Source organism: Lissotriton vulgaris, chromosome 10 (assembly GCF_964263255.1).
Source record: "Lissotriton vulgaris chromosome 10, aLisVul1.2, whole genome shotgun sequence".
Classification (NCBI taxonomy): Eukaryota; Metazoa; Chordata; class Amphibia; order Caudata; family Salamandridae; genus Lissotriton; species Lissotriton vulgaris.
This window is the reverse complement of record NC_141698.1, coordinates 1,003,992,814-1,005,146,246: the sequence shown is the minus strand read 5'-3', so window position 1 is coordinate 1,005,146,246 and position 1,153,433 is coordinate 1,003,992,814. Positions and strand designations below refer to the sequence as shown.

The 1,153,433-nt window shown below is 45.5% G+C and overlaps 1 protein-coding gene across 11 annotated transcripts; it reads left to right on the top strand.

Moving 5' to 3' along the window:
- The first annotated feature begins 402,433 nt into the window (after positions 1–402,433).
- LOC147689140 (diacylglycerol kinase delta-like) lies at positions 402,434–1,079,090 on the top strand. Of its 11 annotated transcripts, none has more exons than XM_086942025.1 (30): positions 402,434–402,562; positions 568,781–569,064; positions 873,686–873,796; positions 904,011–904,091; positions 947,848–947,952; positions 949,668–949,800; positions 957,988–958,094; positions 958,185–958,310; positions 959,145–959,247; positions 995,080–995,242; positions 1,017,604–1,017,712; positions 1,020,602–1,020,741; positions 1,022,092–1,022,173; positions 1,025,704–1,025,795; positions 1,026,101–1,026,200; positions 1,027,583–1,027,850; positions 1,032,542–1,032,646; positions 1,037,018–1,037,117; positions 1,037,437–1,037,544; positions 1,038,247–1,038,340; positions 1,042,148–1,042,255; positions 1,042,372–1,042,485; positions 1,043,535–1,043,669; positions 1,045,080–1,045,246; positions 1,045,393–1,045,510; positions 1,048,359–1,048,445; positions 1,051,821–1,051,940; positions 1,054,095–1,054,203; positions 1,068,787–1,068,917; positions 1,074,892–1,075,108. In XM_086942025.1, exons 2-30 carry the CDS (start codon positions 568,873–568,875, stop codon positions 1,074,964–1,074,966), a joined length of 3,483 nt encoding a protein of 1,160 aa, XP_086798151.1. In that variant the 5' UTR covers positions 402,434–402,562; positions 568,781–568,872; the 3' UTR covers positions 1,074,967–1,075,108. The 11 variants fall into 11 exon arrangements, with proteins under 11 accessions (XP_086798151.1, XP_086798150.1, XP_086798155.1 ...); XM_086942024.1 differs by having other exon boundaries at positions 1,038,244–1,038,340; XM_086942029.1 differs by lacking the exon at positions 1,068,787–1,068,917 and having other exon boundaries at positions 1,074,892–1,079,090.
- The last annotated feature ends 74,343 nt before the right edge of the window (positions 1,079,091–1,153,433 follow it).

Here is a 1,153,433-nt window from a genome sequence, read left to right as displayed (position 1 = left end):
CTATTAAGATCCAGAACTCTACGCTGGCCTTTTTTCCGGACTACACAGCCGAGGTCGCAAGGAGAAGGAGAACTTTTTTCGAAGTGAAGAAAGAACTGAGAGCTAGGGAGATCCCGTATTCAATGCTTTTTCCGGCCAAGCTTCGGATTGTGGCAGATAATAAAACGTGTTTTTTTGACTCCCCGGAGATGGCGCAGGAATGGTTGGAGGGGTGGAGGTCGGCGGGCCTCCCTCGTCGCTCTAACAGGCAGAACAAACACCGTAATGCTGGGTCCCGTCCGGGCTCACAATCCACCGGGGAGGATGCCGAGGTACTCTCCCCGCTGAATGAACTTCAGGAGGAGGGTGACGAAGGGGAACAGTGACTCACTGCTGTGGTCTGGCTGAACTGAATGCATCGACGACCGGCAGTGCCGCCTTGGACACTGGGCTGAGGGCCTCCGCAGCCGAGGAAGGGGGCCGCTGACTCCGGAGAGTCCTTCACCCCAGCGAGCAAGTACTATGTTTTGGGATGGGGTCAGGCACTCTGCTAAGTTGGGGGGGGCGGGCAGTTTTGAGTCCGTTGAGCAGGGGGCAGGGAGGGGGGGAGTTGGGGGTAGGATGTGTTTTTGGTTTTCAGTTAGTACACAGGGTCAGGAACGATACCATGGGGCACATGCGCGTAGAATAGTGGTTTCGAGGCGCAGCACACAGACTCACTCCACAAGCTGCTTGATTCACCGCGAACATAGACAAACTTCCCGCTCATTTACACATGGTGGGGAGGGACGCTAGTATGGGGCGGGCATCCCCGTTGAGCCTCATGTCCTGGAATGTGAGGGGGCTGGGAGACAAAATCAAGCGTGGGTTGGTCTTACAGAACATAAAGAGATTGAATCCCGCCTTGGTCCTACTACAGGAAACGCATCTAACTGGCACAGCGACACGGGCCCTAGATAGAAAAGGCTACAGCATGATTGTCCACTCTGAGTTTACTAAGGGGTCCCGGGGTACAGGGATATTAATGCACCACTCGTCCAGGTTCATAACCCAATCCGTTAGCATCGACACACAGGGGCGCTTCGCGGCGATACATGGGCAGTGGGAGGGGAGGCCGCTCAACGTGGTCTCGGTGTATATCCCGCCGGCACTGCACAACGTAGCTCTCCCAGAACTGGGAAAATTTCTGTTGGACCTTCCAGAAGGAGATCTCATCATGGGGGGTGATTTTAATGCGGTGGCACACAACTCCCTAGATCGCTACCCTGTGCGCACACAAACACCAGGGCCTTCCAGATTACAAGACTTCATGGAGGCACAAGGTTTAATAGACATATGGCGGCAGTTTCACTCAGAGGACCGGCAATATACCTACTACTCGGCAGTCCATGACAGCCTATCACGGATTGACTACTTCCTTACTCTAGGGGGGGCCTCCTCAATTTCACGGACACTCAAATCAGACCGCGAGGGGTCTCAGATCATTCCCCGCTGACACTGACTCTCTCCAGCCAGGAACGAACCCATAGACGCATCTACCCTATCTACCCGGGATACCTCAAGGAGCCTATTATAGCCAAGACATTAAAAAGAAGCACGAGATCCTACCTCGCTGAAAATGAAGGGTCGGTGGCATCCCCTGTAGCCTTTTGGGAAGCATACAAGCCGGTTCTTCGCGGGCAGGCAATCTCTGCTATCACACAGCATAAGCGCACGCGGCGTCAGGAACTGTTAGATCTAGAGGAACAACTTGCCAGGGCAACGCAGGACCACAAGAGTAACCCGACTGGGGATTCACAACACGCGCTCAAACTGTGTCAGCAGCGTCATGCTGACCATGTGCGCCGCAAGGTAGTGGACAGTATGGCGGTGACAACGAGTAGGATATATGACGTTGGCGATAAGGCAGGTAAACTCCTAGCCTGGCTAGAAAAAAAACGGGGAGGACAGAGGGCCATCCTGCAACTGAAAGACTCTGAAGGGGAGTTACAGACCAGTCCGGCACGAATAGTGGAACTACTGGCAGATCATTTTCACTCAGTATATTCGCCTGAATTCGAGGTCACGCGGGAGATGGCAGAAGGATCTCTCTTAGGGGTGCCTACACGTACTCTCTCCCAAGACAAACGGGACGAGCTTGACTCGGACCTGACGGCCGAAGAAATACAAGCAGCTATAGCAGCGTTACACCCAGGGAAAGCGCTGGGCCCCAACGGAGTGCCGATTGAATGGTACAAGATCATGTCCGAAACGCTGTCCGCACCCTTGCTTAATATGTACAGGGAATGCCGAGAGCGGGGGCATTTGCCTCCTGACCAGCGCACGGCCACTATAATAGCAATACCGAAGCCCGGCAAACCCCCTGAAGAATGCGGATCATACCGCCCAATCTCCCTCCTTAACGCCGAAAATAAAATTTTGGCAAAACTATTGGCCACTAGACTGCTACCCCATCTGACGCACCTGATTCATCCGGACCAGTCGGGCTTTATGCCACACCGGAGTACGGCGCTGAATCTGCGACGGCTGCACGGAGTACTAGCACGCGCCCCACAGTTGGCGGAGCCGGCAGCGGTGCTGTCATTGGATGCCAAAATGGCGTTCGACATGGTAGAATGGTGCTATCTCTTTGCGGTCCTGGAACACATGGGGATTGGCGCGAAATTCATATCATGGGTCAGGCTATTATACAACGACCCCGTGGCAAGGGTGACGGCCAATAGATGTATCTCGAGAGAGCTCCCGCTGGCGAGGGGCACAAGACAGGGGTGCCCGCTATCGCCGCTGTTGTTCGCCTTAGTACTGGAACCACTGGCCACGGTGATCAGAACCACCCAGCTGCTGAAGGGCATACGGTGGGGAGGCGACTGGGAGGATAGGGTTTCCCTGTATGCTGATGACATGCTCATTTACCTCACGGACCTCACGAATGGTATTCCGGTACTACTGGCACTGTGTGAGAGACATGGTGCAGCATCAGGGTACAAACTTAACTGGTCCAAGTCCATACTCTTTATGGTACAGGGCGATCCCCCGGTCCTACCTCCTGATTGCCAGCTGCTCACGGAACCCCTCTCCTTCAAATACCTGGGGATTCAAATCACAAGGGAACATGCAACCTTTCTGGAGTTGAACCTTGGGCCCCTGCTGGACAGGCTAAAGGCCGATGTGCGCCACTGGAAGACCCTCCCCTTGACTCTGCTAGGTAGAGCGGCGCTCTTCAAAATGATGGCGCTGCCTCGTTTCCTATATGTCCTGGAAAACACGCCGGCGATAGTCCCAATGTCGTTCTTCCGCCAAGTGTCGGCGCAACTGTCAGGCCTACTGTGGGGAGGCAAGCCGGCCAGGGTAGCACAATTGAAGTTGAATAGAGACTGGTACAGCGGGGGGATAGCGCTCCCGAACCTTGAATTGTACTATTGGGCAGCCCATCTTAAGGTGATCAACCAGTGGATTCATGGAGCACAAGATGACCCGGCCTACCTGGCGGATAGACACCAATTGGGCACGAACACCCTTCTGGCCCCACTCTATAACAAGGGTATGGTGAGGAAGCTGGTGGGACCCACTAAACACACAGTGTCAATATGGCATAAAGCTCAGAGGCGGCTAGCTTGGGAGGGAGTGGTTACCAAACTTACACCACTATGGGATGCCAAGGCCCTCGGTAATCTGCGCAGCTGTAAAGGGTTTGACAAATGGGATAACATCGGGATCTCCATGGTAGGCGACCTCTGGACGAAAGATGGCGTGCTCTCCTTTGCGACCCTGAGGGAGCAGTACGAGCTGGGGGTGACTGAAACATACAGATATGTACAAGTTAGGCATGCACTCTTGTCTGTTTTAGAGCCAGGGGTGTCAGTCCCGGAGTCTGCCCCGTTAGAGGATCGACTGCTGACAGACTATATGGAGGCAAGTGCTACCTCCCTTACCTACCGTAAACTGCTGAACAACCTACCGGACCCACTGGTGAAGCTGAAGGAAATTGGGAGGATGAGATCGGGGACCTGGATGAGGCCGACTGGAATGCAGCATTAGTGTCACCGAGGGAGGCGGGTATATCCACCAGATTTAGACTGGTCCAATTTAAAATACTACATAGGGTTTACTACACCCGCACAACACTACACAAAATCCACAGGGCAGAACACCCATACTGCCTAAGAAATTGTGGGGAGGAGGGTACGCTGTTCCATACTTTGTGGGTCTGCCCTGCTATACAAGAGTACTGGAGGCGTGTAACACGCACGGTCAGTCAGACCCTACGGACCTCGTTCACACCTGACGCCTACTGAATGTGTGGGGCCCAACCGACCTGCCACTGCATGGGAAACGATGGGTGATCATTGGTATGATGCTGGCAAAACGTGATATCGCAAAGAATTGGGGGGCACTGGAGTCCCCGACCCTGGCTCAGTGGTGCAGGAACATGGACATGCTTATGGTGACTGAGAGGGCGATTTACCAACAAAGGCTTAATCCACGCAAATGGAACAAAATATGGGCACCTTGGAACACATACAGGGGGGATATCTGTGAGCCTCTGCCTGAAGATGAAGATGAAGATAGCTCAGGGGAAGATGAGGATATGGAGTAGTAGGGGGGAACAAGGGACAGGGCATTAGAAGCAACGGAATGCACAGGGCCCTATGAACTGAAAATGCAGGCAGGCTTGTTTTTGCAGTGAATATGTACAATGCCTTGAGATGCTTCTGTTCACGCCAATGCGGTATTTGAATTATGACGTGGATCGTATATCTTGACCCTTTTATTAGTAAGTTAAGAGTTTGGGAGGAAGAACAAAAAATTGAAAAGTTGCTCTACTGATTGAAAGCAGCTGAATGTTGAAGCTGCAATGAACAATGAATAACCGTTGATGTTTAACATGTGATGGCAACAATAAAAACAAATTTAAAAAAAAAAAAATGTGCTATAAGGTGTCCGAAAGATGGCATGTTGATTCTATACAAAGCCATAAAAATATGTATCCTGTGACACAAGATGCATTCCATCCATGCACTCCTTTTCAAACTTTCATAAATTTGTGTGCAAATCTTTCTCTGATATTCAATAATTAATTTATTTGTAGTAGTATTTTGTTCGAAACATATCATTGTATTCATGACTGTTCAACATATTCCATGTCTCAAAAACATTTTTTTACGTTGCTAGTATTGCCCAATGCATTTCAAGCGTATCGCCCTTCCTCAGGGGACTTCCATTAACTCTGCTCCTTGCTTGAGAGGTTCTACGAGGGCAAAGGTCAGCGTGGGAGAGGGACACGCCTAACGCCAGCTACCCAGGATTGGTGTAAACTGGAGAGAATTGGGGTGTTCCCAGTTTACACCAATCCTGGGTAGCTGGCGTTAGGCGTGTCCCTCTCCCACGCTGACCTTTGCCCCCGTAGAACCTCTCAAGCAAGGAGCAGAGTTAATGGAAGTCCCCTGAGGAAGGGCGATACGCTTGAAATGCATTGGGCAATACTAGCAACGTAAAAAAATGTTTTTGAGACATGGAATATGTTGAACAGTCATGAATACAATGATATGTTTCGAACAAAATACTACTACAAATAAATGAATTATTGAATATCAGAGAAAGATTTGCACACAAATCTATGAAAGTTTGAAAAGGAGTGCATGGATGGAATGCATCTTGTGTCACAGGATACATATTTTTATGGTGATATATCTTGATCTTGGAAGCCCAGCAAGATTACCATTCATTGCACCAACGACAGTGTTACATTTATTTAACAACTAAATTTAAAATAACCACCAGGAGTGCGGGACCCACAACAAATCATTTGCGATTCTATACAAAGGACAGGACCTATACTAATATCCAGAGAATAAAACATTTTTAAAAAGTCTCTTTAGCTTACAGGCTAGCTCAAGCCCGGCTCATTCCTCCTTTGGGGAGTCAAAAAGCTCTAAAATGTATAGACGCAATATGTAGGCACTACGCAAAATACCAATAAATAAACAAATAAATATATAAATGAAGAAATGTGTCTAGCTTGTAAACAATGCCGCGTGGCATATCTAGCTTTTCTACAATCACTGCAGGCTATACAAGTGATCGGACGTGACTGGAGGGCTACATGTTGGTGCTATACAAAGCACCGATACCTACAATAGTAATATAATATAGTATACCAAAAAGTGAGTACTTGCTACTCTGGAACCTCTAAGTGCTCTGAAGTTTTCGAACGGCAAATTGTTAGCCCTATACCAAATAGGAGCACACATTTGAAGAAAATACATTTTGATGACATTAGGGTATGTGATAGAGGAAATATGTCGTTTTAATTTGTAACACATTTAGATATAAGCCTGTATTTATTTCTACGAAGCCCTGCTTCTGGCAATCGAACAGTGTACATTTCAAGCCAACAATCGAAGCCATTGTAGAAAAAACCAAGCAAAGTCTGCTCTGCACATTATCAGTCTGTCATATTTTGCTAAATCACTGAAATTTATAAGCAGCAATGTGCAGGAGATGATGTGGGGGTGGGGGGCCTTGGGATTTTTAGATTAGGCAAACTGCAAGCCGCGAAGGGTGGCGAAGCCCTGGATTGCTTTGCAAACAAAGGGAGGGAGCGGAGACGACCACCTCTGTTTCTGAGCATCTGAATAATAAAGCACCGAGTCAGGGAAAACCTGGCACAGACTGTAAAACTGAAGCAGTGGAAGAGGACAAGTCCTGGTGGCGAAAGATGGGAGTCAGCAATTGAGAAAACAAGTTAAACAAGTTTTAAAAGGAGACGAAACTGAAAGTACGGCCGGCCGGCCGGCCGTGAATAATTAGGGGGTGAGAAATGCGCTGGGAGGGCTGCCTTTGATGTGGTAATGCGAGGCAGGCAGGCAGGTGGCCGGTGGCATTGTGCATGCGCTTTTTAGGGCTTGCGCTTGGCAATGACCTAAAAAGCACATGCACTGCAAGGAATCGCCAGTGGAATCGCCAGTGGTAGTTACACTCTGGATAAGCCACAATAGAGCTTCGCCAGCTATGCGCAGAAGCGCATCAGCAGGCGAGCCCTAAAAAAAGCATCTGATCGTCAAATAAATGCTTTTTTTTTTGTAAAAGCACCCATGCCGCAGTCTCACTTTAATAGCGGCCGCGGACCTTTACTTTGACACAGCTCTTCTAAAGAAATGGCCGTAGCCTTCATGCACATGAAAGTGCGGCATGGGGGCTGTGAAACTAAAAACAAGCATTTGCAATGCAATAGGTTTCGCATTTACGCGAGTTTAAGCTATTGCCATTGTAAATGACAATGCCTCAAACTCGCATAAATGCGAGACCTATTGCATTGCACATGCTTGTTTTCTTTGCAAGTTAGGAAACGCCTCACAGCAGGAAGAAAATAAAACCCATGTCTACTTAAACATGTGCTCTAATCTCATCTAATTGTGTTTGTCATTTCAAGGTCGGAATTCAGATGGGAGCTTGCACTGTGTTTTGTAGAGGTACTGTCACGCCCTGCTGTTCATTTGTGAAAGGGGAGGGGTATGCATAGCTTGCCAGCTAAACTTTTTTGCAACTTTTTTTATGTAAAGTGGCATTCTTCTATTTGCAAATTAGTCCATGCCCTTTAAAGTGAGTGATGTGATTAGACTGCAACATCACTTTCTGATACGTCACTCCACAGGAGGGCATTGCACATTGCCTTTGTTCATTAGTACTTTCACTATGTAGTTTAGGACTTGTGCAGTGAGGACATGAGGTTATTCCAAAGTCGGTGGATCATAGAATTTCTTTGTCCTGCTGCCAATAGCCAGATTCCATCTGCAGCTTCAGGTACTGTGCGCTCCCTGCAGCCAGACCAAAAGGAATAAAATTGAGTGATTAACTGACAAGAGGGAGGAATGAAACCAGAACTTCTTCTACTAGTCTTGCAACTTGAAGAAGTGTGGCTCAATGGTTAGAGTGGCAGACCCTGATGCAGAGGTCTGGCCTGGGACCAGGGTTCAATTCCCGCCTCGGCGGCTCCTGGACTCAATTTCCCTGGACCTGATAATTCTCGCCTCGGTGCCTTGTCTAATCATGGGTCCCACTCTGTGACTCTGACCAATAGCTTGCTTAATCTCCACAACGGCCCCAGCAGCGCTGTGGATGCCTGGCTTCACCTTGGGGGTGCCCAGGAGTGGACATTTCACAGGAAAGCCTGGATGGGTTCCACAGCGGTATGAATACAGCGCTACGAGGCCTCTGGGTAGAAGTGCGCTATATAAATACTCTACATTTACATTTACATTTACTTAACGGTGGTTGTTGATCAGTATTAACACACAGTACCCAGTATGAAGCCTGTTTTGTGTGCAATGCTAGTGCTGTAAAGAAAAAAAATACCTCTGCACTTCAGGAAACATGAAGCGTGGTGCAATGAAGCGGAGAGGTTGTGAGAGAGAGGGAGAGCAGGAGGTGAGCCCAAGACTGGTGTGCGCACTCTTGGGAGAGCAGTCTTCACTTTTCAAGCACTACACTCGTGCTTGTGGCGTGCCGCTGCTCGCTCCCGCTAGGTGGATGCCGCCACAAGCACGAGTGCAGTGCTTGAAAAGTGAAGACCGATGGCTAAAGGTCCGCCTAGGCAAAACCTAAAAATATTTGCAATGCCGTAGGTCTCGCTTTTGCGATATTTTAAGCTCAAACTCTTGCAAATGCGATACCTATGGCATTGCAAAGTAGATGCCGCCATTGTCCCGGCTGCTTGGAAAGTGAAAGCACACATGGCGTGCTGAATTTAAGGAAAGCAGGTCATGCCTGCAGTAGGGCAAAACGGATTGAAGATAATAGTGCTTACAGATTAATTAAAACATACGGTGTTGCAGCAGAAGTAAAAGGGCCAGTCGCGTTGGGAGGTTTCAAATGAAGACACGGCGGTACTAAGGAGTGACTAACAAGGCGATTAAGGAACCAGAAGCCAGCATTTATAAAGGACAACAACACAAGCCATTGAAAAATGTGGGCGGAGAATGGGCAGGGCTTTAAATCCCTAACTCAATGCAGCATGGCTCGCAGATCAGCACATGCGCTGCCCAGGCTCGACCTACAAGGTCAACACACGCAGCATGTTTTCAATATGTTCTAGTTAACAGTGCACACCCATAAATGCAGCATAGCGTGTTCTAGACATGTCTTAACCTCTTGCTTTAGATGTATATATTATCATTTGTGCATTCAGTCAGTGCCCTATAGCCACATATTGGGAGAAAATCTGCTGAGAAACAGGGGCAGGATACGTGGCCCTCCTTACCCAAAAAGGAACCACAGAGGCTTGGACAGTTTGTATCATTCATAACAATCCCAACTCAACAACAACAGGCAGGGCTGTAGCCAAGAGAGCACACACTGAAGACATGCAACCTAGGACACAGCAACAAGAAGTCTGTGTGCCCATTGGTTGCTCCTGTGAAATGTCTCATCAAGCAACGGGTGATGTTTGACCGGGGAGTATTGAAACAGCTAAGGTATGGGTGGTACCCTTGAGAAACTCTACTATCTCAGAACAGGTAAAAACATACACTAAACCCAACTGACAACACAGCTTGATAATGAGTAGCACCTATCAGAAGGGTCCTTCTTGTTATTAATCCTTAGCAAAGAGGGTGCCTTCAATAGTGTTTTCGTACGTCTTAGCTATCACAGCTCAATCGAAATCGCAAGTATTTCACTTGTGGTGGTGAACTTGAATAATATCTAGATTAAGCTGCTCTTCTATAGTTGCATAGTTATAAGAAGACTCTGCCGATCATATGGTCATAGATCAGTGAACATAGGGGTTTAATATATGTACTATATCATTTTATGGTTTGATGTGTTTACATACACACACACACACACACCCACGCACACACCCGCGCACACGTTACTAATTTCCATGAATCTCTTCAGGGACCATTACCCACCCACAAAATAGGACCACACCGATTACCTCTGTAATCAACATTGAGTCGAGCCCCGGGATACACAGTGGCTTAACACAAAATGGGGCCTTGCTGTAGAATGTGAAGAGGAGCCCAGAGTCTCTCATATATCACAGATATTCATTGGCCTTGGGTAGAATGGAACTCCTCTGAAGGGTTAGGTTGCCCCCTGCAGTACAGAGGCTGTAGGGGCCTGTGTTATGCCCCTGGGGCCACAGCTGTTCTCTTCTCCTTCGTTTCTTTGGTAGGTCTGTGTTTGCTTAGAACTTGTACCGTTGTATGTTGTACTTCCTGGACCACCGTACCTGGTTTGTTGGGCATTTCATTCTGATTTTAGAAGATGAACTTAGAATGTTTATCTGACAGTCTGTTTTTATATAAATGTTGAAAAAACAATCTATATATATATATATGAAAAACTTTACGTAGTAATACTTATCCATGCATGCAGACACAACCGATTTATATGGGAGAGTCGCAGGGCACGAGTCGGGGGTGCAAGCGGGTGGACGGCGTCCAGCCACTTTTTCCAGAGGGTGAAAGCCGTCCACCCTGCCAAGAATTTGGGCCACCCTGAATATTGTGCTGAACTCGTCCAGGTGTAATTTCCAAATACCGGGACACTTTCAGCAGCGTCTGCATGTTGTCTGCTTTTCATCTGCAACAAGCAACAACCAGCAGGCATGGACGGGACCCCTGCTGAGCCCATAACAAAGGCCGAATTTGAGGGGGCTCCAGGCCTCCTTTTGTTCGGTTCTCTTGGCTGGGAGCAGTCAGGAGCCTCACACCTGATGCAAATGAAGCGGAGGGGAAACAAAGACTCACACCTTGTTAGCCCTTCACACATACTTAAGAGAGGCAGCTTTTCACTTTGTTCAGTCCCTGTTTAGGAGATATGCATGCACTGTAAGAATGTCAGATGTGTTGGTCTTTCCCAGTATTTAAACAAAGTAAATTGCATTTATTTAGAGTTTACTTCCCCTGACGAGTCGTTGAACTAATTTAAGCACCACTATTTTTTCTTGTATAGCCATACTCATTCCAATGCAGGGTGCCAAAGTGCTTTACATCAACATGTGCATATTACATGTACAATAAATTAAATACGTTTGTAAATGAATGTACAGGATGTGTAACATAAAACTGGGGGATTGCAAGGTGTAGAAGTCACATATCTTCGAAGGCTCACTGTGCTATTATCCTCTCAATGTGCTCAAACGTGCACATGATTGGCCTGCTAAACATATATGCGAGGGCTTTAGATCTGATGTCTCTTCTTGTGATGCCACTTCCTGTAAAGTCGTGGTTTGTGATACCACTTTTTATGATGTAAATTCCTGTGATGCCATGTGTGATGTTATGTGCCGTGTTGTCGTGCGCCGTGATGTCATGCACCGTGATGTTGCGCGCCATGATGTCACTTGCATACTGCCTAACTAGGTTAGTCCACCCACTTCTTTTTTTTAGGACTTTTGCCCTGGAGAGTCGTGATTTTATAAGCCAAAAAAGGCTTTCTTTTTTTTCTGTCTACATTTTCCTCTATTCCAATGTGAAGTAATAAAGAAATAAATGTATCTATATTTTTTCCAAAATTCCCCTTTCCTGTTTCCAAACGAAGGCACGCGTAACACATATTTCCAAAGCTCTACTTCAAGTGTAATTGCAAAATGGTCCAAATTAAATAGTGTTTCTAAAAAAAAAAATTGGAAGTAGACACAATTCGAAATACTACACAGGTGTTTCAGCGTTAGCAGTGATGGTCTCGTCTATATAGTCCCAGTCACAGCTCACAGACAAGGATGGCGTTCGTCTAGCTCCGTGGGGTCAGGTGATGGTGTGGACTACACACGACTTTCCGTTTAGCCCTTTTCACAACAGAGGAGCTCGCTTCACCGGGCACCTGGCTTTTCACTTCCCAGAAGTCGGATCCTATGGAGAACAGACGCCACAGCAACTGACTGTGCTTTGCTTGGAACAGGGACTCGAAAGAACAGCTTTTTAGGATGTTAGTGGGCCCCAAACTTCCTAGAAAACTATGCGCAAGGAAGTGACCTGGACCGGAAGCTGTCAGCGCGTCGCCTCACGCCTCCCGCCCTCCCTGCTGCGGGGCCTCTCGTGCCTCCATTAACCGGGAGTGGACTGTGATGTATTTCTGTCAGTGGTGGACCGCTTCAGAGTCAAGCGGCATCTGGGGGATACAAGTGCCCATCACCTTTTATAAGAGGTCACATTTTGACCACTCGTTCGTAGTTTGAGTTTTTGTATATTTAAATTGATGCACCAGGCCTTACTTAGGCACAATGAGCGGGTACAGAGCAGTGCTTAATTTGTAAAAAAAAAATAAGCGCCAGGGCACCCGTCAGGAGGCCACTACCTTGTACCACACTTGCCCCTACCAGCCCCGCCAATGATAGTAACAACACAAGTACTAACAAGTGTGACAGTTCGGACTATTTCAGTCCCCCAAAGTTATAAGAATGGCTTGGGCGGCAGGTAATATTCATTTTTAATGTATATGGAGTAAATAAGTAACTGTTGTTGTGGTCATATGTAAATTAGCCAGACAGCGCCACCTTTTGGCAGACTGTCACAAGCGCCAGTGTTGTAAATGAAGTGCCAATGCAAAGCCCCGAAAACCACCAGCTCAAATTAAGCACTGGTACATAATGACATTCAGCACAGAAAGCTGCCTTCATACATAAAATAGGTTCAGCAAGGGCAGCAATAGTGTAAGCTTCCTCTGCCCGCCGGTACTACACATACACGGAAGAGGTGCCGTACAGGTGTTTGAGTAGCACCAGGTCCCTCGTAACTCACACAGAGAACACGCACAGGTCAGGTAGTACTCATACAACTTTCCGACACAACAAGCGATCAAAGTGCATTCAAAAAGCGTGGGAACTCTGATGCTGTGCGCAATGGGGGCGGGGTGAGTGAGCATAGAAGCGGGGTCAAAGGCGTGGCTAAAAACTGTTCTGTACATTTTTTGCGGCCTTTAGTGCATGGTTGTTGTTCTCGCACCAGGGCCTAGGCGTACATGACTGGGGTGACACAGACAATGGGGTTGATGGCGTGTGTGTGCCTCGTATCACTATTGTAATGGTGCCATACACGAGCGCACCGTACCCCTACATTCCAGCCGTGTGTGCGCATCGTATCACTATTGTAATGGTGCCATACGCAAGCGCACCATACCCCTACATTCCGGGCATGTGTGCGCATTGTATCACTATTGTAATGGTGCCATACGCGAGCGCACCGTACCCCTACATTCCTGGCGTGTGTGCGCATTGTATCACTATTGTAATGGTGCCATATGCGAGCGCACCGTACCCCTACAGTCCGGCCATGTGTGCGCATCATATCACTATTGTAATGGTGCCATACGCGAGTGCACCGTACCCCTACATTCCAGCCGTGTGTGCGCATCGTATCACTATTGTAATGGTGCCATACGCAAGCGCACCATACCCCTACATTCCGGGCATGTGTGCGCATTGTATCACTATTGTAATGGTGCCATACGCGAGCGCACCGTACCCCTACATTCCCGGCGTGTGTGCGCATTGTATCACTATTGTAATGGTGCCATATGCGAGCGCACCGTACCCCTACAGTCCGGCCATGTGTGCGCATCATATCACTATTGTAATGGTGCCATACGCGAGTGCACCGTACCCCTACATTCCGGCCGTGTGTGCGCATCGTAACACTATTGTAATGCACTGCAGAGGTATGTGTGTATAACCAGAGAGCCAAGAATTGAATCCTGGTTGGTGCAATGATGAATAGGGACTTGTGTATGTGTAGTGTTATGAGGTCCCAGTTTGTGACAAAGCACTGTGAATATGTAAGTCATTATTTTAGCTTTGCATTACACATGGTATAAGATAGGCTGCTACAACACGCAAAGTTTTAAGATAAAAAAGGGCTTTCAAAATATAGATTTTAGTAATACCAAGACAGTAGATAGCGCATTTTTTAGAACTGTCCTTTAAAAGCACACACTTCACAGCTCAGCTGGTAACTCCCTTGCAATAACACTCAAAAAGAATAAATCAGTGTCATCAGGAAAATTCAAGTGCTTCCATCAACTAAAGCCAAAACTGGCTTCCCAACACCCTTTACATTAGCAAATTAACCAGTTGCGCTCATTTACATTTCTTTCAGGCAAGCAGGCACCCTGGCAAGAAGGCTTGTTTAGCTCTCTCCACCTCCCTTTGCTTCACAGCGCAGGAGACTCCCTGTCGTATACTTCATCAGAAGCGTTTCAGCTGCTGGAATTGACTGTCCTGGGTCGCTTTTCTTTTCACAAAAACCAGGGGAACTGTTTTTCTTAAAGTAATAAAATATGGGCCCCGTTGTGCACCTCAGATCCCGCCAACTTTGATCACTGCTCACAACTAAGATTCATTGCGTTGCCCCCTCCAGGAGAGTGGATCCCTCAGAGACTCTGATTTTCATCCAGCCATGTTTGAAAGGCTGGCTCAGTGGCCTAGCAAGGTCAGGTGTTACCCGGTGCGGAAAATTTCTTGTCACCCCCGGCTTGACAAAATGGCAAAATATGTGTTTAAAACACATTTTTGCCATATTGTCACCCCCCAACCCCCCCCACCAGTGATGACACTTGTCACCCCCGGCTTGACAAAATGGCAAAAATATGTGTTTAAAACACATTTTTCAAAAAGCTATGTGGGTGGATGCACAGCTATTTTATTCAATGTTCGTTGTTTTTTGGGTTCTCCTCAGGTGGCGTTGTAGCCCCTAGTAACGCCCTACGAAAACAAGTGAAAGTGGTACCAGTGGATCACTAGGACCATCCCTGGGGGAACTCCGTTTTTTCTCTTAATGCAATAAGAGAATTCCACACTAATTTTCTCCGTAGTGTAAATGCAAATGGTTTATTCTTGTTGTTATCTTTCAACAAAATTCATGTTGGAGTAATCAATACTGCTCAATTAATAAGGCATCATTGTTTTGTCATAATATCCAATGCATTTCGGGCCGTAGTACAGCCCTTCATCAGGGAAAAAACACTGTAAAGGAACGGAATAATAAATCATAATGTCACATGTTATCAAGTCATAATATCATTTACATTTGCCTTAGTAATGTTATGGCGTATACTGGCTCACTACATTGGTATTATTATTAGGCTAAGATATGGTCAGCATTCAATGCAACATTGGTAATAAATAACGAAAAAAACGCTCATAGCGTACAACTTACATATCTGCCTTTGATCGTGGTTGTCTGTGTGCTGTTGGTAAAGATAGGGAAAGTGTCAGAGGTGACCGTTCAGGTTTTAGGTTTTGTGTCGGTCAGGATTCGGTATTTAACTAACCTGTTTGCGGGTGTCAGTATTTCTCGCTCGCAGCATCAAAAAAACGTTCCTCATCGTGTGTGGACGCCGCTTGTAAAAGCGTTCGCCATTATTTGTGTTCGATCTGTGTTGTTCGCGATCACGTGGTATGTAACCACTGTAGAAAGACTAAGTTGTCGGTACTCGCGCAAAGTAAGGGTTAGTATTCATTATTCGGGTCGTTGCGACTGGTTTATAGTTCTATTTGTGCAATCTAAATAGTGAAAAGCAATAAGTAAAACAATAAGGGAATATATATGATGTTATGAAAAAAACATTTCTGGTTAAAAGGGTCAACTTGAACCCCGAGATGAGGGTAATACAATAAACATGGTGTGTGTGTCTTAGTGTGGTGAGCCGTTGGATCAGTGAGTGTTGAACTGACAATATTATATAAATACATTACATAGGTTGCAATCATGCTGAAATCATCATGACTTTTAAATAATCACAGTCATACCAGGTAGCATCAAGAGAGCAATCTCATAGGTAACAAGAAAACTCAATTCTCTCATTGAGACCGTTCGGTCTCTGGGTACAAAGTTTATGAATCCAAAAGTTCTCTCTTTGTAGGAGATGTTTGGTGTTGTCTCTTCCCTCCATTTTTTTCACATTTTCCAAAACCAGATATTTTAGTTGTGCGATGTTATGCTTTTCTTCAACAAAGTGCAATGCTAGCATTGATTTAGTGTTTTTCAATCGAATGCTGGACTTGTGTTCCGTTATTCTTACCTTAATGCGACGTTCCGTTTTTCCTATATACAGTTTGCCACATGGGCATTTCACCCCATATATTACATTGGAAGTATCGCAGGTAGCATTTACTTTTAGTTTTATTTGGTTTCCTTGCATTGGGTGATTGATGGTGTTGCCTTTGAGGACATTGTTGCAGTGCCCACAGTTCAAGCACGGTCTGGTGCCTTTGTATGTTTCTATGATCTCTGGTCTCTGTTGGATCATTTCTCCTAAGTTCCTGGTTCTTGTGTAGGCGAATAAGGGTGGATCCTTAAAACAATCATTAAAATCTGGTTCCAATATAAGCATATTCCAGTGTTTAAGTATGGTTCTCTTAAATTGTGTACTTGCTGTTGAGAATTTGGAGATAGCCACGATTCTGGTTTGCTCTTTTTTGGTCTTAGATTGTAGTAATGTTCTCCTGGTCATCTGTCCAAGTTTAATTCTGGATTCCTCAATGATATGTGTGGGGTATCCTCTCTGTTTAAATTTATTCACTATTTCCAATGTTCTCTGTTCCAATACGGATTGTTCTGAAGTGATCCTTTTGATTCTCGCCATTTGAGAAAAGGGTAAGTATTTTTTAAGATTGTGTTCATGAAAGCTAGTGTAGTGTAGCATATTGTTTCAGTCCGTGCTTTTGGCATGTAGGTCAGTCATTAGACCATCCTGCGTGCGAGTGATTTTGACGTCCAAAAAGGTGATGGTTGTGTCTGAAATTTGCCAGGTTAGTTGTATCCTCTCATCAATGTTATTGAATTCTGGCTTTGGAAAGTATGTGTTCTTCTTCATAATGCTTTCCAAAGCCAGATGGAGTGACAATTTGAGAGTATTCATCAGATACATCGATGATATATTCATCATCTGGAAAAGCTCAAAAGAAGATCTACACCTTGCATTGACAGAATTCAATAACATTGATGAGAGGATACAACTAACCTGGCAAATTTCAGACACAACCATCACCTTTTTGGACGTCAAAATCACACGCACGCAGGATGGTCTAATGACTGACCTACATGTCAAAAGCACGGACAGAAACAATATGCTACACTACACTAGCTACAATATGCTACACTACACTACCGCCCTGCCCTGGACACGAGTGGTCGCTCCCCCTGCCTCCTCCTCTGCTGAGATCTGTATTGCAGCGCCTGTCTCCACTTGTGGCATTAGCAACGTAGCGCTTGACTGCAGACCGGTATTGTAGCGCCTGACTCTGTTTTATGATTTCTATTGTAGCGCCTACTGCAGATTACTCACCCCTAACGCAGCGCTTGCCTGCACAGCCCTTAGCCATATCGTAGAGCTTGAATTATTATTGTTTTTTAGCAGCGCTAGCGCGCACCTCTTTGCTGTGTATGGTAACGTGATTTGCACATTATCAAGCGCCCACGCTACCACTGCTCCTGAGTTTATTTTTGTTGCTGCCATTTTGTCCGGAACCCCTGGCCCTTCCTCCACCTCGCTCCCGCCTCCCAGCTGACCCGCCCACGCTCCGCCCCTCCACTCTCCATTTAAGGCTGATGTCCCAACGCGCAGCGTCCACGCGCAGCGGCCGCGCCGAAGGTGCGCCAAAGGTAAGCCCGTCTACGCCCGTCCGCGCCTGTACCACGCCCAGCGCCAGACCCCCTGGCCCTCGTACCACCCACCCCCCGCATTACATACGACGCCTCCACCCTCCTAGCCCTTAACCCCGGCCGACACTCCAACTGCGTCCAAGCCTCTCCTGGACACACCCATGGACCCTTCTCTTGCAACTCCTGCAAGTTCGACGGCACCAAGAAAAACTCCTCATCCACGAACACGCAACAGATATCTGACTCCCACCACCTAAAATGCATCCTGCTCAACACCCGCTCAGTCCACAGACACGCCATCGACCTCTGGAACCTACTAGACACCATTTCTCCCGACGTCGCCTTCCTAACAGAAACATGGATGAACGCCTCATCAGCCCCAGACATCACCATTGCCATCCCGGAAGGATACAAGATCATCCGTAAGGACCGCACCGACCAAACAGGAGGAGGCATCGCTATCGTCCATAACAACTCCATCCGCATCTCAACCAGCTCAGACGTCAACCTTGCCAGCGCCGGACACCTTCACTTCCAGATCCACACCGACCCCAAGACCACACTCAGAGGCACCCTCCTCTACCGACCTCCAGGACCCCGTGCACAATTCAGCGACGATATCACTGACTTCATCACCCCACACGCCCTCCCCTCCGAGGAATACATCCTACTGGGAGACCTCAACTTTCACCTCGAAAAGAGCAATGACAGCAACGCCACCTCCCTTCTGGACAATCTCGCCAACCTCGGACTCAAACAACTTGTCACTACGCCCACCCACATTGCAGGTCACACACTCGACCCTATCTTCACCTCCAGCAAACATGTCTCCTTCAGTCACACCACAACTCTCCATTGGACGGACCACAGCTGCGTACACTTTATCTACAATAAGACCACAACTCACAACCATCCTCAACCTACTCTGCGAAGAAACTGGAACAAAATCACCATCGACCAGATCTCCTCATCGCTTCTCCAAAACCCCCCTGCCCACTCCTCAAACCCCGACCAAGCAGCCATTTACCTCACCCAATGGCTATCCAACAGTGCCGACATCCTAGCACCGCTGAAAAAACGTCAAATCAAACTAGGCAGCAAAAACGCCTCCTGGTTCAACGATGATCTTAAGAAATCGAAGAAACTCTGTCGCTCCCTCGAGAAGGCCTGGAAAAAAGACCCAAACACCAGCACCAGGGACGCCTTCAAAAACGCCACCCGGATACACCACCAACTAATCCGATCTGCCAAGAAAGCCGCATTCAAAGACCGACTAGATAACAACGCCCACAACAGCAAGGAATTATTCAACATCGTCAAAGAATTTACCAACCCCTCAACCAACTCCAACGACATCACCCCCTCTCAAGCCCTCTGCGACTCCCTAGCTTCGTTCTTCCACAACAAAATCGCAGACATCCACAACAGCTTCGACAACCGACCCGGAGACCAACCCTCCCAACCTTCTGCAGGACCTTCACCCCCCTTGAACATCCTTAATGACTGGAACCCAATCTCCACTGAGGACACCATCCACCTGATGAACTCCATCCACTCAGGATCCCCCACAGACCCTTGCCCTCACCACATCTTCAACAAAGCAGACTCCATCATAGCACCACACCTCCGAGACGTCATCAACTGCTCCCTCAACTCCGCCACCTTCCCGGAAAGCTGGAAACACGCAGAACTTAGCGCCCTTCTGAAAAAACCCACAGCGGACCCCACCGAACTCAAAAACTACCGCCCCATCTCGCTCCTTCCATTCCCGGCCAAAGTCATCGAGAAAGCCGTCAACAACCAGCTCGCCGCCTTCCTCGAAACCAACAAATCCCTCGACTCCTCACAGTCCGGCTTCCGAGCCAAACACAGCACGGAGACCGCCCTCATCGCAGCAACAGACGACATTCGAACTCTACTGGACAATGGAGACACAGTCGCCCTCATCCTCCTCGACCTCTCCGCAGCCTTCGACACAGTCTGCCATAGCACCCTTCTACAGCGCCTCAGAAACATCAGAATCCAAGGAAAAGCACTGGAATGGATCACCTCGTTCCTCACCGGAAGAACCCAGAGAGTCCGCCTCCCACCATTCAAGTCAGAGGCCACCGAAGTCATCTGCGGCGTACCACAAGGATCCTCACTCAGCCCCACCCTCTTCAACGTATACATGAGCCCCCTCGCGGCCATCGCACGCCAACACAACCTCAACATCATCTCCTACGCCGACGACACTCAACTGATCCTCTCACTCACCAAAGACCCTAACACCGCCAAAACCAACCTACATGAAGGAATGAAAGAAGTAGCCAAGTGGATGAAGCACAGCCGTCTGAAACTGAACTCAGACAAAACAGAAGTCCTTATCTTAGGTACCTCCCCCTCCGCCTGGGATGACTCTTGGTGGCCAGAGGCCCTTGGAAAAGCACCCATCCCGACGGACCACGCACGGAACCTGGGCGTCATCCTGGACTCCTCACTCTCTATGAACAGACAAGTCAACGCCGTTTCATCATCTTGCTTCAACATTCTTCGCATGCTCAAAAAAACATTTCGCTGGATCCCCACCGAAACCAGAAAAACGGTCACCCATGCACTGGTTACAAGCCGCCTGGACTACGGAAACACCCTATACGCCGGTATCACCGCAAAACTCCAGAAAAAACTCCAACGCATCCAGAACGCATCAGCCAGACTCATACTAGACATCCCGCGTAGAGACCACATCTCTAATCACCTGAAAAACCTCCACTGGCTCCCCGTCAATAAGAGGATTACTTTCCGCCTCCTAACCCACGCACACAAAGCACTTTACGAACTTGGACCCGAATGCCTCAACACACGACTTTCCTTCTACACCCCCTCCCGCCAGCTACGATCCTCCAACCAAGCCCTTGCTACCGTACCTCGCATCAACAAAACCACCATGGGAGGTAGATCCTTCTCCTACCTCGCAGCTAAAACCTGGAACTCACTCCCCACTCACCTTCGTCTCACTCAGAACCACCTAGCATTCAGAAAGCAACTTAAAACTTGGATATTCGACAAGTAATTCCCCCCCCTTCTTCAAGCGCCTTGAGACCCTCCGGGTATGTAGCGCGCTATATAAATCTTTTGACTTGACTTGACTTGACTAGCTTTCAAGAACACAATCTTAAAAAATACTTACCCTTTTCTCAAATGGCGAGAATCAAAAGGATCACTTCAGAACAATCCGTATTGGAACAGAGAACATTGGAAATAGTGAATACATTTAAACAGAGAGGATACCCCACACATATCATTGAGGAACCCAGAATTAAACTTGGACAGATGACCAGGAGAACATTACTACAATCTAAGACCAAAAAAGAGCAAACCAGAATCGTGGCTATCTCCAAATTCTCAACAGCAAGTACACAATTTAAGAGAACCATACTTAAACACTGGAATATTCTTATCTTGGAACCAGATTTTAATGATTGTTTTAAGGATCCACCCTTATTCGCCTACACAAGAACCAGGAACTTAGGAGAAATGATCCAACAGAGAACAGAGATCATAGAAACATACAAAGGCACCAGACCGTGCTTGAACTGTGGGCACTGAAACAATGTCCTCAAAGGCAACACCATCAATCACCCAATGCAAGGAAACCAAATAAAACTAAAAGTAAATGCTACCTGCGATACTTCCAATGTAATATATGGGGTGAAATGCCAATGTGGCAAACTGTATATAGGAAAAACGGAACGTCGCATTAAGGTAAGAATAACGGAACACAAGTCCAGCATTCGATTGAAAAACACTAAATCAATGCTAGCATTGCACTTTGTTGAAGAAAAGCATAACATCGCACAACTAAAATATCTGGTTTTGGAAAATGTGAAAAAAATGGAGGGAAGAGACAACACCAAACATCTCCTACAAAGAGAGAACTTTTGGATTCATAAACTTTGTACCCAGAGACCGAACGGTCTCAATGAGAGAATTGAGTTTTCTTGTTACCTATGAGCTTGCTCTCTTGATGCTACCTGGTATGACTGTGATTATTTAAAAGTCATGATGATTTCAGCATGATTGCAACCTATGTAATGTATTTATATAATATTGTCAGTTCAACACTCACTGATCCAACGGCTCACCACACTAAGACACACACACCATGTTTATTGTATTACCCCCATCTCGGGGTTCAAGTTGACCCTTTTAACCAGAAATGTTTTTTCATAACATCATATATATTCCCTTATTGTTTTACTTATTGCTTTTCACTATTTAGATTGCACAAATAGAACTATAAACCAGTCGCAACGACCCGAATAATGAATACTAACCCTTACTTTGCGCGAGTACCGACAACTTAGTCTTTCTACAGTGGTTACATACCACGTGATCGCGAACAACACCGATCGAACACAAATAATGGCGAACGCTTTTACAAGCGGCGTCCACACACGATGAGGAACGTTTTTTTGATGCTGCGAGCGAGAAATACTGACACCCGCAAACAGGTTAGTTAAATACCGAATCCTGACCGACACAAAACCTAAAACCTGAACGGTCACCTCTGACACTTTCCCTATCTTTACCAACAGCACACAGACAACCACGATCAAAGGCAGATATGTAAGTTGTAGGCTATGAGCGTTTTTTTCGTGATTTATTACCAATGTTGCATTGAATGCTGACCATATCTTAGCCTAATAATAATACCAATGTAGTGAGCCAGTATACGCCATAACATTACTAAGGCAAATGTAAATGATATTATGACTTGATAACATGTGACATTATGATTTATTATTCCGTTCCTTTACAGTGTTTTTCCCTGATGAAGGGCTGTACTACGGCCCGAAATGCATTGGATATTATGACAAAACAATGATGCCTTATTAATTGAGCAGTATTGATTACTCCAACATGAATTTTGTTGAAAGATAACAACAAGAATAAACCATTTGTATTTACACTACGGAGAAAATTTGTGTGGAATTCTCTTATTGCATTAAGAGAAAAAACGGAGTTCCCCCAGGGATGGTCCTAGTGATCCACTGGTACCACTTTCACTTGTAAAACACATTTTTGCCATTTTGCCACCCCCCTCAGTGATGACACCCAGGGCGGCCCCCTCCCACCGCACCCCCCCCCTTCCTGCGCCACTGGGCTGACTAATGATTGAATACTCTGTTTCTTGGAGGGCGTCCAGTGATGAATCTATTTTGAATATTATTGTCACATATTAACCTGGTATTTCTTTCAGAACAAGCAGCGAATGCCCACCTTTTCCCCTACAGACAGTCAGTTGCCCAATGAATAATAGAAATGAGCCAAATTATGACCCAGAGGAAACTAAATTATGCAGTAAGAAAAGTCGAATTATGCAGAACAATGGGGCACATTTTGGGATAGTATTACCTCATTATTTTGACATTATTACACAAGTTAACACTATCTGGGCAAAGGTTTCATCTCATTAGTATCAGCCGGATACCCAAATACAGCAATAAGCAACAGAAAGGTAACTAATAACCTTTGTGAAGGCTCTCCTACTGCGCAGCAACAAGTGTTGGCACATTTTTAGTAACTTAAATCTTTGAGCTAGAAACAAAAGAATTTTTTTATAAAATCAGCCTATTATGCAGCAGATGATGGATTATCTGGCAAATGCAGCAAATCCACAATTATACAGAAAAAAGCAGCAGCCGCAACATTGCATTATTCCTGTGGCCCTGATTATACATGCGGTGAGATACTTTCACCAGTGGAATCGGGGTAAGGGAGGAGAGAGAAGAAGAGAGAGAAGGAGAGAACACAGCTCTTCTTCCCAGAAGATTTTCTCCTGGAGTGCACTGCATCTGAAAATTTGCTCTGGCGTTCTGATGACAGTGCTGTTCTCTTTCAGAGAATCAGTTCTTAGTTCACAATGCACTTTACATGAATATTCTATAACTTAGTCACCTTTACCTAATCAAAGGTATTCTCCAATTACCTGTATTTTCTTAGTTCTAGTTCTCAGAGACTCTGTACTTGGTTAAAATATTTTGTCTTTCTATAATCAAGATTACTTGTGCCAGCCTTCCTCATTATATGAAATATGCAATGCATTTATCATGGTGCTGTTCCCATTTAGTTTTTGCAAGTGAACAATAACCCTTCTCTGTCATGTTGAGCTCTGCAGCTTTTCTTGATGATGGTCTGGTGAAACAACTGTCTACCTGGAATCAACAGAAAGATGGGCAGTTACCAGCTAGAAGCCCATTAATGTTTAATGTTGGACCTCGCCCTCTCTCCAGGGTCATCTCCAAACCTTTTGCCTTCCTAGTTTTAGCCTTTCCTAGTTTTTGCTGAATTCATTTTTAGGGCTCGCCTGCTGATGCGCTTCTGCGCATCGCTGGCGAAGCTCTATTACGGCTTATCCAGTGTTGAACCACCACTGGCGATTCCACTGGCGATTTCTTCAAGTGCATGTGCTTTTTAGGTCATTGCGCAAGCGCAAGCCCTAAAAAGCGCGTGCACAATGCCACCAGCCGCCTGCCTGCCTGCCTCGCATTACAGATCAAAGGCAGCCCAGCCCCCCTCCCACAAGCTTCTCAGCGTGTGCTCTGCCTCAGGCCTGCATTTCTCCTCCCCTCGGGCAAACAGATAGCCGCAATAACAACCTCCCTGCTCAGCTTTTTTCTCAATTTCTCCCCGTCTACACTTCCCATTAGGAGCCCTTCCTCCCCCCAGATAATCTATCTCCATAAGAGATAAGCAGCTCTTCCACCATCTCAAACCCGTATTAGTGCTCCTCACTATGCATGTTTTTACTTAGAAAATCAGCACAATGCAGCAGTGTGACATCAAGCCAGGTTCATCGACATCACTGCAAAAGTAAAGTTTTTATTCCCCATTTCCTCTTCAAGAAAGTGACTGCGCATCAGCCTCTACGGATCAGAAAGCGGAGCCCCTCCACTGACCGGGCTGCGAGTCAAATGGCCATGTTTCACAAATTATGGTTTTCGTGGTCTTATTCTGGAGTAGCCCTGTTGGCAAGAGAGGAAAGAGCAAGGCTCTGACAGTCAGTCCTCCTCTGCTTCATAGTATGCCGCGCCACTATAGTAAGTTGAACAAGGGATATTATTTGACAGAAAGAGGCAACCTGCATCTATTCACGGAAATACATTGAGCAGTCTACATTTTTATTTTTTAAAGCTACATACAATGCACCATAACTATTCTAGGTCTACAAATGGAAATACATAACAAGCAATATTTTTATTTATTTTTTAAGAGGTGCATACTTAAAAAAATGATTACAAAAATTAAACATCAACTAGTAATTAAAAAACCTAGCAATTAAGATATGCCACGTCAAATAATAACTTTTGTTGCCAATTAATTATCAGTGTCTGGAATGGATATGGTCACACCCTCACTCACCCTCAACCCCTCACCCTCACTCACCCTCAACTCCTCACCCTCACTCACCCTCAACCCCTCACCCACACCCTCACTCACCCTCAACACCTCACCCTCAACCCCTCCCTCACGGTCACCCACCCTCACCTTCACTCACCCTCAACACCTCACCCTCACTCACCCTCAACCACTCACCCTCACTCACCCTCAACCCCTCACCCTCACTCACCCTCAACCCCTCACCCTCACTCACCCTCAACCCCTCACCCTCAACACCTCACTCACCCTCACGCTCACCCTCACGCACCCTCACCCTCACTCACCCTCAACACCTCACCCTCACTCACCCTCAACCCCTCACCCCCTCACCCTCACTCACCCTCAACCCCTCACCCTCAACCCCTCACTCACCCTCACTCTCACTCATCCTCTATCACCCTCAACCCCTCACCCTCACTCACCCTCAACCCCTCACCCTCAACCCCTCACTCACCCTCACTCTCACTCATCCTCTATCACCCTCAACCCCTCACCCTCACTCACCCTCAACCTCTCACCCTCACTCACCCTCAACCCCTCACTCTCACTCACCCTCAACCCCTCACCCTCACTCACCCTCAGCCCCTCACCCTCAACCCCTCACCCTCACCCTCACTCACCCTCACCCTCACCCTCACTCACCCTCAACCCCTCACCCTCACTCACCCTCACTCACCCTCACCCACCCTCACTCACCCTCAACACCTCACCCTCACCCTCACTCACCCTCACTCACCCTCACCCTCACTCACCCTCACTCACCCTCACTCACCCTCACTCACCCTCAACCCCTCACCCTCAACCCCTCACCCTCAACCCCTCACCCTCACTCACCCTCAACACCTCACCCTCACTCACCCTCAAACTCAACATACATACATACATACATACCCTCACTCACCCTCACTCACCCTCAACCACTCACCCTCACTCACCCTCAACCCCTCACCCTCACTCACCCTCAACCCCTCACCCTCACTCACCCTCAACCCCTCACCCTCACTCACCCTCACTCACCCTCAACCCCTCACCCTCACTCACCCTCAACCCCTCACCCTCAACCCCTCACCCTCACTCACCCTCACCCTCACTCACCCTCACTCACCCTCACTCACCCTCAACCCCTCACCCTCACTCACCCTCAACCCCTCACCCTCACTCACCCTCAACACCTCACCCTCACTCACCCTCAAACTCAACATACATACATACATACATACCCTCACTCACCCTCACTCACCCTCAACCACTCACCCTCACTCACCCTCAACCCCTCACCCTCACTCACCCTCACTCACCCTCAACCCCTCACCCTCACTCACCCTCACTCACCCTCACTCACCCTCAACACCTCACCCTCACTCTCACTCACCCTCACCCTCAACCCCTCAGCCTCACCCTCAACCCCTCAGCCTCACCCTCACTCACCCTCACCCTCACTCACCCTCAACCCCTCACCCTCACTCACCCTCACCCTCAACCCCTCACCCTCACTCACCCTCACCCTCAACCCCTCACCCTCAACCCCTCACCCTCAACCCCTCACCCTCGACCCCTCACCCTCGACCCCTCCCCCTCAACCCCTCACCCTCACTCACCCTCAACCCCTCACCCTCACTCACCCTCAACCCCTCACCCTCACTCACCCTCAGCCCCTCACCCTCAACCCCTCACCCTCACTCACCCTCACCCTCACTCACCCGCACTCACCCTCACTCACCCTCACCCTCACTCACCCTCACTCACCCTCACTCACCCTCACCCTCACTCACCCTCACTCACCCTCAACCCCTCACCCTCACTCACCCTCAACCCCTCACCCTCACTCACCCTCAACCCCTCAACCTCCCTCACCCTCAACGCTCACCCTCGACCCCTCCCACTCAACCCCTCACCCTCACTCAGCCTCACTCAGCCTCACTCACCCTCAACACCTCACCCTCAACCCCTCACCCTCACTCACCCTCAACCCCTCACCCTCACCCTCACTCACCCTCAACCCCTCACTCACCCTCACTCTCACTCATCCTCACTCACCCTCAACCCCTCACCCTCACTCACCCACCCTCAACCCCTCACCCTAACTCACCCTCACCCTCACTCACCCTCAACCCCTCACCCTCACTCACCCTCACTCACCCTCAACCACTCACCCTCACTCACCCTCAACCCCTCACCCTCACTCACCCTCAACACCTCACCCTCACTCACCCTCACCCTCACTCACCCGCACTCACCCTCACCCTCACTCACCCTCACCCTCACTCACCCTCAACCACTCACCCTCACCCTCACTCACTCACCCTCACTCACCCTCAACCCCTCACCCTCACTCACCCTCAACCCCTCACCCTCACCCTCACCCTCACTCACCCTCAACCCCTCACTCACCCTCACTCACCCTCAACCCCTCACTCACCCTCACTCTCACTCATCCTCACTCACCCTCAACCCCTCACCCTCACTCACCCACCCTCAACCCCTCACCCTAACTCACCCTCACCCTCACTCACCCTCAACCCCTCACCCTCACTCACCCTCACTCACCCTCACTCACCCTCAACCCTTCACCCTCACTCACCCTCAACCCCTCACCCTCACTCACCCTCACTCACACTCACCCTCACCCTCACTCACCCTCACCCTCACTCACCCTCACTCACCCTCACTCACCCTCACTCACCCTCAACCTCACTCACCCTCACCCACCCTCAACCCCTCATCCTCACTCACCCTCACTCACCCTCAACCCCTCACCCTCACTCACCCTCAACCCCTCACCCTCACTCACCCTCACCCTCACTCAACCTCAACCCCTCACCCTCAATACCTCACCCTCACTCACCCTCACCCAACCTCAACCCCTCACCCTCAATACCTCACCCTCACTCACCCTCACCCTCACTCACCCTCAACCCCTCACCCTCACTCACCCTCAACCCCTCACCCACACCCTCACTCACCCTCACTCACCCTCACTCGCCCTCACTCACCCTCACCCTCACTCACCCTCACCCTCACTCACCCTCAACCTCACTCACCCACCCTCAACCCCTCATCCTCACTCACCCTCACCCTCACTCACCCTCAACCCCTCACCCTCACTCACCCTCAACCCCTCACCCTCACTCACCCTCAACCCCTCACCCTCAATCCCTCACCCTCAATCCCTCACCCTCAGTCACCCTCACCCTCACCCTCACTCACCCTCAACCCCTCACCCTCACTCACCCTCAACCCCCTCACCCTCACTCACCCTCAACCCCTCACCCACACCATCACTCACCCTCACTCACCCTCACTCACCCTCACTCGCCCTCACTCACCCTCACCCTCACTCACCCTCAACACCTCACCCTCACTCACCCTCAATGCCTCACCCTCACTCAACCTCAACACCTCACCCTCAACCCCTCACTCACCCTCACTCTAACTCACCCTCACTCACCCTCAACACCTCACCCTCACCCTCACTCACCTCACCCACCCTCAACCCCTCACCCTCACCCTCACTCACCCTCAACCCCTCACCCACCCTCAACCCCTCACCCTCACTCACCCTCAACCCCTCACCCTCAACCCCTCATCCTCACCCTCACTCACCCTCACTCACCCTCACCCTCACTCACCCTCACTCACCCTCACCCTCACCCTCAACCCCTCACCCTCACTCACCCTCAACCCCACTCAGCCTCACTCACATTCACCCTCACCCTCACTCACCCTCACTCACATTCACCCTCACCCTCACTCACCCTCACTCACATTCACCCTCACTCACCCTCACTCACCCTCACCCTCACTCACATTCACCCTCACCCTCACTCACCCTCACTCACCCTCACCCTCACCCTCACTCACCCTCAGTCACCCTCACTCACCCTCACCCACCCTCAACCCCTCATCCTCACTCACCCTCATCCTCACTCACCCTCAACCCCTCACCCTCACTCACCCTCAACACCTCACCCTCACTCACCCTCACCCACCCTCACCCTCAATCCCTCACTCACCCTCACTCACCCTCAACCCCTCACCCTCACTCACCCTCAACCCCTCACCCTCACCATCACTCACCCTCACTCACCCTCACTCACCCTCACTCACCCTCACTCACCCTCACCCTCTCTCACCCTCACTCACCCTCAACCCCTCACCCTCACTCACCCTCAACCCCTCACCCTCACTCACCCTCAACCCCTCACCCTCAACCCCTCACTCACCCTCCCTCACTTTCACTCACCCTCAACCCCTCAGCCTCACCCTCACTCACCCTCAACACCTCACCCTCACTCACCCTCACTCACTCTCAACCCCTCACCCTCACTCACCCTCACCCTCACTCACCCTCAACACCTCACCCTCCCTCCCCCTCAACCCCTCACCCTCCCTCACCCTCAACCCCTCACCCTCCCTCACCCTCCCCCTCAACCCCTCACCCTCACTCAGCCTCACTCACCCTCAACACCTCACCCTCACTCACCCTCAACACCTCACCCTCACTCACCCTCAACACCTCACCCTCAACCCCTCACCCTCACCCTCACTCCACATATTGTGTTACAATAGGTGTCACATTTGCAAAAGATAAAACTATTGGCATTGTAAATAACAAAGCTATTAATTCGCTATTTTCAAAACAAGCACATAAATAAAAAATGTGTCCTTTACAATACCAATAGCTCAAACTTTCCTAATGCAAGACCTATTGCATTGCTGTGCTTCTCTCCCCTGCTGCACTCTCCTGCTCTCTAGAGATGTGGCCTAACGACAAGAGCTGCCATCTAAGTCACGTAAATACAAAATATGTTGCATTCCAAATGCTATAGGTGTCACATTCGCAAAAGTTATAACTATTGGCATTGTAAATGACAAAGCCATCAATTTAGCAATTTTAAAAACCAACAAATAAATAACATATGTCATTTACAATACCAATAACTCCAACTTTTCTAATGCGAGACCTATTGCATTTCCAATGCTTGTTGTTGGCCTTAGGACTCTGTGCACTTTACCACTGCTAACCAGTGCTAAAGTACTTGTTCTCTGTCCCTAAAACATGGTGCACTTGGCTTATAACCAATTGGTATATTTAATTTACCTGTAAGTCCCCTGTAGAGTGGCAAACCATATACCCAGGGCCTGTAAATTAAATGCTACCAGTGGGCCTTCAGCATTTATTGTACCACTCATTTAAGTAGCTCCCCCATAACATGTCCCAGGCGTTTCACATGTGTCCCAAATCATTCCATGTTGGCTGTCATTTGTGGCCTGCATGATAACAGGGCTTCTTTTGGGGTCAGATATGTGCCGCCATCATGTAGGGATGCACCCTGTGACTCAAGTCCCACGACATAGGCAACATGTACATACTGGGGAGTCACTGCCCCTACATTTGTCCATGCTTTCATGATTGTTTGATCATGGACATGTCACGTCTGTGTGCAGGAGGTGTTGATTGTCCCTCTGCAATTTGGAGGGGAGATGCGGTTTCACAGTGTGTTCTATGTGTGTTTCCGTATTGGCGCTGTTTACATACAGAATGCATGTCAATGTACATTGTGACTGTGAGGAGATGCCTATCTGATGCAGGACAATGATCATTTGTTCTACGTCACAGCTGTGGGGTTGTGCTCGTACGTTATCATCTCACCGTTTCTTTACTCTGCTCCTATGGAGCATTTTCCAGCAAGACCCGTGGGAATTGCAGGCCTGTCGCTGGTTGTCGCTGATGTTTGTATCACGATTGGCCTCATCGCTACTATTTTCGTGTTAGTATTTTGAGTTTTATCGGCATCGCATTGATTTTAATGTGGACATTTGATGCGTTATCGTGAGTCTATGGCATGGTACCCCTGTGTTGAGAATGCTACATTGTCAATGCGTTATTTTCCCGCGATAGACTGCGATATGCAAAGTTGCTGTAAGCTAATTTTGAGATGTTTATCACACGTTCCTGTGAATATCCCCCTTATTTCTAATTGTAACATAGCACAGTGGAACTTAAAGATGTCTAAACCTGCTTGAGATTGGGTACATCGGCAGGAATTATTGGCAAAGTGAAAATCAAACTTAAGTCGACAATTGTTTCTGGAATGAAGGTGGTCATTTAGAATATGGTTGCACCGCTTGACGGCACAGAGGTAATTCAAACCTCTGCCAATTGGCTTAAGATTGTGCAGATTTCTGCCTCTGGCTTGCTGGTATGAAATGCAAGCACCTGAATATATTGCTCTTCAAGCAGGCAGCAGAGAAAGGTGAAGTAATAAAAAGAGTGACACAGTTTAAATGTTGGAGTGTATCTCATTTTCTCTGGTTAAACTGAGAGATACACTAAGCTGAGCAGAACTGGCGCAGAAGCATCGAAGAATCCCTAATCAGTCTCACTAGCCCATCCGAGCAGCTGAGCAACCTAAGGGAGATAAGGGTAGAGGGTTGATAGAAGTCAGTCAAAGGATCATTTAGAATTTGGGGGATGCTCTTCCTGTGGGACCCACAATCAGGACCATTGTTATTTAGTTTGTTATATAAAACCAAGATGTTTTGCCAAGTGGGTGCTTGAAACATGGCACGGTCGCAGCTTCAGTGGCTTCTGTGGGCTGCCATGATGGCGGCTCCTTTGAAGTTACAGAGATCCCTGTGTGGCTGGTGGGGATATCCTAATATGGTGAGCAATCTTCCACCAGGAGAGCGAAAGGCATAGCCGCCACTGACCTCGCAGTCTAGCGGACTGTCCACCAAACTGTAAATCAGGCCCACAGTGTTTAGAAGTTGAGTGAGCATGATGGGTGCTTCAGCTGATAAAACAAACAGAGCATTTTCACACTGCAACAAGCAGAATCATTAGAATGTTGGGGTATGGATTTGCGTAGACTCCATGAATGGGAAGGCTGGCCAATGGAAATGGACCATTTATGAGCTCAGCATTCATGTTTCGATGACTTACAGTGTCGTTTTTGTTGTTTTCTGAGCATAGTTTGAGGCAATGCCATTTCAATAACCTAAAACAGGGTGGAAACGCATTGCATTGTATGTATAAATGCATGGAATGCACTTTCTGCTAATTGCGAGCTAGCAAGAAAGAGGGTTCCAGTGAGGTCAAGATGGAAGCCAGGTGGGAAGGGCCTAAAAACTGGCAGAACTGAAGAAGGAACGTTCTAGATGTCAGCTGGAGACAGAGATAGTTTTAGTGATGTCTCCTGGTGCATGCTAGTGTCTGTGTCATAAATGTGCTACAGCTTTGTTGTTGTGGCTGCAGTGCCAGAGGGTAGAGGGCTGCAAAGGCAGGGGTCGAGTCTTGAAAAATCATAGCTTCCTCACAGGAGCTGAAAGAGTTCGCCATTGAAGAGTCACAGAGGGAGGCACCTGTGGACTTGTTTTTAGGGAAATGGGACATTTAGGAGGCATGCACTTCTAGAGACAGGAACTCTGACTTGATTGACGAACCGCAGTCATGAAAGGAGCCAGTGGCTGAATCACTGCAGACCCAAGAAACACCTTTCTGTGGATGCAATGAAGACCAAACAGGCTGAGTTGAGAAGTGATCTTTTGGAAGTCAGTGTGAGGCCCGGCAAGTGCTGCTTCGTAATGCAGGACCAGGCAATGACATACATGGGGGTCACAGTAAAACAAGAGATCTGGCTGAACCAGTGAGTCATGGCCTCCCAACAAAAAATGAGCATCATCATTTATTTATTTATTACAAATTAAGTATTGCTTGGGCAACACAACTTGCGGCATAGAATCGGAGCCAGAAAATATAAAAACATTGCCTTGTCATGTATCTCAAGTTAGGAATCTTCAACTGGCTACTGAGACATTTCCAGACTTGTGAACAAACTTCATATTCCACACACTCTAATCCCATTGCCACCATGTACGTGCAGACTTTCTCCCTCCCTCCACCCTTCGTGTTCATGCATCTTCAGTGGCCCAGTTCTGTCTCTGCCTCTTTGTCAGGAGCAGTGATGCACAAAGAGGATTGTGGCGCTGGTCAGAACCGACTGGCTGGAGGTGCCCATGCCCTGCATAGCTCTGATGGGCACTGAAGACTGCTTCCGACCTCTGTTCGACAGCTCTGGTCACGCGGCTCTGTGGCAAAAGTAGTAATCTGGATACCCTACGAGGCGAGAATACAACTGAAGATTGCCTGCTTGATACATAAAGCCCTACATAGCAACACCCCCAGTTACTTAGCACAAAAGCTGGAGTGGTCGGAAATATGCAGACATTCACAAAGCTCGAGCTCACTACTACTAAAACCTCAAACCTTCCACAAAAAGAGAACTGGGTGCAGAGCTTTCTCTGGTATCACACCGAAGATTTCGAACACCCTTCCCCCAGAAGCGAAAATGTTTCTAAAGAACAAATTAACATCCTAAAACTTTAACTCTCTGATGACTTTTTGCCACCAATTGTATCCAAACACCGATGCCTACCTCTTTTGTATTGTATGCAATATACGATTGTATGTAAAATTGTGTGATGACAGTGTACTGTAAAGCGCTCTGATACATATTTGCGCTATATATAGCTTTATAAATAAATAAATAAAATAAAATGAATCAGAGCAACCCACACAACAGGCATTGTAGACTGCGAGGTAAGTCGTGGGCAGTGGAGTCAAATGATGAACGGTACACAAATAACCTCACCCTGGATCTCCCCAGGGACCGAAACATAGTAGACTTATGCTAGTTCAGCAGGTGAGTAGATACAAAATGTTCTAAATTCCCCCAAAAAATTGAAATAGTAATCTGGTAGTTGAGGTTAAACAGAATAGTCATTCTAGTATTTGTCTCACTAATAACCTAATATGAAATTCAACAGATATTTGCCAATGAATCCAAAATCGTACGTAATATGAGCATTACGTTTAAAGAATCATCCTGCCTTTAAAATTGTCTAAACAAAACCCTAGGCAACTAATTGTCACAATGTTCTTATTGATGTAAAAGAAACAGAGGTCAATCTATTTTCTCCAAGATTAATTGTCTAGTAGATAGAAAACAAATAATAATTGGGTCAGTGGATTTTTCATTCTTAAATTAAATAATGGACATTAAGTTCATATGCCTCGGGGCCAGCCATCCCAAAGTAGTTAAAAAAATAACAAAAGCTTGTATATGGCTTTACATAGTCTTTAAAGTCTGACTGCATTAAAAACTGCTCATATTTAATGAAGGTTCTTTTGCATGGTTGACGTGATAGGAGAGATGCATTTTGTATACACATTGTTTTAATGTTGGAGGGCATAGTCCTACTTTCTTTTCGGTAGACGTTCAACCCTTTTTGATAAAAGACTCAATCATCTTAGTGAGTTCTGGAACAGAGGGTCCATCTTCACTTACCCTTTTTCCGTTTTCAAAAATGTGTCTCTGGTCTTTAACTTGTGCCTTTTTTTCTAGGCATGATATTTCATAAAACATATTGCATCTACAGCTCAAATTTTTATATTATTTTTCTGTGCCAGGTTTAAATTCTTACATAGTTTTTCAATTTTATTGGAGCTTACCTTATAGACACTGTATTGTTTTAGTAATTACTCTGCATCCACGCTTATTCTCCAGGAAAAAGACTAGTGTCTCAGTTATATGCTACTTATCATGCATTGGGTAATTGTGAGGTTAATAGTATTTTTTAAATAATTCTTTATTAACTGTGGCTACACCACAAATCTCCCTTTTCCATTTTAACACTACAAATTAATACAATAACACTGGAAGTGCTTACGTTCAGAGTTGCATAAGCCTATTAATGGTATTGCTCAATCTCTGCTACCTCATCTCTCGAGTTGCTGTTCGGTCCACCTATTCCCAGATTTAAAGTGGATCTCGCGTCCCCTGTCAAATGTGAAAAGGCCAATAGTACTCCAGTTTATCTAAAGCGAGAATGGCTCACCATTTCAGGTTTCAGCACATTCGAGGGAAGTCCATATGGTCTTCAAACCAGTGTTCCTCCACAACTTGTGTGGTGATCATCACCCCCTGACTCTGTTGGTAAACCAAGCATTTGTAGCCTTGTATCTTTCATTCCGGTCTCATTTTCCACAAGACCTGCTGGTATCTGTTTTTTTGCTTTTATCATGGTTTATTTCATTCACCCTCTTTATCCCCATATCCATGGCACAATAGCATTCACACCTCACTTTGGCGTCCTTATTTGAAACAATAGTTCCAGAGTAGCAATAATAAGATGGAACTCAAATACAGATTCAAATGGAGACTATGTAACAGTTTTTGTATTCATCTCCTCTGACCCCTTTGTCATGCAATTGTTCTATTTTGTTATTCTTATCTAATGCCGATATTACATTTATTACCTGCCTCTATCCTTATGTAAAGCGCTCTGATATCCTTCGGGATCTTGGTCGCGCTTTATAAAACTTTATAAATAAAAATAAATAAAAAAATGGAATCGAGTCATGAAGATTCATCAATAATTCAAGCCACCATATCCCTCAAGAAGATAGAGGTTTCACTATTTGTGAAATTTGAATTAAATCCATGCTGTGATTTTATTTAATATTCCTGCCTTTATGTTATCAAATGTTTTTTCAGACTACTGACTAAATGTATTGATGAGAGATTTGTTTGCTGTGATTTATTGTGTTTTTAATCAGTCATGTATTATTACAGACATTGAATATCATTGTTTTTCTACTTATTTTGCTAAAATAAAGTTAGTATTTTTTTCTTTTGTGTACACTTGGCCTTCACAATAATATATCAAATATTGTGATATAAACAGTAGTTTCCTAGGGATTTGTTTAGACAATTGTGTTTTCCCTGCTCAGGGAACTGTTATTAGTAGCAGGATAGTTACATCATGGTTTTCAACAATCACACAAAAATCAAGAGATTAAGGCAATATAAAAAAGGGGCATAGGGAAGGGATTGGGGGAGTTGTGTTATAATAGTCAAACTACCAGTATATTTAGAACATTTATATGATGATTTCATTTAAAAAAATGAACTTATAGCTAAAATCTCCAAGAATTGATTTTAAACATGATTCCTCCAGTTAATCTCTCTGGCCAAATAAGTATTTATTTAGTTATTTGTAACCAGACAACTTCTAAGAGAATTGAGTTCGCTCTAAATGCTTGCTTTTTCAACAACTTCCATTTTCTTAACACCACTCCTTTGGTTATAGTATAACTCACATTAAAAACTCTTTGTTTTTTCTAATGCATTGATTTTATAGAGTTGCGAAATTGTAACAGCATAAGCATGTGCTGAATCATAGTCCTTAGATCAGTTATTACCTTAAGTCTCTGGAAAACATCAGTGTCAGTATTTTGACATCCTGCCACTACATGTCATTCAAGAGGGCACTTTACAAACCTGCCTTTATATCACCATAAGTCAATAAACACATTATCATACTTAGTTTCTCTTCACCTTTTAGTCCAGGTTTCTGTTCCACTTCCCAGATGCATTCTTGTCCTTGTAGTTCTCTTTGTCTTTGAACTCTTCCTAGCTCATGTCCTGGTTGCGGTTTCATGTTCACTAGCTTGGTTCTTGGATCCTACTGTTATTCTGACCCCTTTATTTTTTGTATTATGGACCCTTCTCTATGTTGGCGCCAATCCATATTCAGTTCCAGGCTTTCCTATTCCTTTTCTTGTGTCACTTAGTTCACCTGGTCTTCCCATCTCCAGGTCCCAGTCAACCTTCCCTTCATTGGTGGTTCCCTGATTCCTTGCAATTGGTTACGTCCTTGCACCTGATTTTTTCCCTGTAGCTGTGCTCCACCCCTGAGCCTCCAGCCATTTCAGTCCTGTGAGCGCAGACTGCAACAGCTTGCATAATCATCATCACACTTGATCATCATCATCACACTTTATTATCATGTTTATGCTATTGGATACTAAAAATACAATGAAACTAATAATACCCTTCCAGTTATACAAAATACATCAAGTAAAATACAATTAAAGCAGTCCCAATTCAGGAAAGCTACTGTTAGTTACTAGACGCAGCGAGGGTCTCTGCTCCTTGCTTTTGATGAGCCATGCTCCCATAATGCAACTGGACACAGGCTTGTAAATGGTTGGTAGATCTGCTCTGGTGCAAAGTGCTTGTGCTTCTGCACAAGATGAGGTTGAGAAGTGTTTGAATAGTGGGATAATCCACTCAGGGGCTTATTTATGAGAGGCCTGAGTCACTATTGCACCACGTCAAGTGGTACATGCGTGACGCATGGCTCCCATTTCGATTTAAGGAACACAAGGTTTTGAGTGGCCTCATAAATCATGAGTATGCGTCGCATAACTCTGCAACCAGGAGGCGTTCCATGGGCTTTGCGGTTAGTTTTTCCATGCAACACCCGTGGAATTTGACGCGGCCCCAGATTTACAAAGAGATGTAAACCTTGGAAACCACCAAATCTTTACTCATACTAAGGTGAGGCTCAATGAAGAGAAATATGTTTATTACGCCTCGGTTTTTCCTCTTTCCATGTGTGCTGCATTCTGCAGCACGCATGGAAAGAGCAAAATGCCTCTTAGGATTGCTTTTGTGCAGGAAGGTAGTTCTTCCTGCACAAAATCAATCCTGCATGCAACGGAGGCACTCTTGCACCATAGGGCAAGGTTGCCTATGTTGGCCGTAGGCTGCAGAAACAGCACCAGTGCAGTGAAGTGACATTGCAATATATCTGCTCCTGCACAGTCTGAAAGACCCAACACCAGTGGGATGCAGAGAGAAACACATACAGAGAAATGGACCTACAGATCTAGTCTGTCCCAGTCACCAGAAAAGAAGGGAATCAAAGACATGCTGGCAAGAACCAACCATTACAGAAGATATGTGCAGGCATTCATGTACAATGACCTGAAGGCATCAACCGTGGCCAAAGTCCTCTGCTTTGTCACTACAGGTGGGCCGTCAGATTCGTACAGGATAAACCAGGGTGTGCAAAAGGGATTCACGCACTTATTGTAGAGACCCAATATGTTGCTGGTACGTGCCTCACAAATGGCTACACCCAAAAGCCATTGGAAGAGAGATAATGTAGGTAGTTGTTGGACGTTCGTACCCTTTTTAAGCAAGCAAGGATTTATTGCAAATAATGTTCAAATGATGTATTCCATTGGCCCATAAATAATCTCTTTATTGTCTTGTATAGGCAAGTTAATATTGCAAAAGAACAAAGAAAAACAAACAGCCGACACATGTTTTGTCCAGTGGCCAATCGCCCAGGGGCTTTTTCAAGGCTGCTTACATAGATTACAAGTGTCCGATAAGGCAGAAGCATGCATCAAGGTGCATCATACAGTGTATTGAGTAAGGACACTCAGGTGTGTGCCAAGAAAAAGGTAAAGGTGTGAACAAAATTAGAGTGAGTGCAAATAGTAAGTGAGTATGGAAATCGGGGGGGGGGGGTGGAGGTGTAAAAGCCATACAAAGATATAGTCAGAGCAAGGAGAGGTGTGAAAGATTTGCAGGAACAGAAAGAGAGGCAAAAGAGGAAATATCAGAATGGGGGAGATGAGAAAACGGTTAACTTTGATTTTGCAGAGCAATTCGTTAAGGGTGGCTTGTGTACCCTGCCAGATGCAGAGAATATCATCTATGTAGCACCCCCAGTATAGTATGTGGGGAATGTAGGTGGGAAAGCTGTCATCCCAAAGATTATTTATTGTCCAACGGAACACATCATTTGAACATTATTTACAATAAATCCTTGCGAGATTAAAAAGGGTACGAACCTCCACCAACTACCTACAGGTGGCGCTGCAGACTTCACTCTGACCAACGTTGAGACTGCTCACTTGATATATCATGGACCTAGCAAGGGTGTAGAATAACAGGACAACCTCTATAATACAAAAGATGATGCTCAAATGGGGCGCTTTAAATGGACGCTGCAGCTAGTTGGCTAAGTCAAGAATACATATGCCAGTGATCAATATGATTATCCACAAGGCATGAGTTTGAATACTGGCACAGCTATTTCAGGTTTCCGCTCTTCCTTGTTTGGTAAATTGAGCTCCACTCTCTGTCTAATTAGTATGACAAAAGGGGTGGTGATGGACGGAGCATCTGAACCAATCAAACACTCACACCCAGTCAACAGATCTGGGGTTAATCCATCACCGTTCTTTAGCCCACTCTGCCACTCCAGTTCAGACAAGGCCATATGCAAATCAGTCTGACCCTGTGCCTCATAAGAACAGCCCAGCCTAAACTGCCAAGCCATGCCTTCCCTGGACCGGAAACAAGCTTCCGAGGACCGGTTTCTGGCATTTCAGCCGTCTTCAGCCCGGCTTGCTTGAATCCAGTGGCAAAGTGAGCAAGGGACTCACGTCTGAGCATACCCTGCCAACTTATGGCGAACAAAGCGGTACAAAAGGGGGCGGTGATGGAAGGAGCTTCTGAACCAATCCAACACTCACACCCAGTCAACAGATCTGCGTTTAATCCATCACCGTTCTTTAGCCCACTCTGCCACCCCAGTTCAGACATGGCCATATGCAAATCAGTCTGACCCTGTGCCTCATGGGAACAGTCCAGCCCGAACTGCCAAGCCATGCCTTCCCTGGACCGGAAACAAGCTTCGAAGGACCGGTTTCTGGCATTTCAGCCGTCTTCAGCCCGGCTTGGTTGAATGCAGTGGCAAAGTGAGCAAGGGACTCACGTCTGAGCATACCCTGCCAACTTATGGCGAACAAAGCGGTACAAAAGGGGGTGGTGATGGACGGAGCATCTGAACCAATCAAACACTCACACCCAGTCAACAGATCTGGGTTTAATCCATCACCGTTCTTTAACCCACTCTGCCACCCCAGTTCAGACATGGCCATATGCAAATCAGTCTGACCCTGTGCCTCATGGGAACAGTCCAGCCCGAACTGCCAAGCCATGCCTTCCCTGGACCGAAAACAAGCTTCCGAGGACCGGTTTCTGGCATTTCATCCGTCTTCAGCCCGGCTTGCTTGAATCCAGCAAGAATATACTTGAATATACTTGTGTACTTGAATTATCGAGTCCGCGGACATTGAGCCCAAGACCCTGCCGCGTCGGGACTTGATCCCTGGATTAAGCACTGGATTTGCATCAAACCTATGGGTGGTTGTATGGGAACAGCCCTGCACCACACAGGGAATGTCTCCTGGATGCAAAGTAATGCAAGGCAGCACACTGTACAGCTTTACATTACTTTTGGTTACAATCCAATGAAAATCATGATTTTAGTGACTTCACAGAATTCTTCTAGCACAGAGGGAGATCACCAAACCCTGGAGTAAAGTGTGTCTGTAGCCCCAAAGTTTTTTTTACTTGACAGTAGTCAGAAGGCCTGTGTAGTGCTCACCCACACATGATTGTAAAATTTGCTTTTCTCGGGAAATGCTGCTTTCTGCCCATAGGCCTTCTTGTCAAGGGCATAGGAAGGGTTTTTTCACTTCTCTTGCTGGTGCAGCCAAACTAAAAACTGAAAGAGAGCTGTATGTAGCACCTGTGTGCACAGAACCTGGCTAGGCCTCACCACATGTAGCCACCTAGATAAACAGAGGGGTGTTCCAGGGTGGACAGACCTCTCAGGGTAGCACCTTTCCCCATTCACCCATTGCCCCTCAGAGCCGGGAACTAAATTTCCACCACATAGTGTGCCTTCAAAAGTCTCCGCAGAGTCCTGCTGCTGAACACTCCTGGACAAGTAAGACTGTGGCACTTTTCTCTCTGCCATAGGGTGGGCACAGAGTGATTCTGTACCCACATATAGCCCACAATCATGGGGACTTGCCAACCACCTGAGAAAGGATTTCAAATCATGGTGAGAGTGCCTTAGCTTCTTTCCATGTTAGTCCCCTGTCCCTAAGACTCTGACTACAGCAACTAGAGACCATTCATGCATGATCACACCTCCAGACCACTGTGCTCTATTACATCCTGACTCCTTACTGCATGACGCAACGGGCCAGCCCACTTCAGCCATTGGATAACTCCACTGTCAATCATCCATACACATAGTAGTTTCTTTCACTGCAGCAGTGTGAGCTTTTTAAGACTAAAATTATCTTTTCTTTTAGCCAGTGTTTTTCTTTTGTATTGACAAACGCCCGACAGCTCCCCCTTCAATAACGGATTAAAAAAAATTACAAACAAAACAAGCATTGACAATGCCAAATGGCTGGCAGCCAACGCTAGCCCTATTGACTTTGTCAGTGCTTGTTTATTTTAAAATGTTTATGCTTCATATAGATCTTTCTGAGCACTGAACACTAACCTTTTTGTCAATTAATTATAGAGGGATTTATTTTTAGGACATGCAGCCGATATAAAAATAATTCTTGGCTTTGTTGCATGTTCAGCTCAGTGACTGACAGAATTGTGCTGAAACAGCCCATTTCCACTGTACTGTATTTAGAAGCAATTCACATTCAATAAACACAACCTCTCCGCCTTGGCTGCTCTGGAGTCTGGTCTATTTCCCTTTTTGAGTATGCTTTGTGTATTGTGCGAGGATTCACCTCCGCCTACCCTCTTGAAATGTCTGGTGATGAGGTCAGAGATAGGAGAAATAGCTATTTCTTGATTTTATGCCCAGTATTTAAAGGTTGCCAAAGTAAATAATGATTTAAGAGATGAACATTGTGCACAAAACATGTCAGATTTGGAGTGGTTTGTGCAATTGGATACCACCAACATGCAAACCTTGGCTTTTCAAATTAGGGCTTGTGTTTCTTAATACTGAAATTAAGGTTCAACTTAATGACTCTTGCTTAATGCTCGGTTTAATGTTACAGGCCTTCAGCTATACTTTTCAACAGGATAAATGACTGGCACATCTCCTAAATCCGTATGTGCTTTTCCGCGATGAAGCAATACACGTTTTTGGGGTCTTGTCAAAAGCAGGTCCTAAATAACAGTTCAGCTGACATGATTTTTATTTTTCCAGATGCATTGGACAGATCTCTTCAGGGGATGTATTTGTTAGTCATAGAACCTGCAAGCTGTCATGCATATTTGCTATTCTCACAAGAAACCCTTATGTGAAAAATTAATTTAGATTACTCATATGTATATACATATTTTCCTTGTCTCGCATACGAACGCGTATGCTTTGTCTTTTGCAGACATTTTGCTGGTTAACAGTGGGCTTAGAGCCCACCCACTACTTACTATTGGTTGGCTTCATTGTTGCTGTCATTTGATTGCTTCTGATTTGCTAGCTTGTATGGACTTCACTTCTTCTTCTTCGGTTTGCCCCTCCCCTTGAGCATGGGCACATTACCTGTGTCCTTCCACTGGTTCGGTCTCATGTGCTTCGTTTTTCATTTTGCTTAAGCACTCTAACAAGAGTGCATGTGTTTTCCTGCTGCCTCCCTCATGTATGTGTCCCACTGTGCAGTGTTTGTTGTTGGTGTGCTTCCCCCATGCCCCTGTGTGCTTATCACACCCCTGAGTAGCGTTTTCACTCTTGTGCTTCCCTCCACAATCGTATGGGGCATCTCTCTCATTTGTTTGCTCTCCCACATTATTCTTTCTCGCCTGCTAGCCTGTATTCCTTCCATGCACAGTACACAAGATAAGGGGGAGAAGGAATACACCTTACTTTACCCTCCTCCAAGTCAATACATGCACACAAAAGAAAGTAAGGTAATTACAAGTCACAATTTTTTATATAAAGTTGTAATACATGCAACCATGTATCAGGAGCACATTCACTTTGTAAAAAACTGCCCTCACCCACAACTTATTGTGGCATGCGTCTTCATAGGGATGCTGCAAAGCGCCTTAGAGCAGACCAACGCTAGATAGAGGTGGAGCAATAAGGAGGGGTAGACAATACAAACAAATAAAGAAGGAAAAGAAAAGGATCCTAAATAGGTGCAGACAATGAATATTAAAACTAACTAAGGGATATTGTCATAACAATTGTATTCCTTGATTCCCTTGTCAGGATTAAAAAACGGTAAAAAGTACCCCTGGATGGTGGTGGCGTGAGTGTATTATGTATTCTCCACCCCTCCATTCTGCATAAAGGTCAACATATCCCGTCTTTACCGGCATTCATCAGGACAAAAGGATCCCTATGCTAAATGTCCTTACTGTCTCATATACCCTTAGTATTTTCACTATACTAAGTGTTAATCCACATATTTAGTATGGCGCAGTCCAGTACACTTACTCATGTTAGAGATCAAATTTATTGAGTTGAGCGGTAGAAATGGCAGGTGCGTAGAGGCGACCCCCTGTAGTCACACATTCGTCAAGCAGTGCTTAATTTGAGCCAGCACTTAATTGGTTTCCAGTGCTCGGCACCAGCACCTAATTGTCAACACCATACTTAGAACAGTCCACCACATGGTGGCACTGCTCATCTAATTTAGAGATGAGCAGAACAATCTTATCTTATCTTATCTTATCTTAACAAGAATTTATACAGCGCGCGTTCACCCGAGGGTTTCTTGGCGCTAACCAACATATCCAGAAAACTACCTAACGGAGGACAGGAGAGGGACTAGGATAAGGTCTGGGCAAATAGCCAGGTTTTAAGTTGCCGCCTGAACTGAAGGAGGGTGGTACAAGAACGGGTCTCTTGAGTGAGAGAGTTCCACAGTTTAGTGGCAAGCGTGGCACACCTACAACCTCCTTTACGTTGGAATTTATAACGGGGGACAGCCAGGAGGATTTGTGAAGCAGAGCGCAGGCTGCGTGTGGGAGTATATCTAGGCCGGAGTGCCTGGATGAACTTGGGACAGCGTGCATGAAGGGCCTTGAAGGTTATACAGGCGGTTTTAAAAAGTACACGCTGTGTGTTCGGAAGCCAATGCAGTTGCTTCAGCAGGGGTCTTGCTGATTGCCACCGCGGAATACGGTATATGAGCCTGGCTGCCTGGTTTTGGGCCATCTGCAGGCGTTTACGAAGGGTAATGGGAAGGCCCAGGTAGATAGCGTTGGCGTAGTCTAAGTGTGACAACACCAAGGCCATCACAACCTGGGTCAAGGCAGACTGGGTGAGCATCCGACTGATTTATTTTATTTTTCTGAGCTGAAAGAAGCAGGATGACACCACTGAGTTGACTTGAGGCCTAATGAAAGCTCTTCATCAATGAGTACCCTTAAGCTTTTCACTGAACTTGAGGGAGTATGGGGTAGGCCCAGTTCGGGAGGCAAGTAGTGTGGGCACCAGAAAGAATTGCTTTTACCGAAGAGGATCAGTTCTGTCTTCTCTGGGTTCAATTTTAGTTGGTTGCTGTCCATCCAGTGGCGTATGAAGAGCATGGTGGACTGAAATTGATGGATAGATTCTGGGGAGTCATCGATGGTGAAAGTGAGTTGCAGATCGTCTGCGTAATTGAATGTGGTGACTTTGAAAGATTTTAGTGAGTGAAGTAGGGGGAGCATATAAATATTAAACAAGACAGGTGAAAGCAATGAGCCCTGGGGAACCCCACAAGTAGTGTGAAGTTTAGGAGATGAGAAAGGGGGCAGGCCAACTGCTTAGAAACGGTCATTAAGAAATGACCTGACCCAATCATGAGCAGAGCCACAGATGCCGGCTAGTCTGACATGGTCAAGAAGGATGTCATGGTCGACCGTGTCTAACGTGGCCGACAGATCAAGCAGGACCAGAGCCTGAGGAATACCTAAATCAGCGTTATGGCGTAGAGAATCCAGAACTGTTGTTATAAACGTTTCAGTTGAATGAGCCGGACGAAAACCGGCTTGGGCAGGATCCAGGAAGTCGGATTGTTCAATGAAGCTTGAAAGATGAGATGTTACACGGGCTTCCAACAGTTTGACCAGATACGGTAGTAAAGAGATAGGTCTGTAGTTAGATAAGGTAGTGGCTTCTACACCTGTTTTTTTTTGAAGGGGCACCACCACTGCCTCCTTAAATGAGTTAGGCACTATGCCTTGGGTCAAGGAGGTATTAAGAAGTCTTAATATAGGAGAGGGAAAGGTGGTAATCACCTCTTTTAGCAAATTGGGGGGGGGGCAGCAATCATGTGGAGAACCCAACTTGACCCTAGTCGTAAGGGCAGACAGCGACGGAACATCCTGGAGAGGGAAGTGATTCAGGGATAGTGTACTGGAAGTGTAAGTGGGATCTAAGGAGGCAGGGGGACAAATAGGGATACTGAATTTAATAAGGGTGATTTTGTCCAGAGAGTAATGGTTAAGGGTATTGCAAAAGTCCTGTGTGGCTTCAGGTTTGAGCTGAGTTCTGGCAGGATTCGAGAGTTTATCAACGATGGAAAAAATGTCCTTCGATTTGTTGTTAGACATTTCAATGATACTAGAAAAAAATTCCGCTTTGGCAAGAAAGATGGCCTTCATGTAGTCAGAGCGGGCGGCCAAATATTGGGTTTTTCTGAGAGTTGTAATTTCTTCTCCAGTCACGCTCCTTCTGGCGAACAGTTCATTTTTTCGCCCTCAGGTCAGGGGAGAACCATTTATGGGCATCAGATTGATGCAAGGTTTTCAATTTTTTCAACAGGGCGTGTATATCACTTGCATTTACAAGCCAGTCGGAGATATTAGCTACAGATTGGTCAAGGTCTGTATTGTGAGCAGGAATTGAGTTTCTCAGACTGCCCAGAAAAGCTGGAGTATCAAGAGAGCCCCACTTTCTAATTAGGCCTGCTCTGGTGTCTGTGTTTATAGTATGTTTAGAGATAGAAATGCTGAATTAGATCAAAAAGTGATCAGACCAGATACATGGGGAAATAATAAGAGATGAAATACTAAGGTTGGAACTCCAAATCTGGTCTAGTGTGTGTCCTTTTATGTGGGTGGCGGTGTTGATATGGTGGCTAAAGTTGAGCCCTGTAAGGAGATCCAGGAGCTCGCTCGCTAAAGGGCCGCCAGATGAACTATTGAGCCAGCAATCGAAATCGCAGATCAACAAGATCCCCGTATAGTCAGTGACCAGTGTTGCCAGTTGGTCGCACAAAGAAAAAGGAAACGTAGGCATACTCTGGAGGGGTCTATAGATCAGCACACAAAGAAGTGGGCCCAACTTAGAGTCCAGTCTGATAACCAAGTTGTCCGCTACAAGGAGGTCAAGAGACGTCAATTTAGAAAATGCTAGGCGTTTATTAATAATAGCAGCTACCCCACCACCAATTTTGCCTGAGGCACGATCTACCTGCAAAATGTAGTAGTTATTAGGGAGCGCTGCTAGTATGTCCGGGGAAGAATCAATGTTAAGCCATGTCTCTGTGAGGAAAAGAATATTCAGTTTTTTTCAAGCAAGAAGCAGGAAAATGTCCATTAGGTGTTTCACAATAGATCTAGTATTAAGATAAAATATATTTATTTGTTGACTTTCTACTGGGGCAGGCCTCATTTGCGGAAGCCAGTGATACCTAATTGAGTAAGACGGCTTACCGTGAGTGGAGAGAGAGGGCCGGCCAAGCCTCGGTGGTTCACCAGGCTCTCAGATGAATAAGTCAATGGAGATGCAGGGGATATAGCCCCTAGCCCGGCCTGGCGCGGACGGCCGCAGACGGGCCAGCCTTTGGCGCGCCTTAGGCGCGCAATCGGCGTGCCCGCTGCGCGCGTCCGCTGCGCGCCAGGAGGGGATGCACATTATATGTAGATAAGGAGCTGGTGTGTGGAAGACTGCAGCGTCAACCCTGGGCTACCCCCAATATGGCGGATCCCTGCCAGTCCCGGTGACAGCACCTAATAGGCTGCACGGGAAGAGCAGGCAGTGTGAGGAGTGGAGGGAGGGTAAGTGCGCCGAAATAAAACAGTCAAATATTTTTTAAAGGAAAGCAAAGCAGTTTACAATCAGAACATCCGATGCTCCCGGCTTCCGCCTCAGGAGTTTACCGCAAATAGTTGCAATGGTAATTTAGGACTACAATATACATTAAAATTGCTAATACCTACCTCCCCAGCCATTCCGTTAGCTTTGGGGACCTGACATTATCTGAACTGTCGCATTTACATGCGAGGAGATGGTTAGTAGTTGTTTTGGCAGCGATGACAAGGGCGATGGGTGGTGCAAGCTGCAGTGGCCTCATGGCCAGGGCCCTGGCACTTAAAATGTTTACAAACTAAGAACTGTCATCAAGGGGGGTACGTCGCCACCAAATTGGTCCCTCCAAGTGCTGTGTACAGGGCATATAAAATTGTTATGACGATATCCCTAGGCTAGTTTTAATATTCATTGTCTGCACCTATTTAGGATCCTTTCCTTCCATGCACCCCTGGTTTCTTCATCAGGGGTGCTGTAATGCTGGTTAGAATCAATCAATCAATCACAGCATTTGAATAGCACGCTACTCACCCGGAGGGTCTCAAGGCGCTTGGGGGAGGGGGGTCCGCTATTGCTCGAACAGCCAGGTCTTGAGTTGCTTCCTGAAGGAGAGGTGGTCTTGGGTCAGGCGGAGGTGGATGGGGAGGGAGTTCCACGTCTTGGCAGCCAGGTAGGAGAACGATCTTCCTCCCGTTGTGGCTCTTCGGATGCGGGGAACGGCGGCGAGGGCGTGGCTGGTCGATCGTAGCTGGCGGGTGGGAGTGTAGAAGGTCAGGCGGTCGTTGAGGTATCTGGGGCCTTGGTTGTGGAGAGGTTTGTGTGCGTGGGTGAGGAGTTGGAACGTGATTCTCTTGTATTTCTTCCTTAAATCTTTTATCTCTTGTGGGATCCTAACTGGTTTCCTCAAGGCAGCTTTTAAATTAGAATAGGCAGCTGTACAAGCGTGGTTAAACCAGCCCTTTTTCTGTGTGGATTTATGTTTTACTTCAACCCACAAAGCCTCATTAATCACTTTTATAATTGCCTCAAAGTTGGTAATGATTTCTTGATCTGTTACATCCAAGGTAAGGCATTTTATGAGGTAAGGGAAGGCCCTTGCTACCACTTGCTTTGTTATTTCTGTAGGGTCTATTTTTCCCCATTTCAATGCGTAACCATTTAGTCTGATTAAGGCCAGATTATTTTGTGCTAAAATTGAACTATAACCGCTCCTCGGATTCAGGGACAATGGCAATGAGATGCTAATTGGGGTGTGGTCACTTAATGCAGTTTTGTGTGAGGTGAACACTGATTCTACCGACATTTCTCCATTTGAGTCAAAGAGAAAATAGATCTGCCCCGTATTTTATCAGGTATAGGCTCAGTTAGAGTCCAAAATCTTCAAAAGTCACCCATTTTAGCGCTCACCAATTGGTCAAGACCATATATACTTAAGACAGAGGCATTTTATAGAAAAAATATCATTTTTATTCTTAATTAATTCATATAGTTTTATATCTAACACAGTTGTACAAAATCGTTTTTTTGAAAATTTTCATGATAATAAGGTAAAAACATGTATAAGTATACACAACCCATCAAACCTTCCAGCATTCAAACTTCAACAAAATTCATACATCGCAACCAGTCATACTCATACAAAAACTCATTCAAACATTCAACTCAGATGGAATTCGAGGTACATTGCTCTGAGAACATCCTGAATATTCCTCTCAGCCATAGGCCGGGGATAGAAGGTGATAAGTTCAGGGAAGATGGTTTCAACGCCGTTGAATTCCATCTGAGTTGAATGTTTGAATGAGTTTTTGTATGAGTATGACTGGTTGCGATGTATGAATTTTGTTGAAGTTTGAATGCTGGAAGGTTTGATGGGTTGTGTATACTTATACATGTTTTTACCTTATTATCATGAACATTTTCAAAAAAACGATTTTGTACAACTGTGTTAGATATAAAACTATATGAATTAATTAAGAATAAAAATGATATTTTTTCTATAAAATGCCTCTGTCTTAAGTATATATGGTCTTGACCAATTGGTGAGCGCTAAAATGGGTGACTTTTGAAGATTTTGGACTCTAACTGAGCCTATACCTGATAAAATATGGGGCAGATCTATTTTCTCTTTGATTCTATTGATTTTTCCCCCGCTGATCTGCCTCACATCCTATTCCGGGGGGCCCCTCACTTTGTGATGTATTAGATATATTTCTCCATTTGAGATCAGGATATAATCTATGACTGTTTGGTCTCCCCTCCCATGAAATGTTGGAGTAAGTAACGAATCTGCCTTGTTAAGATTATTTGCTACAACTATGTCTAATTCAAACGCATTACATTGTTTTCAGGGCTCGGGGGTTGAGGGCGTTGTTTTAGGGCTCGGGGGTCACAGTTGTTTTTAAGGCTGGGGGTCGGGGTTGATTTTAGGGCTCAGTTGGGGGGTCAGGGTTGATTTTAGAGCTGGGGTGGTCAGGGTTGGTTTTAGGACTCTGGGAGGGTTCGGTTTGGTGTCAGAGCTCATGGGACAATTGTTTTTAGGGCTCCGGGGGTCTTGGTGTTGTTTTTAGAGCTCAGGGTTGGACGGTCGAGGTTGGTTTTAGGCCTGAGGGTCGGGATTATTTTTAGGGCCCAGGGCGGGGTTGTTTTTAGGGATCGGGGTGGGGGTTTGGGGTGTGATATTTACCACACATATCCCTTTACTAGTCATGCCTTAACCACGCAATTGCATAATAAAGGCATGCATGGTAAAGAAATGCGCTGTTCAGATGCATGCGTTGTTTGGGCAGCGTTGTAAAGGCATACATGGTTTAGCCAAACTTACCTCTGTCATACAACCGACCAGGAGTAGACCCACCTGCTAATCGTCCTATACCCACCAACCTGTGATGGTCTCTGCTTGCATGGTAAGAGCCTGCAAGGACATGGCCGTCTGTCTCCATTCATAACTCACATATGTTTATCACATATGATGCGCACATTTTTATAGGTACTCTTATTTCCAGACTGTTATCGTGGCATTCTGCGAACAACTACTGCTATTGTAAGGTCGCCAAAGCACCAACCCATCATGGCCTCAACACGTTTGGAGAGAGTCTTCAGGCACATTGCCTTCTGACTCCCTTTGATTCATGAGACCAAGTGTGTGATGGCCACCGGTGTGGGATGGACACAGCTGGGGATGGTCACAGCTGGGGGATGGTCACCGGTGTGGGTTGGTTACAGCTGGGGATGGTCACTGGTGTGGGTTGGTAACAGCTGGGGGATGGTCACAGCTGGGGGCTGGTGACTGGTGTGGGATGGTCACAGCTGGGGGAAGGTCACAGGTGTGGGATGGTCACTGGAGTTGGGGTGGTGACCTCTCCTGTGTCTGGTACCTCATGTTCCAGCTCCATTGCTCCTGCCTGCTCCTCCTGTAATGATGGGACTTCTTTTGGGAAAGCTAAGCTTAACATCACTACTTGTCTCTCTGTGATTAATGCAGTATTTGGAGTCAGATGGATTTACATTTGTCATATGTGTGAAACTACATGTTCTAACTACATTAGGCCATCAATTTACCCTAGTCATTTTCACCGATCATGACAACTAAGAAGCAAAAATCACAGAGAGGACAAAACTGTGTAAATATCAAAAACCCATGGATCACCTAATTCCTTTATTAAAACACACACTGGTAGATAATAGCTGTCCCTCTCTTTCCTCTTGTACACACTCACTCAATAATTGACATGCATTACTTTCATTCGAATCTAATTGCACATAACTGGTGACTTATAAATTACAAAGGGCTCGGTCATCCTTGTTGGAACTGAGTCGGGTGACCTACAGATTACACAAGGATCTCTACAACAAGATTTGAACACATTGAACTGTCTTACAGGATGCCTATTCCACAGGCTAAAGTACAGTAGAGTATTGTGGTCATTTCCACTGACATATTTGTCATAATGCGTGAATGTCCTAAGAACAAAGAGAAGTGTTTCTTGGTTAGATCCTGTACTCCCCTTTTATCCTATATGCTATTAGAGATGCTGATGATGTATACTGCAAACAGGGGAAACCTGAGTCCTTGCAAGCTGCCTGTGGCAAGAGTCTGTGTAACTGAGCACCAGTCTAACCTTTACAGGTGCACTCATCCAAGTGCTGGTGTTGACCTGCGGCTTCTGCTTGTATGTACCTTCAGTTGGTGCCTGCTTTGAGGCAGTGGTTAATTTGTAAAGCAATAAGTGCCGGGGCTCTCGTCAGGAGGCAGCTTAAATTAGCCCATTCTCCTGTTAGCGCCACCTAAAACAAAATCAACTACTAACCTTGAGAGTAGGGAGAGGATGTGGTGTAATATCCAGAGCTGCCGTCTTTAGTAGTGTGGGATGATGACTGCAGTCTATTAATAAAGTATTCTTGGCATCTGGTTTCCTGTAAATAGATGTGTGTGGCAATAGCATATTCACTTTGATGTAAGAATATGTAAGAAAGGTTGATTCAGTCCTACTGTGTGTCAAAGTGGACTTTAAAGGGCTGTGGTGAGAGTGGCGTTCATAGCCTGACTTAGATGAATCAGAGTCTGGTCAGCAATGGGCATCTGACTCTTCTTGTGAAATGCTTACTCCTTTGATAATGCTGATTTCGCACTGAGTGCTGGACCCACTACTCCTCATTGGGCACCAGCACTCCTGGGTATTATTTGAGAGACAGGGTGAGTGACTGCAGGTGCGACTGAGCACCTGACGTCCCCAGTCACTGCAATGTTATTGAGATAAGGAGCAAAAAAGTCACCGCTGTGTGGCTCTCTCGCCACTCTTTGTTCTGTCACTCCTACTCCCAGTTCTCATTTCCCTGTTCTACCCTCGGTGCCTTCCTCTCAACTTGCCTCACAGAACTCATTCTACATTCTCCTTGATGCCCCATTTGCACTCCAAATTGTAAAGCCACATTCTCCACACTTAAAGGGCGATCTTACTACACTCTTTATTGTGTCACCCAGCAATAGCCCCTGATTCCCGGCATCAAGACGGTTGTGGGGACCTCACTTTATCAGAAAGCTGTTTTCTAGCCTGTCATTCTGTCTGTCGCTGCTTTTCCTATCGCTTCTTAATAATCCTGGACCCAATAAAAAGGCCCACTTCGGTTCTTAATTTGTAAAAAAAGCCATCAGTGCCAGGGTCCAAGGTGCTTCACGGGAGAGCACCTCAGCTTGTGGAGAAGTGTGGCTCAATGGTTGGAGCGGCAGACCCTGATGCAGAGGTCTAGCCCGGGACCAGGGTTCAATTCCCGCCTCGGCGGGTCTTGGGCTCAATCTCCCCGGGACTGATAATTCTCGCCTCGGTGCCTATTCCAATCATGGAGTCCAACTCTGCAACTCTGTGCAATAGCTTGCTTAATCTTCACAACGGCCCCAACAACGCTAGGATGCCTGGCTTCACCTTGGGGGTGCCCAGGAGTGGGCACTTCACAGGGAAAAGGCCAGGAAGGGTTCCTCAGCGGTATTCGTACAAGCGCCGAGATGCCTCTGGGTAGTCGTGTGCTATACAAGTACATTTACATTTAATTGTACCCCAAAGATTGCTGCCAAATACTAATGCCAAAGATAATTACCAGTGACCACACTCCAATGAATGTCACAATTTGGACAATTCCATGTCTTCCAAAGTGGTGAATAGAGTGGGCGAGCTGGTCTATTTTTAGCAATGCGTATTGAATCATTACACAGTGTTGCTAATGTGCCCTGCTGAAAAATAGATAGCCTGTGCCACCGTGTGGTGGATTATCAGAAATATATGACGGTGCTGAGCACCGGTAAACCGCGGCCCAAATTAAGTACTGGTTCCCACACCACTGCAAAGTGTGTTCATTCAATTCAATCAGTTACAGAGTTATAGAGGGAAAGCCCTACGGTGAAGCCACAGCCTTGACATTGACAGAGATCAGGAGAGGCTAAAGTCTTCGGAGAGAAATGCACTGTCCTGTGTCTTTTCCTTGATGAATAGACTGGGCCACAGCAGAAGAGGACAAGGAACTGGAGAAAAGCAGTGTATCCCATAGCATCCAAAAGGACTTCCTTACCACCATTGGCCAAAAGGTCTCTAATGCTAATCTACTATGCCCTCCAGGAACACCAATCCGAGTATTTCGAGTTGTAAGGCGGACAGAGCTGGTAATGCCCAGTTAAGGTTATTCCCTCTATAACAAACACATTCAGATCCTTTCTGTGCGGATCAACTCAGCATGAGAGATGCTCAGAAGGAAACAATGACCAGGAATGCAAAACTGAAAAAGTGCCCAAACACATGGGAACCTTTCCAATCCGATGCACACGGCCAACAGCACACCAGCACAAAGAGGCTGCACTGACTCAATTTTCATCTCACAGAAAAGGAATCAATGCGATCAGTTGGACACATTCACACATCCGAAGGAAGATGGAGGCCTATAACATCCTGCATGCACATTAAAGAGATGTATGTCCCATACTTAGCACAGAATCAGCCCTGATTGAAGTTTTGTCTGAGCTGCCCTGGTCCTCCTTGTTATATCTGCCGCCTTCGACATAGTGGCTGCCATCTTTGCTTCTCGGGCATCAGCATCGCGCCCTGCCCTGGATTGCCTCATGCCTGGTTGACTGCACGCACGCTGTCCACATCCCATGAGGTACCACAAGGACCCTTTCTTAGCCTAACTGTTTCATGTTTAGATTACTCTTCTGGCTAATCTTATCCACTCTTTCAGATTTTCCCTCATGACTTATGCCAATGGCATCGAGATTCTTCTTCAATCATCCCCTCTCCCTCTCCTCCCAGTTCCTCCACTTGCCCAGAAGCCCAGGTTAGAGGTCCTGCACATCTAACCTGGGCTTCTATTGGAATTCTATAACGCATATTAGCAAGCCCAGTTTCCTACCGCTAAAACGGCGATCATTTTAATGAGCTTCTTGCTAATATGCCCCCCAGTTTATGCAACGAAGGTTTGTTCAATTCAATTTAATAATCACTTTATTCAACTTAGCGTAGTAATTCATAAAAGATCATGAATAAAAACAGTTCAATAAAATGACTTCCAAATACATTACATCACATTCAATAAAGAGGAAAGAAGCACCCCCGCTAAAAACCACAATACATAAAAACAGACACTGTGACTGGATAAAAGTTGAAGATATAATAGAGCAGGCTTTACTTCAGTAAAATTCAATGGCAAAAAGAGTGGACGTATAAACTTATGTCGTAAACTAATAAATATGGGACAAACAAAAACAATATGTCAAATGTCCAGTGCAGTAGCGATTTCACGAGCAAATTGGAGCTTCCAGGGAGTTGTGGCACCAGCAAGAAGCTGGGGAAACAGATTCAAATGGAAATAGGACAATAGTCGTCTCTGCAAAACGGGCATATCAAGTTTTAAATACAGCTCTATTTTACAAAAGGGTTATACACCATAGCATAGCGGCCACATGCAATTTTAGACATTATACATTCAGCCCTTTTCCTTGCATGTTAATGCGAAAGACCTCATTAACCCATGAGACATCTGCTTAGGAGTTTTGTTCTGGGTCAGATGGAAGCTCTGGTTTACTAAGCTCACCCAGAGTACTTGTAAAATGATACAGCCAGGGTATGAAATGACAATACTCCTGTTTGCAAGGCTGACCGCCCGAACTTTCCAGGGCAATCCTGTCGACATCGAGCCTCTATTTTCAGGGGATATTGCGTAGGAAGCGCAGTATTAGCATCATCTAGGACTGTTAGTCCCCCTCGCCACCGCTCTCTGAATCCGAGTGGCCGCCGTGTGGGGGGACTATAGTTCCCACAATTCCTGCGCTGTCCTGCCCCGCCCACCAACCAGCACTTCCGTGCCCGGAGGCACAAAACACAGCTGCTCCCTCGGTGGAGCGGGAGCCTGTTTGCAAAGCTGACTGCCCGAACTTTCCAGGGCAATCCTACCGACACAGAGCCTCTATTTTCAGGGGATATTGCCAGGAAGCGCAGTATTATCATCATCTAGGACTGTTAGTCCCCCTCGCCGCCGCTCTCTGAATCCGAGTGGCCGCCGAGTGGGGGGACTACAGTTCCCACAATTCCTGCTCTGTCCTGCCCCGCCCACCAACCAGCACTTCCGTGCCCGGAAGCACAAAACACAGCTACTTCCTCCGCATCGAGGGACGCGCGCGGGACGATCCGGGCGAAGCCCGGGCCAAGGGCGGGCCCGTCTGAGCCCGTCTGAGACAGTAAGAGACTGGGTTGGGCCTACCCTCTTGACTTTTTGTTGGCATATTGCTCAATTTTAAATGACAATTTGTTCTGTTTTTATTTTTATTTTTTCTCTTAATTAACTTCGTTGGTGCCATTATTTTTAGACATCATAACCTAGGTACAACTATAGACATCTAAGGAAGAGAATGTCACTTACAAACGCTATAGGTGAAAAAATGGGAAAAAGGGGTGGCGGAGGTTTAACTGGCACATTGGATGCCTTTATCACCAGGGCTGCTTCGAATCTGGAGAAGGAGATCGAATTAACTGTACGTCGTATATCTCTTGACCCTGTGTTCCAGAGAAGGTCATCATTAGGGAACATAGCATTGGCTAGGTCTCCTGAACAAATTCCCACTCAGAGTGTCCCAATATCCCAGGTCAATCGGGACTTGTCTACCATTTTAGACTTAAGTGGGCTTGATGCTAGTATAGATTCTTTTATGACCTACCCCAGGGCAGGGCCGGATCTCAGTGTAAGTGCTAACCAAATACTTGATCTGGAAGTAGAAATGATTTCTTCCAAACGTACGCCAGCATCTACCCACAAGCGTAAACGCGGTGGAAACCAACAGAAGGGTGGGCACACTAAGAAGATCAAAGTTGCATCCCCTAAATGTAGGGATAAGGTTAACGTTGCAATGAACAAAACATCTACACGGGAGAAGTCATCTTGTCAAAATCTAAACAGTCCAGCGGTAATAGTAACTGACACCATACCCAAAGAAGCTAAGGACACAGCTTGTTCGATAGAAAAAATACAACAGCTGGTTAAATCACTAATCCTCCCCTTATTGAAACGGACTAGAAGGATATGTAGCCAGCTAGAAACTCTTCAGAAGGCTATTGAGACAAATACAGAAATGATAACGCTGATGGAGGAAGTAAAATTGGCACAAAATATTGCACTTACCCCACATATTTTATCCAAAATCACACAGAAGTCTGCTCCTAAAGGGAAATTGTGTAAAAGGGATGGTGAATTGCCAAAACATGGTGAGGTAAGAACCACTGGTAAGACCCCTGGCCTGGTCAGACAGGCGCCAAGTGGTAGCCAAGTAGATAATAACAAAAATAGAACTACCAAGGGGATAGACAAAACAGTGACTGCGGCTAAATATGTTAGAACAGAGGCAACAATAAATATTGGAAATAATAAGAGAGTTGACCTCCCCCCTGATTCCTATCCCTATGTTATCGTGTTGGCTGGCGTTCCAGAATGGAAGCAAGAGAGGGTTGAAACCTACTCAGAACTAAAAAAATAAAGTGATGTTTTGGTTAGGGAAAAATAGGCCCCTTAGGCGAGATCTAAATGGGGAAATCTTAAACGTTCGGAAAGTAAGCTGGGTGGGTCACAAAGCAAAGGATGTTCAGGGAGACTGCATCATAGTGAACTTTAGAGATGTACAAATTGCACAGTTCATTAGTGGTTTCCCGAACCATGACATCACCGGGGGAATTCTTTCTTTTGACTTAAGCTATTTTTATTCCCTGGCTCCCACAGTGGATAGTATTGGGAGAACATCTAACCGACTATACGGAAGTAACTATTTTCAAACAGGGAGTCGCTTTAGTGTCCCATTGGCTCCTAATATGTATAGAGGTTTACTCCCTAACAACCCGCACTGTGATCGCCTAGCAGGGAACCTATTTAACGTCCCAATCATTAATCAATATGAACTGCTGTCTGATCTGGAGTGGGTGGATTGACAAACAAGAGACAAAGCTACAGTGAACAGTAATCAAAACCCTCTGTCTACCTATGTAACGCCTCCACAAGCGAACTTGGGGCCATTGAAGACCAAAAAGGATCACTTACCTGTAATCCCACATATAGCCCTTGTTTGCGATATGCCAGCAACCATAACCTGTCTCTCAGGTGGGTTGGCTCAATCACCTGGGAGTACATGTTTAAAGTTTGTAAGTTGGAATATTGCTGGCTTAAGAAATAAAATCGATGATCCGATCTGGAGAGAATTCATATGCGCAGCCGACATTATTGGGCTGCAAGAAACATGGGACACAGGAAATATCCTTAGTGTAGATGGTTATTCTACCCATTTTATCCCTGCAGTAGCATCTAATGTGGGGAGGGCGAAGGGTGGGTTGGTTATACTAATTTCTGCCTCCATCCCTGGCACCCACACCCAACTGGCTACTGGGTCTCCATATTGTATGGCAGTACAAATTGTTCGCAAAGAGGTGGGAAATATTTTAATTGTTAGTTTTTATAACTCGTATGATAGAGCCACTACGATTTATCATCTGGTCCTGCTAAATCTATTCCTGGCAGATTATGGGGAGACTAATAATAATTTTTGTTCCATCATAGTTCTGGGCGACTTTAATATCCATGGTTGCCCGGATAAATGTCAGTCATTAGACCAACTAGGTCCCTTAGAGCAAGGTGATACTCATTTTGAGTACTCCGCACAAGGAGATATTCTTGAAAAAATCCTGGCAGAAAATGGTCTGATGCTCCCATCAAGGGAGGATGAGGAGATACCCACCTTTAAAGGGAAGGGAAGCCAGTCGGTTATTGATTATATTTTTATTAGTTTAATGCTGGCGGATAAGATCCGTGATTACTCAGTGGTTTGGTCCTATTATAGTGACCATAATCCTGTGGTTCTTAGTATCACTGATTTAATCAAAAAGCCTGAGATAAACCATAACAGGACTAATAAGGATGACATACGACCAACAGATCAAGCCCGTAGAATTAGATGGAATAGAGTTGAACCGGAAGACTTTTTAAATAATCTTTTTTTGAAAGTAGGAACTGAGCTCCATACTTGTATGAATTTCCAAGCAGGGAATGAGGAGGCTCTAGAGGCTTACTCAAAAATTTGTACCCAGATCGGTGATGATCTTAGACGGCCAGGCAAAATAAAAGACCCCGATGGAAAGGGCTGGTTTGATCAAAGTTGTTTATTAGCTAATCAGAAGCTAAGGGCCGCTCTGAAATGTAAACCAGTTGATAAGCCCACCGTGATTTTATTAAGGAAAGCTTACAAAAATGCCTTGGAGTCTAGGAGGCGAGAAATTAGGGAAGCAGCCCGGGAAGAATTAACCTCCATAGATGTGCTTAAGAATAGTTCTAAATTCTGGGCCGTCGTAAACAAACCCTTTTTTTCATGATCCCTGCAATAACCAATTGGACTGTGGTATACAGGAACAAGTGTGGTACTCTTATTTCAAATCAGTTTATGAAGGGGAAAACTCTGGGGAGGTGGCTACACATACCCCTAGTAAGGATTCTTACACGCTGGTGGTCTCTGAGACAGAGGTGGCGGACGCCATCAGGAAGATGACAAGCAATAAGGCCCCAGGCCCTGATGGCGTTCCAGCCGACCTCTTCAAATCAGATGTTAAGACCTGGTCTAGAGTTTTAACTAATGTTTTTAACAGGGTATGTAAATCAGGGATCCCTGTTACCTGGTCTAAATCAGTTATCGTACCAATTTTTAAAAAAGGTAATAGAGGGGAACCAAGTAACTATCGCCCGATCTCTCCCCCGATCTCACTTATTGATTCTGCTGTTAAAGTTTTAGGACGAGTGGTCTTATGCAAACTTACAGATTGGTTGGCCGAAACGAACACTATGTCTGGGCTTCAATTTGGGTTTAGGAAGGGACGAGGCACGATAGATCAAAGCCTCAACCTTCAATTATTGATTGGAAAGTACAATAATTGCCAAAAAGGGCACGTTATACCTAGCCTTCATGGACCTTTCGTCGGCCTTCGACCGAGTGAATAGGTCCAAATTATGGGGGTTGCTCTTGAAGTTTGGCATTGACGAAAATATTGTGCACTTTCTTGCAGATTTGCATAGGGACCTCTCGGCCACAGTCAGATATGACCGTCTGGGTAACTCCACGGGCAAGATCGGGATCTCAAATGGTGTCAGGCTGGGCTGTATTTTAGCCCCCCTATTATTTACCCTTTATATTAATGATCTAGGTGCTGTTTTAAGTGAGGCATGCAAAGACATACCGAGGGCAGGCAAGCTTCTCATACTGGCATTACTTTATGCGGACGACGCCGCTCTTTTAGCACACACAGCAGTAGGGTTGCAACGCCTTTTAAACTCTTTTGCCGATCTTATGAAAACGATGGATCTGAGTGTTCATTTTTCTAAATCGCATGTAATGATTGTGGGGAATAGAGGCAAAAAAAATACGACCTTGCATTGTGAAGGAAATGTTCTGTCTAGGGTTTCCAGATTTCCGTATTTAGGGGTCATTTTTGATGATAACTGCACATGGTTACCCCAGCTGGTTGCAAAACGAAATGCCTTTGCTAGGTCTACCCTGGCAGTTTTGGGATTCTCTTGCAAATTGGGTGTGAAGCCGTTGCAGGCTGTGTTGAAAATATATGATGACAAATGTGTTTCTTTAGCTATGTACGGAGCTCATTTGTGGGGGATCAAAAATGTAAAGTTGTTACAGGTGGCTGAGGACAAATTTTTGTAGTCTATCCTGTCTGTTCCCCAGTCAACTTCTGGGTACATCGTTCACCAAGAGTGCGAGGTAAAATACTTGGAAGATCGGATAGCTATAGCTCCATTATTAAAATGGATTGCTGTCTGGTTGAACCCCGAATTGGAGTTGAACCACGAGGTCCTTAGGGATTGCTTGGCGTTAGAGCATGGTCATTACATCCCTTGGCTGAATTATAGTTAAAAAACTAGCAGCCAAATTAGGTCGACCAGAACTATTTGACCTACCACTTAAATTAGTGAGGGGGGATGTGAAATGGGCGAAGGATACATATAACCTGATCACATTATCGGTTAGAGAAGATAAGGAATTGAAAAAACCTTCAGTAAGGGCTCAAAAGCTATTAATAACCACAGCTGAAATAGAACCCTATTTAAGAATCGTTAATAACACTAACCATCGATTCTTATTAACAAAATTTAGATTAAATAAATTCCATCTTCTCTTAACAGAACGCCCAGGTTGGACCAAGGAGAGGGATCTGGAGATCTGTTCTTGCGATGGATTTTTCTATTATGGATACTGCGCATTTTATTTTTTTCTGTGAACATTTCCGTCCCATTCGCAAAATCTTTATTAGCCCTCTTATCAAAGACAAGGGGTTCAAACAAGTAAAACCGGCCCTACTGTATTTACAGATGCTGTCTAATATTTGGGAAATCTTTAATATAGCAACTTTTTTGACCATAGCTATGAGATTAAAGAGAAAGAATAAATGGACCCACTGTACATAGCGGTGATTAGATGAATTATACTGGATGATTGTGTTTTTACATTTTCTTGTTTATGATATCTCTAGACCAATAATTTTGAATGAATATCTTTAATGAATGCTTTTAATCATGTTAATGCACTGTATGAATTGCTAAATTGCACAAGTCTTCTGTACCTAGCTATGACGCTGACTTTTGATGTTTAATATACTTTTATGGTTTCTCTTTTATGAACCGAATAAAGTACTTTTGATTGATTGATTGACAATACTCCAGATGTTTGTTCATTACACACACTTGCACCCACATCTAATAATTGTTTTATGTTCCCCTGTATTTGGCCCAGCTGCGCCCTTCGTTCATTCTCATATTGGCTGAAATAATCCTGGCATTCTATCTCACTTTCCAAATTCTAAGTATTGATAAGCATCTTGCTTTTTTTTAAAATCTCGAAAAAAACTCACCTTTTTTTCAACAGCCTCCTCTTGGAGCAGTTTATTATTATTATTATTATGTTTCTTATATAGCGCCAGAATCGACCCCCCGAAGGGGTATCTCCGCGCTTGCCTTGGGAACCCGTCCTGGCTTTTCCCTGTGTTATTATTATTATTATGTTTCTTATATAGCGCCAGAATCGACCCCCCGAAGGGGTATCTCCGCGCTTGCCTTGGGAACCCGTCCTGGCTTTTCCCTGTGAGATAGCCCCTACAGGGCATCCCCAAGGAGAAAGCCAGGCATCCCGCCGCGGGGGGCCGTTGTGGAGATTAAGCAAGCTTAATGCCCAGAGTTGCAGAGTGTGAACCCATGAATAGGTCAGGCACCGAAGCGAGAATTATCGAGTCCGTGGACATTTGAGCTCAACACCCTGCCGCGTCGGGAATTGAACCCTGGTCCCAGGTCTGACCTCTGCTTCAGGCTCTGCCTGCTCTAACCAGTGAGCCACACTTCTCCACTTTCCTTCTTAGTGCCAGGATATCCTCATAGGTGACAACAAGCTTTACCAATACAGTAGCACAGGACATCAGTGTCGAATGCGCGAACCCTCAGACTAGTCTAAAGATGGCACCATGCCCATGCAGGTAAAGAGCATCACAAATGATACAAGGGCGAACACAAAGTCAAAAGTTGTACCAACTCCTTGGACCATTTTTCCTGACCCACTTTAGGATTTCCTGCTGCACTGCTGAAAGGAGTTAGATCCAAATTGTACCCTCAGCCATACGGAGGGTGGATACTGCTCTAGCGCCTGGATTCCCTCGTGGGTGATTTTAGCCGCACTATACAAATTCACATAACATTTTTATAAGGCTGTATTGCGACTGGCATGGTGGAGTGCTTCCGCCTAGTGTACATTGCAGGTGTAAATCTGTTTCCATTGAAAATAGAATATCCATGGACTATTCATCCTGGAAGAATACAAAAGTTGGTTAGAGAAATTTTACTAGTGTATATTTGTTCATGCTAAAATTAAATTCACAAAAGGATTTCATGATTACTCCTGTGAAAACTGTGTTGGTCAGGCATGTCAGAATGGTTTGCGAAGCCTGGGTCAACAACTTCAGGAGGCCTCCAAAGGAGGAGCACCTGTTTCTAAGTTTAAAGAAAATTGTCCTGCAAAGGAGCAGAAGACACGGCAGATACAACTTCTGGCGCCACCTGGTGGTATGAACAGTGTTAACTGTCTCTTTAAAAATAACACCTTCAACATTAAATGAGTTTTTGACCTTGCTATTTTACTTCGAAATTAATTAAAAGGAAACATACAAATATAATTATTTGGCTGTAGGTGCATCACAGTACATACGATGGTATTCTTAAAAAGTCAGAGGGGGGCTAGTAGGACGTGTAAGAATGAATCAGCAAAGGGGTGGCAAGTGGGAGAGAGAAAATATGAAAGAAAGCAAGAAAAAGACATGGTATGTCGAGGAGTGTCAAAAAGGTACTGAAAACAATTGTTTTACCTTGCACTGCTACGGTAATAGGAGAGGTAAAAATTCGCCATGGAAAATAAAAAGACATTAAGGGAGGTTTAAAATATATAATCAGCTGCTCAATTATACATTAACAATAGACAAGATAAATAGTTCCTATTTGCAATTTACTGAGTATAAATATTACACGGAAGTGTATTTTAGTAAAGTAAGAGCGTCCTTTCCTACTGGAAAACATCAGACTATTTTAGTAAAACATATCGCACACTAGCACTAGCGACACATTTTTGCACCATTCTATACGTTTGTGGCTCTCGCTGTTGGTTATCTGCATTTGTCACAACCTTGCAAAGTATTGTGTTACCTAAAAAGTGTCCAGGTAGTAAAAACATATTTAAAATAATAGAAGTCAATAGTGTAGATTCAGTCTCAATGTGTTTCCCCAAGTGACAGCTATGTTATCTGAATTAGCTTTTAGGTAAGAGATGTTACAGTGTGTAGTATGTAAGTGAACAGGTCTTGTAAGTAAGTTTGGGAGCAGATTGTGGTGCTGCAGTGAGTGAGTTGTCAGGCTGTCACTCTAATAGATGGACATTTTTGATTAAAACTCCATATATATTTTACAAATCAGCCTCAATGACTCTTGGCACCACCACCTAAGCTTTATTGAACACTGAAATGACAAGTAAAGGCACTGACATAAAAGTATGTGCTCAAAATTAGAGTGTATTGTTATCCTTCGGTACAGTTAGGAGTTTTTCAGAAGCACAGCCACATATTTTAATTAGGGCGCCCAGTTTTTATTGATTGTTACAACTAAATACAGACAGAGAACTGGGGGTTTTCAGTTTGTATTTATTTTGAATTATGCAAAAAATTGGAAAATTCTTCTTCTTTGGATTATTCTCGCTATGGACAATTTCGAGTGCCGGGTTTGTAGTTGTGCAGATTGACAGGTAGGGGGGGTTAAAGAAAAAAAAGACTCCATAATGAGCTTAAACAAGTGCAGATATAAGGCTGTTGACCCTGTTCTACAATGCAAATGTTTTGAGGTGACTGTAATGTATTGTATACCACTACATCTTGTTGGGCATTCAAAAGAGAGTATAATATAACAATTAACAAAAACGTGAAAATATACCCACTGCATTTTCATTTCTACCATAATCACAAACTAAAATTGATAATTGCATAAGATATTATCAAAACATTATTATAGATAAATACAGAAGGAAGTGTAAAAAAAATAGCTTTAATTATAATAATGCATTGATGACTGTGAGCTAAAAGCACCAGTGACATGCAGCGCTATACATTATAGAAGACAGGACCTACCCTTATACCAAATCTACAGAAACTGGGAGAAGCTTATTAGAATACATACAGTGGTTACATGGGTTGCCTTTCTCAACAAAAGTGGTTGAATGTGTCCACCTTGTCATTTGTACATTTCATGAGCCATGTACTCCGCACCATAAATGCAGGACAGGGCACTGATTTGTACCAAAATAAATATATGTTATAATACAATGAATCATGCACATTAGTAAGCAATAGAGTGACATGTGAGTGAAAACATATACATACACACACACTAAAGAACTCTCTGGATGTTGCTTCGATCTTATATCAACACATTTCAATCCAGAAGTTCTGAATCTTATGTGAGCGCAGAACTCTATATTGATACCACTAGGATGGGGATGTAGTTTAAATAGAATTCAATTTGAGAAATCATCAGGTTGTCCCTGCAGAAAATACATTTTATTTTTTTCGATACCCTTATCTTGGTGACGAATATTCTGTAGAATGTAACACAAGAAGATATCCAGTTCTTGATATTAACAACATATCGTACAGCTATAGATGACTGTGACAAGATGACAAGAATAATAATTGTGTTGTTTCCACCTCTTAGAGAAATAGTGATGGAGGAAGAAGGCAGCATGTTACTGCCTGTATGGTGAAGAGTGAACTGGGGAGGGGGTCAGAGGAGGCAGCAAGGATTACATAGCAGGTCAGGAGGTTTGGGGGAGTCCTGAGTGCAAGGGGGGCAGGGTGGGGGCAGATGGAGAGCTAAAGCAACCTCCTTGGAGGTCCTGATGCTGAGTCACAGCTTAGCCCTCATGTAGTAATGGAAAAAAATAACAGTTTCCCCTAAATGGACATTAAGTTGGCTGTGTACCAGTTTCAACGTTTGGAGGCAGCTACACGTGCAACTGAGTCACAGTAAAGGCAGCAAGAAAGTGCAATGTTGCTATGGGCGTTGTTTGCTGTTTTTACTGTATTTTAAGTTTAAAAGGGGAAACGTATTAGTGAAATCACCCCTGCATGGATAGCTGTAGAGGCAGGATTTTTAGTGCAGTGTGTCTAGCTAATGTAGTTTTGATCAAACTGTGGGACTTTTGTCTGTCATGGAAGGAAGCAATGGATGATGTGGGAGGAGGGAACAGCACAGAGAGGATGGAGGGGGGTAGTTGGGAGAGAGAACAAGAAACACATGCACTCTCACTGAGTACTGAAAGTAAAGGGGGAAAAAAGTAGTTCCTAAAGGGACCAGTGGAAGGACACAAGTATTGAGGCTTTGCTCCAGGGATGGGCAGACTCAAGATTGACAAGGCAAGTCATCAAATATGAAGCACGCAAATAGAGCAACAGTAAAGCCACCCAATGATAAGCAATGGGTCCACTTTAAGATCTTAGTGCGCTGGCAATAGGTCTTTTGCACTGTCTAGCAGGTTTGACCTGAATAGGGCAGGCTTTCTTTAAATTCCATAAAGAAATATTGTATCATAGGCCCTGAAACACCATGTGGCCAGGGGAGTAATGCCCCTCTGTCCCTCCCTCCTCAAGGCCCTGGTAATAATCATGTGTGGCGGGGAGTGGAATTGTGTGGTGTTGAGGGGTATTGTGTGGCATAAAATTGTGTGGCGTGGAATTGAGTGGAGTGAAATTGTGTGCCATGCATAGCAGTCGCAGTGTTAAGAAAGACAGGAACAGTATATCCAAAGATGAACTGTCCTGTATACGTTTATTCAAATATTGTAATCGTTCGCCGACTGCATCAATTCTATGTAAAGAATTGGTGTGAACTGAAAACAAAAGTATGACGACTGATGTGTGGGAACACTGTATATGCTGCTCAGGGCCGGACTGGGAACTGAAAGCAGCCCTGGCAAATTTTGCCAGACCAGCCCCCATCCGGCGCAGAGCGAGCGAGTGCAGCAGGCGAGCCCCACCGCGACCAAGGAGGTTAGGGGGCTTCTCCCCTCCAAGAAAATTTTGGAGAACGAAAGACCAAAATGGTGAATTTTACAGCGCATTTTTCATTACATATTACATTTTAGCAACTTTCAAAGTAAATAGTTGATGATGACCTTAAAGACACTGGAGATTCATGCGATTTTGAGGCTGCTGCGTTTTGCGCGTTAATTATGGATTTGCTGCGTTTCACAAATGACCCATCAACTGCCGATTTTAACAACAACAAAAAAATTAAGTTCGCACGGAACTAAAGTTACTAAAGATGCAGAAGCGCTTTGCAGCACAGTGGAGGATCCTTCCTAAAGTTTGACTGGCCCCCTTTATGTTCCTTATTTCTCTATTTGGATTATTAAACTGGGAATAATGAGGTACAAAAAAGTGTTTACATGTGTTAAAAAGCAAAAATAATAAGCTTATGCTAACACAACATGTGCAGCATTATTTGCATTTTACTGCCACATAATTTAGTCAACCTACTGCAGCCTGCATTCTATTTGCCTTGGCTATAATATAAAAGTTTTGGAGATTGGGTACAAGTAAGGGAATACCACGAGTTCCAGTTTCTTATAAAAATAATGACATTTTCGACTCAAGCTGAGGGGTAGTGTCCGCTCTCTAAAATTAGTGAGGGTACTCACTCCGTCCCCCCAGGTCCTCCCCGCACTTGTACTTTGATTCAGGCAATGCCAGCATGTAAGTCAACGAAGACTAACTAAGCGTCCCATGAATCCAAGATTTATAAACTTAATAACAGTGAACGGGCTAAAAGCAATAACTGCTACTGAAAACAATAAGAAAGAGAAAAATGTGGTAGGAAGCACTATATAAAACAAGCATCGGCATAGCCTTTGGGACCTTATAAGTGTTTAGCTAGCAATAGTTAATGTTGTTCCATGAAGGATATTGTGCTGCATACCTAAATACTTATAAGGTCCCAAAAGCGAGACCTATTGGCTATGCCAAAGATTGTTGTTAAGTTGTATTTTGGGGGAAGTGAAGGATGTTGGATGGGCTGCTCTCTGGTGCCCACGTTAGCCAAATACAGGAAACGTCAACCAGCCGCAAAACCAGCCATGTCCCTACATCTTGTTGTCAACAAGCCATGAAGCCATACCGCCTCCCAGTTTGTGTGTGTCTGTTTACGCACACCAAGGACAGTGTTGTTTGGCACATGGCTGCCAAGTGCCAACTCGCTAGCTAAGCAGAACTGATTGGAGCCGTTTGTTTTCTCACAGCAAAAAAGTAGGCCCTAGCAGGAGGCAGTGCACCACCCCGCACTGAACACACAAGTGCGCATTTCAACAGAGCAAACTTCTTTCTTAGAAAGGAGCTTTCTTGTGAAATAAATCCTGACTGAAATAAGGACAATTAAAAAATATATAACTTGTCTGCTTAAAATATATTTTTCAGCACCAGCCCCAAGTTGGGGCTGGTGCTGAAAAATATATTTTAAGCAGATTGGCTGTCCCCAACTTTCGCTCCGGTTACAACAGCATCACACTCACAACCTTACCCCTGGTTAATGAACACGGAAGTGTGGTCTTATTTTGTTTCTATCACTACTGATAAAATGTGCACATAGCACTTTTGTATAACTCCACTCTTAATTTATCATTTGCAAATTTCTATTTGGTGAAATACCTGAGGGGTGTCCCTATTTTCAATTACAAGGTTGTCGCTAATGGGTGATGGTGAAGGTGGTTATGCAGAAAGAATGGTTTATGCCTACAAATGTCTTGTGATTGCTCCTTCACAGCCTGGCTAAAGCTCTGTGATAAATGCCAATGTGAAACACGTTTTGCCTTTTTTTTTTCTCTAAGGATGAGTTGCAAACTCAATGTTGTCAATACTTCAATTACCAACGTTTTAGGCAATACTGAGTGGAGGGCTACAACTCTTCATAACTAAAATGTCACACATTCTGGGTTTGAGGGGCAATGATCAAAGACATCACATGAAGTGCTCGAGCACCAAGCACATTGATTAAGGATTTCAGTGAACAGTCTGCTTAAACTTAAAAATATACATTCATATACAATGCACGTATAGATGCATGGATGGTTGGATGGGCAAATAGATAGATGGATTGGGGTGTGGTGGGATACACAATAGGCGCAGAGAAGGTGGCTTAATTTTTAGACGCCTGTAGAGGAAGTAGTATTTTAGGTAGATAAAGGAATGGTGTGTCTAGTCCCACTATCTTTTCCACGTCTTGAAGAAATAGCTTCTATTGAGTGCTAAAAGACATAGCCGCACCAGCACTCACAACTTAGCAAGCATACCTTGATTAATCGGCACAAAGCCATTTGTGCATGCAGATCCGCAAGTAGACAGACCCAGTGCACACACCTACAGACAAAGACGTACTCTGTTACTGACAGAAAAACACACATACAGAGACACATTGCAACATATAATGTGCATCTAATCACAAACACTATATTAAAGCATATATGGATTGACAGTTGAACAAACGGACAGGGGGTTGATTGTGATAAAACTTCTACAGACACCTTGTGCACACATGTAGATGAACATGCCTAGAGATACCTCTGCACACAGACCAACAAACACAGTGAGACAAGCACCTGGACACACAAGCATACATGTACATACGTATTCCAGGGAATAAAAGACCAATCAACAGAAAAGTACCTATGTGCAGAGGCAAACATACAGGAGCTCAACCACACACATAAGCCAACAGATAATCAAGAAGACCTCCATTAATGACGTATGGGTACTTATTCCCACAAACAGTACATGTACCTACATGCATAATCAAAAACACGTCATGCACCCATGCACGGACTGAAGGCCAAGCCAGCAAGTATAGAGGATTTTTTGAACACCTGCTAACATGCATAACTGTACCTATGGACACTGAGAGACCAAATATAGTGGCAACACAACATCCTTAGATAGAACACACGAAGGTACACTTTCGCTCACAAAAAGCACTAAGGGCCCACATACAGGCACCCATGGATGGTGTGATGGAACACAAAGCGCGATACCACGGGTGAAAACATAAATTGACAGCTCAATAGATGTATGCAACATTGGTGCAGGGCTAATGAAAAATGGAATTCAAGATGGAGAAAAGAGTGGATTTTCAACACCCATTCACTCTTTGTATAGTCACTGGTGAACGTACTTCTACAGGGAAATGGAATGCTTCGGTCTCCATGCCCTTCCATGCCTCACACACCCTGAAATTATCACCTGCTGTAAGCAACAAACCTCGCTGTGGCGCGCCCATTCGATCCCTGGTGTAAGCGTGTTCAAGTAGCACTGCTATACAGTGTCTGTTCCTCTTTAATAGGAATTCCAGATCACTCCATGATGTACCCAGAGAGGACTCACCAGTGTGTGTCTTGGCTCGGGGAGTCAGGGCCGGCCAGGCCCGCAGGCACCGCGGCCCGCCACCGAGCCGAGACCAGGAGCACAACTCAACCACGCCTGAACAACTCAACTCAACTACACTACTCAAGCCAGGCAGGCCGCAGGCAGCCACCACCACCTCGCTCCGGCAGCCGGCTCTGGCCTCCTCCAGGTCGTGACTCGTCCACCTGGCCCCTGCTCACAGTCACCAACAAAAATGCAAACGACTGGACGCCGGAATCTGGACACGGACAGACCGGCACTAGAGTGACTGTGAGTGTGACCCTCTCTGACTCAGTGAGTCACTCACCAGGGAGTGGGACAGGCAGCCAGCAGGGGCTAGAAAACATTTAATTATGGGGTGCCTGGGGGGGATAGAAATAATTAAAATAAGGGGCACCTCTTTCACCAGGTGTCGTCGTTTCAGTCTTTGCTCTGGCGTACTTCTGGAATGCTCCTCGACCTGGCTTCAGTCACCGGTCACGTGCGAGCCCCAATGCGCATGATCACCACCAGCCGCCTGAAGAGACCACGCAGACGGGCGGCGTCGGAGACATCTGCGCGCTGTGCGCGACCCACCCACCCTATTAAATGGTGCTCAGTGCTCGCATGCCATTATTTATGCAGATGTAGATTGCAGAGAGAATCCAGATTTGTGCTTTTTATCCCACTGCACAGATCGAGGAGAGATGCATGCAGAGAGTGAGTTTGTACTCGGAAACTTATTTCTCTGATTTTTTTTTATGACTAACACTGCCCCATGGCCCCAGAAACAAAACCGGCCCCCTGCTGAAAAACCGGCCCCCACCCCATCCAGCCTACCAGGGGATTGCCCAGTGCCCGGCATTGCCAGTCCGGCCCTGATGCTGCTAGACTGTGTTATTGTGCTGTTTGGTACATAGCACCCGCAAATCCAAAATACCTTAAAGAAAGAACAAACAGTTTGAAACAAAAACAACATGGGCGCAGGGACAGGGCCCTGAGCCAAACGTATTTTGGGGGTGCTTGTATGAAACATAAACACATTTCTCTCCAAAATGTCTGTAATAGGCTCTCACATATCGCCCACAAAGAAAATAGATTAAAGGAAAAACGGTATTGAAAACAATCTGTTAGAGAATTATTAGAGCATTGGAATGTTGGGGGCTCCATTGAATATCATGGAGTGCTCCATGCTTTTACGGGCTGGTAAAGGCCCGCAAAGCAACATTCCAATGGTGTTTTCAAAGGACTCTTGAAGCCTGAGGGAATTTAAACGCCTCAAACTCCAAGATGCTTTGTTTTATTTGTTGGAACATTCTGCCCTCTAGTGGCAGAATGTTCTAATAGCCTTATAGCCCTTTTTAGCTGGGCTATACTGGCTATTAAAGTCCTGCTCCCTTGTTAAAGTCCCTCGCCTTTGGCTCGGGCCTTTAACACTGGAGCGGGATTATAATAGCCGGTATAGCCTTCTATGCCGGATTATAAGGCTATATTAAAGGTCATCAGGGCAAGCTCTCTGCAGAACAGATCTGGCTCTATCAGGGGCCCCCTGCAAGGCTGGGTCCCTGGCCCAGAGCCCACTTTACCCATGCCTTAAAACATCTCTGGGCAGACTAGGCAACAAAACCAACATTTAAAGCACAAGATCTATAAGCGTTTGTTTTTAAAACATAACATAGTACAAACCTTCACACTGTTTCTATAATTGGTGTGTACGCTGTTTCTCTTGGTAGTACGCACTGTCTTCATCCCGCGGAAACGTTTCAATGATAGGATGATGTGTACAATGTTTCTCGGTTACAAATGTACATTTTTTGTTTGCATTCCTTGTACACGGTTCATTGAATGGTGTGCTTAGGGCTTCTTTGAAATAATGGTGTACATTTTATTTCCATCTGCTGTGCGTAATCTGTCTCTAGATTGGTTTGTTGAGTGTTATACATGGGCCTAATATACTACCCCTCATAATATTTAAATATATCACTGATTGGGTGCGGATGGGGGAAGGCGAACATTTATACCGGGAAGAGAGCAGGAGAGGACAGCAACATGAGGAACAGCAGGATACTAAGCAAGACCACGGACTATAAGAGGATCTAAAACATAAGAGACAGCAGGAGAGGGACAGAAGGGGGCATCAAGATGAACCACTTTAATATTGTTTTGTCTTAACCCCTTCCATGCTCATGACGGAACGGTTCCGTCATGAGCGTCGGTTGACCTGTGCTTATGGCGGAACCATTCCGTCATGGTTCCATAGACCCAATGGAACGTTCAGCACAGCGCAAGAATTTACGCCGCGCTGAAGGGGTTAAAATATGAAGTTCTGTTTACAATCAAATAGTACTACAATTCAGGCTATTATTTCGTATTTATGTCCTGGGTCCTTATTCTGCTGTTTGTCAAAGCAGTCTCAATGCTAAGAATGATGGGTAGAGTATGTACAAACATGCACGGTCCTGTATGTGTTTTATACACATAGTATACTTGCTCGCCGGCTGTATCAATTCCTGTCTAGGAGGAGATACGCTGCATCAGAATTGAGAAACGCACATGGTGAAAAGCGCTCACAAGGAAAGATGTGCACCCATGGAGGGACGACATATACAAACATGGCGAGACAAGCTCACTTGTGAAATAATTTACAAAACATTAGCATCCAGAAATGCGCGTGAGCGGACACATGTGAAGTGAAAGAGATGCACATGCAGGAACGGGTCATAATATGAGCGCTTTACACAGTGAGGGTTATAAACATGTGTGAACTAGAAGAGGAACAGAACAGGCACACGTGCAAGGATGAGCTATGATTTTCATGCAGGTTGAGATTGGAGGGTATACCTGCCTGCTCTTTGGAATATTTGCGCTGGTGGGTATGTGATAAAACAGACGGGTTTACCCAACAGATATCATCACTGATAAAAGTGCAAAAATGTTGAGCAATGGGTGGGCTCCAAGCCCTTTTAGGACGAAATCTACCAGCGCAGCAGTCTGGTTTGCTAACAACATCTTGATGGCATTCGGAAAGCTTCTCTGGGAATGCATTCTGCCTGTTTGGCTTTGTGGTTTGTAACACACATTTGCTTGCTTTCTATTTGCTAGCTCTGGTTGTGTTAGGCTGTCCAACTTGAGTTCATCCCTTCTGTTGCCCAAACCCTATTTACCGTATTCTTGCATGAGTGCTAGATTTCTGTAAACAGGCCTTTAAATCTTGTTCTTATCTTATCACATTTGCTGAGCATTCAAAGGGAGAGGACAAATGTCAGGATCTGTCTTCCAGGGAGCTTGGCGTTTACTTTTCTTTCTCTGATTTCAAAGAGAGGATTTATGTGACAATAATGCTGGCTGCTGGGGATGTGCTTGAGGAAGGGTGCACAATGTTATTTTTTTTACTAGCACACAACATTTAAATGTCTGTAAGTGAACCGTGCAGATATTTCAGATTATGTTGGATTTCAAAAAGCACAAATAATGCACAATTTTTGGTAATTCGGAAGTGTGTTGTACACATTTATCAGTAAAACTGTGTGTCTGTGCAAATGCAATGGTCATTTGAATTGAAGATGTGTTGTCAGTAACTGAAGTGCACTACTACACTATGCATACTTCACTTTCCCCATTACACTCTACACTGCACCACTCCACACCCTTGCAGTCTCCTGCGCACCACTCTCCACACTACTCCGCACTGCACCACTGCACTATACTCTGCTCGACTCCACTCTATGCCAATCCAATCTATGCCACTCTAATCTACTCTGCACTCTACACCACTGTATACTACCATGCAACACTCCACTCTACTCTGAAACACTGTACTCAGAGTCACTGCACTTGGCATCACTGTGCATGGTGCCATTGCACTCTATCCTGTGCCACTGCACTCTACTCTGCATCTCTGCACTCTACGCCAATGCGCTCTACACCACTTTACTCAAAACCCATGCATTACATTTTAAATTCTGAGTTTGTGTTTCTCCAGACCAATCACTATCAAACTATATGGCCTACTAGTATGGTTGTCATGTGACTCCTACACCTTGTGGTCCCTAATCTTATGTAACATTTTCCATACAGTGATTTACACGCATATTGATTGTCTCTGAGTAATCTGTGTGATGTAAAATGCTCTGACACCCTCAACTGGTATGAGAGGTGCTGTAAATCAAATTAAATGCATATGAGAGGGATGTATGACATTACAACGCATGCTTTTACCACGCATGCCTTTACAACGCAGATTTTACAACGAAAACCTTTACAACGCATAGCGCTTTGGGGTGCTGGATAATGAATAGTTTAATTTACTATTCCAACTCCAGTCCCCGTGGACACTAGGGAAGGTGTTGGATAGTAAATTAAACTTATTCCCTATCCTAGAGTGCCCCCAGCACAATGCGTTCTAATGGTTTGCGTTGTAAAAGTTGCGTCTTAAAGGCACTGCGTGGTAAAAGTTGCGTTGTAAAGGATGTTTCCCATATGAGAGTGTGGTTAAGAAGACTTGAGGGGCACTGTTGAAGGGTGGTAGTGAGGAAATCCATGGCAGAGGTGGTCATTGGGGGGCAATAACAAACATTAATGCACAGAGCACCACCAGTGCTAAGGCCGGCCCTGCCCTTGAGGCCAGTATGCCTCACCCATAGGTACCTCCATTGGCCTTGTTTCAGAAGTGGTAGCTACAACTCACCAGGGATTGGCAATGCAGGATTTGCACGCACACCAAACTAAGTTTGCAAACTTCACAGTCTCTCTGCTTCATTCACAAGCACTTTTAACATGTGCTTCTTGCTGTGGGGCCACTGGAATTATTTATGCAGCAAAGGAGGACAAAATGATGCTGCAGTGTTGACTACATTATGCATTAAAAAAAGGCTGCAGCGTAATGCAGTATATTTTCTGATATTTTATTATTTTGACATGTGTATACATGGTAACAGTCTCTGGAAAGATTAATGAACATCTAGGTAGATGCTTCACTTTGTAAACCCATGCGCCACATCATCATTATACCTGCGCCAGGTGTAATGTATGCAGGGGGGGGGGGCGTTCGGATGCAAGTAAGGGTCATAGAAGTGACCCAGTGAAATCTATAAGATTTCACTGCACCACTTCTAGGACGCAAATGCGTCAATATCTTACGCGTGCCTCATGACAGGCGTAAGACTGACACAAGGACATTTCACATTTGACTTGCCCATATTTGATATTTGATATTTATTGATTTGTGGAGCCTGAATCACCCATGAGGGTATCTCGGTGCTTCGGACGGACGAACATCAGAACTAGAGGGAGGAATTAGAAGAGGTGGGTTTTTAGCATTTTTCTAAATTGAGTCATATTTTGTCCTGAGCGTAACAAAGAAGGCAGACTATTCCAGAATCGGGGGGCAAGATAAGAAAACGATTTGCCACCACTACGAGATTTTTTGATTCTGGGGATGGTTAGCAAACGCTCGTTACTGGACCTGAGATTACGTGTTGGTGTATAGGAGGAGAGCTTGTTAGTGAGATACTTGGGGCCCTTGCCATTACGGGCCTTGTAAATAATACAGCCTATTTTGAACTTTACCCTTTTCTTTATGGGGAGCCAGTGGAGTTGATTGAGGAGTGATCCGGAGGGTGTTCTGGATTGGGCGCTGTTGGTGAGTCGGCCAGCAGTATTCTGTACCATCTGGAGTTTATTAATGGCGCTTTCATTGGCCGAAAACAGCATGGCATTGTATGTGCATGTGTAATGATCTAAATGCTAGGGTTGCGTCACTTTTGTGACACACTCCAGCAATGCGTAATTTTTGCGCCTACAGATATGTCTGAAATACTGACATAACTGTAACTCCTTGCGACATGATGCGTCATACTATAAATATATGGGTGTCTGTGGGTGTTAAAAGTGTCTCAAGCCGGATTCCAGACACACATGGAATGGCAGAGCGTGGTAGCAACTGGTCGTTGTGATGCACTGAACAAGATCTAGAGTTCGCAATGTTTTTTCAATGTACAATGTCGCCATCGTGTGGCCAGAAAAGTGCATCACTGGTGTGGATTATTAGTACAACCTTCAGTTTTTTGTGTTAAAGAAATTCATTTTCTTACTTCTGGCTATTTCTTAATATCCTGGGTAACAAATACTGACCGCCGTACAGCACACATAGAAGCAGCAAAACGCCATGAATGATTGTTTATGTGCAGGAAGGTGTCATGTTCCTTCCTGCACTTAAACAATCATTCAAAATATACTATTTGCAACTTCTATGTGTGCTGCACAAAGCAGGGCACATAGAATATATAAATCGCCATTCTGGATTGTTTATGTGTATAAAGGAGTACCTTCCTGCACATAAACCGTCATTCCCTCAATGCAAGTTATGTGGGTGCGTGAGGAGCACTCCTAATATGTTTGTTCAACACTTTTAATACAATGGTGCTGCGCCTAATAAGGGTAGTCACTCCTTGTTTAAATGATACGTTTATGGCAGGTTGACAAGCCTACCTAGACGCGCACTGTGCACTTGGTGTTACTTCACCTTTACCAATTCAAAAATAAATTTCATTCATTTTCATAATCAAACATCTGTTGATAATTTTAATTCAGAATTTCTGCATCTCATATCCATATGTTTAACACTGTTTCGATTATTGCTTCATATCGACATTTACAACAACATTATAGATTCATGTTAAATCATACATCTTTAACATCCTTATTAATGCGCCTTCAATTATTTCACGATCATTGCAGTTTGCTTATTCAGCCCTATGCATTTCGGCACGCATAGGTGCCTTCATCAGGGGCCACTTTCTGTGTAATCTGATTGGTGTACTCAAAATCGTTTTTTGTCACAGATTAGCCTTCAAGAAACTTAATGTGATTCTATTGGTCTGTGATCCTCTCTTTGCTAAACAAACGATCTTCTGATGTATTCAATTCCACCCGTAAATGTCCCGAGAGAACGCTACCATACTCTTGGGACATTTACGGGTGGAATTGAATACATCAGAAGATCGTTTGTTTAGCAAAGAGAGGATCACAGACCAATAGAATCACATTAAGTTTCTTGAAGGCTAATCTGTGACGAAAAACAATTTTGAGTACACCAATCAGATTACACAGAAATTGGCCCCTGATGAAGGCACCTATGCGTGCCGAAATGCATAGGGCTGAATAAGCAAACTGCAATGATCGTGGTGCATCCTAATCTATCGCCCCCCTGACAAGCCTACACAGTGGCTAACTTCATTCGCTGAGCGCGTAGCTCCCCACGCTATGAAGGCAGCGAATTTCACCATCCTGGGAGACCTAAATCTCCATCTAGAGGATTCGCAGAACGGACTAAGCAGAATGTTTTTATCCGACTGCGAGGCTATCAACCTAACACTGCGCAACTGAGGCCCTACCCACCAGGCAGGCCACTTACTTGATCCTATAATCTCCAATATTCTGTTTGACTGTACCTCCCCTGCCCTCCCCCTTGATTGGTCCAATCATTACGCCATTCACTTCACTCTGCCTGCTGATACTACAAAGTGCATGCCCCTTCCTGGCACTAGGAACAACCATAGAGCCTGGTCTAAGCTGAACATCTCGGCATTCAACGCCTCTCTTATGGCCACCTTTTTGGCTCAAGAAGTTTCCCTCTGGTTAACTTCTAACATTAATCACCATCTGCCGCCGCGTCCTAGACTACCGATCCCGCATCTTGCCCCAGCACTGCCCTAAATTGGCTGGCCTCTTTCTTAAATCACCGCACCATTCAGGTTGTCTCTTCCGGTTCTTCTCTTCTGTTCGCTCATCTGCGTATGGTGTCCCGCAGGGGTCCTCACTGAGCCCTATGCTCTTTAATATCTACGTGAGACTCCTAGCAACCATCGTAGAAGACTCTGGTCTCTCCCTTTACTCATACGCAGATGACACTCAGATCCTTTTTTCCCTATCCTCGGCTGCAGCAAACGCTCCATCTGCTCTTAAATTAGGACTTTGCCGAGTGGCAGAGTGGATGCAGGCGAACCTCCTGAAACTGAACGGAGATAAGTCGGAGGTGCTCATTCTGGGCAAGCAAAAACACCTCTGGAGCCCTGCACACTGGCCGTCAGAAATGGGCCCACCACCCCTTCCAGTGACCTAGGTTCGCAACCTTGGCTTTGTCCTGGACGATTCGCTCTCCATGCGGCATCAAGTGGTTAAGGTGGCAGCCACTTGCTTCTCCATCCTGGGGTGGCTTCGTAAAATCTTATGGATGCTCGCAATATGGACAAGACACTCGGTGGTCCAGGCTCTAATCACCTCTCGCCTGGACTACAGCAATGTGCTTTACTTAGGAGTTACCTTGGAGCTTCAGAGGAGACTTCAGCTTGTTCAGAATTCATCTGCCCGACTCCTTTGCAAGGTCCCGTGGAGATCTCCAATTTCCCCCTTTCTTCGAGACCTTCACTGGCTCCGTATCGCTTACAGTGTCAAATTCAAGGCCCTTTGCTTTATGCACGAAATCAAGCAAGGTTCGGCCCCAGGCTACCTCCAGGCCCGTGTCCAACAATACTCTCCATCCCGTCTCCTCAGATCATCAGCTCATAGCAACTTTCTGATTCCGCACTTTAAACTGACAAGAATGGGCGGACGCTCTTTCTCCTGCGTTGCTCCCAGGTTGTGGAATTCTCTTCCGGCCACACTGAAACTCGAACCATCTCTGTTAAAATTCTGCAAAAACCTTAAAACTTGGCTCTTCTCTCAATAACAACTGCGATGCGTAATCATTTCTCTACTGGCGCCGGGAGACCACTTGTGGGTAGCTGCGCGCCCTATAAATTCAATTACAAATACAAATGGACAGGCATATGAAACAGTGAGGTGGTGGGTGCCTGTCTTTTGACTAATGACAGTACAGTTTCAGTTCTCGCCCATGCTCCACTCACCTTCCACTGTGACTGCTGTTGCAGGATAAGCCTACTTATCCAGGGCACGCCTAACTCATTTCTTGAGCAACCTTCCCCTAGACATTAGTGCCAGGAAATGCCTGGGCGGCAGGAAATTGCTACCATACTGCCGCAGCCTGATCCGACCGACACTCTCTCTTAGTCTCTGGCGTCATGAGAGTAAAACTCCTGTTCACGTGGGACTTACTGGAGCGAGGTGCCAGTAGCCAAAGGTAAGGAGTGCTGCATTTGCAGATAAAAGCCACAAAGGCTAAAGGCTTGGATCTTGGCCAGGAGGAAGCAGATATTGGACAGCTGGACAGCGGCAGGTAGTGAGGGGTGCACGCACAGCCAATAAACAGGCATTGTTTGTTTTGCAGACACTTTTTTGTAAAAATCGCGGCAATATTTGTAAATATCGTGGCGATCGCGCTATTCAGCAGATTTCGCGATTTTTCTGTGAATCGCAAATTCGCAAAGTGCTGGAGGGTCTGATTAGAGACCAGGGAAATTGTTCTTAAGCATTAGGGACCATGAAATGTTTCCATACCATCGGCCTGCTTAGACGTGTCTTCCCGTACCTCCCTGCCATCTATAGGAAGACACTTGTACAGGCCCTGGTGACCAGTCGTCTGGACTACTGTAACGGCCTGCTGACATTAGCAAATGCAGATGCAGTAGGTCGTTTGCAGGTAGTCCAGAACACAGCAGCAAGACTGATCATGAGTGCACCAGCCAGGACTCCCTCTAAGCCCTTGCTGAAGGAACTACACTGGCTTCCCATACGGCAGCGTATCAACTTTAAGATATGCTGCACGGTTCACAAATGTCTCTACGGAGCAAGCCCTAAATATCTGTCTCAATCCCTTGAGCTGTATCAGCCCAGCAGGTCTCTCCGCTCTAGCAACCAAGCCCTTCTAAAGCCCCCTGCAAGAAATAAAGACAAGGAGATCGTGCTTTCTCAGCGGTTGGACCTGCTTTATGGAACAAACTTCCCACTGATGTAAGAATGACTACCAACCACTTGTCTTTCAGAAAGACACTAAAGACCCTTCTTTATCAAGAAGCATTCCTGTCTAGTTAACTTCTATGATGCACTACCTGTCGTTCTATAGCTGGCAAAGCGCGGAGATACCCTTACGGGATTGATTCCTGCGCTATAGAAGAAATTAAAATAAATAAAAATAAAATAAATAAACAACTAAAGCATTAGAGACCAGGGAAATTGTAAAGCATTAGAGACCAGGAAAATTCTAAAGCATTAGAGACCAGGAAAATTCTAAAGCATTAGAGACCAGGAAAATTCTAAAGCATTAGCGACCAGGAAAATTCTTCAGCATTAGAGACCATGAACTTCTAAAGCGTTAGAGACAAGAAAAATAGTAAAGCATTAGAGACCATGAAAATTCTAAAGCATTAGAGACCAGGAAAATTCTAAAGCATTAGAGGCCAGGAAAATTCTAAAGCATTAGGGACAAGGAAAATTCTAAAGCATTAGAAGCCAGGAAAATTATAAAGCATTAGAGACCAGGAAAATTCTAAAGCATTAGAGGCCAGGAAAATTCTAAAGCATTAGGGACAAGGAAAATTCTAAAGCATTAGAGACCAAGAAAATTCTAAAGCATTAGATACCAGGAAACATCTGAAGCATTAGAGACCAGGGAAATTGTAAAGCGGTAGAGACCAGGAAAATTCTTAAGCATTAGAGACCATGAAACAACTAAAGCATTAGATACCAGGAAATATCTAAAGCATTAGAGACCAGGGAAATTGTAAAGCAGTAGAGACCAGAAAAATTCTAAAGCATTAAAGACCAGGAAAATTCTAAAGCAATAGATACCAGGAAACATCTAAAGCATTAGTGACCAAAAAAAATGTAAAGCATTAGAGACCAGGAGTTGTGCCTAAATGTGTGGCCCACATAGGTATATAGACATAGTCCATAGATCCACTCATGATCTCTATTAAGTGACCCATACTTAACTCCCCGCCAATATATTTATACCTGCTAAATTTATCACTGTAAGTCCCCGAATTTTGCTGAGACTACTGTATACATGAGCCTTTGTATTCATTTAGTACTAATAGTATCTATGTATGTTTTTATGTAGGAACCCTAATACATGTTACTTGCAACATGGAATCAATTGGCCCAATGCTTTAATTGATGTCGACATCTATTTCTTAGTTTTAAGGCAACATAGCATCTTACTTTATTAAGGGGACGTTTACAATATCTGTAGTCTATCTCACCCGGTGTTCTCTTATTTCTACAAACTACAGTCCTGTAATTTATTTTATTTAGAGAAAATCATCCTTATATAAAGGAGGCAGGGAGATGTAGAGAAGAAAGAAGGAGCTTTTTCTTCTCAATACGATCAATCTCTATTTAATCACCTGATCAGTGGCGTCACTAGGGTTGGTGTCACCCGGTGCGGGTAACTCATGGTGTCACCCCCTCACGACTTACAGCATGGACCATCTCACCCTCTGACTGCACCATCTCCCCTCTGCCTGCACCATCTCTCCCTCTGTCCACACCATCTCCCCTCTGCCTGCACCTTTTCTCCCTCTGCCTGCACCATCTCCCCCTCTGCCTGCACCATCTCCCCCTCTGCCTGCACCCTCTCCCCCTCTGCCTGCACCATCTCCCTCTCTGCCTGCACCATCTCCCTCTCTGCCTGCACCATCTCCCCCTCCGCCTGCACCATCTCTTCCTCCACCTGTACCATCTCTCCCTCTGCCGACACCATTTCCCCTCCGCCTGCATCATCTCTCCCTGTCCGCACCATCTCCCCTCCGCCTGCACCATCTCACCCTCTGCCTGCACCATCTCACCCTCCGCCTGCACCATCTCTCCCTCTGCCTGCACCATTTCCCCTCCGCCTGCATCATCTCTCCCTGTCCGCACCATCTCCCTTCCGCTTGCACCATCTCACCCTCTGCCTGCACCATCTCACCCTCTGCCTGCACCATCTCACCCTCCGCCTGCACCATCTCTCCCTCTGCCTGCACCATCTCTCGCACCATCTCTCCCTCTGCCTGCACCATCTCTCCCTCTGCCTGCACCATCTCTCCCTCTGCCTGCACCATCTCTCCCTCTGCCTGCACCATCTCTCCCTCTGCCTGCACCATTTCCCCTCCGCCTGCACCATCTCTCCCTCCACCTGCACCATCTCCCCTCCGCCTGCACCATCTCACCCTCTGCCTGCAAGATCTCACCCTCTGCCTGTAAGATCTCCCCCTCTGCCTGCACCATCTCCCCCTCCGCCTGCACCATCTCCCCCTCCGCCTGCACCATCTCTCGCACCATCTCTCCCTCTGCCTGCACCATTTCCCCTCTGCCTGCACCATCTCTCCCTCTGTCTGCACCATCTCCCCTCCGTCTGCACCATCTCCCCTCCGTCTGCACCATCTCCCCTCTGCCTGCACCGTCTCACCCTCTGCCTGCACCATCTCCCTCTCTGCCTGCACCATCTCCCTCTCTGCCTGCACCATCTCCCTCTCTGCCTGCACCATCTCTCCGTGCACCATCTCCCTCTCTGCCTGCACCATCCATCCCCTCCGCCTGCACCCTCCTCCCCCGCCTGCTGCTCTTTTAACCCTTTCCTCGTCGCCTTTTAGCCCCCAACCCCACCGCCCCCCCCCCGATGATTTCTCTATCGCAGTTTTTAGGTTTCGCTGGGGGGCGGAGCCGTTAGGCTCCTCCTCCAGAGAAATCTATTGAGTATAGTAAGCACTATGGAACACGCCCCCCGTCCCATTGGCTAGCTCCATAAATGGAGCCTAGCCATTGGACGAGGGGCCTGTCCATCAATGCCGGACCAGACACGGGGGCGTTCCCGAGATTCTTTGGCTTTTGCCGACGTCACGCGACGCCGGGAACGCCCCCGAATCTGGTCCGGCCGTGCTGTCTGTTTCTTACAGCCGGCCAATCCCTGTGCAGCCGGCCGGAAGTCCCGCCCCCACAGCCCGGGAGACAGGAGAACAACTATGGCGGGCGCTCTGCCGGGCTCCCGTGAGCTGAGGGAGCCCGGCGGCATCAGAAGCGGGAGAGTCCTGCAGCGTGCAGCCAGCCGGAAGTCCCGCCCCCACAGCCCGGGAGACAGGAGAACAACTATGGCGGGCGCTCTGCCGGGCTCCCGTGAGCTGAGGGAGCCCGGCGGCATCAGAAGCGGGAGAGCCCTGCAGCGTGCAGCCAGCCGGAAGTCCCGCCCCCACAGCCCGGGAGACAGGAGAACAACTATGGCGGGCGCTCTGCCGGGCTCCCGTGAGCTGAGGGAGCCCGGCGGCATCAGAAGCGGGAGAGCCCTGCAGCGTTATCCGCTTCCCTGGTTCACGCGCTGATGGCGGGGTGGGCTGGTCCGGCCGTGCTGTCTGTTTCTTACGGCCGGCCAATCCCTGCGCGGCCGGCCGGAAGTCCCGCCCCCGCAGTCCGGGAGACAGGAGAACAACTATGGCGGGCGCTCTGCCGGGCTCCCGTGAGCTGAGGGTGCCCGGCGGCATCAGAAGCGGGAGAGCCCTGCAGCGTTATCCGCTTCCCTGGTTCACGCGCTGATGGCGGATATTTTACGCATGCACGCGCCAGTCTGCTTCTCCACATAAGGGCAGTATGGCACAGACACGCGTTTATTATGTTATGGCAATTTCGCAGCCCTATCGTAAAGCTCCGCGAAAGGCTGGCTGAAGAATTCCCTGTGGCAGGTGAAACCCAACCCAAGCAAGGGGGCCACGGAGGCGGCCACAGCATTCCTTTCATTTTACTCTGACTCGTCGATTCTTTTCCTCTTATTGGAGTAACTGAGTAAGCATTTTGGCCAGGCCACTTACGTAGTAATGTTATTTTGCTGTCAACAGTTTGTATCATCCATTTTTAGCTGCTCAATATTAAAGCGTTTTGATACAATGACAAATCCTTGCTCTAGGATCTAACCTAGTGTCGACGTTGAGCGAAGCGTGCGGCCGACATCTAGCGCTTGTACCTGTCTTTTAGTATAAGAGGCGTAGCAATGGTACCCTGGGCTCTGGTTAGTGACTTAACAATAGCGCCTGTAGGCTGCAGCCCCCGCGGTGCGGGGGAAGGTTGGACGAGCTCCAGGGGGGCCCCTCCGGCACTGTGCAGGTGCAGCGGCCCCCTGGGTCTGACAACTCCTGGCTGGGTCCGAAGCTTGGGACCCTCTCCATCCATGTACTCTGCAGGGCCAGGGGGCGCTCCCTCGAGTTTCGTTACACTCTGGTGTGTGCAGCGGAAACGGTTTTTGGCTTTACATTTCTGGTCACCCTATCCCCCCACCCCCGTCCACTGACTAGACACTTAAAACAGAGCCATTCTTTTGGTGCATGAACCCTTCACTCCTCTGGGCCTTGGGGCCACTGCTCCTGCTGCACTATTGCGAGCCACCAGTAACCCGGCTGAGCAGCATGCAGCCAAAATGAAACGCACTGTGCTTTTGTTGCTGCTGACTGCCGCGCTCGTTATCGGTGCAAGTATCCACCCCATGTGGAGCTGCTCGCAGCTGGACACACCCCCGCTCGCTCTCCCTGCCCACCCCTATTTTGCACGTGATGTTATCAGATTTGGAGTGTGTAGCGGGTCACTGGAAAAAGTTTCTGGAGGTAGAGAAGCTGTAATTTATTTTCGGAACTGAATGCACCGACGGATTAATTGAGTGAATTATTCCTCGTCGGGATGACCTCGTACACGGTGACCGTGGCCACGGGGAGCCAGCGGCTTGCAGGCACGGACAACAGCGTTTATTTAACTCTGGTTGGATCCCAGGGAAGCAGTGAGAAGCGTCTGCTCGACAAGCCCCTGCACATTGATTTTGAAAAGGGAGCGGTAAGTTTGCAAGTTCTTTAAAGTCTGTCGCATTCCCTCAGCAGGATCACACTTTCGAGCACAGTTTATTGTAACCCTTATCCACTGACATGAAAGATGTTTTTGCTAATGCGGCTAGGTTGCAGAAAAGTTCCCTTGTTATTTAATTAGATAACCGTAGTTGCAAAGAGCATACAGGAGCTATACAAACACCGTTGGTACTGTACACAGTCCGGACCGCATTTGTGTTAAAAGGCTGCTTTTGGTCTGGGGAAAGACCTCTCTCGCTGTTGTCAGAGCTCGCGTCATCAGATCCCAAAACATACACTGAAGGCTCTTTTGGGTCATCCACCTTCAGCTATTGGTGCCATGTTGTCAGATCCCTTCAGCCACTGTGTGTGCAAAGTGTGATTCACATTTGGGATCTGGCCAGAGGAATATTTTGGTCGCTCCTTCAGCTGTTGACAATCGAGTGTGTCACTCAGTTCCTTACAGAGCACATCTGCATTAACAGTTAAGAGTCGAGTCTGCGCGCTGCAGCGCAGGTGCATTCGTTTTCCTGCCATAGTTTCCTACTTCTAGTGATGCCCCCCCCCCCCTCCCCCCCCACCGCCCGTGGGGATTTTGCACCTTAATGTGATTATCACCTAAATCTGTATTCCCCCAAATTGTTATTTAAGCTCCTGAGAGTGTTTACAATGCCTAGTCACTCTACACAAAGCGTGCTAATTCACCTTACTGTGATTTTTGCACCTAAACATGATTTGACTCTTAAATGTGATACCACATTGCTACTTACTTTTTACCAAGGGTGAATTTGCACCTTATAATTGTTGGCCACCTACATGTGATTTGTGCGTCTATATGTTGTTCACACACATGCAGGTCTGACACTAAAATCATTTGGGGTTTAACACGCCCTTTTACCTCCAACTCTTAGTAGTAGAAAATGTATTCAAACGCTTCTGTCTGAGGCAGGGGTGGAAGGTAGGGAGAGAAGAGGAGTGAAGGAGAGGATAAGCCCAAGCAGGGAGGGACATTGAAAGCTCTCTGATGCCAGAGAAAAATGCCGGGGGGGAGAGGTGGATAAGGCTTACCCTATGTAGAAGCCAAATCCTTGTCGAATTTTACCAGCTGCAATTATCGTCCCAGGTGCGGCAACAGTGGGCCAGTTGTGCTCAGGGGAAGCAGTATCCCACCTGGTGATGTCACTCTGCCTTACTCTTATTCAGGTTCAGGCGTGCAAAGCCCATTGGGCACCAAGGGCTTCCACCCCCATTCCCGCGCACCCCTCCCCCATCCGTTGTGTGTGGCTGCCCGGGCTGAGACAGCTTCCCGGGCACACACAGAGCCGCACCGAGTACTTCTCAGGTCTTTAAAATACCATTATGTGTTAATGAGACTTTGTTACTTTTCACCCCTTCTTAAGAGCCCCTGCACTCTGCATATAACTGTAAGAGTTAGCCCCCCCCCCCCGAAATTTTTCGTAGCCCCTCCCGCTGATCAGGTTCATAGATGTGATTACTGTTTCCAAACGCTTTTCCAGTCATGCTGATGTTGCACCAAGTGTTATCATGCATGTAATTGACCTGGCAACCAAATGTGGACACATACTGAGGCATACTTTGTGTACACCTAAAACATAGATGGGGTGCTACAATCCTGCTGGCTTTGTAACACGGATGATTTTGAAGTTTAATGTGTCTGTGCATCGAATGCCATTTTTAGGTTTCGCTGGGGGGCGGAGCCGTTAGGCTCCTCCTCCAGAGAAATCTATTGAGTATAGTAAGCACTATGGAACACGCCCCCCCGTCCCATTGGCTAGCTCCATAAATGGAGCCTAGCCATTGGACGAGGGGCCTGTCCATCAATGCCGGACCAGACACGGGGGCGTTCCCGAGATTCTTTGGCTTTTGCCGACGTCACGCGACGCCGGGAACGCCCCCGAATCTGGTCCGGCCGTGCTGTCTGTTTCTTACAGCCGGCCAATCCCTGTGCAGCTGGCCGGAAGTCCCGCCCCCACAGCCCGGGAGACAGGAGAACAACTATGGCGGGCGCTCTGCCGGGCTCCCGTGAGCTGAGGGAGCCCGGCGGCATCAGAAGCGGGAGAGCCCTGCAGCGTGCAGCCAGCCGGAAGTCCCGCCCCCACAGCCCGGGAGACAGGAGAACAACTATGGCGGGCGCTCTGCCGGGCTCCCGTGAGCTGAGGGAGCCCGGCGGCATCAGAAGCGGGAGAGCCCTGCAGCGTTATCCGCTTCCCTGGTTCATGCGCTGATGGCGGGGTGGGCTGGTCCGGCCGTGCTGTCTGTTTCTTACGGCCGGCCAATCCCTGCGCGGCCGGCCGGAAGTCCCGCCCCCGCAGTCCGGGAGACAGGAGAACAACTATGGCGGGCGCTCTGCCGGGCTCCCGTGAGCTGAGGGTGCCCGGCGGCATCAGAAGCGGGAGAGCCCTGCAGCGTTATCCGCTTCCCTGGTTCACGCGCTGATGGCGGATATTTTACGCATGCACGCGCCAGTCTGCTTCTCCACAAAAGGGCAGTATGGCACAGACACGCGTTTATTATGTTATGGCAATTTCGCAGCCCTATCGTAAAGCTCCGCGAAAGGCTGGCTGAAGAATTCCCTGTGGCAGGTGAAACCCAACCCAAGCAAGGGGGCCACGGAGGCGGGGCTCCTTGCGAGGACGAGGAGCACAACACCGGAGCACCTAGCCCTGCCCGCCTCCTCCTCCTCCCTGTGCCGAGCTGATGTCACTGTGTTTGCGGCCGGGCCCGCCCCCTCTGCTGCCTGCGCTCCCGGCCGCTTCCTTGGTGCACACAGCGTCCCTGCTCCGCCAGCGAGATCCGTGCTGTGGTGTTTGGGGTCACCCGGAGGATGCGCGGCGCCCACGGTGCTGATTCTGTCTGTTCCAGGTTGAACGAGGTTGGCTAGGTGGCTTCGCCTCGCGGTACTGATGCGGGTGTCCCTCTGACACCAGCAGCGGCTCCCTTTGTTGGTCGTTACTGCACCCCGGAAAAATGTGGGTGAATCCCGAGGAGGTGCTGCTGGCGAACGCCCTGTGGTTCACGGAGAGGGCCAACCCGTACTTCATCCTGCAGCGGAGGAAGGGCCACGGCGAGGGCGGCGGCGGCGGGCTGGCCGGTAAGAAGCAGAGATGCCGAACCGTGAATAAATAATACAAAGATTGTTGTAAAAGATTCATACAACCGTGCATGAGCAGCAAATGCGGCTCAGTGAATGCATGGTTGTCAGCTGGAATGAGAGCACCCCCCTGCAGTGTGTGTCTGTCTGTGTGTGTAGCCATGGCATTGTTATTATGTGTCCTGCACACATGTCAGTGTTGTGCGTTCCTTCTGTTGTCTTTTTGGGCAGGTGATGAAAGAACCTGCAGGGGGCGTGTGCTCCAACGTGCTGCATCACGCTGGCTCGTTATTGTCTTTAGTGGCCTCCTAGCTGTTGATACCACAGCAGAATAGAGACAATGTAGTCGCCTACAAAATGAAAATTCTCCGGGTTTTATTACAGTGGGTCGCTGCCTTTGCTGTGTGTTATTCCCCCATGTGTGCACATCGCTGGATTTCGACTCGTCCTTCGCATGTTACCTAAGCGTCATTTACTGATGCCGTCTCTCAAAGCCTTCCCTGTGGGGCTAATGGTTTACACGTTTCGGTGACTAGGAGGGTTTGCGGTCTGCTCCCGCACAATGTGACGGTTTCATCTCTTCGGCAGCGGTAGCCGTGCTGGGCTGACTTCTGAAGGGGGAGCAATGGTTTGCAATCCTGATCCTGGAAGCCTTCATTGGCCCGTGCACACATTAGCCCTGTCCCGATTAACGTGCATGCCATATATTATGTGGTTGTTCGACTGAAGAGGCTTGTTTGTGTTTCATTCATTCCTGCACATGGGGCACTCTTCACTGTCTAGCGCCGCATTGTAATAGACTTAACTTGATCTGCAATCGGCATGGGTGAAGGACTGCTGCACACCAGTTTCAAATAGGAAGTTATATACTGAGGGGCTGTTTATTCATGTCATTCGGAGACAACTGCGATTTTCCTGATTATTGGGAGCCCTTTTAACCCAAAATAATAATTTATCTGGTTTACATCTTTAGATTATGGGCTCCGTGACCGTGTTTTCCCCTGGTCTACTTGATTGGATCAGTGTCTTTTTCTGCTAAAAGTTTATTGTCCGCATAAGAGGCAAGAAACGCTCAATGAGTTTGCAACATTTTGAGATATCCTACTAGTCATGAACGGGGCTTATTAATAAAACTTGAATCTGTCGCATTTTGACTTGTTGATATTCTCAGTGTTATGGCTCCCCCTCCCATCGCAATATTCTCCCAATAAATCATTACCCCATTACAGCTACCAATTTTTTTTTTTTATTATTTGACCTACTAACGTGAGTGTACAAGCGAGAAGATAGCTGTGTGCACATTTTGCCTGTCACACCAGGCATGTTTGCCGGCTGGGAGTCGCTTGGTCTGTAATTAGTTGTCACTCGTCCCTCTAAATATAGCCAGCACACACCCCGCCTGATTGAGGATGCATTAACACGCTTCTGTTCTAGAGTGCCACAGCACGAGTCAGTGTTTCCAACGTTCTGTGCGCTGCAGCTGCTGCAGGCGCCTGTCCCCACTGCGCTCCAGGCCCCTTCCTGAGGATGCTGTATGCACCGTTCGACCTGGTAGCCCTGTGTCCCACCCCGTCCACTGTCTCAACCTCCTCCCCGATGCCATCTAGGGACGCCAGGCTGATAGCTCAAACCTGCCAGGAGCGGCTGTGTTCACAATACCGGATCAGAGAGACCCCACCAAGGAGACAGGGACAGATATACAGCCGTGTGTCGGTGACAGCACATGCATTTATTCACCACCAAGTGCATTCTACAGCATTTTGATTTCATGTGGGGCTCTCTGTGTGTGTTTGTGTGTGCATTTGCGAGAGATTAAGCTATTGGCACTGTAAATGACAATGCCAATTATTTATCTGTTTTCAAAACTAACACATAAATAAAAATGTTGTCATTTACAATGCCAATAGCTCAAACTTTTCAAAAGGCGAAACCATTGCATTGTAAATGCTTGTTGGCTCTTCTCAACGTGACTGAAATGAACTCATGAAATGCGCTTTTGAATTCATGCACGCAATACTGAGTGGAAAAGTTTAAATAGACACAGAAGACACACACGCCCTCACCTTCGAGCAGAGCAGGGAGGGGGGTGGGGGGGGGGGTCTGGCCAGGATGGGGGCAGAACGTTTAAAATGGGGGTTTTACGGAGAAAACGTGACCAAAAAACACAGTGCACCTTGCAGTGGATAATAGGGTGACCAACCGTCCGTAAATTTCACGGACAGTCCGTAATTTTGGCTGTCTGTCCGTTGTCCGTGAAGGATTCTTTAACGGACGCCATTTGTCCGTAATTTTAACCGGGCACAGCTTGCCCCACCTCCCTTCTTGACTGTGATGCTGTATGAAAGCTCAGACCCCCAGAAGCACTGTAGAGGCACAGCGGAATGGCAACCCTCACACCTCCAGCCCTTGATGAGCTGTTAAGAGGTGCTTGAAGGTGACTGAGAGGGAGGGGCTGCAGGTTCAGGAGCAGGGGCATCTATTCAGATGCAAACAGCCCTGAATGAGTCTTGTATCTGCTATTTAGAGGGGGGCTCACACATTCCATTTCTACCCAGGACCCCAAACATCCTAGACTCGGCCAGATTACACCCCTGATTACACCGAGGCAGCACCTGCTTCTCTTCACCGAGCTTAATTACTGTCACTAATTTGTAAGCAAACCTCGGTTCTTCAAACATGCGTAATGTAATACAATAAAGAAATGGCACAATCGCACCCACACTGATTAACAAAGTATGGAGGACAATCAGTTCTCAGAGTATCTCCTGTAAGTACTGTATATCACAGTGGGGGATGGCATTTTGGACAGAGAGGCTGTCTTCTCGTTGTCTTGTGCAGGAGGGGGCGAGAAGCCCAAGATGATACTAGAATACTGCATGCCCACCCCTGTGCCCACCCTGGTGGATCACGTTCCCTCTCCTGTGATGACTCCTGCTCCTGTTCCCCCATGTGGTGGCTCCAGTCCACCCCCCCCCCCGCCTGTGATGGCTCCTGTCCCCCATGTTGTGGCTCCAGTCCACCCCCGCCTGTGTTGGCTCTTGTCCCCCCCTGTGGTGGATCCTGCCTCCGCCCTGGGTGGCTTCTGTCCCAGTCCTGCAGCCAGGGTTAAGTTCTTGATGGGCCTCTTCTCAAAAGGGCTCAGCTCAAAATGAATATGGAAAGGTGGGCGAGTAAGTAAGTGAAGGGATGTGTGAATGGCTGGATGAATTAGTGAAAGGGTGAATGGATGAATGAAAGATTGAATAAATGGATAATGAGAGAGGATAGATGGATTGATGAGTGAGGGGAAGGATGGAGAGAAAATGTAAATAGCTGGATGTATGGGTGGAAGGGTAGCTGGATGATTGATGAGGGGAAAGATGGATGAGGGGAAGGATGATGGATGGAGGGGAAGGATGGATGGATGAGGGGAAGGATAAATGGATGAGGGGAAGGATGGATGGATGGATGAGGGGCAGGATAAATGGATGGGATGGATGGATGGGTGAGGGGAAGGATGGATGAAAGGAAGGATAGATGAGGGGAAGGATGGATGGATGACGGGAAAGGATGGATGGATGAGGGGAAGGATGGATGACGGGAAGGATGGATGATGAGGGGAAGGATGGATGGATGGATGATGAGGGGAAGGATGGATGGATGGATGATGAGGGAAAAAGGATGGATGGATGAGGGAAAAGGATGGATGGATGATGAGGGGAAGGATGGATGGATGATGAGGGGAAGGACATATGGATGGATGGATGGATGATGAGGGAAAAGGATGGATGGATGATGAGGGGAAGGATGGATGATGAGGGAAAAGGATGAATGGATGATGAGGGAAAAGGATGGATGGATGATGAGGGGATGGATGGATGGATGATGAGGGGAAGGACGGATGGATGGATGGATGGATGATGGGTGGGTGAAAGGATGGATGAAAGGATGGATGGATGGATGGAGAGTGGGTGAAAGGATGGATGGATAAGTGGGTGGGCGAAAGGATGGATGGATGGATAAGTGGGTGGGTGAAAGGATGGATGGATGGATGATGAGTGGGTGGGAGAAAGGATGGATGGATGATGGGTGGGTGAAAGGATGGATGGATGAGTGGGTGGGTGGATGGTGGGTGGGTGAAAGGATGGATCAGTGGATTGGATGGTGGGTGGGTGAAAGGATGGATGAGAGGGTGGGTGGATGGTGGGTGGGTGGATGATGGGGGGTAGGTGGATGAGTGAAAGGATGGATGGATTGATGGATTGATAAGTGCAAGGGTGAATGAATGGACATATGAGTGAAAGGGTGGGTGTAAGGATGGATGAGTGAGTGAAAGGGAGGGTAGATGGACAAAAGGATGAATAGATGTGTGAAGGAGTGAAATGATAGATGGATGAGTGATAGGGGCAATGGATGGATTCATGAGTAGATGAGTAGATGGATGGATGGATGGGTGGGTGGATGGATGGAAGGAAGGCTAAGTGAAAGGGTCGATAGAGAGAAAGGGAGGATGGATGCATGATTAAAAGAGTGGATGGGTGGAAGGATTAGTAAGTGAAAGGATGGCTGGATTGGTGAAAGGGTAAATGGCTGAATGGATGAGTGAATGGATGGATGAGATGAGGAGTGGATGGATAAGTGTACAGATGGATAGGGTGAAAGGGTGGATGGATGGGTGGATAATGGAGGATGAGTGAAAGGATGGATGAGGGGATGGATGAAGGGATGGATGAGTGAAATGATAGATGGAAGGATACATGATGGATCGGTTTGCAAATGGTTGAATATGTTTGGAAATGGCTGGGCTTACTTATATACTATTGTGCGACCTCTGATGTGTCTGTAAAATGTACCTATTGTCCTGAAGTTTTGTCCTGAATTTTGACCTCCTGTCCTGAATTTGTGTCCTGAATTTTGACCCTTTGTCCTGAATTTTTACACTCACCGTCCTGAATTTGCACCAATGCCAGTTGGTCACCCTAGTGGATAATTGGATATAAACACAGGAGAAGCTTATTAAGTAAAAGTCAAACTTAGTTTGTATTATAATTCCGAGTAAGGTATTTGCCTTGCTGCTCACTTGGCTCTCAGAGTCTCAACTCAGGAATGACCAGCTTGTTCTGGGCATTAGTCGTCTGTCAAGCATGCTAGAGGGGCTACGAGTCTAGGGTGGGCAGGCGTCACGGGGCTGACATGAAGAAATCCACTCGTGAAATGTAACATTGGCAAAGCGCCCTTCTGAGGCCTAGTTAGGGCAACTTCCTGGGACCCTGTGGCTGTAACGTGCTCTCCATAGGAGGTAAGAAGAAAATTTGGCAGTGAAGCATAGTACCCGAGCACTGTACACGGACACAAATGTGGAGAGTCGAAAATGCAGATCAAAACAATAAACACCATAAGGATGTCTGTTGGAAATAATGAAAGCAAAAACAGGGCTCAGCTGGATAAGAGCAGATAAATAAAGTAAATGATTCTCCAGGCCTGAGAACAGACGCTAACTTACCAAGGCAAAAAGATATGAAGACAGCCAGAAACTCAATGGGGTCTGGTAAATGACGAAAAAAATTTATTTTAAATAATCAGCACGTACAGACAATATTGGTTGGCGAAAGTTTTGCTGCATGCAAAAGAATGGCTGCAACAGAACAAGAAAGAAAAAGTACTTTAACCAGATAATATAACATCCAAGGGCAAGGAACTATTTAAGGTCGGAAAAGAAATGACAGCTAGGTGGGCGGACATGAAAATAATTACCGAAGGCTACAGAGTTTTCGGATGTTGCGTTCACTTTAGGATTGAAGTGGAGGTGAATACGCAGGGGAACGCGTCATGGTTCAGGGCTAGCGGGTGCTGAAGGGGTGTCCTCCGTGCATGGATAAATACGAGGCATCCAGTCTAAAGAAGGAAATGCGGAAATAAACTATCTGGGGAGGAATGCGCAAAAGGCTCAACAGCAAGGCAGCATGCGTTGGAAAAGACCAGCAGCACTTAGCCGTATTCGTGAAGAAAAAGTGTGGCAGAAGAAACTTGAAAACAGCGTAACGGTGTCACCCCATGCAATGGTGTCACCCGGTGCGGTCCGCACCCCCCGCACCTTCCTAGTGACGCCACTGCACCTGATCCCAGGGTATTTCAAGAATAAGACCTCTAGTTGATGTTCCTAATACAAAAATCCAATAGACCTCTCTAAGTTTTCTGATTTTGTCTATGTGTAGCCCTTCTCTCTGATTGATCCTTTCCAAGATATACCATTGCATATCTTCCGGCGCGTGGTTCTTCTCCATGTAATGATTAACCATAAGTGCCATTGTTTTCTAAGTTCTGATCGCTGACCTATGTTCTGTCAATCGTACATTTAGCGCTCTACCTGTCTCCCCTACTTAACCTAGTCTGCAGGGACATATTATTAAGTAAATTACATTTGATGTCCGACAGTTGTTCAAATTATCGAGTGCAATTTCTTCATCATCAAAATGTAGTGTTGGCGCTTCTATGGCTGTTGCAGAGAATTTACAGTTTGTGCATTTGTATGTGCCCACCACTGGTTTATTTCCACTGATACTCATTTGCTGAGAGGCATTTGTTATCCTCATGCGTGAGTGTACCACATGATCTTTTATGGATTCATTTCGTCTATATGCAAACATTGGTTTGGGGTTCTGCTCTGCTTTAGACGTATTCACATTCTGTCCATGCCAACTTGCACATACTGCCTGCCTAATTCTCTCGTGTAACATAGGGTGTCTGGTAATAAATACTAATGCTGGATCCTTTTTGTCTTTGGTGTTTGTCAATAAATGCTGCCAATCATAAAAACGAGGTATTTTATAAGAGTCTCTTATGATCCTCTTGGGATAGCCCTAGCCAGGAACTTCCTTTTAATTGTTTCTGCCCTGATGTTAAAATCTCGACTATTAGTACAATTCCGTTGGAGACGTACGAACTCCCAGAACGGAATACTGTTCTTCTGTGTTGCTGGATGGTAACTATCGTAATGGAGTAAAGTATTCCTGGTGGAAGGTTTAACAAATAAATCCACCACCAGGATACCTCTCTCATGTTTTATCAGCACATCTAGGTACTCAACCTGTTCTGTACTTATGTGATTGGTAAAGTGTATGTTGACATCATTTAAATTGATCCACTCTAAAAATTGTTGTAAATTTTCATAGGTGTCATTCCAAATGAAGAAAACGTCGTCTATGAATCACAACCATTTGGTCACTGATTCATAGAACAGAGCGATTTTGTTAAAAACATATCTCTTCTCAAATTGTGACATGTAGATTTTGGCTACTGTAGGTGCACATAATTGCCCATACTTACCCCCTGGTTTTGTTTAAATAACTTTTTGTTAAATTCAAAGATAGTACTATCTTGAGATACTCAGCCAGCGCTATATAAAACTCTGCAAATAAATAAATAAAATGAATACAGATGGACATTTGATATTGTACGTTTGGATGAACCAATGTATTGCTTCTAAGGCTCCATCAATAGGGATATTATTATAAAGAGACTCGATATCCATTGACACCAAATATTGGGTGTCTGGACAAAACGTTATGTTTTCCACAAGATTGATGATATGTCTTGTGTCTTGCACAAAGGCTGGTGTCCAAGATACATGAGCGCATAAAATTGCATCAATGTATTTGGCTAGAGGCTCTGTAGCAGAACATATGGTAGTTACTATTGGTCTTAGAGGTGGATCTATTGACTCTTGTGCACCTTGGATATACCATATATGCTAGCCATTCGAGGTTTCTCTACATTAAGAAAGGCCCATTCTTTTTGACAGATCTCTCCCTCTTTCAATGCTCGGCTCGTCAGCTTACGTATCTTATTAACTGTATGTACTGTGGGCTCTCTGGTAATCGGTGTATAAAAATGTGTGTCACTCAGCATATTCTCCATTTTTGCTACATAGGGAGGGGTATCATATACAACGATTCCTCCCACTTTGTTGCAAGCTTTAATAGTTTTGTCTGTATTGCCCTTTAGATGTTCCAAGGCTTTGTACTCTTCCCTATTCAAATCGAATAGAGTTTTCTGGACATGTTTGGTGATATTGATACATTTGTTATACAACACTTGTTCAAAAATAGCCACCTGCGGAGGAAGCTGGTGTAAAAATTGATTTTGGTGTAAAACCAGATAAATTCAGCCCATCACTTTGACTATCATCATTTGAGAAAAAAACTTTCAATCTGATCTTTCTCAGAAATGCTTGAAGGTCTCTTAATAATTCAAATTTATTTTGACCTGTTGGAGGTGCAAATGTCGGGCCTTTGGATAGGACTGACATAATTGTTGGTGACAACTGGGATCCCCTTAGGTTGAAAATAGGAATAGTTCCTATTCCCTCCAATATCTTTTGTTCTGTGTTTCTAGATATTGGTTGAAACTCATCGGTGGATTGGCTTGGAAGTGATTGAAGTCCATTTGTGGGCTGCTTTGGAACCTCGGTTGATATTGAGGTCTCCAATTGCCCCTTCAGGGAAAGCGCCTCCCTAAAAAAGGTTGCATACTCCGTTGCCTAGTGTTGGATCTGAAACCTTGATATCCATTGCCTGCATATTGCCCCTCATTCTCGGAGTCTGAGGAATCCGAAAAGGTTGTAATTTTCTTACCATAATTATACTGTTTATTTGTGTATTGATCATATTGATCTCCTTCTGATTGATTGTAATATTGCTCTACCAGATAGGGGTAGGTAGTTTCTTTCCTATAAAACCTTACATCTTTTTTTAACTTTTCTATTTTACGCTTGGTAAGGTATTCTGTATATGAGTGAGGATCCTTTTCTATATCCTCTAACTTTTTTTGGTGTCTTCCACTATACCTGAGCTTTTAATTTTTTCTTCTAGATCCTGAATTTCTGCTGCCAGCTGTTCTAAACCCTCTTTGTCTGTTTCCCCTATTAGCATTATATAGTTACGTGAGCAGCGGTTTGATATCAAGGCCCATCGTTCTAAAAATTCTTTTATTTGAATGAACAGACCTGGGATATTCCTAACACGCAACCCCTGAGGTATGACGCCGGCTTTTAGGTATTCGAGCATTTAATGCCCGTGTAGCTCTATACGTTTCATTTTCTTTTTTAATGCCAATAATGTTATAGCATCTTCATTTTTATCTGAGACAGTAGATGTTTGGTTACCAAAGGTGGCTGTACTGCCCACCATACTGGCAAATTGCTCGTCCCTAAAGCCAAAGGTGGGTAATTTAGACATGATTGAAATTCAGTTTCAGAGAAGGGAATAAACTTACAACACTTAATCTCACCAATATGCAAACACCTTATTGCCGTCACCAAGTAATCACATATATACTCACATGCAGAGAATCAAAACAACACAGTAAATATCCAAATTCAGAATTTCAGACCAGCCAGAAATCGATACCATAAATTACAATACTGGACTACACACAATATCTGTTAAACCCCTCACAGACAGGCTGCGATTATACTAACTATGGAAAACACACGGGCCCCTGAACCAAGGATGAAACCCTAACAGGGAAAGTAAACCATTTTGAAAAGAGCAGTAGCACCGGGCTCAGTGCTGATTGATAATAAAATTGTGCGCCAACTCTAGACACTTTATAACATAATATACACTATACCAACCAATTTAGAAAAATATTTTTGATTTTATTAGTCTTTATGTTTTTAGTTGGTATAAAAAATATATATATAGATTCAATTTATAAATCAGTCTTGACCCTGCGCCCAACTGGAACAGTCCAGCCTGAACTGCCAGGCCAGGTCCTCCCTGGACTGGAAATAAGCATCCTAGGACTGGTTTCGGGGTTTCACCCCTCTTCAGCCAGGATAGCTTGATTCCAGTGGCATGGAGAGCACGGGACTCACGTCTGAGCATACCCTTCCCACTTGGGTGACAAATGCAAAAAGAACTATTGATGGACAGCATGCAGAACAATGCCATACATTCACCACAGTACAGAGATCTGGGCCTTAATCCATCGTTTTTTTGCTCACCATGCAATTCCAGTTTGGACCCAGCCATATGCAAATCAGTCTTGACCCTGCGTCCAATGAGAACATTCCAGCCCAAACTGCCAGGCCAGGTCCTCCCTGGACTGGAAACAAGCATCCTCGGACCAGTTTCAGGGTTTCACCCCTCTTCAGCCAGGATAGCTTGATTCCAGTGGCATGGAGAGCACGGGACTCACGTCTGAGCATACCCGTCCCACTTGGGGTGACAAATGCAAAAAGAACTATTGATGGACAAAATGCAGAACAATGTCATACATTCACCTCAGTACAGAGATCTGGGCCTAAATCCATCGTTTTTTTGCTCACCATGCAATACAAGTTTAGACCCAGCCATATGCAAATTATTCTTGACCATGCGCCCAATGGGAACGGTCCAGCCAGAACTGCCAGGGCAGGTCCTCCCTGGAATGGAAACAATCTGGTTTATCATATTGAACAGGCGCAAACGCAAGGGATTTCTTCCATTCATGAGGTCATGCCCCACATGCCTATTGTACCTCTTGGAGAGATTGGCCCCAAATGTCAGGATCTCACAACTTCTACTAGGATTTTGACCAGCTGTAAGTTGTCATGGGATGTCTATCTTAACCCAGAGCATATACCATACTCCAAGGGTGCTCACCAGATGCCAAGAGTGCCCATAATATACAATGTGCCATGGATGCTCCACTCCCATACTGACAGTGACATACATGCAGACAGCCACCAGGCAGATACATACAAATTTGAGCTCACATACATTCCCATTGGCATAAAGTACAAATGCACAGATCATATCCCTGAGCACCCTTGCGAACATGCACAAATACACACATATGCACACGCATACACACACACAGACACACACACACAAGCACAAACGCATGCAAGCACATACACACACACACATACAGACACACACACATACACACACACATATAGAAAACACACAATAGGGACCGGTTCTCATAATACACTGTTCTTCACACAGATAGTGTTTGTCTGGTTTAGTCGGGTATACCCATGCTATGAGAACGAATCCGGGCTCACAGCTTGGGTTTTAAATGCCCACAAACCAATCAATCAGGGGCATTTTAAGCGCACTACTCCCTCGTGAGAGTCTCAAGGCCCTGGGGGGGGGGGGTCATCAGTTCCGTTTTCGCCAAAGAGCCAGGTCTACAGCGCCTTCCTGAAGGTGTTCAGGGAGGGAGCACGTCTGATGTTGGTGAGGAACTTGTTCCAGGCGAGGAGGAGGTTGGTGGAGCGGACGTTTCGCTTGGGTACGTGGAGGGTGATTCTGTGGTTGAGGTATTGGGGTCCGGTATTGTGTAGGCATTTGTAGGCATAGGTGAGTATCTTGAAGGTGACTCTCTTTTCAATGGGGAGCCAGTGGAGCTTGCATAGGTGTAGGCTGATGTGTTCATGTCGGGGGACCCAGAGGACGAGTCTGGTGGAGGTGTTCTGTATTGTCTGGAGCTGGCGTAGTAGCGACTTGTTGATGCCGACGTAAAGAGCGTTTCCGTAGACCAGGCTGTTGGTGATGAGTGCATGGGTGACTGACTTCCTTGCCTTGGGGCGGGATCCGTTTGAAGGTCTTATGGAGGATGCGAAGGGTGTTGAAGCAACTGGCGGTGATGGTGTTGACCTGTCGGTTCTTGGAGAGGGCGGAGTCGATTATGATGCGTGGTCCATGGGGGTCGGGGCATGGTCCGTGGGGGTCGGGGGCTGCCGAGGGTGGTGTGCCACCAGGTGATGTTCCATGCCGAAGGGGTGGTTACGAGGACGAGGACTTCCGTCTTCTCTGAGTTGAGATTTAGACAGCTGTTGCTCATCCAGGCTGCGATGTCCTGCTTTCCTTCCTGGAATTTGAGTCTGTTGGTGGTGGGGTCCTTGGTGAGGGAGAGGATGAGCTGGGTGTCATCGGTGTAGGAGACTATGCTGAGGCTGTGCTGTCGGACGATGGTGGCGAGGGGGGCCATGTAGATATTGAAGAGGGTTGGGCTGCTTGATGATCCCTGTGGGACTCCACAGTTAACTTCCGTGGGTTCAGAGACACACACATACTCACACACATCTGCAATCTACCACCCACACCTCCCTGTACAGTGGAAGATCTGGATCTTAGTTCAATAAGAAAGTTTGGGTGACTAATGCATTCATTGCATAGAACAGTGCGTAGTCTGTAAACAATGGTTTAAATTCTTTTGGACTCGTTCAGCCTTTCATCCTACCAAGGTCAATAAAATGAGTACCATCCAGTTGGCTGATAATTATCACTTGATATCAGGGCCTGGATAACAGGTGGTTTGTAGACTGAGCTATGTCAATGGAATGATTATTATTATCATCATGCTGGCAGAACTATGCGGGTGGGTAGAGTCAAGGAGTCAAGTGCCAATATCCAGAGACATCACTCCAAGGCAGACAGCACCGTTTTCACCATCCAGTGTGTGGAAGCATGTCCTGGTCCAACATGACAGTCAGTACTGGCTCTACATCAGGTAGCTGGTAAGTGGGCAGGGCACAGGCAAATCCAGTGCAAGTGAACACAGCGGCATGCCAACTGTGTTAAGGAACTACATGCATGCCATGAGCACAAGATTCCATGATGATATACTGCTGTTCACTCCTGATACGGTCTCATGTAATAACCCATCATTCTGAAGGAAGACATCAAGGCAGGCAGTCTAGCAGCCAGGCGACTACTCAAGAGTGTCTACGAAAGAGCCTGTGGCGAAGAAGAAGAGAGATGGAAAGGCCACCCTGACTAGAATAACGGGCTTCCCTGGATCGCGGAGAAGCTGGATACCATTCCACTGATGTCGTCTATGTCCAACTGATGCCCTTCTGACACTACAAGAATACCCGGGCTCGGGCATAGATAGCCTCGTCACAATCCATGCCCCACCCAAGCTAACGCCGCAAAAATCAAACGCCAATTCCCTAGTATCCATGATGACTCTCAAAAGGTTTGTGAAGAATTGCACACTGCTTTGGAATGTTACAAAGCTAATTGGGCTGATACCAAGTTTCTGTGTCGAATGAAGTAAAGGATCGCTTGTTAGAGAAAGCTAATTGGCCACGGCAACTACCCCGCAAGAGAGCTGCTCTTATGCAGCTAGGGATCCACTGCTGAATGCAGTTATTAAGGTTTGTCTTGTGAAAACTGACTGGACCAATTGCAAATAAACCACAGGTGAAACTCCTGCTAGATTGCTTACGCTGGTGTTGTCATTGCTACGGAAAGTGCTCAAGACGCTGCTTGAGCATCAAATCTTCAATGACTATTACAGATAATGCAGGATCAATTGCACTCCTTTTGCATAGGATGGCAAACTAAAGGACTTTCTCAATTTTTTTTATTGCAAATCATTGTGTTGCTGTGCAAGAAAGAATCAATGGTATCTGATCCCAAGAATTTATAAATGCAATCATTATAACAAATAATATGTCATGCTATTTGTACTGTGTGCTATCAACAAGGGCTTCTAGGTGCATGAACACATTGTCAAAGGGAGGGGCCAGGGAGAAACATATAATGCAGAATGACAATGGGGAATAATGAGGAGAAACGCCCGGATGGAGCCGGGGCGGGAAAGGGAAATTCTGCGTCATCAGGTGGTTCCTCATGTTTCAATTCTGGCCAGCTGGGACACTGGAAATATAATTGCCCTAATCTGCCCCATAGCTCACAGGATCAACTTGAACAACCTTATTTGGTCCATATTTCACAAAATCTTACCTTGTAGGACAGTCTGAGGGGAACTGACTTCTTTGTGAAAGATTTAATCCTTGGAAATTAAAATGAGCTTTACAATGTGCAGTTGACAGTAGGCCCACCTCATGCTCACTGGAGATGTTGCAAGCAGGTCTGCATTGATAACTTCTGAATTTTCCTCTCTTCTACTCTTGGGCAAAACGATTGATTCTGTTGACTTTTCTAACACACGTTTCTCAATATATTACTGATCCTTTGTATTTTTCTGTATGTCCTCTCGCTGACCGACATTCCTTTTTTTTATTTAATGCTCTACCTCACCTGCCAACCTCCCAGTGAGGAACCTCTTGTGTAAATTAAAATGTACTATGTACTGTAACAGCGAGCTCATCTATTTGGATGAACCGGCTGAGAACGAGAATGTTGTTTTGCATCCTTTTGTGTAAATAATGATCCATGTAATACAGAGGATGCACAACCTTCACCTCAAACAATTTCTGATACATAGGTGCTGGAAGTAGGGGTGCAGAGGGTACAGCAGCAGCCCCAAAATAATCATGCTGGAGCTCAAGAGGTGAATGAGCAATAAAGAGGCCTTTACATTTTGTTTTTATCTTGGCACATTTTTTATTTGTTCAAAGACAGTGGTCAAATGCCAGGCTGTCTTCTGACAAACTGCTTCATATTGTTTTACCATGGAGATTGGTGTTTTCACTGGCTGAAAAGTTAGAGGATTTTGTAAAGTGAACCAGCTGGTGATCTTGCAATGGTACAGGGAATGTGAAAGGAAAGGCTGTATGTAGGTTTTTTTATTCAAACACACAATAACATTCAAAAACCTGTAAATGAATTGGACAAATATTTGAAAATATATCAAACTATATCAGCCACTGGGGAAGCACATATGAGGCACGTCTATTTTGTAATTTTGAATTGTGATGGAAACAACTATTTTAATAGGAGGAAAAAAATCAAAATACTTTTCATGGTGATGCACAAATGATAAATATTTGAGGAAAATCTGTTTCTACACATTATTGTTTGTGCACTATATCGTTTTATCCGTAAAACTGCATGTCTGGATTAGTTTAGTGGCCCTTTCAATGGAAAATATTCTGTGTGTAAACAACAGTGTGCTACCAAACCATGCTTTAGTAATATACACTTTCCTGCTGAATGGGAGTGGGTCATTTGTGACACTTTTTCTTTGACACTTGGATTTTTCACAATCCCACTGACTTCAGTGATGTAACATTGGTGGCATCACCCCCACTCTGAGCATTATTCCAGCATCACTGGTCTGAAATGCGTGACCAAGCTGTGCTCTGCTTTCTTCTACATTCCAGAATACTCAGATAATCTGAATATTTCTGCTTTTGCATTCTCTGGGAATCAACTTACATGGTCTTGTCTCCCCCTGGGGTATATGGAGGCACCTTGTAGCTATTCACAGGCTCTCAAGAAAGAGAACGCCACATTCAACTTCCCAGAAGGATCACTGGAAGTTGAACATGTTGATGATTTGTTGATTGTTTCTAGCTCATTGGACCAAAGCAAGATTGAGTGAGTCCCTGTTCACTCAATTGACTTAAAGGGGGCACAATGCGTCTAAATTAAATTCACAATTCTGCTTACCCCATGTTCAATATTTTGGTCACGACAGCTCGATTTGGGAGTGATGCCTATCAGGAGACTACACTGAAACATCCAGAAGCCAACTAGGCCTGCTACTGTCTCCCAGCTGCACACTCATGGCAGGATAGTGTCCCCAGTAGGTCTTGGATTATGCTAACATTGTTAAACCATCACAAGAGTTTGTTAAGTAAGACACCCCTAAGACTTTGCCAAGGGCCACCGATACAGAACAAGCATTTGTTTCTCTGAAACAAGCATTGTCTTTGACGACGCCAGACTTGGGATTGCCTGATTATGCTAAACATTTCATGTAATAGTGTTATGAGAGATAGGGCTCTGCTCAAATATGATCCAGTTAAGGATTGTGGAATTAAAAATAATCCCATAACCCTCAGTTTTGCTACTCTAAATGTTGTTATGGCAGGCCTGCCTCCGCGCCTGCAAGGGGTGGATGTGTTGCCCACCTAGTTGAACCCTCTGTGAATATTGCGCACGGATCACCTCTCACTGTTGCTGAACCTCATGCTATAGCAACATTTTATCAATTTGCACTAATCTGGCAATCCAGGTTCAACAGGAGTGATGCTAGTATCCATATTACCCTGAAGCAACTGTCAAGCATGCAAAGGATAGTAGGCAGGTCAGCTGCACACCAGGTGAAAGGGGAATGGGGAATGGGACACGAGAGAGAAAAAAAGGGACACTTAATATCTTCTCTCTGCCTGTTCCTGTAGCTGGGATGAAACTGCACTGCAGAAACATTGAGGGGCATATCATCAAGGGGCCGCTATACAATTATCGCCGCTTTAGCGTCCGTTTTTGGGCGAAAAGCGGTGATAATTGTATTGCACTATCAGCATGGCCATGCTAGCGCGTTTCCATGCCTCGTCGCCCTTTCCCTTAACGCCCAGATTTTCATCTCTAATGATATGCAAAGTGGGCGTTCCTCACCAAAATAAAGTGAGAAATGTCACTAACAGACATTTCTCCTATCAGCAAGCTGCTCGCTAACCTGCATAGCGATAAAAAAAGTAGCGCTAACCGCGCTTATCGCTCCTTTCCTTACGCCTGCTTTCTTTTTGACTTCGTCATGATAGCCTATGTGAGGTGGATTGTGTGGATGAACCCACCCTGCCCTATCATCAATGGATTGCCTATCGGTGTGCGATTATCGCTGGATTTCCAGTGATAATCGAACTTTTTGCAACTATCCTGGATTATATATCGCATTGGAGATAAGCGCTGCTGATAGCAGGCTATCTCTGCGATATAATCCAGCGATAGCCGGCGATAATTATCTTCGCGCTAAGCGTGATTAGCGATAATTATCGTTGACGGTTGCTGATATGCCCCCTGATATCTAAGATACGAAAGTACCCTTTTAGTATTTTATCATTTGATTTCCAATTCACAATTCCTAATATAATATGATATACCTTGTGGAAATGTTTGCATTTTCGACTCTACAGTAGTTTGAAACTCTGTGAGTTGGTTGAAACTGTGACATTGAGCATACTATGTCAGTCAGCAGTAGATTCAGGAAAGGAGGACTGGAAAAAGAGAGACAGGCGGAGACATGTGATATCATCACTCTGCCTGTTCTTACAGCTGGGATCCACCTGGACTGCAGACGCATTGATTTCGAAATAAGAAATAATATGTTTAGTATTTGATTATTTGAATGTCCAATCCCCTACTTCTAATATGACATATGCAACACATTGTGATAATCTCTGTATTTCCAACTTTCTCTATTTGGTTGAAATTCTGTAGCTTCCTAGAGCTGAAATATAATGAAACCTCTATGATAGATGCAAGAAATAGCCCGGACTATACTATGCATTACTGTTTAGATAACTAACTTCAGTTATTCATAACTTAAGTCTGTGTTTTGAATGATTCTCAATGTAACAAGTTAACCAACTGTACAATAATAAAGACATTGGACCCGATTCACAAAAGTATTCTGAGACAAAATCCTAACTTTACGACTTTGGTATTCACAAACATTTTGTGAATACCGAAAATTGTAGTTAGAATTTTATCTCAGATTACTTTTGTGTATCGAGTCCACGTTATTATTACACCTTTTCTCTTGGCAAAAATCAGTCACTTGCCCACGACTAGCAATCAGTTAATAAAATTTGTAACATTAAAAAATTGCAAAACACTCGCAAATTACTACCCTCTTAATGAGGGTGGTAATGGAGACGCTTATGGAAAAGGGTCCCTACGGGACCCCTTCCCCTTAGTGACAGAATCTGAAAATATTTTTTAAGGGCAGGCAGTGGTCCTGAGGCAACTACCTGTCCTTAAAAAATTAAACGAAAATGTTTCATTTAAAGAACTGCTTTATTTAAAAGCAGTCCCAGACAGGGTGGTCTGCTTAGCCCAGCAGGCCACCATACCTGGGAGGGCCTGCCAATCCCCATGGGCTCGCAAACTGCGAGAGGCTCATTAATATTCTTGAGCCTCGCAATTTACGACCCCATTTAGAATTGCAAACAGTGTGAAACACACTGTTATACATCCAGTTTTGCGACTCAAATTGCGAGTCGCAAAATTGCTGGTCGTACATCTGGCCCTAAGTCTTTACCCTGAGAACTTTGTTGTAGTTTGTTTTCTTTCTATCTTGGTTTCTTTTAATCTGTTTTCATTCTGACTTCATATCATCTTATTTTACATATGTTATGCAAAGCTATATAGTTTAGTAGTATTATCTCTCCAAGGACCCTTATATGGGTTCCCTCAACTTGTATCTGTCCCCATATATACAGTATTTTACACAATTTATATTGATTTTGCTGTCTTACTGTTTTGCACTTTATATGAATGCCTACCATGCAACCAATTGATGGTATTTTATTATCCAATCTTGGCCCGGTCTTAACCCCTTCCATGCGTTTGTCAGCCAGCGGCCGTCGCGAGCACTACCTCCGTAGTGCTGCACACGTCCGTTGGCTGACGCGGCCCGCCCACTCCGCTACACCGCTGCGGCGGCAATGCCATTGTTTTATGCGTTTTTTTTTTAAAATTTTTGAAAACCTTTATTGTGCATGAAAAAGGAGTACAAATACGGGCCTACAACCGTCGGGCCGGCCACGAAACAGTTGAGCACGAGAGCGAACAATCTAGTCCACCCAGCGGTATCAGGCAAGAGAGCAACAAGTAATAGCAGTTACACAAAATTGAGTCTTACCGCCAAGGAGAAGGAGCAGTGAAGGTTAATTTTAAGATTTTTTTCCTAAACATAAATCGGTAAAAATTAAATCAAGGAGTACTGAGTCCATACAGTCCGCTATAGCATATGCAGGCAGCAATAAACATGGCAGTAGTGATAACACCCAACAGTATGGTGGCACAGTTCTAAACAACAGGAGCATCAGTCCGCATTTGCATACCACCCACAGCGCCACCCACGCCTTACAAACCCCCATTACAGACCCAGAACAAAGAAAAGAGAAATTATAAAGAGATCATAAATAGGCACCATAGAAAATAACGAAACTAAAACATAACCCCCCACCCTACACACATGCAGAGGCTATGGCCTGCCCCCCCCCCAGCAGAGTGTCTGTCGCCCCATAAACCCGAAATGTAGCAAGAAAAGAGAAAAGGGAGAGAAAAGGAGGAGAAAGTAAAGTCCAAGATCGGAAGAAAGCATAAAAGAAAAAGCGTCACATTTGACATATAGGGAGGAAGACAAGTGAACAAACTAGTCTATAACCCCCCAAAAATGAAGAAGGTGGGGAGGAGCCAACAATTATCAAATTCTCTAGGCTCGCGAGCAAGGCAATGGTTAATATCCCAAACGGAGCTTCAAAATTAAAAGACCTAACAGCAGGTATAAGCAAGTAGCCCACCTCCAGACCCCCGTGTCGCCCAGGACCAAGACCTTAACCACGAAGACTAGCAAGAGGATTTTAGAACTGCAGTCGTGAAAGAAGGAAAACATCCCCTCCCCGGCGTGCAATGCACAACAACTGCCATGAAAGGCCAGGTCGACACCAGTCAGTCAGCAAGCCAGCGTGGTAGCATCCTCAGCCCTGGCCAGAGCGCAGAAGTATCCCCAAACATGCCCACCGCCGTACACCCCTCACCGGCCAGACAAAGGAACAAAATGGCCTCCCCCGAGATCCACAGCATAAACATCGGCCATTACTGAAGCGTTAATACAGCATCAAGTAATCTTGCAATACAGTTGTGGAAAAACATTGTATGAAATGCGCCCATTAAACACGGTATCCAGGTCTAACCCCATCCCTTACAGCCAGCAAAATCAGTCAGCAGCGCGAGAGCAGCTTAGCCCTGACCCGATCGTGGATGGAACCTCAGGCAGACGTCCCCAGGGGAGCCCCTCCCCCCGTCCACATCAGGATAACATGGCTGCCTGAAAGAAGAAGACGAAGCAGGAGCCCAAAATGGCCACCGGCCATCAGTATAAGGTCCTTTGTCCTCCGTACTACGATCTGTAAGAGCATCCAAAAAGTAGTCCCACGGGGAGCAGAGTGAAGGCCACCACTCAAAAGCCGACCCGTAGGAGAAAAGCTGCTCAACTGAATCCCCCATTGAACTCGGCGGTGCCGGCAACAAGAAGGTGTTAGAACTGGCTATTTCTGGTAGGCTAAGGCTGACGCCAAAGCCAGGCAGAAACCACCATTCTAGTCAGGGCAAGGAAGTCACACGCCAAGATAACCTCTGCTCACCCCCTTGGTAGCTTGGCACAAGCAGTAAGGCTAAACTCGGAGGCAATGTGTAAAGCATTTGCGCCAGCGCACAACAGCAACAACATACTAGGCACACCACAGAAGAGACTCCACACAAGGTTATTATAAAAATAACTTTTGTATTGTAAAAACACATCAGATAAAATCACACATATACATGGTGCCAACTGGCACGGGCAATATTCACAGGGATTATGTACACAAGACAGGGCCACAAGGGCCACTGTCATAGTCAGATATAGCACTTCTAGAATAAGAAATAATAAAACATAAAATGGTAATCACAAAGATAACAACCAGTAACCACTGGTAACAGGAACCAGGACCTTACTAGGACCACCTGTACTAAGAAAGAAGAACCACCTAAGTATCACACAGCATTAGGGGTCTAAGAAAGAATACATTACTCATGATGCAATAAACCTACATTCAGAGGAGTAGAAAAGACAACCACCTAAGTATCACTCAGCATTTAGGGGTCTAGGAAAAGGACACATTACCCATGATGCAATAACCTACATTCAGAGGAGTAAGAATAGAGCACATGATGCAATAAACTACATTCAGGGGTGCAGCGCAAGAAGACACATGATGACTAACCATTCAGAGGTGCAGCGCATGGAAAGGAAGACACATGATGCAGTAACACATTCAGAGGTGTTAAGAATAGGGCACATGATGCAATAAAATACATTCAGGGGTGCAGCGCAAGAAGACACATGATGACTAAACATTCAGAGGTGCAGCGCATGGAAAGGAAGACACATAATGCATAAACATTCAGAGGTGCCTAATAAATCAATAGCGCAAAAACACACAGTAGGCAATTACTATTTAAAAACATAGAAATCACATTGCGCCAACACTACATAAGCCACTACCTGTGGCAGTCCCTAGGCCAACTGGCCTTGTTGGGGCAAGGATGCCCTGGGTCCAAAGTCAGGGCGCGCTGCCATGCAGCGCCAGTCCAAAGTACAAAAGCCTAAACGTGGCAGTTGCCCACAAAGTGCTGGGCAACTGTGTACATCACAGAAAGGCCTAAACGTGGCAGGTGCCCACAAAGTGCTGGGCACCTGAAGAATCAACAAAACGGCGCCAGCTAAGCCACACAGGCTCTGAAGCCAACACTGCGCACGTTGGAGCCACACAGGCTCTGGCCAACACTGGTCAAACGTTGGAGCCACACAGGCTCTTAAAAACATATATGGCCCCTCTGAGCCACACAGGCTCTCTCAGCGTTGGGGCGACCCACTGCCAAACGGGGCCGCCCTGACTCTCCATTTACTTCTTCAAATGTCCCCCAGAGCCTCTCTCAGGGCTCAACATCAACAATGCCCCCTTCGTTGGAGCCTCAAGGCTCTGGCGTAACGTTGGGGCGACCCACTGCCAACCGGGGCCGCCCGAGCACCAACACTGCCTCACCGGCACACAAAACTCCATCTGCTCCCTCCCGGAGCAGCAACAGCACTGCCCCCGTCTCACCCGGCCCCAGCCCAGACTCACCGGGCCGCTTCTGATGCAGGACGGGCGCCGGGATCCTCTCCAGTCCACCGGGGATCCTGGCCGTGCAGCGGAAGAGCGCCCAAACCTCGGAGCGCTCTAGGACATCACCGCTGGCGCCTGCAGGGCTCTCCCTTCGCATGGGAGCCCAGCACAGGCAGGCGCCCGCCTCGCTGCTTCACCCGGTCCCCCATCTCGGGACCGGGGCTTCGCAATCGCCGCCTCTCTCCTCTCGCTGCCGGCAGCCAATCCCAGCGCGGCAATGGGGCGGGACTTCCTCTGCAACCCGGAAGTCCCGCCTATGGTCAGGCGAAACGCTGCCTGACTTCCTGTGCGCAGCTCGGGCCGCGGCGGTGATTACGGGGGCAAATCGAGGGCTGGGCACCCTCAAAAGTAATATAAATTAGTTAAGCGAGGTAGGCACTCGCAAAGGGCCCCTGAACCGGAGAATGCCCGTGATTATAAAATAAAGTGCCCACGAAGCACTCGAGGCCACACAAAGGGCAGGAGCGCTTCCCACACGGGATAATCACAGCGCTCTGCCAGAAAGTCAAAAATAAAGCGCTCCCACGCGCTATAACAGCAGAAAGCACTCCCAGGTGCTTAGGACAGGAAAAGCAGCGCTCCCAAGCGCTAGAAGGTAAATCAAGCGCTTTCTGCAGGAAAATGCAGCTTCTCCATGCTGCTAAAGATCCAGAGATTCCAAGGGGGCAAAGTAAAGTCCCCCCCTCAGCCCAGGCAAGGCAGAGGGGTCCCCCAGAAGTCCAGGAAAGTCCATCAGGTGCCCAGGGGCTGGGCAGAGCCAGGGATTCCCCTTAGCTCAAGCAGCAGCAGCCCCTGGCAGATTCAAGTTGAAAACAAGAACAATTTGGAAGGGGATACAACCCCTTTTTATACAGTGCAAAACCTTTGAAGTTCTTTGAAGTCCTTTGAAGCAGGCAGTGTGAGAACCAGCTGGACTGGTTTAGAGGGAAGTCCCCTTCAGTATCAGGGACAGAGGTGTCAGTCGCCCAGCGGGAGGTGGAGCCAGCTTTGTAGTTACACAGGAACAGCCCTTCACTATCAGGTGCCATCTCCTCCCACTTCCCTGGCAGCAGATGCTGCCTTTCATCCATGGGCTGACTCAGACAACCTCCTGGGCTCTCCAGCCCCTGTCATCCTCAAACCAGACAGTCAATCCACAAGCAGGCCCATGCACTCTGGGCCAGGCTCACCAGCCAATCACACGCTAGCACCAACTTGCACAAATATGCCAACTTCCAAAAGTAGGACTTCTAGACTAGACACAGCCATGTCGCATACATCATTTTGCGGCATTCATTCTCACGAGTTCTCTCATACCAAACTCGCCTCTGCACTCCCCACGCATCAGGAACTACCATGGGCATACATATTCCCCATTCATTCCTATGGGAGGGCAGGTCACTCACCATTCATCCACAGAGAGCTCAAGCACTTTACACTGTACCACAGTGAAAAAGTGCGCAGAGGCCTAAAATCACCAACACCAGGTTCCATAAATAGGCTAGGAAAACGCAAAAAGTCTAGGGGTGAACCTGCCTAATAGGCCGGGTCCAACACAACCCCCTTCCAGCCAAAACGCAGGGTAGACCAATCACACCACTGATGGGCTTCACTGCTTTGGGCGACAAAACCACGGACACGGCCTTGCACAGCAGGGACACCGTCCAGTTTTTCGCCACTCTGAACCTACATGGTTTCCTCCAAATAATAACTCTCTGACTCAACTAGGGTACCCCACTGGTACACACTAGTCATCCACAGCCAAGACCAGGCCATAGGCCATCCAAATCACAGGTCCTAACTAATCCACAGAGTGGGGGGTAGTAACCCCTGGCATACAATAGCCATTCTCCACTCTCTCTCTCAGTGTAGCTACAACTACCACTGATCCAACAACCTAGGGACCATACCCTCAGGCTGACCAGAGGTCACGGGAGAGAATGCCCCACCCTACCTCTACTTCTGGGTTTCCGCACCCTCACAGAAAAGCACTTCACCAGAACACAATTCTCCTACCAGATCAGGACCTCACTCCATCACTGGTCTACCACCTGGAAACTATTTCACTTTTGAGGTACAAAGCACACAGCACAGTTCCTCTTCAAGCAGGTGGGGGGGACACAGCACACAGCAAAGCCCCCTTTCCTCTACCTTGGTGGAAACAACAAACTGCAGGTGAGCCCCAGAACACACAGCAAGGGCAGCCCCCTCAGTCTCTTCAGCTGATCCACTTTGGTAGAGATTCCTCTTGACCTAGAAGTTTCCTAATCTCCCAACCTAAGATCTAAACCCTCAGGTTACACCGGGGTCAGAAGTAAGGACACCGTCCCTCTGAACCCCCTTCCAGTTCCAGTATGTCTCAGGCTAGACAGAGCACACGCCAGCGGCGTATCAGCGACACACTCTCCTCCAGTACTCCCTATCAGGTCAGGCCACACCCCAACCCGGCTTTCCCCCCTCCTCGGGGAACGACCTCCAGAGGCCCCACAAATGGTCAAGCACTCTAGACAGTCAAATGCTCAGCGAGCCAGGACTTCTGCACCCTCCACTTAGGAGCGGTACTGCCCAACACTAGGACCGCCGGAGTTCTGGTTACAGACACTCCCCGTCCTCTAGACACAGGAAGATCCTCCTCAAATGACCTATGTACAGCTTAGGCCCCTGACCTGGCGCTCCCTTAAGGAACCCTCCAGGCCCTGAGATAGAGTTTCAGGCCAACGTGGGACACACCGTCCCACACTCACTCTGCCTCCACTGAGACAGGGCGTGAGCCCCTACACCCCTACCATACTACTGGGACCAAGCTGGGTTACACATGAACCTCTTCCCCTTTACAGGATCATCAGATACACAAGCCACTCCTTTTGGAACCACTCCCTAATGCCTCTGCAAGACATCTAGCACACCGCCAGACATCCACCTTCCTGTCCAGTGCCTCTGCAGGACCTCCTGCACACCACCAGAGGTACACCTCTCATGCAAGCTTTTTAACAAAAAGAAAACTCACACCAACTCCTCCAGTTCAGCACATCACTCATTCGCACACTCCCCCCCCTCGGACTGGTAAGGCAGTTTCCACCACCCCTGATCACTCAACCTGACCACACGTGACACAGGTACCAAACTCTGGGAGCGGGGAATGGGAATCAACACACTGGACACATTAAAGCTGCCACCACTGGATCCTACCACACTGGGGAATCCAGACACACACACTACACTCAGGGAACAACCACCCTCCTGAGCTAGTCATTTCTCCTCACGCTCCCTCTCTTCCATCTACCCACACAGGGACAGGATTTGGGATTGGACACGGGACCCAGCAAGGGATTCCTAATCTATGGGAACCTCCCCCCTCTAATGGCGTCCCGCCCTGTCACTTTCTCTCATCTGCCACTAAACATAAAGTGCAGAAACACATTTGAAAATGACACTCTTGAGGAAAAAAATCAAAAACAATAATCCCAAACATGTGACTATCTGAAAAAAACAATTGCAGAGTTTTGTAATGTAGCCAGTTGTCGCTATGGCACTGCGCAAACACAAGTTCCAAATCCGCACCGCTGACCAACAATGTTAGAACTGGCTATTTCTGGTAGGCTAAGGCTGACGCCAAAGCCAGGCAGAAACCACCATTCTAGTCAGGGCAAGGAAGTCACACGCCAAGATAACCTCTGCTCACCCCCTTGGTAGCTTGGCACAAGCAGTAAGGCTAAACTCGGAGGCAATGTGTAAAGCATTTGCGCCAGCGCACAACAGCAACAACATACTAGGCACACCACAGAAGAGACTCCACACAAGGTTATTATAAAAATAACTTTTGTATTGTAAAAACACATCAGATAAAATCACACATATACATGGTGCCAACTGGCACGGGCAATATTCACAGGGATTATGTACACAAGACAGGGCCACAAGGGCCACTGTCATAGTCAGATATAGCACTTCTAGAATAAGAAATAATAAAACATAAAATGGTAATCACAAAGATAACAACCAGTAACCACTGGTAACAGGAACCAGGACCTTACTAGGACCACCTGTACTAAGAAAGAAGAACCACCTAAGTATCACACAGCATTAGGGGTCTAAGAAAGAATACATTACTCATGATGCAATAAACCTACATTCAGAGGAGTAGAAAAGACAACCACCTAAGTATCACTCAGCATTTAGGGGTCTAGGAAAAGGACACATTACCCATGATGCAATAACCTACATTCAGAGGAGTAAGAATAGAGCACATGATGCAATAAACTACATTCAGGGGTGCAGCGCAAGAAGACACATGATGACTAACCATTCAGAGGTGCAGCGCATGGAAAGGAAGACACATGATGCAGTAACACATTCAGAGGTGTTAAGAATAGGGCACATGATGCAATAAAATACATTCAGGGGTGCAGCGCAAGAAGACACATGATGACTAAACATTCAGAGGTGCAGCGCATGGAAAGGAAGACACATAATGCATAAACATTCAGAGGTGCCTAATAAATCAATAGCGCAAAAACACACAGTAGGCAATTACTATTTAAAAACATAGAAATCACATTGCGCCAACACTACATAAGCCACTACCTGTGGCAGTCCCTAGGCCAACTGGCCTTGTTGGGGCAAGGATGCCCTGGGTCCAAAGTCAGGGCGCGCTGCCATGCAGCGCCAGTCCAAAGTACAAAAGCCTAAACGTGGCAGTTGCCCACAAAGTGCTGGGCAACTGTGTACATCACAGAAAGGCCTAAACGTGGCAGGTGCCCACAAAGTGCTGGGCACCTGAAGAATCAACAAAACGGCGCCAGCTAAGCCACACAGGCTCTGAAGCCAACACTGCGCACGTTGGAGCCACACAGGCTCTGGCCAACACTGGTCAAACGTTGGAGCCACACAGGCTCTTAAAAACATATATGGCCCCTCTGAGCCACACAGGCTCTCTCAGCGTTGGGGCGACCCACTGCCAAACGGGGCCGCCCTGACTCTCCATTTACTTCTTCAAATGTCCCCCAGAGCCTCTCTCAGGGCTCAACATCAACAATGCCCCCTTCGTTGGAGCCTCAAGGCTCTGGCGTAACGTTGGGGCGACCCACTGCCAACCGGGGCCGCCCGAGCACCAACACTGCCTCACCGGCACACAAAACTCCATCTGCTCCCTCCCGGAGCAGCAACAGCACTGCCCCCGTCTCACCCGGCCCCAGCCCAGACTCACCGGGCCGCTTCTGATGCAGGACGGGCGCCGGGATCCTCTCCAGTCCACCGGGGATCCTGGCCGTGCAGCGGAAGAGCGCCCAAACCTCGGAGCGCTCTAGGACATCACCGCTGGCGCCTGCAGGGCTCTCCCTTCGCATGGGAGCCCAGCACAGGCAGGCGCCCGCCTCGCTGCTTCACCCGGTCCCCCATCTCGGGACCGGGGCTTCGCAATCGCCGCCTCTCTCCTCTCGCTGCCGGCAGCCAATCCCAGCGCGGCAATGGGGCGGGACTTCCTCTGCAACCCGGAAGTCCCGCCTATGGTCAGGCGAAACGCTGCCTGACTTCCTGTGCGCAGCTCGGGCCGCGGCGGTGATTACGGGGGCAAATCGAGGGCTGGGCACCCTCAAAAGTAATATAAATTAGTTAAGCGAGGTAGGCACTCGCAAAGGGCCCCTGAACCGGAGAATGCCCGTGATTATAAAATAAAGTGCCCACGAAGCACTCGAGGCCACACAAAGGGCAGGAGCGCTTCCCACACGGGATAATCACAGCGCTCTGCCAGAAAGTCAAAAATAAAGCGCTCCCACGCGCTATAACAGCAGAAAGCACTCCCAGGTGCTTAGGACAGGAAAAGCAGCGCTCCCAAGCGCTAGAAGGTAAATCAAGCGCTTTCTGCAGGAAAATGCAGCTTCTCCATGCTGCTAAAGATCCAGAGATTCCAAGGGGGCAAAGTAAAGTCCCCCCCTCAGCCCAGGCAAGGCAGAGGGGTCCCCCAGAAGTCCAGGAAAGTCCATCAGGTGCCCAGGGGCTGGGCAGAGCCAGGGATTCCCCTTAGCTCAAGCAGCAGCAGCCCCTGGCAGATTCAAGTTGAAAACAAGAACAATTTGGAAGGGGATACAACCCCTTTTTATACAGTGCAAAACCTTTGAAGTTCTTTGAAGTCCTTTGAAGCAGGCAGTGTGAGAACCAGCTGGACTGGTTTAGAGGGAAGTCCCCTTCAGTATCAGGGACAGAGGTGTCAGTCGCCCAGCGGGAGGTGGAGCCAGCTTTGTAGTTACACAGGAACAGCCCTTCACTATCAGGTGCCATCTCCTCCCACTTCCCTGGCAGCAGATGCTGCCTTTCATCCATGGGCTGACTCAGACAACCTCCTGGGCTCTCCAGCCCCTGTCATCCTCAAACCAGACAGTCAATCCACAAGCAGGCCCATGCACTCTGGGCCAGGCTCACCAGCCAATCACACGCTAGCACCAACTTGCACAAATATGCCAACTTCCAAAAGTAGGACTTCTAGACTAGACACAGCCATGTCGCATACATCATTTTGCGGCATTCATTCTCACGAGTTCTCTCATACCAAACTCGCCTCTGCACTCCCCACGCATCAGGAACTACCATGGGCATACATATTCCCCATTCATTCCTATGGGAGGGCAGGTCACTCACCATTCATCCACAGAGAGCTCAAGCACTTTACACTGTACCACAGTGAAAAAGTGCGCAGAGGCCTAAAATCACCAACACCAGGTTCCATAAATAGGCTAGGAAAACGCAAAAAGTCTAGGGGTGAACCTGCCTAATAGGCCGGGTCCAACAGAAGGCAAGCCCGGAGGAAAGGGGAAACAATGTAGCAGTCGCGGGACTGAAGGGCTGCCAATCGTCGGCTCCGGCTGAGGCTCTCGCAAGTTTAGTTGCAGACCAGGCACAGGGAAACACTGTAGCATCATGGAGCGGCGAAGGCTGACTCAGCTGGGGGCAGACGCTGCATTCGCGAGTCCCGGTAGTCATCATGGCGTCCAGCTGATCACCCAGTGCTCGGAAGCCATCAATCACCTCCGAACGGAGCTCACGGAGGGCGGCCAGGATAGTTCCGTAAGACAATGCAGGTTGCAACTCGCATGAGGCAGGTTCCAGCGACGGTGCTCGCAAGTCGGTGTACCGCCCCGGCAGGGCACGGCTGGCCACGGGCAGGAGTGTAGAAACTCTCTCCAGCCGCGGAGTAACAAAGGGAGCCATGGCGCCGGTCACACAGTAGTGGAGCTGGGTAGGGTGCAGCGGAGGCGAGAATCTCTGAGAGACCTCGTGACCACCAGGCGTCGAGGGCAGATCAAGTACACCTCTCACAAGACGTCTCGCGCCAGGCTGGGCAGCGAATAATGGGTCAACTATCTGCGCTGAGCTAGGTCGCCAGGCACCATGCGCCGCTCACCTCCCGTTAGGAGCCCAGGAGACACCGTCCACGGGCGTCTCAAACCAGCCGTCTCAATACAGGCGTAGTCCGCAGTGGACGTCTGCTTCAGTGCGGTAGTGGCCGCTGCAGATGAGGAGGCGCCGCCACTGAGATAGTTGCGCGAGCCGGCCGTGCGGACAACATCCGAGTCTCCAGGAGCCGCCGACGAGCGGCCATGTAGGCGAGGGTCCGGGGCGGGAGTCGCACTGCAAGTTTCAACAGCACCCGACCACGCTAGAAGGTCAGAAAAGGAGCTATGCGCTCAGCTCGTCTTCACACGCCTTCCGCCGCCGAATTTAACCAGGAAGATATCAGGATTGTATTGCGGAGCTCGAGGGCCGGCGGAGCCAGACGACTACACGTCCGCTCCGGTCGCCATCTTGGCTCCTCCCTTTATGCGTTTTTAAGGTGTGTACTCTACTTTTATATTATGTTTTGTTTTTCAATATGTCTTTGGCCAAAATAAAGTTTTATACTTCTACCTTATTTCTCTTTTCCCTACACCTCTCAGTAGAGAGCTACAGGACTGCATTCTAACCACTGCCCATTTGGCTAATCCTCAGGCCGAACTCACTGATTCACCTTCACAAAAATGGTGATCTTCTGTATAATGCTGATGAATTTCTCAGAAATACTAAGGTAAATCTAGTTGCTGTGTATGCTGTTGTTTGTACACTGCATGAAAAGGTGATGCCAACCATCTTGTGCTTAGGTAGCTGAGCTGATTTCACTCACTTGCATTTGTATTTTATCTTTAGCTACCCAGAATGCTGTAATAATATTCACTGACTCGAAATATGTGTTTGGGGGTGGCCCCTTGCTTTGGGCTTCTCTCTATGCCGCATAAGGTCCTCACATCCTCTGAAGAACCAATCAAAAATGGGTATTATGCAAGGGGTTTGCTTGATGCTGTTCAATTGCCATCCAAAAGTGCTGTTGGTAAATGTACTGCTCGTTATGCTGCGAAAGATGAAGGGTATGGAGGGACCGCCCTTGATGATCAGGTCACTTAAGGCGCTGCTTTGTCTCCTGATTCTGAAGATACTTTATCCAAGGCCCCTCATTCTTAATTTACAGGATCCTGGGGTTTTACATAAATGTGCCCCCGATATCGAAAACAGTGCTTGGTTAAAATAGGGCTTTAAAGGGACTCAGATGGAATCAGGAGGGATAAGCTAGAATGAGATGTTGCCCTTAAAAGTGTTATTTCTGAACTATGCCCAACAGAACCATGCCCAACAGTATTGCCCACTGCATTGCCCACATTAGCAGAGATGGCACTGTTACATTTACACACAGGAGTGGTGCCATTTTCGGTTTGGAATTTTCAAGACCTAGCTTTCCAGTGTTTGTTTGTGCATTTTTTGGGGGGAATTGTTTATTGGCCTGGTTTTCTACATTTGGACACTATGGGGTAGATTTACAAGCTCCTTGCGCCACTTTTGCATCACTTTTCTCATGTTAAAAGTGGCGCAAAAGTTGTGCAAGGGGCTTGCATATCTGCCCCTATAGGCGTACAGCAAGACATTGGTTTTACAGCATTTTGACAGCATTTGTAATGGGAAATTACAACGGTTACAGAATACCCATTGATTCAGTATGGCTCATCGCTGCGTCTTTTGAATACTGCGCATGGATGCTCTGAGGCTTCGTTTGCGTCACCTGGTTGCAGAGAAACAGACGCTCTTCACGTTGGCGGCATCAGGGGAGGCTCTAGGCTCATGGCGGCCCTGGGCAGGGAGCGTAGGTAGGGGGCCCCGGAAGTGTGGGTCCGGGCGGGGCTGAGCGCGGAGGCCAGTGAAGAGAGGGGGGTCAGGGTGTTTGGAATTGGAACAGAGCCGGAGGCCGCCAAATCCCTGCCAGGGGCCGCCACGCAAATACGTATCCATCCTCAGAGGATTATTATATTAAGGATATATATTGGCGTGGTGGCCCCTGGGGTTTGGTGGCCCTGTGCAGGTGCACAGCTTGCACATGCCTAAGGCCGCCCCTGGCGGCATGTCATCACCGCATCTTCACGTGAGCACACATTTCACACCATTCAGGTAATCTGGGAGCCATCTATGGTCTTTCCCGCAACCGAGCAACGCGTCTTTCCTGTGCATATATGCTCAACGTCAATGAGTACAGCCGAAGTCTTCATTTGCTCTACTTTCTCCTGTACAATTTTGTAATTAAACATGTAGTTTGAACCCCCTGCAAAGTTTGTCCAATGTAAAGGAGATCCTCTTTTATTGTGGGCAAGGTGGAAGGAGGAATTCCTCACGTACATGAAAACCATCGATGGTGAAAGGATGGGTGTGGAGAGGAAGAAGAACATACTCCTTCATTGTTTAGGGCCAAAAGGCCAGTTAGTTTTTAGAACTTTACCACCAGTTCCTCCTCAGGGAGAAGGGAAGTGCAATGTTTTTGAGGAAGGTTTGAGCCTTCCTCTAGTTTTGCATTGAATAGATTTAAGTTTTCCACCAGGGCTCAATGGGATGGAGAGTCATTTGATAATTTTCTGACCATGTATTGTGGTCTCGATTTGCACTGCAGTTTTGCGGCTATTGCTGAGGAAATAATTAGGTATCAAATTATAGCAAATGTTAAAAATAAAACTGTACAAAAATGACTGGGGTTTATGGCGGACCCAGATTTGCAGGACGCTTTTGCCACAGCTAAAGCCGTAGAACTGTCAGAAATTTGGATGAAATCTGTGCAAGATAGTGATGTGAAGAATGTCAAATCTGATGAGGTGTGAGCTCTAATGGACAATGCAGACTGCAAAGTGTGCCACTGAGAAGCATGACAAAAGTTTTACTTGTTACGGGTGTTGTAGCTTCAATTATTTGACGCTGTTGCCTCCCTGCCCAGCTGTGGGCAAGGAGTGTAGCAATTGTGGGCGCAATGGACAATATTCACGTTTGTGGGAGTGACAGGAAGAAAGGAGTGTCTCAGTTAAATAGTAGGTCTGGAGCCACTACGGAAATGGGCTGTGTCAAGTGTGTGTCTGGGTTGGATAGTGACATAGTGAAAAGAATTGCATTGCCTTTGAACAGTCCGGAGAGGGAAAGTGAAGCTGTTAAACCTCCCAGGTGCAAAGTACAAGTTCTTAATAGGGAATTGAAACTGATGATGAACTTGTGGTCTCCTTGGACCATAATTATCGAAGAGTATTTCCTACAAAATTTTGGAGATGTTAGATCTGTGAGCGACATCAAAGAATCTGACATAAGGGTGCTTAGTTTTGATGGATCCACTATTGAAATGAGTGGATTTATGGAGGTGAATGTGGTGTTCAAGGGTAGAACAGCTTACATCAAATTGTATGTTGCAAGAAAAAGTGTGCATATTTTGCTGTGGAAGGATCAGTGGAAGCTGGGTATCATCCCTAATCCTCACTGTAAGGATTCTGTACTCTTGGTTGGTGAATCAGAGGATTGTGCCTGGTTCATTAAAAAATTTCCTGATATTTCTTCAGGATAGTTGGGCAAGTTATAAGGTTATTCCCATTGTATTAAGCTCAAAAGTGGGGCTATACCCGCACAACAAAAACTAAGGGGGTACCCAACAATTTGAGAAAGGGGCTAAGTAAGTAGTACTCTTAAAGAGATGCTGGATGGAGGAATTATTGAAACAGTAAAGTCCTCAGAATGGATATCTCCCATAGTTTTGGCCCACAAGGCTGATGAAAGTTTGAGATTATACATCGACCATAGAGCATTGAATGTAAATATTGTAGTAGACTGTCATCTTCTACCCAAAATCAATGAGTTGGTTAGCATGCTGGAAAAAGCAGCTCTGTTCTGTACTCTGGATTTATGTTCAGCATACCACCAAATTGAGCTGAGTATGGACTCTAGGGGCCCGATGTAGGTCGGTCGGTAACGGCCGAAAATCGGTATTTTCGGCCGTTACCGACCGGTATACATGATTTGAGATGTAGGGGCACAATTTTACAGAATCGGTAACTTTACCGATTCGGTAAAGTTACCGATTCTGTAAAATACCGAATCGGTATTTTTACCGATTCGGTAAATCTCTGATGTAGGTGGGACTCTTCTGAGTCCCAAAGGCCCTACAAAATCGGTATTTTACCACACAATCCTATTGTGTGGTAAAATACCGATTTCAGGTGTGCATGCACATGTGTGCATGCACACCTAGCCATGTGACAGACAGACATGCCCTTAGGGCATGTCTGTGTGCCACATGGCGCACATGCCTATTTGTGGGGTGCCAGAGGGTGTCAAAGTGACACCCCCTGCACCCTTGCAAAAATCGGTATTTACCGATTCTGTAAATACAGAATCGGTAAATCCCATTGATTCCTATGGGCTTCAAAGCCCATAGGAATCAATGGTAAATACCGATTCTGTATTTACAGAATCGGTAAATACCGATTCTTACAGAATCGGTATTTGCACATCTGGAAATACCTACATGTCACCCACATTGATTTACCGATTTTCAATTACCGAATCGGTAAAATTCGGTAATTAAAAATCGGTAAATCAATATTACCTACATCGGGCCCTAGGTCACTTACCACTTTCATTACTCCTTAAGGATTATATCTGTTCAAAAGGATGCCGTTTGGCCTAGCATTGGCGGCATCTGTTTTCAAAAAGCAATGTTCTAAATTTTCAAGGGAATGGAATCTTTTGTCAAATGTTTTCAAGATGACATTTTGATCTTTTCTAAAAACAAACAAGAGCACTTGAGCATTTACAAGTGTGTGCAGAATTGATAAAACAGGGTTTGCCCTTGAAGGTGGGCAAATGCAAGTTATTTAAAGAATCTGTAGAATTTTTAGGACATACTAAGAAAGGGGTGGTACCGAAAAGATTGGTGGGGGTGCCATTGTCAATGCTCCTGCACCTGCTAACAAAGAAAAGTTGCATTTCGTCCGCTGGACTTTACAAATCCTACAGCAAGTTTATTTAGGATTTAGCAATACAAATGGAGCCTCTAAGAGAACTAACATGGAGGAATGTGGAACTTACATGAGCAGATAGACAACTATGTGCATTTGATTTAGCAAAATCTGAGATTCTGGGTGTGCCAACCTTAAAACCATTCTGTATGAACAAAGAATGCATAATTACTGTGGATTCCAGTCTATATGGATTGGGTAGTGTGCTGTCACAAAAGTGTGGTGGTGAAGAATGGAATGTGGCATTTGTTTTCACGCACCCTTACTGAGGCTGAAAAGAGATATGCAGTGATAGAAAAAGATCTTATGGCGTGTGGGTGGGCAGTGGAGTTTTCCGCAGTTATGAATGGGGTTTTCGTTTTACCATTAAGACAGATCACAAACCGGTGGTAGGAGTCTTATCTCCTGGTAGAGGAAGCTGTGTCACTGTGTGGATTGCTAGATTGATGTCTAGGCTTCAAGAGTATAACTATAAAGTGAACATGTCCCGGGTAGGAAAAATGTTACAGCAGACTGTTTGTCTAGGCTGCCATGTGACAGCAGGAAGGAGAGTAAGGAAGAAGGAGACACCTAGGTTATTGCCAGTGTTGCTGATGTTATGTCTAAGGATTTTGGGTGTATTCACGAGGAGATGTAGAAGGTTGCAGTTGAAGAGGATTTGTTGTTGAAGAAAGTGCAGTTGTTTGTCAATGAGAGTTGGCCTAAGAAATAGGAGATTCCGGAAGAATTACATCCCTATTGGAAAATATCTGAGGAGCTGGAAGTGGAAGGAGAAATGTCAGGGGTGGGAGGTGCATTCCACCTGTTGGTTTACGTGATCACATTCTGCTGATAGCTCACAAAGGACATTTAGGTATATCATCTATGAAAAGACTAATCTGGGCTACTTTTTGGTGGACAGGTTTAGATAGTTTGCTGGACACAGTAGTGCGAGAGTGTGGAGTATGTGCCAACAGTGGAAATCTGCTCAAAGTGGTGCCTGCTCCTTTGTGTCCTGAGTTTCCCTGGCAAAAAATAGGTGTTGATATCTTATTACATTTTTTTGCTGCATGAGTGTAGGTTTGCAATGGTGGTGGTGGATTACCACTCTAAATGGCTAGAGGTCAAGTTTGTGTCCCATGTTACCACTACTTCAGTGATTGAATTCTTCAAAGAACTCTTTGCCAGGGAAGGTTATCCTGAGGTTCTTATCACGGACAATGGTGTGCAGTTAAAATCACAAGAAACGTGTAATTTTCTTAAACTTGGCAAAGTTCGTCATGTCACTACTGCACTGTATGAACCTCGTGGTAATGGTCAAGTGGAACTGTTCAACAGTGTGTTGAAGGAGAGTGTTTTGTGGGCACATGATTATTGGGGAGAGTGGAAGGACAAACTAAGGGGAATATTGTGATCACATCATATCACACCCATACCCCCTCAGAGGTCAGCCCTTTTAAACTCCTTAAAGAGAGGGATCCTGTTTTAAAACTGTGTCCCTGCTGTTTCAAAAGGAAGCAGTCAAAGTCAAAGGGGAGAGAATGTGGCCTAATGGCTAGGGCGGTCGACCTCGGAACTGGGGAACCGGGTTTCAGTCTCGGCAGGGACGCTCAACATTCTGTGATTCTGGGCAAATCATGTAATTTCCCTGTGCCTAACAAAAATTAATGCGTCCTTCTAGATCGTAACAAGTGCTCATGTAAAGCGCTCTGATAGCTTTGGGTATAGATCACGCACACAAAAAAATTGAGTTGAAGGAAAGATGAGAGAAGAGGTAGAGTAGAGCGTGGAGGAGAAGCTGTGAAAAATCAAACATGCCTATGATGCTGAGTGGAAGACTAAAGTGCCTGATTTCGGTGTAGAAGAAAGGGTCAGGATATGCAAAGCAGGAGTTTTGTCCAAAAATGATCCTAAATTTGGTAAAACCATTAAAGTGGTTAAGGTCAGTACGAACAGTGTGGTCACTCAAGATGGGAAAGTATGAAATATTAGAAGGGTGGCTAAGTGTAAAGGTGAAGAAAGCATGAATCTGTGGGATGATGATCATGAGAAGGAACCAGTTGAAAGAGTGGCTTCAAGTATCAGAACTAGTAGTCGTGTCAGGAGGCCTCCTGGCAAATTTGTTGATTTTGTGCAGTTCGAGCTCTGTGTTTATTCCTGTCTTTTTGTGTGTTGTCCTTTTTGTTTGTAAGGGGATATGGGTGTTACATTTAGTGTGCATTTATATATTTTTGTAGGTTCTTTTTAAGAGCCTTGTTATTTTTCCAATGTCTTGTTATGCCAGTTCACCAGCCTGGGTTGTGGATCTAGAATGGTGTGGGTCAAGGGAGTTGATTGCCTGCCTGAAGACTGGCACTGTGCTGTCTCTTCAATAAATCTTAGCAAAATCTATTCTGGATTGGAGAATTTACTACATGCATGATTCGTGCAATCGGCACTCACTGGTTTGCTCCCTTTTTTCCTTCCGGCTTCCAACAGTATTGCCGGTCCTGTGTCAATAGGCAAGTTCACTACATTGAGAAGAGCGCCAAAGCCCCTCCCTACTGCCCACCCACCTCCATGGTAAGCTTTGTCAACATCCACACTAACATCAAAAGCCTTGATGCTCTTCTTATGTTGATGTATATAAATGTGTTCTGGATGGATTGGAGCCTGATGATGTCCTTGAGCTGATGCACTCACTGTAGCCAAGAAATTGCTTTTCGGTTTTTATTCCTATTTTTACAATGCCTCCATGGGTTGGGAGTGACAAGGGGGTTCACTATGTGTCGGGGATCACTTTGTGTCATCTGTAGTCCAAGAACTCTGTCAAGCGTTTGGAATCAAATAACCCTTTCCTTGTGCTCAGCACGCTGAGGCTTCGGGGGAGAGTAGAGAGGTTTAATGGCACTCCATAGAACAAGCTAGTTAGGATTTGTAGTGAGATAGAGCTTAATTGCTGTCCCTTTGATGTTCCAGCTTTACTGATGTGCAACTGAATTATGATGTGACTCTGCACTATTACCAACAACTGATTCACTCTCTCAACAGCTTCCATTCTCAGGTTCAAGCTGGCTTGCCAAGCTGCCCAGTGGAAATCTGTCACAAATTAAAGCTTGGTGACTGGTTATATATAAATATTCCCCGGCAGAAATTGCACTTATTGTGGAGGTCCCTATTAGATTCTGCTCACCAAAAACACTTCATACATCAAACTTCAAGTGGACCATTGAACCAAAAGACTCCAGACCTACGCATAGAAACACCCCTGCACCTCTTCATGTCAGCCAAAGTGGTAATGCACCTGCTGCACAAAAAGCCACTGCTCCAGAAAATGACTGTGCCTCTGTTCTGACATCTGGAAGAGCTCCTGCTGCTACCCAGCTGTGCAGATCTCTTCGTAATACAGTCCCTCTTCCTGACCGGGGCTTTGGCCTGTAACCTTGGTAGTGCGAAGCCTCTCAGCTACTTGAGCCCTCAATGGGTCCAGCGATCCCTTTTCGCTGTGAGCATCTCTTGTTTGCTTCTTGTGTGGGTTTGTTTGGAAGAGCCAGGCTATGGGTGTGAAGAAATCATTAGCTCTGAGCATGGTGCCCACTTCCGAAACTGACTCTCACTCTATCGTGACAGTACAGGGCAGATTTACAAGTACTGACACATCTCTGCGTCAGTTCAATTGTGTCACGCAAAAAACCCTTGCGCTACCATGGATGCGTTACATTTGCAATGTGGCGCACTGTGGCGCAAGGATTGACAGCTGTGTCACATATCTGTTGGCATATAGGTAACGCATTGCTGGAGTTGTGTCGCAAGTGCGATGCAACTCCAGCAATGCTTAGGAATGCCTATTCCTATTGCGCTGCGTCACTTCTTACGCCTGCTTCAAGCAGGCGTAAGGTTTTGAAGCAGAAGCGCGTAGAAATCTTGTTGACTTCATTCTGTGACTTTTACGAGGCTTTCTTGTGCCAGAACGCTCACCCTGCATACATTATACCTGACGCAGGTATAATGTGATGCAGGGCTTTACAATGTGATGCATCTCCCTAGATGTGTCACGTGATAAATGTGTTGCAATGAGACGCATTGTTTACGGCGCAACTGCGTCACAAAATTGACGCAACGGCGGCGTAAAAGTGTTGCTAGAGGCTTGTAAATCTGCCTCTACGTTTTCAAATGTCCTGCAGCAGAACAAGCAGAACCTCTACCTTTTTTCCTGATGGAACTGTGCCCATCTAACACCTTATTCCTATTGGGTTTGCCCATGGCTCCTATCTCTTTCGTCAAAGAAGAACAGTGCCTTGAAACATACCTGCATTGGTGATATCCCCCTGAATGTGACAATACCTCGATCCACCTTTCCTTTAAAACTGGAGATTTCTTTTTTTCTGACCAGCACATATCAACCTCTGCTGTTTATCCTGCTGGCATTGTCTAAAAAGTGGGCGGTGAATGGCAGTATTTTTATGGGCCATAGAGATTCTCTGCTCAGTTTGATTCTGATTCTGCCTCACTCTCACTCGCACACACTTCCAGCATCCTCAAAAGCAAAACTGGAGGCTGCTCATTCTCCTACATTGCACCCAAGACATAGAATGAACTTCCTGAACACATCAGAGCCTCCTCCTCATTTCTTGAGCGCCGCAAGAAGCTGAAGACCTGACTCTTCATATAAGAACCTTGTGGACCACACACCTACACACCTGCCCAAGCGCCTGGATAAATAAACAACAAGAATCCACCTAACTGAACGTTGTGTTCCCTACAGTGGTGGGGAGCACAGGATGTGGGGAGCACAAAGTGCTGGTAAAATACCCCTCACACACCAAAAGGACCCTTGGTGTCATGCTTCATCATTGGGGTCTTCGCACCCCTCTACGGGACGCAGCGTGCTGCGACCTACGACTACGTGGGAGCACTATCTCGTGTGGACTGTGTGTGGTGTGTGTGAGGGTTAGGTGTGAGTATGTTCTCTCTCTCCCCCTTTTGTTGATTATAGTGCAAGCGCCTGGATACTCTCTCAGGTGACTAGTGTGCTATACAAATCAACATAACATGAAAATCTCCTTATTACTTTAAACTTCCGTCAGGGGTATCCTGTACCTGTAGTCGCACCTGTGATCTGCCAGGGACATTCTTTGTGTGTGGTCACCAGGCCTATGTCTGGTTATACAAAGGACTAGTCAAGGTTTTAACATCCTGATTATGTTCTACCTACTATAAGACAAATCCAGCCAAATATGATCTTCCCCATATAAGAGTGCCCCTAGAGGTTTCCGACACTGCTCGTTCCTTTGCCATTCTTTCTTCTAGCTATGGAGTGAGACTGCCTGTCAACAAGATCCAGCAGTTGGCCAAGCTGTTAGAAGAGATAGCAACCTCAACTGCAGTCACTCTTGACTCTAATCAATTGAAAGCACAGCAAACTATAATTTTACAGACCAGGATAGCTCTTGATTTTATCGTGGCTGCCAAAGAAGGAGTTTGTGCAATTATAGGTAGAAGGTGTTGTATTTTCATTCCAAATGTTTCTCTAGGCAAATATGTGAAAATGTTATGAACTTACATAATATCAACGGCTGAATGAGCTCTGAAGGGTGAAGAAGTTGGTCTAGGTTGACAACTATTTTGATAACTATTCTCTTAATTTGTATTAATAAATAGAAAAAGAGGGAACGTTATATAACTGCAAATTATTGCCTTATTGTAACAGTAACTGTTGTAGTTTTATTGCTAACCGTTCCCTAAAGGAACTGCACATCCCTGATATTTCAGAGCCTCTTTTTCGCACCCTGGTTTCTGAGGGGAGAAAACATTGATTACCTTGTTAAGTTGAAAAGGTTTGTATCTTTGTTACAACGGAATGTTGCCTTCTTCCGTCCTCATGATCTCAGAATTAGGTACCAGAGCACGCCATTTGTTTTACAAAGTCATGTGTATTAAATTGGGTATCAGCGACAACTGTTATCTGCTGGGCTTTGAAACAGCAAAAAAATTGTATTACTAAATGATAAATAAAATAATGATAATTGCCTGTCATACCAAATTCAGACAGATACACCATGCAAATCCCCCAGGGTATAGGCCTCAATTACTTGACTTGTCACTTAAGGCCTGATTAGGAGTTTGGTGGACTGGGTATTCCGTACCATATCAGCCAAACTCTTGTTCTGCCCACCCTATTTAAAGATGACATAGTAAAGTATACAAAAGTGATGGATGGAATGTTTGAATTAATCTCAGCCACTGGTAATTACTCAGGGTCGCATCCCCATCCGCCTCAGTTTGGACCCAGCTATATGCAAATCAGTCTTGACCGTGCTGGGAACAGTCCAGCCCGAAATGCCAAGCAAGATCCTCCCTGAAATGGAACACAAGCAACCCAGGACCAGTGTTGCTATGTTATTTAAATTTAAGTAGACCATCAACATACCGTCGGCGGTGTCCCTGTTGGGTCCCTCAGCAGAAAACGTACTCTGACGGCCTGGCAGAGTGCTATCCATCATATTAAGGGCATTATACCACCCGCCCTATTTAGGGCTGACGCTCTTATGTCCTTTTTTTCTGTCCATCACTACCAAGGAAAAGCTGATGGCGATAAACAGAAAAATTAAAGTAATTACCCCCCACACCCAAGGAATAAACTCCCTGGGATCGGGAGTCATTAGCGATATGGTTTTCCAAAACAAACTCCCACTTTGGGAGTTGTTTTTGAACAACAAAAAGTTTGGTGGGTGGAAGTCAAAACTGACGGCAAACATCCACTAAACTTCTGATAATATTAGATGAACTGTTGTGACAGTCTTCTCTCTGAGTGTACAGAGATCACTGCTGGGCTGATGGTACTGTGTCCATCAGGGTTGCACACGTAATATCCTTAAATTAACCTGACAGAGTAAAGACCACTATACAATAAATCAGGCCCTGCATAACCTCTAGAAAGGGCCAAGGGGCTGTTTTGCTCAATCAGTCCTTGGATTCAAGTTCCAAACAAGAGATCTATGAACCAGTGATGTCATAGATAATGTCATTTGTAAGTGAGGCGATGTGTGATATATGCTTCCACAACTTGTGAATTGCAAGTGTTTTGAGGTTAGGACACCAAAAATAACTATTTCACAACTACAAAGACAACTGTTTTTAGGTCTCACCTAGGCAGCGCATGTCGATGTCTCTACGAGACATGCTGTATCCAGAATATGGGTTTCAATCACTACCCATCTTTTACATTGGTTACTCTTATTGTCCTTTGTAAATACGGACTTTTGTTTAGTTACATATGCTCTTACTCTTCAGGTTATTTAGGTAACGTTGAGAGCACGGTTGTTGGCCTGCCACTGCTCATGTTAAGTGTTCAGCTTTTGTTTACTTTGTGCGCTGGCTTGTTCCTTTTGTGTTCACACACTCTTTTTGTTTTATTGCAGAGTGCATAGATTTTCCTGGCTCAGGACGGTGCTCGCTTCATGGATGTCGTGCTTTATCTTTTACAGACGCTCGCTCTCCTTCCTGTTATTTATATGACAGCAGCAGTGAAAAGCACTCCCCCGGACCAGCTACGTGACGTGTCTTAAGGAGTGGTGACAAACACACTTGATTTTTTTCCGCCAAGATCCCCTTTGAAAGGGGGCACAAATAAATGGCAGCATTTTGTTGGCTTTCGCCATTGTTTTACTTATATTTTATAGTTCGGCATGTCTCAACATTTTATTTTGGAAGTCAGGGGGAGAGACGGCACTGAGACTCGAACCTTGTCCCTGGGTTCCAAAGTTGGCAGCTCTGAATGTTATGCCACATTCTCTTCCCGACACAATCGCCATTGCTTTGGGGAGTTGCCTCTGTTTCCTCACTGAGTTACCTCCAACTTTGCACCCGCCCTTAACCCATTCCTCTCTTTTGTTTCCCTGAGCGATCCTGATGAGCGCATGAGAAGGGCGTTCCCTTCATTTCTCAGAAGTGTGATGTTCGGAGGTGGGCGCTGGCGATGTGGATAGTGCTTTACTCTTTTTCAAGGCCCCAAAGCATGGAGAGCAAGGAAAACCTGCTATCCTCCATTATGCAACTAGGTCAGACTTGAACCATGTGCAGGAGCCACCATATTAGCTTTCCCCGATGCATGGTGGGACGTGACGTACAGCGGCTAGGTGTTTTGAATGTGTGTACTGAATACTGATACCAAGTTTGTGTTATCAGTTGAGACTGGTTTGTGAGGCAACACAGGGATGAGATGGTACTGTTGTGTTGGCGTAATATTATACATACTGGGTCACTCAGGAGTCTGTGTAGTGTAGGATTGTTTGATTCTTTTTTGTAACACCAAATTTTCTGAATGTGGGCATTTATTCAATATTAATTATTCAGACTTTTAACACTCCTCTCCCATGACTCCGAACCGTAATCAATTCATCCTACTACTTAATCCCTCAGCTGTTAGATTCGATTATGTGTGGCATTTCCCTATGTCTTAGGCGGGTAAGTAGCAGCCACTCTGGATAGCGAACAACTCGTCTCTTTAGCTATGCCTGGTCAAGTCGCCATGAGCAAGGAAGACCGATGCTCGAATTTCTTCAGGGTCATTAGAACATTGGAATGTTGGGAGCTCCATTGTAGACAATGGAGTGCACCCTGCTTCTACAGGCCGATAAAGGCCCGCAGTGCAACATTCCAATGTCTTACAAAAGCCTCTCGGAGTTCGAGGGGATTTAGATCCCCTCAAGCTTCGAGAGGCCTTTGTTTTATTTGTTAGAACATTCTGCCCTCTAGTGGCAGAATGTTCTAATAGCCTTATAGTCCTTCGTAACAGGGCTATACTGGCTATGAAAGTCCTGCTACCTTGTTAAAGTCCCTCAACTTCGGCTCAGGCCCTTAACGCGGTAGCGGGCCTTTAATAGCTGGTAAAGCCAGCTATGGCAGACTATAAGGCTATGTTACTTTCAGAAATCATAGCATATACTTAGTGCGGCCAAATGTTTTGCTTCGTGAGGTCGTAAACATTCTACACTTTCAGTCCATTTTGACAGGTGAGCGGCGCAGAGCCTCAGTGGCTGCCTCACTGAGCATATTGTTCCTTCTTTAGTAAGACTTAAGCGACAGGATGCCCTTTGTTAGCTTTGCACTGTAAAAATGCAAGATGCATTTATTTAGTGGCCACGGCTTTGAGATGCGCACGTGCACAAGAAATCTAAGGGTAATGTTCAGTCAGGCGGTTTAGGGTTAATTATGTTTTTAGTTTGCTGTGGCTCATTAGAATTTACGAACAAAACGTGCTCAGCTCAGAAAAACATTCTTTTTTTTTTTTGCAGTTTTATACAGCCAAATTCGACCTGCATGAGTTGGAGTGCTTTACCTGGGCACCAGTTACATTACAGAAGGTCTCATTTTTTGGCACAGGAAGATTAAGGGATTTGCCCAAAATCACAGGCTCTCCAGTTAGAAAGTTGGCAGCTCCGACCGTAGCAACACATTCCCTTCCAGTTGTAATTCAATTATGGGGTGCCTAGTGATTTATCTTGTGCCGCGAGGATTTATTTATGTTTGAATCCCGATGTCAACAATTGACCATAAATTGTGTAATTATGTCTGTGTTATGAAGAATCGTAAATAAATATGATCTAAAATGTATCAGTGCTGTCTAGCGCTATTCCCTACCCTCTCCTCGTCATGTTCTGGCCTTGGCAATACTTTACGTAAAATTTGAATTGGCAAGGTCTCCGAGGAACAAGACATGGTTATATGCTGCCAGATTCACAAGCGCTATATAAATACAAACATTTGTCCTCCTCTATCCTTCTGATATCATTCCAAATCCAATAATTGACTAACATATCCACCACTTAAAAGGTACTATGTTTCACTATACTAATTCAACACTAATCCTCTATGGGTCCTGGGGTAGCGTGCTACTCGCCGAAAAAGCGCTTTGACGCCTCGTCAGGGGTAGTAAGCAATTACAATACAATACAATACATGCAGCATTGCTTCAGATAAGGGGGGCTCAGGTTGGCATGCCACAGCTTGTGTCTCAAATGACCCTCCCTCCTCAATGGTACAAGAGCAAAACAAAACACTCTGTAGATTTTTATGGAAGTGCTTTGTTTAGGTCACAGAACCCTATTTTTACCTGTTTCCTAAAAGTGCAGACTTGAACATTTGCAACTGGTAATGCTGCTCAGTAGGCCAATGCACATGCTGCAAAGACTTGTGTGTATAACTTTGGGAACATCTCATAATAACAAGCCACAGAGTTCAACTACACACACTTCCACACCACATCATTCCACTCCATGCCACATAATTACAAACCAAAAATATAAACTCCACATAATTCAACTCCGCCCCATGCCATTAAATTCCACTTCACTTAATACCACTATGCTACAGAATTACACTCCACACAACACAACACAATAAAACTCCACATAATTCCACTAAACATAATTCCACTACACATAATTGCACTCCAACCTATATTTCACCCCACATATTTACACTCTACATTTCCACTGAATTTCAAAACACATAATTGAACTTCACAAAATAAATTCAAATTTGCAACATGCCACATAATTCCACACCTTATCTTTCTACTCCACACCATGCTGCATAATACCACTCCGAAACATCCCACATGATTCCACACACCACACAATTCAATGGCACACAATTGAGCACCTCACAACATAATTACACTCCACAAAATATCGCTCAGCGCCACATAATTACACTCCACATATGTAAGTACACTAAACTCAATACAACATAAAAACACCAACAATAAATGCACATAAATGCACTAAATACTACGACACGTTATTCCAATGAGCATATTTTCACTCAACGCCATACAGTTTCACTCCACACATTTCAGCTCCACACATTTCCAAAACACACCGGATAATTCCACACCAAACTACATATTTCAACTACACAACACAATTCCACAACACACCCCATATTTTCAATACACACCACAGATTTCAACATCATGCCACAAAATTTTACAGCACACCACATAATTCAACTGCTCAACATGCCACTCCACAACGCACAATACAATTCCACATAATGACCACCATACCACGCAATCTTACTCTACATAGTTCCACAACAGTTAATACCACTTAATACTATCCACATAATTCCAAAGCACACCATGCCACATATTTCCACGACACAACTCCATACCACACCAAACAATCTCACACCACACAATTCCACAACAAAAAATAGCTATACAACCCATCTCTACATCAGACTTCCACCTACCCAGTCATCTCTCTCCAAGACACCAACTGCCCCTCTAATCTCTCCCTCACACTCCCACTACCCCGCTAACTTTGCAATCCCACTGCCCCCTCTCATCCCTACCTCACACTCCCTAACTCCTTGCGCTGTGCACTGGTCCACCTCTTGCCTCCCCCCTCAAATTCTGAGTGCCTCTCCCACTCGTCCCCCCCACTCTCTCTCTCTCTCTCGTACTCTCTCCCACACCTCTCTCTCGCTCTCTTACACTCTCTACCCCCATCCCTCATATTGCTTCTCTTTAGGTCTTCTAGCACTGTTTCTTTCCCGTGCCTTTTCAAGATTTCCGTCCCTTAAACATACACGCTCCTCCTGTTTTTGTGGTGTTTTCTGCGTACACAGGTGCACCCTCTTTATGCGTCTTCAGCCTGCTCTCCCCCTCTTTCTCTCTTTCTCACATACTCTTCCTGCTCCTCTGTCTGGAGTTCATTCACCACTTCGTACACACACTACCTATCCCTCTCTATCTTCCTTTCTATCTATTCTGTGCAGCTCTCACCTCTATCTATTCACCATGCCACATAACTCTACTACACAATTCCCCCCACACCTAACAACCCCAATTCAACCTGCATAATTCCACTCCAAACCACATACATCCAATCCCCTCTAAACCAAAACACATGGGTAAAGGACATTGGGCCATATGTAGGTAGCCCATTTGCGATCACAAATGCTGAAATTCACAGAATTTCAGCATTTGCGATCGCAATTAGGGCAGTGTGCTATGTAGCACACAAAAACCCACATGCAAAATAAGGAATCGCAAAAATTGCGATTCATTATTTTGCAATTGTATTTAAGGAATCGCAAATTGCGATTCCTTAAATGCAATGTAGAAAGCACCCAAGTTGTGCAAATTGTGGCTTAAGGAATCGCGAAATACCACCAACTTCAAGTTGGTGGTTAATTGCGATTTCTTTGAAAAATGAATTTTTTGGCATTTTTCAAAGTGCCATGTGGGTCACATACATGCCCTTGCATAAATATTGTATGATTGTAACAAGTTCAAATGGTAAGGTCCCTACATCCAATTGTCAATAAAGATCACGTGCCCTTAGGGCATGTATGTAGACCACATGTGCACACATGTTAATTTCAGGGGTGCAAAGGGTGTCCTATTGACACCCTTGCAACCCTGAAATTGCATTCTCAATATTGAGAATCACAAATTGAGAATGTCTTCCAATTCATTCCGATGGGCCTTCTAGCCCATAGGAATGAATAAGAAGGTATTCCTTATTTGCGAATCTCTATTTGTGAATCGCAAATAAGGAATAATTGGGATTCTCAAAAAAAATTGCTAATTCTACTTACCTTTCGTTTTGCAATTCTCTAATTGCGATTCCCAAAAAATTGCAATTTGAGAATCGCAAAACAAAAATTACCTACATATGGCCCATTGTCATTTACAATACCAATCGCTCTAACTCTCACAAATGCGAGACCGATTGCATTGCAAATGCTTGTTGCTTGATTATGTCATAACAATGTAGTCATAACTTAGGCATGTCCGTGAATATACACCTGCGGGCACACACACTCTCAAATAAAACACAAAACCAGACGGAAACCTCCATGCCAGCAGAGGAAAGAAAGTGGCACGTTCCCCATAAAGCATATCCCTATTTGGAAAAGTGCAGAACTGCCAGATATGCTCGCCCGCTCCATCCCCCGCACCCCGCCTCAGCCTCCCCCGCACACGCATAAAAAGAGCAAAACGAGCGCCGCAGCAGGTCCGCGTCCCCCACACACCCACCGCCGCCTCGGCGCTCTCTCAGAGCGTGAGTCTCCCTCGTCCCAGCCTCGCACTCTCACAGCACTTCTCCACAGCACACGCACTTCAGAGAGCGCTGAAAAACGTCGTCAGAGGAGCAGGGGGAATGCCAAGCAGCCCCCTCCCGGCTCTACGGTCGGGACTGCGGTGCCCTTGGGAGAGGTGAGGTGTAATTGCCGTGAAATGCGAACGCCCCCCTGGTACTTTCTCGCAGCGCTGGCTTCGCGGCTCTCCTGCCTCCAAAAGGCAAAAAAACGCATTGGATATGAACATTCCTCGCGCGCAGAAAACAATTCACGACGTGTGACCTTCAAAGCGAGGAACCACCCGCCAATTATTGCAGACGCGATTTTTGGGATAAATGACACACCGGCTGCGAGGCTTCTGAAACCTGGCGTGGTAGCTCAGTGGGCTAGCACGCTTGCTGCGGAGACCTACATTTAAATGCAGGCCTGCGGGCAGGATCTCCGTTTGTTGACCAAGCCCTTCACCCTTTTTGACATCAAAATTACCAGTGAACTGGGTGACAGTAACACCCGTAGTTTCAATGTTTGGATACCTTAGTGTTGGAGTGTAATACAAAAACCATATATTCAATCGTGTTGGATGCTTTTTCGTTCAAGAAAATCTCAGTGATCCTGTACCTGGGTGATATTCATGTACATTTTAAGGTCTTAAGAATGAAGAATATCCTAAAAATATAATTCCCCTTGAGTGTCTAAGGCACTAGACTCTGGGGACTGATTTGCAAAGGACCAGATTAAAAATTTTGTGGACGGAGTACAGTCCACCAAGGTGTCAAATGACATAATGTCCACCACCTTGACGATGGACTATTTAGATATTCCCCGTGGCCCTTTCTGTCAGGGTACAAAAGGTTTGGTGGACATCAGCAGTCAGTTTTTTCAGCTGTTCTCCAAAATTCCCAAAGTGGAATTATTATAGAAAAACAAATAACTAATCTCCGGAAGTTTTTTCCTCCGTTGTGGGGGTCAATATTTGTTTTTTTCTATCCTTCGCCACCAAGTTTTACCTGGCAGTGACGCACACAAAAAAAGGACAAGACACAATCCACCGTAAATAGAGTGGTTGGCCCCCCGATGGCCCCCTACTCCGTGGGCCCTTTGAAGGAAGAATTCCGTCAACATGGCCACGGGGACTGTGCCGACAGAAAGCTAATGTTCCACCCAACTTTAAATCAGGTGGGCAGATTGAAAGTTTAACCTCATGGGTGCTGCTGACGAGCTCAGCTCGTCACGGCCGTTGGAACGTTCGCACGCGGGGATAATTTCCCCGCTGTGCTGAACGTTCCAAAAACGGTTGCGGCCGTGACGAGCTGAGCTCGTCATGAGGACAGCTCCGCTGTACTCCATGACGAGCTGAGCTCGTCACCAGCATGCGGGCGCTGCGAGCGGCCCCCTCCCCCCCTGCAGCGAAGGGGTTAATGGGCAGGGTACTCTGTTGCATTTGTGAAAGAGTATCCCGTCTGCCAAACTCTAAACCTGCCCCAAAGTTCTTAAGGTGCTCCCAAAGACACCCTTGCATGGCTGCAGATTTACATCTCTTTTGAAATTCTCTAAACTTTTCCTGGTTGTGCCTAGAATGTTACAAACCTGCTCCAATTGTAGCTTTCCATGTAGAATCCTGGAAAAGTTTTGAGAATTTCAATGTGAAAGTACACGGGCTCTTGTCAGTGCTTAGTTTGTAAAATAATAAGTGCCAGGCCCTGACCAGGAGGCCACTGCAGCTTGCACCACCCATCGCCCCTGTCATCGCTGCCAATGACGGAACCAACACAACGACTAACCATCTCTCTCGCCTGCAAGTGCAACAGTTCAGATTATTGCAGGTCCCCAAAGCTAAAGGAATGGCTGGGGAGGCAGGTATTAGTAATTTTTAAAGTATATTGTATTGTATTATCTCTAAATTAGATGAGCAGTGCAGTGCCACCATGTGGCAGACTGGCATAAGTGCGGTGTTGAAAATTAAGTGCCGAAAACCAATTAAGAGACGGTGCCGAGCACCGGAAACCATCAGCACAAATTAAGCACTGGCACTTGCTAACTTGTCTAATTTATCATCATCATGGACAAAATATTTTTCCCTGTGCTGAACACAACGCCCCCCCATCCCGCCACGAAGCCAACCAATTTTGAGAGTGATCTCTTTACCTTCCAGGTACAAAGGGATTAGCCCTACCCTTGTTAGGAATTTGTGAAAACCTACAAACGTGTTTAAAGACTAAGACCCTCATTCCAAGTTCTCCTTTATCTCTGCGGAGAGAATTTACGATACCAGCCTGCAAATCCCTTTGAGATGACAGGGATTACAAGCTTTTGCCTAGAAATATTGGGTCCAACTCTGCATGTTTTGCCCCTTCTTGGGGAAGGCAACAAGCCCAGAACCATACACATTTCCCATTTGCTTGGAGCAAGTGGTACAATTTGCAATTTTTTTTCTTGACCCTGCAGGGTTAAAGTTGGTGGGGGTGGGGAGGCTGGTGGGAGGGCAGAGTTTCTTTCACCGCAGCTATGGAGAGCTTTTTCTGCTTTGCCATGCTGAAGTTTGAGGGGGGTTAGGGTGGGTGCAGCAGCTGCCTGCAGCTCCTCACAAGACTTCAGGTCTTGTGCTTCCGGGCCTGGAATGACTAGGTCTTAAAGACTCGATAAATAGGGGCCCGAAAGGAGTTACACCTGCATGTGCAAATCGTTTTTTAATTCCTGTATCAGTGGCAACCTTTGAAAGTGGTGGGGCGACCAAAGTGCCCCACCACTTTCCAAAATAGCCAAATAAAGCACACTCTCCCTCCAAAAAGCCCATAATTAACCACCCCTCCCAACAGTCCAAAGGAATACACTCCCTCACTCCAAAGGCCAATATAAACCAACCCGTTCCTCCATCCAAAATAAAAAAAACATTTTAAATAAATAAAAGTTAAATAAACAGTACTTACTGACTGCCACACGTCATCTAGTCCCTCTCTGCGAAACTGCAGTCTGCTGTGGAGCTCCCCTAACCTATCCTGGTGCTGCTCTCATGCTGCATGAGAGAAGCGCCAGGATTGGATGTAGCGAGTTGGTCAGGTGCTCCTTCAGGCTCTTGAGGCCTATGCTTGCTGTACACCCATCTGTCTAAGACAGCTCGGGGCACCGCGTGCAGTACGCACATTGGAAAAAAATGGCAATGAAATCATTTATTTCATTGCTATTTTATTTTTAGGTCGAGTTTACTCGAACCTATTGTTGTCAATCCAAAAAATCCTTTCCTAACAGGCGGATTCGGCGGATTTTGGACAGTGCACGAGAGAGTCACGTGACTCCTCGTGGACAAGCATGCCCAGCCTTCCCACTGCCAGCAGAATTTCTCCACGGCCGCCAGGCCACATCAAAGGCTTCCCCAGCACTGGCCCGCCCATCAATCACCCTCCCACTGCCAGCAGCATTTCTCCACGGCCACCAAGCCACATCAAAGGCTTCCCCAGCACTGCCCCTCCCCCATGCTCCTTAAAGTACTGTTTGCTTTACCTCTCGCACTTTGCCTTAAAAGTCCTGCCGCCACTTAGCACACACGTAAGCTTCCCCTTAATGAGGCGGCAATGCCTCTGCAGTACTCACTCCTCCTCCGCTGCGTTTGGTGTCTGGCCGACCCCCTCCCTCTGCCCGGGGGTCTGCCTGCCCCGCTAGGGCACAAATCTGCCTGCACTATGTAAGTAGCATCAACGACATTCAAATGTTACATAAGTAAGGCCTTTTGTCCAAAACTGCACCTCGCAGTTCTCACTTTGCATGTTTATTTCCAGCTTTGTATTTTTGTTTATTTTGGGACTGCTACCACGTGACAAGAACATTTCAAAAGTGACGTGCATTTAAAAATGGAATTTTAAATAATTTCCAGAGGTGTGCGTTGACTGGAATTGAAATGTTTCCTTTTTTTTCACCATTCATATATAGATTAAGGGTAAAACATTTCACAGTGGGCGGGTCGTCATTTCGGAAGTCAGCATCTTTGTTCAAAGCCAAATCCTTCCGCCGACTCTTCCTTTCAGGTTTTATAAGGTATGGGACAGGTCCAGACTCTGCATACTTATTAGTCGCCCCATGCTGCAGCATGTTCTGTTGTGTTCCAATCAGCCTTTAGCATATCTTCTTGCACCTCATGTATTTATTTCCCAAGAGCCCTTTTTTCATAGTGTACTGCACAGTCAGTACAAGGGAAATTTTAAATTAAAAAAGGATGTGGCCTAACGGCAACAGTTGCCGACTTTGGAGTTGAGGAGCCAGGTTCGAGGCTCGGCGTCGGCTCAATATCTTGTGAATCAGGGCAAATCACTTAATCTCCCCGTATCTGCAAAAAAAAACATTTGCAATGCAATAGTTCTCGTTTTCTGATACTGTTGCTCCCACCCCATCCTGAATTCTCTCCACAGGCTGTTCTCCGTGAAGCCCCTACCCCCGCCTCCCTCAGGGTTCCGAGCCGTGATGCTCACCCCCAGTTCCTGACGTTGCAGACACCGCTCTTGAATGTCTTGCTTCATGTCATCCGCTTGTTTCTGCCTTATGACAAGCACACGCTGCTCCCCCCTCCCCAGCAGAGGTCCTTCCACTCAGGGAGCACACCACCCCCTGACACCTCTATGCTGGAAATAAACCCTCAGGCGATGGGATCGATTTTATTACCAAGGAACTCTTTTATAAGACTAGGAACTTTTTGTATACCCACCAGAGTTTACCCGAATATAGATTCACTGTTAAGGTAATGTATAATTGTACATATATAGTTTGCAGCCCCATATTGGCGCTACTAAAGTCACTGAGATAGGAGGGAGTTGACAAACTGAGTAGCCCAAGAGAACACATTGCTTGCTTTTTCTGTTTTCATTCAAGCTAATTACAGTGGAGGAATAAAGGTGATTCAGTCTATCAACTTTGTCTGGTTTAGACTTTTTTTTAAAGTGCGTGGAAAGAAAGGTTAAGGTAATCTATGTCATTCGTATTTATATTTCACATACTTTCCTTAATATTGCATTTCCTATCAGTGTTAGCTATTTACAAGCTGTTGTGCCACGATACGTTTTTCAGACAGCATATCATTCTGGTAAGGGCATGTTTCAATGCAACATTTGTGCATGCTCGTGTCTGTAAATTAAAGCTACAAAGGGCACTAGTCAGAAAATAAAAATCCCAGCCCACTTGAAAAACTCGTCTAATATTACCGAGTGCGGAATGCGAGCAAGGCTGTCACTCCTTTCATCCATCAATGCTTTCACCCTTTGATCTATTAATCTATTTGCCATTGTTTCACATTTCTATCAGCCCACTCGCTGCCCCATCCAACCTTTTTCATTTCTCCGTCCATTCATCCTTTCATATATATATCCTCTCATTCACTTTTTCCCATCTGTCTATTCTTCTGTCATTCCATCTATTCACCTGGCAATATTGTCACACTTCCATCCAGCTTGCTTGCAACTACTGCCCCCTCACACACTGTGCACTCACACACGGATCCCCCACACACTGCCCCCTCACTCACAGCCCCCTCACACATTGCCCCCTCACACACTGCCTCCTCACACACTGTGCACTCACACACTGCACACTCACACACTGCTCCCCCATACACTGCCCCTCACTCACAGCCCACTCACACACTGCCCCCTCACACACTGCCCCTCACACACTGCCCCCTCACACACAGCCCCCTCACACACTGTACACTCACACTGCCCCCTCACACACTGCTGCCCATACACTGCCCTCTCACTCACAGCCCACTCACACACTGCCCCCTCACACACTGCCCCCTCGCACACTGCCCCCTCGCACACTGCCCTTTCACACACTGCCCTTTCACACACTGCCCCTTCACACACTGCCCCTTCACACACTGCCCACTCACACACTGCCCACTCACACACTGCCCACTCACACACTGCCCACCCACACACTGCCCACTCACACACTGCCCCCTCACACACAACCCCCCCACACACAAAGACACACCCACACAAAACCACACACACACCCCCACACACACACAAACACACAACCCCCCCACACACAAACACACAACCACACATACGCAAAACCACACACGCAAAACCGCACACACACAAAACGACACACACACACACAACCCCACACACACACACAACCCCACACACACACACACACAACCCCACACACACAACCCCCCCCACACCTCCCACACAACGCCCCCCTACACCCCCCACATAACCACACACACACCAGAATAGCAAAACATAGCATAGCAAAACAAAACATAGTATAAAATAACAAAACACAAAAAACATAGCATAACAAAACACAACAAAACGTAGCATCACAAAACATAGCATAACAAAACAAAGCAAAGCATAACAAAACATAGCATAACAAAGCATAGCATAACAAAACATAGCATAGCAAAACAAAGCATAGCAAAACAAAGCATAGCAAAACATAACATAATAACACACAACAAAACATAGCATAGCATAACAAATCATAGCATAGCAAAACAAAGCATAGCATAATAAAAAACAACAAAACATAGCATAACAAAACATAGCATAGCATAACAAAGCATAGCATAGCAAAACATAGCATAAAAAATAGCATAACAAAACACAGCATAGCATTACAAAACAAAGCATAGAATAGCAAAACATAGCATAGAATAACAAAACAAAGCATAGGATAGCTAAACACAACAAAGCATAGCATAACAAAACACAACAAAACATAGCATGGCATAACAAAACATAGCATAACAAAACAAAACCTAGCAAAACAAAACCTAGCAAAACAAAAATAGCATAGTATAACAAAACATTGCATAGCATAACAAAACACAACACAACATAGCATAATATGACAAAACATAGCATAGCACAACAAAACATAGCATAACAAAACAAAGCATAGCATAACATAAAGCATAGCAAAACAAAACATAGCATAGTATAACAAAACATAGCATAACATAACCAAACACAACAAAACATAGCAGAACAAAACATAGCAGAACATACCAAAACATAGCATAACATAACAAAACAAAGCATAACAAAACATAGCCAAACACAACAAAGCATAGCATAACAAAACACAACTAAACATAGCATGGCATTACAAAACATAGCATAGCAAAGCATAGTATGCATAACAAAACAGCACAGCATAACAAAGCATAGCATAGCAAAACATAGCATAACAAAACAAAACAAAACATAGCATAGCATAACACAACACAGCATAGCATACAAAATCAAAGCATAGGATAGCAAAACATAGCATAGCATAACAAAACAAAACATAGGATAGCAAAACAAAACATAGCATAGCATACAGCATCACTCAGCAGCACCACAACATCACTCAGGGGCACCACAACATTACTATTCGCTACCACAGCATCACTGAACACCACAGCATCACTCATTCGCCACCACAACATCACTCAGCACCACCACAGCATCAATCTGTGCAGCCATTTAACAACAATTGGTTCAAATATATTCTCTCAATGTTTCAAGCTTTATTACAAATGTCACAAAAAGATGGTACTATTTCACTTCTGTTCTTGGATTTTCTTCACAATAAAATACACTGAACATAATCTTAACAAACGTTATTTACAAAAGTTTAAGCTACTGCCATTATAAATTACAATAACTTTTATTTAAGTATTAATTATTTAAAATATTAAAAGCCATTGTTATTTGTAATATCAATGCATGGAAGTCACGTAAATACAACACATATTGCATTACAAATGCTATAGGTGTCACATTTGTAAAAGTTATAACTATTGGCATTGTAAATGACAAAGCTATTAATTTCACTATTTTCAAAACCAACACATAAATAAAAAATGTGTCATTTACAATACCAATAGCTCAAACTTTCCTAATGCGAGACCTATTGCATTGCAAATGCCAAGTCAAGTCAAGTCAAACAAATTTGTATAGCGCACTACATACCCAGAGGGTTTCAAGGCGCTTATGAAGGGGAGGGGGATTATTTGTCAAATATCCACGTTTTAAGCTGCTTTCTGAACTCTAGGTGGTTCTGGGTGAGGCGAAGGTAAGCGGGGAGTGAGTTCCATGTTTTAGCAGCCAGGTATGAAAAGGATCTGCCTCCCATGGTGGTCTTGTTGATGCGAGGTATAGTGGCGAGGGCTTGGCTGGAAGAACGTAGTTGGCGGGAGGGGGTGTAGAAGGACAGTCGAGAGTTGAGGCAATCTGGTCCGATGTCGTAGAGTGATTTGTGTGCGTGGGTAAGCAGTCGGAAGGTGATTCTCTTATTGACGGGTAGCCAGTGGAGGTCTTTAAGGTGACCAGAGATGTGTTCGTTGCGTGGGATGTCTAATATGAGTCTGGCTGAGGCGTTTTGGATTCGTTGGAGTTTCTTCTGGAGTTTAGCGGTGGTACCTGCGTAGAGGGTGTTTCCGTAGTCCAGTCGGCTCGTGACCAGAGCATGGGTGACTGTTTTCCTTGTTTCGGAGGGGATCCAGCGAAATGTTTTTCTGAGCATGCGAAGAATGTTGAAGCAGGAAGAGGATACGGCGCTGACTTGTCTGTTCATTGAGAGTGAAGAATCCAGGATGACACCTAGGTTCCGTGCGTGGTCTGTTGGGATGGGTGCTTTTCCGAGGGCTTCCGGCCACCAGGAGTCGTCCCAAGCAGAGGGGGATGTGCCTAAGATGAGGACTTCTGTTTTGTCTGAGTTCAGTTTCAGACGGCTTTGTTTCATCCATTCGGCGACTTCTTTCATTCCTTCGTGTAGGTTAGTTTTGGCGGTGCTGGGGTCATTGGTGAGAGAAAGGATCAATTGAGTGTCGTCCGCGTAAGAGATGATGTTGAGGTTGTGTTGGCGTGCGATGGCCGCGAGGGGGCTCATGTATACATTGAAGAGGGTGGGACTGAGTGAGGATCCTTGAGGTACGCCGCAGATGACTTCAGAGGCTTCGGACTTGAATGGAGGAAGGCGGACTCTCTGGGTTCTTCCGGTGAGGAACGAGGTGATCCATTCAAGTGCTTTTCCTTGGATTCCAGTGTTATTGAGGCGCTGAAGAAGGGTGTTGTGGCAGACTGTATCGAATGCAGCAGATAGGTCGAGGAGGATGAGGGCGACTGTGTCTCCATTGTCCAGTAGAGTTCGAATGTCGTCGGTTGCTGCGATGAGGGCGGTCTCAGTGCTGTGTTTTGCTCGGAAGCCAGATTGTGAGGGGTCGAGGGATTTGTTGGCTTCGAGGAAGGCGGCGAGCTGGTTGTTGACGGCTTTCTCGATGACTTTGGCCAGGAATGGAAGAAGCGAGATGGGGCGGTAATTTTTAAGTTCGGTGGGGTCCGCTGTTGGTTTCTTCAGAAGGGCGGTGAGTTCGGCGTGTTTCCAGTCTTCTGGGAAGGTAGCGGAGTTGAAGGAGCAGTTGATGACGTCTCGGAGGTGCGGTGCAATGACGGAGTCTGCTTTGTTGAAGATGTGGTGAGGGCATGGGTCTGTGGGGGATCCTGAGTGAATGGAATTCATCAGGCGGATGGTGTCCTCAGTGGAGATTGGGTTCCAGGCGTTAAGGGTGTTCACGGGGGGAAGATGATCAGCAGATGGTGGGGTGGGTTGGTTTCCGGGTTGGTTGTCAAAGCTGTTGTGGATGTCTGCAATCTTGTTGTGGAAAAAAGAGGCTAGGGAGTCGCAGAGGGTTTGAGAGGGGGTGATGTCGTTGGAATTGGCCGAGGGATTGGAAAATTCCTTGACGATGTTAAACAGTTCCTTGCTGTTGTGGGCGTTGTTGTCAAGTCGATCCTTGAATGCTGTTTTCTTGGCTTTACGGATCAGTTGGTGGTGAGTGCGGGTGGCGCTTTTGAAGGCGTCCTTAGTGCAGGTGGTTGGGTCTTTTTTCCAGGCCTTTTCAAGGGAGCGGCAGAGTTTCTTGGACTTCTTGAGATCATCGTCGAACCATGAGGGGTGACACTCTGCCGCCCTCATGAAGAAACCGCCACTGCGTAATTTGAACACTACATGTCCACACATTTTTTGAAGGGGAACACTTTGAAGATAGATTGCCTGCTCCCTCTGGTAAATACTCCAGCTGGAGGCATGTGGTTGCCTCACTGGCCTCTTCACAGCTCTGGGCTTCTCTTTCAGCAGTGGGGTGGAGTGTGGAATGGGTGGGGTTGGGGGGGAGTCGACAGACGACGGAATAGGTATAATTAAATAAATAATACCTATTCTGTCTCTGTGGTCTTCCCCCTGCCACATCCTGCTCCGCCTCACCTCTCTTACCTGTGCCACCATACTCCTCTTCCCCATATACTGTTATTTACAATCAGTGAGTCAATGAACGCAGAGTTTTTTGGTACATGGGGTCCTTAATTTGTATCCATATAGAATGACAGCACAAGAGTAAATCACAGAGTCGGTGAGGTTAAACTGTACCTGATGGCACATCCTGAAACAGAAGTCGGGCGTTGCATGAACCAAGAGTGGGTGACAGCTGCAGCATTTTCTCTGTTGCTGGAGAACGTTGTCCGACAGTTGATGAAATTAATGTGCTCCAAGGCAATGGGGCTGGTAGGGAAGGGTGGCGCGAGGTGGGTGCTGGGCAGTGGGGGAGGGGTTAGGAACAAAAAAAAGCAGACTTACCTGCTGGTCATCTGTTACCAGCTGCTGCCTCTCCTCAGTTCTCACTGTGTTCCTGGCTCCCGGCAGGACCCAGGCTCCCAGACTCTCCTAGCCAATCACAACGCTGCTAACACCGTGACAGCAGCATCGTGATTGGTCTGTGCACCGTTGTTCAGTGCTCAGGCAGGGAGTGGGAGCCTGTGCATGTTCTCCACCCAGGATGTGCAATACAGCTGGAGCGGAGAACAGGCTAAGTGCGCATGACAGTTTGGCCGGCCCAAACCGGCATGCGCACTTGTGGTGCTCCAACCACTCCTCCCACTGACACGAGCCCAGGCCAGCCAGGCCCCACCCCACCCTAACCTGGCTCCACTAAAAAGGACAAGAACGTTTTGTTATTCGCATTTTATTTTTCCTTTCCAGTTCTCATAGAGCAGTTGTGAGACGCTCCTTTGCCTTTGCAGAGGAGGCACAACTCCTCCAAGGTTGAGACAAATGCTTTACATGCACTGATTCCGAATCCAGTGACAGTGTGGGGGTTTTTGGCATCAGGCCTCCCCTGCAACCATCAGTTCCCCAATTAGAAGTTCTGATCGTTTCTCAAACCTGTTCCTCTGGTTGACGGCGAGGGGACAATGCCCTCGTGATGACAATGCAATTTCAAACTTCCATCTTGGGTCCATCGCCATTGCATTCCATTCCACTTGCATTTATAAAACAGGAGAGCAGAGTTCTTCATTCTGTGGGGTGTGACCCCCAGGGGGGCCGTGGAGTCCCGGGAGGGGGTTCCCGCATTCCGTAGCTTCACTTGTGCCTGCAATTCAAAATGTCTGCTTTCCTTTTGAAAAAAAGGCAGCTGTCCTGGGTGGGCTAAGTTAGATCGCTAACCACTGAAGTTTCAACAATTGCCTAGTGTGTGAAAAGCTTTCTGCCCGGAAGCCTGCTTAGCTGAATGAAGATCAAATGTGTTCTATTAGTTAATCTGCAGGTGTAAAGGGTGTTTGGGAGCTGGTTCTGACTTTAATTGATGCAATAACTCTAAACTTTGGGATGACAAAAATTTCGTTTTTTCTGAGTGGTAATGCAAATAGTTAACAACTGGGCTATGATGTGTAAGCTTTTAAGTGTAACTGCATTTACACAGCCCTTAGTGTTGAAGGAACAGTTATGTAAAAACAAAAATTGCTTTACATACACACTGGTATTACTAAAATCTACCTTTTGGAAGCACCATTTTATTGTAAAACATGTTGCGCATTTTGTAGGAGTCTATCTTACATTGTGTGTAATGCAAGTATAAAACAATGCCTTACATATTCATAATGCTTTCTGCACATGCTGTGACCTCGTTGCACTAAAAATACACGTCACTATTCTCTACTTCACAAATCAAGATTTAATTCTGTGGCTCTCTGGTTACACACAGACCTCTGCAGTGCATTAACTAATAGAGGTTTCATAATGTAATACAGTGCAATACCCTTGGAGAAACAACTTTTTAAAATGTATTTTTCATTTACGCTGCTCAATATTTTATATGTAGATATCTGATGGTGAAAGACCAGAAATGTGCAGAATATTTTGGGGCTTATTTATGAGAGACTTGCATCGCCAGAGCATCACTTTTTTTTACGCTCCTGTGGCGCAAACATCTCAACCATACCTATGAGGCAGTGCAAAGCCACCTGAATGGCCTTGCATAGCCTCATAGATATAAGACATAGCAGCACAAGTCACTGCACTGCCTTACACTGCATCAAGGAGGGTTGCATTGGCTTCGCATGGGATTCCTGTAGGAAGATGGAAATCTGACTATATGGTTACCCCCACTTTTCTGCCTGGTGTTTTGCTGGTTTTCAACTTAGTTGGACTGGGATCCTGCTATACAGGGCCCCAGTCTATCTGCTTTCTCTACAAAACTGATACCATGTACTTTAGGTACATACAGATTGGTTACTGGGTAACCCTTGTGAGCCCCTGTATATGGTACCTTAAGTACCCAGGGCAAAGGTGCGCCCTAGGCCTACCAGGGGCTGCAGCATGTATTGTGCCACCCCTGGTTAGCCTTCCAAACTGACACCACAGGTCTGTACTTACAGCCTGGGTAAGGTGATATAGTCACCCCTTACTTAGATATAGTATATCTATATCTACCTTATATATAGACACATAGTAACCTATAAGTCACTCCTGTAGCAGGCCTTGACAATCCTGGAGGCAGAGTGCTTGGTTTTATGTGAGAGGGTGCCCTAGCATGAGTTGAGCCCCTCTGCAGCTTTCGGAACCATCTCCTTATAGTTGTTCTATGATGTAGCCATACCATATACTCTTAAGTGCATTATAATCCTCGCGGTTAATGCTAACTTTGGTTTGGCTTTATCAAAACATGTTGTGTAAGGTGTCAAACACTTTGGAATACTGCCCCCGCCAATTCTGGCGAGGGGGTAGCATTAAGCCCTTCTAGAGGGAGAAGACATGTAGCTACTGTCAATCCCGGTTAAAGTTAAACAGAGCCCCAGCATCACAAAATGGATGCTGCTGCCACAGACACAAGTCTGCCCTCCTGCTGCTAGACGAAACTCTGGCAGGGGAGGCCTGGACTTTCCTGGTTACTCCAGACTTGTTCCAACTCCTCTCCAAAGGAGGAGTTCCACAGACCTTGCTGGTCTGCACAGAAGCCCATCTCAACATCTTGCATGGATTGCGCTTGCCAACGCTTGTTGGGTCCAATCCGGATACCGACACCGCAGTCAACTAGATCCTTTGTGGGACAGCTCGAATCAAGCTCCTGGTTGTCGTCGATGCCACCTGGTCCTCGTGGCTGATAAGCGTGGCTCAAATCCACCCGAGTGACTTACAGCACTCACCTATAATTACCTTATAGGAAGTCAGCCGGACAGTGGAGAAGTATAAACAAAAGTCTTTATTAGGCCAAATAACACTCATATGAGAGGGCCCTGTCCGACCTCACTCCTAGGAGTGCGAACAAGAGGACTGACTCTCTGCATCACAGCAATACATTATAATGCAATACAGTAAATAGGGTACGCCCCTTGTGGAAAACTACTGAGCCCCAGACCAGTGAACAATGCTCTCATACAGCAGGCATCTGCACCTGCGAGGGATACATTATTATCTCTGCTCAAGGCCATGGAGCTAGGCTTCGGCGCCTCTGGGCATGAGAACATTGTAGATAGCGGAACTTGTTAGTTTCGGCCACAGTAAGCCGAGAAACGAAAACTGCTGTCTTAGTATATTTCTGTATTCCTGCAGGAGGGGCATGAGCGAGCAGAACCCGCAGGCACAGAGAGTTACACAAAATGGTGGCACACAGGCTAAGCTAAGAAACTAATATGGTCACGCATACATTTGAATATAAGCAATAAGTAAAAATATGAATTCAGCATAAGTGCGTTTACGTAAATGCGTTAGTTAGTCATATGATGCTAACTCACACGTCATCATAGGGTAATTAGAGCCTCGAAAAGTGAATTCTATCAGACCCTCCTTTTAGCATCATTGGCTAACTATAGCCTCATTTATTTGCCAAAGGTAGTGCCGACATCCATTCTAGGGGCAGAACTGTACTACCTCAGTCGAGAACATCTTCTGCAATAAACATTAAAAAACTTGCATCAGCAGGAATTTCAGTAATCATAGAAGTGGCATATTGACCATGTAACTTCTTTTTCGGACGTATATTTGCAGCACACATTGAACAACATGGAGGAAGGCAATATATGCAAAGGCAACATGACAGAATTACACTCACCACTCCAACCAAACCCATCAGTATTTTCCAGCCCCAGGAAGAAAAGGCACCCCAGAGCCACCCTTGGAGAGACCATGTTCCATTATCTTGGTGTAGTTCAGTCGCTAATCTATGCAATTTTTGTACTGCCAAGTTAACAGTCGGGGCGGAGTCAGGGATATACACACAGCAAGAGGTCCCGATGACGCGGCAGGCCCCGCCCCTATCAGCTAATATGACGTCAAGGACCATCCTATTCTGGATCGTAAATAATCTCATAGCCTGAACCTCAACAGAGATGTTAGTCGTAATGTCAGCCTCAACCAGAACCACCTTTTCCATTACCCTAGAGAGTCGTCTGATAGCTCTACTGTTGAATATAGGACCCCAGAAAGGAAGCAGACCCTTAGAAAAGTCAGTCCACTGCTGATACGAGGTATCTGTCTGATCAACGTCCTCTACCTGAAGGTCCCTCCTTTTACGCTGCCCTTGCGGCTGCTCCTGAGGACTGGGGAATCGTCGATGAGTTCTGTGGTAATCAGAGGGAGCCACATACACGGGAGGAATCAGATAAGCCAGGTAGCACACCCCACCCCAACCCTCGGGCAACCATAAGTACCCATTTTCACCGCAAACAAAATAGACACTGGGTGGAGCAATCAAGGAAGGGCTAACGGGCAGGCGTATTGAAGCAGTCACATTACAAGAGCTATTTCCAACCTTGATGGGACCCCTTCCCTCTATACAGAAAAATGGAGGAGGACCCACCACAGCCAAGGGTATCAAACTTTTGGAGCTGTTGTTACTCCTAGGGGGATGCCTATATGACAAAGTGGCGTTCAATTTTATGAAACTATCCCTTAGTCGATCAGTATCATTAGGTGTCAAGAAGCGACCCAACTTTTTCTCACATGTCTGTATAAAAGTCTGGTCAAAACGTCCGTCAGTGTATATTCGACCAAGGGAAGCTGAAGGCAAGGGCCGCACTCGCATTGTCATTGTCCACCCCCTATTCTGCAGGCGTGGAGTCAAGGAATCTGGCTGCTGGAAATATTTAACAAGACCTATAAGAGTATACCACCCCACACAGCTATTCACTGGCGTTAAAGGGAGAGCGAGGAACCTATCTTTTTTATAGGCAGCAGAAGGCAAAAGCCCACATACCCAGCAATCTGTCATGTTGGTAGTGGCATGTGCATGATGCAGAGTTTTAATAAAAACATTATCCCTATAATTCTTACGTATCATTCTCTCACCGTATTCAACAGTTAACATTTCATGTTCCGGAACAGCAGTAGGTGTGGGTGCAAATGTATGAACGGGATAATGTTTATCTACGAAAAACAGTATTCCAAGAGTCACCAGAAAGGCAATTAAAACAATTATTATCACTACAATCTTTCCATTTCGGGGAAGGGCCAACCAGGGGGAATCGGGCTCACGTCTCGGGGGAGCTGCAAAAGGCTGCTCCTCATCAGGAATTGGCCGCCCAAAGGGATACATTTTCAATAATCGTTCAAAAATATCAAAAATCAAAGGAAAAAATAAAAATCACACTGTTACTAAAAAAAAATAGTCCCAGACAATCCTTCACCGGCCAGAGGGGTTCTTCAACCCTTAAAAAGGGATCTTCTCCCTGTGTCCTTCAAAGCCTCACAGGCAGGCTTTTACCGTTCATACCTACTCCAACGTCGCTTGGTCAATACTTTGAAATAAAGGAAGCACTTAATTTGGGCCCCGCACCACTCTATAGTCTCAAAGAACACAATCTTCGGCTAAACACCAGGGCTCTTACAAGTCCATCCCTACCACTAAATCTTCTTTTTCAGAATGTCCACTAAGCCCTTCTTCCAGTATTTAGTCCATTATATTCCAGCACTGCACTTATTTCTTTCGGGGCCTCAAATTATAACGAGTGCTCCCTGGCACTTCGGGGTCGGAGAACAAAGCAGGTGTCTCCGTGGCAGATGCTGAACTTTCCGGTATCTCTTCGCTAGCAACAAGAGGAGTGGTAGAGCTCACAGTATTTTCAATGCCGCTTCGCTCTTCTCCAATCAGTGAAGCATCCGAGAAAGGAACATACCTCGGGATATGTTCAAACTCCTGGTCAGCGATGCCATCTCGTACCCATTGATCATAGGGCAACGGGAGCGGGACCCTCTTCACATGAGAGGCATGGGTCCACGCCTTTCCGCCGTCAATTCGTAGTGCAGTGCGCGTGGTAAGGAGCACCTGACGAGGCTCTGACCACCTTGGCTCCAAACAAGACTTCCGCTGGTATCGTCGCACCACGACCCAATCCCCTGGGTGGATGGTGTGTCCCGGCCCCTCCGGCAACGGCTTCAGAGTGTCTGCTACCTGCTGATGAATAGAACGAAGATCTTTAGTCAAAGCATACAGATAGTCTGTCAACAGAGGGTAAGGAACTTCGGAAAAACATTTTGGTCGGGGCACTCCCCAGATATTGGCCGGGCGGCCAAATACCACCTCATGCGGGGAGACGCCCATTTTTGCATTTACAGTGACTCTCGTGGATAGCAAAGCTAAGGGAAGTGCGTCTGGCCAACGGAGACCTGTACTCTCACATATTTTGGCCATTTTTAACTTGAGCGTGCCGTTAAATCGTTCCACCAGTCCTGCCGCCTGAGGATGCAAGGCCGAGTGGAACTTCTGGGTGATGTGTAAACCTTTGCATATATTTTTCACTAATTCAGCATTAAAGGACGTGCCATTATCACTCCAAATCACCCTAGGTAATCCGAAGCGGGAGAAATACTCCTTTATCAACATTTTTGCAGTAGACATAGCCGTGCAGTCTTTCGTTGGGAACGCCTCCACCCACCTACTAAAGGCGCATACGACTACAAGGACGTACTTCAAGTTGTTGACTCTTTCCATTTCGATGTAATCCATCTGAATCACCTCAAAAGGGAAAGAGGGGGGTGCAAAATTTCCAGCTGGGACAGGTGTACCCTTTCCAGGATTGTGTCTCAAACACACCATACATTGACGAACCAAATTGGTGGCCATCTTAGAGATGTTTTTATTGCTCCACACCGGGTCTAACAGTTTGCAGATACCCTTTGCACTCACATGGGCAGGCCCGTGTGCCATCGTCACTACTGGAAGGACATACGCATTCGGTAACATCCATCTTCTCTTGTCTGTCACATCTGTCCAACATTCATCCGCATCCAGTCGTCCCTGCCCATCCTTCCATGCTCTCAATTCCTCATCCGTCACCTTACTTTGTATGTTCTTGACACTCTGTACCGTGTCTGCGAACATATGAATATCTGGGACCCATCGTGCTGGCCCTGCCACAAACATTCGTGGTAATTTTTCTCTAGCAGTCTCTTTTGCTGTCTCGTCGGCAAAAGCGTTGCCTCGCCCGACATCGTCCACTATTGTCTTGTGTGCGCTACATTTTATCACAGCCAATCTTTTGGGTAGTGTCAATGCCGTTAACAGTCGTAATATCAGTGGACCATGTTGGATGCGCTGTCCATGGGAGGTCAAGAATCCCCGTTCTGCCCAAAGTCGCCCATAATTATGAACCACGCCAAAGGCGTATTGGCTATCGGTGTAAACGTTCACATCCAACTCCTCACTCAACTCACATGCCCTCAGTAAGGCAATAATCTCAGCAGCCTGAGCAGAATTGTAAGGTATTCTAGAAGTCTCTACCACCGTCTGTAATGTTGTTATTGCATATGCTGCTGTCGATGTCCCGTCTGGTAATTTAAAACAGGATCCATCAACATACAGTTCCCCGTCTGGTTCTTCCATGGGCCTGTCTGTGAGATCCACCCTCCCCTTTGTCTCCTCCTCAGTCCTATACAAACAGTCATGTATGTCACCATTCGTGTCAGTGTCTGTGGGGATAGGTAACAAGGTGGCGGGGTTCAATGTGGCACAACTTTTAATTGTTACATGGGGCGCAAAAAGAGTCATCTCGTAACCCGTCAGACGAGCGCTTGTTAAATGCTGCGTCTGTGTCCTGTTCAGCAAAATATCCACAGCATGCGGTACCATTACTGTGAGATCTGATCCCAGCACGAGCCCTGCCGATTGTCTTATAGAGACCGCAGCAGCCGCCGTGGCTCTCAGACAGCTCGGCAGCGCTCTTGCCACATTATCGAGCATTGCAGAGAAGTACGCACACGGTCTCTGCTTCCCCCCAAAACACTGAGTTAAGACAGACAACGCGCAACCTTCCGCCTTGTGCACATAAAGAACAAAAGGCTTCTGGTAATCAGGTGTTCCAAGCACTGGCGCAGAACACAAAGACGTTTTTAGTGACTCAAACGCTTCCTGACATGCGGGGGTCCAGGGTAGGGGTTCGCGCACTTCTTTGGTAGTCAGATACAATAGGGGTTTTGTTAGTAACGCATAATTAGGTATCCACTGACGACAATACGATGTTATGCCTAGGAACGCGTGCACCTCTCGCTGCGTGTTAGGTACTTGCATGTTAGTGATCGCTTTTATGCGCTCCGGCGTCAATCTCCTCCCCGCTTTCGAAAGGAGGTGACCGAGGTAGGTGACCTCCGTTCGACAGTATTGAAATTTCGGAAGGGACACTTTATGCCCCCTTTTAGCCAAATGGTGTAACAATTTCACAGTAGCATCCCGACAACCCTGTTCGTCATCCGATGCTATTAGGATATCATCCACGTACTGCAACATCACGTTGCCAGGTGGAAGTTCCAAATCATCCAATTGTGCCTTTAGAGCCTGACTGTATATACTAGGACTCTCAGTGTACCCCTGAGGAATTCTCTTGAAGCGGAAACTTCGGCCAGCCAATGAGAATCCGAAGAGATACCTGCTATCTTCATGTACTGGAATACTGAAGAAAGCGTTTTTCAAATCAAGGACAGAGAAATATTTGGCCGAAGGTGGAATCATTTTTAATATCGTAGTGATGTCCGAGACCACCGGATACTGTGGCTCCACTACTCTATTCACCTGCCGCAAATCGATCACAAATCTATAGACATCAGGAGTATTATCAGTTGCATCAGGTGACCGTCTTTTAAGTACAGGCAAAATAGGACTGTTACATATATTCGAATCAGTCTCTTCTACAACTCCAGACTGTATCAATTCTTGAATTATCTGTAACAAGGCCTTCTCACCCTCTCTAGGTATTCTGTATTGTGGAATTCTGGGCAATTTGGCTCCCACCTTCACTCTTATTGACACCGGGGCAATATCCATTCTCCCTACATCATTGTCACTGACAGCCCACAAGCTGTCGGGTATGCCTCGAAACTCAGGTGGCAACGGGTCGTCTTTTGAAAAGCACTGTAGTGGGCGGGCAACATTGGGGCCTAGAGTAAGGTACACGCCATCCGGAGAACAATAAATGGTGGCATGCAATCTCTTCAATAAATCTAAACCCAGCAAATTTTCTCCACAATTCGATGTCAATAAAAACGGTGAATCAACAGTAAAAGGGCCAATCGTTAACGTGAGAGGTTTAGAAATGGGGCTAATCACCGGAGTTCCTGCGAAACCCACGGATATGTTATTCTTGCCAGACAGAGCCGCCCCTGGGACCCGAGAACGAGCCACTGAACTTTTCATTGCACCCGTATCCACTAGAAATTTCTGTTGAGACCCTAGTAAGTCGGCTTCGACATAAGGTCCCCTCTGATCAACTTCCATAAGTACTGGTCCCATGCTCTGTCCTACGCTGTCCTAGTTGTGGGAGAACCCTGTCAAATCGTCCACTGAATAATCATCATTGTAATACTGGCCCCCGCTCCTCTGTGACTGTTGTCTATCTGCCCCGTTGTCAAAATAATTACCTCCCGGTCTCCCGCCTCCTTCTGATCGCCCAGCCTGTCTTCCAAAATCACCACTACCTCGTCCTCGTCCTCGTCCGTGTCCCGTGCCTGACTGGAGCAGCGGGCAGTCTCGCCACCAATGCCCTTCCTGCTTACACTTGGCGCATTGGTTCTGTCCCAGCCTTTCCCTACTCTCCCCTCTGCCAAAACCGCCTCCGCGACTCAGCGCCGCACCTCTTCCTCTGCCTCTTGCCACTTGCTGCAACAAAACCCTCGTCTTCAAATCTTTAGCCTTCTTTTCCTGCTTGTCCTTATTTTCATTTTCCCTGTGCTCGTAATATTGCGCCATACTTAGTATTCCCGAAGGAGAGGACGTCGTCCACGTGCTCTCGGACGCTTGCAGTCTAGCCGATATTTCAGGCAATAAATTAGTGACGAACCTGTTAACGAAGAGCCGTAACCCTCCATCCTGTGACACATCTTGCCCACTAAAATCCATGAACGTTTCCTCAAACCTCGTAAAGAAATCTGAGACCGCCTCATCCTTTTTCTGCTTGCAAGCCGTCAATTTGTCCCAATCTACCTTTTTCGGGGGAATGAGAGAATGCATATACTTAATAATGCGTCCTGGCAAAGCTAATATCTCAGCCCTCGGCTTCTCCCCTGGCTTACGCTCCTTGTCCCAATCCTGCAACTCCTGCCATGTACCTCCCAGCTCCTCCGTATGATCCGTACCTTTCACCTGTCGCCACACATCAACCGGGACCAAAAGCCCGAAAAACAATTCAACATCGGCCAACGTCATCACGGTAGAAGACGCCGCTTCTGTAAGCTCTTTGTAATAGGCAGTCGGATTCTTTCTAGAATCCGGCAGCTGAGCCTTCAATGACAACACCTCACTTCTCTTCCATGGCGTATACACCCATTGCTCCTGAAAATGCGCATCAATTCTGTTCCGTGTGACAGCCTTCGTGACTGGGTCTAACAACTCGGGGACCTCAGGGTGGAAAATAGGGTGCACCTCTCGCATTGGGTGGAGACCTGGGAAATGGGGTGTACCGGCAGAGGGCAATTCGTTCCTGTATTGCAATAGCGCGCGCAAACTACTCATCACTTCCTTCACCCCCGTGTTCGTTCTGTACGCTCCAGCCTGTATATCCCGTAAAACCGCCGGAGCCACACCTCCATATCCCTGTTCCCATAGCGGTATCAATACACCAGCCATGTGCCACAAAGCGTGCTGCTGCATCAAGGGCTCAAAATCTTTCATGGTGGACCAAATGTCTTCGAACGAATAGATATTATTCCTGGCCCATTGGCATGCCTGATTAGCTACCATACTTTTTTCATCTAAACCAACTGTAGAACGTGTAAGCAACTTCCGCACCTGTGAAAGCAATCCGCTACCTGCGCCGCGACTCGGTGTTAGCATCTCCTGACTGGGGGTGGTACTAGCTGAGACAGTAGGGAGTGCTAAGGAAAATGGTGAGGGGGCAGGTGAAGTTGTCTGGAGTAGAGAAACGAGGGGTGTCGAGGGCAAGGATTGTTGGGGGGCACTCGCCGAAAGACCTGGAACGGCACTACTAGGGGCCGAAAGTGGCAAGGAGGGGTACAATGGCTGCGGGGCATAAGGGGGAGAGGGCCGGGCATTCAAAATGTCCTCCATCTCATCTGGGTCGTCCTCTCTCACTACGTAACTTTTATTTTCCTTCAACCTACAAAGTCTATCAGCGCGCTCCATGCGTAATGCATTCTCATTCCCCACCTGTTCCCTCGCTTTCTGCGCCATAGTCTGGGTGGACTTTTTATACTCCTCTTTCTCCTCTCGCATCTTACGTTTCCTGACCTCTTTCTGCCATATTCGCAAAGAGTCAAACATACTCTGACGTCTACGCCTAGCAAACAGTTTGTCCTGCAAATAATCCAACTTAGCTTCATCAAAAGAACCCGTCAAAGGCCATTGCAAATCCACATTATCAGCTGTGTATCGATGCCACAAAGTGCCAAACAAAATCGGGACCAGTCCATGTTTAACATACATATCAAAACTCGGTGTCCCTTCAGGGGGTGCAGGTTGGCTCTCGGCCAGTCTAGTATCTGAGGGTCGACAACAACATCCAAAACATCGCAACTTGCTAAAACACGGCATCTTTACTTTATCTTGAATCTCAACTCGAGTTCATTCACACACAAACATATAGACGTACATCAGAGAACCACGTACACATATACAATATCTCCAAACACGTGTTACCAAATGGGACAAGGCCCGTCGACCAAGTCCTGGGGAACCTGGACTCTACCGCAGACCGAACAGTACACTAACTGTTCTGAGGAAGGGGAACAAATCCGCCACCCGTGCGGCACTGCGGATCGCTGCGCACTTTACCGCGGGAAACCCGGATCACACCTCCACTGAATCACCACACTAGGAGTTCAGGGCAAGCGCACCAGAGTCTACCCACAATGAGCCACGCCGTCACCACAGTACCATCCGGTCGGATCGCTACAAACAATTACCTCGAAATACGTCCCCAACCCCGTCAAGTCTGTCAGAGCACCAACTCGTACTCTGAGTTCCCCGGAGCACACTAGCCCCAGGAGCACACCAGCTCCTCAAACCATCGGAGACACTCTAGTCTCCCGGAACACTCCTGTTCCTGCAGCAATCACAGGTGGACCACTCACCTTCCGTTGGCGGCACCGACCTCTACCGTTCTCCACCTCCGGCTGCCAGGACCAACACGGTCAGCTTCAAGTTCCGCCTTCTGGACCCCGGCGTAAGATCCGAACCGGGACCTCTCCCGATCAGCAGGGTGGGGCAGCGCTGCGAGAACCAAGCTCGGCATCAAATGGGATCCCGGACCCACCGTGCCGACCAGCGGGTCCCCGGTCTTCTGCTACCCACTTACGGGTGAGAAAGATCCTTATCGCGGGGTCCCTATTCGGGCGCCGTCTGATAAGCGTGGCTCAAATCCACCCGAGTGACTTACAGCACTCACCTATAATTACCTTATAGGAAGTCAGCCGGACAGTGGAGAAGTATAAACAAAAGTCTTTATTAGGCCAAATAACACTCATATGAGAGGGCCCTGTCCGACCTCACTCCTAGGAGTGCGAACGAGAGGACTTACTCTCTGCATCACAGCAATACATTATAATGCAATACAGTAAATAGGGGACGCCCCTTGTGGAAAACTACTGAGCCCCAGACCAGTGAACAATGCTCTCATACAGCAGGCATCTGCACCTGCGAGGGATACATTATTATCTCTGCTCAAGGCCATGGAGCTAGGCTTCGGCGCCTCTGGGCATGAGAACATTGTAGATAGCGGAACTTGTTAGTTTCGGCCACAGTAAGCCGAGAAACGAAAACTGCTGTCTTAGTATATTTCTGTATTCCTGCGGGAGGGGCATGAGCGAGCAGAACCCGCAGGCACAGAGAGTTACACAAAATGGTGGCACACAGGCTAAGCTAAGAAACTAATATGGTCACGCATACATTTGAATATAAGCAATAAGTAAAAATATGAATTCAGCATAAGTGCGTTTACGTAAATGCGTTAGTTAGTCATATGATGCTAACTCACACGTCATCATAGGGTAATTAGAGCCTCGAAAAGTGAATTCTATCATGGCTGAAGAGACAAGCTTCACCTTCTCACCTGAAATCACCAGACATCGGCTGACATCTTCCTATCGCCATCCTGGTCACTGGCTAGTGACCCAGACTCTGTCTCCTCTGCTTTCAGGTTCTTCACATCTCTGATCCACCCTTGGATCCACCCGGACACTTTTTCCTCTGGTCGGCTGCAGCACTTCTTCGCAGCTCTCCATTGGAATCGACTATGAAACCCGACACCAAAAGGCACATATGCACCCGGCTTCCCTGGGTGAGGTAACACGAGTACTCCGGTGCTCCCGTGGGTCTTGACTCTCGAAGTGTCCTAGTCTAAAAGTGTTCCATCGTAGTTAATCTAGAAGTACCCTTAAACTGTAACTTTGTAAGCATGGGCGAATTTTGCGAATTCGCAAATTTGCAGATTTGCGAATTCGCGATCTGCAAAATTCGCGAATTTGTGCGAATTTGCGGATTTTACTTTGTTGGCGTGTTTGCGGGGCGATTTGCGTGGTCGCGGGGCGCTTTGAGTGTTCGCTGTTTTTTTTTGCGAGACCGCTCGTTGTTGTGCCCTTCTGCCCTGTGCCCCACTTGTTTTTGTGCCATTCTGCCCTCTTCCCCACGCGTTTTTGTGCCATTCTGCCCTCTGCCCCACTCGTTTTTGTGCCCTTCTGCCCTCTGCCACACTCGTCTTTGTGCCCTTCTGCCCTCTGCCCCTCTCCTGTTTTATTTTAGAATGGCGCCGGCAAGCTGCCAGCGCTATTCTAAAATAGTTACTAAGTTAGCTTCATCAGGAAGCACTAATAGATAAAATAAAGCAGGTGCTCGAATTCAGTTGAACTCGAGCACCTGCTTCTATTAGTGCTTTCTGTTGAAGCTAACTTAGTAACAATTTTAGAATGGCGCTGGCAGCTTGCCGGCGCCATTCTAAAATAGTTACAAGCTTTAAGCTTGAACTTTTGCCCCCCGGATCCGTTCCGCTCGCGATTCGCGGATTTTCGCAAATTCGCGGGAGTTCGCGGATTGCGAATTTGCCGAAAATCCGCGAGCGGAACGGATTTTGCGCCCATGCTTATAACTTTGTTACTTGTTTGTTCTCCATAGAAAGTCAATGGTAACCCGCGGCTGTGTTTAGACACTGCACGCATCTCCCGTGGACCTCCTACATCCTAACCTTTGGTGGTTCTAGGCAGCCCCAGTGATTCCACAGGCCCTAGGCCTGCTTTCTAACTCTCACGTGGTTCTTATACCACTAGTTTAGTATATGGTTTGTGAGTTCCCTAGGGCATAACGTATACTGGGCAACTTATCGTATGGTAATTAAGTTCCTTGTATTTTACTTTTACCTCCGATCTCATAAAGAGTACAGAGAGGTTGTGTTTAGAATAAATACATATATATTTGATATGTACCTTGTGTGGTGTGCTTTCATTTGATCATTCAAGAGACTATAATTGGTAAAACAACTTGCTTAACTCGTCTCCAAGTCTTAGCCTGAAGGCTGCTCTCCACAGCTACCACTAGGATAGCTTTCTATAAGGTTGACTTTATAACCTACCAGCAATAAGGGTCGATTGGACTGGTGCAAGGTGCCCACTAGAATAGTGGACATCATATACCAGGCCAACTTTTCACAGTACCCACACAACACCCATGGATTTTGATGCTGCCCCATATTAACAAAATCACGTAAACGTGCAGCAGCTCCAAACCAGACACCTCACCTGTGGAGGCGCAATGAGGAGAAATGTTTCCAGTTCTCATTTTTTCCTCTTTCCATGTGTGCTACATTCTGCATCTCACATAGAAAGAAGAAAACATTTGTTTGTGTGAAGAAAGGTGCCCCTTCCTGTACACAAACAATCCTGCCTTTGCTGGTGCTAGGCAGCAAGCTGTGCACCAACACAAGGGAAAATAACAGGAATGCATCGTATTTTATAAATACGGTGCACTCCTGCCCTTTCCCATTGGCGTAGGGCAGCGCAGCAAGAAGAAGTGCGGCGCGGCCCTATGCCAATTCCTCATAAATGAGGCCCTTTGTTTTTAGCTACACCTTTGACTACACCCCCACGCTCACTGGCACTTGGTTTGCTACACATCGTTTAATATTAGCACACTATCGTACATGTTATATGCTGTTGGAATTAGGGGCGTTTATCGTTGTCGATGATGAGGAGTACTAGGTTCTAGACATTTTTGTCAGAAAGGGATCCTTACACTTAAACAATTTTGACAAGGGGGTCTCAATGTCAAAAAGTCTGAAGACCTCTGCAGTAGAGTGAACATCGTATCCAAGCTCTAAGCATAAAATGGTCCCAGCTTAGACATATCTAGGGATCTGTTGAAAGCCCACCTCTTGGGAGCCTGTGCTTCCGGTGGGGTTGTAAGAAGAAACAGGCTGAGCAAAATAGAGTAGTTCAGTGCCAGAGAATTTCTCAGATAATGAAGGAAAAAAGTTACGTGAAATCTGAGCCTTGACCGGTTGTATTTGCAGGTGCAGCAACACGGGCGTCGTGCATGCAACATCTTTGGTGTTGCGGTAACAGTAATGACAGCCTGGCTCTGCACAAATGGACCTTGGTTTGAAACAAATTCTTGGATAAGTATAAGCAGTAATCAATATTGTAAATGATAATGGTCTGGGCCATCTTGGCAGATCACCCTAGTCCAATTCACTGAAAATATTTAAATAGTTGAAAAACTAGTTAATTATTAGTTTAACGCGTGCAGTTAGACAGGCTAGACTTTTAAGATGTGTACTATAGAGAATTTGGAGACAACCATCTTGTGAACAAGCAAAGAAGTCTTTTATGATCTCACTTGCTCCTCTCAATTAAGTGCAATATGATACAGCACATCTTTTATCAGGGGATAAGAAGTGTGGCAGCTTTGTAACTATCCTGAAGGTTGTATGTCATAATATCGAACAGTGAAATATAATCGGACATAAACGTCATGTCCTACATATTATTCACAATAGTATTATCCCAAAGGTTGTAGATTTTCTATTACTAACTCGAATAGTGTGATATTTTTGAAGAATATATTTATGACACAAGATTTATGTTAGATGATGTTCTGACAGCAATGTTCTGGGCCCACAGCTCTTCGTCGAGGGAGATCCATCTGGTTAATGGCAGTGCTTAATTTGTAAAAAAAATAAGTGGCAAGGCCCTAGTCAGGAGGCCACTTCTGCTTGCACCGCAGTTACAGTAGAAACATAACTAATTACCATCCACTCCTGCAAGTGTGACAATTCTGTCAATTCCAGGCTTCCTAAGATAAAAGAATGGCTTTGGTAGCAGGTATTTGTCATTCATAATATATATATAAACAATTGTTGATATGCTTCTCTTTAAATGAAAAAACAGTGCCACCATGTGGCAGACTGTCATAAGTGCCGGTGTTGACAATTAAGTGCTGGTGCCGAGCACCGGAAGCCACCAGCTCAAATTAAGCACTGGTTGCTGGAGACTCAGAAACTACTTCATCTGACTTGCTTTTGAGTTTGGTTTGTGGTTCTGCTGGTTGCACTTCGGGTATCCCGGCTCAATTTTGCAACGTATACAAAATCCCCCTTAATACTATAAACATTACTGTCATAGTTTCTAATAATGAGCTAAGTTCTATCCATATATGTACTCACATGGGGCTACCCTTTATTCTGCAAGAGGAACCCTGATCAAAAAACTTGAAAACAGTTCAAAGGTTTATTTGAAGACTTTTTAAAAGGGAATTTTATCAAATGTTGGAGGTTGGTAAAGTAATTAGTCTATACCAGGGCTTCCTAAACCTTTTAGAACCGCAACCCAATTTTTAGTACGACAAACTTTCATGGCCCACCTAGCTTTAAATGAACATCAGGGAGGTGAATTTTTTAATGTAACTAAAGCATTGTGTGGAAGAACATTTTCATTAACAGACAGCACATTTCTCATTGAATTATCACTAAATTTGCACAGCTATACAGTATTACTGATAACATTATATTGCACACAAATGATATTGCATAGGAATCAGGTTTCAGTGATTACTTATTATTTGTGCATCACCAAGTAAAGTTTCTTGATTTGTTCTGATTGTAATAAAATCTTTGTTTGCATTACACTTTAGAATTACCAAAAATGTGCTTCGTTTTTGCTTTTCTACCTACTGAATATGTATAGTTAATTTACAGGTATTTACATTTTGTTGTCTGTTACAAAAAAATAAATTAAGTAAGCGTGACCCTAACTTGGGTGACGTCCCCTAGTCACAGCCAAATCCCAAAGCCTTGGGTTGTAAAGTTCAATTGATCAGTTTCAATGATAGTCTTTCAAAATAAATTCAAAAAGTTTCTATTTTCAGATTTCTTTATTCTTTCTCTTTGCTTTTTAGTTTAGATCTTCAAATTAATTCAAAGAAACGGTCATTGGCATCCAATATTTATCCAGTATCATATTGTCCAATGCATTTCGGCTATAACATAGCCTTCATCGGGGACAGGATTTCTAGAAATTCAAAAAATTACGATCATGTATGAGGATATCTCAGAGTATATGCAATAAGCTAATATCATGGAAGTACGGTGCCCTCTCTTAGTACTATCAGGTGACACATGGAAAGAAAACGGGTGGAGTAACAGTTCGTGAACGTGTCTAGACCAGTGGTAAAAGGTAATCCAGTGCAGCCTGAAGTTAAATGAGAACATCCAAATTGTTTGTATGCAAATTCGTAGTAAAAATCTGTTTTTCCGGGTGTAATAGAAAAGACCGATAAAGTGAAGCCCAACACCCAAAATTCAAAAGAAAGTAAATAAAAAGCGCCGAAACGTGATTACATAAAGCAAAGTGAAAACATAGTCGCCGGTTCTGCCAGTTTAAAGTATTGTGTTAATCATTAATGTGAGCATTATCAAAAAGACGCGTGGCCATTCCCTAAGGTTAACCACAAGTCACATGCACTTACGTTAGGAGCCACTGGTACCGGGCGTTCGTTATCGCCGGTCGGGAAGTTGTAAACTACCGGGTTAGGGTGCTTGCAATCTATGAAATGCCGTGGGATTAGTAGACAAAAAAGATGGACTATAGTCTAGGAGATTTCATGGTCGCCATCTTGAATAAGTATGAAATGAAGGTGTCAAGGTGAAGTAAACATAGAATATAAATGATCAGTCTGATATTAAAGCAAGGCAAAATATTAGAAACATGAGTCTAGGCAATATAAGAGGAAGCATGCACATCATATTTAAATTAAATGTATCATGGCAATAATTAAAGGTAACAATTAAATTCTGTTCGATCATTCATCCCCATGGGTTTCAAAGTTTCCAATTTGAAAATCCAAAAGTTCTCTCGTTTTAACAGGTACTTGTTATTATCAACCCCTTCTCTTTTAACCACAATTTCAAGGATGATGAATCGCAATTGACTGACATTGTGGGAAGCCTCACAGAAGTGAGCTGCTACTGTAGATTTCATTTGTTTGTTGCGAATGTTCGATTTATGTTCGTACAGTCTGTTTTTCATTTTTCTCTCCGTTTTCCCCACGTATCCACGTCTGCAGGGACATTTCAGCAAATAGATAACATTCATTGAATCGCAAGTGGCTGACACACGTAATTTGATATTATGTCCCTTGCTAGGGTGAGTGATGATGTTTCCTTTTATGATATTATTACAGTGGCTGCAATTATGGCATGGTTGTGTACCATGAAAAGTTTCAGTCATTTCCATCTTTCTAGGTTTAATCATATTTCCCAGATTCTGTGCCCTTTGGTAGGCGAATAAAGGTGGCTCACAAAAAATGTTATTGAACTCAGTCTCTTAAGATAGTATTATCCAATTTCTTTTTATGATGCTTTTGAACGCTTTGCTTTTTGTTGAATATTTTGATACTATCACCACTCTGGTGTTTTCTTTCTTGGTAGTTTTTATTAATAAGTCTTTTCTGTCTCTTTGAGCGCATCTCTGTTTTGCATCATCCAATATGTTTTGGGGATATCCTCTATCCCTGAACCTCGATTCCATCTCGTTGATTCTGATTTCTGATATCTCTGGTAATGATACTATTCTTTTGACTCTTAGCATTTGCGAGTATGGTAAATGTTTCTTCAAAGGATTGTTATGAAAGCTGTTGTGGTGTAACAGGTTGTTCCTGTCAGTTTTTTTGCGATAGATATCTGTCTCAAAACGAGAACCTTCCCTGTGAACTTGTACATCTAGAAATGTAATATTAGTGTCATTAATCTCTGATGTGAATTGAATACGTTCATCACGTGTGTTGAGTTCAGTAATCGCCTCCTTGAGTTTAGTTTCTGTGCCAGTCCATATAATGAACATATCATCTATGTATCTTAGTATCAACTTAGTGTTAGACTTCCATGGTTCTTGAGTTAAAATGTGCTCTGTTTCAAAATGTTCCATGTACAAATTCGCATAGACGGGAGCTGCCGAATTTCCCATGGCAGTTCCGGTTTGTTGATGCGCTCAAAGAGACAGAAAAGACTTATTAATAAAAACAACCAAGAAAGAAAACACCAGAGTGGTGATAGTATCAAAATATTCAACAAAAAGCAAAGCGTTCAAAAGCATCATAAAAAGAAATTGGATAATACTATCTCAAGAGACTGAGTTCAATAACATTTTTTGTGAGCCACCTTTATTCGCCTACCAAAGGGCACATAATCTGGGAAATATGATTAAACCTAGAAAGATGGAAATGACTGAAACTTTTCATGGTACACTACCATGCCATAATTGCAGCCACTGCAATAATATCATAAAAGGAAACATCATCACTCACCCTAGCAAGGGACATAATAAATATCAAATTACGTGTGTCAGCCACTTGCGATTCAATGAATGTTATCTATTTGCTGAAATGTCCCTGCGGACGTGGATACGTGGGGAAAACGGAGAGAAAAATGAAAACCAGACTGTACAAACATAAATCGAACATTCGCAACAAACAAATGAAATCTACAGTAGCAGCTCACTTCTGTGAGGCTTCCCACAATGTCAGTCAATTGCGATTCATCATCCTTGAAATTGTGGTTAAAAGAGAAGGGGTTGATAATAACAAGAACCTGTTAAAACGAGAGAACTTTTGGATTTTCAAATTGGAAACTTTGAAACCCATGGGGATGAATGATCGAACAGAATTTAATTGTTACCTTTAATTATTGCCATGATACATTTAATTTAAATATGATGTGCATGCTTCCTCTTATATTGCCTAGACTCATGTTTCTAATATTTTGCCTTGCTTTAATATCAGACTGATCATTTATATTCTATGTTTACTTCACCTTACCACCTTCATTTCATACTTATTCAAGATGGCGACCATGAAATCTCCTAGACTATAGTCCATCTTTTTTGTCTACTAATCCCACGGCATTTCATAGATTGCAAGCACCCTAACCCGGTAGTTTACAACTTCCCGACCGGCGATAACGAACGCCCGGTACCAGTGGCTCCTAACGTAAGTGCATGTGACTTGTGGTTAACCTTAGGGAATGGGCATGCGTCTTTTTGATAATGCTCACATTAATGATTAACACGATACTTTAAACGGGCAGAACCGGCGACTATGTTTTCACTTTGCTTTATGTAATCACGTTTCGGCGCTTTTTATTTACTTTCTTTTGAATTTTGAGTGTTGGGCTTCACTTTATCGGTCTTTTCTATTACACCCGGACGCACAGACTTTTACTACGAATTTGCATACAAACAATTTGGATGTTCTCATTTAACTTCAGGCTGCACTGGATTACCTTTTACCACTGCTCTAGACACGTTCACTAACTGTTACTTCACCCGTTTTCTTTCCATGTGTCACCTGATAGTACTAAGAGAGGGCACCGTACTTCCATTATATTAGCTTATTGCATATACTCTGAGATATCCTCATACATGATCGTAATTTTTTGAATTTCTAGAAATCCTGTCCCCGATGAAGGCTATGTTATAGCCGAAATGCATTGGACAATATGATACTGGATAAATATTGGATGCCAATGACCGTTTCTTTGAATTAATTTGAAGATCTGAACTAAAAAGCAAAGAGAAAGAATAAAGAAATCTGAAAATAGAAACTTTTTGAATTTATTTTGAAAGACTATCATTGAAACTGATTAATTAAACTTTACAACCCAAGGCTTTGGGACTCGGCTGTGACTAGGGGACGTCACCCAAGTTAGGGTCACGCTTACTTATTTTGTTCATCGTACTCCTAGACGGAGAGTACACCCTAGAGCACGCAACAACGGATTAAATTCTAATGAATTTCAGTGTGCAAGTGTGACACAACATTTTTTGACAAAAAAATAAATGACATCTTATGGCCTTTTATTTCATGCTTCATGTATCCCGGCAAGATTGACACAAAATTCACTTTACTTTTCTTTCTCTGACTGGAAAGTGAGAGTAGTTTGTAAACACCAGTCCCCATGTTAGAAAATATAAGCAGCAGAACACAGACTGGCATTTGACCTCTGTCTTTGAAGAGTAGCAAATGTGACAAGATAAACACAGATTTTAAAAGCATCTTTATTTATTGTTTGGACTTTAGTGACCCACTAAAAATCAGGCAGTGATCCATAGTTTAGGAGACACTAATTTAGACACATGTATATAAGAGATCAATCAGATATATTGCAATTAAATACAATGCACCCTCACTGCTGTAAACAAATGTGAGTGGCAATGGAAATCTATGGTCTACATATGCAGTGCATTCGCTGTTCTGCAAGACATGCTGTATCCCGAATATGTGCTCAAAGCACCTCCCATCCTTTGAATTAGCTGCTGTTCGTGCCCTTCATAAATGCCTACTTTTGTTTGGTGGATATGCTTAATTAGTCCCTCCTTTTGGTGTTTCAGACCCTCCCAGTCAAATACTATGGTTATGTGTGGTTGTACACTTTTGTTTATGTATGATCCTTCCTGTGCACTCTTTTATTTTGCTTTCCCTCGGCTCATGTATCAGCATGGCACCCGCTTCACGGATGCTGCACTTCATGTTTTGGATGGTAACGCAATTCCATGCTTAGCAGGGGAGTGACTCCTTCACTCCAAGGGAGAATAATTTGGGTGTCCTTGATGCCCGTAGATCTGTCGAAGATCCTGGAAGAAGAACAGATGATGAAGAAGACTTGCAGAACAGTGAGACCAGAGGGAGTAGGAGTCTTCCTTGATGCAGTCTCAGTTCCAGGCAAAGTCCAGCGAAGTCCAAGTGTCCAGACGGTCGAAGAGTAACGTGGTTTCAGGCTTGGGTCTTGTCTGATGACAAATCTGAGGACCCACCTACAGGTAAGCCATTAAATGCCCTAGGAAGGGGGCTAGGACAACTAAGGGGTCCCTCCTAGAGGAGGAGCTGGACAGAGGGGAGGACACTCCCATGTCCTTTATCCAGTTTTGCACCAGAGAGGGAGCCATGGGCTTGGTGAACTGGTTCAAACTGGGGTGTGCAAGGATGGCATCAAATGAGCCCTTCAAAGCAGTTTGGTGGCGCTGGCAAGGTGGGAAGTGGTCACAGCTCTCTGCGACAGGAAACCTATTTTTCTATCTTCAGCTGCTCGAGCCTGGCTCAGCAGCAGGAGGGTAGAGTCGTGTCTGTGGTCGGCAGTAGGACTAGCTTGCTGTCAGACCCTGAAACTGTAACCGGGAGTACAGGGGGGTACCCCAAGGAAGCCCCTCAGTACATGGGATCATACTTCCAACACTGGACTCCAACATGTTTGATACTAAACATGACTGGGTTCAGTGCAGCCTCTATATAGTTAGACATCTCATAATGACTGATGTCCACTATAGGTGTAAAAAATGCCGGACCACACTTCCAAAGAATTGACTCCAGAGTTTGCAGGGGTGTCCTGCTCATGCAGGAGCGCCCTCCCATTTATAACCAAGAACCCTGCCTTCATGAATGAAAGACCTGCTATAGGGATGACTTATAGGTTTCAAGGGTAGTGACTTCAAATATAAGGACACTTATGTCTGTCCTGTGAGGTGAAAGCACTAATTCACTCACACAGGCTGCAGTGGCAGGCCTGTAGCCACACTTTGAGTGGTCTCTTATGGGAGGCAGAATACATGCTGCAGCCCATGGAAGACCCCGTGTGTGCCTATGCCCTGGGTATCTTAGTACCATATAGCAGGGGCTTACAAGGGTACACCAGCAGCCAACTGTGGATGTATAGAAGTACGTACCATAGTCAATTTAGGTAGGAAGCACGGTGCCTGGGGTCCTGATTAGCAGGATCTTAGTCAGGCTGGTCGAAAATCACATACTGACACCAGTAAAAAGTGGGGGTAACCATGAAAGCAGATCCTACCTTCCTACAATGGGTTATGGGAAGAGTCTTTTTACCATAATTACTAAATGCCATGCTTTCCATGGCGGAAAATGAAAGAGATGTCCCATTCCAAGAGCTCTGGATTGAAGATTTAATAACACCAGGCCTATCCATGGATGATGGACAGGTCTGTGTAAGAAATAGCACAGGTTAACCATTGACAGACTGTGCACTTACTATGTGGAATGCATAAATTAATTCATTCAGATAAAATAAAAGAACGATATAGCATTCATTCATAAGTGTCATGTCTTTTATCCTAGTACTGCCGAATGTGCTGCGAAAAATGGTATTGTGTGTGCAACACTTCGGCTCCATCTGTAACAGAGTGGGAAAATGTGAAAGGATGTACAAAAGCCTTGTCAAAAAGTTGGTGAAGTGAGTTATATGAATACAGATGGTAGATTTAGCTCACCAATATGCCAATCCTAGTTCCCTACAAAACAAAGGATGTCTTCTGTGTTGCAGGCTTCTCCCCCTTACATTGGGGTCTCACTTTGGGTAAGAGGCGTGGCGATTCTTTTATTTGAGATATACTCTTCTCTCCTCTGGCTACACCCACAAGAGAAGGAAGATCACAGCATCTCCCTGTGACCTTTGCAGTATACCAACAGCTCCTTGGTCTCGTGAATCAAAGGGAGTCAGAAGGCAATGTGCCTGAAGACTCTCTCCAAACATGTTGAGGCCATGATAGGTTGGTGCTTCGGAGAACTTACAATAGGAGTAGTTGTTCGCAGACTGTCACGATAACAGTCTGGAAATAAGAGTACCTATAAAAATATGAGCATTATATGTGACTAGCAGCCCGTCCCGACCTTGTCCGGGAGCAATCATGGCTTAGGGCCCCTGCCCGCCCTGACGTAGTGCAGTATTATGGCTGTATGTTTACTTTTGGAGGCTTTTGTAACCTGCACACGTTTGTTAACCTGCACGACCACGTCACTTTTTGTGACCTGCAGACGTTTCTGTGACTTTTTCCTCCTGTAATGGGCTGTTTGCTACCCGCTCCACGTTTCTTTTTCCGTGGCCACTGGCACCCTGCACACATTTCTTAACCTGCACGCTCCTCACTGCCCACGTCCACGCCGCCGCTTTTTCCTCCTGTAATGGTCTGTTTGCTACCCGCTCCACTTACCTTCACACGTTTCTTTTTCCTGTGGCTAGCTCACTGCACCTCTCTGCCTCCGCTTTCACCCTAGCGCTCCTCCCCGCCGCCGCTCCTCACTGCCTGCCCTCCGATCGCCACTCATGTCCGCTGCTCCCCGCGCTGATCGTCACTGCTCCTCCCCGCTCTGTACGCCGCTCCTCCTGATGTCAGGACGCACGTCGCGGCCGGTGCTACTTTGGAGGGACTACTTTTTTTTTAATATAACTTTTTAAATAACGTTTATTTTTAAAATGTATATAGCCTATAACCATCTACACATGGTGACGATTTCAACGGTGTATCGGGTGTGTAGATTGGCGCTGTGGTTCCCGAGTTTACCCACCTCAAAGCCTGAAAGTTCTTGCTTTATTATAGTAGTATAGATAAACATATGTGAGTTATGAATGGAGACAGACGGCCATGTCTCTTACCATGCAAGTAGAGACCATCCCAGGTTCGTGGGTATAGGATGACTAGCAGGAGGGTTTACTCTTGGTCGGTTGTATGACAGAGATACGCTTGCCTAAACCATGTGTGCCTTTACACCGCTGCCCAGACACCGCATGCGTCTGAACAGTTTATTTCTTTACCATGCATGCCTTTATCACGCAATTTTGTGGTCAAGAAATGACTAGTAAAGAAATATGTGTGGTAAATATCACACCCCAAACCCCCCGCCCTGATCCCTAAAAACAACCCCGCCCTGAGCCCTAAAAACAACTCAGACTGCCTCACCCTGAGTCCTAACAACAACCCCAAGCCCCCCTGAGACCTAAAAACAATCGACCCCGAGCTCTAAAACCCTTACCCCCCACTGAGCCCTAAAAACAACCCGACCACCTGCCTTAAAAACAACTTTGACCCGAACCTTAAAACAACGCCTGAACCCTGAAAACAATGTATATGCATGGTTAAGGTATGAGTGGTTATGGTAAGCGTGGTTCTGCTTGCGGGGAAACGGCATGCGAGGCCAGCCCACGTTGTAAAGTCTCTTTCCCCTCCCCACCTTTTTTAAATGGTCCATGTTCCTCCAGGTTGGTTTCTTTGAGTGGCTCTGATGGTGTTGTCTTTGTTCATGGCCACAGGTCCTGCCTTCTTTATTACATACCCTGGGGATTGCTAGTCAATGTATGGCTTAGATTCTGTGTTCAAAAGGGATCCTCATAAGACATCAGCAGGGTTTTAGTCATTTCCTCTCTTCTGTGTGATATGGAATCAGCAGACCTGCTGTCTTGGGTACCCCATCATTATGTAAGATGTGGCATCCTGGATTTAAGGTTTCCATAAATTGTGACTTGTGCCTTGAGAACAATAACAAGCGAAAACTGTTTGCTATAGAAAAACAAATGAAGTGTCCACATGAAAACACCTCTGCCAGCCTTTTCTTTTTAGCTTGAGCCTATGCCTTGTCGCATCATTTTAAGGTCTTACTGGTGCACACAACAACGGCTGGTGAATAAGGACTTGTTCATGTTAGGCACGTAAGGCCCCCTACTCCTATCAGAATTTATTTATTCATTGCATTTGCAGAGTCTGGAAATGCTTGTCCCTGACAAATAACAGGATCATTGGAGAAAGAGAAAGATTACTGTTGCAACAGCTAAGTTTTGAGGAGCTTCCAAAAGGTGTAGTGGTTTTAACTTTAAGTTGCTTGCAATTGCAATGAAAAGGGAGCTCCACATTTTGGCCATTGGGGAATAAAATGATCGAACATATTGATGGGCTCTCCACATCTTGCAGAGAGTTGAGGGGTAGGCCAAAGTAAGCTGCAAGGTTCGAGCAGGACCATAGTGTTGTGAATGTATCTAGGACCCTAATTAAATATTCCTGATTCATGCCCTTATGCGGTTATGATAAATCATGTCCTAATGAAGGCATACGAATCTTACCCATATTCAGTCATAGCCCACGCAGCCCAAATACGGCAAGGCTACTTCCTTAGATTCCTAGAGAGCACAACAAGTTCTTTCGACACACCAAACCTTCTGCAACCTGGGAATTCCCCATGTCTTTGTTTTGATTTGTCATTGAACTCCTGCGAGCACTAAAGGAACAGTCAGTTCTTAGTGACATCTTTTATTGACGTCTTATGTCCAACCTTATGTCAAACACGGCACCTTCCAGGTATGAATATACCAACACTTGCCTTAAGCAAACACACGGTGGTGTGGAGCAGAGCGGCTATCTACTTATCCGAAGCCCAGCTGATGCGAGACCCGAAGGAAGCCGCCCCTCCCCTTTGAAACACTGGAGAAGCTGCCTTTTCTCACGCCGAGAAATCCAACTCCGGTGTTTCCAGTCATCCTTGCGGGTTACTGGGAGATCGAGTCCTGAGAAACGAGATACAAGACCTCCTTCATTCTATAACCAAGGTAAGGAGCTGATTCAAACCTTAGAGAGAATTCTTGATTCAGATTCTTGGCAAAAAACCCAACTTAACTTAAAACTGCAATTTACTTACTCCTTCCCACGTATTAGGCTTAGGTCAGGTACACCGGGGTAGGCGTATCTTAGAAGCACCAGTTGAGTTCGTTAGTCAATGTTTTTATGTATGTAAATATTTTATCCATTTTAAAGTATCATAAGGCTAAGAAACCATATCAATGCTTTTACAGTATTATTTTATAATACTCCTTTTACTGTACGCACTTTACTTCATGATAAGTATTGCAATTGTGGCAATTCATTTCTCTTGCATGAGAAAGAAGACTGCTCAATAAAATAACACTTTTTATTGAAAACGCCCGTCTCTCTATTTCTCTGCACTCTGGTGGAACTAAGCATGCACGACTGACTGACTGAAATAGCTGTCTATTGTTTTCACACAACTCTGGAGATATACTCCTTATTCTGGGGGAGCAAAGGTGTCATGTTATATGGTTGCCAGAAGTTAATCCCTTCTTGTCTGAATCAGGGAAGTTAACCCCTCCCTATTCATTCGAGAAAGTTTCTAGTGACCTCTGAGCTAGCTGGTAAAAAACTAATTAAGTCTAACATAGTCAGTAGAGACCTGGATGACCTCAGTCCAATGCTGTAAATAACAAAGACCCCCTGTTTGGAATATTAATTCTAAATACAGGGAAATAGACAGTGTAAAAAACATGGCATAATATTGACAAATAACTTGGGAGAAAATGCACGAAGCTCAGTCCTACGCTACACTGCTGTTTATGTTCTTCCAATGCGCAGAGCCTATTGGGAATATATCAACTACACTACATGGCGCCCAACGTTTGGTAAGGCGATAATCTAACGCAAGATACTAGAGTAACTCAGTCGTGCTTTTCACACAGACCCCTTTTCTCCCGTAAAAACTCCAATAGACGTCTGGAGTGGGTGAAAGGTTAATATCCACCGGAACTTAGTAGGATGAGAATCCTATGTATTAGTTTACGGTATAGTCAACGTTGAAGGATACAGTGTTCCAAAATATTGTGCACCTAATCTTTGTTTCCTTGAAACTTGATCTGCAACGAAAAACCTTTCTGTCAGTAAAAATGTCAGACAGTGAGGATGAAAGGGAAAGAGTTAGACTAGCAGCTCAACTCCTAGCGGAGGAACACAGTCATCCAAAATACAGAACCGGATGCAATACTCATTCCGGTCAACATAAGAAAAACCATAACTATAAAACGTATAGAAAATGGAGTATCACCGAGAGGTGGTACAGTTGTATTTGTGGTAGGGGCACATGAGTATCTGCAGACAGAGGTATTCTATTCCTGGATAACTTTTCCAGCAGCACATACTGTGACACGTGAGTTCCACTACTTTAAAGTAGCGGAATCTCCAGAGGAATACTCTCCTTTTGAGGAAATTGAAATTCCACTAACATACCAAGAGCACCTGCTCTTATTTAATGGCGCCCTAAAACACCAAAATCACAATACCAGGCTCGGTCCATTAGTTAGACCAGGAGCAACATGGCCGGTTCTAGCCAGCTACACACCACACCCATACATTGAAAGAATGTCAGACGGATAACTTTGGCTTCAACTAAAACAATTAATTAAAATTCATAGACAATTGGTCCAATATGTCATGCGGACTTCAACAGTCCAACCTGCAATTAAAATTCCACAAAACACCCCTCATCAGGGGAATACAAATAAAATTACACCACAGAATATTCAATCATGTCTTGGAAAAACACCCGCAAAACGGGAACAAATTCCCTTTTGGTTAGCTAAAAAAATCACTCAGATAGAGGCAGTATTTCCTGATACTACCCCTCACGAAAAACACAGAATTCTGACTATCTGTCTCCCAATGGGGATCGCACCACATGTGGAGGACTGTGACACTTGGGGCACGGTCTTTGCTTCTATCTACACAAAAACACATGGTGTTCCGTCAATGGTGGTTATACCAGATGTGCTAAGACAGATTCAAAATGAATACGGTCCAGAACCTGCTTTAACTCTGGGTATGAAATTACTGAAAGACTTCAAGCAGGTCTCGGCTATATTATTAGCCAACATAAAAGAAGAAGCAGCATGTGTGGCAATCTGCCAAAAATTGAAGAAAACAGATATAACAGACCAACCTTTTGAGCTTGCTAAAATGATTGAAAAATGCTATGAAGAATTGGGCAGAGATAGTTTGGGTGGTAAACCAGTAAAACCCCAACTAATTGAAAATCCTGAAAAAACCTTTATTAAAAATAATCTCAATACTCAAAAGAAGAAATGGGAGGGTAATAAACAGACTACTCCCAGATAAAACCAAATTCAGTCCAGAGGAAGGTCTCCCCAACGGAGAAATAAGTCTCCAGGCGGAGGGGACAAGTCTCCCCAAAGGGAGCCCTCTGAAAAAAGATATAACCTTAGAGATAGGGATAAATTAAGAAAACCTGACAGATCAAGATATTGATACACGTCCCTCTCGATCTTTTCAGACTTCCTCACAGAAATCGGAAAGAAGAGGACGGTCAGAACACAAGGAAGAGCTCGCCAAGTCCAAAGACAAAGACCCTGCTCATCAAAGTAAAAAATCACAATTTCCAAGAAAGAAGGTAGCAAGTATTAAAATTAAACATGCAGAGAATCCTGAGGACACAACTGAAAAATAGAGAGTGGGCACAGACAATGCTAGACAGCGCAGCAGAAGTGACCGTAGCTCACAAGATCCTGATAAATCTTCTGGAGACAGTGGACACGAATGAATACATTCAGGTGGAAACTGCAGACACGCGAGTTAGCGTGCCCTATAAAGTATATGAAATAACATTACGTATAGAGAGAGATAAAACTAGGAAAATAAAAGGTCTCTTTTGGGAAAATCTTTCTAAAGGCTATGATATCCTGTTAGCTGAAAAAGACTGGCTACCAGAGTTTGTCAGGGTGTGCCCTCATGGCAAAGAAATGATTATGCCTGCCTTCTCAAATCATATCCCAATTCATGTAAAATACACATTTGCAAGAAAATGGGCAGTGGCCCAAGCCCCTGCTTTATATAAAAATCATGTAGGATGGGATGAGGATTCTCCTCACCACAAAATCCAATTAAAAAATCAACCTACTGCACAAAGGCAGTACCCAGTTAAACAAGAAGCTAAAAAGCAAGTCAGGGAGATCTTAGATCAACTTGAATATCAAGGGGTGATTGAAACATGTACCTCCCAAATGAACAATCCTTTGTTTCCTGTCTCCAGGCCAGATGATTCATATCGTCTAGTTTTGGACTACAGACATCTAAAATCATGCTGTAAAACTTTTACAGTCCAAAACTCTCACAGTGCAGCACTAATGAATAACATTGTGCGCAAAAAATATAAAACGACATTAGATATCTCTAATGGATTCTTCTGTCAAAACATTGCACCTGAAAGCAGGTATTTGACCGCTTTCTCAATAATGGGGTCGCAAAAACAATTTTGCCGACTCCCACAGGGATTCAAGAATAGCCCAGGATTATTCTCAGCAAGGGTAACAGAATTACTACAAATGTATGATGATGAGGCATTATCCTATGTCGATGACATCTATCTTACAGACGATGACCTGGAGACTCACTTGAAAAGAGTGAACACCATAATACCTGGGTTCGCATCCGAAAGTTACAGATTCAACTTTAAAAAGTCAAGAATAGCCCATCTAACTGTCCTATTTTTAGGATATGAATTATCAAGTGAAGGCAAAAGCCTAGCAGACAATTTCTTAGAGAAATGTGCAGTACTCCAAGCACCTAAAACGCTGAAGAACTTACAATAAATACTAGGTTTCCTGAATTTCGGAAGAACATACATTCTAAATTATGCAGAGAGGGTTAAACCTCTCTACGAATTAATAAAACCTGATTTCAAACCTAATAATTGGACTCAAAAACACATAGAATTTTTGAGATCATTACAGACAGACATGTTAACTAAAACAAAACTGCAAACACGTGCAAACAAACGCAATCTGGTAATCCGAGTTAACCCAGGAAGATGCGGATTCACATAATTGACCTCTAATGAGGGAGAAACGGTACCTATAGCTTACAAATCACATTTGTACACACAAGCTGAAATGAAATTCAGTTTTACAGAAAAAATTCTGACAGCAGTTCAAACTGCCGTAGCAAAAGAAAGAACCCTCGCACAAGGTAAACGTATAACAATAGTTACATCTGTACCTGCTTTAGAAGCAGTTACAAGAGCAAGCATTCCAAATGCTAAGGCACTACATCCAAGATGGATACAGTGGGTTAATTCTCTTGCTGCACCAGACGTAGTATACAAGTTTGATCCTAATTTAAAAACACAATAATTTCTCCAATATGAATATGAATGCACTCTGCTGACCGAAATCCTGCCTCTGGAACATTACGGCTGTATAATATATACAGACGGATCAGCACAAACCGCAGTTGGGGGTAAACAAGCATATAGTGCTGCGTGCGCGATTGTTAAAGGTCGTTGGCACGAAGGAAAATTTAGACCACTGGTTACTAAAACACAATCTCTAGGAGATTGTACAGCTCAGCGAGCTGAACTATTGGCTTTTAAGATGGCGCTTAAAAATACTGATCGCGATTTCCCCACACTAATAGTGTGCGATTCATATTACTGCGTTCAGTCTTACAATGAATACTTGCAGAACTGGGTTCAAAATGGTTTCAAAGATGCAAAAGGAGGCACAATCAAGCATAAAACGCTTTGGGAACAAGTAGTTCTTTTACAGAAAGAACTACAAAAGACTCACGTGATACATACACTGAGTCATCAAGGTGATGGCGTTCACGTTGTGGGGAATTCATTGGCTGATGAAGCACCGAAGGCAGCTGTACAAACGGATTCCGTAGCAGCAATCTCCCGGTCAAAAACAAAAATAGACAGTGATATAATGCTAGCTGTCAGTGCTTCAGTAAAAGATGATAAAAAGACACTCCGAAAGGCTTTCCAGTAAAATACTCATACATAACTGATGCGAATAATGTTCCTTTTGCTCGAATCCCTGGAGTGGGGGATAGGGCAAATCCAAACATGGAACACAGGTTAGGACTAATTTTAGTGGCACATGAAGGGCTCGCTTCTGCACACCCTGGTGTTTCCGCCACAGTATCATTATTAAAACAAAGATACTGGTGGCCACGCATGAGAAAACAAACTAGGAATTACGTTCTAGACTGTGAAATATGCCAAAGAATGAAAGTATCAACAGTAAAACGACCAGCACAGACGCCCCTTCTAATCTCAGATAAACCATTAGCGTGCGTTTACTTGGACCACTGTGGTCCCTTGCAAAGGGATGGCAACTATAAATATATCATGGTCGCAGTGGATTCCTGCACGAGATTCATTTGGATGTGGCCCCAGCGCTCGGCTGACGCCAGAACTGTTATAAAATATTTGCAAGTCTTTATCGGCACATACGCAATTGGCATGCTACATTCTGATCAGGGTCCTGCGTTTAACTCTCGAGCTTACAAAGAAGCCATGACCAGCATGGGCATTGCATTGCGGTACTCTTCTCCCTTCCATCCTGAGGGAAATGAGGTTGTGGAAAGAAAAAAACGTGACATAAAGCAATCTATAACGGCGAGGGTATTAGGTTCGGATGATGGGTGGGTCAAACATCTAACAAGTGTCCAACGTAGTCTTAACAATCTGCCAAGAAATTCTCTAAAGGGTTTCACTCTATACAAACTATTGTTCGGCGCTAGAATGAAAATCCAGGATTTAGATTGTCAAACTTCAGTGGTAGAAGAAAAAGCCTTTGATATCAAAGATCGTTTGGCTGTTTTACAGGGCTTGAATGAAACAAGAAAAAGTCTAAGTAACATAAAGTCTAAACTGACAACCACTGAAAGAACCTGTCTGGATTCCAAAAATTGGGGATCTGGTCAGAGAAAAGATCGCGGTGAAGAAGGAATTTGGGCCTTCTTACAGAAAAGCAGTACCGGTCTTAGCTGTCAGCGGAACAAGATCAGTAGGACTACCGCCACTTGCTGGTAAAAAGGAAAACAGAGTTGTTTCCATCGACCTGGTGAAAGCACAATCATGTGGCCGATAATAAGTAGTAGGCCCAGTGGACTCCCAAGAAATAGCAGAAGACCAAATTTTGCTACCATCCAAGAAGTTCAAACTGAAAGACTAATCACCTTCGATAAACCATCAGTGAATAAAAAAGGATTATACAACAAAGCCATGGAACTTGTGCCTCTTGAAACCCAAATTACAACAGTTCAAGAAACACCAGTCTACAACGATGTAGCCTCGGACTATACAAATGTAGCAAAAGAAACTGCAAAGATCAATGGAAATCCGGAAACAATCCCACCAATTGACAGAACTGCATCTGGCTACTTTATCAACTTTGATGACTTTTCCGATGATCCGAGTGAACATGGAGACAAGCCAGCAACAAAAACTTTCAAAAAGAAAATTAAAGAACTTTTTCATCAACTCAAAGAAACATATCTGATTTCCCCTTGGATTGAACTATGGATTGTGTTAGGTGTACTTATCCTACTACTTTGGCTCATCTTAGTTTTAATTTTGGGTAGGTTTATTACAGTACAATGGACACAGCAAGTCAGAACATCAACTTGGTCCTGAAACCACACAGATCCTCTCAAATAGAGAAAAGAGAACTATCATCAGTGAACTTCACAGCAAAGCCTATACCTGGTGGTATAGCATGGGACAGAACTGACTATGAAATCTATGGCCCGGTAGAGCTCTTGAAGTATCCACACCAATTCAAGATTTCATTAAGTGACTTTGTGACACCAAGTTCTTTTTCTGATGATTGGGACTTTGAAAATCTAAATAATATGATGTCAGATTTAGAAATGTCAGCAAAATTTACAGAACATGATTATTTACAGGGCTCATCGAATTATGAAGAGATGTACTGTTATAACCACTATGGTCATCATTATCTGCATAAATCTGCGAATCCTAGAAATGTTTTTTCTTATAATCAGTGGGAACAGTGTCCAACTCCGCCAATAGGCAGTCCGAAAACGTTTTTTGAAAAATTCCCATACTTTTCAGGGTTTAATCATACTGATCCAAAAATGTTTTACTTCAAGATGTTAAATAAGACAGGAATGAAAAACATGCTGACAAATACTAAATTGATTTATTCTGAAAAATGTTATGACAAAATGTCAACATATGGTTTTGAGTTTAGGAAAAACAACATTGAAACTAAAACCATCTAGGGAACAAAAGAATGGCAGGTACAAGATCTAGAAGCATTATTCAAAGCCTGCATGATCCCAGAACAAATTATGTTCCTGAATGACACAATTCAGCAAACAACCTGTCTTGGCTCAGCTAAGATAAAAGATTTAAATAACCTGTCTATACCAAAACCTATGCCTGATAGAAACACCACTACAGATGAGGGGTTAGACGTGTCCTATATTTTAAAACAAAACAGAACAAATCCTGATTGGAAAAATTGGTTGATCTGGCCCATAGACACAGATAACTGTCAAGATAGATTCCTGAACAAAATACAGGGGTACAAACAGAACAGGCCAGACCCTAGATACTCCCAGAGACAACATCCTGGGATAGTAACAACATATAGTGTAGAAAAACTATGCCTTGATTGGTACAGAAATCCACACTTCCCGAAATAAAGCAACACTTAACTTTACTTAAAGAGGGTGCTGACTTGCGAGATTTCATAATGGGACCTCGCAAACAGCGTCAAAAACGTTTCATATACGCCGGTATATACACAGCTTACAATGAAGCTTGGAAATTGAAACAAATTGAAACTGTAGAAAAAATACGGGAAATTGACAGTATCAATTTGGAAAAATCACTTTCTGTAGTGGACAATGGGCTAACGACCCTGTCCTCCAGAATCTATTCACTGGACAGCATTGTATCATCTGCTATTGATGTAATACAGCAGGACATGCTAATGTTACAACATGGCCAGTCCCAATTACGTTCTATTGTACAGCTAGGTTGGACGTTACAAAACCTGCGTTCAGGCTATGTGCCATGGCGTTTAATCAACACAACGTCATTGTTTTCTATCTTTAACCTTACTGATAAACAAATCAGTTTGGCACAAAAAGGAGCAGACTATACGATACTGAGCATTGAAAAACTTGAGAGATTACCATTGACAATGTCAGAAAGACCGGTCATTGAATGGATAATACATGGGACCATTACAATCCCAATAACAACTTTTCAGTTTCACTACTGCCAAAAATATATACCAGCAGGCAGGCCTGTATGAAAGGTTGGGTAAAGGATACATCAAATCATCCTGGAATTTACCTTATACACACAACTGTTACAGTGAAGGGAAAAAATAGGTATTTCTTAGTGGTAATGATTGTAAAAAATCACTAAGCAGTACACTCCTGTGTCAAGGTATTAACTTGTATGGGGCCTGTGAAGGTTCTTCAAACAACCTTTCATGTAATCTTCAGGGCACCCCTACTACACAGATAGAGCCATTTTTCAGACAGCTTTCCAACGGTAGCTACGTTCTAATAAGTGATCACAGCTGCTGTGGCATGGTGCCAGGAAAACCCTATCACGTAACTGTGACGGCCAGGGTCATTTGCTGTATGCAAGTATTGTATCCAAACAGCAATCCAGACATGGAGGCGGCTATATGGCCTTATGTGAATATCTCTTCTATTCGAATTGATACTTTAAGCAGAATGAAGTCTATTCTTTTACAGACAACTGTGCCTTAAACCTCGTCCAAAGAGACGTATGACCTGCAAGTTGCAAGGACAGCGGCAGAGATACATACCCTATTATCGACAAATTGCCCGGTGCATTTCGTAGAAATGTTAAGTCAAATCTTAAACATGTCAGATACCAGTGGCATTGCACATGTATTTAAGACAATTTTTTGGGGACTGCTAACACCCTTCGAAGCAGTTCTTGGCATCTTCCCGAATTTTGTGCATTTGTTCTTCGGTGGCCTGCCTCTTATTTTTGGACTCGTAGCAGGAATTTTATTTTTGTTCCTTCTGCTCCGATATGGCAAGCCAAAACACAGACAAACCCCTGGCAACGATGGAAAAAACGATCCTAGCAATACGATATCGAGACCGTATCACTAAGGTCCTCGGATTGGCCCGGCTAAGAGATCTGAATACTACCTGGTTTCTTTCATTCAGACCAATTTGGCAAAATTGCATCTTACCTGTGCTTCGCTGTCTGCTATGCGGAGAAGAATGCATGTTGGACGTTTGTCTTACACTACCATCAGCAGTACCAATGGATATCGACTCTTTGCTTTGTCCGGTAACGACTCATACAACGTGTTGTCCCCAGCAGCTACCTATTCTGATGACGGCATTCGTTGAGACGTCACCATTACGATTAAGTGGTGATGAGGTACGAGATGAAAGCGGCACCACACAGGTACAACTTTCTGTGAACATTGCTGATCCTGACATCGATGATGGCAATGCATCGCACATTTGCACTATTTCCACCTTTTTGGAGTTGGCCTAACTTTCACCTACTGTTGTAGATGAATTTTTTACCGGCCTATCAGAAGTAATGTTCTCCCCTAACAACGAGAATAACGTGAAGTGAAGTAGTGTGGCTCACTGGTTAGAGGCGGCAGACCCGAGAGCAGAGGACGGCCCGGGACCAGGGTTCGATTCCCGGCGCGGCAGGTTTCTGGACGAGGGTCAGCGGACTCGATAATTCTCTCGCCTCGGTGCCCACTCTGATCAGCGTTCACACTCGGCAACTCTGGGCATTAGCTTGCCTCATCTTCACTAACGGCCCCACCAGACCGCCGGGGATGCCTGGTCTCACCCTGGAGATACCCATTAAGGGACCATCTCTCAGGGAAGCCAGGAAGGGTTTCGCAGCGGTCGAAGCGCCTTGGGACCCAACGGGTAAGTAGTGCGCTATATAAATGCCTATACATTTACATTACATTTGAAAGAGCGAGCTCACAGCGTTCCCTGAACTCTGAATTCGGCCTTCAGTTTTTGATAAACCGAACTCCAAAAAGACAGTGACACTATTTTTTCTCCCTTTCCGAGAACAAAATTATTTTCCCCTAAATTTCCAAAATATTTAACGTTTTTTGGCACATGGTACTCTGCTTAAAGTAGAACTATTCTTAGAGAACAGAAGCTCTATTTTTAGAGAATCTAGAGACAATATTTTGAATCAGCCTCTGGAATATGTACAATCTTGTATAACTTTGTGATGAAATGGTCTCGACTTTTTTTCTGTATTCAGCGCCATTTCATAAATGTAATTTTCGCAATTCATTCAGCCAATATTTATATTTTCATTTCCTGAATGATAACTCTGCTTGAAAACGTACAGTATAATACTAATTTTGTGTATCTATACCATTTCATATGCATTTCATTTTATTTTGGGGTGGGTTGGAAAACACCTGCATACCTATATGTTTACATATTGCTTAGTATTTAGTAATGATGGACATTATACGTGGAGTGGGTGTTGTGAATGTATCTAGGACCATAATGAAATATTCCTGATTCATGCCCTTATGTGGTTATGATAAATCATGTCCTAATGAAGCCTAATGAAGGCATACGAATCTTACCCATATTCAGTCATAGCCCACGCAGCCCAAATACGGCAAGGCTACTTCCTTAGATTCCTAGAGAGCACAACGAGTTCTTTCGACACACCAAACCTACTGCAACCTGGGAATTCCACATGTCTTTGTTTTGATTTGTTATTGAACTCCTGCGAGCACTAAAGGAACAGTCAGTTCTTAGTGATATCTTTTATTGATGTCTTATGTCCAACCTTATGTCAAACACGGCACCTTCCAGGTATGAATATACCAACACTTGCCTTAAGCAAACACACGGTGGTGTGGAGCAGAGCGGCTATCTACTTATCCGAAGCCCAGCTGATGCGAGAGCCGAAGGAAGCCGCCCCTCCCCTTTGAAACACTGGAGAAGCTGCCTTTTCTCACGCCGAGAAATCCAACTCCGGTGTTTCCAGTCATCCTTGAAGGGTTACTGGGAGATCGAGTCCTGAGAAACGAGATACAAGACCTCCTTCATTCTATAACCAAGGTACGGAGCTGATTCAAACCTTAGAGAGAATTCTTGATTCAGATTCTTGGCAAAAAACCCAACTTAACTTAAAACTGCAACTTACTTACTCCTTCCCACGTATTAGGCTTAGGTCAGGTACACCGGGGTAGGCGTATCTTAGAAGCACCAGTGAGTTTGTTAGTCAATGTTTTATGTATGTAAATATTTTATCCATTTTAAAGTATTATATGGCTAAGAAACCATATCAATGCTTTTACAGTATTATTTTATAATACTCCTTTTACTGTACGCACTTTACTTCATGATAAGTATTGCAATTGTGGCAATTCATTTCTCTTGCATGAGAAAGAAGACTGCTCTATAAAAACACTTTTTATTGAAAACGCCCGTCTCTCTATTTCTCTGCACTCTGGTGGAACTAAGCATGCACGACTGACTGAATGAAATAGCTGTCTATTGTTTTCACACGACTCTGGAGATATACTCCTTATTCTGCGGGAGCAAAGTTGTCATGTTATATGGTTGTCAGAAGCTAATCCCTTCTTGTCTGAATCAGGGAAGTTAACCCCTCCCTATTCATTCGAGAAAGTTTCTAGTGACCTCTGAGCCAGCTGGCAAAAAACTAATTAAGTCTAACATAGTCAGTAGAGACCTAGATGACCTCAGTCCTACGTCTATGCTGCTGTTTATGTTATTCCAATGCGCAGAGCCTAATGGGAATATAGGAACTACACTACAATAGGAGAAATTGTTTTTGTGAAAGTCCAGACCCTGAACGTGCACAGTTTTGTGACAGACACATACGCTCTTGATTGTCCAGTTTACACTATATAATGTCAACGACCTCTAAAGTATATTCTGTTTGCTTAGTCCACAATTTCGTATGGTGGTGATGTGCTGGAGTAGTCTTTATCCTAATATTTTCTTGGTGTGGTCTTTTGAGTTTGTGTTTCCATGCTTTCATGTCACATCTCTTGGGCTGAGTGTGTGATGAATGAGATGTGACCTCTGTGTATTTTCACATTATCTGGAAATTATCTTCCTGCCCATACATGTGTCTCTTTCAGCCTAGTTTTGGTACTCAGCATCACGCAGAAACTCAAAAGCGGCCCCTCAACACTCCTCAGGGAGCAACTGCGGCTCTTTGATGGTTCAGATGGTAGCACTTGCATTGACTGCCTATCTCTTTCCAGTACTTCTACTGGCAGACCTGCTGTGTACACCGTGCATGAGATATCTAAGATGTACTCCACCTACCCTGGATTCTGCAGGGGATTCTCTTGTGAAGACAGTGACTCACACCCACTGATACCCAAGGACCTCAGAGCTCCTACACAGGTCAATCAATCAAATTAGGGATTTGTAAAGTGCAACTACTCACCTGCGAGGGTGTCAATGCGCTGGGGGAGGGGGGGAAGCTCTGTTGAGTGCTGGGGTCCTCCAAAGAACCAGGTCTTGAGGTCCTTCCTGGACTGGGGCAGTGTGGGAGCTTGCCAGAGATGGATGGGGAGGTCGTTTATGGCCTTGGCTGTGCGGAAGAAGGACTTTCCTCACGTTCTGTCTTGTAGATGATTAGAACAGTCGCCAGAGAGAGGGCGGCTAATCGGAGGTGTCTTTTGGCCACGTGGAAGGAGACACGGTTGTTCAGGTATGTTGGTCTGGTGTTGTGGAGGGCCTTGAATGCGTGAGTGAGGAGTTCGAAGATTATTCTTCTTTCGACTGGGAGCCAGTGGAGATCGTGGAGGTGTTGGGTGATGTTGCTGCGACGGGGGATATCTAGGATCAGTCGGCTGCAGCGTTCTGGACGGTCTGGAGTTTGCAAAGTAGTTTCTTGTTGATTCTGGCATAGAGAGTGCTGCAGTAGTCCAGACTGCTACTTATGAGAACGTGCATGACAGTTTTTCTAGATACGAATGAGATCCATCTGAACGTCTTTTGGAGTATGCGGAGGGAGTTGAAGCAGGTCGGGGATAGGGCATTGATCTGGCGGTTGCTTTTGAGCGATGACTCTAGTATGATGCAAGGATTTTGTGAGTGGTCCGTCAGGGTGGGGGGGGATTCCAAGGACGGGGCCACGAGGAGTGTCCCATGCGGAGGAGGTGGAGCAATGGATGTTGATTTCTGTTTTCTCTGAGTTGAGTTTCAAGCAGCTGTTCTTCATCCAGGTGGCAACAGCTTTCTTCCCTTCTTGGAATTTGTGTTTTGTGATGTTGGGTTCGTTGATGAGGGAGAGGATAAGCTGGGTGTCAGCGTATGAGACGATGTTGAGCCCTTGGTTTCTAACGTTGGTTGCGAGGGGGACCATGTAAATGTTGGAGAGGATGGGGCTGAGGGAGGATCCCTGGGGCACTCCACAATTGGTATCTGCTGGTTTCCGAGAGGTATTGCGGGAGTCTGACTCTCTGAGTTCTGCAGGTAAGAAATGAGCGTATCCAGTCAAAGGTCTTCCCTGGCGTCGTGAAGTCTGGTGGCTAGTGTGCGGTGGAAGATTGTGTCATAGGCCGCCGAGAGGTCAAAGAGCATGAGGGCTGCCGTTTGGCATACTTGTCAACCTGGCAGTCTGTCCTTCTTTCATAAGGCATGTGACAAAAGAGTTAACAGCCAATAGTGTGTTCAATCAATCAATACATTTATAAAGCGCACTACATTTATTTAATTATTTATTTATGCAATTTGTAAAGCGCGCAAAAACCCGAAGATGTCTCGGCACTGAGGACAACGAACAGAACCAGACGACAGAGTAACTTATTGAGTAAACAGCCATGTTTTTGTCATTTTTCCGAAAGCAGGCAAGGACTGGCTGGCTTTAATATGAATTGAGAGGGAGTTCCAAAGTTTCATTGTAGCAACAGTACAACGTTTGTCACCCCATGAAGCTGTCTTAGTACGTGGACCTTTAGCAGAATTGCTGTGGAAGAGCGTAAGGACCGATTTGGATTGGAAGCATCAAGAGCCTCATTCAAGAACAGAGGTCCAGAGTTGCGTGAAGCTTTGTATGCAATACAAAGAGCTTTAAACTTCATGTGATTTTTCACAGGGAGCCAGTGATACTGTTGAAGTATATGTGAGATGGATTTGTATTTGGGGGTGCCTGATAGCATTCTAGCTGCTGAGATTTGAACCACTTGGAATTTGTGGAGGACTTTGCTCTGAGCATTAATATGAAGCCCGTTGCAATAGTCAATGGTAGACGTGACCAAGGCGCTTACTAGTGTCTTTCCAGCCCCAGGAGGAAGAAAAGGTAAGAGCTTTTTAATCATTCGCAATTTGTGGAATGAAGAAGAAACCACAGCGTTGGCATGAGGGACAAAGGACAGCCTATCGTCAAATTTGACGCCCACATTTCTGACTTTGGTGACTGGCAGTGGAGGGGGCCCCAAAGAAGATGGCCACCAGGAAGAAGACCAATTTGGCAATCATGTACCGAATATCATAACCTCTGATTTTTAGAGTTAAGTTTTAAGCAGTTGTTGGCCATCCAGCAACTGATGGCCAACATGCCTTTCTGGAGATTTGCTGCTACTTCATCACCATCATTGCGTACGGCAAGCATCAGTTGAGTATCATCGGCATATGATGTGAGGCCCATCCCGTGTGCTTTGATGACTTTGGCAAGGTCTGACACATAGATGTTAAATAGTGTCGGACTCAATGATGATCCTTGCGGAACACCACACGGGAGGGCTAATTAACAAGAATTGAAGGTGCCAAGATTCACTGATTGCGTACGATTTGTAAGAAAAAAAGTCAGCAGTGCTCTTGCTGTGTGTGTGATACCTATTTTTGGGACACCGTCGATCAAGATGGTATGATCGACCGTGTCAAATGCCGCTGATAGATCCAACAATATGAGGACCGTGGTCCCTCCCTGATCTAAAGTCATCCTAATATCTTCTGATGCTTTAATGAGTGCTGTCTCACGTGGCCCTTACGAAAACCAAATTGTTTGTCATCCAGGAGATGGTGATCTTCAATGTACTTAGATAGTTGAATATTCATAATTTTTTCAAAGATTTTTGCTGGTAAGGGCAAACTGGCTATAGGTCTATAGTTCTTTGGGTCTTTGTGATCTAGATTATGTTTTTTTAACACCTTAGCTACGTGTAAACATTTCTCCCCAGTGCTGCGCTGTCCATTAGAACTAGTGCTGAATGGACGTTCAATGGTCGTGCACAGCACTGGGGAGGTAGCGCTGCTGACGACCATTGGCCGTCAGCAGCACTTAAGGGGTTAAAAAGGGGTTTAATTATTGTTTTTTTCCAGATCCGGTGATATACACCTGACGTGAACATCGCATTGCAAATGTTGGATAGACTAGTCGCAACAAGGTCAGTGAAGGATTTGAGGATGGCTGGTGGACAGGGGTTAGTAGCAGAGCCTGACTTAATAGTGGAAATTAAATTTAAGATCCGGTCGGATGAAATACTGTCAAATTGCAAGTGGGAAGGAGTGGATTCAGTAATACCAAGGATAGGAGCATGATCCTTTGTCTTGGGTTGAGATGAGAAGTTAGTGTAAATGTCATTAACCTTTTCGAAGAAATAGCTAGCATTAAAAAAGCACAAGGCCTGTGTGGGGGCTGGGGTAGGATTAGATGTAAATCCAGAGAGTTTGGCTACTACCTGATAGAGATGTTTGTTAGAATCTTGCACGGATTCTATCTGTAAAATATAGTATTTGCTTTTCTCCTGCACTATCAGCAATTTGTATTCGGTAAGTGCGTCTTTATAATGAGTTTTGTCATTGATGTTATAGTACCCGCGAGGGTCTCAAGGCACTAGGCGGGAGGGGGTGTTGGTGCTGCTACTGCTCGAATAGCCAGGTCTTGAGAAGTTTTCTGAAGGCCAGTAGTCTGTCGCAGGTGGATGGAGAGGGTGTTCCAGGTCTTGGCGGCGAGGTGGGAGAACGATCTGCCACCAGTGGTTGTTCTTCGGATGCGGGGGATGGTGGCGAGGGAGAGGCTGGCAGAGCAGAGCTGGCGGTTTGGGGTGTAGAAGGTGAGACATCTGTGGAGGTATGTTGGTCCAGTGTTGTGGAGTGCCTTGTGATCGTGGGTGAGGAGCTTGAAGGTGATCCTCTTGTTGACGGAGAGCAAGTGCAGGTTTTTCAGGTGGGGTGTGATGTGGCTGTGGCGGGGGATGTCGAGGATGAGGTGTGCAGAGGCATTCTGTATTTGTTGTAGTCGTTTCAGGAGTTTGGTCAATACTCCTGCGTAGACGGTGTTGCCGTTGTCTAATCTGCTGCTGTCGATGGCTGGGGTGACCGTCCTTCTGGTTTCGTTGGGGATCCATCAGTATATCTTGTGGAGCATGAGGAGGATGTTGAAGCAGAAGGATGAGGTGGCGTTGACTTGCTTGGTCATGGAGAGTGATGCGTCGAGGTTGAACCCCAGGTTGCGTACGTGGTCGGTGGGTGTTGGTGCAGTTCAAAGTGTGGCCGGCCACCAGGAGTAATCCCAGATGGATGGAGTGCAGCCAAGGATGAGGACTTCCGTCTTATCCGAGTTCAGTTTCAGTCGGCTGGTCCTCATCCAGTCAGCGACTGCTTTCATTCCTTCATGGAGGTTGGTTCTGGCGGTGGAGGGGTCCTTGGTGAGGGAGAGGATCACCTGGGTGTCGTCGGCGTAGGAGATGATGTTGAGGTTGTGTGATCGGGCGATGTTGGCGAGCTGTGCCATGTCGACTTTGAAAAGGGTCGGGTTGAGGGATGAACCTTGGGGTACGCCGCAGATGATCTCGGAGGCTTGGGATCGGAATGGCGGGAGGCGGACACTCTGGATTCTGCCGGAGAGGAAGGAGGTGGTCCATTCCTGGGCCTTGTCGTGGATCCCTGCGTCGTGGGAGCATGTGCGTAGGGTGTTGAATGCTTGTAGTTGATGTGTTTCTGGGGTTTGGAGTACTTCCTTCGAAAGTTCACAAATAATCTCTTCGACAAGAGTCCATGCATTGCATCTGCAGTTCTTTCTTGCGTTCTTCTTCTCTGATGTCGATGGCAACAATGAAAAAAATGTAATTATTTCGGCCCATCGGCTCCATCTTAGTCTAAGGACCAGAAGTCAGGTCATAACAAGGAGAATGCACAGCGCATTGTCTGTTGACTTCTCCCCCACTCCCACCCTGCCCCACCCCTGCCCAGCTCCACCGCACTTACCTGTTCCGGCTGCCGCTGGAGTAGGGTAAGGCAGCGCAAATCACTGTGTTGCCTTACTCTGTGCTCGGGAGGCGTTCCATGGGTGTTGCGGATGGTGTTTCCATGCAACACCCATGGATTTTGACGCTTCCCCAGATTTACAAAACTGGGTAAACCTGTGGATGCGCCAAGACGTTACACCTCCTGAGGTGAGGCATAACGAGGAGATTTAACTTTATTTCCCCTCGTTTATTACTCTTTCCATGTGTGCTGCATTCTGCAGCACACATGGAAAGAGGAAAACGCCTTTTAGGATTGTTTTTGTGCGGGAAGGTCTCCCTTCCTGCACAAAAACCAGAGCTTAATTTCAGCCTGTGGTTTCTGGTACTCAGCACTGGCACTTAAATCATCAACACTGGTCCGTTTTACGGGAAAGTAAGTGATTTGCCCAGAATCACAGGATGTTGAGTCGATGCTGAGACTCAAACCTATAGAAGGCATACAAAGTGCACTCACCCCAATCACCATTTTCTCCCCTCCTTTTAATAGAGACACCTGAGTCTTGCTTGGTTTTTGCAGTGTGTACATTTTTATTAAATTACAGTTCCAGGCCAATTACTCCATTGGCCTCTTTTATTTATTGTAAACTCTTTAAAACTTATTTATCAACATCACAGTATTCAAATACTCACACGTATATACATAGTCATTCTATTTACAGCCCGTTCTCCAAAGGGCCTTTGCTTGACCTTCGGACTGTGCCAGCAGGCCACAACCAAGTTAGCCTGCTCTCCTTAAGTTAACCGCCCTCCGGTCAACAGAGCCGCAGGTAAATAATCTGCCACCACTTGTGGCAACCAACGGCTTCCAGGGTAGGGCTAGAGAACCAGGGCCACCAGCAGGTCAGCCCCAAATCTCCCACCAGCCCAGAGCCCATGATGATTTTAAGACCTGTTCTGGGGTAAGAAAATGGCACTGACCAAAGGAGTCCCTGTGATACCTCTTGTCCACGACCCCGCCACAGGGCGAGGCGCTTACTGGCAGACTCGACCTCTCCCACTGCACTCAAGAGCTTCCGAGATGGCCCCTTGTACGGTTTGTATGAAAAGTTCATTGCCCGCTTCCAACAGGTGCACTCCGTCCATAGCGTATAGCTCCGGCCTTGACGTTTGTATTAATTTGTGCCTACTGGTACGAATGCTCGATTTTTGAAGTATCTCCGCAACTGACTGATTCAACCGTTTCATAGACTTATTCACCGCCTTTGGAGGCGCGCCCCGTGCCCATGCCTGTCTCGGAATGACTTCGGACCATAGCAAGATCGTATTCGGCAACATATTCCTGATTGCTGCTAAAGCAGTGAACAGTGACTCTTTTACGCCCCTCCTTCCCGCCGTGATCATGTCGTCGCCTCCACAGTGTAACACTAATAAGTCGGGGTGGGCATACCTCTGTTCATGGCCGCCCGCAAATCGTTAGGGGCGTCGGCTAAATGTTGTCCACCTATCCCCACCCAATGGTGGTGGAAGGGTTGAGATTTTGATCAATACCTTATCACTATCGATCTAAAACCCCAGTCTGGCCGACTGAATCTTTATTGCCTGTCATTGAGGAAAGAAAGTGCATCTGTTACCAAGTTAGTTCCCCCATTAAAGGACTCTGCTTCAAAGGATCACAAACAACTTCTAGCTTTCAAAGATTTATTATAAGTTGCAAGTACAAGCATCTCAAGATGAGATTCACCAAATACACGGGCCCAACTACGTACACGTGTTCTCTGAAAGCCCTCAGACGGACAACGGAAACTATCAATACTAGTTCTAAAAACAATAGTGCCGTTAGCATAGACACATATTGAAATCTATCACTCATTACAGGCGGAAGGAAAATACAGGTTAGGCTTTCCCTACCCTGCTCTAGATGGTATCCCTACTTAACCAGGTCCCAATCTATCAAAGGTGTCAGCAGTGAATGACTCCCAAGGGAAGCCACTCACTCTCGAACTCTTGGTGAAAACCTATAGTTCTCCAATCATGGCCCCTCTCTGCCTACCCATCCGCTCTCTAAAGGATCCTCAGGCGTCTGCTCTAACTCCACCCAGGGGTGCTATCCCTAATACAAAAATCCAACAACATTTAGGACGCCCCTCGTGAGACGCCCCTCACGTGATGTAGCTTCTGGCTGTTTCCATGATGAGGCCTTGTGGTTAGAGTCGACCTTGCTTCTCAGACTCGTCTCCGGCCCGCTGATACCCCTTAAACATTCCGGAACCCTCCTCCATGTCTGGTCCATTTCTTGAACAAGCTTCTATTCATTATATTAATAATTGAATACCCCCTTTTCTCTTCCAGACAGACATCTGCAGCCTAATCCCAATTCTCATGGTTTTCCAACCGCATTGCAACATTCTTCGACCCAAACTAATACGTATAAATCAACATTTAAAGCTTTCCAGCTCTACTACATTTTATAGCATTCAACTTCTTCTTTAATTATTAGCATGTTAGTACTCATATTCTACTGATTTCGGTAAACACGTCTATAAATCAAAAAGCCTACTCATTAATACTAAACATTAGTGCAATCCATATTGTGCATTTTAATCACCTTCCCCCTCCCGCCTTGCTCTGGCCCTGAGGCCTACCACATTTCAACGTTTCCGTATGCCATCTTACATTTTAGCAGCTACACAACATGGATTCGGGAATAATCACGCTTAATAAAATCGCATTACTTCACACAACTCTGTATTAGTTCCACTTCTATTTAAACTTCTATATTAACTACACATTTCAGAATATAACTTTGGATACTATCAGCACTCATGGCATTTCTCTTCATGATTTGTGCTTACTATGTGTAAGTGTGATGTATTTCTACATTTTGGTCAGTTTGCGCTCTCTCAGTTCCCCCCTTTGATGACCTCTCGGGGTCATCATTAACATTTAAACTGCAGTGATTGCTAGCATAACTCGTTTCTGCGTTTCTAGAGCCCTCAGACTCCGGTACTGATTATCTTGTATGGCAGCCAATCTCTGCAGCTGCTTTCTCTGAGCCCTCTCTGACCTTCTTGATCTGTACCATTTGAATACCCTCACCAATCCCCACAACACGATCCCACAGATCAATATTATGATGATAGGTTTTAGTATTTTCCACACAAAACTTTTGCCTAAGGTGGTGAGCCAACCTCCAGCGTCACTTATCCCTTGGCCCACCCTTTCCCAGACATTTTCTCTGCTCAGGTCTTCGATCTCCTTGTGAATATCAGTTATGTTCCTAATAACCTTTTCAAGGGGCTTCGAATTGTCTGGAATGTAAGTACAACATTCTTGGACCTTCAAAGCCTTACAGACTCCGCCCTCCTTTGCTAATAGGACATCTAAGGCAAGACGGTTCTGAAGAACCATAGCCCTTATCGATTGCATCTCTCTTTCTACCAGCATTAAGGACTGAGCAGTACTGGCAGACAACCTGTCTACGACTGTTGCTAGTCGTCTAATTTTAACATCATTAAGAATTAATCCTAGAAAAGGGAACACAGCTCCAAAGACATCTCCAACCATTCCTACACCTCCTACATCTCTCCTTCCCCTCGATGATGTCTTGCCCTCGATGATCTCTAAGTCTTGGGCATGGTATATTTTAGGGAAGATAATTGCCAAGTAACATGAGCCATACCAATTATCAGGTAGCTTCACGTAGGCATTTCTTCCACATACGAAATATACATTTGGAATCACTTGCATTCCCTTCAGGAAGTCCTTGGTGTAGTACTCTAAATTGAAAGCATGTTCACAGCTAACTTCTCCCACGTATACATTTTCATAATACGTTTTGGCTCTGTGAAGACATAACTTTCCTCTCTGCGTTCTATCTAAAGCTATTGGACCACTACTACCCTTTCTTTTGTGTACCTTTTCTTCATCGGTCCAATCTGTTTTTCCTTGTCCTGATTTTTTCAAAATCTTTTGTCTCCTATTCCGATCATCCACCTGCCCTATGAACTTTTTCTCGACCTCTGACACCTTACATGTCAGATTATTTCTGCGGGCATGTGAAGTATCTAATGTAATCCAAGGAATGAAGAACTTGGCCAATCTGTCTTCACTTTTCCAGTAGTCCCATTTGTTCATCTGCTTATAATTTGGGACTTCTGGTAGCACTGAGTCATAATTGGAGAAATAGTATTCAAAACTATCTCTCCCATAAAATATACTAAGCAATAAGCTACATGTAATGCCATATGTCAGCGGGAGGTGATGATAACGAATGCCTTCATCCACAGATGCCGGCAACTGCATGCAGACATAGCAGTCCTTGACCTCCATGGCATCCACATATTCATACAATAATTTTGCATAAGCATTTGACCTAAAGTCACCTTGGGACTCATCTACGTGTAACCTGCGAGCTTCTGCAGCTAATAACGCTTTCTCTTGTGTGTTCTCCCCTTTCCCACCAGCAACGGCGGGTGTAAGCGCCTCTACAGATTTCACATCAGTTACCTTTGCCTCTTCCTCACGTCCCTTTACATAGGAGACAGTCACTACTAAAGCTATTAATATTATCACTCCTACTATTAGTGTACCTATTATACATTTTGCTCTGCGGTTCTGGGTACCAGCCTCCATTTCGTCAGATAGTGTGGCTCTCTTGTAACTCTGCACAAAGTTCCTTTCTTTCTTTCTTTCCTTTACAGTCTCTTTATTCCTTTTGTCTTGAGAGCCACGCAACTGGAAGCTGACAACCTTTCCCGCCAAAGTTCCTTTTAGTCCAATATAGACAACCCTAGCCCTTCTCCATCCACTCAGGGAAAGTCCCTAAGATTCTCTGCTTCCTAGGCGCTAGGTAATCTTCTTTTCTTCACGCTTATTTACAAAGTCTTTTAAGCATCCACTATCAGGCGCTCGCCTGCAGCTTCGACAGCAAAATTCAATATTTCCAGACGAAGATTGTGCTCTTCTGCGGCTGATATCTTTGAACCAAAATCAGGGAATTGCAATTCTGTGAGAAACATGTCCTTTATCTTGCTGAGGCGGGGAGGACGGGGGAGCATGAATGTCAGTGACCCTTCTTGTTCGACACCGGGCACTAACAATCTTATCTCCACTGTCACGATGGGCTCAGAACTGGACACCACCACCGCTCTGATCCTCCCTGTCACTGGTTTCGAAGCCATCTGTCACCAGATATGTCCACTCAGGGGTGGAGTATCTTCTGTTAGGCACCCGCACTCTTCTTGACCTCCTCAACTCCGGTGCTTCAGCGCCCTGAGCACCGTCCTCTGGGTCTGAGTCTTCTGATATCGGAGGAAGGGTTCTCTCCAGAGTTGACCTTAAGCTAGAGCTCCTTCTCTGCGGCCAATCAGCTTCTCCGCGTACCCTTCTACTCCGTCTTCTTCTCGTTGGTTCACGCTCTCTGTCAGACCTGTCAGTGTCTGACTCGTACTCCCAGCTACTTTCCCCTTCAGTAGCGTCGTCTGTCTCGCTGTTGTACTGACCGTCCTCAGCTTGGTCAGACTCGTTCCCTGCTTCCGCTGGCACCTCTACAGCTTGGCTAGCCCCCTCTATGGCTTCTCGGTCCGCTGTTGGACGTCTATCCGAGAGAGGAGCTGTTTCTATCAGAGGTGCTGGAACCCTCCGCGTGTGCGACGCGTGGATCCAATTGGGCAGGCCTCCCACTTTCACGGCTGTGTTTGTGGTCAGGATGATCTGGAAGGGCCCACGCCAACGAACATCCAAGCAGCTGCTTCTCACGTGCTTCTTCACCAGGACCCAGTCCCCAGGAAGCAAGTCATGACAAGGGTCCTGGCACGATGGTACCTCGGCAGCCTGCACCGAGCGTTTCACTCTCTCCTGCCGTCTGTTCATGTTCTTTTCATGCGCTGCCCTAATCCATGCATTGAGGGCTTCAAACTGTGTTGGTCTAGGCAAGGGTCTCGTAGAGGTCATAATTGCTTTTAATCTGTGTAGCACCTCTAATCTATACGTCCCGTACTTCGGGAACGTGAGTTCCTCATTTCCATCTGTCATCTTACTCCACTCTGAGATCCACAGAATCGTGTGCAGCCCAACATTTACCCCCATGTAATGAGCTGGCGTACCCTCCGGCGGGGCTTCTTCCCCTTCATACGATCCCCTACGTTCTCTTTTAAACAGCGCTTTTAACCATTTAAAACACTTCATAATTATGCGCAAGATTTCCAGCTTGAATACTTTGTTTACTTCCTGATGACAATCCACCAATCCTAGCGCGGCTTAGCTAGCTGGCCTATCGCAGCGCGGTCTTTCACCGGCCGGCCAATCCCAGCGCGGCACCTTCTGACGTCACTAGTCTCCGCTTCGCAGCAGCACCCCTCCTTTCTCAGCTCTCCTCGCGGTCATGCATGCGTCCCATTCATACTCCGAAAAATGACTACTTCCGACCAAGCGGTCACTTCCCTCGACTGTACGTCCACAGTCTATCTGTAATTATCAACACAACTGACGAGATGTCTGTCGTCACCCTGATAGGTTCTTTACGCACACAGTAACTTCCGACCAGCGTCTGTTACTCGCGCACTCACTCCCCCTATCTGGTCCTTCGGGTGGTCACTGGTACCTCATGACCCCCTTCACCCTGGTTAACAATTACTTCTGGGTGTCCGATACACCCGAACCACTTAAGCTCTCCTTGAGCCTAAGATTTCCACCGGTTGCGCGCGCTCACAACCTGTTCCACAGTCTCTCTACAGTCATTCAACTCCGCCAAACATTACAACATAGATACAATACAAAACACCGCAATCTTAACACGCATGACCCTTTATACTCACTCTCGACCGATACTGCTGCTTTTCTGTCTCACGTCATCCGGTCCTTCTTCCGCAGGCTGTTCTTCCGATCCTCGGTCTCTAGGGGGCTTGGGGTAATCTAACCTGGCCTAGATCACCTTCCTCAAGAAGGCAACCATTCTCTATAGCTACCAACTGGAAGGGTTGAGATTTTGATCAATACCTTATCACTATCGATCTAAAACCCCAGTCTGGCCGACTGAATCTTTATTGCCTGTCATTGAGGAAAGAAAGTGCATCTGTTACCAAGTTAGTTCCCCCATTAAAGGACTCTGCTTCAAAGGATCACAAACAACTTCTAGCTTTCAAAGATTTATTATAAGTTGCAAGTACAAGCATCTCAAGATGAGATTCACCAAATACACGGGCCCAACTACGTACACGTGTTCTCTGAAAGCCCTCAGACGGACAACGGAAACTATCAATACTAGTTCTAAAAACAATAGTGCCGTTAGCATAGACACATATTGAAATCTATCACTCATTACAGGCGGAAGGAAAATACAGGTTAGGCTTTCCCTACCCTGCTCTAGATGGTATCCCTACTTAACCAGGTCCCAATCTATCAAAGGTGTCAGCAGTGAATGACTCCCAAGGGAAGCCACTCACTCTCGAACTCTTGGTGAAAACCTATAGTTCTCCAATCATGGCCCCTCTCTGCCTACCCATCCGCTCTCTAAAGGATCCTCAGGCGTCTGCTCTAACTCCACCCAGGGGTGCTATCCCTAATACAAAAATCCAACAACATTTAGGACGCCCCTCGTGAGACGCCCCTCACGTGATGTAGCTTCTGGCTGTTTCCATGATGAGGCCTTGTGGTTAGAGTCGACCTTGCTTCTCAGACTCGTCTCCGGCCCGCTGATACCCCTTAAACATTCCGGAACCCTCCTCCATGTCTGGTCCATTTCTTGAACAAGCTTCTATTCATTATATTAATAATTGAATACCCCCTTTTCTCTTCCAGACAGACATCTGCAGCCTAATCCCAATTCTCATGGTTTTCCAACCGCATTGCAACATTCTTCGACCCAAACTAATACGTATAAATCAACATTTAAAGCTTTCCAGCTCTACTACATTTTATAGCATTCAACTTCTTCTTTAATTATTAGCATGTTAGTACTCATATTCTACTGATTTCGGTAAACACGTCTATAAATCAAAAAGCCTACTCATTAATACTAAACATTAGTGCAATCCATATTGTGCATTTTAATCACCTTCCCCCTCCCGCCTTGCTCTGGCCCTGAGGCCTACCACATTTCAACGTTTCCGTATGCCATCTTACATTTTAGCAGCTACACAACATGGATTCGGGAATAATCACGCTTAATAAAATCGCATTACTTCACACAACTCTGTATTAGTTCCACTTCTATTTAAACTTCTATATTAACTACACATTTCAGAATATAACTTTGGATACTATCAGCACTCATGGCATTTCTCTTCATGATTTGTGCTTACTACGTGTAAGTGTGATGTATTTCTACATTTTGGTCAGTTTGCGCTCTCTCAGTTGTCAAATCCTTGTTCCTCCCCCGCTTTTCCCTTGTGCGATTTCGTGAAGGCCAACCCCGCGCTGTGAATAAAAGAATGGCCGCACCAGCATATTTGGGGTCTTTGGGATGTGGTACCTAGGGCAAATTTGAAAATAAAAAACAGTCCACACGACCTGTGTACGATAGGGGAGGCACGCTGCGACACTCAAACCAATTGCGGGCGAACGTAACGCTCATAACACGCTGACTTCCAACGGCCTAATCTCTTAATGGTTTCTTCTGGTAGCCCTAGGCCTGCCGCTGTAGTTGCTGCCCCAATACGGAATGAATGGGATGTGAAGTCAATTGAGTCCACTCCCAGCCTTGTCAATGCCAGCTTAACCACCCTTGTGAACTGAAATCTGGTGAGGGGTAAACCGTCCCTATGCAACAGGACTCTGTCGTCGCCCCCTTGAGGCCTCATTTGGCTGCCACTAACGGCGCCACGCCCCTTATGTGGGGTGGCACCCTGCAGTTCGCCAGCTCCGAAATCGGCAGCACTGGCCATTACGCCACATCCTCCCCCCCACTTTCATGGTTTGTAGTTGGTTCTGTATCAGTCGGCGCTAACAGGAGAAATGGATAAATACGGTTTATTCCTGCCCTCTCATTTTGACAAAGTCCTGCGCAGACCTGCACCAAGTCTCCATAAATAAGGCCCTGAACATGTGTCCTGGGTGTGGTCTCTGTGAAGACAGGGCAGTGCCAACCACCCAGCCTTTGCAGAAAGAAGACACGCCATTGTGTTTTAAATATAGCATGCACATTCATTTTCTGCTGCCACCGGCCCCGGTGGGCAGAGAGTACAGCGAGGCCTGGAGGTGCCCTGCTGGTGTAATGGGGTGACTCACCAGAACGAGTCCTCAGAGGCAGGCGCATTATCCATTGGCTGAGGCACAACACTCAGGCTAATGTACCCATTAGGAGCGCCGCTGTGCACAGATCTTTGTGAGCACGGCTGGGCTAAAAGCAGGCACCGGAGGAGGGGGGCGATGAACAAAGCAGGCACAGAAGGAGAAATGAGGGGAAGGGGGTGGGTGAAAAAAGCATTAGCCGAGCCCAACACTGCTGAAAAGAGCTAAGAATGAGGTAGTTTAAATAACTGCGCGCATTAACATAGTGATGGAAAGCGAGGCGACTTGCACTTTTCTTCTCATTTTAAATGATGTCTCTAATTTATTGGTTTAATTGTTGAAAGTATTGTTTGTGAATAGCCCTTACGTTGCCAGTCTTGGCTTTAGACGCACCCTAGCAGCACAGGGGTGGAAGACTTGGCAATGCCAGTCAGGATCTTAAGTAGTTGCTGCTGCGAGGCATGCACTTCAAGGCGCTACAAAACATTGGAATTGAGGAGAACGGTAATTCTTTCCCTGCTCCGAAAGCTGTTCTATCTCTTAACAGGTTCAATTTACTGCCCGCCCAAAAAGGTCAGGGTAACCTATATGGAAACTTTAGGCTTCAGTGTTGTCGACGAGGCAGCAGTAGACCTCTCGATTCATTAAATGTCTTTTGAGTGGGACGTAATTAGCACATTTGATGACATCACAATAAAACCATATTTTATGACATCGCAGGAATTGATGACACACAACCTTTGCCATCAATGACAACATTAGAAGTGGAATTAGTGAAATTATACAAGACATCTGTATTTATGTAAAGTAAAAAACTTAACACCAAAACCTTGCTGAATTAGTTTAATGGCTTCCAAAATTAGCAGAACAGTACTGCCAGGGTTTTACATTAGCTCCTCCCATCAACTAAAGGGTCCTGTAGGAGGGGTCTTCTTTTGGTGGGTTGGCTTCTTGGAGCCTCTAAAGCACCTACAAGCTGCTCAACATACAGAAGATGTCTGAACCAGGCGCGCAACACCCATAGAACTCACCGGGCTTCAGCCCCCTCCCCCTCGTGTGTGGCAGCCCGGGATGAGACAGATCCCGGGCACACAGAGAGCCGCACCCAAACGTTTAACAGGTCTTTAAAAGACCATTTGAATGTTAATTAGGCCTTGCTGTTGTTTCACCCCTTGTTGGAGGCCCTGCAGCTCCACTTTGCCTACTGATCAAAAGTTCAGCCCACCCCCCCCGAAATTTTTTCTTAGCCCCCCCCCCCCCCCCCCCACCGAAATTTGGCTCTAGTTGCGCCTCTGGTCTGAACCAAGCTGCATCTGGAGTTCAGGTTCTAGTTCTGACCAGGTGTGGCCAGTGATCAGTGATAAATTTGTAAAAAATGATTCGTTCCAGGACCCTCGTCAGGAGGCCACCCATTGTCTCTGCCAATGCCTGCACTGTCAATGACAGTACCCACACAACTACTAACCATCACACTCTCACACGTGTGACAATTCTGACTATTCCAAGTGCCCAAAGCCATAAGAGTGGCTTGGAAGACAGGCATTAGTAATTTTTTATGTATATTGAATTAATAAACAACTGTTGATGTGCTCATATTTAAATTAGGTAGACAGCGCCACCATGCAGCAGACTGTTATAAGTGCTGCTGTTGAGAATTAAGTGCTGGTGCCCAGCACTGGAAACCACCGGCTCAAATCAAACACTGGGTGTGACATTTAGCCTGCTGCGAGCGAGAGCACAACTCAACCTCCAAAAGCTTGATTGAGACTTGAGGCCTCTGCAGTAGCTCACTACCCACTTCCGTAGGGTTGGCAAGCAGGGAGAAACCTGTGTGGCATGGGAACCTAGGCAGACAAGCAGGGAGAGGGAAGCAGAACAATACTGTAGGAGGCTGTTGGTTGCCCTGCCATCCAAGTTTGTATCTCTTAAGAAACACCTCAAAATCTTCATACACATGGATAATAACACTTCACAGATTAGCCCCAGACAGGGAGAAACAATGGGGTCCACCAAAGGGTGGATGGTTGACTGGGCCTTACTTTCTAATGCATTAAAAATTGGAAAGATATCCAATATGTAGGTTAATGCACGTGAAAATTGTTTGCTGCCGTTTGAATTGAGTAGGTGCCTACAGGCGATGAGTTGGTGATAAATTCTTGTGTAACCAGTCGGGTCATTGGGTGACCAGATGAATTACTTGACGATTCCAATTTTGCAGTAGCTACAAATTTCTTTGCAAACTTACCTGCTTCTTTGCGTTATTGAACAGTGGTTCTGGAGGACCTAAATTCATAATTGGTTTACCTCCTCACTTTTTAAAGTTGAAGATATCTTGCTCAAGAACAAATTTTGAGTCCTGAAGATGACCGTTAAATAATGCATCGGTCGAAACGCCGTCGACGCTTCTCTGTGGCTTAAAAATTTCCTATAAGGACACAGTATTCATGTTTATGGTGTTCCTTTTTTGTGATTTGTACTGTTGTTGCCACCTGTCTGGTTTATATGTATTGTCTTTGTACACCAGCGTTTTTTCTTGCTTGAGATTATTTATATGTTGAAACGAAACCTTTGAAATGTCAAAATAAATAAGTGTATAATTTTGATACTACTAGGCTGTTGTAAAGGGCTTCTTTAACCTACATATTGGATATCTTTCCAATTTTTAATACTTCTTTTTCCCCTGAACCTTTTTGTTTGATATAATAAGCATTTGTCCCGGGTTCGGGGTTTGTGGACAGCCCCTGTGGTTGTTATTCATTACTTTCTAATGCACACTCCTCCCTGCAAAGTCAAGGAATCTGACGTCTGCAATTAAAGTGCCAGGGTCAGGGCACTGGGCTGTGCTGTGAGCATGCTCAGTGTGACAGGGAAGCGTGTACTGCTTCTACCCATGATGCAACTGTTTTCTGTGTTAATATAAGGCTTTCAATGCTGACACCTGTAATGTAGATATCATCAGTGAGGGGGAAGCTTGAACTGCACCTGACAGGGCTGTCCTGTTATCTGCTAGAGAGGCCTGCACTCCTGCATCTGTTGTGTGCGATGGGAAGTTGGTCTGATGTTGTTTGGTCTGTACATGGAGACTAAAGCAGGGTGTTTTGGTTCTGTGTGTGTATGTGTGCATATTGGCGTGGGAGTGTCCCTTCCCCTTCTTCTGTTTATAGAGCGCCTGCACTTTCATGTTGACACTCCTGCTTCCTTCCTCTCTTTGCTAGCTGCCACTGATATCCCAGTGCGGTGGGGGTATGTACTTATAAGTGAGTCTACCTACTATCAAATCCTATTAATGAACAAGAGAGGTGGTTATAGTACAGTGTTAATTAATTTTTATAATAACATTCAGAAATCTCAGACTATGAGTGTGCTTAAAAATCTATGTAATATCATAGGCAATTTGGAAGACAAAATGTCTGGTGACATGTGTATCATCTGGGGTGGTGATTTGAACAGTTTTTTGTGCCAGTATAGTCAATGGGGGTATATGTGGCCTAGGGAAAGAGAAAGATGACTTGACTGCCCATTTTTCCCATTCTGTATTGGGGGACCTGCTAAATGAAGTCTTGTTTCAGTTTGACCTGGGATATGCTAATGAACTTTGTACTCCTACAGTACAATTCAAGCCTACTTTTGATGGTAGGGGTTGCAACTCTATAATTGCCTACTTCCTAGTCTCAAATACAAATCAACGTAAAGTTCATTCTTTCATAACACATGATTTTGCAATGAGTGATCACTACCCAATAAGCATGGTTCTTGGACTGGAGAGGACAATTAAAAACTAAAAGCCAATAGCAGTTAAACTATGAATTTAAGATCAATCTCGCTAGTATTAATGGGTACTCCCTAAAGTGGGTGAAAGTGGATCCCGTGGCTTTTTTACATAATTTGATAAACAGTACTCTGAATGACTTTGAAATCTGTTTGACTGAAGGCAAAGAGGATGAAGAGGTCTAAGATGCGTTTCGCAATATCTCAGGTGAGGCTCGAAAGTTATTGATGAGGGAGCAGAAACAGGGTTTGCACAAGCCACAGGGATGGTTTGACAAAGATTGTAGTAAGGCATAGCATAGCCTAAATAGATCTAGGGAGGAAATAAGACAGGCGAGATACCTCTATCGACAAGCCTTAAAAGCCTTAATTGAAGTTAGAAGCGTGGGAGACGTTACACGAGGCATGTGTAAGAAAAGATAACTACGCCTTCTGGAAAGCAGTGAATGCCCCATTCTTCACACAGAGGGAAACAGATAAAATAGACATTGCTATTACTGAGGATAAGTGGGTTGAATTTTTTGCGGGCCTTTATAATGATGAACCTACTGGACAAAACGAAATATCCTCGTTTGTATCGATAACCAATGATAGAGTGCAGACGGAATTTTTCCCCATAGATCTTAGTATCTCCTTAGAGGAGGTCACTAGGGCATTAAAAGAGAGTGCCTCTGGTAAAGCGCCAGGGCCGGATAGCATCCCCGTGAACATGTACAAAACTAATATTGAACTATGGGCCCCACTCCTAATAAATGTTTTAAATAGCTGTAGCCGACATGGTTTTATTCCAACATGGTCGGACGCTATAGTGATCCCCATTTTTAAAAAGGGAGATAGAAACGAACCTAGCTGCTATTGCCCAATATCCCTGTTAGACTCCCTTCTGAAAGGGGTTGGGAGGGTATTCTGAACAGACTACAATCCTGGGCCAAAGAGTCAGGTCTTTTATCAAATTTACAATACGGCTTCTGAGCGGGGCTAGGTACGGTTGAGCAAAGCCTTAACTTAATGTTGATTATAAATAAATATACAGTTGCTAAGGAGGGAAAGCTTTTCTTGTCATTTGTTGACCTAAGCTCAGCGTTTGACTGTGTTAATCATGAAATATTGTGGAGAGTTCTTAAAGACATGGAAGTAGAGCCATCCTTGCTTTTATTTATCAAAGAACTGAACAGGGAGGCAGGTGCCAGGATCCGTTACGGAAGACAGGGGGAATGCTCAGCCAAATTTTGTATAAAAAAGGGAGTGAGGCAAGGTTGTATACTTGCCCCTTTCCTTTTTTCTCAAGCTTGGGCCAATATTTGACCGAGCATCGACAGGACTACCCGATTATTAAGAATACTCCAGTTCCCATTGTACTCTATGCGGACGACGCAGTTACCCACTTTGTTAATTTCATGCATGACAGGGGATTAAAAGTTAACATTAGTAAAACTTTTATTATGAGTTGTGGGAAAAAAACAAGGAAAAATGTGATATCTTTATTAACAACACTAGTGTAGAAAGTACAGATAAGTTTTCCTATATGGGTATTACCTTTGATCTGTCTGGGTCCTGGACCGCGGCAATGCAGGCAAGAAAACTCATCTTCACTAGATCTCTTAGTGCAGTCACTAATTTCTCAAGGAAATTAGGCTGCAGACCTGTCCCAGAGCTATTAGCTATTTATAAAGCAAAATGTATGTCTACAGCAACATATGGGGTGGGTATCTGGGGGTTGGTAGAGACTGAACAGATTCAACGCTCTGAAAATGTGTTTATACGTTATCTCCTGGCGGTTCCTAGTTCTGCTGCTACTTTTAACTGCTATATAGAACTTGGTCTCCCTTTCATTTCTGATATTATTAATTTAAATCCTTTTTAGGGCTCGGCCTTCGTCAACCCTGCGTCAGCAGGGGAGGCGGAGCTTCGAGCTCCTAATGTTAAAGAAAAAAAAAGGTATCTCTAGCGCTCTGGCCAGACACATTCCTTAGTGTTTTATGGCATCTGCCTAGTGATTCGTCTTCGCTGTGCTGTCTATTTAGTAACCTTGACGTGATAGGCTATATTGACTTTTCGTCCGTCATTGATGTTAGTTTCATGGCATATTCTGTGCGCGAACGAGCACGCAGAGTGATTAATCTTAATTAGGAGCTGTCAGAGTGCCCGTGTAATGCAATCCAGATGATGCGAGCGCGTTCACAGCGGTGAGCGCGTTCAATGTAAAATGACGAGAGGCAGCAGGCGAGGCTCACAGAAGATGACTCAAACATGCTCGTCCACACTGTAGTTCTTGTGTTTCCTGAATACTCTCATTTCCAAAGGGTGCCATTTCCTTCTTTTTCTCGCACGCTGCGCTGCACTACTTTTGTCTGTGGTTTAAAAAACGGGGTTTAAAGGCGTTTTATTATAAAACATTTGGATTCTGGTTCTGTAAGCTTTGTTTTCCGAATTTTAATAAGTGCTGACATGCAGACTACTGGTTGAATAAATGATGAGGGTTAAAAGTGACCTTCGTGACACGTGCTGTCGAGCCTAACTCGCAGAGTGAACATGCAGTCATCATTATTGTAAAGTTTGTGGAAAAAACGTGAATACGCAATAATCATGGAAAACAGCCTTCCCGCTGTTACAATGGGAATTCACAAATGTGTTGTGTGTCTCACGTAATGCCAATGGCTATTTCATTAGGAAAATTAGACTCATTGATACATGCACCACCACCAGCAGTACTACCAGTACTACAGCCACCAGTACTACCACTACCACCACCAGTACTAACAGTACCACGACCACCAGTACTACCACTAACACCACCACCAGTACTACCAGTACCACCACCACCAGTACTACCACTACCAGTACTACCATTACCATTACCACTACCACCACCACCAGTACCACCAACACCAGTACTACCACCACCCGAGTACTACCAGTACTACAGCCACCAGTACTACCACTACCACCACCACCAGTACTAACAGTACCACGACCACCAGTACTACCACTAACACCACCACCAGTACTACCAGTACCACCACCACCAGTACTACCACTACCAGTACTACCATTACCATTACCACTACCACCACCACCAGTACCACCACCACCAGTACTACCACCACCCCCAGTACTACCAGTACTACAACTACCACCACCACCACCAGTACTAACAGTACCACGACCACCAGTACTACCACTACCAGTACTACCAATACCAGTACCACTACCACCACCAGCAGTACTACCAGTACCACCACCACCAGTACCACCACCACCAGTACCACCACTACCAGTACTACCAATACCAGTACCACTACCACCACTAGTACTACCATCACCAGTACCACCACCACCAGTACTACCACTACCAGTACTTCGGGCAGCAGTACCACCACCACTAGCCGTACCACTACCGGTACCACCACCAGTACTACCACTACCAGTACCACCACCACTAGTACCACCACTACCAGTACTACCACCAGCAGTACTACCACCAACAGTACTACCACTACCAGTACCACCACCACCAGTACTACCACTACTACAGCCACCAGTACTACCACCACCACCAGTACTACCAGTACCACCACCACCAGTACTACCACTACCAGTACTACCACTACTAGCAGTACCACAACCACCACCACTACTACCAGGCTAGCGATGACAGCGCATATCTACAGGATAGCAATGACAGCGCATATCTACAGGCTAGTGAAGCCAATGCATATCTACAGGCTAGCGATGACCGTGCATATCCACAGGCTAGTGAAGCCAATGCATATCTACAGGCTTGCGATGACAGTGCATATCTACAGGCTAGCGATGACGGTGCATATCTACAGGCTAGTGAAGCCAATGCATATCTACAGGCTAGTGAAGCCAATGCATATCTACAGGCTAGCGATGACAGTGCATATCTACAGGCTAGCGATGACAGTGCATATCTACAGGCTAGCGATGATAATGCATATCTACAGGCTAGCGACAACAGTGCATATCTACAGGATAGCAATGACAGCGCATATCTACAGGCTAGCGATGACAGATCATATCTACAGGCTAGCGATGACAGTGCATATCTACAGGCTAGTGAAGCCAATGCATATCTACAGGCTAGCGATGACAGTGCATATCTACAGGCTAGTGATGACAGAGCATATATACAGGCTAGCGATGACAGTGCATAACTACAGGCTAGCGATGACAGTGCATATCTACAGGCTTGCGATGACAATGCATATCTACCGGCTAGCAATGACAGTGCATATCTACAGGCTAGTGAAGCCAATGCATATCTACAGGCTAGCGATGACAGTGCATATCTACAGGCTAGCGATGACAGAGCATATCTACAGGCTAGCGATGACAGTGCATATCTACAGGCTAGCGATGACAGTGCATATCTACAGGCTAGCGATGATAATGCATATCTACAGGCTAGCGACGACAGCGCATATCTACAGGATAGCAATGACAGCGCATATCTACAGGCTAGTGATGACAGAGCATATCTACAGGCTAGCAATGACAGTGCATATCTACAGGCTAGTGAAGCCAATGCATATCTACAGGCTAGCGATGACAGTGCATATCTACAGGCTAGCGATGACAGAGCATATCTACAGGCTAGCGATGACCGTGCATATCTACAGGATAGCAATGACAATGCATATCTACAGGCTAGTGACGACAGCGCATATCTACAGGATAGCTATGACAGCGCATATCTACAGGCTAGCGATGACAGAGCATATCTACAGGCTAGCGATGACAGTGCATATCTACAGGCTAGCGATGACAGTGCATATCTACAGGCTAGCCATGACAGAGCATATCTACAGGCTAGCGATGACAGTGCATATCTACAGGCTAGCGATGACAGTGCATATCTACAGGCTAGCGATGATAATGCATATCTACAGGCTAGCGATGACAGCGCATATCTTCAGGATAGCAATGACAGCGCATATCTACAGGCTAGCGATGACAGAGCATATCTACAGGCTAGCGATGACAGTGCATATCTACAGGCTAGCGATGACAGAGCATATCTACAGGCTAGTGATGACAGTGCATATCTACAGGCTAGCAATGATAATGCATATCTACAGGCTAGCGACGACAGCGCATATCTACAGGATAGCAATGACAGCGCATATCTACAGGCTAGCGATGACAGAGCATATCTACAGGCTAGCGATGACAGTGCAAATCTACAGGCTAGTGAAGCCAATGCATATCTACAGGCTAGCGATGACAGTGCATATCTACAGGCTAGCGATGACAGAGCATATCTACAGGCTAGCGGTGACAGTGCATATCTACAGGCTAGTGAAGCCAATGCATATCTACAGGCTAGCGATGACAGTGCATATCTACAGGCTAGCAATGACAGTGCATATCTACAGGCTAGCGATGACAGAGCATATCTACAGGCTAGCGATGACAGTGCATATCTACAGGCTAGCGATGACAGTGCATATCTACAGGCTAGCGATGATAATGCATATCTACAGGCTAGCGATGACAGCGCATATCTACAGGATAGCAATGACAGCGCATATCTACAGGCTAGCGATGACAGAGCATATCTACAGGCTAGCGATGACAGTGCATATCTACAGGCTAGTGAAGCCAATGCATATCTACAGGCTAGCGATGACAGTGCATATCTACAGGCTAGCGATGACAGAGCATATCTACAGGCTAGCGATGACAGTGCATATCTACAGGCTAGCGATGACAGTGCATATCTACAGGCTAGCGATGATAATGCATATCTACAGGCTAGAGACGACAGCGCATATCTACAGGATAGCAATGACAGCGCATATCTACAGGCTAGCGATGACAGAGCATATGTACAGGCTAGCGATGACAGTGCATATCTACAGGCTAGTGAAGCCAATGCATATCTACAGGCTAGCAATGACAGTGAATATCTACAGGCTAGCGATGACAGAGCATATCTACAGGCTAGCGATGACAGTGCATATCTACAGGATAGCAATGACAGCGCATATCTACAGGCTAGTGAAGCCAATGCATATCTACAGGCTAGCGATAACAGTGCATATCTACAGGCTAGTGAAGGCAATGCATATCTACAGGCTAGCGATGACAGTGCATATCTACAGGCTAGCGATGACAGTGCATATCTACAGGCTAGCGATGTCAGAGCATATCTACAGGCTAGCGATGACAGAGCATATCTACAGGCTAGCGATGACAGTGCATATCTACAGGCTAGCGATGATAATGCATATCTACAGGCTAGCGACGACAGCGCATATCTACAGGATAGCAATGACAGCGCATATCTACAGGCTAGCGATGACAGAGCATATCTACAGGTTAGCGATGACAGTGCATATCTACAGGCTAGTGAAGCCAATGCATATCTACAGGCTAGCGATGACAGTGCATATCTACAGGCTAGCGATGACAGAGCATATCTACAGGCTAGCGATGACAGTGCATATCTACAGGCTAGCGATGACAGTGCATATCTACAGGCTAGCGATGACAGAGCATATCTACAGGCTAGCGGTGACAGTGCATATCTACAGGCTAGTGAAGCCAATGCATATCTACAGGCTAGCGATGACAGTGCATATCTTCAGGCTAGCGATGACAGAGCATATCTACAGGCTAGCTATGACTGTGCATATCTACAGGCTAGCGATGACAGAGCATATCTACAGGCTAGCGATGACAGTGCATATCTACAGGCTAGCAATGATAATGCATATCTACAGGCTAGCGATGACAGTGCATATCTACAGGATAGCAATGACAGCGCATATCTACAGGCTAGTGAAGCCAATGCATATCTACAGGCTTGCGATGACAGTGCATATCTACAGGCTAGCGATGACAGAGCATATCTACAGGCTAGCGATGACAGTGCATATCTACAGGCTTGTGAAGCCAATGCATATCTACAGGCTAGCGATGACAGAGCATATCTACAGGCTAGCGATGATAATGCATATCTACAGGCTAGCGATGACAGTGCATATCTACAGGCTAGCGATGACAGCGCATATCTACAGGCTAGCGATGACAGTGCATATCTACAGGCTAGCGATGACAGTGCATATCTACAGGCTAGCGATGATAATGCATATCTACAGGCTAGCGATGACAGCGCATATCTACAGGATAGCAATGACAGCGCATATCTACAGGCTAGTGAAGCCAATGCATATCTACAGGCTAGCGATGACAGTGCATATCTACAGGCTAGTGAAGCCAATGCATATCTACAGGCTTGCGATGACAGTGCATATCTACAGGCTAGCGATGACAGTGCATATCTACAGGCTAGCGATGACAGAGCATATCTACAGGCTAGCGATGACAGTGCATATCTACAGGCTAGCGATGACAGAGCATATCTACAGGCTAGCGATGACAGTGCATATCTACAGGCTAGCGATGACAGAGCATATCTACAGGCTAGCGGTGACAGTGCATATCTACATGCTAGTGAAGCCAATGCATATCTACAGGCTAGCGATGACAGTGCATATCTACAGGCTAGCGATGATAATGCATATCTACAGGCTAGCGATGACAGCGCATATCTACAGGATAGCAATGACAGCGCATATCTACAGGCTAGTGAAGCCAATGCATATCTACAGGCTAGCGATGACAGTGCATATCTACAGGCTAGTGAAGCCAATGCATATCTACAGGCTTGCGATGACAGTGCATATCTACAGGCTAGCGATGACAGTGCATATCTACAGGCTAGCGATGACCGAGCATATCTACAGGCTAGCGATGACAGTGCATATCTACAGGCTAGCGACGACAGCGCATATCTACAGGATAGCAATGACAGTGCATATCTACAGGCTAGCGATGACAGTGCATATCTACAGGCTAGCGATGACGGTGCATATCTACAGGCTAGTGAAGCCAATGCATATCTACAGGCTAGCGATGACAGTGCATATCTAAAGGCTAGCGATGACAGTGCATACACTCACAAGGAGACCAAAGCCAGCTGAGGTGCAATCTTCTCCCACTCACAAGAACGACATCACAGGCAGCAGCAGTGCAAGCTTTTTACACTCACAATGAGACCACAGGCAGCAGAGGTGCAAGCTTCTCACACTCACAAGAAGGACATCACAGGCAAGTGGTGCAATATTCGCACACTCACAAGGAGATCACTGGCAGTACACACCACATGAACACACTCCATAACACATAGCAACAATACATTGGCATTTACAATGCCATTAGCTCAAACTCAAATAAATCCGAGCCCGATTGCATTTCTAATGCTTGTTTACTTTGGCATAAGGTATGGGCAACTGAGACTGGTTTTAATCATGATGTAATTGTAGATTGTCTTAAATTAGAGAAGGTGGCCAAAGTCCCTAGGGTCAGTTACATTAAAAAAATAGCGATCGACATTGGCCACCCTGAATATTATGATTCGCCAGAGATTATGGAAACAATCTCTAGAAAAACTCTGAAAACTGTTTGCCTAACTTATCTGCAGAATAAACGCTGGCTTAAAGAGAGATATGAAAAAAACTGTTATGGAGAACCAACTAATGATAACATGTTGGGGTGTACAACCTTATCTGATCCAGATTCACGAAGCTTTAGTCGGATGCTCCGAACTCGTTTTCGTTTTGGGGTCTTTCACAGAATAATCACATTCCCAAATGTTAATGACTGGTCAAGAAACCTACAATTATGCCCGTTCGATGATATCTCTAGTCAAACAACGTTACATAGTGTCCTATTTTGTAAATTGTATACACGACCCAGAAACCTTTTTTTAAAACCGATTCTGAGGGAAATGGGCTGAAGACAATGTAAAACAGCGTTATTGAAGTTACAGCTTTTAAAAAATCAACTGATTACAATGGCAGTTTCCTCTTTATTAAAGTCTGTTATTAAATTTAGAAACACAATGTGGTTAGTTATCGCCATGTGACCCATGTTTTTATAGAACTATGATGTAGTTTTTTAAATGTGTAATTATAGGAAAATGTAATGCCCTTTTTTAACTTGTGCTTTTATGATTTTCATGTTTTGTAAAATCGAATACAGCTGAATTTGAATTTTTGAATTTGATATCCCAGTGCTGAGACATACACTTTCAGAAGGGCGGGGGGCTCCTAAAATGCACCCCTGTGCTGCCCTGAACCATGCACTGTGATATCCCAGAAAAGGGGCATTCAGAGTGCCTGGAACAAAGTAGGGGTGAAAAATTAAACTCAGAATTGAGTTTATCATTACATTTTCACAGCAGGATCTGTGAACCGTCAGATCTGAAAAGTACGTGAATGAATCTGAGAGGCTAATTACCTAGTCGAGAAAATATTCCAGGTATGAAGCTCATTAACACAGAGCTGTACATGGGTTCTCAGAAGAGAGGAGTCTTGCTATTTTGGTCACAAAATGTTTGCATCACTACATTTGGTCGACAATATTCTGATAGTGTACCCTATGAGACTACACGTCAATTGACCGAGAACGCTGCTAATGCTTAATGTAGGGATCACAGGGCAGGCTGATATCAACCTAACACCTTGACAAGAGACCATCTCAAATAACTGCAAAATAGGCTTATGGGGACTGATATTCCTGGTTCTCAGATTCTGTTGTAGTCAGAGGTTCACATCCTGGCTCTCCCAGTAATACACTCCCAGGGTGTGGACAATATGGTGATAGCACCACTCCAGAGATAGAGTCGCCACTGTATTTTTAAGACCCCATCATCTCTACCACCTACATGGAAAACCCAACCAGCTACATGGAAAACCTCACGTTCAAGATACGCATCACAGCCAGCAGTTCCCTGTGCAGAACCCCATGTACAGCCCACCAGGATACTGCACCAATTTTGTCAGCAACATCACAGACTTCTTTGCATTCCTCTTCATCAAAGACAGCACCTTCATCATCCCGGAGACCTTAACTTTCACCTAGAAGACTGCTCCAACCCAAACTCTACGGCCTTCTAGAAAACCTCGCAAAACGAAGCCTCACCCAACACGTTACTGAACTCTCCCCTTCACCAGACACCTAATGGATCCAATTTTTTCCTCAATCAGCAATATCACAGTTAACATTCCAACAACTATGACCTGGACAGACCATGCCCACATCCGTTTCTGCATACCCGTCCTGCACCACCAAGCATCACAGAAGAGGTGTGGGCTACCACCCTCTATGGACATGGCCCAAGCACAACAGCAATTTTCCGAAAGCCACCAAGAACCTTAACAACTGGATCATCATATTCACTGACATCCTAGCTCCCTCAAGCACAGCCCAACAGCAAGGTTGTGTCAACAATCCAGTTGGTACAGAGTGGAACTCAGGATGATGAAACGTCACTAACTCAAATGGAGAACAAGCCAAGATACCACAGATAACGGCATCTTCCAATAAGTTCTAAGACACTACCAGCAGCAGATATGGAACACCGAGGGTACATCTCTTGCAGACTACATTAACATCAGCACTAACAGCAGCAAGAACATTTTTGCCATCATCAAAAATTTCAAAGTGCCTCCTGTTGCCTCCAGCAACATCACACTCTCACAAGGCCTTTGCAACAATCTCTCGGAATTCTTCTGCAACAAAATCACCTCCATTTACACCTTCTTCAACCCTCAACCATATCCCGTCACAACTGAACTTGTCATCATGGCTGAAGAACAAACTCTGACCAAGTGGCCTGCTGTCACCACCATCAAAATTGCTGATACCAACATTCACTTGGGGGCAGCATCTGATCCTTGCCAACCGTGCCTTCACCAAAGGACTTCTACTGATAAGCAAAGCACTAACACTCATCCTCTTCACCTCCATTGACTGAGTCCCATTCTCAGACTCCTGCTAACATGTCACCATCATACCCCAGCTCTAGAAACCATCTGCTGCCCCAGCTACACTTTCCTACTACATACCCATCCCAATCCTACCATACCCAGCAAAGTTCTTTGATAAACTAATCAAGCAATACCTTACCAACCCCCTGAGCAACCACCAGCTCCTCAACGCCACACAGTCCAGATTCAGGACAATCTACAGTACAGAAACAGCAGTCATCGCTGCCACAGACGGCATTTGTATGATCCTTGACAGAGGAAACACTCCATCCCTCATTCTCCTGGACCTCTCTGCAGTATTTGACACTGTCTCACACCACTTCCTTGTCAGGCACCTGCACAAGATTGGCATCCAATGGCCTGCTCTCTACTAGAGCTGCTTCTTTGTAACGGATAGAACCAAAGCTCTCAGTCTGGTACCTTACTCCTTGAAAGTCTGCACACTCATTTGTGGAGTACTTCGAGGTTCATCGCTCAGCCCGCCCTCAATTAACACACCCATGATTCCCATGACTAACGTCATCTGTGCACACAACATCAGAATTCTCTCCAACACTGACAACAAACAACTCATTCTCCCCCACTCGGATAAGACCCCCAACACAAAAAGCAAATTAACTGACTGCATGGCTGATGTTGCTATCTGGATAAAAACCTACTGTTTCAAGTTCAACAAGACAAGACTGAAGCAGTGATCTTCAGCAAAAATACCTCACATGGGGCTCCAACTGGTGGCTAGCCGAATTCAGACCCACACCCTGCACCCACGTCAGGAACTTTGGTATAATCAACAGCCAACTTGACATGACCGGACAGTTCAACATCCTGACTGCATCATGCTATCACATTCTGAAGATGCTTAGAAAGGTCTTCAATTGTCTCCCAAGCAAAACTAGAAAAACTGTCACTCACACCCTAGTCAGCCACCAGAAAGTTCGACTACAGGAACACCCTCTAGGTGAGGATCACTAAGCAGCTCACTAGAAGACTACAAATTACCCAGAACTCGGCAGCCAGACTCATCCTCAACCTCCCACACAGAACTCACAACACACCACACCTCATGGAGCTCAAGTAGCTACCGATACACAAATGTGCTCATTTCAAACTCCTTACACACATTCAATGCATTACACAACTTAGGCCCCACCTACCTGAACATCTCCTTCCATCAGTCACCCAGACATCTCCACTCTGCAGGACTTCTACTTACACAGACCCTATGCATACGCAGAACCAGATCAGGAGAATGGGCTTCCCCCTAGTTTGGATCTAAAGTATGGAACGGCCCCCTAATCCACATCAGAGCGTCCTCCTCCCCTTTTTAAATTCTACAAGAAGCTGATGCCCTGGATTTTCAATTAACCAACGTTACATAGGCAGGGCTGGGTGCACACATCTGCTGAGCGCCAGGATACCCTCATGGATGATAGTCAGCATAACATAAACCACATAAGTAGAATTATCCCTGCCTCCCAATATCCCAAACGATTTCAGATCAAACTCCATTACATTTTGAGAGCACAGAGGGCAGTGTTTTTGCCACCCCCACCACCACCTGGTCCCATTTTCAAATGGAGAGTGATTAGTAGGTGAACTTTCTCTTTGGCCTTCACGCCTATTGTAAGAATTACCTTAGTCCATGAATGCAATGATTTCCCTGGTTAATGAGCAAAACTTTATAAATAAATAAATAGCAGTTTTACCTGGTTAGGCTCAGGAAACATCGACCAGGGGCTACATTTTGGGTTGTTCCTTTACCCAGTATTCGCCGGGCAGCCACATTTGTTCACATTCTCGCTTTTGTTGCTGGAGGCCAGGTCTCAGATACTAGTATTTCTGATTTCTGCTGAAGTGTATTTATCTTTCAGAATGGTGTCTTTTTGTGCTGTCCGACGGTATAAGAAGAAACCATGCCATTGTAGTACATCCGCACAGATGTAAGGATGAGGGAGAGGACAAGAGGGAAATGCTGGGGTTATTTACGGTTCTTAGTAAGATTGTGCCTATGTCAGATGGTGGTCACACTTCTTCAGATATGCCTCAGTGAGATGATCGCTCAATCAGACAAACTGTGGTTTTGAATTCTGGCCAGGCAAACTCATTCCACTAAGGTCGAAAAATACAGTAAAATAAAGTGGATAATAGAAACATCTGTCGTTTACAGTGCTTAGAAATACCAAATATGGTATGGAGTGCTATGTAAACAAGCATTGGCATAGCCAATAGGTCTCGCCTTTGGGACCTTATAAATGTTCAGCCATGCAGCACATTATCCATCACATTACAGGGGGGGAGAGTGTGGCGCCGCGGCCAGGGCGACTGACGCTGGAATATGGGGATCACGGTTCGATCCCTGGCGCCGGTGGCAGATTAGCCCAGCACCATCTGACTCTGGGCAATAGCTTGCTTAATCTTCCCGACGGCCCCCAGCGCCTGGAGACCCTTACGAGTGATTGTTCGCGCTTTACAAATGATATTATTATTATTATTATTACTCGTTAAATACATCAAAGTTTGCCCTGAGTATCCGTAGAATGTTGAGCCAGGTTTCAGAACCGGCAGTGTTTTTTAATAGGCCCTCGAAACGGGTCTCTATCGGGCTCTGTTTTTTTGCCCTGGTACAGGCGGTCCAATTTTTTTTTTCCGGACTGCAGTGACAGCAGCACATCAATGTGCACGTGGTGAGCGTTGTAGAGGAAGGGAAATCCTTTAAAGAGTCATTTTCTCTCTAGATTTCCCTTCTCTTTTTCAAATTCAGGAGCAGCAACATTGTCGTGGTGTAACCAGGCCTTTAAGTGGAAGTTTTTTCAATACTATATACAAGCAATAGTTGCTACTTATTTATCTTATGCAACTAACAACCACTGACAAAGCCAATAGACCTGACTTGTAGGAATGATGTGACTTGTTGTATCATATATCTGGATGCAATGACATAAACAGCAAAATATAAGTCGGGCGGCATACTGTGCTAAACACAGATTTTTAGCTTATGTGTTTTTAAGCCACACACCTAATTATATTGACCACGACCCTTTGAGAGACCCCCAGTTTCTCCATCCCACTTAAATCCCTGATTGTAATCAGAGCGGGAACACAGCCATAGACTACCGAACAAACTGCAGTCTCAACGGCACTGCCTATGCGCCTGCTAGGGAGAGTGTGTTGGTGTTGGAGTCAGTTCCTGCACTTTTATAGATCCTTTTCAAGCACTGCCACTGGCACAAATTAAGCACTGACTCAATGGCCCCTGTCTGTGATACCTATTTGGATCAGTTAGCCATGAATAATGGACGTTGAAGTTAGCCTTGAATTCAAACATCTGCGCTGGATGTTACAGGGTAATCTATATACAGAGATTGTTCACTCACTTTGCCCGAATCTGGTGACCATTGAGGGACCCCTCAGTGAGCACAAAAGGACGTCTTGTGTAAAGGCAAGAGTCAATCCATACTTCTTTTTTTTTACCGTAACCCTCCACCAGCACGTGCTCTACCCCACTGAGCTAACTTACCCAGCTTGAAACTAATGAACTGCAGGTTACTCATGGATCACCTTTAGAAACACGTGAGAGCGTGGAGCTTTCTTGCTGGCATTCACACGTGACCGAGCGACAAGCAGCAGTGCTGCGCAGCAGGCACTTTGACCGTTAATGCTATCATATGAGAATTCCAGCTTGAACCTGCAGATTACAACACGGGGCTCCGCGGCATTAGAGGGCCTCTCCTACACCTCACACGGCCTGGGGGCAGACACGGAAGTGTGCAGACAAACACAAGGAAATGAGCACTCCACACCGCCCCAGTGTGAGTCTCACACTCCCGCAGCGAGGCAAGCACAGCAGGAAATCCTGAATCATGAAATGTGTGGCAGAGCACCCACACCCATTGACGTGTATATTAATACACAACAATCTGCCGTAGGTTTACAAAGTGGGAGGGTTGAGGGGAGTGCGACCGAGAATCAACAAAGCCTTTCCCTTGCGGGAGCGAGCCAGGGGCACCTTGTGTTAGCAAGTTAATTACAAGCATATGGTGTTGATCCAGCGGGTCTAAAGAAATTCAGTGTCATATGTAAATTCTACACCAGGATACTTACCTATATTTATAAATCTATCACTAGGCCCATATTTAACAAATAGCTGTATTTTTGACCTACTGTATCATATGACCTAATTATTTTAATCTAACACATTCATTAATTAAGTTACATATAAAGGCAATGGATTAACTAATGGTAACACAAAGAAACGATCAAGACCAGCTTGTCATTTCAATAATCCATTTTATTAAATTTTATTTCTTAAAGAAGTCTTAAACTTTATTAGCAATATTTCTTAAACATTAATCATTATTAGCACAAAAGGTCTTGTAAATTCAATGAACCATCATCAGCATGAGGAAAGCTCAAACAGTTAATTATTTATTTCTTCATAGCCTATTTCCCTCCCTTAACTAAGAGTTGAAACCTAAAAGAAAAGCAAAAATAATAAAGTCTTACGTGAGAGGGAAAACTGGCAGCGTCTCTGGAGCACAGGATCGATCGAACAGTGCTCTTAGCAAGGGGGCAATTCTTATAGTATTTTCCTATCTAAAACTAACTAAAAGAATACAAATATTCGAGCAGAACTGAATCTCATTGGCTGTCAGGTGTCATACGATGCGGTCATCTTCCATTTCTCACATAGCCAAAGTCACTTTCAAAAGTACTATTGTTCATGAGTATGACACCAGCAGCTTCCGAAGAAACTCGCGTGTATTTAACAAGGACCCCCTGAAGGTTCGGATACAAAAGTTCCTAGGCCAGGGAAAATGAGATATGTGACAAAAAACAACCTAGGCAACCTACACTGAACAATGCAATATATTTAAGAACAAATGGCTACAATAAGTTAGGAAAATATATGTTTTTTATTTAGAGGCTTATAAAAAATACAACATATAGCACAATTAGAGAGAGACACATTCAACATCAATAAAATCATATATCACACAATGGAAAATTAAAAAATTCATATAATGGTGACAGTATATATGAAATGAATTAAAAAACAGAAAGTGGCAAATTGCTTCCGAAGAAACTAACATTTAACGAAAGCAAAGGCTTTCTGTGTCCGCTCATGTTTTTTCCTCTTTCCGCTGCCGAACGACAAGTACGGCCTTGACCAAGGAACAAATTGAACCAAATGTCCTAAACTTCCACAAAGCCTTTGTTTGCAAGTCTCTCTCCAAGAATTAATGTAGAAAAAATATAATTTTCCATTCCTGTGTAGCTGTGCAAGACTCTTTCTCTGGTCAAGCCTTTCTGTCCACTTTAGAAGTAGGCCTCAAGCCTTTTGCATGCAATGCAATGAGGGTGTCTAGTATGCAAAGAAACACAAGACAATAATTAATTCAAGAAATAATAATTATTCTGTTACCCACCCTTACCCACTAAGTTTAACCCATTAGCTATGCTACCTAGTTTTGCATTACAAACAAATAAAACAAACACATACACATGAGACGTCAATACATAAACAAAAGCACATTTAAAGAATGCACATGCTATTATTTCAAAAACGGCTGCAGTTAGTAAATGACAAACAAAAGACAAAGTGAATGAATTATTTAAAGCAAAACGACAAACATATCAAGAGCACAAATGATTAAACCCATATGTTCATGATAGTGTATTTTAATCTAAGTTGAATCAGTATACATATAAATCATGCAACACACATTAGTAAAAATAAAAATCACGAGAGTTTCATTTGTCACAAACTTTTTAGAAATAAATCTGAAAGTCCGCTCCATCAGTGTCAAAGCTCGCTCCAGCAAGGGAATCACAAAATGTGCACGTCTTGCCATTGAAAGCAATGCAACGCGTGCACGTTTTTAGGGCGAAAAATGAATAGATTCCAAAAGGTCTTTTTCCTACGCAGCTCATGTGCGTTGCGTAGGCGAGACCTAAAAAGCTAGCTGTTATGTACTGGCAAGTGGAAGAAAGAATCGGGGTAAAGAAGATTCTGCAAGGTTTCCACATTAACATTAGTTTTCTGCAGATGCTGTCGTGCCCATCCTGTCACTGCCTTTGTATGAGCCTTTTTATCAATAATTTTACAACACAGTGTTTTCAAAGGGTTTTTTTCTGTAGTTGAACAACTTCTCTGTTCTTTTATATCTGCTTGTCTGTGGGACTAATGCATGTAAGAGTATAGTGTATTGATCAATAAATTGATGGGAGTGAGTTCTGTCTGGTGCTCTGTTATTTTCAAGGGCCTTTGCCAAAATGTTTCAGGCTGTGAAACCTGAAATCGTGAGGGTCGATGGAGCGGGACTGTTGTTTGCTGGTGTTGGTGGTGATTGGTTGCTGAAGATAACAGAGATGTGGATCTTCATGATCCTTTAGATGGATATAGTTACTTTAGGTGGAGACTTTAGATGGAGATAGCTGCACAGTAAGAGTCTTAAAAGTAGATAATTGGGACCCGCTCTCACCTTTCCTTATCCACACAGCAGCTCTTGTGGTCTACTTAGATCCATATGCAAAAAGAACAAATGATGGACAGAATGCTGAACAATGTCAAACATTTCCACCAGTACAGCTATCTGGGCCTAAGTCCATCATTGTATTGCTCCCCATGCCATTCCAGTTAAAACCCAGCCATGTGCAAATCATTCTTGACCCAGCTCCCCACTGGAACAGTCCAGCCCACATTGTCAACCGGAAACAAGCATCCTGGGACTAGTTTCAGGGTATCACTCCTCATCAGCCAGGCTAGCTTCACTCCAGTGGCATGGAGAGTATGGGACCCACGTCTGGGCATACCTGTCCCACTCAGGTGACAAATGCAAACAAGCATTGGAAATGCAATAGGTCTCGCATTAGAAAAGTTGGAGTTATTGGTATTGTAAATGACATATGTTATTTATTTGTTGGTTTTTAAAATTGCTAAATTGATGGCTTTGTCATTTACAATGCCAATAGTTATAACTTTTGCGAATGTGACACCTATAGCATTTGGAATGCAACATATTTTGTATTTACGTGACTTAGATGGCAGCTCTTGTCGTTAGGCCACACCTCTAGAGAGCAGGAGAGTGCAGCAGGGGAGAGAAGCACAGCAATGCAATAGGTCTTGCATTAGGAAAGTTTGAGCTATTGGTATTGTAAAGGACACATTTTTTATTTATGTGCTTGTTTTGAAAATAGTGAATTAATAGCTTTGTTATTTACAATGCCAATAGTTTTATCTTTTGCAAATGTGACACCTATTGTAACACAATATGTGTTGTGAGGGTGAGTGAGGGTGAGGGTGAGGGGTTGAGGGTGAGGTGTTGAGGGTGAGTGAGGGTGAGGTGTTGAGGGTGAGTGAGGGTGAGGTGTTGAGGGTGAGTGAGGCTGAGTGAGGGTGAGGGGTTGAGGGGGAGGGGTCGAGGGGGAGGGGTTGAGGGTGAGGGAGGGTGAGGGGTTGAGGGTGAGGGAGGGTGAGGGGTTGAGGGTGAGTGAGGGTGAGGTGTTGAGGGTGAGTGAGGGTGAGGGTGGGTGAGGGGTTGAGAGTGAGTGAGGGTGAGTGAGGGTGAGGTGTTGAGGGTGAGTGAGGGTGAGGGTGAGGGTGAGGCTGAGGGGTTGAGGGTGAGTGAGGGTGAGTGAGAGTGAGGGTGAGTGAGGGGTTGAGGGTGAGGGAGGGTGAGGGGTTGAGGGTGAGGGAGGGTGAGGGGTTGAGGGTGAGTGAGGGTGAGGTGTTGAGGGTGAGTGAGGGTGAGGGTGGGTGAGGGGTTGAGAGTGAGTGAGGGTGAGTGAGGGTGAGGTGTTGAGGGTGAGAGAGGGTGAGGGTGAGTGAGGGTGAGGGGTTGAGGGTGAGTGAGGGTGAGGTGTTGAGGGTGAGAGAGGGTGAGTGAGGGTGAGTGAGGGTGAGTGAGGGTGAGTGAGGGTGAGTGAGGGTGAGTGAGGGTGAGTGATGGTGAGTGATGGTGAGGGTGAGGGGTTGAGGGTGAGTGAGGGTGAGGGGTTGTGAGTGAGGATGAGTGAGGGTGAGGGATTGAGGGTGAGGGGTTGAGGGTGAGTGAGGGTGAGGGTGAGTGAGGGTGAGGTGTTGAGGGTGAGTGAGGGTGAGGGGGTGAGGGTGAGTGAGGATGAGGGTGAGTGAGGATGAGGGGTTGAGGGTGGGTGAGGGTGAGTGAGGGTGGGTGAGGGTGAGGGAGGGTGAGGGTGGGTGAGGGAGGGTGAGGGTGAGGGAGGGTGAGGGTGAGTGAGGGTGAGTGAGGGTGAGGGTGAATGTGAGTGAGGGTGAGTGAGGGTGAGGGTGAATGTGAGTGAGGGTGAGTGAGGGTGAGGATGAGGGGTTGAGGGTGAGTGAGGGTGAGGGGTTGAGGGTGAGTGAGGGTGAGGGGGTGAGGGTGAGTGAGGGTGAGTGAGAGTGAGTGAGGATGAGGGGTTGAGGGTGGGTGAGGGTGAGTGAGGTTGAGGGTGAGTGAGGTTGAGGGTGAGTGAGGTTGAGGGTGAGTGAGGGTGAGGGTGAGTGAGGGTGAGTGAGGGTGAGTGAGGGTGAGGGTGAGTGAGGGTGAGGGTGAGTGAGGGTGAGTGAGGGTGAGTGAGAGTGAGGGTGAGTGAGGGTGAGGATGAGAGGTTGAGGGTGAGTGAGGGTGAGGATGAGGGGTTGAGGGTGAGTGAGGGTGAGGGGTTGAGGGTGAGTGAGGGTGAGGGGTTGAGGGTGAGTGAGGGTGAGGGTGAGTTAGGGTGAGGGGTTGAGGGTGGGTGAGGGTGAGGGAGGTGAGTGAGGGTGAGTTAGAGTGAGGGTGAGTTAGGGGTTGAGGGTGAGGTGTTGAGGGTGAGTGAGGGTGAGGCATTGAGGGTGAGTGAGGGTGAGGGTGAGTGAGGGTGAGGGTGAGGGTGAGGGTGAGTGAGGGTGAGTGAGGGTGAGTGAGGGCGAGTGAGGGCGAGTGAGGGCGAGTGAGGGCGAGTGAGGGTGGGTGAGGGGTTGAGGGTGAGTGAGGGTGAGGGGGTTGAGGGTGGGTGAGGGTGAGGGGTTGAGGGGGAGGGGTCGAGGGGGAGGGGTTGAGGGTGAGGGAGGGTGAGGGGTTGAGGGTGAGGGAGGGTGAGGGGTTGAGGGTGAGTGAGGGTGAGGTGTTGAGGGTGAGTGAGGGTGAGGGTGGGTGAGGGGTTGAGAGTGAGTGAGGGTGAGTGAGGGTGAGGTGTTGAGGGTGAGTGAGGGTGAGGGTGAGGGTGAGGCTGAGGGGTTGAGGGTGAGTGAGGGTGAGTGAGAGTGAGGGTGAGTGAGGGGTTGAGGGTGAGGGAGGGTGAGGGGTTGAGGGTGAGGGAGGGTGAGGGGTTGAGGGTGAGTGAGGGTGAGGTGTTGAGGGTGAGTGAGGGTGAGGGTGGGTGAGGGGTTGAGAGTGAGTGAGGGTGAGTGAGGGTGAGGTGTTGAGGGTGAGAGAGGGTGAGGGTGAGTGAGGGTGAGGGGTTGAGGGTGAGTGAGGGTGAGGTGTTGAGGGTGAGAGAGGGTGAGTGAGGGTGAGTGAGGGTGAGTGAGGGTGAGTGAGGGTGAGTGAGGGTGAGTGAGGGTGAGTGATGGTGAGTGATGGTGAGGGTGAGGGGTTGAGGGTGAGTGAGGGTGAGGGGTTGTGAGTGAGGATGAGTGAGGGTGAGGGATTGAGGGTGAGGGGTTGAGGGTGAGTGAGGGTGAGGGTGAGTGAGGGTGAGGTGTTGAGGGTGAGTGAGGGTGAGGGGGTGAGGGTGAGTGAGGATGAGGGTGAGTGAGGATGAGGGGTTGAGGGTGGGTGAGGGTGAGTGAGGGTGGGTGAGGGTGAGGGAGGGTGAGGGTGGGTGAGGGAGGGTGAGGGTGAGGGAGGGTGAGGGTGAGTGAGGGTGAGGGTGAATGTGAGTGAGGGTGAGTGAGGGTGAGGGTGAATGTGAGTGAGGGTGAGTGAGGGTGAGGATGAGGGGTTGAGGGTGAGTGAGGGTGAGGGGTTGAGGGTGAGTGAGGGTGAGGGGGTGAGGGTGAGTGAGGGTGAGTGAGAGTGAGTGAGGATGAGGGGTTGAGGGTGGGTGAGGGTGAGTGAGGTTGAGGGTGAGTGAGGTTGAGGGTGAGTGAGGGTGAGGGTGAGTGAGGGTGAGTGAGGGTGAGTGAGGGTGAGGGTGAGTGAGGGTGAGGGTGAGTGAGGGTGAGTGAGGGTGAGTGAGAGTGAGGGTGAGTGAGGGTGAGGATGAGAGGTTGAGGGTGAGTGAGGGTGAGGATGAGGGGTTGAGGGTGAGTGAGGGTGAGGGGTTGAGGGTGAGTGAGGGTGAGGGGTTGAGGGTGAGTGAGGGTGAGGGTGAGTTAGGGTGAGGGGTTGAGGGTGGGTGAGGGTGAGGGAGGTGAGTGAGGGTGAGTTAGAGTGAGGGTGAGTTAGGGGTTGAGGGTGAGGTGTTGAGGGTGAGTGAGGGTGAGGCATTGAGGGTGAGTGAGGGTGAGGGTGAGTGAGGGTGAGGGTGAGGGTGAGGGTGAGTGAGGGTGAGTGAGGGTGAGTGAGGGCGAGTGAGGGCGAGTGAGGGCGAGTGAGGGCGAGTGAGGGTGGGTGAGGGGTTGAGGGTGAGTGAGGGTGAGGGGGTTGAGGGTGGGTGAGGGTGAGGGGTTGAGGGTGAGTGAGGGTGAGGGGTTGAGGGTGAGTGAGGGTGAGGGATTGAGGGTGAGGGGTTGAGGGTGAGTGAGGGTGAGGGTGAGTGAGGGTGAGGGTGAGGGTGAGTGAGGGTGAGGGTGAGGGTGAGGGGTTGAGGGTGAGGGTGAGGGGTTGAGGGTGAGTGAGGGTGAGGGGTTGAGGGTGAGTGAGGGTGAGTGAGGATGAGGGGTTGAGGCTGGGTGAGGGTGAGTGAGGTTGAGGGTGAGTGAGGGTGAGTGAGGGTGAGTGAGGGTGAGTGAGGGTGAGTGAGGGTGAGTGAGGGTGAGTGAGGGCGTGTGAGGGCGAGTGAGGGTGAGTGATGGTGTGGGTGAGGGGTTGAGGGTGAGTGAGGGTGAGGGGTTGAGGGTGAGTGAGGGTGAGTGAGGGTGAGGTATTGAGGGTGAGGGGTTGGGTGAGGGTGAGGGTGAGTGAGGGTGAGGTATTGAGGGTGAGGGGTTGAGGTTGAGTGAGGGTGAGTGAGGGTGAGGGTGAGGGGTTGAGGGTGAGTGAGGGTGAGGGTGAGTGAGGATGAGGGGTTGAGGGTGGGTGAGGGTGAGTGAGGTTGAGGGTGAGTGAGGGTGAGTGAGGGTGAGGGTGAATGAGGGTGAGTGAGGGTGAGGGTGAGTGAGGGTGGGTGAGGGTGAGTGAGGGTGAGGGGTTGAGGGTGAGTGAGGGTGAGGGGTTGAGGGTGAGTGAGGGTGAGTGAGGGTGAGGGGTTGAGGGTGAGTGAGGGTGAGGGTGAGTTAGGGTGAGGGGTTGAGGGTGGGTGAGGGTGAGTGAGGGTGAGGGGTTGAGAGTGAGTGAGGATGAGTGAGAGTGAGGGTGAGTGAGGGGTTGAGGGTGAGTGAGGGTGAGGGTGAGGGGTTGAGGGTGAGTGAGGGTGAGGGGTTGAGGGTGAGTGAGGGTGAGGGTGAGTGAGGGTGAGGGTGAGTGAGGGTGAGGGTGAGTGAGGGTGAGTGGTTGAGGGTGAGTGAGGGTGAGTGAGGGTGAGTGAGGGTGAGGGTGAGTGCGGGTGAGTGAGGGTGAGTGAGGGTGAGGTGTTGAGGGTGAGTGAGGGTGAGTGAGGGTGAGTGAGGGTGAGGGGTTGAGGGTGAGTGAGGGTGAGTGGTTGAGGGTGAGTGAGGGTATGTATGTATGTATGTTGAGTTTGAGGGTGAGTGAGGGTGAGGTGTTGAGGGTGAGGGGTTGAGTGAGTGAGGGTGAGGGGTTGAGGGTGAGTGAGGGTGAGGTGTTGAGGGTGAGGGTGGGTGAGCGTGAGGGTGAGCGTGAGGGTGAGTGAGGTGTTGAGGGTGAGGGGTTGAGGGTGTGTGCATCAGTGGAGCTGTGTCGGTGGAGCTGTGCGGTGGCTGCATCGGTGGAGCTGTGTGGTGGGTGCATCTGTTGAGCTGTGTGGTGGGTGCATTGGTGGAGCTGTGTCGGTGGAGCTGTGTAGTGGGTGCATCGGGGGAGCTGGGTGGAGGGTGCATCGGTGGAGCTGTGTCGGTGGAGCTGTGTCGGTGGAGCTGTGTCGGTGGAGCTGTGTCGGTGGAGCTGTGTGGTGGCTGCATCGGTGGAGCTGTGTGGTGGGTGCATCGGTGGAGCTGTGTGGTGGGTGCATCGGTGGAGCTGTGTGGTGGGTGCCTCGGTAGGGCTGTGTGGTGGGTGCCTCGGTGGAGCTGTGTGGTGGGTGCCTCGGTGGAGCTGTGTGGTGGGTGCCTCAGTGGAGCTGTGTGGTGGGTGCATCGGTGGAGCTGTGTCGGTGGAGCTGTGTGGTGGGTGCATCGGTGGAGCTGTGTGGTGGGTGCATCGGTGGAGCTGTGTGGTGGGTGCATCGGTGGAGCTGTGTCGGTGGAGCTGTGTGGTGGGTGCATCGGTGGTGGTGGGTGCATCGGTGGAGCCGTGTCGGTGGAGCTGTGTGGTGGGTGCATCGGTGGCGCTGGGTGGTGGGTGCATCGGTGGAGCTGTGTCGGTGGAGCTGTGTGGTGGGTGCATCGGTGGAGCTGTGTGGTGGCTGCATAGGTGGAGCTGTGTGGTGGCTGCATCGGTGGAGCTGTGTGGTGGCTGCATCGGTGGAGCTGTGTGGTGGCTGCATCGGTAGAGCTGTGTGGTGAGTGCATCGGTGGAGCTGGGTGCATCGGTGGAGCTGTGTCGGTGGAGCTGTGTGGTGGGTGCATTGGTGGAGCTGTGTGGTGGGGGCATGGTAGAGCTGTGTGGTGGGGGCATGGTAGAGCTGTTTGGTGGGTGCCTCGGTGGAGCTGTGTGGTGGGTGCCTCGGTGGAGCTGTGTGGTGGGTGCCTCGGTGGAGCTGTGTGGTGGGTGCCTCGGTGGAGCTGTGTGGTGGGTGCCTCGGTGGAGCTGTGTGGTGGGTGCATCGGTGGAGCTGTGTCGGTGGAGCTGTGTGGTGGGTGCATCAGTGGAGCTGTGTGGTGGGTGCCTCGGAGGAGCTGTGTGGTGGGTGCATCTGTGGAGCTGTGTGGTGGGTGCCTTGGTGGAGCTGTATGGTGGGTGCCTCGGTGGAGCTGTATGGTGGGTGCCTCGGTGGAGCTGTATGGTGGGTGCCTCGGTGAAGCTGTGTGGTGGGTGCATCGGTGGAGCTGTGTCGGTGAAGCTGTGTGGTGTGTGCATCAGTGGAGCTGTGTCGGTGGAGCTGTGTGGTGGCTGCATCGGTGGAGCTGTGTGGTGGGTGCATCTGTTGAGCTGTGTGGTGGGTGCATTGGTGGTGCTGTGTCGGTGGAGCTGTGTAGTGGGTGCATCGGTGGAGCTGGGTGGTGGGTGCATCGGTGGAGCTGTGTCGGTGGAGCTGTGTCGGTGGAGCTGTGTCGGTGGAGCTGTGTGGTGGCTGCATCGGTGGAGCTGTGTGGTGGCTGCATCGGTGGAGCTGTGTGGTGGGTGCATCGGTGGAGCTGTGTGGTGGGTGCCTCGGTAGGGCTGTGTGGTGGGTGCCTCGGTGGAGCTGTGTGGTGGGTGCCTCGGTGGAGCTGTGTGATGGGTGCCTCAGTGGAGCTGTGTGGTGGGTGCATCGGTGGAGCTGTGTCGGTGGAGCTGTGTGGTGGGTGCATCGGTGGAGCTGTGTGGTGGGTACATCGGTGGAGCTGTGTGGTGGGTGCATCGGTGGAGCTGTGTCGGTGGAGCTGTGTGGTGGGTGCATCGGTGGTGGTGGGTGCCTCGGTGGAGCTGTGTGGTGGGTGCCTCAGTGGAGCTGTGTGGTGGGTGCCTCAGTGGAGCTGTGTGGTGGGTGCATCGGTGGAGCTGTGTCGGTGGAGCTGTGTGGTGGGTGCATCAGTGGAGCTGTGTGGTGGGTGCCTCGGAGGAGCTGTGTGGTGGGTGCATCTGTGGAGCTGTGTGGTGGGTGCCTTGGTGGAGCTGTATGGTGGGTGCCTCGGTGGAGCTGTATGGTGGGTGCCTCGGTGAAGCTGTGTGGTGGGTGCATCGGTGGAGCTGTGTGGTCGGTGCATCGGTGGAGCTGTGTGGTGGGAGCATCGGTGGAGCTGTGTGGTGGGTGCCTTGGAGGAGCTGTGTGGTGGGTGCCTTGGTGGAGCTGTATGGTGGGTGCCTTGGTGGAGCTGTATGGTGGGTACCTCGGTGAAGCTGTGTGGTGGGCGCATCGGTGGAGCTGTGTGGTGGGTGCATCAGTGGAGCTGTGTCAGTGGAGCTGGGTGGTGTGTGTATCGGTGGAGCTGGGTGGTGGGTGCATTGGTGGAGCTGTGTCGGTGGAGCTGTGTGGTAGCTGCATCGGTGGAGCTGTGTGGTGGGTGCATCGGTGGAGCTGTGTGGTGGGTGCATCGGTGAAGCTGTGTCGGTGGAGCTGTGTGGTGGGTGCATCGGTGGAGCTGTGTGGTGGGTGCATCGGTGGAGCTGTGTCGGTGGAGCTGTGTGGTGGCTGCATCGGTGGAGCTGTGTGGTGGCTGCATCGGTGGAGCTGGGTGGTGGGTGCATCGGTGGAGCTGGGTGGTGGGTGCATCGGTGGAGCTGTGTCGGTGGAGCTGTGTGGTGGGTGCATCGGTGGAGCTGGGTGGTGGGTGCATCGGTGGAGCTGTGTCGGTGGAGCTGTGTGGTGGGTGCATCGGTGGAGCTGTGTCGGTGGAGCTGTGTGGTGGGTGCATCGGTGGAGCTGTGTGGTGGCTGCATCGGTGGAGCTGTGTGGTGGCTGCATCGGTGGAGCTGTGTGGTGGCTGCATCGGTGGAGCTGGGTGGTGGGTGCATCGGTGGAGCTGTGTGGTGGGGGCATGGTAGAGCTGTGTGGTGGGTGCCTCGGTGGAGCTGTGTGGTGGGTGCCTCGGTGGAGCTGTGTGGTGGGTGCCTCGGTGGAGCTGTGTGGTGGAGCTGTGTGGTGGCTGCATCGGTGGAGCTGTGTGGTGGCTGCATCGGTGGAGCTGGGTGGTGGGTGCATCGGTGGAGCTGTGTGGTGGGGGCATGGTAGAGCTGTGTGGTGGGTGCCTCTGTGGAGCTGTGTGGTGGGTGCCTCGGTGGAGCTGTGTGGTGGGTGCATCGGTGGAGCTGTGTGGTGGGGGCATGGTGGAGCTGTGTGGTGGGTGCCTCGGTGGAGCTGTGTGGTGGGTGCCTCGGTGGAGCTGTGTGGTGGGTGCCTCGGTGGAGCGGTGTGGTGGGTGCCGCAGTAACTAAGCAGGCAGAGCGTCTCCAGGTGTGGGGGAGTCGAGGCGCTAGAGCGGCGGTGTGACCCTGATAACGCTTTTTCTGCTCATGTCAAATTTAAAGCGCTTTTGATGGACCGGATGTGGTGTTAATGCACTAAGGCTTGTGTTGCACCTCAGCTGGAACTTGTCAAACACATTTCAATGCAAACCACAATGTAAATGGTAAAAGCACATTATGCTTTACAATGAAAACGAGACAAGAATTTAAAACGGAACCGTGAAGGTTTAATAAAGGTTGCAGATCGTTATCGAAGTGAAACAAATGGTTAGAAGTCAGTCAGTGAGTCATTTCAATTAAATAATAGCAGAGTAAAGAGGAGGATTCAAGGAGAGGTACAGAGGGAGTTAGCATAAAAGGAGACACGGCCGGTCAGAGACGACTCCTTCCGTACGGCACCAGTGGCTCAGATTTAAATCTGTTCTCACTGAACTTTGCTAATTACCAGGTAGTTGGTAATTTTCCGCTTCCCCAGGGGCCACCGGGCTCCAGATAGCTCCACCTAGCTGAACCTCAAGGCTGGGAGGGTGGCGGCGCGCGCCGTGCGCAGTAACTAAGCAGGCAGCGTCTCTAGGTGTGGGGGAGTCGAGGCGCTAGAGCGGCGGTGTGACCCTGATAACGCTTTTTCTGCTCATGTCAAATTTAAAGCGCTTTTGATGGACCGGATGTGGTGTTAATGCACTAAGGCTTGTGTTGCACCTCAGCCTGAACTTGTCAAACACATTTCAATGCAAACCACAATGTAAATGGTAAAAGCACATTATGCTTTACAATGAAAACGAGACAAGATTTTAAAACGGAAAAGTGAAGGTTTAATAAAGGTTGCAGATCGTTATCGAAGTGAAACAAATGGTTAGAAGTCAGTAAGCAGGCAGAGCGTCTCCAGGTGTGGGGGAGTCGAGGCGCTAGAGCGGCGGTGAGACCCTGATAACGCTTTTTCTGCTCATGTCAAATTTAAAGCGCTTTTGATGGACCGGATGTGGTGTTAATGCACTAAGGCTTGTGTTGCACCTCAGCTGGAACTTGTCAAACACATTTCAATGCAAACCACAATGTAAATGGTAAAAGCACATTATGCTTTACAATGAAAACGAGACAAGAATTTAAAACGGAACCGTGAAGGTTTAATAAAGGTTGCAGATCGTTATCGAAGTGAAACAAATGGTTAGAAGTCAGTCAGTGAGTCATTTCAATTAAATAATAGCAGAGTAAAGAGGAGGATTCAAGGAGAGGTACAGAGGGAGTTAGCATAAAAGGAGACACGGCCGGTGGCCGTGAAACTGAAAGTACGGCCGGCCGGCCGTGAATAATTAGGGGATGAGCGCACGCTGAGAAGCTGCCTTTGATGTGGTAATGCGAGGCAGGCAGGCAGGCGGCTGGTGGCATTGTGCACGCGCTTTTTAGGGCTTGCGCTTGCGCAATGACCTAAAAAGCACATGCACTTGAAGAAATCGCCACTGGAATCGCCAGTGGTGGATCAACATTGGATAAGCCGTAATAGAGCTTCGCCAGCGATGCGCAGAAGCGCATCAGCAGGCGAGCCCTAAAAATAAAATGATGGACAGAATGCTGAACAATGTCAAACATTCACCCCAGTACATAGATCTGGGCCTAAATCCACCAGTTTATTGCTTCCCATGTTATCATAGGTTAAACCCAGCCATATGCAAATCGGGCTTGACCCTGCTCCTCCCTGGACTGGAACTAAGCCACCTGAGATCCATATTCTTGAGGGACTAGGCATGTCACAAAATATTTGAAAGTTCTACTGCACAAAGCAAACACAAGGAGATTATGGACGGAGCGCTGAAACTTTCCAGACACTCCCCCCCAGTCACAGATCTGGGTTGAATCGATCATCATTCTTTAGCCCACTTCGCCACCTCAGTTCAGACCCAGCTATATGCAAATCAGTCTTGACCCTGTGCCTCATGGGGACAGTCCAGCCCGAACTGCCAAGCTAGGTCTTCCCTGAACTGGAAACAAGCATCTTGTGACCAGTTTCTGGGTAACACCCTTCATCAGCCAGGCTAGCTTGAATCCAGTGGCACCCCGTTTAGTCAAGGAAACAGTGTGTAAAGGGGAAGAATAAGGTTGGTAAATAAGACATTCCTAATAGCTGATCATTGAGGCATAAGAAAATCCAGACATATATCTGACATAGGGATTTTAGTTTGGGGTATTTCTTCGGATAGGCCTGGATGTCAATTACTTGTAGCCAAGGATAACAGTTACTCACCCTAGCTTGTCACTTGCTGCCTTGGAGTTGATTGCCCTTGCTAACCCGGGTTTCAGGGGTGTTGAAGGCAACTTGACCTATTGCCCTTCTACTGCAAATAGGAAAATGAAGGATTTCTTTGCGCACGAGCTTCAGACATCCACATCTGAACTGGCTGGGCCATGGCCTGGGTTCAAGGCCTGGCCCACGATTAGGCCATGTGATTTGAACCTACTAGTTTGGATAGAACGTTAGCTGTCACAGGACCTGTGCACCGGGGTTGCCACACAATTATGGCGGCAGCACAAGGCTGCTTCCGATTGGATAAGGTTAGTTGCATTCATTAAAAATAATTACAAAACTTTTTTTAAGGAAAGTTATAGTTACATTTCCTAATATCAAACTGTTGTTTGTTTATAAGAACCTGTTGTTTATAAGAACTTAAGAAAATCCATAAAAGCTGCATTTAAAGATATATTAGAGTAACAATGCAAACTTTAATAACCACAGAAATGTACTATTTACGTAAGTTAACAATACTATAGTGCACGTTCCCACTTCATGACCTCTCACATGAGATCACATCTCAACTGATATCAGATGAAACTCTCTACTTATTAATGAATGTGGCATTTCGTCTTATTATATAATCCTGCAAAATGTACAGGAACACTTAGTTTGCAGCGTTCTGTAGAATGTATTAATTTAAATGGACATTTCATGTTGGATGAGTTGAAGTGTGAACTGGGACCTGTGCTGGTGGTTGCTGGGGTGTATCCCTGTACTTGAGACCGTCATATACATTTTCACCACACTCCTTAATAGGGAAAGTATAATTCAAATTATTCAGGGGAAGAAAAGGCAATAGTGAATCGTCCCATCAATCAAAAGTTGAGCCCACCTGGACACAACCGTTGCCCTGGTGAGAACTCTGTGATGAAGCATGCCAATAGGATAGTGGGTGAGAGTCCTTTTATAGCCTCAAGGGATTCCCCTTGTGGTGTTGTTAGATAGAGGCACTTAAATAATAAGTGGATTGTTTCAGCCTAGATTGGTATTTAGTTTTGGAAGAGGAGTGAATCCATTTGCAACACTTCCACCTTCAGTTTATTATATAGCCTTATAGCCCGCCGTAGCGGGCTATACTGGCTATTAAAGGCCTGCTTCAGCGTTAAAGGCCCCAGCCGAAGGCGAGGGACTTTAACAAGGGAGCGGGACTTTAATAGCCGGTATAGCCCAGATATGAAGGGCTGTAAGGCTATTAGAACATTCTGCTATTTTAGTGCTAGTAGTAGGGGTATAGTGATTAAACAGGCATCTTCTTGTTTTTATTATGTATTTCATGTATTTTTTATTAAAATGTCTATTGTGATATGTTTTTAACATTGTTTTGATATGAATTATGAACTGTAAACTGATTAAGTGAATAAATCTAAAACATAGTTTTACCAAACATACATCGTGACAAGTCACAATAATTAAATTCCTAGCCTTTTGACAGTATTACAAATAGTTATATAGAATCTGCTATAACCTATGATTGTCCCTAATGCTATAGTGCGAAACTGATGTGTATCGATAATTAAAATACATCTCATTGTACCTTTGCCTTTCCCGCCGATTTCATGGCATGCCTGTTTAATCACTATACCCCTACTACTAGCACTAAAATAGGACAATCCTCTATTGTCCACCTAGTTGGGACATAGTTGTTTTTCGACTACTGTCTTCCCCCCAGTCCCTTATAACTCTGTGTGGGGTCCTCCTTTTTCTTCTATTAGAACATTCTGCCACTAGAGGGCAGAATGTTCTAACAAAACAAACAAAGCCTTTTGGAAGCGTGAGGGGATTGGAATCCCCTCAGGCTCCCTGACGCCTTTGTTCACAGCCAGAGCTGTGAACAAAGAAACATTGGAATGTTGGAGCTCCGGGCTTATACCAGCCATTATAAGCCCGGAGCTACTCCATTGTTTTCAATGGAACTTCCAACATTCCAATGTTCTTAATATTATAGGTTTAATGGCTAACCGTCTCCTGGTTGAGTGATATAGGGTAAAGGAAGCAATATGAAGTGGAAGTTCAACAACGGTTTGTATCAAGAAGAGGAAAGTAGGTATGATCGCAAGAGGAACTTTGATTGTTGCAAAGTGGATTAAAAACTGAAAATAAGAGACGGGATGTGGTTAGGATTAAGTCTCCTTTTTAATTGGGCTGAAAATTCTCTGCACCTACTAAAGTTCCAAAGTGTTTTCGCAATGCTGTAAAAGTTGATGATGGGAGAATTTGGAATATCAAAATAGCAGGTACTGTTTAAAGGGAGAATGAGCTAATAGTGCTTTTCCTTCGGGAGCACATGGAACAGTGATTGTTTGTTTAACGTTTATGTAATTTGATAGATACGTGTTTTGTGTAGTTTCTGGTTATGTTCCGTCTAGTTCTCATTATGTTTTTGGGGGTTTGTTATATTTGTGGGGTGGAAGATGTGTGACATTTCATCTATTACAAAATACTGTAAAATATACACGAACGCTTAGTATGCAGTGTTCTGTAGAAGGCATACTTCTAAATGGACATTCCATGGTAGGTGAATTGAAGTTGCACCCAGTTGCCATTTTTGTGGCTGGTATGTCTAAATAAAGACTGGATTGCTTACCCCTGTACTCGAGTGCTTCACCTTCACAATAACAGTGATAACAACAAGTAAAATTATGATGGTATTACCGGCGACTGTTATAGAACAGGGGTTGACCCAATGAAGTCCAAGGACCTGGGTATTCAGCAGTACAGACAACAACTGGTCCTCGACATAAATTTGCCAATAAGAATAATCATAGTCTTCAATCAAGTTAATTGACTCCAAATCCAGACTAAATCTGTAGACTTGATGGTATAGAGGATAATAGCCCACCGCCTCAAAGAAATATCATTACGATACGTGTCAAATAACCAATGAAACCAAAGAAAGTCCAATTGGGACGATTAATTTTAATATACCATACAGTAATGTTTGAAAGTCAATATATCTATGTACATGTATTTACACAAATCATAAAGCGAAAGTACATTTTTTAAAAAAGAGAACGTGCACAGAGAAAGATAAAGGAAGTGCTCAAGTGGATGATCAAGAAGATCAGAAGAAAGTGCGGTTGATTTATGTACAAAAGAATAATGAGCCTGTCCTAGGTACTGCTTGTAAAAAATACTTCTTTTTTACTCGCTGATTCCTATGTACAATTCCTTAGTCCTTCAATTGCACCATTGGCAATGAAGAGAGGGGGTGGGGGGTGGACAAGGGACAGGGATTAGTAGGTACAGGCTCCCAAGGGGGAATGTCGTCGACGTTTCGACCCAACCATGTAGTGGGTAGTTCAAGTCCTCAATAACGGGTCTTCATCAGGACGGAGTAATGGGGAAAATCTCTTTCAGAGTGCACGTCAATTAAAAACATTCATTGGGCACCTGTAATGATAAATGAATAGTGGGGCTAAGTATCACTCTATCATGTCAAACAAAGTCCACTAATGGCCTTTCAGAAAAAGCACTCACCCTTCCGTAGTGCCTTGTCAAGATCAAGTGCGTCGGTTAATCCGCACCCACAATGTGAGAGTATCCAAAGTTATACTGTAAGGACAAGAAAGAAGAAAAAAGGGGGGGTAGCCGTTAGTGCTACACAGCTATTCTACCTTTTTAACTTTTTTAACTCCACAATCATGAGAGTTGTTTACATTTGCGGAGGTTAGCAAGATACATCTAGTGCTTGCCAGATTTTCTGATAATTCAATATTACTGTTGATTTAAAGGATGTAAAATTCCTTATGTATATCACCTGGGCAGTGGGCTCACAGTGATCACTTACCTACAGTGTTGATTCAAAAGTGTCTATCAAGCCAAACTCGCTCCGAATGTTAACGCATTGGTTGACCGGTATCGTTGTGTTTAAACAAATATAGATGCCCGGTGCTGTAAAAGATAAGACAGAATATGTCTTCGTTAGGACGGTGTCCGAGTTACTTGAAGTAAAACAGCTTAGGGTCCTCAGTTAAAATGCACGGTTGCTGCGTGTTACCTACCACGAGTCTTTTGTACGGACGAGGGGTATTATTTCTCTCCTCTCTCAGTCGCTCCGATCAGTGGCGCTCGGCTTCCCACACGGGTTCGCGTTATGGAATGCGGAAGCGGGATCAAGATCGACGTGCTTGTATACGTAACCAAGCAACCAGCGCGCCGACGTCATGGCGTCCTAATGGTTGCTAGGGGAACGGCCATTCTCGGGAAATGAATGTAGCGAGGAAATATTCCGCTCCATTCTCAAATGAATCGACATCCCCAGTGGGGGATTCTTTTGATTACGAAAATGCCTCCAAAATTGCACAAATACCAATCACAAAACATTCCAGTAGTGCACTATCTTTTTAGTTCGATTTTATGCAAGAAAAGCTGTTTCATTGGGACGTATGGCCGGTGAAAGGCCGATGTTGGAGCTTGCTCACATATGTGAAATCAAAATGATTGCCTATGGTAGAACCCTTTGGTGTTTTGGTTAGATGGAATAAAAGACAGAGTAATGTGACTCATATACATCCAACAAAACCAGTCCAATACCATAAATAAACATTGTAAATATTCAAACTTTAGACATCTATACACATTTGTAAAAATTGCATAGTGCAAGTGAAACCTTTTCAGTGCATACATTACACAATAGGAGGATTTGGATTACAGCAAGCAAGTCTCATGATTACTACAGGGACTTCAACCATTATAGAGTGTCGCCATCTGTCTTGTTGTTTCCTCATATTCATTGAGACCCTTGCTCACAGTATCAAAAGTGTGCATCCATTTACACTCCCGAACACTGAGACAGTTTGAAAAATTACCTCCTCTCACGTTAGCAGTGACCTTCTCTAGTACCCACCATTTTAAACTTTTGGGTGAGTGATCAAATTTCGTAAAATGCTCAACCAATGGGGCTCCTTGGACTTTACAGCGGATCCTGCTGCAGTGCTGTAGGATTCGGGTTTTAACTTTTTGAATAGTTTGACCTATATACCAAAAGTCACAGGGGCACGCAATCACATATATGACTCCAGTTGAATTACAGTTGGTATGTTGTTTCATTACATGTGTGTAATTATTGTAAGTGCACGATTGTAGTTCCTCAGTTAATTGACATGCTTTGCACGATCCACATTTGTGGTGGCCTAATACAGGTGGCATATTCCATAGCGTGGACTGGGCATCTCTGGGTATATTGGGTAATAATGATTGGACTACATAGTCCCTCACACTCCTTCCCTTCTTGAAAGCAAACATCGGTGGGGTCGTGATCCCCACTTCGTCAGCCACCAGGTGCCAATGTGTATTTATAATCTTCTTGATTTCAGTGCTTTTTGTATTAAATGTAGTTACACATGTTATCCTTTCTTCACTGTTATTGGGTTTGTTTTTTGGTTCCAACAGGAATTCTCTGTGACAGAACCAGGCCTTTTTTCTTGCCCTTTTTAACAGTCGATGTGGATATCCCCTCTCCTTCAGACGTTCCATGAGTTTCATGGATTCAGTGAAAAAATCCTCCTTATGGGTGCAGTTCCGGCGCAATATCAGGAATTGACCATATGGTAGATTGTCCCTGAGATTGCGCGGATGATGGCTATTGTACCGGAGCAGGGTGTTCCTCTCACTAGATTTTTTATAGAGAGTAGTATGTAGCAATCCCTCATCCTCCACTATACTGATATCGAGAAAATTGATTTTCTTTTTGCTAAATTCCAAGGTAAACTGTATGTCCTTGGAGCGTAGGTTTAGCCATTCGTGGAATTCCATCAAGGTTTTTTCATCGCCTTCCCAAACCATCAGGAAATCATCGATATATCGACGCCATGTCCTGATGTTTGTGAAATATGGATTAGTGTCACTGTACACAAATTCCCTTTCATATGCATCCATGAAGAGTATAGCCAAGTCCGGCGCAAAACTTGCCCCCATGGCTACTCCCCGTGTCTGCACATAGTAATCTCCCTCGAAATAAAAGAAATTCTTTCTCATGGCAATTTCAAGTATATCTAAAATGAATTGAGTAGGTACCTGACATGGTCTGGGGCGTTCTTCCAAAACCTCTCTAATCACCTCAATAGCTGCTGACTGTGGTATGTTTGTGTAAAGTGATGTAACATCCATCGTGGCCAGGTAGTTTTTATCTTGATTAAAAATATAGCCATCCACTAGTTGTATCGCTTGCATGGTGTCTCTCACATAGGACATTGTACCCTCAGCCGCTGGTTTTAAGAAAATATCAATAAATTTGCACAGGGGTTCTAGAATAGACCCACAGCCAGACACTATGGGTCTGCCTGGGGGGTTGTTTAGCCTCTTGTGCACCTTCGGGAGCATATAAATCGTAGGGAGTCTAGGGTGTGTGCTGTTCAAAAAATCGTATTCTTGTTTGGATAGATAGCCTTCTTTCAGTCCTTTATCTGTAATTGATTTAATGTTAGATGCTATCTCTTTTGTTGGATCCGATTTTAATTTTTTGTAGTTCCCGACCACTCCTAGCTGTGAAATGATCTCTGTTTTATACTCCTCTCTCCCTTGGACAACGATGGCACCACCCTTGTCCGCAGGTTTTATGACAATGTCTGTATTCTGCTTGAGGGAATCAAGGGCCTGACGTTCTTGTTTACTGATATTGTATTTGATGTACTTTTTTTCTTTTAATGCTAGGTTTACGTCACGCATCACCACCTGTTCAAAAGCTAGGATTTTATGTGATACCATTTGGGATGTTGGGGTGAAAGTTGATGGTGGTCGTAAGCCTGTGCTAGTAAAAGTAGGTTGAAAAGGGACTTTATTAAAATAGTGCTTCAGTCTAACTTTTCGGAAAAATTGGTGCAACTCCGTTTTCAGACCAAATGTGTTAGGTAGATTGGTGGGGACAAATGAGAGACCCTTTTCCAGTATATTCAGCTCAGCTGGTTTCAGAATATATGATGACAGATTTATTATTGGGCTCTCACCGGCAACATTCACCACTGGTAATGCTGTCGTCTCGTCTTGATCTCCCCGTGAGCTTCCTGGTTGAAACGGACCTGTTTCTTCACAGCAGCTCCCCTGCCTGTGTTCCAATTGGACTGGCCTCGTCCCCTGGGTCTCCCCCAGGGGCGGCCCCTGTTCTGAAAACCTGCCCATTGTTCCTCCTCTAAAAAAGTATTTTGATGTTCAGGGTACTGATGGCTGGTGCTTGGTCTCTCCTGTTCGTTGTCAGAGTTACTGGTGGTAGAGGAGTCTGAAAAAGTATTGTACTTCCTAAAACCACCTCGTCCTCTGGTAACAAATCTCCCTTGGTTGTCTTGTTTATAGTACCCTTCAGCTAGATAAGGATAAACTGTTTTTTTGTCATAGAACTTCAAGTCCTTCGCCAACTTATCCAATTTGGTCGATTGTGTAAACATATCAAATTCTTTTATAGTTTTTTCTAGACGTTCAAGAGCCTCCTTGGCATTGCTTAAAGCCTTATCATCTACTATCTCTTTTTTTAGTTCTAATATTTCTTTCATCAGACGTTCAACCTCCTCTAACGCTGTCTCCACCCCAAGCACCATCCAGTGCCTGGAACAGTTATTGCTGATGAAGCTAAACTTGCCTTTAAAGTTTGGGTTATCAATAAAGATGGCCGGTTCGTTTCGTACCTGTAACCCAATGGGAATTACATTTGCTTGAAGATATTGTGTTAGTGTATGTCCATGTAATCTAGTGCGGATTAATTTCTTTTCCAGTCTCTCTAGTTTATTAATTTTGTCATTGAGAGTTAGATCAATTGGATTGGTGTTCCTACCCAAGAAGCTGCCACCTCCCTGGGTCTCTATCAATTTGTTGATGTACTCCTCGCTGTATGATAGAGTATCTTTTTCTGCCATGTAACCAGTAGTTAGTTATTTCCCAACAGTATTTTATTTCACACACACACACAAACAGAAAAAAATTGTTTTCTACAAAACACAACAATTTTTCACACATAAAAGACGATACCCTCGCAGGAATTCCTGCACAAGGAAACTGTTATAGAACAGGGGTTGACCCAATGAAGTCCAAGGACCTGGGTATTCAGCAGTACAGACAACAACTGGTCCTCGACATAAATTTGCCAATAAGAATAATCATAGTCTTCAATCAAGTTAATTGACTCCAAATCCAGACTAAATCTGTAGACTTGATGGTATAGAGGATAATAGCCCACCGCCTCAAAGAAATATCATTACGATACGTGTCAAATAACCAATGAAACCAAAGAAAGTCCAATTGGGACGATTAGTTTTAATATACCATACAGTAATGTTTGAAAGTCAATATATCTATGTACATGTATTTACACAAATCATAAAGCGAAAGTACATTTTTTTAAAAAGAGAACGTGCACAGAGAAAGATAAAGTAAGTGCTCAAGTGGATGATCAAGAAGATCAGAAGAAAGTGCGGTTGATTTATGTACAAAAGAATAATGAGCCTGTCCTAGGTACTGCTTGTAAAAAATACTTCTTTTTTACTCGCTGATTCCTATGTACAATTCCTTAGTCCTTCAATTGCACCATTGGCAATGAAGAGAGGGGGTGGGGGGTGGACAAGGGACAGGGATTAGTAGGTACAGGCTCCCAAGGGGGAATGTCGTCGACGTTTCGACCCAACCATGTAGTGGGTAGTTCAAGTCCTCAATAACGGGTCTTCATCAGGACGGAGTAATGGGGAAAATCTCTTTCAGAGTGCACGTCAATTAAAAACATTCATTGGGCACCTGTAATGATAAATGAATAGTGGGGCTAAGTATCACTCTATCATGTCAAACAAAGTCCACTAATGGCCTTTCAGAAAAAGCACTCACCCTTCCGTAGTGCCTTGTCAAGATCAAGTGCGTCGGTTAATCCGCACCCACAATGTGAGAGTATCCAAAGTTATACTGTAAGGACAAGAAAGAATAAAAAAGGGGGGGTAGCCGTTAGTGCTACACAGCTATTCTACCTTTTTAACTTTTTTAACTCCACAATCATGAGAGTTGTTTACATTTGCGGAGGTTAGCAAGATACATCTAGTGCTTGCCAGATTTTCTGATAATTCAATATTACTGTTGATTTAAAGGATGTAAAATTCCTTATGTATATCACCTGGGCAGTGGGCTCACAGTGATCACTTACCTACAGTGTTGATTCAAAAGTGTCTATCAAGCCAAACTCGCTCCGAATGTTAACGCATTGGTTGACCGGTATCGTTGTGTTTAAACAAATATAGATGCCCGGTGCTGTAAAAGATAAGACAGAATATGTCTTCGTTAGGACGGTGTCCGAGTTACTTAAAGTAAAACAGCTTAGGGTCCTCAGTTAAAATGCACGGTTGCTGCGTGTTACCTACCACGAGTCTTTTGTACGGACGAGGGGTATTATTTCTCTCCTCTCTCAGTCGCTCCGATCAGTGGCGCTCGGCTTCCCACACGGGTTCGCGTTATGGAATGCGGAAGCCGGATCAAGATCGACGTGCTTGTATACGTAACCAAGCAACCAGCGCGCCGACGTCATGGCGTCCTAATGGTTGCTAGGGGAACGGCCATTCTCGGGAAATGAATGTAGCGAGGAAATATTCCGCTCCATTCTCAAATGAATCGACATCCCCAGTGGGGGATTCTTTTGATTACGAAAATGCCTCCAAAATTGCACAAATACCAATCACAAAACATTCCAGAAGTGCACAATCTTTTTAGTTCGATTTTATGCAAGAAAAGCTGTTTCATTGGGACGTATGGCCGGTGAAAGGCCGATGTTGGAGCTTGCTCACATATGTGAAATCAAAATGATTGCCTATGGTAGAACCCTTTGGTGTTTTGGTTAGATGGAATAAAAGACAGAGTAATGTGACTCATATACATCCAACAAAACCAGTCCAATACCATAAATAAACATTGTAAATATTCAAACTTTAGACATCTATACACATTTGTAAAAATTGCATAGTGCAAGTGAAACCTTTTCAGTGGATACATTACACAATAGGAGGATTTGGATTACAGCAAGCAAGTCTCATGATTACTACAGGGACTTCAACCATTATAGAGTGTCGCCATCTGTCTTGTTGTTTCCTCATATTCATTGAGACCCTTGCTCACAGTATCAAAAGTGTGCATCCATTTACACTCCCGAACACTGAGACAGTTTGAAAAATTACCTCCTCTCACGTTAGCAGTGACCTTCTCTAGTACCCACCATTTTAAACTTTTGGGTGAGTGATCAAATTTCGTAAAATGCTCAACCAATGGGGCTCCTTGGACTTTACAGCGGATCCTGCTGCAGTGCTGTAGGATTCGGGTTTTAACTTTTTGAATAGTTTGACCTATATACCAAAAGTCACAGGGGCACGCAATCACATATATGACTCCAGTTGAATTACAGTTGGTATGTTGTTTCATTACATGTGTGTAATTATTGTAAGTGCACGATTGTAGTTCCTCAGTTAATTGACATGCTTTGCACGATCCACATTTGTGGTGGCCTAATACAGGTGGCATATTCCATAGCGTGGACTGGGCATCTCTGGGTATATTGGGTAATAATGATTGGACTACATAGTCCCTCACACTCCTTCCCTTCTTGAAAGCAAACATCGGTGGGGTCGTGATCCCCACTTCGTCAGCCACCAGGTGCCAATGTGTATTTATAATCTTCTTGATTTCAGTGCTTTTTGTATTAAATGTAGTTACACATGTTATCCTTTCTTCACTGTTATTGGGTTTGTTTTTTGGTTCCAACAGGAATTCTCTGTGACAGAACCAGGCCTTTTTTCTTGCCCTTTTTAACAGTCGATGTGGATATCCCCTCTCCTTCAGACATTCCATGAGTTTCATGGATTCAGTGAAAAAATCCTCCTTATGGGTGCAGTTCCGGCGCAATATCAGGAATTGACCATATGGTAGATTGTCCCTGAGATTGCGCGGATGATGGCTATTGTACCGGAGCAGGGTGTTCCTCTCACTAGATTTTTTATAGAGAGTAGTATGTAGCAATCCCTCATCCTCCACTATACTGATATCGAGAAAATTGATTTTCTTTTTGCTAAATTCCAAGGTAAACTGTATGTCCTTGGAGCGTAGGTTTCGCCATTCGTGGAATTCCATCAAGGTTTTTTCATCGCCTTCCCAAACCATCAGGACATCATCGATATATCGACGCCATGTCCTGATGTTTGTGAAATATGGATTAGTGTCACTGTACACAAATTCCCTTTCATATGCATCCATGAAGAGTATAGCCAAGTCCGGCGCAAAACTTGCCCCCATGGCTACTCCCCGTGTCTGCACATAGTAATCTCCCTCGAAATAAAAGAAATTCTTTCTCATGGCAATTTCAAGTATATCTAAAATGAATTGAGTAGGTACCTGACATGGTCTGGGGCGTTCTTCCAAAACCTCTCTAATCACCTCAATAGCTGCTGACTGTGGTATGTTTGTGTAAAGTGATGTAACATCCATCGTGGCCAGGTAGTTTTTATCTTGATTAAAAATATAGCCATCCACTAGTTGTATCGCTTGCATGGTGTCTCTCACATAGGACATTGTACCCTCAGCCGCTGGTTTTAAGAAAATATCAATAAATTTGCACAGGGGTTCTAGAATAGACCCACAGCCAGACACTATGGGTCTGCCTGGGGGGTTGTTTAGCCTCTTGTGCACCTTCGGGAGCATATAAATCGTAGGGAGTCTAGGGTGTGTGCTGTTCAAAAAATCGTATTCTTGTTTGGATAGATAGCCTTCTTTCAGTCCTTTATCTGTAATTGATTTAATGTTAGATGCTATCTCTTTTGTTGGATCCGATTTTAATTTTTTGTAGTTCCCGACCACTCCTAGCTGTGAAATGATCTCTGTTTTATACTCCTCTCTCCCTTGGACAACGATGGCACCACCCTTGTCCGCAGGTTTTATGACAATGTCTGTATTCTGCTTGAGGGAATCAAGGGCCTGACGTTCTTGTTTACTGATATTGTATTTGATGTACTTTTTTTCTTTTAATGCTAGGTTTACGTCACGCATCACAAAAAATCAAAAGAGGGAAGCGTAGAGGTTGAGATAGAATCACCCTCCTGAACAGTTCATCTAAACATAAGGATTCTATCAATGTGTGGAGGTGCAAGATATTTTTAAGGATTTTTACAAAAATTTAATTAGAGTGAAGTGATAGACTCTCTCTTAGAGATGGAAAGATGAGAGCACATGTGCTTGTTTAAAATACCCCTCACACACTAAAAAAATCCGTTAGTGTCATGCTTCATCATGGGGGTCTTCCCGTCCCTATAACGGGGCGGGGCGTGCTGCGACCAGACGGACTACGCGGGAGCACTATAAATCGTGACAGAGCTATGTGTAGGTGTAGTGATGAAAAGTGGAGTGTAGGGATCTAACTAGTGAGTGCAAAAAATATAAAAAATTAAAAATTCCCTGGCTAGTAGAACAAATACACTTTATTGGAGTCTCTGGCTGGGAATGTTAAAAAGGGGATGTAGGTAGAGCAATTACTGACTACCAAGTCGACATGTTTCATAGGCAGTCCCCTGCTGCCTACTCATCAGGACCAAATCGTGATCCCTACTGTGAATAGCTCAGTTCTAAAGAAGTAGGCCTACTGTCCTACAAATATACCGGCAAAAATAAGCTGGATATTTGTGCCTCAGGGCATGAGCTGGCCGGGGTGAAGCAAGGCATCAAAAAATAAGTGCCAAAAAACGGTGACCCTTGGTCTCTGTAAAGGAAAAGGAAGAAAACGAGGGAGAAAGCACAGACATATTCATGTCATTACTGCTGGTCATGAAATGTGCATCGTTGATACGCTTTGATATTCACAACCATAGCCAGTTTGGTAGAATTCGTAATGCTAGGTACAATTACCTTCACCGCAGGTTTGAATATATTAATCAAAATGCACCTCTTGTTGTTGGACAGAGTGTACGTCATATTGACCAGAACCATCCAAATGGACGTGGTTCATTCATAACCCATCATACATACATTAGTGGCTCAACACATTCATACAAACGATCCCAAAAGCATCAAAAAGGACATCAATATTTCGTATTTTTTCAAGATCGATATTGTAGACACAGTATATCGTATTTTCTCAGCATAATTATTCTAGAAATAATGCCAGTGTAGATGGTCACAAAATACACTCGTTATATACATACTTTTTGGTAGTTCTCTCAGTGCCCCATGAGCTGGCAGGAGGAGGGAGATTAGCGCGGTCTACTGAAAAATAGAAGTGGCCGCCCCCACTGTTAGATGTGGTTCGTTCGTTTCCTGACAGTGAAATGGCCCAGTAACCCGTTTATTAAAGACTCGGGGTCTGAGTCTATCACTTACGTTACCGGCTCGAGCGATTCGCCTGGCATTCCTCCCGACCGAGCTCCGAGGATAGGTAGTCGCTCGTCTGCCGGTGGAGTTATATTGTGCCTTCCGTCATGCTCATTGTTACACGGAGAAACGCCCAAAATGAACACTGGAATGGGCAAATCCAAGATGGCCGCCGCAAAACGGCTCAATGTGAGGATTATGACCGATAGTCTTTTCTCGCTTTCTGTCGCCAGCGTGAGGGACCCGGATTAACTTAATGCAACTAAATACAAATTGTATACTCGTGCTATGCCTCATTATTAAATACTATGCCTCATTGTTAAATGTTTTACTCTTTGGTGTTCACAGGTCAGACAGAAAAATAAAAAACTAAATGTAATGTATTATCACATTCACAGGACACCTCATTGTTGATGCTTGTTAATTGGTGTTCCTAGGTCAAAAAAATAATAAAATATAAAATAAAATGTAGTGAATAATCACAGTTTCAGGAAACAAAAATGTTGTCACTCTGATTATCATGGGTCAAATTTGTCATTCAGCTGGTGGGTTTTTTTTGCGCAGGGTCCAGTGTTATTGCATTCCTGCTAGATTGGTGTAGCCCAAGGGTCACAGGATTCAGCTCGCAGATTACCCAAAAAGACAGATAGATTCATTATGTATCTATTGCATGAGGATAAACGGATGAGGTTCACACCTATCCCCAAGGAAAGGCATTGTTCCAGAGTTCATGTATGTTGATTACATCAGGTTGGGATACTGGCTTCAGAAAAACCAGGGGTCACAGCTGTCCCCAGGGTATGTCATCGTTCAGTCCCTTTTTATGGGACTGAATGCGAAACACCCATCTCTGTTCTTTTTCCAGGAGGTACCTCTCGTTGTTCACTAGCTCAACTACAGTCCAAGATATTTCGCCAGGTTTGTGGTTCATCTCTAGGTAGTGATTCGTGAGTTTCGTGCTGGTCTTCTTGCATTTGATGGTGCTCTTGTGTTCACCTATCCTGACTTTCACTGCCCTGCTCGTCATACCTATATACTCCAATCCGCAGGGGCATATGATTAGATAGACCACATTGGTACTATTGCAGTTGCTGAAGCCCCTTTGCTCCCAGGTTGTTCCATCACTAAAGGTCAGATTATTGCTTTTCTTCGTGAGACAACATACTTTACAGTTTCCGCATGGATGATGGCCATGTACAAAGTCGGGATTCTTCTGTACAGAATTGCTGTTTGCTTTTGGTCTGGTGTGGACTAAGGCATCCCTTATGCTCTGTGCTTTTCTGTGAGAGAACAACGGTTTTGGTATTTGCAACCCACCGCTATTCAGAATTTTCCAATTCCTGTTGATAATCTTGGTCACCTGATTCGAACAGGTATTATAGGTGGTGACACAGATCGGTCTCTTCTCCTCCTCTTTCTGTATTTTTTCTTCCAGAAGGCTCTCCCGGCAATTGTTTTTTGCCCGTTTGTATGCCTGGTCGATGATCTTATCAGGATACCTTCTGGCTTCCAGCTTCTTCTTCAGATCCTTAGACTGCAGTTTGAAGTCTCCAATTTCTGTGCAGTTCCTGCGAAGGCGCAGGAACTGACCATACGGGAGATTATCCCGCAGATGTCTCGGGTGAAAGCTGTTGTACAAAAGTAAACAGTTCTTCGAGGTGTCCTTGAAATCAGTTGTCGTCCTCAGTCTGCCTTCTTTGGGGAAGATATTCAAATCTAAAAATACCAAGTTACTGTTGGAGGTGGTACTGGTGAACTTTAAGTAGTTGTCTTGCAAGTTCAACCAGCTCAAGAATTGTTTAGAGGTCCTCTCATCTCCATCCCAGATGATCAGGATGTCGTCGATGTATCGTTTCCATACTTTGATATTGTCTCTGAAAGGGTTGTTTGGATGAAGTATTTTAGTCACTTCTAAGTGGTGCACATATAAACCAGCTATGCTGGGAGCAAATGTGCTTCCCATACTACAACCGTGTTTTTGTAGATAGAGGGTACCTTTGTGCTCAAAGAAGTTCTCTCTAAGGGCTAGGGAACAGCATTCCATCACCACGTTACGTGGTGTTTGGTATTACCGGGGTCCCAGAGGGTGGAATAATTTTCAACCCCATATGGTATATCCGCAACAACCACAATTCGGTCCACAAGCCCCTTTTCAACACCCACAAGGCCCTTTTCCCGTATGGGGGTATCAACAACAGGATTATGGCTACTTCGACCAATCGGCGCCTTTTTTAGGGGGGCGCCAGGGACAGACGAGAGGAAGAAACCGGAGGGGTACCTCCGTACACTGGAACACAGGAGAGGAAGAAACCCCACGGGTAGCCACGAGAAGCATGACAGGCGCCAAAAAGAGCCAGAAGTAAGTCTGGTGGTAAACCTCTCTGACTGTGAACTCACGGAAGCACAGAAAGCAGTACTGGAGAAAGGCTTGGGGTATGTACCCACTGCTAACATGGACAAGTTTCATCTATGCAAGGAAGTCCAGGAGTTCATGCGACGTCTTAAGTTGCAAGTCTTCTTCAAAGACAAAAAAGATGAGATTGAACCTGGTGATACTAAACTTAGACCAAAATCTACGTTCACACCGATGAATAACACTCTACCAATCGAATGATTAACTTTCGAAAAGTCGGTGATGAGAGAACTTGAAGACATCAACCCACGAGAAAGGAGTACCTTCCAAAACACGACCAATGCAGAAAGACAGGCACTACGGGAGTTGAGCAACAACAAACGTATAGTGATCAAACCGGCTGACAAGGGCGGCGCAACTGTCATACAAAATGCAAGCCAGTACGATGCAGAATGCATGAGACTGTTGGAAGATGAAAGAAACTACGAAATTCTCCACACGGATCCAACACAGAGGATAGCAACAAAAATTAGCACAATGGTAGAGGAAGCTGTGACACACAGCTGGATCACCAAGAAGGAGGGAGAATTCTTGTGTCAAAAGAACCCCAGGACCCCGTATCTGTACACACTCCCTAAGATACACAAGAACTTACAGAACCCCCCAGGACGACCTATCGTATCTGGTATTGGGTCAGTGTTGGAACCTCTGTCGAGGTTTGCAGATGCTTTCCTCAGACCGATTGTTCAAAAAACGTCAACATATCTCAGGGACACGAAGGATGTCCTGAACTTATTAGAAAACATCACCTTTGATCCCGACAACCAATTACTGATCAGCTGTGACGTAGAGAGTCTCTACACCAGCCTGCCACATCATGCTACCCTAGAGATTGTGGAAGACGTCCTTTTTGAGGACTTCTGGGAATACCAAACACCACGTAACGTGGTGATGGAATGCTGTTCCCTAGCCCTTAGAGAGAACTTCTTTGAGCACAAAGGTACCCTCTATCTACAAAAACACGGTTGTAGTATGGGAAGCACATTTGCTCCCAGCATAGCTGGTTTATATGTGCACCACTTAGAAGTGACTAAAATACTTCATCCAAACAACCCTTTCAGAGACAATATCAAAGTATGGAAACGATACATCGACGACATCCTGATCATCTGGGATGGAGATGAGAGGACCTCTAAACAATTCTTGAGCTGGTTGAACTTGCAAGACAACTACTTAAAGTTCACCAGTACCACCTCCAACAGTAACTTGGTATTTTTAGATTTGAATATCTTCCCCAAAGAAGGCAGACTGAGGACGACAACTCATTTCAAGGACACCTCGAAGAACTGTTTACTTTTGTACAACAGCTTTCACCCGAGACATCTGCGGGATAATCTCCCGTATGGTCAGTTCCTGCGCCTTCGCAGGAACTGCACAGAAATTGGAGACTTCAAACTGCAGTCTAAGGATCTGAAGAAGAAGCTGGAAGCCAGAAGGTATCCTGATAAGATCATCGACCAGGCATACAAACGGGCAAAAAACAATTGCCGGGAGAGCCTTCTGGAAGAAAAAATACAGAAAGAGGAGGAGAAGAGACCGATCTGTGTCACCACCTATAATACCTGTTCGAATCAGGTGACCAAGATTATCAACAGGAATTGGAAAATTCTGAATAGCGGTGGGTTGCAAATACCAAAACCGTTGTTCTCTCACAGAAAAGCACAGAGCATAAGGGATGCCTTAGTCCACACCAGACCAAAAGCAAACAGCAATTCTGTACAGAAGAATCCCGACTTTGTACATGGCCATCATCCATGCGGAAACTGTAAAGTATGTTGTCTCACGAAGAAAAGCAATAATCTGACCTTTAGTGATGGAACAACCTGGGAGCAAAGGGGCTTCAGCAACTGCAATAGTACCAATGTGGTCTATCTAATCATATGCCCCTGCGGATTGGAGTATATAGGTATGACGAGCAGGGCAGTGAAAGTCAGGATAGGTGAACACAAGAGCACCATCAAATGCAAGAAGACCAGCACGAAACTCACGAATCACTACCTAGAGATGAACCACAAACCTGGCGAAATATCTTGGACTGTAGTTGAGCTAGTGAACAACGAGAGGTACCTCCTGGAAAAAGAACAGAGATGGGTGTTTCGCATTCAGTCCCATAAAAAGGGACTGAACGATGACATACCCTGGGGACAGCTGTGACCCCTGGTTTTTCTGAAGCCAGTATCCCAACCTGATGTAATCAACATACATGAACTCTGGAACAATGCCTTTCCTTGGGGATAGGTGTGAACCTCATCCGTTTATCCTCATGCAATAGATACATAATGAATCTATCTGTCTTTTTGGGTAATCTGCGAGCTGAATCCTGTGACCCTTGGGCTACACCAATCTAGCAGGAATGCAATAACACTGGACCCTGCGCAAAAAAAACCCACCAGCTGAATGACAAATTTGACCCATGATAATCAGAGTGACAACATTTTTGTTTCCTGAAACTGTGATTATTCACTACATTTTATTTTATATTTTATTATTTTTTTGACCTAGGAACACCAATTAACAAGCATCAACAATGAGGTGTCCTGTGAATGTGATAATACATTACATTTAGTTTTTTATTTTTCTGTCTGACCTGTGAACACCAAAGAGTAAAACATTTAACAATGAGGCATAGTATTTAATAATGAGGCATAGCACGAGTATACAATTTGTATTTAGTTGCATTAAGTTAATCCGGGTCCCTCACGCTGGCGACAGAAAGCGAGAAAAGACTATCGGTCATAATCCTCACATTGAGCCGTTTTGCGGCGGCCATCTTGGATTTGCCCATTCCAGTGTTCATTTTGGGCGTTTCTCAGTGTAACAATGAGCATGACGGAAGGCACAATATAACTCCACCGGCAAACGAGCGACTACCTATCCTCGGAGCTCGGTCGGGAGGAATGCCAGGCGAATCGCTCGAGCCGGTAACGTAAGTGATAGACTCAGACCCCGAGTCTTTAATAAACGGGTTACTGGGCCATTTCACTGTCAGGAAACGAACGAACCACATCTAACAGTGGGGGCGGCCACTTCTATTTTTCAGTAGACCGCGCTAATCTCCCTCCTCCTGCCAGCTCATGGGGCACTGAGAGAACTACCAAAAAGTATGTATATAACGAGTGTATTTTGTGACCATCTACACTGGCATTATTTCTAGAATAATTATGCTGAGAAAATACGATATACTGTGTCTAGAATATCGATCTTGAAAAAATACGAAATATTGATGTCCTTTTTGATGCTTTTGGGATCGTTTGTATGAATGTGTTGAGCCACTAATGTATGTATGATGGGTTATGAATGAACCACGTCCATTTGGATGGTTCTGGTCAATATGACGTACACTCTGTCCAACAACAAGAGGTGCATTTTGATTAATATATTCAAACCTGCGGTGAAGGTAATTGTACCTAGCATTACGAATTCTACCAAACTGGCTATGGTTGTGAATATCAAAGCGTATCAACGATGCACATTTCATGACCAGCAGTAATGACATGAATATGTCTGTGCTTTCTCCCTCGTTTTCTTCCTTTTCCTTTACAGAGACCAAGGGTCACCGTTTTTTGGCACTTATTTTTTGATGCCTTGCTTCACCCGGGCCAGCTCATGCCCTGAGGCACAAATATCCAGCTTATTTTTGCCGGTATATTTTTAGGACAGTAGGCCTACTTCTTTAGAACTGAGCTATTCACAGTAGGGATCACGATTTGGTCCTGATGAGTAGGCAGCAGGGGACTGCCTATGAAACATGTCGACTTGGTAGTCAGTAATTGCTCTACCTACATCCCCTTTTTAACATTCCCAGCCAGAGACTCCAATAAAGTGTATTTGTTCTACTAGCCAGGGAATTTTTAATTTTTTATATTTTTTGCACTCACTAGTTAGATCCCTACACTCCACTTTTCATCACTACACCTACACATAGCTCTGTCACGATTTATAGTGCTCCCGCGTAGTCCGTCTGGTCGCAGCACGCCCCGCCCCGTTATAGGGACGGGAAGACCCCCATGATGAAGCATGACACTAACGGATTTTTTTAGTGTGTGAGGGGTATTTTAAACAAGCACATGTGCTCTCATCTTTCCATCTCTAAGAGAGAGTCTATCACTTCACTCTAATTAAATTTTTGTAAAAATCGTTACGTCACGCATCACCACCTGTTCAAAAGCTAGGATTTTATGTGATACCATTTGGGATGTTGGGGTGAAAGTTGATGGTGGTCGTAAGCCTGTGCAAGTAAAAGTAGGTTGAAAAGGGACTTTATTAAAATAGTGCTTCAGTCTAACTTTTCGGAAAAATTGGTGCAACTCCGTTTTCAGACCAAATGTGTTAGGTAGATTGGTGGGGACAAATGAGAGACCCTTTTCCAGTATATTCAGCTCAGCTGGTTTCAGAATATATGATGACAGATTTATTATTGGGCTCTCACCGGCAACATTCACCACTGGTAATGCTGTCGTCTCGTCTTGATCTCCCCGTGAGCTTCCTGGTTGAAACGGACCTGTTTCTTCACAGCAGCTCCCCTGCCTGTGTTCCAATTGGACTGGCCTCGTCCCCTGGGTCTCCCCCAGGGGCGGCCCCTGTTCTGAAAACCTGCCCATTGTTCCTCCTCTAAAAAAGTATTTTGATGTTCAGGGTACTGATGGCTGGTGCTTGGTCTCTCCTGTTCGTTGTCAGAGTTACTGGTGGCAGAGGAGTCTGAAAAAGTATTGTACTTCCTAAAACCACCTCGTCCTCTGGTAACAAATCTCCCTTGGTTGTCTTGTTTATAGTACCCTTCAGCTAGATAAGGATAAACTGTTTTTTTGTCATAGAACTTCAAGTCCTTCGCCAACTTATCCAATTTGGTCGATTGTGTAAACATATCAAATTCTTTTATAGTTTTTTCTAGACGTTCAAGAGCCTCCTTGGCATTGCTTAAAGCCTTATCATCTACTATCTCTTTTTTTAGTTCTAATATTTCTTTCATCAGACGTTCAACCTCCTCTAACGCTGTCTCCACCCCAAGCACCATCCAGTGCCTGGAACAGTTATTGCTGATGAAGCTAAACTTGCCTTTAAAGTTTGGGTTATCAATAAAGATGGCCGGTTCGTTTCGTACCTGTAACCCAATGGGAATTACATTTGCTTGAAGATATTGTGTTAGTGTATGTCCATGTAATCTAGTGCGGATTAATTTCTTTTCCAGTCTCTCTAGTTTATTAATTTTGTCATTGAGAGTTAGATCAATTGGATTGGTGTTCCTACCCAAGAAGCTGCCACCTCCCTGGGTCTCTATCAATTTGTTGATGTACTCCTCGCTGTATGATAGAGTATCTTTTTCTGCCATGTAACCAGTAGTTAGTTATTTCCCAACAGTATTTTATTTCACACACACACACAAACAGAAAAAAATTGTTTTCTACAAAACACAACAATTTTTCACACATAAAAGACGATACCCTCGCAGGAATTCCTGCACAAGGAACCTGTTATAGAACAGGGGTTGACCCAATGAAGTCCAAGGACCTGGGTATTCAGCAGTACAGACAACAACTGGTCCTCGACATAAATTTGCCAATAAGAATAATCATAGTCTTCAATCAAGTTAATTGACTCCAAATCCAGACTAAATCTGTAGACTTGATGGTATAGAGGATAATAGCCCACCGCCTCAAAGAAATATCATTACGATACGTGTCAAATAACCAATGAAACCAAAGAAAGTCCAATTGGGACGATTAGTTTTAATATACCATACAGTAATGTTTGAAAGTCAATATATCTATGTACATGTATTTACACAAATCATAAAGCGAAAGTACATTTTTTAAAAAAGAGAACGTGCACAGAGAAAGATAAAGTAAGTGCTCAAGTGGATGATCAAGAAGATCAGAAGAAAGTGCGGTTGATTTATGTACAAAAGAATAATGAGCCTGTCCTAGGTACTGCTTGTAAAAAATACTTCTTTTTTACTCGCTGATTCCTATGTACAATTCCTTAGTCCTTCAATTGCACTATTGGCAATGAAGAGAGGGGGTGGGGGCAGACCCATAGTGTCTGGCTGTGGGTCTATTCTAGAACCCCTGTGCAAATTTATTGATATTTTCTTAAAACCAGCGGCTGAGGGTACAATGTCCTATGTGAGAGACACCATGCAAGCGATACAACTAGTGGATGGCTATATTTTTAATCAAGATAAAAACTACCTGGCCACGATGGATGTTACATCACTTTACACAAACATACCACAGTCAGCAGCTATTGAGGTGATTAGAGAGGTTTTGGAAGAACGCCCCAGACCATGTCAGGTACCTACTCAATTCATTTTAGATATACTTGAAATTGCCATGAGAAAGAATTTCTTTTATTTCGAGGGAGATTACTATGTGCAGACACGGGGAGTAGCCATGGGGGCAAGTTTTGCGCCAGACTTGGCTATACTCTTCATGGATGCATATGAAAGGGAATTTGTGTACAGTGACACTAATCCATATTTCACAAACATCAGGACATGGCGTCGATATATCGATGATGTCCTGATGGTTTGGGAAGGCGATGAAAAAACCTTGATGGAATTCCACGAATGGCTAAACCTACGCTCCAAGGACATACAGTTTACCTTGGAATTTAGCAAAAAGAAAATCAATTTTCTCGATATCAGTACAGTGGAGGATGAGGGATTGCTACATACTACTCTCTATAGAAAATCTAGTGAGAGGAACACCCTGCTCCGGTACAATAGCCATCATCCGCGCAATCTCAGGGACAATCTACCATATGGTCAATTCCTGATATTGCGCCGGAACTGCACCCATAAGGAGGATTTTTTCACTGAATCCATGAAACTCATGGAACGTCTGAAGGAGAGGGGATATCCACATCGACTGTTAAAAAGGGCAAGAAAAAAGGCCTGGTTCTGTCACAGAGAATTCCTGTTGGAACCAAAAAACAAACCCAATAACAGTGAAGAAAGGATAACATGTGTAACTACATTTAATACAAAAAGCACTGAAATCAAGAAGATTATAAATACACATTGGCACCTGGTGGCTGACGAAGTGGGGATCACGACCCCACCGATGTTTGCTTTCAAGAAGGGAAGGAGTGTGAGGGACTATGTAGTCCAATCATTATTACCCAATATACCCAGAGATGCCCAGTCCACGCAATGGAATATGCCACCTGTATTAGGCCACCACAAATGTGGATCGTGCAAAGCATGCCAATTAACTGAGGAACTACAATCGTGCACTTACAATAATTACACACATGTAATGAAACAACATACCAACTGTAATTCAACTGGAGTCATATATGTGATTGCGTGCCCCTGTGACTTTTGGTATATAGGTCAAACTATTCAAAAAGTTAAAACCCGAATCCTACAGCACTGCAGCAGGATCCGCTGTAAAGTCCAAGGAGCCCCATTGGTTGAGCATTTTACGAAATTTGATCACTCACCCGAAAGTTTAAAATGGTGGGTACTAGAGAAGGTCACTGCTAACGTGAGAGGAGGTAATTTTTCAAACTGTCTCAGTGTTCGGGAGTGTAAATGGATGCACACTTTTGATACTGTGAGCAAGGGTCTCAATGAATATGAGGAAACAACAAGACAGATGGCGACACTCTATAAAGGTTGAAGTCCCTGTAGTAATCATGAGACTTGCTTGCTGTAATCCAAATCCTCCTATTGTGTAATGTATCCACTGAAAAGGTTTCACTTGCACTATGCAATTTTTACAAATGTGTATAGATGTCTAAAGTTTGAATATTTACAATGTTTATTTATGGTATTGGACTGGTTTTGTTGGATGTATATGAGTCACATTACTCTGTCTTTTATTCCATCTAACCAAAACACCAAAGGGTTCTACCATAGGCAATAATTTTGATTTCACATATGTGAGCAAGCTCCAACATCGGCCTTTCACCGGCCATACGTCCCAATGAAACAGCTTTTCTTGCATAAAATCGAACTAAAAAGATTGTGCACTTCTGGAATGTTTTGTGATTGGTATTTGTGCAATTTTGGAGGCATTTTCGTAATCAAAAGAATCCCCCACTGGGGATGTCGATTCATTTGAGAATGGAGCAGAATATTTCCTCGCTACATTCATTTCCCGAGAATGGCCGTTCCCCTAGCAACCATTGGGACGCCATGATGTTGGCGCGCTGGTTGCTTGGTTACGTATACAAGCACGTCGATCTTGATCCGACTTCCGCATTCCATAACGCGAACCCGTGTGGGAAGCCGAGCGCCACTGATCGGAGCGACTGAGAGAGGAGAGAAATAATACCCCTCGTCCGTACAAAAGACTCGTGGTAGGTAACACGCAGCAACCGTGCATTTTAACTGAGGACCCTAAGCTGTTTTACTTTAAGTAACTCGGACACCGTCCTAACGAAGACATATTCTGTCTTCTCTTTTACAGCACCGGGCATCTATATTTGTTTAAACACAACGATACCGGTCAACCAATGCGTTAACATTCGGAGCGAGTTTGGCTTGATAGACACTTTTGAATCAACACTGTAGGTAAGTGATCACTGTGAGCCCACTGCCCAGGTGATATACATAAGGAATTTTACATCCTTTAAATCAACAGTAATATTGAATTATCAGAAAATCTGGCAAGCACTAGATGTATCTTGCTAACCTCCGCAAATGTAAACAACTCTCATGATTGTGGAGTTAAAAAAGTTAAAAAGGTAGAATAGCTGTGTAGCACTAACGGCTACCCCCCCCTTTTTTCTTCTTTCTTGTCCTTACAGTATAACTTTGGATACTCTCACATTGTGGGTGCGGATTAACCGACGCACTTGATCTTGACAAGGCACTACGGAAGGGTGAGTGCTTTTTCTGAAAGGCCATTAGTGGACTTTGTTTGACATGATAGAGTGATACTTAGCCCCACTATTCATTTATCATTACAGGTGCCCAATGAATGTTTTTAATTGACGTGCACTCTGAAAGAGATTTTCCCCATTACTCCGTCCTGATGAAGACCCGTTATTGAGGACTTGAACTACCCACTACATGGTTGGGTCGAAACGTCGACGACATTCCCCCTTGGGAGCCTGTACCTACTAATCCCTGTCCCTTGTCCACCCCCCACCCCCTCTCTTCATTGCCAATGGTGCAATTGAAGGACTAAGGAATTGTACATAGGAATCAGCGAGTAAAAAAGAAGTATTTTTTACAAGCAGTACCTAGGACAGGCTCATTATTCTTTTGTACATAAATCAACCGCACTTTCTTCTGATCTTCTTGATCATCCACTTGAGCACTTACTTTATCTTTCTCTGTGCACGTTCTCTTTTTAAAAAAATGTACTTTCGCTTTATGATTTGTGTAAATACATGTACATAGATATATTGACTTTCAAACATTACTGTATGGTATATTAAAATTAATCGTCCCAATTGGACTTTCTTTGGTTTCATTGGTTATTTGACACGTATCGTAATGATATTTCTTTGAGGCGGTGGGCTATTATCCTCTATACCATCAAGTCTACAGATTTAGTCTGGATTTGGAGTCAATTAACTTGATTGAAGACTATGATTATTCTTATTGGCAAATTTATGTCGAGGACCAGGTATTACCGGCGAGACAACATATGACATCAACATTGGCATCATCAATGACGTCACTATATGACCAATTATAGTGTGTGATGCAGAATGTTTATGGACGTCCAGCAAGCGCACACATTGATTAAAAACCACATTGTGTACTTGTAGGGAAGGAAAAACAACTCACTACTTTGTATTCATCGGTGACACTGCTAATAACACCTCTAATTACATAATTGATGACTTTGTCGGTGGGGTAACAACAATGACATCATCAATGACATCATTGCATGACTAGAAGTATAATTTGCGATGCGGAATGTGTATTGATGGCAAGCAAGCACATTTATTGATTAAAAACTACATTCCCATACCTCTAGAGAAGGCAAAATAACCTGGCACTCTGTACAGCCAACACTGGGAACACAGGCTGTGTCCTTAGAGTGTTCTTGAAGAGTGGAGTGGCTGTTTAGCATGCTCAAAGCACAAATGGAAATGGTGTGCCCAACAAGATAAGATGGTAAGCCAAATGCTGTGGACATTTAATATGGGGGGGGGGGGGGGGGGATGAAAACTCAGTGTGCGATTTAAAGTTGTACTCCTGTGCACACAAAAGGTGGAGAGATGGTCTGCTTAATTAGTGTTCATTTGAAATTCACATGTATTATGCTTAAGTGCTTTTTCTTACATCTTTGTGTTAAAGGTGTTTAAGGTGGTGGGCATTAGGTAGGTTGTACAGTTACTAGCAACAACATAGCTGGTCCACCCACTCGCAACTCATTGCTACAGCCTGCTGGTCCCAGCTTGCCCTAAAATGGCTCTCTTCAACTCTTCCGCCGAACCTCAGTGCATACCAGCCGAGATGTTGACGCTGTCAGGGACTAAAATTCAGAACTGCCACAAATAGTGACCTGGGCTCTTGATCTAAAGCTTTATCCAACAACCTAAGACAGGACTTCATTATCTGCTCTGGTTCACCTGCTTCTTGGCCAAGCATCAAGGACGAAGGGAAATAGCAACTATCCATTGACTGCCCTGGAAACAGCTGAGCGACTTTTCGCTGCTATTGTCTGTGCCTTACACCCTGCTGGTGCTGAGTCGCAACAATTCTCTGGAGGTAAACCAAATAACAGAATTTAGGGGCATATTATCAAGGGTGGCGATAGGAAATTATCGCCGCCGGCGATAATTCTATCGCCCTATTAGCAGGTTGTCGCTAACTGCTGTTAGCGACAGCTTGTAGGCGATAGCGAGCGGTTTGGGGCCCGCTTTGCGCGTCAGCAATATTTATCGCTAATGACATGCAAAGTGGGCGTTCCCAACCTTTTAGCGACTGAAAGCAGTCGTTAACCTCGCTATCGCCTATTATCAACACCTGCTCAGACCAGTTCTTAGCCATTATATCCAATGGGAGGTGGATATAATGGCTAAGACCCTGTTAGCGATAATGTATGAATATCGCTGTATTCTCAGAGATATTCATGGATTTTGCCGCTATCGCCTGGAATTTTAACGCTTTTGAGATAAACGTTGCTAATAGAACATTATCTCAGCGATAAACTCCAGTGATGCGCGGTGATAAAAAAATAGCCGCTAAGCCTAGATAGCGATAACTATCGCTATTTGTTGATAATATGCCCCTTAGTGCGCAAGAGCTACTTCAGCATTACAATACCACTGTAGGCTCATAACGGAGCAGCATGACCAGAGCCCTGCTTGGAGTTCTGTGGATGAGTGGCCATCACTTTAACTACCAGCATCACCATCGCCGGGTGCCCCACCAACTTGGATGGCAGGAAGATGGTGTAGAATCACCAGAACAAAATAACACATCCTCTTCAAAATAGTGACATAACACAATTCTCAACAGTGATAGCCACCTTCAACAGGGTGAACTCTTACAACTAGATTGGACAGAAACAAAGCACAAAATATGGAGTTTTCCTTTGAAATTTAGGACAGCTAACTTGGCTGTAGGCTCTCCATCAAAGTAAAGTAAAGAATAAGCATGGACGAATTTTGCGAATTCTCGATCTGCAAATTTGCGGATTTGCGAATTTGCGATCCGCAAAATTTGCAAATTTGTGCGAATTTGTGGATTTTTTTATTTTTGCGTGTTTGCGGGGTGCTTTGCGTGTTCGATGGGCCATTTGCGTGTTCGCGGGGCGCTTTGCGTGTTCGCGAGTTTGTTTTTGTGCGAGACCGCGATGCGCCCTCTGGTTCATCACTGCCACCCTCTCGTTTTTTGTGCCCTTCTGCCCTCTGTACCACTTGTTTTTGTGCCTTTCTGCCCTCTGCCCCACTCGTGTTTGTGCCCTTTTCCCCTCTGCCCCACTCGTTTTTGTGCTCTTTTGCCCTCTGCCCAACTCGTTTTTGTGGTCTTCTGCCCTCTGCTGCACACATTTCTGCCCTCTGCCCCACTCGTTTTTGTGCCCTTCTGCCCTCTGCCCCACTCGTTTTTTTGTGCCCTTCTTCCCTCTGCCCCACTTTTTGTGCCTTTCTGCCCCACTCGTTTTTGTTCCCTTCTGCCCCACTCGTTGTTGTGCCCTTTCTGCCCTCTGCCCCTCTCGTTGTTGTGCCCTTCTGCCCTCTGCCCCACTCGTTGTTGTGCCCTTCTGCCCTCTGCCCCACTCGTTGTTGTGCCCATCTGCCCTCTGCCCCACTCGTTGTTGTGCCCTTCTGCCCTCTGCCCCTCTTGTTGTTGTGCCCTTCTGCCCTCTGCCACACTCGTTGTTGTGCCCTTCTGCCCTCTGCCCCACTCCTCTTTTATTTTAGAATGGCGCCGGCAAGCTGCCAGCGCCATTCTAAAATAGTTCCTAAGTTAGCTTCATCAGGAAGCACTAAATAAAGCAGGTGCTCGAGTTGAAGCTCAAATTCAGTTAAACTCGAGCACCTGCTTCATTTTATCTATTAGTGCTTCCTGTTGAAGCTAACTGGCAGCTTGCGGGCGCCATTCTAAAATAGTTACAGGCTTGAAGCTTGAACTTTTGCCCCCCGGATCCGTTCCGCTCGCGGATTTGCGAATTTTCGGCAAATTCGCTGGAATTCGCTGATCGCGAATTTGCCGAAAATCCGCAAAATCCGCGAGCGGAACGGATTTTGTGCCCATACTTAGTAAAGAAATCATAATGTTACATCTACTGCTGTTAGTAACTGTCCTCCCCATAGACATGTTAGAGGCTCAAAGCCACAGCACCAACACACTGACCTTCAGAGCATCACCTTCATCTACTCTGCAACGTCAAGTGTCTAAATTTGTAAAAAAGAGACTAACAATGCAGTCACCCAAGCAGGTTCTTAAACCCTAATTGCGGGTGCCTAAACAAGCTGTGTCACAAGGAAAACTAGAATGGACCTCTTGGACCTTCTCTTCTTCTCCCACATCTTTCAAGCAGGGTACCACATGTTGCAGACTTATCTTATTGTGAGAAAAACTTTGGACATTCAATTATGTTATGTTATGTTAGCTCAAAGCGCGAGGCTACTCCACGAAGTGCCCCGGCGCTAAAAAAATATAGACCACATAACAACGGACAGAGCAAAACACTGCAATAGAGATCATAACTGAAAGAGCCACGTTCTAAGACTCTTCCTAAAAGTAAGGAGTTTTGGGCTCTGTCTGATAGAGAAAGGTAGGCTATTCCACAGTCGAGAGGCAACTGCATGAAAAGATCTGCCCCCCACTCGGGAGAGGTGCACCTTAGGGGTAGGGCTCAGGAGTTGGGAGGAGGATCTCAAGGGACGCTGAGGAAGATAGGGTTGGAATCTATCCCTAAGGTAAGTAAGTCAATGCACAGTCTCAATTCGACCATTTCCTGAGAAGCTTTCAAAAAGCCCACAATCAACAACTATAGCAAAAGAACTTCCATAGAGATTCTTGAACCACTCTAAAGTTAATATCAAAAACACCCGAAGCACCCACTAATCTGCTGTGACTGCCTCTCCATAGATAAACCCCCACCACCTGCTGCCCACCCAATAATGTCAATTCCCATGCTCCCACCAACCTTGGACCTCATATACTCAGGAAAAGTGGTGCCTCCATAAAAAAAGTACTTGCTTGACTAGTTGATTTTCTAAGCCAATTTGTAAAGATCAGCTTCACTAATACTTAGCTTTACCTGAAACACACACTCAACACCTTCAATGCCTTATCCATTACAAAATGCCACATAGTTAGCTTCACTGAGACATGGTTTAGAGGAAGCTCCATTACCTCTCTTGACAAGGGTCTTCTCTGGGATACAAAATCTTTCTAAAGTAGAGACAGGGTCAGAGAGGATTAGGGTTAGCTTAAATAAAGCCATTGATCTCAGTTGCACTGTCATCACAGACACTACCTAACCCTTTTCATATGTACAGACCCCCGCATATCCATCGACCCTCAGTGACTGCATTATGGTAATAGTAATCTAGGACCCCCAGAATATCATTCTATTATTATGGATGATCTCCTGTACCTGGCACTAAACATCCAGACCAAGGCCCACAAAACGTTGATGATGATGGACCACTTTAATACATGGATTTATATGCCTGATTTAAAAACCTGTAACAGACCAAAAAGAGAATATGCAAGCACTTGAATCGGAACAGACAGCAACTGGACAAACTTGTTTGACCTTATCTTAACATACATCATTGAAACCTTAAACCTAACAGGGTCATAACATACATTCCCCCATGTCTCAGAAATGAGTGGGTCATAGAAGAACTTTCTGAACTGAAACGTGTCAATAATGACCTAGAAAATCATTGACACAAATTCAAGTCCAAAGAGGACACGTCTACAAGATAAGTGGTAAAGGAAACCGAAAGATCCAAAAAAGCCTACTTTGCAAAATATACTACACATGCACCGAACAAATCAAAGAAGATCCTTAACATGTTCCAGAACCCCGGCTCTCTAACTGGCAATCCATGATAACCTCAACAAAATTAAGACTCCAAAATCTCTAACATACATGACTCTATCTTCAGCACACCAGACTCATCTCTACATCCTCACTGCTAGCTGCATCCTCATCCTTCAAATCCCTAGAAACCAAGGGGCATATTACCAAGGGGGGGGCGATAGGCTATTATCGCCGATTTAGCTGCCGTTTTCGGCTGCTAAGCAGCAATAATTCTATTGCCCTATTAGCAAGGTGTCGTTAACTGATGTTAGCGACAGTTTTTAGGCGATAGAGAGCGGTTTGGGGCCCGCTTTGCATGTCAGCGATGTTTATCGCTAATGACATGCAAAGTGGGCGTACCCAACCAGTTAGCGACTAAAAGCAGTTGCTAACGTCGCTATCGCCTATTAGCAAGGCAGGTGTAGTGTTGGAAATATTCAGGCTAAGCGCGAATATCTCCAAATGCTAACACCTGCCCAGACCAGTTCTTAGCCATTATATCCAATGGGAGGTGGACAACATGGCTAAGAGCATTTCGTCGCTAATGCGTGAATATCGCTGTATTCTCAGCGATATTCACGCATTTCGCTCCTATCGCTGGATATTTTAGCACAATGGAGAAAAACGTTGCTAATAGCAGGTTTTCTCCGCTAACATATCCAGCGATAGGCAGCGATAAAAAAATCGTCGCTAAGTAGAACTGAGCTATCTCTACCTCTATCACCAGTCTGATCTCAGACTTGTGAGGACACCTAAACACCATAACCGGTAAGGGAGGAACACCTCTCAGTGGATAAAGATAAGAAAACAGAGCTCACACTCCTTGAAACTGTTGATCACTCAGTTTTGATGGACAGGTTTGCAAAATGGCCAGGACTTGTTCACTGCCCTATCCTGAGACCAATTTTCTCTCTCTGGCTGAAGTCACAAAATCAGGATTGGAGCAGCTGAATGGTCCCCGTGGCCAGTACTCTGCTTATTCAACACCTCTGTACTAACCTTGGCACAGCTTCCTTTGATGCTGTGTCAAATAAACTTTCTGTTGCATGCAGAGGACAGCCAAATTCACTTCTAGCGGAACCCAGCTCATATACCACTATTACCATCACCTCATGAGTGGACTACTTCCTGACCTTGACGAAGGAGGGCTTTTTCAGCAGGAACAGAAGCAAGACTGAGATTATCTTAATGAGAGAAAGTGAGCCCATCTCAATAACCTTCAAATTTCCTCCAGAACCTGGGACCGTAGACACCGAGCCCACAAGCTATTAATCTGGGGATACTGCTGTACTCAGAACTATTGTTTTTTCTATAAGTCACTGATATTGTCAAAGTGATGAATATCAAGCTTTCTCTCTCTGCTCTGTTAAACACGCCCACAAACTGGATAGTGGACCAGAAAAACAGTGAGAAAGGCACCAATCACATGCAGTCACCAATTGAGGTCATTACAGGATAAAGTAGAGTCTTGTGTGCAAAACTCCAAACGTGCCCCCTGTCCAAGAGCACTCCCCTATTACCAGGGGCCGCAAAATGAAAACACTAAATCAGAGCTGCACCACTTAGCAACTGTGTTCAAATATCATTTGAATAATAGATTTCTAAAGAGCCATGAAGTCGTTGTACAAAGGTCAAGTTTCTCTTTTCCTTTATTGATTGATTCCTTAAAAGTACAGACAGCCAACGCGTTTCGTCCTCAAAAACAGGACTTCTTCAGGGGAATGCAAATTCTATGCAGAGGATGAATAGAAACGGTAGTGGCCTTGGATATTTAGTGTAGGTCAGCAAAGGTAACACCCTTGTGTCGTGTTTAGATCAAGAATGGACACGCCGCATGATAAGTGGCGTTCTCCTACCGCCCATTACTCTGCACAGATGATCAGGTGGAAGTAATCCACCTGGATGATTTTATTTTTGTTTCAATTTCTTTATTAGTTTTATACATTTCCATGTGTTACAGTAAGCAAGGCTTCATCATCAAAATTCAATTAGGATGTATACTACAATGGTTGCAATAACATGTTTTCCCAGAAGGGGGAATAATAACCGGGTGGAAGGGTAAGGGTGGGGGAGGGGGGAATCGAATCTTAGTAAATTGCCGTATTAAGCGTAGTTGGTGCTGTCATTGTCGTGTTTCTCACCTGCCATTTTGACCCTCCCATCGTTGGTGCTTCATGTAGTTATATCTCAGTGTTGATGCCTGTTGCCTTGGGTATCTGTGAGGGGCTCGTGCTGTGTGTACTCTATCTCTTCACAGCCACTGGATTGATGGTCAGTGGGAGGGGGTAGGGGGGTAGAGATGAGATTCAGGGGTGTCCCATGTTATTGCTGGGGCCTCTCCGCGTCTTCCCGAGTCCCACCCGTTTCTTGGGATAGCCCTTGCAATTCCAAGTGCTTTTGCCATGCACCCCGAAGGTCTATGAGGATTGTGTCCCAGGCTACAGCCAGCGGCATCTTGAATATGTCTTTGGCATCTTCCCGCCATACTGCCACAGCCTCTGCCTGCATCCAGCATATCATAGAGTGGTACCATGCCTTCGCTGACAGGGGCCAGATGACTTACAGCGTTTAGTGATGAGTTGATTTGTGACTATAAGCCCTAAGTCTATAAATCGCGTTGTAACTTTATACTTCTTGTGTCAGTGGTATAGTCCCAGTATACACACCTCCCAACTCCATTCTATGTCACGTTCTGTGCAGCATGCCAACTGTGCTCTAATGGTCTCCCAATAAGTAGCCAGTTTGTTGCATGCCCATAGCATATGTATAAGGTCTCCTCCCACCAGTTCACAGCGGGGGCAGTGCGTGTCTTCGCAATTGAATATTCTGTTAATTGAGGCCGGCGTCATATATGCTCTTTGTGTTAAGTAATAGTGTATGATCCTAACCCGGGCATTTCTTGGTATGTAAATGGGGCTTTCCAGTATGGTTGCCCATTCCTGATCTGTGCTTTGTCTCTGTAGATCTGCGTCCCAACGCCCTCTCAGGTTGTGCAGTGGGGCTGCTGCATGTGTTCGTAGGGACTCCGCTAACCACCTAACAAGATGTCGGCATGTCCCCATTATATGGAGATACTGTAGTGTTAAGTGCATTGTCGGTTCCACCAACACATCACTCCAGAATGAACTTAACGTCCGAATGAACACTGCATGTAACAGAAATTGGCCGCTCTGTAACTCAAATTCATCTACAAGTGCGTCAAAAGGGAGTAGTTGCCCATATTGATATAGGTCTCCCACTGACTGAAGTCCCGTGTCATCCCATGTATAATCCACCTGGATGACAGTAATGTCATTTAAACTTGCCTCCCCAAAATACAGTCAAAATGTGCCATAATCTATGTAAGGGACACCACATCAAGCTTGCTCGGAAAGCCCTTCTTTGACTACCAGATGAAATGTAAGGTTGTCTGCACCATCCACAAGCCTTGTAGGAGAATGGCCCAAAATATTTACAAAAGCTAGCACCACACTACATCCCATTCAGACACCTTGATTCAATTCAAGCTGATGAAACATAGAGGCTGATCCCTGGGAGTACAATGTGGGCCCAAGACTGTGAAATGCCCTCAGCCAATTCCTGATTTGTGAAATTAATTACATGTGCTTTAGGAAACTCCTGGAAATGGAACTCCTCTGAGACACTCGATAAACAACCCTTCTGAACTCTCAGTGGCAGCGTTCCCTGATCAACAACTTTGGGTGACAACCTAATTGTTCAGATGGTGTTCTTCCCTACAAAGATTGTTCATATCTCTTGTGAAATCTGAAGGAGGCAAAAAAACATCCTAAAGAAATACAGAAGTACTAGTAAGAGGTGTGTGAAAATAAAAGCTCCCCAAATATGTTTACAATATTTCTTTGTTTTGTATAGATAGATGTCATATCAAAAGATGATGCGATACCAAAGGGGATGATGGATGGAGCGCTTGAGCAAATCAAACACTCACCCCCAGTCAACTGATCTGGGTTTAATCCATCATCATTCTTTAGCGCACTCCACCTCCCCAGGTCAGTCATGGTCATATGCAAATCAGTCTGACCCTGTGTGAGTCTGACCCAGTGCCTCATGGGAACAGTCCAGCCCGAACTGCCAAACCATGTCTTCCATTGACCGGAAACAAGCATCCTGGGACCGGTTTCTGGCATTTCAGCCGTCATCAGCCAGGCTTGCTTGAATCCAGTGGCAAAGTGAGCAAGGGGCCCACGTCTGGGCATACCCTGCCAACTTAGGGCAAACATAGCGATACCAAAGGGGATGATGGGCGGAGCGCTTGAGCAAATCAAACACTCAGCCCCAGTCAACTGATCTGGGTTTAATCCATCATCATTCTTTAGCTCACTCCACCACCCCAGTTCAGACATGGCCATATGCAAATCAGTCTGACCCTGTGCCTCATGGGAACAGTCCAGCCCGAACTGCCAAGTCATGTCTTCCCTGGACCAGAAACAAGCATCCTGGGACCAGTTTCTGGCATTTCAGCCGTCATCAGCCCCTAGCGCTCGGGAGCACTTTATTTGCCTTGGGCGCTTGAGAGCGCTTTTATTTGTGGTCCTAGCACTGGGGAGCGCTTGTGTGCACAGCCGGTGCCCACCCGGCATTTGCCCGCTTTACTTGCCGATTTTGAAGCCCCTGGCGAGTGCCCACCTCGCCAGGGGCCTGGCCGCTATTGTTTTGGTGGCCCCCATAGCGAGAGCCCACCTCGTTTAATAGTTAAAATTGCCCCCGGATTGCCACTACAAAAAGGAGCTTCCCTCGGGCCGCCGCTCTGCCTACGGCGACCCGAAAGTCCCGCCTCCAGTCTCCCAGGGCCACGCTGCTGTTGGCTGCAGCCGCGACCCAGAAGGCAGGCACAAGACGCCCGAACGAGGGCAGGACCGGCGAGTCTCCCTTCTGCTTCCCCCGGTCTGGGGAAGCTTAGGAGCCCCTCGAGAGCAGCCCCAGCAGAGGAGCCGAGCCGCCGCGAGATACCCGGTGAGTGAGGCAGAAGGAAAGGGAGGGGCACCGGGACATATTGTCGGTGTCCGCCCCCCCCCCACCTTCCCGGTAGCGCGAAGTCGCGCTAGTTTTCTGAGTGAAGCCACGAGGGCTTCAAGAGGGCATTACCGACGTCTCGAGTCCCCCAGAGGGGGGACTCCAAACTAGGGTGCACACGTGTTCGCGGGTTCCCCGTGAGGGGCCCCCACCACCCCAGAAAGCCGCGTCTTGGTAGTTAGAGCCCGAGAGGCTCTTGGGAGCATTTGCCCTTGCTCCGAGTCCCCCGAGAGGGACTCCAACGTGCCCACATTTGTTTATTGAGTCCTGAGAGGCTCAGGAGGGCCAGTTCTTGCCCCGAGCCCAGAGAGGCTCATTGTCCGCATTTATCCACAAGCCCAGAGAGGCTCAGCAGTACCACAGTGGTGGTTCTTGAGCCTGCAAGGCTCCCACGTTGGCCCAGCCTGGTCTCATTCAGCTGCCCAGCACTTTGTGGGCAGCTGCCACGTTTAGGCCCCCTAACTTTGGACACAGGGCGTCCTAGCCCCAACAAGGCCAGAGAGCCTAGGGAAAGTCACAGGTGGTGACTTATGTGAGTTTGGCGCAATTGTTATTGCTACACCTCTGAATGTATTGTTGATGCATCATGTGTTTTCCTCCCCTGCACCGCTGAATGTGTTTTTATGCATCATGTGCCTTGTTCTACACCGCTGAATGTTTTTATGCATCATGTGCCTTGCTCTTACACCGCTGAATGTATTTTGTGCATCATGTGTTATCTGCACCTCTGAATGTGTTTAGGCGCAATGTGTTTTGTTCCCAGGTCTATACCCCTAAATGTTAGGTGATATTTAGTTGGTTGTTTTCTCCTAGTACAGGTGGTGCTAGTGAGGTCCTGGTTCCCTGAGTGACCTGTTCCTAAGGTGGTTAGGATTGCGTAGGTGGTACTTACCTTTACCAGTAGTTACTGGTTGTGTACTTTATGTTCTATTTTCTTGCTACAGTGATTTTACATTCTATGTTCTAAGTGCCAAATCTACCTAGTGTTACTTCTAAAAGTGCTGATTCCTGCCAGTGGTCCATGTGGCCCTGTCTTGTACATATCCCTTGTAAATTCTGCCCGTGCCTGTTTGCACATTGTAAAGTGTGTGTTTTATCTAATGTGTTTTGGTGTAATACAAAGGCTATTTTTATATATAACCTTGTGTGGAGTTTCCTTTGTGGTGGGCCTTGGGTGTTGTTGCTGGGGTGCGTGTGCAAATACTTAACTCATATCGCCTCCAAGTTTAGCCTTGCTGCTCGCGCCACGTTACCTAGAGGGTGAGCAGGGGTTATCTTGGCGTGTAACTCCCTTGCCCTGACTTAGGAGTGGTGGTCTCTGACTGACTTTGGCGCAAGCCCTGGCCAGCCAGGGATCCCATTTCTAACAATGCCCAAACAGAAGTTGAAAAGGGCTGTAGCCAACCCCCTTCTGAGGAACCTCTCTGTAAGCAAACAAACGGCAGGGTAGCAGGATATCCCATCTCTGCCTGAGCTTTTCTGGGACACCCTTAATCATACCCTTTAAGGTCTTGTTGAACCTTTCAACTAGACCATTGCACTGTGGTTGATAGGGTGTGGTGAACTTATAGACTCAGATAGTCCTGTCTCTTCCAGGATAGGTTCATTAACCACTTCCTGGTCTGCATCCTCATCATCTTCAGAATCCTGATGGGGAACCCCACTAGGATCTTCTGATGATGGATGCCCCCCATCCCTATTACTCTGGGTATCTGGATCTGTGCTTTTGCTAAGTCATCTGCCACCAGGATATCTATAGGGTGTTGGGTGGTGGGTCTCTGTCCTTGCTTTAATGTTCTTGTGACACACAATCCTCTTAAATCTTTGAAAGTGAATGTGTCATATTTAGATGTCTTCTCATGGTTGACATCTGGCCTAGATACACTAGCTCCTGCCCTTAAAGCCATGACTAGTGAGGTGTGGTGTGTACCTACACTACTTGTTACCCACTAGAACCTCTCTAGAAGTTGTAGTCACGGTGTGCTAAGCCCTTACCACCTACAACTGCTAATTTCAGTAGAACTTATGTATTATAAGTCTTGATTCATGTGTACCTACAGGTACCGTAATGTGGTTTTTCAAATGATAGTGTCAAGATTATTTGGTAAAACAAGTGCAAGCTCTTATCCCATCCGCTGCACACTAATGTGAGAAGTTAGCATGGCGTATGATGCCCACTAGTTCTAGTGGGCACCTTGCACCAGTCTAATTGACCCTTATTGATGGTAGGTTATAAAGTCAACCTTATAGAAAGCTATCCTTAGTGGTAGCTGTGGAGAGCAGCCTTCAGGCTAAGACTTGGAGACGAGTTAAGCAAGTTGTTTTACCTTTTATAATCTCTTGAGTACCAAATGAAAGCCCACCACACAAGGTATATATCAAATATATATGTATTTATTCTAAACACAAACCCTCTGCACTCTTTATGAGGTCAGGGGTAAAAGTACAAAACAAGGAACTTAATTAGCATACGATAAGTTGCACAGTATACGTTTTGCCCTGGGGCCTCTCAACCCATATACTAAAATAGTGGTATAAGAACCATGTGAGAAATAGAAAGCAGGCCTGGGGACTGTGGAATCACTGGGGCTACTCAGGACAACCAAAGGTTAGGATGTAGGAGGCCCACGGGATACGCGTGCAGTGTCTAAACACAGCCGCGGGTTACCATTGCCTTTCGATCGGGAACGAACAAGTTACAATTTGAAAGAAAAAGGGTACAAGGAGGTGAACTGCGATGGAACCCTTTTAGGCAAGGACACTTGGAGAGTCAATACCCACGGAAGCACCGGAGTACTCCTGTTACCTCACCCAGGGAATCCGGGTGCATAGGTGTCTTTTCGTATTGGGTTTCCTCGTGGATTCCAAAGGAGAGCTGCGAGGAAGTGCTGCAGGCGACCAGAGGAAAATTGTCCGGGTGGATCCAAGGGTGGATCGTAGCTGTGAAGAACCTGAAAGCAGAGGAGACAGAGTCTGGGCCACTAGCCAGTTACCAAGGTGGCGATAAAAAGATGCCACCAGATGTCGGGTGATTTCAGGTGAAAAGTTGAAATTTGTCTCTTCAGCCACAAGGTCCAGGAGGCATCGACGACAACCAGGAGCTGGATTCCAGCTGTCCCACAAAGGATCTAGTTGACTGCCATGTCAGTATTCGGATTGGACCCAACAAGCCTTGGCAAACGCAACCCACGCAGGATGTTGAGATTGGCTTCGGTGTAGACCAGCAAGGTCTGTGGAACTTCTCCTTTGCAGGGAAGTTGGAGCAAGCCTGGAGCAACCAGGAAAGTAAGTTAAAACAAAGATTGGTCTTCTTGGGGGCTCACTAGCCAACGGACTAGGAATTACAATGACGCGACAAGCTGAAATGCACAAAGCGGGCCCACGGGTCACTCGTGGAGTGTGGGCCTCTGAGCTTCAGTGCAAAAAATGCTCAGGCTGGGGCTTCAAGCACCCTAATGCACAACTTCGGGATACCTCGGGAAATTGATGCAGGTAGCAAAATGCAGGATGTCCAGGGGTTCCCGTCCCATGTATCTCATGTCTGCCACGCGTCTCAGCTTTGCTGTGAGCGAAGGTCGGGGTCAGAGATGTCTGGAAAACTATATCCTGTGTCGCAGATTCTTCAGGGTCCGGCGGGAGCCACAACAATGCAGACCAGCAAAGATGTTGTTGGTGCCTGTTTGAACAGGGTGGTCACTCCTTGACCACAAGGGAGATTTCGTCTGTCTTCCAGTCGATATGGAATGTCGAAGGTCCAAGATATATGCTGCAGAGTTTCGTCCAGGGTAATCTAAATTCCTAGGGACTGGGGGTTCTATACTTATAGTAAGTTTAGGGGTTGGACTAACTCTAAGGTCCCTCCTATGGGTGGACCTGGGGTGGGGTTGGTTACACCTCTTACCCTTTGTCCATTTTCATACCCGAGCTAGGGCTGTGAGCCCCAGCAACCGGTTTGAACTGGGAAATGCATGGAGCACCTTGTGTGCCCCAGGAAATGTCTGGAAAGCATTCACTGAATGCTGCCCTCCCTGCCCCAATACACTAAGAGCCTGTCTAAGAGCCTGTCTGGGGAGGTGCCAGCACCTCCCTGGGCAGGAAACCTATTTTCCAGGCCTCCCCTGCCGGAGTTTCATCCAGCAGCAGGAGAGCAGACTCGTGTCTTTGGCAGCAGCATCCATTTTGTGATGCTGAGGCTCTGTTTAACTTTAACCGGATAAACCAGTAACTACATGTCTTCTCCCTCTAGAAGGGTGGAATGCTACCCCCGCCGCCAGGACTGGCAGAGAGGGGGTAGTATTCCAAAGTGTTTGACACCTTACACGACATGTTTTGATAAAGCCAAACCAAAGTTAGCATTAACCACTAGGATTATAATGCACTTAAGAGTATATGGTATGGCTATATCATAGAACAGCTATAAGGAGATGGTTACGAAAGCTGCAGAGGGGCTCAGCTCATGCTAGGGCACCCTCTCGCATAAAACCAAGCACTCTGCCTCCAGGATTGTCGAGGTCTGCCTTCGGAGTGGCTTATAGGTGTATATAGATATCGGTATACTATATCTAAGTAAGGGGTGTAAGAACAGACCTGTGGTATCAGTTTGGAAGGCAAACCAGGGGTGGCACAATACATGCTGCAGCCCCTGGAAGGCCTAGGGTGCACCTAAGCCATGGGTACCTATGGTACACTATACAGGGGCTCACAAGGGTAATGTAATGTATTACTTGTAAAGCGCACTGTTGCCAGCAGGTGTCCTGGCGCTGTATACCGCTGGGGAACCCGTCCTGGCTTTCCCTGTGGGATGGTCCCTACTGGGAGTCCCCAAGGCGGAGCCAGGCATCCCCGGCGTTGATGGGGCCGTTGTGGAGATTAGGCAAGCTAATGCCCAGAGTTGCTGAGTGGGACCCCTGGTTAGAGTAGGCACCGAGGCGAGAATTATCCCTGGTCCACGACCCTGCCGCGTCGGGAATTGAACCCTGGTCCCGGGCCGACTTCTGCTTCCGGGTCTGCTGCCTCTAACCAGTGAGACACACCACTCCACTGGGTGACCCAGTAACCAATATGGTATGTACCTAAAGTACATGGTATCAATTTAGAGAGAGAACAGCTGGGCTGTGGGCCTGATTAGCAGGTCCAAGCCACACTAAAGTCGAAAAAACAGAGAATCACAGAAAAAAGTGGGAGCAACCATAGAATACAGGCCCTACTCTCCTACAAGTGTTATTTAAATTCTATTTAAATAATTTGTGTACATACTGGGACAGACTAACCCATCTGAGAGTCTTGCAGTGTCTCCATTTATATACAGAGACATAACAAAGGCAAAAGCATGCCTCTCAAGTACCTGTGAAGAGAAGGCAAGCTGTGTGCCTTTGTTTCCCTCTGTGGCATTTACATTTAGATGTAAGGTTCCAGGGAGCCCCCAGTCAGCATATACAAACAAGAAAAGGCCGGATGGCCCCTTAACTTTGACCCCGCTGGAGGTGAAAAAAGCCTCTCTTACTGCCTGCACTTTGCTGCTGGGAATGGAAAGCAGGCAACGTACAGGCGCCGCTGAACTTGTCCCGGTGTCTTACACTGGGACAAGTTCAACATATTTCTGTGGGGTCTAACTTCTTGGCACGGAGGACGGCGGCCACCCTGTAAAAATAGTGGGTGGACGCCGGGGACCTGTGTGTACCCCCAACTCGAGCCCTGATGCACAGTAAATACCAAATAATATCTTGTGTGCTGAGGTGTTATCAGCAACAAGATCAAAGGGCTTACTCAGGTCCAGGGAGGTGCATACAGTAATGAGACCAGACATTGACAAGATACCAACGCGGATGCCAACAAGCAGGAAATGGATGAACAGGAAACAAACAATAAACAAATAGAGAAATGAGGACAAGTTTGTGATAGACTATTGTCCAGTATCTTCCTTGTCTGAATCAGGTGATTCTGTGGTGACTAAAGGATGGGTTGAAGCAGAGATGATGTGTGACTGATGCTTCTCTTCTCTATTGTACAAAAAATCTGACATACAAATTCACTGAAAAAACACAAAGGTGACATTATACTTAGGTATGATAATAAGGCCGTATCTGACCCTAAATAAAAAAATGAAATTCACTGAATAAACATCAGGTTAAAGTGATATTTAAAGTCATATGTATTACAGTTAGGTGTTGAAATGAGATAAGAACTAACATTAGAAAAAAACCAAAAAAAAACATTTAAAAAAAACAAATGACCGTGCATAGTGAGTGGACCAACCTCCCATAGACAGCAGTAGGAGTGGGCGGGATCGGAAGGGCACTACTTAAAAAAAATATTTGATTCCGTTCCCCTACTTCTGTCTTTCAAAAAAGCATCCCAGGATGGCAAGAATAGTTCTACTTTAAAACAATAACGTTTTAATTCAGCTTCCTGGGCGGCTCGCACTTCTCTTGAACTCCAAAGGCTGCAGCAGCCCCTCCCTGAGCTCTCACACACTGCGGCAGGCCCATTGTCATTCCGATTAAGGCTGATTTTCGAATGACAATGCGCCCGTCCTCTGACTTTAGCATGTCATGTGTCAGTGAGATCTAAGTTAGTGATTACAGAGGAGGTTTCCCCAAACAGTGTACTGTGGGGAACTTGCCCCCTTGTGTAATTTGTCAATGTTGTACACAGAGTGAACAGGGCAGGAGTAGTGATGGGACAGAAGAGACGACAGGAAAGGAGAGGTGATGGGGCAGGAGAGGTGACCGGGCAAGAGAAGTTACGCGCAGGAGAAGTGACGGTGCAGGAGAAGTGACGGGGCAGAAGCTGTGACGGGACAGGAGCAGTGACAGGGCAGAAGAGGCGACAGGAAAGGAGAAGTGATGGGGCAGGAGAGGAGATTAGGCATGAGCAGGAGCGGTAACCGGGAAGGTGCAGTGAACAGATAGGGGCAGTGAACGGATAGGAGCAGTGAACGGGGAAGGAGAACTGATGGGACAGGAGAAGTGATGGGGCAGGAGGGGTGATCAGGCAGGTGTGCTGACCAGGCAGGAGCAGTGAATAGGCAGGAGCAGTGAATGGGTAGGAGCGGTGATGGGGCAGGAAAAGTGACGGGAAGGAAAAGTGATGGGGCAGGGGCAGGAGCAGTGATGAGGCAGGAGAGGCAACAGGAAAGGAGAGGTAACTGGGCAGGAGAGGTGACTGGGCAGGAGAGGTGACTGGGCAGGAGTGGTGACCGGGCAGGAGAGGTGACCGGGCAGGAGTGGTGACCGGGCAGGAGTAGTGACCGGGCAGGAGAAGTGACGGGCAGGAGAAGTGACGGGGCAGGAGAAGTGAAGGGGCAGGTGAAGTGATGGGGAAGGAGAAGTGACGGGGCAGGAGAAGTGATGGGGCAGGAGAGTTGACGGGGCAGAAGAGGTGACAGGAATGGAGAGGTGATGGGGCTGGAGAGGTGACCGGGCAAGAGAAGTAACAGGCAGGAGATTTGATGGGGCAGGAAAAGTGAGAGGGTCGGAGAGATGACGGGGCAGGAGAGGTGACAGGGCAGGAGCAGTGACAAAACAGGAGAGGCGACAGGAAAGAGAGGTGATGGGGCAGGAGAGGTGACCAGGCAGGAGAAGTAATGGGCAGAAGCGGTGACGGGACAGGGGAGGCAACAGAAAAGGAGAGGGGATGGGGCAGGAGAAGTGACGGGGCAGGAGAAGTGATGGGGCCGGAGCGGTGATGGGGCAGGAGCGGTGATTAGGCATGAGCAGGAGCAGTAACCGGGCAGGTGCAGTGAACGGATAGGGGCAGTGAACGGATATGAGCAGTGAACGGGGCAGGAGAACTGATGGGACAGGAGAAGTGATGGGGCAGGAGGGGTGATCGGGCAGATGTGCTGACCAGACAGGAATAGTGAACGGGCAGGAGCAGTGAATGGGCAGGAGGGGTGATCGGGCAGGAAAAGTGATGGGGCAGGAGCAGTGACGAGGCAGGAGAGGCAACAGGAAAGGAGAGGTAACTGGGCAGGAGAGGTGACTGGGCAGGAGAGGTGACCGGGCAGGAGTGGTGACCAGGCAGGAGTAGTGACCGGGCAGGAGAAGTGACAGGGCAGGAGAAGTGATGGGGCAGGAGAAGTGACGGGGCAGGAGAGGTGACGGGGCAGAAGCAGTGTTTAGGCATGAGCAGGAGCAGTGACCTGGCAGGGGCGGTGAACGGACAGGAGCGGTGAACAAAAAAACGATGGATTTAGGGCCAGATCTCTGTACTGGGGTGAATGTATGATACTGTTTTGCATTCTATCCATCAGTTGTTCTTTTTGCTTTTGTCACCCCGAGAGGGACGGGTATGCCCAGACGTGGGTCCCGTGCTCTCCATGCCACTGGAATCAAGCTATCCTGGCTGATGAGAGGTGAAAGCCCGAAACCGGTCCTAGGGTTTGCTTGTTTCCGGTCCAGGGAGGACCTGGCCTGGCAGTTCGGGCTGGACTGTTCCCATTGGGCGCAGGATCAAGACTGATTTGCATATGGCTGGGTCCAAACTGGAATGGCTTAGTGAGCAAAAAAACGATGGATTTAGGCCCAGATCTCTGTACTGGGGTAAATGTATGACATTGTTCTGCATTCTGCCCATCAGTTGTTCTTTTTGCTTTTGTCACCACGAGTGGGACAGGTATACCAGACGTGGGTCTTGTGTTCTCCATGCCACTGAAATGAAGCTATCCTGGCTGATGAGGGCTGAAAGCCCGAAAACGGTCCTAGGGTATGCTTGTTTCCGGTCCAGGGAGGACCTGGCCTGGCAGTTCGGGCTGGAATGTTCCCATTGGGCGCAGAATCAAGAGTGATTTGCATATGGCTGGGTCCAAACTGGAATGACATGGTGAGCAAAAAAACAATGGATTTAGGCCCAGATCTCTGTACTGGGGGGAATGTATGACATTGTTCTGCATTCTGTCCACCAGTTATACTTTTTGCTATATTATGATTGAGCTGCTAGTTGGCTGACATGCATATGAAGGAGCCTTTGTGGGTTTCCGTGAGTCTAGATTCTCCTGAAGAGTCCCTTTCTCTTCTGAGCCCTGCTTAACGCATGTGCACAGGAGGAGCCCTGTATTCATGTCCTCAATGTTTGAGACAAAAAATACTCATAGATTTCTGAACAATTAGAGCAAAAGCATTAAGGTAACATGTTGTTGCTGCTTATATTTTGCACGCTTTACATACACCTGTATTCCCTATAAGTGTTTGCTTTTTTTTTTAATTAAACCTCAAATAAACATGTTTATCCATAGTTTGAATTAAATAACATTATAAGCTGTAACTGGTCAGTGAAATGCAAACGTACTAAAAATTGGTATGTTTTGCTATTTCTAGCCACACAACTGACTCCGCCCACTGATCCAATCTTCGGTTATTACCGCCCCCTGATTCTCCTCCCACAGTTCCCCTACTTTTTTTCCCTCACTTCGACCACTGCCCATAGACATCTAAGTCCCCCATCCCCCTGCTGCACACGTGTCCTGTCGCCGCTGTCTTGCTGTGAACTGAAGTGAAAATGTGTGAGTGAGAAGATGTTAAAACATTACACAGACATGGATGGAGAGAAAAGTGTGAGTTCATTTGTACTGCTCTATTTCAGCCCATATTCCATAAATAGTTCATCCTGCTCTCTGATGCTTAACCGTCTTCCTAAATCCTTCCCAGAGCTCTCATTAATCCCCGATGGTAAAAGTTGCCGGATTTAAGCTAAAAGAGATGCAAATCCCACAGTCTGAACTTCAGAAGAAATTGTTAACTCGGGGCCCCCTGAGACAGCTGCGCGCGCAGCTCCGCCCCCTCGGTCTGGCAGCCTTGATGCTGGATCCAATGAGATTTAAATGGCAGGAGGGTCCCTGCTCACTGGGGGGCCTGGGAGAATGTGCAAAATTAGGTCTCTGCGACAATCTCTCGCCATGGGCATTTGATGACGTCTTTTTCCCCAGTAGGTAACCCATGCAGACACGCGTGTTTACTACCTTTTGTTAGCAGAGTCTTGCAGTTTAATAGCAATGTTAAAAGGCTTTTTCCAACTCGGGGACGCCTTACTGGTGATACGAGAGTTTAGCCTACATATTCTAGCGCCTGGAAGGACCAATACCCTCGGTATAATTATTAATTGGTTTTGGGAATTCAGAATATTACAAGGTTGCCCCCAAGAAATAGAGACTAGCCCGCCCGATTCCTGTATGTTATTCCCCATTCGCAGCTGTTTTTTTCACACGGACGTTTTTCATTTTTTGAGCAGATAAATCTCCCCAGCACCTCTCCATGAGTGGTAATCTCAAATGCAGACGGTAACTATCATGAACAGTAACATCGGTGTTACTGTGACACTCACAGCCAAGCCCTCAGCTCAGCGGTGTTTATTTTTATGCCCTAGAAGAGTGAAAGGCTGGCTTAGTCACTAAATGCATTCCTTCAATATTCAGGCGCCTATTTACAATAAGAACTCTGACCACAGAGCTACCAAAGCAGCTCTACCTCTAATGGAGAACCCTATCTACTGGTTTGTGCGTATGTTTGTATGTATGTGTGTATGTATGTATCTCTGTATGTAGTCTTTCCATAGAGCACATCTAGACAAAAGCCAACGTAGCGCTGTATGCTGTCGGTACCGCTAAGATGGTTTAGGCCCTAAGTCACATGAACAGAAGATACACATATGTTTTACTTGTTTTGCACATTCCACTATCCATGTGTTATTTTGCCTTGTGCGAGCAAACTACTTCTTTGAGGGGGTGGGGGTAGAGAGGACTGAATATATGGAAACTAAGGGGCAGATGTACAAGCCCCTTGCACCGCTTTTGCGTCTCTTTTAACATGGGAAAAGTGCCGCAAAAGTGGTGCAAGGAGGTTGTAATTCTGCCCCTAAGTTCCTTTTTGGAAGTCGGAGGATGTTATCTTCAAATATAGAGGCTTTTAAAAAAACGTTCTTTAATGAGAGAAACACGATTGTTACAAATCGAGAGCATAAATAGTATCAATAAGTGGAAGAACAGAGAGAATAACCATAAAAGCAAGTTGACAACGTAGTATAATAGAACGGCGCCACAAACCATCTAGGGTTGCTAGGGGGGTCCGGGATGTGGGGCAGTCCAGCAGCAAGGACTGATACAGTTGTCGGGTGGGGGTGGGGGGTGTCAGTGTCCAGGAAGAAGATGATAGAGCACCTGCCATGCCCCTGGACATCCAGAGCGGGGACCTGAGCAGCGTGGGGGGGAGGCGGGGAGGGGGTGGGAGAGGGCTGGAGGGTTTGGGGATATCTCCCCCAGGAATGGACTGGGGGTGGAGGAGAGGGGGGAGCGATACCCAGGGCTTTCAGTGGGATGAAAACACTGGGGGGGGGTCTCTCAAAGGGGCGTGGCCAATGTAATAAGGCATGGCTTAAAAACACATAAGCTAAAAATCTGTGCTTAGCATAGTGTGTCGCCCGACTTGTATTTTGCTGTTTCTGTCATTGCTTCCAGATATATGATAAAACAAGTATAATCATACCTACAATAAGTCTGGACTATTGGCTTTGCCAATGGTTGTTAGTTGCATATGATAAATAAGCAGCAACTATGGCTTGTATATATATTGAAAAAGCTTCCACTTAAAGCCCTGGTGACACCACGTCAATGTTGCTGCTCCTGAGTTTCAGAAAGAGACGGGAAATCCAGAGAGAAAAATACTCTCTTTAAAGGATTTCCCTTCCCCTACGACGCTCACCTGGCATGACGTCATGCCGTAACTTCTTGACTTGTGAGACATTAGCAGCAGCGCACATCAATGTCACTGCAGTCCGGGAAAAAACGGACCGCCTGTGCCAGGGCACAAAACAGAGGCCGATAGAAACCCGTTTCTAGCCCCCCCTTTAAAAACTGCAGGTGCTCAGACCCGGTGAGACTCTGCCCACTTAACGCCCTGGAGGTACCAAAAGTGGCAGCCTATGAGGCATCAAAAGGGGGGGGGGCAGCGTACAGAGGGTGGAAAGGCCAAATACCCCGCAGCGGGACAACCTACCAATCGGGTGTTTCAGCAAGGCATCCGTGGGAACCTGCTGGGTCTTCAAGCACCAACATGTCATGGACGTCATTTATGGGTCACCAGGTCTCACAGCTGCATCCCCCCTGACCTGCCCCTTGCTACCCCAGGCACTGCTTTTGCGACCCCTGGCCTCAGAGGTGGCAAAATCAGTGCCTGGAACACCAAGGCAGGTCTTCCTATTGGCCGCTGGTTAGAGCTCCGCTTGCCTGGTTTCTTTCAGTTTTCTAATTATACAAATAGTCTATAATGTTATTCACTATTAGTGTAATAAAACAATGGCGTACATTAGCTGGAATATGACCCTATCTGGAAGCTAAGGTAAGTAGAAAATGCTGTACAATGTATGTTGTATGCATGCTTGCGCGCAAGTGTATTTATGTGCACCAGAGTGTGTGAATGTGTTAGTATGTGTGAGCATGTGTGTGAGTCGAAGTAAAGATCAAATGGCATGCAATGTTACTTCCGCTACTCCTGGCATTTTGGTGTATTGACGTCCATGACTCCTGTGCGGGGTCCTCTCTATGGGCAACTCAGTTAGTAATGCAGAGGAGTCGGGCAAAGATCCATGTGATGACCAGGGAACGTGAGGCGCGGAAGTAAAGCAGACATGGACAGGCAGTGAAAAGGGCGTGATTTAGGGATCTTGGAGAAAGGCTTCCCTTGTGTCCAGAAATGTGTCCAGGACCGGCTCCTCCATTTGAACGGAGGATCGTCGCCCCACAAGCCCCAGAGATGAAAAATAAATCAGTAATAGCGTTTATTTATTACCGTTTAATTTTTCAGCAACCCATCCAGATTTAAGTGTCAGGACCGGGCGGGGCCAGTGCTACCGAGTGGCAGCAGCAGGGAGCGGCGCGCTGTCAAATGTGTATGTCTGTTTGGCGGCTGTCTTGGGACTCCCAGCCAGACATGCGCGTTCTAAAGTTCTCTAACATAGCTGTCTTAGACAGCTGGGTTAGAGAAAGGGAAGGACTCCAGTGCTGTTAGGAGCGCTGGGATAGCCACTCTATCCCATGCTTCTGCTGCCCTCATGCTGAGAGAGCAGCACCGGGATTGGGCAGTGCAGTTTCCTGCATCGGGAGTCTCCTGGAAGACACCCGAGGGAGGAGGACGTCGTGATGCAGAGGTAAGTAAATATATTTGAACTTTTTTGTGCCACCCCTGCACCACAACCCTTGGTACAAGCCAGCCGCCACTGAATGTGTCATAATGGCCGGTGAGCCTAGTGACGATCCTTGCAAAGGCTGCTACTTTAAGCAATTCCTGCAGCCAGCCCTCTGGTCAAAGATTGAGGCTTTGAGGGCACAGAGGCTGTCCGTGTGATCAGCTGGCATAGGTGGCATGACGCTTCTCCAGTTTGATACGATGTGCTGCAGGATGGAAAGGCAATGGTTGCTTGCTTGGTCTCACCTTGTTAGGTCTCGCCTGCCGATGCGCTTGCGCATTCGAGCTGGCGAGAGATATAGGGGCTTATCCAGAGTTTAACCAAAGTGGCGATTTGATGCAGTGCACGTGCGCTTTTAGGTCAATGCGCAAGCGCAATGAGTTAAAATGCGCGTGCACAGCATCAAATCGCCAGCCATCTGTTCCCCAGCTTGGTGCCGCCAGCAGCTCTTCCCGCTCCGCTCCGCCCCCTGCTGCATCAAAGCGTGCGCTCTGACTCAGCCATTTCTCCTCCCCTGTCAGTTTCACGGCCGTCAGGCCGTGTCTCCTGCTTTTTTTACTTTTTTCCCCTACTTGTTTACTCTCTCATCCTCTTCCTCTTGTTTCTCTTGTTTCTCTTGTTAACACAGTAGTCCGTGCGGCAACTGAGGGCTTCAGACATGCTACAATTCTTAGCTCATTATCGCCCAATCCCTTACCCTCTCCTTGCATGAATATGGCAGCTGCACACTTTTGGTTGGTTCTGCATATCAGCGCGGCACACCGCATTTTATGTTTACATGTATCGGCATCGGATTCTTGCACTGCTGGCCCGGTCGGAAATGAGGGCTTCAGACATGCTACAATTCTTAGCTCATTATCGCCCAATCCCTTACCCTGTCCTTGCATGAATATGGCAGCTGCACACTTTTGTTTGGTTCTGCATATCAGCGCGGCACACCGCATTTTATGTTTACATGTATCAGCATCGGATTCTTGCACTGCTGGCCTGGTCGGAAAGTGTTGTGGTAACCATGTTGTTCCTGCTTACATTTCACATGCTTTACCTTAAGCAGTCCACGCGGACCCAGAGGGATACAGACACACTACAATGCTGGCCTCATTATTGCCCCACCTCCACACCGTCCTTGCAAGAATATGGCAGTGGCCCACCTTTGTTTGGTTCGGCATATCAGTGCGGCACGCCGCGTTTTATGTTTACATGTATCAGCATCGGATTCTTGCACTACTGGCCCGGTCGGAAAGTGTTAAGGTAACCATGCTGTTCCTGCTTACATTTCACATGCTTTACTTAAGCAAGAATATGGAGGCTGCCCACTTTTGTTTGTTTCTGCATATTAACGCGGCATGCCACGTTTTGTCTTTGCATGTATCAGTGCCTTATTCTTGCTCTGCTGGCCCAATTGGAGTGTGTTAAAGTAATCATGTTATTGATGCTTACATTTCAGGTGCTTTTCTTTCGTTCTGTTATTTAATTAATCCACTACAAATGCACACATATGTATGCGTGCGACCCACCGTAGTGCCGAAGTCTGCCTGGGTGCATGTCTTTAGCGCGAGGAGTAAGTGCACAAAGGCACTCGGTGAGGAACGCACCTTTTAACAACACTCGATCAGCACTCGCGCTCAGCTGTCATTTGCTCCTTTTATCGTCTGCCTCTTCACTCCCCACTGCTTGTTATTTAAAGGATGCATGCTCATCCCCCCGCCAAGGGTCTTTAAACCCAACAAGCTGAGCATTCCTAATTTCTAGCCCTCCCCTCACAAACGAATTCCATGGAGACAGAGCCCCAGGCTGGGAGAGTACAGTAGTGGGGCCGGAACATGGGGGCTGGGAGGAGAACGTTTGTGCCAGCAGCGAACACCAGGCAGTGTCACGTATTTTGTTAGAAAGGGTATCTTTTGAAAATATTTTTTTTCTCCTACCTTATTATGGTTACAAAATTCTAATTAAGAAGCAGAAGTACTTTTACTGTTTTAGCCAGGCTTCTCTTTGAGTGGGACTTTGGACAGATGTTGAATGGATTTTGGCACTTTACAGACCGCTCTAAATTTGGCAGATCGGGACTGTAAATTACGGGTAAAATAATGGCACTACAACGCCCGCCCACCTTTCCGGCTTCTAGTGTAGTAACAACCCATCGAATGAAAGGTTTATGGTCCCTCATTTGACCACTTTGGATTTAAAGGATAACTGTTAAAACCCTGCGTTTAGTATATCTTTTTCGTCAGCATGTTTCATGTGATTTTTGCAGCGCCCCGATGCTCACCGGCCGTGCTGGTTCATAGTCATTGTAATATGTGCGTTGGGGTCGAATGAGATCGTTCAGAGTCGGAGCTACACACTTTCCTTTAACACACCCTCTCCAAATCGCCAGCCATCTGTTCCCCAGCTTGGTGCCGCCAGCAGCTCTTCCCGCTCCGCTCCGCCCCCTGCTCCTTCAAAGCGTGCGCTCTGACTCAGCCATTTCTCCTCCCCTTTCAGTTTCACGGCCGCCAGGCCATGTCTCCCCAGCTTGGTGCCGCCAGCAGCTCTTCAAAGGATTTCTCCTCCCCTAATTATTCACGGCCGGCCGGCCGTACTTTCACTTTCACGGCCGGCAGGCCGTGTCTCGTTTTTTTTTACTTCTTCATGGACTCCTCCCACCCTCCTCCCATCCTCCCTACTCCTCCCACCCTCCTCGCTCTTGCTGGTATGTCTTTGACATGTCCGTGGTTTCTTATACCCTACTTTACATATTTTTTTGTTTTCAACACATTTCTTCCAGTCTTTCCCTTTCTGTTCTCCTTATTCATTAAGTGATTTCCCCCGAGTTTTATGTTAGCCATGTTACTCTCTCATTATCCTTTTAATATGTATATTTTTTATTATCCTCCGTTTCTATTATCCATCCGCTGATTTACTTTTTCTTCTATTATTATTGTCACCCGTTCTCATTTTCTTCTGGTCCTCCTATCTTTCAGCATCTAACCCTTTACCTTTTTCTTACGATCTTTTACCCCATCCCCTTTTTAAGTATACCGTTTTTAGGAACTGGAATAAAAAAAAACGATATAAGGTGAACATACCGCAGTTTCCTCTGCTCTGTCATTGTGTCCTAACATCCCACTCACTTGTGCCTGCATGTAAAATCAATCATCTTGCTGATGTAGAAGAGACCCTTAACACACCTGCTTTGGCCTTAAAAGATCACACCCGTTTTATGTCCCGGTCCCCTTTTTACTCACAATCACAGGATGGGGCACCAGCTCAATTATTGCTTCTTAATAAGATTGCAAGTGCGCTAAAAATGCCAAATTCTCAGTTCGGGTATGAAAGGACCGATTCCCAGGGTTCTTGGCCAGCATCAGTGTTTGAAGTTACTGCTCGTTTCTCGTACCCGAATCACAATCCTTCCCTTTGAAGCCCAGCAGCGAGTGTTGTTGCTATCACTAGTGCAGCAGGTGCAGTGGCACCGCCGCCGAGTGGTTAGCAACTCCCACTGCAGCCTCGTCCTAGCTGCATTTTAGTACTCACATGGTGGGCAAGTGTTACCCTTTTCTTTGGTTGCATAAGGTAGCATGGAACTTAAGTTGTGCTCGCGCGCTTCTGGTGTTCTGGCAATGGACACTCGTGTACTAGCTATGCGCTTTAGACGTGTTTTCATTCATTCCAGTATTTTGCACTAAATGCAGGTGCACTGTCAACTTGCCAACGCTGAAAAACAGGGTGCTGTAGCGGGCTTGACTTGCACAACACCGCACCTCATAGCTCACACGCGTGATCTTGTGCAAATGCATCCTATAATCCACACACTGGTTCAAGAGCAGTTGGAAGTCTTTCAAGGCATTACAGGTACATGATGTCGTTCACACTGTTCTAAGTCTTCTCAACGTTTCTTTTGGTCATTGGTGGTAAACCTGTGCAGAAAGAAATCTTTCTTGTGTTTTAAAATGTAATTTTTCAATGAGCAACCAAACACGTCGTCTTACAAGTGCACCTGCAACCAGCGGCACGAGTGTCCTTCCTGTGTCGACTTGTAGTTAGTTCGCGTGCGAGGAGCGGCCACCTAGTCCTCACTCTAACACAATAACTGCCTCTTTTAACATATACACTGGAGGATGTGTCTACTGTTTTTTTACTCGGGGAAACAGCGGTTGTACTGTGCTTACCTCTAACCCACTGTATTTTCACCAAGATGTCGTGGGAGTTTTCATTTTGGGCGTTAATGTTCAACGCTGCATTAACCGCTTTTCAGGACTACAGGTGGGAGCACACCTATGGTAAATAGATAATTACATTACAACAGTGACATTTTCACGGACACTTATTTGGATCTGTCAAATAAACAAACGAGGATTTTCTTTTTTACTTTTCTTCAGTCAGAGCTAGGAGTTAGAAAAGACAAATGCTTCCATGGGTTGTTTGAACAATCTGCTCGCGTATGAGCTTTTAAACATTGTAGCATTCTGTCATTTGTAAGGGGGCTTGCAGTGAGTTTCCAATACACAATGCTTCCCTGGCATTCCCTTTCTGAAAATAGCCAGCTCGCGTATGAGCTTTGATGTAAAATTGCAGCATTGTAGCCGGCATGATTTAAGATTCTGAACTGGGAAATGCCACTCTCGCTTAGTAAATTAGACTCGAAACATTTGTTCTCTTGTGCCTTCAACATGATAAGCCGGCTCGGCAGTGAACTTGCGAAGTAGACAAACTCGTTTGGCTCAGTTCTATGCGAGGGACATTGACTTTAGGAACAGAATGGAACAGATTAGGCAACGCTTACTTACAGGGGAAAACTAAACACGTACCTTTACTAATGCTATAGATGTAATTTTGCTAATTTTATAGCTATTGCCATTTCTAATAACAAAAATAATACTTTTATATTTTGAAAAACATAAACAAAAATTAAAAAATATTTACATTTTCCACACCAAAAGCTCAAACTTTTCTATTGCGAGACCTATTGCATTTCCAGTGCTTGTTTCCATTTAGTACCCTTCTTGTCTCTTTGTTCTTCAGATTTCCCTCCAGGGCTCCTCTTTGGGGTAAGTAACAGGGCGTGCGCTGTTTACAATTCCATCACCAACGTGTTGAACCATTTTTAATCAAGAGGCGAGCTAAGAGGGCAGTGGGTTTGGAAGAAATGCACAGAGGGAGCCATTTGGGCATCAAGGTACTGAATTATGTCAAATGCTGTATGCTTTCTCTTTCCTTCAACAAAAGAGATGTTCCTAGTTCACCTCTAGGCCTTGGCTAACGTTCTGTTTTTTTTGAGAAACGTAGGTGTGAAAACATTTCATAAATCTCTATTTACCTTATCTGTGAAAGTTCACTAATTTGTATAAGTGTTTCATGAAGTTTTGCAGTTGTTCGCCAGACAATACGGCAGAAGTGCAGCAAGCCCCAAAGATTGTGTAAACATTAGAGATGGAGGAGCCAGTGAAATGCCCAGCCAGGGCCTAGGGTGACCAAATTCTCAAATCAACAAGCATTTAAAATGCAATGGTTTTGCCTTTGTTAAAGTTAGAGCTATTGGCATTGCTCTTGACATCATTTTTATTTATGTTTTTTTTTAACATAAATAAATGGCATTGTCATTTACAATGCCAATAGCTTAATCTCTCGCAAATGCCATACACAAACACCCACACAGAGCCCCCCTCCACACACACACAGAGCCCCCCCCACACACACACCCACACAGAGCCCCCCACACACACACCCACACAGAGCCCCCCACACACACAGCCACACAGAGCCCCCCCACACACACAGCCACACAGAGCCCCCCACACACTGCGAGCCCCCCCCACACACACTGCGAGCCCCCACACACACTGCGAGCCCCCACACATTGCAGGCAACAGAGGCACGTAAACAGGGTCACAAGCAGGCAACAGAGGCACGAAAACAGGGTCACAAGCAGGCAACAGAGTCACAAGCAGGCAACAGAGGCACGAAAACAGGGTCACAAGCAGGCAACAGAGGCATGAAAACAGGGTCAGAAGCAGGCAACAGAGAACAAGCAGGCAACAGAGGCACGAAAACAGGGTCACAAGCAGGCAACAGAGGAACGAAAACAGGGTCACAAGATACTGTTTTATGTATGGACTGTTATGGTGTGTACCATCCCACTGGCCTATTTTTGTTTCCTACGTTTTGAACGTATCATTATTTATGTTAATCATTTCTACATTTTAGCACCAAACAGGGCTGACCAAAACAAAAATCTAAAGCATTAGGTTTTTTGAAATCTGATTTTGCTCCTGCTTTTTGCAGATCGAGCCCCAGGATTGTAATGAAAATCACCACTACAAAAATATAACAACTTGCCAATAATGAAACATAACAATCATAGCCTCTTGATTAAACGCCACGGTCATGCTTTTAGTACGAGGGCAGGTGTTTGTGAATTTCTGGCTCATGCAAGCATTGGGAAACCACCACCTCAACACCCCATCACTTCATCTTTAACAAATCCAAGACCACAAAAAATATTCTAATCATGAAAAATATATGCACTGTTCAGGCAGACATTCTATGCACTTCTAACAATAGAATATAATAAAGCCATAGAGGGAATGTGGTCATATGTAACCAAGCTTCTTTTTTGAGCATAAGGAATTGGACGGCTACAGAAGAACAAAAAGTTAAAACCTGGACTATGGGTAACCTGTGGGCATTGCTTCTCTCTGTATGAGATATATTTAAATCTAGAACATGCTCATTCTCCAAACCATCTCTCAGGCGACCTTCATTGTGAGGGTTCGACTTTTATTTCATGCTCTTTGTTAGCTAAAAAGCATAACCTGGTCACTGCTATGGCTCCCAAAGTATTCATCAAATTCAAACTGTAAGAGCTCAATTTGAAAAAACTATTTCAATTGCATAGATAGCGCTAAGCATGGGCGGAAAATCCGTTTCGCTCGCGGATTTTGCGGATTTTCGGTAAATTCGCAATCCGCGAGATTCGCGAATCTCCCGCAAAATCCGCAAATCCGCGAGCAGCGGATTTTGCTCGCACTGTTCGCGTGAGTTCGCGGCTTCCCAGTACAACTTCGCGCCCCGCGAATAAGTGCAAAATTGCAGAAATACGATCTTAGCAAAACTGAAACTACTTACCAGGTTCAAAAGTTCAGGCTCATCATTAGTAGCCATTTCCTGTAGTGCTTCCTGAGGGGCCCCTCCAGAGTTCAGTTGCCAGTTGCAACTATTATGTGACCCTGCTCTGAACCTCAGAATAGTTACACATATGCCACAAAGGTCCTGAATTACAGCTAAGGGAGACAAGCAGGAGCCAGGCTGGAAGTTCAAATCCATTAATCAGCCCCTAATTCATTATTGTCAGTTGGGGCAGGGCAGGTGTTGTAACTAATTTTGCAACAATGAAAGCACTTAGCAAGTGCAAAAGATCACTAATCAGGAAGCACTAAGGAAGCAGGTGCCAGCTAAAAAAATATTCTGTGACACATTAATCAGCCCCAAATTAATTCAGGTCACTTGAGGCAGGGAAGGTGTGCTTGCGTTGCCACAATAATGTACACTGACTGGACAACCAGAGGGTGCTGTGATGAAACAGAGGGTGGCATGGGTGGGCCAGAGGGTGGCATGAGTAGTCAGAGAGTGGCAGTGGTGACAGAGAGTGGCAGTGATGAAGAAGAGTGTCCCAAACAGGCTGGACACGTAGAAACAACAAGTTCGCGAAACTTGCGACCCGACAGGTAAGTTCACAATTTGCGACATTGTACAAAACCCTCCCGAACTGGCAGAAACCCGCGCAAACACACAAAAAAAAATCCGCAAATTCGCGAGAATTCGCGGATTTTGCGGATTGCGAGTTCGCAAATCCGCAAAATTCGCGAACGCGAGATTCGCAAAATTCGCCCATGCTTAGATAGCGCGCGCACGAGTTCGGCGCTATGCCCATTAAAACGCACTTTACATCTAGACAAATAATGTCCGGTTATTTGGTGCAACCTGTTTCATTCGAAATGTTTTTTTAGTGGTGTTGGCTTTAAAGCTTCCCAACCCCCTTCCCGCGCATTTCTGTTGCTCGTGCTGGCTTCAGCTTGAGCCGGTCTCAACCACTCCTTACCTTTAAACTGTCAGCAGGCACCGCTGCCAAGTAATTGCCGATGACATGCAAGCAGTATTTTTTTCAGATTCCCCTTCCTGCCTTTTTGTAAGGAAAATAAACCATAGCGGTGCCTCAACAAACATGACAGGAAAAATAACAGCACTTGTACTTGACCGATACTGGAGTCGCGCTGCCCACCCTCCCGCTGGAATCTGGAGCCCCCCTTCCCTCCGTCAGCAGCTGGGGACGGCGAGATAAAAGAAAGATACGCTGGACGAGGGGCTTCTTCCAAAGGTCAGCAGCCTCGCTTTTAGCCAAAATAAAGAAAATGCGCTCGCGACATCACTGACAGTAGACACAACAAGGGCGCTAAATGGTCACTGGAGGAAAAATACAGGGTGACGGCTATTAGGGTGTGGGTGGATGGGAAGCAAAAATACATACTTCGGCCAAAAACTAACAGGGCGGCCAGGTTTGTTTACTTTTCTGGAAGTGAGGTGGGATTTACCTTTCTTCCACAAATTTGAGGGGTTATTTTTGAAATATTTTCAGAAATGTGATCGTGTAATTCTCACGGAGTCAATTTATTCTATAGAGACATGGAAAGGGTTGATACAAAAGGGAGTTGGCGATCTGAGAGATTGTACCAAAAGGAAAGTCGATAAGGAAGCACATAGGGCTCTCATGGAGTCTTCCAGATCGTGGTAAACTCACAACAAACATAGCCAATAATCTGTTAAAATGATGTCACCTGGTCATTTCTTTCTGCGGCTATCATCAGCACAATTCCAGGGCATTTATCAGACAATGCCGTCAATGGCGGACCAGATTCGGGGGCGTTCTCGGCTTTTGGCTGACGTAGCGTGACGTCGCCAAAAGCCAAAAATTCTCGGGAACTCCCCCGAATCTGGTCCGGGATTGACGGACAGAGTCGTCTCCCAATGGCTAGCCTCCATTTATGGAGCTAGCCAATGGGAGACTGGGGCGGATACCCGACTGCACACACCTAACATAAGGTTTTTTGTCGCATGCGCACTACGTGCGCATCGCCAGTCAAAACCTAAAAAACGGCGACAGGTCATAGACATAGAAGGAGCACTACCGTTTGCAGTAACCATTGACATAAAAGTAGGACTATTTGACAGCTGTCTTAGACATAGAAAAGGACTGACAGCTCCCTCCACAGACCGAGATGAATCATTACATACAACAAATCCAAGGTCTTTTATTGGCACCCCTCACCTTTACACAGCAGCATTAGTACTTTTTATTACATTTTCACTTTTAAGGACTATAGCATATATTTGCCAAAAATCAATAAAACATCACAGGCTAGCAAATGCCAGTGCAAAGGGAGCATGGCGCGCATGCTCAACTGGAACAATGAAAAACAGGGACATTTCTGTGTTTAACCAGGACACTGTTTGAAAATGGGGACATTTGAGTCACTTGGAGAAAAGTGTCGGGACACGGGGACACTTCTCCAAAAACGGGGACCGTCCTGGGAAAACTGGAATGTCTGGTCACCCTAAGCCAGGCTCGAGCCAGGTGCCTGGCTCAGCTCGAGCCGAACACAAGCAGGGCTTTCGTGTGGCTTCTGTCTGCCACCTCCACCTGCCACCCATGCCCTAACCTAAAGCACCACAAATTAGAGAAAAAACATTAACCTTTGATGCAGGACTGGCATTAGCGTTGGTGGTTCCCGGTGCAACACTCATTGTTTGCCCACCCCATGACCTACTTCACAGATTCCCGTATCACCACTCTCCAATGGTACCCCTCATCTCTCCTTAGACCCTCTCACATTTATTTTATGGTGCTGCTTATCCCAATACAAGCTATGAGAGCGTTTTACAGTAAAATATATACGAAGACAACTAGTGATGTGAGTCTGTACATCATTGCATTGGGATTATTACTTCAGGCAATAAGGACTACAAGGTGGACCAGTCACCTTTTATCCACACTGGCAGGCAGTATATATGTTAAGAGTGCTTGGTCTGTAGAAATGTAGGGACGTTTTTACTATAGCTTTGTAGCCCGCCGTAGCGGGCTATACCAGCCATTAAAGGCCCGCTCCAGCGTTAAAGGCCCGAGATGAAGGTGAGGGCATTCAACAAGGGAGCAGAACTTTAATGCTAGTATAGCCAAGCTACAGAGGGCTATAAGGCTATTAGAACATTCTGTCACTAGAGGGCAGATTGTTCTAGCAAATAAAACAAAGGCCTCATGGAACCCAAGGGGATTGAAACCGGACAGGGTGCCCATCCGTCACAAGGCATAGAGTGGCTTTGCACATCTAGACAGGGTGCCCCTCCCTGAAACCGCATAGAGTGGCATTGGACATCTGGACAAGGTGCCCCTCCCCCACACCACATAGAGTTGCATTGGACATCTGGAAAAGGTGCCCCTCCCTCACACCGCAGAGACTGGCATTGGCCATCTGGACAGGATGCCCCTCCCTGCCACCGCATTGTGTGGTATCGGACATCTGGACAGGGTGCCTGTCCCTGCCACTGCATAGAGGCATTGGACATCTGGACAGGGTGCCCGTCCCTGCCACTGCATAGAGTGGCATTGGATGTCTGGACACAATGCCGTCCCTATCACTGCATAGAGTGGCATTGGACATCTGGACAGGGTGCCCTCCCTGCCACCGCATAGAGTGGCATTGGACATCTGGACAGGGTGCCCCTCCCTGCCACTGCATAGAGTGGCACTGGACTTCTGGACAGGGTGCCCAACCCTGATACCGCATAGAGTGGCTTTAGACATCTGGACAGAGTGCACCTCCTTGACACCGCATAGAGTGGCATTGGACATCTGGACAGGGTGCCCATCCCTGACACCGCATAGAGTGGCATTGGACATCTGGAGAGGGTGCCCCTCCCTGAAACCGCATAGAGTGGCAGTGGTCATCTGGACAGAGTGCCCCTCCTTGACACCGCATAGAGTGGCATTGGACATCTGGACAGGGTGCCCATCCCTGACACTGTATAGAGTGGCATTGGACATCTGGACAGGGTGCCCCTCCCTGGCACCGCATAGAGTGGCATTTAACATCTGGACAGGGTGCCCCTCCCTGACACCACCCATAGAGTGGCATTGGACATCTGGACAGGGTGCCCATCCCTGAAACCGCATAGAGTGGCATTGGACATCTGGACAGGGTGCCCCTCCCTGAAACCGCATAGAGTGGCAGTGGTCATCTGGACAGAGTGCCCCTCCTTGACACCGCATAGAGTGGAATTGGACATCTGGACAGGGTGCCCATCCCTGACACCGCATAGAGTGGCATTGGACATCTGGAGAGGGTGACCATCCCCGACACCGCATAGAGTGGCATTGGACATCTGGACAGGGTGCCCCTCCCTGGCACCGCATAGAGTGGCATTGCACATCTGGACAGGGTGCCTCTCCCTGAAACCGCATAGAGTGGCATTGACATCTGGACAGGGTGCCCTCCCTGCCACCGCATAGAGTGGCATTGGACATTTGGACAGGGTGCCCCTCCCTGCCACAGCATAGAGTGGCATTGTATATATGGACTGGGTGCCCATCCCTGACACCGTCCATAGAGTTGCATTGCACATGTGGACATGGTGCCCATCCCTGACACTGCATAGAGTGGCACTGGACTTCTGGACAGGGTGCCCATCCCTGATACCGCATAGAGTGACATTAGACATCTGGGCAGGGTGCCTATCCATGCCACCGCAAAGAGTGGCATTGGTCATCTGGACAAGGTGCCCCTCCCTGACACCGCATAGAGTGGCAGTGGTCATCTGGACAGGGTGCCCCTCCCTCACACCGCATAGAGTGGCATTGGACATCTGGACAGGGTGCCCCTCCCTGACACCGCATAGAGTGGCATTGGACATTTGGACAGGGTGCCCCTCCCTGCCACTGCATAGAGTGGCATTGCACATCTGGACATGGTGCCAATCCCTGACACCGCACAGAGTGGCATTGGACATCTGGAAAGGGTGCCCATCCATGCCACTACATAGAGTGGCATTGGTCATCTGGGCAGGGTGCCCATCCCTGACACCGGAGAGTGACATTGGACATCTGGGCAGGGTACCCATCCCTGACACTGTCCATAGAGTGGCATTGGACGTCTGGACAGGGTGCCCCTCCCTGGCACCGCATAGAGTGGCATTGGACATCTGGACAGGCTGCCCCTTCCTGACACTGCATAGAGTGGCATTGGTCATCTGGACAGGGTGCCCCTCCCTGACACAGTCCATAGAGTGGCATTGGACATCTGGACAGGGTGCCCCTCCCTGACACCGCACAGAGTGGCATTGGTCATCTGGACAGGGTGCCCATCCCTGACACCGCACAGAGTGGCATTTAACATCTGGACAGGGTGCCCCTCCCTGAAACCGCATAGAGTGGCATTGGACATCAGGACAGGGTGCCCCTCCCTGAAACCGCATAGAGTGGCAGTGGTCATCTGGACAGAGTGCCCATCCCTGACACCGCACAGAGTGGCATTGGACATCTGGACAGGGTGACCATCCCTGACACCGCACAGAGTGGCATTGGACATCTGGAGATGGTGCCCCTCCCTGACACCGCATTGTGTGGTATCGGACATCTGGACAGGGTGCCTGTCCCTGCCACTGCATAGAGAGGCATTGGACATCTGGACAGGGTGCCCGTCCCTGCCACTGCATAGAGTGGCATTGGACGTCTGGGCACAATGCCGTCCCTATCACTGCATAGAGTGGCATTGGACATCTGGATAGGGTGCCCCTCCCTGACACCGCATAGAGTGGCATTGACATCTGGACAAGGTGCCCCTCCCTGACACCGTCCATAGAGTGGCATTGACATCTGGACAGGGTGCCCCTCCCTGCCACCGTCCATAGAGTGGCATTGACATCTGGACAGGGTGCCCCTCCCTGCCACCATGGAGGTCTGTGTCTTTCTGATTCTGGAGCCAACCAGACATGGGTCTTGAAACCTCCCAAACAGGCAGGCAGCTTGTTTTTTAAATTTGGTTCCTAGGATAGTGACGGGTGGAAGAGAAAGGAGTGGAACAGGAGCGAAGAAGACGGAGGAGCGAAGTGCTGGGAAAAAAGCACAGCCATTTCTTTTAACTAGGATAAAAAAAAGAGTGAATGACAATTGTGTATTAATAAAAATCTTGAATAAGCCCTTCAGTTTTGTATGTCAGGAACATTGTAACACCTCGTCAACAGCGCTATGTGCTTAAAGCAGAGGACGACGCACTGTTTGCGTAGTTCATTCAGAAGTTGCCTAGCAACACAGAAGTATTGTGGCCTCCGCGGAATCTGCAATGCGGCTGTCCATCCTTGACAGAGCTAAAGTGTTGGAATAAAACAAATTCCTTCATTTCTGCAGAGCAAATGATTATACGACGCGCATTGTTGGTATGCGACTCGAGGACAGAAGTTGAAGGGCTTTACTCACCAGGCGCGCGCGGCACGCAGGTGTGGCGCTGCACGGAAACAGCATCTCCGCTGGAGTTTCAGGCTCTGCGGCTCTGCCGTGGTGGTGCGCACGGTCCAGAGGAGGGGTGTAGCTTCCATTCGTGCAGCAGGTGCAGTGGCACCAGGTCCCAGAGGCCTAAGGGGCCCAGCGAAGCCTGATTATTGCTGCATTACACGGTTCAAGCAGCCGACACGGTGCACATGTCCTTTATTGCACCAGGGCCCATCAGTGGTGTAACAAAAGCCCCTGCGGTGCAGGGGGGCACCTGATCCCCAGAGCCCCCCCCCCAGCACTGGCAGGCCAGTGGCCTGAGAGCTTCGGACTAAGTCCGGAGCGTGGTGGTGGGGGCCTGCATGTACTTTGCAGGGGGGATAGCTCAAATTTTGTTCCACCATTAGGGCCCATTGACACACTGACTACCCAACAGTGCATGGCAGTGTCATTGTGAACCATGCCCCTTTCATGTACCTCATATCGCTAACATGAGTGCCACCACGTTCAATGAGTCCTTATTTACACACATCATTAAGATGGCCACTGTCACATCATGACAAACATGGGCACCTCACCTTCCCAACACCTGCAAGATGAAAACACGCAGGGCCTCATTTATGAAAAGTGACGCATCGCTGCGTGAAAACAGTGATGCGTCACTTTTCACTGCATCCTCCTTGCGACACCAATGATGCGTCATATTTACAGTATGATGCATCATGGGGCAAGGAGTTACAGATATGTCAGAATTTCTGATGTATCTGTATGGCGTAAAAGTGGCACATTGCTGGAGTGTGTCACAAAAGTGACGCAACTCCAGCAATGTATCCTTTCACATGGGGCCTGCGTCAGTCTTACGCTTGCAGTGAAGTGAAATCTTATAGATTTCACTGCGTCACTTCCATGACCCTTTCTTGCGTCAGAACGCCCCTCCTGCATACATTATACCTGGCTTAGGTATAATGTAGCGCAGAGGTTTACAAAGTGACGCATCTACCTATATGCGTCACTTTGTAAATATGGTGCAACAAGGCACATTTTTTATGCTGCTGGTGCGTCACAAAAAGTGACGCACCGGTGGCGTAAAAGTGACGCATGGCCTCATAAATTATGCCCGCAGTCTGCACTAACAGTGTTGAAAGTCGACATGCGTCACTCAGTGAAATTATAAGCATGGCCGCTTCAATTATGTGGCAAGGAGGTCTAAAGGCTTGAATTACAGTTTGTCGGATGGGTTAGTCTGTCACAAACGGCTGTCCCATCCACCGTATTACCAGTGCCATAGGATGTAATGGAATTATAATATGGCAGGTGGGAAATCCGTCATGTTTCTGACGGATCTACAGATCACCAAACTCTAAATCCAGATCTAAATTATGCCGCAGGGTTGACCCGAGTAGGCAGCTCGAAGGAACACATTAGGTAGCCTAATGTAAGGCATTGTGTGGCAATAGTGATTTGCTATGGTGTCATTTTAACATGAAAATATTACTTTGTGTCAAAAGGCTCACTTCTTTAGTACCCGTTTAATTCCTGAATAGAGCAGTCAGCAACTGAAAGGTGCAGTAGCGGCTCGCATAGGGCGTGCTGCGGGGCAGTGGGCAGGGCGGGGGAGGGGTAGGGTGGGGGTAGTAAACTCGGACACACAACGGAACGGAGGAATCCTCCATTCCGTCATATGTCCAAGTTTACTAGCCCCCCACCCTGCCCCTCCCCACCCCTCCCCACCATGCCTCACCATCCCGCAGCACGCCCTATGCGAGCCGCCACTGGAAATGTGGCTTGTTTCCCTTGGTGAAGGGTATGCCTTTGCATAGCACCAAGTGTGGCACTTTTTTTTGTAACTTTTGATCCGTTTGAGTTCAAAACTCTGGATCACATTTTTGCCGCCGGAACTTCACTTTTTTTACGTTCCGGAGGTGCAATGTGCCACTGGCATATTTATACGGGCACGTAAAGCTGCATTATGTGGCTTTTCATAGCCTTTTGAATATGTGCTCCTTTCACGCAGAAAACTGTGTGAAAGGAGCGTTCCATGGGTTTTGCTGAGACGTTTTCAGCAACGTCCATGGCTTTTTGGCACTGCCCCAGGATTACAAGAAATCTGAGTCTGAGGCAGCTCCAAAAAGGTACGCCTCCCAGGGAAGCACAACGAGGAGAAATATCTTATCATATAGAAAGAGGAAAAAGCCTCTTGTGATTGTTTTTGTGCGGGAAGGTTTTACCTTCCTGCACAAAAATACTCATCCCCGCAACACAGGCACCCTTGCTCCATGGTGCAACGGTGCCTGCCTTGGCGCACGCCAGCCCATTGTGCGCCGGTGCAGGGGAAAAGGATAGGAATGCGCTGTATCTAATAGATAAAGGACATTCCTGCCCTTTTCTTTTGCCGCTTGGGCAGCGCAGCAGCAAGGCCTGCTGCTCTGTCCTATGGCAAAAAACTCATAAATGAGGCCCACATTTCTTAAAATCAGAAAATTACACAGCAAATATTAGCTATATGGCAAGTGTGGTGGATGCATACTGATACAGATTATGCCACAGAAATGAGTAATTCCTATGGCTTTGGCCTAAAGCACTCAGGAAAAGCCATCCCATCTCTTCCAAAAACACTGCCCGCAAAAGTGGGCTGTGACAGAAAATAGACCCATGCAACAAAATGAAAATGCAGCCCTAAAAAGGGGACCGCATGAGCAAAGTGGGACAGTTTCAAAGGCGCTTTGCATGTGTTTTGCATTTGTGCTGGCTCAGCCAATGATTGTGGCCTGAGTGACCCTGCTACCTGGAATTCTTTAGTCACGTGAGGATCCCAGGGACCCATAATATTTAGTTTCCTTTCAATGCCAGGTGAGTGTAAAGACCAATGCAATGGAAAATCCATTTTTACTGTGCTGCCACAGTCAAAAAACGTTCGCCTTATCATGTAAGTGATGCTCGGTTTACAAAGCTACACCTTCTCGTAAACTTGCTATAACACAAATGGCTGGATTTACGAGTGCAAAGTATTCACAGAACGTAACCGTGTACTTGTAAATCCTTTTACTCCCTCTAAATGTTTTACTCATGCAGAATATCATCCCACGCCAACATATTTTCTGTAAGTGATGTAGAGGTGACACTCGGTAGGGCCTCACCTTGTTAGTTTGTGGTCATTCCGAAACTGCTTTCTGCAACTTTCGCTGTGGAAATTTTGAGAAACTTACTCCTGAAAAGGAGTGAAGTAAATCCTTTTCCACGATTGGAAGAGTAGAACACCAAAATTGACGAGGAGTGCAGGGGAAACTGTTTCTCAGTGGGTGAAAAAAAGTTGCTGTAGGGAAAAAGAAAACAGAAAAAGTGCCCTTATAAGAAAACTGAAAAAGTGCCCTGTGTGCAAATATGGAAACAGAAACATGGCCCCAGAGATACACTCTAAAAATGACAGGAGCCTCATTGACCTCCTCCTCACAGCGGCAACTAAGACTATCCTTTCCAACTGGAAGGACACAGGGAAAGACACTTTCAAAGTCTGGTTCAATTGGATCACATTACTAAGGGGTGCAGACAGCATAACACAAAATCGCACATCCCAAGACAGCCCAAAGAACGAGATGTGGCATTCCCTGGACAAATATTTAGACTCGCAAAAACTGCCGTAAACACCCCACACAATCATCCCCCCCCTGGTGCCGCCCGCCCCTACGCTCTGAAGTCAAAGCCACCAACCACTAACTTAACTCGGGTCCGTTTCCCTCTTCCTCTTTCCTTTTCCTCCCTTCTCTCCTACTTACCTCTTAGCTCACACTGTCTCTTCCGGCTTACGAAGGCAATGCACAGGAACGCTAAAATACTGCCAAGGATATAAGTCGATTATGTATAAGCATCACTCAAGCGTCTCAGCATAGCTAGTATTTACCAACAGTATTGTTCGACGCTACAACAAGACCAGTATTGCCTTCGTTTTGTTTTATTCTGTACTGTGCATATTAAAAAAATTCTTTCTAATAAAATCTTTTGAAATAAAATAAAAAAGAAATATCAACTCACGGGGGCGCGCAGGAATTAAAACAAACTCTTTCTTGGCGTACACCTGAAAACCTACTGACTAGTGCATCTTTCCGGATCACTGAAATAATATCTACTACCAAAATATCGAGTTCCCAAAATATCGATGACAAAATATCGAGGGACATAATATCGACTTTCTATCTTCACTAAGGTAAGTACAAAAATATCGACTTTAAAATATCGAGTGTTAAAAATATAGACTGTCAAAATATCGATTTTTTTATGTCTTTAAAATAAGTTAAAACTATTATAATATTACATATATTTAATATAAACATTGTTAAAATTATTAAATAAATGTAACATTATTACATACTTAATGTAAATTTAAAAATTAATAATAATAATACATATATATATAAATACATGTTATTAATAAAACATATAGAATATATTTACCGTGGCATAGCAAAAGGTTTAAATTTAATGTAACCACTCCAGTGGGTGCTACATTACAGAGATCATTGGATAGCGTAGGGGTAAAAATTACTATTCCCACTCCAGTGGGTGCTACAGTAGAGAAAGCGTACGCCTGTACCCCAAAAACCCTAAACTGACCCTGAACCCTAAAAATATCCCTGTACCCCAAAAACCCAAAACTGACCCTGAACCCTAAAAATACCCCTTTACCAAAAAACCCCAAACTGACCCTGAACCCTAAAAATACCCCTTTACCCAAAAACTGAAAACTGACCCTGAACCCTAAAAAAACCCCTTTACCCAAAAACTGAAAACTGACCCTGAACCCTAAAAAAACCCCTTTACCCAAAAACTGAAAACTGACCCTGAACCCTAAAAATACCCCTTTACCCAAAAACTGAAAACTGACCCTGAACCCTAAAAATACCCCTTTACCCAAAAACTGAAAACTGACCCTGAACCCTAAAAATACCCCTTTACCCAAAAACTGAAAACTGACCCTGAACCCTATAAACACACAACCCGCTACAGAAAATAAATTAAAAAAATTAAATATTTATCAATTATTTATTTTAAATTAATTACCAATTATATTTTAATTATTTACCAATTATTATTTAATTAACAATTACATTAAATTTACATAATTAATTAATTATAATTAAATTACTTCCCACCCTATTCCCCTATAAACACACAACCCGCTACAGAAAATAAATTACAAAAAATGAATTATTTATCAATTAATCATTTTTAATTAATTAACTATTATATTTTAATTAATTACCAATTAATATTTAAGTAACAATTACATTAAATTTACATAACTAATTATTTATAATTAAATTACTTCCCACCCTATTCCCCTATAAACCCACAACCCGCTACAGATTTATATTACTCAAATATTATTAAATATTAATAACTTACCTTATTTTCGATATTTTTGTTGTCTATATTTTTTCTAGTCTACATTATGTCTAGTCTATATTTTTGATTCGATATTTTGGCTATTCTAGTCGATATTAGTCGATATTTTTGTTGTCTATATTTTGTCTAGTCTATATTTTGTCCAGTCTATATTTTTTACTCAATATTTTGTCCAATCGATATTTTGGACTCGATATTATGTCTGTTTACCCATCTTTCCAGATGTGCTTCAGGAAATCTTTATGAAGGGGTGAAAAGCCAGAAATCTGCACTGAATTGAAAGTATGACTCTGTGTCATATTAATGACTTTTTTGTGAATCACGCCCCGCATGCATGTGTAGTGCAGCGACCTCTTCCATGGTGTCAAAACTAAGGGGCATATTTACAAGCCCCTATCGCCACCACAAAGTCACTACAAGGCAGCGTTCAGCCACTTCAGGTGGCTTAACGCTGCCTTGTAAATAAGGCACCCTTTCACGAGGTAATTAGTGTGAAAGGAGAGGGCAATGGGTGTTGCGGTTTGGCGTTCCGCCGCAACACCCTTTGATTTTGACGCTGCCCCCAATTTACAAGGGAAGCGTAAATAGGAGGCAGCTCCAAAACTAAGACCAGGGGAAACCTGGTCTTAAACAGGCAAAATGGGGAGAAATGTTTTTTTTCTCCTCGTTTTAGTTGTTTCCATGTGTGCTGCGTTGTACAGCTCACCTAGAAACAGCAAAATGCCATTTGTTGTTTATATGCAGGAAAGTGCCACTTCCTGCACATAAATAATCAAAAAAAGTAACAAAACGTCATTTAACGATTGTGTATGTGCTGGAAGGGAGACCTTCCTGCACATAAACAATCTTCCCCTCAACGCAGACACCCTTACACTGTGGTGCTAGGGTGTCTGCGTTGGCTCCAGCGCAGGGGGAAACGCAGGGCTGCACCATATTTTTGCAAATATGGTCCAGCCCTGTGTTTCTGAAGTGGTGGAGCGCGGCGTTAAGCCAAGAAGGCTAATGCTGTACTACGTCACTTCAATGTAAATAGGCCCCTAAATTTGTTCCTCATTTGACTTCCACCACAGTAAGACAAATGTGTGATCTTGGATAGAATGAAAGTGGGTTCAGAATAAAAGTATTGCACTCCAACAATCACCCTCTTTCTGTGTTAAGTTAGCAAATCTCTTCATTAAAACACTCCGTAGGCGAACAGGTGGAAACCAGTCCCCTAAGTCACAGTGTTGGATCGGAATCACTTTGGCCAAGAATAGCAAAGATCTGGAAGGATGCACACTTCTGAAGCTATCATCAGCTGCAGCCGGCAGTGGGAATACCTGCAGGACGGTGACGTGGGGAGGGGGTGGGGCGCGGTGGGGGGTAGTAATGTATGGATTATGGAGTTTTACAGGTGAGTAAACATTGAAATAAATAAAACAAATTTCGTTGCTCGCACTGCATCGGATTTGGTGATGCAGTGCACTCAACGAAATTCGTTTTATTTACTTAAATGTTTGGACTGGCCATCCAGCAAATCTGGCATTTCTCCCTTCGGCTGCTGGTCAGGGGGCTACTTTTAGAGCTGAAAGATCTGCCATGTCCCACCATCCAATTGTAGTTGTGGTCTCCTGCTGTGGGGGTTGATTTGAGCATTTGTGCCAGTGTTGGTTTTGCCTTCCAGTTGGCCAAAAGCTTCATGAATGCTGCCTCACACCCCATAGCCAATCATATCCCAACCATTTCACCAACACCCACAGGCCAATCAAATACTCTTCGCTGTATTGCTTTCATGCAGATTCTCTACATCACAACCTGTCAGACGTCAAACCCCCAGCATTTGTAGTCAATCATAGCACTCATTCTGATCCTGTAGAAGAAATGTTTCCCCCGCAGAGATCCACCTCACCTTCATTGTGTCCTACTGGTGAGTTAGCTGGTCCTTAGGTGAAGATCTAAATGAATGCATAAGAAGGTGCTCAGGTGCCCAGGTTCACAACCTCAGTGGGGATTGTATCTTTGCATAAAACAGGTGCTCAAAAACTTAGGGCCTCATTATGATGCCGGTCGGACCGACCATTTGACTGCCACATCGCGAGCCCTCCAGGGTGATACAACCCGTTCATTGTTGCACTTACTCCTCCAGTACGGAGGGCTGTATGTCTGAACAGCTTCATGGCCCTTCCAATCACAGGCACAGGAAGCTCTGACCACATCCGCCCAATCCTTCACGAACTCAACTGACTCTCCATTGAAGCAAGACGTGTATTCAACCAGGGGCCTGATCATGCATAGGGTGCACTTGGCACCCTATGCATAATGTGTTGCGCTCTGTGTGTGTGTTGCGCTCTGTGTGTGTGTTGCACTCTGTGTGGGGCTCTGTGTGTGTGTGGGTCTGTGTGTTTGTGTGTCTGTGTGGCATTTGTGAGAGATTAAGCTATTGGCATTGTAAATGACAAGGCCATTTATTTATCTGTTTCCAAAACCACCACATAAATAAAAAGTTTGTCATTTACAATGCCAATAGCGCTAACTTTTGCAAAGGCGAGACCGTTGCATTGTAAATGCTTGTTATAGTTTTTGTGAGCCTCTCATATAACAACGTTTTTGTGCTTTACTGCATCCCACTCACTTCTCATTTGTGACTTTCCACCCACTGTATTCATGTGTAAGCTTCCCACACAAACATTGTTTCTGGTGTTCATCACTAACACCTCATATCTGAGCTTTGCCCAACAATTCATTCTGCATATCCAACTATATCTATCTTCTGTGAGAATCTCATGTGTGTCTCTCACAGCAGGCTGTTTTACATTGGTAAGCATCTCGCTTCCACAAAAACACTGTAAATCTCATTTTTGTGACATCTCACACAAGGATAATTCCTATTGCAAATTTATCTTATAGGGTGCCTTATATTCCTGTGCAAGATAATGTGGTTTGAGTGCACTCTACACTTATGTCACCCATCTGCAATAGCGCTTCTCATAGGTTAGACAACAAATGTTTTTGTATTGCGTTGTATACTTTGCACACATTTGGTCTAATTACTTTATGAATGTAAATAACAATTAAAGAATATTTGCAAACTGTGACTACATGCCTGCCATTATCAATGTTACACTACAAAACTATGCGATTGTTCTCTTTTAACAGAGCGTATGGCTCTCAGACAATGGCCGATTTGTAAAAGGTCACTGGAAAGTCCAAAATGTTGTCCCTGTCCCCCCCAGAATTTTAGTGTCTCCTACGCCCCTGGCACTTTCCTTGTTTTCACCCTGACTCACCTTAAAACAGGTGCGGCAGGTGCAAACAGAGAGAGAGAATGCTATTACATAGACTGTGCTGCCCCCAGGGCAGCTGAAAACTCGTGCTGCACCGAGGCCAAGGCATTCAAATGAAAAACAAAGCAGCTCTGAAGTGGCCGCTCCTTGTTTCACTGGACAGGCTGCAACCCATCTGCACTTTTACAAGGGATTAGAGATCCCCTTGCAGGCGGGTGCAGTGAGTGACTGCTTGGGGGTTCCATAGGGCCCCATGTTCCCCCTCCAGAGGGCTGCTACCAGGGGATGCACTGACAGTGTGCCACCTAAGTGTGTCTCCTGAGAGCTTCTTTGCCTTTGTGCCCATGTATATCATGCGGCGCGGGCGCAGAGGCAAAGGGATTCCCTCGTTTGCATGGGGCACGCCACCATGCAAATGAGGGAATGCCCTCTTGAGAAAGCGCTGGTGCTGTACTTGTGCCAGTGCATTCAGTATTACAGAAGGGGACGTCTGCGGACCCTTCTGTCATACCAAAGTGCCCAGGGGGATCGCAAAGCAGGTGCAAATGCCCATTGCGCCCCCGGGTTACTTAGTGTAGTACGGCCCCTGGTGCGCATGGTACACACATCTATTCATTCAACCTCACCGCCACTATTTTTCAATACCCACTGTCCATCTTTATAAGGTGACGATTGATTGTTTAACGGGATGCAATACTGTGCAAGATAACTATAGAAGGAATGAGCTAAGAAACTCTATCTGATTATGTCAAACATCACCCTGGTCCAAGTTACTCCTTGCTATCCTGAATCTCCAGAAGAAGAACGGCACTCAATTGAAAAGTTGTAAAAGCTGAAACGTGTCGCGTGCTTCCTTGCCTTATCTTTGCCCACTCACCCAAGATTAATATCCCTGTCCTTCACATCTGCTGCTTATGAGCAGCTCTGCTCCTACATGCTCTTACTTTTCTTTTGCACATGACTTTTGGAAATGGTGAGCAGCTGTGATTTTTCTCTGCTAACAGCTTCACTTTCTGATGGACTGTGAGAATGCAACCTAAACATATCCAACTTCGTCAGTTTACTTCTTGGTTTATTCAGGAAGAGGCAAAGGTGTGCCTATTTTGTTTTGCTGCTTAAGTTACAATAATGCTCCCTTTATTCATGAATGCCTGCGTCGCACGCGACAGAAACAGACAATTGGCAATGTTTATCTAACACTCATTGACAAATAAGGAAACAAGTTACAACAAGAAAACTGAATGAAAGGCCGTGCTGGCAAGGAAACGCCCTGGCACCATTCACCTGTTGGCACTCAGCACCAAATATTTTTTCTACTGCAGAACATGTCATCAGGGAACATTCTGAGGCATGAAATTGCCGCCTGGCTTTATAGTGGCAGATCGGCCACGCTGAACTTTGGCATGGTGGAAGTCGGGAGAATTTGCAAATCTCCACCAGGAGGGAAGATCTGCAACAAGACTCATATGTGTGTGAAGAAGCTAGCTGCATCCACCCCAATCAGGGGCAGAACACTTCTCTACACCATGGGGCAAAATATGATTTGACTGAGTGGGGTGCACTATGCTACATACATTACATTTTACCACAACCAGTAGCAAAGATGTATACATTTTACAGGCAGAGTTACTCAATGGATATCCTAATATTTACATTCCACTCCACAACAGATGTGTCCTGTATTTGATGTGATGTCATTGGAAACATTCCACCCTTTCCCACTGACGAAACTAAATTTCCGAACCCTCTAACACCCAGATATGAATATTTTTATGCTGTGAAATCTACTTCCACTAACAACACATATCACACTTGCGGGGACGCGTTATACGCAACGGCGATCTATCCCGGACCCTGCACATAGTCAGCCGGCTATAGATGTCTTCTTTCTAATATCTTGGGCAAAGAAGGCCCAACTCACTCCTGAAATACTACAAGTTGGAGTAACCACAACTATAACACAAAAAGGTATGGAAAAGCTGTTGTAATTACATAGAACATCCACGTATGACAAAGGTGCGACATGGATCAGGAGGTTAAGCTCTAATAATCTGCTTCTGCATTGTATTAATAGACATAGAAGAAAGTTAAAGTTTGCCTGGATGTTCTACTGAATATCGACCCCCTGAGTATTGTGGTATAAGAATATCAAGGACAGACTATCAAGGGTTAAAATATCAGATGGTAAATGCATACAGGGGTGTATAGATTTACGAATCTGAGCTCCAAATCTATGTACCTTGAAGATATGTATAGCACTGTATTAATAGACATAGAAGAAAGTTAAAGTGTGCCTGGATGTTCTACTGAATATCGACCCCCTGAGTATTGTGGTATAAGAATATCGAGGACAGACAATCAAGGGTTAAAATATCAGATTGTAGGTGCATACAGGGGTGTATAGATTTACGAATCTGAGCTCCACATCTCTGTACCTTGAAGATATATATAGCACCAAGGTATATATATATATATGTGGAGTTAGGTATAGAAAATGTAGATCTAATTTCTTGCTGATATTTTATTTCCAATATTTTACCCTTAATATTCAACGCCGTCGGTAATATGGCGTCCCATAAGGCTGCTGCCAAGTGGCGAGTAGAATCAAAGCATATATAAACAAGCACTGGCGTTGCCAATAGGTCTCGCAGTAGGAAAGTTGGAGCTATTGGTTTTGTAAATGGCACATTTTATATTTATGTGTGGTTTTGAAAATCGCGAAATTAATAGTTGTCATTTACAATGCCAATACTTTTAACTTTTGCAAATGTGACACTCATAGTATTTGTAATGCAAATGTTTTGTATTTACGTGACTTAGATGTATTGATATTACAAATAACAATGGTTATGAAATGTTTTAAATAATTAATACTTAAATAAAAGTTATTGTAATTTATAATGGCAATAGCTTAAACTGTTGTAAATACCTTTTGTGAAGATTATGTTCAGTGTATTTTATTGTGAGGAAAATAAAAGAACAGAAGTGAAATATTAATGTCTTTTTATGACATTTGTGTAATGTGAGAGAGTGTGTGTGTGAGTGAGTTTGAAAAGGGTGATTGATTGTGATATGATGTGTGATGCTGATAGGGTGTGTGAGTGTGTTAGTGTGTGTGATTTTTGAGAATGTTATTGAGGGTGTGTAAGGGTCTTTGAGTGAATTGTGTGTGAGGGTGAGTGTGTGTGAGGTGGTGTGAGGGGGAGGGTGTGTGTATTCCGATGGTGTGTGGTGTTGTGAGGATGAAGGTGTGTGCATGTGCCTTTGTATGATGTAGAGGGTGTTATGGTGACGGTGTGTGTGTATGAGATGAATTTCCGTTTAAAATCATGATTTGAATGTTTGTGAAAAAACACTTCTGGTTTCAGCACTGGCATAACAGTTTCAAACCATGAGATAAGATGATGTCCCTGTGCCTTAGTTGCTTAGCAGTGAAATGACAGTGTTTATAAACGTCCTCTCGTAGTAGGAAAGAAAGGGTTAAACAGTTCAGTTCCCACGGTGCGCATTGACGTCGAATCGCAGTGGAATGTCCAAGGTGTCTATTTGTAATTGACGTAGGCACAATGTATTATTTGAGTCGGTTCTTTGTAGGTGTAATTTTACACCAGCATTTAATTGCATATTTACTAGAGAAATTGTGCCCACTGCATCGAGAGAGAGAGTGTGTGTGTTGGTGGGCGGTGAGGTGTGTGTGTGTTTTTCTCAAATCTGTCTGCTGGTTTGGTTGTCTATCAGTGAATATGCTTTGTGATGTTATCAGTGGCCATCAACGCTGCACCTTGAAACAAAGAAGGTGCGGTACTCTGACGTATGTCTGTTCCACCATTAAGAAGGATGTTGGGATAACTGTGGCCAGAAACAGATGGGGAAGCCTTTCAGAAGTGGTGATAATATTTAAATGGTCCAATTCCAGAGGTGGACACCGACTCTGGGACAGGGCAGACTGAGCACTTTCACCGCCATTCACCCCACTTAAGCCTTGGACTGAACAAGGCAGGCCTGGCTGCATGGGCATCGGTGAATGTGTCTGGGTGCCATCAAAGCAGAGCTCTGTCTGCAGATGCAAAACTCCCCGCCAGTAGTTTGCAGAACAATTGGCCCCGTTTTGATGTCGGCACCTTGATAAGAGAGGCTGCAGTGGGAGGTGGAGTCTGATGGGTGTTGGATGGATGGGTTTCTGATGGATGATGAGGGGTAATTGGCACTCACTCACCCTTTGTTGAGGCTCCCCGCAGGGCTGCAGCTTGCGTCCACTTAGGGCCAATGTTTATGCAAAGGTCCCAGGGGGCAGGGACCGAGAGTGACTGTCGGCATTGCAGGCTGTCTCGCGAGTCCTGCTCGGATCCCTCGAGTGGCCCGAGTGCAAAATGAAGTTATGTGGCCCAGCAGCAGGTGAAGTGAACGAAGAGCCGTACGGAAGCAGGGCTCCGTGCATCAGAGGTGGGCAGTTTATTTTCAGCGACCCCTGACGTCATGGTGTGGGGTGGGGGTTTGTTTACGAAGCCTTCCTCTCCAGTTGAAGTACCAGTTTGCTGGCCATGGGGTGAAGCGAGTGGAGCACGGCGATGCCGAGCTATTTACTTACAACGTAGGAACCTAGGTGCATGTTACTTCAGCAACGAAAATAGAAGCTAAAAAATAAATTAGCATACTTTTGCATACTGACTAATATTGTTGCTGCTGGTGCTATGGGAAGTGTTACAGCGCCTAAATATTTCAAGTTCCTTATAAGTACTAAGACAGCTTGTTTTTGTTCCGCAGAGAGCCAAAGGGCGCTGCTGACTCGGGAATGCACGATATGTCTCTCATTGAAGACGTGGGCTTGGATGAAAAAGCTGTTAAAACAGGCTGGGGTCCAATTTTACCTTTGCGATTTCAGCAAGAAATCGGAATTTAAAGCCTCTACTCCCAAGAGAAGGCAGATGCCTGTTGGTAACTCATTATTACAATCTAGCCGTTTTTCTTTAATGTGTGAGTTCGGGTCGAGTGCGTGCAAAATTCATGCGTTTATAAAAGTATGTACATTACCAATAGAATCAATAAACAAGCGGAAAACGAAAGCCGTGCAAAACTAGATGGGCCGGCCAGCAGTGAAAAAAGTAAAGTTTCGGGAGAGCCTGGGGCGGGAATGCGAGCGAGGGGAGGCAGGCATATTACGAGGGAAGCCGGATGGGGGCGGGAAAGCCTGGTGGGAGGCGTGATGCGCGAGGGGAGGCAGGCGGATTGGGAGAGAAGCCTGATGGGGGCGGGAGAGCCTGGTGGGTGGGCGTGAATGAGGGGAGGACTGGACTGGCAGGCATATTACGAGGGAAGCCGGATGGGGGCGGGAAAGCCTGGTGGGAGGCATGATGCGCGAGGGGAGGCAGGCGGATTGGGAGAGAAGCCTGATGGGGGTGGGAGAGCCTGGTGGGTGGGCGTGAATGAGGGGAGGACTGGGCTGGGCTTGCATGCGATGCGCGTGCATGTACACGGGCACTGCATGAAAACCGCGGGGCTGAAAGCCCTTTGGTTTGAAGATGTTTTCGCCACATGAATTCTCGCTACGCTCGATGCGCTTGCGCGCATCGATAGGTCGCGAGACCTAAAAACAGTACTTGTTTTTTGGGCTGAGAGAATTTATAATGGCCACTGTACATTAAACAGCATATCTACTAGTCGATGCTATCCTTAGTTTAGCTTCTGAGGTGTGACTTTTAAAATTCGAATTATTTGTTATCAGAGCAAATGATGAAACGTTTTCTCGATAGCAAAAATATGTATGGAACATTCTCCCTTTCCTACCACCACTTCAATCCTAATACACCATAAAAAGCAGCAGATCATCCTACCTCCCTCTCTCCAACACACAACATGGAAGCTGCATCCCATTGCCTACTGCATACCCGTGACCTCCCTTAACACAAAGTAGCAGTCCACCCTCCACTCCACCTCTGTAAGCCTAAAACACCTTAACCACATCCATGCTCAGGACGGCTCCCGGCCGTCATGAGTCACAGTAGACGTGTGCTCATGACGGCTGGGAGCCGTCCGAACGTTGCCGCTCCGCCCACGCGCAGTTAATTCTCCGCCTGTGCGGGAAAATTAATCAGTGGGCGGAGTTCGGACGGCTCCAGGCCATCATGAGCACACGCTCACCGCGATTTATGGCGGCCGGGAGCCGTCCTGGGTACCTGAGCTCCACGCCCAGCCCCGCCCCCCTGGCACCGCAGTGGAATTTGCCACGTGGCGAAGGGGTTAAAATAAATCCAGAGGACAAATCATTACCAGCCCGGCCAAAGGCATTATCGATTAGCTTCTCCAGCCTGTCCCCCTAACAGGCAGAGTAGAGGGCCACTTCCTGGTCAATCAGGGACGTGTGGCCCACATTCGTGGCACTACTTTACCAGCAGGAACCATCACTTTATGCGTGCTATTGCGCATAACCTTTTGCAGCTCAGCCACATTTAGAGGGAATGAGGCTGGCCCTGTCAATGACGTCAATCAGGGGTGTAGCTTCAGGGGGGCGTTTAGGGTGTTACACCCCCTAACAAATGCATTTTCAGGTAAATAATTGGGTACAGGAGTTTTCAGTCAGGTATTGTGGGGTGTCTGTCGGATTTCACCGGGAATGTTTCCACACACAGACAGACAAACACCGACACATACCCTCTTCTCTCTCTGTATTGAAAGTCTTCAAAAATATTTGTTATTTTACAAAGTATTGTGTTTTCTCTTACTAGTACCAGGCCAATCCACATTACTCTCTCTTTACACTGCCCCATAAGCTTCGGCCGTGCGCCATTCTTGTCATACAAGGAACTTTTGCATTATATGCCGGTGCGATTGATGGGAAATCTGCAGTTACCCCCCCCCCCCCCAATCTTACTGGCCAAGCTTCACCCCAGAAGGTAATATCTACTGTGGGCTTCCACTGTACCAGGACCATGTACCCTAGCTATAGCTCCTGGTGTTAGCCATAAAAAATACGCTGATATTCCCCCAGATCCTGCACCGTTCTCCTCAACCAGCCATTTTTATGCCCCCTTTCACATGAGGCTCAATTACCACAATGCCCCCTCCTGTTTTGATGCCGGGCTGGTGCTTCTTGGTTTGGGCAGAGCCCTCCACCTCTGCTTCTGAAGCAATCTCTGAAGCATAACCTACATCTACTCCATCTGAAGGTGGAAACTGTGCTAGTCCAGTTCTAGCATAAATGATTTGCTTGCAAGCATTCTAGTTACAACTTACTCTTGGTGTAAAAGGAGAATTAAGTAAGCAAAACACTATGACAAATATCTGCCTAAACGAGAGCTGCTTATTGCACACCTAATTAGCATCACATTTAGGTGCAGGGAAAACTTTGTCTAAGTTGACATTAGCCAACATCTTTTGATTTTAGTAAAATGAATTATCCAATGTACTTGCGGGGACACGCTTCTGCGTAACCAAGCGCTTTATAAGCTTCCCTTATTATTATTATTATTACTTAATGACAGGGACTTTCAGACAATTCTCTTCATCGCTTGGTGTATTCTTGTGTCCTCGACATTGTTTTTCCATTCGCTACAGCATACTGTAGGGGGCAATGTGCCCACCCACTTCAACCATTGGCTCAGTGCCTAATTTGTGCCAGTGTTTTCTGGTGCTCCGCACCAGCACTTATTTGTACCCACCGACACATATTTATGAGAAACTACCACATGGTGATGCTGTGTGTGTATTTTTAACCAACGTACATTAGTGGAGTATTACACTATTTAATATGGCTTTAAAAATGATAAAACTTGAACTTAAACCTGCAGTTAAAAAGCTATATGGATTGTGCCAGCTGTAGTGGACCAGTGAGTAATACCTTGGGCCCTGGTATTTAATTTTTTAGATATTAAGGCCCAGATGTAGGTAAAATAGATTTACCGATTTTTAATTACCGAATTCTACCGATTCGGTAATTAAAAATCGGTAAATCTAAGGGGTGGATATGTAGGAACATCCAGATGTTCCTTTTACCGAATCGGTAAATTTCTGTATTTACCGATTCGGTAAATACCGACCGGTAATGCCCCATTCATTCCTATGGGCTTTGAAGCCCATAGGAATGAATGGGGCATTACCGGTCGGTATTTACCGAATCGGTAAATACCGATTTTGACAAGGGTGCAGGGGGTGTCACTTTGACACCCTCTAGCACCCCCAAAAAAGATTTGGGGGCCATGTGGCAGGAATACCTGCCCTAAGGGCAGGTCTGCCTGTCATATGGCACAGGTGTGCATGCACACATGTGCATGCACACCGGAATCGGTATTTTACCATGAAGTTGGATTTCATGGTAAAATACCGATTCTGTAAGGCTTGTGGGACTCAGAAGAGTCCCACCTACATCTCATTGTTACCGAATCGGTAAAAATACCAAATCGGTATTTTACAGATTCGGTAAATTTACCGATCGGTAAATTTACTGAAACTTTAAAATATGTGGCCCTACATACCATTTTGTGAATCTCGGTCGGTAACGGCCGAAAATACCGATTTTCGGCCGTTACCGACCGACCTACATCCGGCCCTAAGCGCTGCATTGGCTACATTCACTGTGAGTGACGGCATCTGCCAAAGCTTGTTTTGGCTTGCATAGATTTGCGACGTTCATAGCAAAATAACTTTAGTCTAATCAAACAGAGTCAAGGGGGAAAATGTAAGCAGAATATATATAATTTATAATTCAGCGCCTTTTCAAACTTGGCACTAATACTCGCTCCAGAAGTACTTAAAATGAAATAGTCATAAGAACAACATGCACACCTATTTTCCCCTTTCCAATTTCTATGCAGTGTAATAATCTTTACTCTTTTCTCTTTTTCACTTTCATTTCAGTCTCACATCCTTTTTGGATGCAAGAATCACCTACCTTGCTAAGAACAACCTTCAGAAATACTAGAATGGCCCCAGTTGTGGGTAGCCTGGCACCTGTTGGGTGCGGAATACTTCTGGACACTGCAGCAAAGTGAGCCTTTCTCTCCTGCAGGGAGTGCCCTCAACACAGACCTCCCCCCAGGCCAGTATTAGAGGTGGTCGTTACAGGCCCCCTCTCCCACCCAACCGCGGACCGTGTGAGTAAGAGCGGTGGGCTGGGAGGGGGATTTCGACGGACAATGACTAGGGAAAATCTAGGGGCATATTAGCAAGCTGAAGTATTGCCGCTTTTTTGGCGAATTATGCTGAGAAAGCGGCGATACTTCCAGCGCCCTATTAACAAGGGCATGCTAACGCCTGCCTCAAGCCCACTTTGCACGTCAGCGAGAAACATCGCTAATGACATGCAAAGTGGGCGTTCCCACGTCCAACCACATGTAAAATGTGGTTGGAGGTGGGAACACCCTATTACCAAGGCAGGCATTGGGAGAAGAAGACCTGCGATAAACTTGTTTATCGCAGGTCTCCCAACGCCTGCTCTGACCAGGTGTTAAGGCATTGATAACATGGGGGAGTGGATCATAACGCTGAATCCACCCCCCCATATTATCAAGGCACACATTAGCGCGTGAAAACAACGTTTGTTTTCATGCGCTAATGTTCCATATCGCCGACTGTCGCCGGATTTAATTTCGCCTACGTGTTGCGCATTGATAATTACGCGCTAACACGGCAAAAAAATCCGACGATAGCTGGCGATATGGAAATGTGCGATGTGCGTTATATAACGCACATCTAGATAATATGCCCCCTATTTAATAATTAATGTTATGTCGTCTCTTTGTAAATCTGGCCCTAGGTGTTATTTGTGGAGAGAAACAGTTGACAGAGCAGGGTTCATACCTTTGTAAAGTAAGTACTCCTAGGGGACACCCGCGGGCCTCACCAAGTGACACAAACCCTGAAGAAACAAGCACTAGCTATTTTCAACACATGGGACCATAATAAAAAAACTAAATAAAGATTTAGTGCCAGAATGTTGGGGTAGATGAAAAATATGCTTTTTTTCTTATCCTTACCCGTACACTATCTTCATACCCTGCTTCCAGTCAAAATATTTTTAGTGTTTAAAAAGTGCTTTTTCAACAAACCTTTATTTGTCACCTTTTAGAGAAAATGAGGCTATTGATCGTTACAGAATATTTTAAACAAACCAACAGAAGAGACACTATTTTTGCCCTTCAGTGAACTCCGAACAGTTTTAATGAGCCATTTTAAAACCAGTGTTCTGTTTTACCGGATTATACGCATTCAGTCCACTAGAGGGCAGAAAAGAGCAACATCTGAAGCGGTGGTCAGCTAAACTGCCAACTCAAGCTAGCCTTGTTTCTTAGCAAATTACACACAAGAAAGGATGTGTGGAAATCCTACGTTTAAACTGACATTTAAGTAACACCAAACCAGTGTTTATCGTAGATGAAATATGTATATAAAATCCACAGTGAACCTGGAGGTTGAGTAAACTATTGGTTCGACGATATCTAGGGTGACCAGAATTTTAAAGCCAAAAACCGGGACACTTCACAAAAATAGAAGAAGGACTACAGTTTACTTCAGCGATGAGAGCCCTCCTCAGCAGAGAATTACAGAACAGGCAGTAAGAACATACATAAAATGCAATTTTTAAACCCAGTATCTTGCCTGTTAAATAAATTGTTTTCTTGAAACAACTGCTAACTATCCCTGCTTTATAAAACATGAAAAAACACCTCCCACCGTTTTCAGTCGACCCTCTTTAAAACCAGGACATGAGCTACATTTCTTGAAATTTGCTGGGACAGCTCGTTAAAAACTGGGACCGTCCTGGCAAAACGGGGACGCCTGGTCACCCTAACCATATCTGAACTTGTAAAGCGCAGCTTACACCAAAAGCATGGCTTCATGGCACTAGCAAACACTCTTAGAAATAAATACATATCAGTGAAAAAAAGGGATGCAGAAAGAACTTAAGGCCAATGTACGAATAGGCCTACCTAAAGTTACCAGATTTGGAAAACGAAAAACGTAACATTTCACCTAAATTGTGCGGGATAAATCCGTAAACTTTTTGAAGGAGTCTCCCATCCGCCAAGATTGTGATCAGCCCTTCGTTTCACAGCACTCACCAACATGGGGGCATATTAGCGAGAACCTCGTTAAAATTATCGCCATTTTAGCGGCAGGAAACTGTCGCTAAAACGCCGAAAATGGGCTTGCTAATATGCATTATAGAATTCCAATAGAAGCCCAGGTTAGAAGTGCAGGACATCTAACCTGGGCTTCTATTGGAATTCTATAACGCATATTATCAAGCCCATTATCGCCGTTTTAGCGGCAGTTTCCTGCCGCTAAAGCAGCGATAATTTTAACGCAGTTCCTTGATAATATGCCCCATTATCATTTATCTTAACTTAATTTCTGATAAAGGTTAATCCTGCACTACAACACTTGAAAACGTGACTCGCTCGGTGCTAGTCGACCCCTTCTGAAAATCAGTATATGTGCTAAATTTGCTGGAATTTATCAGGACAGATGGTGAAAATAGGGCACAGTGCTGGTAAATTCGGGTTGCCTGGTTACCTTTATCACGTTGCAAGTATGCCTAGGTGGACGAGCATGGAGAAAATTCACAGAGTAGGGGTGCAGATATTTGCCATCAGAAACAAGTCCACCAAATGGTTGGCTTACACTTTTTTTTCAGTCTTTTTTTATATAAATGTAAATGTGTAAATGTATTTGAGCTTATATAGCGCACAGCTACCCGCAGTGGGTTTCCCGGCGCTTGCTTCGGGAACCCGTCCTGGTATTCCCCTGTGAGATAACCCCGGCAGGGTATCCACAAGGTGAAAGCCAGGCATCCCGCCACGAGGGGCCGTTGTGGAGATTAAGCAAGCTATTGCCCAGAGTCGCAGAGTGTGAACCTGTGAGTCGAGAAGGCACCGGAGCGAGAATTATCGAGTCCGTGGAATTTTTAGCCCAAGACCTGCCGAGGCGGGGAATTGAACCCTGGTCCAGGGCCGATCTCAGCTTCCGGGTCTGCCGCCTCTAACCCCTGAGCCACACTTCTCCACTCACACAGTCTCGCCCCAAATGCATTGGGGTGCTTTACATGAGCACGTTGCACAAGGACAGTAGGACACATTCATTTATGGTAGGCAGAGGGAGATTAAGTGACTTGCCCAGAATCACAGGATGTTGAGCTGATGCTGAGACTTGAATCTGTTTCCCCAGTTCTAATGTGAGTAGTTTTGGCTGTTACACCACATCCTCTACCCTTTACGCCACATCCTCTACCCTTTACGCCACATCCTCTACCCTGGCTCTGTGATTCAGCTAATGTTGCCACCTAGTTATTTTTTACTGGCATGACCAGTATTTTAATGTACCAGCAATGTACAAAAGTTAGGGAAATGATCACAAGCTAGAATTGTGTCCTTTCATCAATGCTTACTTTGAACAGTAAATAAAAGAAGAAAGTGCCTGAAAATGTATCCTAGAGATGCCTTAATGACTAAGGGCCTGATTAGAAGCTAGTTAGACTCTCATCCAACCGGCACCATGGCAGAGGCAGGACCTCCTAACTAGAAGTCGGCGTCCCGCTGCCTGAATTAGGATGCAGCCTCTTTCACTGCGGTCGCAATGTGTATATTTCCTATTGCGGCATGTGCTGTTTCAGCACATGCCGCAATAGTAAATAAACACATTTAAAACACCCCTGCACTATGTGGCAGGCACTATGCTCGGTCTGCCACATGGTGCAGGGATGTTTAGGGGGCACCATAGGTTGCCCCCAGGTCCCATAGCGGAGGGCCAGGGGGAATGAGGCCTTGCTAGAGGCCCACAAAGTCACTTTCCACCTGCCTTTTTTTGGCAAGTGAAACACCATGAAAGAGCAGGCAGAAAGGGACACTGTAACTGACTGAAACATGGACGGTGGCTGGACTGGAGTCAGAGTTGGGCCCGGCATGTCCAGTGGGGTATAAGATCCTCCATAACTCCAGGCACGAGGGGGAGGAACGGGAATCATCTTGAGGGAAGAATGGAACATCGCTATGTGGACATAGATATGGTCTCCTGTGCTGAATTTCTTGGGATATCGATAAAACACGACTCAGGTCATTGCCTCACTGGCCTAATCAGCTAAAGGCCACCAGGGTCCTTTAATGTTACGCAACAGCAGGAACTGATCGCTGTCATTAACAACTTGTCCCTCACCCATAGCAGATTACTAGTGCTGGGAGACTTTAACCTATGGACCTACGGCAAACTAGACACAGCCTTCCATAACGTCATACAATCTTTTGCCAACCTAGGGTTAAAACAGTGGGTAACCACTCCCACTCACAGGGAAGGTAACATTCTAGACCTAATCTTCGCAGAAGAAGCTCTCATAACCATGGAAAGAATCCAGCCAGTGGGATGGTCAGACCACTATCTAATACCATTTAATATCCATACTCTGGTTAATATAGGGCCTGCAAATATACAAGTCAGAACCTTTATCAGCCGTGACTGGAAAGGACTACTAAAAAAAGGGGAAAAGGAGAATGACCTCTTTCAGCTGAAGACCCTGTTTAATCCAGCGAATGATATGACCGCGAACTATCGCTTGCTCTGTGATCATGTAACCAGGAAACTTGATCATATTGCACCGCAGAAAGTAATCAAGAAAAGAGGCAACCCTTCCGCGCCCTGGTAAACGGAAACACTGAAAAACCTGAAAATTGTCTGTAAAAATGCGGAAAGGCAATGGAGAAAAGATTACACAGAACAGAACAGACTACTCTGGAGACTGACAATAACTAAGTACAAGAAAGAGATTGCCACAGCCAAAGCAGAACATTTCGCAGCATTATCCTAAAAAGCTCTAATAAGTCACGCAACATCTTTAAGATAGTAAAGGAATGGTCCCACCCTGAGTGTGCCAATAGCAATATCAAACCTTCGCAGGAATTATGTGATGGTTTGGCCTCCTTCTTCCAGGAAAAAATTAGTAAATTAATAGAGAGCATGGAGGATGCCCCCACTTTCTCAGCGCAGCACCAGAGCAGCGTGGAGAACGGGAAGAAGAGAGAAGGAATGGATGGACACCTAATGCCAAAGGCCATCCTGGACAAATTCAATACTCCCGCAGAACAAGAGTTTGCACAAATAGCCCTTGACATATCATCTGGATCCCCACTGGATCCTCTACCCCACAGAGTAATAAAGGAATTTGGGGATGAATTCTTTCCGGTACTCCGTCAGCTATGTGATCAATCCCTCGGAACAGGTATTGTACAGAGAGAATGGAAACAGGCAGTTATCACACCCCTACTAAAGAAACCGAATTTAGATCCTAGCTGCCACAATAATTATCGACCCATCTCGCTCCTGCCGTAGCCAATTAAGATCACGGAACAGCTGGTCAGTAGGTCTCTGTCCCTCTTCCTGGAAACAAACAACATACTGGAAGAGGAGCAATTTGGGTTTAGACCAGCCCATGGGACCGAGTCAACTTCGCTGACGGTCCTGGACAACCTGCAAATTAGGGCGGACAGGGGAGAATCAGCAATTCTAATTCTGCCGGACCTGTCCACCGCATTCGACATGGTGAGTCATGACGTCCTACTGACAAGGCTGGAAACCATCGGAGTAGAAGGAGTGGCGATCAACTGGCTTCGCTCGTACCTAACAGATAGATGGCAGGCAGTAGCACTCCCCCATACCAGTCTGAGTTTGCTAAAGTTCCACATGGGGTCCCACAGGGGTCTGTGATCAGCCCAATCCTTTTTAATGTTTATATGCAACCCCTGATGAGCATCATCAAGGCTCACGGCATTAGCGTGATCAACTATGCGGATGACACGCAGCTGATGATTTCCCTTGATGGTGCCCATGCAGTATCACTTGAGACCTTCCACACCTGCATGCTGGAAATGGCAACTTGGCTAAAATGTAACTTGTTACAATTTAACAGCAGTAAAACTGAGATAATGCAATGCAAAGTGGGAAGAATCACCAGAAACATGCCTGTTGACTTCTGGCCCCTAGCCTCAGATGGACCATTGATACCAGTAAAGACGGTGCGGAATCTGGGGGTCAGCTTTAATGACAAATTAAATCTGGAGACCAACGTCAACAAACAGGTGAGCAGTTGCTTCACCTTAATGCAGGGCCTCCGAAAGCTGCTGCCTCTACTTCCAGCACAGACTAGAGCAACCATGGTGAGGAGCACTATCCTTAGCCGCCTGGATTACTGTAACGCTCTGTTACTGGAATCTCCTGCGTATTTGATCTCGAGACTCCAGAGCATCCAGGCGGCAGCGGCGAAAATGGCACTCCTTCGAGGACGACGAGCCTCCACCACTCTAGCACTGGCCGAGCTACACTGGCTGCCCGTGCATCAGAGGATCCTCTTTAAATCTCTATGCACTGTCTTCAAGGCAGTACATGGTCTGGGTCCAAAACCCCTCCAAAATAAATTCATATGGTATGAGCCTACACGGACCCTCCGCTCCTCATCCTCTAACCTCATTAGCATACCTAGGATCAGGAAAGCTACTCACGGTGGCAGAGCCTTTAGCATTGCGGCAGCCCATCTCTGGAATAGCCTTCCTATTGAAATTAGAAAAACAGGTGAACTGATGCCTTTCACAAAAAAAGGTAAAGACCTGGCTCTTCCCTAAGGCCTAACTGCCCCAAGAGTATTTTGTTCACTCCCCCCATCCTGCCCCTTGATGCTCAGTTCTTAGTCGCAATTTTTTCATAGCGCCAGGATGCCCGTAGGGTTGCTGCGCGCTCTATAAAAATGACATAAATAAATAAATATGAATGTAAGCCCTACGGCAGTGCCTGAGCAGGCACCACCCTCATTGTAAGGATAACTGACCCTCCGACGCACTGACCGGCTCCTTAAGCCCGTCGGAAGCCTGGTGAACGGTCCCTTCGCCAGATTCCTCCGCCCGCCACATTGTAATGCGGCAGGCAGACCTCAGGAGCCGATGACGGTGGGGCCGCCACCAACGAGCCGTCGGGGTCGGACTCACCGACATCATAATCAGACACTTAGTAACGTCACCTCATGTTGTCTTTAAAAGCTTCAATTACCACTGCAGTTTCTCTTTGCTCCTAGCAGACCTCTTTCAATCATGGTCTCAATTGGCTAAAAATTGGAGCATTCCAATAGTCTGTTTCCAGGCACAAAAGTCTCCTCAATGTACAGTTACTAATTATTCAAAATCAAACAGCTCACCTGCTGATAGTAGCCTGTTGCTTCGGCCGTACTACAGCAATTCTGAACTCTTTGCACTAGCTGCCAATCCAACAATGAATTACATTCAAAGCTCTTTGTATTGTGCACCATTCTTTTTACAGTGAACCCCCGAATTTCTTAGTAAGGGCTAATGAAATATTCTTCTTCCAGAGCACTCCGCCCTTTGGCCAAGATTTGCTTAAGCTTTGCGTTCGTTGTGCAATACTTTTGCAACACAAACCCAGTTGAGAGTGTTATGCTGGGACTTACTATCAGTTGCAAATCAGGATACTTTCCCAAAGTTGTGCTATGCGTTTCTTTGCGCTACTTTGCGTCAAGGGGGAGTTCCTGGGGTGGTAGATGGGCGTGTTCTAATGTAATCACCCACGGGTTTTGATGTAAATCTCTATCTGCTAACAACTGTAGGTATGGATTGGCGCCCAAATCCTCGAAGTAGGCAAAAAGGTGAGAAATATTTCCATTTCTTATTGTTTTTCCTACTTTGCATACGTGCTCCATTGCACAGCGCACATACAAAGAAGGAAGGTGTTAAAAGATAGTTTTTTGTACTGGAAGATACCCCTTCCAGTACAACAAATATTACTTAGAGATTGAACACACCCTTGCACTGTTGTGCAATGGTGTGTGCGTTGGTGCACTGCAGCCTAAAGTGCACCATCTCAGGGATATAGGAAAACAGAGCCATACCTGATTAGATATGGTGCTGTTCTGCTCTATTTCTTTACCACAACGCAGCACAACAACTTAAATTGCTGCGCTGTGAGGCATGTTCAAAGAAGCAACAAATAGCAGTAGGAATCAACGGTTGCACTACCCTGATATATACACACAACAGTCAACGCAAAACCTTTTTTGCCAAAGTTGCCCACCTGTGAGGCATGTATTTTTCATAAATCTGGTCCCTGCTTTTCTGCGCAGTTCTGCATCCTAAGATTTCAGAGTGCCCACCTAGGTGGCAGAGATCTTCTGTGCAGGCTCCCTCACTCTGGAGCAGTCTGCTCTACGCTTTTCAAAGTACGTCGAATCACTCACTGATCAGGAATCCCTCAAACCTAGTCTCTTTTCTTCACTGCATCATTTCCTCCTTGCTAGGATAGCTCGAAGAGCGATAGTGCACCCTAATACATTTTTAATTCACATTCACTTCTAATTCACCTAATCTGAGGGATTTAGGGGCTGACTACAAGTTCAGTGGTCCCTGGACCACCAGACTGGTGGTCCACCCGTTGTATCATGATTACATCGGTGGGGCAGCCACAGGCCCGCTGCAACTGCGGGGGACCATGGATCCTGAGGTGGTGGTGCAGCGGTGAGAGGCCTTAATATGCTGGAAGTGGCAGCAATATTAGGAGTTTTGTCACCACCACAGTTTTCATGGCGGTGAGGCCGCCATGATAACGGTGAGGAAACAAAGGGAACCTACAGGGCCATTGCCTGCCTGCTGAGGGGGCACATGTTGTGCCCCACTCTATGCTAATTTAACCCGCGATTCCTGCACGGCATGGACTGCACAGTCTGTGCCATGCAGGAAAGGCCTTTGGGCCTGCTATTGCTGTGCCTTTGTAATGGGCACTCCCGTGGGACAGCCAAAGCACTGCCAGCCAGACAAAAGAAAACTTGTAATCTGGCGGGCGGTATCATTACGGCTTTGGCGCCGGTGTTAGAGCAGGGCGCTGGCGTGGCGGCCCGCTGCCACACCACCAAAGTCGTAATTAGGCTCTAAGGGCCCGATGTAGGTTAATATGAAATACCGATTCTTAAATACCGAATTTTACCGATTTGGTATCGGTATTTCATATGAAGCTAAAAATTCGGTAAAAAATACCGAATCGGTAATATTCGTTATTACCGAATCGGTGATACCGATTCGGTAATAAGGAATCACCTTCCCATTGATTCCTATTGGCCTGGAGGCCCATAGGAATGAATGGGAAGCCATTCACTATTACCGATTCGGTAAATACCGAATCGGTAATAGAGGGAGCCAATTCAAGGGTGGCAGGGTGTCAAATTGACACCCTGTTGCACCCCTGATTCGTGCATGTGTGCACATGTGGCGCACATACATGCCCTAAGGGCATGTATGTCTGCCACATGGCACTGAGAAAAAAGCAAAACATTGCTTTATTTAAGATATTCGTTATTTACCACCAACTTGTAGTTGGTGGTAAATAACAAATCCTGATAGCAAAAATGCACTCACTAGAGTGCCACCTACATAGACTTTAAGGATTCTGTAATTTACCGAATCCTTAAAATAAGGATTCAGTATTTTACCGATTCCTTAAAATAAGGATTCAGTAAATTAACTTTGCCAAACATAGATCTCCACATCTAGTTTGTGGTTATTGTTGACATTGTTGACATGCTCTGATCAGCTGATCACAAATTCCACTTGCTGCTTGATTAATCCTTCGAATTCCTAAAGTCGAAATAGTAATCACTATTAAATTGGGCAGTAGTACCATCTGCATTTGTTTACAGCACTGTGAACCAACAAGACGTTTGCAGTGGATACAATGCATTAAAATATTATTAGTATGATTTTTATTATTGATAATATTAACCTTTTTTTAAATACATTTTCTTTAATAGTCTTACATATTCCCACAGTCGAAAAAACGTTCTCTATTAAATTGGGTACTAGAAGCTCCTGGTTTTTGTTTACGGCACTGAGAACTGACAAAGTGTTCACAGGGAATGCTCTGCATTAGAAGAATGTGTTGTTTTTGTTGATAATCACTGCTTTTCAATTTCAGCGCAGCAGTAGATGTTATTGCAATATCTAATTACCAATTATCTACAATGCCAAAAAAAAAACGTCATCCAAACTAAACACAGAGCCTGATTTAGAACTCGATGGATAGGTTACTCCATCACAACGGTGTTGCATATCCCATCTGCAGAAATATAAATCCCATAGGATAATATGTAGGATTATATTTCAGCAGACAGAATATCCGTCACTGTTGTGATGTAGTAACCCATCCGCTAAGTTTTAAATCAGGCCTGCAGTCTTGCTATAATATATTTTCTATGGAAACAAAGTTAAATAAAATACAAAATATTATGCCCGAAAATGCAAGATTTAACATTAAGGGCCCATTTCCGATCCAGTCAGGAAAGCATTCCACCTAGGGCCTGATTACGATGTGGTTAGGAAGGCCTCCTAACGGCATTCGCTCCTTCCAATTCGGATCGGGAACGTGTCTTCCCGACCGAGGGCCAGATTATGATCAGGTTAGGAACATAGGCTTCCATAGAAGTCAATAGGAGTCCAACCAAATCATATCTGGAAGCATCTGGATGCATCATACTCGGTTGGTCGGACTCTCCCGATCCAAGTCGGTCGGGAACCATTTCCAAACCTGCATCAGAATCAGGCCCTCTGTACTAGTAAGGGAATGTCTCCCCAGTGGAACATCTGGCACCGAAGGAGGGTTACCAAAGACGTTTGTGCTTTCTTCACTGTTGAGGTATCCAACAGAACACATCCTCACTGCGGATGGAACCTAACCCACACAAAATTGGGGGTGTTGCATAAAATTCACTTGATCCTCTTAATTGTAAAGCCTTGAAACCTAGACTAAGAGATTCTGACACTTGAAGGAAACCAGTGGAGTTGATACAGGTTTTGGGTTGTTCTATTAATCTTCTTTTTTGGCATTAACATTGGATGAGGAACATCTCAAACTGGAGGGGCAGTCCTTAGAACAATGCTGTATTTGGGGTCCATTTGAGAGCTGATCCCAGAAACCAGCTTGCAATGTGGTTAGGGTGCAGGGTCAGTTCCAGGCAGAGCAAAACAGTGTTCTTGCATCAAGGATATTCATACACTAGACTTACTTACAGTTTGCGGAACACCAACATAAAGAGCCTGCTTTGTAAAACGAAGCCAATAAATCCGGGCATGCCTTAGCCTTGCTTTATGATTGCCAAAGATTTTCTAATTTTGTGATTCATAAAACTGCCAGGATACTCTGGGTAATAATTTAAGTTTCCATGATATACAAATATCATTTCTAATTCCAGAATTCCAGGTCATCTGGGGCAGAGGGTTAGGCTACATTTGCAATTGTACATTTTCCTTTTTCCCTTACATACATGGGAGTCATTTTCCATATACTGTGATTGGAGCTGCTATGTTTCGAAGCTCAATGCCTCGCTACTTCACACAGGTTTTCGGCAGAGGTTTGTCAGATTCTTTAATATTGGTAAAAGTTTTTAGGCCTGGTGTTAGCTATGCCCTTTTGTTTTTAATAAAAATGCTTAAACTATGAATACTTACAGGGACTTAAAATCGGTACCCTTCATCCATTAGTCTATTACAGTGTAATTCATATTTTGCTTCCAGCCACCACAGCATACAGCATGTGGCACAGGGTCAGCCTACTTCACCCATTGGCTGGTCTGAGTGTGAGTGACAGTATTCGGCTCTTGCACAATGTGTACATCCGCACAATAAGTAGTCCCCTTCGGTGCTAGGGATTTCTGATGGAATGTGTTATTTTATGTTAAAACAAAATATGTATATATTTTAGCTTTTAGACAAGGCTAGTTTTACTTGGACGAGGGTCCAGCAGCTTGCTCAGCACTACAACCAGGTTACTCTTCATACAAAAAGCATTCACAAACAAAATAAGCATTGGCAAACACAAAAGATCAGCAGACAATGCCAGACCTATTGGCTTTGCCAGTGCTTTTTCTTTAAGTGTCTCTGTGCTGAAGTGGGAACTTCAGGGCTTCTGGAGCAGGCAATCCTAGTAGTCACACTAGGGGACATCCAGTATTGGATTTTGTGGAAGTCCTCTGGTGGTCGCTCGAGATCGGGAAATAGATGGAGCGTGGAGCAATCCAATTAAATCCCTGCAGCCATTTCTCATCCATGTTGGACTGGACATGCGGTTGCATGGACTTTACAAATACCAACAACACTACATAGGGCAAACTCATGAAATTTTGCTCTTCTCTGTTTACTAGGAAATTCCCCAAACACGCCCACTTACATTGGCTTCATTACAAGTCACCCTGATGCTAATTTGACGTAATTCCTTCCTCACACCCCCTGAACAAATATGGGTATTCAGGACACTCTCCTGCACTTCTGAAATTAATAAAGCCCTTCATACTTCACTTCTCATGTTTCAAGTTCAGCGGATGATAGATGTTGCTATTAACCAAATTAATGGCACCAAAAGCACATGTTGACCCAATAGTACCGTGGCCCTGAAAGTGGCAAGAACTGCGTTACCGGTTTCCACTAGTTTTAGTGAAGAAAACAATAACAATTTGTTGAACATTATCCTGGCGTATTCACTTCTAAGTGGGGGAGGAAGAGCGGTCCACAGTTTTGATGTTACAACATAAAGGCTCTGCCACCCATAGTAGCTCGTTTGAAGTTGGGAAAATTCAACCTACAGGCCTTTTCCTAATCTAAGATTAGTTTTGGGTTGTAAAAGTAGAATCTTCTGCAGAAGAACAAAAGTTACTTACCTGAAAACTGTGGTTCTCCAGTATTGGTGTCTTTCATGGATTCACATGCTTGAATAAATCTCCGTCGTCGAAGTGGGAGTCCCAGGGTACATAAAATAGTATATATATATATATATATATATATATATATATATATATATATATATATATATATATATATATATATATATATATATATATATATATATATAAAACATCATAAATATACATAAACATATAAATATAATATATATAGTCATAAAGAAAAAAATAAAAGTACCATAGAACAACATAGGCCCATAGAGGCCCAAAGGGAGAATTCACTTTAGTAACATATCCATGTCATTATAATAGTCCACATTCCAGCCAATCAGGCTGCAGCACCCTCTAGAACCTTCTCCTCAGAAGCTCAAGCCCTCGGATTTTCGAGCACCCAAGTGACCAAGAGTGCATGAGGAGAAGAGAGCCTCTGAGGGGAGGAAGGGTGGGTCGCATGTGAATCTATGAAAGACAGCAATACTGGAGAACCACAGTTTACAGGTAAGTACATTTTGTTCTTCTCCAGTATTAGGGTGTCTTTCATAGATTCACATGCTTGAATAAGAATAGAAAGCAGTACGCCAACACAAGAGAGTTATAAAAGGCAATAAGAACAAATGCAAGCAGAGAGATGCACATATGAACATTGCATATATATACAGGAAACCTTTTATGACAGGAGGCGGGAAGCAACAGAGGCTCACCTTCATCTGAAGAGATTTTGTAGCACCGCTTGACCCACAGCAATGTCTGCAGCGTCAGCAGTCTCCAGACAATAGTGCCTCGTGAACCTGTGCCTGTTGGACCACGTTGCCGCCATGCAGATCTGATGTAGAGGCACTCCAGCAAATCGATCGGTAGAGGAAGCAACTGCCCTGGTCGAGTGTGCTCGCACCGGAGCAGAAAGAGGCTTGCCAGCCCATTGATGGCAGAAGGAGATGGCAGAAGAAATCCATCTAGTAATGGATTGTTTAGTGACTGGATGTGTTTTGCACATTTGTCCATAGGCCACAAAGAGCTGGTCTGATTTACGAAAAGCAGCAGTGCGTTGAAAATAGAATTTGAGGCAGCGCTTCAAGTCCAAAGAATGAAGCGAGCGCTCAGCAGGAGACTGAGGGTCTGGGAAAAAAGTTCTGAGAATGACAGGTTAGTTAAGGTGGAAGTCTGAAGGAACTTTAGGAATACATTTAGGATTCGTACGAAGTGTAACAGTGTCCCTGGAGAATTGAAGAAAAGGAGGCTGAATGGTGAAAGCTTGGATGTCGCTCACTCGCCTGGAGGATGTAAGTGCGAGGAGGAGGACAACTTTCCAAGTGAGGAATTTTAATTCCGCTGAATGAATGGGCTCAAAATGAGGTCGGAGGAGCTTTGATAAGACCAGATTCAAATGCCAAAAAGGTGGTGGACGCCGGATGGGCGGAAACATCCGGAACAGGCCCTTAAAGAACTGACGAATGATCAGAGAGGAGTACAGTGACGTGGAACCATCATGGTGAAAGCGGGAAATCACAGCCAGGAAGACTTTAAGAGTGGAATGCAAAAGTCCTGACTTTGCCAAAAGGAGGAAAAAAGGCAGGATTTGCTCAGGTGTGGCGAGCATAGGATTGATGTTCTCCTTGTGGCATCAGATACAAAACCGTTTCCATTTCAGCTTATAGGTCTTAACTGTGGAAGGAGCGCGTGCATGAGCAAGCACCGCTCTGCACTCGGGAGCAATATTCAAATGTGCAAACTCATTGTGCTCAGGTTCCAAGCTTGAAGCTGGAGAGACGCCGGATCCGGATGGCACATCTGGCCCTGGCTCATGGTGAGCAGATGAGACAGAGGGCGAAGAAGAATTGGATCGCACTGGGAAAACAGAAGGAGATCCGTGAACCATGGGCGACACGGCCACCTGGGCGCAGTCAGTATGACATGACACGGCTGAAGTCTGATCTTGTGCAGCAGGCGTGGAATCAGAGGGATCGGTGGAAAAGCGTAAATGAATTTGGTTGACCAGTTGATCGAAAACGCATTCCCGCTCGATCCGCTGTGGGGATGCTGACTTGCGAAGTGTAGGCATTTGCGGTTGATTGGAGTTGCAAACAGATCCAGCTCCGGCTGGCCCCACAAGCGAAATACATTCTCCAGAGTCGGTTGATGGAGTTCCTACTCATGATTGTCTGTAGCCGATCTGCTGAGAGAGTCGGCAAGGGCGTTGGAGGCACCAGGTACGTGAACTGCTGTCAGTTGGACACGATGTTGATTCGCCCATCCCCAGATCTGTAGTGCCTGTCTGGACAGCAGAAGAGACCTGGTACCTCCTTGTTTGTTGAGGTAGTGCATACTGGTGGTTTTGTCCGTACGCACCAGCAGCAATTTCCCTTCCACCAGCATCTGGAAAGATTTTAGGGTGAGGAAGATGGCCAAGAGTTCCAGGCGATTTATGTGCCATGTGCATTGATCTGCAGTCCATTTGCCCTTGACTGACAACCCTTCGAGGTGTGCACCCCAACCCTCCAAGGAGGGGTCCGTCGCGAGGTTAAGCGTGGGGTCTGCATCCTGGAAAGGTCACCCGGTGGCGATGTTTGGAAGGTGAGCCCACCATTCCAATGCACCCTGAATGCGGGGGGTCAGGCAGACTTTGTTGTTGAACGACCCTGAGACTTGCCGCCATTGTTTGTCCAACTCCTCTTGGAGGACTCGCATATGTGGCCTGCAATTGGGGATCAGTTGTATGAAGGAGGATGCCATGCCCAGAAAATATTTCAACATCCGGACAGAAGTGGACCTCTTTGAGCGTAGAAGAGCCACCATCTTGACTATGCGAGCTTGTCGCTCCTGCGAGATGAACACTTTCGCCAGACGAGAGTCTATAAATGCCCCCAGAAAGACTCTTTGTTGTGCTGGATGGACATGAGATTTCTCGTGGTTAATGGAAAGGGCCAAGGTGTGAAAGACAGACAGGTAAGTCTGAGTGTGTTCTCTTGCTGCATGAAAAGTTTGAGCTTTTATCAGGCAGTCGTCCAAGTAAGGGTAGAACTGAATGCCCTGTAGGCGAAGATAAGCCGCAACCAGAGCCATGATTTTTGTGAAGACTCTCGGCGCGGAACAAAGGCCGAAAGGTAAGACCTTGAATTGGAAGTGTTTCGATCCTACTGTGAAGCGAATATACTTTCTGTGTCTGTGATGTATTGGCACATGAAAATATGCATCTTGGAGGTCGATGGTGGAGAGGAACTCTCCGGGATTTAGGAACTGTAAAATTTCCAGTAAGGTCAGCATCCAAAATGTTTGGGATTTGATGAACTTGTTGAGGGCTTGGAGGTCCAAGATAGGGCGACACTCTCCCGATTTTTTCCTGATAAGGAAAAAGCGGGAATAAACGCCCTTGCCCTGTTATAATTGAGGAACCACTTCGACAGCCCCTTTCTGTATCATAATTTTGACCTGCGCAAACAGTTCCTTCAAATGTGCTGGGGGAGGGCCAGAGGGTGGGCGGGTGGGAGGAAATTTGAAAAATTCGAGAGCGTGGCCCTTTAAGATGACATCCAAGACCCAACGATCTGCAGTTATTTGTGACCAATTGCAGAAGTGCTAGGAGATTCGACCTCCAATTTTCAGAGCAGGAGAACACTTGATCCTGGGAAAGTCACTGTTTTTTAGAGGTAGCATCTCCTTTGTAGGTGCTCTTCCTCCGATAAGGCCTGGAATCGGATTGCCTATTCTGAGTTTGATAGGAGTATCGCTGTTTGTTTTCACCATAGGAACGATACTGGGAGGAGCCACGAAAATTGGAGGAAGTACCTCTGCCACGTGCTCCGTGAAAGGGCCGCTTCCGGTACTGGAGGGATCCCAGAGCACAAGCAGTGGCCGTGTCCTTCTTGATGGACTCTAAAGTGTCGTCCACATGCTTGCCGAAGAGGGATTCTCCATCGAAAGGCAAGTCAAGCACCCTCGCCTGTACTTCAGGCCGAAAAGCCAGCCCTGCCTCCTTATGACAGCAGCACCTGCGAACTGCCTGAAACCCATCGAGGAAATGTCAACGGCACAGTCAATAATTTCCGAGGAGATCTTCTCTCCCTCCTGCACAATCCTATGGGCTTCAGCCCTGGAGGATTCTGGAAATAGGTCAACCAAAGCCGCATTCTCTGACCACATCGGATGGTCATATCGTCCGAGGATGGCCAGGGAGTTTGCCGCCCTGACCATCGTGGCAGTCATAGTGGTGAATTTCTTCCCAATGGTATCCAGGCGGCGACCCTCCTGATCCGGTGGCGAAGTCAACGGAGTTGCCGGGTCACGTGACCTCTTCTGGGCAGCTTGCGTAATGACCAAGTCAGCCTTAGGTTGTGACACAAGGCATGCCGGTGAATCTGCAGGCGCCTTGTATTTTTTATCAAGGTGCGGAAGCACGGCCGGGATGGAATTAGGCCGTTCCATAAGTTTAAGCCCCTCCTGCCATATGAAGTCAATGATTGGGATGGTATGTACTTGCCTCAAAGGTTGATCCTTGAAGTCATAAAGGAAGCAGTCCTGTTGTTTGACGTCCATAGGCAAGTGAAAACTTTTCACGGCTCTCACCATCAGGTCGTGGAAACCCCCAATGTCCACTGGGAGAGAAGCCAGAAGAGATGCTGGAGGAGGAGACGGTGTCTGGGCCCGATAGTTATCCCAATCTGTAAGGACAGCGTCGTCGTACTGGTCCGTATCATGGCGGACATCATCATCATCCTCAGTATGAGGATCTGGACGAACTGGTGATCTTGGCTGAGCAACAGGTAGTGGCTCTTGTGGTGGAGGATGCGGAGCGGGAGAATTCTGCGCAGAAGGTGGGAATCTGCGATTATAATCATCCAACATGTGTTGAAGGTTCGATATCAAAGACATGGGTATTTGTGCCATAGGAACCTCGTGGTCAACATCCAGCTGGTCATCGTGAACGGGGAAGAGTGAACCCCTGTCATCATTGCCCTCATCCTCATGGTCCTGATAGTTTATATTGAGTTCCGAAGGACATGAAGCAGGACGAAAAGTTTCATCAACATAGGAACCATCTGAAGATTCCTCCTCTGCAGACGCAAATGATTGAGCTGGGGGACGAGAATCACCTTAAAGAGGACTCAAATCCAGCAGAGCGGGACGTTTTACAATGGAAGCCATCACCAGGGTAAAGGTTGTTGCAGTCGCTAGAGAATAGTGACCCGTCGGCGGTCCCGTCGACGAGCTCGTGGTCGAAACCGCCGTAGAGGGATTCGACAAAGCAGGACCAGGCGTCGATGATGAAGCGGAAGCCGTCGACGGAGCCAGGGCTTTTCCTTTAGATGGTGCGGCTGTCGTCGACGTTGTTTTCTTCGCCGTCGACGGTGCTGTCGACGAGGAGGCGGTCGTCGACATTGAACTCGATGTCAACGAGGCTACCGTCGATGAAGGTGGTACCCTCGACGAAGGTGGTACCGTCGACAAGAAAGGTACCGTCGACGAGGATGGTACCGTCGACGAGGATGGGACCTTCGACGAGCAACGCATCGACGAAGCCTTCGTCGACGAGGGCTTCTTTGGCAAGGCCATCAACGAGACGGATTTCTTCACCGTTGTCGAGATCTTCACAATGGATGTTATGGGTCTAACCTCTTGGAGCGTCGTCGACGAGGCGGACGTTGCCGTCGTCGTAGTCTTCGTCGACATAGAACATGTCGTCGTCATCGTAGGCACGGCATCAATGGATCATGTCGTCGTCAACGGGCACGTCGACGAGCTCGTCGACGAGCTGGCGCTCGTTTTAGACGATGCGGGCACAGCTTGGGACTGCGACGCTAGAGAACCAGGTCCCGTAGGCGTAGAGGCCGGCAGAACCCGTGGGGAGACAGACTTTGGAGCGTCCACAAACTTCTTCCTTTTTAGGAAAGGAGAAGGCATCTCAGTCTCTGACCCACGCTTAAGAGAGGTCTTAGAATGGTAGGAAGACACACTCTCCACAGTAGACATAGGATTATCTGTAGTCTTCAACTTCTGTAGCCACAGAAGGAGACGGGCCTCTCTATCCTTTAGAGTCTTAGAAGAAAATGTCCTGCAAAACTTGCAGTTCCTCATCTCATGTTCCGGGTACAGGCAATAAATGCACTTTTTGTGAGGGTCCTCATGGAACAGGCATAGTTTCCCACATGAAGAACAGGGCCTGAATAAAGATTTTTTAGTAGAAGACATTTTGTAGAAGTTGAAAAGTTTGAAGTAGAAGAAACTGAACAGAGCTCAGGGAGACTCCCTTCACACGACCTGCGGTAGAAAATCTGAGGGCTTGAGCTTCTGAGGAGAAGGTACTAGAGGGTGTTGCAGCCTGATTGGTTGGAATGTGGACTATTATAATGACATGGATATGTTACTAAAGTGAATTCTCCCTTTGGGCCTCTAAGGGCCTATGTTGTTCTATGGTACTTTTAAAATTTTCTTTATGACTATTTATATATATTATATTTATAAGTTTATGTATATTTATGATGTTCTTATATATATATATATATCTATATTGCTACTATTGTATGTACCGTGGGACTCCCACTTCGACGACGGGGAATTATTCAAGCATGTGAATCTATGAAAGACACCCTAATACTGGAGAATCTTTCTTCCATATACTGAATTATGGAGCAAGCATAAAGCGCTGAACGTTATCCTGTGCATTGGCAGCCATTGCTGTTTAGCCAAACCAAGGGAGGTAGATTCTGATTTCTTGAAATTCAGAATTCATCTGCCGACTGCATTCTAGACTACCTGCAACTTCTTTAGAGATTTAGTAGGGAAACCTAAATACACTGCTTTACATTAGTCAAGCCTGTTCCAAACAAAACCATTCAATATCTGACTAGTTTTTGAATCATGGAGCAAACAAATAATTCTCTTCAGAACCTGCATGTGGAAAACATACACCATACACTTTCTCTGGTCTTCTAAAGAGAGTCTATAATCAATTATCACCACTAGATTTTTATTTTTTTAAACGGGCATGGTTTTTTCGATCATCAAAGGAGGCCAGAAGCTGTGAATAATAGATTTGAGCCTATCTAAAAGGCAAATGGACCTCAGTTTTGCCCCATTCGTTTTCAAGCCATTCAAATCTGAACATTAGCTAAGCATGTCCTCAGAATGTCCTCACTCAGGTCCAAGTTGTCATTAATTCTAAACAACCTTGGAAGGGTGCCAATATGACGTGGCCTTGCTGGGATTCAACCAGGCAATCTTCAGATCACTGAAGAGGTCAGGAATGAGCATTTAACTCTCTGAGCCATCTCACTGTGAATCATGGCAGCACTTACTCCGAGTTAACAAAGGCATAGGTTTAGAATTAAAATGAGCATCTGAAGTGGTCGTAAAGATTCCAAGGCCAGACTCCATTTTGAGCATGTTAATTTAAGTTAACCTGTCTGCTTTTGGCCCATATGCCGCATATCATTATCTTTCACGGAACTCATGAAAGTGTCGATTTATCCAATCAATGACATTGGCGATACAAGTTTGCTACAAGTTCCCTGATATCTTCATATTAAGGCCTAACAGGGAATATGCAAAATAAGCATGTAGTCTAAGTTGACATATTTTCGTCATTCTGGTTCATACCGGTTATGTCTCGAACTAAGTGTAAAGTCCCCCAAAGTAGGGTAAAAGTCAATGGTCAACCCTAAATAAACCCCCTGAATTGACCACTGAATCAGGAGGTCTTTGCCCCAGGTTATCACAAGAGCTCCTTCCAGGCTGCTGTAGTGCTGCAGTATCCATTCTTATGCTGAGAGCCGATACAGAGGGATGAGGAGCTGAGACCAGCCGACGTGTGTGTTCTTTCTGCGGCAACGCTGTGTTCTGGCCGAAGTCTGATAACCACAGCTTCTTCACTGTGAACAAGTACGCACTGTGCTGAATCCCAAGAAACTCTAGAGGCAAGTTAGCGACTCCATGCTCTCTTAGTGTAGTGCCTAGAAGTAGACTGCTGAAAACATTCTAGTTCATGTAAGAAATGTACCTATAATTCTCACTGTAAGTGACATGCATTAGTGCTGCTCTAATTGTATTCTGTGGTGTGGTTATTACTCATGTACTAATGAACAGAATAAAACTTGAAATAAACACTTTTAGACATATATTGGGTCTTCTCTTAATATAGTACTTGTGTGTGCTACTCTAAAGAACACAATTGGGTTTGAATAACCGCTGTATCCCTGGCTTCTTTTACAGGACTGTTTGTAACCCAGAAAGCACAGGTACCACATCTGTATGTCAAGTGGGGTTGTGTGGGGCTACAGTAATCGGGACTCGAGCGGTGATGCACTAAACTAAGTCCAGGCACCTGTGGACGAGAATCCCAAACCTTCTAGAACTAGATCAGAGCCCTCGTTTACGCAACGAACTGGCCTTGCATATGTTTGTGTATACGTGGCAAGCTATTTTTCATGGATGTTCATCACATTAACGATGTTAAATCATATACTAATTAAAGTTCAGCAGATGAAGATTCTATGAATCCCGATCTTTGATTGACAGTCACAGAAGCTGTGCATTACTTTGTAAGCTTATGTCATATTCTTTCAATAAAATTTTTCTGCACTTAAAATATAGTATACAGAAATAGTGTCTGACATAAATATTGCATCCTGAATATTGTTTACAAAAATATTATTCCAGGGCATGTAGATGTTCTATTATGAACTCCCTTGGGTTGACATTTTTTCAAACAATATTTGTGACACATTATTTGTGGTAGACGATGTTCTGACATGGATATTCCAGTACCAAACCCTTTTGGGGTGCACGTAAGTGTGAATAGTGTGCACAAGATATTTTGTAAATCAATTCCAAAGCCATTAGCATAAAATGTTGTTATTTGTGTAGGTGAAGCTGGGATTACGAAAGCACGTCTTCTGGTTCAAGGGTAAGCAGCTTAGTGACTATACCTCATCTCCTCCTGATGAAATGTACGTGATCCATAGATTAATCTTGTGACTGCATGCTGTATAGCCGTCGAAAGCTGTAAAGGTGAGCAAGTAGGTCAAATAAAATATGGAATTATGGATGCGAAACTGTGAACAACTGGGAGGTTTTTAACAGGGTGGGTTTGAGTTGTTTATGATGTCATTCAGAACCCCAAGGTGGAAAACATTCCAGATAGTCATGTTGTGCTCATCTATAATTTTATGTTATGCATGGTCCCCAAAATCTTCCACCCCTGCTTCCAATGGAGGGGCAGAAGGGAAGATCTATAAAATGTGTCCTGCTCTCCAGATGTTGAAAAAAACATGGCCACCTTTCAGCCATCCTCGCCATCCTCTAAACAACTGTCCACCCCTGCTCAGTACAAATACAAAAAAAAACTAGAAAGGAGCAATAATGTGGATGAGACCAAGAAGCACCAGTCCAGTCACTGCCGCGCTTGGGTCTCGGGAGACACTGGCAAGGCAGAGGAAGAAAGCGGAAGCAAGAGCATACCTCTGTAACACTAGAACAGTGGGTTGCCACCTTGGTTACTCACAACTCTGACTGGTTACTCACTACTGTAATCCACTGCAGTGAATAGTTAGATTTTGAACCAGTTCTTAATGGATACAGAAGCCATAAACACCAAGATCATTAACACCTTCCGTGCAGGGCTGTTTTCCCCTGCTGTGTTGGGGGGGTGCGCACGGCGCCCCAGTGCTCATGACGAGCTCAGCTCGTCATGACCACGCCCATTCCAATGGAACGCTCAGCACAGCAGGGGAATTAGCCCAGCATGCGAGCGTTCCATTTAACGGAAGCGGTCATGACGAACTCAGCTCGTCATGAGCACCGGAGCGCCGTGGCTCATGACGATCTGAGTTCGTCATGGGCACTCAAGGGGTTTACTCCATCCTTTTTTAATAAAGACTGAAGTTTGCTGTGCTAATTATTAGTGGAGACTTACAGTTCAACCTTTCTGAAGTTGATGAAACTGGGAAGGACAGCAGTTCACTCATTTTTGGATGGGTTTTGAAATATGGCCTGATTCGTCACAATTGGTAAACTCCTGAAGTCTTACATCTACATTGGAAGTATATAACCACATTTTTTTCAATTCTCTGACAAATGTAGTGTTTTTATAAACCATTTTCTTGGAATTTTGAAAATGCATTAAAGCATTGCATTCGACAAACGAGTTGCACTATCTCGTCTTTAGAAGCTAAAAAGGCATTCACAATTCAACAATATCACATCTCATGAGTAAGTACATCTGTATCTGGGAAATGAAACAATAAATAGTATCAAAAATACCATAAGCCAAGGACCCCAAATCTTCCAAAATTTCTGGGTGTGTCCATGAGCCTCAATTATCGGTAAATCTAGAATGCTATATTATTCCACTCCAGCTACCGATTTATCTTGCTTTGGGACTTCTGCTGCCTTCTGATTTTAGGCAATGTCCCCTTTAAACAGGATTGCACACAAGCCAACAAATGCTTGCTCGTATCTATTGGTTGTATGTAGGGCTCCCAGTTTTATGGTATTTATATTTTTGTCATTTTCGTCTGTATTTATCCATATTTATTTTTTGCTAATTTTACCTGTATTTATCCATATGTATTTTAGGTTTTGTGAAAAAATGAAGCCGAAATGTGAATATATCTGCATTTATTTAACCAGTCAATGTACACTTGTTCCTGAATGCCTAACAGGTTTCATGATATATATATACACTCAGATGGTAAAATATGCACTTGTAAGAAAATATGTACATTTTAGTACCAAGGTTGTGGAATTCTACTGCTGTTTAAGGCACTTTACTAAAATTCCTATTTTTTTGTAATCCCCTTGCCTGTCAATCTGCACAGCTGTTGGCCTGGCAGTCATGATTGACAGCATTTAGAATCACTCCAAAACAACCCAATTTCCGTTTTTATCCACATTTAAAAAAAAAATATAGATAGGAAAATAAATGGTTTTCTGTCTGAATTTATCTGTAAAACTCAGTAAAAACGGAAAACAGGGAGCCTTAGTTGTATGTCTTCAAGTCCATTCAGTAAAACAACCTCAGGGATAAAGGTAATCTGCTGCCCAAGCACTTCAGAAGGAGTCCCAACAACACCTTCTGAGAAGACCTGCTGCAAAATGGTGCAGGTCCAGCACTTATGGAAGAAGGCTCTTCCCTCCACTTGGCAGCTCAGACACACCAGGGAGGTGTTGCGCTTCTTGTGCAAAATCATATCGTGGTGTATATAGTCTACTCAGTGCAAGTAGTTGAATCAAATCAACCAGAAATGAGATGAAATTGCAAACTCAAAGGGACCATGAGTGCAGCCTGACAATCTCCATGCTCTAAGGGGGCCTACATCTACTCCACGGAAAGGATGCAGTGTAGAAAACACATTTGGTTTTCTTATCATTAGGGTTTTGTAGCTCATCAAGATTTTCTAGTCAAGTCTGAGAGCTTTGTCATGTTGATTTTGTCTCAAGCAGTTTGCAGTTTGGCAGGTTCTCGACTGCCTTCAAGTTCAGAGTTAATGTATTTCTGAGTTGCAGATAACAGTAGGATTGTATGGCGAGGTTCCAACTCCTCCTGCATATAAGCATATAACCGCACGTAATTCTGAATCACAATTGCATCGGTGGTGGAGATCTCGAGAGTATCCCATCCATCGAAGCTGCTTAAGCCGTCACTTGAGGAATGTGTGTGCCATGCCACAGTAGTGTTTTACCCATCAGCTTGTCTTGTCATCCTACAATTTCCAAGGAGTCCCTCCTTAGTTGATAAACCACTTTGGTGGTGGGTGGGGGCAAATCTGCCCTATTAAAAGCAGGTTGGTGCACCTCCACTCATCGCCAACGTTCACTCCAGGACCCTGCGCATCTCGAAGAGCGATTCACTGACTAACTGGGCAGGTGAGTAAAAGGAAGGAACATAAGCCATGTCCTGGCCTCGATCAAATGTTTATTTGCAGCACTTTGTGATGGCTCCTGAGATACCCCATTGCTCCAAACAACAGCCCATAGCATAGAGGTCACATGATGAAAGAAAATTGAGAGAATTCTGTAACGATTATGCTATGCGATATAAAGGAGCCTGGACCAAGGCAGCCATTTTGAAAAGAACCACTCTTCCCACCAAGGAAAGGGGTGGCTACTACTGGAGAACATTGGGGTCACACTACCCACCCAGACCTGTGAATCCGAGCCTGCAATGAACATTTCCAGGTACTTAAAGCCTCCCCACATCACCTGAAACTTAGAACACGAAACCCACCCCTGAACATCTACCTGAGTACCTCCCTTCCTCCTGGGAACAAACTAGACCAGTGGTTCTTAACCCTTTCACTTCTGCGATTCGCATCTAATATCTGTATGACCAGACTTTGGGATAGCAGTAATCACCGCTTCTACTATGGAGGCTACAAGCTTGGCACGTAAATGAGATGGGGTAGTATAATGGCTTGCATTTAACAAATTCCATGGGAAACCCATTTGAACCAGAATTCTGCGACTGCCAGCAACTGACCGTTTACCTATCATAACTCTTCTACTGAAAGGGGTCTTTTCAGCAAGTCCCCAATGACATCAGAAAGCTCGCCATGGGGAAGGCAGGTGTAAAAGTAGCCATTGCGCCGGCGTGTGCGGGCGCTAGGGACAGTATAGCCTACGATAGCAGTTAACAAATTTCTATGCTATGGCCTGAGTCTCTGTTATCCACTTACCTTCAGCTCTTCTCACCCCCCCCCCCCCACATAACAACTTTTCTTCTCTCTCCTACTCAACCCAAACAGCAGATACCCAGCCTTACTTGCGTGTTCATAAACTCGACACTGAATGGCCACCCTAGTTCCCCGTGCATCGTCTCAACAGTACCCGGACGTTAAAACAGTTTTTCTCCAAAAAAATAGATATTTTTAGCGAAAAACCTTTTTTCCCCTACACACATATGCCAGTTTTGAGGCTGTTCCCTCTCACGGTGGGTGGCCCTTAACCTCTTCAAGGCTATTGACGGAACCGTTCCGTCACGGCTCGCAGGTTAGCTGTGCTCATGACGGAACGGTTCCGTCACGGCCCGGCCGCCGCGCCTGCGCGGCGCGTTTATTTGAGCGGGCGGGGCAGTGACGGAACCGTTCCGACATGAGCACAGTTCACCCACGAGCCGTGACGGAACAGTTCTGTCACCCGCGCAGCTCACCCGCGCGCCCCCCGCGACCTTTAGCGCTGCGGCGGAATAGCCGCCGCAGCGAAAGAGTTAACAGAAGCATCTCTGACAGTGTCCAGTGTAGAAAGGCTCCAGAAATGTCTATAAATACCCACACGTTTGTGTTTTTTTTTATTTCAAAAATGATTTATTATAAAATGTGCATATCAGAAGATATATACAGTACAGAGTAATGTAAGTAGGCAGGCATGCCTGCCCTCACACACACTCAAGCAAACTTCCTCACGCGTACCATTACACCAAACCTTTTAAGAAAGTAAAAACACATTGTAAACAGCGAACAGGAGTGTACAATGGTATCTGAAGGTGTTTCTGTGCCTTAGTTCACCTTTTTATAACTGGTTCTGTATTACTAGGAAGCTGACTTCCTGTTTAGAACTGAAATGGAAAGTGAAGATGGCCCACGCAGTGTGTGAATAGTCACAATAGAAGGGGAAATCTCCCATAAGGCAGAAGTAAAAGTGCTTACAAAATAAATGTCTGGTTTTGAAGAGTGCAAGAAGTGTCAATTCTACAACAGTTCGCTTGAATCCTTTAAGAGAGCTGCCGAGGGCATGAAAACACAAGGGTATTTTGATAGAAAGAAAAATAAAACAGACACATCGCAGAAATGGAGGAATCAAGAAACAAAGAAAAGTCTTGTTATGCCTGGTAACCATAATGCTGGAGCACAAAATTCCAAACTCTCCCTGCCACGTGGAAGAATTCAGATGGCGCACAAGGTTTGCTCTAGGTAGGCAGAGTGCTCTACCAATGGACTGAAACTACAGTTAATAAAAACACCTTTGGTCATTGTAACGGTGGGTGCCCTTTCCTTGACAGCTCGAAGATATTATGCCTAGGATAAGACCTCAAAAGTCAAAATTATAAGGATGCTCCCAATATCTTGCACTTTCTCCTAGATGGGCATGATGGAGTGGGGGAAAAGGTCTGGGAAGATTTCTACAGAGGTACTTAAGCTAAAGCAGGACCCATGAGGAGAGTAAATGGTCCAATGGAAGGACTTACAAATGGGTAACAAAATTAAATTATATTAGCTTTTTTTTAACTTTCTACTGTTTTTTTAATTTTATTTTATTTTACACATATATTTATTGACATTTTGCATTTACTGTGACATATTGCAGCATTCAGCAGGTTATTGAACTACATATCCAAAGCATAAAAACATAATATAGCATTTTTGGCACAGTTTTCGACCAATGTTTTGTCACAGTGGAGGTGGTTCTATAGGAAATTTCAGAACAGAACTGGGTGGGAGAAGAACAGGGGGGGGCGAGGGGGGTGGTCATGGAATTTTGGGTACGGGCATTGTCTGAAGTCGCAGGGTGGCATATGTTCTGGTGGATGGTGGGCCCATATACTTCTAGGGGCGGAAGGGTGGGGTTATGGTCGATCTGGAACGAGGTCCGACTGCTCATTGAGGTAGATAGCATAGTACTAATGGCTTACTATATGTGTTGCGGGAGGGGATCTGGCGTCGATGTTTGCGGTCTGTGTTTGCAGTTGAGTGTCCTGTGGCATGTGAGGACCGTCTCCCGGGTCATCATGGGTCAGTGATTGTTTGAAGTGGTTCAGTAGGATAGCCCAGTCCAGTGGCATGGGGTGTTTAAGATCCAGTAAGATCCCCGAGTGACTTATGGACGTGTTGCCAGTGTGAGTGTAGTGTGGGGCAGCTCCAGAACATTTGCTGAAAGTCTGCCGCGTCCGAACGGCATGTGGGGCATAGGAACTGGCTGTCGGGGTAGAAGCTTTGGAGGCACGCTGGTGTCAAGTACGCTCTATGTAGGATGTAGAATTGTATATTCTTGAAACGCGCATTTCGAGACACCTTCTTGGGGTGTTCGAGAGCTTTTTCCCATTCCTTCTCATGTAGTGAGCGGCCTAATTCATCTTCCCAGGTGGCCCGTAGGGTCTCTAGCAGCTTGAACCTGAGTTCCCTGATGGCTTTGTAATGCCATGTGACCAAGTGATGTCCTGTTCCCATGTGTAATATTGCGTGTTTGACCGAGTGTATCGTTGGTTCCCCTGTCAGAAGGTTATGGTATTGTCTATAATGTGCGAGGAGTTGGCGATGGAGTAAGAACTGGTCAGCGGGGAGGTCATAATCCTCTAGTAAACGTTGGAAGGGTTTGAGCTGGCCGTCCTCGAATAGACACTCTGCTTCAGTGACGCCACAGTCTGTCCAGATGCGGAGCGTGTTAGATGTATAGTAGCTTCCTTCATGGGCCATACGACTAGCGGAAGGAGGGGAGAGTATGGGGCTCACGTAGGCGATATACGGTGTATCCTCTGCATGCACCGGCCTGCAGCCGCCACCTGCAAGGGGTATATACGTCTAGGTTTAGTACCAGGCAATAGTAATCAGCGGATTTCTGGAATGGGCACTGGACCGTTCGTAGTGTATGTCTCCGCTACGTGTTTGCCTGCCGTCCAATAGGATACCCTCTGTAATTGCGCAGCTATGAAATAGGATTCGAAGGATGGAGCGGTCAGTCCCCCTTGTGTGGTGGGTAGCTGTAGCTTCGCCAATGCTATCCTATGTCTGCTCGCACCCCATATCAGCGAGCTGAGGAATGCGTCTAATTCGCTGAAGAAGGTTCTGGGAAGGATTATTGGCAAGTTTGTGAAGTAGTATAAGAGCCGCGGAATGATTATCATTTTGGCGATGGCCACCCGGCCAAATGGGGCTAACGGGAGGTTTTTCCAGAACCCCACCGAGGACCTGATACCAGGCAGTGCATTATGGTGGTTACCTTCATACAGGTCAGTCGGAGTGTGATAGAGGCGAACCCCGAGGTATTGTGGAGCCTCTGCGCTCCAGGCGATGTCCTGATCCCCCAGCATGACTACCCGGGGGGGAAGGTTCGGATGTAACGGGTACACCGTGGATTTCTCCCAGTTTACTCTGAGCCCCAAGACCTCCGCAAATTCTGTCAGCCTGACCCAAATAGGCGTTAAGTCTTTGGTGATGTCTCTAAGGTATATAAGAAGATCATCGGCATACATAGAAACACTGGGTATGGCATTAGCTATAGGGATGCCCCAGTGTTCACCTTTTTGTTGCAACCGTATTGCTAGCGGCTCTATCGCTAGGGCGAAAAGCAGGGGCGAGAGCGGGCAGCCCTGCCTCGTGCCGCATTGTACCGCGAATGCCGATGAGATGTATCGCCCTATACGTACGCGTGAGGTGAGTTTAGTGTAGAGGAGCTTTGTATAAGCCGAGGCCTACTCGTTGCAACACCGAGAAGAGGTACTGCCATGTGAGGGTGTCAAATGCCTTTTCGAGTTCTAGTATAAGGCAGGCTGCCCGGGGGTGAGTATCACCTACTTGATCCTGGACATGGAATAGGTGGCGGATATTCTGGTCTACTGTTTTTGATTTAAAGTATATTCTAGCAGTCATCTTTCTCCCAGCAAGAGAAATGCAGGTAAGTCGGTACTGGTGTCTATGAGCTGCATTGAAGCTCACAAACAAACAATATATAATGGCTTCATATATTTGTATAAGTGATCACCCTATTTTCACGTCATCAAATGGCACCATGTATCACTAAGACTCTGCACAAATGGAGGAGATGCACGATGGATACACAAAATAGTCATATTTCATTTTTCACTTACACATCAACCTGCCCTATTGATTCATAATTAAATTAGAACAAGGATTTTTCTAATGTTTGTTAGACTTTGAAAATAAGGTTCTGTTGTAGAATTTAAGTCCGCTTACTCCAGTGAAACTGATAAAAGGCGAATCGGACTGCAATAGTAGACGAAAGACAATTATGTGATAGTGTGAACGTTCTAAATGACATATCTAATATAGTGGATTACATCATGCAAATGAGATACGCTGCAATATCTTCAATACATTTATGCCTGTGTATGGAGTAATAACATGTGGTAAAAAGAATATGGAACATGGAAGATTATTCAGAAATTTTAGATGGAGAGATATATTTGGTAAGAGAGATAGCCTCCCAAAAATTATATTTTGTTTTACAGAAGGATTTCTTCCTGAGATTGAAAAAAGTTTGAAATCTAAAGGAGATATGGATATCAGTCATCAGTTTAACAAGTCATTTTGGTGAAAAGGACTTTGATCGCTTGAGAAACGACTATGTCCTGATGGGGGTAACCTAACAATATTCAAAATATCATGCCAATGTTAATTCAAACTTTTAGAAGCGAACTATGCCACCATTCCCTAAAAGAAGCATATCTCTTGGATCATCCAATAAGACCTGAAGAAAGCCAAACAATTCTGAAAAAAGGTAAGTTAACATCACCTTAATTTTGGAAACAACACTGATGCATGATTTTCCCATAGATCTATTACAAATAAAAATGAGGCATTTGTTCACCAAATGTGCATGATTGGAAATCAGATAGTTTTCAAATTATTAGATTACGCAGGAGTCTAAAGGTTTTTTTTTTAAAGAAATGATTACCAATTGCTGAACTAGAAGGAATAGAGAATCCGATTTTTAAATGAGATGTCTTTCTGAGCCTGAAATGGATAGCCTTTTATCAATTGACTAACAGTCCTCGGTTTTTAGGAGGTCGGTGTCCCTGTAAACCAGAAGAGAGTGTGTGACATATGGTGAGTAGAGTGCATGCTTATACAATTATATTAAATGTGGGTTATCCGTGCGTATGATAACCTTACCCATTGGTTGCTTATCATGCTTTTGACTTTATTGGCAGGGAATATTTATTCTGAAGAATAGAAAGATTGTAGGGAGACAGGAAAAGTGGAGGACGATAAAAAAGAAAATGGAAAACAACTTTTTATTAAGGAGAACTCGTTTTTTTCTTGTCTGCCTTCTCTTTCTTTTTTTGATGTAACAAACAGCGCATAGGAAGGTAGCTGTTATTCGTCACTGATATGACTTCTTAAATAAACTTTAAAGCAACATTTTTCTGCTTGCTTATTATTTGACCTAAAAATGTGTGGAACATTTCTGGCATTTAAATCTGAACATGCAACGAAATATAATCTAAGCTCAAAACCAATGAAATAGATTAGGGTCAGATGCACGACCATTTTATTTTGCGCCTTGCAGTTTGCGACTAATTGCGAGGCGCTAAAAAGAATGTACAACAGTGTGTTTAACACTGTTTGCGATTCCCAATGGGGATGAAAATTGCAAGGCTCATTAATATTAATGAGCCTCTTTCAATTTGCGAACGCATTGGGAATGACAGACCCTCCCAGGGATGGTGGCCTGCAGGGCTCAGCAGACCACCATGTCTGGGACTGCATTGAAATAAAGCAGTTTTTTAAAAAAATGCATCCCTGAAGGCATTTAAAAAAACAAAAAAATTATGTTTTTGTTGACATTTTTAAGGGCAGGCAGGGGTCCCTGGGACCCCTGCCTGCCCTTAAAAATTATTTTCGCATGCATTTGCAAAGGGGAAGAGGTCCCCTGGGGACCCCTTCCCATTTGCGAAATGCATTACCACTTACTTGAAGTAGGTGGCAATTACGAGTGTTTTTCAACCGCAATTGCGGTTGCAAAACATTAGTACATGGTTTTGAGACTCGCTATTTGGAAGGGAATACCCCTTCCAAATAGCAAGTCGCAAAACCTGTTTAGCGAGTCGCAAATAAATTGTGACTCACTAAATACACTGTGTACATGGCCCATGATGTTTTTGCATGCGCAAACGTGTTCGCAAACCTGTTTGCACATGCAAAAACGGGTCGTACATCTGGCCCTTAGTGCGCCAGAGAGGGATCTTGGTTTCATTTTGTGCTGCCAACAGGGGCCGCTCCTCCGTAATGGCAGAGGGGCGTCGCCCCACTTCCAGCAGATGATAAATAAAACAATGATAACACGTTGTTATTATCATTTTATTTATCTCTGACAGAGTTACTTATCTCCGATGGGAGGGGCGGGCCGGACCAGGGCAGGGAGAAGTACTGTGCACTTGGAAGTGCTCATGTGTGTTTGGCAGGCCGTCTCAGGCCGGCCAAACACACATGCACACTTGTGTTTCTCCAACCCAGCTGTATTGTACAGCCGAGTTGGAGAAACCCCACATTCTCCCAGGCACCGTCTGAGCAGCAAACCAGGACACTCAGACCAATTCTGGTGTTGATCTCATGCTAGAGAGGAGCGTCTGGATTGGGTGGGAAGCATGTGCCTTTAGACCAATCCACTTCCGTGCTTCTGGGGCGCAAAGAGCTGGAAGAACAAGGTGGCCGGCAGCGGGAGCAGAACGGAACAGCAGGTAAGTGTTTTTTTTTAATTTCCCAATCTCTCCTGTCACCCCCCTGCCCCCACCGCCCTACCAGTTTCGATTGGCGGAAGCCGCCACTGGCTGCCAAGTGGCTGCTTCCAAATGTTGAGTGTGACCGGGGAAGTACTGAAGAAGGAGACAAGGTTCACACTGTACGAAGTCCATCTGCATGCATAAATATACGTTTCAGGTGAATAGGTGAAGAGTCCTCAGAGACCTTCTGAACTTTAAATAGTTCAGGTTGATGTAGAAAGTATTTTTGATTTAACACAGACAGGAAGCAAAATGAGCAGGTACTGGTACTGCTAGTCACACTACCAAAGGAAGGTTTGTAGGTCAAACACAGCAGCTGTTTTAGTGCAGTTTGTAAAGGCCATTTGCCTTACAGCTGGTATAGAGTCTGTTGCTTTAACTGAGGGCCATAGAGGCCATGATTAGAAAGTGGATCTGTGCAGCCCTTTGGGAGAATCAGTTAGAGGTGATGAGACATTAGGAGAAGTAGATAGTTAAATGCCATTCAAGTGACAGCATTAACTTATGGCACAACATGAAATGCAGTTTAGTGTCAGAGTAATAACCCACTGCAGACCTGATACCTGGGGGTAGAATGCAGGCACGGTGATGGTGGCTCTCTCAATAAAAAAAATCCGAGATCTCCCGGAATACTAGTACAACTTAGGTCTTTGTAGAGTAGAGATAGAGGGATTTAGCCTACACTTATCTTTGGAGGGTGAGAGTGCAATCCAAGACTGCTTGACAGTACTGCCCCCTGTCATCAGCTTGCATACGGAAATATATGACACATTTGTTGTGCCGTTGATGGTGATGGTAAATCAGAGGCGCAACTAGAGCCACATTTCGGGGGGGACTAAGAAAAAATTTCGGGGGGGGCTGAACTTTAATCAGTAGGCAGAGTGGAGCGCAGAGTCGAGCTGCAGGGGCTCTTACAAGGGCTGAAACAATAACAAGGCCTAATTAACATTCAAATGGTCTTTAAACGACCTGTAAAACGTTCGGGTGCGGCTGTGTGTGTGCCCGGGATCTGTCTCATCCCGGGCTGCCACACACGATGGGGGGGTCGGGGGGGGGGGCTGAAGCCCGGTGAGTTCAATGGGTGTTGCGCGCCTGTGGTAAATGACAGTTTCACTTAGTGGGAGCATCTGAGGATTTTTTAAATTTTAAAAAAAAAGTTTTATAAAGTGCGAACAAGACCCAAACGGGTATCAGAGCGCTGTATAGAAATGACAAAACGAAGATAACAAACTCAAAGGGACAGTACTTGAGGTTGAGGATACAAACAAATACATCTTGGTACCTTCTCTTTCGGCGTATTTTGGAAAGATGCATATCCACTGCTCGAAGACTTGTTGCAAAGCTCATGTTATTGACTTACAAAGGGCTACATATTCCTTGCTAAGTACAACTTGGTAATTCTGGACGCCAGCTGTTGGATAGTATTTGCTCATGTATGGATGAAATTATTATAATCTTTTTTAAGGCCTGTCAGCTACAAAGTGCTTCCAGGTTGTTCATTGCATTTTTTGTGCTACACTCTTGTTTTCTTTTCTTTATTAAGTCTCACCTACCAGATAACACAAGCTGTCTGCAAGACCTATTGTGAACTTACAGTGGGGCTTACAGCCTGCCCATAGTTAATCATTGCTTGGCTTTACTGTCACTGTCATTTGTTTGCTCCTTACTCAGTGGCTTGCCTTCCTCTTTGTGTGTTTATCCCTCCCCTGGAGCATAGCCTCTTTACAAGTCTGTTGATTGGCGGACGTGTAATCTTCTACTGCTCACATTTAGAGAACTCCTTTTTCTTTTTCATTCAGCATTCCATTAGATCTGTGTGTGTTCAAGCTCTCTCCTTATGTGCTGCTTCCCCATCTCAAATACCTGTCCCTGTACTGTGTTGCTTCCTATTCTTCCAGGATTAAAAGCGCAGCTTCTGGGACTTTTTTGATTGGGTATTGCTCAAGACCAGATTTTAAGGGTTGTGATTTGTGCTTCATTCCACACACAGCATGAAAGCACAAGCTTTGGCACACAAAGGCGTTTAGGGATATCTTCTCCACTCACTCAGCTGGATTCTGAGGCAGAAGGTGAACTTAAGATGACCCTTCTCCTGGGCACCCAATAATCTGCTCCCTGAGTTACTGCAGAGGATCAAACATTGGTACAGATTTATGAGTGCCAATTTCTCTATGATGAGAAACTCTTTTTGTGAATTAAACTGCTGACACTAAATATCTAACGTATTGGATTTAAAAAAATTTGTGTGCAAATTTTATATAGCGCGAACTCGTCCCGAAGGTATTGGAGCGCTTTACATGAGCACAATATTTACATTACACATTCAGGCACGGGGAGAGTAAGTGATTTGCCCAGAATCACAGGATGTGGACGCGACCTTGAGGCCATCTTTTTCGATTTTTAACTATCTGAAAAATATCACTAAGGAAACGATTTAGCAAATATTCGAATCAAGAAAAGAAGGCTACGTCTTGTGGCCAGTAGTGTATCTAGTTAAACCATGTGCCACGAGCATTAACTTTTCTAGTATCTGGAATGTAGCACTGCACAATGCAACCGGTTTCATGAAAGTAAAGTTACAATTTTTGAATGTCCATTGTGACTCACAGTTGTCATTTCAAATTGCAATACACACCTTGCCACGGGGCATCTGAGGTTCCGTGACAATTTGAACCCGTGTTTTCAATATTGTCGGAAATACATAATATTGGTATCAGCGAACCGCAAATGATCCATTTAGCATATCCTGGTGTTTTCGCTATACTACGAGCAAGAGTACTCCTGTTACAAACACATTTCTGATCTACCCATGGCATCCATCTTAGATCATGGCAGCCATTTTGTGTTTCTTGCCCTCACATACGCAATAACCTCTGATCACTTCATTTCAATTAAGGACACGTAGGCTTAGCCGGAGATTCACCTCTCTAGTGACACGTGCACCTTAGATCAGAACACGCTGTAGCTGCATGACTCGACAAAGGCTGCCTCCTCTGCCTGAGGCCAGTCCTGCTATACTGGTTCTTATGTCCGTTGGTCTGATCACGATTAGGCGGCCGAAGCCGGTAGCCTTGCCCATTTTCAACCCACAAACATCCCTTATCCTGCTTTTCTATCTCCTGCACCTGGCTCTGCTCTTTTCCTTCTGGGCCTTTATTAGGGGGAGGTAACGAAATTTACGATGAGGCGGTCTGGGTCTTGAATGAAAAGCTGACATGCGATTATGATGGAAAAGTGGGAACCCCTTGTTCGTAATGTTTTGACATCAGATATTGTCGACGATTCCTGTGCAACGCCAAATATTTATTGTTTAGGACACAAAGGTTTGGGAATGTACTAACATGTGAAGAATTTGCCTGAAGCCCAATTTTTAGTATATAAGGAGCAACCCTCTTTGTACAATTCGAACAGGCTCCTAGACACTGCCCTTGCGTGGTTTCTGTGACTTCTGTGTCCCTGCAGTAATAAACCTTTGGTCTTTGACGCCACCATCGAGAAGCCCGTGTTTCTGTTTATTTGTGCACCAAGGCAGGTGGAACTCCGGGGTCTTCGGGTGTTGTTCCCTGACACCTCTGGACGGAACCAAAAAGTCCAGAACTCCAATTGGCGCCCAAGGTGGGGCGACGTCATTCGGTACCGGTCCAAAAGCCTGAAGAGTTCGAGAAGCTTCGTGTGAAGATTCCTGAGGGAGGCGCCCCACTTCATCGATCCCGGCATATCGCAAAAGTGGCCCGACGTTCTCTTCCACGAGGGTTCCCGTTCAGGACGGCTGCAGTGGGCCGTTGCCTTGACCGTCGCCCTGTCTTGGACCCGAGGTGCAGTCCTTAGTACGGCGAAACGTGACGGGTTTCTCCTTGGTGACGTCTTCAGTGCCTCAGTTAAGTATTTAGTGGTTGCTAGCTGGTTATTTCGTGAGGGTTGTTAAAATCCTTTTTCGGTTCTTGGTTTGGTTTGGTTTTGTAAGATTATCACTGGTTGTTCTGGTTACGATAGTCTATTTGGTTTAGTTTGGGTATCGATACATCAGTTTGCTTTTGGTAGGCCTAAGTTCTTGGTTCAGGTGCACATATCTGTTTCTTGTTTTGTCTGTTCTGTGTTCCGGACTGCAAAATTGTAAGTCGGAGAAATTGTATGTTGTCGTGTTTTGGTTGCAACAGTGATTCACGATTGGAGGACTCATGTCTGGTTCCTCCGATTGGGACTCCTCTATATGATTTGTATTGTAAGCATGGAGTGGGTCCTATATCTTATAATGAGGTGTGGGTCCGATACACTGAGAAGGATGGTGTCCTTAGTTGGCCACTACATGGTAGTTTTGAACCCGAAATCCTTGACAATTTAGAAGCGAAATTGTTTAGGAAGAAAGCCCGGCCGGCAATGTTTGATTCTTTCCGTTACTGGCGAAAAGAATCCAAACAGAGAGAAATTAAAAGGTTGAAGAAAGAACAGAAAGAGCAAGAGTTGACTTTAGAACAGGCGGCTAAACAGCTGCAAGTCAACGAATCTGAGAAGGCCGTAGAGGTGGCCATTAGAGAGCATAATTTAGCGATCGACAAGTGCTATCCTGCCTTGCCATCGAGTACAACTAAGATACTAGAGGACCCCGAAAACGATCCTCTGTTGTCTTACTTGTTACAGTCACCACCACCGTATGCACAGGGTATTGTGGCTCCACCTGTACCGAATGTTCAATTGCCGGTTGCTGGACAACCTGGTATTCCTGCTCCTGCCCCTCAGAATCAAGTTCCTGTACCTCCTGTGGTTAATGTGAATGTTCCTACGGCACCTCCTCTTCCTGGGTTGCCGACTTCTCTACCTATACCTGTATCGCTTACACCTACTGTTCCGTTATCTATTCCAACTTCTACTGTGTTCTCTGCGTCTGCTAGTATGTTGACTCCACTTTCTGTTCGTCGAAGAATCACTGATTCTGTTTCTAACATTCTGTCTCCTTTCTATAAAACCTTAATTAAGACTCCTACTTCTGATTCTGTACAAAGGCGTAGTCAGCTTCCAAGTACTGAGGAACGGGGGATTTTAGATTCCACGGCTCTCAGATGGATTTCGAAGAGTAGGAGATATAGTACGAGAGATGTACTAGATACATTTATGCAATGGAATGAACCAACGCAACGATATGTCTTTGACGAGATGTGCTCGCTTTTACGTGAGGAAATAGAAGAAGATGACGTTGAATCGAATTTAGAAGACTTAATTAAGGTTCAGAAAGAGTTTGCTGCAGGAATGATAGTAGGTCAAAATATAAAAGAAGCGATGGAACTGATTTTAAGTTATAGGAATGATCCATCACTTCGTTCACCGAGAGACTTAGAGAAAAGTAGTACGAAGCTGAATCGCCAATATCCAATGAGGGAGGTTCCACCAATTTGGCGCGAAGCTGTGGAAGCTGATGCCATTAATGGTATTGTAGCCGCTCCGGCGCAATTCCAGAGAGTGTGGATACACATTCCATGGAAGCGAGCCGAAGTGCTAGCACTGAAGCAGGCCTTGCCAGACCCGCGTAAAAATCCTGCCGGATACTATAAAGAATTAACGCAGACAGTTGAGGCTTGTGTAATGAATCTGGCGGACATTGACATGTTATTTGGTAATGTAGTACCGCAACCAATTTGGGCTAAAATACGTAAAGAGAATCATCCAGTTGCCCTAGGTGGTGATTGGGCAGCTATCATTGCAGCAGATGGTCAGCAAATAGGTGGTTCCAAACCCGAACCTCTAATTGCTAATCTTCCAGGTAGGATAATCGACTTAATGAAGACTCTAATGCCAGCATTACGTGTTAATTGGGACAAGTTGTCCGCATGCAGGCAAAAGAAAGACGAAAGTGTCTCCGACTTTTTCACGAGGTTCGAAGAGACTTTTGTAGATCACAGTGGTCAGGATATGAGCACAGAAGGAGGACAGAGATTGTTTGTCGATAAATTCGTGCACAATTTGTTACCTGAGCTATGCAATAAATTAAAAGATTCCGAGAGTGCGTGGGCTGTCTCTACAACTGCGCAAATACTTGCGACTGCACAGTATTATGAAAATAGAGATAAAGAGGAGAAAGAGAAATCAGACAAGAAAACGAAAGATTTAAAGACTAAAGTTCTTTTGCAGCAGGCGTATCCGCCTCGCACGAATCAGACTAATACGCAGCAAGGTTCGTATCAAAGGACAGATTATAGCTCACCTAGGCCTCAGTATCAGTGGAATCAGTGTGCGTACTGTAAGAAAGAAGGTCACTACAAAAATGAGTGCCCGATCTTAGCGCAAAATAATGCAGCAGCAGCTCAGAGAGGTCGTGGTGGTTTTGTGCAAAATTCTAGAGGTCGAGGGCGAGGTGCTATGCCTCCACAGACAAATGATCGCCCTTCCAATCACTTTGATCAGCGAAATGGACAGTCTGCCCAACAAAATAGATCTCAACAGTATCATGTTGAAGACTATTGTGAAGTGGATGAGGGATTTCAACAAAATGGGTACTAGGACAGCCATGGACAGAGAGAGGGAGTAGTATCAGTTCCAGTGGATCAGAGTGGGCCTTATGTCGCAGTAGCAACATCAGGTGTAGTCGAACCGTTTCTGTTGGATACTGGTGCAGCAAAAAGTTCTATCATTCATGCGAAACTCCCTGGCACACCTTTGTCCGGCTTAACAAATGTTTCTGTAGGTTTTTCAGGCGCCCCTGTTTACAACCCCATATCTGGTCCTTTGTCTATTTCTGTTGGACCGTGTCAATTGAAAGCACCCTTGATTTTGACGACAGGTTGTAATGAAAATCTGCTTGGTTTAGACTTGTTAAAACGCCTATATGCGACATTGTACTGTTCTCCGGAAGGAGTACAGCTTACGTTGGGTAAAAGAATCACCTCTCCGATGTACTTGTCAATGGATGCACTCCCGCCAGAGCTGCGTTCACTCCCTGATACTCTTTGGGCGACTGGTCCTAATGATGTAGGCCTTTTAGAAATTCCACCATATGTAGTCACTTTGAAAGCAAATGTCAAATTTCCACGAATTCCTCAATATAAAATTTCTAGTGAAGGTGAACGTGCACTTTTACTGATTGTGCAAGATTTGATTAAGAAGGGTGTGGTTGAAGAAACTAGAGGAAATGTCTGTAACAGTCCTGTACTACCGATTTTGAAACGAACTGATCCTACAAAACCTCCAGTATATAGGTTCGTCATTGATCTCAGAGAGGTTAATAAAATTGTGGTTCCGCAGTTTCCTGTGGTTCCAGACATTACTGCCTTGTTAACGTTGATTCCTGCTACAGCCACATGGTTTTCAGTCATTGACTTAAAAAATGCCTTTTTCAGTATTCCCATAGCCGAAGAAAGCAGAGATATTTTCGGCTTCTGTCTAGGAGGTCGAAGTTTCAGATTTAAACGCGCTCCACAAGGCTATTGTGAGAGCCCATCTATTTACAGTCAAGCATTAAAAAGTCAGTTAGATTCTTTTGTACTTCCTCCAGGTTCTGCTTTAGTACAGTATGTAGATGATCTTCTAGTGGCTGCCGATGACAAGGAAACTTGCAAAGCAGCTACGATTTCGTTATTGCATCATTTGTCCAACTTGAATCACAAGGTATCACCTTCGAAAATGCAATACTGCTGCCAAGAAGTGACCTACCTAGGTCATCTCTTGTCAAAGGAGGGAAGGAAGTTGACCCCAGAAAGAATAAAAGCAATTACACAGATGAGTGTTCCTCGCACACAGAGAGAAGTACGTGCCTTTCTAGGTATTACCTCTTACTGTAGGCAGTGGATCCCAAATTTTTCTCTTTTAGCGAAACCGTTGGTAGCTTTGACTGGGAAAAATGTTCCGAGTCCGGTGCCATGGTCTGATGAATGTCAGGAGAGTTTTTCTGAGTTACGAAAAGCATTATGTTCAGCTCCTGTATTGGGTACACCTGATTACAGTAAGCCATTCACGCTCTATGTTCACGAGAGAGAAGGTTGCGCGTTGAGTGTTCTGACACAGAAATTTGCGTATTTTTCATCAACATTAGATCCAGTAGCTAGAGCGCTACCTAGTTGTTTGAGAGCTACAGCGGCAGCTGCGGCTTCCATTCGACAATCTGCTGGTTTGGTGATGAACAACATGCTGGTGGTTATGGTTCCTCATGCTGTGGATACACTCATGAACCGAACCAAGACACAACACCTTACCAGTGCGAGATTATCTGGTTACGAGCTGACATTACTAGCGAGTCATATTCAGATCAAAAGATGTAATGTATTGAATCCAGCAACGCTGTTGCCGGCTAATCAAGAGTCGAGTGATTCCGAGCCCCATGATTGTTGTTTTAGAACGGAGGAAGAGACAAAAGGACAAATTGATTTAAAAGACACCCCATTGTTGGATCCAGATGGCACGTTGTATGTGGATGGGTCATGTTTTAAATTGGAGAATGGTGATGTGACTGCTGCTTACGCAGTAACGACTTTGAAGACGATTGTGGAGACTGCAAGAGTGAGTCAGAATTCTGCCCAAGCTGCAGAATTGATCGCTCTAACAAGAGCGTGTGTTTTAGCTAAGGGAAAGAGAGTGAATGTGTTCACAGATAGTCAGTACGCATTTGGTGTGGCCCATAGTTTTGGCCGTTTGTGGAAAGAAAGAGGTTTCATTACGTCCCATGGGACTAAGATTCAACATGGTCAGCTAGTTAACGACTTGTTGGAATCTCTAACCTTGCCGACTGAAGTTGCAATTGTGAAATGCAGTGCTCATAAAGCAATCACGGATGATGTTGGTCGAGGGAATGCGTTTGCTTATGAAACCGCTAAACAGACAGCTAGAAATATGACGAGTAGAATGTATGTTACTACGTCTGCGAGATGGATTTCTGAGTCTGGAATGTGTGAGGATACAGTGGAAAGTGTGAAAGAGATTCAGAAAGAGGCAACTGAGGAGGAGAAACGTACATGGAGAGAAAGTACGGGCAAGTTGGATTCGAGTGGGTGTTGGATTGACTTGTCAGAACAACAGCGTTGGATGTTGCCTGATGCGTATGTGCTTGCAGTGGTGACAATGGCGCATGGAGTAGCGCATATAAGTTCTAAAGGAATCTGTAAAATGTTGGCCCCAGTTTGGAAGAATGATGGGATTAGTAAATGTGCAGAGAGAGTGGTGAAAAACTGTATGGTATGCCTGATGCATAATCCTGGCAAGGGAACTCCTACTCCAGCTGGTCACTTCGCTCCACCTTCTTGCCCCTTTGAAGTGATTCAGTTAGACTTCATTCACATGGATCGGTGCAATAATTTAAAATACGTCCTGGTGGTAGTCTGTGCTTTCTCCAGATGGATCGAAGCATATCCACTAAAGGACAATACTGCCCTATCAACTGCCAAAATTCTTCTCAAAGAATATTTCCCTAGATTTGGAATGCCACGGATTGTATGGTCAGATAATGGAAGTGAGTTTATAGGGAAAGTTATGCAGAGTGTGTGTGCCGGTCTGGGCATCAAGCAGAAGTTCCACAGTGCAAACCATCCCCAGTCTGCTGGTTTAGTTGAGGGTTACAATGGCACCGTCAAACTAAAACTTGCTAAAATACAGGCATCCACAGGTTTATCCTGGCCAGACGCACTACCTTTGGCTTTGTTATCCACGAGAGCGACTGTACATTCTAGAGTAGGGCTTAGTCCATACGAAATTGTATTTGGCCGTCCCGCTAATATTTGGGGAGTGCCAAGGCCAAAGGAGTTTTGTTCTCTAGAATATCCAATGTTAATTGACTACCTTTAAGACTTGACTGCTAAATTGAGTCTTATTCACCAACAGGTTTTCGATGCATTGCCAAAACCTCCGGAGAGTCCATGCCATCAACTGAAACCAGGTGACCACGTTGTGGTACGAAATTTTGCGAGGACAAAGAACCTTCAACCAAGATTTGTTGGCCCCTTCCAGGTGTTGCTTGCAACGAGAACTGCTGTTCGTGTAGCTGGTCGCAAGCATTGGATACATGCATCCCATGTCAAACGGGTGCCTCTACCACTTCCTTATGACGACTGGGTGAAGAAGGGAATTGGTGCCTCTGAATGCGAGCAGACACCCCAGTTCATCCATTTCAGCGATGCCCAATTGGTAACTGACATTCCGAACTCTGACTCTCCTCCAGAAACTACTACTTCTTTGACTCCTGAACACTTGCCCTCTGCATCAGAAGAAACTTTGCCATCTGCGAACTTAAACATTACAAGCTCTACTGACAACACACTGTTTCCTGATCAAACGATTCCTGCAAAACTAAGATACAACTTACGATCTCGTAATATGGACAAATAAAGCAGGAAACTGCCTATTGTGATATTTGCAATCTTGAACTTTTGCCTTCAGCCAGGAAGTTTGCTATTGTTTTATTGTTTTTAAAATTGCCTTGCCGTCTGGGTAGCCGTAGGGTCGTGGCTGTGTACCTAGTTGAATCTGCGGGGGTCAGACACAAGGTCGATCTTTCTGTTGGTTCTGGGAACTCCCAGGGCTGATAGAGGCATTTTCATCTACGTACACATCATCAGTGGTCGCGAGCGGATTGTAGAAGATGGAGCTTCCTGCGCTGCAACGAGAAAATGTGATTTATGTTCGCAGAAACAGACTTTACAGAATACTTCATAGTAAATGTTTTCTGATGCAATGTGCTATTACATTTTTAATTGTTTTGATTACGTTGGTGGGTGGAATCGTCTTTGGTATAAATTTAATTTTTATGCCAGTAACTACAGTACCTCCCCTTGATCCTGCTACTTCTACTGTTTCTTCTATGCACTCTTTTCACCCGTTTCCTGAACATGAGCAAGCTCGACGCTCAGAATTCATCAATAACACTTTTGTACAGCTCTTGCACCAACACCAACTAGTAGTTAACACTACAGACTGCTGGGTGTGTGGCTTGATACCCCACACTATGGATAAAGGTATTCCTTATCTGGTTTTGCCTTTTAGCTACAATGGATCATTTCAGGCCCTTCAAACCATCTTTGCTTATGCCCTTGAAACCTATCCTCTGCGTCCACCACGTTCCACTAAATATAACTCCGCCAACAAAGCTTTAGTCCAGGGAATTATTGACATGATCAAGGACGTCAATAATACTCCATCTTACCCTAGAGACGAATTGCGAGTATATTTGAGTTGGAACTCTTCAGAGTATCGCCTTAGTTTGGGAGAAAGCAAGCGTAAAAGCTCAACTCCAATCTGGGTCGTACCTCACCGAGGTCAGGTCTGTTTGCAAGGTAATGGGAGAAATCCGAGAGCTCAGCTAGGGAGGAGTGAGTGCGTAGAGACTTACGTGTTTCCGTCTAACTCTTCCCCTGCTTTTCTTACTGCTAGGGGTACTTACTTCATCTGTCTAGACAGAGCGTATACATGGTTGCCTGCCGACTTTTCAGGATCGTGTTATATTGCTCGATTGTTGCCTCCGACATACACTGCTTCATCTGATTATCACAAGACCAGAGTAGCAAGAGGTGTCTTCAGCAAGGAAGATACCGCTGGTCAGGAAGCTGGAGACTTCTTCAAAGGCTTCCTTCCGTTCTGGGGGCCTATGGCCAATAGTAGAAACATACGTCAGCTAACACGGGTAGTTGAATCTACTATCACCGAAACTGCTGGTGCCCTTAACAATTTGACAGCTGAGCTTCAGGCGGATAGACTCATGACGTTGCAGAACAGTATGGTTCTAGACGTAATACTTGCAGATCGAGGTGGGGTATGCAGAATGATCCAATCGAGCTGCTGTGTCTTTATTCCCAATAATGCTCCAACAGTCTATGAGGCGATCTCGAAGCTACACAAGATTTCCGACTCTATTCATGTAGACAAGGGAAACTGGTCCTTCATGGAGTGGTTTTGGACTCTGATATCAGCGTGGGGATGGAAGGTTCTGATGGTCATTGGTGTCATCTTAGTATTCCTATTCTCATGCTGCCTGATTATCCAGTGTGGTCCTGCTCTGTGTAGTCTTTGTGCTGCAACTTGTTTTAGAAAACCACCTGCGTTTGGAGAAAAGGCACGAGAGAGGATGATGTTACAACAACATGTCACTGACCTGATGAGCATAGAACTAGATTCTGACATAGACTGAGTAATTGCCTATGTAAGGGCAAAAGGAGGGGCTGAGGTTCCGTGACAATTTGAACCTGTGTTTTCAATATTGTCGGAAATACATAATATTGGTATCAGCGAACCGCAAATGATCCATTTAGCATATCCTGGTGTTTTCGCTATACTACGAGCAAGAGTACTCCTGTTACAAACACATTTCTGATCTACCCATGGCATCCATCTTAGATCATGGCAGCCATTTTGTGTTTCTTGCCCTCACATACGCAATAACCTCTGATCACTTCATTTCAATTAAGGACACGTAGGCTTAGCCGGAGATTCACCTCTCTAGTGACACGTGCACCTTAGATCAGAACACGCTGTAGCTGCATGACTCGACAAAGGCTGCCTCCTCTGCCTGAGGCCAGTCCTGCTATACTGGTTCTTATGTCCGTTGGTCTGATCACGATTAGGCGGCCGAAGCCGGTAGCCTTGCCCATTTACAACCCACAAACATCCCTTATCCTGCTTTTCTATCTCCTGCACCTGGCTCTGCTCTTTTCCTTCTGGGCCTTTATTAGGGGGAGGTAACGAAATTTACGATGAGGCGGTCCGGGTCTTGAATGAAAAGCTGACATGCGATTATGATGGAAAAGTGGGAACCCCTTGTTCGTAATGTTTTGACATCAGATATTGTCGACGATTCCTGTGCAATGCCAAATATTTATTGTTTAGGACACAAAGGTTTGGGAATGTACTAACATGTGAAGAATTTGCCTGAAGCCCAATTTTTAGTATATAAGGAGCAACCCTCTTTGTACAATTCGAACAGGCTCCTAGACACTGCCCTTGCGTGGTTTCTGTGACTTCTGTGTCCCTGCAGTAATAAACCTTTGGTCTTTGACGCCACCATCGAGAAGCCCGTGTTTCTGTTTATTTGTGCACCAAGGCAGGTGGAACTCCGGGGTCTTCGGGTGTTGTTCCCTGACACCTCTGGACGGAACCAAAAAGTCCAGAACTCCACATCTAGACCCGAACTTTGGGGGTCGGGGTATTAGACTCCCAGCCAGGGCTGGCCCTAGCACTGGTCGCGCACAGTGTAACAGTCTTTTTGGGCACCCCTCCCCAATTTCCCCCTTCTCCATGAATTCCCTCACTACCACTCGCCAACAATGCACCTCATCTCTCTATAGCCCTTCTCTGACAAACATTTAATTTCAGGGCTACTCATAGTTTACTCACACTCAGTTCTGTGATCTGCATGGTGCACATTCTTTGTAGCAGGCACATTAACCCTCTGCGCTGTGTGTCAGGAGTGCCCATGTGAGTGCATGGTGAGCAATGCGACAGTGTGAGAGTCCGGTATGAGAGTTACTGCTGGGTGAGTGAGGTGATCATATGAATTTGGGTGCGGATGTAAGTGCAGAGTGGGACAAATGTATGTATTGTTAGTAATGGGCTTGTTTGAGTGAGATTGCAGAGTGAGCAGTGAGGGGGAAGGGTGAGTGAAGTGTCCCATGAGTGCAGGGCCAGTAGTGTGCTCGTGTGACTGCAGGGTGAGGTACAGGGTGAACAGCACAAGTGCACTGTGAGTGCAGAGTGATGACTGTGAGTGCAGAGTAAGCGGTGTGCTCATGTGACCGCAGGGTAAGTGGAGGGAGAACGGTGTGAGTTCATGGCGAGTGGCATAAGTGCTATGTGGTCATTGTGAGTGCAGGGTGAATGGCGTGAGTGCAAGGTGATCAGTGTGAGTGCATTGTGATCGCTATGAGTGCAGAGTGAGTTTGAAAGTGAAGGGCGACAATGAGGAGTGAGTTGTCTGAATGCAGGGTGCATTCCCAGACACTTGAAGTAACTCAGCATGTTATCGAGGGCTGGTGTAGGGGTTCAGATATCAGTTCAACTATTGCTATTATGGCATTATTCAGGGATAGGGCTGGACTGGCCGTAGCGGGCACGGGGTGATTTCTCGGTGGGCCGGAAGAGTGGGTGCTCGTTTTGGACAGGTGGGTGCCGTTTTCCGTCACAGGGGGCTGGTTTTGCAGCAGTGCTGCAATAGCGCCCCCTATACAAAAAGCAGCTGCAACGCTTTCCACGCATGCCCCCACCTCCCTCCACCGCAGCAGGTCCGATTCAATTGCCAAGGCCTGTATGTGTTCCCAGTCCGGCCCTGTTCAGGGATCGAGGATGACGGAAATAAATATTGTGCTCATCCTGCAACAAACCTCCAGTCTTGTGATTAGGGTTTCCAGCTCATTGTATTGATGTCCAAGACATTACAAAAATAAGCAGTCACCTAAAGCCTATTTTCAAGCACTTATCTGTTCATACTTGGAACAGTGTTCTGACCGACTTTTTCGGCCCTTCCTTGAGGGAAGGTGATTAGAGGTGACTTCAGTCCACTATCATTCTAATGGAGGGATTAGAACCGTAAATAGAGCCTATTCACAAGGCGTGTTGATATAATTCCGTACCCTTTTCTTTAGATCAGGGCTTATAAACTTATGTTAGGGGATAGATTGATTAGTACTAGTGATAATCCGTCCTTTTGTAAGAGTGTTAGTATACTTTCCATGGAGTTATGCTTATTTCGGGCCTTGTAGGCCTCAAACGGGAGAGACTCCATCTTTCTTTCTGCCCCGGCAGCTTGAGATGCTTCTAGGTCAAATGTAATGTTTTAGTTACAAGGTGTTGTTCGCTTGGAGAGAACCGGCTCAGGCTGGCCCTTATCGAAAGACTGTATTTTTCTCCATTCCGAAGACATAACATCAGGCCGGCCGGCTGAGAACGTGTCCTTGGTACGGGGAGGTACAAGAATTTGGTGGGCGGCAGGTTACTGGCCGTAACTTTCCATGAAGGGACAAGCTTCCATATTAGCGAAAGCATGAGGTAGTGAGTGAGTCAGTCTGTAGACGGCAGCTAGTCGTTAGCATCAATGCCATTAATTATTCCAGGGCAGGCAGTCGCCATTTTGAAATCCGAGAAAGACCGAGAAGCTGATACTCTCTTAGAAAGATTGAAGTTATTTTAGTTGGAGCAGCTGGCGAGCTTTGACATTAAGATCAGAGCATACAGAGTGTAGCAGTTAGTTGAGAGAACGAATACCAGAGTGGCAGGAACTGAGTTATAAGATCGAAGCCGAGAAGTGAAGATGGTCTGTGATTGAGAGGAGAGAGGAGTAGTGCAGAACAGCCAGAGAGAAAGTAGCTGATAAGAGGAAGGTTCCAGTGACTTGGAGGGAGGCGGAGGAGACAGAGCATAGCGGTGCAGACGTGTATCCGTGACTGCAGAGGTGTGACCCTAAGACGAGCCAAGGCACAGACGAGAAGGGAACCCAGATGACTGCTGAGTCCAGACTTCATATTAATAAGGTGACGTCGACCCTTTCTTATTAGCGTGCACACATTCTAACCTTTCATTTTCCTTTGCAGGCTATATGTTATAGTATAGTGTTATATTGTTATTGTTATTGTGATAAATAAAGTACCCCAGTTCTTAGTGAACCGGTATGTGCCTCTTGTTCTTGTATAATAAAGGTAACCTGTTCTTCTAGTCAGGTGCTGTTTCACGAACGGACGCTACCCGCGATCAGGTAAATGGTAACTGAATAATGAGGGAGAGAGGAGCCCTTGAAATGGAGAATAAGTCGTAAATCATATAATTTGGCCATCATTGTGTGATCTATAATATGGTAGTATTGTACCTCTAGTAAATAGCGAGAGATTCCCTGACATGAAGAACTAATGGTATTCATAGGAAAGTGATCGTCGTTGTGAGGCGGCGTTAATGAGAGCATCAGGGGGGACACTGATGCGTATACCCACAAGATTGTGGCTTCTACGGAAATAAGAGAGAGCACCAGGGGGGATACTGGTGTTTATACCCACAAGATTGTGGCTTGAGCGAGCATTGGTTGCGGCCAGTGTGTAATGGTAAGTAATCAGAACTGCCTTAGGGTAGAATAGTCTGGGTCTGAGTTGCCGTGAGACTATATGGTAAGAGTGTGGTATTGTAGAAAACTTAGGCATGTATATTGCTAATTCCCCATCCTTGGGTAGGAGATATAGATACCTGTTGTAAATAGGTCCTAAGGAGGAAGGTGGTTACGTTCCGGCAGGGTTGGTGGTGCACAGGTGAGCTGATTCCATCTGGTCCGAGAATCCGGTTGTTACATCTGCCTGTGTGCGCTGTATTGTTTTTATCTTGTTGGTTTGCGCTCGGCTCGTACGAAGTTTATTTTGTATATTATTTGTTTATAGCTGTATATTTCTTTTTGGTTTGTTAAAATGTTTTTGCGGAGATCGATATCTACTTTCAAATTGCCTGTTGAAATTCCCGGCTGGGAATCAACTCCTTACGAGGCCTTGGCCCGTGAGTGGGCCGATTCTACTGGTTTGAGTGAAAATTGGAGTTCTTGTTTGGAGCTGGCGGAGCCGGCTAATGTGATTTCTTGTTTGCAGAAAGCGCCGGTAGTGAAGGGTGAGGAGCTTCCTATTTTAGGACGCAGAGGTTGGATTGTTTTAACTGCGTACAGGATTGTACATGAGAAATTTTTGAAATTACAGAAGCAATATGTGGATATGGAAGAAAAGTTTGTTGAAGTGCAAAATGCTCATACTCTTTTGCGATGTCAAAATAAATTGCTTGCCGACAAACTTGAAACTTATCAGACTATAGCCGAAAGGGCTGCTGTTCGAATTGCGAAATACAAATATAAGAATCGTCGCGGTCGTGTTTGTAAACAAAAGGTGCGTCTGGTCGTAGCGAAAGCCGGACTGGACTGGAATCCTGATGAATGGGATGGCAATATCTGGGACTCGAATGATTCTGGCTCCTCGGCTGAGGAGTCTGACAGGCGCGAGTCTTCTCGCTCCGGACGTGACTGTAAATCTACTTCTTGTGACAAACATGATGATTCCGGCGACCGTGGTCGCTCTTCCCATTCTAATGACGTTTCTCATTCTGATTGTTCCTCTAAATCTATGGATCGGGCTTCTTCGGATGCTCGTCCGGAGGTTTCTGCGCATCCGGTTTTTCGCCGAAAATTACAACAAGCTCCTGGTAATCCAAATAGTATTCCTTTGGATAGTTTAGAAGATTTTACACAACAGGAAGTTAGTGACATTTTGCAACGATTTCGACAACGGCCTGGTGAGGCCTTGCTTACGTGGATGGTGCGCCTTTATGAGTTAGGCGCTGCAGGTATCGTGTTAGATGCAGGAGATGCCTTGAAATTTTGTTCTTTGAGTTCCGATTCTACTGTGCAAGATCATTTTCGGAATTTTAATGGTGCCGGTCAGACTAGTCTACTTCAGTTAGCGACTGACGGCTGTAATCATAAATATCCTACTGAATCTGATTGGCCTGTGAATGACAAGCCGTGGTACACCTTGCGCGATGCGGCGCAACGGCTGAAAGAAGAGGTGATGAAAACTGCTATTTTTCTGAGTACAGCTGACAGATTATTGGATGGTTTGCTGACATCTTCTGTGCACAATTGCATTATTCGTTCTTCTCCTGTTGCTTATAAGCAGGTTATGATGACTTTGTTAATTAATCAAACTGGCAACTCCTTTGTCTATGGTTCTTGAATCTGTCCGTCAGCTTGGTGAGTTGGGTGATTGGTTTAAACCTGAGAGACAGTCCAGACCCGAGGGTCGTGCTGCTGGAGATTATAAATTCTCTAGATGTGATATGTTTCTTGCGCTGTTGGCTGATGGTGTGAAACAGGAAGACATTGATGGTGAGCCTAATAATCGCTTGTGGGATATGTTTCGCAAGCGTGGTTTGGATCGGAAGGAGGGTGCCCGACGTGTGCGAAAGAATGATTGTGATCGTGGATATTCTAATGACAGTGGAGATGAAAGACGTCGTGATGATTCTGATCGTTCTGGTGAACGACGGCATGAGCGTGATGTGTCCCCTCGCCGTGCTAAAGAGAGAGGGCGTGAGGGGGTAGGAGAAAGGGGGAGAGATGACCGTGTTAACAGCAGATATAGAGATGAAAGGGATCAGTCCCCCGAGTTGAGGAGAAGGGAGGATCGACACAGAATTTCCGATCGAAATTCACAGTACCAGGCAGATGACAAGAATCCATTTCGTCATGAAGATGGATATGAACATGATGTTTCAACACCCAAGAAGTATGAGAGCATTTACCCTGATTTATCCTGGTTGGCAGAACGCAGTAAAAATGACTAGGAAATAGGTCAAGCTCCAGTACGCAGGTGGGCTCACAAAGATAATAAACCCTATGTAGATATTGAAATTTTTTGGAAACATCGTAATATCCAAAGGGCCCGAGCATTGGTAGATACGGGAGCGGAGGCCACTCTTATTCATGGAAAATCAAAGAAATTTAAAGGTCAATTTTTTACAATTACTGGTTTAGGTGGAAAAGAAACCCCTGCAGTGCAAACTACACTTGAAATGAAAATAGATAGAATTCCCCGAAAAGAGTATTCTGTATTAGTTGTGCCACTTCTGGAATACATAATTGGAATTGACATTTTGAAAGGAATGACATTGCATTTAGACGACGGCTGTTATCAATTTGGAAGTAAAAATTATATATCGTCCAGGCCTGTACGAGTTGGTCGTTTGAGAATGCCCCCTATAAAAATTCCTCAGGCTACACAGGTTATCTGTCAAAAGCAGTATCGTATCCCACGTGGCCATGAAGAAATTAGTGCTACGATTCAGGATTTGGTGGATGCAGGAGTTATAACTCCAGTTATTTCTGCTTGGAATAATCCCGTTTGGCCCGTGCGTAAGAGTGATAATTCTTGGCGCATGACTGTTGATTACCGCAAATTGAATAAACATACACCCCCTTTGACTGTTGCAGTACCAGACATCATCACTTTAATTGAGAGAATTCAAAAACATTCAGGTACATGGTATGCGTCCATTGATATTGCCAATGCTTTCTTTTCAATTCTGATTGCCCCCGAGTGTCAGGAACAATTCAGTTTTACATGGAATGGACGTCAAATGACGTTTAGAAGTCTTCCTCAAGGCTATGTACATAGTCCTACGATCTGTCACCGGCTGGTGGCGGAACATTTGTCGAAGTACCTGTACACCCGCAAATTCAGATATGTCACTATATTGATGACATTTTGATTCAAGGTGAGACACAAGACCAAGTCCAGACCCAGTTAGATCAAATCATTGATTGCTTACGCGAAAAAGGTTGGGAAATCAATCCCGATAAATTGCAAGGTCCATCCCAAAATGTAAAATTTTTAGGCATCAATTGGCATGAGGATCATAGAGAGGTGATTCCACAAGTGAAACAGAAAATTCTTGATTTTGCAGTCCCAAGAAATAGGAAAGAAGCCCAAAGCTTCATTGGCTTATTTGGCTTTTGGCGCCAGCATATTCCACATTTGAGTCAGATATTGGCCCCTTTATACAGAGTCACTCGCAAAAAGAATGTGTTTGAATGGGGGAAACCACAGCAAGATGTGTTTAATTTGGCAAAAGAAGCGATTCATTATGCTTTGGATTTGTGGCCTGTGTGCGATGGTGATATGGATTTGAATGTGTCCGTGCAAGGTCTTTATGCAAATTGGAGTTTGTGGCAAAAACAAGGCAAAAATAAAGTACCATTAGGTTTATGGACTAAAAAGTTACCCGATGCTGGTGAGCGTTATACACCTTTTGAGAAACAGTTGCTTGCATGTTATTGGGCTCTGGTGGATACCGAAGAAATTAACTTTGGGACATGATGTGATTTTGAGACCTGAAATTCCTATTATGCAGTGGGTTTTGAGTTCGCCGAAAACTCATCGAATTGGACATGCTCTAGAGGCGAGTGTGAATAAATGGAAATGGTACATCCAAGTCAGGGCACGTGTGAGACCGAAAGGTGTAGCATCCTTACATGAGCAAGTGGCGCAGGCGCCATCGATTGAGACTGGGAGTGATTGCTCCGTACCTGTATTACAGGAATCCCCTGTTAAGTGGGGTAAGCCATTTGATGATCTGTCCGTGGAGGACAGAAACCATGTGTGGTTTACGGATGGTTCAGCGAGGTACATAGGAGAGAAAAGACATTGGAAGGCAGTGTCCTATAATCCCATCACACAAAAATTGTTGAGTACAACTGGTGAAGGAAAGAGCAGTCAATTTGCTGAATTATATGCTGTTTATCAAGTTTTGAAACAAGAGTTACCTGGTACTTGCCACATTTTCACTGATTCCTGGTCCCCTGCTAATGGACTGGTGGTTTGGTTACCAACTTGGCATTCTCATAATTGGGAATTGCATTCAAAAGAATTGTGGGGAAAAGAATTATGGCAAGAGATTTGGGAAATGCTCCCACAAAGTACTGTTACAATCTTTCATGTGGATGCTCATACACCGATAGACTCCCTTGACAAATTCTTTCATAACATTGCAGATGAGAAATCTAAAATGGCTGAGGCAGTGGTGGACATGCAAGATTCTGATTTGGCGGGATTGGCGAAATGGGCCCACCAGAAAGCAGGACATTTTGGAGAGAGAGCCACTAGCAGGTGGGCCGCCGATCGAGGAATTTATATTCCTTTAAATTTGATTAAAGACACAATACTGCATTGTCCTATCTGTCAACATTCTAGACAACGAAAAGTACCCCAAATTGTTAAAGGTCATTTACATCGTGGAAAATTGCCCGCTCAAATTTGGCAGATTGATTATATTGGTCCACTCCCTATGAGTAAAAGCTGCCAATATGTTTGCACCATTGTTTATACATACAGTGGCCTTTTAGTGGCCTTTCCCTGTAAACGAGCTACCCAAGTGAATACCATTAAAACATTGGAATTGATTATGCTCTATTATGGTGTTCCATTTCAAATTCAATCTGACAATGCATCCCATTTTCGAGGAAGATTGGTGCAGGAATTTTGTGTGGAAAATAACATCGAATGGGTGTTTCATATACCATATTATCCACAGGCAGCGGGTCTTATTGAGAGAATGAATGGTTTGCTAAAAGATCAATTACGAAAAATAACTGACAATAAATATAAGAATTGGAGAGATTATTTGTTTCAAGCACTGTTAACTTTAAATAATCGTCCCTTTTTGAATGCTGAATCTCCATTTATGCGTTTTTTCCTCCTGCTATTGATGCAAAGCCAAACACCATTGGCAATACTGTAATGTACTGGGAAATTTCCCCCGGAGCACTAGCTCCATGCAGAGCAACCCCAGGTTCCGCAGGCTTGGACCTGCATGCCATGAACGACACTACCATTAAAAGCAGAGATCGAGTTATCATTGGAACTGGTGTTGGTGTCTGTATACCAACTGGAAATTTTGGACTGATTGCCCCTAGATCGGGCCTGGCCTTAAAAGGCATTCAAGTGCTCGGAGGAGTCATTGACAGCGATTATCAGGGAGAGATTAAGGTGCTCCTGCTGAATAGCAGTGAGGTTGATTTACCAGTTCATAAAACTGACTGAATTGCTCAGTTGCTAATAATGCCTGTTTTCAGTGGTGAGATTCAAAAAGGCACTGCCCCAACTTTGCTAACTGTACGTGGACAAAAAGGTTTTGGCTCCACGGATAATCCCGGAGCAAGAGTGTGGGTGCAATCGCCTAAAAATCCCCCTGAACAAGCTGAAATTATTGCAACCGGTCATGATAATACGATTCTTGTCATGAGACCAGGGAAAGATAGCTGGGAAGCTGTCCCGGCTGACAAATGTTACTTACGAGAATGAATAATGCCTGTATTTGATTTTCTTTCAGATCATTTTCTGGACTGTTGCTGCAGGATGTGTCGGCGTTGGACTCCTTTTGGTCTGTTACGTCGGAAGAAGAGGGAACCCACAGACTTTGGTTGATTTGATAACCCGAGTACCGCGTTCCTTTGCTGCGTGGGATTCATCATCTAATTTTTGGACTACTTTAGCTAAACGAGTTACCAACTCTCCACATTTTTGTTTGACACCGATGCGTTCGGTGACTGACATTCAAGCGACCTGTCTCGTTGCTGTCCCTGCTTCGTTGGAGACTCTAGCCCATATCTTTAACATATCAAATGCCCGGCCCAATGTTATCCTCGGAGATTTCGCTACCCACGAGTACTGTCCTTTATGTACGGTACTTTTAGATCCAATACCACCGATTCATTCCCAAATCACTACATGTAATATCACCCAAGGGGACTTGTGTTTTTTCCTTACCTGTGATCCCAATGCAATTACGGAATGTGTGCGTTTAAAATTGAAAGCAGTAACTTCCTTTTCAGCTCATGAACGAACTTTATGTTCCCGAAGACCCCCGAAATCATGCACTTCTGTTAGAAATAATATGACCTGTAAGAGTTTAGTAGTTACTCCTAGTCATTATCGTACAATTTTGTTACCTTCTGGATGGCTTTTCTCTTGTGGTAATACTTCCTGGCCCTACATTCCCGCAAACATTTCTGGAGGACATTGTGCCATCACTAGACTAAGCCTATTGATGTTTTCTTCACATCCTAATACATATTCCTGTGTTGTTTGTGATCCAGTGATGTTACATGAAGATTGTGATTCTTCACTACATTTATATTCCAAATCCGAATACCTTAGTTTAGCTTTTTCAATTATTGGTGTCCCAGCTTTAGCTTTTTACAACGCCAAGTCTATTGGGAAAATGGCCTGCTGGATGGTCAAATCCATCAATCATACTTCTACAATTCTATGACATGTTATTAGACGCCCAGGGTGAACGCAGAGCTATCTTGCAGAACCGGGCTGCCATTGACTATCTTTTGCTCAAGCATGGGCATGACTGTTCTGACTTTGAGGGCCTTTGCTGTTTCAATCTGTCAGATCATACTAGATCCATTCAGGCTCATATTGACAAACTTCATGACTTGACTGAAGAGGTTAGAAAACACATTGACCAGGGCTGGTTTGACTGGCTCTTCAATTGGTTACCTGACTTACATTCTCTACGACAAATATTAGGGGGTATTATGATTACTATTAGCATTTTAGTAGCTATTTGCTGCTTTATTCAGTGCATTCCTTCCTTACTCCAGTACTGTAGATTTGGTACGAGAAATAGATCAGTTAGTTTTGTTTCATATTATTCTTCTACAGATGTTAGTTCCATTTAGCGAATGATTAGTAGCCTAAAGTCAAGGGTGAAGTGTTCTGACCGACTTTTTCGGCCCTTCCTTAAGGGAAGGTGATTGGAGGTGACTTTAGTCTACTATCATTCTAATGGAGGGATTAGAACCGTAAATAGAGCCTATTCACAAGGCGTGTTGATATAATTCTGTACCCTTTTCTTTAGATCAGGGCTTATAAACTTATGTTAGGGGATAGATTCATTAGTACTAGTGATAATCTGTCCTTTTGTAAGAGTGTTAGTATACTTTCCATGGAGATATGCTTATTTCGGGCCTTGTAGGCATCAAACGGGAGAGACTCCATCTTTCTTTCTGCCCCGGCAGCTTGAGATGCTTCTAGGTCAAATGTAATGTTTTAGTTACGAGGTGTTGTTCGCTTGGAGAGAACCGGCTCAGGCTGGCCCTTATCGAAAGACTGTATTTTTCTCCATTCCGAAGACATAACATCAGGCCGGCCGGCTGAGAACGTGTCCTTGGTACGGGGAGGTACAAGAATTTGGTGGGCGGCAGGTTACTGGCCGTAACTTTCCATGAAGGGACAAGCTTCCATATTAGCGAAAGCATGAGGTAGTGAGTGAGTCAGTCTGTAGGCGGCAGCTAGTCGTTAGCATCAATGCCATTAATTATTCCAGGGCAGGCAGTCGCCATTTTGAAGTCCGAGAAAGACCGAGAAACTGATACTCTCTTAGAAAGATTGAAGTTATTTTAGTTGGAGCAGCTGGCGAGCTTTGACATTAAGATCAGAGCATACAGAGTGTAGCAGTTAGTTGAGAGAACGAATACCAGAGTGGCAGGAACTGAGTTATAAGATCGAAGCCGAGAAGTGAAGATGGTCCGTGATTGAGAGGAGAGAGGAGTAGTGCAGAACAGCCAGAGAGAAAGCAGCTGATAAGAGGAAGGTTCCAGTGACTTGGAGGGAGGCGGAGGAGACAGAGCATAGCGGTGCAGACGTGTATCCGTGACTGTAGAGGTGTGACCCTAAGACGAGCCAAGACACGGACGAGAAGGGAACCCAGATGACTGCTGAGTCCAGACTTCATATTAATAAGGTGACGTCGACCATTTCTTATTAGCGTGCACACATTCTAACCTTTCATTTTCCTTTGCAGGCTATATGTTATAGTTTAGTGTTATATTGTTATTGTTAATGTGATAAATAAAGTACCCCAGTTCTTAGTGAACCGGCATGTGCCTCTTGTTCTTGTATAATAAAGGTAACCTGTTCTTCTAGTCAGGTGCTGTTTCACGAACGGACGCTACCCCCGATCAGGTAAATGGTAACTGAATAATGAGGGAGAGAGGAGCCCTTGAAATGGAGAATATGTCGTACATCATATAATTGGGCCATCATTGTGTGATCTATAATATGGTAGTATTGTACCTCTAGTAAATAGCAAGAGATTCCCTGACATGAAGAACTAATGGTATTCATAGGAAAGTGATCGTCGTTGTGAGGCAGCGTTAATGAGAGCATCAGGGGGGACACTGATGCGTATACCCACAAGATTGTGGCTTGTACGGAAATAAGAGAGAGCACCAGGGGGGATACTGGTGTTTATACCCACAAGATTGTGACTTGAGCGAGCATTGGTTGTGGACAGTGTGTAATGGTAAGTAATCAGAACTGCCTTAGGGTAGAATAGCCTGAGTCTGAGTTGCCCTGAGACTATATGGTAAGAGTGTGGTATTGTAGAAAACTTAGGCATGTATATTGCTAATTCCCCATCCTTGGGTAGGAGACATAGATACCTGTTGTAAATAGGTCCTAAGGAGGGAGGTGGTTACATTCCGGCTGGGTTGATGGTGCTCTGGTGAGCTGATTCTATCTGGTCCAAGAATCCGGTCGTTACAAACAGCAAATATAAATAGAAAATATTTTAAATCGTGTTCTAGGGCTGCATGAAGGATCCATGACTGATAATTAAAGGGAACAAAGACAGAAAAGTCACATTACAAATGAATAAATATGATTCTTTTTATAATCCTATTTAGTGTCAAGTCCAGGCCTTAGCAGGTTTTTCAAACAACAAATTGCATTTTTCTTTTGGCAACACTACTTATATTTCTTTTCATGAAATGCATTTTCACACAATGGCCGTAAAAGTAAAATCCAAATGTAAGGAATAGGCAGAGTGGGGGCCCAGGAGGTCCTGGAACCAAGAAAAAAACGAAGACTCAGTAATCAGTTTACAAAGGTATGCAAATATGCAAATTGTCTTTTAAATTTGTGAAAAACGCGATAAGACTCCAGACACTGTCCAGTCGATGCACACAGCAGCTGCCGGGGCTGAGACACACAACGGGGGCTGCGGGTGGGGGTGGGCGGTGGCGCTGAAGCCCTTTCAGCCCAATGGTTTTGCGCGCCTGCCCGTTGCCATTCCTAGCGAGCCACAAGAGGAAAGATGCAGCATGATCCTCTCAATGCAACTTGTAATAGAACGCACAGATGTTTTCTACTGCACCTGTGTTTGTCAAGCGCTGAATGGTTTACTAACTTCCGAGGACAGATGATAAATATTAGCAGACCCACAGGTGTGCATTTTAGAAAACTTCTACTGTGTGTATGCAAGCTCTCGGCACGGGGCAACTCACTGCTGCATGCAGGGCCGGCTTTAGGGCAGTGCGACCGGTACAGTTGCACCTGGTGCTGTGTTTAAAAATAACTTATGGGTTTAAAAGCATGTAAACTTGCTTGTGTCCAGCAGTTTTCAGACAACAATAAAAATGTGAAGAGAACTCTGGTGATTAATGTTCCTACGGATGAGAGATTGGAATTTTGTCGAGTGGCAATTTTGACTCATCATAAAGTAGTGCAGGCGGTTAAGGTGCCTGAGCAAAGAACGTGTACCAAATAGATCACAGAACTTGTGGGAGTGAACTATGACAAGCGCTAAAAAATCATGAAATGTGTTTCAGGCGGTACTATGGAGAGATGAGGGGCGTTGTTGGAGAGTGGTAGTGAGGAAATTATGGGAGAAGGCTATCATGGGGGGTCGCCAAAAACGACTGTCGCGCTGGGCACCACAAGGTATAAAGAAGGCCCAGCTACATGCTTCCCTGATATACCTTTCACTATGGGCCAAATATTGTGGTATTAAGGCCCGCATCCTGTAATGCCAGTACTGTATTTCATTTAAGCTCCATGTCTATCAATTCTCCTTAGGCTCCTGTGTACATGCCTATGTTCTTCTTGTATGCACACTAGCATGCCTGAATTTTTTAATATACCAATTTAACTTAAAGAATAGCATACTTGCATTTTTATTATACCAGTTTAACTTAAGAATAGCATGCCTGCATTTTTAATATTCCAGTTTAATTTAAGAATAGCATGCCTACATGTCTAATATACCAGTTTAACTTAATTATAGCATGCCTGCATTTTCAATATACCAGTTTAACTTAAGAATAGCATGCCTGCATGTCTAATATACCAGTTTAACTTACCAATAGCATGTCTGCATTTTTAATAGACCAGTTTAATTTAAGAATAGCGTGCCTGCATTTTTAATATACTAGTTTAACTTAAAGAAATCATGTCTGCATTTTTATTATACCAGTTTAACTTAAGAATAGCATGCCTGCATTTTAATACACTAGTATAACTTAAGGATAGCATGCCTGCATTTTTAATATACCAGTTTACCTTAAGAACGTCATTGTACACAAATACTTTCTACAAATATTAGAGGACTGGAGTTTGAATAGTAAAACATTCCCTCAGTTATTTCGGGCACATGTCTATGCCTCTGCTCCTTGTTTCAAAGAAAGCAAAGAAGTACAGGCACTTCCGGGAGCGATAGATGGATGGGGAGGAGACTGGCACACTGCAAAACTGGCTGTCCAACAGTAGTCTTCTGTCCCTTGCTGGCCTCCGTCCCTGCAGTCACTGTTGTGGACAATGATGTACATACCTGTTATTACTGTGACATGAGCACCTCGTGACAAACAGCCGCTTCGCCCTAAGGCTTTTTCATGTGCCATAAGAAAGGAAAAGGAATGACCTTCATGCAGCGCTGCACCAAACAAGGTCAGCGAGGAGCTGTAAGGTGGCCAGATAGTTCATCAGACCCCACATGACACAAAACTTGAAAACTTGCAGACTTTATTAAGATCTACTTTCCAGACACACAAGAGCAGGTCAATGACTTGTCCAGTAATAAGTCTGCCTTCGCTTGTGACTATAATATGCATATGTGTTCTATGTTTTATGTTACAACTAGCCAAGAACCTAGGACAACGGGCCCTCCGCATTTCAACCACAAAGGCCGCCAGCCCATAAGGCCCCCGAACAGCCATTCAATAACAACCTACCTAATGCTGATAAAATGCTGAATGCTGAACGTTACAACGAAGTGTTATAATTGTTACATGTGTATGTATATCCTGTGTCTAAGAAAAACAATAAAAATATATTTCCCCCCCCCCCCCCCCCCCCCCCCAAAAAAAGAAATTGCAAAAATACATAATCTGTAAAGGTGTTTTCAATTAGTAGCTTTACATTTATACAATTTCTGCCTATATTTTAGTATAAATATATCAATTAAATGTAATACTTTGTATTAAAGTGCCTGTGATTATGTCAAAGATCCTTAAATGTAAATAACCATGACTTCTGAGGACTGATCCACAAAGCATTTATTGTGAGATTTTTGCTCATACATTTCTAAAAGTAAAACATGCTTTGACATGTAAGAAGAGGTTTGTAATTTAGAAAGATAAATCGACCTGTTTTCTTTTTTAACCCCATTGCAGACCTTTATGTATCCTGCCCAAGGAGCCTGGAGAAGTTGCCCAGTTCCATCCAGCCGAACATGTCCAAGTGAAGGGCACTACTTGCCTTTCCCTCATGCTCCACTCTCCAAAGCCACAGTGGGGGAAATTCCACGTTAACATATAGATTGTGTCTAAACTTTTAAAATATGCTTTAGGTGCCGAACTAGTCTCATTTGAAAGTAAAAAGCAAGGAGGAATAAGGGGCTGGCCGTACAAACAGAGACCAGCTGGGACTTCATAATGAATGAATGAATGAATGAATGAATGGGAGTCTTATAATGCGCAGACTTAGCCCAGAGGGCATCAAGGCGCAGGAGGTGCACTGAGGTGTTGTTGTTGAAAGCTCCTAGAGTGCACCCCTGTGTTGGCTGGATCCTTATTCAATCATTCGTGACACAGATTGAATGTTTTCTGCATTAGATATTCATACCCTACGTCCTCTGGTAGGTGTCCTACATAGTTTTTTATTTTAAGTGTGTTGCTCACAAACATGGTGCACACAATGATTGGAAATGGGAAACTGTTGTATCCAAGGAATCACAGGAGAGGAAGGTAAACTTAGGAATTAAGTTTAATTAAGAGTTTCAAGTACAGCATTAGATCCATCAGAGAGCACATCCAACAAGCTCCAGTCTTCAACTGAAGAACAGGAGCAGAACATTCCACAATAACCTAGCAACCAGATGCTAGGATGCCAAACATAGGAAAAGCATTAGCAATGAAGGAACATAGAAGGAACATAGGATATAACACACCTCCTTTCCCACAAAAAACAAAACAAATTAAAATAAAGAGATAAAACAAAAAAATGAACAACAATTTGCAATTGGACAACCAATTAGGTAATGTAATCATTCAAGTATTTCGGTATAGACTTAACTCTGGATGATTTTAAACAGGAAGCAGAGACCTCAGAAGGGCCTGAAACAACTTCACTCTTGTCTAGAGAAGTCGAGTTATTATCATCAGAACTGGTCAAAGCAGTGGATTGAAGGGAATCTTCCTCATGAATATTAGGATTGTCAAAGAATGATAGAGCCCCATCAGACACATTGGAACTACATGAAGGAAGATTACATGGAGAGAAAGTGACAGGGTCAACCACATTGGGAATACCGTTTGAATCCGAAACATCAACAGAAGCAACGTCTGACCCCTTCACTTTTGAAACGGCCCTTTTACTCCACCATTTACCACCAGTAACTTTAACAGCATGTTTGCCGATTTGAACAATAGACGTCTCTGGATAAAACTTTGAGCCTTTGGCCTTACAAGGTCTTCGGATTCTAACCCTGTCACCAATGCTTAAAGAAATTTCTTTTACATGTTTATTCAGATCATATCTGACTTTGGACTTAAGCTGAGCAGAAGCAACCTTATCTTTGACAATATCCAGATCAACCACATCTTTACCTTGAGATGTTTTGCTAACAACCCAACCAGGGGATAACTCATTAAAGGATTGTCTCCCTCTTAATAAGAGGAAAGGTGTTACCCCAGTGGTAGAGTGTGGTGTGTTGTTGTACGACCAAACTCTGTCGTAGACAACGTCCTGAACACAAAGGTTAGAAGAAATAGCTAGTTGGACTGCGTCCTTCAGGACACGATTCGCTCTCTCCACTAAGCCGTTGCCCTGTGGGGAGTACAAAGCAGTGGTAAGGTGTTTAATGGCAAAGTTATCCAAAAAACTATTCATTTCATAAGATACAAATTGTACCCCATTGTCCGAAACTAAGAACTTGGGAATTCCTTCGGACTGGAAAAGTTTCTTAAGACATTTTATGACATTATGAGTATTAGGTTCTTTTAAAAACTCACAGGCAACCCACTTGGAGTGATAATCTACAATGGTGAGTATAAATCTGAAGCCCTGGTTTAAACCACCAATGGGCCCTAGCAAATCCATACCTAATTTCTCCCATGGACTGTCAGGGAAAGTAACAGGACACAAGGGTTTGTTAACAGTCCGCAATGATTTCTCTGCATGTGAACACTCACTACAACCATTCAAGAAGGTGTCCACGCAGATGTCCATCCCTGGCCACCAATAGTGAAGTCTCAATCTTTTTTTTGTACTTGTAATCCCTCCATGACCTTTATGAGCAATCTCAATAATCTTGTCTCGAATGGAAACAGGAGGAATGAGGGAGACACCTCTCAAAAGGAAATCACCCTCCAAACTTAATTCATCTCTAACCTTGGAAAAAGGAAGAAGATCCTTATCAATAAGATTTTCTCTAGGCCAACCTTCAGCAATATATTTTTTAAGCGTAAGAAAAGAAGAATCTTGCAAAGATTCTTTAATCCAATCGGATTCAGAAACCACATCCTTTGCTAAGACTAGTCCATCCAAAAGATTAACTACTACTTCTTTGTCATCAAGGACAGGAGAAAACTTCAATTCACTTGAAGGACACCTGGACAAAAAATCTGCAGTGAAGTTCTTTCCACCAGGGATATGTCTCATGACAAAATTGAAGTCATAAAGTTTTGAAAGAAGACGACTCAATCTAGGGCTAGCATTCCTTAAGCCTTTGTCATTCCAAATAAAAATCAATGGCTTGTGATCTGAAATTAATACAAACTCACGGCCCCAAACATATGTGGAAAAATGTCTAACTCCCCAAACACAAGCTAAAGCTTCTTTTTCGATGGTACTATAATTTCTTTCAGAAGGGGAGAGTTGACGGGAAGCAAAGGCAACAACATTTTCAGTCCCACCATCAGCTTGACTGAGAACAGCACCTAGACCGGTATTACTAGCATCCACTGTAATGAATGAGAGAGAGTCCCCATCAAACGGTTTGAGAGCTGGGGCACGTATGATCAAATCTTTTAAGGATTCAAAAGCCACTCTATGTACTTCATCCCACACGAATTTGACATTATTCCTAGTAAGTGACCTCAAAGGTTCACTAACATGAGCAAAATTCTGTACAAATCTGGAATAAAATTCACTCAAACCCAAAAATGATCTTAATTGATCTTTGTTTATGGGTTGAGCGCAATCACGAATGCCTTGTAAAAGATCATGTTTAGGAGCGATGCCTTTGTGAGAGATGGTATGACCAAGGTATTCAACCTCACTAAGGAGAAATTTGCATTTCTGTTTTTTAACAGTCATGCCATGGTCACTTAAAATACCAATAACTTGATCAAGTTTGATAAGATGTTCCTCCACAGTGTTAGTAGAGATCAAAATGTCATCTTGGTAGGCCAAGACATCACGAACTTCTCCAAATAACTGAAACATTAGTTTCTGAAAAACTGAGGCCGCTGAAGCAAGACCAAAAGGTAACCTCAGATATCTAAACAAACCAAAAGGAGTGTTGAAAGCAGTTAAGTCTTTAGATTCTTCACACAACTCTATCTGGTGATAGGCTGCTCGTAAGTCTATGGTAGAGAAAACCTTTGTACCTCTAAGCTGAGCCAACATATCTTGAATACGGGGAAGAGGAAAACAATCTACCTGAATATTTTTGTTTAGAGCTCTTAAGTCTACACATAGCCTGAGTTCATCACAGTTCTTCTTAAGTGCGACTACAATTGGAGAAACCCACAACGAAGAGTCAATGTTTTCAATGACTCCCTCTTTGCTCAGTTGTTGAAGATGAGCCTTGAGTCTTTCCATGATGCTTAGAGGGACATGTCTTACCTTATGAATTACTGGAACAGCATCAGGTTTCAAAATAATTTTATGTTCATAGCCTTTAACTGATCCAAGATTGTCAGAAAAAACATTGTTGTATTTATTTATGATACTTTCTAAAGAAAGTTCTTCAGTAACTAGAGCATTAATATTGAAGGAACGGTCTAAAGAAATAGGATTTCTGGTACCAGGTCTTAACACTAAAGGGAATTTACCTTGATCTCTCCAACCCAAGACATTATAACCTTTTTTTGAAACATAGATTTTGGCCTGAATAGAACGGTCTTCAAAGGTTAAACTGTCATTAAAGAAACCCAATAAATCTATGACTTTGCCATTAAATGCAACTGTACGTATATCGGGAGGTAGGAGTGAATTTGCGTCCCAATGTTTAAGAAACAGGAAATCCGCAATGATGGTAATGGGGGATCCTGAATCTACAGTGACCTTAACAAGAATCTGACCAATTTTAAGATCACATATAGGATCATAAATAGATGGATCTTCATGATCATCTATCATGTCTACAGACAACAATATTTTCTTTACAATCTGTTCTTCACATGTATTAAGATTATCAGAATCCGAGACCTCAAGGTACATTGTCTTGGATTTAAACTTGCAGACTGTAGCAAAATGACCAATCTTTTTACAGTTCGTACATTGTTTTTTTAAGGCAGGACAAGAAGTTGAATTAGCAAGGTGTAATTTTGATCCACATCTGTAACAAGTGGGAGGTTTATCAGACTTCTTCCATTCGAGTTTTGGAGGTTGACTACGTTGAGAATTTTTTAAGGAAGTGGATTTTACTAAATCTACATGTGTAGATTTATTATTGCCTAACTCTTTGGAAGCAAAAGCAGATCTTTCTATACCTCTAGCTAATTCCAAAGTTTCTTGCAAAGAGGGGTTACGACAACACAAAATCCTTTCCTGAACTTTGTTATTAAAGCAATTTACAACAATTTGATCCCTGAGATACTGATCAATAGGGCCTTCAAATTCACAAGTTGCAGCCAAAATTCTCAACTCAGCTAAAAATATATCAATTTTCTCATACTCCCTTTGTTTGCGTGTGTAAAATCTATGTCTTTCGACAATTACGCTTGGTTCATCCTTAAAGTATTTTTCTAGACGAACAATAGCCTCAGTGTACTCATTCCAATCATCTGAGGGAGGTCTAGTAACAGGAGGTTGGTGATCAAAGATTCTTTGACCCTCAGCACCCAAAGCACTATATAACATTGCATTTTTCCTAGCAGCAGGAAATTTCACGGCATCAATGGCAATTATATAGCTATTAAAGGCTTTAAACCAGTGGGACCATTTAATTTTAGGTGTACCTGGTTCTGGAAGAAATGAAGAAGGAAGAACTGCAGTCTGTTGAGCCATTCTGAATTAATAGAATTACAGGATTAAAATCACACTTGATACAACATATAAATATATCAACTGTAATAAAATATAGAATTAACAATGTTAACTGTGAGTATCAATATAAATAACGCACGTTGAAGTCAATCTGTAATGTAAAAAATCAAATATCAGCTGTGTGTATCAGCGAAGATAATCTGTACATTGAAGTCAATCTATAATGTTAGCTGAAAATACACGTTGCAACAGTCTATAACCAGCTATATATATCAGCGTAGAAGAACATGAAGGATACACCTTGTAGCAAGTATTTGATGTCAGCTGTGTGTATCAGCGTAGTTAATACACGTTGTGGTAAATGAGCAAAATCAGCTGCGTGTATCAGCGTAGAAGAAGATGTACGTAGAGTAAATTATGTAGAGACAGCTGTGTGTGTCAGCGTGGCAAACACACGAGTTTGATTCTGAATAAAATTTTGACAACACACGTTGTATTAAATATGCAGGAGCAGCTGTGTGTGTCAGCGTAGGAAACACACAAGTGAAATAAATGGTAGTTTCGGAAAACAAGTAGAATAATGATAAAGTACCTTGTGAGTCGCGATCCGCGATCGTGATGTTGATGAAGGTAACTAAGCAACCATAAAATGGCCGCTACGTTGTGCGTGCGCGATGACGTGTTTCTCACCGTCAAATCATGACGCGCTTTGTTGATGAAAGGAATGGAGGCTGAAGGAGAAGAAATGCAGCGCGCGACTTTCTCGTGCTGCACAAACCGCCAGAGAAACGGTAATGGCGATTTTTGAATGGCGAAAATTCTATAAGGTAGAAAGGCACTGTATATTAATGTCGATTTTTAAGAAAATTTGAGAAAATGAGTTAAAAAGGAATTGGGGATTGTGTAGTTTCCATCAGCATTTAGGAAAATAAACACGCTGCCAGGTCAGCCGCCGGTGCCATCAAGAGCACAATTCAAAGACAGTTAGGTAATACACGCTGTCAGGTCTGCCGCCGGTGCTATCAAGAGCACAATTTAAAAGACAGTTAGGTAATCAGAGTTAGAAAAAATAAATTCATGAGAAGTAAAGTGAAATAATCAAATCTGGTGCTGGTGCAATCAAAACACAGTAGAGGAAAAGACCAGGCGCTGGTGCAATCAAATCACTAAAGGAGCTGACTTGAGAGAAGTCATGGAGAATTTTTACTGGTAAATAATTAATGAAGCAAAGTTAGATTAGGATGAAAGCTGAAATAATGACTAAATTGGTGGGCAGCCGCTGGTGCAATCAAGACACTTTGTGAAGTACAGGCGCTGGTGCAATCAAATCACAAGTAATAAAGTAAAATGCTTACTTTTATATGAAGTAAAAGGTTGTTCCTTGTAAGTACTCAGTTTGAAGGAAGTTGACAGAAGGTTTAAGTTCCTGGAGGAAGGTAAAATATTGAATGAGCGCTGGAGTCTGATGAAATCTGTAAAAATTGAAAATCTTGAGCGTAGGTTCGCAGGTAATGCTGACTTGACCACCTCGTCGCCAATTTATGTTGTATCCAAGGAATCACAGGAGAGGAAGGTAAACTTAGGAATTAAGTTTAATTAAGAGTTTCAAGTACAGCATTAGATCCATCAGAGAGCACATCCAACAAGCTCCAGTCTTCAACTGAAGAACAGGAGCAGAACATTCCACAATAACCTAGCAACCAGATGCTAGGATGCCAAACATAGGAAAAGCATTAGCAATGAAGGAACATAGAAGGAACATAGGATATAACAGAAACATCCACAAAGGTACACTGTTAACAAGTGTGTCCATCATTCCCATGTCAGCACACAAGCAGCACACGGATCTGCATATATAAACACAGTGAAAAAAGCATTTATTGTTTTCTTATTAACATCAGTGCTGTTTGATGAATCTGCATTTAACCTCCCCCCAAAACAAATCTTCCACTTTGGCTCTGTAGGAACTTTGTCCTTTCACCGGGTTCGGCCTGATATTGTGATCCCTTTTCGAATTGACATAACCCTCATTGTCATATTTGGCTTATCTATAAGAACCTATCATATGATCCAAAGTGTACACAGCGCCTGTAAGATAAATGTCACTATGGACTGTAACCCCCATTGTTCAAACAGGACCACGGGCCTAGGAGTTGTAGCCTGGCTGTTGCTCTTTTAACCTGCAAATTCAACCTGTCAAAATAACCCTTTTGACAGGTTAAAACCTTTTGTTTAAATATTTATAAGTTACTCCTATACAGGTCTTATTGACGATAAAGCAGAATGCATAGTATGTAAAAATAGGACATGTAAAAGTTTAAGGTTAAGCATGTCCTTAGAGCAGGTGCGGCTCCTTCGCAACACTCCTCCGCTATGGCGGAGGAGTGTTGTCCTCACTGCTGAGAACCAGGCAGAGGAGGGAAACAGGAAAAATAAAACAATAATAAAACCATTTTATTATCATTTTATTTTTCTTTCTGCTAAAGGCAGCCAAGTCTGGACGGGACGGGTCACATGAGGAGAGCAGGGGGCGGACTAGTGCACACTGAGAGTGCACATGAAGTTTTGGCCGTCTGTCTAAGGCCTGCCAAACCATCATGCTCACTTTGATCTCTCTCCACCCGAGCTGTGCTGTACAGCTGGGTGGAGTAGAGGCACAGGCTCCTACGACCTGAGTGAGCATTAAACAAGCCGGTTCAGGGCATTCACAGCGCTGCTCTCATGCTGTATTACCAGTGTGTGAGCAGAGTCTTGATTGGCATCTAGGAACCTGCCTAGTGTGCAGGGACCGAGGTAGAAGAACACCCAGACGGTGGCCAGCAGCGGCAGGTATGGGCTTTTTTTTTTATTACTTACCGCCTACCCCCACAGCTCACTCCGCCTCACTACTTGTTATAAAGGGGAGCTGCTCCTGCCTTACAGTTAAAAGCCCCAAAAGCTATTTTCACTGTAGCAAGGCTGGGTGTGTCATAGGGAAACACTGGGTTACAGTATTCGATTTAACAATGTTAATTTCATTTTGGGAACAGCTAGAAATATGATTCAAAGACTCTTTTTAATAGTTATTAAAATGTATTGGTAAAATCTAAGTTTTAATAGCTATTAAGGTATGGGTACTTTAGAAAGTTATCTCCTTCCTGTCTAAAGCCTCTGGAGGCCCAAAAGCACGAACTCTTAATGTCACCTGGCAGACAAATAGCCCCCTTAATGAAGTGTGAAAACTGCTCTCAGAGAAGGAAACAGACCCTGGGCGTGGGGTGGTGTTTTTGTTCCCTTAAAAGGATGGTCAGTGGGCTGTGCTCAGGAACTTGATTACATTCAAATATGCCTACTGTATCACAGGCAAATGTTAGCTGACACCTGGGCAGGGCCTTTCTTTGTTCCCCTAGTCAGGCAAGCACACATTTTAGTGGAAGAGAAACTTCCCCTAGATCTGGTTTAGAGTGACCACAGAGGAAGGGTTGTTCATTTCCATGACTGCACCTCTGTGGTGGACACAGAAGCACTGGATAGGCTACGAAAGGTTCTGCCTTCTTGGTAGAAAAAGGCAATGTTGAATTGTTTGCAGTAGGACATACAGGAAAAGCTACAAAAGTGGGTAGAGTAACCCCTGGTAACTTATGCCGCATTGGTTGGGAGGGAGCCAGGAGTCATCAATACCCACTGGCTGTTGCCATGCATAAGTGTGGAACCAACAAAACCCTCCTCAGAAAACTTTCTGGACCACTGGAAGAACAAAAGAGGACTGTGCCCGCTGTCTGTGACCTGAAAAGAGCCAAGAAGACTAGACATGCTATCAAGAAGAGGACTCCAGGGGTTATAAGGCTGATCTACTATTCAAGCTACCGAAACACAACAAGATACTAGAGGCCTTTCCTGCAACTGCCCAGCTGATGGTTTGGTCCACTGGACCTAGCCCTGGGCCCAGCTGTGTCTTCAGATGAAGTGAGTCTTTTTTTCCTTTTATAACATATTTTATTGGTTTTCTGCAGAATGACATGGCATCACCAGCCGATAAGTACACACAGTATAAGAAAATGAATAGAGACGTAAACAGGAAACCTGCACAGTTGACCCCCCAAACCCCAAATATCAAGCAACAATGCAAATAGCCCACACATCCAGCATCAATCATGAATAGCATTCCCCTGTACACCCGATTCATACCCCGGGATTTCTGCCTCGAGTAAACAGCTTACTATTGTAGTGGGCGCCAAAACAATCCCTCTTTAGTCGGCCCATTTTTGCCAGATTTTGGAGTGCTTCTGGGGGCATCCCCTGGCCTGGTACACCACAACCTCAAGCCTCATACAATAATCCAACCCCTTCTTCCACATTGCAAGAGACTGTGAGGACTCCACCTTCCACTCCCTGGCTATATCCTTCTTCGCTAGAGTTAGACCCAGAAATAGGAGCAACTGTTTATATCTGATCCCCCCATGCCGTCAGTAGTATGAAGGAGAATCAACGTTGGGTCCAGGTGGATGGTCCTGGAGAGGACCTCCCCCAGGCAGGATGTCACACCATGCCAGAACATGTCCAGCGCCATGCAACTCCACACAGTATGGAGGAGTGTACTCTCTTCCGCCCCACACTGAAGGCATGTCTGGGAGTCAATCATTCCCATTTGCCACAGTTGATGCCTCGTATAGTAGGCTCTGTTAAGATATTTGAGCTGTATCAGGTGGAGGGGGCTGAGACTGCTGCCTCCCAAGAAGCCCCCAATGCCTATGTCCAGTTGTCGTTGTCCAATGGCCAATGTCTCTCTCCCATACCGTCCTGAGGGTGGGTAATGTGTTTGAGCAAATCGTGACTAGCATCTGATAAACTTTTGCTATTTTGCGCGGCCCCAGGTCTTCCCAAGGAGCTTACCCTCCAGTGGGCTAAATTTCGGTAGGTCCGGGAGGTCCTTAAGATACAGGGTGGGATAATTAGGGAGCTGCATGTATCAGTGGGATTGGCTACAATGCAGTTGGTAATCAGATTGTAGCTCTTGGAACATTTTCAGAACAGTACCCTGCATTGCATCTCCCAGAGTGGAGATCCCGATTATGTCCCACTTCCGAAACCCCCCTAGTTGCGTCACCTGTCTAAGCATGCCACCCTGCCACAATGGTGTCAACTTTGTCAGCTTCCTTACCATCCCATATGCCGCAGAGAGTAGCTCCACACATTTAATACCACTTGCATTGCCACCGGTGGAAGAGATCGCACTCCTCCCCTGGAATAAAGGAAGGCCAGCATCGGGGTGGCACCAATCACCCACCTCTCAGCAGCATATGCTAGGTCACTATGGCGTCCATGCCACCAACAGTTTAGAATCACGAGGTGAGACGCTGAGTTGTAGGAGTATACGTTAGCTGTGGCGATGCCCCCACAATACATAGATTGAAAACACGTTCTGAGGGTTTTGCGGGTGGCCCCTGTCCCCACAGGAATCATCTGAGAACAGCATCCACCTGACTGAATCACGAACATAGAAAAGCGAATGGGTAATTTTGTAATTGTTATAACAATCAGGGTACGGAGACCATCTTAGAGATTGCGGCCCTGCCCGTCAGTGACAACGGTAGGAGCGACCAAACCCTCACCCCATCTTCAACCTGTGGCAATGCTGCCCCCAAGATGCAAGACCATGCCAATGTCACCTCCAGGAAAATAAATACCCCCAAACATTTGAAACCTACATCAGCCCAAGTCAGCCCTGATGCCCATTCTGTCTCCCACGCATAGCCACTGACAGAGAATACATTGGATTTCGAGACATTCATAAAGAAGCCATACGTCTCTCTGAAGAAACGCATTCTCTGTAGGATTCGGGGTCCTAAAGTTTCCGGGCTGGTAAGGAAACACAGGACGTCGTCCGTGTAAAGGGCAATCATATCAGACAGTCCCACGCCCCACTCAAAGCCCCTCTCTGCGGAATCCATACAGACCCACACAGCCAATTGCTACATGGCCAGCGAGAATAACAATGCTGATAGGAGGCACCCCTATCTCGTTGCCCGACTAATTGGAAAGGGGTTGGACGAGGCACCTGCAGCTGAAGTGAGTCGACCCTCAAGTGCGGTCGGCTGTCCCTAAGGTCCTAGGACCCTCGGGTGTGTCAAAGCTTACTCATCCTAATGTCCTCTCAAACCTTGGACTTAGAAACCTTTTGGATCCAAAGCTCTGTGGAGGACCTGGACCTACCTTCCAAGCTGATCCAAAGAAGGGGCGTTGCCACTGGGCTGGAGATTTAGCTTGCTCCCGGGCAGAGCTTTTCCATAGCAGCAAATCCAATTCAGCTGGAGCTCGCAGAGGAGAAATCCAACCTTGTAAAGCCATGTTCTGCTACAGTCTGCAGCCCTGCCCAGCTGGAAGAAGCTGAGGTCCAAAAACAGCACTACGTCTGAACAGAGAAGTCTTCAATGGGCAAAGGTGCCAAAAAAATATGCCCGTGAGAGACCTAATCTGGATGCAAATTTCAAATTTCTCCTACTCTGAGCTTTACAGCCAAAAGTCAACAGCTTCACTGGGACCTAGTCTAATGCTATCTGGTGTCATGGAGCCCTCTTCAGCCTCAGCCTGCTGCCTGCTGCCTTGCCCCACTGGCGCTCCTTACTTCCATTTCAGAGACTAAATATGAAGGTCAAACTTCCAACCGGGTGAAACCTGGTTTCTATATCCAACCTGTGCTCCATTGCGGTTGGCCTTAACTCAATACTAGGTATTGCTCAAGCGCAAATAGATGACCATTGTTGATCCTTAACCATTTTTGGCACTATTTTTATTTAAAGTTTCAATATTCATATTCCCTGTTCTCCCTGTTGGATTTGTGTCATTTTTATGTCATTTTATTTATTAAAATGAATTGGTTTGGTATTTTTATTGTATTACGTTTTGAATGTATTACTATTTTGGTACTGTTTAAATACTTTACATACTGCCTCTAAATTAATCCTGTCCGTTTCTGCCATAGCTACCAAGGGATTGAGCTCAGATTTATTTCGTGACTGCAGTGGTTCACCCAAAGAAGGACTGTCATTATTTCCTAAGGTGGGTACTCCCACCTCTCAAGTAATACCCCAATTTCTTACAGGTTCCTTCATAAAAAGATTTTGAGCTGATCTGTCAAGCACAGGCCAAGGAAATGAGTGTTCCAAAAGTCCAATTTTCCATTTTAATCTCTATAGGAACGTTTACTTGCTGATACAGGCACAATGGTTGCACTAAATAACACCAAATTTGGCACAAGTTACAATTTTACTCAGAAAGTCTGCTTTTTGTGATTTGCTGTAAATCCATTCAGCTGATTTTGAACAATTAGCATTTAAAGAGGAGATCTGGATGGGCATTAAGAGGTTCACTTTCAGAAAAAGTTATAGATATCTGTGCCATTGTGTGCAGCTGTATTCCTGCAGTACTGATAATTAAAATAATAGTCACTTCTGATTGGCTATGGGAGCTTTCACTCTCACTGACTATTTTAGTACCAGGGGTCCCAAGAAGGTTCCGTGGTACTGGAATGATGTGATTCACTGACAGCAACACAAAAGAAAATGTTGTCGCCACCATACAGGACTCAGGGACTTAGTCACCAAGTCATAAAAAAAGATTATTAAGGGTACATAATGGGGCAGGGTGTGCACACCCTGGCCCCAGGTCCCTATGGGGGACCCCAAAGGACCCTGCCTTAGTTTAAAATTAAAAACCAAAATGTAATTGCTAACAGATAAGCAGTTCCTGTGGCTGGATCCTTGGTACCATAGAAGGCTACTTTGTGGTACTATGGGCCCAACCTGGTAGCAGAGTACAAAAAAGATGTTTTAAAAAAAGTTAGAAGGCAAGACCCTGCAGCCAATCTCCATTGTGCAGGCAATAGGCCATGCGCAGTGGGGGTTGGCTGTCTGCGAGGGTGTGAGCGGGAGCTGGCCTGAGGGCTGGCCCTGTAGCCAATCCTCAGCTGCCCACAGTTGATGGCCATGCACCAAGTGGGATTTGCCACTTGTGATGGGTTGGCAGTCTGCAGGGGATTTCGCTGCAGAGCCTGGCCAAAGGCTGCATGTGGTGGGGTGGGGGCTAGCTGCCACCTAGATGTTGGGCATCTTGGATGTTGGAATTGAGTGCTGGGTGGGTACTTTCTCTTGTGGTAAAAAATAAAGGGAGACACCCTTCTTGGAGAAAAAGGGAATGGGTTTGTGATCAACAAAAGGCAAAAGAACTCCTTTTCCTGGTTTAGATTAACAGATAAGACCACTAGAAGTGGGCTTTCTGTTTGGTGTTATTCTAGGATAATTTGGTTCAGTCAGTAGTGGGAGTCCAGCCACAACATAAAAAATTCACATGTATGTCATAACGATTGCACAATATACAAATTGTTATTAATTGTTAGTAACTTTGAGAATTTTTTTTTGCAACGAACAAAGCACAATTTTTCAAGAGGTTTTTCGTTGTTGTATTAAAATTTATTATATAATTTTTTTTGGATCAATTATACATGATTTTATTTTTTTTTAAAACATGTCATACACTTTATTCAGATATTACATTACATATCGTAAAATACAATTAAATCAAGAAGACTTTCTCTTGTGGCCAGCCAATCAGAGCCTTTAGGTCTGTGGACCCAGGTTTGGGTCTGTGGATTCAAAATGGACGACAAGAGCAAAAAGCTAAAATGAGGCCTTTATTTTTTAAATCTGAGCCTGCAAATGGTCTGCAAAGAGCATTTGTTTACCATCCGCAGACTAAAGTAACCAAGATATTCAAAAGCGTTAATCCTTTCAACCCCACCCGACACCTTTAAGTAAAACAAATGGCTAAACAAATTATGAACACTGATTTCCACCAAACCAACAAAAGTTGGGCGTAAACACATTCAGTGTTTTTTTACTGTAGTTGGGAGCAAAATTCCCTCAAGAAGCTAAAATGGGAAACTACGTAATTTCTAACCACCCGTAACATGTTTCCCACAATTGAACGGAACAGAATTTGGTATCCTAGGCATTAGCTGCCAAAACTAAGAGGCCATTACGATGTTGTCCGCCCGACACTGTAGCGGGCTAGAACCACCCGACCTTAGGTCCCACAATATAAATATGATGCGACCACCCACAGGGCAGTCGGGAACATCCATTTTGCTAAGGCAACTTCTGCGACGGGTGGAAAAGACCCGCAGCACTAGGTGCAATAGCAAAGTGGATGTTTGTGGGGCACCATAGGTTCTCCCCAGGCCCCATACTAGAAGGTCAGGGGGAAGGGAGCCCTGAAAGGGCCCCCAAAGTTATTTTCCAAGAGCCTTTCCATATCACCCTTCCCGACATGGAAAGGCTGTTGGAAAATGACATCATAATCCCGACGGCAGAGCCGAGGCTGGCTCCACCATCATTATGAGATTGCAAGCATTTCTGATGCTCCACCGGACTCAAGGAGCCCGTTGGAACAGCAGCAGACGGTCCCTCTGTGCAATGCCTATGCCCGCTGCATCGTAATGCGGCAGGCAGACCACAGAGGCAGATGTCAGTGGGACCGATGGGGTCCCACCAACATCATATTTAGGACCAAAGTGAGTGCCACATTTTGTGCAGATCTGTCCATTGCATCGAAAGCAATGGGCAAATTAATACTGGCATGCATCAATCCTGCTTCAAATTAGGCCCACATCTACAGCCCTTGCATCTACTAGACTCTTTGGGGTATATTTACATGAAAATGGTGCAGCGCTGTGCTGCAAGAAATGTTGCTGCATCGAGCGGCGTCATTTTCAAAATGCAGGTATACGCCATATTAACAAGAATATAGTGCATCCCTATGCTCACCCCATACCCCAGTGCTAAACAAGCTGCCTAGCGCCAATGTAGCCACCCATGCACCATGGTGCAAGAGTGCCTGCGTTGCGGAGATAGTTGTGTATGCGCAGGAAGGGACACTTTTCTGCACAAAAACAATCATTAATGGCATTTTTCTCCTTCTATGTGTGCTTCAGAATGCAAAAAATGAGGAGAAATAAAAGTATTTCTCCTGGTTGTGCCACAGTGATGCCTCCTTTTAAATGGCGTTCGTTTTTGGCGCTCGATGGTGGTTGAGGCCTTTCACTCGTGATGTCCCTGGGCCTAGTCGACTCTGGGCTCTGAGCCACTGGGCCAAGTCCCCTTTCAGCACTTGACTCTCAGTGGTAGTGTGGGTCGAGCAGTTCAAGGCTTTCCAGAAAGGCATCAAATACTTTCTTTTATGTAAAAAGCAGCTGCGGCTCCTCCTCTAAGGCAGAGGAGAGTCGCCTCACTGCTTTAAAGCAGGAGAAAGAAAAAATAAAAAGATAATAATGGAGCGTTATTATATTTTTGTTTTTTGTATTGCAGTTGCCGCGGCGCCAGGTTAGGGTGGGGTGGGGCTGGGCTCCCCGCGTCAAAGGGATGGCTACTTTTGCTGCACCTAAAGTGCACATTACTTTTTAGCCGGTCCTTTTGGGCCGGCCAAACAGTCATGCGGACTTTGCATTTCTCCACCCAGGCTGTTTTACTGCCTGGGTGGAGAACATGCCCAGGATTTGACTCTCTCTCTGAGCGCCAAACCACATAGCTCAGACCAATCACGATGCGTCGTGATTGGTCAGGGTAGTTTGGAAGCCTGGATGCTTCCTGTTTCCTGACCTGTGGAGCAGAGGCAATGACTTGCAACGGCTGACAACGGCTCCAGCAGGGAAGTTTTATTTATTTCTTCATCCCTCCACCTTTCCCCGCCCACCCCACCCCATCTCCTGCCAGCCGCCACTGGTACAAAGGAGTGCTTATCTATTTACACAAAGTAAAATACAATACCCTGTAAATTATATACACAGCCTTCTTGAAGCAAGCCCACTAGCGTTGACCAGGTTAGCTTTCCAGTCCCACTTTTCTGCTTAGGGTTGATGGTCATTTCCCAATCACACGTGACGACATCCAAGCCTGGCCGCCTAAGGCGTTCAAGTCTCAGAATTCTAAAAGGAATTGTGTTGCAAACATCTGAATGTCTTCATGCTGGAGCGCATCAATCACAGCAAGTTCCCCAAGGGCCCGGCGGCCCGATTGTCAATCTTACCTGTATCACGGATTGGCAGTTCAGAGTCCCCAGTCGTACCTCAACAGCACTAGTGTGCCCAGATTGTGCAGAGCTGCAGTCAGAGTGGCCACCATCCTGGGCTCTGCTTTGATACTGTAAGTTTATCTGAAATCTGGGGGCGCTTGAGGGCGCACTTGCAACATGGCCGCACTTATGTGAGGCTCCTGCAGCCTGGAGACGATATCCTCCATTTATCCTTCTTTTCCACCGTCTGCGCCGCCTATGTCTGTGTAGTTTACATGAGGAGGAACTACTGCACCTTCGTCTCGAATTTGGCTGAGATCCGTCGCTCCTGTCCGGAGCTGCGGGCGACTGGAGTTCTGCCCGTGTGGTGGCCTGGGAACGTCCAAACCTGCTGGCCGGCTTGCTGTACCACTGGGGGCCGCGGCGCACCACGAGGCATGTAGGCCTTCCTGTGCACTCCATCGCGGGGCCGCCGAGCGCCCTCTTGAATGGGACCTCCCAGCTCGTTGCAGCGGTGTGGGACGGCCGTCGGACCAATGTGACGGCTGTTTGGGATCCTTGCTTCGCGTTTGAGGACAAACTGGCCTGCGCTGCTGCTGCCGATCCCTGAGACGCTTTTTTACAGCCGACGGACCCGGCGGCCAGAGAAGTGGCGGCCATTGTGAGCACCAGGTGAGGCGGGGTCTTTTCATTGCCTGCTCGTGCCCCTGGTTGATGTGGACATCTGTGGACACCCCCCTGGTTCCTGGCTACCCTATGGTTGTCGGCCCTCCCTGCTCTGTATTCCTCCGTGGTGCGGCCATACTTGAGCTCCGGGTGCGGACCCTACCTGCTGTGCTGCGGCGCCTTTGGCGCTTTGTACGGGGCTGCGGAGACTGGTGTTGTGGGGTGCTCGAACTTGCCGCGGATGCTGATGTTTTGTGGGGTCACTGCTGGCCTCAGGCGACCCACTCCTGGCGTTTCCTACCTGGCCTTTCACGGATTGGCGGCTAATGCTGGGACAGTGCTGCGAGTCCAATTATCGATTGTGGTGCCTACTGTATGAGACATTGCTGCCTGATGTGTGCCTCCCATGCTGCGATGCTCTGGCTGCCGCCTCACTGGTGAATGAGCTGTGGCGGGAGGCTTCACTCCTTGTATTAGCCTGCACCTTCGCTATCCCGACATACTGCTTACTGGAGCTAGGGATGAATCCCCGGAGTGTACTACTGGCTTAATTTTCACGTTCTTGCCCTTTGATACCCCTGCTCTTGATCGTGGACTGGATATCATATCCCTGCTGTGTTGGAGCGCTCCTGCTGTCTCCTCTTTTGACCATCCCACGGAGGGTGCACGCTGCACAGTTGAGAGGGGGGTTCTGACCCTAGTTGGCTTGGGGCTTAGAGACCATTTTTGGACTACGTCACCATATCAGAGCTTGCGTTGGACTGCTGCAGACATCTGGCCATGGGTAAGCCTGACAACAAACAACAGAAGTTGTCTTTTGACTCTCTGGCGGCCAAAAGAGGTTCCCGGGTCGCGCAGGATGCGGGGGGCTCCTGCTCTCCCTCTACTGTCCCTGACGCTGTTCCTCAACCTGCTGCCCCTGACTTTCAGCAAATGATGCAGGAAATGCGACAAGGGTTTGCGACTATAGTGGACAAAGTGGATAAGCTATCGTCGTGAATGGATGCAGTGGTGCAAAAATTGGACGTTCATGAGGAGCGAATCACGGCGGTGGAACAGCGCGTTTCTGACCACGAGGACACGGCGGCTACCCACACTACACAACTGGCGCGTATGGACAATGTACTCCGGGTTATTGCTGCGAAGAATGAGGAGTTGGAGGCCAGAAGTAGGCGCAATAACATACGCGTGGTTGGTGTTCCGGAGACGACCAATGTGGGTAGGATGGAAACTTATGTGGAGAAGATACTGCTTGGCGCGATTGGTGCGGAGGCCTTCTCTAAGCAATTCATCGTGGAGAGGGCGCACCGATCCCTTGGACCGCGACCGGCCACTGGGACTCCGCCGCGACCGATAATCGCCCGTCTCCTCAATTATCGTGATCGAGACACAGCTTTACGTGCGGCCCGCACCGCCCGCACACTCTCTTATGATGGGGTCAACTTTACCATCTTCCCGGACTTCACGCCAGTGGTGCAGGAACAGAGGCGTAAGTTTCTAGATGTGAAGAAGAAACTCAGGGACCTCCAGGTGGATTTTGCCTTATTGTACCCTGCCAAATTGCGAGTGACACATCAGACGAAGCAGCATTTTTTTACCAACCCACAGCAGGCAGAGGACTTCGTGAAGCGGCTTAAGAGGGAACGTGCTGCTGACCGATGTGGGGGAGATGATGGACAGGAGGGATTTCACTCAGCCAACGAAGATGAGTGACACTGCATACTGTTTGGTCGATGTGTATACTGTGTACACATGGGGGTCTGCCGTGCGTTGTCTTTCTATCCGGTAGCCTTTCTGTTTTGCTATCCCCCTCAACAGTGGAGAACTGTGCAGCGGATTTTATCACATACTACTTGAGGACGCTGGACGAGCGCCGGACTATGGTGGTAATATACTCCAGGCACCCCCCCCCCACTACCTGGGCCGTGCCTACTTGAGCTATGCGGGTCAATGGCGAGGTGTGGGGGGTGGTCGTGTGCACCTCTAGACTGCACCCTGAAGGGTATTCCCCATTGACTTTGGTGTTCCTGATGCTAATGTTGTGTTTGGGGGTTTTTGCTATGGGAGGGGGGTGGGCGTGGGGTCCTGGCAGGTTGGGGTTGCTCAGGTGGGTGGCGGGAGGGAGAGCCTATGCTCGTATGCGCTGGGCCCACGGGGCCACTTTCGTGCCATTTACTGCTGGTCTCACTGCTGTGGTTATGATTGTGCTGCTGAATCAAGGATTTGGACATCCCTGCGTGCCTTCGGGCCCCTCTTGGTGTGTTGCGCTATGGCATGATCCTGTGCTTCTCACTAAGGTTCGACCCTTCTACCAGGGTGTAGTGGGATGTTGCTGGATGGCTAGTGTGAGTTGGGGTGTTGGTCTTTGCACAGGGTACTGTACAATACTTGCACTATTTTTAGGTGAGGCCTTATGTTTTGGACTTGTATGGACTTGTGTTGTACTGGGTTGGGGTTACCGAGCTGGGGTTGGGGTTTTTTTGCTGTGTGTTTGTGGCACGGATTGGTTGCGGATGAGTTTGCATGGTGTGCGCTCATTCTACTGTTCTTTGTCTGAGTGGCGGCTTTGGTGTGTGTGTGGCGCAGCGTTGATGGTTGACTATGTGGAGAATGGCTGATGGCACACTGGATACCTTAACGATCCTGTCCTGGAGTGTGCGGGGCCTTAATGATGCCAGGAAATGTAGGAACGTGCTGGCGTACTTGGATAGGCATCGGGTGCAGATTGCCTTCTTACAAGAGACACATCTGCGTCCAAAGATTGATCCTAAGTTTGCTGCCCGATGGGCCTCCACTCGGAAATTTTCATCATATTCATCCTATGCTCGTGGGACTGCTGTTTTGATTAAGACAACGTTCGCATTTCAGGAACTGGGGAGAGGCTGGATCCTGACGGGCGCTATGTGATTGTCTGGGGTAGGCTGGGTTCAGACACTGTTGTACTTGTGAACTGTTATGCACCGAATACTGATTCCCCTGAATTTTTTCTCACCCTTTGGGGCCATGTCGTTGCCATAGACGCCACACATGTTATTTGGTGCGGGATTTTAACACTGCGCTGTGGCCTGGGCAGACCGATCTGATGGGGGCAGCCAATATAACACGCAAGCGAGAGACATTTTATGGGGCATACTAGATGAGGCTGGATTGGTGGATAGTTGGAGGTTTGCACATCCTGACAGTAGGGAGGGCACTCATTTCACCGCGCATGCACCCACCTGGGCACGTTTGGACTATTGTTTCTTGTCGCGAGGGCTTAGCGTAGGCTTACACAAGGTACAACATCTCCCCAGAACTTACTCAGATCACTGCCCAGTTAGGGTGGTTGTGACCATGCCGGGTCTCAACAGGCCGCGTCCACCTTGGAGGTTCAAAGTTCAAAAGATACTTTATTCGGTTTAAATCACAAAAACCATAAAAGTGTACAAGCATTAAAAAAGTCCACAAGCCACCCATGATAAAATATAACAAAGATACAAAACAGGGGATAGCCCCTGAGATATACGGTACATGATGGCAAGAGTTTAAAAACAACAGCATACACATTAGTGACCTTATTGAGGATTTCATATAGTAGTTGATATTTATAAAAAGTCCTCTAGGACCAAGCGATCTTTTTGCCTAGTCTCACTGCTATAGTTAAAAATGTTGCCACATTAAAAATAACCCATATGTCTATCAACAGTTGGAGGTACAATAAAGCTGGCTTCACTTGCCTAAAACCCTTTCCTTTTAACAGTGGTATGATAAATTTGAGTCTAATGCCTTTAAAATGATCACAAAAGAACAAAAAGTGAGCCGTGTCCATAATTGAGCAGTTATCCCATTTGCATAGACCTAAGTCCGAACTCCTGGTCCAGACAGGGCGGCCAGAAATTAAAAGATGAATTTTGTTCAATCGGAACCTCGTTAGCAAATACCTATGATTGGCATTTTTCACAACTTTAAGATATATTTCCGGTTCGGGGTCAGATGAAACAATCAGCTGATGGGTCCTAACAGAGGATTTAAGCAGCTCCCTGCCCTCTCTGTCCATTTCTCTGTTCAGCAAAAAAATATTTTTGACCCACTTCAAATCCCCTCCCACCAAACTTAAAGGTTTATTGAACAATTCTGTCCGTCCCAGTTTTTCACACATTTGTTGCACGTATTTCAACCAGGGGATCTTCTCCCAGTGGTCCAGCATTAAACAGTCTTTTAAAATTTCATGGTTTACCTCAAGCTCTGGGTTTAACCAAACTGCCAACCATTTTAGTAAAGGGGCCATGGCAATTTTATCCTCCAAATAACCCACACCGCACTCCTGATGAACTATGTAGTTTGCGGTGGATTTTGGGAGGGAAAGAAGTGTTTTTAAGAAATTGTCCTCTGTGACCTGGAGCGATGAGACCTGTTTGAAGCCCCACAGATCGGCCCCATACATGGCGATGGCAGTGCATTTGGAAGCGTATACTTTAAGTACTGCCTCAATGGGTTTCACCCCTAGTTTACGTGAGAATCTTAGCACTGCCGAAATTGAACGTGCCAGAGATGTTTTTTTCTCCACCAGTTGGGGATACCACGTGGAGCCCTCATCGAAGACCACCCCCAGATAGGGAAATCTAGAAACTCGTAACAACTTGTGTTTATTACAAAATAGTGACATCATGTTTTTTTTGGACTTAGCTTTGTGACCTACTACCATGACATGAGACTTGCCAAAGTTAACGCTTAGGTCAAGATTATCCATAAAGACATAAAAAGAGTTCAGCAGGCATTGGAGTCCTACTGCGGTTCTAGCTAGGAGGGCAGCGTCATCCGCATACAATAGGGCAGGCAGTAAATATTTCCCAGCCTTCGGGATATCCTTACAAACTACACCCAAAGCTTTACCTAGGTTGTTGATATATAATGTAAAGAGCAGGGGAGCAAGAATGCACCCCTGTCTCACTCCATTAATAATACTAATTTTTTCCGTGCAGTTCCCCTTTCTGTCATAACGGACCGTTGCAGTAAGGTCCCTATGGAGGTCTGCTAGAAAATATACTATGTTAGGGTCTATTCCGATGTTAAGGAGCTGACCTTGGAGGTTATTTCCCTCAGTATTGTTGGAGCCCATCTTTAAGACAGAACTCGGGAGGAGATAGAGGCGTTTTTTCCACGGAATAAGGGGACGGTGGATAGTGTGGAGTTGATTTGGGAGGCTTTTAAGCTGACGGTTCGTGGGATTGCGTTAGCCAAGAGCTGTGGGGTGCTTAAAGATATTGTCAAATCCATAACGGCACTAGAGGCGGGCCTCAAAGACTTAGAGAACAGGATGGTTACAGACCCGGACCCGGAACTTCGTCATGCATTTAGGGGGAAGCTATCGGACTATGAGGAGGAAGCTGCTCGGGAAGTCAAATATAGAGGAAAATACTGGACAGCTAGGAAATACTGTGAGGGTGAGAGGCCTGGTAAGGTGCTTGCCTCGATCACGAGACACCCGCGTTTTAGCACTGGGGTCCTGGAACTAGCACTGAGGGATGGCACCCGCTGTAGGGACGCGTTAGGGATCCAGAGCGCCTTCATGCATCACTATGAACAACTGTACACTTCACAACAGGCGGGGGAGGTCCGTTATGGTGGATTCCTTGATGATCTTGCGTTGTGTTGGCTTTCTGATGGCCAGAGAGCATTTCTTGGAGGCCCGCTGGAAGTGGAGGAAATACGAGACGCCATAATGTCCCTAAGTAACGGGAAGGCGACAGGGTTGGATGGACTACCCGCTGAGTTCTATAAGTGTTATATTGATATTATGGCTCCGGTGCTTAAAGAGGTCTTTGAGGAGTCGCTGGAGGTGGGCATTTTGCCCGGGTCGATGAGGGAAGTGGCCATTACGTCCCTATTAAAACCTGGCAAGGATCCGTTAGACACGGACTCTTATCGTCCCCTGTCACCACTCAATTGTGACGCAAAGATCTTAGCAAAGGTACTAGCGGCACGGCTATCTCTGCTTATGCCCACTATAGTGCTCCCAGACCAATCGGGCTTTGTGCCCGGGCGTGCAACCTCCCATAATCTTCGCACACTGTTTTCTTTGCTTCCAACTATTGCTCCTGAACTCCCTGTTGCTGCGGCTTTTCTAGATGCTACAAAAGCATTTGATTCGGTTGAATGGAATTACCTGATCGACATTTTGTGTAGAATGGGATTTCCCAAAATATTTATTGCATGGGTGAAACTGCTATACACCCAACCCGTGGCCAGAGTGGTGGTGAATGGAGTTCTTTCCCCTCAATTGCCTATCTCGAGAGGCACAAGACAGGGCTGCCCCCTTTCCCCGTTGTTATTTGCTATCGCCATAGAACCGTTGGCGTGCCGTATTAGGCAACTACATAAGCATAGTGCATTTAACTGTTTCCAGCGCCAGATAGGTGTGTCACTATATGCAGACGACATTACATTATATGTGAAGGACCCGCAGTTGAATCTCAATCCGATCCTGCGGGAGCTTATCGTATTTGGCGGTATTTCCGGTATTCACATAAATTGGAAGAAATCGCAATTCTTTCCTCTAACTCCGTCTGTCGAGAGGTTCCAACTGGACTACCCACTGGAATGGTGCGATACGGACCTTCGCTATCTGGGCATAGTGATCTCTCTGGATAGGGAAGAGACGATCAGGCTCAATTATGGAGTTGCTATCTCTAAACTGGCTGATAACATTACGCGGTGGATGTCTCTGCCACTTTCTATGGCGGGTAGGACTTCCTTGGTGAAAATGGTTGTGCTTCCACGCTTCCTTTATTTGTTTCAGAATATCCCATACTACCCCGGTGCCTATTTTTTTAAACGCTTAAGGTCGGAGCTCCTTAGATTCTTTTGGGGGGGCAGGCAGCCGAGAGTGCAGTGGTCCACCTTGACACTGCCGTATGACAGGGGGGGGTTTGATGTCCCGGATTTTGAGATCTACTATCTTAGCACTCAGGCACACTATGCCTATCACTGGATGCGTCCCACCCCCTTTATGCCACAGGTAGCAACTGAAGAATGGATAGCGCACCCCCTCCCACTGGAGGGCATGGTACTGGGAAGACCTCGTGATGTGGATACCCGATATACCACGGTGCACTGCACTATGGATGCGTGGTCTCGCGTTGCAACCACTTTGGGGCTCGCGCTGCTTTATTCCCCGGCATTGCCACTCGCATACCACCCGAAGCTGTCCTTGCTACAGGAGACTGGGTTTCGGGCTATGTGCAAGCGAAACGGGGTGATCACATGGGGCGACCTCTTTCTTGAAGGCACTTTTCGTACGAAGGATCAATTCTTCCGTGGAGAGCCACCCTCCCCCCTGGAGATTTTCTATTATGTACGGCTTCGGCAGGGACTACGTACGCTACTGCCTCAATTTCCGAATGAGCCTGGGGTTGCCTTACCACTCCATGCACTGCTAGTGTCTGATGGTAGACATCTGGTCTCTAAATTGTACAACACCATTAGGAAGCAGCGAGATACTCCGCCTAGTCATGCGAGAGAACAGTGGGCTCTTGAGTTGGGTGTTGATATCGCTGATGAACACTGGGCATATTGCTGTGGCGTTACTGCCAATATCTCCTCTAGCTGTAGATTGAAGATAATACATTATAAATTTGTACAGAGGTTTTACTATACTCCGGTTAGAAAATACAAGTTCTGCCTAGCGGAAGATGATAGATGTGCTCGTTGTCGGGCAGAGGGAGCTGGTTTTCTTCATTTGGCCTGGGAATGCGATGCGATCCATGCCTACTGGCTCCAAGTCCATGAGGCATTGGACGTTATGACTGAAAAGGCTGTACCGTTTGATCCCCTAGTTATGCTGTTGGGGTACACAAAGAATATACCTCTCCCCTACCGTAGGTTTACAGATGTAGCCTTGTTACTGGCCAAGCGTAGGATAGCCTGTAGATGGGGTAGAGGCAGGGCTCCGAAATTCAAGGACTGGCTAGACGACATGGTGTATTGTCAGGACCAATATAATATATATGCTGACTTGATGCCTGTACGGTGCAGGCCTAAAGATTTTTGGAGCCCACTGCAAGTTTACTGGCTGACCAGGCCTGCCCACAGTGAGGACTCTGATGATGCTGGCCGGGGAGAGTTGCCGTAGGGGGATTCCTCCCTGCTGTCTTTGCAGCGCTAGTCTTCCAGGTCGCCCATTAATGATCCGTGTATTGTATGCACTGGTGGGTTGAGATGTGCATGTACTGGCTGCAACCCATAGTCTCTGATGCGGCACTGTTTACTCCTGCTCAACTTGTCACGACCTTCCCATGTCTGCCTGCGGCACCTGCTACCTACTGAGGTTTGTTATTATCTCTTAATGTTCTGCTTTATGCCCTATGCTAAGTGGGGAGCCCACGGGGTGTGATACTCTCCCTCTCCAAGGTGACATGCTCCTACTGTGCAATGCTATTTATGTTTCATGCTGACCTGTGCCACCAAGTACAATATGTATTGTGTGATTTGGAGACTGCCCGCATTCCAATCTTCCTTTTGTCTTTTTTGTGTACCTGACATTGTGCTTGCTTCTCCTGTGACCAATCTGCGTATGCACCACTGTATGGTTTCTTGTTATTAATAAAGGTTTAAAAAAAAAAAAGTTTATCTGAAATCTGGAGGCAGATCTCCAATGCTCCCGTATGGGGAGTTGAAGTAGTTGCTCTCACTCTCCATGGGTCCGGCCCGCCTTGTCTTCTAAGGCTCAGCTTTTGGTTGCTCTGCCTAGATCTCACTCAGTTGCCCATGTGCTTCCTAGACTCCATTGGCTGCCAGTTGATCGGCGCATTGAGTTTAAGGCACTTTGTTACTCTCACAAGATTTTGTCACGACAGGCTCCTCCAGGTCTATTCCACCTGCTGGAGTACTACGAGCCGGGCCGCTTGCTTAGATCTGCTCACCTTGCATTGGTCCGTGTCCCGCGCATCTGGAGAGCGAGGGCCCGTGGTCGTTCCTTCGGTTATCTGGCTGCGAAACTCTGGAATACACTCCCTTTCTCCATGAGAGTAATGCCGAATCATTTGGCATTTCGTAAAGCCTTAAAGACCTGGCTCTTTCCCTGTAAGTAGTCTAATCTGTTGTCGTTTACTGATCGGCCCAGGTCTCTTGGGGTTTCTGATAGCGCTGGGACGCCTCGTTGCTGTATCAGCTACGCGCTTTACAAATCCAAAAATAAATAAATAAATAAGCTGCATGTTGATTCAGGACAAGAACACTTTTCCTCCTTCTCACCCCCTTCTTCCTGACAGGCAGGTAGGGTCGCAGCTGCATGTACAGGGCAATGGTGCTCTGTCTTCACCGCAGCCCCCAACTGGTATACGTGGTCACGGGTGGCACAAATAGGGCGGTGACCCTCTTCAGGTGATGGCACTCAATTGGGTGTTAGCTCTGCTCTCACTGCGCTGCACCAAGGTTGGTTACCCTTGTTCTTCACTGCGACCCCCATCTGGCAAGGGGATTGAAGACTTTGGCACATGGCCCGACAGCTTGATCGATGCAAAGGTCCCAATGGACCGAAAAACTCACACTCTGCTCTGGAGACCCGCAGAACAGGATCCCACTGGACCTCACTCCCTCCAGGCGACTTCCTTCACCTCACAGGGCCCATTGGTCTTGGGTCCGGCCGAAGCCGGTGGTAAAGGCTCCAGCGGAATGTTATTGATCCACCTGGTTGATATCCCCCCACCCCGCATGGGAGACTGGCAGACCTTTAGTACTTAGATCTGGTCACAACAGGCAGAAGTCATACTGAGCTTCTCCACGCTGATGTACAGCTCCAGTTTCACAATTTGGAAGTCTCACGCGCCCCTTTTTATAATCCATTTCCAGACACACTTGTGATTTACTGTCTCTGCCTTTGAAGTTCGTGTTTTTGTGGTTGGCCACTTTGAAGTGCCCACTTCTTTGTCGTTCTCTTCCTCCATAGGGCAGTCTATCACAGAAGCACAGTCTCCAATATTGATAGCCCAAATACAGCCCAAGAGATTTGTTCACACCTGGATGTCAGTCTCAGTGACATGCGCATCCAAAGGTTACCCCAGGGCCCCAGCCCTCCTCCTTATGATCCTCTTATCAGCCCCATCTTCTTCCTCAGATGTGCCCGACCCCTTGAGCAGTGACCTCCTTTCAGAATCAAAGAACCCCTGAGTCTTTCAAAATGGAACCCAGTGTCCTCCATGTGTTGTGTTCATGGCAAACACACACATGTGCAGCATCCAATGTGCTGTACCCTTGCATCTATGCATCCCAGCACACTTATGCAACACCATGCACTAGCTCCTACAAGCGGTACCTTCTCACAGGCCTACACATAACACCCGTCCGGAAGTGTAACCATGTGCGCTATCTACTTATGCACTGTACCTTCAACAGACACACATGAATGCCAGCACGAACATGCCATCATGCGTGCTATTTCCTGACGCACTGTACCAATTTACCGGCACACATGTATCGCGGTGCATGCGCGCAACCACAGGTGCTCTTTCCTGATGCTTGTACCTTCTCACAGGCACACACGTATCCCAGCATCAAGCATGCAACCACAGGTGCTCTTTCCTGATGCTTGTACCTTCTCACAGGCCTACACGTATCCCAGCATCAAGCATGCAACCACATGTGCTATTTCCAGATTCACTGTACTGTCCTACAGGCACACATATATCCAGTGGCGGTTGGTATTTGAAGGCAGTGGAGGGGAGGAGAGAATTACCTTTTTTTAAAATACAAACATACCTGTTTGCAGTTGACTTCTCTCGGTCCTCTTCCCCGCTTCCAGTACAGGAAGCAGGATGCACCTGGCTCCCAGCCTCCCAATAGTCAATCACAATGATGCAATGCAGCTTTGTGATTGGTCTGAGCAAACTGGCCGTAGTGGGCACCGGGAGTTTCCCCGGTGGGCCACCAGGACGGGGGCCGGTTTGGAGCTCCAGGTGGGCTGTATTACCGGGCCCCTTTTACAAAATTGGCCGAAACCGGCCCTAGTGAGCAGCTCGGCCGCAGCCCCTCTCCCCCTCAGGGGGGCCGACTGAGCAGTTTGCCAGGGTCGATTTTTGGTTGCCAGTCCGGCCCTGGGTCTGAGCACCGTGGATTGATGCTCAGCCAGAGAATGGGAGGCTGAACATGCAAAGTGTGCAAGAATGTTTGGCTGGACCCAGCATTCATGCGCATCTTAGGGAGTGCAAACTACTCCTCCCCATCCCTGCTCTGTCACCCGAGCAAGCCCCGCCCCGTCCCGCCCGCAAAGCTGCAGCAACAAGGAAAAAATACAACGATAATAACTTAGAGGTATTTTCATTTTTATTTACCTTTAGTGACACTGCTTAAAAGCAGTAGGGCGACGCTCCTCCCCCTTAGCAGAGGAGCCGCCTCTGCATACATCCCAGTGCTGCACACTTTCCAATGCAGGCCTTCCGCCACTCGAGGGTAGCGCTTTGGGCGCCCCTCTAGGGCTAAGAAGACCGCAGTCCATGAGGTCGGCCTAGGTCATAACACACACATGCGCCATGTTTGCTCTTGACCAAAAATCGGTATCAAGGATACATATATGACCGCTGCCGGGGTCCCCCCTCAAGGAAGGGGTGCACGGTCAGTAACATGCAGGGGACTTGATTGTTCCAACAACCCCAATAGTGTTTGCACAACTATAAATGCGTGCCTGTGCACATACCCTTTTGGAACCACGCCTCCATGGGTTTGCACGTACCCCAGTACTCTTTACAAGCACACAATCCTAGTACAAGACAAAAGCGCTACAAAGCTGCACTAGTGGCAACTGTGAGCTATGTATATAACACTGACTTTATGTTTCCGCTGAAAAAGAAGGGATATTCTTTTGCTTCCATAGAATGGAAACAGAAACTAAGGGGCACCATGTGGTACTAATAACCAGTTCCAAAACACAACAGGAACCCACTGAACTATTCTACATGGAAATTCATTGGAAGTCTGTAACTGGGCCCAGTAGAAGCTGTGTCAACTTGAACGTCCACAGGGTTTTTTGTTTTTTTAGTGCATGTTCCAAATTTGGAAGATGGGCCTACATTTCTCTTAACAGTAACTGAAAAAAATGCAAAGGCAATTTACATGTTTAAGCACGGAGGTGCTCCACTCTTTAATAAACAACCAAGGGTATGGAAAAAAAGCATATGGTTCAGTGCAGCAATGTATGTAAGAAGTCCTAAACTGATGCTAAGCTTGGGGTGGGAGGGGCCTAGGAGGTGAATGTCCCATGACACCTAGGAATGCCGCCACCAGCGGGCATCGAATGCAATCCTCCACCCGTGGCAGAGCCTCGTTGGGCAGAGAGGAAGTTGGTAAAAAACAGTAATACAAAAAATGAAAACATGACGAGAGTGCGGTAGAGGAGAAATAGCCAGTGCACGAGGCAGTGTAAAAAAAGTGACGCAATGGCACAAAAATGTGGCAATGCAAATTTGTGGCACCGACACCAGTCGGAGGGGAGAACAGGCCACTGGGCAGGAGGGAGCGTGAAGTAACTGCCATGTCCGGTCAAGTGCCCGCCTGCCTTCCTGGTGAAACCTCCGAGGCACAGTGGCATCTCTGCGGGGGAGGGGAGGCCGCAGCGCGGGCTCAGAGGCGTGCGTGCCAACGCGGAATATGTAATAAAACTAGGAAGGAAGGGGTGAAGAAAGCGGACGGAGAGATAACCAGCAGACTGCAGTAAAAGCAGGGCAGGCAGGCTGTGTTGAAAAGAAATGGAAACGTTACTGCGAACAGCGTGAAAAGGACTAAATCCTTCACGTGAGGGCACGGGCAGGAAGGGCAGAGGGTGCGGTCTGGTGCAGAGGTGGGCAGGAGGTGACGGGGGAAGGGATGGACTCACGCGCAAGTGACAGTCCTTCATAACACCCTCACTCTACGTCGCTCCGACCCTCAGCACCCACTCTCTGTCCTCCCCCCAGCAGACCATCAGCACTCCCCCCTTCATCCTAAGCAGACCCTAAGCACCTCCCTCTCTATCCTCCCTAGCAGTCCATCATCACCCTTCCTCTATCCTCCCCAGCAGACCCTCAGCACCTCCCTCTATCCTCCTCAGCAGACCCTCAGCACCCGCACTCTATCCTCCTTAGCAGACCCTCAGCACCTCCCTCTATCCTCCCTAGCAGATCCTCAGCACCCTTCCTCTATCCTCCCCAGCAGACCCTCAGCACCTCCCTCTCTATCCTCCCTAGCAGACCATCATCACCCTTCCTCTATCCTCCCCAGCAGACCTTCAGCACCTCCCATCTATCCTCCTCAGCAGACCCTCAGCACCCGCACTCTATCCTCCTTAGCAGACCCTCAGCACCTCCCTCTATCCTCCCTAGCAGATCCTCAGCACCCTTCATCTATCCTCCCCAGCTGACCCTTAGCACCCGCCCTCTATCCTCCTCAGCAGACCCTCAGCACCCGCCCTCTATCCTCCTCAGCAGACCCTCAGCACCCGCCCTCTATCCTCCTTAGCAGACCCTCAGCACCTCCCTCTATCCTCCCTATCAGACCCTCAGCACCCTTCCTCTATCCTCCCCAGCAGACCCTCAGCACCTCCCATCTATCCTCCTCAGCAGATCCTCAGCACCCGCTCTCTATCCTCCTCAGCAGACCCTCAGCAACCGCCCTCTATCCTCCTCAGCAGACCCTCAGCACCCGCCCTCTGTCCTCCCTAGCAGACCCTCAGCACCCGCCCTCTGTCCTCCCTAGCAGACCCTCAGCACCTCCCTCTGTCCTCCCTAGCAGACCCTCAGCACCCTCCTTCGGTCCCCCTGAGCAGACCCTCAGCACCCGCCCTCTGTCCTCCCTAGCAGACCCTCAGCACCTCCCTCTATCCTCCTCAGCAGACCCTCAGCACCCGCCCTCTATCCTCCTCAGCACCCGCCCTCTGTCCTCCCTAGCAGACCCTCAGCACCTCCCTCTGTCTTCCCTAGCAGACCCTCAGCACCCTCCATCGGCCCCTCTGAGCAGACACTGATAACCCTTCCTATATCCTTCCTAGCAGACTCTCAACACCATCCCGCTATCCTCCCTACCAAACCATCGGCACCATCCTAGCAGACCCTCAGCACCCTCCCTCAATCCTCCCTAGCAGACACTCAGCACCTTTCCTCTATCCTCCTCAGCAGACCCTCAGCACCCTCCCTCTATCCTTCCTAGCAGACCCTCAGCTCTATCCCAAGCAGACTCTCAGCACCCTCCCTCTATCCTTCCTAGCAGACACTCAGCACCCTCCCGCTGTCCTCCCTAGCAGTCCCTCAGCACCATCCCTAGCAGAACCTCAGCACCCTTCCTCTGTACTCTTGACCCGAGCAGACCCTCATCACACTCCCTCTATTTTCCCTAGCAGACCCTCAGCACCCTTCCTCTATCCTCCCTAGGAGACCCTCAGCACCCTCCCTCTATCCTCCCTAGCAGACCCTCTGCACCATTCCTACATCCTCCCTAGCAGACCCTCAGCCCCCTCCCTCTATCCTCCCTAGCAGACCCACAGTCCCCTCCCTCTATACTTCCTAGCACACTCTCAGCACCTTCCTACCCTCATCCCTAGCAGACCCTCAGCACCATCCTTAGCAGACTCTCAGCACCCTTCCTCTGTACTCCTGAGCAGACCCTCAGCACCCTCCCTATATCCTCCCTAGCAGACCCTCATCTGCATCCCTAGCAGACCCTCAGCACCCTCCCTCTATCCTCCGTAGCAGACAATCAGCATCATCCCGCCCTCCTCTCTAGCAGACCATCAGCACCATCCCTAGCAGACCCTCAGCACTCTTCCCCTGTCCTCCCTAGCAGACCCTCAGCACCCTACCTCTGTCCTCCCTAGCAGACCCTCAGCACCATTCCTTGCAGACCCTCAGCACCATTCATCTGCCCTCCCTAGCAGACCCTCAGCACCATTCCTAGCAGACCCTCAGCACCATTCCTAGCAGACCTTCAGCACCCTTCCTCTATCCTTGCTAGCAGACCTTCAGCACCCTTCCTCTATCCTCCCTAGCAGACCCTCAGCACCATTCCTAGCAGATCTTCAACACCATTCCTAGCAGACCTTCAGCACCCTTGCTCTATCTTCGCTAGCAGACCTTCAGCACCCTTCCTCTATCCTCCCTAGCAGACCTTCAGCACCCTTCCTCTATCCTCCATAGCAGACCTTCAGCACCCTTCCTCTATCCTCCATAGCAGACCCTCAGCACCCTCCATCAGTCTCCTTGAGCAGACCTTCAGCACCCTTCCTCTATCCTCCCTAGCAGACACTCAGCGCGCTCCCTTCTTCATCCTCAGGGGTCCAGAGCATCTTCCCCCCTGACCTCCCTCGTTGTCTGAGCAGACATCAAGGGTCTCCATTTCCCCACTCAGCAGTGCATGCACTTTCATGCTTGTTATTGCACACTGAAAAAGAGGGTGGGGTAGAATCTTGCGAAAGGAGAGGGGCCCAGACCCGGGGGTCCCAGCACCATCACTGGACGGAAGGCAGTGTGTTTTTTAATAAGAGCACGCGCCCGGTGCGCGTGCGGTGGATGAGGTTGCGTCTCCCAGGCTGAGACCTCCTGGGGTGTTCGCGTCCTGCATCCAGCAGCAGGTGTGTCCATCAGCGGGGCTTCGCGGCGCGGGCACAGGCGCACTACAGGCTGAGCAGGCGCACAACAGGCTGAGCAGGCGCGGACACAGGCGCACCACAGGCTGAGCAGGCGCGGACACAGGCGCACCACAGGCTGAGCAGGCGCGGACACAGACGCACCACAGGCTGACAGGCTGAGCAGGCGCACAGGCTGAGCAGGCGCGGACCCAGGCACACCACAGGCTGAGCAGGCGCGGACCCAGGCACACCACAGGCTGAGCAGGCGGGGACACAGGCGCACCACACGCCAACAGGCTGAGCAAGCGTGCGCAGCACAAGAGCCGAGCCTGAGGTGGAACTGCATCTGACAGCAGTGCTGCCGCTGCTGCTGCTGCTGCTGCTGCAGGGGACGGGGCTGAGCAGTGCAGAACCTGTCTGACCCAGCAGGAGGAGGCAGGGGGATGCTGCGCTCCTGCCCGGCTGACATTCACAGGATGCTCGGTGCACTGAACGCGCCAGGCTTCGGCAGGACCCGGGGCTAATAAGGTAAACAGGCTGCAGCGGCCCTGGGGAGGAGGAGGAGGGTGAGCGAGCCGACAGGAGCAGCCCCGGTGGATGCGCGCGGAGCCCGGGATCTCCCACAGCCCCTACCTGCAGGGGACCATCGGCCGGAGAAGCCATTGGCTCTGTGCTTCCTAGTGCCATGAACTGTCGGAAGGGGAGAGCAGCGCATTCCTGTCCAGGAGGGACCCGAAGCCGGAGATTCCAAAACAGGCGAGTACAGCAGCACCTCGTGCGCAGCGAGCAGGAAACGTGCTGAGTGCAGCGGGCGTCTGTCTGCGTGGGGATCCCCGCGGTCTGGGCATGTTTCATCTCTTCATGTCAAGGTCTCCCCACCTGTTTGTTTATCCAACCATCCATCCGTGCATGAATCCATCCATCTATCTGCAGCTATATTTTCATCCAACTGTGTATGTACCCTGCCATCCACTCAGTCACTCATCCATTCATCCATCCAACCATGCATGCATCCATCCATCTATCCATGCATGTATCCATTAATCCATCCATCAAACCTACCTTCGGCTATAAGCTATAGCTTCATCCACCAACTGTGCATGTACCTATAAAAACATCTATCTATCCATCCATCCATCCATCCACCCACCCACCCATCCATCCATCCATCCATCCATCCATCTATCTATCTATCTATCTATCTATCTATCTATCTATCTATCTATCTATCTATCTATCTATCTATCTATCTATGATTCACCAATATAATTTTCTGCATACCCACCAATCTGTCACTCGTCCCCTACCTTTCATCTGTGTGCCTTTGTACATCAATCAATGCATCCTTCAACATAGCTACTTACGTTCTGACCTGTCCACTGAGCTATATATCTCACTCACCCATTCCGCACTGCGCTCATCCACCCATGTTTGTCTACTTAGTTGCCTGTCAATCTGTTTGTCTTTTTATATGTTCACCCATCCGTTAATCTATCTACTCACCCATCCATCCATCCATCCATTCATCTATCCATCCATGTACCTATATAGCTGTTTACATGTAAACATGTTTGTCTGCCTATTTATCTACCATCGATGCATACATCAATCTCTTTCTCTATTCAACTACCAATCTGTCAATGGATCAGCTCTTTATCTATGACCTACCTGCCCGTCTATGTTTACCAATGCATCCATCGACCCAGTTATGCACTGATCTATCAACAGAACCATACATCGATCCCACCCGTTCTTCCCTCCGCTCACCTGTCCACGCATACATCCACCCATCCATCCATCCATCCACTCATCAATCCATCCAATCATCCATCCATCCATCCAATCATCCATCCATCCATCCACCTACATATCTGTCTTTCTATTGACCTGCCATCAACGCATTCATAAATATATGCAGTGTGCTGTAATTTCTATTTAGAGCATTCAGTGACACATATTAATACCTATAGGTATCCATACTTTAATATGTACGCACAAAGTGCAGTAGTAAAAAGAAAACATATTTCACAGAGAAGCATGAAATATGCAAAACATTGAACCGCAATATTCATCATTATATTGACAGCATCCATACCAGTCTGTACCGCTTTAACATTGGCAGGGCTACCAGGATTATGTGGCACGGAGAAGCTCGTTTTATGGCGGGGTTGTCAACATTATGCGGTACATTTCCCGGCAGTGTTATTTTCTTCCATGTGCGTTTTCCTCGCCTGTGGGAACCCCCGCACAGCCGCCTCGGGGTCGGTGACGTGCCACCCTTCATGGCGCTCCCCATTGCTGCTGAAAGTGGTTTTCATCAGCGTGAAAGCCACAAATCAGAATTGATTTACGATTTTCAAGATGGTGAGAGAAAAACTATACAGCTGATCACATTTAAAAAAAATCAAATGTGATTGACAGGAGTCGCCCATTACTGAATCGTGACATTAAACGGCAGCTACATAAAATGCGGCTAAACCTTCCAATCCCAGCGGGACTTTTTAAAAACACATACACCAAAACTACAGTGTGCATTTAAACTCAAGAAACAAAAGCATGTTTCTGAGTAAAATTCTACTTTTCATGCAGTTTGACGTGAGTTCATTCAGTGGGGTTTGTTGGAGGCGCAAGCACATTTTCTTACGAGAGCTAAAATGGCAAAGCACATTTTTTTGGCCCCAACACCTTCAACTTTTTTTCCCTAGCACAGAACTGCATGAAATTTGGCATGGCGGATTTAGAATGACAAGGTCAAATTGTATGCAGATCCATCCACGGAATCAAAGGTTATAGTTATCCATCCATCCATCCATCCATCCATCCATCCATCCATCCATCCATCCATCCATCCATCCATCCATCCATCCATCCATCCATCCATCCATCCATCCATCCATTCATCCATCTTCTCTGTTTGGCATTGGGTCCTGGTCACCTTTTTCTTTGGTATGAGACTGATGTGTGGCCCTTCCTGTCCCAAGCCACCTGCTAAGCCAGGACTTCAGGCATCAGTCTGTGGCTGGCGCTTAGAAGTCATTTGAAAGTCATGCGACGCTAGAAGTCCCTGCGTCTCTTTGGGGCTGGCCACCTCTGGGGCGCGCGCGGCACTGTCAGTGCTGCATGATTCATGTTCATATATGGCGCGTGGGCTGGGGCAGGCATCAATGCATACAGAGCCATCAGGTACGAGAGGCTTGTGTGCTGGGAATGTGCAGGGTGCGGACTGCATGGCAATGCCTTGTTTGTCTTCATTTATTCTAGGAGGACTAACAAGGTATACAGCAACCATAGTAACCCTCGGATTGCAAAAATAATAAATCACATTTCAACGAAAGGCAGAGAAGTAACAGTGCCAGCGAACCACCCAGTGGTGCGCAGCAAAGCTTTACAAATCTTCTTTCTGCCACCACCTGACATCTGTAGGTATCTTTGATCCGTGCCTTATAGAGTGATGGATTTCTATCCACCCCCTCAGCCTGCAGAGCTCTTCAGAAGGCACTCGAGATGCGTTCCTGGTGTTTACTCTCGGAATGCTGCAGCACCCGCTCTCAAAATATGCTTTTAGGACCTAAGAGCATTTATGTGTCTAAAAGCAGCGATGGCGCAATCTCCTGAGGATGAGATTAAAGCTAGAAAATACAAAGCTACAGCTGCATTATTACCTGACAGAGCCGGGGAATGGGATTTGCACCCCGAGGGCTGGTGCCAGGGGGCACTTCCTAGCTGGTTGGTATTTGCACCATCTAATAAACCGCTTCAGGGTCCACTCATGGGATAAAATCAAAAACACATTGTCTTTGCACAGTCCTGCGTCTCCAACAATCACTAACAATAGGCGTTCTGGAATGTTGCTTTCTTTGATGATGTCAGTGGGGTTTGTGATGTATTGTGACATCACACTGCATGGCCCTTTCAGTTCGCTGGTACATTGAACCATGATGACGTCTGTTCTGCCTCATCCTATATTAAAGCTGAAATGTATGGAATAAAGTATCCATTGATGTACATTATAAGGACTTTGCAAGTCACTGAGGAGTTCAATGACCATATAGAGAAACGAGGCCAAAGGACAACGTGACCTGTATTATTCTTATCATGAATGGCAGAGGGTAGATTATTCCTTATAATACATGGTCATGCCATCACCTATTCCACAAACCACTTACATTTCAGGTGAATAGCTCTTTCATATGATAGAAAGAGCATGTTTGTAAAACCTGAAGAATAAAAATAGAATCTCTTGTGCATAATTAAACACAAAAAAAGTAAATATTTTTTGGAAAATTAGAATAAGTTTAATACAAGGCAGTTTTAATAAAATATATAGAAACATACAGATTTTTTTTATTTTTCCATAATTTCCTAAGGAAAGCAAAAAATAAACATTTTGCAATACATATATCCCTTAGGCCTGGGCGGAGTTCTGTGAAGCGATGGAGTACGTTACGTCACGCCGTTCGCACTGATTTTGTTTGTCCCTCACTGTAAAATCAGTGTGAATTGCAGCATGTTCAGCGTAAAAGTGCACTGCTTCTTTCTGCCACTCAGCGGCAGCGTCTCAATGCGAACAGAAGGTTTCTCAACACGAGTGGTAGGGACCATTTGCGACCACCCGTTTTAACAACTCTCGCTAGGAGGTGGTCTGGAGTAAGGTTTTCCTCGCTCACCAACTTAACGTTGGCGAGTGTGAGCAAGGAAAAAATTCCGAGGTCTACCTGGAGAGCAAAGTGGGAAAAACTCTGCAAACTCCACGAGCGGAGCAGAATTTCACGCCCAGGCCTAATATCTTTACTGTGTGTCAATGTAAAGCTAGAAAAACAAAGCAGAAGAAAAGCAACATTTTGATGCTTTAAACAGCTGCTTTAATTATGCTTCATGACCTGATTGCCATTTTCACTCAGCTGCTGGCTTTTGCAGCAGACTTTTTTGATGGCAGAACGTAATTGTAATAAGTTACTATAGTTGAGTTCTGTCGTAATTAATTTTTAATAGGTGACTAGGTGTGTCACCAGTCGCCTATTCTAAATGAATTAGAGACAGGCTTTATATTCAGGGATTGCAGAATCAAATATATTATAAATAAATATTCCGTTCTTCTGGGCTCATCTACATGGCTCCCGTGGCTAATCATGTCGTCCTTGCGCGTATCTGGATAACCAAATGCCAGAGTTATTGGTTGGCCAACTTGATTGGTTGTTGTGTTGGAGTACTGGGTTGCCTAAAACGTTTGCACCTAAGAGCATCTAACTATACCTGGGACTATATTATAGGGCCTTGAGGTGCCGCAGGCGTGTGTGCCCGCTTCCTGCACCCACAGGGCACTTTGGTATTACAGAAGCCATGCAGACGCTTGCGCCGCCTCTTCTGTAATACAGCTAGTGCAGGGACAAATGTGGCGCTAGCGCTGTCCTAAAGAGTGTTCTCTCATTTACATGAAGTTGTGGTCTCATGGAAATGAGGGAAACACTTTGGGGCCCATTACGATGTTGGGGGGATTGCCCCCGCCATGCTGGCGGTAGCCACCGCCAGGCTGGTGGGGGCAATCCGCCCGACATCCACACTCGTTTTCCCCCCGCCATATTAGTATGTTGGGGGGGACCTCGGCGGACAGGAAGACCGTCCGCAGCTTTTCCGCCAGGTCGCCTTGCGGCCGGGGCGGAAAAGGAATAATATGGTGGCGGTGTCTATCAGACACCGCCAGCCATATTATGATGGGCCCAATCTGATGCCTTTCTGTGACGGCGATGCAGCCACGGAAAGGCATGGGGTCTTCACTCTGGGGGACCCCTGCGGGCCCCCAGAGTGAAGGAGGGGTGGGGGGTGCAAACAGGGGGTACCTGTGGTACCCCCCAGCATTTGCATACACGAAGCAGCAGGCACCGCGCAGTGCCTGCCACTTCGTGTATGCAAATGCATGCATGCATTTTTAACATTGTGGCGGGCGGTGCAGGGAGCACCGCCCACCACAATGTTAAAAATGAGTGATGCGCCTGCCACTGTAGCGGGCGCATACTAATGCCAACATCGGGACCCCCGCCCTTAAGGGGGGCGGTCCCTCTTTCCGATGGGATGCCGGGCAGGCAAAGTCCGCCCGCCATTCTAATGAGGCCCTTTGTCTCTGTGCCAGCGACATACCAGGGATGCAGGTGCAGAGGACATCTGGAGGCCGGGTGGCACACTGTCAGTGCACCCCCCAGAAGGCCCCCTCTCTAAGGGGTAAAGGAGCCCCATGAACCCCTGGAGGTGGGTGCAGTCACTCATTGCACATGTCTGCAGCGAGATCTCAGTCCCAACTTTGAACTGCAGGCCAACGATGGACAGGCTGCTTCAAACAGCGGCTCCTCCTTTGACTAATGCGCTGCCCCGAGGCAGGGACAAGCTCACAGCATCTGTAATAGGATGCACAGTCCTTGCATCTGGCTGCTGCACCCAGCTGAAGGTGCCGCACAAACGGGACAGTGAGCCCTGAGTGCAGTTCAGCTGTTGTGGAGTGAAGGTAAAGTTTCAGTGGTGTCATGGATTGCATTCTAAGCAGAAAGAAAGGTCGAGTAGAATCACAGAAAAAAGGTTCTTCCTCATCTTCAGAAATAAGGTTTGTTTCAATACATTTTAGTTCACATCACATGGAACTACATTAGTTCCGCCAAACAGCCTTTTTCGCATATTTTAAGCAATAATTCGTTTGTGCCAAAAAACGAATAAATTTGTGAAAAAAAGGTGATCATTTTGTCCTGACTAGCATCCACTGTTGGGGCCTGTGTTTGACCTCAAGATCACAGGCTCAAATCCCAGAGGGTCCACTCAGCCTTTCATCCTTCTGTGGTCAATAAAATGAGTATCATTGAGTTAGGTATCATTAAACATCTGATATGCAGTGCCAAGATACCCTTGGGTGAATGAGCGCTTTACAAGTACCCGCTATGTTATTAGCTAAGTAGAAACAAGGGCAAAGCACTCCTATTGATTAGAAATGGTTGTATTTGTAACTTCCGCTTTGTGGCAGCCCCACATCACCATCGGTAATGTTGAGGACAGAACCAGGATTCATTCACTGAGTGACCTGCAATTACATACACCTGACAACAGTGACGGTTTATCGGTTATTTGTTATAACATTGTTTTTAAATACATCTTTTTCAAAAAATTTCTAAATATCTTTTAAAATTAACACAGTTTTATTTTGTAGTATGTTATTTTGGCACGAAGATATTTTCATAAATTTCAATATATTCTTGCCAAAATAACATACTACAAAATAAAACTGTGTTAATTTTAAAAGATATTTAGAAAAACTAATTTTGAAAAAGATGTATTTAAAAACAATGTTATAACAAATAATCAATACCTGTCACTGTTAGGTGTATATATATATATATATGTGATCAAGCTCTGCTTGTCAGAGCGAAACGCGTCAGGGAGGGCAGCTGCCCGTAATTGCACTGAATAATAAAAATATGACTGCTTGCACTTCAGTGTGTTGGATGGCCCGATATTAAGCGTCTCTATTCTTGGGGAAGAGGTCGTTACCTGCTTGGTGCCGTGTGGAATTCAGCAGCTCAGGATTCTTCTTATATATATATATATATATATATATATATATATATATATAAATATAAATATATATGTATTCAAAAATTCCCAATACCAAAGTAAAGGATGACGACGCCATGTCTTGCTGAAAATATCAATTTAATTGTCAGCTGCAGGACGTGTTTCGCCTGTCCCGCAGGCTTGTTCCCCAACAGTTTGTAAAAAAGTTCTTAGCCATTTTGAATGCCACGAGTGGCGTGTCACATGTGCAAAACTACTAATACACTGCATTAGAAGACGGACTGGTAGTTCCCAATTATAAAACATTTTATTCCATTAAGTTAAGAACATCTTGGATGTCATTTAAACAGTCAAAACCAATTCATGGAAAACAATGCATGACATCGAAATTATATTACAGACATATTTGAATTATAAATGTAAAATTCAAAAACCGCCATTGGATTTGGGATTAAGGGCCAGTGCCCAAAATATAATCACACATATATGCCTAATGGCCAATCTCCAAAGGAACAATTCTATGGCATCTTATCACATGAAAAAAGAGAAGATAAAATCATTTATTTCTCGTGATCATGCCCTTTTTCTGCCCAAGTGGGCCAACATCAAAATGCAGGATGGCATTATATTCATAATGGGTATGTTTTCTAGATCTGCAAGTGCTCAACTAAAGTGCATAAAAATAATATTAAACAAACTAATAACTTTGTGAAATGGTTAAAAACATTGAGAAAGGGAGAGAAATTAATTAATCATATCTATATTTACAAGTGAGTATGCAAATCCTCCTCCATGTTCAGACCTGTTGGGATTTTGCTATTCAATTTGATTATTTATGAAGATTCTAATCATCTCAAATGCTTTTCCGATTCACACCTCTCACATTGGGTTTTACTAAATCTATCACAAAATAAACGAACCCATCTGTGCTTTTTTGATGGTGATGTTCGAAATGGCGTGCCACCGGATAGGTTTTATCACTGGTTTTGATGGCCCTTAGAGTACCGACACATTCAAATTCACAATCCACAGAGTCAAGGAGCTCTCATAAAAAGAAGATCCGTCTTCATAGAAGTATCACCAATTGATTCATTTCAATCATTTGGTGATACTTCTACAAAGATGGATCTTATTTTACTGAGAGTGCGCTGACTCTGTGGATATATATATATATATGATCAAGTCATGTGATCAAGCCCTGGGATCAGGGTGAAACGCGTTGTGGCGGTGGTGCAGGCTAAATAAACAGCTTGAAGCACATTTTTCTTAGACATGCATTCGTTCTTGGCAGCAGTGAGCATTGGAACGGAGTGCTTGAGATATATATATATATATATATATATATATATATATACATATATATATTATTGAAAACATTATTCAAAAAATGGTTAAAGTGGCTTTATAGTTAGGTGTTGAAATAAAGAGAAAACCTAATGTTTAAAAACTAAAAAAACACTGAAATTCACCATTTAAAGTTTACTGAGCAAACTATAATTTGCACCCCCAACAGGCACTGCTCATAACATCACATATGTCATCACTCATGGCATGTTAAATGACATAATTTCAGTGACGCTCTGTGACGCTTTTTTAACGTAGGCTAAAATCCTATTACTATGCCTAACTATAATGTCACTTTCACCTTTGTTTTTTTCGGTGAATTAAAAAAAAATTATGAGTATAGCTTTGGTACCGTCTGTCCCTACGTTCAACCACCCAAAGACAGACAAACTCTCCCCGCAAACCCAGACCCCGTATTTTTGCCACATATTTAAAAAAAAAATGTTGACCTAGTTTCACCTCCGTAGTACCGCAGGACCATGCAAGCTTCACTCAGTGAAGCTTGTATGGTCCTGTGGTATGACTTCTATTGTACTTCACAGGGGAGTCTCTCAGGGTCCAAGGCAGTACGATGCTACTCGTGTTACAATTTTTTTATTAAAAAAAAAATAGTTTGGCCAAAGAGCCAGGAGGTCAGGGTTTCCTTACCTTGCCCTTCTATAATTAAATTTTTAACTAAACTCAGGACATGGGGACCAAGATACTGAGTCCTGCAATGGTGGCAGCAACATTTTTCTTCAGGTTACGGCGGGCCAATCAGATCATTCGGTCCTGTAGGACCGGTTCTGGTCCAGTATGACCAAAATTAACTATGGAGGGGAATAAAGGTCTTCATACCAACCTGAGCACATCTGTAAAAGCAAAACTCTTCATGACCACCCCAAGAACCTCTGGAAAAGCACATTTCTTGAAAACGGATTAACAGATTTACACCAAATAACAAAAGCACTCTTTCTGAGAAAAGTTCTAACTTTCTGCCAAATTTGGTGTAATTGTGTGGTGCTATTTTTTTCTGTTTCACTTCACAAAATTTCCTTTGGATTTAACTTACAAAATGATGTTTTAGGGCCCCCTTTTTCTAGGCCCTTCTTGATGGATGGGTGCTGGCAGGAGTCAGCAATTCTAGTGTTATAAATATTTTTTATAAATATTAGGGAGGGTGGTCATGGCCCCTCTCACTGAGGATTTACAGGCACCTGAGACCCTGTCCCCCAGGTGTGTTTTTTTTTTATTAAGGGTCGGAGGTATGTAGCCCTTCTCCTCAAGCCTTTAGGGTCCTGGGGACATCATTCACTAGATTTTTTTTACGGGAAAAGGGGATGTGGCCCCCCTCCTGAGCCAATAATGGCCCCAGGGGTCCCATACCCAGGGCCTTAGATGGGTCACCTGGTGCCCAATCTGTGTACCCTCAAGACCCTATGTTGCAGATCACGAGTGGAGTCCAGGACCCCAGCAGCCCCGCTTGTTCCATGCATGTACCCATCCTGGAGGCATCAGGAGCCAGCATAGCTCCCGCCTGGCAGGAGCAGATGTTTTGAGACCGTAAGAGCATGGGCAAATGTTAATGTTAATGTTAGCCACACTTTTAGAGCGCACGGCTACCCCGAAGGGTGTCCCGGCGCTTTAGCAAAGAGGCCCCTAGAGACAGAAAAACCAAAAGGTACGCATACAGCAGAAAACGCAGGTGACTAAGTGAAGAGCAGAGTCTTCAGCTCCTTCCTGAAGGTCAAGAGATTATTTGCTTTCCGGAGGGGGAGAGGGAGTGCGTTCCACAGACAAGCTGTTACGTGTTGGAAGGAGCGACCTCCCATCCGCACACGTTTGGCCGCAGGTACCTCCATTTTGGCCAGGTCCGCCGACCGCAGAGACCTCCGTGGCACATAGAAAGCAGTGCGCTTCCTCAGGTAGAGAGGGCCAGTCGCATGGAGAGCTTTAAACGCCAATGTGAGGAGGTTAAATTTAATTCTCTCCGCGATTGGTAGCCAGTGAAGCCTGGCTAAAAGCGCTGAGGCTCTTGCTCTCCTCGGCAGGCCATAGATGGCTCTGGCCGCCGAATTCTGAATGACCTGCAACCTAGATAGCAAATATTTAGGTAGGCCGGCAAAGAGCGCATTTGCATAGTCCAGGCGTGATCCCACCAACGCCTGAACTATATTCCTGCGATACTGCAAGGAAAGCAAGGGTAAAAAATTTCTAAGCATCTTGAGGATGCTGAAGCATTTCCCTGCAAGTCCCAGGATGTGGGGACGAAAAGACAGATCATCGTCAAACACCACTCCGAGATTTTTCACCTGAGCTGATGGAGTCTCAGGGGGGAACATGTCCTGGGGCCACCACGACTTCCAGTCCGGGTCTGGTGCACAGCCAAAGAAGAGCAGCTCAGACTTGTCTGAGTTGCATTTCAGGCTGTGCTGCTGAAACCACGCAAAGACTGCGCTCAGACAGTCCTTAATTCTACCGCCGTTGAAGACCTCTCCCTTCCTGCAGGTGAACAAAAGCTGGGTGTCATCAGCATATGAGATGACCCGGGCCCCGAACGCCTCCGCTACCTCCGCTAGAGGGGCCATGTAAATGTTGAAAATGGTGGGGCTCAAGATAGATCCTTGAGGCACCCCCACCTCCAGCGCAGGCATTTCGGCTGAGAACGGCGGGGCCCAGATCACCTGTCGGCGGTCGGCAAGAAAGGATTGAAACCAGTCCAGCACCGTCCCTCGCAGACCAATCTCCCTGAGTCTTGAGAGAAGGCCTGCGTGTGGGACGGTGTCGAACGCCGCCGAAAGGTCCAACATGACCAACATCGCCCGTCCCCCATGGTCGAGTGTCTCCCTGATGGTGTCCGTGACTTCTACCAGAGCGGTCTCCGTGCTATAGTTTGCACGAAAGCCGGACTGGGAGTCATGCAGCAGATTGTTGTTTTCAATAAAGGTGGACAGAGTGAGCTGCACATGTTTTTCCAACACCTTCGCCAGAGCAGGGAGGAGGGAGATCGGACGATAGTTAGCCCATTGCAGGGGGTCTAATAGAGGCTTCTTAATCAGCGGCAGGATGAGTGCATGTTTCCACTGCCGTGGGACCACCCCCGAGCTCAATGAAAGATTCAACAGGGGGTTCAGCAAGCTGTTCAACGCTGAGGCCACCCTGCCCAGGCATTTCGCCGGACAGGCGTCCAGAGGCGAGCCAGATTTCAGCCGGGATAGCAACTCCAGCGAAGTTTCGCAGGACAGCTGAGGAAAAACAGCCAATGTGGGCCCAGAGTCATCCCGACCGGGGTCTAAAAGAGCGTCGGCCATACGGGAGTCCCCAGATGGAAAAGTGGCCTGAATCTTTAGGATTTTAGTCACAAAAAAGTCGGCCAACTGTTTAATCCATTCCTCTGTATGCGAATGAACAGGGGTGGCTACAGCTGGGCTCACAAACTCCTTAACAATTCTAAAGAGTTCGCGGCTGATATTATCAGCTTTGTCAATTCTGTGTTCAAGATAGGTCTTTTTTGCTGAGGCAATCTGTTTATAGTACGCCTTAATCGCGTCTCTATATTTCTTTTTCTCCACCGGCTCATAATTGCGCCGCCAGCTCCTTTCCAGCTTCTTACATTCTTGCCGCATTATGCGTAGGGTGGAGGAAAACCAAGGGGCAGAGTTAAGATCGGGGGCTATTTTAGCAGCCCTCAAAGGGGCCAGCTCCTCAAATCTTGCCTGCATCCAATTCTGGACCAAGTTTAGATCGGCTTCTAACACCCCGGTCAATTGACACGGGTATTGGCCAAGAGCATCAGAGAGCATTTCAGGTGTTACAAGATGGAAAGCTCTGGACTGGCGGGACCCTGCCTTAAGAGTCCTTTGGCTAGGTTTAGAATCCAGAATAAGAGCAAAGTTTAGTAAATAATGATCTGACCAAAGGACCGGAAGTGGAGGGGACGCCTCAATAGGCATAGAGGAAAATATAACATCCAACGTGTGGCCTTTCACATGAGTGGGGTTGTGGATAAAAGGGGCTAGCCCTAGCATCGCCGTGATATCGCGAAGCTTGTCAGCATCCGCGTCAGTAAGGCAATCCATATGAAGGTTTAGGTCGCCTAGTAACATGCAATGCGCAGAGCGCATGCATGGTACTGAAAGGGCCGACTGCAGATCCTCAAAAAAGGACCCAATAGGACCAGGAGGTCTGTAGAGGAGAATGCCAGTACAGGTTTGAGACGCTGATAGGTGGAGCGTAAAACCTAAGGCTTCACAGCCGGCAATGTTGTCCACCGCAAAGGAGGAACAAACAAAAGCCTTGTCCACTATCAGAGCTACCCCGCCACCTCTACCCTCCGTTCTATCCCTCCTTAAGATGGTATAATTCGGCGGAACGGCACAGGCAATGTCGGGTTCCGAACCCACTCCCAACCAAGTCTCAGTTAAAAATAAGCAAGAGATCTTGGACTGCGTGAGGTAATCCCAAATGTCTAAGGTGTGACGAGGAAGGGACCTGGTATTAAGCAATGCGCAGTGGCAATGTTGGGGAGGGGTAGGATGAACACAGGTAGATGTTCCTGTGGAGTGCCAGTTGCACACTAGGCAACCTTTGCCTAAGCGTCTGCCGCCAGGAAAAAGAACCGGACAGGCCGAGTAAGAGGGGCGCAAGGCATACAAAGTAGCCGCACTGTACACCAACATCCCCCCACTACAGAGAAAGACAAAGCAAAGAAACACATATCTGCTCCCACTCAGCAGGAGGCTTCTTGCCACTTCCTCTGGGTGGGATCAGACAAGTCTTACCTGCCTGCGCTCTTGCAGAGAGGGAAACATTGTTCCAGAGGTAGGCTCATTGGGACAAAGTGAGTGAGCGGGAAACATCCATTACAACGCAGTCATTACATCGCACTGCTTTTACAACACAGCTGTTACAACGCAACTGCCTTTAGATCACATGCCATTACAACGCATGCCAGCACAACGTGTCACTACAACGAATGCCACTACAACGCATACCAATACAAAACATGCCATTACAACGCATTATAAGGTAAGTTATAGAGATTTTTAAGTTTTAGGGTGGGTATGGGTTTTGGGGTAGATGGGAATAGTAACTTTTACCACTACACTATCCAACACTTTCTCTACTGTTGCACTCACTGCAGTGGAACTAGTATTTTTTACCCCTGCACTACCCAGCACGTACTCTACTGTTGCACTCACTGGAGTGGGAGTAGTAATTTTTACCCCTACACTATCCAACGCCTACCCTGCTGTTGCCCTAAAAGTATTATGCGTTGTAATAGTATACGTTGTAATATAATGTGTTGTAATGGCAGTTTTTAAAAATACGCTGTAATGCCATGGGTTATAAAATCATGGGATGTAATGGTAGTTGCGATGTAAAAAGAGCATTGAAAAAGCATATGTTGTAATTGTTTGCGTTGTAACGTCTTATATTCGAGATTCGGCCACATGGGATGGACTGCCCAGGGCGTTTGTTGGCTCACGGAGGGAGGGCCTTGTGCCTCCCTCCCTTTTGAAAATTATGTTGGGACACAGGGGATGGGGTCCCTGGGGCCATAATAGGCTCAGGAAGGTTAGCCACGCGCATCGCTCCACTTTGATTATTGTTCCACTCCCTACAGGATGGGGTCCCTGGGCATAATTGGCTTGGGGGACGGCCGCATGCCCCTTCTCCTCGTTAATGAATCCGATGGGCCTCAGCGGATGTGGTCCTCGGCTCCGAAACTGTCTCAGGGAGGTGGTCATACGCATGCCCTCTCCTCAAATAGCTTTATTTATTTACTCTCTGCCCCATGGTGTGTGAGTGGGTGTGTGAGTGGTTATATGAGTGTTTGAGTGGCTGTGTGGGTGTATGAGTGGTTCTTTGGATGATGTTATCAGTGATGTCATTTGAGATGTCTTCAGTGACGTCACTGACCATGTCATGAGTGAAGTAATATGTGAGGTCATAAGCAGTGCTTTGCGGGGGCATACGTTACAGTTAGCTCAGATAACCATACCTGCTGAAATACTATGGTTTTGTGCGTGGGAAATCTGAGCCTAACTTTAACATGCTTGTAACCTTTGTTTCTTTCAGTGAATTTCTTCAGTTTTTTTTAACGTTATTTAGTAACTATAATGTCCCTGTAATCCTTATTTTTTTAGTGATTTTCAAAGGTTTTGAAACTTTATTTCCTAACTGCAAAGTGTATCCTTTGAGAGTGGGTTTGTGAGTGGCTCTATAGGTTGGTGAGTGGGTGTATGAGTAGCTGCATGGGTCTGTGAGTGGGTGTGTGACTGGTTTTGTATGGGTGTGTGAGTGGCTGTATGGCGTGTGAGTGGCTGCATGAATGTGTGAGTGGCTGCCCAACTGACAGAGTGGACAGCACATCTCACATAAAGGTTCAGGGGAGCCCATAGGACCTTGACACTGGCTTTCTCTTCACTATAACAGCAAACACAATGCACTAAACAGCACCAGCCATGGGAGCCCTACCACAGACCCCTAATGAGGTCTGGGGAAACCAGGGGGCATCTCTCCACAAGGCCTGAAGGGAAAAATGCAAGAGGAGGTTGTATTTAGCACAAACTCAATCACAACCACAGCAAGGATCGCCACTAATTGCAATTGGGACAAAAACACAGGATACACTAAGCAGGAGTGTGGAGGCCAAAGCCAAGAAGAGTCTCACTCACTCCAGCCCAACATATATATATATTGTAATGTTGCTTTCTGAAAGATGCTGGCTCCTCTCTCTTATCAAGCAACAGTTGGCTTTGAGGCCTGCAGCCACCTTAACAGCCACCAGAGGCTGGCAATCAAGCAAGAAGGGCTTCTACTCAGCAACCTAGCCACCCCCATAGAAGACAGGCTGGGTGGGGGGTGAGGCCTAGGTCACCCACTGTCACTGGGCCTACTATCTACGGACAAGCCCAGTTTGCACCCAAGCAGACAGGGACCATGGGCCAAGATGACAAGCTAGATTAGCGGTTAATCAACAGGGAGGGATGAGGAAATTTCAGTGTCCGTTTCTTTCCCCAAGATAATATAAACTTTAATCAAACAAAAAAGGACACTTGTAACACTGCTTGACCTTTGGTTCAGTGTAAAATAAGGAAACCCTCAAAGAAGTCAATGTTCGGTGGAATTGCTGTATATGTGTTTCATCAGCCCCACATTGACATTCCAGCAGTTATCATAGGGTTGTTCCTATTTGTGTGAACTGCTCGCCTCATCCAGAGGCACCTCCAGTCTCGAGTGCGGTGTCCAGAGACAAAAGGATTTCCCACAGAAAGGGTGAAAGAAAAAGTTAAGAAATGGAAAAAAACCTTTGTAGTTTTATTTCACGGCAGATCTCCATTGAATAAAATGGTAGGTATACTATTTAGAGGCTGAGTTACTGAGCCTTATAGTATTGCAAACAGGGTGTCGACATGTTTCAGCTCCTTGGGCCAAACGGTCTATGGAGCTTTCGTCAGGACTTACATACAAAAAATAGACATACAATTTACACAGAAAGTTCTACTCACACTACTTGTGCGGTAATCCATTTCTCCCCAAAAAAATTGTAATGGATAATTATGTACTCTTCGCAATCTAGGAGAGAAGTTAGAGTTAGCTTATTAGCCAATTTACACAGACATTCTATTTTTTCTGTGGGAGGGTACAGAGGGTAAAATCATGGGTAATTTACTATAATTACACGTATCTGTCTGGAAGGAAATTAGGGCAGGGGGTTCTGGCTAAAGATGCTCTTTGACATTGTGACTAGCAAGTGATTCATAGGTTTGTGAGGTATATTTACTTCAGGAGAAAGTCATTAAACAATACCCCAGAATGGTTGTGGGGACATCTACAACGTTAAACACACAGTTCTGAGTGGTTAGAAAAGAAGTGTTAAATAAACTCAAACACGTTGTAAGTTATGGGCCTTGATACGAAGTTTAAAGCATGTAACGTTATATCCACACACATTGAGCTCTTACCTGCTGTGTAAGAGTGCTCCGCTTTCAACGGGGGACCGCAGAGCTGGATTTGGAAAGGAAAACTCTACAAGTATAGAAAAACGGCATTTCTGCATCTTACCAGTAACCTTGTGTGGAGAAAGTATGTCGCCATTACCCGTATGGAGGGTACGTTACGCCTTGTGCTGACTCTTCCCCCGGATGCGGATGTCGCTTAGCTGTTTCCTTTTTTCAGTGATTTTGGTTTTGTTGATTTAAAGGGGCAGTGAGGTTTTTAGCAGAGAGCGTATTTTGGCGAACTTTTCGGGTACAGTGTAAGTGTGGACCACAATATTTATCATCCACGGTCAGAACTGGTGCAAGTGGGTGAGTATGTTGTTACGTTTCATCTGATTATTTTGCGAAGTGGTGCCAAGAAATGTTATCATTTAAACCGTACTCAGAGGTTCGAAGACGGTCCACCCATCTTTGCTCTTTTTCGTAGAGTGTTTTCTCTACATTGCCTGATTTGTTCGTCAGCATCTCGATGACTGTCCACTGTATATCTTCGTGGGAGTGGTTCTTTTCTAGGAAATGGGAGCACAAGTTTGTTGTGTTCTTTTTTAGCCTAATGTTACTCTTGTGCTCCCCTATCCTGAGTTTGATTTTGCGGCAGGTCATCCCGATGTATTTCATTTTACATGGGCACTGGATCATGTAAATAACATGGGACGAATTATAATTGGTGAATTGCCTCTGTGTCCAGACAAAATTGTCCATCAGTTGCAGAGTTTTTGTAGCGCTTGTTGTTTTGCATGCAACACATGTGCCACAAGGAAAGTGTCCTGCCAGTGGGGTCATGGTTACACTGTTGGTTATAGCTGGCTGTGTGTATTGCCGAGGGCGGGTATGCACAAGTGTGTCTTTTAGGTTTTTTGTCCTCCTGTTGGCGAACCTTGGTTTGGGCCAGTTGAATTTTCCCGTATTGATTATATGCCAGTTTTTATTTATCAATTTTTGGATGGCATAAGTAGCTGGCAACCAACAGTGTAACCATGACCCCACTGGCAGGACACTTTCCTTGTGGCACATGTGTTGCATGCAAAACAACAAGCGCTACAAAAACTCTGCAACTGATGGACAATTTTGTCTGGACACAGAGGCAATTCACCAATTATAATTCGTCCCATGTTATTTACATGATCCAGTGCCCTTGTAAAATGAAATACATCGGGATGACCTGCCGCAAAATCAAACTCAGGATAGGGGAGCACAAGAGTAACATTAGGCTAAAAAAGAACACAACAAACTTGTGCTCCCATTTCCTAGAAAAGAACCACTCCCACGAAGATATACAGTGGACAGTCATCGAGATGCTGACGAACAAATCAGGCAATGTAGAGAAAACACTCTACGAAAAAGAGCAAAGATGGGTGGACCGTCTTCGAACCTCTGAGTACGGTTTAAATGATAACATTTCTTGGCACCACTTCGCAAAATAATCAGATGAAACGTAACAACATACTCACCCACTAGCACCAGTTCTGACCGTGGATGATAAATATTGTGGTCCACACTTACACTGTACCCGAAAAGTTCGCCAAAATACGCTCTCTGCTAAAAACCTCACTGCCCCTTTAAATCAACAAAACCAAAATCGCTGAAAAAAAAAAAAAGGAAACAGCTAAGCGACATCCGCATCCGGGGGCAGAGTCAGCACAAGGCGTAACGTACCCTCCATACGGGTAATGGCGACATACTTTCTCCACACAAGGTTACTGGTAAGATGCAGAAATGCCGTTTTTCTATACTTATAGAGTTTTCCTTTCCAAATCCAGCTCTGCGGTCCCCCGTTGAAAGCGGAGCACTCTTACACAGCAGGTAAGAGCTCAATGTGTGTAGATATAACGATACATGCTTTAAACCTCGTATCAAGGCCCATAACTTACAACGTGTTTGAGTTTATTTAACACTTCTTTTCTAACCACTCAGAACTGTGTGTTTAACGTTGTAGATGTCCCCACAACCATTCTGGGGTATTGTTTAATGACTTTCTCCTGAAGTAAATATACCTCACAAACCTATGAATCACTTGCTAGTCACAATGTCAAAGAGCATCTTTAGCCAGACCCCCCTGCCCTAATTTCCTTCCAGACAGATAAGTGTAATTATAGTAAATTACCCATGATTTTACCCTCTGTACCCTCCCACAGAAAAAATAGAATGTCTGTGTAAATTGGCTAATAAGCTAACTCTAACTTCTCTCCTAGATTGCGAAGAGTACATAATTATCCATTAAATTTTTTTTGTGAGAAATGGATTACCGCACAAGTAGTGTGAGTAGAACTTTCTGTGTAAATTGTATGTCTATTTTTTGTATGTAAGTCCTGACGAAAGCTCCATAGACCGTTTGGCCCAAGGAGCTGAAACATGTTGAAGGACTGGGTTTTTCTAAGACCCAGCGGTGCCAGGGGACAACACCTGAAACCTTCGTGGGTAACCTGTTCCGGCGTACAAATGACAGAGACACGGGACACTTCCTTCGGCGTCAAAGATTCGAGGTTTATTACTGCAGGGAACACAGAAGTCACGAGAAGTACATCACATGTAGGTTCACGGAGCCTGATTCGAATTACTACTGTGGGTCGCTCCTTTTATACACATTTCTCTCATAGGTTAACATGATACACAAAGGTTTACAATTTGGTTCCCATCGTAAACACCAGAAGGGGTTGCTTTCATGTATTCAGGGCCCGGAACATAAGTACGGAAACATTTGGTGGTTCCCAACTGTAAAAACCCATCTTCCCACCATTAGTACATTCCAATCAGCAGTAAACAGATCGAAGAAGGAACAGAGACAGGTGCAGAGGAAGGCAGAAACAGTGGGGAGATCGGAAAGGGTGTAAAGGGGGTGGTATCGGGAAACACGAGCTGCAGGCATCAAAGGGACGTGCCTAATGAGATGCACGTCTAAGACAATAGACCGGCACGGTAAGATGAGCCTCGAGCGGGGCCATCTGCCTTACAGTATCATCCCCCTCATCATAAAGACACTTTCAAAGGAAACGTGTCTTCCGCAAGAGTTTGGGAATCCCAGGGTCGCGAAGCGGACAGCGTCCGTTCGCTGGCTACTTGAGGGCAAGAGACAAAATGGATGCTGCATCTAAGATGGAACCCGTGGGCTCGGATGTAGAAACCCACGAAACAAACGAACGGTTTAGGTTAGCACAGCGAAAATGCGTACACCCACTAAACTCGTCATTTGCGGTTCATAGATACCGGACTCGACCATATTCGTGCGAGTCGAAAACACCACTTACGATCGTCACGGAACCTCAGACGCTCCTTTTGCCCTCATGTAGGCAAGCACTAGTCAGAATCATATTCGATATTCATCAAACCATCCAGATGTTGCTGCAGCATAATTCTATCCATCCGAGTTCCTTTGGTAACAGGCGGCTGTCTTATACACGTTGTAGCACAGAGGCCACATAAGGCAGGACCACACTGCGCACAAAGGCAACACGTGAACAGAAACGCTACACCAACTCCGATGATCATCAGAATTTTCCAACCCCAAGTCGACATTAGGCCCCAAAACCACCCAAGTAGCGTCCAATCCCCTACGTCCACGTGTATGGACTCAGAGATCTTATGCAACTTTGAGATGGCTTGATAGACAGTCGGAGCGTTATCTGGAATGAAAATACAGCAGCTCGAATGGACCACCTTACATATTCCACCTCGATCTGCTAAAACAACGTCTAAAACCATACGGTTTTGTAACGTCATGAGCCTATCCGCCTGAAGTTCTGCTGTGATGTTACCAAGGGCACTGGCAGTGATATTAGCTGTCGATTCCACCACTCGGGTCAACTGTCTCAGGTTCCTACTATTGACCATAGGTCCCCAAAACGGAAAGAAACCTTTGAAAAAGTCTCCTGCCTCTTGACCGGCAGTGTCCTCTTCGCTAATCACGCCCCTCACAATTCTAGTCTTGTGGTAATCTGCATCAACGGTAAACGTCGGAGGCAACAAATTTGCAATATAACATGTGCCCGCAAAGTCAGAGGGCAACCACGTATACGCACGATCATGACAGACAAAGTACGTACCCTTGGCAGTCAGAAACACAGGGGACGAGAGCATCGGCAAGACATACGTCTCGGAGCAAGCACTCTCTCCAAGATGAGCTCTCGGTCTTCGGCCACGACCTTTTAGACAGAAATTACCTAGGTGGGGTACGATCCATATCGGAGACGAGCTTCTAAGCTGTCTTTCACCCACGAGCGCACTATACTCAGCCTCACTCAGGTCCCTATAGGCTCGCACCTCCTCCTCTGGGATGAGCGACGGCTCATAGATATCCCTATCTAAATCAGCGATCGCTATAGCCAAAGGCTTGTGGTACGGACCAGGACCAAAGTGGGAAGGACGTGGCTCTCGATTGGGGTAGGAATCTAGTGCACTTCGAAACATTGTTTGAAATGCTCGAGCTGAACCCTGGGAACTATAAGGAAGGACCAGATATGGAATTCCCTTATCCGTGGTATGTGGCATTAACCCACACACCCAACAATTAGTAGTATTAACCACTAACTGATGCTGATGGAGGAGCTGAATGAAAGAATTATTTCTGAATTCTGCACGTCTAGCCTGCTCGTGTTGGGGTAAGATATGGAAGGAATGAGGGGACACAGTGGTGGTAAGTTTAGGTTCAGAAGTAGGAGGAGGTATGGCAGAAGGTAGGAAGTACTGTATCATATAATACACCCCACCCGCCAATAACGAGGAAACAGTTAGAAACAGAAGGAACACCTGAAACATAAAGCATTTTGTACGAGTAATTTGTTGCAGTTTGAATCTTTGCGCCTGAGCTTTTTCCAAATCCACAAGCTTTGAAAACGCCATCCTTTAAAACCGTCCGCAACGTTTCTTGACGCACTTCGTTCTGTGTAGCAGTAGTCAATCCCCAGGAGTTCCCAGGAACCGACGGTCTCCGACCTAGTGTCAAGACCTACTAACCAGAAGGAAGTACACGCGCGGCCCTACGGTACACCCGGATGCAAGGTATCCTAATTCACAAATATGTACAAAGTCTCACAGCTGTGGAAGCAAAAACACACATATGGAAAAAAACTCAATATTTACAAAATCACAGTTGTACGAGTGTTTAGACTGATCGTGGCAATGGGGTAACGTAGATGTGGAGGGACAAAAGCAAACTTTTTATTTGTCCTTGGTATTAGATCGCAAAAAGTATCGGCTTCTCCCAGGACGTGTCTGTTCGTCAAACAATGGATCCGATGAGAGAACAGAGTTCTGTTGATCAGTCAATTGTTCAGATCTTGAGTTTTGTGGTGGCAAATGTTCAACAATGTCGTTCTGCTGCACTGAGGATTCTCCGACAGGCTGAGCGTCGCTAAAAGTTATGAAAGTCTGCAATCTTTCAGTTTCAGACGAAGCAATGCCCTTCCTCACCCACGAGTCCGCTGATAAAGGTATAGGTACCTTCTTGGTATGGGTGGCATGCACCCAATTCTTCCGGCCTTCCAAACGGACAGCAGTTCTCGTGGCAAGGAGGACTTGGTAGGGTCCAGTAAAGCGAGGTTCGAGATTGCGTTTTCTTCCAAAATTCCTCGTCACCACCCAGTCTCCGGGCTGGAGCTGGTGGCCTGGACCCTCCGTCTGCGTCGGCAGTGCTTCAAAGACCTGTTGGTGAATTAACCTCAGTTTAGCAGTCAGATCATGAAGATAATCAATCAACATTGGGTACTCAAGATCAGAAAACACACTCGGTCTAGGGACCCCCCAAACATTCGCAGGACGGCCGAACACTATTTCATAGGGACTGAGCCCTACTCGGGAGTGTACAGTCGCCCTTGTTGACAACAGAGCTAGAGGCAAAGCGTCAGGCCACGAAAGACCAGTCGTAGCCTGAATCTTCGCTAATTTCAGTTTGAGGGTGCCATTGTACCCCTCAACCAAACCTGCTGACTAGGGATGATTGGCGCTGTGGAATTTTTGAGTAATTCCAAGGCCCTTACACACACTCTTCATCACACTCCCCACAAACTCACTTCCGTTATCAGACCATACAATCCGCGGCATTCCATACCGAGGAAAGTATTCCTTCAGTAGGATTTTCGCAGTGGACAGTGCCGTGTTGTCTTTGAGAGGGTAGGCTTCAATCCATCGGGAGAATGCGCAAACCACAACTAAAACGTATTTAAGGTTATTGCATCGCTCCACATGGATGAAGTCTAGTTGAATCACCTCAAAAGGACATGAATGGGGAGCAAAATGGCCAGGAGGTGTAGGGGTTCCCTTACCAGGATTGTACATCATACATATCATGCAATTGTTAACCAATCTCTCAGCACATTTAGTGATACCATCATTCTTCCACACAGGGGATAACAACTTGCAGATACCTTTCGCACTAATATGTGCTAACCCGTGTGCCATCGTCACAACAGCTAGCACATACGCATCTGGCAACATCCATCTCTTATGCTCCGACAAATCAATCCAACACCCATTCACATCCAACTTTCCCGTATTCTCTTTCCACTTCGTCTTTTCAGTTTCGGTGGCCTCATTCTGAATCGCTTTCACGCTCTCGATAGTATCCTTACACATACCAGTCTCTGTAGGCCACCTAACCGAACTCGTCACATACATTCTGGTGCTAAGGTTCCGGGCAGTCTCCTTAGCAGTCTCATCCGCAAACACATTACCACGACCAACATCATCCGTCACCTTACGATGCGCACTACATTTGACAATCGCCACCTGCTTAGGCAACGTAAGTGCATCCAAAAGATCGTTCACAAGCTGTCCATGCTGAATCTTAGTGCCATGCGACGTCATAAAACCTCTCTCTCTCCACAACCGTCCAAAACTATGCGCGACACCAAAAGCGTATTGGCTGTCGGTAAACACATTCACCCGTTTCCCTTTCGACAACACACACGCTCTAGTCAAAGCGATCAGCTCTGCAGCTTGGGCAGAATTCTGATTCAATCTCGCAGCTTCCACAACAGTATTCAAAGTTACCACAGCATACGCAGTCGTCACATCACCATTCGGCAATTTAAAACATGAACCATCCACATACAAGGTCCCATCGGGATCTTCCAAAGGAGTGTTTTTAAGGTCCACGCGACCTTTTGTTTCCTCCTCAGTCCGTAAATAACAGTCATGAGGTGTCACTTCATCTGACTCCATACTAGTTGGCAACAAAGTCGCCGGGTTCAGGACATTACAACGTTTTATCTGAATGTGATTTGCCAAAAGCGTCAACTCATAACCAGACAACCTTGCACTCGTCAAGTGCTGAGTTTTCGTACGATTCAAGAGAGTGTCAACTGCATGCGGAACCATCACCGTAAGCATATTATCCATGACCAATCCTGCAGATTGTCGGATGGACACCGCAGCCGCCGCTGTTGCTCTCAAACAACTCGGCAATGCTCTAGCTACCGGGTCCAAGGTCGAGGAAAAATATGCACATGGACGCTGCTTACCACCAAAAGGTTGCGTCAAAACACTCAACGCACAACCTTCTCTCTCATGAACGTATAATGTAAACGGCTTGCTGTAGTCAGGGGTACCTAACACAGGAGCCGAACACAACGCGTCACGCAGTTCAGAAAAACTTTTCTGACATTCTTCCGTCCATGGTAAAGGAGTTGGAACATCCTTGCACGTAAGAGCCACCAATGGTTTTGCTAGCAATGAAAAATTTGGAATCCATTGCCTGCAGTATGACGTGATACCTAAAAAGGCGCGCACATCTCTCTGAGTCGTCGGCACAGTCATTCGGGCAATCGCTGCAATTCTCTCTGGGGTCAACCTTCTTCCCTCCTTTGACAATAAGTGACCTAGATAGGTTACTTCTTGACAACAATATTGAAGTTTAGAAGGAGACACCTTGTGATGCAAGTCACAGAGATGCTGCAACAACGATACCGTAGCAATTTTGCAAATGTCCTGAGTATCTGCAGCCACCAATAAGTCGTTGACGTATTGGATCAAGGCTGCACCAGCCGGCAATACAAACGCATCAAGTTGGCCCTTCAAGGCTTGACTGTATATCGATGGACTCTCACAGTAGCCCTGAGGAGCACGTTTAAACCGGAAGCTGCGGCCACCAAGAGAGAAACCGAAAAGGTCTCTACTTTCCTCAGCAATCGGAATACTGAAGAAAGCATTCTTCAGATCGATCACAGAGAACCAAGATGCAGAGGCTGGAATCAGAGTCAGTAGCGCCGTGATGTCAGGCACAACAGGGAACTGAGGAATCACAATTTTATTTACCTCCCGTAAATCGATAACAAAACGGTAAACAGGTGGTTTTGATGGATCTGTGCGCTTCAAAATGGGCAGTACAGGACTGTTGCACACGTTTCCCCGAGTCTCCTCAATAACATCTTTCTCAATCAAATCGTAGATAATAGCTAACAATGCTCGCTCACCATCAAGGGAAATACGATACTGGGGAATACGTGGCAGGCGCACGTTAGATTTCAAATGAACAACATAAGGGGAGATGTCAAGCAGGCCCACGTCATTGGGACCTGTTGCCCACAAAGATGCAGGAAGAGAACTTAATTCCGGTGGAAGCTTATCGAGAGACAAGTACATTGGAGAGATAACTCTCTCACCCAAAGTAAGCTTTACTCCTGCAGGAGAACAATACAAAGTCGCATACAAACGTTTTAGCAAATCCAGGCCCAAAAGATTTTCACCACAACCAGTGGTCAAAATCAACGGAGCTTTCAGCTCACGAGGCCCAATTGTAAGTGGCAAAGGGCACGAAACCGGATTGCTAACAGGGGCGCCAGAGAATCCAACGGAAATATTTGTTAAGCCAGACAAAGGTGCGCCAGGGAGTTTCGAATGCATTATGGAACTTTTCGCTGCACCAGTGTCCAACAGAAAAGGCTCAACGACGCCCGAGGTGGCAACTGCGACGTAAGGCCCTCTCTGATCAACCGGAACTGATACTACTCCCTCTCCTTGTCTATGGCTGTCCTAGTAATTACCGTCGTCAGCATCCTGATCGACGTAATAATCGTCCACATTGTACTGAGCAGATCGTCCTTGCGATGATCCGAGCTGGTCAAAACAATTATTGGAGTCAGAAGTGTTAGTGGAACGATCGCTTTGAGCACCGCGACCTCTACCACGTGATGTCTGTTGAGAACCACCACGACCTCCTCTAGACGAATTACCACTATTACGCTCATTGAGAACTGGACAATCGAATTTTAAATGACCCTCATTCCTACAATAGGCACACTGATTGTACCCCAACGAAGATCTCTGCGAAGAGGAATCATTTCGTGATTGTGACCTATTTGACTGAGATTGTGATCTGTTCCGCTGTTGCGAGTCATTCTGATTCGAACGCGGAGGATACGCCTGTTGCAACAACACTTTAGTTTTGAGTTCTTTCGTTTTCTTGTCAGCACGATCATTCTCCTCTTTCTCCCTATTCTCATAATATTGGGCCGTAGCCAATATTTGAGCAGAAGTAGAAACAGCCCACGCACTCTCAGAATTTCTCAATTTGTTGCTCAAGTCAGGCAACAAGTTAGAGACAAATTTGTCCACGAACAACCTCTGACCACCCTCGGTACCCATATCCTGACCACTATGATCGATGAATGCCTCCTCGAATCTCGTAAAGAAATCAGAGACACTCTCGTCCTTCTTCTGTTTGCAAGCGGACAGTTTGTCCCAATTTACCTTCATAGCTGGCATAAGCGTTTTCATTAGGGTAATTATTCTCTGAGGGAGATCGGCAATTAACTGTTCAGGTTTAGCCCCACCAATTTGTCGTGTGTCTGCCGTAATAAGAGCAGCCCAATCACCACCTAATTCTGCCGCATGGTTTTCCTGACGAATTTTCGCTCAAACCGGTTGCGGTACGACATTGCCAAACAGCATATCGATATCGGCAAGATTCATTATCGTAGCATCTACGAGCTGAGATAATTCTTTATAATACCCTGCAGGATTTTTGTGAGGGTCAGGTAAAGATTGCTTCACCTGCAAAACTTTCGATCGTTTCCACGGGAGATGTATCCATACTCTCTGGAAATGTGGCAGGATCGGCGGAGCAGCACCAGGGTTACCAGGCATATACACCAGTGGTACCTCGCGCATGGGATACTGACCAGGCGCTTCTAGCGGTCCCTCAATGTCTTCCACGAACAACGCTTGAGGCATTATAGAGGGACAAAAAGATAACAACTGCTCAACAGCGCGTCGAACATTAGAGTCTACTATCATTCCGCTCGAAAACTGGAGCTGCAGATTAGTCAAAGCATTCAATACATCGTCCGATGCATCGGCCGATATTTGGTCACGTAAAACCTTACACATTTCTTCAAAAACGTATCTTTGTGTCGGTATATTGAATTGACAAAACGTATTCAGCACTGAACGTGGAGGATTCCTAATGGGGTATTTCATCCAAGCCATCGCCATATTATACAGTGCGGCACGTTCCCGATTACCGGGAAGCTGACTACGTCTTTGAGGACCGTCCGAACCAGCGGACTCAAGAATAGGTCCAAGAGAATTGAAAAAGTTAGCAGCAACTAAAGGAGTACGACGTCGGGTAGATGGAGAAGTATAACATAGGGGATTAACAAGAGAAGAGTCGGAAACAGACGAAACAGCAGGAGTAAGTAGAACAGGAGCAGCAGCGGGAGCAGGAGTATGAGGAGGTACAAGCGGTGGAGCAGTAGGAATAGAAGTAGGCAAGGGAGCAGGAACAGTCGGAAGAACGGGTACAGGTTGAGGAACAGGTTGAGGAACAGGTACAGGAGCAGGTACAGGGGGAACCACAGGAGCTGTGGTACCCTGTGCGTACGGAGGTGGTGACTTCAGAAGATAGGACAGTAAAGGGTCCTCAACTGATTCCTCTTTCTTATCCGACTCCGTTGGCAAAGCGGGGTAACATTTATCTATAGACATACGCTGAAGCCTATCGAAAACTTCCTTTTCCTTTTCCTCCTTATCTCGCTGAAACTGTTCTGCTTTCCTTACCATGGTAGCAACTCCATCTCTCTGATTACGTTTTATCTGTCTGATTTCTTTCTGTTTGGCTTCTTTGCGCCATAACCGAAAGGCATCAAACATGGCCGGCCTTTATTTTTTCTTAAACAATTTAGCCTCAAGGTTATCTAAAATCGGGGTCTCGAAACTACCATGAGGTGGCCAACTAAGGACACCATCCTTTTTAGTATAGCAAATCCAATATTCATTAAAGGTAATCGGACCTAACCCATGCTTGCTATATAGCTCATAAGTTGGAGTTCCAACCGGAGGTATCGGACACGAGTCCTCCAGTCGGGAATCCGCACCACAACGACCAAAACAACTGAACAAAGTACTACGGCCAGGCATCTTGCACACTAGCCGAGTTTCACAAACTTCAAGGGTTATGGGATTTACCAAGTCCCTGCAAAGAGCAAAAACCCTCGGTTTTTGGCGACTGCAGACGTCAAATATCACAACAAAGAACCAAGTACTAAGAACCACAAATGCAATGGAACCATGCAACAACTAAGCACCCACAAGTAAGGACTCTGGGAGCGACCCACAAATACTTAACTCAAAAATCGATGGCGTCACCAGGAAGGCCCGTCAATCGTCTCGCTGTACCAAGGTCTACGCCAGGCGCCAAAACAGGTCTACAGTCAGGGCAGCAGTCCGTCGCAGCCGTCAGGAGGCGGGAATCTTCGCGCGAAAAATCGTCGGGCCACTTGTTTCGACAACAGGATCGATGAAGCGGGGTGCACCTTCCCTCGGAGATTTCACACGAAGTTCCTCACGGTCGTCGGGCTTGGACCGGTACCACTGATGCAGCCCAACGTTGGGCGCCAACTGAAGGACTGGGTTTTTCTAAGACCCAGCGGTGCCAGGGGACAACACCTGAAACCTTCGTGGGTAACCTGTTCCGGCGTACAAATGACAGAGACACGGGACACTTCCTTCGGCGTCAAAGATTCGAGGTTTATTACTGCAGGGAACACAGAAGTCACGAGAAGTACATCACATGTAGGTTCACGGAGCCTGATTCGAATTGCTACTGTGGGTCGCTCCTTTTATACACATTTCTCTCATAGGTTAACATGATACACAAAGGTTTACAATTTGGTTCCCATCGTAAACACCAGAAGGGGTTGCTTTCATGTATTCAGGGCCCGGAACATAAGTACGGAAACATTTGGTGGTTCCCAACTGTAAAAACCCATCTTCCCACCATTAGTACATTCCAATCAGCAGTAAACAGATCGAAGAAGGAACAGAGACAGGTGCAGAGGAAGGCAGAAACAGTGGGGAGATCGGAAAGGGTGTAAAGGGGGTGGTATCGGGAAACACGAGCTGCAGGCATCAAAGGGACGTGCCTAATGAGATGCACGTCTAAGACAATAGACCGGCACGGTAAGATGAGCCTCGAGCGGGGCCATCTGCCTTACAGTATCATCCCCCTCATCATAAAGACACTTTCAAAGGAAACGTGTCTTCCGCAAGAGTTTGGGAATCCCAGGGTCGCGAAGCGGACAGCGTCCGTTCGCTGGCTACTTGAGGGCAAGAGACAAAATGGATGCCGCATCTAAGATGGAACCCGTGGGCTCGGATGTAGAAACCCACGAAACAAACGAACGGTTTAGGTTAGCACAGCGAAAATGCGTACACCCACTAAACTCGTCATTTGCGGTTCATAGATACCGGACTCGACCATATTCGTGCAAGTCGAAAACACCACTTACGATCATCACGGAACCTCAATGTCGACACCCTGTTTGCAATACTATAAGGCTCAGTAACTCAGCCTCTAAATAGTATACCTACCATTTTATTCAATGGAGATCTGCCGTGAAATAAAACTACAAAGGTTTTTTTCCATTTCTTAACTTTTTCTTTCACCCTTTCTGTGGGAAATCCTTTTGTCTCTGGACACCGCACTCGAGACTGGAGGTGCCTCTGGATGAGGCGAGCAGTTCACACAAATAGGAATAACCCTATGATAACTGCTGGAATGTCAATGTGGGGCTGATGAAACAAATATACAGCAATTCCATCGAACATTGACTTCTTTGAGGGTTTCCTTATTTTACACTGAACCAAAGGTCAAGCAGTGTTACAAGTGTCCTTTTTTGTTTGATTAAAGTTTGACAAGCTAGATTAGCCAGCGAGGCTCTCCAGTTCCCCCATTACATCAACAAGGGGAACTGATCCCTACACTCCGGCTGACTCAAGCAGGGATTTAGATACACACAACCCGCAAGAGGCCAAAAGCAATGAGGGAAGGTTTCAGAATCGCTAATTAAAGGAATCCCTAATCCCAATCCAGGAGGATAATTCAGTCAATTTGGGACTGAAAAATAAGACCTCAGATCAGACCCCAGGTTAGATCTCTCTATGGGTCTGCAGGCTTCTCCATTTCAGCTCTCCTCACCGCACAATAATGATAAATTACGTCTCCCACCTTTGGAGCATCAAGAGCACCAGGAAGGAGCGCTGGGGATGCTCTCATACTGACACTCAAGAATGAAAGGGCATGCTGGCTTCATATCTGCAGAGCCACCCCAGGGAACTATTCTCCCAGCTGGACCACATGGCTGGAAGGCAGGCCCTAAGCTGGATTTCAAATAGAGGGCCAACCTTGGCAGGGTTGACGCGTCATGTTCAGACAGCGTGTGGTCCTCCCTTCTGAACACTATGAAGCTGTCTCTGGAGGCTCTTAAGTACCAGTCAGAAACAAATGGGCATCCAGCTGATACTCCTCAAACCTCTAGCGGTCTTTGCAGCTGGCATTGATGAGAAGTTAGGGGACTTAAATTCACTCCTCAAATGGGCACAGTCTGGAACTCTAGATGAGCAACTAAGCTGCGGGTGTGTGCCGATTGTGGATAAATTGTATCAAATTTATGGTCTGTGGGTCTGTGAGTCGGTGTGTGAGTAGCAATATCGGTTGGTTAGTGGGTGTGTGATTGGCTATATGGGTCTGTGAGTGGTTGTGTGAGTGTCTGTATGGGAGCATGAGTGGGTGTTTGAGTAGTTTTGAGGGTGTGTGAGTGAGTTTGAGTGGATTTGTGAGTCAGTGAGTGAGTGTATGAGGGGTTGTGTGGGACTGTGACTGGGTGCATGAGTAGCTGAGTGGGTGGGTTTGTGAGTGGCCGTATGGGTCTGTAAGTGGGTGTGTGAGTGGCTATATGGATTTGTAAGTGGGTGTATGAGTGGCTGTATGGGTGTGTTAGTGGGTATGTGAGTAGTTTTGTGAGTGTGTGATCAGCTGTATGGGTCTGTGAATTGGTGTTTGAGTGGGTATTTAGGTTTGTCAGTGTGTGTGAGTGACTGTATGGATTAAGAGTGGGTGCCCGGGTATGTGAGTGGATGTGAGAGTGGTTGAACGGGAGGGCTGCCACACTGCCTCTCTCCCCCTTTAACCTCAATCAGCCTTGCCCCGGGGAGGTGGCATTCCCCTGGACCGTAAAAGGCCTAGAGAGGGTGCCACATGGCCCTCCACTCATATTTAAACATTTGCCTGGCCTCGGGGAGGTGGCGGCCACCGGGGCCCCTATCGGTCATGAGGAGGTGGGCCAACTGCACCCCCTCCCCATAATATATAAATTATTATGCCCCCAGGACCTGGCCCACCCAGGGGCTCAAATACAAAGAAGTGTGGGATTTCTATTACGGGGATTCACTAGTGTTCATGATTTCTTTTTACAAAATGCTTTTTGGACCTGGTGGGGGTCCCTGGGGGATCCCAGCACCAGGCCTAGGTGGTCAAGGTATTCCTACCCTGCCCCCTTCTCTTATAATTTTCCATTTTGCTTGCGACTCGGCTGAGCCCAAGTCCCAAAATGCCTGTCAACACTTCCTGGTTTCCGGGTTGACAACTGATCAGATCTCAGCACGAGATCCGTTTGATTCACAGCGCCTCTGGATATACCAATTTGTTTTTCTTTTAATATCCTGAAAAGACTGAACGGATTGTCACCAAATCACAAACAGCACACTTTCTGGACCAAGAACTAGCTTTCTTCCAAATTTGGTGCAATTCCGTTCAGCATTTTGTGCTGTAGCTTTTGTCTAAAATATCTGTGAGAATTTAAAATGGGAAACACACTTTATTTGACCCCCTCTTATTCTCGGCCCCTGCTTGACGGATCACCCCTGAAACTTACCATGCACAACTAGAAAGAGTAGGGCACTTTTTTTGGAAAAGTTTGTGAAGAAACTGAGCCAAAGTTTTAAGCAAGTCAAAAAACGCTTTTCCTATGAAAACTAGGTCCTAACTATAACTACCTACTGGTGACCATTAGGTAATATTTATAATATAAATATATAACCTACTGACGAGGTAGGTACTTATCGTCAGGGTCAAAGTTTCCATAGGAAAAGTGGTTGTTGTTTTGCTAATAACTTTGGCGCCGCTTGACGAATCATCATGACATTTTCAAACAACATTCCCCTTTTTGCTTCAGCTGCAGTGTTGAAATTTTTGAGGAGATCCATAAAGCGAGGCCGAAAAAAAGGGGGTCCTAAAACGAGTTTTCCCCATGTCTATGGGGATTTTTCATTTTTTGAACACAACTACATCCCGAACCGCTGAACGGAATTACACCAAATTTGACAGAAAACTAGATGTTGGTCCAAAAAACAGTGTAAATCCGTTCAGTTGTTTCAGAGATACTTAAGTTAAAAAAATATAGATATCTTTGGGGGACGTGAGTCCTGGCAGTGGACTTGCGGATCCTACTAAAGTTTGGGTGGCTGTCAACACTCCAACCAGGAAATTTTGGCAGCTATCTTGGGACTCGGCCTGAAGCTGAGTCCCACAAAAAAGTAAGAAATAAAGTAAAGGGGGCAGGGTAGGAATTCCCTGACACCCCAGATGAGGTGGGGGGTCCCAAAGGGATCCTGTTGAGGTTAAAAACATTTTTTAATTGAATTTTGCTGCAAATTTGTCAACCCCCCCCCCCCCCCCCCAAGTAGACTACTGTGTGATGTTCATGTAGTTAACACCATGAAGTACACGTTGTACACAGCTTTCCCTTGGGTGGGCGTCATCATGGAGAAATTAATATTGGAGGGTGTACCTCGAGTCCAAATGTCACACAGGACCCCACTGCCCCACTCTTGTGTTATGGTGTAGCGCTTGAAGTCGTATTAAAAATGCATAAGCATGGCCAACGACGTCATTGTAGTACAGGTTTTTACTGTGCGTGCATTGATGTGCGGCATATTTTCAAAAGGCTCTGCTTGTTCTTGATTTTTAGTTAATCTGGGCCTTGGCACGTTGCACTGAAATAGAAATGGTTAAAATAAAACACAGCGAACTCATGATCAACGAAATAGTGCTATGGATGTTCTTATACTAGCCTGTAAGTATAGCGCTATGGATGTTCTTAGTATAGCACAGCATAGAGTGTAAGTGTAGCGGTGCGGATACTCTTAGTATACTATTTATGTATAGTAATAAGGAACTCGTGATCAACAATAGAGTGTTACATTTGGGAGTGCATGGACAAACATCATGGAGCCTTAGAATTTCAATCATTACTGTTAACACCTTGCATGCTCATGACGAGGTCAGCTCGTCATGAGCCACGGTGCTTGTGTGCTCATGACGTGTGCTTGTGTGCTACTGCTAATGATATTCTAGTATAGCATAGTATAGCATGCAAGTATAGTGGGAAATGATATTTAGTATAGCACAGTATAGCATGTAAGTGAGTTGGCCTAACGGCTAGGGTGGTCGACCTTGAATCTGGGGAACTGGGTTCGCATCTCGGCAATGACGCTGAACATCCTTTGATTTTGGGCCAATCACTTAATCTCCCCGTGCCTAACAAAAATGAATGTGCCCTCATGTAAGGCAACATTCTTTAGCTCACTCAGCCACCCCAGTTCAGACATGGCCATATGCAAATCAGTCTGACCCTGTGCCTCATGGGAACAGTCCATCCCGAACTGCCAAGCCATGTCTTCCCTGGACCGGAAACAAGTATCCTGGGACCGGTTTCGGATTCATAATCCTCATCAGCAGTTTTTTTCTTGTTCGCGCTTCAAAAATACAATCTTGCGCGCGCGGCATTGACTTACCATGATTCTGCGTTCGCTGATGAGTTTTCCACCCTGTTCGCGTGCGCTGCGAGAGTTTGGTAGCTGGCCGAGCTACGCCGCGATCACGAACACGTCATTGCGACCCGAAACAGGAAATTGCGAACGCGAACACGTCATTGCAACCCGAAACAGGAAATTGCAAACGGGAAAACGTCATTGCACCCGAAACAGGAAAAAGGCATCATGAGCAGGCTGGTTAAGTGGAAACAACATGTTCGCGACTGTTGCGACCGCATGCGCAAGTTCTCGTTCCCAAACTGGTAAAAAAATCTCGGGAACTCGCAAAAAAAAATAATTTCGCAAGCTCGTGGAATTTGGTGGGTTTTTAAAAATCGCGATTACGAATTTGCGTGAATTCGCGTAACGCGAATTCGCAAATTCCGCCCACGCTTAGTATCATGCATAGCTTTAAAGACGTTCTTAGTATAGTGTTCATGCATAGTGGTAAGGATGTGTTTAGCATAGCATTCATGCATAGCGGTAAGGATGGCCTTAGTATAGTATTCTTGCTTAGCGGAAAAGATGTTCTTAGCACAGCAGAAAGGATTTTCTCAGTATATTTTTCATGTATAGTGGTAAGGATGCTTTTAGCATAGCATTCATGAGTAGCGGTAAGGATGTCCTTTGTATAGTATTTGTGTATAGCTTTAAGGGTGTTTTTTGCATATCATGTAAGTACAGCAGTACGGATGTCCTTATTATAGTACTGATGTATAGTGGGAAGGATTCTGTTAGCTTAGTGTTTACCTGTAAAGTGATCACTTCTCACAATGGGCGGTTTGAGGACTCTATTGTGAACGGGTGCCTAGGGATCATTTTATATTGCTTATTGTGTTGTTTTATCTTCACCCATTTTGCTGTAAGACTGATGCATTAAAGTTATTGATCCTGTGGGGAAATCAGCCTCTTGCCAGATCTGTGCTGTGAACCTTGCAACATATCAGCAACAAATACAGCATCATACAGCTGGTGATACAGCGGCCATTACCAGAGATGGCCTCTTCGCAAAGCTATCTTGAACAGGCATGTTTAACAAACCTCTGAATCTGGTCAAAGATTGAGCCTGAAGGCCATTACATGCTAAGGAATTCCAGATGGATGGGACCAAAACAGAGAAGACTTCCCCCTTTGGAGGCGAGTTTGAAAGCAAGGATGTTCAAAGGCCCTTTAAATTTGATTTCCAAACTATTGCCTGGGACATACCGAGTAATTTTCTGTTCAGATATAAGACAGCTAAGCCATGAATGCATCGGAAGACTCAATAGGCCCCCTTAAATCGGATTCTATCACTAAAAAAAGGAACAAATGAAGACATTTTGGGGCATTGATGAGTAATTAAGTAAATCCTTTAGCAGCCCCAAATAAAATATATTTGATTCTTGCAGCTATATGGTTCCATTTGGGTCACTGTAACTCTTTACTCATGGGCCTAAAAGTGAAATACCTATGCATCACAGGGAGTGGCAGACAGTATGGTAATGCTGATATATAGCTGGGATTATGTAATTCCAGGATTCACTACACTACAGTGGCTGGCAGTGGGTACAGTTCTGAGGAGCAGCACCACCATGAAGGCTCTCTAAAGAGATTTATGTTCTGCAAATAATATGTAATGCCATCAAAACAAAAGCCCATGTGCTTTCGACCACCTCAGGGGGATCACTTTGAAGGTCTGCTACTTTAGGAACATCAAGTAGCAGTTAATGCTCAACTTTAGAATGAATGAAGCGCCTGGAGACCCTAGCAGGAGGCAAGCAGCGCTCTACAAATCAACCTTATATTCCATTACAATGAATTGATTAATTAATTTCTATAGCTATTTCCAGCCCACCTGACATTAGCATGCCAAAAGAAAATGCAAAATCATAATATAAAGTCTTATGAAATGTTAAAAAAAAACAACATCCAATACCTGCCATTCAAATGTACTTCGAAGAAACGTATTCCAACATTACAAGGATTATTTTGTCTTGGCACTTGTCGCTCCCCTATATTAAATAATTCATTTTGATTTGAGGAGGTTCCAAGTCACACTTCACCAATGTATACATTGTGGTAACTGTGGCTTGTGCTGTCCATGACAAGAGCTGGTGTTAGGCTCATGACACAAAATGTATCTCACCCTGTGGCTTCATTAACATTATTCGTGTCACCAGGGCTGGGCTGGGAACACAAACGAGCCCTCGTAATTGCGTTGGGGAGGCCCGGTGGTGTGGGGGGCAGGGCCGGACTGAGAACCAAATCCGGCCCTGGCAAAGTTCTCGCCCCCTCCTCCCCCACAGTGGTGGTGGTGGGGGGTGGGGGCGGGAGGCGTGGTGGGGGAGGGGCTGGGGGGTTGGGGGTACCACCGAGCTCTTTGCCAGGGACGGTTTTCTGCCAAATTTGTTACAGGGACGAATTTGCAGCTGTGCTGCTAAAAAGGCCCTGTAACAAAAACCGCCCCCAGGGGCCCAAACAAAACCGGCCCCCACCGGTGCGGCGCACCGGGGAATCGCCCGGTGCCCGCTAAGGCCAGTCTGGGCCTGGTGGGGGGACTGCTGGTGGGAAACACTGCTGCTGCGCTTTTGTTACAGGGGGCCGATATTGCAGCACTGGTGAAAAACCGTCCCCTAGTATCAAAATTGGCCCCCACCAGTCCAAACTGGACCCCACCCGTCCGTCCCACCGTGAAAATGCCCAGTGCCCGCTACGGCCAGGTGAATCGGCCCCCGTCAGTCCAAACCGGCCCCCACCGTCCGTCCCACCGTGGTGCCCGCTACGGCCAGTCTGGCCCCGGTGATCGCACATGAGGAGGATTAAATGTCGCAGCTCTGGCGTCCACACCGGCGAGGTCAAGGATGCTCGGGGACCGGAGGAGGCCATGCCCTTGCCCTGAGCTGCCTGTGATCGAAGGGCGGAAGTCTGACATTTCATTTCCGCGTGTGCAGTCACGTGACACTGATGCGCCCTGACATGGCTTCCAGCGAGGAATGCAGGTTGCCGGGCTCTGACATTGACTCGCTGCTGGAGTTGTCCCTTCCTGTCCAAACTCTGTGTGTGTTTGTTGACACAGAGGATGATATGAGAGGACCAGCCTGTACAAACCGCTGCCATTCTCATCAGAACAGCCACGTTGGAAATCCTGCAAAAAGTGTGCCAGAATACACAATTCATTATAGGCCGTCATCGCCAGTGACCCGGTAATTGGTCTGATGCTTATTGCAGCTGAAACACCAGAATCTGCTGAGTCGGAATTTATGGGGCGTGATAAATATCGCCCAACTATGAGTTTTCAGGTAACAACGTACAGATTTTGGCGCTTTCTGCTCTACAATATGCTTGTCCCAGAAATACCGGGCATGTCCCGCAGTAAATATCGTCAGGTTTTACTTGCCAATATTTATCACTGAACTCATACTTGCAATATGTGTAGCAACAGGCGTACCCGCCAGTGCTTAATTTGTAGAAAAATAAGTGCCGGAGCTCCCATCGGGTGCGAGCTTGCACTACACTAGCCCATTTCTCCTGTTAGTGACGCCCAAAACAGAACCAACTACTATCCATGAAAGTGGGGAGAGGATGTGGCGTGATGGACAGAGCTGCTGACTTCGGAGCTGGGGAACCAGGTTTGAGTCTCAGCATCGGCTCAACATCGTGTGATTCTGGGAAAATCACGTAATCTTCCAGTGGACATAAATGTCCATAATAGGCGCTCATGAAAAGCGCGGGAGTTGATAATTAAGTGCCTGTGCTGAGCACCGGAAACTACCGGCTCAAATTAAACACTGATTCCTGTTCATATCATAATTAACCTGGGCTATTAATGGGCACACATTCAATGTGGGTGTTTCAACATTCCATACTTGGGTTGTAGGTAGTAGGCTTTGACTAAGCAGTTTTGGAGCCTAAGCCAATTTTGAAATATTCAGTTCCTGCAAAATATTTGAATGCTAATTTATTACAAATGTTGTTGTAAAAACAGCTATTTCCCAATTTCGGATTTATGAAATAAAATCACAAAGGGATTGCTGAAGATGTGTTATATTACAGCATCTAAAATGTAATCACATATTTGCTGAGGAAAACAAGGGGAATAAAAGACGAGAATGCCTATTTATATGGGAGTTTTTCTTGCTTGTATCAGCGTCTTGAATAATTCTGAATTATCATTATAAACTAAACTATTTGGCTTTGTGTTACTTTTTTGCTGACATTCCTGATGCGAGCACGGTCATGCATTATTCTATACATCCATAGCCAAAACGGCCCAGAGGCTGCCCTGCACCACCAGATCACAGCTGGAACAAACTATTCTCAACCCAGGAAAGCCTCCTGTACTCAGCCCCCGATGGAACCATGACGCGTGCTGCTGCTCACCCGCCCTCCGGCCTTTAGACTGTGTTTTATCCTTCGCAGTGATACTGCTCTGCCCCTCCTCCCCTCTGTGCAGCTCAGCCATCTGCAGGTATTGTAACACGAGGGCCAGCTCTATACAAAGTCCTAAATAATACATAAAGCAGTAAAAAATCAAATAACTGAATAAGAGATTCATTTTAGGTTTAAAACATAAATGAAAACATAATGTGGTTGAAAAGCGTCACTTCAGAGTGTAAATTATAGTGTGGAAGGCACCAGAACGGCACAGTGTGGCATGGGAGCGTAATGCAACAGACAGGACGTGAAGTGGCATGGGAGCGTAATGCAACAGACACAAATGACGTGGCATGGGAGCATAATGCAACAGACACAAATGACGTGGCATGGGAGCATAATGCAACAGACACAAATGACGTGGAATGGGAGCGTAATGCAACAGACACAACGTAACGTGACATGGGAGCATAATGCAACAGACACGACGTGACGTGACATGGGAGCATAATGCAACAGACACGACGTGACGTGACATGGGAGCATAATGCAACAGACACGACGTGACGTGACATGGGAGCATAATGCAACAGACACGGTGTGACGTGGAATGGGAGCATAATGCAACAGACACGGTGTGACGTGGAATGGGAGCGTAATGCAACAGACACAACGTAACGTGACAAGGGAGCTTAATGCAACAGACACGACGTGACGTGACATGGGAGCATAATGCAACAGACACGGTGTGACGTGGCATGGGAGCGTAATGTAACAGACACTGCATGACGTGGCATGGGAGCGTAATGCAAAAGACACGATGTGACATGGGAGCGCAGTGCAATAGACAACCTGTGACACGACACGGGAGCATATTGCAACAGAGACAGGCATGGAAGCTGCAACAGATACAAATGACATGGCATGAAAGCGTAATGCAAAAGACACAATGTGGCAAGAGGGTGTAATGCAACTTTAGGGAGGCACAGAGCATAATGCAACAGACACAATTTGGCAATGGCATGTGGGTGTAATATAACAGACACAGTGAGGCAAGGGGGTGTAATGCAACAGATTTAGTGAGCCTCCTAGGTTTCCGCGCCACCCCTTTACTTTCCCAAACTCAGTGTGGAGGAGTGGACCTTTTAAAAAAAATTATCTAAAGGGTATTCAACTCTCACTAAAATGGGAGGGGCATGTTCGGCCTCAGCAGGGCCTAGTAATGCCACCTTCAGCTATGGAGGGCCCTATCCGGTTAGTCATAACTCCCACCTCTGTATCCCCTACCCCTGCCGTTCAGAAACTCAATGCAAGGGATACATTGAATCTGCGTTACTCAGACCAATAATACGGTCCAGAAAATCAGGCTCTCCCACAGACGCTCTCCCACAGGCCAAACGTCTTGCTTTGGATACTGACAGTCTGCAGTTATTGCTGACCCTTCTGAACTCCTCCCTCCAGGCAGGGTGCATTCTTCAACCATGGAAACATGCCATGGTTTTGACCCTCCTGAAGGAACCTAACTTAGGCCCTCTGAACTGGTCCAATTATAGACCTATTTCGATGCTTCCTATAGTGGCTAAACCTTTGCAAAAGCATGTCTACAGACAAATGTCAGTCTTTGTGGAGATACACAGCCTGTTACACCCATCTCAGTCGGTGTTCAGAACAGGACACAGCATGGAATCCGTCCTTCTAGGAGTCACAGAAAATCTCAGGCGGTTCCTGGATGAGGGAAAGACTGCAGCACTGATCTTATTAGATCTCAGCACAGCTTTCGATACTGTGTCGCATGCTCTGCTATTGGAGAGACTTGCTTCTACCGGGCTACACGGCACAGCCTTATTTTGAATGACATCTGTGTTGAGAGACCGTACCTTCCAGGTCTCCTCAGCAAATGATTCCTCCACATGACATGCTCTTACTTCAGGGGTACCTCAGGGCTCTGCCTTAAGTCAGGCCCTGTTCAACATTTATGTTCAACCTTTGGCTGAACTAGTGGTGAGCTTTGGCCTGATCATATGTTCCTACGCTGATGACACACCAATTATGTTTTCTCTGTCCTCGTGTAGGATTACTCCTCGGTGGCCTTGAATTCATGCCTGGCCGGGGTTGCTTGGTGAATGAACTCAAATGCTCTGAAGCTGATTGTGGAAAAGACAGAGGTTCTGGTACTGGGAAAGAACCTGGCCTTTCAAGCCCACAGCTTTGGCCTAAAAATGTAGGCGCACTTCCTGCACCGGCTCAAAAGGAGAAAAACCTTGGTTTCTTACTAGACAACAATTTGTCCATGAAGCCTCTGGTTACGAAGGTGGCTGCAATTTGTTTTGGGGTTCTGAAATGGCTGCAAAATATCCTTTGGATTCTTCCTTTCTCTGCTCAAAGGACAGTCATTCAGGCCTTGTTATATCCAGATTGGACTAAGGCAACACCCTTAAGGCAACGTCCTTACGCTGGGAGCTGATAGAGCCTCTCTAAAAAGGTTGCAGGTGGTGCAAAACCCAGCAGCCAGGCTACTTTACTGACTCCCAAAAAGTGCATCTGCCTCTTCTTGCCTAATTGAATTGCCCCAGCTTAAGGACGAGAAAAGTGCTCAATTTAAAATTCTCTGCTATGTGCACCTTGCTAGATCAGGAATTAGCACTTGCTATCTCCATGGACTGGTGAAACCTTATCTGCTAGCCTTCAGAAGACTCCTCAAGACCTGGCTCTTCGATCAGTAGCAGCCCCCCCCCCAGCGCCTTGAGACCCTCACGGGTATGTAGCACGCTTTAGAAATGCATTGATTGATTGACTGATTGATCTTCCAACTTACTCACTATGGTCCAGGGATCTCTCTCTATGAATAGTTCCTAAAGTCAAACGGACTCGTTCAGAAGGACTGTCCTTTGCCTGTGTGGGCCCCAAGCTTTGGAACAGTTTTCTGCTAACTTTGGGAAGCTGTACTTCTTTGTTCTCTTTCCGGAAGTTGTTGAAGACCTGGTTGTTTGAGTAGTGAGATACGACTGCACCCAATCTGTCTCCAGCGCAGGGAAGCCCCGTTGTGGGTAGCTGTTTACGGTGTAAAAGCTCTTTTAATAATAATAATGACAGACATTTTGTGACATGGAGGCGTGATTCAAGGGGCACGATGTGGTGGGGCCACATAATGCAAGGGACACAGTGTGGCACAAGAGTATTTAGCAACATACACATTGTGGCATAGAAGCATAATGCCAAAGATGCAATGTAGCTCGGCCGCATAATGTAATAGACACATTGTGGCTAGCGACAATAATGCAAGAGGACAAGGTAAACCGGAGTGTTACTCAACACATAATGTGGGTAAGGACATTGCTCAACACACAATCCAGCTGTGGGCAAATGACAACACACATAACATTGCTGAGGACATAATGCAACTACCTCTGACTAACACGCTCAGTACTGCACGGGCGATATAACAACTCACATAATGTGGCTGCGACAGAATGCAATAGATATGTGTGGAACATACACAGCAGATACAGTAAGGATGTTGTATGTATCACCACAGCATCACATAGGTCCATGCATTCAGCACAGCAGGGCCATGCCACTGAGACCGTATTGCAACAGATACTATGTAGATGGAGTACATGATGCAACAGACACAACAATGGTGCTGGCATACATGACACAATAGCAACAAATGCTGCCCGCATACGTAAAGCAACAGACACAATGCACCGAGATGCCCCCTCGCTTGGGGATGAGTCGCAGCACTATATCAAGCTTTTATAACATAACAATGCCACAGGTTTACATAACCCAACAGGCTTATCAATGCCGCTAGAATACATAGCACAGCGGACACAATGCCGCTGGCATGCCTAAAACAACCGACACAATGCTGCTGGTGTACGTAACACAATAGACACAACTAACATATACAATGCAAAAAAAACAACACTGCTGGCATACCTAATGCAACAAATATAATGCTACTGGCATACCTAATACAACCGACACAATGCCATTGGTGTACATAACTTAGCAGGCATATCAATCCTGCTAGCATACATAATGCAGCAGACACAATGCTGCTGGCATACTTTATAGAACCAACACAGTGCTGCTGGTGTACGTAACACAATAGGCATTGCTAACATATATAATGCAAAAGAAACAACACTGCCGGCATACTTAATGCAATAAACACAGTGCTACTGGCATACCTAATACAACCGACACAATTCCATAGGTGTACATAACTTAGCAGGCATATCAATCCTGCTAGCATACATAATGCAGCAGACACAATGCTGCTAGCATACCTAAAACAACTGACACAATGCTGCTGGCATACCTAATACAACTGGCACAATCCTGTAGGCATACATAACGCAACAGACACCATGCTGCCGGCACACATAACACAAAAGACACAATGCTGCTGGCATACATAACGCAACAGACACCATGCTGCCGGCACACATAACACAAAAGACACAATGCTGCTGGCATACATAACACAACTGACACAATGCTGCAGGCATACTAAAAAAATGGACACAATGCTACTGGCATACCTTATAGAACGGACACAATGCTGCTGGCATACGTAACACAATAGACACTGTTAACATATATAATGCAAAAGACACAACACTGCTGACATACATAAAACCACAGAATGCTGCTAACATGTAATGCAAATGACACAACACTGCTGACACACATATGCAAAAACACAATGCTGTTGACATATATAAAATGAAAACACACAAGATGATGGACGGAATGTTGCACAATGGCAAAGCATTCACCCCCAGTCACAGATCTGGGTTTAATCCATCGTTATTTTGCTCACCAAGCCACCCCAGTTCAGACATGGTGACGTACCTGATTTTCATTCACCACCTCCCAATTACCGATATTACCATACCCAAACCCATTTGTATTACCAATAATCAGTCAGTTGGCAGTGTAGAAGGTCCAAGGGTTTATTAGACAAAAACAAACTCTGCCAGAGGAGCTTCCTGCGACCTAACCCCACGAGGTCCGCCAAGAAGACTGCTGGCACATTATCAGAACACCACATATATACAGTTACATTTGCAGACCCATTGCCCAAGATGGAAAAATACAAGCTGGTACAGGTTGGAACAGAAAGGAAAGACCATATATGGCAGACAAAGCACTCTTGGTTTAGTTCTTCCTAGTTTAGCAAGGTCGGCCGGGTGACTCCCTTCTGCCAGCTTCCAGACGGCCTGCCCCACACCCCTCCCGGAATGTGCTTATCAGGCTCTCCTCTGCCACCTATAACCTTGACGAGCCTAGTGAGCTGAAACAGCAATTCTGCAACAGTTGGTGTATTTCTCAAGAGAATGCTTTCTGAACGCAGGGAAGTAAATGTGGTTTGTTAATACAAGACTCTGAGCGAAGCCACAAAATGGCGTCGGTCGGGCCAACGAAACGTGAAATACAAAGGCCAATGCAGACTAAAGTTCTAAAACGTGACAGATGGAATTATGCTTATTTGTATATGTGTATACTAATAGATTTAGATACATCATGCTAATTCGAACACATCGAATATAGGACTATATCGTTATACCTTGATGCCAGTTCCTCAAACCCTCCTTTTAGCGTGGTGTAGCTAAATAGACAGGACAGAGAATCTAATCTTCAAAAATATCTTCATTTATTGCCATTAGCTCATTTATCTCCTGTTGCAACATCTGGGCCTTAGAAGGGGCTTTGGGTGGTATACACATAGTAGCGACCCTGGAAGCACAGTAGGAACAACAGGCCGGGCCGCACTGCAACAGGACACAGCAGGTAAAAATGATACCGGCTGCTCCGCACAGAATTAGCAAGATCTTCCATCCCCAGGTAGTCAGAAGTCCCCAGAACCACCCTGACAGTGACCAGGAACCATTATCGACATGCATGTCAGAGGCAATGCGATGCAATTTCTGAATGGCCAAATGAACAGAGGGGGCGGAGTCAGGAATATACACGCAGCAAGAGCTGCCAATCACGCGGCATGCTCCACCGCGGTCAGCTAGGATGACGTCTAAAACCATACGGTTTTGGAGCGCAACGAGCCTCGTCGCCTGAAGCTCAGCCGTAAGGTTGGTCAGGATGTCAGTAGTTATATTAATAACATTTTCCACTATCCTGGACAATCTCCGAATTTCTCTGCTATTAAAAATTGGGCCCCAGAATGGCACTAACCCTTTGCTAAAGTCTGTAAATTGCTGCAAAGAGGTGTCAGTTTGGTCTACCTCAGTCTTAATAAGCTGCCTGCGGTGCCTTTGGGGCACCACTGAGGGCGTTGGGGCCATAGAACGCAACCGGTGTGTACGATGGTAATCTGAAGGTGCTATGTACACAGGCGGATAGAGGAAAGACATATAACACCGTCCTGCCCAGTTTCGTGGCAACCAGGTGTATGCATTTTCACCACAGACGAAATAAACATTGGGCGGGGTGACCAACGGAGGGCAGATGCGTTTCCGCAAACGATAGGTGTAGTTGCAAATACTCTCCCCAACCTGCACTTTCCCCATCCCTTGTACACAGAACAATGAGGAAACATTCAGGATAGGGATAGGCACGGTACGATCTCTAGTAACATTTCGCTCAAGAAACAACTGAAAGTACTGGGATGCATTAAAATTTCTAAAGTCATAAAGTTCTTCTTCCATCCAAACCTCATCTCTAACTGTTAGATATTTCTGCATACAAGCCTGTGGGTCTATATACCCTCGCCCCCCACGACCACTTCTATTAAAACCAAGATGTGCATCAATATATTCATACATCAAGTTATGCTCATTGTAATCCAAAGTTCTCCGTTGTTCACCCCAATGGCGGTATATAGCCAAAAACAGCCTAAACCATGCTTCACAGCTTCCTAGATAGGACAGGGGTAAGGAGAGGAATAAGTCATGATTATGAACCACCGAGGGCAGGAGCCCACACACCCAACAATCAGTAGTATTAGCAACACTGTGAGTTTGATGAAGCATTTCAACAAAAACATTCTTGGCATAAGTCTGACGATGGCGCTCCTTGTGGGGTGATAAAGTGTACAGAAGATGCTCAGAGGGGGCAATAGTGGTCGGTATAAATTTTTGCAAAGGGTACTCATGTTCCAGATAGACAAATAAACCCATGAACACAGCTATTATGACAGCAATTACTACTACAAAAGCTACTTTGACCCTCGTGGTCCATGTCGAAAACATTGGTTCATAAAAGGGTATATAACGCGGGGCAATTGGAAGTTCTTCTTCTAATACAGGTCGGCCAAAAGGGTACATTCCTAGCTAAAATAATCCTAGAAAAAGAAAAAAATTAAGTCCTGGTCTAGCAGTCCGTCCTACCAGAGGGTTCTTCTCCCTGTGTCCGTTAGAGCCTCACAGGCAGGCTCTCATCATTTTCCCAGAAGAACCAAAGGAAGGTGGTCTAATTTCTCATTTCGTGCTACAACCTGGCCTTTATGTTGGCATCGGTCTTTCTTTCTGAACAGAGCACAGTGATCAAAGTTCCAGCTCTCAACGTGTTCAGTCCAGTGTCTCGCTCAGTACCTCAGACGAGCAAGCTAGCAAACCCTGTTTTCAAGCACTCAAGTCTTTCCCTATCTCCTGACCGTGGGGTCTGAGGTACCGTGTTTTTGCTTTCTTGGCCGCAGGTTGTATCGCACACTACCCGGCACTTCTTGATCAGAGAATAGCACACCAGATTTTTCTGAGAATTTTCATGTGCAGGGGTGCAAAGAGCAGGATTCAAAGCTTCAACAGATTCAGTAGAGACCAAGTCGTCTGGCCTCGCCACACTCTCCTCCAGCCTTGTCTCGATTTCACAGGCGTCGGAAAAGGGCACGAATGCAGTAGCTTTCTCACTCTCCTGCGTCAGAATACCCCCCGCATGTTGCTGATCATAAGGAAGTGGAATCGGCAGCCTTTTCAGATGTGAAACATGAAGCCAATGCTTCTTCCCGTCCACTTTAACAGCCGTTCGGGTAGCCAGAAGGATCTGACGGGGCTCGGACCACCTTGGAGCCAGGCTGGAGTCTCGATCAAATTTCTTCACCAATACCCACTGGCCGGGTTGTAGTCGATGTCCGGGGCCCTCTGGCAGCGGCTGCAGTACGGAGGCTACCTGCTGATGAACAGAACGAAGGTCTTTAGTTAACGTGTAAAGGTAATCAATCAACATAGGATATTCAATATCAGTAAAAGACCGTGGCCTGGGCACCCCCCACACGTTTGCCGGTCTTCCAAAAACAATCTCATAGGGTGATAGACCAGATCGGGAATGAGGGGTAACCCGCAAGGACATGAGTGCTAAAGGCAGGGTGTCGGGCCATTTCAATCCTGTACTTTCCTGTATTTTAGCCATTTTCAATTTGAGCGTGCCATTGTATTTTTCCACAAGTCCAGCTGATTGGGGATGCCGGGCAGCGTGGAATTTCTGTTTAATCTGTAGGCCTCCACAGATGTGCTTAACCAGGGCCCCATGGAAGTGTCCCCCGTTATCTGACCAGATCAAGCGGTGCAAACCAAAGCGGGGCAGAAATTCTTTGAGGAGGGCTTTAGCTGTAGCCATTGCCGTGTTTTCTTTGGTAGGATAGGCCTCAACCCATTTGCTAAAGGCACAGACAACCACCAGAACGTACTTCAGATTATTAACGCGCTCCATATGAATATAATCCATCTGGAGCACCTCGAAGGGCAATGTCGGGGGTGCAAAATTTCCGCTCAAGACATTCTCCCCCTTCCCCGGATTGTGTCGCAGACATACCATACAGTATTGGACCAATCGGACAGCCGACCTTTGAATGTTAGGGTTGTTCCAAACTGGGTCCAAGAGCCCACAGATGCCTTTCGCTCCTATGTGTGCAGGACCATGCGCCATAGTCACAACGGCCTGCACCAGTGCGTTGGGCAATAACCATCTTTGTTTCTCTGTCAGATCGACCCAGCAATTATTTTCATCTAATCTCCCTACCTCCTTTCCCCATTTCTCTAATTCACCGGGTGTAGGTTCCTGCTGTAACACTCTCACACTTTCCATGGTGTTATCAAATAACTCAGAATCCTCCACCCATCTTGCAGAGGTATTGACAAACATTTTTGACATTGGGGACTGCGCTGTCTGCTTGGCCACCTGATCCGCAAAAGCATTTCCTTCCCCCACCTCATCTACTATTGCTTTGTGCGCGCTGCATTTAATGATGGCTACTTTCCTAGGCAAGGTGAGGGCATCTAATAGACGTAGCACCAAGGGACCATTCTGTATCTTTTGACCTTGGGAAGTGAGAAAACCCCGCTCCCTCCACAGCCGCCCAAAGCTATGGGCCACGCCAAAGGCATATTGGCTGTCAGTGTAAATGTTGACCTCAAGTCCCTCGCTTAGTTCACAGGCCCGTAGGAGGGCCAAAAGTTCAGCCGCCTGGGCTGACCGATGCGGAACTCGGAATGTCTCGACTACTGTTTTTAGAGTCGTAATTGCACATGCAGCTGTTGTTGTTCCATCTGCCAATTTGAAACAGGACCCATCTACATACAATTCTCCCTGGGGTTCAGCTAGGGGGGTGTCCGTTAGGTCGATTCTGCCTTTAGTTTCTTCTTCGGTGCGAAAAATACAATCATGTATGTCGTTATTCTGTTCACCCATAGGGAGTGGCAACAAGGTGGCCGGATTCAATGTTGCACACCGGGTGAGCGTGATGTGTGGTGCGAATAGTGTTAACTCATATCCAGTGAGGCGTGCGCTTGTGAGATGCTGTGTTTTTGTTCTGTTTAGCAATGTATCCACAGCATGCGGCACCATCACTGTTAGGTTGGAGTTTAAAACGAGTCCTTCGGACTGCCAGATGGCCACCGCAACTGCCGCGGTGGCCCTCAGACAGCTTGGAAGTGCTCTTGCGACATTATCCAATGTAGCTGACAAATAGTCGCAAGGTCTTTGCTTACCACCAAAGTCCTGCGTTAACACTGACAGTGAACAACCGTCGACCTCATGCACGTATAGTACAAAAGGTTTACGGTAGTCCGGAGTGCCCAAGACAGGGGCAGAACAAAGAGCAGCCTTTAAAGATGCAAAAGAGTGCTGACATTCATCCGTCCAGGGAAGGGGTTCATGCACGTCCTTAGTAGTCAGATGCAACAGAGGCTTAGCAAGAAGGGAAAAATTAGGTATCCATTGGCGACAGTAAGAGGTTATGCCAAGAAAAGCGCGAACTTCACGTTGCGTGCAAGGGACAGACATTGTAGCAATGGTAGTAATACGTTCAGGTGTTAGTCATCTACCCTCCTTCGAAAGTAGATGACCGAGATAGGTCACCTCCTTTCGACAGTATTGGAATTTCGACAGGGAGACCTTATTTCCTTTTGCAGCCAGATGATGTAACAACTTAACGGTCGCATCCTTACAACCCTCTTCCGTATCTGAAGTGATCAGGAGATCGTCCACGTATTGCAGGAGGACGTTACCCTGCAGCAAGTCCAAGTCATCCAACAAAGCCTTAAGAGCCTGGCTATATATGCTCGGGCTTTCAGTATAGCCTTGTGGTGCGCGGCAAAAGCGGAAGCTACGGCCAGATAACGAGAATCCGAAGACCTGCCTGCTGTCAGGATGAATGGGAATACTGAAGAAGGCATTCTTCAGATCAATGACCGAAAAATATTGTGCAGTTGGTGGAATCATCGTAAGGATGGTGGTAATGTCAGTCACCACCAGATACTGTGGTACCACAATTTGGTTGACAGCTCTAAGGTCAATCACAAAACGATAAGCAGCATCTTGTCCTGGTATGCTAGAATCAGAATTCCGTTTCAAAACCGGAAGAATGGGGCTATTGCACACATTTGCGGCTGTTTCTTCCACCACTCCCTTGTCAATCAAATCCTGGATAATAGATAGCAACGCCCGCTCACCGGCCGGTGCAATCTTGTACTGCGGAATGCGAGGCAGTTTTGCCCCTTGTTTCAGCGTGATGTGAACCGGTGGGATGTCTAACATACCAACATCAGCATCCCCTGTCGCCCAAAGTGTGGCTGGGATGCCATCGAACTCAGGAGACAGGGGCTCATTTTTAGCAAAACATTGTTTCAAATATTCAGGACAAGGTCTAATCGTTAAATACACCCCATCCGCAGAACAATGTATGGTCGTGTTTAGCCTTTTCAACATATCCAACCCCAGCAAATTTTCTCCACAATGTGAAGTAAGCAAAAGTGGAGTGTCAACGGTAGCAGGGCCAATCGAAAAAGGGAGAGGTTTGGAAATGGGACTGACCACTGGGACTCCCGAGAATCCCACTGAAACATTATTTTGCCCGGACAGAGTCGCCCCCGGAACCAACGATCGAGCAACGGAACTATTCATTGCCCCCGTGTCAATTAGGAAATCTTCAGAAGTCCCCAACACCTCCCCTTTTACATAGGGTCCCTTTTGATTGACCGGGATCTGCACTTGGCCCCTACTCTGTCCCTGGCTGTCCTATGCTTGTGCATACGAATCCTGATCCTCATATTCATAATCGTTCTGATAGTACTGCCTATTTTGACCTTTATCGAAGTGGTTACGCTCAGACCTACCTGATCCCTCTTCTCTGTGCATATCGTTCCGGTCGGGGCCTCCCCGTCCACGTCCTCGCCCTCTGACTGCTCCGTTCTGAGCGAGTAACAGTGGACACTGTGCTTTCCAATGCCCCTCCTCTCTACAATAGTAACACTGGTTAAAACCCACAGTCGGAGCCCCGCCCGCGCCTCGGCCCACACCCGTCCCTCGGAATGCGGGTCCCCATGTTCCTCTTCCCCCTCCTTGTCCCCGCACGACCTGCTGTAGTAACACTCGGGTTTTCAAATCCTTGGCCTTTTTCTCCACTTTCTCTTTACATTCATTCTCTCTATGTTCGTAGTATTGGGCCATGCTCAAAATTACAGAAGGGGTAGAGGTAGTCCAAGTACTTTCTGCCGCTTGTAAACGAGCGGAAACTTCTGGGGCCAAGTTTGTAACAAATCTATTCACGAATAGCCTTATTCCACCTTCTGTCGCCAGATCTTGCCCACTAAAATCGATAAAAACTCCTTCAAACCTCGTAAAAAAATCGGACACACTTTCGTCCTTCTTTTGTTTGCAAGCGGTCAATTTGTCCCAATCCACTTTTCTTGGCGGTATCAGAGTGTGCATAAAGGCAATAATTCTCGCTGGCAGGGATGTAACTTCAATTCTAGGCTTGTCCCCTGGTTTTCGATCCCTGTCCCATACTCGTAGCTCATCCCACGTACCCCCTAATTCGGCGTGATCAGTGTCATGCACCTGTCGCCATATATCCACCGGCACAAGTAATCCAAAAAAGAGTTCCACATCTGCTAATGTCATAACAGCCGAGGCAGCAGCCTCGGTTAATTCTTTATAATAAGCTGTGGGATTTTTGCGAGGGTCGGGCAGCTGGGATTTCAATGAAAGGACCTCACTCCTTTTCCATGGAGTGTACACCCATTGCTCCTGAAACCTGGCATCTACCCGTTGCCGAGTAATGACCTGATTATCATCACGCAGTTCAGGGACCTCGGGTGATAAATGGGATGGACCTCTCGCATGGGGTGCTGTGAAGTCCATTGAGTCAAGGGGTGTTCCGAAGTCCATTGGGGACATTTCAAAAATAATCTTCCCCTATACTGGACCATAGTGACTACATTTTTATACACTTCCTTCGGACTCAAGTTGAACCTATAGGTCCAATCACGAATCTCATACAATATTTGAGGAGCGCTCCCATTGCTAAAGCTGACTTCCCAAGCCCAAATGAGGGAATTCGACATTTGAAACACCACGTGTTGTTGCATTACGGGTTCCAAATCTTTCACAGTGCTCCATATGTCATCGACTGTATATGCATTATTCCTAATCCATTGGACAGCTTGATCAGCTAACACTTCCTTCTCCCCATAAGCCACGGACGCCCTGGTAAATAATCGTTTACCCTCCAACCCCACTGCCTCCCCTTTTGGAGTTTGATCTGTTGCACCGGGCGTGGTGCTAGCTGATTGGGAGACACCGATGGGGCTCGGTACGCTCAGTTGTACTCGGGGGAATGGGTAGGTCGATTTAGAATCAGGGATAAGAGTTGCCATTGCCCCGGTCGGGGAAAACGGGAGGTTCGTGTCACAGTTAGGGGTGGAGGAGTTCTGGTCCACGGGTGCCGATGCCGGTGGAGCAGCGGCTGCCTGGACGGGTACCGCAGGATATATACGTTGCGGGGCATACGGCGGGGGAGGTCTTTGATCTAGTAGATCCTCGACCTCATCCTCAGCCTCATCTCTAGTTACATAGCTTTTGTCAACTTGCAACCTAAACCGTCTATCCTCTATCTCTATGTTCTTTTCTGTCTTGCTTTTATCATGTGCAATAGCTTTCTGCGTAATAGTCTGTCCTTGCTGAATCCTAAGCAATTTTTCTGATCTAATACGTCTCCTTTTGGCTTCCTTCTGCCATTTATTCAGGGTGTCAAACATAGCCTGTCGGCTGCGCTTAATGAAGAGACGTTCTTGTAAATACTGAATTTTTTCCTCATCAAAAGACCCAGTCTTTGGCCACTGTAATTCTATGTTATCTTTAGTGTACTTATGCCACAAGGAATTAAAGAGAAGGGGACCAATACCGTGCTTGCAATACATATCGTGGCTGGGTGTACCTTCCGGGGGAGAGGGTTGACTTTCGTCCAACCTTATGCTCTCCGGGCGGAAACAGCCACAGCACAGTTTGCTGAGACACAGCATTGTCCTTATTATACTAAGTCAGCTGGAAAGGAATCAAATGTTAATATTCAATTAAACCACATTGTATTCAACACGATTTCATCAGACACATGGCCATGTCATCATTCATTCAATCGTACATATTCCAACATACAAAAAACGAAAACGCATTATGTACAAACAAGAGACAAAAGATATACTAATATCCTGCAACCAGAAAAGGCGGAGCCGGTCGACTCCTGCCCGTGGAGAACTCTTTGATGCAATATTCAGAAGACCACAAAATCTATGTTCAATAACAGTCTTGTCCTTAGACTGCCTGGAGATAGTTTCCACAGGTTTCTAAACCACAGATCAACCTACAGGCCATCCGGCAGTATTCATGGTTCACCTCCCGGATTATGCTGGCTAAGCCCGCTTTTGCAAGCGTCGCTCCAGATTTTTCCGAGCGCTACCCAATCTCACTTGTCGGCGTTCCCGAGGACAGTCCGGCCCAAGTGCAAACCGCAGTTTCCCACAAGTAAGGCGTGTAACCGCTATCTCCAGTTTTCCGCCACAACCAAACCAGGGGCATCCACACGTGCAATCTCAATATTGCCCCGTTAGACCCCCTTTTTATTTTTTCAGAGTATCTCCGTGACTATCAGTCACCCAAAATGCCAAGTACCAAGTCCAGAATCCAACACAAGACAGGACAAAACACTCACCTGGTGCACGCAGGTCTGATTGTACGTTCTCCACTGCCAACTTTCAATAAGGCCAACGTGGCTGGTTCTCGGGTCACACCCGAAGGACTCCAGCGTGAGGTCACTAGCAGCTGAGATCCTCTCCACCGGAGGGGCAAAGCAAAACCCCAATTTCTCGTTGGTTTATTCTGCGATCCCCCCCCGATCGACAGTACCCCTTTTCAATGTCTCTCTCTGAGATACAGAGAGACGAACCCAACGCGGAGTCCCGGCGGAGTCGCCAACTGACGTACCTGATTTTCATTCACCACCTCCCAATTACCGATATTACCATACCCAAACCCATTTGTATTACCAATAATCAGTCAGTTGGCAGTGTAGAAGGTACAAGCGTTTATTAGACAAAAACAAACTCTGCCAGAGGAGCTTCCTGCGACCTAACCCCACGAGGTCCGCCAAGAAGACTGCTGGCACATTATCAGAACACCACATATATACAGTTACATTTGCAGACCCATTGCCCAAGATGGAAAAATACAAGCTGGTACAGGTTGGAACAGAAAGGAAAGACCATATATGGCAGACAAAGCACTCTTGGTTTAGTTCTTCCTAGTTTAGCAAGGTCGGCCGGGTGACTCCCTTCTGCCAGCTTCCAGACGGCCTGCCCCGCACCCCTCCCGGAATGTGCTTATCAGGCTCTCCTCTGCCACCTATAACCTTGACGAGCCTAGTGAGCTGAAACAGCAATTCTGCAACAGTTGGTGTATTTCTCAAGAGAATGCTTTCTGAACGCAGGGAAGTAAATGTGGTTTGTTAATACAAGACTCTGAGCGAAGCCACAAAATGGCGTCGGTCGGGCCAACGCAACGTGAAATACAAAGGCCAATGCAGACTAAAGTTCTAAAACGTGACAGATGGAATTATGCTTATTTGTATATGTGTATACTAATAGATTTAGATACATCATGCTAATTCGAACACATCGATTATAGGACTATATCGTTATACCTTGATGCCAGTTCCTCAAAGGCCATATGCAAATCAGTCTTGACCCTGTGCCTCATGGGAACAGTCCAGCCCGAACTGCCAAGCCATGTCTTCCCTGGACCGGAATCAAGCATCCTAGGACCGGTTTCTGGCTATCAGCTGTCTTCAGCCAGGATAGCTTAACTCCAGTGGCTTAGTGAGCACGGGACCCACGTCTGGGCATACCCTTCCCACATAGGGTGAACAGCAAAACACACAAGATGATGGACGGAATGTTGCACAATGGCAAAACATTCACCCCCAGTCACAGATCTGGGTTTACTCCATCATTATTTTGCTCATTAAGCCACCCCAGTTCAGACATGGCCATATGCAAATCAGTCTAGACCCTGATTTAGGCCCAGATCTCTGTACTGGGGTGAATGTATGACATTGTTCTGCATTCTGTCCATCAACTGTTGTTTTTCATTTGTCACTCCGAGTGGGATGGGTATGCTCAGACGTGAGTCCCATGCTCTCCACACCACTGGAGTCAAGCTATCCTGGCTGATGACGGCTTATAGCTTGAAACCGGTCCTAGGATACTTGATTCCGGTCCAGGAAAGACATGGCTTGGCAGTTCGGGCTGGACTGTTCCCATGATGCACAGGCTCAAGGATGATTTGCATATGGCCATGTCTGAACTGGTGTGGTGTGGAGTGCAAAAAAACGATGGATTTAGGCCTAGATCTCTGTACTGGGGTGAATGTATGACATTGTTCTGCATTCTGTCCATCAACTGTTGTTTTTGCATTTGTCACCCCGAGTGGGATGGGTATGCTCATACATGAGTCCTATGCTCTCCACACCACTGGAGTCAAGCTATCCTGGCTGATGACGGCTGATAGCCAGAAACCGGTCCTAGGATGCTTGGTTCCGGTCCAGGAAAGACATGGCTTGGTAGTTCGGGCTGTATTGTTCCTATGAGGCACAGGGTCAAGGCTGATTTGCATATGGCCATGTCTGAACTGGGGTGGTGTGGAGTGCAAAAAAATGATGGATTTAGGCCCCGATCTCTGTACTGGGGTGAAGGTATGACATTGTTCAGGATTCTGTCCATCAACTGTTGTTTTTGCATTCGTCACCCCGAGTGGGATGGGTATGCTCAGACATGAGTCCCATGTTCTCCACACAACTGGAGTCAAGCTATCCTGGCTGGTGACGGCTGATAGCCAGAAACCGGTCCTAGGATGCTTGATTCCAGTTCAGGAAAGACATGGCTTGACAGTTCGGGATGGACTGTTCCCATGAGGCACAGGGTCAAGGCTGATTTGCATATGGCCATGTCTGAACTGGGGTGGTGTGGAGTGCAAAAGAACGATGGATTGAGGCCCAGATCTCTGTACTGGGGTGAATGTATGACATTGTTCTGCATTATGTCCATCAACTGCTGTTTTTGCATATATAAAATCAAGACACAACACTGCTGCCATATGCACTGCAACAGACACAAATCTGGTGCCATATGTAATGCAACAGACACAAGGCTGCTGCCATATGTAAGCAATAGACACAAGTCTGCTGCCATATGTAAGCAACAGACACAAGTCTGCTGCCATATGTAAGCAACAGACACAAGTCTGCTGCCATATGTAAGGCAAAAGACACAAGGCTGCTGCCATATGTAAGCAACAGACACAAGGCTGCTGCCATATGCAAGCAACAGACACAAGTCTGCTGCCATATGTAAGGCAACAGACACAAGGCTGTTGCCATATGTAAGGCAACAGACACAAGTCTGCTGCCATATGTAAGCAGCAGACACAAGTCTGCTGCCATATGTAAGGCAAGAGACACAAGGCTGCTGCCATATGTAAGGCAACAGACACAAGACTGCTGCCATATGTAAGCAGCAGACACAAGTCTGCTGCCATATGTAAGGCAACAGACACAAGTCTGCTGCCATATGTAAGTCAACAGACACAAGTCTGCTGCCATATGTAAGCAGCAGACACAAGTCTGCTGCCATATGTAAGGCAACAGACACAAGGCTGCTGCCATATGTAAGGCAACAGACACAAGTCTGCTGCCATATGTAAGGCAACAGACACAAGGCTGCTGCCATATGTAATGCAACAGACACAAGTCTGCTGCCATATGTAAGCAGCAGACACAAGTCTGCTGCCATATGTAAGGCAACAGACACAAGGCTGCTGCCATATGTAAGGCAACAGACACAAGGCTGTTGCCATATGTAAGGCAACAGACACAAGGCTGCTGCCATATGTAAGCAGCAGACACAAGTCTGCTGCCATATGTAAGGCAACAGACACAAGGCTGCTGCCATATGTAAGCAGCAGACACAAGTCTGCTGCCATATGTAAGGCAACAGACACAAGGCTGCTGCCATATGTAAGCAGCAGACACAAGTCTGCTGCCATATGTAAGGCAACATACACAAGTCTGCTGCCATATGTAAGCAGCAGACACACGTCTGCTGCCATATGTAAGCAGCAGACACAAGTATGCTGCCATATGTAAGGCAACAGACACAAGTCTGCTGCCATATGTAAGGCAACAGACACAAGTCTGCTGCCATGTGTAAGGCAACAGACACAAGGCTGCTGCCATATGTAATGCAACAGACACAAGTCTGCTGCCATATGTAAGGCAACAGACACAAGTCTGCTGCCATATGTAAGCAGCAGACACAAGTCTGCTGCCATGTGTAAGGCAACAGACACAAGTCTGCTGCCATGTGTAAGGCAACAGACACAAGGCTGCTGCCATATGTAAGCAGCAGACACAAGTCTGCTGCCATGTGTAAGGCAACAGACACAAGTCTGCTGCCATGTGTAAGGCAACAGACACAAGGCTGCTGCCATATGTAAGCAGCAGACACAAGTCTGCTGCCATATGTAAGGCAACAGACACAAGTCTGCTGCCATATGTAAGGCAGCAGACACAAGTCTGCTGCCATATGTAAGGCAACAGACACAAGTCTGCTGCCATATGTAAGCAGCAGACACAAGTCTGCTGCCATATGTAAGGCAACAGGCAAAAGGCTGCTGCCATATGTAAGGCAACAGACACAAGTCTGCTGCCATATGTAAGCAGCAGACACAAGTCTGCTGCCATATGTAAGGCCACAGACACAAGGCTTTTTCCATATGTAAGGCAACAGACACAAGTCTGCTGCCATATGTAAGGCAAAAGACACAAGTCTGCTGCCATATGTAAGGCAACAGACACAAGTCTGCTGCCATATGTAAGGCAACAGACACAAGTCTGCTGCCATATGTAAGGCAACAGACACAAGTCTGCTGCCATATGTAAGGCAACAGACACAAGTCTGCTGCCATATGTAAGCAGCAGACACAAGTCTGCTGCCATATGTAAGGCAACAGGCAAAAGGCTGCTGCCATATGTAAGGCAACAGACACAAGTCTGCTGCCATATGTAAACAGCAGACACAAGTCTGCTGCCATCTGTAAGGCAACAGACACAAGGCTGTTGCCATATGTAAGGCAACAGACACAAGTCTGCTGCCATATGTAAGGCAAAAGACACAAGTCTGCTGCCATATGTAAGGCAACAGACACAAGGCTGTTGCCATATGTAAGGCAACAGACACAAGTCTGCTGCCATATGTAAGGCAACAGACACAAGGCTGCTGCAATATGTAAGCAGCAGACACAAGTCTGCTGCCATATGTAAGGCAACAGACACAAGGCTGTTGCCATATGTAAGGCAACAGACACAAGTCTGCTGCCATATGTAAGCAGCAGACACAAGGCTGTTGCCATATGTAAGCAACAGACACAAGTCTGCTGCCATATGTAATGCAGCAGACACAAGGCTGCTGCCATATGTAAGCAACAGACACAAGTCTGCTGCCATATGTAAGCAACAGACACAAGGCTGCTGCCATATGTAAGCAGCAGACACAAGTCTGCTGCCATATGTAAGGCAACAGACACAAGGCTGCTGCCATATGTAAGCAACAGACACAAGGCTGCTGCCATATGTAAGCAGCAGACACAAGGCTGTTGCCATATGTAAGCAACAGACACAAGGCTGCTGCCATATGCAATGCAACAGACTCAAGGCTGCTGCCATATGTAAGCAGCAGACACAAGTCTGCTGCCATATGTAAGGCAACAGACACAAGTCTGCTGCCATATGTAAGGCAAAAGACACAAGTCTGCTGCCATATGTAAGGCAACAGACACAAGGCTGTTGCCATATGTAAGGCAACAGACACAAGTCTGCTGCCATATGTAAGCAGCAGACACAAGTCTGCTGCCATATGTAAGGCAACAGACACAAGGCTGCTGCCATATGTAAGCAACAGACACAAGGCTGCTGCCATATGTAAGCAGCAGACACAAGGCTGCTTCCATATGTAAGGCAACAGACACAAGGCTGCTGCCATATGTAAGCAACAGACACAAGGTTGTTGCCATATGTAAGCAACAGACACAAGGCTGTTGCCATATGTAAGGCAACAGACACAAGTCTGCTGCCATATGTAAGGCAACAGACACAAGGCTGTTGCCATATGTAAGGCAACAGACACAAGTCTGCTGCCATATGTAAGGCAAAAGACACAAGTCTGCTGCCATATGTAAGGCAACAGACACAAGTCTGCTGCCATATGTAAGGCAACAGACACAAGGCTGCTGCCATATGTAAGCAACAGACACAAGGCTGCTGCCATATGTAAGCAGCAGACACAAGGCTGCTGCCATATGTAAGGCAACAGACACAAGGCTGTTGCCATATGTAAGGCAACAGACACAAGTCTGCTGCCATATGTAAGGCAAAAGACACAAGTCTGCTGCCATATGTAAGGCAACAGACACAAGTCTGCTGCCATATGTAAGCAGCAGACACAAGGCTGCTGCCATATGTAAGCAGCAGACACAAGTCTGCTGCCATATGCAATGCAACAGACTCAAGGCTGCTGCCATATGCAATGCAACAGACACAAGTCTGCTGCCATATGTAAGGCAACAGACACAAGTCTGCTGCCATATGTAAGGCAAAAGACACAAGTCTGCTGCCATATGTAAGGCAACAGACACAAGGCTGTTGCCATATGTAAGGCAACAGACACAAGTCTGCTGCCATATGTAAGCAGCAGACACAAGTCTGCTGCCATATGTAAGCAGCAGACACAAGTCTGCTGCCATATGTAAGGCAACAGACACAAGGCTGCTGCCATATGTAAGCAACAGACACAAGGCTGCTGCCATATGTAAGCAGCAGACACAAGGCTGCTGCCATATGTAAGGCAACAGACACAAGGCTGCTGCCATATGTAAGCAACAGACACAAGGCTGCTGCCATATGTAAGGCAACAGACACAAGGCTGCTGCCATATGTAAGCAACAGACACAAGGCTGTTGCCATATGTAAGCAACAGACACAAGGCTGCTGCCATATGTAAGCAGCAGACACAAGGCTGCTGCCATATGTAAGGCAACAGACACAAGGCTGCTGCCATATGTAAGCAACAGACACAAGGCTGTTGCCATATGTAAGCAACAGACACAAGGCTGTTGCCATATGTAAGGCAACAGACACAAGTCTGCTGCCATATGTAAGGCAACAGACACAAGTCCGCTGCCATATGTAAGGCAAAAGACACAAGTCTGCTGCCATATGTAAGGCAACAGACACAAGTCTGCTGCCATATGTAAGGCAACAGACACAAGGCTGCTGCCATATGTAAGCAACAGACACAAGGCTGCTGCCATATGTAAGCAGCAGACACAAGGCTGCTGCCATATGTAAGGCAACAGACACAAGGCTGTTGCAGTATGTAAGGCAGCAGACACAAGTCTGCTGCCATATGTAAGGCAAAAGACACAAGTCTGCTGCCATATGTAAGGCAAAAGACACAAGTCTGCTGCCATATGTAAGGCAACAGACACAAGGCTGTTGCCATATGTAAGGCAACAGACACAAGTCTGCTGCCATATGTAAGCAGCAGACACAAGGCTGCTGCCATATGTAAGCAACAGACACAAGGCTGCTGCCATATGTAAGGCAACAGACACAAGTCTGCTGCCATATGTAAGCAACAGACACAAGGCTGCTGTCATATGTAAGGCAACAGACACAAGGCTGCTGCCATATGTAAGGCAACAGACACAAGTCTGCTGCCATATGTAAGCAGCAGACACAAGGCTGCTGCCATATGTAAGGCAACAGACACAAGGCTGCTGCCATATGTAAGCAGCAGACACAAGTCTGCTGCCATATGTAAGCAACAGACACAAGGCTGCTGCCATATGTAAGGCAACAGACACAAGTCTGCTGCCATATGTAAGCAGCAGACACAAGGCTGCTGCCATATGTAAGGCAACAGACACAAGGCTGTTGCCATATGTAAGCAACAGACACAAGGCTGCTGCCATATGTAAGCAACAGACACAAGGCTGCTGCCATATGCAATGCAACAGACTCAAGGCTGCTGCCATATGTAAGCAGCAGACACAAGGCTGTTGCCATATGTAAGCAGCAGACACAAGGCTGCTGCCATATGTAAGGCAACAGACACAAGGCTGCTGCCATATGTAAGGCAACAGACACAAGGCTGCTGCCATATGTAAGCAACAGACACAAGGCTGCTGCCATATGTAAGCAACAGACACAAGGCTGCTGCCATATGTAAGCAACAGACACAAGGCTGTTGCCATATGTAAGCAACAGACACAAGGCTGTTGCCATATGTAAGGCAACAGACACAAGTCTGCTGCCATATGTAAGCAGCAGACACAAGGCTGCTGCCATATGTAAGCAACAGACACAAGGCTGCTGCCATATGTAAGCAACAGACACAAGGCTGCTGCCATATGTAAGCAACAGACACAAGGCTGCTGCCATATGTAAGCAACAGACACAAGGCTGCTGCCATATGTAAGCAGCAGACACAAGTCTGCTGCCATATGTTAGGCAACAGACACAAGTCTGCTGCCATATGTAAGTCAACAGACACAAGTCTGCTGCCATATGTAAGCAGCAGACACAAGTCTGCTGCCATATGTAAGGCAACAGACACAAGGCTGCTGCCATATGTAAGCAGCAGACACAAGTCTGCTGCCATATGTAAGGCAACATACACAAGTCTGCTGCCATATGTAAGCAGCAGACACACGTCTGCTGCCATATGTAAGGCAACATACACAAGTCTGCTGCCATATGTAAGGCAACAGACACAAGTCTGCTGCCATATGTAAGCAGCAGACACAAGTATGCTGCCATATGTAAGGCAACAGACACAAGTCTGCTGCCATATGTAAGGCAACAGACACAAGTCTGCTGCCATATGTAAGGCAACAGACACAAGGCTGCTGCCATATGTAATGCAACAGACACAAGTCTGCTGCCATATGTAAGCAGCAGACACAAGTCTGCTGCCATATGTAAGGCAACAGACACAAGGCTGCTGCCATATGTAAGGCAACAGACACAAGGCTGTTGCCATATGTAAGGCAACAGACACAAGGCTGCTGCCATATGTAAGCAGCAGACACAAGTCTGCTGCCATATGTAAGGCAACAGACACAAGGCTGCTGCCATATGTAAGCAGCAGACACAAGTCTGCTGCCATATGTAAGGCAACAGACACAAGGCTGCTGCCATATGTAAGCAGCAGACACAAGTCTGCTGCCATATGTAAGGCAACATACACAAGTCTGCTGCCATATGTAAGCAGCAGACACACGTCTGCTGCCATATGTAAGCAGCAGACACAAGTATGCTGCCATATGTAAGGCAACAGACACAAGTCTGCTGCCATATGTAAGGCAACAGACACAAGTCTGCTGCCATGTGTAAGGCAACAGACACAAGGCTGCTGCCATATGTAATGCAACAGACACAAGTCTGCTGCCATATGTAAGGCAACAGACACAAGTCTGCTGCCATATGTAAGCAGCAGACACAAGTCTGCTGCCATGTGTAAGGCAACAGACACAAGTCTGCTGCCATGTGTAAGGCAACAGACACAAGGCTGCTGCCATATGTAAGCAGCAGACACAAGTCTGCTGCCATGTGTAAGGCAACAGACACAAGTCTGCTGCCATGTGTAAGGCAACAGACACAAGGCTGCTGCCATATGTAAGCAGCAGACACAAGTCTGCTGCCATATGTAAGGCAACAGACACAAGTCTGCTGCCATATGTAAGGCAGCAGACACAAGTCTGCTGCCATATGTAAGGCAACAGACACAAGTCTGCTGCCATATGTAAGCAGCAGACACAAGTCTGCTGCCATATGTAAGGCAACAGGCAAAAGGCTGCTGCCATATGTAAGGCAACAGACACAAGTCTGCTGCCATATGTAAGGCAAAAGACACAAGTCTGCTGCCATATGTAAGGCAACAGACACAAGTCTGCTGCCATATGTAAGGCAGCAGACACAAGTCTGCTGCCATATGTAAGGCAACAGACACAAGTCTGCTGCCATATGTAAGCAGCAGACACAAGTCTGCTGCCATATGTAAGGCAACAGGCAAAAGGCTGCTGCCATATGTAAGGCAACAGACACAAGTCTGCTGCCATATGTAAACAGCAGACACAAGTCTGCTGCCATCTGTAAGGCAACAGACACAAGGCTGTTGCCATATGTAAGGCAACAGACACAAGTCTGCTGCCATATGTAAGGCAAAAGACACAAGTCTGCTGCCATATGTAAGGCAACAGACACAAGGCTGTTGCCATATGTAAGGCAACAGACACAAGTCTGCTGCCATATGTAAGGCAACAGACACAAGGCTGCTGCCATATGTAAGCAGCAGACACAAGTCTGCTGCCATATGTAAGGCAACAGACACAAGGCTGTTGCCATATGTAAGGCAACAGACACAAGTCTGCTGCCATATGTAAGCAGCAGACACAAGGCTGTTGCCATATGTAAGCAACAGACGCAAGGCTGCTGCCATATGTAATGCAGCAGACACAAGGCTGCTGCCATATGTAAGAACCAGACACAAGTCTGCTGCCATATGTAAGCAACAGACACAAGTCTGCTGCCATATGTAAGGCAACAGACACAAGTCTGCTGCCATATGTAAGGCAACAGACACAAGGCTGCTGCCATATGTAAGCAGCAGACACAAGTCTGCTGCCATATGTAAGGCAACAGACACAAGGCTGCTGCCATATGTAAGCAACAGACACAAGGCTGCTGCCATATGTAAGCAGCAGACACAAGGCTGTTGCCATATGTAAGCAACAGACACAAGGCTGCTGCCATATGCAATGCAACAGACTCACGGCTGCTGCCATATGTAAGCAGCAGACACAAGTCTGCTGCCATATGTAAGGCAACAGACACAAGTCTGCTGCCATATGTAAGGCAAAAGACACAAGTCTGCTGCCATATGTAAGGCAACAGACACAAGGCTGTTGCCATATGTAAGGCAACAGACACAAGTCTGCTGCCATATGTAAGCAGCAGACACAAGTCTGCTGCCATATGTAAGCAGCAGACACAAGTCTGCTGCCATATGTAAGGCAACAGACACAAGGCTGCTGCCATATGTAAGCAACAGACACAAGGCTGCTGCCATATGTAAGCAGCAGACACAAGGCTGCTGCCATATGTAAGGCAACAGACACAAGGCTGCTGCCATATGTAAGCAACAGACACAAGGCTGTTGCCATATGTAAGCAACAGACACAAGGCTGTTGCCATATGTAAGGCAACAGACACAAGTCTGCTGCCATATGTAAGGCAACAGACACAAGGCTGTTGCCATATGTAAGGCAACAGACACAAGTCTGCTGCCATATGTAAGGCAAAAGACACAAGTCTGCTGCCATATGTAAGGCAACAGACACAAGTCTGCTGCCATATGTAAGGCAACAGACACAAGGCTGCTGCCATATGTAAGCAACAGACACAAGGCTGCTGCCATATGTAAGCAGCAGACACAAGGCTGCTGCCATATGTAAGGCAACAGACACAAGGCTGTTGCCATATGTAAGGCAACAGACACAAGTCTGCTGCCATATGTAAGGCAAAAGACACAAGTCTGCTGCCATATGTAAGGCAACAGACACAAGTCTGCTGCCATATGTAAGCAGCAGACACAAGGCTGCTGCCATATGTAAGCAGCAGACACAAGTCTGCTGCCATATGCAATGCAACAGACTCAAGGCTGCTGCCATATGCAATGCAACAGACACAAGTCTGCTGCCATATGTAAGGCAACAGACACAAGTCTGCTGCCATATGTAAGGCAAAAGACACAAGTCTGCTGCCATATGTAAGGCAACAGATACAAGGCTGTTGCCATATGTAAGGCAACAGACACAAGTCTGCTGCCATATGTAAGCAGCAGACACAAGTCTGCTGCCATATGTAAGCAGCAGACACAAGTCTGCTGTCATATGTAAGGCAACAGACACAAGGCTGCTGCCATATGTAAGCAACAGACACAAGGCTGCTGCCATATGTAAGCAGCAGACACAAGGCTGCTGCCATATGTAAGGCAACAGACACAAGGCTGCTGCCATATGTAAGCAACAGACACAAGGCTGCTGCCATATGTAAGGCAACAGACACAAGGCTGCTGCCATATGTAAGCAACAGACACAAGGCTGTTGCCATATGTAAGCAACAGACACAAGGCTGCTGCCATATGTATGCAGCAGACACAAGGCTGCTGCCATATGTAAGGCAACAGACACAAGGCTGCTGCCATATGTAAGCAACAGACACAAGGCTGTTGCCATATGTAAGCAACAGACACAAGGCTGTTGCCATATGTAAGGCAACAGACACAAGTCTGCTGCCATATGTAAGCAACCGACACAAGTCTGCTGCCATATGTAAGGCAACAGACACAAGTCTGCTGCCATATGTAAGGCAAAAGACACAAGTCTGCTGCCATATGTAAGGCAACATACACAAGTCTGCTGCCATATGTAAGGCAACAGACACAAGGCTGCTGCCATATGTAAGCAACAGACACAAGGCTGCTGCCATATGTAAGCAGCAGACACAAGGCTGCTGCCATATGTAAGGCAACAGACACAAGGCTGTTGCCATATGTAAGGCAGCAGACACAAGTCTGCTGCCATATGTAAGGCAAAAGACACAAGTCTGCTGCCATATGTAAGGCAAAAGACACAAGTCTGCTGCCATATGTAAGGCAACAGACACAAGGCTGTTGCCATATGTAAGGCAACAGACACAAGTCTGCTGCCATATGTAAGCAGCAGACACAAGGCTGCTGCCATATGTAAGCAACAGACACAAGGCTGCTGCCATATGTAAGGCAACAGACACAAGTCTGCTGCCATATGTAAGCAACAGACACAAGGCTGCTGTCATATGTAAGGCAACAGACACAAGGCTGCTGCCATATGTAAGGCAACAGACACAAGTCTGCTGCCATATGTAAGCAGCAGACACAAGGCTGCTGCCATATGTAAGGCAACAGACACAAGGCTGCTGCCATATGTAAGCAGCAGACACAAGTCTGCTGCCATATGTAAGCAACAGACACAAGGCTGCTGCCATATGTAAGGCAACAGACACAAGTCTGCTGCCATATGTAAGCAGCAGACACAAGGCTGCTGCCATATGTAAGGCAACAGACACAAGGCTGTTGCCATATGTAAGCAACAGACACAAGGCTGCTGCCATATGTAAGCAACAGACACAAGGCTGCTGCCATATGCAATGCAACAGACTCAAGGCTGCTGCCATATGTAAGCAGCAGACACAAGGCTGTTGCCATATGTAAGCAGCAGACACAAGGCTGCTGCCATATGTAAGGCAACAGACACAAGGCTGCTGCCATATGTAAGGCAACAGACACAAGGCTGCTGCCATATGTAAGCAACAGACACAAGGCTGCTGCCATATGTAAGCAACAGACACAAGGCTGCTGCCATATGTAAGCAACAGACACAAGGCTGTTGCCATATGTAAGCAACAGACACAAGGCTGTTGCCATATGTAAGGCAACAGACACAAGTCTGCTGCCATATGTAAGCAGCAGACACAAGGCTGCTGCCATATGTAAGCAACAGACACAAGGCTGCTGCCATATGTAAGCAACAGACACAAGGCTGCTGCCATATGTAAGCAACAGACACAAGGCTGCTGCCATATGTAAGCAACAGACACAAGGCTGCTGCCATATGTAAGCAGCAGACACAAGTCTGCTGCCATATGTTAGGCAACAGACACAAGTCTGCTGCCATATGTAAGTCAACAGACACAAGTCTGCTGCCATATGTAAGCAGCAGACACAAGTCTGCTGCCATATGTAAGGCAACAGACACAAGGCTGCTGCCATATGTAAGCAGCAGACACAAGTCTGCTGCCATATGTAAGGCAACATACACAAGTCTGCTGCCATATGTAAGCAGCAGACACACGTCTGCTGCCATATGTAAGGCAACATACACAAGTCTGCTGCCATATGTAAGGCAACAGACACAAGTCTGCTGCCATATGTAAGCAGCAGACACAAGTATGCTGCCATATGTAAGGCAACAGACACAAGTCTGCTGCCATATGTAAGGCAACAGACACAAGTCTGCTGCCATATGTAAGGCAACAGACACAAGGCTGCTGCCATATGTAATGCAACAGACACAAGTCTGCTGCCATATGTAAGCAGCAGACACAAGTCTGCTGCCATATGTAAGGCAACAGACACAAGGCTGCTGCCATATGTAAGGCAACAGACACAAGGCTGTTGCCATATGTAAGGCAACAGACACAAGGCTGCTGCCATATGTAAGCAGCAGACACAAGTCTGCTGCCATATGTAAGGCAACAGACACAAGGCTGCTGCCATATGTAAGCAGCAGACACAAGTCTGCTGCCATATGTAAGGCAACAGACACAAGGCTGCTGCCATATGTAAGCAGCAGACACAAGTCTGCTGCCATATGTAAGGCAACATACACAAGTCTGCTGCCATATGTAAGCAGCAGACACACGTCTGCTGCCATATGTAAGCAGCAGACACAAGTATGCTGCCATATGTAAGGCAACAGACACAAGTCTGCTGCCATATGTAAGGCAACAGACACAAGTCTGCTGCCATGTGTAAGGCAACAGACACAAGGCTGCTGCCATATGTAATGCAACAGACACAAGTCTGCTGCCATATGTAAGGCAACAGACACAAGTCTGCTGCCATATGTAAGCAGCAGACACAAGTCTGCTGCCATGTGTAAGGCAACAGACACAAGTCTGCTGCCATGTGTAAGGCAACAGACACAAGGCTGCTGCCATATGTAAGCAGCAGACACAAGTCTGCTGCCATGTGTAAGGCAACAGACACAAGTCTGCTGCCATGTGTAAGGCAACAGACACAAGGCTGCTGCCATATGTAAGCAGCAGACACAAGTCTGCTGCCATATGTAAGGCAACAGACACAAGTCTGCTGCCATATGTAAGGCAGCAGACACAAGTCTGCTGCCATATGTAAGGCAACAGACACAAGTCTGCTGCCATATGTAAGCAGCAGACACAAGTCTGCTGCCATATGTAAGGCAACAGGCAAAAGGCTGCTGCCATATGTAAGGCAACAGACACAAGTCTGCTGCCATATGTAAGGCAAAAGACACAAGTCTGCTGCCATATGTAAGGCAACAGACACAAGTCTGCTGCCATATGTAAGGCAGCAGACACAAGTCTGCTGCCATATGTAAGGCAACAGACACAAGTCTGCTGCCATATGTAAGCAGCAGACACAAGTCTGCTGCCATATGTAAGGCAACAGGCAAAAGGCTGCTGCCATATGTAAGGCAACAGACACAAGTCTGCTGCCATATGTAAACAGCAGACACAAGTCTGCTGCCATCTGTAAGGCAACAGACACAAGGCTGTTGCCTTATGTAAGGCAACAGACACAAGTCTGCTGCCATATGTAAGGCAAAAGACACAAGTCTGCTGCCATATGTAAGGCAACAGACACAAGGCTGTTGCCATATGTAAGGCAACAGACACAAGTCTGCTGCCATATGTAAGGCAACAGACACAAGGCTGCTGCCATATGTAAGCAGCAGACACAAGTCTGCTGCCATATGTAAGGCAACAGACACAAGGCTGTTGCCATATGTAAGGCAACAGACACAAGTCTGCTGCCATATGTAAGCAGCAGACACAAGGCTGTTGCCATATGTAAGCAACAGACACAAGGCTGCTGCCATATGTAATGCAGCAGACACAAGGCTGCTGCCATATGTAAGAACCAGACACAAGTCTGCTGCCATATGTAAGCAACAGACACAAGTCTGCTGCCATATGTAAGGCAACAGACACAAGTCTGCTGCCATATGTAAGGCAACAGACACAAGGCTGCTGCCATATGTAAGCAGCAGACACAAGTCTGCTGCCATATGTAAGGCAACAGACACAAGGCTGCTGCCATATGTAAGCAACAGACACAAGGCTGCTGCCATATGTAAGCAGCAGACACAAGGCTGTTGCCATATGTAAGCAACAGAAACAAGGCTGCTGCCATATGCAATGCAACAGACTCAAGGCTGCTGCCATATGTAAGCAGCAGACACAAGTCTGCTGCCATATGTAAGGCAACAGACACAAGTCTGCTGCCATATGTAAGGCAAAAGACACAAGTCTGCTGCCATATGTAAGGCAACAGACACAAGGCTGTTGCCATATGTAAGGCAACAGACACAAGTCTGCTGCCATATGTAAGCAGCAGACACAAGTCTGCTGCCATATGTAAGCAGCAGACACAAGTCTGCTGCCATATGTAAGGCAACAGACACAAGGCTGCTGCCATATGTAAGCAACAGACACAAGGCTGCTGCCATATGTAAGCAGCAGACACAAGGCTGCTGCCATATGTAAGGCAACAGACACAAGGCTGCTGCCATATGTAAGCAACAGACACAAGGCTGTTGCCATATGTAAGCAACAGACACAAGGCTGTTGCCATATGTAAGGCAACAGACACAAGTCTGCTGCCATATGTAAGGCAACAGACACAAGGCTGTTGCCATATGTAAGGCAACAGACACAAGTCTGCTGCCATATGTAAGGCAAAAGACACAAGTCTGCTGCCATATGTAAGGCAACAGACACAAGTCTGCTGCCATATGTAAGGCAACAGACACAAGGCTGCTGCCATATGTAAGCAACAGACACAAGGCTGCTGCCATATGTAAGCAGCAGACACAAGGCTGCTGCCATATGTAAGGCAACAGACACAAGGCTGTTGCCATATGTAAGGCAACAGACACAAGTCTGCTGCCATATGTAAGGCAAAAGACACAAGTCTGCTGCCATATGTAAGGCAACAGACACAAGTCTGCTGCCATATGTAAGCAGCAGACACAAGGCTGCTGCCATATGTAAGCAGCAGACACAAGTCTGCTGCCATATGCAATGCAACAGACTCAAGGCTGCTGCCATATGCAATGCAACAGACACAAGTCTGCTGCCATATGTAAGGCAACAGACACAAGTCTGCTGCCATATGTAAGGCAAAAGACACAAGTCTGCTGCCATATGTAAGGCAACAGACACAAGGCTGTTGCCATATGTAAGGCAACAGACACAAGTCTGCTGCCATATGTAAGCAGCAGACACAAGTCTGCTGCCATATGTAAGCAGCAGACACAAGTCTGCTGTCATATGTAAGGCAACAGACACAAGGCTGCTGCCATATGTAAGCAACAGACACAAGGCTGCTGCCATATGTAAGCAGCAGACACAAGGCTGCTGCCATATGTAAGGCAACAGACACAAGGCTGCTGCCATATGTAAGCAACAGACACAAGGCTGCTGCCATATGTAAGGCAACAGACACAAGGCTGCTGCCATATGTAAGCAACAGACACAAGGCTGTTGCCATATGTAAGCAACAGACACAAGGCTGCTGCCATATGTATGCAGCAGACACAAGGCTGCTGCCATATGTAAGGCAACAGACACAAGGCTGCTGCCATATGTAAGCAACAGACACAAGGCTGTTGCCATATGTAAGCAACAGACACAAGGCTGTTGCCATATGTAAGGCAACAGACACAAGTCTGCTGCCATATGTAAGCAACAGACACAAGTCTGCTGCCATATGTAAGGCAACAGACACAAGTCTGCTGCCATATGTAAGGCAAAAGACACAAGTCTGCTGCCATATGTAAGGCAACAGACACAAGTCTGCTGCCATATGTAAGGCAACAGACACAAGGCTGCTGCCATATGTAAGCAACAGACACAAGGCTGCTGCCATATGTAAGCAGCAGACACAAGGCTGCTGCCATATGTAAGGCAACAGACACAAGGCTGTTGCCATATGTAAGGCAGCAGACACAAGTCTGCTGCCATATGTAAGGCAAAAGACACAAGTCTGCTGCCATATGTAAGGCAAAAGACACAAGTCTGCTGCCATATGTAAGGCAACAGACACAAGGCTGTTGCCATATGTAAGGCAACAGACACAAGTCTGCTGCCATATGTAAGCAGCAGACACAAGGCTGCTGCCATATGTAAGCAACAGACACAAGGCTGCTGCCATATGTAAGGCAACAGACACAAGTCTGCTGCCATATGTAAGCAACAGACACAAGGCTGCTGTCATATGTAAGGCAACAGACACAAGGCTGCTGCCATATGTAAGGCAACAGACACAAGTCTGCTGCCATATGTAAGCAGCAGACACAAGGCTGCTGCCATATGTAAGGCAACAGACACAAGGCTGCTGCCATATGTAAGCAGCAGACACAAGTCTGCTGCCATATGTAAGCAACAGACACAAGGCTGCTGCCATATGTAAGGCAACAGACACAAGTCTGCTGCCATATGTAAGCAGCAGACACAAGGCTGCTGCCATATGTAAGGCAACAGACACAAGGCTGTTGCCATATGTAAGCAACAGACACAAGGCTGCTGCCATATGTAAGCAACAGACACAAGGCTGCTGCCATATGCAATGCAACAGACTCAAGGCTGCTGCCATATGTAAGCAGCAGACACAAGGCTGTTGCCATATGTAAGCAGCAGACACAAGGCTGCTGCCATATGTAAGGCAACAGACACAAGGCTGCTGCCATATGTAAGGCAACAGACACAAGGCTGCTGCCATATGTAAGCAACAGACACAAGGCTGCTGCCATATGTAAGCAACAGACACAAGGCTGCTGCCATATGTAAGCAACAGACACAAGGCTGTTGCCATATGTAAGCAACAGACATAAGGCTGTTGCCATATGTAAGGCAACAGACACAAGTCTGCTGCCATATGTAAGCAGCAGACACAAGGCTGCTGCCATATGTAAGCAACAGACACAAGGCTGCTGCCATATGTAAGCAACAGACACAAGGCTGCTGCCATATGTAAGCAGCAGACACAAGGCTGTTGCCATATGTAAGCAACAGACACAAGGCTGCTGCCATATGTAAGGCAACAGACACAAGGCTGCTGCCATATGCAATGCAACAGACACAAGGCTGCTGCCATATGCAATGCAACAGACACAAGGCTGCTGCCATATGTAAGCAACAGACACAAGGCTGCTGCCATATGCAATGCAACAGACTCAAGGCTGCTGCCATATGTAAGCAGCAGACACAAGTCTGCTGCCATATGTAAGCAACAGACACAAGGCTGCTGCCATATGTAAGCAGCAGACACAAGGCTGCTGCCATATGTAAGCAACAGACACAAGGCTGCTGCCATATGTAAGCAGCAGACACAAGGCTGCTGCCATATGTAAGGCAACAGACACAAGGCTGCTGCCATATGTAAGCAACAGACACAAGGCTGCTGCCATATGCAATGCAACAGACTCAAGGCTGCTGCCATATGTAAGCAGCAGACACAAGGCTGCTGCCATATGTAAGCCACAGACACAAGGCTGCTGCCATATGTAAGCAGCAGACACAAGGCTGCTGCCATATGTAAGCAACAGACACAAGGCTGCTGCCATATGTAAGCAGCAGACACAAGGCTGCTGCCATACGTAAGGCAACAGACACAAGGCTGCTGCCATATGTAAGCAACAGACACAAGGCTGCTGCCATATGTAAGCAGCAGACACAAGGCTGTTGCCATATGTAAGCAACAGACACAAGGCTGCTGCCATATGCAATGCAACAGACTCAAGGCTGCTGCCATATGTAAGGCAACAGACACAAGGCTGCTGCCATATGTAAGGCAACAAACACAAGTCTGCTGCCATATGTAAGCAGCAGACACAAGGCTGCTGCCATATGTAAGGCAACAGACACAAGGCTGCTGCCATATGTAAGCAGCAGACACAAGTCTGCTGCCATATGTAAGCAACAGACACAAGGCTGCTGCCATATGTAAGGCAACAGACACAAGTCTGCTGCCATATGTAAGCAGCAGACACAAGGCTGCTGCCATATGTAAGGCAACAGACACAAGGCTGTTGCCATATGTAAGCAACAGACACAAGGCTGCTGCCATATGTAAGCAACAGACACAAGGCTGCTGCCATATGCAATGCAACAGACTCAAGGCTGCTGCCATATGTAAGCAGCAGACACAAGGCTGTTGCCATATGTAAGCAGCAGACACAAGGCTGCTGCCATATGTAAGGCAACAGACACAAGGCTGCTGCCATATGTAAGCAACAGACACAAGGCTGCTGCCATATGTAAGCAACAGACACAAGGCTGTTGCCATATGTAAGCAACAGACACAAGGCTGTTGCCATATGTAAGGCAACAGACACAAGTCTGCTGCCATATGTAAGCAGCAGACACAAGGCTGCTGCCATATGTAAGCAACAGATACAAGGCTGCTGCCATATGTAAGGCAACAGACACAAGGCTGCTGCCATATGTAAGCAACAGACACAAGGCTGCTGCCATATGTAAGCAACAGACACAAGGCTGCTGCCATATGTAAGCAGCAGACACAAGGCTGTTGCCATATGTAAGCAACAGACACAAGGCTGCTGCCATATGTAAGGCAACAGACACAAGGCTGCTGCCATATGCAATGCAACAGACACAAGGCTGCTGCCATATGCAATGCAACAGACACAAGGCTGCTGCCATATGTAAGCAACAGACACAAGGCTGCTGCCATATGCAATGCAACAGACACAAGGCTGCTGCCATATGTAAGCAGCAGACACAAGGCTGCTGCCATATGTAAGCAACAGACACAAAGCTGCTGCCATATGTAAGCAGCAGACACAAGGCTGCTGCCATATGTAAGCAACAGACACAAGGCTGCTGCCATATGTAAGCAACAGACACAAGGCTGCTGCCATATGTAAGCAGCAGACACAAGGCTGCTGCCATATGTAAGGCAACAGACACAAGGCTGCTGCCATATGTAAGCAACAGACACAAGGCTGCTGCCATATGTAAGCAACAGACACAAGGCTGCTGCCATATGTAAGCAGCAGACACAAGGCTGCTGCCATATGTAAGCAACAGACACAAGGCTGCTGCCATATGTAAGCAACAGACACAAGGCTGCTGCCATATGTAAGCAGCAGACACAAGGCTGCTGCCATATGTAAGCAACAGACACAAGGCTGCTGCCATATGTAAGCAGCAGACACAAGGCTGCTGCCATATGTAAGCAGCAGACACAAGGCTGCTGCCATATGTAAGCAACAGACACAAGGCTGCTGCCATATGTAAGGCAACAGACACAAGGCTGCTGACATATGTAAGCAACAGACACAAGGCTGCTGCCATATGTAAGCAGCAGACACAAGGCTGTTGCCATATGTAAGCAACAGACACAAGGCTGCTGCCATATGCAATGCAACAGACTCAAGGCTGCTGCCATATGCAATGCAACAGACACAAGGCTGCTGCCATATGTAATGCAACAGACACAAGGCTGCTGCCATATGTAAGGCAACAGACACAAGGCTGCTGCCATATGCAATGCAACAGACTCAAGGCTGCTGCCATATGCAATGCAACAGACACAAGGCTGCTGCCATATGTAAGGCAACAGACTCAAGGCTGCTGCCATATGCAATGCAACAGACTCAAGGCTGCTGCCATATGCAATGCAACAGACTCAAGGCTGCTGCCATATGCAAGCAACAGACACAAGTCTGCTGCCATATGCAAGCAACAGACACAAGGCTGCTGCCATATGCAATGCAACAGACACAAGGCTGCTGCCATATGCAATGCAACAGACACAAGGCTGCTGCCATATGCAATGCAACAGACACAAGGCTGCTGCCATATGTAAGCAACAGACACAAGGCTGCTGCCATATGCAATGCAACAGACACAAGGCTGCTGCCATATGTAAGCAGCAGACACAAGGCTGCTGCCATATGTAAGCAACAGACACAAAGCTGCTGCCATATGTAAGCAGCAGACACAAGGCTGCTGCCATATGTAAGCAACAGACACAAGGCTGCTGCCATATGTAAGCAACAGACACAAGGCTGCTGCCATATGTAAGCAGCAGACACAAGGCTGCTGCCATATGTAAGGCAACAGACACAAGGCTGCTGCCATATGTAAGCAACAGACACAAGGCTGCTGCCATATGTAAGCAACAGACACAAGGCTGCTGCCATATGTAAGCAGCAGACACAAGGCTGCTGCCATATGTAAGCAACAGACACAAGGCTGCTGCCATATGTAAGCAACAGACACAAGGCTGCTGCCATATGTAAGCAGCAGACACAAGGCTGCTGCCATATGTAAGCAACAGACACAAGGCTGCTGCCATATGTAAGCAGCAGACACAAGGCTGCTGCCATATGTAAGCAGCAGACACAAGGCTGCTGCCATATGTAAGCAACAGACACAAGGCTGCTGCCATATGTAAGGCAACAGACACAAGGCTGCTGACATATGTAAGCAACAGACACAAGGCTGCTGCCATATGTAAGCAGCAGACACAAGGCTGTTGCCATATGTAAGCAACAGACACAAGGCTGCTGCCATATGCAATGCAACAGACTCAAGGCTGCTGCCATATGCAATGCAACAGACACAAGGCTGCTGCCATATGTAATGCAACAGACACAAGGCTGCTGCCATATGTAAGGCAACAGACACAAGGCTGCTGCCATATGCAATGCAACAGACTCAAGGCTGCTGCCATATGCAATGCAACAGACACAAGGCTGCTGCCATATGTAAGGCAACAGACTCAAGGCTGCTGCCATATGCAATGCAACAGACTCAAGGCTGCTGCCATATGCAATGCAACAGACTCAAGGCTGCTGCCATATGCAAGCAACAGACACAAGTCTGCTGCCATATGCAAGCAACAGACACAAGGCTGCTGCCATATGCAATGCAACAGACACAAGGCTGCTGCCATATGCAATGCAACAGACACAAGGCTGCTGCCATATGCAATGCAACAGACACAAGGCTGCTGCCATATGCAATGCAACAGACTCAAGGCTGCTGCCATATGCAATGCAACAGACACAAGTCTTGCATTTAAAGCAGCCTGAAGGGCTGGCTCTGAATGAAAACGCACTAGAGTTACTTCTGCACAAAGGAGCGAAGATCCTGCTTTAAAATGAGTTCATTAAAGTTCTCTTTCCCTCCTTTTAGTCTTCATTTTCTAGCCACGTCTACTGGGTTCTTTGTTACAGCGCTCGAATGTACATTAACGCTGTAGACGGACTAAGGTTTGGTATTGTACGGGAGCTTTCATGTTTGGCTTGGTTTAACAGCAAGTGTGTTAAACACTCACTGCTGACATCTCCTATGATCTGAAGGTCACTGTAAGGGCACCAGCCCAACCATTCAATACTCTGAGGTTGGCAAATTCAAGTAATTTCATGAATTCAATGTTAGGCTTGTTACTCAAAATGCATGACATTACGCCACTACGCCACATTAATCTGTACCATGCAGATGGTAAACACTCCAGCATGAAGCACACATGAAAAGAGAAATTATAAAGAAATATAGGTTGTTTTTAAATATATCTGTAATCATGGTCATTTTATTAATTGGGATTGTATTTTGTATTGCTTTTATGAATTTGCAAAAATTTGAATAAAGATTTTGATTTGAATGTAGGTTTGTAACTGAATAGCAAGAATGGTTGTCACTGTGGGATTCTGAATAACCTAAATAGAAAATGAAAATGAAGCACAAGTCACTCAGAAACCGAAGATAAAAAAAACACCAGTTTTATTTACAGTTACCCACTTACATTTTTATGTAATGCAATGTAAGGTGGATTTGCAGAGAGCTGCTTGTCACCCCTGAGGGTATCCAGGAGCTGAGTAGGTGACGATAGGCGTGTGGCGAGGCTTGGCCTGAAAACAGGCAGTCTCGATGGTCCTGCAAGAAGACTAATTGACTAGCCGGGTCTTCAGCTTCTTGCGGAATTCAAGAAGTGAGGCGGAGGCCCTGATATATAAGGGAGGTAGTTCCAGGCTTTGGTAGCTTAGTAGAAGAATTATCGACTCCCATTCTGCTTCTGTCGATGTGGGGTGTGTGCGCGAGTGAGAGTGATGCTGAGCAAAGTTGTCTGATGGGTTTGAGGAATTGAAGTTGGTGATTGAGGTATGCGGGTCCAGTGTTGTGCAGTAACTTGAATGCATGTGTGAGAAGTTTGAAATAGCAGCTCTTCTGGATGGGTAGCTAGTGGAGGTCTCTGGGGAGTGGTGTGGGTTCAGTGCTGGAGGTCGAGGACGAGTCTGGCAAAGGCGTTTTAGATTGTTTAAAGTCTGTGAAGGAGATGAATTAGGATGCTGGTGTTGAGTGCATTGCCATAGTCCAATCTTCCTGTGATTAGGGTCTGCGTGATGGTACATCTGGAGTCCAGTGGGAGCCTCTTGAAGATTTTATTTTATTACATGCAGAGGATGTAGAAGCATGATAAGGTGATGGTATTGACCTGAGACTTCATGGTAAGTTTGGTGTCAAGGGTGACGACTAGGTTCCTAGCGTGGTTGGTTGGGGTGGGTGTAGGTCCAAGATCGGCGGCCCACAGGTGAACTCCCAAGGTGAGCTCTTATTCCCGAAGTTCACCACTTTAGTTTTGTTGGTGTTGAGCTTGAGGCAGTTTTCTTTCATCCAACTGGCCATGCTGGTCATGCATTATTTTATGTTTTTCTTGGTGGTGGTGGTGTCTGAGATGGAAAAACATATATAATATTTGTGTGCTAATTTTCTATGAATGAACTGTTTAGAGATTTTCCAGGAGTATCCAAGCAATTTGTATCACTTCTTAATCTCTTCTTGTTCTACTGGTAGGCAACACTTCTTTCTCAAAGCAATTCTTCTGTGGATCCTATCATACAGTTCCGTGGAATGTTATAATTTACTGGGATTTTACCTGGGGTTTCAAAGTCTTCTTCTAAAAAGCCTAAACAAACAAATGAAAATAATTACAGTAAATACATTCACAGGCAAGATAGATGGTAACATATGCTGCATATCAAACCCTTGCAATACTTGTAATCACTTTCTAAACAATCCTGCAGCATAACAACACTACCATCAGCTGCTATTTATTATGGGCGATACACACAAGGGTGTTTTAAATGTAAAATAATTGTGTTTTGATTAAAAACATAAGTTGTGATTTCTGCCAGGAGGACCGAACCAGGTGGAATCTGTCATTTTCTTATTGTGGTCTAACTCTTTTGCTAGACTTTCATGTTTGGGGAAAAATTCTAGAACGGCGTGTATTTTTCACCGATATTCCTGTGGTGGGATGTTATGTCTTTTATAGCACTGGAATCACCGTGAGGCATCTCGGCGCTTGCTTTGGGAACCCGTCCGGGCTTTTTCCCTGTGAGATAACCCGTACTGGGCATCCCCAAGGTGAAAGCCAGGCATCCTGCCGCAGGGGGGCCATAGTGGAGATTAAGCAAGCTAATGCCCAGAGTTGCATGGTGTGAACCTGTGATTCAAGTAGGCAACGAAGCGAGAATTATCGAGTCCGTGGACATTTGGGCTCAAGACCCTGCCGCGTCGGGATTTGAACCCTGGTCCCGGGTAAGCGTGGGCGGAAAATCCGTTCCGCTCGCGGATTTTGCGGATTTTCGGGAAATCCGCAATCCGCGAGATTTGCGGATTTCCCGCAAAATCCGCAAATTCGCACGCAGCGGATTTTTTTGGCGGGGCGCGGCGTTGGTGATACAATTTTTGCGGCGCGCGGCGTTTATCATCGTTTGCCGAGTTGTTTTTTTCGATAGTTTGCGAGTGCTGCGCCATTTTGGATCTTGCTGTGTGATCCCGCGGGAATTTGCGAGCGCGATTACGTCATCGCGGCTTGCCAGCGATAGTTTGTCAACGCGAGTACGGCGAGATCACGTCTCGCGGTACTTCGCAATTGCGAGATTTGAGATGCGGCGAGCGAAAATATAAATTTGCAATTCTGCACAAGAAATCCACCAGCAAGCAGCATAAACCTTCTAGAAATGATGATTTTTATGTGAATAACTCCTTAGTTTGACATTTGCCTGCACTTTTTTAGCGAGGAGTCCATTTTGGGGAGGGGGGCAGGGGGGTGGGAGGAAGGAAGTGCCCCATAGTCTTCAACTTCCTGTTCCTGTTCAGCAGGCTCCTCCCAGTGCTTTGTCCATCTCCTGGTCACTTTTCATTCGGATGTGGACCTGGAAGGATTACTTTTTGTGGATGCTGCTGGATCTTTGGATTTGAGGCCTTTTTGACTTTCTTTGGATCACTGTTGGATTAGAAATTTTACAAGTAAGTTTGTTTGGGGCATTACAGTTGCTGCAACTAAAATTTTGGGATTTTCGATTTTTGGGCTGTTTTGGGGCCTTTTCCCCAGGGGTACTCAGTGGTGGGTGGACTGATTCTTTCTGTGGGTTGTCTTGAACTTAAACATCATGGAGGCCATAGATGAATTGGGATTGTGCTGATTTTTCTGTGTTTTTCGATTTTTTTTTGTAGTAAAATTTTGTGTTTTTCGATTTTTGACCTGTTGTTGGGGCCTTGACCAGGGGTAGTGAGTGGTGCATGGGCCTAGTCTTTCTGTGGGCTGTCTTGAATTTAAACATCATGGAGGCCATGGATGGAATGGGATTGTGCTGATTTTGCAGTGTTTTTCGATTTTTGGGCCTGTACTTGTGGCCTTTTCACCAGGGGTATTTGAGTCTAGCATGGGCCTAGTCTTTCTGTGGGCTGTCTTGAATTTAAACATCATGGAGGCCATGGATGGAATGGGATTGTGCTGATTTTGCTGTGTTTTTCGATTTTTGGGCCTGTACTTGTGGCCTTTTCACCAGGGGTATTTGAGTCTAGCATGGGCCTAGTCTTTCTGTGGGCTGTCTTGAATTTAAACATCATGGAGGCCATGGATGGAATGGGATTGTGCTGATTTTGCAGTGTTTTTCGATTTTTGGGGGTGTTCATGGGGAGGGACATGCCATGTGGCTGGTGGCCATTTTGAGTGCAGCTACAGGCACTGGCCATGTGCTGGCAGGCAAGTGGCCATTTTGAATGCAGGCTTTGTTGTTAGGCCTCCAACCATTTTGCCTACTTTTCAACCTTTATTTATGCCCAGGGGTAGTGAGTCTTGCATGGGCCTAGTATTTCTGTGGGTTGTCTTGAATTTAAACATCATGGAGGCCATGGATTGAATGGGATTGTGCTGATTTTGCAGTGTTTTTCGATTTTTGGGCCTGTACTTGTGGCCTTTTCACCAGGGGTATTTGAGTCTAGCATGGGCCTAGTCTTTCTGTGGGCTGTCTTGAATTTAAACATCATGGAGGCCATGGATGGAATGGGATTGTGCTGATTTTGCAGTGTTTTTCGATTTTTGGGCCTGTACTTGTGGCCTTTTCACCAGGGGTATTTGAGTCTAGCATGGGCCTAGTCTTTCTGTGGGCTGTCTTGAATTTAAACATCATGGAGGCCATGGATGGAATGGGATTGTGCTGATTTTGCAGTGTTTTTCGATTTTTGGGCCTGTACTTGTGGCCTTTTCACCAGGGGTATTTGAGTCTAGCATGGGCCTAGTCTTTCTGTGGGCTGTCTTGAATTTAAACATCATGGAGGCCATGGATGGAATGGGATTGTGCTGATTTTGCAGTGTTTTTCGATTTTTGGGGGTGTTCATGGGGAGGGACATGCCATGTGGCTGGTGGCCATTTTGAGTGCAGCTACAGGCACTGGCCATGTGCTGGCAGGCAAGTGGCCATTTTGAATGCAGGCTTTGTTGTTAGGCCTCCAACCATTTTGGCTACTTTTCAACCTTTATTTATGCCCAGGGGTAGTGAGTCTTGCATGGGCCTAGTATTTCTGTGGGTTGTCTTGAATTTAAACATCATGGAGGCCATGGATTGAATGGGATTGTGCTGATTTTGCAGTGTTTTTCGATTTTTGGGCCTGTACTTGTGGCCTTTTCACCAGGGGTATTTGAGTCTAGCATGGGCCTAGTCTTTCTGTGGGCTGTCTTGAATTTAAACATCATGGAGGCCATGGATGGAATGGGATTGTGCTGATTTTGCAGTGTTTTTCGATTTTTGGGCCTGTACTTGTGGCCTTTTCACCAGGGGTATTTGAGTCTAGCATGGGCCTAGTCTTTCTGTGGGCTGTCTTGAATTTAAACATCATGGAGGCCATGGATGGAATGGGATTGTGCTGATTTTGCAGTGTTTTTCGATTTTTGGGCCTGTACTTGTGGCCTTTTCACCAGGGGTATTTGAGTCTAGCATGGGCCTAGTCTTTCTGTGGGCTGTCTTGAATTTAAACATCATGGAGGCCATGGATGGAATGGGATTGTTCTGATTTTGCAGTGTTTTTCGATTTTTGGGGGTGTTTATGGGGAGGGACATGCCATGTGGCTGGTGGCCATTTTGAGTGCAGCTACAGGCACTGGCCATGTGCTGGCAGGCAAGTGGCCATTTTGAATGCAGGCTTTGTTGTTAGGCCTCCAACCATTTTGCCTACTTTTCAACCTTTATTTATGCCCAGGGGTAGTGAGTCTTGCATGGGCCTAGTATTTCTGTGGGTTGTCTTGAATTTAAACATCATGGAGGCCATGGATTGAATGGGATTGTGCTGATTTTGCAGTGTTTTTCGATTTTTGGGCCTGTACTTGTGGCCTTTTCACCAGGGGTATTTCAGTCTAGCATGGGCCTAGTCTTTCTGTGGGCTGTCTTGAATTTAAACATCATGGAGGCCATGGATGGAATAGGATTGTGCTGATTTTGCAGTGTTTTTCGATTTTTGGGCCTGTACTTGTGGCCTTTTCACCAGGGGTATTTGAGTCTAGCATGGGCCTAGTCTTTCTGTGGGCTGTCTTGAATTTAAACATCATGGAGGCCATGGATGGAATAGGATTGTGCTGATTTTGCAGTGTTTTTCGATTTTTGGGCCTGTACTTGTGGCCTTTTCACCAGGGGTATTTGAGTCTAGCATGGGCCTAGTCTTTCTGTGGGCTGTCTTGAATTTAAACATCATGGAGGCCATGGATGGAATGGGATTGTGCTGATTTTGCAGTGTTTTTCGATTTTTGGGGGTGTTCATGGGGAGGGACATGCCATGTGGCTGGTGGCCATTTTGAGTGCAGCTACAGGCACTGGCCATGTGCTGGCAGGCAAGTGGCCATTTTGAATGCAGGCTTTGTTGTTAGGCCTCCAACCATTTTGCCTACTTTTCAACCTTTATTTATGCCCAGGGGTAGTGAGTCTTGCATGGGCCTAGTATTTCTGTGGGTTGTCTTGAATTTAAACATCATGGAGGCCATGGATTGAATGGGATTGTGCTGATTTTGCAGTGTTTTTCGATTTTTGGGCCTGTACTTGTGGCCTTTTCACCAGGGGTATTTGAGTCTAGCATGGGCCTAGTCTTTCTGTGGGTTGTCTTGAATTTAAACATTATGGAGGGCATGGATGGATTGGGATTGTGCTGATTTTGCAGTGTTTTTCGATTTTTTTGTGCTCTATAACTGAACTGATGTTCCTCTGTCTTCCATTTTTTTTAGGTGCACAAGACTCAAGAGAACCACCAGTGCCAGGAAGAAGTCCTGCAGCGGTGTGTGTGTGCAGCATAACGTCACGCGACGTCACGTCTGGCCTCAGACAACTCTACAATTCGTGCAACTGCGGCCTGCTGTCTGACCTGCTCTGAAGAAGATGGCCCCGCCCCCAAAGAAAGTTCTCCGTAGCTCCTCTAGCAAGAAAGTTGCTAGTAAGGAGCAGAAGAAGCAAGTTACCAAGGAGGCTGGTGTGCCACCCGCCACTTTTTTTGGGAGCAAAAAAAAAAGTACGCCTGCAGCAGCAGGATCTGCTGGGGACCAACCTGAGAGCAGCACCCCTGCTCCATTGGGTTCAGTGCCTCCACCACCACGCCAACTTAAGTCAAAGCCCTTGAGTGCTTCAGAGGCAGTCAGTGTACTTCTCCAATCACCATCGACCAGTGATGTTGGCTCATCGCAAGAAAGTAGCAGCAATGTCCCTGAATCAACACAGGTTGTTGTAACTCATCTGACAAGTGTTGAACAACCACAGCCGCAACAACAACACCATGTGCAAGTACACGCCCAAGTACATGTGGAAGGAGAGGCAGCAAAAGGAGATGCGCAAGCAAAGGTGCATGGACGTTCACAAGTGCCCACAATAGTTGTTCCTCCCGAAGTAGGGGCACATTTGGAAATCGACAATGAAGCTGAGGTATCATTGGAAGCCACTCCTCCTGATGATCATTCATTGTCTTCCACATCCCTAGCAAGGAAAAGATCAAGGGGGGTGTCTACATCTTCTTCAAGCCCACCTCGTTCTGGTGCAAGTGATCTGTCTTGGGAACCACAACTGCGGTCTGACAGTGAGGCAGAGGCACACCATGATCTGACACCGGTACCTAAGCGTAAAAGGAAGGTCGTCCAAAAACTCAAACCTATGGAGTGTGATGAGGCTCAACAAGAAGTGACAGATACTGCTGGTGATGAAGCCTCTCACGATGACGACGAGCCAGTCATCACAAAGGTCACTGCAGCCCCACCGGGCATGCAGCAAAGAGACATTTTGACCCTATCCCGAGAAGCTGCTGAGCGTGATGATGATGTCGGCGAGGAGGCAATGGAAATGGAATCATTAGATTTGGAGTTAAGTAGTACACCAAAACCTACCGCTTCCATATTTCTTCGCAAGAAGGTACCCACCTCGTCCTCGACCTCAATTCGTGGTGGTGAAAGTGCAAAACGTACTGAAGTTCGGCAATCCACATCCTCCACTTCATCTGTCATTAGCAGCAGGACCACCACCACCAGTATCGCCGCCTCCTCCGGCCCCCGAAGACATTTCAAGTCTCCAGTTTGGGACTTCTTTAGTGTTTGCCCAAAAAAGGAAAACGTAGCCATTTGTAGCCTTTGTAAGCTTCGATTTAGTTGTGGTAAGCTTGGTTCTAACTATGGTACCGGAGGCCAGAGAGGTCATCTTGAGAGAAGGCACGCTGTCGAATGGTTTCCGCACCTAGAGGCGGTCAAGAAATCCGGAATTGCACGTAATGAAAACGTTGATTTGTCATCTGCTGATGACGAGGAGGTAGAAGAAGACGATTCAAACACTTCACTTACACCCAGTTCCCATGTCAGCAGCACACCCCATGGGAGCCACACTAAGAGTGTGGGAGAGAGTGAGACATCAATGCGGAAAAGTTCATCAGCGAGCGTAACTGGGTCGAAGAGATCATCATCATCCCGTAAATCATTGGTCCAGGGCAACATTAAAAAGATGTTGTTTACAGAAGCGCAATATGAACGCAACCACCCAATGACCCGTCTGTATAACACTAAGCTGGCTAAAATGCTAGCTCTGGACCTTCTCCCTTTTTCTTTTGTAGAAGGGGTTGGTTTTCTAGAATTAGTGACAGCGCTCTGCCCTAAATGGAAGGTTCCTAGCCGGTTCTATTTTGCCCGAGTTGCGGTTCCAGCACTACATGAAGATGTTCTGAAGGTGATTGGGGCAGCTTTGCAGAAGAGTGCTGTTCACACTATACATCTGACAACAGACATGTGGACCAGTGGCGCAGGCGCTGATTACATGTGCATCACTGCACACTGGGTCTCTTTTTCAGGGGCTAAAGCAAAGCTAAACTCAGGTGTTGACACTAACATTGTTTTTAAAGGTGCTCGGAAACATGCAACACTAGCCATGTTTGGTTTGGAGAAACGTCACACAGCAGAAAACATTTTGGATGTCTTTAACACAAAGGTCCTTAACTGTCTGTCCCCACTAAAACGCAAGGTTGGTTATGTTTCCACGGACAATGGCTCCAATATAGTTAAGGCCATGAGGGACGGTTACTATTTCAGAGTGCCGTGTTTGGCGCACTGTATAAACCTGGTTGTCCAAAAATTCCTGGGTAATAAAGGCAGTGCAGCGTACAGTGTATTGGAGAACTGCCGAAAAATTTGCAAGGATTTCAGGCATTCTTTTAAGGCCCGCAAGCAGCTGAGGAGCATGCTATATCAATGTCAAATGCCAGTGAAAGCACTCATCCAGGAGGTGGTAACACGTTGGAACTCAACCTTCTACATGCTTGAGCGTCTGTATGAGCAGTATACGCAACTCGATCAATATTTCTTGAAAGAGGGTATAGAGGAGCTGAGGATGGGTGGGCCGCAATGGAACATAGTTGAAAGCCTAACACGCATGCTTCGTCCTTTTGAGGTCTTCACACGTGCAGTCAGCAAGGAGGACTCTAATTTGGGAAAAGCTATCCCATTGTTGTACATGCTGGAGGACCAACTGAAGGAGGTGTGTTCTGTGTTTCGAAAAGATGACAAAAAGAAAGACTCTTTGCTTCTGGCTGAGCAATTATTAGAGCTCCTACAAGGTGATGAACGTCTTAAAAAGATCCACTCAGAACAGCATTACATTTGTGCTACTATTCTGGATCCACGCTACAAAAAGGCGCTGGCAGGCAGAGCATTCTTTCCTTTTGCTGATGAAGATGTTACAAAGTACAAACGTTGGCTAGCCTTGTCAGCCAAGAAGTTTGAAACAGAACGGCTGGAAATTGAAGGAAATGGCAGTACATCAGCAGGCCATCCCCAGTCAAAACAATCCACTTCTGCACCTGTGGCTGTGGCACAAGTGACCTCTCAGCCGTTAAAGACACCGGCAACCGGATCATCTGCACGAAAGACAACAGAAACATTGGAGGCTGAAGAGGATTGGCTAGCTCTGCGTGGGTTTGGTTCTCAAAAGGTCAGAGGCACAGCAAGAGCTACGCAAAGTGGAGGAACCTTGGAGGAGGACCTTGAGTCGATGGTGAAGGACTATCTGAATGACTCCACAGAGGTCTATGTTAATTCTGACCCATTGGCGTATTGGCATGGGAAAAAAGAATTGTGGCCACAGCTCACCAACCTGGCTTTAAACTACTTGTCTTGCCCACTCGCAAGTGTGTCTTCTGAACGGGTTTTCAGTGCGGCTGGTGGGATTGTAACTCCCAAACGGAGCCGCCTCTCGCCCAAAAATGTGGAGAGGTTAACAATGATCAAGATGAATCAGCACCTCATACCACCAGATATAAGAGTACGAGAGAGCGTGCCGGATGAAGAGGAGGTGGCCAGCACCATAGATGAGGGAATTTCTACTCTGTCAGGTGGCACTGACCTCACCCTGGCAGAATTCGCAGAGTATGATGACGAAGCCTTATTCTTATTCCTGGACCGTGATACCGACTTCGAGCCCTGAAAATGAGACAACGAATCAATAACTTTCTTTTTCATCCTTATTCACTTTTATTCCTGTGTGTCTGTCTTTCTTTGTTGTGCACAGTTAATATAATTCAAACTTTAATCAGATAATCACAAAAACAAGCCCATCAGCAGAACTGTCTTCACTTGTTTGCTAATTTATTTGAAGGTGCCGCAGTCTGCATTCCTCAGGTTCACAAGTTCAGAAGAACATGCTCCTCTATCCTCCTCCTCCAGACTCCTATTTCCATCAAAGCAGAGGGCTGGTTTACGCCCAATGAAGAAAGACTCAGCACTTGTGGGGGTGTTGTTCTACCTCTTTGCAGGTGAGTTGACGGGTCTGGGGCCATTGCTGGGAAGCACTAAAAGTGGTTTGTGCCAAATCCGAGGCGGAAAATTTTTTGTGTTTTTGATGACTTGCTTGCCTTTGAGGTGCTCTTAGGGGGGGTTCCGTCTGTTTGTGGGTGAGTTTCGTGGTCTGAGAGCATTGCTGGGACACTCTAATCTTGATTGCATTTGCTTTTCAGGAAATCCGTCGTGCCAACCCCGACTTATGGCCTAGCTACGCAGCGCGTTTGGACCGAAGGCCCAGAAATATTGCAAGTATGAGATTTTGCTTTTGGCCTGTTTGGGGGTGTTATGCTTCTTGGCGGGTGGGTTGCCGGGTCTTGGGGCATTCCTGGGAAGGTCTAATACCGGGTAGAAGTGGTTGGGACAAAATCCAGGCCGATTTTTTTTTGGGCTATTTCTGACATTTTGCTCTATGTAGCGTTTTCGGGGGCCTGTTTGGGGGGCTTCCTGGTGTTTGCGGGTGAGTTTCGTGGTCTGGGAGCACTGCTGGGACACTCTAATCTTGATTGCATTTGCTTTTCAGGAAATCCGTCGTGCCAACCCCGACTTATGGCCTAGCTACGCAGCGCGTTTGGACCGAAGGCCCAGAAATATTGCAAGTATGAGATTTTGCTTTTGGCCTGTTTGGGGGTGTTATGCTTCTTGGCGGGTGGGTTGCCGGGTCTTGGGGCATTCCTGGGAAGGTCTAATACCGGGTAGAAGTGGTTGGGACAAAATCCAGGCCGATTTTTTTTTGGGCTATTTCTGACATTTTGCTCTATGTAGCGTTTTCGGGGGCCTGTTTGGGGGGCTTCCTGGTGTTTGCGGGTGAGTTTCGTGGTCTGGGAGCACTGCTGGGACACTCTAATCTTGATTGCATTTGCTTTTCAGGAAATCCGTCGTGCCAACCCCGACTTATGGCCTAGCTACGCAGCGCGTTTGGACCGAAGGCCCAGAAATATTGCAAGTATGAGATTTTGCTTTTGGCCTGTTTGGGGGTGTTATGCTTCTTGGCGGGTGGGTTGCCGGGTCTTGGGGCATTCCTGGGAAGGTCTAATACCGGGTAGAAGTGGTTGGGACAAAATCCAGGCCGATTTTTTTTTGGGCTATTTCAGACATTTTGCTCTATGTAGCGTTTTCGGGGGCCTGTTTGGGGGGCTTCCTGGTGTTTGCGGGTGAGTTTCGTGGTCTGGGAGCACTGCTGGGACACTCTAATCTTGATTGCATTTGCTTTTCAGGAAATCCGTCGTGCCAACCCCGACTTATGGCCTAGCTACGCAGCGCGTTTGGACCGAAGGCCCAGAAATATTGCAAGTATGAGATTTTGCTTTTGGCCTGTTTGGGGGTGTTATGCTTCTTGGCGGGTGGGTTGCCGGGTCTTGGGGCATTCCTGGGAAGGTCTAATACCGGGTAGAAGTGGTTGGGACAAAATCCAGGCCGATTTTTTTTTGGGCTATTTCTGACATTTTGCTCTATGTAGCGTTTTCGGGGGCCTGTTTGGGGGGCTTCCTGGTGTTTGCGGGTGAGTTTCGTGGTCTGGGAGCACTGCTGGGACACTCTAATCTTGATTGCATTTGCTTTTCAGGAAATCCGTCGTGCCAACCCCGACTTATGGCCTAGCTACGCAGCGCGTTTGGACCGAAGGCCCAGAAATATTGCAAGTATGAGATTTTGCTTTTGGCCTGTTTGGGGGTGTTATGCTTCTTGGCGGGTGGGTTGCCGGGTCTTGGGGCATTCCTGGGAAGGTCTAATACCGGGTAGAAGTGGTTGGGACAAAATCCAGGCCGATTTTTTTTTGGGCTATTTCTGACATTTTGCTCTATGTAGCGTTTTCGGGGGCCTGTTTGGGGGGCTTCCTGGTGTTTGCGGGTGAGTTTCGTGGTCTGGGAGCACTGCTGGGACACTCTAATCTTGATTGCATTTGCTTTTCAGGAAATCCGTCGTGCCAACCCCGACTTATGGCCTAGCTACGCAGCGCGTTTGGACCGAAGGCCCAGAAATATTGCAAGTATGAGATTTTGCTTTTGGCCTGTTTGGGGGTGTTATGCTTCTTGGCGGGTGGGTTGCCGGGTCTTGGGGCATTCCTGGGAAGGTCTAATACCGGGTAGAAGTGGTTGGGACAAAATCCAGGCCGATTTTTTTTTGGGCTATTTCTGACATTTTGCTCTATGTAGCGTTTTCGGGGGCCTGTTTGGGGGGCTTCCTGGTGTTTGCGGGTGAGTTTCGTGGTCTGGGAGCACTGCTGGGACACTCTAATCTTGATTGCATTTGCTTTTCAGGAAATCCGTCGTGCCAACCCCGACTTATGGCCTAGCTACGCAGCGCGTTTGGACCGAAGGCCCAGAAATATTGCAAGTATGAGATTTTGCTTTTGGCCTGTTTGGGGGTGTTATGCTTCTTGGCGGGTGGGTTGCCGGGTCTTGGGGCATTCCTGGGAAGGTCTAATACCGGGTAGAAGTGGTTGGGACAAAATCCAGGCCGATTTTTTTTTGGGCTATTTCTGACATTTTGCTCTATGTAGCGTTTTCGGGGGCCTGTTTGGGGGGCTTCCTGGTGTTTGTGGGTGAGTTTCGTGGTGTGGGAGCACTGCTGGCTATATATACTTTACTTTGCAAGAGGTTTGAAGCAAATCCATGGTGGCTGAGGGGACTTAGGGCCTAGCTGCAGAGCGCGCGCGGAGTGATTTGGGAAATTTGTGAAAAAGTGACTAAGTCCCCATTTTTGTACTTTTGCTCTTTGGCTGTTTGGGGGTCTTCTACTCGTTTTCTCCTGGGTTGACGGCTCTGGGGCCATTGCTGGGAAGCTCTAATACCGGATAAAAGTGTTTTGGACCAAATCCCAGGCGGAATTTTTTTTGTGTTTTTGATGACTTGCTTGCCTTTGAGGTGCTCTTAGGGGGGGTTCCGTCTGTTTGCGGGTGAGTTTCGTGGTCTGGGAGCACTGCTGGGACACTCTAATCTGGATTGCATTTGCTTTTCAGGAAATCCGTCGTGCCAACCCCGACTTATGGCCTAGCTACGCAGCGCGTTTGGACCGAAGGCCCAGAAATATTGCAAGTATGAGATTTTGCTTTTGGCCTGTTTGGGGGTGTTACGCTTCTTGGCGGGTGGGTTGCCGGGTCTTGGGGCATTCCTGGGAAGGTCTAATACCGGGTAGAAGTGGTTGGGACAAAATCCGCGCGGAAAAGCCTTTAGTTTTGGCACTTTTTGTAACTTAGGGTTCGTTAGGGTTAGCCCTAGCAGCAGGATTGCATGTGTTTCGGGGTGTTCTAGATTTTTCAAACTGAGTTCTGGGGTCTTAGAGCACTCGTGAGAATGTGTAATTTTGGTTGCAAGTCATTTGAAGAAAATCCATGGTGGGAAAGGGGGGATTTGGCATAGTTAAAGAAAGCCTTTGCCACTATTCTTAACTTAGGGTTCGTTAGGGTTAGCAGTATTTCTATTGCATGTGTTTGAGTGGGGGGGATTTCGAGTCTTGGAACGATGCTGGCTATGGCTACTTTTGCTTGGTTGCTTGCAAGTGGTTTGAATGCAATCCACGGTGGGTAATGGGTAATTAGGGTACTTCGGCCTACTTTTACTTTCAAAGTAAGTTTTGTCACCAGTTTTCTGCTAGGCCTCGTTTTTTGAGATTTGATTGGGGGTCTTCTACATTTTTGCGACTGGCTTTAGTAAGGGTCTGGGTGGGAGCACTGCTAGGAAGATCTAATTTTGTTCTAAAACACAGTTTACAGTACACCTAGCTTGAGGGGCAAGATCCGATACATTAATTTGCCCATACTTATTTATCCTTCAAAAGGTGACTCAGAGTACGCACTTTCAAAAACATTGTACTGTCTACTAGGAAAAACAAATTGTGACTTTTTGCACTCCACAGCCTACATACCTTATATTTATTTATCAGTGGTGTTGTAATATTATATCACTTCCTGTTTTTCGTTGAATAATTACAGGCCGGGTTTCAGTCTCTGCAATGGGGAAAAAAGGATGGAGTCAGGCTTCACAGTAGCGAGCCACAATTCAGCATCAGGCAGGCAGTGGACAGGGTGTCTTCTGGTGACCAACATCGATGGACGAAGCGTCGGCTGCAATGGAGGAGTGCCGCTAATAGGAGGATTTTTTTTCTGCGGGCAACTTACTTACCACTTCCAACAGGACCACTACAACCACATAGATACAGTATCCCTTGCCTTTTTCTCTGACTGTGACTGCATTTCTTGGCTCTCTCTCTGCTTCTACATTGATCCCTTAACACATCACTTAGTCCACTCCACTATCACATCTGCACCACACATAGTCATTTGTAAGTGCTCCTACGTAATTCGCAAGTCGCAGCACGCCCCAGGCCGTAGAGGACTGGGATGGCCCCAATGATGAAGCATGTCACCAAGGGGCAACCCTGGTGAGTGAGGGGACACCTAGAAAAAAAGCAATTTCTCCTTTTCTATCTACTATACCTTCTGTCAGGTTACGCAGCCCCTAAGCGCCTACCGTACTATGAAACTACATTTCCCATGAGTAGGCGGGAGACTTGCAGACTATTTAGTGAGACTATATGAGAGTACCCTTGTATGTTAGGACAGCACTTCACTGATGCCTGTCTTGTCTTCTGTTACAGGTATCCTTTCCCTGCTGACCCTACCTTTACCCATCCCACATTTTTTATTTTAGTTTGTTATTTTTCTCCCCCGCCTAATGCCTCGAACACCCTGTGTTTACACTTCTGGGTGTTGGTGACATTTGGAGGTGGAACCATATTTGCATCGACTGGATCACGGGGAGTAAACCTGACACCTTCCAGACCAACCCCATTGAGTGTTGTTGTGAATGGATTTATAGTGACCAGCAAGGCTCTCAGGTATCTGGCTACAGAGACCTTATGTTGAATATAGTTATCAATATTTCCACCCACGCCCTGTACTGTCGCATTCTTTCTTCCACAGTTGTCGAAAGTACTAATTACTTTTAACTGACATGCATGCAGTTACAGTAGTGTATGCACTTTCAAAGATTGATGGATAGGTTTGTACCCAAAGATTTGTTTATGTTCACAATTGTTCGTCCATGCTGTGCTACTTTTTCTTGTCTCCCAAAACCTTTCCCAAAAACCCCCGTACCCATCCATTTTTCAAACCCTAATCCTCTTCCCCCGGGCTGTGTGGTTTTGATTGATGTGTGACTAAATTACAGCAATAAATCCACACACTTGCTGGGGAGGATAAGGTGATAGCAACAGGCTGGTGAAGAAATCCGAGGATATATTCTTACTCTGCTTGACAAAGACCCATGGCTAATGTCAAAGAACTTCAACCGAATTAGTTATACTTTAACATTTGTTAGGCTACAACGTGGCACTGTTCTAGTGTACTTCTGTCACCTGCTATATTCTGTATTGTACCTTTGTATTGCTCAGGAGGACAAACCAGATTTCATTTTCTTTTTTTCATAGGCAAGCAACTGCCACTGTGTCACACCACTAGTACCACCGCTATGAGGAAATTTTATCCGCCCAGGATTGCCAACCTTATTTGCTGTTTCCCGTGGAGCCAGCCCTGGGCATAGCCCTACTTGCAAACAGAAATTACAGGTAAGATAGGCGTTTGGTTGGAGGTAGTATAATGGAGTATTAGGAGAGACGAGAGATTTGATTGACGGTAGTACTACTAAAGTCCTAGGACTATTCAGGAAAACAAACTTACTGTTATGTTAAACCCCCACCCACCAGACTCAAAAGCAGTAAAAAACAGGTATGGTCAGATAAAGTTTCAAAAAGTATATTTTTATAGCCCTAACAAAAGAATCTCCCGCAAGACCCTCCCTAACCCCAACGATTGTCCTTCAAAAGTCCCCAAAAATCACAACTCCCAATTCCCACCCCCCAAAAGTCTCTAAAAAAGGGGCAAGGGACACTATGGCAGGGTGCTGTTGGAATTAGCAGCCAGGGCATCATGCTCCTTGCGGAGGGTGGCAAGTTCGAAGCGGAGGCCCTCCACCACGTTCTTATAATTATGGACCTCCTGCTCCAGGTAGGACAGTCTGAGGGATAAGCGGCGCCGGTGTGCCTTGCAAATCCTGTGAGGGGCAGCTGCTTTCTTTGCTGCTGGGCGGTGGCGTTTGGCTTTGGTAGCCCGGCTCCGTACCGCTGGAGCACTGCGCTGGCTGGCAGCCCGCACGGAGGAGGAGGCAGCTGTCCCAGTGGACGTTGTTGTTGTTCCAGACTGCGTCTCCTCCTCCTCCAGGGCCACCAGCCGCCGATATTCAGCAACAGTGGCATCCAGCCTCCGTTGCCGGGCCATTCGAGCCTGCTCCTTCCTCCTTGATGGTGTCTTGGATTTGGAAGGAGCAACTACATGAAAAAAGAAAGACATAGTCTGTAACCAATGCTCCTTAAGATTAACACAAAATGATTGAGCAGAAAGTTGTCACAGTACAAGTAGCAAATTGAAAGCACAGTGCATAACTATTGAGGACAGTATCTATGTAACCTCCGACTTCTTCATCCTTGCTCTAACATTAGTGGGAGTTTAAGGAACAAATTCTACGAGCACTATGGACTTCTATTACAGTCGACTATGACAGTACACCACTCTTATTCTTCTTCTTCTCTCTTGTTTAGGAAAATTGGTACGTTATCTTATGCAAGCCGGCATAATGCCAGCGCAGTGAACTTGCACCCGAGAAAAACAGACGCACACCATGGTGAGTGAGACAGACTTGCGTTACTGTACCGGTCCAGTACATGCAGGTGGTGAAGCTCTTACTTTTCTATTACGGGTGGCACTGAGAATACTCTGTTAAAAGGGCTACTGCTTAATTAATTTAGCTTTCACCCTACAGTGCAAATGAGTATTAGAAAAGGAAAATGAAGAAGCTAAATTATCTGATTATCTATCACTTCACATGGGATGTATTTGATGACATATGGGATGACTTTAGGTGCTTTGCTTATTATTGAGTGAACAGTGATACCCCCACACATGAATGACGTACTACTACTAAACTAAAGTTATTAAGGGAGGTAGGGAGTGCCCACCGTAATAACTGGATATATGCTGTGCTTGCAGTTGCAATACAAACTACTGCTACTATTCATGGTAGTCTTTGGACAACGTTACAACTTCTTTTCCTTGCCTTTCCTACACTGGAACGGACGTGCGGGTGCGGTGTTACATGCTCTTCAAAGTAACACTTAGTTCATCCAGTGACCGTCTACTCTCTCTAGATTCACATATGCTATCTAAGAGTCAGATAGTACCATGAATGATCCAGGCATCCATCCATTCAAAGTATATTGCACACATACAGTTTCTGTCTCACCCACCCAGGCTGTTCTCCTTCCACCCATCCTTGCTTCATCATTCACCCAGCCATGCACCATACCATTTTCTTACCTTCCCAGCCACCTCGGGGACCAAGCAAACACATATCATTCTTCTTTGCCAGTCATCATTACATTTCTCGTGCTTCCACACTTACTTACACCCTTCTTTCGCTTTTCGTTCATCCCATCCATCAAGTTCACCTCAGATCTGATTGGGATTCTTCTCGCCAAAAACTTCACAGCTAAGTCGAAGTACATTTAGAGGAGGCTACTACCTGCTTTTTTTATAATACACCCGTGCAGAAAGCACACTCTGCAGTCTTCAATCTCAATGACTAAGGAATGTATAGCTTACCTCTGCCCGCCACCACCGTGTGAACCCTCACAGGCATGTCCTTTTCCGGCACTTGCACCGCCTCCTCCCCAGAGTTGTCCTCCTCGTCCAATGCCACCACCTCCGCGCTGGCCCCGTCTCCAGATGTTCCACCTACAAAGTACATTTAATAATGTTAGAATACACCACTCACTACTATATAATATTTGGTCTAGGAGGAAGAAAGAAATGTGAAAAAAAGTGTACAATTTAATAATTTTTGACTGTGTACTCTAGAGTAAAAATGTCCCTTTTTCCAGGGAAGGCTGTTGTCTTGCTGCACTTTTTGGCACAACTGATGAATGTTTGCTTTTTACTTTTTAACACGCACCACTTTTTCTCCTAACAGACAGAACCTTGACTTCTAAGAACACGAGCAGGATCAAGTTCAAACCAGGTGAGAGCTCGGCTCGACCACAAGAAATGTGTCCAATTAATCGTCAGCACTAAGCACTTTTCCATTTTCAGTTACACGTTCACTTTTATGACAAACTTGAATTTAATAAATGTGTTTACTTTTAATAAAGCTTTTAAACTTAAATAGACTCTGTGGTTTTTGGTCCTCCAGACTAGAGTGGATGAGCTAAAGGTTTTCGAATTTTTGCAAGCATGAGTCCGTGCCTCTGCCATCGGTGACTTTGGGAGCTAAATGACTCTGCCACACTATCTAGTCAGTAAGGAGATTGGGGGTTCAACTACAAAGTCTGTTATCACTGAGGTATGTGGAAAGTCTAACAGTTACAGCACCTATTATAATTGATAAGCTAAGCGATGCATTATTTAGTGTCCATAGTTCTGTTTGTGCAGATTTGTCCCTGCAACAGTAGTAGAATGGATTGTCCTATCCAAACCAAAAGTAAAGTAGTATCTTATTATTTCTTGGTGGTGGTCATTCACCTTTTTATTGTTGGCAATGGTCAAAGCATAAACATTTAGAATACTTGAAAAGACATTATGGACAATCCCAGAGGACTACACTCAGTGCATAGAGCTATTGCTGACTAGAATGGGAGTCCAATGGAAATGCCAAATGTGCAATCTTAGTTAGCTACACAGACAGACTAATAAGAATAATCTAGTAATACCACACGGAGTCATAGGGATAAGAATTTAGATCCTGTCTACAAGAAGATCAAAGACGATTTAGAAAAAATCGAATGAGGAACGCTAGGAAAAAATAAGTACTCTATATTAAAATTAAAACTTACTGGGGCCAGCAAAGGAGCCCTCGACTGCCCGGTCCTGGCCTGCATCGACAACAGCACCCTCCTCCTCCTCCTCCTGTGTCCTCCTCTTGCCCCTGGGGGAAGCTGATGTACAACATGAAAGAAAGAAAAACAGAAAACATGGATGATATTTATTTCTCAACCAAATCAAACATTTAAAAAAGAACTAACAAAGTAACAAAATATTTTTGCGAAATAGCAAATAGGGAACGACTCCACGGGATATATTATTGACCAATCTCATGTGGTCGACTACGTCATTACTTTAGTATTGCTTGATTTGCGGACCGTCGAATTGGAAACTACCCTATGTAACTCACTAAACAAAGTACTAAAAAGGTTTGCCTAGGATTGGCAGGCAGCAGTCCGCAGCACGCAAAGTGACAGCCAAAGTCCATCGTGATTGAAGATCAGCGACAACACTAAAGTTTCCTACTACATTCACCAGTCATTAAAATACTCAAACTATTAATCCACCACCACTATTTCTTCTTATCGCCATGTGTACAAAGGAAGGACTGGACTTGAGTCTGTAGGGGCTGATTTATAAGGCCCTTGCGGCTCTTTTGCTCCATTGTTGCGTGACTTTTGTGACGCAGCGACAGCACAAAAGAGGCGCAATGGTGCGGCGTATATTAACAACGTGACGCATCTGGGAGATGCATCACGTTGTAAAGCCCTGCGCCAATAGGGGTGTTCCGGCGCAAGGGAGGGCGTTCCTGCGCAGGAACGCATCCTAAAAGTGGCTGAGGGAAATCTACAAGATTTCAATCAGTCACTTTGAGGACAATGATGCGTGACTCAAACCCTGCGCCTGCTTGAAGCAGACGTACGGCTTGACGCAGCATTGGGGAGATAGGGCACCCCAGAGAATTGATGGAGCTGCACCATCGTTGCGACGCAACTCCAGCAATGCGCCACCTTTACGGCACAGATGCGTAACGCTTTGGTGACGTTTTGGGCCCATGGCGCGCCGCATTGTAATACGGCGCACCATGGGTGATGGTGGCGTGACGCACAATTACTGGCGCATCCCTGCAACTTTGCAGGGATGCGCCGGTAATTAAAAATCTGAACCTTAGTGTGTAGCATTGCGCAGTTCTTTCAACTACACTCATACATAATTTCACAGGCCAATGAAATGAACACAAAATCTAAAACAAATAAGCATAGTAGCAACACTACTGAGAAGGAGAGCAGTGTACCTGAAATGCACAGAAGATTTTGAAATAAAATGTACCTACAATGTAATGAGCAGCATTATTGCTCTTGGTAAAAAACAAAAATTTGCAATATAATAACACAGCAGGAGAAAACATAGTAGTAAAGACATAGCTACTACTACTCACCAAGCCCGGGGATCTCAAGGCCAAGGAGGTCGAGCAGATCTCGCTCACGGGTCAGGACATCCGTCCAGCGGTGGGTGGCCTGGTTGTAGGTGCGCCAGACCCGAGAGTGGTGGTAAATGGCCTGGCACACCTTCTCCCACCGCTTCCGGCGCTCCCGGGCCCCGTACCCGGCACTGATCTTGCCGCCTCCCATGATGGTCCTGGGGAGGCGGCGCTGAACATAAAAAATGAGTTGGGCCACCTCCTCCGGGGTAAAGATCTCCCGTGGCATCACTAGCTCCCCCCTCAAACGCCCGCACGGGAGCCGGACACGGGGTGCGGGACCCTTCCCCTTCTCGGGATGCTTCCCGGCTCCCTTCACCATGGTCTGGGCGGAAAGGAATAAAGAAAATAGAATAGGGAAGAGAAGAAAAGAAAAGAGTTTACAAAAGTAGTTTAAAATTAACCAAAAGTAGCAGTAAACACAAAAATATAGGGCTAGAAAAATAGAGGGATAGATAATAAGTAAAATAGATAAAAAAAAACTTCAAACAAGCAAAGGATGGCAGAGATTGACAGAGGATACAAAGACCATGCCCAGAACCATAGCAATGAATGAGAAACAAGATGGCCGCGCCCGTTCACGACCGCGCGGGTAAGTTCGCGCGAGATTTTCCTTGCGAACACGCGCGAGACTGTACTGGCAAACCGCGGACTTTGCGAGATTACACTTCGCGCCCGGAAACGGAAATACGTCAGGCAAACAAGATGGCTGCGCCCTTGAACGACCGCGAGGGTAACTTCGCGTCTTGCGCTACGAGCGGCTCGCAAAAACGCACAAAACCTTGCCAACTAACACGCCGCAAAAAAAACAAATTGCATATTCGCACGAATTTGCGGCTTCCGAATCCGATCTTGCGCGTGTTCGCACCCCGCGAACCCCGCGAAATTGCAGAAAAACGAGTTTTTCAAAAGTGAAAGCACTCGGCAGGGGCAAGAGTTCAAACTCATCATTAGTAACAATTCCCGGTAGTGCTTCCTGACTGGGGCCCCTCCAGAATTCAGTTGCTAGTTGCAACAATTGTATGACCCTGCTCTGACCCTCACAGCAGGCTCATACAATAGCTACAAGTAGGCCACAAAGAAGGTCCTGGGGAAAAAAAATGCACTGCAACAGAAAGCAAAATTACAGATAAGGAAGCAGGTGCCAGACTGGAATTTTAAAACAGTGACACATTAATAAACTAACCCCAAATTAATTCATCTGAGTTGAAGCAGGGATGGTGTGCTTGCTTTTCCCCCCCATAATCTACAGTAATGATGAACCAGAGGGTGGCATTGATGTAACAGAGGGTTGCAGTGGTGAAACAGAGGGTGCTGGGAACCTGTGATGATGAACCAGACGTAGAAACAACATAATTCGCGACCGTTGCGCGACGAAATGTAAGTTCGCAAATGCGAACTGGTACGAAACCCTCGCGAACTGGCAGAAATCCTTGCGAACACAAAAAAAAAAAAATCCGCAAATTCGCAAGAATTCGCGGATTTTGCGGATTGCGAGTTCGCAAATCCGCAAATTCGCGAACGCGAGATCCGCAAAATTCGCCCATGCTTAGTCCCGGGTCCAACCTCTGCTTCAGGGTCTGCCTCCTCTAACCAGTGAGCCACACTTCTCCACAGGGATGCCTATTACTTTAAAAGATGGGCCTGTTTGTCTGGTTTTGGTGCTGCCACCTGCTTTGTCAATCTCAGTGTTTTCATTGAATCTGTATGTAACATTGATATAGCACAAACCTAGCCACCAAGGCAGCGTAATAGCTATACACTGATCCCCAGATTTATCATTATTTGGAGGCGCGCAACGGAGCAAGACAACTTTCTGTGCTGCGTCAAATGTAGGGAACAGGAATGCACCATATTTACCATCATATGGTGCAGTCCTGCCCTCCGTATCTCTGGTGCACTGGGTGCTGCCTAGTGCTGAAGCAGATACTCTTGCACCACGGTGCAAGGGTGCTGGTGTTGCAGGCAGGATTCTCTAAGGCTTTGTCCTCTTTCTGAATGTTCTGCAGAGTGCAGCACATTTAGAAAGATTTTAAAGAAATGAGGAGAAATAAAGATATTTCTCCTTGTTACACCTTAATTGTGGAAGTGTAGCATATTGACGCAGTTCCAGTTGTACCTGTCTAGGGTTGATGCGTGTGGACACCCGCGCTCCACCCATGGAAGGCCTTCCTGACACAGAGCATTGCAAGGAAGCGACCTGCACTGCATTGCGTTGCTCTAGATTTACTAAGCAACGGAGGGCCATGAAAGGTGGCCTTGCATGGCTCGGTAAATCTGACGTAAGGATTGTGTTGCCATTGCATCACCCTGCAATGCAGTTCTATGGTAAACCGGACCCATATGCCTAATTGTACACTGCTATGGGTGGTGTACGTCCATGTGCATTTGGATAGAGTTGGTAGTAACAAAAATAAGCCCAAATTCAGATCCGGTCCGGTAGGAACTTCTGAGTTACTTCGTCATTGACAGGTCATCACACTTCCTGATGTATCGTCAATCGATGGGCAGTAACGTGGCTCAAGTGTTCATGGGTGCCAACACATCAATGTGAGATGGCTACCACAAGTGAAGTCACATACCCTTTGACCCTCCATATCACTAAAGGTTATTGGTTTGCCTCACCAGTATCCCCTCAGCAGCGTATTTTTTGCTGCTTAGAGACTAGGAGAAAGAGAAAGGTGTGAAAAGTAACGAAAGTAAACACAGCTAAGAAAGCCCTCTTTGCTTTCTATTCCTACCACTGACTTCACAACCTCTGAGACTAGGTGTAGCAACTGCAACATCTGGCTACCCCAAAGGGAATGAAGGCTTTGCAAGTGCGCTACCACCAGATGCGTCATTCCCTCAACAGTCCACACCTCACCATAGCTGAGTCATTACACCCACCCTCCTCAAAGAAACATGGCCATTCTGAAGCTCCATTGCTTCACTGGAAGGGATCCTCCCTTTATCTTGCTGTAGCTAATTCCAGCGGCGGCCCGTGCAGGTAAGAGTGATGGGGCTGGCTTTGTGGGGGGAGAGGTTTTCGAGGGACGATGACGAGAGAAAATTAAATAAATAATTAATTTCCATCCTTCTCGTCTGTGGAATTCCCCCCCCCCCCCACCCTCCCGGCCCCACCGCTCTTACCTGCATGGGCCGCAGCTATGCGGCACTGCTTGTCATGCACGGATGACCCCCAGTGACATTGCATTTCTGCAGTTACCCGCAGCTTCTGCTTTGTGCTGCTGGCCTAATCATAGCTGCTATGTTGCCCTAAGTCACATGACATCTCACGCCCGTCCTGGTTTTTTAACCACCAGCAGTTTGTATGCACCGATTTCTGCGCTCACACTTGCAAAATTACAAGATAAACTTCTAATTCCAGAATGCAGTGCACCTTTGGCTAAAAAGCCACAGCTGGAGAAACGCTTTACACGTGACGAAGGCCACTTTATAGAAATTCCCACAAGCCACCGCATCCATTGGGATGTTGTTGAGCAAGCATTCACACACGCATTCTGCGCTGTTGTGAAATGAGAACCAAGCTTATGTTGTTGTTGGACCATAACACACATACACAACCTGCCAGGTAATGCAATATCCAGTATTTTTAAAGCTCGAATAATTACCCAAAGGTGTCAAGGCGCTGTGGACGTCGGGAAGATTAAGCGAGCTATTGCCCAGAGTCACATGGTGCTGGGCTGATCTGCTGCCGGCGATCGAAACCGTGAGCCCCCGAGTTTCGGAGTCAGTCACCCTGGCCGCTTCGCCACAGGGATATTCACTGATCATATGTTCTGACATATGATTGTATGAATGCATCATACCTGCCAACTCACATGGTGCCAACGTGTGACACATGATATCGGCTACCATCACACGGCCACCCAGTAAGGAGCCAATATCACACGGTGGTAGGAAAAACAAGCTGAAAACCACTGTAAATAGTGGTTTTCCAGCTCTTTTTCTGAGGCTTTGAACGGCGGATGTCCATTCAGAGGTGTGACAACATCCCAGGACAGCGTCAGGAGGGGTTTTGGGGGCAGCGTAGGCTTGAAACGTATCTCCTAGGTACTTCACTGCACGAGCCCCCGCCGCCTCTAAGGCTCCCTCCCTCTTCACACAGTGAGATTTTTGTTCAAGTTCTCAGGTATGATACATAATCAGTGTCAATGCACTTTGTGAATTGATTAAGGATGGGCAATGAATGACTACTTAGGATCGATAGAGGTCTTGTCTCCTACAATGTAAATGTGTAAATGTGTAAATGTGTTGTATTTGTATAGCGCGAACAGTGACCCGGAGGCATCCCGGCGCTTGTACTCCTACCACAAGGGAACCCCTCCTGGCTTTTCCTTGTGGGGTGTCCACTCCTGGGCATCCCATGGTGAAACCAGGCATCCCTTGTGCATCGGGGGCCTTTGTGGAGACTAAGCAAGCTATTGCCCAGAGTTGCAGCGTGGGACCCATGCTTAGAATCGGCACTGAGGCGAGAATATCCGGTCAGAGGAATTTAAGCCCGAAACCCGCCGAGGCGGGAATTGAACCCTGGTCCCTGGCCAGCGCTCTGCATCAAGGTCTGCCGCTCTAAGCATTGAGCCACACTTCTCCACTACAATGCAACACTGTGTTGGTTTTACGAATCCAAGCTGTGACTAACTGATAATCTTGCACATCTACATACTATCTGATTGATGCGTTCTCCTTTTAATGTATCTGTTGAGTTAAGTTCCCCGGCCCTTTATGTCTGTTATGTTGCTCAACGACATTGTCTGTTATGTGCGCGAGGCACATTAAGTCTGTTTGTGGTCAGCCACCCTGTATCTATTGCATTATGAATAACGGATGCTTGTGTCTGTTACACTTTAGATGGCAGTTGCATTGTGTCGGTTGCATTACATATGCCATCAGCATTGCATCTGTTGGATTACATATGCCAACAGTGTTGTGCTGAGTTGTGTTGGTTGCATTACATATGCCAGCAGAGTTGTGTCTGTTGCATTACATATGCCAGCAGTTTTGTGTCTGTGGCATTACATACGCCAGCAGCGTTGTGTCTGTTGCATTACATATGCCAGCAGAGTTGTGTTGGTTGCAATACAGACGCCAGCAGCGTCATGTCTGTTGCATTACATACACCAGCAGCGTCATGTCTGTTGCATTACATACGCCAGCAGCGTCATGTCTGTTGCATTACATATGCCAGCAGTTTTGTGTCTGTTGCATTACATACGCCAGCAGCGTTTTGTCTGTTGCATTACATATGCCAGCAGAGTTGTGTTGGTTGCAATACAGACGCCAGCAGCGTCATGTCAGTTGCATTACATACGCCAGCAGCGTCATGTCTGTTGCATTACATACGCCAGCAGCGTTGTGTCTGTTGCATTACATATGCCAGCAGAGTTGTGTCGGTTGCAATACATATGCCAGCAGAGTTGTGTCGGTTGCAATACATATGCCAGCAGAGTTGTGTCGGTTGCAATACATATGCCAGCAGAGTTGTGTCGGTTGCATTACATATGCCAGCAGTTTTGTGTCTGTTGCATTAAATACGCCAGCAGCGTCGTGTCTGTTGCATTACATATACCAGCAGAGTTGTGTTGGTTGCAATACAGACGCCAGCAGCGCTGTAACTGTTGAATTCCACATGTGAGCTTCAAGCAATAATTCCAGAGCCCTGGAGACTGTTGCACGCATTCAGTAATCCCCACAGCCTAGTTCCAATCTATCTGTATCAACAAACACCCGTCACCCACTTACTATGTTGCATGTTGATAGCACACCTCTTTGGTGCAGTTTCATTGATAAAGCTCTTCGAAGCATCCTAGTGTGAATGAATTGACAACTATCCTACTCGAAGGCTCATTGAAATCCATAAGAATAGTTAGCGCTGTAGAGTGCAGGGCCTCACACTCTGCAGCACTGTATATTTTTCTAAAGGAAGCACAACTAATAAAAGTTATCGGCTGTACGATTCCCTTCCAGAGTGTCTGCTTGGAAGCTACAATAAGCTTCCCCCTTCTAGGTAGCATCCAGGACAGCATCGGCCAAGAGCAGGCTGGAGCAGCTGAACATTTCGGCCCAGTTTGTGAGTAGTGCTACACTCCTTTTATATTGTACAAGTGCTAAACAGCCTTATTTGTACAGCAAACCTCCTGACTCACTGCCTGCTTTGTTGAAAATTGGGGGGAAGACTATGTAAAGGTCATTTTGGCTCAGGGAAAACTCCTAATCGGGTGCAAAAACAAACCTGTACTATGCGCTAGCAGCATTTACCCAGATGATTTCTGCTTGTGATTTTTACGCAACACTCAGAATGAGGCTGTAAGACTCAGAGCAGTTGTGAAAGTTATTCACCTGAAATTATTGGCAAATTGGGAGTTTTCTTAGATCCTCGTCAGACCGATATTACTGACTCCCTGTGTATGTATGTAGGCATACTTATAAAGCGCGACTGTCACCCAAAGGGCATCCTGGCGCTTTGACCACAGAACTGTGCTTTAAAGAGGTGCATTTGCTGGAACATTTCCTATAATTTTCTAGGGGAAATCCTCCAAAACCATCCGTGAAAGTATATTTAACATTTGTCTAGTGTTAATCAATGGGACTGGCCAAGGGTGTCCTAAAATGTTCCATTTCCCGAACACAGTCGTTGTGGAGAACCTGTGACCCCTCCTCACCCTTTTTGATCTCAATGACAATGTCAGCTCAACCACACTCTTCCACAGCCCAATCGTTTAGGAATTTATTGCAATTTTTTTCCCTAACTCAGACACTTGAATTCACAAGCTGTACTCCATGGAAACAACAAGGACAAGTTTGACTGAAAGATCAATTTGGAAAAATACAATGTAACAGAATCAAGTTATTCTAGAATCGCCTAGTCTAAGATCACATAAAAACAAGCTCCCTAAAAAGCATGCAGTCAGTTCAGGTGGACTTTGATCATGAAATTGTCAACAGAATGCTTGAAAATGATGTTGCACTTACCTTCAGGAAAGGTAGGCCAATTGTGGCCCATTTATGTACATATGTATATATCTATATATGTATTCATTTATTTATTTATTTAAGGAGTTTTCTAAAGCTCCCACATGGTGCCCTTCATCACTTCAAAGCACTAGATGATCGAAGTCATCAAGCTAGGAAGAATACTGGATCAGAATGAGACAGGGCATCGGGTAGGTCCAGATGGATATTGAAACAAGGGGTCTGGGTCTACCATGGAAATGTCAGATAAGTCTGGAAATCTAATTTCACAACAAAGAGTCCGGCCTGACATGGCACAAAGGCTGCCATGAGCGTGCAGCGCCCTGATAGGCGGAATCCGTAAAACGTAAAAGACCACAGACCGTATAAGACCCGCCTTTGACATAGCTTGAAACTGTAGCATGAACAGCTCTAGTTCAGTGCTCCATTCTGTACAATAGTGAACACAAAACATGACCCTGTGCTGCAAAAATGCCCAGCTCAGCAGAAGGGTGATACTGATTCCGAAAGAAGTTTGCACTAAGCCCCATTCCCTTTTACATAGGGCTTAGAGAGGAAGCAGGCCACTGGAGCAGGGGGCTGTTCACGTTTTAGTTTGACTTACATACGCAAATGGCTTGATTTACGGGGCAAATTCGTCTATCTTCACAGAACATGAAATTACACCCACGAACCCATTTAATTACACTCACTAATCAATTTACTCTCAAGTATTTTTACACCACTGTGATGTAATATTACTAGGGTGTAAGTCTGTTCACATTCCGGGAGAAACATTTTCTTGCCCCCTTGCCACCCGGCAAATGCTCTAGGGTAAGAGTAAATATGTCACCAGGATGGGAGTTGGCAGGGAACATTCCAAAATGTGTGGTGGCGTTGACTAGGAGTGCGCAAAATTCACATAATTTGCTTTCACATATTTACATGAAATTTCAGAAAAATTAAGGGAAATACCAATCTGTCAATTGGCAATATATTTTAGCATGAAATGTGCCCTTGTATCAATTTCTGTTGTAAGAAAGCATTCCATTCTTAAACAAGCATTTGCAATGCAATAGGTCTCGCACTTGCGAGAGTTTAAGCTATTGGCATTGTAAATGACAATGCCTTTAATTTATCTGTTTTGCTAATTAACATATAAATAAAAGGCATTGTCATTTACAATACCAATACCAGTAGCTCACACTCTTCTAAATGTGAGACCTATTCAAAGAAGCGACCACCATTGTCCCGGGCTGCTCCGAAAGTGAAAGCATGCAAGGCACTCTGAACGTTACAGGAAAGCATGTTGTGCCTGCAGTAGGAGAAACTCATTACAGAAATTAGTGCTTACAAACTAAAAAAGACCTACTGTGTAACAACCGAAGTTAAAGGACCAGTCCTCATGGGAGGTTACAAATGAAGACAAGGCCGTACTAAGGAGGTACTAACAAGCCTGTTAACAAATCAGAAGCCAGCATTTACGAAGGGCAATGACACAAGCCAATGAAAAATATGGGCAGAGAGTGGAAGTGGCTTCTATTCCATACTCCAATATAGCATGCCGCAGAGCAGCGAATACGCTGCCCAGGCTAGACCTAAAAACTAGAGTGAGAAAAACAACCGCCACAAACCACTTCAGATCGCCTTCTGGTTGTTCACTATACTTTTTCCGCGAATGGTGGCATAAACACATGATGTTGATTAATGGCGTAGTTGTGGGAATTCTGAGTAACAAGCGCGGGGCGCAAACAAAATCTGTCTCCCTCCCTTCACCTCACAACCCAAGCTCACCATCTGCCGCATACCGCACGTCTCATCCGTTAGCCTAACACCTTCAACATCTACATGACACTCCTCAAAGACAGCATCAGTTCCCATGACATCAACATAGTCCTCTACGCTGAGAACACCCAGCTTGTTCTCTCGCTCTCAGTGGATCCGACCACAACGAAGACCAACTTCCCACAAATGTATGAAGAGCGTCTCAGCCTGGATGAAGAACAACTGCCTGCAGCTCAACACCGACAAAATGGAAGTAATGATCTTCAGCAGACACACCTCTCTATGGAACGAGTCCTGATGGCCATTAGAACTTAAACCCACCCTCATTCCAAAACACCACGCCCATAACCTCGGCAACATCCTGGACAGCAAACTCTCCATGAAACGTCAGGTTAACATATCCTCCTCAACCTGCTTCCACACTCTCAGCAGGCTCTGCCGAATTTTCAGGTGGTTGCCCATCAGCACCAGGAAAACTGTGACGCAGACCCTCATCACCAGCCAACTTGACTACGGCAATGCCCTCTGTGCAGGCAACATCGCCCAACTCATGAGAAGACTCCAGATGATCCAGAATACAGCAGCCAGACCTATCCTTAACCTGTCCATAGAGAACCCACATCACCTAGCACCTGAAAGACCTCCACTAGCTCCGGATCCAGAAGAGATACCATTTCAAGCTTTTAAACCACGCCTACAAAGCCCTCCACGACCAAGTACCCGGCTATATGAACCACCACCTGCATTTCCACCTACCTCCCAGGAACCTCAGCTCTGGTGATCTCGCCCTCGCACAGATACCATGATTCTGTCGCTGCCAAACTGGAGAACGCTCCTTCCCCCAGCTCGCCACCAAGTCCTGGCACACCCTTCCCCTGTGTGTCACCCACTTTACTCACTTCAAGAATGGACTAAAGACTTAGCTCTCGGACTGATACCAGCAGCAGAGCACCTGGATATCCTCTCGGTGATTAACAGCGCTATAGAAACTTGAAAGTTGAAAGTTGAAAGTATTTGTAAAGCGCACTGTGACGAAGCGGCTTCCTGGCGCTGAAAGCACCGCTTGATTGATTGAGCATAATGCAGAAATCCCCAAATTACATGAATTATGCCTGCATAATTTAAATTAGTGTTGACCAGCAAGGGGCTTTTCCTTGGAGAAAAATATATTCAGCACACAGATCTCTGCTGACATTTCCTTCACCGTGCCACCGGCAAAATCAAGTCCTGCATCTTTACAGCTTAATGCAGACGTGTAAGGCTGACATCTCTGGGCCTTTTTAATGGACCATTATCCAGTCTCATGTTAGCCACTCTCGTTTACTGTTGTGCCCTTGAGCGAGGGCGATAATGTTAGGATGAATAAATATGTTGACATGAATCTTGAGCTACTCAAGCGGAAGTGAAATAGCAGAGCATTTCCCTATTGTCTATGTTTCTTGATGGGGCGTCGACGTCAATCACAGCATCGAGAGATGGCTTTCCACCCTGCTGCACCCGACTCCAGACTGATGGGTGTCATGGAGATTGTGTCTGTCAATTTGCAGCAGAAGTTGCTGGACCATTGCAGTGCAGCTTCAATCTGGGATGAACATTTAGGGTTTGTTTGACATTAGTAGATTTCCTTTAAAAAAAAAAATAATTGTGAAAAAAAAGTTTCTCTTCATAAAGATGTTACAAGCTGCCACTTTGATATAGGTGGGACATTTTTGAACGATCTGATTCGCTCAAGAGCATTTTATGAAGTCCATGACAGAAAACCACAGAGGATCAGTGAATGCCTGTAATTATTTTTAATTTATGTTATTACATTTTAGATTCCACAGAGAAGGTAGTAAATATAGAACAATATTCATTTGGGATTGGAATGCAATACATGGATAAAACAATATTGATTACCGAAGAGCGCAATAATATATAATCTACAGTAAACACTAAGCTACTGCTGTAAGTTCGTATTTTTAAATACAATGTTAATGAGTCAAGTTGGAGTAGGGTAGGGTGCTTCTGTGGAAGAGAGATGGGAAGAGTGCTTAATTTATGCCGGTGTTCAGCATGTATGTATGAGAGTCCACCACATGTTGGTGATGTGTGTCTATTTCGTTTTATAAGAGTTCATTAGTAGAATATTCTTTTTTTTAAAACAATAAAACTAGCTCTGTCACTACAATTTGGCAGCAGTTTCATGTGCTGTGGGAGGTGCCAGCTGCAATGGACTCGTGAGAAATACCTTGGACCGTGGCACTTAATTTTTCACAAATTAAGCACCTGGTGTGAAGGACTGCCTAGATGACTTATTGGTGCTCTTAAGGGTACCAACCCTATTTTGCCCATATCCAAATCCATTCTCATCCCATTTCCAGACATGGGCTTTCTTATTTCTATTTATGTATGGACTTTGTGAAGACCTGTGTACAGCACACACAATGTCTCTGAGCGCTTGTGGTAGAAGCGGAGTGCAGATCACTTACACGGCAGGGCCAGAGATGTTCAGCAGTGCGGATGTAGTCCACATGGTTTGAATAATAAGACATCAGAGGTAGTCCCTGTCAATGAAAGTGACACATGAACGATCCATGCCACTCAGTGCTTCGTCAGGGGTAGGAAGCGCTTTATAAATATAAATACAAGGGAGCAGCGGAGGCTGCTGCCAGTCCGACGTGGTGGGGCAGCACAGAAAAAAAATAGCAATAAGAATAGAGGGCCTTCTTTATGAGATTTTGCCATAGGGCGGCGCCGCAGGCCTTCCTGCTGCGCTTCCCTACGGCAAAAGAAAAGGGCAGGAATGCGCCGTATCTATAAGATACAGCGCATTCCTGTCCTCCCCCCCCTCCCCCCCCCCCTGTGCCAGCGCACAATGGGCTGCCTGCGCCAACGCAGGCCCCTTTGCACAATGGTGCAAGGGTGCCTGCGTTGCGGGGATGATTGCTTTTGTACAGGAAGGGAAACCTTTCTGTACAAAAGTAATCCCAAGAGGCTTTTCCTCTTTCTGTGTGTGCTGCAGAATGCAGCACACATAAAAAAAGCAAAAACGAGGAGAAATAAAGATATTTCTCCCCGTTGCGCCTCCCTTACGCCTCCCCTGGGGAGGCGTAAGCTTTTGGCACAGCCTCAGACTTACGATTTCTCGTAAATCTGGGGCAGTGTGAAAAGGCATGGATGTCGCTGGGAATGCCCCCAGCAACACCCATTGCACGCCCCTTTAACGCAGAACACTGCGTTAAAGGGACTGATATTTATCAGGCAGAATTAAGCCCAAAAAAGTGGCTTAGTGCTGCCTGATAAATATCAAGCAGGCTTCTGTGCCACAGAACGTCACAAAAAGTAACGTTCCGATGGCGCCATGGGCCTCATAAATGAGGCGCATAGACTTACCTATCTTGCTTGCCGCTGCGATCCTCTGCTCCTGTGTCGCTCCTCTGCTCCCGCCCCAGCACGGCAATTCCCATGAGCACAGGCTCCCAGACCCAACGTAATCCCAGTGCCTCTCTAATGCTATTACTCCCAGCATGAGAGAAGTGCTGGAATTGGGTAGAGCGGGCCGGTTTCACCCTCCAGCAGGGACTGGGAGCCTGTGCCCCTGATCACCGTGGACATCTTTAAGGAACAGCCTGGACATATCCAAGTGCGCATGTCGGTTTGGCCATCCTAAGCGACTGGCCAAAACGGCATGCGCACTTTCACTGCCTACCACTCCTCCACCCACAGTTGCTGACCCTGCGGCATGGCCCGCCCCACCCTAGGCTCCTGACTGGAAGTGATAATTAATATGACAATAAAATTGTTTTTTGTTATTTTTGTTTCTGCCTGCTGCATTTCAGCAGTAGGGCGACACTCTTCGCCACAGTGGAGGAGCCGCACCTTCAAGGGAGGGATATGAAAGCACTGGGTGAGCCCAGGAAGAACCAAGCTGGTCTTAGGCCGTAGGCCTGAGATGAAGCTCTCATTGGTTTTAGGCGCTCCAAGGGGAGCTGTTGACCTCCAAATCCTCCAGCAAAGTTTATCTGGACTCAGGGCCGAGGCCCACCTTGCCGGGAGGCCGACCGTAAAGCGCTTTGGTGAAGGAGAGAGTCATTAGCGCTAGCACTTGCCCCAGTCCTTCCTGATGATGCATAGAAAGGCAGAATTCCACTGGGGTCTTCCGCTTAAGACCACAGGGCACAAGAGCATGAACATGGTTTTAAGGTTTCCAAAGAGACACCCTTTACCCAAGAAGGAGAGGACAGGACAGATTCTTGTGCCACTGCTGAACTGGAATGAAGTCCTTATTTTAATTATTATACTGAAGCTGCTCATGGGGTCTGACGGTGGCTATTGGTTTTAGTTGGTATTTTGTAAAGAGTTGAATTTCCCTTGATCTTTTCTTTGCTGGGCACATGCAGATCAATGTCCAGTTACCGAAATGCTACAATTAGATCTAATAGAAACCATTTGAAACTGGTCAACCGGTATTTGTTCCAGAGAACATAAACATCATCACACTCTAATGTGTACAGGAAACCTTTGTCAATTACCTTGCAAATGACAATGTGGTATGAAATGAGGAAGGCCTGAATCTAAGCTACAGTGCAATGAGAAGGTGCAAATCTTTTGTGTCCATGATTCAGCTGAATTACTTTATGTTCTTTATAGCTTGTCTCTGCTCTTTCATATGCTATTCTTCTCACTCATTAACTCTGGCAGGAACCTGGCTGTAGAGATGTATTTGTTCAATAAATACATTAACAAATACTTTGATTTATTCACTATTTGTTTCTGCCTTTTGTTGATGAAAATCCTTGTTGCCAAACACAATTATTTGCAACTTGCTAAGTAGGCAGCAGCAAACTTTGCATGATTATGGCATTTAAATACTATTGCACGAAAGCTCGCTGCTGGGGGCCTTAATGGTTGTTAAAGCCCTCCTCCTGAGTTATAGGCCCGAGCCATACACGATGACCTATAACAAGGGCTGGGGTCTTTAACAACCAGTATAACCTGAGCGTATTAGAACTTTGCAAGCACTGAGGGTATACTTTATTTTTTAAGAAAGAGAAAGACCAGCATTGGAATGTTGGTGCAGAAGGCCAATACCAACCAAGATCCAACCCACTGCATTGTCTTAAATGGGTGTTCAACATTCCAATGTTCTAATACTCATATAAACTGGATGTACACGATACGCAATTTGATAAACTTTCCCATTCTATATTAAACTTCCATTATATGTATCACAAATCTCATTGGTTCAGTACATTTAGCAAGTCATAACTCTCATTAATATGATATTTAGTTGTCTTACTAGTTCCAGTTAGCACGGTTAATATTGTACAGCTGTTATTATGTGACCAGATCTTTGTCTTTCTGATCTGTTTGCCTTTCATTGTATTCCTGCTGTTTTCAATGTGCTGTAAAGTGCTCCGACCACCCTGTGGTGTATGGTTTGCGCTATATCAAGCACTGCTATGAATTAATAATGAAAGGTAGTTTCTGGGCAAGGAATAGTGTAAAAACAACGCATGGTAATGAGAACACGCTGCTAATGCCTTGGAACACTTGTAAGCAGTCTCTCATTAGTGCAGTCATAATCATACCAATGTACCCAATTATAATGAAATAATCCTGCCGGTAGCGCCAGATTGAGAAATACCAGGATTGCATCACTTACTGCCTCATTCAGCTCCAGGGACGGATCAAATGTTGCACCTTAGAATGATCTAGTCAAAATAGTTACAGTAAATGATCGTACGGGGCTAATTACTTTATCTTTCGATGCCTCAAAAGAAACAAAATGTGTAAGGTAGACAGGTGGCTCCAATACTGCTGAACCAGGGAAAACAAAATCAATTTCAGTTCTGGAAATTTCAAAATGTATGCGAAATTAAAAAATACGCAGAATGGTAGCTATAGACTTTAATTTGTTGCCATCCCGACATAGCTTTCATAGCTAGTGCCTATTGCCACATAACTGTCATCATGGGTAGGCGCTTTTATTCCGTCCCTTGCGCCAGCAAATACATTGCTGCCAGGTACCCCCCTGCTAGGTGTGTGTGGGACACCTTCAGTCACTCCAGGATTTTTGGGATAATTAGATCTTTGAATTGTTTTACTTGCAGTTTTGCTTCAACATAGTAAGTAAACGCAAAAAATTCCCAGCAGGAAAGGGTTGTATATTAAAAGGTAGGGTTGGCTGAAAACATCACCAGAGATAAGTGGCCATTTGCCAGCCATGCAAATAGCTCTGACCAGACTGTGCTCCGCTAACACTGTCATGCACTTAGGGGCAGATTTACAATAAGTGGCCCATCCCTGCATCAGCAGGGATGCGCCACTTATTGTGCGCCATGCCTCCGCCACCATGGATGCGCCGCATTTACAATGCGGCGCACCATGGGGCAAAAACGGCACAGATACATGAGCAATCTGTGCCGTAAAAGTGGTGCATTGCTGGAGTTGCGTTGCAAGAACGACGCAGCTCCAGCAATGCTCGAGGGGGGCCTATTCTTACGATGCTGCGTCAATCCTTACGCCTGCTTCAAGCAGGCGCAGGGTTTTGACGCAACATGGGCCCCAAAGTGACTGAGTGAAATCTCAGCCACTTTTAAGAGGCGTTCCTGCGCCGGAACGCCCCCCACCTGCACCAGAACGCCTCCTTCTGACGCAGGGCTGTACAATGTGACGCATCTCCCAGATGCGTCACGTTGTAAATATCCCACACCATGGCGGTTCTTTTGCGCCGCCTCCGCGTCACAAAAGTGATGCAATAGCGGCGTAAAAAAGGCACAAGGGGCTTGTAAATCTGCCCCTACGGGTGCAGCACGTGCAGGAATGTCATTTCCACTGAATTAGGGATAGTGGCCATGACTTTTGGCCCAATGTAATCTGCCCTGATTAAGACTTATGGTAGTAATATTACTTAACCACATAAAGTGGGCGCCACATTTAGGGCCTGATTACGATTTTGGCAGACGGGTTACTCCATCACAAGCGTCTGCTGTATTACGAGTTCCATTAAATCCAATGGAACATAATGGAATTCCTAATAGGGGGGACGGAATATCCATCATGTTTGTGATGGAGGAACCCATTTGCCAAACTCATAACCAGACCCTTGATGTGCTGCACTTTCATTTAACAATTCAGAGCATTCTCATAGTAGTACCTTTGGCTCACTTGTGGCTTTGGAACATATGAAACAATGTGTTCCTGAGGACATTAGAACGACAGGAAATAAATCAGCATGCATCATCAATTAAATAATCCTTCTTGAGACGATAAACGTTAAATAATGATTAGTCAATAGCTTGGTATATCCATATGGGGAAATAGCATAATGCTTAATCAAATGCAGCAAAGAGCCTAACATGAAGTCAGCTTAAAGATATTAAAAGTCCTAAGCAAGAGGCAGACTAAAGAGGTTCTGCTCTCATAGAGCCGCCCCAAACCAGAATGGCTCGCCTCCAAAAACCAAGTTTTTTTTATACCAAAATGCAGAGCAAAAGTCATGTTGTCAGCGTAAATTAATATATTTCTTGGGTTTAACCAATCACACTACAGCAATATGAAACAATATTGAACTAAATAAAATATTAATAAGACCCTACTGTCTTCATGTCAGTGGACGTGAAAGTAAACATCTAGTTACACACAATACAACAACAAGCTTATAAGAAGAAAAATCTTTCAGTAGCACCGACAGGAAGGACCTTAAATTGTTGCGAAACAGAGGAAGCTTCTACAGAGTTCTTTGAGAACAGCACGACAATAGCGGGCATTTCATAAGTGCACATTTTGTTGCGTATAAGACAAGAAACAAAACACACACATCATGGCTGCATTGAAATCAAAGATGGAGGTTAGGCTTGGTCAAGCACAGGAAAATGCAGTTTTTGTTTTTAGTGCAACATTTTCGTTGTTATGCACATATTTTTATTAATCAAAAATACCTTTTTCATATGTACTCATCCTGTTCCCAACCTCCACCAAAGAAAAGTTCAAATAATCAGCAAAAAATACATTTTTGGCACATGATACCTTTTGGCTCAATGTACTTTGCAAAAAGAGGCTGCCATCTGCTAGAACATTATATTTGGAGGTGGTACAGCATGGTCCAACTAGTTATTTATTTATTTATTTTATAAGTTTTATATATCGCTAGATAGACCCGGGGGTATCACTATAAGTGTTTGCATATATGTAGATGTTGGTATGTATAAGGGTCAAACTTATTTAGGGCACAACTGACAGCTGTGCATAGTAATAATGGCCAGCCAACACTTTGAGTGGTGACAAGGAAGGGTTGTGATCCAACCATGATCATGTGCAATGGTACGGAGGTGAGAAGGAAGGTTTCCTCTTGGAAACGCTTGAAGCTCTGAGAAGCTGTGAGGTTTATATCGATGTCTGAGGAATTGCTCCTCAAAGAGATGAATCTTTATTTCCCTTTCGAATGTCCGAAGTGCCATATCGAGAAGGATCTGGAGGCAGGTTCTGATCCAAGTTTGTACACATGTAGCAAAAAGTCTTGTTTCCTCATCTTTTCTTTCATACATATCTTGATTTCAAGCTATTTGTTGATATTGACTGGGGTATTTGTTAGTCGTTAAGATATTATTAAGCGAAGACGTGCAACCTATTTCCATTTTTTCAAATCTCTTTGATAGGATCTGATGGTTAAAAGTTTGCCTGTGACCTTAAATATAGTTTTGATATCTGCTCATTGCAGTGACTCCTTAATAACCAACATGGAATTAGTACCCACTAATGTCAAAACATTTATCTTCTATAGTGCTACTTTTTCTCTTCTATGGATTCCATATTCCAATTCAGTTCACTGTTACTTCTGACTTACCTGCATTTGTGTGTGTGTGCTCCTGAACAAAGGCTGGAACTTACTTCTGTACCATTGTTAATTACTGCATATTGGTGATGATTTGCTTGGTGTCCGCTGCTAATCTTATGTGTGGGAGCATGGCAGGAGGTGGAGGTGTAATCCTGGACCTCCCTGTGTCGTGCAGTTGCATCTTTCAACAATGGTGCTGCTTCCTAGCCTGCGCAGTGGAGGATCTTTTGATAGTCCTCGAGCAGTCAGCAACTTGGACCTTCCTCTGAGAGTGATGGAGGAGGTTGGAAATTGCGCCTTTAGCGGTTCAAGGAGAGAATTGATTGATGGACTGGTGAACAACTGACCAGAGGAGGCTTGCCTAAACCATCAGCTGTTTCTCCTAAGGAAGTTGGGGATATCTGATTTCCAACTTTGGATCTTTGTAAATATTGCTTATGTCTCTGAGCACCATTGGTCAGCTCACAGCATTGTTGGAACCGCAAGCACACCATTGCATGTGATGTCATTACATCGGCTTCTTTTTTGGGCCTTAAGTAATAATGGTGGCCAAGGTAACACACTGCCTTAAAAAACAGTTGAGGCCTAGTTGTCATCTGCGGCTTGGCAGTGCACCACAGCAATGTTCTGAAAGCATCTTGTGTTTCATTCCCTAGAGGTAAGGGAATGTAGAAGAGAAAAATTCATATTTACTCTGCCTATATGCTTCCTGCAAATGTGCTGTAAACATTATCTTGAATGTAAAATTTTGATCTTGACATTGGCAGAATGCTTAATTAAGAAAAGACATTTACATACAGTAGTGGCTGCTACCGGATGGGAGTTTTGGGGTAGGGAGGGGGGCTGGAATGAAAAAGATATATTTTTTGAAAACACACTTACCTGGAATCACGCTAGCCGTCGCCTCTACATGGTCCTCTTTCATCTTCCACAAGTATGGCAGCAGGAAGCACCCAGGCTCCCTGGCTCCCCACATCCACTAACAATGCTGCAATGCAGCATTGTGATTGGTCTGAGCGCTGTGCTTCGGCGCTCGGACAGGGGCTGGGGGCCTGGGCATGTTCTCCACCCAGGCTGTAATGCAAAGTGCTCATGACTCGGGATGGCCAAAGCGTCATGTGCACTTACAGAGTGCACTCGCCACTTCTCCCCATGCAGTGCTCTGGCGTCACAGAGCCGAGCTCCGCCCCAACTGAGTCACTGCAGTAGGAAAAATACAATGATAATAACACTGCATTATTATCATTTTATTTTTACTCTTTCAACAGCTCGGAGAGCAGTGGGGCGGTGCTCCTCCACCCTAGGGGGTGAGCCGCCGCTGTATACATATTTATTGCGTTATTCCTCATCTCACCACTTTTCATAATGCGGTGTGGTAATGCACCACCCCTGATCTTGACTGAAACAGGCCAGTCAAATATGAAGTTGGGTAAATGGTTGGGCCTTTTTAAAATCACTTGCTAGCTATTGATGACAATGTATTTGATTCAAAGAAGAATAAAGGTTTCTTATTAAATCTTTTGGGAGTGGAGAGAGAACAAGCCTGTGTACATTTTACAACAATTACAACCTCCTCAAGGACTTAGGACCAGATCCATCAAAGGGTTTTGCCCATTCTGTGTCTATGGGAAAATGTGTTCATGCATATGGCCCTTAATACCACAGATTATGACTATTACATAGAAGCATTGGCTAGGTTAAAAACAAACTTTAGGGAAGAACTACTTATTTGTATCAACAAGGGGGAACAAGGGGTTAGGACAATTTTTAAAGGGGTCCAATGTATATGTCCTGGAAAGACTATCAACAAAGAAGAAATACAGAGTTCCCCGGGTCCAGTCAACTAGAAGACTGTTATTGGCTTCTCTCTAACAAAGTCAAAGAAAGAGGTGAAATAAGTGAGTGTTGTGAACCCTCTCTCGGAATTTATAGGGGTACCTCACACAGGTCGCCGGTTGGACTACATTTGTAATCCCACCCGGTGATCGTCCAGCGTCATCATTGGTACCCTGCCCCTGCGACAGACTGGCAGTGCAATGCCTGTCGGGCAACAAGAATTGCTGCTCTTTGGCGGGGATCTTCTATTCCTTAGCCAAAGGGTGTGTGGATGTAAGGGGCCTTACGCGAGGGGGTAAAGTGTATAAGTGCAAGAGTGAGCGTGGGTGAGATAAAAAAAGTCAGTAGAGTCCAAAATTGAGTTTTTTAATTGGTATGGCTCACTGCTTTATTAAAAAATTAATCAGGGGAATGGAGGCAAGACGCTCAAGGTAGTCAGCCTCATTCGACCCTAAGTGAGTGAATGGTCAACATGTTTCTTGCCACAGGGGGGCAATTCGTCAGGACCAAAAAGTGCTCATCTAATTGCAAAGAACCCCCAGTGATCAGGGGGCCCAGTATACGACCTGGTAGGTGGCGTATGGCAATCCTTGCTCAAAGCCCTTCCCAGAACTGCATGGGAGAAAGGGGAGAAAAGATGATATCAGAGAGAGGCCACAAGCTGTTGTGAAGAACGTGGAAAAACTCGCGTTTTTTCGTGACTGTTTGCATTTTTACAGTGGGTGGGCATGCCTCTGGTCTGCCTTAGGTGATCGCATGTTTAGTGATGGCCAAACGGTTTTGCTGAAAGGTATTCATGCAATAAAAACCCATGAACTATCAGGGGCTATCACTGTGCCAATTTGCATGCGTGGTTACAAATAGTAGTTGAGACAGCATTCGTGGGGAGAAAAAACAACATCAAAATATTACTTTGAAACATTCAAAGGAGGACACTAGGTGGCGTAGGTGTCTTGCCGGTGATTAGCCCTTAACAATAACCATAGTAAGACAAGAGACCGGTTTACTTTGGTGCCGATGGAAATGGTAGCGTTCTTACCCGTGTTTCTGACTCTGGAGGCTTCCTCGCGCTGACCTGGTGGGGCCAGGATTTGGTGAAAATCACCTGAAAGGAGGAAGCGTTTCCGCCGGATTAGGGATAGGCGGGCAGCTAGTAATGACAAACCGCCGCTTGGAGCTCGGTCCCTTTGCAGCGCTCAGAGTGGAACGCACGTGGTAGTTTCAAACGGAGTATTCGCGCCTTACCTTAGGAATCCTAGCGAAACTACCACGTGCGTTCCACTCTGAGCGCTGCAAAGGGACCGAGCTCCAAGCGGCGGTTTGTCATTACTAGCTGCCCGCCTATCCCTAATCCGGCGGAAACGCTTCCTCCTTTCAGGTGATTTTCACCAAATCCTGGCCCCACCAGGTCAGCGCGAGGAAGCCTCCAGAGTCAGAAACACGGGTAAGAACGCTACCATTTCCATCGGCACCAAAGTAAACCGGTCTCTTGTCTTACTATGGTTATTGTTAAGGGCTAATCACCGGCAAGACACCTACGCCACCTAGTGTCCTCCTTTGAATGTTTCAAAGTAATATTTTGATGTTGTTTTTTCTCCCCACGAATGCTGTCTCAACTACTATTTGTAACCACGCATGCAAATTGGCACAGTGATAGCCCCTGATAGTTCATGGGTTTTTATTGCATGAATACCTTTCAGCAAAACCGTTTGGCCATCACTAAACATGCGATCACCTAAGGCAGACCAGAGGCATGCCCACCCACTGTAAAAATGCAAACAGTCACGAAAAAACGCGAGTTTTTCCACGTTCTTCACAACAGCTTGTGGCCTCTCTCTGATATCATCTTTTCTCCCCTTTCTCCCATGCAGTTCTGGGAAGGGCTTTGAGCAAGGATTGCCATACGCCACCTACCAGGTCGTATACTGGGCCCCCTGATCACTGGGGGTTCTTTGCAATTAGATGAGCACTTTTTGGTCCTGACGAATTGCCCCCCTGTGGCAAGAAACATGTTGACCATTCACTCACTTAGGGTCGAATGAGGCTGACTACCTTGAGCGTCTTGCCTCCATTCCCCTGATTAATTTTTTAATAAAGCAGTGAGCCATACCAATTAAAAAACTCAATTTTGGACTCTACTGACTTTTTTTATCTCACCCACGCTCACTCTTGCACTTATACACTTTACCCCCTCGCGTAAGGCCCCTTACATCCACACACCCTTTGGCTAAGGAATAGAAGATCCCCGCCAAAGAGCAGCAATTCTTGTTGCCCGACAGGCATTGCACTGCCAGTCTGTCGCAGGGGCAGGGTACCAATGATGACGCTGGACGATCACCGGGTGGGATTACAAATGTAGTCCAACCGGCGACCTGTGTGAGGTACCCCTATAAATTCCGAGAGAGGGTTCACAACACTCACTTATTTCACCTCTTTCTTTGACTTTGTTAGAGAGAAGCCAATAACAGTCTTCTAGTTGACTGGACCCGGGGAACTCTGTATTTCTTCTTTGTTGAAAGAACTACTTATTGTCATTGGAAGATTTTACTTTTATACTTAGCATCAACTCATTTATGAGCTGAATGATTTTTATGTGGCAATTCCTAAGGGGCTGGCAGCTATTTGTGTTTTTGGCACCAATGTAGATACCTACATTCATGACCAAGTTACTATTAGATATTCAATTAATAAGATACAAAAAAAACTACTTAGACATTATAATCTACATTTTTGGAGACAACCGGCGCAGCCAATAGAGTAGAACAGCCCATTTCCACTTTTGAAACCTTAAACAAGGCAAGAAATAATGAAGTAGCTGCTACATCTGGAAAACAAATAAAAAGGAAAAAGAGATAGAGAAAGGAGGGAAAGTCACAGGTTCCCGTTGAAAGTTAAATGTTAACGATCTTGTACTGAAACACAAATCGCATCATTCGAGTCATGTTCCACAATTGGAAAGGTATTATTTGAATGTGTGAAAAGTGGATATTTTGCCAATATATGTATGAACGTTTGTGTTTCAAAGAAGGTTTCAGTGGTATAAGAGTGCATCAATCAAGATGATACCAAATCTAGCCTTGTGTTAAGTATGCTGTATATTATCAGAACCAGCTGGATACATGTTCTGTAAGTGAGCAAAAGATAATGTTCACAAGTGGTTATTTTAGGCATTGATGATTAGTGTTTCAAACCACCAAAATGTGCAAATTCATTTGATGTTAGTGATGTTAATGGGTGAGAGACACAGGTTCCCGCTTTACCATCATCTCTAACAAGTCTATTTTTTCAACACAGAATGACAAGATGTTACAACAAATGATATTAGAGGGTATAGTAATGGAAAAAAGAAACGAAAGATATGTTGGGGTACCTTACACCAATATTGTATTTTAAAATAGACATATTTAGGGTAAACTGTAGGTGGCAATTAGTGACCTGCATGTCTTGGATAGGCTTCATGAAGGAAGAATGGGTATTTCTTTGAAATACCAGGAATCCACTTTTTTGTGATACTTTAGTGGGTATGCAAGTAGCCGATTGTGCGACTCATGATGAAAATGTAAAAGGCATTATTAGATAAACTTAAGAATGTATTTTGCAAGGAAGTAGGAAAGGTTGTTGGAGTGCAATTATCCAATACGCTATAGGATATGTGTGATTCAGGCGTTATTAAACTGATTCATGCCTCAGCATGGGTATCTCTAATTGTTCTGGTTAAAACAATATCAAGTATTTGAAGTTTGTGTGTTAACCTAAGGGGAACAAACACGCCGATTGTGATGGACAGCCGTACATTTAAGAATTGTTGGTAAAACTGAATGCAGCGAAAATGTTTACCACATTAGATCTTAAGTCAGCTTACTACCAGATTGAATTAACAAAAGATTCACATCATATCACTACTTTAAGCACTCCAGAAGGACTATTTAGATTAATCAAAATGCCATTTGGATTGGTCCCTGCAAACTCTGTGTTCCAAAAAAGTATGCATATCCTATTTGCAGGCACCATGGGAATGGTGGCCTTTCAGGATGATATACTTGTATTTGCAGAGTTTGTTCAGAAATGTAATCAGATTCTAGACGTATTGTTGGGTATACTTCATGAAAGACGCATGACACTGCATCTTCATAAGTGCAAAGATTTTATCTTCCAATGTAGAATATCTAAGTCACAGGACTCCAGTTGATGGTATTGCACCCAGAGATGATTTTCTAAAGGCTATTAGAGAGGTTAAGAAACATGTTTATAAGTTCCGACTCAGGTCTTGTTTAGGACTTTGTGAGATTTATTCTTGGTTATGGAGAAAGTTTCAATGGTAGCATCTATGTTAAGGGTATTACTCAAAAAAGGGGTGATGTTTAATTGGACAAAGGAACATAATGTGGCTTTTCAAAACATCAATGATCTTATAGTTAATGCCTCCCCACAGAGTCAATTTTCTGATTTAGCGAATAGCATTGTCATGGTAGATGCCAGCTTAATAGGTGCAGTTCTCACTCAAAATAGAGGGTCCAAGGAAGTCATCATTGCCTTTGTTTCTTGGACTCTCAATCAACCTGACATAAATGATGCCACCCTAAAACAGAAGTGCTTGCTTTTGTGTAAGGTGTTAAACATTTTTTTAATTTTTTAGATAGACTTTATTGATCATAGTTACATGAAATATAAGATAATAAATATTCTTTAATGAACAACAGAATTATGCTTTAACATAGAAAATAGTTTATGATAGCACATCATATCTATAACTAATACATGCAGAACTATAAATGATTAAAGAAATTAACAAAAGGAATATATACAGAAATCCATTGCACATTCACTTTGACCTCGGAGTGTGCATCATCTGCGTACCAAACGAATGCATGGGGCACATACAAAAGACCATGTATGACCCATAAGGAAATTAGAATAAGAAAATAAAAAGGAAAGAGAAGAAAAAGAAAGAGAAAGAGTGTAGAACATTTTAAGTCTTAGATTTGTAGCAAATGATTTACTATTAGGAGAAATTACAAACACCTTATATCAAGAATGAACATTAATAAGACTACTCAGGCCACATCTAGGTTCATAAGGAGTTTAGCCAAATTGTATCAATGCAATTTTTCTGTGATGTATATTCTTGAAAGTTTTAATTGTTAGGATCACCTGTCTGTCCAGGCTCTTTTCACTAAGTACACAGGAGAGCAATTTTAGGCAGACCGATGGCATTTGTACAAGATGCTGTGATTGCTGTCAAACAGGCAATCAATGAAGAAGCCTGAAATAAGTTTCACCAGAGGATGTGTTATTGAAGAAACTATGGAAAACACATGAGTTAACGCTCAATGGATGGCTGAGAAAAAAATTACTGGAGTCAGAAATAAAGTGTTTCGGAGGGTGAAGGGTGATATGTGTTTGTGTGGTGAGTTGATTATGAACGGCAACTGTTTCATCCCACCGACGCCTATTCAAAGCAAAATCATATTTTGTCCCTATGTGGGTGGGCTGGAGAAATGGGTCCTACAAAAAGGGTGAGAGCATATTACTTGTAGCTTTAAATGGATGCTCAGATTTCTAGTTTTGTCAAGGCATGTGGACACTGTTTAAATTCTGATAAAGTGCTACAGATAGATGCACCTGGAGTTGTGTCTCATAATTTTCCTTTGCTCCCTTTTGAGGGAGCGGCTATGCTTTTATTGAGATAATGCAAAGGATGGAGTTCTAGGAAAGTATATGCATTTGCAGTTATTGGTTTTATTTCCAACTGGGCAAAACTAAAAGGGGTGAGCTAGCTCAACACTGATGCTGTGAGAGAATTTTTAAAGGAGTGTTTGAGAAGAAGGGTATATCATCGTCCTTTGTGCTAAACAATGGTGATCAATTTACATCACATAAATTGAATAGTTTCTTTTTTGATATGGGTATTATATACAAATGTACATCTCTATATTCACCTAATATGAAAAGGTTGGTTGAGGGATTTCACAGGTCTGGTGAAAAGTGTGCAACCTGCCGTAAAATCCAGGTTGGGTGTTAAAGAACATATTTCTAAATTGATTTGGCCGCATCATTGCACACCATACGGTATTACTAGTGTCTCCCCTTTGAGTCTAGTAAAAGGAGGAAGGCTCAGAACACTGGATTCCAGAATGGCTTACCAACCCTGGCCTAACGGCGAGAGCGGTCGACCTCAAAGCTGGGGAAACGGGTCCGAATCTAGGCAGGGACGCTCAACATCCTGTGATTCTGGGCAAATCACTTAATCTCTCTGTGCCTAACAAAATGAATGTGTCAGTCTGCAATGCAACTGGTGCTCGTGTAAAGCGCTCTGACACAAGTTCTTGGGCGGCAGGTATTCGTTATTTTTATGTATATTAAATTTAAAAACAACTGTTGCTGTGCTTATTTGTAAATTAGACAAGCAGTGCCACCATATAGCAGACTGTCATAAGTTTAGATGTTGGCAATTAAGTGTCGGTGCTGAGCACTGAAAACCACAGATTCAAATTAAAAACTCCATATTTGTATCAATACACTCTAGTTTCCATAGGGGGATAGCACAAGAGTGGAATCGGGAGGGTAGGGTTATTTTTTCATTCGCATAGCGCTTATATACTTATATATCTATATATTTATATATTTATTTAAGAGAGGTAATGATAGGGCAGATCTGATCTGTGGAAATCCAAAAAGGACTCAATGCTAATTTTCAAAGAGTCATCTGCCAAATTGTTTTCTACATTTTGGGAGGTAGCTCTTTGCTTTTTTCCCACCTTTTCCCACTATAACCTCTTTGAAGTGCACGAAGAAATCTTCTTGTTCTTGCTTTTGCTTGCATTGAGCCACTGCTACTGGGCCAAGCATGTAGCCGCCACAAATGGAAATTATGATGACAGAAAATACAAACCTTGACTCTTTTTCGTGGTACAAAAAACCTGTATTTCAAAAAACAAATCCCCATCTCAGGGTGTACGTCTCGATTATTTCAAACAAACAAAAACTCAAAACAAACTAAATGTTTATGCAAAACCCAGGGCAACCTTGGACCAAAGGAAATCATCCATGCTCCACAGCCAATGGTCTCAATAGGATTACATGACTTGGGTAGGGTATCATCGAGGATTTGATGTTGACGTTCTCAGGCCAGAGACATGACCCTTGTAGGGTCTGGCACAACACACGTTCTTGCTAGTTTTTCAGTTATTAGATACCCCTCACATTGTCTCACCCTACATAATACCCGTGGGTATCTTCCATAAGACAAACCTGATAGGTTCTCATCCAGGACATGATCCTGGGTAGATACAATGCAGAATATTGTCCTGATTGAGTCCCAACCAATAAGCAATCTCACCTAGCATTGCCCTTAATCAAGACATGATCTCAGTGGGATCTTAGTCACAACACAATCCTCGCGGGATCTTAGCCTGGAAATGATCCTGGTGGGGTCTCAGCCCGGGGTCACGGTATAACCTCAGCGCGGAGACGGCCACAACAGGTTTTAAATAGGACATGATCTTGGTAGGACTCAAAAAATACATCATCATTGTATGGCCTTGGCAGGACATACGTCTGGTGGCATGCTATCCTTCGGATTCAGTATAAAAGTTGTCTACTAAAGCCATATTTATATGTTCTCCATTTCTTGTATATTTGTGTTCATTTATCAGTGGCGTCTAATAATATAAGGGGTGCTTGTAAATTCCTAATAAGAATGTTGTCAGCGTTTTAGATCATCACACTTCGAATAACTACTCCAACATTCTGCTACAAGGTGAGCAAAGGTGTAGACAACCACTTCCATTTAAAGGTTTTCTATCTCTATTACTGTCACTCAAAAACAATAGATAAGGTTTGTGAACTGTCTGATCCCACACTTCACTTTTTGGCTGTTTCATCTCTGTTTAATACCCCTGTAGCACTCTCTCCTCCTCCTTCTGTGAGTTCTTGCTGTTCCATTGGTTGTGCTGTTGGGACTTCCCCTGCAAGGGTAGTACCCTATCAAAACTACAGGTGGTGTAAAATATAGCTGCCTGATTGGTGAGTAAACATGCACCGGGCACCCCGTCTATTCCTCTGCTCAGGACCCTTCGTTGGTTATTTTTAAGGAAAAGAGCAATTTTTAAACTACTCTGTCTGACCTTCAAAGCAAGGTCAGGTACAGGACCAAGATATCTGCAGGATAAATTACTCCCCTACCTTCCTTAACCCGTTAACCGCGGCGTAAAATCCGTTGCGGTGCGGGCGTTTCCTTGCGCGGGCGGGCTGCGTTGGTCAACGGACGTGCGCAGCACTACGGAGGTAGTGCTCACGATGGCCGTTGGCTGACGCACGCAGCGAACGGGTGAAAGAAAGCTCAGATCAGGCAACCAGATCCTTCTTCAACCACAACGTATTCAAACTTTAAAATATGGTGGCCACTCTTTTTCATACCCCCACCATTGAAATCGACGATTTTTCAAGCTTTAAAAGACATCTGAAGACCTGACTCTTTTAATGGCATATGGCTATCCAAGAGCTGAGATGCCCTTTTGAGGACGAGTCATTGCGCTATATTAAGTTATCATAACATGCCATGGGTAAAGGAAGATATTCTGCTGGACCCTACACTGGCCTCCTCTAAAATGTAAATGTGTGTGTCTTGTAAAGCGCACTGCTACCCGGAGGCGTCCTGGCGCTATAGACCGCTGGGGAACCCGTCCTGGCTTTCCCTGTGAGTTGTTCCCTCCTGGGTGAAACCAGGCATCCCCGGCGTTTGCGGGGCGCCGTTGTGGAGATGAGACAAGCTAATGACCAGAGCTGCCGAGTGTGATCCCTGGTTAGAGTAGGCACCAAGGCAAGAATTATCGAGTCCGCTGACCCTGGTTCACGACCCTGCCGCGTCAGGGATTGAACCCTGGTCCCAGGCCGTCCTCTACTTCCGGGTCTGCCGCCTCTAACCAGTGAGCCACACCACTCCACTCCAAATGATTTGTCTTTTCCCTTGCCTCTTCTTCTCTGTAGTGAAGTTGCTGTGAATGTGCAGCAGTGGTTGGCAGAGACACCATGACATTCACACTCAAGTAACACATGTGTGATGGTATTTGATGAGTCACTCTCTTGGGCTCTCAGGGTAGATGCATGGACTGATCAAGCCTTCTTTCTTGTAAGTCTCTCAGTTGATACAATTCCCTGCACTCCTGAGTACAGCTGATTGCCATGTGATAGTCCAGTGAATCCACAGAGCCTTCATTTGTAAACTGAGCTCACAGGGTATGAAGGTTACAGAGAACATTCAGTGCCAGTCGAACGAATACCGCAAGCGCCACTTCTTTTTAGATGACTGTGGCTGAAACAACAGAGGGTATCTGCTCAAGATGCACAATGCGAGCACAAGAGGACATCTCGCGTTTGGTGCAAGGTCCTAGGCCCCTCAAAGAGGATGCAATAGCTGGCCCATGTCATGAAGAACAGGAGTCGCCTGGCCAGGGCATGGTTGCAAAGCAAATTAGTTCAAAAATAGGAAAAGGAGGGAATTTAAACAGAGAGGTTATTGAACGGATTGGTTGTCCCACCAGGTTGCAGCACCCTTAGCGGTTATCCTAGTGGATGTGCCACCTTTAAAAGAGAGATCACAGAAGTCCATCCCAGAATTGATGCTAAAGTTAACTTTTGGATGGTCACTGCAGTAGAAAATGGGGTTATTCTTTCTCCCCATATTATTATTGGCAGGAAGAGTTGGGTGGGTTGGACACACAGAGAAAACTATTAAGAGAGATTGTGTGGTAATTAACATGAGATACTCCGGGGCGACAAGAGACCTAGTGCAAAGCAGATTAATGAGTCATAAAACTATCCCGGAAATTTAAATTGTTCCTTTGTCCTTTTTTGCACCCCCCCACACCAGTATTATAACTAAGCCTAAATATGGCCCCACGGAGGGAGGACCTTGAACTGCGGGTGGAGGAACGCCTTAGACAGATTCCCCAATTGAATAGATCTGAGCCACTGAGCACATTAGATAGACACGACTGACAGCACCCACTCCGCGTAACCAGCGGCGGTCCATGCAGGTAAGCGTGGTGGGGCAGGCGGGAGGGAGGGGGAGTCAACAGACAATGGAATAGAAAAAAATAAATAAGCAAATAATTCCAATTCTGTCATCTGTCGACATACCCCCGCCCCGCCCTATCGCGCTTACCTGCATGGACCGCTGCTGCTCATAACTCCAGTGATTATGGGTATAAGTAGAATATTGACCCAAGAGGCTAATGCAGTTCCATCAGGAGCAGGGGTCCATTTTAAAATTAATCAGCTGGAATACTGCTGGGTTGAATAGTAAAATAGAGGACGAGAGATGGCTGAAACTAATTTTTGACCATCATATTGTGGCAATGCAGGAAACTTGGGCTATTGATGCTTCTTTTTACCTGGACGGGTTTCTATCGTTTGCTAACTTAGTGGAACCCTCCACTGCAGGAAGAGCAAAAGGGGGTTTGCTTATCCTTATTTCTCTGAGTATCTCATGTAGCACACAGATAATAAACACAGGATCCAGCTGTTTACTGGCACTACAGCTGGATTTTAAGAATGCCTCAAAACTGCTATTCATTAATTTTTATTATTCCTTTGAGCGAGACTAAAGCACGGAACATGTATCGCGTCAAAGAGATTTTTTGGAGGATTATGATCAACGCCAAAGTTCCGCCTATTTTGTGATCATTATGGGTGATTTCAATATCCATTTGTGTCTACAAGGGTGTTTCATTCATGATGTAGAGACCTAGGAAATTGGAAACAGTACGCATTTTGAACATGCAGCCCAAGGTGAGCTGTTGGAGGATATTTAAGCTGTTGGGAACTTCCACCTTCTTGAGCAAAATAATGAGGGGGAGGCTAGCCCAACATTTTCAGGAAGAGACTTTTATTCAACCATTGATTTTATCTTGGTATCAGTATCCCTAACCTATCAAGTGTTACAGATGAGAATAGAAAGGAGTAAGTTTAGTGATCATAATTCCCTAATGTTGGAAGTGGAATTGGTGATGGAAAAGGTGGGCTCGCAGGGGACAGGACCCACTATTAGGGAAACTACAGTTAAGGGCCAGGATTGAAGACTCAAATGGAGCAGTGTAGTTCCGAAAACTTTCCTTAAAAAACTAGTTACTGATAACGCTTCTGATATTAAAAGTTGTCAAGATAAAGACACACCAGAGAAGGAAGTTCTGCGTGCTTTCCAGGGGGGTTGTGAGCAGGTGGTAAAAAAATCTCACAATCCCGACTAGAGAAAATAAACTGGGAGGAGAAAAATGGTTTGATAAGAAATGCTCAAGGGCCCTCAAAGACTTGATGATAGCCCCAAAACAGAGTCCAAATGGTAGGGCCAGGATTGTGGCTTGTAGCAAAGCATATCAAGGGGCGATGAAGGCACGTAAACAAGAAATGTCAGGAACAGGAATGGAACAACCTCATACAGATAAGTGTGTTTAACAGCGCGAAGTTCTGGGAGATAGAGAACAAGACAATTTTTGCAGGGTCTAGGTCTAAAGTTATAGATTGTACCATTTCCCCAGTAGCATGGGTGAGTCATTTCCAGGCCATCTATGGCCTGGAAATGCCAGAGAATCCCAATCCTATTGAGGGCACTCCAAGAGAAAAGTTTTTCTTAACTTTCGGAGTAGAGGAGATAGTTGACACCATTGTAACTACGTCTAGTGAAAAAGCGCCAGGCCCGAAAGACTTCCAGCAGATTTGTATAAAGCAAATCCCCTTTTCAGGGCCAACGTGTAAGTGTTGGTGTTTAATGCTGCTTGTAACACAGGTCTAGTAGCATCTTGGTCGAGATCCATCATCGATCAGAATGCATATTCAAAAAGGGGTCTCAAGAGCAGAGCCACATTCTTATCAGCCAATATCATTAATTGACTCATCTGTGAACATTTTGGGGAGGGCTATCCTAGCAAGATTAAATGACCGGTTGGAGTATAATAACATTTATCCAACCTTCAATATGGATTTAGGCCTGGCAAAGGAACTGTTAAACAATGTGTAAATCTTTAAATGATTATTAGTAAGTACACAGTGGCCAAAAAGAATAAACTCTATTTAGCATTCATGGACCTGACGGCAGTCTTCCACAGAGTCAATAGATCTAAACTCTGGGGAATACTCATTCTGCAGGGCATAGACAAGAAAATAGTGATTTTCCTATTAGAACTTCATCTGGATTTAAGTGCAGCAGTTAGGTATAATTCAGATGGAAGTCTTTCGGGCCCCGTTGAAGGTGCAAAGAGGGGTGAGACAAGGATGCATCTTGGCTCCATTATTATTCACACTCTCTATATTACCAACCTGGGAACAGTATTAAGTGCAGCCTGTAAGGACATTTCTCTGAAAGGTCCTTTTATTATTCCTTCATTATTATATGCAGATGTTGCTAGGTTGATAGCTAGGACACCATTAGGACTACAGCGTTTGTTGGATACATTTATTGCCTTTATCGGGGATTTGGACCTTAGTGCAAGTTATTCGAAGGCTCACAAAATGGTGGTGGGCACGGGGGAAAAAACTGAAAAATTTTTTGGAAGCAATACTGAATTGTCTTGGATACCAACTTTTCCTTATTGAGCGGTCCTTTTTGATAAGAAGGGTTCCTGGATCCCCCAAAAGAAAGCAAAGATAAATATATTGACTAGAGCCATGGGGCCAACTTTTGAATACGCAAAAAGGCTAGGCGCCAAGCCAATACGGGCCTTGCTTAAAGCATACCGACCCAAATGCATTCCAATGGCAACTTACAGATGTGATATATGAGGATATGAAGATGTAAGTGATCAACAAAAGAGTAGAAAATAATTTCCCCATGAGACTGTTAGCCATCCCACAGGATGTCCTCACATACATATTACACGAAGAGAAGGGTATGGGCTATATTTCTGATATTGTAGCTTTAGCCCCTGTATTGTGATGGATCAGGAAATGGATGAACCTTGAATTGAAATTCAATCAGGCAATGAGTGAGGATTGCTGTTCCTTGGACGGGGTCAGCCGTATTCTTTGTCTTAACTACATAAACAACATGGCCGGTATGCTGGGACAGCCAGAGCTTTTTGAAAATCCAAAATCTTTTGTTAAAGAGGATCTAAAAGGGCTAAAAAATCTATTCCTAACTCATAGGTTGAGGGCGAGAAAAACAATTGAAACTGTGAAACCTTCGGTGCAGGCCGATATGCTGATAAGAACATGTGGAAGTCTAGAGCCCTACTTAGTGCAGGTTTCCATCACACCGGTTTAACTTTGGTAGATCAGTTTTTGGCAGTGTTGCATGGTTATCATAGAGTTGAGGAGATGGGCCCATGCTCATGTGACAATTTTTTTCCACAGGATCTATTAATCTATTACATTTTGTCTTCTTTTGAGAACATTATTCTATTATTAGACAATGATACATCATTCCCTTAGTAAAAGGGAACCATTTTACCCAAGTGAAGCCAGCTCTAATGTATACGCAAATGCTTTCAAGTCCATTGGTATGCTATGGAGTAGCCATGCTTTCTGGCGGGTGTACTGAGAATTAGGAAAAAACTAGTTGACTGATAAAAGATTTTGTGAATATGGATAAAAGGCTTGTATCATCTGTTAATGTTGTATATATTTTATTCACTATGATGAATTTTGTACAATGAATCTTACATTGTCATTAAATGTTGAATGTTTAATATTTTTACTGTTTTATGTATTTATATTGTGTTACTTTATGTTGCTTTTATGACTTACATTAGCCGAATAAAGTATTTGTTGACGTGACTCGACCTCATGTTTGCATCATGCAAACTGAGGAACTATAACGACGAAGAATGAGGAAACACACTGCGGGCAGGCAGAGCATCTGTTCCTGCAACACAATCATGACTGTGTGTGTGGAAGGACAGAGATCATCTGTGCTGTAGGGTGTGGCTGACCATCATTTCAAAAAGATTGCCATGGCCAAGGTCGCAACAGAGCCTATTTTTAACACCATTACCCTAAATGCTGATCAGAAGGGCACAAATTGAACACAACACCTCAGCCACATTCTGGGCTGAAACCACTTACAAAGAGAGCTTCAGTCTATCTACTTCAATTTGAGAATGCATGTGTGACCAGGAGGAAAGGCGTTACAGTATGATACTCAAGACAGGAAGATTTGAGGGGGACCAGACTATCCAATCGGGAATAGGAAAACCCAAAAGCAGACAACGCTAAACCAATCTGAGATAGAAAGGCCCACAGATAGACAGAGAATGTGCAATAGGGTCTTGAAAGAGTACTAAAGAGCAGAGGGTGTAGGATGGGAAGGCCCACAAATAAGGAAGTACTGTGAAATGGAAATAAAAGATGGAAGAGCAAAGGGTCTTGAATGTGAACAGGGAAATGTCACATATATGTTTGTCTAATAGGAGATGGAAAATATCCTACAGAGACTGCCAATGTAACATAGGAGAGCCCTGCCCGTGACTTAGGGAGACTGACCCACCAACTGGTTGGCAGGCTGACATGCATTGGGGTTAGCTGGCTGCCCTCCCTGCCCGCCTTGTCCCCGAGCCTTCTTCTTTTTCCCTGATGGGCTCCTGTATTACTTTACACCCCTGCACAGAAAGTTAGTTAATCGTTAATTTGTCTTTGATTTCTATAATCTGAATCACTTTCCCTAGAGGCCCCTTCCCCACATCGGGTTGCATATAATTGATAATTTAAAATGTCATAATTATTAGGCAATGCGCGGGGTCGCCACAATTATGCAGGAATTGCCACAGACTCTGGCTACTGGGGTTATGTTACACACCAGGTTGTTGAGTGTAGTGATATGATGAAAGTTGGGAATGGCGGCCTAGTCATACCTGGAAACTGCGAGGACGAACAGTATCACAATCTGTACCTCATGCAATGTTATGAGCTGATATATACCACTACTAATAATAACATTATCAATAATAGGAATAACAATAATAATGGTAGTACGAATAATAATAATTGTAATAATAATAACAACAAAACAATATTAATACCAATAATAATAATGACAATCACAATAATAATAATGACAATCACAATAATAATAGTAATAACAATAATAATTCCAATAATAAAAATATTAATAATAATACAAGTGATAACAATGAATAACAACGATTATTAATGATAATGATAATATTAATAATAATTCCAATAAGAATGCCAATAATAATAGAAGTAATAATAAGTAATATAATAATAATGATACCAATAATAATAATAACACTCACAACAATAATATTAATATTAGTAATATTAGTAATATTAATAATATTAATAATAATAATAATATCAATAATAATAATAATAATAATGGCGATAATAATAATAGCAATATTAGTAGTAGTAATAATGATAACAATAATAATAGTAATAATAATAATGTCTATAGAGTGCTGACGACTGTAACAGGTGTTGCTATTGCTCATTTCAATATAATGGAACTTATTTTATCTAACGCAAAACGATGAGATACTGAGGTGGCGCCTGGGCAGTGAGCACTAACTCAGTCATGGTTACACAATATTACACATACTATTCTTTTGTAGGTGGATACATGTGTTTGTATTTAAAAAAAAGGATTCCTTTGTGTTGCTCCAATAAGGATACTCTAGCTAAATATATTTTTTATCAATCTGTGAATGTATGTACGAAAAGAAGTTTTTTAGGAATGGAAGCGGTTACCCCAAGGGCGGTGTTGGCTGCTTGTAGTGTCGTTCTCTTGCTTAACTTCCTGAGACCATCCTGCGTACCAGGCCTGAAAGCTTCAGAGCCCAGACATCACATGGGCTCCGACAATGCACCTGCTATAGGCTGCCTGCATTCGCTTTCATCTGCAACTCTCTCTCTTCAAGGAGCAGGGGGCTACCTTAGGGGTCATTCCCAATGCCCAGATATAGAAGGTTAACTCCCTACCTCCAATGTGAGTGCCTATGGGGGTGTATAATTAAGGGAGCTTCTGAATTGAACCTAGCGAATTCCCTGAGAAATTAGGAATTACCAGGAGAACTGCCGTTACTGGCCTCATTGGAATTAAACGCGATCTCAAAACGAGGCTTTCCGTGAGAGTACGCTAGAACACATAAATGCTGAGCTCGGAGCACTAGTGACCATGCTCTCACAAGTTCTGTTGAGCCGCAGATAGGTTCTTCGATAGAGGAGAAGATATGGGAATGGTTTCCCAGCCGAGCCTCCAAGACAGAGTTGGACATGAATACATGGCCCACGTGTGTCCTTTCTATCGCAGATCCTCTTGCTGCAGCACAATCAACAACCGTGTCTCCAGCCTCAGCCTCACCAATGGCATCCCAGCCATCAAACATTCTATCACCCTGGATCCAACCACTCCCAGAAATCCCTCAATGAACTAATTTAGTTTTAACTCTACGTCTAAACCCATTTTCAACAGGATGCTTTCTTCGCTAATCAAGTCACCTGATTTCTTGGCAAAGGCTGTCGATGGGAGAAGGGAAGCGTCAGAAGAAAAAGTCCTTGAAATATTCCCAATCTTAAATGTGTACCCTTGTGTGTAGCTATGTGGGCTGGTGAGCGGGTGTATGAGTGAAGGTTTTTGCTTAGAATGGGTGAATGGATGGGAGCATGGTACAGAAAATCCCCCCACTAGATTTTTATTTTTTATTTTTATTTTTATTTATTTAATGCGATTTTCTATAGTGCGAACATTACCCGAAGGTGTCAGAGCGCTTTACATAAGAACCAGTTGTAATACACAAGGATTTAGGATTACATAAGTTACATAAAAGATACAAACAGAAAAAAATTGCAAGTGTACAAGTTGTAAAGTCACACAAGGAAGAGATACAAATGGATAAACTCTAAAAGTCACATCGGAAAGGTAGTGAGTACAAAGGTCTACTACATATACTAGAGGTTAAAGTTATCTCTATATACACATATATACAAAGGACATGTCCCAAGGGGTATGTTAGGTAGGGGGGAAGAAAAGGGGGAGGAAAAGAATCGGACCAGGTGGCATCGGCAAGGATGGAGTTGCTTCAGGGGCCACTGGGCAGCAGAGTCGCTGAGGATGTTCAAAGGCACAGTCTCTAGGTAGAAAGAGCAGCAGTGGCCCTCAGTTTGCATGCTAAATGTCTGTGGAAGTCCGCAAGGGTGCCAGAGACGCAGTCCAGGAAGGCACGCCCCCCAGGTTAAGACGATACAAAAGGGGATGATGGACGGAGCGTTTGAGCAAATCAAACACTCACTCCCAGTCAACTGATCTGGGTTTAATCCATCACCATTCTTTAGCTCACTCTGCCACCCCAGTTCAGACATGGCCATATGCAAATCAGTCTGACCCTGTGCCTCATGGGAACAGTCCAGCCCGAACTGCCAAGCCTGTCTTCCCTGGACCGGAAACAAGCATCCTGGGACCGGTTTCGGATTCATAATCCTCCTCAGCCAGGCTATCTTGAATCCAGTGGCAAAGTGAGCAAAGGACTCACGTCTGAGCATACCCTGCCAACTTAGGGCGAACAAAGCGATACAAAAGGGGATGATGGACGGAGCTTAAGACAGCAAAGAAAAGCCCAGGGGTATCCCTGTGCTGAGGTAGCAGACGGCGGGCCTCAGGCGGTGTTAACATCCGGCTCTGGCAGGACCTCGGAGGGAGCCCTGCAATTCTCGGCACCAGATGCACGTCAGCGCCGGCCACAAGGCTCTCATGGCAGCAGCCGCGATCGCCGATCGCCGTCCGAGGCTGCGCCTTCATGCCCCGTAGTGGTTGCTGCTGCGGGTGTCGCTGCTCGGTGTGCGCAGACTTGGCTTCACTGGAAGCGGCGAGGCATTACCCAGGATCCCCTCACCACTCACAGGCAACCAAGGATCCTCGCCACTCGTGCGGTGGTGGGCGCCATCTTGGCGAGTGCCGGGGTCCGTCCATAGGGCAACTCTCCCGATCGCAGGGACAATTCAGCAGCCGCTGCAAAATGCCCAGTTTGTGCCCCGGATGTTCAGCCCGCCGATGATGTGCTTCACGGCAGTCGAAACGCGGGTCGGCCGCAGCTGGAGGCTCAGGAGAGCAGCGCGCACCGGGAGCCTAGACAAGCCATGTCCATGAATGCCACTCCAAAGGAAGTAGGAGGAGTGGTCAAAGACTTTTAGGTTAAGTTTATGTTGCAACCTCACAGAAGGAATTCAACAACTTCTTAAGGATTAACGAATAGTGTAAAGATGTTAAGCGTTAATAATATAAAGCTCAAGCCAGGTTCATACAAAGAAAAAAAATGAGTGGCATTCCCAAAAAAATAGAAGGAAAATATTGTAGAGAAACTGCAGAAAAACAGGTATAATAATTCAGTGTAATTCATCGGGAAGCCCTGCTAACGTAAATTTGTGGAAACCATTGTCATGCTACAGGGATTAACTGTCAAAGGATTGACAATAGGGGTCATTTCAGCAAGACATGGGCTGAGGTAAGTCAAGCCCATGGGTGACCTGTTCTTGGAGAGTTGGTACAAGTGAACCAAGCTGCTTTATAGCATTGAGACATTGTTGTCAAGCTCAGTTCTGATAATCAAGAAGGGTCCGCAGGGTGCATCCACTGAGGGCATCATGCAGTTGGGCAGACTGGCTAGGCTTCCTTGGTAAAGTTATAAAAAATAACAAAAACCTGCATTGTGCCGCTGCAAGCTCTACCCTAACTCAACTGCTAGCCCTAACTTAACCTCAAGTCCTAACCAAACCTCTACCCTAATATAACCACTAACCCTAACACAACCTCTACCCAAACCCCAACCATGCCTCCAACCACTGACCTTGCCTATCTGTAACCCTTACCCTAATTTGAATCATTACCCCTTCCAATTAACATGATGAATTACATTTTGATAGTTTTCCTTCATTTCTATCTAAAAACATAGAGTGGGGTTTGAAATATGACGCCAATAGGATATTGGGTCCATTCAAGCCTGCAGAGTTAATACCAAAGTATTCTGTAATACCACAGTAGTCAGTGTGCCCCGGGCACTCATTATTTTATGGTGCAGATGGCGAGGCATGATTACCAGTATCACTGTAACGAAAGACAGGGCGAAATGATGGAAATACTTCTTGGGACACCCAACGTAGGCTCAGATATGTCAGTCTGGGAGATGGGAGTACAGCTGCAATACCAGGAACTCATCTCGAAGGTAATTAAGGAAAACAACTTACACCTGGGGAATGTCTAGAAATCCCAAAGGGTGACAACTCTGTGACAGGGATGCGAAAGCAGTGCTTCCCAAACCAAATTCTGCTTACATATGACTTTTCATGCATGTTTTCCCCCAGTAAATGTCAAAAGGTTTCATATTCTAAAATGTGTTGGGGCGGAAATTGCAGTAGTACGGTGTTTACTGCAAACCTCATAATTCTCACCCCTGCACAAACACCTGGCACTTACTGTAGGGAGCATAGGTTTGTGTACTTTTTTCTCTCCACTTTCAAGAGGTTTTATGGAAAGTTTAGCAATCTCATAAAGTTACAAAGTGTTATTCATTCCCAAAATGTGCCTGAAAATGTTAACTTTATAGAAAGCTTATGTTGAAAGAGGCAAACCTAAACAGAAAACTGCATCATGTTTCCATTGTTCATACACAAAAATAAAAATGAGGTGATGGTAAAGTTGCAAAGAAAAAATCTGCATACATTTTTTATCTTGGCTTGGTCTAACTATGATGAAAAATATCTTCTATGTATGCAACGGCAAACAAATTGAGAAACGTTACACATTTCACAAGTTATTAAAACTGTGAATTTTGCAAAATTTGACGAATGAGTTGTAGACTAACCACTCATGGGCTTTTTAGATTGTCCTAAAAAAATAATCAAACTGCGAACCCTGAGTTTCCCAACGACGTAGCCATCTATGGGTTCAAGGAGAAATGAGCCGTCACTGAGTACTGAGTGATGACTGATGGTGACAAAGTCGGACATTTATTGAGGTAGAGAAAGCATTTGGAGGCCACTGAGTATCGATCACCTGCCTTATGGAACAGATAGATGCTCACTCTAATGAAAAACTGGTTTACAAGCACTGTGCAACCAACAAAACTTTTATACAAGGAAATGAACTTTCTTAGGGCCAAAAATAGCCAACATAAAAGACATTTTAATGACACTTGTGAGTGTGAAAACTAATTTTGAGCTGATTACGAGTTCAGTGGTCCCCAGACTGTCGAACCGGTGGTGGCAGTCTGACCGCTGTATTAGGAGTGTGGGGGTCGGACTACAACCAGCCCGATACAAGACAGCCACCGTCGACAGGATACTGGATCCCACTGTGGTGGCGGCGTGTAAAGCAGCAAGGAATGGAGTTTGCGCTGATCCCGGCACCGCCATGCATATTAAGAGTTGCCTTTCCAACAGCCTTTTCATGGCGGGCATCCTGCAATGAAAAGGCTGGTAGAAAGGGAAGGAGGGGGCCCTAAACAGGCTCCCCGGGCATTGTTGCCTTTTGGAAAGTGTACCTGGGGGCACATCTTAAGCCCCCCCCATGCCTGCAATGTCGTGTTAGCACTGTGTGCCATGCACGACATGGTGCATGGCAACTGTGTGCACATGACAGTGTAGGCGCTGCAGTGTGGTGGCATTGGCTTCAGGCTCACTCAGTGAGCTGAAGCATGCCACTACTGCAAGACCAATGCTGGCACACCGGCGGCCCAGCGGTCAACTCGCAATATGGCAGCCGAAAGACCGCTGGTGCTGCGATGTCCTGAATACCTCAGTGGTCAGAACGCCAAATTCGTAATCAGACCATTTAATTTAAAACTAACAATTTATATTACCCTCGAAATAGCACACGTTAGACATGTCTTTATGCTGGAAAAGCTCAAGATTACTGTGATCATGCAAGTGCTGATCAAAGTAAGTAGGACAGTCAATTTCACAACGATTGTCATTTCCAGTCCAAGGAATGTTGATGGGCACAGTGTTTGCTCTCTTTTATGCAATCCTCTTTTTGGTTTAGTATGAACATTTGAAAATGTTCAAACTTATATATAGTATTGTTGTCTGAGGCAAGTACATCAAGGCTTTTTATAATGATGTTTAATGGCACATACATTGAATTGCAAAATAGTCATAATCTACCTTATTAAAAAACAATTAGGATTGCAATAAGTGTGTTGCTAATCACAGCAAAGAAAGTCACGGCTTACTGAATACTGAATTGTAGGTCAGGCATGATAAATTGCAAACTAACTATTTCAAGAACAATGTAATTTGTCAGCAAACAAATGTATAATTAGAGAGTTCCCAAAACATAAGCTTGCCATCCCTGGGAATGGATTTAGAAAGTATTCTGTGCTAATCTGCTAACATTGAAAAAGTGGAATCTAGGCCTTCTGCATCTAAAGTTGGGAGAATTGAAAAAGGATAGCCACTACAATTGAGTAATTCAATTAAACCAACAAAAAATATATATTGAACAGATCCTGGGCACACGGATAGATTTAAAGGTTTGATACAGTTTTTTAACAGATAATAAAATTAATGATGAAAATGAAAACTGACACCGCCGGTTTTCTTAAGTGTTGTTTTATGTGAGGATGTTCATGAGGAATACAAAACGCCAGCCGACATGTGTTTCGTCAAACAGGTCAGTGCCTGTGACTCTTCAGGGCTTGCAAAGCGTAGAGCGTAAATTGAGTGACCAGTGATAATTCCAACCCGGTTAATGGGTTTCACGACAGCCGAGGTGTGGCCGTCTGGAATGAGGAGTATGAGATGGACGGATACGTCCGTTTGGAGTAGAACCTGAAGATGCAGGATCCACGTCGTTGCTCGTCTCTCGCCGATGGAGTGTATCGATACACTCCATCGGCGACAGGCACTGACCTGTTTGACGAAACACGTGTCGGCTGGCGTTTTCATCATTAATTTTATTATCTGTTAAAAAAACTGTATCAAACCTTTAAATCTATATGTGTGCCCAGGATCTGTTCATGTTTGTTTGGCAAAGGGCTTTTTGCTCTTTCCATATTCAGGGGTTTTGGGTCCACCTCTGACCTGGCAGCACCACATGCTTTTGTTCTTCTTTTCGGTCAGCACCTGACAAGGTTACCTGCACGTGCGCCACTTCCCTGCGACTCTAAAACCCTGTGCAGAATCAAAAAATATATATTGCACAATCTACAAGCAAGAACACGTGTTACTTTATTCACTGTATTACAAATGTTGTTGAGTTTGTATTGGGAAGTGCGTGGAAACCATTTAAGTAGAAAGCTCAATTTGTTACTTCAATAGAAGACTCTAGAGAACCCTAGTAAACAGAGATATTAAGCACCCTGCTGCCCTTCATCATGTCGAGAAGCGTCCACAGAATTCCACTTTAGTGCACTGATCATGTCCCACCCTTTATAAGTAGTGGTAATAGAAGTCTACTGTTAAATACAGAAAACAATGCAAATAATTCTGAATCTTTGGATGGTTGAAAAAAATCAAAGTATAGATAATTAATTGCAGACCTTCTTTGCGGCACTTAACTGACTGCATTCCTGCAGCAGTGTAGCAGTAGGCATCTGCCATCTTAGCTGTAGTGTTTGAAGTTATGCCTAGTCCCCTTCTTTGTGTTTATTCATATAGCCATGTGTATCACAGGAAGCATTCTCCCGAAAGAAAATATGCTAATAAGCTAACTGTGTCTTTTTACTTCTTGTAATCAGTATTCATGCAATCAACGGTGTGCTTTCAATGCTACTGGGTAAGGATGGTATGCTTTTGTGGGTGTTATGTTGTCAGTGGTAACATAAGTGGAAATTTATAAACACCCACCCCTTCTTGTTGATATAAGTTATCCCAGCGCTCTATATTGGCAGAATGGCGGTCGAGCACTTGCACCTTCATTATTTGTTTCTTTCTCTCTGTGCAGCTGGTGTTTACATGTGGGAATGGTAGCAGCCAGTGTAGTTAGTAGGGCACCTTCCTTTGATCCAAGCTGCACGAAGACCTACACATTTCCAACAGCCTAGGCACACAGACTGGTCCACTTATGGACGGATGCTAGTCCCATGGCATGCTAAAGTTTACCATCTCAAGATTAAACCTGCGCCTTCCTCCTAAAGAATGGTATGATCCCCAGATGAGTGGGAAGGGCCTGCTGCCCATCTTCCTCTTGCCTCCGTCTCAAAATTCCTTGCTCATAAGGAGCGCTAGGTTCCACAGAGGAGTGGGTAGTACCTGCTGCCCATGTTCCCCCTGCCTCTGTCTCAACATTCCTTGCTCCTAGAGAGCGCTAGGTTCCCCAGAGGAGTCGGTAGAACAGTCTACCCATGTTCCTCTTGCCTTCGTCTCGACAAACCTTACTCCTGGAGAGTGCTATGTTCCCCAGAGGAGTCAGTAGTATCTTCTACCCATGTTCCTCTTGCCTCCATCTCAACAGTCTTTGCTCCTGGAGGGTGTTATGTTCCCCAGAGGAATTGGTAATACCTATTGCTCGTGTCTGCGTTGCCTCTGTCTCGACAATCCTTGCCCCTAGAGAGTGCTGTGTTCCACAGAGGAGTCGGTAGTACCTTCTGCCCATGTTCCTTTTGCCTCCGTCTCAACAGTCTTTGCTCCTAGAGAGAGCTATGTTCCCCAGAGGAGTGAGTAGGACCTCCTGCCTGTTTTCTCCTTGGCCCAACTCTATAGTCCTTGCTCCTAGAGAGTGCTTTGTTCCCCAGAGGAGTCAGTACTACCTTCTGCCCATGTTCCTCTTGCCTCCGTCTCAACAATCTTTGCTCCTAGAGCGCTATGTTCCCCAGAGGAGTCAGTAATTCCTGCTGACCATGTTCCCATTGCTGCTGTCTTGACAGTCCTTGCACCTCGAGAGTGCTAAGTTCCCCGGAGAAGTGAGTAGGACCTGCTGCCTATATTGCCCTTGCCTCCTTCGTGACAGTCCATGCTCTTACAGAGTACTATGTTCCCCGGAGGAGTCGGAAGTATCTTCTGCCCATGTTCCCCTTGCCTCTATCTCAACAGCCATGATTCTGGGCCATGGTCTGGTGTGCAAACTGAGGAAGTGAGCATTAAATAAAAGGGGAGGTGGGTGGGCGTCTTCACCAGCCTTTCAGGGCGGCGTCAAACCCAAATATTCTCTAGCCTTCTTCGAAGCTGATAGGGTGTTTTCCACCACACCTTTGCAAACTTTTTTGTGAATTTCACACTGCTCTTGGGGACAGCCTGCAGCAATCCATGGCCCACGGGAACGATGCCACAAGCTGTCACATGCACAGCGACACCTGCCCTCATGGGCGGCTACAACAGTCAAACTGACATCGACTGACAGCAGAAGGCGGCAACTTTTCCTTGCTTTGAGACCGCATGCGCGGTCCCGAACAAGTCATTCATTTCTTTTCAAATTGCAAGAAAGGGAGAGGTTGCACCCCTAGGGAAACAGCCATCACAACGCGGGCACAACAACGCACTACCATTACAACAAAACTTTTACAACGCAAGATCCATTACAACGCATGCTATTACAACGCATGCCATTACAGCGCAGATGCTATTACAGCGCATGCCATTATAACGTAAGTATGGGTAAATATTTAATTTAACTAATATTAATTTAAATGTAATTTACTTACAAAAAATATTATTCATTTAATTTGATTTAATGTTAATTTAATTTATTTTAATTAAACCCCTACACTATCCAATACTTACCCTACTATTACACCCCCCTGGAGTTAGAATAGTAATTTTAACCCCTACACTATCCAACACATACCCTACTATAACTCCCCTGGAGTTAGAATAGTAATTTTATCCCCTACACTATCCAACACTTACCCTACTATTACACCCCCCTGGATTTAGAATAGTAATTTTAACACCTACACTATCCAACACTTACCCTACTATTGCACCCCCTGGAGTTAGAATAATAATTTTCCCCCCTACACTATCCAACACTTACCCTACTATTACACCCCCCTGGAGTTAGAATAGTAATATATACCCCTACACTATCCAACACTTACCCTACTATTACACCACCCTGGAGTTAGAATAGTAATTAAAACCCCTACACTATCCAACATTTACACGACTTTTACATTTCCATTAAGTAAAATAAAAAAATACTTACCCATACTTACGTTTTAATGGCATGCGTTGTAATAGCATCTGCGTTGTAATGGCATGCTTTGTAATAGCATCTGCATTGTAATGGCATGCGTTGTAATAGCATGCGTTGTAATGGATCTTGCGTTGTAAAAGTTTTGTTGTAATGGTATGCGTTGTGAATGTATGCGTTGTAACGTCATACATCCCACCCCTCTGCCTCGCCCTTTCCCTCCTAATTGACAAGGAACTGCAATGTTGACAACATTAGGTGCAAAGGATGCCATTTTAATACATTGTGCTTAGGTATTTCGCCCTCGCACAGCCTGCCACTTGGCGCAATGCAGACTTTGCACTGGTGTAATGTTTTAATACATCAGGTCTCGTGCGTCTGACGGGCTAAAATTAAGCCTGAGTGCCATTTACATTACACTGCCGTAAGCCCGCGTAGTTTTGGTGATTTAGTGTTACGCTTATTATGTGAAATTTCGAGATCACAATATTGTACCACATTGCGTAATTAAGTCCTGTTTGTAGCAAAAATTCGGTGGATGCGCACAGGAACAATGCTGTTGGCTGGAACACGAGCAGCTGGTGTTTTCAGCGATTGTGATTTTTTGACTATTTTTTGTCCAAAATCAGAACATTTCGTGCAAAAATATAGAACCAGATGCTGGTTTCGCATTTTGAGTAATAATTCTGCATAGTTATTCTGAAATGCTGCACAATTACGCAAACAAAATGACGCACGTTTTCCACACCTCCAGTTGTACCACTGCCTTTATCAAGTAGTCCAAGGAAGATGCAATTAGCAGCAAAACTATCACTATTAGTTAAATGCAAATGACACCCCCAGTGGACCACACATGGTCTTCTGCACACGTCAAGGGAACGACATTAGACTCAATCCAAACATAGCAGCCCAAACATAGCAGACGGCCCTGACATGCTTGGCAATCATCTGGAGTTTTGCTCTGTTCTGATCTCACTGGAGCTCAGCAGGAAAATACTGATGCATTGGGAATATCCCCAGTGACCTAATTAATTGTCTTCAGCATTAAACATGGCAGCTCCTTCTTCATATGCTAACTCTCTTGATGTCTATAAATAGCTTGAGCGACTATCAAAAGGCTCATATTAGCATTGCTGCAAAGTTACGTTACGCCGCCGATCAATCCTGCACGCGGCCTGCCCCCCCCCCCCCCGCAGCTTCTTGAAATGGATGCTCCTGACTGCAACACAAGAAGAAAGACTTAGAATTAATATCAATTTTTGTTTCTGGGTAGATATTTCAATGCAATTGTTGTTGCACCTTATGATTGCTAGTCAGAGACATTTTATTTTCCAAATGCAAGATCTGAGTATCCCGCCAATCCTGGTTTCCACAGAAACAGCAGTTTGTCACCCAATCTGGATTTTCAGACATGACATTTTCCACTCATATTTCACCAGGTGATCCCTGGTGAAAATTGAATGGGAAAAAACAAACACTTAAAGATTCTGAGTTATGCAGCTCGCAATGGGGGGAAACGCGAGGTATTACCCCGTTTCTACCCACAGAACTTGCAATGGCGCAGTAATTCTGCATGGGGGACATTATAGCCAGAGGTTGAAGTGCATAAAAGGGGTGGGAACTATGATGAGTGCAATGAGGAGTGATCTGCGAATGTGGGGGGAAAGGCAATAAGACATATTATTATTGGTACTTGTTGGGGGCTACAAATCTAGGCACTGCAGCATATCTTCAGACGTGGGCTACGGATTAGGATCTTTGAATAATAGACTAAAAGCATGGTGTGAACATCCATGTTTTAAAAGCTTTTTTGAATTTTCTATGGTCAGTATTGACAAAGAGATGTATTGGGAGCTGGTTCCAGTATTGGGGGGCTTGGTACGAAACTGATCCCCCCCCATTTCTAACGGTGTTTCCCGCAGGACTTTAGAATCCTGGTGGGGGCATACCATTTACGTTTTTTATGTAAATACTGCGTTCCATTCCCATAAAGGGCTTTATGGACCAAATAGAAAAGTTTAAATCATGATTGCTTTTTTATAGGCAGCCACTGAAGGTTTCTTAGGATGGGTACTGAAGGGGATAGGGGATGACGATGGCAAACTAAACGTGCTGCGTATTTTGGACCACCTGACGTTTTGCGAACAGCCTTTATTCATGGAGGCCATTAACACATTCCCATAGTCCAGGTGACTTATTATAAGGGCCTGGACTAGGAATTTTCTTGGTTGAAGTGGTATGCATTTAAATACTTTTGTTAAAGCATGCATAATGCCAAAACATGTGCCCGTGATGTAATTTATATGTTCCTTCATGGCCAATTTCTCATCCACCATAATTCCAAGGTTTCTTACCACTGCCTTTGCAGTTGGAACTATACCCAAACTAGTAGACCAATAGTCTTCTGACCAGATTGACTGGGCTTTCCCAAACAGTGCAACCTCTATTTTTCTTGCATAAAGTTCCAGACAATTCTGCTGCATCCATGCAGCAATATGATCCATGCAGTCTCAGAATCTTACTTTGGTATCTCCCGGATTTGGTCCCATTGTGATGACAAGCTGAGTATCATCTGCATAAGGGATCACCTTGAATCCATATAATTTTATCAATTGTGCGGGTGATGCCACGTAAATATTAAAAAGAGTGGGGCTTAAAGCAGATCCTTGTGGCACTCCCCTGTCCAAGGATATGGTTCTGGAGACAAAGTACTCTAACTGCACTGGATGTGTCCGTGCACTCAGAAAGTTCTTTAACCAGCCCAAGGCTTTCCCGCCGACACAAATCTCTTCCAGTCTTTTAGCTAAGGCTGTGTGGGAGATGTTGTTGAACCCATTGATAGATCCAATAAGACCAGCATTGCTGCATGTCCATCGTCAAGGGAGAGTCTTATATTGTCTAAGACCTCTACCAGTGCTGTCTCCATGCTATCCAGGCACTAAAAACTGACTGAGAAGGGTCGAGCAGATGGCGGCTTTCTAAGAATGCCATCAATTGTGTATTCACCAATGTTTCTGTGACTTTCCTCAGAAAAGGAAGTAGAGAAATGTGTCTAAAATATCTTAGTTCTTTAAGGTCTGCCAAGGGCTTTTTAAGAATGGGTTTAACCCTAGCTGCTTTCCAATTTGCTGGGACTAATTCCAGGTTCAATGAAAGATTAAACAAGTCTATAAGACAGTGAAGGAGAGCAGGGGCCAGGGTGGACATAATACAAGGAGGTACAAAGTCTTCTGGAGATCCTGACTTAACTCTGTTTATCAAAGTGCTAATGTCCTCTTGTGTTACCATGGCGAACTCCTCCAGTAATACTGGACGGACACTTCTCTCCATACAATGCTACTATGCCCTATTTTCGCTTCATATGTATTCCCCTTTGCAAAGGTGTTAAAGATTTTGGTAATTTTCTCATTGAAAAATATAGCCAACTCTTCTACCGAGTCCTGTGAGGCAATGATAGATTCCTCACAAGATTTGGGATTAGTAAATTCTTTAAGAATTGTATACAGTTATTTGTGTGAGTTAGCTGCATTGTTAATTTACCATATATGCTTTCTTGGCAACTTTGGTGTTGTCAAGATAGCGTCTAAGGGCCTTTTTTAAGTTAATCTGTTTTAGTTCTTTTTTAATAGCCTCCATTAACGTTTCAGTTTCCTACAAGCAGTCTTTTCTATCCTCAGGGAATCCGTAAACCATAGGGACAACTTGATCTAATGCTTGGATTTGCCCTTTGTGAGAGGGCCATCTTATCTAATGTTTGAGAGATGGCACTTTCAAAGGCTATGGAGGCCTATAGGAAATGTTAGTGTAAAATTTTTTTTAAAAACTGGGAACATGGTTACCAATAGATCCCACCCACTTCAACCACTGATTACTGACACAAAATGCCAGTGCAGTGCACTCCTAACGAGGCTTTTACCTGCAGGAGGAGGGCCAATGTAACCCAAACCTGTGGCTTTGGATTCGCAGACAGATCTCAATTGCAAGTGGTTGACTCACTCAAAAAGGGTGCAAAAAAGTAAATGATTAGAGAGAACTCTTAAAAAACACATCAAACAACTATTAGCACACTGGAATGGTGGGAGCTCCATTAAAGATAATGGAGTTCTCCAGGCTTATCTTAGTACTTAACAAGGACCCCCTGATAAGGATACAATTCCTGGGTCAGGGCAATAAATTATAGGAAATAAAGCACCAAGGCAACAAATATACACTGGCAAAGTAACAAACAACAAATAGAATAAAAAGTATTAAAGCACTGAAATTAGCACAAAAAGTTTCAATTTAATAAATTGTATAAAAATATCATGAACAGATTCATTGACATTATGATTAAAAAATTAATAAAAAAGGTTTCTCAATTGATATAATACAAAATTTGTTATGGTTTCTTCAGTGGAGTGATACAATGTAGAGATGGTTCCGTCTACGCGTTTCGACACAGTAAGAGTGTCTTCCTCAGGACACTACCATAATTTCCCTAGAAATAGAATTAACAATATTTAGAATATTATATTTCTGTGCTGTACAGTACACGATTAATCTAAACAACTTTGCCAGAGTTTTGTGATACAATTGATTGATGATCCGCATTACACATGTTCTATAACATTTTAAAGGCATGATTCCATTAACATAAAACAATTCATCATGAAGAGGGGGATCATTTTATAGCTAAGAAAACAGTTTTACGACATATGATCTAATTAGAACACATATTATTTTACAATTGGAACAGGTGTTGTTAGACGGCGAAAAGGGAAACATAGTTCATGATGGAGTTATCATACAATTTATAACAGACAAGAAGGCACAATAAGGCACAATAGAAAATGCAGTATGCAATATTTATAGAGAGGAAAGATTTAGTGAACCTCCTGTCGACTTTTCCTAACAGTGTTATTATCCTATTATGTTAAAGGTGGGGAATCTTATTGTGTATTTAACTTTAGATTGTGAGATAAACCCTAATTTTAAGAAACCAGGCTGGGAGGGGAAAGCTTGACTGGTGTTAAGGTATGAAATATCGATATTTACCTTATAATGTATCTTTCCAGAAAAACTGTAAACTCTTTTAGTCCAGGTAGGTATGATCACAACCAATCGGGCCGGGTTTACTTTTTATGCTAATAATTGTTGGAAAAAGCCATACAGAGCCAACTGTTAACTTTAGATAAGACTGTATGTCAAGGAGATACTAGATGATTGATAGTCACATTGCGAATGGTGATAAATAGATGAGGAAACATACCAATTTCATTTTATAGTTTCTCTAATTTGTTTACTGATTTCAAATAGATCGAATTAAGCTATTTCTGTGTTTCTGTATTTCCGATTTTCACTTGTGTTACACATACGACCATTGTATTAGTGCGGTAGTACCTGATGTATAACTACTCCATGATTTGCGTGTTACTTGTGGCAGTGGGTTTTTTTTCATGGAAATGGTAACGTTTTATCTTCTAAAAGAAAAAAATCCTAATTATAAATCAGAATGGGGGAGTAGGTATTTGCGGAAAATATCTTCCGGACTAAATCTGCATGTCCGTGATATCAGTATAACCCATTGGAGAGACAGTGATATGTCTAAAGGCTTATAACAGCTGGTAGAAGCCCGAACCATTAACATTCTAAAGTCTGCTCACATCAACAGCGGTGAACAAAGGCCTCATGGACCCCGAGGGGATTTCAACCCCCTCTTGCCCTATGAGGCCTTTGTTTCACAAATTAGAACATTCTGCCCTCTAGGGGCGAAATGTTCTAATAGCATTAGAGTCCTCCATAGGGGGCTCTACCGGCCATTAAAGGCCAGCTGCCTTGTTAAATGCACTTGCCATGGAGCATCCCTTTAATGGCGGGCAATGAGGCTATTTTAGAACACTGACATTTTGGGAGCTCCATTGAAGACAATGGAGTGCTGCGGGCTTCTAATGTCTGTTAGAAGCCTGGAGCTCCAACATTCCAATGTTTGTTGTTCACAGGTGTTGCTGTGAACAAAGGCCTTTAACACTGGAGTGGGCCTTTAATGGCCGGCATAGCCCGCTACGGTGGACTATAAGGATTGGACATCCTCCTGTATAAAGAGTGCTATCAGCTGTAATTTGAAAGCACTGTATACCTTCAAAGGGACATAGAAGGCGGCTTTTTATAGGTGATTTGCTGAAACCCAGCCAGAGTCTGCTATTCAGCATTGGGAAGAAGCTGTATATCTACTGAGAAGAAGGATATTTAAAGCACTGCTTTTAAACTGATTCAGACAAAAAAAACATATTCTGTTTTTTTCCTTATTCTTAATCATTGCTTTCAATTGTTTTGTGTTTAATGCTTTACTTGGTTTTTGTTTCTAATACTAAAGATCGGACATAAACTATAGAATTAAACTACCCTAAAGAAAAAATGTTGCAAGACAATTTTCGTTATTATTCAATTAAATAATTGTAAATAATGCATTTGATCATGTTTTCCATTCGGGGTTTAAGGCAGAGTATCGGTTCCTGTTCTAATTTAAATTGATACTTGTATAGCGCACTACTCACTCGCATTTCCCTGTGAGGCGTCCACTCCTGGGCACCCCCAAGGTGGAGGCCAGGCATCCTTAGCGTTGTGGGGCCGTTGTGGAGATTAAGCAAGCTATTGCCCAGAGTTGCAGAGTGGGACTCCATGATTGGAATAGGCACCGAGGCGAGAATCATCAGGTCCGTGGAATTTTGAGCCCAAGACCCGCCGAGGCGGGGAATTGAACCCTGGTCCCGGGCTAGACCTCTGCATCAGGGTCTGCCGCTCTAATCATTGAGCCACACTTCTCCCTCAGTATTAGTCTATGCTTTGCTTAAATGTCATGGCCTGATTTAGATCCCGGCAGACGGAATATTCGGTCACAAACGTGACGGATAGCCCGTCCACCATGTTGGGATCTCCATAGGATAGAATGGGGATGTAATATGGCGGACAGGATATTTATTCGTCATGTTTCTGACGGAGTATTCCCCTCTGCAAAAATCTAAATCAGGCACTCAATCTTTTATATTCTTCCTTTGTCGCTTATCTTTCATATGCTAGCGCCAAGACGCCCTTGGGCATTCGATTTATAAATAATATCAATATCAATCAGGAGCAGCAGCATTTTTTCAAAAAAGATTGTTGCTTGTTACCACATCTGATGCAAAGAGGGCTTGTAGCATCATGACTGGAATGACAAGTGCTCAGGGACCCGACAATGTCATTTGAGGGTCTCTGGGCAAAGCCAGGGAAGTGCAAGGGGGGAACCTCTCACACAGCCATCAATGACAACTTGAGTTTGGGGACTCAGAAGAAAGAAGGGAAGCAGTGGGACTGGGTGGAAGAGAAAGGGAGCCTAGAAACTGTTGCTATGACAATCTCACTGCGACGCTCGAATAATGGGATTGATGACATTGTGGCCATGAATAGGAATAGTGGGAAGCGAGATCCAGGCATTGAAGAGCCGAGTGAATCATGTACTGCAATGTTCCTGAACACTCAAGTTTTTGACGCGGTGTGTCGCATTGTGGATGGCCAGTGGTGCAGCATTGCGCGGGATATGCGCGTAGGCGCGCTTTGGTAAGGATGTCGGACAACGTGTTAGTCTGCACTTGGGAAAAACACACACTTCGAATCTGGGTGCACTGGGAGTACCCTTAACCATCAGGCCGGGGAGGCAGGGCACAGCCAGCCATCATTCACGACTATGTCACCAGGGCCCAGGGGAGGGGTGTCCACTGCTGCAAGAAGAAGGCTGTGTTTTACTACCCAACCAAGGGCCAAGGGAGCCACCTTCACTGATTACATTAGGGCTTTGTTAGCCCTTGCTTCGACACTGCTGTCGGGACAAAAAGGCGTAATTCAAAGTGAAATATAGGACATGGAAGCCTTTCTTGACCATTGCAGAGGCGAGAGAAACCTTGGATCCCTCTGAAACTAAGAACCGAACACCATCTGTTCATGCAGTGGAGATACAGCCTACTGAAACAGCATGCCACAGGTCACAGCAAGTGCGTGGCTTAATTTGTACAGGGGGTTGCAGGTGATGGGCACAACTCATTTTTCGGCAGTTGGGCTTGATTTTCATCATTAGATTGTGAGCCAGAGCACGAGACAGCAAGGCAGGAAAGGGAAATAGGAGGAAGAAGATGAGTACAGCAAAACTGTAATAAACGGAGGGAAAGCGAAGCAAAAGAGCATGCGAGAGGGAGATAAAGAAACAGAGTGCAGGGGGTGTAACAAAGCGACGTGATTGAGGCGGCATCGAGTCCAGGCAGCCTCGGCATTCTACAACAAGGGCGCTCCGAAGAAGCTCAAGGGGCCCTGCAATCATGTTTTTGTAAATAAGTGGTGCTTATCACCACAAACCTTCCATACCCCGAGGCATGAATGAGGGACGCCTCCCTGGTGGCAAAGAAGGTCGCAATCGCTAATCAAATCAGTTCCCACTACCCTGGAGAGGCCGCCGCAAATCTGTTTTGTTAATTGACAATAATGCTTCAGAAACCTGCCTCTCCAGCCACTTTGCCATGCTCTGGATTTCTGGCATGAGACATTTAAATTAGCGCGCATGGTACACAGGGATGCTGGAACAATTTTCATAGTGGGGGTGTTTCCATCAATGCTACATTACTAAACTCCTAGGGATTCTGCAAAACCCAAGCACACACATAGACAAAGTGTAGCAAACGAGCCACGCCCATTAAGCAAGAGAGCGGTAAGGGTGTAGTATGTAGCTGATGTCGCATTTTGGAGCATCCTGTCACAGAGATAGGCCCAATGAGCGCCCCCCTGTCATTTATCAACAGCATATTTTCCATTGAAATGACCACGAAATTGGAACAGCCAAACAGTTTTACTGATAACATTATATATAGTGCGCAAATGATAGTTTGTGTTTCACCAAATAAGGTGTCTTGATTCTGTTAAAATCTTTGTTTCCATTAAATTTCAGGATTACAAAAAAGGCTCTTCTTTGGCTGAAAATATATTGAAATATTTGGATAGATCATTTTATGGGTATCTACATTTTGAAGTGTGTTAGAAAAAAATTACATCCTACAGCCTTTCCTTTGACACTCCCTGTATCCCTGCAAGACTGTCAGATAGTCACCTTTAAAAAATCCTCTAACTTTATAGTCAGAGAAAAGAAAAGTAAAGACCAATCTTTATGTTAAAAGAATAAGCAGCAATTTGTCAGGAAACATAGCCTGACATTTGACCTCTGGTTTTGAACACACAGTGAATGCCACAAGAAAATAACATTTTAAGTAATTTTTAGTGCTTGTTCTTGGGAAATGAAGGGACAGATTACCTGTTTTTACAATGCGCAGTTATGAAGAAGGAAGACATTTGGGTGGGGGGAAGGGGCACCTGCCACAGCCCTACTTCCAGCACCTTTGGTGGCACAATTTTTGCCAGATACACTAATCTCCCCATTATTTGGTAATGGCCACACCAAGCAACATTTAAGATTCGTCACTGACGCCATCAGTGGCGTCAATCCACTTGGGGAAATTAACAGGATGGAGATCATTGTTCAGAAGAAGTCGCATTTTGAAATGGATTTGCAGGGCCGGCTTTAGCTTTGGTGGTGCGGGTACGACAATCTTTGCTGGATTCCTGATCCCCCCCCCCCAATGTCTTCCTTCTTCATGGATTTTCTCACTACCATCCTCCTCCGATGGTGTCCCTCATTTCTCCGTACTCCCTTCCTCATGTTTGTTTATATTGTAATGCTATTTATTCCAACTTGGATTGTCAGAACACTTTACACCACAAACATATCATACAGAGACAATGAACGCACAAGTGTATAAATCGATGTAAGGAAAAGCTACTTATAACAAAGAGGACTACAAGTTTTAAGAGTCACAAGTCATCCGTTGGACCACCATCATCAACTCCTCCTTGGCCACAGGGTGTGCCCCTGTTTCCCTCCAGCTTGGCCAAATCACTCCTACTCTCAAAAATGCTACTACCGACCCCACTGACCTTAACAATCTGTGTCCTATCTCTAATATTCCTCTTCTATCCAAAGCCCTCGAAAAATGCGACTTGCTCCAACTGGACAAGCACATTGACTATTTTTGCCTTTTGGACAAATTACAGGCATGCTTTAGAAAGGGCTGCAGTACAGAAACTGCTATGCTCAACATTGCTGATGACATCCATAACTCCCTCGACAAGGGGGAGGCCTCCCTTCTCATTCTTCTTGACCTCTCTGCGGCTTTCAATACCGTTAACCACTCTGCCTTACTTAACACCCTCAAAGTTCGTTTTGGCTTCAATGGTCTAGTACTCAAACGGTTCACCTCCTTCTTTCAGCACAGAACCCAAAAAATAAAAATCAACAATTGCTTCTCTAAACCTATTCTTGTCTCCCTGGGTGTGCACCAGGGTTCTATTCTCTCTCCCACCCTATTTAACCTCTTCATGGAACCCTTCACTCTCATTCTCAAGCAAGCAGGAATCAAATACCACCTTTATGCTGGCGATACCCAGCTGTATTACAGGATCAAATCCCAAGCTGACATTCTGCACCTCAATGATACAATGACTAAGATTCAACACTGGTTCCAGCACAATCACCTTAAGCTCAACCCTAAAAAAAGGAAGTCATTCTCTTCGCTCCTAAAAACAACCGGCTCCCCATCCAACTCTGGATCTCTGACCTTAAATCTCTCAACTGCTCTTTGTATACTTCTAATTCAGTTAAATCCCTCGGAATAAGCATTGACCACAAACTCAGCTTTTCTCCCCACATAAAAAAATGTGGTCAAAGGCGCTCTCTTCACTCTACACGACCTCAAGATAGTTAAACCCTTCATTCCTGCTGATGACTTCAAATTAGTTGTTCAATCACTAGTACTTTCTAGACTGGACTACACTAATGCCATTCTCTCTGGAACATCGAGAGCCCACTTAGCACCAATCAGATCTGTCCTTAACCTTGCGGCAAGGCTTATTTCGGGTTGCAAGCGATTTAACCACATCTCCCCCATCCTCAAAGATCTCAAATGGCTCCCCATTGAAGGCAGATCCACCTACAAGAATGCTTGCTTTATGCATAAAGCCTTGCATCATCACACCCCATTGTATCTATCAGACAAACTCCACACAGCGGGCTGCACTAGAGAAATGAGGAGCACAAATGCACTTGTGCTAGTACCTTCCTTGGTAAAAAAGAAACCTACCCAGTCTCGCTCTTTCTCCGGAAATGCTCCCACTATTTGGAACTCACTCCCCAAAGAACTACACTGCAATCCCTCCTACCTCAGCTTCAAAAAAAGATCTCAAGCGACCCCTTTAAAAAAAATACTGGGGTCCTCAATCCTGCCACCAAACAGGGGCTCACATCCTGCCCATGATGGTGCCATGTTCTCGCCACTTTAGACCTGACCTACTCCCGCCCCTCTTTTTAGGTCTCGCCTGTCGATGCGCATGCGCATCGAGCTTGCGAGACTATGGGGGCTTAACCACTCTTTAACTGACTTGCAAGGAATCGTGGCGATTCCTTGCAGTGCCCGTGACTTTTAAGCTCAATGCGCATGCACATTGAGCTTAAAAGCGCGTGCACATCAGTTCCCTCAGCCGCACTCCAGGCCCCCGCTCCGCCCCCTCCCCTGCCCGCCGTGTCGCATTTCTCCTCCCCCCTCCCCTTATCTGCCTTCCCTCCGTCTGTTCCCTCTCCCCGCTCCGCCCCCTCCCCTGCCCGCCGTGCAAAGGAAAGGATTAAAGCTCTTGATATTACATGCTTACTCTCTGAAGCACCTTTAACACCCGTAAACAGAATGTTCGACATCTGCCCGGACCCATTGTTTGATTTCCCACTTGACCAGATATGTTTCGTTACAACTGAGAAGCCCATACTTGTTAGTAAACGTCCTTTAATCCTGGTTTTTATCTTGAAGATCTCGCTGCTCCTTGTTTACAACAAAGGAAAGGATTACTTATTTGCTGTATTACAAACGAATGCTACCGAGAGCATTTCCCGCCCGGCCGCTTTTAATTTCATTTCGCAAGCAGTTCCCCCTCCTCCCTCTCCTGACTTTCTCCTGCCTGCCACACCTCCCATAGATTGGAATATATTATCTTATTCACTGAAGCTTCATTATACTCATTGCTAGGGTATTTCAGCAAGATCAACGGGAAGCTAATTTAAAAATTACATTTCAAGTTCAAATACTATGTAGAAATATTTCCCTTTCAATTGAAGCTCTTGATATTACATGCTTACTCTCTGAAGCACCTTTAACACCCGTAAACAGAATGTTCGACATCTGCCCGGACCCATTGTTTGATTTCCCACTTGACCAGATATGTTTCGTTACAACTGAGAAGCTTCACTGGATCATACTTGTTAGTAAACGTCCTTTAATCCTGGTTTTTATCTTGGGCATTGTTTATCGCTACCTTTCACGCAGTGCTGTATCTACAGCGCGTTTCCCTCAACTGTTCTGTCGGAGTGTTTCGTGAGCGCCCTGGTATTGAATTGCCTCATCTGCCCAGCGATTACTATTTGTAGCGACGCTCTCACCCTGGAGTTGTGATGTTATCTGAACTCACCTTTCCTAGTGATTGCAATTGAAGCGACATTCTCCCCCTGGAGTTGCGGTGTTATCTGAACTCTCTTGGCCTTGTGCCGCTTCCGTCAGTTGTAGCCAGTGGTTTTGAACAGATGGCTGCCTAACCCTCCCCTGCCCGCCGTGTCGCATTTCTCCTCCCCCCTCCCCTTATCTGCCTTCCCTCCGTCTTTTTTTTTTTTTAACCCGCTCCGCCCCATCCCCCAGCTCACATCTCCACACAGTGATTCCTCTCAGCGGGAACTCTCTTGCCAGAGCGTTCGGCGGCCTCCCGTCTAGTGTGCGCTCAGCTGTTGGGCCTCAGCGAACGTTCTACCCGCTGTCTTCCTTCTGGGACTGAGTTTTTACCCGTGCAGAGCGGTGTTGTGCACACAGCGGGAGCTCTGTTTTTCAGATTTCTTCAAAGGCAGTCACGAGTTCTTAGGCCACATAATCTTATCTATTTCTCCTCGCAGCTGGAGCATATTTCTTCAAGTGGCAGTCACGAGTTCCTGAGCCACAGAATCATTATCGATTTCTTCGACCTGCAGCACGGTCAAGTTACCTTACTCATGTAATTGCCTGCCAGTTCTACATCGCTGACAGGCACAGCTCATTCTAGAGTGGATAGTTCTTACTTGGCTGGCTATTCTGACACTTGTTTTCATTCTTAGAGGCTCTCTTTAGGTCTCGTGACCTATCAATGCGCACCGCTCTTCCGCAGTACTGCAACCTACACCCTCCCTCACCCTCACCCTCACTCACCCTCAACCCCTCACCCTCACCCTCACTCACCCTCAACCCCTCACCCTCACTCACCCTCACTCACCCTGTTATGTTATGTTATGTTAAATTGATTTGTAGAGCGCACTAACACCATTAGGTTCCTTGGCGCTGTTTGGAGAGAGCAGAGAGAGACAGAGCTAACATAACAATAAATAAGAATTTAATTGTAGGCTTCAGTGAAGAGGTGAGTTTTGAGGGAGGATCTGAAACTGGAATAGGGGGAGGATAGCCTGAGCGGGAGAGGTAAAGAATTCCAAAAGTACGGGGCTAGGAAGGAGAACCTAAGGCCACCATGTTTCTTCCGCTTGAATCTGGGAACAGATAAAAGGGCCATATGGGAGGACCGGAGGGTGCGGGGGGGGACATAGGGATAAAGCAGAGAAGAAATGAAAACGGGGCCCTGACCAGAGAGGGATTTGAAGATGATACAACCCAGCTTGAATTTGCAACGAGCAGAGACCGGGAGCCAGTGGAGATCCTTTAAAAGCGGTTGGACATGTTGATCTCTCGGCTGATGATAAATCAGACGGGCGGCCTGGTTTTGAATCAGCTGGAGTCTCCTAAGTTGGTAAACAGGGATGCCTACATATAATACGTTCGCGTAGTCAAGCCTAGACATGACTAACGCAAGTAAGGCCAGAGTGAGGGCATCGGTGGTAAGTAGGCGAGAGATCTTGCGTATCTTCCTGAGCTGAAAATGACTAGAGGAGACTACGGCACTAATCTGGGGTGTCATCGATAGATCGTTGCTGATGACAACACCCAGACTTTTTGCTGAATTGACAGGACAAGGCGGGGTACCCAGGCTGGCCGGCCAGAAGGAGGGATGCCAAGGATTGGAGGGTCCCCCGACAAGCACCAGCTCGGTCTTGTCGGGGTTGAGTTTCAGGTGGTTTGCGCCCATCCAATCACTGATGAAACAAAGGGTATTTTGAAAGGTAGAGATGGATTCGGACCCGGAGTCAATGGTGAAGACCAATTGAATGTCATCCGCATAGTTAAATGCGGAGACATTGAAACGGTGAAGGGAACGGATTAACGGGGCCAAATATAAATTAAAAAGAAGAGGGGAAAGGGAAGAGCCCTGAGGGACACCACAGGTCAGCTCGACTTGAGAGGCGGAGAACTGAGACAGCCTGACGGCCTGGTGGCGGAGGGTCAGGAAAGAGCGCACCCAGTCCAGGGCAGTGCCCTGGATGCCAGCCTCTCTGACACGGTCGACCAGGATGTCATGGTCGACCGTGTCAAAGGCGGCTGACAGATCCAAAAGGACCAGGGCCTGACAGATGTTAGTGTCGGCGCCCCTGCGAAGTTCGTCCATCACAGAGAGGATGACTGCTTCTGTGGAATGTGCTGGTCTAAATCCAGCCTGCTGGGGGTCCAAAACACAGGAGTCTTCCACAAAAAAGGTAAGGGTTTGGGTAACGTGAGACTCCAAAACCTTACTGAGGAAGGGGAGGAGAGAAATTGGGCGATAGTTGCTCATGTTGGACTGGTCAGCCGTGGGTTTTTTCAAGATAGCGACCACTTCTGCCCGTTTAAAAGATCCTGGGACCACCCCCGTAGTCAAGGAGTTATTTAGAAGAGCTAAAGGGGGGTCCGGGCATGAAGTGAAGGCTTCTCGTAGGGCCGACGGGGGGCAACAATCGCTAGGAGATCCGGAGGAGACTTTAAACAGAAGGGAAAGGAATTTGTCTTCAGAAATGAGTGGGAGCTGGGTGAGGGTGTCGGTGCGATGGGAAAGGGAAGGAATGGGAGGAGGGGAAACTGAAGAGACGTGGACAGAAATGCTGGTTTTAATTTTGACAATTTTGTCCACAAAGAATTGATTCAGAGAATCACACAATAGCTGGGAAGGGAGAGGAGCGATGGTGACCCTCACTCACCCTCACTCACCCTCAACCCCTCACCCTCACCCTCACTCACCCTCACTCACCCTCACCCTCACTCACCCTCACCCTCACTCACCCTCAACCCCTCACCCTCACTCACTCACCCTCACCCTCACTCACCCTCACCCTCACCCTCACTCACCCTCACCCTCACTCACCCTCAACCCCTCACCCTCACTCAACCCCTCACCCTCACTCACCCTCAACCCCTCACCCTCAACCCCTCACTCACCCTCACTCTCACTCATCCTCACTCACCCTCAACCCCTCACCCTCACTCACCCTCACCCTCACTCACCCTCACCCACCCTCAACCCCTCACCCTAACTCACCCTCACTCACCCTCAACCCCTCACCCTCACACACCCTCACCCACACTCACCCTCACTCTCCCTCACTCACCCTCAACCCCTCACCCTCACTCACCCTCAACCCCTCACCCTCACCCTCCCTCACCCTCAACCCTTCACCCTCAACCCCTCACTCACCCTCACTCTCACTCACCCTCACTCACCCTCAACGCCTCACCCTCACCCTCACTCACCCTCAACACCTCACCCTCACTCACCCTCACCCTCACTCACCCTCAACACCTCACCCTCACTCACCCTCAACCCCTCACCCTCTCCCTCACTCACCCTCAACCCCTCACCCCCTCACCCTCACTCACCCTCAACCCCTCACCCCCTCACCCTCACTCACCCTCACTCACCCTCAACGCCTCACCCTCAACGCCTCACCCTCAACACCTCACCCTCACTCACCCTCACAACACATATTGTGTTACAATAGGTGTCACATTTGTGAAAGATAAAACGATTGGCATTGTAAATAACAAAGCTATTATTTCGCTATTTTAAAAACAAGCACATAAATAAAAAATGTGTCCTTTACAATACCAATAGCTCAAACTTTCCTAATGCAAGACCTATTGCATTGCTGTGCTTCTCTCCCCTGCTGCACTCTCCTGCTCTCTAGAGATGTGGCCTAACGACAAGAGCTGCCATCTAAGTCACGTAAATACAAAAAATGTTGCATTCCAAATGCTATAGGTGTCACATTCGCAAAAGTTATAACTATTGGCATTGTAAATAACAAAGCCATCAATTTAGCAATTTTAAAAAACAACAAATAAATAACATATGTCATTTACAATACCAATAACTCCAACTTTTCTAATGCGAGACCTATTGCATTTCCAATGCTTGTTTTCCTTACATATACTTCCACCCTCCCCCTATTACTTCTCTTATATTCACTGCCTACTCCCACATGTTATCACCTCTCCACCACTGCCTCACTTCCCCCCTACCTCCACACTGTCCCCCCTCATACCTGACCACCCACGCTAGCTTAACTATTAATTCCCGGTTTTGGCCTAAATGTACGCCTTATTTTCTTGTTCATGTAATTAAGGTCCTTTGCATATTGTTCTTATTGTCTTGCATCTTACCTTTTCACACTAATGTTATTTTGCAATTTGTTCCTCTCTCAACCCTTGTAAAGCCCTCTGATACCTTTGGGTCTAGCCAGCGCACTAGTCCTGTCCTCCTTGGACTATTGTAACGCTCTATTCTTAAATGCCCAAGTCCGAGTGACAAATAAGATGCAGTCAATCCAAAATGCAGCCGCACGAATGCTGGCTGGGATCCCCAAGTTCGCACCAGTTACAAACATCATTAGGGATCTCCATTGGCTCCCGATACGCAGCCGTATCAAATTCAAATCGCTGTGTATTGTTTACAAGTCACTCAATAATCAAGGTCCCCACTTTCTCAAACAGAATCTTCTCCATCATGTCCCAACCCGATCTCTTCGTTCCTCTATTCAGAACTTCTTGGCTGTGCCTTGCACTAGAACAGTCACCTGGGGCGACAGGCGTTTCCTGGTTGCCGCCCCTAGACTCTGGAACACCCTTCCTGCACATATCCGAGCAAGTCCCTGCCTGTTCACATTCCGCAAACAGCTAAAGACGTGGTTATTTGACCAATAGCCTTGTATATCTTCTTTACCCCAGTTGCTGATCCATCCCTTAACTAGCGCCGAGACGCCCACGGGTATTCGCCGCGCTCTACAAATGTCAATAAATAAATAAATAAATAAATAAATAAAACTGTTTAAATAAATAAATAAAATCCGTACTGCTAGGCATTATATGTTAGGAGTGCTTGGTCTTGGAAATGAAGGGACAGATTAACTGTATTTACGATACGCAGTGAAAACGAGAGAGCACATCTATTAACATATTATGCTGTTGCTCTCTCCTCGAGTGCTGCCATACCTTATTCTGCCTTGCGCCAGTGGCCACACCCTTATACCACAGTGCAAAGGGGTTTGAGTGAAATCAAGGCTAGGCTTATACTGGAAGGGAACCCTTCCAGCACAAAATTCTATGCTTTGACAAAGTTTAACACAATACCATTTGCCTCTCTCTTTGAGTGCTGCCGTACCTTATTCTGCCTTCGCCAGTGGCCACATCCTTATACCATAGTTCAAAGGGACTTGAGTGAAATCAAGCCTAGACTGCAAGATAACACATTGGGACTGAACCAACAAACAACGTTGTGGAACTGCCATCATCCACACAGATGGAAAAAGCACCATCAGAGGCTCCCTCGCCTACAGACCACCAGGACCACGTCCCAGACCTCATTGCTCCGATCGCCATAGGCTCCGAGCACATCTTCCTACGGGATCTTAAATTCCACCTCGAGGACCCCAGCGACACCAACAAAACCGACCTCCTGGGAAGCATGAGCAACACTGGCCTCAAACAACTTGTCACTGACCCTACCCACATCGCAGTACACACGCTCGACCCATGTTCACGTCCAACGACAGAGTCAAGTACAACCACGTCTCACAGCTCACCTGGACCGACCACTACAAGGTCCACTTCACCATCTCGGGACTACCAACACTGGCACCATGCCCTCCACAGGCAAAAACTGGAAAAAGATATCAGAAGACCAGTGGAACAATGCTCTCAACTCTCATCTCCCAGACACAACATCCAACCCAGAACAGGCTGCAAAGAACTTCTCCCATGGATTACAGAATGTGCCAACACCATCACCCCCACCAAGCCAGACAAATCCAAATGACCAGCCAGAAGAGCCAGCGGATTCACTGTGGAGCTGAAATCCACCAAAAGCATCCACCAGCAACTAGAAAGGAAATGGTGCACCAGCAAAGAGACAGGAGACCATACTACCTTCAAGACAGCACTCAACCAATCCCACCGCCTCCTGAAAGAAACAAAGAAGAACGACCTGGGAAGCCGCATAGAAGTCAGTAAAAACTGCAGCAAGGAGCTATCTGCCAACATGAAGCAGTTCTCCAACCCCAGAGCCACCAAGACCTACATCACCCTCTCCCTAGAACTGTGTGACACCCTGGTGGATTTCTTCTACAGCAAGGTCTCAATCATCTATAAAAACGTCAAACTCCAACCCCCGGCACCTACAGCATCAGCCTGCTCACACCCACGAACCCAAACCCCAAACACCTGATCACCCATTAGGACCCTCCCACAACTCAAGCCACAATCTCCATCATGAACACCGTGCACTCAGGAGCACCCACAGACTCTTGGCCCCACCACATCTTCAAACTCGGCAACAAGATGAATGGCAATGAGCTCCAGAAAGTCCTGAACACCTCCATCACTTCAGCCTCCTTCCTGGAGGACTGGAAGTATGCTGAAGTGAGGCCCCTCATAAAGAAACCATATGCCAAACCAGCAGAAGCAAATAACTATCAGCCTATCTCTCTGCACCCCATTCCAACGAAGCCTATCAAGAAGGCAATCAACCAGGAACTCACCAAATACAGCAACCCCCTCTCAATCTGGATTTCGAACTAACCCCAGGACCAAGACAGCCCTGAATGCCACCACAGACGACATCAGGGCCCTCTCAGACCGCGGCGAAACAGCAGCCCTCATCCTCCTGGACCTATCCGCCACCTTCGATACCATCTCCCATCACATCTTGGTCATCATCTGCGGCATCCCCCAAGGCTCATCCCTCAGCCCCGCCAACTTCAACACATACGTGACCCCCCTGGCCAACATGAACAGGTTGCACAGACTCAACATCGTCTGACAATATATGTAAAATGTCTTAAATTACTAAAAGACGCCAACCGCATTTGCCCTGCAGTGGCAGATACTTTACAGAAATTAACTGGTCATGTTTCAGTTGCTGATTGCTGTATTTATGAGTCAAATGCGTACTAATGAGGTGGCACTTATCCTAGACAGTACTAATATATCTTTAAACGAAAAAATAACAAGATAATACTGCCCCAGAATGTGCTGCATTACGCCGCATAATTTGCCCTTTCTTGCCGTATAATTTAGTGAACCCTGCTGTGTAATACAGACCTCCTGTACCAAAATATTCCCCAGGAGCTTCATTTCTCAGTTCAGCTGATGCAACACTGCTCTTTTTTCATGTAGTGTTGCATTGCAGAGACCATAGTTAATCTGCCACTTGGGCTCCTTATTACACAGCCAACAGTCTAGCCATCACACCATTTCTTACCCATAATGACTTCAATGCATACATGGACAAATGCACCAGCTACAACATGTCTGTATCATTTTATGGAACCAGGAACCACAATGGTCAATCGTTTGCAAGTCATTCAAGAGGATTTCCTTGGATAAATGAGCCCATCAGAGACCTTCAACTAACCTATTAAATTGATGGCACCGGAGCAACTGTCATCACTGCTGGGATCTTGCAGGACACAAAAATGTGGTGCATTGATTGCGAGATCAGGGATGGTCAGAAGTTGCTGTTAGGGAGGGCCGATGGGCCTTTTAAAATGCTAAAAATGTATTGCAAAATTACGCCTAAGCCTCACTGTCCGCAAATATCCATATGATGGACGGAGTGAGTGGGTATCCCCTGGGGATTACAGTAAATGTTCAGATAAAACTCTATGGTCCCACCGGGGACACCAGACTTTGAAAGCAGGTTGTGGGTCATGAGCTCTCAAGGACAGTCAAAAGAACAAATCTTTAATGGTTACCCACTGAGATTCTAGAAATATTAAAGTGTAGCAGATTAGCCTAGAGTGAAGTGTCATAGAGTGGCCTAGAGTGAAGTGGCATAGAGTGGCCTAGAGTGAAGTGGCATAGAGTGGCCTAGAGTGAAGTGGCATAGATTGGCGCAGAGTGGAGTAGAGTGGATTAGAGTGAAGTGCAATAGAGTTGAGTTGAGTGGCATAGAGTGGAGTAGAGTGGGTGTGAGTGGAGTGACGTAGAGTGGAGTGTCACCATGTAAAAGTAAATGTAAATGTATTTGAGCTTATATAGCGCACAGCTACCCACAAAGGGTTTCCCGGCGCTTGCTTAGGGAACCCGTCCTGGTATTCCCCTGTGAGATAACCCCGGCAGGGTATCCACAAGGTGAAAGCCAGGCATCCCACCGCGAGGGGCCGTTGATAACATACACCTTCTTAAACTCTAGACCAGGCTGGAAATGTCCAGGGTGCTGAACTCTCATAGGCTAACATTTACCCATAGTTTACTATACGAGGCTCTCCCCCATAACCTGGTTAGAGCACCACCCAAACCAGTGGACAATTCACGTAACATGGGCCCTGCCTTTAACAAATATTGATTTTGACCTGTGTGTCCTAGAGATATAAGAATAACACTATACTCTCAATATTTACTGTACCAGGAATTTAAGATGTTTTATAAAGTGATATTTCCTTTCAAGTAATAGCCCTAGGACAGTCATATTTATTGTGAGTAACAATGACTGTATCTCATCAATCATGATACCACCTCTCACGAACTAAACCTTGACTTGTCAACTGAGCTAGCCAAAACTGTCAAGGAGATTTTGGAGACCAATATTTTTGTCTCTGACCCAGGTCCCATCCTTGTAATCAGTAGGGAACTATTCAGTCTCGCTGACACATATTTTTTTTAATACAAATCTTTATTGGTATTTTTAAACTTTCATATGTTATACAAGCCATTATAGCAATGCATGGTTACTTCTGTAGTAAAGAAAATATGTGTTATAACTTTACTTTGTATATATGGATTGGGTGAAGTCCTCATGTACATTGTTACACTGTATTGTCACTGTGTCTTTGCAAGGTAAAGTATCTATTCATGGCGATAACCGTTTTGTTTAACCTAGCCCCCAAAACGGAAAACCAGGAAAGAAAGCTTTTACATATGCAGCCAGAGTTAGTTATGGCTGATAAACTGCTACGCGTGTAGTTGCCTGTAGGTATGCCCTATGTAAGACATTAAATGGGATGTATCTGAATGTAGAACTATGGGAGACTTTCTTCGGGTGGTATCGCACTTTTTGCCACTCCTCGTCGTTGACGGCATGACCCACTTTCCCATTTATCGCTCCGTGGGCAGAGAGAGATCCCCGCCATCTCATTTAGTGCTTTTGTAGAGCCATGTAATCATCTGTCGGCCTACCCCCATCATGTATAATGTCTGCATCATTGTGTGTGTTGGGGGCTCAGCAGCATCTATATTCCATTGTCATTGGAGAGCATGCCGACCCTTCCTCAGAGCAGCAGCTGCCTTCTAAGGAGGTTCCATGCATCTACCAGTGTCTGGAAACTCATTAGAGTGACATTGAGGTAAAGATCCCTATTGTATCAAGCCCTGCTGCATACCATCACTGTACGCCTCGGTTGTGTTATGTGGCCCTCTGCATCTAGCGTTGACTTTAAGAGGATTGCCAGTGCATATTTTAGTGCTGGTCATGTGTACACGATACCTCGCTGCAGACATACAGATGCCATACTAACAAGTAGAGGGAGGTCTCTCTTCACTTTGAGAGGTGTAAACATCAATGTTTGAATCGATTCCTTCCGTACTTGTGTGTGTAGCCTGTTTTGTAAATGTGGTGTCCGCCAACCACAGTGCGAGCCATTGCAGTGGGCCACCAAGTACCGACCCTTAAAGTCTGGAGCTTCCGTTTCGGCATTATCTGACTCTGCGCCTGCCCATTCCCCAGATCAATCAATCAATCAATCAAACACATTTATAGAGCGTGCTACTTACCCGCTAGGGTATCAAGGCACTGGGGGGAGGTGGGGGGGTGTTGCTACTGCTCGAAGAGCCAGGTTTTGAGTTGCATCCTGAAGGAGAGATGGTCCTGGGTCAGCCGTAGGTGGGTGGGGAGGGAGTTCCATGTCTTGGCCGCCAGGTAGGATAAAGATCTTCCTCTGGTGGTAGTTCTGCGTATCCGTGGGACGGTGGCGAGGGCGAGGCTGGTGGATCGGAGCTGGCGGGTGGGTGTTTAGAACGTGAGGCGGTTGTTGAGGTATTTGGGGCCCATGTCGTGGAGAGCCTTGTGTGCGTGGGTGAGGAGCCTGAGCGTGATCTTCTTGCTGACGGGGAGCCAGTGCAGGTCTCTCAGGTGGGCAGAGATGTGGCTGTGATGGGGGATGTCCAGGATGAGTCTTGCAGAAGCATTCTGTATGCGTTGGAGTCTTTTCTGTAGTTTGGCTGTGGTTCCAGCATAGAGGGCGTTCCCGTAGTCCAGTCGGCTGGTGATGAGGGCCTGGGTGACCGTCTTTCTGGTTTCGGTGGGGATCCACCGGAAGATCTTTCGGAGCATGCGCAGGGTGTTGAAACATGATGACAAGACGGCGTTGACTTGCTTGGTCATCATGAGGGAGGAGTCCAGGATGAAACCCAGGTTGCGTGGGTGGTCCGTGGGAATGGGGTGGTGGCCAGTGCACGGGGCCACCAGGAGTCGTCCCAGGCGGAGGGGGATGGTCCGAGGATGCGGACTTCCGTCTTGTCTGAGTTCAGCTTCAGACGGCTGAGCTTCATCCATTCTGCGACGTCTCTCATTCCTTCCTGGAGGCTGGCTCCGGCGGTGGCGGGGTCGTTGGTGAGGGAGAGGATCAGCTGGGTGTCGTCAGCATAGGAGATGATGTTTAGGTTGTGTTGGCGTGCGATGGTTGCAAGGGAGTTCATGTAGACGTTGAAAAGGGTCGGGCTGAGCGAGGAGCCTTGATCAAGGTTCCCACCATCAAGCTTTTGGGATAAGCCAATCAGTATTACAAGTTTTTATTTATTTTATTTTATAAGCGATTTGTATTGCGCATGGCTGCCTCAGCAACGAGGCATCCCAGCGCAGGCAGAAACCAGAAAAAGAAAAGAGAGACCTACGGGCGCCTAAACATCAGATAATGGAAACAGCCAGGTTTTTATGTTCTTGCGAAACATAAAGAGATTGGGGATGCCTCGAGTGTGCGCTGGGAGAGAGTTCCAGAGTTTGACTGTCAAGAGGCCAAACGAACGGCCCCCAGCCCTCTCTCTCCAAACTCGAGGGACACCGACAAGCTCACGGTCGGCGGATCTCAAAGCACGCCTGGGCATATAGGGCTTCAATAAACCAGATAACCCAACAGGGGCTTGGTGCATCAGGATTTTATGAGAGATGCACAGCACCTTAAACTGAATGCGTTCTTCGATGGGCAGCCAATGCAGCTTGGGGAGCACATGTGCCACCGAATGGGATCTAGGTAGAGCCACTAACATACACGCTGCGGCGTTCTGAACCCTCTGCAGGCATTTAATGCTAGCTTTGTTGGCACCCAGATATAGAGAATTTCTGTGGTCAAGCCTAGCAAGGATGGAGGCCTGCACAATAGTTTGGCGCGCTCTGGGAGGAAAAAAGCCAAGCAAGGGTCTCAATCCTCTCAAGAGCCCAAAGCAAACAGCGGCAACTGCTCTTGTCTGTTTCTCAGACAAAATGGTATGTTGGTAAAGTAATATAATAGCCATGGCAGCATGGCCATTTTGCTATGTGCCCCGCTACAGACAGCGGAAGTGTAGAAGCCATACTGTTGTTACTGCTAGGTGGTCCCTATACCTTCAAGGCTGTAAGAGAAGGCCTGGCAGGAGATGTATCTACAGAAGGTTTCTCCACAGTTTTGCAATTTGTTTTCTATGTCAAGTGGTAGTAGGTGTCACAGAGCTCTGATTGACAAGCACTGTTGGTGCCATTCCTATGAACCATCAGACCGGTTTATAGTACAGACGCTTGTAGCCAGGGCTCTAGACTTTGCTGTTATAGGAGAGAACTGGATTTCCAATTCTATTCAATAATTGTGTCCACAGTTTCTCATGTCATTTTGCCATTACCATTTTGACTTTATGGCACAGAAGGCCAATTCAGCTTGCCCTGGGAAATCTCAAGCCTTGCTTAATTACCTTGGTTTATTTTTCAGAGGTGCTCAGAATTAGCTGAAGGGTCAACCTGAAAAAAGGAAAAAGAGGTTAAGATATTATCCTATAGATGCATAAGAGTACAGGAACAAACTTAAATAAAAAGGATTTTTTCACTGCTAAATCATCCTATATGTGAAATATCATCCTAGGCGCTGGAAATATTACTAGAAAACTCTTTGTGTTGGAAAAGTGACGCAAAATAACGCAAAACCTTTTTTTTCCAATTTACTTTCCAGCTTTAAACGTATTTAGCCACTCGAAAGGAGCGCAAAGGAGCGCCTACCACTGCTTTGCATTATTTAACGCCATGGGGGCGTACCATGGGTGATGCATGGGTGTTCCCATGCAACCACCCAAGGTTTCTGACACTAAACACTATTTACTTTAAAAAGTAGACAAGGTTTAGCATGAGATAATAACATCCATTTCAAATAGGCGTTTTGAAAAAGAAATGCTTTAATGTCTCCTTACTTTTCACGCTGTGTGTGTTTGCTGCGCTGTACAGCGCTCGTACAAAGTGGGAAAACGTTTAAAGTTAGTCTGAGCATGGTATTATGTCCTGGAAGGGCATCCTTCCAGTACAGAACGTATGCTAGACTCACGCAGACACCTTTGCACTATGGTGCAAAGTGTGTCCAGGGTGCAGGGAAGCACATTTCTGCGCCATCACTAAGGAGCGGTGAGGAGAGTGCCATATTTATGTAACCATGGTGCTCCCCTGCTCTTTTCATCTTGCACAATGCAGCACAGCTTTCTTGCCTGCTGTGCTGCGTTGCGTAAGATTTGAGTAAATCTGCCCCCATGTCTTATGCACAGAATCGAATACACGACTGAAAAATCCCCTATAGCCTCTCGTTTCAGCCCGTATGATCTTGCAAGGTTGCTCCATTCAGGCTCAAAGTTCCTATTTCTTTTAACCCAGGCAAGCAACTCTAGACCTGGAGGTTCTCATTATTTAATGTTCTCCATTTTATCCCCTCCCCTGCTGATGACGGAACAGCTCCGTCATCAGCTGCGGTGGCGCTGTGCTGATGACGGAGCGGTTCCGTCACAGCCCGGCCGCCGCCCCTGCGCGGCGCTGATTTCGCGCCTGCGCGGCGCGTTCTATTGAGCGGGGCGGGCCATAACGGAACCGCTCCGTCACGAGCACAGCTCAACCGCGCCTGGTGACGGAGCGGTTCTGTCACCAGCATGCGGCCGCCGCGCGGCCGCCCCCGCCCTGTTAGCGCTGCGGCGGAATAGCCGCCGCAGCGAAAGGGTTAAGAAAAGAGCAATACAATCTATTACATTTCACACAATGGGCCAATCCACAAAGTAAAGAAAGTAGTATTACAGCAGTACCATTTTACATTCGCTTACATTTTTTTGGGATTCAGCCCAGAATCCAACTCCTTACTAGTAAAAGAGCAAATAGGCTACAGTTCTCTCAGTTTGTACTAACTGTATAGGAATATTCATATTGTATTTCCATTGTATTCCCTTCTAGGATATTTTGGGCCAATTCACAAAGACACGGGAGACTACAAGTTTCTTTCCATCCATCAATGATAGCTTGGCAGCCTTTCCAGGATTTAGGCCCCGGGCTAAGTCATTCACAGGGTAACCTGTTCAGGCACATTTTTCATCTACCTGTCTATACTTGCCAAATGCAAATGAGGTTGGAATTTAAGTTACATCAACCATCACTGAAAGTCATATCCCTTTTCTCGGACCACCTGTTATGCGATAAGTCGTTCCATGGAACATACCTTCAGAGCCACCATCTGCATGCACTTTCAACAGACTCCACCAGATATTTACCTTGGCCAAACACTTGGCCAAACTATTTAAACAACGCACTCTGCACAACGCACCGTGAAGCATTATGGTAGACACTGATTTCCCATGGTTATTCTAAGCAGTTGGCCAAAAAGCATTTCAAGACCTTATCTTTTGCATGGGGTAATGAGATTCTGAACACAGAAAAATGTAAGCTTTATCTTGAAAAAGATAGAATGCAGATCTAAATACATTATTTCCCATTAATTGTGTTTTTTTCAACTTTGCAGGACTGTATGAGGCCAACCAGAGAGAGGAGAACTTGGAGCTTGCCCGTTCAGTCCACCGGTCTGCTTGACGCGTGCATCTCCTGCCATTAAGGATGGCTGAGAAGCTTTCACCAGGAGACCTTTTTGAGAGGAAAGGCAGGGAGTCTGTTTCCTCCCTTGATATGGACAGGCTGGCCCAGCCAGATGCCGTGGGCGAAGAGTCTTCGGACAGTGAGGGGGAGCAAGATGGAATCTCCCACAAGCTCATCCGAAAGGTCTCCACCTCGGGGCAGATCAGGAGCAAGGTAAGAGACGTAGGGTGGATCTTCAAAAGTCGCCATCACTGCATGGCGTGAAAGTGGGGTTCAACGGAATGCTCATGGTCCCACAATGCAGCTGAAAGTGGGGAGTTTTGAAGCCAAGGTTTGCCCCGACTTCGAGGTTCTTTGTGACTTCAACTGACATTTTGACAGTTTAAATAAAATTAATTACTGAGCAAATAGCATCTCCCCCCCCCCACCCCCACCCCCGCTCACCACCCTAAGTCACTCATTTCCTATCTATCAGCCTGCACAAGTCATGAATGTAAAGTTGTGCACCTCACTGAAATACACCTCAACTCGTCGTTAGACGTATTGCTGGTATTTCTGTGTGTTGTGCAACAAAGTGTGACAATGTCACAAATGAATCAGCAACTTCGGTCCCATGTTCATTTCTTTTATTGTTCAAAGCTGGTGTGCCCAACATATTCGAAATCTAGTTTAACACAGTAAATGTTACCTTTTTAGTAACGCTGGAGCACAGGAAACATTGTTTATATGGACGTTTTTAGGTTAGATTTAATATTGTGTGTATCATGCATATCAAATTATTGCATATTTACATACAAGAAGGAGCCAGGGGTCGGTACATGAACTGCTGCTTCGAGAGTGGTCGAGACTCGAGAGAGAGAGGTGCACAAGTGTCATGACTCAGAAGTGAACTGTATCTTTCCCACATTCTAATACAATGTTGGTTCTTTTCATTAGTATTTGACTGGCTTTGGAATTCACAAAAGCAGTTGTGTTCAGAGCGCTTTGAGGCGGCATTTGTTGTGGTTGCTATGTGATACATAGAAAAATCTTCTGATTAAAGATAACATAGCCTAAAATGTCAAGTTGGGTTCTGCTTTGTGTTATATCTCTTGCAAGACGGTGAATATTGCGTAGAAACAAAGATTAAAACAATTAAAACAAGCACTGACAAAACCAAAAGGTCACACTGTGATAGGCTCTGAACCTTTTTGTTTTTTCAATGGTTGTTTCCATGGTGTTTGCAAAAATGTATTGTTGCAGAAGATGCCAGGTCCTCATCAATCTAAAAAAATAAAAACACTGTCTAAAAGCAAAAATAGATTTTAGTTTCAAAATCACACAATACCACAACACTCCCTGGCATTTAAGGGAACTACTTTGTGAGTAGGCTCTTAATGAAAAGGCAAAGTGATGTCACTCATAGTGAAGCTAGCCAATGGCTGAAGTGGGCTTATCCCCTGCCCCATTCTGTAGGCAGATGAAATAAGTGAATGACTCAATCACAGAGCAGTGGATGAGGAGGGCTGGCTGGAAGGCCCGACAAGTTCATTATGCACATAATTTTAGTAAAAATCAAAAGGCCTTGGTTAACATAACACTACATCTTTTAAAACAAAGACAGGCAACAAATGAAGGTAAATTAAAAAGAACTTTGTACAGTATTGTTTGTTCCTCAAAAATGGGGACGCAAAAATAAGATATCATAATCATCAAACGTATGTTTGGCACAATAAAAGAACATACCACATGTCTTTGTGCATATGGGTGACTGCATGCCATGTGGTCTTTGTCTGTGGGTTCTTGTTGGCCGGTGTGCTTGGCTTCCTGTGTGCTGGTCTCTGTGTTTAGGTGACTGCGGATATATTGCATGTATGTGTAAACTGGTGCATCTTGGTATAATGCCCTGTCCCAATATTTGCTTGTATGTGGAAAACTTAGTGAATAAAACTCGGCCAGTGGGTTGGGAGGTTAGAATCCTAGCCCAGCTGACTCAGCCCTTCATCCTTTTGAGACTGATGAGTTCAATATAATTAAATTCGATGTTAGTAACACTTGTTATTTACTGCGATTAGAAATGTCAGAAATGCCTTATGAAGCTTTATATCAAAATACAATTATTATTGTCACTGTGTGCATGGATGTTACATGTTTGGGGCAGATTTCATTGCTATTGGCTTTGTCAATGCTTGTTAATGTAGCACTTGTATTATTTATGTGGTATTTATAAATAGCAAACCAAGCCAGAAAGACAGTGTAGTGCTACACTGGGTCAAAGGCAAAGACAGTCAATGGGTAACTGGAAGAGTAATTGGTTTTTAGAAGTGAAAGTGGACTGTTACTGCATTCGGATGTACTGTTCCTTAGATCTTTCCTAAATTGGAGCAGTGTTAGGGCCATCCTGACGGATACAGAATTGTTGTTCCAGATCCTGGGTGCGCAGATGGAAAGGGCCTGTTGCCTTGTGTTTTTTTGCACTTCTTCCTCAATGTCTGATAGTGCTGCGGGTGTGCCGGGAGCCACTGGAGATGGTGCAGCTGAAGGTAGTTATGAAGATGTGAGATCCGGCTAGAAGAATCACTTAGTGGAGCTCCATCAACTCGGGATGAAATGGTCCCACCAACATCTAGACTGTTTCTAAGTTTTTCTGTCAGGCAGTTAGTAACACTAAGGCATTAATTAACACATAAAGTAGTTTGCCCAGAGCCACACAATTTGTTTTGTGTAGAAGCCAGGGTAGTTCTGGAATTTTAGGCTTACAATTCTGTTTGGGAATTAATTTGCACAGATATTAATGCCAAGAGAGTACAAGGGTCAGAATTCAGTACATATGTTGGAATTTGAGATCTACAAAGTATTTCATTGGGTTGCCTACCTGCAGGGCACATCCACAGAGGCAGTGGGGGGTGCTTTAGACAGAAGCTTTGCTAGAACCTGCTTTTCGGAGTCTGCTTTTAGAAGCCAGAATATGAACCTGACCTCTGGGCTTCACTCACTTCCTAAACTGGCTGTGCATCATGGTGTACTGTGTGTATTCCATCTATTAACCAGCACTTACCTTGCTTTGTGGACCACTCCTTGGCTATGTCTACATGTGTTACAGAAACATGAGTGACAGAAATGTCCTTCGGAAAAAAATGACAAGTCTCAGATTGCTCCAGAATGTGCAGGTGCAATGCACACCGTGAGATATTTTAACTGGTGGTGGCAAAGTCTTTTTATGCATTGCCACTTATGGGAGTCATCTATGAATTAGTAAGCGAAAGGACAGCATAGCATGTGTATGCTAAAGGAAATGCCTCAAGGTGCTTCCTAGTGAGATATGGACGGCTTAGCTATCAATAGTTTTACTTCAAAGTATATCACTCCTTTTAATAGCAGCATGCTTCTAGATCTGCCATCTAGAATAGTTATGGTATAATCTATATATTACACTAGCCGTGAACCATTCACGTGCACTACCCATCGCTTTTTGTGCTAAGTGAGTCCCCCTAAGGGGACGGGGTATGACAAGACACAAGCTGCACCTCCAAAGAAGGCCCAACAACTTTGAAGCTGGACTGGAGTTCCAGTTGTGCTCCTGTTCGCATGAGCACAGCCTAGAATTTTGGGATGAATAGTTCCTTTTGGGGCTGGGGAAGCACTGATTTGCACATGGTTGGTCCCTCTACATATATCAAGCATATGAGCTAACAAAACAAAGTATTGGAATGAAGGATAGAGGAATTGCCAGTAGCTGAGATTAATTCAAGCATTCATCCATCATGTTTTGTGCTGCATATAATCAAGCATTCCTCCATCATGTTTTGTGCTGCATATAATCAAGCATTCATCCATCATGTTTTGTGCTGCATATAATCAAGCATTCCTCCATCATGTTTTGTGCTGCATATAATCAAGCATTCATCCATCATGTTTTGTAATGTTTATAATCCATGTGAGAAGAACATCATATACCTGAAGCGTTTTATGGTTTTATAGAGAGTCGGAGGGGGGGGGGGGGGGGGGAGGAGAACACTAGAACTGTGGAAGATATGGGTCTAGAAAGTAGAAATCCAGTGACGTGTGGCACTATTGGCCTAATTGTCAGGGGTATAATTCAGGCCCCTGCAGCGCAAGGGAGGAGAGGGGCAGACCTTCAAGGGGGCTCCCATTTAGCCTAAATCCAATGTATACGTGTGAGATGGGAGAACTCAGGGTCCACTATATTCTGAGGGGGGCCCCATCATTTTGCATTACACCACTGCTTGTGGCATCACAGTCCTGCGTTTGTACTTGGACAGTTCGGGCAATTTTTTGCATACAGTGGAAAGAGAACTGGCATGCATGCTTACATATATATCATGCCACACTTATAAACAGGAGGGGAGAGGGGGCAGCCTCCTCACAGACCTCTTGCTCGTCATCAGCACAGGTCAAAGCGTCGATTTAAAACTTTAGCTGGTCATCCACCAATGTTCTGCCATTTAAAAACACGCAGTACAGCTAATAACACGGGGATTAAACATGTAAATGTGCCGCGTCCGAGACGCTCCGTGCCCGGTGCCCCTCGCTTACCGAAGGCGTCCAATCAGCGTGACCTCCACTTACCGCCGCAGTGACAATAACAAAGGCCTGCATGAGGCCAATCAGGCGCGCGACCGGAAGCGCGGGCAGTGAATGGCTGAGCGCGCTGGCAGCGCGCCCAGACCTAATCATGGTGGCGGCAGGTTGTAAGTATCCGACGCATTCCTTCTGTATGGGCAATCCGTCACAGTCACAGGGAGCCAGACACCCAGCTGCCAGCCCTGATGAGCCGGCCCTGCGCTCCACCGTCTGCGCGGGAAGGCCGCGATTACCGTCTCCGGCAACCTTCACAGGCAAATACAGAGTCAGCCACGGTGGGACTTAAGCTGACCTCCCCTCCTGACTCCTCTGCAGTCAACGTGAAAGACACGGATGGTGAATGTGGCCAGGGTTGGATTGGGATCAAAAATAGGCCCGGGCACGCAAAAAAATAAGTGGCCCACATTTGCGGATTGCCTTTCCGCAAAACACTGCTTTGAGAAAGTTTAACCCCTTCGCCGCAAATTTCGCCGCGGCGCAGGGGGGCTAGGGGGTGAGCGCGGCGCTGCTGTGCTCGTGACGGAACCACGCCGTCATGTGTCATGGGCGGCGTGTGCTCATGATGGCGTGGTTCCGTCACAACCCCGCCCGCTCATTAATTCGCCCGCAAAGGCGAGGAATTAATGCCGCTTTGGAGGAGCGGCAGCCGCATGACGGAACCACGCCGTCATGAGCACACGCCGCCTGTGGCTCATGACGGTGTGGCTCCGTCATGAGCACGCAAGGGGTTAATGAAAAAAAGGGAGGAGATCTCAGACAGAGGCATGTTTTGCTAAATTTAAGTAGATAAAAAAAAAGGCAGGGATTAGTTGACACTAGTGAACCACCCCTGAATACAAGTGAGGCCACTTCAGCTCAGCCTCTCTACCTCCGCTCTATCTGCATACCCTAATGGGCCGGCCCAGCGAGAGAAAGGGAGTGACACCTCTGCCCCTTGATAAAAATGGAGGTAATGGACGCCCATCTGACTCCAGAAAGGCCACTCAGGCACCCACTGGGCCGCTGGCGGCATCCGAACAGCACAGATAGCACCCAAATCAGCCCCCAGCCTGCCCAAAAAAGCGGCCCACAGCTGGAACTCGGATACCGGCCCTTCAACCACTGCCCGAGTGCCCGCCTTACCCATCCGACCCTGAATGTAACTCAAAGTCAGAGGAGGGGCACCAACAAGGTTGACATACCTGAAGCTTATTTATTTATTTATAAAGTTTTACATAGTGCGATCTTGACCCTAGAGGGAGTCAGAGCGCTTTACATATGTTTAGGCAAAGGAGAAACAGGTAGAACAACCAACAAACATAGCTTAGCAAGTGGGAGGGATGAACCGGATATACACTGCAACATGAGGCTTGGGAATTCATGACATGAACGTGAACAGTCTAGGATGAGAGAAAGGGGTAGGCTGTCGACTGAGACAGGAAAGGACGCTCCTAGGCCGATAATAGCCCATACAGTGATGCAGCTGCCAGAGACGCATCAGCAGCAGTCGCGGAATTCACGGGCCACCAGCGCTGAAATGTAGCTAGAGTGGGAGCAGGTGTTGGGGGCTCTGACCGAAGCATAAGTTGAAGTGAGGACACCATCCGCAGTAATTGGCGATCTCTAATGTTGAGTGAGCTAATGGGATAATACAACAGGTAGCAGTAGGGTATTTATATATATTCCTCTCATCTTCTAAGGAAGCAGCACACACCTCTAGTGCCAATGTATTATTTATTTTAAATTAGCTTTATGACGCAGGTTCACCTCCATTTCAAAGAGCTATGCAGCCTTCTTTGCATAATAGAAGGCAAAAAGCTCAATTGACACCATTAAAACCTCACAATTCGCGGTGCAAAATGAGCCAATTAAGGGAGTAGAAAGTGAATGATGTTGAGACGCAGCAGTGGAAGTACCTAATAGACAACAGGCATTAATGTTTGCTCGCATTTGTGCTTTATTGGACTTTGGCAGCACTTTCACCCAAAAGTAACATAATGTTTCCAGGAAAGATACAATACAAAGGAACTGTAGAAGAAAATGGCACCATCATGACAAATACAGGAGAAACACGATTATTCTGCTGAGAAGCGCATACTGAGAAGCATCTGTGCATCGAGAAATGGCTTTATGCAGGGCAAATTATATTAGGCAGCAAGAGAGGCCAATATTTTTTGCCATAGTTCACTAAATTGTATTGCAAGAAAAGGCAGATTAAGCCAGACAATGCGCATAGTAGTTGGCACTATTATTCCACAAATCTGGCATTTTAACACGTTAAATTATCTGGGCAGCGTTACACCTATTAGTGTAAGATTCATACCTGAATAAAACAATCAACAAATAAAAGTCAACTAGTTAACCATTAAAACATTTCTGCACTGTGTTGCACCATGTGAAGATTTTTTATTAGAACTTTGTATTTGTTTGAGTTAAAAACAATATTTTTTGTTTTGGTTGAAGTCAGTACATTTTGCCGAAGATGGTGCTATATGTTGTAAAAGCGGTAAACCCATAACTATGCAGCAAAGGCTCTGGCCACAGAATCGCATACTTCCAGTGACCCTGTTATATTGGAACAGTGGCGGCTAGTATCAGGGCAGAGTGGCAGGGCAGGGGGAGGGGACGACGGAAGACCACGAGAAAAAAGAAAACCACTTACTTGCCACTTGCCGCATCGCCGCTCCTCTGCTGCACGGCAAAGGTGCCCAGACTCCCCTGCAGCCAATCCTGATGCTGCTCTTATGAATGAGAGCAGTGTCAGGATAGGCCTAAGTGCCCTCAATTTGCACTCCCAGGGAGACTGGGAGCCTGTGTGTGCGGTCTCCAACCCGGCATCGCTACTCAGGTTGGCGACAGCTTCAGTGCGTATGACGGTTTGGCCGGCCTGAGATGATCAGACAAAACGTCATGCGCACTGATCACAGCGCCCAACACTCCCCCTCCAGCTTGTCATCATCTGCCCCCCCCAAGACTCATTTGTGTTAAAAAAAATGATAATAAACTTGTGTTATTATTGTTTGATTTTTCGAGTTTTGTGGCTGCTGGCTGGGGTGATGGGCAGGGGGTGTGACACCTGTCAATGTTTAACTAGACAGCAGGAGTGTGCCTGAATTTGATTGGCCAAGAGGGAGGAACCCCGGGCTCAGAGGGACTTATGCTGTGCTCGGGCCTTGCAGAATAAGTGTTCAAGTCAGGAACAAACACGCCCACTTAGGGATCTGGTGTTTTTCGAGCTCTCAAAGTGGAACCTCGAATCTCTACGTTCCTTGCAAAACACCCTCGTCATCAGTAGGTGTTTTACTTGACTATATTGTGTAGAAATGATGACACATGCACACAGGGACACACACGCACGACATACATTGCCTAGCAGGACCGGCTTTCTGTTGGTGTGACTGGTGCAGTCGCACCAGATGCTAAGCTCGGGGGCGCTGTGCTTACAAAAAACCTATGGGTTTAAAATCCCCTGCTGCAGTGTTCCTTGTGTGTCCCGCAGTTTCTAGACAACAATACACATTTCAAGATAACTCTGGATTAATGCTCCTGCCGGAGAGAGATGAGTTTTGTCTCGTGGCAGTTTTGACTCATCATAAAGTAGCGTAGAGGGTTAATATGCCATCTGGCTGCAAAGGACATGTACCGTGCAGATCACTGAACTGTATTTCATTTCGATAGCTCAGTGGGCTACTGCTTTGGCCACATTGATCCTTTTGTTACTTGCAGTTCAAAAGTTACAATTCTAATATAGCACTGTGACCTGTCATCAAAGAGCAGTGTGCAAACTGCATAGTATAGGTTAGAACTTTGTTTTTTCCTCAAGTCTTTCATTATCCTAATGTTGCTTAAAGGGTTAGTTTGGGTGGACTGTATTCTTATTAGTAAAGCCAAATCCACCACTGACCTGACTTTGTGCTTACACTCTTAGAAAATACTGCCTACCAGTATGGATGACTGATTCCTACAGTTCGTAATCCTCATTGTCTTACATAACATTTCCTATAGCCTGATCTTCACACGTATGATTCATTGTCTCTTTATAATGTAATTGATGTAAAGTGCTCTGACACCATATAATGGTATGAGTAGCGCTGTAAAACAAATGAAATGCATGGTGAAGAGGGGCTTTGAATATATGAGGGACAATGTTGCTTGGTGGTGACAAATCTGTGGAGAAGAAGGTCATAGGGTAGGGGGCGCCAAAAAAGATTGTAGTACCTGACGCCACCAGCGCTAAAGCGGGCCCTATAGCCTAGCCTTGAAACGTCACATGCTCTATTCACAGGGATATGTTTTTTCCAAATAACTCATTCAAGCACGCAGCCTAGACATCCGATCAAGCTTACAGTAATATCCCTGTGGCCCCCACAAGTATAGCCACCCGAACCCCGATCTTCTAACAAGTATATCACATTCTTGACTTGACACTGGGAGAAGGGTCGGTGTGAGTTTCAAGAGTCACTAGTTCTTCAGTGGAGCACGCGCCCCTTCTTTTGGTAAACAGCATTTACAACGCGGGCATTACCTGCATTGCTATTACAGCGCTGCTTTTACAACGCAAGTCGTTACAACGACTTGCGTTGGAGGGCGCTGTTGGATAGGGAATAGTTAATTTTCTATTCCAACACCTTCCCTACTGTAACGTGGGCTGGAGTTGGAATAAAAAATTAAACAATTCCACTATCCAGCCCTTACAGTGCAAGTCGTTGTAACGACTTGTGTTGTAAAAACAGCATTGTAATGGCACGCGGGTAAAAGCCTGCGTTGTAATGCCATACAACCCTTCTTTTGGTCCCATTGATTCCCTTGCTTATTCTGCCTCTAGACAGACTGTAGACTCCAGTAACTGGTGATCAGATGCAACAAACATCATGGAAGACTCATCTCAGAAACTGAAGGACTAGAGCATACCTTATTGAGCCAACTTTAGATGGCTGCGACATTGATGATGGACAATGGGACAGATACGCTGGAAGGCGGACACTGGTTCATGACATTTTGTTTTTAAACTTTATTTATCATTTTCAGACAAACAGCAAAAAACAAAGTCCAATACTGGTTCATGACATCTGGGACTAGAACGATGGGACATGAACATTTGCAAGGGCACCTCGCACAGCATAAAACAACGCCCTGACATCCTAAGCACGTGGAGGTTTTGAAAATGGCTAATTATGTTTGGGCATTTTATTGATCAGTTCATAAAATTATTTGAATAACAATACAGCAGTAACATGTAAGAAGACACATTCAAGATGAGAGTAGAATTGTATTGTTACAAGTAAAGTAGTTTCTCTTATTTAAGGGCACATAAGGGTTAAAACTGACAAAATGCTACATGGATGGAACAAAAGAGAGAGCCCAAGACCACAGGACAGGTGTCACCAAACAGTTGATCGTGAGCCACAGACACCTTCAGAGTAGCTTGCAGCCTTGAGCTCATTTTTAAATAAGCACAGGGTCACTTTTACCTTTAAAGTTAAGGGAAGGCTATGGTTATTTACATTATTATCTTGAGGGCTGCAGATAGCATGGCCTAATAATGAGCAGTGCCCAGTCAGATTTACGAACAGAGGTACAGAGGTGAAGAACTGAACCACTGAGGTACTTAGCTCTTTAATAAAAGTCCTTGCCAACTGAATATCAGAGCATGAGAACAAAATCATGTTTCTAAATGCCTTTAAATGGGAGAAAATTAAAATGAAAATTTACCTTAATGATTAAGTTAACTCTTCATTTTAATATTCTCCCATGTCAGAGTGTCATATAAAACATCAGGCCTTTTGCTACCAGTGCTAGACACTGTAACATATTTGTAACTGAAAAATACAGTCTTTTTATAATGGGAGACATTTAAAGTGAACACTAATATTTCCATGAAGCAATGTCATCATGTTTTTCTACACTTTCTATTAAGTCAATTATGTCTCACTGTTTTATGAAGTAGTTTCATCACTTTAAACAAAAATGACTGTATTTTTGTGTTATAAATGTATCTATGAATGAGCCACAGACAGTGAAAGTACATTTTCGTGACTTATTTAACTATTTGAGAAATACGGTTGAGTTTAGCTTGTTTACTGTATTAGTATGATCATGGAACTGATTAAGATGTAATTCTGTTTGTATCATAGAAACCCCTGACGAAGGGTTCTTCCCGAAATGCATTGGGTTTTTCCAAATAAAATCGTGGCATGTGGAAACAGTGAATCTCCTGCGTTTTCATGAAAAATAAAGTAAAGGAGTAAAAATGGCAATGAGTATAATGGATTGAAGAATAACAAGGATGAATGTTACCGGATAAAACAAAAGAAAAAATAAATGACGGATTACGAATTTAATTCATTAAATTCATTGTAATAGGCTGTGCAGCTATGGGGACCAGAACGCGGAGCCCTCGTGTTCTTAGTAGATTGCAGAGCAAAATGGGTGGAGCGCGGAGAGCGAGCACGCCGACATGGTTAAACTTGAAGGAGTACAGTTAATAAGGAACACAAGTAAAATTTAAGGAGTACAAAGGTGTGCATCTCACCACTATTGTTGTGTCATAAATGTAATTGTGTCACATATGGTGAAAGATATCTCCTGTGCCTCAAGTACATACGCCACAGGCTCTCAATCACCCACAAAAATATATCCTGTATATATGCACACATGTTCATTCATCCCTTAAGACCACCTTCTCACTGACACACATGGCAGTCCTCTCGTATTGCCCATGGTCAAAATATTTTGTTCAAACCATAGTATCTGGCTCTGTGGACATTAGGCTTAAAGTCAATGAAGCTGGGCCTGCAGGTGTCTGCGCAAGTTGCTTAGCCTTCAGTAGCTCAGAATGATTTTCACTGACCAGAAGTAGCTCTCACTACAGGAAATTATGGAGACCATTGCCCTAGGATGTATTGGCTAATCATGACAGTAACGTCTAGCAAGTCTACCTAAAAGTAGGTGTGGGTGCAGACATAGAACGCCTGCGTGCCAGGGACAGGGACTTCACTGCAGTCATGAGGTCTTCAAGAAGTCAAGACCTGTTGGAGGGGGATTTATATATTTTGCAGAATAGACAGGCCCTGGCAACACCCACCAAGCTGCTCCTGTGGGTGGGACTTTACTAATTTGCATAATATGTTACTCCATTTTGTTAACTCATTTCTACCTTGTGACCTGCAATATGCACTGGTCACATGATTAGTATGATCCTTTCTCTAACTCACTTTTGCATTCACCATCATATATACACCCTGCCACAACCAGCTGTAACACGATGAGAGACAGGGTTACTACCTTACTCCAGGTCGTTACAGACACTGTCTCCAGTCCTTAACCTTTCACCCCCAAAGCATTGATTTCAGGTAAGTCTAATTAGTTAAATGGGAGCACAACAAGACTACAGCCACAGAATGCAGTAGGCTGTCACACAAAAGTTCAGGTCAGGAAATGACCTAAGAGGAAGAGTTCACCTTAATGGAAGCCCGCCTCCAAACCTCATACATCACACCATGGGAGCTAGTTTATCAACATTGTTTGTGTGGTCTAGATCATTCGGGAAGTATATCCACCTGTGAAATGTAAGCAATCGTACCTTTTTTAAAATTGGACAATCTGTTAAATTCATTCGCAAATCTACTGCTCCTGCCCCAGCCCTGCATCCACACTGCCATCTTTACTACCTGCCACTTATGCTCACCAGTGGCGACTGGTGATCTTTGAAAGTGATGGGACATAACATCTACCCCGAATTCCACTAAGCAAGCAAACTAGCAATGTGTGTGAGCCAGACTTGTTTTAGGAAAGAGTAAAGTTCTTCGAAAAAGGTTCAGGCAGTGTATTTTACAGTATCAAAGAAATAGGGACACATGAGAAGAATATCACTGAGAGGGGCTAGTCCCCCTAGTTACATATATATTGGAAAAACCTAGAGCCCTACCCCGTAGTGTCTGATAGACCTCCTACAGGGAGAAAAGTGGTGAGGCTTTTTTTATCCAACCCTCACCCGCCAGGGATACTCCTTGGTGGCAAGCTTCATCATTGGGTTCTTCTCGTCCCGCTGCGGAATGGGGCATGCTGCTACCTGTGAGATACACAGGAGCACTGAATGGTATACACCAAAGGATGGTAAATAGGAGCTGAAGGGGTTGTATTGTGAATTAAGAATACCTGCCAGGTAGGAAAGCTATGCTTTATTCTGCCCTCCAGATGGCATGATTAATATGGAAAGAAATGTAGGAAGTATGTGTGGTTTGAATGACCCTTCTTTCTACATGGTCTACATGTTTCAAGCCACCCTTCCATGTGGCTTTCTTCAGGACCACGGATGACACTCACTCATATCCCTGCTAGTTAGACTATCCGAAATAACCAAGTTTAGCGACTTCATGCACTCTGGTTAATACAACATTCAGGCCCCAGTGATGCACTCTCAGGTTAATTTGCGAAGACGAGACCTTGATGAAATTGTGACTATGGGCTCGCTTTGCCAATGGAGAACCTATGGAGCAAAATTCTTGCTTTTTATATGTATCACAGAATACAGACCCAAGTTGGTGAAAAGTATATTTACGCATGCAGAGTGTGTGAAGTCGCTACACTTTGTTGTTACTGGATAGTCTAACTAGAAGTGGTGTATTGCTAGCTGCCGCTGCACTACTGCTGTGGGATCAAGGATCTCCCGTGGTTGCAGCCGTTCAGTGACAGTCCAACCTTTGAACTCGTATACAGTAACCACCGCGACTACGGGGGTCCATCGTAACAAGGCCCTTAGGCCTAGATGTAGGTAATAGCAATTTACCGAATGGTAAATACCGAATTTTACAGATTCGGTATTCACTATGCGGTAATTGCTATGTAGGTAAAATATTCTGTAAAAATACCGAATCTGTAAGATTCGGTAATTACCGATTCTGTAATTACAGAATCGGAATTTGCCATTGATTCCTATGGGCCTTGAAGCCCATAGGAATCAATGGCAAATACCGATTCTGTAATTACAGAATCGGTAAAATTACCGATTTTGCAAGGGTGACAGGGTGTCACTTTGACACCCTGTTGCACCCCTGTTTCTGGCTTGTGTGCCATGTGACACACAGACATGCCCTAAGGGCATGTCTGTGTGCCACATGGCACAGGTGTACATGCACAGATGTGCATGTACACTGGAATTCGTTATTTACCATGGAATAGTATTCCATGGTAAATAACGATTCGGTAAGGGCTTGTGGCACTGATTACAGTGCCACCTACATCTTGATTTACAGAATCGGTATATTTACCGATTCGGTATTTTACCGATTCTGTATATTTACCGAATCGGTAAATATACTGATTCTGTAAATAAAATGCCCCCTACATCTCAAAAGCCAAATACCGGTCGGAAACGTCCGAAATCGACCGTTTCCGACCGGTATTAAGGCTCCTACATCTGGCCCTTAGTCTTTTTTATAGAAGTCAAAATCCTCCAGCGTGGCAATGTTGATGGATGTATCCACTGAAATTCTCTTCACGCTGGATAACCACTGAACAAGGTCTCGCGGAGGCTATTGGTTTTGGTGGGAAAAGCTCTGGGTAGGAAAATTCAAATTTCAGGGGCAACAATGTCCACTTTTCGGCTGGATACTTTTTGAGCTTTCACCTGATTAAGAGTTCTACCCTCAGACTAAGGACTTCATTACGGGTTTGGTGGTCTGATAGACCGCCAAACCTGTGGTGGTGGTGCGGGAACCCCTGCACCGGTGGTTCGACCTCCCTATTACGAGTTTGGCGGTCAGACCGCCAAAGGACCACTGCAACCGCTGAGGATCCGTGATTCCTTAGCGGCGTGAGGCCACAATATGCTGGAAGCATATTATGAGTTTCCTATCTGCGACCTTTTTTATAGTGGTGAGGCTGCCATGAAAAGGGTGGCGGTGAGGAAACTAAGGGGGCCCTACACAGCTCCCTGGTGCCGCTGGGTCTGAGGTACATGCAGGAGCATATGGTGTGCCCCCCTGTCTGTATGCACCCCCTGTTCCTACACGGCATGGACTTCACAGTCTATGCCGTGCAGGAAGGCCCTTTTGTAGACCCACAGCGCTGCCTTTCTAAGGCTCTCATACGAGTCATAGAAAGGCACCTCAGTGCGACCGCCAAAGCACCGTCCACCAGACCACGAATAAACTCATAATCTGGCGAGCAGTGTGTGGACAAGTTTGGCGATCTTCAGAAGGGGCGCTGGCGTGGGAGCCCACTTTAAGACCGGCAAAATCGTAATCAGGTCCAAAGTCATTTGTCTTGCTAAAATGCAACAAACTTTACAGTGCATCACAATGAAAAGGTCCCATGGGGGTGGTGTCAATTTCAAAGCATCATTCACAACCATTACCCCTCTGTGGCCAGCTGTGTAGCAGCAGCAGCAGCATTTTAAAACATCTGATTTGAGAAAATGAAAACAGAGCCTACCTGTAAGCTCCTCTGTTGCCATGCAGAGTCCAGACTTTGGTGCCCTTCCATGAGCCCTTCAGACAAAATATTGCTGGGGCTCGAAGCCCTGTGCCCCAGAGAATTTGGCACCCATGAATGACACCAATCCAACCATGGGCTAACCAAGCTCTATCACTTACTCTAAACAAAATGAGTAGCTACTTACTCAGCCATCCAGAAAGTGTCTGAGGGTTCATCAGGGGTATGAAAGCTCTCTACAAATGATGTTGCAATATAATTCCATGATACATAATGAAATACCCCCTTTAGATCAGCTACTGTGGATAAAGACATTGTGGTTTATACTATTCGTTTTCTATCCCCTATATACACAAACCCAAATCCTCCAGAGGTAGGTGCGCAAGAAGCGTACAATAACCTTCGATTCTCAAAGCATTCAAGACATGCGCGTTCCCAAGGGTGGGATTGTATAGCCCAGGCAACTGTCCCACAGATGCGGGATATGACCGTGCCCAGAGTATACTTCTGTCCCTGCAAATGTGGGGCCAGTATGAGCCCAGAAAACACTCCTGTCCCCGCGATGTGGAGAAACAGTTTTATATATATTTGCTTATACATGAGGTGGTAGCAGGGTAGAGGAGAAAGGGTTGTATGACGGTACAATGCAGGGAAATACATTGCATGCCTTTACCACGCATTTTTACCACGCATATGCTTTTACAACGCTTGCCATTACTACACATTGTTTTTATATATAAAAACAATGTATTTGTGGAAGGGAGACCCCCAAATCTCCCAACTGACCGTAATTGTGCGGTAAAGGCATGCACGTGGTAAAAATATGCGTGCAAAAAAAATGTGGGGTTAAGGGAAAACGAGGTAAAAACCTTGTTGCAAAGGCTGCTTCCTGGGAGAAAGGATGAGGCGCCAGAGAAGAAAGGGGGAGGGGTCAGAGAAGAAAGGGGGAGGGGCCAGAGGAGCAAGGGAGACACAAAGGTAGGGTGACCAACCGTCCGTAAATTTCACGGACAGTCTGTAATTTCGGCCGTCTGTCCATTGTCCGTGAAGGATTCTTTAACGGACGCCATTTGTCTGTCATTTTAACTGGGCACCGGTCGGCCCCACCCTAAAGCCGGCACAGCTTGCCCCCACCCCACTTCTTGACTCCGAGGCTGTTCCAAAGCTTAGATACTCAGCAGCATTGGAGAGGCACAGCGGGGTGGCAACCCTCACACCTTCAGCTCTTGATGAGCTGCTAAGAGGTGCTTGAAGGTGACTGAGAGGAGGGGCTGCAGGTTCAGGAGCAGGACATCCATTCAGATGCAAACAGCCCTGAATGCGTTATGTCTCTGCAATTTAGACCTCACACATTCCATTTTTACCCAGGGCCCCAAACATCCTAGACTCGGCCAGATTACACCGAGGCAGCACGTGGTTCTCTTCACAGAGCTTATTTACTGTCACTAAATTGCAAACAAACCTCGGTTCTTCAAACATGCAGTCTATAATGTAATAAAAAAAAGAAATGGCACAATCGCACCCACACTGATTGACAAAGTATGGAGGACAATCAGTTCAATCAGTTCTCTTAGAGTATCTCCTGTAAGTACAGTACATCACAGTGGGGGATGGCATTTTGGGTGGAAGGGTAGCTGAATGATGGATGAGGGGAAAGATGGATGAGGGGAAGGATGGATGGATGAGGGGAAGGATAAATGGATGGGAAGGATGAGGGGAAGGAAGGATGAGGGGATGGATGGAGGGGAAGGATGGATGGATGGGTGGGTGGGTGAAAGGATGGAAGGATGATGAGGGGAAGGATGGATGGATGATGAGGGGAAGGATGGATGGATGATGAAGGGGAGGATGGATGGATGATGAGGGGGTGGGTGAAAGGATGGATGATGAGGGGAAGGATGGATGGATGGATGATGAGGGGGTGGGGTAAAGGATGGATGGATGATGAGGGGAAGGATGGATGGATGATGAGGATATGGATGGATGGATGATGGGGTGGGTGAAAGGATGGATGGATGGGTGATGAGGGGAAGGATGGATGGATGATGAGGGGAAGGATGGATGATGAGTGGGTGGGTGGGTGGAAGGATGGATGGATGATGAGGGGAAGGATGGATGGATGATGAGGGGAAGGATGGATGGATGATGAGTGGGTGGGTGAAAGGATGGATGGAGAGTGGGTGGGTGAAAGGATGGATGATGAGTGGGTGGGTGAAAGGATGGATGGATGATGGGTGGGTGAAAGGATGGATGGATGGATGAGTGGATGGATGGATGAGTGGGTGGGCGGATGGTGGGTGGGTGAAAGGATGGATGAGTGGATGAGTGGTGGGTGAAAGGATGGATAAGTGGATGTGTGGGTGGGTGGATGGTTGGGTGGATGACGGGTGTGTGGGAGGGTGGATGAGTGAAATGATGGATGGATTGATGGACTGATAAGTGCAAGGGTGAATGAATGGACGTATGAGTGAAAGGGTGGGTGTAAGGATGGATGAGAAAGTGAAATGGAGGGTAGATGGACAAAAGGATGAATAGATGTTTGAAGGAGTGAAATGATAGATGGATGAGTGATAGGGTCAATGGATGGATTCATGAGTGGATGAGAAGATAGATGGGTGGGTGGGTGGAAGGATGGATGGATGATGAGATGATGAGAGGAAGGATGGATGCAGGATGAGAGGAAGGATGGATGCATGATGAGGGGAAGGATGGGTGGATGATGAGGGGAAGGATGGATGGATGGATGATGAGTGGGTGGGTGAAAGGATGGATGGATGGAGAGTGGGTGGGTGAAAGGATGGATGATGAGTGGGTGGGTGAAAAGATGGATGGATGATGAGTGGGTGGGTGAAAGGATGGATGGATGGATGAGTGGGTGATGGATGAGTGGGTGGGTGGATGGTGGGTGGGTGAAAGGATGGATGAGTGGATGGGTTGTGGGTGGATGGTTGGGTGGATGATGGGTGGGTGGGAGGGTGGATGAGTGAAATGATGGATGGATTTATAAGTGCAAGGGTGAATGGATGGACGTATGAGTGAAAGGGTGGGTGTAAGGATGGATGAGAAGAGTGAAATGGAGGGGAGATGGACAAAAGGATGAATAGATGTGTGAAGGAGTGAAATTATAGATGGATGAGTGATTGGGTCAATGGATGGATTCATGAGTGGATGAGTAGATGGATGGGTGGGTGGATGGATGGATGGATGGAAGGAAGGATGGCTAAGTGAAAGGGTCGATGGAGAGAGAAAGGGAGGATGGATGGATGGATGACTAAAAGAGTGGATGGGTGGAAGGATTAGTAAGTGAAAGGATGGCTGGATTGGTGAAAGGGTAAATGGCTGGATGGATGAGTGAATGGATGGATGGTATGAAGAGTGGATGGATAAGTGTATAGATGGATAGGGTGAAAGGGTGGATGGATGAATAATGGATGGATGAGTGAAAGGATGGAAGAAGGGATGGATGAGTGAAAGGATAGATGGAAGGATACATGATGGATAGGTTTGCAAATGGTTGAATATGTTTGGAAATGGCTGGGCTTACTTATATACTATTGCACAACCTAGGGTGTGTCTGTAAAACTTACCTATTGTCTAGAAGTTTTGTCCTGAATTTTCACCTCCTGTCCTGAATTTGTGTCCTGAATTTTGACCCTTTGTCCTGTATTTTTACACTCACCGTCCTGAATTTGCACCAATGCCAGTTGGTCACCCTACACACAGGAGCAAGGCCAGTGGAACAGACACAGAGGGACGGAGGGAGCAGGAATGTCTTTGGGTGCTTTCCTTCCCCATCTGTGGGCACAGAACACAACACCTGGCATGGATTTGGCTCATGTGGACTCCCGCTGGGCCCCTGCGCTATGACAGGAAGTTTCGTAGCTGAGACCAGCACAGGCCGGGCCCTCTGAAGCAACATTTACACCGCAATAGCCTTTGCTATTTCATTCCTTTTCGCAACCCTTTAAGTGCTCCCCGGTCGACTGCCACGCCTTCTCGCGTGCACTGCTTCCTTTTTACCCCCCCCCAGCAGCGTTTGCTTTCTTGTTTGAATGTTTTTTCTGTGTTAGCACAAACTTTCGTTTTCAGTATCAAATTGAAACTCACTTTTTCGTTGGTATGCCCAGAAGGTTTTTTAGATCTGGCTAAAGAAAGCTTCAGCTCGCTATGTAGGAGACTTTTGAGAATAAAGCTCTGGTCATTAGAGTTGCTACTGGTTGTATTTTGTTACTGTCAAACTCCTTGGGAGGCGAGAGTGTGTCTGTCATAACGTGATGCACTGTGTAGCAAGGAGGTGTTAAAACGGGAAGAAGTAATAACAAGCATTTGCAATGCAATAGGTCTCGCATTTGCTAGATTTTGAGCTATTTGGCATTGTAAATGACAGTACTTTTTATTTATGTGTTTGGAAAACCTGTAAGCAGTGTGTAAACATGTACTTTGTACTTATAGTGATTACTAAAGAGAAGTAAGGCTGGCAGTAACGGCATCTCTTTTACTGCCTGCCTTGCTTCTTGTAAGCAAGGACTATGAGTACAAAGTGGGTGTTTACACACCGCTTGCAGATTTTGTAAACATAAATAAAAGGCATTGTCATTTACAATGGCAATAGCTCAAACTCTCGCAAATGCGAGACCTATTGCATTGCAAATGCTTGTTCGTGCAGTGCGCAGACCTGAAGGGATGTGCAGAGGGGGGTGGCGCAACCCTGTCCGGTTGGTGGAGATAGAAGTGCTCTGTGAGTTAGAGGGGCACTCCTCTCCACCTTGTGTTTGTTGTGCAGTGCGCTGACCTGAAGTTAGGGCGCGTACCTGTCCAGGTGCTGCGGAAGGGGGGGTCTCCTCCTCCCACCCTGTGGAGATCAGAGATGGCCCGGGGGTGGTAGTTGAGTGGGGGGGTGGGGGGGGGGGGGGGGGTCAAGCCTGTCTAGGTGCTGCTGGGAGGGGAGGAGGGGCTCTGTGGGTCACACAGTGGGGGCACCTTCTCGCCACCCTATGGGAGGCAAAGCTAGCCTGGGGGTGGTTGTTGGGGGGAGGCAGGCCTGTCCAGGTGCTGCAGGGAGTGGGGGGGATCTGTGAGTCAGAAGAGGGCAGTTGTCTCCGCCACATTCCTGACATTCATCCCCCAGGGAGTATCTCCTGTGGCGCCTCTGCCCCCCCTCCGCCCCTTCCCCTCCACACACCAGCAGGAATAAATGCTCAGGGCTGACAGCTACATGTAACCGCCCCCGCCCCAGCCCACTGTGCCCGGGGCCCCGAGGATACATGTCCAGGAAGGGCCAGGGGCCGTTGTGCCCAGAGGTTACAAGTGATCTGCCCCCCCGGCCAGGCCCCTGATGAGGCTGCCATGTACATGTGATTTGCCCCCCCTCCTCCCAGGCCTCTGACAGGTACATGCAACCCCCAGGGCTCTGTGTAAGAGGCATGTGAACACATGAATGCAGAAGGGTCTTCATTTCCTGCAGACAGACAGACAGACATTACCCTCGCTCCCACCTGTGACCTGTGGGGGAGGGGGGTTCTGTGGTGCGCTGTCGACGTCAGTGTAGCAGTGACGTGGAGCTCGTATGGTAAACTGAATAGGGTTTATTACGAGGATCACACGCCAAGGGCGGGAGCCGACGTCACCCGAGGGTCTCTGCTGCCTCTGATGCTTCTGAGAGCCTCGCGGGGTGGGGGTCCCCCCCAGTGAGGAACCTTACTCAGTACATAACAAAACATCACAGAAGGCACGCAGCCCCAAAGGCCTCCGGGACACACACCCCTTCTCCACAAGAGCCCCAGTCAATTTCGCTGTTTTTGCCAATAGGAAGTGCATAAACAAGCTGGCTCCGTGGAACCAACGGGGATAGGGAAACTGGATGTGCGCATGCATGCGCTGCCAGCCTCCGGGGACAGGATATGTGCACGCGTAAGGAGTGCACATCTCCTGTTCGCGCTTGCCACCTCCTGTCTCCCTTCGAGAATAAAAGCCACAGCAATAGAGCTCGCCAAGCAAAGCAGCTGCAATGCATTCGCCAGGCGAGACCTAAAAAGTGCAGGCCGCAGCAGGAGGGGCATCACGAGTCTGGAAGAGTTACTTCACAGCTTGAGAGACAGTCACCTGAAGCACCTTTACAGGAACATTTACATGATATGCACACTCCCAGGACACGGAGTGACTGAAGAGGACCCCATGCTTTCAGGATGTACCCCTCATGAATCTTAAAGATAAGTTTACACTGGCATCTCTAGAGGGGGGCACATGGGGACCCTGCCCCATCTCTATTAGCCCCCATTTCCCTTGTGCCCCAGCACCACAACGGCTGAATGTACCAGAAGGCGAACACAAACAAACCAGACATTGCACTTTGCCACACACATTACATTGTCAAACCACCTTTCTTTGTAAAGCAATGTTTGCTTAAAATGTTCAAATCCTATTTTGTATGTATGTTTATATTACATATCTCTATTGAACTATACATCTATATAGATGTATACATACACACAAAGTAAAATGTAAACATTTTAGGCAAATATATATGCCTGGGGGTTATCACCCGAGTGGCAGAAAAGCAAAATATCAGTTAACTTGTGACAGCATTAGCAGCATGCATTCACTCACAGTGTAGTGGCAAAGGTCTAATGGGCCCTATGCAAGCGAGGAAAATGGATTCCCAACCCACAGTTTGGGAGTAAAAAGCAGCCATAACCTCGGTCCAGAGGGCGCCTCACATCCATGGGCTCTGGTGCCACTGCACCTCTTGCACTATTGAAAGCTACAGCCAAAAGTGTCACTAAACCTGCATGAATCCACAGGGACTCTGGCAACACCTGTATACCTATTTAGCATGTCATTATCTCATTATCGCATTTTATTTCAATTGATCAGCAGGCGCAATCAATGCACCCATTTCCTGCCTGCTGCAAGGCTGACAATCATAACCTTTTGACGACTGTGAACCACCACTTAATCTTTACTAAAATCTGGGGACCCCCACCGAATCATTATTGGGATCCATGTACCCCACTGAGTCATTATTGGAATCTGGGATGCCTGGAAAAGCAATTTCAAGGATTTTAACAGCAAACAATACACAAAATTACAGAAACAAGCATTTACTAAACAAATACACAAATAATGAAATATTTGACTTAACTCACAACCAAATATAAAAATATCTACATTTGAATTTTTATGGGAAGGTTGGAGCTTTTTTAAATTTTATTGAGTTCACCCATGGTCCATAATATATTGTGTTTGATGTACTTACACTGCTCTATGAACAGTGCTTGAAATGGAAAACTAGAAGTGCAGGTACTCTGTAGCAGAGTACCTGCTTGTTTCTGAGAACTGCCGGTACTCTCCAATTAAAAGTATTTCCTCTCTCTTGAGAAGTGCCGGTACGCTCCCTCTCAAAATAAAAAGGTGCAGGTTCTCAGTACCGGCCCATTTAAAGTACTGCTCACGAACCAATCTGAGAATAGCAACTTAATTTTTAGCCTCCAATTTCAAATTCTTTCACATTTACAGATCGTTTTTAAAAATACATTTTAGATTTTGATCCTCTATTGATATACATTTTATTAATCTGTTAATATTAGTTTTTAAGCAGTCGCGGACCCGCTGAGTAGGATTCACGGACCCCCGTGGGTCGTCAGGCCGCAGCCTAAGAAACGCTGCTGTATGTATTCTACTGTTACTTTGGTTTTCTCTAGCAATCAAATTACAGCGCGCCCCTGTTTTTACACTGGTCTATGCAGTAATAACGCATCACATTACTTGACGGACAGGAAAGATGATACCACCCTCAGAAGTACAGGATAATGACAGGATAATATGGAAAAATATGAGGTAATGGGACTACATTAAATTAGGAACAATTTGTGCGACTCAAAATGATAAAATGGCCCAATGCTGAATTTGTAAAATAAATAAACAAATAAAAAATAAGAGCAGGTGTCCAACAATCTATTAGTGGTCCGTTGTTACTGGCCTAGCTGAATGCTCGGGCTGCCGAAGGGCAACGCTGCCTTGATTTGGTTCCATCTCATGGCACTTTCTTCCGCCACCCTTTATTTGCTGTCTCTTGACCTCATTCTTGCAAGGGTTTTTCATCCCTGCTTTCTCCTCTTAAGATTGCTTTACTGTCTTTCTTTTCCTTCTTATTTATCCCTTTTCTGCCAACTTCACTTGTGCTCTGGGTCCAAGAACGATGTTGAAAAATTAGTGCTGTTTTCCAGAAATGAGTGCTGGTTCCCACCACCTTCAGCCACCAGCACAAATTAAGCACTAATACCTCCCCATTCTGTTGCTGTTATTTTGCATCATGATCTTATATCTGGTTTTAGTACTGCATTTTAAATGAAGGCCTCACTCTGCCACACTACCTTGTGAAATGAATTTACGACTAACTTCGAAAACCTACATCACCATCATTAGAATGATAAAATAAGTCTGCTCAACAACTGAAAGGCACACCCTGCATTCTTTCTGTGTTACGCACACAGCCTCTTTTTCAATGCTGTTCTTCTTTACAAATAACATCCTAACATAAAATATAACCTTATAAAAACATAGAGTGCCTATTCATGCTTATCATACTAAAGCAAGTTTCAGGGGCTTCTGTGACTATTTAGTACAACTACTAAGGGGTAACATAAGGCTGTGACATTACCTTATGTAATGGAAGTGGTGGCCCTGCATAGTGTCTTCTGGGTTCTGAGTGTGCTAGCTTATTATTATTATTTCCTAGTAGGCAAGCCGGGTGCAGCAGGTGCCTGTAACATGACTGATATTACAATACTGGTATTGGAGGCCTTCCAACTCACACGTCTAGTATATTGTATGATATTAAACTTAATTAAGAATATGAAAGTTTCTAGCTAACACGAAGGAAAGTTTCAATTCTATTAAGGAAACGGAGGGAAGGAAAATTAATTTTCTCTTTCCTTTTTATTCACTTAGTAGCCATAGCAAACATTAGTAAAACTTCAGAAACTTTAACCAAAGACTACATTTCCCTCGAGTTTTTAGGGTTGAACTCATAGCCACAAGCAGTAGCGGTCGGCAGTAGGTGTTTCTGTAGGGCGGTGACGTGGGCAGGAGGAGGGGCAGGGTGGGGGGAAATAATGTATGGATTACGGAGTTTTACAGGTAAGTAAACATTTAAATACATAAAACGAATTTCGTTGCGCACACTGCATCACCAAATGTGATGCAGTGTGCGCAACGAAATTCGTTTTATGTATTTAAATGTTTACTTACCTGTAAAACTCCGTAATCCATACATTATTTCCCCCCACCCTGCCCCTCCTCCTGCCCACGTCACCGCCCTATAGAAACACCTACTGCCGACCGCTACTGGCCACAAGGATTACCAATCATCGATAGCTCATCCCCAGAACCTTTTGAGCCAAAAATGATCTTCTAGTTGCTCCCATCTAGATTAGATTAGATTAAAATACTTATAAAGGGCATGGCTGCCTCGGCAAAGAGGCGTCCCAGCACTGAAGCAGGACTGAGCAGGGGACAAAACACAGTGAATTATACCTGTGAAACAGCAAGGGACAAGACAAAGATGGCTGAATTGCTCTTTTAGATTACATACAAAAGGAAGCCCCACAATTTCCTCCTCTTTTTTTTGTTCTTTGATCAGAAACCCTCATGCAAACATTGAGGTAAGCAGAATTGTTTTGGTATTTAAAGTATTGCAGTAATGGGGTGAGATTTTGCTTTAGAAAGCCCATGTCTCTTGAAGGTCAACATTCTGCCTACGAGCAGCTTTTAGACCTTGTCACGGCAGAACACAGAGGCCCTGCCATAGCGAGCTCAGGACTTTCAGAGAATAGATCCTGAAGATCACTCACACAGTTTCTTGGTAAGGAATATTGTTGTAAAAAATATCAGACACAAATATTATTTACCATAATATCGTGACCCTATACTTATAATGGTAAATACATAAATATTGGGGGGGGGGGAATAACGTTGACAATAATATCCTCCGAAAATTAACAAAAATATAGATTTTTTAAATATAAGTAGTCAATGTTAAATATTATATTCCATAATTTGAATATAATGTAAATTAAAAATATTCTACTAATATTTAATAATATATATATATATATATATATACATATATATGTATATATGTGTGTATATATATGGCCGACGAATAAACTTGTGATTCAGCACCAAGAAATGGGTCCGTGTCTGCTTGCTTAAAGAGACGTTTGGAGCAGCTTTCAAGCAGTGATCGTGGATGTGTGTATATATATACATATATGTGTGTGTGTGTGTGTGTGTGTATAAATATATATATATATATATATATATATATATATATAGTGTAACATAATTAAAATATATTTATATTCCATTATATTAATTAAAAAATATGAATATGTATTTATATATATTTGCAGTAATTTATTTCAAATGTTATCACATTCAAAATAATCTAAAATAAATATTGTTCTAAATTATGTTAGACTCTATCTATTTATCTATCTATCTATATATCTAGCTATCTATCTATCTAGACATATAACACACATTCACAACAAAACCATACAAATATAAAACATTTAATAAGATACAATATATGAATGACTGTACACAATAAATACAATATTAAAAATTGAGAAATCCAAAATACACATTTACTAAAATACTATAAACAATCCAATGAATTTTACAAGAAAAACAAATAATGTGAAATTAAGAAATATAAAACAATTAATGGAAGAAGCTCTATTTAACTAGCATTATTAAAACTAATGGAATCTAAGAATATTAAATATACTATTCCCACTCTAGCTGATGCAACGGTAGGGAAAGTGTTGGACTTTAGAGGGGTAAAATATACTATTCCCACTCCAGTCTTTGCAACAGTAGCAAAAGCATTGGATTTCAGAGGGGTGGAATTTACTATTCTCACTCCAGTTTGTGCAACAGTAGGAAAAGCATTGGACTTCTGATGGGGTGAAATTTACTACTCCCATTCCAGTCTGCGACAGTAGAGAAAACGTTGGATTTCGGAGGTGTGACATTTACTATTCTCCCTGCAAAAAGCACAACTGTAGGGAAAATATTAGGATTCGGAGGGGTGAAATTTACTATTTCCACTCCAATCTATGCAACAGTAGTACGGTGTTGGATTTCGGAGGGGTGAAACTTACCATTCCCACACGAATCACTGCATCAGTAGGGAAGGCGTTGGACATTGGAGGGGTAAAATTTACTATTCTCACACCAATTTTTTGTGCAACAGTAGGAAAAGCGTTGGTTTTGGAGGGGTGAAATGTACTATTCACACTCCAGTATGAGTAACAGTAGGGGAAGCATTGGATTTTAGAGGGGTGAAATATACTACTTTCATTCCAGTCTTCACAACAGTAGAGAAAAGGTGTAACATTTACTATCCCCACTCCAGTCTGTGCAACAGTAGGGAACTCATTGGATGTCAGAGGGGTGCCATTTACTATTCCCCTCCAGCCAGCGCAACAGTAGGGAAAGTGCTGAACTTTGGTGTGGTAAAATGCAATATTCTCACTCCAATCTTTGCAACAGCAGGGAAATCGTTAGATTTCGGAGGGGTAAAATGTACTACTCCCACTCCAAACAGTGCAACAGTTGTGAAAGTGTCAAATGGCAAAGAGGTTAATTTTACTATGCCTACTGCAGTCTAAACATGAGTAGGGAAAGTACTTCTCTTAAAACAAATTACATATTTAAGTAACACCATAAATATAGAAAAATATCAAACTCTTAATATAAAATTATTAATTAACATAAATATCTATGTCATAATAAATAAAACATACATTAATCAATTAACATAAGTACTAATCATTAAAAAAATTATCAATTAATAAATAATTGTTATTCAGTTATTGCTTAATTAATTTCCCACTCTATAGACCTACAAACCTAGCAGCCCACATCTAAAAAATAAATTAAAAAATAAGTATTCCATAATTTACATATTTAAAATGAATTAAATAGTTAACTAACAATTAATAATTACTTGTTAATTTATTATTACTTATTTAACTTCCAAGCCTAGAACCTACAAACCAAAAAATACAATTATTAAATAGTCAACAATTTACATATTTAAAATTCAATCAAATAATTATTTACAAACAATAATTCATAATAAATTACATTTTAATTAAATAACTACCCTATACCCCTTAATACCTAGCACCCTGCATTAAAATATGAGTACAATAAATCAGTATTTGATATTCTACATAATTAGAAATTAATTAAATAATGAATTACAAATTATGATTATATTATTAATTAACTATTACTTAACTTTCCACCCTAAACCTCTACAAACCGAGCAGCCCACAACTTAAAAATAAGTAAAATAAAAAAATATTTCATGAATTACTTAAATATAATCAATTAACTAATTAATTAACGATCATTAATTAATTAAAAAACAATATTCTTGTCAACGATATTTGCGCATCATGATATCTGTGTATTACAACATTTCTTTTCCAATATTTCTGCCTCCCGATATTTTTAATCCTATATTATGTCCAAATACCATCCTGGAATAGTGGCTCATGGTTCGAGGGGAAGCAGTGAATGGAGATACGGCAAAAGTTTGTGGCTCTTACTTTGGGAGTGCGTGCACTCAAAGCCTCTCTGGATGCTTCTGGTTATGGCGTGATGCCGCATTCTGACTCAGCTCTCTGCAATTGCTAGGCAACAGAGCTCAACGTGAGGTTTCTTCAGGCACATTGCTTAGCATCTATAGAAGCGAGAAGTAGAGCTGCAGTGTTGCTGTAGAGCGATAAAGCAACATGAAGGAGCCATGAAAAGCCATGGAGAAAGCGCATAGAGCCTGAGCCTGCTGTTCCACCCTTGTTGTCTGATGTACAGCAGATGCTTACTACTGCAGTTTAAACTGCCTTGAAAGAAAGAGGGGCTCCTTCTTTTCCTAAGAAACTTCGGCTGGATCCCTCAACCAGTGAGGAACCAGAGGGTGAGGAAGAGCACATTTAAAACAGATATGTGCAAGCTAGGAATTAAAAGACGCGCTCCAACACATCAAAACAGATATGGTTTTCCCAGGTGCACCTAATATGGATGAACAGGATGAGTTCTTTTCCCAGCACCAGAAGAGGGAACATCCCTCCTTTCCCAGATATTTATGGAAGAGGTACCCAATTCTGAACTTTGCAAATGACTTTCCCATGTCAGTAAACGTGGATTCTTATTGGCAGAGTTAGCTTCATAGGGCACTACTATTTCAGGGTCTGTTTCCCCTTCAGACTCAGCCGATAACAATGTGGAAGCAGCGGTGAAACCCATATGCGTCAGGAGATGTTTCCATCAGAGCTGCATCATATTCTGAGTTGATGGAACAGGGAGTGGGTATTACATCAATTCTAGCGATCATGGAGCAACAGACTAGAAAGCTGTCAGATATTTCCTAGGCTACATTAATTGCATCTTCTTCTAGGGCAGGTGCAGCTATTCAGGCCAGAAGACAACTTTGTCCCAGAAACTGGAAGGAGGGCACAACCCAAAGAGCTCTGCTAATGAAGATCCCCTTTTCAGGCCCCAAATTATTTTGGGTGCCTTTAAAGGGAGTGGTGAAAAGATCTTTTGGATATAAAAGAGCTTTTGAACTGTCCTTTAGAAGCAAGTCAAATTTGCCCTTTTGGGGAAGGGGACGTGGCCGGCCGGTCCCTTCCTCAGATAAAACACGGCCCCAGCAACAGGATGGAAGCTCCCAATCACAGTCAACATCTTGACAATGATCCAGACAAAAAGGAGATGCCAGAGGCAGGGGTTGAATATCATTTTTCCCGGAAGGCTGGAAAAGATCAGTTTCAGACCAATGGCTGTTGAATGTCGTGGAGAAAGGATATACGATTGTTTTCGATTCAATGCCGCCAGAGCTTGTTCTCAGGAATACAGTCAACAGGTTCTCATTTCAGAGCAGGTTAGGTCTTCATTCTATAGGTGGTTGAAAGAACAGAATCTGACCAGGGGTCTCCCAATTCATAAAACCCAACAAAAGTGGTGACTATGGACAGCAGCAAGCTAAGGGTGGTGGGCCACCATGGAGTCCTCATCAAACCAGGGGGAATAGAATCAGTTACAGGCTGCCTGTTCCTCAAACTTCAGGGAATTGATAGTAGTCCAGTTAGCTCTTCAGGTGTCTCCTTCTCAAATACTGGGGCATCATGTGCAGGTACGACCTATCAAGTTAGTGATGGATTACCTCAACTATTAACACCTTGGCTGCTAGGGGTTTTCCCCTCCTGTGCTGAAAATGCTTGAATACTATAGTTTCATGACAAGGTCAGCTCGTCATAAGCACAGCTCAACCATGCCTCATGACGAGCTGACCTTGTCATGAGCATGGAAGGGGATTGCAGGCTTCAATCCCTTTGGTTGGTGACACATGTGAGTGTGACTTGGGCAGAGTCCAATCTGTATTCCTTGAAGACAGTTTATCTCCTGGGGGAAGGGAAATTGGGTGGGAGGCAATTTGAGTCGGATGCTCCCACCAATGAGTGTGTTACACTTAGGATCCCACGTGCTACCTGTATTGATTTACATAGATGACACAGTTTTGATTGCAAGGACTGCTAGGAGGATTGCAAACCCTTCTGAATACTTGTGCAGCTTTTATGGATAGGTTTGACTTGGCAGTTAATTTTACTAAGGACTTTGGGATGGTGGTGGGTTCCAGTTTGACTAACATGCAAACATTTAGTATTTGGAAGCGCACCATTTCTAAGGTTTCCTACGGAAGCAACATCGGGGGCTATGTGACAGCTAGCCGTTTTCAGATTACTGAAAATAAATGTTTGCACCCATTAATATGTGTTCCCCAAAGTACGTCGTCCTTGTGTGTTCATGAACAGTTGGTAGTTGTTTACATGTGTAACTTATTAGCTCTCCGACCTTTGCTAGGTTGGATTAGATTGTGTACCAAGGAGGAACTTAGTCTGAATAGATTGATTTTGAAGGATTTTCTTTTGCTTGATCATGCCTTAAAATCCTTAAGGTTAAATACATTAAGGAGTCTTTTCTGTATTTGGGAAAACCCTGACAGTATATGCAAATCCGAGAGAAAATGGGTGACGGACACATTTTTTGTACAGAGATCTATGTATAGTGAGGAGATTCAAAAGGGCAAACCCACGAACTAGAGGCATTTGTTGTTGACAATGACTCAAATGATGGAGCCCTATCTCGTCCTTTTTAAAAAGAATAGGGGTCCTTTTCTGCTGACAAGGTTTAGATTAAATCTCTTGCACTCATTTATAGCTCTCCCCATAGATGTTATAATCTTGGGTCGTTGGGTCCCTGCGGCTCCGACAATGTTTCTCCATAGGATACGTTATATTATGTGATGTTTTGTAGACTTTTATTGAGCCTAGAAGAGTCTTTATTATTCCACTATTGAAGGACAAGTGATTCTCTAAAGTATGACCCTCACTCATATTTTTACAGATGCTGTCCGATTAATTTATAATTTTTATTTTAGCAACTTTTTTTAAAGGTTTCCTAAATCTTAGGAGTTTGAGTGTATATATATATATATATATATATATATATATATATATATATATATATATATACACATATGTATATACAGTACAAGCAGGATTAGATGCATATGTTATATATTATTGCACGAGCAAATGTCCCAAGCGGGGGGAGCGGCTTAACAACTGGTGCTGGTGGCGATGTTTGGGGCATCCTCGCAGAACATGCTTGAGCAAAAAAAGTTCCAAAGTTCCTCACCTACGCGTTTCGGACAGAAATGTCCCTGATCACAGTTCACAAACAGTTGTTCCTCATTTGTGTTACTTATTTATACACATGACACCACCTCAGCAAGTTATGAAGCATTATGGGCATGGTAGTTTGAGTGCACCTATTCTCAGTTTTATGCTAGACATTGTAATGGCAGGAGTCTGGTATTTGGCAACACACCTATTTGTGCGTGTACAATTCCATAATGGGCTTATACTGTCTGCAGATACCCATGCCGCAATAGTTTGCGAATTAATAGGTTCTGCATTGACGATTTGTGACTGAGTGTCCAAAGTATAGGAGCAATTGAAAATGACGATTTCAGCTACGCAATTGCTAAACATATGAAAAGCCATATAGGAAAAAGTTGGAAAGACGTCAAATATTCAGGAATAGCTTTGATGAAAGAACATGAGAGAGGAGGAGACCGCCTTAAAAAACTTAGACGTTTGGAATCCAAGTTAATAATCAAATTCAAAACCAGGATCCGTGGGGATTAAACGGGGATGAAGAAATGCATGTGCACCTTTGAAGTGGGACATTGCAATTATGATGAAGTGACATTCAATTTGAGTTCTAAACAATGTAATTATGTAAATTTGATTGGTCAAAAGCAACATATAACAGAGTGATTATGTTTTTAACATTGATTTAGTATCCTAGTTATTGATGGCAGTGAGAAAGGTATACAACATCACACGAGCAATCGACTAATCAGGCACTTAGCCATGATTTCACTTTGGACACTCAGTCACAAATCGTCAATGACTTCCCGGTCTGCAGCATCTTTATGCGTCCTTGCTTAATGTTGCAAAGTGAACCAACTCCTATCCCCTCCCTTCACCCACTTCCCGGTCTGCCAGTGAACCAACTCCTCCCCCCTCCCTCCATGCGCAGTATCTCTAAGCATCCTTTCTTAATGTTGCAAAATTAACCAACTCCTCCATCCACTTCCAGGTCTGCCATCCTGACACCAACCGTCCATCCTAATATATCTGGAATATTGTCTCTATGCATCCACTTCCCGGTCTGCCATCCTGACACCAACTGTCCATCCTAATATATGTAGACTATTGTCTCTATGCCTCCCTTGTAGTTGTTTCGCAGCATCTCTATGCATCCTTTCTTATTGTTACAAAGTGAACCAACTCCTACCCTTCCCTCCACTCACTTGCCGGTCTGACACTCTGATAGGGATTGGTGTCAGTACAACGCGATGTATTACAACGCGTTCCGTTACAACGCGATTTTTACATCGCAAATACCATTACAATGCATGCCATTACAACGCATGGCATTACATAGCAGATACTTTTACAACGCATGGCATTACATCGTAAGTATAGGTAAGTATATCTTTTTTTAAAAAAATGTAATAAAGTTAATTAAATTAATTTAAAATAATAAAAATAATATAACATTTTTAAAACAGTAATTAATTTAATTATAGTAATTTAATTAATATTAAAATTGATATTAATTTAATATATTTAAAATAATATAATTAATGATATATAAAAAATTTATAAATAGAAAATAATATAATGTAATTAATAACAATAAATATAATTATAATTTAATTAAGTTATAAATAATACATAATATAATTATATTTAATAAAATTAAAAGAATTTAATTAATTAAACATTTTTAAATAATATAATTTAATTATAATCGTTTATTAATACAATTAAATTAATAATTGTAAATATAGTTATTATTTTAATTAAATTAAATAAAATTAATTTAATTAATTTAATTTATATAAAGTCGTAATACCCCTGTACCCCAAAAAACAAACCCAGCCCTAAAACCTAAAAACACCCCTGTACCCCAAAACCCAAACCCTGCCCTAAAACCTAAAAACACCCCTGTACCCCAAAACCCAAACCCTGCCCTAAAACCTAAAAACACCCCTGTACCCCAAAACCCAAACCCTGCCCTAAAACCTAAAAACACCCCTGTACCCCAAAACCCAAACCCAGCCCTAAAACCTAAAAACACCCCTGTACCCCAAAACCCAAACCCTGCCCTAAAACCTAAAAACACCCCTGTACCCCAAAACCCAAACCCTGCCCTAAAACCTAAAAACACCCCTGTACCCCAAAACCCAAACACTGCCCTAAAACCTAAAAACACCCCTGTACCCCAAAACCCAAACACTGCCCTAAAACCTAAAAATACCCAAACACCCCAAAACCCAAACCCTGCCCTAAAACCTAAAAACACCCCTGTACCCCAAAACCCAAACCCTGCCCTAAAACCTAAAAACACCCCTGTACCCCAAAACCCAAACCCTGCCCTAAAACCTAAAAACACCCCTGTACCCCAAAACCCAAACCCTGCCCTAAAACCTAAAAACACCCCTGTACCCCAAAACCCAAACCCAGCCCTAAAACCTAAAAACACCCCTGTACCCCAAAACCCAAACCCTGCCCTAAAACCTAAAAACACCCCTGTACCCCAAAACCCAAACCCTGCCCTAAAACCTAAAAACACCCCTGTACCCCAAAACCCAAACACTGCCCTAAAGCCTAAAAACACCCCTGTACCCCAAAACCCAAACACTGCCCTAAAACCTAAAAACACCCCTGTACCCCAAAACCCAAACACTGCCCTAAAACCTAAAAATACCCAAACACCCCAAAACATATACATCAGTACCCCAAAACATATACTCCTATACTCATACTTATTTTAAAAAATACTTAAATTAATATATTTAATTTATAATATTTAAAAACGAAATAAATATTTTTAAATAATTAATAATAATTAAATCAATTATAAAATATTAAATAAAATAATAAAAAAAAATTAAATACTTACCAATACTTACGATGTAATGCCATGCGTTGTAATAGCATCTGCTATGTAATGCCATGCGTTGTAATGGCATGCATTGTAATGGTATTTGCGATGTAAAAAACGCGTTGTAACGGAACGCGTTGTAAAAGATGCGTTGTAGCGGTAACACACCCTCTGATAGCTGTACCCGGCCATGCGTTGCTTTGGCTCAGTCTGGTTAAATGGAAAAGAAAGAAAACGCCGTGCTCGCAGCCGTGCATCCTCAAGTCTGTCTGCACGTCGCTCTGCTGCTTCCTCTGCACGTATTTTAGCCGTTCTTTGTCTGGTTCGCTCGTTAGTTGAGGCCCATTCTTCCTTGGTTTGATTTGCAATCAATTGTCGTACTGCTTCCGTCCGCAAGTTCGACGACCTAAGCTTAATCTTAAGCGAGGCATTTAGAATCTAACGTTGTGTATTTAAAAACACGAGCGTATTCGAATTCTACATAACTTTCGGAGATTTAAGATTTTGTACCAACGAATATTTACATTTGTATTTGTCTGTTCTAGCTTTCAATTAAAAACGCTTGCGTATTCGACATGCACGTATTCAAATCAAACGGTGTGTATATAAAAACATGCACATATTCGAATCCAACGTTGTGTGACCATTTCAAAGCAATCGGTGAAGAATTTTGGGAGATTTGCGATTTTGAACAAACGAACATTTACAGTTGTATTTATATAGATATTACTCATGTTTTATTTAACCTTCTCTTCACTTTTATGATTTGAAAAGAAGCAGAATAAAGGTATTTGATGGATTGAGTGTGTTATCATTGAAGAGGGAAGTGTTCCAGAGGTTGCAGGAGAAAATTTGGCATCCAACAATAGATCTCTTAGTCAACAGGTAAAATGCTCTGCTTCCAAGTCTTTGCACAATTATTCCCTGTGCGAAAGCATGGCGGTTGAGAGCAATATCTTTCAAGTTGCTTGGGGAACTGGTTTACCATTCCAATGGTGTCCCAAGCTGTCCAGAAAATCTGGGAGGACAAAGCAGGCTGGGAAAGGCATCTCTGGTCCCTGAGGTTATCGGAAAATGGTGGTCCAGACCCTTTGGGAAATCCCGATTCATCCTTATCCTTTAGTAGGGGCTCCTTTTCCTCAGGACATGTTGCAGAAGATATGTCTTCAGGCTTGGTTGTTGAAAGGGTATGTCTTCTGTCAAAGGGTTGTTCAGCTGAGGTCATGGATTTATTTCAGAATTCCAAATGCCTTTTGTTATTGAACTCCTCTTTCAAATAGTGGAGCTCTTTTCAGAAATGGTGCCATGGAATCTGCTACATAGTAAGTTGTTGTGTGTGGCAGAAAGGATATGGGTTACGAGTATACCCTTGGAGGGAAGGGTTGTGGTGTTTTGTTTGGTGCATTGAGAATGCATTCCTCATGTCAAACTGCAATTGTGCAGGTACACCTATGCATGAAGTGAAATGAAGTAGAGTGAAAGACGGTTCTGCATGTTCTACACACTTCACCCTAGAGCAACACTGGATGAAGCCACAGGAACATACTTGTTTACTGAAAGCCCTGGTAGCTGAACTGTGGAGTTCCCTCCAAAGTAACAAAGAGCTAACCCATAGGTATGCACTGGCTACAGGCAGCCATGGTGACTCTGCCGAAGAGTGCACCCAGGAGGGACATCCTGAGTGCAACTCATAGCCATGCGCTGCCTGGTGGCAGCCATGGTAAATGATCTGAAGAATCCATGCAGGCACGAGGAGGACTAACCCATAGGCATGCCACAGGCAGCCACAGTACATGATTCTAAGAGCAGGGGCGGCTCATCCACTGCGAGAAAGTCAAAACATAAAATGGTAATAACTAGTAGTTATTTTATGTTTGCGTTGGGCATTGATGGCAGGCAAGTGGGCGGGCTGCTCTGCTCTCTGAAGAGGACAGGGGAGGAGTGGTGTGCCCACTCCTGAGAGCGCAAAGACTGGTCAGCCCACTCAGGCTGCCCAAACGAGTCATGTTCACTTTGCCCTTCTCCATGCAGGCTTCATTGCAGCCTGCATGGAGAACATGGCCACCTCATTAGCCCCTGGCTGTGCACCGTCCCGACCAATCACAATGCTGCTTGTCAGAAGCAGGAGAGGAGGAGCAGTGAAGACGCGGGACACGGCGGAAAGGACGTTTTTTTAAAATTATGATCCCCTCTCCCTGCTTGTAGGTGTCTTTTATACAACAATCTAAAATAAGGATCTGAGAGCAGGTTAGCTTATCTCCTTACTTACATTTTCATTTGTATATCAACAGATACCGCTACCAAGATTTTAGGTATGACACCATCTGATAATATTCTTTATACACTGGTGAACACTTATTCACATGAATGGACACGGGGATGTGAGGTGAATGGCAGGTTTACTCTCAGCACAGAAAATATGCACCACAGAAGATATATGTTGAAAAGTTATATGATGGGAATAAAAAAGAGTAATTATTTCTAGTTGCACTAAGAACTTATACATGTGACGAAGCTAACTGCACATTCGAATTTGATCAAAACTTTACTATAATTCGCGAAAAATAAATATTTTGCATTTGACATTAATTTGAACACCTGTTTGTTTAAAGTGGAGTATATGAGGTCATAATGCATGGGTTTCCACACTGAAGATATGTAGATATCTGTTAAGTTCCAGAGTAAGTTCTGACCTACATACAAATCACCATGAGTGATGGGAAGAGTTTGGTAATAAATATTGATTTCAAGAAAAAATCTTTTGTTTGTATATGATCTCATAGCCCTGAAGAGGTCATGAGAGATTTAACGAAACATGTGTTGGTGAGGATCAAAGGGAAGTTACAAAGAAGAAAAATAAAAGAAGTGTACATGAACATTTGTGTACAATTTGTTGCAAGTGGACTGCACACTTTCAAGGGTGTGCTGGAGAACTTACTAGTATTGTTTTTATTTATGACAGGGAAAATATTTCCCCCTTGTAGAGATTCCTTCCCCTTTGTATCCACCTTGGAGAAGTGTGTGTGTACACAAAATCTTGTGACATTACAGGTTTACATTAATATTCCATGGCTTTCCACCCTGGAATACCCACTCCCAGCATGTCAGGGATTGATTGCTGTGCAAATGTTACACAATTCTCGTGGAATATTACTGGATCACATGCCCAAATGTTATCCTTCCATTAGAATGCAAACCTTGCTTCAAGGCCATCATTCCCACTGCTTTGCCGCTACACCATGCCCATGATCAGGAAGCAATCCTAGCGGAGCATTTGAGATTGTACGCTTTCTTCACATGAGGCCATCGAGTAGATGCTCATCTCACAGATCAACTTCCACAGAACTGCTTGCATGATCTCCCAGTATGCCCAGGGGGTATTTGAGGTGCTTCAGCAACTGTGATGACTGTTTTTATATATTCCTTTGATAATTCTTTCATTCAATTTCTTTATTTAATCAGTGCATCCCAAAATATATTTTTAATGGTATCGGTGAGACAATCACTGCAGAGTTGTGGGAGCTTATTGCTCATGTTGTTCCGCAGGTCGCAGAGGGTGCTTGCTGCTGCTTGCTACTAAGGTTGTTATACCATCACTAATGTGAAGGCATTTCACCACCTTATAACACTTAATGTTATCTAATTTCTCAGCTTTCAAATGTGGCCTGGTGTAAGGTCTATGTCAGCTACCTAATTCAAAGAGGTTAGTAACCTGATCTGCAACACTGCCTCTAAGGTCTGTCTTAGGACTGAGCATGTGTATTGTAGTGTATTGTAATTGTACACATAAAAAGTACATAATAACCCAGATGAGGAGTCAAAGCGCTTTTCGGCGAGTAGCATGCTACTCCTTAACCCAAAAAGGATTTGTGGTGGATTAGAATAGTGAAATTTGAGTTAATTTGAGTGGTGGACAAGTGAGTCTGTTAGTTGGATTGAAAAGGATAATGGGGAGACAGAAGAGGGAAGAGTCTAGGAAGTGTCTATTGGGGGATCATAGCAGTAAGATAAGGTTTGGGGTGAGTATAGAAGAGATTTTCCAAACAGATTCTTAGACACTAAATAAGACTTAGAACAAGTCTAGAACAGACAGCACGGAAAAATGAAAGGAAGTGTGAGGTTCAAGTGAAAGAGGATGATCAATACATTTTAACCGGATGGCAGTGCTTTTTAGGTCTCACCTAGCGACGCTGCGCATGCGGTGCTCTCCTTGGCGAGACCCATTAGCGTTGGTTTGGTGGGCGAAGGGGGACAGCCGATGTGCATGCTCACTGCATCTTTATCAGCTTGTCCCCGGACAACAGATGAGCATGCACAGGGCGTCTCTTTACTTTTGAGGGCTCCCACCGTGTGCTTTCACTTTTGCACGCTGCGCTTGAACTCACGGCATTCTATCAGCTTGCCCCCGACAGCAGATGGACACGCACACGACGTCTCTTCACTTTCAATTAGCATGATCCAAATCTGTATGTTGTAAGTCCTTATGATGTACTTTGATGTTTAAAACGATTCTGGGGAGCGGTGAGGAAGGGTGGCACCGGAAGGGTTCAATAACAGTTACATGGGTGCTTGCTTTCTAGCATTACGTTTTGTTGTCTCCTAATAGTTATATATCTTTATGTTTATTTCTTTCAGCAGCCATTTCTTCCACTGGGCTTGTATTGTTGCATTTGCATTTGTTTATATATTTAATTATTTTTGAGCACGTTCTGCTAACTTTAGCAGCCGCGCTTGGTTCATGCGTGTGTTTTCCTGAGCAAAGCTGTGGGCTGCGATGAGGCAATCAGGGAAGTTGGGCTTGCGCTACCAGTGTGTTGTCATAGCTGCCTAGGTCTTGTCCCTCAGTAACACAAGCTGTGCAGTGATGCGTCAGAGGAACTCAGTGTTTTTTTCTGGTCAGTGGTAGGTGGTAGGATTGTTGCATGAGTGGGAGAGCACGTTGCGCCCACCCGGTCACCGTTCCTGCCAACCGAGAGTTGGTGGTGAAGAGGTGCCTTCACGAGCAGGGAGGACAGGATCAGGACAGTTCAGGATTTAGCAGAATCAAATTAAGAACTGCTAGTCCATATGATGTACTTTTATGTTTAAAACGATTCTGGGGAGCAATGAGGAAATGTGGCTCTGGAAGGGTTCGATACCAGTTGCATGGGTGCTTGCTTTCCAGTATTACGTTTTGTTGTTTCTTAATGGTTATATGTATCTTTATGAGTATTTCTCTCCGCAGCCATTTCTTCCACCAGGCTTGTATTGATGCTTGACTCTCTGTGAGTGTGTCTGTGCGTCTGTCTGATGGTGTGTGTCTAGATCTGTGAGCCTGTGTGTGTGTGTGTGCATGTGTGATTGTATGTGTGTGCCGTGTGGATCAGTGTGTTGGATGGTGTGTCTGGATCTATCTTTATGCTTATTTCTCTCCACAGCCATTTCTTCCACCAGGCTTGTATTGACCAATGACTCTGTGCGAGTGTGTCTATGCGTCTGTCTGATGCTGTGTGTCTAGATCTTTGAGTCTGTTGTGTGCATGTGTGATTGTATGTGCATGTTCTGTCTCTTACTTTGGGTCCGTGATGATCTCCAGCGCCGGGACACTCTTCGGAGTAGCTGCGCGCTATAAAAGTACCCTCATTAACATAACATAACATAACATGCCGTGTGGATCAGTGTGTTGGATGGTGTGTCTGGATCTATGAGTCTGTGTGTATGTGAGTCTGTGTGCCTGTCAGTCTGTGTGTGTTTGTGTCTGCGTACTCGCCTATGTTTGTGTTTGCCCGTGGTCAAGTGTGTAAGTCTTTGAGTACGAGTCTATATGTGTACGTTTGTGTTTGTATGTTTTGACATGTGCATAAGTGCTTGTGTATCTGTGTATTTCTTGGTGTATAAATGTGTACAAATAAGTACATATGGAGTTGTTTGTACACAGGATGTGTCTGTAATTTGTTAGGTGGTGTATTTTTGCTAGTGCATGTATGTGTGTGTGTCGGTGTGCCAATGTAGACCTGTGTCTTTATGCCTGTGCCGTCTGGTTGTATGTCTCTATATTTGTTTATACTTGCGTACACAGCTATTTCTTCGAGTGTCCATGGTTGTGTGTCACTGTGTATGTGTTTAGGCAAGTGCCTGTGTATTGGTACAACTTTGTGTAAATTGATGCTTGTGCGCGTGTCCCTTTAAACTGCTTTCACAACAGTAAGTTGCAGGTGTGTGGGAATGTGTGTTTATGCATGTTGTCATTTTCTGTATTTGTGGGCTTCCATTCCATGTGTACTTTTGTGCTTCGAGTTGCTTGTCTGTCTACGTATAAAAGTATATCTCTTTACTCTTGTGTAGGTGGCAGTGCCTATGCGTGTGTGTAACCTATGTGTACACCTATGTGTGTTTGTGTATGTGGTCACGTGTCTGTATGTATGGAATGTCTATGTAGATGTATTGGCGAGATCTATTGTCGTCGACTTGGTTGCCGAAGGGGGACAGGAGATGTGCACTTGCCCAGACAGCCGATGTGCATGCAGCGCAGTGCAATAGGTTTCACATTTACGCATGTTTAAGCTATTGGCATTATAAATGACAATGCCTTTTATATATGTTTAAAAAAACAAAACATAAATAAAATGCATTGTCATTACAATGCCAATAGCTCAAACTCGCTTAAACGCGAGGCCTATTGTTTTGCAAATGTTTGTTTCTTCTTGGATTAACGGAACTGCCTTTAAGACGTATCACTCTTTTGCCATTTTTTAGGGGAAATGAGCCATAAAATGCAGTTTCTCTCATTTTTGCAATCAAGTCTGGGAGGCGGATGCTCCCGAAATACCTCTGGGGAATGGCAGGCTTGCTTTGCATCCCATAAATGTACAGCCACATTTAATTAGTGCCGGTTCAGAACAGCCTCTCAAGCCTGTGGCATTTTAAACAATTAGAAAAACCCTGCTGTAAAATGCACCACTTGGCCCATTTTATTTCGAAATAGTTCCAGGGGTGGGGAGACCACCCCCTCAGTTTTCCTGGGGGAGGGAGTGGGGGGGGGAGTCAACCTCAGTCACTTTGTCTGATAGATTCACTGCTCTCTGTGATTTTCCCCACCACTTTGAAAGTTCACCGGTCATCACCAGTGGTCAATGGTGGGCACAGGGTCTTGTGAAACAGAGGAGCTGTGTATCCCAACTACCTGGACGTATTCTGCCAGAGGCATGAATGATGGTGGTCCATTTAGCAGAGGGTCGGTTGCCTCTTCGGCCACACCAATGCAGAACTGCTACTCGCTTGGTCCTTCAGATGTTAGGAAACAGTAGTTTTACCAGTGTGAGTAGTGTGTGTCACCCACACAGAGTGGCACTATCGATTACATCACCGATGGGTGATATCTTTATCTACACAAAGGGGAATGAGCACCCTGTCTGATTTTTCTTTGCCTTAAAAACTTTGTTGAGGATGTACCCAACAAGAAGGGTGACTTTTTATGCCGGGGCGGACTGGCTTTCACAAGTAGGGCAGATGAATGATCACTGTGCATGCTGTGGAGAAGTCTTCAGTTGGAGGGAGTTTTCTTAGATAATAGATGTGAAATTCACCAACCTTCAGGATTCACGTGGGTATTCCCAAGAGTACTGAAAAAGAATAGTGAGGGCAACTTTGTTATTCCATATCAGAGGGTCAAAACCCACAAAGTTGCTCCTTGCTACACGAGACATAGGAAAGCGGGGGAAATGTGAGATGTGGGGGTCTTGTTGTGACTCAGATGGGCCTTCTCTTTGTTTACCCTAGTACCTCATGAATTTAGTTCCTTTGAGAAACAACAGAAAGGGTCAAATCCCTACCACCAACTTGCTTCCAGGGGGGCTGGGAAATGGTGAATGGGTGGAGAATCAGGTGTTAGGAGTCTGGCTCAGGTCTTTGGTCACTGGGCCTGTCTATTGGTTTCACAGTCTCTCAGGTTTTGCTAATTTGTTAACTGGACAGAAACTACCTTCATGGTGTCAGTGGAAGAAGTCTAGGCTCCCTTAGCCACCGCACCCTGGTCAGTGTCTTGAACTCAGAGAGAGGCGCTGTAGATACAAATACACCCGCTCTACTCCGTTGCTGCACACAGTGATGGCATCAGCATGCCTAGTGCGTGCCAAATACACTAAACTGGAGAAACACCACTCGAGGATAGCAGTAAGAGGAATTATTTTATCTCCCCAGGGTGAAAATTGGGGGGACTCACTCCAGCACCTTCCACAAGTCAAGCCAGATGATTGGGAGTTCTCAGTATAGAATTACAATGCTAGGGCCCTAAACTCCTCATGACCAGCACTAACAAGCATTTACAATGCAACGGTCTCGCCTTGGCAAAAGTTAGAGCTATTGGCATTGTAAATGACAACATTTTTATTTATGTGTTGGCTTTGAAAACAGATAAATAAATGGCATTGACATTTACAATGCCAATTACCTAATCTCTCTCAAATGCGACACCTATTGCATTTGCACCCACACACACACACAGAGCCACACACACACACACACAGAGCCACACACACAGCCACACAAAACCGGATCACAAGCAGGGAACAGAGGCATAAAAAAACGGATCACAAGCAGGGAACAAAGGCATGAAAACTGGGTCATAAGCAGGCAACAGAGGCACGAAAACCTGGTCACAAGCAGGCAACAGAGGCACGAAAACCGGGTCACAAGCAGGCAACAGAGGCACAAAAACCGGGTCACAAGCAGGCAACAGAGGCACAAAAACCGGGTCACAAGCAGGCAACAGAGGCACGAAAACCGGGTCACAGGCAGGCAGCAGAGGCACGAAAAACGAGGCACAAGCAGGGAGCCGAGGCACAAGCACAAAAACACATGCCACGGAAACCCCAAACAGGACCACATGACTACAAAGCTAGCAGCAACACACCGGTGCTGTCTCCCGTTTTGAAGGCCTGCCATTACACTGAGTTTGTGGCATAGGTAGCCTGGGGGGTTCTGCTGGTCTCTTCGAACGTAACACTCAAAGGGAGCTTCCTGGCCTCGGACTTCCACAAGAACATTTTATAAGTGGATTTAAAAGGCTGAACGTAAGATCGTATAATAAAGCACATCACTTCGATTTCATATATACAATGGAACAGGCAAAGTAGAAGGGCGCTCCGTGCTAAGGCAGCTCTCTGACTAGGCCATTGTATTCTCTTTGTTAATGCAAAAAAAAGGCACAAAATTAAATATCCATATATTTTCTAGGACTGCGGTGAATGTTTAACCTGCCTTCTTGCCAAACAGTCTCATCAGTAGATTCCTTAACATTGATCAAGTGTTATACTATGCTTAAAAAACTGTTATTATACAAATATAAGTTGCAAAGTAGTCAGTTTATAGATCAGTGAAGGCTTCCTACTCTCCAAAAGGAAAATACCGAAAAAAACTGGAAACAACGAATTTAGATATACACAAAAATGACAGGCAGTGCTGTCTCCCGTTTTGAAGGCCTGCCATTACACTGAGTTAGTGGCATAGGTAGCCTGGGGGGTTCTGCTGGTCTCTTCGAACTTAACACTCTAAGGGAGCTTACTGGCCTCGGACTTCCACACACACCCTGAGAAGGGTCCTGGTTCTTCCGACGCCCCCTTGTTGGATACTTAGGCACTGGCGTTGTCCCTATGCCACCCGTCTTGCCTCCATACGTACATAGATAGATGAAGTCGCTGTCGGGAAATGGAAGTAGGAGTCCGAAACAGCAACAGGTCGGGCGGGCTGGGCGGAGGAGGCACCGACTTACCGAGGGGGGCAGCTCCGCTGTGGAGATGCGGAACTTCACCAACTTCTCCTCATCCTCCAGGAAGGCCAGGGCCCGCGAGAGCCGGGAGCCCTTGGCCAGCTTGTTCTTGGGGCTCCATCTTCGGAGGAATGCCAAAAACAAACCTTGGCGGAAAAAAAAAATAACATCCGCCCACCGCCGCAATGACGTTCGCAAAGGGGCGGAGAGCGAAAAAATCGCCGGAACACCCTCGAATCTGCTCGGGGAATAAGTGACGCATCTCTGTTCCAATGGCTAGCCTCCATTTATGGAGCTAGCCAATGGAACAGAGAGGCGGGACAAAGCCCATACTGATTTTCAAAAGTTTTCGCCTGCGCGAATGCTGCTGCGCAGCGGACGCCAGGCGAAACCTAAAAAGGTCAACTAGCACAGCCGGTATAGTTTGTGGGAGTCCTGGGCTCAGCATTGTGTATCTGAACATGGTTTCTGTCCAACCCATTTTACAGTCTTTATCTTGCAGCCTCTAAAGTTGCTTCTAAATCCTCTCTGATAGATTGAGTGCTCAAGCAGTTCTTCATCTAGTGACCTGGAAGCTCTGCCCGATGTGGCCCAAGAAGTCTTCTTTCCAGAAACCATCTTAATGGCAATGGATCCATTCTGCTCACTCCCTTACAAACTAGCTGAATCGGCTGGTACCAATGGAACAGTCAGAGTTATTCTTCTCTGCCCATGTCCGCAACCCGTGGTATTATATCGGTGACTCTCAAAGTCAAGAGGCTAGAGTTTTTATGTGACTTACCTCAATGAACTCGGCAAAATGATGTAGGGTCGAAGTGGTACGTGTTTTTCCCTAAAAAAAGCGGAATCTATCACATTTTCTTAGTAGTCTCTATGCAAAATGTTAGAAGTTATATATCTTGTGGTTGTGTCCTTACATTGTAATAGCAATGGTAGGGTTTTGCCCTCTTTTTCTGGGGCTCATTCTTGGTGATATTCTGGCTATCCTTTGCATAATGGTGGCCCATCCTTGACAGATCATACCTGACTTTCCGTGACATGCTCATCGCTCATCCGTGACATAGTGTTGCCGTTCTTGACAGCATCCTTGCTTTCCCTGGCATAATAGTAGGACATCCTTCACTTATTTTGTGCATTCATAATTCTGGGTATCCCTGGAGTGGTGGTTGTTAGAATCCCTTCAGTATGATGGACATCTCAGGTATTTGATGAAAATGATAAACAGTCATCAATAAAGGAGTAGCCAGAAAATGTAAATACCCCTCACTTTGAACCAACCCTCTAATGGCAAAGAGCAAGCAAATCAAGGGAGGCCGACAAACCCTATAAAAGCTCACTGGACTCTTCCATCCAAGCAACTATCCTTTCAATCTTTTACCCATCCATTCATCTGCTGATATCCACCCAATCACCTTTCAATTCTGTTATCCATCTAGTCTCCCATCCATCCTTCAGTCTTTCACCATTCCATCCCTCCATCTGTTCACACATCTGTCATCTGTGTATGCATTCATCCATCCATCCAGGCACCATCTTTTGGCTCATTCATTCATCAATAAATCCTTCTATCTATCAAATGATCATTTCAACCATCCATCCATCCATACTCTAACCTTTCAATTTAGTCCACTTCCCATCCTTTCACCCGTGCAGACACCTATCCTTCAACCCACCCTTTCATCTTTTCATCCATTCATTCATCCCTCCATATTCTCACCCTTCCCACCTTCGTTTCAACCTTCGTTCCTTCCACCCTTCCTTTCCTCTTTCCCTTTTCTATCTACCCATCTTCATTTCTAATGCATGCCTGCTTGCTCATCCCTTTTATCATCTCCTTCTTCTCCCCATTTTATATGTATCTTTCTCCATTGCCTTCACTGAATTTAAGTTATTTCATTTTCCAGCCCTAGGGTCCAATACTAGTATTCCCTTATAGCAGGGGTCTTTAAACTGGGTGGAGGTTCCCTTTAGGGGGGCCTCAAGTGATCCGGGGGGGGGGGGGGCACCAGGCTCTGGCCAAAAGAAGCAATTTGCTGATAACATTGCTTTGTTTTCAGAAGAAAGAATTATGGCAGAGAGCTGCTTTGTAATGGGCCATCGCCAACGTCTTTTGTCGTTTATTTACTCGCTGGGAGAAGGTATCAAAAGGAAAGGGACTCCAAATACTCGTCAGAACGCCAAGCCCTATTTCTCGTAATCACACTGTAGATAACTTTACATGTTAACCCCTTCGACGCTTGTGACGGAATGGTTCCGTCACGAGACGTGGTTGGGCTGTGCTTATGACGGAACCGTTCCGTCATGGCCACGTCTGTTTCTTAGAACCTTCAGCACAGCGCGAAAATTCGCACCGCGCTGAAGGTGTTAATAAGGCCTGTCTGTTTAGAACAGTGTGTTTGGCAATCAGGTATTTGATTTCATTTTTTAAATGATAATAGAACTTAACTGCAGTGCTTAAGTAAGTCTTGACATATTTAAACATCGCCAGTTTAATAGAATAATTGTGAAAAAATGTTGAGGGAGGGCCCAGATGATTTGTTTTTTTCACTGTGGGGGGGGGTCACAGCGCCTCTGGTTATCAATGGCGGAATGTGTCCCTGTGTGACAGTAGTACATGAGTGCTTGGTGAAAATTACAAGCCACCGTTACGATCAAAAACACATTATTTACGAAGAATGAAAATCTTTCATTTTATGTAAATAATACTGTTTTTTTTTTCAATTAAACGGATGAGTTACTGTTTCTGTCTGTATTTCAGAAACTGGCAAGGTGCTGTTTCAGAAACATTATTAGCACTGATGATCGGAGTTCAGACAGCTTTATGCTGATTTTGGTTCCTTGGTACCCAAAGGCGCTTCCTGCTGTGGCTCCTATTCACGATTTTGACTGTCATTTTATATTCTGTATTGAAAAAGCTTTCTGGGATTCTGCCACCACTAACATCAGGGGCCTAAGCATGGACGCTTGCTATAATCTGTCGTCTATCTCATGCAATCCTATACATTCTATATAATTCAGCGTTAGCACTGCCGTTTGCATCTGTAGGATGTTTCTAAGTTATGTGGCTCACAAACTGTGAGTGTGACATTTGCATAACTTTTGATTTTTCCAACCCACCCATTTTATGTATTTTTGGAAATGTGCTTGTGAGGACAGGAGTGAACACTGAAGCAAAGAAAAATACCATACTTACTGCAGGTCACACAAAACTGAAGATTAAAAAAAAATCATACCATTTTTATGGAACTTGTACTGAAAAAGGGTAGTATTTTTCTGATAGTTTGCTGTTTTTGCTTGGCGAGGGCTGACCACAATAGGGGGATTAGGTAAGGCATTTCCACCCACTGGCAAGGTGACACTGCCTGAAAGATACTACAGTGGAGTCGTGACTGGTATTCCTTAATAAGTGGGATACAGCACACAGAGAGAGCGAGAACTGAGGACCACTGCAGCGCCGGAGGCTGCACTAACAACCCCCGCCCTTCATCCACCATCTTGGCGTCGATCAAAGCTCTAACCCCCCTGCCACTTATTCCCACCCGACTCTGTCATCTGATTTGAGGCTCCGTCTCCCACTCTCGCTCTATGAATCAAGCTGACGAGGCTGAGTCATCTGTTTTTCCTTTCCAAGTTGTGTGGGCGGCCACATTCACACACCATCAAACCCCATCCATTCGGTCGGCTTTAGATGGCAGCAGGCGCCGCGAGGGGCGCCGCCCCCCGAACAAGAGCTATTGATTGGCAGGGTTTGAACACCGGCACGGCCAAGCTGTGCTTCTGTCAGCCCACACTGGGGAGGAAGGAACTCCATCCAAGAGGAAATGTCCAGACCAGGACACCGTCCCAGCAAGCGCGCATGAATCAGCACATATCTCCCCGATCTGTACATCAGCAATCGATTGTTTAGACCTGGGGGTATCATTGGCACTTTCCATAGCAACAGCACCAGGGAAACAACCATTTGACCTTAGATGTTCAGCGATTGGTGCAGTCAGGTCGCTTCATGCGCAGTGGCGCAGAATAAACAAATGCCACCCTCTTTACGGACAATATATGCAGGGCCATTAGAATTATGCGGGAGGGGAGGGTCAATTTATGTGGCAAGGGTGAGTAAATTATGCGGCAGGAAAAGGAAAATTATGCAGCGCCACGCGGCACATTTTGTGATAGAATCACTTCATTAATTTGTAATTTTTACACTTGTTAACACTGTCTGGGCATTGGATGCATCTCATTAGTACCAGTTTGACACACAATTATAACAATAAGCAACAGAAGGGTGACCAGTCAACCTTTGCAAAGGACCTTTCAGTCCGAGACAACACGTGCCACTGCTTTTTAAAGTAACTTTTGAACCGTTTGAGCTAGAAACAAATCTTTTTGTTAACATCTGCAGATAATGCAGCAACTGATGGATTATGTGGCAAATGCGACAGATCTATTAGTATGCAAAAACCGCTGCAGCCGCACAATCACATAATTGCAGTGGCCCGGAATATATGAATGCATTTATGCACTGGTATTTATATAGAGAGATGTACATTATGGGAGGTGATGGGAGACAACAGTACGTCAGGGCCATCAAATGCATTCATGCATTCCAATTAGACAATAATATTTCACATATTCCACACCTTATAAAAAATAAGAGATTAACTCTTTCGCTTGTACAGCGATATATGCAAGGCAAGGACTGCAGGGCAAGTGTCTTTTAACTCTCTTTAGCTAAATAGACCATAAGACTTACAAATTAATTCTACTGACCATACAGTACACGCCAGAAACTGGATTGTCTTTCAGTACTTAGATTAATCCGGTAAAAACATCAAACCCATATTTTCTGCACAAGAATCAGGACTAAAGCCCACAAAAAATATCAAAATATCTGAGCAGGCTCTTCAAAGAATGAATGCCTGCCAATGTAACAGATCCATTATATAGAAAACACCTGGGGATCTCATATAGCATTTACATACAATAATACGGCTCACCTTTGTGCAGCAACCACCGAAGAAGCATTGAGTAAGACTCAGTCGATCTCAACTCTGGACATGAGCGTCAAGGTTCCGACCGACGCCCTCAAATATATAAAAAATAAACACTAAAATCTTCACACAAATTTCCATTAATCCCCCTATGATTCAAGATAGCCACAAGGAAGAAGAGGCCCAGCCAGGAGCGCACCTAACACCAAGGGCCAATCAAAAGGAGTTTAGCCCACAGTTTATGCAAAAGCAGGTAATGCATGACATAAGCAAAGATCCGATGGGGCCCCTGGGCCAAATGGCCTGAATAATGCCTTATTCAAAAAAGGTCCATCCTTCTGGCCTACGCATCAAACCCCCTGTTTACCTATGCATTGGAGACAGGTACCATCCCAGACTCCTGGCGAGGAAGTATACTCCAACCAATATATTAAACAGGGATGCGCTCAAACCATAGCAATTATAGATTAATAGCACTCATTGATGTGGCAGCTTAGATCTACACTTCAAACCTGTTGTCTGACCTAGAGGGCTGGGTTAACAAAATAAACTTAATCCCTAAAACAAAAACATGATTCCGTGCAAGAATGAGCACCTTAACAAATCTATGAGCAGTCACTGTCCTGGCTGACTAAGCCATTGTTAAATCAAGCTTCCTGTACGCATGTTTTGTAGATCTTAAAGCCGCTTTCGATAAGGTCCCCAGAACAAAGCTATGGGAAAACATGCAAAGCTGGGGAGCTCCCATAAGATTGCTTGAGGCACTCATTAACCTCTATTCAAGAACATGGGTCCAAATAAAATTAGGAGATGGCAGATGTGTTACTAATAAAATCTCAACCACCAACGGATTGAAACAGGGGTGCGTTCTGGCCCCCTGTCTGTTTAACATTTACACAGCGGACCTAGAGAACCATCGATGCCAAACACAAGGAGACCCCCCGAAACTGGGAAACGTTCTAATAGCAAGCTTGCAATATGCTGATGACGTCGTCCTGCTCAGAAAAACACCTAAAGGCTTACAGCGGCTGACTACTCAGTTAGTAGGATAAAGTTCCCATAAAAGACAACCAAGATTCACCTGGACGGCAAATAGTAACATCCTCGATCAGGTAGCAACATATGAATATCTGGGGGTACTACTCGATCAGCACCTTAACTACAAGCAATACTTGTCATTAAGGCGAGCATAAGCAAACCAGCTGCTAATTACATTTAACATTTTGCAAAAAAAGTACAGACTGCTCAACAAATCACCTGTTAAAGGTGGATGCAGCAAAAGTCTTGCCCTCAATTTCGAACGGATCAGAACTGCTGAAAACCAACGATGCATCAGGCCTGAACACTGCACAATCTAGTCTCTTTAAGAAATTATTCTCAATCCCACTTTACATATTTCAAGCTCACATCAGGCTGGAGTTCGGATTAAAAAAACAGATCCCGGCAAGACTAGGCGCCCTCGTTACATTTTACTGGAGAAGGAGGGCAGCAGAGGCAAACTCCCTCACCCATCACTGCTGGCTGGAAGTCGAAAAACAATCCAGATTGAATAATTCAATATACTCTGTTTTGAAGCAATCACTTTCATCTTTAAAGTTGGATGAGGCTTGGCACACACTGCCTGCCTACCACGAGTTCAAACAAATAACCAACAAAGCCATCAGGCTGCAATCAATCACAGCTAATAGATAAAGCAACCTTGACGCACAAAACCCACGCGTGGGTTTTGATGGCAAAATATAAAACCTTAACACCTCAACTGTACCTTCTGGAACACTTTTCAAGATCAAAAAAGCTCAACCTGATGTTACTGAGGTTCGTTGATTATCCATCCAAAGACTTTACACCAAAATGGAAATGGTCTTGGCCTAACTTGGAATGTAGACTTTGCAGTCATGGTAACAAATCACTACTCCATCTACAATGCACTTGCCAGGTGTTACTAGCTCTCCGGAAAATTCTATCAGAGCCAACACTGAAGCAACAACAAATAAGAACCTGCAGATCTGCCATTATAAAATCATTTGGAGGTTCAACAGTTCAATTGGCATACAAGGCGATAAAGTTTCTGATCTCAGCGGCAAAGGAACTAGAAAAAAGAGACAGATGAATCAAGCACGCCCATTGGGATTCTTTGCCTCCCCTGTTTATTTTAACCCCTTCCATGCTAATGACAAGGTCAACTCGTCATGGGCTTTACCTGCCCTGTGCTTATGACGAGTTGACCTTGTCACGGTCCTATGCGATTCAAGGATCTTCAGCACCCAGGGGGAAAACGCCTAGCAGCCAAGGTGTTAAATCAAAGCTAGGACCAGCACTAAGACTTGTAAAGCGGCGTCTTTAATTCAACAAGTCAGTCTAAGCTAAAAAAGAGGATATTCAAAGCAAACGCTAAACCAGAGAACCTAAATGGGACACACGCTACCATCTCTGAGGCACCCTGATTATTTTGGTCAAAAACTGGCAGTCCAAATGATTATTGCAGCAGCACTTTGCTGTTTATTTATGTCCGGGTATCATCCATTGACTTTTACCCGCGATATGAGGTTGGATATTCAGCGTTTGAACTAACGTAAATACATCAGATGTCTTATCCTTTTACTGGAGGGTTGGAAGCCCTATGTTTATAAAAAGTCACAAGAAAGCCATTTCATCATCATTTTTAGACCTTATTTTAACTACATTATTGTAACCTTATATTTAAACTAACACTAATGTTTAATGGTTTTAAGTATTTCTTTGGTTGCTCTATGATTTTAAATGGATTCGAATAAAGCATTTTTTTTCATCATCAGATCCAATATCATTTCACATCTGTCCTACATGTTCTTTTGCATAACCCTAAGTATGACTGCTCCAGAGGTGCTATAAACATATTAGTTTCTTCTTCGAACCACCAACATGGTTGTAATTGCCCATTCAAACACAGAAGTGACCACTTTTGTGCTCAGCTCCTAATAAGGCACAAATTGCACTTGCACCAATCTGTTCATTGCAGTATGAAAGAGTGATGGGAGGAATGCTTTGATTAATCTCAGCCACAGGTAATTACTCAGGCCGCATCTCAGTCCATCGTTATTTTACATGCCACACCACCTCAGTTTATGCAAGGTGAAATGTTAGGGCAAAATCCCAACAGTGGTACATTGTGTGATTTTACCCTTGCGAATGGGAATTATGCATAAGTAAATTAAGCTGGATGCTGGAATTTCCTTGGGCAGGAGTTCCAGAAGATAAGAGATGTTGGTGCAGGCCCTTAGCCAGAAGTATATTTTTAGGGAGACATGGCCCTCAGCCATGGCCAAACATTAAAATGGTGCTCTGTAGGTGCATTCTTTCCCAAATACAGGTTGCACCATTACATAACGACCACCAGCACATCGTGGTATAAGAATATCAAAGACAGAATGTTGGAAGGCAACTGCATATAGGGTTGTATAGATTTACTATTCCTAACTCCACATTTATGTGCCTTGAAGATATATATATATATAGAGGGCGCTATAGCCATGATGGAACGTTTGAGGGCCAGAGGCTATAATGAGACTATTCTTTCTAGGGCATTAACAAAAGCCCAAAAGAGGTCCAGATCTTCTCTTTTGTCACCAAAGCCTCCAGAGGCGGATAACTGTGATCAGTCGCCTAGGCTTATCATTACATATAGCCGTCAGCAAAGGCAAATCAAAGCCATCATCAATCGGCATTGGCCCATTCTAAAAACAGATGGTGTTTTAAACTCGAGAGTCTCTGACAGACCTATTGTCACCTTCAAAAGAGCCTACAGCATGCACAGCAAGCTAGTTAAATCTAGCCCTGAGCTAGTCAGTGGCAGGGACTGGCTCACTAAAAAGGGTTTTTTCAAGTGCAGCTCATGCCGTGCATGCAAATTTGGGCAAAACACCACCCATTATGACAATCCATTTTCAGGCACCAAGATGGCAATCAAGGGCAGCTTCAACTGCCGCACGGAGTTTGCTGTGTATGTCCTGGCCTGCACCTGCGGCCTGAGCTATGTGGGTAGCACCAGGTCGCAGGTGCACGTGAGGATATTGCAGCATCTCCGTGCAATAGTCAATCATGATCCCGCCTACCCCATGGCACGACACTTTGACATGGTACACGCCAGAGACCTGACGTGTCTAAAATATTATGTCATCGATGCAGTGCCCCCATTGAGACGGGGGGGGACAGGGACAAAATACTCCTCAGGTTAGAGACTCAATATATTGTGGCGCTGGACAGTAAACAGCCAAATGGGCTCAACGCCACTGAGGAGATACACAATTTTTTATAAAATAATTTCTATAATAGACAGTATCCCCCTAGTGACATCTATGTGGGCGGAGTTTTTCAGGATATTGGATTTTTGACAACGTAGGCTACTTACAACATTGGTTTAGGGATTTATGGTTGATTCCGTTTCCCCCCAAAAAATTTTGGGCCCACTGAGCTATTAAATCTATCACACACGCTCAATGTGTACAACTTTCATATATCCGGTACATATTGAAAATACGTGTGTTTTATGAAAGTTGCAACTTTTTTCTTTTGTTGTTTTTGGGACTGTATATAGTGTTACATTTTTCTCCCAACGAATTTGTTTTTTCCACTCACACTGGCACATGCACATATGAGCACTAATTTAGTGGTGGTTATGATATACCATTTGTAAATATACAGTTATAATTTTTTGTAAATATTTGTACATAAGTCTTGATATTTATGACATGTGTAAATTCATGAATCATGAATTTTTAAATAAATATTATAGACATTAGCTCGTGGGTATTACATAGTTTAGTTGCCACTAATATGTTTACATCGCATGTTCTAGTGAATTTTGGTCTTAATGTTCATTATCAGTCTGGTTTGCAATTTGCACAAATCTGCATTAGGCACTTTATATCCTTTTTTGGATAGTTGCATTCAAGCAGGGAATATCAAGCACCAGACACTTTAATAGCCCGTAGTTCGGGCATTCTGCATTCAAGCAGTTATGATATTCATTGGGGCCATTCATGAGATATGTGCAAAACTATTATAATAGGAAATGAACAATGTTTATGAATGTCGCAATGCACATTTTTTTTAACATATGATGACTTACATTATATTTTATAACTGCATGAATTGTTGTATATATTGTATATTACATTATATACATATATAATTTTTTCTTGCAATGTTGTGATCAAGTGATTACACCAAGAATCAGTCGTTTGTTCTTCCGTTTTGAAAGTTGCACCCATTTCTATGTTTGTTCTCACAGTCATGTGATGCACGACAGGAGGTGTGGCCCTTAGGAAGGGTCAGGGAAAAAAAGCATATAAATTAACAGGTTGACTGGTTCAACGGTGTGTGAACAAGAGTACATCGTACTCGAAACGCGTCATTTGAAAGGTCTTAAATAAATATAACATCCTGCCTGAAAATGTGGGGTCTGCCTTCTTCTTTCGCCACGCTGCCTGCGTGGAGGTTCGAGGATTTGCACTGTATATATATATATATATATATATATATATATATATATATATATATATATATATATATATTCACTTCAAAAAAACACCAAGGTAATGATGTAAAACGGGACACCCAGAGCTGCAGTGTTCAAAGTTTTATTCGGCAGATGAAAAAAGTTTCACGACGCGTTTCGCCATTACGGCTTGGTCACGCTCGTCTTGTGGCTCCCATTGCCGTCATTTAAGCAACACCCACTCGTGCACATGTTTACATCACATGGAATAGCATGAAACGATGGCGGCCATCTTATAATGTGAAAATTCGTCATAATAACACAATGCTCACAGCTCTGCTTGCCTTTACACGGACTAAATTGATCTCAGTATTGTCCTTAACACAGATATACATTATGTCAGCCTAATTTGCGATGTTAGAGTAAGGCCACATGAATATATTTTTGACATTCTGTGTATGTCCAAATATCGGCAATCATTAGTATTACAATAATCAAAGGACTATTCAGGCAAACATGAGCTAATTCATACTGTGAGGCATGATACTGTCTCGTATTAAGACATCAATCTTTAACATCACTGATTGTCTACTGCCAATCAGAACAACAGCGGCTGTTACGTTGCCATGACAACCCTATGTTTGAATCAACCATAGCGATGTTTTTCATCAATAGCGCCCCAGTGGGCATTCATGTTTTTACGATGTTATAGTTAAATCGCCCCAGTGGGCACAAAATTGTATCTTAAAACAACAATCATTACTCGTTTATAGTTCATGTTGACAAAACTTAATCATAATAGTGCAATGTCTCTTTGGTAGACCATCAGTGCCCTTCATTAACATCATTTCCATGTTGTGCCGCCACCATGTGATGCCTCCAAACCTATGGATAAAATGAATTATAATACAGTTTTAAAATCCAGAAAACCGCGGATAACAGTTCACAACAATATCTTATTCATATAAGTGGATTGCCAGTTCTTCCGTCACATTTAGACCTTTTGGGGTTAAGCATTCGAAATCCACAATGTACTTGGACTCAAGTTTCCTAAGGGATAGTTCTTGGTTTCCTCCTCTTACTCCCAAATCCACACTGTCAATGACAACCAATTGCACCAATTGTTCATTTTGCATGCGCATCTCTGAAAAATGTCTAGCAACAGGGTAGAGTTTGTTGTTGTTATGTATTGCTCTCAGATGTTCTAGTACCCTCTTTTTGGCAGTATGTTTAGTGCTGCCAACATACCATTTGTTGCATGGACAGATTAAAATGTATATGCTGTATGGTGTGTTACATGATAATCGTTTCCGAATAGTAAACACTCTTTTGCTGTTGGGAACATTTAGTGTTCTGATTATTGTAATACTAATGATTGCCGATATTTGGACATACACAGAATGTCAAAAATATATTCATGTGGCCTTACTCTAACATCGCAAATTAGGCTGGCATAATGTATATCTGTGTTAAGGACAATAATGAGATCAATTTAGTCCGTGTAAAGGCAAGCAGAGCTGTGAGCATTGTGTTATTATGACGAATTTTCACATTATAAGATGGCCGCCATCGTTTCATGCTATTCCATGTGATGTAAACATGTGCACGAGTGGGTGTTGCTTAAATGACGGCAATGGGAGCCACAAGACGAGCGTGACCAAGCCGTAATGGCGAAACGCGTCGTGAAACTTTTTTCATCTGCCGAATAAAACTTTGAACACTGCAGCTCTGGGTGTCCCGTTTTACATCATTACCTTGGTGTTTTTTTGAAGTGAATTGATTCAGCCAGCTGGTGGCTGCAACGGGACCGCCCGTGCCGGCTCCTCCCTTGACCAGCGGTGGTGGAGAGAATATATATATATATACATACATATATATATATATATACATACATATATATATATATATATTGTGTAGGTACATATATGTGGTGTGAGGTATAGAAATACTTTACTTACCTGTCGATATTTTGGACGTAATATTCTGATTTCAATACTCACATGGACCCCGTGTGATTCTATCTGAAAGAGTATATGGATTTTTCATGGTACATATTAAAGCACACTCAATCATCTTTTCACAATCCTACTTTAAATCCCATCACTGATATGGGATTTAGATTAGATGGTTGTAAAGTAGGCTAACAACGTTGTGTATTTTTTAAACTGTTCAAGCTTCGTGCAATGCAAAAGCTTATTAATTTTAACAAAAATAAGCTAATCTAGGCAGAGGCCTACCTCTCACACCTCTTACCTAAGGTGGTGGATGTCCGGTCTCCACACTCAAATGTTTTTGCTGAAGGATATCCTACCTGGGGCATTCTGCATCAGGAAAGCAACACGCCAGGAATGCCTGAAAGAATAAACCTTACCTGATGTAAATTGTGGAGTTTCCTAATTCTGACCAATTTCATAAGTGAAGTTTTAATTTAATTCACCACTAATGGGAAATTAGCAAGAACAGTGCATTTAAAAAACGTTAGGGCTCAAACAATGGTGAAAACGAAGTAGCATTTAAATGTTGTTTTACAGGGGAAGTTGAGAAGATCCCACAATGAATTTCACTATAAGGTTGTGATAAAAGATTGATAATTCAATTGCATTTTATCAAAAACACCAGTCAAAACTGCAATACCTAGAAGCAGGCTCTGATATTGGCATACAACCCTCTTGGTTACAAGTAAGTTGTGGGAAAGGTATTGCACCAAAGAACTTCCTTAAACATTGACCAGCAAGAGAGGTAGGCATGGTAAATGATAGGTTCATTTGAGGCCTGTGGCCTGGCTACGGAAACTAGTTCCATCTCCATTAGAGGAGCAGTTGACAGTTAGGCAGTAGCCCTGTCTCTAATGCTTTGAGTTGTGGTTTCACAGTTTGCATCTAGGATTCTGATCTGTGATAGCATCTCTGTTTGATGCTGCTTGCGTGGTACCTCCCATTTGGATGCTACATAGTCCTTCGCTTCTAGATTTATGTACATTCTTAGTCTTTCACATGCAGTAGAATCCTTGCATAAAATCCCAAAGGTGGAACCCTCTATGTGGTTAACATTGCTTGGACGAGCCTGCCCTTTTCTGAGTGGTTATTGTAGAAAGCGTGGAAGCCTGTCTTGTGTGCTAGAAATGGAGAATATTTACTTGCATGTGGATGGTTCAACACTACTACAGGTGCAGATAAAAGTCAAACTTCATGCTATGAAGCAGTCAATAAGAGCCTGCCATATGTAAATGTACACTAGAAAGCCAAATCACCTACTTAATTGAACTTGGACTTCTGAGCAAGTATGTTTGACTTTCCAGCCACTCTACGACCCAATGTAGACATGGCTGATATTCATTAAAAGAGAAGGGATCAGCACTTCTCACCAAGAGCATATAGTAACAAATAACAATGGGGTGCCATTGTTAAGCAATTTGCAAAATACATTGTGGATCAAGCAACAATGGTTAGACCATATTAGGATTTTAAAAGCCACTATGCAAGGAGATTTCCAGATCTTACATTAAGATCCCTTTTAGAAAATAAATTGCAAAATTGTGCTTTGAAATCACATTGTTCCTAGTGTATTAGCTAAAAAATGATAAGCTATAAATTCCACTTAAAATCACCAATCACTTTCTCTCCATGTGTATCTAATTCTCAGGTTGCTCCTTTAGGACTCTCTTACCTTCTGTTCTCCCGCTGCGTCTCATACCATTTTCCCCAATATCCCTTTCTGTTTGCTGCTGCATCTATCTTCTGATTACGGTACCTCCTGTTCTCTCTTTTGCTTTTTTCTATTTACTCTCCTTTCTTTCTATCAATCTTCCCTCCTTTTCTCTAACCTCTTATCTGTACTTTTCAATGTTTATTAATCTTCTCTAGCCCTCTTCTCCATTCTCCCTAGTCTATGTATGGCTACAGAACCTTTTTCTTGACTATGCATGGCCATTAGAAGCACATTCCACCTTTCTTTGGCAACTGTGCTCTTCGCTGTCCCCCAGTCCGAGAAGCCTACCATCTTGAAGGCCGCCTGGAATTGGAGAAGTCCTCTACGATCGTGTAACAAAGAAGTTAGTGCAATGAGGCAATCCTATCCCTGCACCTTGTTGTCGATTCTTGTTGGACAGGACATCAGGCTGCATTTATTTTGTGGGTTTTCACTGTTGTAAGGTAGACAATCACCCCTTGATGTCCACCATACTATTTCACAGTGCAGTGGACTTCAAAGGGTCACCCACATTACTGGAAAATAAAATGTTTCTGGTAAAAACACCAGAAACATTTTATATTCCAAAGTCAAAGTTGACATGTGAGGGAAATGCTTCACACGAGTCCCACGTTTGATTTTTTTGTTTTGCTGTATTGCCTATGATGCTGTGCACACGGACATTACACAGCAAAACAAAAGTGAAAGAAGACCGCCCTAATGAAATCTACGCTCATCCACAAATTTCCTGCCACGCAGTGTTCCAACATTTCTCCTGATGGCAATAGTACCCCACTTGTATGACTGAGCTATCAGCTGTGAAAGTAAAGGCCACTAGGACACAAGCAAAGATGAAGATATTGACTTGCAAATTGACATGTTCTGGTGATGTGGGTAGTTGTGGTATTTAGGCCAGGGCTCAGTCGGCACCCAGAGAAAGCTGCCAGGCCCAGACATTTCTGAAAACAAGGTACCAAGGTTAGTCTGGTGTAGTGTAGCTTGCATGTATCCCAATATCATTTCTTACCTAGAATGCCCTGCAAAAACACAAAACCTAGGCAAAAGCACATAGTTTCCTCATATTTCTGTGAAAGAAAATTCCTTAATATATCAGAATCCATGAAATTCCTACCACCTAGGGTTCCCAAACTTCTCCTAATTAAAACGTTACCCTACTATTATGCATTTAGTACAATTAATTACATAGGGCCTCATAACAGCAATGTATTTGCTATGACTATAAATTAGATAAAGGTAAAGCAGAATGTCAAAAGAGTCAATACATTTAAAAAAGCATATTCATGCTACACATATTGTAAATTACAATATACAAATATCAGAAAATGTTAGTCAATGTTCTGCGGAGATGTCTAGAGAAGTCAATCATAATACAAATTCTTTCAGCCTCAGGCGCTCTGTTTATGGTTGCCACAATATTTTGTTCAAGGAGATGAATCTTCAGCATGTTGACCCTTACAGGGTTATCTAGATATTTAACCAATATTGAAAGATAGTCTGTTATAACCGCCGTTTGTATTACACAGGCTAAATTGGGTCACTTCAGTTTCACACTACTGCTAGTCAGGATGTTTGAAGCCTTCAGCCGCAGGCACATTTACCTAACAAACTATCTGACTCCTGCTAATGCAGTAATAATCTGTAGAACAGATACATTACCTTATCAGGCTACATTTTGCAGCAGGTTAGTGTGGGCTGGAGGAATGCCAGTCAAGCTTCTTTCCCAGCACAATTGGCAAATCAAAGCATTATGCCACATTGGACATTGCTTCTAAATGACTTTTCAGTTTAGGGAGTGACAATCACTTATGTATTAGGAATAGGAAATGTCATGAAAGTTGCTTGCTTAAGAGCAACATGACTCAATGTCCTGTACAATTGTGCAATCTCTTCACACAGCAAATTCTTGTTTGACATACCAATAGTGAATGTGAGAAGGTAGTTCTTTCTTGGCCTCTCACCTGTGACAGGGAACTAGTATTGATGCAATTTTTTATATCAGATCCTCACGCACTACACTGTGGGGTCCATCAAATCCCCTCTGTTATTCAACATCTACCTAACCCCCTTAGCAAACCTGATTAAACCATTCAACCGCACCTGTTACAACTAGGGAGATGACACACATATCCTTTTTAAAAATGGATGGTCTGGAAGACGTCTACATTTCAAAACTTGATGATTGCCTTCGGGCCATAAACACATGGATGATGAATAACCATCTAAAGTTAAATATCGCAAAGACAGAAAGTATGACCTGCGGACAATTACGTCCTGTAGAGGGATTTGATCGTGGTATAATCAGAAGGATAATAAATAAAAGAAAATGAGAAGAAAATGAAACAGGGACCGTGTACATACAGAGGGCTGATGCTGAGCCTTAAGTATGTTATGTTGTGAATGTGGCGGTAAAAGTGGCAGGTGATGACAGCACGAGGAGTGGACCATGCAGGTTGGAGCGGTGGGGTCGGGTGGGGGGTAGTATCCCCTCTGGTCATCTGTCAAATTCCCCCCGCCCCCAACCCGGCCTCACCGCTCTTACCTGCACAGGCTGCTCATGGATAGCACGAATACCTACATGGCGCTGAGCGAGTTGATGTTCAGTGAATATGACACAACGTCATCTAACAACTGAAAGGCCCGAGGCTCAGCATCACTTTAAAACAAGGCGCTCGAGCTGACAGCAAACTTTGACACGAAAGCTTGGTTTGCCCCGATTCCATCTGCTCCCGCCCTGCCTGAGGCGGGGATTAGCTCAGCACAAGGCCCTCAGCACCAGACTCTTCCTGCTACAATGCTGCTGGGTGGCTGCCTGTCTCCTCTTGTTCTCCTTCACGCCACACTTTTCCTGTTACAACGCTGCTGGGTGACTGCCCATCTCCTCCTGTTCTCCATCACTCCATATTCTTTGTGTTACGCCGCTGCTGCGCATGCATCCTCCTGCTAACCACCACTTCAGACTCTTCTTGCTGAAATGCTGCTGGGTTACTGCCCATCTCCTCCTGCTCTCCACCACTTCAGACTCTTCTTGCTGAAATGCTGCTGGGTTACTGCCCATCTCCTCCTGCTCTCCACCACTCCAGACTCTTCTTGCTGCAATCCTGCTGGGTGACTGCCCATCTCCTCCTTCTAACCACCACTTCAGACTCTTCCTGCTACAATGCTGCTGGGTTACTGCCCATCTCCACCTGATGTCCATCCCTAGTCCATACACTTCCCACTACAATGCTGCTGGGTGGCTACCCATCTCCTCCTGCTCTCCACCACTTCAGACTCTTCCTGCTGCAATGCTGCTAGGTGACCGCTTGTCTTCTCCTGCTCTCCATCACTCCACAGGCTTCCTTCTTCAACGCTGCTGAGTTACCACCTGTCTCACCTGATGTCCACCATTCAGACTGTTGCTGCTACAGTGCTGCTGGGTTACTGCCCATCTCCTCCTGCTCTTCACCACTCCAGACTCTTCTTGCTGCAATCCTGCTGGGTGACTGCCCATCTCCTCCTTCTAACCACCACTCCAGACTCTTCCTGCTGCAATGCTACCGGGTGACTGCCATCTCCTCCTGCTGTCCACCATTCAGACTGTTGCTGCTGCAGTGCTGCTGGGTGACTGCCCATCTCGTCCTGCTCTCCATCACTCCAGACACTTCCTGTTCCAATGCCATGGTGCATGTGCTCTTTTCCTGTTGCTGTCCACCACTCCAGACTGTTTCTGCTTCAAAGCTGCTGGGTGACGGCCCATCTCCTGCTCTCCATCACTCCAGACTCTTCCTGCTACAATGCTGCTGAGTGACTGTCTCCTCCTGCTATCAATCTGGCTAGACTCTTCCTGCTACAACGCTGCTGCACATGTGCCTGTCTCCTCCAGCTGTCCTTCACTCCAGACTCTTCCTGCTACAATGCTGCTGAGTGACTGCCTGTCTTGTCCTGCTATCAATCACTCCAGACTCTTCCTGCTGAAATGCTGCTGCACATGTACCCGTCTCCTTGTGTTGTCCACTACTTCAGACTCTTCCTGCTACAGTGATGCTCAGTGGCTGCCCATCTCCTCCTGTTGTTCATCCTTGCAGACTTTTACTGCTACATTGCTGCTGGGTGACCACCCATCTTCTCCGACGATCCATCACTCCAGACTCTTCGTGCCCCAATGACACCTTCAGAGTCTTTAGGGCCTTTGGAAACATGTTTACTTTCTGTTCCTCCTGCTCCTTTCATACCTTCTGATGAGATCTAAGTTAGTAAGGACAGTGCCAAGAATAACAAAGAACAAGTCAGGGGTAGTAATCTGCTGGGCCTGCATGCTTGAGGGGCTTCTTAGTGGAATTTTTGCAGAGGAAAAGTCTGACATGAATTACTGTCATTCCAATTGGATGTGCAATGTGTTCCCCAGGAGGGATTGAGAGAGAGAAAGAGACAGAGATGTTCCCTATCACCCACACCTAGATCCCAAATTCCAGCTTAGGCAACCCAGGTTTGGGTGGCTCAACTGGATTGGCTTTGCCTTTTGAACTAGAACTGCTGATAGTTTGATGAGGAAACCATTTTTCTGAGATTTTACCTTTGCCAATAGACTGGAGAGAGAAGTTTCATCTTGGGGAAGAATGGGGCTTGGAATGTTCATGGCCAAAGTGAAGATATCAAGGAATACTTTATAGCTGAGAAGGTCGTGCTGGTATACCCACGTTGAATGCTGGTGTAATCCAGGGGTTGGGTTAGGAAGCGCTAAGGGTCAAAAGACAAACTGGATAAAAAGCAAATGACTGTAGAATGACTTAAAATTGTTAGTGGCTATGAAATCCCGGTGAGGGGGATGGAGAGAGTTCTTGATGAAACCAGTTGATGTAGGGTGGAGGGGAGCTCAGGGGTCCCTTGGGTCCTGGTGCCATGTGTTGGGGTGGGAATGAGGGTGGAGATGTGGCAGACAGGTGTGCAACAGAAATGCGGGTACGGTGGCAATCAGAGGGGCAGGTTTCTAAGGTTTAGCATCAACCGTCTGGCTTAGCGCTCTCTCAGTCTCCACATTCCTAAATGCTGGAGGAACAATAAAGGTGGTTGGGCTTTCTCAACCCTTGCCTCACCGCGACAGAACTCAATCCCCTCCCACAACTCTGACTTACAGGAAAACGTGCTACCGGGCAGGAAACATCTTTTTGTTTTAGATTGTGACCTCCCATCCCTTCTAACCATCCAAATCGTACCAGATAATTGGATCACTCTCCACACATCACGATTATTATGGTCAGGAAATTAGTAGTTTAAGTACAAGTCTTCACTGCTCCCAGTAAAACCAACAATTTTAGTTCCCAGTGCAGTATCCACTGCTCCGCATGTTAACGTGATGGGTGTGTCTATGTTCTGCCGCTGTATCTGCAGTGGGAGTGAATGAAAGCACGGTGTATTAACACTGGACAGTATTGTACCACTTAGTAAGCCGTCCGTCAATTTTTAAGTGCGTTGACACCATCACAGGTACATTATGTTATTAAAAAGAAAAAGAAGAAATAAGTGTTTCAAATGAATTCATCTCTTTGGATGCATCTTTGCTTGTTTTCAGTCTATGTCCTGCTGCAGGTGCCTACATGAGATTTACTTCATGGGTGTGGTCTTTGAGCCCGCCCGCCTTCATGCTGGCCCAGGAGCACTAAATATTGATATCCAATAGAACTTTCAAACACGTTTCACAGCCGTGAAACACCATGATGCACCAGACCCATCAATATTGAATTGAAATGTTAGAGTAATTCTGCATCAGGATGACTCCAAGTCTAGATATATATATATATAATAAATACAACACATTAGTAATGAAACTGATGTTGCCAGAACAACAAAAGAACTTTCCAAGCCTCGACTTGTTGGGACATTTCCAGTTTGTCCTGCAGACTAATCCCCTCGGTCTATGAACAAGTAGGTATGGAACATGCTTTGGAAAAGAAACTTGGCCCAATGTCTTGCGTTGCACCAAGAGATGGGCTTGAAAGGCAGATGCAAATGTGCACCTGAGAAGAGTCAAGGTGGTGAATATCCTGTCAACGAGAGGAGAACGAAACCACTCTTCATTAGGTACCCTAGCCACCACTTCAGCTCAAAATATGAACCTTCAAAGCAATTCAGCCCGACTACTGCTTCCCTTGCCCGTGGGATCTTTGACACCATTTGGGCTTCCTACAAGCTGTAGTTTCTGCCAGAAGGAGCCATAGTTTCATTGACTCTGCAGCTTGGGTTATGCTGACATTGATTATGCTTGTGCAAGTTACAAGAATGTGGTGTCGACCACCACTATCAGCCATGACATTGACAACTTCCATAATAATAAATATCCAGCGTAAGACCTGTCTGTCTGCCTTTCGTGAGAGGTCGCAAGGAACCCTCCCACCATGCCATGCTGTATGCGAGCGATGTCTGCTGGATCTCATGATAGCACCAGCAGGGCCGGCTCTAGGCTCATGGTGGCCCTGGGCAAGGAGCGTAGGTAGGGGGCCCGGAAGAGGTGGTCCGGGCGGGGGGCGGGGCGCGCAGGCCAGTAAAGAGGGGAGGGGGTCAGGGTGTTTAGTAGTGGAACAGAGCCGGAGGCCGCCAAATCCCTGCCAGAGGCCACCACGCAAATATGTATCCATCCTCAGAGGATTAATATATTAAGGATATATATTGGCGTGGTGGCCCCTGGGTTTTGGTGGCCCTGTGCAGGTGCACAGCTTGCACATGCCTAGAGCCGGCCCTGGCACCAGAGATGGAGTGAAAGTTGTCAAGTGTAGACTTGAGATTCAAGAGACTATTGATTAAGAGGGCTGTACAGACACAAAACAGAAGGACCCAGGAAGCATGCATCTGCAGGTAGGCACCAGATGTGCACCAGCAGGAAGTATCCCTACAATGCGAGAAGAGAAAGCAGCCCCAAACTGCACCATCGCAGAACTGTGGCTTTTTGAGCACCTTGCCTTCACAGATTGAAGTGTGCATTTGTCCTCGAGCCTGCAAATCCAGAAATCTAGCATCCAGGAGTCAAGATAGCTTTCCGCCACTTCTCCTGCATGGACGGGAAGCAACGAATCCCCGCCCACAGACAAGCTGTCAGTCAACTCTTGGCAGCGTGGCTGCCCGGGGCTCGTGCCAGAGCGGGAGTGGCAGCTGAGCCATCCAATTATCCTCTTCTGGCTCTGAGGATGTAGTTAGAGCGCCATACGCACATTCAGATTATAAACACCGTTTAAATAACTTGTCATATATTATAAATCGCGTGTCTATCACGCGGGAAGTATTGACACTTCATTAAAGCTGTTTACATTCACAGACACAGATAGGTGAGGCATTCTGTGCTAAACACACGGGCAGCCTCATTCAGCGGAGTATGGTCCCAGTATTCTGGGGCGTTGGGATTAGGGTGACCAACTGGAATGGGCGCAAATTCAGGACGGTGAGTGTAAAAATTCAGGACAAAAGGTAATAATTCATGACAAAAGTTCAGGACAGAAGAGCAAAATTCAGGACAAAATTTTGGGACAAAAGGTACCTTTGAAAGACACATCAGAGGAGATCGCGCAATAATACATAAGTAAATAGACAACCAACATAAGTGGTATTAGGTAAACAAAAGCTATAACTTGTACAAATCCGTGGACAATTGTCTATGCTTGTTTTTTTTTAAGTAACTGGACAATACTACTTCCATCTAATTTGTTAGATATTTTTTTTCCTTGCCTTCAGGCCCATCACATGCCTTAGTTGCCCAGACTGCCCATTGTCATTCTGTACGCCACAATCAGCCGGCAGACAGAAGGACAATGGGTCCATCACAGTCTGTGAAAGGCCGCGGAGGGGCTGCTCTTGAGCGCAGAGGAGTGCGAGGCGGCCCCAGCAGGGACTTCTCAGAAAACGGAGGCATTTCAAAGGTGAGCAGTGCAGGTCGCTGTAACCCCCAAAATTATGGACAAAAGGCGTCCGTAGGAGGGATTGTCATGGACAACGGACATGACTTCCAATTACAGACGGTCAGTGAAATTTACCGACGATTGGTCACCCTAGTTGGAATGTCTTCTCTGCACTCTGGCGGGAGGACTCTCTCTCACAGATAAATGTTTCCAAATGAATTACGCTCTCAGCAAAATTGCAGGTCACCCAGCTGCAATCATTGCAATGTCACAAAAAAACAGATTTTGAAGTACCGCTGACAATAGACATACATGCCAATATTTTAGAAAAGGAATGTGGGAGATTGAAAAAAATAATTGGGAGAATGTATTTGCCTCATAGACTTCTATTGAAGCAAGGGCAATTTTTATGCGAGAGACAGCCAAAAGAAAGCAATTCACTTTTTAAACACCACCTGAATTGGATCTATTAGCATGCATGCAATAGGGTATCTACCCCTGCCCAGGGTCGTAGCTTCAGGGAGGGTGTTTGGGGTGCTACACCACCCCAATGCAATTTCCTGGTAAATAGTTGGGTACAGGTGCTTTCAATTGGCTATGGTGATGTGTCTGTCGGATTTCACCAATACTTTTTAAATGTACACAGACAAAAATACACACACATACTCTGCCTCTCTCTGCTTTGAAAGTCTTCAAAAATGTTTGTTATTTTACAAAATACTGTTTTCTCTCACTTATACCCCAATCTGCACTTGCCACCTTTTCCACTACCCCTTTAACCCCTCTCATGGCCCCTGCCTGTCATACAATGTATTTTAACATTACATGCCAGTGTGATTGTTGTAAAATTGGAGGCTCGCCCTCCTTTATACTGTTCAAGCTACGCCCCTGCTCTGCAGATCTTGTGACTAGCACTGCAACTGAATTAGGGGGAGCTGGAGCAGAAGCAATTTGCCTATCAAAGGTCAAACAAAATACTTTGCATTACCCACAAATATTTTGTGTTTGTATGATTGGCCTAGCGTCCTGAACCGACAAGGCAACAATTACTCGTTCCATGCAAAAGAATTCTCAATAAATAATAAATGAATGATAAAAGTTGTATTTGGGCTCCAACAAGCAGGATACCAACCATTCTCTGCATTATGCTTTTGTCCAATATCAGAATATTCCCCCCATTCCACCTTAGTTGACAAGTGTGTATACACCGAAAGTTGTCCAGGTTTCCTGAAGCAGAAGACAATGTAATTCTGCCCAGTTGCACGCGAGAGAAGCATCTCGAAAATGCTTTTGCACATGATGTCGAGAACAAGCTTCGTCAGGACCAACCGGGGTGGCACGTTTGCTTTAAGTAGCAGGAAATCCGTACTTTATTTTTCCTAAGCCCAAGGAACAATTTCCATGCTTTCTGAATATGGGTTTATACTTTTGTTGCTGTCATGGGACAACGCAGGGTGAACAATTGAGTATAAAAGTCTCATGCCAAGGAGCTGGTCAGGGATACTATTTGAATTGCATGTGGTGTGCCAGTGTCTTTGTTTCAAGATATGCTGAAGGACTTCCGCAGTCCTTCAAACTGTATCTTAAGCTGGTTAAATTAATGTATTTCCATTGGTAAGACTCTCAATGCACATATTTCAAGCATATCCATTTCGCATATGTATATTTCCTATTGGTAGTTCCTTATTTATAATATAGGTCTCACCCCTTGGTACTCCATCCCCACCCCATCTCTGATGTAATCTCCTCTTACCTTTCAGTGCCTTCTATAGTATACACTAGAATTTTTTACTTCTGTGGACCACCACTCAATCCTTACTGGGACCTGGTAACCACTGATTCATTATTGGAGTCTAGGGACCCAAACTGAGCCATTACTGAAAGCCAGGGACCGCGCCCTAAGCATTTTTGATGATTTGAAGCATAAAATAATACATACAAAATATAGAAACAAGCATTCATCAAACAAATACACAAATTATTGAATATGTTATTTAATTCTCAAAACAATATTTTTTTTAATGCATTTCTACATTCAATTGAGGCCACTCATCGTCTATACTAAATTCTGTTTGATGCACTTGCATTGCTCCCACGAATCAATCTAAGGGTACCAACTTAATTTATAGCCTCCGATTTCAAATTTCTAAAAATTTACACAACGTTTTAAAATCTCATTTTGCTTATTTACATACACTTTATTAATCTGTTAATATTGTTTAATTTTCTAAGCAATCATGGATATCTTGAGTAGGCTTTGCAGGCCCCTAGAGGTTCCAGGGTCTCAGGTTAAGAATCATTGCACTAGACCGAGCGGCCGATTCCGATCTTGGTCGGAAGGGCTCCGAATCAGGTTCGGGATTAGCGGGTTGGATTCGTAGGCTGAATTTCCGTCCGGTTCGTACAAGGGTCCGGACGACGAAGTATGATGCGAACAAGCACGAACTCTCCAGCCGAATCGTTTCCAGGTCCGAACCGCTCCGTACGTCTCGGCCGTAAGCTAACCGTGGCGCGCAATGGAGGCGAATTCCGACCGAGCCAGTACGATGAACGATTCGAAAAGCCGGATCGAGTCGGAGCTTCCGGCTCGCAATAGCTCCCGGAGCTGGACTTTGGGGGTCCGCATCGGACCCCCTGTTACCCGCAGCCTTACGGCTCAGACACAGGGGGAGACTCATGGGTCTCCCCAACACAGGCATGTACGGTGCGGATGGCACTGACGCGTACACACTGTAAGGGGCGCACTTGTCCGGAATTCACCCATTCAGTCAATGGGAGCCCATGTACGCGTTGTACGATTGGCTCCCATTGACTTCAATCGGAGTCCGACCGAAACGAGTCCGACAGCATATGGCTGCATCGTACTCGCTCGGTTGGACTGCATGAGTCCGGATCGGTCGGAAAAAACACCCCGGATCCGGCTCGGTCGGAGTGATTTCCGACCCAGATCGGAATCGGCCCCAGAGTAGAAAGACTTAGGGCCTGATTCTGATGCGGGTTGGAAAGCTTTCCCACCTAGGGCCTGATTCTGATGCGGTTAGGAAGGCCTCCTAATGGCATTTGCTCCTTCCAAATCGGATCGGGAATAACCCAGGGCCCAATTATGATGTGGTTAGGAACATATGCTCCCATTGAAGTCAATGGTAGTCCAACCAAATCGTATTGGGAAGCATCCGGATGCATTGTACTCCATCGGTTGGACTGTCCCGATCCGAGTGGGTTGGAAACCATTTCCAACCCGATTCAGACGGGAAGCATTTCCAACCTGCCTCAGAATCAGCCCCTAAGTGTTAAGTATAACCATTTCTGTGGTTGTAGGTATTCGCTTTTTGAATAATTTTTAAAATGTTATTGTACACCCACTCAACATTGGCTAGATTTTTGCGTACACACTATTAAGTAATTAAACCTCATCAATACGAAAGTGTCTTGTTTGTTTATGTTTTGTGCTAATCATCCTATTTACTTTAGGGGCACCTGTCTTGTGCCGTAGAGGGCTTCTTTTTAGATTTCAAATGGTGTCGCTTATACATGTATATCAAGGTCCACTTCGATGCTCTCCTCTGTAAATCAGGCTGCACCTAGTGCAATCTTTTATTGCACTAATCTCTAATTGTATTGTATTTATCATTTGTATAGCTCACATATGCATAAGCTTTATGAAACTTACAAGGATAAAATGAACAAGCAAAATTTGCAGTTTAAAAATAAACGTTTTCAATCATTTGCGGGAGAGAAGTAATCATGTGGTTAACTGAGTACCATCGGGGACCTTGTTCCATTCTCTGGCAACAATGACAGTGAAGGCGTTGTCACGGAATGTTCTGCTGTATATTTATGTGAGTGCCATTATTTTGGCATCTTTTGTTTCTACTAGTGAAACACTGTGTACTCACTGTTAACAATACTTTCATTGTTCTCCATCTGTTTGCCTTTATTTCCCTTAGCATTGCTTCTAGTTCTCAGTATCTTTCAGTTGTTACACTATACCTCTAATGTTAGCAATGTTTAGTATTCCCTCTGCCTCGTGTCCAATGATCTGTCATCCAGTACTCACCTTCTGAGGGAAGTGCACCGAGAGGCTCCTCTATAATTCCATCTTCCTGCACCTCTATCAGCAGCTTATGTGGTTACAGGCTTGACATAGAGAGCCGCACGCCACACTGACCCATTCAGATACCACTATAAAGGAAAACTCCTCGGAAGGTCAGGAGATGGTAGACGATCTCTTCACTCATCCTCATCACGGACAAGCACAAGTGGAGCACAGGGGCCATCTCACACCTCTGAGCGGAGAAGGTTGTGCTCCAGTGCAGCTCGCTCCTCTCTGTGGAGGACGGGACACTATCGCCCGCTGAGAGGACTGGACAAATCCATGAGGTTCTTGTCTAAAAGTACACCAGAGCCAAGGTTTCCTCATAGATAGGATATACAGGAAAAGATATAGGAAAGGACAACCAGATGTCTGGTGCACCCTGACATCCCTAGAACCCTCCAGGAAAATCCGCCATGGAAGGGATCCCTGGTGTGGCCTGCCTACCCCAGAGCTAGTTGTCTTAACTGAGAAGACCCAGTTGAACACCGCATATGGAATAGCGGAGCCAAGCCTAGCACTCTGAGCTCACCAAGTGTTCCGTACACACAGGAAAGAGCGCTCCTGTAGAACATTCTTTGGAGGGGTTCTACCATCCTGATTGCTTTGCTTTAGTCAGTCAGTGTTTACACCTTTAGCTCCCAGCATTTCAGGCCACCTCTTGTCCACAGCTGGGTCCTACTGCAGAATACTAGCAGCTCCAGAAGGATCCTCGACTTCCCAGGACACCAACCCTTCTATTAAGGACTCCATCTGTACGCCTTGACTATTAGATTAGAGTGTTTTCCTGAGTATGAGTGTATTGACTGGTCCCGTTGTGACAGCGCACATATTTATAACTTGTTTGCTTGTGCTAACTGCATTTTTCCACCTATGGTTCAAGAATAAAGAAGTATTTGCTTATTTTCCTAGAGCGCTGGTATTTAAGTGGCACAAGCCTGTTTCCACATTATGTATTGACTAGGCCTGGGTGGAGTTTGTGGAGTGCCGGAAAAACTCTGCCGGTCCCCATGGAGTTCCACAAGCGATGGAGTGAGGTAAGTTGCGCTGCTTGCACTGATTTTTAGAGCCAAGAGTTTGCCCTGTGCTGTAAAATCAGGGTGACCTGCACCATGCGCAGCACAAGAGGGCACTGCTTGTTTCTGACACTCAAGTAGATGGCAGGCTTCTCAACGCGAGCGGTAACAACTTGCCGGCCCGCCACATTGAGAAATCTCACCAATCAATCAATCATAGCATTTATATAGCGCGCTACTCACCCGGGCGGGTCTCAAGGCGCTGTGGGGGGGGGGTCCGTTTATTGCTCAAAAAGTCAGGTCTTAAGCTGCTTCCTGAAGGCAAGGTGGTCCTGGGTTTGCCGAAGGTGGGTGGGGAGGGAGTTCCATGACTTGGCTGCCAGGTAGGAGAAGGATCTTCCTCCGGCGGTGGCTCTGCGGATGCGTGGAACGGTGGCGAGGGTGAGGTTGGTTGATCGCAGCTGGCGGTTGGGCGTGTAGAAGGTCAGTCGGTTGTTGAGGTACTTGGGCCCCAGGTTGTGGAGGGCTTTGTGTGCGTGGGTGAGGAGTCTGAACGTGATCCTCTTGCTGACGGGGAGCCAGTAAAGGTCTTTCAGGTGGCCGGAGATGCGGTTGTGTCGGGGGATGTCCAGGACGAGTCGTGCGGAGGCGTTCTGGATGCGTTGGAGCCTTTTCTGGAGTTTGGCTGTGGTTCCGGCGTAGAGGGTGTTTCCGTAGGCCAGGCGGCTGGTGACGAGTGCCTGGGTGACCGTCTTCCTGGTTTCGGTGGGGATCCATTGGAAGGTCTTGCGGAGCATGCGCAGGGTGTGGAAGCATGATGAGGACACGGCGTTGACTTGTCTGGTCATCAAGAGGGAGGAGTCCAGGATGAAGCCCAGGTTGCGTGCATAATCCGTTGGCTTGGGAGTGGTGCCCAGGGCAGGGGGCCACCAGGAGTCATCCCAGGCGGAGGGCGATGATCCCAGGATGAGGAGGACTTCCGTCTTGTCTGAATTCAGTTTCAGGCAGCTGTTCTTCATCCATTCAGCGACATCTTTCATCCCTTCGTGTAGGTTGGTTCTGGCGGTGGCGGGGTGTTTGGTGAGGGAGAGGATCAGCTGGGTGTCGTCGGCGTAGGAGATGATGTTGAGGTTGTGTTGGCGTGCGATGGCTGCGAGGGGGCTCATGTAGATATTGAAGACCTAGACCACCAGGAGGTGGTCTAGTGTACGATTTTACTCGCTTGACAACTCAACGTTAACGAGCTGCGTGAGAGGAAAAACTCTGGTCATCGCTGCTAGGCAGACTTTTTTCCCGAACTCCGCTCTCTACGCGGAATGGGAAAAACTCAGCGAGCGGAGCGGAATTTTATGCCCAGGCCTAGCATTGTCGAGACTTTGCCATCGCTTGTGTTGCAAATGAGCTGCCTTTCCAGCCTCTATTACCCACAAAAGTCACGACCACCCCCAAAAACCCTGCTGGATGCCAATATTGAGAAAAAACATTGAAAAACACAAAAGTGTTCTATATTCTTCTGAATGATGTTACATTTTTGTACAAGTACGCATGTGATTCAGCAGCAGACACACAAAATGGCTTTTCACTTGCAGAACCCTGGTAGTAGAGGTGGGTAAAAATGGGTTTAGTGAAGTAGACGAGGAACAGGAAATACACACTGAGAGATACAGAAGGTTAGGAAAGAGCATAGAGCATCACTTCCGTTTAATAAAACCCAGCAGAGTGCAGAATGCCAAAATTCCCCACTTAAAAACTGAGGTTATAAGAACTGATGCTAAAATACATTGGAGATGTTTTACTTTTTCACGTAGAACTATTCTTTTCTTGTGCTGTAGCGTTCAAGTATTTATTTCTGTGTCTACTGATCTTGCTCTCTGGAAATGTTGTATGTCTCTTGCTGTGTTGAGTTGCTCTGTCTTGGCCAATGGAGTTGGGACCATTTTCAGGGAATGATTGCTGGCCATCAGCATCACCTCGCTAAAGGCATAAGGGAAAAATCCGCCTGCTATCTGAAGAGAGAAAATGCCAAAGTGCCCAAAAATACTTGGCAGCAGGGGTGGGCGAGAAATGCTGCAATTTCGGACCACATTTAAAACAATATATATATTTATTTGTGGCGTGATATGGTAATGCCCTGCCTAGATAGCATATGCCCCTTCGAAATGGTCTCTAGGTGGTACTAAATCTCTAGAAAGAGGCACTGAAGCTTCAAGTTAACTATGACTGAGGAAGAGGGAGACCTCAGTCGATTTTAGAACTGATAATAATGTTCTGTTTTACTCTCAGACCTGGGGGTTGTTGTATAAATGAACAGTGTTCTATGCGCCCCCCCCCCCCCTTGCAAGTGACCAGGTACTAACCCATCCTCTCCAGAGTCCCAAAGTACTCCTTTTCAGTAAAATAATGAATAACCATCAATGCTGGCGTTGCATTTGTGCTTCTCAGGATGTTGGGCCAAGGCTGAGCATCAAAGATCCTGTGCCAGAGGCGGGTTCCAATCCAGCAGCGTGGGTTGCCCAGGACTCTACAAGGCCCCTGCCAAGGGATGGCAAACAGCTCTGTGTCAGCAGTGCGGCATACTTCCAGTTCATTCCTTTTGCAATCCATGTGCAAGTGCTGATATGGGATGCTTTTTGCATGCTCTGGTGCAGTTTTACCACACCTCTGTAAATGCACACTAAAAGCAGGGTTTAGTGTTAAAACCCATGCAAATAATTGTGAGGATATGATGACTTCACACATATTACATGGTGTGATAAATAGGTGTTCAATGTGTCTAGTGAAACCTAAATGCCATGGTATGTTAATGATGCATTGGTTATGTCTGTTAGGCCCAACATTTATTGTTTGTTTGGGGGTTGCAGTTGTGTTAATTCTAAATAAAAACTTCACATAATTAATAGAGAAATACATCAGGATGAATGTCGCCGTGCATGAGTCTCAGAAAGAAAACCTTATCCAACGTGGTTTCTTTATATATTCATTAGAAAAGGGTTGACAGACTTTTGGCGCATTCTATCCCACACTTCTGTAGCCCAGAGACAAGGCCAGTGAATCCAAGCTGCAAATTTACCTCACTTAAGCAGTAAACAGCATTTGCGCATTTGTTATTACACGTGCCGTAGTATATGTACCTTATGTGTCGGGTCACAGCACTGCTGCCAGCGAGAGAGGGGTCGTGTCCTTAACACAGCAGGGATGAGACCTGAATCTCCTGTCCGTGGGTCTCCCCTTTAAAACCCTGCCTTGTTCTCTGCAGGGGAAACAAATATAACCAAAATCGTTGTTCCCTGTGCCATTTAATATAGCTTTATAGCCTTATAGAGGTATCTTTACCATCTCTATATTTAGGCTGGGATTCGCTTTTGGCCAATGGATTTATTACTTTAATTTCTCATTTTAAATTTGCTCGGCTGTATCTATGTCGCATGACAGTGCACTTTGTAGGCGGAACAACAGGTGAGAGTAGGGCCTCTTACATAGAAAGTGAAGAGTGGACCTATAACAGGTCGGTGGGTAAGAGAAAGAGGAACGGGTGTAAGGAATGTAGTAACAAGTCCCATTCTTACTCCCCCTTTGTTTCGAAGAATGAATGTGTTTCCTGCTCTGTGATCATTTCATAGCCTCTTCTTCTAGGATAGAACCTGTAGACCGCTTTGCTCTGTAGGTGCTGTGTTAATCTTTATTGCTCTCTGTTCATCCTTCTAGCACCCGTGGGTATATAACATATAGGCCAGGGCACTATGTAAAACTGCATTGTCTCATTCTCGGCACATGCTAACAGAGCGCCCACATGTGCAGTGTAGGTCAAGAGCACACACATGAGCTTGTGCTGGCAGGGAGTCGGATTCCAGAGGCTAGGGCAAAATAATCACTGGTTTTGCTCTATAGGTGCAGAGATGTGAAGCACTCTTCTCTAATCTCTGCCCTCATCTGCCAAGATCAGAAGCGGCCCATGCAGCTAAGAGCGGTCGGGTGGTGGGGCAGGGTGGGGGGTATTTAACACACAACCACAAGGAAAACATTAAATTATCGATTGTTTACCCTCATTGTTGTCTGTCAAAATCCCCCACCCGGCCCCACTGCTCTTACCTGCCCGGGCTGCCCCTGGCCACAACTAAGTTCTACATGGAGGCCCTAGAACCAAACCCTGTTCTGTGGATAGTCAACCAACAAAATAAACTGTATATTTGGATTTTTTTTAATTTCACGGCAAGGTAAAAAGAGCCCTTCAGTTCCCTGGGGTGGCAAAGTAGCCTGACCAAACGAGACTGTAACCTCCAAGACTAGCATCTCTGTGATTGCATGCTACAAGTTTGCGAGCTACGAACATGGGCATTTTGAAATTAAGAGATCTTAGAATTTGAGCTCCAAGATTGCGTACTTCAAGTTAGTAAGCTCTGAGCTTGCGATCTCTATGATTGCGAGCTGCAAAATTGAAGCTGCAACATGTGCGTTCTGACACTGTGACCTCGGAGTTTGCGAGCTCCAAGAACTTGAGCTCCAATATTGCGAACTCAAAGTTAACAAGCTCTGAGCTTGCGATCTTCTAGATTGTGAGCTTCAAGCATTTCAGTTCTGAGACTGCGAGCTCCAAGATCACGAGCTCCAAGAAGTTGAGCTTCAAGATTGCGAACTCCAAGATAGCAGGCTCTGAGTTTGCGATCTTCAAGATTGAACATTTATTGGCAAGATCCTCTTGAATGTTCATGCTAGAGGTTTCAATTTGGTGGTGGGGTGGCAAGGGGCGACAGTGCCAAATGTGAGAATGAGAGTGATGTGGTAACATGTTCTGTGGCTCTTTGTGAGGTAGGTGGGACCGTGGAGGTACAAATGGATCTGCCGGATCCATGTTACAATAGTTTACTGTTAAACAGAATAGATGTTTGATTCCGCTACTCTTCCCCCAAAGGACTTTGATATAAAGGAAGGAGCTGCAGCTGTTGCTGCGGTCGAGTCTAGTAAATGAACATGGTCAAAGCTAGCCCACCTTGCATGGACCATGACACCAAGCAAAGAGCAAATCCTTCTGCTGCATTATTGATGCGTTGGAAAAAATGGTCCTTATGAACTTGCTAAAAGTGTGCCTCTAGGGAGGGTGGGCACAAAGGGTGTGCCTCCTAGCCTGGAGATTATTTTGACGCAGGAACAGAGGGTCCATGGGCCGTTAGTGATTCGTTCATATGGGAGCGGACCCGGAGACTGCATCTTCTTGTTGGGGGACCCTTGTGGGTGCGCACTCCCTGAAGGTACGGCAGGTACCACGCTGTTAGTGTTGGTGAGGGCAACATTGTAAGCTTCACCTCTGAAGGAATGCTGCGAAGTGTCTCTACTTGCACCCATCCTTGTGTCTGGGGGGACGTCAAGGTCATACTTAGAGGTCAGGCAGTCACCATCAGCTGCTACACCACTGCTTGTCTCTCCTCTGCAGAAGGCTACCTATTTGAGACCATGATTTCTTGATGCTGGCGATTCAGAACCACATTGTGGCATGATACACCTGAACATGGAGCACCTGAGTTCAGACTCAAACCTGCCGCCTGCACCCCTGCTGGCCTGTGGGGATGCTGGTCGCCTTAGTTGGTACAAGAATTCTGCCACTTAAAATGAATGGTTTTGGAAATCTATGCAAAGCTTTGTAGGAAAAAGTTCGGACTTTCTTTGAAATGTAAATGAAGCCACGTTTAGGACTCCCTTGTGCACTTCTTGTTGCTCTGAGGTCCTCGCCCTCCTTTGTCCATCCACATGACTTTGGGGAGCACGAAGGGGTTAACCTAGGAAGTCCTTCACTGCCAGTCCCAGATGCTGGAGCAGCCCTTGAAGGAGCTCTTCAAAGTAGATAATCCAGGCAAATTGAACCAGAGAAGGCAATGAGTGCAAGTCAGCTGGATCCGGCATGAGTCATTGGCCCACACTGAGCATCATCAACACATTGTGCATAATTAACATACTGTGCATAATAATTGTGCATAATCGCCTTCTACTAGACGGTCATTAATTCAATTGTTAAAGCAAGGACTTCTCTCGATATCTGAAAAGTCCTCCTGGCTTCCCTTCTGTACTACAGCCATCACTATTACTGTTGTGGGTGTAATGGAGGGGGCGGTAGCAGGAGACACCGAAAGGTGGAGAATGCATAAACAAATATTGCACAACTCTTGTTCCATGAAATGTTTGCTAGGAAGCCATTGGAGACTGCTTGATTTTGTTCAGGAACTCATGGCCTGTTCTCGTACATTCTAGACAGGTAAATAGTCTTCTGGGAGAGGTCAAAGATGGCAAACAATAACAATATTAATATACATATGGGGCCCGATTCACAGAACTAACTTACAACAAAATCCCAAACTTACTACTTTTTGTATTCACAGAAGGCCTTTAGTAGTCTTAAGTTAGTATTTTGTCTTAAGTTAGGATTTTGTCTTAAATTATGATTTTTTTCTTAAGTTAGGATTTTGTCTTAAGTTTAATTTAAGTTTGTCTTAAATTTAATTTAAGACAAAATCCTATTTTAAGACAAAATTCTAACTTAAGACAAAATCCTAACGCAAGACTACTAAATGACTTCTGTGAATACCAAAAATAGTAAGTTTAGGATTTTGTCGTAAGCTAGTTCTGTGAATCGGGCCCATAGTCATCATCCTCGTCAAGATAGTATTAATCTTGATTTTTGTATAGTGCTTCATAACACAGTTTTGCTGTGCCATCGCCTAGCATATTGGCCCTACTGCGCCATCTCCTGAACTCTGAAGGGTAAAAGGTTGAGTTTTCCAGGATTCAGTCTCATGAGCCTCAGAAAACAGCAGATGTTAGCAGAGAGCACTTAAGTCACCGGTGAGTTAAAGAGTAAATGATCCTCCTGAGAGAGCTCTGACTTGATAAAAAACATATATAATGTGGGAAAAGGTGTAGAGTGATTCCTACGAAGGGAGGGCGCAAGTAACTTATTTGAAAATGATGAAGTCAGAAGCTTTTGCTCCTGGACGTTGATTCTCCTAAGCGGCATTGGTAGAGGAAGTGACATCATGCCCCATTAGACTCAGAATGATATTGAACTGTTGATCCATTATCCCACCCTTTGCCACTCAAAAGCCTCCATCAAGGACCTGAGGGACAGAGGGAGGGCAGACCTTGCTTCTTCCTGTCCTGACTACTTCCTGTCTCTGTATTAATGGCCAGGGCAGGAAGGACAGTGACAGGTTTGGAAGCACAAGCCAGGGGGTAGTAATTGCTAGCCTGGTTATCCCTCATGGACATCCAGGCAATTGAGCAAACAGTGATGACACCAGCAAAAGGGCCTACATAAGATTCACTGAATGTATGATGTTACTACGCGATCACGTTGATCGCTGTATGTTACAACGCAGGTTTTACAACGCAAGTCGTTTCAACGACTTGCGCTGGAGGGTGCTGGACTTAGGGATAGTAAAGCCTGCGTTGTACACCTGATGCGGTGAATCGCCCCCGTTGTAAAGGTCGTCTCCCAGATTCACTACAGTCTACTGGGGAACTCGCTCCTAGACATGTCTTCGCTCTCAAAGACTGACCAAAATGAGAAGTTGTCGAGCAGTCACTCCAACAACCCCTTCAAGTTAATCACCGATAGGGTATCCAGGCGTTTAGACAGGTGTGTAAGTGTGAAGTTCCAAAGGTGGTTGTACGAAAAGCCAGGTCTTTTGGAACTCAAGAAGTGTGATAATTGAGAGACCATCTCCACTCGCAGAGTGCCCTGAGGCAGCCCCCCTTCCCCTGAAAGTGTAATTGGTGAAACACCATCACCTCTCACACTGGAATCAGGGCCAGAGAAGAGAAAAGAGATCTCTCACCTTTATTGTACTCGCTCTGCCACCCACACCTCACACAACTCTTCAGTGAGGACCTTTTTATCACCAACACCCTTGTGAAAAAGTTACCTCTCACTCTAAATGCACTCAGATAGAGACCGCTCACCCCGCAGATGCATTCAGTTATTGACCCCTTAACTCTCACATGTTTTGAGTAATGGACTCCTTGTTCCCACAGTACAACCAGGAAGAGATCACCCACTGCCCTCGCAGTGCTGTCACTGAAAGACCACTCACCTTCCTTCCTTTTCACCCTCTGAGGCGGAAGCCGGAGGTTCTCTCGCCCTATCTTTTAACTGCATTGCTAGCAGATCTACGCTCGTAGGAAAAAGCATTTTAAAATTGTTTAATTTGACTTGTGTATTTACTCGCGCTTGATTTTAAAAAGCGGCAGAATCACAATTCAACTCCTCCTACCTCCCTCTACCGCCTGGGCCACTCTCAGCTGAGTGTTGACGCTGAGAGTTGGTCCCGGGGAGGCGAGGGTGTAACAGCGGCCATATTGGAGGTAGGCCCGCCCTGACGCGCTCTAGCTGCCTACATAAGAGGGCTTGCAGCTCGCGCACTGAAATTCCTTTTCACCCTCTGAGGCGGAAGCTGGAGGTTCTCTCGCCCTATCTTTTATCTGCATTGCTAGCAGATCTACGCTTTTAGGAAAAAGCATTTTAAAATTGTTTAATTTGACTTGTGTATTTACTCGCGCTTGATTTTAAAAAGCGGCAGAATCACAATTCAACTCCTCCTACCTCCCTCTACCGCCTGGGCCACTCTCAGCTGAGTGTTGACGCTGAGAGTTGGTCCCGGGGAGGCGAGGGTGTATCAGCGGCCATATTGGAGGTAGGCCCGCCCTGACGCGCTCTAGCTGCCTACATAAGGGGGCTTGCAGCTCGCGCGCTGAAATTCCTTTTCACCCTCTGAGGCGGAAGCCGGAGGTTCTCTCGCCCTATCTTTTAACTGCATTGCTAGCAGATCTACGCTCATAGGAAAAAGCATTTTAAAATTGTTTAATTTGACTTGTGTATTTACTCGCGCTTGATTTTAAAAAGCGGCAGAATCACAATTCAACTCCTCCTACCTCCCTCTACCGCCTGGGCCACTCTCAACTGAGTGTTGACGCTGAGAGTTGGTCCCGGGGAGGCGAGGGTGTAACAGCGGCCATATTGGAGGTAGGCCCGCCCTGACACGCTCTAGCTGCCTACATAAGGGGGCTTGCAGCTCGCGCGCTGAAATTCCTTTTCACCCTCTGAGGCGGAAGCCGGAGGTTCTCTCGCCCTATCTTTTAACTGCATTGCTAGCAGATCTACGCTCGTAGGAAAAAGCATTTTAAAATTGTTTAATTTGACTTGTGCATTTACTCGCGCTTGATTTTAAAAAGCGGCAGAATCACAATTCAACTCCTCCTACCTCCCTCTACCGCCTGGGCCACTCTCAGCTGAGTGTTGACGCTGAGAGTTGGTCCCGGGGAGGCGAGGGTGTAACAGCGGCCATATTGGAGGTAGGCCCACCCTGACGCGCTCTAGCTGCCTACATAAGGGGACGGGCTTCTCCGTGTAGCGGACGCGTTTGCGGACGCGTCGGATGCCCGCTGGAGTCACGCCAGAGTCCAGCCCGTCTGCGCCCGTCCGCGCCGAGGACGGGCTGGACAGCTGGACGTCTGGCCAAGCTACCACCAATCCCCCTCATCTGAAGTATGCCCCTCAGACGCTACTCGCCCTTAAACCCCCAAGTCGCATATGCTCGCACACCTACTCCCCTGAGGACCTCCTTCGTCCATTTACCTGTAGATGCAGGACTCTCAATATGGATAGCCACATCCCTTCTCCTCCTAGATTCCGACCCAAAATATTTAAGACCAACTTGGTCAATTCTCCTGAGACCGAAAGGGGTATCCTTTTGAATGCCCGCTCTCTCATCAAAAATAATATTATATTCAGAGAATTCATCTCCCTTAGAAAGCCCTCTATGGTTTTCATTACCGAAACGTGGGCCAAGGAGTCCTCTGGTCCGGATCTTATCGATGCAGTACCTGAGGGCTATTACCTGTCCCGCTACGATAGACCGGGTCGTGTGGGTGGAGGACTCGCCATTCTGTGCAGGGACCATCTTCACTGTCACACAGTCGCTATCATTAACCATAAAGACAGCTTTCAGGCCCTCTCTTTTTCAATAAAAGGTGGCCACAGAACTCCCCTAAATGGAATTCTGGTATACCGTCCCCCAGGCCCCCGTTCGAATTTTGGTCAACAGTTGTTCCATGTCCTTGAACCCTTCTTTGGCCGAAAAGATTTCACCATACTAGGTGACTTTAACTTTCATCTAGAAAAGCTCGATAACAAAGATACCATTTCATTTTTGGACACTATGTCAGCATGTGGCTTTGACCAGTTGGTCAAGGGCTCCACTCACCAAGCGGGTCACACACTCGACGGCATCTTCACTAATGATGCGAGGTTATCGATTGAGGAATCCATCCCTCTGTCCTGGTCTGACCATATGGCAGTTCCATTTCTATTCAAGTATCCTACCTTACTTTTGCCTCCTAACATTCCGAGCAAACAGGAACCCCGCAGAAACTACAAGGCCATTTCGAATAGCTTCCTCTCCAAGTGGGCATCCAAATGGTGCCCTCCTCTGGAGGAAAGTGCCTCTTCTGCTGCTACGCAGTTTGACCGTACCATGACAGAAGCTTTAGATGAACTAGCTCCCTTACAACACTGCCGCCGTACCAGAAAAAAGCCCTCTGCTCCTTGGTTCTCGGAACATCTGAGACTTCTCAGACAGGAGGTCAGGAGACAGGAGCGGCTCTGGCATACAGGATGGAACCTCAAAGATAAGGATGCTCACAAGATCTTGCTCAGAAAATACAAGGCCGAAGTTATCAAAACCAAACAAGAATACTTCACCACTTTGACCACCTCTTTGTCCTCCTCTAAGGAGCTCTTTAAGGTGGTAGACTCACTCATAACCCTTCAATCCCCTGATCCTGTAATAGCGTCCCAAGAGCTCTGCAACAACATCGCCTCTTTCTTTCAGACCAAAATATCTGATATACATTCAGCATTGGAACTTCAAAAATCACTCATGAACGGGCCCCTCTCCCCAGGGCCTATTGACCTCGCCCCAACAGTATCAACCTGAGTAGTACCTTAGACTCTTTTCCCCCTCTCTCTGTGGACATCCTTGACTGTCTTCTCAACAAAACCAAGTCAGGCTCTCCTCTGGATGATTGTCCCCTAAGGATCCTTAAACAATGTAGAGAAACCTTCCTGCCTCCTCTGGTTGACATCATGAACAGAGCCATGAGAGATGGGGTCTTTCCCACGCAGTGGAAAAGAGCGGTGGTAAAACCTCTCCTAAAAAAGGCCACCCTGGACCCATCAGTTCTAAAAAACTTCCGACCAATCTCCCTTCTCCCTGCCCCAGCAAAGATGCTAGAGACGCACCTCAACTCCCATTTTGTCACTTTTATCGAAAGCTCGGACTGTCTCGATCTCTCTCAACACGGTTTCAGGAGGGATCACAGCACTGAGTCTGCCCTCACCATTGTGTTGGACAACATACGCACACGGGTTGATGAGGGCCAGACCACCCTCCTGATCCTTCTAGATCTGACAGCGGCTTTCGATACCCTCTCCCCCTCTATACTAACAACTCGGCTGAGGGAGATTGGGGTGCATGGAGCTGCCCTGGATCTTCTCACGTCTTTTCTCATCCACCGAGAACAAAGAGTGAAGCTGGGGGACTATCTATCTCCATCCCTTCCTGTGCAATGTGGGGTCCCTCAGGGGTCGACTTTAAGTCCGACCCTCTTTAACATCTACGTGACCCCACTTGCCAGGCTGATCAGATCTTACGGGATGGAGATAATTTCCTATGCTGACGACACCCAGATCCTGGTCTCTCTCTCCCATGCTAGCGCTCCAACTGCCTCCAATTTTAGATCTTGCATGGAGGCAGTCGGCAAGTGGATGATAACTAACTCGCTTAAACTAAATGGAGAGAAGACAGAGGTGATGGTGTTCGGAGGGAAAGAGGAAGTATGGTCTTCTAGCTGGTGGCCAGAGTCACTGGGAGCCTGTCCCACCCCTACTGCCTCTGCCAAGAATTTGGGGGTCATGATTGACCCCGCCCTGGACATGAGCAAGCAGGTCAGCCGAACCATCTCCACCTGCTGGGGCATTATCCATATCCTGAGAAGGATTAGGAATTACCTCTCCCTTCAGGCCAGGAAACAACTAGCAGTTGCTCTTATAGGCTCTAGGATTGACTACTGCAATGCACTGTATGCGGGCCTGAAAAAGGGCCTACTACAACGCTTGCAGGTAGTCCAAAATGCCGCTGCCAGGTTCGTCTTGGACCTCCCCAAGCGCTCCTCAGCCACAGCAGCTAGAAAGCTACTACACTGGCTCCCCGTAGAGGCTCGGATTTACTTTAAGATCTTATGCCTGACATACAAGGCTCTGGCCAGAAACAGCCCTTCTGGTCTAGGCTCCATCCTGTTCCGCTATCTCCCCACCAGAAATCTACGGTCCTCCGGTAGACTTCTGTTAACGACCCCTCGTTTCAGGAGAGCGAAATGGGGTGGTAAGGCCTTCTCCACCTTGGCCCCTACTTGGTGGAATGCTCTTCCTCTGGAAATAAGATCACTGCCTACCCTTCAGGCTTTTAAAAGGGCCCTGAAAACTCACCTTTTTACGCAAGCGTACCTGTAGCAAAGCAACAATCTTTTTGACCTCTTTCTGTTAGGCGCCTTGATACCTTCGGGTTGTTGTTTGCGCACTATAAATTTTAATCATTCATTCATTCATTCACCTTCCACATGCTCTCTCAGTGGTCTCACTCTACGCCATCCCTACTCCAATAGTATAATCAGTTAAGGACCGCCCCACAGTCTTGTGATCAGGAAAAGATCTCCCACTCTCACAGTGCAATGACTGAAAGACCACTCGCCTTCCTCAAGTAACTCCACCAGAAGGCCTGCAACCTCACAGTACAACCCAGAAGAAAACTCTCACCCTTGGAGTGTAATGAAGAAGAGACATCCTATCCTCAAAAGTATACTCAGAAAGGAACATCCTACCTTCATGGAGTCATCGGGGAGATATCTCCTACCAACACAATGAAACTAGGAAGAGGCTATTCCCTTGCACGTTAATCAGGAAAATACATCCTACCCTCATAGAGTAACCGGGGAAAGTTTTTCTACCCTCATGGTGTAATCCAGAATATACTTCCCACCTTCATGGGGTAATCAGGAAGAGAATTCCCCTTCATGATGTAGTCAGGAAGAGACACTCCACCTCATGGTGTAATCAGGGAAAGAATATCTACCTTCCTGGTGTAACCAAGAAGAGACGTCTATCCCCACGGTGTAATCTGGAAGAGGCCTCCCATTCTCATTGAGTAATGGGGAAAAGAGTTCCCAGCAACAGAGTGTAATTTGTAATAACCGCCCCATCCTCGCAGTGTAATCTGGAATAGTCTACCCACACTCATGGAGTAATCAGAGAGGCATCTCTCACCAGCACAGTATATTGAGGAAAGGATCCCCCATCCTTATGGAGTAATCCGGGAGCGATCCCCCAATAATATAATGTAATCAGGAAGCTTAGCTACCTGCTCCTCAGTAGGTAGTCATGAAGCGACAACCCACCTTAATAGTGTGATATGGGAAAGCATTTTACCCTCATGGTGTAACCAGGAAGCGACTTCCCACCCTCATTGAGTAATCAGGAAAAGACCTTCCACCCTCACTGTGTAATCAGGAAGAGACCTTCCACCCTCACTGTGTAATCAGGAAGAGACCTTCCACCCTCACTGTGCAATCAGGAAGAGCCCTTCCACCCTCACTGTGTAATCAGGAAGAGCCCTTCCACCCTCACTGTGTAATCAGGGAGAGGCCTTCCACCCTCACTGTGTAATCAGGAAGAGCCCTTCCACCCTCACTGTGTAATCAGGAGGAGGCCTTCCACCCTCACTGTGTAATCAGGGAGAGGCCTTCCACCCTCATTGAGTAATCAGGAAAAGACCTTCCACCCTCACTGTGTAATCAGGAAGAGACCTTCCACCCTCACTGTGTAATCAGGAAGAGACCTTCCACCCTCACTGTGTAATCAGGAAGAGCCCTTCCACCCTCACCGTGTAATCCGGAAGAGACCTTCCACCCTCGCTATGTAATCAGGAAGAGACCTTCCACCCTCACTGTGTAATCAGGAAGAGACCTTCCACCCTCGCTGTGTAATCCGGAAGAGACCTTCCACCCTCACTGTGTAATCAGGAAGAGCCCTTCCACCCTCACTGTGTAATCAGGAAGAGCCCTTCCACCCTCACTGTGTAATCAGGGAGAGGCCTTCCACCCTCATTGAGTAATGAGGAAAATACCTTACACCCTCACTGTGTAATCGGGAAGAGACTTTCCACCTGGTGTAATTAGGAAGACATCTCCGACCCTCGTGGTGAAATGAGGGAGACCCCCATCCCCCCACCCCCCCCCCCCACCCTGACGGTGTAACCAGGAACTGACTGCCTCCCCAACCCCCGCCCCCTTCCGCTCTCAGTGTTCTCAGGTACATATTTCCCATCTCAGACACCGTCTTCCCCTTCACTCTGGACCCAGTTCTCACTCCAAGAGTCTAAGACACTCCCCTGTGGCAGTCGATATCACCCTCACCCTGTGCCCCCTTCAGCCCCCTCCCTCCCCACCAGAGGCAGACCTCGCATCTATTCCATACCCTCCAGATACAGCATTACACTTGGAACAGCTCCTGTCTGAGGGGGCCTCCGCGAGGCGGATTCACACAACCTTACACAACATTCCTGAACTGGCTTCATTTGGGATTACCTTGATAAGAAATTCAGTTTTTCCTGTGCGTTTAAGCTGCAGTTCCCTGGAGTAACTGAGGTAATATTTAATCGGCGTTTGTTTTAATTAGAAACCTCCGCCGGAATCTAAATAAGTCAAAATACAACACCTAGAGCCCGATGTAGGTAAATCTACATTTACCACTTCATAAATACCGAATCATACCGAATCGGTATTTATGAAGTGGTAAATTACTTGAAACCGAGGTCCCCCAGGGGGGCTCCCCCTCCTTTACGTCTGTTTGAGCAATATGCAATTTTTTGTTTGTTTGTTTGCATCTTTGTATAGCGAGAATTCGATCCGAAGACATCGGAGCGCTTTACATGAGCACCAGTTACATTAGAGAAAGACATATTCATTGTTGGTAGGCACGGGTAATTTAAGTGATTTGCCCAGAATCACAGGGTGTTAACCGACGCCGAGACTCGAACCAGTTTCCCCAGTTCCAAAGTCGGCAGCTCGGGCCCTTACGCCACATTTCATATATCTGCTGAAAGTGAAAGTAAGAACATCAACTAATGGTAATTATTTCCAGTTACAGCTTCAGTGTGTGTCTAGATGAGACAGGAATATACTGTAGACCTTAACGCTAGCACTGCCAGCCCTAACTTAGCAGTAAAACCACCACTAAGCCTTGGCAAAGGCTGAAGAAGGCACGAGGGCCTTATATTCATGTGCTTATGCAGGGCCATTTCAATTATGCAGCAACAGGGGGCCAAACTATGCAACAGGACCGACAAAATTATGCATCAAGAAATGCAAATTGTCATCGATTTTGCAGTTCTACAGTGCAAAACTCGAAGAGCTTAACATGTGGCACCAACAAGTACAAATTCATGTATTTTTGGTAGGCACAAGCGTTCAAGTGATTTGCTGAGAAACACAGGGGGCCTCATTTATGATAAATTACGCATCACTGCGTGAAAGCAGCGATGCATCACTTCTCAGTGCGCACTCCTTGCGTCATGATTGATGCGTCATATTTATAATATGACGCATCATGTCGCAAGGAGTTACAGATACGTCAGTATTTCTGACGTATCTGTAGGCGCAATAGTTACGCATTGCTGGAGTGTGTCACAAAAGTTACGCAACTCCAGCAATGTGTACTTTCACATGGGCAAGTCCCATGTTGTTAGTGCCTGCGTCAGTCTTACGCCTGCCATGATGCAGGTGTAAGATTTTGACACATTAGCGGCCAAAAAATGGCACAGTGAAATCTTATAGATATCACTGCGTCACTTCCATGACCCTTCTTGCGTCAAAATGCCCCCCTTGCATACATTATACCTGGCACAGGTATAATGTGGCGCAGGAGTTTACAAAGTGACGTAACTACCTAGATGCGTCACTTTGTAAATATGGCGCAACAAGGCGCATTTTTTACTCCACTGGTGCGTCACAAAAAGTGACGCACCTGCGGCGTAAAAGTGACGCACAGCCTCATAAATGAGGCCCCGGATGTTTATCCGAAGCTGAGGCTCAAACCTGCTTTCTCAGCATAGTTTCCAACATTTTTCCAGAAAAGTGGACAGCTCTACCCATTGCGCCACAACCTCTTGCACTAGAACTAAAGCATTGTCAATATTATATACAGGGAAGCCATAGTTGTATGCATGCATGTAGTATATTTATCTTTTCCAGCTAATAACCTTTGACAAAGCCAATAGTCCTGGCTGTTGCAGGTGTACTGTTACTTGTTGTATCATATATCTGGAGGCAATAACAGAAGCAGGAAAATACCAGTCCAGCGGCAAACTATGTTAAGCACAAATTTGAAAACCGTAAGAACATAGGCCACGCCCCTTTGAGAGACCCCCAGTTTTTTCATCAAACTTAAAGCCCTGAGTATAGGTCGATATTTAAACTGCGATTTTTTTGTTAAATACCTATCGATATCAGAATTCTTCGGGCCTAGACACCCTTGGGTATTAGCGCGCGTTATAAATTACATTTCACTGAGGCAGTGGACTTTTCCCGTTTGGTCTCTGGAAGATGAAATCGATAACTTCCTGCGTTGCTGTGTTTTTTACTTATATATTTAAGCCTTTAAGGCATTTTAGTCATACAGTTCAGCTGCAAGAAATCAGGATACTCAACACTATCCTTCTTCTTCAAACTCTGGCCTCCCAGAGGCAGATCCCTAGGAGTTCAAAGTCTCAAGGTGTGCAACACCTTGAGCCCAATCTATGATTCAGGAACTTCCTAAAAACTGATTTAGACTAGCCTTTGACTTGGTCACAGTGGTCATGTCAGTGTTGTAGGGATAATAAAGAGGGGTTGTGCCCTGTAGATAGTTGGAATTCTGGTAGTCCACAAACTTAAACTTTAAATCAATATGTAGAGCTCTTTGAAGTATCCATAAGGTAACTTGTTTCACTACATAAAGCTCCCAAATAAACAAACACGACATAGTCAAACACAATGCTAGTCCTGCACCAATGCACTTTAGTAATCTCTGGAAATATTCAGATTACTGTATTTATCTTTTCCAGTGTGTCTAGGTGCCAGGCAGAACATTGTAAAGCATCTATCTGCTATGAGAGTTCTACCCTTAGATGCAATTTCTCATCAGGCCTGTGTGGAAGGAGAGGCAGCTCAGTGGGTTTGAGCCCAGCTAGCTGACCGCATGCGGATATAATCTTCCAAAACCCAACACCCAATATCAATTGGTATGTCCACCTTACACATTTGAGGGTATGGTGAACCTGACCCCACAGTCAAGGTTCCAGCGCCCAGTTACCAGGGTTACTAGAATCCTGTGGCTGAAGACAGAGGTTTACCAGACACACTTTAGGGGGGCACTGGTAACAGATCCAACTCTTCTCCAAGTTCATGATACCAATATGAGGACCCAAAGACGGCTCCCAGTGGCCATTGTGAAGAAGCCTCTGGACCAGGCTAGAATGTACATAATGGAAGCAGTGTTTCGTCCATGGGGGATCTTCGTCCCAACATCCGTGTGCCGTTCTGAAAGTAGAGGGTTCCTCAAGTGTCCACGGTATGCCCAATGAGCATCTTCCCTTCTTCCGTTTAAGACAGAGGTGCTGCAGGTTGGTCCGGAGGCTCCATTTATTACTGAGTTTCTTGCATCCAGAATCATATCGGCCGCTCCTCGAAAAACCAATGACGGACAGCGCTCTGCTCGGGCAACGGTCCAACCAATTAGCATGTCCAAAAGACCTTCATGTGACCTACAGCTGTGCCTCCTCTTCCTATTCCAAGACATACTGTGAACTCAATGGTCTCCCAAAGGAATCCTATAGGTTTAGCTTGAGCAACACAAGGTCATGATCCCATGCGCCCACTCACATCTAAATGTAAGCCCATTTGGTAATCTATATTCCGATTAGTACAGATCACTAGCAAAGAAAAACAAAAAATAGCTGGCCAGACCTAGCGTGTGGCTGAACATCCAAAATTACCTCAGAAACTAAAACTATTAATTTTGTTGATTACATTAAGAACAGTTTTCAACTCATGGAATCAATTCTCATGGGTTCATACTGCTTCGGTGCTTGCTATGGTTTACTGTCCCACAAAACAATGTGTAAGGGAATAAATTAATCACAGGAAGATTAAATGACCTGTCATCGGTCGTGGACGAGATGCACAAAACCTTCAATTGCAACCACTGTGGTTTGGAAAGTCATAGTTTGCAACTGCAAAGTGGCCCTTTTGGTAGATAAAAAACCTATTTTGTGAGTCAGAAATAACCTATCGAACTTGCAAAAATGGGATTTATGGACCCAGCTCAGTCCACCGACCTGGAAAAGGATGCAGAACTACTATCGTTTCTCCAAAATGACTGCAGTTGCCTCAAAAAAGGGCTTTTTTGATACCTGAACCTTATACCGAATGACAGACTTAGGGCCTGCCTTAGATATCGGCGTTCCCGTTTCTCTGTCACTACCGATACGGATATTCGACCCACCGAAATATAAATCCCATAATATCCTATAGGATTTCGATTTCGGTAGACAGGATGTTCATTCCCACTGTGATGGAGTAACCCGTCCGCTGATATCTATATCAGGCCCAACATGTAGTTCTTTACTAGTGAAGCCGACAGGTCGTTGTGTGAAGACGCTGCTACACGTCATCATTTGCATAATGCTATTTCACCATTTGTGTTACTTAATCCAGAATAAAAACAATGTGTGTGCATGTGTGCGCAAGCATGCATGCAGGTGCATTTAGTGACCAAGGGAGATGGTGCCAATCTATGTCAGTTGTGAACAGCAGTAGTGAATCTGAGGCTTGCTCAATCAGACTGATATGAGGCTGCCCCTTATTTCATATTTGGCTACTAAAGATGATGCCAGGGAATGATGGCACTTGGGCACTACACATGTTCGTTGGATATCTGTTACCAGGCTGCAGCACCTAAAACGTGGGTACTTGAAAACATTTTCCCAGAGGTCAAAAGGTTTGGTCTGTGATGCCAACAGGGAGGCGGTTAGGGGCAGTTGGGGGTAAGGTGGGTGTGTGGGAAGCAAAGCATATACATCTAGTGGGTTGCATTGCACAACGTGAAACCAGAAAAACAGGGATTAATCCTGGCTTCCACACTTTACCAAATTGTGTGATCCCAGGCAATTGTTTTATTTCACTTTCCCTCCTGTTTCTTCATCCATATCCATACTAATATAATAAAGAGAGAGCCCAAACCTTTGAGGCGGGTAATCTCAGGAACCACAGCACCAATCACAACACCCAATACAGCGTTGGAAAGGGCAGTTGCAGCAGAAGGACATAGGCTATGCAGACGCCCACCATATACATTTAAAAGGTAAAAGAACCATGCCAGCAAAGTAGTCCCTTGAGGGTGTGTCTGTGTTGTGCTGTGGGCGTGTGCTGGGGGCGTGTGGTACGTTCCGCCCATCATGCCATGTCTCATATTGTGTGCTAATCCTACCCTGCTCCCTTTAAATACACCTGCACCCCATAATCATAACCCACCCTTACTCCTTAAAATACCCCAACACCCTTAAACACTAACCCATCTTAACCCTATAAATATACCCTGTACCCCAAAATCCAAACCTATCCCTAAACCCTAAAAATACCCCTGTACCCCAAAACCCAAACCTAGCCCTGAACCCTATAAATACCCCTGTACCTCAAAACCCAAACCTACCCCTGAACCCTAAAAATACCCCTGTACCCCAAAACCCAAACCTACCCCTGAACCCTAAAAATACCCCTGTACCCCAAATCCCAAACCTAGCCCTGAATCCTAAAAATAACCCCTGTACCCCAAAACCCAATCCTACCCCTGAACCCTAAAATACCCCTGTATCCCAAAACCCAAACCTAGCCCTGAACCCTAAAAATACCCCTGTACCCCAAAACCCAAACCTACCCCTGAACCCTAAAAATACCCCTGTACCCCAAATCCCAAACCTAGCCCTGAATCCTAAAAATAACCCCTGTACCCCAAAACCCAATCCTACCCCTGAACCATAAAATACCCCAGTATCCCAAAACCTAAACCTAGCCCTGAACCCTAAAAAGACCCCTGTAACCCAAAACCCAAACCTAGCCCTGAACCCTTAAAATACCCCTGTACCCCAAAACCCAAACCTACCCCTGAACCCTAAAAATACCCCTGTACCCCAAAACCCATACCTATCCCTGAACCCTAAAACTACCCCTGTACCCCGTAACCCAAAACTATATCTGAACCCTTAAAGTACCCAAACACCCCAAAACATATACCTCAGTACCCCAAAACATATACCCCTATACCCATACTTACCTTATACAAACATTTAAAAAAAAAACATGCTTTTACCATTCATGCATTAACAACGAATTTTGTTGTAAATGTATGCGTGGTAAAAGCATATAAAATGTACTGCCATGCGTTATAATGGCATTGCGGAGTCATGGTACTTTCGTAATGAAAGTATGCGGAGTGATGGTATGCGGAAAGAAAGTTGCGGAATAATGGGTGTTTACCCTCCCCCGGTAAGTACATTGGTGGCACGGCGGCCCACATCTCCGGCAACATACTCATATTTTTTCACCACCCATTTAAAAAATGCACAAGTGTCTCTCATTGATGGCCAGCACCGACATACACTTTTAGACACACCTACGTCACAAGTTCTAGAATTGCGAACTTTAGAGCTGGGGAGCTACGTTCGAATCTCAGCATCAGCTCAACATCCTGTGATTCCAGGCAAATCGCTTTGTCTCCCAGTGCCTACCACACATTAATGTGTTCTTCTGTTATGTAAATTGTGCTCATGCCATGTTGTCGAGTTCGCGCTATATAATATTGCAAGGAAAAATAAAGTAGGGAAACTCGAGTTCACACACTACTGAACGCGCACTCTTAAGTGCATCAGCAGTGCGCTGTGAATCAGAGCATTTCACAGGCCTGTCACAGATAAGAAATGCTATCAAAACGAAGTCCTACAAAACAATATACTACTGGCCGGCAGCAGTTCATACCCGGACAACTTCGGGACGGGCTGCTAGTTATCACATATAAGAGGACCCCAAAATGCATGACTTCAGAATGTGCGCTGTACAAAATCGTCTCCTGTGATTGATTTAATAAACTATAATGTTCATGTATAATAGGAACCCTGGTCACCCAAAGAGTGCACAAAAAAGTAACTTGCCTCTTAGTTAACTGTTGGTATTGTTGTATGGGTGAGGGGAAGAATTAATGTTTCTAAATTCATGTTTGGCTTTGAATTCTAGAAAAATACTTCTTGATGCACTAATATATTCTGATGTACTAAGGTGAAATGGCTCTGCATGGTAATCAAATACATCTTAAATTTTAAATACACCTTATCATATTTTTACACTTTTGCTGAAAGATGTCTTTAAAAATGAAGTAGTTCCTAATGTTAAGTGGTGCAGTACTCTCTAGTCACTTTCTTTCTTTCTTTAACTTAATTTAACCTTTAAATAAAAATGTTTGTTCATTTAGCATCTTTTTCATGTGTGGGGCCACATGTAAAGGTCAGGACAGTAGTGGCTGTTATCTGGGCAGAGTGGCAGCGAGAGGGAGGAACCAGGGATGGACAACAACATTTAAAAAAAATAACGTTCCTGCATCCACGCTCCGAACTGGCTCCAGCGATCCGATCTGGCTCAGTGTACTGCAGGTGTAAGCTCCCAGAATGCCCTGAAGCCAATCTTGATGCTGCATGAAAGGAGCGTCAGGATTGGCCTGAACGCCGTGGATTTGCGCTCCCAGGTAGACTGCAGGCCTGAGCCTGCTTCAGTGCACATGTTGGTTTAGCCATCCTGAGAAGTACAGACAAACCACCATGCACACTGATTATAGTGCAAAACACTCCTCCACCAGCCTGTCATCCCTGTTCCCTAGTCCACTCCTTGGCTCTGACAGCCAAAATAAAACGATAATAAATAAGCATTTAATATCAGTATTATTTTCATTTTTTTTGGCTTCTGGCGGGGCTGTGGGAGGTGGGAGGGGGGATCGGTGGGGTGACGCTCCTCCTCCATAGCAGAGAAGCCGCCACTGGGTCAAGGGGGCCGCATGTGGCCGTACTTTGAGTATCACTGACCTAGAATGAAGGCCTATAAAAACCGATGAAAGGCTTGTTTTCAGACAGCGTTTAAAATGTTTCAGAAAGTACTGGTCTATCTCACACGCTTATTAAAAATTGAATTGTGAAGTGTAAATGGCCAAAATGAGTAACGCTTTAAGAAATGAAGCAAACTTGTTTATGCTTAACTCCACTCTATAGGTATTTTTAGGAGAACAGAGGAGAGAAAGCTTGAGTTGCACAGGATCAAACCATTTGTTGAAGTGGTACAACTAGGATTGGACCCTCACCATTAGACCACGTCTCCATCCTTGCATAACTCAACAGTCTGCACTGCTCACCGATAAAGGTGCAAGATAATGAATGAGGGCGGGTTACTCATTTTGCACCGAATGCTCTTCGACCATGCCAATGCTTATTTCCTTTATTCGTGTTAAACCATCTCTTTATTACAGGAATGCGCACAGATTGTCGCTTCTGATTGACGGCCTGGCTTGTGTTCACTCTGTTCCCCTGACTCTAAGGGCCTGGTGTGGATAAAAATAGCTCTCATTACAACTGTCGGATGTACCTGTGGTTTCCTTTCAGCTGTCCCCCAGAGCCGCTCTTTCCATGATGTGGGTTGAAATCCGCTGGCCCTACATTATGGGCCTTAAGGGCCGCGCGGGGCCGCGTGCATTTCCCCAGGACTCAGATCTTGTCAGGAGCGTGTCAGGAACAAGGCACGTGAGGCCGAGGTACGCCGCGTGGTGGGGAACAGCACGCATGCGCAGATCTTCAGAGCGGGATACATGCACGTGCGGGGGGGGGGGGGGGGGGGGGGGCAGCTGGACAGTTTGCCAGGGCCGGTTTCTGTTCCCAGTCCGGCCCTGTTTTCAGGTGGGAGGCAGCCAAAATAAAGCAATTTTTGGCTCCACAAAATCGCAGTCTCCCTCCTGAATCGGGCCTGTTGGCATGTACTGTGTATTGTATTACATTGAAATTGCAGTTATAAAGCGCTTACTACAACTGACAAGGCGTCAAATCGCTTCTTCGGCGAGTAGCACGCTACTCCGGAACCTAAAAATTGTAGGTGAGAAGAAAGCCGAGTTGGACTGTTAGTAAAGACATAAACTGCACACAAATAATGGAGAGTGCGTGAAGAAAGATCTGCAGCTGGCTAGCTGTTGCAGCTGTTCCATACGGCGTTTTTTCAAAATTTTCCCCCACTCCATTGCATCTGGCTCTGTTTGAACCCTAAGTCTTGTGGTCATCCATTCACTAATCCATCGTGCTCTCCCAGCGGAGCCATAGGCTGCTAATGGAAGGGGTGGGACCATCACTAAGTATCGGGGGACTTCCTCTTTACTGCTCCTGGTGTGCGGCAAAGCAATCCATCAATGTAAAATGTCAGCAATGTCCATGATGCTGGACTGCCTCCTCCAGCGTGCCTAGGGTCGGCCTTGTGATGCACAGCGTGGAATATTCTAAGGCTTCTCCTGGTCCTGGCCACATTCTTGTGTGTGTCTTACGCGTGTCCTAGATTACTCCTGGGCAGAGTATTTTGATCTGACTTTCAGGTCTTTGGTTTTCAATCAACCAGGATTAGTAAAGCGCAACTACTCACCCGTGAGGGTCTCAATGCACTGGGCAGGATGTCGGGGTGGGGGGGGGGGGCTCCGTTGAGTACTGGGGTCACCTGAAAAGCCAGGTCTTGAGTTTCTTCCTGAATTGAGGCATACAACTGGTTTTATAGGGTTACCATTGCTTCTGTATTGCTCTTTTGTCCAGAGCCAGGTGTTTGCTTTTTTTTCTGAAGCCCAGGTGGTCTTGTATACGTCATGCCAAAACTGTCCATGCTCTGAGCCGGGTTTGCATCACAAGAGTGATGCAAACCGGTGAAAAGTGTTGGTTTAGGGATTTACTTTCCAGAGCAAGATATGTTTGCGCTGAAAAGCAGCACAAAAGTAAGTTTGTGCTACTTTGCAGTACGTTGCCTCAAGGGGGTGTATCCTGGGTGGTACATGGCGCTCCCGTGCAACCAACCATGATTGTTTTAAGCAAATCCCTATCTCCTAAGGAAGGGAGGCAGGGATTTGGGTAAGTAAAATTATGCCTTGTCAAGGAAGGTGTGTGCAAGAAAAGTGTTCGTTTTTCAAACCTTTTGTAATTATGCATGTGCGCTGCCATGCACTGCACACACGCAAAGTTTGCAAACTATTTAACGATCTGTATGAATAGTATTTTGTAGTGGAAGGATAACCTTGCAGCACAAATCGTATACTTGCCATCATGCACAAACCCTTGCCCTATGGTGGCGTAGAAGATACAGCACTGTTCCTCTCTCTTTCTTAGATGCAACGGCGCAGCAACTTGATCTGCAGTGCGTTACTTTTTTGCAAATTTGCCCCATAATGTTTTAGTTGGCAGTGAACCCTGGAGCTTTGCTGCCTGCCCAAGAATCTGGTTCCTCCATTTTTTTCTCGTAAGAAGCAATAAGTAAACAAGGTGCTGGTCTTGAGAAGAATATTCCGCTCAGGGGGTATCAGTGCAATTTAGCTGGAAGATATGACTTTCCTTAGATGGCTTGCTGAGTTATCACCTTGACTGCGCGCGAATTCCGCCACGGTGCTGGAACTGTAATCAGTGGGCGGGGTTCGGATGGCCCCCCGCCGTCCTCCGCACACGTCCACCTTCAAGTGGGACGCCCGGGGGTCATCCGCAGCATCGAAGGGGTTATACACACTGCCTTAAAGTCAGCGCACAGTTGCTTACCATTAACCCCCGCAGACCCTGCTGTGTGAGAGGGAGGTGGGCACCAGGGGACCCCTTTTAACACTGTGCACAGACCCCTGGCCTGAGAGCTCCTGACTGGGTCTGGGGGGGTACCCCTTCGTGCACTTTGCGGGGGGCTCAAGTTTCGTTACGCGACTGGCATCTCATATTCCCATGGACGGAGATCTGGTAGCAGTCGTGCTGCAGTGTTTTGGGTGCTTTGGTAAGAAGCAGGGAGCTTACGGCTAATGGAAGCGGTACCTTTAATTATAATGAGGTATTTCGAGTTTTGCAGTATGGGTGAACAGTCGTAAAATTGAGGTTCTCCTGCCACGTCACACTAACGTTTCCCCCACCCCAATTTGTAAGAGTGTGGGTGTTAACCACATATGCTCCCAGATGTTGCGTATCCTGGATCCATGGATGGGTATGCCATGCCCCCCAGTTTGTTTACACTTCCAGTCTGCTGAAGTGCTCTCCCCTTACCTGGGAGCCTATTATTTCAGCACCTGGAGAAAAATCACAACAATGCTTATTAGACCCTCTGAAGGCCGAGAGCTCCTTCTCTGACAAAGATATAGCAGAGGGCTGTAATTGCTTGTAGAGCCCCTCCAGCTTCAGGGTCCAATGTACCTTCTCTATCCTTCCATGTTTTAATGAGAAAAGTATTCTTTCACTTGAGGGAAAATGCACCAAAGCATCGTAGTCCGAATAAAAAATTTATTCATGGCCCAAGGTTTTTCTTGGAAGCCCACTGTCGAACGCTGGGGTGTCGGAATGCCAAGTTTTTATTTCAACAAACTCCTGCGTCTTGTTCCACCTACACTTCATGCCTCTTTCTCTCACTCTTGCATCCGAGCTGTTGTGAAGCCTGGGTAGTTGCCCAGGACCTTCACCTCGCTGGGACCCGCCCACTAGTAAAGTGATGGTAGTGTACATTAAAAAACAGACCTGTTTTTAATTTTACAGCTAGGCACTCCCGTCCGTAGCCTTGGAGCTCTCTGGAACTTGCCGAAAATGTAAAAATAATATTTCCATTTATTTCACCTCACCTCTTCTACTTCATCTCTCTCTGCCTTTCTGTATGTATCTACCTCCCTGTCTCTGTTGCAGCTCTTTCTCCCTCACCTATGCCTACCTCACTTCTTGCTCAAAACACCTCTCTCTATACAACCTTTCTTTAGCTCCTTCTCACGACCTCACCTCTCACTCCACCACTCCCTGTGCCTATGTCTACATTTATCCCAACCTCATTCTCTCTACATTAGTTCTCACTCTATCTCACACCTCTTCCTGCACCACAGAGGCCTGCTTCCATCTCGCCTCTCTGTATTGCTCTCTTTACCTCACCTCTCTACGTCTTTCAACTGCTATTTCACTTCTCTACTTCTCTCTCAGCCAGTGGTTAATCTGTGAAAAAATAAGTGCCACAGCTCTCGACAGGAGGCAGCTTGTACCAGCCCATTGCTCCTATAAGTGCCACCTAACACAAGCAACTACTAACCAAGAAACCCTAAAGCGGGTATAAGATGTGGCATAACAGCCAGAGTTGCCGACTTGGGCGCTGGGGAACTAGGCTTAAGTCTTGGCACAGGCTCAATATCACGTGATTCTGGGTAAATCACTTAGTCTCTCAGTGCCTACCAAAAATGAATGTGTCCTTAACTGGTGCACATGGAAAGCGCTCCAATACCTTTGGGTTGAGTTCATGCTATAAGTGCTGGTGTTGACGATTAAGTGCTGGTGCTGAGCACCGGAAACCACTGGTTAAAATTAAGCACTGCTGTCAGCATTCTCTCTACCTCATCATTCTGTACTCCAATTCTCTACCTAATTTCTCCTTCTTACATACATCTCTCTTACTACCACATTTCTCTCTATCCCAACTCTCTCTCATTACCCAAACTCAATTAACCTCTCCGTTCGCTACCTCTCTGCTCCACCTCCCATCCCTCTCTCTCTCTGAACTATGCTCCCTATACCTCGTATTTTCTTGCAAGTTCTTTCCATGCCTTTACCTTTTCTTTTAAAATTACCTTCTTTCTTTCTTTAGTCTCTCTCTGCACCTTGCTCGTTTTCAAGTCACCCTCTCTACCACTCCTCCGTCTTTAAAAATCTATGAATCTCTTTTCCACTGTTCAACTTCTCTGCACCTCACAACTCATTTTCTTCCTCACACACTCTCTATATATATATCACCCTCACTGCTTTCTCTACTTCACACCTGGCACTCTAGTTCGACTCTTTACATCTCTACAACTCACCTCTCTTTCTAACCTTTACTCATTTCTCCGTACCATTCTGTCTTCCTCATTACACTCATGCCTGATCTTCCTATATTTCTTCTCATTTCACCTCTCAGTTCTCTATGCCTTGCATCTATCTATGCTTCTCTCACTTCCTTACCTTTCTACTTGTCAACCTATACCATCTGTGTATCCTTAAGGCTTCTGCAAGCTTCTCTCTTTAGTCTTCACCTATCCCTACCTCTTTTATCACTGTTCCTTATCTCTAGCAATAGCTCCCTTTCTCTCTACCCCACCACTCTCCCTACTCTATTCTCTTTGTCTCTCACCTGTCTTCTGCACCTTCCATATCTCTTCCTCAACAGAGTCGGAGGTCTTTCTCAAGACAGAGGAGTGTTCCCATAAATAGAGAAGAGGGGTATGGTAAAGGAAGAAATCTAAGTAGAAATGATTAGATTTCACACAAGGAATGGTGGAAACCCTCTTAGCAGCGCTTTGATTTTCACAACTGCAGTGAGAACGAGAATTGTAAAGGGGATTTATTTTCCATTATGAATGTTTATCAATGATATTATGATTACAAGTACTATGTGCAATTCTTGATTTCATATTTCTCCATTAGTGACCTCAACAACCTCCAAGTCACCCATAATGTGTCTTTCCTACAATTGAAGAAACAAACCACCTACCTGCTGAATTCTATGTGGAATATTATTGTTGAAGGACAAAAGAGTCTCGATCAGTGGTATAAACTTTTGAGACCCACCTACCTTGGACATGAGACATGAAGAGGGGTGATTTTTTTTAAATGCATCTAAAGCATTTTGTGGTGGGCATTGTCATTTACAGACAGCACATTTTCCATTAAAATGGCCACTAGCTTTGCATAAACATACAATTTTACTGATAAATCTATGTAGCATCCAAATGATAATGTGTGGAGATCGAGTTTCTGTGAATATTTTATCATTTGTGCATCAACAAGAAAAGTGTCTTGATTTGTTTTGATCCTAATAGAATCTGTTTCCAGCACACTTCAAAATTACAAAAAAATTACTTCATTTTTGCTTTTCTAATTTTAGAGGTATTCACATTTTATTGTGTTGCAAAAAACGATATCCTACAGCAGGATTGTCATATAATTCACTTTAAAAACTCCTCTCACTTTGCAGTCAGAGAAAGAAAAGTAAACAACAATCCCATGTTAACCCGTACCGTGCCATTGGCCGAAGCGAGCACTACCTTCCGGGTGCTGCACACGACCATTGGCTGACGCAGCCCCGCCCACTCTGTAGAACGCCCGCACTGCGCCAGAATGTCTGCCGCAGTCAACAGGTTAAAAGAGTAAGCAGCAATTTGTTCGAAGATAATGTCTGACATCCAACCTCTGTCTTGGAAGCACAGCAAAGGTGACAAGATAATGACACAGTTCAAAGGCATCTTTATTTATTGCTCAGACTACCCAGTCTCACTAAATATCAGCTGGGACCCACCACTGGGTCATGAACCACAGTTTGGGCAAAACTGGTCTGGATTAAAGACCAAAATAAATACTTTATTAATGCTTGCCTATGCCTTCTTTTGTACTGTTTGGCTAGTGGACGCCGGCCAGACTGAAGTGTCGGCTGCTTTTGTGTGCCCTTTTTTCAGAAAGTTTAATGTATAATTGAACATTATTTGCTATGACAAGGTCTTGAATTAACTGAAGCTAGGTAATAAATTCAGCGCTGCTTTGAAAAAGGGCCCTGAAATAGGTCTTGCCCGTGGAATGCCATAAGATGTTGCAGTCTTGTACACTCTTATTCATCCCTGTTTATTTCCTTTGTCACTGTTTTCCTCTTTCCAAACTTCTTCCTTTCTTCTTCTGCATTTGTCTCCATTGCTCTGGGTCAAAATCTAAAGATGAAAAATAAGTCTCGGTCTCTAGAAATGAGTGTTGGAGCACTGGCACAAATTAAGCTATAGTATTAACTATTTTGTCGAAGGCTAGGTCCAGGTTATATACCCTTCCACTCATTCCAGACCCTGGCCTGGACTTGAGCCTATGAATCCAGAAGCTGGCATAGTAACATTACTGGTGCTCATGTAAAGCGCTCCAATGCCTTGGGGTCAAGTTCACGATATATCAACCTGTGGAAAAAATAAATAAAAAATGACTTGTAATTATTTATTTAGAAGTCCTACGTTTGCCCATATTGATCAAGATATCAATGAACATATAAGATAATGTGATGAACATTCATGGTTGTGGCCAAGCTTTTTGGATTAATTTGCACTATAACAAATAACACTATACAAATTGCACTGTACAAATATACACATATGTGCATCTTTCTAAGGTTTGTAGCATCACTGGTACCTTTTTCTTCTTCTGGCTCATTCCACAGCCTCCCAGGCAATAGCCTGCCACCAGAGCCGGTCTTTGCTAAGATAGCGCCTGCCCTGGGCAAAGAGAAATGTTGCACCGTTGCTGATTTTGTGTTCGCTGGTCAGTACCAGGAGGAGGAGGGACTGGCCCCTGGACACAAACATCCCTGGACCTCCATCAGCTCGCCTAAATCACAGATAGCTAACGCAGATTATGGTTTTGTTGATGTGTGTCAGCAGGGGTTCGAGGGTGAAGGGAGGGCAAAGAAGGGGGCTAAAGGGGTTTTTATTTATTTTTAATGCATTTTTATAAAGCGCGGACATTACCCGAAGGTGTCAGAACGCTGTTCAATAGAGCCAGTTACTATACAAGAGAACAGTGGAAACACAATACAACATTACAAACTAAAAATGAAGGTTTCATAAACACAAACTCCAACAAAGCACGCAAGAGAGCGGAATGTACAGGAAAAAAAAAATGCAAATTTACAATGAGTGAACTTCCAAGAGGGGTCTGAGCATGACAGTATTAGTTCTGAAAGTGTCTTTGAAAAAAGAGCGATTTGAGATCAGCTTTGTAGATCCGGGTAGAGGAGGTGGCACGGAGCAATGGGGGAAGTGAGTTCCAGATTCTCACCGCATTGCCTGAGAAGGATTGTGCCGTCCATCTTTTCCTTTTGAAGATGGGGGGCTCAAGCAGAAGGTTTTCCCCATTCCGCGAGGGTCGCGAGCCTCCGGACAGTTTGTTTGCCAGGAAACGAAGGGAGGACGTGTGCAAGGCTTTATGCGTGATGCAGGCAGTTTTGAAGATAGATCTTGCCTCAATCGGGAGCCATCGAAGAGAGGACAGGATAGGATTGACGTGGTCACTTCGTTTAGACCCTGTAATGAAGCGAACTGCTAAATGGAGGATGGATTTGAGAGGGGAGATAATAAAGCACTAAAACATTACCCCCAGGTCCCTTATGTCCTCGGCCCATTCATTACTAATGGAGATTACTATCTCCTGACAGAAAATAAAAACAAGAGGAATGCTGGGATATACCTACTGCCCCTCCCCCCGGGAGTATAAAGGTAGGACCTACCCAGCAGACCTCCTGTTCTTTTTTTCTGTCTTCGACAGAAATGGCTGATGGATGCTGTTGGTGTGGGGGGACTGCACCTGCTCCTGCTGGGCTTGAGTGGCGTTCGGTCCTCCTGTGGCTCCTCCTGTCCGGCTGCCTGGCTTCTCGGGCGGGGGTGAGGTTCCTGTTGTGTCTCCCCCCCGGCCTGCCGGGCTTGCTGGGGGGGATTGACTTCTCCACGGCCGCTGTTCCGGTTTACCGGCCCTTTGCGGCTGGTGCGCCGCCTCCCGGTTCCTTCCGGGTCGCTGGGAGCGTCTCCCCGAGCCTGGCCGGGTGGGAGACGCGCTGCGCTGACTTTCGGTTCCCGGATCCGGCTGTGGGTGTGTGGGGGCCTTGATGGTGCTACTCGGGCCCCCGCTCCGGGTGAGTCCCGCTTTTGCGGTGTTTTGTACGTTTTATGCCTCTGTCCGCTGTTTGTTGCGGGGCGTTGGTTTCCTGGAGCGTTTACCTTTGCATGCCTCGGATGTCTACGTGGTGAGGTGTAGCCCTGAGGTTGGGGCGGCGGCCCCTGGTGCCGAGGTCTGTCCCGGGACCTGGGTTAGATTCCCCGCCTCGGCAGGTCTTGGGCTCGATGTCCCCACGGAACTGAAATCCTCCTGTGCCAGGGTTTGTGGGTTTGTGTCCCTTCGGAGGTGTAACCCATTTTCTACTTTTTCTTCCGGGGCCGGAAAAGGGTGCTGGTGGGGTTCGGGGCGGTTTCTATGGATGACTCCTGTACCCGGATACCGAGAGCCTATTCTGTGGGCTCGGCTCTGGCCACAGCTCCGTGATTCACTCCCCCACACCCAACACTCGGGATACTGTGTACAGTGTTTGGTGTGAATGTGCGAGGCTGCCGCTGAGGCCTGCCTGGGTGCGTACTGCTCGATCTCCGGCTGCTGTGCCCTGCCTTCCCCCGGAGGGTGCTAGGGTGCTGGTTTCCTGTGCCTGTGCTGTTCCAGGTGGTGCCAGTGCTTGGGGCGTTCCTTCTGATGCTGCCGTCTTGTTGCTGGTGTCACGTGTTCGGTCCTCGGCATTGGGCTCCACATCCTGTGTTTGTGTGTTGCATGTGGGCTCCTGTGGCACGTTCGGTTGCAGTTCGTACCCTGGGCCTTGCCGGACCGGGGTTGGGTGTTCGTGCCTCGCCTGGTTCTGCTGTTGATTTTCGTTGTCCGTTGCACTGTTTTTGTTGTGCTTGGACTTGGGGTTCTGCTCTTGCTAGGGGGTCTGTTCCTTTGCATGCCCCCTCTTGGCTGCTGGACCTGTTCCCGGGGCTGCGTATGTGTGTGGGACTTTACATGCTGCCCTGCGCCCCCTCTGGTCGCCTCCTCTTGGTGGGTCTAGGTTGGGGGTGTGCGACGGGGTTTGTTTGGCCTCTGCTGTTTGCTGGTTGCTTTTCAGCTAGGCCGCTGCTCTGCCCCTCTCTCTCTTGGGCCCGGGTCTGGGGGGGGGGGGGAGGGGGTGTGCTGCCTGCCTCTGTGGTGGGGCTGCTCTGTCCCTGTGACTCTGCCTGTCGCGCCCTTTCGACTTGAGCGGACGCCTTGGCGGTGGGTGGTCCTGGTTCTTGTCTCGGCGGGGGCGCTCTTCCTCCGGTATTTCTGGGCGGCTCTCGCCTCTCGCGGTTTCTTCCGCCTTGGCAGGGTTCCTCGGTGTTGGGGGTGGTTGTGTTCTGTCGGCTGCCCCTCCCATCTTGGTGCTGTCGCCCTTGGTTCATGCCTCCTGTCGGGTGGCTCTGTGGACCTCTTCCCTTCGGGGTTTGCGGTTTCTTCCCTTTTGGGGGTTTCCTGCTGCTGCTGTTTCGGGGTCCGCGCTGCCTTCGGCTGACCCTGGTTCTCCGGTGGTGTTCGTTCCGTGGGTTTGTTCCCTTGGTTCTCTTCTTCGAGGGTTCCCCTGCTCTTGGCGCTCTGGGGGTGTTTGCCCTTTCTGTTTCTGGCTGGGGTTCCGGTCGCCTCTGTGGTGACTGGTTCTTTTTCCTGCTCCTGCCTTGCTTGCTCGTGGGTTCCCTGTGTGGTTGGGGTTTCCCTGCCTGCTGGTTTGAGCCTTGCCCTCTGGTGCTCTGGTGCCGGTGTCTCTTCTTTTCAGCGGTCTGTTTGGGTTGCCTTCTGATCCGGCTCTCTGCCCCGTCTGGTGGTGGGTCGCTGTTCCTGCTTCTTGGGCCGCTGCACGGTGGGTCCTGTGGGCTCCCCTCGTTCAGGTGGCCTGCCGTCCTGTACTTCCTCGGTGGTCTTGCCTCCTCTGCTGGCTGGCTGTTGTGGCCTCTGCCCTGCTTGGGGATCCTGCCCTTCCGGGTTCCTGGTCCTGTCCCTCCTTTGCCTTGGATGCGCCTGGTTCCTCTCGTGGGTGCCGTTGGTTCTTTGGGGTGCTCTCTCCCCTCTGCCTCTGCTTGGGTTGCTTTTTGGCTGCCTTGGGTGCGGCGGTTCTGCTCCTCCCGGCCTGCTCCTGTTGTCGGGCGTGGTGCGTTGTGGGGGCCTGCTTGGTCCTTCTGGTGCTGTGGCCTTCCCTTTGCGGGCTGTTTCCTGGCATCCCCTCCTGTATCGGCTGTATTGGCTGCCTGGGGTCTCCTGGCGGCTGCGGGGTCCTGTCCTGCCTCCTTGTCTCGGGGTTGGTGTGTGGTCCCCGCGCTCCGCTGTCTGCTCGGTCGCTTGGTCTGGCCTGGTGGTTTTTCTGCCTGGCCGCCTGGGGCGGTGGGGGGCGATTGGCTTCTTCCTGTGGATTCTCCGCTGCCTCTTCTGGTTTTGGTGGTGGTGCGGGGTGGCCGTTGTTGTTGCCTCTCCTGGGCCTGTGGATTCTTATCTCACTGGATGTCTGCTGGGTCTGCCTCCCGGCCTACCGGGCTTGCTGGGTGGCATGGCTTCCTCCTGGCCGGTGTTCCGGGTTCTCGGCCCTTTGGGGCGGGGGCACCGTCTCCCCGTTTCTTCGGGGTCGCTCTGCGCGTCTCCCCGTTGCTTGGCCGTGTGGGGGGCGCGCTGCGCTGGTTGCTGTGGCCTGCGTTTGCTTCTGCTTGGCTTTCGGCCGTGGCTTTCTGTGGTGGCCTGTTGCCTTGGGCTTCCTCCCTGTTGGCTCCTGTTCTGGGCTGGTCTGCCTTCTGTTTGTGCGTCCTGCTCTGGGTTGCCTGGTTGTGCTCTTTCTGCGGTCCTGGCCTGCAGGGTGGAGTGTCTTCTGGGAGTTTCATGGGTGGCTTGGCGCTTCTTTGCGGGTGTCCTGTTTGCCTGTGGGGTGTCTGGTCCCTGCGTCGTGGGGTTCCGGTTGCTTTTGGTTGTGGTGTGTTCCGGTCTGGTTCTTGTTTCTGGCCGTCACACTGTTGCCTTCTTGTTTGCCCTTCTTGCCTCTTCTGGGGTTCGTTGGGGCTTCGGCGGGGCTGTTGGCTCTCGGGCCTGTGCTCTGTTGGGGTCTTGCCCTCTTTGTCCTTCCCTTGTTTTGGGTTGGTTCTGCGGGTTGCTTTGGCTTCAGCTTGTGCTTCCTGCCTGTGTCCCTGGTTGCGGCTTTCGCCGTGCGGGGTTCGTCCCCTGTGCTGGCCCTGCCTTGGGTCTTGCCGGGCTGTGGGTTGTGGTTTGCTTGTGCTTTCCTCCCTGGCTGCGGTTGCTTCTGTGAGGTCCTCTGGGGTGGTTTTGCCTCTGTCTCTCTGGCCTCTGGGTTTCTGCCCCGGCCCTTTGCTTGGGCTGTTTGGGGTCTTTGTGCCTGGCCTTTTTTTTTGTTTGGCTTGGCTTGGCTGTGGTTGTTGTGTCCTTCGTAGTTCCCTTGCTGTTGTCTTGGGTCCTCCGGGTCCTTGGCCCGTCCGGTTGCTCTCCTGCTTTGGTGTTCAGGTTTGCCTTCTTCGGGCTGTTGTTTCCTGCTCCCGTTTCCTCCGCTTTGGCTGGAGTTCTGTTTTGGGGTTCCTGGGGTTCCTTCGGTTCCCTTTCCTCTTTTTCCGGGTCTCTTGTCCCGGTTGGTTACCCTTGTTGGTTGTTCCTGCTCGGGTTTCCTGGAGGTGCGGGTTCCCTTTGCCTTGTGTCCTCGTCTTGCGGGACCTGGTTGCTTGGCTTCCTCGGGCTTGCTCTTCGTTCCCTGGTGTCTGGGGTTTCTCTCTTTCCCTGGCCTTGGGCTCAGTCTTGCCTTTCGGGTCGGGTTCTGGTGGGCTTCCGCTGTTTTTCTTGGTTGGGCCTTTGGTTCCTCTAGTCCGCTTGTCTCCTGCCGGTTCTGGCGTGGGTTGTCTTCTCCTGCCCGTTTCTGGCTTTTTGGCCTGGTGGTTCATGGCCTTTCTCTTCGTTTGGCCTCTCTTCTGCTGTTGTCCCCTTGCCGGTGGTGTCTTGTGTGTCTGTGTTCACCCTGTCGCTGGTTGGCTGTCGGGTGTCCTGCGGTGGGCTGGTTGGCCTCTGTGGTGGCCGGTCTGGTCGTCTGGCTGTGCACCCTTGCTCTTGTTGGGTGTCTGCTGGTCTGGTGGGGTCCCTCTTGTCGGGGGCTCTGCCTGGGGTTTCCCCGGTTCTTCCTTTTTCCTTCTGCGGTTGCTGCCTTGGTGTGGTTTCCTGGGTTGGCTTCTGTTGGGTTGGGAAGGCCGGCTTTTTCCTGCTTTGGTATTTCTCCATTAGTAATGAATGGGCCGAGGACATAAGGGACCTGGGGGTAATGCTACATTACTTACCGGTAATCCTCATTACTCCTGGTCCCGTTGTCCTCGGCCCATTCATACGCCCCTCCCTCCCTCCCGGGCGGCCGGCCTTCCTGTCTGGGCTTGTTCGTACAGGAGGTCTGCTGGGTAGGTCCTACCTTTATACTCCCGGGGGGAGGGGCAGTAGGTATATCCCAGCATTCCTCTTGTTTTTATTTTCTGTCAGGAGATAGTAATCTCCATTAGTAATGAATGGGCCGAGGACAACGGGACCAGGAGTAATGAGGATTACCGGTAAGTAATGTAGCATTTCAAACTGGTAAATCAGACAGCAACGAACAACCAGGGACAAGGCTGGAGCAAGATGAGAAGGGCACCGCTGTTGGCATAACCATAATGCACTCAACTCCATGCGCCCGCCCCTCAGAAAATGTGCGCCCTGGGCATGGGTACAACTCGCCCATGCTAAAGCCGGCCCTGCCTGCCACCTTCTCTCTGTACGAAATTGAGGCCATGAGAAGCGCTTATTGCTCCAAGATGGTCGGTAAAATGGCGGAAAAGAGCGCTTGCACCTTTGATTTCGCTGCCTGCCTCGATGCTACAGAATTCCGCCACAAAGGAAGCTCGCGCGGGTCTGTCATCACGTCACTACAAGTGACATAACCAGCAAAGGAGCTTTTGGACCGGATTTGTCTTTTAGAGCTATTGGTTTTCACGTTTCCTTTCTGTGTTTTCATTACTTTAACGTCACCCAGTTTCGTGGCATGTTTTCAGTCCAGACTGGAGTGATGGGAAGCGCTTTCACGGGATTATTTCTAACCAGTTAAATGTTGTCTGTCGATTCTGCAACATCTGTCGACTCGCGGCCCGCAGCTTCTAATCCTGCTCGCGTGCTCTTACAGACCCCGGCAGCGCGGGCCTTAATCTTTTCAAACTAAAAAGCCAGATTGTAATTCTCCGCGTGCTTTTTCCACACTAGAAATTAGTTCTAGGAGATCATGCGGTGATGAAGGCTGTGCGCCATGCGTGTTGGTCTAGCCGCCTTTTGCAGCTGTCCTACCATGATGAACGCATGCGCAGTGCGCGGGAGCGTAAAATGGAGCACGCGGTACGATTTCCCTGGGAGAGACACTATGCTTCTGTCGAGTTGGTTTTAAAACTCCTCTTCATCTCTCACGCCCCTTAGTTACAAAGCCTACAGGTGATAAAAAAAAACCGGGGTATGAGTTTAAAAAAAAAGAAAAGTATATTTATATGTAACTGTCATGTAGGCAATTGTTCTGTACACGTAAAGGGTGTAGCTTAACGGCTAGGGCGTCCGACTGTGAAGCTGGGGAACCAGTCTCGGGGAGGCTCAAACATACTGTGTTTCTGGGCAAATCATTTAATCTCCCGGTGTTTGACAATGAATCGTCTGTAATGCAACTGGTGCTCATGTAAAGCCCCCTGAAACCTTCGGTCGAGTTTGTGCTATATAAGACCAGGCCTTAATGTACCTATTAAAACTTCAAAATGTCAGACATCGTTTGTGAAACTTAATTAGAGTATGTTGTTATGGAATTTGCACTGAACAGTGTCTAGCTGTAAGAATATTGTCTTGAGGAGGACAAACTGTCTGATACTCAGTTATCAACCACTCGTGTTTACATGCTCTCGTATCTCACAGACAGTAGCCACCTCTAGGAACAAGCATTAGAAATGCAATAGGTCTCGCAGCATTAGAATTAGTGCTTTTAGAATTGTTAATGGTTTTTTTTGTAAATCTTTAGCATGAGGTTGAGGGTGAGTGAGGGTGAGTGAGGGTGAGGGTGAGTGAGGGTGAGTGAGGGTGAGTGAGGGTGAGGGTGAGTGAGGGTGGGTGAGTGTGAGTGTGAGTGAGGGTGAGTGGGGGTGAGTGTGAGTGGGGGTGAGTGTGGGTGAGTGTGGGTGAGTGTGGGTGAGGGTGAGGGATTGAGGGTGAGGGGTTGAGGGTGAGTGAGGGTGAGGGGTTGAGGGTGAGTGAGGGTGAGGGGTTGAGGGTGAATGAGGGTGAGGGAGGGTGAGGGGTTGAGGGGTTGAGGGTGAGTGGGGGTGAGTGAGGGTGAGGGGTTGAAGGTGAGTGAGGGTGAAGGTGAGTGAGGGTGAGTGTGGGTGAGTGTGGGTGAGTGTGGGTGAGTGTGGGTGAGTGTGGGTGAGTGAGGGTGAGTGAGGGTGAGTGAGGGTGAGGGATTGAGGGTGAGGGGTTGAGGGTGGGTGAGGGGTTGAGGGTGGGTGAGGGGTTGAGGGTGAGTGAGGGTGAGGGTGAGTGAGGGTGAGGGGTTGAGGGTGAGGGGTTGAGGGTGAGTGGGGGTGAGTGAGGGTGAGGGGTTGAGGGTGAGGGGTTGAGGGTGAGTGAGGATGAGGGGTTGAGGGTGGGTGAGGGTGAGTGAGGGTGAGTGTGAGTGAGGGTGAGTGAGGGTGAGTGAGGGTGAGGGTGAGTGAAGGTGGGTGAGGGTGAGGGGTTGAGGGTGATTGAGGGTGAGGCGTTGAGGGTGAGTGAGGGTGAGGGGTTGAGGGTGAGTGAAGGTGAGGGTGAGGATGAGTGAGGGTGAGGGGTTGAGGGTGAGTGAGGGTGAGTGAGGGTGAGGGGTTGAGGGTGAGTGAGGATGAGTGAGAGTGAGGGTGAGTGAGGGGTTGAGGGTGAGGGGTTGAGGGTGAGTGAGGGTGAGGGGTTGAGGGTGAGTGAGGGTGAGGTGTTGAGGGTGAGTGAGGGTGAGGTGTTGAGGGTGAGTGAGGGTGAGGGTGAGTGAGGGTGAGGATGAGGGGTTGAGGGTGAGTGAGGGTGAGGGTAGGTGAGGGGTTGAGGGTGAGTGAGGGTGAGTGAGGGGTTGAGGGTGAGTGAGGGTGAGGGTGAGTGTGGGTGAGGGTGAGTGTGGGTGAGTGTGGGTGAGGGTGAGTGAGGGTGAGGGGTTGAGGGTGAGTGAGGGTGAGTGAGGGTGAGTGAGGGTGAGGGATTGAGGGTGAGGGGTTGAGGGTGGGTGAGGGTTTGAGGGTGAGTGAGGGTGAGGGTGAGTGAGGGTGAGGGGTTGAGGGTGAGGGGGTAGGTATTTTGGGATGCGAGGTGACACCGCCACGAGACCTTGTCATAAATGCATAAAAACATATCCCTATAAAAAGAAAACAAAACACGAGATAAACAACATCCCTTAAGGAAAGTTATGTGCTGTGAGCCGCGGGGAGGGCTGTCGGAAACACCTACGGAACTGACATTTTAGAAACGCGTGGGCTGCAGGAAGGTCCCCCGGCACCTTGCAGAACAGAGCCTGCTTGTGATTGTGAACAGTGTGTGGTCGAATCTGCCCTCCAGCGGAAGGAACGCATCACATTGTAAATGCACGCAGCAGGGGGCGTCATGATTACCAGAGTGGGCACAATAGCACCGGAATACCGCCTATGGAGGGGTGTGGGCAGTCTGATTCTATCAGGCAGCCCCCTGCAGGTGCTGCGTGGGGTGGGGCTTGAACTACAGGCCGGGGAGCTTTGTGTACTGTGCTTGTGTGACTACTTTCAGTAAAAAAAAAGGTTATTCTACTGTTTGTCCTTTAGACGATCCGGGGAGGGTAGAGGGGAGCTATTTATTAACCAAGGCGTGGGCGGGGGGTCTGGCCCTGAACCCCAGGGCCGTCCCAGTGCAGTTTGCGCATCACCTCGAATGCTGTTCATGCAGCTTCAGACCCGGAACTGGCCTGCCCCGTCTGGTCTGAGATATTGGCTCAGTCCGCTTTCTCTTTACAAGTGGTAACAAGAAAGGGTGGAGGGGGCAGGGGAGGAGGGGTCCGGGGAGGAGGGAAGGGCCAGAGGGACTTGATGGGAGTGGTGGGGGGGAGGGGGAGGGTATAGAGAGGGAGAGGAGGAGAGACAGGACAGGGGCAAGCAGCAGAGACACGTGTCGGCTCGAGTCCGCCAACCAGCTGTGACGGAGGCTGCTGCTGGATCCAGCCCACGTAGGGCTATGGCACTGGGCCTGTCGTGCACAACAGTCGTGTACGGGGATACACTGTCATCACTGAGGCCAAAGTATGGGATGCAGGGAAAACAGCACACTGCGGTGCTCGTGCTATGATGCAATTGCAAGTTGAACGCGTCCTGGAACTGCGGTCAGTGGTAAACCCTACCTGGTGAGACCTGTGGAGACCCCTGCGACACACCAACCGCTTGCCGCCAGGATTAAACAGATTGGGTGGATCTGGTCGACCCCAAAGTGCAGCCTGTGCCTGCACGCCATACTGTGAATGGGCCCACAGGACTAAATAGGGGAGCTCAGTCCGCTTTCTCTTTATAAGTGGTAACAAGAAAGGGTGGAGGGGGCAGGGGAGGAGGGGTCCGGGGAGGAGGGAAGGGCCAGAGGGACTTGATGGGAGTGGTGGGGGGGAGGGGGAGGGTATAGAGAGGGAGAGGAGGAGAGACAGGACAGGGGCAAGCAGCAGAGACACGGCGGGTAAAATAAACAAACAAGCCTTTCACCGTAACACGGCGGGCAGGGGAGGGGGCGGAGAGGGGAGAGGTGCGACACGGCAGGCAGGCAGGGGAGGAGAGTAGGAGGAGGAGGGGGGAGGAGAGTAGGGGAGGCACGGCCTAGCGGCAGGCAGGCAGGGGAGGAGAGGAGGAGGGGGGAGGAGAGTAGGGGAGGCACGGCCTAGCGGCCGTGCAATCAAGTAGTGAGGGGGCGGAGCTGGGGGAGGCTGTGAGAGAGAGTAGGCAAGGCAGGCGGCTGGGGGCATGTGCACGCGCATTTAAGCTCAATGCGCATGCGCATTGAGCTTAAATTTCTCGTGCACTGCAAGGAATCGCCACGATTCCTTGCAAGTTGGATAAAGAGTAGATGAGCCCCCATAGTCTCGCTTGCTCGATGCGCATGCGCATCGACAGGCGAGACCTAAAAAGGAATGCCTACCCAGGATCCAGAGCTAGGCAGCCTGACAATCAGACAAGTTGCAACAAACTGTTCAAAAACACACGAGGGTCCCTGAATTCAAATACTAGGGGAAGGAGGCAGGGAAAACACTTTAATCAAAAACAAGAGAACTTCCCCTAGAACAAAATATCTAATCAGGTAATCACTCTAATTTCTTTTTAAACATCATCATTGTCCCACACAGAGAGTGTTTATTTCAAAAACATATATCTATTTATTAATTTTTTCTGAAATATTCATTCATAGATCCAAAAACAATAAAGTCATCAATATATATACATTCTATTTACATTTTGAAACATATGTGAAACCGCCCTCTCATAGCTCCAATACATCCAACACTCTCACTCTCACTCCCATCCAGGCCATCGTCAATCATACCACTAGACAATATATACAAAAAACAATAATATACAAAAAACAAATAATCACAAATAATTAACATTCATATATACATAAAACCAAACAAACAAGAAAAAAGGGAAAAAGGCGCCTTTTTCCCTTTTTTCTTGTTTGTTTGGTTTAATGTATATATATGAATGTTAATTATTTGTGATTATTTGTTTTTTGTATATATTGTCTAGTGGTATGATTGACGATGGCCTGGATGGAGTGAGAGGGACAATGATGATGTTTTGAAAGAAATTAGAGTGATTACCTGATTCTATATTTTGTTCTAGGGGAGGTTCTCTTGTTTTTGATTGCAACAAACTGTTCTGCATTCAGCTGCCACTGGACTGCTCCGCACATTGGATTTTCATAAAGGGTACAAAATGTTCTATACGGATACGTTGAGGATTTCACATTGGACATCAAACCAAAATTATCCCACTTTACCAAAACCTCTTCTAGTGATTCTGTTCTTTGCTTTTGAAGACGACTTTTCTAAAAGAATTATCCTAAATCGAAATCCCAGTATCCAACAGCCCCCTTACCGCCTTGCAATAATCCATAAAGTTCAAACAAACATTCCATAAAAACCGATTTTATCTTCATATAAAATAACCAAGCCTATATGATTTGCTAAGACTTATGCTGAGGCGGAGCCGTATCCTGTTTGAAAGAGAAGGGTCTTCAAGTGCTTTCAGAACCTTGGCAAGTGTCTTCAAGCTGAACCGACAGAGGCAAAGAGTTCCAATTCGATAAGATTTGTGAATGCACATACCTCCGCCCATATCACTAGCATGTGATGAGGACAACAGTCAAGAGATATTGATTTTTTTATGGTGAACTTAGCCACCTGGTGCTCTCTTCTGGGAAATTTTGATCTAAAACAGTTTCCAAATATAAACAGGCTTTTTCATTTCCAATAGCACAGATATAAGTGTTCACCCACTGTTATTTGTCCTTATAGGAAAATTAACCAGCATGGTATTTTAAGAAAAGATCTTTATTCCCAATTCATGATTGCCTTTGTGACTGTTTCAGAGGATAGTTTATAACTACACTATCATCCGTGTAAGAGAAATCTGAAGAAATGACCCTTTCCAAACCTAGGTGGAAATCTATGCTCTCTGGACACTACAACTTGAATACCTACGATATTTAGATTAAATTACAGCATGTTCCGAATACTACCTCGTTTGATGTCCCTCATTTTCATTATCCTCCGCCCGCATGTGCCCTTCAAATCGATAGTGATCCCTAACGTAGTCGTGCCTGCAGCACCCACATCAACCTTAGAAAATCTTCTGCAGTCTACTAGTTGTTTAATGTTTAATGTTTTCCATAACTAGACCCTGTTCACTGTGTCAAAGACAGAAGAGAAGTTCACAAAGCCACAAAAATGCTGTTTTCGCCCCCTTGCCTATGAGACATTTTTGAGAGTTCCGCCTGATTGGGGTTGGTGAACTTCCCTTAATTCTTTTTGTGAATAATGTATGAATTCACTTCACTTCACTTCATAAATGGACCAATATTTTCTGGGTGGAAACTTTTGTACAAAATTCAATAACAGCAATTAACTGAAGTACGCAGGAATCTTCTCACCCCCTTTCTAAAATGTTGGAACTAGTAGAGAGGCCTTCCCATAATTGCAAATCCATTTGGAGCTGCCCATCACTAACACTGTGGGAAGAAGTACCCAACCCCACTAGACCCTCATTACAGACTGTGCGGGAACACCTCATCAGTGATCCTGTACTTGGATTTACCAACATTGCAGTATTTGGTCATTCCAATGTGCAGGATTACTGGGCTAGTATGAGTTTTTCAACTAGGAATTACCATGGGAATAAATGTTTACACACCACTGTCTGCATGTTTTTCTTCTATTCTGGGTCCTTTGCCATCCACAGCAATTTGGCCAAATTTTGTCCTGTTGACATCTGTGAAGAAAAAGGACCTCTACTGTTTTCCGTCACAACTTGGAATCCAAATTAGACTGTTAACAAATGTTTGCAGGAAAATCAGGTTACCTGTTGATGAGGGTCTGCTGAGGGAACCTCGTAAGAGCTACATACATTCTTAATCCCAACCGCATCCCCACCCTTGAAGGTCTAAGTTTCAGTATTACCCACCCCATCATATTCACCGATCAGATAAGATTGTTAGGTGTAGCATTCCCAAAGGGTTTCTTCTCTCCAAAACGTTCCCTCATTCTATTCATAGAACACAAAAATATGGCTGTGTGCATCAATTCCCCTCCTTCATACACCATCTTCAGAAAGTTCTGGTTATCAATGTACCTTACAGTTGTCTACTACATTGTGGATCTTGAAATCGAATCCGAATATCGACTGAAGAGAATATCGTTACAACAATAACAAGAGACAAAATATCAAAAGGTAAGTGCATAGAGAGAGGTAAGGATTTACTATTCTTAACTCCACATCTACATACCTTGAAAATATATACATATCACTCAGATACATACATGTGCAGTTAGGTATAGAAAATGTATAGAAACTTACCTTTCAATATTTTGTGCTTCAATATTGTAACAATATTCTGTCTCATCGATATTCCGGATTCAATATTCTCAGCCTACACTGTCTACAATTTATCCTAATATTTACTTTTCTGCTGTTGTTCCTTCAGTTCAACAAAGTTTTTTAACTTTTGCTTTTTTTTAAATTACTTTTGCTGACAGAGACTTGCAATGCTGGGGTGCCAAACTTCCTCACCTTCCAAAAAGAGACTTGTGCTTCAATATCTCTCCGCATACAGCCATTGTTTTTTCTCATTAGTGCATCCAAATCAGGGGCTTACCTTGATCAGTACAATTGGGGGATGTGAGCTTCAGCTTTTCAAACAACCAGGCTGGTTTATCATGTTAAAATACATCATACAACAAGCAGAGTGTATGAGAGGGACCTAAGGGACAGTGGAAAGGGAGCAGAATGCGGACTGTTAGGAGTACTAAGAGAAAAACATAGGGCCCGATTCATAGAACTAACTTAAGACAAAATCCTAAACTTACTACTTTTGGTATTCACAGAAGGCATTTGGTAGTAGCAAAGTTAGGATTTTGTCTCAACTTTGACTTAAGACAGACTTAAGACAGTCTTATTTTTTTTTAATTTCAAAAGATTTTATTAGAAGAAATTTGTAAATATAGTACAGATATAGTGAAGGCAATACTGGTGTCGGTGTACGCTGGTGAGGTTACAGTAGGCGTCTCAATGGCATGATTGGTCACATGAACATTAGATAGACAATCACGAGCTTGGCGTATTCTGCCATTGGTGGTCTTATATATTACCCTCGAAGGGGGGGGAACGAAAGTGGGGAAAGAGAGAAGGAATAGAGGACAGGATGGATAGCGCTGTAGTTAGATGCCATACTTCCAGAGTCTGCTATTTGGGGAGGCTGTGTGTGAGGTTACCGAGCCCTGTGACCTGCCTATGGAGGTTTGTGCGAGCCCAGGTAGTTGTCCAAGGAGTGCCACATCTCGCCCTTTGGGGTGGGGTTGGGTGATTGTTTTGATGTTATGTTGTCTGCCTCTCTTAGGAAGGTGATCCAATTTAACCAGCTTTTGACGGATGCTTTCCCTGTGTCTTTCCAGTTAGCTAGGATAGTTTTAACAGCCGCTGTGAGCAGGTGGTCTATCAGTTCGCTATCGTTCTTAGATTGAATTTCTGGGGTCATGAAGGCAGCGACTACCCCTAGAAAGCCTGGTTGCAGTGAGTACCCCATTATGCTATTTATGAATTCCCTTATTTTACACCAGAATGACTTGACCTTGGGGCAGTAAAAGATAAGGTGTGCTAGGTCTCCTTTTTGTTTATGGCAGTTCCAGCATAGGTCGCTGTCACGGAGTCCGACGGCCGCCAGTCGGGCTGGGGTCCAGTACGCTTTGTGGAGGATCCAGTATTTAGTTTGCGCTAGGGTTGGGGTGACTTTATTTGTGGCTGCTGAGGTCCAAAGGCGAATCTTTTCCCTCTCGCTGAAGCGCCTAGTGTGTTGGGCTTCCCAGTATTCTAGTGTCTTGACATTTAGTCTTGTCGATACCGGGCATAGGAGATTGTATAGGTGCGACGTTTGGTGGCCAATTTTGTTTAGGTTCGCCAAGTACTGCAGAATTGATGGGACCTCCTTGTTAAGATCTGCCCTAGTGAGCGCCGCCCTTATTTTTAGAAAGCTGTAGAATTCAATATCTGGTAGGTTGTGCAGATGTTTTAGGGTGTCGAATGTGAGCGGGGTACTGAGCTTTTCTAGCTGGTTGGGAGTGGAGATGCCCCGTTCGTACCAGGAGTTAATGTTAAGTATCTTGTCTTTGTACTTTATTTTAGTGTTGAACCTAATGGATTCCCATCTCGTGTTTTTAATGCTCCTCTCCATTCTTTTGTCAACTTTGAGGAGGGCGTTCTTGCTGTTTTTTAAGTATGGTGTTATTAGCCTCGGGTGTTTATTGGCTGTGAGTAGGGCTAAGGGGTTGAGACCTTTTAGGATTGCTCTCTCTAGCGCCAGCCATGCCAGTGTATAGTCTTGCCCTGGCGAGAGCCAGTGTATCCCTTGTTTGGCTAGGCATGCTGTCGGGAATGTTTTGAAGTTGGTAAGGTTGAGACCTCCTAAGTATTTGCTTAGTTTTAGTTTCTGTAGGCTTATCCTGGGTTTTTTGTCTCTCCAGAGGAATTTGTTTGTCAGGATATCCAGCTTTTTGTCGAAGTCCTCTGTGGTTATGAGTGGAAGCATACTGAGCAGGTAGTTAACCATGGGTGATATCATCAATTTTTATTGTTTCCACTCTGCCCCACCAACTGACAAATTTTGGTGACCATGTGTCTAGTTTCTCTTTCACCTTGTTTAGTATTGTCTTTTCGTTATGGTTGATTGTTGATTTGAGATCCCTCCCGAAGTAAAGCCCAAGATATTTCAGGGCACCTTTTTGCCAAGCCAACCCTGAGGTTCCTAATACTGCCCTAGTTGTGTGCACATTTAGAGGTTTGCATTCAGATTTGTCCCTGTTGAGATTGTAGCCCGATACCTGTGCGTATTCCTCAATGGTGGACATTAGGGCTGCTATCGAGGGGCCCGGATTCTCTGTTGTAATGAGTATGTCATCCGCATATGCTGCTAACTTAACCCTGATTTGGATTCCTTTTATTTCAGAGTTGAACCTGATCATGGACAGCAGTGGCCTTAGGGAGAGTAGGAAAAGTGCTGGGGAAAGTGGACACCCTTGTCTCGTGCCTCTTCCTAGGAGTAGCGGCTCCGAGGTGCCCCCGTTGACTACCACCCACCGAAATAGAGGAGACCATAAGAGATTACCTTGAGTTCAATGATAACCCGGGCACAGACAGAGGCACCCTTTGGGATGCCTTGAAGGCCACAGTCAGGGGTAAAATACTTAGCATCAAGTCCAGAATGAACAAAGAAAGAAATAAAAAAGTAATAGAGCTCGAAGTGCAGATTAGAGACCTGGAAAGGTGCCACAGTACCAACCTAGCAGACAAAAACACCCTTACAGAGCTAACCAAGAAGAAATACGAACTCAGCAGGATTCTAAGTGAGAGGGCGGGTACGTGGATAAACAAATATAAAGCAATAAACCTATGGACAGCGAATAAAGCAGGGAAAGCACTAGCCTCATACCTTAAGAGCAAAAAGAGGCAACACACGATTGCAGCGATAACTGACACTAAGAAGAAGTCGCAAAAGTCAAACAAAGAAATCCTCAAGGTCTTTAAAGACTTCTATGAATGCCTATACAGGAAGGACAAAAACCTTAAAGCAGACGAGGGAGCCAGCCTCTTAGACAAGCTAAACTTACCCAAGCGGACGGATGTACAAAGTTCATCACTAGAGCAAGACATAACGGGGCAGAGATAGAGAAAGCAGTAGCAGCCCTCATAGACAACAAAGCTCCCGAGCCGGATGGGTACACAGCAGGGTTCTATAAACACTTCCTCCCCCTAATCAAGCCCACAATGGAAGAGGTCTTCACACACTGTATCCATAAGGGGAAAATTACAAGCTCAATGGCAGAGGCCAACATAATAGTCATCCCAAAAGAGGGCAAAGACCCACAACACCCACAAAACTACCGTCCCATCTCCCTAAGTAACGTAGACTGCAAGATCTATGCTAAGGGTCTAGCGGCGAGGATAAACGCGCAGCTCCCATACCTAATCCATAACTCTCAGGTGGGCTACCTCAAAAACAGGATGTCCCAAGACAATACGACACTCTCATGTCACTTAATAAACCACGCCTCCTCCAACAACGAACCAGCAGTTATGATCGCACTCGACGCCGAAAAAGCATTTGACAGAGTGTCGTGGCCCTTCCTTGACTTAAGACAGTCTTAAGACAAACTTAAGACAAACTTAGGACAGACTTAAGAAAGACTTAAGACAGACTTAAGACAAAATCCTAACTTTACTACTAATAAATGCCTTCTGTGAATACCAAAAGTAGTAAGTTTAGGATTTTGTCTTAAGTTAGTTCTGTGAATCGGGCCCACAACATTTTGTAAAATAACTAACATTTTTTAGCACTTTCAAAACAGAGAGGGAGAGAGTATGTGCGCGTTTTTGTCTGTGTGTATGTAAAAATTCCTGGTGAAATCCAACAGACATCTCATATACCGGACTGAAAGATCTTGCACTCACATATTTATCAGAAAATACATATATCTTTGGGTGTGGGGGGTGTAACACCCCAAACACCCCCCATCCCCTGAAGCTAAGCCTCTGTTCCAAATGCACACTGTTGTGGGGAAGAAGAGCAAAGGAAAGGAAAATACACCTCCTCTACAAAGACCTCACGAAACCTCGACTATAGGAGGGGGGCCTTTTCAAAATAAAAAGGAAAAAATGGCTTTCAGTGAGCGCACGCTACTACTGTTTCATAGCTGCTGCAACAGTAATTACCAAACACGCTCATCTGAGACATTGTTCCAGTTTTTGTGTTAGGTCTGTGATTATTAGCTGTGGAAAGCAGCCCACGATATTTCATGTAAATGACTGAGCCAGATGCAAACGAGGAAGGCCAAACATGTAAATAGGGTCTTAAATGCCTTCCTGCGAGGCGGTGAAGTGTTTACTCTTTTCACTGTGATGAAATGCTTTTCAGTTAGGGAACAAAGCACCAATCTTGCAGCATAAATTGCTCGGTCTTACACAATAAAAACGCTATTTTTTTGTCGCGATTCTCCAGAGCAAAATGGGCTGACTTTGGCAGAAATGTAGCATAAAAATGGGCAAGCCTTGTTTTGCCCATGGAATGTATCATCAGTGTTTCTTGAAAAGGTAGCAGTGTCCCTCGTCTCCTCACTGTGCGTGCCCTTAAAAAGATCCCTGCTTCCCCATTGTCCTGGTTGCAATTGTGAGCTGGACTTCGGGCAGCTATTTCAGACCCCCTTGGCCCTCAAAATGCCACCATCACAGCGGAAGGGGAACTCGGCATAAAGTTGGCTTCCAATTGAGCCGATCAGGTCCCGAAGATGGGGAAACTGCACATCATGCTGGCCACCCAATGGGCTGGTGGACAATGAAGTCAGGCGGTAGATCACACATTCTCCTCCTTGATGTTGCCAATGAGCATCCCCAGCAGATATGGAGGGTGGGAAAGCGCATTCATGTTGTGGCCAAAAGCCAACCCCTGTGCATCTAGGGTATCAGGATAGAATATTTGCTCCAGGATGTCCTTGAAGGCCATACTTTGTGCTCACAGCAAGATATGCATGCCAGTAGCCCAGGGTTCTCCAAAGTCGGCCCTGAAGGGCCAGATCCATGGCAGATTTTTAGCATATCTCCATTTAGATAAATATTGTTATCTTAAAAATCTGGCATGGATCCAGCCCTCCAGGACCGACTTTGGAGAACCCTGCTGTAGACAATAGGCAGTAGCCTTTGGCGGTAGGAACGCTGTCACACAGCGTGAACAAAGGCGCACAGCTTTGGAGGACACTAGGCACAGGGTGTGGTCAAATATTTTTTGGGCCATGAGCAGTGGTCTCTTGTGACCGAGGCACTCAGATCAAATCTAGTGCCCAGGGTCTGCTATCACAATGAGCAAAACAACCCATTTAAAACAAGCTTTGGCAAAGCCAATAGGTCCGCCCTTGCCAAGCTAGGGCAGTGATTCCTTTTTTTTTTTTTTTTTTTAAAGCCTATATCACAAAAATAAAAAGAGAAAGCATGCCACCACCTAAACAAGGCATCATGTTCTTGCAGTAAAAGTAATCATTTAAAAAAAACATTAGTTGATGCGGCTGTTGTACTAGTTACGTTGTTTAACCAAACAAACATTTATTTGCGCCATGCATTATTATGATTCTTATTGCTAACAAGCACTCATATTGCAGGCAGCTAGAATGCCACAATGTCACGCTATTGCTTTACAACAGCAACTACAAACAGGAGATGGAGAATGAACTACCATCTATCTGGGCCCCTGAAGTGCAGGCAAAATAAACACTGAGTATTTAATGGTAATATTAAAAACAAATACTATAAGAAAGAACATGTTGAATTAGCTTTGGCTCTAAAAAGAAAGGAAATATCTTAGGCGATGCGAAAAATGTGCGCAGACTTTGTACAGCTCTCAAAGTTAGGGGAGCCAATGGACAAAGTGTTTTGCCACATTACCCCATGCAGTAAGCTGTTTGGGAGGAAGCAAAATATGAATGACAGTAATGGAAGAAGGCCTCTGGCCAAAAGCACCTTTTTGAATGGGTATTAAGCATGATTTATTGCGTAAAACAAATGTCAAAGGAGACAGTAAATAAATCAGCATTTAACTGGGCACATACAATGGTTAAAGAGTAGCTAGATTTTTTGCTCATATAAAATAACATTAAATAAAACATTTTTTAAAATCCCCTAAAATTCTTCAATTGAATGGATGATATAATAACTAGTTGGTAATTAAATTGTTTTAAGTTGCACTTTGTCGTTTTTGGACTCTTACTTTATATTTGTTTTTACACTGAGGTTGAGTTGTGTTTTGGATTATAAATGCCCTTAGATTGGGACTGTTTTCTGGTGGGACCAGGGAAGTGCACGCCATTTAGTCATCCTCCTATTGCTAGTCAGGTGGCTAGCCCTAGTTGTGGCAGTCACTTTAGTTGTCCCTTAAGCATGTGCAAGGAACAATGCGAGTATTTAATCAGACCGCTTGCATGACCACATGAGCATGGTCATAGGTGGGACATTAAAGGCAAGTCCATTTGCGCCTGTCTGCAAGAAACTCTGGGCCTTTTACTTCCAACAGGGGAACATATATAAAAGATTTTCTCCTCAGCAGTCACCTTAGATAGGCCTCTTGCTGATTTGATGGGGTAGGCAGATAATACAATGATAGGGCAATTGTGATTGCGAGCATCACTTCTAAATCTAAGGTCCTAGATCAAAGATAATGACTTTACCTAAAAAAAAAAACTGATATAAACTTTAACCTATTATTTAATAACTGAAACCTGGATCAGGGATTTTCTTTTACCAAATAGCAATTTAGCTGTAATTTATAAGTACAAAATCCTGCACATTGACCCAGTTGATAAAACTGAGGGGTGTGGGAAGAGTGGAATTGGCTGAAAAACTCAGGGTTATAGCTCTCACGCGAGGCAATACCCCCAAGTTTGAATACCTGTCATTTTCTATCTCTCCCAATGTGACAACTTCAGTGACATTACCCTTCTAGTTCTAAATGCTGCTAAGTTTCTAGTCTCTGGATATTTTATTATCCACTTCTCTGACAGCCACTAAATATGTGCTATCTTCAGGAGTGGCAATTGTGTCATTCCAACTGATAAGTGAGTCCTACATTATTAAATAGGGGGAGGCTGTGGCCTTACGGCTAGAGCGGCCGACCTTGGCGATGGGGAACTGGGTTCGAGTCTACAGGGACGCTCAACATCCTGTGATCCTGGGCAAATCACTTAATCTCCCCGTGCCTAACAAAAAAATATTTAATATGTCTGTCTGTAACGCAACTAGTGCTCATGAAAAGCGCTCTGATACCTTCGGGTCAAGTTCGTGTTATATAAAACTCCGGGGGAAAAGAATAGGCCTGTCCAATCTTTTTATGTGCTGAGACTCTGCAGTCTTAAAGATACTACTAGTAAAATACCTTTGTGAATAGCAAACAATTCTAAACTTACACCATAGTGTAAGTTTACCTTGTGAATCAGTCCCTGAGTGTGAAAATGGAAGTCTCAGACTGGAGTTATGTGTCCTGCGTCCACACATGGTTTCCAAGAGGAAGGGGGTTTGAAGAAGATAGGTTTTTTGTGCTAGGTGATGTGCTAGATTTAAATAATTATTTTCTTTGTTCTGATATTTATGAAAATATTTCCTTTACTAAACAAAATATTTTTCTTTCCCAACACATTTATAACTCTGTACACCATTAAACCACTTGACAATCTTTGAAGGCCACTGAAACGCCCCTCAGTGGTTGGTGTGCACACAACTCTTCAATAAACAAAATAGTTTATAGTCTTTTTAAAGCCTATGAGACGCCTGATGCGAAGCTGTTCCTGTTTATGGTTTTATAAAGTCCCCTGATGAACCCAGATTTGTATGAAGGCGAGGGTGAAATGGGTGATGTGGTCACGTTGTAGAACAAATTATCCTGAGACTCAGGAGGGACTCGGGTTACCAAGTCATTCATGAAATGCAGCCCAGACTCTGGGTGCGATATTATCACAGGGAAGCTAAGAATAACACCGGAAACACGATTAGCTTCCATCAGAGCCTGGCTGCTCAGGCCTCGCATGTCTGGCTGGCTATTGATCATGAAACCCGATGGTGAAGTAAGAGGCCCGCTCGTGCATTAGGGGAGAGTTGCAAGGTTGTGTGACCTAATGGAAAAGCATGAGCTTTCAGAACAAGACAGTCTCCGTCAGAGGCAAGTGGGGATGGGAAAGGGTCAGTTGCATGTCAGGTGTGCACATAAATATCCAGGTTTGAAGGAAAAAAATCCCACAGCTCCATATGAGGAGTCAGGCATTAGGCATGGTGGGGAGGGGTGTCCTCAACTATCATGTGTACATATTTTTTATTTTTGTTTTAGCGACAGAGGCGGATGCACTGAAGCCACAGATGAGTGGGGATGCCATGCTTGTCTCGTCAGCTCAGCCTTTATGTTTTACTTTACTGAAAACATTCCCATAGATGGTGTGTGTTACAGTACAACAAAAAATACAGGGGCCCTGACATGCAACGAGTTCTCTCTGAGCTCTCCATGCATTGTCCAGAAAATGGAAGTCCTCATTTGTGGGAACAAAACCTCACCATGGAATGATGTATAGTGGCCCGCAGAACTTGGCCCACCCCAACAGACCACACCCACAACCTCAGCATCATCCTGAATAGCAAAATATCCATGAAGAAACAAGTCCATGCAGTCTCATCCGCCTACTTCCACACCCTGTGCATGCTCCGCAAGATCTTCAGGTGGCTCCGGTAGACACCTGAAGAACCATCACGTAGGCCCTCATCAGCAGCAGACTGGACTACAGACACAAACTCTACGTAGGAATCACTGCACGCCTCCTGAAGGGACTCCTGACAATACAGAACTCAGCAGCAAGACACATACTCGACCCCCTGAGAAGGACACACATCAAATCCCATCTCACGAGACTACACTGGCTCGCGATTTAGAAGAGATGCCAGTTCAAGATGCTGACCAACGCTTATATGGCCTTGCACAACCAAGGACCAGCATATATCAATAAATGCCTGACCTTCCACTAACCGACTGGACACCTTTGATCCACTTCCCTCTCCCTAGTATCTAGCTCAAATGGGTTCAAATGTACTAAATACAGTGCGGGACATGGTGCTGCACAGTGGCTGACCCTATGCAAAGGTAAACCGGTCCCCTTTCTGTTACTGATTGCTGTATTTAGGTCTTAAACTGGTACTAATGAGCTAAAGGATTTGCTCAGACAGTGTTCATGTGAATCAAAATGACAAAGTAGTGAAATAATACTGTTACAAAATGTGCTGCATCATGCTGCATAATTTGCCTTTTTGCCACATGATTTAGGGCCATATGTATGAAGGCATTTTTGCGATCGCAAACGCCGAAATTCACAGAATTTCGGCATTTGTGATCGCAAAATAGCTAAGTGGTATGTATGTAAGCAACACAGCTTCGCAAAATAAGAAATCGTAAATTTGCGATTCCCTATTTTGCGATTGCATTTAAGAGATCGCAAACTACGATTCCCTAAATGCAATGTATGTGGCCCAGAAAAAGTGCAATTTGGCCATAAGGAATCGCAAATTACCACCAACTTCAAGTTGGTGGTAATTTGCGATTTCTTTGAAAAATGCACTTTTTTGCATTTTTCAAAGTGCCATGTGGCACACATACATGCCCTTAGGGCACTCATGCACATTTCAGGGGTGCAACAGGGTGGCCTTTTGACACCCTGGCACCCTTGAAATTGCATTCTCAATTTGCGATTCTCTAATTGAGAATCACATATTGAGAATGTCTTCCGATTCATTCCTATGGGCCTCTAGGCCCATAGGAATGAATCGGGAGGTATTCCTTAATTGTGAATTGCAATTTGCGATTCGCAATTAAGGAATATGTAGAATTGGCAAAATTATTTGCAAATCCTACAACATAGCATTTTGCGATTCTCAAATAGCGATTCTCTAAAAATCGCTATTTGAGAATCGCAAAATGTAACTTTCATACATATGGCCCTTAGTCCTCTATTATTGCGTAAATTCAGCTGCCCTACCTATAAAGAGAACACACCGTTGTGATTGGCGCTTGGAATGTTTAGATTTTTTTAATCTTTCACACTTGTAATTGTTATGTTTAGTAGTTAATAAATGTGTTTTTTTCCTAAAACTTTAGTTGTGTCAGTCATCTCTTAACTATATCACTGTTTGAAGTTTTGTTTCCCCACCACCCCTGGAAAGTAAGTCTTTGAGCCCAGCCAAGCTGCCTGAAGCAGAATTAGGTGATTTTATTAGGGAGGCATTTGCCTCTGACCAGGTTGTTATTGGAATTTAACCTCAGCATAGGTAAAGCCTCTGGGCACTCTCCCATTAGTCTGCTATGCAGAATACTTACACTGTGTGATCTTGGGGAAGCTTTCTGGAGTTTGAAATGTTTTGATTAAGACAAAATACTGCACAGTAAGCCCAAGACGCAGGGGAATAATGACTTACATTTTGTCAGCTTCCACAGGAAGCGAAGAAAAGTGGAATTACTCTTTAAGAATTAAGGAATAGTTGAACAAAATACATGGAAGTCTGGAAAGCACAAACTGTTAAAAATGTGCTCATTGTGAAACAGGGCAAATGGGATGCTTAGCATCATCCAAGGAAGATATCATGTGTGCACCAGTGGAGGGCACTGGCCAAAAATACAGGTGAGGATACAGGAGCCCCACTTCCTATTGGAGTGGCCACTGTCTTTATTACTCTGAGGCCTTTGGTGTTGCTCAGGTTTATATTTTGAAATACAGCTCCACTCCATGAGCATTCCAAATTGTGCTTTTTGGGGAACCACTTCGACTAGAAGAGTTTGCTTTAAGTGGCCACAAATATCATACATTGTGGTGTCTGACATTACATGAACACTCTAGTAGCCATCAGTCCAAATGCTGTGCCTCCAAGAGTCAAATTAGCAAGCTGAAAGTTTAAGGAAGATCACCCCAGCACTTTCCCTGTTCTGCCTGCTCGTTGTGGCTCAGAGCTGACATTTTAAAAACATAGTTTCTTCTTCATAAGTCATAGGATGGGTTTGGTAACGTTTTCAGGAGTGTCTGGACAGTTAGGGGTTACTGGACTCAGACTGTATCAATGAGAACCGTTTACTCAGTGGCTAATTTGTAAAAAAATAAATAACAAAAAGTGCCGGAAAAAAGTGCCGGGGCTTTCGACAGGAAGCAGCTTACATCAGCCCTTTTTTTCTGTTAGTGTCGCCTAAAACAGAACAACTACTAAGCATGAAAGTGGGGAGAGGCTGTGGTGTAATGGCCAGAGATGTCACCCTCGGAGCTGGGATACCAAGTTGAAGTTTTTGCCTCGGCTGAACACCCTGTGATTCTGGGCAAATCACTTAATCTCCATAAATGAATGTGTCCTTAACTGGTGCTCATGAAAAGCGCCGGTGTTGATAATTAAGTGCTGGTGTTGCACACCAGAAACCACCTGCTCAAATTAAGCATTGTGATTCCTAATGGTGTCAGTGGTCCTAACCCTCCTACTGGAACTAAGACAGATTACTAAGGAGATCCCTGTAGCACTGGACAAGGCTTACTCAGAGGTGGTGTGGTATTTGATGGATATAGCCCTTGGAGGTTCTTTCTCGGGCCCAGGTGTCCACCCAGATGAGTTTATGGTTGGTGGTGCTGTTCTCACCATCACTGTAAGGTGGCTTCTTGGTGATTTTGATCCCCGACAGTCGTAGAACCCATTGCAGCGTATACAAAGAAGTGAATATTGTGCCGTGCTTTTTCTTTACTTCTGAGATACAGTGCACCTCAATTTGCTGTATCAAACAGAAAAATTAAACAACCAACTAGAATTCCTTTTAGTTCATGATGTTTTTTTTAAAAAAGATAGGTGAATTAACATTGTGAACAAACACACCAAAGTGAATGAATGTGAAATAAAGAATGTGTATTTAATAACAGGATATGTGGGATTGGTTCTTAAACACCACTCCGATTTTGAGAAAAATTGTATGAGGAGCGAGGGATATTTCTTGTTGTTCCGCGGCCCCTATAAAGATTCAGCGAGCTAGGTCGGGCCTAGAAAGTGGCCATGGGCATTCTATATTGGGTGAAGTTCGCCCTTGGAGATAAAGTCCATACAGACTCTCTGTGTGTCCAATTCCCTTTTTTTTACATTGGTTGTCAACGCGTTTCGACTTTGCGACACGCCCGTATGAAAAAATCTGCACTGGTTGTCAACTGTAAAAAGAACTGGATTTAAAAGCCTCAGTATTTTATCACAAAACTAACAAAAATCATGAATTTCTTGTAAAGCACTTTCGTTTTTATCAACTATATGCTTAGCTTGACCAGCTCTTTCCTCCTGATGGTACCATTTTTTTTAAAGCACATGGGGGATCTAGAGCATTTGCCTCCCAAACATATGAAGCCTGGAACTCCCTCCAATCCATACCCGACAAACAATCCCTAACCATTTGCAGTTTCGAACTGCTCTGAAGACCTGGCTTTTTGATCACACTAGCATCACTGGGATGGCCCGAAGACTACAAGAATGCTCAATCAGTCACAGATCCAACAATTTTGGCAAGTGTAATGCAAGGACAAATAGGAGAACAGACACCTATGCACCCTACTCTACAAATAGGTTAAAGGATGCCAGAACAGATATTATAGGCTTATTATTATAGGCTTATTATGGAGAAGTGTGGCTCAGGGGTTAGAGGCGGCAGACCCGAAAGCTGAGAGCGGCCCTGGACCAGGGTTCAATTCCCCGCCTCGGCGGGTCTTGGGCTAAAAATTCCACGGTCTCGATAATTCTCGCTCCGGTGCCTTCTCGACTCACGGGTGCCGACTCTGGGCAATAGCTTGCTTAATCTCCACAACGGCCCCTTGTGGCGGGATGCCTGGCTTTCACCTTGTGGATACCCTGCCGGGGCCTCTCACAGGGGAATACCACGATGGGTTCCCTAGGCAAGCGCCAGGATGCCCTTGTGGTGACAGGTCGCGCTATATAAGTATACCTACATTTACATTTACATTATTCATGTCTTGATGTATACCGCATTCATTGAAATAGAAGAACTGAAATCATTCTAACACATCCATAAAGATCAGTCACCAACCTGTGAAGGGGTTATACCTTGTAAATCTTACATTGCCTTTTTATCGACCCTGTAGCAGCAAGTCATTGAACCTGCACACGCGAGTCATAGCAAGTCCTGCACACGTATAATTCATCTGTCTGATGCTGCATGGCGGAGATCTATGGACCACTCATCTGGGCAGTGCAGTATCATCATGGATGAATGCACTTGAAAATGAACAATGTAATTTTTTGCACATTTGATGTAATGAATACAAATTTTTCAGATTGCCTGAAATTGGCCGCTCATGCCCGCTCTCACCCACTTAGCAGGATGTACCTTTGGAGTTATCGTCAATGATCATGCACGAATATCCAGGGTTCCCGCTAATAACTCAGGTAGCATCATGGGTAGACGTAATGATGTTCTCCGCACGTGATGAATGTTTGAGGCTTGAGGGATTCGGAAAGACTATGAATAGATAGCCGGAGGTAGTTCCACAAGAGTTCTTAGGGATTTAGGAATGACTCGGAAATTACACTTCTGCTCAATTGAATTGCTTGGTTCAACAATTTATGTCAAAACTCAAGAAACTGATTTTAATCAGCTACCTTCAACCAGCCCTTCAGAAAGCAAACTTCTTGCCAAATTCTAAGAGACTAGGAGAACACCCAGATAGCGCATCTTCATGATGCCTTTGGGAATGGTCAGAGCATCCAGAACCCGGCTCAATTTCTGACCCTGCAAAAGGGGAAAGGGACATTCCATCACCAGACATCTCGAAGACAGCGTGGTCCGAGGCACGCTTGATGTCACAAGGAAGCCAGTGCAAAACAAGTAGGGAGAATAAACACTAGAGAGCAAGTTGTGCCAACATGCCCCTGTTGCCGGAGGCATGCATTACCATAAGTCATCTTCACCCCTAACCCAAGAGGCATGCAGGGAAATTCTCAATTTGCATAGCTATCATTTATAGTGCCCAAAAGTCTGCAAACCAGTTTTGCATTTACATAAAAAAACAAAAGTCCCAACTATTACAAAATAGCAGACTCCACACAATATTTACTAGCACTTTCAGCTAGGTGCCATGCCAGCCTTGCTTTATTTGCACATGTGGGCATTTCTATCCCCATAATCCCCTATGAGTGAAGTCACTTGACCAGTCAGAATGCCAAAATGGACTTTTCACAATTCTCGTTGGAACACTTCAGTGGGAAGTAAGTTTACGCTGCACTAGTTCTGTAGCCACAGGACCGGGTCTCTATGCCATCTCTGTGCGGCGGGTACTTGACGTTCCCTTCTAGTCCTCTTTTCTTTAAAGTATAAATGGGCAGCACTTAGAAACATGCAAAGGTCAACCGTAAGCATAGCTTGGACATTTGCACTTCCAGCATGAATATGCATCTCTCGACTCAATGCCTTCTTGAGTTGGAAGACGTTACAAGCAAATGTTTCTACCCAGTGGCCAAGAATCACACAAAGATTCACCAGCACCATTTAGAGTCCCCCGCCACTCGTTGACAAGTCAACACCTTACATGGGGACCACATCACAAACTCATAATAGGAAGCAAGCACCTCCCTGACTTGGTCACTTAGCGTGCGGCAGAGGTATACATTCTGAGAAGGGATGTGGTTTGGTGGTGTATGTGCTTGGTAGCCGCCTACACTTTCTAGAGACCCAGCCTGTGCAACGCTGAGCTATATTTAGAGACCAGAGCACCACAGCAAACAACTGTAACACTCAAAGCAGAGCGTGATGTGGCCCAATGTATACACCTCTGTTGCATCAGGTTCACAAGAAGAAAAAAAACGGCCCAGTAGAAACAGGCCAGTGGAATGGAAACCGCGTACGGCTGTTTGTGTTTCAGATTAAGGCAAGCGGTCATCCGCTCAGAAACTCAGCAGCCTCCCTTCTGGCAAGAGACTTGCAGCTTTTTTAAATCCAATTTGTTTCACCTTCAAATTAAGCTTTTATCACCAGAAAACATTCCCCTTAAAGGACGTAAGAGGAAAGACTAATGTGAAAGTTTCACCTGTGCCACCAGCTATGGAAAAGGAAAAAAGACTACAATAACTGCCCAAGAGTCTTGATTGAATACAATAGAAGAAATACTAGAATGCAGCCCCTTGACCGCGATGTCCCTTGTGGTGATAGTCTTTCCTCTAGCAGATGACTATTGCATTGCACACAATACACTAGAAAGCATGCTTTCTAAAGCATTAATGGAGGCCCATCCTGACTGAATAGGGAAGTCGGTTTCTATCATCAGGTCTGTCCTCTGGCAATCTGCGAATCTCAACCTGGCTTCCATAACTCCTTCTCTGGGAGCCAAGGGGCTCATTACGATGGCGTAACGATCGCCACCGCCGGGCCGGAGGTGGCGATCGTTACCCCATCTTAATGAGAAATACCCACCGCCATATTAGGATGGCGGTGGGTATTGCGACGTACGCAAAGTCCATCAGCCGCTTTTCCACTGGTGGCAATCGTCACAATTGCCTGCCGGACGGAGCTGGGCAACTAATATGGTGGTGTTGCCTAGCAGGCAACGCCCGCCAAATTAGGATGTGGGTGAGTATAGGCCTGCGCCATGGAAAGGCTGGCAGAGATTGGTTTTGGGGGCCCGTTACAGACCCCCTAGGGGTGAGGTGGGGGTGCACTGGGGTACCCCACTGCGTGGTGCCTGCCACGTGGTGCATGGAAATGCTGTGCATGCTCGTTTTCTATGGCGGACGGTGCTGCAGCCAGCAGCACCGTCCACAATGGTAAAAGGCCAGGATGCGCCCGCCAGTATGGCAGGCGTATCCTAATTGGGCTGGTGGGACCGCCGCACATCTGGCGGGCGGTCTCATCACCGTTATGATGGTGGGCGGACTGATGTCCGCCCACCATCATAATGAGCCCCTAAGAACTGAACTCTTCCTCCATTATTCTATCATCAAAAATCTTATTTACTGCTCTTTAAGAAATACCTAACTTTTCAGCGTCTTTTTGTTCTGTAAGTGATCCCCTCACTATAGCGCCCGAACACCCATTTATGAGTAAACAGAGCGCTACACAAGTCGAAATAATAATAATAATCTTTCATTGCTGTGTGCATTTTAGTATAAAAATACTCACTGGAAAGAAGGTGGAAATGGGCCACAATCCTCACATACTTTTGGTGGAACATTCTATAAAAGACTTGTAAGTCGCATCATGCATAATGAAATAAGCACTTGTCTTCAAGGTGCAGAATATTGTGTTGGAGGTGGTACCTCTAGAAATGTGGAGCAGAGGGAACCATGGCATTCATGGGAGGAATGGGGAGCATGGAAGGGTGGCTGATGCAGCTGTGGAAGCAGCCCTAGGGACTGAATGTACAAATGAGGATTGCAATTTGGCGGTATTCTGCTTGCCAAGCCAGCACTTTTATGTCTATGCCCTGGAATAAAATAGGAAAAGAAGTGAAATTCTGTATTTTTTACCTTAAGAAATAAATCTAAAATAGCAAATACATTAAAAAATTACTACAAAAGTATTAAGAGATGTCTAAATTATTTCTAAATGATTGCTGAAGCGCCGACAGTATTGAAGCTAAGTGTACCTGATACGTTATTGCGCCGTACAGCGCCACCTGCTGTCAGCTAAAATGTTTCACTTGCATATCTGCTCTATTGATGAGCTGTCATCGCCTCTGTCTTGCAGGTATCTGGAGATTTATGAGAGCTAAATAGCTTTAATATTATTGTGAAGCCTGCCGCGCCGCCGAAAATGAAAAATAGAAGGGTATGGTGGCGTGGCTGTGATGTGATGTCATCTCTCCTCTGGCGCTGCTTGACTCTCCAGAGCCACCGTGTTATGTTGTGCTTTCCCCTTTAAGGCTCGTGTGTGTGTTAGTTAGAATGTAGGATGTTAGAATGTATGTGTAGATCCTTGGGGACTTGGCCAGGACAGTTGGAGAGCTGTGCTGGAGATTGTGGATGCACCCTGGCCCTCACCTGTATTTATTGCTTGCTTATTAAATATATATTCTACTTCTACGAATCTGCCTGAACCCTTCATTACAATTGGCGACGATCGGAGAACCCATGAAACCGTGCAAGTACTGGCCATAAAAATTTGGAGACTTCGATGGACTAGCGTTATCAGCGGACAGATTTTGATGTGATTTGCGTGTTCCGAGGGGAAAACTCTACCCTGCGGTAAGCGACTCGCTTAAAAGGAATTTTATGACTCATTTGATCGTTGTTTAAAGAAAAAAGCATCTTACTTGCTGTTAGACGCGATGCGTCTTTCAAATCTCCCTGAAGTTCCATTAAGGCGCGAGTGAAGGACGCGCACAACAATCACTGCCTGGAAGTGAATCAATACTCGGCAGGAAGTGACGTATCACGCTGTTCACGCAGCGTAACACTACGTGGCGGCCATCTTAGTGAAGGTTGAATAAAGTACTTCGTAGCAGAAAATCGAGTACTTACCTTTACGAAGGAATACAGGCATTGGGAGTACAAGCACCGAGGTGCACCGCGGAACATTTTACCGCATTAAAGAAGAATACAGGTGAGAAGGTCGGGGGACACAATATAAAGGAAAATAATTTACGTGTTTGACCAGTCTAAAAAAAAAAAAAAATATATATATATATTTTGGCATTGGATATATGGAGAGTGGTGATACTGGAGAAAATAACAGTAGTGATAACAGTGGAAATAACACACATAGTGAACAAAGGATGGCACAACAAAATTTTACAATTAGTGCACCACAACCATTTTGGGCCACTGGTACCCAACCAGAAATTAAATGGATTGAGTGGAAAGAATACTTTATCAATTACGTGGAGGCAATTGATGAAGAAAAGAAAATGAAACCTGAACAGAAGAAGAGAATCTTGTTACATTCCCTAGGGGCTATAGGTTTAAAAACACATTCACGCATGAACAAGGTTGAGGACGCGAACCTAGATGTTTTTGAGAATTGCATAAAGAACATGGACAAATATTTCGCACCCAAAGTGTGTATAGGGGTAACGAGACATAAGTTTTTCCAAAGAAAACAAAATAAAACAGAGACAGTTGACGAATGGGTGGACGAATTGAAGAAGTTAGCAATAGACTGTAAATTTGGAACTTTAAATGATGAACTGATTCGGGATCAACTAGTGATGCATAATAACAATTCGACGTTACAAGACAGACTTTGGGTAAATGGCGATGCTCCTTTGGAAGATGTTTTAGCTATTATGAGGAAGGCGGAAATGTCGGGAAGATGTTCTTCTGTGGTAAAAGAGACTGAGCATGATAAAACATCTAGTGCAGTTTGTAAAATTTTACCACACAATAAGACTCAATCAAGGTTCCAACAAGGTTCGCAGGGGAGATGGAACACTCAACCTAACAGGTTTCAGAAAAAAGATGTTAAAGGAGAAGAAAGAAGATGCTATCGGTGTGATAGCAAGGAACATTTGGCATTTAGCAGAGCTTGCCCGGCCATTAATAAGAAATGTAGTATTTGTGGTTTGTTAGGACATTTCTCAAAAATGTGCCGCAAACGTAGTAATGTGAAGTATGTTTGGGATGAAGAGGAGACAGTGGTGGAGGATGAGGATGAGAATTTAGATTGGGTAAAGAATGTGAGAGGCAATTATGTCATCAATATTTCAGATGAAGCGTTGGAAGGGAAACCTTTATGTAAGGTATCTTTAGGGGGTGTGGTGATAGAGGTTTACGCAGACTCAGGATCACCTTACACAATTGTAAATGAAGATGTTTGGAAAGAATTCTTTGTGGGTAAGATTGGTGATCAATTAAAATGCTCAGACATTTGCCCTGTAGGTTACACCGGGAAAAGAATTGAGATGCTGGGTTACAGATGGCTCACATTCGTATTTAAAGGAAGAACTACAAGAGGGAAATTGTATATATCCAAAACTGGACCATCAGTTTTGGGATGGTGGGACCAGAAGAGTTTAAGCATAATTTTAGACCCAAATAGTGAAGAAAAGGTGTTGGTGGTGGATGATGAAAGCAAGTTGAGTGATACGTTGAGCAAGGAATTTCCAGGAGTTTTTGGTACAGTTTTGGGCAAATTGAAAGGGTTTGAACATAGAATACTACTTAAGGCAAATGCCGAGCCAAAGGTTCACAAGGTTAGGCCGATTCCAATGCTGATAAGAGATGAGGTAAAAAGCGAACTACAAGGTTTGCTAGCTAAAGGTATAATTGAGGAGGTGGAAGCCTCGGAATGGATCAGTCCCATCGTTGTAGCACGAAAACCCAACGGAAAAATCCGTTTATGCATCGACCTGCGCCATCTCAATAATAACATCATTGTTGAGAAATTCCCTTTACCTAAAATTAATGAGATGGTTGCTTCTTTCAAAGGTGCCACATGGTTTTCAACCATAGATCTATCTGCTGCATATCATCAGATTGTGTTGGAGAGTAGATCAAGACATCTAACGGCTTTTGTCACACCTTTTGGGAGTTACCAATTTAGACGTATGCCTTTTGGGCTGGCATCAGCTGCGGCTGTATTTCAAAAATTGATGTATAAACTTCTAGGGGAATTAAACATGATTGCTTTCTTCCAGGATGACATTTTAGTAGCCGCAAAAGATAAAGAAGAGCATGATAAGAAATTGAGACAGGTTTTAAAAGTATTGGATGATGCTGGACTTACGGTAGAGTTGTCAAAGTGCAAATTTTGCAAAAGAAGTGTGTCATATTTGGGACATATTATTAGCGAGGAGGGGGTAAAGCCAAAACCAGCTTTGATAGAAAACATTGTAAATTCATGCACACCAAACACAAAAGAGGAGATAAGGACCTTTCTGGGAATGGCGGAATATTGTGCCAAATTTGTAAAAGATTTTGCATCAAAGGTGTTCCATATTCGGAGTCTTTTAAAAAAAAATGTCAAATTTGTCTGGACAAAAGAGTGTCAGGAAGAGTTTGATAGGATCAAAGTTGAGCTACAAAGTGTCAATGCCTTATCTAGTTTTGACCCCAACGCTAATTGTTTGTTAACTACGGATGCTAGTGACAAAGGGATCGGAGCTGTGTTGTCCCAAGTAAATGGAAGAGGTAAGGAGACCATAATCCTGTTTGCGTCCAGAGCACTTTCCCCATCTGAAACAAGATACCCCATCATTGAAAGAGAGGCGTTGGCGTGCGCATGGGCTCTTGAGCATTTTAGGGCTTTCGTGTGGGGGAAACCGGTGACCATTAGAACAGATCATCGTCCTTTGGTTAAGATTCTATCATCAGAGGGCATTTCTGGGGCTTCAGCTAGAATGGCAAGGTTGTCGATGCGAATGTGTGAGTTCATTTATAAAATGGTTTATTTACCGGGTAGAGATAACATTATTGCTGATTGCCTGTCCAGATTACCGTCCCCTTTAGAAGAGTGTGATGACGATCCATGGGGTAACGTTAGCATTGCCTTGGTTCACGATTCTGGTGCCCCTGCCATTAGCAATAAAGTATGGATGGAAGAACAGGACAAGGATATTGAACTCAAAAAAATTAAGGAGTACATCTGTTCTGGTTGGCCTAAACAAAGTTCCTTAGAAGGAAATTTTAGAGCGTATTGGGAGGTAAGAATGGAGTTATCACTAGAGAAAGATTTATTATTCAGAGGTGACAGGGTTATCCCTCCAAGTTCCTTAAGGAGGAAAATTTTAGAGCTTTGTCATGAAGGGCACTTTGGTATTGGAAGAAACAAGATCATGGTGAAAGGTATGTTTTGGTGGCCTGGTGTGGACAAGGACACAGAAATGTTTGTAAGAAGTTGTAACGTTTGCAATTCTGCGGACAAAACTCTTAAAACCCTAAAGCCTAGCATGAGTGAGGGGTTGATCCCTGAACTTCCGTGGGAAACCATTGCTATGGACATCATTGGGCCCATTGGGGAGCATAAGGAATTTGGATTGGTGGCTATTGATTTATTCTCTAAATGGCCAATAGTGAAGTTTGTGGACAAGGCGGATACTTCTAGTGTCTTAAGGTTTTTGGACAGAATCTTTGTTATGGAGGGTTTACCGGTTTGTATACTCACTGACAATGGGGTACAGTTTTTATCACACATAGCCCGCGCGTATTTTGAGAAATGTGGCGTGAAACACAAGACAACCGCCTTGTACAACCCTAGTGGTAATGGTACCGTGGAAAGGTTCAACAGGGTAATTAAAGGCGTTATACAAGCTGCTGTCAGTAAAAAGCTAGATTGGAAAGTTCAAGTGCAGAAGGCAGTCTGGTCCTATAGAACCACGGTACAAACTAGCTCAGGGTTGTCCCCTTTTGTAATGATGCGAGGGAGGGTGCCAAGAAGTAAAATCAATCCGGGTTGGTTGATAGATGGTAAAGTTATGCAGTGGTCACCCGTTGAAGTGAAGAATAATCTCGAATTAGTCCATTCAAAAAGTAAGGAGTTTTATGACACTCACCATGGAACAAAGGATGTGGAGATTAAGGTTGGAGAATGGGTGCGTGTGAAGAAGCCTTATAAAGTACCTAAGGGTGAGAGCCGTTTTGAACCACAAAAACAAGTTGTGGAAGTTTTGAGAAATGCGGTCAGACTAAGTGATGGAAAAGTCTGGAATTTAAAAAGTATAGCTATTAGTCATGACCAGCTCGAAGAATCTAAAGAAAAAAGTCAGAACATGTATGATTGGATGGAAGATAATTTTGAGGACAGCTTTTTGCAAACACAACTTGCTGGGGTGGCTGAAGACAACAATGAATTGCCGGTTGAACAGGTTATTACTGATCAGCTTGTTTGTGAGGAGGGGGGAAGTGTTGGGACCCACTGTACCGGCACTCTTCCAAGTGTTGGTGATCCTTCAAACATTATCAGTGGTGAGTTATTGGGTAAGAGATCACGCACTTCTCCCACTTGGCTAAAGGATTACGTTACTGAGTTTTAGTGTATTATTATTTGTATTCCTTGTGTGTTTTCTTTTGTTTTTTTTTAAGCACTTCATTTTGCTCTTTTCCTTCTTCCATTGAAGGGAGGGGGATGTGTTATGTTGTGCTTTCCCCTTTAAGGCTCGTGTGTGTGTTAGTTAGAATGTAGGATGTTAGAATGTATGTGTAGATCCTTGGGGACTTGGCCAGGACAGTTGGAGAGCTGTGCTGGAGATTGTGGATGCACCCTGGCCCTCACCTGTATTTATTGCTTGCTTATTAAATATATATTCTACTTCTACGAATCTGCCTGAACCCTTCATTACACACCGGCTGATGCCTGTGCCTCAGAACCACTGAGTGGTTCCTTAGCGCTGACGGCGCCGGGCGACAGTCTTTTTGGCGCCCTTCACAATGACCCTCTGCTCGACTAATTCTGTCAGTACCGCCCTCCAACAGGCCGTCTCTGACATGCATTTAACTTTTTATAGAAGCTACTAATAATCATGAGCGCCATTTCACCAAAATGACAGGGGTAGCGGAAGTGACATCACAAGCCATTTGACCTTTACTTGCACTCATAAACGCATGCTTTACACATACACAAGCATTCACACATATACACACTCTGAGGGCCGGAGTCGGAACCAAAACCGCCCCAGGCAAATTGCTCAGCCACCCCCCCCCCCCCCCTCCCCCCCCACCCCTCTGGGGGAGGGTGGGCGTGCGACCACGCTCTTTGCCAAGGCCGGTTTTCGGCCGATTTTGTTACAGGCCGTTTTTTGCAGATTTGCTGCAAAAACGGCCCTGTAACAGAAACGGTCCCCAGGGGCCCAAAACCGGCCCCCACCCCTGTGGCGAGCCGGGGGATTGCCCGGTGCCCACAACGGCCAGTGACACTCTCTTTCAGAAAAACACAGTGTCACCTGCAAGCACGCACACAACATATATTTAGAAGCGCTTTTCACTTACCTCTGCTGGCAGGAAGGTCATATTCCAGCGAACTGTACTCCATTCTTTATTACGCTAATAGTGAATAATACAACATACTCTATTAGGGTAATAAACAACTGATGAAACACAAGGAAAGTGGGGCACCAACCAACGCCCAGAAGGAGAAGCTGTCCCTGTGTTCCTGGGACTGATTTTGCCACCTCTGAGTCCAGGGGTCGGAAAGGCAGTGGCAGGAGTCGTAACAGGGAAACCAGGGGTCGCAGGTCGACCCCCAATGACGTTGTGGTCATAGTTCACTCACACTCAGTTCTGTGAGCTGCAGGGTACCTATTCTTTTCAGGAGGGACATAAACCCTCTGCCCTACTTTATGATGAGTCAAAACTGTCACAAGAAGTCAACTCCAAGAGCATTAACCATCAGAGTCATCTTGACAGGTTTATTGTTGCCTGAAAAGACAAACAACTCTGCAGCAGGGGATTTTAACCCATAAGTTATTTTTAAACCCAGAGGTCAGGGACAGGTGCGGCTGTACCAGTTACACCGCCCTAAAGACAGCCCTGGGCACAGTGCCACGAGAATATTGTGAATGCAGAAAAAGGATGGTGTTGCCAAAGTATTTCTAAAGTATTAATTTCTAGGGGCATTATTTATTAGCTACAGACTACATGGTCATGGCTGAAGGTAAATATGTTTCACAGCTAAACATAAAATGTGTTACCAGTAAACCCTGTAGGCCCGGTCTGCAAGGATTTTGATGTGAGTAGGTGTGACTTCTTCTTGTAGTACTACCGGTTTACTCCAGAAGACAGCCATAAGTAGTGCAAGAGTAAATCTCAGAAAAATCTTGATGACTCAGCCTTCTTTGTTAAGTTGTTTATTAGATTTACAGACATTTGAAAATATTATTTTAATTTAGCATGCATTATCTATATGCCGGGTCACTAGAATTATGTCATTGTACAGCAGGGCTGATTTATGCAAAATTATAAATTTGCCACATTTGCCACATATTCTATCATCTACTGCATAATCTGCAGATTCAAAGAAAAGAAAATGTGTTTGTCGCTCAAACGGCTCAAAAGTTACAAAAAATGCTGCAACACGTGTTGGTCGTTAGTGGAAGGCCCCTTGCAAATCTGTCCTGGTCACATTTCTGTTGCTTATTTCTATAAATGGGTGTAAAACTGGTACTAATGAGGTGCAACCAATGCCCATAGATTGCTACCAAGTTTAAAAATGATAAAATAATGAAGAAATAGTATTACGAAATGTGCCACATTGTGCGGCATAATTTGGCTTATTTTGCTGCATAATTTACTCAACCCTGCTGCATAATTTGGTCCTCTCCTGCTGCATAATTCCAGTGGCACCTGCTAAAAGCAGTTTTGCAGATAGAGGAGGCAGTGATACACTCATTGATTGTGGGTATTGACAGTGGCAGCCGCTATTTACCGCAGTTGGCGGGGGCGAGGAGGGTAGGGTGTAAATTAAAACAATAGTAAAATAAAATACACTTACCTTCAGTTTGGCCATCTGGCATCCGCCGCCTCTCAGTCCGCTCACTGCCACCTCCTCTCGCTCCTGGAAAGCAGGAACTAGGAAGCAACCAGGCTCCTGACTTCCCTAGCCAATCAGCGCTCAGATGGGGAATGGAGGCCTGGGCATGTTCTGCAACCAGGCTGTAATGCAGCCTGGGTGCAGAACATGCAAAGTGCACATGACTGTTATGGTCGGCCTGAGAGTGGCAGCCAAATAGTTATGCGCACTTTAGAGTGGAGCAGCCACTCCTCCTCCTGAACCCTGCCCTGGCTGTTCAGCCCCACCCACACCAGGAAACGGAAAAATAAAATGATAGTATCTCTAGTTATTATCAAATTAGTTTTCCTTTAACTACAGCTCGCAGAGCAGTGGGGCGAGCCACCCATAGGTATCGATTTATTTTTAGACATTTATATTAGAGAAGGTATTTAATTAGTTCAGAGCTAGCCAGGAAGGGAGTGGGGAGCATTAAATAGTACAAAGGTTACATGCCTGGGACAGAAGCACTCATGGATTTCTACCAATGGTTGTAGAGAAACACAAGAGGGTAGCTAGAGGATGCACATACGGTTACACATAGAACACTTGTGTTGGCTAAAGCTTAAGTTGGGTCGTTTCCCCACTCGCAAAGGCGGTCAACGTTTTCCACCTTTTCCCAAGGGGAAGCAAACTTGATGCAGCTTCCAATTCCCCAAAGCTGGACGGCCCTAAGTAAGAGGAATTGATTAGATCTGGCAAAACTTTAGCATATTTTCTCTGTGCTGTGTAAGAGGAGGCAGTGGGTTTTGGAGGGGCAGGGCCAAGGCTAGAGCTTGGAGACCGGCAATAACAAGAACAAAACCTCTCACTAGTATTCAATTCTATCTAGGTAATAAATCATACATCAATTCAAATAATAACATTGTCCCAAAACAGATGTTATTAAACAAACATAATTTCTTTTTTATTTAAAGATTTTTCTGATAAGTAAGAACATCACATTCACATTGTATCATTGTGGTACCATTTTTGTATATACATTCTATACACATCTATTTATACTATATACACAACCCCCAACAAAAAAGAATTTCACGGACAAAACAACCAAGTAAAGACAACCACACATATCATCCAAACCCACAGTCTTACCAATCTCACAGACTCTCTACATATGAATCGAATCACAAAAAACTACAATAGGGAGACTTCATAAAAACATATACAATATATACAATATATACAACGCAACACAACAAAAGTGGAGCGCCAACGCGCGTTTCGGTAAAGGAATCTTGTCCTAGGTTCCTTCGTCAGGGCGCATTTTAATCAAAATTTTCATGAATCGTCATATTATTTGAGCGTCTATAATAAGATGATTCCAATCCAAATTAATAATAGCACGGGGGCTATAACTGGAGTCAGAAATAAATTGCTGTCACATCTCTCATTAATCTCAGCAATGTTCCGAGACAGTTGTGAGCGAAACACAAGAACGTTTAACGGCAGAATGTACTGTTGGTCCACAAACACCAATGCGTAGGGACTTCAAGACAGGCCCAAGGCTCAGAAGGATAACGGCTTGGAAAAATTCCCAAAAGCCGCTCCAGAGTGCACCGTCACAGACAAGTTTTCTAATTACGAAATCTATAAATGAGTGACTCCGTACTTTGAAACGGTAAGGTGCGGGGCAGATAACGAAGAATCACTCTAGTTCCAGCATTACTGTGCAAAGTTCAGCATAACGTCTGGAGATCTCGTCCAAACTCTTATTGCCCTTCTCCCTGCCTCCCTCTCCGAGTATTAGTCTTCAGGGACCCTCTGTTGTATTTTAGAGCTTTGAGACCACCCTAGCCTTACTTGATATGGAGGTTCAATTTGAGGGGCTAGAGGAAAGAAAAGGGGGCAGGCTGGAGCTCAGTACTGACCTGAGCAAACCCTCCAGCCTTCCCCCCAAAATTTGAATGTACTGTAATTGATTTGTGTAGCGCTTATTACCCAGAACAAGGCTGTGAGCTGATTCAGCCGAGCATCTCTCTGCTCCTGGAGCCCAAAGTTAAAGGTTTATATTTTTTTATTTTAATTTTTTTAGAGTTTTATATAGCACAAACTAGACCCAAGAAATTGGGTTTCAGAGCACTTTACATGAGCACCAGTTTTGTTACATAAGGGCACATTCATTTTTGTTAGGCACGGGGAGACTAAGTGATTTGCCCAGAATCACAGTATGTTGAGTGTTGTCGCCGAAACTCGAACCCGGTTCTCCTGTGTGAGGTCAACCGCTCTATTCGAAAGGCTCCATCCTCCAGTGTTTACTGCTTCCTGTTGGTTATTGTGATTAATCTTGTGCTCTCAAGGAAACCATTCCATTCATTTGCTTACATTTTTTGTGTTATTTTAAATGAATAGGAGTTTAATGTTATCTTTAGTGGGGCGTGTAAATTCATGTGGATGGTGGGATTAATATATGAGCTGGAGGGGATATAGGGTGTTACTTACAAAGGAGTTTGCTATGATCTTTGAAATGAGGTGTGGGCAAAGGGCAGAAATGCCATAATAGAGATGAAGGTAAACACAAGTGTGACCGAGTCTGCTGTGTTCAGAACGAGGGGAGCTGTGCAGGGATGGAGAGGAGGAAAGTGCCTTTGGAAGAAAAAAGGAGTGGCAACAAGCAGAAGTAAACACATTCCATGCACGATTTTTGGAATCCAGAGAAGGCTTTTTATCCAATATTAAAGGGTTCTAAAGTTGATGCCCATGACCTGAGGAGGCTGCAAAACCCCTTTATGGCCGTCAGCTGTGGAGATTCTCCACACAGGCTGGAAACCCTCTCTATATGCAGACACTTGTCTGGTCTTTATTTTATTTACTATGTTTTATAATGCGCGGATATGACCATCGTGGTATCAGAGCGCTGTACAGCGAATGAGCCAATGAGGGTTGCAGTATCATAAAACACCGGTCACCTTGCAATATCGGCTCTTCATTGGAAGACCCTGTGAGGAGAACTGATATCTTACGATGCACAGTGTAAATGTATGTTGTGGCAGCTTTGCTCCTTCTAGTGTGTGTTTTCCTGTCGTCAAGCAAGCCTCAGTTTTTTCATACTTGACCATATTCACATTTCTGCAGGCTGTTGAAGTTTTAAAAATGGTGCTAAGTTGAAAGAACCTCTAGCAGTGGCGTAGCAAGTGGGGGCGGTCCATCCCCGGTCGCACGAGTTTTGGGGGCGGCAGCCTGCCCCCCTGCTCTTACCTGTCTCTGTCGTAGGGGGGCGGCTGTAGGAATCGCCAGCACCCCCGCTCTTAATAAATTCTTAACCTAAGTGTGCTAGGCGCACCTGCTCGAAGACAATCGCTCTTCCTTCCATTGGACAATCATTTGTTATGGTTCTTTCTTATGCAACTGTCCCTGAATATGCTATAATTCCTGTGTTTTTACTCCTGCTTGTAGTCGATTTTGCATTTATGTCCTTCCTCCCACCCTATTGTAAAGCGCTCTGATACCCCTCGGGATCTTGTTCGCGCTATATAAAACTTTATAAATAAATAAAATAAATAAATAAATTACATACGGCCACCACAGGGACCGCCATTGGCGGCAAAGCGTCTAGCAACGCCACTGACCTCTAGCTTGAACACCCCCTACTAAGCACCCCACCACAGTGCCCCACAAAAAGGTGCATCAGGCCTTGACCAACAGGGCGCAGCAGACTATATATGTTTGCACATTCCCTGCCTCTGATGATACCCGGGATGATCCTTGGGGTTGCGGGTGTTTATGTGTCAGGTTTCTGCTGGCTAATCTTGGATTTTGCATTTTTTTCCTCAGCTGCATTTTGTCACTTGCGCTTCCTGCATGTCACGTTTCCCAACACGTTTCTGCACTAATGGCTTTTTTATGTCAAGCTGGCTCCCAGCATTTGCTCCGCGGATTAAATTAATCATGATGAGGCTAAGATGTCTTTATGAAACAGGATGTTTGACGCAGCGGGCCTAGTTTTTGATGGCTAGAGGGGGGGATGGGGGGCTGCATATGCCGACACGTCAAACCATTCAGGCAAAAAAGAGCCTGGCGCATGGGTAAAATGTGCGTTTTTCTGCTGTTTGTAGGTAAATGGCTGTGCGATTAAGTATTGAAAAGGCGGAGCATTATATGTTTCAAGCATGAAAGTTGTTGAATATGTTCTCTTCCCCAGACATCTATGTGTACTTCAAAGCAATTCCCGAAAATTGAGCCACAGCTGAATTTGTCGGGAATATCTACTAATGAAAAAAATCAAATATTATGAAAAAATTACAACGTATATTAGAACATTAAAATGTTGAGCACTCAATTGAAGACAGTGGAGTGCTCCGGGCTTCTAATGGCCAGTTTCTCAACATTTCAATGTTTTTAAGAGCTGTTGCCGTGAACAAAGGCCTCACAGCGCCCGAGGGGATTTCGATCCCCTCTGGCTCTGTGAGGCCTTTGTTTTTTAAATTAGAACATTCTGCTCCCCTGGGGCAGAATGTTTTAATAGACTTAGAGCCCTCCATAGTGGGCTCTATTGGCCATTAAAGGCCTACTCTCTTGTTTAAGGCTGTTACCTTTGGTTTGGGCCAGTAACGCTGGAGCGGGCCTTTAATGGCCGGTAGAGCCCGCTACGGCGGCCATAAGGCCACATTAGAACATTAGAATACTGGTTGCTCCTTTGAAGACAATGGAGTGCCATGGACTAATAATGGTTGGTATAAGCCTGGAATGGGAACATTCCAATGTTTGTATTTCGATTTCTCCTTTTTAACACCTTAGCCGTTATTTCACGTCAGTGCGGCGGTTCCGCGGAGTGGGCGGGGCCGAGTCGGCCGTTGGATGTTCACAGCACCAGCGAGGTAGTGCTTGCGACGGCCAACGGCAGCAGGGAAGGGGTTAAATGTGTGATAATCTACCCACGGAGAATGGAATGTTCTATTACTTTATAGCCCTTTTGCCTTAGGCTCTACCAGTTGTTAAAGGCCGTCTCCCACTTTACAATGCCCTCACCTGCAGCTCGGGTCTATATCCCTGGATCAGAGACTTTAACAACCAGTATAGCCCTCATGAGCAGGCTGTAAGGGTATATTCCACAACACAGGCTCAGAGGCAACTCAAACCAGTCACGTTGTGTCGTATTCAACATTATGTACATTTGGACTACACCAAGGCCCTTGTCAGTAGATTAAATAATAACATTATTGAGGTAAGGCTGTGCGGTGTGCAAGTGGGGCAACTAGGGTTCTATTGATAGCAAGGAACATGGGTCTCTCTTACCATAGTAGGGTAGTGACAGGCAGCCATAATTTAAGTGCAGTGCAATGAATCCCTCCCACCGCTGGATTTTGAAAGTGCTACTGCCCCCAATGCACCATTGATCGCTTCACCTCAGAATTAAACAAATACTCCTATTTTTGCATGTGGGGTTTATTATGAAAAAAGTGCAAACCTTTGACCCATTCAATTACATCCCATTTCTTTGCTGATGAGTGGTCTTTTGAAGCATGTGCTAATGGGTCTGCTCAGAAATGGTTGCCATCTACTAAACCCAACAGTGACCAGTTGTCGAGAAGGTTTTCCTCTGGGTCCTGAGGCATCTAGTGGTTACCAGACTGCATCCGTGATGGTAGTGTTGTTGCCGCAGTTGCTCTAGGACAGCCAAAACACTCCTTTCTTAAACTTGGTTCTCCAGGAGCAGCAAAGGCAAGCAATCAAGGCTTATTCCAGGAGGTGGCAACAGACCTCAAACTAGTAGGCTGCTTGAAGAATACAGATGAAAATGTCATGTGCCCTTGACCCACTATCAGTTGCCACCTACCTTCAGTGTCCCATAGCCTGGTAAACAAGCATTTACAATGCAATGGTTTTGCCTTTGTTAAAGTTAGAGCGATTGGCATTGCTCTTGACATTATTTTTATTTATGTTTTTTTTAACATAAATAAATGGCATTGTCATTTACAATGCCACTAGCTTTATCTCTCGCAAATGACACACACCAACACCCACAGAGAGCCCCCCCAACACACACAAACCCCCCCCCCACACACACACCCACACAGAGCCCCCCCACACACAGCCACACAAAGCCCCCCACACACACCCACACAGAGCCCCCCCCCCCCCACACACACACACACACAGTCAAAATAACGTATTTTTGGGGGGGGTTAGAAATTGGTAGACACCCGCCTGACTCGGGATATGCAAGCAGCTTCAACCATTTGTGAAATAAAATAGTAATGTTTCTCCTGGTATAAATGTTTGATTTTTACTCTTGATTCACTAACAGCAAAAAAGGGCACGAGTGCATGCTTCCTTCCAAACCCCCCCCCCCCCCTTAGTCGGGATGAGTTGCTCACACTTCACATGGGACATGCTTCCTTCCAAACCCCCCCCCCCCCTTAGTCGGGATGAGTTGCTCACACTTCACATGGGACAACGTGAGACTTATCTAGCAATGCAGGGCGCTCGCATTCTGTTCATTGCCGGGTGCCCCCTTTGTGCATCTCCATGTGCTTCTTGCTTCATATCAGCCTGAATCCTCACAATGATGCCTCTAAATGCACAGAGACCTGTTCCCCTGAACTGCGCATCATTCTGCCCTCCTCTGGCGCTCATCACCCAATACTCTCCTGAGGTTCATCACTAGTGCTCTCAGGCAAACAGATCACCATGTGCCCCTGCTTGGTTTTAGCCTTTGCTCCGCTGGTGCACATCACCATTTGTCCCCTCTAGTGTTGGGTTATGCATGACTGTTGTCATCTGTGCACAAATGCCTATATTTGGTGGTCTGTGTGTATTACTGCATGCTGGTACTTGTGAGCATGGGTCTTTTAAGTTGTGCGTTCTCATACGTCCATATTGTATGCCTGGGCATGTGCAGTATACACAAGCCAATTCAATTGCCTTTGTCAAACGGCTTTCTTTTCTGTGCATCGTCTCCAAGGTGACACATCTCACCACTGCTGTTCCCGCTGGCAGAATGACCTAGGAGCTGCAAACAGTATATATACTATTTTAATTTCCTAGGCTGACAGATTCCTTGTCTCGTTAGCCACGTCCTTGTCGTAACCAGGTAATTGCAAAGAATAACATCAGACTGCATCCAGTCATTCCCTGTATCCTTAGCCGGGTTTGTAAAGCCTGTTTGTACTTTGCCTACTCTGTTCAAGATGTAGTTCATATAATATCTTCCAGAAATAAGGCTCCATGCCACAGAGGGCACTAGAGCGCCATACATAAAAATGTGTCCTAGATCTATACATCGTACATTCACTAAAATCCAGTTGATTTAATTCATCAGAAATTGAGAATGTATTTAGAATAGATATTATCTATGTTTCTAAATAGTGAAAAGCAGAAATGTTTATTGACTAAGAATAAACCGGGTTTTTAAAGCCTGTTTGTACTTTGCCTACTCTGTTCAAGATGTAGTTCATATAATATCTTCCAGAAATAAGGCTCCATGCCACAGAGGGCACTAGAGCGCCATACATAAAAATGTGTCCTAGATCTATACATCGTACATTCACTAAAATCCAGTTGATTTAATTCATCAGAAATTGAGAATGTATTTAGAATAGATATTATCTATGTTTCTAAATAGTGAAAAGCAGAAATGTTTATTGACTAAGAATAAACTGAAATGGCTGACACTCGTAGATCAAGGTTGCGTGCCCAGGTCCAGCAGTGAAGCGCTCTTGGCAGGCTGAGGGGTGGCAGGGGCCTTCTTCGGCGGCGGGGGTGACGGGGAGCGGGCGGCAGGGGGCTTCCGGGCCTGAGGGGGAGACTGGGAGCGGGCGGCGGGAGCCTTCCGCGCCGGGGGAGACTGCGAGCGGGCGGCAGGCGCCTTCCGGGCCTGCGGTGGGGACAGAGAGCGGGCGGCCGGTGCTCTGCGTGGCTGGGCGGGAGAAGGGGCGGGAACGGGGACGGGAGCACAAATCGACTCACCTGCACCTTGCGACGGCGGCACTTCTCCGGTCTCCCTCTTCGGCATGGGAGACCGGCAACGTCCTCCGCATCTCCCGGGGTTCCCTCCAGGCCACGGGAGCCCCGCGGGCGCCGCCATACTGCTTGCCGTCTTCCTTCTTGTTGCGGGGGGCGGGCACTTCCGGCCGGCCGCGCTAGGATTGGCCGGCCGGCCAGTCACGGGGCAGGAGAGACGCAGAAGTGCCGGCAATGCCGGACCAGACTCGGGGGCGTTCCCGGCGTCGCGTGACGTCGGCAAAAGCCAAAGAATGTCAGGAACGCCCCCGTGTCTGGTCCGGCATTGACGGACAGGCCCCTCGTCCAATGGCAAGGCTCCGTTTACGGAGCCAGCCAATCAATGACGAGGGCCGAACAAAGCCACACTACAGTTCTCATCAGGTTTTCGCCTGCGCGAAAAAGCTGCGCAGAAAGCGCAGCTTTCGCCAGGCAAAACCTAAAAAGGGATGGATCCACCCATGACTGTCGATTGGGCCTTAATTTGTGCACGCCCTGACTTGTCGAACATAAGCAAGAATCAAGGAACACGCCCAGTGGACTCACAGATTGTTGCATCCACAGGTGGAAAAACAAAGGACAGGCCAGACAAAGTCAAACTGGGGCAGGGTGGCAGAGATTTCCTGGATATGCAAAGATATTTCGTCCTATAGCCAGTTACCCATCTGGCATACAGAAGGGGCTTGCCAATGCACCCAGATGATGGCAAAGTTAAGAAGGCGGGAAAAGTAAAGGATGCTGACTTTTCCCAGTTGCTAAGTGGTATCCTGTGTTTCTGCCACCCAGTGACAGACAGCGCTTAATTTGAACCAGTGGTTTCCAGTGCTGTAAATAATAATAATAAATAATAATAAATAGATACTTTATTTGATTTAGGGTGGACTTACCACCATGCAAGCGACATTTACATCATAAAAACAACGCAAAATCCACTTTAAATCAAGTTGAAAACTGATATCGTAAAATGTGCCGAATTAGCAGGGAAAGGTCTAAAAGGAAAAAGAATAAAAGGAATAGTGTGAGTTCGATCTGGATGCACGTTATTTTTGACTCATAATAAGAAGGAGAAAAGTAAAAGGTATGGGAGAATAATGGAAGTTCAAACAGGGTGCATGTTGTTTTTAACTCGTGATACAAAAAAGACGACCGTTTAGGGAGGAGAGGGGGAGAGAGGTTTCCAGTGCTGAGCACCGGCACTTAATTGTCAACACCTGCACTTAGACAAACAGCGTCACCATGTGGCAAACTGCCCTAATTTAGAGACCAGTGTGTACTTTAACTAGCTCGGAGGCATAGGCAAACAGTTCTATTTCATATTAGTGTGGCCCTGCCTACCCTCCTTCCCATTGGGCCCAGCCACCCCTGTTTCTTCCTAATTTAGAGACCAGCACAACAACATTTGTTTAATAATTTAATATATATTAAAATGTCTAAAACCTGTGATGCAAGCCCTTCTTATAGCTATGTGGGCCTAGAATAGTCTCAATTGTCATGTGTGGTGGTCAGTAGTTGTGTTGGCTCTGTTATTGGCAACGCTGGTAGGAGCAATGGGTGGTGAAGCAGCAGGGATCTCCTGACTGGAGCCCAGGCACTTATTATTTTACTAATTAAGGACTGATTACAGAGGTGTAGTTGGTGATGTAATCAGGATGTGTTACTATAACATCCTCAACGCTGCTTCCGAATACTGTGTTCAGCTGCTGCAGGTGGTACTTAATGCCGCACTCAGAACTGGCGCTCATCAGAAGAAAACACACTCATGGATTAGACACCTCTAGGATTCTGTACAGCTTCCCAATAGGGCCAAACCCCATTTCACATGGCATGGCTTTCAAATATCATCTGTTGTTGAGACTTACCTCAATAAAATAGGCATTGCAATTTTGCCACCTCCAGCTCTTTGACGAGCTTATCACTCCCCTCATTGTATCATGACCTATAAATCGTCAACCAGTGGATCTAGGATCACCAGATCAGCTGTCCATGTGCATGAGGAATTATTTGAATCCTGATTTAAATCCAGTTAATTATCACAACCTCCTTTCCATTTGCCTATGTATTCCAGAATTCTACAAAATAATAGTCTCTAGGGTCAACCTACACTCCCAAATTTAGAAATTCGTTTTAAACCCTTGGCAGGTGATGTCATTTTGTCCAAGCACCCATTAGATGTTCTCAGCCCAGTAAATACCCAAAGAGGTGGAGTCATGTGTTCTATCAGATCCCATGCATTTACGAAGCTCACTTTGAAAGAACAGATGGGAGAGGCCAGCAGGTGGCTGCCCCTGGCCTGGACAAGTAAAATGACTTCCTGTGCTCCTACAGATTGTATTGCAGACACCACTCGGTCTACTACAGCCAGGCTCTGGATCACAAGCTGTGTAAAAAAAAGTACCTCCTGATCTGACAACCGATGTTTACACCAAGTTTCCACCCAGCACCTTCCATCACAAGCTGGCCAAGAGGGGTAATCATAGAACTTCATGATCTCCTGTTAGTGTCCAATATATTCCGGATTAACCCCAGTTCAGCCTTCCTTTTATTCGGATTCAACTTTTAGTGTCCATCCCTCTAGCATCGCACAGAGTCCCACTACTCCCTCCAGATAGGAGGTGTGACCTGACCCCACCTCTTGCGTATCTGTGGAGTCATTGGTAATGTATTGTGGCATATTGTGCTTTAAAGAGGCGCCTCTTGAAATCTCTCCTATGGAGCAGCACTGTGGGTGCCAGGAGGCCCTGGAGGGGTGCCAATGTGAAGGATGCCCTGGAGGGGTGCCAGTGTGAAGGATGCCCTGGAGGGGTGCCTGGGTGCAGGAGGCCCTGGAAGGGTGTCTGTGTGCAGGAGGCCCTGGAGGGGTGCCTGTGTGCAGGATGCCCTGGAGGGGTGTCTGGGTGCAGGAGGCCCTGGAAGGGTGTCTGTGTGCAGGAGGCCCTGGAGGGGTGCCTGTGTGCAGGAGGCCCTGGAGGGGTGCCAGTGTGCAGGAGGCCCTGGAGGGGTGTCTGGCTGCAGGAGGCCCTGGAGGGGTGTCTGTGTGCAGGAGGCCCTGGAGGGGTGCCTGTGTGCAGGAGGCCCTGGAAGGGTGCCAGTGTGCAGGAGGCCCTGGAGGGGTTCATGTGTGCAGGAGGCCCTGGAAGGGGTGTCTGTGTGCAGGAGGCCCTGGAGGGGTGCCTGTGTGAAGGATGCCCTGGAAGGGTGCCAGTGTGCAGGAGGCCCTGGAGGGGTTCATGTGTGCAGGAGGCCCTGGAGGGGTGCCTGTGTGAAGGATGCCCTGGAAGGGTGCCAGTGTGCAGGAGGCCCTGGAGGGGTTCATGTGTGGAGGTGGTCTGCTGAATATATGTTCTTTTGGGAAACCTTTGCCTAACCTATTAGTCTACTCTTATAGCTACTCTTGTTATGTTGTCTTGAGGCTCTGGTCATGTATACGCCTTACCCATTCTCCAATTAAGTAAATATGTGATACTCGCCCCATGTTAGATCCAGGCAGTAACACAACCAGGAGTCTTAGATCATTATGACAAAAATGTCCGCACATGGTGACATTGAAACTTAGCACTCTGTTCTTGGTTCAGAGGAATGAGGTTGGTAGGTAAAGGTTTCTCTGATGTCAGGAGGGGGGTGCGTGGGGGGGGGGTAGACCTGAACACAAACTTTAAATAATGTAGACAGAGGTGCAGGAGTCTAGGTTAAAAGTTACGGCATTGATTTGAGGGTGCCAGGAGTGTGAACATTTAAAGGTGAGGCGCGGCGTATCAATGCTGGAGAGTGGAGAGGTGGTGAAAAACTAAGGATCCAACGGGGCTGCAGAGGGTACTGAGGGAGGTGATTTCAGCAAGGTGACAAAAGCAGAACTAGCGCGATCTTCTCTCGCTTCTCCCAAACTTACAAGTACTTGATGGTTGTCACCGCACCAGCCAGTACCACCTTTGCCATCATTCCAAGAAAACCCTATCTATCCATTGCCACTCTGATCAGCAGTGGCACACATGTTATCCCCCTACATTATCCCTATAGGTCTCTTCGCAACACTATGGGCGTCAAATAAGACAAAGAAATGGTGGTGAACTTTATTATGTGGAGATCACATTTTATTCCAGGTTGGAATTGATCCACGGACCATTAGTGTTCCCAGGATGTTTGTGACTGGGGGCTTTCTGACACCAGGGAATGTAAAAATCAAGGCATTCCCACCTGGGAAACAAAGTTATCATGCTCAAGTGACTTCTCTATTATTCCAGCAGCAGCTGTCTTAATTTTGATGTCCAATGAATGGGAGCAGTCACTTCACAAGTGGATTAGACTACGCCAGGTGCTGTGTTGAAGCTCTGACAGCTGGCCCTACCTGCAAAGGTTAATTCTGAAACCGGTCTTTGCAGCAAGAAATTGTTGGTCTTTAAGTGGCCTTTTAGTCTTGCAAAAAAGTATTTTTTTGCAAGTGCATACAATTAAATAGTAATGTATTTGGACTTGCATGGAAGTACCCAGTCAGCCAAACAGGGAGTATGAAAGCTGTTCTAGATCTCAAAAGAGGCCAGAGATAAGCTGTCTGGAAATCATCCATCTATAGAAATGAAGGTGAACTGAGTGTTGACTCTCATACTTTCCCTGTACATTAGCAATGTATTTGTCCAACTTTGTATTAACCAGATTGCCATACACCCCACCTGGCATGACATGAGCACAGACCCATTATGATCCTCAGCGGCCCTATTTCGGCAAGACGTGTCTCTACATTTTGTGGTCCCCTGACTATGCCTTGAGGAAGAAGTTTCAGAGTTCAGCTGTCCCCTTTGTGTGGTATGCACGCCTTTCAAATACTAACACCATGACATATTGCAAGCAATTCAGCCCAAAAGCTCGATGGGGTCCTGCGCTATCTTCGTGTGCGCTCTTTGTGCCCCTGCAGGAACAGAACCCCAAAAATCATATGAGCCCAAATGTATGATCACCCCAAAATGTTTAACAAAATAATTTGGCTCCAGAGTCTAGCTGATCTAGTGGTTAGAGACTACACTCCTCCTCAGGTAAAGCACAATTTATCAGAGTTAAATGGAATAAAAGGACTGAGTTCTAGATCACAAATAGAGCAAAGACAATATTTATTACTTAATAATCAAAAATGAGGTACCGATACAAAATGCATGGATTGCCATTAAGGCCCAATACAGAAATGCAGATAAATACCAAATAATAAAACTATATAATCTCTAGGTAGGCATATCTGTAAATAGCACTGACAGCAAGATAAGTCGCCCATGAGAAAAATGGTAAAAGAACCCCACGAAAAACAGAATCCCAAAGATTTTATAGACAAATCACAAAAGCTAGTAATAGATTCCACAAACTCAGCAAGGTATGATCATGGTTAGGGTCGCATTTGGTAAATCAAAAACAACAACGTAATAATTAAAAACTATGCAATAATATAGTACTAACCCGTTTCTTAAGGTAGGAGAAATATTTCACTTGCTTCCTCAGCAACTGCACGCCAGAGATGTGTAAAACAAATAAAGCATTTCTTAAACAATGGTTCATAGAACTAACACCCATACATCTCCAGCGGAACTTCCAGCAGAAATCCTGGAAAATTATGGTTTGGAATGGATACATCATGGAAGGGGATCACTGACATAATATCGAGGGACATAATATCGACTACCTAAAATATCGGTGACAAAATATCGACAGACATAATATCGACTTTGTATCTACAAACAGGTAAGTACAAAAATATCGAGTAAAAATTATCGTTTACTAAAATATACTTTGTAAAAATATCGACTTTAGTAAAAACAATGTTAAATTGAATTAATATTAAAAATTATTTACTTAAAAATACTTAAATTAACTTATAATAATTAAATAAATAATTAACGGTATAAAAAAAATTACAATCATATTTGTTAAAACATATATATATAGTAACATAATATAATTAAATAAATATCCAATATTATTACCGTAGGATAGCGGAAGTGTAAAATTACTATTCCCACTCCAAAGAGTGCAACAGTAGATAAGGCGTTGGCTAGCGTAGGGGTAAAAATTACTATTCCCACTCCAGAGAGTGCAACAGTAGGAAAAGGGTTGGATAGCGTAGGGGTAAAAATGACTATTCCCACTCCAGAGAGTGCAACAGTAGGGAAAGCGTTGGATAGCGTAGGGGTAAAAATGACTATTCCCACTCCAGAGAGTGCAACAGTAGGGAAAGCGTTGGATAGCATAGGGGTAAAAATTACTATTCCCACTCCAGAGAGTGCAACAGTAGGGAAAGCGTTGGATAGCGTAGGGGTAAAAATTACTATTCCCACTCCAAAGAGTGCAACAGTAGGGAAAGCGTTGGATAGCGTAGGTGTTAAAATTACTATTCCCACTCCATAGAGTGCAACAGTAGGGAAAGCGTTGGATAGCGTAGGGGTAAAAATTACTATTCCCACTCCAGACAGTGCAACAGTAGGGAAAGCGTTGGATAGTGTAGGGGTAAAAATGACTATTCTCACTCCAGAGAGTGCAACAGTAGGGAAAGCGTTGGATAGCGTAGGGGTAAAAATGACTATTCCCACTCCAAAGAGTGCAACAGTAGGGAAAGCGTTGGATAGTGTAGGGGTAAAAATTACTATTCCCACTCCAGAGAGTGCAACAGTAGGGAAAGCGTTGGATAGCGTAGGGGTAAAAATTACTATTCCCACTCCAGAGAGTGCAGCAGTAGGGAAAGTGTTGGATAGCATAGGGGTAAAAAATACTATTCCCACTCCAGAGAGTGCAACAGTAGGGAAAGCGTTGGATAGCGTAGGGGTAAAAATTACTATTCCCACTCCAAAGAGTGCAACAGTAGGGAAAGCGTTGGATAGCGTAGGTGTTAAAATTACTATTCCCACTCCAGAGAGTGCAACAGTAGGGAAAGCATTGGATAGCGTAGGGGTAAAAATGACTATTCCCACTCCAGACAGTGCAACAGTAGGGAAAGCGTTGGATAGTGTAGGGGTAAAAATTACTATTCCCACTCCAGAGAGTGCAACAGTAGGGAAAGCGTTGGATAGCGTAGGGGTAAAAATTACTATCCCCACTCCAAAGAGTGCAACAGTAGGGAAAGCATTGGATAGTGTAGGGGTAAAAATTACTATTCCCACTCCAGAGAGTGCAACAGTAGGGAAAGCGTTGGATAGCGTAGGGGTAAAAATTACTATTCCCACTCCAAAGAGTGCAACAGTAGGGAAAGGGTTGGATAGCATAGGGGTAAAAATTACTGTTCCCACTCCAGAGAGTGCAACAGTAGGGAAAGCGTTGGATAGCGTAGGGGTAAAAATTACTATTCCCACTCCAGAGAGTGCAACAGTAGGGAAAGCGTTGGATAGCATAGGGTTGAAAATACTATTCCCACTCCAAAGAGTGCAACAAATACCAATAAATAAATTTACATATTTAATTAATTTTAATTAAATTACTTCCCACCCTACTCCCCTATAAACCCACAACCCGCCACAAAAATAAAATTAATTAAATTAACAAAATTATCAATTAATCAATTAAATAAAATTAATTGGCAATTAAAATGTAATTAATTACAAAATACAAATTAATTAACAATTACTTATAAACTAATACCAATAAATAAATTTACATATTTAATTAATTATAATTAAATTACTTCCCACCCTATTCCCCTATAAACCCACAACCCGCTACAGAATTAAATTACGCAAAATTTAAATAACATTAAATTCATTAATTAAAATACATTATAACATAAATAAACACTTTTAACACATAAAATACACTAAAAAAATAAATCGATATTATTAAATTTTCTATATTTTTATTAACCTATATTATTTACTTAGATATTTTGACTATCTATATTTTAAATTTCGATATTACATTACTTACCTTCAAAACGATATTTTTGATGTCTATATTCTGTCCATTCGATGTTCTGTCCAGCCTATATTTTGAACTCGATATTATGTCCATTCGATATTTTGTAGTCGATATTTTGTCTGTTTACCCATGGAAGCTTCATTTACAATGCATTTTTTCCTAAGAAATTTTGTATATTGCTAATATATTGACATCATTCGCTTGATGTTCAGCGGAAACCAGGGGAGAGATGACTTTGCAACAGGACACTGATTGGGAAGGGTAATGAGCAGGAGAAGTTGAACAGAACACAACAAACTACATCCATTTTATAATAATTGCTTACTACATTAAAATGTGGCTTAACTATTTATAGCATTATTTACATTTCTAAATGACCTAGGTAACTAGTTTCAGGTGCAACCTCATTAGTTCATCAGTTCATCATCGGACCCCGCCGCTATTAAGCTCTTGGAGGCGATGACGCCGCTGGGCCTGACCCCACATCTACAGGGTCCGACCCACGAGAAGGGGCACACCCTAGACCAGGTTTTCTCGACCTCTCCGTTGGTAGTGAAAGAGATTCTCCCGGTCCTGTGGTCGGATCATTGGCTTGCCAAATTTGTAATCAGTGGCAAGGTTAGGGCGTTGAACCCTGTCCCACAGCAGAGGGGACGAGCCTGTAGGGCATTTAGCAGGGTGACCCCTGAGATGCTAGCCCAGGCTGCTGTGACTCACCCTTGCCCTCTGTCTGGCGAGTTAGAAAGCGACTTGGAGGCCCTGCAAAAGTGGCTGACGGAGAGGCTGAATGACCTGGCCCCTGTTCTGCCCCCCCGCCCGACATCTAAGCGGGTCTCGGCCCCTTGGTTTACCTCGGCTCTGTGGGCTACGCGGCAGCAGTGCAAGGTAGCCGAAAGGGCCTGGCGGGCACATTACGACAGCAAGGACAGGTCTGCCTATAAGGCTGCGGTTAAAGCTTACCACCGCGACATCCGCCTCGAAAAGAAAGCCTATTTCGCGGGGAGAATCGAAGCAGCTTCGAACTCCAGTAAGGAGATTTTTACTATCGTTCGAGAATTCATCTCACCCCGGACCACCGTCTTGGAAGATGGCCCTGTAGAATCCTGGGCAGCAGATCTGGCGTGCTTTTTTACAGGCAAGATCAAACTCATCCAGGACTCCTTTCCTTCGAGTGGACCGGTCACGCTGCCGGTGCCAGAGGCGGGTATGCCCCCCCCAGTCATGCAGGGCGCCATATTGGCGGAGTTTCCATCTCTGCCAGCCTCCGCCTCCCTTGCGCTCATGGGCAATTTAAAATCTGGGTCTCCGCTTGACCCCTGCCCAGCTAAGCTTCTGGGTAAATTGGCGGAGGTGGTTAATCCGCTGGCTCACCCTCTTCTCAACCTTTCGTTGAGTTCGGGAGAGGTGCCGCCATCTTGGAAGCAGGCAATGGTCATCCCGTTGCTTAAAAAGCCGGGACTTGACCCGAAAGCCCCAGCCAATTACAGGCCTATCTCGCTGCTGCCGGCTTTTGTAAAAATCTTGGAAAAGCACGTTCAGTCGGTGCTCACCAATTTTTTGGAGTCTCATGAGATCTTGCACGACTCCCAGTCAGGCTTCCGCTCAAACCGCAGCACCGAGACCGCGCTCCTTGAGGTTTCGGAAACCATCAAAGGGGTGCTGGATTCCGGGGGCAAAGTCATGCTGGTGTTGTTGGACCTGTCGGCGGCCTTCGACACCGTCCCCCATGAGGGCCTGCTCGCAAGACTCTTTGAGATTGGCCTGCGGGGGACGGTGCTCAAATGGTTTTCTTCCTTCTTGGCCGGCCGCCGGCAAACGTTCTGGACATCATCTGACACCGCTGTAATGCCGCCTTTGGGAGTCGGGGTCCCTCAGGGCTCTATTTTGAGCCCGACCCTCTTTAATATCTATATGACCCCTTTGGCGGCGGTGGCGGAGTCTTTTGGTGCCCGGATCGTGTCGTATGCCGACGACACTCAGCTCCTCTTCTCATGTGAGAGGGGGGCTGACTTTGACGGGGAGAGTATCCAGAATTGCCTTGGGGCTGTGTTCGCATGGTTCCAACTGCACAGCCTCAAGTGCAATTCCGATAAATCGGAGGTTCTCTTCTTCGGGTGCGATTCGGAGCCCTGCTGGCAGGCCTGGTGGCCCATCGACATGTTCCCTCCGTCCGGCTCTTCTCCCATGGCTAAAAACCTGGGGGTTAAGATGGACAAGGGGCTGACGTTGAAAGCCCAGATTCTGGGGGTAACCGGCACCTGTTTCGGCCTGCTAAAAATGTTGCGGAAGTTTCTGCCTCTCCTGTCCGAGGATCACAGGAGGCTGACGGTGCAGGCCCTGATAGGCTCCAGGTTGGATTATGCCAACAGTCTGTACCTGGGCCTGCCAGAGTATTTGCTGCAGAGGCTTCAAGTGGCACAGAACGCGGCGGCCAGGGCCATCTTTGGCCTAAGTAGACGCACCAGCGCCTCGGGGTTGTTGGCGACGCTACACTGGCTACCCATCCGCAAACGGATTGCCTTTAAGGCTCTGACCTTGGCCTATAAAGCTCTCCATGAGGTGGGAGCCAAACATCTTCAAAAGAGACTCACTTTCTACCATCCTACTCGCGCGTTGAGGTCGGAATCTTTACTTCTTGCGGCTGTTCCGCGTGTGAAGAGGGCTCGCCTAGGCGGCCGCTCCTTCAGTCTGCTGGCCCCACAGATGTGGAATTCCTTACCGCTCCCTTTGCGGGGGGCGACTACTCTTCTTGATTTTAGGAAAGGCCTCAAAACCTGGCTGTTTTCTCAATAGGTTTGCCTGTAGCTCTGTTTCTTTTGTGGACTTTTGAACTGTTTTTATCTGTGTTGTGTTATTTTGAAACCTGTTTCACCTTACCTAAAGCGCCGGGATTCTCTTTTTGAGTAACCGTTGCGCTATACAAAAAAATAAATAACATAACATAACATAACAGTTATGACTCTATGCATCATGAAAACTGAAATTATCCAAAAATAATTTTCTCACAATATTTGCCCATTTTGCAAATAACAACGCTAAAACACCCATGTCTTCACCACAGCGTCCCTAGAGTGTCTGCCCACTTCAGGACAAAGATCTGTCCTTCTTCATGTAGAGATGTTTACTTGACCTCTCTTCTCCATTGGGTCATCTGATATCCAAGTTTTATGGTGCAGACAAACCATAACCACAAACTAGATAAAAGCAAGATTTTCAGTGTTAATGCATTTCACCTTAAACATTGAAACACTTACATGTTATTATGTTTTAGAAGTTAGTGTTTGACACAAAGCTTGTAATCTTCTGTGTTCCTGGTTTTGTTATCAACAGCACATTGGATGTGATTACTGAGTGAACATACCCAGTGTACATTTTGTGTGACATGGGTGTCTAGTTTTGTATTGCATTCTTTAAGTAATCTATTGTTTTGTGCTATATACAATGGTCCTTCTTGGTAATGTAAATCTATTTATTTCTGAGGTTGTGTTAAAAGGTTGCACTTTTATGCAAAATAAAAATACTGATTAGACATACTTAATTGTGACTGTGATAGTTTACCTAATCTCAACTTTCATAGCACCTAATTTGAGGAATGCCTTGACTCCTCAACCAAGCTACAGTGGAGAACCATGGCAGCTTTGGTTGAAAACTTAACATCTCAAACTAGGGGGCCAAATATGATGGCGGGCGGACCTAAGTCCGCCCGCCATTGTGCGGTGCTAAGGACTGCCTGCCAAGCATGCTGTGGTCCCACCACTGCAATTACAATGGCGGGGGAATCCCGGGTATTGCACATTGCGGACAGTACTGCTGGCTGCAGCACTGTTCGCAATGTGAAATTTACACAAAGTGCATTTCCCTGCACAACGTGGCAGGTACCATGTGGTGCCTGCCACTTTGTGCATGGAAATGCAGGGGGGTACCATAGGTACCCCTCAGTGCACAAACACCCTCCCCCCACACAGAGGGGGGCTTGTAACGGGCCCCCAAATCCATTCTCCGCCAGCCTGTCCTTGGTGGTTCCCCCGCCATGTAAAGGCTGGCTGAGGCCGGCATTGGGATCTGGCGGACGGTGCCTGCTAGGCACTGCCACCATTCACACCCATTTGTCCGCTCAGCCAGGCAATCGTGATGATTGCCTGTGGCGGAAGGGTGGCGGGCAGTCTTTGCGCCCGCCACACTTGCGGAATGATTCCCCCGCCATCCTGATGTGGCGGGGGAAATTGCCAGTCAGATGGCGGAGGACTCGCCACAGCGCGGTTGGTGGTGGCGGACCCTCCGCAATCCTAATGAGCCCCTATATACCCAGTGACCTAGCTTGGGGGACCACTTAAGTCCCAAACCTTTGCGAGGTTATTCCTGCATCTAAAAGGATCAGGAAAACTGGACAAGGGAGCAAATCGTCATTTTTGTCCCTTTTTCCTGCTTAGGCCTGAAAGAATGATTACATAAGGCTTCATTGAGAACTTGGAGGGTGCTAAAAATCCTCCAATATCTTGAGGAAACTCTAAATACAGATTTTAATTAGGCCATGAAGAAAATGCAATTACCCTGGAGTAATTGAAGGAATTTTAGTGATTTTGTGTTACTTTTTTGATGCAAAATCACCTAAAATTATACAATTTAGCCAGGTTGCTTAATTATGAGTAATTAGGCACAAAAGTCCTACCACAGGAGCACAGACATAATTAATTTAGAGAGCACAAGCAGGTGCTGGCTGCTGCTGTTAATTTTCTGTCGCATTTAAAGCTATTTTCTTAGTGCAAAATGCATCTGCTGGTATATTTTTGCACTGAATGCATAATCTCACATAATTTTGCTGTCATTTCATGTGTTTACCACCATGTGGAGGATTTACCGCAGGTCACGCTCGACAATCATCTTCCATCTCCCAACAGTTGAGTAATCTACGGTGTACTCAGTGGAGCATAATTTTGAGCGCCCTGTGCCGCCGGAGCATCCCTTTTTGTGGCGATCCGGTGGCACAAATGACAAAATCATATCTATGAGGCTACGCAAAGCCACTATGTGTGGCATTGTATGGACTTATATATATGGAGTAAGAAGGCATTCCATGAGTGTTGCGATGGGGGTTCCAACACAACACCCATTGATGTTGGCGCTGCCCCGGATTTACAAGAGCATGTACACCTGGGGAAGTGCCAAATCGTTACACCTCCCAAGATGAGGCGTAACGAGGAGAAATATTTTTATTTCTCCTCATATTTTTCTGCAGTGCACATAGAAAGAGGAAAACACATCTGAAGATTGTTTTTGTGCAGGAAGGTGCCCCTTTCTGCCCAAAGCATGCCCCCTTGCACCATGGTGCAACGGTGCCCGCGTCAGCGCTAGGCTTCTGAAACGGCACCTGCGCAGGGGGAAAGGAATAGAATGCACTGTATTGCTCAAGTACGGTGCATCCCTGCCCTTTCACTTTGGCTTAGGGCAACACAGCAAAGCAACTTGCTGCCAACATCCCGTAAATGAGGGCCTGTGTTTTTTTAAATGGAGAAACAGAGACACACGCCCAGATGAAAAAAAAGCACTTTTTGAACGAGGACATGCACACAAAAACCCCGATGCGCTTCGGGCACTCTTGACTGACAGCTCCTTTCAAGCCCGCGTGGGACACTCGTCTCAGGTTAGCGCGAGCCTTCCGGTTAGGCTGGTTCTTCCACTTATTTCTCTTTCTACATTACCCTAAAGATCTATTTTTAAGCAGCTCCCCGCCCTGGCAGCCGGAGACTTCCCCCTGCCTCACTTCCGTATTTACCTGCCTGGTGGGATGGCCCAGGCTGCGGCAGGTGCGCCTCATTTGCATGCGCCCGCTGATTGGCTGGAAGGATGCCTGGTCCTCCCTCTGCTTGAATGGGCTGAGAGGATACAGGAATGTCCTCGGCGAGGAGGAGAGATGCCGGCGGAGCGGTGCTTGCCGCGAGACCCTGGGAGCATGAGACTGCGGGATGGCCGACGCAAGATGTTCCAGAGGATTGCCATTGAGACGTTCGTCGATATCCAGGTTTGAATAGAGACACGCCCCTCTTAGCATTGGCCCTAGACAGCTCTGTGCCTCGTGGTTTTGGAAGTCAAAGGTGTTTCCTTGTCTGCCCGTTCTTATCTGCCTCTGTTCTCCCTTCCTTCATTCGCACTCTGCAAACATCTGCTTTCCTACACCACCCCTCCGCGTGTTCCTGCAGTCAGCCAGCAGGTCTCGGGGCTACCTGCCACTGCTTCTCTTTTAGTGAGTACTTCCACAGCCATCGTTTCACACGTATGAACCTGTCACAGGAACGTGTTGTGCATTCCCGGCCCAGTGAATGACTCACGCGTGCATTTATGTTTCATCACTTACAGGAATAATGTTTAATTTAAGTGCATCCCTAGCACTTAGAAAGACACCTAACCCAGTATCCCTGACATGGAGAAGAGCCCATACATGTATATCACACGTATATCGCATGTACACCACTGACATAGTGAATGTGTTATAACTGCTCTTTGGAATGACTCAAACCTGTGCATCCCTAATACTCAGAAAGACTCCTAACCCTATATCACTGACATGGAGAAGAGCCTATACATGTATATCACATGTACATCACTGACATAGCGGGTGTGTTATAACTGCTCTTTGGAATGACTCAGACCTGTGCATCACTAATACTCAGAAAGACTCCTAACCCAGCATCCCTGACGCAGAGAAGAGCCAATACATGTATATGACATGTAAATCGCATGTACATCACTGACGTAAAGAAGGTGTTACAACTGCTCTTCAGAATGACTCAGACTTGTTCATCACTTACCTCGGTGGTTCTTAACCTTTTCTCCGTGAACCTCCGGAGGTTCAGGACTCCTAATCTGGGGGGGGGGGGGGCGTAGGTGGGGGGAGGGGTGGAGGGGGTCGGTGACTGTTTGGAAAATTAAATAATATTAGCAGGTTAATATCAAACTATGCACATAAAAAAAGGAACATATATAATTGAACATTTGAAAACGTGTTGTAAATGTAAAGGAAATGGACAAAGGAGGCACAAAAGCAGGTCGGTGTCCTCGGCATGGTTTGTGGGAGCAGCACAAGTGTAGCAGTTAATAGAATGGAGGATGAGTAGTCACTGTGTCATACATGTGCATCGCTGACATGCTGCATGACTCATATGTGTGCATTGCTGACATAGGCTCCGGTTCATACATTTGCATGTCCGACGCAGTAGATGTCTCATAGCTGTGCATCACTGACCTGAACTTATGCAGTTAATGTTTCACACATGTGTGTCACTAACTTGCTGAAGGATTCAGACTAGTGCCTTAGTGACACTGAGAGTGTCATATAGCTGGGCATCACTAACATGGCGAAAGACTCCTTCTCGTGCATTTCTTACATAGTTAATGTGTCATACATGTGCATCGCTGACATGCTGAATGACTCATATTTGTGCATTGCTGACATAGGCTCCAGTTCATACATTTGCATGACCGACGCAGTAGATGTCTCATAGCTGTGCATCACTGACCTGAACTTATGCAGTTAATGTTTCACACATGTGTGTCACTAACTTGCTGAAGGATTCAGACTGGTGCCTTAGTGACACTGAGAGTGTCATATAGCTGGGCATCACTAACATGGTGAAAGACTGCTTCTCGTGCATTTCTTACATAGTTAATGTGTCATACACGTGCATCGCTGACATGCTGAATGACTCATACTTGTGAATTAATGACTGTGAGTGTCATATAGCTGGGCATCACTAACATGGTGAATGATTCCTTCTCGTGCATTTATTACATAGTTAATGTGTCATACATGTGCATCGCTGACATGCTGAATGACTCATACTTGTGAATTAATGACTGTGAGTGTCATATAGCTGGGCATCACTAAAATGGTGAATGACTCCTTCTCGTGCATTACTTACATAGTTAATGTTTCATACATGTTGATCGCTGACATGCTGAATGACTCATACATGTGCATCGCTGACATAGGGTCCAGTTCATACATGTGCATCACCGACACAGTAAATGTCTCACAGTTGTGCATCACTGACCTGATAAAAAAAACACATACTTGTGCATCACTTATGCGGTTAATGTTTCACACATGTGTGTCACTAACATGCTGAAGGATTCAGACTAGTGCCTTAGTGACACTGAGAGTGTCATATAGCTGGGCATCACTAACATGGTGAATGGCTCCTTCTCGTGCATTACTTATATAGTTTATGTTTCATACACGTGCATCGCTGACAGGCTGAATGACTCACACTTGTGCACCACTGGCATAGTGAATGTCTCAGACTAGTGCATCACTGGCATAGGGATTATCTCACACTTGTGCATCACTGACAGAGTGAATCTCTTAGAGTGGTGCATCACTGGCATGTTGAATGTCTCAGACTAGTGCATCACTGGCATGTTGAATTCAGACTAGTGCATCACTGGCATGTTGAATGTCCCAGACTAGCGCATCACTGGCATGTTGAATGTCTCAGACTAGCGCATCACTGGCATGTTGAATGTCCCAGACTAGCGCATCACCGGCATGTTGAATGTCTCAGACTAGCGCCTCACTGGCATGTTGAATGTCTCAGACTAGCGCCTCACTGGCATGTTGAATGTCCCAGACTAGCGCATCACTGGCATGTTGAATGTCTCAGACTAGCTCATCACTGGCATGTGGACTGTTTCGTGTACATGCATCACTGACACTCTGAATGACTCTTACTTGTTCATGTGTAGGACGGGGAATGTGTTTTACCTGTCATCGCTGACACAGTATACGTCTCACAGTTGTGCATCAATGACACAGTGAATGTCTTAGTGCTCTATATCATTGACATGCATCAGTGACATGTTGAATGGCTCACTGGTATCACTAACATAGTTAATGTGTCATACATGTGAAACACTGTCATGATTTATACCAGGTAAAGGACCTTTACTTTTGTACTACCGACACAGTTAATGTCGTATTGTTGTTCAACAGTGACATATTAAATTATTCATTCTTGTGCACTTACATATCAATCTAGTATAACTGGACTCCACTACTTACCTAGTAAAGGTTGCATGGCTGTCCCTATCTTACATAGTGCAACTCTCAATGCACTAGTTACTAACAGGTGTCTGATACCTGTGCACCACTGACATAGCCAATGTCATAACATTTTCCACCACTCACAGAGTTAACATATGATAGCTGTGCCCGCCTGACGTAATCAACATTTATATCTGTGACCACTATAGTCAATGGTTCGAACACAAGCACCACATACACAACATTCCAGACCAGCACACAGTCAGTGTCACATTTTTGTGCATCATTTAGATGGTCAAAGTTTGATCTACTTTCACCAGTTGCAGAGTCAGCTGTATACCAGTGCACCTCTTAAACCAATAATGTTTGAGACCCCTGCACCACTTACCGTAAAGTCCCCAACACATGCACCACTGACACAGTGACTCATTAATAGGCACTACTTTAACAGTCACTGTTTTTAGTTATGAACATCAGTTGCAGTAGCGGCTTGTGGAGGGAGTGCTGGCAAGCGGTGGGGCAGGGGAGGAGCAGTGTGGAGGTAGTAAACTACGGAATACGGCCGAACAGAGGTAAGTAAATTAGTAATTAAATAACATTAATTTCGTTGCACGCACTGCATCTCATTTGGCAATGCAGCTCACACAATGAAATTCGTTTTATTTTACTAATTGTTTACTTACCTCTGTTCGGCCGAATTCCGTAGTTTACTACCCCCCACCCTGCTCCTCCCCCACCCAGCCCCACCACCCCGCAGCACTCCATCCACGAGCCGCTACTGATCAGTTGGACAACAGATAAAGAGGTCAAAGCAGCCCCCTTTGCGGCATCTTGCTTCTGTCCCTCGCGTGAAACACTCAGATGCACAATTTCAGTTTCACCTGTATTGAACACAATCTAGGTATTCTCAGAACTCGGTTGCCTAACTCGTAGTCATAGCTAAACCCTCACAGTTTCACACAAACGAGCCAGTGTCTCCAACAGGAATAGCGAGATAGTGTTTGTCCTACACTAGTGTATTTTAAGTTCGACGTTTACCTGTATGACTACATTACAAACTTTTCTTGCAGCTGCCATGCTGATTTATAATAATGTGTGAACCTCTTTTATCTGAATCTTAAGGGCATTTGGGGCCAGACCATTACTTAGCTGCTGCCATACATCCCTTGTAATGGGTGCACCATCGGCAAACCTGAATTTTTAGTCATGACGCTGTGCATGCTGGGATTTCATTACAAGACCGGAGGCTACCATTATGCAATAATCCTTTATTGCTGCCCCAACATGCAGCCCTTTAAAGAATATCAATACACCACAAAGCAAAAAGAATGTTCAGAATACATAAATATCCATAGCATGCAGATATCCGCTTTTTTTATTCGCTGCTCCAGACAGGTACCTCCTTTTATGTGCTTTCTCAAATGAGTCTTTATTATGTGCTTTCGTGATTGAGTGCTTTATTCTTACATTTTATGAGGGCTTTATTTTTACTTTTATTGCTGGTTATGTTGTTTGCCGTTCTTTCATGCCCTTACAATTTACGGTCAGGCCAGGTAAGGTTAGTTTCCTTTCTATTTTATTAACAAGAACTGTTGTCGTAAACTTTTGAAGTAAACTGAGCCCTTTACTGCTTCAGCGTTTGTGCCTGCTACAGCAATGCAGTCGTAACCGCTACGTAGGCCTCCTTCCATCGTGTTTCCTGAGTGCAGTTACAGGCGCAGCATTGTCACGGGAAGGCTTACCTCCAGTTGGCTGCCTTTTTAGGGCTCGACCTCTGCCAATGCGCTTGCGCATTGCAGAGATGTCGAGACATATTGGGGCTTAATGAGAGCTTAACCAAACTGGCGATTTGATGCTGTGCCCGTGAAAAAAGCGTGTGCACGCATCAAAGCCACCAGCCTCCCTCCCACAAGCTTCCCCCAGCGTGCGCTCTGGCATTTCTCCTCCCCTAATTATTCACTGCCCACGACCGGCCGGCACATCAAAGGCTGCTGCTCCCCGTGCGTCTCGTCACCCTTACTCTCCCCAATTCTTCCCTTCTTGCCTCTCCCCGCCCCCCATCCCCACCACAGCAATGGGACTCAAACCGAAGATCTAGCTTCTTTTTTAAGTCTGTTTTTTTCTTATAAGTAAATGAAACACGAAGTGGGCTTTAGGGTGCAGGCATGCCGAGAGCGCCACCTCCACGCTGTTCCCTTACAATGAGCCAATTAACAAGTGTTACAAGTAAACAGACCAGCGGAGCCAGGAGAGCAATAACTAAACATTACTCCTCCTTTAATCCTGCATCCTTTCGGCTGGGCGCACGACACGCTCTCTCTCTGTTGCCACACGCATGACACTTAGTAGGCAGGCCACACCCTCCTCCCTATGCTCGCTCGAGTTGCAGGCAGCCCACCCCCTCCCTGTCCATGTGGTCGCTCGACTTTACTTTTAGCTTCGCCGCGCGTTCTCACTGGCTCCTATCTGACCACGTATTCCACCTTTTACATTTACTTCCATGGCCCATAATTTATGGACAAATAGTCTTTCTTATGTTTTGCTATGCTAGCATTTTGCAGGTGCTTTACATTTGTTTACTTACAATACGTTTTTTAAAAAGTTGTAATTTACGCAACAAGAATAGTTTCTACTTGTTTATGTAAACATGCTCACATACACAGTCACCTTTAACAAATCAGTTTCTCAACAAACATCACTCTGGGGCAACACTCTTTTTTTTTTTAACACATTTTATTATTGAAGTTTTATATCAAGTTCAAATAATAAAGAAAATGCATATATTTACATCGAAACAATTTAAAATCAGATTACATAATACAGCTTCCAAAATTACTCAAAAAAAGATTTCCAAATTTTATCAAATTTCCTTACCCCCCCAATTCGCTTAGCATAACAAAATTCGCTCTTTCTGACATTTCTCATTTTCTGAAACCAAATATTAAACAGAGGAGCTTGAGTTGATTTCCAATTCTGCAGAACCAAAGACCTCGCAACTGCCATCACAATAAATAATAATTTAACCGACTGTCCACACAATTCGAGTTCACTGTCATATCCATAAAGTATCAACTTAACATTATAATCAGTCTGAATTGCACAAAACCTTTGTAAGTATTCGAATATCTCAGTCCAAAAAGGAACGATTTTAGTACAGTGAGCTGTAATGTGGGACCAATTAGCAGGGCTAAGTTGCTTACATCTAAAACAGACAGCACTAACGTTCGTATACATTTTTGAGATGACAGCGGGAGTTCGATAAAGAAGCCATTTAGTAAAAAAAATCATTCTCCTCCAATTAGATCCACGGAGAACACTGAAATTCAATTTATTCATACAGTTCCAAGTATTCATAGTAAGAACATGATTTTCCTGTTCTTGCCATTTTTTAATGCATCTTACGCTAAGGTCCAGATCAGTATATTGAGCTAAATATCGTTTCCAAGCTCCTAGTTTCTTATTCTGAGAAATGAGAAATAAATCATCCCACAACTGACAAGGAGAATCAATCATTCTTACTTCCGCTTGCCCTAGAACTTTAAAAATCGAAACATATGAATTAAGTAACATAAACTTCCCTGGGATTAATTGTTGCATTTCTCCTGGTGACAACCAAGTCCCTTCTCTTATAAAGTCAAATAAAGTGGTGAACCCAACTTGCTCCCATTGACAGACAATATCTGATCCGATATTAATTCTCATAAAAATGAGAGCATTCCTTAAAGGAGTTCTAGAATTAAACTGCGGAAGGGAATATTTTTTTAGAAGAGCATCTCGTCGTTTAAAAAACCAATACATTATCTTATATCGAGTCAGTTTGGGTGATTTAGGAATGTGCAAAGGAACAGGGGTTTGAGCCTCTTGGCTAATTTTGTCCCAAAAAAAATTAATAAATAGACTTGGATTGTGATTTTCTGATTTAAATCGTTCTAAATAGTGAGCAAAACATGCACTATAGTAATCTCTAAGATTAGGAAGAGATAGGCCTCCCAGTTCAGTATCTACATAAAGTATCTTAATTGCTATCCTGGGACGTTTTTTAGCCCATATGAAATTCGAAAATAGGGTTTCTACTTTGGAAAAAAAACTACCGGGTAGAAAACATGGGACTGCTGAAAATAAAAAATTGAATAGTGGTAAAACAGACATCTTTATCAGTGCCACCCGTCCCATAATAGAAAGTGGTAGTGAGCCCCATCTAGTAAATAAAGATTGGACTTTTCGAACAAGTGGGTCAAAATTCAACGTATATAACTCAGAAACCAAGGTAGAAAACATAACCCCTAAGTATCGTTTTGGTCTTGGATTGATACAGCCAGCTAAATCCGCGTGTAAAACTACCACCCCTCCTCCACAAACTAAAATTTCAGGGGTTTTTTTGTTAATTCGGTATCATCCTAGCGCCTCAAATTCTTCAAAGAGCTGCAAAACAGCGGTTTGAGAATGGATATCCGTCTTGATTATCAACATGATGTCATCAGCATAGAGTTTAATTTTTGCCATCCATGTAATAGGTGGAGGGATATTTACAGATTCGCGGATAGCAATGGCTAGCGGTTCAATAAAAAAAGCAAAAAGGATAGGGGATAAAGGGCAACCCTGTCTGGTGCCCCTTTCAACCGACACTGCGCCCACCATAACAGAATTTATAATTATATTTGCTCTGGCACCCGTGTACAAATTTTGAATTAAACTAATAATTTGTGCAGGAATACCAAAGTATTTTAAAATAACAAATAAAGTTGACCAAACTACTAAATCAAAAGCCTTCTCCGCATCTAATAATAAAATTAAGGCCGGGACTTTTTTAACTTGAAAATAATCTAACGCTTCTGTAAGAAAATGAGTATTAGTTGCTAATTGCCGACCTGCAACAAAACCATTCTGATCTGGATGGATAAGATCTGTTGCAATTGAATTAAAACGTATTGCTAATAATTTCGTTAGGATCTTATAGTCGGTATTGAGTAGTGTAATAGGTCGGTATGAGTTAGGGTCTTTTGGATCTTTACCTTTTTTAGGAAAACTAACAACGGTCCCCTCCCCAAAAGAATCTGGAACTTGGCCACCCATTAACATATAGTTGAATAATTGCAATAATAAATCAGAGAGCGGAGAAAATAAACTCTTAAAAAATTCGGCCGGGAAACCATCCGGGCCACACGCTTTACCAATTGGTAAGTTTTTAACCACTAGTTCTACTTCCGATTTAGTAAATAACCGTTGCATGGAATCACTATCTATCTGAGCTAGGGAGGGCATATTATGCTTGGTTAAAAAAATGTTAAGCCTAGAGTGATCTATAATTTGCTGCTGACTGTATATCTGTTTATAGTGAGACAGCATAATGGTTCCAATAGCGTCCGTCTGTGAAACTTCAGTTTGAGTAACAGGACATTTTAAAGAATGGATTAATTTAGCAGCAGCTTGCTCTTTTGCTTGCCAGGCAAGGAGCTTCCCGGAAAAATTACTCTCCTCATAAACCCTCTGAGAGTTAATTAAGAATTGCTGTTCACTCTGAGAAAAAAGGAGCGTATTTAGCTCCCGTTTAACCTGATTTAATTCTTTTTGCACATCACTCGAAGGGTTCACTTGACGCCGAAGAGTAAGTGAGTGGATTTTTTGATAAAGTAAGGTTTTAGTCTGTTTAAGAATATGCCATTCTTCTGCATCCTTACTAATTATGATCCCACGAATAAATGCTTTTAGTGAATCCCAAACAATATGAAGTGGAGCTGTCTGTAGATTGCGAGCTATAAACTCAGAGATTTCTAATTCTAAAAAAGAAACCCAATTACTATCCTGTAAATGCATTTTATTAAATATCCATCTTTTTAATGATTTCATCTCTTCACCTACTTCAAATTCAATTAGCAGCATTGCGTGGTCTGAAAAACCATTATGAAAACATTTTTGATAGGAAAATGTTAATAACCTTGAAGCTAGAAAAAAATCTAATCGCGATGATGATTTATGTCTCCCAGACCAACACGTGAATTCTCTTTTCAGTGGAAATTTAAGACGCCACGGGTCACAGAGATCCAGTAAAGCTATATTTTGCATAATGGATCTTCTTGATTTTGGTTTCGATTGTTTTCTTGGCCTACTGGTGGAATCTAATTTTAAATCTATAAGGATATTAAAATCCCCACCTATCACTATGTCCCCCCTAACTAACAATAAGGATTGAAATAACTCATCATAAATTGGGGCACGATCTTCCACTGGGGCGTAGAAACTAACAAATGTAATTGGTCTTTTCCTGCCTTTTATTAGGCACGTAACCCAGCACCACCGTCCAGTCCCCCCATCTTCATACTGTACAATTTCTGCGTCTAAATTCTGATTAAGAAAGATAGCAACCCCACTTTTAGACTCTTGAGCACATGAAAAACCTCTATAACCCGACCAAGTTTTAAACATAGAAAAAGAATTAATTTTAGCCGCAGCTATATGGGTCTCTTGGAGCAATACGACAGCTGGTCGTTCTGACTTGACCCAGTGCTCAATTGCACGCATTTTTTTTTTATTATTCAGCCCATTAACGTTAAAAGAGATCACTCTAAGCCCCCCGATAGACATATATATAATTCAATGATAACTCCAAAAAACATGCATTTTTCCAACTTATTTTTTCCATCAAAATCCAACAAAAACTTCAATTTTTTTTCTTTTTTTTCCCCACCCCCCACCCCACAACCCTTCTCAGGTGCTCCCCTCCAGCACCAAGTCCTGTGGCCTTGTCCATCACCTTCACCCCACGCTGGCCACCTGACACTCACCCCTTTCATGAAGGCGCCTTGTTGTTGCGCCTCTAACTCTGTGACCTCCCTGTTCCTCCCCTACCCTCCCCCTCGCCTTTACATTAACCCTGCAGTTGATTAAGCATCTCGCGTGCCTCATCAACGTCCGTAAACAAATAGAATTTGCCTTTTATCAAGACTTTTAGCTTTGCCTGTTGTGCCATTGATGCTTGGACACCTTTTTCTTTAAATAATTGTAAAATTTTTACAAAGTCTTTTCTCCGTCTTGCTGCGGCCGCTGACATATCGGAGAAAATCCGGCATTTTGTAGTAGGATTTGCATGGAATTGTCTCTGCTTAAAGGCTTGCGATAGAATTGATTCTTTGACCCTTACATCAGCAAAGTTGACGATAATTGTCCGAGGAAAGGAAGAATTAAGAAATGGACGAGCTGGAACTCGATGAGCACGAGTAATTGTTAAATCTCCCTTAAAGTCCGGGATTACCTCTCGCATAAAGAAGGAAGAAATCCATTGCACCATATCGGATCCTTCGATATTTTCTGGCACACCTACCACTCGAAGGTTTGACCTTCTATTATAATTCTCCAACTCATCCAGTTTGATTTCAAAAGCCTTGGAGGATTTAGAGATAGAAGATACCTCTTTTTGGATCGTGGTCATATTATCCTCCAGCCCTGAAATTCTAGATTCGGACTCTTGAAATCTATTTGTGAAAGAAGTCATTGAGTCTTCAATTTTATCCAAACGATTACTGATTACTTCAAGCTCTGCCTTTTGAAATTGCTTCATTTCTCTTATTTCTCCTAGAATCATATTTAACATGTCTTTCACCGAGAACTGCGAGTCATCAGTAATCTTAGTGTCCATCTTCAATATCGGACTCTGAGTCACTTCATATGCTATCGCATCATCCCTTAAATCTTCCTTTAAATCTGATCTAGATTGTGACTTGATTGACAATCCAGCAGAAGGGACAGTCGTGGTTGAGGCTCCATTTTTATTCAAGGAAACAGTTTTTGCATCTGTGGATGAAGAGTCTATTGAATTGACCACATTACTAACAGATGTCGCAAAGTCTTTTGAATTGAGCGTGGTTGGGGTTGGAGCCTCTGTTAGAAATGCCCCAATCTCAACTGTATTCGTATTAGCAATAATACCTTGTCCTTTGCCCTTTCGCTCAAATAACGGAAATTGTTTAGAAACTTTAGAGACTTTAGGGGTAGAAATTACCAAAGCATCTTTAGAAGTAGAAATCACCAGGGCATCTTTGGAAACCAGCGGATCACATAAAAATATAGATTTCGCCTCTTGCACCATTCCTGGCTTAACCGCTGAGCTTAAAAGGGCTGTGTCTGCCCTGACCACAGGTAACTCTGAAACCTCCATCAGCTCTTTCCCCTGCTTCCCTTCACTGGTAGCACAGGTACCGAGATCTTGCTGTTGAGCCTGTGTTATATTCACACTTAGAAGATTATTTTCACCTTCTCCAGAGCTCTCCGAATTTTCAGCTGAAGTGTTCTCCCTCTCTGCCGCTGATCCTGCCAGTTTAGCTTTCTCAGATTTCAATTGTTGACGCTTTTTTATCGCCCTGGTCCTAGCCGTCAATTGTTTGCCCATAATCAGATTACAAGGCGAAGTACTCTCACCTCAAAGTCAGTAATCTCCAGTCTTTTAATTGAGCAAACTCGTAGTCCTAATAGCCTGAGAGAACCTGAGCGTCAAAAATTATAAGGCAATATATCTCGATATCTCCTGCTATCGGCAGAGCCCACTTATTTATTGCCTTGACCCAGCACTGCTTTCACCAGAACAATAGAAAAAGCAAAATTTTTCCAAAAAAAAAAAAAAAAAAAGGGGTCCAGTAAACTCTAGGGCGCTAAGAATGCTGGGACCTGTAGTTTTATCTTCTTCGCCACGTTTTTATTATCAGCAGCGAGTAAATCCACAGTCTTATCAATCTTTTACCAGCAGTAAATAAACCACAGTCTTATCTGTCTTCACCCCTTATTTCCAAGTTTTCAAATTTTCAAATTCTTACCCAGTGTGCCTCTTAAAGAACATTTGAACGTGCTGCCAAACTAGAAAGCATTCTTCAAGGGTCCTGCCAAAAAAGTCAAGCACAGTATGTTCCAGATCAGACCAGGCTTCACGCTTTCTTCTTAAAGTCGCCGTTAATTTCACAACTTTAGAGTGATATGCTGTGATACACGATGCACTGCAAGCACTTCTGCAGCCTCCGGTAGTTAAAGAAGATATGCCCTCCGTGAAACAAACAGCACACGCCTCCCAGGTGGCTCCACAGCAAACGTGAACCAAGGGGATTAAAGGTCCATGACCTTAACTGTTCTCTGGCAGCAGCATCTGTATTAACCGCGTGATGACAGTGGACTCAGGACATCAGAAATCCCAGCGCGCAGCTTGCTCACCGCTCAGGCAGATTTCCCCATTAGCCAGAGAGAACGCCAAATGCCGAAGCACCTCGACGCCATCACCTCAATCAAGCAGGGGGGAGGAGCGAGGAACAGGAAGCCCAGGTGCTACGTGGAGGCGTGGAACTCCACCGTAGCTCTCTCTGGGGCAACACTCATGGCCAACACCACATTACTTAGGCACACCCTAACCTCACTCATGGACACCGGCACACTACTTAGGGACACCCCCACGCATCAATAAGGGACACCACCACATCACTCAGAGACACCAACACATCACTCAGGGACACCAACACATCACTCATGGACAACCACACACATCACTCAGGTATATCCCCACACAGCCCTCAGGTATATCCCCACACAGCACTCAGGGACATCCCCACACAGCACTCGGGGACTCCACACACAGCACTCGGGGACATCCACACACAGCACTCGGGGACCTTCACCACACATCACTCAGGGACACCACCACATCACTCAGGGACACCGCCACATCACTCAGAGACACCACCACATCACTCAGGGACACCAACACATCACATCACTCATGGACAACCACACACATCACTCAGGGATATCCCCACACAGCACTCGGGGACATCCGCACACAGCACTCAGGGACACCACCACATCACTCAGAGACACCACCACATCACTCAGACGCACCACCACACATCACTCAAACACACCACCACATCTCTCAGGGACACCACCACATCACTCAGGGACACCACCACATCACTCTGGGACACCACCACATCACTCTGGGACACCACCACATCACTCAGAGACAACAACACATCACTCATGGGCAACCACACACATCACTCAGGAATATCCCTGCACAGCACTCAGGGACATCCACACACAGCACTCCGGGACATCCACACACAGCACTCAGGGACACTACCACATCACTCAGGGACACTACCACATCACTCAGGGACACAACCACATCACTCAGGGACACCACTACACCACTAAGGGACACCACTCAGGGACACCACCACACCACTCAGGTACACCACTACACCAATCAGGGACAACACTGCATCACTCTGGGGCACCACCACATCACTCATGGGCACCACCACATCACTCAGGGATACCAACACATCACTCATGGACAACCACACACATCATTCAGGGATATCTCCACACAACACTCAGGGACACCACCACATCACTCTGGGACACCAACACATCACTCAGGGACACCAACACACCACTCATGGACAACCACACACATCACTCAGGGATATCCCCGCACAGCACTCAGGGACATCCACACACAGCACTCAGGGACACCAACACATATCACTCTGGGACACCACCACATCACTCTGGGACACCACCACATCACTCTGGGACACCACCACATCACTCATGGACACCACCACAGCATAACTCAGGGGCACCACAGCATCACTCAGGGGCACCACAACATCACTATGCGCTAACACAGCATTACTGAACGCCACAGCATCACTCATCGCCACCACAACATCACTCAGCGCCACCACAGTATCCATCTGTGCAACCATTCAACAACAACTGGTTCAAATATGTTCTCACAATGTTTCAAGCTTTATTACAAATGTCACAAAAAAATGTTAATATTTCAACTTCTATTCTTGGATTTTCGTCACGATAAAATACACTGAACATAATCTTCACAAAGGTTATTTACAAAAGTTTAAGCTATTGCCATTATAAATTACAATAACTTTTATTTAAGTATTATTTTTAAAAAATGTAAAGCCATTGTTATTTGTAATATCAATACATCTAAGTCACGTAAATACAAAACATGTTGCATTACAAATGCTATAGGTGTCACCTTTGCAAAAGATAAAAGTCTTGGCATTGTAAATGACAAAGCTATTAAATTCGCAATTTTCAAAAACAACACATAAATAAAACATTTGTCATTTACAAAACCAATAGGTCAAACTTTCCTAATGCGAGACCTATTGCATTGCAAATGCTTGTTTTGAAGGGGAAACAATCCTTAAAGGGGGCAAACTTGCCTTGGAAAGGGAGACCTATCAAAGTTGCGTTGAGCGCGTTGCTAGGGAACATCCCTGAAGATAGGAGGAGCAAAACCTGAACACGCTAGCAATAAGGCCAACTCGTTGATGCTGGCCGTGGACCTTCATTAATTTTTCAAACTCACGGGACGCACTAGCTTGCGTGTTGCCTAGTACAGTTATGGTTTCAGACGCCGCTGACAACAGTGAGCACCAGTGTCTAACTTTAGGAGATTGACAAAATATGCGCTAAGAAATACTACGAGACATTATCAAAGCGGTATTTCAAGGCAAATTTTCTCTAAAGATTGCCTGAATTGTTTGAAGTGATCTTAGATTATTCTGGTAGACAGTTTTGGTTCTACTTGACTGTAGCTGTGTGTTATGGCATGTAATTGTTACAAGGCTAAGGAGGGTTCTAACACCCAGGCTCATGATTTAATGGGGAATCCATCAAATTAATTATAGGAGAGAAACTTGGGTCATCTGAAAGAGAAGAGGTGGACACCGCACTAGCTAAGAGGAAGAGGGATGCCCCAGCTGAAGAAAATACATTTTCCTTCTCAGATGGGGACTCCATTTCTACCTCTGAAAACTGTGTTGGGGAAACGGTTTCCCACAAGAGAGAACATACTGAGAAGGCGTTAAGCCATGCTTATGACGCAGGTAGCCTTTGTGCTACAATAAATTTTGGTGCTCCAGGCAGCACAAGAGGTAAAGCAAGTTGGAAAGAGGGGACCCCTACAACCTAGTGGTTTGCTAATCGTAGGGATTGTACAGACATGAATTGAAAAGGAGAAAATAGCAAACCAATTGATGGTATTTACGCCCTTGTTACAACCTCATTTTACATAATCATTACATGAACATTAATAATTCACTTAGACAGTAACGTATGCAAAATATATGATTATTTTATTTTTCTAATTCTTTTGTTTCATTTTTATTATAATAAACTTTTTTTCCATTTTTTGACAATGATTCATAGTTCATACCAGTAACAATAAATAACATAAAATACCTCTTGTGAGCAAACATGCAACAATATACAATAAATACAGACAAGGTGCTTTACGATATGTTCGGTCGGTGGAAAGTGTTATGAAGGCAAAATGCGGTAGAGTGGGACACAACGCGTTTCGGCCTGAGGCCTTCATCAGGTGACTGTCATTTCGTTTTTTACACAGACAGGTGTACAACAAGTGCCTACATGGACAAGGATAAAACACACATAAGGGAACATACGTCAATATTTGATATAGATTGATGTATATTTACTGTCTAAGCATACATTGCGAGGTTGAATCAAACAGAGAGGGAGTTACAAGCACAAGAGGTAAAGGCCACCTTCATGGGGGACAAAATCGTTGCCGTTAGTGGTATGTTTGGTAAGAGTGACCTTCATGGCACAAGAGAGTTACGAGCCAGTTTGTATTCTACTGAGGATGACAATGATGATGACAGTGTGGAATGGGATGAGTATATATTTGACCCCCAATACACCTCTGAGTTGTTGGGTTCCCTGGATGAGGACCTGGAGCAGGCCTCTGGCTCCAGTGAGGTGAAGGACCCCTGCAGGGGAGAGATGTTCAACCCTCCAATGATTAAACATCCGGGTAGTGCCGAATGGTGGCCAATGGACCACATTGCCAAATATTTGAACCACTGGGTAAGGAGGTCTCTGGATAGGGAGACCCGCATTTTGATCCGAACTGAGTGTCCCAGACCCTCAATGGAGGACAACATCTGTAACACCTCTAACTTTGACCCAGAGCTGATGACCTTTTTGTTCAAGTTTGGGAAAGATCAAAGGAAAGGAATTGAAAAATGCCTTAAACAGTATCAGGACAAGGTACTTGACATCCTGGGCCCACTAACCCGCATTCTAGATATGGCCAAGGAGGCCAGAGGGAAGAGTGGCAGGGTTAATCTGGATATGTTGAGAGGGTGGGCACAATGTGCCATCTGCATGCTAGGTAACACCAATGTGGGCCTAATAACTAAGAGGTGAAAATCTGTACTGATGCAAATGAACGCTAAACTGGCTGATTTGGTCACTAGGGAGAACATGGGAGATCCTTCTTTTTGGGGAAAGATTTGTAAAAATTATTAGGGAAATGTGTTTCTACATTCACTACTTTTAGTAAAGGTCAGACCAATGTGTGTAGAGACTTCGGCTCCAGGGCTGTTTTTGGACAGGCTGACAGTAGAGGACTGGCTGTCAGCCACGTTGCCTTCAGGTCCCAATCATACACACAGGAGCCAAGAAATTATGGCAGCTGTGACAGATGGTAACACCAATATTCCAACTACTATGCCCCAGAGAGGGAGGAACTCAAGAAAGCATGTGGGAAGAGGTATATCTTCAGGCTCCAGATTGCAAGTTAAGAAGTATTGGTTTGTTCCAAATAAAGGTATGGGGAAGGCTGAGATTCTTCATCCACAATTGGGAGAAAATCACTGGAGACTCTTGGGTTTTATAAACCATACAAGGGTTCAAAATAGAGTTTTGGTACTATGATTACCTAGTACAGATCAGACGACCCAGGGAGTTATCTTTAGACACATTGGACATGTTACTGATAGATTCAGAGGTGACCGAGCTGTTAGAGAAAGGGGCATTGATTTGGGTTCAAGATCAGAAAAGATCAGGATTTGTTGTGAGTACGGTGTTCCTTGTAAAGAAAAAGGACAAGGGATGGCATACTGTCATAAATTTGAGAGTTGAACCAATTCCTGGTCTACAGGCATTTGAAGATGGAGGGGATCTATCTTTTGAGGGATATTTTACAATCAGAAGATTGGTTAGTGAAGTTAGACCTCAAGGGCACATACTTTATGAAATCTATGGATGGGGACAGTCAAGTACCTGTGTTTCAGCAGGAAAGGTGTCCGTTAGCAGTTCCTTTGTCTCCCCTTCGGGCTGTCCTCAGCTCTGTGGTGTTTCACCAAGGGGATTCACCTGTAGTAACTCTTCTCAGACAGAGAGGAGTGCGGCTAATAATTTATTTGGACGGCATTCTGTCAATGTCCCAGTACAGGCTAGAAATTCAAAAACATTTGGCTTGGACAAGCAAATTACTGGAGAGCCTGGGATTCATAGTGAATACAGAAAAGTCAGTCATTGGTCTAACTCAGAATCTAGAATTTTGGGGTTTTCAGGTAGATACCATTGTATATCAGTTGATTCTAGCTCAGAAGAAGGCGATGAAAATAAAAAAAAGGAGGGGAGGGCAGTGCTACTGAAAGAGATGGTGTTCTTAAAAATTCTTGCATAAATTTTGGAACTCCTCTCATACTCCACTCAGGCGAATTATCCCGGCCCCTTACACTGCAAGGGCCTCCAGAGCTTGAATGCTTGGGGATTAAAAAAAGGCTTATGGTGTGGAGACTCCATTCCCATTTCAGTGGACACACAAGAGAACCTAGACTGGTGGTCAAGGAATCTCAAGGCTTGGAACAGCAAGGCTAATTTCAGGAATGTGCCTAAAATAATATTAGAATTGGATGCCAGCAAGTTGGGTTAGGGGGCAAATTTGAACGATTTAGAAAAAGGTGGAAGATGTTTGTGATATGCTATACTGGGGGTTTTGTGGTAGCCTTGCTAGCCTGCCACAGGTCTTGGAGGTTTATGTAATGAAGGGTGATTTAAAAGGTGGAGGTGATGGAGAGGGCGTCTCCCGTGGTTCTGGCTAGAAAGGCCAACAAAGAGCCCAGACTTTGCGTTGATATGAGAGAGAGAGTTAAACAAGGCAGTAGTTACGGACCACTATCCCTTACCTAACATTACAGAGATGTTGTGCTGTTGAGGGGTTCCAAACTATTCACCTCATTGGAGTCAGTCCCACACCCCCCCCCCCAGTCATCTTAGGGACTGCCTCGAGGCAGTGACCGCCTGGATGACATCTTCCTGTCTCAAACTAAATGGAGACAAAACCGAGCTAATGATATTAGGTCACCATCCCAACCCCAACATTAAACATCTTTGGCCTTCATGCCTTGGACCAGCTCCGGCGCCCAAGGACTCAATTAAAAGCCTGGGCATCTGGCTGGAAAAGTCCCTAAACTTCAATCACCAATCAGCAAAACTATCAGCCACCTGCTTTGGCCTACTCAGACTCATACGAAAAATGACCCCCCTCCTACTGTTCAATGCCAGAAAAATCATGATCCAAGGCTTAATCCTGTAACGTTTGGACTTTGGAGACGCCCTCTACCTAGGAGCCCCAAAGTCCACTCTAAACAAGCTGCAGGTTGTCCAGAACTGTGCGGCACGCACCCTTCTCCTGATCCCGCGTCACACATCAGTTAAAAGGGAACTTAGGAAGCTACATTGGCTCCCCGTCAAGGACCGAATCGCATTCAAGTCCCTCTGCATCGCACACCGAGCATTCTGGAAATCAGGAGCCTTTATCAATCACTCTCTGGTCACCCCATACCAACCAAATAGACAGCTCAGATCCACCCTCTCTTACCTACTCACAGTACCCCGAGTCAAGACGGCCATATATGGTGGATGCTCCTTTTCCTACAATACGACCAAACTCTGGAACTCCATACCCCTCCAACTACGTAGGGAATCCAACTTGTTCCTTCAGGAAGGGACTCAAAACCCAGCTGTTTAAGGACTAGAACAGGTCCCCCTGCCCTCTCTCACCCGTTTGTTTCACAGCGCTAGGACGCCTCAGGGTAGCTACCGCGCTTTACAAATCCTCTTTTTCATTTAATTTAATTTCATTTCATTTTCATTTCATTTCATTTCACCTCACATCAGCATACCATCAAATATATATCCATCCCAAGTCCCAAGAATTGACCTCATTTATCACACCTTTCGGTATCTATAAGTATTTACTGATACCTTTTGGCTTAAATTCTGCTTCAGCAGTTTGCCATAGAGCTATGGTGAGTGCTGTCAAAGGTGTTGATGGTGTAAAAATGTATCAAGGGGATGTACTAGTATATGGTAAAAACTAGAGGGACCATGGTGGCAGAGTATGTGAGGTATTGAAGAGATTGGGGACCAGTGGGTTTAATTTGAAGCGAGAGAAATGTTGTTTTCAAGTGAGAAAAATAGGGTACCTTGGTCACCTAATCACTGCTGGTGGGATTCATCCCAAGGCAGGTCTTGTGAGAGCAATAAGAGATATGCCAAGCCCCACTTCCACGGAAGAGCTGGTTACGTTTTTGGGAACAGCAGATTTCTACAGCAAGTTTGTCTAAAGCGTCTAGTTTATGTAGTTTTGAACCTGGTATACAAACATTTTGAGAATGGATGTCAGTGTGAAAGGATCAGAAGCAGATTGACCTTCAAGGTTGCCAGGTACTTGGGTTGGAGTCCAGACCCAGAGGCAGCAGCAGCAGAGGCTTTCCTGAAGGATTAGGGAAGGAGCGGCCTTTCCCCCCTTTTCCATGATTCAGACGGATCTAAGAAAGGTGAGGAGGTCGGAAACCAGGAACATCATTTTGGTGACTCCCTTTTGGAAGTAACAGGTTTGGTTCCCAGGGGTGATGGAGTTTGTAGTTGCCATACCTTAGTTCATCCCGGGATCCTTGGGTCTACTGGTAGGTTCAAACGGAGAGGAGCATTCTTTACTTGTGGAAGGGATAATGAACCTTCTTGTCTGGAAGATTTCAGGGGTATAACTAGATATTCAGGCCTTTTGAGAGGAACTAAAGGTTTACTGGATGAGTCTTGGGTACCGGGAACAAGAAAAAGTTATAGTGTGGAGTGTGGAAGAAAAGGTGTGGTTGGAGTATGGAGAGGGGTCTCGATCCTGTCGAAAATCCTGTAGCTGAGGTGGCCAATTACTTAGCAGACTTATATAACTCAGGCCTCACTTATAGGATCCTACACTGTTATAGTTCTGCTATTTCCACAGGATATGCCTTGGTTAATAATTTTGTGATTGGGGGTGATGTTAAGTTATGTTATGTTATAATGTTTCTAAAGTGCTTGAATACCTATGGGTGTCTTGGCGCTTGTTGGGATAGCAGTATAGGTGAGAGCAGTGGTAGACTAGAGGTTAACAAGGCAGGTTTTTGATAGTTTCCTAAAACTGAATAGTGTGGGAGCTGCTTTAATGTTTATAGGCAGACTGTTCCATAAAACCGGGGCTTCAGAGGAAAAACAACTGCCTCCCCAATTGAGTCTCTTAAAACTGGGATGAGAAACCGTCAGGGAATTTTTAGATCGTAGGTCTCTGTTGGGTATGTACCAAGAGAGGGATTGTTTGGACCTAGATCATGAAAGGCTTTATATGTTATGGTATGTTATGTTAACAATGGTTTGTATAGCGCACTGACACCGGTTGGTTTCCTGGCGCTGTAAAGACAGAGTGTGGTCAGAGTTGAAAGTTTATGGGGTTAGTGGTATGCTTGTAGGTAAAGCCAGGTCTTTAGGAGTCTCCTGAATGACAGGAGGTCAGGACATAGCCTGATCTCAAGCGGAAGGGAGTTCCATAGGCGAGGTGCCAGGGTGCCAAATCTGCAGCCACCAGACCGCTTGCGTTTGAAGGAGGGTGTTTGTAGAAGACAGTGATGTGCTGAACATAAGCTTCTGGATGGAGCGTATTTTATGATCAATTTAGAGATGAATTTGGGGCTTTTGCCATAGAGTGCTTTAAACATCATACAGCTGACTTTGAAAATGCAGCGCTGGGTTACCGGAAGCCAGTGAAGTGTTTTCAAAAGGGGGGTTGCTGGATGCCATCTAGGCTGGCTTAGAATCAGTCTTGCTGCATGGTTCTGCACCATCTGAAGACGTTTTAGGAGGAACTGAGGATGATCTAGGTAAATCGAGTTGGCGTAATCTAAGTGAGAGATCACAGTAGCGATCACCACCTGTATCAGGGCTTCGTGGGTCAGAAGGCAACGAACCTTCCGGATTTTCCTTAATTGGAAAAGGCATTTGGAAACTACCTGACCTACTTGCGTTTTAAGCGAGAGGTCGCTATTTAAGGTGATGCCAAGCGTCTTTGCCGATGGTGAGGGGGACGGGGCTAGACCCATTTCTGTTGGCCAGTAGTGTGGACCCCAGTACTTGACACTGTCCCCAGGCAGGACCAGCTCGGTTTTCCCAGGGTTCAGTTTCAGATGATTCTGGTTCATCCAAGCTTGGATGAACCTCATTATAGACTGGAAAAAAGCAATGGACGTTTCTGAGTTGGCATAATGCCTTGAATTTAATGCGGTTATTCACCAAAAGCCAATGAAGTTCCGTAATGGAGGCTAAAACTTGGTGGAACTTGGGAAGATCAAAAATAAGGCTCTCTTATTAGATGAGCGATAGAGGGTGTGAGCTTAAGGAGACCTCTCAGGGCTCAATATGAGTTGCTTTGGAATGTCAGGCTGATTTTCAAGATGTTTACTTCATGGCCAGGCAATAATGAAGTCTGCTTAAAACAAATGTCCATTAAGTTAGCAACATTACTTTGTTTAGTCTTGTTCAGAAGGGTTTTTGATGTGAAAGCTCTGGAAATATCTAACAAAGTGTGTTCCCCTGAGGGAGTGCAATTTGAAATTTGGAAAAAGAATGAAGACCATGCCTGAGTCCGTGTGTTATCCCTTTTTTCATGATTGTGAGAAGTTGTGTGTGGTGGCTTGTTTGAGAACGTATGAGAGCAAGGTCATTAAGTTTAGGATGCATTGCGTAGACCAGTATCTGTTGTCATTTGTCAATCAATATAAAGCAGAATTGACTGCTACTTTATCAAGATGGATACGTATGGTTATGATGAAACAGGTGTGGACCGTTTCAGATTTGGTGCCCATTCTTCGATAGGCGCAGTGGTAAGTAAGGTTTTTACAGCTGGTGGATCTTTACCTGAGATTTTAAAGTTAGCAGATTGGTTGAATGTTAATACTTTTTCAAAATTCTATCTAAGAAATGTGGAGCATGTAAGTTGTGTGGCTTTGTATGGCTTTAAACATACATAATGGTAAACTCCGGTTAAGTTAACATGCGTAGAGAATCTTGGTTTCATTAAACACAATGGAGGCTAATATTATCCCTGGAGGAGTAGATATAAGGAATGGTGAGTATAATAGATTTGAAGACATGTTATTACAAATTTGAATAGATGCTATGTAATAATTAAGATTATATTGAATATTTTAAGGTTTCTCTATTTACCCCTTATTACATGGTGGTACGTTAGTTTGGAGTTCTATGGTTTCTTTCAGAGAATGCTTTGTAAAATTCGTCAACGGAGGAGGAAGTTGTTGTCCTGTTTTGTCGCAGCCGAACAAGAGGAGTATATCTGCGTGCTCTGGATATTTATGTATTCTGAACATTCTTTTTGCTTTGTGATGTATTGATATTCTTTAAAGGTCTGCATGCTGGGGCAGCAATAAAGGATTACTGCATAATGTTAGCCTCCTTTGTCTTTAATGAAATCAAGAATCTCTATGCATGTTAATTTGAGAATCGTCATTTTTGAGGTCATGCTTGCAAGGACTACAAGTTCCAGAAGGCAACTTGCTATAAGTTAAAATGTCTGGCGTAACGAACGTTATCACATGACATGGGAAAACTTTGCAGCTATGTTACAGGTTGGGAATCTACAAGAGAATACCTAACAGACCCAAATATATTTACTCCCCCACTTAATGGTATACCATGGCTACGTACAATTAGGGTGGATTAAGTGATGTGCTTACAGTGGACTACGGGGTGGCTAGTGCATGCTATCAGGTATAGCTAGCCTTGTGAGTTTGTGAACACCCAAGAAGAAGTTTGTGAGCAGTCACAAACTTCTGATTGTTTCAGGGGATGGAAGTGTCTGTAGATTCACACCAGTTAGAAGCTGGAGCAAATACTTGTCTGGAGAGGGAAAGGAAACACTCCCAAATGTGTGGGTGAAAGTGAAAGGAGTTTCTCCATGTGAAACATGTTGTGGAATTGCACATCGGCACTGCATTTTCCCAATGCTGAATTTACTGTGCGTAAAATGACTCACCAGGACGATGTTTATGCTTACAAAAGTCACATGACCTCATGGAGTGGCACATCTGGAATCCTGCGACTTGCGCAGCTGTCAAGGCACACTCCTAGAAAGGTGTGGAAAAAATAGTAAAAGTACGTTCAAGCGTACTTGTAGGAAGTGTCGGACTGGCCTATAGGGCAATCAGCCAGTGCCCGATGGGCTGATCGGACTGGTCAGTGTGTGGGCTGTTTTATGGTTGTTTGTGGGCCTGTTTTAAGGCCTGGTGGGCTGGTGTTTGCAGTTGATTTCCCTAAAATGGACACAAACCTTTCCTGCAGCAATAGCAAATGTGCAGTCTCCTTCACCTTGCAAAACACCTTTACAGCTTGTCTTTTAAAAAATGACCCTATTTGCAAATGTGGGCCACCTTTTTAGCTGTTTTATTCACTAATGGGGTCTACTTTGATTTTGGTGCCTGGCCTATTATCCGTTCATGGGCCTGTACCTTTTTTTGTGAATCGAAGCCTTTTATTCTTTTGAGACGTGTTGCTTCACTTTTTATGTCATGAGAATGATACCACAAGTCTTAAATCCCAGGCATTGTTAGTTGAATCACGGATTTTTGGTATTAGTATTGTTTGTCACATGGGAAACGTTGGCCCGCTAATATGCTCTGTTGTTGACAGTCTCAGCAAAGAGGCCAGGAAACTCAGGAACCCACTCCGTACCACAGTGTGTGCGTTCTGGCAGGTACGATAAAAAGCATGCACTGTAATACAGAGCCATCCACAGCCAATGAGCCCCTTTTACCCAGACCACTGCGCATGCAGCTTGATACTTTTATATGGTGGCGCTTTAACACCAGAACTCTTCTGTCCCCTGGGGTGAGCTTGAGTTTCAAGTTTCCTTGCGTCTGAGTCAGTGCTGGTGCCTCCAGGAGAATTATGTTTCCCCGCCGCACATACTGCATGGTTGTCGGGGCCGGACTGAACGTTGTGGGCACTGGGCAATCCCTTGGTGCCCCGTACGGGTGGGGGCCGGTTTTGGACAACCGGGGGCGGTTTATGTTACCGGGCCGTTTATGCAGCATAGCTGCAAAATCGGCCCTGTACCAAAATCGTCCGAAAACCGGCCCCGGCAAAGAGCTCGGTCGCACCCCCAACCTCCCATCAGGGCCGGACTGGGAACCAAAATCGGCCCAGCACTTTGCCGAGGCCGGTTTTGGTTCCCAGTCCGGCCCTGATGGTTGTGAGATAAGGTATTTGTATGCGATGCCTGCAGTAGCCTGCCACAGACTCAAGCATGTACTGGGTGGTCTCCCAGGAGACCGGAAGTGACCTGGGGTCAGCACAGGCCTAAAAGTTTTCACCATGTGCAGAGCAAAGGGTCATGCACAGACCCTCCAAACATCACAGTGCTACTGTACACACAAACAGCTGAAGGCCAACTGAACAATCCGCACATCAGACCACAATGGCACGCGTGTAATCAGTGCTCACGTGATCACCATGCCTTAAGTGAACACTACCCCATGCGTGATCAGTGTATCTTATCCCATGTGTGATCATCATCCCAGATGTGACCAATAGACCATATGTGTACAAAAGGCTATCCGTGGGTATCGTAACTCATGTGTAAGGTTGCGCAGAGGCAATGACCTGGCTATACGTGATCAGCGTGCCTTTATGTGGTTAGTGGTTGGTGTGCCTAAAGCGGCCTTAGTTAGATGCCGTAATCGATGCATAGTTGTACTAGATGAGAGTAAAGATGGAAACCCTGAAGCGTTCATATGTCACAAGCAGTTAGCGTGGAATTTCGTCCAAGTCTGTAGAAATAACCAGGCAATGATAATTTTCCCCAGAAGAGTTATGTCCACAGCCAACATGTGAAGCAAATTTCCATTCTATCCATCATCAGATAGATAGAACCCTGTGCTCTTTAATGTCTCAGCTTCTCACCAGCTTCCAACTCCGCTGACCATAAACCGCTCCTCAAATTGTCCTTAGGAACTGAATAAACTATAAGTGGATGGTTCACCGCCTTCATGATCAGCAAGATTCATGACGTACACATTTTAGGCTCCCTCTCCACCTCTACCATCCACTCCTGGGCGGGTACCACAAGTGCCCCCGCTGTCACCAACCATCTTCATTGACTGCGGACTACAATTTGTATCCCTTCCCGAGAGCTACCACTTGAGCTGGTACAGTCGCGCTGGTGACGACCAGACTGTCAGCAAATCATGATCCCCAAACTCACGTGCCAAAGTGGACTGATCAGAATTGTCTTTGCCTCAGATCCTCAAAACAGAGGTCCTACTGCTAGATTTGAGATCCTCCTTCTGATTGGCTGAGTACTCTTCTTGCACTTATCCTTATCTTACGCCTCCTATGACTCCATGGCAATTACTCGTGTCAGCTGCTAGACGTTTTTTAATTCCAGTTTTGAGGGACCAGGGGCTGACTAAATGTATATTAGCCTTGATTTATTTGCAAACACTGACTGGTTACAATGCCTGCTCTTTTCTTTAAAATGATCTTCATGTTAGTAATCAAATGGCTTTCTGAATCAATGATGATAAGGGCTCCAAGCGTTTAAAGTGTTTTTATGCAAATTTTTAATATTTTTATTGAGTGCATAATTTGAAATGTATCTGCTTTTATGAACATTAATGTTCGAATAAAGCGACTTTTGACAATAATCGCATTCTTTCACTATCCTCTGCTACGCTGGGCTTCTTTTCTTAGTACAACTAGGTGACTCGATCTAGCTCCCTTGAGCAATAACTACTGGAGCGACTCTCAGTGTGTTGATTTATGTTCATCATTGGTATTTTTTGCTTTTGTGAAGTTGCCTTTTGTGTGCACTGTCACAGGCCTCAGCTCTGTCCTGGTTGTTGTTAAGGTGACTATTGTTCACCCATCACTTTATACTGGAAACTGACTCCTGTTTTGCTACTTCAGCCACTTGTTTTTCTTGACCCTACTTCCTTCTTCTACCTTTCCATTGATAGAAATCAGCGTAGCATAAAATTTTGGAACGAAAAACAGAATGAGGAAATGTTGTTTGGTGATCACAGGGCGCTTTTAAAAATGCAAAATGCTGCAGATCAGTTTCTGGGGTGTTGTGGCCTGATCTTTGACTTTGCTGTAGCCCAAGACGCCAGGCACGTACTTGGCTACCCTATGTATGTTCACAATATCTCTCTCTCTCTCTCTCTCTCTCTCTCTCTCTCTCTCTATATATATATATATATATATATATATATATATATATATATATATATACTCCAACCACTCCCGACTTCACTTTAGTAATCGGACTCCGACACAGGAATAAGCCTTTGCCATTTAGCTTTCGTTTATTTTTCTTCCGCTTGACGCGTTTCGGCACACCTGCCTTGTTCACAATGGGCAGCCACATAAAATCAAGTATTTTTAAACCAATATATCACTATATATCTGTAATATAGCAATATATATATCACTATATATCTGTATATATAGCGAGAGAGGAATATATGTGTGTAAATATATGTTTATGCAAAAACAAACAGCGCTCTTCCAGAACTATGGACCCATGGGAAGTGGTGCGTACGTCGGCGGAGCACGCCGACAGAAAGTTTCTGTACAAAAGGATTTGGTATAACGCACTCTCAGGACCAGAGAGTGCATTATACCAAATCCTTTTGAACATATATATATCCAAAACAAACAGCTACTGCTGATTCCTCCAACTACTTCCACCCTGCGAGGTCGGTGCCGGCTTGGTGGGCACAAGACCCACGTTTAATATGAAAGTACTCCCGCTCTGCTGTGAAAAAGAAGAAGCCGCACTCTGGGATAGTAGGAGCAAAATTCAGTTTACTGACGCGTTTCAGGCAGTGCGCTCTTTTTCAAAGTCACATATATATATATATATATATATATATATATATATATATATATTGCAGCTCCGTTGCACCAAAGATCCGGGTCACTCGCAGGCGGGTGCCTCTCGTGGTGGCGCCCCACGTGAAAAATAACAGCTCCGTCTCTCTCAGTTTTTCCAGAAAGAAATTACGGCACTCGCAGGGAAAGTGTTCGATATGTTTTTAATCAACACACTCAGCAGACAAACGCGTTTCGGTTTTCCTTCGTCAGTGTCTACCATTGACACGGAAGGAAGCAAGTTTAAAAGCTCTACAGCGCCTTGTTGCATGTACATAGAAAGAGGACTGACGTTTACCCCCGTGATAGACAATTTCACTTAGTACATTACTTTTTACTTTAACATTCAGAGAAAACACGTTCACGAAAGGCACTGTGAAATACATTTCAACCAATAATTTCGAGTATTTAACATTTCTTATTTACGAAATTAATCACATTTTGTGTAAATTATATTCGCCTTTCGTGTGTGGTGTAAGTTATTCAGCCGTGGATCGGCATTGCTCACGGGGTGTAATGAATTAGTTACAGAGTTTATGCTTTTCTAGTATGGGAGGGATCTGTAACTTCAGTAGAAGAGTTTGTGGCACATCTAAATTTGAATGAATTAAATCTGAAATTCACTGCAGATATCAGCGTATCAACAGTGAATTATCTGGACCTGAAAGTGAACTTGACTGGTGGAAAAATTGAGACAGAACTGTTTAGAAAGACAACAGCCGGCAATTCAGTTTTACATGCCGGAAGCAGCCATCCCCCGACCCTAATTAGAAGTATCCCTTACGGAGAACTTCTTAGAATAAAGAGAAATTGCTCCAGAGAGGCAGACTTTGCAAAAGCCGCAAGAGAAAGCATTGATAGATTTCAAGCCAGAGGATATAATAAACTACTTCTGGAAAACACTCTAAAAAGAGTAGAAAGAATCCCTAGAGAGCAACTTCTAAAAGAACAAACGAAGAACACAGAATCAAGTCTGAATGAAGGAAAATTCAGACTGATAACCACTTTCTCAGAAGACTCTAATCATCTGAGAAATATCCTAAAGAGGAGTTGGCATATCCTAAAAACGGATCAGGTCATTGGAAAAGAGATTCCGGCTTTTCCTTTAATCACCTTTAGAAAAGGGAGGTCCATCAGGGATAAAATTGTACACAGCCATCTGCCAGACAGAATCACAACGACAGGCAGAATTAGGGACATGCCAGGATTCTATCCCTGCGGCAAATGCAAAGCCTGCGAGAAGAGTAAGAAAAGAACTACATATGAAATACCAGGGTCAGGACATAGCAAGAGAATATCCAAGTTTCTCACTTGCAATACCACCCATGTTGTCTACTGCCTAATGTGCCCATGTGGTTTAAAATACATAGGCAGCACAGTGAAAAACGTCAAGTTACGTGTATTAGAGCACCAACGTGCTATCATGAATAAGGACTTCAACTATCCCGTAGCAAAACATTTTGCCCTTAGACACAACAGCAATAGGGAACTGCTGCAATTCTTTGCGCTAGACCATATACCAGTGGACCCTAGGGGTGGAGACAGGTTGCGGAAATTAAGAAGACTTGAATCCCGCTACATAATAGACCTCCAGACAAAGGCCCCTTTGGGATTAAACAGGAATGAGGAATTAGCTTCCCATTTAGGAAAAGCATAAACTCTGTAACTAATTCATTACACCCCGTGAGCAATGCCGATCCACGGCTGAATAACTTACACCACACACGAAAGGCGAATATAATTTACACAAAATGTGATTAATTTCGTAAATAAGAAATGTTAAATACTCGAAATTATTGGTTGAAATGTATTTCACAGTGCCTTTCGTGAACGTGTTTTCTCTGAATGTTAAAGTAAAAAGTAATGTACTAAGTGAAATTGTCTATCACGGGGGTAAACGTCAGTCCTCTTTCTATGTACATGCAACAAGGCGCTGTAGAGCTTTTAAACTTGCTTCCTTCCGTGTCAATGGTAGACACTGACGAAGGAAAACCGAAACGCGTTTGTCTGCTGAGTGTGTTGATTAAAAACATATCGAACACTTTCCCTGCGAGTGCCGTAATTTCTTTCTGGAAAAACTGAGAGAGACGGAGCTGTTATATATATATATATATATATATATATATATGTGTGTATATATATATATATATATATATATATATATATATATATATATATATATATATATATATATCCTCAATTGACAATAGACAGCATATTGTTAGCTGCCCCTTCGGTGGGAGGTAGCATTGCCCCGCCTGAGTAAACTGCACCGATTTTATACTCATTGATAACATCTGCATTCCTATTGCTTGCACCTCTAGTGTCAATGGTAGTACTGACCTCACCTTAGAAGATGGTGGACACTGCTTGCATGCTCTGTCTATTCTCACACTGTGTACAGTGTCTCTTGCGTACATGTATTTCCCAGCATGCCACACCATGAGCAGAGCACTTACTCAGCACATTCATCTATGCTAGCCTACAATTCTCACCCTATCAATCAGTCAGAAAGAGCACCCTAGAGCGGTTTTACGCCACAAATGCTGAAAAATGATCCATGTTGCAGAGACCAGTCAAGAGAAGACTGCCAGGGTTGGTGGGATTTTTGATCCAGTGCACAATAAAGATTCCCTTTTTTGAAATGGCCCACACTAGCTTATACGCCTCTAAGACCTGGCCCTCTGAGGAGAAATCCCCAAAGGCCTTAGCAGCCCACATTTCTATATCTTCAGAGGGCTTAGAGTTACACCTGCAATAGATCAAGGGATTAGACAGACGAACCACATTTCATTGGTGAGCTCAAAACACTCTGTACCTTATCACACTAGATGCCCTATTGTGCAGCTTAAAACTAAAGCAAGGCCACTCAAGAGCCTCAAATGACAGGATGCTCTCAAGTAGACCATTTGTATGATTTATTTTATTTTGTGGGACTGTATATAATATTTAACCCTGAAGCAAAGACTGTAATTATACCTTACCTCCACCCATGTTTGTGCAATACCCAACATCCCCTTAATTTATCCAAGGCAGTGTGATGTCATGCAGGCTCCTTTACTCCTCTTAGTGTTTCATCTGTTCTTTAGCTCCACTGTCTCTAAGTTTCTACATGGTTTCCAATTATTAAGTCGGGCGGTGAAAACTCTACTCCGCTCGCGGAGTTTGCAGAGTTTGCCGCACTCTGCGTTACGCGAAGCTTGCGGCGTTCCAAAAACTTTGTTTTGCATAGCAGAGTTTTTTCCTCGCTCTGGCTCGTCAACGTCAAGTTGGCGAGCAGGAGCGAGCAAAATCCAACTCCCGGTGAGATTTTACCTCATGTACACTCGTCAGCATCAAGTTGGCGAGCGTGAGCTAGGGAAATCAACCTCCCAGCAAGATTTCTCAACACGAGAGGTCGGATTTCTAAATGCAGGTGGTTGTGTATGCTCGCGACTGCTCACGTTGAGAAACCGTCTGTTTGCGTTGAGAAAGCTGCTGCTCGAGTAAGCACCCACTTGTATTGTGCATGGTGCCACTCATGATAATTTCACAGCGCAGACAAACACCCAGCTCTGAAAATGACCGCACACTGCATTTTTCTAACGGACTCCGCCGCTTGCAGAGCTTCGTGTAGCACAGTGGAGTTTTTTTTGCACTTCGCTGAGTTCTGAATAGCGGAACTCCATCCAGGCTTACTAATTAATAAAATTCCCACCTCCACCCACCTAAGCAATCCCACTAGTCAGAACACCTACGGTCTTCACTCTTCTAAGTCACAAAGGACTTCCCTTAGTCATCTAAGGACCCCCATCACACCTCAGCTATTGGCTCTGGGCTCACGCATCAAACATTACCACTCTGTTGGCCGACTGAGTGTCCTTCCAGCCTTAAATGTGTTCCCCCTTCCTCTAACCCAAGTTTACCTCCTGGTGGCATATAGCACTTTCCAAAACCCATATATAAAATTAAAATAAATACAATGCCTTGCATAATTGTCTGTTAGCATTGCCCACCCTCCTGTGAAGAGTCCTTTTGGCTAAAGTGAACTTGATGTACCTTACACCGCTACAGAGCATCCTGGCAGCAATGACACTAACATTAAAGTATCAAGTAACTATCCCAGGAGAAACTACAGAGAAGCGGACTTTGATGACAGCCCCTAGCAGTGAGGTGACCCACAATAAGGCTGAAACATCCTCAGCACACACCCCCCTCAACCCCAGTGTGACTGGGTGAATGAACAACCAATCAGATGAGAAGCTGCTCCTGGTTTATAGCTGGCCTGAAATTTAATTACAATGATCGGATCGGGACAAATTTCTTTCAAAGTCTGGTTTGAGATGCTCCCAATAGATCTGAGCACACCCACTCATCTAACAGGGATACACCAATTTGTATTGGCCTCTGGTGAAATGTATATGAGATGATGGATCTCATGATGTATAGGAAGTTGTGGATCCGGGTTGCCTCCATCCTATACCTCTGGGTCACTGATCTCATGATGGCTTAATTATATAATCAGCTTGTTTACCTACAGCCAGTGAAAGGAGACATGTTTATGGTGCATACAACCATCACCGGAGCCAGGGGAATTTCCTCAGCAACATTTCCGGGCTGGGAAAGTTATTAGCCTCCCCTGTGTTTAACCAGGACAGTATTATAGGCTACTAATTAGAGTACTGTGGATTTTAATGAGTAATTTGAATCCCCAAACTAAATGTTGACACAACAGAAGCTGAGAACTAGCTTCGAGGTGTTCAGACTGCTGTGCAAAGGTTTCACTAAAATATCACAACGGCCCCCTCACTGCCAGGGATGCCTGGCTTCACCTTGGGGATGCCCAATAGGGACCATCTCACAGGGAAAGCCAGGACGGGTTCCCCAGCGGTACACAGCGCCAAGAAACCCCAGGGTGAACGTGCGCTCTACAAATTCATACTAACATAACATCTCAGTGACTTTTGTGTTTTCCACCAGAACATGGTATTAGAGCATGGAGCGGGAATATTGTTTGGCTCTGACCGGTGTTCAGCCAGCCCAATCCGGTCTTGAGTGAGTAATATTGAGTCACATAGGTTTTGGAAGCTAGAACATAGATATAAACTATTTCACACTTGGAAAGTGACCAGCTGCGATGAGTTTAACAGTCTCCACCTCATTCTTTGGTCTTGAATCTTGCACTGGACTGCCACCTGGGGCCGCAGTACACCTGCGCAGTCGCAGCTGGTGCAGGTAAGCGCAGTGGAGCTGTAGGGTGGGGTCAGGACAGGGACGGGAGTCAACATAAGACGGAATAGGGAAAATAAAAGAATCTGCAATGCGGCGGGAGCAAGGTAAGTGGTTTTATTTTTTATTTTTTATTTTACTTTCCCCATTCCATTGTATGTTGACAAAAAGGTGCTCCTGGGGCAATGAAGCAAAATGCCACATTATGGGGAATGAGCTGCCTACCAGGGCAGCCGCAAACTCGTGCTGCACATGGGGCAGCGCATTCACGTGAAATACAGAGCAGCTGCTTAAAACCGCTCTGTGTTTCACTGTGCAGGCGGCAACCGGTCTGCACTTTTAAAGGGGAACAGAGATCCCCTTGCAGGCGGGTGCAATCAAATGGGGATGTCTGGGGGGGTCCATAGTTTGCCCCCTGCACGGCTGCTCTCAGGGGGGGCACCTTCCTGCACAAAAACAATCACAAGAGGCTTTTTCCTTTTTCTATGTGTGCTGCAGAATGCAACACACATAGAAAAAGAAAAAACGAGGAGAAATAAAGATATTTCTCCTCGTTGTGCCTCCCTTATGCCTCCACTAAGGAGGCGTAAATTTTCGGCCCAGCCTCACATTTATGATTTCTCGTAAATCTGGGACAGTGTCAAAATGGATTGGATGTTGCTGGGAACGCCCACATCAACATCCATTGCATGACCCTTTAATACAGAAAACTGCATTAAAGGAGAAAATATTTACGAGGCAACATGAAGCCAAATAAAAATGTCTTAGTGCTGCTTTGTAATAAGGAGCAAGCTCTAGCGCCACGGAATGTCACAAAATGTGACGTTCCGACAGCGCAAGGGGCCTCAGAAATGAGACCCTAGATGTGTATTCTTACCTAAATAAATGGGGATCATTTATCGAACTGAGAACGATAAAGGATTGAGAGCATCCACCAAGATAAGATGCATTGTTGCACTGAGCCACCAAATGTTCCTGAAATTGACAAAGACCCATTAGTAATTGATGAAGATACGGTGGATGGTAGCTCATAATAACTGAATAGAGGGGGTGATTCATAGCAACATGCTAGGTTGGACATTGAGTATACAACACCAAGATAGGCCCAGCTTGGGTGATAAGTATTGCAAAAGGCTAAAACAACTCTTAGTCACCATCGACCACTCCTATTTAGTGCTTAATTTAAACTGGTTATTTCCGGAGCGCGGCAGCACTTAATTGTCTGCACCGGCTCTAGTGTTAGACAACCACATGGTGACGCTGTATATCAAATTTTGAGAAAAGAATAACAGTTTTTAAAAAGTCAATATACATTAAAAATTAATAAAACCTATCACTTACACCATTATTATAGCTGTGGGTGGCCTGGAACAGATTGAATTGTCACAGGGGTGCGTTGGTTTGTCCTTGTGATGGTTCTGTGATTGGCAGCGCTAGCTTTAGCAATGGATGGTTCAGGCTGCAGTGGCCTCCCGAGAAGAGCCCTAGCCCTCAATTTATTTTCTTCTTCAAATTCAGCACTCTTCTATTGTGAGGCAAACCTAGAAAACATTAGTGATGTATTAAAAACAAATACATAAAGGAATTGGAAGGCCAGGTATTTTTTGCTATTAGTACTAAAAATCAGAAACTACTCTGGACAATTATTTCATTTCAAAATATCTGAACTGTCTAGTTAACAGAGAAACATATACAAGAGTGTCCTTTATATGAACATATTTAATATCAATTGAACTTGCTTGGCACACTCACACAGCAATTGGCACAGCTGCACAACCCTTCCATGGTGAAGGAATACAGCTGGAAGCCTCCTCTATCTATCAGGTTGTATATGCCCATTGTGACCAAACACAAGGTGAGACATCTGATGTACATATTGTGGCTAAAATAGCATTTACAAAAGTATCTCTCTATTGGGTGTAGATTTTCCATTAACTCCACTGCAGCATTATTTCTGTGAATTGAATCAAGGATATAGTATTTTTGTTAGACAATATTTAGGACATGGTATGCTGATACCAGACCTTCGGTGCAGTTCTGGACGAAACACAATAAGATCTTTTCTACAATCACCTTAAACAAGCAACTTGTGCATGTTCAAAAATAGTTGAAAATTGTCCTTCATAGACACGCTGGGGGTTGTAGTGGAGACCTAATAAAGTGCAAATATGATCCCTACCCTGGCAGTTATCCCTTTATCCTCTTCATTGTTACACCTGCTAAATCTCTGTTGAGAAGCACCGAGAACTGTCTGCAAAGCACCTTTATTCGGACTGACCTGCAGACAGGATTTCATGAAGGTCTTAATATTCTTTGTCCAAACGCCTGCACTGACACTCCTAGAGATGAGATATGGTTTGCTAAAGGCTCTCTTTTCATCGATGTTCCACAACACTTGATTGTGCTAATCAGTCGCCCTATTGTGAGGCCATTAGATCTCAGGTTATGGCTGATTCATTGAGACAAGTGGGGGCTCTTAGACGCTTTTGTACGAGCGAGGTGCTCCAACAAGGTAGAACTAACTGGTAGTTTCCAATGGTCCAGGGAGTTTGCTAAGATTGTTGAGTCCACCTACACTGTTTTATATTTTTATTAATGGTGTTGATTCAGATGTTCGTAGAACACGTTGTGATGTCCCTACATCAAATTGTGATAATGTCCTTATTCTGCTTGATGCAGATGATGTGGCCTTACATCAGGATTCTCTATTGATCTGCAATTAATACTTATTGCGTCTACTGAAAAAACTAAGGATCTGAAGTCCAACGCTGCTTCGGTGACAATAAACTCCCCCAAAGATGACGCTTCTTTGTGAAGGACCACCCGTCCAAAAGGGGCCTTTCTTTGACTCTCTAGGTACAGGATCAGAGAAGAAGATGGGGCATCCTGCCCAGCTCTGGGACCTCACTGAATATCATCTCTAAGGAATGAGGTACACTTTGGTGGTCACGGAGTCCGAGCCCGGCTTGAGGTCTACCATGCATATCTTCATTAGGATGTAGGTCTCAAATGTTATTTTAATGGCTGCCGCTCGTTTGTGAGTCAAGAAAATTGCTTTCTGAAATGGCCTTTATTAGAGGTGTTGGGAGTTAGATAAGTCGAGTGAGTATCTTTTTCTGTTTGTTTCCAAACTTTCAAATGTTGGAAGCTATCTGGGCTTTTCTTTCCTCCCCTCTTTGGAGTCTACTGAAACACTCTAGGGTTAGAAAGTCTTGGATCTACACAGAAATTATAAACAATAACCGTGGGGCGGTGAATATATAAAGGTATTGCCATTGATTAGATCCCAATGCCATATAGAAGTCTAGGTAAAAAACAATTCGGCAGAATTATATAGATAATAAAATTTTACCAGAGAGGATACCATTTCATAATCAGTCTATAATCATTACATTCAGACTAGGAAATCCTCCTCTTTTTACTAATATTTGAAGTGACTCCAGTGCTTCATTTGTAAAAGAAAGAGTGCAGGTGCTCAGAGCGCTGGTCAAAAGCCTGCAGCCGAAGCTCTTAAACGATGGCGAGTCTAATAGAAAGGATGATAGGCTTAATTTCACCTCTGGCCTTTTTAAACTTCTACCAGACCCTTCCTGTCCCCTTATCTCACTATTGCAGGTCACTGCTTTCTCCTTTTGTGACGGTTTTGCCCTCTTTCTCATCCTTAGTCTTCCCCAACTGTGTGTTTTTCCTCAGAGTCCCAAAAATAAGTGCTGGTGGCCCCCACCGGCAACCACCGCCTCAAATTAAGCACTGAGGCTCCAACCACATCATTGGTAGATATTTATTCAGTTCACCTTGAAAAGAGACTGTACTACCTTCTCTTTTTAGGAAACCTGGGAAAAGTGACTTATTACCTTCTATTTTTACGCACCCCTGTGCAATAAATATGTTATCACTCAAGTCTGTAGTAGCACACAAGACCAAAACAAGTACTTTATTTATAAAAACAGAGCCCTGACGTCTTTAGTAGTTCAAACTCTGTCATATGTTTTCGGAAATGCCTAGCGCATGACGTTGAAAAATTCAGCTCTGCAGATATAGTTCCTTTTTTTGGGGATAATGTATTTTATGTCTCAAGTATACATTTGCCAATGGCATTAAGATTATAGTATACAACTGTGAAACGGGTAAAAAAAAATCATTCTTAAATGTCACATGCATTAGACATCACTAGCAAAGAGAGGCAACAAATCTTTATAGTTCATACTCAAACTCAATAACCATTTCAAGTAAGTAAATAATAACAACATACTGACTTCTCACACCCATCCCCGCCCACCGCTTTGGACGTCAATCAACAAAAAGAGCGAGACAGCCAATAGTGAAGCTCATTCCGGTCTCCGTTGTGAATGAGTCACGCCCCCTCGACACACCTCTCTTTTAGAAACTGAGATCCAGGACCCTCAACCTACTATGCGCCAGCTCACATGACAACTTTTCATTAGCTAAAACAACCCACTGTTTACAGTGTAAGACGTGTATTTTTAAAGCACACACATCCCTCCCCCCGCCCCCTTGGGGAACCTTGGCACTGAATACAGTTATTTATTAACACTCAGCTGTACTTGTTTTATCAACTTCAGAAGGATGAAAGGCTGAGTGTAGTCACCTAGATTCAAGAACCTGTGGCCAAGAGTTCCAACCCAGGTTTCTGTAGTGGGTGCTTTAGTCCACCAAGCCGCCAGGCCCGGCTTGTTGTACCATCTTATGACAGACGGCTGCTCCACCTGTTTCCAAACCATTGTTATTCATTGCTTCCCAGCCATGAACATGTGGCTCATCTTTGGTGGGTGGGGTGTGCGTGTGTTTGCATGTGTGTATGTGTATCATAATTTCTGGGTTATCTAAAAGTACATGTTACCTGGGTAATGTTAAATCCAGGACATAGAACACAAGAGTGGCACTATCTTTTCATACCCTGTTTTATCAATTTATGGCCTTCTCCTTTGCCTTGCTTGCTGCAAGGTCACAGACGAGGATTAGTTCATACCTCTGCTGATTACACACAAGGACACCTTCCTCTTTCAGGACCCTGGGTTACTGATGTGAAGGTTGTAAATGCTACCTTTGACCTAAGAACAGAGTGACTGCTTTCAAACTGGATGGCTTCCATTGAAAGCACAACAAGAAACATGTCGGTATATTCCAGACATTCATTAACAGATCTGGACCCAAAGAACTCTATAATTCAGTTCACAAGCACAGATATTTGTAGGCGTAGAGACAGCTTTAGTTGTTGAAAACTATTGTGTGCAAGACCAACACTTTGCAGTGGGCTTTGGGTCAGCCCTTTGCATATCATTGGTTTGCTTCTTTGTCAATGTAATTTGTTTGCTTGATTTACCTTCTTATTGTGTTTGCCCCTCCCTCGAGCCTCGCTTCATTACTATCCTTTTGACTGAATGACTTGTATTCTTCCACTGTTTACATTTTGGGACTACTTTTTTCTCCTGCGTTTAAAATTCCCTGAAGGTGCATGTCTTTTCTTGATCTCTCTCCGTCTGTTCTCTTCCCACTATGCTGTTTTAACAGTTAATTTGAAGTTGTGTTCTGTTTTCTAGTTAGTTGCTTCCTTGTAAGCAGTGTTTGATTTCATGAGGGATTTCAACTCGCATGATTGAGTGTCACTAATGCATTCATCTGGGCTTTTAACTTTCCTTCTGCCTTTGTAATTTCTTAATTTCTGTAGTTTTTTATTGTATAAAAAAATATATATTTACATGGAGCATGGAGTGTACATGAGTGGAGAAAAGAGAGAGGAGAGAGAGAACAAAAAAAAGAGAATGAAAAAGGCGCCGCGGGGGGGGGAGGGTATAGAGTGTTGGCCGCCGGCCTTCCTTGTCCTGCAATAGTTCGGTCTTTGCAATGGTCCGAAAGGTCGGATAGTTCGAATAATTTCTGCCCAGCCTGTACTTTATATCTGCTCTCCCTGTGCCGAGCACCTCTGTTTGCTGCAAGACGTGCTGTAAATCCATTCATGCACAATGTTTTCTCTCTCTCTCAACGCTGGACTGATGAGAGCTGGCCACCTCCTTCTTCTGTGCCCTTTATTTTAACTCAATGTAGCTGGTGCTCTTGCCTGCTCCATGTTATATTGGCCCTTGCAGCATGCCATAGTATTTCTTTAGTGGTTCACTTCACTGCAAGGTTCATTTCACTTCCTGCTGTAATTACTCTTTGAAGTTCACTGTTCCAGTAACTCATAAATTATTTTCTGGAGATGCCACGCTCAGTGCCCTAAAACAATTATGCGTTTTTGCAAATGTGTGACCGTAGGCAAAGACATATTGCAGCTGTGCTTTGTGTGAAAGTTTATGTATAATTTGATGTTGTTTAGCAGCAGACAGTCTTGAATTGCCAGAAATTAGGTAACAAACTTCAAAAATGTTTTGAAAAAAGGGCCCCCAAAATATAACTTGCCCAGGGTCCCCACATTTCTTAAGAGGACTCTGAATGCCAGCAGAGCTATGGATGGGGACTTCCATCTACCTTCTTAGTCCCACTGAGCTACTAAGCCTGCAGTCTGGTACACTGGACTGGGCTGGCAGAGTCTGACTCAAGGAGGCTAGCAAAAGAGTAAACAAGCTCACTCTCACTGTCATAGGCCCTCATTCTGAATGACCTGGTAAAAGGAGCTGCTACTACTACATCTTGGGGTGGGAAATGGAGCAAGTGGGTCTGAGGTGCTGTCCATACCCTGGGCATAGAATTAAAGCAACCCCAGTAGAGTTTCTTTTGGCTTTCCTGGGTGTCGTCATGGATACTCCAAGAGGGGTTTCATGACTGGCGAGGTTCTTCCCGCTCCCCCCTACTCCGCCCCATCACCTCCGCTGGTGTTTATAAAATAGTAATTTAGCTTTGCAGGGTGCCCTTCAACATCCTGGCGGCTTTTAAATTATGCAAAGTAAAGTAATGCAAAGGGAAATCTCCATAATCTATGTATTCCAGATTCAAAAGGTAGAGTGCTCCGCAGCCGAAAGTATCGTCCTGCAACAATCATCCAAGTATGGCCGCCACACAGTATATCGCAGCAGTATATTGGTTACTTCCGCATCTTAAGCATTGTAATTTGAAAATTAATATTCAGAACAGCCCTGAAGAAGTTGGTTGGAAAGAATTTGTTCAATGCCGAAACACGTGTTGGCTAGTATTTCTCTGAAGGAGACTGCGCACCATGGACTCTGATGATGCTTAAATCTTTTGTGAGAAATAAAACATCTTGAAGACTATCGCATACAAGATATTCAACCTTTTTTGACTACATTAGCTGTGAAGATTCTCAGCTTTGGATTGTACCCTTGTGTTGTGGTTGGGGATTTATTTATATTAGATGAACATTGTCTTCCTTCGGGAACATTGGTGGGATCTCCTCTCCCTTTAGCACCCTATTGCTTTTCAATTGTATATATTGATTGTGATCAATTATTTTGGAAACAACTGTAAAATGTGGGTTAGTGTGCGCTGACATTACCCAGCCAACAACTTTTTTTTAAAGAGTTTTATATAGCGCGAACTAGACCCGAGACATCAGGTATCAGATCGCTTTACATGAGCACCAGTTTCGTTACATAGGACACATTCATTTTTTTGTTAGGCACGGGTAGATTAAGTGATTTGCCCAGAATCACAGGATGTTGAGCGTCGTTGCCGAGACTCGAACCCGTTTCCCCAGCTTCGAGGTCGACCGCTCTAACCGTAAGGTTACATCCTCTCCCCAATATTGATATATACTTTATTCATGGTATCAGGGTATGACTTTCGGACTGTGGCTCAAGCACGCCCAGGCTCCTGTTATTGAGTTCCTTGGACAACAGAGCGTTGGTCAATGGAGCGTGTGCAGAGTGTGACCTCAGCACCACCGCATTTGTAGCAGACTTGAGCGTGGGTGGGTTCAGGGCCGGCCCTAAATCGGATTGACAGGGACAGCGCCCTGGGCGGAAAGGACATTTGGTGTTTGTTGTGGGGGGCGCTGATCATTGCGATGGGAGCAGAAGGTGGGAGGAGGGCAGGGAGTTGATGGGGTGCTAAAAATTACGCTGAGGTACATTAAGGGCTGATTACAAAGTACTTAACGGGACCCAATTTAGACCAATTGGGATCAACGAGCTGCTGTTTGCATGACATTAAGTCAGGCAGCTCCCTGCTGCGCCCTTCGGAATATTGGTGCCCCGGGCCTGGACCCAGTTTGCCCTTGCGTAAGGCTGGTCCTGGATGTGTGCACCGTCTTCGCCATTGCCAAGGGCTAAATCAGTTTCAAGCTGGCCCCTTCTGGGTCCCCACACTAAAATAATTTCTTGAGATGTTTCTGGGCAGCAGGCACGCGCTCCCACCTGGGGGGCGAATACCAGATACTACAAACGCAGTGGGCATGTTTATGTAGGCTTCTGAACCACTGGGATCCTTGCGCCTGCGTTTCCTTCCAGGGCAGGAGCGGGGAGGCAGCAGAAAGCATCCCGCCCGCCAGTCCACACGTTTTCACACCGCCAGCAGCACGCAGCGAGCAAAGCCTTTTATCTCAGCCCCGTGACGACGCTGGGAAGCCTGGCTCTGCGAGATTAGGAGCTGGGTTCCACAGTTTCGACAGTTTGTGGTTAGCTGCGGGGAGGTGGGCGCGCTGGTCAGATATCTGCGCCGAGGCAGAGGGGCTCCAAGGAAAGCGGCCATTTCCGGATCAGAGAGTGACATGCAAATGAGCGAAGGCCATTACCACGACGTGCAACTCAGCAAACTGCGCATTTTAAAAGCTATTTTTGTGAAATAGAGCTGAAAAATAATGACAATAGGCATTGCATCGGTCCTGTTTGTGAGAGGCGTGATGAAGCCAACATCCTTTTACTATTGAAACATACCAAAAAGCTCTCTTCCATTGGAAGGGCCTTGCGTTTCGTACACAACATCACTTGTGGTAGCACTAAAGGCAGTTTTGGCAGTGACACTCTCACAAATTTGCCAGGCCGGTGCCCCTGTGTTGCTGTACCACCCACCACTGGCAAGCCACCACGCCTTCAAGCGTTGCCATGAGATGCTTATAAAGCGCAAACTGCACATGCCACCTCCATTGCACGTGACGCAGTTGGAAAAGAAAGTGTCTCCCCACTATTGCTAAACCCTTCCATTACTGGTACACCCCCATCCTTAAATACTGCGAATACCAGAAATCACCTCCTTGAACATTGCTATGTACTGTGCTATAGATGCTGTGGCCAAGGAGTTGACAACGTAAACAGACAACTTGCCAGCCAGAACTTCGCTTCTCCTGGAAGGGTAGTGATGGGACGTCAGCAAAGACAGAAAGACCATTGGTGTAGCAACATCATCTGCATCATTTCATCACCTCACATGGCTTTATGTTATCGCCATGGAAACAGCATCTTCCGCATTGCAGCATCTCCCAGAGTGTTAAGCTATGGTACATGCACTATAGAGGCACAATCTCTTCTCTAGCATTGTGACACGTTTGAGAAGACAGCCACGCGATCAGTGGGCTGGTAAGGGCTCTCACTGCAGAAACAACCAAGGCCCCTCCCAAAATTATATTGCAAAGTTGGTCAATAACAATATGAACTTTTGAAGAACGAAGACTGTCTTTGACGCTTTTTTTGTTTCTAGAATTGAAAGATAGCAAAGTATGGTGTGTGACCTTTTAAGCAAGTGGATTTAGGGCAGAACATTGCTTAATCCATAAAAAGAAACCCTGTGGATTATCAGTAAAAAAAAAGTTAATGAAACAATTAAACTGGAACATTTCTTCCATCAAAGGTTGAAACATTTCTTCGTATCACTTTACATTGCTCATATTTTTTCACTTAGTTGCTTTACACCCACATAAATAAAATCAAGATCAGAATTAAATATTACATTTTGTCATAGTATAAATTCATCAAATGCAGAGTATATATGTTTCAGATATGAGCGTACCCACGAATAAAATGTGTCTTCCACATTCTGTTCAAGAGTGACTTATCCTTGTTTTGAATGACCCGAAATGAAAAATCGCTTGATAGGCAGGACAGTGGCAATGTAAGAAAAGCCATCTATTTTATAGAATTTTTGCTACTAGAATGCACCTATTTTATTTTCAATGGACAGAGATGGATGCATATATAAAAATATCCAAAGTCCTTTCCTTGCCTATCTTTGGTTTTTGGTTTTATCTATAAAGTTATGTGTCTCTTCTGCCAGAGAATCTCTTTTTTTTGTTAGAGAAGAAGACAATGGGTCATGTCAAATTACATTAACATATAAAAGTAGTATAAGTATTGTATGAGTGTTGCGAAGTGTGTGATCAGACCTGAATTCATCAAGTTTGAAAGGACAGAGTGTGCATGCAGTTTATCAAAAGTGAGACATAAAGGTATGATTGATCTCTGATGAATATTCAGGGCAAATATTTCTCTGAGTTGCTTAAGAAGTCCCAACAAGCTAGTGAATGTAGTTCTAGGTTTATAAGATTCTATTGTAAAGACTTCCATCCCGGCATATTGCATAAACATAGTCATACCGATAGAGAGGGTAGTTACTTAACAACATAGCTCTTGGCAATACAAAGACAGGAAATAAGAAATGTTCTAAAAGCTATACCCACCCGATAAGAGGAAATACCTTTGATGGAACCAAAAGCAACAAGCTCCCTAGTGGTAATATAGGATGGCTCACTGGCAGGGAAAGCTCTGTCCAGTATAGGTATAATACACTAGATTCCACAAATATGTGAACTGTATCACCCTCGTCTTCATTGCAATGAAAACAACATGAATTGCCACTTTTCTCAATAAACCACAGATAAAGCTATTTGATTTAACATTTTGAATCAAACTGGATAAGACATTCCATGATTTCATTTAAAGTAATATCCTCGGGCATGATTTTTAGTAGATAATCACAAAGCTGCAAATACTTGTAAAACACAATTCAGGAATTACCACTACTAGACTTTAATTTAAGGAAAGAATATAACTGGTCATAAGTAGCCACATGTCATAGGTCAAAAAACCTATAGTACATACCTGTGCCTGCAAGTCTTGCTATGAATATTGAATGTGTTTGAGGATATTAGGGTTAATGCATATTCTAATCAATGTGCACTGTAGACTTGCACTTTTATCCTGTATTTTCATACTGAAGATTATAGGTCTCTTTAACTTACTTATTGATGCTCTTCTCTTTATTTTTGCTTTCCTCACCACAGCACTACCAGGCCCAACCCACTACACCAGTGAAATCCCACCCAATACTAGAAATTTGAAAATACATAAACATGAGCCAGGTTATGTTGGTTGCTCACACTTCAGGGAAATCACCTACCCCCTTCTCAATAAAAAAAAAATCATCACGGTGAATTCTACCTACACACCTCCTTGCAAGCTTCCTTATTCCTCCTAAATCTTTCTGTTTTTCCTCACCCCACTCTGAAAAAAAATAGAATTGGTTATACCACTACTCATCATCAGCTCCCTGCAGAGACTGAAATTTGTATGTTAAAATGTATTTTTAAATAGGTATTCTGTTCTACCAAATATCGTAAAGTCCGTAAACATATAATGTCCTTGTATGATGCCAGGCATCCAATAGTTCTTTGGCTTCTATTTCAGATGTGCCCTAATGTACTTGGCCATTATTTGAGAGCTACATTTGTTGATTGGTAATTGACTCTGGCCCCAAGACCCTGAAAAGGGAATAGACATTGTTTGTCGTAAGCAGCATCATTGCTCAACTGTGCTGTGACGAAGCCAGATCTGACAAAGAATGTGAAGCTATGGGTGTTGAAGGCAGCAAGATCATCTATGAATTATCTGGCCAAGACATTGCTAATATGGATCAGTCTGTCACATGGTTTAGTATCTGATTGATTTGGCTTTTGAAATGGAACATTATAAGCTAGTTGTCTCTGAAAAGCTAGATCCTACCCAGAGAGCAAGGGAAAGGTTTTCCGAAAGACTTGTCTCACAAAGCTACAAATGTCCTTGTCCTCTGCTCCTCATGTACACCTAAGATGCGCAGATTGCTGTGGCAAGAGTGATTTTGAAGATACTTTTCCACTGAGTATCCATAAGGCGGTTATTATATGATTTAACCTCTTTGCATAATAGAGACAGTGGGACCTAACTCACAGAACTTTGTTGTTCAATCTTTGTGATGGACATGGTGAGGACACCAATAGCCTTAGTCGTCTTCGTGAACAAGCCCTGTAGTTTCACGTGTGCTGCTTGAAAAGCCAGATGATATTTACATCTGGAAAACTTGCCCTCATTTCATTAGGAAGATCGTGGATGCCATCTTGAGCTGTCTTTAGTCTCATATCTTCCTGTTTTGAAAGAAAAGCAAAAAAGGCTTTGAAAGACAGTTTCTTCCTGAGAAGAAACATTTAATGTTAAACATTTCTGGCATTTTTAGCTTTCAACAAGTCCGATATAGCCATCTCAGTCCGTTGTGCTCTCTCAGTTTCATCAGCTCAACATGCTCCAATGTGCCAGCCTTCATCATTTTCCTAGTGACGGAGTGGAGCTATTTTTGAAGCTCAATCTCCTGCTAAAATCACTGAACAGAATCCCACACTGGTCGTAGGGACTTTGGTTGTCGACTTGAAGGATTGAGAGGGAGCTAACATCGTGAATGCTGTTCAAATACAGTGAAACTAGTGACTTCACAATTAGGGGTGGGCGGAATTTGGGTATTTGCACTACGCAAAGCTCCGCGAAACGGTAAAAAATCTCTGCAAGCATGCAGAAATTCCGCGAACACGCGAAATTGCCTGTTCGCGATGCCTTTTTCTTATTTGAAAACGCTGTTTGCGTGCTCGGGGGGAAATATCTTGTGAACACGCATTTTGAGAACGCGAACAAGCAAAAAATTATGCGAAGCCATGGAACGTAGAATTAGCCAAATTCCGCAAGCGGAACGGAATTTACCGTCCAGGCCTATTCACAATAACAACAGAGAGGATAGTATTCAGTGTAAAGGTTTATTTCCAAAATAATTGTGAAATCATCAATCAGCAAAATTGGCAGTGATGAAGAAAGTATATTAATACAGCCAGAATATGTACGTGATCAAGTTTTCTAAATTTAAGTATTATGAAATACAAAATAGTAACAATTAATATGTAAAGAATGCAACGTAGCCAAAGGATGTGTTCCATAAAGAAACTCACTCTGTCTAATGTAAGAAATTATAGAAAGCTGGGTATTTCTAAAGAGTAAGGGAAGAAGGTATCAGCATTCTGTGAACCTCAATAGAAGTTCAGAAGACATGAAAGAGTGTCTAGGATGAAGCTTTCCCCTGAGGGGAATACCCAACAGAGAGAGCTGCTTTCTTCCAAGTTGGGGTAAAGGCTGGTGTAACTAATTATGGAACACTAATTAAAGGCACAATCGAAGGTTCCAGAACATCCATATCTTGCTCCCACAGTCCAAAACTAATCCCGTAGAGGCATTTGCCGGGAGCTGGTAAACTCCGTAAATTCACATCCTCGCACAATTAGGAACACCTCTGCTTGTCCTTGAGAGCTGCATTTTCCTAGTACTTTAGGCACAGGAGGCTCCCTTCACCATCATCTCTGCACATCTGCGGCCAGCTTTCTCTTCTGAGGCCTCATTATCATTCTTATACATAACAATAATCCTTTTTCTAGCTAACAAGGAACTCAATACCACACCTGCAGAGGAAAGGAAAACAGCACGCTGGCAAACTTCAAAGTGTGCAATGCTCAGCCAAGGCTCAACGGTAAGCGAAGCTAACTCGAGAATCAAAGCGGGAGCACATTATAGTATTATTAATCCTTAGCAATCGAACTATTATTATTAAAGTGTAAACATGCTCAGTAAATGTGGTTACATTGATTATCATTCAACTCAGTACAGCTACATATGATTTCTTAACATTCTCAGAAGTAATAACCAGTACAATTCTCATTACAGTGGAACACGCAGAATAATAAAGTTAAACACACATCGGATACCACTGTACTTACCTGTAAAATTCAATAAACAAATAAAAAAAAACACACATCGGATACCACTGTACTTACCTGTAAAATTCAATAAACAAATAAAAAAAACACACATCGGATACCACTGTACTTACCTGTAAAATTCAATAAACAAATACATGTGCTTGTTTTGTATGCCTGCAGCAGGTAGTATGATCTTTAGCACCTTCAGACCTTGGTCATTTTAAGTGACTAGTTCCTCTTTGAACAAGTTACGCATGGAGTGTATAGTGTTCTTAGTACATACATTTTAATACTCTGTGAGGTATTTCTCATGAGAGTTTCACTGTCTGCAAACAGTGAGGTACAGACTAAACTCTTTCCATAGCGTACATAGTGTAACAGTACCCACTTTTCAACTTATATCCACTTCGTTTCTCAATGTAGATTCAATGACTGTCAGCGGTTTGATACAGGTAAAGACTGTCTGTACTATGGCATTAGTTATGTAACAGGGCTTCAGTATCTGGAGAAAGTTATTTTTCCCTAAACATTTGTATGCAGATTAAACACCATGTGCAGGATAGGTTACCTTTTTATCTGTGGTCCACAATCAACATGAACTCGGCTACCCAGGAAGTGCATGGTATAGGGTCAATGTTGCACATAACACTAGCTTGACTACTTATGGGTGTTGTATGTGTGATAGTAGTAATGATGCTTCATATTATTTTGAGCTATTTTGCACTTACTTTCATAGCTCTAATGCCATACCTTTTCATAGAGCAATGTGGACAAAAGAAGCTTGGATTATGTAATGAGTGATGTCATATGCATCAATCAAACAATACATTTTCAGGCTTAGAACGCAAGGAAGCAAGGACCTCTGGTTAGTTCTCGTGTTTAGGGGGAGAGCAGCTTTTTATAGAGCACCCTAAAACACCAGCAACACTATGAATCTGTTCACCTCAAATGTCTGTTTTTCTATCAAAGTTTTTAGGCATAGGATAAGCACAGTGCCATCCATGCTAGGCTGAAAAATGACAAAAGTCTTTTCCCACTCCAGGCACAGTCCTACAGCTTTGTATTGGTAGCATACCATTCAAGCCAACCTGGAATGAATAAAAGCAACCCCTGACATGTGTTTCGCTCTCATTAGAGCTCTTCAGAGAGGTATAGCGTTGTTCCGACACAAGGGAGCATCCAGTATAAGTCAAAACAAATTATGCAAAAAAAGGGAGCATGGAAATCCGGGTAGTTTGCACCTTCTTCATGCACTTTGTTCTCACAAATTATGTAATTTGAGATGTCATAAATGTTGTTATTGATTCAGTGATTTCACATGATAAAAGTGATATAATATAGAAGGTTATAACCAGTGCATGGAGAAGGTGCAAGTTCTAGTGAATGTAGTGTGTCGAGTTAAGTAACAACACTGGATACGGAGGTGCATGACTAATAGTAATGTAAAGGTGGTGCATAAATTATAAATTTAAGTTCAAACTATAACTTTAGAGCTTCGAATGTTTGTATAGGTTAGGTTGGGTTTGTATAAAAAGAAGAAATGCAGTTTTCTTAACTATAACTTAGCCCTAACCTTTGACCTTTGATTTTTTTCATTGACTGAATTTTGGATTTTGATTCAATCTATACAGTTTTGTGTGTCACCTTCCAGAGAAGGGGAATGTGTTTCAATCCTAATTAGGCATTCTAGGAGTCTTCATTAGGACAGAGACATGTTTTTTTAACTTTTCTAAGTCTTCTATGTTGAGAGGCACAGGGGAACCTCAGGGCCTCCACGGAGCCAGCTGACTTCTCAGCCAGCAGCATACTGGGTGGAGCAAAACCTTTCCTTCGCTCCAGGCGAGAGCAGCATTTTTCAACAGTTTCTGCTGCCCAGGAAGCTAGTTGAGTTTCCTGCCTAGGAGAGTGCGGGCACGGTATGCTTGCACGCTCTCTGCGGGGAACTTACAGTGTCTTGGTTGTGATATCTGCGGGGCAGTGTGTTGTATCTTGCCCCAGGAGAACTTACCATATTTATTTTTAAAACACTCCTAGCCATTGGTCATTTTAAGTGACTAGTTCCTCTGAAAAGTGTTAAAATACAGACTCAGTAAACATCTTGGTTTTATTTTCTTCTAAAAAGAAATATGTCTCGGAGTCTTTCATGTGAAATTATCTTATCCACAAAATGCATTAATTAAAACTGTATCTAAAGGAAGCCAAGCCCTGCAGCCAACCCTTCACCGTTCGTGCCCAGCGGGGTTTGGCTTCCTGCAGGGGGTTGGCCGTGGGACCTGGCCATGCATTACCTTAACAAATCCTTGCTGCACAGTCACAAACAACCTTCACCAACCCAGGCCATGCGTGGTTGGAGGTTAGGTGCAGGAGGGTTGAATGCCTGCAGGTGGATTGGGTGCTGGGCCCGGCTGCAGTCAAGCCACTGCATCCAACTGTTCGCTGTGCACAGGCAAAAGAATTATTATGCTGCAGAGGGTTGGCTATACATATGGTAAAAAAATATTACTTTACATTTAAAAAAAACTAGAAATTCACTGAGAAAAACAAAGGTTATTGTAATGTTACAAAAAACATTTTAAACAAAAAAAACACTGCAATTCACCACGTACAGTTATCTCAAGTAACTATAACTCATACCCTAAGGTAACGATAACTCACACCCTCAGTTTATATGCGAACACAAGTTTCTAAAGGTACAAGCCAATAACTAATATGGATAAACTATGTATCAAGGAGATTGCCAAGGGTCTCTGTGACACTTACGCTCTATATCTAGAAAATTGCATATTGATAAATGTGATTTATTGAATGAGGTAAACCATAGATCTTTTATGAAAATATTAAATGATATGGAATTAGGATGAATGTACATAGTAAATGGAATTTTAAACCAAGCTCCCTCCCTGTTCCCAAATACCCACTGACTGAACTGACATTTTTCATAGTCTAATAATTAGGGAATTGAAACGCCTCTGAAGAGAACATTTTAGCAAGAAGAAAAACATGACTTTGTCATAATATTAAGCGCTAAAGAAGTTGAGAACTGATCCAGAACTGGTAATGAAACCATTAGACAAATGTAGGAATGTTGTGGCGCGGTCTAGAGAAGGATATGTCAAAGAGATAGAAACACAGCTGAATGACAATGATTATTATATGAGAGCAGAGCATAATTACCATAAATATTTGGTTAAAAAATGATATTCTAAGATGCTGTGTATGTTGAAGGAAGAAGGTATATTGGAATATATGGAATATCTTTGTCTGAAAATATGCTATCTAAAAATTACCACTCTATACTTACTGTCCAAGATCCATAAGAAGTTAAACATTCACCATGGAGACTCATAGTTTCCTCTATAGGTAGTGTTTTGAGAAACATGTTAACCTATATAAAGCATTTCTTATTTACTATGTTGGAAACACTTCTAAGCTACTTGAGAGACGGTGCAGATTTCATTACTAAGACAAGCAGTTTTTGCATTGACCCTGGTAACTATATATCTACCATAGACATCAGTAGCCTGTATACTACTATACATCACTACAATTTTTTAATGCAAGACAATTAAGTCTGAACGAATATGCCAAAATGCTATTACAAATTATAACGATATGTCGACTGAGAATGTGTTTGTTTGGCAACAAGCTGCACAACAATTGAGGGGAAACGGCATGGGCACCTGCTTCAACCCAAGCTATGCAAATGTGTTTATGGTGGTGATATCAGTGCTTGCATCAATTTAGTTCAAAAATGGTTATTTTCAGAGCTGACAGAATATATATATTTTAATGTGTCACTGAAAGTTAAAAGTGCAGAATTTACCAACTTCAGTCTCGAGATTAGTATGATGTTTACTGCTATTTTCCATTTGTGAGTAGGGGTTCGGTGCCTAAATGTTTTCAAAAATATGGATTCAGTAATTTACTGATTTTCACACCTTGTTTATAGGCAGAATACGTGATCGGGCAAGATCAAAATTGAACTGAGAGTTATTTTTGTGGGTAAAGGGGAAACCCATTGAAATACAAAGCATCCAGACCTTGCTATTAAAGAATTGGACTTATTCATCAACCAGTTCTATCCAGGTTCTTGATGGAGGGGTAACAAGTTATGCCCCATAAGGAGAAGGATAATCTCATTGCCTGCTCTGCATGTCTGTCAACTAAAACATGATATTTGGAGATTTTATCTTCTTATTTAATGAGTTTTTTTTGTGTTGCCTTGTGACCAGAGGCCTCCTCACTGGGCTAGTGCATTGGCAGAAATTGAGTCTACCTTTACAGTTCCATCGGAGGAAATTAGTAGTTGTGACTTGAGTCAACCGGGACTGAGGACATTCATATCACCTCGGAGACTGGCTTTAAAGGTAGATGGACTTCATTTATGGAAACCCTATTCTACCCTGGTTGAATCAGAAGGGAAGATAGGCTGTCTATGAATAGGTTCACCTCCAGATGTCTTCTGAAGCTGTCAACTTTTTGTTTTGTTTTTTCTGGTGAGGTCTTGGCAAGTTCCAGAGTTGCACTCCCAGGGACAAAATCCTTTTGCATCCTTGAGTGATTTTTGGTTCAACATGTTTTCACTGCTTGATCTTGGGTCTCATTTGGCTATGTAACCTGGTGGCAGTTTAAAATTCAATAAAAAAATGTATTACAGGGACCATCCACCACAGAGATAAGCTCTGTATAACCTACAACAGACCAGTTAGAATGTAGTAAAGTGACTCAAGCTTTCAGGTAAAATGAGTACCTTTGTCTTGGTTTACTATTCCGAAGAAACATTTGAGTTTATGGCATATGAGATATGAAGTTTAATCTCAATGAAAGATGGCTTTAGGGTTGCATTTTTATGGTACCTCACTGTAAACAATGAACTACTTAGAACTGATCTTCGGTTTATCTTCCTTGAACATGCTGAGTAGTAGTAGCTGATATTTAAACATATGTTAACGACTCACAGGGATCTCAGTTTCACCACTTCAGTCTGTGAGCAGCTGTTACAGAACAGTTTTTTCTTTGCACTCTGGTGTTTATCATCCTGTTAATCCCATGATAAATGTTGTACCTCAAATACAATAATGCAAAGAAACAACCTCGATTGCAAGAGCTACTCATAGATAGATTCAAGAGGGTTGAGAGCTCTTGGGTCATGGCAATGACCGAGGTGAGCAAAGTTTGCATCACCTGGACAGCCAATGTGTAGCTGCAGCACTTTACAAATTAAATTTTAAGTCCCCATCGAAGTTGTCCTTAACAAAGATGACCATAAATTCCTGACTTTACTCTCCTTCTTCCAAGGTTAACCCGCTTCAGACAATTTCCTGCCACAGGATGTCTGCGGTATGCCCGGTGGGCAGAATATCCTGTGGTAGAAAATTGTGGCTACCGAAACCCTTCCTGTGTTCACCCAACTCAGGTATAAGGTGTTGGCAGTGTGGTGTTGGAATATGGAGTTTAGGGGTAATGGAAGAAAACAACAAGGGTTGTGGGATAGAGCTTCTTAGGGCAGTCCCGGGACAGTGGGTGCCAAACTTGGTGCCTTGCTTGGGATGGTTTCTCGTGACCTCAAGCAAGAGTTTGTCCTTGGAGTGAATCAGGGCTTTAAGTTAGATGAACAAAGTGAAGGGTCTCTAAAAGAGGTGTGGCCTGTGTAATTAAAGGTGTGACTTAAACACAAACAATTTCTCCAATTCCCATAGCCTACCAAGCAACCAACCAGTATTTTGCTGCCTCTCTGGAACTTTCAATATTTGAGGTGAGATATATGACACAAAAGTACACATAAAACAAGCGTGGAGAATAATTTTGTAATTAATATTGAAAATGTTTCAGTTCTGAAATTGAGTGTTAATTCAACATGACTGAGGCCTGTGGGAGGGGTAGTGGTCCTCAAAGTGTCCTTTTATATTCACTTTATGTTGGCCATGTATGCCCTGTTTCTTCCTCATCATGTCCCTCTGCATATCTTACAACTCATCTCTTTACTCTTTAGCACCCTCTTTTAACTCACTCCTAAATGTACTTCCTCACATTTTCTTCACTTCACAACTCAAAAACAAACAGCACACCCACTCACTTTTACGCACTGAATTTTATTTCACTTTTGCTTTGTCAATCTTTGAAATACTGTGTACCTTCTTCTCGCATATTTCCCACAATCACAATTGCAACTGGAATATGTGACCCTTGCTCTGTGACCTCTGTAGAGAGGCCAAGGATTGGATGACCATGTTGAACAACTTTTTTGACCCACTGACAGGCACTGTGAGATAGAAACTGACAATGACTTCAGACTCAACTGAGTCCAGAGCTCTCAGTCGTGGTCTCGTATAAACGGGAAACAGCGTTTACAATGCTGTAATTGCATTGCGCTACCATTACAATTGTTACTACGCGATGCAATTACATCGCAAGTCATTACAACGACTTGCACTAGGGGTCACTCAGGTATTGGAAATAAATTCCAACACCTTCCCTACTGATACGCAAACTGGAGTAGGAATAGTAATTAATACTATTCCTAGGTCCAGTGCGCCCCCAAGTGCAAGTCGTTATAATGACTTGCGATGTAAATACATTGCGCACTAACAACGCGGTCGTTGTAACAACTGCGTTGTTATAGTACTAGATGTTATAGCATTCGTTGTAGCATGCTATATTCCTTAAAAAACCACCTGCATGCAACCTAGTTCAAAGTATAAACTAAACAAGAGCAAAATGAAATTAAACAAAAAAATACTGAAACACAACATTCTGGAAATATTTTACTTAATCTTGCATTTCCTAAAAGTGTTAAACATGTGAAACATAATCAGCAACTAAATGGACGACACAGATCACCTTAAAGTTGTTTTTTAACATTCATTGTTTAGAAATCGATCAGAATTTTTGGGAGTAAGTACATTATGATAGTTCCCGATAGGGACTCGTTTCAATGTCTGTTTTTAGTTACTACCGGGTGTGAGACCCGGACGGGCGCGGCCCACTTAAAGCCCTGGGGTGAATAGCCACTAAAGCTGGCCATCCCCCGTCCCATAAACATTCTACAAGCTGCAAAGCTTGTGATATTTCCCACAAAATATGCGAAATTAAACTCAGTTTGCTTCAAATACACACCCCTGGCTGGAAACCCTTACTTTTTCAGACACCCCAGACAGTCAAGGTCCCACAGACCCTGCCAGACCCAGAGACTGACAGATTCCACCTTTGACCTTTGTGTTGATTGAGAGCGAGGAGCTCCAACCCAAACCCCTGGGCACAAAAGAACTGACCTTGGTTGCAACAGCTACATTCCTTGCAAATCAGTGGAAGAGAATTGTAACGCGCAAAGCCTCGAGTGCTGCCTGTTTGGGGTGTAATTGTAAGGTAGAGAAGAACAATAGTGCACGAGCTCTGCTGGTGTCAAAGTGCAGCGGCTGGAGGAAGCCGGGTGCAAAAAAACAGGCGAAGGGGAGCAGGTGCAGCCTGCTTTTCAGGCTGGGTCCAGATTCCGAAGGGACAGGGGCCTGGGACGCTGCAGATTCAAGGGTGCGCCATTCTCACACACGAAGGCGAAGCTGCCAGTGCACCTGAAGGCGTGTCGGGTCCTCGAGGGCGTGTGCGCGATGCCAGCCGAGAATAAAATACCTCCTGCCAGCCCCGTTTATACAGCTCAGCGTGGAGTCTAGACTGCTGACGTCCAATGGCGCCGGGGGCGCATCTCTCGCGCCACTCGGCCAGGTACGTAACCTGGGTGGAGGTTGCAGGGTAATAAGGAGGTCATTGTATGTCATTAGCAGTGATGCCCCTGCACAGTGCATCTCTTTCGACAACAGAATGCACTGTGGGACCTGTAGTGCGGTTAAGGCCAGCGCTTGACTAATGCCAGCTGCTTCAAGGCACTACTACCACGAGATGGTACCAGATTGCAAGAAACTACCTCAAAAATGGCCTTGCACTTAGGGACCAGGCAGCGCCCAAACATTAAAATATAATTTGATAAGGGACTCTGAAAATCCATGCAACGGAGCGTAGCCTGGTAACCAGGGCGCAAGTCCTAAAGAAAATAGGGGGGCTGAACAAGTTAGGCAGCAGGCAAAAGACATAATGGAACGTAACATCGCAGCACATGACGTCACAGCATGTGACATTGCACTTCGCTTCACAGGAAGTGATCGCAAATGAAGTGACATCAGATATTAAAACCTGCCTGTCATGAGTACATTCAAGCTTATCATGACAAATGAGAAAAAATATGGTGCAACCCCGACACAAAATCTGGGCCTCAAATAATATATTTTTTTTAAACTCTGCTACAAAGAAATTGGCAACAAGGAGAAACACTCCAGTAGATCTGTTCTGGTTAATTGGTTCCAAAGTCTGCATTTTAAAATACCTTATGAGGTTAAGGCACCTGCAGGGATCTTTGTGTGCCTAGTAAAGCTCAGAGAATAACAATAATAATGGTAAGATAACTCTGGAGGTTAATGCTCTTGCTGGAGAGATCTGTGATTTGTCTAGTCCCAGTTTTCAATCAAAGCAGCATAGAGCGTTATTGTCGCCTGCTAAGCACATCGTGTGACACACAGATGACGGATTTTTATTTTATGTAGATAGGTAGGTGGGGTACAGCTTTTAAGACGGAGCCTTTCGTTACCTGCAGTTCATGAATTGTGATTCTTCTAATAGCACAGCGAGCTATGAAGGACCTTGTAACCGTCACGGTCTTATATATCACACCCTGTACATAGTGGAGAAGTGTGGCTCAATGCTTAGAGCGGCAGACCCTGATGCAGAGGTCTAACCTGGGACCAGGGTTCAGTTCCCCGCTTCGGCGGGTCTTGGGCTCAAAATTCCACGGACCTGATAATTCTTGCCTCGGTGCCTATTCTAATCATAGAGTCCCACTCTACAACTCTGGGCAATAGCTTGCTTAATCTCCACAACGGCCCCCACAACGCTAAGGATGCCTGGCCTTCACCCTGGGGGTGCCCAGGAGTAGATGCCTCACAGGGAAAGCCAGGATGGGTTCCACAGCGGTATTCGTACAAGCGCCTTGAGACCCTTGCTGGTGAGTAGTGCGCTATACAAGTATCAATTTACATTTTTTTTACATTGATTTACACACTTATATGATTTATTGTCAATGTTTACATCAATCAATTAGAATTTGTAAAGTGCGGCACTGTCACCCCCTAGGGCTATCTGGGCACTGAGGAAGCTGTGTCTTCGCCGAAAAGCCAGATATTGAGTCTTTTTCGGGCGTCCACCAGGGAGTGTACTGTTCGTCGGTGGAGGGGCAGGTTGTTCTAGGTCTTGGAGGTGGTGTAGGAGAAGGAATGTCCACCACTATGGTTGCGACTGATGTGGGGGTGAGAGCGTATAAGGAGGAAATAAGGTGTTTATTTATTTATAAAGTTCTATATAGCGCGCACATGATCCCGAAGGATATCGGAGCGCTTTTCAATTTGAGAGAAAGGAAGATAATAGTAGCAGTACAATCGTCAGAAGGGGTACCAACCTAAACAAATCACATATGCATATCAAACAAAAGGTTACAATCGAAAAGGACAATAATGGGTATGTAAAAAATCGAACATAGCGAACTGGGAGGGGAGCAAGTGACTAGTAAAGCAGAATAACACCAAACGCAGGACTTAGGGTGTAGGTCCAAAGCATTAGAGCAGAGGATCCAAGACCCTTCCAAGAACCATCATGAGGTGTCTTGAGGGTTGATTGAATTTCAGTCGATGGGTGATGTAGGATGATCCTTGATCATGGAGAGCTTTGTAGTCTTGCATGAGTATCTTGTGCTGGCATCTCTTCTGGGGGAACCAGTGGAGGCTTCTGAGCTGGGGTGTGATGTATGATTGTTTGGGGAGGTCCAGGTTGATTCTGGCTGCAGCGTTCTGTATGGTCTGGAGTCGTCTGAGAACCTGGGTAGAGATTCCGGCCTAGAGAACGTTTCCATAGTCCAGGTGACTGGTGACGAGGGCCTGAGTGCCCATCTTTCTGCGTTGATTGGGATCCATCGGAAGATTCTGCGGAGCATGGGAAGAGTGTGGAAGCAGGAGGAGGTGACTGCGTTGTCTTGTCGTTTCATGGTCAGTTGGCTGTTGAGGATGATCCCCCAGGTACGTGCATGGTCTGTTGGTGCAGGGGTTGGTCCGAGTTCAGCTGGTCACCAGCTGTGGTTCCAGTTGGAGGTGTTGTTCCTGAAGATCATTACTTCTGTCTTGTCTGAGTACAGTCTGAGGCAGTTACCTGTGATGTGAAGTGCTCTGACACCATGCGTTGGGATAAGTAGCGCTATAAAAGAAATAAAATAGTGGTATTTAGATTCTCATTTGTGTAAATACTGGGACAGGTCAACACATCTGACATTCGTACAATGCATGCATATATCTTATATACAGGGACTGAACAAAGTCAAAAGCAAGCCTCTCAAGTACCTGTGAAATGATAAGCGGTGTGCCTTTGTTTCACTCCCTTGCATTTGAATCTAAGTGTAAGACACCAGACCACGCCAGCCAGGAAACAAGAACATAAGGAGGCCGGTTGGGCCCTTAACTTCGCCCTTTATCTTTAGCCCCGCTGGAGGTGAAAATAACAAAGCACCCTTGCGGCCTGTATGTTTCTGCTAGGAATGTAACACAGACAACGTGCAGATGCTGCTGAACGTGTCCCGGTTGCTGAAAATTAAACCAGGACAAGTTCAACGTATTTCAGAGGGGCCCAACTTCTTGGCAGCGTGGACGGCATCTATCCTGTGAAAATAGTGTTTAGACGCCGTCTACTCGTGTGTTTTACCCCGACTTGTGCCCTGCTGGTACCTCATCTACATCTCTAGTAATAAAGTGATTCATGTATGAAAGCGGGGAATTGGAGAACTGTATTACAGGCTGCTTGGGCCAGTCTTTCATCTGTTGAGAAGACAGTCGTAATTTCGGGGCACAGGCCGAAGGAGGTAGGAGCGGAGCTTTGCAGTTCCCATGGTCCTTGCATGAGGGGCTCTTCCACTCAAGGCCATTGCTTTCCATTCAGAAACTTTTTGTACTAATATAACAGGGGGGTAAACGGGACCACTACGCCCAGAATACAAAGACTGGATGGACCACTTGTCCATGGAACTGAGAAACTTGAGAGCTGTGGGAGGTGTACAAGAGCATGTGGTGCATTTTGTAAAAGACTGTGGATTTCCAGAGGTGCCACGTTTCCAAGGTCCATGCGCATCCTGATTTTTTCTTGGAATTCTGGGACTTGTAGTCCTGGTTTTAAATTTTGTTAAATTAATACGAGAAGTCTCAGATTTCTAAGGGGAAACTAGGTTATGCATGGCCATGGGAAACTTGGCAGCCATAGATTTTGAAAATAGTGATTGTGAGCAGGCCTCTGATTCGTTTCAGTGCCCAGAGCCGGCATAGCATACAGGGCCCTCACGTTTCCTAAGTCCATGCCTAGGTAGCTCATAAATTCCAGGTTTCTGTTTTTAAAGATTTGACACTTGTAAAGGTTGTATAATGGGTTAAATAACACTAGAAAGCCCAGCTGCAATGTATGAACATGAATTAGATACGATACGCATGCATGGATCTGGGAAACCTGTTAGCGCTGAGATTACCTGATGACTCCATGACATACAAGACATTATTTTTTATGCCTTAGCTTTCTCCCAACAGCTTGTTGCATGCGGAGAGTTGCTTTCCTAGTTCTCGTAAACTAAACAAATTGTACTCACACATGCCAAAACAATAATTGTAAAATATATAGACTAGAGGGTGGGGGGAGGGGCATCTGGTAACCTTGTTAGATAATAAATAAATAAAGCATGCAAATGGTGCGTGCGCTGTTAGAAGACTAAGGACAGGAAAGTAGGAGCTTGATCGGTTTGTGAGCGGCTGGTGACTTGAGGGTTGTTTACCACAAGGCCCTTGTGATCCCCTTGAGTCGGGATCCCTAGCGGGTGATCACTGGGTCTGGGTGATTGATCACTCGTCCACAGCAGGACACATACTTACCAGTTTGGTGCTTTCATTTGACAACCTAATGTGTTCTGGGATTTGTAGTTGTGGTTTGCTGTAATTGAGCCAGTTGAGTCTAATTCGGTTGTTAAGAATGATTGGTAGCAGAGCGGCCAGGACTGGGAAGAAGCATTGCATCGGCTGTCAAGTAGCCACAAAGCCATGTGCGCCATCTTATGGCTGGGTTCTCAAAAGTCAGTCCTGGAGGGCCTGATCCATGCCAGGTTTTAAGACAACTACATTTATGTAATGGGGATATGCTAAAAATCTGGCATGGTCCGGCCCTCCAGAACCAACTTTGGAGAACGCTGTCTTAAGGGAAAGCTGGTGTTAGGCAGCCTCACAATGCATTCTGGTACTTGTAGTCACATATTGTGTAATAGGGAAAAACAATGTCAGAATGCAAAGATATGGTGGTAGAAATACCAAGACTAAATGGACTGGACCACATGTGTAGTTACTGGGCTAACCTACTTCGATTGAACGAATGAGTGAATGAATGAAACCATTTGTGGAGAACAACAGCTACTTTGGAAAGAAGTGTGCTGGGGCTGATAAAGAGGAAAGTGATGCTGAGGTGACCAGGAGATACATTGTCACTAGCTATACAGTGTCCCAGTCGTGTGTTTATTTACACAAATCGTTATCTCCAGGTTTCTTAGTTCAATTGGAGCGACTACAGCACCCAAAATACATCTGATGTCAAACAGAAGAACCCTAGCTCAGGAGCTCCCCCTCTTCTGTGGTATGGAGTCTTCCGGTGACCTCCGGACGTAGTTCCTGGCCTGCAAGCACAGGGATATTTACAAACTGCTGTAGGCCCCTATACTAGTACAGCGCTCGGACACCTTCGGGTAAAGTCCACGCTATATAAAAATGCATTAAATAAATAAATATATAAAATAAAATAGTCCAGGCGAAGGCGTAAAACTACTAGTCCCAGGAGGTCTAGCGCCTTTGAACTGAGACTGGTTCAGCCTCCCTGGTGGCACGCGGGGCCCCTCGCGGCTCAGTCAGTGAGAGTGCGTCGAGGTCCCCTGGCAGGGCAGTCTCTCGCAGCTCCGTTCTGCTCGGTGTGTTTCTATAAAAAGAAACGCCGCAGCCCGCGCGCGCTCCTCCGGGGAGCGGCCACCTTGCAGGCGGCTATTTTTAGCCCGCCTTGTTATTTTCGCTCCATTCAGCAGATGCCTGCAGGGACCCCTCCTAGGGGAGAAAATACTAATTACCACACAGTTCATCCTTCCACGCACGATTTCTCTCTCTCGCTGCTTAAAATTGTAAATTGATTGAAGGCGGCGAGATGTAAAGGGCTCTTTTAACATTTCCTTCGGAGTCCACAGGGGACGAAGAGGGGCGCTTTATGCCTGATGCAAAATTTATAGTACAACCGGTCCACGCAGCTTCTTTCCAGAGATGCACGTCCGCCATCTCTGTTCGCGTGAGCACAGGGGAGACATCTGGCAGAGGGCAAAAATACCAGAGAGCGCTGCTTTAAATTTAGAATGTGATGTTTCCCGCTGCTGTGAAATGTAATTATATAAATAAATCATTAGGAGCCCTGGCAGTAGAGGGACGAGATAACATATAACATGCAGTACTTGGCACAATACTCCTGCATTGTCTCAGCGCCTAAGAAAGTTTGTTGAGAAAGACTTGCCTGGTGAGTGGTACTATTTTATCTGCCTCCACAGGATGAAAGTAGGGGGTAGGAGAGACAGCAAATTAAGAGGGAGAGCTGAACCAAAGTCTGGCTCGGCTCTCAGAGCCCGCGCACAAGCCGAATTCTTAGAAATGTTTGCTATGTAAATCATCCAACAAACAACACATAATATATGCAAAAGTCTCTTCAAAATTCAAACAAGCATCTGCAATGCAATAGGCCTTGCATTTACGCGAGTTTGAGCTATTGGTATTGTAAATGACAATGCCTTTTATTTATCTTTTAGTTTTTAAAACATAAATAAAAGGCATTTGAAAGCTCACCCTTTACAGGTAATCTGAGCCGAGGATTAAAGTGCAACAAGCTGACACTTTGAAAGTGGAGAACAGCTCAGTAAAGGGCTCCAATACCTTCGGGTCAGGTTTGCACTGGCTGTTGCTGGAGAGTGTGTCCAAAGAGACATTTGCTGCCAAAGAGTTTCTCTCTTTTTGGATACATTTCACAGAGGAAAGAATTGAGAAAAGAGGGTAAAAAGCCCTTTGTTGCAGTCATGGATTTTAGCAAGTGAGCGGAGGAGCAAACCTAAAGCATATTCATGTTTAACATAGATGTTCGTTCAGAAAATAAACACGCCAGATCTAGCGGAATTTACATCACGCACCTTTGACCTCCCTAAAGGCATCACTGAGTTGCCCCCTCTGTCTCCCATGGCCCCTGAAGAGCTCCCCGTTTGCTACGAGTTAAAAAAGCTGGTGGTCACAACTGCGCATGAGAGACCCTCCTGCAGTAAGAGATACTCATTAAAGAAAATGGTGCTTACAGACTAAAGAAGATGTACCGTGTAACAACTGCAGATGAAAAGGGCCATTCCTCATGGGATGTTACAAATGAAGACAAGGTGGTACTAAGGAGAGACTAACAAGCCTCATAATGAATAAGAAGCCAGCATTTATAAAGGACAATGACACAAGCCAGTGACAAATATGGGCGGAGAGTAGGCAGGGGTTCAATTACATACTCCATTACAGCATGGCTCACAGAGCAGCGCAAGCACGACCCAGGCTCGACCTAAACAGTGTATTACTTTAACATGCAGAAAGATTTACATTAATGCGACGTAACACAGTATGAAACTGCACTGACAAGTGTGTATTAAAGGTGATCGTTTTTTTATCATGAACCATTTGTTAAGTAAGAAGGCAAGCCAGTTGTCGTCTAAACCCTGTACGGGACCCAGATTTTTATAGAGCAGCATTTTAGCCTATTAAATCAAGCAGAGTAGGTTTTGTACGACTGGTGTCATTAGTCACATGTTTGAGAAGAAAAGCACACATTTTCAAGGCTCGGCTCGTACACGGACTCCAGGAGCCAAGCCAGACCCTTTGCTCCGCTCTCCCTGTTAATTTGTTGGCTCATCCACCTCTAGTCTTGGGCTTACCTCACACAAACCATTGTCAGGCTATCTGTTTCAGCGGAAGCAAATGAAGAATACAACTACCAGAATGCACTGTGTTGTGAAGTGAATGTACAAGGTTGAAAGCTTGGTGGCCCACTGACATGCAGAAGTAAGCCAACCCTAACTTAAAGTTGTCTGACAAATCTGTCATAGAAAATAACCTTGGTATAATTTACTATTCCAACTCCAGCCTACGTACAGTAGGGAAGGTGCTGGAATAGTAAATCTACTATTCCTTAGCCTAGAGCACCCTCCAGCGCAAGTCATGGTAACGACTTGCGTTGTAAAAGCAGCGTTGTAATTGTAGTGTGGTGTAAAGACTGCGCCATAAAGGATGTTCCCCAGTTTAAAGAACGAAAGCAACACTACAAGTATCACAATGCACAGTTTAACCAGCAGAAGCCAGGATTGGCAGAGGTTGATTGTTTCCTAAGACATAGACCCACTTGTCAGCTAGGATTCAATGACACCTGCCTGCTGGTCTGTGTAATGGTACATGTATGTTGGACTTTGTGAACGTGGGTGTCTTGGTCCCTGTGCATGGGTACCCTATGTTGAATACCTCTTTGTGCATACCCAGTACAAACAACAGACCTATTGACTTTATCATTGCTTGTTAACATAGCCCTCTTGCAGGCACACTGTTTGCTTGACCGGCTTTATTTATTGAGGTTTCACACAGTATCCTGTGAGGTCACATGCTGCATCCTGGTTCTTAATACTTAGATACATAAGGCTTGTCCACATGAGATCCGTAATGCTCTCTGCAAGGTTCTTTTTCTTCCCAGAAGCCTAGATCGCTTCAGTAGCAGGTAGGGACCACCGGTCCCATAAAGTATGGTCTTTTCCTTTCATCTTCACCACACAGCTCCCAACCTCCCCTTGGAGGTCTTTTTGCCAAAAGACAGCTTGCCCTCTCTGGTAGGCCAGGCCTAAAAATGCACGTGGTACATGTGCATCAACACCAAAACAAGAAATACCAAATGTGTAGCTTAGTTAAATAGAAAACACATTAATGGGTAAAATGGTTGCTTTCAATTGTGTTCTCCATGTGTTTGTTGCTGCATCACTTTTCGCCCTGAGTTGGCAGGATATGCCCAGACATGGGTCCCTTGCTGGCTGTGCCACTGGATTCAAGCTAGCCTGGCTGATGAGGAGTGATCCTTGTTTCCTGTCCAGGGATGACCCGGCTTGGCATTTTGAGCTGGACTGTTCCCATGAGCAGCAGGGTCAATACTGATTTTCAAATGGCTGGGTCCAAACTGGGGTGGCATAGTGAGCAAAAGAACGAAAGATTTAACCCAGATCGCTTGACTAGGGGTGAATGTTTGATTTATTCAGCATTCTGTCCATCATTTGTTACTGCAGCACTTTTTGCACTAAGGGGGATGGTATTCCCAGTGGTGGGTCCCTTGCTCGTTGTGCCATTGAATTCAAGCTAGCCTGGCTGATGAGGGGTAATACCCAGAAACAGGTCCCAGGATGCTTGTTTCTGGTCCAGTGAGGACCCGGTTTGGCAGTTCGAGCTAAACTGTTCCCATGAGGAGCTGGGTCAAGACCAATTTACATGTGGCTGGGTCCAAACAGGGGTGGCGTACTATTCAAAAGAACAATGGATTTGACCCAGATCTCTTGACCGGGGGTAAATGTTTGATTTATTCAGCATTCCGTCCATCATTTGTTGCCGCAGCATTCTATGTATTTCAGGCATTGTCATGAGTAATTTTATACATCGGAGTGAGTAGTATAAGATTGATTCTCCCCTTGCAATGAAGCCAGGTGATGCTCTGTGGCATAGGACTTGGGCAGTTTTCTATCATTGTACCACTGCAATATTGTGGCTGTGTTTTGCATGGCTTTTCAATCTAATGATGCCATCACCACGAAGCCAGAGCATGTTACAGAAATCAGGTTTTGTTTCCATGGTTTCTTGTCCACCCAGAGAAGATATAATTTTGCGTCAGAGCCAGAGGTGACAGTGGCTCGAAGACGTCTCCTTATTTACCTGTGTACCCATAACTATAACTTAACAAAATATAAATTAGATTTATTTAACTTAAAATGTTTTGTTATCGATATTTGTCATTTAGGGTTGGAATAGTACTTGAGAGGCAAGACATTAGTTGTTTATTTGTCTCATGGCCCTTCTGCAGAGTTCTGTATAAAACACTCCGGTCAAGGGATGCCTCTGTTTTGTATCCTTCTGCAGTGAATTATGTTTTATTGTTACCTTTGATGATCAGAATAGTTTGGGATCATTATCTACAGTTATGCAAAATTCACTTCATTTCCTTTCGCATATGTTTGTGAAATTTTGGAAAAAGTACTTGAAATTAGTTGCACTGAAAAACTGGATTTTAAAGCTTTTTTCAAGTGAAATGCGTCCTTGCGTCGATTGTGAACTCAAGGATGCATTTCACACAAAAAAGGGCAAAAAGCACAAGTGCTGCAAACTACAGCCTCCTCCGTTCTTTTTGTTCGCATTATTCCAGTGCTACTGCAATAAGCTTTTTACCCATGGATTTGAAATTATGTGACATTGGCGGATCACATTTAGGAAATGTGGCGTAACAAGCGTAACGTGAAATGCCATACATAAATTACACGAGATTGTGCCAGCGTAATGAAAATTTCACCTGAGCCTAGCCATTCTGAAGCAAAACTTCCAATACCACTGCTACTCTAGCAGTCAAAATAACGTTTATGACCCGTTAAGGTAAAGGTAAATTTGTGAGACCTCCATAAATTGAGAAGCAGTGTCTAATTTGACCCAGTGCTTTCCGGTGCTTGGCACCGGCAGTTAATTGTCCACACTGGTGCTTGTGGCAGTCTGCCACAAGGAGGCACTGTCTGGTTAATTTAGAGACGACCACAAAAACAGACAATTATTAAAATCAATATGCATAGAAAATTACTATTACCCGCCGCGAAAGCCATTCTTATAGCTTTGGGGGACTGGCATAGTCCGAATTGTCACACATGTAGGAGTGTGATGGTAAGTAGTCGTGTTGTTTCTATCATTGGCAGCATCGCATGGTCAATGTGTGATGCAAGCTGCAGTGGCCTCCTGACGAGAGCCCTGGCACTTTTTGTTTTGTAAATGAAGCACTTTAGAGAAGGAAGCCCCTTTCCAAGCTTGTCTTTGTTGCTGTCCCTTCCTCCACCCCCTCTGAACACTGTCTGCTTTTCTGTCACTGAATTTTGGACTTTGGCCCTGAACATAGCTTCCACCCAACCTTGCCACTGGATTCAGCATTGGCCACACCAGTTGCACAGTTGAGAAAGGTATGCCCTAGGGCAATTATTGAAGGGTCTGAGCTGAAATGCCTCCACAACGAAAGCCTCAAACATTTTTCAGGCAAACGACAATTCAAGTGTGTGATGTGAGTTATATATATGGTCAACACTATATATTATATATATATTATTGCTTCTACCCTTCACAAACTAAACATGTGTTGGCTCTTGCTTGATGCCCCTTGCCTAAGCCTGAAGAAGTAAAATCAATAAAAAGACAAAGTCTGGGGAGGCTTTACTTGAATTTAGTGTTTAATTCAAAGTGACTTCAATTAACTCACCAATTTTGTTGTGTATATCTGGTCTATGTTTAAAAATAGATCCTCTCCATCACTGCTACATGTCCCGGGATTGAGGAAGGTGATGGTTGTCACAGAAACTTCTCTTAGTAAGATTACCTGATAACTTAGTGTGATCGGGCACACTATCTTCTGGTACTGGGCTTTAATTTTGTAACACAATGGACTCAATTGGACTGAAGCTCCAGATGACAATTGTGTTGTGCAGATGGACCAATTGGACTGGCATATGGAGCCCCGAAGGAACCTAGAGTTTTCTGGTCACTTTGTCCCTGAGAAATACAGGTCCATCCAGAGCACATCTGCATGTCTTTATCATTAGCCACCGCAGCGCAGGCGGGCCCCGAGCTCCATGGTCCCTCTGGCACTGTGCGCAGATGACGGGCCCCTGGAATGAGAACTACTGACTGGGTCATCCATGTACTTTGCAGGGGGGTCCCCTCAAGTTTTGTTACGCCACTGGTCTCTCCCTGGGTCTTTATTACTACAGACACGGCAGTGGTCTGGTATTTCTCAGGACCAAAAGACACTTCACAACATACAGACATGACATGTGCTACAGTTTTCACTATTTTTAGGTCTAGCCTAGAGCCAGTGTTAGATTGTTTTTCCCAGTCTCACATATCCAATAAATAAATAATAAATACACCTATAGTCCTTAAAAGGAGGGACTTTGGGTCAGCTCCCTTCTTCCATTGGTCTGTTAAACTGTATTCCACATTTTGGTTCAGTACACTACAGCATACAGTATGGGACAGGGGATCAGTCCACTTCAGCTACTGATTGGCATTGTGAATGTGATTGCGAAAGGCCTTAAGGAAAATTTTATGTAGATTTCTTCTTTTAAAAAGATCAGCACTATTATCTGTATGAAGTTCTTAAATTTGTATTAATGAAAATATTTTAATGTGTACTTTTTATAAGATTTTAATTAATCAAACAAATAAATTAAACTTGAAACCTCAAACTTGAAACTTGAATGATGGCATTTTTCCTGATCACATGTGCACATCTGCCTAAAAAGAAGTGCACTTCAGTGCCAGGGCCGATTGTCAATTACTTTATATTACCAATATTTTTTACTTCCAAACGTATCCTTATTTCTTGTTAGTCATGCTTGTGTATTTGAATAATGTCATAAAGTTGACACTCTCGGGTGAATGTGTTGCGCTTTATAAATTTCCTTTTCATTTAATTTCATTTAATTTCAATTCAAAGCAAATAATGTCTTTCCAATGTGCCGATGAGAATATATTTAATTTTGATGTGTTAATACAATACCTACCTGCTAAGAAGCACCCGTCATATTCTATTAAAATGATCTGTTATGGTTAATCTCTTAAATGTATTCTTTATTAAATACAGCCACCAAGTTCTCTTTTTCTTCTTCCTTTGTTACACACACTTGCATCATGAAATAAGAAAATAAGAATGGAAAGCGTTGGTCTATATCACTTTTTCGCTAAAAGTGCAAATTAAATTTTAGCAATAAAAATGCGCACTTGTGAAAGACAACACAAGATGGGAAAGCTTTTTAAAATACTGGTTGCCACCACAACAATAAATCCAGTGCGTGTTTGGTGATATGGTGCAGTACACATGGAGATATTGTAAGAGTAATAAATATTTGCTCACTGATGACATGGTAACAGCTACTGGGAGCTCAAGAGTGTCTTGGTGTAAGATTCGATGCAGGAGCTTAGAAGTGTTGGAGGTGACCTGTCTCTGTTTTGAGCCACTTTATTTAATAATGTCCCTTTTCGACACCAATCGAAGTGGACTCTGTGTTCCCAGATTATCCACTAATCGTAATTGCAGCATTTCTGTCCACCAAGTATTGTCCTTGAACGCATAAGTACTTCCCACAACTTTTTCAGGATCTGCCTCAAACTGAAACACTGGAATGTATGTTTGCATTTTTAGTTCTGGAATTTGTCATTGCTGCAGTGAAACGTGCCAATTGATAGCAATATACTTAAAGCGGCCCTTGAAACCGCCTCCTTCAACCATTGGCTTTCTTCAGCCAGCCTCTTTCAGCCACTGGCCTGCGATTTTGTCAGTCTCGACTTGGCTCAGTCCAATGGAGTATTTATCTTTCCCCTAAACTATTGACTGTTTGGGTGTATCCTTCCACCTCCTCTTGTGCAAACACATTGAACTGCATTTAGGACTACTTTATAACTATAACTTTATCTTTCTTCTCTGCTGGCTAAATTCAGTGTTCAGCTAAAGCTGCTTGTGTTAGCCATTTAAATCCATAACTATTGGCTTTGTCAGTGTTTGTTTTATTTGCACTGGTGACTGATGTACACCTTTTACAAAGAATTCAGCTTAAAAAAAAAGTTGACAAAGGATTTCATATTCTATTGGAAGGAGTTTCTCAGTAAAAATAGAAGTTATTTTCAATTAGAAAATGAATTTGCCGGCATAGCTTACCTTCCAGCCAAAATTGCCTAAAGCTATCAGGATCAGTGGTTAAACAAAGACCCCCGTAGCCCCTGCAGTGCAGGAGGGCCCTCCAAGCTCCAAGGGGCCCCTTCAGCACTGTACCCTGGCCTGAGAGCTCCTAAGTGAGTCCAGAGGTGGCCCATCCATGTACTTTGCAGGGGAGCCCCCTCAAGTTTCATTACTCCACTGATAAGGATAGTTAAGTCTCTACCGATCACTGGTCTAGGTAGCCACACGCCCTGTTCTAGAGCGTAATCTGTGCCTAGCGACCCCTGGCACAATTGAGCTGGAAGAAGTGGACAATGGCAAGTGATCCTGAGATTCCTCAATTACTTTTGAACTTAGGGCGGACTGGTTCAAATTCGATTTTCTCATGAGATACCATCAAGTATATTTAGTGGTATACAACGTTTACCACGCATTTTTTACCATGCACTACACTTACAACGCAGGCATTACCACGCATACCATTACAACGCATTGCGCTGGGGGGCGCTCTAGGATAGGGAATAAGTTTAATTTTATATCCAACACCTTCCCTAGTGTCCACGGGGACTGGAGTTGGAATATAAAATTATACTTACCACTATCCAGCACCTCAAAGCGCTATGCGTTGTAACGGTATGCGTTGTAAATACCGCGTTGTAATGGTATGCGTGGTAATAGTATGCGTGGTAACGTCATACATCCATATTTAGTGAGTAACTACAAAACGAATTTTGCTAAATTTCACGTGATTTTCACGAATTTTGCAAAAGCAACATTTCATAATTTTGCACACCTAACCCGTAACTGTACAAAATAGAACCCTTTGAAAGTCAAGTCGTGGAGTGACGTGCGGACCTCTTCTCCTTGATCAGATGCCGGATGCCATGAGCAGGACTGCAGACCGGCCTTGCATCTTCTGCATCTGGGACAGAAGAGCATACATTAGCCTACTGTCCAAGTAAGGAAAGAATCGAACTTGTTGCTCGTGCACAATATCCACCACCACCGCTAAAACCTTTGTGACGACTGTTGGTGCCGGTGACTAAAATACCTCGCCCTGGTAATAGCAGGATGGCACTCTAAAGAGAAGAAACCAGGGTCCTCCCAGGTTATGGGAAGACTTACATCAGCATCCTGCACTTCCAGCACTAGTCAAAAAGTGCCCGATGCATCAGCTCTACGATGAGTTAACTGTTCCTCATCTTGAATGTGCAATACTGAATAGAGTAGTGAAGTGAAGTAGTGTGGCTCACTGGTTAGAGGCGGCAGACCCGAGAGCAGAGGACGGCCCGGGACCAGGGTTTGATTCCCGGCGCGGCAGGTTTCTGGACCAGGGTCAGCGGACTCGATAATTCTCTCGCCTCGGTGCCCACTCTGATCAGCGATCACACTCGGCAACTCTGGGCATTAGCTTGCCTCATCTTCACTAACGGCCCCACCAGACCGCCGGGGATGCCTGGTCTCACCCTGGAGATACCCATTAAGGGACCATCTCTCAGGGAAGCCAGGAAGGGTTTCGCAGCGGTCGAAGCGCCTTGGGACCCTCCGGGTAAGTAGTGCGCTATATAAATGCCTATACATTACATTTTACTCATTCCTGGTTTAGGACTGCCCAGAATTTGTCAGATGGTTTTCAGATGAGGAGTAGAATGGAGAGGACTTCTAGCCTTAGTTCTTCCCGCCATACTGGTGTTACCGCATTATTTGCTCATAGAGCCCGACTAGCACTGAGTAGGTGGACATCTTGACCAGACTTTGGGAGAGAGGAGTTGAATAAAAACTGGGTTGTGGTGAAGAGACCTACCTTGATCACTTTGGGTGCGCACAATCAGAGACACCTGAGTTTCCTGCAGAATTGGAGATGGTCTCAGATGGGATTTGGTTTGGAGCCCATCACTCAGAAACCTTTTTAGGTCTGGCTTGCCCGCACAGCTGTCTGCAAGACATGTAGTTAATAGTTAATTAAGTAAGATGTGCATAGAGTGGCCTTTGGCTCCACCAATGGGAGCCTCTTTCTTTCACTTTATGCTAGTGCCTGTTTGGTGTATCATTCCACCTCCTATGGAGTGCTTGCACAGCAAGATGGACTATTTTACATATTAAAAGTAGACTGAATCATCACCCATGAAATGATTTAGCGCTTAGAAGCACTCTATACAGAAGACAATCGTTTTATGTGTTTTTCGCTGTAGCAGGCTTTTATAAATATGGCGAATCTTGACTCAAAATGCAAGTTAGTCGTAATGGCTTTGCAAAGGCTTGTTGTATTTGGCTAGCTCGTTCGCCTATTCTTCAAGCTTTATTGCGAACAGTTTGAGGCCTATAAATGGGAGATGTTGAATTCCATATCTTCCAGGTGCCTCCACTTTCCAGACGCTCAGACGGGTGTAGGCGCCACAGACTGGCTGAAGGTGAGGCAAAGCGCCCACCGAGAGCAGTGGCAAGGGATGCGCGCTGCCCCAGATCAACACTTGCCGTTTATTATTTCCGTGAGCTTGGTCCGTGCTGAGCAGGCTGCAGGCCCCTGAGGGCAAGTGGGTGTGGCCTAATGTCCAGAGCTGCCGACTTTAGTACTGTGGAAGGTTGGCGTCTCGGCGTTTGCTCAATATCCCGTGATTCTGGGCAAATCACTTAATCTCCCAGTGCCTACCGAAAATGAACGTGTCAAAGCGCTACTTCGGGTCTAGTTCGCGCTATATAAAACTGCAGGTTTATTTATTTAAGTTCGTTATTTTAATGTGCTACGTGACGGAGCGGGCACCTGTCGCCAGCTTCCTCATCCTTTCACCTCCCGCCTCGAGTGCAGTTAAATGTTACTGGAGACCGTGCCACAGAGCCGTAGTCCGGTGCTCGGTTTCAGGCTGGACCCCCCGCTGAGGCCACGGCTTGGCATCAAATGAGCGGGAACAATGGGCTCCCGAGGACAGCTAAAGCAGGCGGATGACAGAGCCACTCCACTCTGCGGGGCCAGGATGCTTTACCGAAGGAATGTGTATGTCAGTTGAAAAACAGGTTATGTAGATCAGGAGTTTATTTTCAGAGGTAAAAATCTCCCTGTGTCAGGAGGTCGCCAGCCAAACAAGACACGTTCTTTTCTTGACACACAGTGCCTGCTTGCGAGGCCCTTTGGTGATATGCAGTAAACCGGGAGCTAAAAACACACCCCATTATGAATTGCCGGTTGGTGTTGGGCTCAGGTATGCGTTTCACACATTAAATGGGGAATAACGAAAGCACGTGGTGTCTGTGCCCGGTTTGACTGTTTCGGGGGAAGATTGCTGCTTCCTTTCTCTCCCAGCTTGGAGTTATTGGCCAAAGAGAGAGAAGCCCATCACACCATTGTAATGATTGCTCAGCCTGCAGTGGGTGCCAAGGTAAAAACAAACGTAACGATAATGCCCACTGGTTGTTATCCCTGGCACTAAATTAGTCTCTTGTGCCCCTTTATTTCTAGGTGAGGCCTAGATTGTTGCGGTAATTCCATTCCTGCTGTGTGCGATGCAGTGGGGTCGGGTAATACGTATTTACATAAACCAAGGCGAACAGAAGCAGGCTAGCCCTTCTCAGCAACCCCGGAGAGGTCCAGTCCTGAAAAGCTTTAGCCCAGTGATTTTTAACCTGTGGTCCACTGGCCTATGGGGTCCGCGCCCGTTACTCAAGGGCCCGAAACTGTATACAAAATTTAATTATTTTGGCGGATTAATAACAGAGTACATATACGTGAAAAGCAAAATTTGCAATCAAAAGTTTTTTTTTTTTTTTTTTATATATTTTTATTGTTGCACACACTTTATACATTATAGAAATTTCCAGCATTAATACTTCATGCTTCATAGCTAAATAAACTGTTTTTACAAGATATACAAGTTTTTCATTACACATTTCCACAAACAGTGTTTATGAGTTTCTTAGTTAAATACATTTAAAGCTTAAGTCCTTCTTGGATGTGCCTGAGACCCAATTCCTTCCTTCCAAATACTTATGGGTTGCCATATTCTTAGGCCTAATATTCTTCCCCTTTTCCCTTTACGTGCATAGATATTCTTCTCCATATTATACGCGTTCAGGAGATTAGCCAGCCAAGTTTGCAGTGTCGGTGGGTTTTTGTCAAGCCAAGCCCTTGCTAGGGTCAATCTATATACTGACATTGCGACAAACAGAAATTCCTGATGTATGTCAGCTCCTTCCGATCCCAAACCTAGGATTATTCTAGCTGGACTAAGAATGATTTGAATCCCCAGGGATCTATCTAGAAAACCCTCGATGTCCCTTATTAGCGTGTGTAATTGAGGGCATGTAGCGAAGATATGGATACTATCTGCTTCGCTAGCATTGCATCGGGGGCAATTTATGCCCGTGCTCCCTCCCCATTTAGCTATCTTAGCTGGAGTATGGTACAATGAATAAATAGTTTTGTAGTGTTGTGACTGCATGGGGGATGAGCACAGTATAGTACGGCCCAGGTCCAATGATTTTTTAAACCACCCAGTATCTATGCTGAGTTTTTCCGCCCATTTGTTACCCACCTTTCCTAAGTCATCAGTTTTCCCTTTCATCAAACAGGCATAGAAAGACCTAATGGTACAATCCCCCGAAAGTCTAATTTTTTCCAGTATCTCATTCCTCCCTACACCCACAGACCCCCCTGCTTTATCATTAAAAAAACTCCTGACCTGGAGATACTTGAAGAAATCTCTATTGTTAATACCATATTTAGTTCTTAAATCAGCGAACTGTACGATCCCCTCTATATCAAATAAGTCCCCGATCTGGATGAATCCACTGTTCGCCCATTCAAACATTGCTTCATCTGCAAAGATTGCATGAGGAAACGACCTGTTTCTAAAGAGTCTAGTGTATCTGTTATACTTCCCAATTTTACTTCTTTTCAAGAAGGCAGTCCATATCTTAACAGCAGTTAAGACCGTCTTAAACCTTGTTCTTTTAAAGTAGCCATAATCGATACAATTTAAGAAGCAGTTTCCCACGTCTGTCCCTAAGACCGTAGCATACACTTTTGTAGACAGGTTATTGACTCTTTCATCCAGGCCATTTCCTCCTATCAACCCCTGCATGTACTGTAGAGCAGCTGCCATATAATATAACCTGAAATCAGGTGCACCCCACCCCCCCCTTTCCCTTGGGAGCGTCAAATATTTATATGCCCTTCGCGTCTTTCCATGGGCCCAGATAAATTTGTTGCATAATGTCTCTAGTGTATTAAACCAACTATTCTCAATGAATAAAGGAATCGATCTAAAAAAGTAAAGAAATTTGGGGAGAATCAACATCTTGATAACATTAGTGCAACCCATAAGTGAGAGGTGTAAATTATTCATTCTTATTAGATCTATTTTTACTCTTGACATCAGAGGAGCCATGTTTATCTCTACCACCCTATCCAGATTTGCTGATATAGCCACCCCCAGGTACATGGCTGAAGCAACTACCCTAGCGTCATTACACCCTGAGTAACTATTTTCAACGATCTGTGTCTTGGGTTTATTCAATTTATATCCTGAGATTAGACCGAAGTGTTCTGCCTCTACCTCGATTTCCCGAATAGCAGTGGAGGGGTTAGGTGTCAAAATGGCGACATCATCCGCATACGCGAGGGTTTTTATTGCACAGCCGTTTATGTTCATTGGAACAATCAGTAGATTCTGATTGTTCCAATGAACATAAACGGCTGTGCAGCAATCAAAAGTTTTGATAAGAATTTGAAAATGGAGGCTAAGTGTTGCGCTGGTATCCGAATCTTGATTTGTGGGAGTAGTGCAAAGGCAGGAAACTGAATCTGGTAAGGGCAATGGGTTGACTCAATTGAAGAAGCATTGGTACATGCCAACAAAAAGAGAGCACGCAATAGGAGCAAAAAAGACAAAGTGAAAGGCTAGAGTCAAGCATATTAAAACGACATTTTTGCTAAACTCCACATTCCGATTAAAATTAAATTAAATTAAAAATGTGAACTTCACATCAAATAAAGTACAAAGCAAACACAAGGAGATGATGAACGGAGCGCTGAAACTTTTCATTCACTCACCCCCAGTCACAGATCTGGGTTGAATCCATCATCTTTCTTTTGCTCATTTAGCCACCCCAGTTCAGATCCAGCCATTTGCCAATGGATTCAGGCTCACCTGGGTGATGAGGGGTGTTACCCCGTAACCGGCCCCAAGATGCTTGTTTCCGGTCCAGGGAAGACATGGCTTGGCAGTTCGGGCTGGACTGTTCCCATGAGGCACAGGGTCAAGATTGATTTGCATAAGGCTGGGTCTGAACTGGGGAAGTGAGCTAAAGAATGATGATGGATTCAACCCAGATCTGTGACTGGGGTGAGTGTCTGAAAAGTTTCAGCGCTCCGTCCATCATCTTCTTGTATTTGCTTCAAATTTCTGCATTTTTGTGTGTATTATTTTGTGGTATAACTCGTACATTTTTATTTTGAGAGGTAAAATACCCGCACTTCTCAAGAAAAACGTTTGCACTTTTAATTGGAGAGTACTGGCATTTCTTAGAAACAAGCAAGTACTCTTTTACAGAGTACCGACACTTCTGTTTTTCCATTTCAAGCACTGGACATACAGTCATTTAAAGGGCCACTCGTAATGAGGGCCTCAGCCTCATATAAAGTTCTGTGGAACATGTAACTAAGCATGAGGCACTCAGGAAATCATCTGATTTCCCCATGGACCAATCCACCTTTGATGGAGGACGAGTCTCCCCCGTAACCTGCACAGGCTATAAACATTGATTGGACTTTGAGCAGCACACCCCCAAAGGAGTCATGAATTTAGTCAGGTGAGGGGAATGCCAGGAATTGCATGTCCTGTCACTGTAGGGAAATGTGCAGCTCGGCTGACCCACAGTCTTGGTTTGTGGCTCATTTTTTTCAGCTCCATGTTGATGTTTCATCCATGTTTTGTTGCCGGTGGGTCCCCCTCTCCCCCGGATGACATAAGATGGTGGGTTACGGTTATACAGAAAATTAATATTTTTAATATAAGTGGAAGCACAGCTAGGATTATTGTGGCAAGGGTCTTCAGGTGAGTGAAGTGTCATGGCTACTGCGATGCTGGGTGGTCACCACCTCCTTCTCTTTCGGCTCAATGATGCCTGCTTTGGCGGTGAAGATGCACTTGTGGTGGGAGGTAAGTCCTCCAATCTGTATGCCATGGAGAGAAAGGCATAGGGCTAATTAAACCCTGCGGCTCAGATCCTGACCTCCTGTGCCCCTCCCTTGCCACCCAGCTAGAATCAGTTTTCCCCATCACCTGCCCCTTACATCATGATTAGTGGGCCTAATTATTTCCAAGAGTAGATTTGTATATTTGGCTATTCAAAGTGTTCTATTTAGTCTTTTCTCTCACTGCCTTGCCAGAAATTAAAGGAATGAGGCATTTTTTATGAGCTATTTGTCTTTTTGGTGGTATTACCTCAATGCTGATTTTGGACAAGGTTGTATGGGAAGAGGTTGATCTGCGTACAAGGTTGGCCCGCTGATAATCGCCTGTAGGCTGGGCTACAGGGGATCAACTGGGTGCTGGTTTGTTGAGAGCTTGGGGTATGTTATGTTGTGTTTATATTTGTCTTTTATGGCAAGTATTTCACAGAAAGTGGTGTTGTAAGGGAATCACTGTCGGTATTTTCTTGACATTAGTTATTTGTATATAAATGCAGCCATACCCTCTGCCCCCACTTGACGAAGTCAAAAAGAACCTTATGCTGCAGCTAAAAAGACGCCTGCCCCTAAAAACCTTAAACATAATTATCCGTTTACTCACTGGTAGTGGTTAATTTGAGCTTGTGGTTGCTGGTGAAGGCCACAGCACTGTTGTTTTGGGAACAGCACTTATTTTACTGCATTAGACATTTACTGAGAGCAAGAGACGGAAATCACACGAAACGGAAAGACATGGAAGAGAAAGACGAAAAAACTGTCACAACGCAGAAAGTAAGAACCTGCAAGAGTGTGGGAAAGGGGCAGAGAGTGTCTAGCAGTGGAATGAAGAGGCTTGAGGTGGATTTAGGGCTAGACAGCCTTGAAGTTTGACCCGCCATATTTAACTGCCCTGGCCGTGGGCTTCTGACAAGAGCTTTGGGCACCGGCATTCATTCTTTTCCAAATTAAGCACTGATTTTTTGAATACTTCATTACTCTGAGAGCAGGTCTTCCTCATCACAGTCCTGAAAGGTGCTGGTTTTAGGAGAGGAAACGACAGTCTGATACTTCTCAGGGCCTTCGCCGGTATTGCTGAGAGCTAGTGGTTGCCAAATACCAGGCTTGCAGTGGCGTCCGACCCATAAATATTGGTGGGCGGGTGGAGAGGGTGCGGGGGGGGGATTGAAAGGGTTAATAATTAAAAAAAAAAATGAAATGACATACCTGGCGCTGCTTACCGCCTCGTCCTCCTCTGCTTGCAGTTCCTGGTTCCATTAGTCCCTGGGACAGCATCACTGACTCCCCATCCAATTACCGCGCTTCTCTCAAGCATGAGAGCAGCGTGCTTGGGGAATGGCCTGAGCGGGCTGGATCAACGCTTGCTCAGGCACAGTGGTTTTGTGCTGTTTTGCCAACCTGGCTGTGCAATACATCTGTGTTGGAGAAACCTAAGTGTGCATGTCAGTTTGGCCGGCATGAGATGGCTGGCCAAACACACATGCGCACTTAGAAGTGCACAAACCAGTCCTCCTCTCCCCTCCAATGCCTGACTCACCTCTTCCTGCACACACTGGCTCAGCCAGCAGCTGAAAAATGAAACGATAATAAAATATCATTTTATTTTTCAGCTGCCGGCTGAGCCAGAGGGGTGACACTCCACCAATGCGGAGGAGACGCTACTGCAAGCTTGCTTAGTTTTGTTTCAACCTCATGCCTCTTTCTTCCATTACTCTGTACGCCCTGTTTGCTTATCTCCCTCTTTCAGCTTCTTTTTCATCCTTACTTTATCACTTTGTCACTGTTATGTATCTTTCACTTCTGCTTTCTAGATCCATTTTCTGCCATTCTCTCTCTTGCTCTGACTTAAAGTCTGATGTTGGAAACTGTGATTCGGTCCTCAAAAAGGAGTGCCAGTGCCCACCAGCTACATTCACCGGCACTGGCACAAATTAAGCACTTCGTGGTAATCAGAAAACATAGCCATAACGCTATTTTCATAATTGGGTTCAGACACCTAACCAGCACCCGGTGCATCTGCTTTCCTCTCTTCCACTTTCTCCCCTCCCCCCACCCCCCACCCCTTCACTCATCAGAAATGAAAAAGATGTGTCAGGGAAATGAAAAACACGCAGGGTTCAAGGACCTCTCCCAACCTTAAATTCATCATTTTCTGTCAGCAAATTAGAAATGTGTTGCAGTATTGTACTGCAAGGAAAACATTACACATTACTGCAGATGCCAAGCCTTGAAACTCCCCCCAAAACCTTAGTTTCCATGACAACGGTGACAAACAGCTCTGGCAATGGCGTGATCCTGCCTCGTGCTGGCAGTGAAAGTGTTGCTTGGCGATGTTTATCAGGTGCAGCGACCTGCCTGGGGTGACAATGAGCGTGGGGCCTTGAGCGGAGAGCTCAGGCTGAGCTGCAAATGGTGTCCAAAAATGAGGGATCCAATTCTTTTTGCAGCTCTTTGACTCAGAGGCTGGTCAGAAATGCAAAAAAAAGCTGAAAACACAGAAGTGGCTCAGCTTGAGATGGAAAAGTCTGAAATATAGCTCAGCTGGTGAATGTTCGAGTCGTGACATCTATTTGCATCGGTAGATTGTATTTTCTATTTATTTATAAAAGGTTTATATAGCCCTGAAGATACCAATTAAGGGACCATCTCTCAGGGAAGCCAGGAAGGGTTCCGCAGCGGTCGAAGCGCCTTGGGACACTCCGGGTAAGTAGTGCGCTATATAAATGCCTGTACATACATATACATACATACATAGCGCAGAGTTGACCCTAGTAGGGTATCAGAGGGAGCGCTTAACAATTGGTTAGGCAAGAATGTATGTTAAAAGTACAGATGTGCGAAGTTGCAAAGTTTCCTGACTCACACGCAGCTTCTTCAAACTTTGCCAGCGTTGCAAAGTTAGAAGCGCACAAAGGTTAAAACTGCATCAGAGCACATTGCAGGCAGTGGAAAGCCAGTCCTTCCTTCCTCGTGCAAGGAATGGCCTTGTAGTGTGGGGAGCTGTGGTGTAAACAACCTTCCTTTGCGTTTATTCTGCAGGGGGTTCCGTCTGTGTGTCTCCCTTAAGTGGAGTTTTGTGTCCACTGTAGATTCATGAAGGAATGCGTGCTGTAGAGGGCTCTGGTATTCCCAGCTGGTGGAGGTGAGCTGGCCACCGACCTCGGTCTGTTTCCTGTCAATAAACCATGTTTCTGAAGCTCTAGTGCATGGTAAAGTTACTACAGTTAGGTGACAAGTGCACCATGACGCCCCCATGGAACCAGGCACAGCCGGCACAGGTAAGAGCGATAGGGCGGGGTGTGGGTTGAGTTGACAGACGACGGGATAGGTAACATTAAATAAAAAATCAATAAAACCACTTACCTTTTGCTCAGCGATGCGACAAGTGGTTTTATTTATTTTTGTATTACATTTTTCCTATCTCGTCATCTGTCGACATCCTCCCCCAGGGGCGGCCGTAGGCATGTGCAAGCTGTGCTCCTGCACAGGGCCGCCAAACCCCAGGGGCCGCCACTCCAGGCCTGAGGCACTTATAAATGGTGTGTGGGCGCCGGCCAGGGCCCCTGAGGCTCTTAAGAAATGATGCGGGCCCCCGAGGCTCTTAAGAAATGGTGAGGGGGGGCCCGGCCGGGTCCTCTACCTACCCTCCCTGCCCAGGGCCGCCTAGAGCCGCCCCTGCCTCCCCTCACCGCCCGCCTCACCGCTCTTACCTGTGCCGTCCGCGCCTGCTTGGACCTATGCATTGCTGGCTAGAAGTACCAATGAGGCTCTTCCATTTATTAAAGAAAGCAAGACTTGGAATGGTGTAGCAAGCGCCACGCTGATCCCTCAAAGATGGAATGCAGGAGCGAGGTGAGAGTGCTGGGGTGGCACTTTATGAACGTTTGCTTATAGCAAGTTCAGGTTCTTAATACGTTCCTCCTTCAGGTCACCTGAGTGACGTGTGCACCTCCTTCATTCTTTCTTGTTTGTTAGCCACAGGGTCGGCTTTAGCGCGGGTGGCGCCTGGTGCAACAATCTTTTTCGGCACCCTCCCCCCATGACCTCCTCCTCGACTCCCCTCACTACCACCCAGCCAAAGTGCCTCTCGTTTCTCCATAGCCCAGCTCTCACAAAGGACCTGATTTTGGCGGATGGGATGCTCCATCACAAACTTGACGAATATCCCCTCTGCCGTATTACAAGTGCATTATATCCTACAGCACTTTTAATACAACGGACGGGATATCCGCCAAGATCTAAATGAGCCCCATTCGTTTAACTTGTTTTAAAGCGCTGGTAAAGGCTGGCTTAACTAATCCACTCGGCCATTCACATAAAATACAGCTCTGTTCTTTGCGGCAGGTATATAAACCCTCTGCGCCACTTTATGGCGAGTCAAAACATCCACTAGACAAAACTGGATCTTACTCTCTAGCAGGAACATTAATCAGAAGTTATCCTGGCATTTTATTGCTGCCTGAAAGCTGGACACACAAGGAACTCGCTAACAGGTGCTTTTAGCAAGTTATTGCTAAACACCCCCCCCATCCCCCTCCCCCCAAGATCAGTGCCTCCCCTGCAGGTCAGCGCCCAGTGCAGCTGCACCAGTCGCACCGCCCTAAAGCCGGCCCTTGTTAGCCATGGCAGAGCGTGACGGTACAGAGCACAAGTGTGTGAGGAAGAAAACTGGTGTTTTTTGGAGAGTGCAACTAAACTAAACACTATAAACAAAAGTCCTGTTGAACAACGCGTCAATGAAAATGAGAGTAGCACATGTAGAATAAGATTTTGTTTTAGGTTTCGATTTAAAGAAATTGGCCATCAACTGCAATTTCGGAATGATTAAAGAGAAACTCATACACGAACAAGATGTTATGCAGTCATAAAGGGGAACAGCGTTTACAACGCAACTTTTACCATGCAGTACCTATACCACTCAACTTTAAAAACCAAGTCGTTATAACGACATGCGCTGGGGGGCGCTGTAGGATAGGGAATAGTTTAATTTACTATCCAACACCTTCCCTACTATCCACGGGGACTGGAGTTGGAATAGTAAATTAAACGATTCACTATCCAGCGCCCCCCCAACGCAAGTCGTTGTAACGACTTGTGTTGTGAAACCTGCGTGGTAAAGGCATGCGTTGTAAAAGCATGCGTAGTAACAACATACATCTGTCATAAAATTGAAGTATTCAAGAAAGATTCTAGATTGGGGGAAAGTCTCCTCTTACACCAATTTTTAAAAAAGCAGAAATGTCTAAAGATGCGCCAAGACGGCCTTACACAAAGACAGTGTGCCGTGAGTGACTATGTGAACACAATTTCTGAAGGGAAGACAGATCTGTAAGTAGAGTGGGATAAGCCAAAGAAAGACTTCCAACAAGCAAGGCGTGATGGCAATTCCTCTTACTAATGCAGAAGTCCTCAGTGCTCCCTTCAGCTATCCAAGCATCCTGCTTAGAGTGCTAAGCGTCCATAATTTGGCATCACAGGGCACTTTTCAATGGGTAACAAGAAAGAACAAGAAATGCAAAGCATTGTGCAACACCGAGAACAACACAAGTGTGTCAGAGGATGACGGTGATTCATTGATGAGTAAAATGAAAAACAAACACAATGCTATTCTGAATATTAAAGATCATGTAGGACATTCCCATAAACTACTGTGCAGGAAAACTTTTGGGTACTTTTCACTGCAAGTTGCGGCAGACTCCAGTTCATGATGCACTATTATTGTGCAAAGCATTTTGGAAGACAAACTTATCCAGCGGCAACCTTCTGGCATCAATCACGAGGGTTACACCGGTGAACACTGACATTTCCAGATTTAAAAATAAACGGTATTTGTAAGCTTTATATAGTTCCAAGGAAGCACCATCAATTTTGGGGTGGAGGAACCAAACAATCATTGAATGTCAACTTGACCTAAATAGTGCTGACCAAGTGCTTGTCATGTAAGACAGTGAATACTGGGTCCTGGGTTGTATGCAAGTTACCAAAGGTTTTTGAGAAAGGGATTGGTAAACTTAATGGGTTTGCACACATAATTACTTTGATATCTAATACCACTCCCATGATTCACAAAAATGTGAATGGTAAAGTAAGGTTCTGTGTTGACCTCTGAGGTTTAAGTAATACAATTATGGTTTTCTAGTTTCACCTCCCCAAGACTGATGCAATGTTATGTTGACTAGAGGCATGAAATAGTTTTTCACCCTTGGCTTATCTTCTGACTATGAACAGATTTGTTTACATCCTGAAAGCAAAGCATTAACAGTGTTATTACACCTTTTAGATGTTTTCAGTTCTGCCACATGCCATTTGAGCTGGCTTCAGTGGCTGCTGTTTTTCAAAGACTGATGTCTGAATTATTTTGAGAACTGCCAGGTGTTGCCTGTCTTCAAGCAACACATTGGTGATGTCCAGAAACAAAAAATTAACACAATGAGCAAGTTTATGGAAGGTACTGGAGGTACTTGTGAAAAGATGCTTGACTCCAGAAATCAGGAAGTGCAAATTTAGCAAGCACAAGCTCTCGTATTGGAGTCATGAGAACAGTTTCAGTGGAATCAAGCTGCAATAAAAATTGTTACACAAGGCCATTAGGAATGCCCCAGCACCACAGACAAAAAGAGGAACTCAGATCTTTTCTTGGTATTGTCAAGTTTTACTCAAAAGTTTTGAAAAATTCGAGGGGTCTAGTGATTGTCAACAAAGTTTTGAGGAAATCAAGAATGCAATTCGTAGATCTCGAAGCCTACAAGAATTTATTGCTAGGCTGAAACCACAGATGCTCTAAGGTTAGGATCTGGGAAGGTTCTAACGCAGGTCAATCCAACTGATAAAGAAGTTGTAATCACATTTGCTTCGTGCTCACTCTCCGGGATCAAGGAAAAGTACTCAGTGACAGAGAATCTATTGCATGCTGTATAGGCTCATGAGCCTTTTTTGATGTATATTTGGGGGGGGAGGGGGAATCAGACTTGGGTGTGATAAAAAAACAATTTCCAAATAACTGACCACTGAAGATTTGATGTGTGCTTTTACCAGAATCAGAGGTTTAAATATGCTTCTGCGAGAATTTGCCAATGATATGAAATGCATACCTGATGACAATGATTCTTTTGTGTGGGGTGTCTATTCCGATGAAAGAAATTGATGATCATATGTGGAAAGCATAGTGTTGGTTGGCTGATCACTGTGCAGGATTATTGCAGTGTCATCCCAGAAAATGGCTGGATCCGTCTATGTTAATGTGACTGAGTACTGAAAGACAGATATACTTGGAGTGAGGAATGGATGGAAGTGAAAGAAAGCGAGATCAAGAAGGAAAGTAAGAGATGGGTAAATGAAACTAGAAAATGTGTTATTGTACATTATTCATGCTTATATGGTTTGTTTTTTCCATAAAGGGGATGATGTGTAGTGTGAGTGGTATTGTAAGCAATCTTACCCTAGACATGTCCTGTTGTAAACTCTACATATATTTCCCCATTAAATGAAGTGTTGTGTTCCCAGTGTTCTCATGGAAAAATCAGAATGTTGGTTATTTGGGGTTCTGGGAGGGAGAGCTGGAGGACATGAGCTTGCGGTTGGTCTGCCACTGACCTCAGATGTTGTTTACTGACAATAAATCCTGTTACCAAAGCTCTACCACATTGTGAATGTATCATAAATGCCCAGGAGTTATGCCCAGCCTCCTGACAGTATTTAGTTTGTAAAAAACATAAGTACTAGGGCCCTCGTCAGGTGGCCACTCAAGCTTGAACCACCGTTGCCCCTGCTTCAAGTCTTAAAAGTTGATCCGTTACCTTTGAGTGTGTCTGATTCTTCATAACATTACTGAGGGCCTCATTACGATGTCAGGCGGGAAGCCTCCGACCAGTGGTCGGAGGCTTTCCGTCCGACATGGTAGGTTTACAGTCCAACTGCCGTATTAGGATGACGGTCGGTGGTAAACCTGCGGGGGATTCGGACGTGTCTGTCGGACAAACCTCCTAATTCCTTAATGACGGCTGCTCCACAGTTGGGATTATGATGTTGGTTTCCAACAGTCATTCCATGTTGGCCTTTCTGACATAAAAAGGCTGTCGGAAAGCGACATTTGGGGCCCCTAGCAGCCCCCTTCCACCCTGGCCCTCCGCAATGGGGTCTTCTGAAGGGCACCTATGGTGCCCCCCTAAACATCCGTGCACCGTGTGGCAGGCATCGCAAACTGCCTGCCACATGGTGCAGGGATGTTTCAAAACTTCCATTTCTCAATGGAAGCTTTTGCTGCTGGCCTTTTTCGCCCACTGCACAAGCATCCATTGAGAAATGGAGGTTTGCGACCGCACCATGGGCGGTCACATGAAAATACTGCGGTCAGAACCGCCGACCTGATGTCGGGCGGGTCTTTCCGCAATGGTGTCGTGCCGACGAAAGTCCGCCCAACAGTGTAATAAGGCCCTGAGTGTTTTTGATTTCTAAGGACAATGCGCAAAACTACCAAGACTACCACATTTTTCACTTGGTTTGCCAGAAAAAGACTTCTTGGATACTTGTCGCCATTAAAAGCGCGCCTATGGTGGCTTTTATTCATTCCAGGTTGGCTTGGATGGTGTTTTACCAATCCACAGCTGTAGTAGTGTGCCTGCAGAGGAAAAGGCTTTTTGTCATTTTTCAGCTCGGCGTGGTTGGCACTTGCTAATCTTTAACCTAAAGACTTTGCTGTAAACATGCAAAAAGCTTTGTCACTTTCTAATGCTGCTAGAAAAAAAGACATTTGAGGTTAACAGATTTGGGGTGTCAGTTGTTCTATACAAAGGAGATGCTCTCCACCTAAAGCTTGGGAAACTTCCCAGGCTTTCCTACTCTTTGCATAATTTATACGGCAAGCTAAGCATGAAAGAGCATTATTTTGAGATATACACATCTATTCAATCAAAAAACAAAGGTTAGAGCAACATTATAGTTAGGTGTGATAAAAAAGAGCTGTTTTTGTTTAAAGAAAACCTTAAAAATTCACAGAAAAAAACAAAGGTTAAAGTAACGTTATAGCCACGCCCACTTCTCCAGGCCACGCCCCCTTTGATTATATAAAGCGCCGATGCCCAGCCCTTCCCAGAATCTGTACTCCTGAGGCACAGCCGGGAGCTCTGTTTGAAATTGTGTCATTTTTAAAAATATTGTGTGTGAATTGATTTTAAAAATTTACGCTTCTTTCCCTCACCTGCCAGGCTGGTTGGGGCACTCATCCTGTTACTAATTACCCGTGCAGCCGATCTGAACGCTGCCACGGGGTAGGAAATTGCAAACACCGCCATCAGCGAGCGAGCCTGCTCACAGGCCACGCCCACTTCTCCAGGCCACACCTCCCTAAGTCCTTTTCTCTGGATAAAACTATGTGTAACACCCGGACGTGCAGCGGACGGGCGCAGCGGGCGCGCCGTCAGCACGCCGAAGGCAAGCCCGTCTGGGCCCGTTCGGGCCCAGCCGGCCCCAGGCCCAGGAACTCTGCCGGATCCGCTGCAGAAACGTGTGGTGTATACAAGTGACATGCTTCGAGCCCTCCGCAAGGAAAAAAAGCAGGACTGTCACTACGTCCACGCTGAAGGTAAACCCTTTGCCAACTGTGTACGATGTAACCCAGCCGAACAAGGCTTGGGAAAGCCGGGGCTACAGATTGGCCTCCTTAACTGCCGCTCCCTCCCTAAGCATGCGCACAAAATCAACTTGTTGATACAGGATCTAGGCCTGGACGCGCTGTTTCTCACAGAAACTTGGCTCTCTGCTAGCACGGACTCGGATATTGTCATTGCCCTTCCCCCAGGCTACCTCATTCAAACTTTACATAGACCTAAAGGGAGAGGAGGGGGGCTGGCAATTATCCACAGAGAACATCTCGCCTGTAGGACTAGCAACGCCAACACTGCAGACTGCGAAAGCTGCCATTTCGCCCTTCAAATCTCCCCGACACACTCCATCTCAGGACTGTTGATTTATCGCCCTCCGGGGACAAAAGGGAATTTCCTCAACGCCCTCATTGACATGGTATCACAATCAGCCTCCTCTGCCTCGAACTTCCTCCTCGTGGGCGATCTCAGCCTTCACCTTAACGACCCCACCGATCCCTTAGCTTTGGATCTCCTGCAGGACCTTAGGTCATTTAACATCCGACTTGTCAACAACGAACCCACCCACGACAAAGGACACCTTCTGGACCCCGTCCTGACCAATATTGGGGATATCACCTCAGATCCCCCCATCCCCCTTCCGTGGTCAGACCACTTTCTTGTTCCCTTCTCCTGGGACCTTGCCACAGCACTCCCCCAACCCCCCAAAATCCGAGTGACGGACCGACGTTGGCACAAGCTTGAACCGGCAGAGTGGGCCAGCTTACTCTCAGATTCGACACCTGCCCTCTCCATGGATCCGGTCACGGCCGACGAACAATTCAATTCCTGGCTCACATCTTCACTAGACCAACTCCTCCCGAAAACCACCACTCTTAAACACATCAAAAGAGTGGCTCCCGCTCCCTGGTATACTCCGGCGCTCAAATCTCTGAGACAGGAATGCAAGAGATCAGAACGCTTTTGGAGGAAGGACAAATCTAACAAAAATAAGGAAGCCTATCACACCGCCTCACAAATTTACAAAACCGCCCTCCGCAAAACCAAAAGTCTATTCTTCCAAGAGAGAATAGAACACTCCGCTAGCTCCAGTAAAGAATCTTTTACCATTTTAAAAGAACTCCTCAAAGTCCCTGACTCGGGACCGAGAGACCCACCAGACCCCAAAGCTGATGAGGAAAAGTGCCACAAGCTGGCTAATTTCTTCAAGGAGAAAATCCCAAAAATCCTCGACTCTATTCCACCTACTATTTCGAGCGAGGAGAGAGAAGCCAGCAACTCTCCTACCCTCCCATACATCACTTCCTGGGGACAAGTGACAGTAGAAGAAGTCGAAGAAACGCTGCAAGTTATTAAAAGCGGATCTTCCAGGGACCCTGCCCCTTTATGTATTCTCAAAAAGGTAGCACCCTCGATCGCCCCTTCTCTCACTCACCTCATCAACGCCTCCCTTCAACAAGGAGTCGTCCCCCCTAGCTGGAAGGCGGCAGTCGTCAAGGCACTTCTAAAAAACCCTCCCTTGACCCTGTCGACCTTGCAAACTATAGACCAATCTCCCTCCTCCCGGGAACCAGCAAGATCGCAGAAAAAATGGTGAACAGAAAGCTGTCACAATTTTTGGAGAACAACAACCATCTAAAAAACTTGCAGACGGGTTTCCGCCCCGGGCAGGGCACCGACATTGCCTTCTCATGGCGGTGGAGGAGGCCAGAGCACTCTTAGACGAAGGAGGATCAGTGGCAGTGATCCTCCTCGACCTCAGTGCGGCCTTCGACACCGTCAACCATCAGCTCCTAATCCAACGACTCATGAGCGTCGGTGTGGAAGGAACTGCTCTGTCCTGGATATCGTCCTTTTTGAGTCAACGCTCCTTTCAAATCTGGGAGAACAACACCTGCTCCTCCGACACTCCCCTCCAATGTGGCGTGCCTCAGGGCTCCTCCATGAGCCCCACATTATTTAACATCTACATGTCCCCATTGGAGGAGGTTGTTATCCCGTTCGGAGTGAGCATCGTCAGCTATGCCAACGACACTCAGTTAGTGGTGTCCCTTTCTCATCCGAAACAACAACCTGCGGACCTTTACAACTGTCTGATGCAGATACAAGGATGGATGAATAGATCGTCTCTGAAACTCACGGCTCAAAGACTGACATTCTCCTCCTTGGCCAGAAGGGACCCACTTCACTTCATAACATCTGGCCACCCGGTTTAGGCCCGATCCCAGATCCGAAACCAGAGGTAAAAAGCCTGGGTGTCTGGCTCGATAAGGAATTATCTTTTGCAACACAGGCAAAAAAGGTAGCCGGTACGTGTTTTGGACTGCTCAGGTCAATTCGAAAGATCCTGCCCCTACTCCCCCACAACTCTCAAAAACTGCTGATCCAAGGACTGATTCTTTCTAGGCTCGACTTTAGTAATTCCATCTACTTAGGGGCCCCAGAGGCAACCCTGAATAAACTACAAAGGGTCCAAAATGCAGCTGCCCGGATCCTTACTAACACCCCGGCCAGAGCCTCAGCCAAACCAGCGCTGAAGTGTCTCCATTGGCTTCCGGTTAGAGAACGTGTGATGTTCAAGGCCCTCTGCCCAGCACACAGACTGCTCCAAAACAATGGTCCCCCAAGCCTAAAAAAATTTATCAAACCATACAAAGCCCCTAGATCCCTCCGCTCCGACCAGGAACACCTCATTGTCACCCCCAGAATTAAGAAGGCCCGAACAGGAGGAAGACGTTTCTCGGTTCACACCGCACGTCTCTGGAACGCCTTACCGCACTACCTGAGAACCGAATCCAACTACATACGGTTCAGGAAGCAATTGAAAACCCACCTCTTCCCTTAAACTGTCTCTCCCCTTCCCTTGCTGACTCCTAGTTGTACTGATTTTAGCGCTGGGATACTTACGGGTGACTACGTGCTCTATAAAATTAAAATAATAATAATAATAATATGTCAGTGACAACATTAACCCTTTAATTGCTGCCGTCGGCCATTGGCCGACGGCAGCACTACCTCCCCAGTGCTGCTGTCGGCCAATGGCCGACGCGTCCCCGCCCGCGCACGGAAACGTCCGCACCACGGCGGAATAACCGCCGCGGTTAACGGGTTAACATTTTGAACTAAAGAAACAGAAATTCACCAATCATAGTTAGCAGGGCTTACTATGGCTTGTGCCCTCGCCATGCACTACTTATGACCGCTAATAATACATCACTCGTGACATGTAAGCCCGGGAGGCGCTAGCGTAGTGCCACTACATGGAGTTCTACGGAGTTGGGAAACAACTCCCCTCCGCTCCCCTCCACCCTCCCCAATTTAATTACAAAAAAATTAAACGGCACTTACTTGCTGTGGCGTCTCTGGGCTGCCTCCTCCCCGCCATTGTCTCTCTCTCCTCCGCGTCCACGCCGTCCTCGTCAACGGAAACCCCTATGCAGTACGTCTTGCCCGCTTCTATTATTGTGTTTTGTTTACATCAGGGCAGAGGACTAAGTCCCTGAGTCCTGTAGTGGCTGCCAGCAACATTATTCTAATTTTGTTGGAAGCCAATCAGATGATTTTGAAAACCAGATATAACTCATAGAGTGCACATTAGAAAAAGGAATTTTGCGGTCACATACTCAGTTATTTTACGAATCGCAAGGTGTGCAATTGAAAAATTAATTTGGAAATCTTATTTTATGACCTTTAATTATCCCCTGCACCCACCCGTGCAACAACATGGCTGCAGGTTTTGTTATTGGATGTTCTGCATCATAAAGGTGTGACCTATGCAGCATAACTACATACATTTTTTCAGATAACCTATCATTATGCTTTTTCGAATGGCTAATGATATGCACATTCCCTGAAAAGTTGTGACGAGCATTGAAAGTGTTCACCAAAATATTTCATGAATATTCATTTTTACTAATAGGTCATTTCACGAAATACACAATACAGTGATTCACAATTTGACCTACCTTATCAATATTCATGAAGGAGGTCACTATTTGCGGCTCAATATGATCGCAATCATGAGAATGGTGCCTGCTGGGAGCAACAGACCCCTGTGTTTGTGATTGCTTTTAAATTAAGCAATTTTTTTGTAATGCAACATTTTTTCCTTGAAGAAAAATGGGACAAGTTTAAAAACAAAAGGAAAGGTTACAGAAAACTTTTCTAGAAGTAGATAGTGGTCCCATAGATGTTCTTTTCAACATTCACAAAGTCCCATTTGTGCATGGCTTACCACCTCTTTTGAATTGGTGGTAAATTAATAATGTTTTGCGAGCAGATTTTAGTCACAAAACATTAATACATACCATCTGTATTTGGTAGGGACGCCCTTAACACGCCATTTCCAAATAGTCATTCCATACAGTTTCAAAAACCTCTTTAACCCGTTTACTGCGCCCGCGATTTTGCGGAAGTGCGGCACTTCCGCAAAACGGGCAAGCCGCGTCGGCCATTGCCTGACGGCAGCACCAGCGAGGTAGCATTGCCGTCGGCCAATGGCCGACGGCAGCATGGAAGGGGTTAATAATTCTCGGTTTTTCTTCCAAGTCGTTAATGGGATTAGTACATTTAAGAAATGTTTTTAGCGTTCGCAAACTCTCTGATTTACCTTACCGAATCTGAGTGTTTGTGAATGCTAAACCATTTGTACTTGAGGCCCTTTATTCTTTGCTAGAAGTCAAAGCCATGATTTTTGTGATTTCTCCCATCAGCTGTTGATTAGATCCACCAATCATAGCCTTACTACATCTATCATTTTGATTTCCTTATATTGCATAAGAACGGTTTCAGTAGTTTTGCATGAGGTTTCTTAATACAGAGGCAGATGAATATAAGATGAAGTAATGATTCCTGATAATTGCAGCACAAGAGGTTGCATTTGCAATCTTGCTTTTATCAAGTGTGTCATGGGATATAATATGGGATTAGAAAGAATTTAAATGTTAATAATTTTACGCCCGTGTCAGTTTTCATAGTTTCCGAATACGAATGGCTGCGGTTTTGGCAAAGTGTCACTTGCCAATAAGAGTTTGGCTTTTTTCAGTTCTTTATGTTTTTTCAAGGTCTGTTGAATGCAACAGATCTCTGCTTTTCCACCTAACTGTTTCGTCGAAATGAGTGAGGGATTTACTCAGTTTTGTCATATCCCTATGCATTCCAAGATTGTTTCTGTATGCTTGGTCGTCCACATTGTAGCCTTCTTCTCTTTGGAGTCTCTTCCCAGAATATCTTCTTCAGGGTCCCCTGCCGTGCAGTTCTTGACCTATAACAATATTTGATGAACGCTGCTTCCAGCATGCAGACCATGCTAGGAACCCCTCATTGAATTTTGAGTTAATCAGATTGCTACTAATCAGTTTTTGCAGCCCAACCACCATATCACCAACAAATGATAGTGCAACATCTAATCAGATTAAAGGTATCAATCAGGCCTTTACAGTAAGAATAGCTTGTTCTGACCACTAAGAGGTTGATGTAGAATTTTCTCTACGTGTACTATTGTTGAAAGGTCTTACATGTTCCTGCTTGCAAGCGGACTGCCCTTTTTTCTTCATATACACTCAGATAATTACGTGTGTCCACTTGATCTAATTTGGCTATACATAGTGCGATATTATCTGGAGGCTTTCTCACTCCGTAGACTGTTATTATGGTTTTTTAGGTATTTACCATCAAATTATTTAACTGATTATATTCTTAAAAGGTACCAAACACCCAAGACAATGGGGTTGTGTATAAATGGACAGTGTCACCAGCATACACATGCCCACCATTAGCTGTGGTGGAAAATACCCTTTGTTATCCAAACATTGACTCATATCGGATGTGTATAAGTTGCACAGTAAGGGGGGGAGGATGCACCCTTGCTTCAATCCTTGGCTTACTGATATCATCTATAAAACCTGTCCATGAGTCCAGCATTCTATTTAATTCCAGTGCACATGTGTCCATGGTGCTCAGTGGATGATGTCAAAATTCTTGGTTGGCCTTCATGGCACTAAGTGGGTGGCCATTTGGACCTGGGGTGTACAAATTATGTTTACTATTCCAGATGTTGAAGTTGCTAAGCTTATTTTGACCTTCTCCCAGTCCTTGATATGTATGTAATTAATGTTCACGTTTTTGTTATCTTTCAACACCAGGTTCCAAAACCTTTTCAAGTCATGGGTATGAACCCAAAGTTTTATGTGTTCACACCTTTTTGCTTGGAACCTCTCTTTGGCTACCCACACTGCTTTTCTACAACCTAGGATTTTGCTTTTAAATACAGCTGTATTCTGCTTGGAAGCAGAGTCTTTATTTTCAATGGTAATAGTAAATAAAATATTCCCTAAAGTATCCTTGCAACCTGTTTTTTTAAAGCTTGAAACCATTTGAGGTGTCCGAACGTGGTGCCCACCCAACAGCTGCTAATGTTAGTAATTTGTGACCTCGGGTACTTATAGGTTCAGAAAAAAACTCAGTTGCCATTGTCCACTCTCATTTTTCTGTAGTATTTCAAAGGAGGAGACATGCTGGTCGAGCGTCGGTGTGATAAGAGTGTGATCTAATACACTACTACTGTTGGGTGTATGCTTTGAGGAATTTTCCAGTATATCTGGGGGCACCCTTACATTTAAACATCATATGGAGATTCTGGCAAATGTTTGCCAGAAAATGAAGTTATCGTGTTGCCTATTCTAAAAAAGGATACTTTTTTAGGTCTATTCTCCCGGCTATCTGTGATTTTCCTCAGAACTTATCTGTTGTGTTGTTAAGGTCCCCCGCCATTATTAACTTTCACAAGTGAATATTGAAGCAAAATTAGAATATTATATCCTATCACAAATATATGTGTGTTCTCCAATATTTGTGGGAATGAAGTAGATATTAAGGGGTGGACGCAAAGAGACACAAAGCATCCTTTTATTTCATCGCCACATACAAGAGCACCTTCTAATAGGTGAGTTAAGAATTAGCACTACTACACTACATAAAAATCTCTTGTATTTGACTTAATCCATTATAATGCTGCTCCATGTAGAATAGGAATATAGACACAAATCGGATGCACCTGAAAACTGACTTGCCACTTAGTTCCATAGTGACATAGTCGTCAGTGCAGGGGACATGAATATTTCTAAGTTCATGTTTAAAACCTATCACTTTTAATAAATGCCACTCAATGCAGTGATATACCCTGATGTACGGAGGTCAAAAGCTTCTGTATATTACAGAAATGCCCTTGTTTTTGTTTTGAAGAGAATTTATCAAATTTTTACCTGAGGTTTATTGCATGCTTTACATGCCAAATGTTCGTGGTTCGGCTTATGTGCGGGGTCTTAGAGCCAAGATAGACCCGTGGGTCTGATCTCACTGAAAATGTATTAATCCACCTACCTCCAATGTGTTGCAATGTAAATCACCCCAGACTTTTTGGCAAGGAGAGTGGCTCAGTGATCCATTGTCTCCCCATCCAGCTGAAAGGCAAAGGGGCATTTCTCCTGCTGCACATGGTAAAAGCTGCAGCTAAATGTGACATGGCAAATAACAATAAATTGTGCATATATCTGCTGAGTGGGTCAGTTTGGTTGGTACAGAGTAGAACAGCCTGTAGTAATTAAAGTTGTGGCACTGCATCCTTGTGTCCAGCTGGAGCTGGCCAAACCAGAAAACCAAGATTCTATAGCGGTTCAGAACTTATTGAATCTGGACTCACTCTGTTTATATGCCTTCTGGTCTTTCAGCCCGTGTGTCACTATGACTATTGAATGAAATCATCATATGCATATTTGGGTAAGAGGAAATATAATGATTAACCCCTTCGAAGCTAATGACGAGCTGGGCTCGTCATGGCGCTTACCTGCCGTGCGCGGATGACAAGGCCAGCTCGTCATGAATAATGGTGATTTTGGTTCTTCAGCGCAGGACGGGAAAACGCCTAGCAGCCATGTGGTTAATTCATGTGCTGACACCTGTTTTGCTCATCCTCATGAATCTATGAGCAAAGTAAATTGCTTGATATTTTGGGTTATGCCACTTTAATTTAGTGATACATGTCACATAGGGCTTTGTAAACTACTATACTAACCAGTGGCAAAAAAGAAGCGAAACACGTGTCAGAATTGGTCATTGCATTTCATTTCAACTAAACATATGCACTGTCACTTCTTTTTAAGAATCATAGCTACACACTGGCCAAAAAACCGGAAGTCATACAATGAGTAATTGTAGTCTCAATATGTTCTGATGATAATATAATTAAAATGTCGTTAAATCAATACCAATAAACATCACGGCATGTTTTTAAGTGTTGTAAATGGCAACTTCTACCATTGCCAATAGAAATCGGGCTCAATTTACTTACCTTGTATTGTATTGTATATTGGATTTATATAGCGCTTATCACCCAGGGGTCTCTAAGCGCTTGCATTGGGAACCCGTCCTGGCTTTTCCCTGTGAGATAGCCCATACAGGGAAGGTGAAACGCGGGAGGCGTTGTGGAGATTAAGCAAGCTTAATGCCCAGAGTTGCAGAGTGTGAACCCATGATTAGGTCAGGCACCAAAGCGAGAATTATCGAGTCCGTGGACATTTGAGCTCAAGACCCTGCCGCGTCGGGAATTGAACCCTGGTCCCGGGTCTGACCTCTGCTTCAGGATCTGCCTGCTCTAACCAGTGAGCCACACTTCCCACCTTGGAAGAATGAAAGGTTGTTACTCTTCCTGGGATTCAAACATGTGACCTGCATATCACAACAAATGTCAGCAGTGAGCAACTTCCTAAGCCAACTTGTCAGCTCCAGGAATTTCGCATTAATTCCCAGGACCCCTTATGTAGTAGGGAAAAAAAAAGCGCGAGTGTCTGATTTCGGTACTGCGCCTTGAGCATTACTTTCTACAACGTCATTACTTGATATATTTTTAAACTTTATAAGTTATAAAATTTAGATGCAAATAATAAGATCTGTTATGCAGTAATAGAACTACTGCAAACTGTCTTGTTTACAGTTCTCGATATTTACAGAATCAACATGCTCTGTAAGCAGCCGTGAGATGTCTGTTGATTCTAAACTGAAGACCTGGAAAAAAAGTGTATCTTATGTAACACAAAAAGATGAGCAGGTGAACGAAGTTTTTCCTCTATTTACAAATTGTTTTCCTGCCTCCCGTCGGCCGAGAGTACAGCTACATTTGAATTATTTTTAAGAATATGCTGGGTTTTGAATGTGTACCAAAATATCTTGGTTGACCTTTATACAGAGTTCATCTAAAAACAGGGGCCTTGCTTCAAAGGGGGATCCTGGTGAACACTGACCCACTTTTTGGGCTTACCAGAGAGCCGAACGGTCGGTTATTTTGAAATATTTTTGTACATCCGTGGCCTGAGCTGCAGTAACCACAGGCCTGGCCATGCCTGTGTGTTTTTGTTTTTTTTCTAAGGGTGATCGGCCCTGCCGGGAAGGGGCCCAGACGTGCCGTGCGGTTACGCTGCTGCGCGCGCTCCTCTGCAGGAAGTCACGGTGCCCCAGTTGTCACTTGAAGACGTGGCGGTGACGCGCTTTTGATCACCCTTCAGAAAGTGAGCGGCTGGGCGGCTTTCTTTTTTTAGCGCGGGTGAAGCAACTTGGTGTGCGGCAGAATGGCGCACCCCGCCCTGAAGGAGAGTAAATACCGAGGCTTCCAACAGCCCTTCAAACTGGCTGCTCCCGAGATCTTTTTTTAGCTCCTGTTGGGCCGGAGTCCGAGCCTAGTGACAATGCCAACTGAAATAGCATGGCGCTTTGTCAAATGCAAGCCAGATACATCAGAAGTGAGTCATGCACGCGCCAGGCCATCCTCCCATTGACAACAGTGTCGAAACCGGGCTGGCAGCAAAGCTGATTGGAGGTTGGTTGGAGGACACAATGTCACAGCTTTGAATATACTAGCCATTCCGTGCTTGATGCTTGCTGCAGTCAAACGTGCTGGTTCTCTCAACAATATGCGCAATTCCAGGTGTGACTAAGGGTTGGCCATCTCTTCACTCTACTGTCCCGGCTGAAGAAACCTTGCAGAAGACGGCATACGTGATCCTGAGCAGTTTAAATACTCAACTCCGCCTGGAGATCCTGGTGAACAGCATTCTTGGGCTTGTTTTTGACCCCATCTCTTTCTGCCGAAGAAACCTCCCGGGAGACGGCATACTTGGGCTTGTCCTTTACTCTTCCTCGTTCTTTTGATGAAGTCTTCTGGGAGACAGCATAGTTGGACTGTCCTTGACTCTCTGCCGAAGAAACCTTCTGGGTGACAGCATATTGGGCCTGCTGTTGGCTCTTTCTCATTCTGCCAAAGAAACCCCCTAAGAGACAGCATACTTTGGCCTGTTCTGAACCTTTTCTCCTTCTGCCGCCGAAACATGTCAAGAGACAGAATACTCGGGCTTGCACTTGACTCCCGTTCTGCCAAAGAGAGCTCCCTGTAGACAGTATACTTGGACCTGCTCTTGACTTTTCCTCGTTCTGCTGAACGGAGTCAGTTGGAACATCATACTTGGGGCTCTGCAGTCCAATTCCTTGACACGTCTTGATCTTGCCGAAGAACCACCCCAGCAGAGAGCAAACCTAGTTTGTGGAGTTCCAGTTCTTGACTCCTGGTCTTAAAGAAGGAACCTCCTGGGAGACGTCATGCTTGGGCAACTAGAGGCCAGATTCTTCACTCCACTCTGATTTCAGTTCCTCCTTGGTGGCGCTGCCCCTCCATGTAGACAGAGTACTTCTGTGGTAAAACTGAGAGACCCCGGTCAAATTTAACTCAACTTTACAATAGGATTTTGCTTCCAACAAATGAAGGTCATCCTACAATAATTTCCAGGAAACATTTACTACCTGCACCGCTGAGGTATGCCCGTTCTGTTATCATTACTGAGTGGATGCAATGGTGTGACATTTCAAAAAGCGCATTTTCAGAATATACTTCCATTAAGAGAAGTGTCTGAGGAGAAGAGAGAACCGGATGGAAGATGTGGATCAAGTAATGAGCAGGTAGGTGTGCGGACAGGTTGTCCAACAGGTGAGAATACAAGTGATAAAGTGAGTTAGTGAAGGCATGTATCTCAGGGGCGCCTACCACATTCACCATGAGATAACCTGTGCTAAATCTGAGCCAGTGAATGCAGGTGGGGTCCAACGCCGCTCATTTTTGGGGACTGCCACTTATTTGTCCTCCTCCAACTTTGACCCAGAGCATGTCTAACTGCCTCATGGCTCTGAGCAACAGATATTTATTGATACCCAACTCATTGGTACTCATTTGTTCACCCTCAAATAGATCACACTAGATGGGATTCAACCGGTGTTTATCAGGAGAAACGCAGACTGTTGGAGTGGATGACTTTATCGACTGATCCACCAGACCCAGCTAATTAGCATTTTTTCCTGAATCACACAGAATAGAGAGCAAGAATGAGTGGATAAATGGTGAGAACATGTTAGTCACTTAACTGCCTGTAGGATTATGTGAAGTTGCAAGACTTTCCTTCTTTCTCAGAATTTGTGAAGACTTTGTCTTTGTAAATGTCAAAATATTGAGAAAAAAAACTTGTTGAATGAAAATCGCACAAATGTAGGGTTTTTACTCAACTACTCTTAAAAACCTACTTCTTGTGAAGAACTTGGTCCCCCAAAAATATTTTTGGGTGAAAAAGTAGCGCCTCAACATATTTTTTTCTGATAGTTGACACACACTGATGAAGTTTTTCAAAGCTGGCATTTATTGTAATTGTGAATTGTATTTGTATAGCTTCTGGCAAGGTACTCAAGCGCTTTGTGGCGAGTCGCACGCTACTCTGGTACCCAAGGTTAGAGTTAAATAGGTAGCAGATTAGTCATATGCTCTTTCTTTTTTCTTGTGAAGTAGTTGTGGTAAATTTGCTAAGTTGTGCTCTTGATATCTCAGTTGGATTAGTAAAAGGAAGTTGTGAGATGCTAATGGGAGTGGTGGACATGTATGGTTCAAAGTTTGTCAGCTTGGACAACATTTAAATTGCACCCTCACTAAATGGTATGCATCATATCCTAGAACGTCATACAGGTGTGTCACTTCCATCACATTACAGATAATTGGCTAGCAAGAGACTTTGTACATAAACGTTCTTTGTTCACTCTCTCCTCCCTTCATAGTTAACATTCCAAAATGCCTCCAAACTTACAGCACGCATTTGCACGTTTCCAGTGTCATTATGAGTCAGCAAAGGCTATGCATGGACTTCATTTAAGGGTCACCAGGGGTCGCAGCTGCAACCTCTGACCTCTTCCTTGCAACCCCTAATTCTGCATTTTCGACCCCTGGCCTCAGAGATAGGAACATCAGTGACAGGGACTGGTTGGGGCTCCAATTTTCTTGTTTTTCGTCATTTTTCTAATTACACTAATAGTGAATAATATTATATTATTCTCTATTACTTTAATAGTGAATACTATAATATTATTAGCAGCAGAGGTAAGTAAAAAGTGCTTTTGAATGCATGTTGTGGGCATGAGAGTGTGGGTTTATATGAGAGAGTGTGTGCATATGTGTATGTGTAAGTGTTTGTTTGAGAGAACGTGAAGGTCAATTGGCGTGTGATGTCACTTCTGCTACCCCTGGCCTTTCAGTGAATTGGCGTTCATGGGGCTATGAGCCCAAGAAAGTTCTACGCATGTTCCATCCTTTCTCTGTGGCGTCCCTTTCTGCCTTTTCCACACACCTACAGGGATGTAAGAGAAATTTGTGGGCCTCGGATAAGGAGCAGGCAGTAGGCAACATTGGAGTATGCTCAATGTCTCACAGGTTTACTCCAACTTCCTAGACATCACACAGAGCAACTGCACCAGCAAACACCAGGAATAGGATCCAGAAGACATGCACTAGAATATGCTGCAGTGCAAAGTTATCTTTAGCCTCTTTAACACAGTGTACAGCCTGCCACTGCATCGCTGTCTTGGGGACACTGACATGCACTGCTCACAAACACATGCCTCGTGATCTTTTGAATGTATGCATATAAACAAGTACAGATGGGCCCTGTGCTCGACACTGTTAGACCTTGTGCATGTGCCATCTTTGCAGCATGTCGGGGGGGCTCACTTGTGAAAGCCCCACCACTGCAAATCCCTTCGTATCGGGTCGAATTATGCCCCCCTTTAGTGACATTGCACTACCATAGAATGGAGAAGCGCACGCGTTTATCACACAGTCACCATGCCAAGATGACATGCAGCATCCCGATGGACCACACCGTGGTTAATTTCAGCCGGTGCTTTCCAATGTTCATCACCGGCACTTAATTGTCAGCACTGGCACTTATGATAGTCTGCCAACATGGTATAATTTAGAGACGAGCGCAACAACAGTTGAATATTATTCCAATATACATTGAGAATAACTAGTAACTGCCACCAAAGGCTGTCTTATAGCTTTGAAGGCGTGGAATAATCAGAAGTGTCACACTTTTCCGGGGTGTGATGGGGAGTAGTTGTGTTGTTCCTGTAATTGGCAGCACTGACAGCGACAATAAGCCGGCACTGGCATTTATGTTTTTTTTTGTTTTTTGTTTTAACAAATTAAGCCAGGGACCGCATCAGGGCAAAGTTGTCAGGAGAAATTGCAATGTCTACAGTGAGATATCTTGAATTACGTAAACTAAAATAAGGTGTTCCTAAAGTCAGCTGTTATCTACCTGTGATCTTTAACCGTAGGGCATCTGACTATCAGGGCGGGGGACGGCCCCCCTTCCCAGCCAACGGGTCGAGAACTGACCTACTCATCCACATGGAAGTTAATCCCAATGGTGACCTTGTGTGACCACTCACTGCTCTGTTGTGGGGTTCTCCGCATCATGCCAGCTGCCAGGTCTGGACCACGTCGAAAGGCAAAGGGAATCAGGCCACCCTGAAGGCCTGGCCTGCTCGCCGGGTGTTCCGCCTGGGCTTCATACCCATGGTCACCCTCACTAGCAATCCCTTGGGCACATCTGTACGTGGCAATCACTTAACACTTTAGCTGCGTCGAACGTTCAGCACCCAGTGCTGAACGTTCGAATAACGAGCGCTGGCCTGTCGGCCAACGGTTGTGCGCAGCATTGGCAAGGTAGTGCTCGCGACGACCGTTGGCCGACGGCAGCGCTTAAGGGGTTAACGCTCACCATGTACATTGACAGCCAGGCAGTCAGGAGCATGCCGAAAAAAGACCACCCTACCCGATGCTGTGGGTGGTATATGTAAATTAATCCGACTCCTGCTGGGCAGTCACAAGGCGGGGGGGGCCTGTGGGTGCAACTTGCCCCAGGCCCTGCTTTTTTCAGGGCCCTGCACTGCCACTGCTAAATCTATTTATGTATCGTAAAATAAGGATTCCCTTAACCATCACTAGGTGTCACCATAAAAACAGAAAACCCCACCATCACGTGTAGGATCTGAGCCTCACCAAAGCTTCTGATCAGCCTAAACCTCCACTAGGCCATGTCCCACACTTCCACCCATTGATTAATATGCACAACAAAATAATAAGTGCCCGGGTTCTAGTGAGGAGACCTCTGCCTCTTGGACCACCTATTGCCACTGCCAGCGCTGCCAATGACAAAACCTACACAACTACTAACCATCACACTCCTACAAGTGTGACAATTCAGACTATTCCAGGCCCTCGAAGCTCTAAAAACAGCTTGGGCGGCAGATAGTAGTTATTTTTATTGCATGCTGAATTAATAACCAATTCCTTTTCTGCTCATCACTAAATTAGACAAACAGCGCCACCATGTGTCAGCTGTTATAAGTACGTGTGGACAATTAAGTGCTTGTGCAACAATTAGGTGTTGGTGCAGAGCACCAGAAACCACCGGCTCAAATTAAGCACTGCTTCCACTTAAGGGTATCAACAGGAGTATGCATCCAGTTCACATTCCCCCTCCTGAAGAGAACATGCACATCAAGTCAGGTAGGCAATTAATTATCCTACAGCAAGAGGCCCCCTACATTTAGGACAAACACACCTGCCGTTGATGTTTGCCCCACAGGCGATGAGAAGGATTCCCTGCAGCATGACGTTGACAGAAAGAGACAGATATATTTGTAAACTGGGACATGCACCGAGGGAGACAGGTGATCTGAAAGCCATTGTGACTACCTGACTGGAGGAAGTGAGCGAGAAATGTTTGACAGGTGTTCAGAGATTGCCGATGTTAATCCCTATCAGAGACCGTGACAGACCTATCAGAGGCGTATTACCCAACACTGTTGTTTCAATACCTGTCAGAAGAGGCAGTTGCCATGGAGACAAAGCAGTGGTAACCCGAACTGCTTAAAGGCCAACTGTTATTCTTTTCAACTCTAGTTCCTTTACCCTGGTAAGTGGTGGGGAGGAGTTCGTCTTATTGATTTCCATTCATTTTTTTTTCTTTTTCGCAGTATTCAGTTGCATTCTTCAACGAATACCATTAGTTAAGCTTATGAGTTGTTATAATTGACAGAGTGACGCTTCTTTGGATTAAGGGGTAGTACAACCGGAATATTTCCTGACAGGAAACAGGAAGCTGTGGTGAGCCTGTGCATAGCTTGCTGTGAGCCTCTTTGGGGTATTGTGTAAGGCTCTGCAGGTCTTGTGTCATCTGTAACTGCCTGGGGTTGTCCTCCAGTGCAGCATCCGGTCCGAATACCGGGGTCACCAATGACTATGCAAAGGACCCGCCTCCCATCATGGTATGCAAATATGTCTCATGAATATTATTTGTGGCAATTATCATTAGCCCAAACACATTTCATCCATGCTGCATCAAAATATCTACTAAAATTGGTGGATCACAACCTAGGGATATCCCAAATTGCAGGATCACATTTCCACAAATTTCATCTTGTTTCCGAAGTGCGTTTTTTTCTATTTGAGAGAAGAAATAGTCTGCAAAGAGAGGTTTTACAGGAGGAACAACACGCACAATGTCCATTATCAAGAAGTGTTTCAGCAAAAATGTTTGTGCAGGATGTTTTTTCCTGCAAAATTGAAGAATTTCAACTGAAGCATAATTGTAGGAAAATGATGAAGTTTAGTAAGTTCATGAAATTGCAAAATGTTTAATTTTGCACAATGATTGTGGTGGAATTAAAATTGTACACAATCCATTCTGAACCTACCTATCCTTAACCGCTTCACATTTGTTCGTTTGGAAGAAGCGCAACTCATTTAGAGTGTGTTTAATGAAGGTTAATGTCCCATGGAGTTCTCTCTTCCTTATCCTTTGTTATCCTAGACCTCTCCATTGAGGTGAGCCACATCATTCAGGTGGTTTTGTTGCTAAGCCAATCCGAAAACAAATAAACAAAACCCTCCTTGAGTGGTAGGCAATAACCATATCCCTTATCCCATAATTGTTTGATGTTACTGTGACAGTGGACTCATAAGGCAGGTGAGTACTTCTCTGTGTGCTGTACATTTGCATTGCCATGCTGTGGCATGCATGGTCAAGGTATACAGGGTCGTTACTAGACTGTCTATTTAATCGAGCCAGTGTATGTTCTGGTGAAACTGACTGTCGGCGGTGACCCCATGATTCTCTGGCTGTTTCACCTGCAGAGGCGTGCATGATACTTCTATATGTTCATCAGTAGAGGGCGCAATATTGCAGACACTTTGCATAGCGGGGGGAATTTACACTGGTGAAAGTAAAATACAGAAGATACATTACCAACATGAGTTTCCTGCTGTGTTGGATACGCATACTCTGGCTTATGTGTGCTGACCACTTCCAAGCATCAGGTACAGCTGCACTAAGAAATCACCCATGACAACCTAAGCTCTATACCATTAGTGGCTACTTCGAAGGTGGCGTGAAGGTCACAATACTGGTTCCACTTTCTCTAGGTCAACCCATGTCAGAAATCTTTGCATTACCTCACATCTTCAGTGAACAAGCTCTTGAATTCCCAGCTTGGAGTGATAAGCAATCGTGCTGGGGAGGAAAGAAAGCTGGTCCTCCCAGAGCATCCATAGTAACACCAAAGCCTACTCTGTGGTTATGGTGTCTTCGAACAAGGACTCATCTGTCCCAATTACGCCAATCAAAAGTTGTTGGATGCCGAGGGAAAGGTAGGGGCTGAGGTTCCTCCTGAGGGTCACCTCATAGGTGAGGACCGTGGCAAGGAAGAAGGATGATGGCAAAGGGGGGAAGCAAAGGCGACTTATGGAAGAGATACCAACACCATAGAATTCCATCATTTTAATGGTCCAGATGTTAAATATTTGTTCATGATTAACAATTTTCTTTTGTAGAAATCTGAATGGGGGATATAGAAGCTCAGGGAGAGTTTACTCAGCTTCCGTGGATGTAGCGTTTTTAATCACAGGAGAGTGAACTGCACTGGTGTGAGGACCATGGGTCCCTATCCAGGATTTGTGAGGACATTCTAGGCGAAGACGCCGAGGACCCATTTTGCACCAAGTTGGTATGGGACCCTTGCCTTCCTAAATCCCTATGAGGCAAAGTCACTAATATCATAAGGCTCAATGCAGGTCTGTACAAATGAACATACCGAAGATGCGTCAGTGAATCAGACTTATGGTGAGTATAACTATCAAAAAGATATCTGACTACTATCACCAAGGTCCTGACAAAGGCCTGCATCCGCTAAGGCAGAGAAGGCCGAAACAAGTTGACCACCCATGTGTGATGCTAAGATCGTCACCTCTTCAACTTTAAATCTTACCCCTATGCTCTTCACCCTTATTAAAATTTGACATTATAAGATATAGGAGGTAATTTTAGATTTCACTGCACAGATCTCACCAGTACCCTCCTGCAAATGAAGGCGGCACTCACCTTGGGAAGCGAGTACCCCTGGTGCGAAACCTAATGATGACATCACCCAATAAGATCCCATAGTGGTAATCACTTACTCAGCAGGTGACAATCACATGTTACATTAGATAAATATAGAGTGGTGTCTAGAGGGTTGGTGGAAGTTGAGTTGATGGTTGATATAGGCAGGTCCTAGGTCATGGGGGCTTTGCAGTCTTGCGTGAGGATCTTGAACTGATGTGGTTTCGTTTGGGGAGGTCCAGGATGAGTCTGGCTGCAGCGTTCTGTATGATCTAGAGTCTTCTGAGGAGTTAGGCCGAGATGCTGGCATAGAGGGCGTTGCTGTTATCGAGGCGGTTGGTGACGAGGGCCTGAGTGATGGTCTTTTGTGTGTTGGGTGGGATCTATATGAAGATTCTGCAGAGGATACGAAGTGTGTGGAAGCAGGAGGAGGCGGCTGCATTGACTTGTCGTTTCATGGTCAGTTGACTGCCGAGGATCATGCAGAGGATTTGTACATTGTTGGTCTGTGTAGGTGTAGGTACGAGTTATGCTGGCCACCAGCTGTGGTCCCATGCAGAAGAGTTCTTCCCAAAGATCAGTATTTCAGTTTTGTTGGAGTCGAGTTGGAGGCAGTTGTCTCTCATCCATTTGGCTACATTGGTTATGGCGTCGCAGAAGTTGGTTTTTGGCATTGGAGGGGTCCTCAGTGAGTGAGAGAATCAGTTGAGTGTCATCTGCCTAGGAGATTATGTTGAGCCCGTGGGATCTGACGCTATCCGCAAGGGGGGTGGTCATGTACATGTTGAACTAGGTGGGGCTCATGAATGTCTCAGCATCGTCACCAACATCCTCCTCACAGCCCATCTTCCAGCTAGCTGCACGAGAGATTACCTCAATGGTCTGTAAGTGCACCGAGGTACTGCTTTCTGCACAAGCATGATGAGGTGCCCGTATTTAGCATTCCAAACAATGGACTCATTTTATTTACAGTATTGTGCATAGCGCTGCAAACCACGAGGCGCTATCCTCATCTATCTTAATTTCCCTCTGACTCCGTTTGTTTCATGAATGGGGAAACAGGCTGTTCAATTGAGTAGCCATTAAATGGAATTTGCAGAGCAGCGACTGATGGACTAATAGGATTTTTAATTGGGCCATCTGGAGTTTGCATGTTGGCGTGCAGAAGCCCTGTAAATAGTAAATGGAAAAATCGGATTTTCTCCTCATCTTGCACATAAAATAATTCTGGAATTCATCGATGCGTCCCTTTTTTCATATTGCTCATCCACGTCAACCTTGCTTAGAACTACATGTACAAACAGAATATATTTGTGAATTTCAAACAGATGGGCTGATGGTAAAAGGGAATCCCGCCGTGAACGCTTTTAGCAGAGAATTCCCCGGGGCGCTGAGTTAAAAATAGCTATCGACCTTATGCTGGAAAATCTATTTTGGGAAGTCCTCTTTAGAAAACAAGGGCCTACTTCTGGGCTGAAATGACATTAGCATGTTCAGGGTGAAATTCCCTTTATGTGTTTTGACTTGCAGCAGCGAAAGCATTAGAGACACGGGCAGCTATCTGATTTACTGTCACATATTATGAAAAGCTGAGGTGGGAGACTGGGAAAAACAGTAAATTTACACCCACAGATTTTCATTTACTTTCGAGTATATATTTACTACTATTTTGGAATTCACCAAAATGACCAGCAGATTCCTAGGTTGTCATGTGGTTTTCTTTTTTAATTTGTTTTTAAAATCAATTCTTGATTACATTCTTTCAAACCGGGATCACATTCCTGCTGAAAGGAGAACTCCTTACAGGGGAACTGATCCCTCTTACAAATGCACATTTTTTGTGTGTTTTTTTCTTCCAAATTTGGTGGTGTTCCATTCCCCTTCCCAGAAAGAGTATTTACGTCAGCACTGTTCTTGAGTAAAATTCCTCTCTGTTCACTAAGGGGGTCCAAAGGAGTTTGCCAACAAACTTAAATATAAGATTCTAATGGGCACGCGTCTCTTGCAAGAATTCCTTTGTGAATTCCTGGCAGGTCTCCATGAAGGAAATTTGGTCGTAAACTTCCTTGAAGACAGAATTTAATTTGTGAAAATTACACATACAATTGTTCGTCAAAAGATCTATATATTATGTTGTGTTGTGTTATGTTATGCAGATTTGTAGAGCGTACTATCACCCAAGAAGGTATCCTGGTATTGGTAGGATGTGAGTTTAGCATCACCTAGGGCTAGTGGGGCTGCTTGAAAAGCCAGGTCTTCAGCTTCTTGCAGAAATCAAGAAATCACGAAACCCCTCCTCCGCCCCCTCATCCTCACTTCCGCCCTGCTGGCCGACTGGCAGGTCAGCGGGCTAGTGGTTTTCTTTTCTACACTTAAATGATGCAATGGCGGAAGCGCAGCGGACGAGCGCAGCGGGAGCGCCGACTTCGCGCCGAAGTCGTGCCAAAGTCCTGCCCGTCTGCGCCCGTCCGCGCCAGGCCGGGACCAGGGCTAGACCATCATGCCCGTACTTACTCTTCGCAGGTATTACATTCTTTACATGCTGGCTACTCATTAGATCTGACTACACTTGCATGTATCATAGCACACGGCATTGCCCGCCCTGATGCTTACCTGCCCGGCCTCAGGCCTGATCTCTCGCCTACCACACTGCCCGCCCCCAGCCTATGTGTCCCTGTCCCTATCCCCACTATTTCCGCTGTCATGCTGAACACTAGATCTGCAGTGCGACATCAAACGGAAATTTTCAACTTGTTGGAAACGGAGAGCCCTGACTTGTTATTCCTAACGGAAACGTGGTACCGCCAGGACTCTCTCCCCGACGTCCTGGCGGCCCTTCCTCCTTTGTACACTGCCCTCCGTGTTGACCGACCAAATGGGAAAATGGGTGGTGGGGTTGCTTTAATATCGCGCGAGGGGCTACATTTCCAGACACTGGCTTCCTCTTCCTTGGCAACATCTGACTGCTTGGTCGCCCGGTCCACTTCTTTTAAAACTCCCCTTACTTGTGTATTGGTCTATCGCCCTCCCCAACCCTCGCCTGGTTTTATTACTGCATGCAGGAACTCCTTGGCACTTTGTCCATCAACAATGCTTCAGTGATGGTCCTTGGAGATTTTAATTTTTGGCCCGGTGATTCTGCTGAGGATGCACTATCTAAGGAATTTACGGCCTTGCTCCTCAGCTTGAATTTCTTACAACATGTCCATACCCCTACACACAGGCAGGGGCACATACTCGACCAGATATGGTCTCTTAACATCCCCATTTCGACGCCCTCGGTATTACCATGCGCTTGGTCAGACCATCACCTCTTGTCTTTTTCGCTGGCTCTCAACATCCCAGCCCCTTCTCGCCAACCTAAAAACATTTTGACCCGGAACTGGAGTCGAGTTGATATCTCCACCTTGTGCAGCTCACTCCGCGTTTCCCTTCCGACCTTTGAGGGTCTGTCTTTACACTCTCATGCTACCACACTAGATGATTGGCTTGTTACAACTTGTGATCGCATAGCCCCCCTCAAACGGGTAACTATTAACCGTGTTCACAATGCTAATAAGTGGTTTGGCCCAGCTCTAAAAGCCAAGAAACTTGCAGTGCGACAAGCCGAGCGCGCCTGGCGTCGTGCCTACTGCCCATTAGCCAGACAGCGCTATGTTTTAGCCCTGTCTGAATATAAACTAGATATTACAGTCGCAAAAAAAGACTATTACACTGGACGCATCTTGGCGGCAGAGAATCAGCCTCGAGAGATTTTCGCGATGGTCCATGAACTTGCGGCTTCCGACAGGACTCAGACTAAAGTCCCCCCCTCACAGATTTTATGTAACTCTCTCAACGACTTTTTTATAGAAAAAGTGGCCATTATTAAGGCAAACATTCCCCCTCCCTCACCGTCCTTTTGTGAGGGCTTTATTCCTATCAATAGCCAGTCCCTGGCTCATATTCCCCCCCTGACTCTGGATTCACTTCCACCTCTTCTCAGACGGGTGAAATCTGGTTCCCCCGCTGATGTTTGCCCAGCCCACATATTAAGCCAGATCTTTCTAGATTGCCCTTCCCCTGCCCTCACCCTGCTAAATAAATCATTTGAACAGGGTACTGTCCCGCCTTCTTTCAAGGCCGCCACAATCATCCCGATACTGAAGAAACCAGGGGCGGACCCTGGCGTCCCGGCTAATTACCGTCCAATCTCCCTCCTCCCCTTCCTTGGGAAGATTGCCGAGTCCCATCTCACGCAGGTCCTTAGCTCCTTTATCGAGGATAGTAATTATCTTGCTCCCTGCCAAGCGGGTTTTCGTCCCCGCCACTCCACAGAGAAGGTGGTCATTTCAGTTCTGGACCGACTCAGGGAGGGATTGGACTCCAGCGTACCTCAGGCCCTCGTTTTATTAGACCTGTCCGCCGCCTTTGACACGGTGGATCACTCCATCCTCTTACGCCGTGTCAGGTTGGCGGGCATCGAGGGCCCTCCGTTGGTTTGGCTGGAGTCCTTCCTGTCTGGTCGCTCCCAGTCTGTCCATCTGGCAGAATTTGCTGCCCCTTCTCGTGAAATCACGTGCGGGGTCCCTCAGGGCTCTTCGCTGTCCCCTCTACTTTTTAATTTATATATTTTTCCCCTTATTTTTGCTTTACAGCACATGGAGGTCGCGGTGTACAATTACGCCGACGACCTCCAACTCATCTTTGATTTATCCCCGACCTCGCCAGGTCAAACCAGCTTCCAGTCCGTGATGCTATTCATCCGTGATTGGATGAATACTAACCATCTCAAATTAAATCCGGACAAAACGGAGCTGGTTCTGACGGGCGGGGTCGCAAATCCATGGTCACCTCTTTTTTGGCCCCCATCCTTAGGCACCCCTCCCATTCCTTCCCCTTCAGTTAAAACGCTGGGCATTACTCTTAATCACCAACTCACCTTACATTCACATATTAGTTCAGTTGTTTCCTCTTGTTTCTTTTCCCTACGGACTATTAGGAAAATTTCCCGTTTTTTTTCTGTGTCAGCACTTAAACTGATCGTCATGGCCATGGTACTGTCAAAAATTGATTATGGGAACATCGTCTTCAATGGTGCCCCCGCATACGCCCTTCACCGTCTACAGCTGGTCCAGAACCAGGCAGCCCGCCTGGTTTATGGCCTGGCTAAGTCACACCATTCCACCCCCCTTTTAAAAAACCTTCACTGGCTCCCTATCAAGCAACGGGCTCTGTTCAAATTAGGATGCCTTACATTTCAAGCCCGAGCGGGCACAGCTCCGGCATTTATCAACTCTGCCGTTACAAACTATTGCCCGCCGAGAGCCCTTCGTTCCTCTTCTTTGGGCCTGCTAGTAGTACCCCGTTTTAAAAAGAAAAGAGCCGGTGGTCAGAAATTCACAGTTCTGGCCCCCACTTTTTGGAACGCCCTTCCCCCTTCAATTAGACTCCTACCATCCTATATGGAATATCGTAGGGCCTTAAAAACCCTCTTGTTCCAGCAAGCATTTACTGGTTAGCCGCGTCCCCCGTTTGTTTGTTTTTACCACTGTAGCTCCCAGCGCCAAGAAACTGCTTTATTATACGAGCGCTCTATAAATGTTTTTAAATTCTAAATTCTAAATTCTAAATTCTAAGAAGTGAGGAGGGAGCTCTTAGGTGTAGCAGCAGGTTGTTCCCTGCTTTAGGAGCGATGTAGGAGAAAGCTCGATGCCCAGATCTGTATTCTTGTGTGTGTGGGGTGTGTGCAAGTAGGAGTCCGGACGAGTGAAGGTGCCTGGAAGGTTTGTGAAAGCAGTTGAGGTATTGTTATTGCTGGGTCAATATTATATTGTGTATGTAGAGCCAGTAAAGCCCTCTCATCTGTGGTGTGATGTGATTGAGGCATGGGAGGTTGAGAGTGATTCTGGCTGTCTCGTTCTGAATGGTCTGCAGCGTTTGGTGAGTGTTTTGTTCGTCCCAGCAAAGAGAGAGTTCTTGTAGTCCAGCTTGATTGGGACAAGGGTGTTTGTGAGGAGTGTCCAGGAGCTGACTGGGAGCCCTATGAAAATCATTCTCAGCAGCTTCAGGGTACGGAAACATGAGGCGGTGATGGCAGTTATGACGAGTTTGCGGGTTGTGGCGATTCCACGGTTCTGGGCATGTGTGGTGGTGGGGACGTTGGCGCTAGCTCTGTTGGCCATCAGGTGGAGTCCCGCGGAGAAGGGCTCTTCCCGAAGATTATGATTTCGGTCTTGTCGGCCTTCAGCTTCAAGCAGTTGATCTACATCCAGTTGGCTGCTTCAGTCATGCAGGCATCGAACTTGATCCGGGGATTGGGCTTATTGTCCATGAGGGAGAGAATGAGCTGTGTGTTGGCGTAGGAGAGGACATTGATGGCATGTGAGTGGATGATGCTGGCTAGATGGCACACGTATGTGTTGAAGAGGGTCGGGCTCAGGGAGGATCCTTGCAGAACTCTGCAGTTGATATTGTGGACATCCGAGGTGTGCACTGCAAAGCTGACTGACTGGGTCTTCTACTCGGGAAGGAGCAGGTCCGGCGGGCTCTGGGTCCTTAGATTCTGATACCATGTAGGCGTTGGATAAGGATGGGGATGGAACCAGGTCAAATGCTATAGAGAGCTCCAGGAGTATGAGAGTTGTTGTGTCTCCTCCATCCAGAATCATGGGGATGTCTTCTGTGGCGGCGATGAGGGAAGTTTCCATGCTGTGGTTGGGTTTGAAACCAGACTGAGGGGTGTTAAGGAGTCGGTGGCCGTTGAAGTATTTGGTGAGACGTCTGTTAATGATTTTCTCTAAGACCTTGGCAGGCAATAGTAGCAGGGAAATTGGCCTGTAGTTGGCGAGCATTGCAAGGTCCGCGGAGGGTTTCTTCAGCAATGGGAGAACAGTTGCCTGTTTCCAAGCATCTGGGAAGGTCCAGAAGAGGTGGCGGCACTCAGAGTGGGTGTGAGTATGTCTCTGAAGGGTTGCAGTCCTCTGGAGTAGGTGTGGTTAAGACAGGGGTCTGATGGACTTCATGATTACTGCAGTTTCTTCTGGGGTGATGATGGACCATGTAGTTAGCATTGGTTCTTTGGATAGAATCAGGAAGAATTTGGCGAGGTTGGTGGGTCTGGTTGCAGATCACACCATCAGATTATCTGACTCCAACCTTATGTATCCTGCAACGGCAGCTGTTTTGGATGGAGAATAGTTTAGGGAACTGTGACTCACTGTGCAATTTTCAGAAGCTTGTATGACCCTTTACCCTACCATTGACACTTGAAGTATGCAGAGATATGTGCATTTTAGAGCTTTACAGAGCGACGCCCTAGTGCACTGACATTTTTTTTACCTTAAAAGGACTAATTATATATGTTTGGGCTCTAGCATGACTTGTCTCATTCACACCCAGCGTTTATGTTGTGCTTCAGGCTTAAGTATTTCGGCTGAATTTGTACAATGGATCTTGCAGGTTGTTCATCCTGCTTCTGTGTCTCGGTGAACTGATGCATCCACTGCTTGGATCTGTGTCTGATTCCGTGATTACAGGTTGAAATCCTGGCAGGCCCATTGTAAGTGTCAGTGAGGTAGCTAACAATAAGCATCTGCTCTCTGTCAGTAGTGCCTAAAAAACCTTTAAGGTCAATATTTGCTCTACAATACACCTATTATGGGAGCTCCGCTTGTGACCGCATGACATGCATGGTCCAAGTAGTTAGAGATTGTTTGTCTCCCATCTGGATCAAAAGCGATATATTGGATCAATAAATAACCACTGACATGTTAAGGTGCACCTATTTAGGCAACTTGGAGGCCCATTCTTCAGATACAGCATTTTAGTACATCCACCAACAGAATCTCTGAGTTCCTGAAAACCATTCTCCCTAAAATTACCAATTTCCTATTAGTAAATGTGCACAGAGGACACAGACATCTTGATTTGTTCTAATTGTTCACAATTAGTCCCTGAGTATTCACATTGTAGATGTTTTGGGGCTAATTCACAAAGCCTTGCGGGAGTAGGTAAGAGAGAGCTACAGGAGGACCACTTTATGTCCCCCTAGAGTGCCTTTGTGAATAGGCACTGGTATGTCCAGTCACTGCTGCAACAGTCTACAGATGCACAGTTTAACAAGAATACATTCGGACTCCCTCTTCAGAAATCACTGCTGTGCTTCTGCAGAATCAGAACAAATTGCGAAGTCCCGTGAGTTTTAGCATACTCGTCGCGATTCTGTCTGTTTTAATTTATTATTATTTATGTTTTAGTTTTATAAACCACCTGATGGGTACATTTAGTTACTTCAGGGAGCTCTAGAATACACTTTCAGCAGATTTTGAGGTACTGCACTTCTTTTTGGTCTGGCACACACCTTGCCACAGAGCTGCTATCCACTGGATGTGCGGTCCTCTTACTGACATCACAGTTATTCACCTTGTGTTTGTCCATCATGTGTGTCGATCCACTTGGAGCGCACACTTATTTCACATGCAAACTCTTTTTAAGGGAGTGATTTAGAGTTTGGTGGTAACATGAAGTCCTCCATTTTTATAGGAAGTGGATTATCCACTGGCAAAATGTCCTTCACCATACTGTCCCTAAGGTAGAGGAAATGCCACAGGTGGATTCCCCTTCACACTTAGATCTTCTCCCACAAACCAGAGGATCTTCTGTTGTTACCCAATTTTCCCTTGTGTATTGCTACTTGCCTGTCAGTCATGAGGCAAACGTGCAATTATGTCCAAAACAGGGACATCCTGAGGATTTTGAGGGCCCTGGGACAAAGGTATTTGAGCAGCAGTAGTTTCTTCATTAGGGCGGGGGCTTTGCCCCCACCCACTGTTCCGTGCCAAACGGGAAAAATAAAATGGCAATTAAATAATTTCATTGCCTTTTTATTTTTCGCTATGGAGCGCCGTAGCCACCAGCATGCCCGAGCCAGGAAAAAATGAGCAGCAGCAGAGGACTGGAGCAGCGGCTGACTGGGCGCTCCAAAGGGCGCATGCCAGTTTGGCCGGCCGGCCAAACAGACATGCACACTTTTATTTGTCCAACTCAGATATGTTTCCACCTACTCCTTGTGCCTGAGCGAGCGTCAGGCTAGCCCACTCAGGCCAATCCAGGCGCTTCTCTCATGCTAGCATTAGAGCAGCGTCTGTATTGGGTGAGGGGCCTGTGCTGAGGTCCATGGACTGCCGGGATGTCAGAGAAGAGCTGGAAAAGAGTGGCGAGGCAACCTTAGCGCAAGTTAATTTATTTGCATTCCCCTAACCCAACCCCAAACCCCGTTCCCGCCGGCATCCCCTCCACTTTGGATTGGTGGTGGCCACCTCTGTATGTGGGGGCCTCTGTTTGGAACATTTTTGAATTGATGATCCAGTTTCATCTCTTTTAATCCCTCTTCACCCAGGTCACTCACAGTGCACAGGTACACTCGCCCAAACTCTAAATGTGTTTACATCTAATATTCAGGGATAGTGACATGTGTTTTCAATATTGTAACACAGCACTAGTTCACTAATATTAGTGCACCCTGAGACACCCTCCCAATTCTCATATGTCAAGTTTGGTTCTGGTCTAAAATAAACTTTTTTAGGGCTGTTGCATGAAACATAAACACAACATTTCTCTGCAAAATGCCTGTAATCCACTCTCACACAGCACCCACATTAACCTTTTCCGTGCTCATGACGAGCTCAGCTCGCCATGAGGCACGGTGCTCCGGTGCTCATGACGAGCTGAGCTCGCCATGAGCCGTGAAACGCTCACACGCGGGGATAATTCCCCTGCTGTGCTGAGCATTCCACGGGAACGGGTGTGGTCATGACGAGCTCAGCTCATCATGAGCGCACGAGGACAAGCACTGTGCACTCATGACGAGCTGAGCACGGGGGCGCTGTGCGCGCCTCCCCTGCCCCCCAGCACAGCGGGGGAATTACCCCCGCTGCGAAGGGGTTAAAAGTAAATTAAATAAACACCGTATTTAAAACAATCTGTTTAAGAGTTCTTCAAGGTTATTAGGACAATACTCCCATGCAGAATAGGTCGGGTTCTATCTGGGGGCCCCTAAAAGGCTGGGGCCCTGGGCCAGAGCCCACTTTGCCCATGCCTTAAAATGTCGCTGGTCCAAAAGTCTAGTGAGACACCAGCAACAGGGTATTTCCATATAGTTTCTATAAGTCGCAGGGTGAATGTTGTTGGCCAAGCTTATGCATCTGCATCACACGTCTGATTTCACGGTATCTGCAAACTTTTCGGTTTTAAATAAGTTTCACAAAAGAGAAAGCTATGTGATAAGTGTAAGCCTTAAGAAAACAGCACATAGTGCACCTTACTGGTATGTAAGATTGCACCCCTGCAATGAAATGTATGCACATTCCTACTTTAGAACAATCTGTCCAGAAAATATACATACATTCTTTCACTTTCTGAGCAGATACAAAACGTTCTCTTATAAATTAAAATTAAACATATTTTGTCATTGAGCGCTGTTTGCTAAGTTAATAAGATGGTTTTAGTGCAGCTTTACCAAGTTGTTGGGATCCGACAAACGTCCTGGAAAGCAGCCATGAAAGACTATTTGCTTGCTGTGATTATGAAAAGTGTTCTGGTAAGACAGCATAGTCAATTTAGTGCTGTGTCGTCAATCATGTTGAAGGCCACACTCAACTAAAGGACTGTAACAAGGCTGGGGTGGTGTGGGTAAAGCATCTGAAATAGCAACAAATGTTGCCTCGGGGCTTCTGCCTACACGCAAACATAACCTCTACTTGGACAGCTCATGGTTCAGTTAAATCCAACTCTGAAGTTCTGCTTATGCAGATACTTAACCTCTACTTGGACAGCCCATGGTTCAGTTAAATCCAACTCTGAAGTTCTGCTTATGCAGATACTTAACCTCTACTTGGACAGCCCATGGTTCATTTAAATCCAACTCTGAAGTTCTGCTTATGCAGATACTTAACCTCTACTTGGACAGCTCATGGTTCAGTTAAATCCAACTCTGAAGTTCTGCTTATACAGATACTTAACCTCTACTTGGACAGCCCATGGTTCAGTTAAATCCAACTCTGAAGTTCTGCTTATGCAGATACTTAACCTCGAGTTGGACAGTCCATGGTTCAGTTAAATCCAACTCTTAAGTTCTGCTTATGCAGATACTTAACCTCGACTTGGACAGTCCATGGTTCAGTTAGATCCAACTCTGAAGTTCTGCTTATGCAGATACTTAACCTCTACTTGGACAGAACATGGTTCAGTTAAATCCAACTCTGAAGTTCTGCTTATACAGATACTTAACCTCAACTTGGACAGTCCATGGTTCAGTTAAATCCAACTCTGAAGTTATGTTTATGCAGATACTTAACCTCTACTTGGACAGCCCATGGTTCAGTTAAATCCAACTCTTAAGTTCTGCTTATGCAGATACTTAACTTCGACTTGGACAGTCCATGGTTCAGTTAAATCCAACTCTGAAGTTCTGCTTATGCAGATACTTAGCCTCTACTTGGACAGCCCATGTTTCAGTTAAATCCAACTCCGAAGTTCTGCTTATGCAGATACTTAGCCTCTACTTGGACAGTCCATGGTTCAGTTAAATCGAACTCTGACGTTCTGCTTATGCAGATACTTAACCTCTAGTTGGACAGCCCATGTTTTAGTTAAATCCAACTCCGAAGTTCTGCTTATGCAGATACTTAGCCTCTACTTGGACAGCCCATGGTTCAGTTAAATCCAACTCTGAAGTTCTGCTTATGCAGATACTTAGCCTCTACTTGGACAGCCCATGGTTCAGTTAAATCCAACTCTGAAGTTCTGCTTATGCAGATACTTAACCTCTACTTGGACAGCTCATGGTTCAGTTAAATCCAACTCTGAAGTTCTGCTTATACAGATACTTAACCTCTACTTGGACAGCCCATGGTTCAGTTAAATCCAACTCTGAAGTTCTGCTTATGCAGATACTTAACCTCGAGTTGGACAGTCCATGGTTCAGTTAAATCCAACTCTTAAGTTCTGCTTGTGCAGATACTTAACCTCGACTTGGACTGTCCATGGTTCAGTTAGATCCAACTCTGAAGTTCTGCTTATGCAGATACTTAACCTCTACTTGGACAGCCCATGGTTCATTTAAATCCAACTCTGAAGTTCTGCTTATGCAGATACTTAACCTCTACTTGGACAGCTCATGGTTCAGTTAAATCCAACTCTGAAGTTCTGCTTATACAGATACTTAACCTCTACTTGGACAGCCCATGGTTCAGTTAAATCCAACTCTGAAGTTCTGCTTATGCAGATACTTAACCTCGAGTTGGACAGTCCATGGTTCAGTTAAATCCAACTCTTAAGTTCTGCTTATGCAGATACTTAACCTCGACTTGGACAGTCCATGGTTCAGTTAGATCCAACTCTGAAGTTCTGCTTATGCAGATACTTAACCTCTACTTGGACAGAACATGGTTCAGTTAAATCCAACTCTGAAGTTCTGCTTATACAAATACTTAACCTCAACTTGGACAGTCCATGGTTCAGTTAAATCCAACTCTGAAGTTATGTTTATGCAGATACTTAACCTCTACTTGGACAGTCCATGGTTCAGTTAAATCCAACTCTTAAGTTCTGTTTATGCAGATACTTAACTTCGACTTGGACAGTCCATGGTTCAGTTAAATCCAACTCTGAAGTTCTGCTTATGCAGATACTTAGCCTCTACTTGGACAGCCCATGTTTCAGTTAAATCCAACTCCGAATTTCTGCTTATGCAGATACTTAGCCTCTACTTGGACAGTCCATGGTTCAGTTAAATCGAACTCTGACGTTCTGCTTATGCAGATACTTAACCTCTAGTTGGACAGCCCATAGTTCATTTAAATCCAACTCTGAAGTTCTGCTTATGCAGATACTTAGCCTCTACTTGGACAGTCCATGGTTCAGTTAAATCCAACTCTGAAGTTCTGCTTATGCAGATACTTAACCTCTAGTTGGACTGCCCATAGTTCATTTAAATCCAACTCTGAAGTTCTGCTTATGCAGATACTTAGCCTCTACTTGGACAGCCCATGGTTCAGTTAAATCCAACTCTGAAGTTCCGCCCGCGCAGATACTTAACCTCTAGTGGGACAGTCCATGGTTCAGTTAAATCCAACTCTGAAGTTCTGCCCGGGCAGATACTTAACTTTTACTTGGATAATCTGAGGTTGGGATAAACCCGGTGGTGTAATTCTGCTTGGAAGACATTTACACATGTAGTTGGACACTCTGTGGTTGGTTAAATCCGGGGCTGGAGGTCTGTATTGGTGAAAACGTAACTTCTGGTTGGACAATCTGTGGTAGGAAAAAACTCAATGGTGAGGTTGAATAGTGGTTGTCTTTTTTATATAGAAATATAGCACGCGACAACCATTAAAGACAGCCATTTCCTTTTAATCTGTTCATTTCAGCATGTTGTTAAATTAAATATACTGCATAGGATCCTTGCTTATTTACTATGCTCCCCCCTTTCCATCCCAGATCTTCCTAAATACCTTGCATTATTATTTTTTTCTCAACAAATGTGTTCTATTATTACTTCTGAGCCTCTGCCCTGTAGCCTCCTGCTATCCTGGCTTCTATGCTGTAGGGACAGTATTACAATGCAATGTTGTGGTTGTCTAAACTCAGAGTGCACATTTCTCCATCATATGCCGCTTTTTGCCTATTTCTTGAAGTTTATTCAATTCACAGTCATTGTTCTCAAAGGAATGGTCACCGGCCCCTATTCCCTTAGACAGCTGCCAACCAAATTTACAAATCTACCTCCCATCCTAAGACTGCTAAATGCCTGTGAAAATCTTTTGTGTCAAACCAAATGCAAGGACAAAGAAGGTCACATCCACTATTCTGCCTTTTCCTAATCATCCAGCCAAGAAAGTTCTATTAGACTTGATGGGCATGAGCGTTCCATTGTTAAATCAAGGATTGAGATAATGACTCTTTCCATGCATTGGACTAGTGCTTAGTTGTTAAGGGATTCTTATTACTCCCTTGCATTTGTTATGAAGCTTGTTGGCCTGTGATTTCCACTCGCCCATATTCACAAGCCTATAGGCCAATGGTTCCCAAACTGTGTGCCGCGGCACGCCGGTGCGCCGTTAGGGGTCGCCAGGGGCGCCGCTCACAAGGTGGGAAAAATATCCTGCGCTGAGGAAGCTTCATATCATGTAGTATTGTAATTATTAGAATGTGCTCAATTAACAAACAATGCGTCTTTTGACGCGCTACCCCTACCTGTCAGCAGTCACCTTGAAGGCAGCTTAAATGACACCCAGCTGCAGCGCAAAACACGGGGGCGTTTCAAATAGCACCTCTGTAATTTAGTCACACGGACTAAAATACTCCTTGCTTACTGCAAAAAACAGGGGGACATGACAAACTCGTGACCGGCCAAGCCCCTCTAATTATGCTTGCTGCTGTTCCTGCACTTTGTTTGTGTCCGTGCCAGAAATTACGAGACAGAATTTCCAGTGGGCAAACTCGCTGCGGCGTTGGAAATAGGCTACATACTTGTGCTACTTCTTGCTAAATCAACATTTACGGAGAGTATTCTTTAGGATACCGTTATCTCCAGCAGCACGTGTGCTCAGGCGAGGTATAGATATTAAATATATACATCTTCTGAAATAACTAACTTACCTGGTGAGACAATTGATACCACCAAACAGGAATGTCCCAGGTTCATCACCAATTACAGTAGCCAACAAAATAAAATAAGACAAATCATCAACCATAATTGGCCTATTGTACTAACGGACAACGTATTAGGCAATATGCTTCCTAATAAACCTATGGTTACCTTTCGGCGTGCTCACAGTATGGGCGCTGTGCTTGACCAAAGCAGCCCTGAACTCAAGTGCAAACAGAACTGGCTAATCAAGGAGGGATTCCGGAAATGCTCTACTTGTAGAGCATGTAAATTCGGAATAAATAAGACCCATTACACAACTCCCTTCAGTGATACGGAGATCCCAATTAAAGGCCAGCATACTTGCAAAACGGAATATGCAGTATACGTCCTGACATGTACGTGCGGCCTCAATTATGTAGGCAGCACCATACAACCTGTACATGTCAGAATTTTACAGCATATACGTGCAATTTTGCACTCAGACCCAGCATACCCAGTAGCGCGTCATTTCTTGAGCACTCACAGTAAAGATATTAATTGTCTATCTTACTATGTAATAGCCTCGATTCCCAAGCTAAGACGGGGGGGCAACCGTGAGCTTAAACTAAGGCAATTGGAATCACGAATGATCCTCGAATTTGACAGTAAATGGCCTAACGGGCTTAACATTACTGAGGATCTTCGTCACTTTCTATGAGATGCTCTTGGGAACACAGTACCTAGGTTTCCTTTCCACTAGATAGTCAGGTTCCCTGTTATCTAGTGGGCCAAATTTTCTGAGTCCCAGCAATATATTATGGTGCCATACTCACTAACTGTATAGTTGACCAGTCAAGTTCCTTGTTGGTCAACCTACCATTGACAAATGTAACTCCTTACCTTCTTCTAAAAATTTGTAAATATTGTTATATAATAATTTTGATACACGGGTTTTATCAAAAAAATGAAAAAAATATTTTTGTACACCTTTTATCACTGTATTTTACACCGGGTATTTTTTAACAACTATGAATTCTACACATGATGGTTTTATTAAGTATTCATTGTTTTAAACTTTTGTATGAGATTTATATAGGTTCATGTTCCCATCTCTGACTTTATGCATTTATGCAATGATAACAAAAGGTACTTAATAACCTGTGGATTCAGCACTTTATTCTCACCTACCTCTCCTCCTTATGCACTTTATCACTCTCCACTACTCGCAGACTTGGAACCAGGTTAAAATGTATATATTGGCACCTTCAGCAATCCCATAATTCCCCAGTCACTACAATACTGTATATAGACATCTTTACGGTTATACATATAAGGATTTATCCTGTTATGAAATTTGAGTACCGTATTTTTCAAATCTGCTTAATAACTTGATTTTACATCCCATTGTTTTTTTATATTAATGTGTATGCAAATAATATGTATAATATTGAAAAATGGTTTGTTTAAAGACAAGGGAAAATTGTAGATTGGACAGTACCTTTCTCCTCAAGATGTGGGAGTAAAATGTGTTTTTTATGTCTATGCAGTTGTATACCATGTGACAGGGCGGGCCAATTGGGTGTGCACAGCAGTATAAAATTAGAAAGTTGAAACTGGCTCATTTGCATGTGAACAAGGGCTTTTCCAGCCCGAAACGCGTAGTGCCCTCTGGCTTACCGGCTTCTCTGCAAATTAAAAGAACCTGTGCAGCGCATTCTGTGGTCCGTCTCCTTTGTTGCCTCGCCGGTTCGACGTTGGTTGACCAGGAAGTGGTATTTGGAGTTTTGTCGGATATATATATATATATATATATATATATATATATATATATATATATATATATATATATTGTTACAACAGTGAGTGCTCGTCTATTCTGCTTTGCTGTTAGTAATTTCCAAAATGTTCCCTTTTGCTGGATTCGCTCCCCACTGCCCCAGGAAGAGACACAGGCGCTAACAGGCAAAACGGCGCGAGTACAAAGTTACAGCTGTTTGCTTATTTCAAAGCGTTTGTTTCTCGTGTTTCGAGGACATCTCAGTATGATTCTCGTCAGGAAAAAGATGTTGTTTGGTGGTAATGTGCATGGAGTGCAGCATGTCAGCCATGATAGGAAAGCTCAAATTCACACCCTCCTATGTTTAAGTGTATTCTGTCCCTGCCAGGACCATCGCATTACACAGGAGTCAACAAGCCTCCCACATGCAGGTTAAGACTGTGTTCTTTTGTCTCTCAACATTATGAGCTAAGGCTGAGCTATGGCGAGGACTCAGAGAGGACGTAAAACTCATAGGCTGGGTGTTGCCAATGTAAACAAACTCCATATATAATCGGTAATATAAAAGAAAGCAGCCGCTGGGCAGGCATACTTGCCAAAAGTTAACCGTTACACATGAACAGGTGCACACCAGGCGGCCTATGTGGTGTCGTGACAAAGAGGGTGGACAGGTGATGGAGGCTGTGCGACAAGTGGCATTGTTAACGCCTTAACCACAGCAGTTTTTCCGCCGCGGTGCGGGTGTTCTATTAGGTGGCCGGGCTCCGTCAGCCGTTGGCCAACGGCAGCACTAGCAAGGTAGTGCTCCAGTCGGCCAACGGCCGATGGGAGCACGCAAGGGGTTAAAGTTCTCAGCTGCATATATAAAAGGGGTCATCCGGTGTCCACTGCTCATCCCTTGCTTTGCAAGGTGAGCATGAACTAAAAAAAAAAACTTATCATATGTTTTTTTTAAACCGTTTTTTCTATCTTTGGTGCAGCTTTTTGTGTCATAGTTAGTTAGTAACAAGAGTAAGGCCTCCCAAATAAAATGAGTATTTTCAAACCTTATCTACAGTCACACACTGAGCCTGAGGCGATGTCAGGATGAGTATTTTGTTACAACAAATATCTAGATGGGCCCTCATTTACAGGAAAAAAGAATATATGTAGATTGTTGGCCTGGCTGTTTAAATGTGAGATAAGACAAGCACCATTTATTTATCTGGAACTGGTACTTTCATTGCTCTTTAGCTATTTCTTAAAGCCGAAGTAGTATTTCACCTAGAGAAAATGCAGCGTTATGAAACCACTGGACGCGCTTACATTTTCTCCACTTTTGTCCAATTCCGAAAAGCTCCCCTTGAACTTGTGATAATGATTTTGGAGCTTTTTCTGAGTGGTCTGGCATGGTTATTTCTATTTTATTTTTGGGTTAATTACCGCTGCACAATTACCATTTTTACTGATTGTTGAGATACCTTCATCTGCTTCATCCCAATTAACTTCAGGGCGATAACTGGAAGTACTCCCGAGGTCTGGCTTACATCCTCCCACCGGTAAAAAAAAAAGTGACACGATGGGGAGCCACGGCCAACCGCCAATTAGGTCAAGGGAGCCACAGGTTGAATAAGTTTGGAAACCACTGCTATAGGCCGAGACCGCATCCTTCTTTTTCCAGTGCTGCAGTGGCTCCAGAGTGATTAACCAGAATTGTTTTTGGTGGTGCCAGCAATGACGCTGGTCGCTCCCATACCATGCATGTTGGGATCATTGATTGATGTACCATACTATTGTAAGCACCATCTTCCTCAGTTTTATATATGAGTTACTGTTCACAACTTTTTTCGGGGATTACTGCTTATTCAGTGTTGGTCAGTATTTTTGTTTTTTCCTGATCATCTTTTATTTATTTAAATTTATTTAAAGGTTTTGTAAAGCGCGTAGTAACCCTAGAGCATCCCAGCGCTAAACCTGAATCTCCGGGGGTTTCAGCAGTCTAAGGAATTATGGGTGAGGGAACAGGAGGGTCTTTAGTGATTTCCTGAACTGGAGGAGATTAGGTTCTGTCCTCAGTCTTCGTGGGAGGTTGTTCCAATGTTTGGCCGTGTGGACCAAGAAGCGACGGCCACCGGCCCTGGCTTTTTTAACTCTGGGGACTGTAATGAGATTTTCTCCGCTGGACCGAAGGTCCCTTTTCGCCTTGTAGGGGATTATGAATTCCTTAAGAAGGGGGGGGCCGTTGTTGTTAAGGGTTTTGTGGGCCAGACAGAGAGCCTTGAAGGCGACCCTTTCTCTGACTGGGAGCCAGTGGAAGGACTTGAGAGCTGGCTTGGCAGAGGATCTTGCAGGTGTGCCAGTCAGTAGGCGGGCGGCGGCGTTTTGAACTTTCTGCAATGTGTTGAGGGTGGCTTCGGGAGCTCCCAGGTAGATTGCGTTGCAGTAGTCCAATCTCGCCAGGATGAGGCCCTGAATCAGGAGTTTCTTGGCGTTCGCAGGGAGCAAGGGAAAGATCTTCCTACAGGCTCTGAGGAGACCGAAGCATGTCCCTGCCGTCTTTTTTGCCTGTGTTCTGAAGCTCGGGTCGTTTTCAATCCAAACGCCAAGGCTTTTGACCTCATCCTTGGGAGCGGGGGGATCACCCAAGCAGCTGGGCCAGAGGTGAGGCGGCAGGGAGGGCCCTTTGTGACCAAGCATGAGTATCTCGGTCTTTGACCCATTTAGCTTTAGTGAGGAGAGGTTCATCCATCGGTGGACTTCGGTGAGACAACTTCAGGGCCGTGCCCCTTACTCCAATATCTCCCAGTCGTTGGATTAGGGGGAGATGGTCTACAGTGTCGAAGGCCGCACTGAGGTCCAGGAGGATCACTGCCACTGATCCTCCCGTATCCAGAATGCTTCTGGCCTTCTCCACTGCTGCCAGGAGAGCGATGTCAGTGCCCTGACCTGGACGGAACCCTGTCTGGGAGACCCCTAGTAGGTTGTTGCTCTCCAGGAAAAGTGACAGTTGTTTGTTCACTAACTTCTCCGTGATCTTACTATTTCCTGGGAGAAGGGAGATGGGTCTATAATTGGAGAGGTCCTTTGGGTCTAAAGAGGATTTTTTTAGTAGGCCTTTAACTGCTGCTGCTTTCCAGCTGGGGGGAACTGTGCCCTCCGAGAGGGAGGAGTTGATCAGTGCCGTGAGGGGAGGGGTGATGGTGCTTGTCACTTTTTTCAGGAAGCGGAGGGGTGCGGGGTCGAGGGGGGACCCACTTTTGATTGAGGCCAGTGTTGCCACTACCTCTTCCGTGGTGACTGGACCAAAGACGTCCAGGGAAGGTCGGGGGCTGTCAGGCGGATGGGAGGGGTGGATGGTAGAAATGGTAGGATCCCAATCCGTGTGACCCGGTTCAGGGGGGGGTATAGCCAAGAGTATTTTTTGGATTTTCTCGTCAAAGAAGGTAGCGAGATTGGTACATTTGCTTTCCGCTTCTTTGGGGTCGAGAGGTTTGAGAGGGGGGTCAGGGGCGTGAAGGAGTTCTTTGAGAACGGCAAAGGTTTCGTGGGCCGAGCAGGCAGCGTTTTTGATTCTGCTCTCATAGAAAGCGATTTTGGTGTTGCGTAGCTCCTTTTTGTAGGCACTTACGGAGGTACGAAATGTTTCTTTTTTCTCTCCTGTTTTTTCCTTCCTCCAAAGGTGTTCGTTCCTTTTGCAAGCCTTCCGTAGAAGGTTTAGAAGTTTTAAGTGTTGCCCACCTCCCCTTCAATCTTGCAAACCTGCTGCTTATCCTTCCATTGTCAGTCCTACAACCAGGTTTTACTGTTTAGCAATTTGATGTTGAACTTGAGCTGCACATTTTGGATGCCATTCAAAGAAGCAACGTTTTCCTTGCAAGACCGACCCCTATGAAGACTCGGAACCGGGTGCTGAATGGCTCCATTGCGCTCTGCAACTTAACTTGTTACATCCAGTGACACCTATCATAGTGTCCACCCGAAAATTATGCACTACTGTTTCAGACCTGACCATTATACGCATTAGAGGAAGATTCATCAGAAAGCAAATTTTAGCGCCAGCACCGTGTTCATGTTCATTGTATACTGGCATCCATCTTTAAATAGAAAACGTGTGGACCTCTTCTCTTTTAGACAGCGTTAATTCGACACTCGAAAACCAGGCTCGCCCTCCGTGTGACATCACACTGAAGTCCCGTTGACATTTATAATACTACTTTGCCCTGAGGAAGCCCAATCTGGGCGAAACGCGTTGGCTGTCATCTATGTCAAGATTGTGTTTGAAGACTGCAATAAAGAATTCTTTGAAGAATAATCTGAAGGACCGCTACACTTTTTTGTGAACATATATGAATACCCTTTGAAAACCGCTTGGTTTATGTACTGTACTGTATATTGTTGCCTCTCAGTTCTCTATTTTGACATTTTGGATGCCCCCTCAAAGAGGTATAGAAGTGTCTGGGGGTGCTTGACCTGCCAGGCAAGCGGGTGGGCCCAAACAGTCTGGGTTAGGATGTACATTTGGATCGCGTTTGGTCCTATTTGCATCTGTCTTTGTTCCTTTGGGCAGTAGCACAGATATAAAGATAAAATAATTACTCAATGCATCAGATGCATAGGCTGAATTATTGCCATTGGAAGGAGGAACCAGTAAGCTCCTGTTTTCACCTGCCTATTGGCCACCAGGACCTGCAGAAATGTAACCGAGAAGATAATATGGGGTTCGAGGCTACAAACAGTTTTTATATATTTCCAGAAATTGTTTTTGAGTCTAGGAATATATTCAATAAATTGAATAACTCACTACCTGGAAGAGTGAACTGATGTAAGATGAATTATTAGAAATAAAATGTTGCTCTAAGTTATTCTTACGCTGCATTACTCCTCCCGACTGAAGCTAAGCCTTCGGCCTGTCCCTGTAGGGAACACTATCGACTGCCAACCCTAAGATGGCCACCCGCGCTGCAGCAACAGCTCTACAGGTAGCAGTACTGCTATGTTACCACCACAACAGCCATATTTATGAATGTCACATTCAACTGCGTCGGTACTCTGCCTCTATCTGCATTATCTGGGAAAAACATGTTGATGGAAGAAAATATTTTTGGGTTGGTGTAGCTCTACATCTGTCAGGAACTCTAGGAGGAGCTCCAAAGAGTGGGCGGGTGCAGCCCTGTGGCCACCTTAGACGCGGCCTTATTGCACCACCACAAGAGGCCTCTATAGGGCTCAGAATTCAAACAAATGGCCACAAAAATTGCACTGTTGACACCAGAGTCTGTAGGTCAGGACACCTCAACTAGTGTTTGCTCTGGGTCAAACAAAAGCTTTTGACGGGCCTGAGCATTCTTAGCAAAACATTGTTTGTATTTTCATAAGATAGGGCATCAGCATTTGAAACACCAGTCTTCAGAGAACTGGTGCACCTTGTGCAAAAAGCAGTGCAAGCTTCCCAACTTAAGAAGACAGGTACAGCGAGCAAAGCAACCACAAACCTTTCCCATCAAGGAACAGGTACAACTCGGCCAGCAGCTGCACAAACATTATTTCCTCACAGAACAGGGACAGTATGGCAGTAAAAAAGCAAGCTTCCCTCTCTCACAGAACATATATAGATAAGGCATGAATGAGATGTAGGCTACAGACAGAATTCTGAAGTGGGTTCTTGAGTCACTGAGATGAATGTTTAAGTGGATGAATTAGTGAATATGGAAGTCGTGACACCCTTCTTGTTTAGGTGCTATTCCAAGTCGGATCCTGAAAGTCCTGCTGCTGTCAGTTCAAGGCCTAATAGCCGTCAATCTGTAGGTCATTGTTATTTGGACCAGCCCAGCCAAAGTCTAAGTAACTGTACTCTAGACAGGCACACAGGTAGCAACCTCTTTGCAAAGGTTCTGAATACATTCTCTCACCAGATGCTGTGCAGTCCCAGGCTCAGAGCTGCACCTGTTCTGAACTTTGAGGGCCACCAGTGATTTTAGGTGCCTCCTGCCTAAAATCCCCTTTGTTTCAATATTGATTAGTGGGGAAGATACATTTCCCAGATTTATTTTATTATCTCCCACTTTCTTGTTTCGAAATGTTGGCATGAATGCACTATACAGAAACATGATATAACCAAGCAAGACAATCGCGGTAGTCGTCTTACTCAAGTTCTCAGAATCGATGCCTGAGGTGCGGGTGTGAGGGTGAGAGACGAGTAACGAATCTGTCAATAATCTGAGCACTTCCTAACAAAAGGAATGCCTTCTCGTTCCCTTGGCTAACCGCTTGAGCCGGCATAATCATTCTCACTTCCGGGACGGTAACAGGTGGTAGTAAACCCTATGTTTGGCTTCTTGCCCTACATGCATTAAGAGCCAAAGCTTTGACTAGCGTCGTATCTTGGACATCTCCCAGCACCTCTCTGCGGTGGTGATGACACTGCAGATCCTGCCGTTAGGCCGCCCTGAATGTTTGGAATGAAACCCTGCGAGTTCCGCCCAGTCGCTATTTTTACTTCTGCTTCGGCGACAGAGAATCTTCGCTCAGCCCATTTTCCTAGCTTGAGTATTTCAATTTAGCAAAAGACAAAAAAACAAGTTTTATCAATTGAGTGGCATCATATTTACATAATGTGGGCGTGCCGTAGGGAGGACGGATGATGCAACTTTCAGAATGGCATGCAATTATGAATGATGAGTCATAATAGATTGAATCACAGACTACATCTACCTAATATGCAAGTAAAATATAGGTCATCTTACTATTTTGGTCTGAAAGATTTGTGTGACCATAAAGCAGAATTGCTGGCCCTAGGGTTGAAATAGTAATGACATGTAAGAAGGTACGAAACCTCAGACCAACCTGTCTCTGATCCCATGTGAATGAAGTCATAAGGAGCACATTCTGTACAATTCAGACCCTGTGACTCAACTTCACTCATCTGGGATCAGATAGAAACTACAGGCCAGTCTCACCCTTGTGATGTCATGGATTAATAACGCAAATGTCCTACACTTAAGAACTCCTTGCCAGTGGCAACTGACAGGGAACAGGGGTGGCAGGGCATGAGGTGGACAAAATATATATTTTTTAAAAACTTACCTCCTCACAGCTGCTGGCTCTCCTCTGTCGTCGCTTTGAGCTCGAAGGAAGAAACACACCGGCTCCCCTAAGCCAATCACAACGCTGCAATGCAGCGTTGTGATTGGTCTGAGCGCTGTGGTTCAGCACTCAGATGGGGACTGGGAGCCTGGGCATGTTCCTAAACCAGGATGTGCCTGGTGGCAAACATGCAAAGTTCGCATAAGTGTTTGGCCAGCCCAAGACAGCCAGCCAAACCGTCATGCGCACTTGCACTGTGCAAACCACTCCTCCAAGGCTCTGAAACCAGCGCTGCTCCGCCCTAACCCAGCCCAGTAGCTAAGAATAACAAAATGATAATAAAGGTGTTATAATAATTTTATTTTTCCTGCTCTGAGAGCAGTGGGGCGAAGCTCCTCCGCCTTAGCAGTAAAGCTGTCCCTGTTCTGGGGCCACTGGAATTCTGCGATTCTGCGGGTGTGGTATTTTTTACATAATAATTTGCAGATGTTAACAAAAAAAATAGTTTCTAGTTCAAACGTATCCAGAGTTACTAAAAGTGTGCCAATTCTTGTTTTTGGGTGTGCCACTTGTACTAATAAGGTAAAAACTTTGTCCAGACATTGTTAACATCTGGGAAAATTAAAAAAATAATTATTGGATACCATCACAAAACGTAATTCCTTGTGCCAAATAATTTGTATTTTCTTGCTGTATAAATGTATTAAACACTGCTGCATAGTTTGGTGCTTCCTTTCTGCATAATTCCAAGTTAGTACTTGTTAGTACACCTTCATGCAGGGAACAAGTTACTCCAGAGTTCATGAATTGCGCTGGTGCTGCTCTGCCTATAAGACATCCTAGGAAAGTTTTGCAGATCTGCATGGAAAATTCCACAGACAGGCCCAGAGCAGAACACCTTGTCTAATCATTCCCTTCTACAGGGAAAAGAACATTTTAAGAAGAGCATTCACAGTGTATGCGGCAAAGCTTTGGGACTCGCTGCCAGATAAGGTTGCCACCTGGCCGTTTTTAACAGTATTTTTAATGTCTGTAGCCTGTGTAAAAACTAGGAAAATCACCCAAATCCGCTATTTTGCCTCGTCATGAGCTTACTGCAGCCTGCACCACCAATTGCCCCAGTCAGCGCTGCCAATGACAGTACCATCACAACTAACCATCTCACTCATACAAGTTTGACAATTCAACCTTTACTTTACATTAAAAATGGTGAATGCATGCAACCCACGGTATTCTTATGGCTTTGGGTGACAGGTATTAGTGATTTTAATGTATATTTGATTACTGTCGTTGTGTTCCTCACAAAATTATACAACAGCGCCACCACGTGGCAGGCTGTTAGAAAAGCTTGTTTTGACAAAAAAGTACCACTGCTGAGCACAATAAACCACTGGCTCAAATTAAGCACAGGTTAATACTGATACGCATTGATCCCTATCACCTTGGACACTGCCACCAAGTGGTTTCACTAGTGCATTAGAAGGCTGTGTTTCAGTTAAAAGCACCATGGTTAGATGCCACATTCATAGGACTAGCGTGAGTGCCTCCACAGGACTCCACAGGACTAAGCGAGAGGTGAGTGCTGCTGGCCTTTGGGAAACACATCCCTCAGCTCTAGCTAAGGTCAGGCCTAGCATCAGACCAGGACATGAGGCACTGCAGACATCAGTCCGCAGTTAGGCACGATGCTGCGAGGGGCACTGCGCATAGCCGAAAGGTGAACAGGTCCTGCTCACCTGAGAGATGGGTACAGCTGGTACCCCGTACGTAGGGATGCTGCTTTCATCTGGTATGGGGAAGGGAATCTTGTGTTAACTAACTCAGGTGCATAGAAACAGGAGGAGGTTTAAGGACACATCCACAGTCTAAGGGCAGAAACTGACCTGTAACACAGCCCAGTCCAGTGAGAAGAGGAAATTCTCAGATGTAAGGGTTGGGCCAAGGGAAAGAACTTGAATGATATATTTGCACCTGAGCGAGAATGAAATGAAATAAACTCACCAAACCCATGTGAAAGCTGACACACAGATGCCAAGTATTTTAAGAATGACAGAATGGAAATGTTTTACCATCTGTGCATTGTTAATTAAAGTAGAAATGTAATGAAAGACTCTGAGAGTGCAAAACCATCTGTGAAAACACTGAAAATAACTATCTGCATATATAGAATTATTTCATATTAATAATACGCCCGTCTTCTGGAATTAGATTATAATTTAACCATTTGCAAACAGTTTCGAAAATAAAAGTGACTTTAGACTCTGGAATATAAATTGCCCGCTTAACATTTTCATAACAATTAACAAAGACCCAAAGGGATTCACTAGAAGAGAAAACACATACAATAGATCTGATATGAATCACAACAAAAACAATATAACCACATAAATAGAAATCAAGCTGCATTGATTCAATCTGAAGTTTTAAAAATGTACAAGACAGCATGAATATACATTATGAAAGTGCTTGAAGACGTGCAGAGTGAACAGAAAGTGCTTGTGATGTGTTAAAAATAAACAACGCAAGGTGAAATACAAATATGGAGAAAAACAATGGCAAAAAGGAGACCATCCAAAGTTATTGTGCATGATCAGGGAAGTCCACTTTTAGATTATCAAGACACAATAATTATCAATTTCTCTGTCGGGATTGTCACCAGGACAAGAAAAGCACTAGATATGTGATTTCTGCCTATATTAATCCCAGACAGTAATTGGTCTCTATTGCGAGTGAGCCTCAAAATGTGGTATAACAGCCGGCGTGGAGACCGGAAGCCGCCAAATTCAGTGATACCATAAATGCGGGCATCTGTCGTGGTGAGCACAATCAGCCAGAAAGCCACTTCACAGAGGAGGGTCTGTGAGGAAAGATTTCCTCCAGCAGGAAGGGAAACGCCGCCATGAAAGGCTCACACCATATTCCCAAGGCATGCTTTAGACACCCCTTAAAGATGGTACAGCCCTTAATCTGGAGCAAACGATGTAACCCCACAGAATCATGAACTTGAGGAGTTCTTGCCATCTATATCTTCTGATCAAACCTTACCATCCTCATCGTTGTCTGAGGACTTCTGGTGCTTCTCTGGCCGTAGTACCCAAGATTGGAACACGTATGGGTGGTCACTCTTTAAGTTATCAAGCCGCAAAACTGTGGCACTCTCTCCCTTTCGATCTGAGGCAGGAACGGTCTAAAATAATCTCCCGAAAGAAACTAAAAACATGTGTTTTTTAGACCATCTTAATATCTTTTTTCCTTTGGGCAGCTCAATTCAGATCATTGTTGAAATGTGGAATATCAACATGGTGACACTTTGTTGGAGTAACCATTGCGCTCTATAAATGAGATAACATAACCCCTGTCTCCCTGGAGAATGTCATGCTTACACAATCATTAACCATAGACACCAGATAGGGTAAGAGCTGAAGGTTCTACTGCTCATGCAAATTGTTGAGTAAAGTTTTAAATTAAACAAAAAGCCACTCACCTCGCTGATCACAAGAAAATACGCCTTGGGATTCACTCCCTGGCACTAAGGGGCCCACAGTGGCTCTTCCAGAGCACCTAGGAGGCATTTTAAGTGACCATCTAGTGATGACATCACAGAAGGTCTCAAGAACCTACCTTAGATCGTGAATCAAAGGGAGACATTGTTGGCGACGGTCAATTCAGAATGGACTAAAGAGGGTACGTGAGCCGCTTTGAATAGCTCTTGAATAGAATGTCACAGCAGGTCTGAACACTCAACCACCCATCTTCAGGATATGCTGATGACAGCAGGTCAGTCCCTTTAAAGGGGTCATTCACTGAAAATAGTCTCAATAAGCATTACAACCAAACCAGATGTCATCAAAGTGGTATTTTGAAATCCCCATTGTTGGCAAAACCTGGAAATGTGGGATTAGAAAAATAAATAAAAAGAACATTTGTGTTTTTCACTAGAAGGACTCCTTGAGTGAAGCGGGTATGGGACTGACTTCATATTATGAAAATAAGCTGGAACACTCCTTTAAACCCATAACATCACATCGAGCATTTACAAAAATGCACCTGCCAAAGCCATCAGTAACAACATCTGTTTGTATATTAGGGCATGCACAATTGATGCTCTCCAAGGTTCTAGGATCCTCATTCATATTTTTGCAAAAAGAAGCCAAACAAGTAAAGTTATTCCTGTTCTAACGTGTTGTAGTGGAAATAGTTCCCCCAGCATACAAAGGACTCGTGGTAGCACACTATTGGTTAGGTGTCACTGTAGGCAACGAAGACCAGTATCTCAGTTTCTATCAGTTGCAGTCTACCAAGTGCAATGGCCTTCAGGCACTGGAATAACCTTCCATTACTGGTAGATGACTCCAAAGGGTTGCTTGTGGGCACTGTTCCAGTTCTCAGGTCCGTGGATGTTTGAGGGGGCATGCTCCACGCACACGCTGGATAGAAACCTGGGAGTGATGGGGTTCATGCAAGGGAGAGTCCTTGATTTAGGCAAGAAGGCACTGCATGAGAACATGCTTACATGTCAGAGTAACTTCATTAATTGTATTTACTGGGCAGTTGTCTTCTGTCTCTGGTGGCATATCCTTGGGGTCTCCTGTAGTTGGCTATGATGGGCTTTCTGCTGAAAATCCTTAATGAGGTACTCAGAATAATAGGATCAAAGACAATTCTTCAGGTTTGGTTGCATTTTAGGTGAGGCAGGAAACATTCCGCTCCAGGCACCAAGGAAGACGGGCAGGTCAATCTGATAGAAGGCTAGTAAGTACTGTTTTCCAGTTGACAGATAGTAGGTGTATATTCTTTTTCTGGAGAGCTGGCTATGAGTCCAGCTCCAGTAGATTATCTTGCAATGTTTATCTTTAGCTTTTAAACCTATCAGGGGACAGACCAGGTTTGTAGGCTTTCTTCACAGGACTTCCATTTCAACTCTGCTGGTTGTATATTCCACCCATTGATCAGACAGTGAAGGACAATTCTTCTTTATAGAATTGATTGCCTCTTCTGTCTGGGATTGCATTGACCCCCTGCTGCTCTCTGCTTATGTAGGTCTAGACTTTGAGGCAGCTTCAGCTATCGCTCCAGACAACAGATTTTCCAAAACATTCATACATATTATACACACATAAAGGGATTTGATCAGGGAGCTTCATCCATTGGCTTGTATAATTGTCATTCACATTTTACTTCTGCCTACCAGAGCATACGGTGTGGGGCAGTGGGTCAGCCCACTTTACCCCTGGCTCCCTTTCCTTTGAGTGACTGTACAAAACCTGGGCACATAGTTCACCTACACCTAAAAAAGTGCAGTACTCTTCCATGAGAAAGCTGATTCAAAATGTGTTTTTAAAAATATTATCTTAAATACTGGCTATTTAGCTTGCTAGTACTCCAAGAGACCAAATAGCGGTTTATTTTCTGTCTCCTTTTTAAAGTTGCTTTTATCAAGTGTTCGGTGACATTGTAACATTGATGTTGGCTGTGATCTGAGTTGTTCATTAGACAGTGATTTATTCTTGTCGGCTTCAAAAATAATAATAGAAAAATGCATGCGTATTAAAAAAATGTATAACTAGTAAAATAGACACATTATTGAATGTTTTCTTAAATTAAAAAAAAGTATGTAGCCCAGGTTTAGGTGGTGGCATATCTTCTTTCATTTCTTTTTTTGCCACATTCTTGCGTTAAAAAAGATTGGCTTTGACAATGCTTGTTTCTATTGTGGGCCTTCTGGGTGGGTCTCCAGACAGAGGGGCAGTTGAACCTTTGAGGAATGCACACACCCATCATCATCGCACCCAAAGTGCACATATGTACACCTGACACATGTTTACTTCACACACGCTAGGGGTGGAGAAATGGTATCCTTTTAGGTCTCGCCTGTCGATGCGCATGCGCATCGAGCAAGGCGAGAGTATTGGGACTTATCCGCTCTTTATCCACACTGCAAGGAATCGTGGCGATTCCTTGCAGTGCACGAGAAATTTAAGCTCAATGCGCATGCGCATTGAGCTTAAATGCGCGTGCACATGCCCCCAGCCGCCTGCCTTGCCTACTCTCTCTCACAGCCTCCCCCAGCTCCGCCCCCTCACTACTTGATTGCACGGCCGCTAGGCCGTGCCTCCCCTACTCTCCTCCCCCCTCCTCCTCTCCTCCCCTGCCTGCCTGCCGCTAGGCCGTGCCTCCCCTACTCTCCTCCCCCCTCCTCCTCCTACTCTCCTCCCCTGCCTGCCTGCCGTGTCGCACCTCTCCCCTCTCCGCCCCCTCCCCTGCCCGCCGTGCTTAAACGACAACTTGTTTTTGTAATGTCACGCTTCCAGTAAAATGTGTAAGTCCGATGAAAGATTTGTTAAACGGGGCATCTACAATGGAGCCCTTCGGCACACAATTGATGACTTGAAAAAATCCACACGCTCCCATCTACCATGACCTGATCCAGGCGTGGAGTGGAGCTCGGCCCTGATTACAGGGCTTTAGGACCACCACTGTTTGCACACGTGACACTACAGCACGCGCCACAGCTCTGCGGTGGATCCCGGAGTGGACACTGCAGTCCTGCGCCAAGCTTCGCCTTCTGACACGTCTTGTGTGAGCTTGTCTTTTCCAACTCGGACTCTGCGTTCAAGCTGCGGACCTTGATCTGCTTGGCTGCTCGTAGGAGCAAGTCTGACAGCATGATGTATAATGTACACCGTACGTTACAGCGGCACCTGCTGTTTCAAGATCGATGCCTCGGTGTTATTAGAGATGTTGGTGTTAAGATGCGCAGCAGTAGGGGCAGCTCGTGCGTTGTTAACAGGCTCACAGCCAGTACATCTTGCATCAATCCGTGCCTTACACGAATATATTACTCAATTTAGACTGTACGGTACCGTGAGATGGAAGGCATGTAGTCCAGGGTCGGACTCAGGAACAAAAAAGTGTTCGGAAACCACAATTAAAGTTTCCTCCACTTGCGAAAAAAGTGACCAATGTTTGCCTATCTGGCCACTTTTGAACGTGTAAAGACACGCTGTATGGGTATTTTGTAAGGTGTGGGAGACTGTGTATGTGTGTTTGCTGCGAGCATTTTTGTAGTAACATCATGGAAATCGGCGTTACAAACCCAGCCTATTTGGCCATTTAACAAGCACACCACCAGCTAAAAAAAAAATCGCCCCTCGTCCTGATCAGTCATGCTGCTCATCAAGCACTGAGTGCTTTCCCATAAGGCCATTCCGACCCTGATGCAGTGTCACCCGTTTGCTTTACAACACCCCCCCCCTCCCCCTCCCCCTACCCAATTTGTGTGCAGGCGCCGCCTCTGCTGGCGCGCGCCGCCTCTGCTGCCAGGCTTCGATCGATGCCTCGGTGTTATTAGAGATGTTGGTGTTAAGATGCGCAGCAGTAGGGGCAGCTCGTGCGTTGTTAACAGGCTCACAGCCAGTACATCTTGCATCAATCCGTGCCTTACACGAATATATTACTCAATTTAGACTGTACGGTACCGTGAGATGGAAGGCATGTAGTCCAGGGTCGGACTCAGGAACAAAAAAGTGTTCGGAAACCACAATTAAAGTTTCCTCCATTTGCGAAAAAAGTGACCAATGTTTGCCTATCTGGCCACTTTTGAACGTGTAAAGACACGCTGTATGGGTATTTTGTAAGGTGTGGGAGACTGTGTATGTGTGTTTGCTGCGAGCATTTTTGTAGTAACATCATGGAAATCGGCGTTACAAACCCAGCCTATTTGGCCATTTAACAAGCACCCCACCAGCAAAAAAAAAATCGCCCCTCGTCCTGATCAGTCATGCTGCTCATCAAGCACTGAGTGCTTTCCCATAAGGCCATTCCGACCCTGATGCAGTGTCACCCGTTTGCTTTACAACACCCCCCCCCTCCCCCTCCCCCTACCCAATTTGTGTGCAGGCGCCGCCTCTGCTGGCGCGCGCCGCCTCTGCTGCCAGGCTTCAGCACACCAGGCTGCACACCCCTCACCCCCCAGTCACTTCATCCGCGCCCACTTCACACGCGCTCTGCAGATCATAAACAGGACCATCTGCTCCACTCCCAGCACTGCATGACCATCTTCAAAGCAAGCTTGTAACACGAGCTGCCCTCAGACGTTCCAAGACACACACTTTTAATGCTTCTGAGGTCGATAACATGAGCCCCGTTGCATTGACACACACTGCCCTCACACACACAAGTTACTGTCACACACACACCCTCAACCCCTCACCCTCACTCACCCTCAACACCTCACCCTCACTCACCCTCAACCCCTCACCCTCAACCCCTCACTCACCCTCACTCTCACTCATCCTCACTCACCCTCAACCCCTCACCCTCACTCACCCTCAACCCCTCACCCTCACTCACCCTCAACCCCTCACCCTCAACCCCTCACCCTCAACCCCTCACCCTCACTCACCCTCGACCCCTCCCCCTCGACCCCTCCCCCTCAACCCCTCACCCTCCCTCACTCACCCTCACTCACCCTCACCCCCACTCACCCTCACTCACCCTCACCCTCACTCACCCTCAACCCCTCACCCTCACCCTCACTCACCCTCAACCCCTCACCCTCAACCCCTCAACCCCTCACCCTCAACCCCTCACCCTCACCCTCACTCACCCTCACCCTCACCCTCACTCACCCTCAACCCCTCACCCTCACTCACCCTCAACCCCTCACCCTCAACCCCTCACCCTCACCCTCACCCTCACTCACCCTCACTCACCCTCAACCCCTCACCCTCACTCACCCTCAACCCCTCAACCCCTCACCCTCAACCCCTCACCCTCAACCCCTCACTCACCCTCACTCTCACTCACCCTCAACCCCTCACCCTCACTCACCCTCACTCATCCTCACTCACCCTCACCCCCTCACCCTCACTCACCCTCACTCACCCTCACCCTCACTCACCCTCAACCCCTCACCCTCACTCACCCTCAACCCCTCACCCTCACTCACCCTCACTCACCCTCACCCTCACTCACCCTCACTCACCCTCACCCTCACTCACCCTCAACCCCTCACCCTCACTCACCCTCAACCCCTCACCCTCACTCACCCTCAACCCCTCACCCTCACTCACCCTCAACCCCTCACCCTCACTCACCCTCAATTCCTTACCCTCCCTCACCCTCAACCCCTCACCCTCACTCACCCTCAACCCCTCACCCTCAACCCCTCTCCCTCACTCACCATCAACCACTCACCCTCAACCCCTCACCCTCAACCCCTCACCCTCACTCACCCTCACCCTCACTCACCCTCACCCTCACTCACCCTCAACCCCTCACCCTCACTCACCCTCAACCCCTCACCCTCAACCCCTCACCCTCACCCTCACTCACCCTCACTCACCCTCAACCCCTCACCCTCACTCACCCTCAACCCCTCAACCCCTCACCCTCAACCCCTCACCCTCAACCCCTCACCCTCAACCCCTCACTCACCCTCACTCTCACTCACCCTCAACCCCTCACCCTCACTCACCCTCACTCACCCTCACTCACCCTCACTCACCCTCACTCACCCTCACCCCCTCACCCTCACTCACCCTCACTCACCCTCACCCTCACTCACCCTCAACCCCTCACCCTCACTCACCCTCAACCCCTCACCCTCACTCACCCTCACTCACCCTCACTCACCCTCACCCTCCCTCACCCTCACTCACCCTCAACCCCTCACCCTCACTCACACTCAACCCCTCACCCTCACTCACCCTCACTCACCCTCAACCCCTCACCCTCACTCACCCTCAACCCCTCACCCTCACACAGTGCAATAGGTCTCAGACCATTTCAGTTACAGCTTTAAGAAATGTTTATGGCTTTTTTTATTTGTAATTCTTTAGCATTGGCTACAGGAAACAAAACTGCTAAACATTTACAAAAAAAACCCATAAACAATTCTAAAAGCACTAACTCTAATGGTGCGAGACCTATTGCATTTCCAATGCTTGTTACATGAGGCTCCCTTGACTGTACCTGGGGTTTGGGAAACCCACCCATGCTACATAAAAAAACTATAGTCCACAACCACCAAGGAGTTTCCCATTTTTATGACGTCAAAGATCTCTCACCCTAGAAAGCGAATTTTTCAAACCAGCCAATTTTGGGGTTTCCCTCTCAGAGAAATGTTTTAGCTGCGGAGCTCCGGAGTCAATATCTGGAAAGTGCCACCACCGTTTACAGTAAACAGGTGAACTCGCAACAAAAAAAAAACATTTACAAACAGCAGGGGGGGCATCTGGTACTGACAACTGCACCCCTTCATCCAGTCCACTGGGAACTAGAGTCTTTCTCATTATATATTTTTTTATTATCCTGATTACTTGATTGGAAGATGTGGCATTAAATGGGGCCCCGATGAGATTTTCCTGAATATTTTGTGACTCTGTAACCTATGTTTTGCCCATTAGTACTTGAAATAAACTCTGGGACTCGGTGGTTTGCTGTACTGTGTACTTCCGCTGCGCCCTCCCCTCCCCACTGTGCCAGCCGACACCTGTTTTATCTCAGCATTAGCTCTACTGCTAACACAAAGCAACCATTTCAAAGAGGCTGCTAGTCAGGGGGGCTAATCCTGAATGTACATGTAAACCCCTCTCTGCAGTAGAAAACACATCTAAAGGTCCCATTCCTTTATCGTGCAGTGTTTCAAGTCCCCTCCTGCTTACAGTGTGAAGGACACCCATCTTCCCTTTTATGTAATATTTTTACCGCCCAGGAACAGGTATCATTCGTGCATTATGAGCACCGGGGGCGTAACACAGGCCCCTGCAATTCAGGGGGTCCCAACACTCCAGGGACCCCCCAGCCCTTCAGGGAGGCCCGATTCAGACCAAGGCCAATTCAAGACTGTGAGGGAGACAGGGCCCCCGCCTTATTTTTTGCAGGGGGCATCATTTTGCGTTACGCCACTGAGAGCACCAAATATATATATATATATATCTTGCCATGCACCATTGACTCCATCAGTTGTTTAACCACCCGTCCATTTATCTGTTCAGCCAGCCAACCCACCCATGTATTCATGAATCCATCTATGCAACCATTCAGCCAATCATGGAATTCACATAATCGAACCAGCCACCTAAGCATTCACCCACTCAACGCATATTTTGTCCACAACCTCTTTAACAGACAAGTCATTTACTGAGTGTTTTCCCACCCCCTGCTGGCTGCACTCATGCATACCGAAGAACACACCAAGCAGGTTTCTAAGAAGCTCACAGGGCGTCTAATATGTTGTTACTTTTTGATGGGTGTGCCTTGTGTTATGTGTGTCAGTGGATGTGTTTACTGCACGTTTGTAATGCGTGTGCCTGGTATGCATGTTTACTGAATGTTGTTATTTCGTGTGCCTTCTATTATACGTCACTATGCGTTTTTGTTGCGTGTTTATAGTGTGTGTGCCCACTATTCTTGTTTGCTGTATGTTTTTTTAATGTGTGGATTGTGAGTGTCAGTGTGCTTGGTTACTGTGTATAGCAGTACACTGAAGGACACGTGAAGTTCACAGTCGAGATGGCTGTTGGTGAATCCTGATTGTTGAGCATGTAATGTGTACACTGCCAGTGGCTTTGAATAATTACTCTGAGTGGCTGCGGGTTTGAAGGAACATGCTCTGATTGCATGATGGGACTGTTCCTGGAGTATTCTGATTGGACAGAACATCTGACAGCATTGTCAGTGGCTTTGAATAATCACTCTGAGTGGATACTGGGTTGAGCATGCTCTGATTGCATGATGGGACTGTTCCTGGAGTGTTCTGATTGGACAGAGCGTCTGAGAGCATTGTCGGTGGCTTTGAATAATCACTCTGAGCATTCGGCATATCAGCCATAAAAACGTTTTGCAAAACACTCCAAAAAATTGAAATCTAGCTCCCTCACACATTTTACACTTTTCCCACCTACCCTCTTTCTTCTGGTTAGACAGTGATCCCCAGTTCTGCTGGCTAGTACCAACTGGAGGAAAAAGAGATGAACAGAAAGGTAAGGAGGCAGCAAAATGAGAGAGGTGAAGTAGAACTAGAAACGAGGCATTGATAGGTGTGATGGGGAGAGACATAAGGTAAAGACGGAAAGATCGGGTGCCCAGAAGAAAAGGTACATAGCTGTAGAAAGAGGAAGAGGTAGGTAGATAATGAGAGTAAGAGACATAAGTAATAGTTTATGGTCATATAAACACACATGCAAACCTGCAAGGTGAACCTTCTTCACTTTTCCTTAGAGAATATGTATCAAATCCCACCCAGAATTCAGAAGAAGCAATAAACACCCTCTGTTTTCAGAATCATGGTTTAAGAGACCTACAGACAACTAGTGATATTTATTTAAATATTCCATATTTGTAACAACCCCTCACAATTGTTCACATGCCCCTCCAAGTGTAAGACACATGATGTAGCACCAAATCTGAAGCATGTTCTGTGGGCCACATGCATGATAAAGCACAACCAACCAAAAAAAGTTGTGCAATACCAAATGGCCCTCCTCTTGCAGGCAGAATACAGCCACATGTTTGGGCATAACAGGGCCTTAGCCCTTAAACAGACCAGAGGCAATTATTTTGCAGAAAAACCCATCTATGAATGGCAATAGCCATGAAAAACAGAGAAAATCCGCAAAAAGGAAATGTAACCTCAACATGCTAGAACAGGCAATCCTGCAGCACAGAGAAAGCAGTGACAAGTTTGAAAATGTTGCTTAGGCCTTGAGCAGGGCCTAGCTTAGAATGCCTAATTTTGGGGTTTCATAGAATGAGGCTCAAACAGATCTCTTTTGAGAAAGCACATTACACAAAGTCTTATGCATATCCTGAAATCAACACACACAAATTGGCACATTCCAGCATAGCACCTAAAACAGAGTCCAGTCAGAATGACCTACAAACTACAGCCAAAAACTAACCACATGTTACTAACTAATATTCCTGGCATATAGAGAAATAAGACCCTTGTCTGCATTTTGGATGAAACCTTTAAAAAGAGAGCTAAAAGGTTGACTGGCACACAAATGAATCCGTTTATTTGTGCAAAAAATTGTTACAAAAATCCATTAAAATGGTTCCTACCTGTTCCTTCTTGCTTCAGAGGAAGACATCGTCTGGCAGCACCCTGCATTTCCGGGTGCTGGATGTGATAAGTCAGTAAAGGTTTGGGGCAGACCTACTGCACTGAGCCTAGTGCTGGATTTTTTTAATGTGGCGGTACTGCGATTGAGGCGCACTAGATGTGGCTTTTCTCAGCCTGCTTTGATCAGCCCTGTGCAGAGTGGGGTGCCAAGGGGATTGGTTGGCCCTCTTGAGGTAGAGCTTGGCATTTTGGTGCATCTGGTTCGAAGAGTAACTGAATAGAAAAGGCTGGGTGAATACTCTGTAGTTCTATATGGGAAAGTCAGGACTGTCTTCTGCCTAAGACTCTGGAGTTGGACTGGGCCACTGAAGGCCTACGCATAGATTCCTTCCTCCTGGGAAGGGAAGGGAAAGGTTGGGGCTTAAAGAGATGAAGATTTAGGCTGAAGCATCAGCCTGTTGAAGTGGCCTTAAGAGGGCTGGGCAGGTCTTCGCTTTGACCTCCTGCTGTGATCTCTGGATAGGATCTTCCCGGTGATGGGTGCTGTAGAGTCCAACTTGAAGTTGTCTGATGCAAGCTGCTGGCTAGCTGCTTTAATGTCCCTCACCTGGCTAACGTGGGAAGGGTAATCAGGTGGTGGGATGGAAATCTATGAATTCTCACCCCCACTTCAATCCAGAAACTGTGTCTTACTGGCTGACTGTGAAAGGGAATGTGGTTAGAGCAGTGAGACAGAAACCCATAGTCCTGCTGTTTTCTCCCTCATGCAAGCAGCAAGGGAGGGGTGTGGCATATGGAGATCAGGCAGGAAATTTCAGTGTCCCTTTCTGATGGGGAGGGAAAGGAAAGCCACAAACATCACCCAACAAGATCCCCCATTGCAGGCTGAGGAGGGAGTCACTGGAAAATATGAACATAACAAAAGGTTATCTTAGTGCAAGCTTAGACTCTCCCTAAATAACAAAAAGGAGAATTAAATGGAAATTTTGCATCAGTGTCCACTGAAACACTTAATGTGTCCCTCTGGGAACAATGAGATATTAATTACCTTTTGGCCAGGTGTGCAAGGTGAAATGGCCTCAACACCTGATCTGGCTAGGTTTGCCACTTGAATAGATTGCCCCTTAGTTGGTTTGTTACTTGCATGGCTGGTATTTTCATTTTCTGGCAGGTCCAAAATTAACATAATCACCCAAATCCAGTATTTGCTCACTATGCACATTGAACAGTAAACATAAGGGAAAGCACCTAAAAATGTTTTGTGAAGCTGCCTAAATGATCCATGACTGATTGTTTAACTAAACAAAGTCAGAAAAGTTGTGTTAAAAAAAATACAGATGTGTTTTTATGAAGCGTCCTCTTTAATTATCAAGTTCCTTATGCAGAATCATTAAGCATGAAACAAATGTTTATTTTTTATTGTTGTTCTTACTTTTGACAGTTTTATATAGTGTGAACTCAGCCCAAGGCATAGGCCATTCGAGCCCTATTCATGAGTACCAATTACAGTACACAAGATCAGATTTTTTATTTAAGGGCCTGGGAGATTAAGTAATTTGTCCAAAATCACAGGATATTGAGCAAATGCCACGGTTTGAACTTGATTCCCCACCCCTGCAACTCTGACCTTCAAGGCATGAAAGTGGGAGAATGTTGTTCTTGGGAAGGACACAGGTGCCAAGGTGACAATGTGCTACAGCCTGAGCAACAGAACAATAGCGAGGCCCATTTGAATATTGAATTACTCAACACCTCCACAGATATCCATTGCCTGAGCAACAGAACAACTGTGAGGCTCCTTCATTACTAAATTACCCAAGCCCGCCCCAGCCCTCCAACTGCCTCAGGGCAATGTCCTGGCAGGGGAGAGGATTAGGCATAAGGCACAGATGCTGGGGCAGCAATAGTGATGGAGGCTGAGGTGAAGACGGCTCAAGTCCACAACATCACCTCGCCCTCACAGCGATGCCCCAGCATAAACCCACCCCCCGCCCACCATGCCATGAATGAGAAGGTACGTGGGTGAGGGGCCAGATGAAAAAAACTGTTTCTGGACTGCGTGGGCCCCAGGGGAGCCAAGGTGAGAATGGCTCAATGGCCTGAGCAAAACCCGGCCCCCATGGAGGCCGATTCTTGCACACAATCACCCGCTCCCAGCCCACCGTCAGGGCGATTGCTTGGCAAGACAGGGACTCAAAGAGAGGTCACAGCTGATCATCACCCGACAACCCCCCAGTGAGGCTGCTTTACTCTCCCAGTTCAGTGCCCTCTGTGGGTTGGGAAAGAAAAAATAACGAGCCACAGAGGGCACTGAGACACCAGCCTTTGGGCCGATGCCTGACTGCCCGGTGTGCCAATCCCTCCCTGACTCTGAGTGGTTCCTAGATTGAACATGCTCTGGGTGCCGGATGGGACTTTCCTGGTGTGTTCTCATTGGACGGAGCATGTGTTGGTAGCAGGCGCCCTCTATGTGTTGTTAGAATGGCAGGGATTCATATGAAGGGAGGGTCGCTTGGAGCGAGTGCATGGACCACCTGTTCCTGGACCTGAGCCTTTCTGCAGGAGCTCCAGTAGGGGGCTCTCTGCTGTTTAGTAAGAGAGGGCTCAAGCATGAGGTCTGTAGCCTAGACTCTATTAACCCAAGAGATGGTGAAGAGTCTGACGCCACATATGTAGTTATTTGATGAGCTCCTGGACACATTAGGGGCTACTTTAAATATGGAGTTGAAAACGCCGGCAACTGCTTCGTACTTGGGGTTTCCTCCAAACGTTGGCAGATTTTCAGTTACCGCCAAACTCTAAACCTGTCTCCAAGCCTCTGATGGTCCCATATTGACTGGCTTGAAAGAATCGCCCTGAAGACTGCCAGGCAGGGGCATGATTGGGATCGCCCCTCAGGGAGCTGCCTTTAGGCGTCGAGGTAGATCTGCGGCAGCCTTGGCTCGCCAATCTTGCCCTTCTTGGGGCAGTGGTTCAGACTATTCATGCATGAGCCTAATGCACGTTTCAAACTTAAGATGGTCCTTGCTTTCTCCCCATCAGTAAAATGCTCAGCTGGTGATCACTGTGTGTGTATTTCTAAAGTGCAAATACACGTTATGTTATTGTACGGTCATTGCAATGTAGTCATTTAGACTTTTCTAGAGGTTTTTTCTGAGCTATCTGCTGTGCGAACAGAATGTGTAGACCTCCTGTCATGGCGCCGCTTGCACCCAATGGTATTTTGGTTCTGAATAACAGATCTTTATTCTTACCCAACTCATTTCTACTCATATTATCGACCTCAGAAGGATGAAAGGCTGAGTGGACCTACCAGGATTTTAACCTGTGACCATGTGGTCAAACACAGGCCCCTGCAGTGGATGCATTACTGCACCAAGCTACCAACCCCATACTACTTGTTGTGGCTCCACTACTTCTCTGATAAAAAATGGATAGTTTCTCTGTTTCACCCTGTGCATGTACTGCCTTGACCTTGTAAAGGATTAGAGCACCACCTTAGGGGATGTGAGGAATGACCCAGCGTTCTAAATCACATAGCATATTATAGGAACATTGGCTATTGCCTATCAGTACCTACAAACTCATCACAAACAGCTCATGATGTTTGTTGCATATTTGGGCACTGTACAAAGGTGGGGGGTCTAGGGAAAAGAACAGATCCGAGGAATGAGAGAGGAGAAGCTGACAGGAGAAGGAGGTTACCAGCTGCGGTCTAGATAGCTTGTGGATGCTGGATCTAAGAAGGCAGGGAGTTGCAGGTCCTTGGAACACGACAAGAGAAGGCCTGGTGACTCGTATTTGTTTTTTGTATTCGCGAGCTTGTCACTGTGAGTGTTACATTGCCCCCCTGTTGACTGGGAGCTTTCAGATATGAAGAGCCTGACTTCATGGCTTTGTAAGTGATGCATAGACCCTTATGGCATCTTACAGTCTCACCAAGAGCCTTTTCCTGGTTAAAAGACTTAGGAATATATTCTGCACGGTTGTGTCTGACTGTATACTGTGCCGGCTTCAAATGTAGTGCTTTATTGATGTACCTTTAAAGAGCTGTGAGTTGGTCAATGCACACATACCTTTATGCACACTCCTGTCTTATGTTAGAACTGTTTGTTTTAAGAACACAGTGATATCCATGTATCTTTATTCCCAGCTGTTTGGATGGAGCTGTAATCACCTGGAATGTTAGATTATTGTTGTATGAGTGATATTTTAACTTAAGGGGTTTCCTGGACCTCTAGTTATCACTTGTTTATTATAGTACAGCACCAAAGCTAAGTTTACTCTATATTTTGCACAAAGTTTATGCACATCAGCATTGTCCATGTGTTGTACACAAAGAGTGTATTGGTCCAAGATCAATATAAAGTGAAGCTTAAGCCATCCTTTCTGCTGCTAGTACAGTCTTCTGTCGTGTAATGCTAGCTTACCTACTGCTTTCTAAATTAAGTGCATGAGATCTGTTGCTGCAATAAATGGAAGCAAGACCCAGAAGCATCAACCCTGCAGAGCCAAGTCCATGTTCACTCTGTTTATCAATGTTTCATTATTCTAAATCTACAGCCTTGTGTCTCTTACTACTGTTCTCATCAGTCTCATAGCTTGATCCAGTGACTCTGGTTGTTGACTGTCTCTACTGTCTCTTTCTACTGCCTGAACTCATCATCTGTTTCTATGCATTGATGATGTTGATTGTAGGTGCCCCTTGTGTAATTATTTCTTGACATCTTTATCGCCAAACGCTATTGAATGTCTCTGAGTTTGTCAGTCTCTGTCAGTTGTATTGATCACGCATTGACTACTGACCAGCTCTACGTATGGTCTCAATCGGGTGTCTCAGTCGCCTGTTCTCATCTATGTTTTGTCAGTCTGTCTGTATCAATCACTATGTCCTGCTGTCAGTCTCTCTTGGTATCAATGTCTATCTAGAAATCTGACATTCTTCAGAGATTGTGACCTTCACTAACACAACTACCTCTATATAGGTTTATCCTTTTCCTGTGCTTGCAAACAACTTCTCATCACTTGTGAAATATGTTTTGTTTTGTGTGTGTTCCTGCTTCCCACAGTCCAGAGACAGGCAACGGCCTTGCAAATGTTTTCTAGTGTTTTGATAAAGAGGGTAATTTGATTTTTGAAACATCAAGCTCTGAGACCCTTCTTCCTCAGGTTAAGGCCTTTATAATTCTATAGATCATGTACATAGATGCCTCATGATCCTGCTGGAGGCTTCTCATTTCTGTTCATCTCAAGGTCAGAAATGAATGATTCACCATCACACTGGTGGTCTGTGCCCTATGCAATGGAATATCAGCACTTTGAAAACCCAAATCATGTCTTGATCCTTATGGTTCAATGCAATCTTCAATCCTGTAGCCTTTTCCCACATGGGTCCCAGCATTCTTCAGTCCTATTCCCGTCCGCCTACCCCTATTTACAGGTTGATGTATTCTTGAGATGCACAGAAGTCAGACTTTTCATTCAAATTGTTATGTGTTCAGATTTTTCAAACCCACCACTAGCAGGCATTGATATTATAGCCTTATAGCCTGCCGTGGCGGCCTATACTGGATATTTAAGGCCAGCTCCCACTTTAAAGAAGGGAGCGGAACTTTAATAGCCGGTATAGCCCTGCTATGAAGGGCTATAAGGCTATTAGAATATTCTGCCACTGGAGGGCAAAATGTTCTAACAAATAAAACAAAGGCTTCTCAAAGCTCGAGGGCATTTACCCGCCCGTAGAAGCAGGGAGCACTCCATTGTCTTCAATGGAGCTCCCAGCATTCCAATGTTCTAATAGTGCTTATGTCAATGCCATACCAAATCGAGGACAGTAGTAAAATCAGGTCAAAAATATTGCTTTCATATGCAGCCATTTTAAAGAAATGCAAAGGTGATTTTTGTTGACTTTTGTTGTATTTTAACAAATGTTACAATTTTTTTAATAGTTATGGCTTTATTGAGGTGTTAGGGAGCTTTCTATCCAATCAGAGGAGCACAAAGCAGTTCAGAGAACCCTGTGGAGGGCCTAAGTACCTTCCAATTAGGTAGCATGTTTGAAATGGAGAAGAAAGCGTACTCAAAGGAAGTTTGGCTGTTGGGGAAGTAAGGGGATGGAGGACTTGGACACCATTTTAATGGTCTGCTCTTTTCATTTCAGAAAAGTGTGAAGGAGGGCCTTTTACTGAAGCAAACCAGCTCTTTTCAGAGATGGAAGAGGCGATATTTCAAACTGCGAGGAAGGACGCTCTACTATGCCAAGGATTCAAAGGTACGACAAGTGTGATTCATTCAGTTCAGAGTTAAATTAGGCCGGTTGATGTGTAAAATGTCTGGACGGTAAGAGTCCAGGATTCGAGGACGAGATTGACTGGCTGGCAAGATGACTTCATAAATAGTTTTGGATTGAATTGTGCTCAAGGTAGTGTTTCTTCTGCACATATGTACGGGAAAAATCCATTAGAATGAAGCTGGAATCACAATGTGCTTTAGTTTGGAAAAAATGGGGCCCCTGACAAAAAGATACTACCCTATCAAGGAAAACAGTAATGTTGGGAAAATAAGGGGGGTGCACCGGGTTCAGTGCTGGATATTGATGTAGAGACTCATGACATGTGGACCACTATTGAATCAAAAAGCATGAAACAACATGTATAGAAAAATACATTTTTGGTTTATTATTTTCTCATCTTATTCCTCTTATTCATACTGTTTGTCTACTCTTTTCAACAACAATCACTTAGAAAAAACATTGATGGATATTAAATATCGGACATGATTGATTATACATGAATTACAAAAATAGACATTATGATAATAAATATTCAGACCACCGAACATGTATTGCAAATGACCCTACATAAGTCTGTATCTACAGTTGTTGACTATAGTAGATACAGCAAAGAAAGGGAAAATGTAAATTAATATTTGTTAGACCATTCTCTAAACATTGGTCTTGGTTGTTGGCTACCAACGTGTTTCGGCTGAGCTTTCGTCAGGGTTTTCTTTACCAGTGGTTGCCAATGTTATTTTTTCCTAATTGTATTTATTGTAGTGGCTTCTGCTTGCACATCTGTTTCAATGGATTATCTGAATAAAGTGTAATATTCCATCCGTATTAATTTGTCTAGATTGGACAAATGACTGGAGCCATATGATGTAAAAACCTTTTAGAATCTTGATATTCTCACCCTATGGAGGACATTCAATCTGCTACCTGAAGAACGGGTATTAATTCAATCACTATGATGATATCTTTCAGTAATCGCAAATACTACTGTATATGGATGATTGTAATCAGTCTCCTTCTATGACACTTGATCTGACAAAGATCTTCAACCTTCATAGGTGATGAAGTATCCTCGTCTGGCTCCAGGTCGGTTTGCGGTAAAATGTAGTGGTCCACATGTCATGAGTCTCTACATCAATATCCAGCACTGAACCCGGTGCACCCTCCTTCTTTTCCCAATATCACACTGTGCCTTTACAGCACTGGCAATACAACAAACGTGTTGTTACCACTCATTTGTTTAGCACGCGAGTCATTACAATGACTAGAGGGACGCATTAATGGAGTGGGGTTGGATTTAAAGTCCAACACCTTGCCTACTGTTGCGCAGACTGGAGTGGGAATAGTAAATGATACTATTCCAAAGTCAAGCGCCCCCCTAATGCAAGTCGTTGTAACTACTTTGCACTGGAACTAAGGCTGGTGTTGAAAAGGCATACGTGCAAAACACATGAGTGATTCGGTCATACAATCCCTACGTACATCCAGACCAAGGACTTGTTTCATCCCTCATTCTCAAATTACTTTCTCAAGGCTTGACTATTCACGTTAAGGAATTACTTGAGATTGAGGTCCCTCTTTGATGAGTTTCTGAATCGTTCGCTCTTTCCTACCAAACTAAGGCCTCACCACTGTTTTTAACTTCTGCTCATGGCCTCATGACTACTCTCAGTTCTTTTTCATTGGGTCATTAGATTTGCCTTCGCCGTTTCAGTGAAGTGCTTTGTGTTGCTAATAGCCAACATAAAAGCTTGTATATTCATACATTTATCCACTGAGCTTGCTTTGACTCAGCCCATGCACCATGCATTGACAGTTGATGGCCGCAGTCAGCTCACTGCTTACCCTGAAACCAAGAGATTTATTTCAAGAGGAGAGATACAAACTGCTTTTTTTTTTTTACTGTCGGCGAGGATCGACAACATGTCCAGAGCTTGCATGCAATAAAAAAGACAAGAAAGTTGGGAGCCAGGAAATATTACATGCATGGTTTAAATGTACTCCATCATGGCATTGCCATTGCTTATTTTGGATTCTCTCCCCCAGTTATTTTTTGTCTTTTGTGTTTACTTTTGTCTTTTGTGTCTTTTTTTGTCTTTTGCCTCCCCTCTATTAGTGCTGCCCTGGTTATGTTTAGTGGTTTCACTAGCTCATCGTGCAGGAAAAGTTGATACGTGACAAGATATTAGGAATGGTTGAACCACAGTCGCTAATTGAAAATTAAACTAATAAAACAGAATTCACAAGACAAAAAGATCCAGCAAAAACACTTCACTTGTTAGGCAAACAAGGGAATCAACTAGTAGACGTGGAGCATAAATGGAAGCGGAACAGACTGGCCAAGTAGTCAAAAACACAAAATAGTAGTAGTAACACTGCCCAGGAATAACAAGCATTGAAATGGGGATAAATTGTCACAAAGATGAAGAGGATGTTGGACATCTATAGGTTCCCACCACTTTAAAAACAGTGACCGTTGCCTTATAGCAATCAGAGTCTTTTTTTTAGTTTTGAAAAGCATGCAATCAGAGTCTTGAGCTTCCGGAAGTGCACTTTCTGTCTCTGGGTTTGGGACTAGATTTTTTTATATGTATTTTACTGAATTTGTAGAGCCTTTTTCCAGAGTGCTGTGCAGAAGAACACAAAACAGAGATGAATAAATCACATGACATCAAATTACAGACACAGCCGTTTCCTTAAGTGGTGAACTGACCTACATCCAGAATTGACAGTTTCAGATGAGCTCATAGCTGTAACGGGATTTTTATCGCTCGGTCCTGCCTCGGATAACCCTTATGCCTTGTTTTTCCTTGAGCTCACAGGCACTGGACAAACCAAACATCCGTTTTTAAGGAGCTCTGTAAATGGGGGCCTCAGTTTAGGACTTTGTGGCGCCGCGGCCAGGGCGACTGATGCTGGAATCTGGGGATCACGGTTCGATCGTCAGCGGCAGATTAGCCCAGCACCGTGTGACTCAGGGCAATAGCTTGCTTAATCTTCCCGATGGCCCCCAGCGCCTATTCGCGCTTTACAAATATGGATTATTATTATTATTATATTATTAATTTGAGCCGGTGGTTTATGGCCCTCAGTATCGGCACTTAAATGTCAACATCTGCACTGTTTACGGACTGCCACATGGTGGGGCTCCTGTCTAATTTTGGGATCACAACACCAGTTGTTTAGTAATTCAATATACATTTAAAATGGCTAATAACTGCCACTCAACCCTTCTTATATCTTTGGGTGGCCTAGAGTAGTCTGAATTGTCACACTTGTAGGAGTTTCAAGGTTTGTAGTTGTGTTGGTACTGTGATTGGCAGCGTTGGCAGGGGCAATGGGTGGTCACGAACAAAGGGGACCATTGAAGGGAATAATAGACAAAACATTACCCCAAACAAAAATACAAAACATTATTTTACAAAATATATTAATTTTTTATTATCATTATCATTTATATATTTTTGTCAAAATTTGCCAAACCATGACATGACCTAAATATAATATTAGAAACACGACATATAAATATGGTACCACATTCATACACTCATAACAAACAAACATCCGCAAATACATACATACTCCTACATCCAAGTCACTCAGGAGCAATTTATCAATAAACAAATCAAAAGGGTTCTCCACAACACTAAAGGGTCCTATACAAGAGATTGATGTTGACCAAAAGACTCTTGTGCATTCTCTTGGTAAGAGGTTGTAGATAGATCCGAGGCACAAGGTTATTTAGCGCCAACGTGCGTTTCAGTGTCTAACCCAATGTGGGCCACACCTTCATCAGGGTGACCAGATACAGCTTTGGGACACGAGAGGATAACCACCTAATGGGATCAGGGAGTAGGGTAAGACAATCACAATCTTACATTACAGTTTTCAAAGATGGGTATATACATACATTGCAATTTATAAAATCAGTAAAGCCAAAGTGACAATTCAAGAAGAGGGGGGAATATTTTAGCAGCTAAGATATATGCCATTATCTCATATTGAGTAATAATCGAGACTAAATATCAATTAATAAATAGGGGAAGCGTGCACCAAAGATAGAGTCAAAATACACCCAATGACCAAAAGACTCACCCAAGTTGTCGTGCAGAATAGAGATATAGATTAAGTGCCATCGATAGGTTCACGAGGTAAGTATATACATATACATAAAAAGAAGATACCTTAATGAGGGGCATCCAAAACAATGAACAAAACAAATACGGATAAGATTGAGACCAGCTCAGCGAACGGTATCTGTGGGGATAGAGATACACTAAAATATCAATCTAAACAAGGTTAAAGAAAAAAAGAAAAAAGGCAGGCCCCGGTTAGCGGTCTGCCCCAGGGCCCCCGAAGGGGACATATATAGAGAACGTCTTACCAGAGCGGAGATGAGAGAGTGATGAATGAGCGAGCTCCTTGGGCTCCAGCAAATAGTAGATACAAATCAACAGACACTCCGGTCCAAAGTCCACGGGCTGGGGTGCTCACAGGCAAGGTCAGATCGGTACATTTCCATCTGAAACCATTTGTGCTGATAGTTTATCTCGACCATACTAGTAACTATGTTGCCATGCTCAAATAACTGTGTAACCTTTGTAACGATGTAACCTGTAACTATGTTCTAATGCTCATGTAAAGCGCTCTGATACCCCTGGGTCTAGCCAGCGCTATATAAAACCTTTTAAATAAATAAATAAATAATAGATAGGAGTCTAATGACGGAGAGTTTTTTTGTGGTTTTCTTGGCAGACATATTTATTTATTTATTTATGTCATTTCTAAAGCGCGCTGCAACCCTACGGGCATCCTGGCGCTGAGTATACATACATACTACATAGTAGCACAATATAATTAGGAAAGGTCCTAGGCCCAAGCGTGTTTTATAGGTCACCTGGGCAATAATATAATCATGGCCCGATATGTATAACGCGTGTTAACAAAGAATGTAAATTCATTGATAATTAGCCCCACAGGGTTTATAAAAAGTAAAAATCGAGGGGACCAATATCTCACCTCCTACCCAAGGGACGCTTACCAGGACAAGTTTCCTATGGGAATATAAAACAGGCGTAGCGTTACAAAGGAAAGTAATCCCTCTGCTCTAAGCGGTCAAAACCAAACCCTCAAAGAATACACCCGTCCGGCTATAAACACGGGATAGATTAGAGGTGGGGGGTCTGGTAATAGAAGCAGCTCAGGATGACGGTTAACAAACACGATCCCGCATTAGTAACGAGGCAGCCCAATACGAGGAAGCAAGAAACAAGGAAGTCGGCTGCAAATTAGAGTTGGCTATGCTCAGGTCGGAGTCAGGGGATTAAAATGACAGAATTGAATTGAATAAAAACTTATATTGCGTGACTTTGCCGAAAGGCATCAAGGCGCCTATAAAAAGATCATAAAAGGCAATCCAATATCTAAGGGTTAGGTTGGGCAAAAAGCCAGGTCTTCAGGGCCTTTCTGAAAGACTGCATCGATGGCAAAGTCCTAATGTCACAGGGTACAGAATTCCACAATCTAGGGGCAAGGCTAGAGTACGGAAGTGTGCAATGGGTGGTGCAAGATGCAGTAGCTTTCGGAAGAGGGTCCTGGCACTTATTTGTTTTTTTTTTGCACAAATTATCCACTGATCGAGGCATGAGTAGGGGTGTCCAGTGTAGTTCCAGTGGAGGCCTTCAACTATGCCAGCTTTACTAGGTACCCTCAAAAAGAATTTCACACAGTTATAAATGGAAATAATGTACACAGTTGGAGGTTACCCTGCAAACCTGGTGTGTATCCCATCATTTTGGACACCCTTGCTCTACACTGTACCAAGCACACTACAAGGGACTCAAGGTGATAATTGTATCTGACGCCACACAAAAATGAAAATGATAAGCATGACAACCAAACTAGTGATTATCACCACTGGATCTAATTAAATGACCCATCAGAACATGATGCAAAATCAGTACTTAATTTGTGCCGGGGGTTTCTGGCGCTCGGCACCGGCACTTAATTGCGAACACCTGCACTTATGACAGTGTGTCATATGGTGACGCTGTCTGTGTAATTTAGAGATGAGCAGAACAAAAGCAGTTTATTAATTTACTACACATTAAAAAATATTCATTACTGCTGACCAAGCCATCCTTATAGCTTTGGAGGCCAGGAATAGTTTGAACTATCACACATGTGTTATGAATAATAGTTGCACAGGTATTGTCATTGGCAGTGCTGGCAAGGGCAATTGGTGGTTAAAACTGCAGTGGCCGTCTCATGAGGGCCCTGGCACATATTTTATTACAAATTAAGGACTGTGCAAAATACCAAGACAAACTCCAAAACATGCTTTTTGGCAACAAAGGAGATTGTAGGAATGGTTCTTCTAGCCAAAAGGAGATAATCACACAACTAGCGCCCCACTAAATTATGCCACAATTATTTTGTGCAGTTGGTTAGGTGCAGGAGATCCTGACACATGCTCTGGTTTAATGGTGGGTTATGAGGGCTCCCGGTTTTATGGTATTCATTTTTCAAAACATTTCTGTCTGTATTTATCCGTGTTTATTTTTGGGCCATGTTATTGGTATTTATCCAAATTTGCTTTGAGAATAAATGGAGTCATAAAATGGTATATTTCCATATTTAACAGCGAAACATGCACTCACACTTTAATGCTTTTTGCATCTTTGCAAATTAAGCAGCTAAATGTAACAACACTACACCTACATGTAAATATTAGCATTTGTATACACATAAATGTGAACCTATGCCTATATTTAAGGAAATCCCACCCTGTATTTTTTAACTTCCCATGCTGTATATTTGCTCAGCAGTTGGCCAGGAATTCATTAAGGACAGCATGGAAAGTTAGTCACAAGAAGCACAATTTTCAGTATTTTTCCACTTTTAAAAAATAAATACAGGCAAGAAACACATTGTTTTCTGTTTGTATTTATCTGTAAAAACCAGTAAAAATGGAAAACCGTGAGCCTTAGTTATGAGATGAATAGTTGAGGTCAAGCAGCATTTATTTTGACATACCTGACCGAAGAATTTAACAGCTTAGCACTGTTGGTGTGCCTCTCCTCCACCTTGGGGTGGTAGTGTGATCTAAGGGAGTAGGTTAACACCACTGTATACTAATCTACGAGGTTGAAACAAGCGGTGAAGGTGCAACCCAAGTAAACCCACAGGTCCATAAGTAGAACAATTATGGAGTAGCTCGTAATTGATTATGGAGCAACACAATAAAGTCAACAGATACCTCAGTAACAGGGCCATGGGATCCACCAAGAAGTGGTGAAGGGACAACCCAACAAAATCCATGGGCAATCAGTGGAGTGACTATGGGTTCAACCCAGAAGTGATGAAGGTTCAAAACAGGGAAACCTTCAGATAATGGGACTAAGGACTCCACCCAGAAGGGACGAAGGTGCCACTCACTTGTATGGGTAGAATGTACGTTGTGAGAGTCAGTGGTCAGAATTTTGTAAGGCTTTCGATGTAATGTGCCTAGATTATAGAAAAGGAAAGCAAGGGGCGGGTTGCATACTTCAAGAACCTTATAAAAGAGTGCAAGGGGGGGGGATTCTGACCCTAGCAGGTCCAGATAGAAAAGATGTCAATAGAGCACTCACCCGCCCTGTGCTGGATGCCCTGAGAGGAGGGACGAAGAAAGTGCAGTGTGTGTCCATCGTTGGTAAGCAAGTTCGAGGGGCATAGGAACAGGGTCTTGGCAGGTGTTTTGTGAGCCCTGGCCCTACCATTATAAGGAGAGGGAGGTGGAAAAGTCAAGATGGTGGGTAAAGACAGCATCAGAAACATATCACCTAAAAAGAAGAGAAAGCCAAAACTGCACACAAGGAAATGCAAGAGCCTGAGACATGGGCCACGGTGGCTCACAGTTTCATGGTAACAAACAACATCCCACTCATTGCTGCGACAATTAAAGTGCCCTCAAACGCCTACTCTATTTCTTAACATCCTACAAAGTGCCCAGTTGCCTCCAGCGCACTGGAGGCAAACTGCGCTCGGTTCATTGCCAGGGGATGGAATGAGTTGTCTGAGGATGTCTCGTTAGCACCGCCTCTTCAGTGAAAGTGCTTGGTAAAGCGCCAACACTTAAGCACTTTTAAGTATGCTAACCATAAAGAAATGGGCCCTTCCGGAGTGGGCCATATCGGGGAGATTAGAATGAAAATGGTCAGAACGGAACCAAAACTGCAGCATGACTCGGAACTGTGGTCTGAGAGGCTCACTCTGGTAATGTCGTGAGGGTGGGATGCAAATCTGGGGGCAATACAGAGAGAGCTGATACATATGTATCAGGTTGATCAGGGTGTTGCTGTAATGTTGCCATCCGCTGTATTACCACTCTGCGGCTTGTACAGTGGTTTACATTTAATAAAGAAACTAAAAGTAAAAAAAAAAGAAATGGGCATGAAGCTGAGCGTGTGCATCGCAGTGTGCTTAGATTTCCTGCCTATGCACACAGGTGTATACCATGGCCATCGATTCTGCCCTTTTACTGCCTCCTATAACTAGTGGAACCATACATGGGGTGCACGTTTGCCCCATGGGTCACCAAGCTAATTGCACAATACGAATCGTAGATTAATTCAGATTTTGGCTTGTTCCTGCCCACCACTAAATTTGACATGTTTGACCTTGAATTTTAACTTCCGCTCCGTGCAAGGATGATATTCACCAACACGTTAGAAGCTGCAGCAGAAGTGACATCAAACACCATTCAACGCCCTCATTAGATCACAAGGTTGAGCGCTTGTACCACCCTTAGTTCCTCGATAGCTGTCTATGTCCTGCTGAGAGACTTGGGGAAGAGCAGGAAATAGAAATGACAGGAAGTGAGCAATTAATGACCCAGAAGACCAGGTGTGGTAAGGACAGTGCCAGCACTTTCAGTCACCCAGATTACTGTAGCACCTGCTATCACTGGCTGTCCCTAAGGGCTAGCCAAGGCTCCTTGCCGTACAAAGGCCAACTGGACGGCAATGCCCATTTATGCTCAATTATTTCATGCCCTGGGGATTCATGACCGCGACTATTGATCATCATGCGAGTAAGCAGCCATGGCACTAAATGTAGATTTTTGTTTTCACTAGGACTGTTGGATTTAGCACATTACCTGAAGTTGTGACTTGGGAAGGTGTTGAGCTGTCATACAGTTACAGGACAGCGGTCCATGCACTATGGGCCAGTGTATTGCAAATTGGGCTCAACAGCACTTATTTTTGGAGACTGGCACTTACTTTTACTCATCAGTCTTTCACCCACAACAAGAGAGAGAAAATGCAAACAGAGGGAAATAGGAGCGGGAGTAAAATGGAAAAACAGTAACAAAGGATGAAAGCACGGATAAAAAAGAACCTGCAAGGGTGCAATAAAGGAGCGGGAAGCGCCTGGTAGAGCAAGAAAGAGGCAAGAGGTGGAGTCCAGACTAGTAGCCTTGGTATTAGGAGATCCCGACATCCTTCAGCGCCGTCTGTGGCCTTTGCGAAAAAGTTTGGGCTCCGGCACTTACTATTTTACTAATGAAGCAATGACTGCTGCACCCCGACTCTATAAACGAGACTCTGTTTAATCCCCCACCCCCGAATGATGCCTGATAATCTACATCTGAGTGCCATGTTAGGAGTTATCCTCAGGGTAAATCCAGTGTTTAATATTCATGTATTCATGCATAGCGGTCCCAAAGCTCTAATCCGGATTAATGTGTCATAATCTACTACTGTGTACCACATCAGGAAGATATTTCCTCGGGACATGTGGCGCTTTATATCCACCCATGGCGGTGCCCAAACCCTTAATTATGAGATCGAATTACTAAAACATATGCAGTGCACCTGAACATAGCCACACAGTGAGGGAAATACTATTATCCCCTGTTAATTAATTATTCGAGGTCAATATATAAAGTTGATGTAGTGCAGATAATGACGATTAGTATTAATAATATCAAAAACACTTTCTTCATGAGTTTGAAAAGCAATGGCTATTTTCACATTGTAAATCTTGAATAATGTAGGATTTTCACAACATTAAAATTAACTCCCTGCGCTTCCATCTGAATGCAATTTGAAGAGTTTGTCTTTGAGACCCTTGGTCTGTCATATACATCTTCAAAAAAATATTTTTTCAGAAGACTCCAAGAGCCCAGGATGAGACCATCAAGCACTGGTCAGGTGCTGACAAAGGGGCAGCCCAGGTGGTAATGCATGCCACATCGTGTGGACGAGGGGTTGCATTCTTTTTTAAAGAATTCCTTTCTTGTGGTTTATTTATTTAAAGACCAATGTGTCACATATGACCTTATGCACATACACGGTGTATCCAAGGACACAAACTGTGATGCTTGGATCTACGCAGAGCCTACCGGTCCTGTTGTGCTTAGGCACAAAGATAGGGAGGTGGCACTAGGGTATGCTTTCTAAAGATTCTCTTCCCCCTCTCTCTGTGTCTACATATGATGCTCATTGAGCCTACCTTGATATTTACATCCAGTTCCTTGGACTTGCAAATCAACTACTCAAGCTTCTGCTTGTTGGCTGTGATGTCACTCACAAACTAATGCTGGAAATGCATACTTACCCATTCACAATGTTATTTGCATACGTATAGAAAAATAATGACTACATAAAGCAGCTCCTAGCTGGGCCCTGAAGAGGACGGTGGCCTGGCTCAGCAGAGACCTATTTGAACCTTCTGATCTAAATAACACAACAGGCCCAATTCACAAGTCTATTTGCTCACCTAAGTTAAATTAGGTGTGTAAAAAGTTGTGTTTGTGTAAAGAAGTGTTTTGCAAGTGGCACATAACAAAACTAGAATTCACAGTCACAGACTGATTTGCTTTAAATTTATATTACACCAGCATGTTGTAGTATTATGTGCGAGTAGTTCTATGTAACCCTGGGCGTAGGACTACGCTACGCTCGCATAGTTTGCGTAGTTTGCGCAACTACGTGCTACACGAATTGCACGTAGCACAGTACAAAAACGCAGGCATTTTCTGCTTGCTCGCAGCCACAACGTCAAGTTGGCGACCGCAAGCAAGCAAAATAACATCCTGGCGAGACTTTTTCCTCATTCGCGATCAGCAACATCAAGTTGCCGATCGCGAGAGTGGAAAATAAACCTCTCGGTGAGATTCTCAACGTGGGGAGGTCAGGTTTCTCATTGCGAGTGGTCGCGTATGCTCGCGACCGCTCGTGATGAGAAACTACCAGTCCGCGTTGAGAAAGCTGCCGCTCGAGTACAAATCTACTCGAGCGGCAGAAAACAACTGCTTGCACTGTGCAAGATGCGGTTTGCAATGATTGCACAGTGCGGACAAGCATCCGGCACTGTGCAATAAGTGTGAACAGTATTTTGCATAGTGAACTACGCAGTTCGCGTAGCTTGCGTAGTGCGAAGTACACTTCGCGTAGCTACGCGTAGCGTTAGTATGCGAACTACGCCCAGGGTTAGTTCTATGCCCATGTGCAGGGAGCTGGTGTTCCAGGATGAAATTGGACTGCAAATTATTTAGATTTCCAAAATGTGTACTTTACACACTTGTAAATGCTAGATTGTCACAGTTTTGAGAAATCCCCAAACTTTGGAAATCTAATTCAAACATATGTGTTAACAGCATGGTGTGGCTTTATACTATCTTGGAAGCATAAGTGTCAACACTTCATTCACTACAGGACATTACTCACTCATACATTACACCTGCAGGAAAATCACTGAGCAAAGTTTTGTGATGAACCATGTCCTCGTTTTCAACTTAACATGGTAACCGAATGAAACCACACAAAGAGGAAAGGCGGAGTAAGAGATAGACAGAAAAACGGTCTCAAAGTGAGAAAGTAGGAACCTGCAAGAGTGAGAAGAAAGGCTAGGGGTCTCTGTAGTGGATTGAAGAGGCATGAGGTGGATTTAAGGCTACCATCCTTGGAATTCGGCATGCCGGCATTTAACACACTATCTACGGGCTGCTGAGCAGAGCCCTGAGCACCAGCACTTATTCTTTACAAGTTAAGCACTAGTGGCCTCATGTGTGAGGAATTGGCAGAGGGCAGTGGCACAAGTCTTCTTGCTGCGCTGCCCTCTTCCAATGTGAAAGGGCAGGAGTGCACTGTTTTAATGAAACATAGTGCATTACTGCCCTTTCCCCCTGCACTGGTGCACAATTTCCAACCCAGGTACTCTTGCACCGCGGTGCAAAGGTGTCTGCTTTGCATGCAGGATTGTTTTTGTGCAGGAAGGGACACCTTCCTGCACAAAAACAATCCTAAGCAGTGTTTTCCTCTTTCTGTGTGTGCTGCAAAATGCAGGACACATGTTAAGAGGAAAAACCGAGGCGAAATTAAAGTATTAACCCCCAGATTCATCATTGTCATGTTTTGCGAGTCCTTAATAGCGATTATTAAGGAATCGCTATTAAAGACTCGCAAAACGGGATTCATGTAGAAATCGCAATATTTATTGCGATTTCTACCGCTTCCTTATTTGCGATTCGCTAATTGCGAATCGCAAATAAGGAATGACTCCCTTAGGAATGAATGGGGAGTCATTCCTAAAGGCCCATAGAATGAATGGGGAGTCATTCCTTATTTGCGATTAGCAAATAGCGATTCGCAAATAAGGATGCGATTTCAAGGGTGCCAGGGTGTCCAAAGGACACCCTGTAGCACCCCTGAAATGGTAATGTACACTGGTGTTGCGCACACACATGTCCAAAGGACATGTGTGTGTGTAACATACAACTTAGAAAAATGCACTAAAGTGCATTTTTTTAAGTTTTTGCTGTTTACCACGTAGTTAGACTTCGCGGTAAATAGCGGCCCCAGATTGCGAATTTCGCAATTTCTAAATGGTTCATGAATTGCATTTAAGGAATCTCAAATTGAGATTCCTTAAATGCAATTAATCGCAATTTAGCGATTTTTAGAATTGCAATTTTTGCATTTGGGATGATGAATCCCAAATGCAAAAATAGCGCTCGCAAAGGGCCAGATTCTCAGAATCTGGCCCTTTGCGAGCCGATTTCGGCTACATGAATCTGGCTGTTTATCTTTCGGGAGGCGTTTGCTTTTGGCCCTGTCCCAGGTTTGCGTGGTTAAGTAAATCTGGGGAAGCATCAAAATCCATGGCTGTTGTGTGGGAAAGCTCACGGCAGCGCAGAGTGCAGAGTAAGGCAACGCAGTGACTTGCTGTACTGAGTCTTACTCCATATCTATGCGGCCATGTACAGTGGCTTTTTGTGGCCTCATTGAGGGGCTTGTGCCTCCGGAACGTCAGAAAAAGTGATGCTCCGCAGCGCAAGCCTCTCATAAATAAACCCCTGGATTTCCTTACGTTTTTCTAAACCAAAGGACCGTTTTGAATATTTCCAAGTCTCTGTGACACCTTCATAAAAAAATTAACTTCTCAGGTCACTAATGCAGTGAATATTTTTATACTGTGCATTGAGAATCAGATCAGCTCTTTGACAGCAGCAGCAGCTGTGAGAAGAGTTCAGAAAAGCTTCCTCTTGGATAGAAACATCAGGAGGCTTGCGATTACCCAGTTTAATGGTATTTAGTTGATGCTTAGTTTACCATCTTTGGAAGGTTGAAAGGCTGAATTAGCATCTGAGATGTCTGGTTCAGCGAAAATCTGCACATGTAAATGTTGCATTTTCATCTAACATTCATGCTGGGGTCAGTGTCTAAGCTTCTATGAAGCGATGTAAGCCAGCATTCTTAGGTCGCCACCTAGTGGCAGCACCAAACTATTGCAGAGGCCCCAAAAAATGCCTTTTGTGATTCTCAGGTAGCACTTTGAGCAAAATGCTGTTGTGCATTTAGCACTGAAAATACACACACCATTCATGGCTGGCACAGAGCATGTTCATAAATGGTCCCAACATTGACAAGAAGGGCTTGCGGTGATTTTTCTGAGACTCTTTCAATTAATTTGATAAGATTTGAAAGCTAGCATCAAAAGGTGGTTCTTGAAGTTTCATCGAAATTGACCTCCACAGCTCATTCATGCTACTTCTCTTCAGCCTATGCTCAAGGTGGGTGAGTTTTGATAAAGGTATATTTGTAGATAGCGCTAACCCACTAGTGAGCAGTGCTAGATTGCTTCAGGCTGCCTGGACCCCCAACCCCATGTAAATGTGGTTAGACTGTTCCTGACAATACAAAGATCTGGCATAATGACTGCACCCAGACGTTTAGCATTTATTAAACTCATGTTTACGCTGGCTATCGCTGGACCCCACCCCTTGTCATTGACTTTCAGCTTGATTTTCAGGCCTCAGAACAAAGCATGATGGGACATGGGTCCAGTGACACAGTGAAGGTTAGTTAAGGCAGCTGTCTTGCAACACCACCTCTCAGTAACTGGCATAGGCCATCAAAAAATGTCTTCCTTGGTGTAGCAACAAACACCTTTTTTGTGTGGATAATCAATTGTCATCTGTTCTTCAAAAAATCCAATAAATACTGTGAGCAGACGGGCAGTGGATGGCCCGCATCAGCCGTTTTTGCCTGTGTTTTTCCAGGTTTGCCATTACTTAAATAGGCATTTAATGTATGGGTGCATTCTCCAATTTGTGTTCCATTCGTTTTTAGTGATTTGGCATCAAATAGCCCTTTTGTTAGACTGCGGATGCAACATGACGTGCATCTTGTAATTGCAAGCTGGTGTGTATTCTTCGTTTTTTTTATCCCTGCCAAGGTGGTGACATTTTAATTGATGCCTTATAATTTTTTTTTTAGGAAGTGTGTGCTGCAGGGATATTTTACTGTGTCGTAAATATGCAGTGTTGTTCACTAATTACCTTTTTATTTGTTTTACTTTCATGTTATGATAACACGTTTATCACATTTTTGTTCGCAGTGTAAAGATAGACCAAGACATAGGTTTCTTTAAAGGTGCAACGATAATAATGACAGTATTTTCTTTCCTCGACTGCTAATGCCCACACACAGATCACTGAACTATTACTAAACCACGCCCATCGCGAAAAGAGATGTATTAACTTTGCAAGTGATGGTTTCAGTAGATGGTGAGCACCCAGCTATCAAAATGTTATTTTGCCTAGAGCACTAAAAATCCTTCTGTTGCTGGCACTTGTAAATTTGCTTTTCCCATTATAAGTACAGACCTCCAATTTCCATAGCGGTTAATGTGACCAGCTTAGTGTGTGACACCTTCTGCCGACCTTGCTTTGTATGCTGCACTATAATCATGGCCACAGGAATTATGCGGCAGAAGTTGGCCAAATTATGCGGCAGGGTTGAGTAAATTATGCCGCAAGAAAAGTCAAATTATGCAGCATAATGCGGCATATTTTTTAATAGTATTATTTCATTATTTCGTCATGTTTAAATTTGGTAACACTTTATGGGGTTGGCTGCACCTCATTATTACCAGTTTATCAATAGCAACAAAAAGGTGAGCTGTCCAGCTTGCAAAGGGCCCTTCCATCATGCGGCAACAGGTGCTACTGCACTGTTAGTAACTTTTGAACCCTTTAAGCTAAAAACACATTTTTTATTTTGTTAAAATCTGTAGATAATGTTGCAGACGATGGATTAATTGCAAAATGTTGCTAATCAACAATTATGCGAAATTATAGTGGCCGCACAATCGCATAATTCCAGAGGCCCTGACTTTAATGCATGTTAGGACTCGTGAGCTCTCTTCCCACTGTAAAGAATAGTTTACATGTCTCAGCACGCAAAGTGTGGTTACCTTAAAAGTTAAGACTGGCTTAAAGTGTCACACATGAATGGGTGTGCTTAGTATGGTTGGATTCAGAGTACCCTTATTTTGTTGCATGAAAAACCATGACTGGTTGACGGTTATCGTTTACTGACCAAGGAGGTCTAACCTATATTAGTGTTGAATTGATTCCCTTTGATAGTCAAGAGGACCCACGTGAGCGCTTGGAAGGCTGATACCATAAAATGCATGTTGCTGGGGCACCATCGACATCCATTTTGTACTTAATACAAGTACTTGTACTTGGCTGCATGCCGTTTCCTTGGTGGTTTATATATATGATATTTTAGTCTGGGATGTTTTAGTCGAGACCATCTTCTTCTGCAGGGTGGGAGTAGGACACACATCATCTCATTGGCTTCCAGGACAGATGAGGCCCTCTGTGACGTAGGATTAATGCAAGTCTGTGCTTCTCTGAGGATGACGACAAGATCCATTTGCCAGTCAAAGGTGTATTTGACCTCCTATTAGGAGTCTGCTTATTCGCCTGAACAAAGAAACGAACAAAGTCCTGATCTGAATTGACACTGAAAATATTTTTAGGCCAGATTGATAGCTACAGACATGACGTTTCTAATATCAATGATGACGCGGTAAAGTGTGCGAAATTTAGAAATAATAGAGCATGGAGGTTTAGAGTGATCTGAGTAGCTGATCTGCAGGAGTGAAGGGCAAACGCGACACCAAAGGACAGCTTCATCGAACAGAAAATAAATATTGCAGCAGTTCACTACTCAGGGGCGCAGCTTCAAGGGAGGCGATTGGGGTGTGCCACTCCCCCAAATAAATACATTCTTGGCTTGGTAGTTGGGTCTGCGGGCCCATGATAAGGCCTACAATGACTGTGTTGGGTTTTCCCACATGTTTGGCTGGAAAATGTAAGATTCACACCCCCTGAATCTCATCAACTAAGCTACGCCCCTGTCAACCCTCTTGGAAAGAAAAGCCTTTCTGCAAAACTAACTTTACATCAGGTTTGTCCTGGCAATACATAGTCATCCAGTTAAAGAACCAGGCGGAAGTGCACATTCTACATCTTTCGTCCATTTGGGGTAACACAGTATTACTCCTGATTTAGCACATTAGGGTAAATGAGGGTGCAATTCCTGAAAATTCTTCAAATTGTACACAGACACCCAAACACACACGGATGCACACATATCGATATTGGTATAGATTTTGTTTATGTAGAAGAGTGTAGCATGGCTTAATTCCCTTTAATTAGAACAGCATTGCGTTGAAATAGCAAAGAGTGGATTTATTTTTTAGATAAAAAAATCTCAACTTCTCAGTTCAGTAACCTTAAAAACAGAAATGACACGTACACAAACTATAATATTTAAAAGCCATCTGAGTGATTGTGCTCTGAAGAAAGACAATTATTCACTTATTTGCTCGTATGTGAGATTCCTAAAACAAGTAACTGAACTTCTGTTCTCTCTCTGTTGCTCTTAAAAGGCTTGCGAGTCCCAATATAGAAAGAAAAGCGAGTAAGCGCAATGAGAAGGGCCCCTACAAACCGCAGGAACTTCTGATGATGCAGGTATTTGGGGTTGTGGAGAAAGGCGTCCTGTAACTCTGTAGTGGAGTGGGAGTCACCTTCTGACACGAAAGGGTTAACCTGCTGCAACAAAAGCATCTTGAAATGAATGGTCTTCACTCAGAGATTCACTGCTGTTAGGTCGAGTACTGGCCTGTACACCCCATTGGCCTTCTGGACAAGAAAAAAGGATGGAGTAGACTCCCTAGCACCTTCCTGCTGGAGGACCTGCCACAATTGCCCTTTTCAGAAAAGGGGGTGGTGATGGACAGAGTATCTGAATTAAGCAGAACACTCCAACCCAGTCAACAGATCAGGGCTTGATCCATCACCGTTTTTTAGCTCACTGCACCATCCCAGCTCAGAACCTGGCTACATGCAAATTAGTCTGTCCCTGGCCCAGTGCATCATGGGAACAGGGCAGACCAAACTACCAAGCCAATTCTTTTACTGGAAAGGAAACAAGCTTCCGGGGACCGGTTTCTGGCATTACAGCCATCTTCGGCCCGGCTTGCTTGAATCCTGATGGTGCAGTGAGCAAGGGACTCACATCTGAGCATACCCTTCCACGCTTATGGTGGACAAAATGATTCAGAAAAGGGGGTGGTGATGGACAGAGTATCTGAATTAAGCAGAACACTCCAACCCAGTCAACAGATCAGGGCTTGATCCATCACCGTTTTTTAGCTCACTGCACCATCCCAGCTCAGAACCTGGCTACATGCAAATTAGTCTGTCCCTGGCCCAGTGCATCATGGGAACAGGGCAGACCAAACTACCAAGCCAATTCTTTTACTGGAAAGGAAACAAGCTTCCGGGGACCGGTTTCTGGCATTACAGCCGTCTTCGGCCCGGCTTGCTTGAATCCTGATGGTGCAGTGAGCAAGGGACTCACATCTGAGCATACCCTTCCACGGTTATGGTGGACAAAATGATTCAGAAAAGGGGTTGGTGATGGACAGAGTATCTGAATTAAGCAGAACACTCCAACCCAGTCAACAGATCAGGGCTTGATCCATCACCGTTTCTCCAAAAGAATCTGAACTACGGTTGACAAAGCATTTCGTATTACAGGATCTTTAGGGAGCGACATAGGGGTGGTACCTGAATCTGGAGACTTCATGGCAAAATCTATAACATATCCTCTCCTGACTAAACTGATTACCAATCGGTCGCTGATGGATTACTCCCAAACATCTCAAAAATCCATCAGCCTTCCTATAATTGAATCCCCCATATCTGGAAGTGAAGACTAGTTAGGAACAATTCTTGTTGATTCCAGACTGCTTTCCTTACTCCTCGGATTTTGAGGATTTTTGGGGCTCAAATTTCCTCCTCCTTGAAGTATATCCTTTAAGAGCCCGAAACCGGTACCAGGATGCTTGTTTCTGGTTCAGGGAAGACCTGGCTTGGCAGTACAGTTTGGACTCTTCCCATGAGACACGGGGTCAAGACTGATTGGCACATAGCTGGGTCTGAACTGGGGTGGCGAAGTGGGCTAAAGAACGATGATGGATTCAACCCAGATCTGTGACTGAGGGTTCAGCATTCTGTCTATCTTCTCCTTGTGTTTGCTTTGGCAAAGAGTAGAGCAGAGTGATGTAGAGTGGAGTAGAAGGTTGTAAAGTAGAGGGGCATAGAGTGGTGTAGCGTAGAGAGAGTAAAGTGGCATAGTGTGGGAGTAATGTGTTGTAGGGTGGAGTAAAATGTCATAGAGTGGAGCGGCATAGAGTGGATTATCGTAGAGTGGAGTGACGTAGTGTGAAATAGAGTGGCATATAGGGAGTGACATAAATTGGGATTGTGTTGTATGGTGAAGTGGTATAGAGTGGGGTAGTGTAGAGTGGAGTGTTGTAGAGTAGAGTGGGGTAGAGTTTCATAGAGTTGGGGTTGTAGGGTGGAGGGTCGTAGCGTGGACGGTCGTAGAGTGTCATGGAGTAGGGTGTCATAGAGTGGAGTAGAGGGTTGTGTAGTGCGTAGAATGGCATAGAGTGACATAGAGTGGATTGGCCTAGCATAGAGTGGAGTTGCATAGAGTGGAGAAGTATGTCGTAGGGTGGAGGGACATAGTATGGAAGGGTCTGGAGGGAAGTAGAGTAGAGTGGCATATAGTGGCTTAGAATAGAGTACAGTAGAGTAGAGTGAAGTAGCACAGTGTGTCATAGAATGGAGTGGGATAGAGTAGGTTAGAGTGGTGTAGACTGGAGTGGAGTTGAGTGTCATAAAGTTAAGTGACGAAGATTAGAGGGGCATGGAGTGGTATTGCGTAGAATGCAGTAAGTGGTGCAGAGTGGAGTAAAGTGCCTTAGAGTGGAGTGCCTTAGAGTGGAGTGGCATGCTTAGAGTGGAGTAAACTGTTACAGAGTGGAGTGGCCTAGTGTGGAGTGGTGTAGAGTGTCGTAGCGTGGAGTGTCATAGAGTGTCATAAAATGTCATGGAGTGTCTTAGAGTGGAGTGCTTTACAGTAGGGTATTGTAGATCAGAGTGTCATAGAGTAGAGTAGAGTGTCGTAGAGTGCAGGGTTGTAGAGTTTCATGGAGTGGAGTGGCATGGAGTGGAGTGACATAGCGTAGCGAAGACTGGAGTAAAGTGTTGAAGAGTAGCATAGAGTGGAGTATGGTGGTGTAGAGTATCAAAGAGCGAAGTGTTGTAAAGTGGCATAGAGTGTCATGGAGTGGACTGTTGTGGAGTCAAATGGCATAGGGTATCGTAGAGTGGAGTGTCGTAGAGTGGAGTAGGGTGTCATAGAGTGGAATGGAGTAGAGTGTCATAGACTGGAATGTTTTGGAGTGTCGTTGAGTGGAGTGTCTTAGAGTAGAATCGTAGAGTGGAATAGAGTGGCCTAGAGTGAAGTGGCATAAAGTGGCCTAGAGTAGCGTGGCATAGACTGGATTAGAGTAGAATGTTGTCGAGTCGAGTAGAGTGTCATGGAGTAATGTGGAGGAAACGGGTAGCAATCTATCTCACATTCCTTTTTCAACTATCGACCTATAAGTAAATGTTTTTATTAGGTGGAGATTGCATTATACTTCTGCCAATCATAAACGGTGCTTCCAAAAGGGGAGGCTAAGCAGGCGTCTTACAGTGCCATCTAGTGGAGGCATCGCATTACTGCACAAGGCCTCAAAATTGCCTTTTTGCAATGTATGAGGAGAGGAGCGTCCTTCAGCAGTCAAAATACAATAGTGCTTTAACATTTCACTATTCGTGATCATTACAGTCTCTGTGTTCCAGGAAAATAGTCTGCCTCTTTCCCTGCAGGGTCTCTCTCTTGTCTGCCATAGCATCTATTGAACTGGGTACCATAGTTACTAACTCTCTGTTAATTCCTCTATTTCCTTCACTGTACCTCACCTTCTTGCCTCTATCTCTTTCCCGCGTGCATTCCGTTAGCTCTCAAGTTTGCCAACTCCATGCATTGTTAGCTTATCCAGTCCAGCATTTTTCTTTCTCTCCTGTAGCCCTCAGTGGATAAAAAAGTCTGCAAAAACCAGCATGCCATGAAAAAACATGTTGACTGGATAAACCATTCACAGGGCCGGCGCTAGGCATGGGCAGCGTGGGCAGCTGCCCAGGGCCTCGCACCAGCATGGGGCCACGCACTGGTGATGTGTCCTGTCGGTTCCCTGGTGATCCATTTCAAAGAAAGGTGTCACCTTTTTTTAAATGGAGGATCCCCCTCCCTTGGCCTCTCAGGGATGGTATCTGGATACATAAGGGAGACGCTCCCTTCAATTGAAAGGAGATCCATTCACAGACACTGTGGGAGGCCTATTGTCCATCATTTTGGTGCCCACATAGTTTTAACTTTTAGCCCACGAGCAATTCTCACACCTATCGGACTGAACGTGTGAGAAATGCTTGTGGGCTCAAAGTTAAAACTGTGGGGGGTGACAAATTGCTGGACAATAGGCCTCCCACAGTGTCTGTGTATGGTTTCCTTGCAAGGGGCCACTTATCTCTCGCACATTTTCTTTTAGCCCAGGGCCTCGCAAATCCTAGAACCGTCCCTGACCATTCAAGCATGGAATCAAGAAACGTGAGATTTCTGTGCACCCCTCCCCCCACGCCCCCAACCCTCTGTATCCCACTCAGCCCTCCACGTTGCCTTTTCCTCCTCACTTCTCCTTCTTCTCCCTGAATACCCATCATTCAAACACTCAGGACGAGATGCAGTGTTTTGTGGATGCTTAAACAAATATGGTGATGAAGTTGCACATGTTTAGTAATGTTGGGGGAGTTGCCTTTAATACAAAATCAGGAAACATAAGAAATACTATTCTTCTAAAAAGGTGGCCACCATCAATCTGCTGTATTGATGAGAAGCAAGGGGTAGAGTTAGACCAGACCTTCCCTTTCAGACCAGCCCTCCTGCTAGGCAGGAGATAGCGAAACACAGTATGAAAACGCTTTGTTGGTAGTTCAGTGCTGGCAGTGCATCAGGGCTCGAGTCGGGGTACCACGCGGGTGGACAGTGTCCCCCCACTTATTTTAACAGGAGCTCGATAACTGGAGCAAATGAAGCCACACATTCACTCTTTGACCTCTCTGGGGCGAGAGTGGAGCTTATTCAGAACGCTGCTCACACACTGGCTTCTCTGATGCAATTGCATCTAAGGGGTGAGCGAGGGGAGGCAATGAGTCTGATGGTGCAAGCCACCTTTCATGACGTCACTGCCTGTCGTGACGTCAGAGTCCCCCCACTTCTTTTTTCAGGACTTGTGCCCTGCAGTGCATGGTTCACTTTCCTGCACCAAAACGGCAGGTGTAGGTGGCACTTCCCCAGTTGTGCTATGCCTGCGCCTTGGCAAAGCAAAAAACTGACAATAAACTTGAACCTTGCATTGCCCTAGACGAGATGAAGTGACACAATGGATTCTGCCATTTACCATTGTCATCCAGGGCTGGCTACACAGTTCCATTCCAATTGAATAACCCAGTTATGCCCTTAGGAAATTTGACTTTCCTATGGTAGGCCCAGGTAGCAGTCAGGGAGCTGTCTCTATGCAACTTTACCTTGTTAAGTGTTATATTGCTATAAGGTCAAGCAAAATGGTTCTATGGGGGTCCACCCTGTTCTGTAATAACAGTTACTTATGTTCAATGAGTATCATCCTGAGCTACTGTTATTACCATTGCAATATTGAGCATATCAGATAAGATTACATTAAGGACCACCCATGAATTATTACCAGCAGTGATCACCTTAATACCACTGACGGAGTTGCCACCATTAATAAAAAAAAGTATTTATCAATTTAGAATGCCTCTAATGGATATACATAATAGCCAGAGTTGTAATATCCCTGGTACCAAAGTAATAATATGGGTCATAAATCTCCCTGATGTTGCGTGATATATCACTCAAATCGTCTTCAAATATATTTGACAAAGTCTATCATTTTTTTCAAAACATCAGCTGTTGAGTTCTGAAAAAACACACTTGTTTTAATCTCCAATACACTCTTTTTAATTTTGGTATAAATATATTAAATCAACCTAGCAAAAGATTCTTATTTAGAAGGCTGTGCTGCACACAGGAGAGCTACTTACAGGTAACTGGAGAGCTACCAGTAGCTCACGAGCTACTAATTGGAGGAGCCTATAGAAACTTAAAACAACATCTTGTTGCCTCCTGATTTTGGTTATTTTTTGTCCAGTAAAACCATCTATGCATTTGTCAAGCATGGGATTTGATTTCGCATTTATTAGGCCATGCTCTTAGTTAAAAGGCCACACTGCTTGTGATTTGTTTCTAGGATACACTTCTCAGGCCACACCCCTTTAACAGTCCTTGCCAATTTTTTTCCTTCCACTTAAAGCACTGGCCGGTGGAATTCACAGGCTGAACAATGTTTAAAAAGATGATAAGAGAGTGCAAAGTGGGAAGCCTTTAAGCCAAGGTTCTTAAGGTGAGACTGCCCTAATGGCCATAACTTTTTCCAGAGTTGATATTAGTTTTACCCATAGTGAACAAGAAAATATTGCTCAGCTTTTCGTAAACAAAAGAAAAAACTATGTGATGCGAATACAGAGTGGTCAGTTGCAGACTAGTTGGATCAATGCCTGTTGTCACCTCCTTATTACTTTTGGGAGAGGTTTTGAAACTCTCAAGTTTTCCAGTTCCATTCATGAGTAGCTCATCCAGTCCAAATTTTGGGCTGCATTCTGCAATTTGCTGTCCTTCAGCTCTCATTATGAATCAGGATCCCAGTCTCAGGATGCAAAAACACCCATGGAAGGGACGAGCCTGGGTACCCAGATCCTTTCAGCACCTGGGTGCAGGCACAGAGTGCATTCATGATTCGGACCCTGGAAGTTAGTGTGGCATATGAGTGGCCGTTCAGTGGTAACCAACAGCTAGGCAGGTAATCTGATTGCACAACTACCAGGTGACTCCAGGCCAGGGCTTCGCTAGCTGTGTGTAATAAGCCTATTTTTGGTGGGTCGCGAAAGAGTGGAGAAGTGTGGCTCAGGGGTTAGAGGCGGCAGACCCGGAAGCTGAGATCGGCCCTGGACCAGTGTTCAATTCCCCGCCTCGGCGGGTCTTGGGCTCAAAAATTCCACGGACTCGATAATTCTCGCTCCGGTGCCTTCTCGACTCACGGGTTCACACTCTGCGACTCTGGGCAATAGCTTGCTTAATCTCCACAACGGCCCCTCGCGGCGGGATGCCTGGCTTTCACCTTGTGGATACCCTGCCGGGGGTTATCTCACAGGGGAATACCAGGACGGGTTCCCTAAGCAAGTGCCGGGAAACCCTTTGTGGGTAGCTGTGCGCTATATAAGCTCAAATACATTTACATTTACATTTACAAGACCAAGCAATAAATAAAGATGCTTCTAATGGTTGTATTTATCTTTTCACGTTTGCTGGGCTTCAAAGCCAGAGGTTATGTGTCAGGCTGTGTCTTCTGAGTAATTGCTGCTTATTTTTTTTAACATGAGTTGGTGTTTAGACTCTCCTCTCACTTTGCATGCAGATAAATACAAGTATGGTGAATTATGTGACAATCTTGCTCGGGTACAGGGAGTGTGAAAGGAAAGGTTGTAGGATGTCATGTTTTCTAACTAACAACAAAATGTAAATACCTGTAAATTAATTGTACACATTCAGCAGTTAGGAAATAAAAAAGGAAGCCCATTTGTTTGTAATTCCTAAGTGTGACAGAAACAAAGATTTTATTTTGATCAAAACAAATCAAAACACTTTACTTGGTGATGCACAATTGATAAATATTCACTGAAACTGGATTTCCACACATTATCATTTGTGTGCAATATAATTTTATCACTAAAACTGTATGTTTGTGCATATTTAGTGGCCATGTAAATCACTTCTACACAGTGCTTTAATTGCAATAAAAAATCACCCGCCATATGTCCATTAAAGCTAGGTGTGTCGAGAAAGTTTGTGATTCAAAAAATTGGGTTGTGCTTCTGATAAGTTTGGGAAGCACTGCTCTTCTTTGCCATGAGTGACACCTTCAGCCCCATTAATTACAATGTTAAAATGCAAGAATAATTACAACGTTAAAATGGAAGCATAATTACAGTGTTAAAATGCAAGATGCTATTAGCTAATCTGCCAGGCGTCACACATGGTGTGGGAACTGGTAGCAGGTTATGTAATACTACTAGGGCCGGCTGTAGATTGTTATAGCTGGCAAGTGGCCCAAGCACAAAAGCAGCAGCCCATCCTGAAGTGTTCACAGACAGCATTCTGCATACTGAGATTGTAGAGCCACTCTTTATAATGGTAAAGGCAAAACCCTTAGTCCCAGGATGCACTGTGCTCTTTGCTAAACTGTCAGACTGGATTTATGTGTCCTTTGTGACACTGGGCCACTTGTGGGCTATACCAGCCGCGGCTTCTAAGGTTCACCAAGCTTGTAGGTTCTGCTCGGTAGCTTGCAAAGATCTTTCTTCTGTTGTTTTTACATGCTTTTTTTATAAAGGAAAAATCTGATCAAAATAACTACCATGTGAGCCCATGCCATGTTAACACTTTCAGCCAGTCCTGTCTGTTTAGCCAATAACACTTACAAAGTGATCCACAGCCAACAGACTTCAGCCACCTCCTGGTGCACACACCGACATGTCCCACAGCCATTTCACCAATTGGACTCCACTCATCACGCCAATCACAACAGCAATCATGACCTCCATCCACTCTTGTTCTCCGGCAGACTTCTGCCCCCACCACGCCTTCAACCTGGAACAGAAGGAAATCAGCGGCGCTCCCACCTCCATCCTCAACTCCTCCATCTCTACCACCACCTTCCCTGTTTCCTTGGAAACTGGCAGAGTGGAAGCCCCTCCTAAAAAAACCTCTACCAACACCAGCGACGTCAAGAACTACTGACCTATTTCACTAATCCCCTTCCCAGCCAGGGTCCTGGAGAAAGCCATCAACTACCAGCTCACCGACCACCGGGAAAGAAACAACCAACTCAGTGCCTCCCAGTCTGGCTTCCGCTCCAGCCACAGCACTGAAACTGCCTTGATAGCTGCAACAGACGACATCCCAACCTTCCTCGACTGTGGCGAGATATCTGCACTGATCCTCCTCAACCTCTCAGCTGCCTTCAACACCTTTATCCCACCACACCCTTGTCACCAGACTCCACCACATCGGCATCAGAGGAAATGTCCTGAAATGGATCACCACCATCCTCTCAGGACGTGGAGAAGTGTGGCTAAATGGTTAGAGCGGCAGACCCTGATGCAGCGGTCTAGCCCGGGACTAGGGTTCAATTCCCCGCCTTGTAATTTGGTTTGCCCTGTTCCCATCATGCACTGGGACAGGAACAGACTAATTTGCATACAGCCAGGTTCTGAAACTGGGATGGTGCAGTGAGCTAAAAAACGGTGTTGGATCTAGCCCTGATCTCTTGACTGGGTGAGAGCTTTCTGCTTAATTCAGAGACTCTGTCCCTCACCACCCCTTGTTGTAAATATTTTTGTCCACCCTAAGCGTGGAAGGGTATTCTCAGATGTGAGACCCTTGCTCATTGCACCATCAGGATTCAAGTAAACCGGGCCGAAGACGGCTTTAATGCCAGAAACCGGTCCCGGGAGCTTGTTTCCTTCCCAGTGTAAGAATTGGCTTTTGTAGTTTGGTTTGCCCTGTTCCCATCATGCACTGGGGCAGGAACAGACTAATTTGCATACAGCCAGGTTCTGAAACTGGGATGGTGCAGTGAGCTAAAAAACGGTGTTGGATCTAGCCCTGATCTCTTGACTGGGTGAGAGCTTTCTGCTTAATTCAGAGACTCTGTCCCTCACCACCCCTTGTTGTAAATATTTTTGTCCACCCTAAGCGTGGAAGGGTATTCTCAGATGTGAGACCCTTGCTCATTGCATCATCAGGATTCAAGCAAACCGGGCCCAAGACGGCTGTAATGCCAGAAACCGGTCCCCGGGAGCTTGTTTCCTTCCCAGTGTAAGAATTGGCTTTTGTAGTTTGGTTTGCCCTGTTCCCATCATGCACTGGGACAGGAACAGACTAATTTGCATACAGCCAGGTTCTGAAACTGGGATGGTGCAGTGAGCTAAAAAACGGTGTTGGATCTAGCCCTGATCTCTTGACTGGGTGAGAGCTTTCTGCCTAATTCAGAGACTCTTGTCCCTCACCACCCCTTGTTGTAAATATTTTTGTCCACCCTAAGCGTGGAAGGGTATTCTCAGATGTGAGACCCTTGCTCATTGCACCATCAGGATTCAAGCAAACCGGGCCGAAGACGGCTGTAATGCCAGAAACCGGTCCCCGGGAGCTTGTTTCCTTCCCAGTGTAAGAATTGGCTTTTGTAGTTTGGTTTGCCCTGTTCCCATCATGCACTGGGACAGGAACAGACTAATTTGCATACAGCCAGGTTCTGAAACTGGGATGGTGCAGTGAGCTAAAAAACGGTGTTGGATCTAGCCCTGATCTCTTGACTGGGTGAGAGCTTTCTGCTTAATTCAGAGACTCTGTCCCTCACCACCCCTTGTTGTAAATATTTTTGTCCACCCTAAGCGTGGAAGGGTATTCTCAGATGTGAGACCCTTGCTCATTGCACCATCAGGATTCAAGCAAACCGGGCCGAAGACGGCTGTAATGCCAGAAACCGGTCTCCGGGAGCTTGTTTCCTTCCCAGTGTAAGAATTGGCTTTTGTAGTTTGGTTTGCCCTGTTCCCATCATGCACTGGGACAGGAACAGACTAATTTGCATACAGCCAGGTTCTGAAACTGGGATGGTGCAGTGAGCTAAAAAACGGTGTTGGATCTAGCCCTGATCTCTTGACTGGGTGAGAGCTTTCTGCTTAATTCAGAGACTCTGTCCCTCACCACCCCTTGTTGTAAATATTTTTGTCCACCCTAAGCGTGGAAGGGTATTCTCAGATGTGAGACCCTTGCTCATTGCACCATCAGGATTCAGGCAAACCGGGCCGAAGACGGCTGTAATGCCAGAAACCGGTCCCCGGGAGCTTGTTTCCTTCCCAGTGTAAGAATTGGCTTTTGTAGTTTAGTTTACCCTGTTCCCATCATGCACTGGGACAGGAACAGACTAATTTGCATACAGCCAGGTTCTGAAACTGGGATGGTGCAGTGAGCTAAAAAACGGTGTTGGATCTAGCCCTGATCTCTTGACTGGGTGAGAGCTTTCTGCTTAATTCAGAGAATCTGTCCCTCACCACCCCTTGTTGTAAATATTTTTGTCCACCCTAAGCGTGGAAGGGTATTCTCAGATGTGAGACCCTTGCTCATTGCACCATCAGGATTCAAGCAAACCGGGCCGAAGACGGCTGTAATGCCAGAAACCGGTCCCCGGGAGCTTGTTTCCTTCCCAGTGTAAGAATTGGCTTTTGTAGTTTGGTTTGCCCTGTTCCCATCATGCACTGGGACAGGAACAGACTAATTTGCATACAGCCAGGTTCTGAAACTGGGATGGTGCAGTGAGCTAAAAAACGGTGTTGGATCTAGCCCTGATCTCTTGACTGGGTGAGAGCTTTATGCTTAATTCAGAGACTCTGTCCCTCACCACCCCTTGTTGTAAATATTTTTGTCCACCCTAAGCGTGGAAGGGTATTCTCAGATGTGAGACCCTTGCTCATTGCACCATCAGGATTCAAGCAAACCGGGCCGAAGACGGCTGTAATGCCAGAAACCGGTCCCCGGGAGCTTGTTTCCTTCCCAGTGTAAGAATTGGCTTTTGTAGTTTGGTTTGCCCTGTTCCCATCATGCACTGGGACAGGAACAGACTAATTTGCATACAGCCAGGTTCTGAAACTGGGATGGTGCAGTGAGCTAAAAAACGGTGTTGGATCTAGCCCTGATCTCTTGACTGGGTGAGAGCTTTATGCTTAATTCAGAGACTCTGTCCCTCACCACCCCTTGTTGTAAATATTTTTGTCCACCCTAAGCGTGGAAGGGTATTCTCAGATGTGAGACCCTTGCTCATTGCACCATCAGGATTCAAGCAAACCGGGCCGAAGACGGCTGTAATGCCAGAAACCGGTCCCCGGGAGCTTGTTTCCTTCCCAGTGTAAGAATTGGCTTTTGTAGTTTGGTTTGCCCTGTTCCCATCATGCACTGGGACAGGAACAGACTAATTTGCATACAGCCAGGTTCTGAAACTGGGATGGTGCAGTGAGCTAAAAAACGGTGTTGGATCTAGCCCTGATCTCTTGACTGGGTGAGAGCTTTCTGCTTAATTCAGAGACTCTGTCCCTCACCACCCCTTGTTGTAAATAAATGGTTAGAGCGGCAGACCCTGATGCAGCGGTCTAGCCCGGGACTAGGGTTCAATTCCCCGCCTCGGCAGATCTTGGGCTCAAAAAATTCCACGGACCTGATAATTCTCGCCTCGGTGCCTATTCCAATCATGGAGTCCCACTCTGCAACTCTGGGCAATAGCTTGCTTAATCTCCACAACGGCCCCCACAACGCTAAGGATGCCTGGCCTCCACATTGGCGGTGCCCAGGAGTGGATGCCTCACAGGGAAAGCCAGGATGGGTTCCACAGCGGTATTCGTACAAGCGCCTTGAGACCCTTGCGGGTGAGTAGTGCGCTATACAAGTATCAATTTACATTTACATTACACAGAAAATCGGCCTCCCACCATTTACCTCCGAACCCAAAAGCATCATCGGGCGTGTCCCCCAAGGGTTCATCCCTCAGCGCCGTACCCACAGACTCGACATCATCTCCCCCCGGGGTGATAAGCTGTGCTTTACAAATACTGACTGATTGAAAGTGCCACTGTCTTTGTTTAGAAGTGAAACTACAAGTCCTATACTGGCTGAAGGTATCACACATGACCTGGGGGTCGTGACAGCTAAGGGATTGATTTGATTAATTAATTACTTGCACTTTTAAAATAGTAATGACGCAGATAAAGCTAGCCGGGGATTCCATGTTACCTGGGACACAGTGTGCCAGTCCTGGGCTTTTCTTTATCATGCCATGGTACCTTTGTTCAGTAAATTCAGGTGATATAAACCATGATCACCCTCCCAGAAAGAACTACACAGTAAAGGAAAACCAAGGTCTGGCATCTTTCATGCCCGGTTGTGTTGAATCAACTATTGAAATAACTTCTGTGGGAGGTCTATCATCCTGTAACCTCATGTACATGTACATCTCATGCACTTTGGAAAGGTTTCCGAGATGTGTTTGGTTCTCTGCTCCTTTCAAGTGTTGTTTCCACATCCCAATGAAAGGACAGGGGTAGAGGGCCATTTGCAGCCAGACCAGCGTTGCTACACAACACCTGTGATGCTGGGTCGTGCAGTTTCACTTTCTCCACATACAGATGAACCTGATCATTCAGTTGACAGCTATGAGAGTTTGGCCACCATCCTCTGACTCAAAACTCTGTTTGTTCTCTTTGTTTCAGTCTCTTATATTTGATGAGATGGACCTATCTGACGCGAGCGTCGCCGAGACCAGCACGAAGAACATCAACAACAGTTTCACGGTACGTCATTTTTTTCTGTGATATTAAAAATCTGCTTTCAATAAATGCTGTGCAGAATCAAGGAAATAGAGGACTGAGATTTACCACTAGGCCTGTCCGTTGTTTGTGTGGATTTCCTGCCCATTCCCTACTCATTTCTGACCTGGGGTATTTAGCTTAGCATTGATTTTGCACTGTGTCTGATCCCAGATCATAAATGTGTACATTGTTTTTGTTGTCACATATGTTTTATGAACATTTTTATGAAAACAAGCACATGTACTCTATGCCTTTTTTGAGGTATCTCCTGTGATCTTTAGGTAACCAGAAAACTACGTCCCATTGCGAACCCCATGTTCCATCTCATCAAGGACCCAATTTTCCATCTCATCAAGGGCTCCATGTTCCATCTCAACAAGGACCCACAGTCCCAGTCCAGTGTTTCCTCCGTTGTTGTCTAGAACTTTAGTCCAGTTGGGTCAATCGAAAAGACCTTTATTATCTGTTGCTCTTTTCACTGTATACAAACTGTTTGTAGCGGGTGGCATTGACGGCATCACAGGTAATAAATACAATAGTTGTTTTTTAAGTACTGGTATTATTGTATGCCAATGATTGATTGATCCCACACTGAATAGTCTACAAGCACAGTTACTGCTGTAGGAGCATACCGCACCATAAATAGTCGTAAAATAAATATGGCAGAATCAAAGTCTACAGCATTTAGAACATACCAGTGGAACATCAAGGCAAGACCAATTTTTCTTGAGGGTGTGAATGTCATCTGTATCAGGGGATAACTTTGTCCAGCAGCCTCAGCTGGGTTAGCCTCTTTGAAGAAACTGTAGAGAAATCAGGGAAGATGGGTCTGGAAGGAGCTAGTACAGCGCCTTAGAAGGTTCCTTGTGTAGACTTGTGAATATGATGTTAGCTATAATCCCTTATAGAAAAGATGCAGACCTGACCCAATAAAATGTGCTCAAAACATCTTATTTGTAAGGCTTGGAGAGGGCATGCAGACAAGTCTGTTCCATCAAAGTTTGCCAAGGCTTGGACTGCTGAAGCCAAGAACCTGGGACTTGAAATCCCCCTTATTATCAGATAATTTGGGCATCTTACGGTGAAAATAACATTGACTGTGAGAAAAAGGAGAACTTGGAGCCCGCCAAGAGATGGCAATGCTGTCATAGGACAGAGATTGTGTTCTGGAAATTTGGTGGTAAATCTAAAACATTCAAGAGAATGCAAAATTTGTGCAATTGGAAGAAGTAGGTTTCTTTCGGTTGGCACTGAGATGATGAAAAGAAAGTTGTCAAGGGAAGACTTCTGTACATGTGGATTGTAAGAGTGCCTCATGCATTTGATGTTACACTGCCCTTTATTTAAAAGGTTAAGGAAAAACTCTTCCCCGGTAAAGGTCTAGAAATGGGTAAGGATTCTACGTGCACTGTGATATCTCAGACAAAGCTAGCAGAAAGATGGCACCAGACACGAATCTCAAGGACACAAAACCTCTACTGTAAAGACTGGAAGAGACAGCGAAAATGCCAGCTGCTTTTTTTTAATTTTATTTGTATTTGTCATGTGTTTTACATTTTAATGAATTTTTAATAGATCTTAGTTTGTGGTGTGATTAAACGGCGATTTTATTTCAATTTTTTGCAGACTTTTTGTTGTTAGCAGAAATATATTCACAGCAAAGTTTACTGCAGGTTGGGGGGAAATATGTATCTGTATTATGAAAAGTTATGTTGTATATTTTATGCGAGATGGTTGTATTGGTGGCAGCACTTAAATAAAATCTCATAACTCACAAATGTAATTGAATTGAATCAAGACTAGGCCTGGGCGTGAAATTTCGCTCCGCTCGCTGAGTTTTTCCCACTCCACGCTCTGCATAGTGTGTGGAGTTCCAAAACTCCACTTAGCAAAGTTTTTTTCCTCGCTCACGCTCACCAATGTTAAGTTTGTAATCGTGAGTGAGAAAAATCTTACTCCGCACCTCCTCCCGGCAAGATTTCTCACTGTGTGCAGTCGCGGATGGCCGCTACCGCTCGCGTTTAGAAACCTTCCCTGCACGTCGAGAAAGCTGCAGCTCGAGCAGAACATCTACTCAAGCAGCAGAAAGAAGCAGTGCCCTCTTGCGCTGCACATGGTGCAGTGTGCACTGATTTTCCAGTGTGGGACAAACGCGCAGTGCTAAAAATCAGTGCAAATGGCACGACCTAACACACTCCACCGCTTGTGGAACTCAGCGTAGCTCAGTGGAATTTTTGGGTCACTTTGCAGTGTTGTGCTACACACCCAGGCTCTACCAAGACTAAAACTCCTACAATTCACTGGGTTGTTAAATGAAAGACCGAGACTGAAACACAATGTTGCTGATGACCGGGAGCAATTGTATAATATGCAGTAAATTCTAATCATATGAATTATTTCTAACGATGCATGTCCATAAATTAACAAAGAACAAGATTAATTGGAAGTCCCCTTGGCCCATAAGATCTCAGGTGTTGTATTAATAGATGGACTGTCCTGCACTGCCAGTATAAGGAAATTATAGCTAGCGAAGGTTGCAACAGAACTTATTAGTAAGAATACCTCTCTATATGTGAAATATTTAAATATAATCAAGGAGCACATTAATGCAAACAATGTGTACATATAGAAAAAATTCTCATGATAAATTTATTTACTTATTTTTTGTATAGTTCATAATTCATTGAATGTTACAGAATTTCAATTGTGCATATAGGATTCAAGAATAAGCATTTCAAAAAAGTAATTAAATTAAACAGCCAACATAAGTATATACAAATCCAGATGATAGACGAAACGTTGATTCAGGCAGTGCGGCAGATGTCTACAACGCGCGTTTCGGCATACATGCCTTCATCAGGTAGCCGTCTATTGCTCATATAACTTTATTCTGGATGTAGAAAATGATATAATGTGGTTCAGCAAAATCTCTACTTTAAATTAAGGCTCTGCAGAGCTGAGGGTACATGTAGAAGAGATTGGGCACATGGGCAGAAGTATCTTTAAGGATGAAGCCGTAACATTCGCACTAATAAAGTAGGACAATGCTGTTCGATGTCTGTATGCTGGTTTAAGCATGTCAGACTATGATTACATCTGGGCAGGGACGTCAACACATGAGCTTCACTGAGAAGACAATTTTGAATAACCGGAGATGATCTCCAGAATATAAAAGATTACGATCCAATAAGACTTTCTATCAGAAATGCCCCACGTCAAGGATAAGAACGAACAGCTGATAAAATGCGACCCAAATGGACCGGAGAATATCTCCTGAAGGGTAGATAGTTTCGATCCAAAACGCCCTCACCAGGATGTCACAGGCTGAGAATGTGCTCTGATATGAATAATACGAACCTGCACTGCCACCAGTTGACTACAACCCAGCTTCTTTGTTCATGATATAAAACAGCATAAACCTACCTAACAGGCTCAGAAAATATTTGAAGGGTGAACTTGGCGTCTTCAGGAGCTAAAAGTAAGGTGTCTGAGTACTTGCCTGATTATTAGCAGACCCAGAGATGCTAGCGCCGCTCCCTACTCAAACACTTGTGGTTACGCGCACCAGAAGGTAGGTTATGTGTGCGTCAAGTGTCACACTCATGAGTTACAACTCTACAGCCAACAGTGTGAGCCGAAATACGGGGAACTTGTCATACTTCTCCTGATCTCTTAGACCTCAGGTGCTGCAGGAGGAGTAGCCATGTTGGCAGGTTGAGGCAAAGAAAATAATTTGACAGTCTACAATTTAGGCTCGTCGAACCTCAGATGGTGCAGGACAGGGCAACCATATCAGCAGCAGGATGAGACAAAAAAACTGGAATTTGTCAGGCTGCACTGCAAGCCTATCAGGCATCAAACGATGCAGGACGTGTCAGCCATGTTGGCAGAATGAGGCAAACACAGGAATGTGCCTGTCCAACCTGAGATGGTGCAGGACAGGGCAGCCATGTTGGGAGGGTAAAGAAACCAGTTTTAGAAAAGCCTATTGGTCTGGCTTTAACGTGCTACCATAAGAAAATACATGCATGCACAAACGGTAGTGTGGCCCATCCGATCTCAAGTGTGTGCGCAACATGAAACTTTGAAAAATGCACTTTAATGCATTTTTCAAAGTTTTTGCAAATTACCATGAAGTTGAACTTCACGGTAATTTGCGAGCCCTATCAGCAAAATCGCTATTTTTTAAAATTTAATGCATTGCATTTAAGGAATCTCAATTTGAGATTCCTTAAATGCAAGTAATCGCAATTTAGCGAATTCTTAATTTGCGATTTTTGCATTTGGGATGTTGCATCCCAAATGCAAAAATACCGGTGGCAAAGGGGCAGATTCGGAGAATCTGCCCCTTTGCGAGTGGTTTTTAGCTTCATGCATCTGGGCCACTGAGTGTTTATGTGTTTTAGCGATTTAAATCAAATCATATCTAGTAATTTTACTACTACTAGTCCCTTAGTGATTCCAATGGAAGCATTCACTAAAAGCGGAACGTTACTCCCAACAACAAATAGGTGGAGGTTAGAGGGTTTACTCTTCTAGGCGAAGCTAAAGCCCGTTGTGTATATCGTTTTAGTAACTTTTGGGCTCCACACGCCTTGTTGCCAAGTCAGCCCTAAAATCAGGGCTGCGCCGGATTGCAGTGCGGTCCTTCAGACCTCGGGTGATGCCGGACAGACACGGTGCCACGCGGGCCAGTGAGAGAACAGAACTCGCCTGAGCCAGATTGCTCCGCTTTTATATTAACTATGTAAATCGATGTAAAGAAGCGCCGCGGACGTGGAAGGGCGCTTTAATACATTGATTTATATCAGCGAACCAGTTGCCACGCGAGCAAGCTCAACATAGGCTCGTGCAGAAGCCTAATTTACGAGTCCTGGGTGAATCAAGGACGCGCGTGCAGGTGGATCAATACAGCCCGAGGCCGGAAGTCACTTAAAGACCACTCGCTGCTCAGGCGCCAATTAAAACCCCTTGTGTTCCACCGGGCGGTGCGTTGCTAATGGAGCCCTCGTCGATCTTTTTGGGGTGTCTTAAGTAGACAGAATTTGTTTGCCGATGTTTAGGCTGTAGAACGTGCCCGGTGAACCACAGATCCTGCACAATACCTGTACTTTTGAATAACGGAATATATTATGGCGTGCGATATACTATTATTTTCGTGTTCTCATGCATGTCAGTTTTTGCAAAACCCCTGCAACCTGTGGAAGAATGTACCCAGCATCCAGCGGTGGAGGAATGTACCCACCATCCAGCTGAATGTACCCTGCATCCAGCTATGGAGGAATGAACCTACCATCCATCTGTGGAGGAATGCACCAGCCATCCGGCTGAATGTATCCACCACCCAGCTATGGAGGAACGTACCCACAACCCGGCTGTGGAGGAATGTACCTACCATCCAGCTGTGGGAATGTACCCACCATCCAGCTGTGGATGAATGTACCCACCATCCAGCTGAATGTACCCTGCATCCAGCTGTGGAGGAATTAACCCACTATCCAGCTGTGGAGGAATGTACCCACAACCCGGCTGTGGAGGAATGTACCTACCATCCAGCTATGGGAATGTATCCACCTTCCATCTGTAGCGGAATGCACCAACCATCTGGGTGAATGTACCCAGCATCCAGCTGTGGAGGAATTATCCCAGCATCCAGCTGTGGAGGAATGTACCAACCATACCGTTAAATGTACCCAGCATCCAGCTGTGGAGGAATGCACCCATGATCCAGCTGTGGAAGAGTGTACCCCACCATCCAGCCGTGGAGGAATGTACCCACCATCCAGCTGTGGAGGAATGTACCCACCATGTAGATGTACTTGGCCGGTGAGCAATAGCTCGTAGTGTTTGCACTGCACCTGTGCTGCTCATAGCAAGCCGTTGCTCTGTGCTGTGTTCACTAATCCCGCACAGTGCAGCTGTGTGTTTACAAGAAGCCCTACTTCTTTAATATTCATGAGGGGATGGAAGCCTCCGAGGGACAGCAGACCTTTAGAATGTATTCATGAGGGGATGGAAGCCTTCAAGGGACAGCCGACCTCAGGAATGTATCCACGTTTGAAGTGCCCACAAAAAGCGTCACATCTGGGGAACATGCCACCAGGGGCAGTGCTTTAATACGGCCATGTAAGGAATTCATGCTGGTAATACCCATTGAAAATGTCATATTGTGGGAACTCGCCACCAACAACAGTGTTTCCACATGGCAATATATGTGTCAGATATGGAGGGGCGTAGCTTCAGAGGGGGGTTTGGGGAGTAACCCCCCCTCTTTCCCTCCCCCCCCATAAATGCATGATTTAATAAATAGTTGGGGCATGGTATGTTGTCTGTCGCGTTTCACCTGGGATTTTTAAATACTCACTCAGACAAAAAAAAACACACACATAATCTCGTCTCTGTTTTTAAGATCTTAAAACGTGGTTATTTTACAAAATACTGTATTTTACGTACCCCTCACAATCCGCAATCCTTTCCCTTTCCCCTGGCCCTTCAGTGACCCTCATGCGCTGACTCACATATAATGACTAACACGATATGCCAGAGTGATTGTTCGAAAATCTGAGGCTCACCCCCTCCAACAATCTTACTGACCAAGGTGCGCCGCTGCAGGTATGTATAGATGTTTGCAATCTGTATACATGGAAAACCGTGTACAGCAAGAAAATACTGCAGCATGACACCGTGGTCCGTCTCCGCCCATGGTATGAATGCAGAGAAGTGACGGAGTGTTTGGATTCATATATATATATATATATATATACACACACACACACATATATATTTATCTATAAATATGGCTAAAAATAATGAATAATATAAATAATACAGTTTCAGACGTTGGAAATGTGGAACTTAAATGCAATAAATACTGCTTTCATTTATCAAAAACATGTTTGCGCTACTTGTGATGTAAACAAGTGAGCCGTAGGAAGAAAATTACCCTGTGTCCATTTCTGTTCTATATTTACCTTCAAGTTATTTCCCTTCATTAATTTTGAAATCTCCGCTGCCATGTGCGGAAGAGGGCGGAGAAAGGGAGAATGGAAGCTGGAGAAACCGACCTTACCTCCCTTTTGTTAGGTCCTTTCGAAAAAACTTATTATAGATATAAATTACATAAAAAGTAAACAAAATATTTTATTCCTTTTGAACCCTTCTGCTTCAACCCGAATGTTTTTGAAAATTCTCCATGAATTGTACATTTTACCTTTCGAACTATTTACCTAATAGGATCGTTATTGTTTTTTCTTTTGTAGTTTTATATAGCGCCAACTTTGTTATTAGAGCCTTTTAAATGAGCACCAGATTACGGTACACACGTTTTTAGGCACAGGAGAATATGTGATTTGACCATTATCACAGGATGTTGAGCTGAAGCCGGGATTTGAAGATGTTTCTTCAGGGCTAAGTTCGGCATCTCTAATCTTAGGCCACATCCCCTCCTACATCTATTTCCTGATAAGTGCCACAAACTTTGTTTTGTAACCACCCTTTGTGAAATTTTGTGATTTTTTTTATTTCTGGGACCAATCTAGGAAAAGTAGGGTTAGAAAGAAAGAAATCGCCTCAAAAATGAGGATTCTCTCAAGATGACTTACTTTATATAAAAATCTTCTTCAAAACTTATTTTGCTTGAGGTTTTGAGACGTGGACAAACTTTGCAAGTTTTCCAAAGCTTGGCAACTTCACAAAGTACTGCAAGTATAATCTAAATTTCTTGTGCCCCATCTCATGGTTCCTTTTTCAGGTTCCATACTCATCCCTTGTGCCTCATCTCATGGTACTACTTTCTGTCCCCACACTCATCCCTCGTGCCTCATCTCATGGTACTACTTTCTGTTCCCACACTCGTCCCTTGTGCTTCATCTCATGATACTACTTTCTGTTCCCACACTCATGCCTTGTGCTTCATCTCATGGTACTACTTTCTGTTCCCACACTCATGCCTTGTGCTTCATCTCATGGTACTACTTTCTGTTCCTGCACACATCCCTCGTGCCTCATCCCAGGCTCATGGTACACTGGATATCTCACTGGCTGGAACCTAATTCCACACATTATCATTGGTGCGCTGCATAGTTTTTGTCAGTAAAACTACATCTGTGCAAATTTAGTGGTAATGAGAATGGAAAACGTGTTGTCTCTGAATGACAGTGCATTACCACACTGTGCACCACCATTTACATACCACACCGATTCCCGTAAATGTTGGTCAGTAGCCCGCCCCTAACCCTGCCTCCTCGCCCGCCCCTTCGGTCATAGCTCAATTTGGTGAGTACCTGCACTTTTTTCCCTCCATTTAAAGCACTGGCTTCATCTCATGATACTACTTTCTGTTCCTGCACACATCCCTTGTGCCTCGTCTCATGGTTCTACGTCTGTTCCCACACTCATCCCCTATTCCTCGTGTCCTGCTTCTATCTTTTTTCCCCACAGTCCCCCCCTGTGCCTCATCTCCTGGTTCTAGTCCGACCGTTCCCCTGACCTCCTACAGGTGTGTGGGGGAGCAGGCCACCTCCAGCCCAGACACCACCCGACCATGCTGGTTGTCGCACAGGGCCGGACTGGCCGTAGCGGGCACCGGTGTTTTTCCTGTTTGCCAGGGCTGGTTTGTGGTCCCAGTCCTGCCCTGTTGTCGCCCCACACGATGGGGGCTGCTAAGAGGGAGCAATGTTTCCTTCTGATATGACAAATGTGGTAGGCGGAGGGATATGAGATCAAATGAACAATAATACGTGCATTGGTTCTACGTGACTCATCATGCCAAGGATGAGAGCACTGTGAAGTTGTTATTCACCTCCAAACCATTGTGTGGGTAGTATTGTACCCTCTATTATGTGCTCTACGGTATTAAAGGGTTGTGGGTGATTTATCTTGTTCCAAGAGAATCATCAGATGCCGCATTTCATTCGCGGGGAACGCGCCAGAGATAGGGAGTAGTGTGCATTCGGAAACTCTCAACTGACATGTTCCTAAGCCGGAAGTACTGTGTGATTTATTGAAGGTGATGTTGAACACCTCCCAAAACATTATTTTCTCTGACACGTATGTGAGAGGTTACATTAAGGGCTTAGAAAACGGCTGGCGCTCAAGAGTACCACAATCAGCATCTCTCAGGTGCGCGTGGGATGGGGCAGATGAGCCCGGCAGGTGACGTCAGAACGACTTCCTGTTTCTCATTGGGGCGTGGCCTAAAATCTAAGACCCCTTTATAAGATGCAAGCAAGGCCTACGAAAATAACAGTGTGGCATAATATCAGGGGATGCGATTTCCATGCCTTCCAAATTCGCAAGTAGAGCTTTTGTGTACAAATAGAATAACTGTAAACAGGGAGCACTACACTATTTTGCATTTTGTTACCCAAGCTCTGTATCCTTCCTGGCCCATTGCCTGCATCATTTTGTATGTGTGTGCACCATGCAAGTGCACGCCTTCTAAACAACATGGGTGCTTTTTTTCTTTCTATTTTTGTAGGATTTGATAGAGGAGGTAAGGCTGAGTTTAGGGGTTAGTAGAAGTAATGGGAGGGAAAGTTAATTTTATGGTTATGGAGTGCATACAGGTTAAAGAAGGCAAGGGTAATGTTAGACTTCAGGTGATGGAAGCGGTAAAGGGAGATTAGGATTAAAACAAGCATTGGCATAGCCAATAGGTCTCACCTTTGGACCTCATAAGTATTTAGCTATGTAGCACAATATCCACGGTGCAACTACATTAACTGTTGCATGGCTAAACACTTAAAAGGTCCCAAAGGCGAGACTTATTGGCTATGCCAACGCTTGTTAAAAGATTTTTTGTGCTCATCGTTCTTATCAGCCCGTCTTTTCATTTTGGTACAGTCAAAATCACTTGTAGACTTGAAATGCCATTCTCATTCAGATATCTGCTATTTCTTTCAATTATTTCTTCTAACAAATGTGGACTTCTTGCACGTTAGTCCGGTTTAAAAACTGTCTGACCCATATTAACAACTGAATGAGCGATAACAAACTGCAGCTGAACGGCAGAAAAACCGAGATCATTCTGTTTGGCAGGGCCAAGGAGTATTGGTCTAGCAGCTGGTGGCCTCAGGCACTGGGCCCCTGCCCGTCCCCTAAACAAGTATTCTGCAACCTAGGAATAATGATCGACAACAAGTTATCTATGAAGAAGGATGTCAATCTTGTGCTAGGCACTTGTTACGGGATTTTGGGGCAGTTGCGTACATTTTTTAAAAGGCTACCTCTTGAAGCCAGGAAGCCTTGATCCAAGGCCTAATTGTGAGCAGCATGGATTATGGGAACGCCTTATTGGTCTCCCTAAATGAAGACCTCTTCTCCAAATTGCAAGTTTTGCAAAACACGGCGGCTAGATCGATCTTAAACCTTCCACCGAGATCTCCCTCAGCCCCAAGTTTGCTGTTCCTTCATTGGCTTCCATTTAGGAAAAGCGGTCCCTTTATGATCTTGTGCCTCACTCTTAAAAGTATACATGGTACTGGACCTGGCTATTTAGTGAAAAAACTTTAAAAGTATCAGCCAAACAGAACATTAAGATCTAGTTCAAAATCTCTGCTCATGCCTCTTCGCGTTCGTACTAAGTATGGGCGGAAAATCCGTTCCGCTGGCGGATTTTGCGGATTTTCAGTAAATTCGCAATCCGCGAACTCTTGCGAATTTACCGAAAATCCGCAAATTCGCACGCCGCGGATTTTTTTTCTTGGTGATACAATATTGCGGCGTGCGGCGTTCACTTACCGTCATTCAGCGTTTGCCAAGTTGTTTTTCTCGATATTTTGCGAGTGCTGCGCCATTTTGGATCTTGCTGCGGGATCCCGCTGGAGTTTGGCCACGCATCGCGAGAGTTCGCAATTGCGAACATGTAGGTGCGGCAGGCAGCAACAATCTCGCACTCGCGAAATTACAAAATGTGCAATTCTGCACAAGAAATCCACTAGCAAGCAGCATAGACCTTCTGAAAATGATGATTTTTATCAGAATAACTCCTCAGGTTGACATTTGCCTGCACTTTTTTGGATTTTAGGCCTTTTGACTTTCTTTGGATCACTTTTGGATTAGAATTCAACTTTCACAAGTAAGTTTGTTTGGGGCATTACAGTTGCTGTTCTGCAGAAAAACGAGTTTTGCAAAACTGAAAGCACTCAGCAGGTGCAAAAGTTCACTCATCATTAGTAACCATTCCCTGTAGTACTTCCTGAGGGGCCCCTTCAGAGTTCAGTTGCCTATGTTTGTTTGGGGCATTACAGTTGCTGTTCTGCAGAAAAACGAGTTTTGCAAAACTGAAAGCACTCAGCAGGTGCAAAAGTTCAAACTCATCATTAGTAACCATTCCCTGTAGTGCTTCCTGACTGGGGCCCCTCCAGAGTTCAGTTGCTAGTTGCAACAATTCTATGACCCTGCTCTGACCCTCACAGCAGGCTCATAGAATAGCTACAAGTAGGCCACAAAGGTCCTGGAAAAAAAATTTGCACTGCAACAGAAAGCAAATTACAGATAAGGAAGCAGGTGCCAGACTGGAATTTTTAAACAGTGACACATTAATAAATCAACCCTAAATTAATTCATGTCAGTTGAAGCAGGGCAGGTGTGCTTGCTTTTCCCCCCCATAATCTACAGTGATGAACCAGAGGGTGGCATGGGTGAAACAGAGGTTGGTAGTGGTGAAGCAGAGGATGCTGGGAACCTGTGATGATGAACCAGACGTAGAAACAACATAGTCGCGACCGTTGCGAGCCGACAAGTAAGTTTGCAATTGCGAACTGGTACAAAACCCTCGCGAACTGGCAGAAACCCTTGCAAACACAAAAAAAATCCGCAAATTTGTGAGAATTCGCGGATTTTGCGGATTGCGAGTTCGCAAATACGCAAATTCGCGAACACCAGATTCGCAAAATTAGCCCATGCTTAGTTCGTACCACACGTAGTGGGGGCCGATCGTTTTCCTTTCTTGCCCCCATCTTTGGAACAAGTTACTGTTCCATCTTCTTTCTATGGCGGACCACAAGCGTTTCCACAAAGAATTTAAAACATTGCTGTTTGACCAAAAATAATGTAAATCGGATCTGCCCCTAGGAACTGGAGTCGCTGCATGCGCCATGAGAGCTAGCGGTGATATGCACACTATATAAGATTCTCTGACTTGACTTGACATTGCAATCCTGTTTCCCCTTGGTGAGGTCGGAAGCAAGTGCTAACTAACACCCACAACTAAGAAAAGAAAACCCTACAAAAATGCAAATAGTCCTCTTTTTAAAGGCAAACACACAGTATAAGAAAGGGCCATACCAGCGCTGACAATGATTAGCTCCACTTACCCGATCTGTGAGGGGGGAATCACATCAGGCCACCAGTGTGCTAATCTGATTGGTGCTCTAATTAATCTGTGCAGGCTAGGCGGGCGTCTACAGTTCAGCATGCCCTGCTGTGTCTGCTGCCCAGATGGTCCCCGTAATGCTGCCACTGCCAGGCTCATGCAGCACAGCAATCAAGAGTGTGTGCAGTTTTTTAAAGGGTGCGAACAGCACATGCACACCAAGGTCCGACAGTGACTGCAGTAGGTTGTGGGCTGTGGCCACGAGCATGTCAAATACAGACTTAAGGCCAGATGCTTCAAAGGGTTTTGCCCATTCTGTGTCTATTGGAAAACGTGTTCATGCGTATGGCCCTTAGAGACCGCTCCAGATGATTTCAGTTCAGTGCAAGGTGATAGAAAAGGATGATACAATGTCTTGAAAAGTTTGCCCTAAACTTTCCCAGCCTGCCTTGTCCCAGCTCAGCCATGAACGCTTCCACAGCCACGATGATCCAATGCAAATGACAATGTTCTTTATGAAAGGCAGGCGTGTGGTGCTGACATCACTAACATGATGATGATGCACACTCAACATTCCTGGAACAGGGTGGGCCAGACTGTGAATACATACCAGGCAGACACTGAAGGCGGACAGGTGTATTTATTTTTTTTAAATTACCGTACTTACTGCCCAGGGGAGAAAAATCATATAGACTCGGCCCTGTTCCGGTGCTGAGCATCAGAAACGACCAGCACAAACTAAGCACGGGACGCAGATCTTGGCATACCTGTCACACTTTAAGCATCAACTGCAAGCACAAAAATGTGATGGATGGAATGCTTGAATTAATTCCAGCCGCATCCCAAGCCATCATTTTTCGCCCACCATGCCAAATCAGTTTGTACCCAGTCACATGCAAATCAGTCTTTGCCTTGCTCCAGAGGGAAGTGTCCAGCACAAACTGCCAACCCAGGTCCTCTCGGAACCAGAATACAAGCAACCTATGACCCCTTTCGGCCCTGTTAGGGGCTCCTCAGCCCGGTTTAGCTTGATTCCAGTAGCACAGTGAGCCCATGACCCACATTTGGCCATACCCGTCGCTGGTGATGGATGGAATATTTTAATTAATCTCAGTAACTGGCAATAGCTTGGAGCCACGTCCCAATCCATCATTTTTCACCCACTATGCCAGCTCAGTTTGTGCCCACCCATGTGCAAATCAGTTGTGACCCTTCTCCAGTGGGCACTGCCCAACCTGAACTGCCAGGCCGGGTACTGCCTGAACGGAAATACAAGCACCCTAGGACCAGACAATGAGAGTCACTGAATTGGGTGTTGTTAATATTAAGTACCAATAAACTTCTAAGATTACATTTTCTGCATTTGGAAGACATTTTTGTTTCTTCCTGCCCTGCCGTTCAGCGCAAGGCCGATGCGCTGCTACACCAAGATTACTTTTTAAGGATGCAGGGGGTGAGTGAGGCTGCTTCTTCCATCTTCTGCAGGTCTTTGGCTGATCACTCCGCAGTCGGAGGACACTAAGCTGCCTAGAAAAAACAAGCATTGGTAAACCCAAAAAGTTTTCGTATATGCGATGTCTATTGGCTTTGTCAATGTTTTTAGTACATATTGCACGGTAGTGCGGGCTGCTGTGGAACATAGCTTAAAGTCAAGGAAAAAAAGCACTATGACAGAAGCAGTGTTGATCATGTGTTAGCTTTTTGCTTTTTTAACTTCAAGCCATGTTGCACAGCAGCGAGTGTTGCTGTGCAAAATGTCTTAAACATTGGCAAAGCTAAAAGGTCTCGCATAGGAGTAACCTATTGCCTTTTCCAATGCTTGTTTTTATTACACTAGGTTTCGCTGAAAGCGCATGTGCACTCTACGCAAAACCAAACCAGTCCGCTAGACTATAAGACAGGCCCACAAACAGCCCAAAAACGTCTGATACACTGATCAGTCAGACCAGCCTTTCTGGCACTGCCAGGTGGCCCTGTAGGGCAGTCCGACTCTGGGTGGGATACAATGGCCTTCATTTCAGTCCGACCCAGAGATGAACGACAGAATGCATTGCACACCTTTGTGCAGCAGCGGATACAAAGGTAATGCAAATGTCACACAGAGCCAGAAAGGGAGAGTCTCAGAAAGCACTAGAACAGTCTGAATATATGCGACAGCTCTGCACACAGAAAGAAACACAGCATCTCTTTCCCTCTGACCCATAAAAGCTGCAGTTATGGTTTTATATGGAATAGTTTGGGGGGAAATTGCCTTTGTCTTGACGCATCATTAATGCCACCAGAGCTATATGGGTTATTATTTTGCGCACTTATATTGTACGGCAGGCATTGGGAGGCAGCAAGACTGCCATTTTTTGCCCCTCACTCTTCAACCCCCTTTGAAAAATAAATAATGTATTTCGGACTGTAAGGGGCTAATGAATTGATGCCTGAAAATGCTCAAAAGTATAATGTATAGAACTCATTCCAGGCCCGGCTGGTGGTGGGGGAGTTGGCTCACTCTAGGGTGTAAAGAAACTCCCACGAACATAGCACAAGTGGCGGTATGGCCCAGTGGTTGGGTCACACCCAAAGAAGCACATTGCAGATCAAGGAAGATAAAACTGCACCACAGAAAGGGCCTTTATCCTAAGCAGCCAGCTTGGCTTAGTGGCGGAGTTTCATTGAAATGTCGCGTGTTACTGAATATACACACATTCCCTCGTCGCTGTGAACAGCTTTATAGTGCAGTACAGCAAAGCGGCGGGGGGAGGTTTAAGCAACACGAGGGAAGAGGGCGGGCGGAAGCAAAACGGCAAGTTGGTGGGGCGGGCGCAAAAGAGACTGGGGTTTAGGAGACAAACTTAGTACCTGCAGCCCAGGAGCCTGCTGTGGAAGGATACTGGCCTACGGAAGCAGTAATTTGTCCAGGCTCCACAGCCGGACAAGGACTCGAAGCAGATTCAAAGCACAGGAGGAGGTGAGGGGGGGGGGGTCTTGACCATTAGGAAGCAACGAAACGAGAGTTATGTGATATGGGGGCCCGTTGGGAACCAGCCAATCACGAGTAAAAGTAAGTAATGAGCACACTCTAAGCACCTTTTAACATTTTTTTTATTTTTAATACAAGATATTTGGAAAGGACAACACAAGCGCTGTGCAGGCAAATCCTAAAGGCTGTGGATGGGTCATAAATGATTGTCGGCAGGTCAGAGGTTACTGGGAGGGCTTATTGTTATCTACCTTTTCTCACTCCTTTTCTCATCTCGCTCCGCCTCTGTTTTTTTTTTGTGCTATTTCTTCAAGTTAAACAGAAGACCAGCTTTAAGGCCTTTATTGTTGCAGATATTGGGCACTGGCCGGACTCAACCCACTTAAAGCCCAGAGTAGTACTGTAGCCCTCATTGCGAGTTTTGTAATAAATGTCAGAATATGACCTACCAATATGTATAGGGAGGAGTTTTTACTGGAACATGCTGATCCACACGTTATTACCCACAAACATATGATGGACAATAATTATCGCACCCGATCAATACCAACAGCTAGATTCATGAAAGGAAATTGCGCTCGCAAAGGGCCAGATTCTGAGAATCTGGCCCTTTGCGAGCGCAATTTTTGCATTTGGGATTCATCATCCCAAATGCAAAAATCGCTATTTGCGAAATCGCATATTTGCGAGGAATTGCATTTAAGGAATCTCTATTAGAGATTCCTTAAATGCAATTCATTAACCAATTTTAAATTGCGAATTCGCAATATTTTGCCGCTATTTACCACGAAGTCTGACTTCGTGGTAAATAGCGAAAAAATAGAAAAATGCACTTTAGTGCATTTTTATTCTCTGTTGCATGTTACACACACACACATGTCCTTTGGACATGTGTGTGCGCAACACCTGTGTAAATTTGCATTTCAGGGGTGCTGCAGTGTGTCCTTTGGACACCCCTGGCACCCTTGAAATCGCTATCTTATTTGCGATTAGCAAATTGCTAATCGCAAATAAGGAATACTCCCCATTCATTCCTATGGGCCTTAGCAATTTCCTAATCGCAAATAAGGAATGTGTAGGAATCGCAATTTATTTAGCGATTCCTACATGAATCCCGTTTTGCAAGTCCTTAATAGCGATTCCTTAATAATCGCTATTAAGGACTCGCAAAACGTCTCTTTGATGAATCTAGCTGCAAACTCCTTTAGGTCTTTTTTTATTAGATGACATCAACTTGGCATCAGATAACGGCCAACTGAAAAAAAAGGTCTATGTAGTGCAGCTTTCCCTCTACAATGAAATTTCTATGTTTTTACTTTCTTTTGTTCTTTGCAGTTTTATATAGCGTGAACTCGACCCCAAGGTATTGGAGCGCTTTACATGAGCATCAGTTCCGTTACAGAACGACACATTAATTTCTGGTGGACATGGGGAGATTAAGGGATTTGCCGAGAATCACAGGATGTTTGAGCCAACGCAGAGACTAGAACCTGGTTCCACAACTCCATAGTCGGCTGCTCTAGCCCTTACCCCACATACTCCCTTTAGGGCTTAAGATATTTGTGAATATAGAAGAGGCCACGTGGATGGATTGTCTCCCCTTCAACAGTAATATCTCACTGAATAGAGAATAGCGCGCTGAGGACACCGAGAAGGTAAACACAGGTCTGATACACCACCACACCGCTGCTGTCACTTCAGAGCGCTATCTTAAATATAATCGTGGTACAATGAGTCAGAGGTGGCCATGGTGGACTTGCCCTCATATGGGGTTTCTGGGTAGACTGTTGAATGTAGCACCTACACACAGTTAGGCAGGAGATGAAGGTTAGAGTGGCCAGATTTTTAAAGCCAAAAACCGAGACATTTCACAGAAATAGAAGAAGGACTACAATTTTACTTCAACCTAGCGCACAGAATGACAGCGCTCAATGGCATAGAAAAGGCAGTAAAAGCATAGATAAAATAACATTTACGAAGCCAGTATCATGCCTGTTAATCAAATTGCTATCTTATAGCAGCTGCGAACAATTCCTGCTTTGGAAAACATAAAAAGACACCTCCCACTGTTTTCCGTGGACCCTCTCTAAAAACTGGGACAGGAGCTAAATTTCCCAAAATCTGCCAGGACAGGTGGTGAAAAACTGGGACTGTCCTGACAAATCTGGGACACCTGGTCACCCTAAATAATGCAGGTGGACTTCATTCTAGAAGGGATGGGGTGCACTTTCTCTGTCCGTCTCACTTCCGGTGCTGCGTCCTGTACCAGCAGACTGAGGACCTCCGGCAGTGCCTTTTCATCTCACGGTTCAGAATACCTGGTTGCCATGGCAACCAGCGGTATGCAGTCAAATCACGCCGCGTCAGTGTATCGCCCATTGAAATGTTTCAATCTAATCTATTTCCGTGTGGTTTTTGGTGCATTAAAACTAAATAAAAGCGAGATAACCTGTTTGTTCAGAAAGTGGATCCAGTGCATGTCGACCTTGAAACATTTGTAGAATATGTGTGTTTGTCTTTATTGTAAGGCTACTCAAACTCGGAAAGAGGGCTTGAGATTGTCGGTGTGTAGAAGTGCCACTTTATTGTGATAACCTTGTGAATTATTTGAATGTATTTGAGTGTTTGTTGGTGGGTGTGCAGTCTCCTGTTTCCAGTGCTAGCCATTTATTCCTTGTGTCCGAGTTATACCGTTCTGTGCAATTAATTGTGTTTGTGTATGTCGGTGCCGGTCGCTCCACACGCCGCGCTGCTCCATCTGAGTACACCCGGTCTCCCTGACTCCACTTCGCCGCTGCCCTGTGGCAAGGTTTCTTTTAGCACTTTTTTGCTCCCTGTGCTTAGGTTCTGTTGTTGGTGGCCCTATTGTGTGTCTGTTCGCCCTTTGCCCCTTGGGATCGCTTTCCCGCCTCTGTCGCCTCCCCGCTCCCTGCCGCTGCTCCCCTGCGGCCCACCCCTTTTTCCTTTCTGTATCCTTCCCTGCGCCACCCTGCTCCCGCCTCCCAGCTGCCCCTCCCTCCCACCGGCTATTTAGGGACTGACCGCGCGACGGTGAGCTGTGACCTGACCTTGGTCGGTGCCGGTCGCTCCACACGCCGTGTGCCTCCCCCTAAGTGCGCCCGGTCTCCCTGACTCCGCTTCGCCGCTGCCCTATGGCAAGGTTTCTTTTAGCACTTGTTTGTTCCCTGAGCTTAGGTTCCGTTGTTGGTGCCCCTATTATGTGTCCGTTCGCCCTTTGCCCCTTGGGATCGCTTTCCCGCCTCTGTCCCCTCCCCGCTCCCTGCCGCTGCTCCCCTGCGGCCCGCCCCTTTTTCCTTTCTGTATCCTTCCCTGCGCCACCCCGCTCCCACCTCCCAGCTGCCCCTCCCTTCCACCGGCTATTTAGGGACTGTCCGCGCAATGGTGAACTGTGACCTGACCTGACCTTGGTCGGTGCTGGTCGCTCCACACACCTCGCGGCTCCCCCTGAGTGCACCCGGTCTCCCTGACTCCGCTTAGCCGCTGCCCTGTGGCAAGGTTTCTGTTAGCACTTTTTTGCTCCCTGTGCTTAGGTTCTGTTGTTGGTGCCCCTATTGTGTGTCCGTTCGCCCTTTGCCCCTTGGGATCTCTTTCCCGCCTCTGCCCCCGCCCCGCTCCCTGCCGCTGCTCCCCTGCGGCCCACCCCTTTTTCCTTTCTGTATCCTTCCCTACGCCACCCCGCTCCCGCCTCCCAGCTGCCCCTCCCTCCCACCGCGCTACGTATGGCGGAGTCCACGCGTACGCGCAGCGGTCACGCGCAGCGGGCGTGCCGATTGCGCACCGAAGGTGCGCCAAAGGCAAGCCCGTCTACACCCGTCCACGCCTGGACCGCGCCCAGCGCCAGAACCCCTGGACGTCATCTGAGCCAGCCAACCCGACGGAGATACAACGCCGCCACCCTCCACGCACTCAACACCGGCCGACAGCCAGCCTGCTACCAAGCCACCCCGAAACGCACGCACAGAGCCTTCACCTGCCACGCCTGCAGCTTCTCCTGCACCCGATCCCGCACCACACCCGCCAAGCCAGACTCCAGCAACGATCACCTCAAGTGCATCCTGCTCAACACCCGCTCCGTCCACAGGCACGCCGTCGAACTCTGGGACCTCCTCGACACAACCTCACCAGATGTCGCCTTCCTCACAGAAACCTGGATGAACGCCTCCTCAGCCCCCAACATCGCCATAGCCATCCCAGATAGCTACAAGATCGCCCGGAAGGACCGCGCCAACTAAACCGGAGGAGGCATCGCCATCGTCCACGAAACACTATCCGCATCACAACAAACTCCGACGACACCCTCACCGCCGCCGAACACCTTCACTTCCAGATACACACCGACCCCAAGACCACCCTCAGAGGCACCCTCGTCTACAGACCCCCGGGACCACGCACATAATTCAGAGAAGCCATCGCGGACTTCATCAGCCCACACGCCCTCACCTCCTCAGACTACATCCTCCTAGGAGACCTCAACTTCCACCTGGAGAACAACAACGACCGCAACACCGCCACCCTGCTGGACAACCTCGCCATCCTCGGACTCAAACAACTGGTGAACACCCCCACCCACTACGCTGGCCACACGCTTGACCCCATCTTCTCCTCCAGCAAGCGTTTCTCCTTCAGCCACTCCACTGGACTCAACTGGACAGACCACAGCTGCATCCACTTCAACTTAAGGAGAACCAAAACCCACCACCACTCTCAACGGGTTCCCCGCAGAAGCTGGAGCAAGATCACCGCCGATCAACTCACCACCTCCCTCAGCCAGAACCCACCCACCAACACGATGGACCCCAACAAAGCAGCCCGCAACCTCACACAGTGGCTCACCAACTGCGCCGATGCCCTCGCACCACTGAAGAACCCCCCCAGCAAACACAGCAGCAAGAAAGTCCCTTGGTTCACCAACGACCTCAAAAACTCCCCAAAAAAATGCAGCACCCTCGAGAAAGCCTGGCGCCACGACCAGTCTACAGGAAACATGGCAGCCCTCAAGAACACCACCCGCAAACACCACCAACTGATCCACACCACCAAAAGGACCACATTCAAAGAACGACTGGACAACAACTCCCACAACAGCAAGGAACTCTTCAACATCGTCAATGAGTTCTCCAGCCCCAGCGCCTGCAAAGACGACATCACTCCCTCGCAGGACCTCTGCGACTCACTCGCCTCGTTCTTCAACTGCCAGATCGCCGACATACACAACAGCTTTGGCGCACAGACCACTCACCCTACCACCAAGCTAGCGCCCCCCACCACCGCCCTCCACACCTGGACGATGGTCAGCACCGAAGACACCACCCGCACGATGAACACCATCCACTCCGGCTCCCCCACCAACCCCTCTCCACACCACATCTTCAACAAAGCCGACTCCATCATCTCACCCCAACTCCGGGACATCATTAACAGCTCCTTCGCCTCTGCCAACTTCCCAGAGCGCTGGAAACACGCCAAGCTCAGAGCCCTCCTGAAGTAACCCACCGCGGACCCCACAGACCTCAAAAACTTCCGCCCCATCTCACTCCTCCCCTTTCCAGCCAAAAAGATCGAGAAGACCGCCAACAGAAATTCTTCGAGACTAGCGGATCCCTCGAGCCCTCGCAATCTGGCTTCCGAGCGAACCACAGCACCGAGACCGCCCTCATCGCAGCCATCGACGACATCAGGTCCCTGCTCGACAACGGGGAAACAGTGGCCCTCATCCTCCTGGACCTGTCGGCAGCCTTCGACACCGTATGCCACCGCACTCTGATACAGCGCCTCAGCAACATCGGAGTCCAAGGGAAGGCCTTGGAGTGGATTGTCTCGTTCCTCGCCGGTAGAACCCAGAGAGTCCGCCTCCCACCGATCCGATCAGCAGCCACCAAAGTCATCTGTGGCGTCCCGCAAGGATCCCCGCTCAGCCCCACCCTCTTCAACGTCTACATGAGCCCCCTCGCAGCCACCGCACGCCGACACAACTTGAATATCATCTCCTACGCCGACGACACCCAGCTGATCCTCTCACTCACCAACGACCCCGCCACCGCCAGAGCCAACCCCTGGGAAGGAATGAAAGACGTCGCGGAATGGATGAAAGCGGCTTTCATACTCCAGAACCCCATTTAGAGTTACAACAATCGGAACCTAAAGAGGTCCGTCATCGTCATCAGTTTTCCACTATTTATGGACGGCACAAGATCGACATAGCACAGGGATAACGAGGGATCCTACATCGTATGGATACAGTGGGTCCACCTTCTATCGGATCACCGTTGTATCCTGTCAGAACTCTAAAGAAATGTATTATACCGTTTTAAAATAGCTGCCAATCATTAAGGCTCTAACCATCCCCTCCCAGCCACCACAAAGGAATACACCGACGACGTAAATAGTTTACGCTAGAAACTGACATCGCTCAAACGTCATATATAGACAACTAGATAATTGCTTATTCTATATTTTAAAAAAAAGCTCTAGTGCACTGTTCTCTCGATGGAGAATCCTTGAATAAATTTGTGAAATAATCATATACAGCTTGCGAACAAATCATTATTGTTGTGTTTTTTTGTCCTGTTGCAAATGACGGACTCCTGAAGAAGGCAATAGCCAAAACGCGCGTAGAGTTTCCATCCACCGCTTTGCTAACTCCACTAGCCCATCGCAACAACTAAGTCATTTGTGGTTTCCTTTTCTTTTTTCTCTTGTTTTTGACTTGTCTTTACACCTTATTTATTATACAATGTATGTTATCGATCATTTTATTGAACATATTTTTATAAAAAGAAGTTACCCAAAAAAAGGAAGACGATAATATAAATAAATTATAAACACTAATCTGTTTACAAATAACATGTTTGGTCTCTATCAATAATGGTTACATGTCACAATAATTCATTGAATTTTTGTATGTTCCCCCTGGGTTTTGGCTTGTAAATTGTTGTTCACTACTGCTCTGGTTTCCAAAAATCCCCCAGGCCCTCGTCACCAGCCGACTGGACTACGGAAACACCCTATACGCTGGAATCACAGCCAAACTACAGAAAAAACTCCAGCGCATACAGAACGCCTCAGCACGACTCATCCTGGACACCCCCCGCTTCAGCCACATCACTCCCCAGCTGAGAGACCTGCACTGGCTCCCCATCAGCAAGAGGATCACGTTCAGACTCCTCACCCATGCACACAAGGCTCTCCACGACATGGGACCCACATACCTCAACAACCACCTCACATTCTACACGCCCACCCGCCAGCTCCGCTCCGCCAGCCACGCCCTCGCCTCCGTCCCACGCATCCGCAAGACGACCGCCGGAGGAAGATCCTTCTCCTACCTGACGCCCAAGACATGAAACTCCCTCCCCACCCACCTACGACTGACCCAGAACCATCTCGCCTTCAGGAAACAGCTCAAGACCTGGCTCTTCGAGCAATAGCGGATTCCCCCCCCTCCAGCGCCTTGAGACCCTAAGGGCGAGTAGCACGCTTTACAAATCCCGTGATTGATTGATTGATTGATTGATTGTGTGTTTGTGCATGGTGGTGTGTGTTTACATCTGTATGTGTGGTGTGTATTGAAATCTTTGGATACGAGTTTTATAGATGTTGGCTTATTATTGAGTTAGACTGGTCTGTTTGGGAATAGTTGTTGTTAGCACTTTGAAGCTGGTAGTGTCCAGAATTGTTGCCATATACGAATAAAATAAAACAAATTGTAGGAAGATCCATTTGTGAATTACTGGATGGGCCCAAATGTGAGTGTCAGGCCATGGAAACCTTGAAGGCAGACGGGGAGCATGGTCAGTTTTAGAGTGGGATATGGACGAGGCAGCTTGAATGTTTTGATAATTGCATACTTGGATTTGCTTTTGGCATATTTTTGATGCTGACTAATACTTTATTCCATTGAGTCTTGTATATTGCAGTTGTGTATGGGATAAAGTATTCCTTAGTTTACCTTATATATCATGTTTCTTGATGTATCCGTATGAGCTTATAAGCAGGCCTGGGTGGATTTTGTGGAACGCTACGCAGAGCTCTGCAAGCGGCGGAGTGCGTTACATTGTGCAGTTCATGCTGGTTTTTAGCACCGGATGTTTGTTCTGCACTGTAAAAAAAACAGCAAAAGAAACAAATGATGGACGGAATGCTGGACAATGCAAACATTCACCCCCAGTCACAAGGATCTGGGCTAAATCCATCATTCTTTTGCTCACCACCCCACCCCACCCCAGTTTCGACCCAGCCATATGCAAATCAGTCTTGACCCTTGTCCTTGTGGGAACAGTCCAGCCCGAACTGCCAAGCCAGATCCTCCCTGGACCGGAAACAAGCATCCTGGGACCTGTTTCAGGGTATCACCCTTTATCATCCAGGCTAGCTTTAATCCAGTGGTGTAGTGAGCAAATGATCCACGTGTGGGCATACCCTTCCCATTTAGAGCGACATATGCAAAAAAATATTTTTACATTTGTCACCTCGAGTGGGGCGGGTATGCCCAGATGTGGGTCCTGTGCTCTACATGCTACATACTATCCTGGCTGATGAGGGGTGAAACCCCAAAACCAGTCCTAGGATGCTTCTTTCCAGTCCAGGGAGGACCTGACCTAGCAGTTCAGGCTGGACTGTTCCCATGAGACACAGGGTCAAGACTGATTTGCATATTGTTTGGTTCAAACTGGAATGGCATGGTGAGCAAAAAATCAATGAATTTAGGCCCAGATCTCTGTACTAGGGTGAATGTATGACATTGTTCTGCATTCTGTCCATCAATTGTTCTTTTTGCATTTGTCACCCCGAGTGGGACGGGTATGCCCAGTCGTGGGTCCCGTGCTCTCCATGCCACTGGAGTCAAGCTATCCTCGCTGATGAGGGATGAAACCCCGAAACCAGTCCTAAGATGGTTGTTTCCAGTCCATGGAGGATCTGGCCTGGCAGTTCGGACTAGACTGTTTCCATGAGGCACAGGGTCAAGACTGATTTGCATATGGCTTGGTTCAAACTGGAATGGCATGGTGATTAAAAAAAACGATGGATTTAGACCCAGATCTTTGTACTGGGGTGAATGTATGACATGGTTCAGCATTCCGTCCATCACCCCTAGTGGGACGGGGATGCTCAGATGTGGGTCCCTGGCTCTCCATCCCACTGGAGTCAATCTATCCTGGCTGATGAGGGGTGAAACTAGTCCTAGGATGCTTATTTCCAGTCCAGGGAGGACCTGGCCTGTCAGTTCGGGCTGGACTGTTCCCATGAGGCACAGGGTTAAGACTGATTTACATATGGCTTGGTTCAAACTGGAATGGCATGATGAGCAAAAAAATTGATTTAGGCCCAGATCTCTGTACTGGGGTGAATGTATGACATTGTTCTGCATTCTGTCCATCAAATGTTCTTTTTGCATATAAAAACCAGCAGCTTCCTCAACGCGAACGTAAGGTTTCTCAACGCAAGCTGTAGCAACCATTTATGACCTCCTGTGTTGAGAAATCTCGCCGGTAGATGGTCTGGAGTAAGATTTTCCTTGCTTGCGCTCGCCAATGTGGCGAGTGAGGTAAAAATTCCACTCCGCAGAGTTTTTCGGAACTTTGCGCACTACACAGAGCGTGGAGTGGGAAAAACTCTGCGAACGGAGCAGAATTTTACAGCCATGCCTACGTCTAAGTATATTCATACCCTCCAGCATTTCGCGATTTCGCGATTCACGAAAAAATCGCGAAATCGGCTGAATAGGGCGATGGCCGCGATATTTGTAATTCTCGCCGCGATATTTGCCAAAGTGACTGCAAAACAAACAATGCCCGATAATAGGCTGAGCGCGCACACGTCACTATGTGCCGCCGTCCAATACCTGCTTCCTCCTGTCCAAGATCTGTCTGTTATTCGGCATTGAAGAGGCAATTTGCTCATAATCCTTTCCGCCGCCGTCAGCATTGGAGCGCCGGAGTTGCAGCCGTAACGGTTGTGTTTTCTTAAGGGCTGTGTGCGACGTGTTCCATGGTTTTCTTTTAAATAGCTGTCATGTCAGTGAAGCTTTCATTAGTTCATCGTGTTATCGGGAGTTGTTTATACAGTAAATCTTGAATGTGCATTCAGCACAAAATACACATTCGACTAGAGCTTTTTTCTTTTACATTTTGAATTGTCAATGCCTTTGTTTACTGCGTGTATTTATACTTCCTGAAATCGGCAACATTTTTGTAGCTCCACGCAAGTAAACTGCTGTATCCATTCCTGTTTTTATTCGTCTTTGTAGTCCCTCATCTTTACTTCTCCCCAGTATGTGCTGTTTGCCCCCTTACCACCACTCTGCTTTCTTTGTCGTTGTGCACTTTATTATCAAAACCAAGTCCACTTAGGAAAAAATGCTTGCTCTTCCAGATCGCAACACTCGAGGGATGCATTATAACAAATCTATTGCTTTTTGGATGGGTCTGCTGAGCGCCTGGTATCCCTTGCACCCAACGAACATCTTTAGCTGACCAGATTTGTGCCTCACTGGTGCGACAGACTCCGAGAAGCCCCTGCGTGCTCTCGAAGCGCTTCAGAGCTGCAGTTCTCCACAGCTCCTCTCACAAGTGAAATGCCCCGGCCATAAAGCCCAGCCTTCACCGGGAGTGTGGACTAAATGAAACACGTGGGCTTCTACAATATAAACGAGTCCGCAGACGGCGTTTGTTACAAGCATCTTTGTTCTTGGTAGTACACACAGCTAGGGGAAAGCACTTGGATGAAAACCTGTTTTGCAGTGACCTTACCAATAAGACTTGATGATGTGATTTGCTCAGAACAGGATGTTGTTGAGGCAACAGTTGAGACTCAAAGGCTCTGTTCCTCCTTCTGAAGTAGGTTGTTCTGGCCAATGACCACTGCACCACTTCTTTCTTTCCCGCCACAGAACAGTTAATGAAGAGTGCTGCGTAAAAACACTTGTAAATAAAACAAGCATTTGCAATGCAATAGGTCTCACATTATTAAAGTTTTAGTTATTGGTGTGGCATTATTTAACAATGCCAATAGCTCAAACTTTAATAATGTGAGACCAATTGCTTTGCAAATGCTTGTTTTGGCATGTGGTGGTGTCTGTTCACCACTGGGGGTGAGTGGCACAATTTCCTTGCTTGCAGTGGCATCAGACACTCACTGGGGGCTTGCATGCAACACGCGTTCCCCTTCTGCTGTATGGGGCTTGGTGGCCTCCGGTTCCATTCTTTTGGCTGCCAAGACATAACAGGTGTGCAGAGTGATGTCATCATGTGGCCTAAATTTAAATCAAAAGAGGCGGCAAGCAAATTAAACATAGCCACAGGTTCACAAGTGGGCTGTTATCTTTACGCATGTGAATTACTTAAACCTACAATCAAGAGTGTTTCTATGGAGGAATGCTTACATTAGTATACATACACAGCTTCATGTTGTTAAATAACTAAAAAAACTAAGATATCTGTGTTTGGTGTAGGAAAAATGGCCAAATAAAATGCCGCAAAATTGCCGCTAAATTTCCATATTTGTGCCGCTAAATTTCAATTTTTGTGCCGCTAAATTTGCTAATCCATGCCGCTATATCCTGGGGGGTCTGTATATTTATTGTTAAGGACAGTGTAGCTCAATGGCCATACAGAGGAACAAGGCCATCATTAGCTAAGGTCTTTTACTCAGTTACAAACCTCCAAGGAGATATTATTACACACATCTGGGTGGACTTGCTTCTTTACAGTACGGATGTCACAAACACACTTCCCAACTCTTTTTTTTAAAAATACTTAGGAACTTATTATTTCTCATGACAGAGCTGCCATGCTTGCAGACATGCAGAATAAATGCAGAAAAGTCCCTGTGAAAATACACCACAATTTTCAGCTTGACCATTGTTGCTAAAACATATTTTAAGCAGATTCATACTAGCCACTTTCTAAACTGGTTGTAGTAACCCGGTAATATGCCGATATCTGGTGTAGAGTAGACACACTTATTTATACAGGTATTTTACGGCTTCGGTGTGTTGCAGTAGATTGACTGCTTGTTGTTCTGATATTACAGCTAATAATATAAAGCATCAGTGAACTTCTTACATCAGAACTCGAGCGGAGGTATATATTCTTCTCACTCAAGTTCACAATGTTGTGTTTGTTCATATAACCGCTGACATCAAATGCTGCTACATAATTGTCCTTGCCTTTCTCCTTGTTAATGCTCTTTACTGAAAAATGTTCAACAACTTGCTAACATTCCCAGCATCATGGGAATTAAGAGGTTGGGAGAATTGGGGAGGTGTGGGCTCTCTCACACTTTGTGTGTGCACTGAAGTGTGAATAATAACTGATTATGTTCACAAAATACAGTGCGCAATGAGTGTTTGTGTATCTTGGTATGTGTGTCCTGTGTGCTATAGGATAAACTGCCTGGTGCACTGCCATAAAGTTGGACGATGGATTAAACCCAGATCTGTGACTGGTGTGAATGTTTTGCCATTGTGCAACATTCCGTCCATCATCTTTTGTGTTTTGCCATAAAGTTTTGTGACATCACAAAGGACTTGGCCTGTAACCTTGTCCTCTGCTATCTTGCTGCAGTCATTGGAAGCCTGGCACAACACAATGTCATACAGTAACGGGTCCTTTACTGTAGGTTGTGCTAATACACTTTACAGCATTTTTCATTTGACATCAATCAAAGTGGAGAAGCAGCCATTGTAAATGAATGCCCATTACCAATCTTATCAAATCGCTAGACCCGGTGGAGATGTTTTTGATGTTTGAGTTTCAATATTGTCTGCCTTTATAGTGATTTGCTTGGCATTGTTGTACATAGCTTTTCCCTTTCTGCTCTCTCCCTGCTTGCTCTGGCCCCAACCTTCTAGACTGCTTGCATGGTTCTCTCTGCCTCACCTTCTGTCATTCCATTCTGTGGCAGTTACTCCCTGGCCAGATGAGGATACGGTCCTGTTACTTCTCTGCCTGCTGTATTAAACGACTTACCTGCTACTTATCCGGATTTGGTGTCTTCTTTCCATTTACAACATTTTGGCGACTTCTGGACGGGAGCATCTGGCCAAATGCTGCTACAGCCTACGAGAAGACAATCAAAACAGTGATCCGTTCCTTGACGAACCCACGAGTGTCAGCGCTTTGAACTCTCGACGACTCCTTCTCCTGCAGCTGTTGGATATCGAGGTTTTCCGGACTTTGCTTCCTTTTTCGGCGTTTTTGCCTCGGTGGTTGCTGCCGACGACGTCACCTGACAACCAAGCCTGAGGTGCGTAGCAACCGAACTCAACGTCTTACTTGCGTCCTGCGTAGCCATAGCAACTGAATTACTGCTACCGCGAGTGGTGCCTCGTGCCTGGACAGCGCATTACCGCATCGCATACCTGCTCGCACTGTACTTTCGGACGTCTCGCGTTGTCTGCGTAAGGTCATTGACGTGACCTTCGTGACGACATACGCTGGCGGCCATCTTTGTTTACATCCGCAGTCCGATGCGAACAGTGCTTCAGTCCGATGTGAGCAATTCTTCACTAAAGGATTACGCGATCTCACTTAAGATCGTTGGCACACAACAGTCCTACCACTCAAGTAAGCACGTTATTTAATACTTTCAACGCCTGGAAGTGTAGCGCTTTTAATTGGACAAAGGCTTCTATCTCAAAAAAAAAAAAAAAAAAAAACGGATGTTTGCACATGATTTGCAATTACTCTGAGACATCGTTTTTACCGTTTATATTGAGAGTTGAGTATCTCGTGGTCAATATTCATTATAATGGCGCAATCCATAAATATTGCTCTTCCTCCTCAGTTCCTCAGTGAACCTGGCAATCCTTCTACACCTTGGGAGGACTGGGTTATTATGTTCAATGACTACATTGAAGCCTTGGATGGGGAGGGTTTCTCTGCCAAACGTAAGAAAGCTATTCTGATGACCACATTAGGTAAAGAGGGACAAAGACTTTTCAAATATTTACCTCAGGTTCTCTCTGCCACGTCACAGCCTTTGGATGAATTTGAAGAAGCAATTGCCAGATTGGAGAACAGATTTGGAAGGGAGGAAAACCTAATTCTTCAACGGTATAGGTTTTACAAGAACAAGCAACTTGAGGGCGAAAGTATCGATGAATTTGTTGCTCGCCTTCGTGAGTTATCAGTCAAATGCAACTTTGGCCAAATGGCTGATGAGCATATCAGAGACCAATTGGTTGTACAGGTCAACAATAGGAAAATCCAGGAGCGCTTGTGGGCTGCTAAGAACCCCACTCTCAAAGTAGCAATCGAACTGGCCAAAGTGGTTGAGGAAAGCGAAAAATGTATTAAGGAGTTATCAAAATGTGGTTCTGACACCAAAGTTGCTGAAGTTTCCCATAAATTAGTGAATAGTGATATTAGTGATGATGAAGCTGCCGCTGTTGCGATTGTTAGAAAGAAAGGTTATGTGTTACAAAAGAAAAATATGCCTCAACAGTCGTTCAGTAGACCACAGTCACAACCTGGTAACAAATTTGTATCTAAAATGTGCTCTAGATGTGGAAGTTACTCTCATTCTTCCGATGCAAAGTTTTGTTTCGCTAATAACAAAGAATGTTTAAAATGTGGTAAAATAGGCCATTTCGCAAAGGTTTGCAAGAATAGAACCAATCAGAGGGTTACTGTGGTATGTGACTACAATGAGTTGAAGCGTGATGTCAACAAAATATTGGTTTTGTATGATTCGGTGTGTGCATGCGATGAGAAGAGAGAGCGTATTATTAAAGCAAAGTTTGTGATTGATGGGAAAAAGGTTGATTTGATGGTTGACACTGGGTCCAAGTGGACTATCATTCCCTCGTCTATGTTGCATGAGGTTTGGGGTAACAAGGATTTGGAAGACAGTGATATCTTTCCATCCGGATACCAGGGTGAAAAAATCAACCTCCTTGGTTATTTCAATGCCATGATTGTTTTTAAGAACAGGTCAACCCAGGGCAAGATTTATGTGTCTGTGGATGGTCCCGCAATACTGGGTCGTTCTCATCAGTACGACCTACACATTATTGTCAATCCCAGAGCTGTTGAACCCGTTCTTGTTGTGGATGATTGTTACATTGATGACATACTTGCCAGTCACAGTCAAGTTTTTCGTGAGGAATTGGGTGAGTTACAAGGGTACACACACAGGATACTCCTAAAGGAGGGCAGCATCCCTGTACAGCACAAAGCGCGGCGTGTTCCTTTTGCCTTGCGGGCTGAGGTTAAGGCTGTTCTTGATGAGATGTTACAGGGAGGTATCATCGAACCGATTGAAGCCTCCCCATGGGTTTCTCCCGTTGTTATCTCGCAGAAACCTGATAACAAGATCCGTTTCTGTGTTGACCTACGCTCTTTGAATAAATGTGTGGTGGCCGATGTTTTCCCTTTACCCAATATAGGCGAATTAGTGTCCACCCTTAAAGGAGCTAGGTTTTTCAGCAAACTAGACCTTAAGCACGCCTATCACCAGATTCGCCTGGATGATAGCTCCAAACATCTTACAGCTTTTATCACGGGCGAGGGAACTTTCCAGTTTACTCGCTTACCTTTTGGCCTAATCTCCGCTGCCAGTGTTTTCCAGCGCATGGTTTCTGAAGTGTTCAAAGGGCTAGATAAAATTATCTTCTTCCAAGATGACATTCTCATCTTTGGCAATACGTTGGAGGAGCACAATGATGTTTTACGCAGTGCTTTAGGGAGAATCGTAGATGCTGGTCTCACGTTGCGCCGAGAAAAATGTGCGTTTTTGGTTGAGGAGGTTGAATATCTGGGTTTCTGTCTTTCTGCTGAGGGTGTAAGACCTAAGAAAAATCTTTTAGAGGCTATTGAGCTGGCACCTCCTCCTGTAGATAAAGAACAACTCAGGTCCTTCATGGGGCTAATTGAGTTTTATTCAAAGTTTGTCAAAGATTTCTCCTCGAAGACTGCTCCTTTAAGAGTTTTATTAAAGAAAGGAGTCAAGTTTTCTTGGACGAGTGAGCAAGAGTCTTGCTTTAACTGTATCAAATCTGAACTTAAGTCCTCAGGTGTTCTCACTCCTTTTGACATTAGACGACCTTCCATTCTGATGGTTGACGCAAGTGGTGTTGGCCTTGGAGCTGTTCTTCTTCAGAAACATGAGTGTGGCGAAAAAACTATCGCTTTTGCCTCGAAACCTCTGTCATCCTCTGAGGTCAACTATTCTGTTATCGAGCGGGAAGCTCTTGCGGCTGCGTGGGGGGTTAACTACTTTAGAACATATCTGTGGGGTTCTCGGTTTGTTCTTCGCACGGATCACAAACCCCTTGTAAATGTTTTAGCACCTGGTGGTACAGGCAAGGGCTCCCCTAGATTGGCCAGGTTGGCTTCTCGTCTTCAGGATTACCAGTTTGAGGTCGAATTTGTTCACGGTTGGAGGAATGTGCAAGCCGACTGTTTGTCGCGCCTCCCGGTTTCTTCTCCCAAACCTGGGGGTTACTTGGGTGAACAGTGTGATGATAAAGCTGTTGCTTCCTTACATGATGTCGTGTCGTTGTGTGAGAGTTCCTTTTCAGCTGAGGAATGGTCCAAGGGTATGGATGACGATCATGTTTTGAAAGCTGTTGTCAATCTTGTTCTCAAGGGGGCAAGAAGAGAAAGTACCTTAGAACCAGCTGTCAGACCCTTTCTTAAAGTTGTTAATGAGTTGTCTGTGTTCGGGAAAAATGTACTCATGAGGGGTGATCGCTATGTTCCTCCAAGCTCTTTGAGGGGTAAGATCCTCAGTTTAGCTCATGAGGGCCATTTGGGCCAAACTCTTACTCAGCGGCGTGTAAAGGAAAACTTTTGGTGGCCCTCAATCGACAGCGATGCTGTAGATTGTGTGGTCAAATGCTCCTTGTGCATGGAAGGGGAGAAGCGTCTCAAGGTTATTGGTTCCCAATCTGTTGGCAACATTTCCTTTAAAAGCTTGCCTTGGCATACAATATGCTTGGATTTCATTGGCCCGATGTGTGAACTACCATTAAATCAACGTTTTGCCGTTGTCATTGTTGACTGCTTTTCAAAGTGGTTGACTGTACGTTTCATGAAGGAGATCACAACTGACTCCACTATTCGTTTTCTCAAATCTGTTTTTGTGAATGAGGGTTACCCTTCAGTTCTAATTACGGATAACGGCACCCAACTCACCTCTAACAAAATGGCCTGTTTCTTACGTGAATGTGGTATATCTCATCACCGCACCTGTCTTTATAATCCCGAAAGCAATGGTCTGTGTGAAAGGATCAATCGTCTGGTCAAGGGTGTGATACAAATGTCAGTTGCTAGCGGGTGTTTTTCTGACGAGCATGTGCAAGAGCTGGTTTGGGCTTACCGCTCAACACCCCATGGGCAATCTGAAAAATCCCCTTTTGAACTGATGCGTGGGCGTTCCCCTGTGTCCAGGCTAACTCCTTCCTGGTTGAAAGCTGATAGTAAGCTTTCCCCTCCTTCAAATGCTTCCCCTCTTCCCATATCCACTGGTGATTTAGTCAAGGTTAAGCCAGGTCGCTGCTCTAAGGGCCTCTCTAAGTTCAGTGGTCCCTTCCGAGTTGCGAAAGCCTTTCCTCATTTCGTTCTACTTGAAAATGGTGCTAAGTGGAACTACAGAAGGGTTGCCTTATATCAGAAGAAAGTCTCCAATGCCCAAGATCCAAATCCCTATTCTTCTGAGACAGGTTGCAGTGGCTATATGTTGTCTGCTCGACGGGATTCTGATTTGTGTGGCTCACCTGCTGTACGGGAGGAGGTGGGTGGTGGCGATGCTCCTTCATCTGTGTGTGATGATGTGCTTGGGAGTTCTGATGTTGCTTCTGGTGTTCCTTCTTCCTCAAGGTGTCCTCGTTCCCGCCATCCTCCAGCTTACCTGAGTGACTATGTTCAATAATGTTTGTTACTGATATTTTGCTCTTTCTTCCTCTCATTTTTGTTTTGTATCCAAAGGGGGGAGATGTGTTGTACATAGCTTTTCCCTTTCTGCTCTCTCCCTGCTTGCTCTGGCCCCAACCTTCTAGACTGCTTGCATGGTTCTCTCTGCCTCACCTTCTGTCATTCCATTCTGTGGCAGTTACTCCCTGGCCAGATGAGGATACGGTCCTGTTACTTCTCTGCCTGCTGTATTAAACGACTTACCTGCTACTTATCCGGATTTGGTGTCTTCTTTCCATTTACAACACATACGGTGCTCAAGTCTTGATGGGTGGTACTGTTGGCGGTCTGCAGGTAGAGATGTTTTTTTGCTGTATTGTTGAGTGGCAATAGATTGGATCCGTTCCAGATGTGCCGGAAAGGACTTTGCGTAGACCGGCACCTGTGCCTCGGAGAGGGTGCATTTCAAGGGGATTATTCATGCTTGGGAATTGCTGGTTTCCTTGAAGTGGGAGGTCCTTATTGGGTGTTTTTTGTTGATTGAGTCGAATGAGTTAGTTGAATGTGTTTTAAATTTTTTTTTTATAAGTGTCGCTGTTTTGTGGTGAAATATACCCCGGGGGAAACCTATTTAGAAGGGAGGCTTTGCCTTGGTTGTAAATGTCTGTATACCATCTACTCTATTATTCACATGTGCCTCTGAATACAGCTGGCCCCTCGTCCTCGTCGCCAAAATGTAGAGGATTGGAACAGCTGAAGTGGAGAGGGAATTTATTGTGAGATGAAGAACCACTGAGCCAGAAACCCCCCAGCCTCTGTGACCTACCACGGTAATCACCGTCAACAGAATGTCGAAAACAGATGTGGATGGGGCAGACCAAAATAAGATAGTGTGAGGGGGGAGCAGGACAAACCCACATCATGATGATAATAAAAGGAAACGAGTTATACATCACATATAACTAAACCAAACCCAATCGAATATAAAATTCACACCTTTTGTCCAAGACCAAAACAGGGCCGAACCTACGTCATCTTGCATCCGAACCCTCGCCAGGACTGGGCTTTGAGAGATGTGTCATCCGCAGCAGTTGCTGCTGGAAATGACTGCAATTCCCAGAAGGCTGAAAATAGGTTTGACGTGTTTGTTCTTTGAAAACAGCACAATTCCGAATGCAGCTAATATGAAAAAAAGCATATCTTCCTCCTCGCTACCTTTCACAAAAATGCCTGTTTTTTCCAAGCATGCAATCAGCATTTTACAGTAATATACCGAAGTAGCTGTCTGCTCCCTGTGGAGATGGCCCATGTGAGCAAAACATTTCTGAAAATGGTCATTTATTGTTCACTTAGATGACTTTATTTTGGCTACAAACTACACAAACTATGTTATTTAATTGAAATATCGTTATTTTTCGACTGGCACAATTTCTCATTCCACCACAACCCAAAACAAGAATAGAATGATGCAGCTGTACTATCTAAATCTGTCCCCAGCATACACTTAGCCCGTTCATTACCTAGGTGCCAGCACACCGCAGGGCCACACCTCTCTTCCCACTCCAGTAGACTATCCAACATATTTGCTTTCTGCGTGGTGTCATAAAATATATTTTTTTTAAGCTGCAGCAGATCTGAGGGAGGTGCTGATCTGGAATGAAATGACCAAGAGAGAGGATGTGGCCTAACGGCTAGGGCGATCGATCTCAAATCTGGGAAACCGGGTTCGAGTCTCGGCACTGACGCACAACATCATGTGATTCTGCGCAGACTGCTTAATCTCTTCGGGGCATATTTACAAGCTCCTTGGGCCACTTTTAACATTGGAAAAGTCACGCAAAAGTGGCGCAAGCGGCTTGTAAATATGCCCCTTCATGCCTAACAAGAATGAATGTGTCCTTGTGTAACCGCAACTAGTGCTCATGTAAAGCGCACTGAGGCATTCGGGTCAAGTTTGCGCTATATAAAACTCAGAAAAAGGAAATGCACAGATATTTGTGAAGGTTTTGCACTACCGCAAAATGTTGTTCCTGTGCTTATCTAAGATGTGAGGCTGGGAATGTTGAATCTTAAAGCACTAGAATCTCAAAAGTACCACGGAAATACAAATACAGTAGCATTTCCACATCATATGTGAGCTTTCACAGTAACGTGGTAAAGCCTCAAGTTTCGACCTGTTCTGGGTTGTGAAACTCAAATTGACGGGTGTGGTAATGTCTCCTCCACACAATGTGTAATTCTGATTCAAGGTGTAAATCCACAATTCCAACCGGGATTAACGATGAATTGGTCTAAATAATTAACAGGCACATTTACAGAGCAGGCATCCACCCTCCGGCGATTTCCTGGTGCCTTTAAAGGAGAGTATATTTTTATAGTTACCCAGCATATAGGTAGGTACTCTTGTTATCAACCTCCAGTGGATGAAAGGCTGAGTAACGCACAGGAATTGAATCCTGGGATCACGAGATTAAACATAGATTCTTGCACTGCATACATTAGTGCAAGCCACGGTACACGTCCACCAGCCCTGGCTGTGACATCACTTTGGCTAAAACATTTAATTATTTTGCATGCAAAATACGCTGAATGAAATTTGCATGTGAGAAGTCTAAGCACATCTTTTTATTTATTTGCAAAAAGCTAAGTGTCAGATGGACATACTACAGTCTGCTCTATAGCCATGATATCTAGTCAGTTGCACATAATGTGATGCTGCTCAGCTGGGTCCAGCAGACCCATGCACTTTGATGCAAACAAGGCCAGGGGTAACCACAGTGAATAATTTGTAAAATAGTAAGATCCAGGGCCCTTGTCAGGAATCCACGGTCTCTCAGCGCTACCACTGACAGTACCAAACCAACTTCTAATCATCACACAAGTAGAAGTGTGACAATACAGACTTTTCCTGGTCCCCAAAGCTATAAGAATGCCTTGGGTGGCAGGTATTATTTATTGCTAATCTATATGAAATTAATAAACAACTATGGGTGTGCTTGTCTCTCAATTAAAAAAGCAACACCTCCATGTGAAGGAGTGTCTTAAGTGCCGGTGTTGATAATTAAGTGCCGTGACAAGCCCAGGAAACCACCGGTTCAAATTAAGCACAGTTGTACAGTCTCTGTCCTGGAGGACTAAATGAATGCCAGATGCTCAGGATATCCACATAAGACACTGTCACTGGAAGTGGCATCACCCACCCCATCTTCACTCGGCAATAACCTTTTTTTATTAAACAAAACTCACTTGTTTCGTAAACATTATTGATCATAGGCACAAACAACCAGCTACAAAAATCAAAGGAGTGATCGCTTAAACATACTTAATTTGTCTTAGCACATGTCCAGACATCATTTTTAGTGAAAGAAAGGTCACAAGACTGTAAATAAAGAGCAAATTCATAGATTCTTGAACCTGTATATCATAGTGAATCCTACATCAGTGAGTGTGTACCCCCTCCTGCGTGGATTACTGTTAGGCCTTGTATTGATGTTTTACTGTCTATTTTATTTGCTATTGTATTTATTCTAGAATATATTTTTGGCATTCAGACATAATTGTAACTAAATCAAACAATAACATTGACAGTTGGCATTAAAAAAACAGCATTTAAAATAATACATAAATATGTATAATATCAGTACAAATCTACTTATAAACTAGCAAAAAACAAAACATTTTAGTGCGTCCATCTTGCATCAGTTACATTCTACATAGTGCTTTGAGCACGCTAGCTAACCTGAAATAAGAACATCTGTCATCCCAGTCAGTTACTTTTGGGACAGAAAAGTCCTCTTCATGGTGACGGACGTGTGCACCTGTCCTGCGTGTCTACCTGTACTGATATTCGGGATCCCTAAGCTGATTGTTGTTGTCATAGACAAACACAGACCATGCACATGCCCCATGGCACAGGCCGGTATCAGAGATTGTGGTCTTGTTGGACTGGGAGGGGTGCTCAAAGCGCTACCCTCACAGTGGTGAGAGAGCGGTGGTGGCAGCATGCTGTGTAGTGATCAGTAGGAGTGAACAGGTCCTTTTAAGCTCTGTCACTGGAGTGAGGCCTACAGGCTCGCTCATTTTTAAAGTTCCACAGCTATGTGGGTAACTCACCTTTGGCCTACATCGGTTTGGTGTGTAGTGCTATGCAGCACATAAGTGGTGTATCAGCAGCGCTGGGTGTATTTTTGCCTGGCAAGGATACAAATTAGGGATAATGTAGTATTGAACAGTGTGTGCATGATGAGTGCGTGTGCTGGGTGCATGTTTGTCTATGGAGGATGTAGTGCTCTGCCGTGTGTGCATGATGAATGGATAAGCTGGATGCATGTGTGCTTATGAGCAGTGAAGAATACAGTGCTGTGCAGTGTGTAGGTTGTATACATGCACTGGGCATATGTTTGCCTGTGAATGGTGCAATAAATGGACGGCCCTGGGTTCCATCTTGGAAGAGCCCGGCCTGCTTGGTGAAACATGAAGAGGAGGTAGAGGAATCCACCAAGACCAGATTTGTGTGTTGTTGTGTTCCTGTATGCTGAGTGGAGAGGGGAGAGCCAGGCATCCCCTGTACACTTAGAAGGATGCTCTGATTTAGTGAGAGATAACAAGGACGGGGCTTGGGCAAATCTCAGGAAGAAGATGGGGCTGATAAGATAAGAGAATCATAAAGAGTAGAGCTAGGACCTGGACTAACTTTTTGATACACATATCACTGTGGCTAACATCCAGGTGTGAAAACTAGTCACTACCATGGTCTGTGTTGTGGGGCTATCAGCTTTGGGGTCGCTCCTGCTGTGACAGACTGCTTTCAAGAGGAAGAAGAGAGCAAAGGAGTGGGAACTTCAAAGAAGCAGACCCCCAACATAAACCTCATATACTCACATTTGGTGTCTGGAAATGGACTATAAGAGGGGGAGCTTGAGACCCAAAAGATTTCATCTGCCAATCAGCCAGACAGCTGTGTGAGGTGGGGAAGCTATGTAACTCTTCTGCCTTTTGAACGGAACAGTGGGACACGGCCTACTAGTCTTGCTGCTGGGTGAGGGGACATCACCCAGAGAATCCAAGACCACATGCTCTGGAGCACCTGTCTGCTTGCCAAGACCAGTGTGCCCTGTGAGAAGGAGGAGAGAGTTGGAGTGAGCTAGTGGGGAGCCCTGTCAAGTGGACTCCCTTTGAGAAGTTTGAGGAGATGGCTACTGTATCGATTCAGTTGTTGCCTGTGTGCAGCTCGAACTCAGCAACCCTCGTATGCGAGATAGGGCTGCCATGAATCGAGCCATGTAGATCGCTACACTGATCAGGCTAGAGGAAGTACGTAATAGGGAGTGGTGATCCCAAATGTCAGGAGAGGCTGCCATGACAAGCGGGCATGCGGTGAGGGCCATTGCCGTGTGTGGTACCTGGATGTGACCCCGTATGCCAGGAGGGGCTGCCGCCAAGGACTTGACTGTGTCAATTGGGCTGAAGCCAGTGGACTTTGAGGATACGGTGACCCCGTATGGCAGAGGAGATCGACAGGACCAGCAAGTCATGTGTCCAGGTCGGAGTCACTTAAAAAAAACTGAAGCCACTGTTGGACCCTGTGCACCTGTCCAGGCTGAAGGGTTTGCACCAGGAGCTTCGTATCACCACCCCCACTCAATCACGGGAGGAACCAGAGACTTACACTCAAAGAGGAGCCTTTGAGAATTTCTGGTCTCTGCGGAGGCATAACCATGTATGAGCACTCTTCAACGGCTGAGTGCAACTCGCTTGGACCATGTGCAGCAAACTCACCTGAATCGACTGCTGCGCTCCAGTACCTGTGGAAGGGGAGCGCTCAGGAACTCTGTTCGCTCTGATCCTGCGAGGTGTGTGCGAGGCTCATTTTGGGCCAGTCGGCCTGCGGGGAGACTTGCTGCTATTTACCCCTGCGGCGCTGGAACTGTTGACTTTACAAATAGCGTCATAGCGGACTCCCGAGACTCAGACTACTAGGGGGTTTACTCTGAATATTTCCTATACTGAATAGGGAATAGCCACCACTGCTATAAGTGAGGAGGGAGTGGGACCAGGGGGTCCCAACGAAACACTAGACCCCTGACCTCAGGGGCACTTGCAGTTCTTTGTGAACATCATAGTTCCCTTTGTGTGGATAGCTGTAGAATTAAAAATTCTTCTCTTTTTTCATAAAAGTGAATATTTGGCTGAACAATGATTTATTTCTGCTGCATGCATTATGAGTTATGACCCTTTGTTTACTCCCCGGCATCCACACCTCCAACTCAAACACCAAACCACTCCCACCCCCTCCCAGAGGGAGCCTTGGACTGCTCAACCACGTTAATACTGAGAGTCAGGTGCAGCAGAAGTACCAGGAGCTCAGAATCCATAGTAGGTCTGGCCCAGGGACATCAGGAGTGAAAGGCTTCAATCCCCACGGTTAGGCCCAGTAACCCCTGCTTGCCCCATGGCCCTTTGATAGGGGTTCTGACAGTTACAATTTACATCTTTTTTCATCTGCCCAGTTCAAAATGTCAATACATGTTTAGTCACTGTGTGGACTGTGTTATCCCGTCCTTGTTTATAGCTCCATTGTAGTTATTGTATGTGCTACAAAAACGCCATAAACTCGTCTCCCTCATTTAATCCACTAGAGGGTGACTCTGTCCAATGGAAAAATACAATATGCTTTTCTCTGAAATAAGTATTTGTTGTTATCTAGATTTTTAATCAGTTCAAGTGTTTCCACTATTTGCAATTTCATTTCAACCTATATAACTAAGTCAATTTACTAAAGATTTGTCTGGAGAAGCGGTCAAGCCAGCAATATGTCAGAAAGTATAAGCAGTGTGACTTATCTGAATTGCCTAGTAGCAAAATATCAACCGGAAGGACCCTGGAAACCCCACAGCTTAAGAAAGCAGCGCTCACAAATCCTGCATAAACAAGTTAAGCGGATTCACTTTAATTCGCTTTTAATATCAACTAAAAAGAACTGTGCTACATGGAAAGTAACAGTGAACAAATTGTGCATAGTAAACCCCTGTGATATATATTTATCAATATTTACTAACCGAAATCTAACATGATTATTTCCTAAATTCTGATGGCTCTGGGTCATAGTATTGGCTCTAGAGTGGTGTGGGAGAGTGATCCTCAAAATACAACTCTCTGAATATATATATATTTTTTAATTTGTAAATGTGTAGGTTGTGTCAGGTTTTTTGAAGCAATTGTAAATATCCTGTTAAGCTTCCATTTGTTGCACAAGTCTCATAAAAAGCTTGTGAAACCATTACACGTAAACATAAATGGTGGTAGTTAGGGGTAGTAACTGCCAACCTTTACTTATCTTTTAGTACCCTTGACGCTGCCCTTGCTACCCCTGATCTCAGAGATGTTGAGGGCAGCAGCAAGACAACCACTAAACAGGGCTTTAGGAGCCATGTTCATTTCCTGTGGTTTCCACTTCTTGCCCTTCCACAATGCCCTCAGCAACAAATAGGAAGCTGTTGATGAGTGAGGCAAGAGGTCAGCATTGTGATGTCATTGGAGGTGACAGGGAGTGTGATGTCATTTCCTCTACCCTGCCATTGTGACGAATGGATGTTCACACCGCTGTTTCTTCAAGCAGGGAACTAACCAGTGAAAAAAACTCATCTGTTTGACTCAGCTTTACTTACAGGTAAAAAGTGACATTATTATTGGGTGGGAAGCAGGTATTCTCGCGATAGTGGAACAGTCTTTACCAGCAGCATTAATGGCATGAAATGAGTATGGGTGCACCAGACCTGTATTGTGCTAAGCCCTCATGGGGCTACTTACTTGTTCGTGTGCTCTTGATACCTATCAGGAATCTGTCATATTTAACATTATACCACATTATACAATGGCTGTTTGTCATTATATAACTGTGATGCATTAAATAATTGTATAGATCTTTTTTTAAATTAAATATGTACGCTATAAACTTGAACACAAATATGAGAAACTCTGCCAAGGCAGCTCAGTGGCTAACAGCAGGGTGTCATTGAGGACACTCATGAACAGTTAAGGTGACTACCTCTCTCCAGGTCATTACAGACACTGTTTTTGAAGCTGTCACTATTTCGTGATAGCCTAATGCATTCGGGGTGTTGAAGTGTAGTTTTGATTTCAGTGTACTAATTTGACTAACACACCAGAAAACAATTGTACTGTATTGTAATTGAATTTATATAGCGTTTACTACCCCATACGGGGCGTCAAAGCGCTTTTTCGGCGAGCAGCACGCTACTCCGGAACACATAATTGATTAGTGTTGAATTAGTATAGTGAAATATGAAAGTCATTTGAGTGGCGGATATGTTAGTCATTTATTTGGATTCAAAAGGATAGCTGAAGGACAGAAGAGAGAAAAAAGGTTTATGTTTAAATATAGCGCTTGTTACCCCTGATGGGGTGTTAAAACGCTTTTTTGGCGAGTAGCACGCTACTTTGGAAATCATAAAGGATTAGTGGTGAATTAGTCTAGTGAAATATGAATGTAATTTGAGTGGTGGATATTAAGCAGTTATTTGGAGTGAGAAGGATAGCGGAGGGATAGAAGAGGGAAAAATGTTTGTATTTATATAGCGCTTGTTAACCCTGATGGGGTGTTGAAGCGCTTTTTTGGTGAGTAGCACGCTACTCTGGAACCCATAAGGATTAGAGTTGAATTAGTCTAGTGAAATATGTAAGTAATTTGAGTGGTGGATATGAAAGTCAGTTATTTAGATTGAGAAGGGTGGGGGAGGGATGGAAGATGGAAAAAGATTTACATTTCTATAGCGCTTGTTACCCCATATATGGTGTTGAAGCACTTTTTTGGCGGGTAGCACGCTACCCCGGAACACATAAAGGATTAGTGTTGAAAATTAGTATAGTGAAATATGAAAGTAATTTGAGTGCTGAATATGTTATTCAGGTATTTGGATAGAGAAGGGTAGCAGAGGGATAGAAGAGGGAAAGAGGTTTGCAGTTATATAGCACTTGCTACCCCTGATGGGGTGTTAAAGTGATTTTTTGACGAGTAGCACGCTACTCTGGAACCCATAAAGGATTAGCGTTCAATTAGTATAGTGAAATATGAAATTAATTTGAGTGGTGGATATGTTATTCATTTATTTGGATAGAGAAGGTAGCGGAGGGATAGAAGAGGGAAAAAGGTTTGCAAATATATATTGCTTACTACCCCTGATGAGGTGTTGAAGCACATTTTCTGCAAGTAGCGCGCTACTCTGGGTCCCATAAAGGATGAGTGGTGAGTTGGTATAGTGAAATATGAAATTTGAGAAGTGGACATGTTAGTCTGTTATTTTGATTGAAAAGGATAGTGGAAGGATAGATGAGTGAAGGATTTAGACTTTCATTTGTTTGTTTTTGTAGGTCACAGCAGTTGGAGGAGACTTGGGATGAGTAAACAGGGATGTGGAGGGAAAGAGTCAGAGGAAAGAGTTTAGAAAGGCTTGTTTTGCAGGATCAGTATAGTAAAAGAGGTGTCAGATGATGCAAAGATTGGTTGAGATGGGGAGAAACTGATTTACAGGTGAAAAGTTCAGGACTGGAGGCAGTGTACATAAAACATTGGAGTGAGGTGGCCGCCCTATTATCATGACCGGTGTTTGAGTGTGATGTGGCGCTGGGGCAGGCACCACTATTGATTCTTGTAAGTGGTGCCTCATCACTGTCACAAGACTGCTGGACCACCACCTCTACTGCTAGGGGCATCTGTGCTTGTTGAGTGAGTCCAATTCCACACTTGGTACATGTGTAATTGATCTTGGCTAGTTTTTCCAGTGGGTTGGAATCATAACTGTTACAAACCTAGCGGCCTCACGTCATAAACATGGTGTCTAAACAGAAGCCCACCTTCTGCACCCCCTTCCCCCCCACAGAGACTCCTACTGTTGCATTGTGGATATCTAATGGTGGGGGCCATGCAGTCGCATTTTCCTCTTCTGTCAAGCAGAAGAATTAAATTCATAGACAGGAATCACTCACTTATCACTTCCACAGTGTTTGCTATCGAAAAATAAATATTCTACAACTTTGTGGATTTTAAAATCTTAATTTATAAATCGCCTACACAGATATGTCTGCCTGTACACTTCTTCATTCCACATAGTCTCCCCCCTAGCAACTCTTTCTTCATAGACCCCAGTGTGCCTGCCATTGGTTCTCCGTTCTGCCCAATCATCGACAGTTGAGTAAGCCCATGAAGGGGCAACAAATGTGATGTTACCAAGGTCAGTGGCATCATCTCGATAGTCGCCCCGGCAGCCTGCGTCCCACATCGCCACCGCCAACAGATCACTTAATCAGAAAGGCTGCTTGCAGACCAGGCGCCCACTGCATCGGTCCTGCCCCTCCTGCAGCCTGCGCATCTGATCAATAGACATCTATTGATTTCCTGGCGGGAGAATCATAGTCCTCCCCGCGCTCTCTTCTTTTGCAGTTAGCGTTCCCATTCCTCCTTGTCCGCCGGGCTGGGGATCGATGGGAGCTGGGGAGCATCATCGGCTGGTCACTGCGCGCCTTAACCCTGGGATTCCTCTTGTGCATCTCCTGCAGGTGATCACCCCCTTCCGAAAACTCATCCTCTGCGCCGAGAACAGGAAGGAGATGGAGGACTGGATCAGCGCCCTCAAGTCGGTCCAGAAGTGGGAGATCCATGAGGTAAGCGCGCGACATGTTCGATGTGAATCGACAGCGATGAGTTAGCAAAATGTGCTGTGGATGTGATATTGACTTCCTGGGTTGCAAATCAAGTGCTGTCATTGCATGGGTATCAGTGTGTAAGCTATTCAGAGCCAGCGTTTGCATTTGCCGGTGTGTGTGCATTCTTATTCAGAGCCTAGCTCGTAGTCCAGCCTCCAAAGTGAGAGACAGTTTTAAATGTATCAGAAAATGTACCCACAAAATTGACTGTTCAATGCACTATTGCTGACTGCTACAAACGCTGCCTAAAAACAAGTCAGTGATTGGAAGTGGTGCCGACTGGCTTCTTCTGTGACAGGATGCTTTTAACAATGGTTACACTTTCCAAGACCATCTTCTTGTTATGTGTTCTGTCCAGTTCAAACCATCCTTTTTTTCAAGGCGCTTTTGAGTAGCCTGCGTCTTGCTAGCCTGCAGAGAGGGCCCTTCCTGCAGACCTCAGGCAATGCACCATTGGTGGGAGTCAAGGAGTTTGTGAAACGTTCTGCACCGAGGTTCTGCATTTAATGCCAAGGCAGCCTTCTAAAAACTAAATATGTTGCAACCAAGCCATGCAGCGTCCAGTTTGAGAACTTCATGTTTTGGGACGACATGCTTCCTTGCGTTGTGTTATGTGCCTGTATATAGCGCTGAAGTTGCACGGGGTCCACCCGTTGGTTGAAGATGCCTAGATGGCTTCTGTGGTTGTCTGTCACTGACAATGTTTCCAGTTGCCAATGGTGGCTCGGTTTAAAGAATCCTAAGTGGACAGCTTTGAATATAATGTTGCATGAGGTTTGGAAAGGTACGGGTTACTGCACGGGAGTGCATGGATGGCATGTTGAGTATCAGGCACCACCAAACCATGTGCGTGGCCTTCTGCCGCTGACTTTGTTTCAGTCCACTGTGGAAGGTTACGGCAAGTAGATGTGCGAGCCAGGGACCGCTTGGATATGTGACCTGACCCTGTTTATAAATTAAGTTCTATAAAAATGGTGGCCCCACCAACCAGTTGCAGATGTAATTGATTGGCAGTTTCGGCCAATGTTTTTCCATTTGTGTGAGCCTGTCTTTGGCGACTGTTCATATGTGATTGATTGGCAGTTTCGCCCAAGGTTTTTCCATTTGTGTGAGCCTGTCTTTGGTGACTGTTCATATGTGATTGATTGGGAGGTTCACCAAATATTTTGCCATTTGCGTGAGCCTGTCTTTGGCGACTCTTCATATGTGATTGATTGGCAGTTTCACAAAATATTTTGCCATTTGCGTGAGCCTGTCTTTGACGACTGTTCCTATGTGATTGATTGGCAGTTTCACCAAATATTTTGCCATTTGCGTGAGCCTGTCTTTGACGACTGTTCCTATGTGATTGATTGGCCGTTTTGCCAAATATTTTGCCATTTGTGTGAGCCTGTCTTAGGTGACTGTTCAGAGGTGATTGGTTGGCAGTTTCGCCAGATATTTTTCCATTTGTGTGAGCCTGTCTTTGGTGACTGTTCAGAGGTGATTGGTTGGCAGTTTCGCTAGATATTTTGCCATTTGTGTGAGCCTGTCTTTGGCGAATGTTCACCAGAACTGGACCAGTATGCCAACCCAAACCTAAAAGAAGACTGTTTATGGCTGTCCCTCAACAGACAGCCACCAATATGTTACCATGTATGCATACTTACCCCCCCTGTGTTCGATGCTTGTAGGCCACACAGTTCAACATGGAGCATTTTTCTGGAATGCACAACTGGTACGCGTGCTCGCACGCCCGGCCAACCTTTTGCAATGTCTGTCGGGAAGCACTGTCTGGGGTGACTTCCCACGGCCTGTCCTGTGAAGGTAAGGTGCTGCACAGCCCTCTGTCACTGCCCTACCCTCTTGCTCATTCTGTTCCTCTGTAAGAATTCCCCCGCTAGCCCGGTTTCCATTTTTATAAAACCTCTGAGGCTTTCCTGCTATTTTTTTTAATTACAGTTCTTTTGTTTTACGTTGTTGTTTTTGGTCTTTGCAACATGTTTGAAGTGGGTCTTCTCCTCTGTGGAATCTCACACCTTCCTGCTGTCTTTTCCATCATTGTAATGCCATATATATGTATTAAGTTATTTACTTCATACACATGCTAAAATACTTTACATTAAAGAAGGCTAGAATAGGAATGCCAGGGCTTGAAACTACATGCAGCCGTGCTCTGAAAAATCCAGGAAAGACAAAATACAAATAAAAAAATATATATAGGTTTGTAAACTTCCTGTTTCTTCCCTCCTTAATCTCCATAAACTTGATTAAACCGTATATATTGTGTGTCTTTTCAGTACTGGACTCAATCCTTCTGAAAATCTTGGGGGATGATTAATTGGATACACTTTGAAAGGAAGTTCATGTCGAGTCATCAATGCCAAAGAGGCCAATATGCTATATGTTCCAATTCACTAAAAACATACATTTTACAGTCACAGCGCCCGCCCAACCCCAAATGCTTAATATTCATCAGATTTGATCTTTTTGATTTGTGTACATGGCTGTAATCCTTTGGTGCTACACAACTAATAAGTTATTAAATTAAATATATGTACACAAATAGATACATTTTCAGCCATGATGCTTAATTCCTCCAATTTAATTAATGTATTGATCCACAATTCTGCCACCTAAAATCTATAATCTTGATGTGAAGGTTAAAAACGATATTCACATGTATTCCCTCTGTTTGATAACTTTGCACCATTCTGCCTTAGGGATATTACATGCTTAGCTATGCAAACTAGTTCAAACGTGTCTCTTATTTCAAAGCACCATATCCAACTGGGCCATTTGCATATATGTCTCACTCCCGCCGAGGCAGCTTTTCCCTGAATCTGACTCCCCTCAGCTTCCGTCATTGATCTATTGAGTGTTCCTAGGTTACCAAAGAGCATTGTATAAATCTGAGGTATTGTTTCAAAACTTCAAATGTTAAAATCAAAAAGCCTTGTAGTATCGTTTCAGAATAGAACAAACCAATTTGTTATTTTTTTTTAGGTATTTGGTAATAAATAAATACCATAATCATTATGCATGTGCCCTCTTCTATAATAAATTAGGAGAAAATTCTGTTTCCTCTCAGGGCCTGTACCGTCTAGGGACTACGTGCATCATTTCTTCCTCACTAAAGAAATCCAAGAAAGGAGTGATTTCTTTCGTGGAAGAAGTCAATATTCAGTTAACCGCAGTGTTAGTTAGAGCTTTATTTAGACCCTAGCAGGTGACACACCTTGCTGGGAGAGGCCCTGTGCACTGCTTTATTTGTATAAGAATGAGTACACATGTTTGCCCTGAAGTCGCCCCAGACACTCGCTGCCACTTTATCTCACTCTTCAGGTTCATTTCCACCCTTGCTTTCTTTGTCGCTGTTTTTTCTGTCTTTCTCTTCCTTCTTCCTTCCCCATTTTGAGTTTTCTCTCTCTTGTTCTTGGTTAAATTGTTATGAGTAGAAATATGTGCCAGCCTCCAAAGATATGTGCTGGTTTAAGTTAAGGACTGACCCTGCCTCCGCACCACCAGCGGTGGACCACCAGATTTAGAAATACCTGTTGCACTAGTGAGATTCTATGTGCCGAAGTGCATCCTTCAGTGCAGTGGATGCTCATTCAGTACAGCTAAATGCTAAAAGAGCTGCCATGTCGGGACAGACTACAACCCACAATGGCCTTGATGCACAGGGAGATTTCTTTCTGTGCGTGATCACCATTGTCTGTTTTCCCTGTCTGGCCCCATCAACAGAGCAGCACAGGGAAAAAATGCATAGAGGGGGCCAGTGCTTAATTTATATTTTTTTTAAAAAGTGGCAGGGGGCCACTGCAGCTTGCACTATATATTGCCCCAGCTATGCTGTCAATTATAGCAACAACACAACAACTAACAATCAAACAAACTGTCAGCCTTCTGGGTAAGGCAAGGCCCTTCTGTTTTTCACAATGTGTATGTGAAGCTCTCTGATACCTACGGGTCTAGCTAGCGCTATACAAAACTTTTAAAATAAAATTAAAAATTAAAATAAAACACACTCCCACAAATGTGACTTCGGACTATATCAGCCCCCCAAAGGTAGAGAATGTCTTTGGCGGTAGGTAAAAGGGTATTTTTAATGTATAATGAATTAATAATTAATTGTTGTTGTAGTCATCTCTAAATTATCCAGAGAGTGCCACCTTGTGGCAGGCAGTCACAAGCACTGGTGCTGACAATTAAGTGCCGGTGCCAAGCACCGAGAACCACCGGCTCAAATTAAGCACTGAAGGGGACACCCTAAATAGAGTGCTCCTCCTGATGCATCAGAGGTGCTCGTAGCAGATACATCACTTCTTTAATTGAAAACTGGTGAACCAAGCAGAGATCCCCCAGCAATCAGAATGCATAACCCACACTGGGTATGGGAGAGGAGCTCCATCCCATTTAGTTTTGTTTCTACCCTAATTTACGGAGAACCTCCCACTCTGGCAAGCTGTAGAAGAGGCCCTTCGTGTCTCTATCAACACCAGTGGAAGAGGTGTGGCGCCGCGGCTAGGGCGCCTGACTTCGGAATCTGGGGATCACGGTTCGATCCCCGGCACCGGCAACAGGTCAGCCCAGCACCATGTGACTCTGGGCAATAGCTTGCTTAATCTTCCCAACGGCCCCCAGCGCCTAGAGACCCTTACGGGTGATTGTGTGCTTTACAAATGTGGATTATTATTATTATCATTTCCAGATGTATCAAAGGGATCACTGAAATAATATCGACCTCACAAATATCGAGGTGACAAAATATCGTTGACAAAATATCGAATGACAAAATATCGACTGGCTATCTTTAAACAGGTAAGTACAAAAATATCGACTCCAAAATATCGAGTTACTATAATATAGACTGTAAAAAATATCGTTTTTTTTTTAAATGTCTTTAAATTAAGTTAATACTAATGTAATAATAAATATGTTTAGTCTAAACTTACTTTAAATTATTAAAATAATGTTATATTAATAAATATTTATTTTAAAATAAAAATAAATCTAAAAAAATAATACATATATATTTATATAATTTTTTTATATTAAATAAACATATATAATAATTTTACCGTAGCATAACAAAATAGTTAACAATTATTATAACAACTGTAGTGAATTCTACAATAACTAAAGCGTTGGATAGCTTAGGGGTAAAGTTTACTATTCCTACTCCAGTGGGTGCAACAGTAGGGAAAGCGTTGGATAGCGTAGGGGTTAAAATTACTATTCCCACTCCAAAGAGTGCAACAGTAGGGAAAGCGTTGGATAGCGCAGGGGTTACAATTACTATTCCCACTCCAGTGGGTGCAACAGTAGGGAAAGCGTTGGATAGCGTAAGGGTTAAAATTACTATTCCCACTCCAGTGGGTGCAAAAGTAGGGAAAGCGTTGGATAGCGAAGGGGTTAAAATTACTATTCCCACTCCAGTGGGTGCAACAGTAGGGAAAACGTTGGATAGCGTAGGGGTTAAAATTACTATTCCCACTCCAGTGGGTGCAACAGTAGGGAAAGCGTTGTATAGCGTAGGGGTTAAAATTACTATTCCCACTCCAGTGGGGAAAGCGTTGGATAGCGTAGGGGTTAAAATTACTATTCCAACTCCATTGGATGCAACAGTAAGGAAAGCGTTGGAAAGCGTAGTTGTAAAAATTAAATTAGTAAAAATCACATATTAACTAATTAATCAATTAATACAAATTAATTAACAATTATTATTAAATTAATTACCACATATAAATTAATTATCAATTATTTACTAATTAATATCAATAAATATATTTACATATTTAATTATTATTAATTAAATTACTTCCCACCCTATTCCCCTATAATCCCACAACCCGCTACTGCATTAAATTAGTAAAATTTACATATTTACCAATTAATAAATTATTATTAATTATTTTGCAGTTACTATTAAATTAATTAACACATATAAAATAATTAACAATTAATTTTAAATTATTATCAATTATTTAATTTACATATTTAATTAATTATAATTAAATTACTTCCCACCCTATTCCCCTATAAACCCACAACCCGCTACAGAATTACATCACGCAATTATTATAAAAACAAAATTCATTTAATAAAATTATTTATAACATAAATACACACTTTTCACACATATTATTACATAAAAATACACTATAAAATATTATATATTATTAAAAATTCGATATTTTTGCTATCTATATTTTATACAGTCGATATTACTTCACTTACCTTAAAAACGATATTTTTGTAGTCGATATTCTGTCCAGTCGATATTTTGTCCAGTCTATATTATTTACTCGATATTATGTCCAAACGATATTTTGGACTCGATATTATGTCTGTGCACCGTATCAAAGTCATGCCAGGACGAGTGCTTAGAACACTGATTCGTTTCACAGAATGCTTGCTCTGATAATGCAACGGGCAGCGCTGGCATTGAAGGTGCACAGCTACAGTGGAAGAATTCCTGCCCAGTACCAATTCTTAATCCTCTCTGTTCACACACATGTGGTTGCCTGTAGCCCTCTCGTAATGAAGCAAGTTTAATGCATCTGCCTTGCTCTGCAACTATTTGGCCTGTTTTCAGACCACTTACACTCCTTGAAACTTCTTTTAACCCCTTGTGTGCTCATGACGAGACCAGGCCAACATGAGTCACAGTTGTGCTGTGCTCATGACGGCATGGTCTCCTCATAACGGCGCTGCTCCGCCCAGGCGTGGTTAATTTCCCACCTGTGCGGGAGAATTAATCAGTAGGCGGGGTCGTGACGAGACCAGGCCGTCATGAGCACAGCTCCACTGTGACTCATGACGACCTGGTCTCGTCATGAGCACCGCGGCGCACACTCACCCCTCGGCCCCTCCAAGCACCGTGGGGGAATTAGCCCCTCAGGGAAGGGGTTTTTGAGGGGTATTTTATTGATAGCTTTTCTAAGAACCTAGATATTTCCGTGGACATGGAACAAGAGAGGCGCCTTAATAAAATATCCAATTGATTCTCATAGACCAGCACATGGCATAAAGTATTAGTTTTCTACAGCCATTGGCAATGATGTACCCACAGAACATTAACCACAGGTTGACATGCGATCCCTACTGAACAGCATCATTTCCCGCGTGCGTCAATGAAGCTTCTTTCAGGAAACTGGATACATTATACTCTGGGTGGGCTCAGTACAGCAGGGTCTGCTGGGTCATTAAGCAAAAACCGCTTTCTTTTTTAGAGAAAACACAAATCAATACAACATCAATACAGCCGGTGGATCAATACAAGATATGTGGTTACTGGTAGTAAACAACCCCCTACGGCACCCAGTTCACAAGTCACCCCAGGCAATGTTAATGCCATGGTTATGATCAGTACTGAATCTAAATCTCATTCCAATCTAAAGCTCATTTTACCTTCAAATGGAAACACGTACTGAAAGAACAGCTCCATGCCCTCTGCTTTGTTGTTATATGTGTCTATTAGAGTATAAATCAACCCATGAGACACTCTTGCTTAATAATTTCTGTGCAGATGTAGGAACTACTCACGCTGGCATACCACAGTGATCGCAAACAGCAATTCAAACATTGAAATGTGGAGCGCTCCATTGAAATCAATGAAGCAGCTCTGGGCTTATAATGGCCGGTAGAAGCCCGGAGCTCTAATATTCTAATGTTGTCCTTCACAGCTGTAACTGTGAACAAAAGGCTCACGGAGCCCAAGGTTATCAATCCCCCGGGTTCACTGAGGCCTTTGTTTTATTTGTTAGAACATTCTGCTCTCTAGGGGTGGATTGTTCTAATAGCCTTATAGCCCTCCGTAGCTGGGCTATAAAGGCATTAAAGTCCTGCTCCCTTGTAAAAGGCCCTCCCCGAACGCTAGAGCGGGCCTTTAATGGCTGGTATAGCCCACTACGGCGGGCTATAAGGCTATATTAGAACATTGGAATGTTGAAAGCTCCATTGAAAACAATGGAGCAGCTCCGGGCTTCTCTAGCCAAATAACTGAATAACAGATCCACCACTCAAATTACTTCATATTTCACTATACTAATTTTCAACAATAATCATTTATGGGTTCCAGACTAGCGTGTTACTCGCCAGAGAAGCGCTTCAACACCCATCAGGGTAACAGGTGCTATATGAATGCAAACCTTTTTTACCCTTCTATCCTTCTGCTATACTTCAGAATCATAATAACGGACTAACCTATCCACCACTTAAAATGTACTTGCATAGTTCACTATATTAATTCAACACTAATCCTCTATGGGTCCCGGAGTAGCATGCTACTCAACCAAAAAAAGCCATTTGACGCCTTGTCAGGGGTAGTAAGCGCTATACTAATGCAATTGCAATACACTACAATACAATAATGACTGGTATAAACATTCTGCTCCAACATTCCATTGTTCGTCTTTCTGCTTCTCCCTTTTTATTTTAGAGCATTCTACCCTTAGTGATTGGAATGTTCTAATACACTTATAGCCTTTGTGTCTCAGGCTATACCGGTTGTTAAAGGTCCTCTTTCTCGTTATAGGCCCTCGCCTGTGGCACTGGCCTTATATCTTGGGGTCAGGGCCTTTAACAGCCGGTATGGCCCTCAGCAGTGGACTATAAGGCTATATTAAAACCTTCCTCTCATCTACAGTACCCACAGAATAGAGGAAAGGACACTGTGGCAGTGTGAGACCACCACAGGGCACTCACACATGCCTCGTGACCCAGAACAACTAGTCAGCATCTCCACCCTCAATTGCTAAACACGAGGGCACAGTGCCCATACTTATGAGGTGATAACCTCATGGCTACCTTCACACACACCCTGGATGTAGACCTCACCTTCCACATACACTTGGTTGCTAGGGAAGGAATTTTCTATAAAAAGGTTGAAAAGTTTATTTTTTTAATTCATTCAGTTTAAAACATTTAATTAAAACGCTTAGTTCAAACTTGTTGGCAATTCCTTGTCTATGAATTGGGTATTTACTTATTAAACTTTTTAATCACAAAGTTTTATACAAAAATATGTTTTAACTGTTGTTTCTACAACCTTGATGTATCAATAACTTTGATCTTGGTCATTACTTTATACTGTCATTATTCAGCTTGGCAGATTTACCGCTAGGCCTACCTAATTCAGGAGCTAGAGAAGTTCTGGTGACAGTAAGTTATTGAAATGGTAAAAGGTCTGATTTAGTTCTTTTTATAAACACAGACATGCCAAAAATGTGAAACTAAATGTTTTGAGCTATTTGCCGAGTAAATAGGAAGCAAACATGAAATGATGGAGGGAGCGCTGAAACTTTTCAGACACTCACCCCCAGTCACAGATGTGGGTTGAACCTATCATCGTACTTTAGCTCACTTTGCCACCTCAGGTCAGACCCAGCCATATGCAGATCAGTCTTGACCCTGTTCCTCATGGGAACAGTCCAGCCTGAACTGCCAAGCCAGGTTTTCCCTGGACTGGAAACAAGCATCCTGGGACCGGTTTCGGAGTAACACCCCTCATCAGCCAGGCTAGCTTGAATCCAGTGGCAAAGTGAGCAAGGGACCCACGTCTGGGCATACCCTGCCAACTTAGGGCGAACAAAGCAAACACAAATTATGGATGGAGTGCCGAAACGTACATAGGTAGGGCACAGGACCTGTCAGAGGAGGTATGTCCATCAGTGGAGTCATCTTGGTTTTGTTGACCGAAAGCCAGTGGTCTGACTCTAAATCAGATGGACGAACTGTGAGTGTGTTGAATAGAGGACATCCACAAGGTTTTGTCTGATGCTCCAAATCCCCTCAGCCTTTGTTTTTTCCAACATTGTGCGAAGGTGGCCGTAGACTCCAACAGCCATTGTACCCGCGTGCTCCAGTCTGTGTGATGGGTGCCCTTGGGGTTTTGGGTCACAGACTGCCTCTGCCCTACACATATTTACATGTTTTAATTGTTTTACATCATGGTGGAAATTGACATTGATTAACAATCCTTACCCTTTCCCTTGTTCTGAAATCCAGTTTGTAAATTCAAAGCCCACAAACGCTGTGCTGTGAGGGCTACCAACAATTGCAAGTGGACCACTCTGGCCTCCGTAGGAAATGACATCATTGAAGATGAGGATGGGGTAAGGGCTTATTTTCTGGCATGGAATCATTGTTTAGTACGAGGAGTAGACCGTACGCTTCCAATCTCACCGTCTTCTCTCTCCCCAAAGGTCACCATGCCGCACCAGTGGTTAGAAGGGAACCTGCCCGTCAGCGCCAGGTGTGCTGTATGTGACCGAACGTGCGGCAGTGTGAGGAGGCTGCAGGACTGGCGGTGTCTCTGGTGCAAGGCCATTGTAAGGACTCTGCTCACCCTTCATTTATTTTCATGAAATATTCTGTATGTTGCAGCATGTATGTATGTTTCAGTTGGACGTTCATCCAAACGCTTGGCGTCAAGATGTATAGTAGCTCCGATAACGTGGTTGGACAAGGTGTCTATAGATGTTGGTGATTTTTAAAGTCACCGGGTGGCACATGACATTCGAAGCCAGATGGATGGGCTACTTAGCAAAAGGTCTTTTATTACCCTGGACTAAGAGAGCCAGGGACTGTGAGGATGGTGTATCTTATATATGGGTGTAGTTTCTTGAATGTACCTTTTAGCTCCCCATGGGGCATCTCGTGTGGATGGAGATGTAAGTATTGAGACGCTCAGGGTAGGGCTAGTAGGATTGTTCTTGATTAAAAAGCTTAAAGAGTGGATCTGCTGGTCTTGGTAGCTAAGAGACTAAGAGGAGACACTTAACAATGTTTATGGCTCACTTTAAACCGCTGTTCTGGATAATCACAGAAATGCAGATAGAACATGTGTGCTTTTAATGTCGGTGGATTGTAGTCTTAGGCACACATCACTTTGGTGATTTCTAAGATGTTGCTTACTATTTGTTATAAAAGTAAGTAAAGACTTGCCGCAAGATTGTCGTAAGCACCACTTCTGTGGTCAGGAATAGTCATTTTTCCTTCCTTCTCTTATTGGGATCTTCCAGTCAAAAGAAAGTGCAGAAAAGGTGCACTCTTTCCTATCCTCTGATTGGTTGGTCAGCCTGCCGCACTGCACAGCCAAGGACAAGAGAAGGATGCAGTGAGGACAGAACCGACCCTTGTCTTTGTTATTTCCTGATCACCAGGTTCACAGCGCCTGCAAAGAACATCTGGGAAAGAAATGCCCTTTAGGACAATGCAAAGTGTCCATCATCCCGCCCACTGCCCTGAACAGCATCGACTCAGACGGTGAGTATTGACCAGCCAGCTGGGTGTAAAGTGGAAGTATGTTCGCATGCGCATGTACCGGGCAGGTGTATCGCTTCCAGGCTGTTTATAACCACATGCTTACATACGTTTTCTGTGTGCTTTCCAAATGTGGCCAAAAGTGGGAAAAGAGGGGAATACGGGTGATGTTAAGTACATTGGACATTGGTTAGAAGGGAATGAAACAGAACATAGACTATTTTTGGGGGGGGGAGGAGTTTTAAATAGCGAGAAGATGACCCACAGGTGTCAGCGCGCTTTACAGAGTAACCCCAACCGTATAACGCGAGGAACATAAAGAGTAAAGAAAAATACATAGTAATGATAAAAAAGAGTACAGTGGCATATGTAAACAAAATAGAAGCAATTACTCAGGTTAAATAATTACACATAAAAATACAAAGTAACAGAATATAAAAGATGTAAACAAAACAATATACAGTAGAATATGTGAATGCTAAGTTCTGAGGTTGAAGAAGGAAGGAGTTACAGAGTGGGGAAGAGTAGAGGCTTAGTTTTCCCAGAGGTAGTGATGTGCAGGTTGTGTGGGGGGTGGGGTAGGGGAACCAGTGGCTTAGTCCTAGTGAGAGAGGAATTTGTTAGATAGAAACATTTTTACTTCTTTCCTGAAGAGGGGTGTGGATGGGTTGCAACTGATCTCCGTGAGTAGGGAGTTCCAAATGTTTGGGGCCATTACAGAGGTTGTAAGTTTTCTTTTTCTTGACTTTTTGTGGCTTGGGAAGTTAGGAGATTGTGCCTCTGGAGGATCTATTTCCTCCCAATAGGGTCAGTCCCTGGGACAGGTAGGAGGGGGTATTTTGGTGCAGCATTGCACAATTTATTGCTGGGTCACCTTTTGTGCCTGAAGTGCTGTATTACCTCAGGTTGAAGCGTGGAGAACTCGGGCGCTACCATTTCAGACACGGGCTGTGCGCCCAATTCGGCACAGAAATGCAGAAATGTCACTCAGATTTTGTAAAATGAATGTGAAGTTATGATAATTCCCCAGCATTATATACTTTATGCATTTGCAAATTTAGTAATGGGGTGGCCTTGTACATGCTTCTGAATGGGCATCCTAGAGAAGGTTGTGGTGCTACGCAAAAAGAAAACAGAATGATAGAGGTGTTGGTCTCAGAGATGGAGTGTGTCCCATCTCTGGCTCCAGGTTATGTTCAGTAAAGTCCAAACAAACCCATTATGAATGAGAATTCTAGTTTATTTCCGAATTTTTACTCTAGAGGTGTTTGCCTTTCATTGCTGCCTATCAAAGACCTCTTATCGAGCCCTCAGAAAGTTCAAATCTTCTTAAAGTCACAGATCTCTGGCTGTACCACTGATATAAGACTGGAGTCCTCAAAACTTCAGGAAGAAGTTAAGGCATACCATCCTTCCATCTACCCATTCTCATCCCATGGGGAAAAATAAGGCAATAGTTATTGGATAAACGTGGATGAGGCGAGAGAGGTGCACAAGAAGAGCCAGAGCGGGTTTGGGTACCAGGTGTCGATAGGCGGATGGCGACGTGTAGTTGTGTCCTTGACAGTTCCTTGTCTTGTCTTCATGTCAAAGGGACTCAGTCTCTTTAGCCCTATTAGATTGGGATGTAGATTGTCTGGCTAGACTTCACCTGTCCACAATAAGTCTTGTCATCAAATGCATGATACAAGACATCGCTCACTGCACCTGATACATCGAGTCAAAATCCCATCTCTCAAAACAGACTTCACATACAAGAAATGACTCAATAACGCGACAGTCCTGTCGTGTTCTGGTTCTGACTGTCCTTGCTTTTCTCTGCCTTGCAAGGCTTCTGCAAAAAGAATTGCGAAGGTGGTCTGCCCACACCCTCGCCTACCATTCGTTCCTTGTCACAACATAGTTCATTTAATATTTACCTCTGTCACTTTTACCACTCAAGGATGAAGCCAGGGGTTGCTGTCCTTCCACCAGTGCTTTGTGAAAAGCTCTTTAGAGTCTCCTTGGGAAAGCCATCTCAAAAGCCTTGTGTTAGGCTGTGCTGAAGGCATGACAATGGTAGCCGGAAAGCCGGAAGTGTGCACTCGCTCAACGCCTGCTAATGCACAACAAGGTCTCCGCTTTTATTCAGATGGACAAATCCCTTTGAAAACAAAGCTTTGGTGTATGTGAGCTAGAAAGGCCTTTCTGCTTTTATACCTTGGTGGGGAAGATACTTCTGCTGCAGTAGGCTTGACTGGATACCCAAAAGATTTCAGGAGTCAGATTATGCAAGTGCTGGTGGAGTACTGGGGGCAATTATGCAGTAGCAGCTTTTGCGCAATGGCGAAGGAGCGTTGCCTCTGGTGCAGAGCCAGCAAACGAAAAATAAAGCAATGTTCTAGCATCGTTTTGTTTCTCGTTTGACAGGTTGTGCATGGAGTGGCGGGGCATGGGTGGGTGGAGGAGTGCTTGCACACTCTCTAAGTGCTCATGTGTATTTGGCCAAAACACACATGTGCACTTAGATTTCTCCAGCCCGGCTGCAATCAGCAGCCAAGCTGGAGACACCCCCACAGACTCCCTGGTCTGAGCAGAGCAGCACAGGTATTGGCTGGGAGTCTGTCCCAGGGGCTGCTGGGACCCAGGAAGAGGCCAGCAGGAGCGACCGGGCAGGCGGCCGGCGGGATCAGGTACATTTTTTTAATTAATATTAACCTCCCACGCTACCGGGTGACCGCCTCGTTCCCCAACGACTGGAAAAACGCCGTGGTCAACCCCCTCCTGAAGAAACCCTCGGCGGACTGCACCGACCTAAAAAAACTACAGACTCATCTCCCTGCTCCCGTTCCCTGCGAAAGTTATCGAGAAAGCTATCAGCAGCCAACTCGCCACATTCCTCGATGAGCACAACGTCCTCGACTCCTCCCAATCCGGCTTTAGGAAAAACCACAGTACGGAAACCACCCTCCTCGCCGCAGCAGACGACATCTGCACCCTACTGGACAAAGGAGAAACAGTAGCCCTCATTCTCCTCAACCTCTCAACGGCATTCAACACAGTCTCCCACTGCGCCCTAATATGCAGACTTCACGACGCAGGGATCCAGGACAAGGCCCTCGACTGGATCAGCTCCTTCCTCTCCGGCAGAATGCAGCGGGTCAGACTCTCCCCTTTCCTCTCGGACCCTACACCTACCACCTGCTGAGTCCTTCAGGGGTCCTCCCTCAGCCCGACGCTCTTCAATGTCTACATGGCTCCGCTCACCACCATCGTCTAAACCTACGTACTCAACATTGTGTCATATGCAGACGACACCCAACTCATCCTCTCCCTATCTAACGAACACAAGCCGTCGCCAAATGGATGAAAAACAGCTGCCTATAACTAAACACCAACAAGACGGAAGTACTCATCATGGTCCCAAACCCTGAGGCCTGGAACGAGACCTAGTGGCCCCCTGCTCCCGGAAACCCACCCACCCCAACGGACCACGCGCGCGAACCTGGGAATCATCCTGGACTCCGACCTCAAAATGGACAGCCAGATCAACTCCGTCTCATCCTCCTGCTTCCTCACCCTCCACCTCCTATGAAAGACCTTCAAATGGATCTCCCTTGAACACAGAAAGACTGTCACTCACGCCCTGGTCACCAGCAGACTCAACTGTGGCAGCGCACTCTATGCCGGACTAAACAAAAACCTCACCTGCAAGCTACAGAACATCCAGAACTCTGCGGCAAGACTGGTCCTCAACCTGCCAAAACACTGCCACATCTCCCAGCACCTGCGCCCACTCCACTGGCTCCCCATCGAGGCAAGAGTCACCTTCAAGATACTCATCCATGCTCACAAGGCCCTCCACAACACCGGACCAGCATACCTGAACAGCCGACTCAAATTCCATGCACCTCAAAGAACCCTAAGATCAGCCCAGCTCTCCTACGCCGAGGTCCCCCGCACCAGAAAAACCAGATCGGGAGGCCGCTCCTACTCCTTCCTCGCGGCCAAAGCATGGAACACCCTTCCGCTCCCCCTCAGACAGGCAACATCACTTCCCATCTTCGTAAGAGAGCTCAAGACCTGGCTCTTCGTCGGACCCCCTCCTTGATGGACGAGAACCTGCAACCCTGCACCCCCAGCGCCTTGATACCCTTACGGATAAGTAGTCGCACTTAACAAACTCCTGATTGATTGATTGGTTGATTGATTGATTGACGAGTGTGTCTGTCCATTACTGCAGTGAACTTTATTTAATTTTGGAAATTATTTCTCTGATAAGAAACATGTGTTTTGTTTAGTGCTTTATAATTAAGGCTTCCAGTTTTCCGTTTTCACTGATTTTTACAGATAAAAATGGGAAAACAGTGTGTTTCCAGTTTGTATTTATTTTTAAAAGCAGAAAAAAATTGAAAAATTGTCCGTCTAGTGAGTGACTTTCGACGCTTTCCTTCATGATTTCCAATCCAACATCTGAGCAGATAGACAGTATTAGGAGTCAAAAACAGGATGATATTTTCTTAAATATATAGGCATATGTTAACATGTATTTGTATATATTGCTAATATGTACATGTGGGTGTAGTGTTCTGCTATATTGACTGCTTAATTTGCTAAAACACAATAGGCATCAAAGTATAAGTGCATATTTTTCAATCAAGTTAGTGTGGAAATACACCATGTTACCACTCTATTTATTGTTAAAACACAAAATAAATATGGATAAATACAAATAAGATGGCCAAAAAATAAATATTGATAAATGCAGACGGAAATGTTGGAAAAATAAGTACCATAAAACCAGGAGCGCTATTTATAATTAGGGCTCCTGGTTTTATGTTTTTTTTTATTATTTCCGTCTGTATGTATCCATAGTTATTTGTTGCCATTTTATTGGTATTTAGTCGTATTTATTTTCTGTTTTGAGAATAAATGGTGTTGTAAAATGGTATTTTTCCACATTTATTTAACTGATAAACATGCACTCGTATTTTAATGCCTGTTGCGTTTTAGCAAATTAAGCAGCCAAATATAACAAAACACTACACTGACAGGTAAATATTAGCATTACATAGAAATATTTTTTAACATATGCCTGTTTTTAAGGGAATCGGATCCTGTTTTTAATTTCCCATGGTGTGTACCTGTTTAGCGGTTGGTTTGGAATTCATGAAGAACAATAAGGAGATTCAATTACAAAAAGCACAATTTTCAGTATTTTTCCACTTTTAAAAATAAATACACCAGGAAATAGTTTGATTTTCTGTCTGTATTTATATGTAAAAATCAGTAAAAATGGAAAACTGGACTCCTTTTTTATAATACAGTTCTGTTGTTTCAATATCTGTAGCTAGCACCTTACCACTTCTAGTTTAATTGTGCTCGACCTCCGAAGAATGGATGACTGAGTCTGCTCGTCCGGATCACCTTGATGGCTTTTACAGCACACCTCAGTGAAATGTGAGGAAGGGAGATTCTCTAACAGTTTAAGAGGCCTCTTGGTACCACTTTGTGGTGGTGTCAGGATTTCTGATGTACACTGAACGCTTCATTTATTTCCTAATGAATCCAGGATATTGAATGTGTGTAGACTACCAGTCTTGACTCCATTGCATGTGCTTGTTATTCTGAGAGTGTCTCTTCCAGTGCATGTTAAGTGGTGCAGAAGTGCACGTGGTTCCATTAGAAAGGATGCTGATGGAAGCAGCAGGCCACCAACCGGCTGATGGAGGATGCACAGGCCTTGAGTCTGTAACCGTCTGTCGAGTGCTTGGTTAATCCCTGACCAAAGCTATAACATGTGTTGCTAAAATGGGAGTCAGGAGAAGATGGAGAATCAAATGGTTTCAAATCAGATTATAAAGTGTCATGGCATGTCAGGGAGCGAAGAGGGAGGAGTGATGGGGAAAATCACTGCGAATGAAGTCCTATGCCTGTACAGATCCGCCACAGACATATTATATGTAAATCACATAACTTGGCTAATTTATGGTTCTTAGGTACCTAGTCCTGGTGACAGGATAAACGGTGGAGGGTCCAACAGGGTCCTCCTGCAGTCATCAAAGTATGCGCCATTCTGAAAAACCCACGGTTGAACATATAAATTATGTTATATGTTCTGAGCTTCACTAACACTGTGCTGACGGGAAACATCATTAACAACGAAGGCATTACTACGCGTAACGTTTACCACGGGGCACTTACCACGTAAACGTCTTTTCCACGCGTATGCCTTCCACGATCGTCTTTACCACGCAATATTCATTACGGTCGGGAGAATAACAAAAAAAGCGTAGGATTAAAAAAGGGGGGCTGGGGGGTCTCCCCCCCATAAAAAAACGAACCTGCCGTGCCGAAGAAATCAGCGTCGTTAGAGAGGAAGCTGGAATAAACTTCCGCTTCCTCTTTACGACGTACGAGCGACGTGGTAAAGGTGATGCGGAGAAAACGAATTCCGTTGTAACGCATGCGTGGAAAAGGCATGCGTTGCAACGGAATACGTAGTAACGACATTCAACCGTGCTGACATACAGTGAGTTTTTTTTCTAGCTTTTGGTAATTTAGTTTTATCTGTCTAGCGTTCTTTTACCAATGTAATTCCCTAGATACCTTCCTTTTGGTCGAATTTACACTCCCAAAAGAGACGAATACCCGCAGTTTGTCTATTGCTGGAAATTAACCCTAGTTATTCACAAAGTGTGAATTTGCACTCATGAATAAGGTTTACTCACACTTAAAATTCACTCAGCCTGGTGTTATTTTATCTATGAGTAAATCTGCTCAGAGCTGGGGATTCTAGGCTGGAGACACATGAAACAGTTGGTGGGCACCCACGAACCTGAGTGTGCAGTTGTTTACACTGTTTGCTGGTAGTTTCCCATGAGAGAAACAATCTTAGATTGCTCCTGTCAAGAACAGACGTACATCTATTTTGAGGAGGATAGTAGAGAGTAAGCATGGGCGGAAAATCCGTTTTGCTCGCGGATTTTGCGGATTTTCGGTAAATTCGCAATCCGCGAGATTCGCGAATCTCCCGCAAAATCCGCAAATCCGCGAGCAGCGGATTTTGCTCGCACTGCTCGCACTGTTCGCGTGAGTTCGCAGCTTCCCAGTACAACTTCGCGCCCCGCGAATAAGTGCAAAATTGCAGAAATACGATCTTAGCAAAACTGAAACTACTTACCAGGTTCAAAAGTTCAGGCTCATCATTAGTAGCCATTTCCTGTAGTGCTTCCTGAGGGGCCCCTCCAGAGTTCAGTTGCCAGTTGCAACTATTATGTGACCCTGCTCTGAACCTCAGAATAGTTACACATATGCCACAAAGGTCCTGAATTACAGCTAAGGGAGACAAGCAGGAGCCAGGCTGGAAGTTCAAATCCATTAATCAGCCCCTAATTCATTATTGTCAGTTGGGGCAGGGCAGGTGTTGTAACTAATTTTGCAACAATGAAAGCACTTAGCAAGTGCAAAAGATCACTAATCAGGAAGCACTAAGGAAGCAGGTGCCAGCTAAAAAAATATTCTGTGACACATTAATCAGCCCCAAATTAATTCAGGTCACTTGAGGCAGGGAAGGTGTGCTTGCGTTGCCACAATAATGTACACTGCCTGGACAACCAGAGGGTGCTGTGATGAAACAGAGGGTGGCATGGGTGGGCCAGAGGGTGGCATGAGTAGTCAGAGAGTGGCAGTGGTGACAGAGAGTGGCAGTGATGAAGAAGAGTGTCCCAAACAGGCTGGACACGTAGAAACAACAAGTTCGCGAAACTTGCGACCCGACAGGTAAGTTCGCAATTTGCGAAATTGTACAAAACCCTCGCAAACTGGCAGAAACCCGCGCAAACACACAAAAAAAATCCGCAAATTCGCGAGAATTCGCGGATTTTGCGGATTGCGAGTTCGCAAATCCGCAAAATTCGCGAACGCGAGATTCGCAAAATTCGCCCATGCTTAGTAGAGAGAGCACCCACAAAACTGATGAGCTGTTAGGACAAAGAGCTTTCATAGCGACAGAAACAAAATAAAGTAAAAGGTTACAAATGCACTTATAAGTCATATTTACTCAGGTAGGAATGTGGACTTGCTACATATCTGAATGCAGAAATGACAACACGTGGGTGGTTCTAGGAAGTTGTGACAGTTGCAGCTTTCTAGGCGCACCCCACGAAAAACTTTAATATGTGCTAGAAAGTCAACAATTTATACAAATTCTTAAGTGCGAGCCTAAGCCTGGTTACAAGTAATGGAATTCCATCTGAAGCAATAACTCCAGGTTGAATTCTGCCACGTGCATGTCTGGGTATCTCTGGGCCCAGAACTATCAGTCCGCAAACTCCAAACCGTATACTTCTGGGCCCAGAGACACCGAACACTGCCCGTGACATGGCGCAGAGGAGGGGACAGTGGGCAGCAGTGCTGCCGGACCCCGGCCTGACCACTGCAGCAGCACGATGGGGCAGACAGGTCCAAGCCAGCCCTTTTCCATTGTCCTCCTGCCTATCCCTCCTAACCCCCACCAGCCTTCACCTGATAATGTCAGCAGCCTTCTTCCTAGGATAGGGGAAAACCACCTAGAAAAGGATCCGGTATCTTCAGGTCTCTGTGGTTTTTCCCATGTCAGGGACAAAACTCATAATCACTGTTTTTTGTTGCCAGTCTGCAGTCTGGAATTGATGGACCACGCCCTACAGTATCCCCACCCCAACAGCACCAACATGTTTACATGTTTCCCTGTGTTGCATTAGCGCAATTTTCTGTAACTGTTGGTTTCTAGAATTTTGCAACACTGGCGATTGACCATGTGAGGTGCTTGACTTACTCCAAGGCTTTGCCGGGAACATATTTGAGCATGTTTTGTCAGTAGGACTAATGTACAAGATGTAGGTGTACCTTTGGTGATCAGATATTGTTTTACTCTCTTGGGGTTTATTTTTAGTGTTTGAATGTCCATCTCCAAACCCCCACTCCTTTAGTAGAAGGCATTCATCATGTTCCAAACACTACCCCTTGCGCCTCCGACATTGACGACGAAAACGTTTACCTCCTTGTGAGATCTCCGCACTTGTGGCAGAACCTCTACACATGAGAGATAGGACAGATGCAGGCAAAGGTCTGTTAGAGAAGTGTTAGTAGACTTTGTGAGTACATAAATAGAACTTCTGGAGCACTAGTTCTGTCTCCTACTTGCTTTGCCTCTTCACTAACCTCCACATCTGTTCGCCTATGTACCCATACACAGGGCTTTGAGTGGGCCGGGTCCTGCCGGTGCTCAGGAGCAGCAGTTCTAAAAATCAGGTGCTGAGACAGGTCCCTAGCGGGCTCCCCGTTTTTGCCCTCACCCTCATTGTGAAAAAAGCAATCCTAATTCTGCGGCAGTGCCACCCTGCACTGCCTGTGATGCAGCTTCAAAGAGACGCGTCATAGCTCTTTCACTCTCATCATGTCAGAACAGGTGCTTTTCAATATTCTATACAACGAAGCTGTAGTTGTTGCTTATTTATCTTATGCAACTAACAACCATAGACCAAGCCAATAGTCCTGGCTTGTTGTAGGTGTAATGCTACTTCTTGCATTATATATCAGGATGCAATGACAGAAACAGCAAAATACAAGTCAGGCGGCACACTATGCAAAGAACAGATTTTTAGCTTACGTGCTTTTAAGCCACGCCCTTAATTACGTCGGCCACGCCCTTTTGAGAGCCTCCTCTTCCCCCACCCTCAGTTTTTTCATCCCACTTAAAGCCTTGGCCATACACCCATCGGGTGTTCTGCAGAGCCCGATAGAAGCTGCAGGGTGACATAGGTGCTGTAGAAAAATAAATGAATATGATTCATTGCGAGCCGCAGTTTCCTCCTAGCGCCCACCCGAGTGCACGTGGCGCTAGAGAGAGAGGCAGATGCAGGAGTGTAAGACTCACCCTCACCCACTCGAAGATGTAACCGGCACGCTGCCTCCGATGGGGCTCTCGGCGGCATGCTTTGCTGATCACCAACATTTTGCTCCCAGTTTAATTTTGTAAAGTGGCGCCCCCCTTCGAGAGCCCACGGCTTGGCTGTGAGTAAGAGCGCCCTGGCACCGCCGGCGTGGGCGACGCGCGCTGATGGAAGCTGCGGCTGCTGCATTGCAGAGCCGGCTGTCAGAGGCTTGGCGCTGGGAGCCCTTGAGTTTGCTTTTAGGATATCATTCCAAGTGTGTGCGTCACTTTCTGCCGTCACAGACCATTTTCAACAGAAACCTACACCTCCTGTCTTTGGTATACCAGGGACCCCTGGTCGGACCTGCTCATTTTGAAGCAGTGTGCAGAGGATCAAACCATTTCACTCTGTCTTTACTCCTTAAAGTGTGTCTTCACAACTCCATTTAATGCACATGAAGCTCACTGCGAAGTTCCAATCAAGTCCATCTTTCAGATGAATATGTCAAGGTCGTGATCATTAATGGTAATTTGTACTCCCGCTGTTTCCTCCTGGGGGGAGTTGATATATACCCATCGTGTCGTACCTGGATGGGGTATAATTTGCTCATCCATGCTTGTGAATGCTAAAATAATTGGTCATTAAAACTGCAAAAGTATGTCAAATACTTTTGCATTTTTTCTCTTAAAGAAGTGCCTGGGAGCTGCACTTTGGCCTACATTTCTTTACATTAACACTGGTCCGCCTTTCACGAAGCCCATCCGCGCGTTCAGCTTAGTTCCAGCTTTTCTCTCTATCTTCCTGGTGCAGCAGTATTTCGTCTGTTGCATTAACTGAAAATGGACACAGTAGTATTAACCATGTCTGCTGCTGAAGGGATTTGCACTTGCAGTTCATTCATAACTAGGAGCGGGGTGTACCAAGAGACTGGTCACAAGGAGTGGTCACAAATTGTGCACCGATGTGTTGCGTCCATTCTTTCATTTTATGATGCGGCCAATGTACTAATAGGTCACATTGCAAAATCTCCATCTCAGAGGGTCTCAGGACGACCTGCTTCATGATGATAAACTCTTGTTTTATTATAGTGGTCCATGTTGCTTAACCCCTTGGCTGCGGCGGTAATTCCGCCGCAGCGTTAGGGGGGAGGGGGGCCGCGTGGCGCCACCATGCTCGTGACGGAACCACTCCGTCACGAGCCGCGGTGGCGCTGTGCTTGTAACGGAATGGTTCCGTCACGGCCCCGCCCGCCTAATAGAACCTTCAGCGCAGGCGTGGAATCAGCGCCGTGCAGGCGCGGCGGCCGGGCCGTGACGGAACCATTCTGCCACCAGCACAGCACCACCGTGGCTCGTGACGGAATGGTTCCACCACGAGCATGCAAGGTGTTAAAGGAATCGGTTCAGTTATTAAAGGAAATACGTTTCCCACTTGTGGAAACATCAGGGGTGGGATGGCAATGACCTACCGTCCCATCCCCCAGGCTGCCGACACCATTGACAATAGAGAAGATGTCCCAAGGGGAATTTTTACCACCCCTATTGAGGTATGGGTAACTGATTAATTGTTTGCGACTGTAGCGGAAGAAGGTTAATTCATACTAAAAGACCATTTTATAGCTACAAAACGGGTGATTTTGCAAAACGCAAGGTCTGTTATCACAAAATGTCTTTGTACATCTGGTCCTAGGTTCCCAATCCAATAGACGGATTACTTTTTGTCTTTGAATATCTTGTGCTGCTAGTGATATCCTACTAGAATATCATATCCAAAATATAGTACCACACATATCATAACTTAAATATCAGATACCGTGAGACCATGAAGATAAACATATATATGGATGTGTCTATGTACTCTACTTAACTCTACATCTTTGTACCTCGCCAACATAACTGCATCATCAAGATGTGTAGAGGGAAGTAAACAATGGTACATCAATGCCCGAAAGAGTGTAAAATGTGCCATAGTCAAAAAATGAAGAAAAAAAATTACAATGTATGTTCCTCCAAAAATGATGAGGACAGTTTAACACCGTAGAACACTGATTGCGAAGTAGAGCGATACCTGGGGGGATGACAAATCCCATCCTTTTGGCATTCATCATTTTTTATAGTGGGGTTAACTAAATATTGGCGAAGAAGGCGTGAACATGAGTGATCTCATGGATCAGGAATGAGAAGCTGTCGTATCTTGGATGACGTGATCTTCGGAAGATTGTCAAATATACACCCACGAGGTCCTGATTTTAATCCCGGCTTTGCCTTCACGAAATTGTGTGATCTTCGGTACATTACTGCATCTCTCATCTGCTAAAATTAGAGGACTTTGAACCTGTGTAAACGCTGACCATAGACACCAAGGTGTTGACCCACATTACTCATCTTAACATTACTCCTTCAAATTGAGTAGATTTCCAACTTTTGTGGAATTTCTTAAACCCCTTGTAATAGTCATTGATATCCACGAGATTCACCGACTTCAGTAGTTACTCCCCCTCGCTACACTTCCTCCTGGAGATTGTTTATAGTGCATAGAAATTGCTGCAGACGTGTTCATTTACCCCTCAATTATTTTCTTTTTTAATCCACCAGAAAAAATATTTTTCTTATTGAAGCAATCCCTGCAAACCTATTAATAAATAAGACGATGTTTGGAGCGTTTTGACAGCTAATTTGCAAATCAGTGTAAGCGTTTTCTCACAGAGTATAAATATATCATTTAGGTATGAAAAATTAGGTATGAAAAACCATTGGGAAGTTTCTTGAGGAATTAAACAGTTTTGAGTACGATGACGGTCATCCCACAAGCCAGCCAGCTGAACCGCCCTTCCCCCCAGCAACACATAAACCGTTTTACACCTTTATTTATTTATTCAGGAAGTTTTATATAGCGCTGCTGGACCCAAGAATATCAGAGCGCTTTACAAGGTAGGTAGACATATTAAGAAATAATAAACAAATTTACAATGTGCAGAAAAATACACAAAGGTAAAAACATTGAAATTAAATGCTAGAGGGGGGCAGAGAAACAACGGAATAATAAGAGGGATAAAAGGTGCCTTTCTAATCGATTTTCCCAGTTACTGAGTTCCATAGCCCCGGATCCTCGTCTGGTGCATCAGGGAATTATGCCAACAAATAGAACATTTTTCGCACCTCAATTGAAGTGAGACACAGGCTGGCAAAGTATGATGGAAAGCAACATTTTCCCAAGTTGCGTCTTTAAAAATGCATGTGAGTTATCGGGTATTCTAGTTTGATGGTGCCCCTAGTTTCTTGGTTCCCTTAGTTTCTTGGTTCCCTCTCGATTCCTGAAGCAACTTTAAGTAAGCATATCAAGAGAAACCTTCCAATAATGTGGGTTTTTAGCCACATATCAGAGAAGTAAGATGGGCTTAGTCTTACCTTACTTTGTCCTGAAACATAGCACCAACTTAATTTTACTATACAAGCTATTTTTTTCAACCAGGAAAACAATTCTTTGTTATAAGACGCGCAGCCCGCAGCGTACTCTCCAGCGCTGTCTCAAGTCGCTGGCTGGTTGATTTTCTCATCAGCACTCCTGTGTAGGGAAATGTTTTAAGCTGCTGCAGGAGCTGAGATTCCCTGTAGATTGTGTAAACATATGTTTGGACGCTTTACATAAATCGAGTTCCAAGCATATGCTTTTAATACTGTACTGGGTATTCCAGCCCTAGCAGCAGCCGGCTACACGTGCATGCATTGCAAAGGCAGGAATGAGTAAGGAGAGTGGGCGTGGCCATTGCTTCCAACCAGGAAGTCTAGTTCATGTTGCATACAGAGGCTGAAAACAGGTTTAGATTGTCTATAAATAAAACAGTCTGAGTCTGCCACACCCAAGCAGAGCCAGAGTGGAAACAAGCAGCAGCCATGGAAAAACTATTTGTAACAGACACATGGAGTGGGAGAGTCCAGCAAGTGACAAAGACCCCCCCTCAAAACATGTTTTTGGTGGGTACAAGGGCTGGGGTATGGCATAGCCCCGTGCACAATGAATACTGAGCCGGGGAATGCTGGACACAGTGTCAGGCCAGGCCCACTGGGGATAAGGGCAATGCTACTGTCATAGGGTCTCAAAAGGCCAGACATGTGCCAAAAATCAGCCACATTCAGCTCCATGTGACTACAGGGGTGTGGTTACTGGCTATAGTGGGTGGTTAAAGGCCACATTCCATGCCCAGTGCCCGGCAGGTCAGGAAACCTCTAGGCAGTTCTTAAAGTATATCTTTTTCAAAAAACGAAATATTCACCGAAAAACGACTAGAAGCAATTATCAAACAAGGTGGTAAAACACAAGCTAAAGAATTCCATTACAATATAGATTATATTTATGATCCATCAAGTACAATGAAATTCCCCAATTATGGTTAGGTGTGTGACCATCATCCCCATAATACGCTGATCAGGACATTATGAATAAGAACATAGATGATCTCAAAGGAGGTATCACTAGTGACGTATAGTCAAGTCAAGTCAAGATTTGTATAGCGCGCTACTCACCCGGAGGGTCTCAAGGCGCTTGAGGGGGGGGCATTCGTTACTTATCAAATAGCCAAGTTTTTAGTTGTTTTCTGAAGGAGAGGTGGTTCTGTGTAAGGCGGAGGTGGGTGGGGAGAGAGTTCCAGGTTTTGGCCGCTAAGTAGGAGAAAGATCTTCCTCCCATGGTGGTTCTTCAGATGCGTGGAATCGCGGCAAGGGCTTGATTGGACGATCGTAGTTGGCGGGTGGGAGTGTAAAAGGTTAGGCGCGTGTTGAGGTATTTGGGTCCTAGGTTGTAGAGGGCTTTGTGCGCGTGGGTGAGGAGACGGGACGTTATTCTCTTGTTGACGGGGAGCCAATGAAGGTCTCTCAGGTGACCAGATATGTGATTGTGGCGGAGTAGGTCTAGGATGAGTCTGGCGGAGGCGTTCTGAATGCGTTGGAGTTTTTTCTGTAATTTGGCTGTGGTTCCGGCGTAGAGGGTGTTTCCGTAGTCCAGTCGGCTTGTGACAAGTGCTTGGGTGACCGTCTTTCTTGTTTCGGTGGGGATCCATCGGAAGATCTTTTTGAGCATACGTAAGATGTTAAAGCATGATGATGAGATGGCGTTGACTTGTCTGGTCATCGAGAGGGAGGAGTCTAAAATGAATCCCAGGTTGCGAGCATGGTTCGTTGGTTTGGGCGCCCTTCCTAGGGCCGGTGGCCACCATGAGTCGTCCCATGCAGAGGGGGATTATCCTAGGATGAGGACTTCCGTCTTGTCTGAGTTCAGTTTTAAACGGCTGTTCTTCATCCATTCGGCTACGTCTTTCATTCCTTTGTGTAGGTTGGTTTTGGCGGTGTTTGGGTCTTTGGTGAGGGAGAGGATCAGCTGTGTGTCGTCAGCGTAGGAGATGATGTTGAGGTTGTGTTGGCGTGCGATGGATGCAAGGGGGCTCATGTAGACGTTGAAGAGGGTGGGGCTGAGCGATGATCCTTGTGGTACGCCGCAGATGACTTCGGTGGCCTCTGATCTGAAAGGGGGGAGGCGGACTCTCTGGGTTCTTCCGGCGAGGAACGATATGATCCAATCCAATGCTTTTCCTTGTAACCCGACGTAGCTGAGGCGTTGTACAAGGTTGCTATGACAGACCGTGTCAAACGCTGCGGAGAGGTCCAGGAGGATAAGGGCAGCTGTTTCCCCGTTGTCAAGTAGTGTTCGGATGTCGTCTGTGGCTGCGATGAGTGCGGTCTCGGTGCTGTGTTTGGCTCGGAAGCCGGACTGTGAGGGGTCGAGGGAGTCGTTGGACTCGAGGAAGGCGGCAAGCTGACTGTTGACGGCCTTCTCTATGACTTTGACTCAGAAGTACATGCAGCCATCTTGGTTTGGGTTAAAACATGGCCGGTAAATCAATGCACAGTACCTACTACCAATAGTTGTAACTTCGTCTTATTTCGATATACGGTTTAAATGGAGGTCGGTTTGTTTATGTGTCCTTTGTCACATTGGTTGGTGGGAGTGAATCAAAGCTTCCCTCTCCTGACCCCCACAACTCGGTTCCCTCTTCCTGGGTCCAAAACTCAGGCTTGCTTTCCAGAGAGCTACCAATTCTGAACATTAGTAGTTATAGTCGGCATTGCCTCCCTTACCCCAGGGCCCGCAGAAAAGCACATGAGCTGCTAATCCTACTGTGATACCCATTGCCTGACTGTTCATTGCCCATATCATATGAGTCGGTGTGGCCATTCGATTCCCACTTAAATGTCTTTTATTTTACACATATTTATAGTGTCTAGCTATAGAATTGAACATGATTCTATGCAGCACCTCAAAATGCATTCTATTGCTCTCTTCTCTCTGTATTGGCATAGCTTTACCAAAACTTAAATGAGTCACAGGTGTTGCAACAAGAACATTTCAGTCTTTGGGGGTGTTGCATGCTCTGACAAGCACCCTGCTGCCTTCAATGTTGGCCCAGTCATTCATCACAGCAAATTGTGTCTCTTGTGGTTATCTTCAGGCCCTGTGAAGTTAATATCTGGGCCAGCACATACAAAAGTGTACCTTTTTCATAAGGTGCAAGTCACATTGTTGACAAATATGAGCTGGTGCTGCTTCCCGTGTCCACCTGTTTCCCATCTACCTTCAAACCTGTATGTATGGACACCCGATACAGGCAACGGTTGCCTGCGTTGGTGTTAATCGCTATGACTGGTATTTTGCTCTACTACAATTATGTAGCATTCCATTTTGATGTATTCCAATGGGTTCCATAATTGTCTTTCAAACTCTTATGCTTGTAGATCCAGGTACTGCGATTGAGTGTGTTTCTATGAGAAGCGGTCTGTTTCTGATGTGTATCGTCTTTCTTCGGTTCATTTATACGAGTCGGTTCTGCTTTGAGGTAATAAGTTGTCTTTGTTGCTCTTCTAGAAGCCTGTCTGTGACTTGTAGGTCCATTTTGCGTTGTCAAGTGGTCGTGAATGTCATCCTTTTTTTGTTTGTCAAACTTTGTTGGAGCAGTTCTGTGGCTCATTGCGACATGATTACTGCATGCATTCTTTATGGTAGTCTGGTGGTGTCTCTAAATATATTTCTTTATGTATTTTGTTAAGTAATTTTGAATGTGTGAAGAGTGTACCTCTCTTAGGTTTCTCTGTGCTGTTGCAGCTAGTCTAGATTCTGTGCTTTAGGGTGTCACAGGACTCTTTTCCTAGGTTCATCTCTAGTTCTTGGAACTCTGGCAGTGACAAGGTTTACATAAAATTGTGATGCGACCTCCAACCATTCTCTGGGAGATTGTCCCTCACTGATTTCCAGATTGAATAGTTGTTACCATGGCTGATTGCAGAGTAAGGGTTCTGTTCCTGACCATTTTATTTGGTTTTGTGCATGTTCTGTTTTTTTTTTTTGCTTCTCATGTGCCCAAATAGTTCTCCTTTTGTCACTAGATTTCTACTGGACTTTGAATTTTAGATTTTAAATTTTACTAGAATGTCAGCTCGTTTGTCTAGAAAAGTATTAGCATATTAAGAAAAAGATAAAAAAGAAGAAAAAAATGATGCTCTAGACAAAATGAGGAGAGAAAATGATGATAGTGTTGAAGAGCTTGCTATGCATACGGACGATGTTTTGGAATTGCACTTTCTCCTTTGCACAGTTTGTTGCAGGTGTCTGTCTGGTCAAATTTTCTTTTTCTCTATATCTTGTCGTTGTAGAGATTTTAGAAATGTAATTTCCACACTTTGGGCCCGATCTAGGTAATATTGAAATACCGAATTCTTAATACCGAATTTTACCGATTCGGTATTAAGAAATCGGTATTTCAGATGTAGGTAAGAATTTGGTAAAAAATACTGAATCCTTAATATTCGTTATTACTGAATCGGTAATGGAGATTCGGTAATAACAAATACCTCCCCATTCATTCCTATAGACTTGGAGGCCCATAGGAATGAATGTGAAGACATTCGGTATAACCAAATCAGTAATACTGGGAGGTATTTCAAGGGTGCCAGGGTGTCTAAAGGACACCCTGTTGCACCCCTGAAATGTGCATGTATGCACATGTGGCACACATGCATGCCCTAAGGGCATGGATGTGTACCACATGGCACTTAAAAAAAGCAAGAAAGTGCTTTTTTAAAGGAATTCAGTAATTACCACCAACTTGAAGTTGGTGGTAATTACCGATTCCTTACGACCCAAAAGCACTCTTTTATGTGCTTTCTACATTGCATTTAAGGAATCGGTATTACCGATTACTTAACTGCAAGGCCAATAAGGAATCGGTATTAAGGAATCGGTATTTACCGACTCCTTATTACCGATTCCTTCGCTACATCAGGAATGGCTAAATATCGGTCGGTAACGGTGAAATTGACCGAATTTCACAGTTACCGACCGTTATTTGGCCACCTACATCTCTTGGTTACTTGTGAGACCAAGTCCTTTCCTTCGCCTCATTCTTTTTGTATTGTGATCAATGTATCCCCGAAGTCATTTGACGAAAGAGCATTCACAACATATGGACAGTTTCCCATATACTAAGGGCCCTTTCCTTTGCCTCTGTGCCTTGAAACCTTGAGGTGTTTTGGTCGTCAGCTCTTTTAATAAGAGATCGTCCATGCTTCAGAGTGAAGAGCTTTGCAGTCACTGTGAATACAGGTGTTCTGTGGTTTCTTGCACTTTCCTGTGTGTGGTTGTGTGCTCTCTCTCCCCTCTGCCACTTTCTGCTCGTGTTTGCTTTCTCTCTCTGTCTCCACATGCACCCCTCCCCCACTCTAGCACTGCTGAAATGCTGCTGGATGTTTCTGAATGGACTGAGCTTGGCCAGTGCTGACTGGTGCCTTCATTACAAATGTCTGTCACTGCAGAGGCCCTGCTTTTCAAAGTCCCACAGATTCATAAAACTTGCAGGAGGAGTAGTTAATTTCCTCTTCCGGTACAGTGCAGAAGTGACATTTGATCTCACTTCGCAGAAACCTGAACACAAAAACGTTTTCAGCACCCAGCTGAAACATGTCTGCACCCTCCTAAACCCTATAATAGCTTAGGATGTTGTTCCTATGCCCCCCGGAGTTACAGCATGCACATCATCTATTAGTCTCGATTATAGCGCCAGTGAACAATGCTGCAGTGTCAGGGCGCTCTGTAAACAATTCATAGGTCAACAATTCGTTCATAATTGTCTTTCTGGTAGAATCTGTTTACATTTCCTCATTAATTCCCTTCCTTTTGTATGGAAGGTATTTTCCCCTTCCCTTAACCGCTACTCTTTGTCTGGAAATTCAAGTTCTGGTTCTTTGACATAAGCTATACATCAAATCAGAGATGAAAGAAAGTATAACTACTTAAGTTAAAATATGTTGTTTGTGCCGAGCTTGCTTGATCATGATCACCTTCGGTCTCAGGGGGGTAATGAAGGTAGGAACAGGAAGTAAATACGGCCATAAAAGCCCTTTCTTCATTGTTTAGTTCCCACTAGCTTCTTTGCAACGTGTAACACAGTCTCAACGCTGTGATGTCATTGGGATCAAAGGGTGTGTGATGCCACCCCAGGGAATTTGGTGAGGTGGCATCCATGAGTCAGATAAACTAATTCCAAGTCTGTGAAGCTCCACTGAGCCCTCAAGGTGCCTCCCCAGGTTTTTAGAGCCCCCATAGCAGCCTCAGCAGCACTGTCTTTTGAGCGGGCATAAGTAGCCAATTACAATAATCGAATTTGCCTGCCGCCAGGCCTCCAAGACAGATCTCTGATCCTCACCAAATAGATGCTTCGATGCAGAGCAGGCCGCAACCAGATGCACTCGTCAAGAAGCATGTCTCGCTTAATGAAGCGCCTGAGCCGGAACGGATGCTCTTAGCAGGCACCGCAGGAGTGAGCCCCTCATGGGGGTTGGTGTCACTGATGGAGATTACGCAGTGCATGTTGGGCCTGTCTTTGTCTTGTTTGACTATACATCCTGCTGTAGGTTCTGAGAAGAGGTTCTGGTCTGTCCTATATGGTTTTTGTGTAGTGCAGCATTTCCCAGTCGTGAGGCCTTTGGAGGTCTTGGTTGCAGCTGGTATCTACAAATGTTGGGTTTGAAGATTGGAGCTGAATCCAAAAGCATTATTTGTTTTCGGACTTTCCATTTGGCCTTATTGGTGTGTCAGTCCGCTTATGTGTTGTAGGTGTGTCAGTCCCGTTGTGCATTTTAGGTGTGTCAGTCTGGTTATGTGTTGTTGGTGTGTCAGTCTGGTTACGTGTTATTGGTGTGCCAGTCTGGTTATGCCTTGTTGGCGTGCCAGTCTGGTTATGCCTTGTTGGCGCGTCAGTCCAGTTATGCTTTGTTGGCGCGTTAGTCCAGTTATGTGTTGTCGGTGTTGTGTCAGTCTGGTTATGCCTTGTCGGTGTGTCAGCCTCTTTATGCTTTTTTGGTGTGTCAGTCCGGTTATGCTTTGTTGGTGTGTCAGTCGGTTAGGACATGTTGGCGTGCCAGTCCGGTTATGCCTTGTTGGCGTGTCAGTCCGGTTATGCGTTGTTGGCGCATCAGTCCGGTCATGCGTTGCTGGTGTGTCAGTCTGGTTATGCGTTGGTGGCGTGCCAGTCCGGTTATGCCTTATTGGCGTGTCAGTCCGGTTATGCCTTGTTGGCGTTTCAGTCCAGTCACGCGTTGCTGGTATTCAAGTCTGGATATGCGTTCTTGGCGTGTCAGTCCATTCACGCGTTGCTGGTATGCCAGTCTGGTTATGCGTTGTTTGTGTGTCAGTCTGGTTATGCCTTGGTGGCGTGCCTGTCCGGTTATGCCTTGTTGGCGTGTCAGTCTGGTTATGCCTTGTTGGCGTGTCAGTCCGGTCACGCTTTCCTGGTATGCCAGTCTGGTTATGCGTTGTTGGCGTGTCAGTCCGGTCACGCGTTGCTGGTATGTCAGTCTGGTTATGCGTTGTTTGTGTGTCAGTCTGGTTATGCCTTGGTGGCGTGCCAGTCGGTTGGTATGCCAGTCTGGTTATGCGTTGTTGGCGTGTCAGTCTGGCTATGCGTTGTTGGTGTGTCAGTCTGGTTATGCTTTGTTGGTGTGTCAGTCTGGTTATGCCTTGTTAGTGTGTCAGTCTGGTTATACTTTGTCTGCGCGTCTGTCTGGTTATGCGCTGCTGGTATGTCAATCTGGTTATTCGTTGATGTGAAAGGTCTGGTTATGCATTGTTGGTGTATCGGTCTGGTTATGCGTTGTGGTGCACCCACTGGAGTGTGCACTGAAAGAGAGTTAATGTCCTGGAGGTATCCTTTCATCTAGCATGCACATACATAGTGCTTGTGTCTGCCTACTGTGGGAGTGCATATGGGCATTCCATCCATCCTCCAACCCCACGACTAAGAATCGTGGTGATCCAGAGATCATAGTGCATCTAAACTATCTGTGTGAAAGATCAGTCTGGCTGGTCATGGCTTTTTGTAGGTTTGTGTCTTCCAATTGTAATGTGGTTTTTGGATGTTTTGCATGTTAGTGAGTCGGTCGTGATTGGATGGTTCAGGTGAGATGGTTTACATTCAGCAACTGTAGACATCATGTCAACGTAGAGTTGCACATCAAGCATCGGACCTTGCAGGGGGTGAGAAGAAGGAAAACCAAACAGATGTGTTGCTGGGGTGCATAGCACTACCAGATTCTCTTAGGCCGCTTGCAGCTCTGCATCTGCCTAGTCTTCCAGGTGCAAGAATGCATCTTTATGAGTAGGGTATGCAAGACACATGTGAGCGACCGTAGAGTCATCCATTGCACCATTCTTTGAACCATCAAATCAATTGAAAGGAATGCCATGCAGTGAGGTGCCTCTCCAGCAAAGTGAGCTAATGTTGTCAGATCTTTAGGTGGGGGTCCAGTCCAACCTTAAACAGAAGGGAGTGGTAACTGAATGCAGAGTTATATGCAGAAGTCTCCCTTAAACAAGTTGCTTCTTGTTTTTTCTTGAAAAGAATGTGCATTGATCTCATGCGATGGTCCAAAGAGCTCCATATTCAACCTTGAGAGATTTGTTCCAGTGTTTTTATCCAATAGGAATCTGTCTACCAGGCTGTATGGGAGAGATGGAATGTGAATGAGCTACCACACTAGCTAATTAGAAGGACCCACTCGTGTGATGCCAGCTCTCCGATGCCAAGACTACTCATGGGCATCTGGATAATCCTTGTGTCAATGTTTACCTCTTGTTCCTGGAACCACAGGTACCAGATACCACTAAATTCCCAAGGGCCTCCCTGTGGGCTTTGCATTTCAGATGGCAGCCGGGCTGGGCAGCAGCTGCCCGCTCTCGGGTGGCTTCTTGCTGTGGTATTCATGACTGCTGTTCACAGCGACTGAGCCAATGATTCTTCCAGTGAGGGAAGGAAGGCTCCTAGCTCACAAGGCCACTCAGTTGTAAAACTGTGCTAATCAGTCAATAAATTGGTAATTTAATAGCAGCTTCTAGGCACCTCGGTTTTGCTGGTCTCAGTCGAACAGTCTGGCTTTGAGCCCCTTTCTGAAGCCCGTGAGAGAGGGCAGCATTCACAGATGGAGAGGTAGGTTGTTCTACTACCTTGTGGCGAGGTAGGAGAGGGAACAACTTCTCCTGCCGGTTTGGTGAATGCAGGGAGTGTGCGCGAGGGAGGCGAAGTGCAGGTGTCTGGTGGGTGGTGGGAAGTTTATGCGGCAGTTGATTTAAGCTGGTCCCTGGACATGGAGGGCATTGTAGGCTTGTGACAGCATCCTGGCCTGGCATCTCTTCTCATCGGGGAGCCAGTGGAGGTCCCTGGGGGTGGGGAGGGCGAGGTGGAGTCCATTTGGGGAGGTTGAGGACGAGTGTGGCTGCTGTGTTCTGTATGGTCTGGAGTCTCTTGAGGAATAATGTTATAACCGAAGCTTTTTTTGTACACCGAGAATGTGCGACGTATGGTGCACGACGCTGATGGAGAGAAATGCAGGATAAAATAGTGATTTGATGAATGGTACGTGGCCCGAAGACTTATGTAGTTGGACAACTTTCGCATAGAGGAAGTGCTAACATACAAAAAGGAATACAAAAGAAAAAATGTTAAGGTTATAACATTATTCGAGAACTCTGAAAGCCACTTATACAGGCCATGTACAGACAGAATATAAGATGTTTCCGTTCTAACAAGACATTTAAGTGTTAATCTTGAAAAAACCATGGTGGTTAAACCTAGACAGGATTGAAGTTTCTACCCCTCCACTACAAATATATTTAAGGTAGCTAATCTGTGGTCACTGCATTATTAGAATCTGGAGTGATTTGTGAAAACTTTTGGAGGTTCATAAACGATAAATTGAAGATCTAATGAAGAGTAATTCCAGGGTATAGAGAACATATATTGATATATCTGGTGGGTCCTGATGAAGGTGGTTTCCATCGCTGTTACCTTCCACCGAAACGCATTGACCAAGTCCTTGTGAAATCCCAATTATAGTGGTTATATATTGGGCAATAGACAGAAAATCAATAAAACGTGTTAACGAGTCCAGATATAAGAAGTTGTGATTGTGTTTGAGTGAGAGAGAGTGTTGTGTTTGGTTTAGTTCTTTACCTGGTGATATGTGTATTAGTATGTATTGATATAGGAATAATGAATTTTGTATTATGATTTATTGCTGATAATAATGTATTTTGTGGTGAGAAAATTCTTTTGAAACTGAAAATAATGGTATGAAAAGAAATGTATAATGAGAAAATAATTTCAATTAAAAAAAAGAGAAAGTAAAATTAATGTGTTATTGCAGTATGGTTATGCCCGTGTAAATGGAGGTTAAATCCCGAAAAATTAGGAGGTCATGAGGGAGTTGTTCCATTGTGCTTGCTGTTGTTTTCCCCTCTTCTCCCTGTGATTGCTTTAGAGGGGGTCCCATAAAACGTTACTTGGGGCTGAGGGAGGAGCCTTGAGGTACACCACAGATGATGTTCCAAGGCTTTGAGGAGAAGGGTGGTGGGTGAATTCTCTGAGTGAGTCCTGTGAGGAAGGGTGTGATCCATTTGAGAGAATCTCCCTGGACACCGATGTGGTGGAGTCTTCTGATGAGGATGTGGTGGGATACGGTGTTGAATGCTGCTGAGAGGTCAAGGAGGGACAGGTATGCCCAATCGTGGGCCCCATGCTCTCAATGCCACTGGAGTCAAGCTCCCCGAAACCGGTCCCAGGATGCTTTTTTCCAGTCCAGGAAATACCTGGTTTGGCAGTTCGGGCTGGACTGTACCCATAAGGGATCGGGGTCAAGACTGATTTGCATATGGTTGGGTCTGAACTGGAAAGGCATGGGGAGCAAAACAACGATGGATTTAGGTCCAGATCTCTGTACTGGAGTGAATGTTTGATATTGTGCAGCATTCTGTCGATCAATTGTTCTTTTTGCAATTGTCACCCCAAGTGGGACGGGTATTGCCAGACATGGGTCCTGTACTCTCCATGCCACTGGAGTCAAGCTAGCTTGACTGTTGAGGGGTAATTACCGGAAACTGCTCCTGGGATGCTTGTTTCCAGTCCAGGGAGGACCTGGCCTGGCAGTTTTTCCCATGGGGAACAGAGTCAAGACTGATTTACATATTGCTGGGTCTGAACTGGAAAGGCATGGGGAGCGAAAAAAGATGGATTTAGACCCAGATCTCTGTACTGGGGTAAATGTTTGCTATTGTGCAGCATTCTATCCATCAATTGTTCTTTTTGGAAAGGTCGAGGAGGATCAGGGTTGCTGTTTCACCCCGATCAAGGAGGGTTCTGATGCTATCATGGCAGTGATCAGGATGGTCTCAGTATTGTGGTTGGCACAGAAGCTGGATTGGGAGGAATCAAGCGTTTGTTTCTTTTTGGTGTTTGATGGCCTTCTCGAGGACTTTGGCGGGGAACTGGAGCAGCGAGAGGGGACAATAGTTTCTTGGTTTGCTGGGGTCAGTGGGGGGGGGGGGGTTTCCTCAGGAGGGGTCTGACCTCTACGTGTTTCCATCCATTGGGGAAGGGGGTCATGGCGATGGAGGCACTGAGAATGGTGGTGAGTTGACTGCTGATTTGTTTTTGTCCGAGGTTGAAAAGATGGTGGGGGCAGCGGTCGATGGGTGCTTTGAAGTCGATTGAGGTCATGTGGTGTTCTGTGTGGTGAGAGGATTCCAGGCGGTAAGCGGGTGGCTGTGGGTAGTGTCTGTTGGAGTGAGTAGGTGTTAAAGGTCGGTGGGTTGAGTTTAAAAGTTGCTGTAAATGATAGATAGCTTGCTGTGGAAGTAGTTTGCCAGTGTGTCGCAGAGTTCTTGGAAAAGACAGATTGTGTTCTCCGTGGCTGACCGTCTGGCGAACTCTCTAAGGATGTTGCTGTGTTTGGCACTTGCTTTGATGCGGTCAGTCAGGGCATCTCATTTAGTATCCTTGAGGCGATGGTGGTATCTATTGAGGACTGATTTGAAAGCGGTTCGGTTGGAGGGGTCTCTTCTTGTGCGCCAACATCTTTCTAGTCATTTGCAGTTGCGTTTGAAGGTCATGAGTTCTGATCACTTCCAAATGCTTCTCGCTGAAGAGTAGTTCAGCCCCATGGAAACTTCTAAATGTGCACAGTCCCTCTGATTTTCTCAGTGTTGGCAGTCCATCCACGATGAAGTCCCCCACACAATTCAGTATTGTTTGAGAAGGAATACTATAATACTTAGTTGTTAATCCATGTTGATCAAACCTGCAGTAGTGTCAGCTCACCTGCATTGTGCTTTCAGACCACATTAGGCTAGAGTAGAGTTTCTTTTCTGAACTGAAACCTGAGCCCCGATAGGCTCGTATTAAAATTGCATCGACAGTCCACAATAAGTACATGACCCTCTGATGAGAGAAGGTATGTCTTGAATCTTCTTTGTGTAGACGGGGTCGGCTAAATCAGCATGTTTATTTTATCCTGTGGATTACTGTTGATAAGGCTACCGCCTGCCCTTGTGCTGTTCTGCGCTCGTTCGCTTGGTTGCTCCCAGTTAGGATGCCCCATTGTTGTGCGACAACACATTGTGTTCGCTGTCAGCCTTCTTCTCTTTTGTGCTAGTACTGTGAGAGGGACTTTCCAGCATCTTTGCACAGCAGTTCTGTGCTATTTTAAATGTTGTGGCTGCTTTGCTCTTAACAAAGACCTTTGTGGTCTCCTTAATTACCACTTGTATGCTATATTTAGTTCAGTCTGTGTGGGAGATTTTGCTGGGTGTGTGCAGCACCTTTCTGGCATCTGTGAGCAACATTCCAGTATACAGATCTATTCTTAGAGGTCATTGTCATGTTCAATGCTCAGAGCTATGGGCTGGGTGCCAAGTTATGTGCTCAGGGTTAAGATGCAGTGGGTTTTGCTTAGGATCCATGCAACCCTTGCCTCTGCATGTGTTACGTACAGCGTCCATTATGTTTGCCAATTCATTCAATGTTTCTTTTTCTGTAAGTTGTCAGTAGCTGTACCTGTCACTTCATCACTGTCTACCATTTTAAACCCATGGCTGGAGTTGCCACTAGTCTGGGTACAGCCACGCTCCAGCTTTAAGGCTACCAGGCAGGTCACTGCGCTTCATAAATTGGATTCAAGGTTGGTGTCTGGTTTAGATCAGTGTTGCATCTTGTAGAAACGTTGTCTCCTTTCCATTCCAGGCAGTGACAAGCAACCTCATGGCACAAGCCCTACTATTGTTTTTCTTTTTCAATGAATTATTGTTTTTGCTTACACTAGTCTCTTGTTTTGTTTACTTCTTCAATGTGAGCAAGCCACTCATCCTCCTGTCTCACCCCTCCCCTCCAACCCGACTGGCATGCTCTTATGTCACTAGCAGCAACCAAACCCTTCCCTTCTCAAAACACTGGAGGGAAACGCCAAAACCAATCACAGTTTGGCGAGATGATTCCTCTGACTCATCTTAGGTTAGATATGTGCTTGTTTCTGTTCTGTAATTGTGTCAAATGAACTAGTTCTGCTGGCAGTGGTTGCTAGAGATAGACCACCAGTGCCATCCAAGAAATATGTCAGAGAAGGACTGTTTATTTTCCATGCCAGGAGGAATGGACTAATCCATATGATATGTTAGATGAGCTGTGTTGGTTTGTTCTGCCATTTCCACGTGTTGGTAGCATTGTTGGCTGTTGGTAGATGTGGAGGTTTCCTTGAGTCTTCTCAGCATTATGCTGTCTCCCGTGTCAATGTCACCCTTGCTATAATGTCAGCTTTTTGCCTCACAATATCAGTGCTTCCTTGACTCAGTGCACTTGCACTCAACCTATACAAATTCTTCAATCTAATGACAAATCTATCTGTGCAAGTAGATCACTGTTCTTACTGCTTTGAGTCACCCATTGAATTATTTGAAGGGTAGTTAGACAGAATATCAGAAACAGAAATGTCGCTGACCAAAATATTGCATCAAGAATATCGAGGACGGGGAGGAGCTACGCCAGCAAACAAGATGGCCGCGTAAGCTCCCGGCTCCTCCGACCTCCGACTCCTGCCAGAAGATCCTGTTATTTATCCTGTTTTTGCGCCCTGCCTCCGTGTGTATGTTCCGGATCGGAGCTTAACGGTGCAATCCCGAGATTTCTACTAGTTCGGTAGACAAAGATACGTCGTGTGGCAGTTTGCGGCCTAGATCAGCCTGGAAGCCGGGGTCTCGAGTACTGGACCTGACGGGTTTCAGTTGAACAACATCGGCTGTAGTTGTGTGACAGGGTCCGGTCTACCGAGGTGGAATTTTTTTTTCTTGGACCGAAGGGTTTATTGTTTTGTCTCCTTTTTTGTTTTTATGGTTTCTTTTTCTTCACACTCTCTTTCACTTTCCTTTTACAAGTATAGTTGGTGGAACATCCTGACTTTGTTGGTATTCCAGTATCTGGTGCTCATGTTTCTCCTATTATCCTGATTTTATGGGTGGGCAGACTCTGAGAGCTTGCGCTTAATGTGAATTGTATATTGTACTGTGGCAGATCCTGTTTATCATACATTGGCGTAGGCGTCTCAGCCATTTCATCACTGCTTAGTATCCATCCTGTATCAACATCTGTCTGCCTTCTTATTATGTCTGAATGTATGGCACCCGATATGTCTATCACTTTCTTTCTTTTTAAACTAATAAAAAGATTTACAACAAAAAAAAGAATATCGAGGACACAAATATCATGAAGGTACATTTCTGTAAGAAAATAAGATTTTACTACATATAACTCCACATATATGCACCTTGACGATGTAAATATACCTTCAAGGTACGTAGATGTGATGTAAGAAAAGTAAATCTATACTTATCTATTTGTACGTACCTTCTCGATATCTTTGTCCTCAATATGTTTCACACAAAATGATGTCCACACGATATTTCTGTTTCCGATATCTTGTCAGTGATCCAATATTGGGAATTCTGATGAAAGACTTTCAGGGACAGTTTTGATTCCCTATGCTCATACAGTCATTCAATCGAGGTTTGTAAAGCACGGCTACCCAACCGTGAGGGTCCCAAGGCGTTGGGGAAGGGGCTCGGGGGGTGCTGAACCATCTGCGCTAAGGTGTTCAGTCGAAGAGCCAGGTTTTGAGGTCCTTCCTGAAATGGGCCATGCCATTCATGACACCAGAATAGTGTGAACTAAGTATTGTCTGACATAAATATTCTAACATAATTATTGTTCGCACAAATCTCACCCCAGAGGAGTTAATAATAGAAAATCTACACCCAATGGAGCAATATTTTTGTAAATTCATTAGATCACGATTTTTATGTTAGACGATATTTTTGTTATTGTTATTCTGGCACAGAACCACTTATTGCGGATTTCTAATGGGCAATGCAAAAGTGTAGATTATGAATAGTAATAGCACATTCTCGTAGGAGACTCCACCTCTCCAGAGGACAATTCCGTGAATGCTTTGTGTGTTGACTTGAATGTTATTCATATGGAATGGAAAGATATGGGAGAAAGAAAAAAACTTCTTTTAATGAGAATTCAAGTTAAGAGTAGACATCATGGTCCCTGGGGACTGTGGTCATCTACTGACCAAGGAGAAAATGGTATTTGGTTGGGTTTTATTCACACTTTTCTATATGTTATTGCGTGTATCCTTTGTCCACCTTCCTATATTGCCCTTATTGTGTCGTCGAGATACACACGAGCTGTGGGGGAAGTAGCCAGTTGATTCCAGAGGCACAAAAGAAAGACATTATATTTCTTTTGTGAATTCACAGTGGAGCCCTCTGTGCTGTGTTTTCCTGCCTCCCTGTTGAAATTGATTAGCCTTGATGAGTGTCAGACACTGACTGGGCATATTGTCAGTGGCAGTCGATGAGTTCTGCGGCTTGCTCTTCGTGCCGGAGCCCCATTTGGCTTCGAAGAAGGGACCAGCACTGATTAAATGCTCTGAATCACACCTTTTAAATCACGCCAACCAATTTGCCGCAGCCATTAAATATCAGACTGCGGTTCTGGCTCCCTGAACAAATGGGATCACATGGCTTAGACAGGAGCCTACCCAGTCATTTGTCGTTGCCCATTTCACTGAATAGTTCTAAATTGCACCTTTTTGTTGTTAACTACTTTAAAAGGATTTGCGATGATGATACAGCTTGTGCAAAGCCATGGGAAAGAGTTTTCTAATGTCTGGCTTGAAAGTGAGACCTGTATGCGATTAGGATAGGGAGGGAAGTATTCAGGGGAGGCTGCTCCCGGGAACTGGTATCGTAGGAGGGCTGGAGGGGTAAAACAAATAAGGCCACTTACCTGCCAGACGGCCACTTCCGCCCTCTTCGTGGCTTATCTGCGAACAGGAAGCAGGAAGCACCCAGGCTCCCTAAGCCAATCACAATGCTGCAGTGCAGCATTGTGTTTTGTCTGAGCGCCATAGATCGGTGCTCAGGCATGGAATGGGAGCCTGGCGATGTTCTCCAGCCAGGCTGTAATGCAGCTTGGGTTGAGAGCATGCACAGCGTGCATGAATGTTTGACCAGCTCAAGACGGTCGGCCAAACAGTAATGGGCCCTTAGAGGCTGCCACCACTTCTCTCCCCTGTGCTGCCTGGCCTAGCCCCGCCCGCAAAACTGCCTCAGCATGAAAAATAAAATGATAACTACCTTGCATTGTCATTTTATTTTTCCTTTTTTGCAGCACTGACTGGCAGTGGGGCAACGTTCCTCCACCTTAGTGGTGGAGCCGCTGCTAGAAGTATTTGTCTATAAAGACGAGATCCATGCCACCTTTGCAGGATAACCATTAGCTATGCAAAAAGTTCTAATTTATAGTCATTGTAGTAAACCAGTAGTTAATTTTAGCTGGGGGTTACTGGTTTTTTTTTTTGGGGGGGGGGGGGGGTTGTGGACCAGCACTTATTTTTCCTCACTGGACATTGATTGAGAGTAAGTGAGGAAAAAACACCCAAAGAGGAAAGAAGGAGGAAAGCAAAGATGGAAAAAAAACGTCACAAAGGGAGAAGGCAGGAATCTAAGAGTGACATAAAGGTGCAGGGAGTGCCTAGTAGTAAATTACGGAGGCATGAGACGGACATTAAGATTACGCCTTGGTATTTAGCGCCAGGGGCAGCTCTGTCTCTATGGCGGAAGAGCATCGCCCCACTGCTTTTTCACAGTGCGAGAAGAAGAAACATAACATGGTAATAACTAAAAGTTATTACCATTTTACGTTTATGTTGCATTGTGGGTGGGCAGGTGGGGTACTGCTCTGCTCTTCGAGCAGGGGAGGAGTGGTTTGCCCACTCCTGAGTGCGCAAAGACTGTATGGTAGGCCATCTCGGGCCACCCAAACCAGTCATGCGTACTCTGCCCTTCTCCTTGCAGGCTGCTATGCAGCCTCCTTGGACAACATGCCCATCCCATAAGCCCATAAGCTGCAGCGTTGTGATTGGCTTAAGGGAGGGACCCAGGCTGCCTGCTTCCTGTTCCTGTCAGAGGCAGGAGAGCAGGAGCCGAGAAGACGGAGGACACTACCTCAAGCTAAGTTAAATTTGTTTTATTTTAAATTACGCCCCGCGCGACCTACCCCACACTCCTCCACCCCGTGCGACCCCCCCGCACCCACCCGCAAGCCATGCCGCCCCAACTGTTCAGCGCACCAACATTTATTAGCATTGGTTGCAGACTTCGGAGCAGAGCTTTGGGCACCAACTCTCATTATTTTACAAATCCCTTTATTTCATGCTGATAGGCTGACAATCGGGCAGTGGTTTTCCCTCCAGGAGCAACAGGGTTTGGCTAGTTCAGTAGCATCCATAGTTGATGAGGTGACAAGTAGTGGCTAGGAATGGTCTAGGTTTCATAAAGTATGTGTTGAAATCACATCTACATGGTGTGGTTCGCAAACTGAACATGTTGCACCAGCCCTGCTAAGGCAATATGGTAGTTGCAGTTCAGTTAGTTAGTTTTACATACACTTCAGTTGTTTTAGCAGTCAAGAACCGAGGGAAAAAATTCTCCTGGCATACATTTCATGGTTCTGGCCACTCATGAAAGTGTTGAGTTCCTGTCTGTGTCTTCACTACAGCTACCAGTCGCGGCCAGCATTGTCCACGGGTGGGCGCGGGGGGAGGCTACGGGTGAGTGGTCGTGCAGGAAGGGTGGGTCAAATAATCTTTAAAAAACATACCTTTACCGGATCCCACACTTTACAGGCTTCGGCTCCGGCGCCTGCTCCTGCTTTCCTGCCTCTGCAAGAACAGGAACCAGGCAGCCTCTCTACCCTCCCCTAAGCCAATCACAATGGCAGTGTTGTGATTGGCTGGGACGCCGACCACACAGGCATCTATGGGGAGGCCATTTTCTCCATGCAGGCTTCATGCAACCTATATGGAGAAAATGGAGAGTGCGCATGACTGGTTTGGTCGGCCCAAAAGGGCTGACCAAACAGTCAGGACACGCAACATTGGGCTAGCCACTCCTGCCCTGCCCTGTTGCAGGACCGCCCACCCGACTGCCCCCAACCAAACCCTTCTTCTGCAGTGCAAGAAGCAGAAATATAAAATGGTATTATGTTTCTGCTTCTCGCACTGCGAGACAGCAGTGGGGCAACGCTCCTCCGCCCATATGGAGTAGCCACCCCTGATAGCTTCTAAAGGCTTTGTACCGTTGACCAGTGGCGTAATGTAAAATGACCCTCCCTCCCTTCCCCCACAGAATGTGAAGAGGGCCCCCTTAGTACCTCTTATCTCACAGATAATCCTTTAATCATTGGCCTGAAATGAATGGGGATGGGTTTGGAGGTTCCTGGGCCATCCCCCCCCCTGTGCTGCAGGAGCTGCGGGGGTTTGTGTTGCATCCCTGCTATGACCACGTGTAGGCTGCCGCTTGCCAGAAGTTATTGTGAGGTCTGAGGCCAATGCAATGTGGGGCTCTCTGAACGCTTTTTTTTTGGGGGGGGGGGGGGGGGGGTGTCCTATGTACATGTTTCTAAATGTTGATGAAAAGAAAAAGAAAAGATGTCAACGGTCGCCATCTAGTGGTTTTGCAATGTAAAATGGCAAATTTCCTTAGGATTAAAAATCCGGAAAGTGCGGTCGTGGGGCATATTTATTTGCCGCTTTTGCCTCTATCTCATCCCCCCTCCCACCCCCCTCGGTCCCCCCGACCTCTTCACTGTGAGGCCCTGGCCATCTTTTCCACTTACCTTGCAGTACGAAGCTGGAAGCCTGTCGGAGCTCTGAAAATGTGCCCGTGAAAGGAAGCACAGCAATCATCATATCATGAATAGTAAACGGTCTTTCAGCCCAAGGTCTGATGTATTCTCTAGTTTGGCCACTAGATGGGGGGAAAGGATTATTTATTATAGAAAGTGGCTTTTCTTGTGTTAGAATAAAAGGTGAAAACGTTGATACATTTCGGGACAAATTTATGACTCGTGTTGCGTCGCTCGCCGGCAGCCCAAAATGCGATTTATGAAGCCACGGAAGCCTTGAGCGTTTTTACAAATCCAGAGTAATGCAACGCAGCGCAAATTGTTGTGTGGCATTGCATTACACTGCCCTGGGTAGGCATTCCATTGGTGTTGCGTGGAATGGATTACAGACGCATTTCCAAATTTGCCACAAGTGGTAGGCTTGTGAATGGGGACGCATAACGAGGAGACATATATTTATTTCTCCTTGTTACTTCGTCTTTCTATATGGGCCGCATTCTGCAGCACACATAGAAAGGGAATATACCTTTCAAGATTGTTTTTGTGCAGGAAGGTGCCCCTTCCTGCACAAAAACAATCCAGCATGCACTGGCGCTAGGCTGCCAAAACAGCGCCAGTGCAGGAACAAAGGCAGGAATGTGCCATATTCTTTTAACAAGGTACATTTATACCACTTCCCTGCCATGCAGCGAAGCACATCAAGGTGATATGCTGCGCCGCGTGACTTTCTTATAAATATGCCCCCAATGCAGGTCCATCCTTCTTGGTTTCATCTTGAGGCCTGCTCTCTGAAGCTTTTCCACGACATGCAGCACTAGAAAAGTGCATCATGTACATTAATTAATTAACAGTAATGTGGGACAGAAAGAGTAGCTGCTCAGTATGTTGGGGTTCAGAAAAAACTCAGCAAGTCATTGTTTAAATCTAGCTTAAGCCGGCAGCACTAGGTCTTCTCAAAAGAGTTGGTGCAAATATGTTATTTGTCAAATGCTAGAAAAGCCACTATAGTTGCTGACAGTCCTCACTGCCCTGAGTCCTGGAGGAGGGCTTGGATAGGCCAGTGTGCTGGCAGTTGAGGAGACCGCACAAACTGTTGAAACCAGAGAAGATTAAACACAGCGCATGGAAATCTCCTGATCAGTGGCGCCACTAGGGGAGTGCGGGGGGTGCGGACTGCACTGTGTGACACCTTCATATGGGGTGACACAGTCTGTGTCTCTCTGCTATGAGATTATTGTCCCCCAATTATATTTTAGCTATAATACGACGTCGGCGTCCGGACGTCGACGACGTTCGAAACGTCACTCACGTGACGTAGCCGCTCCCGGACCTGCCGTTTTCTTCAGCCCACTGCCCACGCCCACCACTACATGTGCTTAAAATGTAAGCACTGCCAGGACACCTCTCCTGCAGCACGGCTTTGACAGCCTGGAAAGCTCCGGAGCAGGCAGTCCCTGAGCATCCGGTAAGCCCTGGCTTCTGGGGTCATTCATTAACCCAGCTTTGTTCTGACAATGCTCATGAGCAGATTTCAAAGTGCTGCCCACATTCCTGAAACATCAACACAAGGTCATTTCCGGTTTTAGAATACCACCCTCTCCAGACTCAAGTTTATCGCCGTTATGTGTGAAATACTGATACCGTAATTTAAAACAACGTACCACATGTAAAATGTGCTATGGATTTTATTAAACGACATTAACATTTTAGACATGCTTTGAAATTAATAAAAAGGGTGCACCTTTCATTCAAAGCGTTCACTGAAAGAAGCAACGCTCTGGAATTGATAGAGGCGTGCACTTGTGCAAGGCATTGCACAAAAGTTTAAACACTGTCTTGAAATGAATAAATGTTGTTCACCCTTCACTCCACCCGTTATCTCTTACTTCCTCTCCCATTGCCCAGAGTGTTCCGAGCTATCTTCCTGCGATATTTCGGCTCCATTTGGCGTGCTTATAACAAGATCACCCTATAGTTTGAGACGCGGAACTCTGGTTTGTCTATTACCAGTTGTCCTGGTGTTTTAGGAATAGTTTACTGGTTGGTGGCATGTGTGTAGGTAGTGTGTGGCTTCATATTTTCTTGTTACACTAGAAACAAGGTTGGCCTTTTTTCTGTCTGTTTGTCGTACTCTCATCCCCAATGGAACAGAATTTTGAAGAAAAAAATCAAAGCACACCTCAATATTTTTCTTTATTCATGGCTAAGATGCTGTAAGCCGACCCTAGTTTTTTTAGAGTGGATGCAGGAGTATTGCGGGGAGGAAGAGGGGGGGTTTATGCGCAGACTGCAGAGCATTTCTGTAATGAAGCTGTCAGGTCCCAGAACTGGAGGGACTAGGGGCAAATGAGAGGCGGGGTCTGGGGGTGACAAGGGATGGGGAAATGTGGGAGTTAGCACTGAAACCATTCTGACGTTCTCATTATTTGGCACTGGCGGACTCGGAGGAGGTCCATCATGGATTCACGGGGTGAGGAGGTGACACTATGAGTTACCCGCACTGGCTGACACCAACCCTAGTGACGCCACTGCTCCTGATCAGAAATCACCAGGGCCATGGTGAAAGGGTGTGAGATGGGAGCCTCACCCTCTCTCAGGAGTCTGAAAGCTACTTAGAAAGCTGAAATCCCATTTTGAACCTAGTCACCCTCACCTGTAAAATCTGTATTCGGATCTAGATGAAACCAGGATTCACAAACAGGGCGAGGAACATTCCATGCACTCTGGGAGGGAGAGTGAAAACAGATATCAGAAACACAAAGATGTGTCCTAAGTGTGACTCTCGTGAATCATCTCATGACCGCTTCAAAGTGCTGAAAGCAGAAAAGTGTGAAAGCTGTTCATATCAGCACAATTGTTTCCTACTGCTCCTTCCAAAATATACTGTGTATTAAATACTGTTGTGTGGTATTGCTCGTGGGCTAAAGTGTAGCTTTGGTAGGAGTAGGACTGTGCAGTTCGGCCGAATTGCCGGATTGTGTTGTTAATGCTGTGCCAGACCCTAAGCATAGCTCTCCGTTGAGTACAGTAAAGGCAATGAAGAGCATCTTTTTATTCCACATGCATATAGGTATGTGCTAGGTGTGGCACTAGAATAGTCATAGGTGAAGGCATATATTCCCTCGTTCGCGGACATTAACTGTAACTGTACACTAATGGTTTCTAATGCTGGCAGTGTAGGCACTTTGATCTTCAAACCGCATGCACTAGTTAAAAGAATGGCCTTTTTCCTAGTTTTGTGCCCACCGGCTGGATCTTCAGGTCCAAGGAGCGCGGCTCATTGTGTTTTTATTTTCACTCATTGTTCGTTTTTGTCTCCCCCAGGGTTCTGGAAGGCCACGTGCCCGCCATCCTGCTCCAGCCCCCTCCTGGTCTTCGTAAACTCTAAGAGCGGAGATAACCAAGGAGTGAAGTTCCTGAGAAAGTTTAAGCAGTTCCTGAACCCGGCTCAAGTCTTTGACCTCATGAACGGGGGGCCGCACCTTGGGTACGTAGAGTGCGTGGTAGCGCATTTCACAGAACGGATACTACTGTGGGCGGAGGGGGGTTACCACCATGCTGAAAGGGTGGTGGCTTCTAGGAGGGCTTTGGCAATTTTTGATCCATAAATACCTCAAATATTAATAACAAAAGTATGATAAAGCAATTAATTAACATTTAATTATTTTTCTTGTATTATTTTATTATTATTATTATTAAAGGCTTTTATATCGCGCTCTATTACTAAAAAAATAGTATCCTGGCGCGTTGAAGGCAGAGCAGACTAGGTGAGCGTAAATAGCTAGGAATACAGGGAGTGGGGAGGTTTAGGCTATAATATTAAAAAGATGGGTTTTAAGACTCTTCTTAAAGGAAAAAAGAGTCGGTGCAGTTTTTAGATGAAGAGGTAAAGTATTCCAGGATTTCGCTGCTCTCACTGAGATCGATTGACCGCCAAGTCTGCAATATTTAAATTTGGGGACAGTCATTTGGCACAAATTGGCCGAGCGCAAAGGGCGATTGGGAATATACAGGGAGAACCTATTTCTCAGGTAGACAGGCCCAGTGTGATGGATGGCTCGATACGCCAGCACTAGGATTTTAAACAGAATCCTATTTGCTGATGTTATGTTCTTAATGTATTGATTAGCCATTCTTTTATGGAATTGGCTTATTTAATTTGGGTTACTATATCTCATGACCTTTCAATAAATCTTGACTCACTCCAAACCTTTCAGTGAGTGAAAGCTGAAAGATCTTTGGGGTTGGCACACCTGGATAAGGTCATTTTCACAGGGCTCCCCATGGATCTCAATGCCAGATTACACAGACTGCAAATCAGACGGAATGTGGGTAACCTACTGCAAGAGCAACCACATTAGACCTTCCTTAAGAGGTGACTGGTGACATAAGGATAACATTCAAGATCCCCACCACCCTCTGTAAAGGGTGCGCAAATCCCCAGAATATCTAATAAAACTGGCTCCTTAGGTTGCATGTGCCAGGGATCCCTATTCAGCAAACACCCCTTCAAGAGTATGAAACATGGTGACCGATCCTGGATATTCAAAAACGCAGACTGTACAACAACTCTCAATTGTAATCTGAACCTAATCACAAGCATGTTAGAAAACTTTTCAATTTCGTCTTGCCTTCACCCCTTGTGTGCTCAGGACGGCCGTCCTGAGCTCGTTATAAGCACCGGGGCGCTGTGCGCGCCCCTCCTCCCCCAGCACAGCAGGGGAATGTGTCCCGCAACCAAGGGGTTAAGGAGCCGTAAATGCCATATATTTAACAGCCACACGGGGGCGAAAAAGACTTTAACTTCCAAAGTAGGCTTTGCAGCAGGAAAAGCTTACCCAGCATAATAAATTACACGGGCCACTTTCAGGGAAGGATATTTAGTTTCACTTTCAATATGTTTTCTCTACAGAAAATCTACGGGGGAACGTGCCTCTAGCAACCTTACGCTTATAATGTTGACCTATTTACTGGACACACGTTTTCTTAAGGTGCCTCAGGGCACCATCACTATGAAGCATCAAATTACAAGGAAAGGCAGAGAAAACTGTCTTCTTCATAGCGGCTTGGGAGGACTCAAGCAGCAAAAGTATATTTTGCCTGGAGCTCATGCTTTGTCAGCGTCTGAATATTTCTACAGAAACCCCTGCCACAGAGTTGCCAGTTCGCAGCTAAGCCATTGCGAAAAACCCAACTCAACCATACTCATTTTATCGACTTTAGGCATACAACAACTTTGCCACTCACCAACTCACTCCAAATGGGCTATTCTTGATGCCATCATTGCAAACACTGACTTGGCATCCCTATCCAACATCATCGACTGGTCTGACCAGCACCTCATATTGTTCACGACATCCCCCTCAGCCCCACCCGCCCCAGCTAAAAACAACAAAGCCACGATTGTGACCAGAAATCTTAAGCAAATCCCTCCTGGTGCACTGGAGTCCAAACTCCAATCCCAACTTCGTCTCACCCCACCCTCTCTCAATGCAAATGAACTCACTGAGCACTTTAATAAAACTGTCTCTGAGGTTTTAGACAAACTTGCCCCACCCAAACTTAAAACTCTAAAAAATATCCCCTCCAAATCTTGGTTTAACTCAGACCTCAAAAATGAAAGATGTTTACTTAGACTAGCTGAAAGAACATGGAGTCAACGCCTGTTCCCCTTCCATCTCGCCCTCCTTAAAACCACTAGATCTACCTACAAAAAACATTTTCTCTGAAAAGGCATCTTTCTTTCGTTCGCAACTCGCCCGTGCCAAGAACAGACCCAGAGAACTGTTCAACATTGTTAGAAACCAAACCTCCCCGGCACCCCTCACCTTATTGGCCTCCACTAACAAATGTGAAGACATTGCTAACTTCTTCTTCGAACAAATTGCCAAAATTGATCAATCCTTCTTTGTAACTCATCTCCCTCTCATCCCCCAATGTCCTTTTGATGCGACCTCAATACCACCCTCCCCCTGATTCTACCACCTACTTCTTCCCTACACCTTCCTTCAACTACCCCTCCTGAATCCTACCTCACTTACCCACTGCTTAAAAATATTGCCTCCTGGCAGAATTTCAACTCAGTTTCCGAACTTGAAGTCTTTAACATCTTATCCAAATTAAAACCGTCATCTCACACAAAAGACCTGCTCTCATCTACCCTTGTCCATGATCTAAAGCACATCATTGTCCCTTATTGGACAAATATCATTAACTCCTCCCTTTCTACAGGGTGCGTCCCTGTCTCCCTCCAACTCGAACAAATCACGCCCATCCCTAAAAACTCTTAGGCCAATCCTAATGACCCTAACAACCTCCACCCTATCTCTAACCTCCCCCTTCTTTCCAAAGCCCCTGAAAAATGTGCCCTACTTTAATTGGATAAATACATTGACACTTACAACTTGCTCGATCCTCTACAATCCGGCTTCCCGTAAAAGCTGCAGCACAGACACTGCATTGCTTATTATAGTGGATGACATCCACCTCGCCCTGGATAAGAGCGAGACCTGCCTACTCATTCTTCTCGACCTTACTGCTGCATTTGATACAGTTAACCATTCAACCTTACTTAATGCACTCAAAGATCGTTTCGGCCTTAATGGCGCTGTCCTAAACTGGTTCGCCTCCTACTTCCAACAGAGAACCCAACAAATTAAACGTCAAAACTGCCTCTCTTGCCCCACACCAGTCTCCCTCGGTGTCCCCCAAGGATCTATCCTCTCCCCCGCTCTCTTCAACCTCTTTATGAACCCCTTACCCTCATACTTAAACAGGCCATCATTAACTATCACCTGTATACTGATGACACCCAACTGTACTATAAAATTAAATCCCACTCTGATATCTTTCACCTCAACACTGCCCTAACTAAGATTCAATCCAGGTTCTACTCCAATCATCTCAAACTCAATACAAACAAAACTGAATTCCTTCTTTTCTCTCCTAAAAACAACCCACTCCCCATTCAAACATGGATTGCTGACCTGAATGCCCTAAACTGTTCTTTCTCCCTCGCCGAATCATCTCACCATCAACAGTAAGCTAACGCTCAGTTCCCATATAAATAATTCGGCCAAGGGAGCTCTCTGCACTCTCCGACATCTCAAAAAAATCAAACCTTTCATTCTAATGGAAGATTTCAAATTGGTTGTCCAATCTTTAGTCCTCTCGAAATTGACTACGGAAACGCTTAACTCTCCGAAACACCCAAAGTTCCCCTTGCCCCCTCAAATCTGTTCTCAACCTAGCGGCCTGGCTAACAACTGACTGTAAACGTTTTGACCACATCTCACCTGCCCTAAAGGATCTTAAATGGCTTCCTATTGACGGCAGATCCTATTATAAAAGTGCCTGCATTACGCACAAAGCCCTTTATCAAAAGACCCCGCTCTACCTCTCAAACAAACTCAATAAAGAAGGTTGCGCCCGACCGCTGAGAAGCACCAACTCTCTTCTCCTTGCCCCCCTCTGTTAAAAAAGCCTCTCAATCCCGCCTCTTCTCTGGTAAGGCCCCCAGCATCTGGAATGCCCTCCCTAAAGATCTACAATGTAACCCTTCTTATGTCAGTTTCAAAAAAAGACCTTAAAATGCACCTGCTCAACAAATATTGGGGTACATAATACCTCTTTTACCGTACTTGCTATACTCTCCTTCCTCCTTAAACCCCTGCCTTCTCCCCCTCCCCTCTTTTTTTTTTGCTGACCTTCCCTACACATCCCCTTCTTGACCCCTCTCCATCCTGCTTCCCTCCTCTCTCCATCCTACCACTTCCCCACCCACCCTTTCTCATCCGCCCAACTCCTCCCGCCTTATTCCGACCACTTAGACTACCCCCTGTGTACTGTATTGTAATTTGTAACTTCATCTTCCTCATGCTGTTTGTTAACCGTCCTTTCTTTCCTTTTTCTCTCCACTTACTCTACATTACTCGATATGCTCTTTAGCCCACCATGTATGAATGCTGCATTTGAAACAACTGTTCTGCATTTGTTTAATATCTTTAAACTAATGTTAAGCGCTCTGATTCCCCTGGGTGGAGCCAGCTCTATATAAAACTTCTTAAATAAATAAATAAAAATAAATAAATACGTAAAACTCAGCAGGCCCATTATGATGTCTTGTGTGCAGACTGTATGCACATCTCACTTGCCAGCCCAAGCTGGGTCTCCAGCAGTGGTGTCTGGTGGTGTTCAAAGGTTGTGGGGCATAGGAACAATACATGAATTATAGTATGAATTCCTTAATTGCGACTCGCAAATTACGAGTTGCAATTAAGGAATGAATGGGGATTGCATGCTCAGTTTGCGAGTACCCATTTGGTACTGGCAAATTGAGAATACAATTTCAAGGGTGCAAGAGTGTCAAAAGGACCCCATTTTGCACCCCTGTAATTTATATGTGCACCCATGATGCACAGTCAAGTAAAGCAAAGTTTTTTTTCCCAATGGGAGATCAAATGATCTAAGATTCAATTTTTTTTTATCTCACTCAGTCTAAATCACTCACTCAAATATCCACATATTGCCCGGGGAACACTTAACAAAGAAAAAACATTATTTATGTAAAAATATACATTTTATTTCAATAAAAAACACATGAATCCATGTACAGTTTCAATTAAAAACATAAACAATATACAATAAAACCACCTAGTGTGGAAATGGAGAAATATAGGAAAAGACAGTGATTTTTGTCTTAATCTTGTTAATTCGGACCCTTTGTTTGACAACACTGGGAAGGATTTCCCTTCCTTATACACAAATATTTGCTGGCAACTCAGAATTTAACGTTTCTGTAATGCGTCGATGCGTTTCGGAAGCCTTGAATGATTATAGCCTCCTTCTTCAGGACAGTGTCTATGATTTTCTCCACAATCAATGTATCACCTATGCAAATGCATCTTGGTGAATTGAATTTGCCATTAATTTATCTTTCTCGGGGTCGTTGTCAAAAGTTCTCGATCTCACAAACTAATAAAATGCGATGATAAGCCTCAAACGCGGTGTCTTTCAATTTATTTGCACCCGTGTCCGATTTCAATATTATACTCCTCAAGGCTCTTATTTTTCTCTTTGACCTTGGTTGTCCCTTGTGTTCTTTTCACAATTTTCGTTTCACCCTCTTGTTCTGTTTTAAAAAAAGGAGACCCTTGTCTTGTGGTAGTCTTGATACACCCGGGTAGTAAACGCTTGTGGCTTATTTAGTTAACCGGCAGATTTTCCCTGGGTAATTCTTGTGCGTCTGTAAGATCGCCGTTTGAATTCAACAAAGACCCCACACATGTGCATGTGTGTGTGTAACCTACAAATTTGAAAAATGCTCTTTAGGGCATTTTTCAAAGTTTTCGCTAAACCATCAGGTTAAATCTTTCGGTATTTAGTGGACTCTAATAGCGAAACCGCTATTTTAACCCCTTCGGTGCTGATGACGGCTCCCGGTCGTCATCAGTTCACGTGGGCGTGTGCTGATGACGGCCGGGAGCCGTCATGACCACACTCGCGATCGGAATGTGCTGCACAGGCGCAGAATTCCGGCCGCTGCAGAGGGGTTAAATGCCATCTTGCATTGCATTCAAGGCATCGCAATTTGCTATTCCTTAAATACAATTGCAATTTGCTAATTTTGCATTTGGGATGATGCATCCCAAATGCAAAAATACTGGTCGCAAAGGAGCAGATTCTGAGTGACCAGTTTTCCTTTGATGCATGTGCCCCTTAGTACCTAGGGAGGCAGGAAAGGGTCTGACATCAGCAGATCCAAACCGGAAGAGTGAGACCCACGTGTCATAGGCACAGCACACAGACACGAGCAGTGTACGTCACTCGAACTTTTCATCTGATAAAGCAATCCCAGCTGTGATGTACCAATCACATGCATTGTATTAAAACATCTACTGGAATCTCTATATAAACTCCCCTGGAGGCACTTTTCATCATTCGATTTCCTTTCCTACCCTCAGCTCAGCACTTAGCCATTCACACTTAGAAAATGCCAAAGCACACTATGTTGTACTTCACAAGTCTGCATGCTTTTGGACACCCTGCCCTTAAAAGTTAATCTTAAAACCAGTGCATGTTTTGTTAACAAGTAAGTGCTAGGGCCATTCTAAGGTGGCTACTGCTGCCTGCCCTATCCATTGCCCGTGCCAGTCTGCCAGTTCCAGAACCAACACATTTACTGACCCGCACACTCCTACCAGTGCAACTATTCATACTTTTCCAGCCCACCCAAAGTCATAATTATGCCCTGGGCGGCAGGTATTATTAACTTGAAATGTATATTGAGTAATAGACACTCTGTTGTTGCGCTTATCTCAAAATTAAACAAACAGCACCACCCTTTGGCAAACTGTCAAAAGTGCTGTTGTTGAGAATTAAATGCTGGTGCCGATCACAGAAACCACTGGCTCAAATTAAGCACTGATTCAAGCAGGTTTCCTTCCAACCAAGTAGCAGAGTGTGCTTTGCTCTGTCTTTTGGTTCCTAACTGTTCTGCAAATGTTTATTTGGCTACGCTGTATTGTTTTTCCGCCATCTCACAAAGATTCTTTGTGTTTTTAAATGTATCTAAGTCTTCAAAACACTCAAATTCTTTCACGTTTGACCATTATCTTAGCTGGAAGATTGCCTTGGCTCCTTTTCCAGCAATCTATTAAGGCGAACACCATTGCTAGGACTAAGGTGATGCATGGGACCTTGATGGCAAGGGGTTAAATGCATTTGTGAGGTAAAATCACATTAAAGAGGCTTCAAGACTATTAGGGGAGTTGTATCCGAATGCAAATAAGGCACAATCTATGATGCACTAAGCAATGTTTTTCTCGTGTCTATTTCCCTGTAGTGTGGTAATAACCTGGAATCTGTCCTTCACATTGTAGTAAAAAAAACGAAATTTGACCTTTGCACCATAGTAATAAAAGTATGAATGTGTTTTTAATAGTACAGTTGCTCTAATTAGCTGTGATTTGGGCCACATTTATTTTCATTTGTGTTCGATGGCAGTGGAAATAAATATGGCACAATAACACATTATTTAAATGAATGGTACTAACCTTTCACATTCACGTGTGTGTTACTACATTACACCAACGCTCACAAATACTGTTGATTGCCTTTCAGATATCATGTGACAAGGACTTTATACAGAGAAAGAACTAACCTAATAGTTGCAAGGCCTCTTCAAACGGAGTTTGACTTACAATGCAGACTTTAAACCATTGCAACTAGGTTTTTATTAAATAACATTTTTTTCTAAAACAAATAAAAAATGGCCTTCTATACACTACAGGGCAGATTTATGTTAACTGGCGCATCCCCAGGGATGCGCCAGTTAACGTGCACCACAGTGTGCCACAGCTCCGCCACCCATGGTGCGCCGCATTTATAATGCGGCGCACCATGGTGCAAAAACGACACAGATGCGTGACGCATTTGTGCCGGAAATGTGGCGCATTGCTGGAGCAAGGCTCGGGGGTACACCATGTGCACAATGCTGCGTCAAGACCTACGCCTGCTTCAAGCAGGCGCAGGGTTTTGACGCAGCATTGCCCTGAAAGTGACTGAGTGAAATCTCATAGATTTCACTCAGCCACTTTCAGGAGGCGTTCCTGCGCAGGAGCGCCCCCCCCCCCCCCCTGCGCAGGAACGCCTCCTTATGGCGCAGTGCTTTACACCGTGACGCAGCTCCTAGATGCGTCAAGTTGTAAATAGGGCGCATTGTTTGCACCGCAGTTGCGTCAAATAAAGTGATGCAATTGCGGGCCAAAGAGGCGCAACGGCCTCATAAATCTGCCCCTACATATGCAGATGTTCACTGTGCAATATGCTGTTTACACAGTGAAGTGCTGTTGAAGGGGCATCATGACCTATCAGAAACGTTGCCTATATTAGTCAGGGTCCTTCCCCACACTGAACAATGGAATTAAATAGCATATGACGCCCCGTGCATCTGTATATTAGGGCCTCTATAGTTACGGATAGGCCAGAGTTTCCAATAATAATGATTTTTTTTTGTTTTCTTATCTTCAATGTGCTTGACTAATCCGCACAAAATGTTCCAGCAAAAAGTTCATTTGGGTTGGGAAAGGCAAGTTTCGAGCAGATCCATGAATAGTGTTGGGGAAAGGAGGTGTGAAAACGGATTTATTCCCAGTTTAATTCTCATTTGAACCTGTGCTTTCTGATGCATGCCTATATTCACTGAAAAAGTACATTTTAAGTGAATTTATGGTTAGGATTCGTTTTAATACCTTAACATATGTTTAAAACAACCTCTGAAATTCACTTTAAAAAATTCAATGTTGAGGTGAAGTTATGGTTATTAAACAAAACCTAAAAACCTAGGGACAGATTTACAAGCCCCTTGCGCCTCTTTTACGCCGCCGTTGCGTCACTTTTGTGACGCAGCGGCGGCGCAAAAGAAGCGCCATGGTGCGGGGTATTTCACAACGTGACGCATCTGGGAGATGCGTCACGTTGTAAAGCCCTGCGCCATAAGGAGGCGTCCCGGCGCAGGGTGGGGCGTTCCTGCACAGGAACGCCTCCTAAAAGTGGCTGAGTGAAATCTACAAGATTTCACTCAGTCACTTTTAGCCCAATGCTGCGTCAAAACCCTGCGCCTGCTTGAAGCAGGCGTAAGGCATGACGCAGCATTGGACAGATAGGGCACCCCGAGCCTTGCTGGAGCTGCGTCGCGCTTGCAACGCAACTCCAGCAATGCGCCGCCTTTACCGCACAGATGCGTCACGCATCTGTACCATTTTTGCCCCATGGTGCACCGCATTGTAAATGCGGCTCACCATGGGTGGCGGAGCTGTGGCGCACAATAACTGGCGCATCCCTGGGGATGCACCAGTAATTGTAAATCTGTCCCCTATAGATTTGTGGGCTCCCATTGGACTTCCTTCAGCGTTCATGAAACAGGTCCCACTCCACGACACAAAGGTGGGGCCAATAAATGTCCGGGAGATCTTGCTGTTGGGTTTGCAGACTCTATGGCATGGTTTGAGAACCTTGGACCCTTAATGTGGGTTTGCGAAATCTGCAGCGGACCGTGCAAACCAAAACCCGCACACCAAATGCAATGCTCATTACCCCACCCTTAATAAAACAGATCCAATTAAACATGTGAAATCCTTATACAGATAAGATTATATTTTACATTAGACGGCTGTGAGTGTAGATTTATTTATCGGTTTAAGTATGTGTTGTTTAATTACATTTTGCTTGTAGGTGTGGTTATTTGTATAAGCATAGCATTTGGGTTACGAGTTAATGTTTTATTGGCTGTTGTGCAAGTTATGGATTGTGGTCCTAACCATATCTTACAAATCCCAGTAGTTTTTCAGTTTTAATTGAAAGCCGTAACTGAAATTCAACTGTGTTTCTTAAGTGAATTTCTAAGGTTTTTTTTAACATATGTTAATGTGTGATAACCAAAGCTAACCACTGCTTCACTTTTACCTTTATTTGATTTGATCTTATACTACATGCAAACAGTTCGCTGCACTCAACAACCATGAGGAGCCGCCCCCTGTGACTTTAAATGTGCACAGTGAAGGTTGGCCACAGGGACTGGCCTGCAGCCTGGCCCTGCACCCAATGCCCAGTGGAGAAGTGTGGCTCAATGGTTAGAGCGGCAGACCCTGATGCAGAGGTCTAGCCCGGGACCAGGGTTCAATTCCCCGCCTCGGCGGGTCTTTGGCTCAAAATTCCACTGACCTGATAATTCTCGCCTCGGTGCCTATTCCAATCATAGAGTGCAACTCTGGGCAATAGCTTGCTTAATCTCCACAACGCTAAGGATGCCTGGCCTCCACCTGGGGGTTCCCAGGAGTGGACGCCTCACAGGGAAAGCCAGGATGGGTTCCACAGCGGTATTCGTACAAGCGCCTTGAGACCCTTGCGGGTGAGTAGTGCGCTATACAAGTATCAATTTACATTTACAACACTTCGCGTGTAATCAGTCCCGACTTTGGCTGTGCATAGGGGGGTGGGATGACGTGCTAGGTCTTTGGTCTGACCCAGTGCCCATTCCTCTGCTGGAGACCAGCCTCCTCTGCATACAAACTTCTTCTTTGTGCAATGAGGGCTGGCCGCAGGTGCCCTACATCCGCCATGCACCATGCAACAAGGCCCAGCTGTGCATGGCCTTGGGCTTCTTCATAGAAGGGGATTGGCTACAGGGATCCGTCGTGCTGCATGTGGCGAGCCCCCAAAGGCCCTGCACAAGAGGTGTTGACAAGAGGCAATGGACTGCAGCTCCCGGTCCGATGTGTGTGGCCAACAGAGACGTGGCCACCGGCTGCCTCCTTGAGTAGTGCACTAAATACTCTTTCCCCCATTATTTTGACAGGACTTGCACATCATATGTTGGATTTATGATTCCTGGGCCAAGCAGGCTCAGGAAACACCTGAGATACGTGAATCTCATGATTAAAATATTTTTTTTATATTCCTTTTATTGTTGGGAGGGTCCCATTGGCCCTCTCCCCAAATGAGTCTAGGATTCAGGGTAGGTTCACCCTGCCCCCTTATGTCCTTTTTCTTTTCCCCAACACGGTGCTCGGTTCACCATACTGGGTAATAGCATCCACAATATAATTTTTTTTGGGGTGGCAAGCCAATCAGAGCAGCAGCTTCCTAAATATTCAGCCATGCTCAGGAATCTGCAATGCACAATGGGAGAAAAGCAAAACACACAAGTTGATGGACGGAATGTTGCACAATGGCAAAACATTCACCCCCAGTCACAGATCTGGGTTTAATCCATAGTTATTTTGCTCACCAAGCCACCCCAGTTTAGACATGGCCATATGCAAATCAGTCTTGACCCTGTGCCTCATGGGAACAGTCCAGTCCTAGGATGCTTGATTCCGGTCCTGGGAAGACATTACTTGGCAGTTCAGGCTGGACTGTTCCCATGAGGCCCAGGGTCAACGCTGATTTGCCTATGTCCATGTCTGAACTGGGGTGGTGTGGAGTGCAAGAAAACGATTGATTTAGGCCCAGATCTCTGTACTGGGGTGAATGTAAGACATTGTTCTGCATTCTGTCCATCAACTGTTGTTTTTGCAATGGGAGAAAGTCACCCTTGTCCAATGGTGTGCCTTTAATTGTTTCAATTGGATTCACAAATCCTGAAAATGCAGCTGCAAGTGGGTGTGCACCAGGCAAAGAAGTCCAAGATACTCTGTTACTTTGAAAAGTCTTTATTTCCAATTAATATTTTCCAAATGTTAATGACACATTTAGCTCAGCCAACGCGTTTCGTTCTCTCACAGTTCAACAACAAGATGTAGATGTAGTCCAGTGTAAGTGATCCAGTGTAATACGCTGGATGCACAGGTGAATTCCCAGGGCTAGGTAATGCCTGAAAGCAAAGATCAGAAAACTCGGTCCAAGCGAATCAGTCCGTCCATGAATTTGCAAATCTGCATCGGATCCGCAAATTAACTGTCCAGATATCGCTATAATGTAACCTCTTCTTGACCAGGCTGAAACACTTTATTTATATGCCAAGTCTGGTGCAATTCCATTCTTCTGTTCTTTCTGTATGGAGGAGCAAAGAGTCCCATGGGAGCTCAATTGGTACATGACACTATCAGGACTGAAGGTAGACGGATCTCACCTCTTAACTGGATGGACTGGCAGAACAAAAATCACACTGCAGCAAGTCACAATTGTCACAGTTTTGGAAGTCGGAGTGGGGAGATTTAAACTGAAGCACCTGAACAGTCTGTTTACTTTCACTGAATGAATTCATGTGTATTTGTGAATAACAAGAGTCCCTGAGAGCCGGAGCGCGCAACCTGCTGCCTCGTGATCGCCACCCGCGAGGACAATAATTTCATAAGGGCTGAAACCACTTTATCCTCTCTCCTGGGGGATGTTGTGTACTCAGCAGATTGAAAGTACTCTGGCATCGGTCCTTGCCCCTTCAGTCTGAACAAGCGAGCGTGGGCGAGGAGATGGGCTGAAGGCCACTCTCTGCAGTCTCTGACGTAGACCGAATGGAGTCTGCGGAGCAGAGACAGGACTATCAGAATGAAGGCTGGTGGGTGCTTCTTCAGAGAAGTGCCACGTGACAGCGCTAAAGAAGGAGCGAGGCAAGGCCTGGCATGAAGAAGGCTGCTTTCGTGAGGCTGATTGGGCAAAAAGGAGAGAGTCCCAGGGGTGGCCAAACCAGATGCTGCCCTCAGTGATGGAGGAGAAGCGGCAGCAGTGCATAAATAAGTGCCAGGGCCCTGACTGCGAGGCTACTGCAGCTTGCTCCACCCATTGCCCCCGTCATCGCTGCCAATGGCGGTACCAATGCAGCTACTTGCCATCTCTCTCGCCTGCAAGTGCGACAGTTCAGATTATTCTTGGTCCCCAAAGCTAAAAGAATGGCTGGGGAGGTCGGTAGTAGTAGCTTTTTATTGTATATTGTATTCATAAACGACAGTTCTGCTCATCTCTAAATTAGATGAGCAGCGCCACCATGTGGCAGAGTGTCATAAGTGTGGTGATGTTAAGTGCCAGTGCCAAGCACCGGAAACCACCGGCTCAAATTAAGCACTGGAAAGCAGTCACACTGACAGTTATTGGGCCATAGAGCAGCAGCAAGGGATTGTCACTTGGAACTTGCTCATTGCCCTGGCATAGTTATGGGTGCCTGGAGATTTCATAGGCAATATTTATTGGGGGGAAAGCTGCGAGAAAGTAGCATTATGGTGCCTTGACTAGTGACAAGGCCTTTTTAATGCGAGCATGGACAATGGCTAGGGTTTGTTTTAGGGGTCCAGAGCCGTTAATAGGCCAAGTGATGGGAGACCCAAAGCAGTGACAATGGACAGTGATGGGGACGTGGAGAAGTAATACAGGATTCTTAAAGGTGCCTGGAGAAGTGATAGTTACAGGTGCATGGTCCAGAAAAAGGGGAACAATTGCAGGGGCCTGCATCAGCAGCAGGGACACTTATGGAGGCCTGTACCAGTGGCAAGGGATGCTTATGGGGCCCAGAGTAGTGACAAGGGATAGTTATATGGACATAGAGAACTGACAAGAGATGGTTATGAGAGTCTAGACCAATGACAAGGGGTAGCTATGAGGGCCTAGACAGTGGCAGTGGGTAGTTATTTTGGCCTGGAGAAGTGATGACTGATAGTTATGGGGGCCCACAGCATTGACAAGAGATACTTATGAGGGCCTAGAGAAATGACGAGGGGTAGTTTTGGGGGCCCGGAACATTGACGAGGGGTAGTAAGGGGGCCGGGAGCAGTGGCAGTGGGTACTTATATGGGGGGTGCATGGAGCAACGATAAGGGATATTATGGGGCCCCAGTGCATTGACAAAGAATAGTTAAATGTTCCTAGAGGAGTAACAAAGATAGTTAATGGGGGCATGGAGCAGTTGCCAGAATTATGGGGACTGGAAGCAGTGACAAGAGTTAGTTATTCGGGCTGGGGGCAGTGACAAGGGTTTGTTATGGAGTTTTGGGAACAGTGTCAAGGGTTTGTTATGGGGATTGGGAACTGTGACAAGGGTTTGTTATGGGGATTGGGAACAGTGTCAAGGGTTTGTTATGGGGATTGGGAACAGTGACAAGGGTTTGTTATGGGGATTGGGAACAGTGACAAGGGTTTGTTATGGGGATTGGAAACTGTGACAAGGGTTTGTTATGGGGATTGGGAACAGTGACAAGGGTTTGTTATGGGGATTGGAAACAGTGACAAGGGTTTGTTATGGGGATTGGGAACAGTGACAAGGGTTTGTTATGGGGATTGGAAACTGTGACAAGGGTTTGTTATGGGGATTAGGAACAGTGACAAGGGTTTGTTATGGGGATTGGGAACAGTGACAAGGGTTTGTTATGGGGATTGGAAACTGTGACAAGGGTTTGTTATGGGGATTGGGATCAGTGAAAAGGGTTTGTTATGGGGATTGGGATCAGTGACAAGGGTTTGTTATGGGGATTGGGAACAGTGACAAGGGTTTATTATAGGGATTGGAAACTGTGACAAGGGTTTGTTATGGGGATTGGGAACAGTGACAAGGGTTTGTTATGGAGATTGGAAACAGTGACAAGGGTTTTTTATGGGGATTGGAAACTGTGACAAGGGTTTGTTATGGGGATTGGGAACAGTGACAAGGGTTTGTTATGGGGATTGGGAACAGTGACATGGGTTTGTTATGGGGATTGGGAGCAGTGACAAGGGTTTGTTATGGGGATTGGGAACAGTGACAAGGGTTTGTTATGGGGATTGGAAACTGTGACAAGGGTTTGTTATGGGGATTGGGAACAGTGACAAGGGTTTGTTATAGGGATTGGAAACTGTGACAAGGGTTTGTTATGGGGATTGGGAACAGTGACAAGGGTTTGTTATGGGGATTGGGAACAGTGACAAGGGTTTGTTATGGGGATTGGGAACAGTGACAAGGGTTTGTTATGGGGATTGGAAACAGTGACAAGGGTTTGTTATGGGGATTGGGATCAGTGAAAAGGGTTTGTTATGGGGATTGGGATCAGTGACAAGGGTTTGTTATGGGGATTGGGAACAGTGACAAGGGTTTATTATAGGGATTGGAAACTGTGACAAGGGTTTGTTATGGGGATTGGAAACTGTGACAAGGGTTTGTTATGGGGATTGGGAACAGTGACAAGGGTTTGTTATGGAGATTGGAAACAGTGACAAGGGTTTTTTATGGGGATTGGAAACTGTGACAAGGGTTTGTTATGGGGATTGGAAACTGTGACAAGGGTTTGTTATGGGGATTGGGAACAGTGACAAGGGTTTGTTATGGAGATTGGAAACAGTGACAAGGGTTTATTATAGGGATTGGAAACTGACAAGGGTTTATTATAGGGATTGGAAACTGTGACAAGGGTTTGTTATGGGGATTGGGAACAGTGACAAGGGTTTGTTATGGGGATTGGGAACAGTGACAAGGGTTTATTATAGGGATTGGAAACTGTGACAAGGGTTTATTATAGGGATTGGAAACTGTGACAAGGGTTTGTTAGGGGGATTGGGAACAGTGACAAGGGTTTGTTATGGAGATTGGAAACAGTGACAAGGGTTTGTTATGGGGATTGGGAACAGTGACAAGGGTTTATTATAGGGATTGGAAACTGTGACAAGGGTTTGTTAGGGGGATTGGGAACAGTGACAAGGGTTTGTTATGGGGATTGGAAACAGTGACAATGGTTTTTTATGGGGATTGGAAACAGTGACAAGGGTTTTTTATGGGGATTGGAAACTGTGACAAGGGTTTGTTATGGGGATTGGGAACAGTGACAAGGGTTTGTTATGGGGATTGGGAACAGTGACATGGGTTTGTTATGGGGATTGGGAGCAGTGACAAGGGTTTGTTATGGGGATTGGGAACAGTGACAAGGGTTTGTTATGGGGATTGGGAACAGTGACAAGGGTTTGTTATGGGGATTGGAAACTGTGACAAGGGTTTGTTATGGGGATTGGGATCAGTGAAAAGGGTTTGTTATGGGGATTGGGATCAGTGACAAGGGTCTGTTATGGGGATTGGGAACAGTGACAAGGGTTTGTTATAGGGATTGGAAACTGTGACAAGGGTTTGTTATGGGGATTGGGAACAGTGACAAGTGTTTGTTATGGGGATTGGAAACTGTGACAAGGGTTTGTTATAGGGACTGGGAACAGTGACAAGGGTTTGTTATGGGGATTGGAAACTGTGACAAGGGTTTGTTATGGGGATTGGGAACAGTGACAAGGGTTTGTTATGGGGATTGGGAACAGTGACAAGGGTTTGTTATGGGGATTGGGAACAGTGACAAGGCTTTGTTATGGGGATTGGGAACAGTGACAAGGGTTTGTTATGGGGATTGGGAACAGTGACAAGGGTTTGTTATGGGGATTGGGAACAGTGACAAGGGGTTGTTATGGGGATTGGGAACAGTGACAAGGCTTTGTTATGGGGATTGGGAACAGTGACAAGGGTTTGTTATAGGGATTGGAAACTGTGACAAGGGTTTGTTATGGGGATTGGGAACAGTGACAAGGGTTTGTTATGGGGATTGGGAACAGTGACAAGGCTTTGTTATGGGGATTGGGAACTGTGACAAGGGTTTGTTATGGGGATTGGGAACAGTGACAAGGGTTTGTTATGGGGATTGGGAACAGTGACAAGGCTTTGTTATGGGGATTGGGAACAGTGACAAGGGTTTGTTATAGGGATTGGAAACTGTGACAAGGGTTTGTTATGGGGATTGGGAGCAGTGACAAGGGTTTGTTATGGGGATTGGGAGCAGTGACAAGGGTTTGTTATGGGGATTGGGAACAGTGACAAGGCTTTGTTATGGGGATTTGGAGCAGTGATGGAAGGTTAACAACTCAGAGGAGTAACAATGGTGTGGGGACCTAAACCAACAACAAGGAAGATGATGGGGTCAGAAGCAATAGCAATCTTATGGGGTCTAAGGCTGCGACACTGAAGGTTATGGGCTCGAGAGCAGGAACATTTCATGGGGGGGCGAGCAGCAGCAAGAAAGGTTAGGGGGTCTGAAGCAGGAGTAATGGTATGAGGTTTGAAGCTGTGACAAGGAAGGTTATGGGATCAAGACCGGTAACAATTTTATGGGGTTCCAAGCTGTGACAACTAACGCCAGGGGTCGGAAACAGGAGCAAATTTATGGGGTGTAAGGCAGTGACAATAGATGGTTATGGGGTCGGAAACAGAAGCCGTGCTATGGGACTTGAGCAGTGACTTGGAAGATTATTTAGGCAGGAAGCAGTGACAGGGTAGGTTATAGTGGCCCAGAGCAGCAACAGGGTTCTAGAGGTGTGGAGTGGTGGAAGGAGAAGCGCCAGGTAGTCCTGATGCTCTGAAGAGGTGCGAGTCAATGTTGTACGAATGGGACCAGGGACCCTGACGCAGGATAACGCTTCCTTAAAAAGACTGGGGGCATCCCCTGTCTGAGGCAGTGTTCCTGGCAAAATGGAGGATGACTTGAAAAAACTGAGTATGAAAGGAGATGTTAAAGGGAGACATTCAAGGTAATAATGGGATCACTGTGGGGTCAGGTGCAGTAACAGAGAAGTGTACTAGAGTTAGGAGCAGTTATATAGAAGGTTATGGTAGTTATGATGAATAAGTAGCAAGGAAGGTTGTGTGGGTCTGTGGTAGTGACAGGAAAGGTTGTAATGAATTAGAACAGTGTCTGAAGCAGCGATGGGGAAGGTGATGAGAAAAAGGACCAGGCGCTGGGAGGATGGAGACACGATGAATGCCAGGTTCTTGGTGATGAAGATAGCAGATATTCCGCACCTGACAGAGCTTGCGGAAGGTAATGGAAAGGCTCAGAAGTGAACAATAGTCTAACCGGAGCAAGAAAGGGTTTGAAGCAATGCGGGATAGGAAAGGAAAGCGGTTGTGATGGGCAGTTGTCTTAAAAGGTCCTAAAGGGGGTATGAAAGGTCAAAAACAGCAATGTTCTTAGAACTGGGCCTGCCTGTAGATGGCACCATCCTCTAGAAGAAATCAGTCCATGCACACTAGAGAGTGTTCTATGCCTCAACATCCTGGCCTCCTCTTCAAGGTCAGCATCAACCAGAGTGTAAACTACAACTAGAAGAGGACAGAAGCACTAGAAAGGCCTGGAGAACCAGAATACTAGAGGAATAGCAATGCTGAATCCCTTCTCACTACAGGACTCAATGCAGAAGATAATATAAAGCATCCTTCCTGCTAGGGTGTACGATCAAGGATGCTACAGGTGCATGGTACAGAAGATTGTATTAAGCATCCTTCCTCCTAGTGTGTACGATCAAGAATGCTATAGGTGCATGGTCAGACGATTGTATCAAGCGTCCTTCCTCCTAGGGTGTACGATCAAGGATGCTACAGATGCACGGTACAGACGATTGTATCAAGCGTCCTTCCTCCTAGGTGTACGATCAAGGATGCTGCAGATGCACAGTACAGAAGATTGTATCAAGCATCCTACCTGCTAGGGTGTTCGATCAAGGATGCTGCAGATGCATGGTACAGAAGATTGTATCAAGCATCCTTCCTGCTAGGGTGTTCGATCAAGGATGCTGCAGATGCATGGTACAGAAGATTGTATCAAGCTTCCTTCCTGCTAGTGTGTAGGATCAAGGATGCTACAGCTGCACAGTACAGAAGATTGTATAAAGCATCCTCCCTGCTAGTGTGTAGGATCAAGGATGCTACAGATGCATGGTACAGAAGATTGTATCAAGCATCCTCCCTGCTAGGCTTTACAATCAAGGATGCTACAGATGCATGGTACAGAAGATTGTATCAAGCATCCTCCCTGCTAGGGTGTACGATCAAGGATGCTGCAGATGCATGGTACAAAAGATGTATTGAGCATCCTTCCTGCTAGGGTGTAGGATTAAAGATGCTGCAGATGCATGGTACAGAAGATTGTATCAAGTATCCTTTTCATACGGTACGATCAAGGATGCCACATATGCATGGTACAGAAGATTGTATCAAGCATCCTCCCTGCTAGTGTGTAGGATCAAGGATGCTACAGATGCACGGTACAGAAGATTGTATCAAGCATCATCCCTGCTAGGGCGTACAATCAAGGATGCTGCAGGTGCATGGTCAGACTATTGTACCAAGCATCCTTCCTGCTAGGGCAGTGGTTCCCAAACTTTTTTGACCTACGGCTCCCTTGACCAATTGGCCTCGGCCCCCCATTACAATACTTTTGTTTTGTGTGTGTAAGTGTAAGTATTCCTGAGCTCAGTAGTGCATCCATTTTAATACCTGAAAATAATTGGGATGAAGGTAGGGACAATAGTGCATGCAATGCAAAGATATTGTCTGCTCTCTCTTTCCACAATATCTGTATGCCCTCAGGCCGTGCAGTGAATGCATCTGCTTGCTGTTCGCGATCAAACTGAAGCTGGACACATCCAGCCGAATCCAGGGGCACTGGGGCGCTGCAGCGCACAGTTTGGGAACCACTGGGCTTAAAATCCTTACATCTGTTAGTGATTTACATAGAGTACAATGAGCAATTGCAATGGCGTGTTCGCTTTGTGATTTTCCTTTCGCATTATGACAGGTCAGTAGCCTACCACTGAGGTTCATCAGGACACGAGGTCCACTCAGATGGCTTCCATGTGTCCATTTCAATTCCAGTAAAGCTGTTAATGTCAAGAAAGACAAAGCTTATTTTTGTAGCCATGGATTCACGTAATAAAGCCAATTAAAAGAATGCCAAGGCATTCAGAGTACTGCTGGTGTTATACCTCCAATTAAGAAAGTTAGTGCTGTTAAATACTGTCTGACTATATCCAAACCACTGTAATTAGCAACAAAACAGCAGCAATAGCCACAGTATGGAGATGGAAAAACTTTCACAATGCCTGTGAACCACAGGATTCCGTTGCTGCAGTTCAGTCGGTCGTATGCTTCACTTCTGCAAGTCTTTCAATGTACTGAGACATACATCAAAATAATGTACTAATAGCCAATACATTTGCAATGGGAGTAGGCTGCAGTGAAGGCATTCGAACACCCATTGACCCCTTCGCTGCTCATGACGAGCTCAGCTCATCATGAATAAAGGTAACTCTGTGAGTCCAGCACCGGGGGGAAAAACCTCTAGCAGCCAAGGTGTTAAAGTGCTCAAAATGCCTCAACTGATAGGCAGAATAAAAAGCCAGGACGGATAGTGTGGACAAAGCCCTGGAGGTGGCTCCAGCATCAGAAAAAGCCAAAAGCAAATGTTTACAAGCATACTGGTGAAAACAGTTACTCTGCAAAAGCACTGGACCTCTTGTTACGAGGCGTCCTTCTGGGTTCATCTTGATGTGATAAGATATATTTTAGATAAAACCTCCCTACCCCTCTTTAATGAAAAAGGGCAACATCCGGTGTGTTCCTCAGTGTTATCAATGATGGGCAAATATACGGCAGAGCTGTAAGGAAATGAAGGCGCTTCTACTGTTGCCCTGAAGGAGCGACCAGTTTGGAATTATACAGGATCGTATTTAGGGCTAACCAAGTCAAACAGTGAGGTATCACATGGTAGCGTGGGACTATGAAGCCCCAATCTTTTGTCCTTGATAAATACTGGAAAAAAACTAACATAAACATAAATAATTGAGAATATCCATCACTGTGGGCATTGAACACTGTGGACCACGATTATTTTGGGAAAATACAGTGAATCTTAATGTCCTTGTGTCATCGACTTGGGAACGTCGTCTGAGATGAGATGGCAATTCCAGTGGCTTGTGCTCTTGAAAAATACCGAAATACCAAACTGTTTCCTGTCCTGCTGTCCTCATGTGGGAATTGAAAATTCTTTCAATGAGGGAAACGTCTGTTACCATGTGTTCCTTCACTTATGATAAATTATTACATTACGAGGCAGCATGTGCACAACCTAGTGGTTGCCAGGCACTGCGCACCCAGCCTGCATTTCAAGGGCTGGTGTAATTTAGAATAGATTATGATCAGCATCAGCGACCGCGGTGCCCTTGGCTGGTTTTGGTTGCACACCAGGGTGCGGCTGCGCACAGTTTGGGAACCACTGTGCTAGGGTCTACGATCGAGGATGCTACAGATGAAAGGTACAGAAGATTGTATCAAGCATCCTTCCTGCTAGGGTTCATGATCAAGGAGGATACAGGTGCATGGTCAGACGACTGTATCAAGCATCCTCCCTGCTGGGGTGTATGATCAAGGATGCTACAGGTGCATGGTACAGAATATTGTATCAAGCATCCTCCCTGCTAGGGTTTACAATCAAGGATGCCACAGATGCATGGTACAGAATAAAGGTATCAAGCATCCTTCCTGCTAGGTTGTGTGATCAAGGATGCTACAGATGGATGGTACAGAAGATGTATCAAGCATCCTTCCTGCTAGGGTGTACGATCAAGGATGCTACAGATGCATGGTACAGAGTTGTGTGATCAAGGATGCTACAGATGGATGGTACAGAAGATGTATCAAGCATCCTCCCTGCTAGGGTGTACGATCAAGGATGCTGCAGATGCATGGTACAGAAGATTGTATCAAGCATCCTTCCTGCTAGGCTGTGTGATCAAGGATGCTACAGATGGATGGTACAGAAGATTGTATCAAGCATCCTCCCTGCTAGGGTGTACGATCAAGGATGCTACAGATGCATGGTACAGAAGATGTATCAAGCATCCTTCCTGCTAGGCTGTACGATCAAGGATGCTACGGATGCACGGTACAGAAGATTGAATCAAGCACCCTTCCTGCTAGGTTTTGTGATCAAGGATGCTACAGGTGCATGGTACTGAAGATTGTATCAAATATCCTCCCTGCTAGGGTGTACGATCAAGGATGCTACAGAAGATGTATCGAGCATCCTCCCTGCTAGGGTGTATGATCAAGGATGCTACAGATGCATGGTACAGAAGATTAAATCAAGCACCCTACCTGCTAGGCTGTAAAATCAAGGATGCTACAGATGCATGGTACAGAAGATTGTATTAAGCATCCTTCCTCCTAGTGTGTACGATCGAGAATGCTATAGGTGCATGGTCAGGCGATTGTATCAAGTGTCCTTTCTCCTAGGATGTTCGATCAAGGGTGCTACAGATGCATGGTACAGAAGATTGTATCAAGCATCCTACCTGCTAGGGTGTTCGATCAAGGATGCTACAGATACATAGTACAGAAGATAGCTTTGTGGGGAGCAGGTGGAATATGGTTACTGAGTATGTGCATAGATGGAAACCGGTAGGCGATCAGGGGTCTGTTGTGCATGTTTAGGTACTTTAAATCCATTGTTATTCAGTTAAGTCACCATTATTACTTCTGTAGCTTGTCTTTGCAGAAGTTAACCTTGTCTCCTATTCTCTTGGCAGCCTACGTCTGTTCCTGAAGTTCTCCACCTTCCGAATCCTGGTGTGCGGAGGTGATGGCAGCGTGGGCTGGGTCCTCTCAGAAATCGACAAGCTGGGATTGCACAAGCAAGTGAGAAATGGAGATTTTTGTTCCTCTGCACCAGAGAGGTGTTCCTAGCACCAAGCTGTGTTCCTAGCTCTAGGTTGTGTTTCTAGCACCAAGCTGTGTTTCTAGCTCCAGGCTGTGTTTCTGCAGTTGGAAGTTAAGCAGCAATTAAACAAACACAACATTTCTAACAATATAGCCAGAAGCCAAACCAAATGTTGACTTACATTTATTGTTCCACAATCCTACTGCATCACCAAGAATGACTACTCTACTGTTCACACAAAAAACCTTTGGATACAAACAATGGAATAACTGAACCAAATAAATTGTTAAACCATTGGTTTCCATTGATGGAATAACAAAATTAAGCATACAGTTTATACCACTTATTTTGAAACGACTGTGCCTGCCTTACCTGTGTTGCTTCTACCAATTGTTTTAAGATGGTTGTGCCCTGCTTGATCCTCTCCCACCACTTGTTTTAAAGCGGTTACTCCTTGTTTGTGCTCCTTTACAACTTGTTAAGGGGTTGTCCCTTGCTTCTATCTCTTCTACCATTTGTTGTAAGGGGTTGTGCTCCTTTACAACTTATTTTAAGAGAGTTGTCCCTTGCTTGTGCCTCCCTTACCACTTGCTTTAAGGGGGTTGCCCCTTGATTGTTCTTTTTTGAGACTAGTTTTGAGGGGGCGTGCCTCGCCTGTGCATGTAGTGTAAGGTACACTTATTCTACAGTCTGTTGCGAACCCCTACAGAATGGAATCTGGAAATGATTGTTCGCTTCTTTAATACCTACTGGCATCCTACTGCTGCAGGCTATTAATAGTGGCATCAATTGTATTAGTAGAAGCACCAATAGTAGTAATTGTAGTAGCGCCACTGCTACGTGAACTAATAATATGACAGGTTCCACGCATACCCGTACTACTATTTAGAGGTATGAGGAGGTAAAACAGCATTTACGATGCTGTCTCCACAACGCGGTACCTTTACAACGCGGTTGTTACAAAGACCGCATTGTTACCACTCATACCATTACATCGCAAGTTGTTTCAACGACTTGCTCTACGGGGCGCGCTGGTGTTGGATTTACAATCCAACACCTTCCCTGCTGTTGCACAAACTGGAGTAGGAATGGTAAAAATATACTATTCCTAAGTTCAGCGCACCCCCTACAGCAAGTCGTTGAGATTATCTGTGTCCAGAATGAGTGGGCTCCAAGTAGCACAAATCTCATGTAATACCAGCTGTGCCCCACCCGTGCCAGGTGAAGGTGACTGAGCAGCTATTGGACGACACGGGCAACTGCATTAACAATGCGGGCTAAACCATACTTGCCATTACAACGCAAGCAGAACAAAGTTTTTCTTAACCATGCATATGCCTTTACCACGCATATGCTTTTACCACGCATAAGCATTAACCACTCTTGTGCGTGATAAAGGTAGGCATGGAAAAGACACGGTCGTGGTTGAGACCACGTTGTTATGGCATGCGTTGGGCGCAGGGTCAAGACTGATTTGCATATGGCAAGGTCCAAACTAGAATGGCATGGTTAGCAAACAAACTATGGATTTAGGCCCAGATCTCTGTACTGGGGTGAATGTATGACATTGTTCTGCATTCTGTACATTAATTGTTCTTTTTGGATACAACTGGAAGAAACGGCGCACTTCTTTCATGAGCCTTAACCTACAATCGCTCGAAGGTGCTTCAAGCGTTTGTCACCCCGAGTGGGACGGTATGCCCAGACGTGTATCCCATGCTCTCCATGCCACTGGAGTCAAGCTATCCTGGCTGATGTGGGCAGAAAGCCTGAAACCGGTCCTAAGATGCTTGTTTCCAGTCCAGGGAGGACCTGGCCTGGCAGATCTGGCTGGACTGTTCCCATTGGGCGTAGGGTCAAGACTGATTTGCATACGGCTGGGTCCAAACTTGAATGGCATGGTGAGCAAAACAATGGATTTAGGCCCAGATCTCTGGGGTGAATGTATGACATTGTGCTGCATTCTGTCCATCAATTGTTCTTTTTGCATACAACTGGAAGAAACGAGGCACTTCTTTCATGAGCCTTAACCTACAATCGCTCGAAGGTGCTTCAAGCGTGTGCGAATCAGTGCTGAGACTGGTATGTAACAGTCTCAGCACAGACCTGTTGGGCTGTCAAGAGGCACAACTGATTTCACCCCAGACCCTACCCACCCCCTAACCTCATGACTCTGGGGGCGGCAATAACGAGGGTCCAGTGAAGAGAACTAGCATGTAAAAGGGGTGCTGTGAGTAGTGCTTGGGGTGCTTACAAAATACATCTTAATGTCTACATTTTTTTGAGGAAAAAGTAAAGACGAGGCAGATATATTCTAACACCCCAGTTGTGCCAGACACCAGTGTGATACTAAGATAAATGCATCTGAACATCCTTCTGGAAAAGAATGGACTTTAACCCATGTTGCCACGCATCAGTTTTGAGCAGACACCATGTACAGGTGAAGGAATCACCCTTCAACCTGTTGCTGCATCTCAGTGATGGTGGTGACAAAAGCATGCCAACAAACGACTCTTTTAGCCTAATTAAGGAATCAAATTGTTGATTTCTTTAAATAGATTATATTTATATGTTGCTTGGCTAACAAAGCAGAGTGAACCTGAACTTTTTGTATATCGATGGATTTAATTTTTCAATAATTACATGGTAGTAGGAAAGTAAACACACATTTATCCATAATGAAATGATGACCAAAACACACAAATGTTAAAGCTGCCAGAGGTGTCACGTATGGCTCTTATAATATCCCTGCTATACCATGTCTGTACCTGCATTTATACCTATGTTTCTAGTTCAGTTTCTGTTGCCCATTGTCAGAGACGCCTTTTTTGCTAGTCCTAACACAGAGCCCTTTCTTTTTGTCGCAGTGCCAGCTCGGTGTCCTGCCCTTGGGGACGGGCAATGACCTTGCCAGGGTGCTGGGTTGGGGCAGTCTGTGCGACGACGACGCCCAACTTCTTCAGATCCTCGAGAAACTGGAGCGGGCCACCACCAAAATGCTGGACAGGTAAGCGAGCGTCAAAAATGTAACACCGCATACTGCTATAGGTGCCATATAGGTGCTGTCCTACGAGGCTGCAGCAGTAACTCAGGTTGAAGACCTCCTGAGCCAGACCAGGATTTTCAAAGCAGTGGGTGTCCTTCCACCTAATCCAAACCTAACCCAGTGATTAATTTGAGCCAGTTGTTTCCAGTGCTCGGCACCAGCACTTATTTGTCAGCTCGGGCTCAAGTGACAGTCCACCACGTGGTGGCGCTGTCTGTCCAGTTATGAAATAAGCACAACACCAGTGTTTAATATATCAATATACATTAACCCCTTGGCTGCGGGCATATTCCCCTGCCGTGCTGGGGGGAGGAAGGGTAGAGGGTTTTGAAGGAGGAGCCACAGCAGGCTGAGATATTGGCAGAGCACTTAGTCGAAGCCCAGGACTTGCCTGAGCCAGGGATGTTAATTCAACAAAATACCAGTGGAAGTGACATCAAAAGCCATTTGATGCTGAATGGTAATACAGGGTGGGCTTCTTGTGCAAGCCTGAGTCACACCCACAACAGCCTCTAATTTGCTACAGAGACACTAAGGCAAGAGCAAGGACTGACAACTGCTAAAAATAAACAGGACTGAAAGACCTATTTACTTTCTGTTTATTCAGCTGCATTCATGACCCCTAAGGCCAGTGGTAGCAGGTGCAGTACCAGGTGTATCAAAGGCCACAGTAGGGAGGAGTAGTTGATTCTCCCTCTACTGACCTCTGAGTGACCTCCATGGTCTGAATCATAGTTGCAGCCCTGCCGCAACCATTTCTAGAAACTGGATGTAGAAAACAGCTCTCTCTCTCTCATATTATGAATTGACCCATCCTTAGTAGCAGTGAAGCCCAACACATATCTATAGACTAACTGCTGTAATGGACATTGGGTCTGAATGGAACGTGCGTAGGTGATGGAAGGCTGAGTGTTGGGGTAAAACCTTGTAGACCAACATCTGTCACTTGGATTGTATGATTGGAAGGCCTAATTGGGTTACGCACATCTGCTTAGCTCTTTCGCTGCGGCGGCTATTCCGCCGCAGCGCTAACGGTCGCGGGGGGGGGGGCGTGCGGGTGAGCTGCACGGGTGACAGAACCGTTCCGTCACGGCTCGCGGGTGAGCTGTGCTCATGACGGAACGGTTCCGTCACGGCCTCGCCCGATCAAATAAACGCGCCGCGCAGGCGCGGCGGCCGGGCGGTGACGGAACCGTTCCGTCATGAGCACAGCTCACCCACGAGCCGTGACGGAACCGTTCTGTCAATAGCCTCGAAGAGGTTTGTCATAACATTGATTTTTACACCACTGTTGTTAATTTTTTCTCTTAGGTGGAGCATATTTACCTACGAGTCTCCCAAAAATTCACCTCCTTCCATTAAAGAAGATGAAAACGTTGAGTCCACTATACAGGTATGTTCCTTCTTATACACAGTCACATCTGTGGCGGCAGCTCCACGGTCCTCCACTGGCCTTGCCCATCTGGTAAAACTGACATATTTATTCACCTTTTTCGTGCCGTACTGACACGTCCCCAAGGTCCAGTTTGTAGCACTCCGTGTTAACGGGCTGGGTGTTATGTTGAACCCAGTGATGGTTACACATCTTATCCATCTGAGAACCTGATTCTGTTCTTGATACGTTATTCCAAGTTTCTTCAGAATTGCTCCAGTAAGGTCTTGGAGAGCAAGAAACAGTATGGTCCATTATGCACTGTAGGAACAGCAGTGAGTGTAAGATATTTTAGGCGTCTCCAGATTGGCTCCAGGCCAAGTGTTTGTGAAAAAAACATATGCCCACTCATGGGAAACTGAGGTGCTCCTAGTCTAATGTATTCCATAGCAGATCTGTGTAAGTAAAGTACTAGCTGTAGAAGGACGAAGTATGAAACGTCACTCACCCATAGCATCTTGAGTATTCTTGGACCGACGCTTCCATGCCTTACTTCACAAATTGTGGGGGCCAAAGTTGTACGCTTGGAAATGGCAAAAGAGTGCTTTGTACAAAGGGCATGATTTCAAGGAGGACATTAATAGTAAAACTCCAGAATGGGAAATGGACTATTACACCCTTCTTTCCCAACAGTTTGATTTTGTACTTGGTAAATGGTGGGTGCCCCACCAAGTAAATGTCATGTGGAAGTGGACAGGAAGTTGGGATTTTGGAATGTCACCTTCCTGGCTGGAAGGTAGACACAGACCTTTGAATTAATATATTGTAGTGCAGCATACTTAAAAGTTTTAAATGCTATACTGGCTACCTGTCCTCGAATAATCCTTCACTCTGCCAACTAGTGCAGAGAACTGTGTGCTCAGATACTGTGATCTCTTCCTCTCGCACAAAGACACAAAGAACCGCATCTTTGTGGGAGAGTTACAGTTAGTGGACCTAAGAGTCCATATGACAGCTCTAAATCGACTGAAATCAAACCCTTTCCTCCAAATTAAATAGCAGAAGGAGATCAGTTGCAAAGCAGAACTGCCAAACACGCTTGTTTTGGAAATTGTGCCTGCAGCTTCATACGCACAACCAGAAATAGTCCTGCTTTTTTCGGATGTATGATGTAACAACGCGTGTTATTACAACGCGTGCAGTTACATCGCAGTCGTTACAACTACTGCATGTTACCACGCTATGCCTTTACAACGCAAGTCTTTACATCGACTTGCGCTAAGTGGCGTGCTAACATTAAAAAAGTATAATTTACTATTCCAACTCCAGTCCACGTATCAGTAGGGAAGGTGTTGGGTTAGTAAACTACACCATTTTTAATGTTAGCACGCCATCTAGCGCAAGTCGATGTAAAGACTTGCGTTGTAATGGCATAGCGTTGTTATATGCGGTCGTTGTAACGACCGCGATGTAACAGCATTGCCGTGTACTGACCTCGTTGTTAAGGATGTTTCCCACTTTTTTCACCTTGGTCTCCACTGACGTCTCCTTACCTGAAACAATTTATTCTTCAGCCTTCTAAGAAGGAATCATGATGTAATAGATGCAACGCGACCAGATGGATCTTCTTTCTGGAAAGCAATGCTCAGTTAGTTGTGTCTCCGGCAGAGTAAGTGCACTCCCCGTCACCATTACAAAACTCACCTCTACTTAGTAAAACACAATCAAGAAGAGCAAATGGGGAAGGAAGGGGAGAGTCCTACTAGCTGAACAACTAAAACTTTGAACTCTTGTTTTTAATAGCATGCGAAGGCTTCTTGCGCTTGGTCCAAATCATTGGTTCACAGAACCTGAGATTGCACCCCCACATCACACTTGCACGCGGGGCGGTGTTGAAGAAGACGGCTTTCAGCATGTAAATACCAAGTGAAATGTTCAGCCAAACAGAGGGTCCCTATCATATAGATCCCGTGCGATAGGTGTAATGGCTATCCAGCCTAATGGTTCCACAGCAGGAGTTTACCCTCTGCGCACAAGCCAGTCCCCCGATTGCTCCAGTCTGCCTCTGCACTCAGTAATGGGGACTAGACCCCAGGGCAGTGCACGATAGTCTTATCTCCCTTTCCATTATCCCTGGGACAAGGTAAGACATGCTGGTAACAATCACGTATCAGTGTCCATGCCATTGAAGTCAACATTTCCTTTATGCGCACTAGCTTCAAAACACAACTTTTAAATTGTAGAAAGGTCCAATGTGACTCTGTGTCCATCACAATAAAGAGTAGTGAGTAACTCTGAAGTAAATACTATTATGACATGAAATTAATATCAGAGACACAGTATTATAAGGTTTCAGTTTTTCTCTTAGAAAAATACCTGACATTTTTTCATGTTTTGAAATTCTGGAAAGTTAACAAGCTGGTACCTGAATAGGAATGTGTGTAAAATCTTCTGTATTCTTTTGCAACATAGCAAGTGTTTGCTAAAATAATCATGTCCGTATAGTTTTGAGCTCTCTAAAATTAGTTTGAAGAGTTTTCCTTTAGTGTTTGCTGTTTCTTCTTTATATGCCAAAGTATTTGAAAAAAACAGCTTTACAGAGTTTTCTTAATGTTATACTGGCATTGACAAACAAAATACCTGTCAGGATGTTTTTAATGAGCCCCACTTTCACCGAAAGTTATGAATCTAGTGCCTCTTCAAATGTGTCTATCCACCTGCTCCGGAAGAAGCAAGTCTGTGGATGAGAGGCTGGCAATATCCTGTTAGGTCATGGCATTGTATGGTATGTCATGTCATTTAATGTTATGTTACATTATATGGGTTTTATATAAGACAGGCAAAGGCTTTTTGTAACAAGCCTAAAACCCAAAGGTAACTGGAATGCAGCCACCGTCCCATATTGTATTGGCAACTAGCACTGTATTGGGTTCAGCCACTGGCGCTGCCGGGTTAGCTATAATTGTTTTTCAGTCTTTAAATCAGATAGGAGAATGTACACACATCTCTGTTCTACAGAAGGGAGTAACTTCAGAGAGAGACACAATGAGAAGTTATAAAGTAAAATGCAAAAACATTTGCAGGCATACACACTATGAAGCGAAAGTGAAAAAAGAAAAGAATAATCACACCCAACTCCCAAAAAGTGCCACAACTGTGATTATATGCCCCTTTATCACCAGCCATGAAAAAAGGGTGGCTTTTAAGCAGTGATCTCAAGGTGAAAGTGGATTGGAGGTGACCGTATAGTAAATTGACATACCATTGCTGAGCTGGAGTTGCACTTTTGTTTTTTGTCACTTCTTTTCATATGTCGTATCTCCCATCTGTCGCTGCTCTGTAAGGAGGGCATAAGACTGTCATAATGCGCTATAACCAAAAGTAATATTTCCTAAATGCAGACTGCCACAGCGTGGAAGTCGTGGGTCCTTGCTTCATATAGCGAGTGGAGTCTTCAGTTGAGTCTTTTGTTTCTACTTGTGAATGATAATGCCTGAAAACAATCACTAAATGTGTGTACAGCTGCTAATCTTACTATTTCCGCTCCACAGGCGCAGATAGCCCACTACGCAGATTCCGTGGCCATTCACCTGGCAAAAATCTTGGAATCCGACAAACACTGTGATGTAATTTCTTCTGGGAAGTAAGTCCTGTCCTCTTTGCATGGTCATATGCCTAGTTCTTCACTCTAGGCCTGATTTAGGGCTCTGCGGATGGGTTCATCCGTCACAATGGTGATGATAACCCCCTCGCCGATAGTTAAATCCCATAGGATATAATGGGATTTATTTTTCGATGGATAGGATATCCGTAATTGTTGTGACGGAGTAACCCGTCTGCCGAGGTCTAAATCAAGTCCTCTGTCTTGTTACACCCTTGTTTCTTGCATCACCTTGCTTCTTTACTTCTATCTGTGATTATCCCTGCACTTACCTTTCTTTGCTGTAGGTTCCTGTGCCAAACAGTGAATGAATTTGTGGCAGAGGTTGGAAAGGCTTATGAACGGGTCACCGAGAACAAGGAGGAAGCTGATGCCATGTCCAGGAAGGTAAGGGATGTGACTGCTGAGACAGGCAAAGAGGTTTTCAGACCAGGATACCCAGACATTGAGTTGTTCTTCTAGTCGTCTAGCAATACCTGCAATAATGAGTTTGTTTAAATAAATAAGCTACCAGGAGCATTTACAAAATATTTTCCAGATATGCAATGTAATTGATTAATATTAAGGATCCCAGTTTTTAATTTGGACGGATAAAGTCAGAAAACCATCTATTTTCCTGTCTGCATTTATTTTTAGATATAGATAAATACGGAAATACGGGGGCATATTCCCAACCTACAGCTATATTTATCGCTAAGTAGGCTCAGCGGTGATAATATTATCGCCGCGGTTCACCTGTTTTTGTCGCAGAGATAACTTGCTATTAGCAAGGTATATCTCTAAAACGATAAAAAGCAGGCGAAATGCGTGAATATCGCTGTAAATTCAGCGATATTCACACATTATCGTGACAATGCTCTTAGCCATGTTATCCACCTTCCATTGGATAACATGGCTAAGAAGTGCTCTGGGCAGGCGTTAGCTTTTGGAGATATTCACGCTTAGCGCAAATATTTCCAAAACTAAGCCATTGTTGGTAATAGGAGATAGCGATATTAGCGACTGTCTCCAGTCGCTAACATCTTGGCACGCCCACTTTGCATGTCATTAGCGATAATTATCACTGACATGCAAAGCGGGCCCCAAGATGATCGCTATCGCCTACTAGCTGTCGCTAACTGGTGTTAGCGACAGCTTGGTAATTGGGCGATCAAATTATCGCTGCTTTAGCGGGGAAAAAGTCCAGATAAAGTGGCGATAATGGCCCTTGGTAATATGCCCCATGGTTTCTTCTAGGTGTTACTCCATACTGTCAGTCACGAGTGCGAGGTCAATTGCTGTGCAGATTGTCAGGTAGAGAGAGGAGTTAAAAATATGTTTAGAAAATGTAAATGTTTTCCTAATAAAGTTTACATAACTGCAGATATGTAAGCTGTTCTACAATGTAAATGGATTTAGATAACGGTATTGTACTTTAAATGGCTATAATTCATTGGACATTCAAACAGAAGTAAGCATTTATTGGTTAAACAAATGTGGAAATTTACCTAGCGCAGCTTCGTTTTTTAACTAAGCACAAAATAAATATGGATAAATACGGATAAAATGAGCACAAAATAAATTTGGATCACTACAAACAGAAATGTCAAAATAATAAATACCATAAAACTGTGAGCCTTAATTAAGATACATCATTCTTACAATGTTTTGCTTGACTGCATAACTTTTTTGAGCTGAGAAGTGTTTTCACTCTGTACTTCCACTTGAAATGATGGCTGTCCAAATGTGCCAGCTTCTGTCCTGACTGCCTGCAATGTTCTGTTTTTCAGTGTAAAATGCTCAATGACAAGCTTGACTCCCTGGTCCTAGCTCTGAATGATGAGTCGCAGGCCATCATTGTGCCTTCCGGGCTCAGCAACACTACGACGTACACTGAGGGGAAGGAGGACAGCAAGGAAACCGGTGTAAAAGAGGATTCCATGGAAGACTTCAGACCCAATGCAGTGCCCAGAATATTCAAGTCGAAGGAGCAACTTATGCTGCGTGCCAACAGCCTGAAGAAGGCCCTGAGGCAGATCATTGAGCAAACCGAAAAGGGTAAGATGGTCGCGGAGCAGGGTTTACATTTGCCATCGCTGTAGTGTGGACATGTTTCGGCCAATGAAGGAAAAGCAAGTCATTGCAAGGGGCGGGAGTTGAAGTAAATGCCCTTATGTACGGAAGACACTGAAACTTGAACATCTATCTAGCCCTTTGAAGTGCGTCATACTCAGCCGCGGTCCGTGCAGGTAACAGCAGTGGAGCAGTGGGTCTGGGTCAGGGGGTATTTAGATGGACGATGCCGAGGGAAAATTAAAAAAAGAATTCATTTTCCTTGGCATCGTCCCTCGAAATCCCCACTTACACGGCCCCACTGCTGTTACCTGCATGGACCACGGCTGGTCATGCTACTTCAGACTTCCCAAGCATAACAATTTTAATAAAAAATAGGCGAATAATCTGTATATTATTACTAGCAGCCTGTCCCGACCTTGTCCGGGAGCAACAGGCAGCTTCCCTGACCCCCGCCCGCCCCTACATTGTCCCCCGCCCGTCCCGGCCCCCGCCTGGCCTGTCCCGTCCCCCGCCTGCCCCGACCCCTGCCTGCCCCTACATGAGTGCCCTTACCTCCACCGGCGCTGCTCCTGCCTGTCCGCTCGCACCACCGCTCCTCCCCTGCGCCATGTCCGCTGCTCTTCCTCCGCCGCCGGTCCTCTGCTCCTGACGTCACCGCCCCTCTCCCGCGACATGTCCGCCGCTCCTCGGATGCCGCTCCTCCCCGTGCTCCTAACGTGACCACGCAAGTCGCGGCCGGCACTACTTTTGAGGTACTACTTTTTTTTTAATGTAAAATTTGAAATAACGTTTATTTTTTGAATTTATGTTGCACTGGCTCCCCATCCAAAAACGGATACTATTCAAAGTCCTTCTGATCACATACAGAGGCTTCCATAAGTGCGGACCCAAATATCTGTCAACCAAATTTCACAGATACCTCCCAAATAGGGAATTTAGATCAGCCACAGCTAATCTAATGACCATTCCCAAGTTTCGACTGACCACCAAGGGTGGCAAATACTTGGCAGTCCTAGGCGCCAAAGCCTGGAATGCCCTTCCAGCTAAACTTAGAGCATCACCATCAGAAAAAATCTATAAAAAACTCCTAAAAACATGGATCTACGGACTATCTGATGCAAAATGTAAGACTCTAGTCTAAGGACATCTAAAGCTCAGCTACTACCCCCAAACATCTCATCTTTGCAGTGAAGTCAGCAGCGCCAAGATGCTCCTTGGAGTGTATGTGCGCTATACAAAAACCACCAAACATATAACCATCTACACACCCTGACGATTTAAACGGTGTATCGGGTGTGTAGATTGGCGCAGTGTTTCCCGAGTTTACCCGCCTCAAAGCCTGAAAGTTTCTGCTTTATTATAGTAGTATAGATTTCGTGTTTAAAGCAGGACTGCATGAAGGGACATTTAAATTCACTATATTTAAACTTCCCTTCATTTACTAAGCTCTGTCAAAATGGAAATATTCCTACGTCTTGCGTTCCATCTTTTCTGACACTTTCAGGAGTTTGTGCTTTGATTTTTTTTAAATGGGCTATGTTCATTTTAACTGTTCCAGTCCCACAAATGTCAGCCATGTACATATTTTTGTATTCATTTAATGTGCCTTACAGTCTAGCTGTTTGCGTCAGTGAGTACTCAGCGAGGTCGAGGTAGGGTGATGATGATCATGCATGTGCGAAGGGGTTTTTGTCAAGTTGGGTAAGGACCCATGGTTCTTTTATGTCTGACTGGTGTATGAAATCCACACTCATCAATTATGGCTAGTCAGGGGTATCAGCAGCTATCCAGGACTTGTCCTTTGGTACCCTTAAAACTACTACTCCTAACCCTGCTCTCTGGAGTCATGAAGGCAGCATTAGAGATAGTAAGTAAACAGGGCTCTTTTAAGAACCCTGTTTGCCTTTTGTGGTAATTTCCACTACATATTCCTTCTCTTCACCCTTCCACAGGAACTGGGAGACTGCTGAGGAGCTGTTCAGGAGGAAAGACCCTGTGAAGTAAACAGCGATCCTAAAGCATGTTACGCCATTAGCCCTGGCATTTTTTGTAATTTGATGTGCAATATGAAGTCCACGTTATATTATGTTATGTCGATTTATATAGCGCACTCATCACCCGTGAGAGTATCCAGGCGCTTGAGCCCTGGATACACTCCCTGCAGAGTTATTCGAAGAGCCAGGTCTTCAGCTTTTGCGGAGCTCAAGAAGTGAAGAGGAGGCTCCAATGTGTTGAGGGCGGTCAGTCCATATTCCAGAGATGTTGCGTTTTCATCTCTATTCTAAAATGGAGCAATGATGGAGTCTGCCTGATCTGTGATGGGATGTCAGTCAAAGGACACCACTACTGGAGATAGAAAGCAGCTATCAGGAACCATGAGGGATTATTACACCCCTTGAAGCTCACAGAAAAGAAAGCTTCCTTTCACAGGAGCCCAAGATGAGTGTACCACGACCCAGTGGATCACATTGACTTACACACGGTTCTAAAGGGTGTCTTGTACCTGAAAGCCAGATGCAGAAGATGCTTAAATTAACTTGTGTTTGAACATTGTGCAGTTTTCCTAATTTATTTTTGGGAAAAATGACTATCTGAAAGTGGTGATCGTAAAAATTGAAAGCTTAATGCTGTTTAAAAAATTCGGTAAACGAATGACTGCTATGCTTCAAAAACAGGTAAGATACAAGAGCACCTGGCCGCGTACTGCAGATAGGGCGCACAATCTATGTTTACGCCACAGCGCACCTTTAACCCCTTCGCCGCGGGGCTAATTCCCCCGTGGCGCGGGGGAGGGAGACCACGCGGGCGCCACAGTGCTCATGACGAGCTCGGCTCGTTATGCAGCACGGTGGCGCTGATCTGATGACGAGCTGAGCTCGTCATGACCACACCCGTTCCAATGGAACGCCCAGCACAGCAGGGGAATTATCCCAGCTTGGGCGTTCCGTAACGGTCATGACGAGCTCAGCTCGTCATCAGCACAGCGCCACCATGCTGCATGATGAGCTGAGCTCATCATGAGCACGCAAGAGGTTAAACAGGTGCACTGTGCCCAAACAGGGACAGTGCACCATATTACAATTAATGTGCTTCCCTCAGGGCAGCAGCCAGCCCATGCCTACCCTGTGGGCAGCACATTCAGTGAAATTTAAAGTAGCTGTTTTCAAGCTGCTCCATGTTTTACATTGTGGGTGGCATGCCACCTGCACTTTAAAGACTGTGAAGAGATCCCGTAGCAGGCAGGTGCAGTGAGTGAGTGGCATTGGACCCCCTTCCTCCCCTCCAGAGGCCTGCCATAAAGAGGTGCACAGATGGTTCATCAGTGCGCATCCTAAGCCCCTGTTTGAACTGTGCGCAAGTAAGGTGCATGCTTGCATGAAGCACCCCAGCAGGGTGCGCATGTAAGGTGCGTATTTGCAGAAAACACCACAGCAGGGTGCGAAGTAAGGTGTGTGCTTGTAGAAAACAACGCAGCAGGGAGCGCAAGTAAGGTGTGTGCTTGCACGAAGCGCCCCAGCAGTGTGTGCAAGTAAGGTGTGTGCTTGCAAGAAACACCACAGCCAGGTGCGCAAGTAAGGTGCGTGCTTGCAGGAAGCGCCCCAGGAGGGTGCACAAGTAAGGTGTGTGCTTGCAGGTAACACCGCAGCAGGGAGCGCAAGTAAGGTGTGTGCTTGCAGGAAGCGCCCCAGCAGGGTGTGCAAGTAAGGTGCGTGCTTGCAGGAAGCAACCCAGCAGAGTGCGCAAGTAAGCTGTGTGCTTGCAGGAAGCGCCCCAGAAGGGTGCGCAAGTAAGGTTTGTGCTTGCAGGAAGCGCCACAGCAGGGTGTGCCAGTAATATGTGTGCTTGTAGGAAGCAACCCAGCAGGGTGTGCAAGTAAGGTGTGTGCTTGCAGGAAACACCCCAGCAGGGTGTGCAAGTAAGTTGTGTGCTTGCAGGAAACACCGCAGCAGAGTGCGCAAGTAAGCTGTGTGCTTGCAGGAAGCGACCCAGCAGGGTGCAAAAGTAAGATGAGTGCTTTCAGGAAGCAATCCAGCAGGGTGCGCAAGTAAGGTGTGTGCTTGCAGGAAATGATCCAGCAGGGTGCGTAAGTAAGGTGTGTGCTTGCAGGAAGCGACCCAGCAGGGTGCGCAAGTAAGGTGTGTGCTTGCCGGAAGCACCACAGAAGGGTGCGCAAGTAAGGAGTGTGCTTGCAGAAAGCGCCCCAGCAGGGTGCGCAAGTAAGGTGTGTGCTTGCAGAAAGCAACCCAGCAGGGTGCAAAAGTAAGATGAGTGCTTGCAGGAAGAAATCCATCATGGGTGCGCAAGTAAGGTGTGTGCTTGCAGGAAATGATCCAGCCGGGTGCGTAAGTAAGGTGTGTGCTTGCAGGAAGCGACCCAGCAGAGTGCGCAAGTAAGGTGGGTGCTGGCCGGAAGCACCACAGAAGGGTGCGCAAGTAAGGAGTATGCTTGCAGGAAGCGCCCCAGCAGGGTGCGCAAGTAAGGTGTGTGCTTGCAGGAAGCACCACAGAAGGGTGCGCTTGAATTGCCAAAACTTAGATGCAGGCCTTGACTAGAGATATGGTCTTTCAAAACCAAGAAAAATACATTGTTTAGGCTTTGCTTCAAAAAGTCAACGACAATACCTAACACTTTGGCAATGCATGTATTTTATGTCTTTCCTCTCCATCCTACAGCGGTTGATGAACAAAACAAGCACACTCAGGTTTACAGAAACCCCTCCTCCTCCTCCATCAAGAAGGAGTTATCCGAAGAGTTCAGCAAGGACTCCGATACCTTCAGTAAGATTATTTAATTCAGTTTATTGAAAGCGTGTAGTATTTTAAGGATCCCTTTTGTATTGCTACTGATTTGCTTTGATGAGGTTTCTTAATGAGATTGACATAGAGTATGATGGGAACTATAACCCCATCACTCACCTTTTCCTGCTTCTCTTTCTCTTTTTTGCTTTTGTGCCTTAAAACACTATTTGCCTTCTCCTCCACTGAGTATACTTTCGCACAAAAAATGTTTTTGTTCTTTTGATGCTCCATATGCTACTTTTTATATAAAACATGAAAAAGAAAGAACTCTTTCAATATTGTTAGAAACCTTTAAATGTTTACTTTTTGTGACTTTCACTGCATACTATGCAGTGTTCTTTCTAGATTTTCTTTGCTGTGGATAGCATACCAGAACAATGTGAGTGTTAAGCCATTTGCAGGTGGGCGTCATTAGTCGGTCCACCGTGGAGGGTGGTGGGGGCGGGGGGGGGTACCGAGGAAGTGGGTCATGATCCGAAGTGGTCATAAGTTATGCGACGGAGGGGAGGGGGCAGAGTAGAGCCATTTAAAAGTGGGCTACCCCCATAGTGACCCCCTCTTTGTCCCCTGAGGTGCTGCAGGAGCCGGACTGAATGTTTGACACCCACCCACCGCAACATATCTACATGGGTGCCCGTGGTAGCCATGTATTGGCCGTAATGCTTGAGGGCACTAAGTTGCCCAGTCGGCCGCCTCCTTCGGGAGAAGCCTTTCAGGGGAGAGGCTGGTTGGATGGACGGCTGACCTGCTGGTGGCCCTTCCCTTCTAGCCCTACCTTGGGTACCCCGGAGATTATGTGGGGCATGACCAAGAGTTATTGGATGCCCCGGCAGGGACCAATGCGCAGTGCGTTCTCTGGAGCTGTCAGAAATGTTTGATGTGTCAGTTTCTCACCTGGTCTTTCTGTACTATGTTGGGGATGTAAATAGGATATGTGCAATGCCGTTTTCGGGTTTGCTGTGTATTTTGCGATATTTTCGATTGTGCAATATTATTTGTTTACAGTGCTTTATAACACCTTCTTTTATGTGAAGTAAATTTGCTACGTCCTAACCCAAGAAGTTGAGTCTGTTGCCTTTGTGATGGGAGAGGGGACCCCTCAGTTTGTTAAGGTGGTTGACCCCATCTCCATTGCCCAAGTGAGTGCACTATACCTTTTCAGTTCCACTTTGGGAAAAGGAATGGCACAAAGTCAGCTTTCAGTTGGCTGTCATTTAACTGCTCCACACAATGACCTATAAATTCTGTGTATCTAAAAAAAAAGATATACGGCCAGATTCATCAAGCTTAAATGCGCTCGCAAAGGGCCAGATTCTGAGAATCGGGCCCTTTGCGAGTGCAATTTTTGCATTTGGGATTCATCATCCCAAATGCAAAGATCGCTATTTAAGAATTCGCACAATTGCGAGGAATTGCATTTAAGGAATCTCTATTTGAGATTCCTTAAATGCAATTCATGAACCATTTTAAAATTGCGAAATCGCAATTTTGGGCCACTATTTACCGCGAGGTTAAACCTTGTGGTAAATAGCGAAAACTTAGAAAAATGCATTTAAATGCATTTTTCTAAGTTGCATGTTATACACACACATGTCCTTTGGACATGTGTGTGCGCAACACCAATGTAGATTACATTTCAGGGGTGCTACAGGGTGTCCTTTGGACACCCCTGGCACCCTTGAAATCGCATCCTTATTTGCGATTAGCAAATTGCTAATCGCAAATATGGAATAACTCCCCATTCAGGGGCCTTTAGGCCCATAGGAATAACTCCCCATCATTCCTATGGGCCTAAAGGCCCATAGGAATGAATGGGGAGTTATTCCTTATTCCTTATTTCCGATTAGCAATTTGCTAATCGCAAATAAGGAGGCTGTAGGAATCGCAATTTATTTGGCGATTCCTATATGAATCCCGATTTGCAAGTCCTTAATAGCGATTCCTTAATAATTGCTATTAAGGACTCGCAAATCGGGACATTGATGAATCTACCTGTTAATTTTTAAATATTGAGTGTAATGTTCCTCTTAACATTTTCATATGCCACTGCTTTTGGACTTACAAACAGTAAATTGATGCACATTTACCAAGCTAAAATATGTTCTTTTGGAATCTATAGGCACTGGTTGGGTTCCATTCATTAGTCAGGTTTTAAGGCTCTCCAATGGTCAAGCAGATTCTGTCTCTGAGGATTTATAAAATTCAATTCAGTATTGTGCACACTCATGTCATACATAGAAGCTATCACAGGAGGATTCATTACTGATTTTGTGGCACCCTGAAATTGCCAAGAACATGTTTCGATGTTTTTCTATTTGATTACACAACCATCTTTTAACCACTCTGCCGCGGCCGGAATTCTGCGCCTGTGCGGCACATTCCAGTTGCGGGCGTGGTCATGACGGCCCCCAGCCGTCATCAGCACACACCCACTGTGATGCATGACGGCCGGGGGCCATCATCAGCATCTAAGGGGTTAAATCACACGCAGGCATTGCAATTAGTTCAACTTGTTTATGTTTATGGGATTTATAAAGCGCATGGCTGCCCAGGGGCTTCCCAGCGCTGCCGAAAGGAAGCAGAGTGTGGAAAAGAACATTAAGGGAACAGCCAGGTCTTAGTTCTTTTCTGAAACTTCCTTCACCTCTGGTCAGTCTCAGCTCCTTGGTCAATGAATTCCAGAGCTTTAGGGCAAGGTATATGAATGTCCTCCCTCCCCATCTCGGTCTCTTTATCCTTTGAGTGATCATAAGATGATCATAACTTGCAACTTTTTGTCCAGCCTCCTGCTGATTATTCAGTTGCCTCTGTGCTCCATAAGCTATCTGGTGGATACCCCAAGAGCAGCTCCTTGAAGTGGCCTCAGGCGCATGCAGCCCAATGCAAATCATTCCAAAATACATGATAATCTGTGACACTCCAAAGCTGAACAGAAGGGAATCCTTGGTGTGTGTGTGAGGGTCTGGGGAAGTGATACTCAAAGTATGGTCTGGGGCCCTATGTGGCACTCTTGACCTTTACATGTGCCCCCCTGGACAACAGAAGCTCTGGGCTGCTGTTTACTAGACTCAGCACTACCATTAAAAAAGTTATGTAAACAGCAAGCATTTGTTTAAATATTAATTGCATTTAAAGAAAGGAAGTAACTAGGGTGTGCAGCGCCGCTTAACTTTAGAAACACCTTAATTTTTAAAGACAGAAAACGTAAAAATATGATAGTCTCTTCAAAATTCGAAAAATCATTAACCCGCAGAACCATTTCAACTTAGTAAATCAGATTCTAGTGGTGCATTCAGAAGTACTTTTTTTAAAGTCATAGTTTTCAAACATGAATTTAGTAAAGTTCCGGTTCCACCCTGACAACAATGTCATTAGTGATTAGATCCAAATACAGGAGAAGGTTTTCTACAGCACACATCCTGAAATCATGTTTTTCGAGGTCCTCTTACATGTGATAATGAAGAAAAAGGGGGGAACGTGAAATATAACAATTGCCCAGGATCACACAATTTGGCAAGTGGATAAAACCGCGATTCACCCAGAGTTTTCTGGTTCTACATTGTGAAATTCAGCTCAGCCATTAGATTTACATGCTCATTTCCCCTACACCCACTTTATACTCCCCACCACCACCCTGCGGCATCAGTCTGGCCGTGGTCACACCAAAGACCAAACTTTTCAGCCCTTAATGTTCTAGGGGCAGAAAGGGTGGGCTTCCTTCTATTGACACATTTCACAAGATCACTCCTGAACCGAAGGCCTACTCTGCTCCGTATTAAAGCTGTCTCTTTACAGAATACTGCACTGGTCTCTATCTTGTGGTCAACATGTCCAATAGTACTGTCTGAATATATAGAGAGAAATAAGACGGAGAGAATCCCATAATTGAGGTGTGCTACCGCTATCCTCATAGACATAAACACTGAATTTGCAACATGAAAATATTTGTTCTATGTTGAAAAAATCCAAGTATTTGTTTAATTGACTGATTCTCATTTGCTTTAGTATATGAGGCAGAGCATAGATTGAATATGAAATTAATAATGATAAAGTTTCACTTATTAAGTAATAATATTATCAGAGTTATTTCTCAGCCATACAGTTTGAATGCCTCACAATACAATTGCAACTGTCTTATCTGCACCAAAGAGGATAATATCATTTACACAATAAACAATGTACCATAGTCTGTTTTAGCACCAGAATTTTTGAGTTGAAAGTTTGTATTACTGTAAACTTTTTATGGTGAAAAGTACTTCTGAGGAATGGCAAATATAGCAGCATAGAACAGCGTCCGGCGTATGGTAGATCATCATGTATATTTTCTAATAGCTGTGTTTTTCTGGACAGATTCTCGGCGGGGTACAGTATCATCCACAACATCGTCTATATTTCTGGACAGATCGGATACATTTAGTCCCCTTCATTTCACAGAGGATCCTAATTCTATGTAAGTATTGAGGTATACATCACACAGCTATAATCAAAGGTTTTTAGTGGGGAGTTGGTAACTGGGGTTATCAATGTTTCAAAAAACTGTTCCTAATTTTTTTTTTTTAACTGTCTGCGGGTGGACTAAAAGGCTACTAAATCCCCCCTCCTGAAATCTCCAAGCTTAGATCACATTGTGGCTATTTCAGAAAGTATTGTGTTCTAGTAGACCAAACATAACAAGTTAACCAGACCTCCTCTTTGTTGCCTTTTTACAGCCTAATTATATCTTCCTCTTTTAGCAAAACTACATTAAATTTTGTAATCTCTCATTACAGACAGTTCTCGGAAAGGTGCACTATGAACAACTACTTTGGTATCGGACTGGATGCAAAGATCTCACTGGAATTTAACCACAAGCGAGATGAGAATCCCAAAAAGTGCAGGTATGGTGATGCAGCCATCACTCACTGGCTATGTCCTATGTTTCTTTCGCAGGGAAAGCCTGTGAAACAACCATCTATCAGCTGCTGGACTATGCATTTTGACCGTCAGATACCTGTAAACATATTTGTCTTACATCACAATCCTACAAAACTTTGGATTTTCACTTTGTATGATCTGGTGCCCCAGGAATGTAGTTTGTCTCCTTCAAGGAAGCCATAGTGCCATTGGATGGCCCAACCATATAATTTCACTGTTAACTAGAGTAATACTAAATGCAGAAAAACATCTTTCTGGTGAACAATATGATCATCATTATCTACACATTTCCCTCGAGTATCTGTAAACTACAGGACCCTCAGGCATCCTTTTTCGGGGCTTTTTTACACTGGAAAGGAAGGAGAATTTGTGGGCGTGCAATTTATCAGAATGTTCTGTGGTAGAATCTTCAGTTCTAAATATCCTATGGATCTTACAGTTAAACACATTTGCCTGAAGAATTGTGATCTTCATAAACATTTTGCTGTCAAAACCATTTTTGTATGTTGTTAAAATGTAGACTACACATACTCCTGCCCTCATCCTCAAGCATTCATACACGTGGTTCCAAGTATCAGTGTGCCCCATAGATCATGAGTATTTGCTTTGCTTCATGCTTACAGTTGCCAATAAAGTTGTTTAACACATGCTCCTCTCGGCAGCAGCCGCACCAGAAACATGATGTGGTATGGAGTGTTGGGGACTAAGGAATTGCTCCAGAAGACCTACAAGAACCTGGAACAGAAGGTGAAGCTGGAGGTAAGGAATGACCGCGCTAAGCTATGTGCCCCAAACAGCTATTGCACAATATTCTATTGCAGAAAGGCAATCACACTGACCAGAAACCTCTCAATGTGGTAGTACTTAATTCCATAATTAGGAGTGGGCATTAATGCAAAATTTGCAGATTCTTGATATACACAATCAGTTCAACATCAGCAGGATTTCGTCTATCGAAATTATGGCCAACTTGTGGTATGATGGCCCTTGCGCTGCCGGTGGTAATTCTGTAAGTGGAAATCCGGCAGATGGTGGATTTATTTAATCTTCCAGGAGTCAGTGGAATTTACATTACAGGGAATCTTTAAATCAGAACTTTTGTTTTTGGAAACTGCAGTGGCGAAAACTACATTTAAATGGTACTCTAATTTAAAAACAAAACTTGTGCTAGTTTGGGAATAGCTTCCCAGGGCCTGGAGCTGCTGCAGTTTTCTATGGTTCGGAAAGGCACTTACAAAACTGCATGGCACAAGTCGTAATTAATGAGTAACGTTATAAAGTGCATGAAACACAATGGAACACAAGAGAGAAGAGAAAAAGAAAGGGAAAAATACATTATGCCAGGACTGAATAGAGGCAACAGAGACATTGTCTATGCTTTTTGTAATGGGAGCAGCTCAGTTTTTTTGTGTGTTTTCAATTTCTTTGCTGTTGGGAATTCTGACAAGTGACACGATTTACTTTGGGTAGATCTCAAGCCCTCTGCAGTGAAACGTTTGCTCTATAGAGAAACAGGCAACAGCTTTGAAGCAAGCCCATCAGATTTTAAGTTGTAAACATACTTACAAGGTTAAAGTTTAATGAAGATGGGGATTATTCACTCAGATTACTTGACTCCGTCTACAAATGTTGCACCTTACATGAAAGATGCTCTCAGCATAGGGATATAAATGCTGGAAATACATACATATTTATGTTTGTTTGAAATTGATTTTATGACGTGTATGTATAGGGTCATGGCGAATTAAGACGCTCATATTTTTGAATTTGTGTACATCATCTGTCCTAGGACAAGGCTTACTGGATATTTGTTTTAGAGTTCCTTTCAATTGTTTTTCTGGGCCTGCAACAATCCTTTTCAAATAAAGCAAAAAAAACATATTCTTGACCCAAGTTTCTTTAGTAAGATCAATCCCCGGAACAATCTTTAATAAATTTCTATATGGAGTGCTTTTCTGCAAATTAACAAAGCATGCATTCAAACATTATGCAAGAATTGCTTTTGCAAAGGGCCCATTGGTTATCAATTTCAAGCTTTCATGTGATTCTTTTGATACTAATAGGACACAAACAACATTTTCAATTAGATGTTTGCGTTTTAGACAAGATTCCACCCAGGCATATCCCTTTGCAAACAGCCTCAGCTGGACAAGTATCACTCTTGGTGTGTTCTAGATTCCATGTTTTTTTTTTAAACAACCACACATTCAAAGATTCTATCACAGTATTGTGGTGTGCAATGCTTATGAGAGTTTTGATATGTTTAATAGAAAGAACCACAAATGATAGGTCAGCACATACAAATGTTAATATGGGGCTATATGACCTTTTAAAATAGATAAATATTGTTTGCATTTGGAGAGACCAGATAACCTCTCACTTGAATATGAGTTCTTTAGTTTCTTCCAAATTTTCAGCGATCCTCTTTTTACTTTCAAAATATCATCAGGGTACCTTACTATATACTGCATCTTGTTACTATTAATGAAATGATACAGATGCAGTGATCCTACATTTTAGTATGTACTTGTAAATTCATGTCAAAAATTGTATAATACTGTCCTTTAGTATTTCCTTGTGTAATTGTACAAGGATGCTGTGATGGTGAACTTTGGGATTTACCTGTGTAATCGTTCAAAAAATGGCGTGATATTGCACTTTATTCATTACTGCTATATGACAAAGGTGTTGTAATATTATACTTTGTTATTTATTTGTATAATGATACAAATATGCTATGATTCTGCATATTGGTATATGCTATATATTTTAGCAATTCTACCAAGGTGCTGCAAGCCAGCACTTTGGCATTTACTTGTGTAATGATACAAAGATGATGGGCTAGTTTTGTTTGCATTTGTGAAAGTACAAATATGCTGTCAACTAAACTTTGGTATGTACTGCTAAAACTGTGCAATGATACTGTGATACAGACTTTGATATGTACTATTTAAAATGAGATTTACGTACTGCACTTTGCTATTTCTCTGGTGTAATCATACAAGAATTCAGTGACGCCAAACTTTGGCTTTTACTGGTGCAAGCATACAAAGATTCCATGATACCGCACTTGTTATTAGTTTTGTCATCTTACAAAGAATCATTCTTGGTATGTACTTGTGCTTACCACAATGATACTAGGATCATAAAGTTTTATATGTACTGGTGCATTCGTACAAAGATACTATGTTCTTATGTTAATACATCACTATGTTACTAGACTTCACACTTTGGTGTTCACTTGTTTAACTGTGCAAACATGAGGAGATACTATTTGCAGGACTAATCTTACAAACATGAAGTTATACTGCTCTTTATATAACTGATGTAATCATACTAGTATACTAGTAAAATAGTAATGCACTTTAATATTTTATAGTGTAATCATATGGTGGTGCTATGGTTTTACTCCTGGATATTTGTGGACTTCAAAACGCAAAGAAGCTGTGATCCTACACTTTGGTCATTACTAGTGTAGTTGTAAATGTCTGCTGAGATGCTAGAATTTGATATTTATGTAAGCAGTGGCACAAAGATGTGGTAAAACTGCATTTTTCTATTTACTGTGTAGTCATAGAAAATACAGTGATACTATTTTTTGGTTTTTAGTAGTGTAATCACACAAAGATGTGATAATATGCTTTGGTATCTGTATTGTTATATCATGAAGATGTAAATATGCTACACTTTGGTATTTTTGGGTGTATTTGTACATAAATGCTGCGATTCTACTCTTGACGTATGCTGCTGCACTTTTTCATTTACTTGTATGATGCTACAAAGCTGATGAGATATTATTCTTTAGTATTTACTGGTATAAACATAGAAATTTGCGGTGGTGCTAGAATTTGGTATGTATTTATGTAGGTACCAAAATGCAGCGATACTATCTGCACATTGATATTTACGTGTATATAATCATTCAACAATGTGATACTACACCTTGTCATTTAACCCCTTAAGTGCTGCTGACGGCCAATGGTCGTCAGCAGCGCTACCTCCCCAGTGCTGCGCACGACCATTGAACGTCCATTCAGCACTAGTTCTAATGGACAGCGCAGCACTGGGGAGAAATATTTACACGCAGCTAAGGTGTTAATGGTGTAGGTATAGATACTGTGATATTATACTTTACTATTTAAGATTATCGTTCTACATAGATTCATTTTGGTAATATATTAATTATGTAGTCGCAAAAATATACTGTGAGGCAACCCTTTGCAGTTTCCTGGTGTAATCCATCAAAGATTCTGTGATAGTATTATCTGGTACTGCAAGTTTAATTGTGCAAAGACTCTTTGTTTGACAACACATAATGGTATTTTCTTGTAGAATCTAGCATGGATTCTTTATTATTACATTTCAACATTTACTAATATACACATAACCATTCAGAGATGGTATAAGAATAGACTTTGGTAATCAGTGTTGCGATTGTAAACAGGTGCTGTGACACTATACCTTGCAGTTTAATGGTGTAATCATACAATGATACTAGATTGTGGTGCTGATTGATGTAAATGTACAAGGAAACTCTTTGAACCATTTATGTTTCCCTTGTTTCAGTGTGATGGTGTCAACATTTCATTGCCAAGCCTACAGGGCATAGCTGTGCTGAACATTCCAAGTTATGCTGGCGGAATCAACTTCTGGGGAGGCACCAAGGAAGATAACGTAAGTCATGCTAGTCCGGAATGCAATGCCTGAAGACATTGCCGAAGGAATGAACATGTTACCTTCTTTTCACATTATTTCGAATCCTAGCAACTTGCATAAACTTTCTCTCGTAGAACTTTGGTGCACCATCTTTTGATGACAAGAAACTAGAAGTTGTGGCTGTGTTTGGTAGCATTCAGATGGCTGTGTCTCGGGTGATTAACCTTCAGTATCATCGGATCTCACAGGTAAGTCACCTGGGTAAAACTCTGGAAGCTAGTTGTAGTGTCACCTTCGAAGACATAGATACTTTTCCTAAACCTTTTTGAAAGGTCAGCTAAGGCGGTGGGAGCAGTGGCTATGGCTACTTGTGATGTGATCTGCTTCCAATAGCTGTACCTTTTAATCAACAAATGCAAATACAATGACCCGGGAAATTTGCAAGTAAAAAGGGGAGTGTGCAGACATGGGTGCTAGCAGCTTAGAGACTGTCACTAAGGAGGAAAAGGAGGAGTTCTGCTAATGGTGGGAGCATAAGCAATGGAGATGCCCATGACACCCTTTACCAGCCTATGTGAAAAGGATGAAATCCTCCCCTTAAGGTCCAACAGCCTATCCATAGTTTTCTAGAAAGGTGATCTGATGCAATTAAGTTTGTGTATTTCTGAAGGGGTTGTCAAGCCACACCTATACCTCCTCCACTCTGGAGGTACAGTTGCCCCTCCCCTCGACAAATGTGTTGCTTTTATGTTTCGAAATATAGTTAAGTGTCAAACTGCAGCAGTTATCCTTACTATGAATTACAGCATTTGGCCTTGCAGATACTTAAAATCTTACATTGATTAGCATCCCCATTTTTGATTACCCGTGCTCTTAGCAACTCTTAGCTAGACTGTTGCAAATTTGTTTACTTGAAAGCACAACTGTTTCACATGTGGATAAGGTGCAGAAGTGAGGCCCACCATTGATATTCAGGCTCATGTTCAACACAAAAAACATTTTGTCAAGAATCTACATTGTCTCCCAGTACTTTCCCACATCTTGTTTCAGTCTATCATGAAGATTCTTTTCCTGCAAAACACCAACACATGTCACTGCTATAGACAAAGATCATAGGTTTGGCTTAACAACTACAGACCTATTGGCTTTGGCAAACCTTCACGCTGATGCTGTTCTGCTTCTTTGCTGATGCTGAACACATTTTTCCAAAGATTCTGACTGCCTCTACTTATAGCTGTTTTGTGTCCTTGAATTATACTTCAAAACCAACAAGTCCACTCTGTCTATGTCCCGGTAGTGCCGCATGGTGAAGATCACCATTTTGGGAGAAGAGGGTGTTCCGGTGCAGGTGGATGGGGAAGCCTGGATCCAGCCTCCAGGAATGATCAAGATCCAACATAAGAACAGAGCCCAGATGCTAACAAGAGACCGGGTGAGTCCACAAGATCAAAGCACTGTATCTCTCCATTGAAGACCTTGTGTCGGGCAGGTTCATTAACCGATCTTCATCTCATCTTCTCCTCACATCAAAAATCTAGCCCCTCTCAGACACCAGACCCTCTGCGGAAAGTGCCCATTCTTTTGGTGTGTTGCATCAAGTTCAACAAAAAAGTAAATTACATTTCTCTCTGGATATTGAATTATAGTGCTGCATGGTCCAATGCTGACAGCCACAGTTTGGGTTTCATGCTTGACTTAATGGAATCAGTAGCGTGCAGCATATGTAGCATGTTTGAACTTCAGGAGTATGTGGTGGTGGAACCTCATTGTAGGTGTGAACTCTCCAGCCATAGGGCAGCAATAAAAGTGAATATTCATAAGGAAACTGAGGTAACTAGTGTAACCCTCACCTAGTGGCATTTGTGATTATGTTGAGTAAGTAGCGGGATAAGGGAACAGCCCACCTTCCGCAAACTAATACAGGCTGCCACCCACCAGCAATCTTAAGTCTGCCACTAATTCCTAATAAGTGATTCAGAAAAGGGGGTGGTGATGGACAGAGTATCTGAATTAAGCAGAACACTCGTACCCAGTCAACAGATCAGGGCTTGATCCATCACCGTTTTTTAGCTCACTGCACCATCCCAGCTCAGAACCTGGCTACATGCAAATTAGTCTGTCCCTGGCCCAGTGCATCATGGGAACAGGGCAGACCAAACTACCAAGCCAATTCTTATACTGGAAAGGAAACAAGCTTCCGGGGACCGGTTTCTGGCATTAGAGCCGTCTTCGGCCTGGCTTGCTTGAATCCTGATGGTGCAATGAGCAAGGGACTCACATCTGAGCATACCCTTCCACGCTTATGGTGGACAAAAAATGATTCAGAAAAGGGGGTGGTGATGGACAGAGTATCTGAATTAAGCAGAACACTCTTACCCAGTCCAAAGATCAGGGCTTGATCCATCACCGTTTTTTAGCTCACTGCACCTAATAGGCATGGCTCAAAGACAGAGAGAAGTAACAGATTGGCTATGGGAAAGTTTGAGTTTAGCATAGAGTGCAGTATGGTCTGCATTAATATTGTATATAAATAAATACACACATGCACCCAGTAAGAGAAATATGTTGTATCCAAAAGCACAGACTTCATTTGCCGTTATGTAGTACAATGTTATCTTTGTGTCTTTAAAATAAATGCAGATCCCAGCTTCATTGGTATCTTTGCTTCTGTGATTCAATGCTGAAAGCATTGGTCAACTGGAACTTGTAAGTGGTTGTTGGACACAAAGCGAAGGCTGGTCTGTGTCAGTCCAAGTCAAACTGCTTGGGCGATGGTGATCAACTGATGCTCAGCTTTGCATGTCTGTCTGCTTGGCTCATGAGTCCCCATATCTTTCTGTAGGCGTTCGAGAACACTCTCAAATCCTGGCAGGACAAGAGGAAAGGGGAAAACTACGGCTCCAATCACCGGCCCAGGCTGAACTCGCAGCAGTCCATGGAGTATGTGACGGAGGAGGAGTACAATCAGCTGCATCAGTTTGCTCAGGCTTCTGAAACCTTAATCAGCAGGTAAGCACTTATTTTCCATATGTTGCCTCACCTGGTTACTCCTGGTTATAGCAATATGATTTCTGATGCAACAGAGGTTGACGTCAGAGTGGACGATGGCATTGCACCCAGTAACTATGCTTCTCAATGTGTTCGATTCAATGCAGGATCCACGAGACAGCCAAATCCCAGAAGACAATGGAGCAAGAGCTAGCACATGCAGTGAATTGCAGCTCCATGGTGCTTAATGAAGCCTTCCTCAACAAAGCCAACAACGCCCCTGAGGTAAGAGCATCATTTATTTTAGAGTCCAGATGTAGAGAGGCAACTTCAGTCTGGAATTCTGCAACCTATAGGTGGAACATATTTAGTTAAAAGTGATTGTTTACAGAATTTCCTATTAGTTTAATAGATGTAGGAAGTTGTCTCTCTATGTAGTGCACTAAAACGAAGCCCTTTATTGAAAATTGAAAATGCAAGCAAACTTTAATACCAAGATCAGGCCCACTGAAACTATGTGGCATGGGAGGGTGACATTATGTGACAGGGTTGAGTAAATTATGTGGCAAAAAACTTAATGCAGTACAATATATGATAGAATTGTTTCATTATTTTGTCATTTTTTAAATTTTTTAACACTCTCTGGGCGTTGGTTGCACCTCATTAATGCCAGGATAACATCTAAATAGCAATAGCAAACAGCAATTAGCATTAGAAACATGACCAATCAACCTTTGAAAGGGCCTTCCAATATGCGGCAACACGTATCGCTGTGTTGTCAGTAATCTTTGAAGCGTTTGAGATAAAAAACATATTTTTTTTGTTAAAATCTGCACCTTATGTAGCAGATGATGGATTTTGTGCTACATGCTGGAACTCTACAATTGTGTGAAAAACACTGCATCCCAGACGTTCAGGCTGCACCCCATCTGTACGCACCTACTGTGTGTGTGTGTGTACTGCAGGTGGCTGGTTGCTGACTTTGGGGGCAAGGTATGCAGTCCAGTTTTGATGTGTGGATATCTTTGTATATGGTGCACAATTTGTTGATGTGAGTTAAAATGAATAGCTAGTGTAGGTACACAGTGAAGATAATGATTTTGAGTCAAGAGTCATTTGTTTGGCATCAGCATTGATATAGGCTATTGTAGGGGTGAGGAAAGACACCTGGGCAAGTGAGCAGAATGTTGCCCATGTCAATGTGTAATGACAATGCCTTGTAATGTAGACTAGAAGCTCTGAATCAGGAAAGAGGGCTTGACCTGGCTGAGGAGTCTTAGCTGATACCAAGCTGCTTAGGGTTTCTTCCTAAAATTCAGTCACTTGAAAACTGTAGTCAAAAACATGCTAGGCTCTAAAAGAACATAAAAAGACAAACCTTTTCAAAGAAGGACAGTACCTCTCTGCCATGTTATGGATGTGGGTGCGGTGTCAAAGAGGCCTTCACGAGGCACACTGACTTGCACCACAAAAAGGTGGCATACATTAAATATGCCCACTTGATGGCACCTTTCGGGAGCGAGGAAAGGGAGGACCAATGCATCCTTCAACATCTTGCCGCAGGTGGGTGCAGTCACTTTTTGCACCTCCCAACCTGAGAGATCTCTGTCCCCCCCTTTGAAGTACAGGCAGATTCCTACCTTCATAGTGAAAGACAGAGTGGCTGCTTCAATCAGTTGGTCTGTCTTTCACTAATGTGCTGCCCTTAGAGCAGCCACAAGTTTGTGTCTGGCCTGGGGGTGTAATAGGGTGCATTGTCCCTGAATGCGCCTAGTACACAAATTTGAAGGAGCTCCATGGTGTATAAAGGGACAGTGTGCCCTATCGGTAATTAGGCCTGGGCAGTAAATTCCGTTCCGCTCATGGAATTTGCGGAATTTGGGTAATTTCGTGTTCCACGGAGAACGCGAAATTGCCAAAAATTCTGCGATCTGCAGCTATGCAGAATTTTTTGCTTGTTCGCGCTTTCAAAATGCGTTGTCGCTAGATATTTCCCCCCGAGCACGCAAACAGCGTTCGCGAACATGAAAAAAAAGCATTGCGAATGGGCGGAACAAGCAATTCCGCGTGTTCGTGGAACTATGCGTGCTCGTGGAATTTTTATACATTTTCGCTGTGCTTTGCGTAGCACGACTACTCAAATTCCGCCCACCGCTATCTGTAATACATTCCCTGAATGTGTTGTATTTCAACAAGAAAGTAAGTTAAAAATTGAGGAGTATTTGAGTGATACTCATATAGATGGTGGGGGTATTGACAAGGGCCTGGTAATCGTCACTATCAAATACTGTCAAGAAATTGATATGGACAAGGAGTCAGAGTTTGTTTTGATTCTTGACCTTCACAGTGTCAGACATTGCTTAAATTGTTGATATTTGCTTGCAGTAGCTCAATTCATAGGCATGGATGAAATTGTGGTGATGTTTGCTGATGCATTCTCTATGTCCCCCTAGTGGATGAAACGGTGGTGATGTTTGGGGATGCATTCTCTAGGTCTCCATTGTAGATTAAATTGTGGTGTTGCTTTCTGAAGCATTTCTAGGTCTCCATAGTGGATGAAATTGTTGTGATGCTTGTTGATGCGTTCTCTAGATATCCATAGTTGATGTAATTGTGGTGATGCTTGTTGATACATTCTCAAGATCCACCTGGTGGGTGAAATTGTGGTGAAGCTTGTTGATGCAGTATCAATCTTGTTTTGATTATTATCTTAGAACAGACATCAAATTGTAATTTTATATAAAATGTCTGCGTGCTCATTAAACGAACGCTTTATCACAAACCCTTAACATGCATCATTCTCCCCAGCTCTCAATTGGGAAAATGTATAATTGGACTAAATAATGTTTGCACAAACTTTCCCTAGAAATGTCTTGGCATCAAAATGTTGCAACTTTTCCATATTCAATATTTTTTATATTCCCAATCTTGGGAAACTGGCAGAGGTGAGTATTCCTAATTTCATGCATGAAAGATGATAAAATACATTGCGATTTTCTTCTGGAAAGAGTAATAACGCCTGTGCTTGTTCGGCAGCCATTTTTATCACTGAACCTAAAAATGCCCTATTGAGCCGCAGAAGCCTTCTTACCGACTTGTCCGTTGTTTATTTCTTTCTTTCCGTCTCTCCTAGTTTCTGAGCAGAAATGTGGCCGTGGACGTGGCAGTGAGCGTGAAGGCGCTGTACACTGAAACCAAAGCCTTTCTGGAAGGAAAGATGGTGAGCGGTTTTGTGGTGGTCACAGTTTGGGAAGAAATTCTAAGCGTTGTCTCTCACAGATAGGTGTACATTACGACATGAGTAATTTGCCCCTACAAAATTGTAAGTCAGGAGTTAAGAATGTGAAAAAAGTTTTCCCTAGTTGTTTACCCCTCCTGTACTTGTTAATAAAGCACTATGCTGCTTTGTGCACATTAGTGCACTTTTTGCACAGCCAAGTAATTTAGAAATATATTTGGTTCTCATATAAGTGCAGGAAATGCACAAAAATGTACTGCTGTGTAAATGCATTGCGTTCTTGGCCACTCCTTACTAGTTACTGCCAAGGCCCTCAAGTACGTAGAATATGCACTTTGCAGATATATGACATTATTCTGCATGTGTAAAATAAGTTGGCCTAATTTGTGAGGCCATACCAGCACTAGTGCGCCGCCGGAATGTCACTTTTTTGACATTCCGGTGGTGCAATGTGCAACTGGCATATTTATAAGACCACATACAGCCACATTACGAGGCTTTTTATGGCCTTAAAAATATGTGCCCCTTTCATGCAGAAAACTGCTTGAAAGGGCGTTCTATGGGTGTTGCTGGGGCGTTCTCAGGGGAGGCGTATGGGAGGCACAACGAGGAGAAATATCTTTATTCCTCCACGTGTTTACTCTTTCTATATGTGCTGCAGAAGCTGCATTCTGCAGCACATAAAGAAAGAGGAAAAAGCCTCTTGTGATTGTTTTTGTGCAGGAAGGTTTTCCTTCCAGCACAAAAATAATCTTCTCCGCAACGCGGGCACCCTTGCACCATGGTGCAAAGGTGCCTGCGTTGGCGCACGGCAGCCCATTGTGAGGTGGTGCAGGGAAAAAAGACAAGAATGCGCCGACTCTAATAGATATGGCGCATTCCCTCCCTTTTCTTTTGCCGTAGGGCAGCGCAGCAGCAAGGCCAAAACCCACAAATGAGGCCCCGTGTTTGAAGCGACATACCATTTGACCTTAAGCACATCACAAAAAGTGACATCAAATGACCCTTCACCCTGATTTGTTTTTAAAAAGTCATGTCACATGACCTTAATCATGATGACAGCACAATAATTGTTATCACTAAGATTCCATAAAAATTGCATGATTAATATAATAAAGCAACACAGGCAAACATGTATTTTAGATACCGCCTAGATTATATTACTGACTTGATCTTTTACATTTTGAGGACGTAATACTTGCCCTGTATTGTAGTGAGCGAGTGAACTGAAAAAGCTAGGCCGCTACCAGGCAGTCCCCTCCCTGAGAACATTTAGAAAAGAATGTGGTCATATAGTGCATTATAAATAAGACTCCCTGTTTTACATTATAAATGATTTTTACAGATAAATGCAGACAGAAACCAATGTGTTTTCTGTCTGCATTTATTTTTTAAAGTGGATAAATACAGAAAATTGTGCTTCTATTAGGTGAATCTCCGTGCTGTCTTTCATGAATTGTAGCCCTACAGCTGAGCAGAAGGACAGAATGGGAAATTAATAAACAGGATGACATTTCTTTAAATATTGGCATATGTCAACATACATTTGTGGTATAATGCTAATATTTAGTTGATGTATTGTTATGTAATGTTTGGCAGCTTAAATAGCTAAATCACGGCAGACATCAAAGTATGAGTGTGTGTCTATCAGTTAAATAAAAATGGAAATGTACAGTTAAACAACTACATTTCTACACAAAACACAAAATAAATATGGATAAATACAGATATAATGTCCAAAAAAGAAATATGGAGAAATAAAGATGGAAATGTAAAAAAAAACAAATACATTAAAAACTAAAGCCCTATTTATAAAGTACAATTTTCATAAACATTTGCTCAAATGTCATAGGCTGTTGCATGGCTCTCATTGAATTTTCACATCATTTCATGGTGTGCCAAGCCATTGCAACCTAATGCTCCATAGGAATTATCCCTATTTTTTCAAAATTTGTTATGGATACCACAATATGTCAAAACATAGCTCCATTGTATCATGGCTAGCATTTTGTCATGGGTTCACCATATGTCAGTGCCAAAATATTTCCATTTATGCCGTCCAACTGCCACAGGGACCCTTATTATCAAAATTGACCCAAGAATATCAGGGGCAGCATTTTGTGTTGCTCCACCTCCTCCCCCCACCTATATGTTAGGCTGTCCTCTGTGCACAGACATAATTTCAATGTGCAAGTTCTATAATTTTTTCTCAGATGCATCATATGCCAAGAATTGCTTCTAGTATGCCACTACCAGTATTTTACCATGGATGCCCATTATGCCAGTGCCTGTATTTTGTCACAAGCGTCTGTCATGCTAATAACTGCCTCAAGTACTCCGGCACTACTATTTCACCACTGTTGTCTCTCTTAAGGCAAGAATTACTTTCAGTACCCCAGGGATGACAAAAGATTTGCAAGCATACCACCACACTCTCACTCACTTATATTCACTCACTCACTCACTCTGTCTCACACATAAATACACTCTCACCCAAAAGCACAAACACAACTTACATTTAAATGCATGTTTTACTTGCCTCTTCTCTCACCACAGATCCATTCCTGCTAAATGTGATCTATATATTTACACTTATAGTGAATATTAGAATATTATTCACTATTAATGTTGTGAAAAATGGAGACTAAATAAGGAGTTTGAGTCACCCCTTATGTTCTTGGCACTGATTTTGCCACCTCTGAGGTCAGGGGTTGCACAGGCCAAGGTAGGGGTCACAGCTGCGACCCCTAGTGACCACTTAATGATGTCCATGCAAATGCCAGAAATCAGCAGGTGCCCTGTCTGCCATACCTACAGCTACACAGAGTTTCCACTGGCAGAGCTTCAGCTGGTTCCACCAGAGGAAGCCTTTAGATGGTAGCTACAGGGCCGCCAGCTTTGGGAGCATTAGAAGGCCCACCCTAATTAACCCCTTCCATGCGGCCGCGATTCTGCGCCTGTGTGGCAGAATCGCAAGTGGGCGGGTTTATGACAGCCCCCAGCCGTCATCAGCCCACGAGCACCGTAGTGCATGACGGCTGGGGGCTGTCATCAGCATGGAAGGGGTTAAAGAAGAATTGTCCACTGTTATTTGGGGATATTTGTGCTGTTGAAAAAAAGCCTACTTTGTAGGTTTGTTTCTGCTGAGCAAAAATGAATTTCAACTGGTTGTCTTAACATGGCGGCTGGCCCGCACCATTTTGAAAAGATCACTTCATGCGGGCAATAATAGCAGGCAGTAATACACTGGGTTGACAGATGTGGTGCCTTTGTCATCTTACTTGGTGAAGAGGCTGCCTGCAGAACCCTACAATTGTCACTTAGTCGCTCATTTCCTCTTTTTCTTATTATCTTCAGCAGTTGGACTCTCCTCAGGAGGAAGAAGGGTTGCAATGTTCACTCAACACCGTGAGCCAAGACCTCAAGAAACTGGCTGACATCCACTGGATGACCGATATCATCAACTCATCAGAGGAGGTGTGTTCAGTAGTCGACGTAACTTTCTTTGAAGATCTGATTTCCAAATACGTTTCCCATCCAGTGCTTAATTTGAGCAGGTGGTTTCTGGAGCGCCGCACCGCCACTTAATTGGTTTCCAGTGCTCAGCACTGGCCCTTAATTGTCAACACTGCACTTATGACATTCTGCCACATGGTGGCGCTACACATCTAATTTAGAGATGAGCATAACAACAGGTGTTTATGCATACAATGCACATTAAAAATTAGTAACCTCCCCAGCCATTCCTGTAGCTTTGGGGACCAGAAATAATCTGCACTGTCGCAATTGCCGGCGAGAGAGATGGTTAGTTGTTGTTTCGGCAACGGTGACAGGGCAGTGGCCTCCTAGTCAGAGCCCTAGCACTTAATTATTTTACAAATCAAGCACTGTGACCCCATCCAATTTATCGTGGAGCTCCTAGGAGAGAGAGCAAGAGAGTGTGTGTTCGTCTATCTGTAAACTGCAGCCTTTCAGGATTTTACTCAATATTATCAGCATTTACAGCGATCCTTTGGGAAAGAGAGTGTAAATATGCCTGCCATTTTATGTCATAGAAACAAATGACGGACCTGAGTGAAGGTTCTATAGCCATCCAAGTTTTGTTTGACATAAAAACAAAAACAGGACTGGATTGAAGTCAATGGAGCCTTCATTACCAATGGCATTTTGTATATTACATTGTCTTTACTGTGCTAAGGCTGTGTTTCTATGCGTTAGCAAGTTAAACACGGAACTATTGGCATGACCAATGTTTGAATCGGCATTCATGCTGGTTATTGGGGCAACATTGAGACGGGTACAAAAGCTAACAGTGATTTGAACAAAAGCATTGTTTAGGGCAGCTCAGAGTGGTAACGCTATCCCCAAATTTCTGCTTCCAAAACCTGTTGATATTTTAGACCCATTAAGTCATCTGATTCAATTACTGAAGTTGATGTTCTTGCTTGTTTTAAATCACGTTGCCCTAACAGACTACAATATCACATTTTCAATAAATATAGCTTAAATGCAATGTATTCTTCCTAAAGCCATTGGAATTATGTGGCATGGGAGGACCAACTTTTGTAGCCAGGTTGACTAAATTGTTTGACAAGAAAATGCCAATTATGTAGCATAATGTGCCACATTTTGTTGCATAATTGCTTCATTCATTTTTTATTTTTACATGTTTTTTTTTGTCTCGACAAAGGTTTCACCTCATTAATATCAATTTAACACTTAAATACATCAATCAGCAACTGAAAGCGATCATGTTGCAAAGGGCCTGCCACTGCATTGCATGCTAGAAACTATTTTTTTGTTAAAATCAGCAAGTTGTTTAGTTGATGATGGTTTATGTGGTAAAAGCAGAAAATCCATAATTGTACAAAAAATGATGTGGCTGCAGAATCGTGTACTTCCAGTGAGTCTGACTATACCCTGCCTTCCCGGGCAGAGATGGTCAGATTTCATTCCCTGTGAGATCTAGAGTGGCCAATGGCGTCCAGTTTTACTTCCACCCTCATGGTTTCAGTGAAACGTTACTACTGGGCTAGGAGTGTGGGAATTTACTTGTGGAGACTCCAATTACCAACCACTAAATGCATGGGTGCGAAATTACATCATAACCCTCGGGCACAGTACATGCATATGCTGCATGGGTTTGCTAAAGTAATTGCTGTGAACCTGAATTGTCCTGCACCACGTAAATGTGAAATAAATGTAAATGCCAGCATTTGTAAAGCGCACAGCTACCTCCTATGGAGGTGTCCCCGCGCTGGGGGCCCTCGGAAAGATTAAGCAAGCTATTGCCCAGAATCACATGGTGCTGGGCTGACCTGCCGCCAGAGCCGGGGATCGAAACGTGAACCCTGTGGTCCGGAGTCAGGCACCCTGGCCGCTGCGCCACACCTCTTCCCCAGGATGGAATACTTTGTGACCCTCACCCAATATCTACATATGGGGCAAAAGAAGCCATTCAGTGAGTTTGCTTTGCCTTAGAAACAGTTTCTGAGGGATGGTTGGATGGTCGGTTGGGTGTGCACCGGGTCTTTCTTCATTCATAATGATGCAACACTTGGTTATGCACGTCTGAGATTGCGTTTGTGTTTTGAGGATGACGCTCTACTGTCTTCTTTATTTGGTACTCAGGACATCCACAGGGACGGAAACAAGGGCAGCTTCAAGCTCAAAATGATCCAAAAGCCCAAGAAAGAGAAAGAGAAGTTTCAGAAGCAGAAGTCCAGCGGCTCTCTATCAGGTGAGTAGCACTGCTGCTGCCAGAGGCCACAGTGATTAGAGCTGCTGCTAGAGGCCACAGTGAGTAGCACTGCTGCTGCCAGACGTCACAGTGAGTAGCACTGCTGCTGCCAGACATCACAGTGAGTAGCACTGCTGCTGCCAGACATCACAGTGAGTAGTACTCCTGCCAGAGGCCACAGTGGGTAATTCTCCTGCTAGAGGTCACAGTGAGTAGCACTGCTGCTAGAGGTCATAAGGAGCAAGACTGCTGGTAGAGGTCACAGTGAGTAGCACTGCTGCTGTCAGAGGTCACAGTGAGTAGCACTGCTGCTGTCAGAGGTCACAGTGAGTAGTGCTGCTGCTAGAGGTCACAGTGAGTAGAACTACTACTGCTAGTGGCCACAGCGAGTAGCACTTCTGCTGCCAGAAACGACCCCTGAAAGCTTTTCCTGATAACTTTTTTTTTGAGTAAACTGAGGCAACATCAAAAGATCTTTAATGGACAGAAAATTATAATCTAGGAGAGCGGCAGTAATTTAAACAGAGTAAAGACAAGAATTGAAGAATTCTGTTTCAATCTCGGTATATCGGGCCTCTCAAGTAATCCACATTTGCAGAGGTACTACCTCAAAAGTAATTGATCATCTGAGTCAAGTAAACCGTCTCAATTCATGAAAGGTTTAGGGGCATATCATCGGGGACTGGCGATAATTATCCCTGAGCGCTCTTAGCGTGAGGATAATTATCGCCGGGCAACTCTGAATTTTATTGCGGAGATAACGTGCTATCAGCAACGCTCATCTCTTAAAGAGATAAAATTCAGAGCGCAAGCTGCCAACTGTGCAATTATCGCTGGAAATCCAGCGATAATCGTACAACTTTTGTCGATAGCTTGCTGATAGGGCTACACATACTTAGGCATGATATCCACCTTCCATAGGTCATCACGGCTAAGTCAGTTTCAAAGCAGGCGTAAGGAAAGGAGCGATAACAGAGGTTATCGCTACTTTTCGTGTCGCTATGCTTCTTTCCGTGAGGCTTGATAATAAGAGAAATGGTGCTTAGCGACATTTCTCCCGTTATTCTGGGGAGGAACGCCCACTTTGCATCTCATTAGAGATGCAAAGCTGGGCGATAAGGGAAAGGGCGAAAAAGCATGGATTCACGCGTTAGCGTGTCCTTACTAATAGGGCATTAAAATTATCGCCGCTTTTCGCCTGAAAACGGACGCTAAAGCAGCGATAATTTTAACTCCGGCCCTTGCTGATATGCCCCTTAGTTTTTGTCTAATCTTTGCATATGGGGTAGAATTTGGTAAGCTAAATAAGAGGCGAGCATTTTAGATGAACATTTTTCCTATTTTCTTTAGTTTATTCTCATTTAGAGCTATTGAAGAGTATCAAGAGTGGAATCATTGTTGCCCTAAAAGTCATTATTGTGGGCCCAATCGCACGCTCTTCCCTCCGTATAATTGAGCAAACTGTTTTAATGCATTTGTTCCAGTGATGGCCTTTGTTTTTAGATAACATAGGTATTGTGCGAGTGTTAAGTGCCAATCCAAATGAAATCCCAGGTAAATAAATCAGTTTACTGACTCCACCATACAGGAAACTTTACCAGTTTTGGTGGCAAGAATTCTGGTTTCTGTATATAATTTCTTATGTCTGGGATATATAGTGAAAAAAGATATGGATTTAAAACACAGCCTTTTTAAGACCATTCTTAATTGTCATTTTTGGGGAGACAAGCTATCTGTCTGATAACTTGATTCGTACCCAACAGTTTGAATGTAGCGCGTTTATAAGGTGAGCAGTTTGGCATCTATTCCCATTTTGTAGAGTTTGAACCAAAAGCGGTTGGGATTTACCCTGTCAAAGGCGTATGAATAATCCACCAAACTCAGATATATAGTGGCCTTCTACGGTGTAATGTCTTTTCTATTAGAAGTGTCAATGCTACAATATTATGGACAGCCGTGAATCCTTTTATGGTCCTGTTTGGAAGGCCTGCAGCAAGTCATTAGATGTTATTGATTCTGTTGGGTGCAACAATGAGTATTTAGCGAAAGTTTTGCCCTCAATGTCTAAAAGCGCTAATAGACGAAAATTTGCTGGATCTTTTCTGCTTTCGTTTTTTGTGGAGTGGTTGTATTATCGATCCTTGCCAAGAGGCTGGTATCTCGGTGGTCTGCAGGGCACAATAAAAAACTGGCCTTAACGTTCTGCACCACCGCGAAGGATGGGGTTTCATTATGGCAATTTGGGATCCCATTGGGACCGGGGGGCTCACAAGTTCTTACTTTTAGTTATTAATGATGCCAACAGCTTAGCTGGTACTTCTAAACCCTTATGAGCAAACTGATTTAATGAAGTAGTTGCAGTGTCATAACTCGCATAATGAGTCTTGAGATACATCTCCCAAATTTTGAAAGGAATGTCATAATCTGTTACTGGCCTATATGAGGAGGAAGAAGTCCCCAGTAGATGCCCGAAAAAATTTGTGTCTTTTGTTTAAATTACTTTATGCGGTGAGGCCCATTTCTTATCAGCTTCATCTGTTTTTCTCTCTTTACATATTTTCTATAGTTGTGCCAATGTAAAATCTCAAAAAAGGCCACAAACCCACACAAATTGTTGGTGAACTATTTCATTTCTAGCAAAAATCCATTTCTGCCCTGGAAAGTATCCCTACAATTAATGCAAATAGCGCTTTGTGCTACTTTGCGTTAAGGGGCATTGCATTGGTGGTGCATGGGCGGCCATGGTTTTTTACTAAAAATTTTGCGGCATATTACCAACGCTTAGCGATATTTATCGCTAACGATACTTAGCAACAAATTTTTTAATGCTAAGCATCGCCGGAAATGATCGCAGAGATACCTTGCTATTAGCGAGGTTTATCTCAGAAGTGATAAAATCCTTGCGCTAACTGCCAATTGAGAGATTATCGCTGGAAAACCAACGATAATCTCTCGAAGTTTGGCGTTAGCTTGAAGATAGGGGCTCACAAACTTAGCCATGATATCCCCCTTCCATAGGATATCATGGCTAAGTCAGGAAAATACCAGGTGTAAAAAAAGCAGTGCTAACCGCGGTTAGCACTGCTTTTTTTATCACTAACAGGGTTAGCGAAATCCTTGATAATAGGAGAAATGTCGCTTAACAACATTTCTCCTATTATTTTTCTCTGGAACGCCCCTTTTGCATCTCATTAGAGATGCAAGGGGAAGCGTAGAGGAAAAGGGTGCTAACATGCGAATTTGCGTGTTAGCACCCTGTTGCTGATAGGGAGATAATTTTATCTCTGCTTTCTTGGCTTTTAAAGCCAAAAAAGCAGAGATAAATCCCTTGATAATATGCCCCCTAATCCCTCCTTGGGGCAGGCATGAACAACAAGGAGAATTGTTTTTGTTACTACTAACTTGAACATGTGCTGCACTGCACAGCACACATACATTGTGGGAAAAGTATGAACGTAGGTCTAAGCGCAGCATTTTCTGTTGGAAGTACACCGTTCTATTACAAAACCTATGTTGGGTCTTCCATATCTCACAGATATGCATTGGCCTCGGGCTGAATTGGGGGGTCCCATGAATAGTTGCCCCCTTGCTGCAAGCACCTGCATTATGCCCCTGCGTTATGCCCCTGCTTCGTGTAATGGTGAAGGGACACATTTTTTCTTCCATAATGTTTGGCAGTGCAGCAGGAGGAACTGAGTTGGTCCTTATTTGTCAGAATCCTTTTAAAGAGATGGTTTATTGTTGCACATTGACAATCCTTTCTTGGAGATAATTACCCACATCTCAACCTCACCCAACTTGTATTTTTGAATGAAGAATGAACAGATGGGTAAGAGTGAAAGGATGGTTGGGCGATTGGATGGATAGCTGGACACATGGATGTAACAGAGCCTACCTCCCTCGTCAGCACAGGCATCTTCTGTGATTCTGAGATACAAACACTGACTTTGATTGAAGTATATTTATTTGTAAAGAAAGTTGTTCAAAGTACATATTTAGATACGAAGAATGAGTGTAGTACTATTATCTGAAAGATAAGTCTTGGTGAGTAACAATGATTATGCAGTTCTCGACTTTGTCATTCCCTAGTACGATAAAGAGTGGTTGGAGGCAGTTTATGTAGCTGCCTCCAACGAATCCCAACATGTTGACGCTGGTTGAAGTAGAAAATAAATGACCAATGGAAGCAGCCTAACCGGAACTAGTATCGGTAAAGGGGTTTCAGATAACTCTGTGTCAAATAAGATTACCAGGGCTGGAGCTTCTGAGACGAAAAAGTAGTAACCACTGCACCTGATACACAAACAGGCTCATTTCAAACTCCTCACACACATTCAAGGCACTACACAACTTAGGCCCCACCTACCTGAACAGTCTCATCTCCTTCCAACAACCACCCAGACACCTGCACTCCGTTGGACTCCTACTCACAGACATCCCACAAATACACAGAACCAGATCAGGAGGATGGGTGTTCTCTTACATTCGAAAGTGCAAACAGAATCTGTTTGAGTACCAAGGTGCACTATTCACAAGCCCCTTAGGGTGCTACAATGTGTACCACAACGTATCAATCTTTGTACATATTTTTAACAAAATCCAAAACGGATTTAAGTAGAGAGGCTACAACCCGCAACTTCTCTTATGTTATCAAAAATTCAAACCTCAATATAGTCAATCAGAAAAGTAAACAAAACTGCAAATATACACTCTTATTTCAGTGTACTGCTTATTTTTAAAAAACACATTTTAAACAGAAGAAACATAAGAAATATGCGTTAGAAACAGTGTAGAACACTCAGAAAGCACAAGAAATCAATGCGTCTTCATGCACAGTTCTTTTGTATTTGAAAAACTTTTCGTGATACAATGCTTCAGTGGAATCAACAATATCTCCCAATGCATTTCGGTGATGCCACCTTCATCAGGGAAACTGCAAAAATATATATATGCAATTATGTTCATTGCCACTGAAGCATCGAACGACCTCCCACTTCACATCACAGCCTCCTCCTGTCCAAACTAATTCCACAAGATGCTGAAGACCTGGCTTTTCAGTTAAGCAACTTAGCATCATCACGTCTAGGCCCACACACCTGCCACCTTCTCAGCGCCAGGATAACCTAGGGGCATATCATCAACGGCCAGCGATAATTATCTCTGGCCGTGTTTAGCGTGCAAATAATTGACTCCGCATATCGCCGGATTCTATCGCCTGGTAGGCGCACTATCAGCCATGGCCGTTGCCAAGGCGATAGAATCCCAGGCAAAAGCGGTGGAAAGAGTCGAAATCGCCGGAATTCCAGCGTTGAAAACCGCATTAGGGAAAACCTAATCTATAATGGGAGAAGTGGACTCAGCATAACAATCCACCTTCCATTATAGATATGGCTTAGTAAGGAAAATAGCAGGCGTTACAAACCGGCGAAAAACCCGGTTAGCGCTGATTTTTTTATTGCTATGCGTGTTAGCGATACACTTGATAGTAGAGAGTATCAGGGTTAGTGATGATATCCCATGTTGTTTCACGGGACACGTCCCCCTTGCATCTCATTCGAGTTGCAAGGCGATGCGATGTTGAAGCCAGCACTAATCCAATTGTACACGCGTTAGCGTGATCTTGTAAATAAAGCAATATTTTTATCGTCGCATTTCGTCCGAAAACGGAAGCAAAAGCGGCGATAAAAATATCGCTAGGCCTTGATAACATGCCCCTTAGCTGGTGATAGTCTGCTGAGATAAGTTGCGTCAAACAGGAGAGTGGGAGGAAGTGATTTTTTTTTACTGAACATAAATGTGTACATTTGAATCATTGTTGGTAACTCACATTAGTGTCAGATGAACATTTATGTTATTACCAAGTTTACTTCTCTGGTTCTTGGACAGGATTATTAGGGCTAGTGGTACAAGCCTAGCTGTGGTATGTTCAAAAACAACAATTGATGGACAGACTGCAGAACAATGTCATACATTCACCCCAGTACAGAGATCTGGGCCTAAATCCATCGTTTTTCTGCTCTCCACACCCCAGTTCAAACATGGCCATATGCAAATCAGTCTGACCCTGTGCCACATGGGAGCAATCCAGCCCGAACTGCCAAGCCATATCTTTCCTGGACCGGAATCAAGCATCCTAGGACCGGTTTCTGGCTATCAGCCGTCTTCAGCCAGGATAGTTTGACTACAGTGGTGTGGAGAGCCTGGGACTCACGTCTGAGCATACCCATCCCACTCGGGGTGACAAATGCAAAAACAACAATTGATGGACAGAATGCAGAACAATGTCATACATTCACCCCAGTACAGAGATCTGGGCCTAAATCCATCGTATGTTAACATTTGCGCTACCAATATAAGTTACAAAGTTTTGCTGTGATTCTTCTGTTCACAGTTAAGGTTTCTCCTGTGTGAAGACATGTTCACAGCAACAGGGATTGCATTTGCATTTTAACCCTTTATTCAAGGACTGTTTTCCCTATTTTGGGTGACAAGGATCTTCTTCATGTAGTCAGTAGGCTGGCCAGAGAGTGAACTAATGCAATAATCTAAGCCTCCTGGGACAGACATGGAAATAGGGAAGCTTTAGATTAAAACGTTTTTGGAGGAAATGTGAGGCGGGGTGTTTAATTGTGAATATAGTTGAAGCTTTCAATTTGCTGATTTCTGCAGGTGCTTACCTTGTTAGCAAAGGGGATGACAGAGATATATGCCCATTAACGTTTTACCACAATTTCTGATCTCAGCAAAATATGAGTACAATGTGCCACAAGGATTTGTTCAACAGTTAGGGTGCGCAGCGTTCATTGTAATCCAGATAGTGCCTAATTTGTGAGAGAATAAGTGCCGAATAAGTGCCGGTATCTACAATTTTGCTCATATGCCCGCAATCAACAACATTGAAGAATGCCAAGGCTGTGTATTCTTCATCACAAACAGATGCCTCTTTAATCCACCACCAGACACGCCCTGCTTCTTTATCTTACTCTTGCAGGTTCATTTTCTTTCCCTTTTCCCCTTTTTTGTTTTCCTTCTTTCCCTCCCTCCTTCTTTGCCTCTTTTATGTTCTTCTCACACTTGCTTAGGTTAAAAGTTTGTTTAAGAAAAATAAGGGACTTTCTCTAAAAATGAGTGCGGGTGGGCCCCACCGGCAACCACTGATCTAAATAAAGCACTGCTTAGGTGCCACAAAACTGATTGATAATCATTCAAAGCACGTTCAGGATCCATAAAGAGCCAAAGGAATTAAGCGTACATTTGTTACCAGTGGTCAATATCTGAGTTTAAAAAAGTGGTGATTCTGCTGGTAACAGAGGTATCTAGCATTGTTCTGAAGTCTAAAAGAAGAACATTCATATTTATTGCAAAGTATTTTGGACATAAATCATAGAGATATATAGGGCTTGAACAAAATCACATTTTTATGAGATCACCTGCTTTAGCTCTTTTAGCTCAAAATAATCCATTGTCCTGTCTATCGATTTACTGAAAGTTTTAGTGGATGTACCACTCATCGTCTGACCTTATTGTTTACCCAATGACTAATATGGGAGGTGTATTGAAGCTCTGAGTTTCTGGGCTACAGGCTGTTCCTGAGATGATTTGGCCACCGGAATGTGGGTCAGAGGGCTGCCTGGGGCTGTTGTTTGTACCATGCTGTACCCATCTGTGCGCCTTAGTACATGTAATCTTTTTCATTGCCTCTGACTCTATAGTATAGAATTGAAAAAAGCTGGATCTGAGGTTAGGGAGGCTTCCTGATGGGGAATCAGGAGAAGTGTAGTGTGTACTGAACTGAGGTCTTGAGTTAATGGGCACTCACTTTTGGCTTGGGCTAGATGTAACTGGCCTCTTATTTAGTCACTTCCAAGCACAAATGAAAATTTGACCTTTTAGGTTTTTCTGCTACTTCTGTTGTGTCTCAAGGGCAAGGAGCATGCTCATCGATGTCAACTAGTAGGTATCTGCCGGTGGCCAGCTATACATACCAAATCAGCTGTCATCGCTGACCACACTGCATCTGGGAGATCAGACAAGTGTAGTTGCTCTGGTCTTGATGGCTTCCCTGTGCTTTGACATAGGTGGCATCTGTGAATCAATTCTTCCATCAGACCATCTAGTCCTAGGAACCATACTCCTTCTCTGTGCATCTTCTTGGTTTCTACTATCCCTTGTTGATTTTCACATGAGAGGTTGCTGGTTTACTGATGTAGTGTGCCTGTTGTATGATTATCCTGGTGCCATGAAGAAGTAGTCCCTATTCGGTTTCAGACAATTTATCCAGCACATTCTTAAGCGCAGGTAGCTCAACTTTGATGACCCCCCTCTATTGTAGGACTGTTGTTGTTGCCATGTCTCCATTGTTGCATTGTCATGATGTTTCTCACGTCTTCCAGTGCAATGTCATTGTGCGATTCCTGCGAGTTCCTCCAGCATGATCTGAGTTGAGCTCTGCCACAGTATAAAGTTGATGTGCTCCTCTGCCAGCAGGCGTGCGGTGCAGGTGCAGGGCATAGGGATTCTAGAGACTTACTCTGCCGGGTTGTGTTACCTTCGAGCTTTTGCACAATTTTGAAGCCTAAGGGCCTTATTTACAAGCCCCTTGTGCCACTCCTATGTCACATTTCCAATCTGAAAATTGACACAAAAGTGGTGCAATTGGCTTGTAAATAAGCCCCATAGTCCATTAGCTATATTCCCTGCTTTCTATGCATGGTGAAATCGTTTCCTTCAGCTTGCCTAGAAGGTTTCCAGTGTGTGAATGTGTGTTACGATCTTAAATGGATTTCTATACACTATCGTGATAATAATCACATGCCCGTACATCAGACAGGCATTTTTTCCCTATGGACAAATATGCCTTTTCCACCTCTGTTAGGCTTCTTCTTGCGTATGCAAGGATTTGCCTCGGAGAGTCTTGGTCCTACTGAGCTGGCATCTACTGCCGGTTCTGTGCATAGGGAGGTGTCAAAATGGTTGAAATAATCTACAGATACTGTTGACTCTTTGATGTTCTCCAGACCTTCTCCGATTCTGAGGTCCATATGAATTGTTTACCTTGTTTGGTGAGCTTTCTGAGTGAAGCGCTCAATGTGGCAAAATCTTTACTATAGCGGTAACAATAGATCTCACGTCAGTAACATTGGCTGGCACTTGAGTTGTGTTATATGTTTTAACCTTGGTTGGATCTGGAAGCCCCCCTTTGTGGCAGAATATATGCCCAGAGAAAAAAATGTGTCTTTCTCCAGCTCACATTTGCACTTGTTCTGCGTCAGTCTAGCTCCTTCCAGACAGCTCTACACTTCCTTTAATGCTTTGTTATGGTCTTCTTTTGTACAGCCAAACACTAATATATCACTGCAGTTTAAACAGATTTTTAAGGGCATTATGACTTTTCTCCCCATTTCTTGAAATATTTCTTTAGCAGCTGAGTTGTCGAAATGAAGGTGTTTGTATCTGAATAGCCCTCGGTGCTTAGAGAATGTTGTGATGTATCGTGACTGAGAGTCTTGATCTAGTGATGGTATCCTTTAAAGAGGTCTAACTGGGAAAATATGCATGCTCCATTTAGGCAACTAATCATGTAATTTAGGTGTGGTCCTGGATGTGTCTTTCTGTTGCAGAGTTTGGCAGATGCATATCTTCAAAAATACGTATTTTTTGTGTTTCGTTTTGGTATGGCTATAATGAGACAAGCCATGTTAAATGTTTAGCATTCGTAGTCAAAATTATTTAGAGTTAAAGCTTGCTTTTTTTTTTTTTTTAGTGTATCTTATATAGCGCACGGCTACCCCAACGGGGTGTCCCGGCGCTTGCATTGGGAACCCGTCCTGGCTTTTCCCTGTGAGATAACCCGTACTGGGCATCCCCAAGGTGAAAGCCAGGCATCCCGCCGCGGGGGGCCGTAGTGGAGATTAAGCAAGCTATTGCCCAGAGTTGCAGAGTGTGAACCTGTGATTCGAGTAGGCACCGAAGTGAGAATTATCGAGTCCGTGGGAATTGAACCCTGGTCCCGGGTCTGACCTCAGCTTCTGGGTATGCCTCCTCTAACCATTGAGCCACACTTCTCCACTTTAATGCTTTAATGCATTGTATCACGCCTTTGTATGTGGTCATGGACTCACGTGGGAATGTTACGACTAAAACTTCCATATCGACTCTCATCAGTTTGAGGAAAAGGTCTCTGACTTATTTGTCTGTACGGTTCTTGCAAGTGACTGGCAGGTAGTGCTCGAATCGCCTGATCCATTTTTCCCACCTAGGTCAAAAGGTAAGGGACAATAAAAGATAGAGCGAGGCTTGCCCTTTTCATCCATTGTAGTGGTTTGGTTGAGGTGTTCTGTCTGCGTTGCTTCTTTGGGGCTAATCCTTATATTTTGGTTCTAAGATCAGCTCTTTCGGTACTCACAATATCCACTTTTTTGAATTGCCTGACTTCAAAATGGCTGCTACCATTGATTTCTGAGGGACCTGTGAAGTGCCTGATTTCACAATGTCCACCAAAAAGTGGTTTCAGTGGAGCATTCAGGTTGCCTTACTTCCCAAAGGATGTTCCCATTGATTGCTGTAAAGCCTGCTTGGCTTTAAAATGTCACTGTGTTTGTGTGAGATATTTACTGTAAAACCAGCTATGGTGCTTTTTTTTGTTCTAAGCAGTTGGGCTCAATAACACACTGGTTGTTATGAGTTCTGGGATGATTTTTGTTTGGCTGGGGGACGGCAGTTGCACTTGAGTGGTCGCTATGGTTTCTGGGGTGCTCTTTTACTCCTTCTGGTGGCTCTGCTCACACACGGATCAGCCACTTGGAATTCCGGTGCGCTTCCTTGTGCTGCGTTTGTTTTTGTGGGGGTTGCAGGGCACTTGTAATGCAGTGGACATCTGCTGGTACTGCCGAGGCACTTTTTGCATGATGGTCTTGCTCACCTGCCTTGAGTAATGCTGTGGCTCAGAAAATCGATTAATCTTCACCCATCTTTGTTCCCCAGATATCGTGCCTTAAGGGCAAGGAGCACGCAGAGTCCAGTAGGTGCAGCTTGTGCATTTCCTCTACTAAGGTTAAAAGGATGCATGCTCAGTGGAATGGCATTGTGCAGAGCATGCTCTATCCCTACCTTGTGGTCCCAGTTCCAAAGAAGACAGCCTTGGGATCCCTGCATCCTCATGTCCCCACCACTTCCTGCTCATCCCACCAGCTGCCTGGAAGAGGCGTCCAGTTCCTCATTGTCCAGGGTCTTAGCGCTCTGTCCCCTCAATGACACTTTCTTTTATTTCCACATCATATACAATCTAACTTTACTTGTAAGTAGAGTTAGCTCAAAAGAAAGTCTATACTAAGTGCAGGTGTCAATCGTTGGGCACTCGATTGTCCCTGAAAGAGCAAAGTTTGCCACACTGCTGAGTTACAGGGGTTGCAAAATGTATTTTCTCTCTAGCTATATAGAATATGTATATTGGCTAAGATTAGCTTAGGGTTCTGCACTGGGGGTTGTAAAATCATACAACTAGAAAAATGTCTTCCTGCTCAGAGACTCCCTCAGAGGGAAAGGAGTGGCTTAGAACACTTAGGACACTGTCATCCACAGGACATCCTTTCTTTACTACAATAATAGGATCCAATCCCTCCCTAAAGTCAGTGATGCTGTTAGCCATATGTAGTAAAGCAAGATACTGAATGGGAGAGACGGAAACCAAATACAGGACTCTTGGCATAGGTGACCAAAACATGTTCAAATCTACACAGACAATTTCGGGTTGAAGCATGCCTGTTCTAACCATATAAAAGAAACCGGGAAACAGAAGTAGGAGCTTTTTCAAAGAGTAAGAGAGAAAAGGGAAATGTGTCTATCATCTTTGTATCTTTTAATTCATGTACTGCAAATATACAAGTCTTTTTCTTATTTCATACCCAGGAAGACCAGTGGGATATGGTGTTTGAGAATTTTCCTTCATTTTTTGTATTCCTTCGTTTTGTTTGTGTGAAAAATATATGTTGTGTGCTGTTGATAGTTTTCATTTGTGTTCCATAGATGGGCAGATGACCAAAACATGCACAGCTGTTGTATCATACTGTCCTTTTCCATTTCAAAATATAGGGACAAGGTATTAAGGAGACAAACATTGACTACAGTGTTGCTCAGTGTACACAGTAGGGGACAGCGGTCAACAGACCTGTATGATCATCCATCACTTGGAAAGGGTGCTCCAGCTAAGCACTTCGGATACTTTAATTTAAAAAATATTTGGACTATGAGCCATAAAGTCAAAGGCTTCCTTAGATTACATTGTGTTAAAAAATTGACTTCCAGATTTAGAGCATCAGAAGTATTCTAAAACTTGCCTTCATCCTTTTTCTCTCTGTAATGTTCATTGTATTGATGAAGACCTAAACAGATAGTAACAAAGTCTAAAAAATGTAAGAAACCTTTTCACATGTAAAGGCAAGTTCATATAGGTACAGAAAATGTTTATTAAAGGTTAGAATACAGTACCAGACTTGTTCTTGAGGAAGAGTCAAAATAAAATTACAAATCTGGGAATTTAATATTAAACTTTTGAAATAGCAGGCATAATAACTGCACTGTGACCTTACAGCAGAATGGCCACATAACTCAGTATTAAAATCGTTCAAACCATTAGCACAGAGAAGAGCGATTTGTTGCTCATGTTAGAAAAACCCATCCATTCCCCCAAGTAGAAACTCTTAATAAAAGATCCCATTACCTTAACAAGAATATTGCTATACTAATTTCATGCTCTTGCAATAATTCTAAACAGGGTTGCAATCTCTGTGTACTAATGAGTCTCTGATTACAGTCGTACATTTTCATTCAAGAGCAATGTTCTTCATCTATTGCTTGCAAGGGTATTCATTTTTACGGTCAGTTTCAACCGGGACAAAGACCAGCCCAAAAATTACTCATGGGACAATTCTTAAAGCAGTAAATCATAATTAGGGCTCCCAGTTTTCCGTTTTTACAGATAAATACAGACAAAAAACTATTTCTTTTCCTGTCTGTATTTATTTTTAAATACAAAAAAATGCAGAAAATAGGCCTTCTTTAGATTATTTTTTCTATTGTCAATCATGAGTGCCAGGTCGGTTGGTGTACAGATTGAGAGAGGGGATTGAGACAAGTAAAAAGACAATAGTTTTCCTAATTAAGTGCAGATCTACAGTTATTTATGCTATTTTACAATACAAGTGGTTTTAGATAACGCTATTGCACTGTATACTGCTGAAAACCTTTTGGACATTTAAATGAGAGTATACATTTATCAGTTAAATAAATGTTGAAAAATACCCGTTGCAGCATTTATACAGAAACACCAAATAAAAATAGATAAATACAGATAAAAGAGCAAAAAAAATATGAATAAATACAGAAGTAAATGTCGAAAAAAAAATACCATAAAACCGTGAGCCCTAATCATTATTAAAATTATTGATAAAGGAACTGTAATTTGCACAACTTGTACACTGTTCTTGTTTCGAGAGCCACCACGATGTATACTCTGTAGTATGAATTCCACGGAAGCCTCAACGAGTCACAGTAACTCAACCTCCTTTCCTCAAATTAAAAGAAATGATAACTCGTAAATTTCATAAGCTAGTCCGCCTTGGATTTTACTATCAGTATTGAACTGCACTGATGGATTTTCCCCTCAACTAACCACTGACTGCTGACTTCCATTGTGTGTCTTAGAAGACATCAACTCCCCCACATTTTAGGGTGGATGAATTTAATTTTCCAAAAATTGGTTTGAATGCCAACCTTGTAGGCATATAATTTTAGTACTGTCTCTTCAAAACAGATTAACTGAAATATTGCAGATTTCACTGTTTGTTAAAATGAGACACTGCAACCAGTTCACTCAAAGATTACCTTGGAAAAGTTACATTTGCTCTTGGGAAAAGAGGATGCACTATATGCTGACACACCCATCATTTCCAAGTAAGATAGTGACTGCCAGTTGGGTATAAAGTGAATTTTGTTTTTTAAATAAAGGGTAGAAACGTAGGTTTGCAGTTCAAGCCATGTACATTGTATGTAAGACCCAATGATGGTGCAAAGCTACATGTTAAACTCAACAAGATTTTCACCTGGAAGAGCTTGGAGGCACTAGAAAAAACACTAGATGTCCCCCAAAACAATTCTTAAAAGGAGAGTGATCAGTAGGGAAAAGTCAGAAAACAGAGAAAATAAGCAAAATTAAGAAGAGGCAAATGAGCATAATCAATTGTTTAAAATTAAAGGAAAAACAGAAAAATTATACTGTAAAAGGTGTGATGATATCACATAAACTTCCTTAATTTCGATTTTTCACATAGATGTTTAAGTTTAGGGCAAACACTGTATCTCCGAAGATTTTTTAAAAAGGGCAAATACTTTATCCTGTCTCACACACCTGTCATTGTGTACATACATATATTCTGAAAAATATATATATTCATATATATTTATGTGTGTGCTTCTGTTCCTTACTTTATTTCATCATGCTTTGCTGATTACTCTGTTGTGTGTTGCTTTCGTTTCTACTTTTGTTTCTTTCTCTCAGTCTCCTTTCCGTCTCCCTTTTTTTGCTAGTGGATAAGTGGGGCACTGAGGAAGTGGCGGCCTGGCTGGATGCCCTCGGTTTAGGGGAATACAAAGATATTTTTACCCGTCACGACATCCAGGGCTCAGAGCTGGTACTGCTGGAAAGAAGAGACTTGAAGGTACTTCGTCTCTCTACTCTCTCACTCCTACCTCCATTTGTAGAGCTTGCCTCCACCCCATGCTTCCCCCAAACTCTTCCCTTTCGGGATACCCACATTTCCTACATCATCAAACCTAGCTGCCTATAGCCGACAAAAGCTGTTTCTGCTTACCATTTAAATTGCACATCCGTAACGGTTCATGTTTTTTGGAACTTGTCAACATTTAAGAATTGGTAGGGTTAAAGACACACAGAAGTAGAACTACAAAGGTAATAATTGACTCACTAAACATGTTCAAATACATAAACCATGAAAAAATGGAAATAAGGGAGCCTGGTACAGACAAAGGTAGTTCTAGCAGTATGTGGGGCTGGACATGTGGCAAAAACAGGGGCGTCCAATGTTGTTCCCAGCAAGCGAACTCCACACCAACATTTTAGAATAAACCATTGACTATATAAATTGTACCATTTAAATCAATTGTATGTACATTTATCTTATGAAGCTATCTTGAAATGTGTAATGCCCTCCTGGCATTTGCAGAACACCCCTACTCTAGAGGATCAGGCTCAACAGGATCTTCTGCAATGATCTTAGAAGAATTGACATACAATAGATGTCATTTTATTGTACCACAGGTGGCAGGAGCAAATGTAACATGCACATAGGTGCACTAATCGTAGAACAGTGATTAGCTGTGTTGTTAGTTCGGCAAGGGGATAAACAGTCTACATGAAAGTAGCAACCTTTGAGGGTTTGGAGTCATTGGGATACAGCGGATCCAGGGTGGCGTGTCAGAACCACTACGGGACATGTGGGGGAATGTAGCTTGTCATGGAAAAACTGTGGTAGTGAGTAGATGTGACATGGTATTAGGGCAGTAATTATGGGTTAGGGAAGAGTGAGCAGTAGGAAACATTGAAGACCTGTGTGGGGAAGGTTGAAACACAGGGTACTCGAACGCAGAGTGAGGAAGAGAGGGAAAGGGACAGTAATGGTGAGCGGGGTCAAAAAGACCCACCTAACAGCAGGACTTTAAAGAACACAACTATACGGGGGTGGGACTGGTTGGTGTTAATGTGATCAGAGGTTTAAGGGAAACTATATTTTTCATACTAATGTACAGCTCTGTTTAAAGACATCAGAACTCCTATTTAGAACACTCAATCTAGTTTCATTTCCCACAGTTCTTGGGTTTGCTTTGCGTTTCGGTGTCGGATAGTAACAATATCCAAGACCACGGAAGGAACACTCAGCTTTTAAGGCTTATGTGACATTTGGCAGAAAACAAGCGTGCTAGGCTTTCCTTGGAACAACAAGGGCATTTAATTTGTAAAACCACACTTTGTGACGACACAGGCAATGTAACTTCGTATCTGACATGTTGAAGCAGAGCGCCTTAAATTGAAGCTAATGACCAACAACTTAAACGCTGTTCTTTTGGGACTCTTCAAGTTGATGTTTTTGATTTAAAAAAATGAAAAAAACAATTCCTCTAATTCAAAACACACTCAAATTACTTGAGCTAACACATGAGCACATAGTAGAATGATAATATTAATATTAACTGGCGCTATGTTTTTACCGGTTCTCCGGGTTGTAAAACATCGATGACTCAATTGCCTTATTCAAGAATATTCAATGGATCAACCTCTGGTGTGTGAAAACCTGCCTTGGCCCACCGAGATTGGAGATCATCTCAGTAGTAGGCCAGTCTTTGGAAAATATTGCTAGGAAGGAGGAAAGCAAAAATATATCCTGGGCTCAAGTGACTGCTGTCACAGTGCGCTCCACAGCGACAAGAGGTCTTGCTTTGTTTTCACTTGCGGGGTCTGCGGCTCTACACAGCCGGGCTATTGTGGCATCACTATTTGTAGTGACTGGTGACAGACCACTACTGACAATATTTTCCTAGTACAAGTACATTCTGACATCACATACAGGTACTGTTGTCCTCTATACTATAATGTACATATGAAATAGAACACACCAAATGAACTTTGTAAATACATTGCGAACCTCGGAGGAGTTGTGACCAAATGCCTTTATGACATCATAGAACGTGCAATACCCATTGTCAAGCGGCCCTACTAAAATTTGAATATAGTGAGACGCGGCTATGTATTATACTGAGGGCGCAGGGGCATGTTGTGGAAGTTGTTTTTCTGGGAGGAGAGCTAGAGGTGCTGAACATGTTACTAAGGGCATGATTATGAGTTGGCGGTGTGGGAGCGGGTCGGCATGCCACCACCCCACTCCCACCAAACCACTGCCCCCACATTACAAGTTGTGATCAGGGCGGGTGGTCCTGCGGCAGCTGGCCTAAGGTGTTGCCTGTCAAAGACTCACAAGAGAGCCATAGAAAGGCAGCTCCATGGGACAATTACTGCGCGTTCCAGCACGGCATGGACTGTAAAGTCAATGCTGTGCTGGAACTGGAGGTGGGGAAAGAGGGGAGGCACATCATGTGCTTCCCCCCCCCCCCCCAGCATGCAACCCTGTGCACCAGGGGGCCCTGTAGGCCCCCTAAGGTTCCTCACCGCCACCCTTTTCATAGCGGACTCACCGCCATGAAAAGGAGGGCACCGAGGAAACTCATAAAAAGCTTGGCAGTGCCGCAGCAACACCACCAAGCATATTGTGTCCTCAGACCACTGCGCCACCGCCAGGGATCGCAAAGGTTCTGTAGAGGTCAAGATGCTGTATTCGGACCCCCGGTGCGGCAGTCCCCGACTGCCACCGCGACTTTGGCGGTCCCATGGCCCGCCAAGCTTGAGATCAGGCCCCAAGTCATAGAAGGTTGTTTCTGGGTTTGGAATTGTATATTTGAAAGGTGCCATTTTATAAACATTTGGTACATGGTCAAATTCTTCCAGGTCTGATGAAATAATATTATTTGCACACCCTGTGTTACTTGGTTTAAGAGAAAGGATTGTTGTTGCATGAAAGGAAGGAAACATTGTGTTTTGTTGCTTTGTTTCCTGTGTTTCATCTTTTGCACAAGTGCAAAGATGTGTTCACTCAGATGGCCTTTCTGAGAGTTTTGCGTCAGCAATGTGAATGAGAAGTGACAGAAATGTGAATGAGAAGTGAAGTGTAGATGTGAGCATGTTAAACAGACTTGTAGATCATCTGGAACTTGAATATATCATTTTTATTCATATGGTCTTTTCAACCCATGGAATGCCTTCAAAATGGAAGGCATTGGACTTGCGTTGCCTTGCGTTGCTCCAGATTTACGATGCCGCACAAAGATGGCTCTGCGCCACATGGTAAATCTCACATCTCGCACGCCCTTGATAAAGCTGGCCCTAAGTTGGCATCCTTTCCTTGAGCACTGCAAGTATTGCACATAGAATCTAGTACAGACAACTGGTTGACTGAATTTAAACAATGGTATTTGCCAACAAAATAAATATGTATTAACAGAAAAAAGACATGCTACAATCTAGGTCGTAGTGGGCAGACTGCAAACTTGGCAGAAACAGAGGTTTTAGGTAAAAGACTATTTACTTTTAATCAGTACATGGTAGTCATGACATTAGGTTATTGTTACAGACACGACCGGATGTGAAAATGAACCTCTAAATACAATATAAAGTACAGGACTTTATAGAAATATAAAATTATACCATTCACAAACTAAACAATAAAGAAAATGAATTGAGCATGGGAGAAATTAAGAAGACTTTTAGAAGAATAAGTATGATGCGTTTGACAACCAATTATAGGAATCATGCTTTACATCGTAGACATGATTTAGTTTGGTGGAGATTTGGTTCTTGTGTATTGTCTAAACCTCACTGGTAGTCCAAAATCAGACTAGCCAAGGTACAGGAATGGTTGTGGCCAAGCTAGGGATATCATCGGTGTTTGGGTTTCTCCTATAATTCTGATGACCTATGCAAATCATTTGAAGGGAGGAAAAGCTAGTATGAATAGCCCCACACTTTATCAGAAAAGTGTCCCCCAGAAAACACTGGTTGTAACCTGAAGGAGGTTGGGTTTGGTGAAAGGTTTTTACTAACTGAGAGGCATATTATCAAGGGGGTTTATCTCCGCTTTTTTGGCTTTAAAAGCCAAGAAAGCGGAGATAAAATTATCTCCCTATTACCTAGCTGTCGCTAACACCAGTTAGCGACAGCTAGTAGGAGATAGCGACCATCTTGGGCCCCGCTTTGCATGTCAGTGATATTTATCACTAATGACATGCAAAGTGGGCGTGCCAAGGATGTTAGCGACTGGAAACAGTCGCTAACATCGCTATCTCCTATTACCAACTTTTGGAGATATTCGCGCTAAGCGGGAATATCTCCAAAAGCTAACACCTGCCCCTGAGCAGTTCTTAGCCACGTTATCCAATGGTAGGTGGATAACAGGGCTAAGAGCATTAGCTCGGTAATGCATTAATATCGCTGACTTTTCAGCGATATTCATGCATTTCGGACGATTTTTATCGCTTAGGAGATAAACCTTGATAATAGTAAGGTTCCTAAGTGATAAAAATCGCCGCAGCTTGGCGATAAAAATATCGCCGCTAAACCAACATAGCGATAATTATCGCTAGTTGTTGGTAATATGCCCCTAAGAGTGGCAGCTCCAAATCGCTCATCTAGTGAGAACGGCGGCATACACTGCACAGTTTGAAGCTGACTTGCATCCGCATGCACTATTCCAAACTTTACATTCTAAAAAACAAGTTTTGGATTAAAGGACATTTGCATTAGTACAGCAACCTCATGATTTAGACATGGTGGCATGGAAGGTCAAAGCTTATCCGTCATAAAGGCTAGGCTGGATCCAGTCCGTGGGAATTGTGGAGATACATATCTATTTATTGTTTATTTATTGAAGAGTTTTATATAGTGCTAGCCAGATCCGAAGGTATCGAAGCGCTTCACAGCATGGGTAAAAACACACAGTTGGGCAGTCGTACACAAATTGATTAGTGGCGCAATTGAATATGGGGCAGTGTGGCGGGCTGAATGGATCCTTGACCTTTTCTAAATTATTTACCAATGCTAGTTTTAGTAAGGTCGGGCAGTTTTTGCAATTTTAAAATAGCAGAGAACCTTGTATTAGAGCAAAATTGATTAACTCCATCCTATTTTCTTCCTTTGAACAAAACCAAATTCTTGTGGACTACATGGCAGAGACCAATTAGCCAATGTTACAGCCCATGCACGCCATACCTCCAATTGTACATTGACCGGTTAATTATTACAATGCTGGAGATACAATCACTGTTTAATTAAATATAGAGATGCTGTGGTAGCTAACACAGTGGAGACCTTTACCAAACTCCTGGACATTGCTGAAGTAACATCATGAAACCATAGTCTCTTAAAAGGCAAAAAGAAAGTGACATCAGAATGGATGGCCTTTGACCCGGGTGACATGTTATTGTCTTTTCTTTTACCAATCTATTAAAAGCTCGGGGGTGCCAAGTGTGGATAAACAGTGATTCATAACAGGGGCAAAGTACCTGCTGCAAATACTGTTAAAGCCAAGTCATTCATGGTACCAGATTTACTAAATGTTTGTGCATGCGCTCATTGAAGCAGAGCAAAGGAGAGCGTCATTGTGCCTACAATATGAAATTACCTCATGTGCAACTCTAAATTGCTCTGGATCTTGGGAGCTCCCACTGAAACTTTAGTAACTGAAAGCCTTAGTTTTGAAAGATCCAAAAGACAGGTTTATTACACTATACAAGTTGCAAAATATCCCACAGGTGTTTTAAGGAGAAACACTCCTATCCACTTCCAAAGAACTAATAGAACCATCATGGAAGAGATAAAAGTAATTTTGACTAAATACTCTGATGCATTTATGTCCTATACAAATAAGAAGCAAGCTCAATGTTGTTTATGTAGAAGCACAGGAATTTATTAGACAAAACTTCCGGGGAATGTTAGGTAAGTCGAAGTAGGCTGTGATATTTAACCTCAGAGATTAACAATGCATCTCTATCATTTGTGATTTATTCCAGGATCTTGGGATTTCAAAGGTGGGCCATATGAAGCGGATCCTGCAGGGAATTAAGGACATCAGTGTCCACCCGTAGACAAAGGAACAATGAAGATTGGGATGTTCGGGAGAAGAATGTCTCGAAAGATCTCAGAGCCCTCCTGGGACCAGTGGACAATTATATGTACAGATATACATAAGACCTCCAACCATTGAGACATTTCACACAGACTTTGAAGAAGACTTCTTGGAAGTTTACATTTCCATTTTTGGCCAAAGAAAGTTTGCTTTTTGTGTATTTTCCGAGGCTGGAATTATCTTGAGAAGGAACGGGTTATCCGCATATCATATCTTGCCCAGAGGACGGACACAAAGCTGGAAACGTGCTAGTTGTGTATGGCTAGAACACAACACTATGCCTCAAGTCTCCCACGGAAAGGAGCCTTTGAGTTCATATTTGGCAGGTTGAGGGTTCTGTTTTAGCAGCCGAGGAATGGTACTTACACTGTATGTTGCATGTAGCACATGGAGAACAAAGGGAATGTTTACTTGGAATGAAACCTGTGAAACTGTGGCCCGTTGCCTTGAGGCAGGTCGTGGAAGTTTGACTTACTGTATTTAACTGTGAACATTGGTTTTTTTTGACCAGAGCAATATTTATTTGTTTTTATTGGAGAGGTAGTGCTTCTTGTAGTATCGTACTTATTGAAAATTGGATGCAAAGAGGGTTCCCCGTCAATGCCAGTATCCCTCTACCCTTCTTGAAGTGATGCCGCCCGAAAGGAGAACGGGTCATTGGTGTTTCCAGACAAAGATCTTTGAGGCCCGCCGGAGTCTGCCACTGTAGATAGGGATGTGAGTGATAGCCAAGCGATGGCCACCTTGAGTGTAGAAAGTGGGCTTCAGGTCTGTTCTGAAGAAGCAAAGATGGAAACACCAGTTTCATGTGCGGAATGATCATGCACCATAACACATGGGTACATAAACACAACCCCGACCAAGTAGTAGACGTATGCCGCTAACAGTAATGTGTTGCTGAAGTGTCCTAAATACTGCTACAAGCGTCAGTGGTCAGTTCCAGTGCCATTTATAACCACCGTATCTCTTCTTTGGATATATGTTTTCCCATGTTTCTGGGTATTTGAATGCCATTTTTGCACATCACACAGCTCTTGCATGCATGATCAGCTTGGTAAAATGGAAAATGGCTGGTTTTGTATATTCCTGGGACAGAAGTGCCATTGTATCTGTTGTTAATTTAACTGCGATATTGCATTAAAGATTCTGCAAGTTATCGCCAACAACCCACACCATCACAGAGTTGTAACTCCACTCCAGTGGCATCTGGCTGGGCCTCAGTGTGACTAGCAATATGTGTATTCACCCATGTTCTCCAGGTGATGGAGCCTAAAGATGGCATTGTTTGAGTCATCAGTTTAACCAAGTTTATTACTTAGTCGGTTGTTCACCTGGCAAAGCCACATGAGGATCAGGGATACCCTGTCTTCATGCAAGGTTTCTCCTTCTACCCAGGATTGCAAATTTCATCTCAGGCAAATGGTCAGTTAAATGGATGAATAAACCAAAATAATCCATGATTGGTCAGGCACACTCCTTGCTTATCCAAAGTTTTGCCATAAACAGTTTAAATGCACAGGGACATGGAAGCAGAATCAAATGTTTAGAAGCCATAAAATGTTTCTTTTTTCAACTTAGAAATGTGCACCAGTCGCAGATTGTGAGGCCTAATCCTGAAAAAGTGAATTCCTTTTTCGCTTGCTAAAATACACTCAGTTATTACTTTAGTATGTTTTTGCAAACAAACATGGGTGAAGAAACTTGACTATCATAGAAATAAAGTTTTCTCCCTGCTGAGAAATGCCTTCCCTTACAACCTCATCAGTTACAGGGTGGTGGTTCCCCCTTTCACTTTCAGCCCTGTCAAGGTATAGACTGGTAGGCCTGGGCTGTAAATTCAGTTCCGCTCGCGGAATTTGCGGTATTTGGGTAATTTCGCGTTCCACGGAGAACACGGAATTGCCCAAAACTTCGCAATCCGCAGAATTTTTTTCTTGTTTGCGCTTTCAAAATGCGTGTTCGTGAGATATTTCTCCCCAAGCATGCAAACAGAGTCCGTGAACAGGAAAAAAGCATCAGGAACGGGCGGAACAAGCCATTCCGCGTGTTTGCATAACTTTTGCGTGCTCACAGGGATTTTTTACCGTAAATCTCAGACTGTTTCAAAGGCAGTCGGAGATGAATTTGGGAATACCAACAAACATACGTTTATAGGAGATCTCCAACTTCCAGCACATTCCTGTCATGGATTAGCAACTCCCCACTTCCAGGAGTAGATTTACTCACACTGGCTACTCAGTGTGAATAAATCCATTTACAAGTATGAAGTGAGTTACAAAACTTGGGCTGCACTCAAATTAAGCTTTTCATGTGCATAAATCAACTAGTAGGCACAAATAGCTTCATGAATGAGTCCCAGAAACTCACTGCTTCCTTTTTTCCAGGAGTTTCCCTGGTTTTTTACTCTGAGCTGTCATCTCGAAACCAGAACAGTTCTGAGCATGAATAGGGCCATCACCAAGCTAGTTCTTATGGTCGGTCAAAAGATACTCTCAATAGGGCTTTATCATTTTAATTTATCATGAATTAGACTCCCATGAGGGACATGCATTCGACAAGGTGGCAAGGGTTTGTATTCTTAATGCAGAAGCATTTTCTGAAACTTGCATCCCAAATCACAAAGAAAGTTGGGGCAATATTTACAAGGGCATTGCGCCACCAGAGCATCACTTTTTCTGACGCTCCAGTGGCATAATGCGCTGCTCCATATTTACAATGCGGCGCTAAGCCACTTTGTTGCTTAATGCCACATTGTACATATCATACCCTTTCACAGTCGTCTGCATCGAAGGGGCATGCAATGGGTGTTGTTGTGGGCGTTCCACAGCAACACCCATTGCTTTTTGACACTGCCCCAGATCTACAAGGAGCTGCAAATCTGTGGCAGTGCCAAAAACTGCCATTGAAAAGAACAATGAGGAGAAAAACTTTAATTTTTCAGTTTTTGCTCTATATGTGCTGCATGCTGCCTCACACATAGAAGTAGCAAATCACCTTTTAAGGATTATTTTATGGGCAGGAAGGCATTCCTTCCTGCACGTAAACAAACATCCCTGCAACGCAGGCACCGTGGCACAAGGATGTCTGCGTAAGCACTAGGCAGCTTTTTATAGCGCCGGCACAAGGGAAAAAAATCAGGGGTTCGCCGTATTCTTGTGAATTTCTTTGTAAATATGCCCGTAAGTTTAACAGCACTTTTCAACTTTTTGGACATTCCCAAAAGTTTTATCCATTACTTCTATAGAAATAAGAAGAAGACTGATTTATCTGATCATCCTACTGAGTTGGAGAAAAAGACTACTCTCAAGTTGCTTAACAGGAAAAGAGCTCTTTACAAGCTGCACACATTAGGCGAGCAATTTGAAACCAGATTCAAATAGCAGGCATTTGACATATTACTACTCTGAACACTTTGCCTGCTGAACAACCATGTTGATCAGCCTTCTAAGTGGCATTGCCCAAAAGGTATATGACTTGACACATTTTCAGACAGTCTGGCAGTACACGAGTCCCTGAAACAAGAAAGACCTTATCGAATGCCATATCGCTCAGGTATAGTAATTAAGCATTCGATTTGAGTAGGGTGGTAGTGAAAATTTGTAGGATTTCTGGAGAGCATGCTACATCAAGAGGATAATCCACTAATGGAAATACTTCCAGCATGTATAAAACTGTGGAAGTAATTCCTTTTGTTGATTCTCATTTAGATGTTGTGCTTGTTCTAGAAATTGGAGATCTTCCCTTACCACCCAACTGTAAATCTGCCCTAAGTACGTAATGCACTGAAGGCAACTAATCAGAGGGCTGCAATTGTTTTCAGATATATTGACTTGTAGTTGCATTGATCCATTCACAAAGAACATATTGCTAGTCACCAAGGTACTTTCTGAACGAGCACCATTTTCATTGAAGGATAAGTCTTATGACCACGTCCCATAGCTCGTGAAATGTGGTTAATTCCTATGTCTGGCCCTTCACCGTCTCCTACGGGAGTGTTGTAGAAAATGTTTCAACTTGACTGTGCTGTATATTTTTTTCACTTGTTATAACGTTGTGCTGCTGACTATAAAGCCTGAGGCTTAACCCTGTGCTGTGTTGATTCTTTTTTTATCAAACTGGGAAAAAAGGGGGATTGCAACCCCAAAAAACTTACTTTGTAAAAAGAAGCCGCGGTCAATCCTTGTTCTCCAACCATATTCTTCAATCTCCTTGTTCTATGTGATGTGATTTGGTATTTGTAAAGTGATACCTTCCACTCCGAAAGGGGCATCCTGGCGCTGTTTGGCTGGAGGTGAGAGGGGGGCCTTAGGGGTGCTAGATGAGAGAAAGGCATGATTTGTCTGGGGTACTAAACACCCACGTTTTCAGAGCCTTCCTGAATTGTGTTTCCGTTTTTAGTAATCTTAACCCCTAGGGCACGGCCGCGATTCAGCGCCTGTGCGGCACTTCTGAAGAGTGGGCGGGTTCATGACGGCCCCCAGCGGTCATCAGCACACAAGCACCGTGATGCATGACACCTGGGGGCCGTCATCAGCATGGAAGGGGTTAAATGAGTTGGTGAAAGGTTCCAGGCTTTAGACCCTAATGTAGCCATTGTTTTTCCTCCTTTTGTCTTACATCTGAAGCTAGGTGGTTTGAGGAGGTTGGCTGAAGAGGACCTGAGAGTCCTGGTGGTGATGTAGGGAGTGAACCGTGCAGAATAGGTAATTAGGTCCCGATTTATGCATGGATCTATAGGTGATTAGGAGCTCCCATCTATAGGTGATTAGGAGCATTTTAAAGAGAATTCTCTTGTGCAGCGGAAGCCAATGGAGGGCTTTTAGTCCTGCAGATGCTGAGGATCTTCGTGGGAGTTTAAGAACTAGACGTGCTGCAGCATGTTGGACCACTTGTAGTTTCTTTAGTGTTGATTTGTTGGCACCTGCCAGAAGGCTGTTGCAGTAGTCAAGGCGCGAGAGAATCCAGGCCACTGACATCCTTGGGATCAGATAAAAAAAACATTTTATGCGATTTAATAAGGCTAAAACAGGTCCCTGCTACAGCCGTAGCGTGTGGGTGGAAGGAGAGTGCGGTATCAAATTGTACTCCTAAATTTTTAGCTACCTTGACCATGTCAGGTGGAGGTGTTGTTCCTTCAGGCCACCATTTACCGGACTGGAAAGAAACATCTTTCCCTATGGGGAGCATTTCAGTTTTGTCTGTGTTACATCTGAGGTGGTTGTCCCTCATCCACTGTATAACTTCAGATAGGCAGTAATTAAAATTAAGTTCGGCTGCTATTGAATTATTATCCAATGAAAGGAACATTTGGGTATCATCTGCGTAAGATGTGACTTCGATCCCAAAGGATCCTATCAGAGAAATGAGCAGAGCAGAGTCATATAGATGTTGAACAACAGTGGACTCAATGCTAAGCCCTGTGGGACTCCTGTTGTTATGTTGCGTTCCACCAAGAGGAAAGTGCCATGGGTAACCGCTTGTCTGCGGTGGGTGAGGAATTATTTTATCCATTCCAGAAAGGTACCTGAGATGCTGCCGCGTTCGAGGTGATTCAGCAAAATGCTGTGCGAGATGGTATCGAACACGGCAGACAAGTCGAGTAAGATCAGTCACGCTCTCCTGCCTTTGTCGGCTATGGTTTTTAGGTGTCAGTTATTTCTAAGAGGGCTGATTCTGTGGAGTGTTTTGGGTGGAAGCCAGATTGTTGAGGGTGGAGGATATTAGTGGCTTCAATGAATTTGGTTAGTTCTTTGTGCATACATTTTTCTGTGATTTTGCCTAGCAGGGGAAGTAGGGAAATAGGGCGGAGGTTTGAGAGCACAGAGGGGTCAATGTTATGTTTCTTTTTCAGTGGTTTTACTATTGCAAGCTTCCAATCATCTGGAACTATACCTGAGCTTAGAGAAGAAATGACTATCTGATTTATGATTGGGTTAACCGCGTCCAGGGGTGAGCCTGATTTGCATGCCCCTTTAGCCATATATGTTTGTTCTAATGAAACTGCTGCAAATGTTCAGATGCAACGAGCGAAGGTAACAGGGTGTTCTTTATGGGTGACATCCTGGTCGTGAAGGAGAACCGGTAAGTCTTTTTTTTTTTTTTTTATTATTTCTTCAAAGAACACTGAGATATCATCACACAGTTTCTGTGACGGGGGTAGTTCTTTCTGTAACACTATGGGATTTGTAAAAGACTTTAGGTTTGCCTCCTGTATTTTATTTGAGTAGTACTCTTTCCTGGCAAGTTTATTCTGGTGGTGGTAGTAGACATTTCTACTATTTTTATAGGCTATTTTATCTTCAGTGTTGTATGAAGTTCTCTGGCCGGGAAAGAGCTCACCATTTGCTCCGACAATTTCATGTTCTTTGTTTTCAGGGACACTATTTATTTCCTGTTACTGCCTCGGGCCGTCCCGCTGCTCAGTCAGTGCTAGTTTCTTTGGGTGAGGGCTTGTTTTATTATCCTTTGCTTCCATCACTCCAGGTAGTATTTCGTCACCAGATTTTTTCAGCCACTGATCACAGTTAGCTTTTTCCCCCCTCTCTTTCCATATGTTTTTATCCCTCTATTTCCTTGTAATGTTCTGTATTGGGGTGCTTCCTCTCTTTACAGTACCTCTCATGTCTCGTATCTAGGAAGCAGATTTCTATCTAAAGTTACGATTTCCTCTGAGTCATAATTGTTAGTTGTGAACCATCTCCAGCTTGTGCTTTTTTTTCCACTTTATTTTTTAGTCACTCATTAGCCTCTTCCAGGTTTTATTCGCACTTTCTTGCGCTTATCTTTAAAGGAGAACATAGGAGCTGTCCGTCTTTTTCTCTATCTATCGCCCTCACTCTATCCATCGCCCTCACTCTATCACTCTATCCAACGCCCTCGCTCTATCAATCTATCCATCGCTCTCTATCCATCGCCCTCGCTCTATCCATCGCCCTCACTCTAAGCATGGGCGGAAAATCCGTTTCGCTCGCGGATTTTGAGGATTTTCGGTAAATTCGCAATCCGCGAGATTCGCGAATCTCCCGCAAAATCCGCAAATCCGCGAGCAGCGGATTTTGCTCGCACTGCTCGCACTGTTCGCGTGAGTTCGCGGCTTCCCAGTACAACTTTGCGCCCCGCGAATAAGTGCAAAATTGCAGAAATACGATCTTAGCAAAACTGAAACTACTTACCAGGTTCAAAAGTTCAGGCTCATCATTAGTAGCCATTTCCTGTAGTGCTTCCTGAGGGGCCCCTCCAGAGTTCAGTTGCCAGTTGCAACTATTATGTGACCCTGCTCTGAACCTCAGAATAGTTACACATATGCCACAAAGGTCCTGAATTACAGCTAAGGGAGACAAGCAGGAGCCAGGCTGGCAGTTCAAATCCATTAATCAGCCCCTAATTCATTATTGTCAGTTGGGGCAGGGCAGGTGTTGTAACTAATTTTGCAACAATGAAAGCACTTAGCAAGTGCAAAAGATCACTAATCAGGAAGCACTAAGGAAGCAGGTGCCAGCTAAAAAAATATTCTGTGACACATTAATCAGCCCCAAATTAATTCAGGTCACTTGAGGCAGGGAAGGTGTGCTTGCGTTGCCACAATAATGTACACTGACTGGACAACCAGAGGGTGCTGTGATGAAACAGAGGGTGGCATGGGTGGGCCAGAGGGTGGCATGAGTAGTCAGAGAGTGGCAGTGGTGACAGAGAGTGGCAGTGATGAAGAAGAGTGTCCCAAACAGGCTGGACACGTAGAAACAACAAGTTCGCGAAACTTGCGACCCGACAGGTAAGTTCGCAATTTGCGACATTGTACAAAACCCTCGCGAACTGGCAGAAACCCGCGCAAACACAAAAAAAAAAAATCCGCAAATTCGCGAGAATTCGCGGATTTTGCGGATTGCGAGTTCGCAAATCCGCAAAATTCGCGAACGCGAGATTCGCAAAATTCGCCCATGCTTACCTCACTCTATCCATCGCCCTCACTCTATCCATCGCCCTCACTCTATCGATCTATCTATCGCCCTCACTCTATCAATCTATCTATCTATCGCCCTCACTCTATCCATCGCCCTCACTCTATCCATCGCCCTCACTCTATCCATCGCCCTCACTCTATTCATCTATCTACTTATCGCCCTCACTCTATCGCCCTCATTCTATCGAACTATCTATCGCCCTCACTCTATCGATCTATCTATCACCCTCACTCTATCGATCTATCGCCCTCACTCTATTGATCTATCTATCGCCCTCACTCTATCCATCGCCCTCACTCTATCCATCGCCCTCACTCTATCCATCTCCCTTACTCTATCAATCTATCTATCGCCCTTACTCTATCAATCTATCTATCGCCCTCACTCTATCGCCCTCATTCTATCGATCTATCTATCTATCACCCTCACTCTATCGATCCATCTATCTATCACCCTCACTCTATCGATCCATCTATCTATCACCCTCACTCTATCACCCTCACTCTATCAATCCATCTATCTATCTATCGCCCTCACTCTATCGATCTATCGCCCTCACTCTATCGATCTATCGCCCTCACTCTATCGATCTATCGCCCTCACTCTATCCATCGCCCTCACTCTATCCATCGCCCTCACTCTATCCATCGCCCTCACTCTATCCATCGCCCTCACTCTATCCATCGCTCTCACTCTATCCATCGCCCTCACTCTATCCATCGCCCTCACTCTATCCATCGCCCTCACTCTATCCATCGCCCTCACTCTATCAATCGCCCTCACTCTATCGATATATCTATCTATCGCCCTCATTCTATCGATCTATCTATCGCCCTCATTCTATCGATCTATCACCCTCACTCTGTCGATCTATCTACCGCCCTCACTCTATCAATCTATCGCCCTCACTCTATCAATCTATCTATCGCCCTCACTCTATCAATGTATCCATCTTTTGCCCTCACTCTATCAATGTATCCATCTATCGCCCTCACTCTATCAATGTATCCATCTATCGCCCTCACTCTATGAATCTATCTATCACCCTCACTCTATCACCCTCACTCTATCGATCCATCTATCTATCGCCCTCACTCTATCGATCTATCGCCCTCACTCTATCGCCCTCACTCTATCGATCGCCCTCATTCTATCGATCTATCCATCGCCCTCACTCTATCCATCGCCCTCACTCTATCCATCGCCCTCACTCTATCCATCGCCCTCACTCTATCCATCGCCCTCACTCAATCCATCGCCCTCACTCTATCCATCGCTCTCACTCTATCCATCGCCCTCACTCTATCCATCGCTCTCACTCTATCCATCGCCCTCACTCTATCCATCGCCCTCACTCTATCGATATATCTATCTATCGCCCTCATTCTATCGATCTATCTATCGCCCTCATTCTATCGATCTATCACCCTCACTCTGTCGATCTATCTACCGCCCTCACTCTATCAATCTATCGCCCTCACTCTATCAATCTATCTATCGCCCTCCCTCTATCAATGTATCCATCTTTTGCCCTCACTCTATCAATGTATCCATCTATCTATCGCCCTCACTCTATCAATGTATCCATCTATTGCCCTCACTCTATCAATGTATCCATCTATCTATCGCCCTCACTCTATCAATGTATCCATCTATTGCCCTCACTCTATCAATGTATCCATCTATCGCCCTCACTCTATCAATGTATCCATCTATCGCCCTCACTCTATCAATGTATCCATCTATCGCCCTCACTCCATGAATCTATCCATCGCCCTCACTCTATGAATCTATCCATCGCCCTCACTCTATCCATCGCCCTCACTCTATCCATCGCCCTCACTCTATCCATCGCCATCACTCTATCCATCGCCCTCACTCTATCGATCTATCTATCGCCCTCATTCTATCGATCTATCGCCCTCATACTATCGATCTATCCCCCTCACTCTGTCGATCTATCGCCCTCACTCTTGGAGAAGTGTGGCTCAATGATTAGAGCTGCAGACCCTGATGCAGAGGTCTAGCCCGGGACCAGGGTTCAATTCCCCGCCTCGGCGGGTCTTGGGCTCAAAATTCCACGGATCTGATAATTCTCGCCTCGGTGCCTATTCCAATCATGGAGTCCCACTCTGCAACTCTGGGCAATAGCTTGCTTAATCTCCACAACGGCCCCCACAACGCTAAGGATGCCTTACCTCCACCTTGGGGGTGCCCAGGAGTGGACGCCTCACAGGGAAAGCCAGGATGGGTTCCACAACGGTATTCGTACAAGCGCGTTGAGACCCTTGCGGGTGAGTAGTGCGCTATACAAGTATCAATTTACATTTACATTTATCTATCCCCCTCACTCTATCTATCGCCCTCATTATTGTATTTCTTATATAGCGCCAGAATCGACCCCCAAAGGGGTATCTCCGCGCTTGCCTTGGGAACCCGTCCTGGTTTTTCCCTGTGAGATAGCCCCTACAGGGCATCCCCAAGGTGAAAGCCAGGCATCCCTCCGCGGGGGGGCCGTTGTGGAGATTAAGCAAGCTTAATGCCCAGAGTTGCAGAGTGTGAACCCATGATTAGGTCAGGCACCGAAGCAAGAATTATCGAGTCCGTGGACATTTGAGCTCAAAACCCTGCCGCGTCGGGAATCGAACCCTGGTCCCGGGTCTGACCTCTGCTTCAGGATCTGCCTGCTCTAACCAGTGAGCCACACTTCTCATCCCATCTATCTATCTATCGCCCTCACCCCATCTATCTATCTATCAACCTCACTCTATCTATCTATTGCCCTCACTATCGCATCACCACAGCATCACTCAGCATCACCACAACATCGCTCAGGGGCACCACAACATCACTGTGCACAACCACAGCATCACTGAACGCCACAGCATCACTCAGCGCCACCACAGCATCAACCTGTGCAACCATTCAACAACAACTGGTCCAAACCTGTTCTCTCAATGTTTCAAGCTTTATTACAAATGTCACAAAAAGATGTTTTTTTTTTTTTTTTTTAAACTTTATTTTTGTTGGCGAAGAAAATAAAGAGGCACAAATTATACAAGTGACAAAGCAGTTAACACATACGGACCAGGAAGGTCAGATCCAAAAAGGAGGTACACAGCCAGGTGTCGCCCACATCCCGGGGGCAGGGCGGCATCTCATTAAACCTGCAAAACAATGAAAGGGATTTGCTCTTGTGCTCCCAGAATCCCCTGGTCAATATCAATACCTTCGCCAATTTTCTTATATGATGCTATACCAATCCAAACAAAAACATAACAAGAACAAGAACCCCATGAATGGCATTTGTGGCATTGATGCAATCACATAAGGAGATGTAGGCAAGGGCCTACTACAGAGCGGTCCTCATAGTAGAATGTGGTCGATGGTAATCACAATGACAAACAAGTGTACGCAACAAGGAATATCGGCATGACTCAGGGGACTGCTACACCACCTCAAGACACTGCACCCCGGATCCCTCACCACCATCATCAGACTCCGAGGAAGCGGAGGAAAACAGCTCCGCGCTGGTAGCGTCCGAGTCATTCTCCTCCATCCCCTCGATACACATGGCCCTCCAAGCGAGTAAGTCATCCTGGAGTTTCCCATCCCTGCGTGTGCTCTGCATATGTGTCTCCTCCGCTAAGGGCCATTCCCTAGCGTCCCGCAACCAACTAGAGATTTCAGGCGCCCTCTGTCCCATCCAAGTAATGGCCACCCGCCTTCTCGCCAGAACCAACAGGAGTTGCAGTAATTTGTAGGACAGACCCCTCTTCCTGGGTTTGGGCACTAGCGCCAGCAGACAGTGAAGCGGTTCCAGTTGGATCACAAGGTGTGTAATCCGGGTAATGTGTGCCACCACCTCCACCCAAAAGTCATGTACTAAGGGGCATTCCCAGGCCAGGTGAAGGAATCCCGCCCGTTCAGCACTACACCTCGGGCAATTATGGCTCCTGTCCGAGGAGATACGGTGGAGGGAGGCAGGTGTCATATATGTGCGATGGAGAAAATTAAAATGTATCAATTTGAAACGCGCATTACAAGAGACTTTACGAGTCAACATTCCTATCCGCTTCCTCTGGGCTGGATCCAATTCAATCCCCAGGTCCACCTCCCAAGCCCTCCAAGCAGGCATCAATGGGGGAGTCGAGTCCCTGCGCATCGCCGAGTAAAGAAGGGAAATCAGTCTCCTACCACTGCCACAGGACAAGATGATGTCCAGGGTATTAGTGAGCTCGGGCGCCTCTGGGAATTGGGGCCATGTCGTCCTGGCTACATCCCGGAGACATCCATAATGCAGGTACTGGCCCTCACGCAGTCCAAATGAGTCCGCTGCTCTCTCAAATGACACAAATGAGTCGTCCGGATAGAGATCCGCAAGTGTCTCGCAACCGCCCACGCGCCACTCTCGAAAAGACATATTTGCCTCCATCTTGAGTATTGGGGCCAGGATCCAAAGGGAGAGCTCCCTATGGAATGGCGCACGTCGCAAAACGCGTTCAACGAAGCGCTGCCAAATGCAGGCCGTATGCCTGACGACATAGGGCAGTGCGTCGTCGGCGCCCCGACCCTGCATTAGAGCTTCCTGTAGCACCCTGTCCGAAGCCACTCCCGCCAACAATGCCAACTCCCAGTTCTCAGTGTCAGCAAACCATCTGGCCGCCGGGAGAAGTTGTGCAGCATAGTAGTATAATTCAAATCTCGGGGCCTCAAGGCCTCCCGCATCCCAACACTGCGTCACCGTGCGCAACGCAACTCTGCTGCGACCACCCGCCCAGAGAAGAGATGTAAGGAGCGAATTCAGTGTGCGGACACCCGGGGGGGCAACGGGCATAGGGTATTCTGCAGCACATACAGAACTCTAGGGAGCATCACCATTTTGGCAACTGCTAGACGGCCCATAAGGGAGAGAGGGAGCGTATTCCAGAATACAACGGACTTGCGGAGGGCCACAAGAATCCTGTCCATGTTATGGGTTAAGAGAGCCTCATCAGAAGCGGCCACCTGAATACCCAGGTACCGGAACGCCAGACGTTCACACCGGAGGCCCGCACAGTGAGAATCCGGCGTCGGGACGAGATCATCAGGAGTCAGTGGGAACACCAGGGACTTATTAACATTTATGCGCAGTCCCGAGGCCGCACCAAAGCGGTCCAAGAGGCGCAACAGAGCGGGGAGGGCCTCCAGCGGAGAGGTCAGGTAGAAAAGCGCATCATCGGCGTAAAGGGAGATGACATTAGTAGTGTCTCCCACCACAATACCCCATTCATGTAACTCCTTACGGACTGATATGGCCAGGGGCTCAATTGCGAGGGCAAAGAGAAGGGGGGACAATGGGCAGCCCTGTCGGGTACCCCTCCCCAACGTCCACTCATCAGAGCGGGCCGAACCCAGTCGCACCCTGGCCCGGGGCGTTCTATATAAGATCCGTATCCACTCTCGAAAGCCGGGACCAAATCCCATCTTGAGAAGTACATGCATCAGGTAACCCCAATGCACTGTATCAAAGGCTTTAGCCAGGTCAACGGAGACCAGCACATGGGGAGTGTCTCGCCCCGGACCTCGTGCAATACGTGGTTCAGGCGGCGTAGGTTCATTGCCGTATTGCGACCAGGGACAAAGCCACATTGGTCTGGATGGACGAGCTGTTTGGTCAGGATTTTCGCGTCTGAGTTAATCAAAGTGATAGGACGATACGAAGCGGGGTCTGTGCTGTCACCGCCCGGTTTCAGGATCATACAAACTTCACCCTGATTCAAGGTGGGTGGGAGGTCACCAGTGCGTAAGGCTTCAGTGTAAACCTGTAAAAGGAGGGGGGCCAGGGTGTGCCCGAACGTATGATAAAACTCTGCAGGGAATCCATCCCCGCCAGGGGTTTTGGCTCGTGGGAGGGCGGCAATCGCCGTAGAGATTTCACCGAGCGTCAGTTTGACATCAAGGTCTTTTGCCGCAGCCTCAGGGAGGGTCGGCAAGCCAATGTTTTCGAGGTATGGGTGGTAGACCTCCTCAGATATAGACCGGTCAGGCTCATACACAGCCCGCAGGTGGTCCCGCAAAACCGTGAGTACAGCAGCTTCCGAGTGAACCATATCGCCATTGGGCGCCCGCAGGGCTACTATACGCTCAGCCGTGAACTCCCGGCGAAGTATCCAGGCCAACAAGCGGCCAGATTTATCCCCCTCTCGATGCAGTCTCTGTCTATATTGGCCCAGCGTAAAGCGATCGAGCCTCGTGAGAATATCATGGATCGACCCAAGGGCCAGGCCCTCCACGCGCTGATCCGAGATGTCCGGGTCAGGGCGGGCTTGGACGCGCAAGAGCTCAGCCTCCGCCGTCTGTAAGTCTGATAGTAGTTGTTTCCTGACCCCATACGTCAGGCCCATGCACGCACCGCGGACGACCGCTTTTAGTGCCTCCCACTTGGTGGAGCAAGACAAGTCACTTCCCGCCCAGTTAAGTTCCAGATAATCGGACAGGGACGTTGCCACATGGTCCCGGGCCACCTGATCTTGGAGCAGATCAGTTGGCAGTCTCCACGAGCGGGGACGTTCCGTCCGGTCAGGCCATTGCGTCACGCACGTGACCGGAGCATGATCCGATAGGTATCGGGCCTGGTGTGTGACCGTCAACGTGAGAGAGGAGGGGAGATTGGCCGCCAACACTCTATCTAGCCTACTGTGAGTGCCATGGGTCGGGGAATAACAAGTGTAAAGCTTCTGTGTGGGGTGACACGCGCGCCAGACATCGATCGCCCCTATATTATGCATCACGTCCCGCAAACACGCCGTCATACGGGGCTTAGTTCCCGCCCGAGGTGGATTACGGTCCAGTTCATGATGTAGCACACAGTTAAATTCCCCGCACCAAAAGAGGGGCGCGTCTAGGTTAGGAGCCACTAGATCCTGCATCCGGGAGAAAAATGCTGGGTCATCAATGTTCGGCGCGTACGTATTAAAGACCAGAAGGACCTTATCGTCCAATCTGAGTTTCGCCAATATGTACCTGCCTTCCACATCCGCATCAATATATTGGACAGCGCATGGAACCCCAGGGGCCACCCAGATTAGGACTCCCCTAGCGTACGTAGAGTAGGAGGAATGAAATAGCTGGCCTCTCCATTTCTTGGCCAGTCGCTGCGCACCATCATCATCCAAGTGGGTCTCCTGTAAACAAGCAACTGAAATCCCATGGCGTTTTAGGAAGGTGAGGACCCTGTGTCTCTTAGTGCACGTACCCAGGCCACGCACATTCCACGTCAAGAATTTAAATCCCATGACCACCATTCATGCCCAGCCGGGCAGCAGTTTACACACAGCCTAGGCTGTCGCCAGTAGGCCCTTGCTACAAAGAAGTTCAAAAATGCATCGCACAAAGCAAGTGCCCCGCTAAGCAGAAGCAACATGCGCCAAATGCCAGTGTCATCATTGTCACACCCCAAACCCCGCCCCCCAACAACCTCAACATACGAAATTTTGACTGGAACCCCCGAAACCCCACCACCCACGAGCAAGAGGATAGCAAACAACCAGAAACGCCACCCCGCCCTTCCCCCGCCAGGACGTGCACAGCCACCCCATTCAACACTCTCCACTCACACACACACACACAACAGAACAACCCAACCCACCCCCCCACCCAGCTCCCCGAAAGACCCAACGAATCCGGTATACGAACCCGGACATCTCTCCCCCCCTAAGTCAGCAATGCGGGAGGAGCAGCCCACACTCACAACTCCCATCACTCGGTGCACATGCAACCCAGTCGCCAAGTACAAGGTACCGATCAGTGAACAATCACTCGCAACATCTACTCTGAACGAGCAGAGATCTAAAGAGCTGCCGGGCTATAAGGAACTATACAATAACAGCAATCGCACAGCAGAGTCAATGTAGGCAGGGCAAGGATCATTCCAAGTCTAGGGTCTGCAAGGCAGTTTCCGGGACCACTGGGGCTGCAGAGTCCACGTTCACCGGCGTCTCCTGCAGGGTATCCGGGACCAAAATGTCATCAGGTGCAGCCGCACCGTGTAAACGTGACTTAGTCCCTTCAGGCGAGGCTTCCATCAGGATGGCCCCATCCGGACCCACCGTGGGCCGAGTCTCAGGAGGACCACGGGATCCAGAACGTCGATTCCTCCTGCCACGCCGTCGTCTCTGCGGCCTGGTCCCCCACACATCTCGCGATCCCCCTCTCTCACCCGGGGGCAGATCATCTCCTCTGATCTCGAGCCACTCCCATACCTCTGCTGGCATCTCAAAGAAGTGTGCCCGGCCCTGGGAGAGCACCTTGAGCTTAGCGGGGTATAAAAGCATATACTGTAGCTGCATGTCGCGTAACTTCTGTTTGACCCCCAAGTAGGATTTCCTTTGCTCCTGCACCTGCTGGGTATAGTCGGGGTAAATTGAGATTCGACTGTTCTCAATCGTGTGGGGCCCCGACTCTCTCGCCGCCTTGAGGATGCAGTCTCGGTCTTTATAATTTAGGATTTTTGCGATGAGGGCTCTAGGGGCCTCTCCAGGATGCGGAGGGGGCACCAGGGCCCTGTGGGCCCGCTCCACAATAAAGACACTTGACAATCCATTCGGACAGAGATGCTCACGGATCCAGGTCTCCAGGAATCGTTCAGGGTTCCCTGCCTCCAGCCGCTCCGGGACCCCCAGGACCCGTATGTTACTTCGGGGCGCCCTACCTTCTGCATCCTCGGCGCGTCTCTCCAATGCTCGGGTAGTAGAGGCAAGCTGAGAGTGACTTCTGTAGGGACGCTACCTCCCCCTGCAGCTGAGTGATGTTGCCCTCCGCGTCGGAGACTTTATCCGCCACCTTGCGAAGGTCAGTCCTCAAAAGGTTCACATCCACGGACACCGTCTCAATCTGGCGTTCTAGGGCAGTGTGCGAACCCTGTATAGCCTTAAGAAGTTCCGCCCTGGACGGCTCCGGTGACTCCCCATCTCCAGCGCCCGTTTGGCGCGTAATCCTCTGCGGTGGCAGACGAGGGGTAGTGTACTGTGTGATCGTGTTGGGTTGGGTAGCCTTAGGGCCACGGCCAGTCCGGCCCGTCATATCTGCTGCACCAGGGATCGATGTTCTCAGTGGGGCTCTCCCTGAAGCCACCCAAGCAGGGTAGAGTACGCGCCACCACAGCGCCGAAGGGAAAATGGGCAAGCAGTGCACGGGTCCACAAGACCAAGATCACAGTAGGCAATGCAGGTCACAGTTCAGGTGCCACCAGAGCGCAGTGTCACGGGTTCACCTCTACCAGAGAGCAGGGCAGAGCGGGGCACAGATAGACTCCTCTACCGGCCGCCACCGATCCCAAGGAGGCCGCCCAAGACCAACTTCAAAATGGCGGACAGCCGGGGGAGGGGCGCCGTTCGTCCACGGGTCCAGCAACACCTCTCCGTGAGCTCCCCCGGTGTCCCACAAATGTCAGGGATCCCGATCTGCCTCAGGGCACAGGATATTGGCCAGCGGGAGGGGGCACAGGAGTGGCAGATTCAGTGTGGTCGGACCCCGGCAGAATCACAGCAGACCAGGGCCCCCACACGCACCTCCGCGCCACAAGGGGGGGCCAGGGCAGATTGGTTCCACAGCCCCCACTCCCAGATGAAGGCGCTCCGTCGTCCGATCGTGCAGCGCTAGTAATCAAAGAGGGGGGGGGGCCCTCCGCACTCCAGCCCAGCGAGGCCGCGTAAGATGGCCGGCACCTCCGTCCCGCTCCCCTCCTCACCGCATTTCAGTAGAGCCTCGGTCCTCCGGCACCGCAGTCTCCCGGTCCCGGGTCAGGGATCCCACAGCAGTCAGCCGGCGGGCATCAGATTGCACACTCAGGCTGGGGTCGCTGCTCACTTCCTCCGCCGTCCGGCCCAGCGAGTAGGCCAAAGCCGCGGCGCCGCGTGAAACAGCACGCCGGCGCCGCCTTCAGGAGCACGCCGGCGCCGCCTTCAGGAGCAGCCAGGCCGCAGGTCGCGGCGGATTGCCGACCACGGGTCCGTTCCCCCAGGCACAGGGGTTCGGCGGGACTCCCACCGCCTCTCCGACACGCTTTCCCGGGAACGAGAGGGTCCGGGCAGGAGAAATAACAGGATTTAATCGGTCTTCGGGACGGAGCTGGTGGAGCTCACGTCCTGTCGGCCATGCTGCTTGTCCACGCCCCCACAAAAAGATGTTAATATTTCATTTCTATTCTTGGATTTTCGTCACAATAAAATACACTGAACATTATCTTCACAAAAGTTATTTACAAAAGTTAAAGCTAATGCCATTATAAATTACAATAACTTTTATTTAAGTATTAATTATTTTAAAAAATTGAAAGCCATTTTTATTTGTAATATCAATACATCTAAGTCATGTAAATACAACACATATTGCAGTACAAATGCTATAGGTGTCACATTTGCCAAAGTTAAAACTATTGGCATTGTAAATGAAAAAGCTATTAATTTCGCTATTTTCAAAACCAACACATAAATAAAATGTTTGTCATTTACAATACCAATAGCTCAAACTTACGTAATGTGAGACCTACTGCATTGCAAATGCTTGTCCTTGTTGAGTGGGCCTTTGGCCGTGTGTTTAGAGTTTTTCCTGCTAGGGCATAAAATACTTGGATTGTCTCTACAATCCGGCGTGCAGTTCTCCCCTTTGTCACAGGTGCTCCCTCGTTGGACCTTGAGCAATAGACGAACAATTGATTGCCTTTACAGAGTTATGTCTCTTGTAGATAGTAAAGCACTTCTTATGTCCAGGGCATGAAGGCTTTTTTCTAGTTGCATTTGAGGGTTTTGGAAGAAAACTGCTAGCTTTATGCTTTGGTTCATGTGGAATTTCCTTACTACCTTAGGTAGGAAGGAGTATTTTCTTACCCGTAACTCCAGTTCTGTAGTAGGGGTATCTCTGTGATAATCATAATCATCTGACTAGTCCCACCCATGTGCATGGACCCCGGAGCACTTCATTAGATAATATCTTCTCTTAAGTGGTCATCTTCTGCAGTCCTGCATAGACACTTAAGAGATAAAGAAAATAATGCAGCCTAACTAGGCTACACTGGTCTTTACTTCATCCTGAAGTGAAAAAAGATGGCCAGTTAACTGTAACCATTTTACTGAGTTTCACACATAGAAAACCCCCCCCGCTCACAAAAACTCCTTTTTCATGATAGAGATGAAGGGTTGGGTAGACAAGCCCCACAGGCTGCCATTATAGGTCTGTAAATGGATACCGTGCCTTTAAGAATCCCTCCAGAGACCCCAGGTATCCCATGATGCACAGCCAAAGGCCAGCTACTTTCAGTTCTTTTTTCCGGGTCCTGCTAGCAGGACCCTGAAGCATTGAGCCCTACCTTTATTGGCATTTTTTCAATATTTCTAGCTTTAAAGTGAGTTTTATTTAACTTCACTTGACGTGTTTGACCTTTCTCTGTATTCTGTTGTACTTTTTGGGCAGAAATTCCAGTTTGCTCGTCACAATGCCATCCCTATTTGACAAATGCCCAGACTGTGGGAGGAAAAAGGCAAAGTCTGATTCACACAGAGTGTGTATTCTGTGTCTGCCTGCCTCTCAAATCCCGGATGCCTGCACCATTTGCAAGACCTTTTCTAGGCACACCCTGCATGACAGGGAGAAAATTCGACTTCAAGGAAGGAAGCAGAGATGACAGGCAACTTCTACAGGGACCTCTGGGCAAGGAGAGGGTAAGTCCTCTACCACGTCCCAAGCGCCTGCCTCTGGGGAGCTCCCCAGTCGAAAACAGGCAGAAAAACAGCACCGGTCCCCTTCAACGTCAAACTGCTACGACAACGTCAAGAGCAGGTATGCCGACGATCTGCTCCCTGTTGACCCAGGGCTCTGGATCGAAGCGACGTCGACGCTTCGAGTCGAGTGAAAGGTCGGCGAGATCTCGGCTGCGGTCGGCGTCGAGGGATGCATGCTCTCATGCCCATGATTTTCATGACCATCCTCACTGTCAGAGACCGACCCTTCTGGTATAAGCGAGTTTGTCTGATAGCTTGTATTCCCTTTGGGTCACATATGCCAGTGCAAACTTGGAGTTTAATCTTGCTCCTAGAGTTTTTAGATCTCGACCTAAAGCATTGCTTTAGCAATGCTTGTTTGTCGAGATTCTAGTAAGCAGTACGAAAACTCTACCTAAACTGCGGCTTAGACACAGTTCATGTGAGACAGGCGCGTGCACAAACCAGCCACGTGACACACCACCATTTGTCTGTGCTTCACATCAGACTTCAAAGGCTGCCGCTCCCCCGCTCGCCGCATCAGACTTCAAAGGAATGCGCTCCCGCTCCGGCTATCTTTCTCTTCCTTCCTCTCCCGTCTTTTCTAGAATCTTGCCTCGCTTCTCTCCCTATACAGTGTCTTTTCCTGCTCTCGCGTTGGCCTGGTCGTGTCTAGCGTCTCCAGCCCCCTCCTCCCACACAGTGTCTAGGCCATCCCCAGCCACCCCTGTGCAGCAGCCACATACCTGGCCCGTGGAGGTCAATAAACTGTGCAATTGCGGACTTCAAAGGAATGAGCTCCCCTGCCCCCGCAATGCAAGAGCTTGTTATTTTATGTACCTATCCCCATATTTTTCTTCCTTTCCATTACATCTGTTCCCGCTTCATTGCACGTAGCTTCCTCTTTTTTCAATTATCACCTTACATTTTCTTCATTTTATGTTCACATTTCTTCTCCTGTTTCTAACATTCCTCATCCTCTCACCCTGTCTCTTCCTATCTCTCTTCCTCTTGATTCACGCTATCCTTTTATCATCTTTCTTTCTCTTGGTCATAAGCTGCACTTTTCCTTTTCCAAAGCCCTGTTTTCGCCTCCCACCCGTATCTGGCGGTCTTAACATGCTTACACCCCTCTCCAACAGACCACACACACTGCCCCCGTTTCACACAGACCAAACACACTGGCTCCCTCGTACACAGACCACGCCACACACTGCTGCACGCCACACACTGCTGCACGCCACACACTGCGGTAACACCGCACACTGCTGCACACTGCACTGGTGTGGCTCACTGGTTAGAGGCGGCAGACCTGGAAGCAGAGGACGGCCCGGGACCAGGGTTCATTCTCGACGCGGCAGGGTCGTGAACCAGGGTCAGCGGACTCGATAATTCTCGCCTCGGTGCCTACTCTAACCAGGGATCACACTCTGCAACTCTGGGCATTAGTTTGCCTCATCTCCACAACGGCCCCCCACAAACGCCGGGGATGCCTGGTTTCACCTGGAGATACCCAGGAGGGAATATCTCACAGGGAATGCCAGGACGGGTTCCCCAGCGGTCTACAGCGCCAGGACGCCTCCGGGTAGCCGTGCGCTTTACAAGACACACACATTTACATTTACATTACATTTACTGCTGCATGCCACACTGCTGCACGTCATACACTGCTGCATGCCTCACACTGCTGCACACTGCAGTAACGCCGCACACTGCTGCATGCCACACTGCTGCACGCCACACGCTGCTGCACGCCTCACACTGCTGCACGCCTCACACTGCTGCACACTGCAGTAACGCCACACTGCTGCACGCCTCACACTGCTGCACGCCGCACACTGCTGCACGCCGCACACTGCTGCATTACTCACACTGCTGCATGCTGCACACTGCCGCACGCCTCACACTGCCGCACGCCTCACACTGCCGAACGCCTCACACTGCCGAACGCCTCACACTGCCGAACGCCTCACACTGCCGAACGCCTCACACTGCTGAACGCCTCACACTGCTGCACACTGCACACTCCTGCATTACTCAGACTACTGTATGCCACGCCGCACACTGCTGCATTACTCACACTGCTGCATGCCGCACACTGCTGCACGCCGCACACTGCTGCATGCTGCACACTGCTGCATAACTCACACTGCTGCATAATTCACACTGCTGCATGCCACACACTGCTGCATGCCGCACACTGCTGCACGCCGCACACTGCTGCACGCCACACACTGCTGCACGCCTCACACTGCTGCACGCTTCACACTGCTGCACGCCTCACACTGCTGCACGCCTCACACTGCTGCACGCTTCACAACACCCCCACATCACTCAGGGACACCACCACATTACTCTGGGACACCACAACATCACTCAGGGATACCACCACATCACTCAGGGACACCACCACATCACTCAGGGACACCACCACATCACTCAGGGGCACCACCACATCACTCAGGGGCACCACCACATCACTCAGGGGCACCACCACATCACTCTGGGACACCACCACATCACTCTGGGACACCACCACATCACTCAGCCCAACCACATCATCACTCAGCACCACAACAGCATCGCACAGCACCACAACAGCATCACACTGCACCACAACAGCACTGTCCTTCCTTGCTACCAACAAGCATTGCCATAGCCAATAGGACTCGCATTAGGATCGTGTAAGCTATTGGCTTTGTGAATATCAATGCTATTAATTTATATACAGCTCGGGGAATTCCGCCCCTCTCCCTGCTAATGTGATTGTCAATTTCTCCATTCCCATCACCATCCATAACCGTTGGAGCCAGCCAGACAGTGTGGGAATTTGAGTAGCACACCAGTGGATTAGGATGTTCTGCAAAGCTTCTCCTATGGCAATTCCTATCAGACGCCCCCTGCGGGACTTGAGTGGGTACATTAGTGGGTTGGGCAGTCCTAGAAGTATGTAGGCAGAAAACCGGGGGAGCTGAGTGTCGAGATGAAGATCTATGTCATCCAGAACCTGGGACCAGTATGGCTGTAAGTGGGTACAACTCCAGAGGATGTGTTCCAGCGTGCCCTTTTCCCCACAGCCCCTCCAGCACAGATCACTGCGGCGTGGGTCAAAGTGATGTATACGCTCCGGTGTGTAGTACCAGAAGGTAACTATCTTTGTCACAGTCTCTGTGAGGCCCATGTGATACGCCAAGTGTCGTGCCCTGTGGTAAATGCCCTCCCACTCCTTATGGTCAAGAGTCCTTCCAAGATCCCTTTCCCAGCGTTGTAGGTGTGTGTGGTGGGTCGAAGGAGCATTGGTAGATGTTTGATATGAGTTTCTTGTCAGAGGTGCGGGTGATCAGCCACTTTTCATATGGGAAAAGTAATCGCTGTGCTTGTGGCCTGACATGTGGGTGAAGCACCCAGTGTCAGATCTGGAGGTATGACTGGCGCTTCGTCTCAGGGAGGCCATAGTGTTCCCTGAGCTGCGGCAAGGGCATAATACCCTCCAAGTCAAAAAGGTGTCCCAGCGACCTGCAGGAGGAGGAACGCCAAGCCTGAAAGGAGCAGACCTCTGTACCTGGCTGAAACTCCGGGTTACAAAATAAAGGCGTGAGCTGCGATGGAAATGTGGTCAGCTGTGCGCGAGTGCGATCCCAGGAGTCCATGATTGTGTTCGTGATGTATGACGCGTACAAATTAGCTGGACGATGAGATTTGTGGAGAAAGGGGATCCCTTGCAGTGGCTTGCCAGCAACTGCTTGGTCCTGGAACAGCCAATGTTTGTCTGATTCCAATCGCTGCCATTCTACCAGGTACCCAAGTTGAGCAGTGTGGAAGTATAACTGGAGGTCAGGGACAACCCGCCACCCCTCCCCCCCCCCCCCGTTACCTGGAGGGAGAATTGCAACTTGGTGGCAGAAGCGAGGTTTCCGCCCGTGCCATATGAAACGCGAAAGGTCAGCTTGCGTCTGTTGTATCTATCCCGGTGGCGGCCGGAGGGGGAGCGTCTGGAAAGTGTATAAGATTTGGGGGAGTAAAGTCATTTTGACTGCCGATATCCTACCCAGCCAAGATATTGTGCAGTGTTTCCATTGATGCAGCTCTTTTCTGATCCGTGCGCGCAAGGTGGAGTAGTTAATGTCGACGGTGGCTTGAATGGTGAGAGCAAGCTGGATGCCTAGGTACGGAATCGCTTCCGTGGACCAACGCATTGGGTGCTCTTCCTGGAGAAAGGCTAGGGTAGGTGAGGAGAGGGAGAGACTAAGTGCCACCAATTTATCCTGATTAATTTTGAAACCTGACCCTTGGGAAAACCTCTGTAATTCTGCGAAGAGGGCTTGCACGGACATTATCGGGTCCGCGAGGGACAACAAGACATCAGCATAAAGGCTGATGGTGTGGGTATCCAACCCCAAATTTGATCCCGGTTATTAGGGGGTGCCGGTGAATTTTGAGCGTAAGGGGTTCCATGTAGAGTGCAAAGAGGAGAGGGGACAGGGGGCAACCCCGTCTAGTGCCTCTCTCAATCGGGAATCGGGATGATGCGTGTCCGTTGACGCGAACAGTCTCCATAGGCGATCTATAGCAGTTTAGAATGCAACTGCGGGTTTTCTCTCCAAGATCAGCCGCGATCAGTACCATCTCCAAGTAGGGCCAGTGCACCCTGTCAAAGGCCTTTTCGGCATCTATAGCCAGGAGCAAGAATTCGCCCTGTGTGCGGGTTCCTTTCTCTATGAGATGTAGTATGCGCTTAGTGTTGTCACTAGTCTGCCGTTGGGGGATGAATCCTGCCTGGTCAGGTTCTATCAGTTGCGACATGTAGGGTGCTAAGCGAGTCGCTAAGATGCTGGTATATAATTTAAGGTCTATATTAAAATGAGATGGGTCTATATGCACTACAGACCATGGCGTCCTTCCCAGGCTTTGGGATCACAACCACCTCCGCTTCCAACATCTCCCTGGGAACGGCTCCGGTGAGCTCAAAGGAATTAAACAATCGCGTCAGAGTGGGAGCCAAATGACTGCAAAAGGCTTTGTAGAAGGCTGCCGTGTAACCGTCGGGTCCAGGGGATTTACCTATTTTAAGGCGGGATATTGCTGATATGACCTCCTCCACCTGTATGTCCCTGTCTAGATAGTCTGCCTGTGCTGGGGAGAGGGAGGGCACGCCGGACCCAGCCAAGTAGTCTGCGCTGCACTGAAGGTCCATCGGTTCCCCAGTGTAGAGATCTGCATAGAAATCTCTGAAGACTTCGGCTATGGACGCATCCTCTGTGACTGGCGTGCCTTCAGGGGTGCAAATGGACTGAACCCCTTGTCTCTGCCGGGTCTCTCGGAGTCTATTGGCTAGGAGGCGGCTGCATCTATCCCCACCCGTATAATAAGAGTGTCGCAATCGGAGGGCTGCGTATTCTGCCTTATCTTGGTCTAAGGCCGCTAATGGTTTCCTTTCAGTGCAAAGTTGGCGCCAAGCCCTGGAGGCCCCCGTCCTCTGGTGTAGCTGCTCAAGCTCTGAAACCCTTTGAGTGAGTTCAGTCCTCTTTTGTTCCCTCTCCCGATTTAGGGCTGAGGATATCGCGATAAATTCCCCTCGGAGAACTGCCTTCAAGGTTACCCATTGTGTAGCTATGGAGGTGTCAGGATTAGCGTTCAGCGATTGGAAGTTCGCAATTGCCTTCTGGATTTGAGCGAGAACCTGAGGTAGCTGCAACAATGTGTTGCGCAGCTGCCAAGGTCTGAGAGGGCGTGGTAGGCATGGGAGTTGAAGGTCAACCAGGACCAGAGAGTGATCCGATAGAGGCCGTCAGGATGTCAACTTTAGACACATACGTCTGGAGGGAGGTGGAACCCAGGAGATAGTCCAGGCGAGCATAGGTTTTGTATGCCCCTGAGTAGAAGGTGTAGCTGCGGGTGCAGGGGTGTGAGTGACGCCAGAGGTCGGATAGTCCCAGCTCCCGGAGTAACGCTTGGCCCGAGGACGGGAACACTCCGGCTTGGGTGGCCCTTTGACAGGAGCGATCCATTTTGTTATCAAAGACTAGATTAAGGTCCCCTCCCAGGAATAAGTGCCTATCCGCCGCAGTGGCAGCTTCCCGTAGCGCTGTAAGAAGAAATTTAGTTTGCCCCTCATTAGGCGCATAGATAGATCCCACTGCAAAGGTCATGTTACCTAGTGAAAATTGGTATGTCGGTAGGCGACCCCTTATCTCTGCTTGTTTCTGAAGAACCCTCCCCGAAAAGGTCCGGGAAACTAGAATGGCCACCCCTGCAGAATTTATAGAGTTGGAGGAAAACAGTTGTATGGGGAAAGCCCTAGCCCTCAACCTGTGATGGTCCTTGGCGAGGAGGTGGGTTTCCTGGAGAAAACAGATGTCGGCCCCAGAATTCTAATGGTAGTGTAGTATGGCCCTGCGTTTAATCGGGTTGTTCAGGCCTCACACGTTAAGGGTGAGAATCCTGAGAGAACTAAACGCCATTACAAGTCTGGGGTCAATGTTGCAAGCGGTATGTGGTGCCGAATTTGTTGTGCCATGCCTGAGCTAGCAGCATAGGAGAGTGTGAACAAAAGCCGGAGGCCCTAATGGAGGTAAAGCATCACTGGTACCCAATGTAGCTGGATGAGGGCACCCAGACCCAGTGAGGCCGCAGCAAGGGGTGAGGAAGGGCACAGCGGAGAAATAACAAAAAAAGGTGGATGAGGTAACCCCAACCCAAAAAGAAAAACCCACATCCCCTTAAACAAGTCCAAAAACACAACCAGACTCAAAAAGTCCAGTCGAAACAGGAAACCAGGGATCTCATAATAATGTCCATCTACCCAGGGAGTCCAGGAAGTCGTCATATCGGGGTTCAAAGTGTGGACAAGAGTGACGGTCCGGAACCTCCCCGTCGCCCGCCACAGTTCAGTAAGCCACCATCTCAAAGTGAAAGGGGGTACGAGAAGCGTGGTCACCCTACTTCAACACTCGGCCCGGCCAGTGCGTCAACAGCGGAGGAGAGGGACTCCTGTTGCCCTTTCGCTATGTCCTGTTTTTTCGGCTTCCGAAATAGTCGTCTCCGCCGGGGTCGCTGCCACCCTGAGGGCGAAGTCTCCGGCTCAGAGTCAGGGCCCCGTCGCTCGTCCTCCTCCTGAGGCACTGCCAAGCCCAACAGTTGACATGTATCTGCAAGAGAGCACATCTGGTGCAGCCTATCATTAAACCGGATGAGGAGGCGAAATGGATGCCCCCAGGAGTATGTGATGTTCTGCTGTCGGAGGTATTCCGTTACAGGGCGAAACTGCCTCCAGCGTTAAAGTGTGAGCAAGGCAAGGTCCTGGTAAAGCACTCGAGAGTGGCCCTGGTAGGAAATAGGGTGCATAGAAACACGCCTTAGCCAGTATCGCTTCTTTAGTCCTGAAATCCTGTAGGCAGGCAAGGATGTCGGCCGGGGTGGGGGGGGCATTAGGCGAGCGGGGCGGGCCCACCCAGTGCGCCCTATCCAGGACAATAGAAGTATCTGCTGGGGTCCCCAGGATGTAGCGGAACAGGCCTTCCGTGAATGCGAACAGGTCCTTAGTGTCATCTGACAGCTTCACTCCCCGTATCCTAATGTTGTGTCTTCGTGACCTGTTTTCCAAGTCCTCCAAGTGGGTCTGCATATCGATGTGCTGATCTTGTAAGTAAAGTACCTCTTGTTGCAACATGGTCAGCTCTGACGACGTGTTGTCACTCTTGCCCTCCAAGGTGGCCGCTCACTCCCCCACACTATCCACGTCCCTACGAATTTCCCGCATCTCAGCAGTCAAATCCGTCTTCACAGATTTTATGTTGGACCGGAGGGCATTGAAAAGAGACTCCAAAACGATTTTGTGATTGCAGGCTCCGCCGGTATGCGGAGATGCTCCAAAGTCGCCATCTGGGCAGAGGAAATAGGGGGAGCGGGGGAGGAGAAGGTTTTCTCAAAAAGCTCTTTGTGATTTTTGCTTCCTGGTCTTGGCTGAGGACATAATCACAAGGGCTCCAATGTAATGTCAGGGGTGCGGAAGTTGCCTGCACCTACCTCGCCACGCTGTGGTGCGCACTCAGGTCCGAACACAGCCCAGGCCCAGGGGGTACCCAAAGGGTTAGTAACTCAGAGGAGCATTAGTTCAGGGTACCGAGTTGTCCCCTCACAGAGACCACTTCACAACACAGTTGGGGGGACTGGTAGGGACGTCGAAATTGGCTTGTTTCCCACTGGGCCCGCAGAGTAACCGCCCTAGCTCCGATCAAAGGGCTCCTGGAAGTGCTACGTCACAAACAGCCCACTCAGGACAACTACCCCTTGTATGCTCGCCTCCAGTGAGAGACACTCCTCAGCAACGCCAAAGTCAACAGGTGGTGCTCCCCTTCAGACCTCTGATGTTCCAGGGGGTGCAGGTAGATAGAATGAAGAATAAGCCAGGGCCTGGTCTTTGTGGGGTGTCTTTGCGGCCCCCCAATATGCCAGAGCCCCTCAAAGCAGCAAAGAGCCAGTCCCAAGTCCGCTGCGCAGGCCCCGCAATTTCAAGGATGGGCCCCCATGTGCTCTCTACCCTTTCCAGGTCATATCCCTGATGTAGGGCTCCGTCCGTGCTCTAGACTCTGGTCCTCCTGCTGCGCTTCACTTCTCGGGCCGGGTCTCTATCAGCCCTCGGGGGCCAGGCTACCACCAGTCTTCACCGCTCCTCACCTTGCAGCTGGCGTGCAGGGGGGCACCATTTTCTTTACTTACGCTGCGTTGGTGGCCGCTCCGATCTCCGCCGCAGGGAGCCAGCTAAGCCACCACCCAGACGTCCAGTGGAATCTCGCCTGCGGGCTTCGTCACCAATGAGGCCGCTCCGCTCTCGATGACTCCTCAGCCCACAACCGCCTGCAGGTATGCCCCAAGGTGCAGCCGACGCCGATTCCCGCCGATCGAGGCTACGACCAGACGGGCCGCGGCCGTCTTCTTTGCAACCACCCTCGCGGCCGGTGCAGGAGACGCTCGCCTCGGCAGGCCACGACACGGGCTGCCTCTGAGTTGAGGCCTCCTTCGACTCGCCGAGGTCTTCCTCCTTTGACCCCTCTAGTGGGCGTACGCGGGCTCCAGCTGTGGGGGCAGATCAAGAGAGCCCTCCCCCACCGTGATCCGAGGCTGTCGTCTCTCGTGGGCGCTATCAGCCGCTTTAGATTGACCGACCGACCACGCCCTCGCCGCCGTCCCCCGCATCCAGAGAGCCACCACAGGGGAAAGGTCTTTCTCCTATCTGGCCGCCAAGACTTGGAACTCCCTCCCGACCCACCTCCGCCTGACCCAGGACCACCTCACATTCAAGAAGAAGCTCAAGACCTGGCTGTTCGAGCAGTAGCGGACCCCCCCTCCCCCAGCGCCTTGAGACCCTCCGGGTGAGTAGTGCGCTATATAAATGCCTTGATTGATTGATAGATGGTGGGAGGCGGGCAGGAGCGCCGCAAGTTGCTCCCTACCTCACTGCAGTCCTAGCCACGCCCCCAGCACTGGAACTTTTAATCTGCTTGTTACAACGTATGCTTTCTGTAGTGGGCGACCACTATTTTCTTTATTGATACTAATGGGGACAATGGCGGCTGCTTTTTTTTTTGTATTTGGGTGCCGAGCGCGGCGCCCGCTTTAGGGACACCACGTGCGGTTTAACATTTTACGTTTAAAAGTTTTATGTTGAGGGTGGTGCCCTCTTCAGGGACACTGCAATATTTCTTTTTTTAAACGTTTAAAATGCCAATAGGTTAAAAACTCACAATAGTAAGACCTATTGCATTGTAAATGTTTGACCTTTTTGCCACGTCAGGTGCCATGCGGGGAGGAGGTGGGCTGAGTGGCTGGCTGAGCGCCTGTTCTCTTCACCTAGGTCTTTCTTGGGCTCTTCCTGGTCAAGTCACCGTGCTAGTGTTCTCCCTGCTCTTGTACTGGCCGGTCTGGGCCCTAACTCACGTCACAGAGTCCGTCGTTGGCCTGTTTCTGAGGCAGGCGCCTCTTCTCGGGGGCGTCCAATAAGGTTTGGACCTGTGTCCTTTTTGCTGTCCCACCTGCGATGCTGCGCTCTTTCTAACCATCTAGGGCCTTCTTCTAGGTACTCCTCGCGTTACCCCGGGGTCTCATTTGCTTAGCTGCAGATGAGATGGTGGGATTCAGGCCTCGTTAATTTCTCAGTTAAGTAAGGAATAGGAAGATGAAAGCTTGAGGAGGTAACAAGCTAATTACTCAGTGGTAATCCTCATTATCCTACTCAGGTACATGAAATATGTGTTCCATTCCTGCCCAATCAGGCCGTAGCACTACTGCTTCTTAATGACCCCCCATCCCCCCCCCCTCTAAAAAGCATTACCGATTGAGGTTTTCCCTAAATGAACACAATTCAAGCTCACGTTATCACTATTAGCATTCATAAATTATATTTCGACAAATATCATGCATGGCCAGTTTAGGCGATCTGTGCTTGAAATACACGTTCACATGCTCATCGGCATGACAGGTTTACTTAAGCTCGATTAATTAATACAAAAAATAGTTTGGTGCTCGTTGCCAGGATGTGGGAGTATCATGTGGGTAACAGGTTTCAATCTAAGCACAGTAAACTGTGCCTTTCATTGTTCACAGGTCAATAAAAAGGAGTACCATTGGGGCGGAAGAGGACAACTGGTATTTGCCGCAAACAAGCGAGCACACGCAATAATAAAATACCTCATTATTTCATAGCCTCAATTCTTACCGTACAAGGTCTTGACATATTTTACACACACACCTGGAACAGTGAGGTCTTCCTGTTAAATTATAAACCAGGAAACCATCAAGTCCCGGCTCTAATTCCAGCTTCGCAGTCAATACACTATGTGTGATCATAGGCAGACTTATTTCCGCGTGTGTCATTTCTTAGAAATAGGGCAGACCCTAGCTCCCAGGAGCAGTGGAAGGTATGACAGATAGACCACTGTAGTTTTCTCTCCATCCTTAGGTCTCACATTTACGCAAGTTTAAGCTATTGGGATTGTAAATGACAATGCGTTTTATTTAGGTTTCAAAAACTAAAATATAAATTAAGGGCTTTGTCATTTACAATGCCAATAGCTCACACTTGTGTAAATGCAAGACCTGTTGCATTGCAAATGCTTGTTTGTTAAGTGATTCATCAACCTCACTACCAAACAGAACGTCTCCTGTTAAGGGTCTGTTAATTGAGGTTTGAACTGCTTGCTTGAAGCCTGATATTCTGAGCCAGGCATGCCTTCTCAACGTTGTGCCTGTGCACATGTCTCTGCTGGCGGTATCAGCTGCCTCTAGAGCGGATTTCAGGCAGGTGTTATCTAGGTTCTTTCCCTCATGTATGATTATTTTGCTCTCTTTCTATCCTTCCCTGGGAGATTGTTCATCAGTACTTCAAGGACATCCCATTGTTGGTGGCCATACCGGTTGAGGAGAGCATTGGAGTTTGCAATCAGTCATTGTGTTACTGCTTCTTTCTCCATCTGGCGGTGGACCAGTGGGCTTTGTCCCTTTTTTAGGTTTCGCCTCGCCGAAGGCTGCGCTCTGCGCAGCTTTTCGGGGCAGGCGAAATCTTATGTTAGAACAGAGTGGGCTTGGGATTACGCCCTCTGTTCCATTGGCTAGCTCCATAAATGGAGGCTAGCCATTGGAACAGAGATCTGTCTGTCATGGCCGGACCAGATTCGTGGGCGTTCCCGCAATTTTTTCCCTCTCCACCCACTTCTGATCGTCATCGCGGCGGTGGGTGTGTGTTATTTTTTTTTCTCGAGTCAGCCTGTTTTCTTCTTTTTACAAGTGTTTGTTGGAGTTGGCTGCAAGATTTGAGTTCCCACGAAGCGATCAGGTAAGGAGCATTTTCTTTATAAATGTGTTTTCACTTTGTATGTTTACGTATTTTGACGTTTTCGCTCTTAATGTCTTTTTTCTGTTTCCTTTTGTTTTTATCCCGTTCCCGACCCCCCCTCCCGCTGTCCGTGTGCCTGCCCGAACCCCTCCCGCTGTCCGTGTGCCTGTAGTACAGAATGCGGTGAATTTGAGCCCTCTATGATAACACCCTGTGTGCCTGACTACAGCACATCAAAGTGTGTGCTATATTGCACATGTGTTCATACAACTTCTGACTTTACTCTGTCCTTCACTGCAAATCACAGAGCTGCTAATATCTACAACCCATGGCCCTGAACAACATCATCCAGTGCCTTGATGTACAGCACCAGGCGCTGCCATGAGGCACGCCACTCAGTGTTCCTCAGAGGCGCATCATCAAGTGCTCCCCTGAGGTAGATTCAGTGGTTAATTTGTACCAGTGTGTGGCGGTGGGGCTCCCCAGCATGGGGACTAGGATTCCTTTCACAATCCTCCCCCTGACAAACACGCACACCGCTGCTTTTCGACAGCCCGTTAGTTTTGTGTAAACAGTGCAAGACTGACGCTGTTTACACAACACTAATTGTCTGTCTCTTATGGCAGCGTGAGACGCGAGATGAGGAGTAACGAGAAAGAGAACAAATGTGAGTGTGCCTGTGTGTGAGTCGGGGGTTTATATGCGGGGGGTAGTTAGCATCGGCTGTATTTTATAACAGACTTTGAAACTGACCCTGTCTTTCAATTGCTTAACTCTACAGGCAGAGACAATATTTCTTTGTTGACCACGTATGCGAGAATTATTTGGGCAATTGGAGTGAGTGATGCGTTCTCTGTTACATTTCGCCCTTTAACTTCATGGTGTGTGGCATATGTTGCCTTTCTCGTAACCGTGTCTTCTCCCAGGCGTTTTGTTTCAGAGGTTATGTTTTTCATGCGAGCGCATACGGTGAGTGAGTTTCTTTAAGTGTGGGTTTGTACTCAGGAGTGGATTAGTGTTCATGACGGCAGCACTGCGCGCTCTGGGGGGAGGCTGGAGGCAGCGCGAGATTCTGACAGGGCCAGTCACTGTCTTAAATGTGCTCATCCTATCCATGGCCTCTGCAGAGCGGTAGCCAGGCATGCGCCAGTTGAAGTTCCAATTCTATGGGGAAATCTGTTGAGGAATTACCTAGCTTTTAAAATATGGAAAGGGCAAATGGAAACATTTTCTAGGCGGTACGGACCACTAATTTGTTGGAAACTGGCTCCCTTGCTTTGATTGTTCACAGCCTGGCTTGGTATTCTCAGTGCAGTCAGTGGCAGTAGTGAACGTGGGCAGTGCAACAAGGGGGGATGGGGAGATAAGAAAAAGTCTAGGTACATTACACTGTGCTTCCACATGTCTCGTCTTCCAGTACCCTCCCGGTACACATCTCCCTATGCTCTCTCTCTGTGAGTAAATTGCCTTGTGCACCACGCATGTTTATCAACTAATTCCCCCGGCTGCGCGTACTCCTGGGCTCCAATGTGTGCACATTTTCCTGTGCTTCGGTATTATAAACATCAACCTGGGCCTCCGGCTGGTGTGTGGTGTTTTGATATGTTTTATTATCTACTCTCCTATGGTTATGTATAAGAAAAAGTCTAGGTACATTACACTGTGCTTCCACATGTCTCGTCTTCCAGTACCCTCCCGGTACACATCTCCCTATGCTCTCTCTCTGTGAGTAAATTGCCTTGTGCACCACGCATGTTTATCAACGAATTCCCCCCGCTGCGCGTACTCCTGGGCTACAATGTGTGCACATTTTCCTGTGCTCCGGTATTATAAACATCAACCTGGGCCTCCGGCTGGTGTGTGGTGTTTTGATATGTTTTATTATCTACTCTCCTATGGTTATGTACCACTGTGGGGCCATGTGCATGAAGTTCTGCATGTTTCTTGGTCTGTGTACATGGGTGCATGCGTGTACGTCTGCTGAAGGTCGATAAAACGGCTGTAGGCGATTTGCTTGTGTGCACATGAGCCCGCCCTTCATTGTGTTTTGTGCCTCTGTGGACGTGAACACTGTCGCAAAAAGCCGAACTACTGGCCTAGTTAGTTCTTGCTCTTTATTATTTTTCCGAGTTTCACATTTGATCCTCAAAATTGTGGTCCTGCTTCAAATCTTGGTTCAAAAACAGTCCTAATTGCTTCTAGACTCCACAGCATTTGCAATGGTATGAATTCAGAGAGCTGAGGTAAATCGCACACAGAAGCTTTCCTTTCTTCGCAGCGCTTTGCTCACTCCCGTGTCCAATTTCCCAAAAAGCTGCACCGCGCTCACTGCTAGCCTGTGCCGTCTTGTTGCGGTAGCACCCAGGGAGAGGGCAGTGTACCACCAGAGGATGGGGTGTGGCACAGCTGCACCCGGGGTGCAGTAAATACAAAATAAACACTGACTCACCGTCGATTTGGGACAGGCTTTTCCGCTCGCTGCGTCTTTGCTTGGCTGCAACGTGTGCTACCATGGCCAACCCCTTGTCCCCATTTTGCACCGGAAGTGGCACGTGCAGTACATTCTCAACCAATGAGATGATGAGGTTGGTGGATGGGCACATGTGAAACACATCAGCTGGCTCTTGCCTGAGTCCAGACTGTCCTTCTGAGACACCCCGAAAGGTTCAGGGCGTACAAGTTTATTTTTAAAATGAGTAAGAACAGATCTAATTTTAGATAATGATTACTGCCTCATTGGTTCCAACTTATGATCCTGTGCAAAGTCAGTGCGGCACTGGTGCTTTGTCGTGTTACTGCATATGAACGCGCCTTGAAGCTGTCTCACAGGTGACACCTGGTATTTGTAAAAACCCTATTCAAAGGCTATACAAAGAGAACGTGATCTCCATGTAGCAATAGAGCATTGCACTGGGTGCAGTTGTGTTACGGCATACAGATGCACTGAGCTACTGTCACAGAGCTGGTGCCTGGGATATATAAAGTTGCGGTCTATGTTCATAAAGTGATTGCAGCGAATGCATAGGGCACACCCCTGTGTCTTATGAACTTAATACATTGCTCCTCGCAGCTCAGTTTATGTAACAGGGTCCAGTTTTTTAATTCTATCTGATTCATGCTGGCATCGCATAGAGTGCCTTTGGGGATGCTAATTGTTTCAAGGAAGAAAGCAAATGTCTTGGGGCTCTGGTGCAGATCCGCATATGTGGCCTTATTGCAATACACCAGGACTTTGTTGATAAACATAACAAATAAATAACACAAAATTACAACCATAATCTTAAATTGCAGTCCAGCAGTGGCTACTAATGATGGCTGCCAATTAGATTTCTTCAACTTTAGTTCCAAAAACCAAACTGCAGGATTTCTAATGGATAGCAGACTGCATGGAGGGGACTACTTTTCCTGAAAAATTGCATCTCTAATATGCACATCTGCAATTTAGTGCCCACTTTGATGTTGGCTGATATCAATGACTTCAAAGCCCAGCACTTAGGTGGACACAGCCATTCTTGAAGCATACAACAGGTTGAATACCGGGTGAAATTGTGCATGCATTGATCTGCTCACCCCATCCTATGGTTGTTGTACTGGTTTACTTGTGAAGCCCAGTGCTTATTCAAGTGGATCCTCTTCACTGTAAGAAACTTGCCTGCCACCAGTTACATCTTTGACAAGCTTAGTGTCTCCGAAGACATCTGTGACTTGCACAGCTGGGCAAGACATCCTTTTAAAAGCCTTGTACTTCCTTAATGGGCAACCCATGTCAGAAATGCACTACCACAAAAGGTTTGTAAAGTATGGTTTCAGAAAAGATAAGGTATGTCTTAATGAACAAGTAACTTTAGCCCCAAGCATGCAGGTCTTTATGATTTGAGATAGTACAAAGCCTCTAATTTAGCAAGATTTTTGGTACCAATGCTTGAAGGTCTCTTTCCCATTTCTGCATTCCTAATCACACACTGAAGAGGTGTAGCAAAATTGTTTGTGGAATCCTAAGGTTCTTTACTCCTCCCTTCGGTATATAGGTGAGGATGATGTTTTTATAGTCATTAACCAGTGACTGGCTGATGGTAACTTTAATTGCGACATGGAATATTTTATTTTTAGTATTTTACTTTTAGTTCCCTGCCCCCTCGCTGTGCTTGCTCTGCTGAGTGTGCGTGTGGCTCTGGGTGGGTGGGTGTGGCTCTGGGTGGGTGTGTGTGTGGCTCTGGGTGGGTGTGTGTGGCTCTGGGTGGGTGTGTGTGTGGCTCTGGGTGGGTGTGTGTGTGTGGCTCTGGGTGGGTGTGTGTGTGGCTCTGGGTGGGTGTGTGTGTGGCTCTGGGTGGGTGTGTGTGTGGCTCTGGGTGGGTGTGTGTGTGTGTGTGTGGCTCTGGGTGTGTGTGTGTGTGGCTCTGGGTGGGTGTGTGTGTGGCTCTGGGTGGGTGTGTGTGTGGCTCTGGGTGGGTGTGTGTGTGGCTCTGGGCAGGTGTGTGTGTGGCTCTGGGCAGGTGTGTGTGTGGCTCTGGGCGGGTGTGTGTGTGGCTCTGGGTGGGTGTGTGTGTGGCTCTGGGTGGGTGTGTGTGTGGCTCTGGGTGGGTGTGTGTGGCTCTGGGTGGGTGTGTGTGGCTCTGGGTGGGTGTGTGTGGCTCTGGGTGGGTGTGTGTGGCTCTGGGTGGGTGTGTGTGGCTCTGGGTGGGTGTGTGTGGCTCTGGGTGGGTGTGTGGCTCTGGATGTGGGTGGGTGTGTGGCTCTGGGTGTGTGTGTGTGTGTGTGTGGCTCTGGGTGTGTGTGTGTGGCTCTGGGTGTGTGTGGCTCTGGGGGTGTGTGGCTCTGGGTGTGTGTGGCTCTGGGTGTGTGTGTGGCTCTGGGTGTGTGTGTGGCTCTGGGTGTGTGTGTGGCTCTGGGTGTGTGTGTGGCTCTGGGTGTGTGTGTGGCTCTGGGTGTGTGTGTGGCTCTGTGTGTGGCTCTGGGTGTGTGTGTGGCTCTGGGTGTGTGTGTGTGGCTCTGGGTGTGTGTGTGTGTGTGGCTCTGGGTGTGTGTGTGTGGCTCTGGGTGTGTGTGTGTGGCTCTGGGTGTGTGTGTGTGTGGCTCTGGGTGTGTGTGTGTGGCTCTGGGTGTGTGTGTGTGTGTGGCTCTGGGTGTGTGTGTGTGTGGCTCTGGGTGTGTGTGTGTGTGTGGCTCTGGGTGTGTGTGTGTGTGTGTGGCTCTGGGTGTGTGTGTGTGTGTGTGTGTGTGGCTCTGTGTGTGTGTGTGTGTGTGTGTGTGTGTGTGTGTGGCTCTGGGTGTGTGTGTGTGGCTCTGGGTGTGTGTGTGTGTGGCTCTGGGTGTGTGTGGCTCTGGGTGTGTGTGGCTGTGGGTGGGTGTGGCTCTGGGTGGGTGTGTGTGGCTCTGGGTGGGTGTGTGTGTGGCTCTGGGTGTGTGTGTGTGGCTCTGGGTGTGTGTGTGTGTCTCTGGGTGTGTGTGTCTCTGGGTGTGTGTGGCTCTGGGTGTGTGTGGCTCTGGGTGTGTGTGTGGCTCTGGGTGTGTGTCTCTGGGTGTGTGTGTGTCTCTGGGTGTGTGTGTGTCTCTGGGTGGGTGTGTGTGTGGCTCTGGGTGGGTGTGTGGCTCTGGGTGGGTGTGTGTGGCTCTGGGTGGGTGTGTGTGTGTGTGTGGCTCTGGGTGTGTGTGTGTGTGGCTCTGGGGGTGTGTGTGGCTCTGGGTGTGGGGGTGTGTGTGGCTCTGGGTGTGGGTGTGTGTGTGGCTCTGGGTGTGGGTGTGTGTGGCTCTGGGTGTGTGTGTGTGGCTCTGGGTGTGTGTGTGTGGCTCTGGGTGTGTGTGTGTGGCTCTGGGTGTGTGTGTGTGGCTCTGGGTGTGTGTGTGTGGCTCTGGGTGTGTGTGTGGCTCTGGGTGTGTGTGTGTGGCTCTGGGTGTGTGTGTGGCTCTGGGTGTGTGTGTGTGGCTCTGGGTGTGTGTGTGTGGCTCTGGGTGTGTGTGTGTGGCTCTGGGTGTGTGTGTGTGGCTCTGGGTGTGTGTGTGTGGCTCTGGGTGTGTGTGTGTGGCTCTGGGTGTGTGTGTGGCGCTCTGGGTGTGTGTGTGTGGCTCTGGGTGTGTGTGTGTGGCTCTGGGTGTGTGTGTGTGGCTCTGGGTGTGTGTGTGTGGCTCTGGGTGTGTGTGTGTGGCTCTGGGTGTGTGTGTGTGGCTCTGGGTGTGTGTGTGGCTCTGGGTGTGTGTATGTCGCTCTTGCTGTATGTATGGCTATGAGTGTGTGTGAGTGTGGCTCTAAGTATGTATGTGGCTCTAAGCGTGTGTGTGTGGCTCTAAGCGTGTGTGTGTGTGGCTCTGGGTATATGCGTTTGTGTGGCTCTGTGTATGTGTCTGTATGTGTGGCTCTAGGTGTGTATGTTGCTCTGAGGGTATGTCTCGAGGGGTGTGTATGTGTGTAACGCTGACTAGATGTATGTGTATGCCTGGCTATGAGTGTATGTGTGTCGCTCTAAGTATGTGTGTGCCTCTGAGTGTGTGTGTTTGTAGAGCTCTGGGGGTGTGTGTGTGTGTGTTGCTCTAGGTGTGTTTGTGGCTCTCTGTATTTGTGTGTGTAGCTCTAGGTGTATGTGTGTCTCTAGGTGTGTGTGTGTGTGACTCTAGGTATGTGTGTGTAGCTCTGTGTGTGGGTCTGAGTGTGTGTGGCTCAGAATGTGTGTGGCTCTAAGTGTGTGTGTGGCTCTAAGTGTGTGTGTGGCTCTAAGTATGTGGGTGTGGCTCTGTGTGTGTATGTCTGTGTTGCTCTGGGTGTGTGTATGTGGCTCTGGGTATGTGTATGTGGCTCTAGGTGTGTATGTGTTTGTGGCTCTGTATGTGTGTGTGTATATGTGTGTGTAACTGGGTGTATGTATAACTCTGTGTGTGTGTGTGTGTGTGTGACTCTGGGTATGTATGTGTAGCTCTGTGTGTGCATCTGGGTGTGGCTCTGGATGTGTTTTTAATCAGTGTGTATGTGTGTGGCTCTGGATATATATGTGTAGCTCAAAGTGTGTATGTGTGTGTGGCTCTGGGATGGTGTGTGTGTGTGGCTCTGGGATGGTGTGTGTGTGTGTGGCTCTGGGGTGGTGTGTGTGGCTCGGGGGGGGGGGAGGTGTGTGTAGCTCTGGGAGGAGTGTGTGGCTCTGGGGGTGTGGCTCTAAGTGTGCATGTGTGACTAGGGAGTGCATAGTGACTAGGAAGTACAGAGTGACCAGGGAGTTCAGAGTGACCAGGGAGTGCAGAGTGACCAGGGAGTGCAGAGTGACCAGGGAGTGCAGAGTGACCAGGGAGTGCAGAGTGACCAGGGAGTGCAGAGTGACCAGGGAGTGCAGAGTGACCAGGGAGTGCAGAGTGACCAGGGAGTGCAGAGTGACCAGGGAGTGCAGAGTGACCAGGGAGTGCAGAGTGACCAGGGAGTGCAGAGTGACCAGGGAGTGCAGAGTGACCAGGGAGTGCAGAGTGACCAGGGAGTGCAGAGTGACTAGAGAGTGCAGAGTGACTAGAGAGTGCAGAGTGCTAGGGAGTGACTAAGGAGTGCCAGGAAATGACTAGAGAGTGCCAGGGAGTGCACAATGCTAAGAGGTGCGGAGTGACTAGGGAAGCTAGGGAGTGCACAGTACTAGGGAGTGTAGAGTAACTAGGGAGTGCTATGGAGTTCTAGAGACTGCAGAGATTAAGCTAATAACAATGTAAGTGACAATGCCATTTATTTATCTGTTTTCAAAACCAACACTTAAATAAAAATTTTGTCATTAACAATGCCAATAGCTCAAACTTTTCCAAAGGCGAAACCATTGCATTGAAAATGCTTGTCTTGCCGTGGTGACAATGATATAGTGTGGCACGGTTTCCCTGAATGTATTTTGGGTCTTTTGTTAAGGTTACATATTTTTTCTTCACCCTTGGGGTTACTCATTTTGCAGAGGCAAGGTCCTTGAAAGCCTCCTTGCCCTGGTCCAGGATGCTTGGTAACATTGGGAGGTATTGTGTCCCCTTGGTGGATGGTGCTGAAGTCTCTAGGAGGAAGTAGGAGTCTCCTTTTTCCTCCTCCAAGGGGACCCCAAAGGTATCAGCTGCTCTCTTGATAAGGCTGTTGTAGAAGGCTATGTCATCTGGTGGAGAAACCTTCGAGGGATAGCTACAGACTACTTCTGGGCTTTCTGTGCAGAGGTTATTCCATTCTTCCTCAAAAATCCCAGAGGCATCCTCTTCTGGAGCATTTAGCTCTGCTTCAACATCCTCTTCATGCGGTTCGGGGTTTAATGGAGATTTGAGGATATCTTCCTCTTCTTTGGCGTTTTCGGTGTCACCTGTTGGAATTCGGAATTCCTCAGCGCCTTGTAAAAATTCCTTCCATTGAAGGAGTGCTGCCCTTTTCTCCACCTGGAGGGCTCTTTTGGCATCTGAGGCCAGGTAGATCCTCTTCTTGGGTGTGGTGGTTTCAGGCTCCGAGGGTGTGGTCTCTCGTTCGGCGCTTGCCTTTGTCAATTCTGACGATCTTCCTCATTTGGTATCCCTGGGGTGGGATCCGTGGGGTTCTTTTGGTCACAGCTGACCCTCGGTTTCCGACGGTTGAGGGTACCTTACCATGACCGTGTTTTTCTCTGTGTTCTTTGCTGCTTTTTTTTGCAGTACGCCTCTTCTCGGCGTGCCCTTAGAGTATCTCGACATCTGGCGCCCCACGTGTTGATTCTGTGGTTACTCCTTGGTTGTCCTCGTTGCTTGAGAGGCCCAAGTCCCTCAGCGAAGATTGCTTCTGGCTTTGGAGCATGGCTACGTAATTGTCCTCCCTTTGCTTTCGGCATACCTGGAGTGTCTTCGACATGAATACCTAGCAGTCTTTAACCTTGTGATTCCCTCAGCAGGCTGAGGTTACAAACGTCATGTGGATCGTGCCGAGCAAACTTGTGGTGGCACTTTGGGCAGACTTTGAAAGGGGTATTTTCAATGGATCCTACCTCGCCCTCTGTTGATCCATGTGTGTAGTTACTCTATCAGGGTCCTAGACGGAAAAGGTATCCGGAGGTTTTCTCCAGTGTCTTCTTAGTCGATGGATGTTTTTTTATTTCAGGGATTAGCCAAATCTTCAGAATGTCTCTTTGCTTCTGCGGTGCTGTCTTACAGCAGCCAAGGGATGGTGGTAGAGGACGCCCCAAGAAGAAGGGGGAAAAAAAAGACTATTCTGGACCCATTCACTAGATGGCGGAGTAATGCACAGCATGTGAATCCAGAAAAGGGTTTATTGCTGCAAAACCTGTTCTGATAGAGACTTCTTGCTGTAGATGCCTTACCTTTTGGATATATATCAAAGCATAACTATTTGGAGGTGAAGCTGTGGTTAGACTCAAACCAGAAAGTCCTGCAGGACAGAGTAGGGAAAATATGCCGCTCTACAAACCTGACCGTTCAGGCCATGATGCTTCATGAACGGAGGGATGCACATGAACCTACATGGCAAATGTCTAGGACAGACTCCACGAGCCAATGCAGCAGTGCAGGCTTTGGCCCTGGTAGAAGGAGCAGTATTAGCAGTAAGGCATACAGAAGTACCATTCCAGAAGGAACGAGTCTCCAAGTGAGATGCATTGGAAACAGGACTGCCTACATTGCGAGTTCTGCGTGGTGGCAAATAGATCAAGCCCATTCTCATTTGCAGAGAGATTTCACCTCTGGCTGCCATTTGTGATCCACTAGGCTTTGATGGCTGAGCTCGTCCGCCCTGGCATTCAGTGATCCCGTCATACTCTAAAGACCTTTGCCCAAGTTGGAGGACTTCTATCAAGATATTAGTTTTCACCTCCAATGTGGGGAGCTGGAAGTCAAGTACTTTGGCCATCCTACACATTACCATGGTGCAGGAGTCGGATTCTTCTGTGGCTGGACAGAGGGAGGCAATAGACCAATCTCAGGATGGTATCAGAGCCGCCAGCCTCCTGTAAGTCCTCATATCAATGGTCATCTTGGTAGGGCTGAGCAAACTCATCAACGGGTCGTATTCATTAGAGATAGTCCCAAAAAGGCATTGGAGAGAATGTGGTCTAGGCTGAAAGTCGAACAGCGCCTTCGGCATGACACCAGCAGAGATCGGACCGTCGTTGGAAGTGACAATCAGGCTGTGTCTTCGGGCAGCATTGACATGCTCAGTGCTGGTGTGGGTTGTGGCAACACAAGCTCAGTCGTAACAAGAGCCAGAGGCAAGGTAAGAATGTAGGGTCTAGCTGGCACAAAAGGTGAACCCGCTGGCGGTATCTCCGGTGGAAGGCCTCAGGTCCTTGGGGCGGAAGGCGCATCAGAAGGAGTCAGAGATCCAAAGAGCTGAAGCATGGCTGTGTAGAACTCTTCTTTCTGACGCAACGAGGCTGAAAGCCCCTAAACTGGACTTTGGCAGCAAAATCGATAAGGATGGTGCTACCCCACACCTGTTCAGGGGTATGCAAGTGGCACAAGAGAGTGGAAACCTAATTCTGCATCTTGTGTGTTTTTTTACACTCACCTCAAGACTTTTAGTGCAACCTCGACTGCCTTCTGGCGCAATTCCAACAACTCTGGGAACAGGACCAGTAGCAAAGTTTGAATTTGAAGAGAGACTTGGAACGGTCTTATCAGGGAATCTTATACTTGGTGATTTAGTTTCACATTGCATTCACCGATGGTCTTTGGGTTGATTGACTTGCAGTCTCTGCAGGCATTGGAGTTGTGGTTCGACCCCAGGCACAGCTGATGGAGACCTGTCAGACATTTCCAACAGTCACTACAGGGCTTCAAACCAGTGGTTTTAGGGGGTAACATCCGTTGAACACCAGAAATTTTGATGTAAATGTCCGAGACAAGAGGGCGGATCAGCCTCTGTAGACGCGGAAAAACTGACATCAGCACGCAGGCCCTTCTTGGGTGCCAAATTATCTTACACATGGAAACTTAGTTTGTAGTCTAAAGTCTAGAATCTACATTTTCTGTCGAATCAATACACATTCATTTGCCAGAGTGCAATTTTTTTAATGGTGAAATTAAAACCATTATCCCCATTTTACTGAATCAGTTGCTCCTTTGCCTCAACTAATGAGTTCCTACAGGACTGAATGAACCTTACCTTCTCTGGGCTAGAGAGCATTGATTAGTGGTTTGAGGGAAGCATGTTGGTGATGCAGTTACTGCTCTGAGCAAAATGACCCTTCCACTCCCCCTCTAGCCTGTGGTTTGTTTCCCTTGTTAAGGCCCTCTGCACAAGTGCTGCGGCTGCCCTCATTGAATAGCCTACTATTGGTAATTTATTGGGGGGGGGGGGTATTTAAGAATGGACTATTTTAGTATCAGTTGAATTGCGTCTGTTACTACTTCAACATTTTTCTTTTGGCAGAGTGCCTGAGCAGTCTAGCTTTATTTCTTTACTCATCCATGGTTTCTGAAATGGGGTGAATGTCAAAAGATACATTTCCTGCACACTATAAGCATATCCCAGTGGAGTAAAGTTCTTGTAAGTATCTGCCTAAACCGGTCTTCTGCCAGATGGGACATGGCATGCTGTTAGTCAAGCAATGGCTAGTCTTTGGCCCTTCAGCTAGGGCTGTGGAAAGGTGTCAAGTAGCCTCGCAATGTTATCCATTTGCGTTGCATATTGCCATCAACGTAGGAGCACTGGCAATTCATAGACAATTAGTTTTTTCAGTTATCAAGTTGTCTATTGCCTTTGGTCTCTTTATCCACTGGGGACCTATATATTAGCACCAGGCCACAACCATTGCCCTAGCTTTCATTACATTACTATGAAAAAGTGGAGTTCCCTTGTCGATAGTCTGATCAACAGGTCTAGATTTCTTCCAAAATCTTGTGTTAATCGCCTTACTAGAACAAAGTCAGGTGATTGCTTCACATTTTGGGCCAACATATCAAAGTATTGTTTGTCACATGTGAATGTTGTCTCTTTTCTCCACCATTATGTTGAAGTGGAACCTCTCTCCTACCAGGTCCACCAAAGCATGTAAGTTCCATTTACTGTTGGAACAAAAAATAAGCTGTAATTTCTTACTCGGGGAGCATTCTTCAGGGATTCCATTCATCACTTTCGAGATTCCCCACATCCCCTCTTTTAGTACTGGTGTGGCTACGAAGAACTACAGTACCAGGATGTTAATAGTCTGTCTTATATGAGGTGCACTGGCTGTCATGGGTGAGGGCTAGACGGATATTCCTGTCCCTCAACAGAATGCGACAGTTACAGGAGTAACCTACTATCCCCAAGATGGGTTCTAGATCGGTTGTTTTATTTGTGGAGCTTAAAGTAATCTTGGATTGACAGCTGGTGGGAGGGCAGCTCTAACAGCATGGACAAGACATCTTTAGAGTGTCTCAGAGTAACAGGTGATCAAGTACCTTTGATTCTTGTTGGGACACAGTTATGAAACGCAATGGAGGTCGCACTGATGTAGGATTTTCTCAACCTGGGAATAGTTGTCGAGTAGCAAGCGCATGGGGTGTTTTACAGAAAATTTGGCCATCCATTGTGCATTACTGGTGTTCTTTTGGGTGACATTGAAGGAGCTACAGCTGGTTATTGAAGAGTTTGAAGAGCAAAGATGATGAGGTCCTGGCCTCAGAGCTGTTGATGCCCTAGTGCAAGATCTACCATGGCTGTTATATTAGTACTAGAGGGCCCGGGGTCAACAATTGTATTTTTGACTTTGGAGTGGAGTACATCAAATTCCTTTGAGAAATTTGAAGCAGCATTCTGTTTAATGTCTTTGTAGTAGAGGGAGAAGAAACAAATAGTTTACCTGTCTGTGTAGTTTTGCAGCTTGAAGATCTTTCTGGATTTACTATGCTGTGCATTATTCCGTGTCCTAGTGGTTGGGTCCGGAATCAAAGTCTTTTCTTTGTTTTTTTGTAGCCCAGATGGGTGTCGACGTCCCACCTTTTGGTGTACTTCCGTGACGTCAGCACGCTTCCTTCGGAAGCTCCCGCCCTTGGGCGCCATCTTCTGAATCTTTTTTTCCTCATTTTGTGCTTTTGTGAATCCTTGGCAATGTTCGAGTAAGTTATTTTATCCGCTTTGTCGTTTAAGGTATCCGTTTCAGTATTGACCTTGTCTTTTACCACCTGATTATCCAGCCTTATCTTTCTGGCGGAAGTGGGTGGGTTCGCTAGTGAATACAGAAAGATCTTCAAGCTGCAAAACTACACCGACAGGTAAGAAACTATTCGTTTTGCAACGTGAATCTTTCTGGATTCACTATGCTTTGCATAGACTTTGTAGCAGTTTGTTACATTTGTGGCAGCTGGGTGGAAGATGAGCGTTGGATGTTGAATATATGTTGAAGCGCTTTGTCCTACTTGTGCTTCCTTGTTCATTTGTATATCCACACAGTAGTGCTTAGTGAACGTGTGCACTGAATTCCATGTTGCCACCAGGCAAGTGTCTTGAATGGGTGTGTTAGCCAGGAAGGCTATCGTAGCTCCCTTTTTCCTAGTTGAGTGGGCAAGCGCCCCCTCCGCAAGCTCTTGGTCTGCTTGTTTGTGGCAGAATTGAATAGTTTGTGCGATTCATCGTGCAATGGTCCCCTTTGTTACTGGTCTACCCAGGAAACTGCTTGCGAAGGACACAAAACTGTTTCGTCTTCCTGCGTTCCTTTGTTCTATGTAGTGCATTACTGCCCTTCTAGCGTCCAGAGTGTGGAGTGCCCTCTCTGCGCTTGTGGTTGGTTTTTGAAAGAAACTTGGTATTTGAACTGTTTGGTTGATGTGAAACCTCAACATCACCTTTGGCATGAAGTGTGGGTCCGTTCTCATCACCACCCTATCATTGTGAATTTGAATGTAGGCTTCTTGTAGAGTTAGCGCCTGTAGTTCGCTCACCCTTCGCAAGGAGATGATAGCCACCAAGAAGGTTGTTTTCATTGTTAGCAATTGCAGGGAAGCCTTATGAATCTGTTCTGTCAGGACTAGATTAAGGTTCCATGCTGGTGGCGGCATCCTCTTAGGAGTTGCAATCCTTTTTGTCCCTTCCATGAATCTCTTTACTACCTGTGACGTAAAGAAACTCTTGCCAGTCTCTCCTCCTGTGTAGGCCATTGCTGCCAGGTGTACTCTCAGCGAGGATGAGCTTAGCCTTCAGCAGGTGCGCAAGGTACCTTAGCACTGTTGACTCCCTTGTCATCTTTCTGTGTAGCTTCTTCTTGCTGCACCATTTTGTGAACCTTGTCCATTTTGCAAATAACACCTTTGTGTGCTAGGCCTCCTTGCCTCTCGCAGTACCTGCAGGGTGCTCTCCGGTAACCTCAGATGTGCAAACTCTATGTCTTCAGGAGCCAGGCTGCTAGGCTGAGGCTCTCTAGTTCTGGGTGTAGTACCTCTCCGTTTTGCATGGACAGTAGGTCTTTGCTTCTCCCGAACTTGTGGGGTGCACCTTGTGCCATTTCCATTATCTGTGAGTACCATGTCTGCCTGGCCCATTGTGGTGCCACCAGGATCAGAGTCATGTTGCTGGTCCTGCACTTGTTGAGTACTCTATCAGGGGTATTGGAGGAAAAGCGTAAGCAAATGTACTTGACCAGCTTATCCATAAGGAATTCCTCAGGGAGCCTTTCCCTAGTTGCCTGGAGGCTAAGCTTTGGCATTTTGCATTCTGGTGTGTTGCAAATAGGTCTACAGTCTGTGTTCCCCCAACTTCTGAATAGCCTTAGCGTTTCCTGTGCATTGAGCTCCCACTCGTGGGACGCCGATGTCTGTCTGCTGAGCCAGTCTGCCTCCACATTGTCTTTCCCTGGTAGGTGAATCACTAGCAGGTATATCTTTAGTGGGATGGCCCATCTCCTGCGCTAGGTTCGATAGCAGCGGAGATTGCGTTCCTCCCTGCTTGTTGATGTAGAACATAATCGTCGTGTTGTCTGTCTGGATCAACACTCTTGCTGTACAATTTTGTCTGGAAGGATTTCAGGGCGAGGAACACGGTCTTCAGCTCGATGTGTTTGATCGCATACACTGGAATCCACAGACCCCTCACCCTGAGCTTGCTCATGTGCGCTCCCCATCCTTTCTGGGATGAGTCTGTGGTGATGGTCACCGTTGGGATCGGTGGTGTTAGAGGCTTTCCCTTGGTTACGTTCTCCATCTTCCACCACAACATCTGCTCCTGCACTGTGTGTGTTACAATCATTAGATTTTCCCAACTCCCTGTAGTTTGTGACCATTGTTCTTGCAGCCATTCTTGGAATGGTCTCATGTGGAGGCGTACATTTGGTACAAGATGTATGCATGAGGCCATCATGCCCATGACCTTGCTAGCTGTCTTCACTGTCAGAGCTCGCCCCTTCTGGTAGAGGCGCGTCTCCTTCAGTAGCACCAGTGTCCTCTTGTCGCTGGGGAACACCTTCCTCTGTAGGGTGTTGATTGGAGCCCCTAGGAAGACTTTTGCTTGCTCTGGTTCCATAGAAAATTTCCCCCGTGAATAGAGAAACCCAGGTCCATCAAAGTCTTTGTTACGCGCTGGGCATGTTCCTTGCATGTCCTGTGTGAATTTGCCTTTATTATCCAGTCGTCCAGGTAAGGGTATACATGTATCCCTTGCCTTCTCAGGTGCGCTGCCACAGCTGCGAGGCACTTGGTGAAGACCCTTGGTGCAGATTTTAGTCCGACCGCTAGGGCTGTGAACGGGTAGTGATGTATGTTGATGGTAAATTTGCGCAATGTTTGTGCCACCTGTTCGAGATGTGCAGGTAGGCGTCTTTGGGGTCTATGGTGGCCATGAAATCTCCGTCCCCTATCTGGGGAATGACCTCCTGTAGAGATGTCATTTTTAACTTGTGTCTTTATGTATTTGTTCAGGAACCTGAGGTCCAGGATGGGTCTTAGTGTTTCGTCCACTTTTGGTACCAGGAAGTAGGGGAAGTACACTACTTGTTCCTTTCTTGGTATGGTACTGGTTCGATGGCCTCTTTTTGGAGCAGTTCCTTCGCCTCCCTTTGAAGCAGTTCCAGTTCTTTTCCTGACTGCGCTCTCTTTTTTAGTCTTTTGTTTGGCGGCGTCCTTTCCAGTTCTATACAGTATTCGAACTGTATGATGTTCAGTATCCACTTGTCTGATGTTATCTTCTTCCACTCTGCAGTGACTTAGCCTGCCCCCTACTGGTGTTACATGTTCCATGGTATTTGGTCCTTGTTACCCTGTGTTGGTCCTCTTGTGCTCCACCCTGGGAGGCGTTGTGCAGGATGGCACATACTGTGTGGCAGCGTCACTTAGAGGTGGCTTGATGGCCTCTTTTGTTCTGGCCACGTCCATTTCCTCTCCCGCGAAAGTGGCGGCCCCTTTGCTGGTTGTGCCAGGTTTGTTTTTGGTGTCCCTGCTGTGCCTGGTTATCTCCCTGGTTGGACTGCTGGAAGGTCTGGCGCGACGTTCCTGACTGGTTTCCCCCCCCTTCCGTTCAGTCTCCGTTAAGGTGTACCCCTCTTCATTCCTCTGAATTGCAAGGCCCCCATGGACCTTGCAGTGTCATTTTCCTTTTTGGAGCTGGGTGAGTTTGTCATCCACCGGCGCTCTAAACAGTGTCTCCCCATTGAATGGGGTGCTAAGAATGTTGTGCTGAACCTCTTGTTTGAAACCGGAGCCAGGCTTGCCTTCGTTCAGTTATTCGCAACATCAGCCTGCTGGGTGTCTGCTCCATCCAAGGCTGTTTTGAGGCAAGCGTTCGCCACATACTTCCCCCTCCTCCACGAGGTGTGAGGCTCTATGTTGGTACTCTTGCTTCGTGAGCTGCCCAATTCTGTCCAGGATTTGGTACTGGTGCCTATTCAGTAGGGAGTTTGAGTTCGCCATGTGCCAATGCATTGCTGCATTTCTCTATCTTTCTCCCAGTCAGATCCATCCTCTTGCTTCCCGGCGGTGGCCCTGATGTAGTCGGCACACTTGCCCTCTTCCTTGCGGTCGCCGTGATAATGGAGTCCGCCAGGACTGTCCCTCTGATGTACGGGGGATCTTTCGTTGAGTGTTTGTATTTCTTCTTCGACCTCAGCATAACGGACCTGCATGTCGCCGGTTCCTTGAACGCCTCCTTCCCCTGAGACATGACACTTTCAAGCATTGGGAGATACTGGCTCCTGGTCTGCGTGGGGAGTAGGGTCTCCAATAGGAAGTCAGACTTCGTAAAGTTTGACTCCAAACACCGTTGCTGCGTTCTTGATCACCATATTGTACGCCCCAATGTCGTCTGGTGGCGAAGGCCTCGTGTCTCCGCCCTCTTCTGGACTTTCGGTGTCAAGGTCCTGCCATTCCAGGTCCTGCGTCCCCTTGGATGCCGACCCGAGTATTGTCCTCTGGTAGTAGTCACCCTCCTCATCATAGTAGAAGTCTTCATCCTCTTGATGTTCTAGAGTTTCTGGGCTTTTCTGTGGTTCTTCGGCCTCGAAATCCTCCTCCTTTCGTGCTTTCGACGGAATCGTGAACTGTTTGAGTCATTCGTCGAACTCCTTGCTTTGTATTATTGTACAGTCTTATATAGCGCTCGACTTACCCTGGAGCATCTCGGCGCTTGCCTTGGGAACCCGTCCTGGCTTTTTCCCTGTGAGATAACCCGTACTGGGCATCCCCAAGGTGAAAGCCAGGCATCCCGCCGCAGGGGGGGGAGGGGCCGTTGTGGAGATTAAGCAAGCTAATGCCCAGAGTTGCAGAGTGTGAACCCATGATTCGAGTGGGCACCGAAGCGAGAATTATCGAGTCTGTGGACATTTGGGCTCAAGACCCTGCCGCGTCGGGAATTGAACCCTGGTCCAGGGTCTGACCTCTGCTTCTGGGTCTGCCTCCTCTAACCAGTGAGCCACACTTCTCCACTTTTGTAGGATGCTATCCATTTCAGCCTCGAGCCGTCTTTTTTTCCTTTCCAGTTTGGCGTCGGACTGTTCTGCTGGTCTCTTTGCCGTGTATTTCAGTGCAGACGTCGAAACGGGCCTAGTTTCCTTTGTCGACATCGAGGCGGCCTTTTGGGCCTTCTCTTTCGAAGTCGAACTTTCCTTTTCGGGGACGTGCTTCAACGACCGTGGCTTTTCGCCAGTCTTCACCACCTGGGAGTCCTTCTCGAAGGACACGCTGGGCTCTGTCCTTGGATGCAGCTGCAGCCGACAAAGTTTTCGGCACCAGTGCTCCCTTCGAGGACTTAGACTCAGTTTTTCGAGAGTCTGATTCAGACCATCGCTGGTCTGTCGGGGCTTTTGGGGTCGACAACTCTCCTAACTCTTTAGAAGTTTTCTTATCGGTCTCTACGACAGTGTAGCCGTCTTCTCCGGGGACATTGTCTTCTTCGTCGGTCGAGAGTCCCAGATCTCGAAGGGACGGTGGTTGGCCCTTCCCCTGCATGGTATAGTTGACCCTTCTCTGTCGCGGAGTCTTTGTGTTAAGGTAGAGCAAGCGTTGCTGTCCTTGCTCTCGTGGTCTGCCGGTAAGCAGAGGTTGCAAAGCGGGTGCTGGTCCTTCTGCGCGTACTTGTGGTGGCAGTTACGGCAGAATTTGAAAGGGGTGTTGTCCATTTCTCGCGCTCAGTAGGCCCCCTGTATGCACATTCCCGGATGGCTACAAGATCACCCGGAGGAACTGTGTCTACCAAACCGGAGGAGGCATCGCCATCGTTCACAGAAACACCATCCGAATCACGACCAACTCAGACGACACCCTCACCGCGGCTGAGCACCTTCACTTTCAGATACACACCGACCCCAAGACCACCCTCAGAGACCCTCTCATCTACAGACCCCTGGGACCACGCACACAATTCAGCGAAGCCATTGCAGACTTAGTCAGCCCGCACTAACCACCTTAGACTACATCCCCCTACGGGACCTCAACTTCCACCTGGAGAACAACAATGACAGCAACACCGCCGCCCTGCTGGACAACTTTGCCAACCTCAGACTCAAGCAACTGGTGAACACCCCCAACCACTACGCCAGCCAAACACTTGACACCATCTTCTCTTCCAGCAAGCACATCTCCTTCAGCCACTCCACCTAACTACACTGGACAGATCACAGCTGTGTCCTCTTCAACTTCAGGAGAACCACGACCCACCACCACCCGCAACTAGTTCCCCGCAGAATCTGGAGCAAGATCACCGCTGACCAGCTCACCGCCTCCCTCAGCCAGAACCCTCCCACCAACACGACCGACCCCAACGAAGCCGCCCGCAACCTCACACAATGGCTCACCAACTGCGCCGATGACCTCGCACCACTGAAGAACCCTCCCAGCAGACCCGGCAGCAAGAAAGCCTTGTGGTTCACCAACGACCTCAAAAACTCCAAGAAAACCTGCCGCACTCTCGAGAAAGCCTGGCGCCACGACCAGCCAACAGAAAACATGACAGCCCTCAAGAACGACACACGCAAACACCATCAGCTGATCCGCACCACCAAAAGGACAACATTCAAGGCAAGGAACTCTTCAGCATTGTTAAAGAGCTCTCCAACCCCAGCGCCTGCAACCTGCAACAACGACATCATACCGTCACAAGACCTCTGCGACACACTCGCCTCGGTCTTTCACTGCAAGATCGCTGACATACACAACAGCTTCGGCGCACAGACCACACACCCAACCACCGAACCAGCGCCCCCCACCACCACTCTCTGCACCTGGACCTCAGTCAGCAGCAAAGACACCACCCGCACGATGAACACCATCCACTCCGGCTCCTCAACCGAGCCCTGTCCACACCACATCTTCAACAAAGCCGACTCCATCATCACACCCCAACTCCGGGACATCATTAATAGCTCCTTCGCATCTGCCACCTTCCTGGAGAGCTGGAAACATGCAGAGCTCAGCGCCCTCCTGAAGTAACCCACTGCGGGGGGGGGGGGAGCTTGCCAGCAGCTACGAAGGCCGCCTAATCCCGGAGCTCCGTCAAGCACTGCCAATTATCCTGTATTATCCTTGCCTAGAGCTGCGGATTTGACCCCACATCCCCCTCCCCGGACGTCGGAGGTGACCGAGACTCCAACGAACCCAGTACAGCGAGGGTCCGATCCTCAAAGTAGAGTACTCGGAGTCGTGGAGAGCAGAGTGCTGACAGGCGCAAGCCGCGACCCACAGCAGTAATTCAGGCCGGGCAACGTGCACGTACGTGCAGCAGCGTTGTGTGAGGCTGACCTGGGAGCCAGAGGACGAAACTCACGTTGACTGGATTCAAACAGCCCTGGCAGGGACGCGCCGTGAGAAGCAGGCAGCGCAGATCCGAAAGGGAGGATACTATCTCTAAAAGCACTTCAGAAGCCCCGGGCGGCTCAGTCGGAGGAACGCGGAGGTGAGGCGCCATTTTTGGAGGTGAGCCCAGCGGGGTGTGTGGACTGGCATCGGCAAGACTGGAGTCTAACTAGGCGACCAGGAGTCACTTCTGAGGCCCCGGGGGGGATACAGCGGGCCCTAACTTACATAACCCTAAACGGCGGGACATTTATTAAGCAAAGCGCCGCAAACAGAGCCCGGACATACCAACGGAGGTTCCCCCTGCTGTGGTCAGATCCGCAACTTCAGGAGAGCGACTGTGGCGACAACCCCTTTTCACAGACACGCTAACCGAGCTATACCAGCCAAGTTGTTGCGACGGTAGGCCGAGCGGGCCAGCAGCAGCGTAGAGTGCACAGAACCTGGTTTGGGGGGCGGCTGACTGCTTGTCCCGTAAGGATTGTCCGGGTCCCAACCCCACACAGGGCTAGTTACCGTGAATACAGTGACTAGCTGGTGTTGATCCTTGGCAGGTTGCTGGAAGCACCAAATCAGGTGAATTGCGCCAGACAGCGACCTGCACCAGGGTGTGACGCCGGGTCGCTGCAAGGGCTTCTCCAGCGGGTCAGACTCCAAAAGCACACGTGTTTGTGAAACGACCGGTCCACCACGATGGGGAAGGCAGACAAGACGCAAAGTAAACTCCCGTTTGCGCAGAGAAGATTGCAGATAGAGTTCTCCTACGCAGCATAGGGAGGTCGTGCACCCGGTAGAGGAGCAGGCGGAGGAGCCAGACATCAAGAGCATGCTCCGCTCCATGGAACAGAGTCTTCAAACCAGCATCTTGGCGCTGGGCATCAAAATGGACGCCATAACGTACAGGATGGACCGCATGACCGAACGCCTGGATAAACACGCCGAGAAACTCGACATGGCAGAGAGGAGATTAACGGCAGTAGAGGAGGCATGAACAGAGCTAGATATGGCCCACAAGCGAGTGGAGAACCTGATGAGAACCCTCCAAGACAAGACGGAAGACCTGGAAGCACGTTTGCTTTGCTGTAACCTCCGAATAACAGGCCTGCCGGTGTCCACGCAGACCGGCAAGATGGTGCTATTCATCGAGAAGCTTTTCTCTACCCTCCTAGGTGAGGGAGGGTTCTCGGCAATGTTTGTGGTGGAACGAGCGCACCGGTCTCTGGGGCCTCTGCCGCGTCCGGGGATGCCTCACCGCCCAATCATAGCAAAATTGCTCAACTACAGATACAGGGACACTGTGCTCAGGCTTGCTAGGGCAAAGGCGGTTCTACAATATGAAGGTTCGACAATATCAATAATCCCAGACTTTACAGCCAGAGTGCAGGAGGCACGAAAACACTTCTTTCCGCATAAGAAACACCTCAGGGAGCTGGGACTGGACTACGCGATGCTGTACCCTGCTAAACTGTGCGTCAACAGACAGGGCCACTCGCACATATTTACAGACCCTAACGAACTGCAGAAAGCACTGAAGAAATGCTCTAGAGAGAAGAGCAACGGTACTGCGGAGTCCCGGAGGATGGTGAAAATAGCCATCTAGACGACCAGGAGTGACCAGGGATTCTACATCAGCGGCAGTCTGGACTGAGTGCGGATGATCGTCTTCCGCTGAAACATCCCTTTCTGGCTGCAGAGATGGAACTGACTGATCGGTCCACCCTACGGACTGACCGACATCATGCAGATAAGTGAAAATACAAATCTTGGGAGCTGTAAAGGAATTATATGTAGATGGCGGAAAGACAGAGGCGGACTCGTCTGAAACATGCCTAATAGAGGCGCACGAGGGAGGAGTACACGACCATTATAGGGAGAGGGGGGCGGGGGGGATTCCTATAGTGTAACTTGGATAATGTACAGCAGCACTGTTCATACTTCAAGTAGTGCATGGCGGACGGAGGAAGGGGCCTGACCGACTACTCTGAGAACATTGAGAGACTAGAGCTGTCAGGCGACCTTGGTCCCCGAGCGCAATGCATTGTTGAAGTTAGAGTCACCATGTTGGGTGGCATGACACTGGGAAGGGCTGGGTGGGATGGGGATCGGCAAGGCCATGTTGGGGAGGGTCTGCTGTGGGTGGGGGGAGGAGAGTTGGGGAAAGTTTTTGGTATACTGCTGTGCTTTTTACCTGCTCACACTGGTCTTGTGCTCTATGCTACCGCTCAAAGATCTGCCATACCGCTAAGATGTCCACAACCAGCAAGGTGACCATGGAGAGGGAGGCAGGAACACTTAGAGCCTTGACGTGGAATGTGCGGGGTCTGAATGACCACCGCAAACTTAGAAAGGTAGTGAACTACTTTCAACATCACGAAGTGGACCTGGCACTTGTCCAGGACACACCTTCCACTCACAAGCAAAATGCTCCGTAGTAGGGGGCTTGAGGGTAACATTACTGTGGCAGGGTTCACGACACATTCCAGAGGTATACTGACATGGGTGAACCCTAAATCCAAGTTGTCATTGTCGTTGCTGAGAGCAGACCCAGATCGCCGATACCTAATATCTAGATGCACAGGGAAAGGATACTATCTCATTGTAGTAAACGTTTATGGTCCTAATTATGACTCCTCGGACTTTTACGATACTTTGGCTCAGCACTGCCGCGCTTATACTTCCGCACAAATGCTCGGGGGGGGGGGGTAGGTGGGGGGGGCCTGAACACCTAGAATTAGACCCAGAGTTGGACAGATCGGGCCCGCCTCGCAAGCTCTCGGCCGCTGTACTGACAGTTAAATCGGAACTTATTACACTAGACTTTGTGGACGTATAGAGGAGTAGACACAAAGAGGGGGGGGGGGTTCACTCATTAATCCGCCTACCACACAACATCCACACCAGAATTGATTACTGGTTGGCAACATCCTTAGTAGCAAGACGACTCAGTTGCTGCAAGGTGCTAGCGCGAACTCTTTCAGACCACTCGCCACTTCTCCTATTTATTTATTTATTTATAATCTTATAACACGCCTGAATCAGCCCCGAAGGGGTATCTCCGCGCGTAGCTTCTGTGAGGGTTGAGAGACATATTAGAGGATGACAGTGTATGAAGCAGAAGTAAATTAATCTAGGGTAAATAGGTATGTTTTTAGTTTTTTCCTAAAAGAAAAAAGATTAGAAATTTGTCTCAACTGTGGGGGCAAGGAGTTCCATAGCAAGGGGCCTTTGAGAGAGGGTGCACGGCCTCCCTGTCTTGCTTTGGTTACTCTGGGCACCTGCATCAACATGGCGTTACTGGAGCGCAAAGCACGTCCAGGAGAGTAGGGGACAAAATGTCTTTTAAGTATTTGGGACCCGACCCGTGAATACACTTGTGCATTATGCAACAAAGTTTGAAGTTGACACGTTGTCCTAGCTCTGGAGACTCCTGCGAAGAGAATCCCACCTTCCACATGGCGCTTTCCACCGTACTCCTTACTAGATGACCATTTTAGGGGGGAGCAGGCGGAAGAAATAGAGAGATACTTTGACATGAACATTGGGTCGGTTGAAAGCTTCCACACAGTCAGGGAGGCATACGAGGCATTGCGATGTCAAAACATTAGAGTGTCCTCAAGTCTATTCGCCAGAGATTACACCACCTAGAGAAGCAACTAACAGAGTTGGAGTATAGACCGCTTAGCAATGCAAACCCCAATGTAGCGGAGGACATAAAGTCCCGTATAGCGGAATACAACGAAGAAGCAGACAGGGAGGTGCGGCACTTGGGAAAGTACGCCACTGCTCGGTCCTACGGCGAATGGGACCACCCCGGTTCCCTACTAGCCCGGATTCTGAAAAACTCCAGACGTACACAGGTGATACCCGAACTAGAAACTGCCGACGGTTCACTCCTCACGGAGGAAGCAGAGATTGTAGACAAGTTCAAAAAATACAACTCTGGGCTTTACGCCTTCAAGCCTGGTAATATGGAGGAAGAGATAGACTACTATCTGGGCCATATACAGCTCCCTTTTCTGAAGGATTCCAACCGGGAATTCTTGATGCAACAAATACATACAGATGAAATCGAGGAGGCGCTGGCGAGCATGCGTTCGGGCAGCGCCCCATGGGCAGACGGGCTCACTGTGGGCTTTTATAAAGCATTTAAGGATATTCTGCTTCAACACTTATCCACGTTATTTGATGACATATGCGTCGAAGGCAGTATGCCGCGATCAATGAGGGAAGCACTGATAGTAACTATCCTCAAACCTGGCAAACCCTCAACTTCATGTGGCTCTTACAGGCCATTGTCATTATTAAATGTTGATGCCAAAATTTACGCCAAATTGCTTGCGACGCGTCTGGCACTGCTGGCCCCGGAGTTGGTGGCGCCAGAGCAGGCAGGGTTTGTACCCGGCAGGAACCTCACCTATAACATCAGGACGGTGCTGGGGACTATACAACATGTAAGGCAGGACAGAAAAGCAATAGCCATCTTCCTCGATATGGAAAAGGCCTTTGATTCAGTGGAATGGGCCTTCATGATACGAGTATTGCGGAAAATGGGATTGGGCGAGCCATTCTTACAAATGATAGGGGCGCTGTACCACCATCCCACGGCTAGGCTCCGCATAGGTGACCGTGTATCAGACTCCTTTTCGATTAGCAGAGGCACCAGACAAGGCTGCCCGCTATCGCCACTATTATATGCACTGGTAGCCGAACCACTTGCTTGCGCCCTCAGGAAGTATCATAGCCATGAAGGGATTAGCTTCCCAACATACAAAATTGTCATATCGACTTACGCGGACGACACGTTACTATATGTCCGAGAACCTGACAAGAACCTCCCATCGGTGCTGAGAGCGGTGGTGCGCTATGGGGCTCTCTCCGGTCTTAAGAGCAATTGGTCAAAGTCTGTTGCGTTCTCACTGACTCCGAAGACAACCCAGTTCGACATGGACTACCTGTTGCAATGGTCGACTGAACCGGTCAGATATCTCGGAGTTATGCTACATACTGACTCCGAGATTCTCGTGCGCGAGAACTACCGCCGCCATTGATGGGTCTAGTGGCCATTATAAAAATGGTGGTACTTCCTAGATTTTTATTCCTATTTAACAATCTGCCAATAGTGCTCTCGAAGGCTTTCTTCTAAAATCTGACGCAACTACTGACCAAACTGGCCTGGGGTGGCAAACAGCCCAGGGTGAAATGGGCGACTCTTATACTCCCGTACGAGATGGGGGGCTTGGCACCCCAGACATGGAACGTTGCTACAGAGTAGCTCAGGCTGCCCACTTGCACACGTGGATACACGGGCAAGAGTTGATACCATATGTCCGCTTGGAGCGTCTGTTTGCAGATCCCGCTCCGCTCCCTGCCATGGTATTCCGACCGGTGGACCGTAGAATCGGTATATTGGACTCAATCACGTCCACCAATCATGCATGGCACGAGCTGCTGAAGGCCCACGGCGGTGCACTACTGTATTCGCCCCTAATGCCTATTGCATGGACATTGTGGCTGTCTCCTATAGCGGAGAAGGGAGTAGTGCAGGCACTCTGCGCGATGGGCATACACACTGTAGGAGACTTGTTTCTTGGAGGTACAATGAAAACATGGGACCAGGCCGTACAGGACCTGGGAGGGGCCTCACTTCTAATCCAGTTTCAATATCACAGAGTTCGCAGCGCCATGCTTGACCTCTCGGGCCCACACTTGGCCGAGCCCCAGGAGCTTACATATGTTATTAAAACGCCTTCCTCGAAGGGACTAGTCTCAAAACTATATACTTTGAACAGAGTGCAAGGAGAGCACTCTCCCTCGAAAGCAAGGATGGCCTGGCAAAGAGATCTTCAGATCACAATAGACTACAGCATGTGGGCATACTGCTGCTCGAGCACCAGAAAACTATCACTAAACGGCAGACATAGGCGGATTCATTTTAAATATCTTCAACAAGTGTATTATACCCCTGAGAGGCTGCATAGGTATGGCCTTAGGCAGACGGCTGCTTGCGAAATGTGTTGCAAACCGATTGCGAACTTTATGCATCTCGCTTGGTGGTGCACCGGAATCCGCAAGTTCTAGGACGGTGTATTCGCCGAAATGAGTTTGATCATAGCTACTGATCTGTCTGACGACCCTGCTCTGGCACTCCTTGGCCACTCCAGATGTCTCCCGACGGCTCTGCGACGGCTGACAGGTATGGGCATTCTGATGGCCAGACGGGTGATTGCAATGTGTTGGATGCGAGAACCTCTCCCCACCATGCGGAGATGAGAGTATGATATGCTATACTGCTGTACGCAAACAGAGCTATAGCGAACTTCTCGCACCAGTATGCCGCCCTAAGAATTTTTGGGGTCTAAATCAGGACTATCTGAGAGAGCGAAGTGCGGAAGGGGACGCTCGAGCGGGGGAGGATGAGGTTCAGGCTCACTTAACCGTAACTGATGTGGTAACTGAGAATTAAGCAACTACGACAGAACAGAGGACCCTCCCGGGGGCGAGTGTAGAGTAGAGCAGGTGTTTAAATAGTAGGGGGAGGGTGCAGGACTGTTGGGGGTTTTGTTTACGGGGAAGTTTTAGGTACACACAGGGTGGATGTACCATGTTACAACGCATACCGTTACAACTACCTACCATTACAACGCGACCATTACAACGCATACCATTACAAGGCATAGCGCTTTGAGGTGCTGGATAGTGGTAAGTATAATTTACTATTCTAACTCCAGTCCCCGTGGACCCTAGGGAAGGTGTTGGATAGTAAATTATACTTATTCCCTATCCTAGAGCGCCCCCCAGCGCAATGCGTTGTAATGTATGCGTTGTAAAAGTCGCGTTGTAATGGTAGTGCGGAGTAAAAGATGCGTTGTAACGGGTGTATACCACACAGGGTAGACCATACAAGCAGAGTAAATCTGGTAACCAGATATACAAATACCTTCACAGCAGCCTCACATTCTACACACCCACCCGCCAGTTCCGATCCGCCAGCCTCGCCCTCGTCCCACGAATTTGCAAAGCCACCGCCGGAGGAAATCCTTCTCCTACCTGGCGGCCATGACATTGAACTCTCTCCCCACCCACCTACGGCTGACCCATGACCATCTCTCCTTCAAGAAACAACCTAAGACCTGGTTGTTCGAGCAGTAGCGACTCCTCCCTCCTCCAAGCGCCTTGAGACCCTAGCGGGTGAGTAGTGCGCTATACAAATCTGTTTGATTGATTCTCTGTTGGACGTCGAAGTTCTCCTTTTTCGTCATCCCGGCTTCTATGTGTTCTTCCTCGTCATCTTGTCAGTCTTTTCCTGCAAAATTCAACTGTTCTGCGTCTTTTCCAGTCTAAAACTCTGGAGCCTCCCGGGAACAATTCACACCCAACGGCTGAAAAAATAATCTGAAGATGGCGCCCAAGGGTGGGTGCTTCCGCAGGAAGCATGCCGACATCTCGGAAGGAAACCAAAAGGTGGGACGTCAACGCCCACCTGGGCCACAAAAAACAACCTAAACAAACAAAGAAAAGACTACGATTTCAGTTCCAACCACTAGACCGCGGAATAATGCACAGCATAGTGAATCCAGAAAGATTCACGCTGCAAAAGTACAATTTATGAAATACTTAAGACCGTCTGCAAGTTTTTTTGCATCAAAGTCTTGAACACCAAGATGTGCTAATGCTGATGAATTGTGTCAGACGAAGCAGAGGATCTTTTGAGCACTGGAACTGGATTTCTGATGGATGCTACAATAAGTTTTTTTCTGACTGGAGAATATTGTGTGCTAGTTGAGGTCTGCTTCAATCGCATATGGCAAGTAAGGAGTAGTTTGTCCTGTAACTCCAGTTCTGTAGTAGGGGTATCTCTGTTATAGTCATAATCTAGTGAATAGTCCCGCCCATGTGCGTGGACCCCGGAGTAATCAAAAATAATCTCTTAAGGTGTCGAAAAATGCAGAACTGCACAGACACAAGAGAATTAAAGACAGGTAATGCAGCCTATAAAACCAGGCTACACTGTCCAGTCCTTCAGCTAGAAATTCCACCAAAAATCCACAAACAGCAAAGTCTGTCCAGATTTCCCTTGCTTCAGCAGCAAAAACCCTCTGGAATGATAGAGAGGAAGACATGGACAGACAAGCCCCATAGGCTGCCATTATGTGGCTCAAAACAAGATACTGTGTCTAAGTAAAACTTTCCAGAACTTCACAGTATCCCAGAATGCACTGCAGGTCCCTTTTACTTTCAGTTCTTTTTGAAGGCGTAACACGCCAGACCTGTAGCATTCCTTACATGAATATTTCTCTCCACCGGGGAGGAGGGCGGGCACTTATGACTATAACAGAGATACCCCTACTACAGAACTGGAGTAACAGGACAGAAACTACTCCTTCTGTAGTAGGGGATCTCTGTGTATAGTCATAATCTAGTGAATAGAATGGCAAGCCCATCCCCACACCAAAGCGGCGGTGGAGAAACGAGAAATAACCACTATTGTGCGAACAGATTTCGCAGCGAAGCCTGCCCAACCTGAGCATCTGCCCTGGCATCAGTGTCCAGGCAGTAATGCTTGGCAAAGGTGTGGACCGACTCCCAAGTGGCAGCCTTGCAGATTTCTGCGATTGGAACATTACGGAGCAAAGCCGTTGTGGCAGCTTTGCCCCTTGTGGAATGAGCCTTAGGTTTACCCCCTAAGGTCTTATTAGCCTTTTGGTAACATAGTTGTATGCAGGACACAATCCACCTAGAGATGGACTGCTTAGAGGTAGCAAGACCCGTCCTGACTGATCCATAATTGATGAACAACTGGTCTGACCTACGAATATCTTTGGTCTTATCCAGATAAAATTTCAACACCCTCCTAACATCCAGGGAATGTAAAGACCTTTCCGCTGGAGATGAAGGATTCTGAAAAAACGTAGGCAAAGTTATAGTCTGGTTGACATGAAAATCAGAAATAACCTTGGGTAAAATTTAGGGTGAGTACGCATAACAACAGTAGCAGCATGAAATACAGTATAAGGCTCTTGGCAACACAACGCCTGAATTTTACTCACCCTGTGGGCAGATGTAATGGCCACGAGGAACGCCGCCTTCCAGGACAGGTGCTGCAACGAAGCCTTATGAATAGGTTCAAAAGGCTCCTTTATCAATCTGGACAGCACCACATTTAATTCCCATTAAGGCGAAGGAAGCCGGACAGGAGGGAATACTTTCTTCAAGCCTTCTAAAAAATCTTTGATCACAGGGATCTGGAAGAACGAAGAACGAAGTCTGTGAAGGGCATTTCCTGTAGGCAGTCAATGCAGCGAGATGAACCTTAATGGAATGAACATTAAGGCCAGACTGCGCCAAATGTAGATGGTAAGGAAGGATGACGTCTTCCTTGCACCTCGTCGGGTCATAGTTCTTGGACTTGCACCAGATACAGAACCTCTTCCACTTGTAAGCATAGGAAGTCCGAGTGGAAGGTCGCTTAGCCTCCTTTAGTATGTCCATGCAATCTTCTGGTAGATTCATATGGCCATATTGCACTATCTCAGGAGCCATGCCGCCAAACTCAAAGATGAGAGGTTGAGGTGCAACATCTGCCCCCCGAACTTCGTGAGAAGATCCAGCCTGCACGGCAACCGTATGTGCGCAAGGAGAGACCGGTGAAGCAGGTCCGTGAACCACCACTGTCTGGGTCGTTCCGGGGTAATGAGGATCATCCGTGCCCTGGACTGGGACAGCTTGATGAGCACCGCCGGAATCAGGGGAATGGGTGGAAAAGCGTACAAAAAGCTGTTCGACCAGTTGATCCATAACGCATTCCCCAGCGTCCCCTGCTGGTAGTACCTGGAGGCGAAGTCTCGGCATTTGCGGTTTTCAGCGGTGGCAAACAGATCTACGTCTGGAGTCCCCCCACCTTGCGAAGACTTCTCCTAGTACTTCGTAGTTTATGACCCATTCGTGGTTTTCCTGAATCAGTCTGCTCAGTGCGTCCGCCTAAACATTCTGCACACCTGGCAGATGGGTAGCCGTTATAGTCAGTCCTCTGGCCAGAAGCCAGTGCCAGATCGCCTGCGCCTCCTGCAACAGAGTGCGTGATCTCAAGCCCCCCTACTTGTTGAGGTAATACATCGTGGTCGTATTGTCCCTCTGCACAAGCAGAGAGTTGGTCTGAAATGACGGATTAAAGGCCTTCAGTGCCAAGTGAACAGCTCTGAGTTCCAGGAAGTTGATGTGATACGTGGACTCCATCCGTGACCACGTTCCGTGAATCTGTAAGTCTCCGGAGTGCGCTCCCCAGCCCTGGAGAGAAGCAGAGTGGGAATGTCCTTGTGGAAGGGAACCCCTCTGAGGAGATTCTCCGCTGAACACCACCACTTCAGAGACTGAAGAGCATGCAGAGACAATCGTATCTTGTCATCCCAAGACCCTTTCCTCTGATCCCACTGATCCTCCAAGCACTCCTGCAACGGTCTCATGTGCAGTCGTGCGTGTGGCGTTACAATACAAGAGGCCATCGATCCCAGTAGAGAAGACACCGTCCTCACTGTTGTAGATTGAGCGGTCATAAGAGCCTGAGCCTTCCGAAGGAGGGATAATCTTCGCTCCTCCGAAGGAGACACGCTTGCTGACAGCGTATTGATGGTGGCTCCCAAGTACTGAATGCACTGGACCGGAGTCCGGACCAACTTTGACATGTTGATGTGGTACCCCAGTTTATTCAAGAGAACGCACGTCTTCTGGAAGTGTTCCTGAGCTTCCGAGGAGGAGGCCTTGATAAACCAATCATCCAGGTACGGGTAGACAAACACCTTGTTCTTCCTCAGGTGTGCTGCTACCACTGCCATGCACTTAGAGAATGTTCTGGGCGCAGACTTCAGCCAGAATGGCAGTACTGTGTATTGATAATGATTGGGGCTGACTTGAAATCGCAGGAACTTCCTGTGTTTGTGTGCAATGGGCACATGGAAGTACGCATCCTGTAGGTCTATTGCACATAGCCAGTCTCCCTGTTGCAGCGGAGGATAAATCTGATGCAACGACAGCATGCAAAACTTTTCTCTGTGAATCCACTTGTTTGCCTGTCGCAAGTCCAGAATGGGCCTGAACTTGTTCTTGTCCTTCTTGCGAACCAGGAGTACAGACCTCTTCCTCTTTGAGCCAGAGGTATGTCTTCTATCGCCCTTTTCCTTAACAGGATATCGGCCTCCGCCTGGAGCTCGCGCAGCTGATACTGCGAGCTGACCAGAGGAATTGATGGAGGCGGGCTGGTGAATCGAAGACTATCCATTGCAAACAATATTCAGCACCCACTTGTCCTGAGTAATTTTTCTCCACTCTGCCAGAAAAAATTGAATGCTTCCCCCCCACCAGAGCGGGTAACGGAAGAAGGGGAAGTAACTGCTCAGGGTCGCGGCCCGGCCGGGCCCTTGTTCGCTGTAGAGGACTGCTGTCCCCCTCTACCCTTCTGACGCTTTTGGAAGGGTCTCCCGAACTGCTGCTGTTGTTGCTGCTGCTGTCCCGAAGACTGCCCTCGTTCTCTTCCCTGTGCACCAAACAGTCTCTGGAACGGGCAGTAGGACTGCTTTTCTTTGGGCTTCTCCAAGCCCACAGCCGTCAGGGTCTCTGCCTCCGCCTTCATGCAGGCCATCTCATCATCGGCATGCTTGCCGAACAGGGTTTCCCTGGAAAAGGGCAGATTGACCACCCGCTGCAGGGCCTCCGGCTTGAGTGATGTGAGCCTGAGCCAAGCATGGCGCCGCTGGTTGATCCCATGACCGTACCCATGGGCAGCCAAAAGAGATATCTGCAGCCACGCTGATGACCTGGTTTGACACCAGCATCCCCTCTGAGGATCTCTTGGAAGTCCTCCCTCTTGGCAGAAGGTCCGTGAACTGTTGCAGGGAGACCCACAGGGCACGGTCGTACTGCCCCAGCAACGCCGCATCTCTGGAGGCCTTCATGGCCGTGGATGCAGTCCCACAAGCCTTCCTTCCAGCCGAGTCGATCCATCGGCTTTCCGTATCGGGCGGCACGGTTGAGGACGGGGAGGTAGAGTGTAACTTCCTGGCCGCCGTCACTATAACAGAGTCGGGTACTGGATCTATCCGCAGAAATGCCGGGTCCGAATCCGGGGCACTGTACTTCTTCAGAAGTTGGGAGGGGGCGGCCTTCACCACTGCTGGCATGAGGAACAGCTCCTCCGCAGGTTTTACCAAACCTGGCACTAGTGGTAGAAAAGGGCGAGACAAATGCTTCTTGTGAAGCGTTTCAAAGATCACAAACGTCGTGGGTGTTGGAGCAGTCACCATGATGCCCAATTTTGTAGTGCCTCAGGAGAACGTCCTGGAACGTGCTGATGTTGTCCACCGGAGACACCCTTGTCCCTGGGGAGTCGGACAAGGTCAGTGAATAGGATCTTGTCCTGGAGGAGTCTGTGCGGGACCTGGATCCCCGCCTCCTATGGCACCGTCTTGATCTATAGAGGATCTACGTCGACTCTTCGATCTTCCTCTCCGTCCGGAGTGCGACTTCCTAGACCTCGGTCGATCCGCCCGTTCCACCGGAGCAGGCGTCTTTGGTTTGACGGGGCCTTCGGCTTAGGAGTCCCCTTGGGAGGGGTTGGCAGTCTGGGCAGTGAGACCAACCTCGGAGGGGCCGGAGGTGGCTTTTCTGGCAACAGAGGTCGAGGTCCGGGTTGCGGAAGTGGTGGTAAAGGAGGAGGGTTAGGGGCCCTCGGAGGGAGACCCCTCTGCAATGGAGGCGGAGGTGTAACCAGTCTCTTTGACGGAGTATACACCTCGGAGTACACCGAGCCCGGTGATCCGCCTTACTTTCCAGCCTGGGACGTTGACGAACCTCCCATGGCGTCAGGCCTCCTTCCACGTCTCTTCGCCGTCTAAGAACGGCAACCGGACGGCGAGGGTCTTTTCCTCTGCGTCGACTGTCTCCATCTCGACGGCGAGTGTCTATGCCTCGACGGCGACCTCGTCCGCCTTGACGGCGACATCCTGCGCCTCAACAGCAACCTCCTGCGCCTCGACAGCGATGATCCCGTCAACGACGATCTTCTCCTTTTTGCCGACGGCGAACAGCGGTGTCACCTCGACGGCAAGCGCCGACGCCAGACCTTTCGACGTTGATCACTCGACGAGGACTTCGACGAAATAGTCACAGGAGACTTAGACAGCGGTCTGTTCAATTCCTTCGATGTCGAGCGTAGACGTTGCTTCGCCCCAGACGACTGGGAACAGACTGTAGTCATCCCTCTCAACGCCGTAGTCTGCGCAATCGACCCAGACGGAGAATGGAGACGCTTGCTGGTCTTCCTGTCCCTGGGGAGACAACCAGAGGCCTCAGCACGGCCAGAGGAGGCCCCTCCAGACCCACCTTGCACCTTCAGCCTTCTTTCCTCAAGGCCCTGAAGCCTGATCTTTCTGTCCTTCAGGGTCCTGCCAGAGAAGCCCCGACAAATCACACACTCCTCTGGGACATGGGAAGAGGGAAGGCAGAGGATACACACCTCATGGGGATCTGATTTGGCCTTCTTCCTGGAGCACTCCGGACATTTGTCAAATAATGCAGGCATATTGGACATCAAAAGGGTGCAAAAACCAAGCAGGAAAGCACTAAAGTACTTTAGAAAGCACTCAATTAGAAACAAAAGTGAAAAATCACCAAAAAACCCTTGAAAAGGGAGAGCTCAATGCTCCAGGGTCCTGCTTGCAGGAGCCGGAAAAAAAACTGAAAGTAAAAGGGACCTGCAGTGCATTCTGGGATATTGTGAAGTTCTGGAAAGTTCTCTTAAAGACACAGTATCCTGTTTTGAGCCACATAATGGCAGCCTATGGGGCTTGTTATCCATGTCCTCCTCTCTATCATTCCAGAGAGTTTTTGCTGTTGAAGCAAGGGAAATCTGGACAGACTTGGCTGTTTGTGGATTTTTGGTGGAATTTCTAGCTGAAGTACTGGACAGTGTAGCCTGGTTTTATAGGCTGCATTATCTTTCTTTAATTCTCTCTTAAGTGTCTGTTCAGTTCTGCATTTTTCAACACCTTAAGAGATTATTTTTGATTGCTCCGGGGTCCACACACATGGGCGGGACTATTCACTAGATTATGACTAATCACAGAGATCCCCTACTACAGAAGGTTAGTAAACCTTCGGCTGCTTGATAGATTGGCTAATAGGAGAAGAGGCACTGCAATGGCAGACGCAGCCCTGCCAGTTTTAGGAGTAGTGCACCTCATTACACTCAGTAGTTGCCTAGTTGGATCCGGGCACCTCACCTGTGAAAGGCACTCTAGGCCATCAATCCGTGTTTGAAGCCTGCGCCTCTGTAAAGACTGTAGAAACTCCTTTGTCCGCCTCAGTTTGAAAAGTCCCAGATGAGAAAGTACTGCTTACACTCGATCTACACTTCAATCATCCCGACAAGTTTAGAGAAGAAAAATAACAATTACAAACTGTACACAAGTCACTAAAGCTTTTTAAAGCCACTTGGCAAAAACTAAAAATGAGAGCATGTAAATGATATAAAAAGAATATGGACAATAAGTAATTTGAGTGGCTGACAATAACAGGACATTATATGGAAGTAAAAAAAAAAACTGCCAGTAATGAAGCAAACGTTAAAATTAAACTGCTGACAGCATAGAGTATGGATGCCAAACAATAATGCACTTTAAGCGCATACATTACAGGGCCCTTGAATTAAAGAATAGGCAAAAAGCAAGAATTTCCTTCTGCTGAGCTGCCAACAAGGTTTAACGATCTAAAAGTTTGTCTAGTCTAGGAGAGCTTCCTTTTTTTTTTGCACAAAAAGTGAGTTTTAAAAGATGGATTCCATGCTAGAAATGGGAGTGGTCATTGTGAGAAGTTGGCCTGATATATGATGCTCACTAGTTCTAGTGATCACCTTGTATCAGTCCAAACAAGCCTTATGGTGATTGGTTGTAAGTCAACCTTATAGACCAGCTATCCTAATGGTAGCATGGACAAAGCAGTCTTAGGCTAAACTATTTTGGCATGTGAAGCCAGCTGTTTTACCACATATAACCCCGTGAATACCAAAGGAAAGGACACCACACAGGTAGTTATGAAAATAAAAAAGATAATTATTAACTAACAAACACCTCTGAACTCTTTATGAGATCAGAGGGCACATAACAAGACTTAAGAAAAATACGTTTAAGTTGCACAATTACAATGTTGCCCTAGGGGCACAACAAACGATATACTAAGTAAGTGGAATGTGAAAGTCGATAGAAAGAATGGAGCTGTCCAGAGGTTGTAGGATCGCTGGGACCACACTACCCTAACCCTAGGTAAGTAATAGGAGGCCCACGGAACACGTGTGCAGAGTGTGAACTCACACGCGAGATGCGCAACATCTATGGACAGTACAGTTCAAGTAAAAGGCGAGTACGGACAATCCTGACTAGTTAGGACTAAAACGACTGTAGAACTGGACACTAGGAGAGTCAATCTACCCTTGAGCACCGAAATGCTTGTGTTACCTCACCCACAGGTTGCGGGTGCATAGGTGCGAAGTCGTGTCGGGTTCCGGCGTTGAAGTCTATGGAGCATAGAAGAAAAGATGCTGCAGGCGACCAGGAGGAAGATGTCCGGTGTGATCCAAGCGTGGATCAGTGAAGAGGAGAACCTGAAAGCAGAGGGGACAATGTTCAAAGTCACTAGCCAGTGACTTGAGTGGAACCAGGAGTGGAACCATATGTTGTCGCGATCAGGTGAAGAGTGGACGCTTGTCTCTGCAGCCACGTGGACCAGGTGGTGTCTTAGACGACCAGGATGGAGGCGCGAGCTGTCCCACACAGGCTCTCGCTGTCGGCAGTGTTGGATCCGGAGTCAACAGGCCTTGGCAAAGGCAACCCACGCGGTGAGTGGAAACGGCGTCTGGAGTGGACCAGGATGGTCCGGGGTGCTTCTCCTTCGCAGGGAAGCAGGGGCCAGTCTGGAGCAACCAGACCAGCAGATTAGATTTTAAGGTTCGTCGTCTAGGAGGTCACTAGCCAGCCGGTAAGTGACCACACAACGCGTCGAGCAGCAAACAGGCAGAAGGGCCCCACGCAGATCTCGTGGATGCTGGAGGGCTGGTCTTCGGTACAGGAGCTGCTCGGGGTGGGGGCTTCTCAGTCCCCAAAGCACTTGGACGAGGTTACCTCAGAAGTCGTGCTGGAGCGAAGTGCTGCTTCTGTCAAGATGGCCGGTCCCACGTGTCTCGTCGCACCCACGGGTCTCAGCTGTGCTGCAGATGTAGGTAGAGGTCGGAGAGGTCTGGGAATCTGGGTCTCGTCGGGCCTCAGGAGTTTGTTTTATTTTCACTTGGCTAGGTCTGCTAGCTTCAGTGCCCTTAATCTACTGATTGGAGAGTTCTTTTGGACAGGGGGCCCTTTGGGGTCCACCACTGGCCTCCCTGACCTCTACAGCCCTGGGCTGACTGAGGCAGGGTAGAGAGGGGCAGGCTACCTGCTCCAGACTGGGTCCCACCTTGGAAGGGTCCACTGACATCAGAGGCTCTGCCAGGCTAGGCCCGACTAACTCTGGGGCAGTTTCTTCACAAGGGGTAAGGTCAGTTCCCTGAGGAGGCTGATCCTTTCCTACAGTCTGGTGGGAGGGAGATTTCTCTTCCTCCTCAATGCTCTCTGTCTGAGTGGAGTGATCCATAGTTTCAGGCTTCGCAACACTATCATCTGTCTGAGTTTGAGCTGTGGCCATCACAACTCCACCAACCTTTTCAGGAAGGGACTCCGTTTGGGTATGGGCTGTTACCATCAGAGCCTTGCCAACCTGTTCAGGGAAGGAATCTGTCTAAGATTGGGCTGTGACTGGCACAGCCCACCTGACCTGTTCAGGGAGGACATCTTGGAATGGGGCTGTGGCCATCACTGCCCCACTAACCTTACCATGGAGGTTTACCATTTTAAAATGGATTTCTTGCTCTACTTCAGCCCAGGCTGAGATCTCTAAATCATTCCCCAGTAGGCAATCTACAGGCAAGTTTGATGACACTGCCACTCTCTTGGGACCAGTGACACCTCCCCAGCTGAGATTGACAACTGCCATGGGATGATCTCTCTGCACTCTATCAATGTTGGTCACCTGGTATGTAGCTCCAGGTATAAGTTGCCTTGAGGGGACTAGGCTCTCAGTCACCATGGTGATGCTAGCCCCTGTGTCTCTATAGGCCTCAACTTTTAGACCATTGATGAGGGGCTCCTGTCTGTACTTGTCCAAAGTGTTGGGACAAGCTGTGAAGTTGGCAAACCCCATGCCAGTCTCACAGACAGGAGTATCTGTAGTAGGGGACCTGGTTAGGCCAGAGTCCACCTGAGTTCCCCAAGTATACCCAACCAAAATCTTGGGGGCACTCCCACCACTTGGGGGATTACTACTAGTAGTAGTAACAGGAGGTGTTGGGAGTATTACCTGGAGGAGTATTTTCCTTATTGTTGGCCTTTGGGCAACTGCTGTCAGTTTTTCAATGGCCTACCTGTTTGCAGACATGGCAATAAGGAGTAGTTTCTTTTCTGTAACTCCAGTTCCGTAGTAGGGGTATCTGTTATAGTCAAATCTAGTGAATAGTCCCGCCCATGTGCGCGGACCCCGGAGCAATCAAAAATAATCTTTCAAGTTGTCAAAACATGCAGACCTGCACAGACACTTAAGAGAGAATTTAAAGACAGATAATGCAGCCTATATCCACAGGCTATACTGTCCAATACTTCAACTAGAAATTCCACCAAAATCCAAAAACAGCACAGCCTGTCCAGTGTTTTCCACAGAGAAAACCTTGCCTTTAACAGCAAAACCCTCTGGAATGATAGAGAGGAAGAAGTGGACAGACCAGCCCCATAGGCTGCCATTATGTGGCTCAAAACAGGATACTGTGCCTTTAAGAAAACTTTCCAGAAGCCTCACAGTATCCCAGAATGCAGTGCAGGTCCCTTTCACCTTCAGTTCTTTTTGAAGGGGTACCACGCCAGACCTGTAGCATTTCTTACATGAATATCTCTCTCCACCGGGGAGGAGGGCGGGCGCTTATGACTATAACAGAGATACCCCTACTACAGAACTGGAGTTACAGGACAGAAACTACTCCTTCTGTAGTAAGGGATCTCTGTGTATAGTCATAATCTAGTGAATAGAATGGCAAGCCCATCCCCACACCAAAGCAGCGGTGGAGAACCAAGAAATAATACCACTACTGTGCGAACAGATTTCGCAGCGAAGCCTCCCCAACCTGAGCATCTGCCCTGGCATTAGTGTCCAGACAGTAAGGCTTAACAAAGGTATGGACCGACTTCCAAGTGGCCGCCTTGCAGATTTCTGCAATTGGAACATCACGCAGCAAAGCAGTTGTGGCAGCTTTGCCCCTGGTGGAATGAGCCTTAGGTTTACCGCCTAAGGTCTTATCAGCCTTTCAGCAACACAATTGTATACAGGAGACAATCCACCTCTAGATTGACTGTTTAGAGGTAGCAAGACCAGTCCTGACTGATCCACGATTGATAAACAATTGGTCTGACCTACGAATATCTTTGGTTTTATCAAGATAAAATTTTAACACCCTCCTAACATCCAGGGAATGCAGAGACCTTCCCGCTGGAGATGAAGGATTCTGAAAAAACGTAGGTAAAGGTATAGTCTGGTTACCATGGAAATCAGACATAACCTTTGAACGAAGTATATGGAGAGTATGCATAACAACCTTAATCTGTTTAGCGCTTTCATATTTTAAAACTTAATTGTGTTGTGTATCGAATTGGTTAGGAAAGTACATTATTTTTAAAAGCATTTTTAAATTCACTTACTAGCGCTCAGCTATTGGCGCTGACTCACTTTTCACTGTATTTGCACTCGCTCGATACCTGCCGAGTTAAGGCAAGGCACCGAGCACTAGGGATTTCTGTGGCGGCCATCTTAGTGCGGGACAGCGCGGTGAGAGAGCGCTAGTCTCCGCCATAAAAGGAGCCCCAAACAGGGTTAGTCTGAATTTTGCATTTGACACGAGCAGCTTGTTACGCTGCAGCACAGCCTAATTTAGAGACCAGTTCCAGCTGAATCTGTTTAGCGCTTTCATATTTTAAAACTTAATTGTGTTGTGTATCGAATTTTGGTTAGGAAAGTACATTATTTTTAAAAGCATTTTTAAATTCACTTACTAGCGCTCAGCTATTGGCGCTGACTCTCACTTTTCACTGTATTTGCACTCGCTCGATACCTGCCGAGTTAAGGCAAGGCACCGAGCACTAGGGATTTCTGTGGCAGCCATCTTAGTGCGGGACAGCGCGGTGAGAGAGCGCTAGTCTCCGACATGAAAGGAAACAGTTGTCCTCCGCGATAGCGGACGCGTTTTAGCGGACGCGCCTCGTCTTCGCCGGAGTCCAGCCAGAGTCAGCCCGTCTGTGCCCGTCCGGGCCACTCCGGGACATAGGGCACAAAACTCTGCCCCTCCATTACTCAGGTATGATGCTCACGCGCGAGCTTCTAACAGCTTTACGCCCTGCCAGAAACGATAAATGTACTACTCTTAATCCCTTGTGTGCTGATATACAGACCTGCCCAGCATGTTCCCTTTCCTTGTCAAACTTCCAGCCCTACCCTGATAATTCGCATGGTATTCCCCCATAAAGCTGGTTCTAATACATTCACTTATTATGTGGTAAATTGCCGTTCTTTACCACAACACAAACTAGATATTTTCCATCTACTAATGAATGAGAAGCCCAGTGCGATATTTCTCACAGAGACTTGGCTCCATGATAGTGCAGGCCCTGATGTGGCTACGGCACTACCCGCGAGCTATGCTATTGTGAGGAGAGATCGCGTTGGCCAAACAGGAGGGGGCATAGCTATCATTTATAGTAGAGACCTTGTATGCAATCTTGAACCTGCAGACATTCCCAATTGCGAAGCAGCATCTTTTAAAATTACCCTTAGCCCTAATTTCACTTTTTCTGGTTTATTGATTTATCGACCACCAGTTCATAACCCCTCATGGTCTGATAATTTGGTAAATTTTATTTTACCTCACCATTTAAAAGCTCAAAATTTTACAATACTCGGGGATTTGAATCTCCATTTGGAGGATGAGAATAATACGAACTGTAAAAATCTCATTGATGATCTCTTGGCATTGAATATGACACTGCGCAATAAGGGTCCTACCCATAAAGCAGGACATTTGCTTGACCCCATCTTCTCTAATATGGAAGAACTATCATGGCTGAACACTACCCCTATTTGTTGGTCAGACCATTTTCTCATACTCTTTGCTATCTCTCTTAAACCCACTAAATTTCCCTCTATCACCTCTTCTGAATCTTTGAGGAGAAATTGGAAAAGACTAAATCTTGATGATCTTAACAGTGCATTGAACAAAGACCTCCCATGTCTTGATGGAGACATGGAAAGCATAGCTGAGGCTACACATGCATGGCTAAGTGATGCAGTGAATGCCTGCTTGCCCCTATCCCACAGTAAGGGAAAAGTACATCGTCCCCCGGCCCCCTGGTTTACAGAGGCCCTCAAGAAAGAAAAATCTACTTGTAAGAACTTGGAGAGACAGTGGCGTAAGAACTATGAGGCTCACCAAAAAGAGATCTACCGCAGGGCCAGAAACAGCTATCACTCGGCATGCATGAAAGCTAAAGCATGCTACGTAACCACGACAATTAATTCAGCGGTTAATAAATCCCAAACTCTTTTTAACACGGTGAAGGAATTGGCTGGAGAAAACACTAGAGCAGAGGCCCCCCCTCTTAGTACTCAGCAATGTCAAGACTTGGCGTCCTTTTTTACTGAAAAGATCGAAAAAATCGTCTAATATTAATAACAACAGTTCTATCTCTCATAATCATGAGGATACCTTCCAAAGTTTCAAAGGAAACTGTCATCTTGAAGTCTGGCCCCCCTTAACATCGGATAAAACGAGGAAACTTCTTAAAGCTATCAAATCGGGCTCTCCTCGTGATCCTATACCCATCAGTATTATCAGCCAACTGGAGGATTCTACCCTGACGCCCATTACGGACACACTCAATGCGTCCATGGAACAGGCTTCAGTTCCTGCTATGTGGAAACACGCCATAGTCAGCCCTTTGCTGAAAAAGCCAGCCGCCGATCCTACGGTATTGGCCAATTATCGACCAATATCGGTACTTCCTGCCTTCTCCAAAATGCTGGAAAAGCACATTCATGAAGCTCTCTCCACATATGTGGAAAATAATGAACTACTCCACCCTTCTCAGTCCGGATTCAGGAGTGGGTACTCCACTGAAACTGCCCTGCTCGGAATCACGGAAAAAATTAAAGAGCTCAGGGATGATGGCCAAACGGTGGCACTGGTCCTATTGGACCTAAGCGCAGCCTTCGACACCATCTCTCACTCCAGACTGCTTTGCAGGCTGGGGGAGAGTGGTGTCGAGGGCAAGGCGCTAGAATGGATCAAATCCTACTTATCCTCCCGGACCTTTCAGATCACCTCTTCTGAGGCCTGTTCGGATGTTTTCTACTCCCCGCACGGTGTACCACAGGGATCCATTCTGAGTCCCCTTTTGTTTAATTTGTACCTTCGCCCATTAGCCACCCTTGCAGAGAACTTTGGTCTTGTTTTGATGACCTATGCAGACGACTCTCAGATTCTATTTTCATTATCTAAATCCGATTCGTCTGATTCGTCTGCACTTAAAACAGGCCTCCACGAAATTTTCTGCTGGATGTCGGCCAACCAACTCAAGTTAAATGGGGAGAAAACAGAGATCCTCCTCTTAGGAAACAGCAAAAATCTCTGGAGCGATTCCCATTGGCCGACCGCACTAGGCAAGCTCCCGATCCCTGCCACCCAAGTCAGAAATCTTGGAGTCATCATTGATGACAGCTTATCTATGGTTCAGCAAGCTAATAAAGTGGCTGGTATCTGTTTTACTATTCTCAGATGGCTTCGTAAAATCGTCTGGATGTTACCATCAACCACCCAGAAGACCGTAGTCAATGCCTTAGTGACATCTCGGCTTGACTACGGCAACATCCTGTACCTGGGTGCAAACAAAGCAGTCATAAGACGCCTACAGTTGGTACAAAATGCTGCGGCCAGACTGCTTTGTAGAATCCCCAGATATGCCAGAATAACTAAACATCTCAGAGATCTACACTGGCTTAGGGTCGAAAATCGGATCCGCTTCAAAGCCCTGAACTATTTGTTCCAAATTAAAGCCGGGACTGCCCCCAAATATCTTCAAGACCTTGCCAAGCCTTACCTTCCAAACCGCAATCTTCGCTCAACGACATCTGCGAAGTTTGCGGTGCCAAGGTACAAACGGGCCAGACTGGGCGGAAGATCTTTTTCATTTCTGGGACCAACCCTTTGGAACACACTGCCTACTCAGATACGCAAAGAAGAAAACTACAGGAGTTTCAGAAAAAGTGTGAAAACCTGGTTGTTTGATCAATAATCTTTGCTTTTAGATCTGCTCTCTCTCTAGTTGTGCCCTGTGTTTTTGCTGATTTTCGGCGCCGGGAAACCCTTTGTGGGTAGCTGTTGCGCCTTATAAATGCTATAAAATAAATAAATAAATAAACCTTAGCAGCATGAAATACAGTATAAGGTTCTCGGCAACAACGCCGGAATTTCCCTCACCCTGCGGGCCGATGTAATGGCCACGAGGAACGCCGCCTTCCAGGACAGGTGCTGCAACAAAGCTTTATGAATGGGTTCAAAAGGCTCCGTATTCAATCTGGACAGCACCACATTCAATTCCCACGAAGGCGAAGGAAGCCTGACAGGAGGGAACACTTTCTTTAAGCCTTCCAAAAAATCTTTGATCACAGGGATCTGGATGAAGGAAGTCTGTGAAGGGCTTTTCCTGTAGGCAGTCAATGCAGCAAGATGAACCTTAATGGAATAAACATTAAGGCCAGACCGTGCCAAATGTAGAAGATAAGGAAGGATGACATCCTCCTTGCATGTCGTAGGGTCAAAGTTCTTGGACACACACCAGACATAAAACCTCTTCCACTTGTAAGCATAAGATGTCCGGGTGGAAGGTCACTTAGACTCCTTCAGTATGTCCATGCAATCTTCGGGCAGATTCAAATGGCCATATTGCACTCAGTGCCATGCCGCCAAACTCAAGGACGAGAGGTTGGGGTGCAACATCTGCCCCCCCCCCCCCCAACTTCATGAGATGGTGCGGCCTGCACAGCAGCCGTATGTGCGGAAGGAGAGACCGGCGTAGAAGGTCCGTGAACCACCACTGCCTGGGCCATTCCGGGGCAATCAGGATCCTCCGTGCCCTGGACCGGGACAGCTTGATGAGCACCGCTGGAATCAGGGGAATGGGCGGAAAAGCGTAAACAAAGCTGTTCGACCAGTTGATCCAGAGTGCATTCCCCAGCGTCCCTTGCTGGTAGTACCTGGAGGCGAAGTCTCGGCATTTGCTGTTTTCTGCGGTGGCGAACAGATCTACATCTGGAGTCCCCCACCTTTCGAAGACTTCTCCTAGTACGTCGTCGTTTATGACCCATTCGTGGTTTTCCTCAATCAGTCTGCTCAGTGAGTCTGCCTGAACATTCTGCACACCTGGTAGATGGGTAGCAGTTATCGTCAATTCTCTGGCCAGAAGCCAGTGCCAGATCGTCAGCGCCTCCCGAGACAGGGTGCGCAATCTCGACTCCACCTGCTTGTTGAGGTAATACATAGTGGTCGTATTGTCCGTTCGTACAAGCAGAGAGTTGGCCTGGAAGGACGGATGAAAGGCCTTCAGCGCCAAGTGAACAGCTCTGAGTTCCAGGAAATTGATGATACTCCATCTGAGACCACGTTCCTGGAGTCTATAAGTCTCCCGAATGCGCTCCCCAGCCGTGGAGAGAAGCATCCGTCACGATAGTCTGAGTAGGAATGTCCTTGTGGAAGGGAACCCCTCTGAGGGGATTCTCCGCTGAACACCACCACTTCAGAGACTGTAGTGTATGCAGAGACAGTCGTATCTTGTCGTCCCAAGATCCTTTCCTCTGGTCCCATTGGTCCTCCAAGCACTCCTGCAGAGGTCTCATGTGTAGTCGTGCATGAGGAGTGAGGAGGATACAAGAGGCAACCGACCCCAGTAGAGAAGACACAGTCCTCACTGTTGTAGATTGAGCGGTCATAAGAGCCTGAGCCTTCCGAAGGATCGATCGCCGTCGCTCCTCCGAAGGAGACACGCCTGCTGACAGCTTATTGATGGTGGCTCCCAAGTACTGAATGCACTGGACCGGGACAGACTTGGACATGTTGATGTGCAACCCCAGCTTGTTCAAGAGAACGCATGCCCTCTGAAAGTGTGCCTGAGCTTCCGAGAAGGAGGATGCCTTGATCAACCAATCGTCCAGGTACGGATAGAGAAAAAACCTCGTTTTTTCTCAGGCGTGCAGCGACCACCGCCATGCACTTCGAGAAGGTTCTGGGCGCAGACTTCAGCCCGACTGGCAGTACTGTGTTCTGATAATGATGGGCGCAGACTTGGAATCTCAGGAACTTCCTGTGTTTGTGTGCAATGAGCACATGGAAGTACGCATCCTGTAGATCTATGGCACAGAGCCAATCTCCCTGTTGCAGCGGATTATAAACCTGATGCAACGACAGCATGCGAAGTTCCCTCTGCGAATCCACTTGTTTGCTTGTCGCAAATCCAGAATGGGCCTGAGCTCGTTCCTGTCCTTCTTGCGAACCAGAAAGAACCAGGAGTACAGACCTCTTCCCCTTTGAGACAGAGGTACGTCCTCTATCACCCTTTTCCTTAATATCAGCTTCTGCTTGGAGGAATCGCTGGAGGAGGGCCGATGAACCGAAGACTGACTTAGACCCAGACGGCCTTTGTTCGCCGAGGAGCAACAAGCTCTCCCGCGTATGCGCACAATATACTTGTAAAGCATTAAATGGCGGTCCGGGACCACAGGCAAATCCTGGGAGGAAAAATGCCGCTAGAAAGGGCAGAAGGCATCAAGCCGTTCTCCACGCCCCAAACCTACAGCCGTCCAAAAGTCTCCGATTCAGACTTCATGCGAGCCACCCACTACTCTCATGGCAGCCCAAGGGTTGCCCAAAGAACGGGAGAGTAGAAGCACACTGCTGAGCCGCAGGCTGCAGAGACGTCAGACGAATCAAAGTATGGCAACGTAGTACAAACCCACAATACCGGGGGTCGGCAGGAGAGAAAACTCCGCTCCGATCGACACTATCAGGCCCATTAGACCATCTCTTGTAAGGCTCCCCTCCTGTCTCTCGGCAGGGGAACCACAAATCTGTGAAGAAAACACCCCCACAGAGGGATCTCACCACAACGGTCCACAGCATGATGTCTACATGCCGCCACCCCTGCGACCATGTCAGGAGCACGGTCGGAGCCAGAACCTCCTGTCAGGTGGTAGTGGACGTGCCAACCAGTTAAGAGTCGGAGAGAGACTCCCCGTACTCATGGAAGCCGCATCCCTGGCATCAAGGCACGGGGGTTCGCAGACTGAGGGGCCAAAGGCCCCTGGGGTGGTGGGCGGGAGAGGGAACCTAGATAATTCCGAAACATCCCCGGTGTTCTCACCAGTGGTGGTTGAACAGGAGGCGACCCAGCAGACTAGTAGGTATGCAAATACTCAAAACTAAGCAAAAGGACCAACGTCCCTCGCTTACACGTGGTGAGTAGCCACAAACTCCCCATCAGAAGGGTTCCTCGACGCTGATCAACTGCTCTGCGTCGTGAGTGGACGGTGCCGGGAACACAAGGTCCCCTCCTATGAAGAGAGGCTCACCACGGATTGAGGCCTGGAAAAAGACCCAGGCGTCAAGCGCCGGCAGTATTCTGCGGCTGTAACCCATGACGTCGACCTCACTACGACGTCACCATCACTAAGACAGTGACTATCTACGACAACCAACACTCAGACGTCAAAATGTCACTACAGTGTCAAACACGGAGATGCCGAGCCATCCCTGACCAACACCCCAAAAGGAGCAGTACTGCCCCACGGCTTCGAGCAGCACTGCCCCACGGCTTCGAGCAGCACTGCCCCACGGCTTCGAGCAGCACTGCCCCACAGCGTCGATCAGCACTGCCCCACGGCGTCGAGGCACCCCATGACGTCGAGGCCCTCCATGACGTCGAGGCTCTCCATGATGGCCCCGACGCAGACCGGAACCGCGTCATAGCTCAGACGTGCCCTTACTGGGGAGAACCCCAGAGATCACAGCAGGGAACTCGGTAGAGGACCTACCCTCTCCTTACCCAGAGCCTGAAGATGCCTTCAAACTCCTGTTTGAAACCTGGGAACCGAAGCCTCCCAGAAAAGAAGGTACAGAGAAGACAGGTGTCAAAAGACACAGGCAAGCACAGAGTACAAACCCTGTGAGCTTCAGCTTTGGTCTTTAGTTCAGCTGCAGACAAAGCACTTGTCAGACTAGAAATACTCTAAAGAAGAGAAGACTGCAGAAATTCTGCCAAAAAACAGCAAAATGTAGATAAAGGCCAAAGACGTCGAGTGAAGCTACAAAAATCCAAAATCACAAAAATTGTATAGAAAAAACTCAAAAAAGAAGAGCTAATGCTTCAGGGTCCTGCTAGCAGGAGCCGGAAAAAAGAACTGAAGGTGAAAGTGACCTGCACTGCATTCTGGGATACTGTGAGGCTTCTGGAAAGTTCTCTTAAAGGCACAGTATCCTGTTTTGAGCCACATAATGGCACCCTATGGGGCTTGTCTGTCC

Excerpts from the sequence above, each read along its gene's own strand:
- LOC147689140 (XM_086942024.1), top strand. The coding sequence starts at position 568,873 with ATGGCTGAGAAGCTTTCACCAGGAGACCTTTTTGAGAGGAAAGGCAGG. Across the intron at positions 1,045,247-1,045,392 it reads TCTGAAACCTTAATCAGCAG|GATCCACGAGACAGCCAAAT; the intron begins GTAAGCACTTAT and ends GATTCAATGCAG. Across the intron at positions 1,051,941-1,054,094 it reads TCATCAACTCATCAGAGGAG|GACATCCACAGGGACGGAAA; the intron begins GTGTGTTCAGTA and ends TTTGGTACTCAG.